Here is a 1,153,433-nt window from a genome sequence, read left to right on the forward strand (position 1 = left end):
AAATCTGAAATCACCTGCTCATTTTCTCAGTACCCAGCTGTTCACTGGATGGTTTAAGAACAGAAGGAAAATGTCCATCCTCCAACCCCCCATGTGCTTCTGGCCCTTGGCTCGTGGCATCACCTCCTGTGCTGAGGAGGGTGTGAAGCGCAGTCACCATCCATTATGTCCTCACCGGGCCCACAGGTGTCTGCCCAGAGGTGGGGGAACATTCATAAAGCTTTGTGGCTGGCCTGCCCTTGGTTTTCTAATTGTCTCTGTTCTGCATTCACTTTCAGTGTGTAGAGAGTCAGTTATTCACAGACAACAACAATCCATGTTTTTCTTTATCTTGCAAGTGTGGTTTCACTTCCAAGTACACCCCCAATATGCCCCCACTGAACCCCCTTTGCTCAGCTTGTGGGAAGGTCACCTTTGTGTGCAGCCCCAGGTTTGCACAGCCAACAGCCACCTCTGGCAATGCACCATGCTTTATCTTTAGCCTGTGTCCCATGTTCACTGTCCCTGCTGTCTCCTTTCCTAGTCAGCTTCAGGGGTTGTTTGCTTCTATTTATTATTCACTAAAGAGTGTACATGTTTTGCATTTAATAAGCCACCTCAGACACAAGGCTTCTTACTGAGCTGGCGTGGATCGTGGTGTTTGCTAGATCGACCAACCTCCCTGAAGGCAGTGATTAACCCTCTTGGCTCCTGCTGTCTGCTGGACTCGCCCAAAATGAACACAACTCGAAAGCACAACCGTATCCTTTAGCATTTTGTTTTCAGTCGAGTCCTCTAAAGAGGAAAATTCCAGTGTTTTCTAATTTTTTTTTAATATACCAGAAAAGCAAAGAAAGGCTGCCCAAACTGTAGGATTCTTGATTTGAACACAAATACCGGAAATGGAGACAGAGTTTCTGTCCACAGTTTACTCATCCACAGATCCATATGCCTTGCCTTTGGTGAATGCAGTGGAAGAAGAGAATTCTAATTTTACTGTCTGCAAATATGGGCAATTCTTCAGGAGACAGTAAATTTGGTGTCAGCGGAGGAAAGATCTGGAATGGGGTGGGTTTGGGGTTTAAGGGTTAAAAAGGTTTCCTCTCAGTGCATTTGATGATAGTTTTCAGCCCTGAGATTCTGTAAGTCCATGTGACTGTGTAGCCTAGTCAAAATGAGCTCAGAAGGAAAAAGCAAATGGAAAAGCAGTTCCTGAGCCACATTGTTCCTCTCCCTTAGGCAGTGCTCTGTTTGGATATCTGAAGAGCAGCTTTCTCAATGCCTGGAGTTTATCTTTGGCTGCAAGACAAGCAAACACTGGGCCCGGAATCAGGAGAGAAGGAGGGGGAATAACAACAAAAAGACCCCTTGCCAGGAGTGTAGCGGAGGAGACAGCAGAGCCAGCCTCCTGACTGTCACTGCAGGGTTCTGAGGCCCGGGACAGCTGTGGAGCCCATCGCCTCCGGAGGGAGGGTTTGTTCCGTCCCTGGCTTGCTGGCTCCCACCCTCTCCGCACATTGTCTCTAGCTGAGTTCATTCTTGGCCAGTCTTCACTCAAAGGCAAGAGAGCCAGGTGCTGGGGTGGAGCCAGGTTACAGCCTGGAAGTTCATCCACCTTTGTGATGGGAAAGCTCAGGGGGAAAGTGTGAGATAGAAAGCTTCAAGCTGAATCCACTCTGAGGAGGAGCTTTGAAGGAACTGGCATTTAAGAACAAGATGGTGGTTTAAGGAATGGTTTTTTGAAAGTTGGGGATTTTCTAACTTTGCCAAAGCAACACCCCCTGTGTATTGGGGGATGTTTGCTGCTAGCTCCTCTTGGGCTGCATGTAGGAGAAACAAATGGCTTTTGTTGTTTGGAAAAGATTTATCAAGCTCCTTGGCCACCCTGTTGGAAAAGGACAGTACTCCAGGATTTGTGTGGAAATGCTGTAAAAGAACAGGCTTGATCTCTCTGACCTTGTTAGTGTTGGGTAGATAAGGAGTAAAGCCATGTATTAAACTGTTATAAAATGACAAAAGCTAACGAGCTTCTTGGTATCACTGGAGAATTGATGATAAGGGTCTAACCAGTCAGGATAACTCTCTCTCTCTTAAAACTCCCAACATGATGCAGGCTCTTCTATGGCCCCAGTTTAACAAGGTCTAGTCTTGACCTGCCACCCATTCTAAGAAGTTAACTCTTTTCAATATAAATCTATATTCTCCAACTATTTCAACTGGCATCTCTACATCTTGAACAGAACACATATCTAAGTATCTAGTAACCCAGGTTTGTCTTTGAAAGGGTGGATGAAGCATACATTTTAACAACAGATTATTTTTAGATTATTAATTATTTGAATTGGTATTGGTTTTATACCAATAAAGCTTGAATTACTTTTATACCAGAAAGATTGAATTACTGATGTGGAATCAATATCAATTATCTTAAAAAGCTCCAAGTTAAAAAAAATCCTTTGACTGGATTTTAATATCTCCAATAAGTTTAAATAAGGCAAACAAATAGAAATACACAGAGACATATTTTGGATCAAGCAAAGATATTGATAATAGAGCTGTTCCAAGATGAACATGGACTGACTGGCTGGTAGTGGGATTCCTACATTCAAGGTGTTCAAGCATAGTCTAGAGAAGTACTTGTTTATTAACCAGTTTTAAGGTGCACAAACAGCAGTGAGCATTATACTTCATTAATTTAAAGAGTCATTAATCTGTGAGCCCCTAAAATGGAATGTAGAATTATTTTTACATGCACATTTTGGGGAGATATTGTTTTTTCTTTTCTTTCTTTTTTTAAAATCACAACCCTTTTACATGATAAATCAATTTTTGATTGCTTCTTCATGTAAAGAGTTAACCTTTCAAGTAAAACTTTCAATTAGGTCTTTACAGCTTCATCCTTAAATGCAATTAGTCTGATAAGGATCAACAGACATTTGAGAATAATTTCTAATATGAAAGATGGAAATAATAATTAAAAAAAGAGAATAGAGACAATGATACAGGAAGAAGAAAAAGATAAAGCAATAATAACACACACACATACACACATACAACCAGAGAACTAGAAGAACTAAAAAGATATTTAATGACACAATGGGTTGGGGACTATATAAAAGGAACATTCAGAAGACAAAATGGAGCTCTTAGAAATTAAAATTATGAGGGCAAATATGAAAAATTCACAAAAAAAATTTGAAGTCAAATTAAGGAAATCCTGAGAAAGTTGAAAGAGAGAACAAAGAAATGGAAAATAGGGGAAGGAAAACAGTTAATATTAGTCCAGGATATTCAACATTTGAATAAAAGGGAGACTTGGATAGCATAGAGGATGTTATCAAATAAATAATTCAAGGAAAATTTTCTGGACCCAAGGCACATGAGTTTCCAGGTAGAAAGGGACTAACATCTATGTCCTTTAATATGTTTCTTAATAGATTTAAAAAAATACTCATGTCAAGGTATAGAAATATGCAATTTTATAATACTGGATCAAAGAGGAGATTCTAAATTTCAAAAGAGAAAAGAAGGAAGAAAGGAAGGAAGGAAGAAAAGAAAGAAGGAAGATAGAATCAAACAAGGAAATGAAGACCAAATAAATAGGTCATATACAAAAGATGGAAGTTAGAACTCTTGAACAATATAACTAAATAAATAATTTATTATAAAGGGAAAGTTATTGCAACCCAGTATTTTATACCCAGTCAAATTATCAATTAGATAGTAGCAGGAGTGGTGCGAGTATTGGAGCTAGTACAGTTGGGGTGGGGGCAGGAGGATAGATACTTTTCCACACATTCAAGGTACTATTGAAACAATGGCAAACTCTAAATAGCATACACACCAGGGATGCTGGAGCAATGTTCACAGGAGAAATTCATAGAAACAGCATGATTTTTTCCCACTGTCTATCACATCCAAGAAGTTTACCCACTGCCCACCACACCCAGGAGACAAGTACAATCTGACAGAGCTAGATGTCAGACTCTGGAGAAGGTACTCAGAAACTTAGACTTAGGGGTGAGAGTGGGGCTTTTCAACTGCATAATTAGGGAAGCATTAATATATCCTCTGTGTAATCAGAGGTTGGGGTACAATGGTAATAGTACTTGGCAGAACTTATCTTCAAACCTTTTCTGCCAAGACACTATTTTCAATTAAAGATAGCATCAGACCCTCCCTGGAGTAATCAGTGGGCTAGGATTCAAGCCTTGAGGTTGCAATTGTCTGAAGAAGCAAGTGGTAGTGGACCTTATATCATTAGCATTTGTAGTTAGTAAACCACCAATGCTGGCCCTGGAGTGACTGGCGAACTGGGGTCCAAGGTTATTGATGATCAGAATTGACTGCCTGAAGCATGAGGCATACCCTGTTTAAACTGAGCTTTGAAGGAAGTCAGCACTTCCTGGGAAGTCAGTTTGTAGGACAAGTTATCCTGTTCATCTTAGAAGAGCTCAAACAGTTTTACATGCGCCTTTTCAGAGGAAGCTATTTGATGATGTGTTCCACCATATCGAGGGAGAAAACAAAGAGGAAGGCATACAATCGAAGAAAAAGAGGATACACGTGGAAGTGGCAAAGATAATTGCCAGGATGACGGTGCAGGGAGATTGCCAGAACAGCTAGAAATATTCCTATCCTTCACAGATGATGGGGTGAAAAGGAAAATAAAACCATAGATTTGGACTTGTTTTCTTTATTACCATTTGAAAAACAAATGTATTTCCCTGTCTAGAGTCACTGGCCACACATTTTTTTCTTTCAGCTCTTAAATCACTGACATGGAAAAAAGGGGGAAAACCAAAGTGAAATACAAATCCAGCCATGCGTCAAGAGGCTCCTTCCTTGGTCCCCAAAGTTCTTAGAGCCTGTCCAGACTCCTGGATTCTTTGGCAACCCCACTCCCTGAGAGCAGCCAAGTATCCTTTACAGTTACCTTTCCAAGGCAATCTGGGGAGAATGACATCAGAAGAGTCAGATCAGATAATATGAAACAGCTGCTTCTACCTCTTCAGATCAACTCCTTTCTGGAGTAAAGCTTTGCAACCTTTTGCACAAAAAATAATCTGGGGATATTAAAAAAAAATTACAAATATACACACATATACAGATTCCTGCCTCAACTGTAGAAGGTCTGATTCAGTGGGTATGAATTGAAGCTCAATTGTCTGCATCTTTAACATATAGCTTCATCTCAGAGAAAACCAGTCTAGAGACTGGGTTCCCGGGATCCAAAAAGTCCACTTACGATGGAACCCCATGAGCATGTTCCCTTCTCATTAACCCCAGCAGCATGGGACCTGCTCTTGGCAAATGAGTTGGCATTTCTTTTTCTTTCTTTTTTTAAATATATTTTATTGATTTTTTACAGAGAGGAGAAGAGAGGGATAGAGAGTTAGAAACATCGATGAGAGAGAATCATCGATCAGCCGCCTCTTGCACACCCCCTACCGGGGACGTGCCCGCAACCACGGCACATGCCCTTGACCGGAATCGAACCCGGGACTCCTCAGTCCGCAGGCCGACGCTCTATCCACTGAGCCAAACCGGTCTCGGCTGAGTTGGCATTTCTTTAAGAATAATATGAAGCTCTCCTAGCATGGGAATGAGCTTGTACTCAAAAGAATCATTCACATGTCTTCTGAGGACTGTTTTATAGTCCTAGGGGAAGCTTCAACAATATTATGCCACTAGTATTTAGGTAAGGTAGTGACATAAAAGTGATCAAGCAGAATTATAAGTAGGATTCCCAGGAGAAATAATCTTGTTTTCTGTCCAAGCATCGAAATGATATGCTTTGGTTTCAACAGAGGGCTCAGTTCTCTTCTTGTCGAGATCTCAATCCTCCAAGATCAATTTTGCTTCATTGCCATCATCACCACTGCTGCCACCCTCCCACAGCACTCCCAAAACCTCATTCTCCCTTGGGTCTTGGTGCTTTAGTTAAAGCACTTACTTTCTGCTTTGTATCATAAGGACTTTGTATATATATTTGTTTCTCTAACTGGAGTATAGACCCTTCGAGGTGGAAAAATATCTTCTTAATCCCTATATCAGCTATACAAAGTGCCTATTGGGTGATGCCATATAAGATGATAGATTGATTCGAGGTGAAATTGTATACTTTCCCCAGTCACTTAATTTCATAAAATTATAGTGACTATAACGTATAGTATTTTTGATGTTTTTATAATATTTTAAAATTAATATTTTTCCTAGTTAATTATTAAAAGTAGAAAATTTTTAAAATAAAAAAATAGTTTCAAAATGAAAATGAATTTTGGTATAACTACTTCCAGAAATGTAAGTGTCTCACACTCACCCTTAAAAAAAAAGAAAAATGATAACAAATCACTTTCTCCATTTTTATTAATACAACAACAATAATAATAATCTACAGTTATCTCCCCTTATCCTCAGATTTACTCTCTGCAGTTTTAGTTACCCATGGTCAACAGTGGTCTGAAATATAAGATGGAAAATTCCAGAAATGAGCAATTCATAAGTTTTAAATTTCACATTGTTCTGAGTATCATGATGAAATCTTGCACTTAAATATTAAGAGGAAATATCTAAAAGAATTGTGGAGGCTTCCTTTTATTTTTAGATCAAGGACTCAACATCTACTCTTTCAAGAAATTTTAGCAAAACATATCCCTACAATTGGCACAATTAGTGGGGCTGTTGATCTATTTAATTTGTTTGTTGGTTTGGGTTAATTGGTGGTGAGAATCTATCAAGAGGAAATTAATTTATTGACAAGAGCAGTGCTAATATTAATAGCTAAACTGATACACATTCTTATTCACCAAGGGAAGCTAGAGAAACCTGGGTAGAAGTGTATCATTTAAGCCAGTTGGGAAGAGCCAGCGGCATATACTTGAAGCAATCTAGATAGTCTAATTACGGAAGAAGAGGAAGGGTAAAGGAAAAAAGGAATGAACAATGGTGATGAGTGAGATGTGGGGGGAGGTCATGAAGTCTGACCATTTATCACATGAAATATTGGACTGAGCTGAGGTTGGGTAACTTTGGACACTGCAAAGACCCTATCCATACTCCCTGAACCTTGGGGTAATCTTTAGACATTACCATTAATTATTTAGACTCAGAAGGCTGCAACAACATCTTGATTCATTGGCAAAGTGACAAGCATATGGTGTGTTTTGCAAAGCCCTAGCTTTCTGTTGAGAGGAAGCTAACATTAATTTCTTACAAATCCTACAGGGACTTTCCAAGCCAGCCGTTGTTAACATAGTTTGACATCAAAGTTGGAGAGCTTGGAGGAGTTTTGAAAAATAAGTTAAATACAAATTAGTAGCTCTATTCAGGCTGGTGACAAGGAAGCTTCTGAGGCAGCATAGCTTTCCCACATAGAGCACCAGAGCGTCGGACAGCTTTGCAGCTTGATTGATCGTTGAGGTGGCAGGTCTATTTAGTGGGTCCTACAGGATGGTGCTAGGAATCTGGTGTTTCCTGCAGTGCTTGGCACTCTGACAACCTTGGCTCAGGCAAGAGCCCAGTTCAGACGCACTGAGTATGTGGTATGATCATGGTCAGGGCTGCCTTCTGGTTGACGGAGGCAAGCAGCCCACTCTCTGCCAATACACAAGCTGTTGGAGGGCACCCTCGGGGAAGTGTGAGAGGTGGGAGAGAATGGAAGGTCAGGGGTGTGGTTATATGAAGTGAAAGGTACATGAAGAACTCCTCCCCATCCGCATTCCAGATACTTATTGTTTTCACTGCTCCTGACAGGGCCTCAGATGTAAGCCACCATGTTCATGTTCTAGGAGGAGATTAGTTCTCCTAACCCGCAACAGACAGGGACTTCCTAGGCAAATTCTTCATTTCCTGCTCTAATAATTCATTTCTTACTCTATCTTCTTTGTCAGCTTCTGGGCCTCCTTAAGTCTCTATCCAAAAGGCATGGTAATGTTTGAATTTCATTTGTTGAACAAGTTTATAGAATGTGGTTCGCAAAGAATTCTGTCACTCATGGTAATGTGGGCTCACAATTAAGGCGCAAATAAATAGAGCTTTTCTTAGGAACTAAGGGGGGAAAAGCCTTTGATAGTCCCAGCAAGACAGCAAATGAAAATATGAACTCTTCAGCTGCCTCGGTCTGCAATAGAGTGTGCAGATAGGAGAAAGCAGGGTTCATTTGGCAATTCCACCTTTGCTTTAACTGGCTGAGAATTAAGGAAGAGAGTGTGAGCAGGTGTAGAGTAAACAGAATTTAGATTAAAAAGTACTAGAAAAAGAATCTGAAGTGTCTACATGGGCTGAAATAGCCAATTCTGGATTGTACATGGACAATTTGGCCTCCTCAGCCCCCAGGAATAAAATCTATACCTTGAGAGGGGGTCGCTTGGTCTGTTTCACCACAATAGGCAAATCTACTTGTAAATTGTCAGAGATACAAGCATTAGCTATATATATATATATATATATATATATATATATATATATATATATATATATTTTTTTTTAATGTATTTGATTTCAGAGAAAGGAAGGAAGAAGAAGGGAGGGATAGAAACATCAATGATGAGAGAGAATCATTGATTGGTTGCTTCTTGCATGTCCCTACTGGGGATCAAGCCTGCAGCAACCCAGGCATGTGCCTTCACCAGGAATTGAACCCTGACCTCCACTGAGCCATACTGGCTGACACATTGGTTGTATTTTTAAAATACCTCCTTGTCTGGAAAACTCTCTTATATCCATCAAAACCTTTCTGGTTACAAGTAAATCACTTTCCTTCTGCCCCCATTGAAAATAAATATAAAGAGGATTCACCATCTTTTCCCCCAAGCTCCACAATCCCTGTTTTGTTAATATTTCCTGATAGGAGCTATTTTTCAAGTGTGTACTCGTCTATTGAGCACTTCTACAAGCGAATTCGCCCCATGTTTCACTCCCTTTCATATTGAGGATCACCTACCTGGGCCAGGTGATTCTAGGAAAGTGCTAGTGACTACCAAGAGCTGGTTGTCCATCCAATCCATGGCTCTAAGTCCTCAGTTTTGCTCATCTGTGTTTTATCTATCCTGATAAACTAGCATGAGGTCATTACCATGATCTCCTTGGTATGCCTCTAGGTTCAAACTCATATTCTTTTCATGAGTGAACACTGGTTTCCAGTATGAACCTTTTCTTCACAGGTAGAGTGCCCACCATAATGGAAATGGCATGTCATGGTTCCTCCTGAGACCTTGGCACACCCACCCAACAGGTTTGGGACCTGGTGGGGAGGATGCAAAGAGCTACTCCCGGTCCCTTAAAGATGAGTTCCTCTTCTGTGCCTTGTGTGTGCTATTTCTTTGTTTTGGGCTTTCACCCACAGCCCCTTCTTCTCAATGGGAATCTTCTATTCTTTTAGAAACCCAGCTCAAATGGCATCTCATTAAACCCCTGTGAGGGATGGCATATTGCTCTCCACTTTCTATTCTTGCAGACACCCCAAGTGGAGGCCTGAGAGGATAAGACAAGGGCTTTCTTTTAATTTTTTTATATTTACAGAAGTTGACAGAATACTTGGCTTATAGTAGAATTTCTTAAATGTTTACTGAATTAATTAATTAATCAATTAATTTAATACTGGAGTTTGGAGAGGATACAGAATTAAAAGTCACTAACATAGAGTCATGTTATGCTGCAAGTTGTCACAAGAGTGGCTCAGAGGAAATAGAGAGAGAAAGAGAGAGAGAAAGAGAGAGAGAGAGAGAGAGAGAGAGAGAGAGAGAGAGAGAGAGCGCGAGCGCAAATGGCCAAGAATCCAGCCACAACAAACCCACAGTGGTGTGTGTGTGTGTGTGTGTGTATGTGTGTGCAGGAAAGGAAGCTGGCAAAGGAAGCCATGCCTGGTCAGAGTGCCTGGAGAAGCACCATGATATTGTTATTTTATAGAGGTGAAGAAAGATTTAAAAATTAAAATCCATATCCCATCACAGGTATCTGTGTGTGTGAGTCCCTGCCTAGCCGTACAACTTAACACCATGCCCCTCTTCCTCACTCACTGGCCTTTTCTTTTCACTTCCAGAAGCATCTGGACTTCTCCCCAGCCTCACCAATTGGGCACTCACTGCCCCCCTGCCTGGCCCGACCCCTCCCGCTTCTTTCAGCGACCTCAGTTCTGTCTTCTGAGGCCATCCTGGAAATCACCCCCTCAGAGGCCGTCCTCACCACCCTCCCAGCATAAGATCCCACTTTCCTCTCCTTTGCAGCCTCCTGCTTATTTCCTTCACTGAACTGACCAGATTCTTAATTATTGTAGTCATGCTTACAAATACTTCTTTTTATCCCTGTCTGCCCCTAGCTTCTAGGATGAGACCTGGTAAGAGAAAAAGATAGAAAGTAATAATAAAAGAAGGCAGATTTGCATCTATTGTAGTTCCCCACCAGTGCTGTGTACTTGTTGGCAAGAGGATGCTTTTCTGCTCACTCCACAGCCCCTGCCTGTCTCCTGCAGGGCCGGGAACTGGTCCCCCTACAGTTCCCGTGATCAGTGATTTGCACAGGCCGTAGTCATCACTTCTCTGACAGGGCAGGGCTCTTCAGATCTGTTAAACAGCGAGAGATGAGGGCTCCTTCCCCAGGTGCATGCTTTAACACTGCCTTTCACACAGCTCTTGCTCTTTCAATAAAGCCAAGTGCAGTACAAAGATCTCAAGGAAGGCTCAGACCTTGGAGATGCCTGCGTGGAGGTGTGGGGCTGGCTCCATTGCTGTTGTGAGCTCTGTAAGTGGAATCGTGGGTCGCGGTGCTCCCCTCGGCTGGTCCATGGGGCGCCCGTAAAATCTCTGGGAACAGTCCCTGCGCACTTATAAAACCTCAGGCCGCTGACAGTCGCACTGCTCATTTGCTGTGGCCAATTGAGAGCTAATGAGCTGCAATGGGGCCTCTGGGATTTGTCTCCATGGCATGTAAATTCCCTGTAGAAAAAAACACGCTCCTCCCAAAGAGATTGCAGCCAAATAGATTTTTTTCCTTCTCCGTTTTTGTAAACTGACTTGGAGCCCGTTTTGGAAGCTCTTCCCCATTAGCTAAACCACAGCTTCTTTCTTTGTTAGTGTCTGTGTTCCATCGGGTCTGCCCTCCACCAGGGGCTGCCCTCCCAGGCCCCAGGGGGACAGAATGGCCTTTTCAAGAAGCCCCAGAGCGCCAGAGCCCCAGGTTTCCCACCATCTGGGGAGTGTGGGGCCACTGGTTCTTGCTTTCACATCTGTGCAGCAGATCTGCTGCCTGCAGAGAGCTCCGGCGCTGAGGACAGGCCCGGGGCCAGGGTACCCAGGTGGGCCTTCTGCTCCGGGCTCTGAGGCCCGCTGTGGGGCTGCCCCTTGGAGAAGCCCAGCTGAGGCACGCCCACCGCCTCACAGATGGCGGACAGCCGCCCCGACCCCACCCATGCAGAGACGGGGCCTCTGGAAAGCCTGCTCCCTTCCCATGGCCTCGGTCAGAAGCCACTCCATTTGTGTCTTGATTCTCGGTGACAGGGAGGCAGGCGCCAGGCCTGCGCATCTGCACGCTCACTTCCTCCTCGTGGATCAACCACCAGGCCTAACAGCTCCCCCAGACTTGGAACCAAAAGAAAGGGGCTCTTTTCTCCAGACAGACAATTCCGGTGGGTTTAGGGGACCCCCTAGCCATACTGTGGTTGCAGCTTGCAGCTCCTCTGTAAACAGTGATGTGTCAGTTCGCCCGGAGTAAGAAGTCCCGACATTCTTCCCAGCCTCCTCAAGGCCCTGGGAGGGGACCCCGAAGGAAAAGCAACATTGTACCAGAAATCTGGCCGGCGTCCTATGGGTGGCTTATGGGGTGCAATCTGCCAAACCCCATTAGGAATTTGCTCGTACCTCGAAAGTTCTGCCAAGACATCTCTCTAGTTCTGGGCAGAGACACCTTTGGGGCTACACTGTCCTGAGAGAGAGCAGAGAGTGACTGGGGAGGAGGCTGGAGGGAGGGGAAGGGTGGTGAGGGGTATTGGCCACAGGGTAAGTTACAGCTGCGAGCCCAGCTTCATTTTCTCAGCTCCTCTGTGAGGAATCACCACCTTGCAGCCTGTACTTCATTGTCCTGAAGAGGCAGCCATGGGCTGGAGGGTAGGCCAGTCACTCAGTGGCCAGAAGCTGTGGGCACAGAGGCGTCACCCAGGTCCCAGGGTGACAGCTGGTATCTGCCCTTCCCGGGTGGTGCTCTTCCTCTAATGGGAGGCTGCCAGGAGATTGAAAATAGAATTTTCCTCCTAGATGGAAATTTTCATTGTATACATTGTGTGTACATTGTGTGTGTGTGTGAGAAAGAGACAGAGATAGACAAAGAGAAAATGATGGTGTGTGGGTTGCTGGGATTCTTAACCCAAGCATTTCCCATCCCCTTAAATTTGATGTAAAATACACAGAATAGGCTGCAATCAAACCATTGGCACTGGATTAACCCTGCCAGGTTCTGGTCTCTGCCTGGCCTGGCTTCAGGCCCTCTCTCACTGCTCACAGTTCTTACCCTCACCCATCAGGCATTGCCCCCACCCCCCTCCACCTGCTTTCCAAGGCACAAGCTGCCTCCTTCTTCCCTAATGAAAGATAGCATGTACCGTATCCATTTATGCCCATCAAGGGCATGGCTCACATCCTGGCTGCCGCTGAAAGGGAACTGGCACATAAAGCCCACACCTGGTGGCCAGATCCCCCTGGCCGGGATGCTCTCTCTCTGACCCAGCTGGGAGGCGGGCCCTCGGTGGCTGCTAGGTGGATGGAGAGAGCCTGCGCAGAGTGGAGGGCCAAGGCCTTGTGGGGGTTCAGGAAACGTCCAGGCTCTGTCCCTCGGACCTCCAGTTGCCAGGCTATCTCCACAGGCAGCGTGGTCTTGTTTAAGGAGAAACATACGTCCCCCTGGGCAAGAAGTTGGGAGGACTGAATGTTAATTATTAAGCCCTTGGCCATTGGCTGGCAGTGGCAGCCAGGAAAACTATTTTCCACATTTATGTTTCAGTTTTTCTCCAATTTCTGTTCAATCCCCACTCACCCCGGAAACGTGGTGGCAGCAAACGCTTCCTAATGAGAATGTGATGACATGGGCTCTGTTCTGTGGTTGGTGCATTTGGCTTCCCATAAAGGAAACACGCTGCAAATCCAGATCTCATCCCTGGGAGACCACGGAGACAGGTCAATTCTCCTGCTGAAAGGGGACACACTTAACAATGCTCACGAGGTGAGGCTCGGCTTCACAAAGGCCCACACTTTCGGACATCCTTGTGGGACACCTGTTTAAAGGGACCACTGACCCACCATGGCAGCACAGTGTGCAGACACCAACGAAATGAGTGTTTGTTCTGTGAGGGATGAGAGTAAGGCAAGGACCGGTGTGTAGGTAGATAAGCATTTGAAGAGCTGCTTCTTAGAAGAAAGATTAGCATTGTTCTCAAGCAATCATTGATGAGAAAAAGCTGAAAGAAGCCAAATTAAAAAAAAAAAAAAGGAAGGCATTTCTAACAATTAGTATTCAAGTGTCCAATTCAATTAAAACGAATATGAATTAAACACTGACTATATAAAGATGAATAAAATTTTGATATCCATGAGTCATAATTCTATGGTTTTCTGTGTGAAACCTAAACCTCACAATAACTATATTTAAATTGCCACCCTTCTGACAAGGAGTCTCCATCTTTATTCCTCAAGACACTTTGCTGCCTCCTCTGCCAAAGTTAAATCATTTCCGACTCTGTCCATTCCTGTACTCTTGACCAGGAATGCCTGTGCACCTTTGAAATGTGACTTTTAGATTTTGCTTTACAACTTTGCTTTAACTCTAGTGATTTCCACTTGCTTACTCTCCCTGTGGCACCTCCACAGCCATTCAGTGTAGTGTTGCGTGTTATCTGCTGGCCACAAGGGCTGGTTGGCTCCGTTTACTCCGTTGAGTACTGCTGTGGATAGGACAGCTGCTCACTCCTCCAGGAGTTGTGGCCGGGGCTAAGTTCTGTAGGAACTCTGGTATCTGAGGTAGAATCTTCAACCTTCTGGCCGTCAAAGCCATTACAAGATTGTTAGTTTCAGATGTCACAGAGGAAGGCAGGCAGCACCAACACCCCATGCTGGATTTCACCAGTTTTGACTAGAACTATAGGACACTCAGCTACCACTGCAACTTCAGAATGTTGGTCAAATGAACGGATTGATTTGTGTAATACATTTATCACACAGATGACAAAACTGTGTGTAAATAAGTAACTGATGGTATGGTTTTACCCATTTTGATCAGTCATTCCACAAATATTAACAGAATGCTGCTTGTGTCCAATGACCCGGGGCAGATTCAGAGCAACATGAAGTGTGGTAGCTGTCCCCAAGAAGGGTTTGTGGTCTTGTGCACTCTGGGGATTATTTTGAAGGTGAGATAACCAGGGATACGAAAGCATTTTTAAACTGTGAAGCATCATAAGATAAAGCTCTTATTGGTCACTAGGAAATCCAAATAGAAAAGTGTGGTGTTTGTTACATGACTATGTTTCATTATTGGCTATTTTAAGTGACCTTTGTTTATTCACACATATTTATTGTATATACTGCAACCAGGGGCTGGGGCTCCCATTTTCCCTTTCCTAATATCACCAGACCACCCAGAGCATTTAATCTTACCCCTGAGTCTCTCTGAAACTTCCCTCCCATCAGCCTCCCAGTCCCTGCCTATGCGGGTGCAGGCCCAGGTCCCAGTCTCTTTCTGCTGCTCGGATGATCATTTCAGACTCTCTTTCTATGTCATTGAAAACTTGGCGCCGTTATCTTGTTCCTCTTCCACACACTGTACTTCTACTTCTCTACCTGGAGGGTGTGAGCCGGGCCTCTCCACACAGAATTTAGGGAAAGAAAACTCTGTAAGTAGAATGTTAATCAAATTGTTGCAGTGTTGCTCTTAATGGGAAATGCAGAATAATAGCATTAAAATGAAGCTCTACCGTAAGATGTGCTATTTTAGCTGTAGTGCTGCAATCCTCAATTTAGGAGTCAGGCCTGGGGTCAGTAAGAATTCAGTCTGTCCTTGAGTGACCTCTGCTGGTGATTCTAGGTTGGCGTTGAGTTTAAACCTTCAGACTGAAAAATAGAAAAATGCTAGGGAATTTTGAAACGATGGCCAAAGACAGTGTGGGAGGAGCACACGTGTTTGGTCCTGAGTGTGTGTGTGCTTAGGCATCTCACAAATCATTACTTCTCACACAACCCCATTGTGGGGTTATTGTGAATGTCTTTCAGTGGAGGGAACTGAAGTTGAACTTACCTGGGTCACACAGCCTTTAATTAGAGGCAGGGTTCCAACTTAGGGCCATCCCACCCACAGCCCAGGCTTCCCTGAGCTGGTCTCCTCTACCACCACAGAGAGATGCTGGGATGCTAAGGATGAGCAAACTGGTCTTTCCATGGAGGCTGCTCGTGCAAAAGAGGTTCTAATGGGCATGAGATGTAACTACCATTGTATTATCTCCACAATAAAACAGCTCCGATCTCCCCTTGTCCTCCTCCCAATGTGGCCCAGGAGCTAAGCCCTCCTGTGCGCTAAGTTGTGAACGGTTGTTCTCTTAATTTAGGTCAGGGATTGGGGTTTTATTTCCATGACCAATGTGGCTCAAATCGTTGGCGGATCGTGTGTTGACTGTGAAGCTGTGGGTCTGGAAATGTATTTTCATCCCGAGATTAACCTCATAAAGACAAATACCCAGCTGCTTTTCTGGGTACAGTGATGTTTAGCCTCTTGTGCCTGCCTGTCGGGTTGTACAGCTTATGAAGTCGGGTTACAAACGGGGGAAGGAGTGGCCTGACCCTAACACTTTCCAGGTGTGGCACAGGTCGTGGGGAAGAGAGGAGACAGAGTCACAAGAAAGGTGGAACCTAAACCTCCGGGAAGGAGGAGGCAGAATGTGAGATGAGGAAACAGAAGACACCAGCGGCCATCTGGGGGGCTGGAAGCAGACCTGAGGGTGCCGGTCACGAAGGCTGGTTGGGGAGACCGAGTCTGGGCTGTAAGGGGGGGGGGGGAGGGCACTTCACTAAGAGGATGGAAATCCTTCTTTTTCCCACGAATTTAAAGGAAAGTGAGGAAGCGTTCTTTCTGGGACAGGAGCTGGACCTCACAACATCTTATGGCCCTTGACACCACGATGGGTGTTAATTCAGATGTTCAGAAGGAAGGGCAATAACTCCCAGCTTTCATAACTCCTCCCATTACTGCTTGCTGGGATGTGCCAGGCACTGTGCTAAGCACTTCGCAGCATTATGTCATGTCCCACCTCCAGCTTTCCTGGGAAGTAAACACTATGATCACCCTAATTGTACAGATGAGGAATTTCAATGTCCCGGAACACACACACGTGCGCTAAGCATACGTGTCTGCACTGAAAGTCTAACACGTGGGAGCCCAGCCCCCCTTCACCGCAGCCTCTGTGCTTTATGCCAGGTCATTCACTTCATATGTAGAAAAGCATCGTCTCCCATGTGAGATGAATCTTTCTTTTCCCTGTCGAGGCAATAGTGCAGGAATTGGGTTAAGTGTCACCCTGAGTATTCTTGGTCCCTTAGGTAAGCGGAACAAGTTCATGTCCAAAGATGAGTGTGCAGTGGAAAGAGCTCACCTTCGCAAGGAAAAGGAACTATGACTGCCATTCTGAAAATTTCCAGAAGGTGGCGCTACCTCATCAGTAATTATACACCCTAGCCAGTGGTTTTAGGTGGGTATGGGTGAAATTGAAAGTTCAGGAAACCTTAACATGCATATATTTTCTAATCTATGATTTTATCAGGATCTATGGGTTTTTCATGACTGGATTTCATTAAACGGAAAAAATTAGAATAAATTTGAAACTTAAAAAAAATTAAACCCATTTTCAACAATATTCAGCTAATGGTTCAGAACTGTACTGAAGCTACGGTGACAATTTAAAAACATCACGATTCGGGGTGAATTTTCTCTTATTAGAATGGAGTTTCATAAAGAACAAAATTATGATGTTGGATCATAAGAAACAATGCCAAACAAATCACATAAATTAAAGAGGGAGGGTGTCAACTCCCTCAGGCTAAGTATAAAATAAATTCTAATCTTTCAAAGTGAGATGAAAACTTTCTTGACAGAATGAAAGCTTTCTCCTCAGAGATGCAGCCACAGACTTCACCAAGAGTTCTTCTCTTTGGTGTTAGCCTTATCTTTCCCTTGAAAAGACTTCGAAATGGCGATTTCAGTAGTTGTTGGGTAGTGAAAGGACCCGATTTAATCCCTGCACACGTTTCCAGGCCAAATTGTTAAATATTTTATGTTTTTGTATCACCCCCCTCCCAGGCCCACGCCTCCCTTTGTTTTATTAGCAATACTAAAGCCAGCGTGCCCGCTGCCTGGCAAAGGGCAATTGCACTATTTAATCTCTTAGAAGTAGCATTAAAGCTTTATTTCCCGCCTCAAGCAATGTTTTCTAAATGTTCTCTCCGATCACACACAATTCTTGGTCTGTCCAGCTACACCGTATATTTTAAAAGACACTTTCCAACAAGTGTGCTCAGGAGCCAAAGTGTCCAGCGACAAACTGCAGCCCTCCACGCAGCGTCTAGAAGAGAAGTGGCCCCCCTAATAAATATACAGCATGCGCAGCGGCGGGCCTGGGAGGTCTGTTCGTATTCGTGGGAGTTAACAGCATAAATTCCAGGGGAATTCAGGGAACAGACACTTAAAATAACACCAGCAAAGCCACACTAACTGCAGCTTACTCAACACGGCCTGTTTAACTTGGTGTGACTTTTATTGGGGAATGTGTTGTACGCTGTGCCAGAAAACAAAAATAACGCAATAGGCAGGACGTGGGATAATCCTTTTCTAAATGTCTAATGAGAAACAAAGCCGAGAAAGCCGCTCTTCCGAATTGCCTAACAAAGAGATTTGGGGTAAGGCTTCTTCCAGCCGTGCTTGGCGGTCAGATATAACTGTTATCAGCAGCCAGGTTGCCAGAATTCCCGTCCACGCTCTCTCTTCACGTCCATGCTCTCTCGTCACGTTCAGGAGGGTGGCAGCTGATGCTAACGAGGCGTCTGCTCTCTTTGCCAGGGTCCCCCAGGGCCCCCTGGGAGCGGTTTATGTTTCGTGGTGAAGGTCCTTTATTTACCCATGTCGTGGGGCAGCAGAAGAAAACCCAGCGCATTAACCTGTCGCAGGGCCATCGGCCTCTGTGGTCCTGCAGTGGATCTCATTGAAATCAAGTTCAACAGCTGCCAGGCTTCTGGGGATAGTCGGGGATGGCCTTGGGGGGGGCGCTATTTTGTACATGCATCTCTGTCAGGAAAATAATTAAACACAGGGACGTGGCCACCTCACTTGCTTTATCAACTAAGTGAAGAAAGCTAAAGTGGGTCCATGAGGAACGTCTGCGGATATTCTTCTCTCCTACGTTCTCCCCAACCCCTTCCCCTTCATTAAAAGCAATAGGTACCCTGAAAATGTCCTATTATTTATCAGTGAGCATGTGAAACTTTTCCTCTGTGAATATTCTGCAGTACAACCATTTATTTCAATGTCCGTTCTGGGATAAACCCTTGTAAGCCTACCTCCCACGTAGAACATAGACTTAGGACATTGGGATTCGAGCAAAAAAAAATAAAGATGGCTAACTCTATTTAGGGAGATCCTTATTTGATAATGAAGGACTTTGATAGAATTAAAATATAGCATTTTGTGTTCTTATTTTTTCCCCTTTTCTAGCAGACAGAAAGTACTTCTGTTCTATCTTCCAGTTAACGCACATTTTCCATAAGTGGAAAGAAGTAATTATTAATGATTTTATGAGTGGGGATGGTGGCATATATACTCTTAGCTGCATTGAATGGAATTTATGATTAGTGAGGTCATTATTTTGTCCTTTCAAAGCGATCATAATAACCTGGTATAATTGCTTAATATGACATTTAAACATGCAACAATGAACTAACTCTGTGTCATCAAAAATATCCATGGTCCCCAAGTATAAAATTAGCGAAATCTCAAGCTTTCTCTTCATTGTCTGCACTTAAAGTTTACATCAGATCTCTTAACTGATGCTGGATTTTTCTCTCCTAGCTTTCACTAACTAACTAGGGGTGGTCATCAGACAATAAATTCTCTTTGAAATCCCTTCCAATTTCCTTCATGCTGGAATGCAGCTTGCCCCTGAGAAATTTAAATGCCTTTGTTTGTTGTGGCTTAAATTGCCTCCTGACTTTTTTCCCCCCCCTATGTAGTTGTAGCTGATAATAGTAAGAAGAAAAAAAAAGATTGCTCTAGAGAACATAGCATATAATAATATATTTTTACCACCTTAATTCCCTTTCAAAATAGTGTTCCTGCTAGTGATTAAAAGAGGACTTTAAGAGTGGGTATTGCAGTGTCTATAAATATACTCGAGAACATGTCTTATAAAGAGCCATATTTTTACAACCTCATCTCCACTAAACAAAACAATATTTCCTGGCACCTGTACACTCAACGTCTCATGTAGTTCTTATTATGGAATTTCCTTTCTCCTTTTCAGATTGAAGATAATTACTGAATATGATAGAGACTTTATAGCCATTAAAAATAGAACAGAAAAATGGTACCAGACGGCAAGTTGTTAAAAATAAATAGGAAACAGGACTTGAGTCCTATCTCGAACGATGGGTTTGCTTGATTCCAACAAGGCATGGGTTTCTTTCTTCTCAATCCTTTTTTTTTCTTTTTTTCTTTTTTTTTTTTAAGAGCTTAGGAAAATGTTACCAAATCATCGCTTACATTATAATTTACTAGACAATCTGGCTATGTGTAACCGCTGTTTTTTGCTTAAAATGGCCAAATATTAGAATTTTTAAATGGCTTATCCTCTAATTGCCCTTCTCCCATCGGCTTTGGCAGGACTGTTTTGAGATCTGGGTTGGGTTAAGTAGAGAGAATGGCATTCAAAAGTATAACGGTAAAAACAGCAGTCCACGGCCCCTCTGCACCTCCCCATTCATCACGACGTACTGACTCCTTTATTTTGGGGTGAGAAGAATGAGATTGGAAATGAAATCAGACGCATGGGGGTGCTTGTTCCACTTAAGTTTGCCAGCTCTTTCAAAAGTCCTGAACCTCGCGTGTTTGTCACCTGGATTTTGGTGATCGCAACACAAGTGTATACATATGTATGTGCAATTGCACAAATTTGCTTACATTATGTGCAATTGTCTGTATACCAGTTAATTATACCCCAATAAAGTTGAAAAAATTCCCCATCCCGTTTTCTTAAGGTTACCAAAATGTTCAAATCTTAAAAACAAAAAAAAAAAGCTGATGGAATATGGTCAATCTTCAGACATTTTTTGCAGTTTGAAACTGAATTTGATCAGCTTTGATCATTTCCAAATTAATTCTTTTTCAGAAATAAGGTCTTTCTTTAAGATTTCATAATGACACTCCTTTTAGTTTAGTTTAGTTTGTTTTATTTTGCCAGACTAAATATAGCATAAATCTGCACCCCCCTCTGTGGGATGATAGTTGTCAGTTTTAGAATTGCCCTATGAAAATAGGGGCCAGCTCCTGGTCAAGTTTCAGAATGTAAACTGTTCCTTTCCCCAGAGTCAGTAAGACAGTCTGTGAAGTTTCAGATCCCTGGAAAGACAGATTGCCCTTCGCTACACATGGCGATGTTTCTCTTTCTCTGCTTTTCTTTGCTAGCAGGGTCTGAGCACTTGCTATATGCTAAAAGTTTGCCGAGCAATTTAAATGCAGTGTGCCAATGTAATCTTTAGAAACTTTGAGTTAGACACGAGTTGTATCTGTATTGTACGCATGAGGAAACTGAGGCTCTGGGCGCCCACGTAACGTGTTCAATATGGCACAGCTAATAAGCAGCTGAAATTTGAACTAGATTAGAGGTAACATTTCTACCAAATTCTGATCTAAGTGATTTACAAAAATGATCCTGATGGTCCCATTTACACATAAGGAAACGGAAGCATATACATGTTCCACTGTGTAGGTCTAAGCCATTATGTACCAACATATATTCTGCAATGAAAAGAGTTTCATGGTCAAATAAACTTAGCACTGCTGCTTATTCCAGCTCTTTAGTGAATGTTCACCCTGCTCAGTTGTTCTGAGAAATCCTGTAACAATCCTGCTTAATTCTGTTTCACGCAATGTTCCTCAAATTTACATATCATAGAAACCCTCTCACTTATAAGTGTTCTTAATATTTTGCAGAAACCACTTTGGGAAATAGTCATAAGGCCTTTTGCCTCTGCCCTCGGCAGCCAGGCTCAGGGAGGAAGCTCACCTCCTTTGGATTACAGATGTCTGTGGCGTGACCTCTTCTGGAACATGAGGCTCCGCATGGAACCGGGTGAGGCGGGCACCCTGGAGCCTCAGGGGCACCTCGCTGGCCTCCCGGTCAGGTCTCAGCTTCCTCAGTCTGGTGGCCAAAGGACAGGAGCTCAGGTTGGGAACAGTGTGTGAGGTTGGATCTAATGCAAGTGTGTTCTTGAGAGGCTGGGCCTGATTTTGCCAGCGGAGAAAGCTCAGGTGTTACCCCCCCTATGGTGGCGGTGGCGCCCACAAAGTTGTGAAATTAAAAATGGCCCTGGGAGTTTTGCCGAATGACAGTAGGAGCAGATTCTTGGAAAAAAGCACGACGTGGGAGTGAAGAGTGGGAGGGTGGGCTGTTCTTTGAGTAATTACAGTGGCTTTCAAGAAGATGTTAGCATTAAGTGAGATAAGCTGGTCAGAGAAAGAGAAGTACTACCATATGATTTTACGTATAGGTGGAATCGAATGAACAAAATAAACTAACAAGATAGAGACAGATGCAAAGACACAGAGAACAGACTGACAGCTGTCAGAGGGGAGGAGGTTGGGTAAAAAAACCCCAAAAACGATTGATGGATTATGCAAAATAAAAAAATAAACTCATAGAAAAAAATAAAGAGAGAAAATATTAACATTTGTCTTACTGCGACATTTGCCTCACTGAAGCTGACTGTTTTTCTCTCTTTTCAGTGAGATATTGAGGGTGTTCTGAGCTCAGTGGCAAAGTTAACTTTCTAATGAGAAGCCTCGCACACTGAGTCCCAGAGGCAGGCCTGTGCGGGGCTGGAAGCACGCTAAACGAAGCGCCGCTCAGAATTCCAGGAGGTTAATAGCCAAATCAGCCCAGCAGCAGAGACACCAGCTGTAGTTCTGCTCTTCCTTGCTTTTCTCACAATTCAAGGCATCTGGGCACCATCTTAGTGCACAAATATCCCATTTTTCAACTTCTGGGGGGTTGGAGCTAAAGAAGCCATTTGCTTTGTGTTATTATTAATGGCATCCTCTTTCTGACAGACGCCAGACAGCCTTGCCAGTTCAGGTCACCAAGGTGAGCTGGGAGGTGGGCGTCGAGCCTGATCCCTCGCCTGACTGAAGCTCAGAGGTCACGTTGCCCCTTCCTTCAGCTTCCTATGTCCGGTGGAAGCACAGGAACGGGATATGGCGGGGATTGAACAGGCCTAGGGCCGTACTACTTAAGATCTGAAAAATACATAAGATGATTGCCTACACGCTTGAGTCCTCAGGCTTAGCTACACACCAGGATCACCTGGGAGTTTTCAAAGGTCTGCCCCCTGAGCTTCTGACTTAACTGGACTGGGGTGCAGCCCCGGGAAGGAGGTTTCAAAGACCTTCCCCTGGGGGGTTCCAATGTGCAGCCAAGTTTGAGAACCGCTGGCTTAAGCCAGAGTGAATTCTGCAGTTGCATGGAGGAAAATAGATGCCTCTCTCTCTCTCTCTCTCTCTCTCTCTCTCTCTCTCTCTCTCTCTCTCTCTCTCTCCTGAATACCCATTGTCCGCCCTCCCCACCTCCCATCATCCTTCACCAACTCCTACTCCAAAATAAAACCAAAAAGGTCCAGTGATTGGTGGGTTAACAAACTAGGTGAAAGGTATTTTTGCTTAGTTTTCTGCTGGCAGGATTTTTCAGAGCGTTGAATACAATAATGCCCATTGTTAATCCCTGAGTGTTCAGGGAGGGGAGCACGTCTCACATCCATTGCACCCCTAGATTCTTGGAAGAACTCAGGGAACTGGTGGCCTGCAAACCCTCTCCTTGGGAAATGCTGCTTCTCATCTAAAGCAGGGACTGCACAGCTGGGTTCCCACCCCCAGGGTGTACCGGCATTATTGACACATCCAGCGGCTCACTTTGAACACCTCCCTTCTCTACGAAACGATATTTTCAGTAATAAACGTGTTTATTTATAATCATTTTTTATTTTGTTGATTTTTCTTTAGTTGTAAAATAATTAAAAATTTTAAAAGGGCGCATTTCCCTTGAATAATATGATTCAACTTCAGTTAACTATCTCATGAATGAACTAAAATCTACCCTTCCTAAGCAAACATCTTACACTTCACAATGCATCCTGTTTCACCAAGTAGTCACATATAATGACAGAATGGAAGTAGCGAGAGTTCTGTTTTTTGTCTTTATAGTACCTTGTTGTTGTTTATTCCAAATCTGCCGCTTAGGGGTCTATGGTATCATGGGGCTGAAGACACAAACCTGAGTTCATAGCTAACTTGAAGGTTCCTAAGTCATTGCAAATTTATCCTGGGAACAAATGCACATAGCATGTTGCTGAGCTCACAGATGTGGGGCCCAGCTCTGTGACTGGGAATTTTTAAAATGGACTTCCTTGGAGGAGACAATGTTTACTAAAGATAGGCAATAAAGTGTGCTGATTTGAAGGCTATAGACACATTTTTATCTATCTGTTTGTTTGTTTGTTTGATCAGTTGCTTAGAGCTTAGAGTTAGACCAACAAAGGATAGGAGGGGGAGGAGGAGCATTTTATCACTGACGTTGTTGAGCGTGTAATAAAAAGCGGGCTGACTTTAGTCAGTTTTATGATTGTTTGAAATTCTCTACAGGCAAGGTGCCCCCTTGTTTCTCTCCCCCAGGACAGAACTCGCTCCCCACCCTTCACCCCTGTTCGCCACTCTGTAGATCCAAGGGCCCCAGGTCCAACAGGGGAAGCTGCAGCTAAAACCCAGGTGTCCTGAGTCCCATCTCAGCGCTTTTCTGTGTCCAACACGTTTGTGCAGGAAGCATTTGTTTCTGAAAGGGGCTCAGAAACACAGGGGAAACTTCCCAGCCACTCCATAATGAACAGTAACAACAACGCGATCTGAAGCCTACGCATCAGCCAAAATGCCTGTTTGGTCCTGTGTGTATTGCGTTTCAAATCATTTCAGCCCGCAAGTCTGGGTGACATGTGTCCCTTTAGAAAATAGAGATTGCTTTCACTTTAATAAGGAGAAAATTGTTATTTCATTTTATTAACAAGAAGCTTGTATCATCCTGAGAAATTCATTGTCTGCGTGCAGCTTGAATATTGTATTCATTATGTTTCCTAATCTGTGTGATTACTACCTGTGTAATTTGATGTCTGGCATCTGCGATCGGAATTTTTTCGGCCCATTATATTTCCCATCTTTTTTTTTTTTGTAATGAAGGGTAAGATTGGGACATGGAAAATTGCAGCAGACTGCCTAAGGCGAATTGTAACCAGCCAGCAGCTGGATGGATCAGCAAAGGATGCGAAGTTACATGGGGAGACTGAGAAAGGTGGCCTCCAGGTCTGCAGTCTGCTGTGACAGCCCCGCATATGAAATGGAATTGGCCAGTTTTCCAACAAGGCAATGGACCATTCCCAAATTATCTATGATAACGTGGGTTGGCATTATCCATGCAGTGAAATTACTTGGATAAAATACACGGGGTATAAGTGGGTAGTACACTGCTAACAATTTTTTTTATCAGAGGTAAAAAGTGGGTGTTGGGACAAAACCAACAAACATGTAACTGATTATTTTTAGATGAATATTAAGTGCATGGAAACAAATCCCAGAAGAAAAAAAAAAAAGATGCAAATTACCCTTTGCTTTTCTCTCCACTCTAACTACAAGCAGCCATTTCCTTTAACGGAGAAGTCAGGTGGTATACCAGATGGATGTACCTAAGTGTGAATCCTTCGTCTGATCCATAACACGAGCAAATTATAAGTCTTGTATTCTTTATTTACAAGGGGGACTAAGAGAGCTGTTACTAAATGACATATTCACTCATATATGATAATGTATGTAACATGTCTAGTTGGACCATGGATCATAAATGGACCTTAATAATTGATTAGAACGATTTAATTTTTACGTCCTAGAGGCAAGTGGGATATTGATGTCAGAGCATTTACTTGTCGCTGTGTTTCCTGATCTATGTTGGATAGACTTGTCCAAAAGTTTCCTGACAAGTATGGCAGTCTAGTCAGGAAACGGCCACTTGAGTCATCCAGACCTAAATTCAGATATTTAGACGAGAAACTAAGGAAGCTCTGAACTCTGGCAGCTGTTTACTTTTTTAATGAAAACCCTCGCCTGAAAACATCCTGCTTGATGTTTTGTCACAGAAACTATTACAGGGTGAAGCTAGCTCTATCACTCCCCTCCAATCCCTGATGGCCCGCCAAGTCTCTCCCGTTGTGTCCGCAGGACACCACTGCTCTGTGAACCACGCCAGAATTCCAGTGGGTTAAAGAGTACCATGAGTGGGTTTTTTTTTTTTTTTTAATGAAATTTACCAGGATATACAAACCCATGATATTAAGCACATTTATAGAGTTCTTATGATGCAGTTAGTTACCCTTAAAAAATGTAGATGCCCAAGAGTGTGAGGAAGGCTCCTGAAAAATGACATTACAGGTAGGCTCCAATATAACGGGAGCAGAGCAGAAAATGGCAGAGGTGCTACCTGAGCCTTCATGCCAACAACATAGCATTTACCTCCTCATAGTTGTATCGGACATCATTTAATGGGATGCTCCCAGAGATCGTTTTACACAACTTGTCTCAACATTTCAATATACACTTGGGATGCTATCTAGGGATATTGTACATGAAAGCTGTCCAATCCAACTTGCTGTCATGGGGAAATTTTCTAGATCTGCACAGCCCAATGCAGTAGCCATCAGCTGTGCATGGCTGCTGAGCACTTGCAATGTGCTCAGTGCAATGGAGGAACTGATTTTTTAATTTTATTTTAATCAATTAAACAGGAATAGCTCTGTGTGGTCTAGTGACTATATCATTGGACAGCACAGCTGTACATGAACTGTGTGAATTCCCACTTGATCTTTTCTTGCAGCAGCAGATTTAGCTGGGTAACATTGTTGCTATCTCCTTTAGGCCAGGCTAATGTTCCCTTGGCAAACCAGCTTCATCTCATGTTACTTTCTGTTTGGCTTTAGTGATATTAGAGCCTTTCATATTCTTCATATATACTCTGCTATTTCTTTCCTTATCCCATTTGCTCACTGCCCTCCCTGTCTCCTCCTTCTCCTACTCAATCTGTGATTCAGCTCAGGTCTCTTAAGTTTTCTGCTGTTATAGTACTTCTATTTTTCTTGCTGTGTGCATCCTCAGTTCTTAGCAGAATGCCTATTTAGTCCCTTCAGTAAAACCGTAATCTATGTATGACAAGCATTTTTTTGTTGTTGGTAGTGGTGGCACTCTTTGTAGGTTTTTTGTCAAGCATCTTTCTTAGATGAACAGCACTAAAGTATTAGAAATTAGAACAGTTCCCTTCCCCTGCCATGATTCCTTAGTGCCTCAGAGCAGAAATGCTGTGGCACATACAGTACATTAGCTATCTATTGGTCTGTAAACATTACCCCCACACTTAGTTGGTTAAAGCAACACACCTTATGACCTCAGTGTCAGTGGCTCAGGAATTTAGGAGCAGCACTGCTGGGTGGTTCTGGTTCACAGTTTCTCATGAGGTTGCAGGAAGCTATCAGCTGGGGCTGCTGTTGTCTAAAGGTTTGACCGGGGAAAGATCCGTTTCCAAGCTTGTCCATGAGGTCATGGGAGGGCCTCAGCTTCACACTGGCTGTTGACTACAGAACTGTTTCTTGTCATGGGGCCTTTCAGTAGGCTACCCTCATATTATGCAAGTCGGTGCACACACACACACACACACACACACACACAGAGAGAGAGAGAAAGAGAGAGAGAGAGAGAGAGAGAGAGAGAGAGAGAGAGAGAGAGAGAGAGAGAGAGAGAGAGAGAGGGAGAAGGGAACCCAAAATGGAGGCCCAGTCTTCTGTGTCTCTTTCCTTTTGCCATTTCTCTTGGACATCCACACCATGCCTTGTACAATGAGGGAGGGACTACACAGGCTATGAATGGCAAGAAGTGGGGTTCTTGGGAGCTGGCTGCTATCTACTTTAATGGCTCTTTATGCAGTATGATTCTAACCTAAGTGTCTCTGGACCTCGGCTAATAGTGCTGGAATCAATGAGTGAGAATGCTCCATAATGTTTCTTTAGGTGTCAAGCCCCCAGCAACCAACTCTGACTCACAACCTTCTTGAATATGGACACAGATGAGGAAACTTATGGGCAGAGGTAGAATTAGGCTCAGGACCCTTGTCTTGTCTTTAGATCTGCATCATTGTCACCAGATGACACTGTGCAGATAGTATAATTTCTGTCTGGTTTCCCTTGGCCAAAGCCAACACTCTAGCTTTCTTTAATATATATATTATTGATTTTACACAGAGAGGAATTGAGAGGGATAGAGAGCTAGAAACGTCGATGAGAGAGAAACATCGACCAGCTGCCTCTTGCACACCGCGCACTGGGGATGTGCCTGCAACCAATGTACAATACATGCCCTTGACCGGAATTGAACCCGGGACCTTTCACTCCACAGGCCGACGCTCTATCCACTGAGCCAAATCGGTTTCGGCCACTCTAGATTTCTTACCTAACCAATGGGTATACTAATACTTCTGTGTTACCCAATAGGCCTGGTATGAACCCAAAAAGAGAATTTAGTAACCCAGAAGGCACTTGACATGTATGGTGAGACCTTGGTGGGCCCAATACACTAATTATGAACACCTCCCCTCGGTCCCCTTTCTCATCACACCAGCTTTCCCACCATCATGCTGCTCTCTACATGGCCACACATGGCTCCTACTTGAACAAGTCCAACCAGACCAGCTGTTTTCTTTTGGTATCTTTTTATTGCAGCTAAAATTCCAAGGGCTTCAGGGGAAAAGCTGCTGAAAACACCACAGGCCCTGGGCCTCACTTCAAAGCAGCTTTCATCATTCTTCACACGCTGTTTTTGGGACCCTCGTCTGTTCTCTCCCGGGAACCAGATTCTCCTGGAGATTTTCCTCAGTGATATCACTATTTACAGAACTCTGGCCCTGGACATCATGTTTATATCTGATTTGTACATGTCCACATGGCCCATAAAGTTTATAGAGGGGTTAGAGAGCTTTTCTTTGTTCATAAATCTTTCCCTATGGCCTCCCTCTAGGAGTGGGAAAGAAGGGAGTGGAACTAGATAGGAAGGGTGTACCAACTTGAAGCGAGAGAATTATTAGAAGCATGGGGCTCCTCTCTTTGAGCTTCTCTCCATTATTCCCCTCCCTTGGGATCAGTTGGACAGCAGAGCAGAGAGGGTATATATGTGAGGCTGTGAAAGCTGGCCACTGTGGGCAGGTCAGATAAATATTCTAAATCTCTCTTTCATTATATGTTTAATGGAGATAATGATAGATTGTCCTCAGGATCAAAGAAAATAAGGAACATCACACATTTAACGTAGGCCATAGAAAATACCAAAAATGCAATGCATTTTAAGTGAGAAAAAGTGTTAAGGGTCTTCTGTGCTATCCATCCATTGCTCTGCTCCTGTCTCTCAGGCATCTAAAAAACAATCACCTAGCTGACTCTGCAGATGCCATCACCCCAAAAACCTGGCTTCCCAGAACTCACTGCAATGGGCAAGCTGATAGCCACCCCCCAAAAACCCCACTACACATATGTATTAAAATAAGTCTTTCCAGGCATAAGTTTTGCCTTTTTAAAGCTGAGATCTGTTCCATTTCATATTATTGGGTACAACTCTATGGGTGTCTATGTAGAAGCTTCTGAATTTTAGGAGAAAGCATTTCAAAATTTAAAAATGAACATTTCATATGTACCTTCCCCTAACTCCCATCCTGTTTGGAATAGGAAATGTCTGCAGGCCAGTGGAGGTACACTGGAAGAATACTAGATCAATAATAATTCACCACTGGTCACACAAATTCCCTTGGCAGTTCCAACCAATTGGGGTTCAGGAAATTTATTACAGGATGTGTCCACCCAGGCAAGACAAAGAAGAAATGATTGGCAAATTATTTTTGAATTGCTTCCACCTGTCAAAATAGGTAACCTAGAGTAAAAGAAATTTGATTCCTGAATCACTTACAGTTGTCTTGAGGATGTTCTCATCTCTGAAATCTAAGTGCCACCCCAGCTCCCTAACTGCCATTGTCCTCCACGATGTAGTAAGAGTAATTTTTTTTTAAAGAATGCAAATCTGAGTAGCCAGCCTTGTTTATAAAACCTCAATGACCTCTCATTGCTTTTAGGTTAAAACAGAACAGATGAATATGATCTTCCTGACCTGACCTGCTGGGGCCATGCCCACCGCCCCAGGCCCACTGTGCAGCTCATTGGGTTCCTTCTGACTTCCAAGCTCCCCATGCCTTCCCCTCTGTCTGCAAAGCCTTCTCCTTCCTCCCTTTGTCTCATTAACTCCTACTCATCCTTTGGATCTTATCCCAAACACCACTTGTTCTGAGAAGCCTCCTTAACACTCCCCAACCCACCGAGACCACCTAGGGATTTTCCAGGAGCAGGCTGTCTTCAATGTGGTGGCCCATTCTGCAACCACCATTAAATGATCCACTGTGTTTGCTTGGATACTGTTTGTCTCTCTTGCCAGAATGTGTGTTCACGGGGAATCTGGGCTTTGTCTGTCTTTTCCATCCTCTCAGCACCTTAAACAGTGCTCAGAGCTGAGTAGGTGCTTAATGAATAAACATTGCTCCATGAATGTCAGAATTCATGTCCACAGATATTCACCCATTTCTCCATCTTGTAAGGCCTTGATAACTAAAATGTGGCCCACTGATGGATCCAGAAAGTCCCTAGCTTGCTTAGAGTAATAGAATCAGAATATTCTAGCAATGGAAAGGATGTTGGATTTTAATAGTCCAATCTCTTCATTTTATAGATGAGGAAACTAATGAGCAACAGGGGTAAGGTCGTTCAACTATTTACTATAGAGCCAAGGCCAGATACAGTCTTCAAAATCCCTATCATGCATTCAAGCTAGTAGATGTCCAGAATACCAAATAAATGCATATTTCAGACATAACTAATGTGAATTGCTGCCCCCCTTCTCCCCATCACTTGGCCAGCTTTTATCCCTGCCTGAGAAGACACAAGCCTTCATTACATGATCACTCTCCCCTGTTCTGATACCACCAAGGGCCCTTCCTTTGAACTCTGTGTTGCCTTGGCAACTGCTCCTTCATGAACATCAACATCTCTGTCCACAATTGCCTATGCTGAGGTGGATGGCTGCCAAGCAAATCATAGGCAATTTTTTTTTTTTTTTTTTTTTTTCAGTCAAGAGGGCCGAAAGCCTCAGATCAAGTTCAAATTATTTGGAGGATGTGTGTGTCAGGGACACTTAGCATCAGTTCCGATGGGAAGGCAGATAAAAGCCTGATTTAGGACGCGGGTAGGGGAGGTGCAGGGCAGCTCAGCCTAAGAGCTTGGAGAGCTCATCCCGAAGCTCTTTGATGTGAAGGAGATGTTGGAAATTGCGTAATTCTTACAGGCGGTCCAGACACAAAGGCTGCTCCAACAATGCTGAGGGGCCAGTGCACCAAAAGCTTGTTTTGTTTTTCCTTTCTCCCCTGCTCCCCTTCCCCTTCATCTTTCCCAGCGACCCAGGATCCAACATGTAGGCTTTATTCCAAGAAGAGGAACATCAGTGTCGCAGGAGCCAATGTTCAAGGCTCTTGGACTTGGGATGTCACAGGGGCCACGAAAGGTTCTGTGTATGAGGAGAGGTGGTCAACACCGGCAGAGTGACGAGGGTGGGGGTGAGAGGGTGGCCTAAGGTGACCCCTCGGAGAGGGAAACAAATGCCTTACAAATTGGTCACATCCCATTTAGCTCATATTAATTTACATCACCGCCCCCGGGGCTAGCAGGCAGCATTTTTCTTCCTTTGGTTTCTTCTCCCCATCCCCCAAGTGACTTCCTCTCTTCTTTTCTCTTTCATCCAATAGTGTTGGCCGGACTGTTTTGAGTTTGCTCAAATTTTATTTTCCGATTTAACTGTTGCGCTTGCCAACCCCCAGATCTTTCACATTGTAAAACCCGTGCTACACATGTCCCCTCGCAGCCTGCTTTCCATCAGCTTTGCCTAAATCAAGTTGCTGGATCAGTCCCGTGTGTTCGCAGGATAATAACTTTCCTTAGCAGGACAGAACGGTGCGGAGCGAGGGCTGCCTTTTCCGCTTCAAAGGCTGGAGAGACGCCTCTAACCACAAAAATGAGAAGAGAAGGTAATGGATCTACGAGAGTCCCACGATGGCCATCTCGCTGCTGGAAATGTTCATGAATTACCTGTAATTTACCTCAACATGTACCATATGTTGGACTGCAAGATGCACTTTTCCATTTAAAAAAAAAAATTTTTTTTTTCTTAAATGGACTGCTATTCAGAACACTTCCCCCCCTTGACATGGAAATGGATGTTGGGGCTAGGTTGGGGGGGAGTGCCGGTAGAAGTTTCCCAAATTAAAGTAGGCACATGCTATCATCCGAGTGCTTTGTACCTGGGAAAGAAGGCGGAATTAGGAGCATGTTCCTCCTTAATACACTGTCAGCCCCCCGGGGTCAGGATGAGAAGATGAAAGACACTTTGGGAGGAGAGAAGGCGGTGAACCTCCACCTCGCTCATTCCTTCATGCATTTCGAGCAAAGGGACGACGTGACAGGCCTCTCCATGGCTTGATTGATGAAGTCAGGAGCCTTGAGGAGTGGCTCTGCCAAGACAGAGGGAGGCCCGTTTTCTCATCTCCTGGAACGCCCCCTCGCGTTCTGCAGTTTCCCGGACACATCTCCCCTGTGCTCTCTCCCCCGGTACACAGTGGTGCCTCGTTCACATCTGTTTCTAAGTGTCGGAACATCTACTTTTTCAGATCTGTTGAACACCCTGGGAACCTCAGTTTCCTCATCCCTCTGAAGCTGAACAGATGTAGAGGGGAAGAGCCGATCATGGCCAACCTTATTTTCTACCCAGAGCCCTGGCCTTGTCACTCGCCCTGCCACATCTGCGTTTTTGAAAGGAAATGTCATAATATTGCTAATCAATAGGAAGAGTGACAGGGCCATTTGTCAAGAACAATCCAGCACCACAGCTGTTGTCCTCCTCTATAGTTCTCTTGGGCTTTGCAAAGGGAAGCCCAGAGAAGGGCCTGGTGTGTGTGGGGGGACAATGGGAGTCACGGGGGGAAACAGTGGACATCTTGCCGATGCTCTGCACACGTGGGGCCGAATATAACGGCGAGGGAGGAAGCATGGAGCTCCTAGCAGCAGCGTGCAAAAGCAGCCAGACACCCCGCAAGCGGAGAGGATCTCCTCCATCAGGAAGTCTATTGACCCTTAATCCAGAGTGCAGCTATTTGTATGTTTCTTTTGAGCTGCAGATGTTTCTTGCCGGTCGGCTGGTCAGAGGGAGGAGCAGGTCATCTCAGAGGAGGAATGAAGTGGGGATGATGATTCTCATCTTTTCTCCGGAGGGAAATGTAACCAGAGGGTGAACCGTGGTGGCAGGGCAGGCCGCCGTCTCTGCCTCACTCCACGGTGCCCCCGTGCTGACATAAACACATATGGGCAGGCCGGCCACGGTAATCAGATCGGTCATGCGTGGGGCCTGGCAGTGTGTCGAGGTCACAGGACTAAAGTGCCCTTTCCCACCCCACCAAAGTAATTTTTAAATTAGGAAATTAATCTTAATCAACTCTTGTATCTCCAACTTTAGTTAGGCCAGATTATTGCTATGGCTTTTCATGCTTGGGGAAGCTCCAAGACCGGTGATTTTGTTAGCTTGGGGCCAGGGAGCCAATGCTGACATCAACAAGGGAGGCCGCAAAGAAAAATTGATAACTTCTTGGCAATTTGCACCTCTTTCCTCTGCGTCCTTTTGCCTTAAGAGAGGCGATGCTCCAGAAAATAAACGCCTTTGTTCTTACGGTACACCCAGATTTTGGCATTAGAAAGCAAATAATATCCAATTTAAAGACAATGGTGATATTGATAGTTAATTGTCAGATATATATCTTTTAGGAAATGTGTGAAAGCAAAAAAATATCAGGATGGAATATCTTGCCAATTAATAGTCCAACCCTGAGGTCAGTGAATGTGTTTGCAGAATCCAAAATTCAAAAGCCATTGGAGAAAAAAAATTCTTGATTAAAGGAAGACAATGAGCTTAAAATACTATAACATGTTGTTATAAACTACATTGTGCCCTCCCCTCCCTTAACCCCTCACCTAATTCACATGCTAAAGGCTTAATACCCAATATGTGAGTGTATCTACAGATAGAGACTTTAGGGGGTAATTAACATTAAAGGAGGTAATAACAGTGGGGCCATAATGCAGCAGAACTTATAAGAAAGATGAGATCTCTCTCTCCCTCTTTCTCTCTCTCTCTCTCTCTCTCTCTCTCTCTCTCTCTCTCTCTCTCTCTCTCTCTCTCCGCCTTGTGAGGACATAGTACAAAGGTAGCCATCTGCAGTGCAGACAGAGAATAGTCACTGGAAACCGAATCAGCTGGCACTTGGTCTAGACCTGCAGCCTCCAGAACTGTGAGAAATAAATGTCTGTTGTTTAATCCGCCCAATCGATGATATTTTATGGCAGCCCATGCTGATTCATTAACGTAGATTCTCCATCAAAGTAAAGTACCCTGATAATCACATTCCAGGCACGGCGTTCTTGCAGTTCCCCTGGAGGCATCAGTATAGGGTAATAAGATTGATTTTATGAAACATTAAAACACCCGTGCAGACGAAAGCAGTTCCCTTTATGGCAGTTTACTCAGAAGACCAGTGTAATCCCAGCGATGACCTCTTTGCTGGGAATCCTGTTGGAGAGCCTCTTACAATCCAGAGTCAGCAAGTTATCCTTGAATAGCTTCAGTAGTGACCTGTTCTTATTTTAAAAGATAATTTAAGTTCTTTCTTTCTTTTACATGTATAAGTTTGTTCAGAGCAATCAGAGCAAGTCTGGGAATCAAGCTGATAATTAGAAGTAAGTTACGATGGTTTGGGTTAACCACAGGGTGTAGAAGTGCAGTGATAAGGCTTATGGGACTTACAGCGACCTCGGAAGATTATTCTAGAAGTGTAGCCGGGGCCATAATTGGCCAGGGGACCCTCGTAGAGCAGGAGGCTGGCCTTCTAGGGAGTACCTTGCTCTCAGGGGCTTTCAGGTTTATTTTATTTGATCCTTACAAATCTTTGGAGGCAGATTATTTTCATCCACAGAAAGGCAGAGCTTATTTTGTTGAATAAATTCTGGTAAATTTGTTCAAACAAAGCAAAACAAGAACAAAAGCCTTCTTGACACTGATGTGATGACAAAGGACAGGTTCTGGAGCAAACAGTGAATGTGAGTCTCAGATCTGCCACATACAGACTGTGTGATCCTGACTCAGTCACATAAGCTCCATATGGCTCAGTTTTATCACCCATAAAATGCGTGGAGGTCGAACACTTAGTTAAATTAGATGAGATAATGCATGTGAAACACCCATGTAAAACAACGTTCATGTAGAGCAGGCATTCTGTTCAGTTAATTCCCTTCTCTGTTGCTTTCGTATTTGGGGATAAAAGCTGATATTCAGAGGCAAGGATAAAACAGTAAATAATCAGTGTCAGCTTGACAATGACCTAGACGTGGAGTGGAAGGTGCTTTTACTCTGACTTGGAGGTACCGAAGGGAAGGACCCTGTCGTTTGTGAAAAGGGCTCTGAATGGCTTTCATTTCCTCGTGTGAGAGTTCTGCCTCTGTTTATTTAAAACTGTCACTTGACAGCTTTTCCACTGATCCCCTTATCACTCTCTCACTCAGTGCCCCCACTCTGGATCTCTACACCTGGAGAAGGGTTTTCAGGCCAAAGAGTTTTTTCCTACAACGTCAAAGCTGACCACGTTATTCTTCAAAGGAACAGTTCCAAGATTAGGAGGTAAGGAGTGCAATGAAATAAAGACTTGTTGATCGAGGCAGAATGAATGTCAGGGGACATTCCAGGGTTTCTTTGGGTGTTTGTTTTCCTATTTGGGTTTTGTCTTTTACACAAGGAAAATTACCTAAATCTTATTTTTTTCTCGATGATCAGTCTAACACAATTGAAGGCATCTTCTGGGTTGTCCTGTTGTATATCTAGGCTCGCCTGGTGCATAGAGCTCCTAGTGATTGACTGCTGAGGACGCCATGGCGTATGGAGGTCTTTGGGTGGGTGGGAAGAGCAGTGTCCATGCTGACAAATGGTCTTTATAGGACCTGAAGAAATATGCCCAAGTGGTGTCTGTGCAATTCATCCTTTCACCCAGTAGAATTCTTACCCACAAGTAACTCTACTGCTGTGTCAATATACCAACAGAGGAAAGACTTAAGAATTTTTCTATGATGTGAAATCTTTCAAATTAGGCAATGAGTTAAAGTTGCCAACTTTTCCCATTTCCAACATCCTCACCAAACAACTGGGGAATATCATATTGTCAAGTACTAGGTCAATCGATGTAGACAAGATCTGGCTTAGGGAAAGACAGGTGGGTAGTCAAATGTTCTGTGTGCTCTCTAATTTAATGAGGAAAATCTTTTGGGGATGAATGCACACACAAATGAACTTGGGAATCAGACAAACCTGGATTTGAATCTCAGCACTACTGTAAGAGAATTCATTAACCTGAGCCTCAGTTTCCCTATTCATAAAATGAAGGAAATAATACCTACCTATAAATGAGGACCCAGGTTGTCTCTCCATCAGGAAGCTGGGCTGTAGGCTCCATTATTTTGTAATAAGCATCCCTTAAGGATGATTTCCCTTTAGATTGACCAATTTCGCCTTAGGCTGACCAATAAAATTGGGAAATTGATGAGGCTGTATTAAAACAGTAGGTGCCAGTTTGCTGAGTCTGAAGAATCTGCTGTTACAAAATTCTTTAAAAAGCTAAGTTAAAAGGAAGTGGGCTTAAACCTGCAGAACTAACAGGTTGGCTTAGGAAGCTTATAGCAATCTGTACTTTTAGTCTTAAGTAGAGAAATTCCCCATTAGAAATTTCACCAGAGGACTTTTATTTATTTAATAATTTATTTATTTTTAAAATATATTCTATTGATTTTTCACAGAGAGGAAGGGAGAGGGATAGAGAGTTAGAAACATCGTTGAGAGAGAAACATTGACCAGCTGCCTCCTGCACACCCCCCACCGGGGATGTGCCCGCAACCAACGTACATGCCCTTGACCCGAATCGAACCCGGGACCCTTCAGTCCGCAGGCCGACGCTCTATCCCCTGAACCAAACCAGTTTTGGCTTCACCAGAGGACTTTTAAAGAATGGAGTTGAACTGGAGACAGTGAGCCGACAAGTGAGAGAAATGTGGGTCTAGCTGCAGGGTCTGCCGGCCCTCCTCATAGGGAAACCAGGGTTTGGTTCTATTAGATTGGTTGGTGAGTCTCCCTATTATTCTATTCACATTTGACTCATCCCAAGGGGAATGAAACAGTGACCCTGTCTCCTTCCCACCAGTCCAATAAGTCTTCCTTGTTTGGGGAGGGGAAACTGAGAATTGAGGGGACATTAGAAGCATTGGTTTTCATATGATTTGCTCCCTTGTGGGATGAAATGGAATCAAGTAGACATGGTGATGAGAGATAGAATTCTTCCTGGAGCAAGTGCCATATAAATGATATGAGAAGTGGGAACTGTGAGGCTGCAACTATGAAGAGATAGGGTGTTGTGATCAGGGGGAGGTGCCATAGATGCTGAGGAGTTGACGTGGATCTTGAAGAAACAGGAACTGAACTAATGAAATCTGTGGCGTAATATTTTCCAATGCCCTGACCTAGGGTGTGCAGTGACTTTTGGAATCTTAGGGACCGGTTTGAATAAATACACTATGGCTAATAGACTACTGACTAGTCAGGCCAGTAGTCTGTTAGCCATGTGCCAAATGCCACTTTGGGTTGTTAATGGCAGCCCCGGATCTTAAGGATCTGTGACAGCGGTAGGATCTTGTTCAGCCAACTTGGCTAAATAGTCGTTTTGAGAAACACTACTTTTTATTTTCTTCTTAAATGTTGACAAGAATGAATGTCACAACTGTGAAGAAAAGGATTTATCATATCACCATGCCCTGGGACAGTGTTGGCTGGAGCCAGCAAACCCTAGATTTCAAGCGTGGCCCTGACACTTATTATGGGTTTGACTCAGACATGTGACATGCCCCCTCTAAAGCACACTTTCCCCCCAGAAACATGAGGATGATAGCAGCACCTATTTCAAAGGGTTTTTATGAGCTTTCAATGAGATACCTAATGTGTGATGTGAAGAGTTTAGCTCCTGATGTACAGTGCATGCTTAGTAACTGCAGTGGCCATAATTGTTGTTTATTGTTATTACTGACATCCTGAAATTCATACTAATGTACAAATGATTCTCAATGGGTTGTCAGAGCCAGACCGCCTAACTGGGGCCAAAAACATGCCTTGCCTTGCTTTTTGTCATCTCTGGGCCTCAGACCTTCCCTTTGACTTCCAGGAGATTGTCACCTTGGCTGAGAAGCTGAAGCAGATCTCTTCCCCTCTATTAACATTCCGTCATCTCTCAAGTTCCATTTTGAATTCTATTTGGGGATGTAAGGAAACATTTTATGGTGGGGCTGCTATTCATCTCTCCCTCTCTGCTCCCGCAGGTCTTTATGATTTTATTATGGCATTTATCATACTCAGTCCAGCATTGCAGTTGCATACCATCTGTCTCTTTCACCACAGTAACTGACCTGAGGGTAGAATAAGAGCCCATTTGTCTTGGAATCCTCCAAAGCGGATAGTAGAGTACCTGGCACACAGTAGATGTTCAAGAAATATCTGTTGAATTGGAATGATTCAAAAATTTTAAGAAACTGCTTAGCTGTTCATTCATTATTACAACTGTTAAGGTTAGTTTGGGGAACTATCTATCATTAAGCAAGCCTAGGCTTCATGAACCAAAGGCAGGGTGATTATCGTTCTTGAGTTTTTAATCATATTTTTATTGATTTCAGAGAGGAAGGAGAGGGAGAGAAAGAGATAGAAACATCAATTATGAGAAAGGATCATTGATTGGCTGCCTCTTGCCCTCCCTCTACTGGGGATCAAGCTCAGAAATGGGCATGTGCCCTGACTGGGTATTGAGCTAGTGACTTCCTACTTTACTGGTATAGGTCGATGCTCAAGCACTGAACCCACACCGACCGGGCTCATTCTTGAGTGTTTGATGCCCTCCCTCGTGGAGATAGATATAAAATACAGAGCAACAAAGTACTGGAAAATCTACAGGTAACTGGCATGTATGTGCTCCAACCCTGCCATTGTGCTACAGTGTGATCTTCAACAAGCTCGGAACCTCTCTGGGCCTCAGTTTCTCCATTTATAAAATGAAAGTGCTCTCTCCCTTTTATTTACAAATTTATGTAATTCCTAGCTCCTTTATTTAGATATAAAGAGGAATTTTGTCATTGTTCTTTACACCTCTTCCCCCTCAAAACAATGTTGAACAGGTGTTTTTTTTTAATTACTGCTATATTCCTAGTACCTATAACAGTGTCTCACACATAGGAGCTGCTCAACAAATACTTATTGAAGAAATGAGTAAACAAATAAATACATTTAGACATAATTTAGTAATGATGTGACTAGTACTTAAGAATAGTTCTAGTCTGGCCCTCCAAGAACCCTGTGCCCTGGGGGACTCACACTCAGGCAAAATGAGCACAGATGAGGCAGATGAGAATATATGATTAACCTTCTGGGTTAAGTCCCTCTATACCCATGTAATTAATATTTTTGATGGGACAATTTTTATTGTGTGCAAATGTCCAATATGATATGAAACATTTCCTGCCTGGTGTCAGTATAAACCCCAGTCATTTGTGCCAACCAAAAAAATCCACCCCACCCCCAAACACGAACACATCTGAATGCAGGGCACACTCTCACGGAGGACCACTGACTTGTCCTCGGACCAGATTAGGATATAAATGGGGAGCACTGCCTGTCCTCTCACTTCGCTGCAGGAATCTATAATTTAGTTATGAATTTGTCTTCGTACCAACTCTGGTCCTGCTTTGTTGGAGTGACTAACCACATGAGGCCTGCCCTTCCTTTCCTATGAGGATAGAATGAATCCCTGCTGGGGAATTGGGTCACTCTTCCAGCCCCGTCTTCCAGGAGATAATGGCCAAACCCAAACTGGAAACTCGTGTAGATACAGAATTCCATGAATATGTGTTTAATTCTACTTTGAATCCTGAACAACCTGAGTTACAAAAACCTTTAGTGGCCGATATTAAGCCAAAATTTTCTTGGCACTGAAGAGAACCTTGATTTGAATTCAGGTCCTGGGACACAGAAAAACAGACAGTCCTGGCAAAGGTTTTAACACATGAATTCTTTTTTTTTTTTAATTTTTATTAAATATTTTATTGATTTTTTACAGAGAGGAAGAGAGAGGGATAGAGAATTAGAAATATCTATGAGAGAGAATCATCGATCAGCTGCCTCCTGCACACCCCCACTGGGGATGTGCCTGCAACCAAGGTACATGCCCTTGACAGGAATCGAACCCCAGACCCTTCAGTCCACAGGCCAATGCTCTATCCACTGAGCCAAACCGGTTTCGGCTAACACACGAATTCTTGACCAGCCTGCATGGGAGAATCACATCATTAGATGTAACAGAAGAGATGACTCAAAACAGGACTCCAGTGAGCCACGTGCCTGGAACTGCCACCTGACCGCATGCCCGTGCGGAAAGACAAACGAACGTTAAGTCTGTCCTCACCCCTCTTTCTCACCCAGAGTGGAAATGGTGTTGCCTAGTCACAGAGGTGGGCTCCGCCAAGGGGCAGCACTTCAGATTGTGTTTCCTGAAGAATCTAGGTCGTTCTAGTGAAAAGGCGGCTAGAACTTCCAGGGGAGCTCACCGACCCCGCCTGTCCCCGAATTCTGCTCCTCGGCCACGGAAGTAGCAGACCAAATGCAGTGTGTGGGGAGAGGCTCGGGTTACTTACTTGTGCTAATAGTAGGCTCTTTTCCCTCTGACTTGGGAAATCTGAATTTTTACACTTTGCAGAACAAATAGATCTGTGACTAATGTTATACAATTTATGTAGCTGGTCTCACATAATTTTCATAGTTGGTTCACATTTACAACATGAAAGGTGTTTTTCCCACTCTGAGATTTATGAGGTGGAATGGAATTTGCCTACCCACAGTCCTCTGTGATATATATATATATATATATATATATATATATATATATATATATATATATATATATATATTTATATCCAAAGGCCCCCTTCTCCACTTCACCCGGTTTTCAGATGAGGACACTGAGATTTCCAGTGGTTCAATGACTTGTCGAAGGCCCCATAGTTGGGATGCGGCAGAGTAACAACCAAAGCTAGGTCCCATAAGTCCTGGTCACAAGCACATTTATTTGGATGGTTAGGATTCTGCAGAAAAAGTGATATTCCTGATTCTCTTCTTTTTAAAAGCAATGGAGACATCTCATTGTGTACTACCCATTTTGTCACCATTGTGTGCTATCCATTTTGCATTTTAGCTGCCACACAGTGGAAGGAGAGAGCCGAGGGAAGCTCGGTTCACTGTCTGCAGACTGATGGTAATCCCTTGTGTCTGTTTCTCGAACTGTCAGCCCACAGGTGGGCTAGATCCCATCCTAGGGAAGGAAGATGGGGATGGGGGAGGGGGGAGCATTCAATTGTCTATTTAGCGGAAAAAATAAAACGTTCCCTAGGAGAGTGGGAAAGCAAATAGAAGTGCCTCATAATTTAGTTAGTGTGGCTTTTCTTTGACCCAATTCTCTTAATGTTGGATGAATTTCTTTTGCAAATTGAATAATTTTCACAAGTCAATTACATACATTCCCTCAGCCCATCTGAGTGTAATGAAATAGCTTAATAGAATAAAACAATAACCCCCGAGATGATGATGTTGGCCATTATTAAGTATAACAATAAGAATTAATTATGATAGCAGAAGGGATAATTGATGACTCGGAAAATGGATTCGAAAGCTTTTCTCTATCGTGACTTCAGAGACATCTCAAGAGCAATGTGACTTCCTGAATTCTTTCAAACAGGTTTATTAATAACACCAGGGCCCAATGCATGAATTCATGCACCTTGAAAGGAACTGTGGGTTGTGAGGCTGAGGGGGGCACAGAGGTGGGTCTTGGCCCATCCTCCACACCCCCACCCTGCCCCTCCTGCTGTGCCCCCCACTCCCGTCCCCTGTCTGTCAGCAGCCCTGCTCCTGCCTCTGCCACTCCCATGTGCTGATGGTGCCAGCCTCTTTTGCACCTGCTGATTGCACAATTTGGGCAGGCACTGTCAGCGGGTATGAGCAGCAGCTGCTGCCCCATCACCTCTCAGGTACAGGGGGAGGTGGAGAAGCCTTCAGGGGTGATCGGGGCCAGCAGCCACTGCTTGCACCCACTGATAGTGCTGAGTAATCGGGACCAGCGCTGGGTGTCAGAAGCGGGTGCAAGTGGGGCCACCGCCCAGCAGGACCATGGTGAGCAGGAGCAAGGAATTTTCATTAACCACCAGAGGCTCACCCCGATGACAGCGATTGGTGCCCCACCTTGGCCTGGCGGCCCCATTCACCTGCTCCACCATTCTGCCACGACCAATGCCCGCCATGTTTCGCACACGCCCCCTGGTGGTCATCACACATTATATCGACTGGTTATTTGGTTGTTCTGCCATTCGGTCTATTTGCATACCAGGGTTTTATAGATATAGATGTGTTTTTTCCCCTTAATTCCTTACAGTTGGTTAATCCTTTACAAAACACCTTCATTGACAGAATCTTGTTTCTAATTTAAACGGCACTTAGATAGAGCTTGCTATGTGCCAGGCCCCATTCTGAGCATCTCACACATATTAAGTCACTTGAGACAGATGCCAACTCTCTGCTCTGTGATTCTGGGGGCTCTTCACAAATGAGGAAGCTGAAGCTGAGGGTCAGTCTGACATTGACTTCGGGTCCTCCATCTGGGAAGTGGTAGAGTGAGGATTGGGAGCCAATCAGCTTCCTAAGTCCCTGTTCCACCTGCTGCTGAGCATTACAACTGCCTCCAAAGTGGGGATGCCCAGCTCCATTTCCCCGAGAACTAAACATCCCCTGAAGCAGAAATTAAATTATTTATCAAAAACGTAGATCTAGTTGGTAAGTGCCAGAGCTGAAATTCAAATTCTGGCTTATTCCTCTCCAGTACTTCCTGATGTATGTTCATGAAGCAAATTTATTTTCTATAAAGTGGTCTGTAATCTTTCTAGAACTCTGGTGCAGTAAGTAAAACATAATATTTCCTTTGGAGAAAAAAAATCTTGAGGGGCAATGGAAACATATGCAGTTTGTTTTATTGTTAATTTGGGAGCATAGTCTTGTAGAATGCTAAAACTACAAGGGATCCTATGGTCTCCTAGCGATTCTTACATTTACTGTGCATATGCAGTCCTAAGATCCTGCCCAGGAATTCTCCTCAGTAGATCTGAGGTCAATCTCAAGCCGCTGAATTTTAATAGACACGCCCAAGTTATTAATTACTTAATGAGATTGGTACTCATTGCTCAGATTTACCGAGATGCTGGTAGAATTAGGACTCTGAGGTCAATACTCACTGCACACTTCCATTTGTTTGTAAGAGGACATGTTTTGTTTATGAAAATCAAAGATTAATTTATTCTCAGAAGAATCACAAACTCACTAGTGCAATTTATTCTTGTGTTACATTTTTCTTATAAATGGTGCTAAGAGCCACTGAATTTTAAGGAACTAAATACTACAAATAACTGAGGTTATTCAATTTAATGACTGTAAGTGGCAGCACTTACTTTCCCTTAGAATGTAGTTTAATTAATTTATCAACATTAATGCATGAAATTAAATATATGAAAGTTATGTTACAGAAACAGAGATCTAGAGAGTAGACTATAGCCAAGTCAGTGGCATTAGCCCATTTAGAAATGAATAGTTTGCCCTGGCCAGGTGGCTCTGGCTTAGATAATTGGAGCATTATCCTATACACCAAAAGGCTGTTGGGGCACATGTTGGGGAGAACTGATCGATGTTTCTCTCTCATGTTGATGTTTCTGTCTCTCTAAAAATGAATAAATATATTCTCCTGTGAGAATAAAATTTTTAAAAAGAAAGAATATATCAACAGAAGGAGGCAGTCTGTGTGAAATATGAAAAGTGGGGATTGGAAACACAGAAGGGCTGGAACTATCTGGAACTGTGTGGTGAACAGGAAACCTGGCATCTGTTCCATTCAAGGGTGTGCTCAGGACCCTTCTAAAGAGCCTGCCCAGTCACAGCCCCATTCTCCCGGCCTTCTCTGACCAGTGACTGGTTGGTTCTGGAAGGTGTACTTGCAGTATACTACCTGCCCCCAGGCCACCGTTGATTGGAGGATCCAGGCACCTGACAAAGAACTGGGCATTCGATTCTCCATCACAGAAAATGATAATTAGGGTTCAAAAGCTCTCATTAGTTTCTTCTGGTTGCTTCAAATACAAACAGGAATTTCTGGAGCCCAAATGGGGAAAAAGGTGCTGTAAAGAGAATGCCCAGAGAACATGAGCTATGGCCTCTGCAATTTGGGGGCCTCAGACTGGTTTCTGAACTGCACCTGAGTAGTTAAAGGGTGTGTGCAGGGCTGAAGAGGCGTATGGTGGTAGAAGTAAGGGGTATCACTTGGAAAGTATCAGCCTTCCCAGAATTCTTCGGGGGGCGGGGCGGGGAGGAAGAAGGTGCATGCGTTTTTCTCAGGCCTTTAAAAGGCACCACAGACTTGGATGGCTTGAAACAAGAGCAAGTTATCCTCTCACTGGGAGCCAGAGTCCAAAGTCAAGGTGTTGGCAGAATCACACTCCCTCTGAATCCTGCAGGGAAGGACCCTTTCTTTGCCTCTTCCAGCTTCTGGTAGCTGTAGGCAGCCTCACTCTCATCTTCATACAGCCCTTTCCCCTGTGTGCCTCTCTGTCCAGATTGCCCTTCTCCTATAAGAACACCAGTTCACCAAATCCACCATGACCTCATCTCCACTTACCTAATTACATCTGCAATTTGGAAATAAGGTCATCTTCTGAGGTTTAGGACTTCAATGTGTGTGTGTGTGTGTGTGTGTGTGTGTGTGTGTGTGTGTGTGTGTTTTGCCGGAGGAGGTGGGATAGTTAACTCCTAACAGATGCGTGGGTATTGAGGTAGAACTCTCCACAACAGGCAGAATAGAGACACATGGTAGACTTGCTGTGGTAGAGTTTTTAGGGATACTTTGGAGTAGTAGAGCCAGTCATGGGTCTATGATGAGCATTTATCCTGAATGTAGAAAAACGATTTTCTGTCCACTTTTGCTTCCTCTGTACGCACACACACACTCCTTTACTTCTCCCCTTTGTTCCCTTTCTCCTAGAAAAGATTTTAAAAGGCTGAAAAACTACCTTTGTGTATTTGGATCGATTTTCCATTTGAAAAAGCTCAGCAAACGGCTGACTACACCTGATGGGCCCCTGGCACACTCTCTTTCACGAAAATCCAGATTTGCAAAGGGCTTACTACAAAGAAAGGGGCAGAGGCCCATGTGGATGTTAGGACAATGAGGACAAAATTGAGGCTCTGACATTATAATAAAATATCCAAGAAACAAAGCAATAAGAAGGAGTTAATAAAGCCAGAGGTAAACAATGCAATATGCAGGAACCAGACAAAAATGATTTTAAAAGGAAGAGCCATTCTCATTGTTTGAATTAGCCCCTATAACTACAGCTGCTCTTATTATGTGTGCAGTAAAATAGGCCATTTAAAAGAGCTCTTGATATCCCTTATCTTCCTCGGCAGCTTAATGAAAATTGAAGCTTTAGCCAGTTTGGCTCAGAAGATAGAGCGTTGGCCTGGAGACTGAAGGGTCCAGGGCTCAATCCCGGTCAAGGGCACATGCTGGTGTTGTGAGCTCCATCCCCAGTAGGGGGTGTGCAGGAGGCAGCCAATCAATGATGCTCTCTCATCATTTGATGTTTCTATCCCTCCCCCTCCCTCCCTCTCTGAAATCAATAAAAATATATTATATTTTAAAAAATAATAAAATAAAAAGAGGACACAGAGCCCATAAGTGAAGTCAGCTGTGTCCTCTCTCTTCTCCCCCTTTCGTGGCCAGCTCAGGACATGATTAGGATATCTTATTTGACTTCCTTCTTTCCAGGCAATGCATTATGAACCTATCAAGTGATGTTTGGCAATCAATTCTTGATCTCTCCTAGAGGTTAGTCAATGACACCATCTAAACTGTCATCTCATTTCTTTCCTTAAAGAGAATCCATCTTTAAGGAAAGAAATGAGATTTCGAGCACATAGAGATTTCAGACTCAGGTACAATACTAACCCATTCATGAGCAAGATGACATTTTTTCTCATCAAGACTGTCAGGCGTTGCTTCTGTGGGAAGATGGACTCAGTTATTAAAGGTGTCTCTTTCATTTAAAGCTCCAGTTAATATATTATTAACTCATCTCACCTCTTCATTGTGCGGTCTCTTCATCTCTTACTTTTATTTTGGGGGCAGAGGAAGAATGTTGGGGATTCAGATATGGAGAAACAAAGGTTTAAAGCCAGAATTCTGAGGTTCAAATCAGGGGAAATTACAGACTGCTGAATATTCATGAGGCAGACGATATGTAAATGAGGCAGGTGATGATGCAAATATGTTGGGAGTACTCCCGAGAAGATAAATGGGATAGAGGTAATAGCCTAAAAGTTAATAGGTTAAACCAAGTGCAAAAACCTTGAGATTGTGGCTCAGTGACTGAGGGCATCATTTAAAAGTGAAAGGCTTGAAAATGCTCCTACTTTTTGTGCTCACTCTGTCTCCTTCACGTGCAACGTCCATTTACCGAGAGCACGGTCGGTTGTGTGGGGTGTTCCTTCTCTTGCAGGTCCTGAGCCTTTCAGAGACAGACAGAATGTTCTTGTGGGAGGGTTCGGTGAAAACTCCAACAGCCGGCGCATCTTTCTGAAAGCTTGTGCTTCGAGCTGGCTGGGGGCCATTTTTTTGGCTTTTCAAATTAATAATTTGAAAAAGATGCAATGCCTATCCATAACGACTTCATCTTGTCTGCAGAAATGATTCAAAACAGCAGTTGCTACACACAAGTTGGTCTCATTAAGTGAGATTTTGATGCAAGAGCACAGGTACGGGTGTCAGCGCTGCTGCTGGGTAACTACTTAACTGTGGAAATAATGGCCGAGCAGAAGGCGGGAGAGAGCATTAACACTGATCGGTATTCTGCTGGGGCTTCAGCGCACTCGGTTTTCCCTTTGTTTTCCATTTGGTGCAATGTACTGCACTTATGCAAAATTCCTGAGGGGGCTGCAAGAAATGTAATTGCATTTTTTTTTTTTTTAAAAAAAGAAATGTGCTTTGGAGAACATGCTAAGGTATTTCCAAAAATCTTTGTGCAGACCCTTATTTTATTCTACTGTCAGTTCCATCTCTTTGTTAGAATATACAGCTGAGGGGTTTTGATGTGCACATAACTAAAAGGAAACAAAACAGCTCCATTCCCACAAAATCAACAAAATCTTGTACATTATCTGGGAAGAAATACGTTTCTTCGGTGAAACTTCTTTGACTTTATTTAAATGTAGAGCCATGTCCCTGAACCATGTCTTTTCACATAGCCTACATCCTGCCATTCTGTGTCTTTGACTCGAACTTTGAATAGTAATATGCAAAGGCAGTAACAACAAACCTGAGTGGGAAAGAATACTCAATATCAAAAAAAAAAAAAAAAAGGGTGGGGGTGGGTGGGGGTGGGGGGAACTTTAAGAAATGTTTCCATGACCACAGAGACTGTCCTATCCAATGTTGACCGATCCTGAAAGTGAACTTGACTTTTTCAGTGTGGAGTTCAGTGGCGTTATGCACATTCGCCTTGTTGAGCACCTACCACCATCCAGCTCCAGAACCTTTTGATCTTCCCCAACTGGAAACTCCGTCCCCATTAAACCCCAACTCCCCAGCGCCCCCTACCCCTGGCAGCCACCACTCTGCTTTCTGTCCCTGTGACCCTGGGCGCACCCCGACAGCGATGCCAACTCTACGTATCCCTTGACTTCAGGAACTTTTTTCGTTGTTTATTTCTAAAACCCATCAGGAAAAAAATGCGCGGCAGCTGGGGAAGGCGAAAACCTCCGGGGACCCATCCGAGAGACTGATTATGCCAATAACAGAGCTCAGGCAAGGCGCTATCCGCCCCGAACGAGGCAGGCTCTCGCCCAGGTCGTGCCAAACGGAAGGCAACATTTCTGCTCTGAAACGGCCGGTGACAGAGAGCACATTTATGCTGCGAACGGGAGAGGAATTCAATCACCGGGCCCAGGAAAAGCCGCATGGAAATGGATGTCTCCGGGATCTGGCATGCGCTCCTGCCTGAGAGAGGAAGCATTTGTTCTGGAGTCAGTGATTAAAGCACGGCGGGGCCCATCGGCCCATTTGTCTCGCGTTATCTAATTACCAGACCAAGGTGAAGATTTGGAACCGCTCTTGATGGAGCCCGCTCGGCCTTGAACTGGCCGTGGTCCCAGGCCCATGAATAAAACGCTGTTCCCCCCATCCCTCCTTCGCCCTTCCTTCCCAATGCTCCCCCTTCCCCTCCACCAGCAAAACAAAATGAATTCAAGTTGAAAAATAATTTACACAGGCAAAGCAGAGAGTGGAAAGCAAGACTAACTGGCAATCTGGAAAATTCTGACCCGAAGGAAAATGCGATTCCCTTAGTGGCAGGAAAGGGCCATTTTCCCCGAATTATCTCAATAATGACTTCGATTCGCCATTTCCCTTCGCCTGTGTGAACACAGCCTAGCCTTAAATTATGCCTGTGGTCCCAGGACGTCCTTCTGGGGAGTCTTGCTTATAATATATACATTTAAAAATTTTAACAAGTGTGTAGGGTTTACATAAGGAGAAGAAATAAGCACATGGAGACATGCACTTCCTGTAAAGAAAAAATAACCCGACCCTGAGAGCAATTAGCCCATCCGTCCCGCGTAAGCATGCAGGAAACCATTTATAGATGCTCTGGATCCAGGGGAGTTTTCCCTGACGCAGGGGCATGGTCCCCAGCACATGCCCGCGGAAGACGGGATATTAATTTCTGTTCCCGTGTGCAACACCGGGAACCTTCTCTCAGGGTTCTAGGGAGGCCTCCTTTGGACGTGAGGACAGCTAAAGACATGGCTTCTTTTCACATATGTATGTGGCGAAGCGCTCGGGGCCATAAGAGGAAAAGAGCACATCATAAAAATGAAAGACGTTGGTAGGTTGTTCCACGTCACGTATTAAATCACGGCCACAGCAGAATACATCTCTTTATCAGATTAGCTGGGGATGGGACCATAGAGGGTTTTATACTTTGATGTGGAGAAGGGGGTCACTCAGAAGGTCACAGGCATGCAGCCAAAGAGGACAGACATCTCCGGGGGTCTGCACCGGGGCAGTGCTGAAAGTGGAGAAGGCGATATGAAAGGGATCATGGGAGGTGGTGAGGTCTCAGAGAGAAGCCCTGCCCTCCTCCCCTCCCCAAGTCTGTGAGGCTTTTGGCAGTTCTCTACACCGTGCACTGGGCTTGTCCAGCAGGACTGATTCCACACACGAAAGGTACATGCTCAGGGAGTCTTCATGGAGGAAGGTAATGGCTGGAAGCAAGCCTGGGATGCATGGTGGGTAGGCTCTGGCTCTGAGCACTGGCTGCCTTGGGCACCTGTCATTTCTCCAGCCCTGAGGTGGGATTCCCAGCAGTGAGAAGAATTACTAAGCTTCCTTAGGAGGGATGTGTGAGAGGAGAGCCTCTCTTTTTTTGCTCTGCAGCGATGTTCCCTAAAGAGAGGGGCTGTGGCCCTGGCTGACATGGCTCAGTGGTTAGAGCATCTGCCAGAGCTGAAGAGTTGTGGGTTCAATTCCCCGTCAAGGGCACATACCTGGGTTGCAGGTTAGATCCCTGCCCCAGTTGGGGCAAGTGTGGGAGACTCCAATCGATGTGTCTCACATCAATGTCTCTCCCCCTTCCTCCCCCCACTTCCACTCTCTCTTAAAAAAGAAAAGAAAAGAAATGTGAAAAATGTCCTTGGATGAGGATTAATAAAGAGGGTGGGGGTGTGTGTTTTAACATACAAGCTGTAATTCATTAGGTTGGTTTGATGCCAGCCAATTAGAGCAGAAACTTCTTTTTAAGAGAGGACATGCCTCATCCATGTATGGCTGCTTTCTGGCTCACCCACAGTACTAGGGTGTCAACAGGCCACAGCTGAAGCCCCTGAGCTTTCATCTCTTAACAACCTATGCTGCGTGAGTGATGGCAGCTGAGGTGGGAAAAGGATGGTTGAGGCCATTGTCCTCCAAAAGTGTGGGGTTGGCAGCCTTGAAGCTTACTGGACCCTTGCCTCAGGCCATCTCCGTATGATACGAAAGCAGAACTGCCATGTGACATGTGTGTAAAGAAGATACACCATGTGTGGGTTGAGAGCACAGACCTGAGTATCAGACCTAGGGTTCAGTCCTTGCCCCTCTCCACCACTTAGTGTTTGACCTTGGGCAGGATACTGTGTCTCAGTCTCTTCATCTATGAAATGGGAGTTATAATTATATCTGTCTCGGGATTGTTGTGAGAATTAAATGAGATACTATAGGTAAAGCACTTGGTACAGTGCTGGCCTAAGACCCTTTATGGTAGCTCTTCTCATTAACCTCATCTTATAAAGAAGGAAACGGAAGCTCTGAGAAGGCAATCCTTTTTGCCCAGTGGGTACCACATAGGTGTTATCATCCCCCTTTTTAGTGGAAGGGCTTAGTGCCTTGCTCAAGATCACAACTTCTGGCCTTCAAAACTAGGAAGGTGTATTGGAATGCAACCAGTGAGAGCAGTCTCTAAGAATCCCTAACCTGCACAAAAAAATCCACAAACCACAGGATTTTCTGCTTTTCTACAAGAAGCTGTTGTGGACACAAAGTCTAGGCCTCCTTGCTCACAGGGAAGAGAAGAGAAGTGGATACTTCTAGAAAATAGGCCTGATCCTGAAGAATAACACAGAGCCAATTAGAATCTGTGTTTTATTTGTGGATTTATTTATTCAACAGCAAATGTTTGTTCTGTGGAATAAATGATTAGATGGGCATCACATACATGTAATAATATATAACTCCTCATCCTTTTTTGAAATTTCAAACCATTAACTGGTTTTTTTATTTTTGTATTTTTTTATTTTGTATTTTTTTTCTTATTGAAGTGACCAATTTTTGTTGTTTAACTGAGTCAATCAGTAGTTTCAATGTCTTGAATAAAAGGCCTGTGTTTGAGTTGCCACATGGCTTTCTATTGGCTCTGATGACCTAAGTCCAATTAGCGAAATGGTTGCTCAGATAAAACTTCTCCACTGAATTAGATCCTCCCCCCCCCCCCTCATCCAATTGCCTATTTCTTTCACTAGCTCAACTAAACCAGCAAGTTGTTTTGAATAAAATCCTTTCCCCCCCACATTGTCCCTAACCACAATAATCACCATCTTAACATGTCATGTATTCTATCAGCAAAACAGGAAAATTGAATCCCTTTTTTCACTTCCTATTTCAAGATAATGTTGGGAGAATTAATGGGATATGTAATGCAATTTTAAAACGATAAATCTATTTCCCTTAATATGTTCCCAGTATTACTATATAATAGGCAAGTATTAGTGTGAGGTTTGACAGCGGTACCCAACGCTTATTTGTTCCATTGATTTTCTTCTGCCACAGGTGCATTGAAGTGCAAAGTGTTACATATTCTTGCTGCTTGTTTTTGTGGTCTGTTGGGTTAGAAATAGAAGAAATAGAAAGAACTATTTAATTTTAGGATTGGAAAAAATCTGAAAGGTAATATTGATGAGCTATGCATGTTTAAGTCTTTTCAGCTTTCTGAACAGGAGATCAAATAAATACAAAACATTTGACTTGTAAATAAACTCTGATATAATAAACATTTTCCAATATTTAGCACAGTACCTAACCATATATATATATATATATATATATGTATATATATATATATATACTTATTAATTATAAATGTCACACAAAAGAGTCTTAGGTATATGATGCTAGCCATTTGTCAAATATTAAAATAAGGCACCATTTCCAAGATGGTTTGGTGTACTGAATGACTACTGTCATTTATTTCCTCAGTGAAATATGTGTACATCTATATCTCAGAAACAAGATACAGAGAAACAATTTGTTCTCCCAGTTGTATTCTCTGGCAATGCTCTCCTCATCAGAACTGCAACTTGCTAAGGAAGTTGTCAGGTAACACTGCACTTCACCCTTGTCTTGAATACAGTCTTCAGACCGGGTATGAGCTTCCCCTCTGAGTCTTCTACGCCAAGGTGCCCCCTGTGTCCATGGTCCTCACCCACAACTTTACCTCTATCATGCTAACTGCTCAAGGCCTATGGACTCCCATTTCTCCACCTAGATTATAATCTACTTGATGCAAAACAAGCATAAGGAAGGGTTCTGACTCACACTTCACTTTTATCTCTTACTAAAGGTCCAGTGCACAAATTCTTGCATGGGTGGGGTCTGGCCAGCCCACCCAGATGGGGGCTATCGGGCTGGGCTAGCGGGGGCAAGGGGAGGAGAGAAGGGGACGCAAAACATTGGCTGGCAGGCCCTGTCCCCAGTCGGGGTTGGGGGGGCCAATGGAGGCAGGGCCCAGCCAGGGGGAGAGGCAGTGGGAGGTTGGGGATGTCCAATCGAGGCCCCAATAAGGCTGGTTGGCTGCTGCAGTGTATATTATACTGACCAGTTTTTCCAGTCGTTCCGTTGTTCCAGTCGCTTGGCTTTTATATATATAAATGGCTTATAGCACGAAGCCAGGCACATAGGAGGTACCCAGGGAGCAGTTACTCACTAATTGCTCTGTAAAGGATAAAGATAGACCTACTCTTCCTCTGTGAGACATGAGAATTATTTTCTCAGTGACTACATCATGAGTAGCTTTAAGTAGAAATAATAAAATAAAAAAACAATAACAACAACAGAGATTAGAATCTATAGTTTGTGGTTTAACCTTTCTCCTGGGAAATGTTTAAACATTTTCCCCAAACATTCAAGACTTTAAAAAAAAACTGTGGTTTCCAGTACTTATCCAACATGTAATTCACAGGACTGAAGCCTGCTCTTCCTGCCCATCTCCCACTCCTCTCACTTGGTTCTTACTCAGGAGGACCTTCCTCTCTCCCATGGTCCATCGTCCTCAGGCCACCATCTTCCTGGTTCTTTGTTTATTCTTGGTTTATTATAGCCCAATCAGTAAGGCTTTCTTCAGAATCCACATAAATGCTGCTATTTTAAGGAAAGTGAAGAGTTTTCTGAATATATTATTTCCATTTAGAAAAATTTGAAAGTCACAATTTGGAAGAAAAGAAAATAAAAACATCTATTATCTTACATCCCAGAGATTACTGCTGCTCATAGTTGGTAATGCCATTCTACTTTCTAGCCTATATTCTAAACATTTTTATGCATTTTATTATTTCACAAAACTGGAATTATTCTGTACATGATATAAAACGTTTTCTTACAATGTTACATATTTTTCTACCACAATGACTCAAACCATTTGCTATGCTTGAGAATCACCTAGTAAAGATGTCCAACTGCCAATTTGTACTTCTTTTGCCTGGAAACCCTGAATGGATGGGTCTGTAGGAGTGTCCAGGTTCTTTCTCCAACCATACTTTAAGAAACATGATTCTACAACCTAATTTTCATAGCTTGCATAGTATTCCATTGTGTGTTTGTGTGTGTGTGTGTGTGTATGTGTATATATATATATATATATATATATATATATATATATTTCATTATTTATACTATTTAAAAAATTCTCACTTCATGAGTTTTTCTATAAGTAGAATGAAATAGAGTGGTATGAGGAAAAGAAGGATCTGAGGTCCTCAAAACCTAAAATCTATTTTATATGTTGGTTTAACCTACTCATAGTATCATTTTATTCAAACTATCCTTGAATAAGTCCTGGAAATGAACAGGTTCTCCCAGTAATTTTAGGGGTGAATTTGGTTGGCAAAAATTACTTTAGGAAAATTTTACAGAAATCAAAACTACTGTTGTAAAATCCAAGTATAGCCCAAATACCAGTATATTTACACCAAAAATGTAAAAAAAAAAAAAAAAAAAAATCCCATTGTCCTAAGCCCTTCCTACATTTTCTGTATCCTATTCCTCCATGACTTTATGTGCAATGACTCTGCAGATTTCTCCTAATGTATATGATGTTGCTGATGTCTTTCCAGAACATTCTTACCCTTAACTGTCTTATTAAACCCTTCCCACCATCTTCTCCACCACTATCTGAATAGCTCTGTGGGTGCACATCATTGATAACTGTCCAAGGTGTATTTAAAAACCTGACATCATAACACATGGGCCCTTCAGCTAATGCCTGGGTGAAGTGAGGGAGGACGAGATAACATCAGGAGGATCAGGAATCTGGTTTTCATGGTGGATTAGCCAGATAAGCTTTTGTTGACTTTGAAAGCCACGCCTGCTTAAAGTCAGCGGTGGCAGAACTCTAGACGATATTGCCTGCCAGGGAGAACCCACTGACTGACTTGACCTCCGCCCCACATGCAGTTCACTGTTTACATCTGTCTGTTATCATAAGGCTCCTGGAGACATAGTAGGACTGAGGAGAGCGATGGGAGCTGGCAGTGCTAATGGGGCAGCAGGTAGCGGGGAGTACTGTTTATAAATGATCACCCGATTAGTTTAATCTTTGTTTGAAGCTCTTCATCGTTAAGCAAATGATTTTAAAGAGGAAAAAAAAAGTTTGTCTGATTTTGATGTGTATCAAGTATCATCCAGTATAAATATGTTGGTCAAAGAGAAGACCGAGAACATACGAGAGCCCTGAGATGATGATGATGAAAATGGTGGTGGTGATGATGATGATGATGATGATAGAAAGTTCCAAAGGTTTGAGATGTTTAGACAGTTTATCTGAGAGGCTCCAGCTGCCTCAAGACAGGAGCTCAGATAATCTCAAAACATTAGCCCTCTAAGTGGCCTGTAAGGAGATACCTGGTTTCAAGTATTCCCAGTTCCCAGTGATGAGAGCTCATACGCATGAGCCTTTCTTACATGGCTCCACTGGGAGGCACCTGGGTTTGTACCTGAGTTTCTCTGTGGTCAGTAGTGCTGCTTAGGACATTCCTCCACATGCCTCCTGGGCGTGTTTCCTGAGTTATAGGCCTAGAAGTGCCCACAGGTCTGGAGCCCTGGCTTCCGGCTGGAGGTTAGACCAGGATGTTGGCCTGTGGATATTCTGCAGACAATTGCTAGAGCAGCTTCTCCGGGAAGAGCCACCTGCCTGCCCCTGGGAGGGCATTTTACTGACCAGCCTCCTGAGAGACGTCCGGAGGAGTCTCAGGCCTGCTTTTTGCCCCTGGAGACTCTCAGCATCTCCTCCAATGTCGCTGGGATTGCTTTTCTTTCCCTGAGACCGGATGGGACTGCTATAAAGCAGCTCTGCCACACACAGAGCTTCACGCACAGCCTGGCCTGTCTGAGCTCGTCCCCTGCCTCCTCCAGACTCAGAGGGCAGGGGTGGGCCAGGGAGCTCTGGGATCAGAAATCTGGCAGCAGATTTGAAGTCAGGCTCCCCAGGTTGAAATCCGACACACAGGCAATAGAGTAAACTTGGTGTGTGTGTGTGGGGGGGGGGGGGGGGGGTGTCACTATTTTTAAATGTCAGAGGACAAATAATAACAGTCCTTTAATTTTAACAGGCTTTCATCTTCCTGTTCCTATCTCTCTTGTTTACTTAAGCACAGAGTCTGATGACAGCTGGCAAGCTCACAAACAGAAAATGAAGATAGACTGGCTCTGGCTGCCCAAGGTTATCTCCTTAATGAAGTTCTGTAAGAAATTCCTAGCAGCCTGTCCCTAGCTGGCCTTTGCTGGAAACAGTTATAAAACCTTTGTATCAGCTAATGCCAAGGCCCGACATTGTTCTCCCTCACCAAATCCCAGTTCATCCCTTCCCACCAAAACCACTTGAAGCACAGACAAGTGATGACAAGCCTGCGCTTCACTACTTTCCAGCTGTATGACCTTTAGCAACCGTTAAGGTTTCTCCCATCTATACAATGGGCATACTAATCACTCCTGTCACATAGTAATTGTTTGCCGAAACTGGTTTGGCTCAGTGGATAGAGCGTCGGCCTGGGGACTGAAAGGTCCCAGGTTTGATTCCGGTCAAGGGCATGTACCTTGGTTGCGGGCACATCCCCAGTAGGGGGTGTGCAGGAGGCAGCTAATCGGTAATTCTCTCTCATTGATGTTTCTAACTTTCTATTCCTCTCTCTTTCTCTCTGTAAAAAAAATCAATAAAATATATTTAAAAAAATTAAAAAATAAATGAGATTATCTCCCGTGAACATTGAGTAAAAGGGTGGAATGTTTTAAGCACTCAGTAAAGATGAGCTCGGTGATTCTCAGCGGAGGTTGGTTTTGTTCCCAGGGGATATTTGACAGTGTTTAAAGTTGTTACACTTTGGGGAGGTGGTGCTGCTGGCATCTAGTGGGTAGATGAGTCCAGGTATGCTACTAAACATCCTGCAATGCACAGGCCAGTCCCCTCTCAAAAAAAAAAAAAAAAGAAAAAAAGAAAAAAAAAGATTTATCTTCAATAGGGCTGAGATTGAGTGGGTTAGCTTCACGGCAACATAGAACACTATAGATGGAAGAGGTATGATAAATAATCAATCCTATCATCAGGTGAATATTTTGCTGAGGGATCAATGTGCAATGTGTACATCGGTTGCTCACAGTTTCCTTGTTATCCTATAACAGTGGTCGGCAAACTCATTAGTCAACAGAGCCAATATCAACAGTACAACCATTGAAATTTCTTTTGAGAGCCACATTTTTTAAACTTAAACGTCTTCGAATGCCACTTCTTCAAAATAGACTCGCCCAGACCGTGGTATTTTGTGGAAGAGCCACACTCAAGGGGCCAGAGAGCCGCATGTGGCTCTCGAGCTGCAGTTTGCCGACCACAGTCCTATAACATCTACTCAGCTTACGAACAAAGAAGAGCCCAGGATATCATGTTCACTTAGCTCCCTTTAGTCCTTTGATCTTAAAAGACAAACTGCTGAGTCCTGAGGCTTCACTTATTTATTTTAATGAATATTTTTTTCCCTTATAAAAGAAATGCCATATGAACTTGTTGTTTAAAGAATTGTAGCTCACCATTCTTTCTGACTTTGCTCTGAGCCTGATTTCATTTCTAGTTGGAGCAGACTCCTTAATTGGTTCAGCTTGGTGAGGCTGCCAACCTCTTGAAAGCTTTGTGATCAATTCATGCTACTGAGCAGCATCTATTTGTCCAAACCACGCTGGGTGCTGGAGAGGTAGTCACGAATAAGGTGAATACATGGTCCCAATCAATGAGGAAGATGGAAACTCTACACCTAGTGACCATGTCTAATTACTCCCCACTACTGAGGCAAGACCTTCTTCAATACTCAACCCAACACCCCTTCAATTATAGGCTCCCAGTCTGGTTGGTGAGAGCAGGCACTATTCCAAGTCTGGCACCAGCCCTGGTACTCTTCCCTCTTGCCCTTTTGGGTAGAGCTCTCTTTCCGCAGCCTCAGGAACTTTCTTTGCACACATGCACTGACCAGTGCTGACTGCTGCCCCTGAGACTCTTTCTCTGAGCAGCTCTCTCATTTGCAGTGCGCTGTTCTGCCAACAACACTCTCTGTAGATTCTCAGCTCTATCTTCTCAGCTGGAGGCCCTTGCACTCTTCTTGGTTTCCATCTTTCCTGTGCTGTCCCCTAGAAGTATTCTCCATGCAGGAAGTAGTGGCAGTCGTGTGACTCTTTCCCCGCATCTCTCAGGGAGGACAGTCCTTCGGTTGCCTGTGTCTAGTGCTTTAAAGAAAACGCTTCATATATTTTGTCTTTTTTTTTGGAGGATAACGGATTTCAGGCAGGGAGAAAATCTGGCCCCTGTTCCTCCATATTGGCTGGAAGTGGAATTATTTTGAATCTGAAAAATTAAATGATTTTACTCATAAATACTTTAGATAAGAACATACAACTACAATATAAAAACATACAAGTACAATAGCTCTATCGCACCTTTTAGTAAGAATTACGATAATCTTAAAATATACATTGTTCAACTATCTTATAAGTGTCACTTTATTTTAACCATTTGTTTGCTTGAATCAAGATCCAAATATGATCCATACCTTGAGGGTAGTTGATGTGGCTCTTAAATCTCTTTTCATCTGTAGGTTGCTCATACATCTCCTATTACTCTCCCCATACCTCACTTTCTGTTTATTCATCTACTAGTGGCCTGGTGCACAAAATTTATGCATGGCTGGGGGTGTCCCTCAGCCCAACCTGTACCCTCTCCAATCTGGGACCCCTCGAGGGATGTCCAACTACATGGGCTATTTAGATTTTGTATTCCACATGGTCCATATACCATATTTTATTTTACAATTTGAAAAAGTTGAGGACATTAGTCTTCATCTGAAATTTCTGCCTTAACTATACGGTTTATGTCATCTTCTGTTCATAATTTTTTTTGAAGGACCAATCTTTGCCTTGTAGAGTTTTCTGCCATTGTAACTTTTCTGACCCCACTCCCATATTTCTTTGTCTCTGTATTTCCTACAAATTATGAATGGATATAGGAATTTGGTTAGGTCCAGATGCTTTATTAGCTCTTTATGTGTTATTAGCTCTTTATATATGAGCTAATTATGACGAAATTCCTGAGAAACCACAGAACAGGATTAGTGTAAGTTCTTCTAGCAGAGGTCCTCAAAGGCATGCTTTGTGAGTCTACTTCTTTATTTATCATATCTAACCTAGGATCATTCCATCATGTGTGCAAGGAGTCCTTTAATTCCATGAAAAGGTTAACACAGGGAAAGAGATAACCCAGGAAATGTAAAAATATATTGAATTGCAGTCCTGAGTTGAGTGTCCTAGGAAGGCTATAACAAAGAAAACTGACTATGGCTGAATTGACACTGGTATGAATTTAATTTCAGATTTTATTATCCTAATTTACACATTCATAAAAATGAAATAGGTCATTATCAAGTGCTTAATTTTCAATGCAAGTCAAAAAAATGTGTACATATAATCTAGCCTGACTTATAGTTAGGATTTTCATTTTGGTCCCAAGTGATCTGGCACCATAGGATAAGATTGAGTTGAAAAAAAATAATTATTTGTCTTATTCCCCCCTTTCTTCATTCATTCACTCACCCCCTCATTTCTTCACATAATTAGTCAGTAATGTAGTCATACATCCACTCGTGAATGAAGGTGGCAGATGCAGGGCACACAGTGATGCATAGGAGGGAGGCCTTCTCCTTGAATGTTTAAGTCTCGGGGAACATGGAGGAACAGCACAACCTTGAATGTTATAAGAGAGGGTTGTAAAAATTGGTGTGTGTATGGGAAGAGGGGTCCAGAGAATGAAACGACATTACCTGCCATGCAAACTCAGGAAAAGGGGATCTTTCCTTGGCTTTCTGAATTTACTACTGAAAGCACATATAATTTTTGGTTACCTTCATAAAAGAGCAAAATATTTAATGTTTGCAGTAGATATTCTCCAAGCAACTTTGTCTCCCTAACATGTCTGAGATTCTGAGATCTCTAAGCTAGAATTTGTTGGTCATGGTGAGAGAATCAGCCCAGGTCTCTATTTGTAGCAATGATTATGATTTAGGGTCACCGAGAGATGGAAAAATAAGGGAAAGGTCCCAAAGGGCAGGGATGAGAAGCAAAGACAGTATGATCCACATCTCAAAACCCCATCCGTGAAGTGGACTGGGTGCCACGAGATACCAGGTCCAAAGGCAAAAATATTAAGAACCATCATCTGTATGCACCCTGAGATCAAAGTCTACACCTGATCTTAGTGAGCACTAACTATATGCCATGTGCTGTTTTGTTTTCATTTCTTAAATCCTTACAAAACCCTATGGGATAGCTTTTATTCTCCCTGTTCTACAGGTGAGGAAATAGGCACAGGGAGGCTAACTGAGTCACAGGTAGCAGGTGGCAGAGCCGAGATTGAACTGGGAACATCTGATGCAGAGGCTGCTGCCTTATGGGGGAAGGACACATCACAAGAGCATCAGTCAGCCAGGTGGAGACTCAGGGGAACTGAGGGTATCGTCCCAGTTGGGTCTGAAGGCTTGAGAACCATGAAAGCCTCTCCTAACTGAGAAAACAAGCCCAAATCAGGAGTGAAAATGCCATGTGGCTTTATTTCTGTCTTTTAGCCTTGGCTTTTCAGACTATTTTCTCTTTTCTACTGATTTCTATTGCTGCTAAGCTGGAAAGAAAAAAAAAAAAATAAGCTGACTCCAAGGAGTTCTGCTCTAGGCTCTGTCTGTAATTGGATATGTAACCCCAGACAGGTAACTTGACCTGTCTGGACTTCAGGTTCCTTATCTGTAGAGTGGCTTAGATTTTCAACTTCCCTTTCAGCTCTAAAACCTTATGATTCTAAATGAAATCTATCAGGCATTTATAAGAGAGCATCTCTCTGACGGGCTCCCACTCCAGACATTGCAGGTGACAGTCACTGCATGACCACCACCACCTGCTCCTCCAGCCCTCCATCTGGGGCCTTAAGCTCCATGTACAACGGGAAGTTGCCCTCCCCTTGACAACTGGGCCATCTTCTTCCTACTTTCCTACTGACTGCTCCCATTATCATACTTCCTGCTTCTTGAAAATTATTCCATCTTGCCAAACAAATTCCAAGCCTGAGTCCTCTCAAAATCTTTTTAAAGCTTCTCACCAGGTAAAGGTATTATCTTCTTGGAACTTCCGTAGTATTTTGTTCATAAACTTTTGTCATACCCAACATACTCAACGTTGTATGTATGGTTATGTCCACTTTTAAATTCTAATGTCTCAGAAGGAAGCACACGGCTAACTTACTCCAGTGCGCTGCCATTTTCCCAAACCCCGACCATGTTGTCCTGCGTATGGTGTATTTGGAACTTAAGAATGGTCCCCTGAAAAAATGAACAAGGAAATGAATGTGCAAACCGGTGAAGGAAAAAGTGAGCAAATGTATAGGAACTTGGCACAATTTTTAAAAATAACATGACATACAAGGAGGAAACAGAGAGCAGGTTTAAAAAAGAAAAGGCCAGGCAGGGAGCCCTAGCTGGTGCGGATCAGTTGGTTAGAGCATCATCCTGTACACGAAAAGGTTGCAGGTCTGATGCCCAGCTGTGTATGGGGTGTGTATGGGAGGCGACAGGTTCATGTTTCTTATGTCAGTGTTTCTCTTTCTCTCTCCCTCTCCCTTCCTCTTTCTCTAAAATCAATTGGTCTATATCAATATCTAGCAGCATATCTACAATATATCTATCAATATCTATGTCTATGTCTATGTCTATGTCTATGTCTATGTCTATGTCTATGCCTATGCCTCTGTCTCTATCTATATCTATATCTATATCTATATCTATATCTATATCTATATCTATATCATCTATATCTATATCTGTCTATATCTCTCTGTCTATCTATCTATCCATCCAACCATCCTTCGGTGGGGATTTTAAAAAGCCAGGCAGGGAAAAACGACTTCAGATTCCCAGCATTATCTTCCTTTATGTGTCAGAGATGCAGGAGGGGGAGGGGAGACTGAACCCACACTTACGGCCAAATAGCGGCCATGTGCCAGTTCCAGGGCAGCTTGCAGTGGGTTAAAGCGACATTTGGTTCTGTCAGGACACCAACACAACTGTGGAGCGGGTCAAACTGAACTTTGCTAAGCCATTAATTCCCTCCTTTCATCTTCATGGGTTTAACTGTAAATTATTCCTCATTCCTCTAGTCTGTTTTCTTTTCTCGAGTTTGTTCCAGTGATTAGAGCCCTGAATAAAAAGTACAAATGCTAAATTTCCCCTTGTGGAGCTAGAAAGGAAAAAAAAGACCAAAGACTTGGCATTTACAATGAACAAGCAACCCTGAAAGCCACCTGACTGCGCTGAGGTTACTGCTGGTAGGGATTTTATAAATTGCATCTTTAGACAGTGCAAAAGGTTAAACATGCCAATAAATTAACTTCCAAGCGTCTAAATTCAGAGGAGGAAAATAAGGAGTTAGATAAACACCTGGATCATTCGTATGCTCTGGTGATCCAAAATAGATAGGCCTCGTCTCTGAGACGGTTTTATTTCCCTTGGAAGTTTTGGGACATGTAAATGCCGGGAGGGCAACCTGAGGCTGAAGTCAAATTGCAGGGTTGTTTTTTTTTTTTTTAGTGCCTGGATGCATATAAGGCAGAGACAGCAGCCAATGTCCAGAAGAGAAATCACACCGCGCTGGGCACAGCCATCAGTGGTTCCACGTAATAGCAACATCACTCACACGGAACTTGGTTTCGCTCGCTGATATTAAGAAAAATCGTTGCCCGCACGATGATGCACAGGGCTGTCAAAACCACACATACGTGGCCTTTGGTCTGAAAATTATTTTGTTTTTATAGCATCAATTCAGAGTGCAAAGTTCATAAATTTATATTAGGACTATGAGGGCCACTTCCCGTCGCCAGAAGAAAACAAAACCGGGCCGCCGAGGAAATGGAGGTCCAGCTCCCGGCACCGCCATCCAGGGCCGCCTCACATTTGGAAAGGCTCGGCGTCCCAAGGGGCCTGGTTCGGTATTTAGGACAAAGGTGGTTTCCCAAATCTCTCATGACATTGATTGACACGCCTTCTGATGGATGGTTTTCGGAGGACCAGCCATAAAGGCAAAAACAACCGCAGGAGGGAGAATGCCAAGGAATAGGGGCGGATTTGTGCATCACGTTTCACCGTTTCCAGCTCTAGCTCCAAAACCAAAACTTGCTGCAGGGGGGCTTATTTCTGTTCTCATTCCCATCCAGGGCCAGGCAGTCTTTTTGAGGCAGACTTTTGACAGGGGCAGCGCGGTCTCTAGCGTTGGGACTGCAGATTATGATGCTTCGATTATTAGGCTCCGTACCTGGACCCATTAATTCTGGTGTCATGATAGATAGCACATGTGTAATAGTACCGAGTGTGGAATTAGAGGATCTCTCTGGATTTATGATAATATCAAGACAGCCCTATGCCAGTGGCCATAAGTGTTCCTTGTACAGTGATCGCTCTCTTTAATGAGCTCGCAGCCTCTTTGTGTAAACCGCCACCATTAGACACAGATGTGTCATTTCAGAATCCGAATGCAGTGGTGACTGCTGTGCCAGTAGAATGTGACCTCCACAAAGCGGGAAATGAAGGATGAAATAGAAAAAGGGGAGGGTTTTTCAGCGAGAAAATTGGCCTCCGTTTGTAAGAATGCACAATGCCGATGCTGCATCATCTCTCAAGATGGACAATTGTTTTAAAAATTGAGGTTTTATAATTACATGTGTTTTCTGTAAAAAAAAAAAAAAAAAAAAAAAAAAAAAAGACAAAGAGCCCTAACTGCATCCATGTGGGAGTTTAATGCTCTTGTGAGAAAGTCAAATTGGCCCGAAGGGGATCAGCTGCGGTCCTGTTTGGGGAGGTTCTTCTCGGCAAGGGAACTGGGCTTTGCTCAGAAACAGAGTGATGGCGGCATCATCAACCTCAGACAAGTATTGCTTTTAGGGGACATTTGAAAATAAGCCAATAAAGACAAAACTGAAACCTATAATATCTTTGTAAGAGAGAAATGAGTAGAACTGGGTCTGAAAATCAATACCAATTCAGTCCCTAACAGGTTGCTGTGTGGGGGTAGTTTTGGAGGTCGGGAGCCCTGAGCAGATACATGGGGACAGTGTCTTACCCCATCTTTCTGTGGAATATTTCCTGAAAGTGCTGGAAAGTAGCCGTTTCTTCTGAAGGACCCAGCAGGAGACTTTGAACATCTGATTCGATGCTGTGCCTCTAAAAAGTTCGGAAGGCGGCAAATGCAGAACTTTCTTCCCCGGTTTCTCTTCGCTTTCTTTCTCATTGATTCTCAGCAGCCAGTGACTCCACAAAGCAGTTGCCCTGGAAGTGGAAAAGTTCTCTGGTGTGTCAGAAGGATGACCCATACGTCGCATGCCGTGCCATGCTCCCTCCCATCAGTGCTTAGGGACAAAAAAGGGAGCTGACAGCTACCCTCCCACCCTGCCCAGCCTGGCCTTTCTCTGCCAGGACACAGCCCACAGCACCTGCAGGGCTGGCTGCGGGCAGGTTTCCCTGACCATCCCTGTGGGTCCTCCTCTATGTGGTAGAAACGAAGGGATGCTGGGGACACAGACCAGACTAAAAGCCTTAGTCAGTCTGTGTTCTTGTCTCCTGCTTGGTGGGATCCAGCCCACTTAACACGTGCAATCTCTTCTCAACCTGCTCAGTGACAACATTGTCTCATAAAGACAGGGTTTGGCTCTGGAAGGAAAAGCTGATGTGGAGCAGCCACCTTCTGGGCCCTGCACAGAGTACAGGAGCCACATGGAGATTAGTGGCCACCAGTAGAGGCTATTTGATTCGATGAAGCCATTCTCCCGAAATCAGGTACAGCCCCAACTTGCTGCTTGTGATATGTCAGCGGCTCTATGTGACCTTCCGTTGTTTTTGATGTGGCAGCGCTTGCTTGCCTTGTCTCCTCTTTGGAGGGACAGTCTCTGTTGCTCTTTCACCCTCATGAGACCGTGATAAATATTAAGCACTGAGAGTAACAGAGAGGTGAAAGGAATTACAGAAATGGCGGGCTCCATGGGAATAGGCGCTCTCATCTCACACCTCGACAGCCACAGCGATTCTGGAACATGCCTGCGAATATGGGAGATATATTTCTGTAAAAGGCAAAGATTCTCTGGGGTGCAAGAGCAGGAGGCCCCAGGTAAGAGCATCGTTTCTGGGTTCTTGGTAGCACAGCCCATGCTGGGAATGCTAATGAGACCCAATGCAGCCTTTGTTCACAATCCACTGCCCAGGACCAGCCCACACTCCAGAATTAAGACTTTTCCTTCTTCCTCTGAATGTGTCACTTCCTAAGCGAGGATGAAATATCTTATCTGATTTCCAAAGTGTACGTTCACTCCATAGCAGCAAGAAGGTGTGGAATGGAGCTCACCCTCACCATGTCACTGGATGACCTTCAGACCACAAGGGACACCTCTTTCTATTGGCACCAAGTCACTGAGACAGGTTTGGCACCTATGCCAGTCAGTCCTCAAGGGCAAAACCTGATACACATCACAAGTTATAAAAATAAATCACAAAACATCCCAAAGATACTAAATTTATATCCAGAGGCATCAGTTCACATGTGAAGGGACTGAGTGAGGAACTCAGAGCCAGGCCAGATCAGCCTCCCTGGGGGAGGAGGGATGCCTTCCTGGCTGGGTGAATGGCATGCATAGGAAGACATGCTGGATTGCTGGGAAGGTTGGTAAATGCAGGGAATGGGACTCCAGATCCACTTGAAAGTGAATATTCAAGGAGTTAACAGCTCTGGGATCATAGTGTAGCCTCTGTGCCACTTACTAGAGCAGAGCTTTGATCTTGGGCCAGTAACTTAACCTCGCCAAGACCCATTTTCTTCATCTGTAAAACATGGCTACTCAGCGTACTTACCTCCTGGGCAAATGCACTTGAGATTGTGGGATGGTGCCTGGCACAGGGGAGTTCCACGTGAATATTAGCTGTTAGTTTCAGGACTCAGTGCTTGCTTGGTCCTAGAGTCTTTCCCGGTGGACAGAAGCCAGTCACAGAGCCCAAGACTTCTGACGTTAGGAGTCCCTGGAGGACCTGGCTGGAGAGAAGTACACTGGCGTACTGGCATGAAGCTAAAAGGAGGTTCCTCCACAGCACTCCTACCCAATGTGCAAGATGAAAGTTGTTTTCTAAGCCAAGGCTCAACAACAAACTTACAAGCAGCCATTATGGTCTCAGAAATTGTTATTTGTAACGTTTTAAAAGTTGGTTGATAAGAGCTCCTTTGGAAGAAGCAATTACATTGATCAGAAAAGAGTATTCACGTTGTTAGTCTTAGCAAAAAAAAGAAAAAAGAAAAAAGAAAAAAAAAGTGCATAATGTATATTGAATTTGTCATTTGAAAAACTTTAACACACGAGTGTCCTATAGCTAATGAGGAATTTGGCCCATATTGGCCTCTGAGTGATGCTGAGTAGTCTCATACAATCTCATTTCTGGTTTTATAGTGATGCAGGTTGATTATTTTATGTTATTAAGAAGAACTTTTTATATAGAATATGCATGTATTATATATTCCATATGATATATTTTTTTCTTTGTATATGTGTAGAATAGTCCTGGAAGAATACACAAGAAACCATTAACAATTACAACTTTTGGCAAGAGGCAGGGGGACTCTAGGGAGGAAGGGAATGTATTTCTTTTTCTTTTCATACAACTTTGAACTCTTTTTATTTTTTTTCTATCTGCAAGATGCAGTTTTCCAATAAAAGAGAGTTGACAGGAAGAACTGTATGGAGGACCAGGTTGCAAGGAAGCAGGGAGGACAGTTGGGCCATGAGGCCCAAACCCTGCTACTCCTTGTTGCTTATGGATTACAGCTGTTGAAACCCATGAATAGAAACTGTGAGGCTTCAGCCCCTTTATTTCCAGACTCAGGGAACCTATGGGGCAGCAGCTGTCAGCTGCCTTTGGAAACATGAGCCAGCAGGTGTGCAAAACACAGAAGCCATGGGGAGAGGCCCCTGCCCTGGCCCATGTGGCTTGTTCCTTTCACCCCTAGGGTTCTCCTCGCTCCTACCACTGGCCAGGCAACCTGTCAGCTCAGAGCCACCTGGATGAGAGATATGTCACGGCCTCAATGGCTGCTGGGGCAATCCCAAGGTGCACAAGGTTTGTTGGGAGTGTGGGCTTGCTTAGGCTTAGGCAAGATGGCTGGCCAAGGACTGAGGCTGAATCGATGTTCTAAGAAAATGCCGAGGCTTCTTTTTCTCGAGCTGGCTGCAGAGGTGGAGCCCAGGGCGTGGGAGCGGTTTGTCAGCCAAGAGCACCGCGCAAATGGAAGGGCCTGCTCTTATTATAAGGCTTGGGGGTTGCGGTGGGAGAGGATCTGGCCCCTATAAAGGATTTCCCCCATGAACATCAAAGAATCAGCCAGGGGGGCTTTGGGAGGAGGACAAAGGTAGACCTTGGAATGTTGGCTCTTCCTCAAAGGCACTTCCTATGCATTTTTCTTTGTTGAGAATCAAATCCAGAGACTCCAATGATAATGATTCTCATTTTTATTACTGTTTTATTATTCAGGGTTGGCTCAGTCTTTCTTCCCTGCCAAAGGCATTTGACTGAGGATAAAAAGTGCCAAGTGAATATCTTGATAGAATCAAGCCCCCTCTGTGTAATCAAAGTCTTGGTGGACAGATGTGGTGCCAACGCACGTTCAGCTCTGCCTCCAGGTGTCATTGCAGTGAGGACCGAGGCTGGCCCGGGCTCATGGGACCTGGCATTTTCTGAATGGGCAAGCAATGGAGAAGTTCTCTTTTTAGTGTTTCCAGCAGCCCGATTCTGTACTCAAAATACTTAAGGAGAAGTTGCCAGAGAAGACAAAGTAGTAGAGATTTTCACTAAACCCATTGGAATTAACAATACTATGGTTGATAAGGTTCTTTCCAGGGACAATGGCTAATGTCCATTAAGAGGGTCATCTATGGTGTGACACAATATGTCACTCCTTGTTGACTGTAAACCCAAAGCTGATTCAACTTGAATATAGAATATAGAACCAAGCAAAGCAAATTAAGCAGAGAGCATTAAAAGAAACTAATGTGTTAATAATAATGATGATAGTGGTAAATTACCAACAATAACAGCTGCTATGACATCTTTTAGAACAAAGAGGGGAAGCCAATATTTGTTGAATGTGCTTGGTGATAGAACAGAGGCATCTGTCTGACCTACAATCACACGCTGCTTAATTGCCTGAAAATTTTAGCAAAAATAAAACTGTGGTGCATCTACACAGTGGAAATCTACACTGCGGTAAAAAAAAAAGAAGGAGCTCTTACCATTTGCAAAAATGTGGATGAAGCTGGAGAGCATTATGCTAAGTGAAATAAGCCAGGCAGAGAAAGATAAATATCACATGATCTCTCCCATTTATGGAAAATAATGAACAGCATAAACTGATGAACAAAAACAGATCCAGAGACAGAGAAACATTGATCAGAACATCAAACCTCAGGGAATGTAAGGGATGGTGGGGGTAAGGGGTAGAGATCAATCAAAGGACTTGTATGCATGCATATAAGCATAACCAGTGGACACAGACAACGGGGGCGGGGGGCAGTGAGGGCATGAATGGGGGTCAGGAGGGTAATGGGGGAATAAGGACACATGTAATACCTTAATTAATAAAGAAATTTTTAAAAATCTTGATGTGTTTGTGAAGCCTGCATAACATCTGAGAATGTTGGTCTAAATGTGGAAAAAAGTAAATGCACTTGCAGCAGACTGGGTATTTTCTAATAAAAAGGGGAAAAAAGGTTTCAGTAAACTCAGTGAAATCCAAGAAAAAGTGTGCACCATCTTCCATTTCTTCATTTATTAGTAAAATCTGTGCTATGCACTTTGCAAGCCAAGATCATCCTATGCTAAGAGAGAATGTGATCAAGATTGCTAATCTTCTTCTATTTGGCCCTTAATCACGGCCAGTGTATGAGACATTTGTCAGAAGTGGAAGCAAAGAGTATCACAAAAATTTTCTTATCGCCAGGTGGTAAAAATGTGGATATTTGAATAGGCATCAGAGAGATTAACTCTGCAAGTCAGTTTCCCTATCTTTAAAATAGGGATGGTAATAGTAATAGTATCTTAGAGTTGGTCTGAGGGTTAAATGAGTTAATATGGAAAAACTGATGAGAACAGCTGAAACCGGTGTGGCTCAGTGGATAGAGCATCAGCCTGTGGATTGAAGGGTCCCAGGTTCGATTCCGGTCAAGGGCATGTACCTTGGTCATGGGCACATCCCCAGTGCAGGAGGCAGCTGATCAGTTTCTAACTTTCTATCCCTCTCCCTTCCTCTCTATAAAAAAAAATCAATAAAATATATTTTTAAAAAATTCTTTAAAAAAAGAAAGAAAGAAAGAAAGAAAGAAAGAAAGAAAGAAAGAAAGAAAGAAACTAATGAGAAGAGTACCTAGCAAACTGCAAGCCTTGAGATGCAAATGCGCATGAGAAGGCTAAGAAGGCTAAGTGTTCCGACTGAGAAGACAGAACAAAAGCAAGAACCAGGGAAAGTTTGAAGGGAAGCACAGGGGACAGAGAACCCACATGCTTGGCTATGCCGCAGTGTGTATAAAACCAAGTACATCAGAAGATGAGGCTGACAAGGTGTGCAGGGGCCTAGCATTTGGACTTCCCTCTGCAGGCAGTAGGGACATGGTCTGAGCTATTTTCAGGAAGATCACTGAAATGTTGTCAGAATGTGAGTTGGTACGAGTAGCAGAGGGAGCCAGGAGTGCCTGGGAGGACATTGAGCATCTTGGGGAGCTCAGTGCCAGCCACCCTGGGGCAGTGACCACAGCACGGAAGAGGTCCCTGCACAGTGAGCAGGGAAGGAAGTCCGACACTCCTGGACCTGGCAGGGGTGGGGCTGGGTGGTGGGGTGGGTGGAGTGGTCAGGGGGAGGGAGGAGACAGAATAAGGCTGGAGTTCCAGGTCTTGTTGAATAGGAAGAGCTGGTTTTCAGACAGGTGCCAAAGATGATGGGTACAGTTTGTGATACTGTTTTGCTTGAAAGTCCCTCAGTGAAGCATCCTTTGGGGTTAATCAATATCGGTGATGAAGCAGCTTGGAGATGGGTGCTAGGATACCACCTGTCATTTATATTGATGTGAATATTGTCATTCAGATTTCTTCCCAAGCCCTAAACAAGGTCAGCTGTTCTGAGGAAGTTTTAGCAGGAGGTAGAGAAGGCAGCCAAGTGGCGGGAGAGGGAAGGCGGGTGGGGGATGGACATGGACGGGGGAGAAGCAGCGCCTGTGGGGTGCTGAAGGTGAAAAACGGGGGAGAAGAGATGGCCTAGGACCATGGTCGGCAAACTGCGGCTCGCGAGCCACACGAAAGACATTTAGGTTTAAAAACTTTGGCTCTCAAAAGAAATTTCAATTGTGGTACTGTTGATATTTGGCTCTGTTGACTAATGAGTTTGCCAACCACTGGTCTACGATAAAGACACAGAAAGGGAAGTGGGAGTATACCATCTTCTGAAATTATCAGCCTTTTACAATATGTTACCAGTATATTATTACCAAGTAATATACAGGATAAAATATGGACAATATAAAGAGAAATAATACATCCTCCAACCATCGGAATATTACTAGGACATACAGGGTGGGGCAAAAATAGTTGTTCACGTGGAAAATAATACAATAATTAATAAATAATAATACAAAAATAGACTGTGTTTTGCATACTCACAACTGTAAACCTACCTTTGCCACCCCCCCCCCCATTTGTATAATTTTAGCAGTGGTGAGTTTACAGATGATTAAAGTAGTTTACTCTTTGTTTCCTGAGCTTTTTCCTCTTTGAGCATATATTATATGCTTTATGTTTTACACTGTGCTTTACATTTTAATATATGTTTTACAGTATAAATATTTAACAAATTCTATGAACAGGAAGAAACTGTCCCTGCCATAAAGAACTCAAAATTTTTACACACACACACACACACACACACACACACACAATTTATGCTATTGTCCTGTGGCACTTAGAACTTACATTCTAATAAAAACAGATGTGCAAACAATATTTTGGCAAGCAACAGATTCGAAGATTGGGGACTGCCTGTGGCTGATTACACTGCCAGTGTCTCAGAACAAGGGTTTTAAGTTCAAAATGCATGCTAACAGAAATCATTACAATACACAGGCTAGCGTGGAGGGAAAGGCAGGCCTAAAATTTGGATACATTTAAAAGAAAATGTTTCAATGTGTTTATATTCAACCTCAGCCTCAAAGAGGTAACCTTTCAACTTGAGAATCATTTTGGACAACTGTTCTTGAAATTGTCTTGCATATAAAAGCCAATTGGTCATGACTATCGAAAATACGTTACCTTTTTCTTATAGCCAGAGCACGCAGCAAAAGAGAGCTCTCTGGGCGATTTGAGGGGGGAAAAAAAAGTTTTCAGACTGTTTTAATGTGGGAACTGAAGTGCTTTGCTTTTTTTCCTTCCTCTGATTCCTGAGAAAGGTAGATTGCAAATATTTCCTTCAAGGGGGTTTGAAGATTAAGCCCTCCTTGCCTCTATAAAGGGAGCAGTTGGTGTTTATTTGCTGGAGATGTGAGGAAGTTGGGGGGTAAGTGAAGTGACTGGTAAATGCAGTAAGTACATAGGAGCTCCATGAGTCAGAAACCTGCTCCCATAGGGCTCCGGAATGAAGAGATCAGTGGGGCTGGGGGAGGAAGGAAAGGGGCCCGCTCCCTGGCAGGGGTTGGAGGTGGCAAGTCTCCAAAAGGAAGAGCTAGGGACATAGGACCCTAGGCTGGGTTTTCCTCAGCTGTGGCTTTGAAGGGACCAAGGAAAAGGGGCCAGTGGCCTTCTCAGTGATCATGTTATAAACAAACATCCCATAGTTTCCCCCTGCCTTCAAGCCTTGGCCTGCCTTAAGACCCTAGATTGGGAAATAGCCCTGACGTGGAGAGGAAGCCCCAAGAATGACTGAAGTTCCATTTCCGATGTGTCCTGGCAGAGTGGGAGATGGAACTGAAATTAGAAAGCATCCCAGATTATATGTCTTTTTTTTTTCTTTTTTCTTTTTTCACATCTGAGCTTGAGGACTGAAATCCAGTGCAACATTGAATAAAGGGACGATCCAGTGATTTCCAGTTTGGGATGTGCACACATTTGACAATGATCTAAAAGAGCTCAAATATGGCGTGCCTGCCCAGGTCCCACTTTAGCCTGAGGCAATTATCCCAGGGTGGTTGGCCACTGAAGGCTCACAACAGCGACTCTTTCTGGGAAACACCTGCTGTCTAAGGGGGCAGCCTTGCCCTCTTCCTGGAGGTAGCTTGAGTCTAAAGACGAATTGATGCAGAGGTACAAGGACCCAGCCCTTTGCCTCAACTTGTGACAACTCTGAAGGGCCGTCTCAGCTTCAGAGCTCCTAGTGGGATCAGCTGAGGCCTCTATTGTATTATAGTTCAACTTCTACTTCTGCCCAATCTCTCTACCTTCTCTTCCTTGCAAATGTTGATTTCAAGTCTGTTCCCCAGTGACATTCCTATATACAAGTCTCTGTCTCAGAGTCTGAAGGTGTCTGGAGGACGTGTGACTGCCTTATACCTTTCCATTAAAAAAAATACAACAATTTTAATTCTACCCAAAGACAGATACCTCTTTTTTAAAAAATATATATTTTATTGATTTTTTACAGAGAGGAAGGGAGAGGGATAGAGAGCTAGAAACATCGACCAGCTGCATCCTGCACACCCCCTATCGGGGATGTGCCCTCAACCAATGTACATGCCCTTAACCGGAATCGAACCCAGGACCCTTCAGTAGGTAGGCCAACGCTCTATCCACTGAGTCAAACCAGTCAGGGCAGTACCTGGCCTCTTTAGGACAACTGTATAAGAATTGTAAGAAGAGAGGCCCAGATTTTAGATTAGTGCAACTAAATCCCAGTCTGATTTGGCCTAGACCAAGATTTATGATTTTAAATTATTTGTTCAGACAAAACCAGCAAATTAACTTCGTTACCATATTTTCCGGTGTATAAGACGACCCCCTAATTTTACAGTTAAAACATAGGTTTAGGCCTATATTCGCTGTATAAGACTACCTCCCACTTCAAAGAAAAGACTTACTTTGCCATCAAGATCTGCAGGTAATTTTTGTGCAATTTTGGTCTTTTGCCCCCGATTTTCGGTTGACTTTTTTTTCGTTTCAAAAGTCGTCTTATACACCGGAAAATACAGGTCATCATACTGGCGTCACCAACTGGATACAATTTCCCACTTTTACCCGAAGTATCTGCGTAACTACCAAGGACTAAAAGTCATGGGGGAATCTGGGTTGCTTGAATGCTACTGTTCAGCCTCCCAGGGATATTGGACCAAAGACATGATATAATTTGACAATAGTGTTAAATCCACATGCTTGCTGAATATGGGCAGGGATGTGGGGAATGAGTAAACCCATTCAGTTTGGGGCTCTTAGGGCCTGAAATGTGTCCCCCCAAATTCAGCTGTTGTAACCCTCAATGTTGAATAAGACTGATGTCCTTGTAGGAGGAGAAAGGGACACACAGAGGAAAGGCCACATCAGATTCAGGGAAAGGAGAGGTCTCCCCAGAAGCCAGTCCTGTTGGCTCATGGATTTCCTGCCTCCAGGCGTGTGGAAAATAAAATCCTGTCTTTTTAAGCCACTCCGTTTTTGGTGTTTTATTATGCAGCTAATATAGGGACATTGGTTATAAGTTCCAGAAGTCTGTCAATTTACTAGGATGGCTTTGATGAATCAATATAGGAATAATGTCACCATCTATTGTGCCTTTTATTTGCTGCTAGTAAAGGCTTATGGTGTTTGAATGCTCATTTCCTCTTTAGGCTTCTGCTCGTCACTCTTGGGTTGAGCTGCTTACTTGTTAGCTGACTTATGTTAAAGCCAATATTAAGTAAAAGATCAATAATTTTCCAAACAAGTTTAATTTTTCTATCTGTTAAGTGACCTTTTCATTTAAGAAAACATGGAAACTTGTCTTAAAATGTAGACAGAAGAATTACTTCTAGATAATCATCTTCCAAATATTTTGGACATGATTATCACCATGCCTATAAAATCCTATTCTACTCTTCTCATTTTTATCTTACATCATAAAAAAATTTACATTATTTCAAAATGTTGGCAGACATCAGTTGTAATGACTATGTTTTATTGAATCATAACTTATGCCTCTTTTGACATTTTTCAATATCATAGGCAACTCTGCAGTGATTTCTTCATGCACAGAGCTCTTTCAGTATTTAGAATTATTCTACAGGATATAGCCTCAGGACTGAGTTTACTAAGACAAAGGTTATGACCTTTTGAATGACTCTTGATATCCATTGCCAAATGGCTCTCCAGGAGTTGTAAGATGTGGGCATCCACTAACAAAGTGTTTCTCTGAAATGAAATTATGCTTTCACTTGTGTTCCTTCCAGTGCATACCGATGGCATTTTTTTTCCTTTTCATTTTTCCCCCCATTGACCTCCTATATTACCTAATTATCCCTCCACTGGGGCACTCCTTTGGGCAAAGGCATTGCATTCATAAATGATCTCTTCAAAAAAGTAAGAACATTCCCTAGGAATCCTTATCATGCATAGGCATGGCCCAGCTCATTTGTTTTCTGAGCAGATGAGCACACGTGGCCCAGGTTTTGACTGGGGGGCAGGAGAGAGAGCGAGAGAGGAAGGGACTGGATCCTGAGTTGCCATCTGAAGGGGTGGTTGGGCGGTGCAGGGGATGGTGCAGTGGGTCCTGGGTAAATGGGAGAGTGAAAATGGATTCTGAAAAGTCAAGTTTGAAAAGATATCAAAAGAACCGATGTAACCTTTATTACAGTCTCGATCCAGAACAGATCTGTCCCTAAGACGCACGAGGAGTCAGTGCAGTTACAGAAACTGGTCTGGAGGGAGGGAGGGAGCTGAAATTGGGTTCTCCTGCCATGGCCTGCTGATTAGGAGCCCTGGAGAAAGTCACTTCATCTCTGCCCCCTAGTTTCCTCATTGGTCAAGAAAAATACAAAAGAAAAAAAAAAAAAAAAAGAACACACTCAGCCTACTTTATAATGCTGGGAACAGAGTTCAAACTTGGTAATTAATATTCAGGTGCACCATGCCTGGGCCACGGGGTGCAGGAGGTCTGTGATCATGAGCCCATAGGAACGGAGGGGAGAGAAGGTCCTCTATAAGCTTTGCAGGGTGGTGAGAAAACATAAGATGCCCTCACCCCGTCCTCAGCTCAGTATGACACATCAGTCAGCAAACACTGTTCTGCTTTCTTTTGTTCAGAACCAAACCCCAAATTCTCCCACGAGCAATAATCTGGCTTCCTTGTGACGAGAATAATTTTAATTAGGAGAAAGTCCTGCTGCGCCTGAATATTTTCTTTCTTGTGTGTGTGTTTTTTTTTTAATCCAAAACTCATATATTCAAATGAACTACTAAAGCAAAAAAACAAAATCTCCTGATAAATTAATAATAACTAAGTTTAATCAGATAGTGTGATCCCGGGTTGTGTGTGTCTGTGTTTAAGCTTTCTCACAATTATGGACGTTCTGCATGTACAATTTAAAAAGTACAAAAAAAAGTATTGAGAACCAATATCACATCTCCCAAAGGCAACCATCATTAATAACTGCGGTTACTTCCTTCCAGTATTTTCTCTATTCGGTTTTAAATCACCAGTTTGGTCTTTAGGCAACAGAGTGAAATAGAGGCAGTATTTTATTGTGGCGTCTGTGCTGTCTGGGACTATGCCACCTGGGAGTTATGCCCTCTGAGGAGGTTACCTAGTTTCTCTGTGCCTCGCTTTCCTCCTCCATAAAATGGAGCCAGTGATACCTGCTTTCCAAGTCAGGATTCATAAAAAATAATATCCACTGGTCGGTTCGCAGGAACTGCAGTGCACAAAAAACAATAGGCCACCTCAGAAAACAAGCCAGAGTTTAAATTATTTATAAGCAATGTAGCAAATAATGTTTGCGTGTAATAGATAATAGTGCTCGCGCACACAACTAGCAAATGTGCGCATGGGATGCTTTGTAAGCAATGATAATCCTATTGTAAACGTTCAATAACTCCATCAGTTCTGGAAGGGCCATCGCCATGCTGGACCGCTGGGGTCAGAGGCTCAGCTGCCTCCCCCTCAGGAGGTGGTGGTCTGACAGTGAGCGATGTCACCCTGTCAGTGCTCAGGGCGTGTTAGAAACGTAAATTTTATTTGTGTAAGATTTAGCCCCTGCTTCCTTCTAAACCAATTAAAGGGCACAGATGTTTCAATACAATTTAAAATAAGGCACAGCCGAAACCAGTTTGGCTCAGTGGGTAGAGCGTCAGCCTGCAGACTGAAGGGTCCCGGGTTCAATTCTGGTCAAGGGCATCTGCCTTGGTTGCGGGCACATCCCCAGTAGGGGATGTGCAAGAGGCAGCTGATCAATGACTCTCTCTCATTGATGTTTCTAATTCTTTATCTCTCTCCCTTCCTCTCTGTAAAAAATCAATAATATATATTTTTAATAAATCAATAAAATATATTTTTAATTAATTAATTAATTAAGGCACAGAGGAATGACATCAGACAGAATCATTCCCCCTGATTTTAGTGTTTATTGAGCACCTACTATGTGCTGGGAGCACTCTATAGGGAACTACGAGAAGGGGGCACCCAGGTTAGGAGCCAGATTTTCAGCATGACCTCCAGAGCCCCTGTATAGAAAGAACCACGCAGGTTGCTTCCACAAAGTGAAGGAAAAAAAGATCGCTTATTCCCTGCCTGGGGCCCCTCCTCATGCAGGACGTCTGGGGGTCTCCACTGTCCGCCACCTCTCTGGCTGCTGGGCATGCATGCTGGGGTTTGAGAACCTGCAGAGAGGACACAGAGTTAGCAACAACTCATTCTGCGGTCATGTTCATGTCCTCAGCAACTCAGCAGGAGCTGGGAGGCCAAGCACGGGGACTTAGGAGCCAACAGACCCGTAGGCAATTGCTGACCAACAGAGCGTCTGCCTGAGCCTGTCCGTCTCTGGGCCTCGGTTTCTTCTGTGCAGAGGCTCCATGCTGCCACCCCAGAGTGGAGTTGCCTTAAGTGAAAAGACGGTTCTGTAGGAAGATGCTTAGCGCGCTGCCTCATTCAAAGGAGGTACTTGAAAAGTGACACCTCAGCCTTGGCCCTCCGTGGGCATCAGGCAGATCCCCGAGGCACCACAGACATGTCTGGGGCCAAGGTCATCTGAGGCTTCGACACCAACTCTGCCCTGGGAGCCTGGCCATTGGCCCACTGCAGCTAAGGGCTGCCTTCACTGCGAGCCAGCTGGGGAGAAAGAGGGCTTGCTCTCTCCTTCCCTCCTGCCTGCTCTCCCTCCCCACCCTCCTCTCTCTGTCCCGGTTTAGTGGAAATGACACCGCGCCCCGAGGACTGCAGCAGGAACCTGTTACCAGTGTGTCAGAGCCCGCAGCGGCAGATGGATGCAGCCCGCAGCCTCTCGCTGCATCTGGGATGTCTTCATCAGTCCTCCCAGGACCCCGCACAAGGCTGCTGGCACAGGCGGGAGGACGGATAAACATTCAGTGGAAGGTGCCGCCTTCAGAGGGGCTTTTATGGGCTTGGCTGCATGGGGATGATTTAATGGCAGTCGAGAGGCAGGTAATTAGGAGCAAGCCGCCCTGATCACCCCTGTACACGGCCCCGGATCGCTCCCCAGCACTCCCGAAGCCTTGTTTGCTTTCTCGAGGCAGAAACCCCGGCCGGCCGCGCCTTGCCAGCTGTTGCTAAGCTCTGCCAGCGTGCTCCTGAATGGATCTCTGCCCGGCTGCGCCGGCCCCACCCGCCTGATGGCCTTTATCTGGCTGGTGCAGGAGCCGCTCCGCACCACGCGGCTGCTGGCCTCCGAGGGTCAGACACGGGACCATCGCCACCGAACAAAACGAGGGGCTGTCACCTTCGGGGGAGACTGATAAGCAGTTGGCAGACAGGCCAACGGGGAAGGGAAGGTGCCAGCAGCCGGCAATCTGCAAAGGCCGTAAATATGTTCCGCTCTCAGCGGGGAGACGGGCAATATAGGCACCGAGAGGCCTTTGTTTAATGAGCTGTCAGAAAGCAGGCATGAAATTATGTTGGGAAACATGTGCGAGCTGCGGGGACCGCGCGGGGCCTGCAAATGGCCCCGTCCTCGCGGTGGATGTTCCGCGCATCTTATCAGTCTGAGCGCCGTCAGAGGGCGAGCGCCATCATTAGCAAACTAATGGTGTTTGAAAGCTACAAATCTCTCTCTCCTCTCCAGTTTTGACTTAAATGGATTAGGGGCTGGGGGTGAATCCTAATGTTTTTTTCTTCTTCTTCTTTCCTTGAGATTTTGGTAAACACGCAAATTGGAAGAGAACCAAAAACGAACCACAAAGAGAATGTCTCCGGATGCACAGACGGAATGGTTCTATTTGAAGAACAACCAGCTCGGAACAACCGGCTCATCTTCCTTCCAATTCTGTCGAGACTGTGTTTGGAGAAACCTAATGTACCTCCAGCCAGCCTTTTATTTCAATCAAGCCCGTAAAAGAAAGCGTGCATTTAAAATAGGCTGCTCTCTTATTCTCCGAGCATTTGAGTTAGGGGGCAGGTATCATACACCTTCTACCACATCAGCTATCAAATGTAGGAAATAATTTTCTAAAGACTTGAAAAAAAATTCGTGTGGGTCACGTGACGCTGGTGTTTATTTCTATAAAGGGTGGAGGTTAGAGATTTAAAAACCTGGCGAGGCCCAGCGGCATCACCGATCCAGAGCCTCAGTTGCTGGTTTCTGAAATGAGGCCTGGGGCCTCGGCGGCCATAGGATGGATCTTTTCCCTTCAGGGCACCACAAACCTGCGTGTCCTGCCTCTAGTCAAAGCAGGCAGCCGGAAACGACTTGTGTGAAACCGCTTTCCCCTTAAAAGGCCTGAGACTAAAGCCGGAGCTGCTTTGGGTAAGGCGGCCATCTTAGCGGGGATGGTCCTTCGGGACCCACATTGTCTGTGGATTGAGCAGTGACAAGCTGCTCTCCTCTAATTTTGGAAAAGGAGGAGGAAAAGCTCTGAGCAGTAAGTAGTGAAGTTAGATTAAAAAGGTAAAGGGACAAAGGTCAGGGAAACATACAATGAAGTAAAAAGACAGCTAGGAATCAAAATGGGCCTTCGGGTGCACAGCAAACAGTGATGACTGACATACACACAACAGACTGTTTTCTGATTCTTCGTGCTCTCGCCCATTTGCAAGTGAGAAGTAGGAGGCGGTGCATCTGAAGTCGCTTTGCCAATACAAGTACGAGCCAGCAATGGGCCCAGCTCCTGGCACCTGTGTCCCACCTTCATCCCCACCCAGAATAATCTCCTCTGAAAGCATCTTTAGTTCCTCTCTCTCAGGCTTCCGCAAAGATTCTGAGCACAGTGCCTGATATGTACTGGGTGCTCATTCTGAGTCTCACGTGGCAGGGAGAGCGAGCTTTAGTCCACCGAGGAGGGAAAAGAGGAGACGAAAACAAATTGGAAAGAGGACAAGCATGCCCAGGGCACGTGCTGTGCCCAGAATAAGGTCTAGGAGCAAAGGAAACCATCAGCAAAATGAAAAGGCAACCTAAAGAATGGGAGATATTATTAGAAAATCATATATCTGATAATGGGCTAATATATAAAATATATAAAGTATTCATACAATTCAAAAGCAAAAACAAAAAACCACCAAACAACCTGACTAAAAAATGGGGAGAAGATCTGAATAGGTACTTTTCCAAAGAAGACATACCAATTGCCAACAGGTACACAAAAAGGTGCTCAACATCGCTAGCCATCAGGAAAATGCAAATGAAAATCGCGTTATCACCTCACACATATGTTAGAATGGCTATCATCAAAAAGACCAGAGAACATGTGTTGGCGAGGATATAGAGAAAAGGGAACCTTTATGCACTCTATATCTCCATTTCGATGTCTAGTGGATGTCTCAAATATATCATGTCCCAAACTGAACTCCTGATCTTCTTCACCTCCAGAGCCTGCTGTACTCATAGCCTTACCCATCCCAGCCAATGGTGGCACTGCCCTGGTGCCCAGCAGGCCTTCGGTAATGAGGAAGCATGGATTTCTGTGCCTCGGTGAGTATTTACTGTCGTTAAAGCAAAGGTTTACTTGTGGTCAGGAAAGGGTGGGGATTCCATGTTATAAATCCTTTAAAGCATGAACTAACCTTCATACAGAGGGTCATTATATTACCTCTTTTCAAGTTCTGTCATATTGTAACCTGCAGAAGACCTCATCCTCGTACAGTTAGGGACGATTCTCTTTCCTAATGAAAGTCAGATGGTTGGCTTGCAGGTTTCCCCCCTTTTTCCTCGGCTGCCTCTTAACAGCTGTGGTGCATTGCCAATGAGTTATCAGTGGACAGACAAGAGATTCCTTTATGATGTTAAATGACATATTACAGTGTTTCTTCTACAAACTATAAAAGCTGAACATCACGGACAATATTAAATCTTGTGCAAGAGTTGTTCTTTTTAAAAAATACATGTTGATTTCTAAAATATAGCTGCACAATGGTTTTTTTTGGCCGCCTTCCTAACATGTGCTCTATTTCATGAGAAATGTTTTCATAGAATTGGATCATCTCCTTTGGTCTTAAATTTTTAGACAACAAATAAAAACAGCAAAAAAAGGAAAAATTGTATTATGACCTTAAATGCTGGAATGAGGAACCATTATTAAGCAGCAGTTAATTTTAATTTTAAAATAAGGTCTACCCATGTAATAATTGATTCAGACAAGAGTCCTCAACATATGCTAAGCCACTTGATAATAGACTGTGTGGTCTCAAATTATCTTCAAATAAATTACTTTTTAGTAATTGCAAGGAGTGATTAGAAGGCCAGCACCTAACCAAGTAGTCCAAATCAGCATCAGTAATCAGATATATTGTCTTTATGCCTCCCGATCTGATGGAGAAGCATGTAGCACCACCTATTTAGTGGTCAAGAATCTTTAACTTGAATGTAATCATGAGGAAACAAAAGCAAAATCCAGCAGTAATGATTCTATGGTTAAGTAGGGTTGTATAGGGAAAAGTCCTTGTAAGAAAACACACTTAGGGTTGAAGGATCCTAAGAAACCCACTTTCCTTTGGTCTTGTCCAACTTTTTCCTCTGGTTCACAATTGTGTTTTTTGTTTTTGTTTTTAAATATATTTTATTGATCTTTAACAGAGAGGAAGGAAGAGAGACAGAAAGCTAGAAACATTGATGAGAGAGAAACATCGACCAGCTGTCTCCTGCACACCCCCTACCAGGGATGTGCCCGCAACTAATGTACCGTACATGCCCTTAACCGGAATCGAACCTGGGATCCTTCAGTCTGCAGACCGACTCTCTATCCACTGAGCCAAACCGGTTTCGACTGGTTCACAATTGTTTATTTGGATTCCAGATGTTCTCACAGAGGGAAAACTGACCCTTTAAGTCATGCTCCATGGGGTTACACTGAAATAATGCATGTTAGGACAGACACCCTAAAGCCCTCAAGCCATAGGCAGACATTGGGGCATAATCACTCCTCTGCCATATCATGGAATGGATGCCAAGGGAATGTCGTTTTTTAAAAATATATTGATTTTTCATAGAGAGTAAAGGAGGAGGATGGAGAGTTAGAAACATCGATCAGCTGCCTCCTGCACACCTCCTACTGGGGAGGTGCCCGCAACCAAGGTACATGCCCTTGACCGGAATCGAACCTGGGACCTTTCAATCTGCAGACCGATGCTCTATTCACTGAGCCAAACCAGTTAGGGCGGGAATGTCCATTTTTGTTGAAAGAATAAATGATCTCTTTCAGCAAGAGCTTTTGCCTGACAAGTGTCCTCGGGCTGAGGAAGATGGTGCCCACAGCACTCTACTCTCTCATCACACTTCCCTTCCCCTTCTCCTCAATACTGTACCTCTGAAAGCCCCCGAGAACCCCATTTCTTCTGCGACTCTGACAACATCCCCTGAAACACTGATTTTCAGTCTGTTACCTATTACTATTAGCAACAGGGCTATGATAATAGCTTCCTTCTGTGCAACGAGCATGTTGTATATACATCATGCTTCAATCAGGGAGGGAGGGTGAAGCTCATCAGCTGCCTTTTCTAGATGCAGACACTAAAAGACAAGGAGGTGACACGGCTTGCCCAGGTCCCTCTGAAGCTTTCGATGATGCTGTGTTTGCTGACTGAGACTTGCTGCCTGTCCATCACAGGCTCAATTTGGGATCTGAAAATAGGCAGCGTGTGCTCTTAGGAGTCAGGAGACCCTTCTTTCAGCCTCTTTGGAGATGATCTTGTCATGCAGTGAGCTAGAAAAGCAAGTCTAGGGTAAACAGCATCGCAAGTACACTCCTCAGACTTACATCAGCTGCTGAGAACAAAGGAGACCTACTGGCTTATAAAGGGCACACCCTCCCCGCCTTGCAAACTGGTCACCTGGTCACACATCACTTGATACTCCGAGCACACTTCACGGTTTTCCGTTCTATTCTCCCAAGTAGCCTAACTACAGGGATGGCAATAAATAACATGCAAAGGAAATTCAGAGTCAACTAGAGGGGTTAAACAACTGCTTTGAAATAAGGAGGCAAATGTTTTAATTTATTAAGAATTAGCAACTACTTTTATCTGACTTCCACTGGATGAAAATTAAGAACCAAAAGTTATCCATCTGTCCTGTCCCTCTTTTTTTTTTTTTTCTTCTCTTTTGGCAGAAGTAATGAGTAGGAGGGTTTAGCTTTGTCAGATAATACTAGTAGAATATTTATTTTTTTTACTCAAAATTCAAAAACAATATATAATGTACAGTATAGATATGCAGCTGTTGGATGTTGATGACATGACATAGTAACATACATAATGTAGAAAAAGTACATCTACAATTTCAAGGGTGTTTTCTCTGTACATGAACACAATCCTATTAGGATACCTATAATAGGCCCTGATATTAGGACTCCCGGTTTACATTAAATTAGCTTCATATTGCATGAGCCTTATATTAAATGAGTTTAATTCGATAACTGGTTAAAAACTGAGACCGAAAGAAATTGACTTGCATGTTAAAGCACCTCCATTCCACTCATTACTCTGCCTCCCACTCTGTGATCTTGGACAAAAAGTCTAACTTTCCTTTGTCTCTGATTTCTCACCTATAAACCACAGTGATCAAAAATATTAATGCCCATCTCCCTACTTCTAATGTTTACATCTGCATGTGGACTGGAATTATCACATGGAAGCAACTTCTAAGGATCCCAACTCTTTCTTTCAGTTGATTTGAGACTTAAAAAAAGATTAAAATTAACTGCTGAGCTTACTCAAAATTTCTTGAGCAAAAAGGAACTTTTATTTAAAAAAGAACTTATTAGGGAAATGTGAACAGCTTGGTTTATTCTCTTTTTGCTCAACTTTTAAAACAATAGCAATGTCTGGTCCAGTGTGGCTTAGTGGTTGAGCTTTGACCTATGAACCCGGAGGTCATGGTTTGATTCCTGGTCAGGGCACATGCCCGGGTTGAGGGCTCCACACAGTGGGGGGTGTTCAGGGGGCAGCCAATCAATGATTCTTTCTCATCATTAGTGTTTCTGTCTCTCTCTCCCTCTCCCTTCTTCTCTGAAATCAATAAATACATTTAAAAAGAAAAAAAATAATAGAAATACTTAAAATACTTATTAGCATTTATTAAGTAGTTACTATTTGGCTGGTACTCTAAATGCTCATGCTTTACATATGCCGTTTCATTTATCTTTGCAACATATACATGAGGGATATGATATCTATATATATCTATATCTCTATATCTCTATATCTATATCTATCTATATATCTATCTATATATCTATCTAAAATTTCCCTTAATAAATGAAAAACCTAAAGCTTAGAACATTAAATGGCTTTTAGCAGACCACACAGCAGTTTAAAATCTAAGTTCATCTGATGGTGGAACATTCACTAACAATGATTATATCAGTATGAAGGGCCTTATTCTTCAGGAAAAAAAATACTAGTAAATAAATATTAAAATGTGAACAGTAACCCAGGCAATGTAAGTAAAAAGTTAACACTCAAGCTAACATTCCATTATATATATATATATATATATATATATATATATATATATATATATATACTTTCAGCAGTCATTTTTTTCCATTTGATGTTAAAGTTATTTTTACAGTGATAGGAGAGGAAACTAAAGTGATATTTTGTGTGCTTCAAGTAGAAAAAAAGGGGGCAATGGCTGAATCCAGATTCCATTCTGCCGCAGCCAATCCTTTACAGAAATGGGTTGTAATATAAATGAATGTAGTCTTGTACTAGACAGAAACATATATAGTCTTTAAAGTTATTCAATTTATATTGCTACTCAGTTGTTAAAGTGTTGGTGAATGTAGCATGTATATAAATATGACACCAATGACAGCTATAAAGATAAGCCTCTTATGTTGTAACTTCCCAATTTAAGCACACGAGACCAAATTTGGAGAATAAATCATGATAACGGGTAGCCACTACATTTATATGAAAATGAATAAATGTCTTATGCTATCAGTTTATTAACCTATAATGAGTAGATACTTTATCATCACCTTGTAGGTTTTTTGAAATACGTTGGCACAGTTGTGTGATAGATAATGCAGACTCATCTGGTTGCTAAGAAATTAATTTTATTACCTAAGAAATTGATTTTCCCAGCACTCAATAGTAGATTGGACTGAAAGAATGTGTGACCGCCCCGACACAGGAGCCAGTATGTGACAAACCCAGAGAAAGGACTCTCCCTCTATCTGGGGGAGAGAGGAGGGAGTGAAGATTTTATAGAGGCAGCGAGGGGGGTTAAAGGCAACAAGCGCCCTCTGGGCAAAGGGAGCAGGAGCCTCAGGAGCAAGTTCCCAGGATTCCTCCGTGAAGCAGATACCATGGGAATGCTTCCTCACCTAGTGCATTGTGGGCGGCCATTTCTGCAGCATGATATGAGGGTCAATACAAGATCCTCAGGTCCTGTGTCTGCCACTAGACCTACTCTGTCGCTTCATTATTTTGGATTTGCTCAGAGATGAAGGCGTTAATTTGAGCAAGGTCTACAGTGCAAATACAGAGTTTGGGAAACAAGAAGATTATCCAAAAAAATGACCCCAGTACATTGTCTGGGTTACATGGCAACACGCTAGCTGAGACGGTGAGTCGCCTTCCCCCCAGCTGGACTCTCACATCTCTAACATCCGATACCTCAGTACAACTGGCACCTGAGCTTAGCATTACCTGTGCAAGAACTCCCTCAGATTCACTGTAGTGACAGGGACATAACAGGGGGATGGTCCCTGTCTGGGAACACAGTCTCCATAACCCCCAGCTCACTCCTTGCACCTGCTGACCCTCCTGCCCACACATCCCGCCAGGAAGTCCTCTTCTTACTGGAATCCAAGATGCTGAAAGCCGGATTTGTGCTCCCGGTCCCATTTATAGGACATTATAGAGCACAGTTCATGCGTTTCTTTCTACCTATATTTTCTCTTATATTCTTTCCATTTTCATCTTTTGGCCTATTATTTTTATATTCATTTTGGAATGTGGTGGGATAAAAATGAACAAAATGCATGTTATATAGGAGAAGGAAGAGGCTCCCGTTACATTTCTGGGGGAGGGAAAAGCCCTCACCCCAACCTCCCGGTGCTTCTAGCCGCATTACAGCCCGGAGGGTGCAGGGAGGGCTGCTGTGCTGGGTGCCCGAGAACACGAAGACCAGGGCGTTTGGAGAAGAGCAACAGTCACACTGTGTTCATTTCCATGCACATAGTAGGTGCCCCATGAAAGCTTGATGAATGACTCGAATGACTTCCTTAGAAGAATCTGCTCTGCAAAACACAAAAGGAAGGAAGATTGGGAGGAGAGCTGGCTTCCCCTTCCCATCTGCATCACACTCAGCGAGCTCCCAGCAGGTGCAGCAGCCTCGCCACCTACAACACCAGCCGGCCTGGCCTTCGGGGTGACTAGCCAAATGGGCCAGTTGTGAGAGCGCAGACCATTAACCAAGAGGATGGCCCACGGCGCCTCCTCACCCGTGGCCCCATGAGAGGGATTCATGGGAACCAACCTCCCACGTCTGGATTGTTTGTCATGCCATGAAAACCATAGCCAGAGGCCTCTTTCAGAAGATGTCCTGTCCATGTCCCCGAGACGCCGGGGGAAGCTGGGGAAGCAGAGCCCTGGCCCTGCGCCGCCCGGCTCAGGCACACTCCGCCTCGGCTCGCCGGGTCAGCCGGAGTCAGCTGCTGAAGAGCAGGCGGAGGTCACTGCGAACCACAACCTCTGCCCAGAGGCCTTCCAGGCCGCGGCTCCTGGCATCCATCCACGTCCGTCCAGACGGATCTGCGGGCAGCGTGGACACCATCTCCCTCTGCCCTGTAACCGCTCGAAGCTCTCAGCATCCCCATCTTCGGCCGCTCAGGTCCGCTCGCGTCCGTCAGCGGCTCCAATTAGGGGATCAGAAAAGAAATGGGTAAGGCTTCTCCCGCATGGCTCTGGAGCAAGACATGAACGGCACAGATCACGCTAATAGATTTCCCCCGGTCTCTGAACGAGGAGCCAGCAGGCACAAAGTGCCCATTAAAGGGCAAGCTGCCATCAAGACAGTGCGGCCACACGCCCGCCCTGGAGCCACTTTGCTTGCTGAGCTTCTAATCTTTATTTTATCACCGGCACACAAGGTCCGTGGTGAGCCAGAGAAATTATCTTCAGTCCTCGATCTGCCATTCCCCCCGGGCCCTCCCCTTTGCAAAGATTCTCGGTGAGGCGATGTCCAGAAAAGGATCTGAGCAGCCGGGCCAATTAGCACTGACCTCCAGCCCGCAGCGCACAGGGGCCGGGCTGTGGATGAGGGGAGATGGGTTATCACCATGTAACCACAACCCGCAGCGCCAACCGTGTCTCTTCCGGGCAGTTAGTCCTCACATAAATAGCAGCTTTACATCCTAGGACGAAAGGGTAGAGAGAAGAGGCCCCCAAATGGTGACCCAAACTCTCTCCCCAATTTGCTCACAAGATGGCGCCTCCTTAACTCTTCTGGGGAAGCAGGAACAAAAAGCAAAAACATTTATTGGTAAGCATATTAGCTGCTATTCTGAGTAATATACCTTCTCAGATGTTAACAGTTAACCAGCTATAACCAAAAATGCTCTCTCCTTAGACTAAGTGTTCTGCTGGTGGTCAGGGCTTGACACGTCTCAGCTGGGCTTGCTCATGTTTTTGTAATGAGCCCGCCCAGCTGACAGGGGTCACTGGTCTGGAATGGCCTCAGCAAGAATGACTCAACAGTTGCTCCCATTTGGTCTCTCATCCTGTGGCAGGCCATCCCAGGCTTGCCCTTGGCCATAGTAGTTCAGATTTTATTTTAATACTAGAGGCCCAGCACAAGAAATAGTGTTTGGGGCAGGGTCCCTAGGCCTAGCCTGTGATCAGGGCCCTCTTTTACCTGCTTGCCAGTCCCCAGTCCCACCCTGCCACCATCACCCATCCTGGTTCCCTATTGTCCATCCAGTATTCAGAGCCTGCAGGCTGGGGGGAGGGACTGAGAGGTGGCCCATGCACCTCATAGTGACCGATCAATTGGTCATTCTGGTCGTGATGCCATTATGGTCACTGGCCTTTTATTATATAGGATAACTTGTGAGAGCTTGCATAATTACAAATGATATAAAGAATGAAAACAAAATCAAATGAGTATTAAAATGGAGTGTGGGAAAATTGGGAAAAACATAAAAGAAAAACAACAACATCAATCGTAAGGTTAGATATAAAAATCAGATCTTTCATTTGCTAGTGTATGTAAGTCATACACTTTGCTACCAGCATCAGCCTGCAAATTTGAGCTAGAGCTTCCTGAAATGGAGAAAATAGGCAAACTGGTTAATGACGCCATGAGGGAACAGCTTCTCCTTTAACCTGTGTGCCCATTGATACTCATAACAGCTCCTGTGTTTTGACCACTTACTCCAGGCAGATGGGTTTGATTTCTTTCCCTGCATTGCTAAGTAGAGCTTGTTGCCTTCTGGAGGCGGCACTTGATATATCCAGTGGTGAGCGGTGGTAAGATTTAACAGGATGAGAAGCCTCACAAGCCTTGAGTGGTATGTTTTCATTACGCACCAAAGTTTTGATGACATAACAGAGAGCACATTTGGAAGCCATGCAAGTTGTTGGGCTATTGAGAAACTACCTTATAAATTGCAGCACCGGAGATCCAATGGTCTCTGGCGGTTAAAGAAAGGCCAGGGCTGAAGATGGAGATGTGCTAAGGAAGAGAGAAAGAGGAACACAGAGCCATGAACAAACCCGCCTCCTGATCCAGCCCTCTTGAGCTCTCTGTCTTCTGATCCTGAGCATTGCTGGAGTCTTTGCTAAATACCGTCTTGCTCTTCCAAGGAGGAGGGGAACCGAGTAAACACCAACCCCAAGCCTAGAGGAAGGTGAGCTCCACCAGGACTTTATTTTCTGAGAACAGGGGAGAAACCGTTCCTGTGAAAAAAAGGAAATGGTCTGGTCTAGAAGAAGAGGAAATACATGATACATAGGCAAAAACAAGAGGTATTTATTACAGTCCTATGCCATTTGTATCCCATTTTCTTTTTCTTTTAACTTTAAAAAATATATATGTTTCTTTATTGATTTCAGAGATGAAGGGAGAAGGAGAGAGAGATAGAAACATCAATGATGCGAGAGAATCATTGATTGGCTGCCTCCTGCACACCCCCTACTGGGGATTGAGCCCACAATCCAGGCATGTGCCCTTGGCCAGAATTGAACCTGGGACCCTTCAGTCCGCAGGCTCTATCCACTGAGCCAAGGACCATATTCCATTTTCTAATTGAAGAAATTGAGACTTTGCAAGATTAAGTAGGAAGCCCCAGATCATGCAGTGATAACTCAAATTCAAATTCAAGTCTGATTGCAAAAATTACTTGCTGCACTCAGATGCTTGCTGTACATTCCTATTACTAATCTAATAATCTCAGTGTATGACAAAAAAAAACTGTAGCATAACTGTAGCATGAGCTTTTGAATATTTAAAGAAAAAAGTTAGATCTACAGCATTTTTTAATATTTCATAAATGTTGATGAAAAAGATAACTAAATATGATATGAGCCCCCAAACTATCTAAATCTTTCTACAAATGGAAAGAAAAAAACAGTGAATTTTTTTTTAAGTTCATGATCCCTTTAGAAAAATTAAATGGTGAAAATGAGTTAATTGATAAATACAAATTCCTTTTTGGAAGGGACACAGATTTAATATAAAATAATTGCCTCTTTATGACTGATTTATCTTAAGCCTGACGGCATTTAAATTATGTCTTGCCCTTATTCAGACCTTATCTAGGGAAATAAATGAACCTTTCATTCTGGAAGGAAAGAGAATGGAGAATGCCCCACGAGGAAACAGAAGAAATAGTCTGAGTTCTTAAAAGATGGATTGAGATCCTTTCCCTCCTCCTGGTTGGTGAGGAAGACATCCATATCCCACTGCAATAAATCTCCATTCACTTATAGAGCAGTCCCTCTAATGTCGGCCTATTAGGAGTGCCCTCGCCACCCCCAGAGCCCGCCAACGCTGTCGTGTCCATTCCGAGGCTCCTCTGGGGGTCCGAGGGGCCGTCCTCTCCCCCAGTGCCCATGGAGAGAGCATGTCAATGGCTGTCTATAAGACAGGGTGCAGCCTGCTCTACTCCTAAGACTCCATTCTCATGCTGTGCATTTTCCTTTGAAGTAAAATATGTGACATTCTAAACCTTGGGCCCTTCTCCCTAGGCAGAGGGAAAGCAAACACTGAGACAATTGCTCACATCCTTCAAGGCCAATAGTTCCAACTGAGGCCCAGAGGGTGGATAGGGGTGGGGGGGGGAGAAGAGGGGGAAGGTAAGGGGAAGGAGCAGAATGCCTCAGGTACTCTGCCTCTTCACCTAAATCATCCAATTATCGGATAATTGCCGATGCACCCCTTGGCAGGCATGGACCTAGAAAAGTATATATTTTCAGTTGGATGGGTTCAATTGTCTCATAAAATTACATTGTACAGAATAGAGGCTAGGCACTCAGCCTTGTCAAATTTGGGGAGCACTCGGGCAAAATCTCTTTCCTTCCCTTTGTGAGTCTTTTACAAATATGCAGTTCAGGGACAAGTCTCAGAGGGACAATAGATGGCACATCCCAAGCTGGGCAGGCAGTTGTTGTAACCACCATGGACGTCATTGGTGACCTTGATCAGAGCAATTTCCACAGAGAGGTGGGGACGAAATCCTGGCTGGAGTGGATTCCAAAGAGAATGGGAGGTGCTGGAATGGACCCTGGGAAAAGAGGCATCACTTTCAAGGAGTTTCGCTGTAATGGAGGGCAGAGAAATCAGGCCACAACCAGGGAATGCTCTGAGATCAAGAATGTCCTTGCTTTGTTTTACAGTAGGCTGTACATTGATGGGAACAACCCTGTTGAGGTTGATATGTAGAGAAAATCTGATGCTCGAGTAGGAAGAGGACATCGCTGGAGCTGCACCCTTGAGAAGAGAAAGAATAAGACGCAGTGCACAAGTGAGTGACCTTGGACCATCACTCATCCTCACCAGAGGGCACACGGCCCGCACAAAGGAGGTACAGGGAGATGGGAGGATGTGGTGATCAGTGCCTATGAAGGTTCTCTTCTGATTGCTTCCATTGATTAGAAATAGAAAATAAGGTATTCAGCTAAGATAAGGGCAGGGAAGGAGCACTGAAGTTTGAGGGAAAGAAATGAAGTAGTCATCTAGTTGAGGGGCAGAAGGGATGGCCTACATGGACCACCCTGGAAAGCCTGTTTCTGGATTGGGAAATGATAAACTTAAACATGACCCCACAGACTCTGGCTGCCAGAGGAAGCTTTGCGTTCTGATTGGAATTGTCAAGTGGTGATGAAATAATGCCTGGCACAGAGTGCAGGAAGGTCCACAGGAGGTAGGGTTAGCCCCTGCCCACAGTCATTCAAATATTAAGTCATCCATAAAACAAAAGTATCATCAATGAAATAAAATAAAGACAGTCTCCCTAACAAGGGTGGACCTGAAACTAGAACCTTTGGGAGATGCATTAAAAAGCATTTGAAGGGCTTGAGGAAAAATCATTTCAAGTCGAGAAGCCAAAAGATAAGGAAGGCAGCTTCCGAAGGAAGAAACATAATCTAAATCAGAATGCTGTTTAAATGCTGGGGGAACAAGCCCATCAAGAATATTTTTACAGTATAATTTTGGAAGTGCGGAAGACATACATATTTAAAGCAGCATTTATAAATAAACTTTTAAACAGGGGTTTTGACCCGACTTGCTCACTCCCCTAGGACAGCATTCAGGGGGTCTGCACTCCCGGGATTTGCACACCAAGTGTTGTATGTATATGAGTACATGCATATTTCTTCACGTGAGTAAATAAACGGCCATTGAATTCTCAAAATAGACTCTGATTTTAAAATAATCTTGACTTCCTATAAAAAAAAATGATCTTCATCAGAAAGTGTATTTTAGGGACAGAATATTTAGATCAGAAAATTTCTAAAATGAAGATTTAGGAACAGCTTGGGCAATGGGAAACACAACGGCCCAGGAATCAAGAGCTGGGATTCTACCCTGTTTCCCCGAAAATAAGACAGTGTCTTATATTAATTTTTTTCTCCCAAAGTTGCGCTAGGTCTTATTTTCAGGGGATGTCTTATTTTGGGGGAAACACGGTAGCTCTAGTCTTGCTTCTAACAAGCTGTTTGATAAGAGACAAATCCTCATTGATTAGGACATCGGCTCCCTCCCCTGGGAAAGAGTGGAGTGGAGATGCACTGTCACCGAGGCCTCTTCCAGCTCTCACATGGTAAGGAAGGTTCCAGAACATGCACCACACTGCGTGATTTTTGTTAGTAAGAATGAGAAGGAATGTCTTTATCTAAAATAAAGACTTTGGAGAAGGGCCTGTGGCTCCTCCTGGGTCCTCCTTTTCCTCCCCCAGTCAGTCACAAAGACAAGCCATCGACTGAATAAAGAGCAATAACAAGTTGATATCAGAGGATACCTTCGCTGAGCTGGCAGTACCAAGCGACAGTTAAGATTTCTTTTCACTTGTCAGTTTTATTTGCTTTATTTTTTTTTATCTGGGCATGGGAAGTGGGGGAGAGGGTAGAACCAGATGAAATTCTCTCAAATGATCACCAGCCTTAACATCCTAGGGCTTTACGTTACAGCATTTTCTCATGGGAATGCCGTGGTTCCCAGAAACCACTGCTTGACCAGCACTTCGAGTGCTTTATACATAAAACCTAAACATGTCCGGCAAGTGGACCACAGGCAAGAAAGCCACCTTTACACTCTTAACAGCCAATGCCCTTCACCGGAGACCAATGAAGACACAACTTATTTTTAATTGACAAAAACCGTTGCCTAGGAAAATGGGTGATACTTAACTTCCTAATAACTGGTCCTCCAATAGCTGGTCTAACTTCATCTCACAGAGCGGAAAGGCCAACAAAGAAACCCTAATTGAGTGAAGCAGGTGGCCCACCCACCAGCGCTCCTTACCCCTACGGTTTAGCAGCCGTGACAATGACCAGCCAAGGCCAGTACCCGGATCATAGCCCAGGGCAAACAAGCTCACAGACAGTCTACATCTTCTAAAGAAGGAAAGACACATGAAAGCCGACTGACTTGTTTAAACTTAAAAAAATAAATAGAAAGTAGAGGTAAGTAGGGGAAGGAGCAAGATAAAATATTTTATCATTTGTCCCAATGCAAACGATGTAGGAAAATATTTTTGCTATATCAATGACTAGATTTAGTAGTATGGTGTCTGCTTTAACTTTTTGGTCAGTTCTCCCAAAGGTAGTTTTATTTTGCTGAAAAGGCAAAGGAATAGGTTAGAAAAATTAGCATTAATTAAACTTTATTTCCCTTGGCTGTTGGCCACACAGTTCACAGAGAGTGCAGCTTCTCGCCAAGTCCCCTCCCAAGCAAAACTCAGAGCGCATGGCTCCGTTCATGTATGTTTGGCTTTCGAACAAGAAAAAAGGAGCAAAGGGGATGGATGAGAGTAGAAAAAATAAGAAGGTAAATGGGGAGTATGTCTTCTGTTTGACTTCCTTTACTTTTCTGCTTTGAGGGGAAAGAAGTGAGGGGGGAGCAGAGCAGGATACAGAATTGTGTTTCAACTACGTAAAAATCTGTGCAGGTGTGTAAATAACCAAATCTGACACAAAAGCTCCATTTGTCCAGTTTGGGTCAAAACCCTTGGCCCTATCTTTGACCCCTGCCTCTCCCATCCCTCCAATCTGCTTTCAAAATGAGTCCATATCCGATTTGCTTCTCACCACTTCACCGCTCCCCCACGGGTCCAAGCCACAGTCCCCTCCCCCAGAGGGTATTTCAGTAGCCTCCTACATGGGTCTCTGTGGTTCTTTCCGCCCCCCCCCTGCCAAGTTTTACTTTAGCTTATTTTTCTCCACAGCATGTACTACCACCCCACAGACATTGGCTTGCTTATTTGTTGTCAGAATCTGTCCCATTAGGATTTATGCAAATTGAGGGACTGTTTTACTGCTGGCCTATAGTTGATGTTCAATAAATATTAGTTGAATACATTGGCGAATAAATGGATAAGTAACTAAAAATAAATAAGTACATAAAAAAGAAAAGGAGGGAAGGTGGAGGAGAATGAAGAGACAGAGAACACACAACCTCCAAATCCGTCTCTCTAAGGTGAACATTTTAGACTTCCCTCGATTTCCCTAAATGGAAAGTAAAGATGGGTTCCTTTGGTAATCAAAAGAGAGTTAACATTCATCCTAACATAATTTTGTCAAATTTAAGATTTGAGAACAGAAAATGTAAAATATAAGTTAAAAAAAAAAATCAGTGTTTTGGTTTTAAGGCTGGACAAGTTATCCAGTAGTCGGGGTTTTTGAGATAAAGGCCTGAGTCGTGCTAAGGGTGCCATCACCCACTGAAGACACAGGAAACTCCTTGCCACCAGCTGTCTCCCCTCAAGGCCAGGGCTGTCTGTCCTGCCCAGCTCTGCCCTTTCCTTCCCACCGCCAGCATCACCACAGACACCGTGGAACCATGTTTACTCCTTGCTCACCTCCTACATCTAACCATCAATCACATCCTCTTTGTTCTCCTTCCTGCATCGTTCTCTAATCTAACTCTTCTTGCCAACCCACACTGCCATGGCCTTGGGGCAGTTCTATATCTCTCCCCGCCCCGCCCCCCCAATTCCTAATTTAACTCCCTGGACCTAATCAGTCCCCCCACTTTAGGCAGCTCTCCTCCCCCAACTTGCTGGAGAGGTTTTTCCTAATCGTGTACCTGATCATGTCATTCTCCAGACAGCTAACATCCCCCGACTTAGCACACAGGGCCATGTTCAAACCTGCCCTGCCGGCCCTATAGCCCTTCATTCCAGCCCAACCCAGCTCCAGCCTGCTGGCTCCCCACATTCGTTGGCCATGTCCTGCCTCCATGCCTCCAGCGTGCTCATCAGTTTGGAATATCAGTCCTTGGCCTAGATATCGGACACCTTCTCTTTAAAACTCACCCCCTTGCCACGTTCTCCAGAAGTTCTTCTCTGGCTGCCTGCATGCAGAGGCTGTGCCTCTGGACTCTCCGAGGAGCGGGTCTGTTTTAGTCATGGATTTACTCGGGGGAATCTTACACCACTCTGTTAGCCTCCTAAGGGAACATGTCTGTGACCCTGCATTTTAACCTAAACTCAGTGTTCAATATCTAGTGGAAATTTCCTAAATACTTGCAAGAGGAAAGGGGCAGAGGAGATAGGGCAGTCAGCCAGCTAATTAGATTAGAGCTATAAATATATTGAGGGAAAAGGATATAAGATGTTAGGATGCACACACTAAATCTCTCTGTGGATGTCTGCAAACCTTGGGGCTGAGCGATCTGAAGTGAATCGAGTATAATGGCTAAAAGCAGACAGACCACGTGGCCCCACGCACATTCCTTAACCAAACAGAGCCTTCATTTCCTCATCCAGTAAACAAAAAGGACAAAATTGTCACCCTGATGACGCCCGTGAGAGGTGAGGTAGGATAATCCGCAGAAAGGGTTCGGCACCGTCTCTGGAAGCAGTAACTGCTCAATAAATGACATGAACATGAGGAACATGATGATGATGATGGTAATCATTGGGAAACAAGACACCGAAGTATTTTGAACAGAACAGTCAGAGGAAGCTCAACAATAAAACTCCCCAAATGTATTGAAACTGGGGTCTCAATCAATGGGATTCCAAAGGCCAGCCCCTAAGTCAGCGTCATCATAGAGGGCCTTGGCAGCACGCACACCAGCACCCGGGGAAAGGCAGCGGCTGCTCACCTTCCTCATGCGGTCACAGCAGCTTCAAAGCTGTGTACTCTGAAGAGCCCTACAGGATGGCAATGCGTGTTACGTGAAATGAAGTGATGCAGGATCAAACCAGACCTTGCAAACCAGGCCCAGCAGTGACGTTACCCGAGGGACTTCTCTGAGCGTCTCTGAGGAGGGGGAGGCAGGAGTCACCCAGGTCACCTTCTGGAACTTTTCAAAATGTGCCAATTCAAGAGAAGCTCCACAGGCCAAATATTTATCAACTGGGAAGAAGGGAGAGGACTCAGGAAGAAAAGAAGAAAAAGCTCACAACTGCCAAATAACAGTATGGGTGAGTATGTTGTATTGTACTTTTCTCAATTTTCCTTCATTTGAACACAAGAATGTGTTACATCTGTAATAAAAAAAAACCACACACATCACATTCATCTTAAAAGAATCTTGTCAAGTTTAAGAGTTAGCTAAGGTTTGAGAACAGGCAATGAAATTAGAAGTTTTATAAGAAACCAGAGGCCCAGTGCACAAAATTCACACAAAGGGCTCGGCCCTTGCAGGCCTGGTGGGCCCTCAGCCCTGGCTTCATCCAGAAGGACATCCGGAAGGCTGTTCAGCTGTTCGGGCTAATTAGCATATTAGCTCTTTATTCTATGGGATTAATGTTTCCTAGTTTTAGGAGGATTTGAGATACCCTGTTAGCTGTGATGGAACAGAAAGACAGAAGTTAACGGTACAGGTCTCACACATTCCCAAAGAGTGGGCGCAAGGGGCTGGTGAGAGGCACCTGCTCAGACACGCACAGAGGACGCTCCTGGGATTCCCTCCTGCTGGCGTGGGCATCTGCTTGCTCCCATGAGGGGCGAGGCCAGATCTCAGCTGACCCCTCTCTGAGTAGATCTCTGAGAGAAAGCCTGTAGGTGCTGAGAGCCCAGCACGCCTTGACCCTCTCCTTCCCGCTGCCTCCCGCCCCCCCCACCTGCACAGCCTGCAGGTGGGCGCCTTCTGAGGGCCCGGAGTCAGGCCACTCCCCAGGGCGCTGCATTCAGGCCTGCCTGCAGAGACCACCAGCCACTCAGTGCATCCCTGCCGCTGGGCCCAGCGCTCTTGACTAGCACTCGTTTGCTTGGAAGTATCTCTGGTGATTCAGTAAGTTTCCCCCTTTCATTGCACATTGGTTTCCTGCCATTTTTATGAGAAGGAATTTATTGCTACTTTAAAAACAATGTAAAAATGTCTTTGTGTCTAAATCTTTCATTAACTGGCTCCTCTGCACTGTCTGTTCTCTATCTTGGTTTTTGTTTTCCTTTTCTGAATTCGCTGCATCTGCGCCCAGCTAAATGGAACAGAGTGCAGCCGGGGCGGGGGCAGCCAGGCCCTGGGCAGCCGAGCTGAGGCGCTGCCCTCGCTGAGGTCCTCTTGCTGTGGTCTGTAACTCGCCCAGCCACTTGGCAAGCTCTTCCCCAGGCAGCACACCCCCTGCCTCTCTCCGAACAATACACACAGCCCGCACCTCGGACCGCAGTTCAGCTGCTGCATACACAGATGCCCCGGAGAGGCCGAAGGCTGTGTGCACTCCAGGTCCGAGCTGTCTGCAGGCACTTGGCCACCTGGCCTCTCTCGAACTGGCTCCCTGCCCCCGGCTGCTTCCTCTGCCCGCCCCCAGCCTAGGGAAGGGAACCTGTGTCTCTGGATCAGGACTCATGGAGGGTGCTGTGGGGGAGTCTGCAATGCCACCTCCACTTCCCTACTCGCCCAGGAGACCTGGCAGCAATGTAAGAGAGAGGGTGGGGGTGCAGCCTGCTGCCCAGGCCCACACAGATATCACAGCTCTCACTGAAGACTCCTGGGAAGAAATGCATAGATAGGTTTGCAATTAGTTAGACCCGTGGCCAGCAAACTGCGGCTCTCGAGCCAATGCAGCTTTTTGGCCACCTTGAGTGTGGCTCTTCCACAAAATATCACGGCCTGGACAAGTCTATTTTGAAGAAGTGCCGTTAGAAGAAGTTTAAGTTTTAAAAATTTGGCTCTCCAAAGAAATTTCAGTCGTTGTACTGTTGATATTTGGCTCTGCTGACTAATGAGTTTGCCGACCACTGCCTTAGGGTATGTGTGTGTGTGATTAAGAGAAAGAGTTGTTAACTCCAATAACTCATTGGCAGGAGAGAGGCTTCCAGAGGTGCGGGGTGATACTGGAGGACTTTTAGCCCATCTACCTGTTCAATCATTTATTTATTCATTCAAATCATAAAGACTCAAAGATTGATTGTAACTATTTGCAAAATGGGCTTAGAAATCCAAGCTATTATAGTAAAAAAATATGCCTATTCTCTGCTATATAAAGTACGGTAGCCTTTGTTACTAGCACAATAATTCATATAAGTATTTCAATTTTGAAAGTTAAGTACTGGCTCCGCCGGTGTGACTCAGTGGTTGAGCATCAACTTATGAACCAAGAGGTCACGGTTTGATTTCCAGTCAGGGCACATGCTCAGGTTGTGGGCTCCATCCGCAGTGGGGAGAAGGCATGCAGGAGGTGGCTGATGGATGTCTCTCTCTCATTGGTGTTTCTATCTCTCCATCCCTCTCCCTTTCTCTCTCTCTAAAAAAGAAAATCAATTAAAACATATTTTTAAAAAATTAAGTACTGGACTCTCTGGCCAATATGTAAATGAGAGCAGGCCTAATGAAAAATTTCAGTCTTTGTCAGGACTCTCAGTAGTAAGAACGAGTAATCCAGTTCTATGCATCTCACAGCATCGAAGGAGTCCATTGGTCCCCATAATTGGGAAGACCAGGGTTTTAGGACTCAAAATGTCAGATTTGTTGGGTTCAGGATGGAGATATTAAGATATTAAGCGCTCTCTCTCTCTCTCTCTTTCTCTCTCTCTCTCCCTCTCTAAATGGAAAGATAATATAGACAGCTCAAAAACCATATCCTTAAAGCTAAATTGTACCAAATTGATGAGACATGCTCACTCTCTCCATATAGCAAATCTCAAGAAAGATGGCCATTTCAAAGCCAATCACTCTGGCTGGGAATAGAGGCCTGGGACCGGCCCATCATGGTGGCGGGACCCCTTCTGCATGTGGGGTCTGTGGAGTGCTGCTGGGGTGGGGTGGGATGCCCCTCTGCGGTGTGTAGACATACCAGGTCCCATGGGAAGGGGGACACATGATTCCCTAAAGGACACTGAGGCAGGCTTATGGGGAAGGCATAGCATTTGGACAAATAAGTTTCTAAAGCCTCATTGTGAAATGCACCCGGAAAGGAATGATCCTGCTGAAAATAAGTTCAGGAAACTAAAACTGAGAACAGAGAAAAAACTGAGATGATTTAACAGTGTCGACTGGGATGTTACCAAGGACATGTGTGGGTTCAAGAGAGTTTGCTCCAGAAAATACCTGTACAGTGAAGATCCCGGAATGATGGTTTCTGGATCTAAATGTTTGTTTTCATAGACGAGAGTCTAAACAGCCTCAGAGTCAAAACAGCCTTTCCTGGAACTGAGGCATCTTTTCTCCCCCGCCCCCCGTTATCCAGATTTGATTAAGATGGATAAACAGCACGTGGACGGCCTGGCCTTGCATCCAGACGTGGTTTAGCCACAGAGACAGTCCTCGGAAGACGGTCCTCCCTCTCCCCCTGAGGGGCTCTGTCCCGGAGGGGCGGCTGGGGGTTGTCCCACGCCCGTCACCAGCAGGCACCTCTCTCTTTGGGGCTCTCCCCGGAGGCCAGCGCGAAGCGGGCACTTCACAGAGCACTCCGCAGGCTCTTCAAGGTCACGGAGCTCTGAAGGGGGGGCGTCTGTCACCAGTGCTTGGCTGTCCTGCTCTGCACAGTTTTATGACTTCTAATCTAGTTCCATCAGTTCTCCTGTTTTATGACTGCCGACGGGCGGAACGATAAATGGGGTCTTCTCTCCACTCTGTCTCCGTCGCTGTCACAGGTTAGAGGACTCCCTGCTGGTTTATAAACACCACAGCCCCCTCTGAAGCCCAGGCCCTCCCCTCTCCCCACTACCCCCTGCCGCCTCACCCAGGGCGGCTCCCGCGGGCAGAGCACTGAGGGCCGCAGCCTCCCCGGGCAAGCCTAAGCTGATGCCATTGGAAATGGACTTGGCAACACTCTCTCCCTCGGAGACCCCAGCCCGGCTCTGGGTCCAGGCCACTCCTTCGGGGCCATTTCCTCTGCCGTCTAAGAGTCTAGCAGCTCCGTGGCTTGGGGCACGTCCCCTCCCCTCTCCGGCACGTTTGTGAAGCAAGCAGACTGGACTCGGAGGGGTCTGGGACCCTTCCCGTCCCAACAGCCCACCGTGCTGATCTGTCTGGACGCTGTCACCCACCGCCAGGACCCCGGGGAGTCCTCAACAACCCCAGCCCTCTCTGGCGTCTGCCAGAGAGCCGCCAGCCCCAGCCGCAGCCCCAGCGGGCATGTCTGCCATGGCAGGAGCGAAAGCAAGGACAGACGGACGGACGGACAGGCACCAGCCACATGCAGATGGAATGGGAGAGGTGAAGGCAGGAGCATCCTTAATGATGTGCCGTTCCTTCCTCCCGCTCCCTCCAGGATGAAAGCTTGTGTGCTGACTGTTGAAAAATCAGTCATTAACAGCCAGGAAATGACTTCCCCATCCATCAGAGCACTGCTCAGCCATGTTTCAGCGTTTCCCCTTTCCCCGCGTAATTATTCTCATCCACCGCTGATTACAGTTTATAATAGCCATAATTCTCCCCGAATCAATCAGGACCGGACCACAGGCTCACCCGTGGAAACATGAGGCAATGCAGATACCCACGGCTGCATTTTATTTTTTTGGAAATTGCCTGCTTTCGTCTGGATCCCATTTAATCATCTGTATGTTCAAAGAAAAGCTAAGATTTTAATTCAAAGACATTTTTTTCTCTCTACGTGCCCTTATCTTCCCTTCTTCTTATTTTTTTTAAAGAGGAAATGATGGCTGGTTAAATTAAGCTAATATTGTGCAAGATCTGCCAGTGATGTTGTTCCAAGTGACTGGCGGGGGACTCAAGGGGGCTCTCATCACGAGAGTGCTGCTTTGGCATTGACCTCCCTGGGTGTTGCTCAGGCTGCCATCCTGTGCGATCTCCAGGAAGGTTCAAGAACTGTTATTTCCCTTCGCCGACCGATTAAAGCAAAAATTCCTAGTGAGGTTTTTTTGTTATACATTCACACCTTAGTAAGACTTTAAGGCACTTCACTTTTCTTTTTCTTTAAAAAAAAAATATATATATATATATTTTATTGATTTTTTTACAGAGGGGAAGGGGAGAGATAGAGAGCTAGAAACATTGATCAACTGCCTCCTGCATACCCCCTAATGGGGATATAACCGGAATCGAACCTGGGACCTTTCAGTCTGCAGGCCGATGTCCTATCCACTGAGCCAAACCGGTTTCAGCTAAGGCACTTCACTTTTACTTGGTATTTACTACCCTAATGATGCTCATATACTGTGCCGGGGCTTTGGTGAGTTAAAAAGAATGACTAGGATCTAGTCTTTGCATCCTGGAGCTCACCGGGCGGCCGGAAATGGTGGGAAGATGAACATGCAAATAAAGATCCCAGCATTCCTCACCTGTAGCGTGGGTCCCTAGCGCACAAAGTGCAGCAGGAGGATGAGAAGAAGAGGCTCTGTCTGCACCAGGGGTCTGGCATTCCTAACAGAAATGTGATTGGAGCTGAACCGTAGAGGAGGGGAAGGACTTGAACAAGAAGTCCTTCCGCAGGGACCAGTCCCAGAGGCTTGGTCGGGAAGAGAGGGTAAGAGGGAGACCCGGGCTGGGGCAGGTTGAAGGCTGGAGGGCTGGAGCCTGGGGGGCAAGGGGGCGGCAGCACCAGGCAACCCCTGAAGAGCTTGGAGAAGCAGGTCCCTCTTCACAGGCAGCTCTAGAATGCCCGCTGAGCTGGCACTGACAGACTCGAGCAAAGGGCAAAACACCACTCGGAACCTCTCACTGGGAATGTGACCACATGGCTAACGGAGTTTGGGACCGCCTAGTTGTAACGGTGAGAGGAGTGATTTTACAATATTGGACCCCGACCAAAGAAAAGTGGTCTTTTCAAACCCAAACAAAGCCAGGTTGAGGTAAGGCTCTCACAGAAGAAGTTTAATTTTTTTTTTTTTTTTTTTTTTTTTTTTTTTTTTTTTTTTTTTTTAATGTTAGCAGAGTCTTTGGGAAGCGCCGGACTAACAACAGCACACACTCTGAGACCTGTGACCCAAAGGAAGGCTAGTGCCCGGGGTGGGGATGGGCTCACCTCTTAGCTCACTCCTGCCCACGGGTGCACGCTGGCTTTAGTGGCACCTACGACCCTCATCGGGCTCCTCTCGCCCTCCTGTGCCCTCCACCCTGCGTATGGGCCTTCAGTCATTTATGCAGCACCACCAGGCCTGCAGCGGGGAAATGCTCCAGGTAGCCGCTAATCTGGAAGTTATTTTCTTTCCCAAAACAGCCAGGGTGGTCCGTATCAGTGGTTTCCAGCTTTTCTATTTCATGAGTCAGTAAAATTAATTTTTAAAAATCTGGGTGGTAATCGGGGGGGGGGGGTGAGGGGGGTGGGGGGACATGGGTTTGCCTGTTTTTTATTTTGCCAAGTCAAGGCATAAAACATAACCACTCACATCTACCCTCTTCATACACACACACACACACACACACACACACACACCTTGGTACCAAAAACAAGCACACCATAATCTCAGAATAGAGGATAGTTCTTTCATTAAAACCTTTATTAAAAAGAAAATCTCTGAGGAACAGAATAAACTGGTGAATATAATAGAATCAGGGGCATAGCATGGGAGTGGACTGGCAATTCTCAGGGGGAAAGGGGTGTGGGTACGGGAAGAGACTGGACTAAAATAGTACACCTATGGATGAGGACAGTGGGGGGGGCGGGGAGGTAAGAACAGAGGGTAGGGTGGGAACCGGGTGGAGGGGAGCTATGGGGGATAAAAGAGAAACAATTGTAATAATCTGAGCAATAAAGATTTATTAAATTAAAAGAAAAGAAAAGAAAATCTCACTTCACTGTCCTTTTCTCACTGTGCAAAAGAATGCTGAGACATTTTTCGAAGGGGGTGGCTCTGCAGAGGTCTGGCCTGCGCGAGTCCGCTCTCCGGCTGCAGAGGATGAGAGCGCAGAAGCGAGGTCACCTCTCAGGACAGGGGTGCAGGCAGAGGCAGGAGCCCCTCGTCCGCCGGCACTGCCCCGGCTGGTTGGGAGGCAGGTCAGGAGGCAGGCTCAGCTCCAGCTCAGGTGGTGTTTGAAAGCAGCGGGAGATGGAGGCCGAGAACTCGGTCTTTTCAGGGACCATATCCGAGTGTTATGGAGCCTGTGACGGCCCAGCCCATTAGGCCTCTGTGGACGGGGCCTTTAGGCACGTAAGACCGCCAAGCACACAAAACCGGGACGAAGTTTTAAAAGGTGGAATAGAACCTGGCCAGAAGCACGTCTGTTTTACCTCCCTTTAGGCTAAGGCTTTCGTTAATCCCAAGTGGGGGCAGAGGGAGGGGAAGGATCGATGATTAATAGTAACTGAAATACCTACTCCGAACCACGTATATACAGGGGTGGGCAACAGTAGGTTTGCAGTTGTCATTATGCAGAACAGAGTTTAATCTTGCATATTATTTATTAATTATTGTATTATTTCTTGTATAACAACTGTAAACCTACTTTTGTCCACCCCTCTATATACTGAATAGCTACTATGTTCTATGCCAAGATCTCTATCTACACTGTATCATTTAATCCTTAAGTTCACGAAATAGGCATTCCAAGCAGTTGCATTTAGTTGGAGAAAACAAGTCTGAGAGAGGTCAAGTTCTTTGATGTCCAAAGGGTCAGTGTGCCCAGAGTCTCTCCTGCCCACCTCAGCAGCCTGCCCGCTGGGGTTTGGGCACATTACATGCCCCAACCCAGTTTTCTTCTCTCGAACGGCTGTCCCTGGAATAAGATTTAATAAACAAACTCTTACTGAAATGTCAATGACTAGCCTAGTTTACTTAGTTCTTTCCAAGTCTGTCCCGTTGCAACAGGCTTACATTTGCTTAATCCGAAAGAAGAGGGCTGTAAGGTGAAATCTCGGGCATGGGTAGCAAGCCAAGGGATATATCTAAAGCTAGAGCAGGCTTCCTTGGCCCCCTCGGGCAGCTGGCCATATGTTTGTCATTTAAAGAACAAATAATGCTATCAGCAAACAAGTCTTTGAACATGTGAAAGCATGTATTAAAAAATCAACCATCCAAATAAATGAAAAACCCAAGGATGTCATTTGAATTCCTATTCAAATTGTTCAAAGATGGAAAGATGAATTAAGGGCACTGCGGTAAAACCCGGCAGATAAACAAGGAATTTCACATCAATACTGCTGTCTAGAGAACAGAGGAAAAAAGGAAAAAGTCCATTGCAATTCAGAAGGCTCTAAGCATAAAAGGCAAATTTTTGGTGTCCCCCAAAACACTTTGGGTCCAGGAGACTATCTGAGGGAGACATGGGCAAGACTTAGGAGAGAAACCAACACGGTGCCCAGGGAGACGGAGCGGGTGCCGAAGGCAGTCCGTCACCCCGGCCTGGGTGCCAGCCGGCGGGCAGGTCCGCCCAGAGGGTCCCCTGCTCTAACGTGTGCACCTGCAGGGGATGCTGCTTCCTCGAGAGGCTGCGGAAGAGCCCGCACTGGATTTTCACAAAGATTTCTTCCAGGCCAGTGGCAGCCCTGGCCCAAGCCCCCTTCATGGGTGGTCTGTGCGCAGGAAAGTCTAAAGCAGGGGTCCTCAAACTTTTTAAAGTGGGGGCCAGATCACGGTCCCTCAGAGAGCTGGAGGGTCGGACTATATGAACTACTAATTCCTACTGTAACACCTCGGCTGCGCTCACTGCCCAAAAAACCTGGCGGGCCGGATCAGACTCCTCTGCAGGCCGCATGTGGCCCGCGGGCCATAGTTTGAAGACCCCTGTAAAGCAACGATAGCAAAGGAAGCAGAAACTCACAGGAACGCACACCTTGATCCAACACGGAAGGCACCCCACCCCCCACCCCCCACCCCCCACCCCCCGGCCAGGTGTCTCAGTTGGTTGGAGTGTCACCCTGTACACCCCTCAAAAAAGTAAGCAAAGGAAACGCCGTTGGTAGGAGAATCACACTCAGTGGGTCTCTGCACATTTCCCATGGCACCCAGCCACCAGGGACCAGTCAGCCCGGCCTGGATCAGCCCAAGAGGAGCGGCCATCCCTTCCTCCTCCGAGGATCCGCCTGTGCTGTGGGAGCCATGTGAGGGAAGCCGGTGGCGTGTAGGGCTCACGGGGTGTCTCTTGACATCTACAAGCCAAAGAAGTCTCCTTTTTACTAGCAATCCTGCCAACTTAATGTGAACGTGAAATAGGTTTCTTTGCAACCTTGACAGCTAGCTTTCTGGGAAGGTGTCTAATATTGGACATAAAATGGAGACATGAATCGATGGGACTCATTAATATTCATAGACAGCAGATTAAGGTTGGCGGAAAAAATTATTTATGAAACAGGTATTGTCTTCCTCTCGCCAAAGGATTCTGTGGGGAGAGGATAGAGTTGGGTGAGAGTGCTATTATCACAGATTAGGTAGGAATTTGCAGATTTCTGAATTTATCCCCCAAAGAAAAAATATCTAAAGCATTTTCAAGCAAAAAAAAAATTGCTGGGCTTAGAACAGTCACTGTTTATGCGCCAGGGCCCAGTAGGTGTGATGAGGCTCAGACACCACTGGGAAGGAAGCGGAAGGACACATCGGGAGGGTGGTTATGTAACAAAGGAACAGGCTGTGAGCGAAACAGGGCTCAGCTGATGTCGAGAAAGGTGAGGAACAGCCCACAGAGGATTACTATCTCATTTATGTGACGGGATGGGAGGTAGCATAAAACTGAAGAATATAATTTACAAATTTTCTTACATTAAATAAGTACTTGTTGGGCTGCCTGAGAGTCCTTTGTGTTATTTCTGACCAGTTGGGGTAAGCTATTTTATAATCTAATAAAGATGAGAGTGAAAGTCGTTGAGTTAAGGGATCATCTCAGATCCTCAAATAAACTCTGTAAACAGCACTGTGTCCTTACACAATTAAAGGATTTATTGTTAGTCCTTATCTCCATGAACCCTTCCCTCCTTTATCTTTCCAATCCTTTACAGGCCTGTGGAAATAAGCTGTTCTGATCTGGTGAAAGTTTAAAGTGACAGATGATTTATATTTTTCTTTTCTTCTTCTTTTCATTTTATTTTTTCTTCAGAACTAAGCAATGAGAATGGCTGAGTGAGAACCTTAGATGGAATAAGATCTTGAATTGTTTCCTGGTGCATACAAAACACCAAGGATTTTGAAAGGGGAATTTTCTGCTGACTGTAATTTAAAAAATAATTCAGACTCTACCCCCACCCCCAACCGTATCTCAGTTGCTTGGGCATCCTTCTGTACACCAAAAGGTTGTGGTTTTGATTCCAACTAGGGTACAAACCTAGATTTCGGGTTCAATCCCCAGTCAGGGTGCATACAGGAGGCAACTAATTGATGTTTCTCTCTCTCTTTCTCTCTCTCTCCCGTCCTCTCTCTAAAATAAACATATACTTGGATGAGGATTTTTTAAAAAAAAATCCAGTTCCCTTATGCATGTACCCAGTTCACTGTAAGCAGCTATGTCTCCAAATGCAATGTCTCCGTGTTTGCATCAGCGACAGTCGGTTGCAGGGGACGCCAGTGTGCTGTTGTGGGAACAATTTTGATGACCTTTTTCCTGCTGGGCATGGGGGGCACTTCCCGATAGATCCGTGCGGTTATCGGTGTTGGCTCCAGAGCCCGGATGGGGAGAAGGCACCCTCCTCACCCAGGAACTCCCAGCCCTGAGCTCTGAGCGCTGCTCTCTAGACCTGCGGCCCATCCCCGGGAGCATCGGGTGCCCTGGCTTAGCAATCAGCCCAGGTGAGACACCTCCACACCAAGCACGTGATGTCAGCCCCGAGGGTAAACGAGCCAATGCAGGCTTCCCCGGCGGCTTTCCCCTTTAAAAACAAATCCCGTCCTTCCGCAGCACCCCAATACGCAACCGGTGAGGTCAGTTTATTAAGAAGCTATCATTTGGAGAAAGACATTAACGTGCAGAATGGCCTCAGAAATGTACTCTTTTTTATTTTATTGATTTTTTACAGAGAGGAGGAGAGAGGGATAGAGAGCTAGAAACGTCGATGAGAGAGAAACATCGACCAGCTGCCTCTTGCACACCCCCTACCGGGGATGTGCCCGCAACCAAGGCACATGCCCTTGACCGGAATCGAACCTGGGACCTTTCAGTCCGCAGGCCAACACTCTACCACTGAGCCAAACCGGTTTCGGCTGTACTCTCTTCTTGTTTACAATGCGGTTCGGCTCTGCTTTTTCCTTCACTCCAGCCCTCAGGTGCCCTCAGCACTAATCACAGCTCAAGGTGAAGCTTCCAGAAACCACTGAGGTCACGGGTTTTGGTCTGCTCAGAGCCCCGAGGCGGATGGCCCCTCCCCTCTGTGGCTTTCGCTCCGAGGGGCCAGGGAGTGGCACCTCACCGTGGGGTGGGCTTCAGGTGCCTGCCCGGCAGGTGGCTGCTCTCCCATCTTGGGTGTTGGTCTCTGCCTTTCTCTGGTTAGCGATGGTGACCCCCCAGCCCAGACAATGTAGACTCTGGAGGATGTGGCTTCTGGAGCTTCGTTCTCGAAGCCGCCCTCCTCCATACACTGCACAGGCGACGCAGCCGGGCTGGCACGGTCTGTGTGCACGGAGGCAGGCTCACACGTGGGACCCTGGGACCAGGCCTTCCCCCCAGTCTCCAAACCAGGCCACAGCCCGCCCCCTCCCCTCACCACACACTGCCTGACTGACAGCTCTCTCAGCCGCACTGCGAAAGCCAGCCGGCCCGTGGGGTCAGCCCCATAAACCCCTGGCTTCTCTTAGCTGCCGCTAGTTCTTCGGCACAAAAGTCTTCCCTCTCTAAACAGGAAAAAAAGAAAAGAAAAAGAAAAAGAAAAAAAACAATAAAAAAAATAAACAAGCAAAAGTCTCCACTCTCTACATGGCCGCGTCCCGCGGTGGGAAGCGAAGACGGAGTCACCATCTTCCCTCGCTCAAGGATGAGCTCCCACTCCCAGTGCAACCTCTGGCACGCCCTGCGCCCGGGCCGCCCGAGCCTCCTGCCTGGTGAGCCTGACTGGGGGTCTGTGTGTCTGTCCTCGGGTGCAGGAAGGTCTGTGCGTCTGTCCACGGGTGCAGGGAGTGCGGCGGTGTGCACAGCCTGAAGGGTCTGTGAGTCTGTCCACGGGGTGCAGGAAGGTCTGTGAGTCTGTCCTCGGGTGCAGGAAGGTCAGCGGTGTGCATAACGTGGGGTGCCCCCACTCCCCTCTTCCAGCCCAGAGAAGTGAAGCGACCTTAAACCATCAGCCAAAGGGACCAACAGCCTGTTTCCCGTCCCTGCTCCTCGCACAAACCACAGCCAAACGGGAAGGAGCCGGCAGCCGGGAAACCATGGGGTCCCCACGGGGCACCTGTCCCCAACCTCACACTTTTCACGGCTCCTCCCCAGGGCTGCTGGGCCACGGACAGGGCCCTGGCTCTGCCATGACAACACGCGGGCTGAGTCCCGGCTCCTGCACTTGCTGGTGGTGTGACCTTGACCAAGTCCTGGGCAGAGCGATCTCAGGGAGCGGAAGTGCCCTGCTGGCACAGAGGGCTGTTAGGGTGCCCGCCCTCTGCAGCGGCATGCGTCCCCGGAGCGCCATGTGCACATCCCAGTCCATTCCATGCTGCAGCCGGACTTTCTCTCCATAACTAACAGCCCACGGTCCTCCAAGGGGCCCCGCTCCCCACAGCCCTCCCGCCTTGCTGTCCCAGCATTTGCCGAGTGACCCACGGCCCCGTTAGTGGGGTGCTCAGTGGGGTGAGCTGGGGGTGGGGGCTGAGTTTGTGATGCCCGCGTCTCACCCACGCAGATGGATCAGGCAGCTGAAATTAATGACATTCGGAGCCACCGCAGTGCTCATCTGCTTAACAATCCAATTTCTAGGACGTTTTAGAAGTTGTTAGCTGGCTGCCAAAAATGAGGATCATTAAAAATAGATTCACAGCTGTTCAGGAAGCCAGAGATATAATTTTACCTTCATTATGCCTTATTGCAGATGTTATTGATTTAATCTCATTGCATTTTACCGTGTAATATCAATCCGTACCGTCTTTGACTTGGAAATCGGCAACTGTATTTATTCTTCTTCTTCTCAGAGCAGAAGGTAGGCTCAGACTGACAGCCACACGACACAGGTTCTGGGCGGCGGCACCGGTCACGCCTGATGGCCAGGGCTCGGAGCGGGTTTAGCTCAGCGATGGAGAGAAAAATACTCTCATAAGTGAGGCGACTGCTCCCTTTAAGAGTGTGTCTGCGCACACGAATGGTTTAAGTCAGCGGTCCGCAAACTGCGGCTCGCGAGTCACATGCAGCAAGAGAGCCGCGGTTTGCCTCTCTGTTGACTGATGAGTTGCCGACTGACCACAGGTTTAAGTCACTGAATCGAAAGAACCCTGGGTTTTTGCTCTCATGTTCCCAAAGGTACTTGTCTCAGGGAATCTTTCACGTTGCTGTCAATTCTTCTATTCTGAAAATTTCACATTGAAATGGCTAACGGATGATTCAGTCTGGAATAGATTCGGCTGCGTTAGGCTATTGTTTTCCAGGATGTCTTCCTCAGAACATTTGTCTGGAGATACTCTCTGATTTTTTTAAAGGTTTCTGAACGCAGCCGGTTTGGGAAGCCCTGCGCGATAAGCCCCCCTGAAGGAGATGTAGGGTATGGAGCACACGAACGGCTCCAGACGGGAAAGAGACGTGGTTGACGTTGCTTAGCCCAGCATTTTCCAAACTGATTTCATGCCAAACGTTTGTTCTCCTCACCCATCAACATCCCTCAGTGCTGGTGCGCCAAGGAACCCGCTTTGGGAACCACTGCTCTAAGACAGATCTGGAAGAAGGAAGGCCAGCGCAGTCCTGGGAGTGCCACACCTTTGGCGATTGCCATTATGGCCACCATCTGAGCCCAAAGGAGCGGCCTGACCTACGGAGGCTCTGCACCGGCCTGGTGCTGCTTCACCTTTTCCTCCCTTTCCTGTTTCACTGCCTGAGCTGCCAGACTCAGTCTATCCCAGTCCCCCAACTTCCTGCCTCCCCACAGCGCCCACCCCCACCCAGCCCTGCCCCAGGAGAGCAGGGCTCCACTGGCCACACCACCAGGCCCATCACCCAAAAGGCAGTGGGGTCAGGAAGGCCCATGATACTCTATATTTACAAGGTTCTGCCACTTCTTCAGTGAAGCAGCCACGCACTAGTGAGAAAACTTGTTCATACGATGTGCTCCAAAGCCTGTCCTATATAATGAAAGGCTAATATGCAAGTCCACCGAACAGCAGGACGACCAGTCACTGTGATGCGCATTGACCACCAGGGGGCAGACGCTTAATGCAGGAGCTGCCCCCTGGTGGTCAGTGCACTCGCACAGGGGGAGCGCCGCTCAGCCAGAAGCCGGGCTCACAGCTGGCGAGCACAGTGGCAGTGGCGGCAGCACAAAGGACCCTGAGGCAGACATACCCCGAGAGGGCAAAGGCAGGCTGAGGGAGCTCCCCACTTCCCAGTGCATGAATGTCGTGCACCAGGCCCCTGGTATGATATAAGGCACAAAATTATTCCAAGTTTGTACTATTTTTTGGTAACATTCATATGTCTCATGGCCTGCAGCCAGCCATTGAGGTTCTTGGTGACCAGTGAGCATAGCACGCACTAAGATGCAAACCATTTCTGTCTGTATTTGTAACACCTGAGAAAAGAGCCTCATGTTGCCAATCCTGGCATTTGAAGGGGATCCCGGGCACCATTTGGTTTGATGAGCTCACACTAGAGTGGACATCACACTCCAGCGGACGTCGCCAGGGTGGCATGACAAGGGTTTTTATCCGCTGCCTCCACTGCCTTGCACACTTGTACATGCCGTGAGCTCCAGGCTGGCACAGGCCTGTGGAAACCTCATGTGCTGTGTCCGTGGCCGATATTTCAGAGGAACTAGCACACCTCTGACCTTGATGTCTAACATTCGCTACCAGCTGGCAGAGAATGTTAACAATTTCATTGTTTCTTCCCTCTTTCTCCCCACCTCTTCTCTATCCCAACGTCACTGATTTCCCCACAAACCAGCCAGTCCTCAGAGGTGACTTAACAACACTACTGAGGATGACAACTATGGGCATGAGTCTGGGCAGGGTTTAGGGCCAAGGGAACAGACCTGATCTCAAGGGGGCACCTGCTCCCCATTATTACTCACCCTCTGATGACAAACAGCTTCTGTCCCCCCTGGACTGTGAGCTATCGAGTGTCTGGCCTCTTATGCCTCCACATGTCCATCATGGAAGCTAGTACCAAGTTCAATGCCTACTTTTTGTGTTGTTTTTTTTTTTTTTTTAAAAAAAAACAACACATGGGTTTGTTTCTTTGTTTCAGAGAGAGAGAGGAAGAGAGAGTGAGAGAGAGATAGAAATGTCAATGATGAGAGAGAATAATTGCACACCCCCTACTGGGGATCGAGCCCACGACCAGTCATATGCCCTGACCAGGAATCAAACCAGTAACCACTTGGTGCATGTATCCATTCTCAACCCCTGAGCTACACGGGCCAGATGGGATCAATGCTGACTTTCTAATTAGCACCTCCCAGCGGGTAAAGGCTGGAGCCAGAGCTGGGTGCAGAGTCTCCCAACAGGCAGCTCCAGCTCCATAGCTCCTGTTCGTGGGTGTGATACGGCTGCTCCTCCATGTTCAGGCTCATCCTCCCAGGAACTCCCGAGAGAACCAGGGATGGGAGAGCTAAACGGGGCTCCCAACTGCATCCGTGCTGCCACCGAGAATCACCCGGACTTTTAAAAAGCGTAGCTCGTGCATAATGTTCAAGAATTGTGTTTCACGCAGGCAGGGGGCACAACTGTGTTTCTATACTCATAAGATCACAGCTGTTCAAATTTGAAATAGAACATTGAAGATATTTAGAGAAACGTTCTTATTTTTCTAATTAGGATTTCGAACTCCAGAGAGGGGTATAACTCAGACGTACAACTAATTAAGGAAATAATACCAGAGAAACTCCTCCTTACTGGAACGCAATTAGGAGAATCCACTCCCATTGTCTTCATTAATACCTATTTTTGTTTTCAGCCTCTGAGCTATGTTACATTTATGCGGCTCATATGGGACTCAGAATTATGTCTCTTTTAAGTCAAACTAAAATGAAATCTTTAACTAAACTAGAATCTGAGAAAATAACAGACCAAAAAGGAAAATTCAGTCTCGATTCATAATTGAAAGTCCTGAAAATCACTGCAAAAATAAAGTATAATTAACCTGAATAGTAAGGAAAAAAGTAAGATGAATAACTAGTTCTACTTCTATTAGCATACTTTTATCAAGGCATAATGACCTACCAAAACATGGTAAGAAGAGGATAGAAAGATAAAAATGGTTCTTACATGACTAAAGCTAATTCATTAACATTGCTACTAAACAAAGGAATAAGATAAAAGATTAGAAACAGACGTGAAGAAAACTAGCAGAGCGGCGCCACCTAGTGTCACTTATCTGATAAAGCATCTGACATTTCCTGCGCCCCCCAGTGGTAGACTTTAGCTTTTCTCTGGCAAAACAACCACCACTAATGCTTACATTGTTGGGTTTCTTTCCTCTGCTCTGAATGGGAGATGGAAAGAGATAGTATCTCAGCATATTTTCCATGCAAGAAAATTTATATACTTTCCACATTTTCTATCCTTTCACAAAGTATAGGGGGAAAATTACTTTTATAAATTACCTCTACTTTCTCTCTCTTTAAAACAGAACAACTACAAAGATTCAATTTCCTGTTGATAACAGAATAGTCTTCCTTTGGATGGACATAATTTCAAGTGAACCTTAGGCATTACCCTTGAAGATACGAATGACCTGAAAAGTCTAAGCCTCTTTGTCCCCATGGAATTCTGTTCAGCATGAAGTTTTATGAATATAGTTCCCGTTTCAACATGTTGGAAAGATTTCAAAGCCCAAACAAACTTTAATTAAAAAAAAAAAAAACTAATATAGAAGTAAATGGGAGAGGATTGAGCTAGAAACGGGTGTCTCCTTCCCCTGTGCCTCAGTTTACCCATGTGAAGTGTGAAAATTATTCTAGCACCAGTCTACTTATCTTTTTTTTGAGGGGGGGGGGTTAAGTGAAGGGGAGGTGCCATTGACAAGATCAAATGATATTAATGCCCATGGATGCTATTGAAGAACAGAACGTATAAGACTTAGACAACATTGAGAGAGCCTTTTATTTTTATTAAGACTTAAAGATTCACCCTGACTGGTTTGGCTCAGTGGATAGGGCATTGGCCTTCAAACTCAAGGGTCCCAGGTTCGATTCTGGTATTGTTCCAGTTCCCCCAAACATTGCAAGGGTGTTGTGCTTCCTCCACGTCTCCACCTTTGCTTCTGCAGATGGTGTTCTCTCTACCGACCCCTAGCGGTCAACACTGTGATGGGCTTATGGCAGCCTGCAAGGAATGAGGATAAGAAAATCAATGTTAGGTATTATCAGTATTATGGTTTTCAGTGGTATTATTAATAATATCCTTCCAATTTCAGTCTCAAAGCCACTTCCTTCACAAAGCTCTTCCAAACCCCCATGTGTCTGAGATACTGTGCTCCTCTGAGCTCTCCAGACACGTGTTCAATATACCTGGGCCACTTCGCACACTCACAGTCTCTGCTGTCCGATACAGACGGCCCTGGCCACGAGTGGCTATTGAGCACTTGAAAAGTGGCTTGTTCTAATTGTAGTCTGCTGTAGGTGTAACATACATCCATATTCCAAAGGCTCTGTATAAATAAAAGAAGTAAACATTAATATTTTAATTTTTATTGATTGCATGTTGAAATATTTGAATATATTAGGTTAAGACATGTTATTCATTTTATTTTTGATTTAAAACTGCATGTATTATTTTTCTACTGGAGAGCAGTATTGTGAGGAAAAGTTATTTTTAACAATGTTCTGATTGTAAGATGTGATGCTTATTTACAATAAGAGTTGAGGAAATATAGAAAAGCACAGGGTAGAAAAGGAAAATTCTTTCTTTCGACCACTCAGAAACACTAATTTATACCTTCTAGGAATTTTATTTACAAACATATATTTTTGACAAAATATATGTTGTTCTTTATTTAACACTAGAGGCCTGGTGCATGAAATTCATGAACCCGGGGGTGGGGGATGGGGGTTGAGGGATGGGGGATGGGAAGGTCCCTCAGCCCGGCCTGCACCTCTCCTAGTCCAGGAGCCCTTGGGGGATGTACTACTGCTGGGATGCTCCCCCTGGGGAGTGGGCCTCAGCCAGTAGTTGGGCATCTTTAGTGCCATGGAGACGGGAGAGGATCCTGCCACCGCCACTGCGCTCACCAGCTGTGAGCCTGGCTTCTGGCTGAGCGGCGCTGTGGGAGCGCACTGACTACCAGGGGGCAGCTCCTGCATTGAGCATCTGCCCCCTGGTGGTCAGTGCATGTCATAGTGACCAGTTGCTCTGCCATTCTGTCGATTTACATATTAGCCTTTTATTATATAAATATTCTTCTACAGCTTTATTTTTAATGTCTGCATAAATATCTTGTCTATGGATGTGCCGTACTTCATTTAGCCAATCTATAAATGTGCCGGATCGGCTAGATGCTCACCAGTTCTGTTTCCTCCTCTGGGGCTCAGTGGAAAGTTACATTTCCCAGCATCACTTTCATATGGGGTTTGTCCACCTGGCCAGGTCCTAACCAACAAAATGTGTTCGGAATGATGTAAGCCATGTCCAGCAAGTCCAGGCATTCCTCTTCTCTCTCTATCCATTCATCTGTTGGATGAATGCAGGGGTCTAGAGGACTTTGAGGTTCCAATGACAGTGGAACTACATGGCAGAGGGAGCCAGGGACCCTAAATCACTACGTAGCAGACCACCCAACAACCACCTCGAACTGCATCGTGAGTGAAAAATAAACTTTTGTTGTGTTAAGCCACTGAGATTTAGTATTATTGGTAGAGTAAACTAGCACTAATTCCCTTAATAGCTAGTACAGGTAATTTGGGTTGCTTTCCATTTTTGTTATTATAATCTCTCTAGGATAGATGTAGAATTGCAGGGTTAACAGTATGTATGTTATATAGCTTGGAAACTATTGTCAAAGTTCTCTTTAGACTTTTTGTATTCCTTACTAGATGGGAAGCCATTTGGGGCCTTTCACTTCGATCCCTTCTAAGTATCTTGTAGATAATAGGTTATATGTTAAATAGTATGCAAATTAATTATTCAGCTCAAAGTACATTTGCACAAGGAAATTCTGTTACTTTTAAAATCATGACTTTGAAGTGTAGAAACTGCGTGAATTGTATGGGTGCTTCCAAGAAATAAGAATTACAGAAAAATGGCAGCAAGTAACATTGATGTGCTTGGCCGGGAACTTTTGTGTAAAAGAAGGTTCTTTTATTCTGATTGTCATGATGAAGCTGGGGGTAGAGTCAGCCCGTTTGGGTATATGTACCCCCATTCCATGGGTTGCTGATGTTCAGTTGGCCACTTGCAACTTTATTTTGCGTCTTTTTGTTTCTCTGTGGATTCTAGTAAGAATCTCATTGCATACATTTGGCTCTTTAGGATATATAAAGAATAGATTTGGAAGTAGTTACCGTAACAATAAAAACTAATGACCTTTAAGATTTTTTCCAAATCTAAAATTCCATGTGAGAGGATCTGCAAAGAGGTAAGTATGATTATCTGGTGCATGGGTCTCCTTGGAAAGAAGTCACAGACCAGTCTGAGGCCAAATTCCAGACTATTGGGGGTTTCATGTTCTAGAAGCCCAAGAAGTGACAATAGCTTATCTTTTTTTAAAAAATATATTTTTTCTTGATTTCAGAAAGGAAGGGAGCGGAGAGAGATAGAAACATCAATGATGAGAGAGAATCATTGATCAGCCTTCTCCTGCATGCCCCACATGGGAGACTGAGCCTGCAACTCTGGCATGTACCCTGACTGGGAATCAAACTATGACCTCCCAGTTCATAGGTCGACACTCAATCACTGAGCCATGCCAGCTGGGCATAGCTTATCTTTTTATTCAACCACAAACCAGGGCTGTTTCTTCATGTTACAGATAATTGAGGCAACTTCAACCCCTCATTTCCCAAGAACCCAAGTTTATGTCCAAAATTCTTTCAGAAGAACACGATTTCACTTCGAGTGCAATTGAAGGTTTCAAGTCCTCAAGATGCTGAGAACAGGGAGAAAAAACACACACACACACAGATTATAGTCCTCCTATAACAAGAAAATTCTCATGCTATTGTAGTAAAAACTTGTGGAGAAGCCCGGGACTTGGTTGGAAAGTCTGTAAGGAGGATTCTCTGAAAGGTCGGGGCCTTGGGGTGGGACCTGGCCAAAGGTGGCAGCCCTACCTTGACTTTTCCAAACATTCTCTATGTTTAGTCTTTAAGGCCCGACCTTGTAGAAGCATGAGCTTTCTCAGGGATATTTACCCTGCTGATTGTATTTAGAGGTTAATTTTACTTCAAGCTGTTGTTACAATAAAAGGCTAACGAGGCAGGCAATTGGGGCTGTTTTGGTTTCTAAAGCCAAACAAGTCCCCTGGCCTCTCTTTCACAGAAGCTGAGCGCCAGAGTAATCTATTCATCCGTTGCTCGGGTTCTGCTGGTCAGGCCTGGCAAAAACTTCTACTGAGTACAATTAAAACAAAACAAAACAGTGCATTCCAAATAGATGGGGCCACCATGGCTCCTGATCTTATTTCTGGAAATTTTATTAATGAGTGAAGCACAATGACTACAGAGGGATAAGAAGGAATCCCATCACATTCTTTCTTGAAGGAAATTTGAGTTACAGATAAATGGATTCCAGAACACCCCAAGCAAAAAAAAAACCAACTGAAAGATTAAAAGATAAAAAAGTAAAAAGATGACCTTTCCATTGGATGCCAGATAACTTGTCACTGGTTTGTTTTCTTTAGCTGAACTGGCCTGGCTGCCCAGCTACTTGGTGTCACAAAGACATTTTGTGATGGAGAATGAAGAAGGAAATATTTGTAACCAAATATCATGCCTCTGAACAGGTTAGAAAGAGGTGGCTTAGAGGGAATAAAGCTGCTGATACAAACATATCTTTATTTTATTTTTATCTTTTCTACTCTCCTGTGCTTATATGATGATCTTCAAACTATAAATAAACCCATCATCTTCTCAAACTGGCCCAGTGGCAAGTTTGTAGGTAAGAGGTTATATCCACTAACTTCCTTTGGATTTTTTTTTTTTTTTTTCATTCTCAGGTAAGGCCAAGGGTAAGAAAGGCCCCTCTGGTAGAAGAGATCCCAACAGACCAAAGAGCACAGGAGGAAAATGAGGCACAAAGAATGACCTTATTTTTGAGTTGACTATCTCCCTCCTCCCCACCTCTCCTCCCAGAGCAGAAGGTCTAAGAAACCAGGAATCCTACTCTTCAGTATTGAGAATGTGCCTGACATATAGAGGGCACTCAAAAAGTATTTTCGGAAAGACAGAGGGAAAGAAGAGGAGAATCTTGAAACACTCATTGGAGACATGTTTAAAGGAAGAACAAAATTGCCGGTTCTCCCAACACCTGGGAGGTCAGTACTGACCACTAACACATGTCAGATGCAGCGCCCAAAATATAAACAATAGCAGGAGCAACGACAGGACAACGACTTTCCTAGTCAGAAAGCAGATTTCTCACTTATATCAACTTACACCTTAGAAACTGATCTCACAAAAGGGCAGGAAAATCGTAATTGGCCATAAAGCAAAGCATGTGCCTTTCATTAGGGTGTGTTCTCTGCTGTTGCTTAAAATGCCTTCCCTATCTCTGTATCAGTTTGTGGTGAGAGAACAGCTCCCCAAAGTCCTATCTAGTGACACACTCCAAATTTTCTTGGCCGTGGAGTATACATTTTTAAATAACACGGAAGTATAGAGACTTATTTAAATGAAAGCGTTCAGTGGATCCATTTGGCATGGTATTAATGAATGGATAAGAGTGGACAACTGTAGGGACAAAGAATCAAGCAAAGGAGAATTCTTCCTCTCCATCCACACAAATCACATGGTCTCCCTTATTGGGGCACGTCATGGCTGCTCCTCCCTCATTTGTGGACAACCACCCAGTGCTAGGCCCTTGGTGGAAATTCAGTAGACAGAGCATTTATTAAATTTGAATGAAACCCTCCGCCTCTGGATTGAGCAACTTCTTCAAAATGCTTTCCCTACGCTCTGAACTGGAGCCTGTTGCCCTTCCAGTCTCCTTGCTTTGTCCTGGCCACCTTCGTTTTGGTTTAGCTGCAAGAGGTGCTTGGGGAAATGGCTACCCTAATCATAATCTTTAAGATCTCCACAGAAAGTGTCTATAACTGGAATTTCCTCATTACTTTAATGTCCTTCTAGTCATAGTTTCATGGGCCTATTATGTGTAAATTAGAAACACATTATTCCACCCGCAAAGCTTTTCTTTCAAATGCATAGAATTTTATAACCTGTCACAATCGATTAAATTCTGAATAGTTTGTACTGAAGCTGACTTTCTTCTGTAAGAAGATGTCAAAGGATCTTAATTTCAGCTAATTCTGGCAACCAAAACGAGTCTCCTCTACTTAATAGCTGGCAGTGGTCTCTGCACTAAAATGCTTCCAGGAACAATTGGAAATCGCTAAGATAATGGGGTGTTTCTTTAGATTAGCATCACCCCTGAAACGTGGACCTTTTGCCAATTCAAAGCTCCTTTGCTGTCTTTCTAAAACGGAATTTCCTGAGAAGTTCTTAAATATTAAGAAGAGTTGACGTAAGTAGACAAGAAGACAGCAAACAGGAAAGCTAATGGACGGATCGTGAGTGACCTGTAGAGAGTTCTAGAATTTCACGGGGGCTCCTTCCCAAATAAGGGAAGAGTTGGCAGGCATGAGTTTGCCCCCCTTTTCAGAGCCCGAGTCTCCTTTTGTTTTTGGGCTTCATGGCCATCAACTGCAGTATTTCTAGGGATGATACGTTTTGGGTGGGGAAAGCATCATTTCCTTCACAAACAGCTCAGAAAATACGGCGTAAACTGAGCGCTGGGGTGAAGAGTGTGCTGATAGGCATCTAATCACAGACTTTGCGTCTTAACTCAAATAACTAATACCAGCTGTTGTCAAGCAAAGCAAGGAAAACTCTATGTGTGATGCTTGATGAAGAGTAACTGATAATAATAGCTACTATTAAATGCCATGCATGACAATAGATGCTTTATGTGCACTATCTTACTTATTTTTATTTTTTTTAAATATATATTTTATTGATTTCAGAGAGGAAGGGAGAGGGATAGAGAGATAGAAACATCAATGATGAGAGAGAATCATTGATTGGCTGCCTTCTGCATACCCCGTCCTAGGGGATCAAGCCCGCAACCCAGGCATGTGCCCTTGGCCGGAATCGAACCTGAGACCCTTCAGTCTGCAGGCTGACACGCAATCCATTGAGCCAAACCAGCTAGGGCTGCACTATCTTATTTAATCCTTAAAAAAAAAAAGTCTATGAGGCAGGTTTATTATTACTCTCATTATACAGAGGACCACCCTAAGGCTAAAGAGGGAGATTTAAGATCTGAATTCACCTCACCCTTCAAAGCCTAATATTAAAAAAAAAATTTTTTTTCTTTTAGAAAAAAGCGATCAATTTATCTCATATGAGTGGCCTGGATCATAAAGAGGGCTCTGAGCCAGACAATGGAACTTTCCTGTTGGCCTCTACACTTTTGTTCTCCGTAAGGAGGGATGGTGTGTGTGTAGATACTCATAAAGGAAGTGAGGCCTCGTATTCCAGACAAACATGTCATAGGCGGATTCCCCAGGCACTCCGATGGGCCAGTCAGTTCAGTCCATTTAGGACTGAGCGGTTCAAATCAGTGGGTTGTCTTAGCATTGTGCCAACGAAGCTTTAGACAAAGGATCAGTCCATTTCAGTGAACCCATTGTCCCTGCAGCTTGGCCCTGTGTATGCAAATCAGTTGGTGGATGTTTTCATTTTTTTCTCAATATTTTTTTTTTTTTACAATATGTGATTTTCCTTGCTTGCTTTTCCTACGTCTGTTTGATAAATCCTGCCTGAACCACTCTGAGCTTGTTACAGAACCATTTTACCAATTATGGTTATGGTAATGCCAAATGCGGGTGTGCTTAGTTTAACTTTAGTAATAAAAATAATTACATTTTGCCCCAAATAATGGCATATGTTTGCCATGCTTCATGGGCTATAATTTTTTTATTTGCTTTTCTCTGCATGTGATTTCCAATAAAATTCATTCTCAATAAAAAATTCTCAGAAATGAAATGCTCAGTTTTACTATTTTATGGGACCCCAGAAACTTGAACAATAGCCCTTGAGGACAGATATAATTTGGATGTATCACACTTGAGCAAGGCTGTCTCTAGTCAAGTGACATTTGGGCTGCAATTGATGGAAATTCACTAAAATTAGATGAAAAACAAAAACGTAATTTTTTTTATGAAAGTGTTTTGAAAATAAGAACCAGACAATCATGTACATTGCAATGTGATCCCCCTGATATGTCAAACACCCATCTGGCACCATACATAGTTATTACAATATTATTGACTGGATTCCCTAGGCTGTCCTTTCTATCCTTTGACTATTTTGTAAGCACCAATTTGTACCTTTTAATCCCCTCACCTTTTCACCCAGTCTCCCAGCCCAACCTCCACTCCTCTGGCAACCATCAGTCTGTTCTCTGAATCTGCAAGTCTGCTGCTGTTTTGCTTGTTAGTTTATTTTGTTCTTTAGATTCTACATGTAAGTGAAATCGTATCATATTTATCTTTTCTGTCTGGCTTATTTCACTTAGCATAACACCCTCAATATCCATCCATGCTGTTGTAAATGGTAAGATTTCATTCTTCTTTATGGCTGAATAATATTCCAGAGTAGATGACTGTCTAGCAACAATGCTGTCCACCTGAAACTAAAAGAAAATAATATTGAGCCGAAACCGGTTTAGCTCAGTGGTAGAGCATCGGTCTGCAGACTGCAAGGTCCCAGGTTCGATTCCGGTCAGGGGCATGTACATTGGTTGCCAGCACATCTCCGGTGGGGGGTGTGCAGGAGGCAGCTGGTCGATGTTTCTCTTTCATTGACGTTCCTATCCCTCTCTCCTCTCTGTGAAAAATCAATAAAATATATTTTTTTAAAAAGAAAGAAAATAATATTGAATATCAACTATAATTAAAAAGTAAAATTTTAAAAATTACTAATTTAGGGGGAAAAAAGTAAGAACCAGACAAAAAGGATATGTCAATTAATGACAGAGTTCAATTCATCATAACATCCTTTTGCAAAGTATTCTAGCTCACCAAATTTCATTCTTCCATTTGTTGATTTATCCACTCATTCGTTCCTTTAAGATGGACTGAGCATCTGTGAAAAGCCAGGTGCCGGAGACACAGATAGGGAGGCTCCTTGTTCTCAGGGAGCCGCCCGCCCTCCTTAATCCTTCCTCCAGGCGTCTCTGCAGGTGTGCCGTTGAAGAGTTGCTGAAAATGGTGCAAAAGATAGGAGTGGGGTGAGGAGAAGCTATAAAAGGGTCACTCAAGCTTAAATCTGTTAGAGATTAGCTTTGGAGACACAAATGATGGGCTTGGTTAAGACGAGTCTATAAAAGTATATTTCTGTGGAATGCACTACTCGTTGATTTCAGGGCAAATACAATTCAAAGCTTCAAAAATTTAGCTCAGTAGTCACTCAGATAGACATAACTATTTCCTTTGAATGATACTTAAGGCTCTAACAGAAGAAATCTCCTAACAACTCTGTTGCTCTTAGCTCATTCCCACTGCATGAGAGGTGTTTCCACAGAACGGCATGGGCCTCATGGTAACCCAGGCCCCTGGTTCAAGGCCAGATTTCTGGGTTTCATCCCCAGAGTTTCTGATCCCTTAGGTTCCGGAGGGAGCCTGGTCATTTGCATTTCTCACATTTTGAGAACCGTTGTTTTAAATAAATGTTATTCAAAATGCCAACTGCAGATATGAGCTATTTGTTACCAGTCTGGGACAAGATAAGCACAGAAACTAAATCAAAGGGAAGCTTCGGGAATCTTTTATCATTTGACATTGCCATCATCCAAGTACATGATCAATGGAAGGCAAATCTCATTGAACAGCGTCTAGATGAGCTCAGGACTATCACATCTGCATTGGGAGTCACATGTGATATAAGCTGCATTCTAGATACACACAGGGAGCCCACACTTTCTTCTGTGATGGACTGAACGTATGAAACCCTGGCCGTTCCGCAAAGATCCCTGAGAAGCACTGCTCTCTAAGCCATCATGCTATACTATTTCATTAAAAACATGGTTGACACACAAATGACTCAGGCTCATTCCCTTTCCCATAGTCTGGGGCAGGTGGGAAGAGGAAAGGGCCAGGTCTACCCCCGGAGGCCCAGGGCCACAGACAGGGCTGTAGAGAGTAGCCTGTGTGTGACACCACATAACAATAGAGTGGGTCAGCTCAGGGGGCCAGGAGACCAGGCTTGTTTCTTGAGGCTGGAGGCCTGGCCAGTCAGGATTTAGGATGCACAGTCCTGTGCTAGGGTCAAACTGGGTAAGCAGAAAGGTTGGATATTCCCAGCGAGGTCAACATGGGTCCTTCAATTGCAGGCAGTCAAGGAGACTTGAGACCCAATATAGAAGGTTCTTCATTGTCAGTTACCTGAACCCCTGGTCTGGGAGATTGACTTTATACCTGGGCTCAGAAGATTGGGTATGACTAGGTCTCCTGAGGGAGACCGAGAACAGGCCCATCATGGTGTCCCCAGAAAGACCAAGCCAGGTCAAGGGAAAGCAACCAAATAAAATTTAAAAAGCCTGTTGCTCTCAGCTACGTGGGCTGGCGTTTTCTTTTATCTCTTTCAACACTTTTATTCCAGTTTCCAATGATCTGAGTCCTGGTTGTCAGGATGTAGCTGTTCTCAGCCTCAAACTCTACGCCCCTCTTGGGCTGGCTGGAAGGAAGCCCATGCCAGTGGGACATCCTCCTCTGAGTTCAAAGCCGGATGAATGTGTCTCTGATTGACTTCGCTAACTCTTTCAAATGGATCTCCTGGTGGCCCTATGATTTTACTAGCAGTGATTTACTTTTTAATATTTTGTACTTCAAGCTCTGATAAACTCAGTGTTCTCTCCAAGCACTTGTACAAATTAGACTGCCATTGGAGGAGGTTCGAATTTTCACATGTTCAGGATGTCAAGGCCTGATAAGCAGCCACGGAGCTCAGCCCTAGCTTGGCTGGAATCACTCCAAGAAGAGGCTTTCATTACCTTGGATCTAGAACTAGCCATTAGCTCTGTTCTTATGGCCTCCAGTCACTGATTTAAGTGACCTTAAGTGCCCACCAGCTACCTCCTGGGGACCCCGCCTTCCAGCCAGACCAGAAATGCTGGCTAAGACCTAGTGATGCTATGGGCTTCCCATAAAGGTGTGCATTTCAGATGACCAGCGGAAATCAGTGTGAATGGGAGGTACGTACTGTTCGTGGATCAGACAGAGAGGAGCTTGAATCTTCCTGTATTATTTAAAATGCTTTTGATTCCACTTGACAACAAAACCAAGTCAAACTGGTTTAACAGGGAAGGAAATCTAGCGGCTCATATTGGACGATGGGCAGAGCTGGCTTCCGGGCTGGTTGTTCCAGGGGCTCATGGAAGTCAGTGGCTCTTCTCTCCACTCTACTGTTGTAGCTTCATCCTCAGACTGATTCCCTAATTTCCCCCAAGGCTGAAAGCTGGCTGCAAGCTGCAATCAGGGCTTCCTCATTAGGGGTCAGCAGGGGAACAAAAGGGAGAGCTGGGGTCCCCCAACCACTGATTGGCTACAGTCTGGTTAATCTGAACCAATCACCGGGCAAAAGCGATAGGACCCCCTTGGTTGGTTTAAACCCATGAGAGTCAGTCATTGGAGTTGGGGCTAGAGCTGATCACACCAAAAACAAAGGTATGCTCCACCTAAGGCGAGGTGGGAAGGGGTGCCGGAGACGACCATCATGTTCATGGTGCCAGCTCAGCTACGTGCATTCCCTTGACCTTGTCCTTTAACCTCTTTGAGTCTCAGTTTTCTCATCTATGAAATGAAGATTACATACCTTGCTGGCTGTGGTAGGGATTAGGAGTACAAGGAGCTTTGTACTGCGCCTGGCACACTGCAAGTGCTCAGTAAAGGTTATGAGGGAGAAGGTAAGCTAAAGTAGGTGCCCATTGTATGTGGGCATTACATTCTTTCATAGGCTTGTTTCAGATGGACCTTCCTCCTTAATGTGGGCAGAAGTGGCTATACATGGACGACAGAGACTGTTCAGAGAGAGGCCGTTTAAATGCTGATCTATGTGAACATTATTTGGGTGAAAAACTCAAACGAGGCAATTCTAACACACGCAAAGAGTATCTCTGAGTAGTGAGTTTAATAATAATGATATTAAAACAAAAAGAATAAAATGAAGGAAAAGAATATAGAAGAACAGAAGTACTTACAATTTATTGAGCACTTCTGGGTGTTAAACTAAGCACTTTATTAGTTGTGAGCCTGTGAGGTTGGTTTTATCATACTTATTTGCACCTGAGAAACGAATTTATGGAAGTTAAGGAATTTGCTTGAAGCCAATAGCCATTAAATGACAAAACCTGGACGTGAGCACACATGAATAGGTAGGACTCCAAAGTTCATCTCATGTTCCCTATACCAAAACTGCTTGCAAAGGAGGGTGCCCTCACTCATTCATTCATTCATTCATTCACACATGCATTCATTCCCTCACCCTTGCCCCCCTGCCACACTTGGTATTGGGGCAAAGATGAATAGGACACAGCAGTGCATGGAGAAGGAGACTGTGTCCCAGTCCTGGGATTGCAGGCTTATTTTAGGAGTTCCCAGGGCAAGGTTGTGTGGGGCAGGGTTTTGCGCCTTTTCTCAGTCAAATGAGAACTGTTGAATCGCTAACGATGATGGAGGCCTGGCAGCTTAGGGCACAGCGTGCTCCACGGCCTGAGAGACACGGGGCTGCTCTCTCCCCCCAGCTCGCTCTGCCATCTGCTCTCCTCAATGAGAGGGTTTAATCTTGAGCTATCTCAGGGCGAAGGCGGTCGGAACGTCAGAGGTCACCTTAGCTCTCCGTAACTCCGCTCCAAAGAAATAATTGTTTCACAGGAAAATGGCTATGACCAGTCAGAGTCTTCTTTATTCAGAATCTGGACAAGATGAAGAGAATGGGTCTCGGGGTTTATATTGTTGATTCTGCTCAATTCATCCAACTGCGTTTGAGATGGCCTGTGTGCTGGGGGGTTGTGCTGAGTGCTGGGAATATGCAAACGAGCATCACAGTTGCCTTTGGTCTCTGGGATGATACACTAGCTGGCAGTGCAGACAGATGCACCCAGAATGCAGGAAGTATTAGACTAGAATAGTCTGCTGTGCCCTGGTATGGCTACACAAGATGTTAAAATTTGTGTTACACTTTGGAAAGTAAGTTCAAATTGGTGAACACTCACTGTCCCAACTGCCCATCCACCTGCCCGACAATATCCACCTTCTTCTTCCCTTTCTGCCCTGACCCTTCCTCAAGGACATCCTTTCCACCTAACAGCCCCCAGCTTTCCCAGGGTCCAAAGCAGGGGCCTCCCAGACCCTGCCCAGAGCTGTAGGAGCCTTGGTTTTCTGATGGATCTGCATCTGAGCATTGTGATTGTCATTGCTGAGTAAAGGCACATGCCCCCTGGGGGTAGAGGAATGGGGAGGAGATGTTGGATACTCCAAGAACACGCATTAGTTGAGCATCTGTTGTCTCCTTGGACCTCGGGTCGCACTTCAGTCATGTTCCCCAGAACGTCCCAAGTCTCCCATCACCCCACCCTGCACTCACCCTGCTCTGAGTCCTAAGGCAGCTCCTTACTGCAAATGTCACTACACAGGGCAGCAATGGCTCAGAGGCCTGGGGCTCCAGAGGGCAGAGCCTGCCTTGGGAGTCAGTTTCAGTTCCTCTGCACTTTTAGTTTGGTTACTGTAGGAATAAAGGGCTTTGACTTTGTATTTTGCAGAAACAAAGGACTCAACAACCAGATGGCTGGATCCTTGTAACTGATGACTGGAACTCTGTTCTTTAGGAGGCTTTTGGGTGCTAATTTTAAAACAAATCCAACTGGCTTGAACAAAAGAGAAAGGAAAAGGAAAACCAGTATGGGCCCAGGCATGATCCCCCTGCAGTGTCTGAGGGAGCCCGGTGTCTCAGCCTCTGTGTCTGCCATCCTCAGTTATCTTCAGCCTCAGGTAGGCCTTTCATGTTGCAAGATGATGGACAGCAAACAAAATCAGCACAAAGCTGTATGTCCCGGTGTTTCTGTCTTCTGGGAAAAAATGGAAATCTTTTCCAAAAGCCCTCAGGGGGGCCACCCTTCTATCTCATAGTCAGAAATGGGTCCCATCTTTACCCTTATCCAATGGCCACTGAAGGGACTGCAGTTACCATGGCTGGTTTTTTCAATCAAGATTTGCCCATAGAGTCCCTATGTGTATCCCTATATATATTGTCAGTAAATGAATATCAGTGGGCAACCAGCAGTACCTGCTGCTGGAACCTACTAGAAAGAGAAAGGCAGAATTGGAGAAGATAACATTGGCGAGAACGGTGGGGAACATGGGAGTGTGACACTAGAGATTAAGGGTCAAAAGGCAAAGAACTTTGGTGTAAAGAAGCCTGGTTGGAATGTTAGCATTACCTGGGTGATTGTTTCACTTATATAACAATCACCCCAAAACTTAGTGACTTAAAACAACAACCATCTATTATTGCCCACTGGTCGGCAGATCAGGTTGGTGGTTCTGCTAATCTGAACCAGACTCGTCTGAGCTCTTTGGACTCCTGAGTGTCTGCAGGAGGCTGGCTGGTCTAGGATGGTCTCAGTTGGGGCAGCTTAGCTCTTACTCCCAGTGGTCCCTCATCCCCCAGCAGCTGGTCCCAGCCTGTTCACCTGGCATCCTCTCAGAATTCCAAGAGGAAGAGTACAGATGCTGGAAGTGTAGGCTCGGAACTGGGACCCTGCAGCAAAGCCTCATTCTGTTGGCCAAAAGCAAGCCCGGAGACCAGCCCGAAGCTGCAAAACCACACTGCGGCGTGTGAGTACTGGGGAGAGTGCAGAGTGGTGACCACTTTGGTGAGCAACCTACCACCGTGACCTTTGCGAGGTCTTTCTCTCCCCTGCTCCACGGCTTCATCGCCTCCAGAATGCAGCTAATAACAGTCCCTACCTCAGTCTTATTTGAGGACTAAATGAGAAAATGCATGAAAAGTGCTTAACACAGTGGTGGGCACATGGTAAGCATTAAATAAGTATTAGATTTTATTATGATTGTACTCATGACTCCAGCTAGTATTATTGTCATCATTATTATGGTTGTTACAATGATTATTATGATTTTGAATATCTATGTGCTGGGTTATGACTCCCCCTAGGATGCAAGTTTAGTGGAAAGGGTCCCCAAAATGCCCAGACTTTATGGAAACCCTCTCTGGCTCCCACAAGCCTGTGACTCAAGGGGTATGATTTCAGAATGGCCCCCATCTGCCTTCCCGCGGCTGTTTGGTGAGTGCTGTTCTCCCGGGACAGGGGTCCTTTGCTGGCTGCTTGGAGCTCCCTGAGCGCCATCCCTCATTCAAACTCTCAAAGGAGAAGTGGGAGCCACTATTTCAACAGAACCCGCTCATTTCGGCCAGTGTGCCTCCTGGAGGAAGGGACCGGCTTCCCTCCGGGTGGCTGCTTTTCTGCTCACACTGCTGCTCCCTGTGTGCCCGCCTGTGCCCACTCCCTGGGGGTGACAGTGACTCCAGGGTGCCCAGGGTGGGCTGTGAGGGGGCAAGAGAAACCTCCCAGCCGCCTCTCACACCTACTCCAACCCGGGCTTCCAGAATGCAAACCGGTTAGCAACTTCTTGGAAAAGGGAATCTGTCTCTTAAATCTGAGCAGGAAAGCGTTGTTGTTGTTGTTGTTGTTAATGGCTGTTTTGTTCATGTGGAGCCGCCTCCGGATGATGGTCCTGCGTTGATGCCCCACACAGGCTCTGAACGCCTGCCGCAGGCAAGATCCGGGCGCTCCCTCCACCAGGCAGCCACTAATCTCGCCTCCACTCGGCTCTCCCATCTGCTGAGGGGCAGCCCAGGCCGTTCTCCATGTAACCCACAGCCCTCTGTCATTTAGGCTCAAGCAGAATCAGCAGCTGGCTCAGGATGCCAGGGCGAGGATTCAAAGGGTGACAGTGTCTGTCCTTGTTCAAAACCAGTGCTGGGCCCTTGCCCTCCCTCAACCCCACTCCCCAAGTCTGTTCCTCTCTCCCTACAGGTTCTCGCAGCTCCTCACAATTTTTCTTCTTCTTCACCTGTCCCTTTTTTGAAACCCTAGATTCCCACTTTGCAGATGTGCTGATCTACCTAGACACCTCCCATAAGTTATATGGCCTTGGTGGCCATTGTTGGCCTCGGCCAGCTAATTATGGCCTCACTCCATTCACCTGGCCAGGCTAATGCAGCGGCTCCGCTTGCATTATTTTAGGCATTTTCTTTGGGTTCCAGTGACGTGCTTGTGCATAACGTATGTGCAATTCTGCTGACATTGAGAATTCATTTGGCTTGAGATCCTTAGAAAGGAGGTGGAGGAGACCTGGTTTGTGTAAATGCAAAAGCTAGCAGACAGCTTAGCTTTCTTCCCTGAGAACTGGAAGATGGCTTCTCATGGGAGTGCTTTGGGTCACACTTGATGGAAGGGTGAGCTCTTTTGCTTAAAGAATGTTGGTTCCATTTGGGCTGTCAGTCTCCTGCCTTCATATGGGCAGGGCAGAGGACCAAGGACGGTTTTCAAGTTCAAAGGCAAGCCTGTCACTGCATTGCAACTACAGCCAGAGGATGTCAGAGAGAGGAGACCCTGGCATCTGCCTCACTGTCTTCCTTTCGCGGGAGGCTCAGTTGGTTGTATGTCATGTCAACAAGTCCTTAATTTCCTCCTGATAAAGCAACATTGCCACAAGGCACCTTTCTAAGCACCTCTCATAGGATCTTATGTAATCCTCATAAAAGTCCCATAACAGTAGGACTTACTGCTGCCATTCTCATTTCACAGATGAGGAAACTGAAGCACAGAATTTAAATAACTTTTCCAAGGTCACACAGTACTACACAGCAGAGCAAGGATTCAAACCCAGGTAGTGTGGCTCAAGACACAAATTGGGGAATGAGTTAGGGGGAATTAAAGGAATGGTAATCAGGCCCTAGCCGGTTTGGCTTACTGGATAGAGCGTCGGCCTGCAGACTTAAGGGTCCCAGGTTTGATTCTGGTCAAGGGCATGTGTGGAGCAGCAGTGGAAGGCTTGGAGCGTGTGTGGCTTGAAGCCGGTCTGTGTGTTTCATTTGCTCGTGCTCTCCCTGCCTGGGAATCATAAGTGAGTATGATTATCTATCCTTGTTGTTAATCCTCATCCTAGGAAACTTTTTTCATTGATTTTTAGAGAAAGTGGAAGGGAGGAGAGAGGGATGAAGAGAGAGAGAGAGAGAGAACTAAGGTTGGTCTCCACTTTGCTCTGGAATGTGGCTGTAAAAGAGAAAAAGACCCCACATGAAGCTCAGAAAAATGTCCCAAAGCAGCCCTTCCATGGTTGACATAAACAACTCCCATCTGCTGTGGGATGACAATGACGGGTGTATTTTGAAAACTTCTCAGTCAACGAAGTTTTCTGTGTCGCCTACACCTACTGTGGCTGGATGCTGCCCAGTGCGATGGCAGCGATAGGGCCCCTCCGTCATCGTCATCGGTGTACTCCCCTGTGCTCCCTCAGTGTGCCTGTTTGTCCCGCCCTTCTTCCCTGCCCAGCTTCTCCCTGATTCGTCAAGCCTTTCAATTGCCTTCACCATGTTTTAAAGCTCTTCGAGGGCAGGCGGCAAGCTTGTGTGACTCAGAATAGACCCTAAAAATAAATGTTGCTGGATCGAGGAAGGAAGAGAAAGAAGGGGAGATAGCATCTCTTCTAGAATATGTGAATTTGATCAACTGAAGGGAATTTGGGGTCCCCCGCAGAGCAGGACATTGCACCTTGGAGGACCCAGGAAGTTCAAGTCTAGGTTTCCCCTCCTGGAAGGGGGAGCCATGAATATCAACCCCGTCCCTGGCCCAGCACCTGCTAACAGTTGATATTCCCACGAGTGACAGGTGGTTGAGGGCCCAGTCAGTTTTCCTGGAATCCCTGAGCCCTGATTTTCAAGCCTGTTTTCTCCTACCTGGTATGCAAGTGATCCAAGGTGAGGTTACTAAAGAGATGATATTGAAGCCACTCTAGTGTATGGGAGAGGGGGCACATCATTTGCACCTTTTGCTCTTTTGTTCTTAGTGACAGGTTTCTTGAGGCAAACCAGTTCGTGGGCGCCCCACCACCAGCAGCAGCCACCTGCCAGCACACTCTCCAGCAGGGCTTACCAGCCACTCGCTGCCCCTTACCCTAAATTAAGACCCACAAGTCTGAATCAGAAGTCTTTCCTCGGCCAGTACCTGCTTTCTGCTTTTGACCCAGAAGCTCTATAAACTAAAAGGAGAGTGGAAACATTCCCAACTTAAAAAAAAAAAAGTCACCCCTTCAAAATACGTTCATCTTACTGGCAAACCACACACAAGCAAAAATCTTTATTTCTAGAATGCCCAGGTTTTGGCTGCCTAAATTTGAGATCATTGTCATATGCAATCTTTGGGACATACACGTAGTAAAACTTATTCGTTGCTTATCTGAAATTCAAATTGAACTGGGCCTTTGTATTTATCTGACAATCTTTTTTCTTCTTTATTATTTATTTTTCAATTACAGTTTACATGTAATATTATTCATTCTCTACGTGGCTTCTTCCTTAATGCTGGACTTGAGTCGGTTGTTCGGGCCGATCGAGCTGTAATTTAGCTGTAAATCCGGTTTGGCACTGGGTGGAGCGGCCGGCAGCTTCCCACTACTCCGCCGCCAGCTTGGATCTCCTCGATCTGACAGTCTTCTCACTCACCAAGCACTTTCCTATCTCCTATTTCTTCTGATCAAAGGGATTTGAAGTACTAAGTACCTCGTCATGGAAGCCGTTCAATACTGAGCCGTCTTTCAAAGGGAAAGGCTGAGCCTCCCAGAAATCACAGTCCAGGCGGAGGTCCAACGGGCCTGTGGGAACGGAGGCCAATCCTGGGGAGAAGGGGAAGCGAGGGAGTGGCAGCAAAGGAGAGATGGAACAGGACGGAGGGGGCATCTTCTGAGACCGCAGCCGTGCAGGGCAGTCCGCTGCCACCCCGGAGAGGGCTGCTCTGCCCAGTCCTGTCTCCCTCCTCCAGGAAAGTGGGGAACGAGCCCCAATTCGGTGCTTTGGAAACGGGAATATTCTGGCTTTCCGTCTCTTTCCCTTCCCTGCGCGTGTCAGCCCAGGACTTTCACTGAGTTCTCACAAAGGCGAGACAACTGTTTGTGGTGGAAAACATTAATTGGGCTTTGATAAGCTCACAGAAACAGTTAAGTGTGTGTGTGGATCGTTTAATCACAGTATCTGGAGTATATAAACATGGCACATGCTCTTCTCCCCCCGCCCCCCTCTCTTTTCTGTGGCCTCAAAATTTGATCCAAGTCTGGGAGTTAAAAAGTCCCATTTTGTGTAATCAGGTTTGGGTTGAACATGATTGCGGAATTATTTTAAATTGAAGACACATGTCTGAAGGCCGCGCTGTACGTATTATTTCAGGATGGTGTCCATTAGGTCTTATCCACAGGGGCTATCTTCAACTTTTGCCACATTCAATGCATTCTTTATGCATCGCTATTTGCAAAATGGCGGATCGTATACGGGGGAAAATTGGAGGGAATATGGTCCTCGTTAAAGGGTGATTTTTTGAAATTATCTGAATGCATTTTTCAGACCTGTTTCCAGTCTCCCCCGCTAAGGGTCCCCGAGCAGCTTGGATTTTTTTTTTTTTTTTTGGGGGGGGGAGAATATTTTAAAGACAATCACAATGCATAAATAAATAAATCCCTGCAGTGTGCAAGACCCTGATGCACGCCTGTGACTCTGGAAACTCTGCAACTGAATCAACATTTACTTTAACCCCTTGTCAGCCCTAAACACTTAAAGTGTCCTAATTGCAGATCGAAATTGTTGCCACCGCCACGGGCTTTCTGCTTTGAATGCATTTGTCCCTGAACTGAGGTTGTGGTCAGACTTCACCTGCGAGGGCCCCCGTTGATTTCGTAAATTGTTGCATCATGTCCCCCCCTGGCTTGCAGGTCCCGGCTCTCCCGGAGGGGCGGCTGGGCGAGGGAAACTCTCCTGCTCCCTCAGTGCGGAGGCCCAGCCACGCCAGGCCTCACCGTCCTCCAGAGATGTCCTCCGTGCTCAGAGCGGGGTGCCTGTCGCATGGCTGTTGGTTTTAAAAGCTTTATTGAGCATCCTTTCCATACCATACAATTCTCTCCCAGGGCGTGTTCAAGGCCATGTTTCTGGTAAGCTGACAGAGTGAGCAACCCTCCCCTAGTTTTAAAATAAACCTGTGCCCATGCGCAGTTGCTCCCCATTTCCACCCCCAGCCCCAAGCAACCACGAATCTCCTCTCTGTCTAGACACCTCACAACCGGACAACATGCGGTCTGTCTTGGGTGGCTTCTCTCGCTTGGCGTAGCTTGGCGGGTATCAGCATGTACCTCGCTTTGTCCTTACTGCTGGATAGTGTCCCGCCGCAGAGAGACACCCGGCCTGGCCATCAGGCCGCTGGTGTTTACTTGAGTTGCTTCTTCTTTGACGTGATGGTGGAAAATGCAGCTGTGGACATTCTTCTACAAAGATGCCTTTTTAGTAAATTCGATGGAGCTGTGTTAGCGTCCTTCCCAGTGAACTGTAAGGAGGATTCGCGCTGCATTCTGCTCAGGTGTTACCCCTGCTCTTGTTAAAGTTGTCTACTGGAACATTGCGGAATAAAGTAGGCTCCCCAGTGCTTCCAGAAATAATAGTGACCACAGCGAGAACCTCCGTGACCGCAGGGCAGGAAGAGATTAGGATAAGGGAGGGAGCCCTAGCCGGTTCGGCTCAGTAGTTAGAGCATTGGCCCGTGAACTGAAGGGTCGAGGGTTCAATTCCAGGTGCAGGCTCCACCCCCAGCCCCAGTTGGGGCACCTGCGGGAGGCAACCAATCGATGTGTCTCTCTCACATGGATGTTTCCCCCCCCACTCTCTCTAAAAATCAATGGGAAAATATCCTCGGGTGAGGATCAACAAACAAAGGAGGAGAGAATAAGGGAGGGAACACTTGGACGTTCCTCTGGGCCAGCCCCGCCCTGAGCTGGCGGAGCTCAGAGCCCGGCCTGAGTCTCAGGTCCCGCTGACTCCAATCACAGGGAGCCGCGCAGATGGGGGCGAAGTTGGAAGTGGCGGGGAGGTGAACAGGTCAGAGCACGGGAACAGAGTTGTCAGGCTTTGTTTACGTCCATGCTTTCTGCGACTCAGCGGCTGATAGGAGATGCTGGCGGCCCTGTCATCGGGGAGAGTGTGGAGTGGTCTCAGGAAGTCCCCTTTGCACGTGGCCCCCAATCACCCAACTCGGTCCATGAGAAACCCCCACCAAGACCCTTCCCCCCGAATCGCCACGGAAAGCAGGCCGAGCACAAGCAGCGTGGCCCCCAGAATATGGGTCGGACCCCAGGGAAAGCCAGCATCCTTGTCCTGGCTGGTCACTAGCCCTGTCCTGGCCCCGCCACTCGCCTCTCTGGTGAAACAAGGACAGTGGACATCGTGATTCCTGCCCCAAGTTTTTTATTTTTTTCCTACTTCCAATGTTCTGTTTCTCTGATGACTCTGAGACTTAGACTTTGGAAACCCACATTTAAAAGTTAAACCAGTATCATCATCCCGTGAGCAACCGACTCACTGATGTCCAGAAACGTGACGTGGCACACGAACTGGCGAATCATTAGCGTTTGGAACACAGTTTTTTAAAATGCACACCGCGTCCCAGTGGCACCCCAGCCCTATTATGCAGGCAGGAACGTTATTGTTGATTTTCCTACATAGTCTCTTGCAACTCGTCTAGCTTCTTTGTGTCAGAGCTGGGAATTGGACCAGCATTTTGGGGCTTTCAGACCTTTATTGTATCAATTAATCCTGATTGCCTGGGAGTAAGGAAAACAATCACCCAAGAGCTTGTGTAAACGAATCCACCATTAAGAAAAAAAATCTCTGACTCCCTGGCCAGAACAAGCCTTCCTCTTGTTTTGGTTGCGTGGCTTCGGTTCTTACTGGGACGGGGAGCTGCTGGAGGAGAGGTTGGCGGGGTTGCAGTTCAATAGGTGGGAAGGCTGCACCCTCCCCAGCACAGAGCATGCTCCCTGCTGAGAATGCCCCTTTCCCGGTTACCTGTGGAGCAATCTGACATCCCTGCCCCAGCCTCCGACACAGAGCCAGCTCCTGGGGTAACGCTGCTTTCACAAGGACTTCCAAGTGCATCTCTTTCCAATTTTTTTTTATTGATTTCAGAGAGGAAGAGAGAAAAAAACATCAATGATGAGAGAGAATCACAAAATGGCTGCCTCCTGCACGCCCCACCTTGGGGATTGAGCCCACAACCTAGGCATTTGCCCTGACCAGGAATCCAACCATGATCTCTTGGTTCATAGGTTGACACTCAGCCACTGAGCCATGCCAGCTGGACTCAATGGAAAGCAGCAATCGTGTCCATTTCCCTGTGCCAACAACCAACCACAGTGTTCACAGGGATGCCTGCTCCTTTCACCCCATGCAGAACATTCCAGAACCCTGGCATTCTGACCGTTCTCCCAAGCCAGCGACCATCCTGGTAGGGAAAGAAGCCTGGAGACAGATGGTGTGAGACAGAAATCGCGTTATCACCGCCCTCTCTCCAAAGCTGGCTTGTTGTTTTGGCAAATCGCCACATAGCTCGTGGCGCCCCTGCTGGTCTGTGGGAGGCCTGCGTCTTCGCCGCGGATGCCAGAACGCCGGGGCTGATGAAGGGATGGCACCTTACGGAGGAAACGGCATTAATGTCCTGTGGTCCCTCCACGGCCATCGGAACCACACGGACAGCTGACGAAGCCCGCATGCCACCAGGCAAAGGCGGGGGTTCTTTTCACTCCCAGACCCATCTGTTGTTTGGAAACTGGATCGGTGAGAGGCCACGCAGTGCTGGAAACGGAGCCTAGTCCTCGGGATAAACATGTCTGCAAGGTTCTTTGGTTCTGAGGCTCATCTTTGACTGAAGCTGAAAGAAAATAAAGGCCGGGGAAGCAAGCACACAGCATCATGGGGAGATTCCGGCCTTCTCCCGGGATGCCGCAGGTGTCTGACAGCCTCTCTGCTTCCCCTCTCTGTGTGTGACACAGGGACGGCCAGTGCTCCCGTTACCAGCCGAGCACTACAGCCCAGGCTGCATTCTGGAAGGCGCCCGCAGGGGAGAGGAAGGAGGTGCAGGAGGAAGCACCCTGGAGCACTCTGGGGGATTGTGCCGATTCCCAGTCCATGTGATGCTGGTTCTGCTTCTTCCAATCTCCAACTTCGCTGAAGGCCACCAGCAGCGCAGGCGCCATCAGGGTGCTGGGTGGTACCAGCTCCTCACCCGAAGGTGCTAGTTGATGCTCATGGCGAAGAACTCTATCTCCTTCTCTCTGAAACATTCCAAAATGAGACAAATATTGGGTAAGTCCATACACATAGAGGTCCGACTTTCAATCCTCTGAGCAAAGGATTTTAAAAAATACACAAAACAGTGTATTTCTCCAAACTCTTACAAAAAAAAAAATCAAACGTAATTTATTAAGGAATAAAATATGCATGTGTTACTCTATCCATTGTCACACCAAAAGGAGGGAGAGGGAGGCATTTGGGGTTCAGTGGTTTGCATTCTAAACTTCCTGCTCTGCCACTTCTGACTTGGATGATTGCACAGAGTCCACACTTCGGTGTTTTTGTTTATAAAACTCAGGAAAAGAACAATTATTATTATTATTATTATTATTGCAACTTCAAAGGATTTTTGTGAAAGTGGATTGCTGTAAAGCCCTCCCCAAAAGTTAGTTATCATAGAGAGAGAAAAAACACACACAAATCCACCCAGGCATCTGGAAAAGGTTTGTCTTTTGTGCGGGGTTGTCATTCGTGTGGGACGCAGAGAAAACGTCTGCCAATCCTGAGACGAGAAGCGAGCTGTTTGAACAACTTCCTTGTCTGTGGTTCTCTCTTTCTGATGGTCTCCGGAGGTTCCTCACCTCTCGAGATGACTTCTGTCCGCGTAAAACAGGGAGCTGGTGCTGTCCAAGAACTCCAGGCTGTGACAGAGGCCCCTTCTCGGTGCCCCCATCTCAAATCTCTCCCAACCCCCTTTCCTGGGAGCCGGACTCGCCCTCCTGCACGATGCTCACTCTACGGAGGTCGCTCTGCAGTTTCCTTCCCTTTTGCTCACGGGCAGCTGGAGCCGTGCCTTTGCTTGAGGAGTCAGGGACGTGCCGAAGGAGGAGACAGTGGAGACGGCTGTGGGGAAGCTTCTGGAACGGCACCAGCAAACGTGGGCTTTGACAGTATCCTCTCCATCCTCGTTGATTGTAAAGGATTCATTGCTTTCTCACAAACATTATTGTTAAAAATACTGGAACCCCGGGCTTCTAAGTTAATAAAACCCCCTTTCAACAGAACAATATTCCTTTCATAACTTGTTTCTGACACAGACTCGTTGTACGAGCAGATACTGATTCATTCTTAAATGGATAGCAGCACTGCCTGTCTGCCCGACATTCAGAGCTATCTGTGCCTCCTGAAGCCAGGGTACCCGGAGGGGTTCTTTGGCTAGTCCCGAGGGAGAAGGTAGGGAAGACTGGGGACAGGAGACAAGCGGGTGTGACGCTCAGAAGACAGGGGGCCTTCGATGTGAAGAAAAGAGGTTTGGGGTGGCATTCATTTAAGGACCTACGTCTCCTTAACGTCATACACTGCCACACTGTATGGCAATCATAGCCCGTGGATCGACTTGGGCAGCACATGGACCAATGAGTGTTCTCAAACATCTCCTGTTTCATCTGGATGGTACAGGGACAAGCTGCCAGCGACGTATTCTGAATCTTTTCTGAAGGGGGAGTGTCAAGGATACTTTTGAAAAGCTGATAAAGATCTTTCTTCAGAGATTAAAAATAAGTACAAAAGTTTGCCCATCAGTTACGAGCATTTCATGGATTGGCTGAACTCCATATTACAATTACCTGGAGTACCTAAGGCTCCTGAATTTACCATTTCGTAGCTATTTTCCACACAAATAATGGACATATTCACAATGCAGACCCTCCTGACACAGGAAGCCATATGCCATGGGTGGTATGCAGTACTATTTATGTGGCCGATGGCATTGATAAACATTACAGTCCTCTGTGCTAAATAGCAACTTTTTGTTTCCAAAACTTTTCAGTCCTGAACAGATAGCAGATGATAAAGACATCATCTTTTGACAGATCTTTTAAATATTGTCAAGTTAATAAAAACCAAACAATTTCCTGGAAAAGATTCATTAATTCTTCAATTTCCAGAAAGAATCTGTCTCTTTGCATCTGTCTGTCTGTGTTCTTAACTGTCAATCATCACTGCAACAAAAGTCTTCGGAGAAACACACGTTAAATCAACTTTAGGGGAACAATAGCAGTTAAAGAAAAAGCTAAAGTACATGGTAATTGCTTTCGGTGGAACATGGGTCAAAATTAAAGTTGTTCCCAAAAGAAATAAAATTTTCATGCAGACAAAACCTTGGTTTCATTTTTAAAGCACAGTATTCCATTAATTTTGAATAATGATAGAAGATGTAATATCATTTCATTCCTCCTCTTTTATTGAGAATTAAGATATACCCAAACTCTTTCATAAGATACATTAAAAACACACTTGAAATTTGAAAAGATTTCATCAAAAGTTTTAATGTAATGAAATCAACTTCTAAAAAGACAATGTTATCTTATTCTGAAGTTAAGAGTTCACAAATTCATACTCATACAAAACTTAAAGTATTTTTAATATAGAAAAGCATCTTGTAGCCAAGTTAAACTTCGAAAATTAATTCCAAACAGCTGCAAATTATAAAAAGGCACGTTTTGTTTTTCTTGATTATATCACCGAGCAAACTATGACATTGAAAATACCTGGTTCGGACGAAGGTACGCCACGCAGCCTGCTCGTGGAATTTCCCGAAGAGCCAGGACAGAAGAGAATTCTATAGGGGCTGATTATATAGGTGAGGACATGGCTTAATTGTACTTTACATCCAATCTCCAAGGTGGTTGCTTTATAGAATAAAACAGCCCACAAAACATGAAATGTGTAAGGAGCCTGTTCTGCATTTGTGGAGCGAACGTTTCATTTTCAGAATTGCCGATGCATAAAAATCAGACGTCCCCGCTGGTGGAAGACCACTAAACTTTCACGTGTTCTGTAAAACTTAAATGCTGGCGGCCAGCACTCACAAAATTTAATGATCTTTCTGCTAATAAAATCCAACCTCTTTTTAAGAAAATAAGGAAAACAAAGCATATACACCCCAAGTGTCATAGTTTGTTTGTTTTCAAGGAGCGTGGATGAAATCACCTATTTGACATTTTTAATCTTCTCATGCTTGTTCAAATCCACTCCCCCCCCCCCCCCCCAGGGATAACTGGAAATGTGAAATCAGGACTGATGTGTGTGGCCTATCTTGTCATACCTGGAAGGAAACCCGTTCCTTTTGGGAAAATTAACAAGTAAAATAAGAATGGGGCTGGGTTTGTTTTTTAATATCTTTTTTTTTTTTTTTTAAAGAAAGAAGGGGCATTTCATTTACACAAGGCATAAAACTCACTTTCTTTTGAACATGTTTTGTCATTACGCTTAGGGATTTTCTGCCCCAGGGTGCCTGATCAGCATCCACAGTGCGGGCCTTCCCAGTGAGCTGTCTGCTAAGTTTCTCTTTCATTATTCAGATCTCAACACATCTTCTCTCAGAGTCAGACTTCCAGCTGGGAGGGTGGGAGGATTCTGTGGCTGGCTCTCAAAACTCAAAGTAACTCAAATTTAGTTTGTTCTCTAGATGAGTAGAGTTTAAGCAGCAATCAACCGTTTAGTAAAACCAAAAACCAAAAAAACAACTTTGAATAGAAAAACCCATCCCATCTCCCTTCTCAGGCCTTCAGAAGTACTTCTCCACTGGGGCTGTAGGAATAGGAGGTAATTGTAAAGACCATGAGCTCTTAAATCCTCTAGCATCGTTTAAAAAGATAAAATTAGGACTCTCATACAAATATAAAATAAATTCACTTAAAGATTATTTTAATTTATTAATCAATGATAGAACAAATAAGATGTCATCCTGGAGTCAATTAAATGAATAAACCACGCGTATATGAACAATAAGGAATGCTGAGATGAATTTACACAGAAATGCAAAAGAGAACATCCCTGGAGCAAAGATCAGTTACATCCCATCAGACACCATCCATTTGCATTTCATAAATAAAAATCATTTTTATTTTACCAGTTCCTACAATTTGCAGAATCTAAAACGAAACAAGTGGACAAACAGCAAAAATCAGAAGCAGTCTCGTTCCCATGAGAACAAACGCACGGTTGCCAGAGCGGGGAGGGATGAGGTGAAGCGAGTAAGAAGAGGCACAGGTGCCAGCGCCCGCCTCAGGAGGCCATGGAGATGCGACGCTCAGGCGGCACAGGGACTGTGGTCGTCAGCGTGGTAGTCCCTAGCACAGTGGCAGACGGTCGCTAGACCCGGCATGGTGGTCACTTCCTTTGGGTGTTAATGTACAAAAACAATGCTGTGCACCTGAAGCTAATATAACATTATATGTTAATACTTTAATAAAAAATAACCAGTTAAACTGTACTTAACATTGAATTAAAAACATTTTTGAAGAAGTGGGCCAGGGAAGGGCTGGGAACCAGCTTCCTAAAGCCGGCATGTGTCTCACCTCTGTGTACCCACTGCCCCTCCCCGGCCCCTCCCCTCAGGGCGTTCTGAGAAGAGATGACAGTCCCCGGTGGCTTAGCCATCCACTGGGTCCCTGATAGAAAACTTTATTTCAGGTACTTCTGGTATCTTATATAATCTGAGCTCAGAGGATAAGCCATAGGTATGTGTGTGTATGATAGAGAGAGAGAGAGAAGAGAGAGAGAGAGAGAGAGAGAGAGAGAGAGAGAGAGAGAGAGAGAGAAGCCAAAGGCTGCCCCAAGAGCCTAGACCTTTACTCCTCATTCTTGGTTCTCCAGGAGCTAAAACCAGTACCTCAGGGACCAGAGGCTGAGGGATTGCCTTGTGCTCCCCTCCCCCTCCTCCCATCCCCTCTCTTGAACTTTCCAAAGAACATGCAAGACAGTCTGTTTCTCCCCGCCCACCCCACCCCCCGCCACACACACACACACACACACACACACACACACACACACACACGGTGGCCCATGTGCAGTCGCCACCTCCTCCGTGTGAACTGTGCTTGCTCGTGCACCTGGGTGACAGCCATCCCTCCAGCCAGCAGCGCGGCCTTTGGTCACCATCAGCTGCTCCACAGTCACCTACTGAGGACGGGCCCTGCGGTGCTTGCCGAAGGGAGCAGTTTAGAAAGGGCCTGTGCCCAATTCAAGAAGGGGGCTGGCTCCTCCCTCCTGCTCCTTCTATTCGAACCCGGAGCCGGAGGAGCCTGGCCTGGGTGCGAGGGCGCCCGCTGCGTCCCAGGGAGGGAGACGGGAACCAAAGCAAACGGAGGGCCCTCTCCTCCTCCCAAAGCCGCCATTCCTAACGCGCTGCAGCTTTTAAAACATCTCACTGGGGAGGTGTTCGCAGCCTGCGAGGGAGCGAATTCCTGCTCTCCCAGGACCCCGCTCCGGCCGCAGCGGGTGCTCGGCCAGCGGGCAACGGGCTGTTCCTGGCGGTTCCTTTTCAGCACCTTCTGTCATCACGGCGTAACTTTTAACAACTGTGTTTTCCTCTCCACCCAGGACGGGAAGCATGTTTTGCGCCGGTTGCTAACTACAGGCCAAATGGACCCCTTCCCCCGGGCGGCTGCTCAGACACGCCACGCAGTTCGCGGTGCTGGGTGCTGGGTGCTGGGTGGGTGCCTGGGTGCTGGGTGCGTGCCTGGCTTTCACCGGACACTCTGAGCTCTCGGTGGGTGTCTCCTCTCAGCCCACATCCACCCCACACCCACCCCTCACGGTGGGTGGCCGTCCGGGAGCCCGTGTTTGTCGGATGGGGAGCTGGGGCAGCCCCGTGGGCGTGTCTGTCCCACGCATCTGGGGGACTGTTCGCAGTGGGGACTGCGGCTCCGCCTGGTCAGTGGCCTCCTGGCACCTCTGTCGCCACCACTCCACACGGGGTGTGGTCCTGGGGCATCCCCCGCTCATGCATTTGGTAGACGTTCCTCTGATTCCGCCACACGCCATGCACCGACTCCCCAAAGTCTGCTGTGCTGGGCCCCAGGCGACACCCCTAAACTCAGGGACCATGGGAAGCAGGGTTTCTTAGCATGTCCCCTGGCTGCCTTAGCTGTGTACTCACTGTCAGAAGGACTTACTAAGCCAGTGGCCAAAGGAAGGACCAGAGGAGAGAACTGGCAGGGGGCGGGGGAGGGGGGGGGGGTCCCTGCAGGCGGGAAGGTGATGAGCGCGCTCCAAGGCCGCAGGGATTTCAAAGTGATTTCTACCTCCTAACGTTACAGCCGTTAAACCAAGAATTCAGACCGTCAGCCAAAACGCTCTGTTTCCTAATACCAAGCTCTTACTTGGCAAAATGCTGCTTACGAATTTCTCCTGCTCTCTGCTCGCTCGGAGCCCGTTTTGTATCAAACAGGGAGCAAAGCCACAGAAACAGGAGGACTGATGGTCCGGGCTCATCCCCAGCCCCGTGATTTCCTACCAATCCAGAGTCCAATGGAGCCCAAGGGCCATGCAGCCGCGAACTTGCTGCCTACACCAGGGGGAGGCTTGTAGCCAGTGCTTCCAATTCATTTACACTCGACTCACCCAAACAGGTTGATTTCTGTTTTCGAAAAGAAAGAGCTATTTGATATTTGAGGAACTGTTCCCACCTTTTAAGCCACATCTCCCAGGGCCTCCTCTCCCCACGCCCGGACGCCGCCCGGGACAGGAGGCCGGAGCCCGGGTGCAGGCAGGCTGGGACCGTGCAGCCACGCAGGCCCGTGAGTGCAGAGAGGGTTCAAAAGTTGGCAATGCGAACCCTCTGGTCCCTCCGCACAAATGATAAATAACAACCACAACAGGGGCCGGCGAGGGGGAAGCTGGTGGAAGGAAAGCAGTAACTTACGGCCGCGTGGCTCCCATAAAGCAGGGGCTGCGCAGAGGCAGGGGCCGCTGCGGGGCGCGGAGCGGGCCTCACCGTAAATCACCGCCGGCTAAGCTCTCCTCCAGGCCCCCCCGGACAGGCAGCTCTGCCAGACCCATCACCCCGCTCTGTGCTTCCTAAATTACCCGGCATCTGGTGGTGACATCTGAAAAGCTACAGGGGGAAGGATCCCCCCCCCGAATCTGACCTTCCCCTACCATTTTATACAAAAAACTCCCCCCCATCCCCAAGAAATAGATGCAGTGGCATCGCATTTGTAAACAGGAAGCGGGCCCAGGGTGAGTGTATAGATGCGTCTCTAAGCAGACAGTACACGTTCCCGGTAGTCTTGCAAGCAGTAAGCAGGCTTTCCAGCTGTCTTCAGACGTGCAGACACACAGACAGACACACAGACAGACACACGTGCACAGACATCTGAGGACCTGGAACGTCTAAGGGCACAGCCCCGGCGCCTTGAAACGCGATCAAGCCTGGAGAGCAGGTACCCGGCCGACAGAAACAGCTCTTCTCCATGAAAGCTCCACAACAGGTCAGAAAGCCTTCTCTTGCCTATGTCACCTGACATGCTTCCTTTGGCCGCGTCCACAGAACTGGGGCCGGCAGAGCCGACCATGAGCGATGTTAGAACCGGCCTTTGTGAAGGAGGCTGGGACACCGGGCACCAAGGGGCGCAGGCAGGATGCCGTGGGCACCTCATACACCCCCGAGGGCTGGCTCCGTGCAGTGGAGGATACGGAAGAGGGGAGCAAACACAGGTTTCAAACCCCTGAAGCCAGGGGGCGGACGGGAACAGCCAGGTCACAGACACGTAACTTCTTTGTGTTTCCCCGTTTGCTTCCTGGAGTTCAGCCTTTGTCATAAGCGCGAGGAAGTGACGAGACCTTCTCACTCCCACATGTCGCTCCTGGGCCACACGGTTATACTGAGACGGGAAAGGGCTCCCCTGATGTCCGCCCTTCCCGGGTGGCTGCTCAGTGTCAGTCGGCTGGCTTTGGATGTGCTCGGACATCTGTTTTGAAAGGAAGACCCTTGTACCTGCGCAGGGACACACCTGGTCCTGCCGACAACGGCTTTAACTGATTGTGCTTCGCTGGGGGAGGAGGGTCTGGAAAGCCCTTCCCTGAGCCACCTGGGACCCTGAATGGCCAAGGCTTGCAGGGCATGGAGAAGAGGAGATTGTCTTCTCTCCATTTCCAAATTTTCATGCACACTGGGTCATTCCGTCCTCCCCTGTCAGGAAGGAACAACCTGTTCCAGCTTTGCAGGTGAGAGCACGGAGACCTGGAGAGAGCTTGGTCCACGGCCTGAAGTCACCAGGTGGCGAGCCCTGGACTAAACCCGGACGGCCTCACCCAGAGTGCGTGTTCTAGACCCCAGGCCGCCTGCCCGGAGCACCTCCCCTCCACTAGGGATGTTTTCAAAAAGAAGATTGTGAAGGCACATTATTGCTCCGTTTTATCACTGGTTATATACATATACCTCAGTTCTTTTTGCTCAGCTGCTCCTTTCTGTTTTAGCAGGATTGAAGTAAGATGCACACACACAAAAGTGCGGAAGTCTTTGGCTCCCGAATGTTCTAGGTGCATGGAACCAGCACCTCGGTCCAGAAACAAGTCATTTCCACCAGCCTCCCGTGTCCTCCTCATGTCATGGCTCTCCATCCTGCCCCGCCATGGTTCTCCCTCCCCTTTTTAGCGGAGGGTGGGAGGGTGGGAGGGTGGGGATCTTGGGTTAAGGCACCCGCTTTGGCAGCAGCATGCCTGGGCTGAACTCCCACTGAAGGCTTTTATAAAACGCACACCCGTGGCCAAGTGACTTCACTTCTCTGCGTCTGAGTTTTTCTCAACTTTAAGATGGGGATGTGCATGGCACCCATTCCATGGCATCCCGGTGAAGGTTAAGTGCTCCAGCATATGGACAGAGCTTGGGTCAGGGTCCATGGAAAAGGTCGAGGTGAGCTCTCAGCAAGCGCCAGCTGTTCTGATTGCTGGGACATTGCTCCCCGCTCTCTGAGACTGTCCCAGAAAGACCGCAAAGATGCAAAGACGGGAGAGCAGGGGAGAGAGAGATGAAGGAACTCTCACCGAGCACGTGCAGTGCGTCAGCCTAAGGAAGAAGCCCATCTCTGGGTTGGGAAGAGGACCGATCGGACCGAACGGCCTGAGGGAGAGCTCGGTTAGATGGCTTTCCAGGCCTCGGAGCCAAGGCTTCCGGGCGAGACGGTTCTTAGAAACGCGGTGTGCGTTCTCAGGAGCCCTGCCTGCTCCCTGCCCCGCTGCAGACGGAGGAGCAGGCAGGACCGCCTTTAGATCCTCACGACCTTTCCATCCCCCGAGACTCAGTCTAGATTGAAGGCCAAATGTTTATGTCCTGCAGTAAAAGAAAAGGGCGTGAATTTGTTTTCTTACCCCAATTCATAATCTAACCCACCCACCTATGAAACACCATTAACCAGGTCGCTTTGACCACATGGCAAAAATCCCCGCTGCACATGACTTTTTAGGTAGGATAGATTAAGGCATTGTTCTGTGTCCCATTTTTAAAAATATATATCCTGTGTCATTTGAAATCATTTATACCCCTTTCATTTAGGATTTCTCAAAATTCTCTGCAGTGGAAAGAGCTCATGGAGGGCGTAGGTTTGGGGAAAGCAGAAGCTCCAGGAAAATAAAAATACAAGATTGGAAACGGGCTATGCAGCATTTTTCCAGGTCCAAAGGATGCATTTCCTGTTTTATGCAATGCTTAATCGAGTTATCAATGTTAAAAAAGAGAAAGAACAAAAACATATTTTAAGTAATATTTTAAAAATGCAAGCATATTTAAATAATAAGTTGACTAGAATAAAAGATTAGGATCCTGACAAGTATCAAATAGATTGAAGCCTGATCTATTGATTTGCTAAGTTATTAAGTTATTAACTGGGTTTAGGAAAACTCAAAATGGAAAGAAAAAGAGGCTCATGATTGATATATTCTCTCTCTCTCTCTCTCTCTCTCTCTCTCTCTCTCCCTCCCTCTCTCTCTCCCTCTCTCTCTCCCCCTCCATTGCCCTCCCTCTCTGGCCGCTGCAGTTTTTACAGCATCTAATGCCATCCACTTGCCGGTTCTGATAGATCTTTTCAGCGTGATGGAGATAATGGTACTTTCAGAGCTTTCCAACCGCAGGGCCAGGCCCACTTCTGCAAGAAAGGAACGCTTCCTTCCCGAGCGGCCGGCTGGAGCCGGAACAGTACTTGATGTTCAAGATAAGAAGACGGAAGTTCCAAGCTCGGAGCGGGTCTGCTTTAACCAAATGAGGTAAAGGAGGCGACGGCAGGACCGGGAGAAGCTGCCTTATTTGTAGCCCCGGGCCGGGCCCGTGCGCTGGGCAGCCTCCCTCGCACTCAGAGGTAGGAGGCCCTGTCCCCACGCCTTAGCTCTGCGTAGACATAAACAGGACACGCAGCAGCGATGTTGCCTTTTAGGGACATGGTAAATGCCGAAGAGATCATTACTGAGTGATGATTCTGAATGCCCTGGTGTGTGCTTTGAAAGATAAATTGAACTTATAACTTCCTGTCCAGCAACTAAAGATTGTGTCCACCCATTTCGAAAACCAGGGACCACCGCTGGACCCCGTAGGTCCCTCCAACCCTTTGGACAGCTGGGCTCACTGGGAGCAGGATGCTGGCCGTCATCTCAGCCACGGGAGCCGGCCTTCAGACTGAGCCGCCCCCGGACCACATGCCCAGCTTCTGTCCACAGCAAGCTGGTCACCTCCACCTTCTTCTGGACCTCAGATTCCTCATCTCCAAAATGGGGTGACAGCAATATTAATGCCTGCCCCTCGGGGGCATTTCTGCTCAGTAGCCCCTCCTGCTACAGCCTGGAGGGAAGACATCCAGAGCTCTCGTGGGTCTGAGACCCTCCGCACGCCACCGACTGGCTGTCCACGCCCTCCTCCGTGTGACGGGAAGAAGGAGGCCTACCTCAGGGAGTAGAACGGCATAGAACTCAACAAACTGTTTCTACCAACTCGGCATCTCTCGTTCTGATTCCAATTGTGTGTGTCTCCTGTTTGTGGGAATCTGACAGGAGCCAGGGATGTCCTTGGCCCGTGGTCGGCATACTGCGGCTCTCGAGCCACATGCGGCTCTTTGGCACCTTGAGTGTGGCTCTTCCATAAAATACCACGGCCTGGGCGAGCCTATTTTGAAGAAGTGGCATTAGAAGAAGTTTAAGTCTAAAAAATTTGGCTCTCTAAAGAAATGTCAATCGTTGTACTGTTATTTGGCTCTGTTGGCTAATGAGTTTGCCGACCACTGGCCTCGGCCTTATCCTTGCCTCTCCTCCATGGACACAACTGAAATTCTGCCCCTTGCAGGCCAAGGGCCTCTGACCAACTCAAGCCCCACCGGTGTGACTGGGGCTCACACAGACCACACCATCTCCCACGAGGGGAAGGTGGGGGGAGGGGGCGCACTGCCCAGGCGGGTGCTGCAAATGCACCCCTCCTCCTTCCCCAGACCCTCCTCCCCTCACTCTTCAGGCTGTCTGTCTTGGGTTGTGCCCTCCAATCAGTTTTCAGGCACTGCTTTCGGTAAGACGTTTTTGAGCGTAGACACCCACATGTGTTTATATATGTGTAAATTATGCATACACAGTATTCTGCTAGTATGTTTTGTGCATTCTGGAAACACATGTTTACTACACATAAATTTTAAAAGAATGAGATAAGGAAGTAAGGAGAAAAGGAATTTGTTTTCTTCGTGCACCGAGACAGATCACCTTGGCTCCCTCGGCGGCCGCTGTCCTCCGGGCCCTGCGGGAAGGGTGCTTTCCTGTGGGGTCCTGGACTGCCATGTCTGTGAGAGACCTGCACACAACCACAGGCCAAGAGCAGGTCCCCGGGCCGGAACCAGCTCGCATGCTCAGCACAGTGGCATCCGTCAGCCCAACGAGTGTGTGGCGAGTGCAGGCCAACCGCCCCGTACTCAGATGGGCCCCAGGTTTGGTTCAATCTCAGCCGCTGCCATCTTGAAATTCTTAATAACTTTATCCTGGAACTTGTGAGGTCAGTGGGCAATGGAGCATGTGTGAGAGCGGAGGAGACACACACACTAAGTGTGTCCCCTGTTTCTTGCTCCCCTAGTCACACATACGATTGGCGATGCCTCACGAGCAGCATCCCTGTGCACCCACCATGCGTGGAGCTCAGTGAGACTCAGAATGGGCACAAGGGAAGCCACCTGCTTGCAGTAGAATTTCACATTTCAAGAATTGAAACAAAAACAATTTAGTTAGTTTTGTGACATGCTTCTACCCTGTTTCCCCGAAAATAAGACAGTGTCTTATATTAATTTTTTCTCCCAAAGTTGTGCTAGGTCTTATTTTCAGAGGATGTCTTATTTTTGGGGAAACACGGTACTCTCCTGGTAAGGATTAAATACATATACATGTACAGGCTATGCAAAACACTATAATTTGTATAATTTCAGCCATTTTGCACTCAAATTCAGTGCTTTTATACTGGCATTGTACAATATAAAGATGAACAGTACAATCATGCTAATAATTCAAGTTTTATATTCCTTACTTGAAATGATATCAGATAGCAAATAAAAAACACCATACAAGCACTAGCTGGTTTGCTCAGTGGATAGAGCGTCAGACTGAAGGGTCCTGGGTTTGATTCCTGCCAAGGGCACATGCCAGGATTGCAGACTTGATCCCCAGTAGGGGGAGTGCAGGAGGCAGCCAATCAATGATTCTCTCATCATTGATGTTTCCATCTTTCTCCCTCTCCCTTGCCCTCTGAAATGAATAAAAATATATTTTTAAAAAACAAATAACATGACAATCTGAATATGGTAAAAAGGGAAATGTTTTCTATTTTAATACTTTTCAGTAATCAATTTATTGTAATATTAATAATTAATATTAGCTTATTAATATTAATTTAATCGCCTTTCCCCCTTGCTTTTTAAACAAGAGATCTCACATATTTATTTTACACTATAACCACCTCTGAGTTGTGCCCTCGGATTGGTTCTCCGACCGGTGTCCAGTGACCGTCCTATCTCAAGAGTGACCTTTCCTTGGAGGAAAGAAGATTCTCCCTCCAGTCTGCTCTAAGAAAGGATCTGTCCTTCCTAGGCCACAGCCAAGCTGATTTCATACTTCATACTTCATAGTCCATTCAGCCAATACGTATTTGTGTATTTATATAGTTAACATTTAAACAATAAAATTGTTAAGTATTTTCCCGAGAGAATGAAGTAGGGAGTTCTTCTACCTTGCTTCTTGCACAGCAGAAAATCCAGGCCAGACAGAGCTCAGCTCGGCTCAGACACACACTGCTGCTGAAACCCGAGGCCCCAGCCCGAAGCCTCCCGCCTTCAGCCATGGTCCCCCGGGCCAGGGGCTAACGGCTTCCAGAGGCGGCCACGGGAAGAAGTCACGGGAACGTGGGTCACTGTGTCAAGGATCACGTCAAGAAGGGGAGGTCACCAGTTCCAAATATCTCAGAGGTGAAAAGGTCACGCTTACAAAAACCGTGTCCTCCGCATCCAGCAACCGCAGTACGTGCTTCGTCATCCTTTGGTGAGCACCAGCTGTCCCCCCGGAGCCTCTGTCCCGATGGAATTCCTCCGTCACTCTGACCTCTTGGCGGACACCTTCCGGGAGCAGACCTGGGTCGGGGTTTTGCCTCTCCACCGGACTAAGTCGGTGGCTCACCAAGTGCAGTCCAGGGGCCCCGGGGGCTCCCGAGACCCTCCCGGTGGGCTCCTCTGGCGAACACGGTTTCACGATGACACCACAAGGCTGTCTGTCTCCCCATTCTCTGCTGCCATGAGTGTGCAGTGCGGGTTTCTGGAGGCTGCAGATGTCAGTGCTCTGGTGGCTAATGATAGTATTTTAAACATTTCTGCATTTTAATTTCCGATACACTTAATATGTACAGGTTTGACCCAGATAAACATAAGCTCTCAGGAGTTCTCAGGGATTTGCAAGACTGCAAAGGGATCCTAAGACCAGAAAGTCTGAGAAGTGCTGGACTAAGAGAAGTAGATCCACCACCCTTTCCACTTCTTCCAAGATGGGTCTGCCCTCTCTGTCCTCACAGTGCCAGCAGCTCCCAGCGATCCTCGGCACTGACGAAGCAGCCTGCCATGTCAGTGCCCAATGGGCAGGTAACTGTAATTCACCTTGTCACCTGGGCAAACAGCACTAACGGTATAAACCTCTGGGCTTTGCAAAGTGACTCTTCATCTGGCGTAAGCCACATACCATGTTTTGTGTAAGCAATAGGATTTTAAATGTTTTTGCATAAAGCAGGGTCTAGTATATATTAATTTTTAAAGTACATTTAAAAAACACTTGGTTCCCACCCAAAAAAAACAAAACAATAAAACAAAACAAAACACAAAACACAGTTAAATAAATTGCATCTGACAGAGCACATCCCTGGAAAAGGAAACCTCCAGTACCTCCTAAAAATGTCTTCAATACACACACACACACACACACACACACACACACACTGTTAATACATACCAGTTATAGAACAGCCAATGCATTTACCTTTTCATGAACTGTGAGTCATTCTCCTGCCCCAGAGGGGGCTCTCTGAGCTTCATAAATATTGATCATACTCCCTAAATTCTAACAGGCAGCTTCCTCAAACATGACTGATACCGCTCAACCTCACCCCTTACATTCTGTATTAGTCACACTGGCTTCTGCCAAAGAAAAGATATTCCTTGTAGATGAATACTCCCAATAACTGAAGCTTCGCCACTTCAAATCCCAAGACACTCAAACATTCATTCACTCATTCATTCATTCATTCATTCATTCAAAAAACACTCCAGAACTGTGAGCAAGCAATTGTAATGGACCTTGAGAATACAATGACAAGCTCACATTTAACTGGGTGTTGACTAGAATTTGTCCTAAAATGTATCCCAACGGTCTTTAAAGTGACTTTTGATCTATTGGTGTGTATGTATTCTGATGTAAACAATGCATTAGTTTAGTAGCACATATAGAAATTATAAATTAAATTAAATAAAAATTCACATTTGTTGAGAGTGAATGCCCCCAAATTTTTACTGATGGGGGGGTGCAATTAAAAAAAAAAGGTGAGGACAGATGCCCCTCCCTCCCCTCACCCCCATCTCCCCTGTATTTCCAACAAGCTCCCGGTGGTTTCTAGCAGGAGTCCGGGAGATGGAGACTGGGCCAAGGCCTCCGAGTCCCCTGCAGGCTCTCTCCTGGCCGCACGGTCCAGGCTTTGAGAGCAGGAACCGCGGTGTCAGGGACAGAGGTGCGGGCTGTTGGACCCGGGAGAAGGGGCTACGGATGGCTGATGCCGCTAATTCCGGGCCTGCTTTTCAGGATCCTGCCGGTCTCTGCTCCTTTGATGTCAGGCTCCTCGCCCTCATTCCTTACTGCCTTCGGTGCCATCTCTGCTAATCTCTCTCCCCTCCTTCCTCGGGCCCCTCTCATTTTCTGCTTTTAATTTGTTGTGGGCTGGGAGACTACACAAATAGGCTTGTTAGGAGCGCGTCTTAATTAAGAGGCAATTAGACCTAGTTAAAGTGCATCGCCGGGTGACTGGTGCTTCCGCTGCCTGCAGCCCCGTGGTTTGCTTCCTTCCTGCCCTGGGCCCCGCTCCAGCGGGCGGAGGCGGGGGGGACGCTGACCTCTGGGTGAGTGGGGCACCGGGATATTTACTTTCTTGTCACATTTCACTGCTGTCAAAGCTCAGGGAGTCTGGTCGCCCCGGAGGAGCCAGTGTGCTTAATGATTCGGGACACCTGAGCCTGACCCGGTCCCCCCGGCCGCTCAGGCTCCGCGTGATTTACAGGAGGCGGGGAGGGGACCCGGGAGGCAGGGCCTGGGCCTGCTCTCCAGGGCCAGCCAGGAAGTAAGAAGGGGCTCCTCTGAGCCTTGTGCTAATTTCCAGTTCAAGGAGGTTTGTCTAGGTCCGTCCCGTCTAATAGAGGCTGGAGAATCTCAGCCATGACACCCACAAGGGCACATGGGGTGGGGAGAGCTAAGCCATGGGTATGGGGGGCGGGGGGAGAGGGCCCCAGGAGAGACTCGATGGATGTAACACTGAGGCTCATTCCGTGCAAAAACACTGTTATTTTAAAATCTTTAGAGGGTGACAGACTCTTTAGAGCCTCCACGTTCTTTGTCTGTGATGCCCCTGTAAGTGACATAAGCACAGTCACAACAGTCATGCAGTGTTCATCCTCGTCCTGTGTTAGGAAATGAAAATTCATGTCCCCACCACGTCCCAGGGGCCTTCAGCCTTCCTTCATTGCACACAAACATACACCCTTCGGGAGAGAGACAACTCCTTCGTTTTTTCCAAAGTTATAAAATGGCAAAAATGAAAGCAAACACGTACCCAGAGTCCAGGTACCTTCCTTCGCAGGATTCAGTGTTTCCTGTCAGCTAATTTCTTGTTTTTCCCACAAAAAGTAATACCTTCAGTGACTATCCCAGGCCGGGGCGTGCGTGACGGACGCCAGAGCCTGTGTTTGGTTTTTTAAACATGGGATTTTGAAAAGAGGCAGAAAGCGAATGGTGCTCATATGCGGGGAGGGGGTCGCGCGGACCCACTGTGGATGCTTAATTACAAATCTGCTCCAACTGATTTCCTTACTGTGCCCGCAGCTGCTGTGCTCCTGTCACCGGGTTATTTTGCTTTGAGAATCTGCAAGGCATCAGGCCCGCGCTGCCCGGCATCGGAGGAGATGCCTCGTTACTGGTCTCGTTTTGCAGGTCTGTTTCGTTGTGTATGTCTTGCATTCAGATCATTTATTTTGCTCAAACCCTCTTTTGCTTTGGAAATGATTTTAGAACGCGGGCCTGCTTCCATCACTGCGCTGTCTGCCCTGCTGGCCAACAGGCACAAGACGGTTTACTCACCTCGCAGTGGCCCAGTCATCGCTGGGCAGGCCTTGTCCAGTAAACACGGGAAAGGGTTAGGCTGCAGAAAGTCTTTCCCAAGACTCCCCCTGCCTCCCCCCCTCCCCCCCACTCCGGGGAGTGTGTGCCTTTGTTGGGAAGCAAAAAATGTCATGCTGATGAAATCACAGTGACTTGGGGAGGTTTTCATTTTTAAAAGATATCTATTTATTTATTAAATTGATTGGGGTGACATTGGTCAACATGAACATACAGGTTTCAGGTGTGGGTTTCTGTGTTACAAGATCTGTATATTGTACCGTGTGCCCACCACCCAGAGTCAGATCTCCCGTCACCTTACGCTGGGACCCCCTGTGCTCCCTTCCCCTCCTTCCCCCTGGCAATCTCATTTTTAAGTCTAAATGTCAGCTGGGGGAGTTTGGAACTGGCAAAGGCTGTGCTTTCACAGCCAATAAGACGGGCTGCTGAAACTAGTCAGGACCCTTGGGGGATGGAGGGCGGACACCATGGATGTTAGTAAGATGCATTAGCATGCAACAGCATGTTAGAAAGCTTGCATGCTGGTTCCTGGGAGTCAGAGAGACCTGAGTGCAAATCCTGCCTTGGGTGGGTTTTCTTAACCTCTGTGCCTCAGTGCTCCCCCACGTAAGAGAGAGCGAGGAGCATCTAATGTCCAGAGTTATAACAAGAACTAGGTTGGGTGATGCTTGGAAAAGCCTAGGCAAGAAGGCCAGGCATGTGGTCAACTCAGTACATGAGAACAGTTATTATTACTATTACTTGTTTCTTGGAGGCGGAAGAGCTGGTTGTTTGGCCAAATATTTCTGTTTCATTTTAGTTAATTTCGGTATTGTGGGAAACAATCTAAGCTGCCAGCACATGGGAGTGTTCTATGAATGTCTCTAGACAGGCTGGCCAGATAATCTGTGGCCCAGACATGGACACTATGAGGTGGAAATGTGTGCCATGATAATGATGCCAGGACAACAGGCATCGGTCAGGACCATCCCAGGCAAACCAGTTCCTACTGACCCCTTACCATGGGAGCCTCACACAAAAAATTATTAGAACAGGAAGTAACCTTTGATATTTCCTAGTTCAATGCTCCAATTTTACAGACAAGGAGAATACCATCCTGAGCAGCGATGTCTCTTTCCCAAGCCACACAGCTAATAACTGAAAGCCAGTCTGTAGCACCAGCCATGAATTTGAACTCTGACTGTTTCATGATAATGTTCTGTTTTCCAATAGCTAGTAGAGGCCTGGTGCATGAAATTCATGCATGGATAGGGTCCCTAGGCTGGCCAGTGATTAGGGGTTGTGCAGGCCCCTCCCCGCCTGACCAGGACGTGTCCACATGAGCAGGGATGAAGGGGAGCATGGAGAACCATGGCTCCTGGTGGCCTGGGAGGCAGAAGACAGCAGCTCACTTCTCCACACAGAAGTCCAGGTGCCAGCCCCGCTGCTTAGCCTGGGAGATTCCCCGCCAGACCCCAAACCACACTGCCAGCTCACCACGCATCGCTCCCATGTGTGGTTTCCGCTGAGCTGCGTGCCGCCCCCTCCACACCTGGCTTCTGTTCTCCCTGTTCTCTCTCTGAGCCCCACCCCTTCCCTCTCTGTCTAACACCCAGTCCACTCAGGTGCCTTCGCAGTGAGACCTTTCTGAGCTTCTGTGTTGTAGGTTGGTGTATACATAAGTAATAAAAGAAAGCTCCTCTTGTGAACTCCCCACTGGAAGGGTTCACCCTCCTCCCACCCTCCTGGAGGGCACCCACTGTGAGAAGAATGCAGGTAGGGTGCCTTGTAGGGTGTCTATTTGTCCTCTCGTCCTGGTCTGTCTGGAAGATGACAAGCTCCATGGAGGGAGAGGCCACATTTTCCCTGTTCATCAGCGCATTCTGGCAGGACGGCACCCAGGCCAGAGTGTCTCCATCTGGGCTGGTAATTCGGTGCCGTGGCGGCTGTGCTGTTCGTGCAGGATTCTGAGCAGTGTCCCTGACTTCTACCGGTTAGATGCCAGCACCGCTCTCTCCCCAATTGTGACAACCCCAAATGTCTCCAGATTTGGCCGAATGAATTGGGGGGAGTGGAGAGCAAGTCATCCTGGTTGAGAACCACTGCTCCAGGCTCTCAATGAAAACATTTAAAAATATTTTATTATACAAAATAAAACATATATGTAAAAGTAGAAAGAAAGGAGTCATAAACCATATGTATCCATCACTCCTCTCCAATAACTTAATGTTTTGTGAATCTTATTTCCTCTGCCATCACCTATTTTTTTTTTTTTTTTTTTTGGAGTATTTGAAAGCAAATCTTAAGCAACATGTCATTTCACTCATAAGTACTTAAATATATATCTTTAAAAGAGGACTTAAAATTATTAGAATGTCACCACATTTAACAAGATTAATAACTATTCCTTACTACTATCTAATACACAGCAGATGTTCAGATTCCCACAATTATCTCAAATCACATTGACTTTTTAAAAAAATCGATTTGCTCACATCAGTATTAAATAAAACCATGAAATGCATTTAAATTAATCTTATCTATCTTTTTATGACATTTGTTTTTGGAAATAATACATATTTTAAATTACTGACAGTGAGAGGTGCTGAACCTAATTTTGTGGCAAAAGAAGATTTCTTAAAGTTGGTGTGAAATTTCCTGCCCGGAAAGCAGTCAAGATAAACAAACTCGTGGCCAGGGGCGTTGGTTTTGTTCTGCTCAGAGTCACCATTGACACTTCGGTTGCCTAAAATATCATTTACTTCATGTGTTTATCAACAAACACCTTCATTTTATTTTTAAGTGTATCTTTAATGCTCAAAAATTAAATATATGCATTTACTTATAAATAAACCAATGCGTTCTCTTAGAGAGAATAATGCACCTTCCCTCGCTGTTCCCTCGGCCCGGTCTTCCACGCCAAAGTCAAGTGCAAACAGAAAGTCCCCTCCTGTTGACGTTGGCTGCTCCTCTGAGGACCAGGAAGTTCGGATATTTAAAGCAATTGCGTGGCCAATAGTCGCTTTGATCAGTGGTGTACTCGTGTTTAAACATATGTTTCCAGACTTTCGATAATGACTTTCTCTTTGTGTTTACAAGATTGTTCCTACAACAAAATAAGGGTATGATTTATTTTTCTCTGCAAAAGTAACCTCAGGGTGATAAGAAGAATTATCTATCTATCATGCCGCACTGTTGTTTGCTTGTAGAAGCTGCAATTTGTTTTCCTCTCTTAGAATGTTTGCTTTCCTTATGACAAAGGGGATATGGGGAGATATATTGTGTATGCATGTGCTCTGTGCGTGTACTCCTGCCCGTGGGTAGACGCCTAGTGTCCACAGAAGAATGTGGCATTCGATTGAAAGCCAGGGAGCCTGGTAGTTTTCCAGCAGTTACAGTTCACGGTTCTGCTCGAAGCAAATACCTTCAACTGGGGATAATGGACCTTCCTGGAGAACCTGAGACAAGTTGCTGGTTAATGTCTCTGAAACAGCCTGTTAAGACTGTTACTACAAATTAGAGTCTGGATCATTCCGAAACCCAAATAGACTTCTTTCATCTTCCAGATGGCCGTCTGATTGGGAGCTGGGCAGGATCACGTTTCAGGTTGTGACTTAATGATTCAGGACAATATTTATGGTTATTACTTGACAGAGGGCAGTGAGGAAAATTAAAGCACAGCCCCATGCTTCATTTATGACAAAAAACAAATTCATGGCAGAGTTGTAGATTAGAGATGGCACCTCCAAGCTCCAGGCAAACTCCAGGCACCGTTCTGAGCTGACCCACCTGACCAGGTACAGTGTGGTTAGGCGGGCAGGTCCTGACTGGAAGACTCCAGTCGACATGCATTCTCTCTAGAAACAAGTGAATAACTCTCTAACGGGAATCTCGTGAAAGAGAGAGCTTTGAGTGAGAGATTTCAGAGGAGACCAATAATGCAATTGTGTTCTTTGCTGGTGTGACGATTGCATGCAGCTGAAATATTATGCTTTAGGGCACATTTCAGACTTTATTATTACAGTTGGCGATATCAGCAGGAGAAGAGATAATTGTGTTTGCCAGTGTGGGCATTCTGTTTATGTAGTGTGTAATTTCTGCATTAACTTTTCCTTCTAAAACATGCCCTACGTGATATAATATTTATCTCTTACATTACCCAGAATTTTAGGAATCCTATAATTGGGTGCATTGGGGAAGAGGAAGACAAGATGGGGAAGGCGAGGCACAGGGAAGGGATAAATACAGTTTGAGCCAGTTAATGAAAGTGCAGATTGCCGGAGGAAAAGCCGGGAGAAAGTTTATCTCGCTCCATTAATCCTGCGCTCTGTGAAATGAGAATGCACATATTGTTCTTGAGGGGAAAAGAGAGGGAAACTAAACCATATGCCATTAATACATTTGACCAACTGTGACATTTTTTAAATAAGGTTTTAACTGGCTTTATTACACCAACTGTGTAATTTCAAAATGACTCTGTCATCTATTATATCTATTATAAACAAGTGCTCTGTTTAACCAAGCCAGTAATAACCTTCACAGGCTGAGAAGGCTGGCATCTGAGCCCTCTGATTGTTTCGAAAGGGGGGGAAGGAGATTATTCGGCTGGAAACACACAAAAAGAACATTACCTTGGGGAAAAAATGTTTTTAATGTATCACACCAATAACCTGATGTGTTGGAGTGTGTGCACCATCTTGGTTCCACACTCACAGTCCAGCTTCCAAAGGGACAGCAGGGCGGGGCTGTGAGAACACCAGGGCGCATCCGAGGGGCTGTTTTGTGGAGAAGGGGCGGGCAGGTGACTTACAGAGCAGTCAGGACCTCCTCCTCAGGCCTGGAGGGGTCACCAGTGAATACTTGCCGAACTGAGCCAGTGGAGGGAAGGAGGGATTCCTGGACTTGTCAGCAAACACATCTTATCCAGTTGCCTCCTCCCCTGCAGTTGTGCAGACCTATTGATCTGAAAAGCAATACAGATCAAATTTTCGTGTAGGGAGAGGAGTTTTATCCTGAGCTCCTTCCCCTGGGACTCAGTGGTCTGGTGAAGGGGGAGCGGGGGTGTCTGAATCGCTGCATCTTCCTTAAAGCAGAAGGACCGGGGGCATTCCGTGTCTTTCCTTACCTTGTGATGCACAGGGCCTATTTCCCACAGACGGACCCTGTCCCCACACTCAGCCAGGCAGCAGCTCTGAGCCTGGTTTACCCACAAACCCTCGGGGAGGGGCGAGGGTCCAGGCCCGAAGGGAGGGTGTCCTTTCTTCTCAGACCCAGAGAGCGGCGGACGCAGGCAGCGTGGAGGCGTCCGCCAATTAGGGCCGAAGTGAGACAGATGACACCTGACACTGGGCGGGGGAGGCGGGAGGGCTCCGATGCGGATAGGATTCCGTTGTCACCGAAAGGTCAGCTTTAATCACGGCCCCAGGGTAAATATGGCCAGTATAAACTAAACAGCGGAGGTTAAACGGCTGTGCTCGAGGTCAGTGACTCTTGGTCAAGCTGGAAGATGTCACGTCAAACGGACGGGCTGGAATTTACCTGGAGGCCCCCGTGCCCCTCGGGGAAACCCGAGCCCGCAGGCCTCGCCAGCGGCTGGACGGGCGCAGAGATGTGAGCACCGGCCTCTCCGCTGGCCGCTCAGCAGCTGAAAGCCAGATGCCCGGGCCCGAGGTTCCCTAAGCGCAGGCGGCAGCCGCTCCGAGGCCGAGAGTCCAAGCGAACATTGGATGCCCAAGCGGAGGCATCTGCTTCCTGAAGTCCCCAGGGACGGACACCAGGGAGGGGGCCCTCCCCCACATGGTTCTGGACGCTGCAGTCCCTCCGGAGCCTCCGGCCACCCTGACACGATGGGCCACAGGGCCTGGCTGCAGAGAGGGGGCCGCTGTGTCCCACCAGAGGCAGCCTGGCCTGGAGTTGGGTGGACGTGACCCTGATGACCTGCGCATTGGAGGCTGTCCTCCGGTCTGCCTGCCCTGTGCTCCGCCTGGCCCTGTGGAGTCACATCCTCGGGATCATTGGTCTCTGACGCCTGTGCGCCCGCGGCCCAGCCCCTCAGGCCTGTCCTCACTCCTTGCGCGCTGTCTGCAGGTCCCTGCCTTCTTGAAGTTTACACGCTTCCAGAGAGACCAGGACAAGAAGACAAATGCCACCCAGCAAGGCACCCCCTGTCTTCTGGCGCTTGTCAGAGTGGGTGCCCTCCAGGAGGGTGGGAGGAGAGGGAACCCCTCCAGTGGGGGGTTCACAAAAGGAGCTTTGCATTATTACTTATGTATACACCAACCTACAACACAGAGGCTCAGAAAGGTCTCACTGCGAAGGCACCTGAGTGGACTGGGTGTTAGACAGAGATGGAGGGGGCGGGGCTCAGAGAGAGAACAGGGAAAACAGAAGCCAGGTGTGGAGCGGGAGGCACGCAGCTCAGCGGGAACCACACATGGGAGCGATGGGTGATGAGCTGGCAGTAAGGATTGGGGTCTGGTCGGGAATCTCCCAGGCTAAGCAGCGGGGCTGGCACCTGGACTTCTGTGTGGAGAAGTGACCTGCTGTCCTCTGCCTCCCAGGCCACCAGGAGCCATAGTTCTCCATGCTCCCCTTTATCCCCGCTCATGTGGACACGTCCTGGTCAGACGGGGAGGGGCCTGCACAGCCCCTGGGGCTCCATGCTCGGGAGAGACCAGCAGCCGCTGGGTCACCCCGCCAGGCTCCTCAGCATGGCACCCGTTGGACTGAGCTGCCCCGTCTGTCCCTCTCCTCCCGGAGAAGCATGCCCAGGTGCCACTCACTAGCAGCCATCCAGCCCCGAGGGCAGGGACCGCAGGTAGAGGTGCGAATGTGGGTGCGCAGGAGCGGGGGACAGGACTCACATCCGCCTGCAGCGTTACCTTGAATGCACACGGCTGCCCTGAGGTCGTGGGCTGAGCCCCCTGTGCACCCAACGTGGTGGGAAACAGAGTTTTCCTAGGGACCCACAGCTCCGAGGTGGCACAGGGGGGACTCAGCGCCAGAACGTCCTGCTTACAAAGCCACACACACAGCGGGCGCCACCTCCTCTATCCCATCTGAGTGGCGGTGACCCCAGCAGGGACCCAAAGGGGAGGCACCCAGCTGGGTGCCCGTGGCTGCCCCGGCCGGAGGGGCCTCCTGGTGAGCACCCCGCAGACTGAGACGGGCAGGGTGGCCTAGCGCTGCTTTAAGGCCGTGCCAGGGCAAGGTGGCAGCTGTCTCCTCGCGAGGGGTGCGGGAGGTGTGCTGGCCCCGGCGCTGCTTGGCGAGGCTCACGGAGCTTGAGCGCTTGGCCCAGGGGAGTGATCAGGAGGTGGAGAAGGAGCAGGACGGCTGCCAAGTCCATGTCAGAGTTACCAAGCCGGGCCCGATGCGCGAGCAGGTTGGGTGGTCCGGCTGGTGCCTTCCCAAAACAAGCCGGAGACGCCTGTGTTCCGGGCAGACTCCCTCCGCGGCTGCTCTGGCAGCCCGGGCCGGGCCGGGGTGGAGAGCTCGTTAGTGAGCACAGAGAGACGCTGTCCCATCCGGGCAGACGGCGCCGGAAGAGCAGGTGTGGGGGATGAGAAAAGCTAGAAGCCACCCACTCTGAGACTTCAATAGAGCCGCCTGGGCAGGGGAAGGACCCCCAGCGGGGAGGGTACCGGAGTAACTTGGCAAACCTTTGGCAAACCACGAACACCTTGCAGACAGATGTCAGTGCCTATGATGGAGAATCAGCCAGACCCGGGTTCACATCCTGGTTCTGACACTAGCTGTGCGGCCCTGAGCGAATCACTGAACTCCTCTGAGCTTCACTCTCCTTGTCAGGGAATGGCGGAGAAGGCGGTCTCCTCATAGCATGGCTGAAGGATTAATAAGCTGCAGAGATTCTAGACTGCGTGGCCCAGCGCCCCCCCCCCCCCATTGTAATTATTCAACACGTGGTAGATCAATGGCTAGTCCTCTGACCTCGTCTCCTCTCCTGGCTCAAGAACATGCCCATTGGAACATCCGCCAGGATGGGGCCACCACTGAAGGACACCAGCTGTCCCACGGGGCCAATTTTTGGAGTGAATAATTCTAACCCCAGAGCAGTTACATACGGTGGGCAGCTGGCTTTGTGCACGTGACTGATGACAGAGAAGAACCCGCAGTCACTAAGTGGTTGGTGTCCCAACCCTCAGACTCCTCGGGGCAGGGCAATAGCTTCATCCTCCTTGTATTCTCCATCTGTCAGCCTCCCTCTGCCCCCCAGTTACTTGTCTTAACATATTTGTTGGAGAAATGATTTTTAACAAATAGCTTAGGCATCACGGACAGCCAGGCCCTGTGTTGGGAGGCAGATCCTCCACAGCCCCAGCTCTGGAAGCTGCAGGGACAGTGAGCGAGCCCACGACGCCCAGCTGTGTGCCTCTTCAGACCTCTCCAGCCTGGAGACCACAGAGAGAGTCTCCGAGAGAAGCAACCCCGTGGACTGTTTACTGTTCCTGCTTCCTGCGGGGCAGCTCCAGCAGGCGCCCAGATGGCCCTTCTGCATTTTCCTCAAACACAACGGACCCCTCACAGGACTGGGCAGAGTGTGGAAATCTGGAAAGCACGACCGTGATGATCTGAAGATGTCTGCTTTTCCGCCCGCTCAGAGTTCAGCTTGGGTTTGGGTCAAAGGTCAGGCCAATGTGGAAACTCTCCCTCCGGGTCACCCCACGCTGGGAAGGGGCCCTTTGGGTCTGCTTTGAGACAGCCATCGCCAGTGTCCTTGTCATCACTCCGTCCTGCCCTTTCGGAGGCTGGGCTATGGATGTTTTGCTTCTCCTGGTGTTAGTTGAGCCCGATGGTCACTGGGCTGTTGTGGCCGACTGCCCGCCACGTCTGTCTTTCTGTCTGGTTTGACCGAGTCAGCACCCCTGTGTTCACCTTCCCATTCCTTGCTCACAACAGATTCAGGGGCTCCTTGGTTCTGAGAACTAAGTCCAGTAGGACTTTTCTGCATCCCACCCCCCGATCCACTCTGCCCCCCAATAGAGGCGGTGATGGAGAAAGTGCTGCCCCCAGCCACAGAGAGGGCTGCCCGTGATGCTGTTACAGGGAGCAGCCCTGCCTTCAGCTGAACTCAAGGCCAGGGGCATGGATTAGAACCTCCTCTGACACAGGAGCTCCCCATGAACATGACAACTCTCCAAGGTTAGGGGAGCCACAGGGCCTGGAGAGGGGGAGGGGTTGGAAAGGGGTTCAGATGCCGTGCTGACGAATTCTAATGCACCTGTGAGGGGTCTTTCGTCCACGTGCTGTACATTGTGATGTGTTCCAAAGACCCAACTACCACCTCCCTTCCGGCTGGCTCGTGACTACTGGATATTCTCCCCAACCCAATGGCACAGTGGCTACCAGGCACCAGGCATAGTGTGTTAGGTAAGAGCCAGACTCTGGAGCCAGCGTGTGTGGGTTGAATCCTGGCTCTACTGCTTATTAGCTGTGTGGCCTCAGGTGAATTCCTCAGTCTCTCTGCGCTTCCATTTCCTCATCCATAGAAGAGACGTGATAATAGGACGTACCTAATGGGGTTATTACAAGAATCAGATGAGGTAATATCTCGAAAGTGCTTGTATAAGCACTTGACATGCAGTAAGAGTTTGTTAAATATGGTAAAGATTCAGAGGTCTAATGTCTATTTTTCCATAGGATAGTGGGGTAATTATTGAGCTCACGCTCTGTGCTCTGAAGTCATTTTTGGTTGTCATAGCTGGTGATATGCTACTGATACCTAGGAGGGAGAGGCCAGATGCTGCTAAATTCATCCTACAATGTATATCTCAGTTCCCTACAATGAAGAATTTCACAGTCCCCAAGTATCCCACTGCCAAGGTTGACCGATCCAAGTCTAGTTATTGCCATCGGGCCCCACATCCCAGGCTGCTGCATAACCAGTCTGAGCAGAAATACCTCTGAGCTGACTTTCCACTATTTCCACAGAGAGAAGAAGGATAGTAACTAGATGCACTGGATTAACTTTAGGCTTTACAAACACCTGAGTCAGGGGAGCCCAGGAAAGCAATGTTGGTACCACACTGTGCTCCCAGAACTGCTATTTGTAGAGTTCTCCTGATGATGGTCATAGGCTTCTCAGATGTGGGTTCTGGCTCAATGGGCTTCTGCAGGACTACTCTCCCGCAGCTGTAGTCTCCACTGCTGCGGATGGCCACACCCTCCACCACACAGTCACCCAAGCTGGAAACTTGGAAATCATCCTCAATGCTTTGCTCTCCCTTGTCCTCATATTCAGTCTGCCCAGTTGATTCACTAGATGTCATTCACTTTGCCCACCTCTCCCCATTCCCACTGTCATTGTCTTAGGCTGGGCTTCCATGATCTCTAAATTACATCCAAGTTACTCCAAGTGCTCCTAACAGTCTCTCTGCCTCCAATCCCTTTCACCTCCAATCTCCACTACCTTCCTCCAAGAAACATCTTCCCAAGACACAAATCATGCCACTCGCCTACTTAAAATGCTTGTTGCCTGGAGCACAGAGCATAAAATGCAAAGTTCTACATGAATCTAGCCTTCACCTCCTTCTCCAAATGTACTTAGCACTCCCTATGCTTCAGTGTTGTACTCAGTCAAGCCTCTGAGCCTTTTCAGATGCTGTTCCTGTGCCTACAACACTATTCCCAGCATCTTCTGTGGCCTGACTCCAACTTCCCTTGAAGGCTCAGTTCAAGCATCACTTCCTCTGGGAAAGACTTCCTGGAACTCTCCCCAGGAGGCTGCATTTGGGGCTTTCCTCTCCACTTCCACAGCCCCTTGTGCACCTTCTTTTTATCCTGCTTTATGATCGTGGGTGTTCTTATCTGATTCTTCCATGCACTATATTAAATGTCTGCTTTCTTCCTCCTTTGATTTATTTATCAAGTACCTACTATGTGCCAGGCACTGTACATATCTCTAAGAATGTAGAGATGAATAAGACTTAGTCTCTTCCTTATGAAGCTTGCAGTCTGGCTGAGAGCACAGATCTACAAATTAATCCCTTCCTCCATCCCCCGTCAAATCAATAAATGCTACCCACTATTTACCCTGTTGCTCAAATATTTAAAAAAAATTTTCTACATTCATCTCTTTAACTTACCCACCTCAATGAACCCAACAGAAGGTCCCATTGAGTGTACCTTTCAGTCATAATACCCTTCATCTTTATCCTTCATCTTCACCTTTATTCTAATACTGTGATCAAAGCCAGCATCTTTCTCTTTGACTCATTGGTCTCCCTGCTTCCAATTTGACCTTTGTAATTAATTCTTCCTATTAATTATAGCCTAATGATCTTTTAATAATTTAAACATGTCACTTGCATTCTTAACATTAGTTACTCCCCATCTTGTCATACCTACCAGGATCATTGCTCTCAGTGTTTCCCTCCTTCCCTTAATAGAATTTTGCATTCAAACTCTCACCATGGCTTCTTAGTGGGAAGACTGTATTTTCCTAACCCTTGACCTTGAAATTGGCCATGTAAATCTTTTGGCCAACGGAATGTTAGCAAACATTTTGCAAACAGAGGCTTGCACAATCTGGCCTGCCTTTCTCTTCCTATGACCCACCGGGAGATACTATGCCTCAGTAGCTCCTGATCCAAGGAAAACATGTGTGGAGACTTGTGGGGCAGATTGGAACCTAACCTGGAGCCTGGAGCAAAGCCTTGCCAACCCACACACCTGCAAACAGAGCCAGCTCCATGGGTGTTCAACCTGTGCATTCATACAAGACTCCTTGCTTAGCAGGACCCCAGGCTTGGTTTCATGGCTCTCCTGTGATTATTTTGAAATTCAGAATATTTTTTTTTATTTTTATTTTTTTACCAAAGAGCCCCATATTTTTATTTTATATTGGGCACCAATTATGTAGGTGGTAATCAAGAAAAATAAATGTTGTTATGTTATTTTACATGGTTTTATTTATATTCTTTCTTCATATTGTCTATCAACTTCTGAAATTACCTAGTTCACTTATTTACTTTTTACTACTGTCTCCTCCAAGCAGAAACTAAACTCCATAACAGCAAGCACCTTGTTTGTCTTGTGTGTCTTTGTATATCCAGGGCCGGGTGCATCTGGGGCTTTCAGAACTATGTGTTGAATAAACAAGTGAAGAACTTGCATAGCTTCCAGAATCAGGCTGTGAGAGTTTCATAAACAAAAGCATTGGTTCTACCCGAAAGAAGAGTGTTTACAGAAGAAGCAGTGCTCAAGCTTGTGCATTTCCCTCACTCGCCCTTTCCTATCTTTTATTTATTCAGAATGCCCAGTGAAATTAAGAACTTCTACAAAATCTAGTTGGAGAAAAGGTTTCTTTTCTTGGAACACCTGAGAATAAGTTCATTTGTTCAAGGTTGGGGGTAGAGTACAGACTGCTCACTGTCCCTCTGGATTTATTCTTTCTATTAATTTAATTTTTAAAATATGTTTTTATTGATTTTAGAGAGAGAGAGGAAGGAAGCAGAATAGAGAGACAGAAACATTGATCGGCTGCCTCCTGTACCAACCCTACTGGGAATCAAACCAGTGACCTCTCAGTTCATGAGTCAACACTCAACCATTGAACCACATAGCCAGGCTCTATTAATTTTAATAATATAATGGCCAGAGTTTTCTCTCAGCCTGGGCCTCCCTTGTAACTAGTTGTGCCATGTGACTCATGGGAGCCAATAAGATATGAGGAAAAAATAAACTGCACAATTGCTGGGAACCAATTCCAGCATGTAATAATTGCAAGAGTTTCATCAAAAGGTTGGTGAAGCTTGGGAGGCTCAACAAGGGCTGAGCCACATATGTAGTTTACCTGTTGGAATGGCTAAATGGCACTTCCTCCAAACCTGAATAGGATTGCTTGCTGCCAGACAGCTCAGGGCATCTTAAATCTGCATATTATTGCCTCCTGTTGACCAAACACCTGAACAGCTGTAGGCTATTCCCCAATCTGACAATGCTTCTGTACCCTACCCTTTGAAACCTTACCCTTTGAAGTATATGTCTCCACCTTGCCTTAGGACAAATTGTGTTAATAAATAGCACGGGGTCTTTAGATAAGTAGTCTCTCAGTTCTTTAGCTGAAGCTCCCCTGACCCCCAATGCTTTCAAAATCATCTTTCATCTTTGGACTCCTTCTTTAATCTGCACATCACCCCCTTTTTCCAGATTGCTGAACCCTTTGCAAGGCTGGGACAAGAACCCAATGTACAATAACATCCACTTTACAGAATTGCTGTAAGAATGGAATGAGCTGGCATTGCACTCATAGGGTTTGGATCAGTGTCTGACTCAGAATGAGCAATCAATAAATATCGGTCACTTTGATTACTCTTGAAACTTTCAATTTTGCACTCACTGTGGAAGGATTGATCATGAATCTTCCACTATTATAACCATGTGGTGTCATGAATTTCTCATTATTGCTTCAGAGACAGTTTGTTTATTGGTGTTTAGTGGAGTCTGTTATTTTTCAAGAGATATTGCAATGAAAAGAAACTAACCAAGTACCTCTTCTATCACATGCCAGTTCCTGTGGGCAAAAGTACCGTTGGGGCTTCAGAAAACTCATCCCAGCTTAGATCTGATGTTCATGTTCTGTGCTCACAGGAGGCTTTACCCAGCACAGGCATGTCCAAGGGCATTTAGAGGCTCAGTGGAAGTGACCAGAAGCATGTGTGCTTTTTAGTAATAACTAGCTCCCTACGTACAATATTTCCAAAACACTGTGCTGGAAAGCTGGGGCCAGTTATGAGAGAAAAAGAGAGACAACATAATTAAATAGTTCCACTGGGAAGCAACTGATTCTGAGGTTGTGTTGTACATTCATGACCCTTTCCTGTGTCTTCTGATGTGGCCAAATAATACAGAGCTGGTAGTTGGAGCACATGACCTTGAAGACAGACAACCTGGGTGTAAGTCCCAGCTCTGCTCTCCATCTGGGTGACATTGGGCCAGTCAGTCTCACCAACTGCTTAAGTATGGAATAGTAATGCCCACCTCCCACAGTTGTGGTTGATTTAGGGAGTAAATGAGATGAGGGATGAAAGTGAATAAAATGGCATCTGGACCCCAGTGGGATGCCATGGTTATTACTGGTACGTAGTCCAAAACTAACTGGGCCCAAGGCATCTCGGCACCTAACTTTCAACAGAACTTCCCGATGAGAGAGCTCATTCCCAAGTACCCACAGTCAACTGACCCAGTTGACAAATCATTTTCATTGTCCCAGAGAGATTCCAATTTCCTATTATTCTGGCCAAACTGAAGAATTCATAACTGCCCCCTGCCCTTAGTGTTCAGCATTTTAAAGCGCGTTCCATAAACAGACACATTCTATCTTCTGTTAGCCCAGCCTCTCCCATTCAGGACCATCTCTCATGGAGCATTCCCACCCATTTCACTGTGTTTTCCCATTCAGACCTGGTTCATGGCCTTGGGAATCACACCCTCCATAGGCTCCTAACCACAGGTGACTCGGAGCAGGCCTCGCTGAGGGGCTCCGACGTGTCCCTTGGGCTGAGGCGTGGGCCCAGGACATTGTAAGCAGCAGGAAATTCCTTCAGAGTTGCGCGGGCGATGGCTAAGGTTCATGGGAAAGTGCTTACAGACTCTGGTTCCTCAACTCTGAAGGATCAGGAGCCAAGCTCGTGAGAAAATGGGATAAGAGTTACGTAGGGCTCAGCCCCTCTACCCCCCGCACTTTTATTTACACCCTTCCCTGCATTTCCTCCCAGAAGGCAGCGAAGAGAAGCATGAGCCACACAGTGCAGCAAGCCCAAACTAGACCAAAACCAACAAAGCTCTCCCACGGCCCCGCTGTACAGAGCTCACTTGGCCAGCGTGCAAATATCTGTAATGATACAACTCGGGAATAAGTCAGCTCATATTCTACTGGTCTTTGTGATTGAATCAATAACAGTTCCCCATTTAAAATGTATACGCTACTCTCCTGAAAACAATGCTCAGTGTTTTAGCCATAAGCTCAGAATAGTCCTCCGTCGCATATAACCCGGCGCCCGAAGACAGCGAGAGGAATAGGCGACCCCCCAGCAGAGTGCATGGGTCTCCGTGGGTCTCTGGCGTTCTCCTCGTGCAATAATGAAGGCATTAAATTACCAGGTCAGAGGCCCCAATTCACACAGAAATAATATCGCTTTATTATTTCTAATCTTATTAACTTAGAAAATAGTCTGGAGATGTAATGTCATCCCAGAACGGCGAAAATATTGATTATGGGAAGCTGCCTTCATGGATAATTCAAGGAGCCTGATTTCATTTAATTTCTGTAATTTTTAAAGCATTTTAAATTTTCTATGAAGCAAATAATCCTAAATTATTCCATAAATAATGCAGATATATGGTCGGATTACTTAGTATTTACCAGTTACACACTTTGCATTATGAGTTAGAAAGAAAAGAAGGTTTTAAATCCTGTTTTCCTATTCCCAGGGTCTTCCTCGAGGCAAATAGGCCTTTAAAAATATATATTGCAATTTAAAAAGATAAATATGGATGTTATTAATAAAGGACTTGTGACAATCCATCGACACTGTCATTTTCCAGTAATTCGATTATGTCCAAAGCTGAAGCCTCAGTACTCGATGATTTGAAATTATGACTGCAAGGAAAGCACATAGCCAGGCACCCCAGCTGCGACCCACCGAGGCTGGCCTACCGAGAGCCCTTACCCCTGCCCGCACCTCTTTCACCCTGCCCTCTGGCAAAGCTCTAACCAAGGGAAGGGCCAAAAACAAGCTTCAGTTTCCCCAGCCACACACCACACTAACCCACACTCTAGAAAGGTGGCCCAAGTCCCCAGCCGCTGGTGAGCAGGAAAGGCCAGCTACGGGTGCCCGCAGCTCCGTGCACCATTTAATGAGCTCTTGCTTTGTGGCGAGACCCAGGCTGGGCTCTAAGGGATGCAAGACTAACCAGATGGAGCTTCCTTCCTTCAGAACGTTTCCCATGTGGTGTATGTCTAGACAGTTCAGGGCGATGTCCAGGGTGGCTAAGGGTCCCTTTTCCCCAAGTGGAGAGTGTCAGAATGAAAACGTCATCGCCCTCTAGGCCAGTGGTCAGCAAAATGTGGCTCGTGAGCCAAATGCGGCTCTTTGGCCTCTTGAGTTTTTAGCAAAGGCCAGCTTAGGAGGACCCTAATTGAGTTAATAACAATGTACCTACCTATACAGTCTAAGTTTAAAAAATTTGGCTCTCAAAAGAAATTTCAATCGTTGTGCTGTTGATATTTGGCCCTGTTGACTAATGAGTTTGCCGACCACTGCTCTAGGCCACAGCACCATTATGGCATTGTTTTCGGCATTCTTCTTCTCTTGTGCATGGGCATTATTTTTTTTCATTTGCCAGGCAGCTAGTCGACACCTGCCATGTACCAGATGCTTCTCTAGGCATTAGGAGTACAGCAACCAATGAGAGCCAGACTGGGCCCTGGCGAGGCTCCAGTCTAGTGAAGAAGGCAATGAATGTCAATGAAACTGTACAGCATGACACACCGTGTAAGGATACAAGTTTGGTACTGTCAGGTCGTGGAAGGCCATTTGGGGGACGTGACATCTACGGCTCCAAACAGGAAAGGACCGCAGGAAGGAAGAGGTGGAAATGAGGTATGGCGCTGTAGACAGAGAGACACAGCACATGCGAAAGCTCAGAGATGAAGGAGAGATGTGACAGGAACTTAGGGAATTCCCCCGTGGTCTGTCATTAGCACATGTACAAGGAGGAGAGAGAGAAACACAGGTCCAGCTCCTGAAAGACTCATATCCTGCATGCTGGGCTACGGCGTTGAGTTATGGTTGACTTGCCTGGGGTCAGCCTAGGCTCTGTCCCTCCACCAGCATACCCTCCTTGGCCAGGTCTCCCAGGTCATAGAATGCCTTGGACAATCTCTCCTTGTCTCTCCCTCACATCCCCCACACAGACTGGTCATTATACTTTCCTCATCTCTGTTCCCAAGAGTTTGTGAGCACTAGGCCAAGTGGCTTCACACAATTAATGAGTCTGGTGTTACCGATCCAACCCTGAGACTCGCGCCCTCCAGAATGTTTCCTCTCGGGATATTTATTAGCTCAGAAGACATGTGTGGGCAGAGCATGTTATTTAGTGACCTGTAATGCCTGAATAATGATCACAATAAATCAGGCCTCATTATTACGTGAGGGAGAGCTGGACGGCCTGACTGGCTAGGTAATGAGGTCTAATTTAATGCCCTTGTATTATTCTCTACATATTTGCTGGGAAGTCAGGGGTTGGGGTAGGTCTTATAGGTCCAGATGCCGTGGGTGTTCAGCAGTTACATTGGGAGCCTGGTGGCCTGAGCACGTGTTAGGAGTCAAGGAAACAGTGTGATCGCAAAGTTCCTTCCCTCTGAGTGGGTGCCAACCAAGGTATGGTTCTCTCAGCCACTTACACAGGAAGAACCAGTTATAAAGGAGAGCAGCACCCTGGGATCTGTTTCTTAGGAGTAAGAAAGCAAGTCATAGAGACAGGAAACACCGGCACAGAGAAATCAGAATCTCCATGAGAAGAACTCAAACTGGCAGAGGGCTTGCTTCGTAAGCCATGCTTTTCAGACTGGCTAGTAATGGCATCGGCTCGGGGTGTCAGGGCCAGCGCGGTGGCTTCTCAATCCAGCCTTCTTTGGAAGTGACCTGCCTTCACTTATTTCTCGCTATGGAGAGCCTTTTGCCATAGCAACCCATTATTGTGGTTTTTAATTCTTCATGCACAGGCCTTCCACATTGATCCCCTGACATCCTTAGTTTTGGCCCATCCCATACAAAAGTCAATGGTGTGATCAATTTTAACCAAGTAATGTACACCAATGTGCTCTTCCAGCACCCAGAGGTTGAAGTCATTTCTCTTTCGCCCACCAGATCGTAAATCTCCCGTTGCTATTGGTTTCCTGTTGGGTAGCAGACCTGAGGAAGGAGCCAGCAGAGACCTGTGAGCAGGTGGCCTTCTCCAGGTTCCTGCGGGAGCTGTCATCTGTGGAAACCCGTGCCGTTCGATAGCATTTACAACGTGTGTCTGTAAGGTACGACATCAGGTGCCAGACAGACCACAAGGCTCAACCCTCAGGAGGCTCCAGCTCCCTACTCCCCTCTTTGCCAGTTTTCAAAACTCTCACTTCTATCAGTGGAACCTGGTCAAACCCAGCAAAGCAGGCTGTACCACGTGGTTAGGGGTTGTGTGGGGCAGATTGGCTCCCATGTCAAAAGCCTTGTTTAGCCCGAACCGGTTTGGCTCAGTGGATAGAGTGTCAGCCTGTGGACTGAAGGGTCCTAGGTTCAATTCCAGTCATGGGCATGTACCTCGGTTGCAAGCACATCCCCAGTAGGGGGTGTTCAGGAGGCAGCCGATGGATGTTTCTCTCTCATTGATGTTTCTAACTCTCTATCCCTCTTCCATTATCTCTGTAAAAAAAAAAAATCAAATTATTTATATATATATATATATATATATATATATATATATATATATATTTAGCCATGTTTAGCCAAGCCTTCCCTGTCCTCCCTGGCAGTAAAATGACAGGGTTCTCTTGTATTTTTCTGAGCAACAGCTTGAAAAATGTTTCTGTTGGGCCCAGAGAAAAATGTTTTCTCCGTGTTACTATGGCCTTGAACAGAATTCTTAGCTCTGCCTTTCTCCCGTGATGTCCGAGCTCATCATCAGTCAGGACACCTTTTAATAATACAAACAATGATGCAGGAAGATCATTCTGCATGGGGGGCAGCAACTGCTGGATGGGACTCGCATGCGTTTAAAGCACTCAGAACAGAAAAGGAATATTTTTTCCCTTCAAAAGTCTTTGTGTTGCAGGGCAACTAGCCAAGTTTTAGCGGAATATGGCAGATTTGTGGAAGAGTAGGTGACTCTTTGGGGAGGAGCTAAGTGTGTGCTGGGCTACCCAGGCAGAGCCTTTCTTGATTAGAAGCCAAAGCAGTGATATGGAGAGGTGGGGAGTAGTCAGTTAGGATCTGCCCGGGTTCACATGATCCCAGGTGAACATTGACTACACAATTATCCTTGAAAACGACTCAGGATGGTGCCATTGGAGGTGGGCCTACTGACTCTCAGCAAAACCAACCCAACCCGATTCTCTCTGGTGTGGAAATGGATGACTATGACCTTACTTGAGCTTGAATTTAAAGGCTAGTTGGAATGAAAATGTGTGTCCATAAACTCGAATGACACAGAGTGTAAACAGAGGCTGATGCTGTGAAGGGGCAGGAAGGCTGAAGTCATCTCCAAGAACACTTCCAGTACAGTGGTTCTCCAACGTGAGCCCTCAGCAGAACCAACAGAGGCTGCTTACAGGACAGACTGATGGACCCACTCCCAGGGTTTCTGACTCAGTGGGTCTGAGGTGGGCCTGGGAATGTGCATTCCTATTGATGCTGCTGAGGTACAGTGAGCACACTCACGCTGAGAACCACAGCTGCAGGGTGGTGCTCGCTTGGGGAGAGCCAGGGGGCATTTGATACATGGGCAGCCACTTCTATTTCTCTAATCCCAAAGCAGTCCCTGTCTCTGGCTGTAGTTTCTCTCAGCTTCACTTCATTCTCTGATTAGCCTGTTTCCTTAGGCCTCGGTCTGAAACTTCTACCAATAATTGAGAGGCAGCTGTTATTGATATGCTCCTCTTGTCCACTGGGACAATTCCAGGTCATAGGATTTCCATGTGCAAAATAAGCAATCCACAATCAGACCTTATGACTACCCTGTTTCCCCGAAAATAAGACAGTGTCTTATATTAATTTTTTCTCCCAAAGTTGCGCTAGGTCTTATTTTCAGGGGATGTTTTATCTTTCCATGCGCTAGGTCTTATTTTCGGAGGATGTCTTATTTTCAGGGAAACATGGTAGACATATAAATAAATTCAATCTACACTGAGAAGTAAGAATCTGTAGGCCTTCAAGTATTCCACCTCCTCTAGAAGTATGATCTTTTGTCAACATTTCAAATTAGTCAACATTAGCAGATATAATTTTCACAGAAAAGCAAAAATCTTTAAAAAGCCATTAAGCTACATGAATGGCCCTACTGGTTTGGCTCAATGGATAGAGTGTCGACCCCTTGGACTGAAAGGTTCCGGTTCAATGCCAGTCAAAAGCATGTACCTCAGTTGCAGGCTCAATCCCCTGCCCTGGTCAGGGTGTGTTGGGGAGGCAACCAATTGATGCATCTCTCTCACATCAATGTTTCTCTCTGTCTCTCCCCCTCCATTCTCTCTAAAATGGAAAAGTATCCTCAGGTGAGGATTAACAACAACAAAAAATTTATAAAAATAAAAACCACCAATATAAAAATGAAATAAAATCAGCTACGTGAATATATTTAATGCCACTGAACTATACATTTAGAAATGGTTAAAATGGTAATTTTTGTGTTACGTGCATTTCACCACTGTTTAGTAAATAAATAAATATCATAACAGGCAAGATCCTGGTTTGGGGAATGCAGGCCCCTAACAGTACTAATCAGCAGCCCAGGGCAGGGATAAAGTATTTCACTTCATTAGACCTTGAGAAAGATCTGTTGATTGATTGGGAAAGGACGAATTGCTTAAATACTGCCTGAGTGGGGAGGAGGAAAGGATTTGAATAAAGGTGTTGAAAACCTGAAACAAAGCCCAAGTCCTGCAAATAGCCTGAGAACAGAGCAGACAGGCCTGTCTGGCTCATGGGAAAGCAGGACCCATCCATGACCAGTTCCCATGAAAGACAGACTAGACTTCTGGCAGGGGAAATCGGTGGGCGTGCCAGTGGCTATAAGTCCCTTTGGCGGAAGCCCCAGGCCAGACCGGCTCTCAAAGGTTGAAGTTTGGGATTATTTCAAACATAGAAGCCTAAGATACTGCCCATATCTTCTTTATTAGAGAGCACTGAACCCCCAGCTTGGGAACCAGCAATATATGTGGTTGGCCTGAATTCACAGTCCCTGGACAGGTCATAGGACATCAGCAGATGTCATTATCACATTTAAAAAATTCTTTTTAAAGATTTAATAATTCAGGTTTGGTGTGTGTTTTTTAAAAAAAATATTTTCATTGATTCCCAGAGAGAAAGGAAGGGAGAGGGAAGGAGAGAAGCATCAATGCAAGAGCAGAACATAAATCAGCTGCCTCCCACATGCCCCCAACAGAGATTGAGCCCAATATCTGGGCCTGTGCCCTGACCAGGAATTGAACAAGCAATTCTCCAGGGCACAGGATGATGCACAACCAACTGAGCCACACCAGCCAGGGCAATAATCCAGATTTTAATAGGCTGCGCATTTTTATATCTAAAGAGAGGAAAATAGAGAAAAATTGAAAATCCTTCCAGGAAGAGTGATAATTTTTAATCAGCAGACTTTTAGGATAGCATTGTTGATGCTTTGCTATCTCTGTGATAGGGAAATATAAAACACAAGGACACAAAACAATCCATTCTCCCTGCTCTCAAGGAAGTATTTACTTTTATTTTTTTACAGGCCCTGTGCACAAATTCATGCACCAGAGGGGTCCCTCGGCCTGGCCTGCAGGATCCAGTCGAAACCAGCTCCCCAACATCCCCCAAGAGGTCCTGGATTGCGAGAGGGTGCAGGCCAAGCTGAGGGACCCCACTAGTGCACAATTGGAGCTGGGTAGGGATGTGGGAGGTTGGCCAACCAGGGAAGGACCACAGGAGAGCTCCAGGGCATGTCTGGTCCATCTTGCTCAGTCCTGTTTGGCCGGACCCCAGCAGCAAGCTAACCTTACTGCTTAGAGTGCCTGCTCTGCCCCCTGGTGATCAGTGCATGTCAAAGTGAGTGGTTGAGCAGCCTTAGCATTCATTAGCATATTACGCTTTGGTTGATTGAATGGACGACTGGACACTTAGCTTATCAGGCTTTTATTATATAGGATGAGTGGGAAATGTTCTCCCTTAAGGCTTGTTTGCAGTTCTTTCCATCCCTCTAGAGCTTGGGAGTCTGGGTGGGTGGGGACTCTGGTCTGGCAGCCGGTGACACCAGTTGGCATTGTACCAGCTCCTGTTCTCCTAAGCTCCTGCACCCTCCTAGCGCCCAAGACCTAGCTCTTTCATTTTCTTCTTCCTGTTTGGGCTCGTTATGAAATTGCTTCTCTCTCCTTTAAAAAATCCTGATGTGGGCTTTCAAAACACAGAATTAGGAATTACTGTCACAGCAGTCTTCTTAAGTTTGCAAAAGTATAGAAATACAGAATAATCAGACCAAAATAAAAAACACCACCCCAAAATAAATGCATAGAAAAAAAAAATAGAAGTGCGCTGAAATATTTATAGTGATTGTCCCAGGCTGTGGGAGACGTCACGGTCTTTTCTCTATAGCAAATCAAATGAAGTGCCGTGACTTTATAGAGTGGGTTTTTTTTTCCTTCTATTATTATGAAAGCAACAACTGGAAATTAATTAAGAGCAGTTAGAGTTTTATTGGGTTCCACTTTTCTATGCCAAGCATCCATTCTTTTTATAATAAAAGTGTGTTTTGTGGTTCACACTTTTTTCATTTATGAAGTGGTTAGGGCATGCTTGTCGCCTGGCCTCAGTCACCTGTGGGACGGAGAAGGACAGTGTGCCGTGAGCTGACTGTCCCCGTGGTGCCTGGTGCTCACAGGAGTGCGGGGTCAGCGCTGAGCTGCGTGGTCTCTTTGGGAAGGAGGGATAATATTGGACCCTTCCTTCCACCATTCCGGAAAGCCAGGTCCCTGATTCACCAGGGGGGCGGGGCATGAGGTGGGAGTTCACCATATCACATTTTCACATTTTCATCTGTCATAATGTAGATCTTCACCTTTCCGGAGCGGGTGACGGATAGCCTCCAAGCACATAAACACTCTCCCCTCCACCTGTGCGGAGTCACCAGGGACCTGGCTCCCTGCAGGCCATCGAGGTGGGAGTGAGTCTAACTCTGAACCCACTCCTTCGCAGAGGTGAGTCCCAGGGCCGCTGTGGCCAGGAAGGTGACAGTTTCTGGAAGCTGTTAGCTTGCAGCAAATTGAAGTGTTGTTGTCTTATCTATGACCAGAAAAGCCCTGGAAAAAAAAAATGTAGCCGGTGGGGGAGCAAGCAGGAGCCCCGGTGTCTCATTTTTAACTAGGACCAGCTGAGAAATGAAGGCGAGCACCACACAAGCCATCTTATGTCTGCCAATTCATTTCCTGGCCCCAAAAGGAAAAAAAAAAACACACACACACACACACACACACAAAAAAAAACTCGTGTTTCCTCTCATGCAGGCCAAACATGGCAAAGCACCAGGGGAATTCGGAATGGAATCAATTGCACTTGTTACTAACTGAGTTTTCTTTTATTCTTATATTACCAAGGCTGGATACTCAGCTGCAAGCAATTATAATGAAGAGTTACTGAGTAATGGTTTCCAGATTGCTCCACGATGGGGCATTAATTGAAAGGGACAATTTAAGAGCTTAGGCCATGTAAATGCATTTCTTATTCTGTCAGATTGAGAAATTTCTGGATGCAAAAGGCTGAAATGCTCAGAACTGATAAAGACTTAATGGTGCCCATTCAAACCAGCACTTTCAGAGCGGGTTTCGTGTTTTTAAGGGAATATAAGGTATCTCCTCTTAAATACAAAATGGTGAGCCTGTGGGCTTGTTCGTTCAATCAGAAAAATATTCAAAATAGCATATTTGCATGCCAGACTCCTAGACATATGCATGGTATCAAATGTTTCTTGATTAGTCTGTTTCATTGCAAGGCCAGTTAAGCTTTCAAGTAAACTTTACTTTTCAGATGGCAATCTATTATAATGTGCACTAAGCTTGCTCTCTCTCTCTCTCTCTCTCTCTCTCTCTCTATATATATATATATATATATATATATATATATATATATATGTATATATGTGTGTGTGTGTGTGTAAATATATATATATGTAAATATATATATGTAAATATATATATAAATTTTAAGCAGCAGTTAAAACACATACATGAGTTTTTAAGCAGCAGTTAAAACACATACATGAGTTTATGTGTTTAATGTTCCATGATGAGGCATTAATTGAAAGGGATGATTTTAATTTGATTTTAGTTCAGATTTAAAATCTGAAAGAGCATTTTCAGTAGATGCGCATGCCTGTGAAAATGAGCCTCCACAGAAATCAGCTACCAAGTCCCTGTCAGAAAGCTTCATTTCCATCTTTTGCAAAGTGAAGTTTTACTTGACTGAGCCCCTTTCAACAAAAACATTTTCAAAGAGCTTCTCTGATAAGTCCCATCAAGGATAAGTCTCAGAGAAGAACAAGAAGAAGAGGGTAAGAGGGTTACTAAAGCCAATCAAGGAAAAACCTGACCCTCTAAAATAAGAGTGGTACCAGCTTTCAAGCTCTAACTTCGGACTTCTCATTATACTAGTTTTATTTCTGAAAAGGAAGGGAGGGAGAGAGGGAGGAAGGAAGGGTAGACACAGAGATTGATAGAAATAGATGCAAATGCATCTTAAGAGTTACATTTTATTTTATTTTTTTTAAATATATTTTTATTGATTTTATTTACAGAGAGGAAGAGAGAGGGATAGAGAGTTAGAAACATCGATGAGAGAGAACCATCCATCAGCTGCCTCTTGCACACCCCCCTACTGGGGATGTGCCCGCAACCAAGGTACATGCCCTTGACCGGAATCGAACCTGAGACCTTTCAGACTGCAGGCCAACGCTCTATCCACTGAGCCAAACTGGTTTTGGCAAGAGTTACATTTTCAGTTGAAGTGAAAGAAGCTGTGAGATGGCCTCCCCCACTCCTCATTCTGTTTTCCGAATCTGAACTGCCGTGAGAGGATAGAACTTGTACCCTTCCTTCTGCCTCAGCCTCCCTTTCCCCATCTGGATCTGTGCAGCGAAGCGTCCGTGCTGTGGGCGGACTCCCCTGGAGCCCTGATCAAACCACGACAGAGAAGGCAGAAGGGAGACGCTGTCACAGAGAAGCGGAGAACATCCAGTCAAACAGGATTGGGGGGGGGGGGTGTCATTATTGTTGTTTTTGTTGCATTACCCCCTTTCACTCACTCATTCAACACGCCATGACGCACGTTCCCTCATCTATCACTTCACATGTTGGCGAAGCAGAAAGCCAGGATGAAGACATCTCACTCATTCGCAGGCATGTCTTGGCTTATTAGGCAATTCCTAGACTATGGCTTGGCTCCCACTTTCCTTCTTACTGGATTTGTCATTCTCAGATTCAAAGCCCTGGACTAACATTGGACTCTTCACTGTGGACTGTTGTTGATTTATTGACAGTGAAAGCAAGTCCAGTCACCAGTGAAAAATCTGATCTTTCTGTTCCCTCTAAAGTCAAGGTCAGGCCCATGAGCATGTTCCAGATAACAGTCCTTACGCTGAGATACTTGAAGTCGGAAACAAAACCACTTGAAAAGTGGATGGTCAGTTTGGGTCAGGGTTGAGAAACTTCCTATGTAATAAAGTAATCTAAATTAATTATTCAAACAGAACTATTATGGGCCCAAGATAAGATAGAGGAAAGCTTTTTTTCTTTTTCTTTTTTGCCACAAAATAAAACAAGAGTGTCTGCTGCATTTCCATGGCTAGTGTTAGCAAATTGTCTGAAATGGTCCCATTTTATCCAGATAGCATCTACACCGCGTAGCTGGCCTTTATTTTGCTTACATTTCTTTTGTTTTTGTTTTTTCAGTCCTTGTGAAATATGAAATTTTCACTATGAGGTTCAAAACTCGATTGTTTATTTCAAAGATTTGAAGAGAAAGGGTGTCTTTTTAAACATCCTGCTTTGTTTTTTAAAATAAACAAACTGAACTGGAAGACGTAGACAGTCTATCTCAACTGCTCTTGTGATTCCTCATGCCATGGGTTGAACTGATAAATTATCCTAAGTCACATCGTAATTTTGCCAAGAAATGTAAGCATCGTGGGATGTTTTTAAAATCTAAGGGGGGCAATCTTTCATCCAACCATTTACTGGCGGCTGCTATTCCTAACAGCCAAACACCTGAACAAACCCAGTGAGGCGCGGGCCGAACGGTTCTGATAACAGCAGGTCTTGGGCGGGACTGATTCGGTGAAAGCAGCTCCTTCACGGGGCAGTTCACACGTGTTCTTACTCTCAGTGCCCCACTTTGCTGGGGAAAGAGAGTGAGGACACGTTTTCTTTTGATAACATAGGTTATGCTGGGGGGGGGGGGGTAATGTTTGAGCAAGTCCATACATGCATCATTGAATAATATCTGAGCATGACTGTTAGCCAAAAGGATTATCCTTAGAACCTTGGATTCTGAACACATACTTACTTTCAACAGCTTACAGAAAACACTGGATTAACACTGGATTCGTAGATGTGCACGGAAAGGTTTGGAAGTTGATGTGGAGGGTTGTTGTTTTTCTGAACTCTTCCAAGGTTGCTAAACTGTAGACAGTATGGAGAAGAGGCCCAGTTTCCTACACGACCAGAAATTTCTGGGTTGGCAACCTCCCGTTATGCTAAGCAGTTTTGCTTGACTCAGTACCTGGAAAAGCTAAGACAATTCCCATGTTTACACACTCCTTTCAAACCGGCTGGAGCAACACTTGAGAGGGATTAGCAATCAGACACGGGAAACCTACCCTCAGCCCACGCGCCTGCCTTTGCTATTGGGACGGATCATAAGACACATCACACCGACCAGAATCCTGGCCCGACCAGCGTTCAGACCCTCATTTTTAAAAATAGCTTTTCTGTGCAATTGCTCTCTTTGCAATAAAACAAAGATTTGTTTATAGCTACACTTTAATTAAGAACCTTTTGGAAGAGGAAGATCTGAAAACCAGGGATCTTTTTTTTTTTTTTTTTGTCCTTTCTTTTTTTTTTTTTTTTCCACGAGGGTTGTTTGTTTATTGGTTTAATTTTCCCTGAAGTAAAAATACACTTTGAAATGTAACATGTCATTATGTAATTTGTAGTAACAAAGTGCAGGCCCTTGCACACGACAGCAAGCAGGACCTCGCCGCTCACAGACGGTCCCCACCGCCTCCCCCTCCCCGTCTGATTAACAGCCTGTGTAAACAGCCGGCCAACCAGAACCCTGGCCAGTGCACCGCTTGGTCAGCCATAAAACTGCCAGCCAGACGCAGGCCGGGGGGCAGCGGGGGGGGGGGGGGGGGGGAGGGTTGTATGCAGAAATTTTAATTTGGGGGAAATAATCAAAATTAAGACAGCATGATCCCGGGGGGAAAGGGGGGAGCAGGGGAAGGGCTAACCTCTGTTTCCCTCAATCCCCCCATCGCTACCCACCCAGAGCAAGGAACAATGAGATCACCCTGAAGGGGAAGGGCTATATAAAATACACCTGAAATCCAGAGTTCCAGAGGGAGGATGGTCAGAAGCTCAGTACACTTAGGGAAAATTCTAGAAGAAAAAAAGTCAACCTTGTTTTATGGAGACATGTTCGATTGTCTGAGTTGTTTGGGGAAGGTCCTACTTTGGCACCCAGGGTGGATTCTCTTGGTCAGCGGGCTTTCTGTGGGTGCAAGGGAAACTCATAGGCATTCTGACTGTGCAGAAATCGGTGGAATTGATACAAAGGGGTATTTTGTTGGATTTTTCTTTTTTTCTTTCCCATGATTCTCATTGCTCTTGGCAAAAGCTTTAGACCCTTCACATAATGGAAAAATTCAAAATGTCCAATGTAAATCAAATAATTAGTAAGAAACTTAGTTATTCTTTCTTAAGCTTTTTTTGGGGGGGGTTGGAGTGGGGGAGGCTCAGAGTGGTATTTTATTTCTTGTTTTTGAGGCTCTATGACACCCAATTTTCAACAGATTGAATTTTTTTTTTAATTCTCCTTTTTAAAAAATATGCCAGTGGTAATAGCAGAGATTAAATTAACTACAACATCCAAAACCGGTTTGGCTCAGTGGTAGAGCGTCGGTCTGCAGACTGAAAGGTCCCAGGTTCGATTCTGTTCAAGGGCATGTACATTGGTTGCAGGCACATCCCCGGTAGGGGGTGTGCAAGAGGCAGCTGGTCGATGTTTCTCTCTCATTGACGTTTCTAGCTCTCTATCTTTCTCCCTTCCTCTCTGTAAAAAAAAAAATCAATAAAATATATATTTTTTAAAAATTAACTACAACTAAGACGCATTGCCTTGGTCTGGTTCCTTCTTCTTAATAGCTCTTGGGTACCTGGTTACTATCAGGAATTGGGCTTCTTAGCAATTGACCTTCATTTTTACCTTTGTTCTAGTCTCATTCCTTAACTTTGAATTTCTAATATTTTTGAAAAGCAAATGTGGTCAGCCATTTTATGTTGCTCTCTAGGATTATTTATGCCTCCTTTGGTCCATCCAATCATACTCACATGTGCTTACTTATACCTTTCATGAGAATCTCCATGTTTTATTACAGGTGGTTTTATGCTAAATCCTATATAATAAAAGCCTAATATGCTAATTGTCTGGTCAACCAGTTGGTCGTTCAATCAATCAAAGCATAATATGCTAAGGCTGCTCAACTAGTCGCCATGACATGCACTGCCCACCAGGGGGCAGACATCCAACTGGAAGATTAGCTTGCTGCTGGGATCCCGCTGATGGGGACTGAGCGAGAGGGGCCAGACACGCCCTGGAACCCTCCTGCAGTCCCTACCCAGCTGGCCAACCTCCTGCGTCCCTCCCTGGCCCCAATCATGCACTGGTGGGGTTCCTCAGCCTGGCCTGTGCCCTCTCACAATCTGGGACCCTTGGGGGATTTCAGAGAGCCAGTGTTAGCCTGATCCCGTAGGCCAGGCCGAAGGGCCCCATTGGTGCACAAATTCATGCACCAGGCCTCTAGTACGTTAATAACACAACATAATGTTAGGTCCAAATCTAATGAGAAAATGTATAGACATGTTGAGCATGTTATTTTTCCAGGCATTGGGCAAAGCACTTTCCATTTCACTTAATACTCTCCAAAGCCTATGAGTTGGGCATCAGTATTATCCCTCTTTTTATAGATTCAGAAACTGATATACAAAGAGCTTCAGTAATTTGCTCTAAGAAATAGAGCTAGTGAACAGCAGAGCTATGGTACCAGCCCAGACAGCCTAATTCAAGACCCAGGTGACTTCTTCTTTTAGATGTGACACGACTGCCTTGGTCAGGAGGCAGCTCTGTCTAAGAGCCTTAGTCACTGCAAAGAGGCAGGTGAAAATCCTCACTATGACCAAAAGGGTACAGTCACTAGGTAGCACATGAGACAGCCTAGTGAACTGAAGAAGGATCAGTTCCAAAGTCCAAAAGCCATGATTCCTTTGCAAGCTCAGCTACTGATCAGCTGTACCTTGGAAATGTTCACCCGCATCTCTAAGCCTCTGTTTCCTCATCTGTGAAAAGGAGGAAACTTTGTGGCATTTAAATAAAATAGCATTTAGTAATTTAGAAACCTACAGTTTGTCATATAAAAACCTATAAAGGTGCTCAGGTCTTTTTCATCTCCCTCCCAAGCTAATCAACTTACATCCCCAGCTATTATCATTATAACTATACTAAACAGCTATAAAATTCCATTCCCAGGGTATAGTTTGATGGAAAGAGTTTCCCTTCTTTAAGAAATAAAAAAAAAAGTTTAAGCAGGATGTTTTGTTACATTTTTGTTAAACCCACTGGGTCACAATGAACCTCGTGTGCTATAACTCTACAAAACAAGTTGAGTCTTCTAAGTACACTTAAAAGGCGGCTACGTCTGCCTTCTCTCCAAACACCACAAGATCATTTCTCACATTCGACATTCAAGTATGTTCATTCCAAAAGGGCACAGTCACTGCATGGGGCCGACTCTCTTGTTGACATGTTAAAGAAGAGCAGAGCTGTCAAAGGAGTTTCTTCTCTGATGGAACATACACCACTTGGTGGTTGCTGGACCTTCTCTATCAGAGCCTGCCTTCAACCAACTCCCTGTCCTTGTTGGGTTAAGGTCGACCATCATAAACTACAAGATGAAATACGTCGGATAGCTACCCAAAATACGCTTCCAGCTCTGGGACTTATTTTACCTGTTCTTAAAAACTACAATAGACTTCCACTTCATGGGATGACAGAAAGCAAGAGGATATTCTAAATGACCTTTCCTGGCTAACATATCTTTTTCAAAACATGTCACAGTTTTCCCCACCTCATCCCCCTCCACTTCCAGCTGCCCCATGAGCACTTGCGTAGAGTAGGGCCTTAAACATTCTGATGATAAATTCGTTGTCGATACACAGACAAGTTACTTTTCCCACAGCCTGCTGGAATAGACGCGCATTCTACTTTCTCTCAAAGACCCTAGGACTACCTGTGCCTTGGCATGCATGGAAGATAATTTTTATTCACAAATTCAAGCTACATTAAGCTGTTGAAAGGAGGATGGATTCTTAAACAGAGTTTCAGATAATCCTCGCCTTTGAGATCATCTGTGCTCACAACCCAGTATTTGTACAAGATGAGATGATTTACAGGCCCGAGCCTGGAAAAACCGGAGGGCAATTCCAAAAGGCAAGAGCACGGTGCCGAGCCCATCGCTCATCCTGCCAGGGAAACTTTTGTAGTGTCTCCAAGCTGTTATGAGACACCGCTCTCCATCCAGGCCGGGGGATCGTCAAAGAGGCGGGCGCGCTCTCGGCCACACAGCCAGCGTGGAGAGCTGGAGTTTTTGGCAGGGCACTTCCACCCCGAAAGCGGACCGGGTCCTGGAAAGATGCTCACATAAACAAAGCCGGGAGACAGCTCTGCAGCGAGGCTCATCCCTTCCCACATCAAAGCCTGCAGCTGCTCCAATAACAGAAGATCAAGGGAAAGATAAGACAACAACGAAGAGAAGTGTCTACCTTGAGCTCTTGAAAGCTCAGATCAGCTACTTTGATAAAACGTTGTATCCAGCCAACCCTCATTCTCTGTGAAGTGCAGAAAGGGGACAGAAATCTCGGCCCAGGGTCATGGTGAAGGACACAAGCCCCAAAGTCAAGTTGTTCGCCTGGCTCTCTGCTAGGCCGCTTACTGGCTGTGTGCAAGTGGGTAGGCCGCCGGACTTCTCTGTGCCTTCATTTCCTCACTTGCAAAATGAACCTAATAGCACCTGCTTCCTAGGTTTTACTGAGTGACTGACACACAAGAAAGCTCTAAAACGGTCGTAATTAGTAGTTAAGTCACACAGTCCCAGGTTTGAACAGTTTCTGAGCTCGGCAGTTCTGTGAACTTAGGGAAACAATTTGGGGGTGACGTCCCCATCTGTAAAATGGAATTAAACTCTGGCGGTATTGCCATGGGGGGGTTGACTATATCACACACACAGTGGACATTCAGTAGATGCCACCTCTGATTATTATCATTTTTCCTGATTTCCAAAGGAGAAAGCCTTTGGAAATGGCTGGTTAGACTAGAAAAAACAGGGCCAGTAACGCCTAGGCCCCTCTTAAACCTCCAAAGCTTCATCCACATGCAAAGGAGATACGTCCTGATACGAGAGATACGGGTCTTGGATGTTTTAAACATACAACGGATTTTCTTTTGAGAGAGAAGAGGGAACCTGGAAGTGTTCCCAAATTTAACATCTGCGAGCAGAGAGGATGACGAAATGCATTAGTACGGAGGAATAACTTTCTCCCATCTTCTCAGAAAACATCTGGGGCATCACCCTCCCTCCACTCATTCCCCCCTCCCACCCCAAGGCTGACTCTTGGCTGACAGTTTATCAGAGATAAATGGAAACACCTGGGAGCCAGATAAGGCCAACTGAGCGTGATCAGCTGAGGAGCCCTTGGGGACGCATGCCACTCAATATTTCTCTCTCCACCCCAGGCAGGATGGGGGCGCGATCCAGCCCGTGACCGATGGCCAGGCTCGCTTTCACATTCATTCTTCCCTCCATTCATTCCAGACAGCCTCAGGAGGTCAGGGAGCTGGCCCAGCTTCCTGCCTGAGGTAGGTCAGCACCAAACCCCCAGATAAGTTAGATGGTTACAGATCCTGCCTTTAACCATTCCCACAAAAAGGCACGGGAGCTAACTCTGTATTCTGTTCAAATCTTGAACTGCCTTTTCTTTTGTCAAAGCAAACTCTCTCCGGTTAAAATGGAAGACCTAATATGACACTTTGTACCCTGCGGTCATTCAAAAAAATATTGCTGTTACTCTCTCCTCTGTAATAACCTCCCCAAACTTGAAAATGTGAAATCCCTTTTTCTTTCCTTTCTTCAAAGGTCCTACTTGCCTTCCCTTTAATTAGCATGCTCCTTTTCTCTCAACTCATTCCAGCTTCTACACATTATTAGAGACCAGAACTTGACACAGAACTTTAATACTTGACACCAGATCTAGCTGCTAGTAAAGTGAGATTATTCCAGTGTGTGTTTCAGCACAGCCACTACCTGGATGTACAATCCCCAAGCAAGTTACATAACATTCCTGGGCCTCAGTTCCCTTAGCTATAAAGTTGTTTTGATCATAAAGAACAAGGACTGTGAACATGGCATTAGGGAGACATACCAGCAGCCAATAGAGATTTTCTGAAAGAATCAAATTCAGAAAGACACGTGGGAATTAACTAGGTAAAAGAGTAGAAGAGAATAGAGCAGCCCTACCAGAAGTAACTAACTACATGTGCCAAGGTCCGAGGCTTAAATTCCTCTGGACCAGGATGACTGGATCCCAGAGAACAGAGGAAGAGGATAATGAAATGAGGCTGGTGAAGGAGGGAGGGGACAGGTAACATAGGGCCTTGTAAGCCATCGTAAGGATTGTAGCCTTTATCCTAAAGGCACTGGGAAGATGATATAGTTATAAACTGGTCTGTATAATTTTGAAGAACACTGGCTGCAGAATGGACTGGGCCCAGAGCAGACATGGGGAGAACAGAAGGCTCTGGAGCTAAGCCAGGCGTGGGATTATGGGAATTTAGACTACAGTGGCAGCTGTGAGGATGAAGAGACATGGGTAGATTCAGAAACCAAGGGATGGGGCAATGTGAGAGAAGGAGGTGCCAAGGAGGACGGCCAAGGGTCCGGACGGCTCACCTCGGGATAGGGTTGCTTTTTATTGAGAGAGAGAATGCTGGGGGAGGATCGGGTTTGAGGGAGAAGGTATGAGTTCAGGTTTTGGACACGCCAAGTTTGAAGAGATGGCCAGATCCAGATGTTGAGCAGGCAGTTGGATTTATGATTGGGAACTCATAGGAGAGTCTACGCTGGAGATATAAATGCAAGAGTCGTCCGCATGTAGATAATAATTAAAACCATAAGCATGGACGAGATCACAGAGGGAGGGTGTAGAATGTGAAGAAGAGGGCAATGGATCAAACCTTGAAAGTTTCTAATATTTAACAGTCCGGAGGAGGAGGATGAGCCAGGAAAAAGGCTGAGGAGTATCCCCAGAGGTAGGAGAAATCCAGGAGAGCGTTAGGCCATGGAATGCAAAGGAAGAGGGTGTTTTGAGAAGAAGGAGATTTCAACAGCGCAGTTATTACATTTGCTTATCTTTAATGACCTCCAGCAGATGGGACTTCTATGGGATTCAGGTTGATGTGCAGGGTTGGGTGTTTTCCAACTTGGAGCTTGGTCATTTTTTCTGTGCATACGATGGATTATTGCTGGGTGTTGGTGACCCAACTTTCTATCTAGTTTGATTAGTATAACAACACCGGTGACATCTCATTCATCCAGAAGCTTCTGCTCTCCAGAAAGCAATCAAAAACTAGGCAAAAAGAAGAAAAACCCTGCAAAACTCAATGATGATTGCTAACCTCTGCTCATGAATATTTCTGTATTTACTAATAGGATCCCTTATCTGGCTTTCACGCAGATCCTTTGCTTTATAAGTCCTGTGCAGTTCATCTGCGGTTTCTCAATCCGCAGTAAAACGGAAGGAACCTGTGGGGAGGCGTAGGGGTGGAGGAAGGCGAGGGGGAAATAGTGTACAGTCTGTGGTCCCAGGAAGTCGATTAGAATCTACAGAAAGCAGGCAAGAGAACAGAAACATCACAAACAGCCTGAGTCCTTAAGTGAGGCACAGCTACGCTCTATTCTTCAATCATCCTTGGGGGAAACATCACGGTGTAATACCTGACAATAATGGGGTAATAATGAATGTTTGCCACATTAAAATAGAAAAAGAAGCCGGTCACGTGGCTTTTTATGTTCTTCTGTGCCTTGTAGTTTCTCTAACCTGGTATTTAGAGCTGGAGGCTCCTGGGACTCCCATTGAGTTTTTCAGTAAGAATTCAGCGAAGGAGGCAATATGAACCTCGGTTATTCTGAGATGTCCGGATTGATCGGTGGCGACAGGGACTGTCAGCTTCTCCTCTGCTCTAGAGTTCCTGTTGGCTTTTCACCTAAAGGTTTTGCAGCCATTGATTAGCATTGCCCAGGTTTATTATTTCATCAGGAGTTGAAAACTCTGGGACGGTGCAGAGTCTACCGCACAGATAACCTAGTTTCTTCAACAAACAAATTGCAAGGAGACAAGGGTGAGGGATGAAATACGAGTGAAGAGACACAACAACCAAATGCTTATGAGTAAGCAAACATCTGTGAGCCTACCAGGAAGATGGGATTCTGGGAAGGAATTGTTGTTTTCAGGTGTGCTCATGGCTTTGTAACGATATACGTTTTAAAGCTCTTATCTTTTCAAGATAGTACTGAAGTATTTATGGATGAAATATGATGTCTGGTGTTTGCTTCACAATGGGGTGGTGGGTAAGAAGATGGGGGGGAGGGGGTTGAGGAGGTAGGAGATGAGAAGTTGTGAAGCTGGAATATGGGAACCCGAGGGTTCAGGTGCTGTGCTCTCTATTTTCCATACATGATCAAAATTTTCCTTTGAGAAAAAAAAAATACTTAAAAATAGAAAGAAGTTATTTCTTTCCACCTTGTGATTTTGGAAGTATCAGAGTGGATGAAACCGATGATTGGGAAGGTCCAATGGTGACTGCACAGGACAGAAGTTTGGCTGTGGCACAGGTGACAGGTTATGGTTAGGGTTAGGGTTAGGACTAGTCATTGTTGAAACACCAGCCTGATGCGGGACAAATGGTTAAAAATCGGGACTGTCCCGCCAAAAGCGGGACATCTGGTCACCTTATCTGAGGCCCAACTCAGAGCCCTGACTGAAGGAGGGCCCAGTGCCTCAGTGTCCCTAGGAGTGAAGCCTGATCCCCTCACCTTTCTCCCTGCTTTGTTCCATGTCCCTCTACTCCAGAGAAATCCCCCGCCTGCCCCCAGCCTTCCTCTCCTGTGCGGAGTGGCCATGACACAGTGAGCTTCCCCGTGGCCTCCAACCCCCTTCACTGCTTGCCTCTAACCTCCCTCCCTTCACCTCCTTCCTGCTCCCTCTTCTCCTTATGCCAACCCCTCTCCACATGGCCCCTCTCTGCCCCTAAGTTGAGATCACTGGGGAAAAGAAGGATCCATTTCATGCCAGGGTCTCAGGCCGTATCCTTGGATTTTCCTGTGCCGGGCCATTTGGCTGGCAGCTGCTGGCTGGCTGAGAAATCTCAGGCCTGCCCAGGAGTCCTCCGGCTCCCACCGCCTCATGTGCCCATCACAGCTTTCTGGATCAGCGAGCCCCTCTTGCAGTCAATAGAGCTTTGTGAGCTAAACAACAGATGCCACAGGGCCTAGAAGGCAAATAAATATGGTTATTCAGCGTTCTATCGCTCTGTGTATAATCCAGGAAATTCAATTATGGTTTCCCCAGCAACAGTAACACAACTTCAGGCCTGGTGCACAAGGGGCTGACCTCATGCCTTCCCGTGCCGGAGACAAGGCGATCTGGCAGACTTACCATTGGCATTGAAAGCCTGACTGGGTGCTCCCAAACTCTGTGCTTCCCAACGTAAGGCTGTTTCTCAGCGATTCATATAAAGTCTGAGACTGCAAAGTACCGACATAATCTCAGTTACATGTAGGAGTGGGCTGTTTAAGTCACGTGGGCACAACTCCGGAATCTGAGCACCTCAGGCACAGGAGGGCTGGCAGGACTTTCTGAGCACGTGGATTGCCAGGCGACCTGCCTAGAACAGGGATTCTGAGCCTGGGTCTGTGGTGCCCTAAAGGGAGGTCAGGGTCATAGTGTGTTGGGAGCATGGATTCAGGTGCCAGACTTTGCAGATTCAAATTCTAGCTTGCTTATTTTATTTTATTTTTTTTAAATATATTTTATTGATTTTTTACAGAGAGGAAGGGAGAGGGATAAGAGTTAGAAACACCAATGATAGAGAAACATCGATCAGCCGCCTCCTGCACACCCCCCACTGAGGATGTGCCCGCAACCAACGTACAAGCCCTTTATTGGAATCGAACCTGGGACCTTTCAGTCCGCAGACCGACGCTCCATCCACTGAGCCAAACCAGTTTATCAGTTTCGGCTTTTTTTTTTTTTTTTTTTTTTTTTTAATCTAAATAGCTATGTGTCCTAACCAAGGTAGCTGCCTTTCCTGTGCCTCGGTTTCCACATCCACGAGATGGAGATGGTGCTACTGGGTCATTCAGGTGGTTTGGCTTTGGAGCAGAGAGTATTCTTGGACCTCTTGGCAGAATTCAGCACTGGCAGCACCGAGCTGTCCTTCACGATTCCTCCCACTTGTGGCTCTGCCTGCGCCAAGGTCAGAATCGGAGCAAGTCGTACAGGTACCACCCTGAGCTGGTTCTTTATTTCTTTAGTGAAGCCCATTTCTCCTCTCTCTCCTCGTCCCTCCGTGGAGCCCTCTCCCCGGCAGAGAGCGAGGCCAGGGATCGGTTGGTTTTGGAAACGACTCCCAAGCTTTTGGGGCGGCAGCAGGGCTATCCCTGGTCTGCCGGCTCCAGGCCTTATAATTTACAGGACGCCGCGCTCACGGGCTCACCCCTGCTCTCCCGGCCATTTCTCAGTCGTGCCGCGCTGGCTGGGAACATCTGAGAAGGAGATTTACGGAGAGATGCACAGGCACCCTGTTCATCTGTCATCGAGTTCAGGAGCCTTCCCCGGAGAAGCCCAGAGCGCCTGTCAACTGCCGTTCAACCCCTGGCCGGTGCCCCTGCCCCGCATCACCGCTCACTGGTGCCGGCGACACCCAGGTGCCCCCGCGCCGGCTCCTGTGACCCCGATGCTGAGCAATGGGCTCACCCAGCACCCGCTGTGCTCAGAGCCCGGCCCGGCTGTGGCAGCGGGGCCAGCCAGGGGGCACGGGCGGTGGGCACCCCACGGGCCCGGGGGTTCATGGTCTGGGCGCTGGCACATTCGGGTTCAGGGCCATTGGAAGTGGGGTCGCTTCCTTCTCATTAACGGGAATCTGTTCCAATGAAGCGTTTGGATGCAGAGCTAATGGAGGCTCGGCAGAACTCCTGTGCACGCCTCGGCTCCCCCTCTCTGCCCGCCCCTCCTGCCGGCCTCCTGCCCCCGCCGATCTGGTCAGAGCACAGAAACCTCTCATCCGAACCCGGTGTTTCCCCACGAAGCCCCCCGTTTCTGCTCCAAGTGGTTTGCAATGGCCGCTCTCTGCCCCTCGCTCCCAGGCGTGGCCTGGCCCATCAGTGGGTGTCACAGCCGTGGGCAGTTGCAGTAAGTCCAGCTGTGAGCTGTTCTAATCAGCTCGCCCTGGGACAATGTGCCCTATGGCTGGTGGTCAATCAGGACTAAATTATGCATGGGGGGCAGGGAAATGCTCCTGGCAACCCCACCCGAGGGGGAGCAGGTCGTGGCTGGGATGCCGGCTGGCCAGGCCCAGCTTGGGGTGAGGCTGGGGGCCGGCCGCCACCCCGCGATGTTGGTCCTGGGACCCGGAGGCGCGATGACTAACACGGCCCAGCTGGAGCCAGAGGCCAAGCAGACACAACACGGCGGAGAGCGGACCGCGGCTGGGGACGGGGTCTGTTGAAAAGAAACATAGCTCGGATTCCTGGCGAGGGAAGGGAGACAGACGGCCTGCGTCTCGGTCATGGGAAATGGCCTGTGTGCCGAGACCAATCTTCCTTAACGGGGCTCCGAGGCGGATACACACGCCGGTTTGTGGCAAATGAGTGCAGGGGGCCCGGGAGCCACCCGGCTGATTCCAAGTCACTTCCTCCGCAGGACGGAGGGCTTCGGGGTCATTTGGATTTGTTCTGAGTTGGGGTTTGAGGGTTTCGGGTGGGGTCGGGGGTGAAAAGGGCAGGCTCTTAGCCAACAGCTGAACCTTGACTTCTGCTCCTCTCCGCAGCTGCCCCGGAAGGAAAACAGCCGGCCAGGCCCGCAGAGCACCTGGCTGTCCCGGCGGCAGAAGGATCCTCACCGTCTCCACGCCAGGCTCCCCGGCGGCGGCAGAGCCCGGGCAGAACCGTGTCCCGGGAGCGAGAGCCACGCCACGTGCCACCCGGTCTGTGCTCTGTGTCTGTCTGTCTAAGTGACGAGTGCTGAGGGCAGCGTCTCTCGGGGCCGCCTCTTGGTAGTAGATCAGGGGCCAGACCCCATAGTGTCCGCTCTCTCAACTCCAGGGCAGCTCTTAGTCAGCATCTTCTAACGGGAACCCAGGTTACGTTAGTTCATGCAAACTCGCTTTAAATGTAAAAACTTGTCACCACCACCCAAGACAGATCTTTTTTTTTTTTTTTTTTTTTTTTTTTTCCTTTTTCTACTTTATTTTACTTTTTCTTTTTCTCTTGGACAAAAAAGTGAAATGATTCCATTTTGGGGCAAGTTCCTTTTCCATAGAAAGGAAGAAGTCGTTTTCCCACTAAAAACAGGCCGTTTTGTTGCCATTTAAAGCGTCGTCGGCAGCAAAGGCCTTGGTGAAAGAGGCCTGTTTACTGGCTGCGTGGAGCCTGGCTTGATTACCTGGTCATTAGAATCCCTGCTAACTAACCACTGGGCTGGAGCGCCTGAGGGGCCCGCTCCCTGAGGGGTGCCCCCTGCAGGGGAAGCCGCATTTGTCTTTGGTCTTTGCAAAGACAAACCATTCACTCTTCCTTCCTCGATGGGAATCCAGGGAAGGCGTCAGGGGACACACACACACAGGCAGGCACACACGCATGCACACGCACACACACGCCCTTCTCCTCTGTCCCAGTGATTTGGTTGCTAAGGGCTCATGCATTTCCTGTCATTCTGAGGCTGTTTCGCTAACTCGCGGGTTCTCAGCTGGGGCTGATTTAGTCCCCAGCAGACGTTTGGCTGGGACTGAAGATGTTTTTAGTTGCCCTGACTGGGGGAGCAAAGGGGTGCTTCTGGCATTTTGTGGTGGAGGTCAGTGACACTGCTGAGCATTCTACAGTGCACAGGACATCTGCCCCCCCCACACCACACCACACACACACACACACTACACTACACTCACACCACACACACACACACTACACTACACTCACACACACACACACTACACTACACTCACACACACACACTAAACTACACTCACACACACACACACACACACTACACTACACTCACACCACACACACACACACACACACACACACACACCAGGTTAGTCACATGATGTGGACACACACAGGAGGTGATAAGAATCCAGAAGAAAGAAGTCATGTCTGGATTTGGAGATGATGATGATGAGGAGGAGAAGGAGGGGAAGCAGGAGGGCAGTGCCCTGTATTGAGGTGTTAGGAAATATTCTGAGCACTTGACGTAGCTCATTACAGCAACCTGAAATGTTGAGAGCATTGGACCCATTTTACAGATGGGAAGCTGAACTCCAAGGAGTTACGTGACTTGGGTAAGTGCACAGAGCTAGTAAGGTGGAGGAGCTGGGATTTGAATCACATCTGTCCGGTTGCCTTCTTCTCCATCTTGAGGGGATACTTCATTGAAGAGGCAGGATGTGATGGGGACAGGAAGGATAAGTGAGATTCAGGTTGTCAGACTAGAGGGAAGGAAACACTAAATAAGACAACGAGATCAGAATAAAGGACGGACGCTGGAGCGGTATGTTGTGTTAAGATGCTGGAGTGTGTATGTGTTTTAGGAATGTTTCAGAGATAGAATAGAGGGTTTTCTTAGAAATACAAAGTTGGTACAAGTCGGTATCCCTGGAAAGGCTTGATTGGGCCCAAACATTGCCAAATGCAGTCATCTTTAGGACAAGGTCTTGCAAAGTCTTGACATTTGATGTGGAGTCCATGTGGGAGGCATGTGCTGTAGCAAAAAGGTTACTATTATGACCACTTTATTCATAACTGCAACTAACCAAGTGATAGGAAACGGATAAGCAAACCGTAGTACATCCAGAGAAGGAAATATTGTTCAGCAATAACAAGAAATGAGCTATGGAGCCACCAAACGCTGTGGAAGACCCTTAAAGGGAAAGAAGCCAATCTGAAAATGCTACCTCCTTCCAACATGTTCTTTTCAGTGTGTTTTTAGTGCTAATTCTGGCAGCATGAGAGTCACGGGCTCCCACCATATGTACTGACTTTACAGGAGTCGATGAGAGAATTAGACCATCTGCACCCAACTGGGAGCTTACCCACAGAGCCACCTGACAGAGGTTGGCCCCCACCGGGCCCAGGCCGCCCTAGCCATCACGGGGAATGCAGAGGGCCTGGCAGCCCGGTGGCGTGCGGATGCACTGATATGTACAGGCAGAGCGGCCTCCGTGTCCTGCAATTGCCACTCACCTCATTCTGCTGCTGTCTCCCTGTCCACTTAGAAGCTGCCCCAGAGGTGGGAAGACCTGCCCTTGCATTTCAGACCTGGATTTACCCCTGTCCCTAAGTCCCAGTTGCCCCTCGCAGGCCTCAGGGGGCACCGTCCACACCACAGAGCCAGCCTTTCGGAGGGTTGCTCAAGAAGAAGGCGAATCTCGATGCCAAGCTGGGTCGCTTCGCTGGGTATAAGAACATCCGTTGGAAAGACATACCGTCTTTAGATTACACCCTGTTCTCCTACACATCCCAACACACGTGTTTTGGACAGTGTGAGCGGAGAGAACGGTATCCCTAGCTTCTACTTGCGTGTGAACTTTGTACACACAGAACTTAAACAGATGTGCGTGTTTATCCCTCTGAACGATGCACATGTGTAAAACACCCGACGGTATATTTATTCGCCCCGACGACTGGGCAGAAAGGCCCTGTGTTTACGTCTTCTCGTGCCACGTTTACGGAGGTGACATTGTGATGGAAAACCCAGTGGCCAGTGGGAGTCAGAGCCTTGTGGATTTTTTATTTTTATTTTATTTTTTTTAATATATTTTATTGATTTTTAACAGAGAGAAAGGGAGAGAGATAAAGAGCTAGAAACATCAATGAGAAGAAACATCTACCAGCTGCCACTTGCACACCCCCTATAGGGGATGTGCCCGCAACCAAGGTACATGCCCTTGACCGGAATCGAACCTGGGACCTTTCAGTCCGCAGACCGACGCTCTATCCACTGAGCCAAACCGGCTTCAGCACCTCATGGGTTTTGAAAACATCCCAGACCCAGCGATGAGATGCCACCGACACAGGCGTGCGGGGGAAGGGCTGGGGGTCCATGGCTTCCCAAATACTTAACACGAGACCAAAACTGAAGATGGAAAAATCACGGTCTTTTCCTGCTCCGTACAAAGCACAGGACTGGACACTGTTTCCTTCCAGGGAAAGGAAGGGGCCGTCTGCTCCTGGGGACGGTGCTGGGTGAGGGAGGAAGAGGCTGAGCCAGGCCTGGCGGCTGGCAGCGCCTCCGAGCCCGCCTGCCCCACGCTTCTCAACGAGGATTCCAGAAGGCCCGGCCCCTCAATGCCCCCATTGTCCTCCTGCTCCTGCTCAGCAGCCCGGCGGCTCAACACTTCGCCTAGTCCGTCCACAAAGGTTTCTTCTCAGACCAGGATTTCGGCTGTAAGCCCCTCTCCGTCTGGAGAAAGCCTGCCGCGGGGGAGGATTGGTCTGGAGTGGGGGAGGGCCTGGCCGCGTAGGGAGTACACCGCTTGGAGGGATGAAGGGGGGCATGTATCACGTCCCGATGTGGGAGTCTCAGGTTTGGGGTCCAGAGCAGAGTGATCGGAGCCCCACCAGCCAGAGGTCACTGAGAGCTGACCTCTTCACGCGCCTGCGGTTTTTTATCGCCGTCCGCAAGGACGCAGGTGCCTCTGCCCTGGGGCACAGACTGCTCATGCCCACGACGCTTCTGCTGCTTCCCCTTCTCCCTATCAGCAGATCGGGCTTAGGAATACACGCCGAAGCGCTCATCTTCAGACAGAGAAGCGAGGCTGTCTCAGAAGCTGCAATGCCCGCTGTTTAGACATGGAAACAAACAACACGTGTTTATGATGAGCCCTCTATCCTGAGCAACGCAGGCTTGTGCCAGGATGTATCTAAGGTGACTCTGCTTCATCAGGCTTTTAATCTCCAGTGGTTGGCCTGTCACTTACGGAGGGCGGGAGCCCCTCCAACAGGCCTTAGCTCATTGCTGGTCTCTGTTATGCAGGGAACAGTCAGCTTTGTTCTTTCTTTCTTTCTCTCTCTCTCTCTCTCTCTCTCTCTCTCTCTCTCTCTCTCTCTCTCTCTCTCTCTCTCTCTCTCTCTCCCCCCCCCCACCTCCAAGAAGGATCAGCCAGAGTTCTTTCCATACCTTTTTTATTTGAGTTTCCACTTTAATCCTCATGCCTTCTCTGACTCATCCAGATTGCAAATAACTTCCTTCTTTCTCAACTTGAGCCTCAGCATCTTCTGCCCTCTCTGCTGCTCCACCAACTCACCAATCTGCTGTCACTCCCGTGGCCAGAGGTGGCATCCGGAGATGCGGCTGCAGAGCCCTTGTCCTGCCTGTCTCTGGAAGTCCACAGCGTGAGCTGCACTGTGGACAGGTACATGCTGCGTGCCCTGTTCTAGTCTTGGAGGTCCACAGTACTCATTAGCCCACACTGAAGGACCTGAGACTGCTCACCATCAAGAGGTCTGCTTAGTAGCATAAAGTGGTGCCACAAAACTGTTGTGGGGTCGAACCCTGGGTTCAAAATAAGACCACTGGAGGCTGATGATTTATTAAAAAGGCAAACAAGAATTGATTGAACTGGCCAGGGCAGCCGCAAGAGTATCACACTCAGGCGGACTCCAAACGACTGTGCCGCTTTAGGGGCAGGTAGTTATTTTTAAAGGTTCTGAGAAGGAAAACCCCCATTCTGTAACAAACTGTTGTTTGGAATTTTCTGCTGTTCTTCCCAGACAAAATGTTGCTTTCTAGTTTGCTTTAGCCCATTTGAAGAATGATGAAGATAAACTTAGCTGTCTGACCTTGTAGGCCAGAGACCAGATATGCCCAAAGTCTCAATACCATGCCAGGTGCATTTTTTTTTAATTGGATAGAACAGCATTGTTTTCGAGGCCAGCATCGACATAACCACTAAGTGTACATAGGGCTGGCTCTTTAATGAAAAAGAAAGTTCTGCCTGTAACCTTGCCCAGAAATTGAACTCATCCTCCCTAAGTCCATCACGCGATAAATAAAGCAAGTAAGTGAAGGTCGAAGTCAGAATAGTAGGGTTAAAATTCAAACAGTAGTTTTTACCCAAGTATGATTGCTACCATGTTTCAAAAACCTATTTTTGAACCCCATCTTTTGAGTCATGCCTTCAATGGTCTGAGGACCATGTGTGAGGAAATGTCAGGGATCCACATGGTGGTCCACCCGGGAGCCGAGGGCCTATTCTGAGCCATATCTCAGGAAATGAGCTTCCTCTCTGGCCCCTAGCCTTTTCTCTGACCAGCGAGCTTCCAGCAGTTCCTGAAAAGTCCCAAGATGAAGGTCTAGAGCCATGGTCAGCAAATTGCGGCTCGCGAGCCACATGTGGCTCTTTGGCCCCTTGAGTATGGCTCTTCCACAAAATACCATGGCCTGGGTGAGTCTATTTTGAAGAAGTGGCGTTAGAAGAGGTTTAAATTTTAAAAATGTGGCTCTCAGAAGAAATTTCAATCATTGTCCTGTTGATATTTGGCTCTGGTGACTGATGAGTTTGCCGACCACTGCTCTAACCAACTGAGCCACCTGGCCGGGGCTGATTCGATAATTTTTTTAAAACCCCAGATATCATGTCAGTTTGTTTATTCCAAGTTATACATCTGCACTTAAACAAGGACACTGTGACAATGTTTAAACCAAACGGAGAAGGCCCCAACTGACAGAATTGGCAGCATGCTGACACCTCCATGGTGCTTCCTCGCTGGTTCTGGGCTGGAAACCAACTACTTTCTTGGTGTTTGTCGCCAGCGTGGCATCTAGCTTGGCACTTGGTGGCTCAAGATAGGTATTTTCCCACTCCTGAGGGGGCAGGACAGAGAACATAGATAACGGCTTTATTCCACTAACCCTTTTAGCCTAACATTTGAAATATCGGGGTGTCAGAAAAGCTTCATGTTATATGTTCTTTATTGGCTGCATAGGTCTATGTTTATAAAGCTTAAATGGTTGTAGAGTCAGAATGCACAAATGAATTATCTTTTAAAGATCTTGATATATCCTGCTGCTTTCTAATGGGATCTTCAAAACTGGCTATAATGTGGGTGATACCACTAATGTTTTCCCTGGGGGCAGAACGCCTTTGATAAATGTCCTACAGTTAAGGTTGATGCACCAAAAGGCTGTACCTCCCTGCCACTGAACACTGGCTGGGGCAATATGAAAAGCCTGGTAGCAAAGGCAGGCTGTAGAGAAATTCCTCGTCCAGGTTTGGGGTCCAGGCAACCCCGAAGGTTTTCTTTCCAGACTCTGAGATCCAGATATGCAGTGATGTGTGGGGAAAAACAACAACAAAGTCATGGAAATAATAGTAGTATTGTTTAATGGGACCTTCAGGCAGTAGGGTTATAATAAGAAATGAAACTTGAACTCTTTGAACTGAATTTTTCAGGAAAGCACTTTCAAACTCTTGAAAGGGAAACATCAAAGTTTGAAGGGCAGATATGAAAAGGGCTCCCCCTCTTACGCCAAAGTGACATAAATTCAACCCGACACTCATTTCTGGTGAGTTTGGGGCACCAACGAAGATCAAAGGGGGAGAGACATGTGCTTGTCCTCCAGGAACTTATTCCGGCGATCTCTCTGGGCTGATTGAGACCTTTGTTTCTGAGTTATTGTTCCCTTCTGTCCGCTGCTCACTCCCAGAGGGACGTGGCGGGACTGGATGTTTGAAGGCGCTCGTGTGAGATGCTCGGCCTCTTTCAAGATAATAGGAAACACAAATTGTAACTATTATGAGAAAACATCTTTTTCTCCTTTCAGTTTGACAAAAGACCAAGAAGTACAGAAACAGAACAGGCTGGTAAGAATACGGAGTAGAGCCTTCTGGCGCCCGTGGAAAAAGGTAGGACCTTTCTAGAAAGCAACTGTGTATACTTACCCAAAGTTTCCATGAATACTGGTACACAAGTGGATCCTGCCTCTGTCTCACCTTCGCCTCCTCGGGCCCGCTGGGAGTACAGGCCCTTTTCCTGGGGTTTTGGCATCCCCCCACCCAGGCAGTGTTTGGTGCCCATTCAGTGTTTGGATGCCCCACTGCTTTCCGCCACTCACGCTGTGTCCCCTGACCCTGCACTGGGTCCATGTCCCATCCACAGGCATCCCTGACTGCCCCTGACCTTGGCTGTTTATCATCTTCCTTCTCCTATTGCTGCTGTGAGCCCATTGCTGTGTTATAGGACACTTCCGCCACAGCACTTTTCAACAGCTTTATTGAGATAGAATGGAGATGCGAATACACTATATGTGTTTAATGTGCACAATTGGACGCGTGTGGGCATATACACACACCTGTGGTACTATCACCACAATCCAGGTAATGAACACATCCATCCCTCCAAGGGCTTTCGTATTTCCCTTTTCATCACAAGGACCTTCAACAGGAGATCTACCCCCTTAACACAATCCCGTGCTCACTATAGGAGCTTACTCTTCCTGTGGAATTTATACTCTCCTGTTTTCTAAGCCCACAGCTCATGGCATTTTGTAATGGCAGACCGTGCTGGTAAGACACAGCCCAGAGTGGACCACGGAGCCAGCTTCTTATTTTACACGGTGACCCAAGGGGACACAGAGCAGAGTAGGGATCAAAACCCAGCTAGTCCCCTGAGCTCCAGGCCACAGCTCTCACAAGTGCAACAAGCTTGCCAAATATTGCAGAATGAAAGAAAAGGCTCAAAGCAGTAAGTATATTATTCTTAAACGTGTCCATACCTTTAAACTCTTTTCATCATAGCTTTGAAATAACAAACTCAGCGGTCCAAGGGGACCTCCAGCAAGATCTGTAATTGAGAATTTGGCTTAAAAGGCTGCCAGGGACGAGGAGAGAAAGGGAGAGGCCTACCCACTTGGTTATACCAATATCATAATTACAGAGTTGTGAATTATGCGAAGGAAGACAGAGGGCAGGATTGCAGCCTCGTGAGACTTCTTGCACCTGTGCACAAACCTGCATGTATTGAGCCCTGGCTGGCATCTCCACTGGTTAGAGTATTGGCCTGACATGCCAAGGTTGTGGGTTTGATCCTCCAGTTAAGGCACATGCAAGAATCAACCAATGCATGCACCAATAAATAGAAAAACACATTGATGTTTCTCTCTCATCAATAAATAATTTTTTAAAAAATACTGCATGGACTAAAGCATTTCAGAACTTTGCTTTAAAATCTGTTCCACCAGTGTAATGTTTACCCTTCACAACGGGCTTCCACATACATGGTCCTATGGACTCTGTGCCACAGCCAGCTCACGAATTAGCATCTCTGTGGAGCCCCTTCCTTACGCCGTAGATTCCGTAAGTGACCCAATCAAAGTCACACAGTTGCTGTGCATTGGAGCTGTGACTTGAATGTGTGTGTGTGTGAGAGAGAGAGAGAGACAGAGAGAGAGAGAGAGAGAGAGAGACAGAGAGAGAGAGAGAGAGAGAGCGCGAATGTGTCAGGGTGGGGTTGATCTCTTGTTTGGGCATAGAGTTTTGGTTTTGCAAGATGAAAAGAGCTCTAGAGATAGGATGTATAACCATGTGAATGTACTTAACAATATTGAACTGTACATTTTAAATGGTTGAGATTTTACATTTTATGCCATGTGTATTTTACCATAATTAAAGCTTTTACAAGTATAATTTTTAAGTTTGGAAATTGCATGGCTTTATGTAATATAAATCTAATTTTTGGTCCAATTGAATAGGACATGGCTGGATTCTCACGTCTGCTCCTACATCCGATCTGTTGCAATATGCTGTGCTGATTGAAGAATATGAAGAGCATCAGGTGTCGCAGTTCGGTGGTTAGACAAGGGCAGAGCCTTTTGATAACTTTAGATGCCGCACCAAAACTCAACAAGTGATCGTTTCTGACAGGTTAGTTCTAATGTGGAATCAACCTTTATACAAATTAACCTTTGATACTTGGTTATATTGCAGTCTATTTTCTATTTTGCATTTTTAGTAAATCTTTTACCCATGCATGATTTTTTTTTAACATCAAGCATTGATTACGGGGGAAATATTGGTTCATTAAGTTATATACTGTTCATAAAAAAAAGAAAATTGCATGTAACTATAGCCTCTGATGTCATCAGGAAAATCTTTAAATATTCCAAAACGATTGAGCTCATGATGGTGAATATAAGTTTTCTATCTACATATAACTAAATAATGAGTCACGTATAGAAAGAGGTCATTGCAGCCGAAACCGGTTTGGCTCAGTGGTAGAGCGTCGGTCTGTGGACTGAAAGGTTCGATTCTGGTCAGGGACATGTACGTTGGTTGCGGGCACATCCCCAGTAGGGGGTGTGCAAGAGGCAGCTGGTCGATGTTTCTCTCTCATCGACGTTTCTAGCTCTCTATCTCTTTCCCTTCCTCTCTGTAAAGAAATCAAAGAAATCAATAAAATATATTTTTTTTAAAAAAGAAAGAGGTCATTGCAGACAGTTTTCTCTTGAAAGCTCATATTTACCACCAGCCATCCATGCTATCAGTGATTCCCCCGGCACAATAAGCCTACTTTGTTTATTCTTGTAAAAATACCTACTAAATGAGCCCAGTCTAAATAGCCACAGCATGCCTGTAGTGCTCTCCATGAAAAGACATGACTGTTCAGATAGCAGCTCAGGAGCTTCTCGTCAGTACAGCCATGTGTATGCAGAAGGGCCCTGTGCACATGTGCCAGTTAGCCACACAGACACTGAAAAGATATGTAATTAAACATCAAGGTTTAATAAAACTAATGATTTTTTTTTCCCCCCTCCAGTAAGGACATTTTTTAGTGGAACTGGCTCGTCTTCCCCTGAGAGCACGTGGCGGTGAAGAACATGATGATCACAGGTACAGTTTGATACACGCTTTTGCCAAAACAAAAATGTCTCATCTGAGAAACGTGATGGTTATCACCCTGTAGTAGCATTTATTGGGCATTGCAGAGGGGCAGCACTTTGCAAAGGCGCACTCTTGCAAAGGAGCCAGCTCACCTGTCATTGCTTTTGCACCTCACTGTAAATGTCAGTGCGCAAAGAAGGCAAATAGTACCAGACGGCTAGTATTTTGACCTTGTTGGTCCTCAGAAAGTGGTCTGTGAACCACCCTTTGAGAAGATGGCTCTAGAGGCATATTTCCTGGGATTGTGTCCTGACTTTGTCATTAGCTGTGTGGTGTTGGGAATGTTCCTAAACTTGAGTGAGTTTCAGGCTCTTCATCTCTAAATGGGAATGATTGTACTACCAACCTCCGAAGGGCGTTGGAGAAAGAAAGAGCAAATCAGGTAACTTGTTTACCTCTATGCCTGGGCTGTTGTATGCGATCAATGTTAGCTTTTCAGGCCATCTATTGTTATTAATGCTGTTTTACCTTCTGCTCCTTTGCAAAATGCTACACATAATCACTGCCCAATAAATGCTACTAGAAGAGTAATGGCCTTCTCATTTCTCACATGATAAATTTTTATTTTGCTAAAAGAAAGCTCTAATTTAACAACAAATCAGCCTTAATAAATGCTTATTAACTGAATAATGAGTCATGTATAGAAAGAGGTCAGTGCAGATATATCTTTATTTTTAGATATTACACCATAAATGCTTCAGCTCCTTAAGTATAAATAAAGATTATAAAAATAAAGACCAGAAATTATTTCCCCAATAACCAATAATTATGTTAATGCTTGAACATAATTATTGTGAGATTCTAGACTGAAGACAACCCTAGCATCATACATGAAATAACTAAAGAAAAATTAACCCTAGCTGGTTTGGCTCAGTGGATAGAGTGTCAGCCCATAGACTGAAGAATCCCGGGTTTGATTCCAGTCAAGGGCATGTACCTCTGTTGCAGACTCAATCTGGTCAGGATGCATATGGGAGGCAACCAATTGGTGTCTTTCTCACATTGATGTCTCTCTCTCTCTCTCTCTCTCTCTCTCTCTCTCTTTCTCTCTTTCTCTTCCCCCCCTCCTCCCACCCCCCACCCCCCCCCGTATTGTCAAAAATCAATGAAAAAAATCCTTGGGTAAGGATTTTAAAAAGAGAGAAATTAAAGAAGGTGTTATATCAACCATAGAACAATGAAACAAAAATTATCCAAGCATACAGGGCATTTTCTAAGACAGGTTTGTGGATTTTAAATGTTTCATTTTTTTTTTTTAAAGAATGGTATTTTTCTGTCAGGAAAATTTAATCTAAAGGAGGGAATCCCAGGTTCTTATTCATGTCATTTTTTAATTTGGGCAAAAGTCACAGCCTTCACAAGCAATGACATCAGAAACTTTTATTAAAACAACACACTTTTCAAACTCAAAACCTATAAGGACTGTTGGATTTCAAGAAATAAAATCATTGGAAAGTTATTGCATTTGTCATATTTCAGGCCGATTGTGTAAATAATAAAAGTCGAACTCGGCAAACAAGGCTGATAAATCCATGGTGACCGGCCACACTCCCATTCCCATCATTTATTCACATGTTGGTGGACTTCCCCAGGAAGCCTGGGAAAATAACAGAAGTAACTCAACTTCCCCCAGGAGAAAAGGCTTCATTTTTCCTTGGCAGATTCATTCCTAATCACATCGCAGGGAACCATTATTAACATCTGGATATTCAAAAGGAGCCACTGAATTATTATAAAAATGTTTCAAATCATCAGCCTAAGACTCAAATGATCTACAATGTGTACAATGTTTTTTTCTCCCTTTAGTCAAGAAGATAAATGGAGAAATTCTTTATATTTCAACTTCCATTACACATTTGTTTTTAATCTGGGTAGATTCATGTCTGCCTACTGTAACTCCATATCAAAGACGGATATGTCAGCGTTAGCTTCTGCTCCTCTCACCATGGCTTTCTTTTAAGAATATAATTTTTGAGCAGCGAGATTCAAAGCAGTCATAAGTCAAGACACCAATACCGAGTTCCATTCTCTTTGAGGGTCGTTTTGTGCTACTAGATTGAACAGATCTAATGTCTTTATGTTTAACTAGCTCCTTCCCCCTTTGATCAATTTCTAGCAATTAATTAACTAGGTCTGTTGGGCTTATATACTTCAAGACTCTAGAAGAGAATCCCCTTATAACCAGACTTCACATTGAGGCAGAAGTCAGTGAAGTGAATGTCAAGAGGTCTCTCACAGGGGGAGAAACCTGTACAATCTGCTGTGTGTAAGGGAGAGAGCGTGAAGAAGCTGAGGATTTCCAGGTTGATTTGTGGAGACAGGGGGGCAGGCCCTCCCCTAACGGTGGCGTGGGCTGGTTCAACAGTGCAGATGGAGGCCCCAAAACTACTGGTCTAAATATTTATAAGCTTTAAATCAACCTAATGAACAGTCAAATGAAATATCTTCTATCCTCCTCTCTTGAAAAATATGCCTTCAAAGTAAATGGAAGTTCGGGTCATCAAACAGTGAAATATAGAGACTTTCATCAAGTTCCGTTTTCTGCACCAAAATTACCCACATTTTGAAATTCTTTAGGAGAAAATGATTCCTTCCTTTATCCTTTAAACTCACACACACAGTTTCTAACTATCCATTAGGAAAGAATTGTCTTTAAAAAAAAAATACTAAGATTTGTAAACCATCATGTGTACAATGCAAGTCCCTGCCTACAGAGGAAGTGCTGCCCTCACTTACGTGTCTTTCCCCCTTTCCTGTGTATCCCAAGAAAAAGTCATGGTATGTTTCTTCTTTGTACATTTTCCAACTCTGTAGTTCATCCTTAGTGTCTCTCCGAAGAGTGAAGGGTCTTCAAGTCTCAGCCAGCTCCTGGCACTGCCCTGTTCTGCAATTACAAAGAGCATGTTGCAGGTTATCATGGGGGGAGGAGGTCCTGACACGTGAAGGAGGACATCTCCAACAAGGGACACAGGCGTACTTCGCTTTACATGGCATGTGATCAGGACGCGCTGTATTCCGATGGCTGCCATCTTCCTTTCATCTCACATTGCCAGTGCAGAGACCGGTCATCTTCGTTTCTGGCAGTGACTTCAACCAGGGTCTTTAATTCCACCCTTTCTCATCTTGCCTGTCAAGTAATTGCCATAATCTTTCTTCAAATACTCTGCAAGGAACTTCAATATGTGATTTATAATTAAATATGAAAGGACCCATGAATCCCTTTGAAAAGTGAAACAACCTGTTGTAACCTGAACATAGATGATCATACGGTTCTTGCCTCGTACGGTTTTGATTTTTCTGGAGGTGATACGACCATTGCCCAGACGAGGGATTGCCCGGGTTTCTATTGGCTTACCTGGTATTGCACTTCCTAGGCTTTTCTGTGAAGATCAAAACATCCTCAGAAGATGAACTTGGGATGATCAGCTGTTCCCACGGTGTGGCTGACAGTAGTGATCGAGGCATGCGTTATTGTTTTGAGTGTCAATTTGCCTCGTCCCAACAGGATCCCCGGTCCTCCTTTCCCCTTTGCCATTTTCCTCCCAACTTTTTCTAAAGGGGTTTTTCCAGCTGGAAGTTGCTGCACCGCCAGTAGTAGTGGAGGGAGGAAGGATACACTTCCAAGGTGCAATGTATTAAACACAGACGTACTTTTTCAGCTTCTCCTCTCGGCCCCGCCTCCTACAGGACTAATACCTAACGATGCCAGGAAGTGAAAGCAATTAAATTTCACTTGGTGTAAAGTTGAAGAAATTGTCCCAGGTGAAAAGACTGTTTCTTTGCCACATTCCATCGGTGGCAATAAACAGGCAAATTTCACCGGTTTTTGATAGGGCAGTAGGAGCTTTCACAGGGCTCGGGCCGATTTCATTTCAAAAAGTTGAATTTATGGGACGGGGGACTGGAAGGTTCGTACTGACATGTTTAAAACCCTCTTTTACAAAGTGGCACATTGCATCATTCCATTTAAGTGTTCACACCGCAGGCTGAAACATAATCTGTTTACTGAAAAAACAACGTTTTATGGCCCTGTGAATAATTTCCCATTGAAGGGAGAAAAACACACAATGTACAGTATTTTCATCATGCTTTGTGAAACATCTGGAAATTTTTCTTCAGTTGCTCACGCTATTAGGAATTTGCATCCCCAGGCAAACGACTAATTTTTAAAGTTAATGCAGAGCAACTTCAAACTTACCGTGGAACAAATCCAGAAGCGAAGGCTGCCAGAGGCTTGCCGAGGGCACCCCCCGGACCGAGCACACACCCTCCGCCAGGCTCGTCGGGTTCCACAGGGCGCCATCAGGGAGGCTTTGCTGCTTTGTCCTCCCTCCTCTGAGCGTGGTGGAAAGTGGGCGTATTGGTTAAGCCTACACCAGCTGCTATAACAAATAAGCCCCAAAGCTCAGTGGCTTAACAGAGAGGAAGGTATTTTCTTGCTCACCTGCTAGTCCAACGTGGGCATCCGGAGTAGGCAGGCAGCTTTCCTGTGGAGGTGTGGGAACTCGAACTGCTTCCACCCTGGACTCTGCATTTCAACAGAAAGTTTTGTTGCAGGCGAAAGAGCGTAGCCACTAGAAGTGGTGGCCCTTAAACCCGGCTACGTCCCATGGGCTAGGCCGCAATCATGTGATCAATCTAACCACGAGGGGGCCGAGAATGGCAGTCCAGTCCCAGGAAGGAAAAGCAAAGGGCTTGGTCCACTGCTAGCCAGCCTGTAGGCCCCCGTCAGCACACTACAGGATTACAGTGTATTTCCCCAATTCCAACGTGTTCAGTGCCGACCATCGGCTTATCCAGCCCCTGCTGTGGAGTCTACAAACACCAGCCCACAGCAGGTCCTGAGGCATTTCTGAGGTGACTTACGGAAAGCCCTTGGACTTGAGACGCTCTTGCCTGAGGTCAGCTCCAAAGTCTGCATCTTTCTTTGTAAAAGTTGTGAAATGGGACCAATTATGGAGACTGGACAGCCCATGAACCAATCCAAGCTCTGGAAAAGAGTGCTGGTTTTGAAGGTGAAACTCCTCTCTGCCTTTCATTCTATTTTCCTTTTCTCCCAAGACTGCTATTTCTCCAGCAGGGACCTTCATGCAAATGTCAGACTTAGGTTCTCTACAGAAAAGTCTTCCCACTGTTGCCTAAGCACTGATGTGCAGGCAAGATACTCAGACCTAAAGGAGATGCAGTGATACGAGCCAGTTTCCTCAAGAACATGTCCACTTAGAAAAGATAAATTAAAATGTAAATATCTGGGCATCGCCCATGGATTCTCCCTTCCCCACACTGAACCTCCTTCTTCTAACTAGCTCTGAGGGTAGGCAGCTCTTCTCTGTGCTGCCACCAGATACACTCCTACTTCATTACCTTATTATAACTGAATATTTACTTACCTGCCAGCAGGTAAATGGAGGCATTAGACTCTAAACTCCACCAGGAGAGGGCCCTTCTATAGCTTGTTTATCCCCTGAACACACCACAATCTCTGGCTCCTAAGAGGTGCTTGCTAAATATCTGTGGAATGGGATTGAATTGAATGCAAGTTAGAAAAAGATAAGTTCCATAAGACAGTTAAAAAAAAAAAATCAAAGAGCTGCTCCTGTTCAAAAGAGAGAACCACGCATCTGGCTCAAGGGGCATAGGGAGAGGGGGGAAGCTTTCCTGGAGCATTTGATGTGGACTTTAAAGGGAGGGTAGAGTTTCAGTAAGCAGGAATTCCGCGATGGCCTCGCAGGCCGGGGAACAGCATCTGTAAATGCTCAGAGGTGGAAAAGCAGAGATGCATTGGAGGAGTACCTCGTATTATTCTTATCTTGTGCTTAGAGTGTGAAGGGAGGGGTAAGACACAGGAAAGGAAAGGGAGGTTGTCGTGATTCTGGAAAGGGCTTTGATTCTCAGACTGGGACGTTTTAATTTAATTCTGTGGGAAACAGGGAGCTAGGGGAGGTCTGGGTACCAGGAAGATCAATCTGCCAAGAAGGGAGGGGATGGAAAGTGCGTGGGTGAGAGCCAGAAAGAGGAGAGACCTCTAGCAAGGCCTGATATCAATGCAGGTGAATGGCCACAGGGTCTTAACTGAGGCAGCCTATGTGAGGAGGGACAGGCCAGGAGGAGATGAGGATATTGGACCCACAGCTCCTGCTAACTGGTCAGATTTGGAGGAACGATGGCCAGAGAGGAGTGCAAGGGGAGAGACAATATGTCGCTGCCGTTCACAGCAAGAGGGACTTTCGGAGGAAGCATTGGTTTGGTGATTGAGGGGAAGGTGAAAAAAAATGAGTTTGAGGAATTTTGAGCTAAAAGTACTTGAAAGAGGCAGGGCCAGGGGTTGGGAAGATGGGAAGGGCTACTGGGCCCTGGCCTTGCATTCATGAAATTTCTCAAATTGAGACTCTTAACAATGCCTCTAAATGAGTTTACATAGAAGGTTCTTGAATTTATGTTGAAAATTTGTTAAACTTGCAAAATGCACCACAATTTTGCAGCCCTGTTGAGGATATTTATTGACAGTCCTAATATACATGGAGACCTTTTAAAGAAATAGAGCATTTTAGATCCAGAGGCATGGAAGGATGCAACAGACTAACAAATCTCAGAGGGAAGAGGCGGGGGCAGAGTGGAGGGGGAAATTAACCAAAGACCTTGTGTGCATGTGCATAACCCATGGAAATAGACAACAGTGTGGTGAAGTCCTGGAGAGTGGGGTCTAGGAGGCCAAAGAGGGGGAAATAGGAGACAGCTGTAATACTTTCAATAATAAAGATGAAAAAAGTAGAAGCATCTTTCAATAGCTCTTACTAGGGGTCCCCTCATCTTCTGGATTTACCTTCAATGGTGTCTGTGCCTGCCTCCCCCCATCCCCCCACTGCCTAAGGGATGGAGTGGGATTGGAACCCCAGTAGCTAGCCTGACCCTGGCAGAGGGAAGGCAACTCAGTAAATAAACGTTTGGGAAGGGATGGTGAGGAAAAAGGAAGTCGGCTCTATTGAAGCAATAACCACAGACATCAAAGTGAAGAAAGACTATAGGAGGCAGAAAAGGGTCTTCCTTTCACAAAGGGCAGCCAAAACCACACAGCATTTCTTAGCTCACCCAACACATGGCAGCTCTCCACTGTGAGCCAGGCGCCATCTTCTGTGTGAAGCTTCCTACGTCATCACAGACGTCCCATCCAACTCCTCGTCATCGGGAGGCGGGGCAACAAGATGGGCAAGATCAGAGCTGCCACCCCAGGTCTTCTCAACACCTTGAACCCCCTTTTTGAGCTCCTGCTCCCAAGAAGCTCTCTGGCCACCTCTTCGATTCCTCTCGCCTTTGGCTCCTGAGTGAGACAGATGAAAAGAGATGGAGTCAAGATGTGGGAGATGGAAGCAGATTTGAAGATGAGGGGGGAAAAGTGACCCTGGCTTTTCTTCCTCCCCATTAAACTCTGCACAGACCGCTTCAAGAAGAAAAAAAAATAACGCATAGCCCAATTATTATAAGAATGTGCTTCTGTTTTACTTTCCAAAACCGACTTTGATGACCTTAATTTTACCTGTGCTAGGGCATAAATTTTCACTGAGATCTTTATCTCACCCTGACACCAATTAGCACGTGAGCTTCAGCAGAAGAATCTGCGGCAATTGACTGCACACCTTCCAAGAATAGGAAGCGCTAATCGCAATGAAGACTGCCTCCGAACCAATTGAACAGGTGTGCATTTCCATAAAGCCTGCACAGCGGGGCCACACTGTGGTGCTGGCTCCTTTTGCTTGGGAACTGAATTAGTAATCTTCACGTGCCCTGTCCCAGTGATTGAAATAAATTACTCTGTTAAATTGCGGAGCAGGTTGACCCATCTGTTGGCCCATGAATGTTCAGATTCTCAGAGGGTTTATTATTCCAAATAATGACTGCCATATGCAGCGGTAAACAGTTCCTTTAAAACTGACTGAAGGATTTGGTGTGACTTTTGAAAGCAATTTATAAAGCTATTCGTGTTCCCCCTAAAGGATCTGCCCTTCAACTAACTTCCAGAAAAGTTGTCTTGATCGGTTAATCCTGGCCGAGAAGCCTTGTTCTCTTTGGAGAGGAAAGAGGAAGGGGAGAGCAGAAACATGTGTTCCTGGAGGACCTACTGTGTGCCAGGAGCTGGCACGTATGTCAGTTAGCATGGCTCCCTGGAACCTCACACCAGCCCTGAGTGGTGGATATCAATATCCCAGAGGAAATGGGGGGTCGGAGAGGGTAAGCGATCCATCCAAAGACAAATGCAAAGTTGGGGACTGGCACTTAAGCCCAGCCCACTCGCTTCAAGACACAGAGTGCTATTTCCACCAGGTCTGAGCATCGGATGGGAAGTGTGTGCACGGGGCAGAGCGGTGAGGGCGCACTCACAAATCAGACCCCAGGGAGAAAGAAAGTAAAAGCCTATTCATGCCACGGTTCTGATTCTGCAGACAGCGCCGTTCTGACAATGCTTGTCCCCTCGCCTCTTTCTGACCTCCTGTGGGGGGGAAAGGGCAGGGCTCTAAACTCCCATTGGCAAGGATTGAAAAGACGAAAACCTGTGGGTCCTCTTCCCATGCGTGGCCTCCTTCCTTCGGATCATCCTCGTTTCCAAATCCGGGGGTGGGGGTAGGGGGGGTGGAGCATGCATGCTAGGCGCACACAAGGCCCATAAACTGCCCCGACCACAGACCGGCCATGATTTGTTCATGATGTTACCGTTGACTCGCTGTGGCTAGATTACAGATGTGAAATTGCTGATGGATGGCCCGAAGCCAGCACATGGCCGGCTCTCCTGGTATTCAACTGCAGTATTAATCATGTGCGGAAAGGTATTTTCCCCCCTCCGTGAAAAATGAAATGGCTAATATACAGCGTGGAATGAGTGCCTTGGAACAGTTCCTTTCTTAACGGGAAAAGAATAAAGCTATTAAAAGAATAAACTCCTGTATTTGCCATGATGACAGTGGGGTTTTTTTTTCTGACGCGCTAAATGAATAAGCTCAGTCTCCTTTGATTTATGCCCGTGTGAAGAGCCGTTCAAAGCTTCAAAAGGCAAAGAGAGAGCATTTGGAGATGCCGAGACGGTCTCCGCTCCCTTTGTTTGAAGAGAGTGAGATGCTGAGATTGGCCAAAGGCAAGTGTTTGACAGGCAGAGACCTGAAGAGGCGGCACCGAAGGGCTCGGCAACTGAGGGGACAAGGGGTACCTCAGAGAGGCTGCCAAAACCTTTGGATGAGGAGGTTTGCCCTCCTTTCAACACCCCCCAGGCACCTCTACCTGGGCCACAGCCCAGCGGGGACTCTGTTGTTGGTCTCCTCCCAAGAGCTGCGGGAAGCAAACCTGTTCTTTGCTGTCGGCTTCAGTCCTGGGAGTGGGCTGGACATTAGGCTTGTTCTTCACCTCCACCGAAGATGGGACTAGAGAAAACAAAGCCCACAGTAAGGCTTACTATATAAAAATTAATTATTGATGGGGAGTATATTTTACATCAGAAAAGATCACCCAGGTAATGTCCATTGGGGGAGGGGGATTTGTTTGGATTATGCATTTTTATTTTGATCACCAGCAATGTGCATGCAATCAGAAAAGCATAAAACATCAGACAAAGCTCAGATCCAGAAAAACCCAGACCCAGACATATCCTACGAAAAAACCAGCCAGGACTCTTCAAAAGTCTTGAAAGACAAAGGCGGACTGAGGAAGGGCCGCAGGCTGGGGGCAGTGACAAGAGATGATAAATGGCACCTGCAGGGTGAGGTTGTAGATCGCCTGGACCAGACCGAAGGGCATTGGCACAACAGAAATGGAAGTTAATTAATAGTGGTTTATAGTTCATCTGCAAATGGTTAATAATGTTCTATCCGTGTCAATGGCCTGGTTTTAGATTATCTTACTAAAGTTATGTAAGGTGATTTGGAGAAATCTTTGTACTGTTTTTGCAAGTTTAGGGGAAAGTTTTTCAAAAGGCCTGCAATTAAAAGCAGCTCTTGGCCGCCTGTTCCTCCACTCCAGGCCTGTTCCCCAGGAGCAAGCACTTTCAGCTCTTTCAGCTGTTTCTTCAAGTAGTTACCCATGTAGCACTCAAACTATGCTCACAATAATGCGCCTCGATTAACTCATTTTAGACACTAACTACCAAGTTCCTGCCACGAGAATCTAGTTCACTCTCAGCCCCCACTGCTCCTCTTTATTTTTTTTTAACATTTTCATTTTTAAAATTATTTTAGACTTTGAAAAAGTTGAAAGTACCATATAAATTCTCATACACCATCCAGTTTCCTTTTTTCTTTAGAAGCACATTACTAAATCCAGATTACATTCAAAGGGAGAAGAATTAAACCTGATTCCTAGAAAAAGGCATATCAGAGCATTTGCAGACACATTTTAAAACCACCTCAGAAATGAACATTTTGAGGAAGATACTGGAGGCGAGGCAGGTATCTCTTTCAAGTTTTGCCCATTTTCTCCAGCATTCCTCCGTGGGTCTGCCTGCTGCAATTACTACTGTGGTGTTCTAATGGTGATTTTTTTTTTCATTCCCCTTATTGCTGCTATGTGTGTTGGTTGGAATTCCTCTCTGAGGAAGAGTTATCCCTTCCTCCTCATGTATTTATCAATTTAATTATGTATTTATATCAGTGTGAATTCGTGGATATTTATTTTATTTTTGGTCTATAAGTCAATAATATTATTTTGCTACTCCAATTTTCAGCTTCAGTCATTGAAAACTCTTTCAGGTTAGAGCTCATATTCTTTCTTTCTTTCTCCCTCTCTCCCTCCCTCCCTTTCTCCCTTCCTTCTTCCCTCCCTCCTTCTCTCTCTCTCTCTCTCTCTCTCTCTCTCTCTCTCTCTCTCTCTCTCTCTCTCCCCCCCTCCCTCCATCCCTCCCTCCCTCTTTCTTTCTTTCTTTCTCATTACTTTTCATTCTGGCACCGCTCCAGATGCTCCAGACTCCTTTTAGACTTTCACTGCTGCAGCTCTAGAATTAGCAATATTCCCCAGGACACCTGGCTCCTTTTCTTGGGGCGTGGTATTTAGAAACCACAATATGGAGCTAGATGTGTTCATTGCTGAAGGCTGTTGCTGTTCGAAGGCCCTCAGAGCTTGTATATGTATGTATGTACACTAAGCCATGTGTACATGCCTGTATATATTTATTTCTGTATCTGTTAGTCTGTGTACGTATAAAAAATAAAGTGACTTCCTATTGTTTGACTATAACTTCTTTCTTCCACAGGGAGAAATCTAGTTCTCATTATCTACAATCACTCCTTGCTGTTGTTGACCTCAATACTGAAGAACAAGAGCTGCAGTTACTTAAGCTCATTCTTTGTCAGGCATTCTACGTGCTTTATCTCATAAAAGCGTCCATGGCAGATACTGTAATATTCCCAATTTACAGAGGAAAAAAAGAAAGTTTGGAGAGGTTAAATAACGTGCCCCAAATCCTACATTTTGCATGTGGCAGAGCTGGGATCAAACCAGGATAGGCTGAGTTCAGAGCCCTCAGCCGGAATCACCACAGCACTTGGTGAAGTTGCCAGTCGAATTCCTTCCTCAAGGACTTTGCTCTTTCCTCCCCTGTATCTTTCCATGGCTGCCTCCTTATCATTCGAGTCTCTGCCCAGCGTCACTTCCTCAGAGACGCCTTCCTGACCACTCCCCACCAGCCATTCTCTATCCCTGATCCTAACAGAGAGCCCTCATGCATGAATCACACCCAACATCCTCCTCCTTATGATCTGATTATGGTCAAGCCCCACAGCCAGAACTGGAGCTTCCTGAGAGCAGGAACCTGCTGTGTCTTGTTGGTCACGGTGACCCTCTGGGCCCACATTGTCTGGTACTGAGCCTCCCTAAATACTTGCTGATTTCCTGAATGACTACTGCAGGCTGATAAACCCTGTATGTTAAAGAGCACAATCCCTGGAAGGCCAGTTTTTAGAGAAGTGCCTGGTTGTGACTGATGGGTATCTCCAGACCCTTTAAACTCAATTCCCATATCAGTGCATCTTTGCCATTTCAAGCAAGAAAATTGATTTATATCTGGGCTGATTGAGTCAATTTTTTCAGGCAAAGAGGAAGGCTCAGTGACTTAATGTTAGTAGTGGGCTTTGTAATCTCTCCAACAAAGATACTCTGTTGAATAAAAGTAACTTCCATCCCTCTCTGATTGGAGCCATACAGACTCAGCTTCTACTAGACCAAAATGTCAATTGCTTCTGGTTTAAAGAGTGTTTCTAAACAGACAGCCCTAAGCTTTATATATCACTCAGGATAAAATCCGAGGGAAAAAATTTATGGCAGAGAACACTCTCTCTGGCCTTGGTCCAACATTTGATGGAGAGTATTAACAATATTGCTTAGACTTAAGTCTCTGGGTTCCCCCTGACGCTTGTCTGAATGAGCTTGATGTATGTGACAAGCATCTTGTTTTCGACCCCTTATAAGTGAGCTTATTGTCAGCATACCTGTTTTCCAGGTCTCCAACCAGACTGAGACCTCACACATCGCTGCCATGTTTGTTTCTTCAGAAAGCTTGGCGGTTCCGACCACATCACTTCCTCTCCATCCTCTCCAACTTGGCACTTTCTGGACCAGTCCCTTGGAACGACTCAGAGCTCACTCAGTTGAGATGTTGTTCTCTCTGTTTGGATCCATCTCCCTCTGCCTGGGTCTTACTCTTCATTCTTTTGAAAGACTTGAGTCTGTTGTCCCATCATCCATTGCGTTCACGCCCTCACACTTCCCAGGTTAAGTTGGGTGCTCCTCCTCTTAATTCTAAAAGAACTTTTTTCAAATCTTTCATGTTATTACTTGGTATTATTTACTGGACCATGGGCTCCTGGATTGTCCACCTTATTCATCTTGTACCCCTACTATTGTAAATCACTCTGACTGGAACATGGTTTCAATTGACATTCTAGAAAATGTTCGACTGTGGAGACAGTGAAGCGATCAGGGACTGCCAGGGACAGGGGTGGGGAGGAGAGGAGTAGGCGGAGCACAGAGGACGTTTAGGGCAGTGAAAATGCTTGGTATGACATCATGATGATGGACATGTGTCATGATACATTTGTCCAAACCCACAGAGTGTACTACACCAAGAGTGAACCTTCACGTAAACTATGGACTTGGGTGATGATGATCCACTCTGGTGGGGGGTGTCAATAACAAGGGAGGCCACCCAGGAGTCAGGAAGGTAGGAAATCTCGGAATCTTCCTCCTAATTTGCTGTGAGCCTGAAACTGCTCTAATAATAAGGTCTAAGAAAATTAAATGTAAAGTTCCTCAGTCACCACAGTCACATTTCAGGTGCACAGTAACCACATGCAGCTCCTACAGGGTGGAACAGATAGATGGTAACACATCCATCATTGCAGAGAGCTCCAGCATATAGAGCTGACATAAACATCATTAATGTTATTGTCAGCTGAACGTTGACTTAGGGATCCATGGTGGCAAGCATTCTAGATCACCATATTAGCACAGATCAGTACAGGAGCTGACGCAGAAGCCTCATCATGTCGGGAGTTATGAAAACTCTTCCCACATCTCGATGTGAAGGACTCTTGCCCAGCGCTGTGCACTGTAAAGAAAGATTCAGAATGCCACCTCCCAAGAGCATCTGACCGCGAGAACATGTCAGGAGCATGTCTGGGCACCGAATGAGCACTCAGAAAAACACCGAGGAAAAAGAGGTGGAAACTGCCCCTTTGGTCTGCAGGAAACAGAGCTCTATCTGAGGGCAAAGCACAGGGGAAAAGTCCAGTGACTCTCACACAAACAAGGGGCTACAGTGTGGTGCCTTAGTAGAGCTCAGTGGTTATTGCTCACAGTCTAGCCTCTTGGAAAGAAAGCTGAAGTCTCTATACAGCAGTCCCTGCTTATCTGTGGGGGATACATTTCAAGGTCCCCTGTGGATGCCTGAAACTGTGGACAATCCTAAACCCTATATAGCACCATGTTTTTTCCCTATCCGGTACATACATACCTATGATAACGTTCAATTTCTAAATTAAGCACTGTAAGAGATTAACAATAGTAATAAAAGAGAACAATATACTGTAAAACGAGCTATGTGAATGTGGGCTTTCTCCCTCTTTCTCATAATCCAGATGGATACTAAGCAACCAGCGGGCAGGTAGCACACGCAGGGTGGAGACACTGGACAAAGAGATGATTCATGGCTGGTGTGGGGCGGGGGTGGAGGGGGTTCGGAACAGGACAGAATGAGATTACATCATGCTACTCAGAATGGTGCGCAGCTTAAAACATGAATTATTTATTTCTGGAATTTTCCATTTAATATTTTCAGACCGTGGTTGACCGCTAGTAACTAAAACCATGGAAAGCGAAATTAACCATGTAGCTAAGGTGGGGGCCACCGTACCAAAATGGAAAAACAAGTTCATTCTTCCCCCGTGGTTAATAAGAAAGGTTTTCCAGATTAAGCAAAGCACACACCAGAGTGCTGTTTTCTCACTGCTCCAAGGGCAGCAGTGTCCCGGAGACGCAGGAGGACGAGCTGAATGGGGGCAAACGTGTCTCAGGACAGCAGGCTTTCTTCCAGCAGCGAGCTGGGGGCGAGAGAAGGAGCTCCTGGGACAACTGTCAGCACGGTAGCAGCTCGGTGGTTTCCTTCTCCTCTTCTGGGAGCTATTTTCTTCGCAAAGTGACTGCCATTTTAATGGGCTGCCATTCGCTCACTGAAGTCATCTGGGAATTCAGTCAGTGAACGAACCACAAGATAGGACCCGGTATAGTGTTTAGCATTCTGTCATTTAATAAAACGTTTTATAAGCTCCGTGCGTACCTATTAACCAGCAGCAGCCCTTCCCGGGGCCCGGCGGCCTGCCCTGTGGTCCACAATGCACTGGCTGCCGGGGGTGAGTTATAGGGGGATCCTTGCCCAAGTTCCCATTTGTCTTTATTATGGCACTCACATAGCAGATGATGAGTGATCAGTCACTGTTCAATTCCATTCCTGGGACTCTGACCAGGCTTGGCTTCTTATCATTCAGAATCTTCCTATCTTTCCAAGTCTCCTGGAGGGCTGTCTCCCATGGGAAAGGGAGGCCCTGAGCTTCTGATCCCAGGGAGGGATTTATTACCTGCTGGAGAGCAGCCATGTGTATGTGTGTGTGTGTGTGTGCGCGCGCGCTCATTGACAGAGCAGCTCCTAAATGCTGGTCCATGAACTGGCTCCATCAGAATCTCCCAGTGTAAGAATGGCACCATATGTCTGACCAATAGGGTCAGACCAAGCTTGGATTCAGCAACCTCCATACTTGGGTTCTGGCTAGGAAAGAATTCAAAGTCCAGACCCAAACCGTAAGAGGACATTTATTTGGTAAATTACAGAGACAGAAGAAGTAAGTCCTAGAAGAAATGGACTTAGGAAACGAGTTACGGATATAAAGGAAGAGCCCTTGGAGCTTGAGAGTAAGGAAGGTAATAGTAATGGAGGGAGGGAGGGAAAGGAGGGCAGAGGAGGAAGGCCAGGAAAGGGACCTGTTCTCTGAAAGGAGAGTGCACCAGGTCCTCCATCTAAGGGTTTTAAGGGCGGAGGTTGTAGGGGAGGTGTGAGAAGATCTCAATAGAATATTCAGCAGTTCATCAGGTGTGTTAATTCAGGGCTGTGGTCTCTACTGATTAATGAGCCTGCACCAGGGCAGGGGGATCAGCCTGCACCAGGGCAGGGGGGTGGGAGGTTAGGGGTGCATTATTCAATGCAGCTGGTCCGGACATCAGCCGTGGCTGCTTTATTGCTTATCTGGGCCTGGAGCTGAAACTGAGGCATAGATGTCATGGAGGAAAGGTCAGGGGTTCCAACCACTTGACCAGCGATATGCTAGGAGAGGGAAAGTCACCCTAGGGTGAGATCCCACCCTACAATTGCTTGTCCATTGCTAGGTCCATGGGGCTTTCCATCCTGATGACCTTCTCTCCCTGGCCCATCATGCTTGCTCTGCTCATCTCTAACTACTCACAGTAGGATGGATAATAAAAAGGGGCCTTCTAGGCCCCAGACCAGATCCAGCAAGTCATCCCAATGTAAAGGTCCGAAATCCTTTGACAGCCACAGCCCTGACTTGTTCTGATACACAGCCAGGATGGGAGGCACTTGGAGAACAGAGCACTCACTGGATCGAAAGGTGTGCACTGTGTCCTGATAGCAGAGTGATTGGCTTTAAACAGGGAAACCAAAAATACAACCTAACGCGGAACGCATGCTGGAGCCTAACCACCGGTCTAAGAAGTGTTGATCACAAAGGTACAAAAGTGGAGGCTGCCACACGGCCTATTACCACACTCAGAGAATTCAAAACAAAAACAAAAACAAAAACAAAAACACCGCTGATCAACAAGCCTTGTTTTCTTGAATTGTGACACTGTTTTTGAGCACCTTTGCCTCATTTCATCTTCAGTTCCTACAACTGTGGGAGACGGACCTGGGTTCCAAATAGAGCATGACTCCGCCATGGGAGGAAATGGGCTGGCGGTGTCCAAAGCTCAGAAACCAGCCACATCAACTGTGTGCCGTCAAGCCTGGTCCTCCTTCACCTGCAGCAATCCCACGATCCACATGGCCTCCAGCTGCCTGCGTTCAGGCCTTGTGCTCAGTGTTTTGCCAGTGTTATCACATTTGTTCTTCACAAATGCCTCCTAAGCTGGGTATGAATATTATCCCCATTTTAATGATGGGGGAAATGAGGCTTGGGGGTGTTCAATCATTTGCCAGAGTTGTAGCCCCAACGTTTTAGTTATCCTGTGCTTCTCCATTCGGACAATACCATCTGGAGCCCTGTGGGCTGCCAAGAGCCCTTCCCTAGTAATGGGAGCAGCCAAGAAAGGAGAAAAGAACATCATCAGCAGCAAAAATCGTCTTCCCCCATAAACCAAAAACCCTCCAACAAAACCAAGCCAGCTTTGATGGTCAAAAATACAATAATACTTGTTTAGAACATGAAATGTGACAGCTGCTTAGCCCAGTAGATTTAGATGAGTTTTGCAGTCCTCCTATGACCTGCTCCAGCCCCCTTGACAGAAACAAGGTCAGAATAAATATGAAAATAAAAATATCTTTGCTTTTCCTTAATCAACAATCAGACTTTTTTTTTCCTAGAGGTTGTCTTCCCTGAAAGCTAAGCCCTCCCAGGGAACGTCGCACGGCTTGGCTCCCTTCACAAAAGGCCATTGATGATTGGGGTCCCAGCCCCCTGCATTCCTTGGGCGGCTTTTTCTGCAGGGAGTCCCACCCACACTTGAGCTCTCTCTCAAGTTCTCCCTCCTAGATCCCGTGTCTCAGAGAAGATCGACATTCAACAGGAGGCGAATTTGAGTCCATCGGGGTTTCTAAGAAGCCAGCTATGACCCAGTGGCACATCAAAGAGCCTGACATTTGCCCTGCACAGACCCTTCATGCCCTCCTCTAAAGAGCATCCGCCCACTTTCTATAATGATTAGTATTGATACCTAGTGAGCAGTGACAATGTGCCTCAAACAATGAGGAACACAAAAGCGCCTTTACCTTCCACCCCTCGCCCAGTGTCTTGCAGATAAAAGTAATGGCTGCCATTCACTGAGCCCTTACCATGGCCCAGATCCTGGCATTTAACCAACTGACATTCACTCTTCACAACAACTTGAATCGGTGGGAAGACACAGGTTTCCCCATTTTACTGACTGGAAAACTGATGCTCAGAACCTTACCCAGCTAGGAAATGGATGCCAGCAGATTCCAACCCCTAGCTCTTAACTAGCATACCACAGCCCCCACCCCACCCCCCACTTAGTAACTGTTGTTTTGAATGTCACACATTTTCTATTCGTTATCTCCCATCTTGTTTGAGCTGAATTAATAAATATTTTTTAAGAAGAGGCAACAAGAATTCTAAAGATTGTGCTGATAGAATATCGCTTGTTTTGCCTTTAGGCAGGCTTTGCAAACACTATAGAAAGGGAGACAGACAAGGCAGGGAGTGGCAGGAAATACCAACAAAAATGCAGGTCTCATCTTTCAAAGGCATAGTCATAACTATTCCAAAAAAGTGCAATGAAATAATTGGAAAGCATGCAGATTGGATTCTCGGGATTTTTATTTTCTTCTACTTATTGTCTACAATTGGCTTCCAACCCGACATATTCCCAGGTCTGGGTCAAAATGAGAAAAAGAAAAAATTGCAATGATTGTTACGCAGCAAATTTATTCACCTTAAGTGGCTATTCTTTGTTATGAGAATTGTTTCTCAATAGTTTTAGTATTATGATATCCTTTCTTCTAAGAAGTGATGTCGATAGAAAATGTTCATTTTCTTTCCCTCTTTTTTAAATTTGTCTTTATTTTACTAAATAAATAGTTGCTCACCTTATATCAGTTTTTTCAAAAGAAAGTTTTAATTTGACTCATACAAAAAAATCTTGAGATAATTATTTCTGAATTTTTCTGACTAGTATAAATTCTTTTGTAAAACCTAGCAAAAATTTATTTTGAAAGAAATACATAAGTTTTAGGAGAAACACATATACATACCTATCCTCCTTAGTATAATTTTATTTTTAAGTTTTTCTAATTCTTTTTTTTTTTAATTATTTCTAATTCTTTTTTTCACTTATCATCACTGAAGGAAGAGTGTAGAAAAGCAAGAAGGTTTCTTGGCAATGTTGAGAGATTTTAGTAACAAAGGAATAATTAGATGCATTAGTGAATAAAGTGAAATTTAACAAAATATTTTTAAATTGATTTTTATGAAGCCACAAGAAATCATTTTTTGTTGGACAACAAAAGGTATTTTTGTCTATTGCAGAAGGAAAACTTTCAAAAATTTCTCAAAGTTTAGGCTGCAGCAAATGTTGATAAATATCTGATCACAAAAAAAAAAAAAAAATTTTTTTGAGCAAATTATCTGACCTCATAGCATGATACTCAAGAAACAAAACCTCTACTGTGAAATAGACTCTGTTTCAAAAGCAGACTGAGGGGGGGTGGGGGATTGAAAATGCAGTTTAGGCTTAGACTAAATTTACATGCTAATAAGAACTTCCAAATAAAAGCTGCTTCACAATGGATACTAACCAGTTAGCAGATTAACAAGATTCAGACCAGAATAGGAATTAGACATGTGTGTCCTATGACCATATGTCTGGAGAGTTAGCCTGTCCTGGAGGTGTTGGGGGGACAATATAGTTAAGAATCCCGGATAAATCAAAATATTGCATAATCTAGCAGCCTTCATACAAGGAAAATGCAAAGTTTATGTGTAACTTCTTGCAACTCTTTTCAGTGCTGGAAAAATGTTGTATCTTTCAAAATGTTGTGTTCCTTCCCTCTCCTACAGTCTCCAGAATCTGAGACAAGGTGGCAAAGCAAAGAACACAGGTTTTAGAGCCACACAGTCTAATCTATAGACCCTAACCACAAGTAGTATTCCAACTTGAAATTCAGTTATATGAACCACATTTCAAGTGCTGGCTACCATGCTGAACAGCACAGACACAGAACATTTCCGTCTTTGAAGATGGGCCGGTTGGTCAGCTCTATTTTAGGGTCAAAGATCCCACTACCAAGAACTTGAGCTTCACTCAATTTCCTTATCTGCAAAATAATATCTATCTCATAGGAACATTAGGAGACTCCAATGCATTAAGAGATCTTTGTAACCTATAAAACAAATAAATATTAGCTATTTTGATGATGATGATGATGATGATGATGATGACGACGATGACGATAATGACAACAACAATGAATGACTTCTATACAGGAAAACTTCAGATAGTTAGAAATAATACAAAATCTCAGTCTTCACTCAGAGTGGACACATCCTAGTCATAAGGTGTTTCCTCCAATTGTATGCTCTCCCTTTTTTTCTCAAAAGTTTCTCCTTCTCTCCCTGACTGGGGACAAAGAACTAGACAACATATAAGTGAATTTGAAACCCATTTGAACTCTATATGCAACTATTACTAAGTCTTTTTAAAAACCACATCAGACAGAATTCATGTTTCATACCTAATTTAATGTTTCTCAAGCTAATGTCCCCAACATAAGGAGCCTTTCAAAATCTACAGGTAGGGAAGAGGGCAGATGGGGAGAGGGGCCCTTAGCAGGGGAGGTGGTGTTAGAATTATTGCCATTATTACAAAAGTCTTCCCAGAAGTTGTGTTTTCCCACCCAGGCGACATTTAAAGCATCGGTTTGGTCTGAAATTGTATTAGTTAAGTCTAATAATACTGTTTGGTATATGAAACTGCCATTTTTGTAGGTCAAAAATAAACACTGGCAATTGCTTACCTCAAATTGGCCTGTAGCATAGGGGCCAAGAGCTCAGGTTTTAGCTGACAGACTGGAGTTCAAATCTCACTCTGCCCCTTAGTAACTGTGTTTCTGGGAAATGAATAGAATAATGGGGAAAACAAATGCAACTTGCAGACCAAATCTTTCAAAAACACTGCATCCACGAGAAAAGAAAGTATTAAAGTGCTTTTGGGTGACAAAAAGGCTGAGAACCAGTAATCTATTCCTCAAGGTAGGGCTTTTAATTGACAATAATATACTACCCCCTTCAGGCAACATTCATCAAGTAGAAGAGAGAACAGAGTTCAGTAAGCCAAGGAGCTCTCCTAAAAAAAATAATAAAAATATAAATAAAAAGACCCCAGAAGCCCATGCCCTTCAGACCTTAGGTTTATGGTAACTAAGTCAATTGTGCATCAAAAGCTACCCTGAGCCGCCCCTCCCCCGCTCCCGGAAGTGCAGAGGCTGCACCCGGAAGTGAAGAGACCACTCCCGGAAGTTCCGGGGGGGGGGGGGGAAGGGTCTCCAGCCGCCCAGCCAGGATGCACCCTGGGAAAGCAGTGCCAGGCCCGCCAGGTCCGAGATGGCGGCCAGCAGGAGGCTGGTGAAGGAGCTGGAGGAGATCCGCAGGAGCGGGATGAAAACCTTCCGTAACATCCAGGTGGACGACGCCAACGTGCTGACCTGGCAGGGGCTCGTGGTGCCCGACAACCCTCCCTACGACCAGGGCGCCTTCCGCATCGAGATCAGCTTCCCCTCGGAGTACCCATTCAAGCCGCCCAAGGTCACGTTCAAAACCAAGATCTACCACCCCAACGTCGACGAGAAGGGCCAGGTCTGCCTGCCGGTCATCAGCGCCGAGCACTGGAAGCCCGCCACCAGCACCCACCAGGTGGTGCAGGCCCTCGTGGCGCTGGTGAACGACCCCCAGCCCGAGCACCCGCTCCGCGCCGACCTGGCCGAGGAGTTCTCGAAGGACCGCCAGAAATTCTGCGCCCACGCCGAGGAGTTCACCAGGAAGTATGGGGAGCAGCGGCCTGTGGACTGACACCTGCCGCGGGGGACCCCGCGAGGGTGACAGACACCCCAGCAGTGCAGACACCCCGCCAAGCAGGCCTCTGACCCGGGCCACCCCCTGGCGTTTGCTTGTGGCCGTTACGAACGTTCTACAGTTTTCTTAATCAAAAGTGATCTCAGGTAACCTGTAAAGAAAGGATTAAAAGTTAAAGATATTAAAAAAAAAAAAAAAAAAAAAAAAAAAAAAGCTACACTGATTGGGGGGGATGGAGGGGGAAAACACCAGCATTAACTGCAAACGCCAGAAACAGAGGTAAAAAAAACAGAATATGATAGAACTGTCAAGAGATTTTTGGTCTTGACCTTTTCAGTGGCCTGACAGCTTTGCCATATTACAGTAATGTTTAGTATCACCACTTGAGAAAACTAGAAACATGTAGTATCGTACGGTCAGGATATTTCTACTTAAAAAAAGAAAGAAAGAAAGAAAGAAATTATTGCACTCAAGCTGTGGTGCAGATAAAGGGCGGCCCAGTGCTCCAGGAACACCTGCCCATCGGAGCCACACAGAGACCCGGGAGCAGACACCAAGGACTGTCAGCACCAGAGAGGACCCAGACGCAGAGAACAGCAGCTAAGACGCAGAATCCAAACAATCGGAAGGAGAAGCTGGAGAAGCAAGAATCCTGAGAGCTGGTCAGAGGAGAGCAGACTGTCAGATGGGGGCTGATGGGGGCTGAAGATGAGTCCACAGACCTCAGCGAGCATGGTTACCTGCGGGCGAGCAGGACCCATTTAGAGTGACCAGAAAGGGGTGAACTTCTTTGTCCAGAAAACTCTCCCATATAGGATTCAGCAGGGGCCAGCGGTAACTGGGACAGTCTGATAGAAAGGACAGATCTGCGTTGTTCGGCTCAGCAGTAGCTTCGTGCCCAAGTGCAGGCACTGATTCCCTGAACTTTGGTTTCGTTATCTTTAAGACAAGAACATAATATGACTCTCGCAGTGTTGTGGTGAAGACCAGATGAGGACACACATACTGGAAAGTGCTGGGGTCAGTACCTGGTACTTAGTAGCTACTCAATAAAAGATCTGTCTCTTCTCTGTAGCGATGATGATTTATCTGGGTTTATTCTGTTACACTTGTACGTAATTGGTCATTCCCCTTTCCTATCTGCCAAACACATTCCTTCTTAGGAAGGCGGCTCTGTTTATTCTGCCAAAGCAACGGGAATAACAATCTCCACTTTGAGGATTCCTTAGAATGAATATCTGAGCCTTATTTGGGGTCTTAATGCTGTTAGTATCCTTCAGCAGAATGTCAACACTAGAAAGATTGCATTGTTAGCGGACAGTGCCCGTGGAAAAGGAATCCTCAGAGAGCAGGAGTCACCTCCCCCACACCTGCCAAGAAACAGAGAGCCCAAGCCCACAGCCTTCCAGCAGGAGCAGCTGTCCGGCCTCCACCCTCCAGCAGAGCCCGGATGGGTCCCCTCCCACCCCTGCTCTCTGGACTTATCAAGAGCAGACATCTGCAGCGAGGTCTTTGGGGGACCACCCAGAGGGCAGCCCGAGAACCCTGGGGCTCCCCGAGAATTTGCAGAAAGGTCAAGAGTCACTTGCTCTAACAGTTGACTGAAAGCATCTCGGAGAGACCCGAGGGAAAGGTCAGCTTAAGATAGTGACAGGGCACAGCTTGAGGGGGGAGAGGGGAGAGGACAGAATTTCTTTTTTTTAAGTAGCAAAAAGTACATCTGTTTCTGGCTCCGCGCAGGCTTTCGAGTCTGATTTTTATTTTGATGGCATTTCCTCGGCTTTTCCAATTCGCGTCTGAATCGCAGAATGTGTCCATTGTGCACTTCTGGGTGCGCGTCTCTGAGCCACGAAGCACAACGCTGCAAGTGCATTTTCTCACTTCATTAAGCATTACTTTAAAATGGCATCCAAATGTCCGCTCTCCCCGGCATGTCTGCAGGGGATCCTGTTACTTCTCCCCCCAGTGGGAACAGAAGGAGCGCCCGAGTCACAAGCTGTGATGTTTAATATTTTTCAATTTCGCATGTCTGCCTCTGCAGGCTGGTTACAGGGCCAGCCTGGCCCGTCGTGGCCATGTGTGAAAGGGTCCTCGGTGTCCCCAGGAGGTGCCCCCGGCCGTGCAGATCTGTCTAGGCTGCAGCCGCCCAAACTGGCCTGCACCCCGGGGAGCCCTTTGCACTTCGCTGGGCGAGGTGCTGACTCCACCTCCCACGGGCAGGCCAGGACGCATCCTGCTGACTTAAGAAGATGCCACGTAAATTAGAACTCATGTAACCATATGGTTCAAACCTGCGGGTCATATTTTATACACAAATGACTATGACAGGCGGTATTTTTGTGCTGACAAGTTGTATTTCATCCATGCTTACTTAGAATTCCATGCTATCATTAAAAGCTAAGCAGTAGAACTGTATCATATTTTTTATGCAAAAGTTTGATTGAGTTTCTTATTTAGGAAAAAAAAAAAAGGAAAAAGAAAAAGAAAAATTTACCCAGGCAGCTTTTGCTTCCTCCTTAACTCTTATTATCCAAGTGTTTGGTGCTTTGGTGGTTTCAGATATCCCAACAATAGGAGTTTGAAAAGACTTCTGGAACCCGTTTCCAGACTAACCCTCATTGAATGTGCTAAACAGCTATTTTATTGAAATCCCCAAAATAAAAAGTCTAATAGTTTACCTACCACCCAGTGCTGTGTGACCTCTGGATGTTCAAACACAGAACCTACTGACTCGACCTTCCTTGATTCCATGAGCTCATAGCAAACCAGGGCAATGGTGAGTAAGAGAGTCTCCAGTACAGTGATCAGTAATCTCCAAGGCCTCTAGGTTGAGAAAGAAAATAGTAAGATGCTGGCTGGAGCAGTCTTCAGCCTGCTTCTTAGAAAACAAACCTTGGAAAAATAGCTCTCAGGTTTACTAGAATTCTAATTAACCTCACAGCCAGCATCCTAGAGGCTCTGTGACTATATTAAGATTGCAAGAACTAAGAGACTTCAGCACAAATCTTGAACTGAAACGGAAATATATACTTGAGTGTATATTCAAAATGGTTCCTGTAAATATGTCTTCCCTCTTGGGAAAATGTCTTAGACCCCCAATTCATTCTCTGCTTTACCTTTGCAATCCAAAGTAGCCCTCTTTTCTGAATCAAAACTAGGCATGTGATTTGGGAGAGGATTTTTCTGATTTCTGCATGAATTGATAGAAAAATATTCTGACAAAGCTACCTATTATAGTCACATTTAGTTGCATATATAACAAATGCCCTTTCTTAAAAAGAATAAAATTTCTTTTAAGTCAGGACTACCTTGACCGCTCTGGGCACATGGTTGCCAAACCAGAACATCAGGAAGTGCCTCCCCCACAGTCTGAGGGGCATTTCTAGAAGCTCAGAGAAAGCAGATCACTTCTCTCCAGGCAGGTGGGTCCTGGGTTTGAATCCTGTCTTTGCCTCTTACTTTCTTTGAGCAAATCCATAATGCCTCCAAGTTCAAAGTACAGTGTCTAATGCACTTGTGAAATTGTCATGTCTTCATCCTACCCCCAACTGAAAGAACACCTGTGCCCCCCCGCCCCCCTGCTCCGAGACTGCCGGAGAGTAACTGTCTAGGAGTAGGAGAGTGTAATGGACCTGAAATTTGATTGTCTCCCTCCCACTCTCCCCCCTCTGTGCTTGTTTCTTAAGTCATCTTTGGCAATGGCTTAGGGACCAACTCATTCCAGGTACATTTTAATGAGAGACTCTGCAAAATCTTAAAGCCTTTACATTTTAAAAAGAATAATTTTCTTTTAATGAGCATGGGTCCTTCCATTTTAAAATAATCTGATTATTACAAAAAAAATGTAAAATGCATGAACAAACAAAGCAGAAGAACCACCCACCATCCTGGTACCCATGGCAAGCATCCTGAGGATGTGACCGCCGGTTGACGTTTGGGCTGGACATGGGCAATTGGAGGCTGCTCACCCCACCCCTGACCTTGGAATGTACAGTTCTGCCTGCCATCCCTGCAGCTGTTCCAGGGAGAAAGCCTAGAGAGAGGAAGGTGTTGCTGAGACCATCTGGATGATATGTGACGGAACCCAGTTAAGGCCTCTCTATAAACTTCTAAGATTCTGACGGGCAGGCGTGGAGATCTACTGGCATGTGGTTGCCCAAAACAAGCCTCGTTTATTCAAGTTCCCTCGTTTATTAAAACCGCCACCTACCAATCTGGGATGGCCTGCCTCTCTCTCAGGTCTTTCCTGGCCCGCCATGTAAGGGGGCCAACATTTCTTTTAGTCTTTTCTGTATGCCTGTTTATTGTGACCTTTATTGGTGTATGTATGCTTTTAAAAGGGATGATTAATTACATTGTTGTTTTTAATTTTACTTAGAACAGAATGCATGCACAAACTTTGTGTGTGTGTGTGTGTGTGTGTGTGTGTGTGTGTGTTTTCACTTAACATAACCCAGGGAACATATTTCACATTATTATAGGCTTCTCAAAAACAGTCGTTTTTAATGGCTGCAAAATAAGGGATACATTTTTAAATGTATAATTTCCAACTCTCTTAGGAGCTGTGGGGGATAAATGTATTATATAAAACCAAAACTAAATATAGGTTCTCTAAGAGGAAGGGGTTGGGGTCTCTTCACTCCCTGCAGTAACTGTGGTACCTGCCTTAGTGCCTGGCCCCTGAGAGGGGCTCTTTAATGAGTAAGAATAAGAACGGTGAGAATGTGGAGCCCTAGATGCCTCTGAGGCTGCCTCCCTGACCAGCACTGCCCCTGGCTAGCTATGAGCTCATTCTTCATGATGATTGACAAGCAACTCACTCTCTCCAGGCTTTGCTTTCTTCTGTGATCCGTTGCTAAGACACAAGTAAGAGCAAATACAAGATTTATAAAAATAGCAACAGGTTTTTTTTTTAAAGCACCTGTTTTCCATTTAACACCCTCATGCGCATGTTTTAAAACCTACAGCCGAATTGTTTATTAGAGTTTTTCAGAAATCAGAAAAAAAGCAAGTTATAAGAAAGCCATCTCTGTGATCCTCTGATCCCCAGGTATCTAACTATGTTGGAAACTTCACACAAATGAATAAGAAACAGATGCAAAAACAAATTGTAAACGGTACGTTGCTCTATTTAGCCAACATATTGGATGCCCAGGAGAAACAAATCAAGATTTTTTCCTGCCCTAAAGTATTTGTGTGAAATGCTGGCAAATGTGGTACCTACTTAGGTCCCAGGGTCTCATCACCAAGAGTGAGGGCAAGATCAGTCAGTGGCTCTACCCAAGGGCCAGAAACTAATTCTCAGAAATTTTTCAAATAACTGAGCAGAGTACAAAAAAAACCACAAACTTATTTTTGCCCCTCTAAAACCTAAAGATGCATGACCCTATAAATGTCCACAGACCTACTGTCTGAGCACAATTTGACTTTGGAAACAAATCTAATGTGGGCAAGAAAAATGTTAAAAGTTAAAAACACTGTCAATACCATTTAGCTTCGTGGATTAGGTCTAGCTCTGCCAGCCCAAGGGGAAAGGGAAGGACAAGAATGGCCACATTCTCTTTTCTCTCCTAGCCCACAGCTGGGCCTCAGACAAGGGGAAGATTGTGAGGCCAGGCAAAGGTGGGTAAGAGGTTGGGAGGGGGAGCCGAGGAGGGAAAACTGGAATAAGTGGGGAGATACCATGTGATAAAAGAGAGGCAGAAAAGACTTTTTGGATTCAAAATTTTAATCTTTAATTACGTGAAAGGATGTTTATGCAAGAGGGTGACCTCTTTTTTCCAATCTCTTCTGGGGCAGGTCAAGCGAAAATGGACTTAAGCTGTAGCCGAGTGGGTTTAGGTAAGACAGAGAAAGGAATTTCCTGAATGTGGAGGTCGTTAAACACTGGAATGAGTTACTAAGGGAGTCTGTGGACACTCTTCCTCTGGGGAACATTTAAAAATAAGATAAATTTTCATCTGTCAGGGAGGGTTTAGGAGTAATCCAACCAGAAGGCTTCTCAAAGCATTTTCCAGCCCTATAACCTGAAGGCCAAATTCCCTCCCGTTTTATTTCTACAGTTAACTAGATGTGAGATGGATGCCGGGAGCAGAATTCGGGGTTTCGGATACAGTAACCAGAGGCGATGGCTTTCTGTTCTATAATAAGATACCACTTTGCAAGAAAGATGAAAGTCAGATTCCTTTCTGGGAGCCACATCAGGAAAAACATTCACAACTGGGCAAGTTAACTACCGCCCAGACCCCTTCCCTCTCATCCGGGAAAGACAGAGTGCCCTGCCCTCCTCTGGGCTGTTCTGTTCCCTCAGGTCTTCGGAGCGCACCTTTCCAGTTTTTAAGTTTATCTTTCCAGACCACCATCCCAAGTATTCCATTTTACAACTAACTAGTCAGTTTCAACAAACAGTCTTTTGAAACCTAATCAAATGTTTCCCGGCAATTATTTGGCTCCCTTTCCAGCTCGGATATACAGTAGTAAAATACAAGCTTGCATTTTGAAAAATTGTCAGGCGCGTTCCATTGGCTTGATTTTTCTCCTGAGTTTTAAGCAAATCAGTCTCTGGATTCGCACAGGCCTTGGGAGGGCAGGATAGTCTGACCCACCCTGTGGGCGCTCCCATCCCACTTTGTAGTTTACTAGCTTTGTGTGCAGGCCATGGTAAGCCTTTCTTTTAAATGCTCCAAGTCTCCTTTGTGTCGGGCCAAAGCGGGAATCTTAAAGGAAATGGATCCTCAAACCCGCCTCCATGATCATGGGGCCTCCTCCTCTTCATTCTCAGCCTAACTCTCCTTTTTCCCTTTCACTTCTCCCACCTCATTCTCACTCCCTCAAGTCAAGACGTTTGTCAAAAGTTTCCTCTGAGTTCTCCAACCCCTTTGTCCAGCATGAACTCTTTGAATTCAAGCGTAAAGAAAAGGAATTTGATTTAAGTAAGAAAAGGGAAGGCTGGATAGGAAAAGAGGCTAGAGCTGCTCCCAGCAATGGGCTAGATCAGTGTTTCCCAAACTTCTCTCATGATGAGAATCACCTGGTGGAGTTGTTAAAACACAGATTCCTGAATCCCAACTAAGAAGTGCTAACCTAGAATTTTTGGGAACATATAAGTAAAATTGCTTACAGAGCACTAAGTTAAATATACAATTTACCTATATAAGTAAAATTGCTTACAGAGCACTAAGTTAAATATACAATTTACCTATATGTTCCCAAAAATTCTAGTTTAGCACTTCTTAGTTGGGATTCAGGAATCTGTATTTTAACAACTCCACCAGGTGATTCTCATCATGAGAGAAGTTTGGGAAACACTGGGCTAGATGCTTCATAACAGAGATCTCTGGAGCAAAGAGAGAAAGTACTCTGGGAACTTTCTTAGTCATATGACAGGAACTTTCTGGTACATATGGCAGGATTTGGGGCAAAACGTCCTAGGGAGACAGCACAAATTTATTCATCTTTGTGAATTAAAGTAGATCATTTAACTTACCCTTTTCTTGAAACCATCAAGTATTTATGGTTCTAAATTAAGGCAAGCACATTATAAGAATCCAAATAAAAGAAAATCATTATGTTTCCTTCTGTGGAAGCTCCCTCGAGAACTTCTAGTCTTGATGGGGCTCCGGTGAGGAGGGGGATTTCCTTAATCTTTCATAAGGGAAGTAAAAGAGGCGTATTCTCATCTTGTAGGAGGTGGGGAGACCAGGAACGGAGTGATGACATAATTCACCCATTGTGGCCAAAACAATCATGAGAGCCTAAGCATTCATATGTATATATTCTTTACCAATACGCCCTGTTAGAATGAAATTTATTTATGCAGTTTTAAATAGGTAGTAAGGTGTTTTTTAATGTGTGCATAAAAACATATTAAATTGAGCTTATGAGTAACATCCTTCAAATAACAAAGTGCCTCATTAATATTTAACACACTGAGAGAAGCTGATCAACAGCAGTCAGTCTTCTTGGCAAGAACAGGTTTCATCAGCCTCTCCAGGTCTGCAACCCCAAGGCTCTAACCAGGTTTACCTAGAGAGCTAACCCCTGCCCCAGTTCATTCCAGGCCACTCAGAACTCAACTTCCCGGTGGGAAGGAGGGGAGGGAAGAGAAGAGAGAGACATAACAAAAGATCCTTTGCATTGGTTCCATCTCTGGGGACCTACGTTCTCCTGGACATCCGCTTTACTGGTTATAGCCTGCACTGAGGAATTGTATGTTGGATGGTTAAACCAACTGTTAATTGGTAGTCCAGTCCTTCATGAAACAAACCTTGGACCTACAGGGTTTTTGTCCCCGGAAACAGAGAGATCAACATGAGCATAGTTCTTCCCTTTCAACTCACCACATCCTTACCCCCATTCATCCAACCTCCACGCTCAAGCTCATTAGCAGATGAGAATATTTTCCCACATGGTCTGAGCCTTCAACCTTAAACCCTTTGCCTTGGGACAGCCAGCTGGTTCTGTCTGGGTCCCTCTCCCCCACCTCAGACAGGCAGAACCCACATTGCCTGCTCACAGAAGCATGTAGCCCAGCCCTGGAGACTTGGCCAAAGCTCGGGGTCCCGCAGAGCGTCGGGTCCTCGGCTAAAACTTCTGCAGACACAGCTGGTTCCACTACAGCCAAACAAATCACTCCTTTGAACAAAAAGCTTCAAAACTTGGAAGAGATGAAAGCTGCAGATCTCTGTAAATTATATATTATCCACGACTAGAATGCCCAGAGGGGTCATGAATTTAGAGACCTCCACAAAAACAACATCAACAAAAAGCCAATATCTGACACCTTATGTTCCTGAAACTCATTACAGCTCTGGGAATGAAAGTATAGAGAGAAAGAAACAAGCCGGGAATAAATTATTTAAAAGAGAAAAGGCTTTCATCATTTTCTTGCATTGTTCTTGAGCTTTTCCCAATTGTTTCAAAACCGCTGGGAAGAGAGGTGCTGTCTCCTCAATTATCCCTTGATTTCAAATTATCTCAGGTCTGGGCTGAAAACTACAGACGCCTCCAATCTTTAACCCTTTCTTCCCTTTCTAAAATGTCACCAGGAAAGCCAATAAGGAGATTTAAATGACATGTCATCTGAAAGACAGGTCTTTTTTTTTTTTTAATCAGCCTCTCAAATTAATAAAAATTTAAAAAAAATAAAATAAAAACTCTATCCCTTCGTTGAAGCGGGAAAATCCCTTGGGAGAAAGGTGCCAATTCTTCCCCGACACCTGAGATGTGACTATGTACTCTCACCCTTTATTCAGAGCACTTTTCCCCCACAATGCTTTGCTCTCCGGACCATGGGACATTGCCCTTGTGCTGGTGCACAGAGCTGGAGCTGGACAAATTCGAGGTGTACAGTGGATGTGGGCTGTAACTCCTCAGGATGCCTTGCTCACCTCCACACCCACAGGATCACGCTCCCAGTAAGGACTCAATGAAGCCTGGTTGACTCGATGAACAAATGAATGAGCGATCGACTCTAAATCTCTAGGATACCCCCTCCACCCCCCATCAATCTTTCCTAAGAATCACTCCTCGCCCGTTTCCTTCCTCTAAGACACTTCACTAATCAAAGGGATGCACCATATTCTGAGAGTCTTACACATTCTGTTTCTTATTTCATCTGAGAAAGAATGTACTGAGGAGTCCTCCCCACCGCATGTGGATTGAATTTCCATCTCCTCTCCCCATTTCCACCTTTCTTTTATTTCTGTCTCCATCAGAGCCCAGCACTCAATGCTCTGCAGAAATAATTTTCTGCTGAATGAGGTTTGGCCATAAGTCAAGGGCAGATTTATTAAGGCCCCTGCACAGTCTGTTCCCCAGCTTACTGTCGACATGACAGTTTAAATCTTTGATCACCCTTACACGTAACCCCTTCCCTGCTGCACAGGCCGGACCTGCGGGGTGAGCGCCTCCTGGCACACAAGCTGCTCTGAGAATGGTCTGAGCTCCCATGGACAGGACACCTTCTCTGGGACCCAGGGTGCCCAGCACTTCCATCCATGATCCAGGTATCCCCCACCCTGCTCTTTTCCACCTGCTCTGCTTCCGAAGGTGCAGCCCCTGTCATCCACTTCTTCCTTAGGGAGCGGGAAAAGGCCACTGCATTTTGTCACCAGGTAGCCGTCTTATTGAGTGGGTTAGCTGGGTGTTCTGGGAAAGACTGTTGTTGTTTCTGTTTGGTTTCAGTGTCTTTTTAATGGTTTTACTTTTTCTGGGACAGTGCACCCAACACCTGGTACCACCTCAGCTAGTCCTTTCAAAACCCTTGAGTCAGTTGGGTGGTGAGGTGACCCAGGATGTGATGATGATGATGACTTCTCCATGTAGTTGGGTGTCACTGCATATTCCATTTGGGCACTTTGGTTTCACACACACTTATCCTCCACAAAACAATGCTCAAAGCTGCTTGCACCACCGTGAAGGCTCCCAAAGGGTCACTCCATTCACACCAACAAAACACAAGATATCGTGTGTTTTAAGACACCGGTGGGCACACGCCCTTGTTTCAGATGGCTTGATTTACAGCAGCCCCATTCGTTCCTTCCAAACCAGCAATTGCTGTGGCTATTCCTCCTCTGTGGGTAGCACTTGGTGTAAATGGACATTTTCTCCCTACGCCATCTCATTAGATTCTCATTATATTCTCGCCATGTTTCCTACAAGGGGCAGGTACTGTCAGGGACACACTCATACGGGCAGCACACTAAGGTTTTACACTTGGGTCTTCTTTGGAGGCATGCTCCTTACAGATGACCCCTTAAAAAACCAAACCGATGCTGAATAGCTCATGGAGATGGTTGTTAATAAAATATTTTTAAAGTATAAACACAAATTTGAACTATGTAGAAAGGTATAAAAAAAAAATACAAAAAATGAACCAAACCTCCCTAAGATAACCAGGCTCTACCATTTGGGTACATATCCTTCCAGGCTTTTTTCTATGATACGTTATTATTTTAAGGTCAGGTAATGACCCATTGTATTCAGATCCTCTCACAAATCTCCTTAAGCACTTACTCATGGGGAGGAGGGATTAGACTCTGATGAATTGAAATTGTGTTGCCAAAGAGAACGAATCAGCCAATATGTTGATTTCTTTAAAAAGTCCTTTCATTAACTTAGTCTAGAAATAACCTTCAAAATTTTCTCACTTTTAAATGTTAAAGTCAGAGCTTGGCAAATTCGTTTTGAGTGATTCAGGAATGTTTGGAAGCAAAATATAAGATGTAGACTAGACTATAGGTTACCTTTTTTTTTTTTTTAAGGTAAATGACAGATGATGGAAAGATTTGGGCAGGAGAAATATCCCTCGACATTATGACGGGGAAGAATATGCCATCCAAATCAGTAAAGGGAGCCCTAATCTCCCACGTAGACAAATAAAGAGCGGTAGGCATGGGGAGGGGGGCAGGCAGGGAGAAGAGAGAGGAACTAGGGGAACTTTCCAGGAATGGGGAGATCTTTTCACAAAGAGAAGCAGAAAGCCATGTACAAACAAAACCAACACAACCCCAAACACTCACTGACCACAGTATCAACTGCAGGGTATATTTCTGTAAAGTTGCAATTAGTTCCAGAAAAAGAGGCGATTCTCAGAAAGCAGCCGCCGAGTGGCATCATTAGAAAAGGGTTGGCCAGAAGGGCTGGGAGAGGTCGGACATCTGCTGCTTTTGTTTAGACACACACAAGCTCCTGCCCACACCCAGTGGCTGCCAGAGACACTTGAAGAGAAATACGAGTGCATTTTTCTTTCGACCGAAGAATCACTGCATCTGCTGACTGGAGTGTTGGTGTGGTCCTCGGGGCCTCACAGACCCGCTCTGAGGAAGGAAAAGGAAGCAATGCAGACGGTGCCCAAGGAGCTGAAGAGAGCGGGTTCTGCAGACCTGGCTCAGTGCTGTCGGGTGCTTGCGAAAGACCCTAAGTGTTCGGGGTGAGCCACAGAGGGCCATGGGCTGCCACTGGGACCTCAGGTCTGCCCTGCAGAAACAGCCCAAGCCCTGGACTCTCCGCATTCGGAAATTTTGGTTTGTCAAAGGGTTGCATTTTTCTCCAGGCAAGCCCTCCCTTTTCTCTTTCTTTCTTTTTAAAAATATATTTTATTGATTTTTTTACAGAGAGGAAAGGAGAGGGATAGAGAGTTAGAAACATCAATGAGAAACATTGATCAGCTGCCTCCTGCACACCCCCTACTGGGGATGTGCCTGCAACCAAGGTACATGCCCTTGACCGGAATCGAACCTGGGACTCTTAAGTCTGCAGGCCTACGCTCTATCCACTGAGCTAAACCGGTCAGGGCAAGTCCTCCATTTTCACTCACACCTGTCAGTGTACAAGGTCACCCACCAGCTTGCTTCTGGGATATTCTCATTAGCTGCTAAGTAAGTGGGGGGAGCACTCACTCACCGAGGAATATATGTTCCCTCCCCGGACACATCCATCTCCTTGAAACATTTCACTGGGGCCCAGCAATGTTTTCAGGAAAGCATTTATCTCAGGGTTTAAGGGATATTTGGCCATCTCTGCCAAAACTACAAACATTTTCTTTTAAAAAAAAAAACAACAACTCCATATTCTTTCATGAGCAGTTATAATAACAGAGGTATGCCATTTCTTAAATGTTTTCATGTTTAAACGCTTCAAAACCATTTTTGTCATTGAATTTGGTCTCATGAATTCTTATTCATTAAAAAAAAAAAAGTTGGCTATCAATGATATGCTTGAAAAGCCACTTTCTCAACATTTCCCCCCAAAAAACACTGTAAAAGCCACAGAGCATGGCAGACTCGTTGGGACAATGGGGGTAACTGACAGGTTTTGTGGATGTGTAGTCTCCCCCCGTGGCCCCAAGTTTCTGAGCCTTTGGGAGCCCCCGGGGACAATGGCTCTGGTTTAATAACTGTGAAATGCTATTGAACCAGCAATCAAAACATATTCCCCACCGCAGAACAATATGATGCGGCAGGCAGCGTTCCTGCCAATCACAGGGCATTCAGGAAAAGGAGGCTTGAGTTCCTTTAGCAACAGGAATGCCCCTTTGGAAACTGTGTGTGGACAAGCATGAGGGTTTGGCAGCACCAGACAGCTATGCAGCCGCACACCGCAGTCTGGATTGCGCGGCCCTGCTGAATTTATGTGCACCTAGAAGCAAAACATCTCTCCTGTTTGCGAACGATAAATCAGACTTGCGTGCTAGGGACCTCGGCCTTTACCGCATGCATTTGCCCTCTTCACAGGCATCATACATACATTAGATCCCTTACTCTTTAGGTCCACATTTCCAAGGTTCCTTACGTGGCAGAGGAAGGCTAACCAAATGGCCACTCAAAGAAGGTTAGCAACCGTGCTCTCAGTGGGCAATTCTCTTTCTCCATGAGATCAGTGGCCAGCCTGATTAGGCAAATGACAAGGGTCTGGCTCTGCTTTTCAGCACACACATGTGTGGGAGAATTGGTGGGCACACACGCTGCAATGGACATGGTTAGAATCAATCATCACAGCAGATGGCTGCACCGCGTCGAGAAATCAAAATAACAAAAATGTGGGCAGAAGAAGCACAAAAGTTCAACCCCAATGTCACTTAGTGGAAGAACCCAGTTACCTCCAGCTTGAAAACCATGTCCCGTTATCATTCTTCAGCCTCAGCTCGGTGTGAATTAGGGATCTGAGGCAGCACAGCTAAGATGTGAAGTTGGGTTCCCAGACAAAAGGGACAAAAGGAAGCCATTCTCATGAGGACAGCGTGAATCAGCACAGAGATGATTGAAAAGGCATATTGTGTTCCATATTTTCCTTGGTCCTTGATGCTTTGGGGTCATTGTGTGAGTCCCAAAAGGGCTTGAAGAGAGGGGGCTGCAACAAGGAGGGGCTCCAGGAAGTGCAGTGACAGGACCCTCCTTTGAATTTGACACCATCTAGAGCCTTCTTAGATTGCACAAGTCACATTTCACTGGTAAAGATGACATCTTTGGGGGGAGAAAAACAACCTAGTCTTTTCATCAGCTTATAGAAGGGGGCCAATAGGATAATAGCAATGGTCTCTTAGTAAGTCCCTCTCCAGGCTGTGGTCTCCCTGAGAGACCTTATATTCTCCATCTTTCATTCCTTCACAGCATCTAACACAAGGCCTGCACATAGTAGGTTCCCCAAAAATTCTTTTTTTTTTTTTTAAATAAGTTTTTATTGTTCATATTATTACAAATGTTCCTTTCCCCCCCCCCACCGTTGCTCTCCTCCACCAGGTCCCCAAAAATTCTTGACAACTCAAGTCTACTCTCTCAGTAGCTAAAAATTGTATTCATGAAATCACATGAAACTACATCTTTTGCAGGTCAACAATTTCATATTATTAAACCCACTACATTTATTATTACTATCAGCTCCTTTATTTATTCCACAAACACTTGCTAAGAGTTATTGTATGCCCACCACTGTCACTAGACCTAACTCCACTTACAAGTGCGAAGAAAGATGTGTATATTAGTTAAGAGTTTGCCACAACGTTAGTTGAACAATAGCTAAATCTTGTGTATTAGTCCCTATACCTTGTATGTTAGTCAGCCACCTTTCCATTGTCACAATCATAAGGCAGAAAAGTGAATTCAGTGGCTCATAAACTAGAAAGTTAAAAGGTAGATTTTTTTTTTCAGGGACAGGGATTCAAATAATAGCAATATTTTCTCCTCAGTTCCCACCCTGCTCCCTCCTTCCCTCCATATCTTTGTTCTCCTTGTCTATATGATGGCTTCATACTCTCTGATCATAGGGCTTTCCCCACATTTTCCCCATATATAAAAGCACCCCTAAATCTGTCCTAGTGCCCACATACAGGTTCTCATGGAAGGATGTGATTGGCCTTACTTTGGCCACATGCCCAAGCTTTGGCCCAATCCCTGTGGAGAGGAAGACTGGATGTGGCCAGGCCTGGGTCATAGGCCTACTCCCTCACAAGCACCAGTATTATGGACTGGATATTTGTGTTTCCCCCCCAAAAAAATTTCTGTGGTGAAACCTTACCCCCCAACATGACAATATTCAGAGGTAAGGGCTTTTGGAAGGTCAATAGGATAAGAAAAGGTCATGAGGGTGGAGCCCACATGAAGGGGATTAGTGCCCTGATTAAAGTCACGAGAGAGCTTGCTTGCTTTCTCTGTTCTCCACCAGGTGAGAATACAAGGAAAAGTGAGCAGTCTGCAACCCAGAAGAAGGCCCTCACCAGAACTGGACCATGCTGGCACCCTGATCTTGGACTTTCAGCCCCCAGAACTCTGAGAAACAAACCTGTGTTGTTCATAAGCTATTTCCAGTCTATGGTACTTCATTGTAGTAGCTCAAATGGACTAAGAGAGCCAGGGAATGAGGCTCCATTATTAACAACACATCAGATCCACCCAGGACAGAGAAGCAGCGATTTCCCAATGGAAAAACAGGGGGCAGCCGAAACCGGTTTGGCTCAGTGGTAGAGCGTCGGTCTGCGGACTGAAAGGTCCTGGGTTCGATTCCGGTCAAGGGCATGTACCTTGGTTGTGGGCACGTCCCCGGTAGGGGGTGTGCAAGAGGCAGCTGGTAGATGTTTCTCTCTCATCGACGTTTCTAGCTCTCTATCCCCTTCTCTTCCTCTCTGTAAAAAATCAATAAAATATATTTTAAAAAAAACAAAAAAAACAGGGGGCAGACTCTGAAGATGGTGCCACCCTCCTGCCTCAGAGCCCCCAAATACTTTATTTGCTGATTTATGCACTATGTCCTCTTTACAAAACTGGTATCCATGAGACTGATAGGCCAAATCACTGCTACCTCTAACTTGGACCACTCTCCCTCGCCCCCAACAACAAGATGTCTTCATGGCTCGCTTCCCGTTCGGGGAAGGAGTTACTGGAGTTGGTACACCTTTGCTGTGCCTAAAGGATGCGGTCTTCCTGAGAGCCAGGGAGTTCTGAGCTGTATCACACCTTAGACTACACTGGGGCCACCTCAGCCCTAGTCCAAGTTCAAAATCAGATGCCCCTTATTTCACCGGAAAATAGACAAAGGGGCAAGGCATCAGTGCAAACCCACCACCCATGGGCAGCCCTGCCAGTGGGAAGAGCTGCATTTCCAGAATGAGGCCCAAAATCACAGGCATTTCTGAATTAATTTGGGGAGGGCCAAGGACATCAGGAAAGGACACCGAAATAGTTTGATTCTGCACATTTTCTTGTTTCAAGGTAATATGTACCCTTGGTTTATGTGTGAGAAATAAAATGGATGATTAAAAACATAGATGTGTTTGATGAATATTTGTTGAATGAAACTGGATTACATGAAGGGCTGCTCAACCTTTTAATTAAGTAGCCAAGCATGCCGGGACTGGTACACTGAGCTGTCATCCTGCAAGGTAAGTGGCAAACCTGGTAGCAATTAGGAAGCCGTGGGCACGGCACCCTGGCAGAAGTCACTGTGGTTAAGGCAGAGGGTTCACTGTATGCGGTGGCCTGACATCACCCTGGGGCGGGCCCGGGGGGGTGTCTTGGTTTTCCAGGACACTCTCGCTCAGCCAGCCTGCCCCGCGGTGTGCCCGGTCAGAGGTCTTCTCTGGTTTCAGGACCCTTTTCCTCACGAAGGTGCCACCGCAATATCCTGCCCTGGCCTTCCCGCTGCAGAGCGAGAGCGGCCTGGGGAGAGCCAAGGCCGCGTTAATGAAACGAGGGTCACACATCTTGAAAGAATATGGTCGGTCCTGGGTCCGGGGGCAGCCCCGCACTTCAGAGGCTCCACAGCAAGAAGGCACAGGAGCCCCGAGAATCAGTGCCACCCTGTGGCTCCTCAGGCACCGGCGGCCTCCCCCAGAGCACTGAGCTTCATGGGGATGAAGCCAGCGTTAGCCGCTCCCAGAGTGAACCCACTGGCTCACCAGACTCCTCTCCTGCCTGCCTTGGCCATTGTATGCACCCACAGAGCATCGACTGGGGAGTGAATGGTGGTGGAGGCAAGGCCCGGTGCTTATTGCTACTGACACAGAACGCTGTCCCGCACTGGTCGAAACCACCCCTTGAATTATGAAGTAGGCCGCACGCAGTGGAACAAAATAATAATAATACTCCTATAGCATTTACAACGTACCAGGCACAGTGCTGAGGGCTTTCCATCTGTGAACTCATTTCATTACACAGTGATGTGCACACGGTGGTCGCCCCTATTTTACAGATGATGCTCACGCACTGGAAGGGGCAGGCCCAGCCTTTGAAAGCAGGCAGTTCAGCCCAAAAGGCCAAACTCTTAGCAGCGGTAAGCACTGCTCCAAACAGGGGTTTTGTCTTCTAAATAAGATGACGTATATAGAATGTGTGTGGAATGCACTTAGCACACATTATTATCATTATTATTATTATTATTTAATGCCTAATCAATATATTACATCTAATTAATACTTATATTTCTAGGATTATGATTTTAACTAATTAATGGTAAAGATGATCTGATTTGACTAAAACCACATGAGAACTAACGACAAAGGCACTGGGCCAGGAGGTGGCCAAGACTCAGCCTGTTTCCCTTCCCCAGTGGCTGACCTCCTGCTTCACAAACTTGCATCTACTTCCCCAGCTCTGCCTGCGGAGGGGCTGGCTTTTTGCTAATCTGGTCTGAGATCTTCAAATGCCACTCCAAGAGTGCATTAGTGCCGAATTGGCACTGAAGTTGCCGTATATTTAAACAGTACCACTTTTTGAAAGGAATTTTGAACCCAAATCAGTTCCCCCCCCCCCACCCCCCGAAATGGAGTGAATTTCGCTTCATTGCATTATGGCCAATATGCAAATGTTACGTCCACCGCCACCAAACCACAGGACAGACAGACTGCACTTGGGACTGAGTGGGCAGGAGGAGCTGGCCACACGCGGGTGCAGCAAACCCACTACCCCTCCCCCTGCCCCTCTGCGCCCCCCATCCCCACCCCCGGCAGAGGAGAGGGCACAGGGAGAATGAAAAACTGTCTGTCCCTAACTGTGCCTGCAGTGACTGAATTCGGGGACTGCCAGAGCCTCCAGCAGGACGGGGTTTATTTTTGTTTTCCAGTTTGTGTGTTTATTTGCTTGCAAACCAGAGCAACTAACTGAGTGCCAGCTACGGAGAATTTGGAGGACTAAGGTTCTTCATCCAGAGTTGTTGTCCCCCACCCCCACCCCCGACTAGAATAGACGTTGCTGCTTTAAGGACTTTTCTGTCAGCTGCAAACAGGCCTCTGCCTGCACTTCTTCGTGGAGCCATTAATGTTAAAAACAGAGCCATTCCCAGTTGCAGGCCTGGAGAAGGCCCTGCGTCCCGGGGCCCGGAGTGTGTTTGTTTTAGGCCGAGGGCAGGGCGGGCGGCGGAGGCACGGCTCCTGCTCGAAGGGGGCAGACCGTTAATAACCAGTGAAGGATGCCCTCAGGAAGCCCCGGAGCCCATGTTTCTGGGCCGGGGTCGGAAGGCTTCATTAATGTTCCGGAGGCACATCGTTCCCATGAAGTTTCCTGGGCCCACAGGGGGCCCCCCAGCAGCCCCGGGACCAGCTGGGGCGGGAGGGCGGTGCGATGGCTCCCAGACGCTGGTATCAGCGGAGGGAAAGCGGAGACGCACACTGGGCTGCTTGGCTGCAGGGAAGCAGCTCGGGTTTGCTCCGTTTGGACGCTCTCATCTCGGAGCTGGTGGCCAAACGCTGGCCTCCATTTCTCCGGGGAGTGCCTGGCCTCGAGCCGCGGAGCGCGCCGTATTTACTTTAGCCATGTTTAGAGTTTCAGCTTGACAGGGCTGGCCAGCCCGTGCCAGCGGCCTTCCACAGCTCCGTTTAGCGTTTCTAAAACCGGCTTTTCCCCAGAGACCGAGCACATGGAGAGAACAAGACCCAGTGTCTGCATTCTGGCTGAAGAGGGAGGGGAGAGAGGAGCATCGCTTTTGTTCGCCCACGGTACCCATCGGGGTGCATGACACTACGTATCACCAGTGATCCCAGGAAGAGCCGGGAGCCAGACACCCCAATATTCTGATTGGGAAAGGGGGAAAGGGGAGGAAAAACAGGGGAGGAAGGATTTTTGCTAACTCTGCTTGTCTTGGGAACCAGATGTTGGGAGGTGAATGGCAGCATGGCAAAGAAATGAAACTGGGGTGGGGGAAGAAGTTCCTTTTGTTTTATGCAAAATCGCCCAAGGAAAAAAGAGCAAGCAGGCAGTCACCAACTGGCCCAAGTTTACCCTGCACCCAGGGGCCCGCTCCTACCCACCCCCTGCAGCCAAGGACCCGCTCCTGCCCGCCCCGTGGCCACCAGCAAGCCCCTGGCCGGGGCCGGAGGGTGGCTTTCCTCCCTGCACTCCGCACTCAGAGAGAACAAGCCCTATTTGTTTCCATATCAGGGTCCCCACTCCCCCCGCCCATTTCCACTCCGCCTCACCCTCCCCCGTTCATGTTCTGGTGCGAGAGAGCCCCTCCAGGAACTGTCCCCGGGGCGTGAGGAACAGACCAGACCGCGCGTGTCTCTCACGGGGGACAGTGTTTCATGGAAAGCTCCAAATCCACAGCGAACAAAAGCAACTGTTCAGAACCCTCCAAAAAAAAAAAAAGAAAAAAAAATTGCCGGGCAATTTTAAGCTAATGGGCAAGATTAATGGATTGTCATGTAATGGGAAGGGGAAAGGAATAGGGGAGAAAACAACCCGAGCGCAGCTCCACAAAATTGTTCTGGGATCGGAGTCTACCTGAAGGCCCTGCCGCCGGAGGATTACTGTCTGCGGCGCGTGTGTTAATCTGAAGGCCATGCCTTGTCCCAGTCCCCGGCACTTAGCGGTTGGTTTTATGTTAAAAACGCTTAGCGTGAGGCCTGCGCTGAAAGTCTGCCCAAACATCTCAGAGCTGATGGCAAAGCCGAGTGCCTGGGGGCGCTGGCCCGCGCCTCAAGAATGCCGCTGATGGGGTGACAGCTTGGCTCCACACCTGGGTTCCTGACGGCCTCTCAGCGGCTGCTGGGAATGTGCCCGCCCGGGCCCTCGCCCCCCACCGCCCCTCTGACAGATGAAAACACAACAGGGTCTGTTGCCTGACTGACACATTCCTCTCCTGTCTGCTCCTGAAAGGACTTTATTTAACAGCCCTGGAGTCGGGCTTTTGACTGACAGATTGTGAAGGGTAAAAGTCATTCAGTCCCATTAAGCCCTGTAACTGCTCTGGAACAAAACACCTTTAAAAAAAAAAAAGAAGTGTTGGGGGGGGGGGTTGGGGGGGGGAATAGAGCTGTGGAGAGTTGGGGCATGAGCTTTAGGGAGAAAAAAAGGGGACTCTTTTCAGGTTCAAAAACAATCCTTCTCTTTGCCTTCTGTCTATCAATGAGGGCGGCGTTCCCAGAGGGGATACGGGCCGGGCCTCATTGGTGTCATTCAGCTGCCAATCTCCTGACAGAGACACCGAGGGCCCTCATGTAGCGCTGCAGAAACTGTCTGTCAGGCCATCGGCAGCTGCTATGACACCATCACCTCTGCTTTTCCAGGGCTGCTGCAGAGAAAGGGGGTGCAGGGGCTCACCCCACAGCGTCTGAGAGTCTCGGCTCCAGATCTCTGTTCCTATTTTCCTGGGACCGCTGTCCCTGTCTTCCCTGAGTGGGTCTCTTCACAAGAACAAGCCCGAGATGTCCCTGACTGGCTGGGCCACCGGGTAAATAACTCGCCAGCCAAAGACACGGGCCTGGGTGTCAGAAGGGGGCTCTGTTTCTGGGGAAATGGAGGTCCTGACTGAACACATTCAGGGACTCCGGTTCACAGGGGTGCAGGGCAGGGAGATGTGTGGTGAGAGTGGGCTCGCCGGGCCAAGAGGCCTGCACAGGCAGAGCTGTGTGAGACGCAGCGTGGCCCCACGCGCGGCCGCCTGCCAAGCCCCGGCCTTGTTTGGGTTCCTGTGGGTTTCATTCCACCCCCCTGAGTTTTGCTTGGAGCCTGAAGGCTCAAACAGAGCTCTCAACTCGAAGCCAAACTCAGCACCGAGCAACCACTTCCCACTTCTCTGTTTGCCCGCCGCCCTCTCGGCTCTCCTGGGGGCCAGACTCACACCAGCGAAGCTGGGTCTGCCCCAAAGACTCCTGGGCCTCAGCCATCACGTGGAAGACCTGAGACTACGGAGGAGGGGGCGCTCACCTGCTGGGGAAATTCCCCTACACCTTCCCACCCTGTCCTCTCTGGGCTCCCCTGAGGTGCGGGAGGTAGACCAGAGCCTGCCCCTCCTGGGGGGGGGGGGGGGAGGGGGGAACCTGCGAAGGTCCAGGCTGCCCTCCCTGCCCCGATGGCTGCTGTTGTGATTGCTGGCGTTCCCCAGTCGTCTTTTCACATTACAGGGCGCTCCCTCCAAACGGTCATGATAGGGCTTTGTACCAAACTGAGCGCTGGAGAGTGCGGTTGCCAAGTCCCAGGGTGGGCCATCCTGTTGCAATTCTCCACTTCAGGAGGGATGAGGGGAAGGGGCGGATTCGAGGGCTTCACGCGTTCCCCAGGAACCGACAACATATTTAGCCAAATCCCACAAGAACATGCACACAGAGCCGTCTGCGTGCGACCAGGCCGTGATGCCTGCCTTGTTCCTGTCACGGCTTTCTTCCTTCCTTCTGCAAGCCCCCCGGGCCCCACCCCTTCCTGAGCACCAGCTCCGCCTGGGGTGGCTGCCACACCGCCATGCACTGGTCTCGGCACCCAGTCACCGGGTCCAGGTCACGGACCCCCTGCAGGAAGGTGACGCCTGGGGAACTAAGTGCGGAATCAGCCAGGTGTGTGGCACTGGGGGTGTGTGCAGAGGAGCAAACAGGCAGGGTGATTAGAGAGAGGTGAACTTGGCTGTCATCTCCCTGCCCCTCAGCCTCAGGAGGACACGCTCAGGAGCCAGGCCTGTGCCTCCTGCACCGTCAGGAATGGATGCAGCAGTCGTGGGAGGCGCTAGTGAGTGAGCATTTCCGAATGGCTTTGGTGCCTTTTGTGGTGGTGACTCCTGCCCAGAGGAGAGGGACGTGGGAGGCAGGGACACAGTCACAAAGAGCTCCACGTCCTAGAGGCACCCCCCAGAGGGGCTTCAGCCACTGGCTCACATGATGTCAGGAGCATGAGCTAGGGATGGGTTATCTCGCAAGCACCACCTGGAGTGGCCCCAAATGAGCAGGCGCTGGGCGCTCCTGGACGCTGATCTGGGACACGGATCGCCCTCCTGGGTCCCAGGCACCGCCCGGAGTTCTGCAGGACCTGCTCTCAGTGGTTTATTCTCACAGTATTTCCTCTCCACTGCTTGTGAATAACCTCACTAATAAACCAAAACCCGGTGCAGTGTAATTTCCATGGAGTCCATAGTGACTACTATTTAGTCTTTACCTATAAGTTTAGACAATTCACCCTCGCTTACGTAAGTGGATTCCCCACTGTGGATTAGCCTACTCCTCTTACGGACGGACTGAAAAGAGCAATAAAATCCACCATAAACACCACTCTTCCGTCTTTCGTTTTCACTCGCATGCGAACTGTGAGGCACAGTCAGAGGCACAGTCAGAGGCACGTGGCATAAAATGTGTAACAGCTTCCCCACCTCCCAACCCAGAAACATTCTGAGCCAGACATGTAACGGTACAGCATGTGCCCCGTGCCAATGGGCACATCCCCCGTCTCTCTCCAGAACGGGGCAGGGACGAGGGGCGTGAGCGGCCATCTGTAATCCCCAGGGAGACAGATCCTGTGAGGAGGGCGCCAGCGTGTTCCTTGAAATATTGCAATGTTCTAAAACATCACATATGCCCATATTCAAAGGTATATGAAATTCATTATTATTAAAATTATTCACCATTTCCTAGCCACGCATGCAGCTGTCCTGGTAAAACAGAAATATGTTGGAAGGAATTGGGATACAGAAAGTGTCAGGATAACCAAAAATAATTGATGGGGGGGGGGGGGGGGAGAGAGAGAACAATCCATCTGCCTTAAATAACAAAATTGCAATATGATAAATATATTTTTGGCACTTCACGAAAGCATTTTGGAAAAGCTCATTTGAAAAGATGAATGGAACTGATCTATTAAAAGTACAAAGACAGCTGTCAGATCCCAAAACAGTAAGGAGGCTACATTTTTCCAAGTTAAGACCTTGATCCTCAGCAATGATCTTAGACCATGCATTAAAGATACAGGGACATTAATCTTTGCTTTGCTTTCCTAGACCCTATGGGTGATGACATCATGACTTTACTAGAATAATCATTAGTATGTAGGAGAAACTGACTTTTTAAAAAGGAACTTAGCTAAGAAAATGTCCATCTCTGGGTAAAGTTAACCCTGGCTGAGAGTACTGAGTATTGAGTATCACGTGCCCTCTTTTTTAAAAAATATATTTTTATTGATTTCAGAGAGGAAGGGAGAGGGAGGGATTGAAACATCAATGATGAGAGGGAATCACTGATTGGCTGCCTCCTGCATGCCCCCAACTAGGGATCAAACCCACAACCCAGGCATATGCCCTTGACCGAATCGAACCTGGAACACTTCAGTCTGCACGCCGACGTTCTATCCACTGAGCCAAACTGGCTAGGGGCATCAAGTGCCCTCCTTTTTCTTTCTTTTTTTCTTTCTTTCTTTTTTTTTTTTTTAATATATTTTATTGGGTTTTTTTACAGAGAGGAAGAGAGAGGGATAGAGCGTTAGAAACATTGATGGGAGGGGAACATTGGTCAGCGGCTTCCTGCACACCTCCTACTGGGGATGTGCCTGAAATCAAGGTCCATGCCCTTGACCAGAATCAAACCTGGGACCCTTCAGTCTGCAGGCCGACGCTCTATCCACTGAGCCAAACAGGTCAGGGCTCAAGTGCCTTCTTAATAGCAGTGGACAATAACTGCTCCTGCATCTTATCCAGTCACCTCCTCCAGAACCACCTCTGGGACCAGACAACACACCATTTGGTTTTTTTCTACCTGAACTCCTTATTGCCAAACAACCATGAGCTCAGCTACCAAATTCGTCAGAATTATTCCACCCAGGTGGAGGCTGCAGTCACCCGCCCGGCCAACCTGCAGCTGCGGGCCTCCCACACCTACCTCTCTCCGGGCTCCTACGTTGACAGGGAGGATGTGGCTCTCGAGGGCCTGGGCCACCTCTCCTGATAGTTGGCGGAGAAGAAGCACGAGGGCGCTGAGTGTCTCTTAAAGTTGCAAAACAAGCGCGGTGGCCGCATTCTCTTCCAGGACATGCTGAAGCTGCCCCAGGACGAGTGGGAAAAACTCAGGACGCCATGGAGGCCGCCCTGGCCTTGGAACCAGATCCTATGGGAGCTGCAGGCCCCGGGTTCCACCTCACAGAGCTCAGCTCTGTAACTTCCGGGGGAACCACTTCCGGGGCAAGCAGGTGAAACTCATGAAGATGGGCAACAGCTGACTCCCCTCTGCAGGCTGCCGCCCCCAGGCTGGGCAGGGAGAGGATCTACTCCAAAGGCTCACCCCCGGACAGCTAGGAGCCTGTGAGCCCAGCGGCTTTTGGGGGACCCTCTGCATTCCCTCGTCTCTGCTTCCCCCTGAGCCTCTCCCTGAAACAACTAGCTACTCTTTTCACCACCCCGTCGCCTTCTCCCATGCCTTGGATCAAAGAATGCTGCACCCTTCCACTGTAAAATCTTTGTTTGGTTAATGCCTAAGCTAACCAGTCAGGGAAAGTTCGATCTTGTTCCAAAATGAAGTTGGGTAGCATAGTGCTTCATTGCCTGAAGGACGTAATTATCCACCAAATTCTGTCCCATAAGCTTTTTTTTTTTTCCCCTAATTTTTATTGCCTTTTTTTGTTGTTGTTACTCCTCACCTGAGGATATTTTCCCCATTGCTTTTTTTAGAGAGAGTGGAAGGGGAAGATGGAAAGGGAAAGAGAGAGGGGGAGGTGGGAGAGAGAGAAAAAGATATATTGGATGCATCCCATGCTGGCCCCAGGAATGTAGAAACGGCGCCATACCAACTGTGGCCTGGGATCGAGCCTACAGGCCAGGTACATGCTCTTGACCAGGAATTGAACCCACAATCCTTTGGAGTATGGACAAATATTCTAACCACTGAGCAACACTTGCCAGGGCAATCTTATGCTTTTAGAAACTGAAGCTGCCTGTATGAAGATGCTGTTTCACCTTTTGTGAAAAAGCAAGTTTTCCCAAAGCCCCGTGCCTTCTGCTGCCCTAGGAAAGTATGCCTTTCATTGGAACCAAAAGCCCAGCATGCTATGTTAAAAATGAATGCATTTCATTGAGTTTCGTGGTATTTTTATTCTGACGTTAAAGGGAGTGGAACCTGAAGAATCTTTGGCAGGAGATCTTTGTTTTAAAATGTTGTTCCAGGTCCAAGCTCAGTTTTCTTGACCCTCACCATTTGTTTCTCCAACTGGTGGTGTTGACAAGTCCACAATGCTAAACGGCCAATTCTTATTCCTTTCTGGGACCTCTTTATCTTCCCTGGGAATGGAGAGCTTTTTAAAAAAATACATATTTTTTTTATTTCAGAGAGAAAGGGGGAGGGGGAGGGAGAGACAGAAACATCAGTGACCGACCTCCTCCTGCACGCCCCACACTGGGGATCGAGCCTGCAATCCAGGCATGTGACCTGACCTGGAATCGAATTGTGACCTCCTGGCCCGTAGGTCAATGTTCAACCACTGAGCCATAGCCGGCCAGGCCGGGGAGCTTTTTAAAAATCTCTAAGCTTCTTCTAAGACTCTGAAGATGAAAGAGTCAGATGAGAAGAACCTGGCTCACCTTGCTTTTTATTTGTTCCATATACTTGACCAGAACATTTTAAATGCCCAATTTGCCATAAAAATTGGTCAACACCTGACCAAGTTTCTACTCGTTTCATAGGTGAATATATAAACGTGGAACTCAACCATAAGGTTGACAAGTGAGGATGGTTGAAGCCATAAACCAACTCACGATGCTAACAGATGTGACTCCTGCTCTTTCTTACAGTCTCTCACACCAGACAACATGGTTAAGCCTCAGTCCCTCTCTCACCCCCAACTGCACAACGTGGGCAGTATTGCACACCACTCTTGCCGTGACGGGATATGTGTGGCCTTTCTTTGAGTCCCTGGTTAAAAAAACAAACAAAAATCTTCCATGAAGTTTTGCTTTTTCTCTGTTCTGTGACCTAAGCCACAGGAAAAATAAAAACCCAAGCCGGACCCCATCCAGAACCCCCAACCAACTTCTCCACCTGAAGTGTTTATAAAGACCAACCAAAGTGCAACAGCTCCTCAGTTCTTTCACATGCATGTTTCATGTAAAACAGTTTTTTCTACTTTCAATACTTGAAATGTTTATATAATGGGCTGATTTCTAGACTTTTAAATCGGTGTCAGAAAACTCCATGGTGCTTGTCAATGGGTTTGGCATTTGCGACTCGGGCAGCTAGTGTGCAGAAGGGGCTTTCATGCTAGGTTGATTCAGCACCGTTTCCAGATGAATGCACACAGGGACACCTGACAATAGTGACAGGAAGCACCTGTATGTGGAACATCAGTTTAGCAGTGATGCTTAAAAAATGTCTAAAAGTGCCCCAGCCAGTTTGGCTGAGTGGCTAGTGTGTCGGCCTGTGGACTGAAGGGTCCCGGGTTCAATGCTGATCAAGGGCACATGCCCAGGTTGCGAGCTTGATCCCCAGTAGGGGGTGTGCAGGAGGCAAGAGTGGTGTGGAATACTGTGCAGTTGGGGGTGAGAGAGGGACTGAGGCTTAACCATGCTGTCTTTGGTGTGAGAGACTGTTAGAAAGAGCAGGAGTCACATCTGTTAGCATCATGAGTTGGTTTATGGCTTCAACCATCCTCACTTGTCAACCTTATGGTTGAGTTCCACGTTTATATATTCACCTATGAAACAAGTAGAAACTTGGATCAATGATTCTCAGCATTGATGTTTCTCTCTCTCTCCCTCTCCCTTCCTTTCTGAAATCAATAAAAAATATATTTAAAAATAAAGTAAAAATGTCTAAAAGAGCAGGATCCTCAATATAACACAATTATTAATTTAATAAATATTTATAGAAAACAGAGCAATTCAAGCTCCCTTACCCCTCACTCTCCCCGTGCCTACCACCTCCCCCCACCCCCACCCTCCCACCCTGACTGCAGATATAAGCCACCATACAGGTAGAGGCCAGAAACGATAATGTTTTCCTTTTAGGATTGGATGGGAACTTATCCCATCACCAGAACTTTCTTTGTAATAGATTCTTCTTTATTACTGGTTTCGGTAAGCATCTGAGTATAATTTCAATTCTTTTTTTATAAAACTTGCTTTAAAACAAACATAAAGCAATGACAAGGACTCGTTTTGAAATCAGTATGAAACCAGAGCACAGACTCTCCACTTACTGACTAACCACACCTTCAGGTTGGTCGTATGCCTCTGGGCAAATCCGAAATGTTTTATTTACAATTATGACATTTCCCCTCCTGTCAGAAGCCTGTTATCTTTACTGGAGCTTTATTTTCATCTCCATTAGTTAAAAAGCAAAGGAATTTGGCCCATAATGCAAAATATTTCAAGAAATAGAATCCACCGCTTGAAAACTCAAACCCACCACCACCGGTAGCACTTATAATTACATAATAACCAGATTCGGGTAACATGGCTCTGGCTGTTCGCAGAGGCCCCATGTGAAGTGGAGACACTGAGCTCAGTTATGCAGCTATTTTAGGTTTGGGTGCCTGGCTTGAATGATTGGGATAATGGTCCCAATTATTCTCCGCTCTTTGTGTGTGCAGATCCAGACTTACCTTGCGGGTTGGTGCAGACCATTCCTTGGGAAGACAGGAGTCCGGGTTCTGTGCTTAAATGGGTCAGTGAGTAAGCCTGTCACGTTGAACAGGTTGCATCCACGGTGTGTCTCAGTTTATCCATCTCATAAATGGGATGATAGAAATCTCACTTCATTAGAGTCAATGGTGATTACTGAACTTAAAAGCCCTTTCAGCAGCTTTAAGGAAAACGTCCGCTGAAAACAAAACAACGCGATAGGCCAGGTCTCCTAGAAAACAGAGCCCGCAGCGGGAATGAAGTCCAGGTGTTTGCATTGGGAGAGGAAGGCCAGGCTGATGAAAATGAGAGGGAAGAGGAGGAGGCGGAGAAGGATAACAAACAATGCAAAGTGATGCGTTAGTATGCTGGCCATCGCTTCAGAGTCCACAGAGGGAACACGGAGAGGAAATTTATTCACCTCGTTTCTACCATCGGTCACCCCCACACATCCAGCTTGCACCACCAGGCCCCTGTGGCACAGCCCATGCCCTGTGGAGTGGCATTCTACCAGACCTGGGACACGGTGGGAAGACCTGGAGGCGTGGGAAGATGACTGGTTGGCGTCAGGCTGTGGATGGGTGCTGGCCTCAAAGAGTGGCAGCCACAGCAGGGACTGACCAGAGCGAGCAGTGAGAGCCGGAGGCAAGCTGAGAGAAGCTGAGGAAGCTCGTGAGATGTGTCTAGGTTACCGAGAGCTACCAAATTGCCAATCAAATTGCCAAAACTCACTGGCTGAAATCTCGACTATTGACATTTTTTACTTTGAACAGTTGGAATACTTTGCTTGGATAAAAGGGACAAAATGCTGAGAACATGGCAGACTTTAAACCTTTCCAGAGGCCATCGTGTCAGCAATGGGAAATCACATGGGAGTGAGACCCTGCACTCGGAGTTAGGCCCAGGCCTTCCTGTAACTAGCAAATCGCTCCCATCAGCATGTGTATGTCACTACTGAGCCTGTCATGGCCCTGGGAAGTAAGACATGCGAAGTCCAGAGGCCCTGCCTCTCCATTGGAGAGCTCAAGGTCTAGTCGGGAAGCGAGGAAGCTGGGCTTCTTGTCTGTTGCTTTGTTCTGCATGCCCAGTGTCCATTCCTCCTCTTTCTAACAATGGTGTCCCACTTGCTGTTGGAGCACCAACTCTCCCCCTAGTCTCAGTCCCTGCAGTTCAGGTATGGCTGTCTCCACACACAGCTCCAGGGGCACATGCCCCAGGCCCAGCCAGCCAGAGCCATGTGATTTGTCCAGCTGTTATTCAGAGCCCAGCCAGTGTGGCTCAGTGGTTGAGCCAGGTCATGATTTGATTCCAGGTCAGGGTACATGCCCAGGCTGCGGGTTCCATCTCCTGTGGGGGACGTGCAGGAGGCAGATGATCAGTGATTCTCTCTCATCATTGGTGTTTCTCTCTCTTTCCCTTCCTCTCTGAAATAATTTTTTTTTAAAAGTCATTCAGAGCCAATATGAGCCAATGTCCTTCTTTTTCCTCTGGATTTGGCACCTGGCAGTCTACTTCCGGGACTGCAGGCAGCTGTGTGTCCTCACGGGGCAAGCATGCCGGAGTCACAGAGCCGGCACAGGGGTGGCAGGACTCAGAAATGGAGAGACACTGGGTCCCAGGAGTGCTGTTAGAGCCTCTGGATCCAGCTGAACTCCTTGGTTACCAGGCCAATAAAGTCCCCCTTTTTCCTGAATGTAGTTTGAGTTGCATTTTCTGTTACTTGCGGCTGAAAGAGTCTGAGTAGAGCTAGGAAGATAGATATGTAAGTAAGGGGAGAGAAAAACTAAATGCTCGGGAAGCTCTGGACGGACAGCATTGCTGCATAGATAACTCTTAAAGTGCCCCTCCAGACCTCCCCTGACCCCCGTGGCTCAGGCACACGTGGCTCGCGAGGGCCTGGTTTCTGGCGTCCAGGACTGTACGAGGGCGTAGACACACACACAGCCATTGCTGACTTGTGAAGGGCGTCCTTTTCTCTGCCTCCTCGGAGATTCCTTCGGATGATTAACACGGTGGGTCACAGTTTGGAAATGCGAACCCATAGCCAATTAATGGGAAAGGAGGTGCGCCTGCCAATTGATAATCACCGCACCACCTGAGACCCTTCCAAAACTTACCTCATGGCATTCCTGGGTCCTTAGGTAAATCCTGAGACTTCAGGCTTCGGAAAATGAATCACATATGTGCCTCTCTCCACGATGCGATCTGCATCGGTCTGCGTGAAGCACCATAGCTGTTCTGTGTAAACAGGAAAAGCATTTGAATACATGGGATGATGGGTATCGTAGGACGGATAATAAAAATCAGAGAAAATTCCAGGAGTTGTCTTTCTCACCGTGGACTGCATTCTCAGTTCTTTTCCCATAGTGCCTACAATTAGGTTATTATAAACTAGAGGCCCGGTGCACAAAATTTATGCACTCAGCGGGATTCCTCAGCCCAGCCGGAGCCCTCTCATAGTCTGAGAGCCCACAGGGGATGTCCAAGAGTGGGCCTAAGCTGGGAGTTGGACATCCTCCGTGCTGCCCTGGAGATGGTAGAGGCTCCTAGCTATAGGAATGTCTTTCACGACCTGCGTGGAGAGTTCCAATTCAGGGTTCGGGTTCTGGAGAAGAGCCGCACACAAATGAAGAGACTTGAGACTTGAAGAAATTCAACTTGGCAATACAGGGGGCCAGGCGGTAGTCCAACTCTAGTGGGAGAACTGCTCCTGCTCTGGCCCTGCCATCCCTTTATTGAGGCTTTGGGGAAAACATCTTAGGCAACATAAACAGAAATTTACATGTAGCCCTTAGGCAGGAAATAACAGAAACTTACATGGGACAAACAAGGTGGAGGCTGCTTCAGCTAACAATGTCTCAACTAAAGGGTGAGTGGTTAGAGCAATTAAGGTTGTTGACCAGCCTTCCTGGCTTCTTGTCAACATCTCTTTTTAGTGAAACTGATTTGTTTTCCAGCACCTAGCACCGCTGTTCTGCTCGCCAGCTGCCCCTGTGGGAACACACTGACCACTAGGGGGCAGCTCCTGCATTGAGCATCTGCCCTCTGGTGGTCAGTGAGCATCATAGCGACCAGTCATTCCGCTGTTCAGTAGACTTGCATATTAGCCTTTTATTATATAGGATGGGCCCAGAATGAATCCGGAAAATGACTTAGTTTCCTTCCGTCACAGGAGACTAAGGAGATTCCTTCAGATGATTAACATGGTGGGTCACAGTTTGGAAATGCGAACCCATAGCCAATTAATGGGAAAGGAGGTGCGCCTGCCAATTGATAATCACCGTACCACCTGAGACCCTTCCAAAACTTACACCACAGATCCTTCAGCCAGAGACAGGGCGAGGGTGGTCCTTTAACAAACTGGGGGTCATCTAGACCAGTGTTTCCCAAACTTCTCTCATGATGAGAATCACCTGGTGGAGTTGTTAAAATACAGATTCCTGAATCCCAACTAAGAAGTGCTAAACTAGAATTTTTGGGAACACATAGCTAAAATTGTATACTTAACTTAGTGCTCTGCCTTAGTATCTGGGAAAGATACTCCAAACAGAGGCAGGACAAAGCAAATTCTCTGAATGTGCTGTTAGCTAAATCCTTTGCCAGTATGGTGGAAGAACTGAAAGTATAGGAAGGTTTTGAAGAAAGTAGCATTTTAATTAAGCTTTGAAGACTGAAAAGAATGTTGGCAAGTGAAAAAAAGGGAATTAAAAATTTTCAGGAAACACTAAGTGTCAACATGAAGGCAGATTTTTATCAAATGAAATAGTCCAATGTGTTTGGTAGGTTAGACACTAGAGAGAAGTCTTAGGAGGAGCTGTTCAGATAGGAAGGGCCAAGCCATAGAGGCCTTTCTAGAGGACTTGTGGTTTTTGTCTGCCCACCGCCATACTGCCTTTAGACAACCGCTCCTCCTCTGCCGTTTGTGGTCCCAGTGGGGCTGTCACCACTGGGTCCAAGCACCCACGGCCAGGGGTGTGGGCACACAGGGCTCAGGAGCAGCTAACCAGAGCTAGAATTAATGACTAGCCCAGGGTGGACCTAAGATCCACACAGGGTCCATCAGGGCTTCCCTGGATTTATGGCAAGATATCAGAAGGAATGCCTCTTTCCTCTGAGGTTGGAAGAATACTGATTTTGGACATAGGCAGCCATCTTCCCCGTTATCTGGAAAGAGCCTGTCTGCAGAATGAAACAATGAGAACGAGGGACCTGGAGCCAGGAGAAGGCAAGAGAAAGGCAGAGGCCAGAGGGCATCGATAGAGCCCCGGGGTCCACCTATGTCTGAAGCTCCAGATCCATCCCTGGACTTCTCGGTCACATGAGTCATGATCTTCTTGAGCTAGTTTAAGCTAGGAGTCCTGACTAGGACAATGATGTATGTCATGCTAAGGAGTTTAGGCTTATTGATGGAGGACTGGATACCTCTAAAATACTTCTGATCTTAAGTGCTTGCAGAACAGATACTTATACCACAGGCAGAAAAGTCATGAAGAGATTAAGGAACCTTTCAGGGTTTGGGGGCCATACTCTACAGAACTTTCTCATTTATTCTGAGGGAGAGAAGTTAAGCCAATACCATAACTATAATAAAATGACATCGTCTGCTACTCAAGATCCACACTGAATGATCACTATGTGTGTACACCACGTGACTCCCAGTATTATTAGCAAAGTCTGGAGGATAGATGTCTCGCCCCACAGGGTGACAATATCTCACAAGGAACAGGTGACTCATAAGGTCAAGGAACAAGGACTAAAACAGCAATACTATAGCAAATGCGAAGCGTCTGGTTACCTTCCTGTTTGAAACCCAAGATGTTTGAAAGAAAAGAGGTGCTGAAATAGTGGCCGTTGGTAGTGAAACCTAAGATCCCGGGTGACCACCCCCTCACCATGTACCGGGGCAGGGATCACGCCTTTTGCTGCAAACAGCTTTGAACAGTCTGCTCACCTCCAGCCCTTCCTTCTCTCCTGGAGGAAGAAGAAAGCCCAGGCCTAGAGCATCAGGTTACCTGTGGCTTTGGCAGGTCCATATCCTAAGACGAAGCAAATAAATCGGAGCTGCTCAGGGCCAGGGAAACAGTCAAGTGAGCACTTGATCTCCCAGTGCCTCTGGGCAGGAGAACAGATGAGCCCGGCATGTGTGTCCTCCGAACTGGAAGGGTCTGCCTCTGGGACGACTCCTTACCATGCTGACTTAACAGAGCAACCGGGGACTGAGCGGGCGGCATTGCCAAGTCAAAACAGAAAGCCTCCCAGGCGCCCTTAGCCTCTGCCAGCCTCTACTTAGCCTCTGCCAGCTCCTCCTCCTGCTGCTCCTGCAGGACACAAAGCACAGGGAGAAGAAGGAGGCCAGCTGGTTGCAGCTCAGTGTAGGGGCCTGTGAGGACCATTAAGATTTAGCTCAGCTAGGTGGGGGTGAGGTGGATTCCTGTGTCCAGTAAACAAAAGACATGATATATAGAGCTGGGTACAGAGCAGGGTGCTCAGTGAGGGTCCTGGAGGGGAAATAGAAACGAATAGCAGTTTCTCTAGAGGAAGTTAGGACAGGCCTGGCTGGAAGAGGGAGCTTATAGTGTAGAAAGAGAGCGTTCCAAGGGCAGGTTGTAATGTTCCTTGAAAACAAGATTTAAAGGTGTTTGGATCTTAACCTGTAAATAACGAGGAGCCACTGGAAGATTTTGAGCAGGAGAACTGGTGGTGGGAGTGGGTTTTAGACAGGTGGTCTGCCACAGGTCAGTGAAGAACCCAGAGGAAATAGCCGGAAAACAAGGGGAGAGGATCAGCGAGACAGAGTCTCTACCTAAGGTGGATCTGGAGATGGAGCTAGTCGACTGTTCAGCCCTCAGGGACAATTGATAGTGTTTAGGCGGTCAGTGGACACACAAGTAGAAATGTCCAATGGTAGTACTCAGGAGAAAAATACAAACTATATAAATTGATACAAGTAGACAAAGTTTTCCACATTGATTAAAAAATTTGTACAGCTAGTTTGATGTATGTATAGATAATAGATAGATGATAGATAGATAGATAGATAGATAGATATGGATGGACAAACAGAGATACATATGTTTGTCATTTGTCATTTGTGCTTCTTATTCTCTCTCTCTCCACCACTATTCCCTCCCCCCCCCCCCCCCCCCGCTTTTCCTCTTTTCTCTAGAGTCTAGCACCTTACCTCATTGAGATAAGTTCTGACACTAAGTTTTTCAAATAATGACCAGGTGCCATTCTAGCAACCGAAAAGACGCCAACATTGCCTTATTTCAAAGATGTGAGAATACTAAAGACAGAAATACCTGTTGAAACCATTCATTCATTCATTCATTCATTCATTCGACAAACACTGGCTGAGTGCTAGCATGATGCTTGGTGCTGGAGAAGCAGCAGGGACTAGGACGGTCTTCATCCAGTCACTCAGCAAATGCTTGAACACATTCTACGGCCACAGCTCGGCGCCAAGAGCTGTGTGCATGGTGGTTCCTGACTTCAAAGGATCACAGCCTCGCAAGAAAGAAAATAAACCCCGACTGGCAATATCAATATACATGAAGTCATCGCCTCGCAGGGAGTACATTCACGACTCCAGCCTCAAATAAAGTGCTCCACTCCGCACACCCGGGGGGGACAGCGGTCTGGGGCGGAAATGAAACCTTTCTAACTGTCCAGAGCACGCGGAATTAACAAGTGCTCTTGTAAAAGCAAATGCCAGCCGCCGCGCTGCCCATTGGCCAGCCGCCGCCTCCGAGGCATTTACGTTTATTTATTTATTTGTTTATTTATTGGCTAGATTTATCACATTCGCAGGCTGTGCCATTTGGCCTCGGGGTCAAATAAATCTCTCTTAAAACTCTAACAATCTTTCTGAAGCCGTGCGCCCGCCCCTGCATGCCCCCGACAGACGTTTCCAAAGGCTTTGCAAGCACAGAATTAAATCCATTTTACAAATAAACACGCTGGGGATGGCAGAGTTTAAATGCACCACAGAAGAAAAATAAATACATTCCAGGAAGAACCCGGAGGTCGGATGAAAGAATTCTACAGTCCCCTTCTGAGTCCTCAGAAAGCCTCAGAAGTAACAGAAAGGTAGACGTGGAATGCTGCCCTCCGCCTCCTGGCACAGGCCCCTCCACAGAAGGCATCTGCTCCATGAGGACTGGTCCTGAGATGCAGGAAGACAGCCAAGGACCACAGCAACATGCGTAATGGAATGGACTAGAAATACAGTTTTTAAGAAAGCTGACCTTGTCATTTGCAAATTCAGCCAAAGCAGATTCCCTCCTCTCCCGAGGCCCGGGGCTGTCTCTGGGAGAAGTTAAACGTGTGGAAAGCAGAGCTGACTCTTCGGGACTCAGACTTAGGATAGTATTTTATGAACAGAACTACCGGTAACCTTGTGTTATTTTAATCTCTTCATTCATTCATCCAGCATTTATCCAGCACTACATAGCCAATGCAGGGTTCGTGGCCATGAAATTTCCTGGTTTTAAGGAATATTTGTGCAAATTAAAAATTACTGGATAACAAATCCTATGAAGTTTGCTATCGTAGCCCGAGGAGCTTAATGTTAGCAGGTGGCTGTCTCAGTGTCATATTGCCTCAGCCTAGCATTTTCTCTCTCTTTGGTTTTTTCCTGTGCCTTCTGGAAATGGCAAGATATATTTATTCTACTGGTAGAGGCCTGGTGCATGAAATTCATGTACTCATGGGGGTGGGGGCGCATCCCTCAGCCTGGCCTGTGCCCTCTCAGAGTCTGGGAGCCCTTGGGGGATGTCTCAGTTGGCGGTCAGACATCCTTGATGCTACCATGGAGGCAGGGCAGGCTCCCACCACCGCCGCTGCATTGCCAGCTGGGAGCCCAGTTCAAGACTTCTGGCTGAGCAGCACTCCCCTTGTGGGAGCTCACTGACCACCAAGAGGCAGCTCCTGCATTGAGCATCTGCCCCCTGGTGGTCTGTGCACATCATAGCAACCAGTTGTTCCCTGTTTGGTCAATTTACATATGAGCCTTTTATTATATAGGATAAAACAAGTTTCTTTTTTACTCTCTTTTTCAAAGGCAATGACTTATTTTGGCTAAATTGGCTTACTTAGAAAGACATTGTGATATTTGATATTTAAGACATTTTATATTTTTTGTTCTGATTATTATTTCCTTCAACCATGATTTTGGAGCCCCAACTGCATTAGATCAAGGAACTCCTACTCTACAATTTCTATTACTACATTAATCAATAAAGATCAGAAACCACTCCTTAAATATCTTTGATTCTCTGCCCACCCATCCCTAAAGCCAGGAATGGTTATTATTAGTTCAATAAAAATTTAATAGTTTAGACAAATTGTTGCAAGATCCTGTTATCTCATAACTCTCTTCCCTTCCAAAATCAAATCTAATGAAAATGTGACAAAATTTCTATGCAATTGTCATTATAAGGGTAACTCTACTTCATTACTCATTTATATTGTAAATTTATTTTTTAAATTAAAATAAAAAGTTTTGACAAAGGTTGCGTGTTCTTGGACTAGCCAGCTGGACTCTGAATTGTAATTTCCTCACCCGCACTGGCCTCACAAAATGGTTTTGAGGCTCCAATGAGATAATGTACCCAAAGGTAATCATAAACTATCATGGGCAATTGACTAGGTCCAATGAGGCTGATACATGTTTTGGATAAATAAGAAGTTTAAACTTACTATTCAGGGTTAGTATTTCCCTATTTTTCCCCAAACAAAAACTATTAGCATTGGAATTACATTATTTGTTTAATAAATCTTAGGTACTATTCAGCTACATTTCGGGTTAACTAAGTTTTGAAGGACTTAACAATTATATTGTTATTTCTATGAAATTACCCAATCTGTAGTCTAAACAACTGACTTAAAAAATGAATGTTTAGGGCATGACCCATTTACAAGTCAGGGCTGTGCAGCAAATAGGATTCTGAAGCTGCTTTAAACACACACACACACACACACACATAAATAAATAAATAAATACCCCTAAGGGAATAAAATGGCGCCATCTGCCAAAGGAGAAAACCACATACTTCACAGACATACCAAATTGTAACCGTGATTTAACCATTTTGCAGGTTTGGGGATAACAAACTGCAGACTTTTGCTCTCTGATCCTCACACAGAGTCCTGTTCATCAGAATGGCAAGCTCCCCGTGGGTGAGGGTGGGGATTGGGATCACCAGAGCAGCCACCAGGGGCAGATCCAACCCCAAGACGTGAATATTTAGCTGGGAAATGAGCTTTCTCCAAAAGCACTTGAAGTCCTCTCTCCAAGGAAAACCTAGACAAGAATTGCTGAGTTTTGTAAAGCTTGGGGAAGCCCACATTTAATGGGACCATCTTGTCTCCCAGATCGGACAGTCCTGTTCACTGCCCGCCTCCAGCGACCTTGCAGATGCATCCCTCACCACCCACCCTGCAAAGCTTTGGTCGTTCCCTGGTAAATGCCCGCCGATCCCTGGACACACTGAGCCTTGCAACACCTGCTTTTGGGCAAGCTCTTCCTGAGTCCTGGCATGCCCCCTCCCCTTCCCATCCATACTGCCTCCTCTTTGTCTTTCAAGGTCCAAGTTCGCCTCCTCTATAAAGCCTTCCCCACATCTTTCGGAGGCGATGGCTTCTTTCTTGGGACCACTGACCACTCGTGCGAGCATTCTCTTCTGTTTGCATGTCTACAGACTCTACGACTTGGGGGGCAGAAATCTTGCCCTAATGATTCCTTATCTCCAGCTCTCTGCATAGTGCCTGGGACATAGCCGCCCTCCAGGATAATAGCAAACACTTAAGTAATGTGCCCCAGGTACTCCTTGAAATGCTTTTTTTTTTTTTTTAATGCTTTCTCTCTGTGTGTGTGTGTGTGTGTGTGTGTGTTTTATAGATTTTTTACACAGAGGTAGAGAGAGGGATAGAGAGATAGAAACATCAATGAGAGAGAATCATTGATCAGCTGCCCCTTGCACACTCCCTACTGTGGATGTGCCCGTAACCAAGGTACATGTCCTTGACCGGAATTGAACCTGGGACCTTTCAGTCTGCAGGCTTACGCTCTATCCACTGAGCCAAACTGGTTCGGCTTGAAATGCTTCAATATATATTAACTAAGTTACTACTCATAAGCATCCTATGACTGTGACCGCTACGTTGCATTATCCCCCAGTTTACAGATGGGGAAACTGAGGCTCAGAAAGGGTAAGTAACTTGCTCGAGGTCACACACCTATAAAGGGCACGGCTAAGATTTGAACACAAGCGAGCACGTCCCAAGGTCCATGCTCTTTTTTCTCTATGCTATTCTCACTCACGATCGTTTTACAGAAAACAGAAAGCGGAGGTCGGGAAGCGGCCTGAAATCTGTCCGGACTGTTTTCCTTCGGGCAGAAGACCGCAGTCAGAGGCCGCGGGCATTTCCTTGGGCTCAGCCTGTCTCCAGAAGTGCTTCAGACGGAAGGGGCAGGAACATTCTCATTTTGTGGTTAATTGGATTAGTGCCTCCCTCTCGGACATAATGAAATTCAAAGCCATTTCATGAGTCCTCGTGGGACTCTCTTTAAAAATCCGCCCTCTGCTGTATTAGATTAGCCCCACCGAGATGCCCTGTATCAAATAAGGTCAGGCTCTCTCGGGTTCTTCCTTTGTTGCCGCTCTCAACACCAGGGCACAGGGAGGTCACTGTGCTCAGTCTTCCATTTCCTCCCCTAAGACCCCAAAGGCTATCAGAGTAGCCCCTAAACACCACAGCCATACTACCCTCTGTCCACCACCTGCTCTCAGTGGCGAGGACTGGGTGCTTCTGGATGTCATTGAAACCATCACCTCACCATCAGGGTGACAGAGGTGGCCTGTTTTCAAGAAAATGGCCTTTGTCCCTGGCCAGCACCGCTCCATCCATATACACAGCCTTTGGAAAGCTTTGGCTGTGCCCCAAAAGGCACCATGGGGTCCCCTTTATCGAGTGTGCAACTCAGGATAGAAAGTCAAAGCTTCCTTCCTCCGATTGACTTGGCCACACGTCCTCAGGCTGGTCAGAGCATCAAGGAGGGGCACTTCATGACTGCACATTGGCCTTTCCAAATAATAACCCTAATGACAGCTACTGCTGATGGAATGCTTACTGTACGCGCCTGGCGCTGTGCTGCGCACTGCCCACCCAGGGAGGGCATATTGAAGGTTGACTCTCAGGTAGCTCAGTAACGATGTGGGCTCCAGGACCAGACTGTGTGGCTTTGAACCTAGCTTTACCACCACCACTTGCTGTGTGACACTGTCTAAGTTACTTAACTTCTCTGCCACGGTTTTCTCATGTGGAAAATGGGTTTAATAAAGGTGCCCAACTCCTACGATGGGTATGAAGGTTGCATGTGTTGATATATGTGAAGCTCTTGATGCCTGGCACTTGGTAAACTTCATAGAATTGTTTGTGTTTGTCTTTGTTTCTCCCCAACATCTATTTCTCCCTCAGAATGCCCCAGTTAAAGGAACGGCCCAGCCTCAGCCATTCACCCTGATTAGCCCGGGCTAATGTTCCTCAGCTTATTTTTCATGAACTAAGTTCACAAAATGGGTTTTCTATCACAACAAAACATATGTAAAAATACATATAACATGTAAACAAAAGTCTCATGAAACATTATTTACCGTTAGCACATGTGACATACTCTAGGATCCTCTCTTCACTGCTGTTCTATTTTGTGGTTTTCAAGATAGCCGCAGTCCACTAAGTTTATTTTATCACTTGCCAATAGGTTGCTATCGACAGTCTGAAAAAAAGCACGGATCTAAGGTGACCGTAATTCACTAAATTTTAACATCTCCCCTATGAGGTGGGCACTGTCATAAAATCCACATGACGAATTAGGAGACTTAGGTTACACAGCTTTCCAGCAAGTCACACAGGAACTCAATGACTGTTCCTGGTTCAGAGGCAGGCACTGGCCTACATTAGCCCAACTGAAGTGGAAATGAATGAGCCATGTGGACACTGACATCCATGCTATAAACATGAATGGAGTGGGTCTGGGGAAGCTGCCACTGTGGATGGCAGAACAGGGTTTGAAAAGGCTTCGTCCTGGATGATGGTTTGACCCGGAAGCCACTCCTCTCTCAAGCTAGTGAATTCCCTGTCTTGGCCAGGTTGGGTTGGGTTTTCTGTTACTTGTAGACAAAAGTATCTGCATCTCTTAACTAATATATTGCCTTGTGGTACCCCAATAACAAGTACACGAGCTAATTAATATCATCACCATTTTGTAGAAAATGAAGCTCTGAAAATTACCTGAGGAATCCTATCTCCTAAAAGGTGGAGCCAAGATTCAAACCAAGGTCTCTTTGAACTTGAAGACACTATATCAAACAGCCCACAGTAGATAGTGCACTAAATTATTATAAAGGAGGTTGACATAGGCTGTCATTCTCCAAAGAAAAGCCAGCATTATCCTCGGTACACACCCCCAAGCACACTATCTGCACTCTCTCAAACGCTCTAACCCTTTACACTTCCTCTGACACTTATTGGTATTCACATTTATGACTCAGGTTCTGTTCCGGACTCTAAGCTCTTAGAGGACAGGGACCATGGGATGCTGCGTTCCAGCTCCGTACCTTGCACATTGAAGGCACAAAAGAAATGCACGAGGAGCTGACTGTCCTGGAATACCTCTTTGTCCCATTTAGAAGTAACATGGAAGGGGAGAAAATGCTGAAGCATTTAGTGGCTAGATTCATAAAAAGTTCACCCAACATGGTTCATCTGGGTTGTGGACTGGTGCTCTTCACTGCTGCTTGTATCAGGCAGGCAAACAGGCAAGGCAAGATGGGTGGGATCACTTTAAATACAGATAAAATACTGGCACTGCCTGTGCTGCAGGGATCAGACTGGCTAAATCTGGCCCCTTTGAGTTTTCAAGTCTGATCTAATCTTCATTCTGAAAGCCAAACTCAAATCCTACTTTGGACGGGGGCCTGGCTCTGAGTTCATTTGAAATCCCAGCACCGATGGCTTTGCCAGTATTTTTGTGTGTGTGTTCCCTGGGTAACTTCGGGAGAGCCACTGCGTTTGAGAAGCAAGCAGAGTGGCCCGTGGTGTTCAGCACTTACAGTCCCCGGTGGCTTCCTTGCCTGCCAGATTCGGTGCCATTTCTTAGCAGGCATAGGAGGTATTGCACAAGATGTTTTCAGTCTTAACTTATAACATTGGCCAGCTGGCCTCGTCACCGTTGCCTCCGACATGCCCTACACTGTCCTGTTCCCGGCCCTGTCTGGGTCATGCTCCTGCTGGAGTCTCTGCTCTCATGCCTTTGCAGTCACTCCCCCTGTTGTGATCACATCCATTCTGGAATCTCCAGCTCCAAGACCATCTCTGTCTCAATGCCTTTACCCCTCCCAGAGGGATTCTCTCCCCATTCTGAACCCTCAGAGCAGCCTGCTTAAGCCTCCTTTAGAATATATTATTACAAATATTTGGGGAATAATTAAAATGATGAAAATGTAATGTTAATTACTATTATCACTAACATTTACTGAGGTCTCCAAGTGTCAGGTGTTGTGCTACCTGCTGTATATGTGTTAACGCATTTAACCCTCACTTTATCCTAAGCAGGAGTAAAAATGGAGCTAATAGGAACCTACCTTATTAGGTTATTATGGGGACCGAATAAAGAATACGTGAAAAGCTCTTACAACTGTGTTCCTGGGGAGCCCGGCACCTGGTAAGTGCTACATGGTGGTTAGCGCCATAAGCATTACCATTATCAGATCCATGTTACTGACAAGGAAGCTGGGCCTTAAAATAGCTTGCATATAGCTGCACCACCAGCAAAACATGTGCTAACCGATACAGCATTTCACTACAAGTCCCTGTGGGGCTGACATTAGATGGACACATCTTTATACCCATTCCGTCTTCAGCACAGAGCCTGACCCAGAGGCAGCCTATAAGTATCCGATGAAATGAATGAATACATCTGAAACCATCAAGAACTTCACAGTCCTGCCGAAACCGGTTTGGCTCAGTGGATAGAGCATCGACCTGTGGACTGAAAGGTCCCAGGTTCGATTCCAGTCAAGGGCATGTACCTTGGTTGCGGGCACATCCCCAGTGGGGGGTGTGCAAGAGGCAGCTGGTCGATGTTTCTCTCTCATCGATGTTTCTAACTCTCTATTCCTCTCAATTCCTCTCTGTGTAAAATCAATAAAATATATATATTAAAATTTTTTTTAAAATTAAAAAAAAAAGAACTTCACAGTCTTGCAGGTGGTTTCCACTGCTGGCCATTGAATAAGTTATTTTCCTGGTGAGGCAAAAATTTACACGCCTGGTATATAGGCCTTTCTAAATATAAACTTGTTTCCTATTCTTTAAGTTAGGGGTGTCGAACTCAATCAGAGAAGGGGCCAAAATCTAAAATCCAGCCTAAATTGCGGGCCGAATGGTTTACTGAACAGTCATAAACTGACAATGTCATAAACTGACAGCGGAGTGCAGTGATGACAGCGCGGTGCGGGCCACATTGCAAGGCCTGGCGGGCTGGATTTGGCCCGCGGGCCTTGTGTTTGACATATGTGCTTTAAGCCTTTCCAAAGAAGCACTTTCCTTCAGCTATTAAAACGCCGCCTTACAAGGCAGGATGTACACAAATCCAGCCATTCTCACAGTTGTAATGTGAGCAAAGCATGCTGTCAAATGGCCCCAGCCCAATGCCAAAGCCATCTTGCCCAGACTCAGGCGACAGGTTGTTGACCGCATTCTCCACGCCCAGGCTTCTCTCCCATTGCCCGTAGCTTTGTAGTTTCAGTCCGGGCTGCTCAGGTTTGTTTATGTTGCCATAAATTTAGGGACACGCTTTGTACATGTCCTGGGTCCATTCCACCCGGGATGACAGAGTAAGGGAAACGTGGTTTCCCATGACCCTCTCGAATGTCCCGGTACGAAATCACCTCAAGGAGCGTGCCTCCCGTACCTGAAAGGGAGCCTGGCCACCTGCAAGTGACCGCCGGCACCAGCAAGCTGCCCTGAGCCGGGGGATCACTTTCACTGGGGCATGCGCTGAAGGCTGTCACCCCAGGTGACAGGGTGCATCTCAGCTAACCGTGGAAATCACTTCCACGTGTCTCCTGGTCTCTCCCACTGCTCCATTTGACCACAATATTTCAATTTGTTTCACCAACATTTGCGAAGTGACCTATGACTTCATCCCAAGTCCCAGCTAGCCCACCTGTGCAGAGCCCACAACCCGAGACCCCAAGTCAACCACAATTGCTGAATCTTGAATAGCCACGGTACCACCCATCCTGACTTTCCCCCCCCCCCCCCGCACCCCCTGCTTTGTGGAAACCAGGCCAGATCCAGGGATTTTGCCACACGAGGCATACTGCGAAGACTGAGCTGCCCCCCAGTGAGGAGAGGCCAGAGGTTAACATCTCAGGCTGAAAAGGAGCCCCGACCTACTTACAGAGCCCTGTATTTTGTTCAATATGGTGATTATAAATACAAGCAACAGGCATACAACACACATTCACTCCCACCTAATAACAAGGAAACTGTGCACTTTGCATATCTCCTTTCATTGGTGTCTCGTCATCTTTGCAACAATCTGATGGCCCTGTTGTCATAAGCTCCACTTTGTAGAGAAGACCGCTGAGCCTCTGACGTTTAAGAGTTATGTGTCTAAGGTTTTCAGCCAGTTGATGGCAAGGTCAAGACTCTAATGACAGTGATGTGAGTGACTATTTTGTCTGAGGGGAATAGGGCAGCTCTGGCAGTAGACCTCAACACGAGATACTTGAGAATCACCCAGAGATCTTTTAAAAATAACACTGCCTGGGCCCACCCCAGGCTGACTGCATCTGAACGATAGGAGAACAGGGCTAGTCCACCTGTGCAGAGCCCAGCTATGGTTGTTGTATTACTCATGGTTCTCCAGAGAAACCAAACCAATAAGACTTATATATATAAAAACAGAGATTTATTTCAAGGAACTTGTTCGCGTGATTATGGAGGCTGGCAGGGTGGGCCAGCAGGCTGGAGAGCCAGGAGAGGCCAATGTCGCAGTTGAAGTTCAAAGACTACATGCCGACTGAATCCCCTCTTCCTCACTATTCAGGCCTTCACCTGATTTAACGAGGCCCATTCACATTATGGAGAGCAATCTGCTTTAGCAATTTAAATGTCAAATTCATCCAGAAACACCTTCACAGAAACATGCAGAATAATGTTCAGCCAAGTATTTGGGCACTATTGGCATGTAGCCTAGGCAAGTTGGCACATAAAATTAACCATCACAGGTCATTTTAAAGCCTCACAGTTGCTTCTACCAGTAGCCAGGATGGATAATTACTAATCTGTCACACACTCACAAATACCTACCATCTCTTCAAATCCAGAAACTGCCAAGCCATTAACAAATTGCCCAGAGACAGATGAGATACTTGTCTAAACTAGGTACTGCGTCTTTTAGGGGAAGTAGCAGAGCAGTTTCTGTAGGTACAGATGCTGGTGTAGCCAAGAGGCACATTCACAGGTTTTCCAGAAAGTAGGTGGAGCAATCACATTTTGGCCTCAGGTTCCAAATGGCTTCCAGCGAATGGCAAATATTTATTCTATTTATCCTCTTCCCAAGCCCTCTCAACGCAGAACTCCCTATCTTAAAGGGAAGGGATAATTTTTAAAACTTGGGAAAAGGTAGAATAAAATGGTTCAGTAACCAGACGGATGGCTTGACAAGCAGTACTGGAGGCTTGTGTTGAGAGACAATAAATCTCGCCAATATGGCAGGAAAACTGGTAGCCAGAGCTGACAAAGCATTTTCTATGTGAGTAAACTCAGAAAAGCTGATAATACATTTGTAAATTTTAGAAGACCTTCCCCCTCTGCGTGTTGACTGAGAGGATCTGAAAAGACAAAACATTATGCAGCTGAGGCATCAGGAGGCAGCATGCTTTAACTATCAAAGCTTTGGCATTTTTTGTGGTGTGTTGTTTTGAAATTTATTTGGAAGCATTTAATAATGTGTTTCATTAACAAACTCAGGAATAGGTGAGTGCTTACCTGTTTGCTAGAGGATGGGATTACAGGACGAGGTCCCCTGGGAATATATGAATGCCTCCTGGGAACCTGAGCCTGCATTCTAAAAGCCACACTCCTCCCAGCTGGCCCCCAGGAATGCAGTGCTGCCACTAAGTCCAGGGTCAGGGGTAACTGCTGAGTGGGCAGAGGTGATCTTTGAGCCCTTGCCTTCCTGCAGATTTCCTTCTCTTCCAATCCCTGCTCCTGGTCTAGTCTTCTTTTTGCTTACTTCGGTTTTCATCAAAGCTGATCTTGGTTGGACTGTCTCAAGAGGCTACTGTTAGCTGCTGGTTGATCAGTTTCCTCTGCCAATAATAATGGTTTTCTTGCTCATCCTCTCAGATCACCCTAATCTTATCTGGAGTTTCTGTTGTCCCATCTCAACTGAGCCAGAATAATAAGGTCAATTATTATTATTATTATTATTATTATTATTATTAATCCAATACTTATTCGTTCAAAGTCACAGGTAAAGAGCAGAGCCCCTTAAACCCAGGTTAGTGTACGCAAACTCAGTTGTACTCTCTATCTCCCTTACACACACACACATACACACACACACACAGTAATGACTTCCGTAAAGTCCTCAACACCATAAATATTATTGAGAAAAAGGAAAGTAGGTGCTACCCTACGTCACAGGTGACAACTTGCCCGAGTAACCCAGGTTGAAACATCACCTAGGAATTGTAGAGCTGGAAGGTTCTCTTTGGAGCTTGAATTTTGAGGTTGGGTTTAAGAGATATCATTGCTGCCCATCTGAAATAAGGCTCCTAAATACTTTGTGGTAGTTTGTGCTTCAAAGTACTAAGGCTCAGAGTTACCACCGAGGAGCCACTGTGTGAGGTCCATGCATTTGATGGAGTTCAAGGATAGAAAATGCCATTGTCTCCATTTCACATGTGCTGCCTTATGTCGGGGTCCAAACTTCAGCTCTGCAGTGAACTGGATGACATTAGCCAAGACTAACAATGATACTGCCCATGTGAAATTGTGTGCTAATGCATCATGCCATTTTGCACACAAATCCAGGATAAGGTTAACATAATATTCTTTTCTTTAAGTCTACAAAAGAAAGCACTTTCAATACAAAAACTTCAAGTGGCATAACATTTTACACTTCTCAGAATGCTCTCGCCTCATTTGATACAAGCTGAGCACTGTTAGCTCTATTTTACAGATAAGAATGTCAGTGGTTGGAAAGCATCAGCTGAGCTATGCAGTCATATAGCCTGTCAATATTCCTGGACTAGAATTCAGAACAAGTGTTGCCAAATCTACTCAGATAAACCATTAAATGAGTTTTATTCACTCGTATTGTTTTGTTAGAGTATCCTGATTAACCAACTAAATTATTTGAAACTCAGATGTTTTCTAAAGAGAACAGTTGCCTACAGTAGGTAGGGTCACTCAGCTGACTTAGCCAATAAAGGGGCCCGAGCTGCAGAAATGAAAAAGAAAACATACTCATTCACATTTTTTGGATATTCCTCCTCACTGAGAGCCTCATGACCAGGAGTGCTCTGAACCCTATCAGCTGGCCCAATGCCAGCTAGAGCCCAGGATCAGGAGGGCTCTGTTGGCAATGGCAACTCCAGAATTCTATATAGAAGGAGCTTTATTAGGGATGGCCTCCAGTTAAAAGGTGTTTGTGTTGTAGATGCAGGTTTTCCTTCAATTTTATGTTACATATTTTAATTTTTTTTTCTAAAGCAGCTTTCAATTGCCTTTGCATAAAATTGAGAAAACTTCCATTGTACATATAACAGAGGACATTAGAAAGGACACTAATGATAGTGGTGATCATTGCAATGTATAATAAGTGTAGCAAGGTGACTAATTCAACCCCGTATGCCTGGGACTCTCCCAGCTTTAAAAGTGAAAGCCCCATGTCCCAGGGTTTCCCCTCAACCCATCCCAGGCCAATTGAGTCCATTGGTCATGCTAAGTAATAGAATCATTATTATTATAAGAAATGGCTAGAGAGGAATCTGATCGGATCAGTGTTGCCACTGACCACCTGAAGTAGGTTATGCATTGCCAAGGTGTTGGCATGCAATAAAGCTGGTCCTTAAAGTTGCTTACCATCTCTAATAACCAGGTTCCTTGTCCCCATCCCTCTGGTATCAATCTGCTCAGGTGACCCCCAAGCATTACCCCTAACCGACTGCAAGGCACACTTGGGTCTGGTTTTCTCTCAGTAACATCCGGTCCCCTCAGAGTAACAGAAACTTTTAGTACAGTCCAGGCCATTTCTACTCTGGGTTCTTGATTCTTCTCTGGGGTTCTGTCCTCTCAGATCACCCTAATCTTATCTGGAGTTTCTGTTGTCCCCAAAAGAGTGAGGGAGGCAGTAAACACTGCCTGTGCTAGGAAGAGGAAAGCAGTGTGGGCTGGGAGCTCTGAAGGGGGTGAGACTGAAGACATAGCTAAAGTAGGGAAAGAGCTGAAACCGGTTTGGCTCAGTGGATAGAGCATCAGTCAGCCTGCGGACTGAAAGGTCCCTGGTTCGATTCCGGTCAAAGGCATGTACCTTGGTTGCAGGCATGTCCCCAGTAGGGGGCGTGCAAGAGGCAGCTGATCGAGTTTCTCTCTCATAGATGTTTCTAACTCTCTATCCCTCTCTCTTCCTCTCTATGAAAAATCAATAAAATATATTTTAAAATTTTTAAAAATAGTAGGGGAGGAGTCATATGAACACAAGCACACACCAAGAAGGGAGGGTGGCATTTTAAGGGGGAAGGCACATGAGCAAAAGGCAATAATGAGCAAAATATGTAGCATGAGGGCTGGGAGACAAAGGGTCCTCAAGGAGAGTGAGGGAGGTGGGGACCGAGCCTCTGGCAGTGGAGAAGCAAGATCTATATCCTTTATTGATAGACTGGTAGTTCTCTGCCAGGAGAAGTTTTGCCCCCCAGGGAATAACATTTGAAAATGTCTGGAGACAACTTTTATTACCACAACTGAGAGTGGGTAGAGGCCAGACATGCTGTCAGACACCCTACAATGCCCAGGATAGCTCCCACAACTAGAATTATCCAGCCCCAATATCAAGCATGCCAAGGCTGAGGAAGTTTGCAGTAGGCAAAGGAGAGACACTGGAGGGAGGTTTCTGAGCAGAGAAGTGGCAAAGAATGTTGGTGCTGATAGCCTCAGGAAGTCAGCCAGCGGAAGACTCGTTTTATGCAACAAAGAGATTCCTAAAAAGCTTCTTGGCAATCAACATTTTAGAAATTAAAGCCTTCTTTAAATGTCCTGGGGCCCTACTACATAAATCCAGAGGTGAATACTCTTACAGAGTGAAGAATCTTTTCTCAATGCAAGCACCATTCCTACCTAGAATCTACTCCAATAAATACAAATAGCTGTGCTTTCGAGTCTTTTAATGTGGGGTACACCTGATTTTCTCTTCCAGACGCAGGAGGGCCATGCCGCTCTCCTCCCCACCCACCCCCGCCCCAGGAGTGGAAGAAGCCAGATTCTCTGACTCCCACCCACTGTCTGACCCCAGGGCAGCTCCATATTAGGTCACTGATTGGTTCCAGGAACATGGTCTCTTTTTCTCCATGATTCATTGACTCTTAAATGCAACTATTTCTTCACCCTGTCACTGTGGGACACTTAATCCCAAATTATATTGAAATCAAGAGATATTTTCCTTGCCTTTACGTTGGGAACAGAATATAATTCCTTTGAAAACTTCAAAAGTTAATTTTTTTTTTTTTTTGGGGGGGGGGGTTCTTGGTGACGGCTCTCAAGTCTTCAAACAATAAAATAAAGGATTTCATTTTCCTCTGGGTAAAGCTTGTTTTTACCCGGTCTTGGGTTTCTTTCCTTTCCTTAAAAACCCTCAACACATCGACGTACACTAAATATTTATGAATGTAATTTATGAGCCCTGGTTGTTTACTCCTTTCCAAAACTAAAAAGCATGTCTGTGTGTGGCCTGAAAAATCCCAACTATGACAAAACCAAGACCGAGAAATGAGCAGCTACTTCACATTTAAAGGGGAGAAGGGGTGTATAAAATAGGTCAAATTTCGAAAACTCCAGAAATTATTCATTCAACATAGCATCCTCACTGCACCAAGGAAAATAAACAGTCTTCTCCAAGGGCCTACGCCGTTTGTCCTGGCTCAGATGGTCATCGGTAAACATTTACTGAGAGCGTCAGGAAGCAAAACAGGCCAGGCATCTGAACGTTGGAGGACGGTCACTTGCTCGGCAGATGGGGCTAAAGGTGCCGCCTGCCTTGACCTGTCCCCCAAAACCCTTCCCAGCTGCCTGCCTTGAACTCTGACTGTGCAGAGAGCAAAATCAGCAAATCTCTAATGAGTTCCTGATCCGGCTCCAATCCCTCGCTTCCTTGCACACATTGCTTCGGAGAATCAAAACCCAACATCTGGAATTTGACTTTTCACTGTCACAGGATGTCTCCAATGCTGGCTGTTGTTTCTAAAGTTACAAAATTTCTCCGAAGGAGTTGTTTTTTTTTTTTTCTCTCCCTCCTTCTCACTTCAAAAAGAAAGTGAGAAAGATTGCAGAGGAAATGCCTATGATATTAAAAAGTCATAAGTACTCATCCGTGATAACAACAAAAAAGCAATGGCCTTGGACGTACATAGGGTCTGATGGCTCATGGGAAGTTGTGGGAACGGGGCCTGGTGGGACCAGCCATAAGCGAACAGAAACGAAGCATGTGAGGAAAAGGGGCAAATGCCTTGTGATGTGCAAACATTGTGTTGATGATTTAAAGGTCTCGGGGAGGAATTAAAGAACTGGTGGCTCAGACATCTCTCACCCAGATAATCTTACCAACGTTCAACCGATGGTTGGCTCCAAGTCTTTAAGCCTCGCCTCGGGATGCCTCCGTCCTGCTGCAGAAGGGCCACCTTGGAAGCCAAGCACACACGGAGCTGTTCAAGGAAGAATCTTGAGGAGCTGCAGGGGCCTGTCTGCAGCAGCCAGACCCCGGGCTGGCCCACGGGATTCACTGCGCAGGCGCTGACTCTTCGCCCGAAATTCCACTGGCGCTTCGGAGTGGAAATGAGCTTTGAAACCACCGCTTGGCCTCTCCAAAGAGGCCATTGACCTCATGGCTGATTACTTTCTAGACATGGCTCATTTAACTGGATTTCTACTCTCTCTGTGATAGGAGAGTGGGGATCAACACAGTCCAAGAATCCTTATAAGCAAGACGTTTACCACAGCGCTTAAGAGTCCAGGAAAAATTAGAACCATCCTTAAATTCTCAAATGTTTCATCTCAAAGGGTAGGTAAGTTCTCTGCCCAACCCAGGAATGAGAGCTGAGAACCATGTGTGTGCGTGTTCCTGAGTGGTGGCATTGTCCTCAGCAGAGTGGGCGACCACTGAGTACTTTGTTCTCTTCAAGGAGAACAGGAGGAACATGTTGGGTTAAATTCCTCTGGAATGTCAAGGCCTCTCTCCATTCAGGGTGCTTAAAAATAAAGTGTCTAAAGTTGTCATAAAGTTATGCCTATTGGTGAAATAGGCAATTAAAGTTCAGGGGAATTGGTGTCCCCAATGGAAAGTTCACAGCTCTCTGAAAACATATGTGAGGCTCACCTCACTCCAATCTGGGAGGTCAAGGAAGGCATCCTGGAAGAAATGACATCGAAGGTGAGATCAGAACAGCACGGTAAGAGGTAGCAGAGAGAACTGATAGAACATCAAGGGAGAGGGAACCTCATTTGCAAAGCACTAGAAATTTAATTACAAGGCACTTGGCTGAAATGTGAGTGATGAGAGTGAAACTAAAACAGATTCCGTACACCAGGGATCAGCAAACTTTTCTGTGAAGGACGGATACTAAATATTTTAGGCTGTGTTGTCCATGTAGTCTTTGTCAAAACTATTCAAAACTCTTGCCACTGTAAAGAGAAAACACCTGCAGACAATTTGTCAGTGAGTGCATTCCAATAATACTTTATTTACAAGAAACGGGATCAGGCCAGATATGGCTCATGGCCTTTACTTTGCTAGCACCTGAGCTCTTTCTGTTCTAGATGTGGTCCCCACGCCAGTAACCTCAGCATCACCTGGCAGCTTGTTCAAAATGTAGAATCTCAGTATCCACCTATGACCGACTAACCTAAAACCTACATTTTACACTGGAGCGCTTCCCCGGGGGTGGTGGGGAGAGGGAGGTTGTAGGCATTGCTCTAAGGCTGGTTAAGGCCTCTGGACCCATCCTTGGGGCCCCATTTTTGCATGTTTTGAAGATTCTTCTGGCTGTCCCACAGCATGCAAGAACCGAAGAATGAATCGCCTGCTTAAAGTTTGCATCCTAAGAGCCTCGCTTGCCTTTCTGTAGTCCTGGCCCCAGGGATGAAAGGGAACAATATACAGCCGGACTGTGAAACAGCTCCTCTTTCTCCCAGCCTGGGCAAACCACATCGCCCCACCTCCCACCAAGACAAAAGCTGACTTTCAAAAGCTGGTGTGTGCTCATCTTCCTTAAGCCTCCTAAAGGCTAGCCCCTTTGGTGTATTTCCACGTCTCAGTTGAAGGCATTTTTCTAAGGACCTTTGCTCCAGACCAGAGCTTTTGTATCATGTTTCTCTGCTGTCCTTGGTCATTTGTTCCCGTGTAGATTCCATGACACTTCGGGGTTCAGTCTTCTACGCCCCCTCCACCTCGTATGGCATTTCTGACCACGTGAGTTCGGTGTCAGCTTCTAGGCCAGCACACAGGCAGCAACCCCAAGCTGAGCAGAATAAAGCCCCTTAATTAGGCAAGAGACGCACGCTGGACCAGCTGTGCAGGCTCTGAAGGAAGACATCCATCAAAGAATGCATGCCCTCGCCTACCTTTTATTTATGCTTTAGAAAATCCAATTAGCAGAGCCCGGCACTCTCTTAATTTTTCAGCCACTAATACATACAATAGCGTTGCCGGCTATGAATTTAAACACTCAGGCATGCACACAAATAAATACACAGACACATCCTGTGTCTTCCCTGCCTTCTTCAAGGACTTATGGACTTGGGGGTGTGCCTATGGGTACTGTAGCCAAAGGGATGATGGGAAAGGTGGTCAGAAAATGTCATCCAGCTGGCTTTGTTGATTTTTTTTTTTTTTTTTGGTCTTTTCCTCTGCCTCTGGCGATTATATTTTATCCACACGCCTTTCCTGCTCATGTTAGCTTGTCCTTGGAGATGGTTCACTCAGATTATGCTGATGTGAGCAAACGCTGTGAATAATTTTGCCTTGCTGTTTCTTTCACTGGTTTAAGGTTAGACTGATACTTTGTAGTCCAACCTCCCCTTTCTTAGCAAAGCCTTGCTAATGTCGGCCCCAGGAAAGACACCCATGGAAATCACTGCTATGATTTGGCTTGAGCCTGGGCATTTCCTGGTGCCATGCTTACTGAGCTACTCAGGTCTGTAAATGCCAGATATTGTGTATCGGTTTCCTATCGTTTCAAATCCACTTGTTTAGGACAAAAAAGATAAGTTTTTTAAAGAGTGATTCTGTTTTCTTATAGTTGCCAGTGGGGAGGAAGGTTGGGGATGGATGGGGGGAAATTGTAAGATTTAAGAAGTACAAATTGGTAGTTACAAAATAGTCGCAGGAATATAAAGTGCAGCATAGGGGATATAGTCAATAATATTGTATAACTATGTACAGTGCCAGTGTAATAACTATGTACAGTAGGTACTGGATTATCAGGGGTTATGGCACATGCTCGAAATGATCCAATCAGAGTCTTCCCTGAGATATGAGTGGATCCTGGGGAGGAAACAAAGAGTTTCTCTTCCCCTGGAATTAAGAGTTGCATGAACAACACAAGCTAGAAATACGAGGTGGCTGCCTTGAACACCTTTGGAAACTGAAAGAAACTTCAGGTTGACATTTCAGAGCTAAGATATAGCAAGAGAAAGAAAAAAATCTAAGTTTTATGAGCCTCTGGATCATGGCATAACTGGAGACAACTCAATCTCTAGACTTGTTGTGAGCCAATAAAATGTCTCCTTGCTTAAGCCAGTTTAAGCTATCTTTCTTTCACTTGCAAACAGAGGAACCCTGACTGAAACACTTTTACCTGTATGAGCCATGTGTCCATTAAAGCAGGTCCAACCAAGAGCGAAGCGTTCACTTCCAATTAGCTGGTATTACATGAAACTAATAAAAGTTATTTTATTTTCTTATGTTTTTTAATCTTACTCTCACAGTTTAGACAGGCTCCTATCTGCTTACACCCCTTGTCCTCCATCACTCCAGGTCCACCCGGATACCTCCTCAGAGCTGTGAGAGCTCCCAGAACTTCCAACACAGGCCCTTAGAGTGAGGGCAACACTCCTGACTCACTCTCCACCAGCCCGAGCCAAAGCTTCCATTTCTGCCGGAGTCCCTGCTGAGCCAAAACTACCAGCCTTCCTCAGTCCGTGGCAATAACATGTTCCTACGGTGTGCCTGGCTGCAAATCTCAGACAGCGATGAGTGCTAACAGATCCTGGTCCTGTGCGAAAGGAAAACGTTAGGATCCTACGTGGGTCAGCTTCTGATGTGTGAGGGGCTTGTCTACGTTCAGACAGACGCGGAAGTGCCAGTCATGTCTTTCCTACTGGCTGACAGTTCTCCTGGGGTGCGTACGTACATCGGTGTGAACTGAGGGCGATGGGCAGGGTCTCGTGAACAAGGATTCATTCATTTTTGTGAGAGAGAAACTTTGCTGTTGTTCTATAGGTCCTGGACCTGTGAACCCCCAACCCTCCCTCTGCCCAGCCTCTCCCAGTGCGTGGCTCCTCAGCCAACTCCATAACTCACTCTCCAACACTAAGCCCACAAATAGGATCACTTAATTCTTTTTGTTTACTTTTCATTTTAAAATTTTTTCAATTATAGTTCTCATACAATAGTATATTAGTTTCAGGTGTACAATATAGTGATTAGGCATTTATATAACTTACACTGTGATTTCCTTGATAAGTCTAGGACCCGTCTGACATCCTAGATGGTTATTACAATATTATTGACCGTATTCCCTATGCTGTACTTTACATCCCCGTGACTGTTTTTATAACGGGCAATTTGTATATCTTAATCCCTTCTCCTTTTTCACCCATCTCCCCAACCCCCTTCCATCTGGCAACCATCAAAATGTTCTCTGTGTCTGTAAGTTTGCTTCTTTCGCTTCAGAGAGTGGGGAAGGAGGAGGAGGAACTAGCATGGCTGGTTGTCTCTAGAGCCAGGCAGAGTGCTAGGAGCTTCCTATTATCCTAACTGTAAATCCTATGAATCGGCTTTTACAGATGAAATCACTGAGGCTGGGAGAGGTTGTGATTTTGCCCTTGCCACATAGCTAGAAAGTGCGAGAATAGGAATTGATTCTATGTCTTTCTGAGTTTAAAACAAACAAACAAAAGTCTTTGTTCTTCCTGCACCCAATAATGCAAAAAAGTCTGTGTTCACCGGTTAAGCTCTCACCAGTGCCAAACCCAGAGCCATAGACAATTTGGAGTCAGCACTTGTGACCTTCTGGAAAAGGTTCTCCACTTAGAAATGGCTTTGGGTCATGTTTGAGGCCAGGCCTCAAACAGTAGCAGGCTGGACTTCCAATTTGATATTTGGAGACAGATACTTTTACCAATGAGATGGTAAAACAACAACAAAACAGTCAGAACTGTTTGGTGATGGGTGCAAGACATTCAACTAACAATAACTCAAACAAAATAAAGGAGGTAACCAGGAGGTCCTGGGGTGGTCCACAGAGCTCACCTGGGCATCCCAGTGGGAAGCATGGCACCAGAATTCTTTCTGTTCATCTCATCTCTCTGTGACTGTATCTGTTGGTGCCATTTTCTCTACTGTGCACAGGAGCATGGTCCTAGGCAGCTCTGGTTTGTGTTTTCCTGTTTAGACCTGACAGTAAAGATACCCTCACTATCAGAACCACCTCCTACCACTCTGAGCAAGGCCTCTGAGTCACCTGGTTGGCGCTATGTCACCGTCCTGCCCCAGTTGCTATGGCTCATGGAGCAGACAAAGCCATAACTGTCTACAGAGGTGAGTTCTGAAAGCTTTCACAGTCTCATGCAGCTTTAACACCCCATTTATTCACTTCTCCAGACATGATCATGTCATCTTGTTCGATTTCTATAAGGTGTCAGTTTTCCATTTTTCATTCTCTGCCTCTGAGACCTTCCCCACAACCTGTCAACACTCTCAGCCAGTCCTGGGCCCTGAGCTGCAGCGGTGTATACACAGGAAGGCTCAGAACAATTGAAAAGATTGACACGAGAAAAGACCATGTAAAACACTTTGAATCTGGAAAACGAGTAGTTTACAAACACTTCAGATTTCTTATATTCTGATTCACTTTAACATCCATAAATCCCATTGATCAGATCTCTAGGCACACATACTTACACATGTATTCACCTCTTCCACCAAGCAGAACCATCACAACTTCAAGAATGAAGATCCCCAGGGAGTAGCTGAGGAAAGCTGTCTGGGTGAGGAACTATGGCACCTGAGAGGCAAGACTAAAGGATGCTAGCCTCACCAACTGGCTGAATGATTTTGAGTGATTGGCTTCGTCACACTGAGTCCATTAACCCATCAGAAAAATAAGAAAGTAGGACCAGATCAGAGGTCAGCAAACTGTGGCCCACAAGCCAAATTCAGAGCACTGCCCTTGTTTATAAATAAAGTTTTATTGGAACACAGCCTTGTCTACCCTTTTAGGTATTTCCTATATCTGCCTTTGTGCTACAAAGCAGAGTTGAATGATTGCACCAGAGTTCGTATTGTCTGCGGAGTATAAAATATTTCCTATCTGACCCTTTACAAAAAGGTGGCCAGACCCTGATCTAAATAAGCTCCCACAAAGCCATTTTTCCTTGAAACACTTTCAAGTAAATGGTTTTAGACCTGAATTAACCAAATAATTGCTACTTCTTTGCCAGTGCCAATGCTGTTGACCTAAGCCCCCTGGCCGTATGTCTGCACCGGCAGAGACTGGCAGGAAACCTATCCGTCAATGGCATTCATTCAAAATAAGAAGCCAACCACATTACTCATATTTTCCCTCCAACAACTGCGACCTGAATGTGAGCTATCCAAACACTTTTCTCATCTCTCTCCTTTCATTTCTCTCTGGTCATAGAAATAAACAAGAGAAAGTTTAAGACAATTTGATGTCTCTTTGGGTCAAAATAAAGTGAAATCACATATGCCAGGAGATTTATTTATATTCAGTGAACATTGCTGAATTCCATGTAGATGGCAATAGCTGATGAAACAGACAAGGAAATCTATTCGGGGGTTTGAATTTTCTATTTTGCCTGTCAAATAACCAAGTGGTGGCTGAAATGCCATTGGATTTTATATTGGGTATTATAGCAAGAGAAGGCAAAGGTTGCACTAATAAAGCATATTTTTCGGTTTTCTTCTCGGTAATGCATTAAGTTGGGAAAACACTATGCAACCTGTGAAACCAATACCTCTCAAAAAAACTTTCTGTGCAATATCATGCTGACATATTGGGAAAAGCCAGAAGGGAGTGAGCAGGAGGTTCCTCAACACACACACACACACACACACACACACACACACACACCTCTGTCAAAAAAAAAAAAAGAATCCAAAAGCAATAACCAATCCCAAAATGCCAGGAAGCCGGGTTGTAAATTTAACGCAAACAGCTCCCTCTTCAAATTTTCAGCCCGTTTATCAAATTTTAAAAACGAAATGACAAGTTAAGATTATTAGTCAAAATATATAAATAAATCACCTTCCACATGTGATTTGCCAGGCCTGCGAATGATTTTACAGTGGTTAGCTGCAATAAGTGAATACACAGGCAACCTGGGCTCGGGAGCGGGGCTGGGCCAGGTAAGGCTGGAAGGCGGCCAATCCCCGGCCCCGGAGTGAGCTCAGAGGGCAGGCTTGGGCTGCAGCGGGGGCCTTGGAGGAGTCACGTGGGGGAATTCCTCCCACAAAGCAGCCCTGACGTCTCGCCCATGGCTTGGTCTACCGTCCCCTCTATGCAATACCGTTGTTTACAGAAGGAACTTATTTTAGACATCTCTAAAAAAGCAAGGATCAAGTCAACTTATCATAAATTCCTCCCGCTCAGAGGCCGGCTAATGGAAAACTTCTTTAAAATATGGTTTGTCAAATGCTCGGGGGTTTTAACGAAACGCCGAGTCCTGGGAGTCATAAATTATCTGGCGGAACAGGAGAATGAGGAATGCTGCAGTCCTGGGTTCAAGATGAATTGCTGGAAAATGCTCTGCCTTAAACATTGGCCCTTACCTGCGCAGAGCTAGACAAATCCGGCATGAACGGCCCCTGTGTGGCTGCCGAAGGCTGTAATATAAACAGAGGAACAAGACAAAAAGGTCTTTGAGCAGATTCCCCTCCACTGGCCCTGAGCCAGGTCTGCCAAGCGGGACACCCCTGTCCCCCGGCATCGCTCTGTCTCTGCTATTAATAGTTTTATTGGTGTTGGAACGAGGCCAGCTGCCTTCCTTCTCAAACCAATTTGTCTGCTGGCGTGGACTGTTGTGTTAGGTGATCTGTCACCTCCCGAAAGGACCAATCTTTAAGGTCCTTCCTACACTTACCGCTCTCAGCGTCAGAAGGCATGTTGGTGGCACCATCCATGCCTGGCTTGTTTATCTCAGAATAAGCGGCCTCGGTTGACACTCACTGGGCATTTTCTTGAGGATATTTTATTTATTTGTTTTTAAGTATGTTTTCTGTTGATTTCAGAGAGGAAGGAAGAGGGAGAGAGAGACAGAAACATCAATGATGAGAGTGAATCATGGATGAGCTGTCTCCTGCACACCCCACACTGGGGATGGAGCCCACAACCTGGGCATGTGCCCTGACTGGGAATCAGACTGTGACCTCCTGGTTCATAGGTCCATGCACAACCACTGAGCCACACCGCCAGGCAGAGAGTATTTTAAAGTGTAGGGAAGCGTTACTGTGGTTAGAAATGTTACTCAACACAAAGACTCTCTTTGGAAATGGTGTCCCCAGAGAGCCTCTCTCTGTCTTTCAGCTGGGCCGTAGCCCTGAGTGCTCAGAGCCCATTACAAACTCTGTGCCCTTCTCTCCGGCATCCCTTATCCACAGCAAGCGGCAGGAATTCCTGCTCTTGCTTTTCTAGATCACGGTTTTTAGAGGAAGGCTGTGGCTTGTGCAGAGCTTATTTTTGCAAACACATCATACTTTCTACAAAAGCATTTATTATTCATAGTGTATTGTAGACACAACCTCGACTTTTAAAACATTTATCTACCCCTGAAATATTACCATTCTCAGCTGAGTGTATCATTGCATGAATTCCTGAGATAAAGTCATTTCCGTGCTGTTTGCCCTGGGAGTTTCCTTGTTTTGAAAGAGGTTTTCTTCTCATGCCCCTATCCTCCCAAACCCTCAACATGAGCGTTTCCTCAAGTTCAAGTACTCCTTCAGAGGCACATTAAACATTGTTTTTATTCCTTTGCAATGCAACTCCTCATTTTCCAGATCACTCATGAGAAGGTCTCTTTCCAGAAGATTCTATACCTTATGCACAAACCATTTCTGTTTTCAAATAACCAACCAAACCAAATATTTCCATGATTAAAACACACACACACAATTTGGTAACATTACTTAATTACTATCTTGGGACTGAAGGCACAAGGTGATTTTTGGTAGTTGCAATTTTTTTTCTTCTTGCTGGTTCTACTTTGAGCACTATAAAAAAACACCTCCACTTTATTGCAAGTATTATTACAAGGCCAGCATTGAATTGACAAATGAAAACGAAGTGTTAGCTTAAAAATGTAACTTTGTCCATTAAGATAGCTTATAGAGCAAAACGGGCCTGCGGGCTGCAATCTTGGGGTACGCTGCCAAGTCTGTGGTGGGGAAAGGCTCCACCACTTAGCTCTGGTTAATGATTCTTGTCCGTGTGCGTCTAAGACACACATAAAACACACTCGGTTAGGGCCGGTTCCACCCCCTTTGAAGCTAAAAACACACAAGTTGGCAATTCTTGGTCTACCACCAGGGCAGTTTAATGTGTCCCATACTTTGCCACAGCAGCAGAAGTGGGGGCCCCCGGAGCTATGGTGCCCCATAATGAAGGTGATATTGGAAGGAGGGGAGAGAGCACACTTTCACCAAACTGCATGGGGTCCTGGTCACCAGGCGGATCCGGTATTACTAATCCTAAAACCTCTTTCAAAAACAAAGTCTCACAACGCTAAAGCAGAACAGCTCTTACAGCCACAAAAACTTCCTCTCTCCCAGTCCCGCCCCTTGAAACGCACACTCTCCGGGACTCCGGTGAGTGGCTGCCCTGTCTAAAGAGTGTCCCGTAGGAACAGCCTACTTCTATGCTTTACAAAAATTTATGAGGTGACCACCAAAGAAGATTTTGGAGAAAATACCCTTTGTTGTAAGAATGTCATCCTTCATTAAAAGTTTTGTGGGGAGTAAAAGGAGAGAGTCACAATGAGGCACACATTATAGATATAAAATGCAGAAATACCCAAGAGAAAGGCCCCCACATTGCCATTCTGGGAAGGAAGCTTGGCTTCTAGAGATGCTCCCCAGGGTGATGCTGGAACCTCGGTGCTGTTACCAGCACCGCCTCTGGCAGGACAGTAGGTGCTGGGACTTGCCTTACACCCTCCTGAAAGCTCAGCGTTGTTATGTGTACAAACCAGGCACACGCAGTCTGCGCAGGGCAGCGCTAACTTTGTGCCAAGATGGCATCGACGCCTGTTTGATCTGTGGCAATGCCAGGCACAATTTGGACACCTTGCTCTGGCTAGCAAACTGCAAGAATATATCCCAATGAATTTCTGTAGGAAGCTCCACAGAGGGTGGGTATGGAAATGCTCACGTGGAAAGATGTTATGGAAACATGTCGGGAAGACCATGTCCCTGGAGGCCTTACAGACGGTGTGGCCAAGTCATTGGTCCAACCAGCAATAAGCACTGATGAGCTGTCAGGTTCACCAGACTGGGAGAGAGAGAGAAGGTCCCTCAGCCCATCTCATGCTTCCGTAAGTGGGATGTTAAGAGAGTTGGTACCTTTTTTTTGTTTTTTAACATCATCTATTACTTGTTTTGGACTGTAGGTAGGTTAGTTGCTTTGCTTTATTTTGTTTTTAATCTCCTTCGCATTTGCTTTCCGCCTTCTTGCTTGAAATTTGTAAGCGATAAAGCACCATAAGTATAGCTCCTCAATGCTGTCTATCCCAGGAAGGAGCCCTAATGAGACTTCATAGCTTCCTTTAAAATAATTACTGGGAGCCCTAGTTGGTTTGGCTCAATGGATAGAGCGCCAGCCTGCGGACTGAAGGGTCCCAGGTTCATTTCCAGCCAAGGGCACATGCCTAGGTTGCAGGTTCAAGCCCCAGTAGGGGGAAAGCAGGAGGCATCCAATCAATGACTCTCTCTTTCTATCTCTCTCTCCCTCTCCCTTCCTTTCTAAAAAATCAATAAAAAATATTTTTTAAAAAAAAAATAATTACTGGGACCTGATGTACATATGATGATGTTCTTGTGAGGCAACAGAGCCTTGTAGAAAAGGCATGAAGTTGGGAGTTAGAAGTGGGCTTGATTCTGAATCTGCTCGTCATTCAGAGTTGCAGCCACTAAATTCCCCTTTCCAGAACCCACCTCATTTCTTCTCTATCCCATCACACTGGCAGGTCTGTATGGTTGCCACTTACAGCATCACTGTGCTTAAGAATGCATTGCTCTTGTGACCCGCAAACTGTAAGTGCAGGAAAGAGCATTTGCTGGGCTTTACCTATCAGGGCCAAGGGCCATTGGATATTTATAGCATCATTCTCGGGCCATACAAAATTATCGACTTAAAAATTAGCCTGCTATACTTTGTCAGACATTTAATTAACTTATCGTGATGCCTTTGCAGGGCCAGACCAAATGATTTTGCAGGCCTTATCCATCCTGCGGGCCAGACATTCCCCACCCCTGCTTAGGGTCTGTCAGGTACGACAATTAGCTATAAGTCAATAACAGAAAAATCCATTCATTGAAAACTAACTTGCTGGAAATCAACTGCCAAATAATTCATCTATCTAAACGCCCAACTCACTGAATTTTCCAGATTTACTGATTTATTAAAAATTAGTGTCTTTCAGTGATTTGTAAAGTTTACAGAAATTTATGTTGGGAAGAATGGTTTTTAACAGCTATGGAAATAAGATTTCTTCAAAGTTATAGTTAAGTGTGTTCTGTTTTTATAAAAATCTATCAAGCAATATTCCATTGGTCAAAAGGGAAGAATGATAAGGTAATTTGGTCTTCTTATTAAGAAAATATATTTCACTGTTTTACAAGTAATATTTTGGTTTATACGATGTCTTTCTTGTATCCTTTTATGTAATTCTCTGTCTTGTTCTGAGTTCAAGACAAGGCTCTGACACTTAGTGTCTGGGCAGCCCTGGCCAAGTTGCTTCATCTCTCTGTGCTTTATTTCCCTCATATGGATGATGGGAATTATAATAGCCTCTACTTCATAGAGATGTTGGGAGGATTAATCTACTTTACTAATATATGTAAAGTGCTTAGACCAGCAATTGGTAAGGCTCAAATAAATGTAAACTATTAGTACAGCTTTTTAAAAAATATTATATGAACACATGTCTTTCAACATTTGGGTCACCTTCAATGGATGTTGAAAAGGCCTTGCTATAATTCACTCTCTAACCACCCTCCCCCCCACACATACACACACCCAGGAAATGTCCCTTCTTGCCTCTTCTGCCCTGTGATAGCCTCTTGAACAGGCCTATGAAAGCATGTTCATGCCCACATACATCCCCACTACACTGAACAGAGGCCAGCATGGTGCTCCGTGCTTGGAGCTTGGTGAGTTTCCCAGAAACCTTTGCCAAACGAATAGGTAAATGATGCAAATAGACCTAGCACAACTTGGGATGGTTCAAATGACCAGGGTCTGGGCTCATCCCTTTTGTGTTGGCTCTTGCTGGCTCTGTTTCAAAGGGTGGCCTTTGTGTGAACTCCTGCCCTCCTTCTGGAGCACGCTATCTTATAAGCACACAGTTCCCATCTCCGCTTAGCACCAGCCTCCTTCCCTAGGAGCCAAGGAGCAGTATTGCATTACCAGGTGTTCTCATTCTCAGAGGTGCCTTCCTGGGATGAGGTGTAAATTAATGCCAGCCTGGCCACTCTGGGTCATTAAAGACCAGATGGTGATTTTTGCAAGAGGAGCAACTGAACCCTACTGGCCTGGCCCAAGTCCAGCCTGGATAATTGCCTCCTGCCTACACAATACCCCACCCCCCACCCCCCACCCCTTCTTATTTCAGACACAGAAATGGTTTTTACTTAGTCCTCTGAAAGCTAACCGGACAGGGCTGCACTGGCTCTGCCCCGAGTGCTGGTGCACGGATGCTGGGTATTCCCCTGGGGAATCTGCAAAGTGCTCTGGGGCGAGGGGAGGGGGCGGCATAAATCTAATTGTTGTCATAGTACTAGTATATCTGGGGAAATAAGACTTAGTCATCTTAAGAAAACACTTAATCTCCCATTTTTTAAGCTCCAAGAGTGGTCAGAAATTTATTATGCCTAAAAATCTTAACTTGGACATGAATTCTCTTTTATTAGAATCATAGAGATATATGGATTAACCCCTGGGCTGGGTCCACTTCTGACACCTAAGCTACATAAAGCAGTCATGGTGGGTTTTTGCTGGCGTAGTTCCCATTTCATTTCTTACATTATAGGGGGAAGCTGAGGGGCATAGCAAGAACCTCGGGTGCTTGCTCAGCAGGTTACCGCCTACACAGGGAAAGACTTGATTGGCAGGACGGATGGAACAGATCAGTCTGAACATAAAACATCCAGGGCCAAGCACCAAGGTCAAGAGTGCCCGAAGTTGACTGATTGGCACAAAGATAAATAGACGGAGCATGCGGCATAAGTGAGCAACGGCTCGTTAGGAGCATCCTTCCCAGTGTGCCTGCAGGTCCTGACCCTTTAGCATGAGTTTATCCAGAGTACGCTGGATTCACTTGAAGGGGGAGAAACGTTCCTGAAGTGGTTTATGGTTATACGTTGGCTGGCCACTCTCGGAAAATCTTGAGGCTCAGAACCCTCCCCACCTCCCTTTGTGTGCTGGCCAGAGGTATGGTTTGCCTGGAATGGGCTAAAGCATATTTTCTCCACCCAGAAAAATATCCCCAGGCCTCAGAGGACCACTGCATAGCTTACTGCAGGGCCGTAGGGGAGCCCTGACTTGCCCACAAACACATTCTCCTCAGCCGTGGCCTCGACTCAGGCCTGGCTTGGAGAAGCTGTGTCTTGAGTCAAGCTCATACTTAGTAATAAAGCTTCCTGGGAAAGCAGCCCTGCCAGAGTTTAAGTGGTGGGATTTTATGACCAGAATTATGGTCCATTAAGGGACAGGGATGAAAACACCAGCTCGTTTCATTTTGATCTCTTGTCTAGGCTGGACCACAATTCCATTTCCAATTAAAGTTCCGCAAGAAAAATGCTGATGTTTCTCCTCCAGAAACAACCTTCCTGGCCCTTTCCCAAAAAAACCCACCGCGAGCTGAGGCCACACGCTCCCAACATTGACATTCCGTGGCTTTGTTTTCTTAGAGAGGCTAAACGGCCCATAAATAAAATGGGTTTTCAACGAAGATTTTTTTTTTTTTATTATTTGAAAGGGGAGCATATGAGATATGTTCAGTGTGGAACAGGATGTGGGAGCAGTACACCGTTTGGATAGTAGGAAATAGGGGCTCTTCCCAATGGTGAGCTCCATAGCTTTGTGTTGTATGAAGAGGCACACGGACAACCACTTCTCGCAGTGAAGCCACTGTGACCATGAAATATAACTCAGTTACTACCTTTCATGGCTCAAGCTGGTCCCCCCATCCTTCTCACAAGAGCAAATGCCAACAGTGATGCTATGCATGGCAAAGGAACGTTTCCCTCCTTCCAGATGTGGTGCGGTCCTTCTGGGGGCAAGGTGCGCAGGCATCGTAAAGGGATTGTAGACAAATCCTAGTGGGTATGAAGACGGACTAGGAGATAATTAGGGCTTTCCACTGAACAACTTGTCATTGTAGTAAGCTACGGTATTCTTTGAATTTTCCCAATAACAAGTAAAAAGGGCTTTTGTATCATGTACCAAAATAAATTTCAATCTAACTGAAGAGATCTCACAGCAACACAAGGAACCTCTAAAAGCAATTGGAAATGAAGTCAATAAAAGAACCAGTAAACTTTTTACACAAAATATTGAAGGACCATGTCAAGAAAGAACACAAGTAGATTGTAAAGTCATCTTTAGGAAACACGAGAAGGCCAACTTTTCCCAAGAAAGTTAAGCAATTCCTTCCTGAGAATATGTCTGTCAAGCGATGAGTTTTCCAATAAGTTCAAATTAAAGACAAAACAAATCAACATCACCGATTTTTTGCATGCCCAGCTATGTCAACACATTCACCTATTTTTAAGCAGACAGAAGAAAAATATTCTTTCTGGACAACCAGAACTAAATGTTTTTAATAAAAAAATAGGGACAAATAAAAATCCTTATAACAACTATGGCTTGAATCAAAAATTCTTTGTCTTCCTCCTTCTCTTCCTACGGCCCACTCCATAATACTCTTATCCAAAATGATTGCTTGGCTTATATCTAGATGAGAGGGAGTGTGAGAAAAGAATATTTCCATGAGGAAGATTTTCTTTGTTTCTTTACCCAAGCTCTAGGGGTTTGTTTTTTGTTTTGTTTTGTTTTGTTTGGGGGTGGGGGGGGGGGCGGGAGGACAGATGTCTGCGGGCTGTGGCTTGGGTTCTCCCCTGGATGAGCATTTTGGGAGGAAATCCTCCTGAGTCAGATCTCCTGCTTCTAGAGGTGCTCAGAGGAGGCAGAGGTGGTGCCCAGGATACACTGAACCTGGAAGGTTGATGCTAGTGAGATTTGAACTTGGAATCTGTTTCCATGTAATTGCATATGGAAAAATAAATTACAAATGACCACACCCCCCTCCCCCAAAAATCAAGCTACTATACCCTAAAGATAACTAAATAAACTAATGAAATATTCAGGGCCATCAGAGGACCCCAGGTCTACTGTCCACCTGCTCCCATAATGCCCTGCTCTCTTTCTCCCTGGAGCCACTCTGAGCTAGAAATACCCAAAATTTGCGGTAAGAACCCATGAAATCCCCTACCCTACCACTCCACAAGAGACGAATAAAAGAGAGATAATAAGTATTTGGTTAGGAGCATGAAGTCCAGTGAGTATAAATAGAAGTGTAAATTGAGGGTCCAAAATGGGTTGGTTTCTAAACAAAACACAAAATCAGATGTTACAGAAAATGTAGCCGCTTCTCTCACCAGTGTGTGAAGAAAACACAAAAGTACACTCAGGCATTATCCCAAGTAAAGATAACAGATGCAGGCCATTTTCAAACTGAAACTATTATGCCTTGTTATTAAGAACATTCATAGAAATGTTCCCTGAATGTTTATAAGGTGTTCACTCAGTTTCTATCCTGAAAATCAGGACATCTTGGTACTGAAAATATTCCATGCCCAACAGTTCGGCAAAACCACTATTTCTTCGGTTTATGGCCTCTCTTAATCTCTTTGTGGAAATCTCCAGACCTCAACTCCATTCCTGGAAATTTTACAGGGCACAAGAGGAACAGAAATCAGCTCAAAATGAATATGTGTATTCAGAATGCTTGAGACTGTTCCAACTTTTCAAGGACCTCGTTCAGATTAATCTTCTTAAGGGCTCTCGCGGTCTCTGGATCACTGCTGCTGCGTCTCCCCGCCTCTCGGCACCCCAACGGCATTCTCCTGAAGGAGAAACTGCCCATCGTTAGGGAAGAAAAGGTTTGAGTCCGATCTGGGAGGGCGAGCACAAGGTCAGGAGCAGGCACCACCCATTTTACACAATCTTTGCATCTGCAGCAGTTTGACTTAACGCCATAGTGGAATTTATTGGGGATATCGCATTATAAAAAGTGGCTAATACAGGCAGTCCTTGGGTTATGTCAGACTTCACGTATTTCGTCTCGTGGATATGTTGCCATCTTCCATTTATTTATTTATTTATTTTAATATATCTTATTGATTTATTTTTATTTTTTATTTTTTTTACAGAGAGAAAGGGAGAGAGACAGAGAATTAGAAACATCAATGAGAAAGAAACATCGATCAGCTGACTCCTACACACTCCTTACTGGGGATGTGCCCGCAACCAAGGTACATGCCCTTGACCAGAATCGATCCTAGAACTCTTCAGTCCAGAGGCTGATGCTCTCTCCACTGAGCCAAACTGGTTAGGGCCCATTTATTTATTTATTTATTTTTAAAGTTTCATCACCGAAACCAGTCTGGCTCAGTGGATAGAGCATCGGTCTGCGGACTGAAAGGTCCCAGGTTCAATTCTGGTCCAGGGCATGTACCTTGGTTGTGGACACATACCCAGTAGGGAGTGTGCAGGAGGCAGCTGGTGATGTTTCTACCTATCTCTCTCCCTTCCTCCCTGTAAAAATTCAATAAAATATTTTTTTAAGAAGTGGCTATGAGTTGGTAATGTTTATACCAGGAAGATGGGTAAAAGGGGGATTAGTACACTTTTCTTTCTACATTGGTATATGTTTAAAGTTTCCCATTGAAAAGGTATTTAGATATTATTATGAGGAAGTAGTGTGAGTTTGGGTTCGGTTTTGGTCTGGCTTGCATGTAGCTCTGGTTGGTGGTAGCAGGGTGGCCCTTTGCAAACAGAGTCAGGGTACCGACGCTTCGTTGTTTTATTGTGAGCAGATGCTGCTACTGACGCAGGGGCCAGAGCCAACGCTAAGTCCTATAAAACCCACGCCGTGGGGTTCCCGCTGGGGCAGAACTCCAGCCATTGTGCAGGGAGGGCTGTGGAGAGAGCCCTAGGCTCCTCCAACCCCGTGCCTGCAAAGGACCACTCACAGGGGATTAGCTGGTGGAGGAGGAGAGAATGCTCCAGTCCATGGACGGGAGGGGAGGGGAGGGAGAGAGAGGAAGTGGCCCGAGGGATGCCCAGGAGAACTCTTCTGAAAAGTGAAGTCCCTCCTGGGGGTCTGTCACCAGCCTGGCCAACAACGAGCTCCAAAGTCTCTCTCTTAACAGGTAAGTCAGTACATGACAGAACCACTGGTCTAGAGTCAACACTCACCCCCAATTCTTTCTTATATTGCCTCACTAGCACGCTTGATGTGTGGGCATGTGAAAGGGCAATCCCGATTTCACCATCAGTACTAATGACAGAAACGCTTCGTTCTCCCAAACAACTATCTGCCAGCCCCTCTTCTAGCATGCTGGGTGTCTGCCTGTCTCCTTAGGAAACCCATACTTGCTGATTGCCCAGGGTTCCATGCCAGGGAAATGAGCAAGCCATACTCTCAGAACCAAGGTGCTCCTAGGAAGCCCCTTGCTCCTAGTCATCCTTTTACTTATTGATTCAATAAATATCCTATGACTGCCTGCCATGGGCCTGGCACAGGGACATACAATAGTGAGGAAGACAGGCATGGCCTTATCAGATGTCAGAGTCCAGTTGTCAGAGAGAGATGCTGCCTCAAGTACTTTCTAGAAGTGACAATCAACGACTGCATGACCTTTGGCAAACTATTCCACTCCACCACACTCAAGTTTGTTGGCTCAGAAGCTGGGTTTTCTGATCTGCTGATAACTGTAGGATTTTAGAGCTGAAAGGCCCTTACAGTACAGCTCCCCCATCGTGCTGATGAGGAAATGAGGACCCAGAGGGGACATCTTTGCTCACTGACCCAGAACCAGCCAAACACATGCCTTCGAGAAACCCCATTTCACCCTAATAAAGCTAACCATGGCCTATTCTGTAGTAAGAATTGAGAGGCCTTCAAAGGAGGTGCTTTCATTTCTGAACTTTTCAGAGAGATGGTTGTGCAAAATGCTCAACCACGTGAAAAGAGCCAAATGTGAAAAGCTAATGAGAAAAGAACCAAAGTCACTTGTGGATCTCACCGAAGGGTTTCCAACAATACAGAGGCCCGGGGATGAGAACAGCAGGGGCCCAGCTACCAGGAACATTCCCCTCAAGCCTCCTAATAAATGCCCTTTTTCCTTTTTTGAAGTTTAAGTGCTCTCTAAGAAATGGCCCTCTGGTCGCCAGGATCCCCTCTGTTCCCAGGGCCTGGGTCCTCGGCGTGTGTTTGGTGGGTTGGTTATTTGCTTGATTGACCGGATGGATGAATGGGTGGTTTTTCCCTCCTTCGTGCTCTTAAAATCCCAGCCAGCAGGCTAGGAGCTCCTGGTTCAGCTTCCCCAAAACCCAGCCGTTTCCCTTAAAGTCTATCCCATTAAACAGAAATCCACAGAACACACACCGAGCTACTTCTTCTCTCCCCTAATAAATCAGGGAAATCACCCCCTTTGTGTTTAGGACCATTTCAAGTTCACTTTTAAGATTCTTTGTTAAGGTTTTATTTATGTTGTGACTTAATAGAGATTTAATCCACTTTTCAGCACACAATCGTATCACCATACCCCTGAATTGTTCGCTCGTATTATTAACGTTGAGGAGAAAGGCAGTTTTCCTCAGACGCAGCCCTGATCATTTCCAGACTGCGTGTGTCTGCCTGGCATCTGAGCCCACCTGGGTTTATAAGGCCCATTAAAATAAATAACAGTTTGGTCTGCGAAGGATTGGCCTGTGTTAATATATGCATAAGAAGATCAATGTTTATCTCTACTTTCTAGAAACCTAAGAGTCTTCCACAAATATGTTTAGACACAGCAGAAACCATGTGAATCTCCTGGTAAATGTTTGCCTTCCTGCTCCTGGGATATGTTGGACACCAGATGGCTTGGTCAAAACAAAATCACACACACATATACACATACACACACACACACACACACACACACACACACACACACACGCAAATACAAACACACATATACACACAAACACACACACAAGTTTGCACACTGTGCCTCCCCATTTTCTTTCGGATATTTTTTTCCTCCTTTCATGCATGAGAAAGAATGTAGAAATACTTAGAATAATGGCCAGTATGTTCTATGTTTACTGCTGCGCTGCCTCACTAGAGATTAATTCATAAAACTTTACTCCAAATTAAACAAACTCAGGCACTCCTTGCAGCCAGTCAAAAGCTGCTACTTAGACTGAAAGAAATCTGGACTTGAACCCTGAGAAGTTCAGCGGCCCCTCTATGGGAAGACACCAGGGTCTCTCTTTTCCTGCACTCTGCCTGTCCGGGAGGTGCCACAGTTCTCACCTGGACCCTGGCACCCACGCCTCTTCACCTGGAATTAGCATGGAAGCTACAGGAATTGCAGAAAAGCTGCATTTTCAAAAACTCACATCTCTCCTGCTGTTTTTTAAAAAATGATCCGATTGATACAATGACACTTATTTAGAAAACCAGACAATGAAGGATTTTACCAACAGGCGGGCAAGGAAGCACCGCTGACTGTGGCAGGAAGCTTCCAGAGAAAACCATGTCTAAAACCAGCCTAGGAACTCCCTCGCCATCCTGTCTCTTCAGCCACCTCTTCTCTGGGGATCATTAGATGTTGTCTTTGAAGCATCCAAACAAGAGACTGCGTATAAAATCAAACCATCCAGGTCTGTGCCTCGCGCAGGGTAAATTCTCAGTGGCTATGAATTCCGTTGGAATCCCAGACGTGAGACTGTAATCGAAAGAGGCATGTAAGAGACCCTGAGAAAGAAAACAATCCCGAGGTCATGTCATGCTGGCCCTGACCTCGGCAGCCTATTTGTCTTCCTCTCCAGAGCGCTTGGGTTTCACAGTCTCCAGCCCCCCAGACGACATTTTTACCTGGAAGATGCTGGGGGTGGGGGTGGGGTGGGGGAGGGCATTAAATGGAGAGGGGCATTTACAAAGATCATTTGATGCAAGTCCCTGCTTCCTACACCTCAAGGGTCTGCTTCTTTTCAAGCGTGCCCGCCTGGAGCCATGGGTGTGTGTTTGTGTGGTCCGGTTCCCGTTTTATGGCTTGTTGCTGTTCTCTGGAATCCCTGGAATACTTCAATTACAAAAATTACCATGCCCTGCGTCCTTTCGGGCTGACAACACTGCTTTTCTTTCTGCCTAAGCTGGGCTGTGTTTGTTTACGTAGGAAATGTACTCTTTCTGAACATTCAGGCTGTTTCAACATCCACTTAGATGGCCCCATTAAATTAGGTTAAAAAAATTAAGAAGGGAGGCAGGAGGAGGACAAAGAAAATGCCTCTTGAGATTCTAACTGAGGATTTGGTTCAGGACACGCTCAGGGATTCAGACGCTGTTTTTCTTTTCGGCGTCGAAAGACAAAGCTCTGCCTGTTCCCGGCAGGCACGGGCCCTGCCCCGTTCGGATCCGCGGTCACGTCGTGCGAAGTGATTTTCCTGTTTAAACTCTCTGCTTTCTTCAATGTTATCTTTTCAAAGGAGAATTAGATAACTCTGTGTCCCCAGACTATATCCTATTTGTTTGACTAGGAAATGCTAATATTTTTCTACATGCTTGGTGTGGGTGTCGGTGGTAACGCGGCGAGCTGGTTAAGACAGGTCCCCTTTAAGCTTGGGAATCGCATTGGCTGACTCCCAGGAGCCAGGAGGTTCGCGGTAATTTTGAGTAATGACCTCCACAGCTATGTGCGTTATCTGTGTTATTCAGCAAGTGGGAAAGAAGTTAGAGTTACCTTTTCTATATGTAATCCGGGTCGTTTTAAATGTTTCCTTTCATGAGGGTTTTTCTTCTTCCTTTCTCTCCTTTACCTCCACTCCCATGTTCTTGCACTCCTTCCATCCAGCCCACTGCCAAACCAAGTTTCCAGACTCCCCTCGACCTCTATTTAAAGACCCTGGTTTCATTCATCATTAACCCTAATGATCTTTGCCTGGTTCATCTGTCTCTACATTCTCATTGGTCTAAGGCAGTGATCGGCAAACTCATTAGTCCACAGAGCCAAATATCAACAGCACAACGATTGAAATTTCTTTTGAGGGCCAAATTTCTTAAACTTGAACTTCTTCTAACGCCACTTCTTCAAAATAGACTCGCCCAGGCCGTGGTATTGTGTGGAAGAGCCACACACAAGGGGCCAAAGAGGCGCATGTGGCTGGCGAGCTGCAGTTTGCCGACCATGGGTCTAAGGTAATGTCTGTCACATCACAGCCCCAGATTTTCCCTAGTTGTGATCAGGACCCTGTATCCAACAGAGAAGGAAGCAGGAACAGCAGCAGAAACGTTTCTAAAACAATAGATTTCCATGCCAACAAGCTCTCCTGGGACACCACTTGGTCCTCCACAGACAGCGTTGGCCCAACCAAAATGTCTAAGTGTGAAGCGTGTCATTAGGAGCCCAAAGTCCATTTTTCAGTACCTTGTCTTCAAACACACTGGGATGGTGCCCCATGCCATCTTGCTTCCCTCTATGAAAAACTACCTTTAGAAAATCTAGAACTGGGCATTTATATCTTTCATTTTATATTTCAATTACAGTTGACATTCAATATTATTTTGTCTTCGTTTCAGGTGCACAGCACAGTGGCTAGATAATCATATTCACAAAGTGTTCCCCCTGACATTTCCAGTACCGACCTGGCACCATACCTAGTCATTACAATATTATTGACTATATTCCCTATGCTGGACTTTACCTCCCCATGACTATTTTGTAACTACCAATGTGTACTTAATAGCTTCGCCTTTTTTCCCAGCTCTCCAACCCCCTGTCTCCAGGCAACCATCAGTCTGTTGTCTGTATCTATGAGTCTATTCCAGCTTTGTTTGTTCTTTTATTTTGTTCTTTAGATTCTACGTATAAGTTAAACCCTCTAGGCCCATTGATGCTGTCACAAATGGTAAGATTTCATTCTTTTTTACAGCCAAGGAATGTAAAGTATGACAGCTTTTTTATCCACTCATCTACAGATGGACACTTGGGCTGCTTCCAAATCTTGGTTATTGTAAATAAACACATATATTCTTTCAAATTAGGATTTCTTCGGATATATACCAGAAGTGGACTCATTGGGACATAAGGCAGTTCCATTTTAACTTTTCGAACTTCCATATTGTTTACCATGTAAACTCTAATTGGTATGTTCCCTCTCCCAGGAGAACTCAGATCCTAGCCCCACATCTAACCGAAGAATGAAGATCTGGCCCCTCTCACTCACATTTCAGCCATCAGTGCCCAGAAGGCAGAGGTCATGCGCAAGGCAACAAGGCACATTCGTTGTCACCAAAACGCACCACAGAAGTGGCTTGCTGCTCCTTAAACCTCACATGTCTGCTTAAACCCAACACGTTAAAGCTGAGAATCTTTGGTGCTAAATGAGAACATTCCTTTCCTGCTGCTCCTGAAACGAGTGGCATTAGCAAATACCCACACACACAAGTGAGTAACATGCTTGCTCCCTATTAGCAAAGGACAAAAAAGAACAATGAGCAGACGCAGGCTCACCATACCGTCCGGAAGCCCAGGACTCAGGCCCTTCACTGCACGAGCCCTTCCAAGGCCCACGGAGAGGGCCTACCCTGTTGGTATTCATAATTTTACAGTATTTTAAAAAAGGGCCCACAAATTACATAAGCGTCAGGCCCCACAAAACCTAGATCCATCCTTTCATGGATTGAATTGTATTCCCACAGAATTCATGTCTTGGAGCCCGGATCCCCAATGGGACTGGATTTGGAAATAGGGCCTTTAAAGAAGTCATTAAGGTTAAATGAGGTCCTAAAGCTGGGCCCTAAGCCTACATGACTGGTGTCCTTACTGAGAAGGGAGAGGCAGCCGATGCTCTCACACAGAGGAAAGGCCACATCAGGACACAAGGGAGAAGACTGCCATCTGCAAGTTCCGGCGAGAGGTCTCAGGAGCATGCCCATGACTTGACCTTGGACTCCTAGCTACCAGAACTGTAAGAAAATGAAGTTTGGTTGTTGAAGCCACCCACTCTGCGGTATTCTGGTATGGGATCCCTAGAACACTAATAAACACCCCCGAGAAATTAAGAACCATTCTTTAACCTTTTATTAGCAAATTTTGTTAATGATAGCATTCAGGGCTAACGGAAGTGCAGTAAAGCAGGTAATCACATACATAATCATAATACTGCTGACAGCACATAATTCATAAAAATGCTCAATTCTCATTGCCTTGGTTAATCCCTCTTCTGGGAATCTATCATAACCAAATAACCCAAAATATGTTTAACTACACACAAAGAAGCTTATTAAAGTATTATTTACAATTCTCGCCCATAACTCCCCTTTCCCATGAATCACAAGTTGTGTAGCCCATAGATTTCTGGGAGAATCTACCAGACTTGTGCAGATTGCCAAAATTGAACCATGTATCTTCATATGAAATTGCATTAGTTTATTTGCAAACAGTAATTTTTTTCCACTCCAAGATGCTTGCCCCCTTGCAATGTGATATCGTTTCTCTACCCATCAAGAGGTAACATTTATTCACCTACCTTTTGCTCTGAGCTTGGCCACTTGGCTCACCTATGAAACATTAGCAAATACAATACAAGTTTAAGACTGAGAAGTGCTTGCATGTGGATTTTGCTTTCTCTTTCTAGAGTTGAAACCATGAGATTCCACCATGAACTCAATCGCGCCTGCTGGAAAGGTCATGCATTGAAAAACCAAGACAATCTGGTCAACAGCCTGCCAACCCCCCAATACATGATTGAATCCATCTGGGTCACCCAGCCCCACCCAGAATCCTCCCAGCCCTCTGGAGAACCAGGTCACCATGAGCTAAATAATACCTGTAAGTGTTGGTTGTTTGAAGCCTATAAATTTTTGGTGGTTTGTTAGGCAGCAAAAACTAATGTAATAATCTCTCTTATGAAATGCATAATGGGGTAAATAGAAAATAGACAAACTAAGTTAATATCCCAATATTGGAATATTAGTTTATGGCCTGGCTGGCAAGCTCCTGGATTCCAATGTTATTATTCCAATTCTTTCCAATGCTTTAATAAAATTATGAATTATCGTATGCTCTGGGCCTTTGGAATTTCTTGGGAATAGCTGAAATCTTGAATGATAAATCTGCAAATGTCCCTGGTCTAGTTTACTTTAAACCTGGACATAAGGTAAATGCTTTACATTATATGCTTTCCCTCAATTAAGCCACTTAAAATTATGGCTATGAAGACAATACAGAAACATAGGAAATATTTAATGCAATAATAAATGAAAGGAATAAGATACAAAGGTGTGCTTAAGTTATGATGGTAAATACTTAAAAGAAAAGTAGATAACTGGTTATGCTGAAGGAAAAGACTATAAAAAAAATTAGGCCTAGAAAAGAATGAAAGAAAATTTACAAAGTGATATAAAGCAAGGGACTGAATCCAAGAATACTCTATCCAGCATGGCTATCACTCAAAATTGAAGGGGAAATAAGGAGCCTCACAGACAAAAAAAAAAAAAAAAAAAGGCTAAGAGAGCTTATCACTACCAAGCCAGCAATGTAAGAAATGATAAAGGCACTGGTGTAAAAAGAAGAAATAAAAAGGGAAAAGGAACACATGCACAAAAAATAAAAATGGCTACAAACAAGTACCTATCAATAATAACTTTAAATGTAAACCGACTAAATGCTCCAATTAAAAGGCATCGAGTGGTGAATGGATAAAAAAAAAAACATGACCCATACATATGCTGTCTACAAGAGACCCACCTCAGAACAAGGGATTCACACAAACTGAAAGTGAAGGAATGGAGAAATATATTTCAGGCAAATGGAAATGAACAAAAAAGCTGGGGTAGCAATACTTATATCAGAAAAAATAGACCTCAAAGTGAAGGCCATAACAAGAGATAAGGAAGGCCACTTCATAATACTAAAGGGATTGATACAACAAGAGGATATAACCTGATAAATATATATGTACCCAAATCAGGAGCACCCAAGTACATAAAAAAAAAAAAAAAAAAAAACCTCCTGGAAGATATCAAGGGACAGATCAACAATATAATCATAGTAGGGACTTTAATACCCCACTGACATCACTGGATAAATCCTCTAGATAAAAAAAATCAGCAAAGAAACAGCAATCCTAAATGACTCACTAGAACAGATGGACTTAATTGACATCTTCAGAACATTTCACCCCAAAGCCATGGAATATACATTCTCCTCAAGTGCACATGGGACATTTTCAAAGATAGACCACATATTGGGTCACAGGGAAAGTCTCTCCAAATTCAAGAAGATTGAAATCATATCAAGAATCTTCTCAGACCACAATGGCATAATATTAGAAATAAACTACAATAAAAACAATAAAAAAAATTCAAACACTTGGAAGCTGAATAGCATGCTATTAAACAATGACTGGGTTACCAAAGAGATCAAAGAAGAAATTAAAAACATCCTGGAAATGAATGACAATGAAAACACAACAATCCACAATCTATGGGACAGAGTGGAAGCAGTCCTGAGAGGGAAGTTTATGGCTCTAAAGGCCTACCTCAAAAAACAAGAAAAAAAAAAGGTAGTAAATCATTTAACTCTACAATTTAAAGAATTAGAAAGAGAGCAATAAGAAAAGCCCAGAGTGAGCAGAAGGAAGGACATAATAAAGATCAGAGCAGAAATAAATGACATAGAGACAAAAAATAATACAAAAGATCAATGAAACCAAGAGCTGGTTCTTTGAAAGGATAAATTGATAAACCTCTAGTCAGGCTCACCAAGAAGCAAAGAGAGAGGATCCAAATAAACAAAATCAGAAATGAAAAAGGTGAAATAACAACAGATCCCACAGAAATACAAAGGATTGTTAAAAAATACTATGAACAACTCAACTCTATCCCAATAAACTAAATAACTAGGATGAAATGGACATATTCCTAGAAAAATACAACCTTTCAAAACTCAATCAGAAAGAATCTAAACATCTCAATAGGCTGATAACTATGGAAGAAATTGAAGCAGTCATCAAAAAGCTTCCAGCCACTGTAGAGAACAGTATGGAGTTTCCTCAAAAAACTAAAAATGGAACTGCCAATTGACCCAGTGATCTCACCTCTAGGTTTATATCCCAAGAAACTTGAAACACCAATTAGAAAAGATATATGCACCCCTATGTTCATAGCAGCACAATTTACAATAGCTAAGATTTGGAAGCAGCCTAAGCACCAGATTAAAAACTTTGCTACAGCCCTGGCTGGTTTGGCTCACTGGATAGAACATCAGTCTGGGGACTGAAGGGTCCCGGGTTCGATTCTGGTCAGGGGCGTGTACCAGTAGGGGATGTGCAGGAGGCAACTGATCGGTTTCCCTCTCATTGATGTTTCTACCTCTTTATTCCTCTCCCTTCCTCTCTGTAAAAAAAAATCAATAAAATATATTTTAAAAAACTTTGCTACATCTACACAATGGAATACTATGCTAAGGTAAAAAAGAAGGAATTCTTACCATTTGCAACAGCATGGATGGGCCTGGAGAGTATTATGCTAAGTGAAATCAGCCAGTCAGAGAAAGATAAATATCACATGATCTCACTCATTTGTGGAATTTAATGAACAACATAAAGTGATGGACAAAAACAGATCCAGAGACAGAGAAGCATCGATCAGACCGTCCAACCTCAGAGGGAAGGCAGGGGAGAGTGGGGGTAAGAGGGAGAGATCATCCAAAGGACTTATATGCATGCATATAAGCCTAACCAATGGACACAGACACCAGGAGGGGAGGGGAAGGGGGGCAATGGGGGAATAAGAGCATATATGTAATACCTTAATCAATAAAGAAAAAAATATATAAAAATATTAGGCCTAAATACATTAGGAGCTGCTTTAGGGTGTGGGATTATGAGTAAACTTCTTTCTTTTCTATAATTATATTACCTTCATAAATTTATATTTTAGCCGAAACCGGTTTGGCTCAGTGGTAGAGCGTCGGTCTGCGGACTGAAAGGTCCCAGGTTCGATTCTGGTCAAAGGCATGAACCTTGGTTGCGGGCACATCCCCAGTAGGGGGTGTGCAAGAGGCAGCTGATCGATGTTTCTCTCTCATCGATGTTTCTGGCTCTCTATCTCTCTCCCTTCCTCTCTGTAAAAATTCAATAAAATATATATTTTTTTAAATTTATATTTTAATATATAATCATTTTTTTCAATTGACCCCCTGTTTGCTTTATCATTTCTAACCTTGGTAACATATAAATGCTTTCTGCTAGTTTAAAATCGTAATATCCCAGAAGGTGAAAATAACTATTATTTTCTGATTTATTTGGATATTGCTAATATTGCTCTAGAGTTTTACCTAAATCTGTTTAAACCCAATTTAAACCACTGTTTGGGACAGGGTAAGTCTAACCTCACTTAGACTAGAAATTATTAAAATCTCCTGGCTGAGATCCAGTTTGATTCAGATCTAAGCTGCATAGAGGCAAATATCACGTTGCCACCTTTTTAGGCCATAGCTGCCCTGAAAAATGGCTCCAGGCCCAGTTATTTAGAGCAGAATGAGTAGACCTCAGCTATTTTCCAGAGAAAACATAAGCCTAAAGCTTCTGCTAACTCTCTTCTACCTTCCCCCACTGCCTCGATGCTCAAATTGCCCCAGATTTGGCCTGTGGGAACCCTTGTGAGCTGGTTCCAGTATTCTTTTGACATATCTCTATCATTTTTGTGAGCGCTTCCTTCCTCTCTGGAACAATAAAATCATTCAACTTTATATTTACTTCCCCTGCCCCAGCCCTGGAGTCAGCCATTTTTCCAAGGAGCTCTGTCTCCCTTTCGTTGGGGATGACGTTTAGAAATCAAAACTGGGATGCCAGTATGCTCATGGCTAACTGGAGTGTCCTTCCTTTTAGAATTCAAAACATTTTTTAAAATTTTTAATGATATCGTGGATTGATATTGACACTTCTAATCCCAATCCAACCCCAAAGGTTTTTCCTTGCCTTCCCCATTCCATTTCTGACTTTTTCTCTCTACATTTATTTTTTTTAAATACATTTATTGATTTTTTAGAGAGAGGAAGAGAGAGTAATAGTTAGAAACATCGATGAGAGAGAATCGTTGATCAGCTGCCTCCTGCACACCCCCTACTGGGGATGTGCCCATAACCAAGATACATGTCCTTGACCGGAATCGAACCTGGTACCTTGCAGTCCACAGGCTGATGCTCTATCCACTGAGCCAAACCGGTTTTGGCTTTCCCTCTACATTTAGAACCCTTACTCCCAGCAACACCAACCCATTCACTCATTTGATTAATCCTATAATGCATTTAGTTTCCATTGAATATATTCTCCCTTGGGCATTTTGTAGTTCCTGTCATGGTTTTATCTTGTTTTGTTTGTTTGTTTTTCTGTCCTTAGTAAAATAAATTCTTATTACATGTCTTCCTGTTTCTTGTCCATTGTTATGCTTAGTTTTTTAATATATGTGTTGATATGTTCATTTGAAAATACTTGATTCAATTTGTAGTATTGTCATAGGTATCTTCTGCTGCACAGTGGGTTTTGGGGAAGTTTGTATTCACTGAAATATTTTGTTCTTACAGCAGTATTATACATAGCTGGTTGGATTTTTTTCCATTCCTAGGCATTTTGTGGGCAAGTTTTCTCTATCAAAAACACCGATTTCTATTACTATAATGAAATACAGTATCTTTAATAGCTAATATTGGTGACGATGGTGGTAGGGCGGACTGGGAGTGGTTAAGATGTCTTATTTTTGTTTCTGCAGGTTTCTTATTATTACTTTCTTACCTCTTTCCTGTCCTTCTTTGGTACATCTCCTCTATTTTTTTATTTTGGTCCCATAAACAGTGATTCTTCAAAGCTGACACCTCTGCCTATTCTAGGTGCTTCATGTAAGTGGAATCATAGAATCTTTCTTTTATTGTGTCTGCTTACTTCTCTTAGCATAATGTTTTCACAGTTCACCCATGTTGTCACATGCATCAGAATTTCAAGCATTTTTATGGCTGAATAACATTCCATCGTATGTATATAGCACATTTTGTTTATCCAGCCATCTGTTGATGGACACTTGGTTTGTTTCCACGGTGGCTGGGAACACTGCTGCTATGAACATTGGTGTGCAAGCTAACCCCTTCCTGGAAGGTTCCAGTCCAGCTCCGTAGCCTTAAAGTCCGGACACAGAGCTGGGTAGAGGGACAGTTCCTGGCAAATAGAAACGAACAACTGGCAGCAGCAAGCAAATGGTTAAAGCTTTGGCTTGGAATTTTATAAGCTTCGTTTCCCTCCCTTTATTTTCCCAGGGCAGACCTCCTTTTGGAATCAAGTTCAGCTCTTAGAATGCCCCCATGGGCGGCTGGTGAACAAAGCAGTACAGCTGACCCAGTCCTGCTCCTTTCCACATCAATGGGGCCATTGGCTGTTAAGGGATTGAAAGCCTTACAACTGAGTGGCAGTTGCTCAATATTCTAATTACATAAACTTCTGTGTTATGGTTTTGCCATTTGACATATCGGGTTTCCTAATGTGATTGAGTTTGTATGTTGGAAATATGTTTATTAATGGAGACTGACACGGTTCTAGTACGGATTTAGGTTAAGCTGACTGAGTTCTGTGGGAAATCCACAGTGATGGTTGGGGGAGGCCAGAGCAGAAACCGACCAGAGTCTTTTCTGTTTACGTCTCACAAGAAACTTCCTTGGAGATGAAACTCACGTTTTCACTTATTTGGACACAGTCTGCCATGATTGGATGTGAGGTGAGGAAAGACTGGCTCAAAACAGGAGCTTGCTGAGGCCAAAAGTCAACAGAATTGCTCTGTAAAGAGGTTATACAAGCATGGGATGGGCGGGGGTAGGGGGAGAGCACAGAAAAGCACTTAAATAATCTGGTTGTTGTTTTTTTAATGGTGATGGGAGGAGACTTGGAGTGTGAACACATAATACAACATACAGATGAGGTATTACAGAATTGTACGCCTGAAACCTACCTCATTTTATTAGCCAATGACACTCCAATAAATTCAATAAGAAAAGAAAGAACAAAACAAACCCACAAGTGGATTATAATCCTTTTAATAAAATAGGAATCAAATGAGTGATGAATAAAACAGAGAGAAAAGGAAGAGAAGGGAAGACGCTTCCTTACAGTAGAAAGCAGGCTAATAAAGGGTCACGCCTCCCTCACACCCTTTATCCCGGTGAGTGACCTGGCCCAGCTCACAGTCTGCACAACTACAGTGACCCTAGGGAGCAGAAGGAAGCACCCTCAGTGAACGGAAGGGTCTAAAAGACAGACTCCTCAAGAGAAGTCATTAAAATCAATAATAATAAATATAGAAAGCGGGGGCAGAGAGGAAAGGAAGTGAAGTAACTAGAGGGACCAGAATATGAGGTGCCAATAAGTCCCAGCGACGGGAACATCGAGTCTCAGACCTTCTGACAACAAAGAAACAAGACTGCTCTGTCAGTCAGAGTCCTTGAAGCCACAGAGCAAGAGTAAGAATGATGTAGCATGAGCCATCACTCCCCCTCTTGAATCATCACAGACATCACAGATCATGATGCTCTTCCTCTGGCAGCTGGATGCATCCTCTGAATCTTTCTCAACACAACAGCCCACTGGCTTTTAATCCAAACCAAAGGACGTCTTCTCTACATGTGTGAAAGTTGTCTGAGGAAGAAAACAGGAAGGTGACCCTCTAGTGCTGGGTCTCATGTTGTGACAAACCTACATCAGATACTTCATACTAAGAGCAGAGCTTGTGTGTGTGTGTGTGTGTGTGTACATATTTAGAGTAGAGTAAATTTTAGAAAGCTTTCAACCCAAATAACTACTAGAATTCTAATAATTATTGCAATCTGGCACTGTAAAAATTAATTCCTTCCAAGCTATAAAGAGTTACTTCTCTAAGCAGTCCAGAAAGTTTGCATTGAACTATGGAATGCCAGAACAAGCATGCCCTAGGTTCTACTAAATCTACCTGGGACACTGGAAATTTTTATAGCCCTCTAAACCAAAACCAATCAAAAGCTTGTGTTGAACTTTTATGCCCCCCATTAAGAAATCAGCAGTGTGGGCCATGGGGGTTCCCAGGTACACAGATTCCACCCATTTCCCATGTTCCCTGAAGTCATGGGAGGCTGGGCCTGTTAGCTACAAGCACGAGTATCCTTGGGAGGTGGAATCGGAGCATGCAAAGGAGTGTTAATGGTCTCATACGAAGGCTAGTTGGGGCCACATTTCTCTCAGACCCCGTTTTCTAGGCCTCGAAGCCCCCAGTTAGATGCACTCCTTCTCTGAGAACCTCCCACTGAAAGCCGAACCCGGTGACTTCCCACGAAAATCGTCTTTGGGCCACAGGTGATGGAGCGGGAGTCAGCAAGCTTCCTGCAAAGGGCTGGGCAGGAGACAAATTCCACTTTGCAGGGTCTGTGGTCTCTGTCACAACCACCCAGCTGTGTCCTTGCAGAGCAGAAGCGCCATACACAAGGAGTAAACAAATGGGTGTGGCAGGGTTCCAGTCACTTACGTGTTGTGGGCACTGGGCTGGGTTGGACCCAAAGCCACAGTTTGCTGAGCCCTCGTGGCAGCCAGCGATCATGGAGTCCAGATGAATTGCAACACAGGCCCACCCCTCGTAGGAGAGCTTTCCATGCGGGAGTTCCTAAGGCACCTCTGTGTGAGTCTTCCTAAGGGTGGCCCTGTGGTATCAGAAACATCACTGCCTCCTGGTTTCTTGTCTGTGAAATGTTACGGGGCCCGCTGAGAGTGAGCTGACCAGCGTCCTCTCTGCACCAGCAGCACCTGCGGGCTCCCCAGGAAAGCCTCCTGGCGTGCAGTGTAAATGCCGGCCCTGGGGATACACGTCCACCCCCGGAGCTGGAGTTTGCTGCTGGAAAACCCACGTTTGCCTCTCGATTCCTCACCCCGTCTTCCGATGGCTTCGGGCCTTCAGCATGGGCCACGTTTAAATTGTCGGGAGATGTCAGCAAGCTGTGCGGGGGCCGCCTTCCGCTGACAGTCATTACCAGAGGGCAGAGATCAATGGTTTGTTAGCATCGCAGGATCGCCATGGACTCAGGAAGGAAGTGTCCGGGTGGTGTAGGCTGCAGCTGAAATGGACAAGCCATCTCACCCTGGCTGCTCACCAGCCACAAGCCTCCACTTACTCCATTCATTATCCCTGCCCCAGGAGACAGGGTTGTCACCGTCCACCATCTGCAGTCCACCGAGACGAGGGGGCGGCCAGGCACACAGAGGTTCTATTTACGGTGCCAGGAAATGCATCCTTTCTGCTTTCCCAGAAAGCGATTGCCTTGTTCCACTGGGATTCCTTCTGTCAGCAGGTGAGGGCCACCCGACAGCCACTTGGAAAGGGAGGACTTTGAAAGGTGGGTCCTGTTTTTCAACTCCAGGTATCATATTTATCTGGCGGCGCAATGACCTGACCAATTATTCTAGCCTTCTCTAATCCATAACACCAGCATTGACTTGCTCTTTTTCCTGGGCATGTTTGCTTTCTACACTTCCTTGCTTTGAAGTCACATGACTTGTACAAAAGAATCTCAGGTTAGAAGTTGGAAGGTCCATTCTGAACATCATCAACCCTAATTCCCAGAAAGAATAAAGTATCTAGAATTCCTTCAAGGAACATGAAGTCAAAATTGCATCCCCACTCTCTATCATCTTTTCTGGGTCTGCCCACAGGACTCGCCTCGTCCAATACCGCCTCTTCGGGGAAGCCCTGCTCCGTCTACAAGCTAGACACACTCTCTCTTGACTCTGATTTTCCTGGGAATTCTGCTGCATTCCTCACTACTGCAGGTCCAGGCTCACCTTCTGCTTTGACATACACACGTCTCATCCGCCCCGCTTTGTCTACATCCTTGAGAGTTGGGTCCAGGTCCCATCCGGTCTCCACAGCACCCGGAACAGTGTCTCACATCCAGTAGGGGCTGGGAAACTGCAACAGGCATGAGCAAAACGGCTCCCGCCTCCGTCTCTGGGACCCAGGAGACCCCCATAAGCACAAACATTCGGCACCAGAAGTCAGGTTGTTATTGCATGGACTGCCCTCCGATTAAGGTTAGAAGAACACGGAAGACCTTTGCTCCTTTGAAAAATGTGGCCCTGACTGGGTGGCTCAGTTGGTAGGAGCGTCGTCCTAAGCACCAAAAGGTTTTGGGTTTGATTCCAGATCAGAGCACACACCTGAGTTGAGAGTTCCATCCCACACTGGGGCAAGAACGGGAGGCAACTGATCCAGGTTTCTCTCTCCCATCGATGTTTCTCCCTCTCCCTTCCTCTCTCTCTCAAGTCAATAAACAGATCCTCGGTTGAGAATTAAAAAAAGAAAGAAAGACAAATTCAGACCGCATCACTGTCAGACTTTTCTCTGGGGCCCATGAAGGGCTGTGGGAACAAGGACGGCTTGGTGAACAGAACTTCTGAGAGGAACAGGGTACCTGCAAACAGGAGAACAGAATGCCCCTTGCAAAACAACCCTGAATTGGCTTCTCGCTTATGCACAGCGGAGTCCCGCACTCAGAGCAAGGCGGGGCTCCATCGGGGAAGCCGGAGTCAGTTGTCTACACAGAGAACCCCCTGGGCTCCCTGGCAGCTCCCACAGAGGCCCCTCCGCACACCGGGCCAGCTTCTCACCCCCTAGAACACATGTGTCAAACACAAGGCCCTCGGGCCAAATCCAGCCCGCCAGGCCTTGCAATGTGGCCCGCACCGCGCTGTCATCACTGCACTCCGCTGTCAGTTTATGACATTGTCAGTTTATGACTGTTCAGTAAACCATTCGGCCCGCGATTTAGGCTGGATTTTAGATTTTGGCCCCTTCTCTGATTGAGTTCGACACCCCTACCCTAGAACATTCTTCTCGGAGGAGCACTCCTGCCACATCCCATAGGATGGAGGCTGGCAGGCCGCCCGGAGATGAGAGCAGATAGTGAGGAGGGAGTGAGGCCGGGCCCGGGCCTTTCATGGAGGAAGCTGGCTCTGTGCTCTGACACTCTCCCCGGATCGCCGGGCAGTGCTGTCCACAGGGGCCCGCAGACATGGAAAGCACAGCCAGCCGGGGGGATGTTTCTCATTTGGAAATTGGCTTTGTGGAGAGGCAATTATGTCCTAAGGTAAACGTTCACTATAAGGAAGGACAGCCATCTCCACGCACGAAACTGCGCCATTTAACTTTATAACCGTATCTTTCCTCAAGCTGTTAAGTTAATGTGGAGATGAAGGGCCTCACTGTCCGTTTTTACGACGTGGCACTTGGTATTCTGTTCCTCTCACAGCTCCGGGCCGCCCCGGGAGCAGTCACGGAGACTGCCAGGCCTGGAGGCTCGCCGCCGGCCGTAGCTGCGGGGTCTGCAGATTTATGACGGGGGAGCGCCTCCTCCCCAGCCAGGTCCGTGAACGGTGTCCTGGGGCCCCTGCGCGTCGGAAGTCCCCTTTGCCATGTTTTCCTTGGCTCCGGGGTTTGGCATAACCTGGACTGAAAGTAACTATTTCTGACTCCGTGTATATATGAAAAATGGGCCCTGCTCTGGCTCAGCGTGCAACCCTGCAAAGTAGAAACGGTTTTTCTTGCGATCTAAGTAAATGTTGCTAAGTTTACAGCTGGCTTTTTTATTTTAATCATTGCAAAGGGAAACTAAATGATTTTAAAAATGTAGTATTATTGTTGCCAAGACACCTCAAGAAAGACATGGGAAACAGGATTTGTTTGTGTACAAAAGAGAGCTAGATCCGCTGGCCTTTATTCAGAGAATAAACGGGAGAGTAAGGGGGGAAATTTTTTTTAACTAATAGAAGGTGGAAGAAAAACAGTAGTGACATAAAACCTTGGCCGAGTCTTCCTGCTTCGTGGGGACCATAGGAATTTCCCGCGATTGCTCACAAATCCCATGTCTTCATCCTCCATTGCTGACAAAGTGAGTTTGACTCGGTAAAGGTTTATTCTCCAGTGGCGATATCAAAGACAGAGGTTCTTACCCTGTTAGGTCCAAAGATTCCTCTGAAAAACTGGTAAAAACCTATGGCTTTCATATTTTTTTTAAAATACGTTCTTGTTGATTTCAGAAAGATGAAGGGAGAAAGAGAGAGAGAGAGAGAGAGAGAGAGAGAGAGAGAGAGAGAGAGAGAAGAGAGAGAGAGAGAGAGAGAGAGACATCTATCGGCTGCCTCCTGCATCCCCCCCTTCCCCCCCCCCCCCCACTCCCGACCAGGGATAGAGCCTTGACCAGGATCGAACAGGTGACCTCCCGGTACATAGGCCAACACTCAACCAACTGAGCCACATTGGCTCGGTGGTGGCTCTTATAATATATTCATTTAAAACACACATAGGCACATCATAACAACAGTAATTATAACAAAAGCATCTAATATTTAGAGAACACTTTGGGGCTAGGTATGGTCTTAAAGTGCTTTCAATGCATTTTCTCATTTCATCCTCACACTAACCCAATGAGACAGACACTATCTCCCCCATCTTACAGATGACTAAGACAGCTTAGAGTAGTTGAGTAACTCAGTCCCCATGCAAAAATGTACTTATGGTGTTAGGGCTTCCCAAACGTTGCTGGGACCCAGGGACCACTGAGCGTGCACACAGATTGGGAACCTCCGCCCACACACAGAGCAGGGGCAAACAGGCCTCTTCACGATATCACAGAGGATGTCCTAGAACCAGAGCTCATTCTAAACACATCAGAAAACACCAACACAGCCCTGGCTGGGTGGCACAGTCGGTTGGAGCATCATCCTGTACACCAAAGCTTGTGGGTTTGATTCCTGGTCAGGGCACACACCTGGTTGTAGGTTTGATCCCCAGTTGGGGGCATACAGGAGGCAACCTATCCATATTTCTCTCTCACATCAATGTTTCTTTCTCTGTCTCTCCCTTTCTCTCTCTCTCTAAAAAATAATAAAATCGTAACCCCAGATGAGGATTTAAAAAACACAAACAGCCCTAGCTTGTTTGGCTCAGTGAGTAGAGCATCTGCCTGTGGACTGAAGGGTCCTGGATTCAATTCTGGTCAAGGGCACATGCCCAGGTTTTGGGCTTAATCCCCAGTAAGAAGCATGCAGGAGGCAGCTGATCAATGATTCTCTCTCATCATGGATGTTTTCATCTCTCCTTCTCCCTTCCTCTCTGAAATCAATCCATAATAATAAAAGCATAATACGCTCATTAGACCAGATGTCCTTCCGGATGAAGCCGGGCTGCGAGGGAAGCCCGGGTCCCGGGTGCCGGAGGGAAGTCAGAGCCGGCAGCCGGGGAAGGAAGGCCTATGCTTGCACGAATTTTATGCACCGGGCCTCTATTAAAATATATTTAAAAAAGAAAGAAGCTGCTGGCGACCAGGGTGTGTATTTCCCTCTTCCTTCCCATCAGGAGACATTGAAGTCCAGGTAGGAAGCTAAGGACCCTCTCTGGTGATCAGAAGTCCTCTGAGACCAGCCACTCCTCCCACTGCGGGAGTCAGCCACGAGCCAGCGACAGCCCTAAGAGATGAGTCCTCCAGCCAACGCAGAGCCATCTCCAGTCACCCAGGTGTACCAGTCCCTTCCCCACGTGTCACAGCCTGACGTCCAGCCAAGGGAAAAAGCGAATGGAAGGAAAATTCGATCAGAAAACATCAGAGAGGTGCGAGCTCACGGGGTTTCTTTCTTTCTTTTTTAATATACTTTATTGATTTTACACAGAGAGGAATTGAGAGGGACAGAGAGTTAGAGAGTTAGAAAAGTCGATGAGAGAGAAACATCGACCAACTGACTCTTGCACACCCTCCACTGGGGATGTGCCCACAACCAAGATACATTCCCTTGACCGGAATCGAACCCGGGACCTTTTGGTCCGCAGGCCGACGCTCTATTCACTGAGCCAAACCGGTTTCGGCCTCACGGGGTTTCTTAAACGACGGCGAGGGGAAGGGGTTTGGGTGTCGGCCACTTCATCCAGCAGGAGAAAGGAAATACCCGTCCTGAGGTTACTCACCACTCTCCCACTTTCCCAACGAGTCGCTTGTTGACTTGTTTATTCGTTACAGAACCAGACACACGGGGCTGCTGAAAGCCGTCTGACAGTGAGTGTGTGTGCTGGGGGGCCAGGCGGGGGGAGCGGGCTGGGAGGGGAAGGAGAATTCAGAAGTAAATCCATCTGAAGGGTAGCACACCCGGCAGTGAGGCTCGGGCCCAGCGCACACCTTCCTCTCTCCCGATTCCCGCCGAACAGCTTTTGTTTTCTTTTCCAGAAAGAATGCTGCCAATCGCCGGAGGCAGACATGTTTATCAAGCTGTGCATCTTGAAGGCTGACATAAAATCCGTGGCCTTTGGTACAGCTGAAAAACACTCTGTCAACACCGCCGAGAGAGCGAGCCCGCGGCCCTGGCCCCGGCCCAAGGCGTGCAGGGAACGGACAAAAACTTGACGCCGGGCCAAACGCTACAACACGGGGGGAAGGCAAACCCGAGGCGAGCAGACCCTTCCCATCGAGCCTGCTTAACATCTCGCACCAGCGTCCAAACCACAAATCGGTCAGTGCCGAGGTGAAAAGACAGGTTTTTCTCCCTTTTGGAAAGCTCTCTCGCTTAAGCTCCTATGAATACATCAATTATATTGGCCCTGAAAGTGTCTGTCAGGGCGATGTTAAAAGGTCCACTCTTTTACAGACTGCCCACTTTAGAAACAAAACACCCTTCAAACCCCCGCCCCGGCCGCTCAGCCGGAGAGAGCCGCGGAGGGAAAATAAGTGTTGACCCTGCTGGACGGGGAGGGAGAGAAGCTGTGATTTTAAGCAAACGCGGGTTGGTCTTTGCTTAAATAAAATCCTCCCGGCACTTGCGTGCCTTCAAAGTCTTCAGCACGTCAGGGAAAGGGCTCTTTGGTGGCAGGAAGTAGGAGGCCAAAGAGAAAGGTGTCCGGGGACCTCCACTCCCTCCAGCCCAGCTGCGCCTGGACGTCTGAGCAGAGACACGCTGCGCAGGAGAATAGATTTGCCACAGAGAGTCTCTGTCCCGGGCTTTTCCTTCAGGGCAGGACTCTGGTTTCCGGGATAAGAAACCTACAATATCCAGACGCCATGGTGAATCAGGAATTGTGTCTGGAGAAGCCAGCCGCGGTGGGAGACAGCCCGCAGGCCTATGCAGGGAGATAGAACATAATAACGCTGACAGGTCCGAACTGTGCGGCTTCCACGGGCCCCGTGATCACCGGCCCATCACCGTCACCCTGGCTACCCCTCCAGAAGTGCGGCCACCTCCGAGCTGTCACTTTCATACATCCTGTGTTCCCTGCCGAGCCCCCCCCCCTCCCCCCCGCCTCCTCTGGCGGTGTCTGTCCCCGATCTCCGCCACCCCCTGTTGCTTACGTTGGCCAACCCGCCTGAAATGGGAGAGTCTGATCCTTCATGCTCCGAGCATAGCCAACATTCCACACGATTGATGTCACGAAGGCCTGCGAAAATGACAAATGGTGGGAACGAGGGCCAGAGGGGGAAGCAAACACACAAGTCCAACGATGATTTAACCAACGGTGGCCCAAGGCCGTCCCTCGGGGGTCCTGGGACATCTTGGGGGGGGCGGGGGGAGGCATGAATTCAACAAGAAGAGAAAGAAAATGCTATGGGAGTTTCTTTACAACCTTCTTGTTTTCAACTCAAATATGTCTTGGAAACTTTTGCGTTTTGCCCTTAAGTCATAATCCACATGTGTCAAAGCAGCAACCAAGCATCTAGATTGATTGGGTGGACGGCTGGGCATGGGAAGGGCGGTACTTTTCTAGCGTGTTTACATCTGTTCTCCAAAAATGAGCGTACGTGTGGAAGGGAGTCTGGTTGCTGGGGTGACTACAGACACGGAAGCTAAGCCACTCACCACTGCCACCGCCTGAGGGGTGAGGACGGCCACCTGCAGGGCAGCTTTCCCATAAGGTAGTGCTTTGGGTCCCACTCACCAGTTAATGAGCACACTCGAACCTTCATCCTATAGAAGTCACCAACTTCAGTAAACTGTGACCCACCCATTGGATTGAAACCACATCCTGACACCAAAAACGATCCTTATGAAGAGCTTTTAACAACATATAGAGATGCGTCTAATATAACATTAGATAAATAAAAGTAAGACAACCTCATTTACAGCATAATTTCAACTACAGAACTGTAGACATATAAGGACAAAACTTTGAGTGGTGCTTATCTGTAGGTGGTAAGATGACAGATGCTTTTTTATCCTTTTCCATACTTTCTTTATTGTCTAGTTGTGCGAGAACAAGTAGGGGTTCATTTTATAATTTAAAATATTTTTTAAACAAAATCTCTAAAAGGCATCACCTACTTCTTTTAGATGTGAATTAAGATTTTTCTAGGACTCTCCTTTTCAAAACTAAAATGACAGTGTAAAAAAAATTTCCATTTTAGAACCTATTTTCCACAGTATTTGTTCTGATACTCAAGTTCTGTTGACCTTAACAGAAATGTGGGAGGAAGTCTATTGGTTTGGAGCACATATGTCAAACACAAGGCCCGTGGGGCCAAATCCAGCCTGCCAGGCCTTGCAATGTGGCCCGCACCACGCTGTCATCACTGCACTCCGCTGTCAGTTTATGACATTGTCAGTTTATGACTGTTCAGTAAACCATTCGGCCCGCGATTTAGGCTGGATTTTAGATTTTGGCACCTTCTCTGATTGAGTTCGACACCCCTAGTTTGGAACATGCATCTAGATTATCTAGCGCTGGAACTCTCCAGAACTGCCTTGTCCAATGTGGCAGCCACTGGCCAAGATGGCTCCGGGCACATGATACGTGACCTGGGATGTGCTGTGAGTGTAAAGTGCCCATGAAGCGTGAAGATGTGGCAGGGGAGAAAGTGTAAAATGTCTCACTAATAACTTTATACTGATTACACACTGAAAGGTTATTTTGGAGATATCAGATTAAGTGTAAAATATTAAAATAATTCCATCTGTTTCTTTTTTTTAAATCCTCACCCACATATATTTCTATTGATTTGAGAGAGAGAGAGAGGCGGGAGCGGGCGTGCGGGAAAAGAGAGAGAGGTGAGAGAGAAACATCGACCTTTTCCCTCCTACACTCACTGCAGCCCAGGACTGAACCCCAGCCTGGGTATGTGCCTGACCCGGATGGAACCCCAAACCTCCTGGTGGACAAGACGATGACGTTCCAACCAATGGCGCCACCCAGAGCCAGGCCTCGCCTGTGTCTGCCCACCTGCTTAAAGGTGGCAACTAGGAAATGCAAAAGCACCAAGCTCACATCACATTTCCATTGGGTGGAAATGAGCTAGAAAAGGGAAATCCTTGAGAAATGTGATTGGATCCCCTATATCCTTTGGAAAAATACAGGACCCACATATGCAGAGCCTGCTTGCCCAGGCCATACCTCAGTCCCGGTAAAATGGGTTCCCCTGCCGCTCTCAGTGGCATGACACCTTCAGGGGTCGGGTAACGTCAGTTATTTCCGAGTACGGATGAACGGAGGCCGGTTCAAGGGCGACAGCACCCACCGCTGCACCTGCAGGTAACCTCTCCCCAGACTGACCGGCCCACACAGCCAGCATTGTCCCCCCCCCCCCCCCCAGCATCTGCAGTGGACGGCCCCTGCCCCAGGGCCCCGCTCACACATGTGTGTGCCACTCCATTCAGAGGGGCAGGCCCGTTGGCGACAGCCTCAATGCTGCAGGGACCATCTCTCTGTGTCCCCGGGGCGGACACCGGCCACGGGGGCTCCTCGGAAGGGCTGGGAGAACGTGAGAGGAAGGACTACGTGGACCCCAACTGCCAAACCAAACTGAGCAGCAGGTCCTCCCGCGGTGACTCAGACCCACATGATGTTTTCCAGGGCGGTTTTCACGGGAGGGGGGTGTGTCCGGGCTCTCTGGCCAAAGGTTACCGTGACTGTTACAGCCGCCCGCCCCACGGCCAACCTGTACCGGCCCCTCTCCTCCCGCTCAGAGCCGCACTCCGGCTCTGCCACGGTGGGAAGAAATAAAACCTTGATAAGCAACAGGAGCAGAGGACATACTACCCTGTTTCCCCGAAAATAAGACAGTGTCTTATATTAATTTTTTCTCCCAAAGTTGTGGTAGGTCTTATTTTCGGGAGATGTCTTATCTTTCCATGCGCTAGGTCTTATTTTTGGAGGATGTCTTATTTTTGGGGAAATACGGTGGCTTTGCAATGCAGGGGAAAAGGGCAGGGCAGGGAAGGGCAGGGAAGGGAAGAGAATGGAAGGGCAGGGAAGGGAAAGGAAGAGAAGGGAAGGGAAGGGAAGAGTCAGAGCCTGCGGGTGCACAGGCCCAGAGGCAGTAAGTTAGTGAGGTGTTCTCTGAAAAGGCAAACCTGGGCCTCATTCCCCTCCAGGACAGAAGGAAAGAACTTCACTGTACAGGTCCCGCTCGTGAAGGCCTCCTCCCTCCGTGTTTACTGGTGCTGGGAAGAAAGGAAAGGAAGACAGGAGAGCAACCGAGTTAGTAATTCCTGATTATTCCCTCAGAGAGGTCAGACGCACAGCCCTGGCCTAGCAGGACTCATGTTTTAAAATGGTTTTCACTGGTTTCCTTCGAATCAGCCTCAGCAGATTCAATGTCACCGAGCCGAAGTCTCTCCCGTTCCAGAGGAGTGGCTTCCATTCAAAGGCTCCTCCCGAGATGAGAAGCCAAAACCCTCGCTCTCTCCGGAGCTGCTTCATGTTTCCCTCTGAAACCTTTATGGCCCAGCTTACACTTTAAAATGTTAAAGAAAATAAAACTATAAACCTAGAGAGGACAATAGAGATCAGGATTTGTTTAACTTTGACACGCTGACTGTTGAGACACAATTTTGGAAGGAAAAAAGTACATTTAATTACTTTAAAATATACCCCCCAAATCTCCACAATATAACATTAAAGAACATTATAAAGGGTGACACTGTGAGAACATTTAATTGACATGATGGGGGGGGAGGGGTCCTGGGGGCAGCACATGAGAAAGAATCGAGTTTGAAAGAGAATTTGTTAATTTTAAAATGTCACCCAAGTAATTACAGTCATACCTCCCCACGTGCGGCGAGTCAGTGAAAATCCCCAGCCCTCCTGCAAACCCCCCACACACACACACACACATACACGGCTCACACACACATATGTGCGCGCGCGCGCACACACACACACGCACAGTGAAACCAGACGTCAGACTCTGCCTCCTGCCTGCCCAGGTTGCCCCTGGAGCAAATATTTACTGCAGGGATGCGAGTTTTCCTCCAGGAGGACCGAAATGGAAGCGTTTACAAACGCCGCCAGTTCTTCAGACGCGCAGGGCCCATGAGAAAGATAGGGTTTAATAAAAACATTTATGGACTCTGAAAGCAAACACGGTCCGAGAGGCGTGCACATGTGGGGAAAGATGATATTTCAGCCCAACACGCTTTCCTCTTGAAGATCCTCTCGCTGTTTGCAGCGAACAAGCCCGGTTTCCTCCCGGGCCTCGCTAATCCGCATTGTAAAACATTCGCAGGAAACACATAAAAGGAGCCCGGCGCTGCCCTCGGAGACGGGCCGGGATGGGGCTCTTGTCTGGCACCCGCAGACGGAGACTTTGCAGGGTGTAGGGGTTCTCTAACCCAAACCATCCCGGCCTGCCCCCCACCCCGAGAAGGTCCCCCTCTGGCTGCTTCCTTCCACCCCATCCAGACCCCCTCCATTTACGGTCCCGGGATGAATGCAATATTTGCAATATGATAGGAAAAACACACCAGGGCGCCTCTCCACTCCTCCAATGCTGCGGCCCTTGTCTCCCCTGCTGCCCCCCGGCCTGGGCCCACTGTGTGTGTCTGGTCCCAGCGCCCAGGTTTGCATTGTCAGCTGGCACTGTGCACGTCTGCCCCGTGCTGCTCGGCTGCTGGGTCTGGGGGGGAAAAGGGGGTGCCAGCTCTCTTAGCGCTTTCGCCCTTCATTCCCCCTGAACCCCACTCAGACTCTCCCCGTCTCCCTCCCTCAGCGTGGGGGCTCAGGGGTCACCAGTCCCACCCGCAGGAACAGGAGGGAGCTGCGCTCCACAAACTTGCAGAGACGTGCGGCGGCGCGGCTCCAGCCTTGGGCTCTCCCGCCCCCTGGTGGCGGCTCCGAGACAAAGCAGGCCGGGCTCAGCGCCTCCAAAGTGCAAGGGTCCTCCCTCCCCCCCTCCCTCCCTCCTGCCTTCGGGACTCGGCGGCCCTGGGGCGCCCGGTGCCAGCTGGGGTGCGGGCTGGGGTGCGGGGATGCGGGCATGGGGCCTGGAGGAGGGTAAACGTGGAGAGGGAAAGGGAACCTCCGGGAACCAACCTGGCAAAGGGGTTCCAGGCTTCTCTCCCCAAACAAAGGGACCACAGATGCAGGATCCCAAGGCTTCCAGAGGGAGGAAGGGAGAGACTGAGGCCCAGGGAGACTGAGGTCCGGCCCGGCCCCGGGGGGCGGCTGGCCTTCTCCGGGGGGAACCCGGGGGCGCCGCGCTCCCCGGACCCGGAGCGGCTCCCAGGCCCGGGGCCGGGTCCGAGGGGGACGGGCAGACACGGAGCGGGCCCCGCGGCGCTGGGCTCCGGGGAGCCGGGCTGATGGGTGGGTTCACGGCGGCTCACCCCGCGGCGCGCCGGGGGCGGCGGGTCCAGCTGCGCCCGGGCCTCGGGTCCGCCCCGCGCCCCCCGCGCCCCCCGCGCCCGCTCCGGAGCCCCGGCAGGGGCGGGAGATTGACAGCCGCGCCGGCCCGGCCTGCCCGGAGCTCTCCGACCAGGGAGGCCGCTCCCCGCTCCGCCAGACGGAGGCCCTGCGCGGGGACAGGCCGGGCCGGGGGCGCCAGCCTCCACTTCCCGCTGCGCTGCGCTCCGGAGGGGCGGCCGCGGCGTCCCCACCCGCACTCCACTCTGTGCACCCCACTCTGCACTCCCACTCTGTGCACCCCACTCTGTGCACCCCACTCTGCACCCCCATTCTGTGCACCCCACCCTGTGCACCCCACTCTGTGCACCCCACTCTGTGCACATGTTCGCGGGGAACTGAGTTCACGGGGGACTGTGGTCCGCCGCTCGCCCCCCCCCCCGCCTTGCTGTCCCTCCCGCCCGGACTCCCGCGCGGGGGGTGCCCAGCCCTCACCCTCGGGGTGGGGTGAGCACAGTAGACTCAGAAGCCGAGGTTGCCGAGGCCCGGGCCTCTCTGTTCAAACACAGTTTCCCCCGGTGTTTGCGGCGCAGAAAGCGAACATCAGGAGCCGGAGGTCCCTGGACGCAGCCTGAGGGGTTAGGGCGCTGGGTGAGGTCTCCGCCGGGCGCCCCGCGCTCCCCACTCCCCCAGAGCGATCAGCTCTCCCCGCTTTTTTATGTGCTTATTTCTTTATCTTTGGCTTATCTCTAGCCTCTGTAGGGTGGTGCTCGCTGATCATAATTTTGCTACGGAGCAAGACAACCCGTGAAGATGGTGAAATAAAATAAGGAACGCATGGTTCAACTTGAACCAACAAATGCGAGATGGTAGTTCTAAAGTAAAAACAAACAAACAAACAAAAACAACAGAGTGGGAGGGGTTTTCCTACCTACAGTTTGTGAAGTTGGCCACGGAACTGTGCAGATTTTTGCTCTGCAGACACGAGGGATAATAAGGTCAGACAACTGCCCACAGTCAGAATATGGGGGAGAGACAGGCGTTCGCCGAGCACCCCAACCTCACTTTCCAGCCACACAGAAGGCCACAATGCCACGCACAGAGGACAAGGGCCAGGAGTCCGCCTAGTGGAGGGAGAGGGCCGCCTGCTGACCTGACAGGCTGGGGAAGGCCTGCCTGGGGGCCTGCAAACTCAGACCTGAAGGGACCGCAGAGCCCGGTCTGAAATTAAAAGCAGGTGATGGTGGATAATCACGTCCTAGGCCGATATCTCCCTGACAAAGACCAGCTTTGGTCTTAGCTCAGCCACTGTCTTCAGGTAGCCATGGTCAGGTACCTGGGAAACGTCAGGGTAACTAGTAACTTCCCTTTGTCCGGACCCCTCCGGGCACAACCAGTGCCCGGGGGCGGAGACCACCGTTCCCTGATGGTCATTGTGATCGTGTTAATTGTTGACTGTTAACCGCCCTGTACCACCTGCGGGAAAGAAGCGTGTGTCCACCCTTCTATATTTTATCCGATCCCAGAGGCTCCCCACTGCCGCCGTTCTGCTTTCTCCTGCCTCCCCACTCTATCACCAGCGGATTTCATGTAACCCGACTAACATCTCCTCCTTTGATTGCCATTTATGAAACCAGGTGAAAAACCGCCCTTCTCCGGGGCATTATCTCTTACGCGGAGAGTCTGCTTCCTGGCAATTGCTGACAGTTTGGCTCAAATAAACTCACAAAAATTCTTTACAGGCCTGAGTGCTTCTTATGTGAACAGCCTTTTTGTAAAAAGAAGGCTTAATAGCTACTTTCAGAAAGATTTTTTTTTAAATGGTATGTCCACTGCAGATCTGCTTTTAACTGCTGGCGGCAATTTTTAAAATGCATAATTACAGGGCCGAGGGATCGAAAAGTGAACGTACAATTATTCCGCTGGTACCTGCCAGTGGGCTTGCTACTTGGTGTGTTTTCTTATTTCCTCCCTTCTCTCTGCAAATGCCATTAGCAGCTCTGAGTCTGGCCTTCAGGAGGGGCAGCCCAAAACCCACTCTTCCGGATAAAACCCAAACAGAAAAAAAACAGACCTATTCCTAAAGAGGACAGCAGATGAGAGCAGAGGTCCCACTTCCCGTGGTCCCCCACCCCAAACAAAGGCGCCGCTGATTGCGACTGGAGCAACTTGGGAAGAGAAAGTCTTCCCTGTCTTTGATCGGGACCCCAAAATGAACCCCCGAAAAAGCCATGCTGCTCTCACAGCAGCTCCGTCCAACCGCGGCCCCTGTGGTCCCCGCCAAACTCAGCTCCCGGGGAGACCGCTGGCCGGTAGCTTCACCCTCCCTCCACTCTCATTTTCATCCCTAAAAAGCCCTGCAGCGGACATTCTCACAAACAGAGCCGCTTCTTGCCCTCCCCTTTTTAACTCTCCGGACTGTGCTTATAGTGCACACTTCCTTGCTTTTAAGGAAACGGTTTTTGTTTTTGTTTTTGTTCTGCAAACACTTTCACGGAGTATTTTACTCGCAAACTTTCCTGGGCAAATCTCAAGAGGAAGTTTCCTATAAAGCAACCATCAGCAAAGCTTATTTTCGTAATATGTAGCTCCTTAGCAGTGCGAGTACGTTCTCACTTCGTTTAGCTATAAACTAGAAAGGTGTTTGGTTTTCAATTTTCCTAAATTACTGCAGGGGTGCAGGGGGTGTGTGGAGAGTGGAAGGCGATCCTTGTGCCATCTGGCGGTGCCTTGCAGAATTTCGCCGAAGAAGCCAAATCGACCGACCCTCTATGCCTAGAGCGGGTTTCTCCAGGGAAAGGCTTTGCAAATCGTGTCCTTTGGAAATCAAGGGGGTGGCGAACAGCCTTCTTCACCGAGGATTCATTTAAAGACACGTCCGCTATGCTGGTGGGAATGAAGAGGGGGATTCTGTACGTTGGAAGCGCACCGTTACATTTACAGAGGTTTCTAGGCTTACCCATCGTATATATCCACAACATGACTCTTGTCTTCTTAAATTAAAAAATTAAAATCACTTATATTCCAGTGGCACCGAAGTTTGGGAAAGGCCAGAGCGAATTATAGAGTTGAACGTTTTTTGCCTCATTTACTCAGAAAACCAAACAGGCGTCTGTGCAATATCCTCCATTGAACACGAGAGGGCGTGCTCAAGTCTCTCGGGTCCCCGGTAATGTGACTCCTTCCTTTATTTGCATGAACTGCCTTGATTGGATGCTAGGCTTTTAAAACGTCAATTTTACGTCAAATCGTTGTCAACCAACCAGCATCCTACTCCAACGTGATTGGTTTCTACTGTCAGTGTCAATCATCTGAAATTTGCATACTAGTCCTCGGTGGCTAGAAGCTTGTCAGTAGGTTCTGGCAGCTGGAAGGGGAAGAATCGGACGGAGAAGAACGAAAATTCACTTTGTTCTAGCAAAGCAAAATAAAAGTATCACTTTTCTCGTTATTTTAAAATAAAAATAAGTGTGCATTAACCTAATAAAATAAAGGCATTCTATTAAACAAAAAAAGCAACTAGCAAACCATGTTTACTAATTTTATTTAAGGTTTGTTGTTTCAAAATGTTAATAAGTAGTCACAGGCATAATAAAACGCAAATATGAATGCTAATAATTTAGTGTAAATTATAATTTAATTTCAAAAATTAAAGGTGAACGTGAGCTTCAAAATAAAATTACGGCGATAGAATAAAAACACAGCTTTCAATATTTGGGCTGAAAGGGCTGTGCTTCAAAAGAAAAAAAATGCACCAAGGGTGGGAATAAAAAGAACATTATTTTGCTTTTAATAGTCACATATTTGCATCATTCTGCTTTTTTTTTTAACTTACTGTGCACTCACAAGCAGAATTGTATTTGAATGGAGCATCTGTAATACTTGTATTTGTACATGTCTATCTCGCCCCCGCACATACACACACACACCCCAAAATAAAAGCAAAATGCGAAGAAAAAAAAAAACTCTCAGGGCCTGTGGAAAGGTAATTGCCAGTTTTAAATGTCAGGATTCCTACAACTGAAAGCTTTAATGTGCCTGCTACAAAAATCTTCCAGGGCTGCTATCCTTTAAAATATATTCAGAGCTGCAAGACGTTTATTATCTCCCTAAAATATGTGCACATACGAACCAACGACCTAACACCTTAAAACGCAGAAACACCCTCGGCCTTCCTCTGCCAGGTCCTGACACTGAAGAGAAACTTGTGCGAAGCGAGAATTTGGATGCAACAGGGCAAGGGAGCAGCCCTCCGCGCTGGCCGGCCTCGCCTCTGAAGAATTTTGTACCAGGCGTTACCGCCGCCGCTGCGGGCCGAGCCGCCTCTGCGGCAGGCGCCGGGCTGGGAAACTAACTCCCAACTTCGCATGGGATAGCCCATAGGTATTTCCTCCGCTGTTTTATTACCTTTGCCACCATTGTTTTGCTGGCTGCCACATATTTCTAGTTTTCTTTTTATTTCCTTTCTCTTTTTTTTTCTTCCTTTTTTTTATTATTTTCTTTTTAAAAAAAATAAATTAAAAAAAAATACTTTCCCCCTTTGCTTCCAGGTAAGGATGATCCCAGAGCCGGGTGCCTGGTGTGCAGGCCCCCGGGGGCTGAGATGCGCGTGTACCTGTGACTCGGGGGAACCAAGCGGGGTGCGGGGGAGGCGGGGAGAGGAGTGTGCGGCGCCCGGGAAGGCTGGGCTGATACTCGGCGTGCTTTACTAGAAACGGCGGTGAAAATTAAGCCTCTTCCTTAGGGCTTTAAGTATCTCTTTCACACCCAGTCAAGGAATGCCTCCCCACTTAGCCCGATGCTGGGACGGCCTGCGGGGCCGGGCGGCGCGCTGCCCGGGACTCTCAGCGGGACGTGCCCGCGCCCAGGACCGCAGCCCCGGAGCCGGCAGAAGCGGCTTCCAATCCGAGCACTCATCGCCGCCATCACCCCTACCGCCGCACACGCACACACTCACACACTCACACACGCACACACACACTAACACACACAGGAACCCACTCGCGCACGCGCGCACGGCTCCCCCGGCTGTCAATCACCCGCCCACGCCACGGGGCGCATGCGCACGGATGCATTCCGGCCGAACCCTGCGCCACGCCCCCTGCTGCGTCACCCCGCCCAACGGACCAATCAGAGTGCGTGTGTGGGGGCCGGGCTAGCAGGGAGCAGCCAATGAGAACGCGCTTGGGAGCCGAGGCTCGGAGGGAGTAAATCCTTCCGTGGTCCGCGTTCGGCCGCCCCCGCGATGATTTACGCGGCCCTTTTATTATTTGTAACACTTTGGGAAGTTATTAAAAGGAAGATCTACCGCTTCCTCTTTTTTTTTTGGGGGGGGGGGGTGAAGCTGGGATGGCCGCGTTTGTCCGTGGCCCTTAGGAGGGGGGAGCGAGGCCCCTGGAAGGCGGCTGGAGGCCGGGTGTGTGCGGGTCCTGCGTTTCATTACAAGACGGATTATCCTTCCCGTTACAAGCTGCAGACAGCGCCCGCTCCGAAGGCCTTCGTGGCCGAGTGATCTTCCATCACTCAGGGCGCTGAAACCTGATGCCTTCCGACCTGCCCGTCTGCACTCTTGGCGTTGGAAGGAGTCTCTCGGGGAGGTGTTACCACCTTTGGTGGCCGGAGAAAGAAATAAGCAAACTCCTCCTCGACCTTCCTCACCTCCCTCCACCCCCCACCACCCCCACCCTCACCCCCGCCCCCAACACAGAGTAAACCTCGGCCTTTTCCGCTTGGATGCTCATTAAGAGTTGGTTGACTTTGCAGCGGATGCAATAAAACTTGGATGGCTTCAGGCCCCAAACAATCCTGGTTTCTGTTTTCCTCTCGCCCCCAGCCACACCCCCGAGGAAATTGCCTTTTCAGCAGGCGCCTGCGGGAAAGAACCGCAAGAGACAAGATCCGCCTTGGAGGCCTGCAGTGTGGGAGCGGGGGAAGGGGCGTCTGGGGGGTATGAAAATAAAGGCGGCGAAGGAGGCCTTCGTGTTTGGGTTTGAATGTTCTGGCCTTCGAGGGAGGGATCCGCAAACCTCGCAGTACCTGAAGGACACTGAGCTGATGTCACCCACAGAAATGCTGGATGACACCCCAATCCTGGCTGCGCGTCTGCACTTCGGGGGGAACACTAATCCTCTGGGCACAATGAACGGGAAAGAAACAAAAATAATAAAAAAATAAAATAAAAGAACGGATACAAATTTGCTACTCGCGACTTCCAAATATAAAGAGCAGCTTCAAACGTAAAACAAAGATTCCAAGAAGTCCGGGGACGTGGGCAGTACGCTGCCTCTGTTCTCTGGGTCACGGTGGGGAACGTCACCCCTAATCTGGCGGTTATTATTTGAAATTATGCAAATCCATGCCGGCAGGGTCGCTGGGAGATAGAAATGGGGTGAAAACAGAGAGGAGGAAGAGGAGGCGGGTAGAAAGAACCGAGAACTGTTTGATCGGAAGGGAGGATTGAGTTGAAGGAAAACAAAACCGTGAACTTCAAAGCTCCAGCCTAATCCCCCTCAGGTTAATTTCTGTTTCCTAAAAAACTGATGGGGCCATACATCACCCGGCCCGCCCCGCGGCCCTGCTCTTTCCAGATGCTCTCACCGCGTCCGCCCGCCGCGGGGGCGCGGGGTGACCCTCCGCTCCAGGCCGTCTGTGGCCTCCGGGGCCGCGGGGCCCCAGGGGCTGGGTGGACGCTCGGATCCGCGGGGATCGGGTTGCCGGAGGAGGTGAGGGTCTGGGGAGCACGCCGGGAGGGGAGCGGGCCGGGCGAGGAGGGGTCCTGCAGACGCACGTTACCTCCCTCGGGCCCTCACGCAAAACCCAGCCCCAAGCGTATCTGGAGCAACTGTGCGAAGAAGGTTACAGCGTGTTTAGAGATTTGCAAAGCTCTGGCGGGCAGTAAACATTAGAAAGGCCTGCCTGAGACTTGTCAAATGGCTTCCGGTAGCGGAGCGCCCCTGAACGCCCGGCGCGCCCTGCAGCCTCTGATCCTGGCTGGGCCAGGCCTGCAGCCCCGGCCGGACAGCGCTGCAGCCGCACCTCTGCGGGGGGGGCTTTGGGGGCGGGGGAGGGGGGCAGTGAAGGGTCCGCTTCCAGTCCGGAGGGGGCCTACTTAGGTGCGGGGTGAAAGTCTAGGCGAGGCTTCCCCACCGGCTTTTCCCCGCGGAAAGCCCCAGGCGTGGTCCAAGCGCCTTGCAGTTGACGGTGAGATTGGGGGTAACTGTCACCTGAACTCCCTAAATGAAGGCCATCGCGGAGGCAGGACCTACCTAAGTCGCAGCAGCAACTATGACTAAACAAAAAAATTTAAATAAAGCCAAACACCATTTTGTCAAAAGCTCTGAGACAGTGTCCCTGGCTTGCAGTCTGGGACGTTCAGGGGGCTGCAGCTCGTAGGATGTCCCAGCTTTTCCGGATCAATCCCCAGGCAGACATGGATGAGGGACTCCTTTCCTCTGAGATGACAGCTTGCTCCCCCGCACGCACCAGACCTGCGCAGGACCCCTCTGGGGCACACCAACACACTGAGCTGGTTACATAAAATTAACGTGGGCTCACCAGGCTAAGATAAATAACTGATGGGGACTGTTGACCAAGGGGGAAAAAAAGGAGAGAAAGAAGAAGGGACTCTGTTGCTGCACGTCAGTCAGGTCCCTCCATTACACCCCACTGATTTTTTTAATGTTGTTACTGTTCCTCATAGTCGATGCAAAGAAGCATATCTGAACATGTACAATCAGCTCTGATAGATTTCGTTACCCCACACGAATAGTTTACGTAGATTCATCCATGCAAATGCTCTTTTTCCTTGGAAGGGAAACGAGCATGGTTTTTCTATCACACACTCACCAGGACTATATTACACTTTTTTTTTAAAGCATAAAACACCTCTAAAGTTGATCAGTGATGGGATACATTTCTAACGGATTACATATTGTATTATCCACGAGTAAAAGCAGGATTAAGTTCCAGGAAATAAAGGATTGAAGATTTGATCACTTCCCCCATTTAGGGGGAAACATCTCCCAAAATACAGTTGTACAATTGCTAAAAATAGGGGGCCACAAGGGCCTCAGGGGAAAGTAAACTAGGAAAATAAACGGCTGTGGGGTGCACTGAGACACACAAGCCAGGCGCCAAAGTAACGACATTCAAGGGGAAATTAAAGAAGGCCATGAGGGTTTATCTGAGGGGCCGTCGCTGCCCTAGGGGGATGCCGCATCTGCGCCAGATGTCAGCCTTCCCTGCCACTTGCTCCTCGCGTTTCCCCTCCGGTTCCTGAGCAGCCAGCGGGCGCGGGGAGGGCTCCGTCCGCGGCTCCCGCAGGCCGGCGGGCCGCTCCCGGTGCGCGGGTGCTGAGCTCAGGGAGCTGAGCTCAGGACTCAGTGCCCCCTTCCCCAAACCGCAAGCGGCGGGCTTTTTCTCTCTCAGCAACCCCAGCACCGTGGCCGAGGGAAAGCAAATCCCCTCGACAGCTTCGGAATGAACAGGATTTGCTAAAACCATGGCTCGCCCTTTCCGGGGGCCCAGCCTGTCTAAACGCGTGGTATTTACATTCCGGGAGGCCCGGGGAGGAACTGGAAGAGGGGCTGGTACCCCCAGCGCGTAGAGAACCCGGCCTCCTCGGGGCCCAGGGCTAAACATTTTCAAGGCCTGCCCCCCACCTGTGCACGGGACGGAGGGCAGTCATCAAGTCTGCAAGGCATGTATTCATCGCGGTGGTGCTGAGCTTTCCAAACGAGTGGGAGCCCATTATGGATATCCGCTCCTTGCACGGATATTTATTATCTGTAGGAATATTTAAGGGTCTGTATTTGGCCGGCCCCCTTTGACAGGCGCCGTCAGCTCACACTCCCGGGTAATAGACCACACTGCGGCTGCACTGAATTTATTGGGGTGAGCCGATCCTGCGGGAGGTTTCCCTTCGCGGGCCTTACCGCGCAGAGAGGCCAAGACCCAGCCCGGTAAAGATTATGTTTTTGTCCAGGAAAGAACACAACTCAAACACAACCCAAAAATACGGAAAACCTTTAAGGCATGGATTATTAACTAGGGTCCACGGGTGCTTTTAAGGGTCTGTGAAATGCCCTTACAACTCCCTGAAATATTTAGCTAAATTTTGGGCGGGTGATTTTGGGGGGTGGGATAATAGTTTTAAAATAAAATTATTTTTAAAGTTTGTGACCACCACCCACAGATAAAGAAATAAATTACTGAGGAGCCATAAATTGAAAGTCAGGCCAAGTGCTCCGAAGCTTTGCATTGGGACTGAAGAGGCGACATCTGAGAAGTCAGTATAATTAGCAGCGAAGTAGGCACGATTTTTCGCTTGCCTTAAGGTAATAGATCAAAACAAGCAACACTGAAATCCGTTAATAGCCATGCCATTGTGATAAATTCAAGAGAGCTTAGGGAACAGGCAAGCGGCTACCTGGTGTTAATATTAATGAGTTTTTAAACCAGAATGTTTCTATGACTCCGTTTTCCTTCTAAACTTCAAGGCAACCCACGATCTCCTAATATTGTCATTACCCCACGGCCGACAGAGGGAACCCGATCCGATGTGGTTCTAAAACAAAATGGGATATTAACCGTGTTTGTTTTTACTTTGATCCATAGGAAATAGGTCCTGCGCCCTGTGACCCATTAAACTAATAAGATTATACACATCAGCAGAGCGGAGGTTCTAATTGTTTCCATCTGTCCCAGATCTTTGCATTTAAAAAAAAAAAACTGATGAAAATGAGGCTTGAGTTACAAAAGAGAAAATATATTGAGAGCGAAAGAGTGACAAAGCCAAACTGGGGTAGGACCACACATGAAATCAATTACCAAGAAAAAAAATTTTTGGTGTATATGGTGTGGCGTTTGAGAAGGCAGATTCTGCAGGAAACAATCCTTTAATGGATCTGTGCGCGCAGGTTTCTTCCAGGTAACACTTCGCTGGGGAAAACCACCCAATCAGCAGCGTTTCCGGGAGACACCCCACACCTCCCCACCTCTTAATGAATATTTAAACAGCTAAGATTTCGCTCTTAAATATTCAAGAGACTACGCCCCACGGGCTCGACTTTCATTGGGTGGCTCACACCCAGGTGGGGCCAGTGGGAGGAGGTGCGTCGGCGCCTTCATTTGCTTAGACCGCCCGCCCCTTCACGTCATCGTACAGCTAAGCCAATCCGCGAAGCTCATTTTGACACGTCTCTCCGCCCCTCGCTACTTCGCGGGGGGTCCAGCCTCAGCCAATAGGAGGGCCGCATGCTAATAATGAAACGCGGGCGTTCCTCGCCCCGCCTCTTTCCCCGCCTCTTCCCGGGGCGGGGCGAACCCCGGGGGCGGGGCCAACCGAGCCGGTGGGCGGGACCGATTGTGGGTCGGGGAAGAGGCGGGGAGGACGGAACACGTGGGACGGGGATTACCTCCCCGCTTCCTCCGGCCCCCTCTGATTATACTGACCTGCCGTGCGGTCATTGGCTGAGTTAATGAGGGCAGGGCGGGTTCATTTGCATAAGGAGGGGGCGGGGTCCGGTCCGCTTTGTAACTCTAGAGCCGCGCCCGCCCTCTCCGGGGGCGGGGTGTGGGCGGGGCGGGGCGGGGTGGGTCCTCGCTGCCCCGCCTGCCGCGCCCAGCTTTCCCCGGGGGCTTACAGGAAAATGGCTTTTGGGAAAGATTCGTTTGATTGAAAGGGAATGCTATATTTCTAACTAGATCTCTCCCTTCGTTAATTTTCACAAGTCATCCAGGCTGTAGCGTGCAATAAGTGGGAATTGCTTAACGCATCCACAAAGAAGAGTAATTTCCTTTTCATCTGCGTAAGCGCCCCTGCTCCCGCGGGCCTTTGGTGATGCGGAAATGTTTTTATTATTATGCATAATAAAGTACTCTTTACTGTGATTCATTTTTTTATTTTTTATTTTTTTGTCTTTCCTATGAATCCCTGTCTCCCTAATTTCCTTCCCGCGGAGCTGCAGGGAGCCCGCCGGGAAGGGTGGGGTTCCTGCGGGCTCAGCGGGGATGGATGGAGATTTGCTCCGGAATAAAATAAATGCAAGTGTTAACGTTGTTTCCAACAGTAACACGCCTCGGGGACACTCGGGCGCCGTTTTCCAAAATGCAAGAGTTAGTATTCTTGTGGTTTGTGTGTGCTTTTGTTTTCTTTACAAAACAATTTCCTTCCGATTTACGTGCAACTGAACGCAGGCTTACCTTTTCGCGGTTTGTCCGAGATGCCAGGTGGCACAGAGCTGGGAAGTGAGAAGACGGATCCAGGAACCGGAGTTTTACAATACCATCAGGGCTTTGGTATTGGAGAATATTTCTACAGCTTCTAGAAAAAAAAAAATAAATTATCGTGACTTGTTTGCTCCAAACTAAAATGTGGAAGTGGTTGATATTTTAATTTAGATGACTCTTTAAAATCTGAATCGTCGACAAAACCCTCAGACGAAATAAAGCTGGAAGAAAGCGCTGATTTCTTTGGGAGGGTTTGCGGGACTTTATTTAAACAGAAAAGTTAAAATTCATAGCAAACACGAATATACACAGATCCTCCCCCGCCTCCCCCAATTGTCTTTATCTCCTTCCTAGAAGACAAATGATACCTTTCAGATCCTCTAATTCCTAATCTTCCAACTAATAAAGAAGTTTCCAAATAATTTCTATATTAGTAAAAACCTGGGCCTTCTCTCAGCTGAGAATAATGGTTCCAGGAAAGTTAAGATCAAGGGGTAGGGAAAAGATTTTTGATAGTTTAATGAGCTCTAACTTTTTTCTTTGAAACACTTTCTGATGTGTAATAAAGGTAGAAAAATCTGCTTAATTACTGCCTTCCTATTAATATGTTGATTGCATTTAATTCATGTTTACTTTTGTAGTCTTAAAACTAAATGGCTTGAAACATTATTTTATGCCTCCTCCTCATGAAATTATATTCAGAAATATTATTCTACTACTAACAGGCAATTTAATGTTAAAAATACATGTTGATACCTATGACATTCCAAGCAATTAAATTAATGCAAATCCATCTGTCAGCCAAGAATCATTAAGTCAGTTGGTAATTTGTCAAAAGTTATATTTAAAATTAAACTGTAGGTAAGATCGATTCATAAAACATAACTTTTAATACCCTTGATTCTTAGTAATTATCAGTGTTAATTTTACAACCTAATGGCAAAAAATTATACGTTCAGGAAAATCACTTTTAGGAGTTAGCTCTCTAGGATTTGTTAATTCTGTTTCAATAAATTCTAGGATGAAGAATACAATACTGATTGAAGAAATCTAAGTAAAAAATTATGTAATACAAACTATCACATTGTTGTTGTTTTTGTAAATAAGACTTTTCTAGTTTTGAAGAAATATATGTTCTTGGAAAAAAAAACAACCCTGAGAAATATTAAATGGCATGGGGGGGGCGGGGAGACAATACATACCTAATCTCACAATCAAAAATTAAATCTATTATTTCCCTTTCCTTTCTTCTTCCTTTCTCCATGTATGACTGCGGAGGTTGTTCTTTTATTTTGTTTTGCTACAAAATTCGGATCGGGCTTTATCTTAAGGAAATAAGAGCAATTTAAAATGGAACTTTGAAAAGCGAGTTCTTAAGAATAGAACCAATCTGAATTTTGTAAGAAAATAAACAAAACTTCCTTTTATTACAAAGAAATACATGTTCATAAAATAGTTATTTGAAACTACCAAAAATAGGAGTAAAATATAATGACCTGTTCATAAATAAATTCCACTGTGACTTGTTTTCTTTTTAAACAACAACAACAGTGCCGTATTATCATTTTAAAACATAAGTATTGGGACCTTTGGTTTGAAACTGAAACAATACACCCTCCAATAATTTACCTTTTTTTTTTTGCATATGTTTCTAAATAATTTGTTAAAAGTCACATTTTTATATTCTAATGTAGCTAAGGCGGATTTGAGTTTTCTTCATGCTTATCTTCTGCAGCACATGCCATCAATCCCAGCATTGTTCATGCAAACAGTTTTTATGAGTTTTACAAAAATCCTCCTTTCCTTTCTTTTCTACTCCTCGTAAGATGCGTTTGTTGATTATTCCTGTTTCTAATCCTGCAAGAAGCCATAATCACAGCAAACCAACACATTAAAGACATTGGTCTGTTTTCAAATTGCAATTTTTTTCCTTTAGTCCAATTATGTTTTACTAACAGCATCTGCTTCCAATCTATTTGCACTTTTAGGAATACTGATTTTTATTAATAGCACCTGAAAGTACCAGCAAGCCACAAAGGACATGTAATTAAGAATATTATCAAGCAAGTAGTTAACCAAATGCATGATTGGCTATGTTTGTGGCCGCTACAAAATTAAGCAAAAGTACATATCTCACCCTTTCATTTCAGTCTCTGATGGTATGGACTTCTTCCCCAGCTTGCTATTCCGGTTCCAGTAACAAAGCAAACAGCCCTGTTAATCATTAAATCACAAACTCATAGCAGTACTGTCTTTATAATATATCACATAGCATGTACATTTCAAAGCCGAACGATTTCATTGTGGTGGCAGATGGCCTTGGAATGAAATCTGTTCTTACACATTGGTTTCCTTTAGCTTACGGTCATGTCCAACTCTAATATATTCAAACAAGTGTTCAAACGATAGAAATGAACCTTATTCCAAACGGCTGCGCGTGAGAAAGTCTAAATCTGTGTTCCCTGCTATCTTGTTTTATTTAAATGTATGGATTACGGGAAATGGATCATTCCATCCACTTTCCCAGGGTGGTTTTATAAGAAAAAGACATGGAAATTGATATGCTCCCTAGAAGAGCAACCGGTCAGGCCCCGCTTTTTAAGGGTGTAAGAATTCCGTAAGAATATACAGTGGCACTTCAAGATCTCTCTGAATGAGAACTGATTGACCAATTACATACTCACAGCTGGAAGGTGCAGGCTCTGTATGCATGTTAAAAGGCTGCCTTTGTCTTTGTGGGTAAACACCACGCACAAGAAAGGAAATTAAGAATGTGGTGGGAGTGTTAGTTTTGTTTCAGGTGTCTTTCATCGTGAGTGTTGCTTGAAAATTTAACGGCACTAACTCACCGTTGGAAATGGAGATAGAAAGATATCGCTAACATTTATACATGTGATTTTTCCCCCCTGGGGAACAAGAAGTGTTTTGTGACCAGACTGCCATAATTGAGTCATGAAAACACTCTTGAAAAGAAAACGAGTGGCTTTACTAATAGTTATCGTACTTAAGCTGTTTCTATAAGGTGGTGAAGCAGCTATGAAATACTTCCATTTTCATTTGCTATAAAAAGGCAGAATAGAGAATAAAAACAAAATAGCGTCAGAATACTAACGCTCCATGCAAAGATGAAATGTATTGGAAGTCTACCTCCAGGGTGTAAAGTGAACAACGTTTTTCTTCCTTTAAGCTTGGGTTATGTTGAAAATTGCCTTGATTTTCTTGCTTTACATCATGGATATGCAAGTACAAGTGAGGTTTCAAAGTAATACCAGCTCCCCAAACTAAGAAATCTTATTATTTAAACTTGATTGTAAAATGAGTTTTGTATGGAAAAGAAAATCTAGCGTGCCAGTTGTATCAACTTCTCCATCAGTGTTATTTGCACGTTCTCATGATAGTGAACAACAATATGCCAGGAGAAATTCCATTTCTTTTCAAACTTCTGGTAATGGTATATCACTTTGGGGGAGGAAGGATCACTCTTGGGACAGTAAAGGAATTTCATCACTATAGTCTTTCCCCTCCCTTTTTAGTTTAGCCCCTGCAACATGTGCAAAATGCCAGTGTTATTGTAAGAATTTTTTGGGGAAAAAAGAATATTTGAGGGATATGTGAGGTAAATGAATGGCAGCCTGATGACCAAATTAAAGTGTGAAGTTGGCAGAAATTTAATACATCTGGGATCAGCCTGTCCTGATTTTAAAGAGTCATCGATCATTGAAAATTACCATTATAAGATAATAATGCACTCTCAAAATCACATGTATTTTTCAACCAAAATAACATAGGTGCATTGTAGAAAAATGAAAGACACAAAAAAGGAAGCCAAACTCGCCCCCACACAGAGAATACTGCTGTTCAGATTTATTATATGTATATATATATTACATATTACATATATATATATATATCCTTGAATTTTTTGTGTGTGAATATATTTGCATTTCAAAAAAGTAAGAATGGCAATGCTGTTTTGTAAACTGTTGAGTTTTTATTAGTCTTAAGAGATCATGGAAATCTTTCTATGGTCCAGGGTTCTTCCACACGTTATCAGAATTGAGCGATGGGTCTCCTTTCGATGATCATGCTGGATTTACCTGGCACATTCCATGTCATGAGCCATTCAGATTGTGCCCAATTTTGTGGCATAAACTGTGCCTCAGCACCCAGGGCATTACATCTTCGTCAGCTGCTACTAGTTTTCTAGGGTAAATCCTGTGAGAGCCATGGCATATTTTCAAAGCTTTCTGTTCAGTTTTCACATTTTTTCTTTTTTTTCTTTATTTTTACCTTTTCTTCCCCTCCCCCTTTGTGTGTGTGTGTGTGTGTGTGTGTGTGTGTGTGTGTGTGTGTTTGTTGCTTTGTTTTTTGTTTTCAGGTCGATAGCTTGTTTTTCAATTAAAAAGTCATCTATATGTATTCTTTCCTTGCTTTTAAACAGCAAAACCTTAAAAAATCAAAAAGGCAAAAGTTCCCAGTTTGGTGTGTGGTTTTTTTTTAACCATTTCTCTATGCATTTAAATAACATATATGTACACATAGAAAATGTACTTACTGCACAGTCTTAAATACTATTAGAATAATTCAACATGTATTCATTCTCAGTGATAATTATACATCACTCAAGAGAAGATAGAGAAGGTGGGAGGTTAGGAGAGAGGATGGAAATTAAAGAAATGGTAATCAGGCCCTAGCGGGTTTGACTCAGTGGATAGAGCATCAGCCTGAAGACTGAGGGTTCCAGGTTTGATTCAGGTCAAGGGCATGTACCTTGGTTGCAGGCACATCTATAGTAGGGGGTGTGCAGGAAGCAGCTGATAGATGCTTTTCTCTCTCTCTCTCTCTCTCTCTCTCTCTCTCTCTCTCTCTCTCTCTCTCTCATATCGATTTTTCTAACTATCCCTCTCCCTTCCTCTCTGTAAAAAAATCAATAATATATATATATTTTAAAAAGAAACGGTAATCGGGTAAAATGAAGATATACCCTCAGCTAACCACAACTCCAGAAGGCTGCTTAGAGTTTCCTGCCGCTTTCTTAAAATAGTGATCCTCTCTTTACCTGGTGCGAAGTCAGCCCCCAGGTTACTCGATCCACAGAGGAGAGGAGGAGGCCCCCTGGACAGCCAAGCAGAGCCTCCCCCTCCCAGCGTCAATCCCTGCTAGTCCGGCTGTGCAGTTGTCAATACGGTTAGGAAAGGTCCCGAAGGTTTGTAGAAGATCAACAGCAAGCATAGACGTTTTAGGTTTTAAGAAGCAATTTTAGAATTAAGTAGAACAGAATTCCCTCTGCTGGTACCAACATGCTCAAAGAGTAGGAGTGACAGAAGTGAATTTTTACTCTTCTCTCTTTTTCATAGTTTCAGGGATGTGGGGCGGGGGGGCTTTCGGCAGAATGAAAGGGGGGGTTGTTGCCCGCTCAGTGAAGCAGATGCCTTGCATTGAAGGGCTCTGGGAAGAGGGCTTAGCACGTGGCATTGCCTCTTGCAGGTATGACGGGATCTCCCGAGCAATGCCTTCCCCCAGCTTCTCCCCCCTCCACCCCAACTCACTCCGGACGCCTCCGCTGGCGGCAGGCTGGTCATGAGGACAGCAGAGGATACAGCTGTCATCCTCTTTCCTCCTGACCTTCCCACAGAGATGAGTCCCTAACTTCCTTCCTTCCATTGTGAGGCTCCCCATTATGTGCCCCCCCAGTGGGGTCACTCTTTCCTAATATCAAGGAGGATTCGGTGGGGGCAAGGGGAGGGCAATGGAGAATTGAAAAGAGGGGCGGATGAGAAGCAATGTAAATAAGAGTCATCTATACCACCACTCATTTCTGTTTCTCCTGGAATTCTCTCCCAGCATATAAATTAACAAAACCGAACCGACTTAAGCACAGTGGAACTTGGAAATTGACCAATTACTCCTTTCTCCTTTCTGAGCGTCAAACTGATGCTAAAACGCCGTGAAAACAAACTTCCTGTCAGTAAAGGCACAGGCTTAGAGCTCATGGAAAATACTTTGGAGGCAAACTACACATCAAATAACTGCTCCAAACATTCTGCTCCATCCAGCCTGGAAGGATCAGAAACAGATGGCTCACTTCCTCCCAGCTTTTCACACAAACTCCAAAACCAAAGAAGAGTCTGGGGGGAAAAAAAAGAAAAAAGAAAAAGAAAGAAAAGAAAAGAAAGAAAGCTTTTCCATTTGCTCATCCCGATGTTTGAAAATTTTGAAAACACCCAACTCATTGCAATTATACAGTTTTATTGCACCGGGAAATTAATTATTATTACTGCCTTCGAGGTGCTGAAAAACATTTGATCTTTCCAAAACGCCTGGGTCTTCTTTATGCAATCTCTGTCTCAGAGGCACCAAGTGCTATGAAAAAATCCCACAGAACCTCTAGGTTCCGTCATCAGAGTTGATGCCATATTGTCTACAAGCAAACCAACTCTTTGCACGTGCATCCTTCTTGAAGTCCACCTCCGTGGCACAGGCGGGGAGGTCTCATCTTTCTAGTGGATATGGACCACAGTACAGTATTTCTAATCAGAGGAACCCTCCGAAACAAAACCACCTGGATTTCCCCCCAATCTTATGCATTAGCTCTCTTCCAACCTCCCCTTGTATTTGACCTGTGGAAGCTCTATCTCCACCGATGGCTGTCTAATATGGGAGTGCTCAGGGTGGGACAGTTGTCCCTACTTCCATCTGCAGAGATGGGAACATTCTAGACCTGGTAGACTGCATTTGTGAGAAATATTCTTAAAGGTCTCACCCAATCCTTGTCTGTTGCTCTCTTTAATTGGTGGTTCTGTTCTTTTATTTTTTTTTCTGGTAAAAATCCATCAAGAGTTAGGATCAAAGATGGAGACCCAAAACTAAACCAGCTCTTTTCCTTCATCTTCTGTTTATTAAATCAAGAGTTAAGACCGGGTGAATTCAATTACTCCTTTGAAGACCACATCTTTGTTTTGAAAGGCAGATCCCTCAAAGCAGCATAACTCGAGCATCTGTTCGTGTGAACAGCCCAGAAACGTGCCCAGATTGTGCCAGCTTCCAGTATCAAACACAGTCTGGAGGGTAGACCCTGGAGCCAGGATGCCTGGTCTACTGGCTCGGCCGCTGGCCACCTGTGTGACCCTGCACCAGTTTTGGAACGTTTCTGTGTCTCTATTTTCCTCATGGGTGCAGTGGGAATAATTACAGTATCCACAACCTCATGGGGTGGGGGTGAAAATTCTATTAATGTTCATAAAGCTCTGAGTGCCTGACTCAGCAAGCAATCAAAAGATTCTTTTAACTGAATAACTAGATATTCCCTTTGCCTAGGAACAGGATATTTAGGCATTTCATACAAAGGCAATTTGACCCATATATTGTTGTTATATTGATGTCTCCATAGGGGCATTCCTATCCACTATTGCCACGCTTTTAGTTTGCTTTCTTTTCTTCCTTCCTTTCTCTTTCTTCCTTCCTTTCTTAGTTTCTTCCTTCCTTCCTTCCTTCCTTCCTTCCTTCCTTCCTTCCTTCCTTCCTTCTTTCCTTCCTTCCTTCTTTCTTTACTTCCTTCTTACCTTCCTTCTTTCTTTCCTTCCTTTCTTTTTTTTCTTCTTCTTCTTTTCTTTCTTTCTTCCTTTCTCCTTGTCTTTCTTTTTTGGGTGGTGTTATAGAATTAGTGCCAAGTTTATAACAGGTACCAAATAAAACTTGTTGGAATGAATGAATGGGTACAGCGTGACTGTGACTTCATTTCTCAATAATGGAGGGCTGGAGGCAGGGAGTGTATGTGAAGACCTGAGGCTTACACGCCTCCCTGCACACCTGCCGGAAATTGAGATCATCACCAAGGACAGAAACTGCTTCTAAGCCCAGTGACCAAGGAAAAAGGTTCTAACGACAGGGCCAGTGGCAGCTGACAGAAGCAGAGACAGCTATCTGTAACGGGAACAATGCCTGTGAGTCAGGCAAACTCTTCTGAAGTTCCAGCTCTTTCATTACTGGTGTAACATCTGCAAGGCTTTGTCCCTCCTCTGAGACAGCAGGGAGAACAGTAGGACTTTCCTCGCAGGGTCTTAGCCCCACTATCTTCTAGGCTGGGCAAGTCTTGCGCCACCTGAAGCTCAGTGACCGCATCCAGCACCATGTTTCTCCAACTACAGAGGCCCAAGAGGATAAATCACTTGCTGAAGGTCACGTGGCCTCCAGATGCATCACAGGAACCGAGAATTTGCTCCTGGAGCTCCAGTTCTTCATCACCTACATCATCGTTGGGGTTCCAACTCCACAAAGCATTCTTTACTTACTTCCTAAATGAGAACAAGAATGCTGCTTTCAAAAGCTGAACACTTAACCATGCATTTTGATTTTTTACTTAAGCTCAATGATAAAAATCTCCAAGTATTTTTTTTCATCCTAAACGATGCTTTGAAAAACCTTCAATCATGATCTTTGCAAAACCATTCGCTATTTATTTCCTGGTGCTTTCTGTAGTTGACCAAAGAGTTAACCCAGATAGGGGTGATGGTGAAAAGAAAGTTACCATGACATTTTGCTTTGCTGTTAGTGAAGGACTTATTTTCATGTCCTTTTTATTAACTCTTTTATTAACTGTGAAAAGATTATTGCTTCTGACAATCCTTAAGACAGCCTGTCTCCAGTAAGCTAGTTACATCATTCCCCCAACACCACTCAACAGATAAAGTTTACTGGTGATAAAAGTGATTATCCTTCTCATTTCCTGCTCTGCTTCTCCTTTTTCTCTCCTGGCTACCTCCCAGGCTACTGAAAAAAAGCTGGTCCCTGAAAGCCACATTGTTTGCTATGATGGGAATGTTCTAGATAGGCACTGTCCAACATGATGGTCATGGAGCACTTGAAATGTGGTTATTGGGACTCGTGAACTATCATTTAAACTTCATTTTATTAATTAAAGTAAAATTTACACAGTCACATGTGGTTAGGGGCTATCAGATTGAACAGTACAGCTACAGAGCGTGTCCATTACAGAATATTTTATGAGACAACATAGATCTAAAGCATTTACCCCTGAGCAAGAGCTCCGAGACTCTGCCCCCTGTCTGGCCCAGAGCCGGGCTTCATCTTTTGGGCCGGGCTGAGAGATGGGCTTGGTGAGGGATTCCTGGGACATCGGATGAAAGGAGTTAGGGGAAGGGTGGAATCACCTCATTGGTCTCATACAATAAAACCCAAGAATACAAAACAGAGAAGAGACATTGGAAACCCCGGGTCCCTGTCCCTCTTTACAGATGAGAAAACTGAGTGGCAGTGAATGAATGACTTGGCAAAAGGTAACACAACCAGTTAATAACGAGTCAGTCTCCTGACTCCCAAGCCAGTCCTCTTCTCTGGTGGAGCACAGACCAGTCCTGAGACGCTGGGGCAAGTCATTCTTCCTCCCATTCTTCAGCATGTCCAGGTGTGTTTCTTCGGGACAGGGTTCTGTGTGCAGGATGAAGAGGGCGGGAGATGTGAGTTGGTGCTCTTGGTGGGGGAGGCAGGGAAGTGGATAGGATGACCTATTCATCAGTTCCTCTCAGAAGGCTGCACAGAGGAGTGGATGGGGTGACCTCACATCTCAGTTGGCTGAACCAGTGTGAGTATTGAATGTCCCACATCCCCAGAAGCACCTCTGTCCAGGGCAAATCAGGATAGTTGTTTGCCCTACAACTGATAACGACATCACTGATCGTTCAGAATCCAGATGAAGCAGAGAACCAAGGCAAGGACTACACACTTGTGTGAGTGGCTAAGGCCTCTGCTTTACACATTCGCAGTTTCCTGGGTAATATCCTGGTATTTTCCCCTTCATCTGTATCCAATTGTTCTTCTCCACCAGCAACCCCCAGGCAGCCCTGCTTTTAAATGGACCATGCCTCCTTGCAGAACAGTACATCTTAAAACATACGTTTAAAACACCATAACATGATTTTAAAGCAGAGATATGGAGTGATTAATCCACAATGTAGAACTCTGTTCTGGAGCCTGAGACCGGCTGTTACAAGGTGAAAGCATTTATACAGTCGACAGTCATCTGCGTTAGTGGAGATCTGGGGATTTCTAATGGCCTCTTTAAGAATGTCCTGTTTCCACTTGACTCAGTTCTAGACAGAAGCATTATTGAAGGCCTACCTATGGCATCCATTGTCCAAAGCCCCAGGATGAGGGAAACAGCAGAACATATCAGAAAAAGACCAGGGTAAGGGGATAAGAGTCTAGGGTCTATTTAAAAAAATTATATATATATATATATATATATATATATATATATATATATATATATATATATTATTGATTTATTACAGAGAGGAAGAGAGGGGGATAGAGAGTTAGAAACATTGATCAGCTGCCTCTTGCACACCCCCTACTGGGGATGTGCCTACAACCAAGTACATGCCCTTGACCGGAATCAAACCCGGGACCCTTCAGTCCGCAGGCCGACACTCTATCCACTGAGCCAAACCAGTTCGGCTAGAGTCTATTTTTACTTTTGCTATAAAATGGGCTGTGTGAGCTTTAAAAAGTCACTTGAAGCCTCTGAGCCTCAGTTTACCTCATTTGCCTTCCCCAACTGCTCTCATGGGGTGAGTGTAACGATGTGAAGGGCTTTGAAAAGTACAAGACATCACACAAGGTCAGAGCCATAGTGCGGGGCCTCCGGTAGGTGAAGCTGACCTGGGAAACACGTAATGTGAGTGGAGAGCAAGCACCAAGGTGAACCTTCACGTAAATCGACCACCTCCCTGAAGGACGAGAAAGGAGAAGCGTGAAGACGGGAAAGGAACAGCACAAACAAGCACTGGTCCAGAGAGGACTCATCAAAGGTTGAGGGAAGTCAGAAAAGCCACATTTCTCATTCTGGCATGTTCTTCTGTGACAAAAACATGACCACAAAGTGGGTCATTTAAAGCAAAAACAAAACACCAGAACAATGGCAAGATCCCAACAAGACAGAAGTCTGCGTAGGACACTTAATTCTATTCATGTGTCTGTGTGTATGGAGTCTCTAGCTTGGAAAGTATGTGAAGGTCTTTCTTTCTGGCTAATTCTGTTTGCACACAGGACATCACGGCAATTAGACTGTCCTCATCTGAAGCCAAATCGAGGTCCTTTTTCTAGAACTTTTTTTTTTTTTTTTTTTTTTTTTTTTTTTTTTTTTTTTTTACCATGGACCCGTATTATTTGTCATAATAATATTGCATAACAAACAACCACCAAAGCTCAGTGTCACACCTAATGAATATTTATTTTTCCCCCTCATGATTCTAAGGGCAGTCCTGCCGATCTTGGTTGGGCCCACGCTTGCACCTGTGATCAGCCATGGGCTGGGCAGACAGATCTGAGATCTTGGCTATGCTCTCATGTCTGTTTATTAGAATCATCTGTGAATCTCCTCAGATGCGTTAACAGACGAAATACAGGACACCAAGTTCAATTAGAATTTCAGATAAGCAAAAAATACTTTTTTTAGTATTAGTGTCAAAGTATACTACTATACAGTATATTTTATATAGTTTATGTATTAACTAGAGGCCCAGTGCAGAGTGGGGTCCCTCAGCCTGGCAGACAATCAGGACTGACTGAGGCCATCTCGCCCAGTCCCTATTTGGGGCAATTGGGGCCAGCTGGCCTGGGGGGCAGTCGGGTGGGGTGGGGGAGGGACTGTGGGAGGTTGGCATGCCAGGGAAGGTTGGCTATGGGAACACACTGACCACCAGGGGGCAGCTACTGTGTTGAGCATCTTCCCCCTAGTGGTCAAAGTGTGTCATAGTGACTGGTCATTGGGTCATAACAGTTGCTTAGGCTTTTATATATATAGATTGTATATGTAAATTAAAACATATACATAATACATCAACTACTTAGCAATTTTTATAATGAAATCCAAATGTTTGCTAAATCTGGCAACCCTACCCATTCTAGCAGGAGAGGCTTGGCATGTTCCCACAATGGCAACCAGAGAAACAGCAGCAGAAGCATGTGCAGTTCCTTGGGATATGGGCTCAGGTTGGCATGTCTTGCATGCTATTGCCAAAGCAAGTCACCAGCCCAGACCAGATTCAAGGACTGTAGAGTCATATTAAGAAAACCATGGTTACCAGGAAGGTGAGAGATCAGGGCCATTTTGACAATCAATCTATCACAATCCCCAATGGCAAAAATCACTACCAAAAGTCATCAGCGTAAAACCCGACAAGAAAATGTACTCGACCCTCACTTGCCCGTTCAACTCAAATGCAGAAGAGGGGTGGCTTGGTGAAGTGCTTAGGGGAGAGGGCCCATTCTCCTCTGAGTTGGCAACTCCCTTCCTTTGTTTTCTGAGGCCAACCACTTCTACTCCAAGGCTCCGTCTCTTCATCCGTAAGAAGAAAATGGTAAGTGTGCACTCTTGGGGCCTTGCAGCTCTAAGGTTCTGTATTCTGGAATATTTTAACTCGAGCCACTTGCCTTCCTCCATCATTTCCCTGCAGCAAAGTCTTCCAACCTAATCGACTTTATGACTGTATTAGCAATGCTCTAACTTAAAACCGCCCATTATGGCCCTCATTGACTGCTCCTGTATTCAAAGCAAATTCAATCACCATTACATATCCGATAAAAAAAAAAAAAAATGAAAATCTCCAGGCCAAGGGGACATCAGCTCCTGGCATGGAAAAAGGCTCTTGAATAAATAAATCTGCTTTGCCCAATATTTCCCCCTCTTGATTTGAAGAGGGATAGTAACCCTTTTTCAGTCATTGAATTAATTTGCTAGAAGTGGCTGTAATTTCTGTATAAATCCTGAGATTGTTTCTAATTTACATGCTGTATATGAATGTTTATGCATGTGGTGCCGGCCTAATGTTCTCCAGGGATCTTCTTGGAAACTGTATGAATCATGTAAACAAAATTAGACTGAAATAAAAAGAATGTATGATATTTTCTTCACAAGTACTAATTTTTTTCTAAGTTTGGTTTTCTCCATAATGGCCTTCCTGCTGACTTTAATTATATTTATGGCACAATTATCCTGCGCTGGGCACAGCCTCCCGTACCCACTGCTCATTTGGCGTCTGTCTGGTTTTGGGCGGGGGTTCGGGGGGGTGCCCTGCAGACAGAGAGGTGGTGTGGCTCATTTGCTATTTGTTCTCTTTGGGGCTGGTGAGGAAGGCGGGGGACAGGAGGTATTATGGTGGCATCTATGTGGCTTTTTCGCTCTGCCCTGTGCCACCTCCCTGCTTTTTTCACGAGGATGAATTCAGGTCATGGGCCAAACTAAAACCAGGTTCCGGATCCTCTCTTCCTGCGGCATCCCCTGAGTGCCGTTTGAAGACCATGGCTGCCGTTAATTAATGCTTTGCCAGCTGTCTGAACTAATTTTATCGCGCTTATGCATGCGCATGCATTGTCCTTCAGTCCATTTCGCAGACTAAACCGAACACGACAAATGTGAACTAAGCATGGACGTCCCTGGTCTCTGCTTTGGGCAGGAGGCCTGCGTACACTGAGATGCCTCAAATGTGCAGAATCCCAGGCGGGCGATGCCCACCTCGCTGGTTGGCAGGGACGTGGCCTTCGGAATCTCTGCCTCCCTGGGCCGTCCCTTCAGGACCGGTGTCACAAAGACAGCGGGCAGCCGCTCCTATTCGGGGTCAGTATCAGCTCAATATTCTGGGTGGAAATGTCACAGCTCTGTTTAGAAAACTCAGGTTTCTCCCATTGTTGTCAGAAATAGGTGTCGCCATCTCCCTGGGACCCCTTCTGTGTCTTAATCTCATTTCTCTAAGCAGTGGAGACTATATTTTTGAGTGTTTTGGTCTCATTACTGGGACTGACCTGTCACGGTGCCTCTGAGAAACCATAGTACGTGGGACATGAGAAGTTTGGTTTGGCTCATCTTCCAAGTCCACTGCACCTGGGGTTGAGCACTATGGAGTGTTTTGTCATGAGTCGCTTGCTTTCTATCACTTTAGTCCTTTTCCAGGTTAACCTGCTCCACACCCGGTCATCCCCGTGAAGCCTTTGACCATCCCCTTCCCAAAAAAAACAAGGAAAAGTATCACCTGCCTAGGATAACGCAGCACACAACATAGTGGCTTGGTTTTTGCTTAACGTTTCAGCAACAACCACACACAAAAACACTGTGTTTTCCACTGGGACGTGGAGAGAGAGAGAGAGAGAGAGAGAGAGAGAGAGAGAGAGAGAGAGAGAGAGAGATGAGACATGGTCCTTAGGAAGAAGGGAGGGGCCACCAACAGCACAAACAGGAGCCAGGCCTTGTGCTGTGCCCTCTTTAGTCTTCACAACTCTGCAAATAGGATCCTTCTGCAGGTGATGAATCTGGACTCGAAGGAATTAAGTTATCTCCAGGGGAGAAGAAACGATCGAAGGGGACACACCATTACTAAGTGCCACCCAGGCTGTCCCTGCCAGAAATGCAACAGAGGCTGGGGAGAAAGACAGGCACACGCAGAAGCAGATCGTCAGGGGAGCACGAGGGAGGCTTCGGTCCGAGCTGGGCAGCTGTTCGCCCCGTAAATGAGCGTGGCGAGGGATGGACCAAACATGCTCCCAAGGGCGCCGAGGGTCCCCGCCTGCTTGAAGGCCCAGGTTGGCGTGGGAGCAAGCTGGTGGGCTCGAGAGTTCGCACTCCAGCCCGCGTTTAAAGGGGAAGTTGGCCACACACCTGAGCTGTTGCAAGGGGTCAGAGAAGGAAGCAGCGGCCCACAGGGACACACGGTCACACAGGTCCTTCCGCCTCTAGGGTGGGGCCCTGGGCCTCACCAGGGTCCTTTCTAGACACATCGGAGCGACTGAAGTCAGCACTTGGATGTGCGTGGAAACATGGCTGCTCCCCAAGCAAGTAGGAAAGTGAGTGCCCGCAGAGGGAGGGGAAAGCTGGGGGCTCGAGAGGAAGCATATTGACGAAGGCACGAAACCCGTCTCCCACCAGCACTGCCTTCCGGGCCGCCCTCGTTCCCAGGCCTCTGTAGCACATTGCAGTTAGTCCTCACGTGTTTGCGGTCTAGTTCAAAGGCCCACGCGTGCTACCCTGTTTACTCATCTGCCTTTCGGACCATGAGGGTGTGGGGAAAGAAGCAAAGTCATTTGGGGGGAGATCGTAAGGCAGAAATGCCTTTTTATTTTTTATTTTTAAAGTTTTCCTTTTCAATATTGAATCCATTCGCGAAGGATGCCATGTCCAAGGTCACAACGAGGCCACATAGCCTGACTTCCTTACACCCACGGCTTAATAACCTAAAAATGAAAATCCATTCTTGTCTGGGAGTTGTGAAGAGCTCATAATAGCTTTAGAGTGAAGCTCAGAATGACCGAGCCTTCTCCGCCTTCCATTTCTTAGAGACAAGAATGTCGTTTGTCAAGTCCGAGGCACTGTCGGCAGGAGATTGCCTGGTAACCAAAGTAGAAAAATCTCTGTTTGAGATTAAATAATTCTCATCATTATGCTCTTTAGGCAGAGATGAGGCCCCTTCTGGAATGCCGCCTATGAAAATGGCAGAGAACTAATACGAACCAATTGTGGGTTGGAGATGTTTTCCCTTAAAAAACAAATTGGTTTACGGTCGTTTTTCTTTCCGCTGTCACGGCAGTGTTTTGAATCAAGAACTTGCTTTGGTTTTTATAGGAAACGAGTTGCCCCTCTCGCAGCTACTGAATTTTTCTTTCTCTTTAATCTCAAGATCAGATGGGCTCGGAGCTTCATCACGGCACAGGCTTCAGCTGTGAGCCCGGCTGGGTGGAATTTCTGATCTGTTTGCTTTAGTAGATTGTGTGCCATTCACTAAGACCTTGGACTTCTGGAACGCTAATGTGTTTTCCACCGTAGCCACCCGTCCATTTGCATATGTGGGTATTTGTAATAGGGATGGCTCTTCGTTTTTATTAGTCAGCCTTCCAACCAGCTTTAAAAAAGCCAATTCCTGGAATTTTCATGAAATTTTAAAGTACCTATCAAGAGTCTCTTAACTGTAAAGATCAGCCTTAAGATGGAAATGAAAGAGTCCATTAAAATCTCATTATAGGAAGAGCAATTCTCTGCCACTTTTCTTTCTTAATTCCACCCCACAGGAATGCGACTGCCCTCCCGCCCTGCCTGTGCCTATGGGACCCCCTGACAATCCGGGGCTGGTGTGGGCGGTGTCCGGGACACATGGGCACACACATGCTGAGGCCCGCGGCTCCCCATCCTCACCCGCCACCCCAACCCTCCTCATCCGTCCTCCACCCCCCTAACCCCCACCCGAACAGAGGGCTCCACAGCCTTGGAGAAACGGAACATTCATCCCGACTCTCCCAAACCCCTATTTTTAATAAAAATTTAGACATTTCCACAACCCGACTTCTTTTAGACCCAGCCAACTCGCTTTTGAGCCCGGCCTGCTCCGTGAGGCCGGCTAATTAGCCTGCCTGTAGCGGAGGTGCTCCGTTTTATTACCTTCCGAAAACAAAGCCAGGCTTGAGGAAGTGTTGGATGTAAGCTGTCTCCAAAACCTCAGGGAGGGAACCCCCACCTTCCACGCCCCCCCCTCCTCCCCGGGAAGATTTGTGGTCTGGTTAGAAGAACCATTTAGATGATGAAAGGAACCAGCGGACAGCCCCTGATTTATAACCAGTGTGATTTTTTTTAATATCCACCAAATTAATATTTTTATGTCTGTTCCCCCATCAAGTTGCTTCGGTTTGAATTTCAACGAGGGGGAGCCTGCCAAGATCGTGTAGTAAAACGCGGACCGGATCGTAAATCCCAGCAGGGGTGGGGGAACGTAAGACAGATTGCCAACACCTTTAAAAAAAAACACACACACAACATTTAAACAAAAAAAACAAAAAAAAGGCAGGCATTGGCTTTAAAGGACAACAGGCCCAGAAGGGACGCGAGAGACACACATGGGGAGCTGGTTGTTTGAATTGCCCGGTAGCCCCTCTCGGAGGACTCCAACCCAGCCGGGCAGGGAAACAGGTCAGCTGGCTTTCCCGCCCCGCAGGCCTGGTGTCCGGATGTGTGCTGGAGATAAGGCAGGGATGCTCTCCCAGGAGCACCTTCCCCAGCCGAGTCTTCCCGCATCCCGCCCTGTCGAGTGGCCACTTACACAGCTCATCAAGCTCCCCTTTCATTAGGTGCCAGGCCAGGGAAATAGAAGCAGCTGGCAAGACGGGGTTTGAAGCTGAGAGAAGAAAGCCATGTGTTTCCTTCCGAAGACTCAAATCACTTCCCTACGAGGCACACGGAGCCGTTACAGACGCTCTGGGTGGATAGGGCGTTCAGGGAACAAGTTGATTGCTCTCCCCCACATCGCCCCCCGCCCCAAACTGGGTACCAGAGGGAGAAACAGAAGCCCTCATTTGCTTGGTTTTATAACAGGTTTACTACATGTGAGCGTCCATGGAAAAGTAAACACCCTCCTAACCCAGCTTATTAATGCACCCATTTGGATAAACCGCAGGTCACATCCCATCAGCTGCAACATAACCGCTGCCCCCAGGGGAGGCCGATATAACTCAGCTGATAGCCTATAAAACAGACGCCAGTCCTATCTGTCAACACGGGCATTATAAAGGTGTTTCCCTAATCCTCCTCGGAGGACGGCACTAAATCCTGGCGCGATGGTGTCTTTTCTCCTGTCACCAGCCTATCTCTGGTCTTAGGGCACACAGTTCGATCCCGGGAGCAAGGACCGACACTTAGCAGCTCTAAGGAGCGACATCTCCAGCGACACAGCGGCACTGGAGCGGAGTTCCACAGGATCCCGTCTTCAGGCCAAACTGCCCCTTCTCCCAACACCTTGCCCCGAAAGCCCTTTGTGCTGTGGTGTTACCCACTCCGGGCTCAGAGCCCAGTTGTTGCTGAGACTTTTGGGAGCCTCTGAGGGGGCAAAGGCGCAGCTCCCTCGGGAGGCGGAGGTGACATTGGGCGGAGCAGCGGGCAGAACCCGATCTGGTTCTGGTTTGGACTTCAAGAATATGAAGATTTTCAGTCATGGAAATTTAATTGCAGCCATAGAAGGGGAATATATATATATATATATATATATATATATATATATATATATATGGTATTTAGTATTTTATTATATAGTATATCTTATTATATAGTAATATATTATATATATTGTATTAGTATTTTAGCTTTGTAGCCTAACCCTTTAGCAAACTCACACAAGTCCCCACAAGGGAGATACATGTTTCACACAAATGCAAAATAAGTTAAAAAAAAATTTTTTTCTTAAACAATAAATTGTAAGAACAATTACCAAACTTTGAATGTGGTTTATAAAGTTAGATACTAGTACTGTGGAGATGTTGATTTCCTGGGTTTAATAATTGCACTGTGGTTATGAAAATGAATTTGTGAAATGCACACTGAGGTTTTCAAGAATAAAGGGGTGGCAGGAATACAACTTGCTCCCAAACCATTCAGAACAGTGTTCACACACACACACACACACACACACACGCACACACAATAATGAAGCAAACATGGTGCAATATTAACAATTGAAGAATCTGAATGAAGAGTCCACAGGAATTCTTGACACTTTTTTTTTGCAACTTTAATGTGAATCTGAAATTACTTCAAAATTAAAAGTTTGTTGTTGTTTTTTTTAAATAGTCTTTCTATTTAGGCCTCCAGAGATGCTGTTTTTTCTTTTTAAATTTTCATTCATTTTTTAATTGACGTATAAAAGACTCACAGCCTTATTTTGGTTTCAGGTGTACAACATAATTCAATGTTTGTGTATATTATAAAACAATCACCACACTAAGTCTACTTAATATCCACCACTATATATAGTTACAAATTATTTTCTTGTGATGAGAACTTTTAAGATCTACTCTTAGCAACTTTCAAATAGGCAATGCAGCATTCACCACAGTCACCATGCTTCCCTGTGACTTATTTATTTTACAGCTGGAAGCTTATACCTTTGACTCTTTTATCCATTTCACCCCCCCATGCGCGCCCCCCCCCATACATACACCTCTGTCTTATTTAAAATAGAAACCTAAGCGAGTGTATTTGCAAGTCCTTTATTTGCTTCCCCACATGAAACTAAAAAGGGATTTACCAATTTAAATATAATTTTGAACCCTTCATCTTTTTAAATTTCATTTTTTAGTTACAATTTCCATTCAATATTATTTTGTATTAGTTTCAGATGTACTGCATAGTGGTTAGAAAATCATACCCTTTATAAAATGACCCCTCCTATATTTCCATTACACACCTGGCACCAAATATAATTATTACAATATTATTGACTATGCCCTAACTGGTTTGGCTCAGTGGATTAGAGCGTTGGCCTGCGGACTCAAGGGTCCCAGGTTTGATTCTGGTCTAGGGCACATCCCCAGAGGGGGGTGTGCGGGAGGCAGCTGATCGATGTTTCTCTCTCATAGATGTTTCTAACTCTCTATCCCTCTCCCTTCCTCTCTGTAAAAAATCAATAAGATATATTTTTAAAATATATGTATATTATTGACTATATTATTTTGTAACTACCAATGTGTACTTGTGGATCCCTTCACTTTTTAGAACCCTTAATCTTGAAGAAAAACAGAGGGTAGGGGAGCCAGCGACAAGACTGGCATGACACAAGCTGCTACCAGTTAAGCACATGCCTGAGAGAGAGGCCTTCTGGAAGCAGAGGACCTGACATCTCTAGGCGCAGAGAGCTCCGAACGAGGGGACAGGACCCCCGTGGCCCTCGGTCTCCTCACCTTTAAAATGGGCATAACGGTAGGGCTGTGGAGAGGATCAGCGCTCCCACTCCTCCCCCAGCCGGGAGTCTCCTCTGGAGCAATGGGGAGGCGCCCATGCCGTGTGGCAGGGGTCCAGCGGACCCCCCACTCCCCAGTGTCAGTGAAAGCCGCCGGGGAAAGCAGAGCTCAGGCGCCGGGGTCTGTCCTCACCCCCCTCAGAGGAGCCTGTCCCTGCGCCTCTCTCTTCGGTAATGGAAACATCGCCGCCGCCCCGCTTCCTGCTCTAATGAAATCCCTCTCGGGCTGAAGGCCTGCTGACATCGATCAGCCCGAACCTGCTTTTCAAAGATTTCCACTCACTTTGAGTTAAACATGTGGGCCCCAGCCCTGGACTGAGAGGGAGACAGGGCTTTCTTCTCTCTCCTTCTGACCAGAAACACCGCGGTGCAGCCACTGGCAACGGATGTAGCTGAGTCCAAGCATCTGTGTGTTCCCTGCACCCTGTGACGCCCAGGCTCCACGCACACGTAGGCGCATGCAAGACAACCACACGCTGCGTGTCCAAAGCCCACCCCCCCGCAGGCCCGGCCTCTATTCTGGAACTCCTGGGACGTGGACAGCCTCCGGTCACGGAGCATGCGTGCAGCTTGGCCCGGAGATAAATTGAGGCGCTAATCCGGATGCGTGGCAGCACCTCCCATCACAGGGCAGCGGTCCCTGCAGACGGCGCACAGATAAATCACATTTATTTTCATAGCACATTTAAATAACGTGTGGACCCCGGGGATTTTTCGCCAAGTAATGAAGCATCGCCCAATGAGAGCCTGCCACGTGGCTCGGGCCCGAGAAGCCCCTCAGGAGAGGAGGAAGGCCTGTGATTTATATGGGCGTCATGGCTGGCGCAGGGGGCTTCCTTCCCTCTGCACGAGGCACTGCTTTGCATTGGATTAGAGGTGAGATTTATCTGCAAAATAAACAAAGAGCTGGCCTCCTGTTTTCTCCCCTGATCACACCAGATGAGCTATATCACACACACACACACACACACACACACACACACACACACACAGGTTTATTATGTGAGAGGAGAGAGAACAATCTTGATAAAAGGTGATCATTTGTCCACCGATGAATATTTGTGTTATCAACGGTTCCTTTGCAAGAGGCGTCTGGTGTGGGCTTCGGCTGTCCCTCTGCCGTGCTGTCTGCCCACGTCAACACGGGTGCCTGAGACCAAACACATGTGGAGGAAAATCCAATCTCCTCCACGCATCGCCAGGTGGGGGCGCTTCCTATTCACCTGCGTGCTCTATCTTCCTGTTTGGAGGGGAGATGTGGCTGTGGGTGGCTGTCCCTGGTCCCTCAGGATGAACAGCAAACTGTTCTGCTGAAGCCATCGTGAGTTCTTATTCCGTTTTCCCCTCCTTCCCTTCCTACTTTGTTTCCTTCTTCTCTTCCTTCCTTCCCTTCTTTCCTTGGCAGCCACAGAGTCTCTAGAACTCGCCAGAACTCTGTATGTCTTAACTTGAGGCTACTCCCAAGCTTGCTAAGTGTCAGTCGGGAAATATGTAGGTAAACGATATTTCAGTGGAGCATGACCAGAAGGGAAAACCTGATTTAGAGTGCACAGATTTGGATATGCTACAGTTCATCCTACAACCGCCAGAATACCTCAACTCCGTCCGGAAAACACTGAATTACTGAATTATGAATAATAACTCCTGTGGTTATGGTGCTTTACAGTTTGCAAAATATGTTCGTATATTATGTATTATCAGGTCTTCATATGCGCTTCTGTGACAGGTAGGGCAGTGGGCAGGGCATATTCTTGGCTGTATCCTTGTGCTTGGAGAAATCACTATTGCTTCAAGGACCCAGAAGTACTTTACCCTCAGGTTCATGTGTCTCAGAATCACTAGAGAAACCCAAAGCATGAAGGCTCAAACGTTCCTTGACTAGTCAAGAGTGGATAACGGATGGCTGGTGGCCTCCTGACGGCAGGGATACCAAACAGCCGGTTCCACTTGAATCAACCTGGGCAGGATCTCAGATGCTACCTGGATATTTCTAAATGAGGGCTATCTTCTGGAAAAACACATTCTCGTGTTTAATGATGTGCACTCCATTTCCAAGCCAAAGGGTGAACTTTTCATTCGCTCAAATCTGACGTCTGTGGACAGGAGCGACATGAGGGTATTACTCTGTGCAGTTTCCAATACCTAAGGAAGATGATAAATAATGTTTTCACATTCTGGTCTACTGTAGATTCCAACTTCGGAGTAAAAAAATGCCAGCCCGGTTATCCCTTCTCTTTTCTCTGCAGAGTCAGATCAAAGTAAGTCCCAAGCAATAGCAAATGCCTGAAAGTAAATATACTCTTCGCTTCTTGTCCTTTTAATGTCTCAAAATTGTCCTGAAGTTGCAGGATAGCCATCCATACAGCAAAGAAATTTTTGATTTATAGGGATGATTGCCCCAAATTAACCTTGTATAGGAAAGCAGCATTGCCTAGCCAGACTAACTCATGACTGTCGGAGAGGGGTGGACTGACCCTAAAAAATAGGGTCACCCCCGTGTTGCCTGGAGCAGTTCTGGCTTATGTTATTGCCCCAGCTAAATTATTAATAGCCTCTCACTCTCACAATCGTCCCAGTTGCGATGCTACATTATATAGTCATCCTCCCTACGCGCTGTAGGAAAGGGCAGTGGAAATAGGTCATATTTTTAAGGACATTGAGAACAACCTGCAAATGAAACTGGAAAAGTAAAAAAGAAAAAGATGTGCAGTCAGCTCCATGGTTCAGGCACAGAGCACTCGCTGAGATTGAATCTGTGTTGCTCCTATAATTCTAATTACGAACCAATAATGTGGACTAGGACTAATTTTATTATAACCACTAGTCTGCAATAAAGCGGATGCAGAAAATCATTTGTTGAGTCATGAGGCCCAGATGTAGATGAACGCCGGGGCTCACGTGGTGGCGAGAGAGAGGCCCATCACTTCACATCTCATCTCCTGTGGGCGGGGGTGGCAGGTGGGAGGGCGCCTGCCGGCCAAGCGGGGCTGGGGAATTGCAAGCAGATGGAGATGCCATCTTAATTAGATCCCGGACCGCATGGAAGGCGGGCTCCCGGGATGAGCCCGCAACGGACCCAGCACGCCTCCCCACCTGGACTGCGCCTGGCACGCCCGGAGGTCGGGGGGCATGACTCATGTGCCCCCCGCCGGGTAAACCCTGGCCTCAGCAAAGGCCTGGTGACGTTTCTAATGCTGGGAGGTGGGTTTCCCTCCAGAAGAAACGAGGCTGTGCCTTGTTCCTCCTCTGGCTTCCGATGCCCTGGCGAGGCCCCAGGGCTTTAGCCAATGCCCGTCGTCACCACCCCGGTGCCACACGTGCAGCCGGCATTTCACACGGAATGTGCTTAGTCCCGGGCGGGCCCTTGCTCTAGCCGGCATGATGCGAACCCCCTTCCCCATCTTTCCCCCCAGCGGGGGCTCTTCCCCACAGCCCCTTTTATAACACCGTCCCTTTCTCTCCAGAAATGAAATTCCCACTCAAACACTTTGGTTCCACACCACCACCACGTCAGTGCAATGCTGCCTCTGTCATGTGTGCTAAGATATAGCGTGTCCCACCCAAACACGGATGCACACTCGAACAGCTGATAACTCGATGGATGTGTCTTTCTTTTCAGATTTCACCCATCGGAATGAGTACGTATTCAAAGTGTGTATTCATGTTTTGGGGGACACCTGGATGGGCAGGCAACATGTCAGTGTTCCAGTGCAGTCTGAGGCGTGGACCCAGAGGGACACACGGTGTGGGGTACACGTGGTGTGAGGGACGCGGACGCCGGGGACAGCGCTCGGCCCGTGCAGCCAGGAAAACTCAGTGAGGCTCAGAGCGCAGCCGAGACCCACCTCCCCGTCATTTCCATGGTGGGGAGCTCTGAGCGCCACAGGAACACATTGCAAAGGTAAACCGTCTGTTCACATATGAAACGAGGCTCTGGCCATTACAGATGGTTCCCCACCGAGCCAGGCTGTCTGCTGGGACCGGACCCTGTGCAGCAGGGCTGCCCTCGGCCGTGGGCCACAGGCTCGGGCCCCCCAGCAGCTCTGCTTCTGCCGATGGAGTATTTTCTTGGCAAACAAGCCCTTGGCTTGGAGAGCCGCTGGGTCCTCCTCCAGGCTGGTGCCCCTGCCCACTGCACAGCTTTGCTGAGAAGCTGGACCCTCTTGCCCATCTGGCTGACCTCTGCTTCCCAGGCCGTGTCCTCCCGGGAGCTTCCCGGACTCCTCCGTCCTCGGAGGCTCATCCTGCACGCCCGCCCCTGGCCCAGGTTCCCACCCGGGCGCTGGGAGTGGCTGGTGTTGTCAGGGAGTCTGCCTCCAGGGCCGGGGGCTCCTGAAGGGCAGAGACCCCACAATGCCATGGCCAAAGACAGCCCCTGCATGAGGAGCCACCCAGGAAACACCTGCAAACTGGATTAAACGGGCTTCATAACCTTCTGAGTCCCATTTCCTATCACATTTCACCACTTTGGCTGCAGCACTTAGAGTTCATGTATCAATAGTAACAACCTAAAACTCCTGACAATCACCTATCTCCATTTTCACTCGCCAATTACGTGTAATTTAACTCGTTTTCCATTCCTGGAAATGTAATTATCCTCATTGGAATAAATCGAAACAACATTTTTAATGAAAAAAAAAAAGAAAGAAATTCTGCCTTTTACAGTATTTTTATTTTGTCCACAATCTTCACTCTCAATTTTGTAGACGAGCTCTGTGTCTTTTATTTAAATGAATAGGTCTCAAAAAAAATTTTTTTAAATAAATGAAAGAATGGCTCAATGATTGCATGTGATAATTGATCTCTGAAATTAAAAAACCGTCCTCTGCCTGACTGATTTACAAAGAACCTCTTCATGGGGAAGAGGAACTGCTTAACAGTCTGCCTTCTGGAACAAAAGCCAGTCCTGGTTTGGAGGTGGGAGAGCTTTTTTCCAAGGTAACACACGGCTTCGGTTTTTAAACCTTCTACCCGGGTTCCTGTACTGACTCTTTGGACATTGTGGTGGCACCCCATTGGAAAGGGGTCTGAAAGAAAAGACCTTCATCCTCTCCTCCCTCTCGGAGTAAGCCTGCCCCCAGACTCATGAATAAATCAGATTCATGCTAATGAGCAGAGCCCGGCGTCATTTCAGGCTTTGGCCATTCCAAGGACGAGGCACCAGGGGGCACTACAGGACCACGTTTGTGATTCCAGGCGCCATTTTAGCCTTGGATTTGGGGGAAAGAATTTCTTGAAAAAAACTGTTAACCTTCTGAGTCCCGGACGTGGTTTTATTTATTGCTTTCAACCTGCTCTCACCACTCCTCTTAGCTGGCCATGCAGGGAAGGTTATGTTAAAGGACAATGCTCTGAACAGGGAGACACAACCAGGCTGCTCTTCCTGTTCCCTCCCAGCAATAATGCTGCTCTGGGGTGTAAGGGTATGGTGTGTGTGTGTGTGTGTGTGTGTGTGTGTGTGTGTGTGCTATTGTTAGCTTTACAATTGAAGAAACCATTCAGGGAAGCCTTAACTAAAATGCAGAGGTTTCTCATCAAAAAGAAAAAAAATCTTATTGTCTCAGGCAAAAGGATGTTTTCATCATTATTACCTCCGTAACAATCTCTGTTCACTTATTAAGTCAATTTCAGCAAATTCTGATGGCCGCCTCCATGTGCCGGCCCCAGATGAGCCGTGAGGCGGGGCCACTGTGGGAAGGAGGTTCCTTCCACTCCTGAGCCAGGTTTCCTCTTACAGCATCAGCACCCGCGTGTGGCAGGTGACACGTCTGTTTAGATTAGCTCCCTTCCCCCAGCTCTCCAGAAATACACACTTTCCCACAGAAAAACAGTAAAACTCGCCACTTTCTTGATGTGAACAGCCTCAGGCTGAGCACAAAGGCTGAGCGCCCTCTTGCTGGAACAGTGTGCTAAGAGACTGGGTTTTTATTCATCACATAAAGCAGATGCTTGTGGGGGGTTGGTGTTTGTTTTTTTCCCTTTCAAAGTCCTATGCTGATTAGAATTTAGCAAGAGGCGGAGGAGCACGCCACCCCTCTGGCATCCAATGGGACGTTTTCCCCGGAACTCAGCTGGCCCTGCTGAGCAGGCCTGGCACTCAGGGCTGGTCAAACCGGGATACACACAGTAGGTGGGTTTCCATCACTCCACACCCCTCCATCTAGTCCCGATGGCTTGTAATAATGAGGTGAGGCTGTACTGTGACATAGTTATTTCACATCCATTATCTCATTCAATGTTCACAGGGACCCCCACCCCAAGCCATCCCCATTCCAAGCTGAGCAAGCTGAGGCTAGAAGAGGTTAATTCCCTGCCCAAGGTCACACAACCAGTATCCAAACCCAGGTTTGCAAAAATCATGTGCCCTCTGCGACTGAGTACAGGGGGTGGGCAAAAGGTAGGTTAACAATCATAATAAATAATACAATCGTTAATAAATAATAATACAAGGATGATCTGTGTTTCATGTGCTCACAACCATAAACCTATATCTGTCCCACCCTGTATAAAATTCCCAAAGACTGAAAATGACTGCTGTGTGCTTGCCTAAACCCATCCATTTTCTTCTTGGGCACATAGCTGGACTACATTTCCCAGCCTTCCTTGCAGTGAGGTGTGGCCTTTTGAGGAGCTTCCTGCCAGTGGAATGTGAATAAAAGTCAGATAACCCACTTCCACAATCTTCCACTTCCCCTCTCTGCCTGTCTTAGTCCAACAACTGACCTCGAGAGCTTGGGGGATGGAAAAGCCACAGGACGAAAGACTCTGTGTCCCTGAATTACTGCAGGAAGGTGCCTGACCAATACTGACATTTAATGCTTCCGTGAGCAAGATGTAACTTCTGTGTGTTAAGCCACTGTGACTTGGAGTGTTTAGTAAATACTTAGCCTTCAACAAATAATACACAAGAGAAGATTACGGCATCCATGAAGGCTTCTGCCCGCCCACCAGGGGCCCTGGGGTCTTGCTCTAATTCTGCAATAGTGAACTTGCCCCAATCTTCCTGGTCGAGAGGAGAGCATTGAACCAAGTGACCTTGATCGGAAGAAGTTCTGCAATTCTGTGGTAGCCCTCTCTCCCCCGCTGCAGCCCCTCCCCACAGCTCAGAGTTAGAGGTGGGAGCAAAACTGCCTGGACCCGGAAGGACTCGGCCCAAACTCTTACCTACCCAGTTTTCCTTTTCACAAACACCTTTCCTCTCCTCTGCTGGGCAGCTACCGACAGAGCACCCCTCTCAGCGGCATTAAGGGGAGATAGAAGGCACACCATCAGAAGGACGGTGTCTCCGAATGGCTCTGCCCTGGCAGGTCATCACTTCCCTGTCCTCTCTGCCTCCTCCCCGGTCTGCCAGTGGGATGAGAATAAAAGTCAGATACCCCACCGGGCATATAAGCATCTTCCACCAAGAGTAGTGCTGACGAGAGACCAAGACCTTAAAGCTGTTGGGCATCAGAAGAATTAATAGCAGGACTTCTGCTCTTTGAAAGCACTGATCCTTCTAATGATGTCCCTTTGACAACCATAAAACATTACTCTTCAGAGACTAGGAATAGCCTGAGTAGTTCAGGTGATACCATTTTCTGCCCCTGAACAAGATGTGCTCCAAATGAAGATAATGTCAATATAGACAAAGGAGGGACTGAGAATTTCAATTGCACAGGCTCCTGGCCAAATCAAGAAAGAAGCATGTCATTTGCAGCCTTGGTGATTCCAGCTGGGTCTCCTATGCGGGAACTAACCCCGCCCTCTTCTGGTCTACCAGGGCACTTCCCACTTTCGGGGAAGAGATGTGCACGCTGCACACGTCCCTCCTGTCGCTGCCTGCCTTGTGTGGGGAGTCCTGCGCCTGAGCTTCTGCCCCTCCGTAAACTCCCTTAGGGCAAGGAACTGGGCGCTTCCATCCCCATGGCTTCCCTGTGCCCATGGCAGAGGTTTGCTGCATAAAAACCATTGGGGTTTCTAGGAAAACCGGCGAGACTTGAGAGCTGTGTTTTTGAGAGTTGTGACAAATTGAGGGTCAAAATCCAGGGCTCAGCTGCAGCTGATGGCAGTATGTGGCCCTCTGGCAAAGAAAGGGCAGAGAAGGGGCATAATACGTGCTCTTCATATTCATATTACAATGCATTTGATTATTATGGCAGGCACTGCCTGGGGGCTGGGCACTGATAGTCTCCTTCCCCTCTTGTCTGTAACCAATGACTCCCTGTCTGACCTCAGGAGGAGGATCTGGGGTGGGGGTGGGAGGTTGCTGACCGACCCCAGCTTGGCCATCCCTCACAATTGTTGGCCAAATAAAATCAGAACCTGCACTAGGACTGTTTAAAAGCATCAGCACCCGACTCAACCCACATTACAAATTACCATAATCACCACGGGTAAAGTCCAAGGTTAATGATGAAACAAATTAATGCATACTTAAAATATAGAAACGTGTTCTGTAACTATCCAAGATGAAATAAGGTTAATTAAAGTAATTTTTAAAATATTAACCAGAACCAGAGTTCCAGGGAGTACAGGAATATTATCAGTACATTTGAATCATTAAAGGATTTAAGCAATTTATAGAGGCACGGATAGAGCTCGTGTATTTAGGAAGGTCAAGAAAAAATACACTAGCTTTCTTTTGTGTGCAGGAGCCAATTTTGTTTTTACATGCTGTGGCATTTTGACATATAAGATTTAAGCTGATGCAATGTTATTTGTAGATTTCCATTTACGAAAGAGGTTATCTTGCTTATTGAACAAATAATTGATCCTGTTTAACCATTCACACGTGGACAGCTGCGTGTAGGTCCTTACACGTGAAGACCTACTACCCAAGCCGGTGGTTCGTCACGGCTGGTGCTCCTCCGGCTGTCTGGGCCAGCACAGCTGAGGGGAAAGCCGATTCGGCTGTGATCGATAAGGGGAAGGTACGGCTACCATTTTTAATTTATAAAATGCAAGATTATCGTGGAGTAAATTAACCTAACCACACAGCACAAGTAAATTAATGTCAGTTCATTACCTAAGAGCAAAAATAATATTAACCTAGAGAATCTAAATCCACGTCTGACACAAATTCAATTTTTATAGGGTTGCCTTGACAGTCTCTCCTGGATTATATGTGGTGCTTCCCGGCATTCGCTCCCCTGCTAATTGGAAACATGGGGAGGAAAGACATGAAGGTTCCAGAGGTGCTGAAGAACTGATCCAGTCCCATTACAGGGTGACACTCCCTCACGACAGCTCCGTCGTCGGGGGCCGTGCACAGCAAGCCTGCTGTCAATTCCTCCAAAGGAAAGGCCTTGCCCGGCCGGTGTGGCTCAGTGGTTGAGCATCCACCTATGAACCAGGAGGTCAAGGTTCAATCCCAGTCAGGGCATGTGCCTGGGTTGCAGGCTCCATCCCCAGTTGTTGGGCGTGCAGGAGGCAGCCAACCAATGATTCTCTCTCATCATTGGTGTTTCTATCTCTTTCTCTCCCTCTCCCTTCCTCTTTGAAATCAATAAAAATAAACACAAAGAAAAGGTCTCTGGGCTTTGTCTCTCATGGCATTAAGGGGGCTTTTGCCAAAGCAGCCCAGCAGCTCTCATGTGGAGGATTTGGGTTTTCTGGCTCTTGCCCCTCCCCCTGCACCCCTGTCTCCTGCAGCCCCCCAAGGGGCCAGGCCTGTGACGGGGCTGTGTGGGGGTTACGGAGACTGGAGGAAAGGCCCTGAACTCCTGAAATGTCTCCACGGCCCCGCACAGCTTGGGAAGTTGGGAAACGCATGTTGCAACCTTGAGAAAGGCCGCGTCAACAGAGAGCGAGCCAGCTGTTTGTTTTCCTGTCGATGAAGGCTCCAAGTTTGGCCTGGACCCCCTCCAAGGACTGAAGTCGCCTTGAAAAGCAACATGTTAACCCTGAAGCCTTCAGCTGCTTTCCCCGCCAGCTCTGGGCTTCTCTCTTCCCCCCTAGAAAGTTCCAAGCTGAGTGTTTGCCTGTGTGTCTGCGGCCCTCTGATGAGCCGGTTCCTCTTGGCAAAGCAGAGCACACCAGGGCCAAAGACAGTGAGGGAAGCAGCCAAATAGCACCTGGTGGAGACGCTTTTGAGAACTTCTGTAGCAAGCCTTACTGGAGCCCAGCTCCGACGTGGTTACTAAAACTCGCTCAGATCATGGAAGTGAGTCACCTAATGAGAGCCAAACTTTTCTAGCATTTGTCACACATGCTATTGCAATTGTGCTTTTCAAGTTATATCATAAATCCTTAACCTTCTCTTTGGAAACATAACTTAGCATTACATTTATTTGTTTGTTTTCTGAACACAAGACATCGCCTTTATAATAAAAGGCCAGTGACCATTTGGCATAATGACCGGAACGAACAATAGAACTGTTGCTATGAGATGCATTGACCACCTCTCGGTCCCCCCCCCCCCCCCCCGGCCCACAGACTCCAATCACTGGATGGCAAACGGGGAACCACGGGGGACCAGGGTGGGTGGTGGCAGGCCTGAATAGGGGACTGGCAAGGAGGAGGAAGGCAGACCTCTTGGTCCCTCCCCCTGGCCCATAGGCTCCAATCATGGTGAACAGGGAACCACAGGGAACTGGGGTGGGTGGCAGAGGGGCAAGACAGGAGACTGGCGAGTGGGCGGAAGGCAGACCTCTTGATCCCTGACCCCAGTCTGCAGGTTCTGATCCCTGGATGGTGAACAGGGAACCACGGGGAACTGGGGTGAGTGATGGCGGGGCAGGACTGGGGACTGGTGAGTGGGTGGAAGGTGGCCCTGATCTCACAGACTAGACCTAGGGACCCTACCTGTGCATGATTCTGTGCACTAGGCCTCTAGTAGTAGATAATAAACAAGTCTGGGTAAAAGATGATTTGAAATGCCTTTTTTATTGATTTTTTACAGAGAGGAAGGGAGAGAGATAGAGAGTTAGAAACATCAATGAGAGAGAAACGTTGATCAGCTGCCTCCTACACAACTCCTACTGAGGATGTGCCTGCAACCAAGGTACATGCCCTTGTCCGGAATCGAACCTGGGACTTTTCAGTCCACAGGCCGACGCTCTATCCACTGAGCCAAACCAGTTAGGGCCCATTTAAAATTTTTTTAATATGAATCTTTTTCTACTTATAAAGTCATTACATTCTCTTTATAGGAAACACAGGAAATGAATATAAATAAAAATATTATTTGTAATCTCATCACCCATAGTTAAGATTGTTAACATTTTGGTATATTTTTCTTTTCTGCTAGCTGTACTGTCTGGATGCTGACTTCTTTTCATTTGACCTTATATCATAAATATCTTCTCAATATTTATTTATTATGACTAGTCTTCAAAAATGAGATTTTTAATGACTTCAAGAATGTCTGTAATGTTCTTAATCAATCTCCTATTGTTGATATTAAAGGTATCATTCCAGTAAACATACTTCATGTAAGCCTTTGGTCAGATCTCTCATTAATTACCCAGGGTAGATTCCTAGAAGTGGAATTATTGAGTCAAAGTGTAGGAACAGTGTTACAATTAATATATTTTCCCAGACAGCATTTTCCTAAGGATGCTTATCAATTTATGGTCCCACCAGCAGTGGCCAAGATACCCGTTACATACAGGAGAAAAAACACAGGAGTGTATTTTAGTCTTGGCCAATACAATAGATACTTCTACTGTGGAAATAAGTGGTATGGCCCAGCGGTGGGGAAGGCTGAAGACTGGGAGTCAAGGGACCTGGGCTTAAATTTGGACTGCCATTGCTCAATCCTGTGACTTTGCAGAAAACCCTTAGTGACAAAGATGAGGATTTGGCACAGTATTGACTGCCCAAATGAAACAGTGAAAATGCTTTGTAAGTGTAAAATGTAAGGTGTTCTTACCACTGCAAGGTGCCTACACATTGTGACTAGCACCCAAGAAAAATTAGGAATCTTGATTATTCAAATGATTCAAAACAAATGAAATGTTATAGAAACATTTTTTTAAGATTTTCTTTAAAAATAGTTGATTTGCCCTAATTGGTTTGGCTCAGTGGATAGAGCATCAGCCTGCAGATTGAAGGGTCCCACGTTCGATTCTGGTCAAGGACATGTACCTTGGTTGCGGGCACATCCCCAGTAGAAGGTGTGCAGGAGGCAGCTGATCGATGTTTCTCTCTCGTCGATGTTTATAACTCTCTATCCTCTCCCTTCCTCTCAGTAAAAAAAAAGAAATCGATGAAATATAGATTTTTAAAAATAAATAAAAATAAAAATAGGTGATTTTCTTATTAGCATATTTCTTCACATCTCTTTCTGAAATAAAGTTGAATATTGTCTTGGATTAAGCAGACTAACCCAATAGTTAATATCTCCATGGGAGTTAGATTTGGGTGTAATTGAGATTTAGATGGAAGTGGCATCAACTCATGAAATCTTTCCATTTTAACCACCATAACCCAACACAAAGCTTTCCCTCCAGTCGGGCAGCTCCATTCCAGTCATTTCAACACAGGATCCTCCATCCATATTCTTTCCCTCTTCTCCTCATTGCAGCTGTATCTCCTTCAAGGTTTGCCTGGATTACTTTCTTCTGAAGTCTCTCCCAGCGACCCGAAAGGAGAGCAGCGGGCTCTCCTTTCCCGGGATTCTCACCTGTGAACCCACAGGCCCGCTCTGAGCACCCTGCGCTGCAAGGCCCTTTGGTCACTTCTAAGGCACAACTATCTCCTCCCCATCCACACTGTAAACAGGGAGAGAGATTCTTCCTCCCCATTGGCAGCTCTGTGCACCTCCTTGGCGCTAAATTAACTTGCCCCTGAGGCTGAAAAAGAGAAAGTTTTACCCCAGGCCAAGGAGTCACTTTCCCAGTTCTCCCACTGAGGAGACTTTCTCCAGACCTCGTCCCCCTTGGTGTGAGGGGGGCAGATCGGTGCCTCCAGCCACAATTCTTCTGGGGACTCTTTTCCCTCATTAATTCGTGCTGACGGGATAAGAATAGCTCACAACCCAGAGGCAAAGGCTAATATGGGCAGTTGTGTTCTTTCCTCGTTTTTCCCTCACCCTCCACCCTTCTTGCTAAATATATACCCCTTTTCTGATTGAATGTCACTGGTTTGTTTTTTTAATTTTAGAAACAAGCCCCAAAGAAGCAGCTGTGTTTTGGTATAATCATTATGATTCCTCAAGAAATATTAGTGTTCTGAGGTCATCGATGTCATATTCACATTTTGAGAGGTGAATCTTGATTATGTGGGGTTTTTTTGTTTGTTTGGGGGTTTTTTAGTGCCAACTCTAGATTCATTCCAATTTCCAGAGGCTCAGGTAGGACATATGTGATTGCAAGAAATCAAAAGCTACCCAAATTATTTATGTCAAAGGACAGAGTAGAGGTTAAGGAGCAGCATGAGCCTTTGACAGCACATGGAGATGGAGCTCTGTGTTCTATAAAGGAAACGCTGGTTTCAAAAGCAGAGCTTTCTATAAAAGAGAAAGACCTTCTGTGCTGGACTAAGGAATCGCTATGATAATCTATACTAATAAAAGGGTAATATGCTAATTAGACCAGGTCAACCAGCCATCTTCCAGATGTCTAGTTTCCTTCTTGACAAAGCCATGGTGGTGGGAATTAAGGCAGAGGCAGTTAGGGGCAATCAGGCCAGCAGGGGAGAGTAGGTAGGGGTGAAATCAGGCTGGCAGGGGTTAGGAGTGATCAGGCCAGCAGGGAAGGGCAGTTGGGGGCAACCAGGCCAGCAGGGGAGGGCAGTTGGAGGCATTAGGAAGGTAGGTGAGTGGTTAGGAGCCAGTGGTCCTGGATTGCGAGAGGGATGTCTGACTGCCGGTTCAGGCCTAAACCAGCAGTGGGACATCATCCCCCGAGGGGTCCCAGATTGGAGATGGTGCAGACCGGGCTGAGGGACACGCCCCCAATGCTCCCATGCATGAATTTCGTGCACTGGGCCTCTAGTCTATAATAATAAAAAGCATAATATGCTAATTAGACTGGATATCCTTCCTTCCAGACAAAGCTGAAGCAGGAGGGGGCCACAGCAGAGGTGGCAGAGGCCCTTGGCCAAGGCCGTGGCGGGCAGGGGCGGAGGCCAAGGCCCTTGCACGAATTTCATGCATCGGGCCTCTAGTAAAGAAATAAAATTCTTTACGTCTCCTCAGGCAACTGGTAGGGTTCAGGGAACCCCATGGACCGGTTTCTGAAGAAGGCCACTAATGAATCTGTGTATGGGTTTGTCGCCCAGGACTCTGACTTAGCCACTAGGTCCTCAACCGATGCTGACCACTTTGACCTAATTTTCGGAGGCAATTCTAGTTTGGGTTGTGGCACTCTTTCTCAGAACTTCTCGGGACAGCTGCCAAGTGCTCTTTCTGTAATTGTGTTGTAAAGTCTGAGGAAAGTTGTCTTGGGTCAGGGCCCAGGACCTAATGCCCCAATTGTAGACATACATGGCTGCAGTCTATGTACTCCATCAGAGCTGACACCAGGCCTAGGCCCCCTTCTCCCACTACAAAGTGGGTGCTCTCGGTAGCTAGAAAGGTTCCCTGAAGCCTACCAGTTGCCTGAGGAGAAATGAAAAAGAATTTTATTTCTTTACTAGAGGCCCGATGCATGACATTTGTGCAAAGGCCTTGGCCCTGGCCCCCGCCCACCGTGGCCTTGGCTGGGAGTTCTGACACCTCTGCCGTGGCCCCCACCTGCTGCAGCTTTGTCCGGAAGAAAGGACATCTGGTCCAATTAGCACATTACGCTTTTATTATTATAGACTAGAGGCCCATGTTTCAAGACATTACATTAGGAGCCAAAGCTGAAATCTGAGTTTGCCACCACCGAAGCAAATCACTCCACCATCCAGAACTTTCAGCTACTCCTGTTTTCCCAACCCATTTTACATTTCATTTTTATTTTAGTGGCCATTTTAATTTTAGAATCATCTCAGCTTTTTTTTAATATATATATATAACCACTGAAACAAAGATCCCAGATAAGGCTGTGCACAGCTCCCAAAACCGGGCTTTCCACAGTTTGGGGAGCAAAATAGCTCTGCCCTGGCTCCCAGACTCAGTCCACACTCCCATTCTACCCACGTTCTTCAAATCTGCCCTCCGACCTTCTCAGGTTCCACAAACACACACAGGAGGAAGCCAAGTCTATTGCTGACATCACTGATACTGAACAAAAGACGAAGTAGCAGCCTACCGAGATTTCGCTCCAGTCGTGAAATAAATACTGCTCCTGACTGTGACCCTGGGTGACAGACCAGCCCCAGGGGTTGTGCTAACAGGATAAACCCTCCCCAAGCTGTAGACCTGGCTTCCCAGGTATCACAGCTGTTGAACCTGAGAAAATGGGAAGGAAATACAGCAGTCCCCTTGTCTACCAGACATTCTCATTCTGCTGCAATCAAGTGAGATGAAATCTGTGAAAGGACTTTGAAAATAATAAAGCGTAAGGGAGGCCATACAAGAGGGATTACAAGGGGTATCATGTCACCTATTTCAATTAAGAGTTGGATACATGCTTTCACTAGTTTAAAAGAGACAATTAAAATCAAGCCCAAACCAGCCTACGGAAGAGGCAGTGGCGCGCTCCGAAAGGCCCACACGCTCACCAACATTTCCAGCCTCCATTGCAGTTAGTCCGGAGCCAACGACGATGAATGAGCAGGAGGGCTGATGGGCTGGGCATCACTCTGGTTCAGAGTACTTAACAACGGGAAAGTGTCCCCACTTGCCTACCTCCTTCTTCAGTTACCTTGGAAACCTGGACCCCTGAGTCACTAGATGGAGGAGGGCCTTCCAACACGAAATGCAAAACTCAGTATGAGGGCTAAGTCAGAGAGCCTCCAGTGTTTACTTATTATCTTCGCATAACCAAGACTATCTTTGAAAATACACCGACTTTTAAAAATGTATCAGGACGCAATAAAAGGAAGTGATTGCAAATGGTGTGGTTCTTGTACTGGGTCTACACCATCAATGACCTAGGTATTAAAGCAAAAAGAGTCAACCCCACGTCAGCTAACCCCTAAGACAGTGCATAAACTTCAAACCTAGTGGGTCAGTGGGCCAGTGGGTTAAATAAAACAGCTGACTTGGGCACTCAAAGGTCTCATTCTGATCCAGTTGCTTATTCTTTCTAAGACCCTACATAATTGAACCTCTTCTCTCTGCTTTGGTTTTAAGATGTAGGGAAGGAAGGACCTGCCTCAGAGGGTTTCGGTGAGCAATAAAAATAACCGTAAAGCACTTTCCTGGCACAAAGTGCTGCATAAATGCTTAATGATTTCCTTTAATGATATCATAGGCAGGGAGGGGCGCTGTACGTTTAGGTGAAATGTTTTCATTGGAGTTATAGCACAGAATACTCTAGATGGCAAGGCCTGATGGAAGGCTGAAATAAGGATCTTTTGGGTTTTTTGGAGTGTGGATGATTTAATCCTTCTTCCTTCATCTCCAAAAGTTGCATCTCATTAAACACGTGCAAGACTCAGACCTCACAGAGGAAGCTGATGATGGCCTGCATAGGGAGAGCAGACCGCCCAATGCCAAGAATGAAGGCCATCAGCTTTGTTCGTGAATCCTGCTTTGGACACAAAGTACTCAGGAAAAGTGAAAGAAATGTTGAGCTTTCTTTTCCCTTTCTCCCTCCTCTTTTTTATTATTTAAAAAAAAAAAAAACAACTTACTTGGATTTAGAAAACATAGGCTTATATTATACTGAGCCCAGGTCAGAATCTCAAGGGAAAGTCATTTATTTTCTAATGCAGGTAGTCACATTGTTCTCTATAGCAGGAAAGAGAGCATTCAGTCAAGCATACCCACCCATGATGGTATACTTGACTGAATATAGATCAGTCAGAGCACAGGCCACATTCTTGTCTGCAATTATTATAGCCAAAGAGTAAAAAGTGAGAGGGAAAAGGCAGGACATCCTATATAAATGCAATTATAGAAATTATATGTTATTTTCTATATCTGTCACGAGTTTGAGAAAATCTACCCTCATGTTTGTTTGCAAACATCGAAAACTGTGTTCACATAGATGCTCCCTCCTCTGAGTCATTCTAATTCTCAAACGCCAGGCGTGCCCCTCGCCTTCCCATGAGTCCTCTCACAGGGGCTAGCCTGTACTGAATGCTTACTTTGGGCCAGATTTGGCACTGTGCAATGAAGCCGACCTCATAGACTCCGTGCGGTAATCCTATAGGCAGGAAGTATTTATCCCATTTCACAGAAGACGAAGGGATGCTCAGCAAATGCAAATAACTGACCCCCAAGTCATGAGGCTGTCAGGAGCAGATCTTGGATCTAAACCCAGTCTAGCTGCTCCCACAGGGGAGTTTGGAGTTTGGACAGAAAGTGGGGCAGACTGCAATTGTAAATAGGGTTGCCAGAGCAGGCCTCAGGGTGAATATTTGAGCTTCTTTGAAGGCAAGGCAGTTCGCCTTGTGAATGGCTGAGGGAGAGCATTCCAGCAGAGGGAACAGTCCGTACCAGGCCACGAGACAGGGGCCGTAAGCCGGCCTGTGTTGCGGAAGCAGAGGGAGCAAGAGGGAAAGGGGAAGGAAAGAGGTCAGCGAGATAAGGAGTGGAGGCCATGGATCATGCAATCCACTCTAAGGGCCTGGCTTCACTCTAAGTGAAACGGGGCGTCCCTGGGGGGTTGTAGGTGGAGGAGGGAGATGATGAGATTTAGGCTTTAAAGGAACCACTGGTGGCTGTGTTCAGAACAGACACAGCGGCAGGAAGACCCACCAGGAAATATTAAAGTATCTAGTAGTGATGCTGTGATTAAAAAAAAGAAAGAAAGAAATATATATTTGGTCTTCAACTTCTTGCTGGCACAGAGTTCCTAAAACCCCTAATATTTCCTAAATCATGACAGGGACTAAAGATTTGTCACGTTACTGAGGTGACCTTTGGGATGCCCTCAGATCACCTGAGGATGGGACTCTAGAGGAACCAACCGGTGGTTAAAGGCGTGGAACTTCCTGTCTGACTCCCCTAACCAGCCCCCTCCACCCCAGCTCTGGGGAGGGGAGAGGGTTGGAGGTTGAATGCATCACAATAGTCAATGATTTAATTAATCATGATGAAGCCTCCGTAAAAATCTAAAAGGAGGGGTTGGGAGAGCTTCTAGGTTGGCGCATGGGAGCTCGCCCCTTCTCATGCCTCACTTAGGCATCTCTTCCATCTGGCCGTCCCTGAGGTACGTCCTTTTAGGATAAACTAGTGACCAGGTGAGGAAGGAGTTTCCCTGAGTTCTGTGAGCCGCTCTCGCAAATTAACCTTCCCAGGGAGGAGGGGGGTCTCTGGAACCCCAGATCCATGGGTCAGTCAGAGCACAGGGGACCACCTGGCCTCCAAGCTTGGGGAAGGACTGAGCCCTTCCCCTGTGGAATCTGATGCCATCTCCAGGTAGAACTGAGTTGAATTGTGTGGACAAAGGAAGGGGCCACATTCTAAACCTGACAAGGTCAGGAAAGGCTCGCGTGGTGGGTCTTACAAACCAGTTACCACACAGGGAGGTCTGACTGTAGAAAGTCCTAGCCAGAAGTGGGTCGTGGCAGGGAGTCATGTGCTAGGCACGTAGCTTTCTCGTATAAATGTCTTTGTGCATCTAAGATAACGTACCTTTGAAATGTCAGAGTAATCTCCTTTCCCAGACCCCTCAGGGCCACAACCGCAGGCACCAGCGCACTAGACCACACTGTTATCTCGCTCCCGACATCCCATCGTGCCATCTCTATGCACTGTGATGCTTAGTAACTATCTTGTACCCATCAATGCAAGAGATGTATGTGCTCCCATTCCACTTTTTTTTTTAGTAATGTTTATATATTTTTTTATTTTTATTTTTTAAATTTAACTTTTGTATGCATTCTTTTAAATATATTTTATTGATTTTTTACAGAGAGGAGGAGAGAGGGATAGAGAGCTAGAAACGTCGATGAGAGAGAAACATCGACCAGCTGCCTCTTGCACACCCCCTACCGGGGATGTGCCCGCAACCAATGTACATGCCCTTGAGCGGAATCGAACCTGGGACCTTTCAGTCCGCAGACCTACGCTCTACCACTGAGCCAAACCGGTTTCGGCTCCATTCCACTTTTTATCCAACCTCAGAGATTTTCCCGCTTTGCTTTCTCCTGCCCCCTTCACCGGCCACCAATGGATTTGACGTAACCCTCTTTACATCTCCTCCTTTGATTCTAACATGTAAAATTAGCTGCAAAACTGCCATTTTCTGGAGCATTTCCTCAATCTGTTGACATTTTGCTTCCCCACTGTTGTCATCAATTTGGCTCAAATAAACCCCTATAACACTTTTTTCTTAGGCGGGGCATTCATCAGCAATTGTGAAGCTCTCAGCTGGTCGAACAGTTGCTTGTTGGATATATGGGGAAACCTTCCTGCTCCCCCGCCAGACACATACACATTGCAACTGAGTCCAGAATCTTCACTCACTGAAGTAATCCAGGTGACAGGTAAAGGTGACACAGACCGGAGCGGTAGCAGAGAAATGGTCCTGGCAGACTGGATGGTGTGGGGAGGGGATGAAGAAAAGGGAAGAGTCCAGGATGATGACAAGGTGTTTTGCCCGAGCAGCTAGAGGGCTGAGGTCGCCATTTCCCGGGCTGGGGCAACTGTGGGTGGCGCTGATGTGCAGGAGCGAATTCAAGAGTTGAGGGGTGGTCATGCTAGAGATGCGAACCTGACTTGGGAAGAAGGTCAGGGATAGAGACGTGGATATGGGAGGCAGCTGATATGAAAGCCATGAGACCGGCCACTGAAGCCACTAAGAGGCTTGAGCTGTCTGGTCAAAGTTGGTGAGAATTACCCGCCCATTCAACTGGAGAGTTTCATTTCCCCAAATTGGTAAGAACAGGGAGGAATGACTAAGAGCAAAAGGGTTGCTTGAAAATTAGGGGAGCAAATTTAATTTTTACATTTACTTTTTCTCAATTATGGTAATTGAGCTTTTGGCCCAGGTCCCCAGGCCTTTGTACAGAATATTCACAGATGTGCAGGCAAGGAGCAAGCCTGGCACTTCTTGTGTGCATAAAAATGTTGGCACCAGACAGACCCAGAAAGTGCAGTTGGCTTCCAGAGGCCACACTCTTTAATTAGTGTCACCAGGAGACCAAGGTTCATGTCTGCAGAGCTGGCCTAGCATCTGACAGCCCTGACACAGGAGAGAGGGGACAGATCCTCAGCAAGAGACACCTAACTAAGTCACATGAAACCTCTATTACACTGGCAGATAGTTATATTGAAATGTCTACCCCTTGGGCATCAGCCATCACTACCATCATGAATGGGAGGTGGAGGACTTCCCACTACACTAGCACTTCAGAACGGTAGGGTGGTGAAGGTCGCAGGGCCGATCATTCATTACTTCATTGGCTTACTGCGCAGCCTCGGAGAGCCATTTCAGCTCCACCCCTGCGCAAGGGAGAAGGGAGCCCTCCCTGTAAGAGGCAGCTGGTACCTGTCCCAGGAAGCTCCTGAAACCCTTCTCAGCCAAAGAGCCACCTTTTCTCAGTCAGTTTCCCACTGACCTCACCTCTGCATCCTATTATCTCATGCTGTCGACACAACCAACTGAAATTTTAATATATAATAAAATATTATATATATATATATATATATATATATATATATATATATATATATATATATAAATTGATTTCAAAGAGGAAGGAAAAGCGAGAGAAAGATAGAAGCATCAATAATGAGAGAGTATCATTGATTGGCCACTACTGGGATTTGAGCCCACAACCCAGAAATGTGCCCTGACTGGGAATTGAACCATGACCTCCTGGTTCATAGGTTGATGCTCAACCATGGAGCCACGCCAGCTGTGCCAACTGAAACTTTTTAGCAAGGAACCCAACACTATTCGATTTGCCCTCTTAAAGCAAACATGCTGTCAGGAACTTGCTCCATTGCTGCCGTGGTTCAGAGGCCCTGGATGGATCAAGCAGTGAAGTGTGCAGGGTTCCATTTGGTACAGCCATGCATCCAGATTCCAGCAAGCTTTGGCTCTGCACCCTCCCAGTGAGCACTTGGGTTTTTCCTTCCTTCTCCGGGGCTCCAATTGCTACGTATCAAAATCTTCCTCTCCTTCCCTCTTTCTCTATCTCCCTCTGGTCAAATGACTCAAGGCGAGGTCTACGATTGCCTGGTCACCCAGATGTTGTGTGAGCGAACCTGACTCTCCTTGCTTTGTAACTTCGCATCCCCCGTGAGCTATAGATGGGAACCCTCCGTGCCTGCTTCCGTAGGCCAGTCCTCTGGTGCCAAGCAGTTCTCCAAGGAAATTCTCATTCCGCTGGCATCCATGCGGCTGCTGTAATTGCTCATAAAGCCATCCTTGGGACTTTGCGGCAGGCGCCTTTACTAAGCTCTGTAATTAATTCTTGGAAAGCCATAGAAGGAGCTTGTTCAGAGCACATTTAAATCAAAAGCAGGCTTCCTGTTGGCCCAGATGGAGCCCCGAGAGTTTAAAACAGATAATGAAGCAGGCTGAGGAAATCTCCTCACAGCCATTCATTCCTCCAGCCGTGGAATCCACACGCCACCCAAGACATACATAGCGTGCCCGGGCCACATGCTGTGGCAGAGATCACTGTTCTGCTCCCCTCCCCCCATAAAATAGCATGAATTTTAACTATTGACCAGACGCTTCCTTGACTCACATTATTTCCTTTAACTCGCTTGTTTGCTTATTTGTTTGATCACAGACACAACTGAGGTTGTTTTGATAAAAAAAAAAACATTTCATAAAGATGTAGGGGTATGGCGTGTATCATGAGCTGAAGAGGGAGACCAGTCAAGCTGGTTAATGGGCCCTTCTCTCTAGGCATGAGCTCAGTGTGTGTAATGATAATAGTAAAAGCTACAATCTATTGAGCGACACCTCTGCCCCAGCAGTCTTTGCCTCATATGCACACATCCTCCTAAGACCTCCAATGAGTGTCTCCAAAATACAGATTGGAGCCTGGTACTGTGTCAGCATGTTCCACAGATGGCTTCATGAGGATAGGCTCTGTCACTTCTCCATGCGCACAGAAAACCGCTCTGGGAAAGCACAGTGCCTGGTAGGCATTGAAGACTCAGTGCCTATGCTTACCGACTCAGTAAAACTCACAGTCAGTCACTAGTTTTAAAGGGGAACTTGCCATTTCTCTAGAGTGCTGTCTCTCAACTGAGGCTGATTTTGTGCCGGAGGGGACATCTGGCAATGTCTGGATATGTTTCAATCGTCACAACTGAGAGGAGGGCTTTGCTGCTGTCATCTGGTAGGTAGAGGTCAAGGATGCTCCAAACATTCTCCAATGCCCAGGCAGCAACACCCCACAACAAGCAAAATTATCGGGCTCAAATGTTAATAGTGTTGAATTGGAAAGACCTTAATCTATAGCCAAGGCCAACCAATATTTATTAATTAATCTTGAAATTATAAAATTTCAAACCCAGAAACCAAAATGGTCAATCCAGAGGCTAAGCCATTAGCCTGCATACTAGAACTGGCCAAAGACGTGTCCTTTACATTGCAAAATCCAGACAAGTATCTAGCACAAATATTAATACTACACACCTTGGTTGGGAGATATCTGAGAACAACTGGGATGCCAAGTCCAATCACGCGTGTGGGCATTCATTGTGAGCTGTCACATGAACTGAACATCCAGCCCATTTGCCAGCATAAAAACTAGCTGCCCCTCAGGCCTGTACCAAGTCAGAAGAAAATATCAATACATTCCAAAGAACCAATAAATAGAGGCTATGTGGTAGATCCACGATAATAGAAAAACTACAAACCAAAAATGAGACCAAAAATCTTAAAAACTATATTTTTGGAGAAGGAAAAATACACATCTAAATAGTTCTTATATTAAGGACTCACACTTTTTCCATTGCTTTTGTCACTTAATAATTGATCATAACCATTTCTCTCATACCTTTACTAGTAAAATTCGTTCTAAAATATGATTTTTTAGGGCAGCATATGGATGGCATCTGATTTCTTTAACCAATTCTTATTTACACACATTTACAGAAGTCTCAAATTTTAGCTATTATAAATAATGCTATAACGGACATGAAACATTAATATTTTTACCTCATTGTTCCCAAGTGTGTTGTTCACCACTGAGTTCTTCTTATGTTTCTTAATTAGAATGTTTCCAGCTGGAGAATAGTTTTACCACAACTTCATCTGAAGGAAGAATATGGAAATTACCCTGAGGAGAGGCCACTAAAACAACAACAACAACAAAGAAAACTCCTGTATTTTAAATCTTTCCAAAAATATCATATTGCTCAGGAAAATATCGAGTCAGGAGAAAATGGTTTGTGTCACCATTTCAGAAGGAATAAGGAAAGGGGCAGTACTGATATTGCATGATCAGATGCCGCCATTATAACTTCCGGGTGTCACACATCAATATGTAAATAACATGGGAGTTACTTCCTCCGCAGGCTGCCAGCAAATTGAAGGAACAACTGCATTACTGAAGCTAAGCCAGCTAGAACAGCAAGAATGATCAATCCAACAATGATATGGGTTTCATTTAACACTGAGAAAACAAGCATTTCTAGATACCTACATATCATGTAAGACCATTCTGGAGAAAGGAAATAAATGGGAAGGCAAATCTAAGAGGAAGAAAACTGGATGAAATTCATCAGACTGGAAATATTGGCAGTTCCAGGGCAGGGGCATTCACTGAGTGATCAGGTGAGATGCATGTGAGTATTGACACAGTTCACACTGCCTAAAACTCTGAAAGGATCGCAATGCAACATACTGCCTTGGCTCAAGCTTGACTGTAGACTTGGGTGGCCTTGGCCAAGTTCACCACGCCTCAGTTTCTATATGTCTAATGGGACTGTAATAACATCTTCTACCTCAAGGGATGCTACAAGAATAAAATGCAAAAGAACCCAAATAGAGGAAGGGTTGAGGGGAGTGTCCAGCACATTTGTGTGTGTCCAATAAGTATAAGTGATTATTACATAAACTTCGAAAGATTAAGAAAAGCCAGATGGCCAGCTGGGAAACACCAACAGGAACTAGATGCTATTACTATGGCCCTGTGATTAACTCTGTAGTTCATTTTGACACAAGGATATAAATTTGCTTCTACAACCACTTTTAAAACATCCTAAATTTAAAGTGCCATGAAATTTATGTGCACGTTTCCAGTATAGAGTCTAGTCACTTAAGTAGATATTCAATGGATCATGGCAAGCCGAGTTGTGGAACTGAGACCAGAAGGCATAGGTGCAGGTAGACCAGCGACTTTAAGGAAAGTGAGATCAGGTCACCTGGGCCACCTGGAATGGGCAGCCTCTGATTGGGGGCTGGCTGCATTCTTTCAAGTGGTGAGGATACAGACCCACTCTCCATGACTTGGCGAAAAATAATAACATTGATTTACATTTGCCAAATGCATTCCCTTGATGATGGCCGGGTGCCAAGACCTTGTTTTCTGAGGATTTTTGTTTTGTGTTAAGAGTTTGGCTTTGAAATATGGAAATTACCCCGAGGAGAGGCCACTCAGGAAGAACTGACGATCTCGCAGCATTATCGCCTACGGAGATTCCTTTCCACCAAGCCCACAGAACCCTTCCAGTTGGAGACGGCTTTAGTTTCCTTCCCATCAGAATTCAGTCTACAGTGGACCTTTTTTTTGTTTTGTTTTCATCCTCACCCGGGGATATTTTCCCACTGATTTTTAGAGAGAATGGAAGAGGGAGGGAAAGACAGAGAGAAATATGGATGTGAGAGAAACACATTGATTGGTTGCCTCCTGCAGGAGCCCTGACCTGGGTTCGGGCCAGGGAGGAGCCTGCCACTGAGGTACGTACCCTTGACAGGAATCGAACCCTTTGGTCTGCAGGCTGACGCTCCATTCACTGAGCCAAACCGGCTAAGGCTACAATGGACCTTTTTTTTTTTTTTTTTTTTTACTTTATTATTTTCCTAGTGAGTATTTTAAAGCATCTTACTCATTTACACAATTAACCAACTGGTAAATCATCTTTCCCTTTCTGAAAGCAAGTCTGATCTCTTTGTTCTCAAACCCAAAATATTATAACCCTAGAAATTATGCATGAACAAGACATATTTTCCAGAGGTTTTTTTAAGTTAAAAAAATTGCTGCTTATGGAATGACTGTCCTCCCATGAATGGAGACAGCTTTCTGCCCAGAGAAGCGAAGGGGAAGTGAAATGGTTGACTGGGGTTTGATCTTTGCCCCTCGCCTCCCCCGCAGTGTGACTTAGTCTGTTTTGCACCTCAGGTTAGCAGCTGGATCCTTTGCCTTGGCAGAGAAATGTATTGTCTATTTTATTGCTGACCTGTAACGTTTTATTCACAATTTTAAATCTTTTATCGCCTGTGGCTCCTCTGAGCCTTTCCCTGTTGTTAACATTTATTTTTTTCTGATTGGTATCGATTCTCTATTTTACCCAACAGTTAGGAACCTACTGCCCAGTTGGCATGATTGCAAAGAATTTGACTGCTGTTTTCCTCCCACAAAAGAAGTATCTATAGCCATTTAATTATATAGTTTATTTTTAAAGCAAGAATGAAAGGATCACCTTTCACTTAAATTCAGCTTAGCGTGTTCTCAGAATGTGAAACATTCTCGGTCCCTTTGGATACTGGAATGGGAGGCCTCATCTGAAAGACAATCAGTGCTTTGGGTTTTACCCAGGGTAACGTCACAAGCTTTTATTATATCCTGTTTTCTTTCTCCTGGCAGAAATAGAGTGCATAACCTCACATACTGTCAAACAGAAATAAATATGCTCTGTGGGAAAAATAACTCTCAGGCTTTCTAGTTGCTGAACAAATCTCTCACCTCCCATCAGACACAGACTGCATATCATGGTGACTCCAAACTACCTTAAATGCCCAAACTGAAGCTGTTCCTGCATCTTATATCCAGAAGGTAACAAGGTGTTCTCTGACAGTTGAAGTGAAAAATAATAAAAGAATGTTATACACAGGTAAGATCCATAGAGGATAAGCAGGAAGAGATGTAAACATTTATGTTGTCCAAGGACAAAATGGATGTACCCAGAGAGAGTTGACCATTTAGATTAGAGAGAAGTGTTTCTTCAATGGGCAATGGCCTGTTCTGGGCCATCTGTTCCCCAACTTCAGACACAGCCCTTACCAATGGGCTTGGTTTTCCAGGAGTCTCCACCTTCCAGAAGCTCTGAAGCTCCAGGTGACCGCATGATGCTGTGGCAATTGCAAAGGCTTTGTAGGCGGATGAGTCACAGGGGGGAAACTTGATGACAAGAGGCTGAATCCTGTTGATGGAGAGGAGACTCCACTGCACACCTGGAAAGGAAGTTGCCAGTCTGGTGCTTTCTGAGCTCTTGTCCACCCCAAGGAACAGACTCGGGTCTTGGGCTCTCTGGAAATGGTGAAAGATTCACAGGGTGGCCTGCAGCGCCCAGTCCTTCTGGATCTCCTTCAAAACTCACCCATACCCTGTACTCTCCAAAGAGAGTTGATACCTATGTTGGCACCAGGACAGGGAGCTGACTCAGATGCCTGCTGCACATCTCCTGCTCTGGGCAGCAGAAAACACCAATACACTCCCATTTGGGGGTAATTTCAACAGCTCTGCCAGGTGACCCTTCCTTCAAGGGGAAAGGGCGATTCCCTGGATGTCTAGTGGAGAGAGAGAGAGAGAAAGACAGATCTGGGCAAAACTAGGAAAATAAGCAAGAATGTCTTTACTCATGTCATCTAGACAGATGTGGCTCCACATGCATCAAGTGAAGCCACAAAGGTGCTGGTGGAGACAAACTGAGTGATGCTTTTCTGTTACTTTGAAAATTTTTGTGATGGTGATTTAACCATCCTCAAGTCTTACCAGCTTAACTGTAGTTAACATGTACACCACGCCCAGTAACCCTATTAGGACTCGCCTGTCCAACTGAAGGAGAAAGGAGCCTTGGCTATTTGCTCTCTGCCACCATTTTGGGCACCACCATTGCTCCTTAGTCTAAGAACCTACACTTGAGCTAGCTCTTGAAGAGTTAGTAGACTTTGCCAAGTGACATAGATGAGGATGGCATTCTCAGAAGTAGAAAGAGCCGAAACCGGTTTGGCTCAATGGATAGAGCGTCAGCCTGTGGACTCCAGGGTCCCGGGTTCAATTCCGGTCAAGGGCATGTACCTGAGTTTCGGGCATGTCCCGGGTAGGGGGTGTGCAAGAGGCAGCTGATCGATATTACTCTCTCATCGATGTTTCTGGCTTTCTATCCCTCTCCCTTCCTCTCTGTAAAAAATCAATAAAATATATTGAAGAAGAAGAAGAAGAAGAAGAAGAAGAAGAAGAAGAAGAAGAAGAAGAAGAAGGAGAAAGAAGAAGAAGAAGAAGAAGAAGAAGAAGAAGAAGAAGAAGAAGAAGAAGAAGAAGAAAGAGCATGTGACAAGGTAGATGGTTGTGAAAGGGCAGAGCCCATCCTGGGAAATGGGAGCCATCTGCACTGAATGGGCCCAGAGGTAATTTATTCCTTTGCTGTTCTGGACGCGTGATTGCTTCGGCAGCAGCCACTGGGAGTAAGGACGAAGGAAAGCATCAGGACCCACTCAGGACTCTAACCCACTCTGTGACACTCAAGGAGAGGATTTCTCCCCTTTTACGTGAAAGGAAATCTTAGTCACAACCACAGAGGTATGTGATATGAATTCTAAATAACATACTTTGCTAGAAGCCAATTCCAGTATGCCAGCAGGGTTGAATCATCTGGAAGTGGCTGAGGGCACTTCCCCAAACCTGAAAGGATGCATCAATGATTGCTTGCTGCCAGACAGCAAAGGGCATCTTAATCTACATGTTATTGCCTCCTACTGGCCAAACACCTGAACAACTGAAGGCAGTTCCTCCAATCTGACAATGGATTCTGTATACCAAACCTTACCCTTTGATATGTATACCTACTTTGCTTTAGGACAATTTGTGTTAATAAAAAGCAAGGGGTCCAGAGAGACAGAAGAACTAGGTTTCTGTAGCTAAGTCTTCTCTCGCCCCCCAAAATGCCTTCCAAAATTATATTTCATCTCTGGACTCTTTATTAATTTATACACAGAACTTTCTCCAGATTCCCAAACCCTTCTAGATGCTGGATTAAGACCTCCGGGATTAATAGTTTTCTTAATTACAAGCTCCCAACTCCAATAACTATTTGATTTCTTTTTAAGCATGTAATTTGTGATGGCATCAGGAAGAATAAGGAGAAAAGTTTCTTTTGAGTGTAAACATTCCTGGCTGGAAACTTCCCAATCCAGGATCAAGTGAAAAAGAAGTGTTGGGAGAGAAATGTCTGCTTGAACAGAAGAACTTGGAAAGCAGGTGTGTGCAAGGATGTGGTTATCTTGCCTATTATCATATCAAACATCTAAGGATCCAAGAGTGAAAAGAAATTGAAATTATGTTAACTCTCAAAGTAAAGATCATTAAACACACACACACATCAATGTCACGACCCACAAACTCATTCACACATTCAGATATTTACGGAATGGCCATGCTATGCCAGGGACCGTAGGAGGTGTTGGGATATATCAAAAAAATCAGGCACAAATGGCCCCCACCCTCCTGGAGCTTATCACAGAAGCCAATGTGGCAAATATTCTAAGTATTGTGCTACAATTTCTGTTCCATAAGTCATAATCCAGAAACAAAAAGAAACCTCATAATTTGCATTGGAGAAGAAGAAATAATACAAGAGAGTAAACGTGTCCTGCTCTTTCCTGTTTTTCTATTTGGAGTCAGGTTTTCAAGGTAAATTATCCAAAACTGATTACACAGTGAAGTGCCTAAAAGAACTTCAAATTCACTATTGGGAAGCTAGAAAGACGAACTGAATTCAACGTTCAGTTTTCACAGGGTACAGATAAATCCTGACTAACTGTTAACATCAGCTGGTTTAACAGCCAGTGTGGGTCTTACTTAACCATCCTCTTCCTTTTCTCCAACCCCCAGACACGACGTCATGACACCCTATCAAACCGATGCTCAGTGACCCTTCAAGGGCTGCGTCCGTTCTCTCCTCCCCCTGGAGCAGGCGTGCACATCCTCTCAGTTAGGAAGGCTGGGAAAAGTGAAGGCGTGTTTTCCATAGCACTTCAGCGCATGGCAATCACTTGGCTGCAAATGTTGACTCACAGGGAAAGAGTAGCCAACTGGAATTGTAGCCGAAGACATGAACTGCAAAGCAAGCGCTTATCTGCAGGTGCCCGTTCTTTTTCTGTGCTGTGACGGGGTTCCTTCTCACCACTGGCATGGAGCACACCTTGTGGACAGCACGCAGCACAATCAGAAAAACAACTCAAGAGGTTCTCTCGTCAATGGGGACATTTCCACCAGTGAAGACGAACCCAGGTCCAGCCCTAGAAGTTGTGACAGACACGAGTCCCCTCCCACATGGGTGAATGAGAATGTCTGCAGTTGTCACACCCTTTCTGATAGATGCCCTCGGCCAAGCAGGGGGCTTGTGCAAGAAGCTGCCAGCAGAGACACCCGATGATTTCAGCCTGATGAGGAGCTCTTGAAGATAATTGTCTCTTCCTGTTTCGTCCCCTAGCAAGATTTCCCCTTCTTTAATTTGGTCTCAAAGTGGTTTCCTTTTAAAAGGACTATTCGTCTTTTGTAAAACCCACAAGAAGCAGCAGAGAATGTTCAGACGCCACAGAAAACGGGTGCCCAACTGCTAATAAATGTCACCGCCCTCTCGTCTCCGGTCCTTCCACCACCAAACAAATCAAGTTCATCTGACATCTAAAATTCTACTGTCCTCTGAAACCAAACAGCTCTTGTTCAGAAAGGGAGAAGGGCAGGTGGGAAGGCCAGAGGAGGGGTTAACCACTCAGTCCTCCCCAGCCCCTAAAACAAAAGGTCGTTTACAGTTTAAACACCAAGAAACACAAGCCGCGGCATGGGACCCGGCTCAGACTCCCCGCCTGCCTCTTCCTGAGACGGAAGCTTTACTTCACTTGTCAAACCTAAGTTCTATGTAGAAAGCGGTGGGAGGACAATGTCCAGAGTTTCCTTAGTGCTTGGTCAATGTTGGCAGAAATGCTTTTCATAGCAATCACTACAATAATGGGTAACGTTATGAACGTTTTACCGTGTACCAGACGCTAAGAAGATCAATCTGCTCAACAGCTCTGTGAAGTACATACTATCATCACCATCGGTTTTAATGACTAGACCACTCGAAGGAACAGAGATTAATAACTTGCTCAAAGTCACATACCTACACAGAGACTGAGTGTACATTTGAACTTAACGCAGCCAGACCGAGAGGGGTACAGTCCCACAGACCTTCCTGCAATGATTGTGATGTCCTGTAATCTAAGCTGTTCAGCACGTGCAGCTGCCGTGTGTGGACATGAGAACTCAAAATATGATAGTAATAAAATAAAAACACGTGGCTGCATGCAGGAAGGAAATATTACCTCATTACTAGCAATATACTACTGCCATAGTAATATTCTATCTCCCTCTCCCATGGAACAAACTTAATCTCTTAAAATCACAAATGTATTATATTGTGCTAAAAACTCAAACAACAAAAGTATACAACTTATTAAGTGTAAGTTGTCTACCACCACCACCCATCCTAATCCCCTTCAGACCAGAACATACACTCTATGTCTATTTTGATTACTGTTCTACATTTTCTTTACTGAAACTATATTTCATCCATCCCTGTTGATTACATACATATCTAGCTCACTCCTTAATCATAACTATTTTTTTATACGGCTGCACCATGATTTATTTATCAGGTCCTCTATCAATAGACTTTTTGGCTAAGTCTAAAACTTTGCCTTTAAAAATAATACTGTGATGAGTGTACAATCACCGTTGAGTTGCAGCTTTGTAAGACTGCTCCTAAACGTGGTTCAGCAGACATGTTCCTTCATCTGCTCAAAAGACACTCTCTCCCCATGTCTTCTTTGCTAACAGACTTTATTTGGTTCAGGGCCCACCTCCACTCCTCACGAGTCAGAACGAAGTCCTGATTGGTTCAGGCCAGACACAAGGTCCCATTCTCATTGGCAGTCATTGGTTCACGGCTGGGCTGCCCAATGGAAAACAGCAGAAAGCGGACGGGACCTTGAAAAAACAAGGGCTTCGGGGACATTCTCCTATCACACCTAGAGTTGTGCAGCCTTCACAAAGCCATGAGAGGACTGAGTGGGAGAACAAGGCAAAGGAGCTAAGGATGGCAGAGGGGAAAGATGGAAAGACCCGGATCCTTAATGCCCTGGTGAACTGCCAAACTGGCCAGCCCTGGAGCCTCCCTTTCTCTGAGCTTCTTGTAAAGTGAAATACGTTTGTTTTCCTTGCAGCCAGTTGAGTTTGGGTTTACATTACCTAGAGCCAAAGCTATCTTAACCTAATGCAAATGGAATTACTGGTTGAAAGGGTACGCATGCATTTTACTCCGATAAGCATTCCAAAGTCATTTCTGTTTAACCTTTGAATAGCATGGTGCGGAAAGGAACTCAATGGCTGGGATCTGTTTCCATGTTTTGAACCAAGAGCTTTGCTGCTTCATTAGTCCAAGGGTCTCCCATCAGTAGCCCCTGCTTTCCGATGCTCACAGAGGCTGCTGTGATAAGCATGGAATAAGAAATATGGCAAAAGGTGAGAATCTCCCAACGTTGTGCTTCCCAGCCCTTCATACATGACACATGTTAGGGCACATGGGATAAACGGACAGTGCTACACCACGCAGATGGTTTTCAGCCTAAGGGTTTCCACTGCCTTGGCTCCTGTCTGGCCTCCCTGAGGGCAGAGGAGAACAATACATTGACCCATCTGAAACCCATCTATGGAACCTGATTGTGATTTGCTACACCTGGGAGATTCATCTTTTTTTTTTTTTTTAATGAGTTCTAAGCAACATATTTTTCCACATTTAATGTCTCCGAAATTAGGATGCATCTCACAGCTGATGCACACCTTACGGTGCTGTCAAACAGACAGTAGCCATCGCCTCATTGGCATTTTCTCCCTTTGCACCAGTTCAATCTGGAAATCCTGTTGGTTCCTCTGGGAAGCTCAAGACAGCCCCAGCATCAGGTGGAGTTCTTTTTTTTAAATTGATTTCAAAGAGGAAGGGAGAGGGAGAGGTAGAAGCATCAGTGATGACCGAGAATCATTCGTCAGTTGCCTCCTGTATGCCCTACACAGGGGATCAAACTCATAACCTGGGCGTATGCCCTGACTAGGAATAGAACTGTGACCTCCTGGTTCATAGGTCTACGCTCAACCACTGAGCCACACTGGCTGGGCTGAGGTGGAGTTCTTGTTTAATGGGCTCAGAGTTTCTTGTTGAGATGCTGGGAAAGTTCTAGAAGATACTAGTAGATGGTGGCTGTGGCTGTACAACAGTGGGCATGTATTTGACGCCACTGAAGTGTACACTTATAAATGATTAAAATTGTAAATGTCATGTTATATATATATTTTTTACTACATTTTTTTAAAGGCTCAGCATCAACCTTGCAGAAAGAGGTTCAGTGGCTTAGACACAGAGACAGCAGTGGGGCACCCTTCTCGGGAACTCTGCTTTTTGACTTGTGTTCCTTTATAAAAAATAAAAATAAAAAATAATTCTTTTTTTTTTTTTATTGATTTCAGAGAGAAAGGGAGAGGGAGCGGAAGAGAGAGACAAACAGCAGTGATGAGAGAGAATCATTGATCGGCTGCCTCTTGCACACCCCACACTGTGGATCAAGCCCACAACCCAGGCATGTCCCTGGCTGGAGCTTCCTGGTTCATAGGTCAACACTCAACCACTGAGCCACACCTGCCGGACTTGATTCTCATTCTTGATGGCACAGAGGAGAGACCACATGAAATGGGTAGACCTTGGAGAACTGTGCATATGAAGGAGTTCTGGGACTACTTCAAGCAACTTATTTCTCTGACAGCTTGCCCACGGATGGGACACAAGACAGAAAACTCTGGTCGGGCAACTTTTGACAGTAGTTGACCCTCCAGATGCACCTCCCGCCTTCCCTGCTCCCTGGAGACTGCTCTCTGTGAACCGTATTGGTCGGGCTCCTTGCTCTGGCTTCTGAAGATGGGTTCAGCCAACAGGAGGCAATGGCAGGAGCCTGGAGAGCAGGAGGAGAGGTCCAGGCTGTGGTCAAGGGCATGAGGAGAGGTCAAGACCTCCTCCCAAGGCCACAGCCCCTGCCAGGCAGCTCTGCTCTGAGGCCTGGGCTCCCCCCAGGATCTGTGCTTCCCGCTTGGTGGCCCGGGAGTGGTCCCTGCTCCCACAGCTGCCAGCCCGGGCACCTCATGCCTCCGGGCTGGTTTCCCTCCACCCCACCCACACCCTTTGTCAACAGCCTTTTCCTCGAGCCCTCTTCCGTGCCCCCAGCTCGGAGGGTGCTCTTTGCTTCTTGCTGGGGTTCTGATTGATTTTTTAAAAAATAGCCGGGACCGGTTTGGCTCAATGGATAGAGCGTCGGCTCAGGGACTGAAGGGTCCTGGGTTCGATTCCGGTCAAGGGCATGTGCCTTGGTTGCGGGCACATCCACAGTGGGGGGGTGGGGGCGGTGCAAGAGGCAGCTGATCGATGACTCTCTCTCATCGATGTTTCTAACTATCTCTCTCCCTTCCTCTCTGTACAAAATCAATAAAATATATATTTTTTAAAAAATACACCATTAAAAAAAAAAGAATTTTAAGAGGAAGAACTATAAAAAAATCTATACCTACATAAATCTAAAAGAGACCTTCTTAAAAATGGATACCTAAGCGCCGTGTCATAGTTTAATTAACAGCACTGCTTCTTTCTCAGCGGTGCCTCTTAACATCACTGCCGTCGGATCTGATGAGCGAGGGCAAAATCCCCAGCATGCCGCAAAGGGTTAAAGGAATGTTTCCAATATTACACTTCCAGAATTAGCCCGGGATTACAGCCAAGCAAGTTTAATATGTCGAAATATCATACACAATGCAGTTTATCGCCAATTTCATTCCCCGGGTGAATACCAGCAGCAAAATGTATGTGAGGGCCTCCAGAGCTGGCTCTCTGGAAAGTTCTTCCCCAGGCCCCCCCCAACCCCCACGCCCCGCCCAGGCACCCCACTGTACATCACCCTAATAGCTTCCTAACTGGCTAGTCCACTCCAAACCCCTCCCCCCTCCCTGTGCTGCCAGATGTACTGGCTAAAAAAGCAGACCGGTCAGGCCATTTCCCCGCTTCAGATCGCTTCGCTGCTTCCCGTGGCTCCCAGGTGAAGTCCACGGTCTCTCACGTGCCACACAGGGCCTGTCGGGGTCTCCGTGGCCTCATTTCCTGTCGCTCACGTCCACGTGACGTGGACGCCTGCCACACCGAAGGACTCGCTGACTCCCAAACACACCATATGGCTGCGCATTTCCATACGTCTGTACTGGCTGCTTCTCTGAACTAGAATGCCTTTCCCGCCCTTCATCCCCCTCCTCCCCGGCCCTCTGTCTTCAGCTCGGTGACCGCTTCCTCGGGGAAGCCTTCCTGGATGGTCCAGGTTGACTTATGGGCAGCTGGCAGCACGCTGTGCACGCACGTGCCCCGGCCTGAAACTGCCTCCATCCATTCTGCCCCATGACCAACGTGGCCAGCAGACTCAGGACCACCAAAGCCACGCTGCCACGGGCCCAGGAAAGGAACCTCACACGCCACGGGCAGGCTAAAGGTCTGCCCTGAGCTAAGACCTGGACTCTGACCCAGGCTGCCTGGGTCTGTACCTCACTTCTGCCCCTGACCAGCGATGTACCTCGGGCGAGTTAGTATGCCTGTTTCCTCACCTGCTCGATGGGAATGATAGGTGCAGTCCCGACCAGAGGAAACGATTTCATGTGGTGTGAATGCTTACAGCTGAGCACTGTTTTAACGACCAGCTCTCCCCCACCCTCTATTACAGGGGTTTTCAAACTACGGCCCGCGGGCCACATGCGGCCCGCAGAGGAGTCTGATCCGGCCCGCCAGGTTTTTTGGACAGTGAGCGCAGCCGAGGTGTTACAGTAGGAATTAGTTCATATAGTCTGGCCCTCCAGCTCTCTGAGGGACCGTGATCTGGCCCCCACTTTAAAAAGTTTGAGGACCCCTGCTCTATTACATGGAAAGAGGCAGACCTGAGGCACAGAGCAGAGAAATGGTTTCTGTCAGCTGTGCTACTGCCCATGTAATGAAGTCCCAGATCGGAATCCTGTGTCTAACATCTCGGGGTTCGCTGACGGGGCGCCTGGTTCTTCTGAGGCTGCCGAAGGGCACACATTTTTATTCCTTCCGGGTCACATAGAGTGCGTGAGCAGTGAGCTCTGCTTTGTCCTTTCCCTGCCCGCAGCTTCTGTTTTTATGATTTCTGCATCTGGAGTGGTTATCCATGAAATCTCCCTGTGCGGACAGCCACACGATTTAAGAAAAAATTAGCAAAAATATAAAAGTAGTTCCTGAGGTTACAGGTCTCCCCTGTCTCCTGGGGATCCCAAGAGATACGTGTCCAACCCCCACCCCACTGTCCCGAGAATGTCTGAGAGCACTCGGCAGTGCTCTGGGACCAACACTCTCAGAAATGCAAGGGTACCTACAATCTCGCTGCCGAAGATGGGATTACATATGGCACACAGGTGAGGAACCAGCAGTGTGGCTCCGAGCCCAGTGACCGTCAAACCACAGCCCGCAAGCAGCTCTTTGGCCCCTTGAGTGTGGCTCTTCCACAAAAAACCACGTGCAGGCACACACGTCCAATGCGACTGAAACTTCGTGGCCCACGCGCGGAAGTCGAGGCTATTTCGAAGAAGTCGTTCTAACGCCGAGCCACACTCAATGGGCCAAAGAGCCAGATGTGGCTCACGAGCCGCGGTTTGCCGACCACGGCCCTAGCCCCTCATGGAAGGTTTTCTAGTACCACCCCCCTTTTCAACCTTTGCAATTGAAATTAAACATGCTTTTAAGTGTGTGTGAGGAAGGGGGGTGTCTACAAATGCTTTGTGATAGTTTTTGTTGCACCCATTATTTGATTCGTTTGAAATGCTAGAGATAAAGGGAGGGCCTGAGCCACACAAAGCAGGCTGCTGGTGAAGGTGTCCTTCGGCCTGGAGCGGCCTCTCACAGCACTCTGCCTTCCCGCGCTCCCTGCTCTCCTTCCCCAGCTTCCATCCCTCCGGGTTAGATTTTTACTGGCTGCCTCTGGCGGTATGACCGAGGACCGAAATGCTTGGCTTATTTTGCTCACTGCTGCATCCTTAGCACCTAGATAACACCTGATGCCCAGGGAGGTGACAATACACAGGTTGCTGAGTGACTGAGCTCTGAGATAATGCAAGGTTTACAGCAAGCACCCCGGACTGCCCATGTTCCTACCTCCTACTCCCTCCTCTCTGCACCAGTCAGTCACAGCCCTCCATCTGGTGAGTCTTGTTCACCAGTGGTCACCGCAGGAGACAAAGCGAAGGATCTCTTAGCAAATCACATGAGCATACGTCAAACCAGATAGAACCATGGCAGGGACTCCAGACCTTACCCTTCTTTGGAGACTCGGGGGCTCATCTCTGCTTGGATGACTGTTCTCCTGGCCAACTGCTCCATCCAGACCCTCAAAGAGCCATGTGGACCCTCTCACACGTGCATTCTCTCACACGCAAAGGTGCTTGGAGATTTGTTGGAGGTCCCCATTTCCAGAGTATCTCGTGGACATTTAGACACAAAAAACAGGGAAAAGATTCCTTTTTTTTTTTTTAACCAGTAAGCACATCTTACATCTCAAATGAATACAAGGACATGAGTTTGAGTCACTTTATTGTACGGCACAGATATAATCCAGCTACCTTCTGGGTAAAGGACTGAGAAAAGGAGGCAAAACAGTCCCTGAGGCGAGGTGAGAGGATGGGCAACAGCTGCGATAAGGGAACACAGGTGGGTCCTTTCCCGTTATCACCCCTCTCCCAAAAGCCAACTGGAAATGAAGCGAGTAGAAAGATGGTGACTTGTTAAAAAGCAAGAACAGGCACCCTTCAAGCTTAAGGTGACCAGACGTCCCGATTTTTAACAATTTGTCCTGCAGCGTTTTAAAAAAAAGTCCCGATTTTTGGAAAAAGTCGGGACTTTTTTAAAACGCCGTAGGACGCGGAACAAATTGTTAAAAATCGGGACTGTCCCGCTAAAGCGGGACGTCTGGTCACCTTATTCAAGCTTCGAAACATCCCACAAATCATGTCAGGAGCGAGCCCCTCCCTTCACCAGGAGCATGGCCCTGCAGCCACTTCCTCCTTGGTCGCCACCTGTGCCTGGCACCCGGCAGGCGCTCCATGAACGTATGTTGGATGAATGCCCTTGGTTAATCAGGAGTTTTTGTCATTCCTTGGATCCACCAGCTCTCCACCGAAAGCTCGTAAAATCAAAATAGGTCCATGTGGGTGGAACAGGACTAGAATTCTGGGCCAGTCGCTGACCCTTCGCACTGAGCGGTGGGTCTACTGCTAGGATCGCCCCGCCAAAAGCCACATCCCGGAGGGCAGGGCGGAGCGGTCTCCGGGCACAGTGTCTCCACCGCCCCAACCTGTATGGAACCCCCCACCCACCCTCTAAGAAAACCATAAACAAACACTCAAAGTGAATTGGACCTACATGACAAACAGAGCTGAAGAGATGGCCAAACTCAACCCTTGCAGGATCTCCTTTACCTTTTCCTCCAAACCCCCCCCCCCAAAAAAAAACCCACAAAAAACCCATTATCCGTGGCTTTGCACATACACTGCCTCCACACCCACAGCCCGTTCACCCACCCGGAGCTCCCCGCCCTCAGTGAGGCCGGGCTTTGGAGTGCCTTTTAAGTCATCTTGAAAAGCCCAAAGGTTTGTTGTTGTTGTTGTTGTTGTTTTAAAACAGCAACAAAAAAAATTCTGCAGTCAGGAGTCCACCGAGGTAAGATGACGTGAGGGGGGAGGACCTGAGGAGGGGGAGAGTTTGTTCCCATTTTCATGGTTTAACCCGAGGGCCTCAAAGGAGTGGGCCAAGCCCTCCCCCCCAAAACCCCCAGCACCATTGGGACCCCTTCTGCCCCCCCCCTTCCCCAGGGAGAGGCGCAGCGGCCAGGACCCAGGCTGTCCGTCCGGCGGCGGCGGCCCCCGGGGACAAAGTTCTGTAGTGCACTGACTGCTATCATACTCAGAGTCGGAGTGTCTCAGAACTTTGCCTCCAAAGACCAAACAGACCGTCTTCCTCCGGGGCTCCTTCCTGCAGGTGTGCGCCCTGCCCCGCGGAGACAAAGAAGGACGCGGCCTCCGGAGCGTTCGGCCGGGATGCGGGGGCCGGGATAACGGATGGACGGGCGTCAGTGATGGGAGTTCCCGCCGCTCGGCGGCGCGAACCCCGCAGAACGGCTTCCACAGCCCGTTCCACCGGGGGTGGTCCGCCGCGGGTCCCAGCCAACGGGCCGCGGAGTCACCCTCTCTCCCCTCCCCTCCGCACCCCTCCCTCCCCTCCCTCCCGCGGAGCGCCCACCCGCCCGCACCCACCTCCCCGCCCGCACCCACCTCCCCGCCATCCCGCCGTTCAAACTCTGGCAGCGGCGAGCTCCCCAACTTGTGGCAACTTTTGCCTTCCCGTGCCGAGACGGTGGGGGAGGGCGCCGGGCCGGTTCCCGGGGCCCGAGGAGTTTGCAAAAAGGGGGCGAGGACGGGCCGCGCGATGCCCGCAGCGGGGACGGGGCGGGGCGGCCCCCGGAAAGCAGGCTCTGCGGCGCCTCCGCGCGTCCCCCCTTCCTCTTCTCCCGCCGCCGATTCCCGGTCCCCCCGCCCGCAGCCCGCGGCCCGCGCCCCGAACTCCGACCCGTGCACCGTCCCCTCCGCGCACCGCCCACCCCGCGAGGTGCTCCCGGCCCCATCGGACCGGCAGCTCCCCGGGGACCCCCGTCCGCACCCACCGTCCCTCCCGCGGGGCCCCGGCCCGGCGCCTCCGCTCCCGGCCCCCGCCCACCCCCCGCCCCGCGGCCGCAGCGACCACCCTCCCCGGCGCCCCCTCCGCTACCTACCGCCCAGCGGCTGTGCACCGCGCAACAGGTCCGCTGTCCTCTCGCCCCGCTCCCCGCGCCCCCGAGCCCGGCCCGCGGCGGAGTGCGGCGCCCGGGCTGCGGGCGGGGGGCGCTCCGGACCCTCCGCCCCGGCCGCCCGGCGCCTCCGCCGCGGGCCCGCCTGCGCCCCCTCCGGCGCCGGCCCAGGCAGCCCCGCCGCGGCTCCCCCCGCCGCGCTCCCTTCCATCTTGACTTTTGCCGACGTGGAAATTTTGGGTTTGGAGACGACCTGCGCTCTTATTGGCTGCCGGCGGGCGGGGTCGGAGGTCACGGCTGCTCCCGCGGCTCCGCGCCCGCCCGGGGGCCCCGCGGCGGCTCGTGTCAAGTCAGCAGGTTCCCCGCCCCCCGGGGTCACGTGCGCCCCGGGCGGCCCGGGCCACCGCCTCCCGCACCCGGAGCACCGCCTCCCGCACCCGGAGCACCGCCTCCCGCACCCGGAGCGCCGCCTCCCGCACCCCGAGCGCCGCCTCCCGCACCGGAGCGCCGCCTCCCGCACCCCGAGCGCCGCCTTCCGCACCCCGAGCGCCGCCTCCCGCACCCGGAGCGCCGCCTCCCGCACCCGTGCCGCCTCCCGCACCCCGAGCGCCGCCTCCCGCACCCCGAGCGCCGCCTCCCGCACCCGAGCGCCGCCTCCCGCACCCCGAGCGCCGCCTCCCGCACCCCGAGCGCCGCCTCCCGCACCCGGAGCGCCGCCTCCCGCACCCGAGCGCCGCCTCCCGCACCCGGAGCGCCGCCTCCCGCACCCCGAGCGCCGCCTCCCGCACCCCGAGCGCCGCCTCCCGCACCCGGAGCGCCGCCTCCCGCACCCCGAGCGCCGCCTCCCGCACCCGGGCCGCCGCCTCCCGCACCGGAGCGCCGCCTCCCGCACCCCGAGCGCCGCCTCCCGCACCCCGAGCGCCGCCTCCCGCACCCCGAGCGCCGCGGGGCGGGGCGGGCGGGAGGGGGCGCGGCCGGCGGGGGCGGCGCCGGGAGGCGGGGCGCGCCAGGTGGCCACCTGGCCGGGCGGCCGGCCCCGCCCTCCGGCCCACCCCGTGGGCCACCCGACCCCTCCAGCTCCGGCGACAGTCCGGCCGCGGGGCCCGGGGAGCCCGCGCTTGGCCAGGTGCCTCTCGGCGCCCACTCCCGCCGGAGCCCTGCCCGCCGGGGCCGCGGAGGGCGCGGGTCTCCCCTCCCGGCTGGGGAAGAGGAAGCAGCCGCGCAGCCTGCAGGGCTGAGTGCGAAACGGAAACCTCGGGGCAGGCAGGCCGTTTCCTCCGTGGCGGGGAGCTGGGAGAACTCATAGCGAGATCCCCGATAAGAGGATTCTAGGACAAAGCAAAAAAAATCAAGAATTCATCTGGGTTAGAAAGTATTGGCTTTTAATGAACTGCCTACCCATTCCCCAACCCCCCAATAAAGAGGCCAGATGCAACTGAAAGTGTCAGTTTTGATTTAAATATATATATATATATATATATATATATATATATATATATATATATATATATATATCCAGGAGGACTGTGCAAAGGCCGGTTCGCCTGCCCCCGACCTCCGCGGGGGAGCGGAGCAGGTCTGGGCGGAGGCGGGGCTCCGGAGGTCGGAATCCCCGAGGACTCGGACTCGGACTCAGGGCAGGTGAGAGGAATCCGTTCTCAGCGGGTTCCCCAAGCTCGTCCCAGAAGGTGCTGGTCGGAGAGGCAGCGAATGGACGAGTGGCCACATGACCAGGATGTCTTCCTCCCCCCTCTCCGCAGCCACCCCGGCCCAGGAGAAGACAGGAACAGCCTGGCGGAGACAGAGCCCGATGACAGGTGCTGCCTCCTGGATGGTATTGTAAGGTCTGCCAGCTTCTGGTCACCCAGGAAAGAAAAAAAAGGAAAAGGAAAGGGGCTGCATTTTAAAAGATATAGCTTTCAGAATTGGCCTGGTTATTCCCCCCTTCGTGTAATAATATCTGTATCATCTTTACATTTTCCCCACCATCAGTCTGACCGAATGGTACAGAAAAGCAAAAGGCGTTTCCCTGGGAAGAGTCTTACCTGTACATTCTCCCCAGGCTCTCTTCTTAATTTACTCTCTCCTCCTCTCCCCCACTTCCCATTTATCTATGGAAAGATAAATCCGTGCTCCTTCCAACTGTCCGATCCTCCACTCTGCTGTCTCTGCCCTCTCCACACTGGGCTGTTTATGCGGCCCTCCCCGGGTGTGCAGGGGCCTCTTCGCAGGCATTGTCTCCTGCGCCCCCCACCCCTCCTGGCACGGGCAGTGCTGGCTAGGCCTCCGAGCGGGTCCGGCTCCGCCGCCGGTGTGTTGTGTGCACTGGAATATTGATTTTTCAGTGTGTGCGCGCCGGCTCCGTAAAAATCAATATTTCAGGAGCTCGAGCACAGCGCGGGGCAGTGTAATGGAGCCGGCCCGCTGGTGTGCCCTGCGTGCGGGGTCCACCCTCCGCGATTGAGGTCAGTCAGAAGACGGCAGAGCGTTTTCCTATTTCACTGTTGGCTTCAGAGAGAGGCAAGGAGTTTGCACACTGTGGCGACATCAGATTCCAGCACAGAGTCGCTTGAGTGCTGTTGGGTAACACCGAAACCAAGTTAGAAACTGATACAGGCAAAACAGGTGATGATGGAAAACCCAATTACCCGCTCCGAGAACTGCCACATAAAACATTATGTGGGGTGGGGAGAAATTATTGTCTTCCATCGGTTCTACCAAATTTCATTCACAATGAGAAAATTAAATAGTCTCACTCTAGGAAAGGGCTAACGTTTATTAATAATGAACCTATGAATCACCAGCTTTTAAAAATCTTTTTATTGATTTCAGAGAGAGATAGAAGCATTAATGATGAGAGAGCATCATTGATCAGCTGACTCCTGCACATCCCACACTGGGGATGGGGAGCCCACAACCCAGGGATATGCCCTGACCCGGAAATGAACTGTGACCTCCTGGTTCATAGGTCGGTGCTCAACCACTAAGCCAGCTGCCTGCGCTGGGTCTCCATGAATTTACAGCTCCTCCAATGTGCTTCTGATTCATGAGGTTTCTGGCATGATTTGAAGACAAAACAATCCATAGTGGTACCAACTTGGGGACTAGCCTCATGACATCTGCAGCTGGTGTGGAGGGATGCTGGAGTCGGAGTCAGGCCAGCAGGTTCTGTCCAGACTAGTCTGCTGACCCCTCTGGTCCACAGGGGCTTTTCCTATAAGCCAAAGGGTCAGACTGAAAGACCTCTAAGTACTCTCTAACACCAACCCCATTGACGCAACAGAAGGGATAACGTTTAAAACCCTCAAAAATACAGCTAAGTCGAGTTTATACGATAGGTATACAAAGACATAGATCAATGCCAGAACTGTTGCAGAAATAGAAGGTAGACATGTACCTGCCATAGTTGTGTGTTTTATTTTCTTTAAATTATATTCCAGTGCAATCTTAGGATTTCTAAGAGTTTTCCTAAAGAAAGTATTAATATCACTAGAAAGGTGTTTTTATCACTGTCATTTTAAAAATATTGAAACATGAGAAACAACCGAAGTGTTCAATAATAGGGAATTTATTAATAGTATATTAAGTCAGTGGAACACAATTATGGTGGTACTGAATGCATATTAAAATAGTGTGAAAGATTTGCATTTATTGAAATGTATGCATCACTTAAATCTCTACCAGCCAATCTATATCGCATAGTAGTGAAGATATGGGTTCCGGAACCGGGTGCTTGAGTTCACACCGCTCTCTACCACTAGCTCTACGGCTTTGGTCAGCTTTAAATGAGGCGTATTCATTTCCCATTTCTGCTCTGACCAATTACCTACCACAAACAATGGCTTAAAAAGGAACACGAATTTATTATCTTATACTTATGGTGGTCAGAAACCCAAAAATGAGTTTCATAGTGCCAAAATAAAGGTGTGGACAGGGTCATGTTCCCTACAGAGGTTAAAGGGAGAATCTGTTCATTTACCTTGTCTGGGGCCGCCTGCATTCCTTGGCAGTCTCTTTTCTTTTTTTCTTTAATATATTCTTATTGATTTTTCACAGAGAGGAAGGGAGAGGGATAGAGAGATAGAAACATGGATGAGAGAGAAACATCGACCAGCTGCCTCCTGCACACCCCCCACCGGGGATGTGCCCACAACCAAGGCACATGCTCTTGACCGGAATTGAACCTGGGACCCTTCATTCCGCAGACCGACGCTCTACCCACTGAGCCAAACTGGTTTCGACGGCTTATGGTCTCTTCCTTCATCTTCAAAGCACAGCACTCCAGTCTCTGCTTTTGCTGTCACGTCTCTCTGACGCTTACACCCCCTCAACCCCCCACCCCCGCCTCCTTTTTAAAAGATGTGATTACATTGGGCTCACCTGGAGAGTCCTGGATGCTCTCAGCACCTCAAGATTCTTAATGACATCGGCAAAGTTCCTTTTGCCATGTAAGGTAACATATTCAGAGCTTCCAGAGATTAGAAAATGGACATTTTTAGGAGCTGTTCTATCTGTCACGTTGGGCTAACATCAATCACGGTGTCGGCAGAGTTGTGATCCTTGCTGGAGACTCTAGGAGAGAACACGTATTCTTGGCTTTTCCATCACCTAGAACCTGCCTGCATTTCTTGGTTCCTGGTCCCTTCCTTCCATAGCAAATCCAGCAATGGCTGATGGAACCTTTCTCAGATTCTGTCACCTCCACACAATCCTTCTGTCTCCTTCTTCCACGCTGAGGAACTCTTGTATTTGGGCTCACCTGGATAATCTCCTTATTGAAAGACCAGCTCATCAGCAGCCTTCATTCCATCGGCTGCTTCAGTTCTCCTTGGCCGTGGAATATAACCTCATCCCAGGCTCCTGGGGTCAGCACAGGGACGGCTTTGCCAGGCTACCATTCTGCCTGCCAAATGGGTGACAATGGTGACCATCTGCGCCATAAAGATGTGGAGAAGAGCAGACAAGTGAAGGCATGTAACGTGTTCAGAACAGTGCCTGGCCCGTGGTAAGCTAAGCCCTCCATACTAATTAGCTCACAGTAAGCGCTCCACAATAATTACCTCTTACAGTTACTCTCTGGAAATAAAATGCTGACCATAAACCATCATTGCATTGGGAGGTGGGATTAAAGCTGATTTTGACGAACTTCGTTTTGCTCATGTTTGTTTTTCCTCTTTCTGCCATGAACGTGTATTACTTGGGAACCTAAAACCTTTTTAAAAAAATAAAACCAAGACAAACCAATAAAGGTGGTTATCAGAGTGTCATGGGAAAATAATGTGATTTGGGGTTAAGAAGTTCAGGTGTTCACTCTTCTCAGCGCCGCTGCCGCTGCTGCTGACACAGATCCTGATGTCAGGCAGGTTGCTGTAGCCTCTGCATTTCAGTTTTTCTCACCTGTAATAGGAGAGGGAGAAGTGTGTATTCTACCAGTTCTAAGTACATTCGACATTTTTAAGCCACCTTCTTTTTTTTTTTAATATATATTTTATTGATTTTTTTTTACAGAGAGGAGGGGAGAGGGGTAGAGAGCTAGAAACATCGATGGGAGAGAAACATCGACTAGCTGCCTCCTGCACACTCCCTACTGGGGATGTGCCCGCAACCAATGTACATGCCCTTGACAGGAATCGAACCCGGGACCCTTCAGTCCGCAGACCGACACTCTATCCACTGAGCCAAACCAGTTTCGGCTTAAGCCACCTTCTAATTCTAAATGCCATACACCTAAAGTTTTAAAGACTGACAAACTGATCAATGGTAAAGAACACAGCTTAGTGTATGATGTGTATATCCCACAGAATCCATTAGGAAGACGCCAGCCCTGTAAGGAAAAACAGCGGGCATTAGGCAGAAGCAGGCATTTCCCAGGCAAAGAAAAACAAATGGCACATAAGCATAGGTAAAGAGGGTAAGCCTCATTAGTAACCAGGAAATGCAATTCAAGACTTCAGTGAGATATCATTTTATACCCACTGGGTTGGCAAAAACTCAGAAGTCTGACAGCATAAACAATTGGAGATGATGTAAATGCATGGGAATGCTTACCCAGGGCTGCTGGGAGTATACACTGGAGCGGCTGCTTTAGGAAATAATTTGACATTCGCCCGGTTTGTTTATCGTGTAAAGCTGAGCGTTCACATACGCAGCGCCCAGTGCTTCTCCCCGAGGAGCTGCTGCACATGGACGCCAGATGTGCGTGAGAGCGGGCAGGGACGTCGGAGGGCCGAGAACAGCCGCTGCAGAACGGATCGACTGTGGTCTCTTCACAGGATGGATGGTTATACAGCCACGAAAATTGCCGGGACCGGTTTGGCTCAGTGGATAGAGCGTCGGCCTGCGGACTGAAAGGTCCCGGGTTCGATTCCGGTCAAGGGCATGTGGGGGGGGGGGGGGTGCAAGAGGCAGCTGGTCGGTGTTTCTCTCTCATCGACGTTTCTAACTCACTATCCCTCTCAATTCCTCTCTGTGTAAAATCAATAAAATTAAAAAAAATTAAAAAATGAACCGCAGCTCCCCCCATGGTTATGAGTGATATTAAGTGTGTGTGCGTGTGTGTGTGTGTGGGGGGGGTTCAATAGAGTACAAATATCACGATGCCATTTTTATAAAGTCAAAACACCAGCTTAAGGATTCATGATAAGTGATAAAAATCAAGGAAAACAGAACACAGAAAATGTAGGATAGTGGCCATTGGCGGGGGCGGAAGGGATGTTTGTGGCGATGTCCTAGTCCTTAAATCGGACGGTAGGCTCAAGCGTGCCCGTGTTATTATGCTTCATAACTTGCATACATGTGAGATACATGTTTTTGTATGTATAAACATTGCTTAAGATGATTTTTTTTTTTAAAAAAGAAGACTATGTAGGTGCCTCTGTATCCTGATGCAGGATGCTGGACTTCCTGTGGTTGATGCTAATCTCTTAGATTTCTGTCAGACTCCTAAAAAGAGTCAGTTCTTCGTTACCTGTTTGCAGTTCTGCTAGTCAGCCTTCGTCACAGCCACCGACACCTGGCTTGTGCAGCAGTTGTGTTCTGTTTGCCTCCAAAAGAACCTCATACTCCCTCACAGCCACACACACACACCCCGCCCAGGGGCAGAAGCAGTCCCTCCGAACGTCTCTCCCCCTTGTCCCCTGTGTCCCTGGAGCCAGCCCTCATGTTGGCACCTTCCACAGTAGGAGCTGAGTACACGGTTCATAACTATCCCATCCAACTCAGGTGAATTATTAACTCACGACTAGTCTTATTTTGTTTGTGCTCCCCATCAGTCCTCCCAGGATTATTTTGAAGCAAATCTCCAATATCACGGGGTGCAGGTGTTGTGAATAGATCAGCACGTTAAGCAACCTCAAAGACCACAAGAGCATTATCAATGGCAATATTGAGCACAGTACCTCTCTGCAATATTACAAGCTATTTATTTTAATCAGTTAAGTAAATGAGAGGCCAAAGTTCTTTACACTTACCAGGTGTATCGGTTAATAATGCAGATTTTGGCCCAAACCGGTTTGGCTCAGTGGATAGAGCGTCAGCCTGCGGACTGAAGGGTCCCGGGTTCGATTCCAGTCAAGGGCATGTACCTTGGTTGTGGGCACATCCCCAGTAGGGGGCCTGCAAGAGGCAGCTGATCGAAGAATCTCTCTCATCGATGTTTGTAACTCTATCTCCCTTCCTCTCTGTAAAAAACCAATAAAATATATATTTTTTTAAAATAATGCAGATTTTGTAACCAAAGAAAACATGATAATTTCAAGAGAAACATCAAAAGGGCTTTATTCAAAGTAATGTCCATCGCTAGCTACACATTTCCCCCTCTTTCAGGGAATTTGTGGATATCGCCTCAATAGAACTTTTCTAGTTTTGAGGCAAACTATTCAGAGACCCAATTTCCCACTTCTTCGTACTTGAAGTGCTGCTCAGAACGTGTGTGTGCCATCGAACAAGTGGTAATCTGAAGGAGCAAGGTCTGATGAATATGGCAGGTAGATTAATACTTCCCAGGCAAGATCTTTTAACGTGTCTTTAATGGGTTTTGAAGTGTATGATGGTGTGTTATCATGAAGCAAAATTATTTTGTCATGTCTTCTGGCCCATTCTTGTCATTTTATGATCAAAGTGTGGTTCAAATTAACCTGGACATTCTTTGTCTTTCACATAGAAATCATCACTTTTAAAGAGTTTACATCAGTGTTCACAAGTATCTTGAGATGGAGCCTCTTCACCATAAGCTTCCTGAAGTATATGATAACTTTCAGCTGCACTTTTCTTCAAAATAATGAATTAAAGCTTCCCTCAAATGCTCTTTATTTTGGCATAAAATTCAACATTTTTTAAGTGTAAAAGTATCTATGATGTTAACACCTTCAGAAAATTTGACATATGAAGTTTTGAAGGTTGTTCTCAATACAACAAAATAGCATACATATCAAATCGCATATATATCAACATATGTGTAACTCCATCTATTGAAAAAAATCTGCATTATTAACCGGTACACCTGGTAACATCAAGTCTATTACAATAGTCTTAACTGGTCTCTATACTCCATCCTACACTAACATAACTTCCTAAAGCCCATATTGGCCTATTCCTTTAATAAACGTGACAGCCTGTTACGCCTAAAACTAGACACCGGAGGGGATTCAAGGATGAATCAGACAGGGAGGCTGTTGTGTAATAAAGAACCTGTTGGGTCTTTGTCCTGGGTTCCTGGGAGGGAGTTTCCAAACCCTTGGAATTTTCCAACTGATAAGAATGTCTTTGCTCCGAACGGCGGACCCCTGGACCACATCAAGTTTGTGATAACGAGATGCCTGGATTTATGATAACGAGATGCCTGGCGGTGGAAAGACTACCATGCAATCAGCGGGTCGGGGCTTTGATCCAGGTGACACTAACCTGACCTCCAGCGAAGGGAGAGGGACAGTAGATAGAGTCTGACCACATGATTAATTCTTCGCTCAATCAAGCCTGCAGAATGAGACCCCTATCAAAACTCCTGACTAGACACCCAAAGCAGGGGTGAGCTTCCTGGTTGGTGAGCACCTCCATGTGCCTAGACTAGGATGATAAATTCCAAGTGCAAACTGAGGGGACAGGGACACTGGGCACTTGAGACCCTTGCTCTGGCTGTCTCTTCACTTAGCTGATTTATATCCTTTATAAGAAAACTGTAATCATAACCATAGTGTCTTCCTGAGTTCAATGAGTCCTTCTAGCAAATTATCAAACCTGAGGAGGTGGTGGGGACCTGTGAGTTTGTAGCTCGTTGGTCAGAAGTGCAGGTGGCCTGGGACCCTCCCGCAGTGCACGGTGTCTGACCTGACATGCGGGCAGCTTCACCCAGGACCACGCCCTTCACCTGGCGAGTCTGCCCCAGGCCTGCTCTCAGCTGTGGGCAGAGTCAGGGATTGTACGGACAGTAACATCACAGGGTGATCTGATCATACATTCCTATCTGGACAGGTCATGGCGGGGAGTCACGTCCCAGGCACCCAACTTCTTTACTGGCAGGCTAATCTTTGCCTGGAGCAAATTCTGTCCATTGTTGCTGCGTCTCTATGTTAACACGCCTTTGACACGGGGGTTTCCAGCCCCTCCTTCTAAAGTGCACAAGAGGTAACCCGACCTTTGCCTTGCTTCCTCACATCGTCCTGTCGTCTTCCTGGTGTTCCCTCCTCAGCCTCAGGAAACTGAAACTGTCCTTCTCAGAAGCATCTTCTGTTTGGCTCACGTAAATTTTTATAAAATTTCTCTACAGGTTTGGACGTCTTCACGTCGGCATAGTAGCAGACATAGATGCTGATGAAAACTCAAAGTGTCATGTGACAGTCACAGATGTGCTGTGGGAAGGAGAGGCCGGAAGGAGAACTGCCAGTGGGGACACAGGAGGCGGCGTTGGGGGGGAGGTGGCCCTGGCCTGGAGCCCGGAGAGAGGCGTGAGGTTTGGACACGCAGGTGAAGGAATAATCAGCAACATGTACTGTGCGCGTCCTCCGCTCTGCACCAGGCTTCGCTCTCCATACCACAGTTTCTTCAGTATGCACAGTCCCGGGTGGGTGCCCTAACACTGCCCCTGAGAGCACACGGAGAGCTGACTGGCAGGGGTTGCCCACCTGCTAAGTGGAGAACTGGGATTTGAACCCAGACTGTATGAGCCTAGCACCCACACCTTTACCCATCACACCTGCCCACCTTTCCAGGAAGAGGGAAAGCAGAGGCAGCAACCTAAGAAAAAAGGAATCGTGCCGGGAGAAACACCACATGATCTCACTCATTTATGGATAATAAGGAACATTATAAACTGATGAACCAAAAGATAGATACAGAGACAGTAAAGCAACAAGCAGACTGGCAAATTACAGCGGGGAGGGTAGGGAGATATGGGGGGAGATAAGAGATCAACCCAAGGACTTGTGTGCATGCATATAAGCATAACCAATGGACGCAAAACTCCGGGGAGGGAGGGCATGTATGGGAGTGGGGGGGGCAATGGTAAGATATGTACACATATAATACCTTAATAAAAAAAAAAATAAGAATGGTGCCGGGTCAGCACTTGGAATGCAGCCTAAGTGCTCCACCCTGGGCTCCGGAGGTACTGGGAAGCCAAGGGCGCTCGGGGTGGAGCCCTGTGTGGGGCTCCTGGTCCCTCGAGGCCCTGCAGCTGTGTGCAGCATCACCTGGGACGCCCGGCTCCCCCTCCACGCCAGGGCGCTGCCCTTCCCCTCCTAAAGGATGGATCCCCTTCCGCCTGTGCCCTCGCTGTGGGCACACACCGGGGGCTCCAAGGAGGAAGGACGTCCTTCTAATCTTTCATCTCCACAGCAATCGGCCTAAAGCGCGCTGTAGGCACAGGAGTACTTACGGGATGGCTGGATATTGTACTCTGGTGTACCGTGTCAGCTGCCAATATCGGACCCTTTTGACCTACAAAAATAGCAATTTTTTATCTTTTCAACCTATTAAGACACTGTATTACATTATGCTCAGTGAGAGACGAGTATTAAAATTCAAGCATATTATTAAAGGCATTAAAATAGGCATTAGAAACTTTATAAGACATTATTGTTTGGTTAGAAACAATGTTCAGAAATTAAATTAGTATATATTAGAATATGCAGTATATTGTACATAATACATATGTACATATGCTAGTATCTAATATAGATTGTATGTGTATAAATAAATATATGTATGTGTATGCATAAATATGTATATGTATAAATAAATATATGTGTGTGTGTGTGTGTGTGTGTGTGTGTGTGGGTGTGTGCACGCGCGCGTGCATGCAATTTGATCCTGATGTCAAATCAGAAGCTCAAATTCCATTCAAATCAGGTTTATAAACTTGAGTTAAAGCTCAGCCCATTAGATCAAAACTGAAGGAGGAAAAACAAAAAGATTAGATCAACTTCATTCAATAGTTGACACTAGATATAGTCTTTCACGGAGGAGTCTTTCTCAGTGGGTAAGAGGTCCCTTTTATCCGCCTTCCACCAAGAAGTTAGGAAACTTTAAATGGTAGGCATATGTCACATCACAGGTGATGCCATCACTCACAGGAAGAAGGCCAGCTGATGTGCGTGTCCATACGGCAAAAGAGACCTGCCCATCCGGGAACCTCTTGCTGAGCTAATGGCTGGTTTCACAGAAGGTCGAGTGTCAATGCTAAACCCCAGGGTGGCATCATCTGTGCAGCTAAACCAACAGAAGTCATTGATGACCCAGACAGCATAAACCACCCAGGGAGCATGCAGCCCAGACTCGCAACCACCCCCAAACTTCCAGCAAGGAGTTTACATGGATACAAGAATCAAGTTCAACGAGGGGTTTGGAGTAGATTGAAATCCAACTCGAAATTATTCCCAGCGAGTCTGTCTAGATTGAGTGTGTTTGTTTCGTTTACTTGTACAGGAGAGTGTCAGAAACGATTTATTTTTGAAAGCAGTTCAGACCTGCTTGTTGCTTGCTGACTCTCCTAAAGCAGACCTACTAATAGGACGGATTTTTCCTAAAGATTCTTTTCAAAATCAAGTGCTCTAAACTAAATAAATAGAGATCATTGCTTCTAAGCTAGAGGAAGTAGAGACCCTGGACTAGCCATGTAAATCCTGTGACTTTGTCTTTGCACACGAAGGTTGCTCACACACAAGGTCTGAAGAAGGTAAGACCCAATCAAAATGCAAAAGGATCCCCTTAAATTAAAACTAGTACCGATCGAAGGACATCAGGTATATCTTACATTTACAAACCGTTGGGAAATTCTATCTCTCTCTCTCTCTCTCTCTCAGTCTCTCAAGTTTGTGTCCCGTGGAATTAACAGTGTATTCCTAAGAGAACTGCTCTTTCACACTGGCTCTCAGGAGTGACCTGTGGAGGGGAGGTTATCTTTAGGAGGGAAGAGAGATTCCGGGGCTCAGGTGTCCCAGCTGATGTCTTTCAGGGGCTTCTCTCCAGCTGCTTGCAATCTGACAAAACATGGAGCCCCCCGCCCATCCCCAGTCGCTTACTCTTGTTGTGCTCCCTTCCCTCCCTCTGTTCCTCCTGCTCTACCAGGAGGAAGAGCCTCTTTCCCAGAAGCCTCTCTTGCCTGAAGACATCGGAAACCCCAAGGACCCAGGAAGGCTGAGCACAGAGCTCCACCGAGGCCAAGACTGAGCTCTTAGGACCCTCCCCTGGCTTTCCGTCTAACTGGTGCCTCACTTCCTGTTTAGATTTCCACCGGGGCTAAGAGGTCTGGACACGGGCCTGTTTCTTGGTCTTTATAAGCTTTCTCCCTCCTTGTTTCTCTCCGCTCCAGAGAGCTTGCTCTTCTTCTTTAGCGATAGAATAATGGGAGAGCCACCATTCGGAACTACATGAAGTAACACCCCAAACCTCACCCCCTCCTTCTGACCATCTACATGGGGTATGTTTACTCAATGTTTTCTCCACACTCTCCCCACCCCAAAATGGTAAGCTCCCTGAGGCAGGGCCTTCGGTTTTCACTGCTGTGTCCCCAGAGGCCAGCACACACACATCCTAGGCATTCTATAAATATTTGCTCAATGAATGACTAAATGTACCTAGATTGGGATGGCATAAACAAACTTGCAGAAAACAACTTTCCGAATACTTTAAAAATTACCCAACGGGTGTTAAAACTGCCAGGGACTTGCTGAGGCCCTCAACATAATAGGGGGGGAAATACCTTTGCTTTCAGATACACCGTAGCCTGAAATTCCTTGTGGAATTTCCTTTTAAAGAAAATCTGTTAGACAGATATGTGCACCCTTTTTATTTTTTTTATTTTTTACAGAGAGGAAGGGAGAGAGAGAGCTATAAACGTCGATGAGAGAGGAACACCGACCAGCTGCCTCCTACACACCCCCTACCAGGGATGTGCCCGCAACCAACGTACATGCACCTGACCGGAATCGAACCTGGGACCTTTCAGTCCACAGACCGAAGCTCTACCACTGAGCCAAACCGGTTTCGGCAGATATGTGCATCCTTTTCATTTAAAGAGTATAAAATACAGAGTCATAGCATCAAATTCAATTGGGTTTTTTTTTCTTTATATGCCTCAACCATCAATAACCTGATATGCCACAAAAAGTAATTTGATTTGTTTTTGGAGAAAAGTCACCTTCACCAAAAATCTTATGATTAGCACATATGCCTTCTTTTTAAAAATATATATTTTATTGATTTTTTTTTTTTTTTTTTTTTTTTTTTTTTTTTTACAGAGAGGAAGGGAGAGGGAGAGAGAGTTAGAAACATTGATGAGGGAGAAATATCCATCAGCTGCCTCCTGTACACCTCCCACTGGGGATGTGCCCACAACCAAGGTACATGCCCTTGACCGGAATCTAACCTGAGACCCTTCAGTCCGCAGGCCGATGCTCTGTCCACTGAGCCAAACCGGTCAGGGCAGCACTTATGCCTTCTTGAGTAAAATCCTTTAAAATATTGACTACATAATCACCTGGCACTTTCTAAAAGGTTCTGAAGAGTCAGAACATTTGTTTCTTCTAAAAAATGAAAGAAGCCTGGCTGGTGAGGCTCAGTGGTTGAGCATCGACCTATGAACCAGGAGGTCAGGGTTCGATTCCCGGTGGGGCACAGGCCTGGGTTGTGGGCTCGATCCCCGGAGTGAGGTGTGCAGGAGGCAGCCGATTGGTGATTCTCTCTCATCTTTGATGTTTCTGTCTCTCTCTTCTTCTCCCTTCCTCTCTGAAATCAATAAAAATATATTTAAAATATAAAAAATGCAAGAAGAGGAAAAAAGGGAGGAGAATGCATTATCACCTCACTTAATCTTCCAGAATGATTCACTTTTTATAATATTATTTCTCCATGCATTGTCAATGTCACAGTAAAGTGTTTGATTTAGCAACCTATAGGGCGGGGTAACTCTGCTCTGGATGCAGTCTTGCTTATTAAGTATGAGTGGCACTATGAGAGTTGGTACTGATGCTCGGGCTCATTCCTGCTCACTGATGGGATTTTGATGGCACCAGTCAATGACGACAGCCCTCCGACCAGCAGCGGGAGCTTTTTGCAGGATGCTGAGCTCCAGACAGTCCAGTGTTCTGGTCCTCCCACCTGGAATCCCAGGTTTCTTTCGGTTTAATGGGCACCATTCAGTGGCTTTCTCCTTGGTGCTACAGTAACAGTTTCAACGAATCTCATGATAGCACCCATCAGAGTTTTTCAATAGATAATTTACACCCAGGACCGTGGCTCGCCCACATGGCACTTTTGTGCAAATGGGGGAGGGGAGGAAGCCCCTTCATCTAGGGGAGTCAGAGAAAGGCAGGGTAATACCAGCGGTATTTTCATAAAGTTTAGGGAGAACGTTAGGGCAGGGGAGGAAACCCGCCTTCCCTCCTCCTCAGGCCACACCTCCACCCTGAAACAAGAGAGGGATTTTTCAACAATCACATTTTTTCGCTATTTAGCTCAAGTGCAAGATATAGCTTGCTAATAATAGTGAGTTTTCCTGGAAAGACCAAATCTCTTCCAGAATAACTGGAACCAGACCAACGTTTTGTGTGAGAAAGACGCTTTTAGAGACCAGGCACTTGATTTTGAAGTGTTGTTGGCCATCCAGTGACCTCTCACTTTTTTAGAGTCGGCCTTATATCCTGGGTTTGTAATGAGAAACGAAAACTGCACTGGTGCTTTCTTCTTGATTTCTCCCGCCCGCATGCCCTCTGCGGAAGGAGGGAGACAGCGAAGGGGAAAGGGAAGGAACTGGGTTATGAGAAGGAGGAGAGGTAGCTGCTCCTGGAATATCAACAATATCTTGGCGAACAGAGTCCGGATGAATAGAGCACTGGATGCCTTTCTCCCTGGTTCTTTGCCAACAGTGGTGATGGGGTATGCACTCCCTCTCTCTCTGAAGAGTCCCTTTTCCTGGAGGCTGAAGGCACTGCCTGACCAGGAGAGCTACACATGCTTTTCCACCCCCATTTCTCAACAATGATCAAAGCCAGCGGTGGGGAACCTCTGGCCCGCGGGCCACATAGAGCCCTGGAAATCACTTGGTCTGGCCCTACCAAGGCATTAGGGGTGAATTAAGTAAATAATTGCTTGACCAAATATAGCAGGCTAATTTTTAAATTGATAATTTTGTATGGCCCGAGATTGATGTTATAAATATCCATATGGCCCTCGGCAGACAAAAGGTTCCCCAGTCTTGCTCTGAGCACTCTGGTGATGCACACTGGTGTCCATTTTAGGTGGCGAGGAGAGCCTGTTTCAGGCAGTCTTCGGTTTTAACTCTAGAGACAATCTCTTTCAGCGTCTGCCAACTTCCTTGCCTTCACCTCATAGTTAGAAAAACAATTCACATTGCAACCCTGTACTCACATACCTACATAAACACAGGCTTCACTGAAACAAGAGTTTTTGGAAACAACATCTAATCATATAACACGTAACGAATTCTAATATTTTCTTCTTCTTTTTTTACAACTAAATTGATTTCACTAATAAGCCAGGGCCTACTGCTTGAGGACCACTGATCTATTTTAATTCCTTTATATTATAAAATAGGAAACTGAAGTCAAGAAAGGTTAAGTGACAAGATTACATACACAGCTACCGCCGGGTGGCAGACCCAGGACTGAAACCCAGGTAGCAAAATCATCTAACTTAACTGATGACTAATAATAATAGCTCTTCTTGCAAAACAATGAGCAGGTGCCGTGCCAGCACTGGGGAGGGTGTATGCTATCACCCAAACAGAGGTTCCTTTCTTTAACGGGGGAAAGTAAATCGCTCAGAAAAGAACGGTCTGGAATGCTGTCCCCCGGATTCTCACACATATGTCATTTTCAGCTGCAAACTCCAGTGCAGAGAGCCAAGTGTTTCTATATATTGTTTATATAACTCTATATGTGTTGTTTGTTTTACGAATGTTTTCAATTACATCTGCAACTTGGCTTCCTTTGGCTGGTTCATGTAAACTTCCTGCCTCTGACATCTATAATGCAAGAGGAAGGGAAAAAAACAAAAAAACACCAGTCCATCCAGAAGTCTTCAGCTAAGCCTGCCGGGTCAAAGAGGGCTGGTGGGCATCTGTGACCAAAGCGGGAGGCGGGGCTCTCGGTTTCACTAGGGGATGCTGTGAGGTCTGAACAAGAGGGTGGGTTGCAACTGAGAGGCACAGCCATGTAGCTACAGTGCGAGTCTAGAACAGGCTCAGCGAAGCCAGACAGCCTCACAGCCATCCTTCTTAGATGGGTCACCCCGGAACGCTGCCCACACAGTCACCGCCATTGACTCGGACCTCGATACCGCTCCAAAGGCAGTATTCCCATTAAGATAAGTTAGTCTTTAAAAACGGAGTCCGAAATTTCAGTCACCAGTAGGTTTTCTTTCGATAAAGGCACGCGTGTCTTCCTGTTCCACCTATTTGTCTCCTATTTTTTTAAAAAAGAGTCTTCTACGGCCAAAGCAAACACCTTTTTTCTTCCCAGCAGCAGGCCTGGCCTCTGACCTGCCAGGAGCCGGAACTGAGGATGCCACTCGTGTTGCCCACGGCTTTTCTTTTTTTTTTTTTCCTTCATTGATATGGTGCCGTTCACCGGTTCACGTGTCTACTGATGAAAGTAATGATGACCTTTTCCAACAATTGGCCTCTGTCTGTACGCTCCTTTCTGCACTCGACTGGGAGCCTTGAAGATCACATTAAGGGCAACTTTCAACCTATTCCTGTGAAATGGCAACAGAGCAGAAAGTGACACGGAAGTCAACGGACATGTGTGGGGTCGCGGTTAGCTGGGGAGGGTGACAAGGTCGCAGCTCGTTTCTGAGCGCGTTCCAGCGGGAGGCAGGCATGCCTTGGGATAAACATGTGGGCCGCATGCACAGAAGCCCTGAAAAGTAGGTAGGAATGTTACACATGCAAAAGCACCGCAGACATTCCTGCTACGGTCATGACGCAATTACCTCGGAGTGTGGGATTCTGGCTCCCTTTCCAAGCTATGCAATTCCTTCCATAAAACCCCCCTGCGGCCTTCTCCCTGCCCCTTGGTCTGCGTTACCTCAGCCTAGCACAGTGAGTGCTTTGTCTCTCCCGAGCCTGACTGCTGGGGCAGCTTTGTAAGGAGCGATTCCTTCGGGGGAGATGGGAAGACTAGATCAGAGGGTTTGATTATACCTTTAAGAATCAATTTTTTAAAATTGGTATGTTTCTGTCTTCAGTCATGCCTAGCTATGTTTTGGCAAACACATCAGAATGACTTTTGCAATGGGCAGGCTTCCATACCCCTATTGATGGCAATTATGTCAGAATGTAATCCATCGCACTGTCTATGAAGAGATCAACAATTGCAAGTTATCATTTCCTTCTCATTACATCGCTTTGCTTCTTTTCAGAGACTGACATAGAAATTGCCATGGGATGGAGAATAATCAATCCTCGGGAGAAAATGAAACAGCAACTCTATAGCTGAGCAGAAGGGTGGTGTCTGTAATGTTTCATTTCTCATCTTGCCTTTGGTTGGTGCAATGCAACACGACAGACTCAGTATTACCAAGGAGGAGGCATTTCATAAAGATGACTACTGGTGTGGCAGGGAAGGGGTGCCATGAGCTGGACTTGCTTCTAGTGACACTCGTAATTCAATGACATTAAAAAAAAATGAGTACCATTTCCAAAAGGGGTAAGTACCTTTGAAGAAATAATATTGCCTTTTGTTTGACTTTCATGGTCCAGTTCATTCCCAACACAGAGGTGCAGCAAAGAACTGCATCCGTAATATGAACAATAACTTCCTTCAACATCAGTCCCCGGTAAAATGAAGCCAGCCAGGAAGAGCACGACGATCTCTCTGATTTGAATAGTTTGCAGTTCTTCACAAAAACAGACTTGTGATTGTAGTTATTCCAGCAAGTCGGCCATTTATGTATGGTCTTTGTCCATTTTTTTTACTTGTATATTTGGAATATAGAGTTTCAAGTATAGGTGCCCACATAGGCAATATAAAAATGATAGGTTCCCAGCCCAGCCCACAGACATCTATTTCATCATATGCTGCTCATGGTGTTGAGAGAGACAAAGAAGCATGCAGGACTCAGAGAGCAGGATGCAAAAATAGTGTCTTTATAATTTCTACCACTTCCAGGAAGGGAGGGAGGGAACGAGAGAGGGAGGAAAGAAGGGAGGGAGGGAGGAAAGGAGGGAGGGAGGAAAAAGGAGGGAGGGAGGGTCAAATCAGCCATGGTCTCCAACCAGAACACAGACAAAGCTGAGTTGGTGAGGCATTAGCAGCAGCAGAAAGTTACTACCACCTGGAGTGGAGGGTCAAACGGAGAAAGTGTTAATAGAATCTGGAAGCCAGATCGCCCTGTGGAAGCTGGAAGCACAGTAGGCCTGTTCAGTGGGGTCTGGGGCCATGGAGGAGCTGCCATAGGACAGGAGGGAGAGAATCTATGGATCCAGAGAATAACAAGAAGAAATACATGGATTCTCTCTTCTTCCCACCATCTAGTCACCATTGGTGCCTTCATTGACTTAACCCAGCCAGAAGCCAGCTGACACAGGATCCTAGGAAACAGCCTTTGGGATCAGCTTCCTACAACACAGAGTAAGGCAGGGAAGGGCAAGGAATGAATCTGAGGGCTTACAGGCCAGGTCTGACACACTAGCCAACCAAACAGAAAGAGCGATGTGTGTGTGTGTGGGGGGGGGGGGGAGGAGGGGGCGAGATCTAATCTTAGTCCTCATAGATTCAACAGGAAGGGGTTGCTTCTTAGGTCTCAGAACAAGGAACTCGTATGATCTACATGAAAAGTCAAATTATGAAACAACAAAGATAACACTACCAGAAGTCAATATGAAAGATGCCATAACATAAACTATGTCACTTGACAAATGAATTACTGTGAGATGGGGAGAGACCACGTGGGCCTGGGATTGACTGGGTTCTAGTTCAGACAGAAGGAAGACAGGGATGAAATCAGGGCTTCTGGGTCAGAGCAGGCACCAACGGAGATAAGCAGGTGTTTTACTGAGTCAAACACTACCCACTCACAGTGAAACCTGAGGTAAGGTATTGGTCTGCTTGGTGGGGGCGGGGAGCGGGCAAATAACCCGTGAGCCTGCCACAGATGGCCCTCGCCTAGGCTAGAGGCAGGTGCGGTAGCGTTGTAAACTTTGACGATAAACGGAAAGACAAAAAGGAGCTTGCAGGGCGGCAGGTTTCGGCAAAGGATCTGGTTTGAAAACAGAGAAAAGAGATACTAGAAATTAAGAAATGGTGATGGTTGTATGGCAATGGGAATGTACATAATACCACTGAGCTTGTTCTCAAAGAAATGGTTAAGATGTCAAATTTTATGTCATGTGTATTTCATCACAATAAAAAATGTTTATGTTTTTTTTTTTTTTAAAGAAGAAACTACCACAATGGCCAAAAGCCTGCATGAGGTAAATCCCCCACCAGTCTTCCCCTGCAGCCCTCAAGCTTCTCAGAGAGATATCTGCACCTCGTTTGTCTTAGAACTTCCAGGGTCTTGAACAGCCTCTGCCGCTTAGTGGGATCTCAGGGCACAGCTGTTGAATGAATGAATGAATGGGCTGGGCTGGGCTGAAACTGCACTGAACCGGTGAGAAGCCGCACCATGTAGGACACCTGGAAGATGCTCTGATGTGAGGTGGCAGTGTGGAGGCTGCTGGAAACCCCCAGGGGCACCAGACCTGTGTGGGCAGCTGCCTCAGAAAATGAGATGGTGCTTTTTGAGCAAATATGCAGAGTCATAAATAGCACGGGCCTATGCAAATGGCCACAGCTGCACACTCAACACATCCCTGCCCCCCCCCCATTCCTCCCAGCTGTCCCTCCGCTCACAGTGGGCAGGGGCTGCCCCCCAGAGTGGGAAGCCACTGGGTGGGGACGAGATCATCGCCGCTGCATTCAGGCTTTTCAGGCTGTTTGTGAGGGCGTGGCCCCAAAGAGCCCGGGCTTCCAGCAGGACCTGCCTATGGAGTGTCCCAGCCACTGAGCTGGTTATAAAAAGACGCTGAGAAATGACCTCGGTGTCAAGTTGTGAGGGAACATACAGCATGTTTCCTGTGGGAGTGTTTCATGTGATCCTCTGTTTCTAGGTGTACCTGGCCTTCTCCGTTAGAGAGCAAGGATTAAAACCAGCAATACACCCTCGTTTTCTGATCTGTATGGCCCCCTTCCAACCCCTCACGGGGGCCAGGAGGAGGGTGAAGCCTTGAACAAAACCAACGAGAAGGCAGTGCAGCTTACTAGTCTTTTGAGAGAAAGTACCACACCCTGATCATATTTGTCTCAAGTTCCCTTTCCTATAGGCAAGAATTTAGCCCAGTGCCTGCCTGACTCAGATTCAAATGTTTATTGAATGAAATAATCCAGAACAATTCTCTGAATTAAGTTTTGAAAGAAACTGAAAGCCACCAATACAGTTATTACACTAATACCACCATCACCAACAACAATTTAGATGTATTGAAGGCCAATTGAGGTCCAGGAATCATGCTAAGTTATAACACAGGTGACACACGACCTGCACACTCTGACAAGTCACAATTCACACTTAGGAACCTGCGCTGAATGTAACCAAAGCCTCAATCTATTTTCTTATTCTTATTTATTTATTCTCTACCTTTCTCCTTAGAAGATTTGAAGTGACTGCCCTAGCTGCTTTGGCTCAGTGGATAGAGCGTCGGCCTGTGGACTGATGCATCCCAGGCTTGATTCTTGCCAACGGCACATGCCCGGGTTGTGGGCTCGATCCCCAGTAGGAGACATGCAGGAGGGAGCCAACTGATGATTCTCATCATTGATGCTTCTATCTTTCCCTCTCCCTTTAATATTTGAGGTGATTTACAAGAATACATGCATCAAAAGAAGACTTTAAGAGTGCTCTAGTTTCCTGGCATTGCCATAACCAAGTTCCACATGTTGAGTTGAGAGGGATTTGTTTCTCAGGTCCTGAGGCCAGAAGTCGAAGTCAGGTGTTGGCAGGGTTGGTTCCCTCTAAAGAATCCAGGGAAGGCTCTGCTCCAGGCCCCTCTCCTTATTTCTGCTCCTTCCTTGGCTTTTGACAGCATAACTCCAATCTTCACATGGCATCCTCCCTGTGTGCATGTCTGTGTCCAAACTCCCCCGTTTCATAAGGACGCAGGTCATATTGGATTAGTGTCCCACCCTACTCCAGCATGACCTCATCTTAACCTGCCCGTACAATTCCCAAGGAAGTCCACATTCTGAAGTACTGGGAGTTAGGACTTCAGCGTATGAATTTTGAGGGGACACAATTCAACCCACAACAACTGAGAATAAAGAAATTGGGGGATTCCCAAACATACAAAATACACACTTTTGTCTATTTACCTTCCTAAAACCTCACTAAATTAATGAAGAAATGATAAAAGTTATTAATCCACATACAGAAAGAGGTTCCTGGGAAGACAACAGCAGATAGGAGATGGAGAGTAGATATAGCAGAGAGAGTAGAGGTAACTGACCTGGCAGAAAAGAATGAAGTTACAGCCCCAGGCCAATCAACTGTGCTGCATTTTATTACCCAGAACTCCAGAGACTGGGAGACGCCACAGGCCAGGAGAGGCAGGGGTCAGGCAAGAAGCTCAGGACAGACATTGATTTATGAGTTTGGATTCAGAGACATGGGGCATCTTCCCCACCCCACACATCCAGATGACCATGCTTCCCAAGCAGCTTCCTAACAGAATTGGGAGATTTCTTCTTGGAGAGATTGAGTGGAAATGGCCAATCCAGAGGACACCAGGCTCAGAAGAGACTGGAGCAGGGGACAGGCATAGCGCTAAAATCAGGGATATTGAGTGAAAACCCACATACCTATGGAACTCTCAATCTTAGACTAAGTGCAACTAGAAATGTGAAGACAAAGAAAGGAGGATGGAGGATTCTACACCGGAGACACAAAAAACCCTGGAGGAATCTTGTGACAATGATATTTCTTTATTTATCAGGTTCCCCAACAAAGAGCTGGCTCTCCACCTGGTTCCTATGGTGATTTCTGTCAATCAACAATTCTTGTCCATGTTTATAGAAATTCAAGTGAGCTTTTAGGGTCTCACTCTTTTTTATTATTATTATTATCATTGTTATTATTATTATTATTATTGATTTTAGAGAGGAAGGAAAGGGAGAAAGAGATAGAAACATCAATGATGAGAGAGAATCATTGATTTCCTGCCTTCTGAACAACGCCCACTGAGAACCGAGCCTGCAACCCAGGCATGTGCCCTAACTAGGAATTGAATGGTGACCTCCATTCAATAGGTCGATGCTCAACCACTGAGCAACACCGGCTGGGCTAGGGTTTCACTTTTAAACACAGCAGGACAACCGGACGCTAGGAGACAGCTAGAAAGCCAGACATGAAGTAAACAAAGGCACCAGGAGGAACCAGGGGGGAGGGGGGAATCAAGGAACCAAAGGACATTTTTTAAAATTAATAATTAATAGGTAAGGAAGAACAGAATACTGATTTTAAAAAAAAGAACAATTAGAGAATAAGAAAGGCTGATTGGCAATTAAAAAATAGGATAAGTTAAAAATCATTCAGAACATTAAAAGATGAAAACAAGAAAATCATTCGGAAAGTAGAACAAAATGTCCAAGAGGTAGAACATAGAAGAGATAAGAAAATAAGGAGATAAGAAAAGAAAAGGAACAATTTGAGAAGTCCAACATTTGAATAACAGGAATTTGCCAAGAGAGATAAGGGAAATGGAGGGAAGAAAGTGATTAAATAATAATAGTAAGAAAAGCAAATTTTCTGGGACTGCAGGAAACATGTTTCCAGATGATAACGGTCCAGTGGGAATCCAGCACGATGAATGAATGAATACTCACAACCAAGTTTCATCACTGTGAACATTGAAAGCACCAGGACTAAAAGGAAGACCTAAGTGCTCCCAGGGAGACAATGCAGATCACAGAGAAAGCAATGCAGGTAAAACAGGGTCGTAGTTAAGAGCATGGACTCTGGAGCCAACTACCTGGGCTTGTAACCCAACTTGCTAATTGCATGACTTTGGGAAGTCACTTAACCTCACCTGTTTCTCCTGTGACACTGCTAGCTGCAAGGGAGCCTGTGCAATTCGGTTTCTCGGTTGGGCACTGTTGCTGCCCTGAATGCAATTAAAGGTATAGACCAAGTACCTGGCAATGTCTGCCCCATGAGTGTATCAAAGACTAAAAGAATGTACACCAAACAGTTAACGGGGTGTGTTTCTGGGGACAGTACTCTAAGAGATCCATAATCTTCTCCTTTATGTTCTTCTATATTAATTGGAGTTCTATTATTCTGTATTATTATAAATCCAGAACCTCAGGACCCAACCCGGACCTACTGAAACCCAAAACTCTCAGACTAGTAACCTACTACTAGGTTTACTATGTCTCAAGTTGATTCTGAAGTGCAGGAAGATTGAGAAAGGGTGTACTATATCACTTTAAAAAGTCAGCAAAAAGGAAAAGGTATTTGCATTTTGAGAGAGAGAAATTGCAACAAGGATCTCTCTCAAGCTCACAAGTGTTTTTCAAGTAGAGCTACCCATACAACCTAATTAATGAGTGTGTCAAGTATTTCTTCCTTCTTTTGAATCACTAATATTTATTCTGGCCTTGAGCAGTCAGTTTTTCAAAGCTGACATTCAGAAAAAGGGGGGGAAAATCAACCTTGTGTTTTGATTAATTTCTCTAGATTTTTCTTGTGTCTCATCTCTCAAGTTCATAAAAACTCAATTAGGTTTATGCAGACATTTTAAAGTAAAAAAAAGGGGGCGGGGATATATGGAGTGGAAATGGGGGAAGAGAGAAACAGGTTTCAGGGCCACACAAATGTGGATTATTAAAGAAAATGGCAGCTGAAACTGGAAACTACCATCTTTCTCTTCTAAATGATGGAGAGAGGAGGAGGAATGATGGCAATACCATTTTGACTGGGAGATGAGGCAACAATTATATTTGTTTTCAGGGGTTGCCAAAGGCCTGATGATAACACCTATGTCAAAAAGCCTCAAGAAGCAGCTTTTTGACATCACACAAACATATCTCATTTTCTTCTTTTTCGTAAATATATCTAGCTCCATTTTAATTGCCAGGGGACGTATAAATGATGATGTAAACTTGTAGCACCTGACATGACACGTCATCAGATTGAAATTAGTCACCATTTAGAGAAAAACTTTTGTTTCTTGTAAAAGTTTCACATCCTTAATCAGCTCTTGAATTATATCACTGAAATCACAATCTGCAAGACAAACCCCGTACTCACATTTTATCAATCAGAAAATGTCACTCATTTTCGGTATGTGAGTGACTGTCAAAGACTAGAGCTCCACATGGAATTTTAACGATGGAATCCTTCCGTTGTGAGATTTCACACTAAGCACTAGGAGCTGAGTGAAAGCACAGATTCAGGGGGACGTGCAGGGCCTGGGAGATGCCAGCCGGCTCAGAGGTGCTCCTTCTGCTGCTCAGCATGCCGTTTACCTTTTGGGTGTCGATGTACCTTCAATCACCTGCACGGTCACCACGTTCGCCTCACGAATATAAGCTCTCTCAAAAAATCCTAGCATCACAATCTTCCTTGTGGAAATGAAGACTCCCAATTCCTGCTTCTTGCCTTCATTTTTCTAAAATAAAACATTCTTATCCATTCGCAGACATGTAGGCTACTGAGTGGTAGGGCTGACAGCACTCTTAAATATTGTCAAATCTGAGCAGATGGACGCAAAACAAGCGAGAAGTATTGAGGTTGGTTAAAGTTAAAACTAAAGACGTCTCCCTGTACAGAACCATTTGACTCTCTCCAATGCCAGCTAAGAAATACCTAGTCACGCCGGGACCGATTTGGCTCAATGGATAGAGCGTCAGCTTGGGGACTGAAGGGTCCCGGGTTCGATTCCAGTCAAGGGCATGTACCTTGGTTGCGGGCATATCCCCAGTAGGGGGTGTGCAAGAGGCAGTTGATCGATGACTCTCTCTCATCGATGTTTCTAACTCTCTATCTCTCTCCCTTCCTCTCTGTATAAAATCAATAAAATATATTTAAAAAAAAAGAAAGAAAGAAAAGAAATGGTGATGAGTTGAATTTAAAAAAAAAAAGAAAAAGAAAAGAAATACCTAGTCACAAACAAGTCCCTTTTGCCTTGTACATTGTTTATATCTTTTTCTACAGTTTGATGGAATGGATGATCATCAGAAAGAATAAATCAGTCATAAGAAAAGATTGGGAAAAAGAATCACAGAGGCAAATGCTGGTGGTATTCACATTAACCATTTGAGAAGCACCATTCCAGGGACAGCCAGGCAGACGTAACAGTTAAGTTCGTTTGATCCCCAATGACTGCTTTGCCATCCAGCAGTCATTTGGGATCAGATATTTGAACCTCATGTCTACTAGCTTCTACTTGCATTGTAACTTTAGGACATTGCATCAGCCCCTCTGTGCCTCAGTGTTACTATCTATAAAATGGAAATAATTATAATTTCCATCTCCTAAGTGAGTTGTGGGGATGAAATGAGATACCATATGCTAAGCTGTGTTAGAACAGTGTTTGGTACATGGTCAGCCATCAATAGGGTATTATCATGTCTGTGTTATTATGTCTATATAGATATTTCAATATTAAGAATTGCTATTTATTAAGTGTGACTTAGCCCAGTAAGTAGGCTCAGTGATTGAGCTTCGACCCATGAACCAGGAGATCACAGTTTGATTCCAGGTTGGGGCACATTCCTGGGTTGTGAGCTTGATCCCAAGTAGGGAGTGTGCAGGAGGCAGCCAATTGATGACTCTCTCTCATAATTAATGTTTCTATCTCTCTATAGCTTTCCCTTCATTTCTTTTAAATCAATAAAAACATATTTAAAAAAAATAAATGCAATTTAAATGTGTCATTTAAATACTTAATACAATATAATATTAAATTAAAATCCATTTAATTAAAGTTGAATTTTCCAAATTGTACTTTCCTTGGGGCCCACTGAAGTGTCTTGAAAATGACTCCTCTCCCCACTCCTTAGCAGATATCACAAAATCTGAGAGACTGAAACAGAGCAAGCTCCTACGGACATGTTGGGGGAGACAAGAAGAAATCCTAGCACACCTACTATGGCAGACATACCTTAAGGTGACCCCAACGAGTCAGGTCCCTGTGAATCCCCTCCTCTTGAGGGTGGGAGGAACCTGTGACTTGCTTCTGACCAGTAGGATGTCTCTCCCATGACTGGAGAGAGGAGAGTGAGAAAGAGCATAAGAGAGTGAGTACTCCATCTAGAGCCACACAGACTCTTCCTTGCCAGTGAGCCTTGAAGAAGCAAACTTCCACCTTGTGCCCTGCCTACAGAGAGGACCACGTGGCAGAGAAGAGAACCGCAGGCAGCCTCCAGCTGACAGCCGATAGAAAGCCAGGGTGCTCAGACCTGCAGCCACAAGGGCGTGAGTGGTGCCAGCAGCCTGAAGCAGATTCTTTCCCAGAGCCTCCAAGCGAGAAGGCATTCCTGCCCACACCTCGCTGTGAGAGTGAGCAGGGGCCCGGCTAAGCCCAGCCTGGACTCCTGGCTCCAACAAAGAGATAACAGAGTGTATTGTTTTAAGTCGCTAAACGCGTGGTAATTTGTTACACAGCAATAGAAAATAAATACACCTGCTTTCAACTGTGGGTCAACTGTGGGTTAAATTGTGTCCCCCAACAGATGTTGAAGTTGTAACCTGTGCATGTGACCTTATTTGGAAATAGAGTGGAACCTCAGATCTCGAACTTAACCCATCCAGAAGGCTGTTCGAGATGTGTTTGCAAACTGAACCACTGTTTCCCATTAGAAATAATGTCAATTGAACTCATTGGTTACACACACACACACACACACACACACACACACATCCAGTGATGAAGGCATAGAAGAGCAGGGCAATCCAAGAAGTGCCCGGCACTCCCCTGGTGGAAGTGGTGAGGACTTGTGGGAATGAGGCCCCGGGGGCTAATATGTGCTGGGCTAAAGGGTCTGAACTGTGTCCTCACAGCTCAAGAGGCACTAAGAAACCTTACAGAAGCAGTTGATGTGATCCGATTAAGGTGGGATGGTGATAGAGGATCTGGAATGACGGTCATGGCAGAGGGAATGGAGAGGAGAAGCCATGTTTGAGAGATATTTAGGAGGCAGAATTGGCAGAACTTGGTGAGTTGTGTTGGTGGAATGAGGAGGAAAGAGGAGTTTAGAATGATTCCATGTTTCTGTTGGTGACTACGTAGGTCAGTGGTTCTCAACCTTTCTAATGCCACGACCCTTTAACACAGTTCCTCATATTGTGGTGACCCCCAACCATAAAATTATTTTCGTTGCTACTTCATAACTGTAATTTTGCTACTGTTAATGAATCATAATGTAAATATCTGTTTTCTGATGGCCTTAGGCGACCCTGCTAGTGGTTCTCAACCTGTGGGTCGAGAAAACAGAGATATTTACATTACAATTCATTAACAGCAGCAAAATTACAGTTATGAAGTAGCAACGGAAATAATGTTATGGTTGGGGGTCACCACAACATGAGGAGCTGTGTTAAAGGGTCCTGGCATTGGAAAGGTTGTGAACCACTGATGTAAGTGGTAGCACCTATGGGAAGACATGCAGGTTGGAGAGAAGATGAGGTGAGTTGCAACCTGGTGGCCTCTTCCCCTCATTGCTAAGACAATCCCAGTCTTGTTCACCCTCCTCGAAGGGACCATGACTTCATAACGAGTTACTCTCGTTAGATCTAGATCTGTGCTGTCCACTATAGCAGCCCCTGGCTGTACAAAGCTATTGCTTAGTCAAAGGGAAGCTAATCCAAACTGAGATGTGCTGTGAATGTAAAATGTATACCAGATTTCAAAACTTAGTATAAAGAAAGACGGTAAAATATATTAATAACTTATTATATTGATTATGCTGAAATAACTTCTGACATGGATGGTGTCATCGCCATTTGATGTCTGGAACAATGGCAGCCATTTGAGGACCTTGAGGACAGCTGGAGGAAGAACACAAGCCAGGCTGGCTGGCATGGCTCAGTGGTTGAGCATCGACCTATGGACCAGGAGGTTGTGCCCAGTTTGCGGGTTCGATTCACAGTGTGGGGCATACAGGAGGCAGTCAATCAGTGGCTCCCTCTCATCATTGATGTTTCTGTCCCTCTCTCCCCTCCTCTCTGAAATCCATAAAAACATATTTAAAAAGAAAACAAACCAGAGTAGAAAGATAGAAAAAAACTATATCTTAGATAAAAGAACTGAGCCTCTGAATCCATGGAATTTTGATGTTAACACATATACGGCCAACACCCGATTTCAGTGGGTTTCCTGGAACTTGCAGACAAAAGCATCCTAATGGGTCCGTCATGGCAGCAGCCTCAGAAAGCTGTTATTTCTCTGTGTGTTATCCCCCCACTTCATTTATATTCATGTCTTCCTCTGAAAAATAGGGGGGAAATGGAGAAACAGTTGGGTAATTCTGTTGTGATCCACTCCAAATTGCCATCATCTTTTGTGTCGGGGGGGATGGGGGGCGGGGGGAATCCCTAGTGGCTGGAATGGCCTCAGAAGGACAACCCTTTTCCTGATGAATACTCCTCTTCTTTCCAGTATGTAAATAAGGAGTAGGCCTGGGCCGGGCACTAGAGGATGGATTCATTTCTGCAGCCACACACATGCAGTTGCCCTGAGTCTGTGAGTGGCAGGAGGGGCCCCCTCCCGGGCCAGCTGCCAGCCTCCCGGCCAGCAGAACATGGCCGTCATTGTCTCTGAAAGCAGCTCCACGTGGCCAAGGAGGCTCGATGCTATAATCTCAGCCCGCTGCATCGGGGGACCCGTTTTAACAATCTAGATCACACGACGCTCTTCTCTGGTCTGGGTTACATACTAATATGAAGATTTTAGGGTCCACGAAGCTGACCCACCATCAACTGCTCTATTCATCGGTCCGCCCCAGGTTCCATGGTAATAAGCAGCCAACAGACACGAGCAACGGCGGAGAACTCTGGTCGAGGAGAGGAGAGGGGTGTTTTTACAGCAGTGTTGGCTGCAGAGACGTGTGTGAGCTCGAAGCAGGAGAGAGAAAATAGGAAAGGTGTGGAACGTAGGGCTGCGGCTGAAAGGGACCTTTGAGCTCATGCAGGCCAGCCCCTTCCCTGAAACATGAGGTCATGGGGCCCAGAGAGGAGCTCTTGGCTCCTTCCTCCTTTTCTTCTACGCGAGCTGCATGCCGGCGTGGACCGGCTACCAGGCCCAGGGCTGAGGGGGTGGGGGGCACAGCAGCCAGGCCCGCCCGGGGCTCTCAGCTCCAGCTGTGAGGGTCAGGAACAACCCTAGGTTAGGGTGATTTATCTTTGTTCTTATTTTTATTTGTTTTTTCCTAAGTCACCACCTCCCCCGCCTCCCTCTGTCCCAGATATGAATCAGTACTGGTTCTCAGGCTAGTTCTGTTTTATGTCTGTGCTGGCGGGGGGGGGGGGGGGGGGGGTTGGGGGGGGGGGGTTGGTTACCATTATATTAAGAAAACAAAGCTGTAAATTTTTGTTCAGATATTATTTTGGGGAAGCTTGCTTGATCTGTCTGTATCTGTATCTCTATCTTTATCTCTATATCTCTATCTCTATCTCTATCTCTATCTCTATCTCTATCTCTATCTCTATCTCTCTCTCCAGCTAACCTTTCCTTCCTTCCTTCTTCCTTCCTTCCTTCCTTCCTTCCTTCCTTCCTTCCTTCCTTTCCTCCTTCTTTCTTTCCCTCCCTCCCTCCTTCAGATAAACAGCAAATGCATGCAATACTAAAATAGTATATGTCCCAACTATTGCACACATTCATTGCTTATCTGAAAGTGGAATGTAATTGGGTGTCCTGTATCACATCTGGGCTTGTGTGAACTGAACACGGCCCAGGGGACCCTCTCCATCCATGCTGTGTAGATCCCTGTGGATTGGAATAGACAGGAACAATGCACAGAGCTATTTTGTTCTTTTTTTTCTTCTGGAATGTGAGTGCTATTTAGCTTATAGGAAGGCTTCTGTTAATGGATTTACCACTGACTCCTTGCATCCTAAAAGGTACAGATCAGAATATGGGACAGTGAACAATAGATCTAGGAAGCAGATACAGCCATAGGAAGGCGTGGCTTATTTCAGATTGACACAACACCCCAGCAGACCTTCTGCTAACAGAAGGCTGTTCTTTCTTTTCTCACAAAGGAAAGGAGTCCTAAATATGATTTTGGGGGGCAAAAATGGGATAATTAAATAAATTAAACTTTTTCTTGGACTTTGTGAATAAAAGAAAACTCATGTTTCTCACAACACCACACTCAGTTTTTTCAGTCTCACAAAATACCAAACTTCATGAAGAAAGCAAATTACATTCTACTTTCAGATAAACATTTCAGTATGATCCTCTCATGTCTACTACATGGTTTCAGAAGTGTAAAGAGCATTTAAAATGTTGCATATATTTCAATTTTTTCCAAAAGTTCCAGACAAAAGCAGACAAGTCTCCCATAACCGAAAATACCTTTAACTGACGCAAAACAGAATATTGCTAAGTATGCACCGTGAGTGTCTTGATTTGGTTTTGAGGCCAACAGGGCTGCTCATTAACAACAGCGGTTGCTCCTTTGTCCGATGCAGTCATTTCCAAGGACCTTCGGGCCATGTCACACATATTATCTCATTTTCTTCACAATAACTTTGGCTTTGGGTATTGACATTCCCTCCTTGAAATCTGATGGAGGGGGCAGGAGCCTGAAAGGACTAGTGATCTACAGTAAGTTAGAAGCCAAGAGCCTCCTATCGCCCTGTTAGGTGGAAAGCAACTCAAAACTTTAATTCAACTGGGAACTAAGGAAACTACAACCACATTCTATTTACCTCTCAGCATAGCCAACACCTGCCCTTTCCCCATCAATAGCATCGTTATACACTTTACACTGAGTGGCCAGATTATTATGATCTCTGAATATATATATATATATATATATATATATATATATATGCACTGGGCCTCTAATAGATAGATAGATAGATAGATAGATAGATAGATGATTTTTTTTTTTAGAGGCCCAGTGCATGAATTCGTGCACAGAGGGGACATAGGTGGTTGGCCGGCCTGCTTGCTGGTCAAATTCCTGGTCAAGGGAACAATTTTCATATTAGCCTTTTATTATATAGGATATACACTGAGTGGCCAGATCATTATGCGTTCAGAGATCATAATAATCTGGCCACTCAGTGTATATTCATTTTTATTTATGTACCTCATTCAAAACAGAATCTATGATGCTATTAGAACACACAAAGAAGAAAAATATATATTAAAAAGCATCTAATACTCTTTTGTTCTTGCATCTAAGAGCATAGAATTTTCTAAAGCAGCAGCTTAGTGATGGGTCTCCCTACAAAATACCAATTAGCATACTGCCCAGTATTGAGATGAAGGACCTCAAAAACTGAGGCTGCACATGCTGGCTGCATGAACAATGAATACAAGCATAGAATGAACATGTCCCTAAAAACAAGGCTTTACGGACACATGCAGACACGTACTATTTCTGCATCGCAAGGACACTCAGAGCATCTGCCTGGCGCCCGCACAGAGAACGGAGCTGGCGTTTTTGCCCTGGAATTCCCGGTAACACTCAGCCTCTTACCACTGACTCATCTCAGGTTCCTCGTAACGTCTAGCATTTTCCCCACGAAGCTAAGATCCTACTTCTGGCCAGCTGCCCTGGAGAGAGGTGTAAGAATCCCACGGTGCTAAAAAACATTCCTGGGGAAATTATTCAGCCACTCAAAGGTTGTGACTTGAACGGTGTTTTAACTGACTGTGTCCAGTGTAACAAGGAAGAAGGGTTTGGCAGGGAGCCTCCTGTCTAAAGAAGCCCCTTCAGTGACGTCGTGCACTTTACATTTTCTTTGGTGTTAATGTTTCTTAATTGTATAAGTAATGCACACTTGGGATAAACCAAAGAATATTTCGGTACAAACAAAAGCTGGTAACCTTCCCACCCACCCCTGGTTCATCCCTGGTGATTAATATCGACAGTTTGATATGACCCTTCCACGCTCTTCTCAAAAAATAGAGGCCCAGGACCCTTCAGTCCGCAAGCCAATGCTTTATCCACTGAGCCAAACCAGATTTAAAGAGATCTCCCTTTAAAATGTGTGTGTGTGGCTGAAACCGGTTTAGCTCAGTGGTAGAGCATCAGTCTGCAGACTGAAAGGTCCCAGGTTCGATTCCGGTCAAGGGCATGTACATTGGCTGCGGGCATATCCCCAGTAGGGGGTGTGCAAGAGGCAGCTGGTCGATATTTCTCTCTCATTGACGTTTCTAGCTCTATATCTCTCTCCCTTCCTCTCTGTAAAAAAATCAATAAATATATATTTTTTAAAATGTGTGTGTGTGTGTGTGTGTGTGTGTGTGTGTGTTTACAGCAATAGAGCTGAGCTCCAAGAACTGCAAGCCAGCTCTCTGTCCGCTTCCTGCAAAGCTCTGGCCACCCGGGCCCTTGCACACGGAACATGTTCCCCTCTCCCGGCTCTGCAGCCAGTCTGTGAACTTCCACTCTTCTGGAAGCTTCACAGGGATTCATGCGAGTCTGAACATTCAGCCTCAGAGCCGCACCAGGAGCGGAGTCCTCCATAAAACACAACCTCCGAATTCCGCGGGGGTTGTGTATTCACTGCGTGCAAGCACGTTGCATGTCAGGGTATCAGTGGCTCCAACATCTGGTTTGGAACCTTTACCGCCCCAGAGAATGATCCTATTTCTCCCTACTCTGGCTGTGGTAGGAGAGTTGTAAGACTTAGGAAATAAAAACACAAGATGCCCAATTAAATTTGAATTTCCACAAATCATTTTTTGTTATTTTACTATGTCATATGTATATATTTTACTATGTTGTATGCAACATATATTTTATTATTATATTGCATGGGACATACACTTTATTCATAGGTTATCTAAAATTCAAATTAAATGGATTTGTATTTTACTTGGAACCCTATATAACAGAAGAAATTTGCTCCCTGTCCCTATAGTATAGTATAGTATAGTATAGTATAGTATAGTATAGTATATGATAGTATAGTATATTTTCTCCCTTAGGTAAAATAAAGAAATATATATGTGTATATACATTCTATTTCTACACTGTTGGTCAAATACATACATATGTGTGTGGTGTCTCTGTGTATGTTATTTACAGTCCTTTAGCCTCATTGCCAGGAGGGCAGGTCCTGGTCATTAGAAAGTGACTTGTTTGCTAAAGGCATGAGCAGGTGCCTGACCAGCGTGGCTCAGTGATTGGGCATTTGCCTATGAACCAGGAGGTCACAGTTCGATTCCAGGTCAAGGCACATACCCTAGTTGTGGGCTCCATCCTCAGTGGCGGTGTGCAAGCAGCAGCCAATCAATGATTCTATCTCATCATTTATGTTTCTATCTCTTTCTCCTTCTCCCTTCCTTTCTGAAATCAATAAAAAATATATTTAATTAATAAATAAAGACATGAGGAGGTGAGAGTGCTGAGCAGGAGAGGAGAAACTGGTGAGGGGGAGGTTGGGGTGGTTTCTCCAGCAGAGCTGATGGGACAGAAGGCTGATGGGCTAAGAGAGGAGGAGGAGCTGGGGAGAGGAGTCCCGCCCAATGAGATGACTTTCAGAGCGCCGTGCCATGAGCCCTCACCACCAGCAAAAGCAATCGTCTTCATAAAAGCATTTATTTCTGCCTGGTGCCTTATGCTTTTACTTGGGGAACTTTTTTAAAAAGCCAAATTCCTTCTCCATGGTGGGCACAGGCCAAGAACTCAACCTGCCCCTGAGGCCTGGGACCACCTGGGTTACAGGAAGAGAAGAAGGCAACGGGCGGGTACCTGCTGCCAATTGACAGTATGTGCCAGGCAGCGGGCCTCAGGCACGGACACCTGGTGGCTGAGACACACTTCTTCCCTTGAGGACCTCACAGTCCGCCAGAGGACAGACCGGTGAACAAATAATTACAATAGAGTGCTGCCCCATGGCCATCAGCAGGGACATGGTAGATAGAGGTGGGTATAAGATGCCTTCAAAACGTAGACAAAGATACCGTCTAGCATGTGACAGATGAAAAGTATTGGGACTAAAGGAGCAAATGCTAGAATTTAAAAAGAAGGGCCATTCTCCAGCTAACAGGAGAATCTGAAGCACCCACGGTGCAAACAGCTTCTTCATCAAACCCAGCGCTAATGTCCAGGTTGGACCGGAGCCCTCCAGCCAGTGAGACATTCCATTCCCCTGGCTCTCCCACACCGGCGGGCAGAGCCACGTCAGATACTGCCTGGCCTCTCGAGGGGAACAAGGCCACAAGAATGGAAGAACGCTGTCCTTACAGCCTCGGATCTTTGCTGTTCCTAAGAGACCCAGAAAGTAAGGTTTAAAAAATAGCATTAAATTAGGTGATCTGGCTAATAGCCTGTGTCTGGGCTACATCTATCGCTTTGGTTTATCTGGGTACTCAGCCCTCACACAAACTCTGACCTGATCCTTCTCTTCACGCTTCTCTGTGTTGCAAGGCTTACGTGTCTGGTCTCCAGCGTGTTTACTGCTGCTGTGCAGCCATTGTCTCATCAGATGAACTAACAAATGACCCTGCAGCGACAGGAACCAGAAAAGCTGGTACCCGCTGAGGTCGAAAGGCACCCCCACCCCCGCACTCTGGGGCACAGTCGGGCCTCGGGCTGCAGTGGATATGGGCTGACAGTGTCCCACAAGGTAACGGTCTGTCCCCCAGCTCAGGCTGGAGAATGGCCACCAGTGGGCACCACAGCCTGAAGCCCACAGCTGAATTGTTAGGACTAACCATTCTGGACCAGGAAGATAAGGCCTTAAACCAGCCAGTCCTCCAGCACCGATTCATCTGAACTACAGATTGCTCACCCAGCCATCTCCTCAGGACAATCAGGCTGTTCCTCTGGGCAAACGGTCCACTTCTCGGGACTGTGGGTCACTCCGCTGGGCAAATCAGCTTGCCTATCCAGCGACTATTCATCCAGTCTCATTTAAAAACTCTCTCCTCTTTGTCGTGTCCACCAGCCCTAAGCAGTTTCACCATGAACCTTGCCCAATTCTCATTCCATTGCTGGACTTCAAGACCCACCTTAAACTAGTTGAAGTCAGACCTCAAAACTCTATGCATCTCCTTCTTTGAGACACTAGTAAGACCGCACCAAAGTGACGCCTTCCTTTAGGACAGCACATAACACACTCGGCTGGGTTTGGTCAATCGGTGAGCCTGGTATTCTTTGAGGAGAGTCAGCACAGATTAAAAGTATTAGGACTAAAGGAGCAAATACTAGAATGCTGCAGAGGGCGCAAATGAAGAGAACTCAAGGAAGGGACTCCTTACAGAAGTGAGCACAGGATTATGAGAACAAGCAAGGGATGCTAAGGCATCAGGGACCAGCAAAAGTGGAAAGCCCTCATCGCCCCTGTGGCTGAAGGGACAAGGGAGGAAATGGTGCCCCTGGAGCCCAGGGGGAGTGAGAAACGTAGGATATTGGGCCACCCTGCGAACACTGCAGTGTTGGGGGCACACATTAGGTAAGCACACATTGGGGGCACACATTAGGTAAGAAACCAGGGGCACAGGAGGGAAGCAGCGAGCAAACTTCACCACGGCTTGTTTCTCTTATCCTCAAGTTGCCTGCTGCTTCCTCAGACTGACTAAACCAATGAAAGCCATCAAGCCAGGGGCCCGGATATGCAAAAGTCCACCTTTTGGGGGACAGAGCAGGGCAGAGAGGGGGAAATGGTTCTGTGAGAATGTGGGGCTGAGGAAGTGGGATGAACAAAGAGAGACCAGCCAGCACATAGCACAGCAAATATTTGTTGAATGAGTAAATGAATACCCGCTAGGTTCCAGCAAGGTGCATGGTAATTATTGTTCGTTTATAAATGAGGGAATGGGTTATTCTGACTATAAATTCCTTCTTAGGCTTTTGGGCTTGTGTCAGTGTTGTTCCTTTGCTTGTAACTTCATCTAAAGCCAAGATCAATAAGGAACGCAAAGAATAAGAGAAACTAGACATGCTTTAGAGATGTCATAGATAGTGTCTGTGGTATAATTTGGCTTTAAGCCTGGACTTAGGAGCTGATGGCACAAATAATTCTTCACCCCGCTCCCTAAAACGTCAACAAACCGAGGCTGTGTGTGTAGGGAGCTTACCATAATTGCAAAAGCTGCCCAGATCACATTTTGGAAGGAGCTGAAAAGGTTAGCAACTTTGGAAAAACCACCAACTAAGTTGCCAAAACAATCTTTTTGTAACAATCTGTTTCGAATTATATAGCCTAAAAGAATGTGATCTGATGAGGACTGAGGCCAAGGAAGCACATTCGTGGGGCCATCTTCCAGTGATGGATACCTCCCATTACAACCACGAAAAAGCTCTGGTTCCGAAGTCAGATAGACCTGGTTTTAAGTCTCACACTATGTGACTTTGATCAAGTCACTGACTCCTGACCTCAGTTTCCTCATCTATAAAATGGGAACAACATCCCACATTTCTTTTGACCACCAGCATTCATCCTGACCCCTCTCAATGCTCTTCCCTGTTTTCCAGGACAGGTCCCAGAGTCCATTTCTTTCCTGGTTCTTGATAAGAAACACATTCTGACGACGTGCATGGCCTCGTGCAGGATTTGGGAGTTCAGGCTTTAGCAGATGGGAAGTTTCGAAGCAACTTCCAAGTTTTCTCTTTGTAGTTACCAGCCTGGGTGCTGCGGGGCAGCTAGTGGTCTGTCAGTGGTCGGCCGTAATGTTCCCGATGTGGGTCGACAGCAACTTCTTTTGCAACATCAGCCTTTTCCACTTTTTAAAGTAAGCCTCTGATTCCCTCTGTGAAATCCATGACTAACTTGGTTTCTGTTTTTCTAAAGAAGCCCGAGTGAGATCTACCAGCGTCAAGTTTCATCCGAAGAGTGCCTCTTGCAGAAACAAGCCTGGGACTCGCCGCTCCAGGGCCGTCCTGCGGCTGAGAACTGTGTCCGGGAGCACAGGAGGCTTAGATTCTCCCCCCAATGAAGGCAAGTTAGCATGTTCGTCCGCCATCCTGTTGCCACTTCAATTAAAATCGTTTATTTGATTTAATCAATCATTAATATGGCCATTTCTAACACCTTGATTATAGACTATCATATAAAATATAGGCCAAACTAGGTTTCTTGGTAATAAAAGTACAATTTATAAAATGCAAACGTATATTTAAAAACATACATTTAAACATAATGTTCAAAACATATATTTAAAAATGAATGCAATTTTCATTTAGCAAGAGCCACTAGTAGCCACTCCTTAAGACAGAACCCTGTCCTTCAAATGATTAGGCTGCTCAGGAGAAATATTAATACTCTGCATGTTTGTTTGTTATTCCCCTATCGAGTGTGACCTGTTGTACTTAAAGTAACAGAAATTTACTACTAATTTTTGTATTGTCATTAAAGACAAAAGAGAGTCTGACAATTTGATACAAGCACAGCCCCTCTCTGCCAATTCTGCTAAAACGTGGTGGAAGGGGGTCTCCCTCGTACCTTATCCCTCCTTCCCAACCCAGCACTTCCCACATGTGCTAGTTAGTGTATCGTTGAACATATTCCAAACTACAGGGAGGCCCCCAAAAACGTACACGCCCTTTAACAGCTGATAGCTCCATGTTGAAAGTGAGTGTATTTTAGTAAACATGGCCTTTATGATCATCCAAGGTGTGGGACTGCATTCAGGGGGGCACCCCGTGTGGTAATGCAGCGCCCCTCCCCATCCTGGGTGAGCTGAGCGCTTCCTGAGGCGGATTTGTCCCTCCGGGAAGCTGGGGCTCGGTCTTCCAGTCCTCACAGCGTCACTAAGGCGGCCACACCCCGCAGGTTTGCAGGAAGAGCCACCAGCTGAGCCTCTGGCGCCGCTTCCTTTAGTGCTTCGTTTTTTCAAAGCCAAGTCCCGTCCCCGCTGGCCTCAAAAACCTAATTAATCTTATCTGTGAACTAATAAACTGGTTACCCGGCGCTGTGTAAATAGCCACGGTGCTCCCCGAAAGGTAAGCAGCAGCCACGGTCAAGATCAAAGCCTCCGGCGTGGGCGCTGCCCTTATGGTTCGAGGGTCAGGCCCGTGTGGGAAGAACAATAAACACGGCCGCTTTGATCGTGTCCCTCCCAGCTCAGGGCCCCTGGCGGCTTCCCGCTGCCTCCCTAAGCCCACTCTGCGTGGTGGGCTCGCCGCCCACACCCCTGCCATCTGGTCCCAGCTCACTCCCAGCCCTCCTTCCCCCCGCTCGTCGCTCCCAGGGACTAAGTCTCCAAGTGCACTGCGCACAGCTCACCCCTGTTCTCCCGTCTCCTTCCTCTGCCTCTCGCCCTCCTGTCCCTTCTGCATCACCCAGCTCGGTCCCTCCTCTCCTCTGACCATGGCGTAATGACCCCCTCCTCTGTGCAGTAAGAGCAAATAGCAGAGGGCGCTTCGTGTACCCTCACTAAGCATGTCACGTGTATTATCTCACTTAGTTCCCAAAACAACGCCAGAGGTGGGATTATTCCCTCCTTCTTGTGGGTGGGGAATCTGAGGCAATGCTGTAGTGTTTTCAGACTGCGTGATTGAACTCCCACACAGTATTTATAGCTCCCTTACGCCCCAGAAGAAACCCTGGCTAATTTTCTTGTAAAACAGCTGGAGGACATCTGTAAGATTTCTTGAACAAAGTAGTCAGTGCTTTCATAATTCAATAGAGTAATCTCTAAGTTGCAATAGCATATACGATATAAAATATTTTCTAGCCAACAGGCACATGAAAAGATCCTCCACATCACTAATCATTGGGGAACTGCAAATCAAAACCACTTCAGACTCATTAAAATGGCTATTATATTAAAGCATGTACACACAGAAAATAACGAGTGCTGGTGAGAATGAAGACACTGAGATCCTTTCACATTGCTGGTGGGAATGTGAAATGCTGCAGCTACTTCCCCCCAAATAAACCATATGATCCAGCAATTTCACCCAAAATATTGAAAGGAAAGACTCATTCATAGCAGCATTATTCACAAAAGCCAAAAGATAGAAACAACCTAAATGTCCATCAACTGATACATGGATAAACAAAATATGGTATATACATACAATGGAATATTATTCAGCCTTGTAAAGGAACTAGAGTCCCGATGTATGAAAATTGATGCAAGAGTAGGCCTTCCTTCGGTTTTTGTTGTTGTTGTTGTTGTTGTTAAGTTCTCCAGATAATTCTAATAGCTGTCAGGGTTAGGAACCATTGACCTAAGATGAAATAACAACCCCAAATTTAAGATATCGAATAAATAACATTAATCTCCATTCTTGGTTGAGATTACCAGGTATCAGAAGCAAAAATCTGGTATATTTTATTTGCTAACTGCAAATGCAAATGAAATACTTCAGACACTTTACTGGGTCTAAATTTACTTCAGGAGCAAACTTTATGCAAAATAATGCAAGATTGTATGTTCCTGGCAACACGAAAGTTAATTTTAGCACCCTGGACTCCCAATCAGACCCACCGGTCTATTTAAAATCATGGTTGGACTTACTGACTTAAGTCAAATCCATAGCTATTTTACCTCCCCTGCTGTGATAAAACTTGCCACAATAGCCACATTCATAGTATTCTTCTTGTTGATTTATCATAATTCATATTCAGCCATAATTTGGATATTGCCAACAAACATTTCCAGCCAAGGAAACTTCAGGATAATGCATATAAATTGTGCCTTATTGATCACAGGACATCAGCTGGCACTTAAGTATGTTGACATATAAACATGAACACAAACTTTCAAATTTGCATTTATGATTTTCATAAAATCATAATTTACAATAAAATGAACACTGTTATGCTTTTTTATCACCTTCATAAAGACAAAGTGATATAAGCAGGAGTTCTAATTAACAAAAACTATGAGATGAATGTAAAATCCTGAAGTTTATTTTAAATGATTTATGGAAAAAAACACACATTATTTTTCTTTTACCCGTGATACCATTTAATTGCATTTTGCCACTTTATGCTGAAAGCAGAATTTGCCAAATCATAATTACTGAAATAAGAAATTATAATGTAATGAAAGAGTGTGTTCTCAAGGTGTGTGTGTGTGTGTGTGTTCCTTTTTTTAGATTTCAGGAGTCCACAGTAAAGATTAGTGCAATTGATTTCTCGGGGCATGAGCTGAGGAGAGCATGCTTGTTAAATAAAACACATGGCCAAAGTCTCAACCCTTGTCACGAGGTGACTGTTGTTAAAACTCTTTTAAGAGTAAAAGCTGCCGTTTTTCCCACGGAAAACCAGATAAAGCGGGCAAACCGGGTGCAGGTGTTGACCTGCCCTAGAGCTGCTCAAAGTCTAGGAACGAGCCAGGTGACCTCATCGGAGGGCACCCTTCCGGGCCGGGGAAGTGCTGACTGAGTTTCCAGGAGAAACCCAGCAACAACTCGCTCCCAGACACGCACTGAGCCGCTTCCTGCATCACTTCCTTTGCCCCGTTCCCACAGCAAGGGCGCTGACGGCCTGGGACCACGCAGGAAGGTCTAGAGAACTATATGCCACGTGTGGTCTGTACCAAGAATCATATTTTGAAAATATTAATGGTGTGTTTTTTATTCCACTCCCACAGTCACATTCCTACAGACATTCTGTCCACAGCCCTGGAAAGAGGCAGAGAAATGCCCTCTGGGAAGGACAAGAATACCACCCAGGGGTGGATGTGCCAGACAGGACGGGAAGTCAAAGCAAGCCCTCCATTCAGAAAGAAAGCTGATGGGGCAGAAGTCAGGGGACCAAACTGTCAGACCCCTGGGTCCTGCTCCCTTGCCCCACTCTGGACCGAAATCCTGGCAGGGGGTGGAGCCTGGCTTTAGATAGAGTTGGTATAATCTTACCATGTCGTTCTTCTGGGGAATTCCAGGAAGCAACCCCCATTATGGGTGTCCCTGAGCCTGGCACTGCAGTAACAATGGGGGCCCAGCGAAGCCAGGCAGAAAAGTGTCCCAAGTCAGTGTCCCTGCACCTCCCCGGCCTGCCAGCAAGCTGAGGAGCTAAGGGTGAGGCAACTCCACCAGAGAGGCCAATGAGAGCGCAAAATGGAGAGTCAGAGAGGTCTGCTGGCCCAGCGAGAGCCAAGGTGGAGGTCTCAGGAGACAGCAGGCTGGGCGGAAAGGCCTGGAGACGCAGCGCTGGCCCTACGCCTGTGTCATGAGATCTCATCCCGTTTGCACCAGACCAGGTGCAAACTGGGTGAGATCCAGTTTGCTACTCAACCTCGGCACCATGACCCTTGGGCAGATAACTCTTCGCGGAGGGAGGCTGTGCTGTGCATTGTAGGATATGGAGCAGCACCCCCAGCCCCTACCCATGATATGCTATAGCTTCAATTTGACCTTAAGTTTGACATATGCACACAAGCAATTACCTTTGCATTAGATCATGTGACCTCACCACTGCGAGGCTAACGGACAAGAACGTGAGAAGTGAGTTCCCGAGAATTTGGCTTGACTGCATTCACTTGGACTGCAAATATCATAGCAGGGACTTGGGCCCTGGAGTTTGGGTTCCTCGTTCAATGCTTTCACCCCACTATCCTTTAAAAACCAGCATGAACATCTCACTAAGATTAAGAACTATCTGACCTTGTAGTCCCCTACTCCATTTGTAACAATAAAAAATGTCTGCCGACATTGACGAATGTCCCCTGAGACACAAAGTCACTGCAGATTAAGAACCACTGCACTGGTCCTACCTGTTTGGCTTAGTAGAGAAAGGGTTGGCCCTCAGACCAAAGGTTCCCAGGTTCGATTCCAGTCAAGGGCATGTACCTCGGTTGCAGGCTTGATCCCTGGTCCTGGTTGGGGCACATGTGGGAGGCAACCAATCGATGTGTCTCTCTCACATCAATGTTTCTCTCTCTGTGTCTCTCCCCCTCCCTTCCATTCTCTCTAAAAATCAGTGGGAAAATATTCTCACTAGACCTAAAGGCCGCCTTCCAGTGGAGGACAGGATGAGACCAGAGACCTGAGCATCAAACCCAGAGTCAGCTATTTCCAGCTGAGTCCTGACGCCGGAAACTAAGATGCCATCACTGGCATCCCACTCACCCACCCCTGAACTACCCAGCAGGGGGGAAGCCCAAGAGCAATAGGAAATAAAGGAAAATGGAAAATATCAACTCTGGAAAGTGTAGGTTATTACTCCATTTTATAGATAAGGAAACTGAGTCTCTAGGAGGTGAAGTGACCTGTCCAGTGTCGCACAGCCAGTTAGTGCGAAGCTGGTATTCAAACCCCAGTGAGGCCAGCTCCAAAGCCATGGTCATCCTGATAAGCCAGTCCCCATTACAACTTAGTCTACATTTCAGCAGCATCTCCAGCAGAGGTGAGCCCCTGTGGGGAAGAAATGATATAGGTCTGGTTTCAGACCAAGCATTTAGTTTGCTCTCCATAAATATTTGTTAAATCAATGAACGAATGAATGAATGAAAGAATGAATGAATGAAAGCCTCTCTTCTACCTTGGGGCTAAGTTGGGCTATTTTCCAAGGCTAGGCTGCACCTGGGAAAACAAGAATGGAGATAAAGGCTCCGCAAAAGTTGACACTTGCAGGACGAATGTTCTTTCTCAAAAGGTCCTTGAAAGAGACAAGAAAGTGTACGGCTGGCTTCCAGTCAGCAGCACCCACGTGTGTGCAGAGATAAGCCCCACAACCCCACAGGAAAGGGAGCGGTGGGAGGGAGGGGGATGATGGAGCCTGAGCATGGATTTGGGTTCAATGTGGAAGGACTGACAGAATGAATAAAGAAGAAAATCTTAGGGTTGAGTTGGTCCAAGAAGTAAGAACAAAGAAGAAAGGGTGAGAATGAGTAAACCAAGGAGAGTCCAGGCCAAGAGAAGGGATGAGTGTGGCACAGTGAAGAGCTGATCCTGAGAAATAAGATTGGTTATTAATTCTTTTTTGCCATGTGGCAGTAATCAGGCAAGAAACCAAGAGACAGCTGAGACTAGGATGGGTAGCAATGGAGGAATTAGGGAATGTCATCAAGCACAAAGATATGGCCCTGCCTGCATGGCTCGGTGGTTGAGCATCGACCTATGAACCAGGAGAGGTGGCCAGTTTGATTGCTGGTCAGGGCACATGCCTAGATTGCAGGATTGATCCCTAGCGGAGGGGTCGGGGAGAGAGGGAGGGAAGGCATGTGGGAGGCAACCAACCCATGTTTCTTTCTCACCCATGTTTCTATCTCTCTATCCCTTTCCATTCTTCTCTCTCTAAAACCAATGAAAACATATGTTATGTTGTTTTAAAAAAAAGCGAAGAGAGACCAAGGCTAAGATCATCCACATCCTTAAATTCCAAACTACATGCAGGCTGTTGGGTATGCATGCAGAAGTTGAACAGTGAAAAATCTGATAAGAAAATAATCAATTCACTTGAAATGTGGTGTTGGAGGAGAATTCTACAGATACCCTGGGCCACTGGAAAGATAAACAAGCCTGAAACATTGCTGGAGGCAGAAATGACAAAACTGAAGCTGCTCTACCTTCAGGCACATCCTGAGAAGGGAAGGTTCTTTGAAAAAGACAATATTCCTGGGAGAACAGACGTCAGCAGGAAAAGAAGGAGACCAAATATGAGATGGTTGATTCCATAAAAGGAGCCATAGGCATGAGTCTACAGGAGCTGAGCAGGGCTACTGAGGAGGGACATGGTACACATCCTCAGTCAAAGGGCTGCCAGGAGCCGGAGCAACCCAACGGCCACGTAACACCGTTAGCAGCACCTGTGGCTGCTTGATGGTTGGTGTGGGCACAACATGAGGCTAATTTTAACACATGAAACACCCATGATCCTCCACTGACCAGATCTGCTCTTCCTTCGCCCAACAGTACCAGCCTCAGTGGCAGGTGAGGTGTAGATGTCTGAACAGACAGCAGGGGCCACATATAGAACAGGCAGGATGCTGTCATTGCTACCGCTGTTGTTTTGAATTGAGCTTGTGTTGTAAGGTGGGACGCCCCTGGTTCTTGGAGCCCCACCTTCCAGCAGCTTCCACATTCCCTTTCTTTTTTTTCTTTTCTTTCTTTTTTTAATGTATTTTATTGATTTTTTACAGAGAGGAAGGGAGAGGGACAGAGAGTTAGAAACATTGATAAGAGAGAAACATCGATCAGCTGCCTCTTGCACATCTCCTACTGGGGATATGCCCGCAACCAAGGTTCATGCCCTTGACCGGAATCGAACCTGGCACCTTTCAGTCCACAGGTCGATGCTCTATCCACTGAGCCACACCGGTCAGGGCCACATTCCCTTTCATGCCTGGCTCTGAGGACTTCGGAAGTCTGGCTCCTCCTCACTTCACTGAACACCCAGGTGTGCCCATTTCTCAGAAACCTCCGAAGGTCAGATTGTAACACAATCAGGATTCCTCTAAAGTCCCACCACTATGGCCGCAAAGGAGGACTGCTTGCCTACCTCTTTGGCTTGCAGCGAAGGCACTGGTTGGATTGTAAACGCAGGTGACATTTGGACTGTGGCGGTAACATTCCAAGAAGGGGAGACTTCTCACCTACCCAGGTGGTTTGCAGTCGACCTCAAATCCGGGGAGTGACTTTTCTCCAGCCGTGGAGAAGAGGCCATTCTTCTTGCTCATTCTCCTGGAGACACGGGCTGATGTCCTGCCAATGCGGCAGGATGCTTCCCTGCTCCGGATGGGCAGGGAGCCATGCCATGCGGTATGTGTTTGTCGGGGCACGGGGAGTTAAGGAAAAGCCCTGAAGCAAATGTGCGGTTTCTATCTCTCAAGTGCCCGCTGGCCATCCAGAGCCTCTGATTTCTTAGCAACAGGACAAACCTGAGGCAAAATTCAGTTCAACGCAAGAACCTGCTTTTCCAACTCTATAGAGTCCCTACTAAGCCTCAGGCTAATTCCTCAACTAATGTCCTGGGTCCTCAGCACAGCAGCCTTTCCTTGGGCTGTCCCGTATCCCCTCTCCTGCTTGTGGCCCTGGGAAAGCCAAGTGTATTTTTTCAACACATTTTTATTGATGTCAGAGAGGAAGGGAGAAGGAGAGAAACATCAATGAAGAGAGAGAATCATTGATCAGCTGCCTCCTGCATGCCCCCTACTGGGGATCAAGCCACAACCTGGGCATGTGCCCTGACCTGGAATTGAACCATGACCTCCTGGTTCGTAGGTCGACGCTCAACCACTGAGCCACACTGGCAGGGCCCAATTGGTTTTTAACTTCATCTTATGTCAATCTTACGCTGGAGGGAAAATCCGCTGCTACCAACAACACAACAGGAACGTCTCTTGATTACTTCCCAAGCCAAACAGAAAGAACATCCGCACCATCAGGGGCCTCTCCTGTGCGAGCCCACACACAAACGCACACATGGTCTTGTTCATAAAACCAGACTTCGGTGAGTCCACTGGAGCGCCGCTTGTGAATTCAGACTGCAGTCAGCGATGGTTTTTCCTTCGAGCCGCTGGGCCTGAACTGGATAGAGGGGATGACTCATGACATAGGTTTTATTTAAGGGGTCTGGGTCTTGATTTTAAATGCATGCTTATGAGTATGGGAACGCTGTGGGGGAGGCGGGAGGGGAAACCATACAATCAGGGATGAACACTCCGATTAGAAATCCAGAAAGCATTCCAACTGTCGGACTCTTGCTGTTGTTGGCCGGCGCTGTTCTGGGGGCGGGGGAAGTCCTGCAGTCTGTCCAAACTAGCCCCTGCAACCAGCTTCCCACAGGGCTGGCTTTTTTAACATAACAGCAAATGCTCAGGCATTTAGAAGCAAGCCTTAAACACTGAGTCTTTATCTCGGTTAGCCAGGCAGAGGCTTGCCCCCGCCTTTGTCAGCTCTGGCCTTCTAACCTCACCAGCAGGGAGAGTGGGAGAGAAACCCTTCACTTTTGCCTGGAACCTTCATAACTTACCTCCAGTTCAGCAACTGTCAAGGGTATCTCCTGACTGATGCACCGGCACTTTCCCTGCCCCGCCCCGCCCCCGGGACACACGGGCCTGGCTGGCTGACAGTGGTCAGCCTGGTGGAAAAATCAGTTAAAAACCCACATAGAGTGTCCGGTTCCGAGGAAGCCACCGGGCAGGGAGCATGTTTAAGGCCACCTTAGACCTCAGCATCTGGATGGAAACTCAGAGCTGCCCCCCTCTGCAGACATCCTGGCTCCCATGGTATTCCCCTCAACACCACCTTCTGACCGGCCACACCTCCACTCCAGGCACTGAGGACGAGCCAATGTGAGAGGGACTGGGGCATTGGAAGGAGGTTTCCTGGGCTCTCTCTCCTCCTATTCCCCTGATTTGAGACTTTAGCTCTGGGTCCTCACTTGAATGCAGGCGAATGAGACCATCTTTCATGTTCCTTCCAATTCCAAATTTTCATTCCCTTTTATAGACTCATAAGTCTCAGAGGCCACGCAGGAGAATAATAATAACTATGTTCAGGGGTCAGGAGCCCTGGGAAGGAGGTCTGGAGGCCTAAGGGTGCAATTGCCATGGAAGATACAGAAATGTGATTCTTCTTCTATAAAGTTATAATTTGGGAAGATGATTGTCTAGAGAGGTGCTGTGCTCATTAAATAACATACAAGTATAGATAGTGTAACACCCCATATATAATAGATTTTCAATGACAGAGGATTGAAATAATGAATATGTGAATGAAACTTGGAGGGAAGCAACTTACCCCAGGGCCTCCCAGTTAGCAAGGGGCAGAGCCAGGCTGTTGGCCCTCCACGCTCTGGTTTCATGTCTAGTGATCATTCCACTGATCATCACATCTACCGATATGTCCCCAAAGTGGGTTGCCTGCTAGTTCATCGTGGTTCTTCCCAAGCAGAAGTTCTGCTTAGACGTTCATTCCAAATGATCTGATTCAGAGTGAGGCATTTCATCTTAATGCTGCCATGACTCAGGCAGTTGGCAAGACTTTATAATGCCCAAACTGTGCCCGAGCCACTTGCACTTTCCTCCTGGATCACACCCGCATTCATACCTTCACTTCTGCCCATTAAGCATTTATCGAGCGCTTCCTTTGAGGACAACACCATGCTTACAGGTATTAAATGTTGCATGAAGGTTCATTAAAGAAATGCGGAGTCCATAGGCACCTAGGGAGATGAGGCAGGCATCTGAGCATTAAGGAGCATTGCAAACATTACGTGCAGGGCCAAAGAGAATTCTACAAACCAGTGCCGCGGTATGGAATACCAGGAAGAGGGGGCTCCGCTGGGATGAAGAGACGGGCTACAACTCTATCTTGGAGGACTTTACCGGAGGAGAGAAGGACACTGTGAGATGGGGAGAAGCTATATCAAAAGTAGAATTCTCTGCTCACCAAAATGGTGCTGATACTTGGAGTTTTTGAACATTATCAATATCTTCTTACACAGTGGATCTCAATGTATAGCCACCTGTATCAGAATCACCTGGTTGGGGTGGGGGGGAAGGTGTGATATAATAAATAATATATTTGGTCTCTGCCCCTGGTCCTTGGGACAGAGCTCCTAGAAAACTCTTAGAATTTCCTGAGTAATAGGAGCATCTTTCTTATTCATAACGAAATAGCAAACCCCTTTTGAACCATAGCTGAGCTTGTGCTAGCAAAGCAACTCTTGGTGGTCCCTAAATTTTAAGGGAAGTGCTGGCCACAAAAGAAAGACCACGCCTGTAATTAGAGGATTAGAACTTGCGGCCCCACCCCCAGACCTCCAGGGACAAGGAAAGGAGGAGATGCAGATTGAGTCCAATCTCAAATGGCCAATGATTGCATCAAACATGCCTACTAATGCCGCCTGGATAACAGCTCTTAAATGATAAGGTGTTTTTTGTGTGTGTTTTTTATGGGGGAGGGAGGAGTAGAAGGAGCTCCCAGGTGTATGAACACATTCACATGCTGGGAGAGTAGTACATCAGAGCAGGCCCGGAAGCTTAGCGCCCCTCCTTCACCTTACCCCATAGATCTCTTCTATGTTGTTTCTGAGTTAGTCCTTTATAATAAAGCATCCTATATAATAAAAGCCTAATATGCTAAGTGTTTGGGCATCCAGTTGTCCGTTCAACCAATCAAAGCATAATATACTAATGGTCTGCTAAGACTACTCAACCTCTCGCTATGACGTGTACTGACCACCAACTTGGTCACTCGGGACTGAGCAAGATGGGTCAGACATGCCCTAGAGCCCTCATGTGGTCCTGCCCTGGCTGACCAACCTCCCTTATCCCTCCCCAGCCCCAATTGTGCACTGGTGGGGTCCCTCAGCTCGGCCTGCACCCTCTTGCAATCCAGGACCCCTCAAGGGATGTCAGAAAGCCAGTTTTGGCCAATTCCACAGGCCAGGCCAAGGGACCTCACTGGTGCACGAATTCATGCACCCGGCCTCTAGTTAATGATAAGTATAGGGCTTTCCGGAGTTCTGTGAGTCATTTTAGCAAATTATTGAAACTGGGGTGGGAATTGGGGATGGGGAGTTGGAACATTTGACTCTGTAGCCAAGGGGGATAGAAGCGTGGATAGCATGGGGGCCTTGAACTTATAACTGGCATCTGAAGTGAGAGCAGTCTTGTGGGACTAGGCCCTTCCACCGGTGGTGTCTGACACTAACTGCAGGTAGTTAGTACAGAATAGGAGGATCAGTCAGAGAACTGGTGCCGAACAACAGCAGAGGGGCCTTTATTAAAATCCTGGTTGCTGGGCCTGTGGTGTGAATGGCTGAGTCGGGCGGTGGCAGGGCCAGGGAAGCGCCCCCCGTGCATCTGAGTGAGGCCAGCTTCTGAGAACCACTGTCACAGCTATTGCTTTGTCAGCCTTCGTGTCAACCCCGGAGCTCATCCTGCCAAAGGCCCTGGGCTCCATGCTGGCAGATACCCAGCTTGCCCACTGTGCTGCCTACCTGGAGTCAGAGAGGCTGACAGCAGACACTCTGGAGGGGGGGGGCCTGTGGTTTCAGGGGTCACCTTGGGCAGCCCAGCTCACAGGACCCCCTTCTACACAACTCCGTGGGGAATCCTGTGAGGCCCGCAGGGAGAGGAATGGAGCCCTCAATTCAGTCCCTGCCCGAATCCTCCTGGGGTTGGGAAGACCCTGGCCAGCCCTGATACCACAGAACTGCTATGTCTTTAAAGTAAGGGCTTGTGTCTGGAGCCTTAAAGTGGCCACCCCTCCCCAGGCTGAACCGGCTGTGAGGGAGCCCATGAACACAGACCCCCTGATGGCAGGAGAAGGTTTCCAGGCCCAGAGAGCAGGGCCACACGAGGTTCCTGTCCTCCTTCAATGTCATCTACCTGGGAGCATGTTCTTAGAAAATAAGAGCGGCCGAAACCGGTTTGGCTCAATGGATAGAGCGTTGGCTTGGGGACTGAAGCGACCCAGGTTCGATTCCGGTCAAGGGCATGTACCTTGTTTGCGGGCATATCCCCAATAGGGGGTGTGCAAGAGGCAGCTGATCGATGACTCTCATCGATGTTTCTAACTCTCTATCTCTCTCCCTTCCTCTCTGTACAAAATCAATAAAATATATTTTAAAAAAAGAAAAAGAAAAAAGAAAAGAAGAGCAAAAGGCACAGCACAATCATCCACAATCCCACCACGAGAGGCTGATACTGTGTTCCTGTTTCCTTCCCGTCCTCCTGTACACACGGCAGAAACATGGTCCCTATGGTTTCCTCACATAAGAACATGCCATGCTCCGCCCGGCTGGTGTGGCTCAGTGGTTGAGCATCGACTTAGGAACCAAGAGGTCACGGTTCAATTCTGTGGTCAGGACACATGCCCAGGTTGTGGGCTCAATCATTGGTGTTCTCTCATCACTGGTGTTTCTATGTCTCTCTCCCTCTCCTTTTCTCTCTGAAATCAACAAAAATACATTTTTAAATAATAAGCAAAAAATAAAAATTTTTTAAAAAGAGCACACTGTGCTCAGTGTCCAGTAGCTTTTGCTCCTTCTGTGGTGGAAAGCTTACTCTCAAGAAAAGCCATTTTAGTTTTTGCCTCTTACTCTCTTTATTGCCAAAGTCAGACCTATTCATTTAAAAAGACCCAAACAATATAAAATGTGTAAAGTCTCGCCCCATTACGTGCGTGGGGCATGTAGTTCTAGACTCTTTCCATACAAACACATATATGACCTAGACCCACATTGTTATTCCTCTACAAAAATGGAGTCAGAATGTGGATTCTGACTTGGTGTTTTAACCACCACCATGTTGTGGATACCATCGATGTTTTCAGTGAGGAAAAGAGAAAGCAGAAATAAAAACTGGGCTGGAAAGCGAAAACAGCTTCTTTAATCTGGATGCCAGGAAGAAAGTATGTATTGGGTTCGCTATGCTAATTGAAACCACAACCCAAGACCATTATATACTTTGTCCTAAGTATAGGATTGAGAAATGTGGCCACGTGGGCTGCCATTTCTTAAAGCGCCCGGAGCGAATAAGAAATGTATGGGAAAGAGACCGGAGGAAAGGTTTTACATCGTCTTAATCATGTATCGTGCTTCAATCTGGCATCAGACATTTTACTTTCTTTTTTTGCTCAGCAGACCACACTGCTAGAAAACTGTGAACTGCCAAAGATACAGATTTATCTTCTCCTTTAAAGAAATACAAAAGCAATCAGTCAGTTCTAAAAGCATCATGTTCCACATCAGAGCCCTTCTCAGTGTTTTCCCTATTTAAGCAAAGCCTTCTACCTTTGCATGGCTCATCCTCTGATCCAAAGTAAACGCTGTGGACTTGACATCCACCAGCTATCAGAATAACACTCATTTGTAAGCAAAACTTCACAAGCTATGAGAAGGTTCATGTTGCATTTTTGTCTTCTTCTATATGTTTATACTTAATATTCTGTTTTTTAAATATATTTTTATTGATTTCAGAGAGAACGGAAGAGGGGGAAAGAGATAGAAACATCAATGATGAGAGAGAATCATTGATCAGCTGCCTCCTGCACACCCCCTACTGGGGATTGAGTCCACAACTCAAGCATGTGCTCTGACCGGGAATCGAACCATGACCTCCTGGTTCATAGGTTGACGCTCAACCAGTGAGCCACACCCGCTGGGCTATATTCTATTTTTAAGTGAAGCCTTTCAAAGGTTCATTTGTCCTATAACTTGCTCATATCTTTTCATGACTTAATGAAAAATAAATCATTTCTGCCCTGGCTGGTTTTGCTCAGTGGGTAGAGCGTTGGCGTTCGGACTGAAGGGTCCCAGGTTCGCTTCTGGTCAAGGGCACATGCCTGGGTTTCAGGCTCGATCCCCAGTAGGGGGCATGCGAGAGGCAGCCGATCTGTGATTCTCTATCATCATGGATGCTTTTCTCTTCCTCTCTGAAATCAATAAGAATATATATTTTTAAAAATCATGTCTAATATACAAGGTGACTTCTCTGAATTTAAGAGAATGGTATAAAAAAAATCTCTTCTGTGATTTTACGATGATGCTAACGAGGAAGTAAATTCAGATATTGATGACTCAATGAGCTATAGGGCAACTGAGTTCAGAAAACGTCTCTGAGCGCCTCCTGCTGGTGCTGGGACAGGTTTGCAGGGTGCAGAGGTAAGCAGGACATGCCCCAGTTTGGGGAGAAAGGGCAGAGAAGTAAATGCACACAGACACACACAAGCAGGGGGCATTGAGTGTAAATACAAGTTGTGGTGGGCCCAGAGGAAGAAACAACTCATTTTGTTTTGTTGTTATGAATTCTCACCCAAGCATATTTTTTTTCCATTGATTTTTTTTTTTTAGAGAGAGTGGAAGAGAGGGAGAGAGAGAGAAACATCGATATGAGAGAGACACATGGATTGGTTGCCTCCTGCACACCCACGACTGGGACTGGGGATCAAACCTGCAACCAGGGTACATGTCCTTGACTGGGAATCAAACCCATGACCCTTCGGTGCCCGGGCCGACACTCTAACCACTGAGAAACACTGGCCATGGCAGAAATAATTCATTTCTAACTGAGATATCCCGGTGTGTTACATATTGGAGATAATATTTACACTAAGTCTGGACATACAAGAATGGGAGGAGCATGTGCCAGGCGGTGAGGACACCTTGAGCGAAGACCACGAGGCTTGAAAATAAATTGCTTAAGGATGACCAGTGGTCTGCACAGAGAGTAAGTGAAAGGATGTGGTTGGGAAACGGGCATAAGAAGTACCAGATACATGGACCACCGTCTCCCGGTCCATGGCCCTTCTTAGCTAATGTGTGGGCTGGCCAGCAACCAGTCATGTGCTTCGCCTCATGTTCTTAAATTAAGAGACCCAGAGGCTGCAGCCTGGAGATGCTGGCGGTGGCCTTGAATTGAAATGTAATGAGAAAGACAATGAAAGGAAGAAAAACAGAAATGGACCTGAAAGATGCCAGAGTGAGCCACAACGAGCAGCTGTCTGACAGTTTTAATGTCTGGGAGGCCCAGGTGTTTTCCCTACAATTAGGTTTGATGAGATTGTCCTATACTTTTTAAATAAACCATCTTTCACCTGAGATCATTGAAATGGGCTTCGGCCCCTTGCCACCAGCTAATCCTTAAGATGGGATTATAAGGCACAGGGGTCAGAGGAGAGGCATTGAATGCTGTGCTTCAAAGGAAAGATTTTGTTTCTGTAAAAGTCTCCCCATATCCCTTCACAGTAGACGTCAGGGTGCCACCTCCCAACCATCCTTTGCCCAAGGCCTCCCCAGGACTGTCCTTGCCCTGTCTCTCACAATAAGAGCTGTAATTGGAGAAACTATGTCACTAAGCTGAGCAGCTCATCTATTGGTGCCTTGGGACCAATCGATTTTCTCCCAACATGAGGTCAGCATGGTTGGCCCATATGGGCATTAACAACTCACGTATGTTCATGGTGGCCACGATCCTACTACATCGCTTCACCTTGTAATAGCATAAGCCCTCCCCTTCCATGTCCCACATCACATCCCTGCCCAGTGTCTTCTCTATCTAAGCAAAGCCTTCTACCTTTGCATGACTTATCCTCTGATCCAAAGTAAACGCTTGTGGACTTGATATCCACCAGCTATCAGAATAAAACTCATTTGTAAGCAAAACTTGACAAGCTATGAGAAGGTTCATGTTGCATTTTTATCTTCTTCTATATGTTTATATTTAATATTCTATTTTTTAAATATATTTTTATTGATTTCAGAGAGAACGGAAGAGGGGGAAAGAGATAGAAACATCAATGATGAGAGAGAATCATTGATCAGCTGCCTCCTGCACACCCCCTACTGGGGATTGAACTCACAACTCAAGCATGTGCTCTGACTGGGAATCGAACCGTGACCTCCTGGTTCATAGGTTGACACTCAACCAGTGAACCACACCCGCTGGGCTATATTCTATTTTTAAGTGAAACCTTTTCAGGGTTCATTTGTCCTATAACACCTTCATTGAAACAAATCAATCAACACAAAAATAGATTTCTTTCTAGTTCTGCTCCCACCACAACCACAAGAGAAAACCAGAGTTGAAACCTGGTATGTATCCTTCGATCTGTTTACTTGGTCACACAAATATATATTCACATATGTGGGATCTGCCCCTTTAAAAATGACAGGACGTATCAAACAAAGGACTCTGACAACTTTTTTTTTTCATTGTAGCAACATCATGAACATCTTCCCAGGCAATATATATATATATATATATATATATATATATATAATTTTCTTAATAGTTTCATAACATTCTATTGCATAATTTATTCAGTTGTTCTTTATCAATAAACATTGGTATTTTGTTTTTGTATTTTTAACACATCTATCCTTATTTGCTGGGACATTTTTTCCCTGTAGAATAGATTCATAGTAATATGCTCTTTAAACAAAAATATGTTGCCACTAAAGATTTATGATCACTACCCAGTAAATTACTCATTCTATCTTCCAGAGATAACCTCATCACATTGCTATTCCATTTCTATGTCGGGAAGTGGGTAGCGAGGAGCAGCTCATTTTTGAAAAGAGAAATGAGTCTCTCAGGCACTCGCCTTTCCCACTGAGCCCTCGCTGCGGCTCTGGGCCCCGTACTGTGGCGGAATCTGCGTGGCAGGAGCAGACGTGCTGGAAAAAGATGTAGGTGTCCCTGGGACAGTTTCTCTCTGCTGGGGATAAAGCTGGGCTCCTCCACAGCATGACGGGATTTTAATGAGAGGTCCCAAACTCAGGCCACATGCTGAAGAGGGTTCTTTAAGAGTTCTCTAACTGCCTTATGGCCCAGAAATTCACTTTGAGGTATGTCCGAAGAAATCCAAAACACTCTTTAATCTGGATGCCAGGAAGAAAGTATGTACTGGGTCCGCTATGCTAATTGAAACCATAATTCAAAAGAACATGCACTCCCCTATGTTCATGGCAGCATATTCATCATAGCCAAGATACGGAAGCAACCCAAGTGCCCCAAAACAGACGAGTGGATAAACAAGTGGCGGTACATATATTCAACGGAATATCACCTGGCCATAGGAAATAATCAAATTTTACCATTTGCAACAGCATGGATGGACCGAGAGGGCAATAGGCTAGTGAAATAAATTGGACAGAGAACGACAAATACCATATGACTTCTCTGTGGATCTAGAGAACAAACAAAATGGAAGCAGACTGATGGTTGGCAGGGGGGAGGGAGGTTGGAGGGCTGGGTGAAAACGACAAAGGAGTTAGAAGTACAAACTGATGCTAGATCACAGCATAGGGAATATAGTCAATAAGGTAATGACTATGGATGGTGTCCAATGGGATCACTTTGTAACTAATAAATAAATAAATAATTTTAAAAAAACACACACACAATTTCCACCTGATGTACAGGGCGCAGTGACAGGAAGCACAGGGGCCCCACCTCACAGGGGAAGGTGCAGCAAAGGCTTCTGGGTAGTTGGCACTTTGCCTTCCCTTCGGGATGTTTTCTGATCAACAGGGTCAGTCATTGAGACCACAGCTGTGTAACATTCAAAACACATACTATTTCTTTGTAGAGATACATCCTATATAATAAAAGGCTAATATGCAAATCGACCCAACAGCAGAACAACCAGTTGCTATGATGCCCATTGACCACCAGGGGGCAGACTCTCAGTGCAGGAGCTCCCCTTGGTGGTCAGTGCGCTCCCACAGGGGGAGCCCTGCTCAGCCAGAAGCCCAGAAGCGCAGACGTGGCTGGAGCCTCTTGTGCCTCCATGGCAGACGAAGGATGTCAGTGGGACATGCCCTGAGAGAGAGCACTCGCCGGGCTGAGGGATCCCCCGACCCCAAGTGTACGAATCCCGTGCACCAGGCCTCTAGTATTGAAATATTTACAAATGAAATGACCTAATCTATGGAATTTGTTTCAAAATGACTGGCGGGTTGGGTAGGTAGGGGAGAGCTGAAACAAACAGGCAGCTTATTTTAAAAATTGGTGAAACTGGGCAGCAGGTTCTTTGTTCGAGTCCCTCTTACTTTTATTTGTGCCTCAGACTTTCCGTCGTCGTTTAATTACACGGCCATTGGTTAGAGGACAAGCGGAGGGCGCCTCGTTCCAAACCACACTGATGTCACCTCACGTCTTATTGAAGCAGCTATTGCTCTGGTTTCACTTCCCGCCCTGACCTCAGGCCTCAGCTGCGGGGCCCTTTTCTGCTGACTGGCTCTCCTCCGCAGCTGCCCCCTCTCTGTAGCTCCTCCCTGTAGCCGCTCCCCCTCCTGCTTCCTCCAGGAGCAAAGAGCCCTTTGGATGCCCCCTGACAGCTTCTGCCTAGATTCTCTCTCAGGTCTGCCTGTGGCTACCACCTACCCGGACAAAAGCGGCTCTAAAACGCCCGCACCGGCCCCAAGGTTCAAGAGCAGGCAACTTCCTGTTTCGGAAAGCAAAGAGGGGGCCCCAGACGCCACGAACGCTATGTCTTCTTCCACGTAGACAGAGGCCTGATTCATCCGTGTGGCCTTGCCGCCCGGCCCGCACAGAGCCTGCCACACGCAGGATCCTGCCAAGGAGGGCCTGGCTGGGAGGTGTGCGGTCCCCTCAATGCGCTGCTTCCTCCAGACGCCCCAGAGCAGGAGGCGCTCACAGGGGGCCTGCTTCTCGCCGTGACCACACTGGTGGGCTCACACACGTCTAGATCCTCAGCTGCTGGGACACGGAGTCCCCATGCAGCCCTCTCTCCTGTCGCATCCCCACGTGGCCGAAATGACGCTCCCCATTGTCTCAGCTTTTTTACTCCACCAAAGCGCTTCTCTCCTTTCTCAAGTCGTGATCTTAACATCTTACTATTTCAGAAACCGTCTGTTTTTATAAATAGCCAGGCGTCAGCCTCCTGGTCCTCAGGAACCCCGGCACACACTCAGATGGCCATAAGCAAGTCCAGCGGGACGGGCAGGGCCTCGTGGCCTGGCCCCCCGGGAACTGCAGGAGAACGGGCGGAGCAGCACAGCCGGGCCCAGCAGCTGGGAAAGTCAGCGGTGGTGGATCCGAGCAAACCCTGTGCTCCCCAGCTGGAGGCCACTGCTTCCGGAGGAGGATGGGGGTCTCTGTGACAGGGGCAGTGAGAGCAGCGACCTCATGGGCCTGTGCGATCAGAGCCTTCGGGGAACGCGGTGCTCAGCGCACGGAGGAGCTGGCTCCGGTGGAGAGTTACCCAAGAGCCTTCGGTGTGTTTGACTGAGTTTGATTCCCAAAGAACAGTTTCATTGGTTATTATTGGCCTTATTTTGAATCTGCCTCTTTCATCCAGCTCTTCACCACGTCTCCACTGGGCCAGCCCCAGAGGATCTTGGAGAGAAAGCCAGTGACGTCCTCCAGGAACTCCGAGCTGAGTGCCGAAAGCAACACCTGCCCCCGAGGGAGGGCTCCGTGTGTATCGACGATCGTGCCCTCAACACGGGAGCTGGAGACATCCTCCGCTCGCCCCAGAGGACGAGGCCCGGGTGCTAGTTGTGTTATTTCACAATAACGCTCCCAAGCAAGCCAAGCTTTTTAGGAATCCCTGTAGGTAGGAACTCCATACATTATAAAAAACCCTAATACAATTAAGCAATCATTGCTGGACTAAAGAGACTAAACCAGAAATGCTATATAAACCAGAAATGTTATATAAAATTAGTAGTTGTTTGTTGTTTTTTTAAACAAGGCAGACAGCAATTGTCTATTTGAAAGAGACTTGCTTTGTCTGCAAATGAAGAAATTATGGCAGCCCTGGGCAAAATGACATTTCTGTGATTTGTTTTTTCTTGCCTTTTCTTTCACACCCTTCTTCCTCTTCCTCCTGGGGATACCCAGAAAACTCAGCCTGTATGCTCAAAGGGGTTTAGTTTTTGTATTATCCCTTTTTAAACAGCACCTTTCAAATAGCTGTTACAAAACAGACGTAAATTCATACTAAAGTGAGAGTGACTAACAACACACAATGAGCTATTACTTTGGGGCATATTTGCATTTTAACGAAGACAGATCGGTCCATTAAACATTTACGAAGGGTCTCCTATGTCCAAGCATCATGTCACTGCTAAACTCTCCCTGCGAGAGCCCTGCACCTAGAACCTGTGACATAAAGTTAGACGAGCTCCAGACCCATAGCCTGCTTGATCCTGCTGACCTAAACACAATTATTCTATTTTGCCCTAACCAGTTTGGCTCAGTGGATAGAGAGTCGGCCTGCGGACTGAAAGGCCCCAGGTTCAATTCTGGTGAAGGGCATGTACCTCGGTTGCGGGCACATCCCCAGTAGGGGGTGTGCAGGAGGCAGCTGATTGATGTTTCTCTCTCATTGATGTTTCTAACTCACTATCCCTCTCCCTTCCTCTCTGTAAAAAAAAAATCAGTAAAAAAATATTTTAAAAAATATTCTATTTTATTTTCCCACCACCAGTTCCTCCCCTCGCACCTTGGTAAGTAACAGCCAGAAGCCATTCAGGCACTCCAGCCCAAGACCCAGGTGGCATTCATGATTCTTCTCCTGACGCACCCTCTACGTCGAACCCGTTAGTAAGCCTGTCTCCTCTGCCTCCAAAATATGTCCCGAACCCACACACTTCTCTCCACCTCCTTGTCCAAGCCGTTACCACCTCACACCTGGCCTCTCCGCGGGTCCCTGGTTCCCTGCTTACCCTCCTGCAATCTGCTCTCTATACGGCAGCCAGAGCGGCCTCTCAAACACAGGCACGCTCCTCGGACAACTCCCCATTGCCCTGGGTGAAGACCCTGACCTTCTCAGTGTGGCCTCAAGGCCCCAGGAGATCTGGTCCACCACCGCTCTGATCTCCTCTCCTGTCTCTCTTGCCCTTTCTGCTCCAGCCACGCTGTTTTCCTTTCCGTTCTCCGAATAGACCAAACCTGTCCCGCCTCCGGGCCTGTGCACCTGTTGTTCCCTTTGGCTGGTGAGGCCTCGCCTGGGCTTGCCACACGCTGGCTTCTTCCTGTTATTTCAGTGTCAGCCCGAAGTCACCTCCTCAGAGGGACCGCTCCGGATATAAAGTCACCCTCCCCGTCATGTGCTGCCTCAGCCCCGTCTTCATACATTCATCGTGCTTCGCACCATCCAGACCTCCTTGCTTGCTATTCCATCACCCCGCACACCCCACTTTCCATAGACACCCCTGCAATGCAAGCTCTGCACAAGCCTCATGTCCACCTTGGTTTTACTACATTTCAGTGGATAGTAAGCACCTAGGACGTGCTTAATACGAAATCATTGACTAACTGAAGATGCAAGATAGAAGGTTTGAGGGCAAAATTCTTCCCAGCACCTTTTAAATCCCACATATCACGGTAGTCTGTTTTCTCAGCGGGCAACTCAGCCAGTGCTCCGTGGAAGAGAGATCTCAACGATAGCTTCCAAGTACAGGGCGGTTGAGAAACTACCAGAAAAGAAAACACACTAGACAGAGTTCCAGGTAACCAGCAGGAAGGTGTGCAGGAAGGACAGTGTAAAAGGTGATCCGAGTCCCTTTCCGGGTACGGACGAAAGAAAAACTCACACAGACCTCACTCTGTTCCAGTGAAACAGCAGGAACATCCAGATTTTTTTTATTTGCTAGAGGCCCGGTGCACAAAATCTGTGCGGGGGGGGGGGGGGGGGAGGGTCCCTCAGCCCAACCTGCACCCTCTCCCATCCGGAAGGCCCGACAGCTTAGGCCCTCTCCCTGTGGTTGTCTGCTCTCTGCTGGGCATGGCCATTCCACGCCCGCTGCCCAGAGGCCCTCCACGGCCGGGACGGAACGCTCACGCTGCCCGTTCTCAGCAGCTGCCCACCCAGGACTGGGGGACTCCGGTGGGGCTGAAGGAACTGAGCGCCGCCATCTTGTGGCTATGGGCACCACCATCTTTGTGGCGGAGTGATGGTTAATTTGCATATCACCCTTTTATTAGATAGAGTTGTTTGTTTGTTTGTTTGTTTGTTTGTTTTTGGTGCTCCGAAAGAAGAGCTGGGAAGAGTACTCCTCAGGCAGTTTGGGGTTTGGACGTTACCTGGGAAGAAGCCTAGGAAGGAGAGTGGTGACGATAATCAAGGCCAGAGCCCCAGTTCGGAGACCATTCACCACTCATCTGACTGGAGCCGCATTAGGGTGCTACGGTGGGAGTGGGGAGCAAATTGGAATTTGCCCAAAGGAAGTAAGAAAAAGTGTCCCCTTCCCGAAACAGGCCATGAGTTATGTCCGCTGCAGGCTTCCACGTCCTGCCGATGCCAGCAGCCTGCCCGGCGACAGGTGGAACTATGCACATTGCTGAGGAGGCCAGCCCAGTGCCGCACAGCACGGGACCATCCTGCGAACTAGCCATCCGCCCCCCCTGCCATGAGGACATGTGAGCCTTCCCGATACATTCTGGAAAGGAAAGGGGACGAGGAGCTTTGAAAGGAGAGAGCCATCTCCGATAGGAAATGGATTCTTGAACTGGACTGATTAAAGACCAAGCCAACTGGGCACAACTTGAGGACTTAGGTTTCGTTGGCAAGTTTCAGTAACCCCTCCTCCCCGATGCACAAACCAAACCCCTCAGCTGGTCGGGGCCTTGGCACTGAGATGAGTGTACTTAGAGGAAATAATAGAAAGCTACTTTTTCCTTTTCTGCACATTTGAGAGCTACAATATGCAATTCTACTCCGCGTCAGCGCTATTATTGCCATGGTCCTAATTGTGCATGGGGAACCCACGCATGCAAAAATAGATTACAATGCTACCTCATACAGGAATAGAGCCACGTTCTATAGCCAGAGTCCGTAGCAGAGGGGGAAGTTGGCTGAATATACTTGTTTCCCACGGTTATGCAACAATATTCCCACAATCTAAGCAGCTTCAAGCAATATACATGTATGACCTCACCGTGTCTGCAGGTCAGGGGTCGGGGCATGGCGTAGTGGTCCTGTGTAAGGTATTGACCAGGGGTGGGCCCTCATCCGAAGGCCCAGCTGAGGAAGGATCCACGTCTACGCTTACGTGGTTGTTGGCAGCACCCAGTTTCTTGTTGGGTATTGGACAGAGGGCCTCCATTTCTTGCTGGCTGCTAGCCAGTGGCCACCCTCAGCTCCTGGCCACATGTGCCTCCCCAACATGGCTGCTTGCTTCCTCAGAGCCAACGTGACAGAGACAAGACAGACATCACAATCTCCCGTCACCTGACCGTGGAGTGACATCCCAACACTTTTGCCGTATTATATTAGTAAATCTGGTCACGGGTTCTTCCCCCTCAAGGCGAGGGAACTGCACATGGACAAGCATAGCAGCAGACGGGCTCATGGGAGCTCCCTGGGCATCCATGCACCACACTGCATCAGGCAGGTGGGTGGCAGCAAACACACATGCCAGGCAGGCCAGCGGGCGGGATCAAACATGCCAGGTGCAGCTTCTCACAGGAGACATCACCTGAGCTGGCTTTTGCAAAAGGTGAAGGACCCAGAAATTGCCTGGCTGTCCCGGAGCCTAGCACCGTGTCCAGCACCACGGGAGGCAACAATAAATGTGTGCGAATGGATTCTGACATCGGGAGCCAAGTGTGGTCACCCCGACACAGAAGAAGACAGCGTTCTCCAGAGGAGGAAAACGAGAAAAATAACTGTCAGCTCTCATCCCGACAGCAATAGGTAACATCGCAGATCTCCCCTTGGTATCAAAACAGGAGAGGCCACTGCATCAACGTCTCAGCCAGACTCACCGGGAAAGTGCGATGAACACCAAGGGCACTCAGAGGGCGGGAGATGGCCGAATGCAGGCAGCTCCCAAACTCTGTATTTATACAGATGATCAATGGGTTTCAAGAAAGGAGAAACCAACTAACGCTGATGACTAGGCAAATAAATAACATTAGAGCTTCACACTGCAGTAGCATTTCATCTGGGATCCTAAAAAGTTTTAAGAATAATTATGATTGGGTGCTGCATAAAAGCAAATTTAAAAATAAAAATAAAAATATGGATGTTTTGCTCTTCAGAAGAAGTAGCACATAATGTTATCACCGATAACAAGTGCAACCTGGATTTCTTCTTTAAAATAATGTTTTGTAATTGTTTCCAAGGCTCTAAATACATAATTGGTTGAGTGTAAGGAAATGCTGGCAGCAGGTGTAGCCCCAGTGGCGTGTGGAGGGGCTGAAGGTTACAAACAATCCTGATGGAAAACTGCTGTGGGGAACAGGAGGCCCTGCTGGGCCAGAGAACTGATGGAGACCAAGACGGGACTTCAGCAAAGGTCCGCAGACGTAGGAGTTCCAGGACCATCCCATGAACACGTGGTGCAAAAACAGAAAGCACCATGACTACCCATCAGAGCTACGCCACGTCTGTAAAAAGCCCATCATCTTGTGAGCTTGAGCAACAACTGTCCTTGCGTATAAGGAGGAGGATGCAAGAGAATTGGGAAAATAGACACCGTTTGTTCACTCATTCCCAGGAGAAGAAGTGGCTTTTGAGTGAGTGAAGAAAAATATCCTGGGGAAATGCCACTGCAGGGTAGACAGGGAGGGTGATGCATCGGGGAAGATACTGAGTGGAGTTTCAACCAAGCCCCATGTGTGAGTCATCCATCTGGAGTTCTGGCTGTGCATCTAATACATAAAGACAGGGAACCGAAACTCCAGAACCAAATGCTTATCTGGACTCAGCCCTAGGGCCATGCCTGTCTCCAAAGTGTCCAAGTCCTGTTTGTTCTGCAAGATCCACCTGCCACTGACTCCTGCCCCGGGCTCCTCGTCTGTGAGCGGCCCCCTTCCCCTAACTCCCTGAGCATGTCACCTGTACCTCCCACAAGGCGCTCGTCTCTGTGTCCATTCTACTTCAGCAATGTGTGTCCCTGTCCTATCCCCTTTCCAATCGTAAGCAACTGGAGGCCCCTAGCACTGTGTCTAGCGCAAAGTAGATGCTCAATAAACACCTTGGAACGAACGAGTGAACTGCCATTCAGTACTTATTAAAATTCACTAACCTGCCACTCCAACCGCCTCCAGATCTGACTTTGTGATATGACACCGTTGTGCCCAGGAGAGCTATGACATCGCTAAAAACGTTGGGATACACTGTGATGTTCTCCCTGGAGATATACCCAAACTTCAGCGTAATTTGTTTTAAACTATGGGACCAAGACCACACTTGCTGGAAATAGATGGGTCTGGCTCACAGTCGTTAGTATCATGCTTTGTAATGCTCTTTGTAATGACCTTAAGCCTCTTTCTAGTGTGCCTCTTCGGTATGTATGGTTTACTAAGCTCTCCACGGAAGGACTGCGTCTCTTTCACTGATGTAATTGCTGCCCACACTCACGGACTGCCTGGTAAGAATCTCCACCCACTCTGGGCAAGCATTATCAATTGTCAAAACATGTGATTTTCTTTTAACACAGATAAGAAGCACTCCATTCCAAGGAATTCCTTTAAACCATGGCTGCTGAGTTAGGTCATCAGACGCAACACACACCTTTACCTGAGTCCTCAGTCCATGGGTCCATTTCTACCTGCCTCGAGTCGGCAGTTTCAAGCATTTTCCCCAGAAATAAAATTATATATGCATTATATATAGTATAGTGTATATATGGTGTATATGTAAATTTATTATGTATTTTATTTTATATGTATACTAGAGGCCTGATGCACAAAATTCGTGCAAGAGTAGGCCTTCACAGCCGCAGCTGCCTGGATCCTTCCATCGCAGCTGTGGCAGCTGCCTCAATCCCACGGCTGCAGCCCCAGCTTCATCCCAGAAAGAGGTCAGGAAGGACCTCTTGTCTAATTAGCATATTATGCTTTTATTATTATATATATTTTATATATATTATATATGTAATATATAATATATATTAAATATATTATATATATGTAATATATAATATATTAAATATTATATATATATATATATATATATATATATATATGCATGCTGAATTCAGTTTGAAGTTTGGAAACTGATGATTTCAACAAGGGGTTGTTTGTTAAAAATACCCTGGTAGGTAGCCGTCTCCATCGAGGTACACAGTGCATTCCCAGCAGTTCTTTCTCCTTCCTTCACAAGAATCCATTTACTCCGGTTCGTTTACAGAAGCTTACTGTGGTTTTTCCAGGAAACGGCTGCCTGACGAGGGAGGTGAATTTTCTTGTGAACAACATTTAGGATCGCTGGTACAGAAACAGACGTGCGTAATAGGACGTTAGCCACATTAATATGCTACGGGGCCGGGGCCTTCACAGCAGCGGCTACGTGCTGCCAAGCTGGCTTTCCCTGCGCTGGCAGGGAACAGGCCATCATATAGAGTCCTCTGGGTCTTGGCAGCGAGGCGGGCGCTCCTGCCAGCATCTGAAGGAAACGGACAAGAGACAATGAGCCCATTCAAGCGCATGAGCAATGTCGCCCAGTGGGGGGGGTTTTCCATTTTCAAATTGATACAAACTTTAAAACCACCCTATGCTAAGTAAGCGGAAGACCGCTTTTCCCAAAGCAGACGTTATATTTCCCAAAAGAGTTCCGACCTCTGTTCTCAACGAGACACACGCTATTGCCAGGTTCCTGGCAAGAAGACGGTCAGAAAAACACAGGGACAGAGGGTCTCCCCGACAGAGGCCGCGTATACCGAGCGTGATGGCCTGGCCACGTGCAGCCAGCTGAGTAATTTGTGGGGCTTGAGCACTTACATAAATTTACATTACTGCTGGGCTATCGTTCCACACCTTGTGTTTATGACGACAATGTGTCTTTGCAAGTGAATAAAAAAAGAGGCATTTCTAGCAGCAAACCTTACACCCTTCAAAAACCAAAACCAAAAAAAAAAAAAAATCCTTGAAGAACCACCTATGAAAAGTAAAACCTGTTTGCTAACATAAAGTTCAATATTTGCCTGGGTTGGCAAAATCCTCCTTGGAAGGGGAGGAGGGGGAGTGGTATTTCTGGTTTCCTGGGACTGGAATTTCAGGTGAACTGCTCAGAAGGTAGCGCTTGTCCACTGTTCGGAATTCTAGAGAGAGTGGAAGAGCCCCCTGCTGGCTGCAGAGGGAAGGCCATCCAGGGCCCAGGCAGTCATTTTGAGATTCCCCCTCATCTTTTATTCGCACAACAAATACTTGTTGAGGCTTGCTATGTGCCAGGCACTGTGCTAGGCTCTGGGGATAACGTGTTAAACAAGGCAAAGGGTGCCTTCTTGGAACCCTTACATTGTAAAAGGGGAGACAGAAAGTAAACAAACATGAAATATAATGTCAAATAGTGATCAATACAATAGGGGGTGGGGGGATAGAGAATGATGGGAAGAGGATGCTACTTTATCTTTTTTTAAATGTATTTTATTGATTTTCCACAGAGAGGAAGGGAGAGGGAGAGAGAGCTAGAAACGTCAATGAGAGAGAAACATCGTCCAGCTGCCTCCTGCACACCCACCACCGGGGATGTGCCCGCAACCAAGGTGCATGCCCTTGACGGGAATCAAACCCGGGGCCTTTTAGTCCGCAGACCGACGCTCTATCCACTGAGCCAAACCAGATTCGACAAGAGGATGCTACTTTAGACAGAAGACTGAGCTGAATGAAGTGAGGGAGATGTTATCATTTTTATGAGGAGCATTCCAGGCAGGGCACAAAGCAAGCACGCTGGCTCAGAGGTGGCTGCACTGGGCACGGTGGCAGAACAGCCAGGAGGCCAGGTGCCTAGAGTGAGGGAGGCAGAGAGGGCTAGAAGATGGGGCTGAAAGGAGCCCAATGATGCAGAATCTTGCACGGTAGGAATTTTGGACTTTACAGAAACCCACCAGAGTTTGAACAGAGTTAAGTAAATACGGTTTCCCTTTGAAATGGGTCACCCTGTACAACAGGGAGAATTAGCTGCATGTGTGAAATCTGAGAGGCCCATCAGGAGGCTACTGACATGGTATTGCAAATAATCTAATCAATGAACTTTACCAAGTTCTTGCTGTTTACAATGAGATTCAAAGAATAAATGTGACCTCTGCCCTCGGAAAGCTTTCAGTTAACCGGAGAACATGGAGAGATACACTTCAAATCAAACCTACAAGAGACAGGAGTGAGTGATCGCTAAACAGAGTGGGCCAGAAAGAGGATGATGCAGATGTCCCCAGCAGACAAGCACCAGCTTGAGGCAGTTTCGCTTAATGGTTAAGAGCACAAGCTGTCAAACCCAGCTGCCGTTTACCTGTTGTGTGATCTCAGGTATGTTGTGTGATCCCTCTTTTCCTCAGTTTTCTCATCTGTAGAATGGACCTAAAGACAGTACCACCTCACAGAGAGTATGAGGAATGTGTCAATGTTATATGTCACGTGCCTAGACCAGTGTCAAGCGCTTATCAATACTACATAAGGGAAGGAATTTCTCAAAGTAACCCTGTTATTGTCTTTATTACTGCTGCAGCCCAAACAGGATGTGATAATAACTTGAACTAGCAACAGTTGTGACAATGGGATGAAAAAGACAGTTATTTCTGACCATGGAACTTCCAAGGTTTGGTGACAATAAGATGACACACGAGGTAGGCATATGAAGAGGTTCCAACATGAATGTGAGATCCCAAGCATAACAACTAGGAAAACAGTCTAACGGGGAGAAAAAGGGAAGTCAGGAAGGCCAATTGGTTTGAGAAACAAGGCAAGCAGGACTTGAGGCATCTGAGTTTGAAGCGGACAGGCACTTAGGGATGCTCGGCTGGAGCTTGGAAGGGAGCGGAGGGCACCCCTCTGGATTTGGAACCCCTTCCTGTGAGGACTGTCCTTGAAGCCACGGAGATGCCTGAGAAAACCAAGGGAGAAGATGCTGAGAGAAGAGCTCTGAGAATAAAGCTCGGGAGACGTGAGCTTTGTTGTGGATTAGGAAAGAGGCCAGTGAAACAGAGGGAACAATAAGGTTAGAGCAGAAGCAAATTCTTGAGAAAGAGGGAGATGCTACTGGCAGATGCTCCGAAGAGAGAAGGGATGACTGGCTTTGGGTGAGGTCATAATAAAGTCATTGATGGAGTCACGGAAGTTTCAAAAGTGTAGGCTGTCCTGAAGGCCTCTGCTAAGTGTTGGTCCTGAATGCTGGACTGTGCCGCCCCGATTCCCCTCCAGGACCCACGGTCCATTCCCCAGGGAGAGTGCGAGGCTGGAAGTTCCCAGTTGCCTCAGCTGAGCCACCTTGTCTGAGGTCATGACCCTCCCTGGGGCAGCTTGCGTCAATGACTGGTGGACCTGGCAGTACAAAGACACAGTCCTTCCACCCACATAGGGGCAACTCAGAGGGGTCATCCCAGCTTCTGAGCTCACCATGGAATCAGCCGAGAGAAGCCAACCTCCCCCATCAGTCCTGCTTCCTTCCCTCCCTTTGTGAGTGTCCACGCCGAGAGCCCTCCCAGTCAACGCCCCACACACCAATCTCCGTGTCACAGTCCGCTTTCCCTGGGACCCAAAAGCACGCTGTACTGTGAAAGTCCATAAAAATGATAACATCGGGGAAGCGTTTGACACAAGGTCAATATATGAATGGTATTTAACAGATCTATGAGAAGAGCTTCTCATAAACAGAAATTCTGAAATGTAAAGGAATTAAGTCTAAGCAAAGTTAGCAGGAACGGACTTCTCTCCAGAACCCCAAACTCATCGGACTTGCAAAAGCCAGATGATGCCATTTGCCTTCTCCAGAACCCCAAACTCATCGGACTTGCAAAAGCCAGATGATGCCATTTGCCTTCGGTGAGAATAGAGCGCTGGGTCGCATGACCCGATTGATGGTGCTGTCACCCGTACAACCTCACAATCTCTTTTAATCTCCGCATCCTGTCACTTTGCTGCCATCTGGAGAGAGGATTAATTTCATTTGTCCCCCAAGGAGATTAATGTATCCACCAGATTCCAGCACACAGAGGGACTCGGCTCTAACCCATCAGCACTAATCTGGCCTCGGCAGCTGCTTCAAGGCTCCGGTGCCCTTCATCCACCACCAGGACTCAGCGGTCTCCAAAGCCACTGCCTTTTCCTCGCAGCTGGGGGCATGGGCGGGTGCAACATTCCCTCCACCGGCTCCCAGGAAAGAAAACCCTCTGAGGATCAGGAGACCCACCAAGCTCCCTTTCCTATTGGGCTGTCTCATGAGAGATCACTCTGTAAGCCAGTGGGTCATCCTGTAAGCCAGTAGGGTGGGGGGAGGAGGGGCAGGGAATGTCTCTTCTTATGCAAGAGAATGTTCTTTTGTGCAACCGGTTATGCTACCCAGCCTCTCAGATGCTGGGAAAGGCAGGAATGGTGCCTGCTTGCTCACCACTGTACCCCCAGTGAAATGCTTAATACACCTGGGTGTTGATTGTGGAGTGGGTGGCTGAAAAAAAAAATGGTGCAAGGTGGATTACTAATGAAGTAAATAAAATAATGAGCAAATATAGATTAAGGAGATTAAGGACAGTTGGATGTTAGCCTGATGACTAACTAGGACTCCCTTTCCCATCATACACCTCACCTATGACTCCCTCAGCAATCCAGTTGCCCATGGTAGACACTCAGTAAAAACTCTTTGGGCTGAGCTAAATGACAATAAAAAAAAAATACTTAGGCTTTTATAAAAAGACATATTCATCGGTGCTAATACCTCAGAAGAAGGGGAATTGTTCAGCTCAGAGGATATGGGACTTACAGGGAAAGACAGGAACATTTTCTAACAATGACAAGAAAGAACTCCAAAGGGTAAGATTTTCAGAAAAATCGTCAGTGTCCCACCTTCATGGAACTAGTCTGCTTAAAGCTTTAAGAGTTTGGCTTGCAGGACCTCCAGGAGATTTGCTCACAATTAATCGTCATGAAGTGAAAACAGTACCTGTTAGTGGTTCGCGCCATTCTGCGGACTTTACATGTTTTCTCATTTAATTTTCTCTATAACCCCGTGCATTAGGTTTACTAGTATCGCCGTTCCCATGCTTCAGATGAAGAAACTGAGACGGAGAGAAGTTCAGTGACGTGCCCAAGGTGACAGAGCTGGCCAGGAGTGCCACGGATATTTGAACCCACACAGTTGGACCCCAAGGTCCATGCTCTTCACCTCTGCACGGTACTGCCTCCTAGGAGGACAGCAACACACCTCTGTTCCCTTTTAACCCACAGGTACATCCACGTGTCATCTGGCTTTTTCACTCTTTAAAAAAAAATGCTCTTGGCCAACAACCATATCGCATTTTTTAAATCCAGTTGGTACCTAAGACTGCACATCAGCATTGAGGCTCTAAGGAACAGTATCTTTCAACATCGTGGGTGTTTTAAACAAAACAACAAACAGAAGTGGACTGTATTTGTGGGACATGCGGTTTCTGTCTGTTTTGTTCACAGCTAAACCAAGAGCCTAGAATATGTGACTGCTGGTGGGCATTCAAAAACATTTGTTGAATCGTGTGGTTGAGAGGCACAATTAAGGTCCCGCCTGTGGGTTCTGGAAGAACCTAAATTGCCAAAGTCCTGCTTGCTATTGGCCTTGTAGTTTATATCTGAGTCATCCTGTGACAGGGTTAAGGCAGCTGTATGATGGCTAAGGCATTTCTCCAACGTTGCACAACTCGCTAAGGTGGAGGAAATAAGAACTAAAACATGGGTTTTCTCAACGGGCCCAGCAACGATGCAGGCATAGATGTTTTCTTCGCCTCCTGAGCCCAGGTCCAAGAGCTGCTTCGTTAGGTAATCATTTGATGACTTTTTGTTAGTGCATTGAGGTAGGATTATCTCATGGTAAAGAGGCATGAGCTGAATGACCAGGCAGGTTTCTTATCACCTCTGGGCCTTAGTTTCCTCATATGAAGACTTAGTTTCCTCATGTGGGTACCATCGCGCATACCTCTATCTGTCAGGTTACAGACAGGAGAGAGAATCACTCCAGACATTTCAAAGAGGGGCCACTTAACATGGAGAACCGGCTGTCTGGGTGATTGAAAGGCCAAATACCACCAGAGTCTAGCGGCATCAAGAAGCTACGACCACCCCTGGTTGGTGTCACAGCAGGTAGCGATGCCAGCCCAGGAGCCAGGGGTAGTGGAGCTGGATCTATGAAGGAGACCCAGCTGCTCCCACAGCCAACACCTGCGTCAGACCAAGAAAGGAGACATATGCTCACTTCCTCCCCGTGCCTGCCCACCAGCCTTTGCCATTGCCTCGACCTGCCTAGGAGCCCGGGCAAGGTGACACAGAACAGAGCAGGAAAGGGCAGAGAATGGATTCAGAAGCAGATAGGCCATCAACCAGCTCAGGACCTCTGGAGCTGCAGTGAGTTTTAAAGGAGACGTATGGATCGTTCTCCGCACTGTGCCTGGTAGGGAACAGTGCTCAATGGGAGGTACCATTGCTGCTATATACAGCAGGCCCTCAACGGGGCATGGGGCATGAAAAAGACATGGACTCTGCCCCCAAGAGCAAGCAGTCTGGTCATTGTAGCCCATTTATTAGCTAGGACGCATTCTGTGGGCTGGAGTGAAATCTCCTAGGGCCGTGGTCGGCAAGCTGCGGCTCGCGAGCCACATGCGGCTCTTTGGCCCCTTGAGTGTGGCTCTTCCACAAAATACCATGGCCTGGGCGAGTCTATTTTGAAGAAGTGGCATTAGAAGAAGTTTAGGTTTAAATAATGTGGCTCTCAAAAGAAATTTCAAGCGTTGTACTGTTGATATTTGGCTCTGTTGACTAATGAGTTTGCCGACCACTGCCCTAAGGGCATCATCCCACCACACTGGTTCAGGTGACCAGCCTGTGAGCCTGAAAATCATCCCATCGGGGGCATCAATGATTACAGAGAAAACCAGGCCACCCATGTGTACGCTCCTCAAATAAGACGGAGCAATAAAATGTGAAGTATTGCTTTCTTTTCAGCTCTAAGCCCGGGTGTCTGCTTTTGAAACGGGCAACTTTATGAAGCCTGGGAAGGTGGTGCTGGTCCTGGCCGGACGCTACTCCGGACACAAAGCCGTCATCGTAAAGAACATTTATGATGGCACCTCAGACCGCCCCTACAGCCATGCTCTGGGGGCTGGAATTGACCGCTACCCCCGAAAAGTGACAGCTGCCGTGGGCAAGAAGAAAATTGCCAAGAGGTCAAAGATCCAATCTTTTGTAAAAGTTTATAACTACAATCACCTCATGCCCACAAGGTACTCTGTGGACATTCCCTTGGACAAAACTGTTGTCAACAAGGATATTTTCAGAGACCCTGCTCTAAAACGCAAAGCCTGACGGGAGGCCAAAGTCAAGTTTTAAGAGAGGTACAAGACTGGCAAGAACAAATGGTTCTTCCAGAAGCTGCGGTTTTAGATTTTTTTTTTTTGTTTCTGTCATTAAAAATCCATAAAATAAATAAATAAACAAATAAATAAATAAAAATGTGAAGTATTTTTATGTGAGGCATAAAGTGATCTCTCGCTAAAAGAAGCGCCGGCTCCATCGCCGTCCCTGATAGGAGAGTGACACCGGGAATGCTTCGTGCATGCGGCTAACTACATGTCCGGCTGGAAAGTATTTGACTCCGTCCTTAAAATTTAAAGGTCGTGGCTTTGCCACCAGAAGTGCGTTTTCAGAAAGGGTTTTCTCAAAAAGCGCATGCTGCTGATGTGAACCTTGGCTGAGGGGATCACGGCCCAGGTATGGAGACGAGCCCATGGACGCTGCTCAGTAGGGGCCAAGCATTCTTGTCTCTCCATCTCTGCTTCGTTAACCCGGGCCTCGGAGTCACGGAATATTAGTGCTGGAACCCAGAAAACACACACGTGTGAGTCACTATGATGCAGGAACTATGCCAAAAAGACCAGTGACAAACACTGCCATGGTCATCGTTAGTAGAAAGATGGGGTAGATTGACTTAGTGACTTGACCATGGCCATGGAGCCAACCACACCAGGGAAGCATCCCATACTCCCTGCCTCCCCCGCTGCCGCCTCCTACGCGGGAACGTGTAGAAAACTGGCCGAGGGCAAGATTTATACTCTTCATTTTTGAAGTAATAATTCGATCTTAAATATCAGGCATCCGGCAGCATTTTAACTAGGTAGGAAGGTACCAGGAGGCATAATCATTGCACAGGGTGACTAAATGAAATAGCCAGGAGCTCTACACTCATCTTCGGAGAACATGAATGGAAATAATATTTCATTCAGAGAGAGAAAGGGGAAAGGCGGGCTGAGGGCCCACAATTACAGATAAAGTAGAACTGGATGCAAAACCTCTTCCCTATGCAAAAGGAATCAGCTGGACACGCCGGGGACTCAGAACTTAAACTCCCCGTAGGATGAAGACAACGGGGTGGCTTTGCCTTCTCTCCATGCTGATCAAAAACCTTTCAGAAAGGACAGTCCTTGGACACAACAAGTTTCATTCTGATATTGTTCCCTTTCTGTCTTCGGGGCCCCTGGTATAAATTATACCCTCGCTCCCATTAGCTAGGCTTGAGGGATGGCCAGCCCATAATTAAAAATGCCTCCCAGCTTGGAGCCCAAGCATCCCGTGACAGAGCTGTCAGGCGGTTTCATCTCCAAATTGTAATGGCACCGTTTGCTTTCTTTAGGCTTGGGCGATTCAGGATGGATGCCCTTCTGGAAAAGCATGTGCATTTAAGATGGCAGAGCAAGGATGATTTATACGGGGAATAACTCCTCAGTCTGTCAAAGACCTGGCAGAGTGTTTCTGGGAAAACTGATGGCAGCCAGTTCCTTCCACCGCGCGGAGATGAACTATCGGCATCGCCGCCAACCCTCACAAGACGCAATCTGCAGCCGCGAGAGAGGGAGCGGGCGCCTGTCCTCGGCGGTCAGACCTGCCTGATAATGAGGAGTCCTTATAAGCCAGTTATTGGGATTTGCACGTCCTTTTCAGAAACATTCCCCATTTCCCTTCTTTGATCACTATGTCACATGACCTTGATGTGCCGTTTAGGATGCACACAGAGCCGAAACCGGTTTGGCTCAGTGGATAGAGCCTCGGCCTGCAGAACGAAAGGTCCCGGGTTTGATTCCGGTCAAGGGCATGTACCTTGGTTGTGGGCACATCTCCAGTGGGGGGTGTGCAGGAGGCAGCTGATCTATGTTTCTCTCTCACTGATGTTTCTATCTCTCTATCCCTCTCCCTGCCTCTCTGTAAAAAATTGATAAAATATATATTTTTTAAAAATTTTCTGTCCTTATTCCACAGCCATGCTAATGTAAGCGTGTGAGTGTCAGGTCAGGAAGGCTGTTTTTTTGTTTGTTTGTTTTTGTTTTTTACTGAAATTTTCATTTTTTTTATTAAGGTATTATATGTGTACATACCTTACCAATCCCCCACCCCCACTTCCATACATGCCCTCCCTCTTCAGAGTTTTGCGTCCATTGGTTGTACTTATATGCATGCATACAAGTCCTTCGATTGATCTCTTATCTCCCCCAGATCTGGAGACATTAGGGGCTGTCACAGCTGGGGGCAGGGAGCGGTGCTGGCATCTGGCGAGCAGGGAGACCGGGGAAGCTGCTAAACCTGTTACTGTGCACGGCACAGGCTCCCACAACAGAGTTGTCCAACCCAGAGTGTTCACAGAGCCGCGGCCGGACAGCCCTGACCCAGAAAGGAATCGAGGTGTGCAAACAGGACGTCCCTTCGATCGGCACGAACTCCCCAACGGGAGTGACGCCCCGGCAGCCGCTCCACGGAGGGCCACCCGTCCACCTGATTCAGCAGATCGCGCTTTGATAATGTAATTCAATTCTTCCTCATCTTTTTAATGTTATTTAGGCCCTTTAATACAATTTGGCAAGCCATTATAGTTGTTACAGCTGTGAGTTTTGCCCTCCATCCTGATTCCACTTATGACCTCAGCCGGAATAAGATTTAAAGTTTGAGATGATGTAAGTGAATAAGGATTATTAGATTTATTCGTGTGGCAATTTAAATAAGAAACTGCCTGGCCTAGAATAAGTGGTAAATGAAAAATGCCGGTGATTTATAGACCTGTCCGTTTCCGAGATTTATACGATGTGTGGGGATGATTAAGTAAGAGACAGGCCTGATTATATGAAATATGTAATTTTTGTAAATGCCATATCGGAGGCAACCTGCTAAACAGTGCCGCGGAGCGACTCCCGGCGAAGCGATTCTTATTCTGCGATTGTTGCAACTGGTAGGCAGCGTGGGGGGCAGAGTACAGGTGGAGGCCTGGCTCTCTCTCTCTCTAGCCGGATGGGCGTGCGGGCCTGGGAGACACATCCACCTTCAGCCTCCAAACAGCAGCCTCATCGGTGCCCCACAGGCAGGGCAGGCTGGGGGGTTCAGCCCTGACTCGGGACTGTGGGCCTGAGCTGTCCTCTCTTTGGTAAAGCGCTCAGCCGCTCTGTTGGGGTCCCGGGTCCCAGGCTTATGAGATGGAGATTTTCCATTGGTCACATCCGGTGGCACACTTTGGGGGAAATACACAGTGGTGTCCTGTGCTTTCCCTGTTATGTGTCCTACTCTCACCCAGAGCCGGAGCACCGAGGGCTCCGAGGCCAGCCCGCCGGTCTCAGGATGCCTCCCTCTCCAGGAGCCTCAGGGTGCCGGGGGAGGGAGGCCCACGCCTCCCCGAGGTGTCCGGCCTGGCGCCAGAGTCAGCGGAGGCCTGCTGTGGGGGAACGAGCAATGTCTGATTCTTCTCCCTTAGGAATGGGAATATGTAATTACAATTCCTCCCGTGTTTCCCCGAAAATAAGACATCCTCCGAAAATAAGACCTACTTACAGGTTTCCTTCTGAGTGAAATATAAGGCATCCCCCCAAAATTAAGGCCTCCCTAGGCTCTGTCTCAGAATGCTATTGCTAAACACGAGAGATTTGGTCCACTGATTCTGAAAGAAATGGAGTCACAAGAAATTCACCAGGAAATTCAGGAATTGGATTGTTATGATGATGTTCCAGAAGATGATGACACGATTGTCATTGAATAAATGAGTAAATTCTTGATACTGTAGGATTCACAGTTTGTCTGGTTTGTGTTGACAACTACCGTACTACCGTACCGTATACAGGTAATAAATTTCCTTTATTTTCATTTAACAATAAATGTGTACTGTATTCTTCTTCATGGAAAAATAAGACATCCCCTGAAAATAAGACCTAGCACATCTTTGGGAGCAAAAATTAATATAAGACACTGTCTTATTTTCGGGGAAACAGGGTATTTAAATTACCTTGACAGCTGCTTGTTACCATGGTTAAATTGTCCATTTCCATAACTTAGGCTAGAGCATATATATATATATATATATATATATATATTTTTTTTTTTTTTTAATTTATTTCCTAGAGGAAGGCAGAGGGAAAGACAGAAACATGATGAAAGAGAATCGTTGGTTGGCTGCCTATTGCACACCCCTTACTAGGGATCAGGACTGTAACCCTGGCATGTGCCCGACCAGGAATCAAACCTTGATCTCCTAGTTTATAGGTTGATGCTCAACCACTGAGCCATGCCGGACAGGGGTTGCGGGTGGGAGGTGGTAGCAAAGTAAAAAACTTCACAGAGGAGAAAACACTTAAACAAGCTCTTGTAGAATGCAGCGGAGTCAGAGAAAGGAGCCTAGTCCATCCAGGTGTCTGACCAAGCTGGCGCCGAGGTCACTGTGCGGAGGCGAAGGACATCACCAACATTCATTGGTCTGAGAGCAGGAACCAGGGACACACGTACACTGAGTGGCCAGGTTATCAGGATCTCTGAACGCATAATAATCTGGCCACTCAGTATATAGTCAAGCTTTGTGGGGGAGAGTGACTCAATGTCCTGCAGACCTAGACACTTCCAAAGCTGGCGGGGATCAGAAACTCTTACCTAAACCTCATAATGAAATTTAATATCCTTCATAAAAGAGGTGGAATTTTTAATAAATTATAATGATTAGCCTCACACCATTCTTTTCTCAGATATCATGCTTGTAGTACCACTCACTGATCAAATGTAATCCTTTTTAATTTTTAATGTTGCCATGGATTTTTAATAACTCATCAGAATTCCCCAATATAATGGTTTTTATAAGGTGGTGGGGGTTGTTTTTGTTTGTTTGTTTGTTTTTTCATTTAAATAGTAAATGTTTAGTCTAGAGTTCTTGTAAACTGATTATTATTTCTGAAAGACTCCTGCTGCCCATCTTGATTAAATGTGAGGCTTAAAGAAAGACAGAAACTTATTTATGCCAAATGAATTGACTTTTTAAAAATTGAAAAAAAAAAAAAAAAAATATATATATATATATATATATATATATATATATATATATATATATATATATATATATATCTGATCTGAATTTCTTTTAATAACCTTGAAATCTTTACCCTGAGTACCCAAGCAGAAGAAAATAACAATAAAAGGAATCCAGGCTGTCAAATTATGACCCTCCTCACCCAGAAAAGAGAAATAATTTAGTTGCTAACTAGAAACATCACCATGGAGCAAAAAGTATAGGTCAAGGGAGAGAAGAGCAAATTAAATAATAAGATGCATTTGTTTGTTGGAACTTTATCACCCTTTTTAAAAGCCTACTTATCCAGCAGAGGTAGGCGTTAGAGTTTTCGATTTATTTCCTAATTACTACAATAACAGATCCCCTGGCATCTTCCTGATCAGTTTTATAAATTGATTAATAAGGCAATCATGGTTTGGGAAAGCTTTTATATACCACCTGATATTGATGCCATCTATAAAAAGACAACCAAGTGAGCACCTGATATCCAGTAAAGGCCGGTTCAAAATTGCAGCCTTAGAAAGATAATGGAGTGAGCATGACCTTGAGTAGTTTGAGCCAAATAGCAACTGTCAACTCCCGATAGCAGTATTTGACCTCAGAGGCAGCTGACAGAAACCAACCTGAAGAGCCATTTTCTCAAAATCTGATAAAGATAATAGACCATGTTGGGTACAGTCACCCACTTGAGTGAGGAAGCCTCTTGTAATCAATGACCCGATGATTTGGGTAGAAAATATGAGGTGCTGAGGGATTCTGGGAGTTCATAGCTTCAGATAGAGTGCCCACTAGATTTTGGCAGGGTTTTTTGTTTTGGTTGGAGGTGGTTGTTTTACTTTCTTTTGATTCATTTTTAGTTCTTCTCAAGGAAGATTTCAACATACATAAAAGTAGAGAGAACTCTATAATATAGCCCCATCTACCAACACGGAGCTACAATAATTACCAACTCAGGCTACTCTTGTTTTATCTGTATGTGGACATCATATCATTTTATCCACAAATTTAAAAAAAATAGTGAAGTGCATATTTTCAAGATGAACTTTAAAAAAAAATACCAAAAACATTATCACCACAAAAAAATTAATAATTCCTTAATTTCATCAAATGTATACTCAGTGTTACCAATTGTTTCCTAAATGCTTTTTAAAATATATTTTTATTGACTTTTAGAGAGAGAGAAATGTCAATGTGAGAGCGAAACATTGATTGGCTGCCTCCTGCAGGCCCCTCACCAGGGATGGAGCCCACAACCCAGTATATGCCCTGACCGGGATTCCAATGGCAACCTTCCAGTTCACAGAGTGAGGCAGCCATGCTAGCTAGGGCCTGAAGACTTTTCACAGTTTGTTCCAAAGTCAGATAAGGTCTCTAGGCCCCCTCCCCACTCGTTGAAGATGTAGAGTCATTTGTCCTAGAGGTTCTCACATTCTGGGTTTTGCCCTCCATGCCCTGTTATTTTCCGAGAAGTGCTAAATAGATAGAGGCCTGGTTAGATTCCAGTTTGATTTTTCTGACAAGACCACTTTACTAAAGGTGTCATGTACTTCCACCAAAAGCATCATGGGGTCTGGCTGTCTCTTTCTGTGGCGTTAGCAGCCACTGATGACCAATGGATCCTGTTAATATAGGCTGTTTACAGAAAAGCATTGAACCAAAACATTCACAAAGTTTTGTTTTCTAAAAGAATGACTAAAGATAACTTCACTCTCTGCCAGGCACTGTTTTACCGCGCACAGCGCCACGTGTGACCATTGGAGCAGCCTTACGGAGCGGTGCTGGGGGAAGATTTGAGCCCAACCAGCCTTCCTCCAGAGCCGTTCTCTTGGCTAACACAGACATGCCGCCGTGAGTGTCCATGGCTACAAAAGGAGAACCTCGAAACTTAGGTAGCGTGCACAATTAAAAGAGGTGGAGGCGAAACCATAGCCAAAAAATGGCTGGCTATGGTTTACACACACACACACACACACACACACACTATAGCACACACTTATTCTCTTAAAGATAAATCAAAGCACCAAATAACTACCAAGCAAAATCACTGAAGGGGTCTATCATCTGAAAATGGATGGGGGTCAACTCTAGTCACACTGTCTTTTTGGTTCAGACACCAAAGAGGTGGAGGGGGTTCGGGGCAGCCTGCATTGCCTGGGGCCGCAAAGGCACCACGAAGGTCACCGAAGTGAGTGACTAGAAGCTGTGATGACCGGTTTAAAGTCGTCTTCACCCTTTGCATAAATCAGCACAGAGTCACGTTACTCGCTCTCAGTGTGCAAGAGTTGCCAGAAGTGGAGTCATTTCATTCATCTCCCGCGCCAGGGAGAGGTGGCGATATATCACTCCAAGTGACACTGACAGCAAGACAATGACACTGCACTCCCACAGTGCGTCAAATAGCACGTCCCTCCACTCATTTGCTATCAGAGTCTTTATAAAAATGTCTTATAACTAAAATATGTCTCTCTGTCTTTCAGACATCAATGAGACTTGCTTCAAGATAAACATCTTATTTTTTAGCATAAAGGAAGAAGAGTATGGAAGCTTCACATCAAATTACATTTCTAAACAAATGTAAAAAAAATAACATATTTTTAAAAGTTTGTTTCATTCACACCAGGGAACGGTGCCTTGTGATTAAGAGGAGAAAGGAGAGAAGAAAGGAAGAGAGGGAGGAAGGGATGGAGGAAGGAAAAAAGGAGGGGAGGAAAGGAAGGAGGAAGGGTAGGCTTAAACTTGTATTTCAGATGATAGCTTTTATTACAATATTTAGGACATTTAAATGGGTCAAAACAATACTAGGCAACCAGATAGAAAATGATGGCTTTATTATTTAAATGTATTTTAAAAAATAAAATGACCAAGCAAATTCAAAATTCCTCTTCTCCCTGTATCTTCATCTCACAACTCACTTTAAATTACTGTGCTTTTGTTTAGGATTCTAACTGCAATTTATAAGCTCTAGTGGAGTACCCCCCACTTCCCCAACAGCATTTATTACCGAGAAACTACGTCATGGCAGATTTCTGTAAAGTATCCTCTGAGATAGCATTCCTTCCTAATTACTTAAAGTCAATCGTGTCTGATAGAAAAAGAGGGATGATTTTTAATGGAGTAAAGCATTATTAAACATAGAAGTGGAATCTTAAAGAATGCATTGAAAATAAAATTTTAAAGAAGAGAAAGAAGCAGAGGCAGAAGCAGAGGTAGGGGGCTTGTTACCACAGCCCAGATGTCTTTGCATTGGGTTCTTTCATCTCACATAACTTTTCATGTTCCGGGTGTTTCTATAACAATTTCTTAAATGTTCTCCTTGCAAACAGGTCTGCTGCTCTGTTATCCAGCTTCTTTTTTAAAAATATATTTTATTGATTTTTTACAGAGAGGAAGGGAGAGGGACAGAGAGAAACATTGATAAGAGAGAATCATCAATCAGCTGTCTCCTGCACACCACAACCCTCTACTGGGGATGCGCCTGCAACCAAGGCACATGTCCTTGACCAGAATGGAACCCAGGACCCTTGAGTCCTCAGGCCGACGCCCCATCCACTGAGCCAAACCGGCCAGGGCTCTTTTTTCTTTTTTCTTTTTCTTAGTCCCATGAACCATTTCATGTCATAAACATCCCTGCAAAGATCTCTTAACTGTGCATTGAAGAAACCATTCAGGGAGTAAAAATCTTGAAACCAAAACGACAGACAGGAAAACGAAGAGGAAATGGTTCAGACCAGACTTTGCAGACCACTCACTGCAGACAAAGGAGAACCCAGGCTCCCACACCCCACCTTCCGCTCCCAGCTGCCCACCCAACCTCGCGCATGCTCAGTATGAGCGGGCTGGGGCGGGTGGGGGGGGGGGCGGGTGGGCGCGCAGGGTGAAAATGCTGCTCTGCTGCTCACCAGCCGTGTAGTTTGGGGCGGGCGTCATAACCTCCCCCAGCCTCAGTTTCCCAGTGTGCAAAGTGAAGATGACACCCTTGTAGAGTTATTGCAAGGACCAGAGAGGTATCACTTTGGCTGAAACTGGTTTGGCTCAGTGGATAGAGCATCGGCCTGCGGACTGAAAGGTCCCAGGTTCAATTCTGGTCAAGGGCATGTACCTTGGTTGCGGGCACATCCCCAGTAGGGGGTGTACAAGAGGCAGCTGATTGATGATTCTCTCTCATCGATGTTTCTAACTCTCTATCCCTCTCTCTTCCTCTCTGTGAAAATCAATAATATATATATATATATATATATATATATATATATATATATATATATATATATATAATTTTTTATTTTTTTTAAAGAGACATCACTTTGTATAGCTTCTTACCGTATGGTAGAATCTCAAAAACTCGTATTCTTTATCATATACCATCAGCGCTCAGATCATAGTCCCAAACATGTAATGGACATCACCATAGCAATAGCACTGTCCTCAGACTGAGAACATAGAAAACTAAATTGAAACACACATTTGGATCCTGCCCTTCTGTCTCCTAGATTTTAGAATTCAGGCTGTCTTCAAGTGCCTGTGTGCTCACCGCTCCCTTCCTCCGCTCAGGCAAGAAGTGTCATCCTTCGTTAGAAACCAACGTGGTGTGAACGCCACCAAGGGGGTCTGCATAGAATTCCGAACTCGGGACCCCCAAACTTTCCTTATCAGCCTTCACATCCCGAATGAATCAACCCACCCATCCTAAAGCCACGCCCCTGAGGCAGACAAAGAAGCCAACCATAGTGCTTCCCACACACGCTGCAGTCTGGATTGCTGTTCAAATATTGATGAGTTTCCAGAGCAGCGTGTCAATAGAAAGATATGGCAGGCCACCTTGGAGAGACCATCTTGACAGAAGTTTGGCAGGGGGTGAGGGGGATGGGGGGAGGGGGAGGGTCAAAGACAGATGCTCACTGTCCACATTTCCTTTCTGAAGCTATGTGGGAATATTGAAGTCTAGCTGATCCGAGGACAGTAAAAATAAACAACATAAGGATCCAGCAGTGCATTCCACCGCTTTTCCCAGATCCAAGAAAAATAACACACATCCCACACATACACACTTAGCTGACAGGAAATCAAAATAAAATAGCCTATTGACAAAAAAAAAAGAGAGAGAGAGAGAGATTTCCCTAGAACAATTCTACCCCTGTGCAGATAATGGTCAGGCATTCTTCCTATCTTGCTCTTCCTTAAACACCTGCCAGGTATTTCCCTTCTCCGCTTGCAGTCACCACGGGAACAGCACAGACAGGCTCCGGGGGCCACGGGGTCCCAGCTGGGTCCCCAGGAAAAGGTCGCCTCCCGCCTTCCCAGGAGGCTTTTGACGAGGACCTTTGTGTGTTCCTGTGAGCTGGGCAAGGTAAAAAGAGAAAACATCTACCAGCAGGTGAGTCTGCGAGGCTCAGAAACACATTTGTAATGAACACACGGTGTGGCCAGCAGGTATTGAGCAAGTGTACAGGACTGGGAGGGTGTTAGGCACTTAGGGCGTGGTGTTAAGGAGCACATAAATGAGTTGTGTGTGCATGTGTGTGTGCGCATGTGTGTGATTAGATTAAGGAATGGCAGAAAGCAGGGGAATAGGACGAGGGAGGTGACAGATGAAATATAGTCCCTTCCTGGCCTATATGCTTTGGGGAACAATGTCAAATTTCCTCTCTTCACCTTGAATTTAAAGGGGCAGTGATGTTAGTGAGGTCAGGGAGTGCCTCAGAGGCCCTTTCTTAAATAGCAGCAGGTAAAATGACTGACAGAGGACACTAAAGGTCACATAGTATGTCAGGTCAGGACAGGGGATCACAGATCCAGGCCTCGTTTGACAGCAGAGGAACAAAAGGTCACATAGGGCGAATTATTTGCTCAAGGCCACAAGAATGGAGCCAAGACTTGAATTCAAAGCCTCTTTGATGAATAGATTTGACCTATCCTGTTTATTCCGGATGTGAAATATGATTTGCCACATAGCAAAAAAATAAACAAAGCTAAGACCAGCATCTACAGTACAGTTTGTACCTGGAACATGGCAGGCACTCAATAAATATTTGTCAAATGAATTAATGTCCTGCTTAAAAGATACACGATGTTGGGTCAGAGGGCTGGGAAGGGCCCACATCTAGTGCTTGACGGCTTCTTTATAAAACATCACTGACAAACAATCTGTATTGACCCCTTATACTAATAGCTAACACGTATGCACACTTGCTAAGTGCTAGGCACTTGCTTTATAAACATTAACTAAACCTTTATAACAATCCAATGAAGCAGGAACTATCGTTATCACCATTTTACAAAAGAGGAAACTGAGGCACAAAGAGGTGAATTAACACCGGCCCTATTTCACAGAACTTATTAGAAAAATTCAAGAGCAAGTAAATTCTAACTCAGTGATTCCCAAAGTGGTCTATATCGACCCCCAGGGGTCTATGACAACCTGCAAGGGGTCTACATCAGCGAAAAAAAAATTTGGGGGTCCATGAAATGAAAATGGGGGTCCACGATAGTGGATCTCAACATACACTGATAGTACCTATTTACTTACATCATATTATCTTATAATATAAAAACATATAAATTATTTATAAAAGTACCTATGAAGTAAAAAATTTATTATATATGTTTATAAAATTGTGTAAGTTGTAGGATAAAAACCTGCACATAATGATATACCAGTATCATCTTGTTACAAGCATACGCGCAGTAAACATTCTTGCCAATTTTTGTCTCAAAGCTTCGCGAACTTGCACCGACTTGTTCAATTCGTCACTCTATAAATATGAATGTGAGAAAAATACGTTCATTCGTTTCCTGAATCTTGAATAGGAAAGTGCTGAGAAAATATTTTAAAAAATATAAACTGGTAGTTTATCATACAAATTATAGTGAATCAGTGTTATTTTGTTTGAGAATGCCGGAGAAAAGTAGGTACATTATTTTTTATTAAATTTTAACACTAAACTTCACTACAGTTAGAAATTTACAAAAAAAATCAATATCAGGTAAGTAGGGGGTCTACCCAAAACCGAAAAACATGGCAAGGGGTCTACGGCACAAACAAGTTTGGGAACCTCTGTTCTAACTCATAGCTGTTGGATGGGATTTTTTTTTTTTTCTTCAAAAAGAATTTAGGACTGTTAGGGCAATATGCATTATTCCCACGGGAAAAGTCATTGTAGGCTGTCGAATGAGAGGTGGGATGTGAGCTACATGGTAAATAGAGGCCAGAAGGAGAGGTGGGAGCGGGACACAGCACAAACGAAGGCCTGGAGGCCGGGATGAAGAGGATGCGCTCAGGGCCTTCCTGCCTGGAATGGAGACCGTGAGTCCGGGATTTGTGAGAAGTAAGTTTGGATAACAGGAGGCACGGCCAGGTCATTCAGGACCGAGACCCAGGGGAGGGAGTTTGGCTGATTATTTAAGAAGCCTGTCTAGTCTCTTGACTAGGAAATAGCCCAACAAGGACTACGCATAAAGGACATTCCGTTAGCAACCACCTATGAGCAAAAAGGGAGAGAGCAGCAGCGTGAAGGCCCAGGGACTTGCATTAATCGGGCCTGGAGGAAAGAAGACCCATCTGTGAGACGGTGTATTACAGAAGAAGGAGCCCTGCTGGGTCCTCCCGCAGGCCGGGCCCGTGCCGAGAGCCTGGGAGCTCATCTTGATGATCTTGTTGCATTGTCACAGCAACTCTGGGAGGGAGTGTAACTGTCCCCATTCTAAAGAAAACAAACAAAACAAAACCTGAAAATGGAACTCCCATTTGACCCAGTGATCCCACTTCTAGGAATATATCCCAAGAAACTAGAAGCACCAATCAGAAAGGATACATGCACTCCTATACCCATAGCAGCACAATTCACCATAGCTAAGATTTGGAAACAGCCTAAGTGCCCATCAGCAGATGAGTGGATTAAAAAACTATGGTACATCTACACAATGGAGTAAAAAAGAAGGAGCTCTTACCATTTGCACAGCATGGATAAAGCTGGAGAGCATTATGCTAAGTGAAGTAAGCCAGGCAGAGAAAGATAAATATCACATGATCTCATTTGTGGAATATAATGAGCAACATAAACTGATGAACAAAAATAGACCCAGACACAGAGAAACATCGATCAAACCATCAAACCTCAGGGAAGGTAGGGGACAGTGGGGGTAAGAGGGAGAGATCAACCAAAGGACTTGTATGCATGCATATAAGCCTAACCAATGGACACAGACAACGGGGCATGGGGGCATGAATGGGAAGTAGGGGGTAATGGGGGAATAAGGAACATATGTAATACCTTAATCAATAAAGAAATTTCAAAAATAAAAAATAAAGAAGAGAAAACAGCTCTAGTTGGTTTGGCTCAGTAGATAGAGCAAAGGGAGTGAAGGGTCCCAGATTCGATTCCGTTCCTCGGTTGCAGGCTCAATCCCCGGCACTGGTCAGGGTGTGTGCAGAGGCAACCAATCAATGTGTCTCTCTCACATTGATGTTTCTCTCTCGGTCTCTTCCCCTCCCTCCACTCTATCTAAAAATGGATGGAAACATCTTTGGATGAGGATTAACATCAACAACCAAAAAGATGAGAACTGTGGCTAGAAGGTCCTGGGAGCCTTTCTCGCCCACGGGTGACCTTTGCCTCAAAACAACTCATTGAATCCACTTAACAGTCCTAGAAGCAGACACTGCGCAGCCCTTTGAGAGGTAACCCACTGCGAGAAGCTGCGTTAGACCCCGGCCACACACTTCCTGCTAACAACTGACAGACTAGGCACCGGCCCCTTTTCCCAGCACTGCCCCCGGTGGGCCATTCACTGCAGGTGCGGGTTCTAAGGAGTCTGAGCACAGAGAACAAAGCCATGCCTTTGGTGGAAGACTCCTGGCTTTCCGGTCCAGGTGAAGTCAGGAGAAAGTCTTACCAAAGCATCAGAGCTCAGTACACTCAATGTGTACCTTTTCTTCCCCTGGAGTGAACGTTTTTCGTCCAAGAGTACACAACTGCTCTTTTTAAAAGGAGACATCGTAAACTGTGACAGCGCTGACCCGGGCTTGCAAATACTCCCCCTTCAGGGTCCTGAGGCGCCGGGAGGAGTAAATCCTCCAGCCGACCAGCAGGTGTCTCTGTTTTTCCTAAATGAATTGCGCTCCGTGTTCTCGGCCAATACGTTTCAGACCCAATTAAAGAAAACCTTTCCCAACTTGTCCCCAGAGACCCCAAAAACACTTGTGTCTGAAAGCAAAGAGTTCCCTTCCTCCTTAATTTTTAAGAGGAAAAATAGAATGGGATTGCTTCTATCTCTACCAAAAAAGAAAAATAGCGTTCAAGTCTATTGTACCTACTTCTAGTAAATCTTATGAAACTAAGACTCTACTGAAGAAGATACCACTTCAGCCTTAGTCCTTCCTGGGAGTCCTGCTCATTGGCAGATTTTGCTACAACTGGCAGAAGCAGCCAAAGATAAAAGTTCCAATTCTGGGCACTTAGACGTTAAAACTGAATGGACTTCCTCTTGTTAATAATAAAACAAGCCCATCTTAAAGCCCCTGTGATAGAAAAGATGCTAAGCTCTAGCCGGTTGGTTTAGCTCAGTGGATAGAGCCGTCAGCCTTTGGACTGAAAGGTCCCAGGTTCAACTCCGGTCAAGGGCATGTACCTTGGTTTCAGGCACCTCCCCAGTAGGGGGTGTGCAGGAGGCAGCTCATTGATGTTTCTAACTATCCCTCTCTCTTTCTCTCTTTAAAAAATCAATATATATATATATATATATATATATATATATATATATATATATATATTTTTTTTTTTTTTTTTTTTTAAGAGAGATGCTGGAAAGAGTTTAACCAAACACAACAGAAAGGTGGTTTCCAGAGGGGAAGAGGGATGGAGGAGAATGAAGAGGGTAAAGGGGTTCAAATTTATGGTGATAGAGGGAGACTGGACTTCGGGTGGCGAGCACAGAATGCAATACACAGGTGCCAGATTGTAGAATTGTACAGCAGAAACTTATAGAATGTGATTAGCCAATGTCATCCCAATAAACTTAATGTAAACATTTAGAAGCAGAAAACATTTCTAAGAGTTTTTGTTACCACTGTAATAATTCACATAGTCCAAAGCAATTCTATTCTCTGGGGCAAATGAGAAAAGTATTTTTTTTAAATATATTTTATTGATTTTTTTACAGAGAGGAATAGAGAGTTAGAAACATCGATGAGAGAGAAACATCAATCAGCCGCCTCCTGCACACCCTGGACTAGGGATGTGCCCACAACCAAGGTACATGCCCTTGATTGAAATTGAACCTGGGACCCTTCGGTCCGCAGGCCGACGCTCTGTCCACTGAACCAAATCGGTTAGGGGCCAAAGTATTTTTTTGAGAGTCTGTGTTTGTTCCCCTTCAAGGAACAACTAGTGACAGCTGTGCTGATCCTACGATCTCCGCTAGACCCACCTTCTCCCATGACCCCTTCTTCCTCTGCAGAACTTCTCCCACCCCTTCGTCTCACTCCTCAGCCCACAGCACCCAGGCTGCTTTCTTCTGCGGAACGTGGTAGTCATTCAGCTAAAGAAAGAACCCAGGGCCTGCAAGGAAGAGGAGCAAGGTGTGTGTGTGTGTGTGTGTGTGTGTGTGTGTGTGTGTGTGTGAGATTATCAAGGCTTCCCAAACATCAGCAGGTAAAGACAAAATGATTACTTATGAGCACTGATTTCTGGGTTACATATAGCAGGAACCCAGAAAATTTTTAATCATCAGCAGTTAAATTGAGCTTAATACACATATTTGCATAAATAAATCTGACGCTCAGAACCTCTTTCCACTTCTGTCAATGAATTTATCCTCAAACTGCCGAAACCGGTTTGGCTCAGTGGTGGAGTGTCGGTCTGCGGACTGAAAGGTCCCAGGTTCGATTCCGGTCAAGGGCATGTGCATTGGCTGCGGGCGCATCCCTGGTAGGGGATGTACAGGAGGCGGCTGGTCGATGTTTCTCTCTCATCGACGTTTCTGGCTCTCTATCTCTCTCCCTTCCTCTCTGTGAAAAATCAATAAAATATATTTTTTTTAAAAAATTTATCCTCAAACTCTTTTGCCTGAACTTTGAAGGTCACGAAAGTTTCATTCCGCACCCCAGCTTACCCCCAACTTTTGCTGATGCCATATGGCTCACCGTGGCAGATCCCAAATCTTGTCTATTGCTTATAATGCTCTTCAAGATACTTAAACTTCCTGGGCCCAGGATGGCCACACGCTCAGGATTTTCCACCACAACCCTCACGTTGAATCTCTCTTCCATCAGTTCTGTAAATTCACATTTTTTTCACACAATTGTACCCCAAAGTTTGGTTCTGAAGACATGGCCCGTATTCCTTTCTGTTCCCATTCCCAGAGGCCAGAGCCATTTGTCCATATCTTGCCTACAAAGAGGAGGGGAGTGTTTGGGGGAAAATTCCAGAACCTCACCCCAGTCCCTTCCTGTTCCTAGAGGGCATGTTTAGAAGCCCACTTTGTGAACGCAGCTGGTCCAAAGCCCAACCCGAGAAGCCAGAGGATTTACTCTCTAATCTGTGACCTGGGGTGGAATGAGTTCCTTGGTGCTCTGCAGTTGAGACAGACAGAGCCAGACTCCGAAGGCGGGCACCTGCCCTCCGTGCTGGCTCCTCTGGAAGCAATGAAATCCTGCCCTGCCTCTCGGTTCCTCCCCATCAAATGGGCTCACAAGGGTGTGCGGAGACATAATTGCTGTTTATAGAGGGCCGGGCCCGAGGAGATGAAAGGTGCGAAGCTTGTCCAAGGAGAGTTAGCGCTTTGATGAGCGGAGCCCACAGAGGAAAAATACACCCCGTGTCATCTGAGACTTCTCCTGCTGAAGGAGGAGCCAGGTTTCACTTCACAGGGGCCTTGTGGGATTGGCTTGTTCTCACAGTCCTTGAATTTCACTTCAGGCCTGAGGTTAGAGGAAGTTCTCAAACCCAGGGAAAGCCAGCTCATCAGAACCACAGGGCACCGAGTCATTCCTTTCCAGTGGCCACGCCGACGGCGTGCGCAGTGAGTGTTTACACTGTGCCTCAGTGCATTACTTAACGTCTTCAAATCTGTCCTAATGTCCACGAAACGGGTCCCAAGAACCAGGCTGGCCTAACAACTTCAAATCACAAAATGATGGACGTGTCCCATGAAATCACAAGGCATGATCGTTATGAGCTGTAGGGAATGTCCATGCTCCATGAAGAATAGTTGAGAGAGCCACATGTGCATCCCCTCGGGCTGAGGGCTGAGCTTGCACACAACAGCACGTGATACATGGTGCTGGCCATTTGCATTATTTGGGTCCAGAGACAGAGAGAGACCCTACAGTAATCTGACAGACTTTTCAACGGTCGCATCAAAACTCACACACGCTCATGAGTGCACACCCGAGGCGGCTGCGGATTCCAGCAATGACACCACTGCTCAAAGCATTTGAAAATTTCTCCCTTTAGACAGAGCCTGGGGCCTGTATTTTTTTTATATCTGTTACAGTAGCAAATGTTCATATTTGGAGGGTAAATCTGGCTCATTTTGACAGCTAACAAGGCATCAGAAAAGATGGACGATGAGGATTCTAGGGTACACACCGAAAAGGAGAATGTGATGATGGTGTGATGAGAATTAATTTTCTCACGCGGCTGATAAGCTGGCCCTGAAAGCAAGGCCCAAGGAGCGGTTCCAGAAATGGTTTCTGAGGGCTCCTCCTGCTGCCGGAGAAAGAACAACACCAGCCTGGAGGACACGCCGCCAGCGTCGCCGCACTGCACACTCGGGTGAGGGCTCACTGGTGCCCGCGCTTCAGCCCGGACCCCCGGGATGTGCTGGGCGGCCAGCCTCAGGAAGGGAGAGCATCAGGAGCTGAGCACTGGCCACCATCTTTTTTGTTGTTGTTGATCCTCCCCTGAGGATATTTTTTGCGTTGATTTTTAGAGAGAGTGGAAGGGAAACAGGGATGGAAGAGAGAGAGAAACATTGATGTGAGAGAGACATATCAACCACATGCACCCCCAAAGGGGTGGGGATCAAGCCTGCAACCCAGGTACGTGCCCTGGACCAGGAATCAAACACAAGATCCCTCCATCTGAGGGCTGACGGTCTAAGCACTGAGCCCCAGCCAGGGTCTAGACCAGTGTTTCCCAAACTTCTCTCATGATGAGAATCACCTGGTGGAGTTGTTAAAACACAGATTCCTGAATCCCAACTAAGAAGTGCTAAACTAGAATTTTTGGGAACATATAGGTAAAATTGCATACCTAACTTAGTGCTCTGTATATAACATCTGTCTTAGAGCACTAGTTAAGTATACAATTTTACCTATATGTTCCCAAAAATTCTAGTTTAGCACTTCTTAGTTGGAATTCAGGAATCTGTGGTTTAACAACTCCACCAGGTGATTCTCATCATGAGAGAAGTTTGGGAAACACTGGTCTAGACACTCTCTTTTCTGCAGATTATACTTTTTATTGTCCTTAAAACTAGGCATAGCTCAGCCGGTGTTGCTCAGTGGTTAAGCGTCAACCTCTGAACAAGGTCATGGTTCGATTCTCGCTTAGGGCACATGCCCAGGTTTCGGGCTCAACCCCCAGTGTGTGTGTGCAGGAGGCAGCTGATTGCAGATTCTCTCCCATCATTGATGTTTCCATCTCTCCTTCCCTCTCCCTTCCTCTCTGAAATCAATAAGAATATTTTTTAAAAAACAACCAGGTATAAATGAAGCAACTTCCAAGTCAAACCAAATCTGCAATACCAGCGCCCCAGTTCCTCGTGGCATCTCAGCATTCATCACTAGACCTCCGGATTCCCAAGCGAGGACCCAGCCCGGGTCTCCCAGCAGCCCCCTCCCGCCCCGCCGGGACGGTGCGTCTTTGGGGCACCCGTTGGCTGAGGCTGGGAAGGGGAACAGAACCCTGCACCCCACAGGACCAGCACGGCTTCTTCATTAGCAGGGCTCAGAGCAGGCGAGGTCCCCAGACTCCAGTGACCCCCGCAGCGTCCGGAAGCCCCGGAGGAACAAAGAGCCCAATCCCAGCACAGGGGAGCGATTCAGGCGCCCGGGGCGTAAAACTGGGGCACCCGCGGGAGGCTTCGTTACAGGAAAAAGATAGCAGCTGCCGAATGTGGGGCGCACCGCGAGGGGAGGGCTGGAGGCAGGGGAACAATGGCCTCTCTTGCAGAGACCCAGCCACCGAGCCCCGAGCGGGGTAGGGAATCAAGGAAGATCATCTGGCTGTTCCGTTAATGAACTCGGCTTAGTGAGCCGCTCCGGGCCCGCTGTCCCTCCGAGGAAAAGGGGGATCCGTGTGTCAGAGAGGGCCACAGCCCCCCCGCTCAGGAGGGGGCTCCTTAGAAGGCAGACACCCCTGGGAAGACAGAATCCCGAGCAGGGGAGCCGGGCCCAGGAAGCTGTCCGCTCTGTGGCTGGGGACCACTCTGGGGACCATCCATCCCGGTCGAACGGGAAACGGTTGCGTATTGGCTTCTATTGGCCCTGAACTTCAGGTAAAGGCGGTTTTTCTTTTTCTCTCCAGCTGAACAAACTGGGGGCGTTGACAGTATCCGCAGAAGCAAGTCTGGGGGTGAAGGGGGAGGAAGCCGCACCTCTGATGGAGGCGGAAGCCCTGAGGGGGAGCTCTCGAGCACCCAGCGCTCCTCCCCATCCACAGGACCCACAGGAAGAGGCGAGATGAGATTTATTTTGATGAGGGAGGACTTTTTTTCCATAGGAATTTCACCTCCTGCTTTGAAGAGAAGGAAGTTCCCTCCGCGCCCAGCATCAAGGCACTAACGGCCGCTGGTAGCCAACCAGACACTCACCACAACCTCCAGCGCTGGCTCTCCTCCCGCTAACTTCTGTTCAAAACACCCCTCCCCGGTTTCCTCCCGAAACCGAAGGAAAGCTCGCCCTCCCCTGTTCTCTGGACTGGCCTCCGGTTTGCCCCAAACTGCCGCTCTCTGCTGCTCCCGAATGAGCGGAGTTACCGGGCTGGCTGTTCTGTGGGAGGGGACAGGGCTCGGGGCGATGTGTCCGGGGTGGAGGTTCCCAGCTGCTGCCTGCGCCCGGGACAGGTTTTCCTGGACTGTTTTCCTCGCAGGCCCAGCTGCAGGGCTGGGCAGCCCCAGTTTCTGCTGCCATCCCACGGGCAGGATCCCAGCCCCACCCTGGCCGGACCGGGCTGAGAACTGGGTCATCCTCTCCAGCCCTCAGCCCGGCTCCTCGCGGTTCCCCGAAGGTGCCCAGGGCCCGAGGGCCAGAGGGGAGCCAGGGGCCCACAGATCTCTGTCCCAGCATCTCACCTGCCCTTGCCGGACTGACCCAGACCACAGGAAGGGCTGCTGCCTTCCTATCCACCCCTTACTAGTTTCTCTCCACTCAGACACATTGTTGGAGCACCCATTGTATACCAAGCACTCAACAAACAAAAGGGAGAGGGGTCTTCAAGTCTCTACAAGAGTGCTGGCTGTTGTTATTAATTTTCTGTTTTCCTTTTGGTGATAATAAAATAAAATAAAAACCCTGATATTCTGCCATATAATTCAGAGTTTATATTTGTAAATACATTCTTACCAAGTAAAGGCCTAATGATATCGGGTTGTGATAAACAATGAAGAGCCCAAAATAAGTGGAATAACGAAAGTAGTTAGGCGGCCAAGTGTTTTGGATGCCACGCGCAAAGAAACCATGTAGGGATCCGAAGCACATTCTCACTCTGTCCATCAACCCTGTCCTGTACCTACCAGCGTGTAAAAGCCCATTTATTGCGAACGTAGCAGTAAGTGAACAAGAAAGAACTTCCCTGTTTCTAGTTCCGGCGATAATGCAATTAGACACTCACTTCATGCAGATTTCCAGACGTAGCAACGCTAACCTCACTTCTGAAGGAGCGAGACAGTTCCGCAGAGCTATCAAGTGGCGTGTCATTGAAACAGGCATCTCAGGAATGCTCAAGGGCAGAGTTGTAATCAGCTGGGATGATTCTGGGCTAGCAAACAAGGCCGGGCCAGCAGGCCTTCCCTGCATTGGCAATGAACCCGAACGCCAAAGCAAAGCAGAGCTGGCCCGAGACAGCACGGCCCGTTAGTTTCAGACAACAGCATCACCTGCCATCTTACATTAACGCGGCTCACCTGGACAGCACTGGCACCGCAGGCGTGCGTGCTCCCTTCCTGCATTGGCGGTGTTTTTATGAAAATGTAATAGCTTGTGCGGACTGAGAGTTTACGACATGCCGGGCACAATGCTAAGCACTTTACGTGGATTAGCTCACTTAATCGTCACAACAACTCTGTGAGATCGGTACTGCCCTGTTTCCCTGAAAATAAGACAGTGTCTTATATTAATTTTTGCTCCCAAAGATGCGCTAGGTCTTATTTCCAGGGGATGTCTTATTTTTCCATGAAGAAGAATACGGTACACATTTATTGTTAAATGAAAATAAAGGAAATTTATTACCTGTATAAGGTACGGTAGTACAGTAGTTGTCAACACAAACCAGACAAACTGTGAATCCTACAGTATCAAGAATTTACTCATTTACTCAATGACAATCATGTCATCATCTTCTGGAACATCATCATAACAATCCAATTCCTGAATTTCCTGGTGAGTTTCTTGTGATTCCATTTCTTTCAGAATCGGTGGACCAAATCTCTCATGTTTAGCCTAGGGGGGGCTTATTTTCGGGGGGATGCCTTATATTTCACTCAGAAGGAAACTGTAAGTAGGTCCTATTTTCAGAGGATGTCTTATTTTCGGGGAAACACGGTATTATCTGCATTTTACCAGTAAGTAAACCGAGGCACAGAGAGATGGACTTACCTAAGGATACATATAAGTAAGTGGTGGCTCTAGGACTTGAAACCAAACAGGTCCAGCTCCAAAACCTGTGTTTTTAACTATAGCACTGTACTGCTTTATAATTATGTCTTTTTACATATACATATCTATAATAATAAAAGCATAATATGCTAATTAGACCAGATAGCCAAACAACCTTCTGGATGAAGCCGGAGCTGTAAGGGCTGAGCCCCTTGCATGAATTTTGTGCATTGGGCCTCTAGTCTATATATATATAAAAGCCTAGCGACTGTTATGGCACAACAACCGGAACGACCAGAACAACCGGTCACTATGATGCACACTGACCACCGGAGGGCAGACACTCAATGCAGGAGCTGCTGGTCAATGTGCTCCCAGAGCGGACTCATGGCTGGAGCCTCTCCTACCTCCATGGCAGCACGAAGGAGCGGTGAACCAAGCAGTAAGGAGCAACAGGCAGGTGGTACGGAGAGAGCAGGCAGGCAGTAAGGAGCGAGGGTCCTGGATCGTGAGAGGGATGTCCCAGATTGTGAGAGGGTGCAGGCTGGGCTGAGGGATACCCCCCCCAATGCATGAATTTCATGCATTGGGCCTCTAGTATATATATAAAATGGGACTGGCATGTCATGGAATATATATTCCATATATATATATATATATATATATATATATATCCCATATATATATATATATATATATATGGAAATTTGAAATTATGCAAATACTATTGCAAAAAAAATTTTTACATAACTGTAATTTTGCATACTTAAGTAGTTACAGTAAAAACCGTTTAATCCAATATTCAGCTTGTGAGAATTGATTTTCTTTTCTTAAAAAAAAAAAAGGTTTAACTGTGATATTATATTGGTTTTAGTTTTATAACATAATCTATAATAATAAAAGGGTGATATGCTAATTAAGCTGGATGTCCTTCCAGATGAAGCCGGGGCCAGAGCAAGCCCGGGGCCTGGTGCTGGAGGGAGGCCTGTGCCAGCGGCCGCGGGAAGGAAGGCCTGCTCTCGCATGAATTTCGTGCATCGGGCCTCTAGTGATTTAATAGTTGCATATAATCACCACAGTGAGTCTAATTTAGACAGAATTGCTTTCCTGATTAAACAAAAAGGTCTATAGTCTATTCAAGAGAAAAATGCTGCTTTAGTGGTTCCTGCTCCAGGTCAGCCGGCTCCGCTCAGCTCTGCAAGCCCTCCGGGTCCTCACAGCTCCCTCTCCGCACAGGCCCCCACCCCGCCACACTAGGGAGGTCTGTCCTGCTGTGTGGACAACCCTGAACTCATCCCCTCTGATTCAGTGGAAGACGGTACATGTCACTACTGCCAAGGTCTCCAGTTCACCAGCAGGATTCCAAAAGCGAATTAAGCTTTCAAAACTGCATTTCAAGGGAGTCAGGATGAAGCAAGTAACAACGGCTGCTGTTTAGCTGCGGGGCCCAGGGAATACCATCTTCCTCTTGGCAATCGCAGACATGAAGCATAATTACAAGTTAATTGAATGAAGCATAATTACAAGAAGCTGAATTTCGCGTGTGACCTGGGAATGACGAAATCACAGAGCTGGAAGGGTCCTCGGGTCATTCCGTTCGAAGTTGCACCACCTGTTTACAACGGCAAACACTTTTACTAGCAGCCGTTGTTCCACCCTTAAAATCCGACCCTCGGTGATCCTGATGGTCTTCTCCTGATAAAGTCCCGCCCTCCGTCCAGTCTCCACCTTCCCGAGGGACGAAAGGTGGCCACCGTGGCAGCCAAGTGCCTTCCTGGTTCCCGGGTCGCAGCCGTGGCCCCCTGTTCTTGGCGCCGGCTGTCCCTGGGATGTTCGACTTTCCTGATGGTGGCGGGAGAGGCCGCTCCCCTGGCAGGCCCGTGTGGAAGTGTGTTCCAGAAGCCGCAGCCTGGGGCCCGCTTCTCTAGCCTTTCATGGGTGTTCGTATTCCTGATTCCATGACTCCAACTCCTCTTCTGCTTCAAATACTCGGAGTGGTTCCTGTGTCCTGAAAAGAGCTCTGCTCAATTCACGTGACGCGAACAATCCTACGAGGAAGAACTGTGACCCCTTCCTTACAATCTGAGGAAACCGAGTCACGGGGAGGTCCATCAGCTTGCCCAAGGCCGCATTTAGAACGTGTGTTTCAAAGACTATCTCTACAGCTCATAGTCTCCAGGCTACACACAGCCTCCTCAGAATGCTCTTTTAAGTGGTAGGAATTGATGGTGCCTCTCTGGACCTGAATCATTTTTTTCTTACCTGATGTTATTCTATTCGTGATTAAAATTCCCAGAAGAGTCTGATTGGCCTGGCTTGGGTCTCAAATCCCGCCTCTCCCCCTTGATGGACAGCTTCATCAAGACTGCAATGGAGTAGGGTAGTTCTCCCAGGGCAGGGAAAGGGATGCTGGTCAGACCAAAACAACAGATGTCCACGGCAAGTACCAAACTGATCCAAGTCTAATCACTGCTCAAAAGGATTGTGCCATGGGGAAAAAAACAAAACAAAAACAGACCATTGAAAAATGCCCGGATGCTACATGGAAACGGCCCTGGTTCTGTCATGTGGCTTTCGGCTTTTGGCTCGGAGGAGGCTCAGGTGCAACTTTCCTCGGTCCTCCAGAGGGAATCCAGTTCGCCTGGCAGCAGCCCCCACCACCATGCCGCCGCATTTGGGCCCCAGCGAGATTAAAGGGCGTCCCTGGGGTGTACTGGGGGGAAGTCGGTGCCATGTCTGCCCTGGTCCCCGAGATTGGCCCCTGGATCTCTCCCAAAAAGGTTGATGACAACATCACCAAAGCAACTGGAGACGGGGAGTGTGAGGGTGACAGTGGAACTGACCATTCAGAATGGACAGGCCCAGATTGAGGGCGTGCCTTCGGCCTCGCCCCAACCTCCGAAGCCCTCACAGGACCGCAGGAGGCAGAAAGAAGCAAAAACCAGGAGGCGCAGTGGGAACAGCACTTTACGAAATTGTCAGCATCGCCCCAAGGCACTCGGCTGCTCTTACAAAGGTTTTCCCATCCTTCCCTGAGATTCCCCCACTGATTGCTCTCCACAGCTATCCCCTGCTTTCCGTGGAATGTTGATTATGTGACTAAGAGTTGGATGCAAAAACGTGTCCCCAAATAGCATATTTCCCCAAACCCTGCCTGTTCAAACTCCATGTTTTTACTTTTCCCTACAATATAAGGAATTTCCCAGCAGTCAATTCATAAAATCTCAGTGGTAGAGCGTGGCTCACCATCTGGTCATTCCCTGAACTGACCAAAGTAGAAAGGTCTCATGCCATTTAAAAAAAAAAAAAAAAAATTGTTTTTGTATTGATTTCAGAGAGGAAGGGAGAGGGAGAGATAGAACCATCAATGATGAGAATCATTGGTTGGCTACCTCCTGCACGCCCCCTACTGGGGGTGGAGCCCACATCCGAGGCATGTACCCTGAGCAGGAATCAAACGGTGACCTCCTGGTTCAAGGTCGACACTCAACCACTAAGCCACGCCAGCGGGGCAGGTCTCATGCCATTTGATGAAACTACATTTCCTAGTGATCAGACTCAAGAACCAGTGTGGAGAGGGGAAGAGGGCTGATTCCAGGCGAGGCCCGCCTCCTGCAGCAGTCAGCAAAGCAGCAGAGCGTTTATCCCTGACCAGACACGCGCTCCTGCTGTATCTGCCAGTGTAGATACAGTCGTCCCCGGGAAGGAGGCGGAAATATAGGAACCCCTGGGCATTCTTTCTGCTGTGACAGTAGGAGAAAGGAGTTCAGGTCTTGCCTGATATGCTGGTGATTAATGAGGGGAGGTCAGTGCTGTTTACCACATTATCGGAGAGGGAGAATGTGCCGGGGAACAAAAGGAGGCAAATATTGTTCCTGACAAGGTGACCCGTCAGCTCTCGGAGAGCCATAGCTCTCCGGACATCGAGGGAGCATTTCTAAAGCTTCCGCTAAGTTGTTAAACAATCAGCTCCCCGCAACAGACAATTTCCATCAGCCCAGAGAGCAGCAGCGCCCGCACCCAGACGGGAAATGATAAATGAGCATCGGGACCAGCCGTGCGGATAGAAACTGTAACCAGGGTAGCGGCCGTCCATCGGGAGACTCCAGAGCGGGATCCCTCCTTAGTGGGGCTCTGCGCTCAGAGCTGGGCCCAGCCTCGCCCTGCTGAGAACAGCCGTCTCCCCTGAAGGGTGGTGCTGCGTTTCCTGGCGGCGACCTTGAACCTGAGCACTTCCCTTCTCCACGGAGGATCTGAAAAGGGAACAAGAAAACACGTTTCCTCTTTTTCATACCAGGAGCTCAAACACAATTTTTAAATAAAAGACACCGGTGTGATGCCAACAGTAAGAAGATAATTTGGGGGAAACCCATCTCTCTACCAAGCCACGCTACTAAAGCTCCCTCCTCCAACCCCCACCCCTTTTATTTGTGCAAAATTAAGGCCATTGTGTGTATATGATCTGTTCCTTTCAGGGATCGTCAGGGCAAGTCTTTTCCCCGTTTCACGTTTCCTAACCATAATTTTTTTAAAAATATATTTTATTGATTTTTCACAGAGAGGAAGAGAGAGGGATAGAGAGTTAGAAACATCGATGAGAGAGAATCATCGATCAGCTGCCTCTTGCACACCCCCTACTGGAGATGCGCCCGCAACCAAGGCACATGCCCTTGACCGGAATCGAACCCGGGACCTTTCAGTCTGCAGGCCGACGCTCTATCCACTGAGCCAAACCGGTCCCGGCCCTAACCATAATTTTTAACGGACGCTCAGGTCCTCCTATTGTGGGCCCTGGGTTAGTCAATCATTTCCCTACTGCCCAGCGGGCTGGAAGAGAACCAATCAGCAGGAGGCCACAGAGGCTTCTGTTTGCTCTCAGACTGGAGCCTGGAACTCTGTGGGAGCACATTTGCTAACAAAAGGTCTACATTGACTCACCCAGATGCAAGCGTGAGGCCAGCTCAAGTGGATGAGCTCCCGCTGCAGAGGGCGCAGGGGCTGGTGGAAAATTCCAGACGCTGGAGCTCCCGGTAGAACAGAGAGCAGGATGAGAGGAGTGAGGCGCAAAAACAAACAGAAAGCCTCTCCATGAAAAAATCTGACCCATAATTAGCGACGTTTAATACTGCTCGTCTTTCACCTTTTGGTGACTAGCATTTAATCCTTTAACACAACAAAATCTTCTTTTAAAATAACACTTTTTGCTCATTCTTTTTACAGTGAAAAAAGGAATACATGCATGTCTTTTTTTTTTTTTTTTAATAAATCCAAACACAAAGTAGATTCTCTCTGTTCCCAGGCCTCCATCCTTCATTGAGAAGCAAACGTTGCCAATCGTTTCTTCTGTGTCCTTCCGGAGTTTCTCTTTGTATCTACACACATGTTTACATGTGGCACCCCCCCCCCCTTTTCATGTTAGCGCGGACGAGGCACACACTACATGCACTTGCTGTTTTCACTGGGCCTCAGGCCTAAGGTCTGGGCATAAACAATCTACTTCATCATTTTTTAAAGAGCTGAATAGTTTCCCACTGAATGAAAGTGCTGTCATTTCTTTAACCACTTCCCTATTGAGAGGCATTATGACAGTTTCTAGATTTTTGGTTTATTATACAACACATATAAAAAAACAGTTCCGCTCCCAGCCTCCTCTGCCTCCGGTGTCTCACCGGCAGCCCACCATAACCTTTTCTGATGGAATCAGGGAAACCACAAGTTTCAGATTTCCTGAGACATCTTAATTCAATATAATTAACCATTATAATAAAATAATGTGTATAGGTTCCAGAAAGGCATGTTATAAAACTTACCATTTTTTTTTTTTAATTCTCAGCAAAGAAAAAGTTTTTTGAATTTTCATCCTTAATAAGGAAATAATAGAAGCTTTCTCATTGGAGTCAAGAAAAAGACAAAGACGCACAATCCCTGCTAGTTAGCTCCAGAATTACATGCAAATAAATAAATAAATAAATAAATAAATAAACAGGTATTAAAATTAGAAGAAGGTAAAATTATCTTTATCTGCAATGATGTATTGTGTGACTGGAAAAGCACACAAACAGAAAATCAACAGAAGAACTGTTAGAAACAATCAGAGCATCCGGTAAAATGACTCTCCTGTATTCTTGGTGACTGATAAACTGGTACAACTCCTGGGGAACAGGGTACAATTTGGACCATCTATCAGAACGAAGTGTGCACATTCTCACTAAGCCTGTTAGTCCTACTTTCAGAAGATATCTTTCAAATATTCCAACCATGGGCTCAGAGACTCGTGGCCGAGATATGTAGATAGGGTAGGGCAAAAGTAGGTTTACAATTGTTTGCATGGAAAATAGTACAGCAGTTACTAAATAATAATACAAGAATAAATTCTGTGTTTCACATACTCACAACTGTACACCTACTTTTTTTAAAAAAATACATTTTATTGATTCTTTTACAGAGAGGAAGGGAGAGGGATAGAGAGTTAGAAACATTGATGAGAGAGAAACATCGACCAGCTGCCTCCTGCACACCTCCTACTGGGGATGTGCCTGCAACCAATGTACATGCTCTTGACTAGAATTGAACCTGGGACCTTTCAGTCCACAGACCGACACTCCAGCCACTGCGCCAAACCGGTTTCGGCATGTACACCTACGTACTTTTGCTCCACCCCCTGTGTGTGTATAGATACAGACATGTCCATTAAGGCATATCCTATACAAACAAAAGGGCTGGAAACAACTTGTTTTTTAAAAGGCTGCCTAGCCCTGGCCGGTATGGCTCAGTGGATCCTATGCACCAAAAGGTTCCCAGTTTGATTCCCAGTCAGACTGGCACATGCTGGGGTTGGGGGCTCAATCCCTGGTAGGGAGCATGCAGGAGGCGGCCGATCAATGTTTTGCTCTCATCGATGTTTCTCTCTCCCTTCCCCTTCCTCTCTCTAAAACCCAATAAAAATCTTTAAACAAATAAACAAAAGGCTGCCTATGCTAATGTATGAGGTGGTATTATACAACATAAGCATAAAATGTTTTTCAAAGAAGAGTCAAGAAACCTGTCTTAGTATGTGTCCCTGAGGAGCAAGATCTGCACAGGATGAGGAGCTTGTTTGCCATCGTCTACCTTTTGCGCAGGTAAAATGTGCCCTGTGCCCCCTAATGCATGCCTCCCAATGTGATTTACCTTTCTGTACCACACGCAAGGCCTTTCTAATAGACCAATGTATCTTCATGAGATCCCTGATCACACCGGGAGACTGATATTTAGTTCAAATGGATGGATGGCCTTTGTTCAGTCAACAAAAGCCCATTCGTGGACAGGACTGGGAGGGGAACAACACCTCAGTGTTCCTGGTGTGCTGTTATCCATGTTGCAGTTGCACTTGCTGTGTTTCCATCTTGATAGCCCTGACGTGGGATGACTGTGTCTCCACTCCTCGGCTGACCTGACGGGTCCGTACGCTTCAAGGCCTGTGGCCAATCCCTGTCATCGAACAGGGGGAAGCCTGCTGGCACGTAACCCAGAGCGACCTGGTTTTCCTGAGTGTCATCAGGGGCCCAGACAAATGGATGAGCAGGAGGGAGAGAGGAACTTCACCAAGTGGCCAGGCTTTCGCTGGCTCCTCCCTTCACGGTGACTACATCAGGGACAACACAGTTCCGCTCCCAGCCTCCTTTGCCTCAGGTGTCCTCGCCTGAAGCCCAACTCTAACGTATGGAGGGATGCTTGGGCGATGCTAGTGGGCGGGAGGATGCAAAGAAATCAGGACAGGCGGTGTAAGCAACAGAAAAGTCTACGTTTAATAACAATAGCATTTTACCTTAACGTTACCCAAGACTAAACCACTTTGACCAGCTCCCAAATCCTAGTCCGAGAAGGTCTAGGGTTCTGCTGCCCTGGGGTCTGGGATGGGACCTGGGAATCTGCATTTTAAAACACTCCCCAGGTAGTTCTGATGGGCAGCCAGGCTTGGCAAACACAGGTATAAATTATTCAGTTACACCAAGATTATTGTGAGCCACATAACAGTCTAATAAATTTGGATGTGTCCCTTTGAGAAGGAAAGAAGTTCTCAGGAAAAATTGCTATCACAAAGGAATTAAATTAATCCTCAAGAGTGAGTCAATGAATCCCAGTAAACACATCATCATCACCACATTAAGTAAAAACTGTCTAATCAATAATGAAATAAGCAGAGATAGGACACTTTAAAGCCTGCAAGAGATATTATTCACACACTAAGCCTAGATCTGATAAATATTTTATAGGCCATCCATTTTATTTCATTCTGCTTTTGAAATGAGTAAGGGCCCACGTTCCTATTTAGCAACACCAGGTTTCTTTCATTGAGTTGGGAGGAAACGGTTAGTGACCGAGTGACCTTCTCTCTCAAGGTAAGTATTATCAACCTCATGGCTAAAAGCCACCAGGCTGTTCTCTCTCCTCAAGGCAGGCCAGGTCACGTGGTCGTGGGCTCTGGCTCTGAACTGCAGCTGCAAGCCATCTGCGCCGAGCAACGGGCCTGGGAGACGGCCCTGCTCTGCAGAAAGGCCAAGTCTGCGGATGCCCAGTTCTGGGGGACACGGTTCTATACACACTAACACCTGAGAACTTGAGTGGTAATTGTTCCAGGAAACCCCCAATCACCTCAATGGCCCTTCTTGCAAATACAATGCCACATCTACACTAAATGAGCAACAGCATCTTGTAAAAATGCACCACTTACATCTTAGAAAAACATTGAATTACTTAACTCTCTTTTCTCTGAGCACGGTGTGTTTTTGAGCTTTGGATCGCCACACAGGAAGTCAATCCTAAACTCTTCCTGAGCAGCACGAACACCGGAAGGACTTCACTGTAATCCCGCTCATCTGAGCCATGATCACATTCCTTATACGTCCGTCATCACCAAGGAACTGATCAGTGGCACGGAGAGTAATCTTCCACACTGAGCAAAGATCGGGGTTCACTGAGCCACAAGGCACGTTTGGGGACCACAGGCACCATTCGGTCTCCTCCTGCCTGTCCCCTGGGAAAGGTGGGCAGGAGAAATCCCTCCAAAGCCTCGTGAAGCGAGGGGTGCCCAGACCCTTGCCCCTGACCTTGTGAAAAACTTCCACATCGTCACGCCTTTTCCTTGAAAGTTCAGTGTGCCTGGAATGACCTTCCCTGCCTGCCACACCCAAAACCTCCTATTTGTCCTTCAAGTTCCAGCTCATAAGTAGCAACGCAAAAAATAATCATAAAGCAGGATTCCCTCTTCTGTTCTGTCCTAGCATGCTATAATTTCCCTTGGTAGCACTCATCAAAGTCTCTACTAATATATTTATGTGATTATTTTATCACAGAAAGCTATATGAGGATAGAGACCATCTGCTTTGCTCACATTTGTATTTATTGCCTATTACCATGTCCGGCACATAGTAAATACTCAATATTATGAAGTGAAAGAATTAACGGGTTTACATTTTTTTAATATACTAGAGGCCCAGTGCATGAATTCATGCACGGTTGGGGTCCAGCCAGCCTGCCGTGATCAGGGTTGAGGGGGGCCAATCGGAGGTGGGGTAGGCCTGGGGGAGGGGTTGTGGGCAGTTGGCCAGCCAGCCTGCCCTCTGGTCGAACTCCCTGTCAAACTCTGGGTCCAGAGGACAATTTGCATATTAGCCTTTTATTATATGAGATATTTTTTATTTATTTCAGAGAGAAAGGGAGAGGGAGCAAGAGAGAGAAACATCAATGATGAGAATCATTGATCAGCTGCCTCCTGCACGCCCCACAATGAAGATCAAGCCTGAAACTCAGGCATGTGCCCTGACTGGGAATTGAACTGTGATCTCATGGTTCATAGGTCAATGTTCAACCACTGAGCCACACCTGTTGGGTGGTTTACATTTATTGAATACTTCCATTGTGTTCCCTCAGACTGGGCTGAGTGTTCCTGATACATGGTCTTTGTTGTTGTTGTTGTTGTTGTTGTTGTTGTTTTAATATATTTTATTGATTTTTTACAGAGAGGAAGGGAGAGGAATAGAGAGTTAGAAACATCAGTGAGAGAGAGACATCGATCAGCTGCCTCCTGCACACCCCCTACTGAGGATGTGCCCGCAACCAAGGCACATGCCCTTGACCAGAATTGAACCTGGGACCCTTCAGTCTGTAGGCTGACGCTCTATCCACTGAGCCAAACCAGTTAGGGCAATGGTCAGTTTTTAATCTTCCCAACAACCCCCTGAGGTAGATATTATTATTATTACCTCTAATGAATAAGGAACTTGAGGCTTATGAGGTTTCAAGAATTTGTCAAGGTCACACAGCTAAATGTGGTTCAAATATGAGTTTATCAACCTCTACACCTCAGCTCTCAATCACTATACTATACACTTCCTATTCAAAACAGGCAACCTCCTTGGCTGTGACCTTCTTGAACACTTTCATATTAGAATTAGTTATTTCCTTCATTGTTTTTTTCTTTTTTATTATTATTCATTGTTTTTTTTCTTATCTTCCAAGGTCAACTATTCTCCTATTGCCACACATCACATTGCATCATCAGGATTAAATATGTATCTGTGAGCACCATGAGTACATGGACCATACCTAACCCAACCAGCAGGCCAAGTCTAACCACCTCGTCCATACCCAGGTGCACTTAGCATACTGGACAAAGGTGCCCAATTAACCCCACACCAGTCTCTCTCAGTGCATCACTGTCACTTCATTAAAAAAAAACAGATGCCACTAACGTGGGTGGACTATTAACCAAGTGAGCAAATAGAGAGCTCAGAGGCAGACCAACCACTTGTGGAAACTTGACATGTAAGATTGGTGGCAATGAGAAAAGGACGGAGCCAACATGCACAGTTATTCATGTAAAAAGGAAGTAAATTAGGCTCATGCCATCCACCATACACAAAAATTAATTCTTACTAGGTTAAAAAAGAGAACTTTCAAACACATAAAATGATGAGCAATTGCAATGCTAATCAGGGAAATAAAAACTAAGTCTATGATAAGATAATCATTTTAAACCACAGAATTGGCAAAAGTTAAGAAACCTGATTATACTGTTGTCAAATATGTGGATCCCTAGGAACTCTGGTAGGTATATATCTTACAAACCATTTTACAGAAAAGTTTGGGAGTATCTAATAAGCTGTTACAGTTATACTACAGCATGTTATATGCAGTTAAAAAAGTGAATAAACTGGTACAGCCTCTGTGGAAAACAATATAATTCCTCAAAACATGGAATTGCCATACGACCCAGCAATCCCATTTCTGGGTATACACACAAAGAAGTGAAACCAAGAACTTAAGCAAATCTATACACCCATGTTCATAGCACCCTTATTCACAAGAGCCAAAGATGGAAGCCATCCAAGCATCCCTCAATAGATGAATGGAGAAACAAAATGTGGGAGAGATATATAATATATATGTATACTTTAGGTATTATACTCAATATCATTCAGCTTTAAAAAGAAAATTCTGCTATATGCTACAACATGGATGAACTTTGAAAACATTAAGCTAAATAAAACAAGCCAGTCACAAAAGAACAATCCTACTTATATGAGGTGACTAGAACAGCCAAATTCACGGAGACAGAAAGTAAGAATAGAAGTTGTCAGGGGCCAAGGAGGAAATGGAACTGGGTCGGTAGTGTCCAATGGGTACAGTCTCAGCTGGGGACGATGAAAAGGGAAGCTGGATGGTGGTGATGGTATGAACGCACTTTGTGCCACAAACTATAGACTTAAAAATGGTTTAAATGGTACGTTTTATGTTATGTGTACTTTATGACAATTTTTAAAAATGAATGAGCAGCCGAAACCGGTTTGGCTCAGTGGATAGAGCGTCGGTCTGCAGACTGAAAGGTTCGATTCTGGTCAAGGGCATGTACCTTGGTTGCCGGCACATCCCCGGTGGGGGGTGTGCAGGAGGCAGCTGGTCTATGATTCTCTCTCATCGATGTTTCTAGCTATCTATCCCTCTCCCTTCCTCTCTGTGAAAAATCAATAAAATATATTATATATAAAAAAAGACACACAGCTCCCATTTAAAAAAAAATGAATGAGCAATGTATTTCTAGTATTGTTTGTTCACTGATTTGTTCTTGTCTCTGTGGTACACAATGCTACCATGAACATTCTTTTCCATGTCTGATGGCACATACATGCAAGAGACACTATAGCATATATACCTAAAAATGGAATTGCTAGGTCAACTGTACCATGCCAAATTACTCTTCAAAATGGTTGAACTATTTTATATAAATTATACTATAAAATGATAATTTATAAGAAGATGTTCAGGAAATGTTAAATTATAGCCAAAAAGAGGTAGTTGAATTTCTCACACTTACCCAACCATCTAGAAGTATACTGCCCAGAAAACGGGGCTCCATCCAGACAATAGCTGCCACATTTCATTCCTTTGCTGAGCATCCCACTGCAGAACATTGGCTAACTGATGTCAGCAAGTGGTGGACCTCCAGATTGGCGAAACTCTGAGGGAGAAAAGGCTGAATGAGATGGAGTACTGTGCTCATGGGCTCTTTGGAGAGTCTAGTTCATAAGCACAAACACTGCTCTTTGCTTGGCTAAAGGTTGTTCTCCTCTCTCTGGGAAGTTCATGGTCTTTGATTAAGTGAGAACCTTGAAAGGATCCAGACCCACAGAGTCAGCCTCAGAGAGGAAAACAGCAAGTTAGTGACCATGAGTGACCCAGCTTCAACTATTAGAAAACCTGTCTTATAGAAGTAGATTCACCCTAAGACATTCCATGGAGCAAGCCAAAGGGTTAGAGGTCAAAGGGGAACTTCATGAACTTCAATCTGGGCAAGCACCCACGAGATAGGCTGCCTGTGAGGTCCTGGGCATATTCTGCTACCTAGACTGTCAGAGTCCAGGACTGGAGGCTGGGGAAGCTAGAGGAGATGACAGCAAAGGCCAGTCTGTGCTGAGGACTCAACTGCATCCAACTGGTTGACATCTGAGTTGGGTTTTCTGTCTCATTAGTCTATAACCCATTCTCATCTTACCACAACCCATATTACCCCTTTTAACAAAAGTGTGGTCCCTAGAGAATGAAAACTCCAGCCAAGGCTTAGGTTTGACTATTCATGAAGTAAGCTATGCAGTCCACTAATAAAACGCTACTTCAAGCAGATGACTACATTCCCAGCACCCCCCCCCCCCCCCCGCCTCCGCTCCCCCTATATTCCAGACAGGTCATACTTGGCGGCCATCTTTTCAAGATTCCCTCCCACAAGTACTATAAAATGCTTTCATATTCTGCAAACATAAATTCTTCCATTACGTTTTTAAAAATAATTGCTATTAAATTTATTGGGGGTGACATCCTATATAATAAAAGGCTAATATGCAAATGACCGAATGGTATAATGACCGGCCACTATGATGCACACTGAGCACCAGGGGGCAGACACTCAACACAGGAGTTGCCCGCGGGGTCAGTGTGCTCAGCCGGAAGCAGGGCTCACAGCTGGCGAACACAGCAGCAGCGGTGGGGAGCTCTCCACCCTCCGTGGCGATGCTAAGGAAGTCCAACTGACAGCTTAGGCCGACTAAGCCGTCAGTCAGACAACCCCCCAGGGCTCCCGAACTGCGAGAGGGCGCAGGCCAGGCTGAGGGAGCCCCCACCCACCCTCCCTGCCAAGTGCATGGGCCTCTAGTTGGTTAATAAAATTATATAGGTTTCAGGTGCACAATCCTATAATACCTCACCTGTATATGGCATTGTGTGTTCACCACCCCAAATCAAGTCTCCATCACCCTCTATCCCCCCCCCCCCCCCCCCCCCGGTACCCTCTAGTGAAAGCTCACGGGTACTGAACTGAAAGATTTATATAAACAGCCACAGGCAGATCTTTTTCAATACTGCCCAACATGTCACAGAGAAGGGGCCAGCTAAGCAGATGTCACTTTAAAACCACTGGATGTAGACTAAAGGCTGCTGAAATCAATACGGAGGAAAACAAAACCCCACGGATACACTTTTAAAATCCACAACTGGCCATGTTTTAAATGTCAGGGCCACGGCATTGTATTCGGCAAGCTACACCAGGGACGCCCGACGCCAGCCCACGTCCTGCCTGACGGTAGGAGAGAGGCCTCAAAGGTCCTCCCCCGAGGAGGCGCTGCCATCTGGGCGGTGTCTCTGTGCAAGTGCCTGCTCCTGCCGCTGGCCTGGCGTCACGTCTCATCTGGGTTCTGAGTCAGAACCGGGGCAGGAATTAGGTAACCGCTCTGTACCCACATTTGAATATTTCAGCTCCCGAGCAAGTTGGCTCAGGTGTGCTTCCTGCTTTCCACTGCCATTCACCTTCCAGCCGGCTCGGCCAGCGGCCCGGCGTGACCTGGGCGGGTGGCCTCATCGCTGCCATCGGACGAGCTGCAGACCGTGTGTTTGAAGCTGTCCTTTCATTGTCACGAGGCAGCTTCTTTCTGTTGTGGAATCACTTCTCCCCTAGAAGACAGGTGTGGGACCCTCCCCTGCACCCCTGTGTGCAGTGTCAGCAAAGGGAGCGGTCCTGTGTTTGGCCATGGAAGCATCTCACCGCCTTTCTCCTCGCCCCGAGTGTGAGGCACAGGGGAGCAGCGCAGGCACCCTGAGACACTGAGCACGGAAACTGCTGTGTGCTCTGCACTGTACACAACACACACGCCACCACTCTCCCCCTCTTCATCCCTTCTCCTCCTCCTCCTCCTCCTCCTCCTTCTCCTCCTCCTCCCCCCTTCCTCCTTCTCTCCCCCTTCCCATCCTCTCCCCCTCTTCCTCCTCCTCCTCTTCCTCTTTCTCCTCTCTCTCTTCTCTCCTTCTCCTTCTCCTCCTCCTCCCCCCTTCCTCCTTCTCTCCCCCTTCCCATCCTCTCCCCCTCTTCCTCCTCCTCCTCCTCCTCCTCCTCTTCCTCTTTCTCTTCTCTCCTCCTCCTCCTCCTTCTCCTTCTCCTCCTCCTCCTCCTTCTTCTTCATTCTCCTCCTCCTCCTCCTCCTCCTCCTCCTTCTCCTCCCTCCTCCTCCTCCTCCTCCTCCTCCTCCCTCCTCCTCCTCCTCCTCCTCCTCCTCCTCCTCCTCCTCCTCCTTCTTCTCTCTCTCTCTCTCTCTCTCTCTCTCTCTCTCTCTCTCTCTCTCTCTCTCTCCCCCCCCCCATTTATTGCCCCCTGACAAATTATTTGTCTGTTTCCCCCAAGTGCATTGCAAACTCCATTAGACCTGGGCTTTGTTTTATCCACAGAAAAACATTCTCCGAACAACGTCCGACACATAATAGATGCTCGTTAAATCCTTAATGAATGCCTGAGTGGCTGTAGTCCACCCCAAGCACCTTTAGGTAAGCGTGCCCATGTATGTGTGGGGGCTGGCATATGTGTTTCCGTAGCGGTCAAACACTCCTGCACTAGCTGGGTCTCGTTAAACTAGGCTGGGACGTCTGCCCGCAGCCCAGTGCCTTGTGATGAGAGGATGTGCAGGCTGGTCCGGTCCAGCTGGAGGACAGCTGGAGGAGCTGCCTGGAGCCCGCGGAGGCTGGGATGACTGTTCTTTTCCCGAGAAGAGCGAGATCAGATAAAGGTCCACATGAGTGGTGGTGGCATCTGCTGTAAATAAACTTGGAAGAAATAATATAGGTGGATGGAGTGAATTGGGGTCACAAGACTGATGTAGACTTGCCGAAACCAGTTTGGCTCAGTGGATCGAGCGTCGGCCTGCGGACTGAAGGTCCCAGGTTTGATTCCGGTCAAGGACATGTACCTTGGTTGCAGGCACATCCCCCGTAGATGTGGAGGAGGCAGCTAATCAGTGTTTCTAACTCTCCCTTTCCCTTCCTCTCTGTAAAAAATCAATAAGATATATTTTTTTAAAATGATGTGGACTCAGATGCTACAGATGGTTCAAGACTCCCAAATGAACATGTTTTTATTTATTTTTTTAAATTTTTTTATTGATTTCAGAGAGGCAGGGAGAGGGAGAGAGATAGAAATCCATGATGAGAGAGAATCATTGATTGTCCGCCTCCTGTACACCCCACACTGGAGACTAAGCCCGCAACCTGGCCATGTCCCCTGGCCGGGATCCAACCAAGACCTCCTGGTTCATAGTTCAACCCTAACCACTGAGCCACACAGGCCAGGCTATTTTTATTTTTTCCAATGACTATGGCTTCAGGGAGAGCTGGACTCACACAGATGGATTAGACACTGAGTGGCAAATGTCCCACAGGCCAACACTCCCCAGGAAGGGAGCTGGGCCCTGAAAGCTGCCCGGTGAGTTTGAAAGAATTCCACTCCTACCCAGGATGGCCTGTTGAATTCCTCTTTGGGCTGCTGTCCAGAGAGACCTGGGTTCCCCACAGGAAGCCAGGTAGCTAAGACCCCTCTTTAGAACTCCGTTTAGGCAACTGACCATAAGTCAGAAGCTGGGCTTTGCGTGTGAGATCTCAAACTGCAACAGAACTGAGCTTTCATATGTAATCGAAGGGCGTTTATTTGCTTAAGAAACAGCATAGTATAATGGAACTGAAATAATGAACCATACAAGGGGAACTGTATCTCATTTTATCAGCTGCTCACTTCCTAAAAGCCTGAGCAACACAATAAGTTACTAATAACCTGCCGAAACCGGTTTGGCTCAGTGGATGGAGCGTCGGCCTGCTAACTGAGGAGTCCCGGGTTCGATTCTGGTCAGGGGCATGTGCCTTGGCTGCAGGCACATCCCCAGTGCGGGGTGTGCAGGAGGCAGCTGATCGATGTTTCTAACTCTCTATCCCTCCCTCTTCCTCTCTGTAAAAAAATCAATAAAATATATTTTTTTAAAAAGTTACTAATAATCTGACTATTTAAATAGGCGATTCCGCTGATTCAAAGATTCCTATGAGAGCCCAGCCCGTGTGGCTCAGTGGACAGAGCATCAGCCTGCAGCCTGAAGGGCGCTGGGTTTGATTCCTGCCAAGGGCACAGGCCCAGGTTGCTGGCTCCATCCCCAGGAGGGGGCATGCAGGAGGCAGCCCATCAATGATTCTCTCTCATCATTGTTGTTTCTCTCCCTCTCTGAAATCAATAAAAACGTATTTTAAAAAATATGTTCCTATGAGAAACACTTTGAATAAGTAAACAATCCTTTAGCCTAGCAGTTTCAAAAGCGAAACACGTTTCTATACTTCCAGTTTTCCCATAGCCAAGTATCTCTTTCAATCAGCCAGTTCCTGGCCTGGAAGCCACCCTGCCCAACTTCTGTGTCAGTTATGCCAAGCAATCTCCTGGCCGTGAGACACTCCGGCAGGCTCCCACAGACAGGGACAGATGGCATGCCAGGGAGGGCACGCCCTGCCTCTCTGTTGTAGGAAATATTGACATTTTTACAGGAAGCAGATCCAGGTTTGCTCTCTTCCCAGCCCCTCGTGGCAGTCATGGAGGTCTGGAGGGCTGTGGGCCCACAGAACTGAGAAACGGCACTTGCCCCTGAATTTACAGAGATCTGTGTCAAGGAGAGTAATGTTCCTGTCTGAAGGATGCTTGTAAACGGCACAAAACAGCACACGATACACGGTGATCACAAAGTACTTCCAAGCAGAAATGAGATAGGACAGGAAGGCAGAGAGGAGATAGCTGAAGAAAAAGGCTCTCTGAGGAAATTTAAAGTATTTTATAAGCTCTTTTAAAAATCCTTTCTAATCTACAAGTTAGCAACAGCAAGGTTATATTAGTTTTACTCAGAAAATCAGACAATTTACTAAAATTCAAAATTTGGGTATACTATTCAAACACACACACACACACACACACACACACACACACACACACACAAAGCAAAACAAACAAACAAAAAAAAAAAACTTGCCCTGGCCGGTTTGGCTCAGTGCATAGAGCATCGGCCAGCTAACTGAAGGGTCCCAGGTTTAATTCCAGTCAAGGTCACACGCCCGGATTGTGAACTCCATCCCCAGTGGGGGACTTGCAGGAGGCAGCCGATCCATGATTCTCTCTCATCATTGATGTTTCCCTCCCTCTCTCCCTCTTCCTTCCTCTCTGAAATCAATAATAATACATTGGGGAGGGGGGGACACTTAGAGCCCTAGCTAGGTTGGCTCAGTGGATGGAGTGCCGGCCTGTGGACTGAAAGGTTCCAGGTTTGATTCCAGTCAAGGGCAGGTGCCTCAGCTGCAGGCTCATCCCTGGCCCTGCTTAGGGCGCTTACAGAAGGCAGCCAACATCATATTTCTCTCCCGCTGTCTCTCCCCCTCCTTTCCATTCTCTCTAAAAATCAATGGGAGAATGTCCTTGGGTGTTGATCAAAAAAGAAAAACATACAAAAAAAAAAAAAAAAACTACTTAAACTCATCGATGTTTCTAACTCTCTATCCCTCTCCCTTCCTCTCTGTAAAAAAAAAAAAAAATCAATATATATATATATATATATATATATATATATATATATATATATATAATTTTTTTTTAAGACTAGACTAGAGGGTATTACTTTTTGCTTCCTTTTCTTTTCATTTTTTTTTAAGTGAATGGAGTATTTTATTTTTCTTTGTTTCCTTTCCCAAAACTATCTATGTGGTGGTGCTTTTAGGACTGATGACCTGGAAGATATAAGCAAAAGGCCTGTCTTCTCAAAAGACCTCAAAGAGCTGACTCCCTGATCCCAAGCCCTTTTTGAACTGTGAAATGAGAAGTAAAAGAAGCTTTCTTTGGGCTCAGCCACTGAAATGTGGAGGCTGTTTATGACGGTGGTCAGTCACCTGATGAGGTCCGTGTGGGAGATCAAACAGAGCCAGGTCAGAGCAGTGCAGGATCCAGCGCTCCGATGGGACAGACAACGGCAGTTCCCCTCTGCTCCCACATGTGTCTCTGCTGCGAACCCGGAGACTTCTCATTCCCGCTGCTCAGTCTCTGACCAGTGTCCCCTAGACCTCTGTGCCTCGCTTCTAAGTGCCTTTCTGCCCTCTGCAACGCCCTGCACATACACACACACACACTCATATACACACACACACACACACACACACACACTCACACACACACTCATACACACTCATACACACACACACACTCACACACACACTCATACACACATACAACACACACACACACTCATACACACACACACACTCTCACACACACTCACACACACACACACAGACACACACACAGCAACTGCAAAATCTGGAACCATGGCCTGAACACTCAGTTCACACTCCAGAGAGGAGGTGGGAGGCAGCAAAGCTGCTTATCTTGTGCGATCCCTGGCACCGGTCTGGCCTTACACAAACCGGTTCCTCCCGGGAGGAGCCTGCGGCTCCCAAACCAGTGGCACGCATTTCAACCCGGGCACATCCTGCTTCCCTCCTCAGACTGCACTTCTGTCTGGAAAGTCTTGTGTCCCAGCGACGGCCACCACCCGGTGCTTAATGTGTGTCCCTGGGGGAAACGAGGCAGGCGCAGATCAACGGGAATCGGAGCTGTGCAGGGATCCCCAAAGGGCCAGGCCTGAGAGGCTCCCAAAGGCACCGTTGGTGATTCTGGGGAACAGGTCAAGAAGGAGGAGCATCGCACGGAGGGACAAACGCCATGCCCTGTTTCCCCTGGAACTCTGCCGAGAAGACAGGGTGCTAGCAGACCTTACACTTTCAAAAGCTGCGGGAAGAACACATTACCGAAAAGGGCATTTTCCTCCTGCAGGAGGAGGAGGAGGAGGAGGAGGAGGAGGAGGAGGAGGAGGAGGAGGAGGAGGAGGAGGAGGAAGAAGAGGAGGAGTCGGAGTCGTGAATCAACAAGCCAAAAGCACAGCGGAGGAGACTGCCCTGCGAAGTGGAGAGACTGCGGGTTTGGACGACTCTGCCATTTGCCAAGGGCACGTCCTTGGGCACAGGGTGTCCTGTGCCTGAGCCTCAGGGTCCGAATCCAGACAATATAAAATAGCGGTGATGCCTCCTTCCTAGAGCTGCTGCTGTGAGGAGTGAGTGAGGTTATGCCTGGAACGGGCCCAGCACAGAGCCGGGCTCCAGCTTCTCCTGTAAATGCTCCGTGTGAGCAGATAGATGGTGAGCACCGTCACCATACCGCCCAAACCACGTCAGACTCTCCTAAGATCTCAGACTAACAAGAGAGAGAGGATAACTCCTCCTCTTGATTCAGTTCATTCGTCAGAGGGGACGAGAGAGCGAAGTAGGCCATTCATAAGTCTGTTCCTCGGAAGCCTTTGGCAAAGTGTCTCAACTGCAGGGTCATTTACATTCTGGAGGCTGTGCCAATTCCATCTTCACATTGTCTTTCTCCCTAGATGAGACGCCTTTTAGATTAACTGATGACTTCGGTTTTTAATAGGCTCTTTGGCTTAATCCTGGAATTTCCATCACAAATTTTAATTTCCTGTGGCTGGTCTTAGCGGGAACTTTCTAATAGAAGGATGCCAAGACTCAGATCTGCTTTCTTTCTTGCCGAGTTTGGAGTATAGATAATTGTAAGAAACTGCCATGGAGGAAAGCACGTGTGCTCACCTCCCAACCAGCTGACTGGTGGCTGTGTTTTAGCGGTAACTATGTTTCATGCCAAATTCACACAAATAATGGGTGGCACTCAGAACTTCCTTCCTACCAAGTGCTGTGATTGGTGCTTGAGCTGCATCTCATTTGGGGGCTCACAAAAGGTCTGCTGAGAAGGTGCTATTATTAGTCCCATTTTACAGTCAGCAAACTGAGGCACACAAAGCATGAGCAGTTTGTCCAAGGTCCAGGCTGGTAGGTGGTGAAGAGGGTATGCGAACTCATACAGGGTAACTCTAGAGCGGATGCTCTTAACCCTCGCTTCAGGAGCCAAGGAGACCACGAGGGAAGGCCTGACGTGGTGAGGGGTCTGTGAGGCGGTAGCACTGGGGAAGGGCGGTGCTCTTTAAACGCAATGGCAGCTGTGGAATACATATACCAAACACTGAACTTTATATATAATATTTCCTCTGACCTCATAACGTCTCTCTTTGACAAGTACTATTCTCCCCATTTTACAGATAAGAAAACTGAGGCACAGAGAAGTTAAGTCACTTACTCAAAGCCATTCACCAGCAAGCATCCGAATCCAGGGATCAGCCTCCCGGTGCCACTGCGGGAGCCCAGTGTTCTCAGGCGGGTGGCAGCTGCCTGCGCCTAGACTTCCCCCCAAGTCTACACTAAGGTGACCAGACATCCCGCTTTTGGCGGGACAGTCCCGATTTTTAACAATATGTCCCGCATCCCGCGGTGTTTTAAAAAAGTCCAGATTTTTGGAAAGAATGCACGACAAGCTAGGGAATGGCGGGAGAACGGGAAGGGAATGTATGGTTTTCGGCGGCCATGTGGCCATTTAGCCAGGATATGAGTTTTATATTATTTTTGCTAATTTTATAATGTTAAACTTTAATAATAACAAATAGTTGTTGAGAACTGATTATCGAGAACTGCTTATCAACGTTCGCATTGTTGATCAGTTGTTAGAATTCGACCACCATTATTTGGACTTAATGAACAATGGCATTTTTTGGGATTGGCAACGACGAAAACATTTTGTAACTGTCTCTCAACGATACACATCGTACTGTGTGCTCGTAAGCTAGTGAAACAAGTGATGCCATTACAAATCAGCTATTCGGATAATTTAGGTAATTTATTTATTTCATAAATACATACATTTTCTTGAATTTAGCAGACAGTACTCATATTATTTATATTTTATAGTGGCGGCAAAAAGTCTATCGCGGGCCTTGAAAGTGACCCTTAATTTTTTAATACATAATTATTTATTTATTATATTTGTAAATTGTACTTGTTATTTTTTTTAAATATAGTACAATACTATTTTTGCGTTCTATGAAAATTTTTGTTGCTCCATATAGAGCAAATTTTTAATCAAGACCCCCCTCCCTTGCAGTGGTGTCCCGCTTTACCAATGTTAAAATCCGGTCACCTCAGTCTACACTTCCTGTCCCTGCTCCTGACCCCGCACCCCACCCCGGCCTCCAGCCTCCACCGGCCAGCCCGCCGGCACGAGGTGGGGAGCCCCTCGGCGCCCACAACGCCGCTCCCAGGGAGCTTTGCGCTCCCGGGAATAAAGAGCCTTTGAGCTGGGAGCCCCGCCCCGCCCGCCTCAGGCCCCGCCCACAGGCCCGCCCCGCCCACAGGCCCGGCCCCGGCGGCGGCGGCGGGCGTGTCCCGGGGCGGCGCCCGGGGCCGGGGGCGGGGCCTGGCGGAGCTGCGGGCGGCGGGGCGCGGGCGGCGGGGCCGGCGCGCAGGTGGCTCCTCCTCCGGCTCCCGGAGCTCGGCCCGGGCGGACCTGCGAGGGAGCGAGCGCCTTTGTGCGGGGCTCAGGGACCCGCGACGCCGCTCCCGTCCGGGCCCATTGTTCCGCTTCTGTCTCTTCCGGGCGAGTGTCGCCGTGCGCGGGCCGCACGTGTCCCCGCGGCCGCTGGAGCTGGGACCGCGGGCGCCGGCGGGGTCCGGGCTGCGCGGGAGATGAAGTTCCTGAAGCCGTGGTGGTCCGACGGCGGCGGCCTCCTGCACCTCACCGTCCTGCTGGGCTTGGCGGGGCTCCACCGGGACCCGGACCGGGACCGGGACCTGGACCGGGACCTCTACCTGCTGCTCCCGCCGCGCGCCCCGCTGCGGGATGAGCTGCTGCTCTGGGGCCGGCCGAGCCCCGCCTCCGCGCTCAGCCCCTTCCCGGCCCCCGGGGGCTGGGGGCGCGCGGAGCCCCCGCACCCCAAAGGGCGGGGGCCCGAGCCCGCGGGCCGGCTGCTGCGGGCGGTGCGCGCGCTGGGCGCCCCGTTCATCCCCCGCACCCGCGTGCACGCCTGGCTGGTGCACAGCGTGGCGGCCGGCGACCCCGACGGGGCGCACGGGCTGCTGGGCGCCGCCGCGGCCTCGGCGGCCGGAGGAGGGGGCGCCGGCGCGGACGGCGGCAGCCAGGCTGCGCTGGGGGGCGGCGGGGACCCCCGCGCGGCCCCGAGCAGCCCCCTGGCCGCCGGGGAGGAGGAGGAGGCGCCCGCGGAGCCCACGGCGCGGGTGCCGGACGCCAGCGGACGCGCCAGCCAGGTGAGCGGGGGGCGCTGGCCGGGCGCCCGGGAGGGGAGGAGGGCCCTGGGGGTGAGGACCCCGCTGGCCTCCCACCCTCCGCCCCTGGGGGGCTGTAGGGTCGCGGACGACTCTGCCCCTCTCCTTTTTGTGGCTCTGAGTGTGGCTTTTAGGTGTTGGAGAAAGAAGTGGGTGAAATCCCCGTTTCCGTTGTAGGGGACCCGTAGGTGGGATGGCCAGGTAGGGCGGCTCGGGGCCGGGCGGGGTGCCGGTAAGATGCTTGCCTTCCGCCGCCTCTGAGCGCCCCGTGTGCCCTGAACGGTCTGTTCCCTCCAGGGGAGCCCGTGCCGGGCGCAGAGGGTCGGAAGGAGGACTTGGCCCCGCGCAGGTTTCCCTTTGGGAACCGCGCTCCCGGCCCAGCGCGATGGCCCCGCCCGGGTTTGAACCCCGTTGGGGTCGCGTTTGCTGCTTCCCGGGCGGAAGGGGCGGTGGACGGTGTCCAGGCGGAGGACAGTGTCTGTCCAGGCGGAGGCGGGCTGGCCCCCCGCCGCCTGTGACCCCTCCGCCCCCCGCGTGCGAGCCCTGCGCCTCCCTCTCCCCGCGGGGACCGCCCGTTGGCGTAAGCAGGAGCCCGGCCATCACCCGGCGCCTAACGATTCCCTTTGGAATATGGGTTCCAGCCCTTCGGCTTCGCTTTCTTTTGGAACCGCGTCCACCGAGGTCCGCTCATGGACGTGTCTGGGCCGCTCCTCACTCCCTGCCCCCTCCGGCCCCGGACACCTGGGCGCCCCTTTCCATGAAGCGCCCTGTCCACAGGCCTTCCGAGGGGCCTCTTCCTGCTTTCTCCGCCCAACCGTGGTGTTAACAATGGGTATCGATCAGCCAGTGTTCCTCGGACGGGTGTGTGTGTGTGTGTGTGTGTGTGTGTGTGTGGAGTGCAATCTTATGCAAAACGGGACCGGGGCTAGACTGGTTTGTTGGCTGCGCTTGGAACTGCCCTGTGTGTAGGCAGTTGTCAGACGAGCTCCTCCACCCTCCGGAGGGGTCACTGTGCCAGGCGCTGGGTGATTCACTGTCACCCAGATCCCAGTCCTCCCCTCCCCCCCCCTCCCCCCCCCCCCCCCCCCCCGTCCTCCAGAGGGGTCACTGTGCCAGGCGCTGGGTGATTCGCTGTCACCCAGATCCCAGTCCCCCCCCCCTTCCCGGAGGGGTCACTGTCACCCAGATCCCAGTCCTCCCCCCCCCCCACACCCTCCCGGAGGGGTCACTGTGCCCGGCGCTGGGTGATTCACTGTCACCCAGATCCCAGCCCCCCTCTCCCCCCGCCCCCCAGCGGACAAATGGGAGCTGGTGGGAGCCTTGGTGGGCTCCTATCTGTCCCCAACCTGGAAGGTTCTTCCCACCCACTCATCCAATCCGGCCCCACGCTGCCCTCACCCTCCTCCCCTGAGGTGCGTGACAGAACCACCCACAGGGTGAAGGTGAAACCCAGGGCTGGATGCGGGGCCAGATGGCACCCGCCCCCTCACCGCTGAGTGCCAGCGGGCCGGCCGAGTGCACAGGGCCCGGAGGGAGTGAGGTAGTGCTCCCTGCAGGACTTCCCTCCCTTCCTTCCCATCACCTGGCTGATGCCTGTTTGGACAGGCCAGCCTGAGGCGGGGGAAGCGGGGAGGAGGAGGGAAGGGGGGACAGGGAGTTCCAGAGGCCGGGCCCAGCCAGACCTTGGAGTCCTTGAGCCCCACGTTCCCGGGGAAGAGGGTGAAGTCCAGGAAGCCATCCCGGTGGGGCCTCCCCGTGGCGGGCGCTGAAGCTGGCAGGTGCGGGGATGGCCTGGTTGTATGGGTTTCAGCCAAGGTCAGCTGGGGAGCACCGGAGTGCTCACGGCAGTTCACCCTCCTCGGCCACACCTTTTCCACATCAACCCGCCAGGCTGCCTTGTCTCCATCGTGAACAAGAAAAGGGGGGCCCAGGGAGATTGGGGCGCTCGGTGAAAGCCACACAGTTTTAGTGTAAGGTGACCAGACGTCCCGCTTTTGGCAGGACAGTTCCTATTTTTAACAATTTGTCCCTCGCCGAATCCGGTTTGGCTCAGTGGATAGAGCGTCGGCCTGTGGGCTGAAAGGTCCCAGGTTCGATTCTGGTCAAGGGCATGTCCCTGGTTGCGGGCACACCCCCAGTGGGCGGGGTGTGCAAGAGGCAGCTGATCGATGTTTCTAATTTTCTATCCCTCTCTCTTCCTCTCTGTAAAAAAAATCAATGAAATATATTTTTAAAAAAAAAACAAAACAAAACAATTTGTCCCGCGTCCTGCGGCATTTTAAAAAACGCGGCAGGACGTGGGCCAAGTTGTTAAAAATCGGGACGTCTGGTCACCTTATTCCAGTGCCAGACGTGGAGCTAGAACCTGAGCTTCCGGACTCCCAAACGGGCACCTGCACTGGGCACCTGCCCTGCACTCAGGCTCTGCGGACGGGCGTGCGGCCCAGTGGGTGCTGCCCTCACGCCTGCCCCGTGCCCACGGCTCCCCAAAGCTGGGTGGACTAAAGAGCAGGCCACAGGCCCATGGCGCCCAGGCTGTCACTGGGAGCCAGGGCTGGGGAGGACGGGGCTGGGAAAGGACAGCGGTGTTTGCACTACGCGGCCCGGGTGTGGGGCGTCCCTTCCTAAGGCGCCCTCACAGGTCCCTCTGGGAGCGCAGGGCTTCCCTCGGGGCGTGGCTGTGCCAGTTACACGGGAATCGCCTGTGACGTGCCAGCCCAGCGCCGGGAATGTGATTGTTGACGCTCTCTCGTTCCGCCTGCATCCTCAGCCCCCTTTATTCCCTTCTATCCGTCCGCCTGGCTGGCGTGGCTGTGTGTCTGTCCGGGGGGTGGGGGGTGTATTGGCGCCAGGCGGCCTGGCGTTGAAGCCCAGCTCTCCCACCGGCTCTGTGGCGGGCCCGTGTCTCGCCCTCTCTGTGCCGCCGTGTCCTCAGCTGCACCTCGGGCATCGTGGGGGCGCCTCCCGCCCCGCAGAGGGCGGCTCTGAGACGCCGCTCGTCCCGCACGGCCGGCCCAGGACCGGGCCTCAGGGCTTACTGACAGTCAGGGACCGGGAACTTCAAAGAGGGGGCGTGCTTTGCCCCAGAGACCATCCTAGGTTGGTTGTTTTTATTTATTTATTTTTTAAAATATATTTTATTGATGTTTTACAGAGAGGAAGGGAGAGGGAGAGTTAGAAACGTCGATGAGAGAGAATCATCGACCAGCTGCCTCCTGCACACCTCCTACCGGGGATGTGCCTGCAGCCGAGGTACAGGCCCCTGACCGGAATGGAACCCGGGACCCTTCAGTCCGCAGACCGACGCTCTGTCCGCTGAGCCACACGGCTTTGGGCTTGTTATGTCTTTAAACAGATCGCGCTGGTGGCTCCCCGTGGCGTGGCAGGAGGCGCCGGCTGTCCGTGCAGTTCCTCCTCCGTCTGGCCCTGTGCGGGGGGAGGCTGCAGCGGGGGTTTTCCAAGTGTCAGAGGCAGGGCTGCTGCGGTTTCGCTTCTGAGTGGGGCCCCGCGCCGTCTGAGCACCCTGCCCGGAATTCCCCGGGGCAGCCCGCTGGCCGCCGACCACGGCCATCGCTGTTCTTCGGGGAAATGCTCGGGCGAAACAAAGACGCCGACGGTTTCCGCGCACCTGAACCTGAGCCTGTCTGAGGGCGGTGACTGCTCACCGCGGCTCCTGTGCTTCGGGGAGCGGCTGCCGCGTGGAGACAGAGGGCCTGTCCTCCTGATGGGGTTCCCGCCCCGGGATGGGCACCCCCTGCCCGGAGAGGGCCCGGCAGGACCTCTTGGTCTCCTGAGGGCAGTGGGCTGTGTTCTTTCGGGTCTGGGGAAAAGCTGGCACCATCAATACTTGCCTCTAAGAGGAAGGGGAAGAGAAGGGTGCTGGATTGGTAAAGTGAAAATTGTTTGTCCTGCCCTAACCGGTGTGGCTCAGTGGATAGAGCATCGGCCTGCGGACTGAAAGGTCCCAGGTTCGATTCTGGTCAAGGGCATGTACCTGGGTTGCAGGCACATCCCCAGTAGAGGGTGTGCAGGAGGCAGCTGGTCGATGTTTCTCTCTCATCAATGTTTCTAATTCTCTATCCCTCTCCCTTCCTCTCTGTAAAAAAAAAAAAAAAACAACAATAAAATATATATATATTTTAAAATTGTTTGTCCTTTCAAAATCAAAGAGAGTCCCCGGTGCCGAGGGAGCTGCAGGTAGATGGGATCTCACACCCTTGCCGTCTTTAGTGCACAGCGAGGATCAGGGGCTGCCCGGTGACCACATCCTTGGCCGCACCACCAGCTTCCCGCAGGCTCTGCCTGCTTGCTGGAGCCTCTGGTCTCCCGGAGGACAGGAGGGCACAGGGCACAGTGTCCGTGTCCCGGTGCTGCCGCCTGCGCGGCCTGAGGAATAGGACCCACCGTCCCGCAGCTCTGGAGAGGAGGGAGTTGGCGGGGCCGCCCTCTGGCCCTCGGCTGGCAGCCCTGGCCCGCTCTCTGCCTCCGTCTCCCGGCGGCGTTCTCCTGGTGCGTGTCAGTGTCCGAGTCTCCTTTTCGGGGGCCGCCGGGGTCCTGTTGGATTGGGGTCCCTCCCTACTCACCTTTGCTAATCACAGCCACAGGCTTCAGGCTCCAGATAAGGTCACCGGGCAACTTCCTTCCACGTGCGGCCTCGAGGGTTACGGTTCGTTTTGTTACAGAGTCACCAGCTCCCTTTCCTGGCAGCCGCGGGCCTTCAGCTCGCTCGGCAGCAGGCTCCGCCTGTGGGAAAGGAAGCTGTCTGTGGAAGCAGGGTCACGGCAGCAGGGTGTGGTGTAAGCGCGTGAGCAGATCTGGGGGCCGGGAAGGGGGTTACTACCTTGATGTGAAGCAACCCCGAGGAGCCTTCTTTCCAGGTTTCTCCGGCCAGTCCCTCCCCGCGTTGTTAGGCCACAGGCCTGCCACCTCCGCAGTGTTCCTCCGGTCATTCTTCTCCCCGCTCTGCCCGTGTCTCCGCTCGTCTGAGATCATCAGAGTGCGGGCTGGCCTAGTGGCCCCGTGCTCCGGACTGGAGTCAGACGGGCTGCAGGGGCCGTCGGATCTGTTTCCGCCGTCTGACGCCAGGGGCAGGTTTCTGAGCTTCCATTCGAGAGCCTCCACGGGTGCCTCATTACCTGCCCGTTGGGTATTTTGTCATCACGGCTCTTCACGTGGCAGCGTGACCCAGCTCCCTAACTGGCCTCGCTGAGCTCCTCCCCCATGATCCTCCGCCGTAGTCCTCCTTCCCGCTGAAACTTTCTCCCTCTTTTCTCAGACAGCCTCCTGCTCTCCTGCCTCTTAATCTGCTACCTTTGTTTGCCCAGACTCACGTCAATGATCACCTCTTCTACAAGCATTTTATTTTTATTTTTTTTAATGTATTTCATTGATTTTTTTTACAGAGAGGAAGAGAGAGGGATAGAGAGTTAGAAACATCAATGAGACAGAATCATCGATCAGCTGCCTCCTGCACGCCCCCCACTGGGGATGTGCCCGCAACCAAGGTACATGCCCTTGACCGGAATCGAACCTGGGACCTTTCAGTCCGCAGGCCGACGCTCTATCAAACCGGTTTCGGTTTCTCATTCATTTTAAATTGTCCTTTTGTGCCTTGAAGAGCCAGCCCTATACTGAGGACGGCCCTCCTACACCATGAGGGAGGTTGGGACAGAGGGAGCACAGGGGAGCAGAGCGCGCGCAGGCCGGGGCCAGGGGCACGCTCTGTCTTGCACGGTGGTGTCTTCAGTGTGGAAACTGCGTCTTCGCTTTAACCCCAGGTGGCACCAGGACGGGGTGAGGAGCGCAGGCGGGTTCGAAAAGCGTCTGCTGAGCAATCCTCATCCCGCCCTCCGTGCTGGCCTGACACCATGAACTTGACTGTGTCGTGGGTCCTTCATGGCCCGAGTCCAGCTAGAAAGTAGGTCAGATCCAAGTCCTGATGGGCCATCTGGCCACTCCGTGCCAATCTGAGAGGACGGGGGCAGCAGACTTTCAGGTTGGCATTGTAATTAGTCCAGTGTTGAAATAGGATTGCCCGAAGTTACACAGCAGGTTAGCGACCTTGCCCAGAATAGAACAGGTTACTGCTCGTAAGCACTGGGCTAACCCTACCTCCCACCCACTGCAGAGCGACGCGCTGTAAAAACAGGCTTCTCCCGTCCATGGCGGCTTCCGACCGGAACAGTCTGTTCTCAGAATCTGGCCAAGGATCCGTGTTGTTATTTGGATACACGTGTGGCAGCCGAGGCTGCGGAGGCTCGGGCGCACAGCGGGTTGTTCTGGGTTAAGCTGCAGGTGATGGTGGGCAGAGTATTAGCAGTGGCAGAGAGGCCTGACCTGTGGCCACAGGGGTGCGGCCTTTGAGGTTGGGTATGACTATCAACAAGGGCTCTCCAAGGAACAGAAGCAGTAAAATATGAATAATATAGATTATACCAGCCGAAACCGGTTTGGCTCAGTGGATAGAGCGTCGGCTTGCGGACTGAAAGGTCCCAGGTTCGACTCCGGTCAAGGGCATGTACCTTGGTTGCGGGCACATCCCCAGTAGGGGGTGTGCAAGAGGCAGCTGATTGATGATTCTCTCTCATCGGTGTTTCTAACTCTCTATCCCTCTCTCTCTTCCACCCTGTAAAAAAATCAGTAAAATATTTTTTTACAATAGACTCTCCAATGTTTATTTAAATTAAATATATATATATGTGTGTGTGTGTGTGTGTGTATGTATTATACCAATATAACATGAAGATATGATACACACACACACAAAAACACAAATATATATATATATATATATATATATATATATATATATATGATTGAATTCAAGGCATTGGCTGCCATGGTTGTAACGGTTGACAAGTCCAAACTCTAGGGCAGCTGGGAATTCAGCAGGCTGGAGGCAGGACTTCCTCTCCCTCAGTTTTGCTTCCAAGGCCTTTCACCTGATCGGATGCAGCTCACTCCGATTATCGAAAATGATCTTGTTAAAGCCACCTGTTGACTATAGCTGTCAACCACAGCCACCAGATACCTCCAGCACCTGGGCTGGTGTTTGAGTGAGCAATTGTGGTCTCCGATACAGCCTCCCCGCACGCCATGTCAACATGTAGAACTGATGGTCACACCCTCCCCGCTCCTTCCTCCCTGGCGCCTTTGTGAGCGAGACCTTCCGGAAGAGCCCTGGTGGGGGTTAGCAGCTGTGCGCTAAGGGCTGGTACATGTGAGTCCAGGTTATAGCTCCTGGCATGTTACAGTTCAACAGGCGATTTGCCCTTATTGCCCAGAGCTGGGGGTTGAATCTCCAGGAACTCCTGTCCCGCTGGGTCGTTCTGGAACTTGCTTGGGTGTGCCAGGAACCCTTCAGCCCCCAGGGTGGGAAATCCTTCGGGAAACGACTGACCAGAATGGGGATGTTCCAGTCGGGGATGATCAGACTGAAGAGGGAACAAAGTCACCAGCTCAGAATATCTGAAGAGCTGTGATGGGAAGGAGGTCTCAGGCTCCGGAGGAGCAGAGCCCTTCCGGAAGTATCTCAGTAGACATTCCTGAACTATAAGGACTCTTTTTAAAAAATAAAATATATATTTTATTGGTTTTTCACAGAGAGGAAGAGAGAGAGATAGTTAGAAACATCGATGATAGAGAAATATTAATCAGCTTGCTTCCTGCACACCCCCCACCGGGAATGTGCCCCCAACCAGTGCACATGCCTGGGCCGGAATCGAACCTGGGACCTTTCAGTCCACAGGCCGACGCTCTATCCACTGAGCCAAACTGGTTTCGGCTATAAGGACTCTTGTAGTATAACCATAATGCCACTAGTACATCTAGAAAATTGGTAATTCTTGCCCTGGTTGGTTTGGCTCAGTGGATAGAGAGAGTGTTGGCCTGTGGACTGAGGGGTCAAGGGCATATGCCTGGGTTGTGAGCTCGATCCCCAGTTGGGGGGGTGTGTATGCAGGAGGCAGCCAATCAATGACTCTCACCATTGGTGTTTCTATCTCCCTCTCCCTCTCTGAAATAATTTTTTTTTTAAATCAATAATTGTTGGTATTATTAAGCATGCAGTCCGTATTCAGATTCCCGGTTATGGCATGAGCAGCTTTCCACAGGTGGTTTGTTGGTCTCACGATCCAAACAGACTCATTCCTTGCGTGTGGCCAGCTGTTCTGCATGGTAACGGGATCTTCCCAGCACCGCTGGTCTCGTGTGTGGTGTGTGTGTGTGGTGGTGGTGTGTGTGTGTGGGTGTGTGTGTGTGGGGGGGGGGGACGCAGTGTGGAGCAGGCGGGAGTCAGTGTGGGCAGTGCTGGTTCCGACGGGACGCAGCATTCATAGATGGCTCCCTGGAGGGACTCCATGCCTGGCTCCTTGCAGGAGCGGACAGGGATGGGGGGCCCAGAGGCCAGCAGGCAGGAGTGCAAAGAGGGGAGCTGAGTGAGGTGAGGGGGTGATCTGCCCCCCTCCCATGGGTGAACCCGCCCGAAGCCAGCCAGCACAGGAGCCCCCGTTCTCAGGGGTCAGCTTCCAGGGGACACCCCAGGCTCTAGAGGTGCAAACAAAGAGCAAGACAGCGCCCGAGAAATGGCTCTGAAGCAGAAGCGCCTGCAACCGGCAACCAAATCCCGGTTCTCTCACGTGCCCGCTGTGTGACTTCCGGGCAAGCGGCTGGAGCTCCCTGTGCCTCAGTTTCCCCCTGAAGAAGGATGCTGAGCAACTTCATGGAGAACATGTGTGTGGTGCGTGGCCCACAGCAAGCGCCCCATAAACCCGAGCTGTAATCATTACAAACCGCCCTTAAAACCACCCAGGCCAAACAGGGCACTCTCCATCCGGCTGCCCGTGGTGACTCCGGCTTGCCGCCAGCCTGAGCCCCTGGCCTTCACCCTCTCCCTCTGCAGTCCTCTCTCTCATGGGCACCACTCCACTCTGTCTTCCAAGGTTCCTCCGACCGGAGGCCAGAGCAGGGCCAGCCCTCCTGCCCCCGGAGGAGTAAGGGGCAGGCCCAGTGAAGGCCTTTCCCCACCAGCCCGCCGTCACCCTCCTCAGGGCCCAGCGCAGACTCGGGAGCCAGGCTACAGGTAGCAGAGCTTGGGGGGCAGCAGAGCTTGGGGGATAGCAGAGCTTGGGGGGCAGCAGAGTTTGGGGGGTGGCAGAGCTTGGGGGGCGGCAGAGCTTGGGGGGTAGCAGAGCTTGGGGGGCAGCAGAGCTTGGGGACTCAGAGCTTGGGGGGCGGCAGAGCTTGGGGGCTCAGAGCTTGGGGGGCGGCAGAGCTTGGGGGCTCAGAGCTTGGGGGGCGGCAGAGCTTGGGGGCTCAGAGCTTGGGGGGCAGCAGAGCTTGGGGGTAGCAGAGCTTGGGGGCTCAGAGCTTGGGGGGCGGAGCAGGGAGAGGAGAGGCGGCTCCTCTCTCCCGCTTCCCCCCCTCACCGCCTCGGCAAGCCTCCCTGGGCCTGTGTGGGGCAGTGGCTACGGGACTGAACAGCCGAGGACAGTCATACCTTCCCAGCCCAGTGGGAAAGAAACGACCCAAACAGCTGCCATTTCAGACAGAAGACAGTAAGTGCCGAGGGAAAACCTGCGGCCATGGGAGCAGACCCAGGAGAGCGGCTCCAGGGGCCGCACGGAGAAGGGGGTCCGAGCGGAGGGGAGACGGTGTCCTCCCGGCAGAGCGCCGTGGGGGGGGGGCCTTCCCAGCAGGCCAGGTCAGGACACGGCACTGGGTTCTCGCTGTGATCAGACCCCCGGCCAGGGGTTTACGATGGCTTCCTGTGGCAAGCTTGGAAACTCACTTTCTTTTTTTTTTCTTTTTTTTTTTGAGTCACAGCCTCACAAGAGTATCACCTGCGTACACATAAAAAGTAGCTTAATGACGGGTTTCGCATCCCCAGGCTGTAAATTAAAAGCATGGGCCACAGCTCGGCCGGGTACTTGTAAAAACACATGCACTCTGTGTCTCGCCCCATGTCGTCGAGGGGAGGGAATCGGGGAGAGAGAACAGTAACCACGGGCCACGGGCGGCTGGCAGCCTTCCTCCCGCCGTTCTGACCGAGCGGCCAGCGTTGGGCATCAATGGCAACGCCTGAGAACCAAGCAGTAGCTGGAAGGAGTAGTGATGTCTGGTCAGCATCTTAAAGCGTAAAGAGTGCCTTTCCTCAACTGATTTCTTAAAATGTGAAACAGGAACTATCTTCTCACAGACCAGTACACTGAGGGCCCACGTGGCCAGGAGTCACACAGCTGGCAAGAGTAGGACGAGCCTTGTTAACGGCAGTTTTGGGGCCTTCGCCCTCCTAGCCACAAGGCGTGGATGGGGTTTGCAGACTCTGCCAATTACCCTGAGTGGCCAGATTATTGTGATCTCTGAACGCATAATAATCTGGCCACTCAGAGTGCATCCTCCTATATAATAAAAGGCTAATATGCAAATTGTCCCCTCGACCAGGAGTTCGACCAGCAGGCAGGCTGGCCAATCGCCATGTCCCCTCCCCCTGGCAAGGCTGGCCGGACCCCACCCATGCACGAATTCACGCACTGGGCCTCTAATATATATAATACACACACACACACACACACACACACTGAGTGGCCAGATTACTATACGTTCAGAGATCATAATCTGGCCACTCAGTGTGTATCACAGGCCTGACAGTCCTTTTCCCTTTCTAAGTGGACATAGTGTTGAACCCTCCACCCTCCTGCCCTGAGGTTCCGGACTCTCCTCTCCCCCCGCTGCTGTAAACGGGGAGGGGAATGCCGAGACTGAGTGGAGGGGCAGAGCGTTTATAAGGAAGTAACCAGGCAGCTGCCGCTGTGGCGGGAGGAAGGAGACGGGACTGACCCGAAGCAGAAGCCAAGCTGTGAAGCAGGCCGTGAAACCAGGAGCGTTGGGGCTGAAGTGGCCCACATCACGACGGTCCCACCCTGAGCCGGTGGCCAGCCTCCGTGCCCTCCCGGTCCCGTTGAGGGAGGGGTATGCGTGCCCAGGAAGGGCGTGAGCTCAGGTGAAGTCGCCCTCAGCAGTGGCGGCCTCTGTGACGGCTCAGCTGGAAGGGGTCCCCTCGCAGGCCCCCAGCAGCTGCCGCTCGCTCCCTCCCCCGGGCCCTTCCTGCCTGTGCTCTCCTGGAATCCCATTGGTCCCCTGTGTGCGGGGGTCGATGCATCCCCCATTTATACCTTCAGTTCAAACCTTTGCTGCAAATTCACCTAACTTGATGGAATATGGATTTCTGCTTAGAACACTTTCTGGGTATTTTTATAGGAGAACGAGGCGTTAAGAGCTACAGGTCACAGTTCTCAGCAAGGCGTGTCAGCCCAGGATAACTCACTGCAGCAGCAGGATGAAGATGAAGCTGAAACAGCAGACGCCCCTGAGTGGGAGGCGGAAAAGACCACCGAATCCAGGAATGAGGTGAGCGTGGCCGAGTTTCCCAGCCTGACCACTTCGGCCGGCAGGTGGATTTTCTAAGGCTTTGTCAGTATGTGTTGAGAACAAGTTTTGTATATACATATGACCTACTACTCTAAGCAAATCTGATACATGGAAAACACTTGGTTTTTGTTGTTTATTGTCGGAGTGGTTATTTGGTTTACAAAGGAATCAGCCCGTAGAATCAGTTATCTCTATTTAAACTCAAGACAGTGTATGTGCCCTCATGCATACCCCTCCAGGTGCTTGCTAGTAGGTTTTATTAGTTGCATTTGCCGTGGCAAGGGATCAAGGGATGGCTGATGTCCTGCATCCAGGAATCCTCACCCAGCCCCCTGCAGGCAAAGCACCCTCCGTGCCAGCTGGGGCTGAGGCTCAAGACCTCACCCAGTGTCCCTCCCGCTGGGCCAAGCTCCAGGGGCGTTTGCCCATATCGTACCTCTCGGCCCAGAGTGAAGGCCAGGCCCCGGGGGGACAGCCGCCTTAGCTCCTGTGTCTAACCACACTCATGGCGGCGAGAAGAGGAACAGGATGGTGACCACCGGGAGCCAGGCTGATGGGGTGCCTCCTCCCTGCAGCCTGTGCTGCCCCTTCTTCCCCGTGGGCCAGCCTCCGGTTTCTCCTGGGCCCGGCTGAGGCCCTAGCCCACAAGCCTGGCAAACAGGCGCTCCAAAGGCGGGCATGGAGGCTCCACTTGCCACTCAGCTAAAAGGCGGCTTTCTCAGCGCTGACCGCCCCGGCGGCGTTTGGTGCTGTGCTTGGGCCAGCCTTGGAGGATGCGAGGTACCATTCCTTTGCTCCTTCACAGCTTTTCAGAGTCCATCACTACCTCCTTGACCATGTGACATTACACCGAACATTACATGATGGATGGAGTGAAATCAGAAAACAGCTTTGCTCTTTGCCCACCCTGCCAGCCTGTCCTGTCCTGTCCTGTGAGTGTTCTTCCCTACACCCGGAGTGAAGTTAGGGCAGTCCCCATGACGTACAGACAAGTCTCCCTGATCATCCCACGGCAGCAATTGGTCAATAATATAATCCAGTGTCATTCTTAAAACAACAGAAATTCAGTTTCTCCCCTCATCCGCTGCAGCCTGAGCCTGTCCGAGGAGGAAAGCGTGTGTGTGTGTGTGTGTGTGTGTGTGTGTGTGTGTGTGTGTGTGTGTGTGTACGTACCTCATGTGGCCTATTCGTCCTTTTCCCCAGTCCTTCCTCCCTCGCACACTAAGCTGCCTTCTCTGGGGGTGGTGGGATAAGGCTCAGGAAAGGTGTTTGACTGGCACTGTTTAGACACTGGTTTCTCCGGACCATAGGGTGTGTTTAAAGTTTGTTGTTGCTGTTGGGTGGGTACTTTCATGCCATAGGCTCTTGGGAGACCCCCACCACTGGAGTCCTTCTCTTGCCCGTCTTGTGACAAGGACAACCTCTCCGCCTCCGGGTGACCCTCTCCAGCGGCTGGTCCTGGAAACATGCTGCTCACCCGTCCGTCCGTCCATCCTCCCCTAAGCACAGCCCTTGCTCAGCCTCTTGCGTTTCTCCAACTGCAGGGGATGCACTCGCCACATTGCTGAGTGGTCTCCTAGGGTCCCTTTTGTCCCCCTTAAGGAGAGAGGGGTGTGCAGTGCACGCCAAGGAGCCCTCCCAGGTAAATGCAGACCCCGTTCTGGCTTGCATTTCCTTTGCAGAGGGAACTGCTCCTCCCTGTGCTTCTACCCACGCATTCTCCCCGGCCTGTATTTCACATAATGTATGTGCCCTTGGTGTGGCACTCCCCACCCACCGCCACCCAGTTATTGTCACATCAACCCTAATGAACTTTTATATTAACAAAATGCTGAAAGGCGTCTTTTCAAAAGGAGACATTTCAGCCTACTTCCCACTTGACTCCTGAATGCCCCAGTTATCTTTTCTGAGGGAGATGATTTATCAGTTTTATTTTGTGGCTTTGTGCGGTCGCTTCATTTCTCTCTTGGGCGTGCCTGTCTGTCTTTGCTCCCTCACAGCTTCCCAGCAGAGCGGGCGCTGTTGGCTGCCTCTGAGTTACCCGAGTGACTGCTAGATACCGACAGGGCATTCTTTACAGGCTAACGAAGGGGTCCGAGGAGCTTCCTTAGAGAACTGGAAATACAATTTCAATTAGGGAAAATGTCCATTTGGACAGAACTTTCCAGAAACACATAAATCACTCAACGCAAGGCATGTGTGCCTCAGTCCTCCAGTTCAGGCTCGGCTCCTCACTGTGCACCTCCATGTTCTTGCTGGGTAGGCCTTGTTTAGTTACCTCAGTAAAGATTCTTTACTGAGGTGTTACTGACTAGGTACTCTGACAGTCTGTTACAATAGTATTTATTTCCTTCCACGCGACAGTCCTGGGTGATAACTAGGACAAATGACTTGATTTGCTACTTAACAGTGACCTCTTTCTAGCCCCACTGTAGGCCCAGGCTGAGAATGCTGGCTATTAATGAAGAATACACACACTAAATGTAGGTTAACTGGTCTGAAGAGATTTTCTTCTCACTAAAGACAAGTTTGAAGTTTACAGTAATGTTTCATCCTTTAAGAGATATGTCTTACAAAGTTAAATGTGTCCACCGTATTCTTTAAATACTCATGATCTGTTCCAAATGTATTTTTGACCCAAAACATAACCGTATGTTTGTATTTTATGTTAAGATTTCTAAGAGCCTGTCTTAGAAGACTGACCATTCCCTGGCAAGCTCACTCAAATTTAATGCCATATGTCTTTTGGATTAGTTGTAAGAATAGCTGAGTGTCCCATTTTTGTGCAAGATCTGTACCCACCTGAACAGAAAAAAACTCAGCAATTAGATTAACCAAGTTCTATGAAAACGAAGGTTTCAGAAATTGTTTGTATCACTTGTTAGGTGTGATAGAACTCTGTTGCTCAGTGACTTCTAACAGAACGATGTTCACAGTTGAGGTTCTCAAAAGAAGGCACACGCCCATGAGATTCTGAAGTGAGTGAGGGGATTGTGTTGTTTTTGTAAAACAGGTGAGGGCAGGTTTTAAGGGAAACACTGAGGTAACAGGGACTTGCAACAACATGAAGCCATTACTGCCATTACCACCATCAGGACAAAGCTCAGTGAGAGCTGGGCTTGATCAGCAGAAGCTATTGTCTCTAAAGTACTCTGTCTCCTGTGGGCCCAACCAGAGGGCTGGTCAGTAGTGGTGAACCCCTTGGCCCTCCATCTCCAGGGGCACTGAAGAAAAGGGAACAGGCAAAATGTTGAATGAAACACATTTTGACTAGCCTGAAGGGGTCAGTCCATAATTCATTTTAAGCGGAATGATTCTCATAACCTTATAATGTTACTTACCCACCACTAAGGATTATTTTTGCAGCAATCCAGATGTCTGCTGATGTTATCTATTCTCAGACACTTGTACCATCAGCAAATATTGGTCAACATTTGGCCAGGACTAAGCAAATCTGAGGTCCTTAACAGAAGTATAGAATACTTCTAAAATTTCTCCAGAAATTAGGAATCATTTCAAATAATAATTCAATTGGTGAAGAAGTCCGCTACCAGTAAGAGTGTATATAAATGGCCAGTTAAAAAGCAAGAAATCTTACCTAGCAATTTAGCTTAAATATCCCTACAGCATCCACACAAAGCCTTGTATTTATTCCTAGTATTACAATGAAATAGCTTGAAAACATGGCTTGATAGAACCAAGATGTTTGGTGGAAAACGAAAACAGGTATTTGCACACACATACACCGCAGTCCAACTGGTGTGAATCTTCAAAGCTGGAAACCCTGAAGTGAAATGGTGGGGGTAGAAGTGGTGCACAGCACAAGACAGGATTGGGAACTTACTGACCTGTAATGACAATTGCCATGGCACACCGAAAGCGGTAATCCTGGATAAAATAGAACGGGCAACATTTTTAGTGCACAGCGGAACTCAAAAGCAAGAAAGCAAAAGTCTACAGATATAAGAAACAAAGAAGGGACTCAACCCTACAATTAAAATAATTGGGCACCAAACTGAGGAACCTCATGGAGGAATTGGATCCAGATGTCTGAGTGGGGTTGAATGAATTGGAAATATCTCCAGCCTGTGCATGGGGCACTGAGGTTCCCTGCTTATGAGCTCTTTGGTTCAGGAAACAGGGACTAGGATAATTCTAGGACCAGATAGGAGTCCGAGCAAGGAAACTGTCTATCCCTTAGAAAACAGAACTCCAAATGGGCCCCAAGCCAGCTATATAGTCTGATCCACACCATTTGAACCAAGAAAGCAGAGTTGAGAAAATGATACAAAGACTCGTCCTTGCAGAGAAAAAACTGTTTTATAAGTTGGTAGCCCCTGAGATATTCAATTCCCACAGAAATAGCACTCAACAAAGCTGAGCTCTCTGGTAGTCCTAGGAGAGATTAGAAAGCATGAAAGGGAAGCAGTTTTGAAGATCCAGCAAAATATTTCCAAAATTAAAATGATCTTGATGCAGATTGATGGAATATAGTCCCAAGACGACTAAATACAAAATTCCAAACATATCAAAGTGAAATGGTAGGACAACAAAGAATTAAGAAAAAATAATTAAAATTAGCTGAGGAAAAAATATTGGCTATAAAATGACAGATGCAAGCAAATCAATAGTAATAATATGCCATGGGACTAAAGTACTGAGGGAAAATCTTAAACCTGATTGTCTCACCAAATAGAAGGCAAAATAACTCCAGGTTATAAAAACTAGGACTTACTACTACCTGATGCTATCAAAGGAGCTATTTCATAAAGGCAGGAGATGACACAATAGTGAGTAAATGAGTTGTCATTTTGGTACATCTAAATACATATTTGACTGTAAAGTCACATAATTCTGTAGCAAATTTGGAGTCAGCTGTGGAAGGGCAAAATAAGTTGGAACAATGCCAGCCAAAAATTATATGAAGATGGTTAGGGCAGGAATAGGGGAGGAGTTAGGAGTTGAAGGTTCTTATTTAAAGATATGAGACTATTGATACCTAAAGGAGGGGTGTAAAAACCACAAGATTGGGCAAAAAATAGAGATTAAGATCTAGTTGTCCTTCCAAGATAAAACCTTAGAGCTCTAAGCAACCACACTTCAGTCTTTTAATGACTGATGCACCTTTTGTGTTTTTCTAGAGATATCTAAACGGGACTGACACCTCTCTGTCGCTGGAAGACTTACTTCAGTTGCTTTCATCACAGCCTGAAAATTCACTGGAGGTAACTGGAAGATTGTCTTTTATCCTTGCAGGAATATATCTGCACTGACCTCTCAATAAATTGAACCTGGATGACATAGTTTTAAATATAAACTAATACATTACTATTTGAGCATACAGACTTATGATTATGTAAACACTTCAACTTCAGAGAATTAGCCAAATATGTAAATACTATTCCTCCAAGTAATCACAAAGATCTAATCAAATTTGCATAATTCCTATTGAATCAAATTTATGTAATTCATATAGAATCAAAGTGGCAGTCAACATTTGACAATCTACCGTTTCCCCAAAAGTAAGACAGTGTCTTATATTAATTTTTGCTCCCAAAGATGTGCTAGGTCTTATTTTCAGATGTCTTATTTTTCCATGCGCTACGTCTTTTTTTCGGGGAAACACGGTAAGGCATAGCTTTATATTTTTGGTACCATTTGTGTCATCATACTTTATTGATCTGATCTACTTTATTTTTAAATATATTTTATTGGCTTTTTACAGAGAGAAAGGGAGAGGGATAGTTAGGAATATTGATGAGAGAGAACCATTGATCAGCTGCCTCCTGCACACCGCTTACTGGGGATGTGCCTGCACCAAGATACATGCACCAAGATACATGCCTTGCCAACGCTCTGTCTACTGAGCCAAACCAGTTAGGGCTGATCCACTTTTTTAAAGACACACATACACATACACAACACTACTTCACTACTGTTATTATCCATGATCCTCCACAGTGTGCATTTAGATTGCTAACAGCTAGGATGAGAATGGCATCTTATACAGTAGTAAAATGTACAGTAAGACTAGAACATTAGAATGTTATAACTAATCTAATTAAGCTTTATAAATCGCCATATTAGAACCATTGTACCCCCAAATATAGCATATCCTGACTTGGATTCACTTGATGTATTCAGTTGCCCATATTTAACTGGGTAAAGTTGCTATAGCCAACAGCATCTCTCTACTTACATAGCAGATAAAACGGAGGAAAGAAAATGGTGTATTGGGTACAAGAACTATTGAAATTGAACTGTGTGTTAAAGTGCTCTTTTCCCCTTTTCAGGGCATCTCCCTAGGCGATATTCCCCTTCTCCCAGGAAGTATCAATGACGGGCAGAATTCCTCAGCCTATTACGGTGTGAATTTTAGCCAGGCTATAAGTCACGATGTCAACCTCCATGAGGCCATGTTGCTGTGTCCCGACAATGCGTTTACAAGAGACCCGGCGGGAAGGACTTCACAGTCACAGGAACCGTTTCTCCAGTTACATTCTCACACCACCAATCCTCCACAGCTCCTCCCTGGAACTAATGTGACAGCATTTCTTCCACCTGTTGACCATCAGACAAGGAGTGTAACAAGCCATGACCTTCTCTGTGACCTTGATATAAATATATTTGATGAGATAAATTCAATGTCTTTGGTGACAGAAGATTTTAATCCAATGGAAGTTTCTCCCCTTTTTGGAGAGCCCGATTCTGATTCTGGGCTTTCCTTAAATTCAAGCCATAACAGCACCTCTGTCACCAACTCTAATTCCTGTGTGTGTGACAGTGCCATAGGTTCTAGCAGTGACCTTGAATCTCTTTCCCACCATGCTTTAGAAGGGGCTGTAGGCGGCTACTACCCAGAGCCCAGTAAGATTTGTCACATTGACCTTAGTAGTGTTTCTTTCCATGGGGACCTAGCATTTCAACACATATTCCATAACCACACTTACCACTTACAGTCAAGTGTACCAGAAGCCATTTCTGAGTCTTTTTCATGGCCTGGGAAGCCACAGAAAATAAAAAGTAGGTACCTGAATGACACAGACAGAAACTTAAGCCGTGATGAACGCCGTGCTCAAGCTCTGCACATCCCTTTTTCTGTAGATGAAATTGTCCACATGCCTGTTGATTCTTTCAATAGTATGCTAAGCAGGTACTACCTGACAGATCTACAAGTGTCACTCATCCGTGATATTAGACGAAGAGGGAAAAATAAAGTTGCCGCTCAGAACTGTCGAAAGCGCAAACTGGATATAATTTTGAATCTAGAAGATGATGTATGTAACTTGCAAGCTAAGAAGGAAACCCTCAAGAGTGAGCGAGCCCAGTGTAACAAAGCCATTAACATCATGAAAAAGAAACTGCACGACCTTTATCGTGATATTCTTAGCAGGTTAAGAGATGATGAAGGTCGGCCTGTCAATCCAAACCAGTATGCTCTTCAATGCAGCCAGGATGGAAGTGTTTTGGTTGTGCCCAAGGAACTGGTGACCTCAAACTACAAAAAGGAAGCTCAAAAGGGAAAGAGAAAAAGTGAAAGAAATTGAAAATAGACCGATTCCACTAATATGTGTAAAGTAGTAATAATGCTGATGACATATGATCACGAACCATTGAAACTGCTTCAAGGTTTGCTCAAACATCTTTTAAGCACTGTTACTTGAATCATTTAAGGCTATATTTTGAAGCTTATATGGACAAGTTTAAGACTTCAAAGAGACATGTGGGAAATCTGGGGAAAGCTTCCTTCTGTGAAGTCGTCCTATATTAATATGCACAATTCATAAGTATGGACAGAGTAAGGTGACAAAAAACTTGATAGAACTATCGACTCACTTTGGAAGCCGTTTTCTTATAAGATGGTCACTTCAAACATAACACTGAGTGTAATTATTTTAAAACGTATCTTAGTTTTTAACTTGAAATGCAACGTAGCCTTAACATTCTCATTTAGTTAGCACTGAGCTTTTCAAAAGCTATTTTATTAATCCTTAAATTATAACTTTCTCTGTGGAAATGAATTTTATACTTGAATTTATTTAAAAAGTTAACTTCTCCCTTACATAGAGACATTCTAAGCAAATTTACCTTAGCTATTATTTCCTCCAAACGCCCATTCAGGAATATAGGTAAATATCTAGCAGAATAGGACAACATGGTAAGACTTGATCCAAGTTGAACTCAACCTAGTTTGTTAAACTAATAAGGGAAATCCCCATTAGGATTTAACAATACTATGTGAAATAAGGGCTATAAATGGCCAAATTATAAACCATACTGTCCAAAAAACTGCAGGCTTTAATGGCTGAGAACAAAGACCTCTACAGTCACAGATTTTAGAGATAAGCAAGGCTACCTATGTATAGCTCATCACTCCCAGGCAAGTAAGGCAGCCTATAGGGATGACCTCACATCCATAACACTGATGTCTCACCACACAAAACTCAGATTCATGGGAAAACGTTAGAGACCATACATGAACATATACACCAAGAGCAGGGGAAGAGGCGATGAGCATACACTCTACAACCAAAGAACTGGAAATACTGAAACCACAATAAATGGCAGTAAGAAAAAAAAAAAAGAAAAAAAATGGACTTGAACAGAAAAGTCACTCATCCTATAAATAATGAAACTGAAATACAAATTAACATAAACAATGTTCGATTTCAAAATAAGGTGGTCAGATATAATTTGGCTAACAAAGGTCAAAGTATTATCGTGGTTTGCAAAAATGCCGTTTTGTAAGAGTGGATTTTTTATAATAAACTTTCTCCACTTTTAACTTGGCCTAGCCATTTCTTTCAAACCCTAGATCAGTGGTTGGCAAACTGCGGCTCAAGAGCCACATTCAGCTCAAGAGCTGCGGTTTTTGCTGCTGTTGACTAATTTGAGTTTGCCCTAGAATCTAGGGCCTAGATTATGCCACAATAATGCTCCTAGATATAAACATCACCCTTCAGTTTTGTGCAATCACATTGAACGTTGATAGGCTGGCACTGCAAAGGAGTACTCTCTAGATGTCCTAATGTTGTTTAAACTACAACTTTAGGGCATTTTATGACAAACTGGTTAAGCCTACAATGTTAAGATTCTATAATACTTATGTGAAGACTTCAAAACTGTTGTTAGTCCTATTACTCAAGTATTGTTCTGTAAGACTCCCCAAATCCCAGGACCAACCAAGACAATAAAATACAGGTGAACATCAAATTGGCCAAAAAAAAGGCATGTAGTGTAGCAAGTTTTAGTAACAAAACTGTCCCTCTGGAAGTTACTTTGACCCATTGTAACTTTAGGTCATGTCAAACTTCCCTTAACCCACACAACCAGATTCAAGGGGGGAAAATTGAAGCTGTTTACTCAACTATCATCGATAATCCAGTGTTGGCAATGGAAATCTCCAAGATTTTAGTTTGTATTCTCTATTTAGATTAAGGAACATGATACACCATGGTTAACAACTATTTTTACTAGTTCAGTAGTCTCAAATTATTCTGGAATTCAGGGTAGTTATCAGAAAAAGGAATCCGTCCAATCTATACAGCTTCAGACATCAGGAACTGATCATTTCAAAAGGCCAATTTACAATTCAAATTTTATGCATTTACAGGGTAAAACTACTGACCCATTCTTTAATGGCTAAACCAGACAAGTTAACATGAGTAGGCAGTTAAGACTTTGAACTGAGAAACAATCCCTTCAAAAAGATTTGTACAAAATGTGTTCCCAATTTGGTATGAGGTTTAAAAACAAACCTTAAGTGGTCCATAAGATCTAGACCTTAAAATGAGCAACTGTGCAGTTAGCCCTTGGCTTTCTTAAAGCAGCTTTCTCAACTTAATTGACCCAAACCAAAATTCCATTTTAAATTCTAACATAAAAATATTGCTTCCTTTAAAAATAGTATTCCTGAAATTATCCATCATAAAACTCCTGTTTATAAGTGAAATCAGGCATACTATTCCAGCTGGGCATCTCCTTTCCTTCCTACACCCATCAAAAGGTGGTTCTGATCAACAGATAAAAATCTTGGGGCAAGCTTATATATAAATTCAGAAAATGTTGAGCTCAACAAGAACCTCTAGTTCTGGTGTTATCTCTGGAAAGACACCCACTCTTGAGCTGTTACTAAGGAACTTTCTTTTGAAACCTCCCTAAATTACTGAATTTAAACATCAAATTATACATTTAGTACTAGTTGTTAAAGCATTCCTAAACCAAATTGTTATTGGGTATCTCACATTAAATTCCAGTTCTCAAGACCTGTGTGGGAATCAGCCTGTAATCATGCTTAAAAACTTTATACTATCCAATCATCAGAATAGAAGATGGTGTGACTTAGTAACATTGGTCCTATTTTGATATTTCTTGTTCTTGAGATTGCTATGGGGGGGAAATAGCCAAAAACAGCTTGCCAGCCCTGTCATGCCATTGGAACGAAACTTTCCAGTTGTCCCTGCAATTTTGGCCTTCAACTAGGATCAGGTAAATTGCTTCCAAATCGGTAACATGTAAATACTGAGGTCACAAGTTTATTGGGCTTATGCAGTATTGTTTATTTTTTGTCCTATCAGCAATACTTTTGGTATGTGGCAACAAGCTTGAAAGTACTGCCCCGTTACCTTCTTTTAGTAATTTTGATAGAAAAACTACCATAAGTTCTAAGGGGAGATTGTTTCGATAGCCACTTCATTTAGTTTATTAGGTACTAACACTTTAAATCCTCACCAGGTTATTTTTCCAGTTGATTTTTAGAGTGGGAGGGAATAGTAATTCGTTGCCTCCTGTAATGCGCCCCTGGTTGGGGCTGGGATCAGGCCTGCAGCCCAAGTTACATGCCCTTGACCGGAATTGAACCTGTGACCCTTTAGTCTGTGGGCTGATGCTCTACTCTCTAAGCCAAAAGCAGTGCATATCCGTTGGTTAAGGATTGGGTGTTTTAAGGTTTCTGACTTCATTTACCTCAAGGTCCAACTTAGTTGTCAAGCTAGACACTTTGGAAACTTTCCAAGTTATTTTCCTAATTTGAAGCTGAGTATTAAGACAGTGTACTTGAATAGTTATTTGAAACAAAAACAGCTTTTCTTGTTAGCCATCATTAGTTTGACTTACCTGATACTTTATATTATCAAAACTAAAGAAAATGAGACAGCCTTGGCATTTCATGTTTTTATGCTTTTTGTTATTTTAGGTAAATATCAAAGAAGGTCACCGTTACTAAATTTTATCCACCATACTTCTTAAACCCTTTAAAGACAGCTACCCAGTACTCAGTGAAAAATGCAACCACTTTAAGAAACTAGAGTCACAAATTTCGTGTCTTGGTGCTTTGCATAACCACTGAATTTGTACCACCGTTTAAAAGCCTGTAATAAATTTTAAAACGCCACCAGGGAGGTTGAACACACATGGTAAAGCCAGAAAACTATAGCAGCATTCCAACGCTGAATATAGTGTATAAAAGAATGGCATTTTATTAGGGACAGCCAGTAATGTCCACAATGTGTTTTTCATGTCTATTAAAATGGAAAAAAGGGAAATATGTACAGTTTTGTGAAACTGCTTTAAAAATCTAAGGATGGCAATTCTTTAGACAACTGAATGCTTATAGAACAAGATTCACACATTTTATGTGTAAACATTACACCAAGTATTTGGATACAAAAGTATTTATTTTTATAAACTTTATATTTAAAATAAAACTTTAATCTGTCTACTCACAAAACCTAATTTAAAACATGATACATTTATCTCTCTAGCTGATTTGATGCTATTTTTACAAACAATACTCAACTTGTAATGGTTTTATATTAAGAACCTATACTAAATGAAGTTTGTATAAAACAATTCCCTTTGATCTTAGAGTGCTTTTTAAAATGAAGGCACCAACAACTACTTTCAGATGGTACAGAATTTCTTATTTCTTGAAGACTCTGTGGTTGACCACTTCTTCATTAGTTACCTGCAGCAAGACACCTTCCTGCCAAAGGAAAAAAAAAGTATCTGAAGAAGTTTATCATGTTTGTCCAAAGAACCTAAATAACTTCTGTGGTGTTCTTAGGATCAAAGACGACTCACTGGTGCATAGAGCAGAATATGCCCTGATTATCACTTCCTGAAAAGGCAATAAAGCCAGGCAATCAAACTCTGATGATGACATTTAAGGAATGAATTTCAGCAGCGAACCTATATCTTTCCTATAAGATAGGGAATCGGGAAAGAATTAACCACATTCACACCCCAGTATTTAGTACTAAATACATACAGGATTTATAATGTAGACAGACACTGTAAATATGCTATTATCTGAAATCTGATTCAGCCATTTAGCCCTATCTCCTTAGGGTAATCCTGATAAGCATGTAAAACTAGAACCATAAAGTAAAATGTATTTTTAATAAAAACCCCAGTTCTCAAAATGCTTGATCCAAGAAATGTGAATACACATGGGTGTTAATGATGGGAAATTTCATGGTTTATTGAGCTTGCAGCCTAACTTTTACCTACCATTTTACTACCAACACCACTGAAGGAACCAAGAAAAGCTTTATTAATCACTTGGCTTGCCTCAGCTGTTGAAATGAAGCACTTTACAGTCTTTGTGGCAGCAGAATATACTTGTCCATGGTTCATATCAATGCTAAAATTCCAGCAGGGAAAAAAATGATATGTTAAGCACCTGAATCTTCATAGAGGGAGAGGGGGATGGGAAAGAAAGAAAGGGGAAAGGGGGGGGAGGGAACACAACCAAAATAATTTAAGTAACTGACAGACTGGAAGACAGGGTTTATGAAATTATTCTCTTGAGTTTATAAATTGTTAAACTCAATTTATAACTATGTTAAACTACTAAGAACCACTATACTGAAAGACCATTGAAGAGAATTAGTTTATCTTTTGGGGAGGAAAATTAAGAAAGGAAAAGTAAATAAGATCTTACCTAAAGAAGTTTAACTGAAGCTTAGAACTATTTGCTCTACACCCTCAGCTTTCGTTGGCATCCTTATAAACTACTGTAGTTAAAAGCTTTGTAGAAACAGCACAATTTTTTAAGACTGGCTGAACTTAGTAGCCGCCAAGAGTTTTCTTGTACTAGACCTGTATCCCTGAAGAGTACCTCGCTGGGGTTATTTCCTTTCCTTGCATTGAAGAAGCAGCATCTAAAAGATCTAAAAAGGTGTTTCTCCTTGCAGAGATATCCCTTAAGTTATCTAGATAATCCTGATGAATTGCAGACAACACACTTATATCTGACCAGCATTTATCTTACACAAATATAACAACAGCTTTGCAATGGACCTTAGTTATACTACCCACTCCTTAACTTATTTAAAATAAAAAGTCTAGTATTACACAATTTCCTTTAGAATTATTTTATTAAATCATAAATGTACAACAGCTTCTTAACTCTACACACGCACTTAAATTTTTTTTAAAGGAAAAAACGTTATGTCTTATTACACCATGATCCTGGCTAATAGCTTTTCAAAACTTTTGAGAAAAATCTTAAAAAAGGTTTCACATGTCACCTGAAACTTACAAATTTAACATTATCAAAGAAGGAATGCTTCTACACTCTTACAAAGACCACTAGAAATAAACAACAATTAAAAAGCTAAGAAACTGTCTCAAAGGCATTTTTTTTTTACAATCCTTCCTCCACAGTAAGGTAATGTTATTAAATAATCCAATCCATTCACAAAATGGCTCTCTGCATCTGCTCTGGTGTCTTCTGCCATATCACTGCATACTTATGCATGACTGAGATAAGAGTTTCCTTAACATTGTTATTCGATAACCTGAAGCTGTTCTGTTACCTCTGGGCTCTCATCCTCTCCTATTTATACAGTGAAGCCTGTTTCAACAGAAGTAAAGAGTAAAAAAAAAATAGGTTATGAAATTATCCATCTAACCAGGTTTTAAGGAAAGATAACATGATCCTAAAAAGCTTTTACTCCTGACAGCTAGGTCTCCCCAAGACAGTAATAATGTAAAACTCAAAAGCTACTTACCCATGGCAAATAGGAAGAAGCTCAATATCGGCTTCTCCCTCCATAGCCCCCACTTCCTCCACTTCCTCCAGGACCATAGTTTCCTAGAACAGGACGAAAGCAAGCTTACTTAATTTCCCACAATCACTATAATAATTATTAATCCTACCTACCTAGCTATCATTTGGAGCCAGTAAGGAAGGTATATTTAAAAAAAAAATACTAAGAGGCATGAAGAAATCTATTTGGTCCTACTACATAAAAATTTGAATAAAGATTTGTGATTAATATTTAAAGAGACAACTCATACAAATGTGTAACACTTTGCTATGTATTTGGCCATTTTATTTGGCTCTCATATAATCAGTCAAGGGGGGAAAAACCCCATGCAAAATATCTAACCTCCTTTCCCAAATTGTAAATACAGGGTGGGGTACAGTAGGGTTACAGTTGTGAGTACATTAAAGTCTTTATTCTTGCATTACTTCCCCCTATGAATTGTAAATCTTTTTGCCCCACCCTGTATTTTACACCACTTAACATCCTAACCATCCATCACACCAAATCCAAGCTGAAGTTATACTAATTGAATTATTTCTGAGAAGTTCGGTGACCTTTTAAAACCAGGGGTGGGAAACTCTCAACACTCAAAATCATTTGGTCTGCAAGGGAGTAAACTAAATACTAGATCAAATATATTGGGCTACTTTTTAAGTAGATAATTTTGCATTGCCCTTCAAACATAAATATCCTGACTCTTGGCAGAAAAAAGGTTCCCCAACCCTGCTATAAACTATGAGCATGTTATCATGTCAAAAACTAATCTTTTCCTTTAACCCCACGAAATGACTTAAAGAATGTAATAAATTACCTCCACCATATGGTCCCCCCATGTTCCTGCTACCACCAAAATTTCCACTCTTCATTGGACCATAGTTAGATGGTTGCTGGTTATAATTTCCAAAATCATTGTAATTTCCACTTCCGTAATTTCCTGTAAAAATAAAAGTTTAAATTCAAGTTTTGCATAATGACCCTCAGATTTAACAAACATTAAACAGTAATACATGCCAAGTATTTACAACAAATCTCCCAAAAAAGCAAATCAGAATAAATGCAAAACACCTATCTACAATTCTACAATTTTAAGGCAACTACTGACAACATTGAATTGAAAGAAATGTCATTAAAAGTCATTAATTCCACTCCAAATTCCCACATAAAGGTTGCAGGTGAATTTATTACCTCCTCCATAGTTGTCATAACCACCTCCGTAGCCCCCACCCTGGTTGCCATATCCAGGTCCTCCACCACCATATCCTCCTCTTCCTCCTCCATAACCAGGGCTACCTCCAAAATTGCCACCTATTATAAAATAAGCCTTTAAGTAATTACTTAATATTTTCAATGCCATTTGAACTGTCTTATCAAACCCATTTCTAGATTTCCAAAACATATTTTTTATATTTGTTCTATGCAATCTCTTCTAGAATAGCCTCAAGGGCAGAACAAAGTATCCCTGATAAAATGAGGGAATTGGGAGTACAAACCCACAATCAACTAGATAAAACCATTAGAGACAAATACCTATCAGTGTCTCTGCTCTTCCCTGAAATTAAAGGTATTAATGGTTCTTTTAAGACACCTTGTATTTTGTATTGTTTCTGAGGGTAGATGAGGTGTAAGCTAACAAAACAAGAGCCACCCCATCACCTTAAGTGGTCCAAAAGACCCCAACTTCCCAACTCAGATTTGTTTCCTAATAATATGCTCACTACACCCTTAACCTAAGTAGAAATGGGGTGTCAGAAATTAGCAAACTGATGGGCAATTAATTTGGATTTCAAAGCAATGTTGGAAATATTTAGGTGTAACTTAGTTATGTGTAATTTGTGACAAAATCAGTCTTTTGCTAACTCATGTTGAAATGTCTTTACTAGGAATTTGCCAGCAGGTATCAATCATTTCTGTACTCCAACAAAACATCTAATATTATCACTTGATATGTAACAGTGGCTCATAACCTTAGCTGGACCCAAGAGTACCCTTGTGTACTTTAGAAATGTTCCTTTGATTACATTTGGGAAGTTATCCTCGGGGATTAATCATAATTAAGGATTAAAACCTAATGGTCCTATCTAATGCCTTATACTTTTTCAGGGAAACTATACATAAAGTATCACATCTATGTTCAATCCTTTTGCTTGAGAAAGAGTATGGCATCTTTAAATTCTCATTTAAAATTCACCCAAATGATCTTTAATCCTATACCACAACTATTCCCTTTTCTAAGGTGTGAATTATAAAGGAAAAGCCAAGTGACTAAAACAACTATCACTCAAAAGCTCTTCATCAAAGGTAAAATGTAGACACAGAAAAAGCTCATGTATGTACTAAACTAGACAAACATAAGCAGGATTCAATCTTTAAAGCCCCATAAATCAAAGAAACTGACCTCCAGGTCCTCCTCCATACCCATTATAGCCATCCCCAAATCCACGACCACTTCCATAGCCATCTGTTGGGGGGGAAAAAAATTATGTTAAATATACCCTATTCAGTTTCTTATCTTCCTTTCCTCCATATTCTCTATTACTACCTATGGATGATTAGGAACTAAAGTATTAGTACTTTATCCTTCAAAATAAACACAAAGTATAATTCATTAAAACTCACTGTCAAGAAAACTGCCTAATTTACGGGCTTGGACTTGGCAAACTTAGTCCATATATTTACTTAAGAATGACGTTAATTATTCAGATAAATACTTGGAAGCTTAATAAGATTTAACAGCAGGGACCGGTTTGGCTCAGAGGATAGAACACATGTGTCAAACACAAGGCCCGCGGGCCAAATCCAGCCCGCCAGGCCAGGCCTTGCAATGTGGCCCGCACCGCGCTGTCATCACTGCACTCCGCTGTCAGTTTATGACATTGTCAGTTTATGACTGTTCAGTAAACCATTCGGCCCGCGATTTAGGCTGGATTTTAGATTTTGGCCCCTTCTCTGATTGAGTTCGACACCCCTAGGATAGAGCCTGCGGACTGAAAGGTCCAGGTTCGATTCCAGCTGAGGGCATGTACCTTGGTTTCGGGCACATCCCCAGTAGGGGGTGTGCCAGAGGCAGCTGATTGATGACTATTTTCACTCACTATTCAGGATTACTTGGTAGTTTTAAAGCCATTTTAAATGTTCTTAAAGACCACAAAAAAGATTTCTGTAATTGTCTTTTTTTAAAAACATATATTTTTTTATTGATTTCAGAGAAAGGGAGACGGGGAGAGAAACATCAATGATGAGAATTGATTGGCTGCCTCCTGCACACCTCCTACTGGGGATCAAGACCACAATATAGGCAAGTGCCCTTGACCAGAATGGAACCTGGAACGACCATTCAGCCCTCAGGCCAATGCTCTATCCACTGAGCCAAACCAGCTAGGGCTGATTGTCCTTTATTAGCTTTAAGATTTAACTCTTATCTTTCCTAGCCAAATCAGAATATCCCATCTACTTATAAAAAATTACCATCTTAAAATTAAACTGATTTCATGATTCTAATCATAGTTTTCCAATCAAGCATATTCATCCTTCAATATATAGAACTTAAAACTTACCAGATCCTCCTCTAAAGTTACTTCCTGGTCCAGGCCCAAAATTTCCACCACCACCTCGAGAATCTCCAAAACCAAAGTTGCCTACAATAAGTGCCCTAATTAGTAAAAAGCATTTACACACACACACACAAAAAAAAAACATTTAAAAGGAAAAAGGAAATAGAATTAAAAGGTACCTCCTCTTCCACTTCTAGAACTTTGAACTTCCTGCATTTCTTGTCTAGACAAAGCCTTTCTTACTTCTGCATTATGACCATTGATGGTATGATATTTCTGCACTGGAAGGGAAAATTCAGACTTCAATAAATCAGCATTCTATAAATTGTAACTTATAAATTATTTTAAAGTTTGCCTTTTAATAAAGATGTAGGTATTACCATAACAAAACTAAATCTATGAAAGGGGCATACATCTAGTTCTTATATACTTACACACAATCTTGTCCACAGGATCATGGTCATCAAAAGTAACAAATCCAAAGCCTCTCTTCTTCCCAGACTGCCTATCAGTAATTATCTCAATGGTATCAATTTTCCCATATTCTTCAAAGTAATCTCTAAGGTGATGTTCCTCAGTATCTTCTTTAATTCCACCAACAAACAGCTTCTTCACAGTTACATGAGCCCCTGGTTTTCCAGATTCCTGTAGTAGTAAGTAGGAGGGAAGTAGGGGGGGTGTCAAATCATGACCATAGAAACCAAATTCGATTGAAAGCATCTCTGGGCACCATAAATTGTTCCTATCCTATGGTAAAATACCAGGTAATGCAACAGCTTATGAATAAGAAACTCGTCTTTGGGAAACCACCATAGCTTAAATCGAGCTAATTAAAAAGAAGTTCTTTCAAAATTTATATTTTATCTTTATTGCACGAAGTTATGCTATGCTCACCTCTCTTGCAACAGCACGTTTTGGCTCAACCACTCGTCCATCAATTGAATGAGGTCTTGCAGCCATGGCAGCATCAACCTCAGCCATGGACGAAAAGGTTACAAAACCAAATCCTCTTGATCTTTTGCTTGCAGGATCTCTCATTACCTTTAAAATCAAAGGAAAAGTAGCATTTGATCTAGTTATTCTTCAATTAATAACATTTTTAAATTAAGGACCTAGATTTGTCATTTTCTCCAGGATTCACTCAGTATTTTAAACAAATCAGTCCAACAGTTGAAGGACTGGTATGTAAAGGCACTTTTATGTATTTAACGTACCACACAGTCTGTAAGTTTCCCCCATTGCTCATAGTAGTTCCTCAAACTTTCTTCTGTGGTTTCAAAGCTCAAGCCACCAATAAAGAGTTTACGGAACTGTTCCTTTTCTCTCTGCAAAGGAAAACACCATTTCAATTTTTATTTATATTTTCTCTTTGTATGCAGGAATTTAAATTCTTAAATATAAGGTGACCTGCTGGCAGAGTACCTTTTTCCTCTCCAAAGGAACAGTTTCTAAAGTTTTCTGGAGGGAAAAAAAAAACTTACATCAAATTTTAACCATATGTTAAACTGTATATTAGTTGTGTTACACCAAAAAATTTCGTCAGCTGTACTATACGTTTCAAAGTCATATGCTTCATTCAAACTTACTTGACATTAATTCATATAAATTCAGTATCACTTAGCTTAAAAAAATACTTTCTGAAGTGAAAGGAGCAAATCTATTCCCTGGTAACTGAAGAGTTAATCAATTCTCATTAGAATTTGCATTCAACCCTATATCCTAGAACAAAACTGAACACTAAATACTCGGTTTAGATATAAAAATAATTGGTTCTTTACAACCCATAGTTTACCATTTAGGATTTAGATACAAGTGTCTGATTTGTTTCCTTTCATTTGCTCCCTCTGGTGGAAACTCTAATGTATCACAGTAAGAAAAAAATCCTTTCCCCACTTACCAACTACTTTTGGTTGGGGTAAAAATTTAAATGTTCAATATATATAGCAAAATGTCCTTAAAATTCACTCTCTGACAAACTAAAGATTGTTTATATCTTAAAAAGTAATAACCACGATTTCCTGGGCACTCCAATTTCTGGTACTTAAATTGACAATTCATAAGCAAGCTGAATGCATATAGGGCTAACCACCCGTGAGTCAGTAAAACACTGTAATCATTTCACTGTTCAAAAATTTCAATGAGCACTGTGACTACTACCACTGGGGGAAATACAGAAAGCTCAAGTGTACTGAAATTATTGGACATCTGACAAGCTACACAACATACGCTTTCCTAATTTTACAAGCAAAAAGGATAAAAGCCTAGGCTGAAATCTTAATCCCCACAAACCAGCAAGCAAATATTGCTGCTTTATCAGTCTTGAATTTAGAACTAACAAGTATGGATTGGAAATCATTTGGTTTTCAGGTAAATTTTTAAAAAAAAAATTAGAATAGGTCTGCTGCCCATGACCAACTGCCATGAATGTGCCATATAAACTAAAAGATTAAATTAATGTGACTTTCGACACATCAGGAGAGTTTATTCCCAAATAGCATAACTCTCAACCCAGTAATATGCAGGCTTTTGCCCTGGGAGCATGATATTCTGCCATTAACAAAAAATACACTGATAAATCAAGCCAGACAATTTTTTACTCAGTTAACTGCTTTCAAGAATGGGGGGGTGGGGGTGGGGAGGTAAAGATTAACAAATTATCAAACTAGCTCCTAATACATTTAAATGTCAATATGTTAAAGCGATTACTTTGAATATGGATATATTAACTAATTTCACTTACTGTATTGTCAGAATAGGTGTTTAAACCCCAAGTAAATAACCGAGATTTAAAAAGTGCATATACAACAATTTTTTCAAATCACTAGACAAAAGCAAAAGCTTGTTACTTACCTAAGTTTTCTCCAAACTTACCCGATGTCCACTATCGATTAAATTTATTTTACAAGGGAGCACAGGGTCAAAGAAAATGCCCAGATAGACCCCCCCCCCATTCGCTTTAGACCTTATACTTATCAATGTAATGATCAACCATGATTGCAAACATAAATGGAAACAAGTGACAAAGTTCAAATACATAACGGCCCAGCCAAAAACCTATCTACAGCAATACACACAGGCATTGAAGGACTGAGCCGTGCTTCGTTTCTATTTCACTTCCTCTTATAAGAATGCATGGTCTTTACGAGTAAAGCATAAATTTACAGGCAAAAAATATTTTTTAGAGTACGAGAAATACAGCTCAGAGGGAGTCCTTCAGGAAAATCGTTTTTCAAAAATGAAGACGCCCCCAACTATATAACCTTCCCCACACCTACCCATAATGGGCACTAATCTGATTGGGTCCCAATTCTGGTCTTATTTCTAATTGTAAAGTTGAATGCAAAACTGGCTTTTTTGGTCACCGCAAACCAGGAGGAAAAAAAAAACCGTTACCCAGAGGAATCAGCACTGCAAAACAAATGTTCCCTCTGTGCTTTGGGTCGCCTGAAAGCGGGGGCAGCGCTTCCCCGCGGGCCCTCCGCGCTGCCACCAGCGCCCCCCCGCCCTTCGCCGCGGCCGAGCGCAATGGCGCCATTTCATCGAGGAAGGAGCGCGCCGCCAGCGAGGTGCGCAGGACCCGAGCTGGCCCCCGCGCCCCGCACACCCGGCACCCGCCTCCGAACCGCGGGGACCCGGCGCGGGGGGGGGATAAAACAGCTGCCCGCTTCTAATTTTGGATTAAAAGGGCCCCAGCAGGAGGATTCAGACGGTTAAAGAGAAAAACGCGGCGACGACGGAGAGGAATGAAAATGGCGGCCGCCAAATCCGGATCCCAGGAGGGGGGGAGGGGAGGCGCCGCAGTCTCGCTCCGGCGGCGCCGGGCCCGCCAGGCGCTCGCTCGCGGGGCCGCCGGGGCCGCACGCCGGCCTGTGGTGACCGGGCAGGGGCGACCCCCGCCCCCGCGCCCCGCTTTGGACTGAAGCGCGGCCGCGGCCGCCATGAGGGAGGGATCCCCTCCCCCACCCCCAGCGGAGGGAAATGGCGCCGGCAGGCTGCAGGGTGGGGAGAGCGCTGCACACACAGGCCTCCCTCCGCGGAGGCGCCCCCTCCGCGACCGTCTCCGGGGACCCACCGCTCCTGAGGCGGCCCGGCTCCGCGGCCGCTCTCCCCGGCGGGCCGGGTGGGGGCCGGCCTTCCACAATGGCGCCAACGGCCTGGCCATGCCCTTTTCCAACAACTCATTGATTTCAAACCCGTTACCTCCATCGCGGACTCAGTCGCTTCAGCCCGATTTCCCGCAGCCGAGCGAGATGAGAGAGATCTCCGCGGTCGCACGCGAGCCGGACTCGTCCTGGCGCTGTAGTGAGAACTGCCGCCGCTGGAGAAACAACAGGGCCGGAGGCACGTCCGCACGCTCAGCCGGCGCCGCCGCGAATGCCGCTCCGGCCGCGGCCGCCGCTTTTCTAGAACCTTCCCCTCCCACCAACGCGTCCTGACGTCAGGGCGTTGCGTAAACGCCCTAACTGCCGCCCATGGCGGGAACCCGCCACGCCCTCCTTTACGCCGAACGCGTACCCCGCCCTCCCCGCCGCCCGGGGGAGCGCCGGACGTCGCCTGCGTAGAGCGGCTCCGTGAATTGGCGGAAGGCTCGCGCAGGCGCGGTCCGCTCTCTGGAACTGCGTTCCAGCCCCCCGCCGCCTGAGCGCAGGGCAGGTGAGAAACGGTCGCGCCATTGGAAATACTAATCCTAAAAGCTGTCGGGTGGAGCTTACTCCCCAGCCCAGAAGGTCCGCTCCGTCAGCAAGGCCTTGGCTAGTGCTCCCATCTGGCCTTCTGCCCCCCCCACCCCCGGGAAAAAAATCTGTGCAGCCTCCCCGCAGCCCTTCTCCCCCCCCCCCCCCCCGTCCCTTTCCCCGGAGCCCAGGGCTGGCTCGGCCCCTTCCGGGTCCATCCAAAGCCTCTTCTAGTCAACAAGCTGCAAGCGCGCTCCGCCAGCCTAGCGCGGGTCAGTGTCCTTGGGGTCCCATTCCCCGACCCCGCCCCAGCTCCGTTTTCCTCGCCACCCACCTCCCAGCCCCGGGAGATACCCACCCCCGGAGCGAGGAAGTGGGCGGAGTCCGGTTTTGGCGCCAGCGCTGCGGCCGGCGAAGCCGAAACGTCCCCGCCCTGAAGACCTTGGTCCTCGCCCTCGCCCTCGCCCCTCCTTCCCTCTCCCGCCCCTCCGGGGACCACCTGGCGCCACCCCGCGAACGGTAAGTTGCCGCGGTGGCCTGCACCCTCCCCCTGGGTCTGGGCTCTGGCTCCCGGCAGGCCCCGCGCGGCCCCGCCCCCTCTCCGGCGCGCGCACGCACGCCCCGCCCCGCCCCTCGCTGTCGCCGGCGTGGGCGGCGCCAATCCCGCTTGCGGCGCAGCCCCGCGCGCGCCTCCCGGCCCCCTCCCCCTCGCTAGCGGCTGGAGCTGAAGGCGCGCTGGGCCGAGCCGCCGCCGGAGGAGCCGGAGCCTCGGGACGCGGAGCTGCACGGAGGCGGTGAAGTCGGTGTTTCTCTCTTGCAACGGAGGTGGTGCTTACGATGCGTCTTGGGGACCCCCCCCCCGCACCCCTCACCCAGTCCCCGGCTCCCACCCGACCCCGAGGCGCGGTGTGGGACTGGGCGCGGAGGCGAGGGGAGACCCCCGCCCGCCGCCGCGGGCCTGGCGCGGGGCCGGCGTCGGTAATGGGGGTGAGGCTCCGTGAGGGGGCAGAGGCGGGCGGCAGCCGCCTCACTGAGACAAAGCGCGGTTATTCCTCCCCTCCCCCGCCCCCGTCGACATGGAGCCCCCTCCCCCTCCCCCTCCCCCTCCCCCGCGGCCGCGGCGGGGCCTCTTTCGGGCGGGCGGCGCCGGGCCCTCCGCTGCTGCGCGCCCGCCGCCCTGGGCTGCGGCGGCGGCGCTCCGTTACGTGGCCGCCGCGGGCGGGCGGGCGGGCGGCGGGCTGGCCCCGTGGCGCAGCGCCCGGAGCCCCCCGCCGCGGCCTTTGTTTCTCCCCGCGGGCGCGCTGACCACGAGGCCCGGGCTCCCGAGTGGGGGCGGGGCGGGGGGCCTCGGCGGGGGAGGCCCTGGGTCTCGGGGGGCGGGTGGAGGTGCCCGGGAGGTGGTTTGTTTTTAAGCGGAACCGCATGGTACTGGAGCATCTTGCTGTGTTTTTTTTTTTTTTTTTTTTTTTTTTTTTTTTTTTTTTAACGAGGGGCTGGAAGGAGGGAAGGTTTCACCTAGGCGACTCTTAGAACTCTTAGGAGGCCTGCAGGGAAAATTCACGGTACTCGGTCATTTTGATCGGGTGATTGCGTCTGGTTTTTGAACCCAACTATTAGGCCATTTTTAAATGAATAGTGAGTGTGATGTAAATGAGGTGGGGGGGGGGGTGTCTGCAGTTTTTTGCCCTGTTAAGCTGTCTTCGTACCGATGGGCCCCATAAGGTTTCCAGACCCACTTGGTTGGAATCCTGATAGACTCTCAGGAATATATTACTAATCACTTACACAGCAGTTCATGTGGATTTGTATACATGGGGAGGGGCGGTGGGAATCCAAAAGACACTGTGGTTAGCTACCTGTTTGTGTCATGTAAACTTCCTTTTAACTGCCATGCATTTTTCTAGTAACAGCTCTTCGAGTCTGCAATAAAAAATGGCCTCCAATAAAACTACATTGGTAAGTTAATGAAAAACTAAAAGGGTCTAACTCAAGTTTTTCCTCTGAAAATTATAACTTTGCATTTCGGTGATTGAGAAATTTGCATCCATTTATATTCCCCAGTGCCCTCTGCCCCCAGTGTTATGGGAAGAATTAGCTGCAAAAACAAACGCATTACATGGAGATGATTATTGATTTGGCCTAATAATTTTGATTAGGTTAAGGGATAATATACAAAATGAACCAAACTGCACATCTATCCAGTAAGGAGAGAAGAATGGAGCATATGAGCAGATAACTTTTTTTCTCTTCAGTTTCTTAAACTCAAAGTTTTACTCTTAGTTTCATTTAAAGTTCTACAAATGTGTCAAGACATTGTATGTTCAGTTAAGTTATAAATTTGAAAAAAACACAAGTATTCACATGAGAATCATGAAATTCAAAGTTATGATTTCCACAGTGTTTAATTCAGACACTGCATTAATAATAATCTTACGTATGCAAAGGTATTGACATCTAAATAAAACAAAACATGTGGACTTGGTTTGTACATTTTCCCCTTGAAGTTTACACTGAAGGGCAAGTTGGTGATTTATAATTTGTGTCATCATTAGAGTGCACATGTAAATTAAATGTCCTGGGAAATATGAAATATAAAGCCTGTCTGGTGGACCTATGGTGTAAATGATTCTCATCAAAGCCATCAGTGGAAAAAGCACAAAGCATCTTCTGTGCCCCTTCAGGATTGAATTTCAAATTTCATAATCAGTGAACCAAAGTAAGTGATTGAATTGGCTTTATGGTCACCTATGTCCGAGTATTGGATGGGAAAGGAGCTATTGCTTGGTTCTTTGGGGGTGAATATATATATACAGAAAGCAAGTAGATGCTTATATTAAAACCAGAGGCCTGGTGCACAAAATTCTTGCAGGGATTGGGGAGGTGAGGTCCCTCAGCCCAGCCTGTGGACTCCCACAGTCTGGGAGCCCTCAGAGGATGTCCAGCTGATGACTTAGACCCCGGCCCCACCAAGCTGGCAGTCAGATATCCTTTGAGGCAAGAGGCGGGTCTCCCCCCCACTGGGGCACAGCCATGAGCCAGGCTTCTGCCTGAGCCGTCCCTCCCCCTGTGGGACGGTACTGACCACCAGGGGGCAGCTCCTGCATTAAGCATCTGTCCCCCTGGTGGTCAGTGCACATCATAGCGAATGGTCCTACCATTAGGTAGATTTATATACTTGGCCTTTTATTATATAGGATTAAATTGATTTTGTACAAAGTTTTTTAATCTTTATTAAGTGATTTTATCTAGTCTGAGGGTTTATCCTTTTCATTTTCTGTGCTTATTTTTGTCATCTTTATTCTGTTCATCTCTTATCCTCATGGACCTATTTTGTTTGTCATTTAGGATTAGTGTCTAATAAGCTTACGTTTGCACCCAATTTTTCTTCATTCGTCCCACTACCATGCTTACCTTCCTTTTACTGCACAGAAGCAGAAAATTATATGATTGGGTGCAGTGCCCAAGTAATTAATGTGTGTGTGTGCCTCTAAATAACTACATAGCTTAAATGTTCTTTTGCAATCTCTGGTATTCTGTTGTCTTTTTCTGCTCTTTTATTTTTTTAATATATATTTATTTCCAAGAGGAAGAAAGTAGGGGGGAGAGAAAGAAACATCAGTGATAGAGACCTAGAAACATCGGCTGCCTCCTGCATGCCCTGCATGAGGAAATCGAGTCCAAAACCTGGGCATGTGCCCTGACGGGGAATGGAACTGTGACCTCCCTAGTTCATAGGTCACCCTCAACCACTGAGCCACAACGGCCGGGCTAGTTATGTGGGGTTTTAAAGTTTACTCATTTTCAGTCTTCTCATAACAAATCTGTTTGAATTATTAGGAAAAGGTGATTTGGGCTTGGTTTCCTGCTTCTCTTAAATAGTGTTAATCTTTGAAAAAAGAAAACTAAGCTAAAAGTGAATTTTGTTGGCTACTAATTTAGACCTTTTTTTTCCCCTTTAATCCCACAGGGATATGTTTTTATTGGTTTTAAAGAGAAACATTGATTGGTTGCCTCCTTTTCTTGCCCCGGCCCCTATTGAACCTGAAACCTTCTGGTGTATGGTGCAACACACCGACCAACTGGGCCACCTGGCCATGGCCCAATTTAGACTTGAGTAACCAAGAAGGATTTTTTTTTTTATAAGTAAACTGATCCAGCGGTTTGACATCTTGAAATGACAGCATTTATAGTTTTGTTTCAGTTGTTCAGTAACATATATTATCAATAGAGATTATGGAAAAATAATCTTGTTCTTTTTAATCTAGTCATGGTCTCCTTAGTTGATCCTGTGACTGATACTAGGATTTTGAACCACGTTATCATTCTTGCAGTTAACCTTTTTTCTATATTGCTGAGCCTTTTAACATTGGTGTTTGAATTGGCAAAGGGGGTCTTAGCGAGTGGGGGCTATGATTTCACTGGCCTGCGTTTCACTTAACTAAGATCTGTCACTGCTTCTTCCCTCACCTCTGTCTAATCTCCTAATACCATCTAGCTGTGGCTGGGTTGTTAAACTGAGTGAAAACTAGTAAACACATTTCTTGTAGATGACACAGAAATAGACCAGGAAAAGATAAGTCTTTTCCACACAGTGGGTGTTTTGTTTTTAATATATTTTATTGATTTTTTACAGAGAAGAAGGGAGAGGGATAGAGAGTTAGAAACATCGATCACCCCCTACCTCCTGCACACCCCCTACTGGGGATGTGCCCTTGACTGGAATCGAACCTGGGACCCCCTCAGTCCGCAGGCTGACACTATCCACTGAGCCAAATGTTCTACATAGCTTAAATGTTCTTTTGCAATCTCTGTGTGGTTTCAGCCGCACAGTGTTTGGTTTTTTTGTGGTTTTTTGTTTTTGTTTTTTTAAGCAAGTATACCCCCCCCCCTTTTTTTTTTAAATATATTTTATTGCTTTTTTACAGAGAGGAAGGGAGAGGAATAGAGAGGTAGAAACATTGATCAGCTGCCTCCTGCACACCCTCTATTGGGGATGTGCCCACAACCAAGGTACATGCCCTTGACCAGAATCGAACCTGGGACCTTTCGGTCCACAGGCCGAAGCTCTATGGGCCAAACCGGTTTCGGCAACCACACAGTGTTTTTTAGTGTATTGTTTAATTGAAAGGTGGTGAGTAATAGGTTTAAGCTAAATCAACTTAATTACATATTTCTTTATTGTTAGTATCTGTTGGCTCTCCCCCCCCCCCCCCCCCCCCCAGAAGTGTCTATCTTAGGATATAGAAGTAAAAATTTAGGTGTCAAATTCAACAATAATATAAGCAATAAATTTAGCCTTTAAAATGTACCCCCCAAAAAACAAGATATTTTTATAATTCTTTTTTTGTTTATTTGTTTTTGTTTTAGCAAAAAATGGGAAAGAAACAGAATGGAAAGAGTAAAAAAGTTGAAGAGGCAGAGCCTGAAGAATTTGTAGTGGAAAAAGTATTGGACCGACGTGTAGTGAATGGGAAGGTGGAGTATTTCCTGAAGTGGAAAGGATTCACAGAGTGAGTGAATCCCTTCTGTGTTTAAGGGCACTTAAGCGGCATTTAAAACTTGTTTTCAACCTGAGGTTTTTTATTAGTTTTTCCATGGGTTTCTTTTTCAAAGTTTTATATAGTATATATTTTGTTGATTTTGTACAGAGAGGAAGGGAGAGAGATAGAGAGTTAGAAACATCGATGAGAGAGAGTCATCGATCAGCTGCCTCTTGCACACCCCCTACTGGGGATATGCCCTCAACCAAGGTACATGCCCTTAACCAGAATCGAACCCGGGACCTTTCAGTCCCCAAGCCGATGCTCTATCCACTGGGCCAAACCGGTTTCGGCCAGGGGTTTCTTTAAGTTTATAGAATTCATTTAATTCAGGGTATCTTGTTCGAGTTCTGTTTAAAAGGAACCAAGTTCTTAGCCTACATGTTAGCCAAGCAAATTTGATACTAGTTGCTTACCTTGGAGCGTCAAATTTATAGAATTATTGAAGTGCTGTATTTTTTAAGTTGATTTCTGAGAGGAAAGGAGAGGGAGTGCACTATCAGAGCAGGCCCTTGATCAGCTGCCTCCGGCACGCCCCCTCTGCTTTCCGGCAACCTTCCAGTGCATGGAACGATGCCCAACCATTGGGCCACCTGGGCCAGGGCCCTGGGACGCATTTCAGTGTAGCTATTGTACTAATTAACTAGAATACCTAATCTACCTCACTTCCTTACACGAGGAGGGCACTAACATGGAGGTTCTATAGTGTAGACCAGTGGGTATTGAACAGAAGTGCTTGTTATGATCCAGTTCTTACTGTATCCTAGATCTCTGTGAGAAGTAGAGTCTGGGCCTTTTTTTTTAGCTTCCTGGTTCCTCATGATCCTTGTTACTAGTGGCTCTCGTAACTGCTTGTATTAGCTGTCTTGTGGATAACTTGCATGCAGAAATTACATTCTTAATGTTTATCATGTACAAATATGCTTAGATTCTCTTCTGTCTCAACCACAAAAACAGTGAGGCTCTATGGGCAACAATTATTAATAATGGATAGGTAGAAACCTACAAAGAGTTTTCTGAGCGTGATGGAGATGAGTATGATAGTCAGATCATTAGGCTTCAGCTACCTGGAATCCACCTCCACCATTCTCATTTTAAAGCAATCTCCTTAGCCGTTTGGGAAGAGTGAATTGAATGGAAGGTTCCGGTTTTCCTGTTAGCTTCTCAGTACCCTTAGTTGAGTTCAGGTATTTATCATAAGTTCATAATGTACCTCTAAAAAATTTTCCTAGCTGAACCAAGCAAATAAGCCTGAATTATTTTTGAATGAGATTTAACCAGTTTGATTTAACCAAAATTGATAACCTTCATATGGTAGAGAGTTGGTTTTTGTTGGTTTGTTTTTTAACCTTCTGGCATATTAAAAACTCTATGTCCTACCCATGAAATGTTAGGAAACTGACTCTTCCCTTTCTCCCCAAACTGAAGGCTACTCGTGCGATTGAGAGCCTACTATGTGTTAGGTGATATAGGAGGCTGTAATGAAAGTAACTACAGAACGGAGGCTCCACTTCAGCTCTCGTCCTCCTTCACCCTCTAATTTAGGTTTGCCAGTTTTGAAGTCTGAATCAACAAACCACGTTGAAACCAGAGGTTAATAGCACCTTTCCCTGCATCTCTAAAATGATTAGTTTCATTCTATTTGTGTAAAGGCTTTTTTGGATCAGAGCACACAAAGTTTGCAAGCCTATCACTGTTGAAGGATGATCATACTTTCACATTTGGCAATTGATACTTGTTTTCTTTCCAGCCCTTGTTTATGGGCCCTGAAATTCGAATTTTATAATTTTCATTTTGAAATATTTTTCCAACCAATTAAGAATGTAAAAAACAGAAGGCTGGATTTAACTTTCTTTCTGTTGCTAATTCCCCCTTTATATAATTTCCCAATTTGAGCACTCAGCAGAAATTGGAAGTACTACCGTGTTTCCCCGAAAATTAGACATCCTCCGAAAATAAGACCTAGCGCATGGAAAGATAAGACATCCCCTGAAAATAAGACCTAGCGCAACTTTGGGAGAAAAATTAATATAAGACACTGTCTTATTTTCGGGGAAACAGGGTATCTCATGTTTGAGAATACCTCAATTATTTTAAACCACAGTATTGGAGGCCCTAACTCTATGTATCTTCTGATTAATCTATTAAAATAATTTACAGTGGGAATTAGGAATTCACATTTTTAAATGGGTTGTTCCATAATTTGGAAAAATATTAGCTTGTTAATATGGTGGAATCAGGTTTTGTTAACCTGGAGGTAATATAGCAGATTGATCCCTTGGATAGGAATTGTGAAAGAAGACATAAGGGAAATATGATCATGTGTTAAAAGAATGTGAGGCATAGGGAACAAGTGGTTAGCGCAGAGGACTTTTCACATATATATTAAGTGAATCTGAATGACGGTAATAAACCATGTTTAATCGAATGAACTTTTTTTTAACTGAATGCAGTGCTGACAATACTTGGGAGCCTGAAGAAAATTTAGATTGTCCAGAGTTAATTGAAGCATTTCTTAATTCTCAAAAAGCTGGTAAAGAAAAAGATGGTACAAAAAGAAAGTCTTTATCTGACAGTGAATCTGATGATAGCAAATCAAAGAAGAAAAGAGATGCTGTAAGTATAAAATATTGCCCACCAAACTAGCTTTTTGTAAAAGATTGATGGCTTGATGTTTAAAATACTTTTAAGACTTTAATGCTTTTAAAATATCATTTAAACACCTTTTAAAAAGGCTTGCTTTAAATTGTGCTAGTGTTATTTTGGGTAGATTCGTGGATATGGTTCCTATGATCCAAGACTAGCAATCCTTGAAAACAATCCACATAGCTCATCCTGACTGTTGACCATTTAACAGCTTTGACCACAAGAAAGTACTTTGGTATGTGATATTTCCATTATCAAAGTAATGCCAATGATACTTTGATTTTGACATAATCTTTGATAACATTTTTTGTTTTATTGGCGTGAATTGAGGCAGTTGGTTTAGTACTCACTACATGTTCAAATCTTTGCCTACTGGTGTCTGTGGCTTGAGGCAAACCACAACTCTGCTTGCTTTCAGCTTCAAAAAACAAATTATATTTGCCCTTTGTTCTGGGAATGGTAATTTGGGAAAGGGTCTTCTTAATTGGCATTTAGGCTTGGGGACTAAACATACACTACAGATTTCTTGATAAGATCTTTATATTTTAAATTTGATCATTTGAACTAGATGCCATATACTTTACAGATAATCCATTAAATGTTCATGACATCTCTATTAAGATTATAGGTATTATCTCCATTTTACAGAGGAGAAACAGAGGTTGGCTATAGATTTGGTTTGGATACTTTAACAGTCAAAACAAAAAAATAACAATGTTAAGAATCAGTATATTTTAGTCCCCTTATATCTAAGGTTTCAGTTACCTATGGTCAACTGATTCCAAAAATACTAAATTTCCCCAACCAACATTTTCTGCTCCTGACATCCAACCATCAACATCGTCATGGCTCAATGATCCAGGATCACCTGGAGCCAGATGATCCTCCTTCTGACATAACATCAGAAGGTCATTCATTTACTAACTTAATGCTACATCACAATGCCTACGTCATTCATCTCATCGCGTAGGCATTTTACCATCTCACATCATCACTAGAAGGGTGAGTACAGTACAATAAGACATTTTGAGAGACTACATTTATATATAACTTTTACAATATTTTAATTGTTTTATTTTATTACTAGTTTATCTCTTACTGTGCCTAATTTATAAATAAAACTAGATAAGTATGTGTAGGGGAAAACGTGTGTAGGATTTAGTACTATCCACTGGGTCTTGAACATATTTTTGAGTGAATAAATGGGGACTACTGTATGTAATTCAAAAGTCAACCACGTGCTCTACAGAAGCACTGTTTAATTACAATAGTTAATTTTCATGCATTTAGCCCTTACATTGTGCCAAACAATCTTCTAGATTACTTAATTTGCATGTCATATACATGAAAAGTCTGTGAGATAGCTGATAATATTCTTCCTATTTTGGGGGGTAGTCTAAACCACAAAGAGGTTAACTTGCCCAGAGCTACGCAGCTAGTAGAGGTTAGAACCATTATTCTAAGTAACCTAGGCATCTGACTTCAGAGTCTGGGATACTGATGTGAAAGTCTGGGTACAATGAAAGGATTTATTGATCTAAATAGCTCTTAAACTTTGGTCTCCAAAAAATTACCGAGGATCCCAAAGAACTTTTGTATATATGGGTTATACCTATAAGTGACTATAGCAAGAATTAAAATAGAAATTTTCAAAAGTATTTATATATTTATTTAAGAATGACAAAATCTATTGCATGTTCATAACTATTCATGAAAAGCAACTTTAAATGTGAAGCATGTCATTTTTTACATTTTTGCAAATTGTTTTAATGTGTGGCTTAAGAGTAGATAGTTCTGTATTTGATTTGCTGTGTTATGATTGGAGGAGGCATGTGAAGACTATGAAGTTACATGAAAAGAGGGGACCTTGTGGATAAATGCACACCCCAAAGGTCTCAGGGATTCCCAAGAACCCTCAGAGGACACTTTGAGAATCACTAGCTTATAGGACGTATTTTAGAAGATTTCTTACTATTCAGATTGATTACAATACTGATTAATCTTGTTTTAAGGATTTTACAGAATTGATTCTATTTTTGTATGTGCTTTATAAGTATAGGTAATTTAGGCAATTTCCTGGGAGTGATTTGAAATACTATCTTTAAGGATTTATAATTATTAAATTATTAAAGTTATCAGAAATAAAGGTATTAGTTTGTCTGTTTTAATTTATGGTTCAGAATACTTTTAGATATCCAGGTTTTTTTCTGTTTGTAAAGAGTTATATGTCACAAAAACAAATTGGAAGTTAACATTATTAATTTGCTGTGTGGAAACATATATGCAAATAATCATTTAACTTCTTAAACAGGCTGATAAACCAAGAGGCTTTGCCAGAGGTCTTGATCCTGAACGAATAATTGGTGCCACAGACAGCAGTGGGGAGTTAATGTTCCTCATGAAGTGGTAAGTGTGTGGGTGATTACTGGTATATTCTAAGTACAAGTAGATGGACTTTATTTTTTTATTTTATTTATTTATTTATTTATTTTTGACATAATGAGGAGTGGTGGGAGAGATGGGCATTGATTTGTTGTTCCACTTATTTATACATTTATTGGTTGATTCTTAATTGGTGCCCTGACAGGGGGATCGGACCTGCAACCTTAACAAATTGGAACCATGCTCTACCAGTGTTTCCCAACCTTCTCTCATGATGAGAATCACCTGGTGGAGTTGTTAAAACACAGATTCCTGAATCCCAACTAAGAAGTGCTAAACTAGAATTTTTGAGAACATATAGGTAAAATTGTATACTTAACTTAGCGCTCTGTATATAACATCTGTGTTAGAGCACTAGTTAAGTATACAATTTTACCTATATGTTCTCAAAAATTCTAGTTTAGCACTTCTTAGTTGGGATTCAGGAATCTGTTTTAACAACTCCACCAGGTGATTCTCATCATGAGAGAAGGTTGGGAAACACTGCAAGTCTAACCAAATGAGCTACCCAGCCCGAGCAATGGGCTTTCCCCCCCCCTTCTGTGAGGCTTTATGTAGAAAGGGTTTTATAGTTTCCATCATTAGATAATAATTATCTGCTGAAGGGATGATTCTACTTTTACTAATGATATTTCAAAGCAAATATTAGCAAACAGGCCTGTTTTATAAAATGAAATTTTATTGGAACCCTACCACAAGTACCTCATAATCCTCTTGAATTGTTAAATAATCTGATTAAGTTATAATGTGTTGAGCCATTCTCCTTTGACAAAAAAGGTATAGATTTTTAACTGAATTTTTTTTTCCCCTCGCCCCACAACAGGAAAGATTCCGACGAGGCAGATTTGGTGCTGGCAAAAGAGGCAAATATGAAGTGTCCTCAAATTGTAATTGCTTTCTATGAAGAAAGACTAACTTGGCATTCTTGTCCAGAAGATGAAGCCCAATAATTGTTTGCATTGTTTTTTATATATATTTATACATATATATAAAATCTGGGTCTTGGTTCTTTTGATTTATTAGTGTGAAGAAAGAACTACATTATAATGAAAATCAAGTTTGATATGTTTGTTTTGAAGTAGTGCTGGGGAGTTGTTTGGGGGGTTGCATCTGTAGCACTGGTTACTTTGAACAAAAGCTTTCTGTAGTTGCTTCCTTTGTCAGAAAAGAACGTTTGATATCATGTTGTTGTATTTTTTCCTCTGCGTTAGAGAAGTCTCTCTAAATGTTGGGGGAAATCTGCATAGTCATTACTCAGTCAGAATTTGTATGTGCCTAAGGATCATTGTGGGGTTTTTGTTTATTGGAGGGAGAGGGAGGGAAGGTGTGTATACATATGTAAATGGTTTTCTTTATTCTTTTTGTTTTGTTTTTTTACCAAAACACCATTTCACAACCATAGATAAGTTCATGTTTCTGAGCTGCCATCATTTTCAGCAACCTAAGAAAAAAATTATTTGAAGTTAAATTAAAATTTTTCCTGAAGCTTTTAACCTTTGAAATTAGATAATTTGTGATTAATTGGGAGTTATATATATAAGGTAAGCAGTTTAAATTGGACAATTTAAAGTAGACATATCAGAATCCATATATACAATCAAATACAAGTTTATTTGCAAAACCCCTAAGAGGAAAATTTTATCACTGCCAATAACCTCACCCAAATGAGAAAACTAGGCAAACCCTGATGTGTTCTAATTAAGTAAGCAACACTTATTTAAAGGTTTTACCTCGTAAAATATTCCTTTACAAGAAGTTGAAATCCCTGTGCTAGATTGCTAAAAGTTAAGGTCATGGAAAGTGTAAGACTATTCATGGATACCTAATCAGACTGTTAGAGACCTTGGCAGTTTAGGGCCTGCTGGAATAAATGGGTGAACAAACTTTTTGTAATCTAAACTATTGGTCTGCATGTTTTCTCTTTACTCCAACTCAGTCTTTACATGTAGGCTTGGTCTCAGTATTGGGGGTACTGGTTCAACAAAAACCAGGAAAAACAATAGCTTTGTAGTAAACAGAATGTTACCAACCAACTGTATATTGTTTACTTTATTGTAAATACTGGTAAACAGTGGTTAATAAATAGTTTTATATTCCTTTGTGATTAGACTTTTTCTTAATCTGATGGCCTTTATCCTGAAGGTAGAAACACCCACAGACATGTGGTTCCACAAAATGTGTGTTTTTTGTGTGGGAGGATGAAAATTAGTTTCGTGTGAAATTTTAATACTTAGGATATAGTTTGTTAAAATTACATCTGAAAAACAAGTTTTCCAATAGGAGTGAGCTGGTTATGTTAGATCTATGTTTACTCATGTCCAAATCCACAGAGAGAATGAAGTCATTTTGCAACACATACACAAACATTGGACTACGATGTTGTATAGCTGAAACAATATCAATTACACATCAATTTTTTATAAGAACATTTATAAAATCACAGAGGTAGGAGAATCAGTTTGTTAAAGAGATGGGCTTAGGAACAAGTTAAAGAGTTTGGGAGAAGAAGGAATGGTAACTCACCAGAGGGAAGGAAGGCGAGGGTGTGCTCTGGGGAGGGAGGGCACCTATACAGGCAGTCCACAGGTTACGTCGGACGACGCATATACATGAGTGCTTTAAATTCTTATTACTGTTGTGTACGTGCTTCAGTGAGTGACGTAGGTGCTTATACTTAGGACGAAAATGGCAGTATGTTGCACCGTATATTTACTTGTTTTTGTTTCTAGAGGCCGTCTATATTCATTGGTTTCTGGCCCTTTCCATCTTCAAAAGCAGCAGTGTAGCACAGTCTCTTCACCTCTCTATGCCTCGTTCTTCATCTATAAGTTGTGGGTTTTTATAAAAATGAAATGTGTACATGTGAGGCACTTAGAACAGTGTAATATTTAGCAATCAAAAGGTTTTGTTTTTTACAAGCAAATGTTTATTTAGGAAGTTACAGAGGTAGAAGTGAGCCAACTGGCCTGCCTGGGCTCAGGAAACAAGTTACAAAGGCTGAAAAGAGCTGTCAGAACTTAGGAAAAGGGGGGGACAGGTGTGCACGGGGCAGCTGGGTGCTATTTAAATAGATAGCCAAAATAGATAGCCAAACCGGTCAGGGCTATCACAACCTTTTTTAAAAAATAATTTCAGCCGAAACCGGTTTGGCTCAGTGGTAGAGCGTGGGTCTGCAGACTGAAAGGTCCCAGGTTCAATTCCGATCAAGGACATGTACCTTGGTTTCAGGCACATACCCAGTGGGGAGTGTTCAGGAGGCAGCTGATCAATGTTTCTCTCATTGATATTTCTAGCGCTCTATCCTCCTTTCCTCTCTATAAAAAAAATAAAATATATTTTAAAAATAATTTCAGGATCTACTGCAAGGATCAAACTTAGTGGTATCCATCAACTTTTACCTATTTCCCTGGTGCATTTATTGGATATTGATGACACCCTAATTTAATATTCTGAATTGGTCATTCTGGAACAGTAAACTATTATTTTTATTATTTTGTTAATTGTAGTTTTTATTGTGGTAAAAAGAAAAGACATAGCACAAGATGTCATTCTTAACAAAGTTCCAAGTGTAAGCACGGTACTGTTGAACTATTACGCTAATATTTTCAGAGCTCCAAAGCCACTTTGCTGAGCAGTAGGAGAGAGTCAAGGGAGAAGAGAAATGGGCAGATCTCCAGGGGAAAAGCCTAGATGAGAATGTGCATTGGAGAAGGTAGATCTTCCATTCAGGAGCCACGCCACTGCTTCCCAAGGCCTTTTGGGTACTCCAGTAACCGAATGCCTCTCACCAGATCCCAAGGTGGACTGGCTTTAAAGTGAATTCCTCTTTCTAGCAAACAGTGTCACAGTGAGCTTCCTGTTGTGCCCTCTCATGCCTCCAGCCTCTTTGTGTAGCTTTCGTGGACACCTGATTCCTCTGCGCCAGGAGAACTCTGAGCAATGGAAACCTACCTGTGATGCGCTGAAGAAGATAGCAGTCCGGGCGCTGGGCAGAGGGGATGCTGTCGCTTTTCTTGCCGTTTGTTACCCAGCTCACGGGAAGCCGAGCTCAGCACCTTCCAGCAGCAAAGCATTACGTCTCTTAGGGCCGACTCTTAAATCGCACCTCTCTCTTGTACTATCATAAATAAATAGCAGACTGATCTCTAGACATGGTTATGCGAATGAGGGCAGAGAGGACCCAAGCTTTCTCTTCTATATAGAATGTAAGCGCAGGGGAGCCAGTTTCTGACTTCTTCACTGCTGTATCCTTCACTCAGAGAAGAGAACCTGGTGTAAATGTGAGGAAGGGAGGGCCCTGGGCTTAAATTGGGGCTTAAAACAGATAGCATTCCTACCATCCAAAAACTCAAAAAGGATCTGCCAGAGGAAGAGTCAGGAAGAATCAACCCCTAAAGTAAAGGAAGCTCAATATATAGATCACATAAAGGTTGGAAATTTCAAGAGGGGCAATTTGGCTGAGCCAAGTGCCTGAATTAATAAAATAAACCTGGGAATATACACACACTTTCCCCCCCCCCCCAAAAAAAAAAAAATATCCTGAAATCTACTTTAAATTTAGCCCACACAGTGCTCGCTTCGGCAGCACATTCACTAAAATTGGAACGATGCAAAGGTTAGCACGGCACCTGCACAGGAATGACACACAAATTCATAAAGCGTTCCGTATTAAAATGATGATGATAATTTAGCACACAACCTGCAATAGTCTCCCTTGTGCTTATCATTGTTGTCTGAACTGTTGATAATTCCTCCTGTTACTCCTCACTTGTCTAAAAAGGTAAGTATTTGTGGTAGCACATATGCATTCCCCATTTAGTGTATATATTCCAAGAAAAGTGGTCTGGATTGGTCCTATTTTGCCCTTTTTTAAAATTGATTTTTAGAGAGAAAGGGAGAGGGAGAGAGAGAAACAATGATGTGAGAGCGAAATATCGACTAGCTGCCTCCTGTATACCCCCGACCTGGGATCAAGCCAGCAACCTAGTCATGAGCCCTGCCCAGGAACTAAGCCAGCAGCCGCCTGTGCCACACGGCCAGAATGGAAGAGCCGTGAAAAGACAGAAATTATGAGGACATGTTCATTTTCAGGGAGGAATTAAATCCATGGTGGAATTGCTATCATTCCTTCCAACAAACAGGTTCAAATTAAAAAATGGTACAATCGCCAAAACCGGTGTGCTCAGTGGATAGAGCATCGGCCTGCAGACTGAAAGGTCCCAGATTCGATTCTGGTCAAGGGTATGTACTTTGGTTGTGGGCACATCCCCAGTAGGGTGTGTGCAAGAGGCAGCTGATCAATGATTTTCTCTCATTGATGTTTCTAACTCTCTACCCCTCTCCCTTCCTCTCTGTAAAAATCAATTATATATATATATATATATATATATATATATATATATATATATAGTACAATTATTATGAAAGAAGTACTGCCCATTTGCTGTTCCTGCTTGGTACTGTCCTAGGTGTTGGACCCAGGTCTATTTCAGACAGACATATTTTTCTTCCTGGGTTCCCCCCCCCACCCCCAACCATTTGAAAATGTAAAAACCATTCTTTGCTTTTGGGACCCAGAAAGACAGGCAGATCCGGCCAGAAAGGCTGTAATTTGCAATCCCTGGCCTACGGGGGTAAGTGGTACAGATAAGCCTTCTCTAAATAAGTGGCTAAGAGCCTTTACCTTAGACTCACACACAAAACCTCACTGTCCAGCCTCAGGCGTGCCCTGCCATCCTGCAATCTCTCCCTTCACTCACTGACCTGCTCCCCTTCTTACTGTCAGCGCAAGGAATATCCAAACCTGCTGATACTTTCTATAAGAGTTTTTTTGAGCCCAAATTGACCACATCTGACAGGGAACAAGATCTCAAATGCTCCCGACAGGAACCATTTTGCATTTGAAACTAAGGAGCAAAGGAGTACAGGGAGGTGGGAGAGAGCAAGGCAGGGATTAGATTGCAGGAGAGTTAACGAGAGTACGTGCTCACTGGAGAGTGGTTTGGGTTTATTTAAAAGTCTTGCTAATCTAGAAGGACAGAATGTGCTTCAGGCAAAGATAAACCTTTCATTACAAAGTTAGATGCCTGGGGAGTGACCTGCCCAGTCAGGAATTTATGGTCAGGTCACTTTGTGAGATGACTTTCCATAGAAACCCACATTTCCTCCACATTACCTACTCCTGCCTCCAGTGACCCGCTACCTACTGATCTACATTTCCTCCAAAGAATGAATGTATGAGTTAGGCTCCCTGCCATGGACCTCCTGACTCTACCCCAGTACACCTCCCCTCACAGTGTCCTAACAGCGACTTCACCTGCCCATCTTCCTCCGACAAGCTCCTAGGGAACAGGGTCTGTGTCTTTTTAAAAATATATATATTTCTTTATTGATTTCAGAGAGGAAGGGAGAAGGAGAGGGAGATAGAAACATCAATGATGAAAGAGAATCATTGATTGGATGCCTCCTGCACACCAACCCACTTGGGATCAAACCCAAAACCCAGGCTTATGCCCCTGGCCGAAATCGAACCGGGGACCCTTCAGTCCGCAGGCTGACACTCTATCCACTGAGCCAAGCCGGCTATGGCAGGGTCTATGTCTTGTTCACTTTTTGACCTTGAACGGATGCCTGAACAGGCAACTGGCTGAGATTTTATTCCTATCTCTGTGCACAGGAATGGCAAACTGCTTGAATCTACATCCACGTGCTTGCAAAGCTTAAGACTATTTTCACCTAAACTTATAGGTTCCTTCTTTCCAATGTCCTTTCCGGCCACTGACCAAAACTCACTTCACAAAGCAGGCATTTCTAGCCCTAGACAGATGTGGTTCATGTATGTACATTATTCCAAATAAAACCTCTAGTGTACCAGTACATCTGGATCACATAGTGTTACTGTTCCTGGAAAGGGGGTCTGGCCCCGAGCAGGTGTGGGTTCTTGGTGTAGGAGAAAGTTCACAACACGAGTCCAGGTGAATTGTAGGAGATGTTTATTAGAGCTGGGGACAGTGAGACAAGGAAGGGCCTAGGATAACGGGAGAGGGACGAGGTGGGGAAAGGAGCCTACGCCAGGCTGCTTTGGCTCACTAAGAAGTCAGAGAGAAGGGGGCCGTGGGGACAGGTTCAGGGGTTAGCCCTGTGTGACCTATTGGGTTAGGGGCTGGGACCTTGGTTCTTCTCATCCATGCAGAAAAGATTTTAAGGCCAACAAAAATGAAATGAAAGTTAAGTGGGACTTATTGAAGATCCACTCCAAGGAAGGAGCAGGCCAGTCCAGAGAGACAACGGCCCTTAACTCCTGGGTTAGAGCGTTTAAATGAGGGGTTGTCTGCGCGAAAACTTGCATTAGCATTCAGGGATGATTGACAGAAAACGGTTATATAACTGTATTTCTTCTACATATACCCTTACCCATAATGCGTACAGAAAAACCCATTGGTGTGTGTGTGTGTGTGTGTGTGTGTGTGTGTGTGTAAAAACCGCAATGCAAATTTTATTATAATTAGTCCAGGGCCCTAATAAGGTTACACTGAGGTTTTCCTCTGAGCCTGCCTGCTGGCAGTCTGCTGGCTTCAGACCGTAAAGAGGTGGTCTGAAGGCAATGTTGGTCAAACCCTGTTCATGACCCCACCCCAGCTGCTCCTGTCTAACTTCCTACCTGACACCAGGAGGAGCTGCCGCTGCCCATTGCTGCCTGGATGAAAGCCTTATGGGGTCCCTTTTTGTTTATTATTAAATACAATATATTATATTGATTTTTTTACAGAGAGGAAGGGAGAGGGATAGAGAGCGAGAAACATCGATGAGGGAGAATCATCTCTCAGCTGCCTCCTGCACACCCCCTACTGGGAATGTGGCCGCAACCAAGGTACATGCCCTTGACCGGAATCGAACCTGGGACCCTTCAGTCTGCAGGCTGACGCTCTATCCATTGAGCCAAACCGTTTTTGCCTGGGGCCTTCCTTTTGAGGGGCTTTAAAGGGAGGGGGTGAGGGGGAGGTCTTGGTGGAGGATCTCAATCAAGTAAGCATCAGTTTTACGTTGATGTGCCAAAATGAGATTTATTTCCTTAACTTAATCTGTCCGTGGGTGAGGTTGGCCGCTGGAGCTAATTGGGTTTCTGCTGCCTCCCTGAGGAGGGTGATTTAAGCTATTTGCCCAATGGTTGGGCAGGAGAAGTGTAAGCCATTTACTCTTGTTTTGTTATTTGTTTTTAATCTTTATTGTTGACAGTATTCCATGTGGCCCGTTTTCCCCCCATTGACCTCTCCCACCCCGGTGTAAGTCATTTAGGTGTCCTTGCTTTAGAGAAGATAGGATCTTCATCTAGATGCTGCAAAGGGCTTGGCGTTGAGATTCACTAGATGGCTGCATACGGCTGGTTAAGTGATCTCAGTTTCCCTATTCCGCTCCTCCTGGCTTACTAGCCTGTCTCATTACTGTATCATAGCAACAAAGAAAACTCTAGTGTGATTACTTCTTGACTCCATATCAATAATTCATAGCCCATTTGTTCCTACATACAGAGCACCATTGTCCAGGAAGACTCATCATCTGTAAGTGTGGGGTGGACGCCCAACAAGATATAAAGAAATCCACTCTTCACAAACAACACATTGGGAGGAAGAATGACAAATTGCTTTAATTTGCTGTTTTAAAATTGTAGGTTCACTAAGAGAAGCTTTTATGTAGGCATCGGCAAATTTAAGAGCACGTTGTATAGCCACATTCTTATATGCATTCAAATGCCCACGATGGTATGTATGTTTCTTCTCTAATACACTCTGGAGTGTGTACCCACAGTAACACAAAGACTCTAAGAACAGATGTCATAATTTTTAAAATAAAGTTGGAAACCTTCAAGGGGGAAACATTTAATGTGAACACACGAACCAGTAATCTCATAAGTAGAGAATTGGTAGAATTTATATATGGTTAGTTACTTCAATGAGGAAATGGAGAGCTGTCATGAAGTAACTAATACCAACAGTGCCTGTATACAATGTCTAGATGACAGATAAGCACAATAGGACGTGTGGCAAAAGGCCAATTAAATACCACCAAGAGAACAAGAAAACTTACACACACACACACACCCTAGCCATATATGCCTCTACAAACCACAGAGGGCTTGGCGAACCATGGGTAAGTTTACAGTTCCCAGAGTGACCGAGGAGATAGTCATTGCTTACATATGGAATTGTGTCCCCCTGATCCCACTGATCTTCGGGAGGGAAGCTGGTTGTAGAGGCAGGAAGTGTTCAGATGCTGTGGCAGTCAACCAAGAGGGCCCCCACCCAAGGACTGCCTCCTGGTCTTCATGCCCTTAGGTGGTTCTCACCCAACTGCATGAGCCTTGGTCTGTGTGTCCAAAACCACACAGCAGAAAAGGTGGTAGGCCCCCTCCAAGACAGGTTAAAAAAGATTGCCACCAAAACCGGTGTGGCTCAGTGGATAGAGCGCCGGCCTGTGGACTGAAAGGTCCCAGGTTCGATTCAGGTCAGGGGCATGTACCTTGGTTGCGGGCACATCCCCAGTAGGGGGTGTGCAGGAGGCAGCTTATCGATGTTTCTCTCTCATTGATGTTTCTAACTCTCTATCCCTCTCCCTTCCTCTCTGTAAAAAAATAAAAAGAGAGAGAGAGAAAAAAAAAAAAAAGATTGCCGTCTGCCTAGGTGTTCTACATCCCCAACCCCGACCGCAGGTCGCTCGCTCTGGGATTAGCAATGTGCCATGCGGCGAGCAGTCCCATGGAGAGGCCTGCCTGGTGAGGAACTGAAGTCTCCAGCCAACAGCCACAGAGGAACCGAGAGGGCTGCCGGCAGCCGCACGGGGTAGATCCTCTGGCCTCAGTGGAGCCTGGAGATGATTGCAGCTCCAGCCAACAGCTTTACGGCAATGTCGTGAGAGACTCTAGGAACCAATGGTGAGCCACTCCCGGATGCCTGACTCTCAGAAACTGAGAGATGATAAGTTCTTCTTGTTTTAAGCTGCTAGTTTTACAGTAATTGGTTATGTAGCAATAGATACCAATGCAGATGCCTTTCTTGTCTTGCACACAGAATGTTCTTAGAAAGCTGAGTGAAACTGCCCTGGCTAGTATGGCTCAGTCAGTCAGTTGGGCATGGTCCCAGGCACTGAGAGGTTGCCAGTTCGATTCCAGGTCAGGGATTGGTGCTTTGTTCTCACATCGAAGTTTCTCGCTCTTTCTCCCTCTCCCTTTTTCCTATCTAAAAGTCAGTTTTAAAAAAATTAAAAAATAAAACACTGGATGAAACTAACCTAAGTTTTGCTAACCTAAATCTAATTTTGCTCATATAAATAGTAGCCTTCTGTATTATCTTCTCTTTTGTGTGTGTGTGTGTGTGTGTGTGTGTGTTTTCATTGAGTATATCTTGAAGATCTTTCAACATTAATATACTTAGACTTCCTTCATTCTTTTTTTAAAAAATATATTTTATTGATATTTTACAAAGAGGAAGGGGGAGGGATAGAGAGCTAAAAACATCGATAAGAGAGAATGATTCATCAGCTGCCTCCTGCACACCCCCCACCGGGGATGTGCCCACAAATAAGGTACATGCCCTTGACTGAAATCAAACCTGGGACCATTCAGTCCACAGGCCAACGCTCTACCCACTGAGCCAAACCGGTTTCGGCTCATGTCTTTTTAATGACTTTTGAGTTAAAGGCAGGGGATAGAGGTAGCTTTCTTTAACATGTCTAAGAGCACTTAACTTGGAGACGGATGATTAGAAAAGAGGATCAAGGTATAAGTTATAATAACAAAGTTATAATCATAAAAGAAATCTGTCAGGCTCTTACTATGCACTCAGCACAGTGCCAAGCGCTTCACCTGAGTGATTTCACTTAATCCCCACAACAACCCTGTGCGGCTGGTGCTGTTACTATCGCCCTCCTTTTCTCAGGGAGGAAAATGAGGCCCAGGGAGTTTGTTATTTGCCCGGGATCATACAGCGTGAGAGGCGGTGAAGCTTGGGTTTGAACCCAGTACATGTAGAAGTCACACTGAGGCAGGATTTGGAAAGGTAAAATAATTCCTTGCCCAGCTGGCATGGCTCAGTGGTGGACCTATGAACCAGGAGGGCATGGCTGGATTCCCAGTCAGGACATATGCCTGGGTTTCAGGGTCAATCCCCAGTGCGGGGCATGCAGGAGGCATCTGATCAATGATTCTCTCTCATCATTGATGTCTCTCTCTCTCTCCCCCCTCCCTCCATCCTCTCTGAAATCAATAAAAATATATTTAAAAATAATTTCTTAAGGGCAATTTTATGGTGATTTCATTAACAAACTAGGATTTCTTTTTTTTAAAAAATATACCTATCAATAATCACTTCATTTTTTATTTTATTTTTAAATATATTTTATTGATTTTTTTACAGAGAGGAAGGGAGAGAGAGAGCTAGAAAAATTGATGAGAGAAACATCGATCAGCTGCCTCCTGCACACCTCCTACTTGTGATGTGCCCGCAATCAAGGTACATGCCCTTGACAGGAATCGAACCTGGGACCCTTCAGTCCACAGGCCGACGCTCTGAGCCAAACCGGTTTCAGCACAAACTAGTATTTCTTAAGTGTCAGACAGTCCCAGTTTACTTGCTTACTGATGGTGTAACAAAAAGTCTCAACCTAAAAAAGGTAGCAGTAGCCAGCTCAGGTGACTGGATTCAGGTTCAATTACAATTGTTAAGCCAGGAACACTACCCACCCAGCTGCTACACTAATGGGATGGGTTTAAACAATCCGTCATGGCTTCATTCTCTTTTGAATTCTCTTCATATTCTTCCTCTCCTTAGGGCCTTAATTCTGACATATTTAAACGACCTCTGATGGACTTGCCAAAGGTTTTTGCTACTCTGTCCACATTGTAGGGTAGTGTTCTTGACAAAATAAATTCAAAAAGATTTAAATTTTGCAAAATCTCTTCGGACCTTAGACACATGCTGCATTTTTGTTTTCCAGTCAAAATGCTTTTCTTTGTGGAGCACAGAACAGAGACTAGAATTTGAAAAACAGACTTTAATTTTATTTTCAAAGGGGAGTATGTTTACATTCACTTGTGTGTTATGACTTGGGTGCAATTTGAGGAAAATAAGTACCTGGTTCGTATTTCAGCGATGCAAGTTCAGGATCTGAGAGCCTAAGACATAATATTGCAGATTTTGGAGTTTTGTTATGCAAAATCCATTTCAGTGTGGAGGACAGCCAGGTACATTTTCAGTTGGGCCTGGGATGGCCCTGAATGATAATCGCCAGCCAGCTATATTTTAAGGAGAAAATTCGTGCTTGAACAATGAAACATTCGGCTATGTTTATTATTGTGCCACGTCGTCACCAACTAGCAATTTCAGTGATTACAGTCATCAGTTGCTTTGAAGCATAGTAACCTCCATCTTAGGTAAAAACTGCTGTTTAAAAATTTAACCCTGCTATTCTGGCTTCTGTAAACACTTGCTTAAATAATAGGGAAAAATAAGACTGCTCCCATTCCAGAGAGGCCATAAACTATGGCCCAGACAGAGTTGTCAGCACTGGCGCCAGGCCAGGCCTTGAGATACGGTCTCACGGCCTGTCCCAGCACCCAGGACGTTTTCTTAGAAGGTCCGAAAGTCTCATTCCAAATTTGGAAAACAAAGAGCTGAAAAACATATAAATAAGGGAGACTTCTACCTGTGGAGCCCCAGAATTTGAGAAGTAAGATTTTCCTCTGGGCCCACAACTGCTAGCAAACATAACTCCAAGTAAAATTTGGCTTATTGATTAAGGCGTCTTCTAATTTACAATATAAGAGCTTAACGATGAAAATGTATTCTGATAAACGTGTCATTATGTGATTTCATCCTTGTGCAAATGTCATCGTGTGCAAACCTAGATGATATAACCTACCACACATCTGGGCTGTATGATGTATCCTGTTGCTCCAAGGTTGCAAGCCTGTATTGCAGGTTACTGTACAAAACTACAGGAGATAAAATCAAACACAAGAGAAAATGATGCAATCAGATGTATGAGGCTGCTGCAGGCAACACAGCATAGTTTACAACAAAAATTTTAAAAAATATATTTTATTGATTTTTCACAGAGAGGAAGGGAGGGGAAAAGAGAGCTAGAGACATTGATGAGAGAGTCATCAATCAGCTGCCTCCTGCATACCCCCCACTGGGGATGCGCCCACAACCAAGGTACATGCCCCTAAACGGAATCGAACCCCGGACCCTTGAGTCCGCAGGCTGACGCTCTATCCACTGAGCCAAACTGGTCAGGGCTTTACAGCAAACTTTAAAAAAATAAATAAATAAAATTATATATATATATATATATATATATATATATATATATATATATACACACACACACACACACACACACACATGCACACACACACACACACATATATATTCATTGATTTCAGAGAGGAATGTAGTCGAAGAGAGATAGAAACAACAGTGATGAGAGAGAATCATTGATCGCTGTCTCCTGCACACTCCACACTGGGGACTACTAGCCAGTAACCCCCAGCATGTGCCCTGACCAGTTGAACCGGTGACCTCCTGATTCATGGTGAACACTCAACCACTGAGCCACTGAGCCACGCCAGCCCGGCAGCAAACTTTAAAAAAAAATATATTTCATTGATTTTTTACAGAGAGGAAGGGAGAGGGATAGAGAGTTAGAAACATCGATGAGAGAGAATAATGGATCAGCTGCCTCCTGCACCTCCCCCCCCCCCCCCCCTTACTGGGGATGTGCCCGCAACCAAGGTACATGCCCTTGACCGGAATCGAACTTGGGACCTTTTAGTCCGAAGGTCGACGCTCTATCCACTGAGCCAAACCGGTTTCGGCTTTTTTTTTTTTTTAATAAGTAGAAAGAGCACATTCTAAAACAACGATAAAGGGTATGTATAGTAAATACATAAACTAGTAACAGTTACTTATTTTCCATGCAAACAAGTGGTCAGATACAGCCCAAGGTACCGTTTGGGAAATGATTTACTGGTTCAGGCCCCTTGACAGATCTCCTTATTTCCCCCAAAAGGTTTATTATTAGAGATTTTAAACATACGGAAAAGTTGACAGACTATGGCACACATCCGTATGCCCTCCACCTGGATTCCAGGTTAGCGTTCTATGCTTTTTGTGTATCCATCACCTCCCATCCCTCTCCCCGTCCATCAGTCCTGCCCCCAAGGAAGGGCCGAGGCTAGCCAGCTGCGGCGATGCCTCCTGCACACGCTCATCCTGGCCCCTCGGCTGGTGAGCATTTCCTCCCCCCGCCACCCGGAGGCAGAACCGGCCCCGGCGCGCCGGCGCCCCCCCGCGGCCGCACCGCTCGCCGCACCCAGCGGCCCGGCCCGTCTCGGCGGCGGGCGGAGGCGGGGCGCAGCGCGGAGCGGAGCGGAGCCGCACCTGCCGGGCCTGGCGGCGGGGCCGGGCCGGGCCGGACAGCGGGGGCCGGGGCCGGGGCCGGGGCTGCGGCGGGCGCGGGGAGCGGGGAGCGGGGCGCGGGGAGCGGGGCCGGCGGCGGGGAGCGGGGAGCACGGGGAGCGGGGCCGCGCGGGGCGCTCCCGGGCATTGGCCACCGCCGCGCCTTGGAGTCAGCAAACCCCGCCGCCTCCCGCCACCGCCCGGAGCCGCCCGGTGAGTGACGGGGACCTGCGGTGTGTGTGTGGGGGGGTGGGGGTGGGGGTAGAGCACAGCCGGGACCTGCGTTGTGTGTATGTATGTGTGAGTGTGTGTGTGTGTGTGTGTGTGTCTGTGTGTCTGTCTGTGTGTCTGTGGGGGTAGAGCACAGCCGGGGGCCAGTGTCCTCCCGCCTGTCCAGAGGCTCACTGCGGGCCGGGAGGGCTGGGGTCTCCGGGTTTGGAGCCGGAGCAGCTGTGCGGGGGCAGGGGAGGAGGAGGGGAGGAGATGGGAGATGGGGGTGGTGGTGAGGGGGGAGTAACGGGGAGGAGATGGGGAGTGGAGGGGGAGGGGTGGGGGAGGAAGACCTGGTGGATCGCAGGGGCGGGCTCGGGAGGCAGGGGCGGGCTCGGGAGGCACTGATCCCGGGCTTCTCCGCTACCGGGGAGGGTGGGGCAGGGCTGCGAGCCTGGATGCCCGATGAAGTGCCTGGCACCTGGCACCAGGCCGGCAGGTGGGTGTTATTTTCATTCAGGAAGGGCAGCTTTGGGGTTGGACATTGGGAAGGGTAGCAGGTTTGGGGTTTGCCCCCCCCCCCCCCCCCATGGGGTATAGGATGGAGAGAAAGTCCACGTTGTTGACGGAGCACCAGGTTTGGTGCCTCCGCAAAGCAACAGCCTGGCTTTGGGGCTGAGGCCTCACCCTCAGGGGAGGAGGAGGTGCAGGGTCCGGAGGGGAGTGGGCACAGGGCTTAGAGCAGCTTGGGGCTGGAAGATCATTTAAAAAAAAAAAAAAAAAAAAACTCAGCTGGGTGCATTCACAGATGCTGACTTTACCCAGTGATTCGTGAGTCGGGCAGGTAGCAGCTGGCAGGGAGCTCCCGGAGCCTACAGGATGGAAGGCCTTCCCGGGCACGGGGGCCTGGAGTTAGGCCCGCAGGCCTCAGGTGGGCCGGGGAGGTCACCTCCTCCGGGGAGGCAGGGGTCTGTCCGGCAGTGACCTCCCAGGCACGGACCAGGGAGATCCAGATGGGCTGAGTTAAGATTCTACCCCTGGAAGAGGCGGGAACGGTAATTAAGTTAGGAATTGTCTTGGTTTGGTGATGCGGAGCTTAGCATAAGTGCCTCCATTTGGGGCTTGTCTTTTATATTTTATTTTATTTTATTTTATTTTATTTTATTTTATTTTAACAAAACGTAGGGCTTTTATTTGGGCAAGACATGCTTACACGTAAGACTCGTGGAATCAGGATTGAGAGCAGGCAGGAGACTTGCATGTGATTTCCTTCTAACCTTGCTTTTGAGGGAGGGGCTAGGAAGGCCCTGGGAGGGCAGCCATTCAGCCAGATCCGAGGGGAACAGGCATAGGTCCCCATGGGCTGCTGACTCCTGCGGCAGGTGCTCCCCACTCTGGGTGTATACACTCCCGTTATCCCCCGGGGTCAGAGGGGGTGGTGTGGGTGCCACGAGTGAGGACTGACTTCTCCAGCCATTGACCAGTCTGTGCTGGGTCTCCTCCGTCTGAGGATAGAGGTGAGGTGAGGTGCTCCTGCTACTTCTGCCACTACTTCCAACGACGCCCGTTCCTAAGGCTTTTATTATTATTATTATTATTATTATTTTTTAAAGGCATGGGCTGTTTTGAATAAAGGAGTAAATATAGGAAGATGTGAAGTCACATGGTTAGCACTGGCCTGTATTGTACCAGATTATGCTGTTTCTCCTGCCCATCTATTTCATCCTCATTTTCATGGTAACTGTCTCACGGAGTGAGGAAAGGGGTGCGGGAAGAGTGAAGCCTGGTTCAGGTGACGCTGCTCCTCACCAGGCTCCCCACCCCCCCAATTCTTATTGAATGTATTGGGGTGCAGCCAGGCTCTCTGGACTGACACTCTCCGCTTCTCTCCCCACCGCGATGGGCTGTGGGGAGAACTTCCTCTTGTTTGAGAGCCGTGGCCGGCAAACCGCGGCTCTTTGGCCCCTTGCGTGTGGCTCTTCCACAAAATACCACGGCCTGGGCGAGTCTGTTTTGAAGAAGTGGCGTTAGAAGGAGTTGAAGCTTAAAAAATGTGGCTCTCCAAAGAAATCCCAGTCGTTGTCCTGTGGATGTTTGGCTCTGGGGACTAAAGCGTTTGCTGACCACTGTGTGGCCTCCGGGAGCTTTCATTCTTCTTCCCAACAGAAGCGTGTGAATCGAGACGGACAGTTGTGCTCTGTGGCAGCGGTGAGACAGGACTGTGGGGCACTCTTGGTATCTTTCCTCAGTCTTAAGGTTTCTACTTTCGTTTTTGAAGGGTTCACTTGGTTAAGAAGCTATTTTGGGAAAGGCTTTGTTTTTTTTGTTTTTTTTTTTTTTTGGCTGTGGTTTAACAACCTTTTGTGAAGGGCTTAGAACTGACTGAGAGCAAGGTCCAACATTGCAATCTTTCATTTCCTTCCTATCTATTTATTTAAAAATGTTTTTATTGATTTCAGAGAGGAAGGGAGAGGGAGAGGAAGAGAGAGATGTCAATGATGAGAGAGAGTCATTGATCGGCTGCCTTCTGCGTGCCCACCACTGGGATGGAGCTGGAAAGCCAGGCATGCCCCTCCCGGGGAATGGAACTTTGACCTCCTGGGTCACAGGTCCAAGCTCAGCCACTGAGCCATGCTGGTCCAGCATCTTTTTAAAAAAAAAAATTGAGAGAGAGAGAGAGAGAGAGAGAGAGAGAGAGAAGCATCATTTTGTTGTTCCACTTATTTATGCATTCATTGGTTGTTTTTGTGTGTGTGTCCTGATCTGCAATTGAACCTGCAACCTTGGCCTATCGGGATGATGCGTTCACCAGCTGAGCTGCCTGGCCCAGGACACAGCCTGCCATTTCTAAGAATGGCAAAGAAAGGCTTTGGCTCAAAGTCATGGTGGCCCTCCAAAGTTTGAACTGTTATCACCATCTCTTTCTCTTAGTAATCCGGTAGGCCAGTGGTTGGCAAACTGCGGCTCTTTGGCCCCTTGACTGTGGCTCTTCCACAAAATACCACAGCCTGGGCGAGTCTATTTTGAACAAGTGGCGTTAGAAGACATTTAAGTTTAAAAAATTTGGCTCTCAAAAGACATTTCAATCGTTGTACTGTTGATATTTGGCTCTGGTGACTAATGAGTTTGCCGACCACTGCAGTAGATAATATTCACCTTTATTTGCTCTCTAAGCTCTGTTCAAACAAGAGGCTGTTCATGGTAGTGGTTACAACTTCTGGTTTCAGAATCAGAGGACAAGGTAGTAAAGCCAATAGTTGCAATACTGGTAGGTATAATAGGAATCAATAGAAAAAAATTCCAATAGAAATACAGGCCAAGGCCATTAATAGGTCATTCACATATGAATATTAAAATGTTAAACCTGCCCTAACTGGTTTGGCTCAGTGGATAGAGCGTTGGCCTGTGGACTGAAAGGTCCCAGGTTCGATTCTGGATGTTTCTGACTCTCTATCTCTCTCCCTTCCTCTCTGTAAAAAAAATTCAATAAAATATATTTTTTAAAAAGTTAAACCTGGTTAGTAATCAGGTAAGTTTGCTTAGGTTGGTAACAGCCCGTGTTGGTGAGGGTGAGGGAAGATAGGTTGTCACCATATACCTTTGTGGGGAGTCTAAATTGGTATGGCCTTTGGGAAAGGCGCTTTGACAGTGTGTAGGACATTAAAAACTTCGCATTCTTTCCGATGCATCAGTTCCATGTCTAGGACTTTATCCCTCAGAAACGCTTGCCTGCTTGAGCACAGGAGGACGCTGCTATAAATGGGCTGACATGGAGGCTATCCGTTATATATTTAAGTGATGCAAGCAATGTGCAGAACAGGCGGTAGAGTATGATCTCATTTTTTGAAAGCAATAATGTCTGGAAGGATATAGTCCCAGCTGTAGAGAGTTGTTGCCGTTTGGAGCGTGGAATTAGAAAGGGAATGGTAGTATGGAAGCCTATTTCTTTTAAACTTTTAAATTTTGAAATAAGTTTAAACTTACAGAAAAAGTACCAACATAATAAACCTCTTATTTAAAAAAAAAAAAAAAAAAAAAAAATATATATATATATATATATATATTACAGGGAGGAAGGGAGAAGGATAGAGAGTTAGAAACATCGATGAGAGAGAATCATCGACCAGCTGCCTCCTGCACACCCCCCACTGGGGATGTGCCCGCAACCAAGGTACATGCCCTCGACCGGATTCGAACCTGGAACCTCCCAGTCTGCAGGCCTATGCTCTATCCACTGAGCCAAACCGGTTTCAGCAAACCTCCTATTTTCAAGAATTATAAGTATATATTACTAAAAATAATAATAATAATAAAAAAAAATAATAATAATAATAAAAATGGTGCCCTGGCTGGTCATTCAGTGGTTTGAGCATTGGCCTGTGTACTGAAGTGTTTCAATTTCAAGTCCCAGTAAAAGGGCACAAAAAACCCCCCAAAAAAACGCAATACTGAAGCATGCCTGTGATAAAAAATGCCATAGTGATCTTCCACTGTCTCCTGGGTCTCTGCCACTCAGCCCTCCTCCCAGAGGCTCCTGGGTCTTCCCCCTCGTGGGTGTGGGTATCCCAGTTCCTCTTTCAAATTGACAGCCCGAGGGTCCAAAGTGCAGAGCGGAGCTAGAGGCTTTGTGCGTAGGGAACTCATACGCTCCTCAGAAATGAGAGACAAACACACACAGAGTTTGCTATTGCCGATGCTCACCTTTTCTTTTCTCACCGACACAGCGGCTCGTCTCACTGTGCAGTGGCCTTGGGAAGGGCTGGGAGAGGCGGGGGTAGGAGAGTGTCCCCACAGCTCTGGGTTCCCGCGTTAGAAAGCTCGGAGCCCTTTCACCGCTATCTGTGGATGCCCAGAACCTGGGATCGCGGCGTCTTCCGCCCAAGCACACATGAAAATCCAGGAAATCGAAGTGACGATTTATATACAAGGTACAGAGCGGATGCTGGCTTTCCCTCGTCAGCTCATCCTCCTGCTGGCGGAGGCGCGCTGGAAAACCACGGCCTGTTTTGGGAGGGCGTTGCCAAACGGTCCGCAGATAGCACGTGTCAGACGCCTTGGATGACAGCAGTGCTGCAGGCGAGCGGCCTCAGGAAGAATAACGTGGGCAGGCTGCCTCCTTTTGAAAGGACTTTCTTCTGGGGCCAAGGCCGGGCCACGGACGTCCGTGGGTAAATGATTGGCTGCGGGGAAAAGGCTAGGGTGTGTTTCTGATGCCTGGGCTGAGTTTCAGAGCGTCAAGGTTTAAAATGCCCTGCTTCTGGAAATACTGCAATCCCACCTAACAAACAGATACTTGAAGAGAATTTTTATTTTATTTTTCATTTTTTAATTAAGGTATTATATATGTACATATCTTACCAATCCCCCCCCCCCCCCCCCGAGAGTTTTTTTTTTTTTAAAGGAATAAGTGTGAGATCAACCAAAGGAATTATATGCATGCATATAAGCCTAACCAATGGACACAGACATCAGGGGGTGAGGGCGTGAATGGGGAGGTTTGGGGGCAGGGTAATGGGGGAACAAGGACACATGTAATACCTTCATTAAGAAAGAAATTAAAAAAGTAAAGGAATAAATGCTCAGTGATCCTAAGGAAGAGACCTTAGCAGCTTTCCCCTCTGGGGTTTGGAAAAGTCTAGAAGGGGTGATAGATGGTAGCAATAGCTGACAGTGAGCTCCAGGCACACACCGGCCTCTCTGCTCAGTGGATCTCTACCGCAGATCCATGAAGAGGGAGACCCCCCCTTTTTATGCACGGGCCAGCTGAGGCACAGAGCAGCTGACTCCCCTTGCCGAAGGGCAGAGTGAGAATTCACAGGGAGGCCGGTCAGCGAGGGACGAATGCACCGCCTTTCCCAGTCATAGTGTCCTTCCTGCTCCTTCCAAACACTGAAAGTCTTACTCAAAACCGAGCTCTCCCCGGCGCTCGCTCCGCCGATTGCTTGCCAGTTCCCGTATCTGGTCTGACTGTCACTCGGGAGACCTGAGCTTGACCCGTGGTGTACAGCTCCTGCTGTGCTGTCCTCACAGAAACCAAAATCACCCCTCCGGCCCCAGCTCTTTGTGACAAAGGCTGCGCCTGGGGACTCCGGGAGACCGTTATTTCCAGGGTGTCACAACGCTCTTCCCTTTTGAAACAGAATTTACCACTCAGTGCAAAAGGGGAACAGTTAATGCTGACTTTTGTCTCGAATTTGCATACCTGTACCCTTTTTATTCTTTTAAATCCCACCCAGGACATGCTTAGAGAGAAGGAAAAGAGAGAGAGGGGGGGAGAGAGAGAAACATCTGTGAGAGAGAAATACCATGTGAGGGAGAGACAAACAACCATGGGCTGCCCTCCCTACGCACACCAACCAGGGATCTAACCCGCAGTCCAGGCATGTGCCTTGACCGGGAATCAAACCGGCCGCCTTGGGGTGCACAGGGGGATGCTGAACTGATTGAACCACTCCGGCCTGGCACCGGCACCCTTGTCTTATCTCAGCCCCAGACTGCCGTCCACATGCCTGAAGACTGTTCTGTGTGGATGTCCAACACCATCCCGCCATGTTCCCAACTGAGCTCCCTCTTTCCTTCTTTCCTCTAAAAACATCCCCCTCTCCACTTCCTCCTCTGCCAGTGACTCCATTCTTCTTCCAGTCACCCGTTGGTGAGTCATCCTTGGCTCCCTTTTCACCCTGTGTCCAAGTTCCTCTGTGCTCTGTGTCCAAGGTGTCTCTCTCTCTCTCTCTCTCTCTCTCTCTCTCTCTCTCTCTCTCTCTATATATATATATATATATATATATATATATATATATATAATATTTAAATAGACTTGAGCAGTTTTATTATTTTATTTTTTTAATATATTTTATTGATTTTTTACAGAGAGGAAGGGAGAGGAGAGAGATAGAGAGCTAGAAACATCGATGGAAGAGAGACATCGACCAGCTGCTTCTTGCACACCTGACACCAGGGATGTGCCCGCAAACAATGTACATGCCCTTGACCGGAATCGAACCTGGGACCTTCCAGTTCGCAGACCAACTGAGCCAAACCGGTTTTGGTGACTTGAGCAGTTTTAGGTTCACAGCAAAATTAAGGGAAAGTACAGGGAGGCGGGATCTTACCTGTGTCCCTCCCCCGCTATCCCCTCAGCATTAGAGGGGTACATGTATTATTACAGCCAGTGGACCTCCATTGACATCATCCTCCGAAGCCCACACTGCGCATCACAATAGGTTCGCTGGTTGTGTTGTACACTCTGGGATTTGACTGATGTATGACACTTGTCCACCGTTACAATACCGTGCGGCGTAGTTTCACTGTCCCCCAGGTTACCTGCCTGCAGTGTTACTTCCCTGCAATGGTCTGCCAGCACAGCCCTCTCCTCCTGGAGGCTTGGGCCCCTCGATCGCCTGAAAGTGGCATTGCTTCCTAATGACCCCAGGCTTGTCCTAACACAGTGGTCGGCAAACTCATAAGTCAATAGAGCCAAATATCAGCAGTACAAGGACTGAAATTTCTTTTGAGAGCCGAAAACCGACTTCTGTGCACAAAGTTTCAATCACACTGTACGTGCGCGCCCACACGTGGTTTTTGTGGAAGAGCCACACTCAAGGGGCCAAAGTGCCCATCACTGGGTGAGAGCATTGTGCCAATACATCATGGCTTCGGGTTTGATCCCCTGACAGGGCACATAACAGGAATCAACCAATGAGTACATGGATAGTTAGAACAAGTCAACACCTCCTCTCTCTCTCTCTCTCTCTCTCTCTCTCTCTCTCTCTCTCTCTCTCTCTCTCTCCTCCCTCCCTCCCTCCCTCCCTCCCTCCCTCCCTCCCTCCCTCCCTCCCTCTCTCTCTCTCTCTCTCTCTCTCTCTCTCTCTCTCTCTCTCTCTCATAAATGGGGGTGGGGGGAGGAAGGAGGGAGGGCTTTCCTGAGTTCAGATCCTGGCTCCCTCACTTACCAGCTGCGTGACCGTGGGCACTGTTTCTGTGTTTGTAAAACTGGGACAATAAGACGAGGCTTGTGGGGCTTTCTTGGGGATTAGATGAGACTATTCATATTACAAGCTTCACACAGTGTCTGCGCGTAGTTGGCAGTCAGTTATTTGTGGTGTGATTGCTATTTTTGATGACTAATGGTGCAATTTTAACACTATCCCCCAGCCTCATCCTCCACAATGCAGTGGGGTTAGGTCGGGAGAAAAGAGAGAAAAACAGTAGAGAAAGATATGTGGCCTTCAGCACATTTCACTCTGGGTTCCTCCTGGCTGAAGGCGTTCTTTTCCTTCACAGGCAAGTGGTTGACCGTGACGGGAGGAGGTGGGCTGGCAGGGCCGCCGGTGTTAGGCTCATGCCCATCCTCCCAGCCCACGTGGCTTGGCTGCTTGGAAACTTGATGGTGATGCAGAAATGGAGAAAGTTGGCTGGGGTTAATCCCGTCAAATTTAATGGACCCGGTATTTACTGAACACCTGCTGTCTGCCAGGCACTCTGCTAAGTGCTAGAGTTATAAAGAATAATGAGTTGGACGAGATCCCTGCCCTCATAGGACTTTTGAGAAGACAGACAACCAACAAGAGAATAGATGGACAAAAGAATAAAGGTGCCCTGGCCTGTTTTTCTCAGGGGTTAGAGCTTTGAAGCTCTAAGTATGGTGCCAACCCTAGAAGCCATAAGGAGAAGACTGATCCAGTTCATTACCCACGGAATGAAGGGCATTGGGTTTGATTCCCAGTCAAGGGCACGTACCTCAGTTGCAGGTTTATCCTCTCCCCGCCTTGCCACCCCCTCCTCCATCAGGATGTGCAGGGGGCGACCAATCGATGCGTCCCTCCCACGTCATGTTTCACACCCCCTTCTACCTCCTCGCCACTTTCTCTCTAAAAAAAAAAATCAACAGGGAAAATATCCTCAGGTGAGGAAACAAACAAAGAAACAGAACTGTGATCAAGTCTAAGGAGAAAATAAAAGGTAGCTAGAGCCGTTCTGGGGGAGTTTGCTCCAGTGGGTGGTCAGGGAAGGCCCCGCTGGGGAGGTGGCATGTAAGGATGGGAAGGAGCCACCGGTGGGTGGGGTGGGGGAGGTGGAACAGAGGCCTGTGGTGGGCATTGTGGCGCTAACCTAGTTAGAGTGGCTGGACACTGAGTGGGCAGAAGAGCTGAGACAAAGGGTTGGTTGGAGGGCAGAGGAGTGTGGTGCGTAGGGGTTGTGCAAATACAGACCCTGGAACAATGGTTTTCATACCTTCTATCATTAGTACACCTGACGGGGCATGCGATACACGCTTGGATGGGAACTGCTGGGGTGCGGCCGATGGGGAAGACATGGGTGTGTGTGATCATCTGAAATGAGCCCTCCTGATTTAGACATATCTCACCTCCCCCTCCCCACATTGACAAGTACTACTTTTCGTGATCCAGCCACTGACCCAGTCTTGAGATCTGGGGACATTATATCTCTTTTCTTCCTTTTAAAAATAAATAAATAAATAAATAAATAAATAAATAAATAAATAAATAAATAAGAGAAACATCAATGATGAGAGAGAAGAATTGATTGGCTGCCTCCTGCGTGCCCTCTACTAGAGATCCACCCACAACTCGGGCATGTGCGCCTGACCAGAATCGAACCTTGGACCCTTCAGACCGTTGCTCTAGCCACTGAGCCAAATCAGCTACGTCTCTCTTATTTTTCAATGACAGTTGGTATTCAGTTTTGTTTTGTATTAGTTTCGGGTGGATAGCATAATGACTAGACAATCATCTACTTTCCAAAGTGGTCCCCCTACTACTTTAAGCACCCACCTGGCACTGTACATAGTTATTATAATATTATTGGCTGTATTCCATATGCTGTCCTTTATGCATCTCTTTGCAGTTACATTTTTTTTTTTTTAATATATTTTATTGATTTTCCACAGAGAGGAAGGGAGAGAGATAGAGAGTTAGAAACATCGATGAGAGAGAATCATCGATCAGCCGCCTCCTGCACACCCCCTACTGGGGATGTGCCCGCAACCAAGGTACATGCCCCCGACCGGAATCGAACCCGGGACCCTTCAGTCCGCAGGCCGACGCTCCATCCACCGAGCCAAACCGGTTTCGGCTGCAGTTACATTTTGCAGGGTGCTGTAGGCAGACGTAGGAACACGGACTTCTGTCAGGGGGTGAGGACATTGGCGCGGCGTTGGGGTTGAGTCACTGACTCATTGGACCACTGTGTGACCCACTTAAGTAAAGACTGTGCTATTGTTTTTTAATAGAAACGTATTGTTCACATTCTCTTGGAGTTATTTAGAGATGACTTTGGAGACGTCCTTTAAGATCTTCATGCATGTGGGTGTCACCCTGTTGTTAAGAGCAGGATAAAGAGACCTTGGTTCTTGTCTTCTTGAAGGAAAGATTTCAATCAAAGAGACAAAGTGCAGCAAAGCAACACGAATGTATTGGCTGCAATAAGAATACACTCAGGACAGGGAAACCAGGAAGGGTTTGGCATAGAAGAAGCAACAGGAGAGCCCAGGCCGGGCTGCTTTGGCTCCCTGGGAAGTCAGAGACAGGTTCAGAGGAGACAGGTTCAGAGGCTTCGCCTGGGATGAGCTGCTGCTGCCCACGCTCCCCTGGTTGCACGTCTCCTGGGGTCCCTCAGAGAGGAGACTAGGGGGAAGGCAATGGCATGGGCGTGCTCCGCGGAGGGAGCGTGCACCCTGGGCCCGGGGCACTGAGGGCGTTCCTCTCTCTTGCACGTGGAAATCTTACGGAAAGGTCTCAGCAGAGGGTCTCAGTAGACTATTCATCAGCTTTCCAGAGTCATGGTCTCCGCTGATTGGTCAGCACCAGGCCGGTGAGGGATGGGGGTGTCATTAGTCCATGCCGCTGGTCCTGAGGCAGCCACAGTGTCACTCGTCTGGTTTTGCTGCTTTTCTGGGCCTGGAGCTGAAATACAACTGAGGTCTAGATGGTGTCCTTAGGGGGTCTAAACCGCATGCCCAGCAATATGCTGGAGGCGAGGTTCTTGTTTTCCCTTGCTGGGCACCCAGGGTTTTCTGCCCTGGTGGCCTTCTGTACCTGCCTGGTCCTTGCTCTGCTCATGTCTGACTGCCTATGATGGCTTGATTGAGGTGTAACTGGCAAAATGTACAACTTGAAGAGAAGAGAAATATCTACTGGTGGCCTGTTTTAAGCACCCCCACCAGGAATGAACCCACAATCTAGGTATGTGCCCTGGTTGGGAGTTGAACCCACAGCCTTTTGGTTTATGGGATGATTCTCCAACCAACTGAGCCACACAGGCCAGGACTTATTTAGATCTTTAATTTCTTTTAAAAAAATATATATTTTATTGATTTATATTATGTAGAGGAAGGAAGAGGGATAGAGAGTTAGAAACATCGATGAGAGAGAAACATGGATCAGCTGCCTCCTGCACATCCCCCACTAGGGATGTGCTTGCAACCAAGGCACATGCCCCTGAGCAGAATCGAACCCAGGACCCTTCAGTCCAGAGGCTGATGCTCTATCCACTGAGCCAAACTGGTTAGGGCTAGATCTTTAATTTCTTTCAACAATGTTTTGTAGTTTTCAGAGTATATTTTTGCACTTCTTTTGTTAAATTTAATTCTAGGTATTTTATTCATTGCATGCCATTCTGCAGGTGGCATTTTGATGGGAAGTTATGGTAGTACTTCTGCAAAGCCCTCTTACCAGGCAAAGGGGTAGAGTGAGTGGGAAGTTGAAAAACATCTCCAGTTGTTGACAGGGGAGGGAGATCAGGGCATCTTCTGTGACTGGGCACGGAGGGGTACCTCAGCCTGCCAAGAATGCTGGACACTCAAGTATCAATGATTTCCCCTCTTTCCCATTCTAATCAAAACTCCAGGTTGAGAGGGCTTGGGGGAGGGGAGTGAGTAGTTGAAGGTAGATAGCCCTGGATTAATAGGAATGCAATTTGATGGGATAATTCACATTAATATTTAAATTAGTAATACCCACCCCCACCCCCAACTTCTGAGATTTATCTGCTTTTCTCAAAGAGGAAAACGGAGAGCTCACATCAGTGGTCGGCAAACTCATTAGTCAGCAGAGCCAAATATCAACTGTACAACAGTTGAAGTTTCTTTGGAGAGCCACATTTTTTAAACTTAAACTTCTTCTAATGCCACTTCTTCAACATAGACTCGCCCAGGCCGTGGTATTTTGTGGAAGCGCCACACTCAAGGGGCCAAAGAGCCCCATGTGGCTCGTGAGCCGCAGTTTGCCGACCACGGGGCCCAGATGAATCACTAATCAGGAGAACCTTAATAGCTCAGAGAAGGAAGGAGACCATTGGGAACGGGAGAAGATATTTTTTAGATTTGATCTGGGAGTTGGATTGTTTTGAGGAGAGGATGCCTCAGCACACGTGAGAAAGTCAATCTTACCTGCCTGGCTGGTCTGGTGGCTAGCTCCTCTCTCCCTCCTCTGCTTTTTCATGGCTCATTTCCTTCAGTTCTGTGTACTCTATCGTGTTTGACACCAGCTTTCAAGCCTGCCTCCACCTTAAGCTCTTGGAACCTGGTCACACCTTCGGAAGCGGGAGGAATATTTTGTTCTAGAGTTGACTACTCCTTCTGACACAGCAAAGAAAAGATACACAGATTATCTCCTTATAAAATACCCTTCTCTCTCCTCTCTCTGAGAAAGGCCCCGTCTTTCCGGAGGCTGGTTATGAATCCGCCTGCCTTGTCTTCTAGGGGCACATGCGATTTCTCTTGGCTTCTGTGTTGGAAACACAGAAGAACATGCCTCATTGGCTTATGAAATTACATATTGCAGTGGGTCAGTAGCTGCAGACTTCTGCTAAAACCAGTTTCACTCTGATTAGGATGCCCTCGTGGCTTCGATGTCTATGCAAATCGCATTTCACGATTATCATGCTTGTTGGGCCCATCAGCCTTTGTCATGAGATGGTAGGAAAACCCAACCCTATGCTACTGAACACCTCGCCTTTATTTTCATGTTAAAGAATGACATAAACCGTACTTGTCATTCCTTATTTCACCACTGGAAATGTGTGTAGTCCTTTCTCTCTCCCTCACACAGTGAGTCTTCACACACTGCCAGTACGGTGCTTCTCAGAGAGGAGGGCGCCCATGATATCCAGACCAAGGTCAGCCCTCACAGGGCTTTTTCCTGTTGACCTAAGAAAGGGCTCTGCATAGAGAATTGAAAGCACAGTATTTCCTGTTCCATCGGTAGGGCCTTGCAAACTCCTACCACCTGTTTTTGTAGATAAAGCCTTACGGGAACACAGCCCTGATCATATGATTACTCCTCCTCTGTGGCGTCTTCTCACTGTCAACCACGGACCTGAGTGGTTTCAAGAGAGACCGTGTGCCCTGCCAGGCCTCAACTACTGGCCGTCTGGCCCTTTATATTATAAAATACAATTGCAGATCCTGCTCCATAGAATGTTAACTTGGTTTCGCAGACATCCTGTATTTTATAGAAGAGGTATTTCAAGGTGGACATGGAGGTGGTTTTTGGTTTTGGCAAATTACACTCTCAGGGCGGTCATGGGGGTGTGAAGACACACACTGAGTCTCTCGGGGGAGTTTCTGTAGCTGCCATGTTTCCCGTTGCTCGCACACCTGGCCTGTGGGTACCCAGCTGAACAGGTTGGAGAAATCGTCCCCATCGACTGGAATGGTGTGAGGTGTATGAGTCCTTGGAGAAGAGGAATTGGGAAGGAGGGTGGATTGCAGGGGTGACCGTCCAGGCGTGCGTGGCTCCCCGGGGGTGGGGGCGATAAAAAGCTCCAGGGACAGCCTTTGGATGGGCACCCAGAGGCAGGTTTCCATGCTCACCGGCCTAAAAGCCTCCCAGCGAGGCAAGAACTCTTCCAGACACACGGGCTGGCAAATCGGAACAAATCCAACATTTCACAGCCCACCGGGGAGGATATTGTGTCGGCGGGCAGTTTCTGGTGAGCAGCTTTGGTTTGCCAAGTTACACCAGTTGACCTTTTATCTCAACCCACCACTGTTGTGCTTTCGCCTAATTTCCTGACCCCACCAGGAGTTGCCACAGCAACGCCCAGTACCCAACAACATTGTATGCTCTCTTCATGCGTCTGACTGCTTTTTATTTCACATGAAGTAAAAATCTTTCATGATTTATGTTAGAGTCACTATTTCTTCTGAGAGAACTGTGGTGGTTAATTTATCCTCTATAAGTTCTAGGAGAGGATTATTTATTTATTTTCAAAATGTATTTTATTGATTTTTTACAGAGAGGAAGGGAGAGGGACAGAGAGCCAGAAACATCGATGAGAGAGAAACATCCATCCGCTGCCTCCTGCACACCCCCCCACTGGGGATGTGCCCACAACCAAGGTACATGCCCTTGATCGGAATCGAACCTGGGACCCTTCAGTCTGCAGGTCGATGCTCTATCCACTGAGCCAAACCAGTTTCGGCCGGAGTGCATGTTCTTCATATTTCTCACAGCGCCAGGGACAGTAGTGGAGACGGAAATATTTGTGGATGACACTGATGGTCTGGACAATGGAGTCAGACTAAGTCTGAGCGAAATAAAGGCCAGTAGTGACTAGGCAGCCATAGCCACCTTTCGGATGTAAGAATATAGACTATGCATTTGGGCAGGGGATTTAATATATATATTTTTGGCAGGGAGCAGATGCTAGCTCCAGCGGCCTTTGGTAGTACATGGGGGTTTACAGAACAATAGGCAGACCCAGGCCGTGCAGGGCCTGGGACCAGCTGGTAGGCTGGCTCTGACCGGAAGGTTGGGATCAAGGTCCTGACCTTGGTCTCCCCGGAGGCCACACCATCTGCTCTCTGAGCCTCGGAGCCCTTCCAACGTCTCAGAACGACCTGTTCCTTGAAAGCGTGGGCTGCTGGCACAGCTGTCAGGGCTGCTCTCGGATGTGGGTCCCTCCGGACTTCTGTTCCCTTCTCTCCCTCTCCCTGCCAGTCAGCTCCCCCTGTCCCTCAGGGCCCTCTGCACCCCACCTCCAGCCCCCTCAGGGCCCTCTGCACCCCACCTCCAGCCCCCTCAGGGCCCTCTGCACCCCATGCCTCCAGTCTCCCCAGAGTCACCGCGACTCCAGCCCGCCTCTGCCTGGCCGTCCAGTTGAGGGCCTGTCACCCTCCAGCTGCCATGGGCCTGCCATGTCCCAAACCCCCACCCCCAGTGCGGCCCCCTGTCCTGGCCGGTGGCCGGCGGGTGGGGGTTAGGGTTGGGGGGGAGCGGCAGAGGTGTCCCCTCCAGAGCTGCGCTGGGAGTCTGGGGGACTGGGGAGGCGGCTGTGAGGGGCTTCTCTGCTCCAGGTTCCCCGTCACCGAGTGCTGGCGTCTTGTTTTTCAGATCCGCCCTGCCCTGAGCTGAAGATGCTTCCAGAAGAACAGAAGGAGGTAGGTCCCCACCAACCCCAAAACGAATAAGTCGTGCGTGCTGTGTCACTGCAGGGAGGCGCTGCCCGCTCACAGGCTGTGTGTGGAGGGTCAGGGGCACAGGGAGGGCTAAGGCCGGAGCACAGCCCCCCCCGCCCCGCCCTGCCAGCAGAGGTGCGTCCCCGGCCCTCATTCTGGGTCCAGTGACCCAGTGTTCCTGCTCTCCACCTCCCCGCACGCTTCGTTATGTCTTTTCCGTGACTCACCACTCCCCCACTGCCTCCCCCTTGGCCGGAACAGCTCCCCAGCCTGCTCCCTGGCTTTTCTCCTCTTGCCTCATCCCCGAATTTCCCCGCCTCTGGGAGAGCCCGGGGCCAGGCCTGCCATCGCTTTCCGTTTGCCCCGCTGGCCGCCTCTCGGCTCTTGGCGCGGTGCCTCCTGAGCAGGGCACTGTCCCTCCCCACCCGGCCCGCCTCCCCGCTCTGCCCAGCCTCCGAGCTGCCCCTCACCCGGAGCAGGCAGGACCCCGCACACCGCCCTGTGCCCGTGGCGTCCCTCAGCGGCCTGTTTGTCCTGCCTGCCTCCTGTGGCACCGCACACAGCACTAGGTGAGCCTAACGAAATGGAAAAGCTGCACACACACACACACACACACACACACACACCAACACACACACCTACTCAGACACACATGCACACAGACCCAGTCACACACACATACAAACACACACACCCACACCAACCCACACACACACACCAACACACCTGGGTGCACACCATCACACACACACAAACACACACACCTACACAGACACACATGCACATAGACTCAGTCACACACTTGCATGCAGACACCCCACCCCATAGTCACACACCTGCACACAGTCACACACACGCACACAGACCTCCCCCCACAGTCACACAGCCACACAACCACATGGTCCTTAGTTCCCTTGTCCAAATTGAAAGCACCAAACTAGCCACTTCAGGGAACCCGTCCACACACTTCTTTGCTACATCTCACATCAGCCCTCCCCTTGGGCTCAGCTTCTCCTCAGTAGTCCAGCCCACTTCACCCTTAAAAAAAAAATATATATATATATATATATATGATTGATTTCTTACAGAGAGAGAGAGAGGGATAGACAGAAACATTGATGAGAGAGAAGCATTGATCAACTGCCTCCTGCACACACCCTTCTGGGGGTGGAGCCTGCCACCTGGGAATGTGTCCTGACCTAGAACTGAACTGCTGACCTCTGGGTGCATGTGTTGGTTTTAGCACTTGCTTTTTATTATGAACTCAGTTCAATGAATAGAAATGAGACACAAATTTTAACCAATTACAGAAAGCATTTTATTGACCTTGTAAAAGTCCTTTATTATAAATAACTGTGTATCATTCATATATATAAATATAAATATAAATATAAATATAAATATAAATATAAATATAAATATAAATATAAATATAAATATAAATATAAATATAAATGGCTAAGTGACCAACTATCTGACCGTCCGACCAGCTGGTACATATGACATGCACTGGCAATTTAAAAATAAACATTGAATCGTGCATGCGTGATATATATAAAGCTCTCTCTGGTGCCAGTCTAGACAGAGTAGGATATTCCTACCTGAACCTGTTTTCAGACATGGCCAGTTATATGTTGCTTTCTCTTGAGTTCGAGTGAAAGTTGTAAATACTTCATCACAAGGGAAATTAGTCAAGCACTCTGAAAGTGTTTTTATTCTTAATGTGGTATAAAGGGATGTATTGGTAAAAGTTTAATTGATTTATCAGTCATTGTTTTTTATCAGTGTTGTTTTTATATCATGTTTTTATTGTTTTTTATATTATGTCTTTGTTATATCATGTTATTGTTTATTAATCAATTCATATATTATTTTCATATGCATTTTACTACTTTTATTTAATCTCTGACACTTCTATTATAAAGAAAGGGCAAATGGCAATATTAAAATATTTCTTCTAATTAATTTCCTTTCAACGTGCATGAATCCGTGCACCGGGCCACTAGTGATATTATAACATTAAGGAATTTTAAACTGGAGAGCCCTTCAGCTGAAAAGGAAAAAAGTAGTACTGTAGTCCGGCCAGCGTGGCTCAGTGGTTGAGCCTCTACTTATGAACCAGGAGGTCACAGTTTGATTCAGAGCATATACCTCGGTGGCAGGCTCAATTCCCAGTAGTGGGTATGCAGGAGGCAGTCAATGATTCTCTCTCATCATTGCTGTTTCTATCTTTGTCCCTCCCCCTTCCTCTCTGAAATCAATAAAAACATATTTTTTAAAAAGAAAAAATACTATGGGGAGAAAGAGGTATAATACTTAGAAATTTACTTGAGTCCCTCTTCAAAAAATAACCCCACAAGACTAGATTCTGGATGTACTGTAATATATGTTCATCACTTATTAATCCATAGAAAATGGATTTTACATGTGGCCAGAATGATCTGGCTCCTAATGCGTCACTCTTAGAGCAAAGTCCAACCTCCTAAATGAGGCTGCTAAGGTCTTTTGTGATCTGACCCTGCTTCCTTCTCCAGGCTCATCTTCTGCCCCTCCCCCACCCCTTCACATTTCTCTTCAGTTGGAGCTTGTTGGGTGTTGCCTGCTCTGCACCCTGGGCCCTTTGCCTCCCCCCCCCCCCCACCCTTTCCACCAGCTTGTCTGACTGAGCTTAGATGTCAAGAAGAGGCATTCTGAAAGCCTCCATTATAAAGTTATTTTTATCTCACCGCCTACCCAGCAGCGCCCTGTCCTCCTTACCAGTTAGAAGTGGAGGAGGTTTTGGCTGAGCCTCTGGAATATCCTTGTGGCTGGTGGGTTGCTCAGTGGAAAATAACTCAGGTCCCACCTCACTGCATATGGAAGGGCTGACTGCAATGCCACCAGTGGCTCTTGAATCTCCACCGAGGGGCTGTGTGTGTGTGTGTGTGTGTGTGTGTGTGTGTGTGAGCTCACAGTACCCACAGCTGACTGTACCAATGAATCACGAGGTGGGCTCGTGAATTGAGAGCTAGGTACCATCCTCGTTCAAGATTCAAACAGCCCGGAGTGACACCGCTCTTCTGCCTAACCGGCAATGCCCGCCTAGAAGTTTGGTAATTTTTTGTTTTAAAGGTTGGGGTGGGGGGTGGGAAACCAAACGCAGTCTCTCATGATGAAACAGCTTTATTGCTGCAATCAATCCAGAGAGAGGAACCTCCCCTGTTGGTTGAAGGCGCTCCGCATGCACATGGGCTTGCATTCCCAGGAGAGCAGTATCCGGGCTGATGGATCTCCCCCATAAAAACGGCCTTGGCGTGGGGCCATTGTGAAATGAAAATGAATTCAGATCCGCTCAGGCGTGCAACTTTAATTTACAATTAAAATATTATGGTTACATATTTTAATAAGAATAATTAGATGGACCCAACCGAATCAGCCCTCCTGTTTAATGAGACAGAGCCCAGAATCCTGATGAAAAGGCAGGGGGCTGTGACAGGGAACACGTCCCCGGCAGGGTCTTTTGTGGAGTCAGGCGTTTTGTGCCGTGTACAGTCTGATGTCCAGCGGGAGCATTGGGTTTTCCTGCGTGACTGGGGCCCGAGCCCCTGGGAGGGGGGCATGAGACCCTCCTGCTGCCCCGTCTGTGTCACCGTGTCTGACGTGCTGGCCCTCCGAGGCAGGGCATTCATCCCTCTGCCCTGGGCTCACTCGGTGTTAATGGGATGTACAGTGAGAAAAATCTTATAAATATCTCTTTGACCACATACCTGCTTTATTTATTTAACAATGAAAGAATTCTTGCCCAGCTCACCTGGATCAGTGGTTGAGTGTCAACCTATGAACCAGGAGGTCAGGGTTTGATTCCCGGTTAGGGCATACGTGTGCCTGCATTGTGGGCTCCATCCCCAGGAGGGGGCGTGCAGGAGGCAGCCGATCCATGGTTCTCTCTCACCAGTGATGTTTCTCTCTCTCTCCCCCCTCCCTTCCTCTCTGCAACCAATAAAAATGTGTGTTAAAAAAAAAGAAGAAATCAATAAAAACATTTTTAAAAATCTTGTTTTTAAAGGCAGTTCTACCTCCGTGCAGTGCTCCTTCCTTTGTGAGCGGATCTTTGCTCTCCCAGATGGTGACGGCTGAAGGCCACCTTCAGAGACTCACACTGTTAGGAAAGGGTGTGTGCTCTCCTTTCCGAAGGGTATACACTTCATTCCGAACACAGTGGCCGTTACCAGCTATTGACACCCTAGTGGCAGTAAGTCCGCCAGCTCTGAGGTAGCGGGTCCCTGAGTGGAGCAGACCCAGGTGGCCCGTGGCCGGGAGGGTTCCAGGCACAGGAGGACCCTGTCTCCAGGGAGGGGCCAGGCCCTGGGGGACAGCGGGGAGGGGACCGGTGGGAGGGGAAAGGTAGGAGGGACAGGGGGAGGGGACCAGTGGGAGGCATATGCTTCTGTGTTGGGTGTGTTGGCTCTAAGCTTGACCGCACATCCCCAAGGTGCATGATGCTGAGGGACGGTGACCTCTGAGGCAGGCTCTAGGAAGGCATGGCTTTGGCATTGGGAAACTGGTTAGAAAATGACGGAGCTACCACCAGGGAGTGTCATTAAAGAACAGCCCACAGCAGGCTCCCGCCTGGTGTCCTGTGATGCCGAGGACTTTGAAGGGAAGTGACAAGACAAAACACTCCCCCACTCTCTAAGATGGAACTTGTTGTGCTCCCTCCCTCCTCCCCCCGCTGCCTCTCAGATGTGATAGTCACAGGGGAGCTGGGAGTGGGGTGTGTGCGAATCCTCTGCTATCGTCACAGCTTTTCTGCTTCTAAACCGTTCCGGAGTAAACTGCTTCAGGACAAATAACATCTTATTATCTGTGTTCAAATAGGAAGAATTCTAAAGGGTTGTGCAGTGACAATATTTAGAGCATATTCCAGTTGTGTTAAAATGCTATTTATATTATATATTGAATTTATATTTTTATATATATATATATCTATTTAAATTGAATTTATATTATATATATAACTGATATAAAATATATAAAAATATAAAATATATAAAAAGCTTGAGTAGGTGCATAAGAAACTGAAGGCCCAGTAGGATGACTTCATTTTCTCTTCTTTCTTTTAAAAAAGCTTTTTTTTTAAAATTGATTTCAGAGAAGAAGGGAGAGGGAGAGAGAGAGATAAACATCAATGATGAGAGAGAATCATTGATTGACTGCCTCCTGCACGCCCCCTACTGGGGATTGAGTCCACAACCTTGGCATCTGCCCTTGGCAGGAATCGAACCTGGGACCCTTCAGTCTGGAGGCCAACGCTCTATCCATTGAGCCAAACCGGCTAGGGCAGGACTTCATTTTCATGCTGTACTCATCTGTATTTGACATGTTATGCATGAATACAAATATATCTTTAACCATTTACATATTTAATGAAAAAATATTTTTACAGGTCAATAAATATTAGGATATCATTATGGGAACGTGTCAATACACGTTACACAAATGGTTAACATTTTCAGATCCATGTTTCTGACTTACTTTCACTTTCAAGTACCACTTCTGTTCCTTCTTCCAAAGCAATCTGCTGGGGCCCCCTCCCTTCCTCCCTCTCTCCCTTCCTCTCTCTCTTCCTTCCTCCTTTCCTCCTTCCCTCCCTCTGACCTTTCCTCCATTTCTCCTTCCTCCTTTCTTTTAAATTTTCTGGTTTTAACTTTTCATTGTAAAATTCTAAACCTACACAAAGTAGAGAAAATGAGCCCTTATGTACCTAAGGTTTCCATAATCGACACATTATTAATTCATGACCCAGCTACCCCCCCCCCCCCCCCACGTTTCCTCCGGCCACCATACAGTGAGTTATTTGGAAACAAAGTCCAGACATTCTGGAATTTCATCTGCAAACATTTCAACAAAGGGCCCTTCTTACAAACAAACCACAAGATCACACCTTAAATAATGAACATTCGTTTCTTCATACCATCAAATATTGCAGCCAGTGTTCAAGATTTCCTGATTACATTGGGAAAAAATGTATTTGCTGGTGCTAATCGGGACCCAAATTAGGACCACACCGTATCTGGTTAATGAACTGCTGGAAGTCCATTATTCTGCCTTTCCCACCTTTTGCAATTTCTTTGTTAAAGGAGCTGCATCTTTTGTCCCGTGGAGGTTCCCATACTCAGGGTTTTGCTGTCCATTGGGTCCTCGTGGAGCAGTTTCACACAGGCTGGCACTTTTTTCAACCTGTGAAAGACGCATTTTCCCACTGCACTTCTCCTAATGAAATTCCTTAATTTTGGACAGAAAGGTAATTCCTTAATTTTGGACATGACTCGTGTAAAGAAACTTGGAATATCATGAACTATTCTAAGCTCTGTAAAAGGCAGGTCTAGCTGAACCTTACCCCCAGTTTATCCTGAAATAGTAAAAGCTTTCTTAAAAATCATCCTTCAACCCTGCAAGGCCATGGCACTAAATGCACTCCACGCTGCAAAGTGGCAATAGCACCCCTTTGGCAGGTGTTTTAGGCTGTCAGAAGTATTGTTGGGAAATAAAGGAAGCTTACTGATACAGTCCTTCTGTCTTTCCAGCCTGCTATTTGTAAAGAATGTAGTATGTAAAATGGCTAAGTATTCATCTTTGTTTTTCTTTTAAATGATTACTTGTAATATATTATTTACCTACTAGAGACCCAGTGCATGAAATTTGTACACTTTGGGGGAGGGTCCTTTAGCCAGGTCTGTGCCCTCTCGCAGACTGGGAGCCCTGAGGTTGATTGGGTAGCCTGGGCCTCCCTTTACAGGGTGACTGTGGAGCAATGGCACCCCCCCCCTCCACCCCAACCAATTGCATCGCACCTGCCTTGGTGGTGACAGTAGTGCTGGGTCGCCATGGCGCCCGTGGCCGAGAGATCAGTTCAGTCTGCTGGCCAGTCCCCACCCACCTGAGCCTGCTGGGTGCAGCCTGGCTCTCGGTTGTCCATTTGGCCGTTTTGGATGTTACGGACCCTGGCTCTTTATAGATTAGGATTTATTTATTTATTAAAATATATTTTATTGATTTTTTACAGAGAGGAAGGGAGAGAGATAGAGAGCTAGAAACGTCGATGAGAGAGAAACATCGACCAGCTGCCTCCTGCACACCACCTACCGGGGATGTGCCCGCTACCAATGTATATGCCCTTGACCGGAATCGAACCTGGGACCATTCAGTCCGCAGACCGAGGCTCTACCGCTGAGCCAAACCAGTTTCGGCAGGATTTATTTATTTGAGAGAGAGAGAGAGAGAGAGAGAGAGAGAGAGAGAGAGAGAAACATTGATGTGAGAGCAAAACATCAATTGGCTGCCTCCTGCATGCTCTACGGGGCTCAAGCCTGAAGCTTGGGCACGAGCCCCGACCAGGAAACAAACGGCAGCCTCGGGCATAGGATGCCGCCCGACCAGCTGAGCCCCGCCGGCCAGGGCGCTAACCTTTAGTTCTGAGATCGTTGTGTGGAAGTTCTGAATAGAATCCTGGTGAATGAGACATTGATTATGCTCCATAAGCATTAGCTGTGTAGCACAGAGGTGGTCCCAGGTTCGATTCTGGCCAAGGGGACATGCCCAGGTTACAGGCTCGATCCCCAGTGGGGGGTGTGCAGGAGGCAGCCGATCAATGATTCTCTCTCATTATTGATGTTTCTATCTCTCTCCTTCTCCCTTCCTCTCTGAAATCAATAAAGAAACATATTAAAAAAAAAATCTTCCTGAGATTTTTACAGAACTTGCATTAAAGCTATAGTCTGGTTCGGGGAGAATTTGTCTATTATGTTGAATCTTTTAATACATGAACACCGCAGAGACGTGACACATATAAACAGAGAAGTATATGCTTCTTTGATTTCTTTCAGTAGCATCTTAGAATTTTCAGCAAAGAAGAACCTGTACCTTCTTTGTTTTTGAATCTTTGTTGTCATCTAATCCTCAAACATTTCATGTGCACTAACTATGTGCTAACACTGTACTTGGTGCTAGAAATACAAAAATGAAATACGCTGAGTCTCAGAAGAGCCTAGTGGCCATTTGACTCGGGGCCGGTTGCTTAAGCTTTAGAAGCCTCATTTTTCTTATCTGTAAAATGGGATGCTAATGGTACCATCTTTAGAAGATTGTTGTAAAGAGGAAAGCAAAACACGTGTACAACAGTTCTCACGGGGCCTGGCACTTGGCAGTGCCCTGTACAAGACTGCTCTTTTTATTGTTACTCCACCTCAGTATCAGAGCTAAGGGGAAAAGAGGACAAGGTAGGTGGATGAAGGAACAAAGGTGGAACTGGGGGTGGGGACGGGGGGAGAGGGGATATTAAACTCAAAGGCTGATTATGGAAAGGGAACATGGGGGTTAGACGTCCAAGGAGTGTGGCATCTTCTGTGTTCCCATGGAGAGCAGTGGGGATCGGTTGGTTTAAATTTTTAATTCTCTGCCTGGCTTCTCCCTTCCCACCAGATATCGTCATTAGGCCCAAAGAGTCATTAACGTGTTTAATAAGGTTATTAAGTTGAATAACTGCTGCCGCCGAGGCAATTTTCATAGGAAATCCATAAGACGGAGGTGCGGGCGGGAGCCGTGCTCTGTGGCTGGCGGGCTGTCAGCCTCCCGTGAGGGATGGGGCCGCGCCTGAGGGATGCGGCTCATTAGGGATCGTAGGTGAGCCCGGCTCCGGGGTGCGAGGCGTGGGGGCGTCACTGATTCCTTCTAATTGCCGGCGGGGGAGGGGGGCTCCTCGGAAGGACGGAATATTTTAAAGTAAGTGTACTTTTATGGCTTCCAAGTCCATATTTTAGCTCCAACGAAGCAAACAAATTGTCGTCTGGTACACGTCTTCGGGGACCCCAGTTATTGGAGCTTCCGGGATGATTTTCGATTATTTCTGTGTAAATAGGTGCTGCTGGAGCACTTCAGGGCGCCGGGGGGCAGTTGGCTGGCATAGATCTTAGGCCTGGCTCCTGTAGCGCCCGCTGTTAATTGGCACACCCGTACCGGAAGGGGTCTGTTCAATGAAGATAAACTTTGGACCAGCGGCTAAGTACCTTATCACTCTTCTCGACCTCCAGGAGCCCAAGTGGGTGAGGTTTTTATTTCAACCAAAGTTTGATCTCATTCACACCCCCCCGCCCCCCACTTCCAGGCCATTCATTCATTCATTCATTCATGGCTGCAGGCATTTATTCTTTTATTTTTTATTTATTTTTAACATATATTTTATTGATTTTTTACAGAGAGGAAGGGAGAGGGAGAGAGAGTTAGAAATATCGACGAGAGAATCATCGATCAGCTGCCTCCTGCACCTGGTGACGTGCCCGAAACCAAGGTACATGCCCTTGACCAGAATCGGACCTGGGACCCTTCAGTCTGCAGGCCGACGCTCTATCCACTGAGCCAAACCGGTTAGGGCACTGTAGGCATTTATTTATTCACTAAGTGATATTAATAGAATCACTTGAATGCCAGGTGTTCAAGTCCTACAAGACAGCCTACGCTACCCAAAAGGAGCTTAGCGTCTGGTGGAGGAGGCCTCCGGGGGAATTACCGTGGTGAGGGGAACGGTGCCCGAGGTCTGCCCAGAGGCGGGGTGGTGGTGGTGGTGTGTGTGCTCAGAGAGGATGGCGTCTGTAAACCAGAGTGGATGAATCGGTGGGTTTCTAGAGACTGAGTTGCGTTTGGAACAACGAATTGGAGTTAGCAGAAAATAAAAGCAGACATGAAGAAGGAAGAAAAGCAGAAAGTGGGGTGGGGACAGCTGGCCAGAGGCAGGCAGGTGTGCAGTGGCATGCTGTGGATGGGTACCTGTGCCTCGCCTCGGAGATAAGCGGATGGTCCTGAAAGGCTCTGCTGGGCTAACCAAGGGGTTTGAACTTGACCTTGAAGGTCACCGGGCGGTTATTGAAGGATGTTCGTTAGGGAAATGACATCATGGGATGTGTGCTCTGGAGCCGTTCTTGCCTTGGGGTGGGGAGTGGATTGGATTCAGGCCCAGAGATCAGTTAGCAGCCCTCGCAGTCCTGTGGGGCCAGCGACACTTGACCCGAAGGCGTGGCAGAAGGGAGCAGGGTGTGGGATCCAAGGAGGTGGGTGTGGAGGACGTGGTCAGTGTGGACTGGGGCGGTGATTCACAGAGAGAAGTCTGGGGTCACGGGGCTTTTGGCTGGACTTGCTGGGGATGAGGTGGGGAACAGGGTGGTGTGGGAAGGGTGGGACGTGGAAGTAGAGCCGTGTAGGCGAGAGGCTGGGTACATGGCGAGAGGCCAGGGCCGGGCTGGAGGTAGAATCATCAGCTCCTGCTGCGGTTTGAACCGTGTTGGGTTGAGGTCACCCTGGAATTGCATCCGGGTGTGCAGAGGAGCAGCCTGGATGGTTCTTGGGGCCACAGAGGCATTTAAGAGGACAGGGAGGAAGGAAGTTCGCCGTCCACAGAAGGAAGAGTGACATCTAGCACTCTGATCAGGTTAGAGAGCTTTAGGGTGCGAAAGAGGGTTGGGGTCTGAGCACCGTGCTTACATGTGAGTGTGCATCTAACTGCATCGAGGTGTTTGTAGACGTCACCCCCCCCCCCCCAGAATGGCTTTACAGTATGCATCCAACACACCCTTCTCCCCAAAGATTAACCGTCAGACTTAATGCGTAGTCACAAGGGTAAAATCTGGGAATTCCAACCCACTGAGATGAGAGAGGGGATTCTTTACGAGTTTGTGCCTTCCATTCCTGTTACAGATAAGGAAGGGCTTGCTCTGAGTAAGTACTAGGCCATTTTTAGGTCACTCCGCAGTTTGCTGAAAAATTACAGTGTTAGAGTGTTTTCTATTGGGGTCTTAATCATTTTTACTTAAAAAACACACAAAAACAACCAAACAAAACACACCCATATACAGTTGGTTAACCTTTTCTTATTGCTGATGTTTGTATGAAGACCTCAGTGCTTTGGGTTTATAAGCATTTCCCTTTCTTCTCTCTCTCTCTCTCTCTCTCTCTCTCTTTTTTATTTTTATTTTTTTATTGTTGATGCTATTTACCGATGTTTTCCCCTCTATGTAATAATACTTTACACAGAAAAGTGTTACTACTACTTTCTATTCATGTAGCACCTAATGAAAAATTTCCCAGTGTTTTCACCAGTACTTTATAATCTGATTCTCCTGGTAGACAGCTGAGGTAGGATGGACAGCCATTATTCCCATTTTCCAGATGTGGAAACAGAGGCTCGGCGAATACGCTCATCCTTTAGGAAGTGGGTGACAGAATTTCCCCCGAGGCTTGTGACCATAATTTCAGGGCTCTCTCCATGACGGGGGACATGCGACTCAGTGCTTATATGGTAACAACTGGAAGTAGCAAACCAGTAGGGAAAATGAGCCCTGATTTTTTCCAGAACGCTTTGTCATCTTTCATCATGCACTACTATGTCGAGTGGTCCGAGGTATGAGATGATGTGGGTTTTACAGCTTAAGTTCGGAAACATTTTTAAAAATATTTTTTAATTTTTTTACAGAGAGGAAGGGAGAGGGATAGAGAGGTAGAAACATCGATGAGAGAGAAACATCAATCAGCTGCCTCCTGCACACCTCCTACTGGGGATGTGCCTGCAACCAAGGTACATGCCCTTGACCGGAATCGAACCTGGGACCCTTCAGTCTGCAGGCCGATGCTCTACCACTGAGCCAAACCGGTTAGGGCAGAAACCTTTTTTTAAATCACAATTTTGTAGCCAATTGATGAGTGTGTTTTCCTAGTTTTTGTTTTTGTTTAATCAACTTAAGGGCCATTGGTTCAGCGGCAGGTGCCCGGCTCCTGTTCACGTGGAACATGGAGCTGTTGGAAACAGTTGGGTCTATTTAAGGACGTCTGCCTCTCCGTGGAAAAACAGCGGCCAGCACCCTGAGAGGGAGCGTGGCTCCCCTGTGACCTGATGACTAGGATCCTCCGGTTCAAAGCTGGGTCATCCCCTTGTCAGCTGTGGGCAGCCTCCTTTCCCAATCCTCCCGCCCCCACCCCACCTCGGGCCCACAGTGCTTTTCAGAGCCCATAGAAATGGTCTAACTTTATTTTTTTATCACTTAAAAATACACATTTTATTGACTTCAGAGAAGAAGGGAGAGGGAGAGAGAGAGAAACATCAGTGATGAAAGAGAACCATTGATCGGCTGCCTCCTGCATGCCTCACACTGGGGATTGAGCCTGCAACCTGGGCATCCCAGCTGGGAATTGAACCGTGACCTCCTGGTTCCTAGATTGAAGCTCGACCTCGGGGTCATGCTGGCTGGGCTGTTTAAAAAAAAAATTTTTTTTTTTTTTAAATCAGTAAGATAAAATGAACTTTGAGGTCCAAGGAAAGGTTTTTTATATAGAATAGTAACATATTCATCTTTATGCCAGTAAGGTCATACAGTCTGGTTTTGAACATGTGTTTTTTTTTGAGAAGGGCCCATGGATGTCAGAATGCAGCCCTGAGTGTGTGGAGTGTCCGGAGGGCTTCTGTTCCTGGCCTGTTTGTCCTGTGTTCGTCGACTTACTGGTGATTGATTCATTCCTCTAAGGCTGTGGATGTGTGAAAAGTACTCCAGGAAAATGAGTCAGTCTCTCCTCCCCATATCTCTCCGCCAACGCACATACAGACACACACACACACACACACACACACACACACGTGAAATGTGGACAGACGGAGGGCTGGCTCCCTGGGTTTTGTTTCCGTTCCCATCTCGGGGCAGGCGGTCCTTTATCTTGACCCGATCACGCAGTATGTGGGATCCCTTAACACGACCTGCGTGGTTCAGGGCCCACTTAAGGTCCTGTTTCTAGAGGAGGCCGCACACTAAAATGAAGAGAGAAACTGGAAAAGAGTTAATTTGGGAAAATGGGGGGCCAGGTGAGAGTCAACCTCTAGTGGGAAGACTACCACCAGGCTCTGGCCTTGCTGTCCCTTTTATTGAGGCTATGGGCTACACCGAGTACCCTTAAGCAGGTTTGGAGACACCCATAGCCCTTAGGAAGGTAATAATCGGATTATCATATCAGTAAGGATTTACATGATTACAAGATGGGGAAGTTGCCTCAGTTACCATTGTCTCAATTAGATAGGGAGTGGTTGGCTCTGATCTTTCAGAGCTTCAAGGTTGACCAGCCTTTTACATCTTTCTAGTAGTGAGACTATGATTGGTTTCTGGCACTCACGGGTCTACGGAATGGGGGCGGTTGCTTACCAGTTGTTGCTGTCGTGCCCCTAACATTTAGAAAGTGCTTTTGAGAAATAATAGCCAACACATTTAGAGCATCACTATATTGTGACCTTGTTTTTTGATTTCCTCTCTGCCTTTGAATGACATGAAAAATACACGAAAACCTGTTAGAATAAGACTTTTTGGCACATTAACTCAGGGTCCTTACCTACTGAGGACGCTGGGCGGGAGGCCTCAGATGCAGGGACCAAGGGTGCGTTGTCTGAGAAGGGGAAGCCCGGGAGGTGACGGAGGTTGTTTTCAGGGAATGTGGACTGTTTCTCTCCTTTCTAGAACCCTCTTTGTGGAGATTCTCGTTTTGGTATCTGCAAAATAGGGTGGAGGTGCTCTGTCCAGAAAACCCCATAATCTTTCTTCCGCTTCTGCCTGCCCCTCCGACGTGCCGAAGCAAAGCAGCAAGAAATGGCATACGTTTCCGCCTTGGCGGCCCCCTTTTCCAACCCGAAAGTTAAAATACTGAAAATTAAATTCCACAGACACATTTATAATCGCCAAGTGAATAAATGACACTTTAAAAAAGTTATCATGTTTTCCATTATATATATATTTAAAATATATTTTTACTCATTTCAGAGAGGAAGGGAGAGGAAGAGAGAGCTAGAAACATCAATGATGAGAGAGAAACATGGATTGGCGGCCCCCTGCACGCCCCACACTGGGGATGGAGCCCACCACCCGGGCCTGTGCCCTGACTGGGAATGGAACTGTGACCTCCTGGTTCATAGTCTGATGCTCTACCACTGAGCCACGCTGGCTGAGCAAAAGTATCATATTTTAAAATGAAGCTTCTCCCCATGAAGCTGCGGTGCACACACAGACTCATTGTCAGCTCTCCCTGCTTGCTTTTCACATGAACTTTGCTGCTCTTTCTGAGCTGTGTTCTGGGAAGTGATGGGTCCGGCAGGGCCTGTACTTTTGAGAGAGACGAAGGAAGGAGGACACCAGAGAAACACTTGAGCCTGCTTTGCATAATTTAAAATGAAGACCCCATTTGAAGGTAGACTTTTTTTTTTTTTTTTTTTAAATATATTTTATTGATTTTTGTACAGAGAGGAAGGGAGAGAGATAGAGAGTTAGAAACATTGATGAGAGAGTCATCGATCAGCTGCCTCTTGCACACCCCCTACTGGGGATATGCTCACAACCAAGGTACATGCCCTTGACCGGAATGGAACCCGGGACCCTTCAGTCCCCAAGCCGACGCTTTATCTATTGAGCCAAACCGGTCCCGGCAAAGGTAGACTTTCTTGATGGTCTTCACCTAACCTTTGGGACTGCAGCAGCGCACCCAGCTTGGTATGGCATTCTTTTAAAAATTACGTTCTGCGGCAAGAGTTCTGTTTTTGGGAGCTTCTGTGGTGCCTGATTCATTCACTTCTCGTTTTTTTAGAATCACAACCACGTTGGTCAGAGCTCATTTCCGCTCCGTCCTCGCACAGTCACTCCTCTCCTCTCTCCCTGTCCTCCTCGCGGACCTGAAACTCTTTGTCTATGATGCCCTTACAGGAGTTTGTGAGCGTCTGGGTTCGAGACCCTAGGATTCAGAAGGAGGACTTCTGGCATTCCTACATCGACTATGAAATCTGTATTCACGTGAGTACGCAGTCACTAGCCATTTTCGGTAGCATATGTTTGGTGGGATGCTTTGATATACTTACAAAGGGAAGCTTTCTGAGTTCAAAGAACTGAAATTTCATGATCACAACTAATGCTTGTACCTTAAGGGAAGTGATAAGATGGTTCCTAAAGTTGAAAAATTTCTTACTTGAGTTCCTCATTATACCTTTGTTAATATTAATACTTCATGAAGATGTGAATATTTCTAAAATTCACAGTTAAAGAATATTTATACCTCGTTAATGGTATTTATGATCGGGGGTAGCCCATTTCCAGGTAGTAAGCATAGCGCTTGATTAATCTGTTGTGAGAGGCTGTAGGGCTCTCTGGAGAGGAGATGTGCCGTGGTTCGTATGTGGAGTAAGAAAGTCGGAACTGGATATTTGCAATTGCGGACTAGATTCCGAGTAATCAACGCAGTAGCCAGCAGGGATGTTCTTTATTTGGAAACAGTGCTCTGTCACAATCTCTTGAGCAATGTCATGGCGATTTCTTGCCTGGCATGTGTGTGGCTCAGTTGGTTGGGAGTTCCCTGTGAAGGGCAGGCAGAACACGTGTTCAGCTCCGAGGGCCCCGCCGTCCCTCTCGACACTCCTCGGCTCTGCTCTTGGAGGAAAGCAGCCTAAACAAGGCACGGATGGATGCATGAGTGCGGCTGCGTTCCAGTGACACGCGGTGTGTGAAGATCAGCGGCAGGCCAGGTGTTAGAGCTGTATGGCCCTGATCAGGAATGAGTCACTTTCCCCACCTGGTTTAGTCTGGGCTTTTCTCAGGAGCGTAGCACAGGCCCAGGTGGTGTCTCTGTGATGGCACAGCACAAGTGAAGTAACATTTGACCGCCTTCACCCTTCCCATGACAAGTAGCTAAATTGGTTTGCAGTATTGGACATGCAGTCACTAGTCATACACATTCCTTCCTCCCTTTTCCCCCAAGTTTTCCCAACTTAGAAAAACAATGTAAAAACTCAGAACTGCTTATTTTATTTTACTTATTTTTGTTTAATCCTCATCCAAGCTTATTTCCCCCCATTGATTTCCGAAGAGAGTGGAAGAAAGGGAGAGAGAAAGAGAAAGAGGAACATGGACGTGAGAGAGACACATGGGTTGGTTGCCTCCTGCACACCCCTGGGAAACCTGCACCTGCCACCTATGTACATGCCCTTGGCCGGGAATCAAACCTGCGGCCCTTTGGCTCACAGGCCGATGCTCTAATCACTGAGGAAAACCAGCCAGGGCCAGACTGCTTTTCTGACGATTGTGCTGAAGGCCATTGCTGGGTTATACTTTGTATTTTGATGTTGTTTTGGTTTTGCTCATTAAGTCTCACCAGATGTAAATTCTGTGTGGGAAATTACAATTAAGCCTTTGAAAATGAAGTGAAATCCTTGCCCTGGCATGTGTGTGGCTCAGTTGGTTGGGTGTCATCCTGTGCACCAAAAGGTTGCCAATTTGATTCCAGTCTCAGGGCACATGCCTGGGGTATGGGCTTCATCCCTGGTCGGGATGTGTGCAGGAGGCATCCGGTTGATGTTCCACTGTCACATCGATGTTTCTCTCCCTCTCCCTTAAAAAAAAAGAAAACGGAATTAAATTCTTCAGTTGCCTTTTAGCTTCCTCTAAAACATTTATGGGTCCTTGTTACATGCTTCATGGTAGGTGTGAAATTTGATTCTCTTCAGGGAGTTAATGATGTGAATTCAGAAATGTCCACCTCGAGCCAGAAATGGTGCGTGCCGCAAATATTGGGTGGTGTTCTGGTGTTTCTCTGAAATGCTACTGCATTGACAATGAAGAAATCGTGGCTTGGTAGATAGCTGACACAAGCAAATCGATTTAGAGGAACTTGGTGAACTAGTGACCTCGGTGCCATCTGATTCTGTTGTACAATCCAGAGTCGATGGGGGACGGGAGGTCCTAGTCAGCCTCCCTCGATGGGGTACCAGAGAGCTTCGCAGGTAGAGAAGCCAGCCTTGAGCTCATTTAAATCAATCGTAAGGGAAATTATATCCGGCGACTCTGAAATCTGAGCATTTACTTGACATTTTGTTTATTTATACTTTATATTTTTTTTACTTAGCATTTTAAACAAGTGGATTACAGAGGTGGGTAGTCTATGGTATACATTCTCCTGAACTTGTTCTGCAATCGAAGGACTTCGAGGTAGACAGAGCTTTGGTGCAGGCTCCTGCTGGATCTCAGTGGTTGGCATCCACCATGCATCTGAGCGGAGAAAAGGAAGGGAGTTGAAACGGAGTCCCTCAGTGGTTGATCCCTGCCCAGGCTCCTCGGGGCTCATTCTGCTGCAAACGCCCGCTTCCTTCCTCCCCGCGGATCACTCAGCCGAGGCCCTGGTGTGCTGTGAAATGCACACACGGAATGTTCTGGTGCCACAGACTCCAGCACGTGTGGCTGCCCTGGTGTCAAAGATGAAGGGATTTAGACCAATCTTTCTTTTGGGGGCAGGTCTCTGAATATAACCTCTCTGCAGCCAAGGTTTTCTGAGGAATACGAGGGACGCTCTTAGATCCTTCCTTTCTGGGGGCAGTTTAAGAAGGAATGAAGAAGAAGAAGGAGAAGGAGAAGGAGAAGGAGAAGGAGAAGGAGAAGGAGAAGGAGAAGGAGAAGGAGAAGGAGAAGGAGAAGGAGAAGGAGAAGGAGAAGAAGAAGAAGAAGAAGAAGAAGAAGAAGAAGAAGAAGAAGAAGAAGAAAAAGAAGGAGGAGGAGGAGGAGGAGGAGGAGGAGGAGAAGAGGAGGAGGAGGAGGAGAAGAAGAAGAAGAAGAAGAAGAAGAAGAAGAAGAAGAAGAAGAAGAAGAAGAAGAAGAAGAAGAAGAAGGAGGAGAAGGAGAAGGGGAAGAAGAAGGGGAAGAAGAAGAAAAAGAGAAAAGATAAGAAAAGAAGGAATGCACATAATCTCATTTCCCAAGTTAAACAACTGCTGGGTCTTTTTTAAAAGATGCAATAGTACTTTTTGAAATAATATAAATCTTAGAGGCAAAACATTTCTCATTTGGTAACATAAAGATTTTGAAACAGAAATTTGAAATAAATATAGAGAACAGAGATCTTCTGACAAAATCAACAGACAAATGTGCCGGTCTCCTGGTACCCAAAGGAGAAGTGCTGCCATTTTTTGAGGACGGGGACTCTGGAGGTGGCTTTTTCCGCATGTGCCTTAGGGTAGCTGGAAGCGAGCAGCACCCAGTAACGCATACTAAGGTTAATGGGTGACATTTGCCAAGTGCCTGTTACCCGTCCTCACAGCCCCCCTGGGAAATAGGCCTGCACGGTTCACCCCAGTGTTATCACCCAGGGAACTGGGTGGCAGTGACTTGCCCTCTGGCAGTGCCAGGACTGGCATTTGGTCACCCGTGAGGATGCCTGTCCCTGTGCCTCACACCCCGTTCTAACTCGGACCAGGCTCCCTTGCACCTGCCAGAGAAGGGAAATGCTGTTCTCTTGTTTAAAAGTGACTCCAGGCCCCGGCCAGTGTGGCTCAGTTGGTTGATCGAATGTCCCTTCTACCAGAAGGTCGCTGGTTTGATTACGGCCTGGCCCCATACCCTGGTTGTGGGCTCCATCCCCAGTAGGGGGCGTGCAGGAGGCAGTTGATCAATGATTCTCTCTCATTATTGATGTGTCTATCTCTCTTCCTCTCCCGTCCTCTCTCTGAAATCAATGAAAACGTATCTAAAGAAAGTAGAAGTGATTTCGGGATTCCTGGTGACCTGTGTGATCTGTAGTGCAGGCCGTGTCAAGGTCATGACGGCTTCTGTGATGTCATGTCAGGGACCAGGAGAAGGTGTCCCTAGTCCCCAAGGGCTTCCCCAGACTGATGGCAGGTGTTAAAAAGCAGTGGATGACCCTCAGTTCTTTTTTTTTTTAAACATATATTTTATTGATTGTTTACAGAGAGGAAGGGAGAGGGATAGAGAGCTAGAAACATTGACCAGCTGCCTCTTGCACACCTCCTACTGTGGATGTGCCCGCAACCAAGGTACATGTCCTTGACTGGAATTGAACCTGGGACCTTTCAGTCTGAAGACTGATGCTCTATCCACTGAGCCAAACCGGTTTTGGCTGACCCTAAGTTCTTACTGGTCATTTGTGCTTCAGGATTCGATTTTTTATGATTCTTTTTTTTTTAAAGCAGTGCTAATAGGTGGGCAGGAGGCTACTTCAGCACTCAGGGCGTGAATGGCTCACCCCAGACAACATTTATGTCAGCCCAGCTGTCTTCGGGGCTGCCATATTGATGTGGGATGTATAAGATTTGAATCTGGTCTAAATGCACGTGTATTTTTGGGTTTAAAAATCCCATTTAAATAAATTCGGGGTACATACTAATAGTGAATTATAGAGGTAAAAAAGGCATTTTTTCCTCAAGTAAGGCTTATACTTTTCTCTTCTCTGAACAGACCAATAGCATGTGTTTTACAATGAAGACGTCCTGTGTGCGGAGAAGATTCAGAGAATTTGTGTGGCTGAGGCAGAGACTGCAGAGCAATGCATTGCTGGTGTAAGTGACTTAACGAGTGCACCGAGGACACTTTATTGTTGTATTCAGTCTTTAGAACTTTGATTTGCATGAGATGTAAAGTATGAGGGATTTCACAGGCATTCTTGATTGTAGTGATGGCTTTAGTTTTGTGGCTACGGCATCCAAATTCAACATTTATCACTTGAATTCCACCAGTTTTCATGGTGATCATGAAATGCTCAACAACGTTTAAAAATGGGGTTTTCCTCAGGTTAATATTCTCTTATTCTCATTATATAACGACCTGTGTAATATACAGTCACCGTGCGGTGATGACTGTGCAGTAATTTGCTTTCACGGAGGGATTTCTGTCACTAAGCCACCCTGATGGGATGATTGCAAACATGCTTGTTTCTTTCTCATTAGACAACTGCCAGAACTCCCGTCTAAAAACCTCTTTTTCAACATGAACAACCGCCAGCATGTGGACCAGCGGCGCCAGGGCCTGGAAGATTTCCTCAGAAAGTAAGTGGGCAGGAAGGGGCTTTGCAAGAGCCGGGCGCCCTGTGATCAGGGAGGGAGCACAGCACCGTCTCTGAAATCCTCACCATGGGCTCCAGAGCCAACCTCAGCCGTTCATTTCCTGTACCGGAGCGCCACCTCGTGGCTCACCTCTGATGGTGCATGTCAGGGACCACATCTATTGATAGAAAGAAAACAATGAACGAATTGAGTCTGGTGATAAATACAGGGTCCCTTAAGCTGTAACGCAGAGCCAAATTACTTGGGAGTGTAGCTGACAAAAGCAAAAAATTCCAGGACACAGATGTGCCTTATTAAAAAGGCACTTCTTAAACATGGTCTTTATTTACAGCAGTTGGGTTGATGGACAAAGACCCACTTTCCGGTGGGCTGCTGATGCCCTCTGGGTTCCTCTACTAATGAATGAGTGGTTTACGCCACTCTTTGGAGGGACTGTATGTAAGGGGGTGTCAGATAGTCTCGGGGGCTATTGACTCCAGGTTACGTGGTGATGGTGGTGACGGGAGATACTGTAGCGAAGCGACTTAAATTCACACTACCGTAATTTCTTTCCCCCTCTCCCCGCTCCCTTTCTCCCCCGCTTCCCCACCACGGGGAAACCGGAATTCCCATCCCATGGGACAGCACACTGGTTTGCACACAGACTCTGAGGCCAGCCTGCCGGGGTTCAGATCCTGGCTGTGTCGCCTATGAGCTGGGAGCTTGGGCCCGTCTTCCCTCCTCTCTGCCTGCGTTTTCCCGTCTGTGAAATGGAGTCCGTGAGAGCGCCTGCTTGACAAGATCGCTGAGAGGATTAAGTGAACTAATGAATGTAAGGCGCTCACAGCGGTCTGGCATATGACGCGTGGTGTCTGTGTATTGGCCGTTGTTTGTTGATGCACGTAGAAGTGAGACAGCTTTGAGCTAATTCTGCTAGCTTCTTACTTGATAGATAAGGAAATAGGCTGAGCCACATGCCTACTGGTTAGGGGGCAGAGCCCAGTCACCTGGACTCTTTTTCTACTCCATTCAGGATCTGAAACAATCTCGTTTGGAGGTCACTGCATGGCACCTCAGAGCTAGCCCGAGATAACATCCCGCCTTCTCTCCATGTGGCCATTCATAACCGGTGTGGTGTTACGTATGCCCATGAATATTAATACTGATTTCTATTAGGTTGGTGGGGGGAAGGGGTGGGGCGTGGGAGAGTGGTGGGAGTGGCCAGTGTGGCTCAGTGGTCGAGTGCCGAATGAATTAGGAGGTCAAGGTTCAATTTCTGGTCAGGGCACATGTCTGGGTTTCGGACTCGATCCCCAGTGTGGGGCATGCAGGAGGCAGCCCATCAATGATTCTCTCTCATTATTGATGTTTCTCTCTTAATCTCTCTCTCTCCCTCTCTCACTTCCTCTCAGAAGTCAATAAAAATAAGAATAAATTATTAAAGGGGGAGCCGGAAAAGAAAAAGAAGCTAGAAGGATGACATGGGATCAGAAGCCCTAGTCCTGAGCGGGGGCCTGGGAACATGTTGGCCATCGCAGGCCTGAGAGGACAAAGAGCTGGCCTCCCCTGGGGGGACAGCTCCGACGTTAATGGCTGTCTGTCTGAGACCCAGGTGGCTGATGGCCGCTCCCTTACGATGGGGCCCCTGCAGCCCACGGTGGCAGAGCGGCCTGCCACTCCGCATGCTGCTCAGGGACCAGTCCTTGTGAGGCCCGGGCAGGGCCAGCGGATCCCGCCGCCAGCCCTGGGGAGCTGCGTGTCTCCTGTGAGGGGGCGCCTTTGTGAGGTCACCGGCAGCACGGGGCTCCGTGTGGGTGCTGCTGGCTGATCGCAGGGCGTGCGTCTCTGACCGGGAGTCACTTCATTGTTCTGAGCACGACCTGTTCTTCCTCAGTTGATTTTTACCAAAGCAGCGAGCGACACTAGTGAGTGTCATGCGGCTGCAGTGGGATGAGGCTTGCACTGGGTTATTTTTGTGAATTATGTCGTTTGGCTGCTTGTTGACTGATTTTTTTTTTCTTTTTTTAAAAAAAATATATTTTAATTGATTTCAGAGGGGAAGGGAGAGGGAGAGAGAGAGAGAGAAACATCAGCGAGGAAAGCGAGTCATTGGTCAGCTGCCTCCTCACACGCCCACCCTGGGGATCGAGCCCACAACCGGGGCATGTTCCCTGGCCGGGAGCCTGGTTCGCAGGTTGACACTTAACCACTGAGCCTTGCTGGCAGCCGGGCCTGTTGACGGAATTTGACGCGGACTTCACAGCACAGAGGGTCTGGGGTCCGGAGCTCGGTGAGCTGGGCTCTGGGTCTCTCTCGAGTTTTGGCTCCTGGTTGTTTTCTGGCTGTGTGACCGCGGGAGTCACCTCAGTCCTCTGAGCCTTGGTTTGCTATAGTGTTACCGCGCACTGTCCTCCTCACCGGAGGCTGTGTCCTTCCGATGATGCATCCGAGGAACATCTGCTTAGGTGACTGCTTTGGGCCGGGCTGGCCCTGGGGATACCGGACCGTGAAATGGACACAGTCCTGGTCCTTTCGGGGAAGCACTGGGTGTGCATCGGGGGATGGCTGATTCTTTAAAACTGCATCCTCAGCCAGAAGTGGAATCACAGAGCGGCACCGAGGTCTCATGCGATGCCATTTGCTCCACAGCCTCCCGGCTGACGGGGCTTCTGTGTGGTTTGGACCTGAGAAAAGCAAGGAGTCTGGCCCCACATGGTGGCTTCCGGCCTGTATTTCCCCCCCCCCCCCCCCCACTTCTGTGTTCCTCGGATTCTCTCCTGCTCTTCGCCCGGTGTGTGTAGGGGACAACAGTCTGTTTGTGCCCGGGGTGTCCCTCAGCTCCAGCCGCTTCTGGAAACTGGGTTTGACGTGCCCCTTGGCCGCTTGGCACCGTGTCCGTCCCCAGCTCGGTCCCGTTACTCACGGCCCCCTCGGTGGCGGCAGCCCGTTGTTTGTAGGACACGTTAGGGAGCCGGAGGGAAGACGCCCCAGCATTAACCAGGGAACATGCCCGTGTGGTCGGTTTTCAGCCGGCGTTTAAAACTCTGGCTTTTATGGATGCTTTGAAGTGATGCGCCAAGGGCACGTAACGTGTTCAGACCATTCAGAACCCGAGCGTCTTTGGGCGCGCGCGCGCGCGTGTGTGTGTGTGTGTGTGTGTGCACGCGTGTATGTGTGTGTATGTGTGTATATATGTGTGTGTATATGTGTGTATGTGTGTATGTGTGTGTGTGAGTGTGTGTATGTGTGTGTATGTGTGTGTGTGTTTGTGTGCGTGTGTGCGTGTGTGTACTGTAGCAGTGTTTTCCACTAACGGTCACTGGAGAAACAATGCCTTTTAACAGCAAACTACACCCCCCGGTCCGCCTTCCTGGGGGAATTAGTGAGTTGTCTCTTTCACCACGCGCCGAAAAAAGAATTTATACCGTTTATTGAACATTTGCTGTGTGTATAGCTTTCACGTTTTTATCTCAGTGACGACAATAATGTAATTTCTGTGTCTCGATGTTACAGACAAGGAGATTACAGGAAAGGTGGAGGCACTCTGGTTCAGTTAGTAGAATTCTTAAAGGCTAAATTTGGTCAGTATGATTGTGAGATTTTTCATATATATTTAAATTTACTTTTCCTTAATCTTGGCTATAATCTCCCTTTGGACTCCTCTTCCCGCCCCCCCCTCCCCGATATTTATAAATTGTAAGTCATTTCTACAATAGTTATGGCAAAAATAGGCTAAAATGACAAATTCTGTTGGTAAGACTCCACCTGTGACAGCTTTTCCGTTTGATTGATGTTATGAACGGGAGCAGCCCACCTGTACTGCATTCACCCCCTTCGTCCAAATACAACGGAGGCTTTTGTATTGCAGTTTTGTATTTCTTTAAAATTAAAGGAATATTACAGGTGTTTTTTTTTTTTTTTTTTTTTTACCAAAGGATACCATGGAAACACTGTTAGTTACACACACACACACACACACACACACACACACTTATTATGTCTCTGTGTTCAACAGAGGGCACCATAGCACAGTTCATGAATGCCTTCCGTGAAGATTTGTGGGCTTTTTCTCATGGTGAGAGGTAAACAGGCTGAATTAAAAACATTTTCCCCTACATCCAGCTGCTCGCGTTCCCCGGGCGATACAGAGGGGTGGTGTGTCAGTGCGCTGGGCACAGCAGCCGAGGGCGCCCTGAGGTGGGGGCAGCGTTTGTGTATTGTTCTCTGCTGGAGCGATACAGAACACACCTGGTGGAGTCCTGGGGAGGAAAACCAGGTTTTTCAATGCATCCAGTTGGAGGGAAGAACAGTTTTGCTTTGTGTAGTTCAGTGTTCTGTGGGGAAAGGAATGACGGTCCACTCATGTTGTAAATAGCTTTTCACAAATTCCTGCTACATCCCGGAGGCCATTTCTTCTTCCTTTTGTAAAGGCCTGAGCAGTGCATACATGTATTTTTTTGGAGGCTTACAACGATGACATGTTATTGACTGTTTTACAAAGTACCCTTTGTATTAAGTGTGAAGTTGATTTACTGCGATTCGATTTGTTTGTGGAGAATGCGGCGCAAATATGACTAAGGTGAGAATAGGATTTTATATCGCGGTGATGGCAGTCACAACGCTCGCTGATACATACTAAGCCAGATGTATCGTTAAATGCACTAGTAGTGCTCTCCGAACCGGGGAGAGAGGGGTGGGGAGGGGGGCAGCAGGAGGACACTCTCCACTGTTTGTGTTTTTAATTTTGGAAGGAAATATATGACTAACGGTAAAAATCATAAATATATTAACATTTATTTTTTGCATGTTTAAAACTCATCCCCGAGCAGCACAGTGGCAGACGGTTAGCCAGCCAGGCCGAGGGGATGAAAAGACCCAGAGGTGGTAGCAGATGTACCGATGTTGGGGTTCCCTCCCCAGCCACAGGCTTCTCTCTCCCTTTCAGAACGGAGAGCTGGGCGTGCCCGCTCCCTCTCGCCGTTCCCGGCGTGTCCTCCAGATGGCAGCCTCCCGCAGGAAACGCGGAGGAGTGATGAGTCTAATGTACAGTAAAATTGGAAATTGAATTATAGCTCAAGGAAGAAAGACAGTAGCCTTGAGGTCCCGACGAACCCGGGCCCTGCTCCCTTTGGTTCGCTGCGCCCACGTGTCAGGTTACCGGCGAGTTAATAACCGCGCCGGCGCCGGTCAGGGCTCAGCAGAATTGCTCTGGACATGAATAAAGCTAAAATGAATTTGTGTCCAATATCATCGGCATTAGTGCTCATTACTTCTGCGGGGTAATGCCGCGAACCACCCAAAACCAATTGTAGAGATTACCTCTTATTTTATAAAGAAAATAAAACACATTTCCACCAGAAACAGAGCAGTCCGTGTAACCCCACGAGCGGTTCCCGGTGCCAGGCCGGCAGGAGGCGCTCGGTTCGGACCTCCCAGGGGTTCAGGCTCCTGCCGGGGGCCCGGCCATCCACCTCGCCTCCGGCCGCAGCGTTTAAGACAAGAGGGCAAACCTCTCAAAGGTGGGAACCCTCCAGGAACAGGAAGAGGCGTTTGCCACCTTCCTGCCTGTCCTTGGCAAATGAATCTTCCTCTTGCGGTATGGAGGGAGAGGCGGGGTTAGCTGCTTCCTGCCCGAGGTTTTGCCTTTTAAAAATCGCAGCTGTGCCGAAACCGGTGTGGCTCAGTGGATAGAGCGTCGGTCTGCGGACTGGAGGGTCCCAGGTTCGATTCCGGTCAAGGGCATGTACCTTGGTTATGGTACATCCCCAGTGGGGGGGTGTGCAGGAGGCGGCTGGTCGATGTTTCTCTCTCATCGATGTTTCTAGTTCTCTCTCCCTCTCTCTTCCTCTCTGTAAAAAATCAATAAAATATATTAAAAAAATAAAAAATAAAATAAAATAAAAATCGCAGCTGTTTTACCTTTTCTTCCTCCCCTCAGTAAAGAGGATTTCCTTAAGCTGCACTGGTAAGCCTGCTGCAGCCCTTTGCCTTTCTAGATGTTGGCCTTCTTGCAAAAAAGAATTGTTTCCTTTTGCAGGAAAGGAAATAGTCTAATGTTCTTGGACTTTAAATGAAAGGCGCATGACCAAGAGAGATGTGCTTTTTCTAGAAACTTGTTAAAAAAAGGCATGTATGAACAGTCCCTTCTTGGCCAAAACATTACTCGGGGTTTAGTGTTTTACTTTCGGCTGCTACCACTGGTGTTAATATCGCCTCATGATGCCGTCCCTGAACTGGGAACAGAGACAAAGTTATACTTAAAAGTCTGTGCTAAAAAGTTAAAAAACAGTTTTCATTGACACGCGAGGGTGTCCTTCGGCAGAGAAAACGCGTTCACGATGATGTGAACTGGGCGTGCGTAGATTGGGCCTCGGGCAGGTGTGTGCCCCCCTCTGCCGTTCTGAGGGACGAGTTGAAATCTGTACCCTCTTTGTGTCACTGAAGACTTTGGAGACATTTCTAGTCACCTTAGGTATTTAAAAAAAAAAAAAAAAAGCCAGCTCTCCACCGAGCCCTTGTAAACTTGCACAGAAGCAAAGCTGTGTTTTTCCAACAAAGGGATGACTTTTTAATAGAACGTTTAATGGCAGTTGAAAGTTTTGATGTGTCCTGACAGCCTCGCCCATAAAGATCACAGGATGGACACGCCGGCTGGCAGTAAAAAAAAAGAAACCAAAAACGATTTCAAGCGGAGTACATTTCTATGACTCCATAAGCAAAATATTTCCGTAATTAATCCACATGGCCGTAACAGATGGTTACAGGGAAGACGTGTCCTTGAACTTATTCTTTCAACAGATGTTCCTCACCATCGGCCTCGTGCTTTTACTCACCTAAATTCCCAAATAATTGGATCGAAGGTAACATATGCTTCCCTCCCTTTCATGGGCAGAGAGCATCGCGGATGCCACGTTTGCCACGTCGAGGGCTGACTTCGGTGGCTGCTCTCTCTCCCGCCCTGTGGCGGGGCAGGCCCGGTCGCCGGTGACCTCTCCCTCTCCTCTGACACAGGGTCCTCCACAACGCGCTCCTGCTGTCCGACAGCAGCCTGCACCTCTTCCTGCAGAGCCGCCTGCGCGCCGAGGACATCGAGGCATGCGTCTCGGGGCAGACCAAGTACACGGTGGAGGAGGCCATCCACAAGTTCGCCCTGATGTACAGGCGCTTCCCCGAGGAGAACGAAGACGGAGAACAAGAGAACAGCACAGGTTATGGCTCAGAAAGGTACTTCCTCGCGTCCCCACACGACACCCCACGCATTCACAGAACACGCAGCGCGCACAGGCATGTGCAGGGGTGTCGACGCCCACTTGCCTTCTTCTTTGTTGATGCAATCCTCAGATAATGAAAAAATTAATTGACTGAGATTTTATTGAATTGTGACAGCTCATCATCGGAGTCCTCACACACACCTCCACGCCGAATTAATGGATGCAGGAGAAATTCAATTATCTGCATTCTGATTATGTGACTTTCATTTAGTCAGACTTGAATTATTCGCGTTTAAATTATCTAGCTAAAAAAATATCCAACTGCACTCCAAATGGCTAATTAAAAGTCCAAATTTCCTGTCTCTCTTTGTGACTGGAGATAATTAAAGTTCTCCTCTGTTACTCAGGCTTTGAGTGTGTTGTGAAAACCAATTTCCTCTTTTTATTATTCCCCCCCTCCCTCTCTTCTTTTCCAGTTCGTCCTCCGGGTTTGGACACAGCAGCGAAGACAGCGGCTCACATGGGTGTAAAAGGAGCACAGCCCCGCAGGATTCCTGAAAAAAAAGAATTCTACCGTGACCATCTTAGGAACAGCAAACGATGTCCAGTCCCGGAGGAGAAAGCAGCGGATATATCTTTTACCTAAAGCTCCCTGTCACGAAATGAGGCACTTACCTTCTCCAAGACGCTGGGTTGTTTATCCATGCTGTTTTCCTGTTGTCTTATTTCGGCTACGCTTCCGTAAAACGCTGGAGGCCTGTAATTACAACAACACTCTCCTTTGTAGGCCAACGTTATTGCTAACACAAGATCCTGCCCTCCAAGGAGTTGTATAGGTTTAAAAAAAAACACACAACACAAAAAGACCTGGTTGGTTTTACTGAATTTGAAAAGATAGGTAAATAGTTGGCATTTCAAATCCAGACAGAGGGTTCCTTTTTGCATCAGCGGGGCAGTGTTATCGTCAACACAGCATGGATGAGCTTCGCCACTCTGCAGACTGACAGCCGAGACCAGACGGCCTCCGCTCAGACATGTGGCTGATATTTTGCGGGTCCCTCCCCCGCCCCGGGAAGGCTTTTGGGTGTTTGAAACCCTGTGAGAGAGTTTAGCCTTCCCGGTATTCTCTCTCACACGGAGACGGGGAAGGTATCTTAGGAACAGAGACACGCTAAAATAATGTTTACATCCCAGACAAAACAGAAACACAGCCAGTGGCTTTGCTGATACCTGCCATATGTAGATTAAGAAATACAGTTTCATTGTCCAAAAGTCAGCTTTCACACATGGTTTCTGGAGACAGAGCATTTGTTTTCATTATCATCGTGCAATTAGAATTACAGGTTAATGATTTATTTTCTGACTAAATAGGCAGTTTCCTATCGCTAGATAACGTTCTCAGTGCTGGTGACTTGTTACTTATCTTTAGGCTCTTGTACAAATAAGTTTAATGTTATCAGTAAGTATTCCCACAATTTAAAAAAGGATATAAACTTAATTATTCATTTATTTAAAAGCCCTTTCTTTTTAGGTAGCTTCCAGAGAATTGGTATAACTTAAAATAATTCAATAAAATATTTTTAAAAATGACCCAAAGAGAAAACGTCTTAAACTACATTGAACTTCAAATTTCAGACGAGACAGCATTTTCTTGAGACAATTACCCAAGCGTCTTCCCTGCTGAATGGTACGAAATATCTCCGAAACTAACAGGAAGATATTTTTACATAACTGGGATAACTTGTTGCTTTAATTAAATGTGACCTCACCTCATTTTAACTAGGAGTTTAAAAGTTACTGTATCATTAAAAAGTCTTTGAAATGCTTGTAACTAAGAAGCAATAGAAAAAAATTAAATTTAGAATAAGAATGATTCCATACTTTCTCCTTTTTTGTTTTTGTTTGGTCTAAAACATTATTGAACGTATATAAACATTCTGATTTACTGGATTGGGTCTTATTAATTTACCAGCCAGGACTCATTATTTTAATACAGAAAAAAAGAGGGTTAGCAGTTTCTTTTTACCTTGCCAACGTGTAAGGTTTACCATCCCGTCATTTAAGAGCGGGTCCCAGCTCCTCGGCGATATGTATTTGAATCACATTATTTCTGTTTTTTCAGCTATTTGGAAAAGGATGTATATAGGCTACCAATCGTCCTATTATTTTTAGATGATGTAAACAGCCATCAAAATGGATATTAAGTAGTGCCTGAGACTGTGGCATGCAAAACTTCACGAGATCACCGTTTTCACATTAAACATGAAAAAAAAAAATCAACTTCATTGTGCTGGCTCACTTGTTTCATAACAGAATGCATTTCTCCTGACTTGGACCTAAATTCCGTGTGTTTTTGAATGACCGCTACATTTTTTAATGAAGAAGTTGGGTAAAGTTTGCTTTCACATTCACTCTCGTTGTATGCATTTGAGCTTTGGTTTGTTAGTTGTTTTGGTATCTAAGCACCATTAACGCTGATCCTCAGCAGCTGAAATATTTAGGTAACTTCAGCTACCAATGGCTTGCTGGCTTAGTTGGAATCTCTTCTTTTCCTCTGGCATATTTTTATACAGCTTTCTTTCAGAAAAGAAAATGATTACTTAAGTAACTAAACTAAATAGATGTTTATTTAAAACTATTTCTAATGTAACTTAAATTTAAAAAATTCTAATCCTGGGTGATTTATGATGTATATACATTAACACTGTATTCCCCTGCCTCATTCTGCAAGTGTAAGCTGTTGACCTGTAAAGCCGGTGTATGTGTTTTGTTTGGGGACTGGTTTTTCACGTCACCCAGAGGGGTCAGCATGAAAGCCAACACCTGTTACTCACGGCTTCTTTTAAAGACGCACTTGGAAGAAAGTGATTTAAATTTCAGTTCACATTTCAAGTTTTAAAAATTACCGAGGAAAGACAGAGATGTTTCAGTAGTGATATTAAATATCGTGCAGGAGCTTTTCAAGCCTCGTTCACATTTTATTGAATAATTAAATACAAACAAGTGATATGCAATAACCTTAAAATCTCTTTTATGGCCATTAAGAATTTAAACAAATTCATTTAGCCTGGCCACAATTACTGTTATATCCAACAGTAAATGGAATGTTGTTTTGAACTCAATTTATGTTTTATTTTTGGAGCCTTAAGGGGTCATCATCAGTGAGCTACTGTGGTAGGAATAAGGGGTTCAGTACTTCAGCTTTCAAGGAACAATGCCTTTCACAAAAGGCCTCTAAAGTCTTAAGACAAAAATAATAAAACAAAAGCTTATTCTGTTTCAAAATAGTTTTCCTCTCAATGTTTACATTCCTTAGTTGGTACCCTATGAAATACAAGGCTGCATCTTCTTAATGGAGGGAACAATCCAAAACAATTTTCTGCTTTTGTTCGGAACACAGACCGTCCGTTACTTTATTATATACAGAAACACATTTTCAATGCCAAAATGCTTCCTGAGGTTCGTTATTGCAACTTGACATTCAAAGCACAGATACAATTTCCTTTGCAAAGAAAGGTCATAAGAAACGAACACGTTTTAGCAGAGAGGAGCCCAGGCATTTTAGAAGGATGTAAAGGAGCAACAGTCTCTTGAATGTTTGAAATATATTTACAGAGGACGCTGGCTCTGTTCGCTGCCGTATGCATCTCACAAAACGAGTCACCCTTGTCCCTTTAAGTCAGACACAACTGCTCTTCAGTCTGGCTGGAAACTTTCTAGATCCTCGTTAGGAGCGGTGCACTGGCCACACGTTTTATTTTAGCTGCGAAAACTCTAGGGTAGCTCAGGACGCTTTTCTTTTGCTCCAAAATTCCAAAGACTTCTTTTGAAAGGATATACAGTATAGAAGAAAAGAGGCGGTGGGGGGGGGGGGGGGAATCAAGCTACAGTTTCCGCTGGATCTAAGGACACTATGCAAATGACTGATGCTAAAGAGGAAAATACCCTTTAGATCCCTCCAAACCCCCTCCCCGCTCCTCTTTGCTGCCGGAGGCACAGCTCGGGCATCACTTACGGCGGCGTTTTTGCAAGTTTCTTACCTCCGGGCCTTCTTTCTGGCTCGGCCCCCGCCCGCCCGGAGCGCTCCCGCCGCTGCCCCGCCGCCGTTGGCTGCGCCCCGCGCCGCCCCGCACACGCGCGCTCCCGCCGCCTCTCCCTCCCTCCCGGCGGCTCCGCCGGCGGCCTCGGCCCGGTAACCCATGGCAACCGCCCTGGTAACCCATAGCAACTGCGCTGCCGAAAGAAAGGGGGAAAAACACAAACCCCGGGTGGAGGGGGAGGCGGGCGGGGAGTGGGAACGACAACCGCAGAGGCGGCGGTTTGCAGCGCAGCCCGCAGCGCCCCCGCCCTCCCGCCTGCTGCCCGCGGGTCCCTCCCGCGGAGGACAGCCCGGCGGCGGACAGAGCGGAAAGAATGCACCGGGGGCGGGGGCGGGTGCGGGGTGCGGAGCTGGGGGCAGCCTGTGTTGGCGATGGCCCCGGGCGGCCGGAGCGCGGTCCCCGGGCCCGGCGGGTTACTGCGCGCAGGGCCGCCCGGACGGATGGGTTTGGGCTCCGGGGGGAGCGGGCGATGGCGGAGGGAAGAGGGAGGTGGTCCCGGGCTGGCCCCAGTCTTTGTTCTGCAGATGCCAGCGGGCCCGGCCCCGCCGCCCGGCCCCGAGGTGTGGGTGTGGGTGTGGGTGCGGCTGAGGCCGCAGGGTCCCCGCAGGGCCCCGGGGTGGCGGCGGGGCCGGACGGAACCCACAGGTGTTCTATGCGCAGCGCCATCCCCTCAGTTACCCGGCTCTCCGGTGGTCCCGGGACCCTCAGCCTGTGGGCGGACCTGCCGCCGCTTTACCCCGCTCCCCCGGGAGACCCGCGCCCCAGCCCACCAAGCCCGGGCTTCAGCTGGGATGGACCCCCGGAGAGCAGAGACGCGGCCGCGGCGGAGGGTGCAAGGCGGCGGCAGGACAGAGGAGGGCGCTGCGGGCCGGCTGCTCCTGTCTGCGCGGGGCAGGCTTCCGGCTCCCAGCAGAAAGGACGCCCCTTAGATCTGCCTTTGCGCTCGCGGGCATCACCTGCTGGCTGTGTGTTCTCATCTGCTGGCTGTGTGTTCTCATCTGCTGGCTGTGTGTCCGCAGAAGCCCAGCCTGCAGTGAGAGGACGGCCACACGCCGGCCCTGGTCCCAGGCCACACAGGGACCTAAGAACATAAGCCACCCACAAGGCAGTGCACCGCGGTGAGGAGAGGCTGCCCCGGGGACCTGGGACCTGTGGTGACAGGTCCCCCCTGGCTCTCACTGGCTGTGACTTCCAAGCGCACCGTGACGTTTTAAAAAGGAAAAGGTTTGGCCTGGGTGGTTATGAAGACCTTGGAGATCATAATCCTCCACTCTTCTCCTGTAGGTGGGCACCAGTCACCAATGCACATAGCAGCGCCTCCTTTTTGAAGGCAAAGGCCTGCGCAAGCATCACACACACACACACACACACACACACACACACACACCCCTGAGCAATCCATGTTCCTGAAAACGGGGTTAGAACAACAGTGCCTGATCCGTATCCTAATGCTTTTCTGCTGAGGGAAGCTGGCTATGTAAAGAATCCCATTTTAACCCCTTTGCAAAGAAACAAACCTTCTGAATATACACCAAGTGGCCAGATTATCATGATCTCTGAACACATAATAATCTGGCCACTCAGTGTATATCCTATAGAATAAAAGGCTAATATGCAAATTGTCCCCTCGACCAGGAGTTGGACCAGCAGGCAGGTTGGCCAACCGCCCGTGTCCCCTCCTCCTGGCCAGGCTGGCCAGACCCCCACCCATGCACACATTCATGCATCGGGCCTCTAATATATATATAGGTACACACACACACACACACACACACACACTCACACACTGAGTGGCCAGATTATTATATGTTCAGAGATCATAATAATCCGGCCACTCAGTGTGTGTGTGTGAGTGTGTGTGTGTGTGTGTGTGTATCTGCTGGGAAGGGAAACTTGGTTTATTTTCACAAACGCGCACCTTCTGGGTTCTGCCGCTTATCAGACACAGGTGCAGAGGGGACTGTGCAAACTGTTGGAGATTAAAGATGGGGACTTGCCTGCGCTGGGATCCGCTCAGAACAATTTCTGCCCTTTTCAGAGTGGTGTACTGGGAGCCCTGTGCTTTAATTTAAAAAAATTTTTTTTCAACAAAAGCAATTACGGAAAAGTGCAAATTTAACGTGTGACATTTAACATTTCGCCGTGGCAGGCAGCTCCGCTTAAATGGGGCCTTTCTGTGGAACAACAGGAGCCGAAGGCCGGTGTCACGGGGTAATGTAAGACACAATCTGGGCTGCGGACGCACAATGAATCGGGAAGGATTTATGTAATTAATTGACCAGTCTTAACCTGTTATCGTGATGTAAGGAATTTGGAACTCATTAATTTGGGCTCTGACAGATTTCATATTAGAGCTGGCAAATATGGATTGAGCCTCTTATTCTTGTAGCAGCTGGAATGTCCGTGACAGTGAGGGTTAGTGAAGAAGGCCTATTGCTGGAGTCCGACCGCCTCTTTGTAATCAGCAGCCCTGCTCTGCATTAAAGGCATAATGAGAAAAAAAAAAAAGGAAAGAAAAGAAAAAGGAAGAGGCACAGTACCTGAAGCATCGGAAGGGGCTTGTGCTCACTCTGCTGGTAGGTGCATTGAGCACAAGCGTTTGTAGTTGAATGAAAACATTAACCCCAGTCCTGAGCGAGGTGCTCTGTCCAGCACCTTGAGAGGCTGAGAAGGTTGGGGTGTCGGGGTCAGGTGTGGTGTTGTTGTCAGCGTAAAAAGGGATGAAAAGACGGCGCCTTTGAATTTCCTCTTTGTGAACACAGAGATTGCACGAAGGAGGACATTAGAAGTCTTACGAGGGGCAAGTGGCATTTCTTGTCATGTCACAGCCACAAACGAGCGCTTCAGAGCCGCGAAGGAGGAACCACCTCCTGTCACCTGGGCAGAGGTCCCCTGCGGACCCCGAATTCCAGCGCTCCCACCATGGCGTTTCAGCAGCACTCTAAGCTGCGTCCTCCTTGCAGTATCTGATGTTCAGTGAACCGCCCAGGGGGAAATGTCTCGTTTCTTAGAGATTAAAAAAACAACAGCACCCTAGTCAGAATCTCACGTTCACTGCCCCCGCTTGGCAATCAGAAAATTGCTGGGTTGAAAAAAAGGTTCCAAGACGAAATGAAATGCTTTTTCCTTTTCTTCCTCTTACAATAGGTCCTCCCTCTTGCCGCGCCATGTGATAAGGTTAATATAGCAGCTGCCACGGGGATCATTAATACAGGCAGATAAGCAAAGTTGCGCGTTTAAAACACTTTCAGGGGATCATTTGCCTCTCCGGCTGATAAGGAAGGCCTGGTAACAAATGCGGGGTGCGGGCCGAGCGTTTACCTCCTCAGGCAGGAAGCACGCTGACCTCTCCTGATACGCGATTACTCCCAAGTACTCTTCAAAGCTGGGGACTGGCCGCTCTTGAGATATGTTTTCCATCGTGTACATCACCTCTAACCAATTTCCACTCAGGCATAGCTTCAATCTTAATATAACAAATACTGTTCCAGCACAAATCTTTGCAAAAACAAAAAAGGATTTCCAACTCTCTGGGCGGAAGATCGGAAATTTCCACGCCCCCCTTTTGGGTGAAATTTCCATGCCCCGCCTCCTCCCTTTTTGTTGTCTCCACTCCAGTCAAATTCCAAAGTAAAGAATTTTTATTTTACTTTTTAATGAGTGACAATGGAATTTGATCTAAAAATGAAGGACTTGGTACAAAGGTTTGTTTTGTGGTTATCTTGTGAACAAGTGATTTCTTCAGCTTAGATTCCATTGGAATGAATGTATAAAGATAAACACTAGAAATTGCATTGGTATATTAATGTTATCCTTCACATGGAGAGCAAAAAGAGTGCTAGTCGTTGATATTAGTATTCGTATGTTAGTGGGAAGGAGGGCTGTGAAGATAAACAATTGATATCAGCAAGGCCCGGGTAACTAGTATAAACCATGACAAGGGCGATTAATAGTGTGTATAAACACACTTCAAATTTGTGTACACGATCTCAGCTCTCACCTAGGGGTTTCTTTGTATTTTTTAAAAGGGCAATTTTTAAGTTGGCAATTACAAGGTTATCAACTCATGTGCTGTGTGTGCTGTTTATACATCAGCGTTATGGATGGACATATTGGAGCGTGATTTCCTGGAGAGAGTGTTGACGGGAAGGAAGTCTGTGCATTGGTTCTGGCTCTGGGCCCAGCACCAGCCCAAAGGTGGCTCCCTCCTCCCTGGACTGCCGCTTCCTCATCAGAGCAGTAAGAAGCTTGAATGCAGAATATCTTTAAAATATATATATATATATATATATATATATATATATATATATATATATATATATTATTGATTTTCACAGAGAGAAAGGGAGAGGGATAGAGAGCTAGAAACATCGATGAGAGAGAAACATAAACCAGCTGCCTCCTGCACACCCCCTACCAGGGATGTGCCTGCAACCAAGGCACATGCCCTTGACCGGAATCGAACCTGGGACCTTTCAGTCCGCAGACGGACGCTCTATCCACTGAGTCAAACCAGTTTCAGCCAGAATATCTTTAAAGGTATTGATAAATGTTACTAAGAAAAAGGGGAGGCCGCATAGCGGCTTTCATGGTCAATAGCATTTCAGATACATTGGATTAAACGAAGTTTAGCACTAATTTTCTGCAGGACTTCTCAGTACCTTTCACTTAGAACCCTTCAGTATGTGTGTGGGGATACTGTGCGCAGTTTTCTTAAACTGATTCAAAGAAGAGAATCTAAAATTCTATAGATCTTTTGAATCTATCAGACTTTGGATTCTTTCCCAGAATAATTAAGGGACACTCAGGATTCTTGAGGCCAGGGTTCAAGGAAAGTGTGGACATCACCGAGAGAGAGGGACTCCCCCTCAGAGACTCCCCCTCAGGCTCTGTAAGAGGCAGGGAGGATGTGCTAAGGGTAAATGTATTTCACTGCTTACAAGATGAGTGGCCTGGCGTGCGCCACTTCACCTGCTGGAGTTTGTGTCTTCACTCACACTGCGTGCTTCCTTTGCTTTTCCTCCCCCCTTCCCAATGCCCTTTTTGTTGTTGTTGTTAATCCTTACCCAAGGATATTTTCCCATTGATTTTTAGAGAGGGTGGAATGGAGGGAGAGAGACAGAGAGAGAAACATCGATGTGGGAGAGACACATCAATTGGTTGCCTTCCTGCATGTGCTTTCAACGGGGCCTGAGATGGAGCCTGCCACTGAGGTTGCCCTTGAACAGAATCACCGGACCCTTCAGTCTAGGGGCCAGTACCCTATCCACTGAGCCAAACTGGCTGGGGTGCAGTGCTTTAAAATATAATAATGCACAATAATCTGGCCACTCTGTGTGTGTGTGTGTGTGTGTGTGTGTGTGTGTTTGTATTAGAGGCCCGGTGCATGAATTTGTGCATGGGTGGGCTCTGGCCAGCCTGGCCAGGGGGAGAGGACATGGGCAGTTGGCTGGCCTGCCTGCTGCTCAAACTCCTGATTGAGGGGACAATTTGCATATCAGCCTTTTATTATATAGGATATACACTGAGTGCCATATTATTATGGGTTCAGAGATCATAATAATCTGGCCACTCAGTGTATATTTTCATTGATTTTAGAGAGGGAGAGGGAGATAGAAACATCAATTGATGCCACTCCAACCACACCCACCACAGGTCAGGTGCCCTTTCCAGTGTTTCTGGAGCAGGACGCACCCAGGTGCCCACGTGCCTTCTGCCAGCACTCCTCCCCCTGCCTGGTTGGTCACCCGTCTGTCTGTCCCTCTCTGCAGGCAGTTGGTCCTGGAGAGTTAGGGCTGTATTTCATCTCTGACTGCCCCTGCCCAGCTCCAGCCCCCAGTTTAACATGGGGCACATTTGAGAGCCAATGATGAGTTACTGTCGTAAGGTAGACAAAAGGCCTGCAAAGCCTTCTGAAAGTCCCTTTCCTGTGGCACCGCCAGCAAAGTAGCAGAAGAGCTTAGGGAATCATAGTAGGCAATTGAGAGAAGTGGCAGGACAGCTTAGAGAACGGTGAGAGGCAATCAGGGATTTTTCCTTGAACTGGGGACCTTTGGTTGTCCTGAGGATGAACGGGAGTGTCGTGCCAGTACCTCATTCCCCTTTCTCTTGGGCCTTGAAATGGTAATATACCGGTTCATTCATGAAGTCTGCATGGCAGTCAGAAATCTATGCTCAAGATTACTCTTCTCATTGACCCAGGAGGCCATTCAGTGAAATATTTTGATGCATTTTCTTTTGGACAACTTGTTTCTGATAAGACCCTGTGCCTGGCACAGTGTGTATTTAGTAGAGTGACATTCAATAAAGGGTGGGTGATTAAGTTGAAATAATTGACTACATAAATAGGTGAACATTTTCTCCAAATGAATGCTGCTATGTCATAGAACCCCATACCAAACTGAAGCCCAGTCTGATTTTAAAAGTGATGAAAGAGTAATTTAAAGCTTTACTAAAGTCTCCTAAAAACCCAAACAGTCTAATTTTACCACCCACAACTTTCTTAGGGTTCTTTTCTGAATCAAGTTTGCCCATCACTATGTTAAACAAACTCCAAGGGGACAGTTTTGTGAGGCTTTTGGCTGAGACATTTAAGCTTGTCTTGGTACCGGCTAGTTCTTTGTGTAGCCTGTGGTTCAGCCTGACTCTAGAGGAACAAAAACGAAACCATACTAAACGTTTGTTGAGTTCTAACACCAGCACCGGGAAAAAGGAAGGAATGGTGTAAGTAGGCGAGATAATATGTCTGTTAGCATAAAGGAGACAGTTTATGACCTACTGTAAGCAAGTAAGGAGTCGGAATTATCTGGAGAACACTGACTGTAACAAAGAGTCCCCAATACCCAATGGCAGCTTCAGATGAGTAAGAAATCAACTTGTCTTTCAGGAACTCTCAAAGGCAGGTGGACAGCCCTGCTCCAGGAAGTCACTCAGGGACCCAGGCTGTTTGAGCGGCTCTGCCATCCTTCAAAGGTACTTTCCAGATTGTACCTATTTCCAGCCAATAAGAAGAAAGGAGAAAACACAACTGGGGTGAGTACCATTTAATTTGTTTTTCAATAGAAATTTTCAAACACATACGAATGTAGGGATAATATAACGCATCCCTATGTGCCCATCACTCAGCTTAAAGTTAACTTCCTCCAGTCAAACATGTATCATTTCTATCCCCCGGTTTAAGGCCCCCCTTATTTTAAATCAAATTTCAGACCTCTTTAAGAAGGTTATCTGGAAGTTGCACACGTTGCTACATCACTTGGTAGGTACTTAGTCACGTGGCCACATCTAGCTGCAAGCAAGGCTGGGCGAAATCTCTGGGCCGGGTGGCTGTGTGTTCAGGAGGGAGGAGAGAATCTGAGATGATAGGATTTGAAGGGGGAGAAGAGCCATAGAAATGGAAATTGAATCATTCAGGGAAAGATTAAAGACATTTCTACACTGTGGTGAAATCCAGTGGTGACAACTGCATAATACCTTATGAAAGGCTACAGTGAGTCTTATGCACTTGAATTTTCAGCAAATGCAACATCTGCTGAACAAAACAGAACAGCAAAATGAAGTGCTTGGAAGGACAACATAGGGTTATGCTCTTTTCCTCACCTGTGTAAAATTAGCTGAGAGGATGGCTTTAGAGGAGAGTCAATGTACGCATATATCATGGAGATAGTTTATCGCTTCTGCTTTTGGATTCTGTCTCTTAAGGCATGAAAAGGTGTGTGTTTGAGACTTTGTGTATTTTCATGTGACAAAAAGAGACCAAATATCACAGAACTTAAAATGAGCAAAAGAAGAACTCAGTTAAACGAGTTCATTAAATGGATTTATGTGAAGAAACATTCACTGAGCACATACTGAATTCAGAGGCTGGTCCTGGCTTCTCCAGGGGGTACAGTGATAACGAACATACAGTCCTTTATCTCAGGGGTTCTCACGCCGAGAACAGCTACACATGAAAACAACTAACCGTGACACAAGACAACGAATTAGGCACCATGGCTGAGGGTAGTGGACATCCATTGCTTTATCCTCCGGTGGTCCATTCTGTTCCTGCAGATCACTTGATTTTCCCTGAGGGCCAGCCCTCCTCATTCTCTGCGAAGCTGATTCAATCCGTGTGCCCAGATGGGGCTATCACCCAAGCCTAGCCAGTCAGAGCAACGGTATTTTCCTGGCCCTGGTGATAGGTTTGGCGTGGGCACATGACTTTATGAGAACCAATGACTTTTGTGCAGTTGTTGAGAACAGAAACTAGATTGCTAGGGTGGCTGGGATAGGATGCAAGGCAGAGCCTGAGAATGAGGGACATCTTTTTTTTTTAATTTTTATTTTTTATGTATTTTTATTGATTTTTTACAGAGAGGAAGGGAGATAGATAGAGAGCTAGAAACGTCAATGAGAGAGAAACATCGACCAGCTGCCTCTTGCACACGCCCCACCGGAGATGTGCCCGCAACCAATGTACATGCCCCTGACCGGAATCGAACCTGGGATCCTTCAGTCCGCAGACCGACGCTCTACCACTGAGCCAAACCGGCTTTGGCTTGGTGACATCTTTTAAGTCCGTTAGAACCTCCCAGGTCAAGCACTGCAGTAGACACACCATGCATTTATTCATTTGTTCGCTCAGTGGCTCACGTGACTGGGGTTGTGCCTTTAATCCCTAGAACGTTCATAGGAGGTGGGTGACAGTATCCCCCATTGTGTGGATGAGCCTACTGTTAATTAACGGAAGAGCTGGAATTGAACACAGGCCTGTTTCCAAATCCTTAGTAATTCCCCTGCACCAGGGGTCGGCAAACTCATTAGTCAACAGAGCCAAGTATCAGCAGTACAACGATTGAAATTTCTTTTGAGAGCCAAAATTTTTTTAAACTTAAAACTATATAGGTAGGTACACTGTTATTAACTTAATTAGGGTACTCCTTCAATCGCACTGCATGTGCGCACCCGCATGTGGTATTTTGTGGAAGAGCCACACTCAAGGGGCCAAAGAGCCGCACATGGCTCGCAAGCCGCGGTTTGCCCACCACTGCCCTAGACACAGCTTTTAAGGAGAAAATGTCTCTTAGCTCCCTGCATTTTCTTAACTCCCAGAACGGTGCGTTTGGTTGGAAGATGCTCCTTAAGGGTTCATTGACTGAGTGCATGTTTGTGACATGAAGGGTGGAGTGCTGGTCACCAGGGCACAGGAAGAGGACTGGGAGGAGGGGAGGAGAGGGTGAGTTCACGTGTGGCAGTGGTGACTTTGGGGTGTAGATACAGGAAGAGATAATAAGCTTAGAGGTGCCAATGCGGGGTTGGAATTGGGACTGCAGTCCAAGATACACATTTGGAAATCCTCTGAGAGGGAAACTGACAGTGGTCATTTCTGCACAAATGTCATGTCCGTGAGGGTTTTCTTGACTCAAAATTGCAATCTCCTCTCAACTCCCTCTCCCCTACCCCCCTTCCCCCTTTTTTATATTCTCCATATCACTTACCACGGATATTTATTTTACCTGTTTGTTCTCATCTGTCTCTTCTGCACCGTATAAGCCCCACTAGTGCAGAGAGAGCATTGTTTTTCATGTGGAATACAGTGGGCCTGGGCCACCGGCTGTCCATGGAAGGTGCTAGAAGGTGTTTGCTGAGTGGGTAAATGAAGGCCTAGCAATGGATGAGATTGCTCGCTGATGGCTTTGCGATGAATGATAGACTAGGGTGGACAGAAGGCCAGAGAAGAGGAGATCCTGGAGGAAACCGATAATGTTTTAGAAACAGAAGGCAAATCAATAAAGAGCAATCCCCAAGAATAAAAACAAAGATGGCAGAGGGATTCAAGAAGGCAGCTGTGGGCAGCGCGGTCACATGCTGCTGAGAGGTCAAACATTGTCAAGAACGTTACACGTGGAGCCAGTTCTCTTTGGTAATGTTGTTCAGCAGCATGGCACCTGGAACTCAGTCTGTTAGGAGAGTCTGAGTTTCAGTCCTGCCGATCATTAGTGATGTAAATTTGGGTAACTCTTTGAACATCTGAGCCTTGGTTTCTTTACCTGTAAAATGGGTGTAATACTGAACTCTACCTCAAAGCGTATTTTTGAAGATAAACTGAATTACTGTATGAGAAAGGCAATAGGTATCGGTGAATTATTGCCATTCTTACTGATGTGCAGGGAGTGAAATAAATTTAGAGAGTAAATATGCAAGAATAAAGGAAGTCATGAAAATTTCCATAAGCATTATTATTTGGGAAAAATGGATTTCAAGACAAAACAAAATGCATGATGATCCTTGCTGTTCTTTTCAAACTCTGTGCATATTCGCTTGAAAGTGAGCACTCTGTGTTGATGAACTTGAATTTGGGGCATTTTCTTCATCATGCCTATTTCCGGTTTCGCAGGCCCCTTCCTGCCCAGTTATTTATGTGAATGCACAACCCTGAAACCAAGAGGTGACTCACATCTCTGGCCTCTGACAATTGGGCTCCAGCGCTGCTTGTAACCATTCCCTCCCCCCACCTTCCCCCTCTCCTCTCCTCCTCCCTCTCCTTGTCATCTCCCTCCCCCTCCCAGAGCGTCTTGTTTTCCACCCTCTGTAGCCAGGAGGTTGCATGGCTCATGTCTTCCTAGAAACATCACTGATTATATTTATGCATTCGTAGCAGGTTTTGAGTTAGATTGAGTCTCGGTGGCTGAAGGTTCCAACATTTGCTGAATATTTTCCTTCCGAACCGCAACCGTAGTTGGCAGCCGAGGAGCGGAGGCATGAATAGGCTTCCGTGTTGCTTGGTTATAGATAGGGAGAGGCGGGCGGAAATTTGCAAGCATTTGCATATATACCATTGTCTGCCTGGTGTCTGCTTCCCGCGGCCCTCCTCCTCTGCCCCCCGCTGTCTGTGTGCAGAGAATCACTAATACAAACGCAGATAATGAAATTTCCCGACCCCAGCCCGCGGGCCGCGCACTTGGGAAGGCATCTGGGGGCACTGGAGGGGCTCCCTCGGTCTTGCTGCTTTACCCGCACAAGGAAATGAAGAGGAGAAAGCAATTACAGGGGCTTGTCTGGGAAGGTAGCATGAGTGGCACTGACAGGATTTCTTTTCAGAGGATCGTGTAGAGATGCTCTTTTCTTGTTCGTACCAATAGGCATTTGCCTGGAAATGGAGTTTCCTTATTAAAATGTGTGGGCGGCAGATGGAGTGCGGCCCACGGGAGGCGGGGCACAGACAGAGTGGGTCTAGGGCAGGTGAAATGTGCCCCCAGGATTGAGGCATGGGGAAGGGGGAGAGGAGGGAGCCGAGAGAGGGCACATCCGAGAGGCAGGAGGATGGGGAACCTGCCCCCAAGCTCCCCTGCTCCTGCAAACTCCGGAGCCACCCGCTTCTTAAAGCAGAGGTGCCAGTTGGCTGGGCGCCTGGAGGGGGTGGCTCGGGGGCCCTGGTTAGTGACCGTGACCTCAGTCCTGCTCAGCTTCCCCGGCTCCAGAACACGTGCCCATTAGCGGTTAGAAAGTTCCCTGGAGAAAAGAGTTGAAAATCAACTTCACCTGGACACTTTTTAGGGCGGCAAACAACGTTTTCCTCTGCCGATCCCTGCCAGGGACCAAGCGTTACCACTCTGGTAAGCTGGTACCTAAAGTTAGGCCCGGGGTTTCTTCACCAAACACTCAGATGAGTAAGCAATGACGTCCTCATTCACCTTGGGTCTCCAAAATGCATGCCTATTATTTACTTCCCTTTTTTTTTTTTTTTTAAAGTGGATTAAAAAACAACAACATGGATTTATTTATTTATTTATTTATTTATTTATTTATTTTATTTATTTTATTTTGAGAGAGAGAGAGAGAGAGAGAAGGGAGAGGGAGAGTGAAACCTCCACGAGAGAGAACCATTGACTGGCTGTCTCCTGCATGTCCCCTACTGGGGGGTCAAACCCCCAACCGGGACTCAGATCCGTGACCTCTTGTGCATGGGACAACACTCCGCCAACTGAGCCTTCACTTCCCCTTAAATAATCTTTGATTTTTACCTCTTGTTGATCTCTTATCATCTGTCACATAGCCAATGCCAATTCTGTGTGTCTGAACAGGTCTCTGAACAACCTTAGTCTGTGTTGACAGCTTGCATGAAAAGAACAAATATTTGCTTTTTATTTCATGTAAATATGTGCATGCTGTCAGAGGAGTCTGGCTTTAAGAGGCTAAGAGTTTGTCTTCCGTCGCTCACGCAGGGACAGCTAATCTATAGCAGAGATCGTTCTAGATGTGGAAGCGCGAGGTGGAAAACACAGACATCCCACTGGTGGCAATGAGATTAGTAGAAAAAAAGATTACGAAATGTTTGTTCTGTCATGCCGCCTAAAATACAGGGGGAATGGAACATAACAGAGAGAAATGGTTTAGAAGATCATTCTAACAGCTATCACTCTATTGAAAGTTAGTTTAGAGATACTCTATCACTTTAAATAGACAATGTGAAATAACCTTCCGTTAGAACCACGTTAAGTAAATACAGTGATAGCCTTGCTTTAGATACAGTGGCTTCATTTTTTTGAAACTACTGGTATTAAGGAACTCAGTGGGCAATCACTGGGTTTTTGGCTTTTTATCAGTTCTTTCGTGAAATAGCCTTTGGGGCCCATAACGAGGTAGGCAGAGGTGCACTGTTATGGCTGCAGCTTTGGGGCAGAGAGTGAGGGACGGAATATCCCTCTTAAAAATGAAAACAGCCAAAAACGGTTTAGCTCAGTGGATAGAGCGTTGGCCTGCAGACTGAAGGGTCCCGGGTTCGATTCCGGTCAAGGACATGTACCTTGGTTACGGGCACATCCCTGGTGGAGGGTGTGCAAGAGGCAGCTGCTCGATGCTACTCTCTCATCGATGTTTCTGGCTCTCTGTCTCTCTCCTTTCCTCTCTGTAAAAAAAAAAAAAATCAATAAAATATATTTAAAAAAAATGAAAACAGCGCCATCCTCAGGGAGCTGCCGGACTGCACACTGTGGACGGTTAAGCTAGTGCGGGAAGTTCCCTTGCAGGTGTAATGGCTACCGACCTGAATATGAAATAGTCATTACCCACCATATTGCTGTGTGTGTGTGTGTGTGTGTGTGTGTGTGTGTGTGTGTGTGTGTGTTTGTTTTAAAAATATATTTTTATTGATTTCAGAGAGGAAGGGAGAGGGAGAGAGAGGTAGAAACATCAATGATAAGGGAGAATCATTGATTAGCTGCTTTCTGCATGCCCCCACTGGGAATTGAGCCTGTATCCTGGGCATATGCCCTGACCGGGAATTGAACTGGTGACCTCTTGGTTCCTGGGTTGATGCTCAACCGCTGAGCCACCCCGGGCTGGGCATATCGCTGTGCGGGGACACATGCTGCAGGCCAGTCAGTGGGACTGGCCCGACTTGCCCTCTGACCTGCTTCTTCTCTCAGGACGCCTGCCTGGGATGTGTCAGCCCCGGGGCCAGCTCCCGGGCCTGCCTGTGGTCCCCCTCTCCCTGACCCAGCAAAGGATTCATGGTCCGTGCACCGCCATCTGCCTCCTGCAGCACACGCTGTGACACAGAGGAGGGGAATGTACAATAAGACCTCCGCAGGGGCTGCTGCCAGCGGCAGAGGGAGGGTTCCTGCAGGGAAACCCCCCGAAGAAAGCTGCTGAACACACGCCCCTGCGCCAGGCACCCTGTCACCCCATCTCATGTCTATCTGTCACCACGCCCGCGCCCGATCCCGGCAGGCTGCCTTCCCTCCTGGAGTCAGTGCTGCTTCCTGTCATTTTCCTGGTGCGACGCCTTCATCTCTGACTTGTTACAAACCATTAACTAGTTTCCAGCGCCCAATGTCCTGGCTACTTCTGACTAGTGAGCCATTTGGCATAACAAGGTTTCCCTTGATCTCCTTGCGGAGAAAATCTATCTGTGAAATGATGGGTCTCCCTGTGTGTGTGAATCCCAGCAGAGAGGAGTGGCTGTCAGCCGAGGCGAGGCGTGTGTGCGGAGAGCCGAGTCCAGCTCACGTGGCAGGAAATGACAGACTGTGGCTGACCATTAGGCTTCCAGGCTTCCAGTCACCCAGCTGGAAAGCACAGTATTTTACAAGGGTACTTGCTTGGTTTCCAATAAGCTCACACAGTTTTTAATTAGACTTCCTGGCTGCAATGTGTTCAAACATAAATTTTAAAAATATATATATATTTTGAAAAGCGTGAAGCGGTTTAACAGTTGTCAGTCTCTATAAACACACGTTGAAGGGCTGGTTATTTGTAGCATTGTCAAAATGAAGACTGGCTGCTTTGGACTTTGATGTTAAAAATAATATATTCAGATGTTCGGCTTGATGGCATAGAGAAAACCAGCAGAAGCAGCTTAGACATCAGTTTGCTTTTGCATAAAGTGGCTCACACGTGAAATGAATGTAAGCAAAACTTGACTAATCTTTTCCTAGATTGCTCTATAGCATTCAGGTTTTAACAGTATACTTTAAAAATGCACTTAAATGTTATGAGCAAATCTATTAATGAAATATTATACTGTTTAAATCCTTAATGGGAATATTTATCGATTCCTGCCTAATTAATGGATTAAGGAGATTTAAAAAATCAGTTACTGACCTTGCAATTCTACCTCTAGGACTATCTTGGAAAAATCTGTCTTAGTGACATAGATGAGCAGGTGCATGCATTGTTTTTTAATTGTGAAGAATCTGACATGCCGTAGCAATCATTAATGATGAAATGGATAAATGGGCCATGGTACCTCTCTATAAAAAGGACGACTATATTGTTTTTTGAAAAGTGAGCTACAAATGTATGTGCTGAGATGGGGAATGTCTTTGACATATTGTTGAGTGAAAAAAAGCAACCAGTAGCACAGTATGTAGAGCGCTCTACTGTTTTTGAGGATAGAGGGAACTCTCTCCCCACCTCCTCTGTCTTTGTGTAAGCATAGAACATTCTGGAACAGTACACACCAGACAACCTCTGGGTGTGCAAGAATGGGGGAAATAAGAAGAAAGATTTAATTGTTTGCTCCATATTATTTGAATTTAGATTCTCTGATGTTTATAGACAGTAAGAGTTCCCTTGACAATATGATTAAATAATTTAAAAAGGAAATCTGATGGCATGGAAAGTTTAGGATAAGAAGAGGTAAAGGGCCCCGCTGGTGTGGCTCCGTGGTTGAGTATTGACCCCTGAACCAGGAGGTTGCGGACCGATTTCTGGTCGGGGCACATACCCGGGTTGTGGGCTCCACCTCCAGTGTGGGGTATTGCAGGAGGCGGCCGATCAAAGATTCTCTCTCATCTATCCCTCTCTCCCTCTCCCTTCCTCTCTGTACTCAGTATGTATGTATATATAAATTTTTTTTTTTTAAAGAGGTAAGTGTGGCTAGTTGAAGGCACAGAGAGGCTGGCTTCCTTCCACTCCGCCGGCTCTGACACTCGGAGCATGAGCGTCCCTCTAGGATTTTAAAGGCAGTACCTCAGAGTCTGGGTGCACCTGCTGTCGAGCCTGAGGCCATGCCGTTCCCGGCAGCGACAGTGGTCCGAGGTTGGTCTCTTGGTGCTGTGTTTCCAGTCATCTCATAAATTATTAATAGTACACGTGTAGGTCAGAGACACACTCACCCTGACAATCATTCCATAATATTCTCTCTTTAGCATTAGAAGAGAAGAGAAGGGAGTGATCAATATGCAACGTCAGAGGTCCGTCTCCCATAGATATGGGATATGCACTTAGGAAAAAAAGAGTCAGGTCTTTACAAAAACCTGTCAGCCTGGCATTAATCTTGTGTTATGAATAATGCGGCTATCTATGAATCTTTAATATTTTTTTAAATGATGAAATTGTATGGCATGCTCTCCCAAAGCAAATTTGATACAATGTGGGAATAGTTTGATCAATGAAGATGTTGACATACATGAATAAAAAAAAATTTAAGCCTAGCTCATTAAAACAGAAAAAAGAACAGCCACTCTTTGACCTCAGGGTACATTTTCAGCCCCAGTAAATCTAATTCTAGCACGATCCAGAATGCCTAGAAATGATTCTGTGAGGTATTAAATGGTTGTTTGGTTGAAGCCATCATCCCACAAGACAAGAGGCTCTGGTAATACACCACTAACAACCAATATAGTGGTGGCTCCTAGCTTATACTCAAAGCCATGTTTAACAAACACATAGGTTAATGCTTCCTATATAACACATGTGTCAAACACAAGGCCCACGGGCCAAATCCAGCCCGCCAGGCCTTGCAATGTGGCCCACACCGCGCTGTCATCACTGCACTCCGCTGTCAGTTTATGACATTGTCAGTTTATGACTGTTCAGTAAACCATTCGGCCCGCGATTTAGGCTGGATTTTAGATTTTGGCCCCTTCTCTGATTGAGTTCGACACCCCTACTATATAAGATACAGCAGTGCTTGAGAAAGATTGCAAAAACCAATGGCTTGTTGGAAAGAATGTTATGTTATATTCATCCCCTCTCTCTCCCTCCCCCACAATGCAGTAATCTGGGAATAATTTGTTCCAGATTTTAATTTTCAGTGAAAGTGAGAAAAGTAGACCAAGAACTTTGCTTAGGAAATTTGCCTAATGAAGAAATTTTAATGAGTGCTTATTGAACTGAAGATAAAAATATAGTTTGTTTCTACAGATTCGAGGAGAATTAACATGTATCTGATTGTTAATATTTGATTCTTATTTAATTATTTATGATATCAAGGAATGAATCTGTCAAGTAAATAATGAAATGCGTACATGCAGCATATGTAATTAGGTTAGGTGCATAAATCCAAAATGTTCACTTTCTAGTTGTCAGTGTAAAATTTATTAATAATGAGAAATAGTAAGGGAAGAAAATTCTTAACACAGTCTACCTCATTAGTGTGGATTATAGTGATTGTTGGCCAGAGAAGAAGAGGAAGAGGAGGAAGAGGAAGAAAAGAGGAGGATGTACAATAGAAGGGACATTAGGCTTCGTTTTTCTTAGTTGTGCTTTCATTGTTTAAGAATATTACTGAATTGGAGCACATTTTCCGTTCTCTGTACAGAAAGGTATGATTTGAACAATGAGCTATGGGTTTGAGTGAATGCTTCAAGTGGAATAATTCCATGTTAAACATATACAAGTCCCAGGGATTGTAAACCTAAACCATTATTTAGTGGGGATGATTCAACCAATGTTTAGAAAGGAAAAACCTACTTTTAAGATTGAACTGTCAGATTCTAATCTTAAATTTGGCTTCAGATTCACCAATGGTGAACAGATTGCAGTCAAGGCGCTATCCACTGAACTCTTCCATTTTCCCTGTGTTCACTAGCTGGGTGGGAGGTCAGGAGAGAAGCTCTTTGTCAAGCACATTCCCAGGGCTGCTGGGAAATGTCATGAAGTGGATCTGAGGAGAACACACCTGTGAGTGGGGCTTGATGGTCTGTACTGCTAATGCGATCTCTGGATATGATGGCTGGAGCTTAGAGGACAGGCTCTCTGCCCCTGAGGATATACATGGTATGAAACCTGCCTCTGCAGGAACTTGGCTGAGTGGATGCCACCAACTCCGAAGTCAGGAATCTGACTGATAGCCTGGTTAGATTTAGTTCTGTCCTTAATGTTAATCATTAAAGCATTGTGTGGCATAAAGGGCAATCAACCAGAAAACAAGATAATGAGATCCCACACATCCACTAACTAGCTTGGAAACTTCCAGAAAGTTCTCTAAATTCAAGGGCCTCAGTTTCTTCTCTTATCAAACTAGAGGGCTGTAATTCTGGCTTTTATGGTCTACGATCCACAGATATGGTATTGAAATATATCAGATTTTGGGCAGCCAAGTTCATGAACTTCTTGAAAAAGGTGGGGAGAGAGGTAGTATTATGCGAACATTCATCATCTGACTAGGATTGTTACAGAGGCAGTTATACATTTATTAGAAGATAGAAAATATAATCACAAAAGGAATTCCATGTTAGTAAATGATATGAATCTAACTATAGCTACCACTTAAGAATTTTCTGCCTCACATATATAAAAGTTAAAAGAGAACGAGAAGCCTTATCTATACTTAGGATAAGGCATTGACATTACAAAACATAAAGTGTATGTTGCAATTTCCCTACCTGGCTTGATTAAAAGAGGGAAATGGTTATTTAATCATTTTATCTTCAACAGCTTCTGTGATTTACAGGTTTTCAAAAAGAATAATATGCTGATGGTGAATGATCCAGTTATCAGATTATTTGCTAAATCAAAGGAATGATTTTCTATTCTGACCTTAATTCCCAGATTTCTACAAACTAAAGAATTTAGGCCAAACACGGCTGAATTCAGTCAAGCATTAATATTGTTAAAGGAGACCCCCCAGGTGGAACCCATGCTATGGCTAGTTATTTAGGGGACAAAGCAAACATTTTACCACCCAGTAAGAAAATTACTAGTTGAATTTAGACAATCAATTTGGTATTTAATAAAGCCATATATGTAATTTTTAAAAACATATTTTTGTAGAAAGAACCAATAGAAGAATAATCTAGATGTGGCATTTTGACTTCCAAATGATAACTCATCTTATGCTGCAGAGAGAGAGTGTAGTTTCGAATCACTCCCTTTCCCCTCAAGTCCAGATTCTTGAGGAAAATAAATTATTTTTTTAATCTAGTTACTTTTGGGGTGATTTGTATGCTGAAACCAATGACCTGACCTAAAACTCAGCTTTTGTTTTGCTATTTATAACCTGTTCTAGCCCATCTTCCCGCCCACGCCCCAGTATAACTCAAGGTAAATCCTGACTTAATGATATCATCATCTCATCTCCGTTGCCAGTAAAAACGTAGTGATAGGCATGCGACCCAGTTCTGGCCAGTGAAACATGAGAAAAGATCTTTGAATGGGTCTTTTGGTATCATTCCCCCCCTCTTAAGAAGAAATTTAAGGTGAGAACGGTCCAGCTTTTTTGGCTGGGCTTTCCATGTCTTCAAGTGATGCCAGGAGCAATGGCAGCCATTTAGAGCCTTGAGAACTAACTGAGGACAAGGTCGACAATCTGAGGATGGGAAGATGAGGAGAACCTGGGCCTTGACAACATTAAACAGTATTGAGCCATTCATTAAGCAACCTCAGCGCCTGCTGTCTTGAGATATCATAAGATACTACATTTTCCTTGAGTAAGCAAGTAGGGACACGTTTTCTATTGTTTACATTTAAGTTATCTTAACAAAAACAGGGTGTAAGCAGCTCTATTTGACCACATCTAACAGAACAGCTCATCCTTCAATTGGGAGTGAGGTGTATACATTCTGCTGATATTTATCACTCATTTTACTTGTTTTCATGAAAACATTTGAATCCTCTGCTGTTTGGACATGTGCATTATTTTCAGAATACTGGGTGTAATATTAATATCACCAAGACCAAATACTAGGTAGCTCAACATTGGGAAAGGCTTCTTGGAAGAGTGGTATTTAATCTGAATCTGGAGGGATCAGGGGTATTTGAACAGTTGGAGATGGGGTTCAAGGGCATTCCATAGAGTCTGAAATGTACCAGTGTGTTGTGGGGTATATAATGGTAGATGGATAGGGCTGGAGCTGGTTAGACAGATTTCGAGTGTCCTGAACGTCTTGCTGAGCAGTTTGGGCATCCTTTCTGAGAAACAATAGAGATATTTGAGCAGGTCACCACTTACTGATTCTGGATGAATTGTTAAAGCATATACTATGCATTTTATAGACATTTTTGCGTATTTTAATGAAAAAATGTGCATGATTTTAATGACACAATAAAAATCCAATTTCCATTCTAATTTGGATTTAAAGTGATTGGTTAAATAGCCATTGTTTTCCAAAACATTCAAAACCAAATGCAGGTTCTCTGCAGAAACTACTTGGAGACCAGAAAATCACATAGGGCAGGCAGTCAAGCTCAGACACCTGGGTGGCGCCGGGCACGGCATTTGTGTGTGTGTGTGTGTGTGTGTGTGTGTGTGTGTCAGTGTGTGAGGGAAGGGGTACCTGGCCTGTGTGTTGGCAAAGAGATGTCTCCATGGCAAAGCGAGTTGAGGAAAAGCTGCTGAGAGCCTTGAGACAGAGTGAGGTTGGAGGTGAGTGTCCAGAAAGAAGCTGGAAGAGTGAGGTTCCATTTTACGTGCCCGGTAGCTGACCCTCTCCAGTCATTTTACTGATGAAGAAAGGGAAGCAGAACAGGGACGAGATATGACCCTGTTTCTGGAATTCACCTGAACCATCACCCTGAATAAACACCATGACTTCCCTGCTGGTGGAGGTGGGCTGGAAGGAGGCTTGCCTGGACCTCTCTCTCAGTAAGAGGACTGAGTCCTGCGGTTCTAGTTGCTCACGTCGTAGCCCTGCTGGCTGGCTGCTCCGTGGTTCCCAGGGGGAACACTGTCACTCCACACATAGTGCCCGCCATCCTGCACGAGTGGGAATACTTCTCTGGGTCTTTGTTTTTTTGTTTTTGTTTTTGTTTTTGTTTTTAAAGCGAAGAAGCACTTCCCAGAACCCCCAGCAGATGTCCCCTCCTGGTGCTGACCCCACTGGTCACATGCTCTTTTGGACAAAAGAAGGGGCTGGTCACACCCATGTAGGCTCCTTAGGATTCACCCTTGGCCAAAGGGAGAGGAGGGAGTGGGGTGGGAGGCGAAGGAAAAGGGTGTGAGGAGTCCATAGTGTTGGCTGCCAGAGGCCCGGAAGAGGAGGGTGCAGAGTGGGTGAGGGCACAGGCTCCGGAGGGAGGCGGGCCAGCGCCCCCCTGCCTGGCTGGGTCGCCCCGAGTCCTTGCCAGGCTTCCCAGCACCTGTGCTCCCAGGACGGCACAGGGGTTGAGGTGACAAGAGTAATATATGTGAAGCAGTTGGCATAATGCTTTGTGCGTGAAAAGCCCTCGGTAGAGGTCCTGTTATTGTTGCTGCTGCTCCTGTTGTTATTAATAAAAGCGACCTAGATCCTGCCCTCAATGCAAGTGCTCCACAAGGCAGGGGGGAGCTCCGTCTGCCCATCTCTATGCCAAGGGAGGGAGAGAGGCTCCGGAAGGACTGGCCTGTTCCCACGTGGACCGCTCAGCTGGGGCAGGGGTCTGGCTCTGGGGGGCAGCTGGACTGAAGGCCTGGGGAGCAGCGGCAGCACCCCACCTCTGCTCCACGGGGTGAGGGGCGCGCGAGGGATGATGCTTTCGCCCAGACTGGTCCCCATGGGCGCGGTGGTCGGGGACTGGTGGGCGCCAGCATCTCCATCAGGTTCGAGGGGACGGCTCCTCCCCATGAGGTGCTCCGGTTTCCCGGCGGCGCCTGCACACATTCACCAGACGACAGCTCAGAGGCTGGGCGTTTGCTTAACGGTCACAAGCACATCTTGGTAGACCCGCCTTCCTCACCCGCCTCTCCCTGCATTTCTTTTCCCAAATCGGGATGCACTCGGCCCCTCGGAGCCAGGGCGGGCCGGCGGGGTCCCTCCGAGGGGCACAGGAGCGAGGGAGGGGGAGTCGCGGGCCCAGGCGGGGAGGCAGCGCCCGGGCGGGCGGGCCATTTGCATCCGAGGCGGGAATGGAGCTGTCAGCGGTGCCCCGAGGGTGGCAGAGCTGGTCCTCCAATGGTGCCGCCAGCTTGTACGCCCTATCATCCCCCTCTCCATCCCCCTTCCCCCCCGCGCGTCCTGAGTCCCCACCAGAGCGTGACGCCCCGGTTCCTCCTGGCGGCCAAGGGCGCTTTGTCAGCTCGGCGCCTCGCCCTGCACCTGCACCAGCACCCGCTCCCGCTCCCGCTCCCTGCCAGCCCCCTCGCCCTCTTCCCTTTCTTCCTGAACATTTGTCTGCCTCCCCTCCTCGCACCCCTCCAGCTTGGTGTGGATGGAAAGACTCAGCCCCAGACACCGCCCCCCCCCCCCCCAGGCTGATTGCCCTGACCGCACCCCCCAGACTGCACCTCCATCGGGAGAGTCAGAGGCAGAGAGGCTGTCCTCCCACGGCCCATCCAGCCTCTTCCCTTGCCCAGCCGTCCCCCCACCCCCCTTTACGCCCCTCTCCCGGAGGCAGGGCCTGAGACAGACGCCGTCCCTTGGACCTGAAATGTTTTCTCTCCCCTCTCGGAAGGCCTATTTGTGGTCGCTTTGCTGACAAAACCCAAACACATGTGCCCCCTGGGAGGGCTGAGGACAGGCTGCGGGCAGGCTCACGTGGTCAGGGGAGCCGTGACAGTGCCATCCACCTGCTCAGAGGGCGGTGAGGGGGACAGCCAGCTCTGAGGCTGCAGGTCAAGCACATGATGAAAGAAAGGGTGTAGCTGTCTCATTAATTATTTAAAAATGTTGATTGGCTATTGATGTGATCATATTTTGGATATATGGGGGAAAATAAAATATGTTATTGAAATCTATGAACTATGATTCTCTTCACCTTTAAAACCGAGGCCACAAAGCACAGGTGCATTGGCATATGTGTCTCCCGGGATCGTTCTCTGGGATGCCAGAACTTCTCTCCAACCCTCTTGCCTTGCTCTGCGGGTGCTTTGGGCCAGGGCAGGGGGAGGGGGGAGGTTCTTGGATGGATGTCACACAGCAAACGCCCCAGGAAATAAGTAGGACATAGTCGGGGTTATATTGAAAACCTCGATGACACTCGGTAGAAGTGGCCTGGATCGCATGCACTGGCTGGGCCTCTCCTTCTGTTTTCTGAGAGGGAGACCCACACTCTCGCCACAGGCGTGTCATCATTGCACAGACCGCCCGTCTGTGGGTGAAGTCGGACCTTTAGGAGCGTTTTGTGCCTTTTAGGGGTTATGGGTCGCACACTCAGCTTGCCGACATGCCATTGAGAAGAGTGAGTACTGAGTGTGCGCTGTAGCCATGCTGAGGATGAAGGGTGTACATGTTCCTGAGCATGTATGTGCAGGCGGTGGGGGCAGGGCTCCGGAGTGTGCATCCACACGTGGCGCTGCAAACGCCCGGGCACGGGGCGTCCCCGGTGAGCACTGACTCCGCATGCGGCCACCGCTCCTGCAGGGCCTAATGGCGGAGCTCGCCAACGATCCGTGCCTTAAAGGCTCCCTGAGCACACATTGACACGATAGACGGAGCTGTTCGGGCCCATCGTGGCAGTGATCCGGGGATAACGGCGTGTCCTGTGACTTTCACTGGATTGGAATGCTCCCGGTCCTGAGGGCAGAACCGGAACTGCCCCCGTTACGCTCCACTGTGACTCCCGAGCAGAGTGCAGGGGTCTTTGACCTCCTGCCTACGACGATGTGGCCTTGCCAATGTTTACTGAGGTTTTAAACGATGCAATGGAGTTAGCCAGCCCCCCTCAAAATGAACTTTTTGTAATCCAATACCTGGATTGCGGGGGTGGGTTCATGTTTAATGGGTTAATAATAAGCTCAAGACCTTGGGAAGGTCATATTTACGGTAAAGTAAAAAAGTCATTTGGACAGAATAAATTTAGAAGATGTGTATGAGTTTGAGAGAGAATTAATAAGGAATACTAAGCTCAGTGCTGAGAAAATCTAGTTGACTAAATTGAAATAGAAACTGAACACTGCAGAAGTGTATGAAATTAAAAAAGTAAAATTCTCATCCTGGCTGGCTGGCTTAGTGGATAGAGCATTGGCCCGAGGTCTCTCTCAGGTTCAGTTCCTGGTCAAGGGCACATCAAGGGCACATACCTAGGTTGCAGGTTTAGTCACAGTCTGGTCCGGGTGCATGTGGGAGGCAGCTAATCATGTGTCTCTCTCCTAGTGATGTTTCTCTCTCTCTCTCTGCCTACCTTCCACTCACCCTAAAAAGGAAATCAATGAAAAAATATCCTTGGATGAGGATTAACAAAAAAACCCCCCAAAAATAAAAAATAAAATTCTCCCATCTATTCTTTTCTTCTTTGCCATCCACTATTATAATCTCTGTTAATATTTTTGTACATCCTTCCAGTAATTTTTATACATATACAAATACTAGTATATGTATTTCTTTTTTGTTCACATAGATGGTTAATACCAAACATCACTCCTCAATGCCTTGGATTTTGAGTTAATGATTTATTGAACTGTTTCTTTTCAGAACATTTAGATCTGTTGCATCTTTTGTAATGATTGCATGGAACTCCACAGTATGGATGTGACAGTTTTTAAACTTATGCCATTTCAACCATCACCACAACAAATATCCTTATTAGATTTGCAGATTTGTGTCCCTATATTTATAGGATATATTTGTTAGCAATGGGAATGTTGGGACAAAGGGATGCACATTTAAAATAATGAGACATATTGCCAAGTTGTTAACTAGAATGATTGTGCAACCTTAAACTCCAACTAACTGTACATTCTGTTCCCACTCCGGCCAGCACAGCGTTCTAGCATGGAGGACCCGTCTCACGTGTGAGTGAATTTTCCCACCAGGTCCTCTGCTCAGCTTTCTGGTGAGAGCCCAGCACCGGGGGCTGTGATAAATGCAGTGAAGTGTGGAAGTCAGACTACCCAGTAGGAAGTCCTGCCAGTCCTGATAAGAAATGATTGCTCCACCGCACACACTGAGACCAGTTGAATTTTGGTAATAGCCTCTCCATATGGTAGAACTGGAATTAGAGCATGGTAATTCATCGCTCAACAAATATCTGTCGGAAGTTAGAGATGGCTTCTCCACTGGATTGTCCAAGCTCCTTGACAGCCAAAGCTTTGTCTGTTTCTCATTGTGACTTTCAGTAACTATGGACTGGAGCGTGGTCTAATGACCTCCTGTCCTTTCATTCCTTTCTTTGTTCTTTCTTTTTACGGTTGTTTATTTGCTTTTTAAAATTTGGCCATTTACTGCCCACCATATACTTGGCTATACCTGGAGCTGGGGATTCTGACATTTAATCCTTGCTCCCAGCAGCTGCAGGTGGGAGAGAGGGAGAGCTGTAAGCCACTTTGAAAATTCATGTAGTATGGCAAAGTGAACGATGAACAACTAACTGTGATGGAGTAATGGTTTCCCCAAAGTTTGACATTTGGGCTGGGTCTTGGAAGATGTCTAGGGAATGGTTTCCAGACCAGCAAGGAAGGACTGCCAGTCAGAGGAAACGACAATAGAAGGGACAGAGCTGAGTGGGATGGTGGTGTGACTCGCTCACGCGGGGTGTGTCCAGAGAAAGGGGTCACCACCTACTTATAAGGAGGCCTTGGCCAGGAGTCCTGGAGCACAAAGGAAGTGAGGTAGAAGGAAGGAGTGGGCTTCTCACTCAGGCTCTATGTCTGACTCGTAGAGGGGCATTGGGAAGCCATGGAAATCCGGTAGCTGTAAAGTACCTCATTTGTAAAGTAGGATGTTTATTTAGGCCAGATCATTTCTAATATTTTTTTGTCAGTTCTAAAATTACATGGCCTTGAGCCGCAGGACTTGAACTTGCCTGTAAGAGCTTCATATTTTGTTCTGTGTGCCAAGGAGCAATGGGGATATTTTGGGTGTTCCTTTAAGACATAGTAAATGGCAGTTAAAATTTGTTGGACCTAACTCCTCTGGCCACTTACTGTAATTTTAAAAACTGCATATATATATATATATATATATATATATATATATATATATATGAGAATCAAGAAGAAAACACAACAGCAGACAATATAAATCTTTTGATAATTACTCTTCATAAGCAGCTACATCCTATCTTCACGGAAAGTTGCAGACACTGCTTAAATGGTTTCACTGAAGCTTGGCAGAGTTGGATGTCAAGTGTCGTGTTTCTGGGGACTCATACACTGAATGAATTCTGTTGGATTTGATAAGCATGCCATCCATGTCCTCATCTGTGGCCGAGGGAAACATTCTGACTGAGGCAATGTCTAAAGAGACAGAGAACCCTGTGGCCTATTGATTAGAGACCTCCCTCCAAGCTGACACCAATACTCGTTGAGAATTATTACCTAGCCCATCTGGCCCAAAAGAATGAGGAACTCAGATTAAGTCTGTGCTGACTTCCAGCTGAACTTTGTGTAATTCCCCCAGTTTTTAGGCTCAGGGTTTTCCAAGTTGTACTTGGGGCTATCTGAAAGCAAATAAAACAAACACAAGCAGCCTTCCCATAGGACCAAACACATGTCACAATAACATATTTTGTGTCTGTAACTTGCCTAAGATCAGGGAGTTTGGTGAAATTACTGAGCTATTAAAGAAAGGCTTATTGGTCGCTGTCCAGAGTCTTGCATTTTACAAGTAAAAGCAGGTCTGAGAGGTTCTGCTGAGACCTCACAGAGTCAGGCCATCTGCCCCACATGCCAATATTGGGGATTTCCCAAACAGCTTCCTATGAGATTTTTCTCATATGTGGGATCCCCTGGGTAATAATTCTCAAAGAGTATTGGTGTCAGCTTGGAGGGAGGTCTCAAATCAATAGGCCACCCCTAAGGAAACCACCTCTGAGAGGAGCTCCTGCTGGAACAAACTTTGATATTGTCATTGACATGGAGCAAGGCCTGAGCACTGGGAATAAATTTCTAATTTTCTCAGAAATCGAACGGCAACACAAGGCTGTTGAGAATCTGAAGAGTGAGAATTCTTACAGTTGGGTGGGTAGGTGGCAGTCCAGAATCATTGTTAGGATTCGGGGGATATGCAATCCTTGTTCAGACAGCAGTCTTTCATCAATGATCCACTCCCAGATTCCAGGAGGAGAGTAAAGGATTTTGGGAAGAACGGTCATTGTGAAAGAAAGAGTCCTTGTATGTCCCTTAGCTGGTCTGAGGTGGAGCCATTGTCAGAGCATGTCATACAACCATCGGGTGTCAGGAGGCTTAGGAATTTCTACCCACTGAAGACTGGGAGGCCAAGACGTACTCACCTGGGGACCATGAGCAACAGATGAAAGTAATGTCAGTTATTAGTCCCTAACTGGTAAGAAATCATCCTAAAATGTTCTCCTGGACATTTACCAAGATTAGTGAGACTAACTTCACAAAACTTATATAGTTGATAGTTCTGGAACCATATTGTGACTGTGAAGTTTGACTCCTTCTTGGAGAAGCTCAGGAAAGAACAAAATTATATCACTTAGAACTAATGTCCAAAAATTCTTATTCTCTCACAAAGTAAGTAGACCCTATGTATTATAGGTGCTCAGTCGGTATTGATCAAATAATGAATGAAGAAGAAAGGAAGGAATGTCCTATGGTTAAGACAAATTATAAAAAGGTAATAATTATTATTTTTAAAAACTTAGTACAGAACACATATGTATGAAAAGAGAAATGACTGAAAGCCTAAACATGTAGGTGGAAGAACCTAAGAACTTATCCTAAAAGTTGAAAAAAGAAAAATAAACACGATTAGAAAAATGGATCAATTTTTAAGGTGTTCAACATCCTTTGAAAGCCCCAATTATAGGAAGATCTCTCAAAGTAGACTACATGTCATCAATTAACTTGAACTTTGAGCTTTTAATCCAACAAGAAGGCTTTGAAAAAGTCACACATACCTAGTGAACTGTACTAGTGTCTCCATACTCAAAGCCTGTGACGCTCCTAATACAAGTGGAAACTGAGGAAACGAAGAGCCCATTGAATCTTGCAAAGGCCATTCCAAGTTTGTGAGAAAATCAGATCGTCAGGATGAAGCAGAAAAGTTCCAGTAGGGAATCAGAACTTTTTTTTTTTCACCTTAGAAAACATGTGGCATCTTCAGTAAATGAAATTCAGAATGCACACAGATTGAATTCCAGTAAGAGTCATTTAGCTGCAGAAGATAGAGTCCTCATACTTCACATCAAGAGGCTGCAGAGAATTCAGTGTCGTACCCGGAACTGTTTCCCTGGCATAAAATGTAAGAGAGCTTGAGGATAAAACCTAGATAATAAGTTTCCTTTGGCACCGACCTTTTCACATCAGATCTTAAGGGGTCACCAAAGCTGTGAGACAAGGAAAGCAATTCTTCTGTGGTTAATGCGGCTGCTTTAAGGAGCACTGGGTATTTCTGCATCTCCTGGTAAATTCAGAGATACTCCCAGTGTACCTTTTTTTTGCAGGTTAAAATGTTCTGTAATTGGATATGCTACTACAGTAGTTTTCAAAGTGAGGTTAGCAGGGGAGACACATCAAGATGCTTGTTAAATTTTAAAGGCAAATTCCTTTACCCTGAAATCAGCAATAAAACTCCTCGGGTGATTCTTAAGTGCATCCAACTCTGAGAACCCCTGTGGTTAGGGTTGCAATAATGTGGTCTAAAGTGATCGGTTGATGCCTTGAAATATTGGAAGGTTTAGGCTAGAAACACAGGCCTAGTGAAACAAATGCTTATTTTTAAAAGTAAAAAACAGCTTTATTAATTTTCGCAGCAGGAAAAAATGGTATTTGCTCATTGTAAAAAAAAAAAAAATCAAGCAGTGTTGGAGAATATAAAGAAGAAACTATTTTATCTACTCCTTTTAGATTAGTAATGTTAACTCTTTAAAAAGAATAGTTGTTGCAAATATTTTTCGATTTGTCGTTTGCCTTTTTAAAAATGACTGGGGTTTTAGATTTTTTAATAAGATAAAATTGATCAGGTTTTCTCCTTTATATTTATGACTTTGATTCATGCTAAGAAAGATGGCCATTTTCCCTGGATAATAAAGATCTTCATCTCTTACCCCCCACCCTCCCCTCCCCCGTTACTTTTATAGTCCCAGTTTTTACATTTAAATTGTTGATCTCTCTGGAGTTTACTCAGTATAAAGAATGAGGCTGGGATCCAGCTCTATTTATTCTTTCCAAATGGCTAGCTCGTTTTTTCAAGACCATTTCTTTAATAATGTATCTTTTCCCACTGATATAAAATGCTATATCTATAATGTCCACATATACTTTCTACCACAACCATTTGATCTCTCTGCATTTCTGTGCCAGGACCACACATTTTAATATCTCATTATTGCTCAGTTTTTAGAAATTCCCTGGATATTCTTAAATATTTATTCTTCCAGATGAACTTTAGAATCATTTTTCAAAGTTTCAAAGATCTTGTTGAGATTTCTGTCAGAATTGCATTTAACTTATAGATTAGATTTTTTTTCTTCTTTTGAGGGGGAGGGTAGGATAAAAATAGGCTTCTTTGCCATTCTAAATCTTGTGTGAGAATGAGACACGATTTTCCAGCTTTTCCAGCCTCTGTTTAATGTCCCTCTGCGTGTGCGTCTCACAAATAGATCTTGCCCATTTCTTATAAAGTTTGTTCTGGGTATTTTATAGGGTTTTGATGGCTTTCTAGTTAACCAAATGTTCGTAGGTGTGGGCTTATATAAACTACCCTCTGGCATAGATTGTAAGCGTGGTGGTGGGTTGCTGTATGTTAGGCAGTCAGTGTGCAACAGAAGCCTGTGTTTTGAAGACAAGCCCACGCGGACCTTTGCTGTAACTTCCAGGTCACTATGAAGCTTAGGGCAGATCTCCAAGCGTCTTTCCCATCTGTAAGGCGGAAAACCTGGCAGCGCTTTGCAAGGATCAGCGACTTGAATCCCCTCATGTGGGGGTTCGCATTTAGTGAGTCCTCAGATACTGAGCTTTGTGGGCCAGGCTAAGGAGTTCATTTCAAAATTCATTTCAAAAGTTGAGATTTTTTGAGGCTTCCAAAAATGTATTTGTATTCGGAAGATTTTGTAAAAAGAGCTCTAATAGAGCACTGTTCTGATAGCCTTCTCTCAGAGAGTATTTGATGTGAATAGAGTTCTCATCCGAGGAGTGTCTGGTTCTGAGCACCCGCATTGCTGACAGGTGTAGCCCCCGCCGCATCCCCTTGGGAGGCCTGGGTCTTTCTTCTCACATGGCTCATGATTGGTCGGTTGGAGAATTGGGGGAGGGGCTTTCATGGTGAATGGCTAGAGAAATGTATCTGGGGTCCTCGCGCCATTGGGAGGAACCAGTTAAGAATGATTTGCGGGCGTACAGGAAGCTCAAGGAAGGCTTTCCCAAGCACGGCATCCAGCTCCATCAATAGTGAGCCCCACATGCTTAATGGTATAATCACCAACAGAACCCATTCAGCATAATGGTCTTTTAATCCTGGAACAATTACTTTGGGTAATAAAATAACACTTTTCATTTGCCTGACACCGAATTCGACCTGTGTGGGTCATTGGGTGGGGAGGTGAGGGGAAGGGGCGTTTGTGGAGTTCTCACTGAATTATAAAGTGATCACACATAATGTACTTCAGGCCTGAGATTCGTGAAATGGCTTATTGGAAAAAATAAAACTATTATCGGAATATGCAGTTGCTTTGGAGTTTCCCAAATCCTTCATAACTTACGTATTGATTTCCTCAGGAAGAAATAATTAAACCTTGATGCACTCTCATTAAATTTGCTCGTTTTGAACACCTAATGGGAGAAGTGCATTTGGGAGATACAGTCAGTCAGCAAGTTTTTGTTGAGTAAAAAATTACGCTGTGTCCTGGAAGGAAAATGTAAATAAAATTCGTTGTCCCGCTACAACAGTATCTTTATAGCTATCACTTGGACATTGTAAACTGTTTTTATCCTCTTTTTTAAAAGTTGAATTGTTTAAATTTTCATCGGTTTTTTAAAATTCTTTTGAGAAGTAGGTAAGTTTAAATTCTAAATAATTCAAAGGCCTTCCCATACATTCCTTCTCAGTGGGTAACCAAGGCAGCCTTCTCTGGTCTCAGGGTTTGCTGGTGGAGTGAAGGACTCTTGTTTTTTCATTTGGAAGGAGGAGGGCTTGGACCAAGCTTGTGAGCACGTGACACTTAATATCGGGGACTCCATCAGCTTCATCTGTTTGCTGATTTCAAAGTATTATTTCTATTGAAATCTGACAATTAATTCCTTTTAGCTAACGATGTATCCCATTAAAGGGCAAATGCTCCCTAGGAAATATTAGGTGCTATTAGTCATTTACACCTTAGTGAGAATGAATCTGTAACAGCTTTCTTAAAATAAGTTAAGGAGATGTTAATTAGTATGCTAAGGAAAAAAATTGATGCTAGCCACTAGCTAAAATGATCTACCAAATTAAAAGGACAAGATAGTTTATAAAGTCCTTTCTCGATAGCAGATTTTGATGTGTAAGAAGTCAGATAAGACCGTTTGTATCATTTTATGTCAGTCTGGTTTTCTGTTTACCACCATGTCTATCTCCAATGGCTGTGCACTATTCCAATGCCTGGTTTACCAGAATTATTTTTCTGTTCTTCTATTAGTCTATAATTGCATCTCAGTGGTTTATAATATAAAAGATGCTCTTAGGCCTATGAACTACATTTTTATTAATGTCTTTGTTTCCATTTTTTTTCCTTTTCCTTTTGGATTTTTAAGTGGTGGGCTTTCCTTCTCTGAGATGTACCTGTGAGTACAAAATACCCACCATTGTTAAATGCTCTCTTGTCTTTTTGGGATCAGGGGCTGCAGGTTGAGTGTCCTAGATCAGAGCTGGATGAAGTGTGCTCTGTGGACAGGTGCCTGCCCGAACTGTCTGCAGAGGGTCTACAGGGAGGCACATGGAGAAACTGAGAGGTCTTTAGAACTCAGACCTCCACAGTGACTGGACATTGCTGCAGCCTCTGAGCACTGGGCAGATGATGGTGGCAGACGATCCTGAGTGGGTTGGGTTATGAATCTGTGTGGTGGGACCCTGCAGGTGGATTAGAACTCTATCAATCCATGGCAGGCTGGACGAAACACACAAATAAGCAAGCAAACCCGTTCTCCATTCTGGATCGGCTGAAAAGCACTGTCCTAGATCAGAATGGAGGATGCAAGCACCCAGGGTCTTCAAGCTCCATAAACCCTCAGAGAGGGGAGCAGTAATTGAAAGACAGACTTGGCTCAAATCCCAGATCTGCCCCTTATTTGTTCTGAGGCCTTTGGAGAATCACTAACATGCTCTGTGCTTTCGTTTTCTTATCTGTAAAAACAAGAATAGCAGTAGAATCCACTTCATAATAAGATCCTACCGAGAAAGGATGTAGCCCACGTACCAAATGCTCAATAAATGGAAACCATCTTCATTATGCCACTAAGTGGCTCCCAAGTAGCAGTTTCTGAGAGGATTCCTTTATGCTCTGTTATTGCAAATCACACAGCTCTCCTCCCTTCCCTTCCAACATCCATTTCTGTCACCCTATCTGTGACCCAGGCGCTGCTATTGTTTATGTCCTACAGAGGGTGGGGGCACATCCCTTGCCGGGCAGCCTGGCTCAGAGCTGATGGGCCAGGAAATGACAGACCCTTCAGAGCACCCATCTCCGCTCCTTCCTGCGCTGCCACCGACTCATCGAGGGCTCTGAGTTTATCTCACAGGGGCCAGATGTCCATCTGGCTGGGATTGTCCTGACGTTTACTGCCCTGTCCTGTTTACGGCCCTCCCGGGGCTCACAATGGCTCTTTGTTGGTGAGAGACCAGGTGGGAGACTTGTATCCATGACGTGTCCGCATGCCGGGATGCCAGGATCGGTGGGCCTCGCTCTGCTGCGACTGTGGACCCCCTCACTGCCCTGCAGACTCCATGTGTCAGGAGAGCAGAAAGAGTGTCGGAGTTGGTGTTGAAGAACCGGAATCTTATCCTGGCTCTGCCATTTATGATCTCTGAGTCCCTCTGTCCTTATCTGTAAAATGGGGCCATCATACTAACATCACCATGTAGCTCTGATGACTGAAGGAAACAGTCTTTGAAAGGATTTGGTGCAAATAAAGGCAGCTTTCCCTTGAGCCTTCCGGCACTGGATGCCTCTCTCTTCCCCTGTTGTGTGTCGCTAAGTGTATAGAGTATTGCACAAAGTGAATTCCCTACGAGAACGCATGCTCATGAAGGCAGGGACGCGTCTGTTTTATTTATTGCTCTGTCCCCGTTCTAGAACAATGCCTGGGGATAGGGATGCTCATTAATACATGCTGAACAAATTAATTAAAGTGAATTGTACGATCACTTTTCAGTTCTGAAAACAGAAACCCCTGACGCAACTTGCTAAGCCAGTGATGACGTTGATGCTTTCCTACCGCTAGGGGTTTGGAAGCAGAGAGGTTCTGGGTTTATTTAATGGCTCAGTGACATCAAGCCGGGCCCAGGTTCTTCTCGTTCTTCTGCTCCGTCATTTTCAGGCTAGCTGGTCTCATAGTCCTAAGTGGTTGCTGCAGTTCCAGACATCACATCTCAACATAATCACATCCAACTGAATTGGAAAGAGCTTCTCTCTTCCTTGTATACCTTTCTAGACAGACACCCTGAAATCCTCCCGTGGACTTTTCTGGAAACCCTTAGCTGACATCTGTTCACTTGCACACACCCAAACCAATTACTGGCATGGCTCCATTAGGATGAATCCTGAGTTGTGTGTGGGAGGGTAGTTATCTGAACAGATTCTCCCCTTTGCCAAAAGGAAGAACAGAGGGCAGTCCACTATGCTGGATATACTAACTCTTTGGAGTCTTAGGGGGAAAAAAAGAATATGAAACAAAAATTAATTAAGTGCATGAACAAGTAAGTGTTTATGTCACATGTGAATCAAGGGAAGAGGGAATTGCTTTTTGAGAGTTGGAGGAATGTATCCTACCACCTGCCTATTGAAGTAGTCAAGTATAAATATGTTTAGGATTGCCACCTGGTTATGTCAAAGAGGCTGCTTAAATGCAAGATCAAGTAGAATAAGATGCATTTGCAGTGTTGCAATGTCTCATGGACTAGTTAGAGATTCAGACCCATCACTATGCAATATAACCTCAATGCATCCTCTGTTTATACAAAGCGTGCCCTGCTTCACCTGGCTGAGCTAGTATTTCTCCTTATATTTTCAAGGGAGAAATGATTTGCAAAGGAACGAATAGCCCAAGAAGGAGTATAAGGGATGTGTTAAAAATTGTTTTTAAATATTCTGCCATATTAAGTAGTAATAGTTCATTTAAGCAGTCCCCTGGAACCTATATTTGACACACGTAGTAGCTTGTGGTTGAAGGCACTTTATGCATTTGGATTTAACCAAACCAGTACATGCTAAAGTACTTTGTAATGCAAATTCCCTCAATTCAGCCATTGCCTCCCTGCAATTAGGTTGGATTTGTGAGGTGTTCTTGTGTCCTCAAACCTCAAGTAGTTAGTGACAATCAGACCACAGGAAGCCAGCTCTTGTTTCCAGTGCTCCTACTGAGATGTTGTGGAGGGTCAGCTGCAGGGCAATGGCTAGTGGAGGTCCAATAAGACACAGAAGCCAAGCATGCAAGCCTGGTCAGCCAGACTTCCTGAGTTCACAGAAAACCAAAGAAAACCAAGGACGCGTCAAAGAAGAGGAGGGACACTGTTTAATACATGGGCGGACTCAGGGAACAGCCTCCAAATTGGATGAAGGAACATGCATGGGGCTTTCCTTTATATCTCCCTGTGGTCTTTGTGCCGCAAACATGGATTATGCTTCCGGTCCTTTTTGTGGGCCTTGCAAGAAGACACCCAGGTGTTGGGGGTCTCCAGGCCATATCTGATGGTCTGGCCTGGCGCCAGCGTTAATAACCCTCCCTCGGGGGCAGTGCCCTGTTCACAGTAACTGGTTCTGCAAGACCAGTATCTGGGAAGGAGGTAGTGACTTAATTATAGGTTATCAAGAATGTACACTGAGCTTGCTGGCATGGATTCAGATCACTATCCCCCAAATATCAGGGTTACATTGGAATTAGCCCTTTTTAGCCTTCTCACCCAGAAGGAACCTGCATCCTGGGTACGTGTCCTGACTGAGAATCGAACCCCAAACCTCTTGGTGAATGGGATGATGCTCCAACCAACAGAGCCACCTGTCCAGGGAGCAACCGAATTTAATGAAGTTAACTTCTCGGTTCCCTCTCAAGTAGTTTGTGAAGGTTGTATTTCATTGCATACCAATAAATATTCTCACTTTGGCCTCCCACTGAGTTAAACATAGCAGACATGTCATCTGCACTTTCCAGCAGTGAACTAAGATGAAAATTCTTGTTTAGGCTTGAACCTAGTTGGCTTACTTTTGTTATCTGTTTAGAAATCCTCATTACTTTTCCATGAGAGCCAGAAAAAAAAAATTCATTGAGTAGCAATTCCTTTAAGCCTGTTTAAGGGTTAAACTCCTCTGCATGAGTTATCCCAACCGAGGTGGTAGGATGTGTCTGAATTTTCCAGTAGATCGAGACATCTTCTATTCGTGTTCATGGATCTGGGACTTCAACACTCTGCCAAGGTTGCTGACCTAACGTGGGCCTGTGAGTTAGACCCTGAGTTGTTGTCAATGTAGTTCTGAGTGGCCTGAAGCTTGTGGGCATTAGAAAGATGCCTTATCGCCTCTGTTGAAGCTTGGAGTGAAGGGAAAGCACTGACTTCTTGTCAGTTCCTGGAATTCTTTCTACCCATCCAAGCAGCAGAGCATTGTCTCATTTAGGTGCCGTTAGTCTGTAAGAGGAAATCAGTCACACACACAGAGCACCATTTATGATGCTCCCAACTGAACTTCCTGGGAAAAGGTAGGATCTTAAAGTCTTTTGAAGATATTGGGACAAAGGCTTATTTCCAGCTCAACATGGCTCTCTCTGACTCAACCCTTAACGTGACCATTTTCAGGGTGAATTTGAAAGCATTCCCCTCCAACCCTGCCCTCAAGCTCAGTGCCCCAGATCTGAGTCCGTATTCCTATCGGCTGAAGACCTTCCATGTTTGCCTAGGGTGCTTATCACAAGCTGAGCTGTCCTGTGTGTTTCTTTTCCTGAATGTTTGCAGGAAGGTCGGATCTCTCTTGTCATATATGAGCAGCCCAGAGGAAAAATCTGTTGTTTTAAGAGCTACCCAGGAATTCCTTTCAGGGAGGAGACTGTCTGCCACTGTAATGGAAGCATTTGGCTGTGAAGATAAAGCCCTCGGCCTGGGGCTAGACCACGAGACGGAAAATTGCTCTGTGGAAGAAGTTTACAGGAATGTGGGAGTGGGGAGGGCAGAGGAGAAAGAAGGAAGGAGAGGGATGACATGACGTAAGGGAGAAGCAAGATGGACTTGACGAGAGACTTTTAAGGAGATAGAGCCTGCTCAACGTGAATACTTGTTTTTGAGTTGTTTTTTTTTTTTTTTTTGGCAGAAATCAAATTGAAGTACTTAGCTTCAAAATCTAGAGTTGGCATGGGACAGCTATAGGAGATGAGAGACAGTGAGATCAAGAATCTAGTCCAGCCGAATCTGGTTTGGCTCAGTGGATAGAGCGTTGGCCTGCGGACTGAAGGGTCCCAGGTTCGATTCTGGTCAAGGGCATGCACCTTGGTGGCGGGAGCATCCCCAGTAGGGGGTGTGCAAGAGGCAGCTGATCGATGATTCTCTCTCACCAATGTTTCTAACTCTCTATCCCTCTCTCTTCCTCTCTGTGAAAAATCAATAAAGTATATGTAAAAAAAAAAAGAAAAAGAAAAAGAAAAAGCATCTAGTCAAAGAAGCTGGGGTGAGGGGTGGGGGGAGAGCAGGGAAAGAGAGAGAGAGAGAACTATGAAAATATACAATCTAAGAAATTCTCAGATCTACTGGAGAACACTGGAGTTCCCACAGAATGTGGGATAGACACTTGAGCCAGTTTTTATTTAAATTCAAAAGAGGGAAAGACCTTAGTTGATAGCCTGTTCCAGCTGTAGCAGAGACAAAAAGTTTCTGAATTAAAGAATTTTTTGAATCCTTCTATAAAGATGAATGAGACCTTAAAGTGAATAGTATGACTTATGGGTTTCATAAAAAGAAAAGCATATCAATAGCAGTTTTAAAAGTTATTTTAAAGGATTTCTTTATTCTAATGGATAGAGATTGTCTTTGGATAATGGAAGTATTCCAAAGATTTAATGAAGTAATCTGAAGCCTCGTAGACATTAATTAGAGTTCTATAATTAGAATTATAGTTATAGAAGCTTCCTGCTGCAAAATAGAGGGCAATATTTCAACATTTCAGGTTTACTGTGCTGTTAGAACACAGTACCTGATGCATTTTCATATACCATGGCTGTCATAATTCTTTCTAAATAACCATTTTGATAGATATTTAATAGTTTTTAAATGAATGTGGGAGTAAAACCATTTATATCCGCGCTCATCCCAGTCCTTCCTTTCTCACAAGTCTGTCTGCTTCCCAGGCAAGAGCCACCCAAACCAACAATGACACAGGATCCAATCAGAAAAGCAGCATAAAGATGAAAGGTCTTGCCAATGAGAAGTGAACTTGCTAAAGCACACCTTTCAATGAATTTGGACAAAACTGAAAAATGTTGTTGATATCAGATCCTTAGGCTGATTACTGAAGCGTTCGATTGTTCAGTATGTCAATTCATCACTGTCCACCTGGTTATATTTAACACTTTCTCCTGTTTCCAGCAGGTCTGCTGAGATAGGCAATCGTTGTCACATGATATCTGCCTCTCAGGAAGGTCAGCAGACCATTTGAGAGGCCGTGGTTTCTGTCCCCCACTGCCTCGAGTCTTTCTCAGGCCTTGCTGACAGCAGATGGAGCCTCCATGTCTTGCAGGATGTAAAATATTAATTAGATTAGGGCTTTTATCCTTCAAACAGGTTAGCCTTTCCTTTCAGAGGCTCTGCAAAATGTCGAATCTGTTAATTTATACCACTGGCCCTCCAGGAGGACCTGCCACTGCTCACAGCCACCGAAACACCACTCTGGACTGGGTGCTTCCTTTCACTCTGTGGAAGTGCTGGTTCTTGTTTTTTGTTCTTTAAATCTTTATTGTTGAGATTATTACAGATGTCCCTCTTTTTCCCCTTCATATGCAAAAGCCAGTGCACACAGCCTGGGTGGGGTTATAAATTGGATGAGGCAGGGTCTTAGGGAATCACCAGGGAGGAGCAAACAGAAATGGCTGCCAGTCAGTTGTGCAACTGGGGAGGTCCCAGCATGGGAACAATGGTCCCTGTGAGCACCTCTGTCTGGGAGAAAGCCACCTTGAGTTCTTTCTTCGAAGCCAGACAATCCAGTTCCTCCTCATATGTGTCTGTTACCTAAAGCCTCACCTTGGTGCTGGAGCTCAGAGGAAGCAGGATCTTGTAAGTTCAGTTAGTGGTGTGGGCCTTTTAAGAGAAACAGCTGGGCTGAAACCGGTTTGGCTCAGTGAATAGAGCGTCGGCCTACGGACTGAAGGGTCCATGGTTTGATTCCGGTCATGGGCATGTACCTTGGTTGCAGGCACATCCCCAGTGGGGGGTGTGCAGGAGGCAGCTGATGGATGTTTCTCTCTCATCGATGTTTCTGACTTAATCCCTCTCCCTTCCTCTCTGTAAAAAACCAACTCTCTCTCTCTCTCTCTCTCTCTCTCTCTCTCTCTCTCTCTCTATATATATATATATATATATATATATATATATATATATATATATATATATGAAACAGCTGGGTCTCCAGTAGCCTCTGTGTCACTGAGCCCCAATCCCACTGGTTTACACAGCCCATAGTTCTTACTACCTGTAGGGACTTCTCTTCCCAGCTCTGGGACCCTGGGCTAGGGGTCTGGTGTGAGGCTGGAGCCCCTTGCTCCCCTGGTGGCCTCCGCAGAGACAATCTCTCTCCTGATTTAAAAAGCGGCACACCTGGATGCTGGATCAGCCCGTTCCGTACCTTCTAAGAGTCTCAGTGTGCTTTATTCTATATTTCTATACTTGTTGGCCTTCCATTCAGCCAGCTTTCAAGTGGTTCTAGATGACGCTGGTTCTGTATTTTAGTTGTAATTTTGATGTGGTTGTGGGAGGTGGCGAGTACAGGCGTTTACCTACACTGTCGCCATCTTCTGAGTGACCTTTTTTTTTTAAAAAAAATTATTTTAATTTAAATGCACATTTCCCCCCAGAGACAGTTGACATTCAATGTTACAGTTTCAGGTGCACAGAATAGTGGTCAGACATTTATAAAACTTCCGAAGTGGTCCCCCTGATAAGTCTAGTAGTCCACATTTTAAATCATTCTCATCTTCTGGAGACACGTGGGTGAGGCTAATTCCATTTTGAGATGGGAGGTCTTGGGGTGTGTTTTAATAAATATTTGATGGGAATGCTAGCCCTGGGAGGCATTCTTATTTACAGAAGTAGAGATGGTGCCTCTGAGGCCAGCTTCACTTTGTGGAGGAAGCAGTGTTTATAAATGTGCACAGCGCTCTCACGCAGGGTGTTCGTCTGCTCTCAGCACACAGTGCTTGTCCACAGCCGGCTCCATTTTTATTTATTTATTTATTTATTTATTTATTTATTATTTTTTTAAAATATATTTTATTGACTTTTCACAGAGAGGAGGAGAGAGGGATAGAGAGCCAGAAACGTCGATGAGAGAGAAACATCGACCAGCTGCCTCCTGCACACCCCCCACTGGGGATGTGCCCGCAACCAATGTACATGCCCTTGACCGGAATCGAACCTGGGACCTTTCAGTCCGCAGGCTGACGCTCTACCGCTGAGCCAAACCGGTTTCGGCCGGCTCCATTTTTAGAAGCGGTGATTACCCTGCAGAGCACTGCTGTGCGATACCAATTAAAATAACCGCTGTCGATTCAGGAGTCTTTTTGTGTTGTTAATCCTCACTCGATGATATTTTTCCATCGATCTTTTTCGAGAGAGTGGAAGAGAGAGGGAAAGACCGAGAGAAACATTGATGTGAGAGAATCACATTGATTGGTTGCCTCCTACACATGCCCTGACCAGGGCCCTGGCCAGGGAGGAGCCAGCTCTCGAGGTACATGCTCTTAATCGGAATAGAACCTGGCTCTATGCACTAGGCCAAACTAGCTAGGGCAAGAGTCTTTTTATTAATGGAAAGCAAAATTCACTTTTCTGCCTATATCCTTAAAAAAAAAAAAAAAAAAAAATATATATATATATATATATATATATATATATATATATATATATATATATATATATATATATAATTGGTGTGGGATTTAGATTGTCTGAAAGCAGTGATTGCATTAGTTTGGAGACCCCATTCCAGTTGGGCCCTGAGCATCGATTCTGTTAATTAAGAATGTGAGGCTCTGAAAACGTACAGCACAATTACAGTTTGCTTCCCATGGAAGAGCGCCTTCACCCCGTGTCACCATTAGCAGAATGTCCACCCTTGTTATTAGCTGACAATTTCAAAGGCAGATGGATCTTAGAGGAAGAATTGCCATTTCTTTTATTGTATTGAAAATTCTCATTGAATGTCAACTGTTTGTCAGCAGAATGCCACCATAAAGACTCTGACTTCAATCTTTTTTTTCTTCCTTCCTTCCTCTTTTTTTTTTTTTTTTTTTTTTTTTTTTTTTTTTTAAGAAAAAGCCAATTCATCATGTAGGAAAGGACTGCCTTTTGTAGTCTCAGGTCCTGCTAGAGACAAATGACTAAAAATTTAAAATCAATCATTAACAGATTAGCTGTTGGTCCAAAGTAAATAGCAATCAGCTTATTAGGCATCAGGCGGAGTGAGATAAAGGGGAAGAGTTATTGGAAATGAGGATGTTGTCTGGGGCTCTGCTTGGGGCGCAGGGCACGAGGAAGCTGTTTTCTTTGTGACTCTAATTGCAAATGGAAAACAAGGGAGCTGGCTGACGGAGTTGAGTTCCTGGTCATGCTAAACGGAGTCCTGTGGTTTTTCTGTTTTGTGTCACGGCTTTATTCACCCTGATTAGCATGGAAGTTGGTTGTGCTCCCTGCTTGTTCTCCTCTTTGCCTTCTAAGCAAGGTCTGTCAACTGCTGTTCAGTAGACTCTGCAAAGCAGCCTCGAAATTGTGGCTAAGACTCCTGCCTTTCAGGAACCGGGCCTTTCTTACCCCTTGGCACACTCATTCTGGGTGAGGCTGAGGCTGGGAAGCACGGGGGACGGTTCATTGGCTGCATCCCTCTAGTTTCAGGTGTGTGAGCTAACATTCACAGATGCCGCGGTCAGCATGGTTACAAGCAAGGCCCGCTGGTGGGTGCTAAACTCGGCGGGTGAAGCTTTAAGGAGAAACAGGATATTTGTATAGTCTCAAAGTGTCTTTCTCAATATACTTATCCTATATAATAAAAGCCTAATATGCAAATTGTCCCCTTGGCAGTTGACTGGGAGGGAGTTCGAATAACTGGGAGTTCTACTGACTAGGAGTTCGAACGCTTGCTATGACGTGCGCTGACCATCAGGGGGCAGTGCAGAACATGGCAGGCGTTGGCATTGAGGTGTTGGCAGTGGGCGACAGTGGAGGCGCTGCCGGCCCTGATGGGCCCTGATGAGAGCAAGACCCTGGCAGGATGGTGGAGTAGGTGAGCAGGCAGCACCAGGCCAAGGCGGGTATGAGCAGGGGCCCGATTGCCCCACCAATTGCCCTGCAGATGGCGACCAGTGGTGGAGGCATGAGGTGGAGGCGCTGAGGGAGTTGGAAGGGGGGGGTGGTCCCAACCAATCGCCCTGCAAGTTGGTGGAAGTTGGTGGGTTGGTGGAGCAGGTGAGGGGGTGGCACCAGGCCAAGACAGGGTGCCAGGCAGGGCTGCAGGGCTATGAGTCTGGGGGCATGAGCTGGGGCCCTATCTCTGCGGGCCACCCCGAGGGACCCCACCGTGCACGAATTTGTGCACTGGCCTCTACTTCATTATAATGGGAAAATAGTAACTGTATGGTGGTGAAACCCACAAGTTCCCCCCTTAACCAAGTGGTCAAGGTTAACATCACCAGGAATAAGGCAGCCCCTCCGTTCCCTACCCCGTGAGCACCGAGGACACACTATTTTTGTGGTATTCTTACTGAAACTGCATAACATCACTCCAATCACGAAAAAACATCAGACAAACCCATTCTGAAAATTCTGACCTGTAATCTACAAAAGTGCCAAGGATGTGAATGGCAAGGAAGAGGAAGGAATTGTCATAGATCTGAAGAGGCTAAGAGACAACACCTGGTGGCATTCGGGGTTGGATGCTGGAACAGAAAAAGGACATGAGTGGAAAACTGGTGAGATCCAAATAAATGTTGGCATAGGGGAAGCTGGAGAAAGGGGCTGTGGGAATTGTCTGCACTATTTTTTTTATTTTTTTTTGCAACTTTTCTGTAAGTGTAAGCTTATTTCAAAATAAAAGATATGCCCTAGCTGGTTTGGTTCACTAGATAGAGCGTCAACCTGTGGACTGAAGGGTCCTGGGTTCAATTCTGGGCAAGGACATGCACTTCGGCTGCAGGCTTGATCCCTGGCCCTGGTCAGGGCGTGTGCAGGAGGCAATTGATTAATTTCTCTCTCACCTCACTTCCCACTCACTCCCTTCTACTCTATAAAAATCAATGGGGAAAAAAAAAATGTCCTCAGGTGAGGATTAGCAAAACAAAACAAAAAACAGGTTGAAAAAAAAATGAATGAAACACAGAAAGAAAAAGAAAAAGCGTGAGCTCCAGAAACTTCTGCTGCAGAACCCAGCTTACAGCCTGGCGTTATAGCCGATGACGTAATCACTTCCCGAGCAAGGAGCACCGGCACAGTGGGGGTGTGATGGGCAGAGTGCTTCCGGAGTCACAGGTGCGAATAAAGCGGCTGCCCTTCCCCAGCAAGGGCGGTGCTGGAGCCTCACCCCCCTGTACACCGGGATGCCTTTGGATGGCGATTTCTCACCCAGAGGACCTTCGAGTCCTCTGTCGCCCCGGGACCTGCCTGCCAGCCCTTTCTCCCCTCCTTCCCTTTACGTAACTTACCGTCCAGCGAAGTTGGAATTCCCTCCCCCTTTCCCCTGTCTCCCTGTGTTTGCACACCTCCTGGGACTTTCTAGTCTACGATCCAGCTCAAATGCCACCTCTTCCAGGAAGCCACCCTGCTCTCCCCACCGGAAGTGGCTCCCCAGCTGCCAAACCCCCAATTGCTTTCTCTCCCTGCACTTCCCCTACGGATGTTATTACAGTGACTGCGCTTGTTTCTCTCTCCGTTGTGACCGTAAAACCTAAAACGGAGGCTTATCAGACCCGAGCATACTGCCTGGCGTACATGCTGGTTGGAAAAAGGACTGAATGTACACACGCATGGATGTCTCACCCAGCCTGCCAGCTGGGGAATATTCTGTGCATCTTTGAGTCTCCGCGGTGTTGCAGTCAGCGCTTTGCATGTAGCAGGGCCCAGTGTGGCTGTGTTGGAAGGAAAAGAATGAAATGAAATGTGTGTATGAACAAAGGCGTAGAGAATGGATGAATAATAATATTAATAAAAAAGACCGAACAAGTATCTGGAATACTGAAGAGAAAATTGAGGTGAACACAAGTCTTATCAGACATCCAGGTTCCTGAAAAAGGATTAATAACATTTGAAATGAACGTGTAACGTTCTGGTTGTAGGAAGAAATCTTAGGAAATTCTACTCATTCAAAGTACGAGTAGAATTGTGAGTGCCCGTTTGCCGCTGGTGATGGAAACACTAAGATCAGCAAACCAGTATTCCATAATCAGTGCTATTTTTTTTAAAAAGTGAAACATGCCACTGTTTTTCAGTTTCCTACTGTATTATTTAAATACTAGAGGCCAGGTGCATAGATTCGTGCATGGGTGGGATCCCTCGGCCTGGCCTGTGGGGATGGGGTCGAAACCGGCTCTCTAACATCCCCCGAGGGGTCCTGGATTGTGAGAGGGCAGTTCGGGCTCCCTCCTCTTTGGCTCCTGATGTGTCACTCAAGAACTGCAACTGCCAAGTTACCAAAGCTCAGCAGCTCCTGCGCTGAGCATCAACCTTCTGGTGGTCAGTGCGCGTCACAGCTACTGGTCGGAGTGTCTGCCCCCTGGTGGTGATTGTGTGTCATAGCTGGCCGGCTGGTCAGCTGGCCACTTAGGCTTTTATATATATGACATTTTTTATATATATGACATTTTTTATATATATGACATTTAAAAAACGATGAAGTTGGAATCCTATATATCTTGAAGCATACCTGGTGAGTTTACACCCTCATTTCAGTTCCATCAGGCGCACGCCTGCCCCCTGCTGGAAGCCCTCTGAGGGCATCCTGTTATTTTGCTCCCACCTCCTGGGTTGGCAGTGAAGTGGGCATCTTCTGTGTCATTTGTAAACCCAGAGCCAGCCACACTGCCTGGCTCCTGACAGAAGTGGGGGCACAGGACACTGGAGGGCTCCACCTGGTCCTCTCAGGTGTAACAGACGGCGGGATGATAACCATCTCTCATATTCTCATAGAATGCTGGTGTCTGGAATTTATTCCACAAAATGGATTTTTTTTAATATTGAAAAATATATTTTTATTGATTTCAGAGAGGGAGAGAGATAGAGAAACATCAATGATGAGAGAGAATCATTGATCAGCTGCCTCCTGCGCCCTCCATGTCCCCTCTATGTGCTCCCCCCCACCAGTATTGAACCCGGGACCCTTCAGTCCACAGGCCAACACTCTATCCACTGAGCCAAACCAGCCAGGGTGATTTTGTAATATTGTAGTAACACTCTTATCTATACCAAAATTACTGGTTACAGCTTCTTTAATTCTCTATGAAGAGAATGAGTCCGCAGAGATTTTTATTTTACAAAGAACTGCCATTATGGGAAGATTTCTTTGTAAATTGCTGGCATCCGGATGAGATGGCTTCCACTGCACACTTCCTGGTGCCTCTCTGTTCTGCGGAGAGCGCCTTTTTGTGTGAGTTGCCGCTGCTAGCACTGCGGGGCGGGGAATGTTGGTCCTTACATTGTAACCGCCATCCCTGCCTGAACTTCACTGGAGCTCCCAAGGAAAATGACCTCACTCCTCAAGATTTTTTTTTTTTAAATCTGTAGCACATTGTTTAATGACAGGGAAATCATGTTCAAAGATCAGAGAACAAAACAAACAAACAAACAAACAAAACAAAACAAAAAAACAAAGATCAGACAACCGAGTTGGATACTGGTTACATTTATATTTCAGTGCCAATGATTTGGTGTTTTTTTGTTTGTTTAAATTTATTGATTAATGAATATTTTTGTTAATAAGGCCCACACAGGTAAGCAAGGGCTTGACATGAAAAAAATAAACCCACTGCATAAGAATCCCGAGAAGAGGTGAGGCTGGGAGAGAAGGCAGACTTTCTCTTTGCTTTTTGGAGGGGCGTGGGGAGGTACCTTAGAGGCTCTCTTAAAGCTTCATTCTCCTGCAGGAGGATGGACATTAGGAGGAAACCATTCTAAATGGAGTCTGGAACTCAGGGAAATCCTGTGTTGCACAGAAGAAACCGAAGCACAGATCAAGCACGAGTGTATGTAGGGCAGCCTTTCCAGTCTGTGCCGCCCCAGGCCCAGCGGCCTCATTGCCCTGCCCTCCTGCCCGATGCCACACACCCAGTGCAACCTGCCCCCCAGGCCCTTCACCAGGCACCCGCTACCGCCTCCAGGACAGCCTGGGGGCGGGGCGGGTAATTACCAGCACTGGATCCTCTTATTCTATCGGAGTTATTGATGATGGAAGGAAGCAGTTTGCAGGGGAGGGGCGTTAGGGAGTGTGCTGAGCCCCACCGCATTGATTCTACCCAGAGGAGAGGAGCAGACCTATTAAGAAAAATCACTTCCTTTTCTTCCCCTCTTTCCTCTCCCCCACACCTCCCCTAGGTCTTAGAAATAGATCGATAATGCAAAGAGAAGCTCTTGGCGCTGCGGAAGTGGGGGTGGGGAGGCAGGGCGGCCGGTGGCCGTGGCCTTGGCGGGCGTTGGTTCCTGGCATCGGAGGTGAGTGCTGGCCTGAGTGCTGGCTGGAGCTCCCAGAGGCCCTGTCCTCCCGCCCAGCTCCCCTCCTGCGCGTTGCTGCCTAATGAACGGCACGTATGGATTTAAATCCATTTGGAGGATGTGCGTGTGCAGTTACGGAACCTGTAATCAGGAGAATTGGGTTTTAATCCCAGAGGTGCCATTTCCTTATCGGTTTAAGAAAAATTTACGATTTATAGCTCTCCAACTTCCAAATGAGCACGTGGATGGTTTGCCCAGGCCGAGGTGAGGCAGGAGGGACCGTTGGGGGTAACACAGAGCAGAAGTGGCCGGAAGGAAGCTGAGTGGCTGTCACCGTGGGGGAGGGGGATTGTGGGTGATTTGTGCTTCCCCTTCTTCTTTGCAACATAGGATTTTCCCAAGTGGAAACATGGAACATACTTTATTCATATTCCCCACTGTTTGTCTTTCTGGTGTATGGATACTCAGACTTATATATCCATTTTCTTTTTTTATTTTATCTTATCGATTTTTTACAGAGAAGAAGGGAGAGAGAGAGTTAGAAACATCAACGAGAGAGAGTCATCGATCAGCTGCCTCTTGCACACCCCCTATGGGCATGTTCCCGCAACCAAAGTACATGCCCTCTACCAGAATCGAACCTGGGACCTTCAGTCCGCAGGCTGACGGTCTATCCCCTGTGCCAAACTGGTTTTGACTATATATCCATTTCTTACTCAGACTTTTATATCCATTTTCTTGTTGATCACCATCTGGAGGACTCTGTTTCTTTGTTGTTGTTATTACAAACGACGTTGCCAGTAATTCTAATCTCATCTGGTCTTTCTGTGCTCAGGTCTAAAGCTCTTCATTGGCTATGCCTGGGAGTGGCGCTGTTAGCTTCTAGAGAACCAGCATTTCGACTTTATTAGATCGTAGTGGTTGTCCAAGCTCCACTCCCAACAGCAATGTTTAAGAAGGAACTTAACAATTCGAATCACCTATGAGCTCTCAAATCCCCTACTTAAGAGGAAAGAGACTGCACGGTTAGGAGTCCACAGATGATGCTTAAGGCGGTGATGAGGCCAATAAACCCCGATAGAGTGCTTACTAGGACATGCCAAACATGTGGGCTCATTCCATCCTTACAATGAAGAGGTATGTACTCTTATCCTCAGGGATAGGTAAAGAAACTGAGGCAGAGAGAGGTTCAATAACTTGCCCGAGTTATGGCTGGTAAAGGTAGGATCTAGAATTCAAACCATTGCTCTGAAGCCCATGCCTCATTTTAGTCATTAACCTATGAGTTCTCTCTTAATGAGGCAGAAGTAAGCGCAGCGTGGTGATTGACGAGTGGTTGACTACCTTGCCATTCAGGGTAGGGGGAGGTGGGGGGACTTTCCAACAATACTCCTATGGCGCAACATCTCAGTTTCATCACAGAGAAGTTTGTATTTAGACTTCATCGGAATTTGATTGTTAAGAGGAGAAAAGCATTCTCTCTTGGGTAGTATGGAATTTGGAGGGCCTCTTTGGCTAATGTAAGAAAAGATATGAGAAGGGGACCTTGAATGAACACAGCCCAAATACTAACCTACCGTAGCCCACCTGAAGTCAGTGCTATGGTTATTGGCACTTGACGAGACAAAAAGAGAAATAATTGATCCCACTGGCCCATTGCAGGTAGCTTGATGATAGGCGCTGTAGTTTGCATGGCAAAGTGATGGGGAAGGATATTGACTATTTCAAAGGAGGCTCAAAATGGCTAAAATATGACATAATAATACTGTCATAAGGCATACAGGCATTGCTATTTTTTTGTCACAAAAACATCAGCAGAAATGATGAACCATACATAAATTCATACCTCAGGATCAATAAAGCTATATTTTTTGGTCCAAATTATTCAGATGAGTCTTTTACATGGTATCCTCCGTCCTTAACTTTCTACTTCCCTTTGCCTGCACACAGACATTTAAACAGGGTAGAAAAGTGGTGTCACTACAATTTAATACTTGGGATCTTTCTTTATAAGAAAACACATTTTCAAAGATGATTAATAGCATTATTCTCAAGATAGTAATTTCTTTTTGTTGTTGTTGTTTGTTCAAAATAGGGATGTTCATATGAAAACACAATGCAAAGACCAAATCATTAAGCTCTTGCTAAGTCAAAGTAGGCATTCATCATGGTGAAATATGTCATTTTAATGTTGAAAAATAGAAAAGGAAGTCTTTAAAGATTTGGCCTATGAAGTAAATTTCAAAATGGGAGACAGCACTGGTCCTGTACTGAGATGTAAATCACGCCACCGACATTTATCTTCTCTCGGTGAGCTCAGTCCCCTGTAGCAGCAGAGAGAGTAACAGAACACATTGGAACTGAGAGCAATCAAGTGAATCCAGCAGGCTCCACATGTATGAATGGTGATTCCTTCACAAAATGAGAATAACTGGCAGGCCTATGTAAGACATGGTCCCCATTTTGGAAAAGAGCCCAGACTTTTTGACCTTTATCAATGTGTTTACTGTCTTCAATCTCACCAGTGAGAGGATCATTGGGCTATGGAAAGACCCCTTTCCAAAGGCAAATAGCTTGGGGAGCGTTGAGAAGCAACAGGCCATTGACATGTGAGTATGAATTGGATCAATCAGAGATGTTTCCTTTTGACTGACAGCTGGGAGGGTCTATATTGAGGGGTTCAGAGTTCTGAATTGGGGGCTGAAATAATTGGGAAGAAGGATGAGTGAGGCACAGAGGTATAGAGCACCTGGGGAGAGATGTGAGCATTGTTGAGAAGGCGGGGAAGAAAGTGAGCTGGGAAGACAAATTTGGCTTCCTTAAAAAATGTGCCTGCGTCCTATGACTGCCTGAAGCTAGGCCACTGGTCTTACTCTTCTTAGCATTAGATCAGTTTTGGTGAGCTAATATGATAAACTACAATTTGAATTTTATTTTTATAAAAAATGCAGTGAGAACACAGCGGGTTGAATGGCTCCAATTCCTCACCCTCTTGCTTTAGCCTTCTGTGGGTAGACTGTATTTTCCTACTCTTTGATTTTGGGCTGGTCCTTGAAACTTGATTAGGCCAGCCTGATGGGCAAAAGTGTTCCAATTCTGACCCGAGGCCTTAAGAGGCTTTGTTTTCTGCTTGTCTCTTATGTCCTTTCGTGTTTCTCTTCTCTCTATGAAATGAGCTTTCCACGAACAGCTATAACCCGTTAGCTGACCTGCAACTGGAAGCAGAGCCATGGAACCGAGTAGCAGCTTCAATGAGTTGATCCTCAGCTGACCTGCAGCCATGAGAATAAATGAATGTTGTTTAAAGTCCCTGAGTTTTGGGATAGTTTGTTACACAGCATCTTTGTGGCATAGCTAACTGATTCACAGAGTTCTAAAGAGTCCTCTTACTAGTGAACTCTTAGAATATAACCCATTAGTAAGTTGGGATTTTCCCCATATTGCAATGAGACCATTATTCTCTTTTTAATGAGAATTTTGTTTACTTTTTATTTAGTTACAGCAAAGTGGTAGAACAGGAACACAGTTTGTTACCTGATAAGACAAACACTAACAGAGGAGGCTGGTACCTGTAGATGAGCCCCCATAGCTGCTGGGGATAGCAGTGGCTTTCAAACAACAAGTCAAGTCCGAGAGCCTCTTGTGAAGGCTGCTTTGTAGTGGTAGTTCCCTCTCCCACCTTCGCCTAGTTTCAGCTGCAGCAGAACACATTTTATTTGTTTTGCACACTGGGCCTCTTTGTTTTTTTAAAAAAATATATTTTATTGATTTTTTACAGAGAGGAAGAAAGAGGGATAGAGAGCTAGAAACATCGATGAGAGAGATACATCGACCAGCTGCACACCTCCCACGGGGGATGTGCCCCCAACCAAGGTACATGCCCTTGACAGGAATCGAACCTGGGATCTTTTCGTCCGCAGGCCGACGCTCTATCCACTGAGCCAAACCTGTTTTGGCCTTGGGGCTTCTTTGTAAGATTTTATCTAACTAACAGGCTAAAGTAAATTTCCACTCCTCCAGTAAGTTCCTCGAAACTCATGATTTTTACACCTGAACATGCTATTCCTTCTGTCCAGACTGCTCTGGGCATTCGGCTCCCTCTCTCTCTATTTCTCTGTAGAAAGCTTTGATTCATTCTTCATGGCGATTTAAAAATATGTCCATGAGTTCTCTGATACTTATCTCTTTAAAGGATGGGTGCACCTGGCTGGTGTGGCTCAGTGGTTGAGCACAACCTATGAACTAGGAGATCACAGTTCGATTCCTGGTGTATTAATCCACGCTCGGACCTCTCTGTCTCTTTGTCTCTGTCCCTCTCTCATTTTACTCATTCTCGAGAAAGCCAGCTGATGTTTCACGAGGACACTCCAACAGCCCCCAGGGGAAGCCGACTGAGGTGAACTGAGTGAGGCCTCCTTCCAACAGCCACATGAGTGACCTTGATTGTAACCTCAAGACGAACCTTAAGCTAGCTCTCAAATCCTTGACTTATGGAGAGAAAAAAAAGTTTTATTTTAAGCAGCTATTGATATGTTTTGGGGCATTTGGGTATGCAGTGATCTATAACTAATACAATCCCCCAGTTAAAAGATTCTTTTCTATGACACTCTCCTGAGATACCTGAGTGTTAACAACTTTCTTTTTTTTCATAGCCTTTAGAATATACCTCATTTGCAAAATTTATTTCTTCACATTATCTATTTTTGTATCTGTCTTCTGCATTAGGCTGTAAGGTATTAGTATTCTTAGGTGCCTGGCACAGTTCCCAGCATCTTACCAGGTATGTATTGGATAAGGGATTAAAAAATAGCTACAGCCCCAATCTGAAAAAAAAAAAAAAAATCAATCAGAGAAGAAAACAGAGGGTAAAAAACACCATTTCTATCTTTCCCACAGCAATTCTCAGATTTGGCCAGATAAATAAACAGACAATTCTCAAATGGAGTCAATATTGTACTTTTTCCAACATACGAGCATATAAAGCAGTTCTCTGTGTTCCTGTCTTAGCAAATGGTAGGCATTCCTGCTGAGGTGATGTGCCTAGACTCACAAGTTCTGTAAGTGACCAGGAACAGGGTTTTGAGTCATTTTATAGGTGAACAAGTTGGAAATCTATCACTGTTCAAAATAAGCCCTGGAATTATGGCTTTGACCAAAGAGTAAATAGGAGATATTTAATTTACCTCACTGTTTTTATTTATTGCCTTTTTTTTTTTTTTTTTTTTTTTTAGATGCCAGAGCTACATAGTCAAATACAAAATGGGAAAGGTGGCTTCTGGTTAATTCCATGTGGTCCCAGTGATTTGAAATCAGAGTCTTCTGGGTATGCAGACTACAGTGGCCCTGAACAATTAGGCATTTGAAACTGAGATTTAAAAATCACTTGAGGATATTTTTTCATTGATTTTTAGAGAGAGTGGAAGGGAAGGGGAGAGACAGAAAGAGAGAAACATCTATGTGAAAGACATGCATTGATTGGTTGCCTATCACAAGCACCCTGACCAGGGCTGGGGATCGAGCCTACAATCAAGGTATATGCCCTTGACCAGAATTGAATCTGGGACCCTTCAGTTCTCAGGCTGAAGCTCTATCCACTGATCAAAATCAGCTAAGGCTGTGTTTTTATTCTAATGATCATCTAAATAGGTATTAGTAAAAGAGTATTCTAGATCATCTGTTGGTCACGCTAATAACGTAGAGATGCCATGCAATTTCAAGTCCCAAGTTTATGAGTGAACATAGCTCAAATGGCTCCTCACGTGACAGGGCCTACCTTCTTTTTATGCACTGTTTCTCAACTGTCTGTGGGCTTGTAACTCAAGGACTCACCAATTTCTACACTTGGAAAACAGTGATAGAGACGATAAATGCTCCCCCTAAGGAGACATTATTGATTTTTTATCCGGATAGTCAAGGGAAGATTTTATGAGGGAGCTGGCATCTGAGCTGGCCCTCAAGGGCAGGCCCTGTATGCTCTCTCGTAACAAATGACACCAAGTGTCCTCCGTTTAAACTATCTGCTTGAGAAAATAGCCCACTTCCAGGGGCCATTCATTACTTCCCGTTATTCTTTAAGAGCCGCTGTGTGTTAGTTATGTTCAATGATGGTGTGGCCCCGAGAGAGGCTGGGATGGGACCGCTGTGTGGAGGGAGGAAGGGGAGATGGAAGGTGGGCTTGGGCAGGAAACAGGACACAGCTCAGGTTCACTGAAGTGCGGACAGATGCAGGCTATGGAGGGACGGATGGTCAGTGCTGGCAAAGCCCTTTGTGAAGGTCAAGGCTTAAGAGTGGGCATTGTTTTCTGTAATTAGACAACGGAGGCGTTTGTGCAATACTTTTGCAGGGCTGTCATTTTATATTGCTGGGAAGGACTCTGATAATACTATAGCTAACGCAAAAATTTTTACATATATATATATATATATATATATATATATATATATATATATCAGAGAGGAAGGGAAAAGGAGATAGAAACATCAATGAGAGAATCATTGAAGGCTGCCTCTTGCACACCCCACACTGGGGATTGAGCCTGCAACCAACCATATACCCCAACCAGGAATTGAACCATGACCTCCTGGTTCATAGTTTCGCACTCAACCACCAAGCCATACTGACTAGGCTAATTTTTAATTTTTAAGTTACACTTTACTCTCAATATTACTTGTATTGGCTTAAGGTATACAGCATAGTGGTTAGATAATCTTATACTTTACAAAGTGTTCCTCCAAGGGGCAGTCCTATTTACATTACATAACCTTACCCAACCTTACCTCCACCTAGCTGGTTAAATCCAACGGGGCACCTGACTGTGGGCGAACCAATGCAGGGCCTGGGCTGAGCTAATTAGGCCGTCATATAGGGATTTGAAATTTGGACATTGAGAAACTGAGTTAATAAGATGAGAATGATGCCAGGACCAAAAGTGCCAAGCGAAGCACGTTGAAAGCAGAGGAAGCTAAGGGAGAGCGAGAGTGGAATCCTGGCAGAGATGAAATGCATGAAGAGAGAATGACCCTTATTTCTGTTTCCCAGTTCCAGTCCTCCAGTCCTCCTTTCTGTTTGGCTTGCATGCAATTTCTTTCCTATGTTTCCAACCCCTTTCAGCATTGCCTGTTGTATGTGAAGTAGAATTCTCGGCATGTAAGCTAATTTGAGTGGGTTCCTCTTTCTTGCATTTGCATATAACCCTTCTCAAATGAAGCCATAGGTTCTCCAGCGACCACCAGGCTGAAGCGAGTCATGTCAGCTCACCAGCTTACGCGCTGACCCAGCTTCCACGGTTTATTAGTGAGAACCCTGGGAAGCACGTTGGCAAGCGAACAGTGAGCACTGCTTGGTGAGATTCCTCCGCTCGATGTGGCCAAAGATGGACCAAAGACCTTAGCTGTCCCCATGCTCGACACTGACCAAAGCATTTTGACAGGAATCTGAGACCCACCACGGTGACAACATAGGATTTTTTTTTTTTTTAACCTGCAATTTTCCATTGTTCTTTGTGAGCAACAAAATCTCACAGCCGAAGGATAGTCATTGCCATTTTGTTCAAGTGTCTGATGAAATCTAAAGATCTCTTCATACTAAATGCAAGATTTAATCAGGAGTGGGTAATATGACTGTGTGTACTTTAATGAATCTACAGAGGTTGTCAGTAGCTGAATTCCTGGGCTATGCAACTTGTAATTGAAAATCTTTACATTTTAGTTCCACCTGTCATTTTTCTAATTCTATTCAAAGAATGTCTATTACAAGAATCCCTTTCCCTGTCTATCAAAAGTTATGCTGTAGCACAAATGTGTAGCATTAGAAACTATTAATTCCAACATGTTAGTAATTTGGAAAGCTTGATATTTTTCAGGGTTGTTGAAACTATACAAAGGACTTCCATCCCAATAAATAATACATGTACTAAATAAGTAGCAATGCAAAAGGTTATTTCAGTCCGTTTCCTTTAAGATGCTGAGACCTTTTTTTGGGGGGCACATATGGGAATACCAGGGAACTCACCCAGCAGGGGATGGACTCCCAGGGCCTCCTCTGTTCCCCTTTCCCTTGAGGATGCTTTGCTCCTCTGCTGGGATGCATCCCCACTGGTGGGAATTCTATCCTTCGTGTTTAGAGGTGAAGGGCAGCAGCATGAAGTTTTGCTCACTCTCTCTCTCTCTTGCTAGATTTCCTTGAGCATTGGAAATTTTACAAGGAACAACCAAACGGCACCACGAAATGATATTGATATTACGGGATCGCATCAATAGCATCGGCGGTTTCATTTCCATTCACTTATCAGACATATTTACTTCTCAGATATTTCCTTAACCGGAATTGACTGTACTATAATTGCCTATTTCTTTGGTCCATTGGCTGTTAACCTTGAAGTGACTGGGGTAGAGCTGGCGAGGCCTTCCCTGTCAGGCCTGACCTCTCACTATGCTGGAGAGAGCGCTGCCATGACAACGGCGACAGATGTCAGCTAAGCAATGTGCGCCCCAGAAAGACTCCTGTATTGAGAAAATCGATCTTGTAATGGTGCCACGGAGCACATTCGCGGAACTGCCAAGTGTTCTAGGCTTAATCATTTATTTCATCTCGCGGAGAGAAGAAAACATAAAAGAAATGAAATGAATTTGACCTCTGTCTTCCCGGTGACTCCAGTGCTACAATGAATTCCAGCAAGTGCCTCTTATGAATTTTAAAAAATTACATTAGGAATAACATTTTGAAGTGAAATGAGTCTTGTAATGCCAACCCTCCAGAAACATGTTATTTCAAATGTCAGACACATAATAGTCATTTGCTGTTTTCTGTGTACGTCCGGGGGTTGGCTCCGTCTTGGGTGTGTTTCAGGCAAATGATTATAAAGGAGCCGGGAACGAGGCCGGCCAGAGCACGCTGCTTTGGCTTTCTCCTTTCTTCCTTTGTGCGGATCACCACGGGGTTCGGTGAGCAGCATGAACAGTGCTTCGCATCGGCAGCTCCGGACCCCTCTCAGTTTTAGCGTCTTCCAATCGCACGTCCAGGCCTCTGCCTCCGGAGTGGGCGTTTGTCTCCCTGACAGTTAATCTGGGGACAGCCTTCCATCGTCTTGATGGGCCTGTCATTCATGCCTTGACAGCTCTCATTCATCTGAGCTTGGGCCTGCTGGATATGCAAATGATCAGAGGACTGGAAACCATCATCCCTCAGCTGTGATGGCCAGTATGTCAATGTCACTGTTCTGGGAAACGGCCGTTCTGTCCGGAGCCGAGGAGAGAGGAAGCAGGGGACCTGCAATGCCCTCCTGACCTTTCTCTGGCCCAGGTCACAACTCGATTCTTACACAAGCAAACACCCAAACACCCAAGACAAAGCCCGAGGCCTGAAGATTGCAGACAAATCTCACCGATAACCTTGCCCGTATCGATAAATACCGTTCAGAGTGATTATGGTGAAAGGGATCTCTTAACATTTTCAATGCGATACGTCTGTCTCTTGTGCTGTGGGATATTTTATTGCATTTTTGCCCTCAAGTGGAGCTGACGGGAGCCAAGCTTGTAATTTAAATCAATAAGAACCCTTTACCACGGCCATAAAATACTTGGCTAAACCTTTGAAGTGGCCACAGTTGAATGCACAGTGAACACAGTGTAAATGTTCCTTAAGATGGATTGTAGGAGACCACAACTAAAACAGCGTTCAAAGGCACCGGCCGTGAGCCTCTCTCGTGACTGATGGGAGAGGGTCCCCACTGCTTTTGGTCGTTTACATGCCCTGTTCGCATCGCCACCCCAAGTTGTTCCAAACGAACCCTCTTAATTGGCACAGCACCCTAGCCCGCAGCCCTCTGCTTTCTCCTCAGACCTTTTCCTGATCTTTGGCGGGTTTCTGGGATCTGGGCCCTCTCTGACACAAGTTGCCCCCACCAGCTAGGCTGTTGTGTGGGCTGTTTAATGTCGTTGGCATCCTAGTTGGGGAAAGCAAACAGAGGCTGGCTGTTTGCGTCCATCCAGCTAGCGCCCGGCTGCTGTTATTTCCGAAGCTCGAGGGCAGTGTCCTCTGCAGGAAACCAAAGCTGACGTGTTTGTGTTCGTTTCTTCTGCGGTGGCTAGGTTTGGGAGTGGAATTCTTAGAAAACTGTCAGGCCTGAGAAGATGGCATCCCCTCCACTCTGTTCTCCTCTCTGTCTCACCCCGGCTCTGGGCCTGTCCCCTTTTCTGGCTCCTTCTGGATGCCTTCGTGTCTCCTTTGTGTGGATGTGGGTAGATGGATGGTGATGGGTGCATCCTCACTCTTGTCCTCTGTGTCTCTGTTCCTTACTCGTGGTCTTTCCCTCTCCTTCTTTCTCTCTCAGACTCTAAAATCCTCCCTGATTCCACAGTCATATCTGAGTTTGGAATTTGGCCATGCGACCTTCTACCGTGTTTCCCCGAAAATAAGACATCCTCCAAAAATAAGACTACTTACAGGTTTCCTTCTGAGCGAAATATAAGGCATCCCCCGAAAATAAGGCCCCCCTAGGCTAAACATGAGAGATTTGGTCCACTGATTCTGAAAGAAATGGAGTCACAAGAAATTCACCAGGAAACTCAGGAATTGGATTGCTATGATGATGTTCCAGAAGATGATGACATGATTGTCATTGAATAAATGAGTAAATTCTTGATACTGTAGGATTCACAGTTTGTCTCGTTTGTGTTGACAACTACTGTACTACCGTACCATATAGAGGTAATAAATTTCCTTTATTTTCATTTAACAATAAATGTGTATCGTATTCTTCTTCTGAAAATAAGACCTAGCGCATCTTTGGGAGCAAAAATTAATATAAGACACTGTCTTATTTTTGGGGAAACAGGGTAGTTTCACTTGCTCAGCTGGTAGGTAGTGTTGCAATTGGGCCAAAGGCACAGGTTTAACACCCTCCCCTCTCTCCTCCGGGGTGTCAGTCATTCCCTCCCAGAACTCCGACTGAATACCTTTTCAGGTCGATGCCTCTAGGCCACTTATTTATTCTTGGCGAGAAGCCAAAGATAGGGGCCAGAGTCCCGGGCAGATTTCCACCTTATTGGATAGATAAACCCTCCCCACGGTCCCTGAGTCTCAGGATGGGACCGGCGGCTAAGGAGATGATACACTCTGTGGCCTCTCTTCTTCCGGTAGCCGCTTTCTGAAGGGCTTGTCTGAGTCTCAGATCTGACTTCCCTCATGGACCACATGTCATGTGTGTCTGGCATATGCAGTCTGGCCACACATGTTGCTGTCCGGCCTCTGCAAACCCAACACGATTAGGTGGCTGTCAGTAGGCAACACATGCCAAGCCAGGGAATCCCACTCTCTCCCTTGGCAACCATCAATTTTCATCTGCCTCTATGGATCAACCTATTCTGAATATTTTATATAAATGTAATCCTACACATGTGTCCTTTTGTGTCTGGCTTCTTCCACTCACCATAATGATCTTGGGGTTCATTCGTGTTGTGGCATGCATCAGAATTTTATTCTTTTTTTTTATGGCTAGTATTCCCTTGTTCGTACCTATCACATTTTGTTCATTAATTCATCCATGGATGGATATTTGGGTTTTCCCACCTTTTGGCTATTGTGAGTAATGCTGCTATGAACATTCATGAGCAAGTTTTTGTTGAGTACCTGCCTTCTTTTGGGTATATTCATAGGCATGGGATTGCTGGGTCACTTGATAACTGTATGTTTAACTTTTTGAGAAACTACCAAACTGTTATCCCCTTCCCATCTGTGATGCACAACAGTTCCAATTTCTCCCCAGCCGTGCCAACACACATTTCCTGGTTTTTTATTTAATTTATTTTTTATTCTAGTCCTCCTGGTGGGCATGAAGCCGTGTCTCCCTGTGGTTTTGATCAGCATTTCTGCTGTTTTTATTTTCTCAGTGCACAGCACTTGTTTGGCATTCCTGGCTTCTTTGACACCCCACCCATCCCCACTGGCTAATATGCTAAAGAGGATTCTATTGGCTCCTGTGCCTCGAGTTAGATTTTAAATGAGTCCAAACTCTGTGAAAGACCACTTGGCAGCACTCCGCATTGAAATTACAAATGCACGCGGCCTTTGACCCAGCAGTTCCAAGCCTAGGAATCTGTCCTATGGCTCTCCTTCCTCCCCTGTGAGCCACATGGCGTATGGATAAGGTTATTCACGGCAACATTATTTATAATAGCAACAGATGGGAGACAAGCCAAATGCCCTTGCTAGGGGACTGGTTGGCTAAACACATTTTGGCACCGCCATACAATGGGATACCGCAGAGCTGTGAAAAAGATGGGGCCACCTCTTTGTGTGCTGAAGTAAAGGAATTCCAAGACACATTGTCCAGTGTAAAACACATCAAGATGTAGAACGGAATATAGGCTGCCCATCATATGAAAGTGGGAGAAAAGAATGTGTATGTACATATATATGTGTGTATGTATTTTCTTGCATATTCATGAAATAACTCTGAAGATTGGAAATTGGTGAGGGGTGGTCAAGTGTGTGAAGGACAATTTTTACTGCCTGCCTTCTTGTGCCTTTAGAATTTCAAACCCTGTAAATATATATTTCCTGTTCAAAGAAGTCAATCAATTAAATGAAAATTAAGGCAATTCAAAAACACCCAAAGATCTCACTAATTTGAGCTCTGATATTTCTGGTTTTATGGTCATTTTGATAGGACCTGGGCTCTAATGGAAGATTCTCTATGTAAGTCCAGGCAAGGGGTGGGGATGTAAGAGAAATAACTTAAGTTCTCATTCTTCTCCCTGCTACTGCAGTCCTGGCTGCAGCCATAGCTTGCTGACTTGACCATAGCTTGAACTTGAGTCAGCCTGCTAGAGGCCATCCCTAGTAACCTCTTACAGCACCCCCTCTGTCTGGCTCCTAGGAGTCCTACCATCAGGGTAGCCCCCTGAGTGAGGCTCAGACTGAAACAGGTGGGACTGGGTGAGAAGAGGAGCAGATATGGCCCTGGGTCTCGCCCATTTCTTAGCAAGTCCATGGTTCTCTGAGGATAGGGGTCATGTGTGACTCATCTCTGTAGTCTCAGGGTCGGCTCAGTGCCGGGCTCATGGCAGATGGTCAGTAAATGCTTGTTAATGAATGAATGGATGCCTGAGAAGGAGGGAGGAGTGCTCGCTGGTAAAGACATGGGCAAATGTTTTCCGAAAAGAGTGATAAGTCATGAATGGTAAGTGGTACCCTCTATTTACTTGTCTCCTGATTTTCTTTTATTCTTTCTCTCGCACTGCTCCTCTCACACTCATTATTGTGGGGCATCCTTAGTTCTCTGGAAATACCTGTCATGCTGGGCTTGTGTGTTTGGGACATGGATACCCAGATAAATCCCATACCAGAACAGTCACTCGAGCTCTTTTGATTGAAAAATGAGAGCCCTCTAATGCAGATTTCTATTTTAAATTTCTTTGTTAAATATATTAGAAAATATTAGTTATAATGAAAATGAGAGTTAGAAAAAATATAATTCAGTATCTGACACAACGTTGTTTTCTACGGTCCATAAGCTAAATTTTTTTTTTTTCTGTTCAGAAACTGATGATACGTTCACTTTTTCCCTTAGGAAAATAGTTATGGATTTAGCAATCTTACTTTGAGCATAATTCTCCAATGATTCCACCTAAATGTTTCTTTTTTAATTTCATCCCAAGGCCAAGCTTTAGTGCTTGAAATGATTAGTTCACACTGCAACTAATTTAGAATTTGAGTTAACACAGACACAGTTTGCATGTGTATTCCCATAAGACTTGAAATAACCCTTTATCTCCAAGGTTCAGAATTTTGCTTACAAATGTGCAGGGTTTCATCCAAGGTTGTCACCAGTTTATAAACCAAGGGCTCAAGAAATCCAGGCCTCTGGGATCATCAGAGCCACCAACTGTTTTTAAAGACTTCAATGCTTGTGATGCATGAACATGTAATGCAGGCCCATCACACATTTCAATTTTTAGTCAATTGATCTCATTTACTTATTAAGAGTCATTTATAGAAAAATCAATTTGACTAAGTATCTGCAAATGGTCATCAGACAAAGACTTTGTAAATTAGTGAAAACTATGCAACTTTTAGGTACTATTAATGTCTGCAGGCAGTTAGCAAATACAAGACTGCGTTTTAAAAAGGTGTAAACAAACAACTGCCTATATTTGCCTACCATTTCTGCTACAAAGAAATCTTTATTATTTTTTCATATTAAGCTAAACAAAACCAGAGAAGGTATTTCTACTTTGCATATCCTTCTGTCTCCCCAGGAGAAACCATGAGGATAAAGCATGAGGATGCTGCGATTCAAAGCACGAGGAGCCCCTCCACTGGAGGTAAGTGACTTGGACTAACACCCATCACTGTCCCCATCCCCATGTGCTTCCTGATCATCTCCCTTCCAGAACAGATGGTTTGAAGGCTCTGTGTTTTATATATATATATTTCAGAGAGGAAGGGAAAAGGGGAGAGAGAGATAGAAACATCAGTGATGAGAGAGAACCATTGATTGGCTGCCTCCTGCACAACCCACACTGGGGATCAAGCCTGCAGTCCAGGCATGTGCCCTGACCAGGAATCAAATCATGACCTCCTCGTTCATAGGTTGACACTCAACCACTGAGACACCCTGAGCCACACTGCCGGGCTGCGCTCTGGAGTTTTGACGATGGCTGCTGGGTCTCAGAGGCCTAGTGATGTTTCATGATGGTGGGTGGCTTTGTTTGTTTGTTAAACTTTTAGGAGCTATGTTAGTTGGAAGTCATGATTTCCCTAAGGAGTTGTCCAGATAGCTTTAATTTTGGGGGAAAAATGACTTCCCCCTTTCAATAAACCTTTCTACTTAGGTCCTGGTATGTTTTTAAGCTCTACTATTTTTGAAGAAAGGCATTTAATAGTCATTCAGTTAATCTCTTACCTCTTCCCCAAGGTAGCATTTAAGAAGATATCAGGATTCAGGCCTGGTTTAAGCTCCAGAGCTTGGGGATTTGTGTGCAGAAAGTTGATTAGAGAATGTGCTGGAAAAAAATACCTGAGAGGGATGGGGGAAGGAGAATGGAGGAGAAGGAGGAGTTGAGTTGCAGTGAAGCTAGGATCTAAAACTAGGATGGCCCCTCACAGTGGTCTTACACTAAAGCAAGGCAGTAGGTTTTTGTACCCCATCCCCAACCATCAGTATGAGATGTGGCTGGAAGGGTATGGCCTCTGGTGTTGGCCAAGGGCAAGGCCTCAGGAGGATCTCAGTAGTGAGTTATCAGTAGCTGAAATGCTTGGCGGCTGGGAGAGTGAATATTGTGGTCTTGAAGGGAAGTCTGGGCAGAACTGCCCAGCAACCACTCCAGAGCTTTAACGTCAATTAGCACCTGAACAACACTCGCCTCATGCCAGCACTGTTTTGCCTACCTCGTTCCCCTGGCATGTAGTAGATCTCAGTAGATATTTGTTGAATGAGTGACTGAATGAAAGAACACGCATGATTCCTAATTTGTAAGGAATATACAAATTAGGATACTTTTAATAGTCTTTGTCAAAATTAAAGAACTTTATTTGACTATAACCTTCCAAAGCAGAAGCTGAAATCTTTATAGATATATTAAAACTTTGTGCATAAGCTCTGCCATTTCCTGAGTTTGGGCATGGGGGAGAAATATTGTGAATCTACTTGAGTAGCCAGTGAAGTGGCAGATGAGTTTTCTTCTAAGCCAGAATAAGTCAATGCATTCAGGGAAAACTATTTCTTACATTCAAAATCAGGACATATGGTGTGATGAGGTTTGATAGTAGGAGAAAATATTTAAAATTAGATCTTCTCTGGAAAATTCAGGAGGCATCTTTGCCAGACTCATAGGCTGAGGGTTGAGTTACTGGTTATGACTGAGTTTTTGAGACAGTGGAATTGAGTCATTGAGGCTGGTCCCTGACCAGCCTATGGACTGTGGCTGTGGCAAGGGCCACACTTGTGCCATGTGTTGACATCAACATTAGCAGGTTCAGTAGCTTTAGAGCCTGTATGTGGACAGCACTTTTCAGTCTATAAGACAAATTAAAACCAGCAATCTCGTTTGATTCTCAAGTATAGGAAGGGAGTAAAAGTATTTTCATTTTAACATTACACTAATAACATAGCCACAAAAGTCATTAACAAAATATTAGCAAATTGAGTCCAGCCATAAGTGGGATTTATTTCAAGAATGCAAGATTCTTTAAACATTTAAAAATCAATCATTGTAATTAGATATATTACAGGATATGGAAGGAAACCATGTGATGGTGTCAATGAACAGAGAAAACACATTTGACAAAAATTCTACACTCTCGGAAATAGAAGGGGACCTCTTCAACTTGATAGAGGACATTGATGAAAAACCTATAGGTAACAGTATATTTAGTGGTGAAATATTAAGTCTATTTCCCATAAGAATGGGAGTTAGGTTAAGATGCTCATGCACCACTTCAATTCAACATTGTATTGGAGGTCTTAGCCATTGTACAAAGACAAGGGGGAAAAAAAAGACAGATTGAAAAAGAAGAATTAAAGCTAAGATTATTTGTAGATGACATGATTATCTTCATGTTATTGCCACTGTAGAGATGAGGAAGCAGACTCGGGGAGGTTAAGTGACCTCTGTGAGTTCCAGCAGGTCGTAATGATGGAGCTGGCACTGAAACCTAGGTCTTCTGACTTCAAACGCTGGAATAATAAGAAGAAATATTTCATTGTCATAAAAAATATCCAAAGTAAAATTTACAAAAGATTCAGTGGCATTGGAAATTTTCCAGAGAAAATAAAATGAAAACGGGGATAGAGAAGCTTAGTAGTACAGGAGACTAACTGGCAAGGTCCTTTGGCCTGAGCACATTAAAATGTGGACAATCTGACTAGGGTGGACATGGATCCATTCAGCAGATCCTGAAATAAACGAAGGGAAACTGTCAACATTGGCCCAGGTAAGGTAAGGACTGATGAAAAATGCTTTTTCATGGTAAGTTCAATCTACTTATGAAACTCATTGTAAGAGGTGGTACAGGATGGAACAGGTTTGGAGAAAAAGATGTCAAGAGACCTGTAACTGAGGTTGATCATAGCATTCATCATCATAAGGGTGACTTTTATGAGCAAAAGGAGGTGCTATAAATAATGACTCCAAGTCAACAGGCATAAACCAGGACTGCTTTGGGCAAACTGGGACATTTATTCCCCAAACCTATAATAGGTATACCGGAAACTGGCATGTTGGAGAGAGGAGAGCAATAATAAAAGTTTTGTGAAGTTTGCTCAGACTCTGGTTTGGTCCCTCAGGCCAAGCAAGCACAGGTGAATGTTTTAGGGCCTGGAACTCCTTTTAGGAGGGCTAGGGTTTCCCCTGCTCTTGCTGCTAATTATAGTAAACAAGAACAATAGCTACTGTGCATTCAGTGCTTCCTGTAAAGCCAGGCCCTCTGAGAAGTGCTTTATGTGAACAATTTCATTCAACAGCCCTAGGAGTAGGGCACTATTGTCTCTCCATTTTACAGGTGAAAAAGGAACCACTCAGAGAGGTTGAATAACTTTCCCAAAGCCGCTAAGCTTGAAGGCATTGGAGCTGGGATTTGAATCCAGACTCCTAACTTAATGTTAACCAGCCCTTACTTTCTCCCTTTTGAGGCACAGGCCATTTTAAGGAGCCAGGAATAGGCTGAGTGTACAGTTAGATAAGTACCAGAGTAGAAATAGGGGACCTTGGTCATATCCCCAGCTTCTCTTAGGTCTGGGCCTATCCTGATTTCACACTAAGAGGCACAGAAGTACAAGGGCGGGTGTTGGCAGCTGCCCATGCAGGCATAGCCCAGGTTTTGAATTTGGGTCAGTGCCAGGCTCTTTGTTTATTATTTCAATGTGAGTCTGCAGACGGGAATCTTCTCCCTCCAGATTCTGCACATCATTCCTAGAACCACCAGGTCATCCTAGGGCCACACAGCCCACATTTAAATTTTTCTTGGGCTCTTTCCATCAGTCAATATGAGGGCCTCCTTAATTATTTTTATTGCTTTTCTCTGAACGCTTCAATTTTCGAGCATATTGCCTTTCGGGTAGTGAGATACCAGAAATGTTCAGAGAAGTTATAATCCGTGCATGATGTAATGCTTTGGCCTAAGAAGTTGAAAATCATAGTAGTCGTTTGAACTGCCATTGCTCTCATAACCTGCAATCAATTTGGTCATCTCCAATCAACTTGACTTTTTCCCCCCCCTTCAATTAAGGTGAATACGTGGTTCGATGTCTTTGTAACTAACTTCCATCTGGAATATTCCAAGGTGTGTGCATTAAAAGCAAAAACAGTGATGCAAATTCAGAAAGCAAAAAGAATTTCTTGGTATTCGCTCATTTACTGATCATCTACTATATACCACAGTTCAGATACCATTTTCAGAGGAATGAAATTCAAATTACCTTGGAATGCTTGAAATATTTTAAATATTTTGTTCATTAAAGATTATTCTTGTTTTCCAGGACACACTTTTTTATGTAAGAACTTTAAAAAATATATGTTTTTATTGATTTTAGAGGGAGAGGGATCAAGAGGGAGAGAGAATGCATTGTTGTGAGAGAAAAACATCCATGAGCTGCCTTCTGTACACCCTCCTCCTCATTGGGGATTGAGCCTACAACCCAGGGGCATGGGACAAGGCTCAGTCCACTGAGCCACACCAGCCAGGACTGCGACACCATTTTAATCATTACATTTTGGCTCTCCCATTTTTATTTGTAGATTGGTAGCTCTTAGTTTCTGGTGACAGTGATCCATTTGTGATTCAGGTTATAGGTACCAATCTTTGGTTTGGTTATTTTGAAGTGAAATATAGTTTGGGAAGAATAATTACAGCAATCAGGATACCAGGATATCACATGAATAGGTTAACCATATAATACTCTTTTTTCCTAAGAAAAAATAGACAACTAAGTGAAGTTGGAGTTAAAAAAAATAATTTAAACTCAAGTCCACAACTAGCCTTCCTTCCAATGTAAGCCATTCTGATTATTTTTTAAAAGTCTGGTTGTTGTTAGAGTAACTTTAGTTTTTTTCACTTTTTATTATTTGCCCAAAGATGTCTACATGAATAATATCTCCCAAATTATGGGCTTGTGTCCCCCCAAAATTAAAAAAAGTAAAAAGAAAGACATTGCTGATCCCAGCTGCGTCCGCAGCCCCAATAGCTACGTCCGTGATCTCAGGATGGCACAGATTTTGCTGAACCCCAGTTGGTCCCATTTGGAATTTAGGTCCATGAACCTCTCAAAAGGTTTCGTTCCTGGTGTAAGAATTCACCGTCTTCCAAGAATCTGCCTAGGTTTCAAAGTTGGCCTCATTTTCTGGAAGGTCAGCCTTTCCCGGGGGTGAGGAGAGGTGACAGAGGAAATGGATTTCTTTAGTCCATTTTGTTTGAAAATGAAAACACATCACATTCTTCAGTGCGTGTCTTTGGTTAAAAGCAGGAACACAATGCCACCGCCCAGGACCACCCTAAAAACTACCCAGCAAAGTCACGACAATACCTCTCTTGAACCTCTCCTGACTTTGTGTCTTTCTGCAATATACAGTCTAATTTATAAAAGTGTGAGCAACTGTGGAATTGTTCTCCTAATAGATTCTGAAGATTCCAATTTCCATTCTGCCACACAAGACTGAAAATCCACTTGTGCTCACTTATCTGTATCTGTACCTCATCCCCACGCTGCATCAAAAATCAGGTTCAGGTGCAGGTTAAGAGCACGCATTTACCTCCGGAATATGGGGCTTATTAAATATCTCTCCACAATTAACATCACCATATCAATAAGAATTATCATTAGGTCCTGTCAATCAGGTGCTGAATTTTGCTTCAGGGAAACAAAACAATTTAAATTATAGCAAGTGCTCCCCCACCTTTTTATTTTTTTTACATGCTCCTCTTTAAATTGGATAATTATGTGGCTTTTCATTAGATTCCTCTAAGCATAATAGATCACAATATTCACCCTTTGACCTTGGTGATGAATGTTTCTGGTGAAAACATGTGACAAGCAGTGTTCTGGTGAGAACAAAATAGGGAATAACTGGAAATTGTGTATAACCAGAGGCAAAAGCAGGGTGGACGCACAACAGCCTTGAAGGCGGATGCACAAAATGTATTCGTCATGGGGCGAGGATACGGGTTGGGGTGAAAAGAGGCTATTTTTGGTTGTGGATGGAGACACTGACTTTCTTCGGGAAAGCTGCACATCAGAAAATACCAGTCTCGGTTGAGTGGCCAGCACAGATGGAGGGAGGGGAGAGTCACGTGACTCGCTGGGCTAAGGGGAGAGTCACGTGACTTGCTGTGTCTCAGAACACCTGCAATGGGAATCTGAGGGTACCTCTCACTTGATTGCTCTTTATGGGCGTTCCAAATGTGAGGGCAGCTGAAAACGGAGGTGACTTGGTCTTGGTTGACCTATGATCTTATAGGGGATGTCGAGGAGAGACAGAGGAGCAAGTAGAGTTCTAAACTCTCCTCCCGCCTCCTTTTGGTCAGTGCCTGGGCAGTCTGCCCTGCTGGAGCTTGGGTACCTCCCGTATCTCCAAAGTCCTCCTTCTCTGATGGCTGAAGGGGGTTGGGGCGTCCCAAAGCTGGCCCATCCAATCTCATTATCCCATTTATGACGTAGGGAATGGCCCAACCATGACCCAGAATGACATGATAGAATGACATGGGAACTGGCCATAGGTTGGTGTAACTCCCAAGTCCGTGTTCTCTAGTTAAAGGCAGCACACAGCAGACTAGCATTGCATCTCCCAGGAACCATGCCTTTGCCATAAACTTGTCCCCAACTGACCTTTCCAGGTCTCGCACTCAGAATTGATTTGGGCCATTATGAACTTAATATTACTATCCATCTTGCTAGTTGTGCAATTTATTTTGCTTAACAGAATACATGCTAGAGAGGAAACATCTGCCTCCATAAATTGATTTCTTCCGGAGAATTCCACTTTGGGATAAGGATTTGCAGTGATTAATGTGTGTGCTTATAGAGGATTAAGAAAGTGACCAGGTTTGAAACCACCGTTCTCTTTGTTTACCTGTAGATCTGGTCTGCTTAAGGTCAAATTCACCCTGCACCCTTGCTCCTGACCTTCCCCAGGTGCAGTTGAGTGGAGACATCCTCCCTGCCAGCAGTCCTTTGCCTCTTTGCACAGAGCCTGTCAGGAAGAGAAATAGTTAACGTCCATTTTGAGCTCAGCCTGGTATTTACCTGTGATTTGTCATGGACATCGGGCAATTACTGGCACGCAGAGCTGAAGGAGAACTGAGCGAGGGAGGCTCTGCCTCTCCAGCAAAATCATTATCTCTGCATCAGTCACCGTTTGCGTTCCCACCTCAACTGTACACAAAAGAGATCTTTTACCTCTCCCTCGTCAGCCATGGGCCGAGATAAATGGAAAAGATGGGAACTAGTGGTTGTGGTAAGCACGTGGGGGCTCCAGGAGGTGTCCCTACGAGCTCCATAGGAGGGGCTGTCATCTTTCTCTGAGATTTAAACCTTAAACACAAATACATCAGTGTGGAGGTACTAGGAGTCATCTGAAGGAACTGAAATAGTCCCGCAAGCCTACACAACTCAAATACAACCCGTTTGAACATTTAAAAAAATATATTTTATTGATTTTTTTTACAGAGAGGAGGGGAGAAGGATAGAGAGTTAGAAACATGGATGAGAGAGAAACATCCATGAGCTGCCTCCGGCATACTCCCTACTGGGGATGTGCCCACAATCAAGGTACAATCCCTTGACCGGAATTGAACCTGGGACCCTTCAGTCTGCAGGCTGACGCTCTATCCACTGAGCCAAACCGATTCAGGCTGATTGAACATTTTATTAGACAATCTAAACAAAGAATGATTTGATCAGAAAGGGGGAAGATTGCTCAGCCAAGGAAGCAGGACAAAAAGAGAGAGAGTGGAAGTCAATCAATAGGTAATCTCTGAAACCTTTGGCAGTAGTGTCTCTAATGCAGTGATGGAAGCCACAGCCATTAGGCGTGTGTGTGTGACAGACTTCAAGAACATTCTATCCTATCATGGTGCCACTTACACATTTAGTTATCCTTGTCTTGATTCAGATTCAGTGTTCATCAAATAGTCTTCAGATTGTTGCTTCCCATGAACATTTGCCAACAGAAAGCAGACACAGTGATGACATTGACTTAGAATGTCCCTGACAGTGATTTCTCACTAGAAACGCTAATGATGTGTTTTGATCCTACGCATAGAATACTGTATTCCTGATGTGTGTCCAGAAAGAGTTGGGCCAGTCCTCTATGTGCTGACAAAGGCAGGGTCTTGAGCCTTCAAGACCTGGGGCAGAGGGAATTCACTAAGCTGGTGCCATGCTAAGAAGCCTCCTCCAGGAAAAGCTGCTGGCACTTCACCTTGGCACTTACCAGGACACAGCTGCATTCCTGGAAGCATTAACAACAACAACAACAACAAGAACAACAACAACAACAGCAACAACAATATTTTAACTATTTTTAAGTGCATTCACATCATCACTATCCATCTCCAGCGCTTTTTCATCACCCCTACCTGAAACTTGGTACCCATTAAACAATACACCCATTTCACCTCCTTACATCTTTTGGTAACCACTGTTCCCCTTTCTGTCTCTGTGAATGTGGCTGCGTTAGGTACTGTGACTAAGTGGAATCACACAATACTTGTCCTTTTGTGTTTTATGTGTTTCACGTAGCATAATGTCTTCAAGTTTCATCCAGGTTGTAACCAGTATTAGAATTTCTTTGACAGTGACACCAGAGGAATGGCAGCATAAGGACAAATCTTTTCCTCTCCCCCTGACACAAAGAAATCCCTGCTCAGCACAGATGCACACCTGAGGGACCCGAGCATGGAAACAACTGAAGGTGAGTATCCGAGAATTTCCTTCCTTTTTAAGCTGAATATTCATGTGTGCACCACATTTTGTTAAACCTGTCATCTCCTGATGGACATTTAGGTGGTTTCTACCTTTTGACTTGTGAATAATGCAGCTATAAATATGGATGTACAAATATCTGTTCAATCTATCTCTGCTTTTAATTCTTTTGGATATGAGAGAAAGCATCAAACATTTCCATATTAGCCATATCTGATCTTTCCACAGTGTTCTATATTTTACAAAGCATGTCAACATATTTTTTCTAATCCTATGAGTAGATAGGTAGGAAGATAGACAGGGCTATAACCTTCATTCTGTTTAAGGTAAACAGAGGTTCAAAAAGGTAAATGGAGGATCTTGGAGTCAAATGCTGACCTTCTAACTACAACCCTAGGGCTTTTTTATTTTTTTATTTTATTATTATTATTATTATTATTTTTTAATCATAAAAGCAATAACTGCAAGGACAACAGCAATCTCTACCTCCTTAACTCTGCATTCAATGTTCTAGCACAGGACTGGTCATAGAAGATGTTGGATTAATATTTCTTGAGTAAGTACTCTCGCCCTCCCTGTTCCAACGTGCCTCAATAGCCAACAACATGAGTGCTACATGGCCTTGGTTGAAGATCTGAAGTGGTCTTGAAGACAATGATGACAATTTTGAGGGAGACCAGCTAGTTTTCTGACTGATTGCTGGAGACCCCTTGGAGTAGAGGTGATGGCCACACCCGCTACTTCGACACCAATGGGTTTTACACTCCCTATTTCTGTGGCAAGTGTGTATGTGACTATGTTGAGGAGAGAAATGGACCTAACAATTTCCCCCAGAAGAAAGCCGGAACTCACGGAGGAACGAGAGCTTTAACAAGCATTCTCTTGCCCTATAGTTATCCTGAAGACAACCACAGATTCATCCCACTATGTTTTTCTGGCTAAATATTAATCATGGCCCAGAAGGGAAAATGACATCTCAGGAGTTTAATTAGTATTGTCACCATCTGACTTGGAAGAATTTGCCATGAATATTTGTTATGGGAGTGTTCAAAGGAAAGCACCATTGAAAGCGGGGAGAGATGCTAGGTCTTCAGAAGTATCTGGAGACTTTTCCCTCATTTCCAGATTCATTAATCATCAACACTACACAGCTTCTGGCACTCATTCACTTTGATAAAGTCTGTTGTTGAAAATGAACTTCAGGAAAACAATTTGTCCAACAAAAGCCACGTAACTCAGGCTGGATCAACTCTGCCAAATTGTGCGCTCATATATAGTTAAGTTTGTAGAAACCCGGCAACAACCACAATCAAATATACTTTGGGAGAATTGTATTTATCAGTTATGTTGAGTTATGAGCATAGAGCCCATTATTTATTTAACTTCTGAAGATGTCCGTGACCTGTGTGTCAAAGTCTTGGTTGCAGAGCAGGAATCACAGAACTTTAGTTAAGCTATTAGTGTAGATAGTGACTTGCCCAAGCTATCACAGCCAGTTAGGGTTTGCTTTGTATTTTTTAAAAATTTATCTCTATTATTGAAAGTATTACAATGTCCCTCTTTTCCCCCCCTCATTGACCCTCTTCTCCTACTCCCTTAGTATTTTAAAAATTTATTTTAGAGTTTTAACTTTAGAGGCAGAAGGCAGATGGTGGCATACTGAAGCCAACATCATGGAAAGTACATGTGTTTATAAGAATGTATTGGGTGAGGAGATGTAGATAAACAAGGACAAGGGCCATGGTACCTGGACAAGGCCCTCCCCCTGGGCACCCTCTTTCCCAACCTACTCCCACAAAGGTGTCCTAGGAAGCTCACTGGTATGCCGAAACCGGTTTGGCTCAGTGGTAGAGCATCGGTCTGCGGACTGAAGGGTCCCAGGTTCGATTCCAGTCAAGGGCATGTACATTGGTTGCGGGCACATCCCCAGTAGGGGGTGTGCAAGAGGCAGCTGGTCGACGTCTCTCTCTCATCGATGTTTCTAGCTTTCTATCTCTCTCCCTTCCTCTCTGTAAAATATCAATAAAATATATTTAAAAAAAAAAGTTCACTGGTATGAGACTGAATTAAACATTCTAGGAAGCCCTGGTATAGACAATTTGTAATTCATTGCATAATTACCAGAATTCATTGGATAATTACTAACTCTTTATGCCACCCTCCTCAGAGGATACCTGGCCTGAGTATTCTCCAACTCTGAACTTTTAGAGATGAACCCAAATCAATAACTTAGTCATGGTGAGTTAATGTCAGAGAGCATTCCAGTTAAAAAACTCATGCCAATGTCCATGGGGGTCGCTATTATAGCACCATGTGTACATTTAAAGAATTATACCAACGTGTTAGGTATAGGATATTGCACTCTGCATTTGCAATATCCTAACTCTAACATTTAAAGTTACTCCCAAAGTAAGTCATTTGGCTTTCCAACAAGGACATTCTTTCATTTGCAACATGCAATATGTTTGTAATGACTTGTCATTTTTCGGAATTCAGTTCACCACCCCTGCAGGACAGGGAAGGACTGCAAGAGGGATGCCAAGGGCAGCCTGTCCCTCTGCGGGCTTGTTGAAGGAGGAAGGGGAGGGGAAAAGGAGAAGGGAGAGAATGCCTAAACAGTGTACACAGCCCATGATAGTCTCCATCACCGCTGAGCCCTGGCCAGGCATCTCTGGAGGGCCATGGTCAAATATTGGGTCAGAAACGGTGATTTTGGAGTAATTCTAAACTCACTTTCTGGTGGGGTGAGAAAAGAAATCAACATTTAGTGAGCAAGTACTGCATGCCAACCATTATGCATGCTTCATTTCATAGGACCCCAAGATAATTCTAGAAGTTAGCTTTATTTTTCCCATTCAATTTTTAAGAAAACTGAGATTCAGGACATTAAAAAAGTTGGTGAAAATCACAGAGTAAGTAAGCGAAGGAGCTGAAACTTGATATCTTGGCCACTGCTCCCTCAGCTTAATGGAAGGAAACAGTGGGCTACCGTCAATTACTTCTGTGTTGGTGGGGCGCAACCAGGCAGCAGCTGGCATCGGCACCAGGAAACTTATTTCCTAGGCAAGGGAACAGAGGGCAGAAAGAAACTCCTTTTGGGAACCCTGAAGGGTGTGGGGATGGAGGAAAGGGAATGCCAGCAACACCATGTGTTCAAGATATTTTCTGTGGCATCCATGGGAGTTGTGAAGGCCCTGGATGTTGAGCCACCTGGCAAGGGATGGCTGGAGTAGAGAGAGTGTTGGTGTCTTTCTTGTAAAAGGCAGGTGCGTGAAAGATGGGTTCAAATAAATCTTGTTCCCTCAGGTACTTCTGGGCTCCTACGACACAGCAGGTGCTGATACAGGACTGAACACAACATAGATCTTGCCCCAAATGAGCTTATAGTCTAATGTATTGTAGATACAGTGAGTAAATAGCAAGTGAAATGCAGTTTAGCAGACGGTGATAAGCTGAATGGAGAGAAGCTGAGCAGAGCAGAGCACTAGGGGCCCAGGGTAACTGTTTTCTATGGGATGGTCAGGGAAGGCTTCCCTGATAAGGTGACATGCGCTGGAACTGAAGGAGGGAGCCATGTGACTATCTGGGAGAAACCCATTTCAGCCAGAGGAGCAGTAACACAAAGGTCAGGAGGCAGGAGTGAGTGCGTGTGTGTGTGTGTGTGTGTGTGTGTGTGTGTGTGTGTGTGTGTGTGTTTGAGAAGTAGCAAGGGGCCGGTGTGGTTGAGTGAGGGGAGAGGAGTGGAGGACAGATAGGGAAGTAGTTGGAGCCAAGAGTACAGGGCTTTTTAGACCACTGTAAAAATGTCAGAGTGATGTGGGAGGTCATTAGAAGGTTGTGAGCAGAGAAGTGATATGATTTGACTTTTACTTTAAAAGGGTCACCCTGGCTGCTGTGTTGGGCATGGCCCGTCCTGGGGCAAGGGTGGTGGAGGCAGGGAGAGCCGTTAGGAGGCCGTGCAGCTATCCTGGTGAGGGATGGTGGTCTGGAGCAGGGAGAAGGCAGTGGAAGTGGTGAGAAATGGTCAGAGTCTGGATATAGTTTGGAAATGGAGTCAAATTGGATTTGCTGATGGATTAGCATATGGGGTACACAAGGGGTCAAGGTTGACTAAGGTTTTGGTCCTGAGCAAAGGATAGGAGAGAGTTGACCTTAACTGAGAGGCTGCTGGAGAAGGAAGTTTTGATGCATGTGTGTGTTATGAGGGCGTGGGAAGTGGGGCAGGAAATAGAAGTTCATTTTTGGAAATATTAAATTTGAGATGGTTGTTGCTTGTCCAAGTAGAGATCTCTCTGGAGTTTGAAGTGGTCCAGACTGGGATATAAATTAGGGACTTGTTAGCATGTAGATGGCATTTTCAGCCAAGAAACTATATGAGATCAATTCGGGGTAATTTAGAGAGAGAAGAGATCCAAGGACTGAGCCCCAGGGTGCTATCATTTTTAGAGATGGGAAGAAACTAGAGGGAGATCGAGAAGGAGTTGTGTCTTGGGAGCCAAGCTGTTGAGAGTTCAAATAAGATGAGAATGAAGAGTAGGCCATTTAGCAGCACAGAGGTCAGTGGTAACCTTGACATACAGCAGGTCAAGCCTGATTGGAGCAGGTTTCAGAGAGAATGGGCGGAGAGGTGTACAGTGTGCCAGTGTAGACAGCTCTTTTGAGGAATTGTCCTGCTAGGCAGAGCAGAGAAATGGAATGGAAACCAAAATGTGAGGTCAAGAAAGAATTTGTTTTCCTTCTTTTCCTCTTTTCATCCCTTTTTTCCCTCCCTCCCTCCTTTCCTCTGTCTCTCCCTCCCTTGATGGAAATTGGAAATGCTGCAGGCTTGCATGCTGGTGGGAGCAGGAGGGAAGAAGCTGTGAGGAGTGTCCTGGAGGAGGGGCGGGAGGGGACCTGGAGCAGGTGGAAGGGAGGCCTCCAGGGGCACGGAGGCCCCCTCGCAGAAACAGAGGACAAAGAAAATACAAAATTCAAACTTTTTCTAAAACATGAAGCAAATTCAACGTAGAAAGCTCTAAATGCTTTAATCCTAGGATTCCTGTATTTTTCTGAAACCTAAAAGGATTCCCTTACAACCCAACATTAAGCCCAAACTCCACCCTGTGCCATTCTCTCTGTCCACCCATGCTTGCTGTCTACTAGTTCCAAGCTCAAAGCATGCCTCCCACCAAGAGCCTCCTGTCTGTGAGTTTCTGTTCATGCCGTTCCCTCTGCCTTTCCTTTACCTAAGCGGTGTGCCCACTGGAGTTCCCTGACCGCCCCAGCTCTCTTTCTTCTATATCTTCCTCAGGCTGTCGGCTGCAGCACACACTGGTTGTTTTCTGATTATTGTACCCAGGACAGCCTTGTTTCCTGCACAGATTGGATGTGCTTGAGGCTAAGAATAGCTCTCCTTCTAGCCCTGGACATCTAGAAATCTATAATAATAAAAGCATATGTTAATTAGACTGCATGTCCTTCCTTGTGGACAAAGCCACGGTGGGTGGGGGCCGGAACCCAGGCCCTTGCAGGAATTTCGTGCATCCGGCCTCTAGAATTTAACAAAATGATCCAGGTGAAAAAGAAGGCAGGGTCGGTTCCTGAGCTCCAGGCTGGACCCCCGACTTCCTTCCAAGGGACCCGTAGTACTCAGTTCCAGCACCTGTCACACACCTTGGCTAACTCCGTCCAGCAACCGTAAAAGTGGCACCAGGCCAGAAGGTACGCAATTGTCTCGGCCTCCCCCTCTTCGCTGCTGCACAAAGGCCGTGGGGTTCAGTGGAGCTGGGGGAGCTGCAGGCAGGCAGGTGTTTGTTTCCTGTTCCATCACTATCCGGGAACCAGGGGAACTTAGGCTCCCCAAGCCGGCAGAGGGTGACCTGTACTGAGGCCTCTCTACCCCCTGGGTGGCAGCCAATTGAGCACCATGCCGTTATCAGAGGGATAATAGGATTCATTTCAGCAAGGGCTGCCTGGCCGGGCTGGGCTTCTTTTAATTTCCAATGTTAATAAACTTGTGGCGATGGCTTTCTTCACACCGATGTGCCTCATACCTCATTGCGCCTGCCCATTAGGCAATCACCGGCAGCCCCTCTGCTCCCAGCGCCTCTTAAACACGCAGCAATTATGCTTATTTGGTGAAGGACGATGAAACTTGGAGGAGCTAACGCACTGGTGTAGAACCTCCTTCCCTTTCAAATGTGGGGCTCACCACAGGGCCTGAGTCTGTAATGAGAGCCGGAACTTGCATCTGCACTAACACTGGGGCAAGGTGGGTGTTAAAAAGTGTGGGAACCAGCCTTACATTCAAGAAGGACATCAGCCTAGACTTTAGATGTTCCCTTCCAAGGACTACCTCACCATGGAGGGAAAATGTTCACATGATCATTTCCTATATAGGACAAAGCTACTGGTAGAGCCTTATAGATGAATGTCTTCAAACAAATCATGTCAATATGAGTAGCACTATTGTATGGCACTCTATTTTCTGGTGTTCAGAGCTTTGGAGAGTTGAATGCTGACAATTTATTGTGACTTTAGATTTGTAATAGAGGGAGGCCTGTGTGGCTTCGGTTAGGTCACTGTGAGGAGGTTGACCCAGGACATGCCTGAATGGCAGTCCCATGAGGACCCTAAGTGGAGGCTATTCTAGAAAACTGAGTTCACATCTCTCTTCCTCAACTAAGGACAGGTAAAAACAGAGTCCATTCCTCATTATTGCTGACATTATTGCTATTGTGTGTGTAGAGTACAATTTATCCATTCACCTGCTGATGGATAATGGTTGTTTTAGTTTTCGGCTATTACAAATAAAGATGCTGGGAACATTTGTGACCAACATTTTATATAGATTTCAGGTTTCATTTATCTTGGGCCAATACCTAGAAGTGTAGGTAGGTTACGCTTAACTTTTTTAGAGACTGCCTAACTTTTTGACAACGTGACTATTAAGACTTTTGATATCCAGTTTAAAATAATGCAAGTGAGTTTGAGTTTGTTTTAATTGCCCTTAGACTAGGACAGTGGTCGGCAAACTCAGTCAACAGAGCTGCAGTTTGCCGACCACTGGACTAGGAGCCTGAGATCATAGAGGGACTTGATATCAGAACCCAGATGTTTGCTTTGCTAAAGAAGAATCCGGGATCCGGAAAGATGAAGTGGCTTTTCCAAAACCTTTTATCGCACAGGCTAGTCTCTTCACCCTTCTCCAAGGCCTTGCAATTTGGGAGAAATTGTTGTGACTTTCCAGCACGACCTTGTGTCATGGCCGCCCAAGGACACAAACGTCTTTCCACATTGGCCTCGCTTTGCATGTGTTACATAACTTTGAGCATGGAACAGCTTCTGGAATGGGAAACATTTTTCAGGAAGTGGGATGAAGAGCATCAAAAGGGTACTGAGAGCAATCTATAGGAAATCATATCTGACCACTCACAGTATCGACGGCAATTCAACAGCAGGTAAAATAAAGATGTGCTGTCATCACTAACACCTGGGACATGGAAGAGATCCGTTTAGTTTCTGAGCAAACTAGATGCACCCTGAGATTAAGACCGTTATAGAGCGGCCCCTTAGAAATGGAGAAAGCCACATGCCAATTGCCCAGCTCCGCTGGCCTACCTTTCCAGCTCTCACCTCTTATTACCGTATTCATAAGCGTTGTTTCTAATCAGTCTTCTGGAGTAAAGGTAACAAGTGTGTGTGCGCTTGCTGGAGATTGTTTTGCCGAGCCTAAGAAGCTGTCACGGGGCTGAGGAGGCTGCCGCTTTAACCAGATTTCATCTCTGCGTGTCACCGCTCATGTCAAAGGAAGAATGCGCTCAGACACGAGAGTTGTCCTGCTTTCATCAAGAGTGCCAGCCTGCCCGAGCCTCGTTCCACTTGGTTAAGCTTGTTATTTAAATTGTTAAAATTGAGACATCGGCAGTCAATTTCAGAGAAGATATAACAATTATTAGATACAAGCTGGGCTCTTGAGCTTGAGACTACACCGTGTCCTCCACCCACCAGCGGAACTGGGCACAGATAATTTACAGCGGTTTCTTTAAGAAGTGTGGCCTGTTGTACGTGAGTGACATTAAATCACAGCCCGTCCCCACCTGGATCGTATTTCCAAGTCTCAGATAGACTTGGTTCCGGTCAGCAGAGTGGCGGAGCACTCCAGGGGGCCGCCTTGAACGCCTCTGACTCTTGAATTGCTGAGGGAGGATTCCCAGAACTGCCGTCTGGCTGTGAGCTTTGTGTTGAGGTGACTTTGTACACGAGGCAGGGGAGCCACAATCCAGAACAATTGCCCCGGGAGGGTGAGGAGAAGGAAAAGCTGAGAGGCTCTCTGAGTGACCTTGGGCCACTCAGCAATCTCATGACAATCCTATGGGAACACTTGACCTTGAGGTGACTGTGCCCTGTGCCACCATCTCATTGTACTGAGGCAAAGGGTAAAGGAAAGAGATAGGTATGAATGAAGCTTGGAATCTTCAGAAGGGCCATCAGAGTCCATCCAGCCCTTCTTAGCCAGCCTCTCTCTGAGTGAAGGAACTCCAGTAAGAACATGCTTATCCAGCAGTTGATTCATTAGACTTTGGGGTCAACAGAAATCCCAGGGTTGGCTGCTGTTTTATTTTTTATTTTTTCTTATCACCATGTATTCCCCCCATACACTCTTCCATCTTTAACCCTCTTCTCCCCCTGCAATCTCTACATGCTATTGTTGTTTAATACAAATGACTCTCAACTCAAATCTCCCCTCATCTGTATTTGTAGACTTGATTATTTGGACCCAAATCTTGACTTGACATTTAGTTATGCTCGATATCATCATACTGATTTGGGTGCATTATTTCTGTTAAGAAAATATTTGAAAATTCTGATTTTGACATTTAATGTAAGAGAGCTGTGTAATCTTTAAATTTCTATTATTTGTCCACATTACAGAAAAGATCAGAATTTTAGAGCTGAGAGAAAGCTTAGACATCAACCCAAAGCTCTCATTTTAAAAACCAGTGAATCAAGAATTAAGAAGCTAAATAACTGTCGTAAAATCCTGCATCTAATGACATTAAACCACAGATCCTCTTTGAGTATACGTTGCCTTGTTGTTTGAAAATTTGCCCCACTGTACTGTAAGCACACATTTCCTCACCGTGTTCATAGGCCACTGTGGGTGGCTTTGTGAACAAACCCGTTTAGAATCAGAGCCTGTTCTTGGCATTTCCCATCCCGCGTTCATTTGCTCCTTAGGCATCACTTCACATCCTCTTGCCTAAACTAGTGGCCCTTGGTCACTTTATTTGCCCCAGGTTGCCATGGTGACTGTCTTTGATGGGCATAATCCAACATTACTCATGCCTGTCCATGAGCCACTCTTGGACACTGATGCATGAGACTACTCAGAACCCCAATTCGCACAAGCAGCTTGGGAATATAGGGGTTTGCTAGTGAGTGTGTGTAATGAATTGACTCACTTGATTGTGGAGGTTGGCTGAGTCCAAAATCTGCAGTGTGGGCCAACCCTAGATGGGCTCCAGACCCAGGAGAGCTGACGGTGCAGTTTAGTGTGAAGGCCAGCAGGCTGTCACTAATTTCAATGTTAATGTCATCCAAGGATGTCCTCCAAGTAGACACATAAAACAAAACTTAGGCCATTGAAGTATGGGAGTCAGTGGATGAATTATTCTTTCTGCCTTTCCCTGCCCCCCCCCCCCCCCCCCCCCCCCCCCCGCCACACACACACATTCTCCAGCAGATTGGCTGGAAGGCAGAATTTCACGTGGCCTCCCTGAAGACCATCTCCACACTGAGCCAGTAAACCCCTTCGCTAACCCGATTAAAGCCAGGAGCTCATTGTGCAAACCATGCCTCCCCCCACCCCAACTCTGTATTTTGTTCACATTTCAAGAATCTCTTACTGCAAAGTTTCAGCTGATTCCCTTTGACCAGTTAAAGACCTGTGGTAGATTATGTACCAAGCTTCAAGGGCAAGAAATATTATTACCACTTGTGTATAAAGTCTGCAGTGTAACGTTGTCAGCTTATAGCCCAAATCAATCCTGTCTGTCTAGACAAAGCAATTCAAGTTCTTGGTAATTTACCAATTACAGGGCATTTATTCATTGGAGACTTCATAAGTGCAGGACATGAAGGGCACGGAGAAGAAAAGATATGATTTCTGCTTCCAAATTATTTACAGTCTACTGAGCATTTTTTGCTTCTTGTCCTCTCATCAATTTGGGAATATAGTTATCAAGTTATACATGTGAAATATTTATGACATGTGCAGTCTTTTGACCAAGATGTTTCAAAATTCAAATAATTCTGTTGGGGCCATTGAGAATCTCAGTGACGATAAGCCATGAGGTGCAAAGCAGGCATGGAGATGCCTGAGGAAAAGATTCAGTAGCTCGTGCCAGTGAAGGACCATTAGTGGATCTAGGTGGCCTTTTGTTCTAGTTGCTTATGGACATTTTGAGAGGACTTGAATTGACCAGAACCACAGAAAAACAATCCATAGCTAGTGCTGGCTCTGAAATAAAACACCAAATAGATCTCTTTTTAGATTTATAGTCTGACTTAAAACTTAAGCCAATATTATGATACAATTGATTCTCTAAAGCAGATAGACTTGCAAGATGGAGGAGAAATCTGATGGCTAAAACTAAGCTGTGGACCATTCCAATATCCACCTGCTCTATCTACAGTAGAGGAACAGATAACCCAAGTTAATAGCATAACTGATAGTCGATGAGAAGTTTTTGTTTTCCTGTTATCCCACTTCAATTTTAGTTACATGTAATAATGTAACTTAATACTCTACTTAATAAAAGAGTAATATGCAAATTGACTGTCACTCCAAGACACAAGATGATTGCAGGGGAGAGCAGTTGGGGTGGGACCAGGCCTGCAGTGGAGGACAGTTGTGGGGGACCCAGGCCTGCAGTGGAGGACAGTTATGGGGGACTCAGGCCTACAGGGGAGGGCAATTTGGGGGGGACCAGGCCTGCAGGGGAGGGAAGTTAGGGGTGACTGGGCCAGCAGGGGAGGGCAGTTAGGGGCAATCAAGCTGGCCTGGGAGCAGTTAGGCATTGACCAGGCTGGCAGGGGAATGGTTAGAGGGTGATCAGGCTGGCAGGCAGAAACAACTTTGAGGGGACATGGCTCAGTTCAAGGCACTGTGTTGAGGAAAGAGCAGAAGTAAAGAGCCCTAGTCCCTGCCCTAACCAGTTTGGCTCAGTGGATAGAGCGTTGGCCTGCGAACTCAAGGGTCCCAAGTTCAAGTCTGGTCAAGGGCATGTTCTTTGATTGTGGGCACGTACCTAGTAGGGAGTGTGTAAGAGGCAGCTGATTGATGTTTCTCTCTCATTGAGGTTTCTAACTCTCTATCCCTCTCCCTTTATCTCTGTAAAAAATTAATAAAATATATTTAAAAATATATATATAATAGAAGCCCAGTGCACGAAATTCATGCACGGAGGCGTGGGGAGGAGGTATCCCTCAGCCCAGCCTGCATCCTCTCAAATGTGAGACCCCTTGAGGGATGTCCAATTGCCTGTTTAGGCCTGATATCACCAGGATAGGGCCTAAATGGGCAGCTGGACATTCTTCTCACAATCTAGGACTGCTGGCTCCCAACCGCTCACCTGCCTCTGCCTGATTGCCCCTAACTGCCCGGACCTGGAGTTCAGAGCAGTCGGGAACTTGTGTCTCCCTCCGGCTTGAAAAAGCCAGCTGCATATTCAGTTGCTAGCCCTCTCTGCGTGCACTCCTCCGTACCTCTGCCTTTACTTTCGCAGCTCCTCTGAGTCTCAGTGTGCTTTACTCTTTCCTTCTAGTTGTAGAATTTCCACTCAGCAAGTCTTCCTGAGGTTCTGGTTGATGTCAATTTTGTCTTTTAGTTGTAGTTTTTAAGTTGTTGTGCGAGGTGGCAAGTTCAGGTGTTTGCCTATACCACCATCTTGGTTTCTCCCCTACATGTATATTTTTTAATCCTCACCTGAGGATATGTTTTTATTGATTTTGAGAGAGAGAGAGAGAAAAAGAGAGAGAGAGAGAGAGAGAGAGAGAGATCGGTTGTCTCCCACATATGCTCCAACTGGGGATCAAACCTGAAACCTAGGTATGTGCCCTGACCATAAATTGAACCTAAAACCCTTTGGTGCACAGGATGACGTTCAAACTAACAGAGCAATCTGTCCATATCTTAACCATTTTATACTATTTGCTGTATTCTTGCATCTATCCAAGAAAATGTAAAAGATGCATATACTCTCTTGAAATAAGGGACTAGAGAGAAAACCTTTATGAACAACGTATTTCCTGTATTATAGAGGTGCTACCACAATGTATCCCTGAACTGTGAAAAAATTACTGTAAGTTCTAATCCCCTCTAAAGCATCCCTTGTTCTCTATGCCTTTCGATAATTGGTCTTGACCCTTACTCAGGCAAAACTCCCACTGACTTTCAATTGATTTTACTTAAATAAGGTCAGCTCCAAATGGCCCCCTTTCTACTCTGTATTCTCATCATGTGATGCAATGTGTCATAATGCGGCAATGATGTGTATTGGCAGTCTTATGCTGATGATTAATTGCCGGGAAAGTAATTTCTTTATAATTGCTCTCATATGCTTTTGGTGACCTGATATCATGGGGACTCAGGCAAGCTGGCCCAGAATGTCTCCAAGGTGGTGATTTAATACTCCCATCCCACCCAATACTCCCAAAGCGAACCCGAGTCTTTGGAAAGCATAGTAGCAGTCCACATTTCTCGAGCGCTGACTGGATGCCAGGCGCATGCTGCAGACGTTGCCTCATCTCCTGTGATCTACACAACAGCCCCATGAGGGAGGTGCTGCAAGAAGGCGTTGCATCCCGTTTGGAGACCATTGCACCGAGACCATTCCTGGCTCAGCGCCTTTGCGCACGGTGGTCCTTCTACCTGGCCTGCTCCTCCTGCTCACCATGTGGCTGGGTTCTTTCCACATCTTAGGTATCAGCTCACGTGTAGGGTAGGCCATCCCTGACCACTCCGTGTAAAGCAGGCCTTCTTGTCTGACTGGGTAGGCGTCAGTTACTATATCAACTCTCTTGCTTTTACAGCATTTGTCACAATCTATACTTACCTTGTTGGGACGGCATTGCGCTTCTTTATTGTCTCGCACTGCAATGCAAATTCCACGAGGAGAGCAGCTTTGTCTGAGTCATTTATCACTCTGGTCCAGCATCCAGGGGACCACCCCGTCACTGATGCTCAGCCAGGATCCGTTAATTGATCAAAGAGCCATGCTAGCAGGAGCCAGATCTTCCAACCTTCGGATGAAATAGCTGCGCCTGGTAACGTGAAGGCTGGGCAGGGTCCCCTGGCAGGAGAGAGGCGGGCGTGGGGCTTTGGAATGGAGACACGGTTCATGCACTGGGTCCTTTCCTGGTGCTTGCCTGCTGCCTTGTTCCCCTGTTTCCCTGCGGGCTTACTCCTGGCTCACCCCACACCTTTCAAGCTTTTTCTCGCCTTAGAGCAGCAATACTTCCTCCTGTGCCAGGGGGGATGTTGAAACCGGCTTTGGTTGCCTCATGACCGATGGGTACTGGCATTTGCTTTGCAGGATACCCACGACCACTGGGCAGTCCAGGACATCTAAGCAGACAGCTGACCAAAGGAACTTCAGCCTCTGGAAGGCTGGACCATGGTACGGGTGCACTTAACAGGGATGCCCACTGACCACACACCTCGAAAGGTGACACAGCTCATTGCCAGCCAGTTTTTTTTGTTGGTGAGAAGGGACCAGACCCAAATGTGCCAGTGTGAGCACACGGGCTTGAGATGACTGGCTGGGTCTGGCTGACTGTGGCAGCAGATATTAGACAAATTGCCTTTCTACCCCAGGGTGGGGGAGGGGGATGGAAAGGGCCTCTTGTATCTGCAGGGTCTGCATGCCCTGCACTCGTGCCAACCGGAGGGCTCCACTGGCACAGGGAGCTGGAGCACGCATATTGCATGCACGTCTTCCAGGTTCAGAACACGCCCCCGCACCCTGCAGAGCGCCTGACATCCTTTCAAGTGAGCAACTACGAGGCAAATGCAAACAGAGCGGGTTCCGGAGGCATCTCGCCACTCAGCCCTCAATCTGTCTGTTCTCCCAGACACCCCTTCTCCTGCCTGATTTATTTCATATTAAAGGGGCTGTCAATCTGTATCACAAGAACAGGTCGGGAAACGTGAGTGATGCTTGCCAAGTGGGGTTTTTGTTGTTGTTTGTTATTGTTAAACAGAATCGCCTCACTCTCTCCAGTCATACTCTTGCCTCGCCCCACACGGTCCTCCTTGTCCCTGCTCGCCTCTCTCTGCAGATAGCTACACATCGGAGGTTCGGACTGCACGTACCAGATGCATTTACATTAGACACGTGGTACCAGAAGGCCAGGGCAGACCCGTTTTTATGATCCGTCAGATATATCTCCTTCTACCATCAGATGGCTTGGCAACAGGACCGTTCTTCTTTTGAATAGAATAAATGTGCCTGCTCCATGGCAGCATGTTCAGCGTGGAAGAGGCTCTGCCCTGGCCAGGGTGGGCCGCATCCAGTGGGTTTTGTGACAACGGGATGCTAGGATGCACTCTGCAGTTCCCGGTGGGATTGCATGCTCTGGTGCCAGCTGCATTATCGCTCTATGTTGGGGTATTAATTACTGCCTTCTCCCGTCATGGAGGCCAGCTTCCCTCACTTTTCTCTGCTACTCTGGCCTCTGAATGGGATTACTCCATCATTCCATGCTATTCGTTTCTCATTGCTCTTGAAGGCGCCTGATTCTCTGAGAACCAATCAAAGCCATCTTCAGCTGCCATCCGAAAACTCCCAAATGACTAGTACCCAGAAGTCAGGTGGTCTCCGTGCAGGGGGTCCCAGTCAGTGGTTCCGTGTTGAGCATGCATGAGAGTTGCTGGGGGTGTTTGTTGAGAAGTAAACTCCTGAACTCCAACCCCAGAAATGCAGGCTTGGGTGGGGCCCAGGACTATGCATTTTAAATCATGGCTCTGGCTTGGGGTGGGTGGGGTGGGGTGAGGTAGGTGGGGAGTGATGTTGGGGGGTGACGGTGTGTGGCTCACGCCCAGACATCTGCTGTGAGGCAGCTGACTCGCCCCATCCCTCCCTTCCTCCAGGCTTCCTCCAGGCTCTACCGCCTTCAGCTCTGCTCTCCCGCATTGCAGAGAAGAACATAATCGCTTAGGACAGTGGTCGGCAAACTCATTAGTCAACAGAGCCAAATATCAACAGTACAACGATTGACATTTCTTTTGAGAGCCAATTTTTTTAAAACTTAAACTTCTTTTAACGCCACTTCTTCAAAATAGACTTGCTCAGGCCGTGGTATTTTGTGGAAGAGCCACACTCAAGGGGCCAAAGAGCCGCATGTGGCTCACGAGTTTAGGAGAAAGGCCCAAATCAGCAATGATATTAACGCTGCTCTTTCCTTTCAAAAAGAATTAGATACATAATAGAATTGTGAGGTGAAGAGGCAGGACGGAGAGGAGAGAAAGAAGAAAAATATTCTAGAATAAACACATATGCAAACTACCACTCCGTAACAAAGCCCTCCAGAGGCCCGAGGAGAATGCTGTGTTCAGGGAATTAATAGGCGCACTTCCTAGGGTGGGTCACTGAGAGGACCCCTCGAGGTGTCCAGGGAGGTCAGATGGGGAAGACGCTGGTGTGGGAGGGAGCGTTCGCTGGGAATGCAGCTCACCAAATCTGCTTTTGCTCTCAGGTAACACATGCTGAAAGTGGCCCCTGAAAAGGATGGGGTAGATCTGCAAGAACCTACTGGAATTTGGGAAGAAAACTCATGGAATAGGTACAATTAAATACATTTTATGCAAAACAAAGATAAATACTTAAAGTCACCAATTCCTCATTCTTTTACCGTATTTTATTATTATCTGTGCTCTTGAGGTTATTTCCATTGTCTCTATGGTTGACATACTAGACAATGGTGGGCTATTCTGTGTCTTATCCCAATTCTGTATTCAGTGACATCATCTTGGTAGCTTGAAATTGACCATGATAGGCATGTTTACACCACAGCAACCAGCAAATGGTGCAAACCAGCCCTTGATTTATTGTTTTGTTGATTATCTAGGCTTAAGAAAGTGATGGAGAAAATGTTAATAATGCAGATTAAACTTAAAAGTGTGTCACGTCTATGGCTGCTACATTGCGACGAGCACAAACATTTGAGGAAATAGTCTTTCAGTATTCGAAAACCATTATCTGATTAGGCAAAGAAGTCACTCATGTCATTGACGAACGAATATAGTTCTGACACATGTCTTCGTTTTTCACTTTTGTCCTACTCATTAATGTAAATGAAAATATCAACCACTATTCATGTGGGAACTACATTCATTCATCACTTGCAAACTGAGATGGGTATGGATACATGAGCTCATAAAAAATTGGCAAAAGCCTTCTATGTGGAATTGCAGTAAAGAGTTTTACTTATTTTTATTTATAAACTAGAGGCCCACTGCATGAAATTTGTGCACTTGGGGGAGAGGGTGGTCCCTCAGCCCAGCCTGTGCTCTCTTGCAGTCCCTGAGCCCTCAGGGGATGTCCGACCACTGCTACATCACCAGCCATGAGCCCGGCTTGTGGCTGAGCAACCCCCCCCCCCCCCACTGCTTCCGCCCCCCTGTGGGAGTGCAATGACCACCAGGGGGCAGCTCCAGCATTGAGCGTCTGCCCTTTGGTGATCAGTGCACATCATAGCAAGCAGTTGAGCAGCCATAGCATATCATTAGCATATTATGCTTTGATTGGTTGGACAGCTTACCAGGTGATGGAACACTTAGCATATTAGGCTTTTATTATATAGGATTATGTGCTATGCATCCTTCAAATCAGTAAAATTTATAATAAACCCATGTACACACATGTACAGGTATCTCCCCACTGTTCTTTCCCCAAACACTGTGAGCTGGTTGGTAAACATGCCAGCACTTCACTGCTGTAATCACCTTACAAATATAAACTAGTGGATGCTTCCTTGGGAACCCAAATAGGAAGCAGACTTACTCAGAGGCAGTGTTATCTCATCTTCTGGATTATGTATTTCTCCAGTAAAGAGCCCCTGTGTGATTCAATCCTTTATCTGCTCTTTTGCCTGGAACAAAGCTTGTATTCGGTAAGTGCTCAAAAATGTACAACACCTGGCCAGTGTGGCTAAGTGGTTGAGCATTGACCTATAAACCAGGAGGTCATGCCCAGGTTGTGGTTGATCAGCTGCCTCCAGTAGGGAGCGTGAAGGAGGCAGCTGATCAATAGTTCTCTCTCATCATTGATGTTTCTATCTCTCACTCCCTCTCCCTTCCTCTCTGAAATCAATTAAAAAATATTTTAAAAAAATGCTCAACAAATTGTATATCTCAATACAAACGTACCAGCTGATAGCTAGTTGTGAAATATACCCATGGCCAGAGTAAAACACAGGAAGACCAGAAAATGGAACAAAGAAATGTAGACTTCATGGTCCACTCTAATTGGGGGCCAGCAAAGGGGATGGCATGGCTGTTGCATTTGCAAGAAACTCTCTGATAGTTTATATTTGGGATGGTACCTGAGCTTGGCTCCCTCACCCCTCAACCATCTTCTCTGCTCATGGTGCAGTCTTTGAAAGCACCTTACTTTTGGTATCAGTACCCATGTGCTGGGGCAAGATGGAGACTGCAGCTGGGTGAAGAAGGAGAGGGAAGAAGACATGAGAAGATGAGGTTATACTAGATAAATTAGTTATACAGGTTATACTAGTGGGCATGAAGTCCTTGCTAGGTTCCAGGGACTGTATATATTCTACAAATAATCATTTATTTAAAATTCACCAACAGCCTTGTGAAGGATGTAATCAATCCATTTTACATTGAAGAAAATTGAGGCTCAGAGAGGTTAAACCGCTAACCAATTGGTAGCAGAGCTGGGATGCCCGCCTCACAGGCCCAGTTCAGGGGGCTGTGCCTGCCTCTGTCTCGCTGAATATGAGGGTTGGAAAAACGGGCTTTCCTTTCCCATGTCTCCCAGCGTCCTGGCCATGGGTGATGTTTGGGGTCATGTTTCGGTGTGTTTATGAGTCTGCCCCAAGAGCACGTTTGAGCTTTTTTTGTAGTTTTGTGATTCTCTCCATTGGGAACTTTTCTGAAGCCAGAGAGGCTGCTATGAGGCCCTGTGTCTCAGGAGACAACTTAACCGCTGGGAACTTCCCTGGCTTCTGTCACGGAGGTCAAGGCCTGGGGCGCGGGAGGAGAGGGGGATCATAGGAAGTCTATTGCGTGCCAAGCTTACACCACCCTAGGGAGGGACACTCCGGAACACTCCTCAAGTGGCTTGTTCCCGTTGAACAGTTTTTACTTCCAAGAATTTTGAGTTCACATCTGCCCTGCATTTCTCACCAGATCTGAGTTCAGTTCCCACAGCCAGGTGCCTGCTATCAGGAAGCTCACACAGCGGTATTGCTTGGGGATTTTGCAGATCTTAGGTTCTAGGAAGTTCTCACATGTGTTCCCTTAAAAGTGTCGTGTCCTCAGAGGACTGACTACACAAGCCACTTGGCACTAAAATTTCCCCTGCGCCAGGCCAGACAGTGTTGGTATGCCCACCGACTGAATGGGTGGCCGCTTCTTACCACACTGGCCTAATGGCAGGCATTTTCTGATTCTGCACTAATTCCTGTGGTATTTGCTGCAATGATGTGTCTCACAATAAGCTCATTTGGTATTAATGTGAGTGTAATGTGTCATTCCATAGGAATGCCATTGTAATTTAGCATTCGTTAGTGTCCACTTATTGTAAAGTGTCACAGAAAACACTTTATTGCCCACAAATTGCCAAAGCAATAGTTCCTGTGTGGGCATGTATGATGTGCGTGTCATTTAATGAAATCCATGTGAACTCGGGGACCCTACTGGTAAATATAAAAGTCCCAGGTCATAAATCAAGCAACTATTGCAAAGGACTTACCATCTAAAGGTCAACTGTGCTTGGCCCAATCAAAGGACTTTGCTCTTTTGCAGGGTCCAAGGTCATCCCTGCCCTGTCCCAATGGCCTCCCAGCAAGGCTCCCTTCAGCACGTGCTTTTCCTGATTTTCCCTGGGAATTCCCAGATTCCCTCAGTTGGCTATTGGTTGTGTTTGCATTCCCACAGCCCCTCCTGGGGCAGCCACATTCACGTCTCCTGTTCACAGGAACTGTCCCCTGTGACGCTTCTGGATGCTAAGTGAACCAGGGCTATATGAGGCCACCCCACTCAGAAGCTCAACTCCTGTTGCAATAGTCTCAGCTAGGTTTAAGACCCAAGGCAGAGGTAAAAAACAGGGTAGCAGTGCAAAGCATTCATCTCTTATGTCAGTTGTGTTCACTGTTGCTTTTTCAAAAAACACGTCCAGAGCTTGACATATTATTCATTTATGTGCAATAGGAAGAATTGACCGCGCTCGATGCCACACATTAACCAATGCATCACTGTGAGACGTCCTTTTTTATTTTTATTTTTAACAAAGGCCATCTCTCTGCTAAAAATAACCCCAGCCAAACCAGTGCGCCACCCCACCCCCTCGGTCTCCTTTACCCTTTGATACCCTTTCTCTGCATTGTAACTGAGTGATTTTGCAGCAGAAAGCTCCAAAAATTAAACCTGAACTTTCCAAATAGCTTCCTAATAACCGTTGCCCAAATCAATGGGGCTCCATGAATATTTTGACACAGTTTAAATGGGTTTGTATCCTCACCACTGAGATCTGGTGATTTAGCCTGTCAGGCTGCAAATGTGGAAATATCACCTCTCACTGAGCAAAGTCCAATATCTCATTAGAAATGAAAATAGAAGAGAAGGGAAGCACAAACGCTGTCAGTGGCGGTGAGGAAAGAAATTAAACCTCCGGAGGCCTGTATATCTTATACAAAAGATTATGCACTGCCAGGCTATATAAATCACGCCGGGGCTCTGGGGCTGCAATGGACTAGAAAATAAAAAACCATAAAAGTGTCATATTGAAATACAGTCGCTGAGAATTCTTTTATGATGAGTCTAAATTCGCCTGACATTCTCGCAAATCCAGGGGCCTGCTCGGATTGTTTATACCCGGCCTTTCTCTGTCAGTCACCAAGTCCCAGTTTCCACAGCAAATTATTCTAAACAGGGCTTATTATCAAGGCATAAAAAAGTGAAAACACAGATGGCTGGAGAGTTCCTGTTTAATTTGAATGCCCCGTGGCCCACATCAATGCGAGTCTGTCTCATCCCAGATTTACTATCAATAAATTGGCTGCACTTATTAGATGGCAGAGCCCTAAGATGTTGGTGGGGAGTATTTCAAACAGAATTAACACGAAGAGATGCAGAGCCGTATCCCATCGTCTGTAAAATATGGGGAGGACAAGCCATCCATAAACAGGTATGACCGCTCGTACCCGGGTCTGTGTGGGCCGGGGGCCTCCACCAGGAGGGAGAGGCAGTGTCCCTGTTACAGGAATTAATTATGGACACCGGCTTAATTTACCAGCTGCATTTCCTCCCTGGGTTAAAAAAAAAAAACACAAAACTTAAAAAAATCAGCTTTCTATAAGCAAAGGGTGACCCAGATTTTCAGAGCAAGTAAAGGAGGTTTGGGTCCAGAGAACCGTCAGGGCGCACAGAGCTTGATTGTGGAATGGCTCTGCCAGTTTGTGGAAATACGGGCCGGCTCTCCTTGGCTGATTTATCTCTCAGCCTGGCCCGGGCATCAGCCAGTCGTTGGCAGCATTCGCTGGCTGCTGCTGCTCAGGGCGCTGTGGTGGGTGATGGGAGGTGGCCGATAGGCTGAGAGGAAGCCTCAGTCCCGGAGCCCGGGCCTCTGGGCGGGCTGAGACGCTGGGCTCACCAGCAGTTGCCGGGAAATGCCCTTTCCCTGTGAAAGGACAACTGCAGGGTGGCCCCTGCGTGGCGATGGGGGAACTGGGGTTTCTTAGCGATCGGTGTAGATGGGCTGGCGCCAGACAGACCTGGGGTCAAGTCTTCACTTCGCCTTTTCTAGGGGTATGTCTGAGTCCGTGGCATGTTCCTTGCTTTCTCAAATTTTTGGTTTCTCTCAGATCTGCCCCAGAGGGGGCTGGTAAGAATTAGATGAGAGGATAAAAGGGGGACCCCGCATGGTGCCGGCTCATGGGGAGTGCTCAGTGAGTCTGGGACGAGCTGTACTGGCCCCTGCACTCTGAGCCCGGAGTCTGGAGAGCTTCCCTGACCCCTGAAATAACCAGGGACCCTCCAGGCAATGAGGGCTGCTCAGAGCCCGTGTCCTCAGAGCAGCATGGCGCGGGCCCTGTTGGAGGGCTGTGAGGAGCCCGCCCATCGGTTCCTAAATCCAACACTTCCCCCTCCCCCTCCACACAGGGTGATGTCCCCGCTGGGAGGGTCAGCACATCCAACAGAGAGGAGGTGGCTCGCTCTGGTCACGTGGCCTGACCTGCGGCCCTCACTGAAGGTTATCTTGTTGACCTTCTCTTGGACCCTCCTAGGACTTACGGTCCCATCGGGAGAAAGCTCAGGTAAACAGGCCTTATGGCAACTAACTTCAGTCAACCTTATTGAAGACAACGCGGGTTCTCAGTGCCGTTAATCCTGGGGCCAATGGGGACCGTCTCCTCACCATGCCCGACACTGAGTGTACACAATGGAGAGCAGAACACCATGCACCTGTGCCCAGGGCCAGCGAGGGCTCCAACTCTTCAGGGAAGAGCAAAGACCCTCCCGGTGCCAGCCCCGAGGCATAGAGGCCCAGTGCTTTTGCCCAGATCCTCCCCCAGGACTGAAGTCTCTTTCCCGCACTGCCCGGAGCGCTGCTTCTGCTGGCTTGTGGTTGGCTCCCTACCCAAGAATTGCATTTGGCCAACGAAGGCTGCCCTGCCTAAGATGATGACCCCTCCCTGAGGGCATCTCGCATGCCATCATTGGCTAGTGTGTAGGGTACAAAGGCCCAGCCCTCTTGCCTCAGTTGGTCCACTCTGAGGGCCATCCTAGTTCCTCTGGGCTGGCCAAGGTCTCTACTGTGACCATAACACATCCCTCCTGCTCAGTGCTGCTCCCCTGGGCCCACAGGGTGGTTCCCAGGCCCACTGGCCAATGAACCTTCTGCACACAATCTCTTCCCAGAGAGTCTGCTTCCCAAGAGGCCTGCTCTGTGAAACTCTCCCCAAGTCCCTAGGAGCAGCAGGGAAGGGAGGATTCTGGAATGTGAAAGGGACAACTGTCATCAGTGATACAGGTTCAACATTTAGATCCTATAGCAACTTCCACTCCTCTTTCCTAGTGAGTGTGGGGAGAATGTAGTTACACGTGGGGAGAATTATAATAAAGTGTATTCCTTGGAGGTATTTCATCCATATTTCTTTTTCTAGAATGTCATCGTAATCTGAAAAGACCTGTCCTATCCTGCTCTTTAGTTCATCTTGGGCAAATCTCCACATTTTGAGAAAATTTAAATATGAGCTTGTGGGAAGGCATGAGGTCTGGTGTACGAGTAGGTGGTTAGTAAATCATTTAATATATATGATTTGAATTAAATGGTATATTTTGCTTGCATTATGTCTAAAACTCCAACAGAGTTCTGATATTTGAGTTTTGGAGAGTTGATAGTATCTTATTAGTATGCAAAAAATAGGAGATTAATAAGCTTAGAGCAAGCTTATCAACTATTATCAGCTAGCTTAGAGCGAGGCAAGTACTTGGAGGGGAGTGGGGAATGTGGGTGTGTGGGACTCTAAGGTGAGCTGGGAGGGAACAAAGCCCAGCTGTATTTGCTTTCTAATTGCCTCCCTAGAGTGAACAGTGTTTCCCATATGGGTACCCGTACCCCTGGTGGGACCAAAGCAGATGCCCAATGGTACGCAGATAGAAAAATATTTATAATCTTCATTATTATAAACTTACGAGAGGCCTGGTGCACAAACTCTGTGCAAGGGGCCCAGCCTTTGCAGCCCCAGCTGCCTTGGCCGGCCTCACAGTGCCAGCTTCGTCCCCAAGGTCGTCTGGACGGTCTTTCTGCTGTTTGGTCTAATTAGTGTATTAACTCTTTATTATGTAGGATTGTTACAGTTAACCTTTATTTTTGGCATCTGTTTCTGGTCATCTGTTCATAGGTAGTGATATAAAGTCTTCTTTTAGAGTTACTTCAAATTAAACAGGAACCTATTTAAATAAAACATTTACTATCACAAGTGAGCTGTAAATATTGTTAGAAAAGTCATCCCAATTATGGTATGTGAATCATAAAAGTTTAGGTGTAAAATGGCTTGGTTCAAGGTGATAAAGAGAGAGGAAAGAAATTATTATTGCAGGAACTTCGGAAATGTTAAATAAATACCAAAGGACACCAGTTAGAAGTCATGTCAAACTGTTTAAAACTGCTTCAGTTTTTGCTGCTGCTTTTGATACGTTCCTAACTAAACCAATTCCCCCCTCCTTCCATTATCTATTGTGCAAAATTGTCTGGGTCTTTTAGTGTCTAGCACGTTTGCATGGTCTATGAGATTCGCTTATTTATCACACCCATGTTATCACTGCCCATTAATTACACACCCTTCACATATCAGGTATCATTACAGCCCATTAGTTAAACACAAAAGCTTAAGAGAATTAAATTAAATCCTGAAAGAGGATTTAAAGGGAATACGGAAAAAAAAATCTCTTAGTCTGGAATATTTTCAGACCAAATATAGAAATTTGAGACAACTAGTGGTTTTGAAACTTTTTCAGCCACAGACCATTCTGTCCAAATAAATCTTACCAGAAATGAGGAGAAATCTACGGAACTGCTCGGTGGTGGGGGTTCTGGGGAAGGGAGAGCCCTGAAGTGATGCTTGGACAAAGTCCCCTCTCCCCTCTGTGCTGTGTGTTCCCACCCCTCCCGCCCTCCTGCACCCCTGAGGCGCTCTGTTTGAAAACTTCTGACCTGGAACAATTACTTTCCCATTCTGTCCACACCTGTCACTTTGTGGCTGTGGCATAGTCAATGGGCTTTATTTTATTATGAGGCAGTTATTATACATTTCCTCTGAGAATACTACAGACATATCTTGTCCAAAAACCAAAAAAATGAAATAAAAATCTGGATTTAGAGAAGAAACAAACGAGTCCATAGCTCCACGCAGGGCCTCAAGCTCTGGCTTGTGTATGGCTGCTTCACCCCAGTACCTAGCAGGACTAATACTGGGGTGAACAAATGAAAGAGTGAATAGCAGAGGAAAGCTAGGCTCTGTGGCATTTTTGAGAAGTGGAATGAATGGGTCAAGGCATGTGCCCGTTTTCAAAACTTTCAGTAAATGAGTTAAAAAGAGTAGCTGGGGACAGGGGGGCAATCTACTGGTAGTGAGCCCTGGAGGTAATGGTGCCGGGAGAAGGTAGTGATTGTGAAATAGAAAAGAAAATGTGAATGTAAGACACCCAGAAAGGGAACAATGCTGGTGGGGTTTGGGGACCTGAAAACCTTGGGACAAGAGTGATTTTTGTTTCCATCATAAAGACACTGTGTAAAGCCTGGGAAATGTCACAATACATTCTCTGTAGAGCTAGACAGAAGTTCAGCTCATGGTGTAAGTCTGGATTTGCCTTAAGAGATGAAATTGAGCAGCCTGTGTGGCGGCCTTGGGTGTACAGCATGGGGGTTGGGGGTTGGGGGTTAGGGGTTGGGGGATGGGGGTGGGATGGAAGTAGAAACGCCCATACATGCAACAGTTGCCCTGCTGAGTTCCCAAATCAGAGCCAGTGACTGTCTCAGTCATTTGGGTTGAGAAGGACAGAAAACTCAGGTCTCATATCATAAGCTCTCCCCACACACCCCTGCTGCTCCTGCCTTCTCCCCTCCAAGCCGCCTCTTCCCCGTGATTTCCCAAACAGCCCTGCCCTCAGGAAGCTTCTCAGTCCCTGAACACTCCTAATCCTCAAAGCCGTTATATTTGACACCTATACATACTGCCCCGGGCCTCCCTGGATATGAGCATGGGTTGTCTCCCAACTGCATGAAAAGTGTGTGGAGGACAGGTCCTGTATTTCCTTTCACAGTCCACAGCACCTTTCTCCACAGCTCCGGGACAGGCCCTGCAGCCAGGCTGGCTGGTTGAATGACAATGATAAACTGTCTTCTGGAATGCTCTGTTTCCGGTCACTCCTGGTGCACGCCATTGCTTGGACTTTCCAACCATGAAGGTCCACAAACTGGACCATGAGACACGTTTCCCAGAAGACTGGAGGGGAACTTGATTTATTGGTCTTGGGGCCCCAAGGTAGGGTAATAGCAGGAGGAGCAGCATCTTCTTGTAGAAAAATCCCACCCAAAGGTGCCCCATGGTACATGCTGAGGCAACTGGTTCCACACGGTGATGCATTCGAAAGCTCTGCTGGCGTATCCCAGGTGGGTATTTCAGCGAGTCTGCCCTGAAGGGACACACTCACACATACGGTGACATGGTGCATGTGGAAGCTGGAAGGACTGGCCTTCTAGGCTGTTATGAATGCCACCTGGATGAAAAGGACTGCAAAGGGAATGATGGAGCGCTTTCAATGGCATTCTCCTTCATCTGAGAAATATCATCTGAAATGTTACTTCCGTGGGCCACCCCTTCCAGCAGATTCTCCTCAAGGACAGGTCCAGATGTGGAGAGGGGAGAGGAGAGTGGAACCTCAGTGGGCAGAACCTACAGGAATGAGGTTGCTCAGCTGGAAACAGGGATACGATGGCCTCGTCTGGGCCCCTAGAACCAGCTCCAGCCGGTTTCCATGTTAGTCACAGGTGAGAAATCACCAACCCAATGCTGCTCTCGGTTCCTTTCTGTTTTGGGATGAAACATCCGTGACCCGAGCTGTCTGGACACTCAGTGGATCTGCTCAGGGGCGCCCTTGCGCTGCTCCCACTAAAGCAGACGGAGCTGCACTCTGGAGTCTGAGCAGGCCGCTCCCACCAGAGTCGGAAGCTCTGAGCGGAGGGAGAAGCAGGAGGCTCCGTCTCTTGGAGCACAAAGCACAAACCCAAGAGCAAGAACCCTGGGGCTGGACTCCCCTTGAGACGTAATGACTAGAACTCGGGGCCAGAGCTCTACCAAGGGCGTTCGTCGCCTCGCCTGACAGCTGGATGTCCCTCCGTTCAGGGTGGCCGCTGAAGTGAGACCGACACTGCTTTTTCCGCCTGTCACATGGGAAGCTGGGGGCCCGCACACCTGCTCCACTTGGCTGCCTCTCCCTGCCTCTCTGCTCAAACTCTGTCTTCACTTGGCAGGGCGACAAGACAGAACGAAAACACACACTTCTCCCCAGACTCCCGTCTCCGTTCTTTTTCACGGGAGATCAAATGATTTCTTCCCCTGTCTTGTATGGCTATAAGGAAATTCTTACTGCCTTGTCTCAGCCCCCTGTACACCAGCCATGAGGAGAAAAAGAGTTACAGAGGAACTAAGATGCCACAATAAACTGCTTCCACAATAAACTCTTACCCCCATTTTACAGATCAGGAGAGTGATCATCACAACAGTGTCTATCAGGAGCCAAGCAAAGAGCTTCTTGGGACTCTGAATCCAGTGCTCTTTGCACTTCACCATGGATAGCTCAGGAGGATGCCCCTTAGCTTGAGTCATTCAACAAATATTTGCGGGTGTGTGTGTGTGTATGTGTGTGTGTGTCTCCAATATCCTGACACATTCTAAATGCAATGGCAAAACAACAACAAAAACTAGACACACCCCACCTCCAAAATCTGTTCCGTCATGGAGCTTACATTCTAATGTGGGGAGACGGACAATCACAAGAGTAAAGAAGTGGCATGTGCTGCGGAGAAGAATAAAGCAGAGGAGGTGAAAGCGCACTTAACGAGGGTTAGGTAAGGAAGTTATTTCCATGAAATTCCCGACACACTAAAAGGCAACACATTTTGGTACAGGCAAATATTTTTTTAGCAACTTCCTCCCCTCAAGTACTTCAGGAGCTGATGAAGCCCTCCTGTTTCTTCTTCTTATTATTTTTAAATTAACTAATAAATATTTAACTAGAACCTTCGATAGCTTACATCTTCCCAGAGCCCCCTCTGCCGGGCTCCTCCAAGGCTCTGAAAGAGGGAGGTCTGTGTCTTGGAAAGAAGTCAGGGCCCTAGGATGGAGTCTGGACCCCTGATGGAGGTCTGAGTCCTTCTTGGAACTGGGTCCTGCCATGGAGGTCTGGGTCCCAGATGGGGATGTAGGTTCTGGGGTTGAGGTCTGGGCTCTGGGATGGAGGTCTGGACCTCGGATGGAGGTTTGAGTTCTCCTATGGACATCTGAGTCCTGTCATGGAAATATGGATCCTGTCATGAAGGTCAGGGCCCCAGATGAAGGTCAGAGCTCTGTATGCAGGTCTGTGCCCCAGTTGGAGGTCTGAGTCCGTCCTTGGAAATATGTGTCCTGCCATGAAGGTGTACATTATGGATGGAGTTCTGGACCCCGGATGGAGTTCTGGGCCTTGGATGGAGCCCTGGGCCCTGGAAGGTGTTCTGGGCCCCGGATGTAGGTCAGTGCACTGTGCTGGAGGTTTGGGTCCCAGACAGAGGTCTGGGGTTTGGGTCCTTAGATGAGGTGTGAGTCCTGGGGTGGAGACCTGTTTCTTCTGTGTGAATTGATCATGTCCCACGCTGCACCCACTGTTTTGAGATTTCCCCCCATGAGTGAAAAGGAAACATCTGTTTGGCTCCTGATTCCAGTGAAGGCGCTAAGACAGAGCTAACTTTTGTGCATGTCTCCGGCTATATTTAAATTATGCCTCTTATTCTTTTTTTAAAAAAAGATGTGCCATAAAACCTTATCGATTTAGCTCAGCAGTTTGAAATTTATGATGCTTTAGATAGACTTTGGCTTGAGATTGCCTTGAGAGGTGGATATAAGCAAATTAAGAATAAAAATAAGATTGCTAAACATTGCAGTACTGAAGGGACTAAGTCGCCTTTTATTATTTTTTATATGTTGTCTTAAGCACATCAAAAGGACTATGTCATACTTGACTGATGTGCCCATTATTATAAACCAGAGGCCCGATGCATGAAAATGTGTGCCAGAGTAGGCCTTCCTTCCCTTGGCTGCTTCCCTCCTCTGGCCGCCTGCAGGCACCCGGGACCCAGGCTAGCTTCCCTCCAGCTCCAGCTTTGTCAGGAAGGATGTCCAGAAGAAGTCTGGTCTAATTAGCATGCAATCCTTTTATTGTTATAGATAATTCTTACCTGTGCCTCAAAGCAGGAGCCAACTGTATACTTGTCAAATTTACACTCACAATAGTGTGCTTCAAAGTCTATTTGGATTTGAGAGTAATAAAATGGTTCTTATTAAGCAAATATCCTAGAAGTCACACTTTACTAAATCAAAACACACCTTTTCCCCAGTTTTAGCTAGATTTTAATGTGTATCCCACACGTGGACCTGGGCTTTTCCTGTAGCCTATTTCAAAAGACATATTTGCTCAGGCTTATCAGTAAGACACTCAATCATGCTTCCCTTGTGTTAGGCACCTCAAGGGCAGGAGATAGCACAAATGTGCTTGGCTTTTAATAGTGGAAATATGTCTATGTAAGGTTGAATGTATTTACCCAATACCAGATAGCTGAAGGAAATGTGAAAAATTAAGGTAATCTTTGGTGTTCCCAAATCACTGACTATTGGAATCATATTTGCAAAACATAGATTATGCTGTCATGTCAGGTTTGGGCCACTTTCAGAGACTGAAAGTGGATGGAGATGGGTGGTGACCAATGCCAGCCTGGGTGGATGTGTGGATGGGTGCTCAGAGGTGGTTAGGTCACAGAATATATGTACTTTCATTCCTGAGCTACTAACTCCCTGGTTGATAGTCCAGATCTATTTCATCTTTTCTTTTTGTCATTTTTAGAAAATACAGAAAAATATATATCAAGAAAAAAAATCACCCTAAGTCCATTCATCAGAGATGGCTACTGTTATGATTTCAGTGTATTTCCGGTAAGTCTCTGTCTTTTAAAAAATTTATCCTTAATACAAACACATTATGAAAAATAAACTTTGGAATTATATGGTTTATACCATTTTATATGCTGCTTTTTCACATATTACAATTAGGGCATTTTTTTCATACTAATAAATATTTACTGAAAACATAAATATTTAGTAGTTACATCATAATTTATTCAACCTTTTTCTTGTTGTTGAACATTTAGGTTGTTTTCATTTTTTCTTGTTTATATCTAGTAAACATTCTTTAACATAAATACATGTTAATAATCTGACAAATTACTCCAAGTGCTTATTCTTAGTTATTCTCCTTCCCTTTAGAGAGGCTCCTGGAGACATAGCATGTGTCCAGGCGTTGGCCTGGGTATACCTAGCTTGTCTAGCATCACGAAGATGCTGAGTCACAGGCCAGAAGCCAGGCCAGGGTCTGGTCCCGAGCTCCCTCACTTGGTCCTCTCCCTACCCAAGCACAGGCAATTCTCATCATGTGTTAGTCAGGTGAGAGGATGTGTGCTGTGCAGGTTACAGAGCTGAACCTGGAGCCCGACTCTCTGGGTTCCTTGCCCAGCTCCACCACCTTCTCTCTCTGCCTCCACTGGCAAAGCACTTGACCTCTCTGAGCCTCCATGTCTCATCTGTCCAATGGGGACGATAATCCTCCCTGCTTCATGGGCTTATTGAGAGATTCCACTGAAGTAACGCACGGACAGCACCCTGGCACAAGCTATGAACTGGATTTCATGTTTTGTTTTAATTTTATTTCTTAGATTTTCATTGCGGTAAAGTAGATTCAAATACAATCTATCCTTCGAACCATTTAAAAATACAGCCGTACGCCACTTAACAACGGGGATAGCATTCTTAGGTACAGCCTACCACACACCTCGGCTACATGACTGCGTGGTATTGTGCAAAACAACCCAAGCACCAGAGAAAATGATGCAAAAGAGACGCTATAAACACGAGATGTACGAGGCTGGTGCCGGTGTAACATGGCTGCTGTTGCACAATAAAAACTTTTTTCTGAGTAGAAAGAGTGCACTCTGACATCATGATAAAGTATAGCCTACTAATACATAAGCCAGTGACATAATCATGTGTTACCATTATCAAATGTCATATACTGTGTTCATAATGGTATGTGCTGCCCTTTCATACAACTGGCAGTGCAGTAGGTGTGTTTACCAGGATCCCCACAACACGTGAATAATGCCTTGTGCTACAACTGATGAGACCACCATCCTATCTGCAGTCTTCATTGGTCAAAAGGTCATATGCAGTGCGTGACTGTATACAACTTAGTAGAAGTAAGTTCATGCTGTTTGTAACCATCACCCCCATCATTTCTAGAACATTTTTTTTTTTAAATCATTCTCAAGGAATCTCTGTGCCCACGAAATAATAACTCCCCACCTTCTCTTCCCTTCTACCTCTGGTAAATTCTGTTTTATTTACTGTCTCTATTTATTTGGCTATTCTAAATACCGCATATAAATGCAATGATACAATATTTGTTCTTTTAGGTCTGGCTTATTTCACTTAGCATAAAGTCTTTGAGATTCACCCATGTTGTAGCATGTGTCAGGACTCATTCCTTTTCAAAGCAGAATAACGTTACAGTGTATTTATAAACCACACTTTATTTATTCATGGCCTGTCAATGGACATCTGGGTTGTTTTCATCTTTTGGCTTTTGTGAATAATGCTGATATGAACATTGGTACACAAATACGTTTGAGTCTCTACCTTCGATTCCTCAGGGTATTTGCCTAGAAGTGGAATTGCTGGATCATATGGTAATTTTATGTGAATTTTTTGAGGAACCACTATATTGTTTTTCATAGCAGTGACACCATTTTACATTCCAATCTGTGTTTTCCAATGGTCTTAGGCTTTATAGCAGTGGTTGAGAACACAGATATTACATTATGATTCACAATATTAGCAAAATTACAGTTATGAAGCAGCAACAGAAATAATGTTATGGTCGGGGGTCACCACAACCTGAGGAACTGTATTAAAGGGTCGCGGCATTGGAAAGGTTGAGAACCACTGCTCTAAACAGATGTCTCTGAACTCCATTGCTTAGGGTACTTTTTTCTTACCTAAGACCTTACTAAGGGTACTTTTTCTTACTCTGCTTGGCACTTCTATGTTCCTGCCCAAATTGTAGGGCTATGCCTGCTGAGACTGGCTTTCCATTCACTTCCCTATCCCCTAGCATTATGTCCTGAATGTAGCAGAGGCTCAGACGATGTTTGTTGAGCTGCGTTCTCTGGCTTGTTGGATGTGGAGCTCTCCTGTTGACGGCTTGTTGACACTGCGGTGAAGGGAAGCCAATTAAGCCTGGAACTCCGCCCTCCCGAGGTCCCAGCCCAAGTAACGCTCCTGGCCCAGGACCTTTGGAAGTTTTCCCTGCACCGGATCTCATCAGTGGCAGGGAGGCCTTCCGGAGAGAAGCCCTGGGAGTAATTGAGCCATGATTGGCACTCCCTGTGCCGCTCCAAGCTGACAACAAGCGGGCATGGCAGCAGATGCCTCTGCCGAGCGGCACCTGATTTCTCGGAGGTGACTTTCTGTTGCGTTGCAGAGGCTGGCACGCTGCTGCAGGGCGCCTACTGGGAGTCGCACCTGAGTCTGGTGCCTGACTGCCGCCGACAGCTGCCTAGTTAAGGCGAATTTTACAGTTAAATTGTGTTCTGCTTGGGAATTGGAAACTTCTGCGAAAGGACAAATGCAAATGAGATCCCGGTGCCGTGCAGGAGCTCCTAAAGAGACAGCCGGCCGCGAAGCCCCCACTCTCTCAGGTGTGTCTTCAGCTATTGTTGTGGGAAAGCTAATGGGACTTTCCAAAGGGCTTTGGGAGGGAGGCGGCTCTGGTGTAGTCTGAAGGCTGTGAGCTGTGGGATGTGACAGGGCATTGTCATTACAAGCGCAGCCACAAGCGGTGTGGGTCCAATGCTAGCTCCACTTCTTGCAGGCTGGGTGACTTTGGGAAAGTTACTTTAGTCTCTGAGCCTCAGTTTCCTCCTCTGTAAACTATAAATAATAATAATATCTTGTTAGGCTTAAAAAACACACAGATATAAAAGCATTAGCCCAGCACTTGTCATAAAATAAGCCTGCAATCAGTGCTAGCCATGTCATCATTATTATCCTATATAATAAAGAGCTAATATGCTGATTAGACCAAATGCCAGAACGACCATCCGGACGAAGCCGGGGCTGTGAGGGCCGGGCCCCTTGCATGAATTTTGTGCACCGGGCCTCTAGTTACTTAATAATCGTGAGACACCGAGCAAGTCCCTGAACCTCACGTTGCCCTTTCGCCATCTCCTGAGGCGGTTGTGATGATTAAGTAGAAAAAAGGAGTATGAGGAGCATGGCTCAGGATGGGCACACCATGGAAGGTGGCCATGGTTATTAATATTATTCCAACTGGCCAGACATCAGGAAGCCTGTTCCACTTACCTTCGCTTAGGACAGTGGGCACCTGGGGAGCAGAATACCTTAAAAGAGCAGGAGACATAGTAATTGTCGGGGTTAAGTGGAAAGCTTTTCCAGTCAGATGGATCTGGCTCCACAAATAATGCCATGGCCTTTCTTAAACTCGCCTTCCTCCTCTGACAAAAGGGGCTTAGTGATGATAGAATGGCACTTACACAGAGCGGTGGTGAGGGGGATGGAGACGGGTGCATGTAGGATGCCAAGGAGGGGACTCTGGCTCCTTGTCAGTCTCCATAAAATACAGCACTTGTTGCTGAGAATGTGGGGACGTATGCAGGATTCTTGGGGAAGGGCTGCAGAGGGAGAGGAGGAGGAGGGAAAGGGGGAGGAGCGGGAGGAGAACCAGAGAGGGAGAGAGAATTTTAGTTACCACCACCTAGAAGATCCTAACTTGAGAGAGACAGACCCTGAGTAGACGAGGCTGTGTTTTATTCTCTTGATGTCCCTGCACGGATCACCCGCGGTGCCAAGCATGCCTGATACACAGAAAGTCGCCAACAGACATTTATGGGATTAGAGATCCCCCGGGGAGAGTTCAGCTAATTAGAAGTTACCCCGTGTTGGATCATTGCCTGGAGGTTCTGGAACGCAGGACTGCGGAGGGGCAGGGCTCTTCTTCGAAGTCTGGCTCTGGTGGCCCCTGGGATGCCAGCCATTCCTTCCCACCTGTGGCTGTGGCCTCGAGGGCCTGGGAAAGCCCCACGTGGTGGCCTGTTCTTCCCCAGAGAGGGCGGCTTCTTCCCCGGAAGGGGGTCTTCGGGGAGAGCAACACTCAACCTCACCCCACGTCCAGATGCAAGGGGTCCCCACAGCCCAGCGGGCTACAGCCACGCAGAGAAAGGAGACACAGAAAGAAGGAGCGAGGCTTACTCCGGGGGGCGCTGGCGAGGCCATTGCTCACAGTCCTGCTGCAAGGAGAGCCCACGGGCCCAGGACAGAGCTGGTCCCAGCGTCTGTACTGGGCCAAATGGGGAGGAAGAGCTGTTTGTTTCCCTCCCAGAGCAGGAATTCTCAGAAAATCGATTCCCCCTCATTGACAATGCACGCTAAGTGATTGAGAGGCCATTAAACCCATTAATGGGGGTGCTCTTTAAGTAAAATAAGTCCCTAAAAGGGATTTTAGACTTGGCAAAGCCAGTGATGCTGACAGGGGCCTGGGTCTGCACAGGGACCATAAATATAACAGAACAGATATTGGGGGCGGGGGGGGGGGGAGGGGAAGGGGAGAGCAGGATGAGAGAATCAGGAACAATGAAGAGCTTGGTGCATAAAGGACAAATGTTGGCAGACAAGCTTAATGGCTTTTATTTTATTTCTGACAGGATTTACAAAACGAGTAGATGAAGGGAAGTTTGCATCTTGATTTCAGTTAAACGTTTGGCACTGTATCCCACCAAATTTCATGCCCCAAATTAATTCAGATTGTCTTGGATGGCAGCGCGGTCACATGGGTTGAGAGTTGGCTGGAGCTTCGTGAACAGCAGGGAAAGGAAGGCGGCCCCCAGTGGCCAGCCTGGTGGCAAGGCCTCGCTCTAACTCCTGTCAGGAAGGGGGGCTCCTCCGTTGTGGCTCCCCCACGAATAATAATAATACAACAATAACAACAACTCAACTCACGTTAATTAATTACATCCAGTGTCCCAGACACTTAATCTAATTGAGACCCTTTGTTCTGTTAGCCCTTGATGTTTTTCTCTCTTTGTTCCCATCTTCCATTTCCAGCAGCCAGTCAGCTATGTCGGTCCCTTCAGGGAACAAATGTGCTAGTAGGGGATGCATGATCAAGAGAAAAATGTTTGGGAAAAGCAAAAGGAGAGAGGGACCAGTTTTCCTCAGAGGTGACGTGTGTGTGTGTGTGTGTGTGTGTGTGTGTGTGTGTGTACAGGGCTGGGGGTCTGTGCTTTCTGGCCCTGCGTCTGGTTTCCTGGACAGAGCTGCTGCCTGGGCCTCCCCTGGGGGCATCTCCCCAGGCCACTCACAGAGGCTGCTGCCACCCACTGGCTCAGAGGCAGAGAGGGGTAAGGTCCCATGGACCATTTGGGCGAGAATGTGGAATCTCAGCAGCAGCCTGCAGGGGCTGAGGGCCATGAGTCAGCCGCTGCTGTCTCTTCCTTCCTGGAAAAGTGAGCAGTCACAATCCCGCGGTGAGTGGGGTCCAGGGGAAATGTTTCCGGCCACTTAAGACTGTGGAAGCATTAGCTCATTGATGCCTCGTGCAATGCTATTAAATACACATCAGGAAACTGAGGCAGAGAGCAGATAGGAACTCAGATGGTAGCCCCCTCTACTGAGACTTGGCCTTCGCTGAAGGACGATAGAACCTTTTGGTTCTAGTCCAAGTTTCTGTTTCATGTAAGGAAAGAACCACCTGGCAGCTATGGGGAGGTCGAATAAATTTGGGGAAATAGATAACTCTTCTGGGGACAGCAGAAATATCCACAAAGCTCTGTTTTGTTTTAGGTTGCCACTGTAAATTCTCCCTCCCTCCCTCCTTCCCTTCCTTGTTTGTTCTAAGATTTTTATGGTTCCATGACTTATATTTAAGTCTTTTTCCATTTTGAGTTTATTCTCAAGTATGATGTAAGTTGGTGGTCTAGTTTTATTTTTATTTTTTTGCATGTACCTTGTCCAATTTTCCCAATACCTTTTAAATTGAAGAGACTGTCTTTACTCCATTGTATGTTCTTGCCTCCTTTGTCAAATATTAATTGAGCATGATGGCTTGAGTTAATTTCTGGATTCTCTGTTTTGTTCCATTGACATATGCCTGTTCTCATGCCAGTACCAGACTGTTTTGAGTACAGTGGCTTTGCACTATAACTTGATATTTGGAATTGTGATTCCTCCAACTTTGTTCTTCTTTTTCAAGATTGCTGCACCTATTTGGGGTCTTTTTTGGTTCCATATACATTTTTGGAGTATTTGTTCCAGATCTATGATTTTTACCGTTGGTATTTTAACAGGGATTGCATTGAATATGTAGATTGCCTAGGGTAGTATGTACATTTTAATGATGTTGATTCTACCAACTATGAACATAGTATATTCTTCCACTTGTTTATATCTTCTATCTCTTTTTCAACATCCTGTATCTTCCTGAGTACATGTCTTTTACCTCCTTGGTTAAGTATATTCCTAAGTATCTTAATTTTTTTTTGTTGCAATGATAAATGGGATTGTGTTTTTCATTTCTCTTTCTGAGAATTCATTATTGATGTATAAAAGTGCCATAGATTTCTGGGTGTTAATTTTGTATCCTGCTACATTGCCAAATTCATTTATTAAATCTAATAGTTTTTTTTATGGAGTCTTTAGGGCAGGTGTCGGCAACCTGCGGCTCCGGAGCCGCATGCGGCTCTTTTTGTTATGTGAAAAAATCCTTTTTCTGCACGATCCAGTATATAGCATTAAGGTAAGAAACAATATATGCAGTGTTATATTTGTTTTAAATGTCGCAATGGTTTTGCGGCTCCCAGGTTTTTTTTTTTCCTTCGAAAACAGGTCCAAGTGGCTCTTTATGTCTTAAAGGTTGCCGACCCCTGCTTTAGGGTATTCTATGCCATCTGGGAATAAATTTTACTTCCTCCTTTTCAATTTGGATGCCTTTTATTTTTTTCTTCTTGTCTGATTGCTGTGGCTAGGACTTCCAGTGCTATGTTGAACAAGAGTGGTGAAAGTAGACAACCCTGTCTTGTTCCTGTGCTTAGGAGAAATAGTTCTAGTTTTGCCTTTTGAGAATGATGTTGCTGTAAGTTTCTCATATATGATCAAGACAAGAACTATTGGTGCAATATCAAAATAACACAGATGAACCTCAAACACATGCTGAGAGAAAGGAGCCGGAAACGAAAGGCTACATAATGAATTATTTCATTTCTACTTCATCATAAAAAAGCAGAACTAATCTATAATGATAGAGAGCAGAGCAGTGGTTTTATAGGATTTAGGGGTGGAGGAAACTGCAAGAGTGTATAAGGAAAATTTTTGGGGTGTTGGGAATAGTTTGTTTCTTTATTGAGGTGATTGTCATATGATGGGTATATACATTTGTCAAAACTCATTAAACTATATATTTAAAGTAGAGGCATTCTATTGTATATAATTACACCTGAGTAAAATGAATTTAAAATGAAAAGTTAAACAAGTAAAACTAATCACAAGTGTTTGAATAATGGCATTTACTTTTTACCAAAGATTCAACATGTACAAACCAATTTCTTAACCAAATTTTCTCACACAATGAACTAGAGAAACATTACATATAAGAAAAATCCACATCTTGACCATGTTCTCACTGCAATCTAAGGCTCTAGAAAATGATGATGCAGTCATCATAGTCAGAAGGAAGAGGAGAGGAAGAGCTCCCTTCCAGTCCTCGAAGGAATCGTTCGTTCCTTATTTAATGAGTTTTTTTTGTTTGTTTGTTTGTTTGTTTTGTTTTGTTTTGTTCCTGCTCATATGTCCAGAAGTAGGAAACTGGCCATTTATCTACATAGCTCCACACATTCAAAATATCAAATTTGCTTCCTCCTTTCTTCTGCTAGGATTGCCACAGTTGTGTAGAATGTGGGATAGATTAGAGAGGGAAGAGCAAAATCCAACACTGTTTTAAGAATTAAAGTATTTGATGCAAATACAACCTTCTTTTATTGTCTGGTGAAATGGCAAAGAGATGGCCGCTGACATGGCCACTCCCACATGCTGACAGCGCTGGCCCCACTCGCACCCACTGACAGTGCAGAGCAATTGGGGCCGGTGCCAGCAGCAGGTTCAAGTGGGGCCGGCGCCATCAGCAGGTGGAAGTGCTACCCTGATAGCCCCTCAGGAGAAGACCTCAGGGGCGATTGAGGCTAGCAGCCACCACTCACATCCACTGAGCAGTCGGGGCCAGCGCCAGGTGCCAGCAGTGGGTGTGAGCACTGAGAGGGACCACAACATGTGGGAGCAAAAAAATTTTCAGTAACCACCAGTGGCCTGCCCTGATGACAGCGACTAGTGCCCCACCTTGCTCTGGTGCCCCTGCTCACCTGCTCCACCACCCCACCACGGCCAACGCCTGCCATGCTTCGTGCGTGCCCCCTGGTGGTCAGCACACGTCATAAGGACCAGTTGTTCAGTTGTTCCGCTGTTTGGTCTATTTGCAAATTAAGATTTCATTCATATATATATATATATATATATATATATATATATATATATATATATATATATATATATATATAGTTTGCCTTGGATGTTTCACTTAAGAGACATCTGGTCTCTCCAGGTCTATTTTAAGTGTCTTAAGAACAAATATGCTGCCACTTCCTTGGGATTCTGTGAAATTATCAGAGTAGCAGGTGCTATTAGGAAGAACAGATGATGGGTAGGTGTTGGAGGGGAGAGTGAAAGGTCTGCAGGGGCGGGCTCCTTTAAATGGAATGGAAGCTTTTGTCCCCCGTGTAAAGATAGCTCTACTCGTGCCTTGAGGTGAAGAGTGAGCAGATGATGATAGCTCCTTGCTGCTGGCCTGGGTGGGGTAGCATTGGGCCATTAATGTGTTGTTGGGCCCTTTCCATGGCCATTTCCCGGAAGTTGCTCTGCAGCATTTCTGAGGCCCTTGGCTTGCTCTTCGACTGTTTGCATACCCTTAGGGAAGAGCCCCCCTCTCTTCTTCCTCCCTCTCCCCCCTCTCTCCACCTGTTTATAAACAGGGTAATGTGAGTCAAATTGCCTTGGCCTAAGCCGGCAATCGCGCACCTTTAAAAGGTACCGGGAAATGTTTCTCTGTGGTCAGATTGGTCCATAATGCACATCTGTTCTCTTGACCGGACTCCAGCATTCTGTCCTGGCTGAGCGGCAAACTCCACAACCTGCTCCTGGCCGGTGGCCCGGGCCGACAGGAGTGTCTCCCTGTGGCCAGCCAGCGGGGTTTCCTGCTGCCAGAGGCACTGGAGGGTGACAATCAAAGGGATGAAAATGCGTGGGTCCGCACAGCTTTGGAGTGTCCCCGGGAAATTTACCAAGAGCTCAGGGGGGACGTAGAGAAAGGGAGGGGAAGAGGGTGTTTGCAGAGAAGGCATGCACACTGCTGTGGGAAGGGTGAGTGCAGAGAGTGCAACCAGAACCTGCTGGGGTTTCTCCTTGGAGAAGATGACCCACACAGGGGTTGAATTAGATTAAAAGCCAGACACATGTTTGTCTTTCCACCGGCGCCACCGAATTCTAGTCATGGATTCCACATTTAAAGTAAATCCCCGTGAATAACACACAGCCATGCCCAGTAACTGTGCAGAATTAAGCCCAATTGTCTTGAAGGAGAATTTCATTTCCAAAGATCTCCAAAAGACACACCTAGCACCTTCCCCCTCCAACTTTTCACTACCCCATGACCTCCACTTCCTTCCCAGCTGCCCTCACTGCTCACCTGGATTATCGCACCTGGTCTCCTTGCTTCTGTCCTGGCCCCACCACAGCCTATTCTCAATGCAGGCACCAGAATTTGCCTCCTACAATAGGGCAAGATCACACTGCAGGAGCCCGTCATCAGTCACCTGGCCCGTGACAAAGAGTGGGCCCTGCATGTAGCATGAAGGATGGCTCCATGGCCCTGACAGTTCCTTCTGAGAAGCTGACGTAGGCCTTCCTGGGCTGGGCATGGCAGAGACTCACACGGTGTTCCCACGGTCCCAGTCTGTCAGTGTCTCTTTCTGTAACCCCGAACTGGTGTTCTGTTCTCAGTCACTCACCCTTTAAGGTGAGCATCACACCCTTCCGGCATCTTTACTTGAGATGTCACTGTCACCGGGAGGAGAGCAGTCATTATGGCATCAGCGTTGTTGAGAGAACCCCACCATCATCGCACCAAACACTGACGGAAAGTCTACGCTGTGCTGGGTTATGTGCTCTGAGAGCCTGTCAGACCCCTCCCTCCAAACAAGAAGGGAGACGTACGTGGGGGAAGGGGACTGTGACTGGGGGACTGGAGAGGAAGGTGTGGACGAGAGGGAGGCAGGATCTGATAATGACAGAGAGCACGGCTCTGCAGCTGGCAGAACTTGGGTTTGGATCCTAATTCAGCCACTAACTGGCTTCTTGATCTTGGGCCAATAATCTACCTTACGGGCCCTCAGTTTTCTTGTTTGTAAAAAAGCCACAATCCCAACTCCCACATATGGCTGTCATAAACAAAGGGGCTAGGATTGTAAAGGCTCTGGCGGTCCTCAGTGCATACGAAGTGCTCAGTGAGTGCCACTCCCACAAGACCCACGTGTAAAGGGAGGTGGAGAGACCCTGAGACCAGTCTCCATATTTCTGCAACTATAGATACACATATCTTGGCGATCTAACCCACCATGTAGTGATTATAGCCAACAATACTGTATTATAAACTTCAACGCTGCTAAGAGACTAAATCTTAATTATTCTCACAGCTGTGTGATATGATAGCAGTGTTAGCAAGTGCTCTGGTGGTAATCATTTTGCAATATATACATGTATCAAGTCAACATGCACACTTCAAACTTACCCAATGTTATATATGACAATTATATCTCAAAAAATCGCCAGTGACAAAAAAAATAAAATAAAAAAAATAAAATAAAAAAATGTGTTCAGGAGAATGGGTTTAGAAAGGTAAAAAAAAAAAAAAAAAAAAAAAAAAAAAAAAAAAAGTACTAGCCGAAACCGGTTTGGCTCAGTGGATAGAGCTTCAGTCTTCGGACTAAAAGGTCCCGGGTTCAATTCCGGTCAAGGGCACGTACCTTGGTTGCGGGCACATCCCCAGTGGGGGGTGTACAAGGGGCAGCTGGTTGATGTATCTCTCTCATTGACATTTCTAACTCTCTATCCCTCTCAATTCCTCTCTGTGTAAAATCAATAAAATATATTTAAAAAAATACTATATTGGTAGTAAGCGCCAGTGCCTTCAGTTCCAGACAGGCAGGACTGGAAGGGACTACATCAAGCTAGAGAATAGAGATTGGACACATTCTCTTATTATAAGCTGATAACATTAGACACGAATACACAAAAGGTGAATGAAAATATACTTAGGCATTATGCAATACACTCTTTAAACTTTTTAAATTATTATTTTTATTTTTCTGATACACTCTTTGTTTGGAATGTATTTCACCGTCAACATAGAAACAGAGGGGAAGGGGGTTGGGAGTTGGGTGAAAAAGGTGAAGGGATTAAGCAAAGAAAGAAAACTCAAATACTGTACGCTCTTACATAGCCCTTTGGTAAAAGAGAAAAGGAAAAGGTAAATTATAAAGTTTCTAAGAAGCAAGAGAAAGTAGGACACTTTCCGTGAACCTATGAAGTGGGGGGAAGGCTGTACTCAGAGGGAAAAGCATAGCCTTCGCTGGTTTTCAGGGGTCAGCAAACTTTTGCTTTAGGGCCAGAGCTTTGGGGGCATATGGTCTCTGACACAGATTCTTTTGTTTAAGCATTACTTTAAAAATGTAAGAGACTCTACTACTGAGTTAATAGCAATAAAATTGAAAACCTAAAAGAAACAACGTCCTAGCAAAAACCGACCCAAGAATAACGGAAACCTGAGTGGATTACCAGAGAGGAAAGGTGATTGAAGATTCACCATTGCAAAGGGCAGCAGAACCAGATGGGTTGACATACTCTTTGAAAAACAGGTAATTTTACTAGTTAAAAAAGAAAAATACTGGCCGTGCGAAAAGGTGGGACTTTTTCTGTAGACTCCTCTTCTTAAAGAGCTGAAAGTTCCAGAACAGGAGCGGCAAATCTATCTTATCTTGAGTGTCAACTCAGATCAGCAGGTGGTGCCTGCTTGGTGGCCCCCATGAAAGAGATTATGGGGCCCAATTGAAATCCAGTGGGGAAAATATGGGGTTTGATTTGCCACCCCTGGCTTAGCTTGGAATATGAAGTCAAATGGACCTTATGGGATAGTTTTCCACAGACAGAGCCAGGAATTACTCTATCACGTCTTATGGATTTCCGATCAATTTATTTGAGAAAACGTGCATTCCGTACAATTTATATTCCTCCACTGACCATTCAGGAGCGCCATAAAAATCGTCTCGATTAAGCTTCCAGTCCCAAATCTAACTTTTCATTAGGCATCACTGTTATGGGTATAGCAATGGATAAAAAAAAAAAAAACACCAGTAAGCTCATGGGATGCTTTTGAGTTTGGGGATCATCAAGAGCAGATCATCTTCCATGACTCTGGTGCCTTTGCTGATTTGTAGCCGAACAGAAATCTTCCCTTTCCAGCCATGAAATGCGACCTCAGGGCTTTCTCTTCCTCATCCACCAAATGCGAAAGCAGCTAGACCACAACCCATCCAATCCCAAGAGTCAACTCCTTCATGTGGCTCAGCTTGCCAGCCCTGTCTGGGCCCCTGCTAGCCTGCCGCAGCGCCCCCTGCAGGTGGGAAGAGGGGGCAGGGGGCCAGAATCCCTAGAGCGGAAAAAAGAGGAGCTGCCAGCGCAATGAGTAAATCTTCATTGTTATAAAAAGGGGAATCGCGGTGGCACTCTCCTCGTCTTTATGATGAAGTAAAATAAAACGGAAAAGGACGAGCGAGAGAAATGATTGCTTAGCAAACGACTCCAAGCCCAGCAAGTGTTTATGTAAGCGTCTCTGCGCGAACATAACCCTGGGTGTCCGTTAAATCAGCGGGCATGTCAGTGGCACTTTTGGTTACAGACCGTTTTACAGCCATGCATTACTCACAGCCGCCGAAGCACTGGCCCTCCGTCACCCAGCCAATCAGGACCCAGCCGGGAGGGAGCGGGCCAGGGCCTTGCAGTGCTCTCTGCACTCCTCGGAATGCCCAAGCAGCTGCTACAGAAAACCAACTCCCCTGGGTTCCTCAGAATCCCCCTTACCCCCACTCCCCACTGCAGAGCGAGATCTGACTTCAGGCTAATATTTACCTCTTTGCAAGCAACACCTTGTGACAGAGGGGCGGAAGGGCAGCAGGTGTCACACCTGCCCGGGCAGCACCTGTGCTCTGGGCCTCTCAGAGGATGGGGCGCTGCTCTCCAGCCTCTGCCATGCACTCCCGGCGCCTACGTGCAGCAGATTTGAAATGGATGTCAGTGTATAAGCCAGCCAGGGGATGACCTTGATCTGCCCTTGTTCCACTCTTGTGAGTGCACATGTTCTCACCCTCCGCCCCCTCACTATGATTTTGTTATTGCAACTGCATGCCTGCCAAACCCTGACGAACACCTTGGGCTTTGCAAGCCATGTGTCTTTGTGTTCTTCCCAGATGCTACCCTTGAAATGCCTCCCCCAATCGAGGGCCTTCTCTTTAGAGTTATCGTTTCTGAGCTCTTTCTTCATGCGCGTCTTCGATTATGCGTAAGGCTCAGTGGCAGTTGTCATAACCCCAGTGGCGCCAGGACAGCCCCGTCTGGGCGCCCACTCCATCTCGGTGTGGCTATTTCTCGTGTCTTCCAACCTCTCCAGTCCTAACAGGCTAGGATCAATTTTCCAGCGGCAGCTTGGCAATAGTAGTGTGAAATGTATGTTCGTACAGAAATATATTGTGAAGCTGTCCTTAAACAAACAAATGAGCCACTTTAAAATATTACCGCTATAAATGACCATGACAGTAGCACAGCACATATAATAAAAAATAACTGCTGAAGAGAAGCTGCTGAATTACTATAGTAATAAACCAGATGTGATTATTATCATTTAACACGGTCATTGGATACCATGAATCCCTGAAGCCATTAAAATATTTATGATTAAACATTTGCTATTCCTTATAACAGAACATATAGTTGGGCACTAAAAAACTGTTAAAGGGTTATTTCAGCTAATATATGCCCGTTCTGTAATGGAGGTCAACCAACATTGCCGGGACCCTTTAAAAGAGAGGTGAGCAGCTGCCTCTCCACAGCATGACATATTTCCGCATGTTTAGGCTCATGTTATATATTCTCCCGGTACGGGAGAGGGTGTATCAGCCACACGCTACTAAGGTAAAATATGTTCCTGTTCTGTACGCTCATGAACAGATGTGGGCCAGGGGTTGTTCTGGTCATTCTAGGAAGAAAGCAGATGTAGCAGATGTTGTCCAAGTCATCTCCCATCCCCTTGGCACTTGTCTTGAGCATCCTTCAACGAGCATCTCTCCCAGAGGGCCTGCCCTGGGCCAGCCGAAGCTGGAAGTGCCAGGGAATTAGTGCCCCTGGGACCAGCCCTCAGCCCCGGTGGATAGAAGTTGGAGAATAAATATCTTGGCCAAATTTATAGATATGCTTCTCTTTCAAAATCTATCAGTTGGCCATGCTCTTGATACATTACGTTGCTTCTCTGATGATTGGTTTCAGTTACAGCTTCTCTTACACATAAGGTGGGGTTGGTTGTGTTGGACAAAACTGTTAGTATCTTCTCAAATGTAACCAGAGACACTTGGTTCCCACAGGTCAATCTTCCAGGTCTTTGCTTCTCATCTCTCTGTCTCTCGGCAGTTCCAGCTCCATTGGTGAGTGGAGGTTGTTGACAGGAAGAGAACTCATTCATCCACGGGGCATCCTGGTGACAGGTGGAAAGAGGAGCATGAATGAGAATTCTTCACCACTGTCACTTAGGGCCTACCTTAATATTTTGATTATTCATCCTATTAGGACTGGCTATTTCTTTCTGGTTGGATATCAGCAGCAATCGCCTTTCCTTATATCTTTAGACACAAATATTTCCCCAAGAAACAAGATGCTTGAGTTATCTAAAACTTCTGGGTGACAAAGTGCTGAGAAACATACAGAAAGTTTGGAGAGAGGCCTGGGTTTGTGTCCCAGATCTGTTCCTTACCTGGCATATACACTGAGTGGCCAAATTATTATGATCTCTGAACGCATAATAATCTGGCCACTTAGCAATGTGTGTGTGTGTGTGTGTGTGTGTGTGTGTAATATAAATTAGAGGCCCAGTGCATGAATTCATGCATGGATGGGGTACGGCCAGCCTGGCCAGGAGGAAGGGACATTGGCAGTTGCTGCCTACCTACTAGTGGAACTCCTGGTCAAGGGGACAATTTACATATTAGCCTTTTATTATATAGGATATACACTGAGTGGCCAGATTATTATGCATTCAGAGATCATAATAATCTGGCCACTCAGTGTATATATTATTTATATACTAGAGGCCCGATGCATGAAATTTATGCAAGAGTAGGCCTTCCTTCCTCCGGCTGCCAGCACCGCTTCCCTCTGGCACCTGGGACCTGGGCTTCCCTCTGGTCGCCGGCAGGCACCTGGAACATGGGCTTCCCTCACAGCCCCGGCTTCATCTGGAAGGTTGTCTGGAAGAATGTCTGGTCTAATTAGCATATTATGCTTTTATTATCACCCTATATAATAAAGAGGGATTATGCAAATTGACCATCATAAAGATGACAGCACCCATAGCCACAAGATGGCAACGCCCAGTCCCCTTAGCCCCGCCGGCGTCCCCCAGTCCTCTCAGCCTGCCAAGGGGGAGAGTGGGTGGCAGCGCGCAGTGCGGCCAGAGCCACCCTCAGCCCCTCAGCCATCCAGGGCCAGCCTGAGGCACAGGCAAGCCTTGGATGGTGGCTGCCCAGCCGCTCAGGCCCACCTGAGGCTCAGTTAACCAGGGCCAGCCTGAGGCACAGGCAAGCCTTGGATGGTGGCTGCCCAGCCGCTCAGGCCCACCTGAGGCTCAGTTAACCGGGGCCAGCCTGAGGCACAGGCAAGCCTTGGATGGTGGCTGCCCAGCCGCTCAGGCCCACCTGAGGCTCAGTTAACCGGGGCCAGCCTGAGGCACAGGCAAGCCTTGGATGGTGGCTGCCCAGCCGCTCAGGCCCACCTGAGGCTCAGTTAACCGGGGCCAGCCGAGGCTTGTACTGCTGGCAGTGGCAGCAGCAGAGGTGTCATGGGGCATCGCCTTCCACTGATCACCAGGTCACCTCCCATCCCTGAGGGCTTCCAGACTATGAGAGAGGACAGGTTGGGCTGAGGGACCCCCCTCCAGTGCATTATATAACTCTAGTAGATTATATAATTCTCTTGAGCCTGATAACTAGCTAGTTGCTTGATTTCCTTATATGTGCAATGACCATAACATTTGTATAAATTGCTACAACATCTATAAAGCATTTACATATACTACCTTATGAGTCATAGGTATTTAATAAAAATTGGTTTATTAAATGATGGCCGAATGGTGAACTTACTCCCTCTGAGCTGTTCCCATACTATCACGGTGACGACTCGATTCTTGGCATAAGATCTTACCTGTTGGGAACCCATTTGGTCTCCAGCATGTTTCTCTCTCGCTTCCCATCATATGATTTTGGCAGTGTTATAAATCTCTGCCATGCGGGTTCTATATTTCTCCTTAGAGTTGTATAGGTCCATCCTGTTCTTGCTGTGGTTTCACATTTGTAAGTTTAATAACCTGGGCCCCGGTTTGATGTATGTACAGGAAAACTCACAAGCCTCAGAATGGAATAAAAAACATTTTCCAAGACCCCTGCTGGCTCAGTCAACCCTAATGAGCTATTAGGTCATTAGAGACTCTGCTATAAATTAGTCATTAAATCAGCAACCATTCATTGATGACAGGGTTCTCCTACTTAAAGGGACAATACTACTTAAAGAGATAGTATAAATGAGCCATAGCTGGTGTCTCTGAAATGCTAAAAAAGAATATCTCCACATGGTCAGTTATTCTAAAACCTGAAGTTCATCCAGTAGGAGGTGCTTACATTTCCAGATTACCTAGACTTAGTAAGAATTCCCGCTGAAAGAATGAAGGGCATGCTGTGTTTACATGTAGTATGTGGCCCAGGTGGGATAAAACCAGCTCTAATCCTCTTGCCCACATGCTGGATGGGAATGGTTGCCTTGCCCATGATTTCTGTGACTTTCTAGGGAATCACATTCTTGGGGGTCTTTTCCTCTAATATCTTGTTCCCGCTGACCTCTGGCTCTCACTTGGACCCCTCCCCCTCACCCCAAGGCTACTATTTCTTCTCTGTTCTGTGACCACCAAGACCCCCAGTTTCCTTGAGGGTCTCTCATAACTGCTCACACCATGCCATGTTCACAGACCTATGGTGACAGTTCCGTGTAGTGTCTGGGCAAACGTTACCTGGCGATCCAGCTTGGGAGATAACTAACTGCTAACTAAGAACGGGATGTTGAACATCATTTGGGGGAATTGTTCCTCAACCTGACCCACCTCAAAACCTCTTTACCAGCTTTCCTCTTCAACAGCTCCCACCAACCGCTCTGTCCTTCTCCCTCGAAAACCTCCTTGCCCCTCTCTCTGCTTCTCAGGCTGCTCCATCTGAACCTCAACATCTCTCCAATGATTTAAGCAGAGCAACCCCACTCTGTCTTGGACCCCATCCGAAGGCACGAAAATGGTGCGTCTAAGTAGTTGCTAAGATGAACAGCGCTGCAGCTAAACTAACAGAGTTTTCCTCTAATTCTTGTGACATTGGATCAGTAATCAAAGTCCATGTGCGTGAACACTTGATGACATTATTGTTTTCAGGACTTGTGTGGGAGAACTCCATTGCCCACACTGCGTCCATCAAGACAGCAACTCAGTGCCTGGCAGAGAGTAGGTGCCTAACAGGTATTTGCTGGACGGGTCTCCTAAGTGGGGTATGTCTGGGGATAGGTGGAGCCAAAGTTGCCTTTGTGGGAATGCATTTCTAAACTTATGACTTATATGATTTATTTAAAAATATTCACCTAGAAATGCTTCCCACTATCTTTAAATGAAAGTAAGTGCTATTGTACCTTTTAGAAACTGGTTGGCCCACTTTGCAGGAGCACTCGTCTGCTGGGTCCGTCCCTGGCTCAGGTGGGAAATGAATCCTCTTTTGAAGCGGGTAGAACGGACTCATCTGGCTCTTCCCACCCTAGAGAAGCCGGTGTTTGATAAAAAGTCATTTGCTAGAGATTTTTACTTGAAAGAGCCTCTTAGTTTGCATTCATTTATCTTCAAACTTACTTTAATGTTCTATAGACAACATTATTTAATCTTATTAAAAAGCACTGGAACCACAGGGTAAAGCGTGTGTCCTCTAAAAGGGGAAATGTGGTTCTCGAATACTGATTTCTTTGGAACCCTGGTTGGTACTTAGCAATAATGACAATACTTGCTTCCCAATTTTTTTTTTTATAAAAAATATATATTTTATTGATTTTTTACAGAGAGGGATAGAGAGAGTTAGAAACATCGATGAGAGAGGGTCATCAATCAGCTGCCTATTGCACACCCCCTACTGGGGATGTGCCCGCAACCAAGGTACATGCCCTTGACCGGAATCGAACCTGGGACCTTTTGGTCCGTAGGCCGACGCTCTATCCACTGAGCCAAACCGGTTTCGGCAGCTTCCCAATTTTTTTAAACTGCATTTTTACTTTTTGTGGGGATCAGTGCAAAGCCCCATTGTAAATGATCTTATGCTCATAGTGCCCCCGTGAGATGGGAGTTATGTTGCCTCCTATTTTACCTTGGAGGATACCAATCTCATGTCATCTACCTGTCACCTTTTTTCTGGGAGGCTTCCTTGGTTTTCCCTGTTATCATGCCTGCCCCATTTTACTGAGAATACTTGTCTGTCTGTTGGCCCCTCTGGATCAGTGAGGGCAGGAATCAGCTCTGTGTTGCTGCCTGTCACCTACTCTGCCTGACTCAGTGCCTGGCATACAGCAGGTGCCTAATAAGTATTAGCTGACTCACTGGCTGGGTCAATGGACCAGTGTAAAGAGGAGGAATAACTCACTCAAAACGAGCAGGTAGGATGTGGAACTGAGACCGGAACCCATGACTGCCGTACTTCAGCCCAAGGTCTCAAATATCCTGTAGGAATTTCCTCCACCCCATGCCCAGTGCCCACACCAAAGTGATACGTTGACGTGAACAGTAATATCCTTCCTGCTGCCGAAGCACACACCTTTAACCTGCGTGGAGAGGTAAGCTCAGTGGCAAAGCATTTTCGCCATTGGGGGAAGGCTGCCTCCCCCAGGGCTCTGCATGGGAGCTTTGTGCTGGGAGGAGGAGGGTGTTAAAGGAAGACAAGGGTAGAGCCTGTCTTCAAGGAGCTGGCCCTCTAAAGGCCTGCTTCCACCAAAACCGGTTTGGCTCAGTGGATAGAGCATCGGCCTGTGGACTGAAAGATCCCAAGTTCGATTCCCGTCAGGGGCATGTATCTTGGTTGCAGGCACATCCCCAGTGGGGGGCAGCTGGTCGATGATTCTCTCTCATCGATGTTTCTAGCTCTCTATCCCTCTCTCTTCCTCTCTGTAAAAAACCAATAAAATATGCATTTAAAAATAAATAAATAAAGGCCTGTCCTGGGAGTGTAAGGACCTGCCCTTAGTGAGCCTGGAAGCACCCCAGGCCCAGCCTCCTCCACACCAGGGTCCAAGCTCCCAGGTGATTGTTTAAAACCCCGAGGTCTGGCCTGGAGAGGATCTTAACGATCCGGACACAGAGGGGCGGGCAGGGAGAGACGGTGCGGAACCGAGGGCGGCCGGGGCTGTGCAGAATTTCTTTCCTTAAATGAAAAGCCCAAATAAAATAAATAAATGAAAACATAAATCACGGTGTCTTCTCCGGGCTCCTGGCTGGTGGAAAACAAATTAGAAAGGGCTTGAATGAAAGGAGTATTGAAGAAGCTTGACTGGAATTAAGTGGTTCTATATTTTAAAAGCACTTGGTCGGGCCCTGTAAAAACAGCAAATAAAAAGGTAGTAATGTCCCCGGGCTCCGCCAGGCACATGCCAGTAATAAAGTCAGCTGGGGGCGGGGGCCACTCGGGAGCACAAACTTCGGTGGAAGGGAAAAGGGAAGCGTGCGGTTCAGAAACACTTCCATTTCTCCCTTAATAATTGATGACGAGGTGCTGCGTTTTCCAATAGATATCGTGTGTCTTCCTAACAGCACTCACTTTCCTCTGAAAATGGCCCCCAATGAAATCTGAAGCCATAACCTGAATTTGTTTTTTCTTTTGACAGGCAGCCTAGAGGAGTTATTTCGGGGTGATCAAACAGTTATAATTTAGGGTCCATTCTACAATCCCTTCCTGCGTGGTCTGAGAAAACGCCACGGTGAACATGGCAGTGAGCATCTACCCCAGATGGCAGCAGTTTGTTTACAATGCCTTTCTGACCTGCTGTGCTGTTATTCATTTAAAAGTAAACATGAACAGGAGAGCTTCGGTGTTCTTACAAATATACAGAGGCTCGAGCAGCGGGTCTCACACCAATGGTTGTGGAGGAAGACGAGGTGGGGAAAGTCACCGGGAGGCGGCTAAACGAACTTGGTCCCGGTTCAGAAATATTTGGGCCCTTTTGTTTGTAACTGGCAGGTGGGTTTGCACAATTCCAATGTAATTTCAGAAAGCCATCTTCGGAATGTAATAAACATGTCTGCAATAATAGGATTCAGAAAATAGCAAAATGCATTCCAGACGCCCTTTGATTGTGCATACAGAACAGAGAATTTAGCTATAATTGGCTATAACATAGTTAGGGACAGAAAATGACTCACAGTGAAGGTGGGTGATGTAGCAGCTTGGATTAGGGATGGTATGTTGTAGCCCAATGCCAGAAATAAAAGAGTGAGTGTATGGTGAGCCCCTTCCTTCCTCCCTCCCTCCCTCCCTCCCTCCCTCCTCTTTTCCCCTCCTTTTGTCCCTGTCTCCTTTCCTCTTCCCCTCCCTCCTTTCCTTCCTTCCTTCCTTCCTTCCTTCCTTCCTTCCTTCCTTCCTTCCTTCCTTCCTTCCTTCTTCTCTCCCTCCTTCTATCCCTCCCTCTCTCCCCTTCTTCCTTTTTTTCTCACCTTTTTCCATTTCTGTTTAATTGAAGTATCATAACTTAGACTAGAAAGCTTAATCTATTATTTCTCAACAAATCAATTGTCAGCCAAGACTCCATTCTCTTTGGAGACTAACGATTGTATGGGAAGGGGAAGCAGGAGCCCACAGAGAACCGGCTTTTGGAGAACTAGATGTAATTCGAATCGAGAATTATGATAGGAAATAAACCATTACCATAAACAAGGAAGCATGTACACCATCACTTTCACGGTGTAATTTTAGTCACTCTAGTTGAGAAAATAAAGAGATAATACTGGCCGTAGCACCTGGGTATTTAATGCAAACTGTAAAATCTATTATATTAAACAAAGTCAAAAGCAATGTGAAGGATCTTGAATCTATTCAAAGCATGCACCTCATTACAGACTTAGCAAATTAAAACACAAATAGGATTAGAAGAGAATAATGTAACAATCTCCCACCACGGTCCCCAGAGCATTGAGTCATAAATTGGGTTTGTGTTAAATCGTGCCTGCAGCATTGAATCCAGGGAAGGAGCTGTGGGCCGGAGATAAACCGTGCTGGGCTACTCCCCAACTTTGGCAAAGCTCTGCTTGCGGAGACCTGTAGTCAATTTGTGAGGATATAGCAGGTCCACACACACACACACACACACACACACACACACAGATGAGCACTTCATATCTTAATTTTGGAAATGTTGGTGTCACGCCATATCTGGCCCGTGCAGGTATCGAGGCAGACGAAGATCCCATGTGGCACAGAGCCATGAGCCTACGGAAGGTGAAGGCCATTTCGCTAACTATCCTGCCTACTGCCAGGTGCAATTTCCTTCAAAACTCTCAACACAGAGTTTTTGATGAATTTTGTTTTGTTTTTAATTTTGTTTGTCTGAGTGATGGGTTTTGCAAAGGAAGGAAGAGAAAGGAGGAAGCCAGCCACCCTCTTCAGAGAATCCGTGGGCTTTTAGGATACCCAAAGGAATGTTCTCTCTCCACGTGAAGATTAGATCTTAACTCTTCTGGCTGATCAATAGAAAAACACGTAAGACATTTTGAAAAGCAAGTGGGTACATTTTAATCACTTTCTTTTAAAAACGATTCGGGCTTTGAGAAATGCTGCACACGAACAGCGTGTTTCCTCCAGAACAGGGTTCCTCTGTTCGGTCTGGTTCCCAATCCCCAGCACGAGGGAGGCTAGCTCAGATGAAAGGAGACGGTTCTGACTGCTGGACAGCACCCTCTGCTCACTCAGAGCTGCCGCCTCTGTGCAAAGGGCAGGCTCAATACAGAGAGCCAGCTGCTATTTGCAAATCCTCAAGGTCATTTTCAGGTGCACAGTTCAATGCATTTTCTCTTTCTCTGACTTCCTAAGACTATGATGAGAATTCAAGAAAATGCCAAAACCGGTTTGGCTCAGTGGATAGAGTGTCAGCCTGCAGACCAAAGGGTCCCAGGTTCGATTCCGGTCAAGGGCATGTACCTTGGTTGCGGGCACATCCCCAGTGTGTGTGTGGGGGGGGGGTGCTGGAGACAGCTGATTGATGTTTCTCTCTCATCAATGTTTATGGCTCTCTATCCCTCTCCCTTCCTCTCTGTAAAAAATCAATAAAATATATTAAAAAAGAAAAAAAAATCGATGTAAGGTGTCCAGGTGCCTCAAAACGCTACACTGAGTGGAGGCCAGTGTTTTCACCGCCACCAGCCTCTGCTCCCCCAGCGCAGCCCACCTCTCGTGCCCCGTGGGGTGCAGCACTTCGGGGTTCTGAGGGAACTATTCCAGACCTCCCAGCGGGGGCAGCCCAGGCATCCCCTTCAGTTTCCCCCTTCCTTATCTCCGGGCCCCCTCTCCCCCCCTCCCAGCCCTCGCAGCCACCCTGGCCTCCAGGCGAAGGGCTTCTCCATCACACTTAATAGCAGCCAGTCTGTTTGCAGTGGCATTGTCTGTTTTTAAGAGCGTATTTGAAAGTCTAAATGGCTCCCGTTTTGGCTTTAGTGAGACAAATATGGGCTACAACGCACAGGGCCCCTTAAGTGTGATGGATACCAGGACCCGCTGAAGTTCCCCGTCGCCAAAGTCCGCCTGGTCCTCGTGGCAATTTTTCCGCCACGTTATTTATGTGGTGGTTTTACTTCTAATTATGGCTCATGATGGCTGTTAGCGCTGAGCGGCGAGAGCAAACTGCATTGTCTGCCACTTAACTCGAGCCCATAAAACGGGCGATAAAGCTGAGGCTTCAAACCTACACCAAACCAAAAAGCCGCCACTTTCCGGTGCCGAGCTTGCGGTCGCTCCTGCCACTCGGAGGCTGCAAACTTCCAACGTGGAAGCATGTGAAGGCAGGTGACTTCTGAGGCCCAGAGCCTCCTTTCAACTCAGGCCCCGCCTTAAAGGAACCCTTCACTGCAGCCAAAACAACCCCAGGCCCCAGATGTAATTAACACGTGCCAGGTTTAATCAGAACCCAGAACTTGATTGTTTGGAAGCAAATGAAAGCAAATAGATGTTACTTAACACTGTCGATAATGAAGGATCCTTTGTTGTGCTCAATTCGGATCACTATGTTTTGATGCCCAGATGAATGTGTCTCGGTGTGTGCGTAAACAAGAAAGACGAATGGCCGGGATGGGAATGAGTTGTCCGTAATCTGATTGAAGCGACAGAGCTGGCTCCTAGGAGAACCGCAAGGGGCTTAACGATTGGGTTGTTGTTCTTAATACATCTAATGTCCACTCTTCAAGAAATCAAGAAAGATGTTAAGAGGTTACAGATATTTCACCTCGGCATTGGGCCACTGGAGCTTCTGGAAGGAAAAGCATGTTCTCCTCAGCCAGGTGGCTCGATTGGTTGGACCAGAAAAATTGTGGGTTCGATTCCCGATCAGGGCACATACCTAGATAGAATTCCAGTTCCATCCCCAGTTGGGGCATGTATAGGAGGCAGCCTCTCTCTCTCTCTCTCTCTCTCTCTCTCTCTCTCTCTCTCTCTCTCCCTGCCTCCCTCTCTCTCTCTCTCTCTCTCTCTCTCTCTCTCTCTCTCTCTCTCTCTCTCCAATAAATATATCCTTAGGTGAGGATTTAAAAAAAGAATTAAGTAAAAAGAACTTCCTCCGTGTGGCTGGAGCACAATGTTAATTTGCCCAGATGATATTAGAGGCCTTTGGCATTTAAAACCCAAATCTGCCCTGGTCCAGTCACTTGGTTGGCAGAACCAGCAGGGACAAGGGGAGGGTTCACTTGGTTTTGTTGAAGTTGTGATGAGATTAAGTAGCTGCGAAACACCACTTACCTTCTGTTTTCTTAGTTCCTTTTCTTTCTTGGCAGAACATTTCTGGGTTCAAGTAAAATATCTGCTAGTGTTTGGATAATAAATACGTCATCTAAGAGCTTGTGGCTACTCTAGCCTGTTGGGATATTAGGGGGGAAACTTACCCTCACTGTGGAGTCCTACAGGGCTCATGTTAGATGAATGTAATGATTTTCCCCTCCTTTCTTTCAGCGTGAGTTTCACGGTCCTGTGTGTGAGTGCACGGGTGTTCATACATTCATGCACACCATCACTTGTAAGTGAGTGGTCCTGCACATTCCAGTCTGTCTAGCAGAGGTCTAACTAAATGCATCGGGCATTGCCTCCAGGATACCAACATCATGGAGCTTGTTAGTCTCCTAGTAAATGTTAGGACTACCCCAATGACATTCAGCCAGTAAGATTTTGTTGCCCAATGATTCTCTCTCATCATTGATGTTTCTCTCTCTCCCTTCCTCTCTGAAATAAAAAATTATATACATATATATTTTAAAAGATAACAACCTTTTTTAAAAAAAAGAGAGATTTTATTGCCTTTGAAACTCCAAGCTGGACAATTGAATTCCAGATGCATAGGAATTGGGTTATTCTGCTTATTTTAAACCAAATGACTTTAAATACTCCAATTTAAACTCATTAAATATATACAGGAGTAAGGAAAAGTAGGTTAATAATAATAATAATAAGTAATACAAAAATTAGTAAATAATAATACAAGAATAACTGTTTTGCATACCGACAAACTGTAAACCTACTTTTGCCCCACCCTATATATATTGAGAGTCCACTGTGTTCTAGTGTTCCATTTTACGGGTGAGAGAGCTGAGGTTCAGAGGATCAATTACTTCCCCAAGACCTCTAGCCCAGTGGTTAGTCCCAACTTTGAACAAAATCCATCTGATTCTCAGGTCCCTGCTTCTACCACCCTCTGGTCTCAATCAACAGTCAGGCCTTCATGTTGCAACAGACATTAAATATCTGTGTCTGGTCTCTTTTTTTTTGACAGAGTCTACGAATCTGGTGGAAACGGGTGATTGATCTTCTCCCTCTCAAGGGGAAGCAGCAACTGATGTGGTTTCGAAGTTCTTTCCAGATCCCTGGTGTGTCTGCTTCCTCTTTTCTTTGTAGACCAGCCTTTGGCTCCAGCAACTTCCTAAGCCCAACAGACTGAGGTTGGATTCCCAGTGACATTGAAAGGACAGTGGAGTGGAAAGAAATTGAGAGAGAGAGAGAGAGAGAGAGAGAGAGAGAGAGAGAGAGAGAGAGAGAACTGATCCTACCTATATTTTCCAAGCTTTCCCCATCTCCTCTTGACCCAGTTTGAAGCCATGTTGTCATACATTGGCACCCCCTCCTAAGGGCAGGGAGAGGAAATAAAAAGAGATGAAACAAAGCCACAGCTGCGATGTTTATTAGGCCTCTGGTTAAAAAAATAAATGATGGAGAATGAGACTGGGACAAAGCTGCTTTCTCTTAGAAAATGCTGGCAGTAATTTTAGTGGCAGTAATTTTACTGAATAGATTGGCTCAATTATTTGAATATAATGAGTTTTGCAATGTGGTGGAGTGGAGAGAGCCCACCGCTAACGGACACGATCCAAGTGACCTTGGACAAGCTACGTCATCTTTCTGGACCTCAGTTTCCTTTTCTGCACCAGCCGACATCAAGTCAGACGATCCATGAGACTTCCTAGGGAAGCGGTGAGAAGCAGGGTAATCACTGGCTCTGGGCTCAGCTGACTGGTGTGAATCTTAGCTCTGTCCCTCAGTTGCTGCAGTAGCTGTGTGACATGGGATCAGTCATTTGAAATTAATATATTAATAATGGACCTCATGGCAACTGGTCAAGTGGTTGTTTGGGTCGTTACGCTTATAGTCGCTGGCCTTTTATTATATAGGATGATGTGTTCAACATGGTAAGTCTAGTAGCCCATCTATCACCATACAAGGTATTATAATGTTATTGAGCATATGGGTATATTCCCTGTGCTGTACATTACATCCCTGTGACTTATTTATTTTATAACTAGAAGTTTGTAGCTCTTATTCCTCTTCATCATTTTCGCTGCCCTCCCCCGTCCCCCACCTCACCTCTGGCAACCATCAAAAAATGGGGAATGGTTCACAAATCAGTACATCATCCTTGTGCAGCAGCCATGCTAATCTTCTCAGCTTTTGTTTCAGTTTTGTGTATGTGCTGCCAAAGCAAGCATTCTATAGAATCCTTAAAAATTCAAATCTTTCCCCAAAACAAACCTGAACTTTTTTAATAAATCAGTACAATAAAAAACCAGAACATAGAGGTAGAAAGTAGAATTCAATTACTAAAAAGGAGTAAAGGCATTAGATGTTACCAGACATCTGAGATGAGAGCATTTGAACAGCCAGGCATGGCTCGAGCTAAGGCAAAAAGGAAAATCTGGGGGGGGGACACAGTTCATATTATCTGACAAGGTAAAGCATACCCTTCTCTTTTTGCTGGGCCACTGCTTCTGGAACAAACTCAAAGAGACGTTTATTACCTGGCTTCTTGAATAAGTGCGTGATGGCACTTATTCAAGAAGCCAGGTCTTCAAATAGAGTTATGCAAAAAGTCAAGGAAAGTGAGGTGGGCCCTAGCTGGTTAGGTTCAGTGGATAAAGCATCGGCCTGTGGACTGAAGGGTCCTGAGTTTGATTCTGGTCAAGGGCAATGCCCGGGTTGTGGGCTCAATCTCCAGTGGAGGATGTGCAGGAGGCAGTCGATCAATGATTGTCTCTCAGCATTGATTTTTCTCTCTCTCTCTCTTTCTCCCTTCATCTCTGAAATCAATAAAAATATATTAAAAAAAGTAAAGTGAGGTGGAATGCTGCCCCTTTTTAAAAAGATGGGAGAATTCAGATTACAGAGGCAGACCCAGTATTTGGTTACCATGTTGGACTTAACACCATCTTTAAAAAATAATCACTTTAAAAATATTTTATCTTATATTAAAAGCAACACAGGCTCATTATAGGAAATTTGTAAAATGCAGATTTTCGAAAGAAGAGAAATTGGATAACATCACTCATTTAACCCTATTAACATTTTAGCATCATCCCATCATTTTGCCTATGCATAGATATGTATGTCTATTTTAAAAAAAAACAAGGTACTACTATGTATCGTGTTTTGTTAAGCATTTTTTTTTTATCTAATTATATACTATGGGCATTTCTCAATTTTACAATATCACTTTGAATGCTTTTAACACTGTGCTGATACTAATACTATAGAATATGTTGGAAAGACTATTACAATGTATTTAGCCAATCCCCCAGGGGCCAGATATTTGGGTTTCCAACATTTCATGTTTATGTATAATTCTGTGATGAACATCTTGTGCTAACTATGCTCAAAGTATCCTTCATGACTAGCTGTGTTTCGGAGGGCATGTCTAGTCCATTCAAGGCCAGGGTGCCTCGGAGGTCAATGGATTATTTGCTCAATGACTCCTGGGCATAATCTGTACTTTTTGCACTGGCCAGGCAGGAAAGAGGAAATAGTCCTGGGAACCCACAGTCTTGGTTTAAAGACCATTTCCTGGGCTGTTTAGTGAAGGCAGTAGAAATACAGACTTGTGGCCTTAGCGTAGGGAGGAAGCAGATATGATAGAGTATGGGGATCACTGCAGAGGCAAAGGGGAAGGGGTTCTAGGCAATGGATTAAAGGAAAGCCCACTGTGCTCTGAGGGGCTGGGCTCTCAGTGCTCTGAATGTGCTTCTCTTCGGAGGGCCTGCCTCAGGTCAGGAGCCCAGCGACCTGCACCTGCGTCCAATTGGATACTCTTCCACCAAGTTCTCCGGTGCAGAACAATCCCTAGTGAGCCTCGGGTGGACGAGAACCTATGTCTGAACGCCTAGCAGGAAGGGCTTCTTTGGGATGATGTGATATGTACACAACTACATGGTGCTCAGCCATGTTGTGTCCAAACATGTCTTTTGCATTCGCACGTGTCCAACAACTTCACTCTGAGTCCACGGAGGTGGACTTACATATGAAATCATTGCGAATCTGAACTTATTGTAACCCAATTCCCAGCACTGTTCTTTGCCCCTAAGTGGTTTTTTCTTTGTCTAGATTGTACTTCACCCCCAAGGGACATACTTTTGAGAAAATACTCCATTAAAGACATCGCTGGAGCAACTTTTATTATTCATTAGTGTGCTTTAAAGGGAACCGAAATAGAAATGCTTTTGCTAAAAATAAAAATGCATCCGTTTTTATGATCTAATTGGACAATTGGTTAGGAATTTTATCTATCAGTTCAGAGCAAAACTTGGTTTCAGCGAATTTGTTTTTAATAAAAGTGTGTTATCTATGATAAATATATTTCACTTTGTTCAAATGGATCTGATTGGGAAAACATATTGAGCAGAAGTACTGGCACAGCTTAATTTTATTACGTTGAGAAAATGTATTGAATGCTGGTTTGAATTAAATTCTATTTGTTTTAATAAAAGTGTATTGGCCTGAGTGTACATATATTTGTTTTAGTGGCAGTGCATTGGATCCAATAAAACTATATTGGCTTCACTGCTCATGTCTCCTTTTCAGTGAAAATGGATTGAATGGGAAAACGAAACAGTCATGGAGCAGCCAGCCCCAAGGTCTCTGCTCGGCGAGAGCACCCATATAACAGAGGGAGTGCGTCTCTACAGACTTTACATCAAAATATACTTTCCCATTAAATACTTGACTATCAAGAACTCAGATGTGAGACTGAATTGCCACCATAAAGAGTGCAATTTTCTGAAGCGGCCCTTTCCGTGGACAAATTATGGGCTGTCCGGGACACCACAGGAAGAAATTCTATGGAAGCCAAGAGCCAGTTTGTCAACATCCCTTAAGCTTCCTGTAGGCTTCATTGGTCCCAATAAGATAGTGCCTATCAGGCATCGCTAAACCCCTCAGATGGGCGGGAACAGATTGTGAGCACTCCCTGAGGGCGGTGTTGGCACATCAGCGCTGAAATGGGTTTGACTTTGAACTGATTAAAAGGGGGAAGAATTGAAACAAGTGTTACCCTGAGACACATAGCAGAATTACCAGGCATCTCATGGATTATAGACCCTCTGGGAGGAGGAAGCTCTCCAGCGGGAGTTGGCACTGGTGTGGTATCTAGGAAATGGCACCTCTGCAGAGTGCCATGGCCACGCTGTGCGGCTGTCTATGGCTCCCGGTGCCCAGGCCTACAGGTACTCCTTTGCACAGGTGCCCAGACCCAAAAGCTCGAGTTCAAATCATGAGGATTAATAATAATATTGGCTGTTATTCTTATGCGACTGTCCCACTGTTAGGAGAGTATGTGCTCTGAATTGTTTTTCCTCCCAGAAGATGAACTTGACCTAACTCTTATACCTAGTTTCATTTAGCCTTGAAGAGGAATAAATGCAAATACTACTTTCATTAGCACCGTTGTTCCAACTAAATGTGCTAACAAGCTCCAGGCTTCAACTTTCCCACTAATAATTGCTAATTCTCAACTAGTCTCATTACCAAGAAACCCTAAACTTACCTTGGTGTATAGTTGATCATTTAAAAATATTTTTATTGATTTCAGAGAGGAAAGAAGAGGGAGGTAGGTAGAAACATCAATGAGGAGAGAGAATCATTGATTGGCTGCTTCCTGCACACCCCATGGCTCATAAGATGATGCTCAACCACTGAGCCACATCGGCTGGGCATATAGTTGTTCATTTTTTGAATGCCTGCATGCTCAAATGACTCTACAAGGTTAAGAGAGTAAAAGTGATTCATGGATTTTTTTTTTTCCTCTGTGAAAGTATTCCCAATTATATACTGGAAGTCAAGAATAAAATGGGATTTGTGATAAAGAAATTTGCTGGGCTGTCCTCGGAGAGGGGATGTTGTCAGAGCAGTATTGATCCGCCACATTGTAGAAGTATGATGTGGGACTGAATGTACCAGTTCAGGAAGGAAATAGCATTGTGCAACTTAATTCACTGCCCCAATAATGGAGTTTTCAAAAGGAAATTCTAGGCTATTTCCAGGATCAAACAGCATGAATGCAGAGTGTATACCACCTGGGGAAGGAGCATTGCTGGGCCTTGAGGACAGAGAGAGCAAACATATGTGGGAACTGGACAATCTCATGAATAGATCTGCAGGGTGTCCCCGAGCACCTGCTTAAAAAAAGCACATCAAATGGGGAGACCAGTTAGAACAGGCTTCTCTCTGGAGAGGCCAACGAGAAAAGGCACTCTGCAGTCCTCTGGGAGATGATTCCAGGAAACCTCAGAAGGTGAGAGGGGAAGTGAGACAAGGAAAGGAGACAGCTAACAAAGGTTATTATTAAGCCAGTCATGTTGTGGTCCACTGGAGACTGGTGTTGCTGTAGAATCTGGGAGTTGATGTAGAAGTGTGTCTTAGAGTTGTTCCACCAAGGGGCCATGGCGTTGAGGTGTTTATATACCAGCAACAACGTATATACCAGCCCCCGTCCTCATTGGCTGAGAGCTCCTCTCCCAGAATATTAAGTCTCTGGTGCATCCATCCTGCCAGGTGTGCAGGCACAGTGGGCTCTGACCACCAGAAAAAGCTTTAAGGCAAAGAATGCAGTTGGAAGAGGTAAGGTTCAAGGTAAGGGCAGAGCATTCGCAAGATCTGCTGTCCCCATAAAGCCCATTATACAGATGAGTAAACTGAGATAATAGAGGTATGAAATTTTCCTGGTGACACACAGCTAATAAGCATCACCGGCAAAATGCAAATCTAGCCTCTGTTTCACTTGAAAGTCAATGACTTAACTTAGCCGCACCGGCTTGGCCATGCTGTCCAGCTGAAGATGTTGGCATGTCTCTAAGATGTAAAAACCGTGTTTTGATGGGGTTTATGCTGCTCCGGGGCTGGGTGGGGTGGTTGGGAGGGAGGTGGGTATTGCAGGTAGGAGAAGAGACCTAGAAGTGCTATATTACCTGAACTTCTGACTCCAGGAGTGGCCAATTAGTGATCAATTTTAGGCTGAATTGAATCTTAGTATCTAGGTGTTTGTTTATTAGATGCTAAACTCAACTTGTCCTAGGGTCTATCTTTGCCTAATAGTCAACTGCAAATAACCACATGGTCACGTGCTCTGGGCCATTTTCAGTGAGCCACGACTCCTAGCCATCTCCCAACTCCACCAGCGCCCGTCTCATTCCTCTGTCATGTTCATCCTTCTGCGATCAGCGTGTCCTTTTCAGGCGTGCTTGCTAGCTGCTTTGTACAGTAAGTTATGATGGCTTTGTATGACAAAATGCAACAGCCATCCTCACAGCTGTTTTGATCCCATCTAATGAAGGGGTGGTGACATCTGAATGCCACAGCCCCAGGGGCGGGTGGGTTGTTGTGGTTGCCGTGAGAGCTGCTTTGTAAAGTAAGTTACGATGACTTCGTGCGATAACACGAAACAGCCACCCTCCCAGCTGTTTTGATCCCATTTAATGAAATGGTGGTGACATCTGAATGCCACAACTACAGAGGTGGATGGGTTGTTGAGGTTGACGTGAGTAGTAACATCAGTATTATTCTCAGGCCAATATCTCAAACAACAATTCTGCAGTTAGCGTTGCTCTAGGTCAGTCCCTGGTTGCTGCTGTGTCCCTCTTACTAGGGAGAGACTTCAGGTATAGCAAAGACCTCTAGCTACTTTTTGTTACCTATACATACCATCGGACAGCCAGGGCGGAGAGAGCGTGAGCAATGTTGTGAAGATAAGGCAAGTATGTTAGTGGAAAGAAGCACTCAGTGAACAGTTCCTGCCATTCAAGAACTCAAAAAAAATATACCATCTCATCCCAGCTGGTGTGGTTCAGTGGTTGAGCATCAACCTATGAACCAGAAGTTCATGGTTTGATTTCTGGTCAGGGCACAAGGTTTTGGGCTCCATCCCCAATTGGGGGTATGCAGGAGGCAGCTGATCAATGATTCTCTCTCATCATTGATATTTCTATCTCTTTCTCCCTCTTCCTTCCACTCTGAAATCAATCAATAAATATTTTTTAAAGTATACTACCCCAGGAAAGCCAATAGTCTGTGTGTCATTCCATCAATAAGGGCCAGACCAATCTTTGATTTCTCCTTCTTCGTCACACATCTAGTGGTTTGAGCAGCGCTGGGAAGATATCAGACAACAGACAGAGAGTCCAGTCAAGGAGCCAGTCTCATCCTCAATCAATTATGCGAGGGTCTTATCAAATCAACGAATTCACAGCGTGAATGTTCGCGGCAGATGGACGAACACTTGTCGGCTGGCTATCGGAGCCGGCAGAGAGTCAGATTTATTTTCCAAGCTTGTTTGTCTCATTTCTCCTGCCTGGCGCTGGAAGGCAGAGCAGGCATCTGTGGTGTTTCAAATGCAGGGGATCGCCAACCATTCGAGGGCAGGAGAGATTGGGCTCTGCAAGCTGAACTCTCCTGGACTTCTGGCTTTTTTTCTCCTCAGAAGGCGGACAAAGGGGAGCAGGCTTAGCAAGGGGTCTCTGTTGGTGACGTTTGGTGCCCAGGAATAGCAGAACGAGGCTGGCCCACTCTGTGAACTGGCCTCCTGGAGCTGGTGTGATGGTGGGGTCTGCTCCACTCAGGCCTCAGGGATTGGCTCACAGGAAGCTTCTGCCTGAGGGGTAGTCAGGATGACAGCCCTCTCGCACCCGAAGGGGTTACCTGCAGTGGCCGGGCATGAGGCCTCTAACCACCTCGGGTTCTGGTGTTGTTAGTTGGCAAAGAACTAAAGATGAGCTCTTGCCTGAGCTGATCGAGAAGGTAGGGGGCATCTTTTGAATCTGAATTATAGCTTCACGGCATCTGCCATCCAACCTTACGAAGCATTTTTCAGTTCCTTCTTTGGGGAGGAACCATCCTTCTCATTTTTTAAATTGGGACAAACTGAAGCTCATTAGTGTTCTTGAAGTCAACCAGGGGGTCCATGAACATACTGGGTCTGAATTCACAGTCCACTGACCTAGGGCATGACCAAGAGGCCATGCTAGACAAATTCTAAGTACTCCAGGGCAGAGCGAGTCATAAATCTCCAGGGCTGGTGGGGTCAGCCAGAGTCTAAGGCTCTGTATCTTGTGTGTTCATCCATCCATCCATCCATCCATCCATCCATCCATCCATTGACCCATGCAATCAGTCAGTTAGCAAGCCTCAATGACAGAACTTCTCAATCCACCACTGACCAAATAAATCAGAATTTTGTTTGTGTCTCTTAACAAATAACTTCTGGCTTGAGCTTTTCTGCTGATGATGTTTGACAGTTCCTGCTGTCCCCCACCTTCCAGCTGAAAGCACAGTTCTTTGTAGGGTCAAGGACCCAGCTTCTGGGGTCAGAGAAATTTGGATGTAAATCCAAGCTCTGGCCCCAGCAAGCCGTGCAACCTTGAGACATGTACTTAACCTCTCTGTTTCTCAGATTACTCATCTGTGAAGTAGGATGACAATCACAGGTCCCTCGCAGGGTTATGCCACAAAACACATGTAAATGCCTGGGCATACATGTAAAGAGCCTGGCACAGGGAAAGCACTCAACATTGACAGAAGGAACCAAAGGGCACAAGACTGGAAAAATATAATGCGGAAAGGAAATGGGATGGTCCACTAAGGAACTGCTGTTTCTGTTTTATTCCACTCTGGCATCATCCAGAAAATCCTCCTTCTCTTCCTCCTTCTCTTCTTCCTCCTCCTCCTTCTTCTTAATAAAAAGGGAAAGAAACTCGTCATCATTGTGTGGATCAGCCATTCTAAGCAGTTGCAAAAGAACTGCATTAACCTGATGATTTTTGCACCAAACTCCTGAACCAAAACCCAACCTGCAGAATGACCCACGTCAGCTCCTGCGCCTCTCACTGCCCCGTGAAGCCGAGGGGGGCTGGGCTCCTTCCTCCCGGTGTCTACAGGGACCATGGGCCGCGGAGCTGAAGGATGTGCTGGCGCTCCCCGTCCCCTTTAATGTGCCATTAAATCAAACACTCTATTAGCAGAATTAGTCCATCCAGCGCAGGCTCGGAAACGTCCTGCAAATTGTGTGATGTCTCTTGCAAATGGCCCTGCACTCTGGGGTCTACTTCAGCAGTTTATATCCTGCGGAGGAGGACCGAGCTGCCCCAGGATCCGACTGCCTTCCTCCCTGTGAAATATGATGGCTTCCACAAAGGATAATTATTTCGATCATTTTGCCATGGGCAAACCTGGTGGATTCAAATGCTGTTGATTGGGCTCGGGCCCAGAGCCTGCTGTCCTCACACCTGCAGCCCGGGCCCGCCTTGGCCCTGACTTCCCATACCTTTGGCTTCTCTGCGCGGCCTAGGTCCACTCCAGACACGGGTGCCAAAATCTGTGCACTTGCTGAGAGTTAAAACGCGGACAAATCCTCTCCCCCAAAGAATCTGGGCAGGAACAAAGCGTGTCCCCACTTTTGTATCCTCTAGCAAGAGATGTGGGTTGAAATGCAGCGCCCACATTTCCATTCCCCGCTATTTGCATCCAGTAAACACGAAAGCAGGCGATGCCAGCTGCTGTGCCTCCGGCCTAATCATCTCGTGCTCTGAAGCTCAGGGAGGATCACTGTCACATTCAGCCCGGTGTGTGGAGCATGAGTGATGCTTTGTTCGCCAGGGCTCTGGGCTGCTGCGGAGGGCGTCCGGCTCTCCTCCTCTGTGTCCAGCTGCACTCAGCCAAGGTGCCTGTCATCTGTTGTGCTCTTTCTGAAGTAGCAAGTCAACGTGTCGGGGAAGTATTTGCTCCTGTTAGAGATAAACCTTAGAAGGGTATTCTGGCAATTGGTTAACCTTTTCCAGTGAGGGTGAGGGGAATCCTGGTGTATAATGTTTGCCAATTCCCAGGGTGTAAATACTGACACCGTGGCTGATTTCAAGCCACCATGTGACATGACTGAATGCAGAGTTGGGAAGAGATATTTGTAACACTTTGATTACATTTTCATAGAAATAATCTGAATAGCAGTACATAACAGTTAAATATGGTAAAATTATAAGGTCAGAAGGAGTTTTGAATATTTTTTAAAATTATAATGCATTTCATCGTTGGTTTTAAAAATTTGACTTTTTATAATCACCGTATTTAACAATTGATGTGCAAAATTTGTCGAAGTTTAATCATTGGTTTTACAGACTAGAATGTAGACATGTCACTGGGTTTAAGAGTACAATGTGACAATTCTCACTGAAACCTAGATCAGTGTGAAAACTTGGCAGTGGCTGTCCACATGGTGATCCGGGGACCCAGGTTCCCTCCATCTTGAATGTCTGTTACCTCTCCCCGGCCTCACGACCATGATCCCCCTCAGGGGTCTCAGAGCTTTTCCCTCCCAGCCAGCAGCTGGGGAAAGAGAACACGCAATCTCATGTGGGTAGTTTTCATGGGCCACACTTGGTACATTTCATGGTATGTGTCGCTTTGTCCATGTTTCACCGGCTGGAATTCTGTCACATGGTCATCCCCAACTTCAAGGGATGCTGGGAAATATAGTCTAGCTGAGTGAACAAGAAGGAAAGGAAATTGGGTGGTAACCCCCAGCAGCCGGCCTGCACAGGTAGGAAAAAGCAACTGGACGGCTGTCCCTAAGGCTGCCATTTGCAAAAGAGAGCTAGCCATGTATGAGAGAAGGAAAAATCACTTTATTTCAGTTTTTCAATTCTGAAAATAATGAGAGGACCAAAAGAATAAAGACAGAACCAGGTAGGAAGTTGGGGGACTGACCCCTTGCCCCAGCCTTTGAAATATAAACCAAAGCCCCTTCCTGCCTCTTCTCTGGCTCCTGGCCTGGGTGGCTCCTGGGCAAAGCTCGTGGCTTCACTGTGGTCACAGCAGTTGTGCCAGGTCATGAACGCACAGCCAGGAAGGCCCTGCCCCAAAGTAGATCAGCCGGGCTGGTAAGTGAGCGCCTCAGACCTCACGTCATGCCTAACAAATGGCTCTGGGGGAACCACAAAGCCCAGAGCAGAGCCTGCTGGGATGCTTGTGGGGAAGGACCCACAGCCCCACGCAAAAGGAATTGTTTATGAGGCCTCTGCGTGGTGCATGAGGTAGGAAAGCAAGACCGTGACATCAGACAGGCCATGATGGAATTCCAGTTCTGTATCCATCAGCTATTGGTCTGGGGACAAGTGATTTTACCCCTGAACCTGAGTTGCCCCCACATATACATGGGAACAGTGACGACCTTTCAGGGTAGTGAAGATTCCACAAGACAGCACCAGTACAGCACACGGCATGAGGGTGCGGCCAGTCTGCTCAGTAGAATGTGCACACGTATGAGGAATTACCAAGCATGCCCAGAGCCTTCCTGTACATTATCTAAGTTAATCCCTACCACCGGAGCAGGTGAGTCTATTGTTATTCTCACCTTACAGGTGACCAACGGGCTCATGGAGGTCAAGCCATGCCCAGGGTGACACAGCAGGGAGTAGACAGCTGGACTTGACCCCAGGCAGCGGGGGTCTAAGAAGTCCCAGAGGGAGTGGCTTCTCCACCATGGCAGAAGCAGCTGGCGAGGACACCTGGAAAAGGGGCGGAGCCTGCCGGCCTGCCTGCCTGCAGAGCCCTGGGGTGGGCGGCCACTCCTCAGCCAGTAGAACTGCCCGCAAATCAGGCTGCAAGTTTCCGGCAGCTTCGAGCTGTCCCTGCAGAGCGCAGCCCAGAGGTAAAGCGGGAGTATAAACGGTGCAAGGCTCCCATTAAACATTTACGGCCACCATCTAATTTTAGAGCCTTCATTTTTCAGTATGAAAACGCTACTGTACGTGCCACCAAACCGGGAAACAAATAGAGCAGCGCTGTCAGGAAGGACCCTCCTTCAGCACGAGGCCATAAAGATGTCCAGTGGGGAAAACCTTTGCTATTAAATTACCTCCCTACTTCCTTTCTTCTCATTTTAGAGCAGAGACTTTCCTGATTGGCATGCTGGGGGATTCTGCAGGTGGGCTGGGAGAACGCTATAGAACTCCAGTGAGGGCATTGGCTCGGGGCCTCTGGTATACTGGCAGCCAGAGGTGAGGGTGGTATACTGGCAGCCAGAGGTGAGCGTGGTATACTGGCAGCTAACCCCATTCAGTGAAGACCAGCAAGCAGCAAAGGCCGGCAAACCCACTGTGAAGAACCAGATTGGCAAATTCTCGCCATGGCGGTGACAAATTGCTACGCTGGCTGACCTAACAATTGTAATAATAATAACAGTTAACCTCTATGCAGCCTGTACGATGCTCCAGCAACATACTCTTTTTAAGGTCACAGTGTACCTTTATCATGGCACCGGCACCGTATATCTGTAGTTAATAACAGCAAAGCCAGCGAACATTGAATGAATAATTCCTGTGGCTGGTTTACTTCCATTGTTCCCATCAATCTTCAAAACTTCATAAGGATGCTTTTATGCTCTTATTACTCCCATCGCACAGTCCGTGAAACAGGTGTTGGTAGTTAGGACGTGGCCGAGTGGGATCGCAGACTCGGGAGTGTGGGAATCCAGGGCCGGAGGTCTCCCCGCTGCGGGCACTGCCTCTCAGGGAAGCTTAAGAGCAGCTTCCACTCTCCTTTAGTTTTTCTTAAGCACTTACCATTCTGCAAGCATGTCTTCCTGCATGTGTGTGTACACGTGTGCAGTGTACATGTGAGTGTTTGTTTTCTTTTCCTTTTTCAGACTCCAAGCCCATAACTGCTTATGTGCATGGTGTGTTGGTGTCAGTGGTGGGTCACATGTCTTCTCTGCACACCCAGCTTTGCTCAACGCCAGAAATTAGATAAACTAGACAGACATTGTTATGCGGTTCTCCTTTCAGTGTCTTAATGTCCTCATCTGTGAAATGGGGATAATGACAGTGCCTATCCCTTAGGGTTGTTGTAAGGACCAAATAAGTTAATGCTGTACTCAGCACACACCCAGTGAGTTCTCAACAAACGCCAGCGACTTGTCATTATACTTCTAGGAATACAGAATTCACAGGTATGTGAGTCTACACGAGGAACACACACATGAAGGCAATCAGGTGAATACAAACTGAAAGGACAACACCACCTTAAAAGCCCTTGCAGATATTGTCATCGCCAGAGCCGGCACAGATTTCTGCGTGGACTCAAAACACAGAGCCCCCATTTTAACCCCCCCACTTTCTGTCTCATGTGCTACCCCATTACTTCATTCTTTAAACTTTAGTCTCGCCGAAACCGGTTTGGCTCAGTGGATAGAGCATCAGCCTGTGGACTGAAGGGTCCTGGGTTTGATTCCGGTCAAGGGTATGTACATTGGTTGCGGGCACATCCCCAGTGGGGGCTGTGCAGGAGGCAGCTGATCGATGATTCTCTCTCATCAATATTTCTGGCTCTCTGTAAAAAAATCAATAAAATATATTTAAAAATAAATAAATAAACAAACTTCAGTCTTCCTCCCTCCAGGCTCTTTCCTTCTAAACACACTGCCCTCACAAGGCCAAGGCCACATGACCTCACACCCTACCATGATTTTCTCATGGGTTCTGCAGCCGGCAGTCAGTCAGGCCCTACACTACATTTGGAGCATGGAACTGCCACAGAAGGTTCCACAGAGGAACGCCATTTTTTTATTGTGATGACTTTCAACATCCTTGGTCAAGGTTATCTTCTAAGCCTAGCCTTCGACCAGTCTTCTCACTGCTCTCTGAACAGAGCTTCCATAATCCTGGCTCTGAGCCCACAGATTCCCGTTTCCGATGGGATGTGTGTTAGATGCTGGGTTAGGAGACCCTTCCAGCCCTGGAGCCCCTTTGTAGATGGTCTGCACCTCTATGACAAATAATTGCTTAGCACTTACTGTGTGCTAACAGCGTTAATTGCTTTTGGTTTACATTCATTAGCTCATTTAATTGTCCTGTTTGGGGAAGGAGGTCGTATGATCATCCTGTTTTACAGATGAGGAAGCTGTAAAGATAGATTATGGGCCCAAGGTTACCCAGTGCAGAGGTGGGTTTTCCGGTGTCCAGGCAGCGTCTTTCAGAGGGCTGCCTCTCCCGGCTTCCGTTAAACATTCCCGTGTCTAGCCCGCATCCTGCCCTCACCCCTACATTTTCTAAGACCTAAACAGATGGCAAATAAACTGTGAATGGGTCCTTCAGAGGGTTGGACCCCTGGTGCCAGGGAACCCGGAACCAGAATTTCTGAACACACGTGTTTGGGAAGGTGCTCCCAGTAACCCTGATAGACCTGGTTAGAGCTCTACCCAGACTTAACCCAGTGGAATCAGCCGTTTCTTATCTGGTCAGCATTACCTGGTTTTGTTGAACTGTACTTGGTCCTTTTGTTTTGCTAGAATTCTGAAAGTAGACAGACAGCTGCTTGCTCAAAGGACATTTTTCAGTATTTTGACAGCACATAAGAGCATCCGGAGGTTCTGGGGTCCAGTTACAACCGGACTTGCCTGCCTGAAACAAATGGAATGATGGCTTCCGGCTCTGCCACTTAACTCCAGCCCACGACTGACTTCCGGAGCCTACAGCAGGAGGGAGGAGGCAAAGGGAACCTTTCCATTTATGGTTAGCAGAGATCAGTTGTTATTTTCTGGCTCATTTAAAATGCCAGGCCCGCTTAAAACAATCGAATCTTGTATAGTTTTCTCTTAAAAGGCACTTCCATATATTCACCCAAATCCTAAAAAAACAAACAGATTTTTATATGTATTTTAATATACTCCAATTCCCACAGGAGATAAATATTTATAACATTTGCTTTGGATAGTGATGCTACAAGAATGTTAGAAGTATTGGCTTTATCACCGAGTGATTCCTTTCTCATTGTTTTAAAAATTAAGATCACCATAGGTTTGAGGCTACGGTAGTAAGAACACACCTCTGCTTTACACAAAGCTACCGTTCTCAGTAAGAGGAGTTAGTAGGGTGAAAAATCACATTAATTTCAGTTTCACTTAGCAATATCTGAAATGAAAAAAACAAAAATTACAACTCTCCCTTCCAGCTTTGTAGCTAGACCCCTGGACTGTTTATTTCCCCTCCAGAGAAAATAAGGGTGGGTGTTTCCTTTCAGCTACATACACATTTAATCAATGAATGCAAGGAAAGAGGTTCTGGCTGCATTTAAATCAGGCCCAGGCATGTAGGCTTTAAGAGAGCTGACCTTAAACATGAAGAAAATATTATTGTAACTACTCCACTTGCAGAAAAAAAACAAATGAAGTGGCATTTGGACTTAAGGCTTCTATCAGAAGCAGTTGAGTGTCTAATCAGTTCACACCTTTCCATTTTAATGGAGTTTGGGGTTTGAGCCATTGCATTTACAATTATCCAGGCTGACTTCATCCCTTTGAAATGACTTTAAAAGATTAGCATTCATGGATTATTTATTAGCTCCTCGTGAATGTATTTCCAAGAATGGAAACAACATATTGCATCAAAGTCTCATTTTCAAGTTTAACTCTTTTAATTAACAGCAGGATCGCGCGCTGTTGCAGAGGCATCTCTGAAGTCACAGGATGGTCTGCGATCTCGCTCCTCCACGTGCTGTTCAGGAGCAGGCTCTGCTCCTCGGAGGCTGGGAGACCCTGCTAGTCCCAGTCCCTGCGCCGCTGGCGATGCTCTGGGCCCTGGCTGCCTGGGGAGGCGGCTGGTCCCTGGCTGCGGCAGCGATCACTGTTAGGGAGTGCCTGTCCCCGGGTCAGCAGAGAGCTCAGTGACACGGTGACCCTGGCAGCTTAACCCAAACACGCTTTCTGCCTAGATAACAAAACTGTCACGTGTGATTCCCTGACAGCAGCCCCAGAGGAGCTCCAGGTTGGAGGCGGTGCTGGCGGCACAGGCAGACCCCCTGCCTGGAGGCCCGCACCCCACCTGGCTGTGCTCTGGCCTCCCGGCGGGGAAATGTCCAAACCCTGTGCTCCGGACTCTCCTGAGGCTGCAAAGGATCGCGCACCCTGCGGGAGCAGCCGCAAAAGCCACGCAAAAGCCACGCCAGGCCCGAGTTCAGGCTGAGAAGGCGCTGCAGGCCGCTCTGCAGAGGAGCCCCAGCTCTCCCAAGAGAAAGCAGAGTGAGAGGAATTCCCTGGGGCCCAGGGCCTGGGTCCTGCGAGAAACTTCTCTGGAAAAGCAGGGGAGGTGACCGTCCCTGCACACCTGGGGCTTGTCCTAGGAAATCCCGAGCGTCTGTGTGGTTTGATTTATTCAAGTGCCTCCTGCAGAAGCCGGGGATGTATTTGTGACTACCACCCGCCCCCAGACTTATGACAAACTGATAGACAACCTCATGCTTCACTTTTAGAAAACCGGAAATAGAAAATTTACAAACTGTGCAAACGGTGGCTGGGTACCACCTGATTGAGAACCTGCTAACATGTCCCTGTGGAACACTGGTACCGGGGACGCCCATATTGTAATGTGTGAAAAGTTTATTGACACAAAGCGGCATCTCCACAGACAAAATAGAGCCCACCTGTCACTTCCCCCCTAGAGAGCAGCTTGGAGACATAACATGGAGCAGGGTCATTTTATAACCCATGTGTCCTGTCTGGATATAAAACGGCTGCGTTCCACGCTAAAGCAAATTAGAGTGATGAAAACTGGCCTTTATTGAGGTAAAAATGGATTCATAGTCATATTTAAAAGATGGAACTGAGATGACGCAGTTACAAAATTTATAATTCTCATTATAATTCTTGCTAAGTGCAGGGAATAAAAATTGGCGTGATCAAAGAGAAGTCGTAAGGATCACTGTTTTGAATAAAATGAGAACCAACCCAGAACTCATAAGAAAAACGTTGCCCTGCTGTCGGATGTGCTCACAGAGAGATCAGCCATCATGCCATGTCATTCATTCATTCCCGTCCTCACTCAGTCCTCACTGTCATGCCTTCAGCCGCTGTCTCTCCAGCGGGCGCTGTGAGTACACACTGTGCTGGGAGTATACACAAATGCAGCAAACATGGCTCCGACCCTCAGGGAGTATATAATCCAATGAGAAGGAGAAAACAGGTCCACACAGAGTATTATACAAGGAAGGATGTGATAAATGCAAAGGAAGTGGCAGGGGGAGTTCCCTCCCACTTAACGGCCTGACTTTGGCCATTGGAGGTGGTGGTGGTGGTGAGGAAAGTTCCCAGAATGCTTTGCAGAGAAGGCCCAGCCAATCCCCTGTGAAACAGTCTGTGTCTACGGGAGCGGAGCATGAGAGGAGCCCTGTGTGTTTGCCGCCTCGCTGGGTGAGTCACTGACTTACTCTCCTGCTGGTTTTATCACTCACTCTTTCTGTGACTTGGACCTCTAGCCTTTGGGCCATTTTTATGAAATATAGTTACTATGAAAAATTAATCTGGACAGAATTCCAATATATCCTATCTAATAAAAGGGCAATATTCAAATTAACTGTCACTCCATCACAAAGATGGCAGCGCCCATGGTGGCCAGGGCGCGGGATGCTGGTGGCATTGCCCCGGCGATGGGCCCCAGCGTCCCACACACCCCAGCCCACGGAGAGAGGGAGCGTGGGTGGGTGAGCCTCTGGCCAGAGGCCTGCTGGGGTGTGGGACTCCCCTCTCCCCTCTCTACCCCCCCCATGCATGAATTTATCATAGAGAAAAATTCAAATATAGGTATGTAAGAAGAAAAAATAGAGAATATCACCCATAATTCTAACACTCACTGTTAACATTATGTGGAGTATTCCTTTAAACTTTTCTTCTAGACTTTTCTATTTATTTACACATCTATTCATATTTTTTTAGTGGTAAGAAGCCACATAACATTAAATGTACCATCCTAGCCATTTTAAGTGTACAGTTCAGTAGTGAGTAAGTATATTCACACAGACGTGCAGCAGATCTCTAGAAAATTTTCACCTTGCAAACTGAAATTCCATACCCACCAAAAACCAATTTCCACTCCTCAGCACTCCACCCCCCCCCCCCCCCCTTTATACTTTCTGTTTGAGTGATTTTGACTACTTTAGATACTTCAGATGAATGGAATTATATGGTAATTGTCCTTTTGTGACTGGCTTACTTCTTGCTAACACAGAGTCTTTGAGGTTGTCTATGTTGTAGCATGTGACAGGGTTTTCTTCTTTTTTAAGGCCGCACAATGTTCCATTGTACGTGTGCACTGCGTTTTCTTTATTCATTCACCTGTCAAAGATATTTGGGTTGTTTCCAGCTGTTGGCTATTGTGAATTATATCGCTGTGAACTGGCATGTACAAATATCTCTTTGAGATTCTGCTTTCAATTCTTTTAGATATAGGCCTAGAAGTAGGATTTCTGGACCATATGGTTCTTGTATTATTTGAGAAACTACTGTGCTCTTTTTCATAGAAGCTGTGCCATTTTACATTCCCACCAACAGTGCTCAGGTGTTTTAGTTTCTCCACACCCTCACCAAATACTTATTTTCTGTTTTGATTGAGGCCATCCTAAGAGGTGTGAGGTAGTATCTCATTATGGTTTTCATTTGCATTTCCCTAACTTAAAGTGAATCCTAGAGAGGAAGAGGAAGTACCTCTGCCAGAGAGAGCCAGACTCATGAGCCAAAATTCAGAAATTGAGTTTTAATCAGAGATTTGATGTTGGCTCAGAATGCCACACAGCCTCATCACCTTCTCACTTTTCTCAACATACAACAGAGGACTCTAATGCCCACCCTGCCTCTGTTTTCTGTGTTATCCCTAAGGAGCAGTAAGCTAAGCTTCAAAGAAAACAAAGCTAAAGACTCTGTTCCAAAGAGCCAGTCACTTATAAACACAAGGTGCTATGGGCAACTTGTCAAGATCTCTGAAAGGTTGGACCCTGAAGTCGCATCACCGTGAACAGCAGCAGCAGCTCACTCCAAATCCTTGGCTGAATCTACCTTAACATATAATCCACTCTGAACCCAGCACATCACTTTATCCGCACATTGAGTCCAAACATAAGTCTGCTATTTCCCCCTCAACGACTAAAAGCGAATCCAGAGTTTTGAGTTTCAACTGTTTGATTCTTGTAGCTATTAAGACAATAACAGATTAAATAGGATGAATCAAGCGGCCATACTTCTTGTAAAGTTATCCCCAGAGATAGATGTACGATGTTGTTTCGGAGGCTGTGGTGGTGTCTGCAGTGTAACTAAGGTTGACAGACTGCCTGCATGTGGGTGGCTGTCTCCTTTCCAGCTGTGACCAACTGAATTATATCACCTGTCCCACTTGATGTATTAGGATATGCCCAGGCTCAAGATACATGTTGCTGCAATAGGGAAATTAATGTCCACCACTGGAGGCAATTAATAATGATTAGGAGCAAAACAGCGGGGTTAAATCTATGCATTTAACAGAGTGTTCATACACTTTTATACTATATTTCAGTCTAGTTGCCCAAGGGGGGGGGGGAGAGAAACCCTCTTGGGGGACTAGGACCATCTTACCTTAATTAATGCGGAAACTGAGAGGAAATGTCAAAGTCACTTCAATGAGACATGTTTGTTCATTACTTACTTAATCCTCCCTTCCTGGGTTAGAGCAAAACATTGCCCAAAAAGTAGTAAACGGAGGAGAGAAATGTCCAGATTCAGTTGAGCAGCGAGGAGAACTCCTGAACTTTTTGAACTGCTGCCTTCGACTCATGGATTGGTGTGAGAAATTCTCGCCTCTTCATTTGGCAATTCTGCAGTCAATAGACTAAAAAGCAGCAACAAATGAGCACGCCATCAGTCTGTAAGGCTAGGCTCAGTGCAGCCCCATAAAAACCTGCATGCAAAATTCTCAGTGGTGGGTCAGGAACTTCTGTTTGGCCACTGACTTTTAGATATAAATTTGAATATTAGAAATTTAAACTGTACATGGGATTTTGCCCCTCTCCCCCCAGATGCAGAAAACATGGAAAGCACATCAGTTATAAATCTATAAGACAGAGGGGCCTAAACAGTATTGATGTGGGCCACACACATGCGCCCCTGACTAGGCATTTATGTCACCATGTGTTAGCATAAAGCACACACAGTACAAATATTCATTGATCAGATATTTATTACAAAATTTTTGTTAATCAGGTTAAAAGGCAACTGGCCACCAGTTGGACTTTATGCCCCTGAGAAGATTATATACCTGCCTTAAGTGATAAAGCAATTCTCATAAATAAAAAACGAGGAGGGAAAGGTCTTGGAAAACTTCAAAGCTCCATTTTATTATGGTGGAATCTAAACAGAGACTCTGAAATGGTCACTGGGAACCAGCGATGCCTGTGAAGACGCTGAAGTTCTGTTTGCAGCCTGAGATCCCGAGGCATCCAAGGCTGCCCATGGGGATGGCTCCTCCTCACACTCCCCCTTCACCGTGTCCTCAAGAATGGCTCAGGCTGCATCACCTCAAATAGACTCAATTAAAATGAGGCTTTCAGTACGTAATCAGCCATTTGGCTAACTTCATTCAGATATCCAGACATTTGGAGATAACTAAAATATTTGATTGAATTTTAACAGCAAATATACATTTTTCATGTGGGTATTTAGCATTCTGTGATTTAAGATTCGACAATTCATTTATTCATTCATTTGTTATTAAATGGTCTTTATTTATTTACCACTGTTTGTTTTTTTTGTTTGTTTTTTTTTTTTGTTGTTGTTTTTTTGTTTTTTTTTACCAATTTGCCTCCTAATCTCACTATGGCTGAGCATGGCTCAGTCAAGTTCCAGAGACAGAATTTAAGGCTGGTGTTTATCAGTGAGTTGCATTGCATTGGCTACATTATTTTTGTTGTTTTTAGGAATCTGTTCATTCAGTGGGTATCATTTGAGTACTAAATGTATGTGAAGCACTCTGCTGGATGATTACTCACAAAGATATAGAAAAACAAACATGAGGAGTCTGATCTCAAACTTACCAACATTGACTGAGTATTGACCTTGTGCTCGCACTTTCCCTTCATTTTCACAACTCCATGTGGTAGACATCATTCCCATTTACATCTGAGAATACTGAGCTGCAAGGAGATGACATTGACCTGCCCAAGTTCACACAGTGGCCATGGCAGAGTCAGGATTCCAACCTCCGCCTTCTGTTCTTAGGTTCCTGAGGTCTGGCTTCTCTTAAGGAGCTGGCTGACCCAATAGCAGATCAAGTAGTTGCATTCATGCCGCCCCTCTCTTGGAGCAACCTGAGGCAAGGTGATATTTCTGTCTTTCATTATCACTGGTTAAAAAAAAAAAATACTGCCCTACTGGTTTGGCCAAAGATTAGTTTCTCAGTTAACTCCTGGAAAGTCACAGATCGGTCCACTCCAATTGTCAGACAATGCTGGTGGTGCAGGTGCAGCTGCCCCAGCCTCTAGCTGACAAGTAGAAGACAGTGCTTGACCTTCACAATGGCCCTGACTTCTCCCCTGGACACACTGCTGTTGCTTCTCAGCTTCCCATTGGATTCCTGGTTCCTAGTCATGGCCTCTTTGGTGTTGGAAACAGGTTGGGCAATTCCTTTTCAGCTTGATGAACTCGAGGTGTTCCCTCAGCTCAAAGTTCTGCCTTCTCCCCTAGTTTTGGTGTCCCTGAAGGAATGGATAACAGTCATCGTCTACCAGCCCAGCATTGGAGAACATGGTGTCGCATGGGGGAATGGGGTTGCCAAACCAGTGGATTAAACTGATACCTGCTTGATTCAGAGTGGACTAAGGCATGGATAATCTAAGAAGATAATGTACTGGTCCTTAAACTTGAGGTACATTACAGTCTTCTGGGCACTTAATAAAAATGCAGATACCTGAACCCTTCTCTAAGCCTCCTGAGTCTATAGGAGTGTGTTTTAACCCATTTTTCAGGTGGTAAAGTTGCACACCAAGACCCAAGAGGTATAATGAAAGGGCGCAATCTGCAAGATCATACCTTCCTACACTGGAATACGAAACTTCATTAGGCTGGAATTTTCCACCTCAAGAGATGGAGAAAAGGAAATAGCTAATTTGCTAACTATTTCAGAGCATTATTAATCTTTCAAGGTATCTGTCACCACATAGACGCCAAGCATGGGCAGAGTCAGAAATTACAGCCCTTAGCTTTTAGCAATTAATAGAAGAAAATTATATTTCGATTTAGCAGAATTCCTTATTTCTTTACCTCCTGTGTATACTTTGAGATGCTCCCTATACATTATCTCACTTAATATTCAATTGCTATTAATCTGCACTACTGAGCAAGGACTTGGAGCTCCGAGAAGGGCGTCACTTAGATGGAGGTCACAAAGGAGGGGGGCTGGGATTGGAGCTCTCCCTGCACACCATGCCTGTGTGGGAATGTTTTTCGGATTGGTTGAGACTTACAAGTCAACAGAAAGAGCATCTCACCAGAATCAGGATTTTTGAATCATTCTTCCATAGGCGCTCTCTCTACAATATGGAAAGCAGTCCTCTTTTCAACACAAACCCAAGGCAAGGTGGTATTTCTGTCTTTCATTATCACTGGTTAAAAATAAATAAATAAATAAATACTGCCCTAGCTGGTTTGGCTCAGTGGATAGAGCATCAGCTTGCGGACTGAAAGGTCCTAGGTTCAATTACAGTCAAGGGCATGTACCTTGGTTGCGAGCACATCCCCAGTGGGGAGTGTGCAGGAGGCAGTTAATCCATGTTTTTCTCTTATCAATTATTCTAACTCTCTCTCTCTCCCTTCCTCTTTGTAAAAAATCAATAAAATCCATTAAAAAAAAATACTGCTGCTCTGGCCAGGTAGCTCAGTTGGTTGGAGCATGGTCCAATACACCAAAAGGTTGCGGATTTGATTTCCCATCGGGGCACATCCCTAGGTTGCAGGTTTGATCCCCAGTTGGGGCAGCTGATCAATGTAATTTTCTCACATGGATGTTTCTCTCTCTCTCTCTCTCTCTCTCTCTCTCTCTCTCTCTCTCTCTCAAAATCAATAGAAAACATCCTTGGGTGAGAATTATATATATATAAAAATACTACTAACAAGTTTTGAGGAAGTTTATATCCAAATCTAAAAGCAAAATGGTTGCTTTAAAACATTTCATTTAAAAGTTGATGGAGACGTGCATTCATTTCAATATCTTCATAATATCATCAGCTCTGTAGCTGGACAAATAAACAGATAGGTCTACAATATCCCCATTCAAATGATTAAAAAGAAATAAAGCAGTGCCAGATGTTTATCTGGAATAACCCACGGAACACATTGAAAACGATTCCTGTTTCTGCAACTTGAAATTGGAATTGATCATTACTGGGCATTAAATGTGCGTCTGTTTTCCTGAAGTTCCTAAATCTATTTAATTTCTACGTTGACAGAGATATTAGACAGCTGTTGGAAAATCTGTCTCTCTTTCCTGAGCGATGCAAAAGAACTCTTTATGCTAAACCACGCAATGTCAATGGGAACTCTTCAGGGTACTAATCAGCCTGGGAGGGGACTGCACGGCTGGCAGCCATAACCTGCACTGGTGCTCTCAACAGTCCTGACTGCTCCGTGCGCCCCCTGAGGCTATGGTTGTTGGGGCGACAGCACCCGGCTGCTCTGGCGATTAGAGTCAGATGTGAGTAAGGAGGAGGAGTGTCCTCTGTAAATGGCTTCAGCAGTGCCTCACCCTGCACCCCAGGGGGGCGATCCCAAACCCTCTGCCTTTGTTATCCTATTACCCATCTCAGCCCCACCCACCCACCTTCAATGGGTACCAGGGACAAGAAAACTTCATTCCCAGAGTCCTTCAAGGGCAGGCTGGCTAGCTTCCTAAATGATATCACTGGCAACCCTTAGTTTGGCGTGTGTGCGTGTGTGCGTGTGTGTGTGTGTGTGTGTGTGTGTGTGTGTGTTTTGGAAACATTTCCACAGATCAAGCAAAGAAAGAAGACACCTTTATACAAAAGTTTGTTCTTTTGTTCTTTTGTAGTTTATTTATAAAATTGGGGGGAGGGGAGATTAAGTCTAGATGTCTTAGAAAAGAAAATGGTTATGCAAAGTAGATGAAATTCATACAATGGATTCTAACAGACCCATAAAACATAGTTTACCCAAATCACAAGTTCACTAGCTTGGTGAACTTTTTTACAGTCTAAGTTTGGCCCTTACCGGTATTTTTTTTTAAGATAAGAAACCGGATTTTGCCTTCACACGGAGAGGGACCTATTTCTCAGGAGTGGGCACATGTTAGCTGCATTTATGAGACTGCATTAAAGCAGAATGATAATGTAGCATTTCATATTCAGAAATCTGTTGCATGGCCTGGACTATTTAGATGGGCATAATCAGCATGTTCAATCCCTAGAAATATACTAGACGGGCAGTATCTTCTACTCACCACATCCTTTTACTTGTGCCTCCGTCTGGTTTATGGTGTGCTGGGTCCTCTACAGGACCCAGCACACCTTGCTTAATGGGATCACGTTTGTAAAGCACTTAGCAATGCTTACTCCACACCCAACGTCCCATTTGTGTTAGCTGGTGCTATTCCTAATATCACTTACCCCCTCAACTCACCATGGTATCTAGGTGACATTATCTGCTTTTTGCAAACAAGAAAACGAAGACAAAGAACTCCAGTAACTGCCCAAGCCAATTGGTAAGTGGCAGAGTGACAATGAGAAATACAAGTGTCGGAAGAACTAGGTACCCTGCCCACCTCCACCATGTCTTCTCTTGCTTGGCAGAGCCCTGGGGAAGGTGGGGATCACAACAAAGGGAGTTAGAGGAATGAAATGTTTAACCAAAACACCCTGACATGTCCACCTCCTGGTAGGATGATCTTGCCTTTGTGGCCCATTGGTTAAGACTATCTCTCCACCAAATAAGAAAGAAGAAAAGCCAACATTTACTGAGAGTTTGTGTGACACGTTCTCATTCAATCTTCATGAGAACATCATGCAGTTGGTCATTAAGGAGCATTTCCCAGGATGCCACAGTTAATAGGTTGCAGAGTCTGGATTAAAACTCTAGACAGTTCAACTCCAAAGCCTGGTCTTTAAAAAAATTCAGAGAGGCAGGGATTACACAGAGACCAGAATTCTATAGCTCACAGGAGGCCTCCTCGTCTTGCTTTGCAGACCTGGTCGGGGCAGTCCTCATTCTCCTTAGCTTGCTGTGCAATGCTCACTGACAGGTAGGCCACCTCCGTTCCCATGGTGCGGGGAATACTCCTCAAAGTGAAAACCAGACGACCACTGACAGGTGAGTGCGTAAACAAAACGTGGCACATATACAAGGGAATGCTATTCAGCCATAAGAAGGAAATTCCGACACATGCTACAACATGGATGAACCTTGAAGACATTACGTTAAGTGAAAGAAGCCATTCACAAGAGAACAAATATTGTATGGCTCCACTTATATGAGGTTCCCGGAGTAGTCACATTCATTGAGGCAGAGACTGTAACAGAAGTTATAAGGGACAATTGGGAGGGGGCGATGAGGAGTCGGGGTTTAATGGGCACAGAGTTTTTGTTTGGGAAGATGAAAAAGTTCTGAAGGTGGATGATGGTGATGGTTGCACAACTGTGAATGTACTTCATGCTACTGAAGTACATAAAATTATATATAAAATATACACAACATAAAATTATATATTTTATGTTGTGTATATTTTACCACAATTTTAAAAAAACGTGGGCCCAAAACTAAAAATAACAACAACAACAACAGCATCAACAAAAATCAGAGGAGCATCCACATGTCCTAAGGAACTTTCTCCAATGAACCTGACATATAAGTGTCTCATTGACATGTTGTTCTGTGATATTCAATTACATTTCCTTCCCCAAAATGTGAGATTTGTCACCGTTTCTTAATCTATGAAGACTGAAACAAAGATATGAGGTAAGAGTAAGTATTTTTGGGATGGGTTGTGTTTTGTGTTTGAACACATAAAAGCATTTTTTTGTAGATGTTGATTGACTCTTCCAATATTTTAAGCCATTTACAGGTAGTGTTAAATACTTGGTAAGAATCTTTCTAATGAGCCTGGTAATCATTTTAGCTGTTAAAGCATAATGTGAGTTCAGACATACAGTTATACTCCAATCTCTCCCACTTGCCTACCTCTCACGCAGATTACGGAGGGAATGTGTTATAGACAATAAAATCTAAGGGGGGGGAAATTGTCATCCCGTTTCAGCGCTGCCATTAAACCCAATGACGGTGGCCATTGCCGTATAAAAGGAAAAACAACAAGTTTACAGTTCCTCATTTCCCTCGGTAAACAGATTGCTTATTTTAATTTTGAAAATAAAGCAACGGAGGCTATGTAGGTCTGTAAATAAGAGTGTGCATCTCAATTTTCTGCAAATGCTTAAGTGGTTTACATCTGTTTCCTCCCAGTTGTATTTCTCAAACATGAATTTCCATTTTAAAAAGAGTCGTAAAATCACTACTATTTCTCTGTGGATCTATTAGCAATAAAATAGCCTACAGAGGTTTGCACAGCCATGGAAAATGTACAGTGATAATGGGCTGTCCTGCTGTTACATGGCTTATGCAAACTTCACATTTATCACGGCAGAACCATCTATCCGCAGGGTTGTAGCACAGCAAACAACAGAGTAAGAGAGACTGAGAGAAGGAAGATGAGGCTGAAATCTCTGTGTACACATCATTAATCAGGCAAGATGAATCCTCAGACTTGGAAGAGTGTCTCCCCAAAGCCAACGGGGAGAAGGGGCAGGACGGAGAGACTGTGTCAGGATGGTCCCATCTGCAATGAGCGACCAGCCATAAAAATTATCCCCAACAAACAAAGCATGTGCTCCTTTTTTAAAAAATTGAATTCATCGGGGTAAAGGTTTCAAGTGTATAAACATTTGAACCTCTCGTTAGCATGTGTGTGGTTAACTACTCTTGTATTTATTAATACTATATTTTAGTCGATTTTAGAGAGAGAGGAAAGAAGAGGGAAAAACACCAATGAGAGAGAAACATGGATCAATTGTCTCTTGCACCCACTTCCACCAGAGATCCAGCTCAAAACATACCCTGGCCAGAACTGTGCCGGCAATCTTTTGGTGCACTCCCAACCAACTGAGCCACACTGGCCAGGGCAAATGGGGTATTTTTTTTTTTTTTACTGTTTTTTAAAAAGTGTTTTTGTTCTGTTTGATTAGTTTAACACGGAGAGAAGTTTGATAAATAATGCTTGAGCCTTTAAGAGGGAAGATGGAAAAGATACCTTTCGATGAATGCTCCAGTGAATGATGACTTATTACCCTCAGGCCTGGAAGGGCCACCACTCTGGGAACAGACCAAGACAGGACTGAATAAGAGGAAAGTAGATGAGGGTTTCAGCTTGCACAGCCAACAGCCCAATAGTTCCTGCCACTCAATGTTTTTTTTATTCAGGGTGGAACTTGTTCTTTTGAGTTAATTCGTATCACTCAGTTCTTTGGGGGGGGGAAGGGTGGTGCTTTTAGTTACATATTCCCAAATCATCAGACCACTTCAACCAACTGGGTAAAAAACAACCCAACTACCAACCTCCACCAGATCCGACCTTACCTGGATCAGGCAACCAGTTATTAAGACAAAGCCCTTTTCAGTCTTGCTTTGTAAGCATACACACACACCCCTAAGCACATCCTTGGGGGCGTGTTTATTTGCATTATAGACAGGATGTTCTTATTTTGAATTGCCCCTCGATTTCCCAGGAAGCAGCGAAGCACCCCCTGGCCGGAAGAACTCTGAATCCCACCCCCAGGCACTGACCCTCGTCTCTTCTCACCTTATCCGCCATCTTTCCCTGATGCTCGGTCTTGCCTCCTTTGTTGCCGACTCTGAAAACAGTGCTTCAGGTTGTGTCTGGGCTCCGTCTGCAAATCACTGATAACGGGCCCCAGGCCTAAGAATAGCCACAGTCACAGCAGTAGTAATATTGCCACAACCACTAGAGCTCTCTGTGTGCCCAGCGCCACACAGCAAGGCCTGGACAGCTCCCTGGCTCATCCAAAGCGCAGCGCCCAGGGCCGGGGCTGGGGTCTAAGTGCAGGCCCAGCTCCTCTCCCGGGCTGCACCGGTGTCTGCGGGGCAGAGAGGAGGCCTCTATGCTGCCAGCAGGAGTGTGGCTGTGGAGACCGGGGTGTGGGCACCCTGCCCAGCCCCTCTCCGGCACATTCTCCTGGCTCCTCAGTCTCCACGGCTCTCCTTCGCCACGCTTCCCAGCGACTATCCGTCTTCCACCCAGCGGGGGGAGACATGCCCACGCTCAGGACAGAAGCACCTGCCTTCCCGGTGGGGAACTCCTCGCCAGACATGGACCTGAGAGAGGAAGCGAACAGGGGGAGGCCGGGCAGAGTCGGGGCCTCCATTGCCGGAAGCCCCTTTGCACATGAAGCCTGGCCGGTGGGCTGCCTCCCAGGCCTGGGCACAGAGGAGGAAGGCTGTCCACCAGCTGGTCCTGGCATGAACGCAGCCCAGCGCCCAGGCATGCTCCCCCGGAGCCGTCCCCCAGGTGAGCACCAGGATCTGGAGTGGGTCTGACGCCTGCTCCCTGCCCCTCTCTGCCTCGGATCCTCAGCTCTCCCCATCCTCCCTCTGCCCTGGGGGGTGGTCCCCTCTCTCTGCAACAAGAGTGAACTCACACCCAGGCTTTCCCCAATGGTCTCCACACCCCGGGCCCGACAGAGCCTTCACCGGGGCCACCTGAGGGGAGGCAGGGGCTCTGTAGCTGAGGGTCAAAGGTCCCAGAACCTCCTTTTCCACTTCCATCCTCCGCTGCCCCTTCCTTGCCAGAGGTGAGCCCTGGGCTTGCTTCCCTCCGACTGGACCTGTCGGATGTGCCGCTGTCCACGTGCCTAGTGTGAAGTCTGCCCCTTTTGACCAAACCAAATTGTCAACATCTGCTCCCCCATGCGACACACTGGAGAGACGGATCCACTTAAGAGGAAACACTTAACGTGGGCGTTAAGTCCATGGGCTGGAAACACTCTCCTAGCCTTGGGTTAAGGGTAAGTCGCCGCTCTGATTCTCACACATGCGGAAGCGGGCATCCTCTTGGGGCACAGAGCACACGCCTGGTTCCCTGAAAACCACCTCACCACTGGCAGGAAAATAACCAGCACAGCCCGATGGCGCCCCCTTCCCTGTGACTCCCCCTCCTTCTCCGGAGGAAAGACTTATAGAGAAGTAACAGACATCGTCCGTACTAAGAGCACAGAGTCTTAGAGGGAAGCCATAGAAACCCACTCAAATAGAAACACGACATCTCGATGTTCAAGTATGGTGCCAAGCCCTTACTCCAAGCATGTCCCAAGCCCTGAGACCAAAAGGTGGTCCCCACCTCAGGCTCGGTCACGGGGAGAAATCCGGGAGAAAAAGAGCGATTCAGCCCAGGTGGACAAGACACATTTCCACCGTAAAATCACTGGAGCTTTTCCCTCTGACTCAAAGCAAACACATTTGTCAAACACACCATAAATATACATTTGCACTATTTATTACCTCTGCCTATAAAAGAAAATTGTATTAGGTGATTGTGCTGAAAATGTGTCAAAAATATAATTTGCATCTCTTTTATGTGGGTGTTTTTGTGGGTATTTGCTATATTTCAATTTGCTAATATACATATATATCTCTGCAGAGACATGTATAAATGCTGTTTAGTCCTTCTGATCTTTGTTTTTATTTTCGTGGCATAAACATTTCAATATAATTTGTGATTCTAAAACTATTGCTTTTGAAAAATACGGCATGGATCCTTCATTCCCTTTAATTCCCATAATCCAATACAATAAAACATTTATTAAAAATATATGAAAGAAAATGTCCTGGAGGATTGGCTTGTCTTTGACACCCTGTCACTGGAGGATTGTGCCCAATGTTTTCTGTGTTGTCCTGAATTTCACAGAATCCATGTCTCATCCGTTGGGCAAACACCCCCAAGCTCTCCCTTCACCGCTGATGGGAAAACTCCTTCTCCCTCTTAGCAATCCTCTAAACCAGTGGTCGGCAAACTCATTAGTCAACAGAGCCAAATAGCAACAGCACAACGATTGAAATTTCTTTTGAGAGCCGAAAACGGACGTCTGCACATGGGCCACGAAGTTTTAATCGCACTGTATGTGGGCGCCCACACATGGTTTTTGTGGAAGAGCCACACTCACGGGGCCAAAGAGCCGCGTGTTGCTCAGGAGCTGCAGTTTGCCAACCTATGCTCTAAACCAAGGGAATGGGGTATCAGAGATCGTGATTTCTCAGCAGATGGCATGAGTTTTGAAAAGAGGCACATTCTTCTGCATTATTGTTATTTACAGCGTCGAAAAGCATCTTGGTGGTTATAAAGAAGACTTTTGCAGTCATGCCTTCTGCTGGTTCCCTCAGCCACCGTAGGAAGCAGGTCGACAGCCCCCTGTGTGAGGGAGGGACAAAGCCCAAGGGCAGGTGACGTCACTTTAGGGCCACACAGAAAATCATTAGAAGGTTAAAACTCAGGCCTCTCGTCTCCGGTGTCCTGCTTTGCGGTTAGAAATGCCAGCCCAGCTTCTCGTTCTCACCTCCACGCCACGTGCCAAAGCACTCCTTCGCTTCCACTAACATGCTCTTCCCCCAAAGGATCCTTTTCTAACTTGGTCATTCTACAAGCATCGATTGAATGCCCACCCTGTGCCAGGCTGTCTTGGGTTTGGACAGGGATCTAAAGCGAGGTCCGTTGAAAGGGGCGGGAGAGGGGGACTTCGGCAGAAGGTGGGTTTCCACATTAGGGACTCACATTCAAAGGTACTGTGTTCATTCCAGGAGCCTAATCCTATCATCTCACTGGACTCGGTAGGAATTCTCCGTGGGGCTCTCAGCGTGGTCCCAACAGAACCCTAAACGGGCCCCTCTTCCCCTGAGATTAATGGGTAATGTTCAAGTAACGTTCAAGTGGCTTTTGCAAAGAGATGGTGGAGAAATGGGAACATATTGTCCGACCAGTGGATTTGCTTGTAACTCGCTCTAATTCCCTGCCATGAGAAACCGAGCATTTACTCTTTTGAGCACGTGACATTTTTACCCGAAATGATCATCCCTCAAAGAGCTGATGGGAGCTGGACTGGCAGGGGTGTCCTCGGCCGGGGAAAGGACAGTGACACGGTCACTTTTGTAAATGATGCCATGGGCATGTGTGAGAAGATCCCCAAGAACCTGACAGCTTCCAGCGACCTGACCCTTCTTCCCACAGGCCGTCTGCCCGCAGCACCAGGCGGGAGGGCAGGCTGTTCGCTCCTCATGGCTGGGTCCCCCAGGCCGCCAGGAGCTGCCCGTCCCTGCACGCTGGGGGTGGGGTGCACCCATGCTACCCCACAGGCCATGGGCCCAGGATGCACTGAGCCCAAGGCCGAGGGACAGCACTAGGAGCAGGGCGGTCAGGCTACATGGACTGAGCCCTAGAGGGTGGGAAGCTCAGCTCCTGCTGGTGACTGCAGACCCCAAAACCCTCTAAGGTGTGCCGAGTCCACGCTTCCTCTCAGTCCCAGCCATAGGGGTGAGGTGGGTAGAAAAGGGGTGAGGTGGGTCGAAAATCCTAGAGAGGCCTGACGTGGAGCTGAGATTCACACAGCGCAGGTGGTCTACTGTAGGCCAGTGGTCGGCAAACCAGGGCTCGTGAGCCACGTGTGGCTCTTTGGCCCCTTGAGTGTGGCCCTTCCACAAAAATACCACGACCTGGGCGAGTCTATTGTGAAGTGGCGTTAGAAGAAGTTTAAGCTTAAAAAATATGGCTCTCCAAAGAAATTCCAGTCGTTGTCCTGCTGATATTTAGCTCTGCTGACTGATGAGTTTGCCGACCACTGACATAGGCCATCGGGGCCCTCAGCTGGGAGCAGTAGGTGGGATGGGGTGGGGGTAACGAGAGAGGCTTGCACCCACAGGCCGTGAGAGTTAGCCAGGGGGCAGGACTGACTGGGCAGGAGGGCGGCTGCTCCCCTCCGGGGTTCCTGGCAGAGCTCCAAGGGGAACGTCAGTCTGGGTGACATCTGGCCGCCATGACTTCCCTGAAGCTGGCGGTGGTGGGCCCGGGGCCAGCAGCCCACCCACCTCTCCCTGGAAGGAGGCCACTCCGTCCGCCCGCTGGTGCCGCGCCAGCGCTCCGGCCTCGGGGAAGCGTCGCCTGCAGAAAACGTGCGCTCTGTGTGTCTCCGGGAGAAGCAAAAATGCTGCCATTGTCTCCAAACGGTGCCTTCCCCCCTAGAACATGGCTGCAGGGAGAGAAAGAGAGAGAGACACACACACATGAGACACCGAGTGCAGAATGATGTCAGTGTGCGAGGCGCCCCTCCATTCTTCACCTCGCTCCCTCTTTCCAATCGCTCCCGGGTGCCGGGGGAAAGGCGCAAGTTTAAAAAACAATTAGCGGGACATGTGGTGTTCATTCTTGGCTGGAGCGATGCAGCCTCATCTGCCGCAAACACTCTGCAGTCTTTCATGAAAAATGTTTGAGAACTAATGAGCTATATTTGCATTCCCCGTAGAATGGATTCGGAATTTTTCATCTACGCCGCCCCATGAAAAATGGATGTGTTGGCACAGAAGTCGTTTGCACATAAAGCCCAGACTCGGTGGAAAGACAACCTTCAGAAAAAACAAGGAAAAAAAAAAACTTTTTGAGTAACTTCGCTCATTCGCATTTGCTCCCACTGGGGAAGGTCAGGCTGGTGTGAGAGATGGAAATTTCCCGCACAAACCTTAGATGCTGATGAGATTTGTTTTTGTAGATAATCTGCAGCAGTGAAATTTTTCATAATGTCACTGCAAAATAAATTAAAATGTTCATCTTCATATGGCTGGTTCCATTGCATTAAAATAAATGTTGCAAGCTCATTTAATTAGTATAGTTAGGAATGTCTCGTCCCTGCTTCACTGACTCTCCAAATCACAAGTTAATTTGTCAAAATCAGACCATTGTTTTTCCTTCATTCTTCATTACTAGAGACAGCCCCATTTAAATAAATGTTTATGCTACAGAGAGCAGAGCACCGAACAACCCCAAATATTTTCCTAAGCCAGCACTGGAAAAGTTTAAAACCTGAGACATGAGGATGTGTTTCCCCTCCTTTGGTGGCTGTTGGATATGTGACTCGCTGGGAAGATCCAGGATGGAGCAGCCTGTGTAACTGATGCTGCTGCGGCCGCCATTGCTCGTGTCGCTGGGCTGCATCCCCTTGAAAATCATTTTCTTCCTCGATCTCCAAGACAAACGATGACAACAGATACCATCTCAATAAATTGCCCTCATCCAGTCACTCTCTTCTAGAACCTAATTGATTTGTTTAATCAATTAGTCAGTGTGAAGGGGGATGTTGAACTTGGAAGGGGCGGTTCTGGTTTTCACCACCCTTTGCTCAACCGTGATTGGCTGTGAGCAGCCAAGCCTTCCAGCTGAAAGTTAAGAGATAACCAAACTCCACTTCTTTTCTCCCTTACTTCCTGACCTTCCAAACCCCCAGGAAAATCAAAAGTACTTAGCAATGACCATGGATAAAGCAGGAGCACCTTGCAATAGCAGTGTGCTGGGTTTACCCAGGCACACCAGGGGAAGGGGTGGATGTGATTGGCTGAGGTGTTACATCTGTGGAGTCTTCCAAAAGGCACGCAGTGGGAAGGAAGGAGAGAGCTTAGCAGACCGTTATCAGCACCCCACACTAATGAGACGTGGCATTCTGGCACATTCTGGCACGTGGAGACTCCTAACCAGAAAATGCTGCACTGCTCAGCTCTAGATTCAGCCCCAACCAGAGGAAGGCCAGCTTTCCTCCCTGAAGCTTTGCTGTCACCATGATGGAATGACCAGCCTCTCTCCTCCGTGAAGAAGCAAAAAGATGGGTGAGCCTTTCTCTTCTTAGTGGGTAGAGTTTTCCTGTCCCATTACCCATCTTCGTCTGTCTCGCTCTCGCTCTCTCTCTCTCGCTCTCTCTCTCTCTTTTTTACAGAGAGGAAGGGAGAGAGATAGAGAATTAGAAACATCGATGAGAGTCATCAATCAGAGGCCTCTGGCACGCCCCCTACTGGGGATGTGCCAGCAACCCAACCAAGGTACATGCCCTTGACCAGAATCGAACCTGGGACCCTTCAGTCTGCAGGCTGACGCTCTATCCACGGAGCCAAACAGGTTTCGACTGCCTCTCTTTTTGATTTATTTTTCTCCCTTTGAGCAAGTGGATGCAAGCAAGCAGATGTGGGTCTTCAGGTTCCTTGCTATGTCTGCCTGGTGCTGCGCCAGCCGCTCCCGCCTGTGGCCCGGGAGGGGAGGGCTCCAGGGATGCTGCCCTTGACTGCAGAAAATGATGAGACTTACCATCATTGCTCTGACTTCCGATGAATGATGAGAAATGGATCAAGGAAAAGATCTAAAGACTCAATGTTTGTGTCTCCTCCAAAACTTCCATGTTGAAACATAATTCCCAATGGGATGGTGTTAGGAAGTGGGGCCTTTGGGAGGTGAGTACGTCTCAAGGGTGGAGCCTTATGGATGGGATTGCCCTTATAAAAGAGAATTTAGGAAGCTCCGCTGTCCCTTTACCGTGTGAGGACACAGCGGGAAGACCACTGTCTGTCTATGAACTAGGAAGCCGACCCTCATAGACACCAAATCTGTTCTTGAACTTTGATCTTGGACTTCCCAGACTCCAGAACTGCAAGAAATAAATGTTTGTTGACTAGAAGCCATCCGGTCTATGTCATTTTGGTTGTAACACCTGTAAAGAGTTTATAGCCCAGTGAAGGATGAACTTGTACTGGTTACGGCTGTGCACTAAGGAGAAGTATCCGGGGTCTGAAGAGGGGTCAGGCGACTGGTCTTCATGGAAAGACTGTTGAACAGCATTCCATATATTCAAGAATCATATATAATCTTCAAATTGGCATGTATATTTAGTGAATGACATTGTTAAAGTGTATAAGAAATGTATACAAAATCAGTAAAAGATGTGTGATTGTTATTGAAGACAAAGTAGCATATACTTTATTGCATTTAAAAATATGTTTTTATTGATTTTTAGAGCGAGAGGGAGGAAGACAGATTGAGAGATAGAAACATTGACGAGAGAGGAACAGCATCGATGGGCTGTCTCCTACACGGCCCCTACTATGGATTGAGCCCCAAACCTGAGCATGTGCCCTGACCAAGAATTGAACCGGCAAGCTCTTGGTTCCTGGGTCGACACTCAACCCCTAAGCTACACAGCCAGGCTATCATATTTTTAAAAAGATCTAACTTTCAGAAATATTCCAAATAGGAGAAATGCCTGGGGGATGAATGACATGGAAACTTTTGAACATATAGATGAAATTTTTTAAGTGAAAAATCTATCCATCAGATCAACAAAATGTGGTACTTTCATATAATGGGATATTATTCAGCCACAAAAAGGAATGAAGTATTTATACATGCTACAAAATGGATGAAGCTTGAAAACGTTATGCTAAATGAAAGTAAAATACAAAAGGCCATGTATTGTATGGTTCCAATTATATTAAATGTCCAGAATAGGCAAACGCATAGAGACAGGAAGTAGATCCGTGGTCTGCCAGGGGCGGGGGACGGAGGAATAGGGACTGTTGACAAGTGCAGGAAGTTTCTTTTGGGGGGGATGAAAATGTCCCGGAAGTAGAGAGTGGTGATGGTTACATTGTGAATATACTAAAACCACGGACTTGTATACACTTTAAACTGGCGAACTTTACAGTATATAAATTACATCTCATATAAAAAATATACATGACAATTCTCAAACATATAAATAAAAATTCTCAAATCATAAATGTTTTTAACTGAGAAATTCTCAACGCAATTTCACAGCACACCGAATAATCGGGAACAGAAAACATACCCGGAAAGAGGGGAAGCTATAGCGATCACAGTGGGGGAAGGGCTGCCACTTTTGTGGAAATATATCAGGGTCTGAAGCAAACTTCTCACGCAGGGCCGAAACCGGTTTGGCTCAGTGGATAGAGCGTCGGCCTTTGGACTGAAAGGTCCCAGGTTCGATTCCGGTCAAGGGCATGTACCTTGGTTACGAGCACATCCCCAGTGGAGGATGTGCAAGTGGCAGCTGATCTATGACTCTCTCTCATCGATGTTTCTAATTCTCTATCCCTCTCCCTTCCTCTCTGTAAAAAATCAATAAAATATATTTAAAAAGAAAACCTCACTCAGGGCTGCGGAGGGCCCCGGCCATGACCGCTGGGCCTGCATCTCTCCAGCTCATTCCAGAATCACCTCGCAACAGAAACCTCTCTGATAAGCAGCCCTTTCTCTGGCCCGGTGGTGGAAATTAGAGAACAATTAGTGCAAATCAGCATTTACAGGTGCGATGCGTTTTCTGCAAAGGAGAAGGGAAGGATTCGGAGCATCCAGGCAAAGGACTCGGCGTCAGAATCCAGGTAGCCCCCCTAATAAATACATTTATTGCTTGGACAGTAAAAAGTACCGGAGAGTTTAACATAAATTCAGAGTTATTTAAACTTAATTTATGGCCAGGAAAATAAACCCTCTCTTCCACCATTAATGTTTTTTATCTGGGCCATCAAACGTCACACGCTACTGATTTTGGATGTAAGGTCACTGGAAACAACATATCAGAGGTGTCAGCACCACAAATCAAGTGAAATTCCCTTAAAAATAAAAACGTCAGGAGTAAAATAATAGGCAATAGTTATTTCATGCTATGAGAGACTTGTCATATATCAAAGGGTTCACCTTTCTCTACCTTGATGATGTATCGCTTTGAACACTAAATACACTTCTGCTTAACGGATAAAGTAAAGAAAATGGGCGCCAGAGCTGATGATAGTAAGAGTAACGGCTTACAATAAAACTATTTGGAGGCGTGCACACACCAGAAGGCAGACTGCTGAATATATCAAGGCAAACAATGACCCAGCATGTAGGGAGATCTGCCGTCTAGCGTGTCAGTTATTTTAAGGGGTCATCTTAAAGGTCGCCTCCACTGGAGTCTTTGAAATCAGAATACAAATCAGATTGGATTCTGGTAAGGGGGAAAAAATGAATAAGTGAATGAATGAATGTCTTAGAGATTGCAAGCTAGTATAGTTTTACTTAGAAGTCGAAATCCTCTGGTCTTTATCCAAGGACTGTAACACACACACACACACACACACACACACACACACACAAATAACAGAAGCAAGCACCGAGGGGAGGGAGGAGAGACGAGATAAAGACTTGGAGCACACCGGCTCTTTAAGATCCTGACGCCCAGCAACTGACAGGCAGTGGACAGGCAGTGGCACTGGCCGGTGGGTTGGGTCGTTGCAAACGCATTAACTCCTGGCACCGGAAATTGGCCCAGGATTGCTCTTCATGCAGACACCTGACTAAAAGGGTTAGCACAGCCTGGGGTGCAAATGACTTTGTTTCATCCTTGTGACACATCTTACAGCCATTTCTAGGGCGAGGAAGGTAAAAAAAAAATCCCACTTCCTGATTTGGGAACTCATAATCCGGTGGACGGAATGGCTCTGGGGAAGGATAAAGGGATATGGAGCCGTTCATGGATAAGCACAAATTTCGCCCAAGATGGCAGTGAGCAGTTAGAGAGAAGCCATAATACTTTGGTCTAAGCCTCCCAAAGTCCTTCGATCATTGGGAGTGGGGGCGGGGGAGAGGAGGTCAGGTCTGCCCGTGGCAGGTAACCAGGGGTGGCTGCGGGGCCAGTGAATCTGGCTTTAGGCTGGGGACCTCTGATTGACCCCACAGTGGAGTATCCCTCTTGGCTGTGGGGCTATAGAATGGAACTCAAAAGGCTTGGTGATGTATCTCCCTTCCTATGACAGACAAGGAAGCGGGCCCTCGCCCAGGAGAGGAGTGCTGGGGATGGGGCCAGGGCGGGAGCCTCCGCTGTGCTCCTGGCTCCGGCCAGGTCACTTGTGTGGAAGTCAAGCCCCACGTGTTCCAATGGGGAGGCAGGCCCCCTCCAAATAATCTCCAATCTGCCCTTGTCTTAACATGTATATGATCCTAGTAAATCACTGAATTCTCTGCACCTCGGTTTCCCCATGAAGCTGTTTGATATCTGTGCCCATGCGCTTTTCAGAACACCTCTCTGATGCTAGTATTTTAGGAATTGCTCCCTGTGCCTGTAGAGGCTAGCTGCTAAAAAGCCAGATGTCTACATGAAGTCTGGCTCTGCCACGGGCCAGTGGTGGGACGCTGTATAAGATGCTAATCCTTTAATCCTCATACCTCGTCCACAAGATGGGGGTAGCAATAAAAAAGTCAGCTGTTGTGAGGACGCAATAAAAGACTCCCAGGATCACAAAGTGAGCATTTACACCACAGAGCACGAGGAGTCCCTTGAAGTAGAGAGTGCCTGGCCCGGGTCCTGGCCCTCCACTGCCCTGCGCCCTGCAGGCCGGGGACCGGAGCGGGCGGTGAGTGTGGGACGAACAGCATGATTTGGGGAATGCAAACCCCATAACAGCCCAGGGCTTCCTACTCCAGGCTGCTATCCATTGAACAACCTGCTCAAACCATGGATGGTTCCTTGGGTCAAGATGGGTTTGATCCGAGTCCCATCGTGGGAGACAAGAACCTCGGTGCCAGCCAGCACCCCATTTATTTGTGGATTTGGATTATTAAAGACAAATGACACGGAGGCAGTTCTATGAGCATCGGCTGAATTATTTATACATTCAATTAAGCTGTTTTATTGGAGAACTCGAACCTGTTTAACTCTTGAGTCTTCAGCCTGGTGTGTGGGAATTCTATTACCTTCTACTAATCACTTTCCAGATTTTGCTTTGGTTACCACCTTAAAGATTCATGCCTTAGGGCTACATGGCAAAGAGATATACATACTCAAGGCTTCATAAAGAAAAGAAAAAAATCAAAACCAAACTTAGGTTTGAGAGACCCATCAATTTCTACAAAATGTATATTGGGGAATCAGTTTTTGAATGGATTAGACCTTTGAAAATCGAGAGTGAAAGATATTTAAAATTTAATGTAATGATACAGCACTTTTATCCATTTCCCCCAACTTTAAAGGGAGATTTCTCTTCCTTCAGGCACGCAATTTCACTCAAAAGTAATTGCTAACCCGGCCTCATTCTATTACTTGTAAATTCAATATAATTAGAGACATATTCAGTTCATTACCAGCTTGAAGTGCTGCCCAGCTTTTTTTCTTCTTCAGACTATTGCCTTTTCAAAACACTTTATTAAAAACTTGTTTTAGTATCACATTCTTTAAAGGAACATAATAACTCCCAGTACATTTTATAGGAATCGCTCAAAAAATACAGGTCTCAATGCCAGAAACTAATAAACTCCAATCACAGCACTTCCATCAGGTCTGCCATAAAGCGCGCAGAGCAGCGTGGGCATGTCGGCCTGGGATTGAAACCGTGTGCTCTAATACACGGTTTCTGAGGGGTGCTCTCATATATATGTAGTTTCACTGCCGACACTGTCACTGGCCTTGCAATTTGAAAACCTTGTTCTTACCCCATTGACTGTAATGCAATTCAGCCCCTAAATATCCCTTTTTCTCTGAAGAACTCAGAACACTTTTCCAGTCTATTACCAGAAGTGTCAGCCTTGTGGGCTGGCATGCCTTAGTCCTGATTCATGGAGTGAGGTGCTTAGATGGCAACAGTTTGCAGGCTTACCCTTGGGATGAGGGGTTTGGGCCTGGCTGCTTCACAGAGACGCTCTAGGCCTGGGGAGAGGGGATTTCAAGGGGGGAGAGTGCCCTTGTGCATGGGAGAGCCCACATGGACACCTGAAATCCCGAGGTGAGTCCTTGGGTTTCATGGCCCAGGTATTCTGTGGCTGTGAGGTTGGGAGCTTGAGCAAATGGGCCTCTGAGAACATGTGAGACACAATGCCAGCTCTTCAGAGGGCGCTGACCCAGGGCAGGCAGGCCCTCCTGGAGCCAAGAGCCAGGCGGGGAGGCGGGCCTCACGAGGAAGCGCACTGATGCAGGAGGGAGAGCTGCTCCAGGCCACCGGGTCCCCTGGAGAGCTGCGCACCTGCCGGTGGAAAAGCACAGGTGGCATCACAGTTCGGCAGGGCCATTCCTGGGGACTCATTTCTTTTTAAAAAAAATATATATTTTATTGATTTTTTTTTTTTTTACAGAAAGAAAGAGAGGATAGAGAGTTAGAAAAATCAATGAGAGAGAATCATCAGTCGACTCATTTCTTAAATCTGTTATTTCAAAGGCTACGATCTGGAGGGGACTGCATGAAATAGCTTATTTTTTAAAATCTCCCCATGATGAATGGAAGCATGAAAATGGGCCTACTGGAATCTGGAAGGTATTTCTCTGATTGTTGTCTCATTATCCCTGGCCTACAGCATGTGGATTAGGGTGGTCTCAGCACATCGGCTTACTAGTTATAAGGATGGTGACTCTCAGTAGATAGGCTGAGGCTAAGTTTAGTGGCTGGAAGCTTTTTAAATTTCCAATTAACATAGCTGGCCATTCTCTTAATTTCAAATGAAATATAGAAATTTGAGCCACCTGCACAGACTAATTTCCTGTTCTAAGATCCACGCTTTTACTTGGCTGGGAAGGGAAGGGTCCACCACAGAGAAATAAGCATTTTCTCCTCCTTCTTCTGAATTTTATCAGTGAAAGGTCTGGGATACAGTACCCAGGGAAATGCTTGATCTGAACAATGTACTTAATTTTTGATAATAAATTAAAATTCTAATTCAACTTCTATTCACCTTTAGGGACCTCTGGCCTCATGTACATGCAAATAACCAAATGTAGAGTATAGTTGATAATTATTCTATATGAACAAGTTCATTAGTTATAAATGAAAAGAGCTGACAACTTGAGTACATCTCTATCTCTGCAAACCTATTTTGGCTTAATTTGCAAAACTAGGAGAAATAGCCAAGTTGTTTTAAAAAAAATAATAACAATGCAGTTCAACTTATTTTTTATAAAACTCATTTGGTTCACCTTAGCATAAAAAATCAAGTACTTAGGTATAAATGTATCAAAATATGTATAAGATCTGCATGAAGAAAACAAACAAACAAAAAAAAACTGATGAAAGAGGAAGTCTAAATAAATGGAGAAGTAGGCTGTGTTCATAGATTGGAAGACTCAGGGTGGTCCAGGTTTAAGTTCTTCCCAAGTTGATGTATATATCAAACTCAATTCTAATCTAAATCTCAACAAGTCATTTGTGGATAATGACAAACTGATGCTCAAGTTTAGATGATGGAGAGGCAACACACTATTGAAGACAAACAGAGTTGGAGGACTGACACTTCTCGACCTCAAGGCTTCCTATGAAGTTACAGTAATCCAGACAGTGTGGCATTGGCAAAAAGATAAATAGACAAATGGATCAATGTAACAGAGCCCAGAAATAGTCAACGATATAATACACAAATATAGGCAACTCATCTTTGACAAAGTAACAAAGGCACAAAGGCAATTAAACAGAGAAAAATCTTACCAACTAACAGTTGCAAAAAAAAAAAAAAAAAAAAAAAGGAATCTAAGAACTGACCTTATAATTTTCACAAAAATTAACTTTAAATGGATCGTAGGCCTAAATATAAAATGTAAAACTACAAAACTTTTAGAAGATAACATGGGGCGGGGAAGGGGGGGAGGGATTTAGGTGATCTTTGGTTGTAAGCTTTAGGATCAAAAACAAAACAAAACAACCAAACATCATCCCTGGGGGGAAAAACAAAGAGCACCACCTCATTAAAGTAAAAAATGTCTGCTCTGTAGAGACAATGCCAACACAAGCCACAGCCTGGGAGAAGAATCTCTGCCAAACACACACCTGATAAAGGACTTTATCAAAAAACATACAAGGAACTCTTAAAGCTCAGCAATAGAAGCTTCCTATTGGGCCTCAGCTCTCTGCTGGACATCCCTGCCCCCAGGGCCTGCCTGGCACCCATTTTCACCTGTGCCTGTGGTGCTGAGTGGGGAACTGGATAGCACGACAGCCCATGGAGATCATTCTCCGCCCCCAGGTGCCAGCTGGCGACGCTGCGGTGGCCACATGAAGGAGAAAGGGTGCGGGGCAGAAAGGGGGAGGAGAGGAGGACCAAGTCCCCGTGCCTGCTGAAAGATGAGAGGGCAGGAGGGATCGCACACAGGCTGGCTCAGTTCAAATCAACTAACACACGCTGAGTGACGCTGCTCTGTGCCCAGGGCCAGTGTTCAGCATTGCGCTGTGTCTGGGGTGTGTCTGAAGTATGTATGTGTGTACATACACGCATGAACCTGTACAGAAAAAAGCATATACATGTTTTAAAACAAAGACAGTGTTTCTGTGTTAAGAGAGGTTAAGCTTGACCATCTAAATAAGAGGTAAAAAAGCCAAAAAGTTTTATTTAGTTCAAACCATGTGAATATGAAAAGGCAGAAACAAAGTGCAAAGAACAGTCAATGCAGGTGGCGGGTATGAAAGAAGGAGTCCTGGTGGAGGTGGCACATGAGACAGAACCTTAAATGACAGGAAGGAGCACAACATTCGTATCTAACTCATTCAATACAAACTTACTGAGCAGCCACTATGTGTCGGGCACTGTGCTGGGCCTGGGGAGGCCATGGCAAAGAAACACAGACACAGCTCTGGGCTGGAGAGTGAAGAAGAACATTTAAGACAAAAGAAACGAGGAAAAAAAGGTACAGACAAGAAAATGCCAATTAGAGCATGGTCGCGAAGTTGGGGAAGCAGCGGCAGCTGGGGAGGCAGTTGGAGGCACTGCTGGGAGGGTTCAAATGCCGGACTGTGGGCTTGAACTTCATCAGGGACCATGTGGTTACAGAGGCGCCTGCAGAGATGCAGGGAAGTCAAGGAGGGGGTGCCTGGGGCAGAGCTGGGACTGAGCGTACCTGATGGGGGAGCACCAGCAGAAAAGGGTCAGAGCGGGGAGGGGAGACCCGGAGACAGAGCCAGAGCAGCACCAGACAAGTGCTCCTGAAGGAGGCTGGTGCCCGAGGGGCCTCGACATGGGAAGCCGGTGATTGCGTGGTCGCTGTCAGACACACCGGCCTGCCTTTCATAGGTTTCATAGGTTGTGGTAACTAGGCTGTTGCTTAACCTCTGAGTCTCTGTTTCTTCATCAGCAAAACCTACACCACCAGAGGAGTTTTGAGAAGTGAAAATAAACTGCAGGGAGGTCTAGGCACTGGATAAGTAGCGATCATTGGACATGCATGGCGGAATAAGTAGGACATCCATTCATTTAACTTTTCTCCACTTACTTGCACATGGCAGGTACCATCCCAGGTCCTGCAGACACAGAGGAGCTTGGCCTCACCCCCGGTGACTGGACTGAGCGGCTGAGGGGGCCGGCACGTCTTTACAAAGGGGCTGGGGCTGGGCGTTGCTGCTCAGTGGGTACTGGGTTTCAGTTGCAAGAGGAAGAGTTCTGAAGACGGATGCTAGTGATGGTTGGATAATCCTGTGAATGTATAGAACACACAGCACTGCGCACTTCATGGTAAGATGGTCACATTATCTTATACATGTATTTAACCACGATTAAAAATAAAATAATCAAAAAGCAGATTTAAGAGGAGATAACTTGTTTGAAAAGGAGAAAAAAGTCTTTACAGTTTCAAGTCTTTGTGAATCGTGCAAAAAATGGGACAGTCTACTAGAGCAGTGGTTGGCAAACTGGAGCTCGCAAGCCACATGTGGCTCTTTGGCCCCTTGAGTGTGGCTCTTCCACAAAATACCACGGCCTGGGCGAGTCTATTTTGAAGAAGTGGCATTAGAAGAAGTTTAAGTTTAAAAAATTCGGCTCTCCAAAGAAATTCCAATCGTATGTTGATATTTGGCTCTGCTGACTAATGAGTTTGCCGACCACTGTGCTAGAGGGTTCCACTTGGGGTAGATGGAGAGCTGGGCGGTTGGGACACTGTGTTGAAGGCGCCCCGCTAGCCAGAGGGATGTAAAGTTGGAGGGGGAGAGAGCCTGGAGAGGAAGACACACACAGCAGGTGGGCCGTGGGCGCTGAGTGGGTGACACGGAGGAAATGGATCTCAGAGAAGAGAGAGGGTGAAGGCAGGGGCTTTCCTGGTGACAGATAATGGGGACACCCAGGAAGAGTAAACAGGGCAGAGGCCACAGGAAAGCCAGGCCTCGTGGGGGAGGAGAGTGAGAAGGACGAGCATGAGGGGGAGGGAGGGGCCTTGGCCGCAGGCATCACCAGGGCCACACACCTGGCTGTGTGCAGCCCGTCCGGCTCTGGCTCCACCACCCACAGGGCCCAGCTCCCATGTATCCACCCGTCTCCTCGCCTGGCTCTGACTTCTTGCAAGCCCCCGGTCTCTGGAGCCACCCGAGTGGCAGCTGTTGGGGTTCATGTGTGGAAGAGAGGAAATGCACCCTGAGTACGTTTCACAGCAGATCCAGTGAGTACAGGCTTGGGAGCCTCATGGACCTGGTTTCGGATCCACTCTCTGCCCCCATGACCTTGGGCAAGGTGACTTTCCTTGCTGGGCCTCAGTCTCCTCCTCTCCGGCTCCGAGAAAAGAACTTGAGTCTCATTGACGGCGGTGAGGATGCCGGGAGAAGGTGGCTGAGCCCAGCCCAGGCGGGGGCGGGCGGTGAGCCGGAGTGCTCCCTCCCCTCCTCCCTGTTTTCAATCTGCTCTGTGCCGCAGGCAATTAAAAGTGTACGATGTTCTCAAACCGATTTTCCAATTTAGGAGCAATAAATTGTAAGTCGCTGCTATTTTCCCGAAATGACATTCTTTAGATTGGAGTCTGTTGGGTTTCCTTCCAATCGCATTACGTTCTATTCACTGCGATTCTAATAAGACACCAACCAGCGCCTCTGAGAAGATGGCGCCATGGCTGTGAAAGCTACCTACGGGAACAGCCCCACGCCGGACCCCCACCCGCTCCCTGTGCCCGGGCCTCAGGGTTAAGGCCTCTGGGTTTAGCATGGCTGCGCTCACTGAGTCCATGGCCCTGGCCTTGTGGACCCTCCCACAGACACGGGAACCGGGGGTGTTCAGGTGACATTGGGATGGGGGTACTGACATGCTTTGGGTGTTCCCGGCCAACCTGCCCATCTCCGAGGTGCCCTCTCTCTGAGCCCCTCTGTGACCACCTGCCGCCAGCCTCACCAAGGCCAATGGCATCATCCCTTAACCTCCAGTCCCGTCCTCAGAAAGGAGGGAGAAGGCAGCTCCAGGAGTTGTGGTGGGTTGGAATGTTTTCTTTGGATTGGCCCCGAGGAGCTGGCCCTGGGCTGGAGCCCGCCGGGTGAGGAAGAGCCCTGCCCAGGCCCCGCCCTCTGCCCTCTGGGTGCCTGAGCCCCGCTGATGACCCAGCCAAGCCCCAGGGCCGGCACTCTGAAAACGAGCTGCTGGGCAGAGCGTTGTTATCTGGTGAAGCTTTCTATTCAGGGTAAGTGCCAATGACTGCAGGGAAGGTAAACAATCCCCGAGCACCTGCTTAATTTAGATTCTTTTCCCAAACATTCACATTAAACCAGAGGAAGCCTGCTTTTCATAATGGACTTCTGCACACAGCGTCCCTCAAACCCTTCACCTGGCATCCCCTGTGCCCTCTTAGCGCGATCTCCCCCCACCCCTTGAAGGTCAGAGGGTGGGATGTTCAGTCCCATGCAACAGAGCAGCTCAGCACACCAACCCCGAGAAGAGAGAAAGAGAGAAAGAGAGAGAAAAAGAAAGAGAAAGAGAAAAAGAGAGAGAAAGAGAAACCCAGCTGGGCAACCTAGCAACATGCCCCAGGGTGCAAGGATGCAGGGACCCACGCCTCACCTGCAGTGTCTGGGTGGGTGGCGGGCATGGGGGCCAGTGGCCTGTGGTCTGATGGGCCATCTGACTGATAGACGGGGGACTTCCTGCAGACCAGGACCACGCCTTATCTATCTGTGCCTCCAGGCACTGCCCAGAGCCCGGGACGTCTGAGTGTCCATGCTCATTGGTTGGCTGGATGGATGTCCTGGTGTATGGAGTGCCAAGCAGGCCTTGCGGGGGCCACGGGATGCTGGGGAGGGAGTACTGCTGGAAGCCCAGGCTTTCACCCTTGATCCCTGTGATTATTGATAGCATCCAGGCTCTCCTCGAGGACACCCCTTTGTGGACTGTGTGCTTTGACCTTGTATCCTGAGCATTGCTCCATGCCTGGCAGAGACAGAAGGTGCCCTGGCAAGCTTGTCCTTGTGGCTGAGGTTTCCCTGCACGTTTTCTGGTTCCTAAACTGGGTGTGTCCTACCAGGCGGTGCCAGGCGGCAGGAAGCACACTGAGGAGGGGGCAGCTCCGTCTGAGGCGGCCACCTGCAGCCGAAGGCCTGGCAGGAGCTCTCGCTCCCCTCCCTCCGTACCAGTGTCTCCCAACCTCTTTTGGCAACGCCCCACATAAGCTTCTCTAAAATCCCGATGTTCCCCCCCCCCCCATGACATATAATTCGTATTATTCAAGAAGTGAACTCCTATTCATGTGGAGGAAGCCTAAAAGGCCATGAACTTGGTCTAAACAAGCTTCCAAAGAACATGGCATCCATGAAAGAGAAAAATACAAGAACAAAAGGGACAGCTGAAGTACTGAGAAAGAAACCACTAAGCAATTGTTAAAGAATATAATAATAATATGAAGTGATATGAAAAAATAGCAAATAAAGTTTCAAAACATATAACAGAGTACTGAAATGCTTAAATATGTCACTATATATTTATATACTGTATACTGGATACTGTATATGAGGCCCCTAGACCCATAAGAAATGCAAAAAAATTCACTGTAAATAACTCATTCTCCAATTGCCCCCCTTAAAAGTAAAATTTCCCCCCTGGGGGGCGTGCCCCATGTCGGGAATCACTGCTCTACATACAGCCATCCCAGGGCTGGGCCAGGCCGAGGGGAAAGGTCGGTCAGAAATACAATAGAAAGTGGGTGCCGAACAGATGAACTCGGGGGAGAGGAAACTCTGGGGTCTTGTATAAAAGTCGTGTTTGGTGTTGTCTATTTCTTCTGATAAATACCTGGAAGTGGAATTGCTGGTCATATGGCAGTTCCATATTCAATTTTTTGAGGAAACTCCAAACTGCTTTCCACAGTGGCTGCACCAGTCTGCATTCCCACCAACAGGGCACAAGGGTTCCCCTTTCTCCGCATCCTCGCCAGCACTTGTTTGCTGACTTGTTGATGGTAGCCATTCTGACAGGGTGAGGTGATGTCTGGTTGTGGTTTTAATTTGCATCTCTCAGATGATTAGTGACGATGACATCTTTTGATGGGTCTGTTGGCCACCTGTATGTCCTCTTTGGAGAAGTGTCCATTCAGGCCCTCTGCTCATTTTTCAATTGGATCGGATGGGTTTCTTTTATTCAGTAAGGTACTTGCTCCCCTATATTTGTTGCAGCGCTATTTACAGTGGACAAGGTATGGAAGCAACCTAAGTGTCCATCGCCAGACAAATGGGTGAAGATGTGGACCATATATACAATGGAATATTATCCATTACTCCTCACACAGAGAAAGACAAATGCCATATGATTTCACTTATGTGTGGAATATTAAAAACAAAACCAATGAATGAACAAAGCAGAAATAAATGTATTGATTGGGAGAACACACTGATGGTCGCCAGATGGGAGAGGGGTAACGGGGCTGGGTGAACAAGATGACAGGTATTGAGTACAAATTGCCGGTTATAAAGACAGTCGCAGGATGTAGAGGACAGCAGAGAGAGTGTAGTAAATGATATTGTAACAACTACGTACAGTGTCAGATGGACTTCTTGGGGGGATCACTTCATAAGGTATTGAAAGTCTAATCACTATGTTGTACCTCTGAAATTAACATAATATTGTACGCTAACTGTAACTGAAAAATAAATTGATATGTGTATATATCCTATCTAATAAAAGAGTAATATGAAATTAACCATCACTCCACAGCAAAATGGCAGCACCCATAGCCACAAGATGGCGGCACCCAGTCCTCTCAGCCCTGCTGGAGTCCCCCAGTCTCAGGGAGGCTGCCTCTGAGAGCCTGCAAAGTAAGCAGCCTGGCGGAATGCTACTCAGAGGCCCTCCTGACCCTTTATAAAAAACAAAAACCAATTCACTCCCCACGGCATGATCCCCTCCCAGCTGTGGCAGCCTGGCATCTCAACCTCTGAGTCACACCAGCCAGGAAGATATGGAGGAATCTTAAATGTTTCTTAAAAAAAAATATATATATATATATATATATATATATATATATATATATATATACATATATATATATATATACATACATATATAATTTATTTTTTATAGAGAGGAAGGGAAAGGGATAGAGAGCTAGAAACATCGATGAGAGAGAAACATCAATCAGTTGCCTCCTGCATAAGCCCCAGTGAGTATGTGCCCCCAACCAAGGTACGTGTCCTTGACCAGAATCGAACCTGGGACCCTTGAGTCTGCAGGCCAGTGCTCCATCCACCTAGCCAAACCAGTTAGGCTTTCCACTATGTTAAAGAAAAAATCCTATCTAATAAAGAGGGAATATGCAGGGGAGGGCATTTGGGGGTGACCGGGTTGTCAGGGGAGGGCAGTTGGGGACCATCGGGCTGGCAGGGGAGCAGTTAGGTGTCAGTCAGACTGGCAGGGGAGTGGCTAGGGGTTGATCAAGCTGGCAGGCAGAAGCGGTTAGGGGCAATCAGGCAGGCAGGCGAGCAGTTGGGAGCCAGCAGTCCTGGATTGTAAAAGGGATATCCGACTGCCTGTTTAGGCCTGGGCAGTCGGACTTCCCCCGAGGGGCCCAGATTGGAGAGGGTTCAGGCTGGACTGAGGGACAGCCTCCCGCTCCAATGCATGAATTTTGTGCACAGGCCTCTAGTATGTACATGTATCTTCATTGGGGAAAAAGGTGAAAATGAAGGAAGAGCCCAGGTGGGCACTGCTGGGGGTTGTCTGGTGTCCTGCAGGGTTCAGTTCTCTAAATAGCCTGACGGGCGGGTCCCATGAAGGGCGGAGGCAGGGCATTCTCAAAGGGCCCCAATGACGTTCACTGAATGGAGGTGCCCTTTCCCGAGAGGGTGACAGGTGTCCACGGGGACAGGTGTCCTGTCCAGAGCAGAGCGGCTCCAGGTGGCACAGTGTGGCTGGCGGTGGGACGTTGCTGGATGTCTGCCCGCGTGTCTGCGCAGGGTTCCCCGTGTGTGGGGACAGTTATGCAGAGCTCTCCCTTGTTCTTGGCAAGAATAAAGACATGCTTCAGAGTGATCTCCTAAGAGGAGGAAGGCTGGGGCGTGACTGTTTCATTCAGAGACCAGGAGGATTTCCAAAGACCACACTGAGTGAGGGAGCTGCCTGCGGGGGAGGCTGGCTGAGGGCGGGTGGTGGGATGGAAGAATGGGGCTCAGAGTCAGTCTGGGATCAAATCCCGACATCGCCCAGGAGGGGGTGAGCTTGGGCACACCACACCGTCCAACCTCTCTGGACCCCCCTACCGCTCAGCACCAGCGAGGTCTTAGCACCTCTTACCGTGAGACGGCCTCCCGGACTCGCCTGCACGCTGGCGTCACTCACCGGGGCCTCTTTAAAAAACGGGGTCCAGACATTCCCATCTTATGGGGCGGGGGGTGGCCTGGGGCAGAGAATGGGAGGGGACTGATAATTCTCAGGGGGAAAGGGGTGTCTGTGTGAGGGTACGGAAAGAGACTGGACAAAAATCATACAGCTATGGATGAGGACAGCGTGGGGGCGGGGGAGGTAAGGGCAGAGGGTGGAGTGGGGACCAGGTGGAGGGGAGCTTGGGGGGGGGGGGGGAGAAACAATTGTAATAATCTGAACAAGAAAGATTTATTTAAAAAAAAAAAAAAAAAAAAGAAGAAGTTTAAAGGCTCGCCCAGGTGATTCAAATGTGCAGCCAAGGCGGGGAGCCATGTGGTAGAAAGTATTAGGTGCTCAACAAAGACCTGTTCTCTCCAGAATTAGCTACGTCATTGGCGGGGGGGGGGGGGGGGGGGGGAGCTTACTGGAAAATTTTGTCATGATTTCAAAAGGACGGCGTTAGAGGATTAAAGTGAGCCCGGGGCCCTTCTAAGCGGGAACCGACCCTCGCTCTCTCCCTCCCTCTCCGTCGCAGGGGTCCTCAAACTTTTTAAAGTGGGGGCCAGATCACGGTCCCTCAGAGAGCTGGAGGGCCGGACTATATGAACTACTAATTCCTACTGTAACACCTCGGCTGCGCTCACTGCCCAAAAAACCTGGCGGGCCGGATCAGACTCCTCTGTGGGCCGCATGTGGCCCGCGAGCCGTAGTTTGAAGACCCCTGGTCCAGTGGAATGGCTGCCCGCAGCAGCTATGAAGGAAGAGGCACACAATGAGCAGCGGGACGGGAAGGAGATCCCCGGCCGCTGGTGGGGGCTACAGCCAGCGGGTGCGCAGCTCCTTTATCTGAGAGCCTGGGGCCCCGGCAGAAGAACGCTTGGGCTGTGAGGCTGAGGGTGGGTGCCAGGGGGCGTTCCACACAAGTAAATGCAGAACTCATGCCCAGCTCCCTCCCCCCTCCTTCAACTCAGGCCCGTGCCCATGTGGCAGGCGCACACTAAGGGCTCAGTGGCTGCCGCTCCCTCTGGGATCCCAGAGCATCGGGCCCTGCCTGGCTGGGGACCTGAGCCTGGCCCGAGGCGATCAATCACAGGGTTAGAGGAAACCATTGGGGAAGAACTGGTTTTAAAAAAAAAAAAAATCAGGGACCATGAAAATCTTGGGGATTCTTTCCTAGTTTCGGGATGGGAAGAGAAAAGTGCTTGGCTCTGAGGACACTCAGTGGGATTCTGCCCTCCGGGTTCAGCTTCAACCTCCCATCCCCCCTTCCCTCCTACCCCCCCCCCCCCCACACACACACACACTGTGCTCAGCCCTCCCTACCCGGAGGCCGCCTTTGTCAAAGGGGTAATCAGAGAGTCAGCTAAGGAATGGCAGGATGTGGTGCGCTTCCCTCAGCCTTCCTGGGGACAGGAGGAGAGAGCTCGGTTAGCATGAGCTCTTTAGGTATCATCCTCCAGAAACCCCGAGGCCAGGGCTCATCTCCCCGTCAGGAAATTAGAAAAGTATGACTTACAAGAGGTCCGATAACTTCAGTCAGTTAGTGGGACTTCCAACATCGGGTCGAGGTCCGCCCAGCCTCGGAGCACAGGTCTCCACCCCCGACTCTGACTTGCACCCTCGGCCCCACCTAATTCCAAGGTGAGTGTGTGCTTGATCTAAGGATCCTAGACGGCCAGGTGAGGAAGGAAGATGGACTAGGGAAAAGGAAGAGAACATCTCAAAGGGATCCTTTCACTGTTTGAAAAACAAAAACAAAAAAAGGGTAACTTTGCTCCTCTGGGGCGATGGCGGCCATGGGATGCGATGGCAGGGAGAGTGGCTCTGGGAGTCGGCACCTGTCGGGTTCCAGGGTGGGTGCTGGGCTGCCCGCACAGCGTTCCAGTCCCAGCCAAGGCGGGCCCAGATCCTGCCCTGGGCCCGGGGGTGGAACAGCAGACCAGCAGGAAGGCCTTGTGCAGGCTTCCCCGCTGGGCTCCACCCGCCGGGCCGGGAAGGAGAGAGGAGGGGACTTTCAAGGGCGAGCACCCAGCACCGCTCACTGCTAGCAGACAAGGCGTGGGCCGCCGCCGAGGCCGGGCCGCAGCACAGTGGCTCAGAGAATGATGGAGTGGCCCTTAATTGTTTATACTCCAAAGCCTGGGAGGTGTTGGCAATGAAACGGGAATAGAGAGGCTGCTGGCAGCCGCACGGCAGGCTGGAGAGAAAGCCTCCGCCCACCTAAACGCTTCACTGGCCGGTTTGCCAAGGCCACGGAGCGAAGTGCTACCTCACCGCGGGGCAGATTAAAATGTGCATTTTCTCCTAATTGAGCCTAGTGAAACCAGCCAGCGGTCCTGTCACACATGCAGGAATGAATTGTCACAGCACGAAGCACACGACTCCGCAGAGCCATCTATTATGCGGGAGAAAAGAGCCACATGACCTGCGGACTCGGTAGAATTTCCCCTCATCAGCTGTCCGGGGGCTCGGAGAAGGCCGTGCGAGACCTGCACCCAGTCACCCGTCTCTGGATCAGCAGCTCCTGCCCAATCACAGCCCAGCGTGTGGCAACGTCCGGTGTGGCAACCCAGCAAGAGAGCTAACGGCTTGGTGTACCGATTGGCCTTTGTTGTTCTGAATACATGTTTCATATACTTGTATGTTTAAATATATATCAGGGCACATGTATTGAAAACTAATCCTATTTTTCCACTGCTTTCCTTTTTTTAAAAAAAGATATATTTTATTGATTTTTTACAGAGAGGAAGGGAGAAGGATAGAGAGCTAGAAACGTCGATGAGAGAGATGTTTCATTGACCAGCTGCCTCCTGCACACCTCCTACTGGAGATGTGCTCACAACCAAGGTACATGCCCTTGACGAGAATCGAGCCTGGGACCTTTCAGTCCGCAGGCCAATGCTCTGTCCACTGAGCCAAACCGGTTACGGCTGCTTTCCATTTTTAAATTTCGAGTCTTATAAGAAAGCAGAAAATCCCACAGCAGAGTAGGTCCATCCTAGTCACGAATCTGGTGTAGTCTGGAGAGCCGTCCGGGGCAAAGGTGCGGGTCGCCTCAGCCTGCCCTGGACCGCTGGGGGTGCGGATGCAGCCTGGCAGGAAGGATGCTCATTTCTGTTCTGTTCCCTCTGCCACCACTGGATGGCGCTAGTTCTGAGACACCTTGTGCTGCTGACATCAACCCTCAGAAGAGACAGAATCTGCATTTTCCTTGACATTTCTGAGCACATCTGTAGTCCTTTGGGGTCGTTTCTTTTTCTGGTCCAGTGCTGCTCATTTCAGATTGTTTATGGTCATACCACCATCTTAATCCCCCAAAATTTCTCTCTTCAACGGAGGCATTCGTTTGAACCCGGCAAGGGCTCGTGGCCCCAAACTGCCTTTCGAAGTGAAGCAAACACCCGTGTGGTTGGCACACGCTGAGCCCACACCCGCCGAAACCCACAGGCCCCTTTCCCGTGAACGTCGTGCCCGCCTCTGCGTGTGGATTCCGTGCACCTGGATGCAGGACTTGGCGTTGATTTTTATTCGCTTCCTCCTTGTGGCGTCTGCCCATCAAGGACATTTGGAGTTCTGATTGTGGCCCCTACAAGGCAGCTGTCTCTCCCACTGGTGTACTCCACCTGTGAACTTGATGCGCACTTTTTCTTTGTGTTCAACCAATTCAAGGACAAAGACATTCACCTGAGCCACGCCAGAGCTCCGTGGGATAATCTAGAACAGCGGTTCTCAATCTTCCTAATTAGGCTCTCACTGCTGTAGAGCAGTGTTTCTCAAACTTCTCTCATGATGAGAATCACCTGGTGGAGTTGTTAAACTACAGATTCTTGAATCCCAACTTAGAAGTGCTAAACTAGAATTTTTGGGAACATATAGGTAAAATTGTATACTTAACTTAGTGCTCTGTCTTAGATGAATAAATGCAGAGGAGAGATCTGAGTTCTGTTTATCCTTTTATTAAGAAGGACAAGCATATGCTAGTGTACATAAGATTAGGCCTGCCTGCAGGTGACCGAATAAGAAATCCGTGTCTAGGACCCGGTAAAAGGCGGAACACAGAAAACATAGTCCAGGCCAACAGAGCTCCTTTCCCGGGGGCCACATGGGTTCCATATAATGACTCTCTGGCTCCAAGAAATGGTTGCGGATTAAAAAAAATAGAAGGCCAATTAGCGGTAATGAACACATTTTCCTATTAGTCTTCCCTGCTGGTGATAGAGCTGGTGCTCTGTTTGGTCACAACATGCACACCTTGTTCATGGAGTTAAAGTCATGGCCTCAAGCCCGGCTGGCATGGCTCAGTTCCTGAGCATCGACCTATGAACCAAGAAGGAGGTCACTAATGGATTCCCATTCAGGGCATAGGCCCGAGTTATGGGCTCGATCCCCAGAGGCGGGCATGCAGGAGGCAGCCTATCAATAATTCTCTCACATCATGGATGTTTCTATCTTTCTCTCCCTTCCTCTCTGAAGTCAATAAAAATATATCTTTTAAAATAAAAATAAATAAAGTCAGGGCCTCAAGAGTAGATGTGGGCAAAGAGCCCAGCATTGCCGATCCACCCGAGTCCTGGAGAAGCTGCTGCTGGCCCTACTGGTTCCTCTGCCATCCAGTTGTGAAGAGCTGGGCCCCTGGGTGGTCTGGCCAGCAGACTGGGGAGGGCAGCAGGCAGGGCCCTCAGCAGGCGCAGCCCTCAGCGTGGAGTCTTCTCGCCACTGCAACTCCAACCCTAACACTATTTGATTTCCAGCTACTTCTTCCTTGTCCAGTCCTGTCGTTAAGTTGCAGTAAATACCACAGTGGTACTGGCAGACCAGCTGCAATGACAATAACAATAGTAGCAATTGATAACAGCCAACATTTATTGGCTGTTTACAAAGTGCCTACACATGATCTCACTCAATCCTCACAAGAACCCGGACAATTCTGCCTCTCACAGCTGCCGCTCCTGCCTTATCATCTGCTCCTGGCGGCAGGCTCATTACAATACATTGCAATCCACTGGTGATTTCTGAGCTCCTATCACACGGAGGCGCTGTGGTTGATGTCATAGATATTTCTTGTCGGCAAAATTCCTAGCTGCCTGGATCTTATAGCTCAGGAGACTTCAGTTTTGCTGTGGCAACAACCTCAAAACCTCAATGACTTAAATTGTCCAAAGTTTGTTTGTCACTCATGTTACATGTCCTTTGCAGGCCAGCTGGGGTCTCTGCTCACCATGGTCACTCAAGGACCCAGGCTGACCCTGCAGCCACCACCTTGCACATTGAGGCTCTCTAAGGAGAGGGAATGGGGAGACATGAAGGGCGGGGGCTCACTCCAGCAGTTACATGCTCAACACAGAAGGGACACACATCGCTTCCACCCCCTGCACCTGTCCATGGCAAGCCATGGCCCCAACTGGCAGTGTAAGCCTACTAGGGTGGCACCACGTGGAGACTATGACAAGACTATGCCTCATGGGGCAGAATGTCACTGGATAATGAATCCAATGCATCAGTAAACATACTTTAATGTTTTTATGTTGTTGTCTTATAATTAGACCAGGAATTAGATAGCGGAGTAAGCAGGAGAATGCAGAGCCTGAGATCCATCAGCTTTTTCTGGGGATTGTTTTGCACATCATGGACAAGCATGTTGCTTCCATATCAAAGGGACGGGTCCGTGGAGCTTGAGTCACAGGTACCACATAAGGCCTTGCTACGTGGTGTGTGGTCCACGGGCCAGGGCCATCAGCAGGACTGGTGCTTGTTAGACACTAGGAGCCTCAGGACAGACCTGAGACCTGCAGACCCAGGGTCTGCATTTTAACAAGATTGAGCGGGTCAGTGGGGGTGGGGTGCACCCTTACGTCTGAGAAATACTGACATGAAGGACCCAACACAGGTAGTGGGCTGCAGGAAGTTAAATGACACGTGACCTGCAACCCTAACACTAATCCTAACTCTAACCCTAACCCAATGGCCCCTGAATTTTGGTTCCACTGAGTAGACAGAGGAGACCCCATGTATATATTTCATGTGCTTCTGGTAGGAAAAAACATCGCCTAGCCCAGTGGTCGGCAAACTCATTAGTCCACAGAGACAAATACCAACAGTACGATGATTGAAATTTCTTTTGAGAGCCAAATTTTTTAAAACTCAAACTTCTTCTAACACCACTTCTCCCAGGCCGTGGTATTTTGTGGAAGAGCCACACTCAAGGGGCCAAAGAGCCCCATGTGGCTCTCGAGCCACAGTTTGCCAACCACGAGCCTAGAATAATATCTTCCCTGGGACTGCACTGGATAATGGAGGCAGGGACAACTGCTTTTGTTTCCAAAACAAGCAGAAATGTGTGCAGGGATCCAGAGTGAACATAGAGTTTTTCTCCACAAAATCTTCTCTTCTGTTCTGGAAGCTCCTGAGGCCTGAGGTAAGAAGGTGAGGCGGGGACTCCCCACCCCACAGGGATGGGGGTACCCCAGGATCCTCTGCCTGTCCCATTCGACATCTCCCTTCCAGGAGAGACCCTCCGATCTGAACCCCACAGCACAGGAACAGATTAAGGGGCGGGGGGAGCGTGGGTTAGTGTGGCCCCCTGGGAGGACCAGCCCCCAGAACCGACCCCTTGGCCCCAGCTCACAGGAAGGGCTGACCCTGTCCCGCTGAAGGCCCGGGCACATTAACTGCCTGCGATGTTGACATGTCAGATGTTTAATAAGGAACACATTAGCACTTGGGTCTTTTTTTCCCCAGAGACAATCCAATTTCTATTCCAGGCACCAACTTCTATATTTCAAAATGCATTTCTGAAGGTTAATTAGAGAAGCAGCGAAGACAGCGTTTTCCAAGAGGGATTTTTCGGGTTCCTTCCAGGTCTGCGGATGACAGAAAAGATAACTTTCAGGCGCTGTAAATGGAGCCCGTGGAGCTGTGAGAATAAACCCATCTCATTAGTCACCGTGTCAATGACGGTACCTAAGGAACGATTCTGTAGCGATAGCATATTTATTTGATGCTGCCGAAGCTACCTAGGCCCGCTGTTGGGATGATATTGGTTCTTAATGCTCCGAGCACCTCTTTAACAAAATGGCACTCCATAAAAATTTAGTGTGTTCCTGCTGTAATTAAACGGCCACGGTCCTTTTTGCATTTATGATATAAACTATAATGGCTGTAAAACCCCGCAATTAACTTTCCTTGCACCAACATTTCATACTTGAGAAATTCTCATTACAAATTTCATTACGGATTCACTTATCTGTAATTTGTCCTGTGTAACCTGAAGAATATTAACAAATTTAGAGTCACTTTTGCTCTATTAAAAGCTAAGTATAAAAAGTCTTTGGCCTAGCCAGTCGATCTTGATATTTCAGAGGGCCCCGCGGTGGCTGAGTGCGGTGGGGCTGGTGGGAGGAGAAGAGACTGTGGGGTCGGAAAGCAAGGCGTGAACGTGGAGGACAACACGCGGGTGTCACCGGACTCCCCCGCCTGCTCGGGGCACAGCCCGCGGCCAGGTCCCGGGGCGGGGACAGCGCCTGGGGAAGCGACAGGGAGCATGAACCACGGGCCGGGGTCACACCCGGAGCCCGGGGCTCTCTTCTCTTCTGCTGTGGTCCCTTCCTCTCCTGGGGGCCAGGCTGGCAGGAGGGACCCCACGGGGTTATAGCTGGCTCTTCTGCTGGATTGCTGGCTAAGAAGTCCATGCTGTCACCAACGATGAGACGGACAAACCCGTCCTTCTACAGGACACGGCCGGCCGGCGAGAAGGTGCCATCTGAGGGACCCTGCATGTCAGTGTCCCACCTCTGAGGCACCGTGGGATGAAATTTGGAGAAACTTTCTGCCTTCTCAAAGGCCCCCCCCCCTTTTTTTTTTAAATATACTTTATTGTTTTTTTACAGAGAGGAAGAGAGAGGATAGAGAGCTAGAAACATCGATGAGAGAGAAACATCAACCAACTGCCTCCTGCACACCCCCTACTGGAATGTGCCCGCAATGTACAGCCCTTGACCGGAATCGAACCTGGGACCTTTCAATCCACAGGCCGACACTCTATCCACTGAGCCAAACCGGTTTCGGCCCGTCCCCCCTTTTTAAGGCAGAAACAAATGCATGGGACACAAACAGAACCGGAAGGTGACTGACCTGGTATCAGGAGACCCGCCTCCAGGCCTCCCTGTCAGCACCTGCTGGGAACCAGGGCAGGCCAGGTCGCCTTTCTGCCCCCAGTTCTGGGAAAGGAAGGGGCTCCCCTGGAAAGACCTGGGTCCCCTCTGTCCCTCCAGCACAGGCACTTCCCAGGAACGAAGCCCAGAGCGGCTGTCCTCCCACAGGCATCTGTGACCGTGACCTCCGCAGGAGCAGCCGCTTACATATCTCCCCCCCCCCCCCCACCCACCCACCAACATCCCATCTCAGTGTTCCACCGCCTTCCATAACTGCCTTCATTTTATTCTAATTTGTAATTAACTTTTACAGAATTAAACTGGAGATGGAAAATGACTGTCCCGACATAAATAAGCCTGCCGCTGGATGGGGCGGTGTTAGCACAATCTACAAGGCGATTCATAAGTGAAAGAAATGTTGTCCTACTTATTACTGCTGTGTGCTCCATCTTTTATAGAATATTACCGTGTAAATTGAAATTTTATATGATTTAATAAACCTCAAAAAGATATTATGGCCAAGTAACCACATAACTGTAACAAATCGCGCTCCTCCCTCATTACGGAGGGCTCCCCGCACGCGGGCGCAGCCTCATTATCAGAGCGGCGTCTCTGACAACCCAGAGCCCATTAAAAGCCCCATGAGGAAAGGGTACCCAGCACCCCACACCCTCACATCTATACCAGGCTGGGGGCCCGAGGACGGCCCTCTACATGAGAGGGTGGTTCCTTTCATTTCTCCTCCCAGGACTCAAGCAACAGACGGGCTATGTGGCACCACCCGCCACCGCTCCACGCCTCTGTGCGCCCACGCCCAGTCCTCATCACCACACCGAACTGGAGTCAAACCATCTCACTGGAGTCAAACCATCCCACGGCAGCCCCGGAGGGGGTTTATGGGTTCTTCCAACCCTTCAGCTGGTGTATAGGGTCACCGGTTTAGATAGCCAGTTTCTCTGTTTTCAGAGCACCAGAGCTCCTGTTTATCCATGGCTGCCATGTTACAAAGGTTGCTGGCTGCCCAGGAGTTCACTAGGGTGGCAGCAGAAAGAGCGGAGGATAGAATGGACGGGCAGTGAAACTGCACCCAGTTTTTGTCAGGGTCTCATGCCCCCCGTTTTCCCATTTGGCACAAGGAAGCTGGGATGCCAGTGCTCCCTCACCATCCGCAGGGTGTTCTCGGGGCTTGGGGTCATATCTGTAGCTTCCAGCAATGCGTGGGGTGCACTCGCATGGAGAATGTAATGACTTGTTTTATGCTGCTTGCTGTCAGCATTTATCTATCGTAACAGAGGAAAGGCAGCACCTCGATGCCCTTTCACACCTGCAAGCATCACACAGCAACTCCAGAGTCGGAAGTGGCACAGGCTCCACGGGCACACACAGAGATACAACAGGAACGGAAATAACCCGGCTCAGAGTGTGGAAACTTGATTTGTCTGAAGCAACCTGGAAAAAACAGCCAAAGAGATAGCAGTTGCTGTAGGTGAGAATGACGGATAAAAGCTATGGGAACCATCTTTTATCTGCGTGGCTTTCCTTGCATTGACAGGAGCACCTTGGAAGCATACGTCATAGAAAAGAAACACCCAGACAAGGCTATGAGACGCCACAGTGGCACCGTCCTCTTCCTGCCTTCGGTCCCCTCCCCCTTGGTGGTCACTTTTCTCACTTTCATTTTCCCTGCCAGGGAGCCTTCTCTGGCCCCCTTTGTCTCACACAAACATTTCCTGGTTTGCATCTCTTCAATCGCTTTTTAAAAGATGATCTTACTTCCTTGAGGTGAGGGTTTGTGCGATTGCTTGCTGACTGCCGGCCTTCCCAGCAGCGGAAGAGCCTCTTAAAAGGCAGAGACCCGGGGCGGGGTTCCTGGCTCACCCTCTTGTCTCCAGCACCGAGCCCAGGGCCGGGCATGCTGCGGGGGCTGCTTTCCATCAGCAGAGGGAATTGTCCATCCTAGGAGGTCATGACCTTGAAGCATAGTGGCTATTTCCATATCTGTATAGACTACTTCTTTCTAAGCCAACAGCTTTCAAAGGGTCATTTTAACATCTTAGTGTTGATGTTTTCCTCAAAGACCAGCATTTCCAAGGGTGAAAGGGTGTGAGGTCAGTTGGGTCAATCCTTCAGCTTAGAGAGGAGAGGGCTTAGTCCCAGGGCGATGAAGGTCTTTTGGTGATGCAGTGGCAAAAGCAGCCTCGGAGGCCTGGGCTTCTGGCAGCCTGCTGGCCCTGTCTAGCCAACAGCTTCTAGAACAGAATGACTTTCCTATTCTGGGCAGAAAATTTCTACTTCCTGTAATTCTACCATCTTTAGAAATTATGTTTATGAGACACCTGGGCAAGAGAATTAGTCCTCAATTCATAATAGATAAGGTTTACATTTTTAATAACGGAATTTGAACTTCAGAGAACTTTACAATGGCACCATTATCCCACCACTCTTAGTCCCCTATTCATCCACGATGACTCACCCAGTGACTCTACATGAGTTGGAAGAAGCACAAGACCTGGACATGGAGATGGCAAACAGAAGGCAGGTGCCCAGCGGGAGTCGGATCCAGGGCTCTCTGAAGGTGTGAGAGCCTGATGTTATGGGTGACTTCAGTGAAGCAGGACGGACACATGGCACATCCTCCTTATAAACACAACTTAAAGAGGAATGACTTTACTTTCATTTTAAGGCTTGGGAAGGCTCCTTGAGTTAAGCAAGGACACCCTGGAGAATGAGCAGCAAGACCGAGAAAGATATGGAAGAAGCTGAAATCCTTGTATATATCAATCAAGTAGAGAAGACCTTGTATATATCAATCCACATGCAGGCCTGACTGTTAGCATGACCTACAAAGTGAGCTGTGTCCCTACATAAACAGAAAGGATAGAGTTAGAAGGGGTCAGGGGGGTGAGAGTTATTCAGAAAACACTGGTGCAGCCCGCTGTTTACAGAAAACCAGGGAGACACAGGTCTGATTTTGTGCCATCCTCGGCGTTAGTACTCACAGTGAGCCAAACTGTCTACTCAATTAAGGTATGTTTTCTCCGAAAGCCAACTGCTTCCATATAGTTCTGAATAAAAGGCAAAGGTGAAGAAAAGCATGGCTCATAATACGGGGCAGAATCGTTGAAAAGGGGAGACATGGAAAGCTTTCAACATTAAATCAATATCCCATTTTCTTAGTGATTAATCCGAATGAGCATCCAGCTCTTAACGTTTTGACGGATGTATTATCTCGGTGTTTTATTTACTCTCCACACTTCCTCAGCAGGATAATTCTCATGGCAGTGATCATCTTATTGATATGCCCTGGATTGGCTCCTCGGAACAGGCACAGATGATAAGCAAAACAGGTTCAGGCATCTCGAAATCGGGAACCAGAAATATTGTCTTCCTTCTTTCCGGCTAACAAGCAGTGACAGGTAGTCACAGCCTCAAACTGTCAACACTGTGACTTCTGTCGTCTGCATCATAATCTGTTTCTTAGTAACACTTGGTCTGAGCAGCGGTAATAGAATTAATTATACTTCATTTTGCTGCCTTTAACAGTATTGACCAAATTTAAGAACAAATGAGAAGTGCTTATCAAGCTTGAAGAAAATAATCCATCAGTGGCACAATTTAAATTCTCTGCAGTTCTCTTATTAATCAAAGTAACACTTACTATCCTATCTCCACTTCCCATTAACAGTCATTAAGCCCTGCTGCTGATTGAAGCAATTTCTTTAGGGACCTCAACCTCATTTTTAAGAGAACCTTCTTTAGTGGAAAACAATATCATATAAGCGCGACGACTTAAACAAGAGGAAGAGGTTCTTCAATCATGTTCTGACCTTGATATTTTTCAACGGTGTGAGCTCAGAAAAGTACACAACCATGAGGCTGGAAACTTCCAGAGCAGGTGAGCTGCCCTGGCCTCTGCATCTAAAGGGGGTGTGAGTCCAACAAGGCCTAGACGTGGGTCAACCATCTTACCAGCCTCTCTGACCCCTTGTGGCCCTCGTATTCTCTCAAGTACAGCAGGTGCATCTCAGAAACAGGGAACACACGGAGGAGGCATTACCAGGAACACCTGTGCTTGACTTGTGGCTCTGAGGAGGCACATGGTGGAGAGGGAAAAGGTCTGGTGTCGGAAGACTTGAGTTTGAGGTAACACCTCTCACTTCTAACTTGAGCAACTGGTCTAGTCTTTCTTGTCTCCATTTTCCTCTGAAGTGAAAACAATAGTACCATCTGCCAAGCTCACCTCTCCAAATTGTTGTGAAAAGCACAGGAAAAAAATGTATGTGAAGGTATTTGAATTTGTTAAACACCACAGTACAGATGTTCAAGCCCTAAAGGAGTGGTCGGCAAACTGCGGCTCCAGAGCCACATGCGGCTCTTTGGCCCCTTGAGGGTGGCTCTTGCACAAAATACCACGGCCTGGGCGAGTCTATTTTGAAGAAGTAGTGTTAGAAGAAGTTTAAGTTTAAAAAATTTGGCTCTCAAAAGAAATTTCCATCATTGTGCTGTTGATATTTGGCTCTGTTGACTAAAGAGTTTGCCAGCCATTGCTCTAGACAGAGGTTCTCTACAGCAGTGGTTCTCAACCTGTATCACCAGTGGCGCAACCCACAGGTTGAGAACCGCTAGCAGGGAAACACAGATATTTACATTACGATTCACTAACATTAGCAAAATTACAGTTATGAAGTAGCAACGAAAATAATTTTATGGTTGGGGGTCACCACAACATGAGGAACTGTATTAAAGGGTCGCGGCATTAGAAAGGTTGAGAACCACTGCCCTAGAACCACGGACAGTGTTTCACTCAACTCTATCCCCAGGCCCTTGCCCTGCGTTGAGACACAATAGGTGCCCAAGAAGCACTAAATCAATGCTAATGAAACCCTATTTCTAAAAAATGGGAATTAGGTGACCCACGTGATCAAATAGAATAATAGTCTTTCTAAGACACCTAGAATGCATGTGGAGTGGAAGGGGCCAAAGAACTGAGGAAAAACAAAACATTCCTAGGATCAAGGGAATTGGGAGGGCAAGGTCTGCGGAGCTAAAGAGCTCTGTGACTGAGGACGTGGTGATCTCAGGAGGAAAAGCCCAGAAAATGTTGGTGATTGGCGAGGTAAGGCCGCGCCACTGGCAGTTTGGTCATGTCAAGAGAGCTGGCGGTTTCCTCACCGGTGCCCACTGCCTTCTGCCGCTGGAAATCAATGCCAGTGTCACTGACAGCAGCTCCAGCAGACAGGTTGTTAATAGTCAAGTCACTGAGTTGAAGGCTAAGCAACCACATGTCAGGATGGGGCCGTGGACTTGGGATCTGGGCCCTGGGACTGGATCTTATCTGCATCACCCGTGTACTGGTTCAAGGCATCCAATTCTCTGGAATCTTGCCTCCTCCTCTGCACTAGTCCCTTGGAAACCAGTGTTTCCTCTGGTTATTGATTGTCATTCACATACTCCCACTATTTATGAAAGCCTGAAACAACATGGCACTGGTTATAAAATCTCAAGGTGTAAAACACTCCGGATTCACCCTGCTCAGTCTCACTCGTGAGGACACAGGCTGAGAGAGGGCCAGTGGCTTGCCTGAAGGCACCCTGCTGGGCACGGCTGGCCATCTTTACTCATCCAGATGTGACCTCGCTCCTCCGAGCAGCCGAACAGACTTTCTCTTTCCCCCTGGGAAGGCTGCACCCCTGAGGAGACCCAAAGAGCACCCACAGGAAGGACTTCTGCGTGCCCACCCCCTTCCTATTTCTCTGTGTTAAACACGAAACCCTTCGCTTTGGGTTTGGCTCCAAGATAAGGGTTTCAGACAGTAGACAGGTGAGACGGATCCATTCCTTCCCTTTAATGGCCCGAGTCCCAGGAGAGATCAATCAAGACCCGGCCCTGAATCTGCTTGGCCAGCATAGACCCGAAGACGCCTTTCAATAGGCGATTGGGCCTGATGCATAAAGACGATCACATAATCAATGAAGCGATGGAACTCCCTCGGATTCTGATGACCACGGATGTTTGCAGCTGCCAGCCGTGCCCTGCTCCCGAGGTGGCCCCCCTAGGCCAGGGGAGAGCAGGGCTCAGCGGGGAGCGGATTTTCTTCCCTTGAAGAGCTGAAGGGCGTCTCCCACCACTTAATTTCTGATAAGACATTAAACGCAGGCTTCTCGTCTCAGGCATGGAACGCCGAGATGAATTTTTGGATCAATGGAATACCTACTCCTGCTAAAGCACTTAAAAAGGCAAACATCTACAAAATGTCCCATTAGGCTGACACATTTATAACCCAATGAAGAGCGTGCCAGCAGCCTCCGAGCCGAACGAAGCGCTGTGTTTTCGAGAGTATGAATGGCTTTGAGTTTGGCAATATTTCATTCCCAGGAACAAGTGTAGAGATCACATCTCTTCCCAATATTTCCCACATTTACTCTGCACGAGGCAGCTGTACGCCGAGCCAGAATGCGGACATCATCTTCGAAAAGAAGTTGTAAAATGAATGATAGCAAATGGACTTTCACAGTGGGAAGACACGGAGATATATTCTCGTCCTGATGTGTGGGGCTGTACAGACATCAATGCCATTAGCATTAATGGTAATTATGTGCGTAAATCCCCATGCGCAGGCTGAGAACGTGCCCCTCGGTTTGCAAGTACAATGACGGGCTCATTTCTGAAACTAGAAACAGCTGAGACTTTTTTTTTTTTTTTGCCCTCTAACTGGGAGAGATCTACCGAGGAGCTCGGAGCATACAATCTGATCGCCCACTTTCACAAAACATGCAATACAAGCACTTTCAAACTCTTTTTCGCTCGGAAAAGATGAAGACGTAGGAAAAAGTCTCCGCACTCAGAGAATTCCGGCGACGTATGCTTTATCATTGATAGTTTCCTGTCACCTGCTAGGGAGGCCACACTCTGGGAACTGTGCACTCTCATAATGAACTCGTTTTATTGTGGTCCCATAGCCAGCGAGAATCATATTTTTCCAGTCAACCCAGAAAGGGCTGTTTAGCTACATTGAAAATTTGCAGCAAGTAGGCAAATTTAGCATCCTGTTTGCCAGAGCCAATATATCCCAATCTTATTAAAACAGGCAGGCAGCGGCCAGTGCCCGGGATCAGGGTCCCCTCTTTTTAACGCCTCAGTGAAGGAGGCGGGGGGACCTACATGTTTGGTTAGACCTCACCTTACAGTCGGAAAGCAAACCCCAAAACAAGTCCCCTTTGCCCCGAAGTCCGACATCACCACCAGCGAGGGCCGCCTGCTTTGTGACTTGACCAGCACTCCATCAGGGGCACGGTGGAGGCAGAGGCACAAGTAATTAAAACATCCTGGAAACACAGGCCGCCCTGGCTTTCAATTACAACGGAACGAAGAAGCAACCATATTATTTCTACAAACTATTTTCACTTAGCACAGTTCAGATGGAATTATTGCCGTGACCTTTTAAAAATGTGAAAGAGTGAATCAATACCCTTTCAGAGGCAAGATTGCAGGCGAGGAATTGGCCGAGCTGTAATGGTGTGTATTTCTGCATCAGGAGGCAGTTGAAACCTAATTATCATCAATCACATACGAGGTACCTCGGTGCTCTGATGAGCCCGGGCAGGCAGGAGCTGCACCGGAGGGTCCGTGCAAGTGGGTCTCTGAGAGGGGAGGAGCACGGGTGGTGAAGGGGCCGGTGACCCGGGAATCCCGGGGCCAGCCGAGGCTGCCGTGCAGGTGAGTTATAGGGACTGTCACTCATTTACCATAACCAACGCCGGCCTGCCGGACACGGCCACCTGTACGTGATGTATGAGTGGCTGGCAGCCTGCCATCCCCCCACAGACCTTGCAGCCAAGAATCACATTTTCTTGTCGAGGTCATCGGAATGCTCACTTGGATACATGCCATATATTATTAAAAACTAACAAACAGCCAATCAGTAGCATTTCTTAAGGCTCAAGGGCAAGCAGCCAACCTGCTTTTAGAAAATAGGAAACAAGCAGCGGAGATGTACTGGAGTGGGTGATTTTTAATTGCCTGGCTCCGATATAAAAGAGCAAATGCCATGGAGAGGCTGAGGTCGGTGAGGCCGTGTCCGATAGAGATTACATATGGATGTCTACTTTTTTAGAGCTGTTTGGTCCAAGATGGCAGCAAAAAACAAAACAAAACACACTTCTCTTCCTCCACAATGAGGGTCCCAACTGCTAGACCACACGCTGGTGAGCTCCCATGCAGCGGAAGCCTCAGGACCCAGCTGGCAAGGCAAGGCAATCAAGGTTTGGTTTTGCCATGCCATGCCATCTTTTTAGCATTTTCTGGAAAACACTAACATGATTCTATGCACCGTGACCAATTCTGGGGGGTGCAATCCATCTTTTTATAGACAACCAGAAGGCCGTATCATGTTTTTATTTTTATTCAGAAGCCTAAATGTGGTTAGAAGTTCCCACATTATTTCAACGTAAGAAACACAAGTTTATCCAATGTTATGGGTAGGAAGCCGTGAAGATGCGTTTGGATAACCCCTTGGAACTTTTATTGAAAACCAAACAGGTTCTTGTGTAACTACACAGCTTCAAATAGAGTGCCGTGCGGCTCCATGCTGACCCTCTCTGTGATAATCGGCGAGCACGGCCCTGCTCTGCCGGCTCGCTCCGAGATGAAGGGCTCTGTGGGTTCGTTAGCATTGCGTGGTCGTTGGATAAATCTTTTGTTCAATGCTCCTCATGTTCCTAGAATAAAAACATTAAAAATGCACTTTAAAAAACAACACCCAGAAATACTCATTACCCACAAGCTATAGTTTTTAATTTAGAAAAACAGTCTAATTGAAATTACATTTGGTATGCAGAGTCTACCAATAATTATTGTGGCTTTAACTATGCACATGCACAGACTCCTTTGGAATTGATGACTCTTTTCCAAAGTGGCTACCACTAGCTGAGTTCAGTGATCCAGGCACTGGGCTGGGAGAGCAGGTGGTCCCAGGGTTTACCAGATGGCCCTCCAGAGCTGCTGGAACACGTGCCGGTTCAGTGACTGAATGGAGGGCTCCCGGAGAGTCCCGCCCACGCAGAAAGTCTCAGGGCTGCTCCCAGCCATCCCACCTCAACCACAGAGTTCTTGAGTGAGGTCAACCTTCTCCTCGAAAGGCAGTCCCACCCCATCATTTTAGCCTCTGGTCTCCTATAACATCATCATCCAAACTGAGAGACCCAAGGGGCATCCGATGAAACTACAAAGCAAAGTTGTGATCCTGCCCTGGCTGTGAAGTCAGGGATTTTGAAAAATAGACCAGGATTGCTAAAAGCAGGGACTTCTGGGTAAGCGGGGACTCTTCCAGAATTCCATAACTCACTTCTTGGACTCAAACAGGGCATGCAGGAGCCTCTCTCTTAAATAGCTCCTGGCCAACGACCATTTTAACACGTCTTCTGTATGATATATCACGTTACTGCAATTTATGTGACACCGGTATCTACTGTACTGTAACCACTCCAAGACCTCTTAACAAGAGGGTCTCAACACGCTGAATTCTGATATCCCACAAGTGCTATAAAGTGACTGCTGTTGACCATTGTCTTGTTTTAATGTCCCCTAAATAATAATAAACTTTAATGCTTTAAAAAAAAAAAAAACACCCACTCTCATTCAGGAATATATCTTGTCTAAACCACCATGATGTAAAACAAATACATTTCCCTCTTGGTGACTTAATTTGTAGATAACAGAGGTTGTTTTCAGATCGGAGTCTCCCATTGAATTTGGAAATCTATGTGATTGTTTAATGTCATTAAGGGAATATTGTCTTGGTTACAATGGCCCAATAAAGTAACTGGTTTCCATGTGGTTCTATCAATCTGTTTCTGTAACACTGTACACTAGTTTTCCCCCTGGAGCCCTCCCTGTAATGCTGAGAAAGTGTCAGAAATAATGACTGTCTACCTATATCTGCAATAAAACGTAGAGCATGGATATTATAGTTGTAAGTATCAAAGATTTATTTCACGACTGCAGGTAATGATGAATCTTTTAGCACAACTAATGTCTGGAGGAAACCTCTCTTCTCCTCGGAGCTGTCACAGGGAGACTATTTATAGGGCCCTTAGTGCTGTGGGGCTTTAGCATAAAGAGGCAATGTGTCTACGGTGCCACCGGATGGAAATGCTAGTGAGGGCTTCCTCTCATTGAGGATCCTTTAGTAGATGGCATTGGATTCCCTCTTTGTGTGTTTACGTCCCCCCAAAGACAGGGGACAGATGTTTAACATCAGCGCATTAATCCCTCCGCCCAGGTTCCCGTGACAGCCAAACCCACCAGCACGAGCCCTTTGCCTCCGCTCGGTGTAAATGCCGCGTTTACCGCTGATTTACAGAACAGGGTCAGGCCATTAGGAGCTTGGCAGTCTTCGGTACAGCTGGAAAACAATATGCACGATAAGCTAAAACTCAATACCTTCTTGCACTAATTAAATGGGTTCCCACCAGGACAAAAACACAAATTACAACACAGGGCTTTTCTGCATCCCTCTGCATTTTTCTGCAGCTGCGACCAGCCTTCCTTTGTGGACTTCCCGGACATCAGGCTTTGATTCGCTCTCGCTTTCTGAAGGTGGTGTGCCCATCGCCGTCACTCCGAGACGTCCCGCTCTAACCCGGCCTGCACATTGGTTGACCGCTCGCCTTCCTTTGGTGCGGGCAGACAGAGGTGCACACCAAACGTCAGCCATGTCCCGGAGCCTTCCTGGTATTTCCCTCCCGCGGAGGAGCAGGTGGGAAACAGTTCTGCTCTTAAGCCAAGAGGCTCTTGAAAATAGTATAAAGAACTTGCTCTGGGACCAAGACAATCCCATCGCAGAGACTCTCTTTGACAGCAGCGTGCAAGGTAAAGGGTCAGGCAACTGGGTTGAGAAGGAACACTGCTTTTCCAAAGAGTGGAGCTTACAAAGATATTTCACACCGAGAGTGAACCCAGCGCGATAACTCATGTTTTCTGGTTTCCCCGACAAAATGCCCCCATCCCCAGCCCCACTGTAAGGAGCAAAGAAAGACCTTTCACAAGAGCAGGCACCTACATCCTCAGAAAGCTGGGCCGTGAGCTGCTTTCTGGGCGTCTGCCTGAATAGTGAATAATATTTAGATCGTCTGCGGGTTGCCTCCACATCCCCCGCTGTGAAGCCCAGGCGAGATCTTGAACAGCTGGAGGTTTAAGTAAGAAACAAAAATAGCTACAGGCTTTATCCTGGCTCCAAACGGGTATGAATAATAATCATCATCATAAAAAAAATACCTGGTAACTATAAATCTCATCAGCCGATGTAAGAAAACATTCTAAATCTATTAATATTTCCGAAGACATTATCTCCCTGCCGCCCCACTGCTTTGCGACTTGTTGTATCAGCGATATTATTTGCCTTAAAGCACCATCTTAAGTGTTTTTCTTCCCCTGCGAGGGGAATCTTCCAGAACCTCGGCCAGCCGCGGCCCGCTGCCCCCCTGCGGGAGGACCGGTGTCATTAACAACCAAAGACACTTTGGGCGCCGCTGGAACGCCGGTGTTCCCGAACCTTCCTGCCTCCCATCAAAATGCATCTCCTGTCACCGCGCCGGGCGCAGAAAGCTCCTCATTACAGCGTCGTTCTCCTCGTGCAGAAAAGCACTGATTGCTGCACCGGCGACTTTGGAAGGCAAAGATGTAATTTAGCAAAATAATGTACCATGCTGATTAATTTAATGTAGCCCATGACTAATTATGGTAATTCATTACATCTACAATTAGGCTAAGTAATTTATTGCACTGCAGTCTCATAAAGCCGAGGATTTATATCGAGTTTTGAATGTCACCCAAAGGACATTTCTGTACCTTGTCTTTACTGGAGCGGAATAAGGCTGCCAGCTGAGATGAGGAAGAAAAAAATAGAAGGAAAAAAAAGGAAAGAAAAAAAAAAAACACCACACACACACACACACACACACACACACACACAAAACCCCCAAACCCTGCCCCCTGGCACAGGCGCTCACACCGCACAGGGACACGCTCTCTGCCATCGGTGATGGTGATGGTGATGGTGATGGTGATGCTGGTGCATTGGAACTGAATTCAAGTGCAGGGAGCGTTTTCCTGGCCTCGCCCTCCTCCTCTGGCTGCGCCTTTGTGGCGAGGCGGGGGGTTTGCACATGTGTTTTGACTCTTGGTTGCTTTCTTGTCGGAGGGAACGGCAGACAGAAAGCCGCGGGTCTTCCCGCGTGTTGTGTGCGGGCGCTGGTGCGATCGGAGGACACGGGCCCTGGCCGCGCGGCTCCGGGGCGGGTCGTGCCCGCGGACCCCGCCCGCCGCCCGCGCCGGGAAGGCGCACACGGAGCATCATTTTGAAATACGGCCTCGCCCGTGCCCTGCAGCGGGTCTGCGCCGGCGACCGGGGACTTGGGAGACCAATTTGTTTAGCTGATCACTGTCTCTCTGACGCGGCTGCAAATGTTACCTTTCTTTTTCAATCAAAAACGCAGCAGGGGGTGCCATCTGTTTGGCACAGGCCCGCGCGCCCTTCCCCGGTGCCTTTTTGTGCGGATCATTTTGCGTGGCAATTTGCTAAAAATCTCTCCTTCCTTGCTCCTGCTAAATATAACGATCCAAAATGGGCCGTTTCCTCGGAATACCAGCAGCCCTCTCACAAATGGAGGCAGTTTGCCTGAGCAGCCAATATCAGATCCAACGGAGCCTTTTTCAGCCTTTTTTTTTTTTTTTAATGAACCCATACCTCAGTGTCATCTCCCTGTTTACTTAAAAGCGACATGTTTACTGAGGATGGCGAGCGCCCGTCCGCCCCAGCGCCCCCCCCCCCCCCTTTGGCTGCCCGGTGCAGGGTCGCCAGCATCAGCATCAGCATCAGCATCCTGTCGGAGGTCCTGGGAGAGGACAGGTAAAGCAAACGCCCATGCACAGCGACCCTATGCAAGAGCCCGCAGGAAACAACCGCTAGCAGGAAAGCTCAGACGCTGTGCAAAGCAGCTCCCCCCACCCCCTCACCCCCTCCCGGCCCCGGCCCCCCCCTCCCCCGCCCCCCAGGAGGAGCAGATGATCGCACCACGCGCTGGAGCCGCAGGGATGCGCGTGGATAGCGGAGCGCCTGCAGAATACCAATGAAGGATGCTCATTCTTCTCCAGGCGCAGCTCCCGGCCAGGCCTCATTAGCATTCCGTATCCCTCTGCTTTTCTAATGCTAATGGACCAGTTATAGAAGAAATACGGGGAGTGTGGGGGGGGGGGTGTGAGTCCACGATCGTGTTCAACATGATATCATAATTCTGAAAACTGGATGCAATCTTGGTTAAGGGAAATGGCTGCATCTTCCATTTTATCTCTTGCTTCGAATGTCACCTAAGTCCCCATTCTAAGGGCGAGGTTCTCGGAGGCCTTCATTCTTTGTGTCTGAAGCGGCAGTGACTGCGGCGGGTTTACAGTTACTCTCTTTTTTTTAATGCCGTGACTAAAGATCAGATTGTGGAGGCTCCGGGGCCATCTCTGTGCAGGGGACCCAGCCCCTTACATTTATCAACAACTGTGGGAGTTTTCTTCATCCGGGAATAACCCGGGGCACGGAGGCTCCCGGGCTTTTGTCCTGAGTGCAGCGAGCGGGGCGATGGGAACAAAACCATCCGCACGTATAAATACAATTTATGCCCTTTTGTCAAGCGAGGGGAAAAGTTGGTTCACGTTTGAAAAGGGAGCCGTAATGTAAATTTATTGACAATTTTGTTGTAATAATTAGGTGTTTACACAGCCTGGACATTGTGGCTAAATCACTGGGAGCGTGTTTATGTGCAGGGAGCGGAGTTGTGGCCAGGGCGGCAGGTTCATTAAGAAGACATACTGTATGAGGGTTCAGAGAAACACCCGCTCCGAGCTCTCCTCCTCCGCTTTCTGTTTACAAAAGAGCAACCATCTCAAAACAAACAAACGCAAAACCCCCGGCCCTACAAATACATAATGAAGTCAAATGCAGAATTCCCTTTGTAAGGAACACATCTTCCCTCAGGGCCCCAAATAGCTTGAAAATAAATCTTATAGTGAGTATCTTTATCCACAGCCTTAGAGAGACCACCTTTAATGAGAGACCGTAACTAGCTTTTAATACCCGGTGTGTAAGTGGCAAGCTGTTTTTGACTAAGAATAAATTCCAACACAGTATTAGGGAAGCTTTGGCTTCACCCTTTTCTTAAAAAGAAAAATCACAGCGGTATTTATTTTAGATGAGCGTGTTCTCTTCAGTGTATCTGGAAAGAGGAAAACCTCATGTAGAGAGAAATCTCTCTCTTAAGCAGTCTCAAACCAGATGAATGGGTCAAAATCGCACACTTGAATAATTTGCCTACATTTAAACTCTCTTCATGGCTCTCTTCCATTAATTTTTAGAGCTCCTATACTAATCTCTAATGTGCTGCTCTGACATGGTTTTCATATTTCCAAACTGAGCTAAAATGGAAATGACAGATTTCCAGTTATGCAAAAATAGCAACGAAGTGCCAGGGAAAATATCTTTTAGAAAAGATATGAAATGAGCACAGTTTTATAGCATGATATGGATCCAATCACAGAAGCATATTTGGGGCAATTGCATCAATTTTTAAAATTTAAAAACTGTTTAAAAATTAAGGCACTAAATGCTAAGCTATAATGAGTTTCTAGCCTTCGTATACTTCCATTAGACTTAAGCAGTAATCAATATAGAGTATTTATTGCTACAGCACCAGAGGAAGGAAACATTCTCTACTGCGATCGTGTGGGAAGAGGGGGAAAGTTTTAGGAATGGCCTGATTTTTACTTTAATCACCGTTACATGGTTTGTTGTATCCCAACTCCGGTCCTTTACCCAAAGAGCATAGTAATGAACATACATTGTGGAAGCAATAATTTGCCCATAGAGGTAAAGATGGTAAGAGAAGCTTTCATATAATTTTAGAAAGCAAATCAGAGGTACACACAATAACTATTTTTTAAAGTCGATGGAATTAATTAATGGCTCAAAATAGTCCAGGAGCCACATTACAAAGCATTATTTTAAAGTGCTGAAAGTTTACTCTACACTGTAATAACACTATCAAATATGTAACTGGAATTATATGCTGCATCACATTGTAGATTATACTTACTAGGCTAAAAAATGGAATCTTCAATGATGCTGTATGATAACAAATACATTTGATAATCTTAAATAAACTCCAACTTCCTTTGATAATCTACACTTCTCAGTTATTCAAGACATGAGAAATGAATTTAAAAAAATCAGATCATGAAAGCCATTATTATTTGAAGGAATATGCTCAATTTTTTAGATAATTTAAATTATTTAGGAGTCCTTTGCATTTTTTACTAGCTTTGCCCAAAGTTATAACATTAAAGCATTAAGGTTACATGTAATGATGTTCTGGTTCGCCCTTATTGCTAGGCCCACATTTTTACAAAACTACACACCGAGATTAGTGCTAAATTACAAGGCTCATTTGATCAAATAAAATTGTCTTAGTCCTGGATGTGCTGCTCAAGAAAATGTTCAACTACAAAGTCTGTCCTCACATGCAAACAATAACAGACACCCATGTGGAAGCAACACTTCCGAAGGGAGTAGCTTCTGGCCGAAGGGAATCTATACACCATTTCCCCATGGGGTATTCCTTCCAAGAAGAAATTTTCTGCGAAGTCCAACCAACGACAGACCACCTAGACCCAAAGCCTGTTATTCAGACTGATCTGAAGCATTTCAATATCAAAGGAAGTTTATTTTGAAATTTTACAGATAGATGTAATAACATCTGGTATTGAACTCTCCGCTAACGGAATGGCCATCGCTTGGAAACCAGATGGCATCGTTCAGAAATCTAAGATCACAGGAGAATGTAATCTCGAACTCCTCTAGGATAAGGCACATCGTCTCGTTATAAAATGACAAAACCAACAGCTCACTAGCGTCATTCCAAGCAGTTCTGCAGCTGGTACTGGGTGTTAGATTCCCTGCCTCGATTGCTTATGGTGGGAAGGAGAAATTTTCATCCTGACGCATGGTTTCACTTCAGTTCTCATACCTTCCGGTGCAGGAAAGCCATAGTTAGCCTTGTCACCGATTTTACCGGGCACCTCCACACACCATCTCACTGGAGCCTAACTATATACCCTGGGAGGTAGAGAGAACAGGTTTCGGGCTGGCAGGATGCAGTAGGGAGCTGCGACTAGAATTTGGGTTGACTGCAGGCCTTCCTCCCACCACTCTGGACTGACTACCCCTGGCTCAGCTCTGTCCGCAACTGAAAGAAAGAGCCTTAAGGTGGGGGTCAGCCTCGGCTTCCAGAACTGTGCTTTACCGTAATCGGCAGCAGCTCTGCAAAAGATTCCCATTATTCTCTCTCTCTCTCTCTCTCTCTCTCTCTCTCTCTCTCTCTCTCTCTCTCTCACACACACACACACACACACACACACACACACACAGCAATTGGGTTCCCCTGGCACTTAATTCAGTAGCTACAAGCATTTCACAAATTTCTCCCAAATCAATCCCTTCACCTGATCCATGGAAACCCTCTCTTCCCCTCTCTCTACCTTCAAACGCATAGAAGAAAGGACCCCGTCCCCAGTGTGTTTCCCAGCTAATCTGCTGGGTTCGGATGTAACAACATTCGAGAATCTTTCTGTTATGTCTTAGGACATGGCGAGTGATTAAACCTGCTAAGAACTGCACCAAGAGAAGCTCCGTGGGGCGCTCTGCTTCCCTGAGCTAATGTCCTGCCGGTTTTATTTAGACTGTGAGTCTGCTTCGGAGACACTGTGTCGAATTCTACGTTTGAAACGCCCCTAGCACACTGTTGGCACTTAAACGCAATTATTCAAAATGGAATCATTTAATTAGATGGGAAGAAAAACAGCAAGCCCTGCGAAGATAACAAAGAGTAAAGCAAACGTGCGGACCGACGGCGGGAAAGCACCGGCTGGACAGCGATGCACACGCCCAGGACAGCCGCTTGCAATTCCTCCCCCGGATCAGAGAGGGGTATCCACACCGTGTGACGTGCCTCGCTTTGCTGGGGCCACAGAAAGCAGAGAGAAGGCCTCATATTGATAACTCTGTAGAGTGGCATTCTATGACTTAGCTCCTTGGGGAAAGGAAATGGGAGCAGGGAGCGACAGACTCCACGGCCCTCAAGTGCTTGAGCCAGGATTGAGGAATGAGCCTCCCACTCTGGATGGGACAGGTCACTGTCCATCACCCACCAACCTCCAATCCCTGAGGAGGGGAAAGGATTTTTTTTAAAAAGATTTGTTAAACACACACACACACACACATACAAAACAAGACACACACAGAAGACTTGTTATGGAGCCCCGGACAAGGCATCATGTAGGTGCCCAAGGAATAAGACCCTGTAGTTAAATGCTGGATGTGCCAATAAAAGTTCTCCTTAAATGAATTCCTATCTCAACAAGTGTGAGTCTAACGTAAGACATTGCCATCGGCCGGTTACAAAATTTTACAAGTTTTATAATGAAGTTTGTTTGTCGATTGTAAGGTCCAAACAGTTAAATAATAATCTTTTAAACCGATAAAAATAACAACAACCCACCCAAACCCTGGTCAATTTAAACCCTCTGCCCCCTCTCACCCCTCAAAAAAGCAGCTACGTAATTGAAAACTATTCGAGACAGGCCGTTAGCTTGTAGGCGCTCTCCGGCCTTCCCCAGCAGGTGCTTGGATCTGACTCTGAGGAGGTGGAGCAGAGGAAAAGGTCCCTTTGGCCCGGTGACCGCCCTTGACTCTGCTGCCTTGATGGACTTCCTGTTTTCAGCCAGACTCGAAGTTCCCGGAGAGATAACTTCCTGCAGTGCAAGTCGCTCCTCCATGCCTGTTAGCAGCTGCTGTGGATCTGACAGTCACCGTGGTGTGCTTTCACTGCGAGGTGAGGCAAACCAGGCTGCCGACGGTCCATCCTTGAACGCTTCTTCTCACATGCTCCCAACCGTTTTATAAGGACGGCCAATAAGCCTTTATTGGAAAGACCAGAATTAAGTACTGGAATTTGTCACAGTACTGGGAAGCAGAATGGCGCTGAAACCAAGGGAGGGGCTGGGTGCCTTCTTACTCCTGGGCCTTGGGATAAATGACTAACTTCCCCTCAGCCCCCATTTCCTAATCAGGAAAATGGGAAGAAACAACCTTACCTCAGAGGGTTGCTATTAGATTAAATGAAAAGTGCACAGCAGGACAAGTAGTTAATAGTTAATGTTGGCCATTGCTATGACTGGTCTGATTTAAACTCTTATCCTCATTTTGACTGGCAGTTAAAGACACAGGGTTTCCTAGGTGGACTCCCAGGGGACCGGGAGGGGAGGCTGTATACAGGAACCTGTATAGTTGTTGGACCTCTCTCGTCCTCTGAAGCAGTCGGTCTTGATTGGCGTGCATTGGTGTCCTTACTTTCCTCCTTCCAGAGTCCCCAGGTGACCTTTTCCTCAGAGAGGCAAGCTGCCACATGGCACATGCTTTCACTCTAGCAGGAGTGGTATTTTTCTATCACAAAGTTGAGGCCAACCTTAACCAGTTTGGCTCAGTGGATAGAGCGTCGGCCTGCGAACAGAAAGGTCCCAGGTTTGATACTAGTCAAGGGCATGTACCTTGGTTGTGGGCACATCCCCAGTAGGAGGTGTGCAGGAGGCAGCTGATCGATGTTTCTCTCATCCATGTTTCTAACTCTCTATTCCTCTCCCTTCCTCTCTGTTAAATCAATTATATATATATTGATATATATATATATAAATTAAAACAGCCTGACCGGTTTGGCTCAGTGGATAGAGGTTGGCCTGCTCACTGAAGGGTCCCAGGTTCAATTCCGGTCAAGGGCATGTACCTTGGTTGCGGGCACATCCCTGGTGGGGGTGTGCAGGAGGCAGCTGATTGATGTTTCTCTCTCATCGATGTTTCTGACTCTCTACCCCTCTCCCTTCCTCTTTGTAAAAAAAAAATAAATAAATAAAGCAAAGTTGAGGCCAATATATAGACAACAGACCCGTGCTGTTCTGCATTACCTCTCCGAGGAATGGTGGATAAACAGCAAAGGCAGCTGCGGTGGGAGACGGAGGGACACTCTCCACGGTTCCCACGTCCAGGGGAGAGCCTGGGGGGAGGGCTCTCGGCGATGTTGCAGTCACACAGCCTCCAGCGCCTTCCCAGGCCCACAGACCTGAGCCGAGCACAGATGTGACTAAGGCTGCTTCTGGCCCTTAAGGTTCCTGCCATCGTGGGGACTCAGAGAGCTCGAGTTAACATAATCACACATCTTTAAGGAAATAGGCAGTAAAGGTTTAAAAAAAAAAAAAAAAGACAAAAGTTGGATTATGGTTGGATTTGGCAACTGGGAAACTTCCCACGTGGGGACGTTCCTTTTTGGTCCATCCCAGGGGACAGCTGGAGCGCTTCCAGGAGGGGAGGCACCTGCTGGCCCAGGCGGCAGGTGGGCCGCAGTGGCTGGGGAGTGCTGGGAAGGGAAGATGGTCAGGTCACTCGCCCCAGGCTGCCTGAGTGGCCTGTGCCTTCTTTGCAAGTGACAACACTAAACATCACACTCACTGCCACTTGGTTATGCACAATATCCCTCAACTCAGTCACCAACCATCCAAGCCAACCCACTTGTGGATGGCATTATGGGGACAATGGAGCTGCTTTGAAAGTCTCAGGAAAGGAATGGGTTTTTTTTGACGTAGAGAATGTTGTCAGAAAGCCAATGTAACAACCGATGAAGGCATTTTCCCTACTAGGCACAGAAGTCAGCTCTTCTTAAATCGCAGGGCTTGACATACTGGGGGGCAGGGCTGCACATCAGTTGATTAAAAATTATTCACTGGATACGCTCCATATAGTCTGAAGTACCCTGGTGGCTCTAAGTCATATATTTGTGACCAAGTAATGATAGAGCAGATTCTACCAGGGAAAGCCAGAAAAAGCCCCTTCTACACCTCCTTCCTTTACCACACGGATCGATTTTCAATCTTCTTGAATCTAGGGGGATCAGGAAAAGTATAGTTTGGGTCTGTATCTCCACTCAACAATTGAGATACAAACAATTGACTCACCTGAAGTGTAGAAGAACTTGGCTCACAATGCTTCACTCAGTCTCGCTGATGAAGTTCAAGCTTTTAAACAACACATATGTTAAGACCAGTTTTCCTATAGTGGCTGAATGGCTAATTTATAACTGGGTTCTCGGTTCTGTTTTTTAATTATGACCCTGCAAGGGACCAGACTCTCTGAAGTGGGTGGGAATCCATTAGACTGGAGAAAGCAGAGAAAACACAGAAATAGGCCTGGGAGAGTCTTGAATAGAAGCATTTCAGAAGCAACCCCTCCCCCACATATACCTATATTTCACCTACAGATGGGTGAAAAGTGATTATCTATGATCCTATAATACTTTATGTAATTACCTGTAATTAAATTAGTGCAAGGTAAAAATATTTGACTTAAAATAATATCAAGTATTGATAACAATTACTAGGCTAAATAACATTCTTTTTTTCTTTTTTTCATAAAAGGAAGTGACATATGCAACAAAATGGCAAAAACAGAATGGAGTGAGATGTGGTTAAGTGTAAGTCCTTATAGCAAGGAAAGTCATTTGTATTATCCTTACTTCTTTGAATAAATTCAGATGACAGCCCTATTTCATTTCTTCATTCACTTTGGAGGCCAGATGGCATTAGAATCATTTACTTCACCTTGTTGTGCTTAATTACTACAATCAACACACTATTTTCCAAATTAATCATAACAAAGTAATTTCATTAGTAACACAGCAGGCTGTTGAATTATTAGCATCATAACAGTTTGCAAACAATTAAACTTTATTTGAACCTTAAAAATTTGCAGAGTGGAACATTACTGTAAGATCTAATGGCAATAGAGTACAAATCCAGTACAGTGCAAATAATCAAGCAAAATGTTATATAAAATATGACTTACAATCACCTTTGGAAAAAAACAGCTCTCAGTCTAGCTGTTCGCAGAAAAACAAATAAAAGCTAAGCAAACATAATGAGAACATAGCAATTAGTACATTTTCTAACAAGCCATGTTGTTTAGAGTCACATTAATTATTATATTATTATGATCTGAAGAGGGTATGATATATTGTCGAGCGTGTAAAGAAAACTTTCTCCCTGGTAGTCTACACAAGATTTCACCAAATGGATATAAACTTGTCATGAGTGGAAAGCAATGATTCTTTTCCCTTCCACGCCACCCGTTTGAAATCTGGGTTTTCTTTCCTGTCTCCCACCTGGATTCCAGTTTAGAAAGAACAAAGGCCAGTGCTCAGGCCGAGGCCACACCAGATTTCTGTATCACCACGGCTCAGAGACCGTGTGGCTGGGAATGGCTGGTCATCCGTTGGCGAAGGACTCCCTCTCCTGGACTAACTGTAAAGGAGGCAGCGCTCTTTAGTCTGCAGGGGTCTGGGCCCGAGTGGGGGAGGGCTTCCCGGCGGCTGGGAATGCAATGAAAGACTGCTGCCACCTACTGGCCCAGGGCTACAGTCTTCACTGAAGCCAGAAGCAGGAAATCTGTGTCCACGCCACCAGCAAGTCCACGTTTATGCTCTACATATTAATTATAGGTAGAAACCGACCACTGCTTTTGCTTTTCAACCTCTCGGGCTTCGAAAACCAGCCCGGAAGCCTCATCTCCACTTGTCTTTCCCCAAGATGATCTCACTCTACCCCATGCCCTCGATCAGGACCAGATTAACAAGCGCACCAATTCGTGTCTGACAGCTGGAGCTCAACAGTCATATAATTTATATAAATTAGAGTTTACTTCCAGTCCCTGAAATGAATATTCTTTAACATCTGAGATAATATGATCATGGCATTATGTAAGTATACACTCTGAAATAGTGTCTGTAAACAGTTTTATGTAAATAATGAAGGTTTTTAAAAATATTACCAGCCTGCTTGCATGGTCAGAATCTTTATCTTCATAAAGCAAAGATCCGAAAAGTTCAACAAATGTACATGCTAATCAGTGATTCAATATGAGATTATAGCTACCCCAAATGATCCGTTCAGCAGTACCTTGCAGTGTAAGTTAAGGGCGTTTAAATACCTTTGGTTTCCAACATACATGAACAGGTGGTGACATCATCCTGCAAGTCTTGTTCAGGTAGCGGAGCGCATGCTCCACTGTCAGGCTGCTTCCCCGTGCCTGCTGTGTGTGTGTGCTGCCGTGGTCCCCCCATGCCTGCTGTGTGTGTGTGCTGCTGTGGTCCCCCCATGCCTGCTGGTGTGTGTGCTGCCGTGGTCCCCCCATGCCTGCTGGTGTGTGTGCTGCCGTGGTCCCCACCCTGCTCCCTCCTCTGCTCGGAGGAGCCGGGAAGCCTCTGGCTGGAGTCGCCCTCGGTGGGTTCCCTGCCACCGCCACCAGCAGGCAGGAGAAGAGGCTGGTCCACCCTCACTCTCAGGGCACATCGAGATGCCTCGTGCCCTTACCCTGGAGGAGAATGGGAGATGGGTCTTAGGAATTTTTATTTCATTAAATTTAAACAAAATGATGGTGGGAGATGCTGGCCAGCCCAGCATCTGAACAGGGTATCTGCTCTTGAAGCAGGACGTCACATGAACCATGGTTCCAGTCAGCGTGCCTTGTAGAAGGTGACAGCATACTACCATTCGCAATTCGATCCTGCTTCCTTCCTTGTGGGGAGAGTTCACATAAAGCAAACTCGCCCTTGGCGAAAATTCTTTCGGGAAAACGTGTCACTAACGTGTGGAAAATAAATACTGACTTAAAACATCTCTAAAGCTTTCATAATGCCTTATTCCTGAAGGCTTTACTAAAGTATCTACCCAAAACTTACATGATAATGCCTTTTACATTTCTGTGAAATTATACATTTGACAGAAATAACTGACGGCCAATATTGAGAGAGGTTGCAGCTCACACCAGAGGTAGCGGTGATGATGTGGAACATACAGAACAGTGCTGAGCAATTCACACAAATCAAATGAGTAAAAACTACAATCATTTCTTTGCAAAACAGCAACAGGTCTAAGTGTACAGCTTGTATCTGATTGGCAGGAATGTCCTTCATTTAGGCTCACGTCAGAGCAGAGCTGTGAAGACAGAACGCAGTGAGGACGCGGGATGCTAACAAACAAAGGAAGGGATGCGCTGCCGATCAGGCCTCCCGGCCGGTCTGATCCCACGGCCTCTGCAGAGAAGCAGGAGACCCTCTGCGGCTGTGGGCAGAAGGGAGAGTTGCATTATGATTTTTTCCTTCAACCGAAATGTTGATTTTTCCTGCTTTTTAGCCGAGGAAAAATGAATGTTTACGCAATCTTCTTTCTGTCTACCTGGCTCCTCAGAAAGGCCATAAGAAGTGGTATTTTACTGAAGAGGAGGAGGTTTGATTACCACAGATACTTTCTCTTAATAATCTATTTCCAAAGTAAATTCCACGAAATTATTTTTAAAATTGAACCAGACTCCTCTCTAGAAAGAAGAAGATTTGGAAGCATAATCTTCATGTTATCAGAAAACTACCAAGACTTAGAAAAAGGCAAAGACTCTTAATGCGGAGACCAAGAGAACATATGAGCTATTACGGAATATTGGATTAAAATGTACTTACCCAGGACTCTCAGATATCATACATCTCCATTATGTAGGCTTTCGGCACCAAGCCAATGGCTCCCTTCATTTCTCCTACCCACCAGCCGTATCTATTGTATTCCTAATTGAAAACAATATGCAATATTAACCTTTAGGCTGGTGGAAGTACAATGTCCTTTGTGTGCAACTTCGGAGAAATGTTATTTCTTTTTATAAAGTTACAAGAGCTTGAGCTGCAAATTGAAACATTTTCATCTTTTTTTGTTTCTGGACACTTTAAAAATGCTGCTAGGCAAAGATTTAAATTAAAGTATAAGACAAAGCCTGTTTATTACTGGGTGTAGAACACAGAAACAGTCACTTTTAAGAACCTAACGAGTGTATCAACCTCCCTCTCTCCTTCCCTCCTCCTTTCCCTCTCCCTCCTCTGCAGGGGCTCCAGCGTCACAGCCAGGATCCTGGGATACCACCTCTGCCTTCAAGAAGTTTACCATCTAACAAGGATAGAATTACTTTCACAATAAACTACTTAATTCCTACTTAACCTCTTATCACCAAAAATGATTTAGAATATAGAGGTATGCCTCTTCTTAAGGAAATCTTTTATAAGCACATAGACATTTTTTTTAAAAATATATTTTATTGATATTTTACAGAGAGGAAGGGAGAGGGATAGAGAGTTAGAAACATCGATGAGAGAGAAACCTCGACCAGCTGCCTCCTGCACACCCCCCACTGGGGATGTGCCCGCAACTAAGGTACATGCCCTTGACCGGAATCGAACCTGGGACCCTTCCGTCGGCAGGCTGACGCTCTATCCACTGAGCCAAACTGGCTAGGGCAAGCGCATAGACATTTTAAACAGATAAATTAGAGAAAACAAGGAAACACTATTAATACCCGCCCCCCAATCCTTTATAAAACCGTTCACAAAAAGATTCCTTTAAGAAAGCTTCCCTAAGGCATTTGTTGTCTTTTATTGATCATTAACTACAATTGATAAAGAATGGACAGAAGGACTTTAAAGATGGTGTTAGACTCTCCCTTATAGGAGGAGACCAATGGGAAATAAAGTATCCCAGGTTATAAAGGCGGCATACTAGCCAGCTGTGAGAGAGAGGGGGTGAAGGGCCACATCGCCTTCACTTGTCCTGGGAGATGAGCCTGCGCCTCCACTCCTCCCCTCTGCCTCCACGGCAGACACACCACTGCTCCAGGCATCGCGAGCTCTCTGTAGCCGGTCTCATGGCTCTGCCAGGTTGACTAATGCATTTTTATCTCAAACTTATTTATGTTTTGTGAGAAAAACAAAGTAAAATGAATTACAAGTTTCAAGAATAATATCTTTGCAAAGCAATACTCTGCAAAAGCATTGGAGGACCCAAATTTAATTTTTCCTAAAGATGAATTTTTAAAATCAATCCCCAAAGTAATTCAATAGGCTGTGACTTCCCAACATGCGAGTCCCAGACAAATGGTCGCACGTGGGAGGGAAGGTTAATCCGGGCAGAGACTTAGCATCTGCACCGATGAGTGTGCCACTGCCCACCGGAAAGGAAGTCACATCCTCCAATACAAAGGCGGCAGCAGCCAGTGCGTACTGACATGCAGTCTGTCGATCGAGATTGTGGGGCTAAGTCTACCTGTGCGTTTGAACTGTGACAGACCAGAACGAGGTTTACTCCAAGAACAGGGTGGAAGGAGAGGGACAAAGGCTTCTGATTCTAACGAGAGCACATCTGGCTCATGATTCTAAGTTTAAACGTTCTCTGGCAGTGTGGACTCAGTGGACAAAACTGCCTAAGAAACGACATAGTCTGATGCCCAGAACTCCGTGGTGATGACTATAACGTATGCAGGCTGTATTTACCAGAAGAAAATACCAGCTTACTGAAAGCTAAGATTAGCAGCCATTACACCCTAATAGGTACCTAATAAAACTGCCCTTTCCAATTTTTAAGGCAATGAGTACAATTAGAACCTAACGCTTAACAAAACAAACGGATTTAACCTCTCAGAGGCCAAAGTCGTACCTTGTAAAGTCTCAAGCTAGATGGATAACAGGGTAAACATAAGTGTGAGAGCTCTGACCCAACGCCGGTCTGTTTTTACAACTGATGATCTGGAAGGAGGAAAGACACGAAGGCCCGAAAGGACAGGCACAGAACACGTGCAGTGAGAGGCACGTGATGACCCAAACATGCTTTTACAGAAGAGCCCGCAATCTGGCTTCAACGTTTAGATTCCAATTACAAACCAGAAAGTTTATAACATTCTGCGGTGGTTCTAACCTGTGCTCTCCATTAAAGATATAGAATTGTTCTCAAGAAGCTGCCTCACACCCAAATTTGAGAAATGGATTTCCAGCAAATCACTCCAACCAAGGACCAATGGCACGCTTCCCACTGAGGGAGTCCTGCCTGACAGGAGCTGGTAGGATTCATGGAGTGGGAAACACAGCAGTAAACAGCGGGGTGGAGCTTATCCAGCTGGAAACAGGTCCCTTCAAAGAAACACTCCAGGAGAAAAAATAAAATAAAGTTCTAGGCTGAAATCCTCTTAAATGCTACACTTAATTAATTTAAAATGATTGAAAAACCACATGAAATACACACCTCATAAAAGTACTCTAACATATCACAGGCTTAAATCAGAAAAGGGTATAAATAAATAAAAAACAGAGTGTTTATTATGCTGCGTTCATAAAGGATTCCACGGAATGCTCCTGTGTGGAATGAGAGGTAAGATGAAATTCAGGGAGGTGAGAATCTAATAGGCAAATTTATGGGTTTACACCGCGGCCGCGAGTGCACGTCGACGAGACTGCAAACACAGAAGCTGCTCCTTTTATTGTTACCATCCCCTGGATGAGCCTCCTGAGCAACATGAATCCCAATTAAACGTTTGCAGCCTATAAAAGGGGAGGAAGATGCTCCTGGAGCACAGCATTCTCAGCCTCGGCCCGAAGACGCACTCTCACACAAGGCTGCCGGCCTCTCTGTGCCTTCCCCAAACAGATGTGATCAGGAAGGCTAGATTACTTACAGCGGAAAACAATACACCCCACGCAATCCTGCCTTGCAGTCCACATACCGAGCATAGACAGTGTTGGTCTAAAAGTCACAGGTGGGTCACTAAAAACCAGCAACGCTCAAGCCTGATCTTGTTCATAAACAAAAAATAAAGAGACCAAACCATAGCGGGCTGCCATCCGAATCTCTGAAAAGCTAGGAAGCGTCATGTCAGCTTACAGCTCGTGAGAGCTCAGGTACAAGGAGATCCGCCATCTGGTCTCTCTCACCCTCCTCGGCTCTTAACAGCAACTGAAACGCCAGCGCAGGCCGGTGACTGCACTTGAGCGGGACTGATAAAATAATGAAGAGTGCTTTAATCTACAGGAAACCATTCTAGTCAATTTACAAGAAATATTGCATCCCTTTGTAGGACGTGTAATTATTTTCTATTAATCATGTGCTATAAAGCTACATTATGCGGTTATTCTGTTATCGCTGGGAAGGGGCCTGCAGTCAGCTTCTGACAATGTTAGGTAATTACTGACACAGAGCTGCTTTCTCTTCCTGTGGCAATGCCTGCGCCATCCCGAGGTGCAGGGATGCTGACGGGCTGAAAGCAGCGCTCAGAGGGAATGCAATGTCTGCCACAGGGGTGGCTTCGAGGCACAATGCGATGCGGCAGTCAGAGCAAGAGCCACCGCCCTGCAATCCGCGGGAATCGTGGTGAAGCCGCCCTGAACGGTGGTGATCTGACTCCTGTTTTCAATTCTCAGACCGTCACAATCGCTTCCCTTAGTTTTATTGCGTAGTTAAAACGTTAGGCCTCCGTTAATAGGTATTAAGCAGTAGATTGAAGTGACTGAGTCACAAGGAAGGAAAGGACACTGGGTCTGACAGAGGGAGACGGGGGCCTGAGCTGGCACCTGCAAGGAACGTAAGTCCATGTTCACTCCCTGAGCCTCAGTCTGCGCCATGTGTTACTGTCCACGTACAGGAGGCCCAAGACTTACTATTAAACCCTCTGCAGCTCCATAACTCTCATTTTTCAAGCACGCTAGTCCACTTCCGGCTAACCATCTGGCAGAGGAAAGGTGCCTTAACAGCAACCCGGAACACTGATAAAGTGGTGTGACGTGCTGCTCCTTTCAGAAATTAGTCACCAATCTGAAAGCGACAGGTGTTTCTTCAAACATGTATCTCTCTTCCAACTATTCCCTGGGATATTTTCAATTTTCAAATTATTTATACACATGGTAATAGTATGAATATTAGATAACTATTTAAAACACGGAAATCCTTTCTTCAGGTTACCTCTTTCAAGAACTTCCGCCTGCTACCCACGTGTGGACTGCTGGCAGGGAGTGGGGGGAGGGATGGGGGGGGCGGTGAAGCAGCCACACGAGGAATCCGCAGTCAGTCCACTGAGGAGCTAGTGGAAGCTACTGAGCAGCAGAGTGAGCTGGCAAAGGCCGGTCCTGAGAGGGACAGAGAGGCAGGACTGATCAAGGGAGGTGAGGAGGCCTGCGCAAGCACGATGACAGCTGCATGGAAGGGGTGGGTGAGCCTGGGAGCAGTTACCAGAGTCGGTGTTGGTTGGTGAAATATACTGAATGCCAAGGCCACCTTCTACTGAGCTTGATTTGATCCTTCTTTGCCTGAAAGTACCTCTGAATCATCAAGGCAAGTCTCATTTCATCCCCATTTAGCGTATCAATAGATGCCTGCTGAAAAGGGATTCCATAAAATCCAGCACCTATTTATGGTAAAAACTCTCGGCAAAGTGGGAATAGAGGGACTATAAGAAATGCCATATGGCACAAACCCACAGCCAAAATCAGACTCAACTTGGCAAATCTGAAAGCATTATCCTTAAGATCGGGAACTAGACAGGGATGTGCACTTTTACCACTCTGTTCAACATAGCTCTGGAAGTGCTAGCCACAGCAATCAGACAAGAAGAAGAAATAAAAGGCATCCAAACTAGAAAGAAGTAAAACTCATTATCTGCAGATGACATGATACTGTATATAGAGAATCCCAAAGATTCCACCAAAACTACTAGAACTGATCATTGAATTCAATAAAGTAGCAGATTAAAAACAGTTGCATTTTTAATCACCAATAATGAACTACCAGAAAGGGAAACAAAGAAAATAATCCCATTTGTAACTGCATAAAAAACAAACTACCAACTCACCTAGAAATAAATTTAACCAAGGTGAAAGACTATGTTATAAGGTTCTGAAGACCATACAAATAAGTGGAAGCATATACTGTATTCATGGATAGGAAGAAATCACTAAACTATCTATAATACTTAAAGCAAGTTATAGATTCAATGCAATTCCTGTCAAGATACCAAGGGCATATTTCACAGAACTAAGAAGAACCTGAACAGCCACAGCAATCTTGAGAAAGAACAAAGTTGGAGGAATCATATCAAACTATACTACAAGGCCATAGTAATCAAAACAGCATGATACTGGCATAAAAGCAGGCACTCACTATAAATAATTCCTTGTCTAAGAGCTTAAATGCCACCAGCAGAAATAAATATATCTGCCTCCCGCAGATAATGCCAGTTCTTTGAAGAAATGAGTTCAGTTGAATTTACTGTGAGTACCAAGGAGGTTAAGACAGAGCCCTGCAATGGGAGAAAGTGTGGCGGGCGAAAGGGACAATCGACTGGGTTTTCAGTTCCTTCTCATTCCTGCGGTTATTTTCTCAGACGACCCAGAGTCTCATCCCAGCTCTTCCTAATGAGGATGTGAGGCAATCCCCAAGTCCTGACAGGATGACTTTTTGTTTTGTATCCCTCACTCAAGAAGTATACATATTTAATGTAAAGCAGTAAGTTCAACTATTATATATTTGGACCTCATAGAATGAAATCTGTTGTTACATTTACTACAAAATGTTTGCGTTGAGGGCATTACCTGCCACTGTTTTACTTACTATATAAAGTGGTTGAGGTCAGATAATCAGTGAACATTCTAGAAATTCATGATATATATATATATTTTTTTAAGTAGCCAGTACTGGGGGGGGGGGGGGGGGAATCTAGGTCTGTCCTTTATGATTAAGAGAAGTTATTAGTTCCCCGTCTCTCCTTTTTTTAGTTTGGTTTCCAAGAAGCTCAAGTGCACAAACTCCATTGTATCTTAAGGTCTCCATGGATGTTGTCCTTTTTTCTTTATCCCTTTATTTATTCCTCACCTCCCCCTCCATTATCTTGAGCCTCCAGATTTCCTCACCTCTACAGTGAAGGGCTAGCACTAAGATTCTGCTAATTCTTTCATTCTAATTCTTTTTAATATGTTCAGTATTATTTCCCATATTAACTGCATTTTCATTGCATATTAAACATCTATCTGCCATAGGTTAGGTATTGGAGATACAAAAACTTAGAACACACTGTCTACTTCGAGTTCAGAGCTGAGAGAGATGGACAGTCCCAGTCTGGCCCACGGAGGGATGGAGCAGACAGAGAAAGGCTTTTTGGGCCGCATCTGCGCAGATTCCAGGAGAAGTCACTTGTTAGCTGGTGTCCTCAGGCAATCTGCGTAGTGACCCTACGGAGCCTCAGTTTCCTCACCTGCACAACTGGACCACATGCTTCACAGGTTAGTTTATGAATCAGACAAGTGAGAGCACATGTGTGCCTGGAGCAGCATACTACGGGTATGCAACAGATCCCTTTCTTTTAAAACGTATTGTTGACAGCATTACAGATGCTGGAATAGTTTTAAGTAACCACTTCCCCCCTTTACCTCCCTCCACCCAAGCCCTATCCACCCCAGGCCTTCATCACATCACACTCTGTCCGATGGAATATGCATCAGTGTCCGTGGAATACGCATATATGCACGTAAATTCTTTGGTTAATCTCTTCCCATCCCCCCTCCTCCTCCCCTCCATGTATCCGTGTCTCTGGACCTATTTGGGTCATCTCTTCCCTCTCCCTCCCTATTAATCGCTGTAGCAAAAACCAGGGCACCAAAAACTAGAGGGTTTTGGAGAGCAATCTGAGGCAGTCTGCTTGCCATGAGCAGCTCTGTCCTGCGCAGCCAACGGGAATCTGACCTTTAAAGGAGTGAGCAGGGAGGCATCGCAAAGGAGTAACAATGAGCCGCGTATGCATGGAGGGGGTCCTAATTCTTTTGTTTCAGGAGGCTGGTGGAGGACAGAAGCAATCATGGATTTTTTAATTTAGGATTTTTAAAAAATGACCAGCAGAGTGTGTGTGTGCATTTTGGTGTTTTTGTTGTTGTTTTACTTCCGGCAAATGCTTGCTCGTTCCTTCTAGAATTCAATCACACAAGGCCCTGCACACAGCAGCTCGGCCTGGCCTCTCTGCGCCACCTCTCAGCCACTGCAGGGGCTGCATGCCAGCTGCCTGCGCTCACTGGCCCCTCTCACCTGTCGGCGCGGCCCTGGACCACGCCCTGCACTGTGTGCCGAGAAAACAGGACGTGCTCTCGCGTGCTGTTTGCTAGGAGATGAGAGGGGTTCCGGGGGGGAACCAGGCTGCCTGGCAGGGTGCTGTCTCCACAGATGGTGCATCTCTCCTTGGGAGAGGTGGTGGGAGCCAGCAGGTCTGCCTGGCCCCTGCCTCATTGGACCCCTATTGGCAGCAGAGGAACTAGATGCCACCACCCCAACCATGGCAGCTACCATGACTCTCCGTTCTCCTCCTCCTCCTCCCCCTCCCCCTCCCCCTCCCCCTCCCTCTCCTCCTCCTCCTCCTCCTCCTCCTCCTCCTCCTCCTCCTCCTCCTCCTCCTCCGAAAGGCTGCAAGGTGGGCCACATGCTGGGAAGCACCTGCAGCACATGTGCCCCACATGGCGATGGCCCGGTCACTCCCCAGCGGCTGCTGGGCTATCTATGGCCGGTGGGTCAGATGGTCACAAAGGGAAAACTCCGCCAGCCTCTCCTTGTATTTCTACTTTCCTGGCAGTTCAGAGCCAAGGAAAGCTCTAGCGACGGAATCGTTCCACTTTCACAACGAAAAGCAAAAAACCCCCATTGGCCAGGCCTTGGAAAAAGTCACCCACCAGCAGGAAAAGCATCAGTGCCTGGAACTCCAGCCAAGGCGCACAAAAATAATAACAATAACAAGAATTCTAAAAGCTCTTGTATATGAGTGAACAGTGTCAGCCGACACTGACTTAATAAAACATTTTTAAGAAGCTGTCCTTGACTGGATAAAATATCCCAGGATTCCTGACTCCCGTGCTTTCCTGCTAATGCCAGACGAAGTTCATGCCTCTTTCCTGCTGAAGCGGAGCCCGCCTGTCATTAGGTCTCTGAAGCTAATTTATGGCTTTAAAGTAAGAATAGGAATGCGGTTAGCAATTTACCGATGAGCACAGATTGAAAGATAAACTGAGAGAGGATGTGAAATCCAGAGCAGCAAGTAGAATAGCATACCAGAGCGGTGTGCAGGGCCAGGATGCCTACAGCTATCCAGCCTGGATCCTGCCACCAAAATCATAAAATCTCACAAACGCCGTTCTAGGGAAATACTATTATAGAATGAGAAGATGTCCACGCTTAAGGTGGTAATACAACTGAAGTGCAAACTGGTAAGAGGATTTAGCATGATTTTAAACAACCCAATTCTTTAAAAAAAATTATTTCCCCCATCAAATGAATCCGAAACCAGGCCTTGTTTCAGAATTCATTCACTAACAAGGCAGCTGTCATTAAAGTGACATATCCCGGTTTTATTCACCCCAGAGAAAGTGCTCCATTTGGGGGGTGTTTCTAAATCTCCACTGAACTATTGAAGTTTATAAAGTGTTTATTTTAATACATTAAAAAAAAACAAAAAAAAAAAACAGCAGCAACCCTTATGAAAAGAACTGTACCCAAAATGCTCCTCCCACCGGCTCGCTTTTTCAGGCAAGCAGAATTTCCATTTATTACCAGCGAGGTTCAAAGGTTAAAACGAAGAAAATGCGGGACTCTTGGTAGGAGGAGCTAGCCCCGCCAGGGTCATGTGACAGCTGCTATTGAAAAATGTGAAAAGGCACGGGGAGAACGGGGTATCTGCCCGCTCTTCTTCCTTTCTTGCAGCATTCGATTCTCACCAAAAATGTGAAAAGCAAGGCTGAGATGTGTCTGACTCTCAGAAGAGGCCCCAAACAAATAAATCAGCCCCGGGCTGACGGAGCACAGCTGACACCCATCTCGGCTTCCTCTCGAAGACAGAAGAAGGCTGCGTTTAAAAACGAAATGGCATCTCTAGTGAATTTCAATGAAGACAGTCTAATCGCAAACCAGTGAGGTCTCTTTCTGTCACTGCACTTACAGAATTAAAACACTCTTCATTATAATGTGTGCCATTTTATTTCATGATTCGTTTAGATGTTTATTTATATGGAAAGAATACATTTTTCTTAAACTACCTCTTGCTGCCTTTTTTACAAAAGTATTTTCAGAACTCACAGCCTCCCAGAAGGCAAGGCAAACAGATAATTAAATGTTGCAAATTATAGATCAGTTAATTATTAAAAGCAAGCTATGTATCTTTAGAATCTTTTCTAATGACACCCTTTTAAAGGGTGTCATTAGAAAAGTTGTGGCATTAAGTTCTTTATAAAGTATACATTTTCTATGTCTCCATAAATATTGTGTTAGATTCCTTAAAATGTATTCTTCCTTATGTATACAATTTTTACATTTAATTCAGAATGGTGAAAAAAATTCATGATTAATGCTAATATTTTATTGACATGAGATACGAAAGTAATAACCCATGGCTGGATTTAAAGTTGGATTTATGGCATCATTTTGATTGTGCACATTAGCCACAATTACCTGCACCACTCATTCTGAGCCACTAGATGGTGTAACAAATGAATTAAAAACTGTAACATTTCATGCCATCATCACCACATCTAAATATAACTCTGACAAAGACTAAATAAATTTCTAGGCCTATAACAATGCTAGTGATTTCTATACTAATTCTACTTTTTAAAAAGTCTATCAATATATACGATTAGCTCTACTTTGATCTAGAAACAAGCCCCTTTGAGCATGTTTCACTCTCTTTACTAAGGGCCTTGAGTCCTGAATTTACAGTAATGCCAAGAATTTAAATTGCTGTCATCATTCATATATTAAGTGAACTTATGATATTAATTTATGGTCTATGCTTGCCAAGTTTTGATAAAAACTGGAAGGCCAAACCAAATAGAAATTTAGTCTCCAGAGATTCCAATCTGAACTTGCCCAAAGCCAAGTGGAAGAGTCAGTCTCCACAACCGACTGCGGGGACACCCATCATGGCGCAGAGTTAGTTCCCGTTCCTTCGAGGGAGAGGTCAGTGTCCTTTATTCTCCCCCTCCCCCCGCTGAGACCTCTCTGGTTGATTCCACTAGGGCCACAGCTGGGCAAATCTGACAGCCACTCAGCCAGTGGTAGTTTTGTGTGTTAGCCCCCAAGCTGGACCGCCACTAACCTGGGCTCTACGACCAGGCCTCACAGATAAAATTAGCATCCCCACAAAACAGTTCTGGGAGTGCTGGAATTACCTTCCCGGGAATCCTGGAAGTGCAGCACACATATGTGATTATCGTTTTAATTTCATATTAACAGGAAATGGTTTCGAAGGTAATGGGAGGACTGAGACCTGCCCATGGGGATGCTGCCCGCCTCACAGCCCCTCCAGGAGGCTGGTACTCCGAGGCTTTCAGCAACAAAGACAGCCTGGTTCGGAGAGAAGACTTTAAGAGCAGGCCCACCTGGGCTTCATGATTTCACATTTTACTGCCTATAATAATAAAAGCGTAATATGCTAATTAGACCGGACATCCTTCTGGACGAAGCCAACGCTGTGAGGGAAGCCTGGGTCCTAGGTGCCAGAGGGAAGCTGGTGCCAGCAGCCAGGGGCAGGAAGGCCTACTCTTGCACGAATTTCGTGCATCGAGCCTCTAGTGGGAATATAATGAGTATCTGCCATTTGCTCCTCTAATAGGAGATTCCAAGTGAAGGCTCGTCAATCTCTTAACTTTATACACAACTACAGCTAAATTGGTGAAAGAAGCTGTGAGCTAGGTAAATTTGAGGAGTGATGCCAAGGAAGTTTGTCAAGAGCTGAAACTAGCCTGGCCAGTGTGGCTCAGTGGTTGAGTGGCGACCTGTGAACCAGGAAGTCATGGTTCATTCCATACCCAGTCAGGGCACAGGCTCAGGTTGTGGGCTCGATCCCCAGTGTGGTGCATGAGGTGGTAGCCAATCAATGATTCTCTCTCATCATTGATGTTTCTATCTCTCTCTCCCTCTCTGAAATCAATAAAAAAATATATATATATATTTAAAAGGAACTGAAACTAATCATCTTGTTCCTATATTAAGTCATTAACTCAAAAACCTGTTGTTTTAACTCAGGCAATCAAGTTCTTAATAATAGGCCTAAGGTGAGAGTTATGATATGGCCATTTAGAGCTCCCAGAACTGAAAGTGTCTTTCAAAAATATATATTAAAAAATCCCACACTAATGAGCAGAGGACTGAGAAATAAAAGATAACCTTAGCTTTGGGCACCTCAACCAGCAATTATCACAGTTGGCTATATGCATTTACTTACCAAATATTTCCCCCAATAATCTACAAGTGGTTATATCGTATCTCTTTTGCATTCCTGGTGCTTAGAACGAGACCTGGCCCATTATAGGTACTTTATAATGGTTTCAAATTAAACACAAGGATGAAAAGAAGGGAGAGAAAGAGGAAGGGAGGAGGGAAAAGGAGAGAGGGATGGAAGAAGGAAGGAAGAGAAAAGCACAAGATGAAAACAGCAGAAGGCCCTGATCTGGAAGTCAAGATGCCTTGTGAAGCACAGGCTCGGGCACGCTCTTGACCCCTCACCTGTAAAAGCCACGGACACATAGACGATCCCTAAGATCCCTTGCTCAATCCGTCTATGACTCTCTGCTATGATTTTACACACCAGCCAACAAATGTTAGAATTCTCCTGTGTTTCTAACAATCACAGCATCTTTCTGAACAGCCCAAAATATTGATACTTCTCTAATCAAGAAACCACATCACATTCCTAGACACGATTTCTACAACATTTTCATAGTTTCCGTAATCACAGAAAAATTTTGAATAATCCAATATCTTAGAGACACAGACATGACTTTTCATATATAAAGATGAGTTCAGCCGAAACCGGTTTGGCTCAGTGGATAGAGTGTCAGCCTTCGGACTAAAAGGTCCCAGGTTCTATTCCGGTCAAAGGCATGTACATTGGTTGCAGGCACATCCCCCGAAGGGGGTGGGCAGGAGGCAGCTGGTCAATGTATCTCTCTCATCGATGTTTCTAGCTTTCTATCCCTTTCTCTTCCTCTCTGTAAAAAATCAATAAAATATATATATTTTTTAAAAAGATGAGTTTAAGCAACATACTTTGCTATCAGTTTACAAATACAATTATGTTAAACTTTTTTTAAAAAAATTACCTAGCCCTAGCTGGTTTGGCTCAGTGGATAGAGATCATCGGCCTGCAGACTGAAAAGTCCTGGGTTCGATTCTGGTCCAGGGTACATGCCTGGGTTGCGGGCTCAATCCCCAGTAGGGGATGTGCAGGAGGCAGCCAATCAATGATTCTCTCTCATCATTGATATTTCTATCTCTCTCTCCCTCTCCCTTCCTCTCTGAAATCAATAAAGAACTATTCAAAACGAAAGTAGGCACTTGAAAAAAATTGCCTGAACTTGTCTGAATAGAAAGGCATTGCTCTTAAATTGTCGGAACACCCCACGTATTTACATAAAGATGAAAAGCTTATTCTATAAACACGGTGTTTCCAGTAGTGAATGGCAGGCAAAATCAGAATAAGCACACAGAAGAATAAAAAGGAAGAGGAAAGAAAAACATAATAAATAACCTAATACCTTACAATGTTAACTTGCACATAAGTATATTGTTTCTGGAGAAGGCGGTGTGGATGGGAGCCAAAGGCTCAAGTGATAGATAAACACACTGCTAAGTTGAATCCTGTTATCTGATTGTGTTTAAATTTTGATTATATTTCACTTGACAAAATAATTAATTATTGTGAACTCCCGATTGTTCACAAGGACCTAGAAGAATTCCGATTGGCATTTTCCCCAGGGTTACCATCCAAATGCATAACAGCCTAGCAGTGTATTCACCCTTTGCAGCTGTCATTTTCGGGTGTCTTCTTACCTTGCTCAGAATGTAAATCACATCCCCGCGTTTAAATGACAACTCGTCAGAAACGGCACCCGTGCAGTCCCACAGACCCTGGTAAAAATTAGCGTAGTCGGTGCTTTTATCTCCTAGGAAGAAGAGAGAGAAGGCGTGAGTTAGAGGTCTCCGGCAGTGGGCCCTCACTTCAAAATGAACCAAGAGAAAGGAAGGTGGATGGGATTTCAATCCCACCCCAAACCACCAAAATGTTCTAAAAACTCACTCCTGATTCCAGGAAATGTTTATTAGCTCCGTACAAGAATCCCACTTCTACTATCACCTAAAGAAATGTGTGTTTTTTTCTCTTTCTCTCCTTTTGTTGTTCACCTAAAACCTGTAATTGCACCGTTTTCTCATCAAACCAGCACGTGAAAGTTACTTCCCACTCGTTTTACAGACGCACCTCAGCCCCTGGCAGCACGCTTTGAGGATGAGGCCCACACTGCATAGTGAGCAACGGCCACGAGGCGTGAGAAACACACTGTGTGCGAGGTGACCACACTGTGTGCGAAGTAACCGCCCTTACAGAACCCAGACACTCCATTCCAAGGACGATAACAAAGGAGCTAAGGCGCAAATCTAACCCAAACTAGGGAACACTTCTCTAAAAATTCTAAAACCGAAAGCTAGTTTCAGGGGGGGAAAAAAAAAGGAGAAAGTGGAAATAATACAAAGGGTAATTCCAGCTCTTATCTATGGGGACTTTTGGACCCAAAGCTTCCCAGAGTTATTTTACAAATATTTTAGCAACTTAAGAAATTGTCAGGGCTGAAGCTGCGTTTCTCAAGATTCCTGTCAGCCCGAGTTTAGGACATGAGGCTCTGAATAAACATGCAACATACACGGGAGTTATCAGCTCATCCTTCTAACGGCATAAGCACAATGGATGTGATGTGCTCAAGCTGCCATACAGACCATTAACTGATTGATTATTTAGCGCTCTCCGCTCTGTAATACCACAATAAACCGGGTAATAAATGCTTTGTCACTTGCACACTGCGGCTCTCCTCAGACACAGCACAGAGTTAAGTACACTGGCTGCTTTTGTTACCCAGAGAACGGCTTCCTGTTTTTAATTTCACGATAATTGAGGTTTGATGAGTTAACGCAAAAAGAATGCAAGCAGAGAGAACGCAAGTGGTAGCACTAAGAAGTCCGTGTAGTCGCTAACCAGGCAGAACATCCATGGGCTGACAACTTCCATCATGGAGTGTCATCTCTGAATTCGGAGGGGATGGCTGTGGAGACACACGCTGGAGCGGGGTTGTCATCCTAGTTTTGTGAGCTGGCTCTCACACAGCAGGCTGGCTGGCAATTCCAACGCAGCCCGTCACATCAGCATGTCATTAGGGCGCTCGTCTCGTGACACATGGTTTGTGACATGTACAAAGTGCCGTGTGCATTTGGAATTTTTAAAATTCTCTTCAATAGTGGAAACAGTTTTTAAAGCCAAGGAGAAAATCTGAACAGTAGGGAATCTGAATATTAGGAAGTAAGATGCTACTTTTCAATTATGCTTTTAAATAAACAAGGACTAGAATACACAACCTAGTAAAATCCTATTAGTTTTTTTTTTTCTCTCTCTCTTGTTTTCTAAGAATTAAAACAAAGAGAGGGAGGGGAGGAGGGAAATAGGAGGGGGAGGCGGCGAGGGAAGGAGGGAGGGTGGGAGGAAGGCAGAGAGAGACGAACCTTGTTGACCTCTCCGCTCTAGCATTTGAGCACCCATCACGGATACCACAGGGATGTGCACAAGCCCGGAATCCAACCAAGAACTAACAATGCTATGGCCTCCTTCATTACATATCCCCCCCCACCCCCCCCACCCCCCCCCACCCCCCCCACCCCCCCCACCCCCCCCCAGCCCCCCCCACCCCCCCCCCCCCGCAAGCCTATCTGAAGTAAATCCCATAAATGGACACTAGAGGGCACTCTGGCTGGACAGATCACGCCAAACATTGTCAATTTTTTTTTTTTTAGAAAAAAATTACTTAATAATAAAGTGACTGATTTCCTTTAAAAACCACTTATTTAGACAAATAGAGATTTAGAAGCTGAAACATCCTAGTCAGATTAAATCAATTGCTAAATGGGTCAAATGTTGCGCCCCGTGCAGTCCGTCAGTGTCAGTTTAAAAGTCCAGGAATTAGAGCAGAGAGAGGATGACATCATTTCGCATGCAGGGCCCTCCCCCACCGTCACTGGCCAGGAGGTTAAAGGATCTAAATAGTTGAGGCTCCTGTGTGTTCCCCATGCCGCTCAGCCTTAGTCCTGATACAAAAAAACTCGAACTTGGGCTAGAAACTAGACCAGAAGCGGTGGCGTGGCCAGGGCATCCCAGCAGCTCTCCCGGCTGTCTAGCCCGCTGCCTGCTCTTCCCCTTTCAGACTCTCTCCCAACAGTCTCTCATGCAAAAGATGTCCCAGAGGTGGGGGGAAGGAAGGAAGCAAAGGAAAAGTATATGATCATTTCTAATGCATAATAATCCGTATCACTTCGGGGTCTCTCTCCCCCTCGCCGCGCTCGGTGAGGCTCCATTATCACTAATGGGAGTTGCGGGAGCACAGGCGGGCCCCCGGACCCCCGCCGCGCGCACTAGATGTGCATCAGGGGCGTTTCATTAACTCTCAGGCCGGGGCGCAGGGCTGGGGCTGGCGGGCCGGAAGGCGCGTTCCCTCTGCGCTCTCTGTAACCTTGGTGATGACGTTACCCAAAGACCCACCTCCTTTCTGGGTCCCCTGTGTGAGCTCTGCGGAGGGTCATAAGCTGCTGGCGCCACGTGCTGCCCGGGCCTGCACGGTACCGCTCTCTCCATCGCCGCTGGAGAGGCCGGGCCGCGGGTGCTGCGGCCCTTTGTCTCCTCGGGAGGACTGCTCAGGTCCTGGGGGTCCACCCCAGACAGAAAATGAGGGGTCTTGTTCCCTGCTGCTCTGGCTTACTTTTTAAAATTTGTAATTGTGGCTGGACAGACACCAGGAAACTGTGCCCAGACGTGGTCCCAGAAGCACCTGGGCTCACGAAGTAACCCTGCCCAGCTCCACACCCAAAACGCACCCAGGGGAAGTGTGCTTTTTAAAACACAGCAGAGCGTGGGGGGACCATCGTGTCGTAGACCACAGCTAGGCGTGCATGCTGAACACAATCCGGTTAGCTGTCTTTACCACACCGATTGGTTTTTCTGTTCTAGCCACATCATGATCTCTGTTTTCAAAATTACCAAAAAAAATCATCTCATTATTTATGCTTCTTGTCCTGAGAGGCATGAATGGTTAAAAAAGAAGGGGAAAAATATCTAAATTAGCCAGCCTGTGACAGATTTAAACAATATACTTGCTCCTGCTTTTTTTAAAAAAATACAAAAACAGGCCATTGGGCATTAACCTGTTAACCGGGGAGTTCCCTTTTTAATTACGCAACGTACAACGGGCGCATACTCATTCACTAGGACGTGTCAGTACGTCACGCCCAGCGGACGTAATTTTATATTATTATTTTTTTTATTTATACTTAATTAAAATAAATGAAATATATATTTTTTCGTTTATTTATATATAAAGCACAAAGGAAAATGCAAAATTATAAACAAATAGAAAAGAATACCAACAAAAAAAATGGAAACATCGAATTAAAAAATTATAAATTTTACAAACAATTATAAAGATTATAAAAAATATATACCATCCCTCTCAGGGCGCAACATATATTTCAAGGACGTATTCATACGTCCTACCCATTCCCAATATTGTTTACGTTTGACGTATTTATAGGTCCCGCTCGGTTAACAGGTTAAGAGCAAAATTATTATGAAACTATAAACTAAACGCTGGAGATGGTTTTGCAAAAGATGAAAAGGTTTTAAAAAGGATGACAATGGAGGAAATATACAATAAAATAATGGAGAATCTCTCCCTGAATAGTGTCATACTTTAAAAACAACTTCAGAAAGGTAAGCATAGTGTTCAAAAAGTGGAATCTTCAGGCTATGTGTAATAATGTAAGCAAGATCTAGAAGCATGAACGTGAAAGAACTCGTAAGGAATCCATGATTCATTTTGTTTCGCTTACGTATTTTACACTAGTCTGATTCTTTTTCTTTTTTTAGCAAAATCAGCCCGTGTGAAAACGATAGAACATTCTTGAGGAAGGTTAGAAGTTCACGGGGTGCGATGCGCAGCCAGATAGCAATACCCCTGTCAGCGGCCGCCCTGCGCGCAAACAAACTTCTAGGGTTACCTCGGCCCCGGCCTCGGGGAGCAGAGGTCGCCGCGATGTGAGAGCAGGGGGACTATTGCTTGAAAAGAATTTCATGTCACCGGAGATGAGAATTATTGCCGTGCTAATTTATGGCTATTGGACCAGGAACTGGGCCCACTGAAGGCATTCCTCCGAGGAAAGCCGGATTTTCCCCCCTCTACTCAGAGGCAAACATTTGGGAGACAGTTACTATCAAAGGGTTTTGCAAAATACAGGTGCTTTCAGCCAAGATCCGTCTATGTGTGGGAAGAAGAGCTGTATGTGTTTGGAAAGGCAGGGACGTGCTTTCTTTCGGCGGAGGCTGTGACACGTAATAAAACTTCTCCTCTGAATGACTGCTGAGCGCGGCCTGCAGGCTTCCCCGCCCGGGTTTACGGCTGCGCCTCCCGGGCCTGAGTGCTCACAGCTCCTGACTCCGGCCTCACTTCCTTTCTGACAAAAGCAAACCCCAGCCTCCCGCAGCAACCTGCTCCAGCCTTCCTGCCCGGCCGGAAACCCGGCCCGTTTCCTTTCCACATGTCGCCGTCGGAAGGACTCTGGAAAGCGACTTCCTGAACACACACTGCTGTCCGCCCGGCCTCTGACAGCCGGAGAGAGTGATGGATGGACGACCAGAGGGGAAGGTGACCCCACCTCCCGCTCCCTCCGGACGTGGGGCGATGGGGCAGGCCTTGCCCCACTGACGTGTGGCCGTGGGGAGGCTGGAGTCCTGATAAGACGCCGTCCTTCTCGTCTGTCCTGTAAAATAATTGCTGGCTTATCAAAACTCACCCCGTGCCTGCGCCACAGATAGGGTTTATCTCCCGCTGTTTGGAAATAACAAACAGCAGAGAGCAGCTGCCCGTGTCATGTGGTTCTCTGCACTGCACGTGTGGCTCTTTCTCCAGCCTCGGGCATAATCAGTGCTTGGGGCGGCGTGGCAAGCAGGACTCGGATAAGGGGACCCTCCTTCCCAGACGTGTCGGCCACCCGTGTCCTTTTTCGGCTTTGAAGCCGCTGTCACTGGACCCTGGCATTTCCTAGCCCATCGGTTCGCTTTCCGTGTTAATCATATGCAATGAAGATACGCATGGCCAACATTTAAACAGGCTGCAGATCAATTAGCAGTCTTAAGTTTATCTGATTTTTATCAAAGAAGACAGAGCGGCGGGTCGATTGTCAGAGCCTGTGTCAAGTTGACCTTTTCAGAGATGTCTACATTGCCAGTCCCCTGGGCAACTTGTTGTCCCCCGTTAGTCTCTGAATGGCAGAAGTCTGTTCTGCTCAGGCACAAAGTATACACAGATGTCTATATTACATTCTTATGGGTTTGACAGCGACTGCATGTTGTATCTATAAGCTGTCCTTTAGTAGTGACACTTCCTCAATGATGATAAGCTAATTTATGCAACCAAATCTCCTTTGTGCAGAAATGAAAGCTAATTGAGTCATTACAAAGTAATTCAGGAAGGAATACCTTGTATAAATTGGCTTACTTTATAAATCCTTCTCAAGTGGTTTCCACGCATCCTAAATGGGGCTAAGCAGCTTCTCAGCCGTGAGACATCCAGAATGAAGGAGCCCCCTTTGGGGAGCTGCGTGAACGCCCTCGGAGCGGCGAGGAAGCGAGCCCGACCCACACAAGCGTCCCCAGAGGCTCCGGGCCAGTACCTGTGCTGTGATGGCCACTGTCCTGGCTCGTCTTCCTCTGCTCCTCCACTCTCCCCGGAGCGGCGTCCTCCTCCTCATCTGTGAATAGACAACATAAACGGCTCACTGCAGGGTTTCCCCGGGATTACAGTACAGGACTCACCCCCCCTGAAGAGCAAAATTAAACGTTTATAACAGAAAGATTCCTTTCGGAGAAGGAAACCACTCCACACTCACATGCCCTTTTCGATAACCTGAAGTTGAATAAATAGACCTCCAGCTACTTCCAAACATTAGCAACCTTACCAGTTGGCTTAATAGGAGAGATGTACCAGTGCTTTGTTGATTTAAATACTTACAGAGACTCATCTAGGATGACCTCAGACCCAGAAAAGCCCTGACATCCAGCAAAATGATACCTAGCATTACAAAGACCACATAAAGCGGCGGCAGGAGAGCTACAGATAAAACCATGGTCTCTAGAACATCTACGCAGCAGAGAGAAGTGTGTGATATAAAAGTCATTTGTTGAGTATCAGAGACTTCATAGGTTTTCTCACTTGATCTTCAGAGAAGAGCACTAGAAGGATCCTTACCCTACAGAGACCCCCCATTATACCGAGAACCTTCTCTGTGTCATACTCTACAGCACAGGTAAAGATGTCGTAGATAAATACTTCTTCAGTCCTCATTTTTCAGGTGACTAAGTTGAGACTGGAAAAGATAAAGCCATTTCTACCTTTTGTTATTCAAACTCAGGGTTGTGATCCTAAGGTCTCTGTCCCTTATCCGGCACATATCAAGTGCCTTACCTGTTTGCACACCCTCCCACCACGTTCCCTCTCCAGTTCCAGGAAGAAATATGGTCAGATGAAACGAGAACAGTTTTTTTAACAGAGTCAATAGACTATTTGATGCCTTTACATTACCATTTTCCTCACCTAAGGATTTATATACAACTTAGAAATATTTAAGGCAGGCATATGAATGAAATAGCATGCAAAAAAAAAAAAGTGGGTTCAAAAGGAATCATAATTTCACAGAAAAAAAGTCCAAAACTTTAAAGAAAAATATGCAAAATATAGAAATATAACTATTATGACTATTAAATAATTAAACCAATAACTCTTCATTGAGTATTCACTGCATGCAAGAGACAGACTCTGCCAGGTAGGCAAGGACATAGGGAGCATCTGCCTCGAGGAAGCTGGCAACCTCAAGGGTCAGAAGACAGCATCTAAAGGGATGGGATGGGGCATAAACTGGACCTGTGAGGCCCAGGCATGAAGGAGGCAGAGAAGAAAGCACCCAACAGGGGAATACCACGAAGGCTCTGAGAGAGGGAGAGGAACTGAAGGAGAGTCAGGAAGAAAAGAATTTCCAGACAGAGGGGCATAAACAAAAGAACAAGACGCCATCATATTCATTTTGGCCAAAGAACGCTGCACTCAGAGGGGAGGGTGGGATGGCACTCAGAGGAAGAGGGTCGGATGGGAGACTGCGGGGAGTTTGGGCCAATGGTTGAAGGGCCATGAACATTCTGCTGTGGACTTTCAACTTGTACTCGGTGGGCGATATGAGCCCCAGAAGATTTTTGAGCAAAGAAAGGACAGGGCTGAAGTTATGCCTGAGGAATGGCCATCTGATCCCACTGTGTTAGGTTCTGGAGGAGGGGGATGGGGGAGAGACCTCAGAGTCTGGCGAAGGGGAAGGAAATGCTGAACTGAAGGGCAGAGGAAATGGAGAGGAGATGGCTTGAGGGGTAAAGGAACTGGGATTGATAAACTTTGAGCCTGGCTGAAGGTGCAGAGCTAGGGGGGGAAGAGAGCAACGGAGGATGGCTGAGGTTTTGAGCTGAGTGAACTGAAAAATGGAACATCATTGCTAAAAAGAGAACAGCCGAGCTAAGCTATTTTGCTGAGGAAACGCAAGGAGCTGTGCTTCTGACATGAGAGATTGAAGAAGTCGGTGGGCGACCAGAGGAAATGGCCAGGGGCAACTGGAGAGGTGGGTCAGGGCGGCACGTGTGAGTCTAGAAGACTCATGCAAATTTTATTTTATTTTATTTTATTTTTTTGTGCAAATTTTAAAGTGGTGATTAATAACAATCAGCATTTAAGTCAAGCTTGGGGATTGCTGTGCTTATAAGACAACCCCAACTGTTTTGAATTTTTGTAACTTGGTTCAAACGAAATAATAAAAGCTCCAACATCAGGAACAGCTGAAAATATTTGGTACCTTATACATAGTCAGTTGAACCTAACATTGGCAATTTAATGTTGCTCAGTCAAGTAGTAATTAATACCTAAAAGACCTAATAAAAAGTCTTGATACTAAATCCTGGTCTCTTTTCTCTCCAAGGACAGTTCTGACTTGGTGCCAAACCTCGAGGACCAGCTACCACACTACCCCTTAGGATGTTGGGAAGGTTTTCACCAAATTTGAAGGACATTAGGGACATTTACAGTCATTCGGTCTAACCTCTCATTTCACAGGCAGTGAATGTTTCTGAAGGAAGAGCAAACTTCCCTTACTTTTCACACTTGCTCTTCCCCCCAGCATTCCTCTCTTCCAATTCGGTCACAAACGCAATAAGAAGTAAATTCAAAAACAGTTCAGGGCACATGTCCTCCATCAAAAGCCATAACCCCCTCGATATAGGAAGCAGCATCCTTGGCTCCTAAGGAGAAGCCATGGGATTCAGACTCACCACCCGAAGTCAGTGCTGAAATATCACAGAAAGTAATTATAATACATAAATAAAAGCTTGGCTGTTGGCAAGGTTAACAAGTTAGAATGTATTACTATGAATTGTATTCTTATCTTAGTAAAATTTAAGCGCCTATCATATGCACAGTGTATTTTTAAATTACCAGAATGATATTAAAAATATTTACTTAAATACCAACATTTACTATACGTATGTAAATCGAAATCCATGTGAGATGCTTAATAAGCAGTATTTTAGAGGATCAGATGCTCATTAAAAACACTTCATTTCCAACCTAGGACTGATATTTTTAGGTCAAAGCGTCTGTGTTTCATACAGTAATTTTTTTCTTAACAACGTTTAAACAACTTGTTTCGTCTTGATCTAACAATAAAACAGCTTCCATACAAGCAACAACAAAATAAAATCTGGTGTGTGTGTGTGGGGGGGAAGGTGTTAATCTTACGGATAAAAAACTCAGATTGAATCTTGAATAGAATATGGTACAAGGGAGATGCTCAATAAATACTGAGTGAGCAGATGGATTCAAAAATCATGAAAATAATTTCTACTATATATTTTATTTATTAACAAACAAGCCTCTCCACACCCCTCAAAAATACATATATAAGGACAAGTGACTAAAATTCTAGATAACAATCACCTTCACAATATATTAGAAATAGGAGCACATGCTTTATTTAGATTTATTATTAAACATGTTTTATTTTGGTGTTGAGGCAAGATGTCATTATACAATACTAATTAATACCTCAAATAGTCAACGTTTGTGAGTTAATATATTCCATTCAACACTTTAATAACAGTAAACAAAAACAGCTCAGCTATGCAGTAAAATCCATCAAACCACACAGATGGTTATAAGGTTTTCATTATGTGGTTTCCATAGCAATCATATTGCAAAGCTGGAAGCTTCTTGCAAATAAGCAGCTTGTATTTACATGCCTCTCAGCTGCAGCACAAACTCTTCAACATGTGAAGTTATTATTCCAATCACACATTGTTAGAGGGATCAGCAGGAGATTTTATCAGAGAAGATGAAAATAATAAAGTGAAATTGCAGAATATAATTCAAATATGGTTCTGCGTTTACTAAACTCATCAATGAGGATCAGAAATGTTCTGTCGTCACTGAAAGGCTTTAACATTAAACCCTGTCAAAAATATGGAACCTCCAGGGGCAAGCAGACCCAACAGGATCCAAAGCTTGAGCTCCACTCTCTCTCCTCCTTTTAATACACATGAGCCTTCGTTCTGAGTGCAGTAAAGAGAGGAAGAATAGCAGGGAAATGAGTTTTCCCAAATCTTTTTAGGACGATGACCATTTGAGAAAATGCTTACTACTGTGGGAAAAGTCAAGACCTTTTCTTCTCCTGCCACATGAATCAATTTAATTTACAAATCGATCCCGTTCCATAAGAGATGGATTATTACCCTAATAAGGATCCAAATCTGTCTAGCTATGCAAGTTTTACAAAATGGCTCTTTCTGGTTTACTAATATTCTTTTTGTAAGGATAAACAACAACACAAAACGAATGACCCATGTCACTGATAGAAAAAGGTAGAGGACAATTCTTTAGGGAAAGCTAGGGTGTGTGATGTTCACATCGGGGCTGGGGATTGACTTTTTAAAAAAACTTTTATTGAATTTATTGGGCTGACATTGGCCGGTGTACACATCTATAACACATCACCTGTACATTGTATTGTGTGTTCACCACCCCAAGTCAAGTCTCCTTCCATCACCATCCATCCCCCCTTTACCCTCATATCCCTCCCCCAACCCCTTTTCTCTCCGGTAATCACCATACCATAGTCTGTCTATGAGGTGTTTTGTTGTTGTTGTTTTGTTTTGATTAATCCCTTCACCTTTTTCACCCAGTCTCCCAACTCCCCTCCCCTCTGACAGCTGTCAGTCTGTTCTCTGTATCTATGAGTCTGTCTTTGTTTCATCATATCTTCCAGGAAGAAGAGGACGGCAACATAAGAAAACCTTTGACTCACATAATGATCACCTTTCACACTAATGCCTTTAGAAAAGAGCTCTACAGAATTACAATGTATTTTAAGACACACAAAACACAGAATCAAAAGTTATGCTCTGAAATAAAATTTGGGTTTGGATCTCAACCTGCCCAGCTTCATTTGATTATGTGACCATGTATTTGTCTCGAGAAGTTAATATTTATGACTTATAGGGTAATAACAGGTGCCTTGACCATCATTTTAAGGATGCAGAAATGAAATTTACAGAGCTTGTCTAACTTGTCCAGATTCTCCATGTCTCGTTAGAACAACAGCTGGGACTTGAACTGGGTCTCGTCCCTCGAAAGCCCCCCGCTCTTGATCACAGTGCCACTTCCTTGATTTCCATTAACATCTTCAGTTTATAGATGGGTTGGTTTCTAAAGTTTCATTTAAATACTGGCTGTCTATGAACTTGGAAAACATTTTCACAGAAGCACTGTGCCGGAAGTATATCTTGGGGCAAGTGATCCTTTTAGGGATGAGTTAGAAACAGAATTTCAAGTTGGGATGCCCCAAACCTGCACCTCCTCCTCTCTGTCCTCCTGGCTCTCCCTCCGCACGTCTAACGCTCCACCGGCTCCAACGCCCCAGAAGCCAGCACACAGTGTCTGAGGTTTTGGAAACGCCTCCAATGTAAGCTTGTAATGGAAAACGGATTTACATCTAGGCCAGCCAGCTTTTCTTTCCCACTTAATTTCAAGAAGGAAAACGTGGTTAAGTGTAGGCTTTCTACAAGCAAAGATCTGAAAGAAGTTGGCCTACGGCGCAGAGTCACAGGCTACTCTGCACATCCCATCGGGGGCTCGGGTATGGATGGGGCCTTGTGAGTGCGCTGTCCCTGAGTGGGAGAAGATGGCGCAGACGGATGGGGAACCAAAGACACCGCTGGCTAGTCCTACGGACACCATGGGAAAGAGGGGGGACTTACACAAATGGTTTCTCCCCTCTCCTCACTTTAGATCTGGGCAAGCTGTGAAGCTGCAGGAAGGGTTTGCAAAGTGCAAGAGGAGGTAAGGGGGTATGGACAAGGGAATTCAAATTCTGACAATGAGGAAAGGTAAGTTCCTTAAGAGCCTATATACCATGCACTACTGGTAATTCCAAATAGGACATTTCTAAAGCATCTCCATCTATGTAATAGATGGACATAACTTACAGCAATAATAAATATGCTTTTATAAAGACAAAGACATGTGCCTTTTAGGACTATTAAAACTTCATGGTTACGTTTCTGGAAACTAGGCAAGCAGGCCTGTTGTTCAAGTTCTAGTTACTCATGTGACATTGACACTGTCTCTAGTACTCAGTGTCATCTTTGTAGAGAGAATGTGGATCCCACGGCAAACCCTTTGCAAAAGGATTTGGGGAGGACAATGAGACAATCAGATTTCTCAGGAGAAAAAAGTGCACAATTAGCATGCAATATCAAGTTAATAATCTTAGGAGCAAGGTGTTTTGCAACCATATATTAATTTAGCAACCAAAAAAGTTAATGCGATATAAAAAGCAACAAAATAAGCAATCATTGTGCAATCATACAGTCTAATTTTCAACTTTGACATTTATTCTTGTAGGGTTTAACATTGCATTTCGAAAGCAAGAAAGAATGCCATTAGATTATAGTAAATTTCTGTACTGTGTTAAAATTAATACTTTGTACATGACTGAAAGTACAAAAATAATTTTTTTTACAGATTTTAAACTTATTAGCATCAGGAAAAACATCCAATTCAAGGGAGGACCTCATTTGACTGGCTCAGGGGAAGGACTTGGGAAAAATCTTAGATATAATCCCCTTCCCTCCTTCCTTAAAGGGGAAACGGACTGGGGGAGTTGAGTGACTGGATCAAGGTCATGCAACTTGCACCTGGCTCTCCTCTCCCTGAACTGCCTTCCATGCAACACCTGCGGCACACGTTTCTGAACAAGCCCACTGCTGCTCCTGAGGGACCTGCCTACTGAGCAGCTGTCTTACATGGACCTGACCTCCTACAGGCAATACGACAGGCAGAGAAAGCGGACGGGTTAAAGATTTTAATAGGCCAGCCTCTGTCAGAAGTAACTGTGAGTCAGAAATGAGCCTCCTTCTGCTGATCCTGGACAAGGGGCGGTTAGGGCGCATGGCGCCTTCTTGTCCCAGTGTATGAAGTTCACTATCTGCTACAGCACAAAATGCCCTGGCTATTTTTTAAAGCTCAAATTCTTAGGTTTTTAATGAAAACTTATAATGAATTCTGCAACATTAAAATTCTTTAACCCACGAAAGTTCAAATTAAATTACTCCTCAGAGTAACTGCTACCTGGCACAGGATTTCTGGTACGATTATAGTTTGCTATCTTTAAGTTCTTTTTTAAAAAAAATTAAATTAACCTTTTTATACTATTCTTGTTATGAAGAATCATATCTGTTCATTGCTGAAGGACAGGAAATAGAGATGAGCAAAAATAAAAATGTTTAAAAATCATCCAAGGCCCATCTATCCATGACCATGATGAACATCTTTCCAGAACCTTCATTCAGTTTCTGGGTTTTCTTTATTCTCAACTTAAATAAGAATATCCCGAATGTATATATATTCTTTTATAAACTGTTTTGAATCCCTTTTCAGAAGTAAATATTTCATCTCAACTTAGAGTTTGTTTTGTTTTAAAATTTAATCTGTAAAAAAAATGATGTTATTACATCCTAGGGTACAGTAGTTAAATATCTTAAACACGAGAGGCCCAGTGCACATTGAAAGAAAACTAATTAGAGGTGGCCAGTGGGATTTCTTAGGCTTTGCCTGCAGGGATTGCCCTCACTGCCCCCTCCCCCACCGCCAGCCTGACCACCCCTAACTGCCTCTGCCTCAGCCCCGCCACCATGGCTTTGTCCGGAAGGATGTCCAGAAGATCTCATGGTCTAATTAGCATATTACCCTTTTATTAGTATAGCTTGTTGATCCACAATCTTGAAGAAATGATATTCTGCTAACCCATAACACTGACAATTATTTTATATTCCCAAAGCACACCATCTCAGGAATGAATTACACTACATTGTTGACTCATATTGAGCTGTTCACCAAAATCCTTACATGTTTTTCCATTTGCTGAGCCAAGTCTTTCCTTTCTCATACGTGTGCAACCAGATTTTTGGAGCAAGTATGATATCCTATCATATTTCACCTTGTTAGCTTTGACCCATGATTTAGTCTATTGAGAGCATTTGCCTGTGTATCTTCATCCAAGGCATTGATTAATATGATATGACAATATTGAGAAGCCCTAAGGTATTCATAAGATCAATTAATCAACACCGTTCGCGCACAGTTGTATGATCAGTTATCCAATGGTCTTTATATCTATAAAGCTTTCAGGAGAATCCTGGCCAAATGATTTACTGAAGTCCAGTTACATGTCTGTTATTTCTCTGATGGTAGTTTCTAGTAATCATTACTTCTAGGTATTATAAAGGACTCTTCGATGCCTTATTTAGTAGCTTCTCTGGAGTTCATAGTCCCCAAATTCTGTCCAGAAATTGCCTGCACTTCTGTCTAGAAGGTGCAGACTACCCCTGCGGGGATAACTCGGTGCTCCTCCCCAGTGCCTCTTCAGGGCCCACAGCCATCCTTCAACTGGGGACTCAGACTGCTGCTGGCTCACGCTGCTGCTAGGAATTGCCCTTGGCAGCAGGACACTGCCATACTCAAGGTCACACCCCTCCCAGAGGACAGCCGCGAGCCAATGATTAGCTGGTGTGGAGATATGAGGACAGGCCCCTTTGCCTCAATTTGGCACAACCCTGAAAAGTCATCCCAATCCCGTGGTCCCTGAAGGCAAGTTCAGCTGAGGCCTCCGTCCCAGCTGCATTGTGGGCCAGCGCCTCCGGCTCAGTGCCTTCCTCACTTTATTCAATGGTGTCTTCCAAAATGACTCGCCAATGAATCTTCTACATACAACTGACTCAGAGTCGGATTCAAGGAACCCAACTTAAGATACTACAATTAGTTACCGTTTTGAAAAGTTCACAATTCAATTGCTAGACTCCATACTTGTAACATCCCTTTCCTCCTCCAGGTTCCCCTCAAAGTCAGAAGCGGCAGGTCAACGACTTCCTTCACAAGCTGTCTTGTGATGGAGGCTCCTCTGGGCCAGACGACAAACTTAATTCTCCTCATCTTTAAGGTCTGGCTCCAATGCCCCGCAATGTAGGATCTCTTCCCACACCCCTCCACACAGCTGGCCACGCTCGCCCTCCTGCTCCTGCACTTACAGCATGGGCCTCATTAGCGTTCCTCACAGAGGACTCCGACCCTGTTTACTCATCAGTCTCCTCCTCCCGGGGTGAGCTCCCCAGGGGACGCCTGCATTACACAGGCTAACACACCAGGAACAAATGAGTGTCTCCCAGGAGTGAAAACTAAACGGATTTGGCTAGCCAGGTATTCTATTAGAATCTCATGCCCATTCTGGGCTTCTATGACCTCTTATAATCTTATTAGTTGGAAGATAATTCTTGACAGAAAAGGAGCAAACAAACAAAACACCTGAATTGTTTTATTTAAATTACTGCCCCTAATGAATTTCAAAAAAACTAATAAAACCATATAGCAATCATACTATGCTGCACTTAGCACAATTTACAAATTTCAGCTATTTTCAATGCTCTTTGGTTATCTGGCCATTGTAATGGTTAATACAGGTCTCTTTAAAGCTACATTCATTGGACAGATTCTAGCTCAAGGACATTGATGTCTTTTCATTTATCTCCCTTTTTCCTTCATTGGGATCAGTTGAGATTAAATGGCATTTTTAAATACTTGTTTGTCTTTAATACCATGCATTTGCGCCCATTCTTTCTCTGAATTGGCTGAAATGTGCCTTCCTACAGTCTAGGCAAATGTGTCTGGCTGATGGGCAGTGCTTCCTCACTGGCTGTGATGGATTCTAAGATGACAACTGCTTTTGTCTAATTTTTTCCTACAATCAAATCTGGATAAAGTAACAGTTTCCCTATTTACTTCCTAGATCCTCCAGCCTCACTCACTTTTTAATATGCTACTTCCACACTTACACTGTATCTGAAGAGAAAAAAAGATGCAATGGTTATGACTGTTTATTGCTTTTCTTCCTCTCCATATTCTTGGCATCAGGTCCTCTTAGTTGAAGATTCTTAGTTGCTAAATACTAGAAAAACTAACCACCCTGATCCCAGGCTGTGTCCCAGCCATAGGAAGCTGAGCGTCGGGAGTGCGTCTTGGTGACTCAGTACCTTTACTCGCTTGGCTGTGCCTAAAGCAACACTCTGCCACCTGCTTAGAAGCCCTCAATCTAAGGAATGGAAGGGATCGAGCACACAGTATTGAATATTTACAGGGCGAGCTTCACTTGTATTTTTCTATTACCACCACACATTCCCTCTGCCATATACAACTTCCAGTTTGGGAAGAGGTATCATGAACCACATCAGTATCCCTGGCATAACCCCGGCTCCTGCTGTTTGCCTAACGTGGTGATGTTCAAACTTTAGCATCAGAATCACCGGGGGTGGAGGGGTGGGAGGTTGTTGGTTCAAACCCAGATTGCTGGGCCCCGCCCACAGAGTTTCTGACTCAGTGGACTCGGGATGGGCACAAGAAGGTGCATTTCTGACAAGTCCCCACCCACGATGCTGGTCCTGGGACAACACCCCAGAACGACTGACCTACAGCCGCACCTTCGGCGGGTTTCTTTTACATGGGTGTCGAATGGCTGCGTTCTGTCATTATTAGAATGTAAATTAATTAGAACATTGTATCTTCAAATGTCACTTGCCTTTAAGTGTCAAAATATAGGTGTACCTCCCTATATAATAGTAATGCAAAATTAATTATAATGAAATTAGTAAAGCAGAAATCAATCTCCTATTAACACCAAAAGATTCAATGGAGCTATAGAAATGCAAATAAAACTCGTGCTCCAGAAGTTCAGAGCCCTCCTTGACTACCTTTAGACAAACTCAGACAAGCTGAGTAGACGCTCTGAGCCTCAATTTCCAATCTGGAAGTCAGAAATACCAAATCTACTCTAGAGAGTTATTGTGAAGATGAAAAGAGGTGAAGTAGCCTATACAATGCCCTGTGCGTTGAAGATGGATGATAATAGGGATTATATAACAATCTGAAGATTTACTCTGAACCATGCTTGCCACAATGCTTGCCATGATGCACACAGATCTCATTCAACCCTCAAACCCCTATGAAGAAGGCATTGCTGTTGTTCCCATTTTACAGATGGAGAAACGGCGGCACAGAAATACTTGAGGAACTTGCTCAGCAGGACACAGCTGTAAGAAGTAGTGTCAGGACTCGAACCCAGGCAGTCTGCCTCCAGAGCCCAGGCCTGAAGCAGGACACCTCTCCTCCGATGGAAGCCTTGCATCGATTGCTTTCCCTGTATTGGCTCATTCATTAAACCACTTTCACCCACTGCCATCCACGTGAATGAGAAAGCTAGTCCTCATAATGTCACACTGACATATATTCTTATTTTCAACAATCTTCAATGACAAAATAACTTGGCTAACTGTGACAGTCTTAAAAAAAAAAACAGCTCCTTGAAAAACAGAGATCACTGCACAAAAGCAGAAGAGCCGTGCATGTAATGGCCACGGAAACTGAAAAGCCTGCCATCTGCCCCCTCCATTTTTCTTTCAGCAGGAAGGCAGCTTGCAAATGGAAAAATCACCTCCCGCACCTCCCTCTCGGAGATGGAGTTATGAGGAGAAAACAGAGGAGGGCCACGCCCTGAAGCCGGCAGAGTCCAGCGCAGCTCCCATCCCAGCCGGAAGCCCCAGAAGAAGAATGGATCCTGAAGAAGACAGCCAGAGCCCCTCACAGATCTGACTGCAGCAAGACATGAAGCATGCAGCAAATTAAAACACTTGATCCGCTGCAAAAGAATGCCACTCTCAAAATACAAATTTCCATGTACCTACGAGGCCCAGTGCCAAGACTTGCAGAATTATGATTTTAAGGCATTTCCAATTCTAAAGTAAGAGGTAGATTTTTTTTACATGCAGACAAATGTATGATAACATATGCTATAGTTGTAGGAAATGAGAGATGGAAATACGGCACAGAAAGTGAAAGATCTTGTAGAACTAGGGTGTGTCTGCAGAAAGGAGCTGGTGAAGAGAAGGTAAGACCTAAAGGGGGGAGAATGGGGCTAGACATCCACTGATGGAGGTCTTGATGTTCATTCCTGCAAAATAGCATTTGATGCTCTTCCAAGTACATAAGAATAAAAATGGGAGCTTAAAAAACAGCACCCTTGCTAGTTTTGGCCCCCTGCAGGGATAGGCTGAACTCTCATTTGCAAAGTGTCTCTCACTTGGAATCTAGAAAGAAAGCCAACATAAACAAAATGTCTGCTCTTGTGTACAAGAGCCAGGGGATTTCAGTGTATGTGGTGGGTAAGCCAGATCTAACTTCTGCAAGGTCTAACCCACAGAGTCCCAGGGTAGCAGATGGAGTATTCGTATTTGAGCTGCAAAGACAAAACCCGGCCACTCCAGGGTCCGTGAATCAAGGCAGAGGCAGGGCTCCAAGACTGACCCCTGGCCTGCTTTCCAGTAGGACAAAGTGTCCTTGTCTTCTCATCCTCAATCCACAACTGTTCACATGGTTTTAAGTTAAATATGGCCTTTTGTAAACTTTCCCTGGCATTTTTAGTTAACATAAATGCTATGCTATAATTGCATATATCAAAATGCAATTTTGGGTTTATTTCCACCTAATAAAATATTGCAATCACGTGTGTATATTAATGGCACACACACCTATAGCACTTCATTAAAGGGTCATTCAGTGTTTATTGTCCCTCCTTAGAGTAAATCATGGATTTAAAGAGAATATAAGAATGACATAAGAACTTCCCTGAACAGTCTAATTAGGAGAATAATGTTAATTACCTGAATGTAGTTTACTTAATTCATGACTATTTTCACCTACTCTAGCTAAATAAAAGTAATTCTCAACCCGCCATTACAGAATCCAGGTAGTTATAAACCATTTTATCATATGGTCCTCACCTAGCTTTGGAAAATAATTTCTGGATTAACATAACTCAAGAAGAAAAATCATCTCAATATAGTTCACGTTCGTGAGGAAATGTAATACGCTACTTGGCATGTGTCCACAGGAAAGTCTGGCTCCCAGATGCTTCTTGTCGGCCCGCAGTGGATTCAACAATGTTTAAACAACTGACAATATGCACTCACAGCACTGACGACACAGCGACCGAAACTTCAGCAGGAGCCCGTCTCCTGGGTATTTTCATATATTGAAAAGTCAGATCAAAACAAAACAAATCATAGACATGCTTCACAAGCCCAAAGATTCAGCGCTATTCAGTTGGGCTTTTTCAAAGCAAATGTCAACAAAATTACGTAAAAATTTACGAATAAGACTTGATATACCACTGCAAGAAAGACAAATATAACAATGTTCTTGAACATGAAAAATATAAACTCTAATTTGGTTTCTACGTTAAAAGTCCAACAATAATTCTTTTTCAGAAATGGACTGAACTACTTCCGTAGCTCGTTCATGATCATCATTCAACTTGTGTTAATATCCATGATTTCCTGAAAGCCATACTGTTGCTAACAACTGTTTCTATTACTTTGAAGCAAATAAAATTCCCAACACATTACCACGTTTGACCTCCAAAAACAGTAACTTTATAAGATTCAAGGGTAATGTGAAACTTCAACATTTTGACACCAAGGTGGCAGTCTAATTTTTTTTTTTTTTTTTTTAGATACATAATGTCTATGCTCTTCATAACTAGCCCTCAAGTGTACCATTTAACTGGAATGTTCCACTTTCTAACCAGGAAGGTTCTGAGGAAAATCTATATCCTACTGTAGCACATTCCAGCATAAAAAAAAAAAAAAAACACTGTTAATATTTAATATGAAATCAGCTGTCAACAGAGAAAAAGCCATGATGCAAATAAAATTACGTGGTGCGGGTTTTCCTGTTTCCAGATGACAAGTTTCTTGGAGATGATATTCTCTCTTAATAACCAACAACTTCTGTCACATACTGTTTATGTCATGTAAGTTTCACAAATGAATAGTGCAGAAACTGGTTTGACTTTCTGGGGGAGAAAATGACTGATTGGCACAGAAAAGAAAATGCATTATGTAAATTAGATGGACTTCATTTGATTGGAATGCCAACCCTATCTTTAAGATATAGTCTCAGGTAACCATATTAACCTCATTTGACATGACCTCAAATGCAAATATGTTTTATTCTTGGCTTATAAAGCCAAGATGTACATTTGGATCTGGATGGATCTCTATCTTGATATGACTTTTGAGTAATTCTTTGTATATTCAAAGAATTCTCTCCCCCCCTTCCCCCCAGATAGTAATAAGCAGCCATTTAGGACCATTTGCTTAATAAATTCAACACCCATTTAAGATCTCTTCCTTCATAAGTTCAACAAAAATCTCTTCTTGTCAAGAAGTAAATATTAAGAGTATAAAGCCAATTAGTACTCCAGGGAAGGGGATCTTAGACACCTAGCACAGGGCGTTGCCTATAGTAAGTACGCAAATTTTTGTTTTATTTGAACGAAAGTTTATAAATCAAGCACGTATAATTATGCTAAGTATTGTAGTGTTTTTGCAATAATTGATTAAGAAATTCAACCTCCAGCAATATGGTCAACCAAGCTGAAACAGAAATGTCTGCCCCCTGACTTAAGGGGGAATACCAACCATCTGCAGGCTGGGGTGGAGGCTGGAGTTTTCACTCTTCATGGGTCCAGAAGATAAGGCCCCGGCCAATGAGAAGAGAGAGCTGGACCTAAGACCCCCACCAGCCCATGGAAGTCACAAGAAAGCTTTGTATCTTCCAGGGCTCTGTCACGTGGTGGTCAGAGGGGGGAGGGAAAGGGTTTCCTGTGAGAAATCAAAACCCCAAGCCTGAACAATGTGAGATCCAAATTTATACTGTCTTCAAGTGTGGTTTTCCCAAGCCAAGGAATTTAACATGAAAACTGTGGGGCTCCTGGGGCTCTGGCAGAAGCCAGAGCAAAACCGCTGTGAGGAGCATTCCCAGAACCCAGGGCCCACAGCGCTCCCACAGGGCCGGGGGAAACCTGGTAAGCGCGGGCTGGGGGCTCGCAGAAGAGACACCCACGTAAACAGGCAATTCCTGCGAGGCCAGCTCAACAGAAGTCACCACGGGATGCTGTACCAGCACAGGGGAGAGCCAGGAACTTCAGGAAAAGCCCGAGGAAATGCGCATCTGTTTTCACAGCAATGCTAAGCTGGAGAGTCTAAACACAAACTGCGCTAGTCTGGTCCCTTTGCTTTCACCCAGTGAAGGATGGATCCCCACGTGAAACTGTCTGGGGCTTTAGACCATCTGGTTTTTAATGTGTCAGACAATAGGGTTTCTTCTGCCACTTCCTCTGGAAGGGCGTTGTTGTTGCTGTTGTTGTTGTTGGGAGGGGGAAAAGGTTTAAATATTCAGGGGACTTTGCAATTATTTTTAAATTGTCCCCTTTCTCGTTAACTCTGAAATCTTTTCATGAATATAAATTCCTCTCTTTTCCTAGGACAGTGATGGGCAAACTCATTAGTCAACAGAGCCAAATATCAACAGTACAATGATTGAAATTTCTTTTGAGAGCCAAAATTTTTTTAACTTAAACTACATAGGTAGGTACATTATTATTAACTTAATTAGGGTACTCCTAAGCTGGCCTCTGCTAAACACTCAAGGGGCCAAAGAGCCGCATGTGGCTCTCGAGCCGCAGTTTGCCGACCACTGGTCTAGGACATTAATATGCAATCATCTAGCTTCTAGTTTGGTAGCTATAAATATTTTTTAAGGGTCTTCCTTTAATGAACTCCCCAATCTTAATAATTTTTATTTTCATCTTCAGAGTGTACTTTAGGTGCTGTTCTGAGCCACATTCTGCTCGTGGGATATGAGCAGACTTCAGGTCTCCTCAGGTATTTCATTTCATCTGTTGGCATAAACTTAGTTTTGACCTTTGTTCCTCATCAGTCTCTGATAACTTTTTCAAAACTATTTCTTTTTAGGTATTTGTTATATTGTTTACTTCTGTTTAGCAATCTCTTGAGTTTTATTGGTCAACACCGCATTCCCTTGTGCCTCGCACAGTGCCTAACATGAGTAATTGATAATAACTTGTATGGAAAATGAAGCATTGAATTACTTATATAATGTGGGGCTTTTCTTTTTTCTCTTCTCATTTCATTTCCTTCATCCTTCCTTTTCAGTGCTTTTATTAGAACATTAGATGATCTCTTCAGAATACCTCTCAATTAGCGCTGGACTCTTAGAAAATATTAAAAAGCAACCAGGAAGTGTCTACACATGTATATTTACATACTTTGAAGTTGCTGACTCTTAGTTATGTCTTAAACAATATAGGGAGATATATTTTATTATGGGTGTGAATGACCTTTACCTTGACCCACACAATCAAGCGAGGTTTCCAGGAGGAACCGAGATGGAAGGTGATCTCAGAAAGGAAGCATGGGCGGACCAGGGAAGTGAGATGAGGGATGTGAGATCGGGAGCAGGACGTGTAACAGAGCGCAGAGAAAAGGAGCCTGCCTCCCGAAGGAAAGGGTGTGGAGTGGAGAAGGGAAATAGAGGGCTTAATGTAAGCCACGGCCGGCACCGGGAGTGAGCACGCTGAATCCTGACCACAACCTTCCTGTTTTCTAAACCCTCAGGGACTCCTCCGTGCCCACTGAATCGAAGTAGTGGCTTGAAGGGTGATTTCTCTCCCCCCCCCCCCCCCCCCGACACACACACACACACACCCCGCATCAACCTAATCACCGATTCTTAAACTCTGTTTTGCTACTCTTAAAGCTGCTTATGCAACCTTCCATATCTGAGTTTATTTTTAAACTTAAAGCTCATTTCCGTATTTCTTATAGTTACACTAGAGGCCTGGCCTGTGTGCTCTCGCAGTCCGGGAGCCCTCAGGAGAGCGGGCCTAAGCCGGCAGTCCATCCTTACCACTGCAGTGTGAGCAGGAGAGGCTCCCACCACCGCCACTGAGCTTGCTACACTCACCAGCCGTGAGCCCGGCTTCTAGCTGAGCACACTGACCACCAGGGGGCAGCTCCTGCCTTGAGAATCTGCCTCCTGGTGGTCAGTGCATGTCATAGCAACCAGTCGGTCCACCGTTTAGTTGATTTGCATATTAGCCTTTTATTATATGGGATTAGGTGCTCTGATTTTTGTCCTTGCACATGTCAGCTTTTAAAAATCATAGTTACGGTCCTGTGCTCTTTAGACCTACATTACATGTGGTCTTTTATAAATGAGTGGAAGTACAGGAGAATGCCATTTCCTGGAAAATGTCTTGCATGAGATGACTAACCTACCGTAGGGAACTGGTACCTCCAGTAGGCCTGCTGTTTGCAGATGATCTATCCATAATGGTATGAAAGATTGATGTACTAGAGCTTTTCATCACCCAATATAGTTTATTCATTTGAGACTATGCTAACTGGAATAGTAATGTTAGATTTTAACAAGGTTTGGGGAGATCAGCTATACTTCAATGTACCACCGATGGTATACTGTTTAGTACCTCATTCTTTTCTTTATTTACTTTTTAAAATATATTTTTATTGACTTCAGAGAGGAAGGGAGAAGGAGAGAGAGATAGAAACATCAATGATGAGAGAGAATCATTGATCCGCTGCCTCCTGCACGTCCCAAACTGGGGTGGAGCTCACAATCTGAGCATGTGCCCTGACTGGGAATTAAACTGTGACCCCCTAGTTTATAAGTCAATGCTCAACCACTGAGCCATGCTGGTGGGGCAGTATCCCACTCTTTTGGGATTCTGCAGTAATTGGTGCTATTTGGAAACAAATCATCATAAAGAAAGAATTTCTCCTAATTTAACTAACAGGCCCCTCTAACTACAGACTACTTATTACTCATTAACTTCTCATGAGGAAAGCGCTCATCTAAGTTCTCTAGGGGATGCCAAGACATACAAGGTTTGGTCCCTGTAAATGAGATAAGGATACGTTATAAAGACCCATCCATTTGCTTGTTTGCTGAATAATCACATGAAAGGTAAAATATTAATGTAAGATTTACAGAACAGTAGATAACAACATTGTGTTTCCTTTTCAAATTAATGGTGCTACAGAAGGTAGCATGGATGGTGCGGTAGAGGCAGAATCAGCAGCAACAGCCAACTGACTGGACTGGGGTGGGAAATCAAGGATAATTTTCAGTTTTGTTTTATCCTTTTCTTTATTTTTATTTTTGAAAATCTTTATTACATAGGTCCTCCTTCCCCCCACCCCTATTAACCTCTTCCAGCCCATTCCCTTTCATTCTCCCCACCTCAAGGCCCTCACCACCCTATCTCTGTCCACGCGTTATGCATATATGCATACAAGCTCACTGGTTGATCTCTTCCCTCCCAGCCTCCCTTGTTTTACATTTTTAGACACACGTGATGATTAATGCTGTTAACAGAAACAGAACAGAAAGGAGGAAGAGCTGTGTTAGTAAGGAGAATGCTACATTTGATCTTAGTGTGCCAGGATAGCCAAAAGTCACTTGAAATGTAAGGCCAAAGCTCAGAAGAGAGGCCCAATACAAAAATGTAGATGTATTATTCTTTTCGTGTTTTTTGTACGTGTATGCCAGTCAGCTAAGGACAAAGTGATTCCTACCACATTTCTGGCGAAGAGGCAGCTATTGGCTAAAAGTTTGAACTCTTGAGTCAGAATGCCTGCGTTCAAACCCCAACTCCACCAGGTCCTAGCTTGTGACCTAAACAAGTTACTGAGTCCTTGTGTGCCTCAGTTTCCTTGCCTGTAACATAGAGAAAGTAGCCGTACCTAAGCCATAAAATCCGTGTGCTTATTAAATGAGACATTACTTAGGAAAGTACCTACCTGGCACCAAGTGTTAACCATGGTTGTTATAGTTACCTTTATATCATCTTTTCAATGCTTTTGTTGAACTGGCTATTCAGTGAAGATGTTTTATTTTGTTACGTTGTTCTAACCACGTGCATGTAGCCATACCTGAAGGCATAAAGCTGCCCAGAGAGAGAGGAGAGAAAAAGCGCTCCAAGGCCCATTTTGTCATCACCCAGAACCATGAAGTGGCATTTGATGCCCATGGGCAACCCCATGTAATTATAGATGCCAGTCTCACTTTAGTAACTCAGCGCACATCTTCCGACAGTCCTTTATGCTCACAAGACTGTGTTAAAGGTCAGTTCTGTCCTCCAGAGGTCCTGTTTGGCCAGGTTCTGCCCATCTCTCCAGGCTCCCTCTGACCTCACTCCCTGTTGTCCTCCTGATCCCAAAACCCTCAGCATCCTCTGGCCTCAGGGCCTCCCTGGGCCTAGAAGGTACTTCCTTTGGTTTGTTGCTGGTTTGTTGTTTGCTGGTTTTATCTCAGAGGTTTCAGTTTACATGTTGCCTCCTCCTTGACCATGGAATATAAAACAGTTCCTCCTTTCACACCATCCTCTTATCTCTGTAGCACTTAGATAAGATAATCTGTCATTATCTTAATAGAGACCAACAAGCCTGCCTTTTTTTATGCCTAAACCTTCAATGAGCATTTCTTGAAGCAATTAATTAAATGCGTAATGATAAGAACGAATGATGAGAAGAAAAGACAGAGTAGAAACAAAAAGCTTCACTATCCTAGAGATAAAGGATAAATAGGAAAAACCACGTGAAACCATCAGCGAGCACCAGGAGAAGAGGAAATCTAGAGCAGTGCCAAGGGCCCTGGCCAGGTGGCTCTGCTGGTTGGGGCCTCATCCCGTACACTGGAATGTTGTGAGTCCAGTTCTCAGTCAGGACACGAACCCAGGTTGTGGGATTGATCCCTGGTTGAGATGAGTATGGGAGGCAACTGATTGATGTTTCTCTCTCTCTCTCTCTCCCTCCTGGTTAGGGTTTGAATGGGAGGCAACTGAAATAAATAAATTTTAAAATAAATAAAATAGTGCCAAGGTCTTTATTTATAAATATTAACTATAACAAGAGAACAAAATGGGAAAGGCCAAAGGAGGAGAGTTTCCAAAAGAAAGGGGTGGCCAGGAAAATAAAATTTCCAGAGATGAATTTGAGGACAGAGACCACTGCCTGGAAGACTGGTGACTTTGAGGAAGTGGCTTAGTTAAGGGATGAGGATAGAAAACGGAAGTGCCGGGGGGGGGGGGGGGGGTGGTGAGCAGGTGAAGAGACACCTTGAAGACAGGGACTGAACTAAGCACTCCCACCAATTTAATGCTAAAGAGAAACAGAACTGAGTTGTAGGATTATGGAAAGAGGCCCAGACAAGGGGGCAGAAGTAGGGTCGGGTTCCAAAGAGAGCCTGCAAATGCAGCTCTGCATCCGAGTCTCCTTGTTCACCTCCGAAAAAAATGCTCTGCCCCACTCACCTCCTATAATAAGGAACGAGGGGCTCGGCAAGCATGTCAAGCTCGCAGCCAACGGGCCGCATGCCTGAAGGAGCTGTTCTTTGTAAGAGTTCTAATGAGGTTCTAATAAGGAGGAGCAAATCTATAGAAAAAAATGTCTTATCTGAAACAAAATTAAAGTAAAATTTCACTTAAGCTTAATTAAGTTAGCCTGGCCCCCCCTGCCCTTCACTGAAGGCTTCGTACTTACTCAGCTATAGCCCTTGAGAGGCCAGATATGAAGAGCGTTTATATTTATCACTGACATTTTGTTGAACTTGTCCATTCTTATTAATCATGGCTTTCAAGTAAGCAGCTGAGTTCTCTTAGGAAGTTTGATATTCCCAGCAGACCTATCTGCAAAAACAGTGGAGCCTGCTGCTCTCCTGCAGTCTGAGCGTGCTCGTGGAGGGCGAGGGAGTGTGTGTGTGTGTGTGTGTGTGTGTGTGTGTGTGTGTTCTGGAAGCTAAAAAAAACCAACTACATTTTAGTGAAGCCACTACAGACTTTATCATATTCTGTCTTCTCAAAGCACGAAGGAATTGAAGACAAAAGCAGGCTCTGATTTGCTTATATTGTACATGGGATGCAAATCATATCTTCGGAATGAAGACTCCGGTTACAAAGTCTGATTCAGAGGTGATTGGAAGCAATGCCTTGAAACTAACTGTTGAGAGTACTGGGCTCACGGATAAGGGACTCAATTGGGTCCAGATACAAAACCTACAGGGAGAACAGCTGACCTGTGGCACCATTTTAGGATTCTACATCTAAGGTTCATAGAAAAATCTTAATATCCAGCCCTATTAGTGTAATTGTTCTTCTCGCTCTATACATGTTAGCATTTTAGTCTGATTAGAGTGGTAGGCATTTGCTTACCTTTTGGTTCAGAATTTTTAATATAATTCTAATGTGTACCCTGGGCAATGTAAACATGAATATGTGAGTCCCAAAATTTAGAATTTGGTGGCTAAATAATCCAAACATTCAATAATGTCTATGGTTCAATTTGGTTCTTTAAAAAGAAAAATCTGATCTTTTTTCATAGAGTCCTTTTCTCTTGTTGAAGTTTCTACTCCTCCTTTTGTTCTCTTTAATCATTTTAAACACACTTATTTTATAGTCTTTTTTTCTTTCTTTCTGGTTGTCCCCTCATCTCCTGTTCTTTAAGGATAATTCTCATATGTCTTATTCATCCCCATTTCCCTGGAACTATGGGTAAAGCACTGGGCCACCAGTTTTTATCTGCATTGTTTTCATCATCTCTCAGAACTGCATACTTTGTAATTTCCACTGTGATTTCCTCTTTAAACTCAAGAGGTCTATAGAAGATTATTCTTCAGCCTCCAAACATAGGGGGACTTGAGTAATTCTATCTTTTCAGTGTTGATTTCTAATTAAATTTCATTGCAATTAAAGAACATAGTGTGTATGATACAGATTCATTAAAATGTGTTGAGATTTCAATTGTGAACTTTTATACCATCAGTTTCCATGAGTATTCTATATGTACTAAAAAGTGCATCCTCATATATAGATAAATTAGATGAAATCGGCAACTCTATAATAACACTAAAACTACATTATACTCAACAAAGATAAAAATATAAACAATTAGATGTGTGCAGTGACCCTAATTTATAAACGTTTCCCTTATATTCTATAACTTCAGAAAACCCTCTCAGCAGAGTTCAGAGCTAAAACAATCCAAAAAATGGACTCTCATCTAGTTAATTACTTGTGAAAAAAAATTAGTCACACCATATATTATAACTTTATAATTCAGTACTATAGTTTAGAAAAAAGGAATGGCCAGCAGACTGTCTGAATTAACATATTAAAATGATGAATATATGTGGTTCCATGAAAGTCAACTGGGATCTTCTCATTGAATTCTAAAGAAGGAATAAAAAAAAATTCTTTGGTGAAACCAGGACTTACCATCACTTATAATGATGTTAATACCAGAGGCATATATTAACTTGGTAATATGACTGATCATCTTTCAGCAAGAAAACAGAGCTGGAATGTATTTTAGGGGTTTTAACTACTTATTGATGATGTTAGCATTTGTGTCCACTTGCTGAAGAGTACTCCAAATTTAAATACCTAAACTGTTCTTTTTTATGTATACATAAGAGTTTTACTGCAAAAAAAAAATTACCAGCTGCCTTTTGCTTCATATTCCACTTTCACTACAGATAGTTGGACTGAATAAATTTAAAATAAAATTGAATGATCAAAGGAGAAAAAACATCCTTTTCTGGCTCGGAATAGCTCAATCTGTCATTAAAATTTTTAAAAAGGAATGAATTAACGCTTTTAAAAAACAGGTTAATGGAATTGGAGATTTGTCTTCCTGCTTAATGTTGCTCCCTCCCCTTTAGTCCTCTTGCCAGAAGGATTTCAAATGCAATTCCCCTGAAAGCTACAGATTAATAGACTAATGAGTGGTTTCCATTCTTGTTCCTGGGCTAATTCTATTCAGTCCGTATCTAGAAAAATCTTTTTTGTTTGTTTGTTTGTTTCTGTTGCTTCTGCATAATTTCCTGACATAAAAAATAAAAAATCAAGTGACATGGTAACTAGAAAAGATGATCAAGTTGGGTTAATTTCTGCGGCAATTTCCCACGTACCCTTTTCTGCTTTCAAGATTCAAAACTCAAATAAAAATGCTCCTTCACATTTCTAATGGAAAAAAGTGAGCGATTATTCCTGAAATTCGTGCTAAGCCAAATGAACTCATTACTGTGTTATGGGACAGTTTAATGCCCTTTGATCAATACATTAGCTCTGCATACACAAACATGCTAGAGTCATATCACAATGTAAGCAAACCTGACTTGGCCTGTGCTAATAGGTCCTAAGACATAAAAGGTGTCAAAACAGTAGGGTATTTGAAGAAAAGGCACATACTTTTAATATTCCCCAGAAATCTGGCACTCTCAACTCTTCTCTACATATGGAAAATCCCCTAAATGCAAAGAAATCTTAAAAATGTATTCTTATTCTTTTATGGAGTTAGTTAAAAATTAATGAACAAGAAATTAAAGAGAAGCTGCTGTAATAAAGTTAGAATATTCTAACTGAAAAACAATTACAATGAAACTACTTATACTCCCATAGATCATAAACATTTTTCAAGGGATATTTTGCAATACAATTTTTTAAAACAGTATTTTCTTCTTCTTACTCTTGAGACTTAAACTCTGCAGGTTTATTTTACATTAAAATACATTAATTAGAATAAGAGCTGTACTTTCTCAGTACAACTCTGTGATTTAAAGTAATATATATTGAATGCTTAGATTTTTCTTCAAACATACTATAAGCTTTATCTTTCAACTAAGGGGATTAGTTTTCAACTAGATGTAACAGACAGAAAGTTGTGTTGAAATGGTCATATTTTTTAATTCTGGGAATGTAACCAGTCAGATTTCTGAGAAATGCAGTTCTTTGTACAGAACTGGAAAAACACCAACAGTTTGTAAATATGTTCACTGCTTTTCTACTGTTTTCACTTTCTCTCAGAATTATATTCCTATTTCACCTAAGTTCAATTAGCTTAATTTTTATCCTGGAGGCAGAATTTTTTTCTTTTTAAAGGAAAAAAAAATTGCCTTTCTAGGTTTAGATATTTAATTATTAAATTAAATTTAGATATGCAATTATTTAATGATTAAACAAAAGCTCTAACTCTACGAGACAACTTTAGGGCTTTCACTAAGAAAAACCCCTTCTGTAGCAAACGGGCTGAAACTTGACAAACTTGAACTGTGTGGATGTGACTCGGGTCTGGGTTCCACGGGGAGAAAGATCAGACATTCCTCAGCTGCCTGCACCAGCTTCCTCCCCGGGGCACAGCTGAAGGCCCTACGAGCTCAATCACTTTGTACGGCAACTGGGAGCCCAGGCGGGGGCCACGGGACCCCAGAGCGGCTTAGGTTCCTCCCCGTACCTCAGCAGGAAATAAGACTAAAGAGTAACCAGTTTTCTCCAACAATCATATGGCCCCGGGCCCCCAAAAAATGGGGGTGGGAGGGGAAGAACACCTGTAGTGAAAGAAAATACAAGATGCTTCATATTTTTAAGCTACTTCCAGGAGGTTTTCACTGGGCCTTTATTACAATGAATATTTGATCTTTATTCTTTACCAATATTTTATTTGGGAGGGTGAGGAGAGAATGATAAAGATGAAGAAACACAACTTAATTGACAGCTAATCAACAACTGTGATGTGACCGTCCATTGCAGGGTTTTAAAGGAGTGAAATGTACACGACGATAATATATTTAAAGGGATTATACTCTTCCATTTGATGTCAGTATACATGCTCACAAGCTCTTAAGAACATTTTTAAACTAAAATAATTGTATTGATGATATGGCATGATAAAAGCAAGCAGAGAATATTCTTCCCTATTTGAGGATGACTAATGCTATGGCAGATGTAATTTCCTTAGGATAAATCAGAAAGGTGGAGCTATAAACTCAGAGCTCATTAAAATTAACAAAAATATACAGGTTGTTATTTTCCAATAATTGTCTTCTTCTAGGGCAGTGAAAGACAATATGCAGACATATATTTTGAGTAGTTTTTATAATATCTTGAATGTATAATACCATTAAAATCACTAATTCTTGCCCGACTTGCATGGCTCAGTGGTTGATCATTGACCTATGAACCAGGAGGTCATGACTCGATTCTCAGTCTGAGCACATGCCCGGATTGGGGCTCAATCCCCAGTGTGGGGTGTGCAGAAGGCAGCTGATCAATGATTCTATCATCATTGATGTTTCTATCTCTCTCTCCCTCTCCCTTCTTCTCTGAAATCAATAAAAACATATTTTTTAAAATCACTAATTCTTGTTCAGAAAATTATTCTTCAACCTCATATAAGCCTTGGTAAGAATTTACCAGATACAATAATGAAAATAACAGTGATGTACAATTTAGTGTGGACTTTCTATAATTCAAGCATGGTGCTGAGAGCTTTAGATACGTTAGCTCCCCTTCCCCCGCCCTGCCATGATATTCTTCCCATTTATAAGTGAAAAAATTGACTTTTAAAGTAACTGGGCTAGATGGTACAGCCAGAATATAAACTTTCTGATTCTAAAGTCCATGTGCTAGTTACTATGCTTTACTGACTTCAATGAAATGACATTTGTACATTTGGAACATTTTAAGTATTTTTGAAATCAATTTTAAGGTTTACACTGTGTCATTAAATGGTTCTATTCAGAGAAAAATAGCCTCTCTAGATGATGTTCAAGGATTATACTGCTTATGATTCTTTTTATTCTCTGCAGATTTTTAATGGCCAGAAAAAGGCTAGCGTAATGCAATAATTGCCTGAATGTTTTCATATTCTAAGTATCCTAGGTTCTACATGCCTGTCTTTCTATTTTAGGTTGACCCTTAAAACTGTAAGTGATAGACAATTAATTTTATGTACAGATACCAAGGCATACAAACACTAAAGCGTGCTTAAAAACATCGAATAAGAAAACATTCATATCGATAAAATATGAAATAAGAAAACTCCGAGCTTTAAAGGGCCTTTGTTTATAGTTCAACAATATTCCTCTAAGACAATGCCAAACACTAGAGCGAGGAGGAAAGCGTGAGGCAGAAGTTGTTGACATATGGAGTGTGTGTAGAACTTCTGGTTAATGGAAGTTCAAGATGTATAAATAAAAAATGATGTGTGAGTTGGTGGAAAAAACTGTAAAGCAAGTCAATTTTTTAATTAAAAAATTATGTAGCATAAACAATGCTAATGAGCCAAAAGTCCCGTGAGATTAGGACTGTATCTGCTTCGCTTTAACATTCCGTTCACTTTTCGTAAGTGTACTTTCACTCACTTGAAATACCTCAAGCAGAACTCTTTTTGGAAAATAGAATTTTGAAGGTTCTCTTTGTCCTTGTTCTTAATAGCTCATCATTTTCTTCTTAAGTTGTCAACTTGATGATATTAAAAATAAATAAAAGTCCCCAAATCCTAAATGAATAACCAGACAATAAATACCTGGAAGTTCCTCATAAATTTCATCATCAATTGGCTGACTGCCGGCTGGTGAACTGCTGGATGGTAGAGGATGATCAACATCATCATATAATTCTCCTCCTTCTTCATCCTCCTCAGGGATAATATCAGATCCCATATCTATGACACAAGTTTTGGGAAGCAAACATCTTGAATGTATAATGCCATTAAGCTCATGAATTCTTACTTGTTTATGACTTATAAAAAACGCAGAAGAGATTTTCAAAACCCTATTTCCTAAATGAATGTAGCCCTACAAAATCACAATATCATTATATGCTATATCCTTAACTTAAAACATTTTTAAAAAATTGATTTGTGCATAAATATGGGAATTTCAAATTGCCAATTGGAACTTACAGAATACTTTTGTAAATCTGCGGTCAATGGTCTGTTATTAATACCAGTCATATTCCCTTGGTCATGCTCACAAATTCAATAAGCTTTTGACATACGTAAATCCAAATCCTTCAGGTACTCAGTGTTTAAAGGCTGCAATAACTGTTCAAATGCTTGCTCTTACCTTGTAATACAAATTTCAGCTGCTGTACCCATTCTTCGGCATCTTTGGGAGAAGTTGCGGTGAACTAATAAAAAAACAAACAGTAACAAGAAAAATCACCACAGCAGAAACGAAAGAATGTCCCATTCTTATCATTTCTTGAAGACCATTAGTAATTCTTTTCATGTCTAGTACTACTTTTCTTGCAAGGATGCTTCTTATAATGTACAGTTAATTTTGACAAATTTACGTAATTGAAGCAGAGGATGATGGATTTGAAACTCTGATCAGCAGCTGGCAGCTGTGCAGGAAAAAAACCTGCTTCTCTTCATCAATGTCAAAGACAGAACTGATGAACAAAATTTGCCCTTGACAATTAGAAGACACCCATGAATTTCTTTAGACTGCCGGGTACAGTTTTCTTAAAAATGTTCTTGTCAGATTCCAACACACTATCTGACAACTTAATTAACTGGCTTTCAACTGCAATCTCAGATATTTAAAACTTATTAAACATACATTCCATATTGATGCTCACTGATAGCTCCTGAATTGCAGAGCTGATCTGTGCCCTTCCCTTCATTTTCTCCCACAACCCCAACCCATGCAATCTGCATTAACACTCTGATAGTTTCCTCTTGATAATTTTACCCTTTCTGCTACGCAATTCTTTTAAGAAATCACATGGTTCTATTAAAAGAGACATAAAATGCAACATGTGAGGTAACTGATAAATCACATATTCGCTTGCTCTCTTTCAAGAAGATATCACTTGAGCCAATCTGAATTTTTTAAAATGTATTACCTCTTCTATGAATGTTCAATGTATAAAAACCAATATTTTTTATTATTAACATGTCAGGGAGAGTTGTTTCAACAAAATGTTAATGTCTTTATAAATGAAATCAGAACATTTTATCAACTTAATTTCAAAACAACCTAGAAACTCTAACCTGATAGACACGTTTATCAGGAGCAGCGATTTCAAAGCAGCAATCTTTCTTTGCATCCTTCCTAAGAGTGTTATTCATCCTGACGTGGTAGCCATCAATTGCAAATTCACCTTTCTGCTGTTTGTCTGTGGAAGATAAAGTGAAAGTCAAAATTTCATTTATTATAATTGAGTACAAATGGCCAATTATCTTTTATTTAGATTTTCTTTGTCAATTCTGAAAGTCATTTTTGGTAATATTGCTTTCGTAATATAATGCTTAAATAATGTTTCTAGATGTCACTTTTAATTCTAAAAGCACCTAAGTATTTGGGATGGTTGGCTTTAAAAAGGATATATTAGTGAACTGGAGAAAGAGGTCTGAAGATAGTGGTCTTATTCAGAAGCATCTATGGAAATAAAACACTTTTATGTACAAAAATTTCAAGAACTGGAGCTCCTGAATTCCCTCTCCAAGCCCGCGGATCTTCCAGACGTGGTAAGCCAGTGGGGAGCCTGACTACATGAAGATTGCTAGGCTTTATTTCCCACTATCTCTTCTCATACCATCCTCCTCACCACCACCCCAAAGCCTCTAAAATGGAAATTTTCTTTTAAAAATTTCCTAAATTCACATGAATTAAGCTCTAAATTTAAAAAAACAAAGCAGAATAGAACAAATTAATTATTAAAAGACGTGAGGGAAAAACAAAGTGTTTGGATGGAGAGGAGTGGGAAAGCAAGTAGAGAAGCACTAGTTACTAAAACAAACCAAAGAAAGTAGGCTTCTTAAGCAGTCAGTGAACAACTACACTAACAAAGCACGTTTGAATCTCATCTGATGAAGTGTCAAAAGGAAAGACCAGTTGAGCTTCAGTCAGATATTAAAGAAAAATAAAGCAGGAATACAACAATGGATTTGATACTCTGATCTAATAAAATTGGTTTTCCTATTTTACGCAGCTATGTCATTTTCATAGAAAAGCTGTTTATTTCCTAGATTATGCCCTAGTGTAAGTAGTAAGGACAGCTGTCTTCCTTACTGAGCTCAGGGCAAATGTAAAAATGCTTCCATATCCTGGGGTGATGGGCTCTCTCAGCTCAATGTATCAAATATCTTCTTTTCTTAAATATACAAATTTAATGCCAGAAGTAGCATACATTTTTTTTTAATTTTTTTAATTTTTAAAAAATTTCTTTATTGATTAAGGTATCACATATTTGTCCTCAACCCCTCATTCCAATCCCCCACTCCCTTAGCATACATTTTTAAAAGGTTATTGTGATTACATCTTGTTCAAAACATCGAATGGAAAAATCATCTGAGTTAGCAATTCCTGACTTAAATCTGGACATTCTAATCATATTTATTCATAATTTACGTCTCTTTGGTTGATTGAAGAAACAATTCAGATTCAAAAATTTGAAGTTTGCTTTGTGGAGACAGTGTACAATGAACTCAGAAAATTTCTAAAAATTGATGCAGCATTTACCAAAATATGTTTTATGGAATATGAAGAGGTTTCTGTGATCAAGTACGTTTGGGAAATTCTGAATTAAATAAACTTAAACAGGATTTGGTAGTGCAGGCCTTCTTGGGGTCCTTAATATATTCACATATTAGTTGACTTTCTAGGAGAAAGATTTAGAATGCAGCAGTTCCCAAAATTACTTGTCCATGGAACCCTTTTTCACAGAACATTTTATGGAATGGTACTCCCAGGACATGTTTTGTAAAGTACCTAGCGAGAACAATAATATTGGGGAACAACAACAACAACAACAACAATAACAATAATAATACATGGTTAAGCACAGTTGGTTCTTCTAATATTCTCAAAGAAGACTAAGTCATTCATCCACTTATTCAACAAATTTATACTGAACACTTAAAACAAGTGAGCTAGCATTATAGGTAAAATGAAACAGAAGCTAGTAATACCTTACCATACCTCTTCTGCTTTCTCACTGAAACACACACACACACACACACACACACACACACACACACACTCACTTAATACAAATTTAAGTGCTCGACCAACATTAATGACCCACTAGACTAGGGGTGTCGAACTCAATCAGAGAAGGGGCCAAAATCTAAAATCCAGCCTAAATCGCGGGCCGAATGGTTTACTGAACAGTCATAAACTGACAATGTCATAAACTGACAGCGGAGTGCAGTGATGACAGCGCGGTGCGGGCCACATTGCAAGGCCTGGCGGGCTGGATTTGGCCTGCGGGCCTTGTGTTTGACACATGGGCACTAGACTGTAAATGGATTAAATTTTCACTACAAGATATGGAAGTAGTCGAAGCAACTTATACCTAGACCTATTCAGTTGATCGTTGAGTATTAGAGAATAAATAATCATATAAACATCTAAGTGGGGGTAGGAGTATAGAACCAAAAAGACTGAAGAAAATGGAGGGACATTCATTACTCTTTCTCAAGAGCTTTTGCAAATCCATAACCATGAAGTAGCCATATTTCCAATTAGTCAGTGTGAGATAAGAAGCTCAAGACACGAAATGAGCAAAATATGGCTATGATAAGACCCTGGAATTCTTTCACATCAGCATCTCTTTGAGACAGAGACAAAGGAGAAACCTTAGCATCCAATGGCAATTCTTAATAATTTATAAATAGGTTAGCTCCCCAGAGCAGGGATAGTTTCAAGGTCACCTGTTGACTTGAGGCAAATTGTTAGAAATAGTAACACAAGAGAAATACGGTCATAGAAGTTCATCTACCCAGACTTTAAAAGATGCATAAAGTATTTCACTTCAGTGAACTTCCCAAATATCAGAAGGTTATTCCTTTAAGTGCCCAAGCTCTAAAATGTTAGTAATTATAATGGAAATCTTTCTGAAGTATGTATCTCCCCACTTCTCAAGCAATTCTTTTAAACATAATTTAACATTTCCTTGATGATTTAGTAGTATTAACTTGAAAGTTATTTTTTATATTGTTACAACTCATCAATGCCCTCAAGACTTTTTAGTTATTTGTCCCTCTATTAAATTTCCCTCTGCTTCTATCTTACACTTTAACCTTGCCTATATCATGCTGTTGGAATTTCATGTCTATAGAACCAAAGGCTGCCAGGAGAAACCTAGATAATGAAATCTATTAAATCAGTAACTTAATTTTACACAATTCTAATTCAGTAGGCTCAAGATAAAAAGCAGGTGGCTCTGATCTCTTACAAAACAAAATGCATGAGGTTGATGATAGTTATTTCCTTCTTCTTTTTTAGTTTTACAGCTGTGTACTGGGTTTTTCAAGTGTCAAAAAAGACAACAGACTTTTACTGAGCTCCTTCTGTATGCCAGGAATTTAATGGAGTCTATCTCCTATACAGCCCGGAATAATTCTGAGAGAGAGGAGGTCTTTATTATATCTCCAGCCCCGATGGGAAAACAAGCCTGCAAGTAACCAACTTGCTCACGGCCACACAACCCGGAAGTGGTAAAAGCCAGGCCCCTAACCTAAGTCTGATTCCAAAGCCTTGCTGGCACCCTGGCTCCTGGAACGGTGTTTCTCAGGACACAGGTCCAGTATGACCTACATGACAATCATCTTGGATGCCGGTTAAAAATGCAGGCATGGCTACCACTCTGCGCGTGCTATCTGGGCATCTCTAGAGGCGGTTCAAGGAAACCAAATTTTTGACAAGCACACCAGGTGCTTTTGATAGACATTTAAAGCTTGAAAAACGATTGTTCTAGAATCTAGACCAGGTAATTAGGAAGCCTCAGTAGAGAAGATAAACATTATCTTGCATTTCCTCTGCAACTTGGGTCTGACGTCCTCAGCTGCTTTATGGGCCCCTCTCCCGGCGCCCACCTCTTATGCAGCCATGAGGGTTAGGCTCTAAATCCCCGCCTTCCCCACTTCCCCACTTCCACTGGGCACAGCACCTCATCCCAAGGATTAAACTCCTATCAACGTGCTTGTGACTCGAAATCCCCATGTTAGCCCAGCTTCAGAGCTGCACATCCAAATCTTCACCTGCTCACTAGTTCGTAAAATGCCCTGTAGGCACAATGATATACTGTGCCCACAGTGGAGATCACCTTAAGAAAGAACTCTTGGGATCCTTCTTTTCTGTCCTCCTTCCAGTAAGTGGCACCTCCATTAACGGAGCCACCAAACCAGAAAACTAAACATCATTCTCATCCACTGTCCCCATGTTTCCTCTCTCCACCCACCTACCAAAATCCAATCAGTCCTCTATTTTTCTTGCAAATATATTTCCTTTTCTCTTCTTTATTGGCTCTCAGAAAATATGCTTAAAACACCAACTACTTTCCTACCATCTTACATACAGTATAAACATGATTAAGCCATGCCGAATCACACAGCATTCCTGTAAGTAGTGGGCATTCGCCACTTGCCGATCCCTGGAACCCTGGTAGCTTTCTCATGCTAGTCCTGGGACTGTCAGGGCCCAGCCAGCTTCCCCCCACAGATGCCGGAATGAGGTAGATTTTCCCTGATCCGATCAGCCAAGCTGATACTCCAGCCTGGGACCTACGCCTGGAGTGACAGAAGAATCCGAGGGTGCTCAGAATCCATCCTTAGGGCAGAGGCACTCACGACTGGAGCAGGTGCACAATGGCAGCATCACAGGCGGCCGTGTGTCCCGGCAATGTGTCTCCCAGAGGCCACGCCGGGGCTGAGGTCCTGGCCATCTTCCCTCCCTTAGTCCCTGCCTGCTTTCTCAGCCTGGTTGTTTAGCCTTCCCATCAATTCTGTCTGAGAGTTGATATTCTCCCGATAATCTCCTTTTCTATGTCGCTGAACAAAGTTAGTTTCTATTGTTTTTACCAAGAATGCTACCTTGGGACAAATGACTAGGGAACAGAAAGATATGCAATGTGTTCAGAAATTTTCGTTATCTGCTTTTTGTATTTGAGGCCTTTCCCCCTTATGGATAACTCATGCTATTTCCATAAGTATTAATGCTCATTTAATTATCAGGCAAGAGGAAAGTACATACCTTAATACTAAACCCTTCCAAAAAACTTTACCAAACTGATCAACAAGTTGTTCTAGGCCCTCAGTTAAAGACATAGGGACATTTTCCTTGTTGATACAGCTCGTAGACATACAGCTGCTCATGTTAATTCAGCAATATAGTTGTGGTGTTTTGAGTTATACTGTGAGGAAATATCAAATTATGTATGTTTTTTATTTAAAGGTCCCAAATGGCTCTGAATAATAAACACAGGTGATATTTATGGGCTCAAAGGGAAGCATGCTCGTTAGAATTGAGAGTTTGGCTCATATGATCTGGTAGAGGAAATTTTAGGAACTTCCCAAACATTTTTATTTCTTTAAAATAAAAATCAAGTGGTTGTTTTTTTAAAGAGCCACACATTTTCAACCACAGGCATAAACATGATTAATAACACGATAGTATGAAGCATCTGTAAATAAGAGGACAGATACATTATAGGCCTTTCTGTAGAACAGGAATGTAAAGCCCCATTTCTCCTTTTTTGACAATACCTATTGTTTTTCTCTACAACTGAAATTCAGGTAATAATTGTGATATGGTCTATTACAGTGGTCGGCAAACTCATTAGTCAACAGAGCCAAATATCAACAGTATGATTGAAATTTCTTTTGAGAGCCAAATTTTTTAAACTTAAACTCCTTCTAACACCACTTCTTCAAAATAGACTCGCCCAGGCTGTGGTGTTTTGTGGAAGAGCCACACTCAAGGGGCCAAAGAGCCGCATGTGGCTCGGGAGCTGCGGTTTGCCAACCACTGGTCTATTAGATGATCGCAGCACATAGCTATTGCTAAGATAAACATTACACAGAGAACATCTTCATATCCCACCTACAATAATGAGAGAACAAAGGGTCCGGCTGCTCCGTGTGCAAAGGGAGGGTAGCTAACACGTTTCAGATAACCTGCAGCTCCTTCATGCGTGTGAGCTGGTACAACCTCTCAGCCACTCTCAGCTTCAGAACACACCTTGCCTCAGTCTCACCTTCTCCTGGCACCTGACAATGTGAGCTTGCCAACACCCAATCAGAGTTTCTCATGCCACCTACTAACCTTCAATGCTTACAAACTTACTTCCCTTAGACAGGGAAGCCAGACTCCTGACATGTAACAACTGGACCCCATCCCTTCCTGGCTGAGAGCCTTCACTCACCTCTTGCCCCGTGAGCCAGCTTCTCCATATCCTACCGTTTTATGGGTCCTCTGTGCCCACTCCTCAGAGCCAATGTATCATGCCGCTTTGTATTAATATAATAACACCTGACACACAGATGTTCAAAGAAGGGCTACTGGACATTGTATCTATCTATCTCTATATATACACACAGATAGGTACAGCAACATCCATATATCTGTATCTCCATAATAGTTATAGCAGCGCACAGTTTGATTTAAAATGTATCTACTTTCAATCTCTATATATCTTCAACCTATATATGGAAGTAGATATATTTTAATTCAAACTGAATCCTGTTTATGCAAACCAACATGATTTGTCACCATCAGACCCTTCCTAAGACTTAATTTGTACCTGAATATCTCTTCATGTTGATAAAATCCTATTGAATATCAGGTGTACATTTTACAAGGCCTTAATTACATATAAAGGCAGAAATAAAGGCCTTTTATTTCACATTTTATTGTGATAAATTATAAAGTTAATATGTGCATATCAAAGGCCTCAAAGCCTATAAAATTGCAATAATTCTAGTAAAAAGTAGAATTAACTATTCCCCCATCTTAAAGAATAACAAAGGTATTATCCTGCTTTACACAAACAAAATTATTCTATAAATTTAAAAAATATGATTTCATATACACATTTTATACATATTTATCATATAATTATAACATGCTGGTGCCTTGACCCAGGAATTTGCCTCTATCAACTAAGTCAGGGGAAACGGTAAGCTGTTATGGCTATTACTAAAGTTGTCATTATAAAACAATAGAACTTCCAGTTTGTACATACACTCTGTCCTTTAACAATATTTTTAAATATTCAAAGAGAACTTTGGTGTTATTCCAACATCAAGACACTTTATAATTTTTGTCCAAACTGAACATATAGATATATGCTATTTTTCCTATCAATGGCGAGGTTGTGGCAGAAGAGAGAGAGCAGAGGTCAATTTCAATAAAAATTTTATTTCCTTGTCAACCTAAATGTTTTATTTTAAATTATTTGTATTAAGCCCAACTTTCTAATGACTTGTAGTCATTAGAAAAGACACAACACTGCAAAAAGTTACACCCACCCGGGGTAATAAATAACTTTTGAGATGCATTTAGGATGATTTGGTCGGACCAATGGCACGAAGAGTTTCTTTAATTTGGAGAGTGGAGGGCAGGGGCACCAAAAACCTCTTTAGTGGGAAGAAAAGAAAATATTACAAACTAACCACTCCCCTTTCAAAAGTGAGAAGAGACAAGTAATGCGGATCCAAGATCATATGGAGGTTAAAAAGAAAAAGGGAAAACCAAAATAAAACATGAGTTTGCAACAGGCTCCTGGATGAGCCATCCTTCACAGGCATGCTGAGGGACTGGTCATAACCAGGCTGTGGAAGAGCATGACTGTGGAGCCAGCGAGGTCTGCCTCTCAGCAGCCCCGGGATAACCTCTCCTGCCTCTCTTTCAGAATCCTTGGGCATGATCCCGTTGACTGGTTCTCTATCCATTCCAATCCACCCCACAATACTATTACAGTTGCTTCCTAAAAACTAAATCTGGCCATAAAGCCCCAGGCTTAATCAGATCCTGACCCGCTCTTTGAGCTGTCTGTGCCCCCGCCCCTCACTCACTCTGAGCTCTGCCTTGATTCCAGCTTTGATCTCTTTGATCTCACCCAAGGCTTTTTTTGCAACTCACAGTCTCTGCTGTTCCCCCGCCTGGAAGGCCCACTGTACCCTTCATCACCTGACAAACTCCTGCTCATTATTTAAGGCCAGTGTCCTCTCTACCAGAAAGTGTTCCCTCACTCCCCTCGGCAGTCAGCCTCCCCTCCTTTGTGATCCAAAGAGACTTTATTTAAATCACTTATTACTCCTGGCTGAAATGATCAGTTTATCCACCAGCCTCCATTTCTAATCACACAACTTCCGCTCTTCCTCTCTTAAACTGTGAGGACCTCTGAGGCAGGATTGTCTTAGGATTCCCAGTGCCTCGTATCCAATAGATGTTTATCAAATAAAGAAATGAATGAATGAGTGAATGAGTGACTACCCTGATGGAAGTCTCAACATGTAGGACCAAACAATTTTGATGAATGAGATTCAAATAATCAAAGGAAGAGGAAGGAGATGAAAGGATGGATGCCATTTTATGAAGTGATGAAATATGTACTCTCTCCCCCCCCCCCCTCTCTCTCTCTCTCTCTCTCTCTCTCTCTATATATATATATATATATATATATATATATGTATAAAATTACTCAAGGGCCCCAAATGGCCATGAATAATAAATACAGATAATATTTATGGATATAAAGGTAAGTGCATTTTTTTTACCCTAGAGACTGGAACTACACTTTCTAAGCCATTACTATCTTGATGGGTCAAAATGGTTTTTGGCGCACACAGTATGTTAGCAAATATGAACAATGTATCTGTCAAGCAGTAACCAAGTACAATTTAACCTAGTAAGTGTATCAACTCCTTCTGCACCTCTCTAATCCATTTATCTAAATCCTACTTAGTTGGACGATTATAGTTCTCATATATCTAAATAGCTCTTTCCACAGTTTAGGTAAATGGTTCGAACAAATGGTAAACAAGACTGTACAAATGGTTTACCCAATTTCACATGAGAAAAAAAAAATCATAGGACACATCCATTTTCCTGGAAAGAAAAAGAAAAGGAAGGACATTGGGATCATGACAAACAAGCAATTAAACTGTCTAAAGATAGATTCTCCCTCCCCCAAGTCCCTAAAAGGGAAAGAGCTGGCCAAGAATTCCAAGGGAAGCAGCCACAGAGAAAAGAACGACTAAAAGCAGATTTGAAATCTCCATGGAAACAGGAGGCTTCATAGGAACAGACAGGGAAGAATTTAAAGAAATATAAACCAGATCTTCAAGCATCCACATAAGAAAGGGTTGCTGGAATCATTTTTTAAAAGTCGTGCTGGTAGAGCTGGCTAAATTTATCACAAAGTAGTTAAAAACACAAATTACAAAGAATGTTGTTACCTAAAGGTTTCAACAAACAAGAGTAGACATGGGAATTTAACTAATACCCACCACCACCACTCAGAAAAGCCCTAGAATTTATTTAATGAACATTAGCCTTTGAAATAAGGATAAACATTCCTTGGGTTTTTGGGAAACTGGTGAATCCCTGCCCTAAGAGTTGGTATATACCAGTTAAGACTGGGGTGGAGGAAACGAACATTAGTATTCATTGATTGAGAAAGAAATTAGAAGTGAGAAGCCTAACTAAAGCAAACCATAAGGTTTTGCAACCTTTTTCCTCTGGTCTTATAAAATTGAGGGTATTTCTTTATAGAAAAGTAAGATTTAGATCTCAATTCATGATGCTGTAAAAAATTATAATAATAAAAATGTAATATGCTAATTAGACCGGATAGCTGAACAACCTTCCAGACAAAGCTGGGGCTGCAAGCCCCTTGCCCAAATTTCGTGTATTGGGCCTCCAGTATTTCTATAATAGTAATGCACGTAAGTGATGTGTGATAATCATAACTAAACTTGGGCTCTAAATTAAGGAAGGCTGCCTGTTAATAGTTATTTATAGTTTATATTCCATTGATGCCATTATTACATTTGAACATATTGTAAATTAGTGACAGAATGCAAACTATCAATTAAATTAATTCTTAATTTGTTAATTCTATAGTCAAAAGGTGAGATCAACTTCTAGAATCATGCATGTATTTCAAATTTACCTGAAATAGACTCATCATATCTGCCTAATCTATATATATAAAAGGCTACTATGCAAAGTGTCCCCTTGGGAGTTCGACTAGGAGAACAGGAGTTTGATCACTCCCTGTGACATGCGCTGACCACCAGAAAACAGCAGGGAATGAAGGCAGGCCCTGGCCGGTGGTAGGAAGGCCCTGATAGGATCTAATCGCCGGCCAAGCCTAGAGACCCTACTCTTGCAAGAACTTCAAGCACCAGGCCTCTAGTATTATAATAAGAAAAAAAACTAAAATATGCAAATAATGTCAAATAAAACATAAATTTCCAAACAACACAAGTGACAACACTGATAAGAATTACATGGGAAAGCTTATATTCAGTAACATTAAACTTTTATGTCTCTTTTCTCCTTAAGTGTCCTTTATGGAAATGAATGTTAACTATTTCTGTATGACCCTTATTCTATAATATTCAACTTCTGGCCTTTTTTTCCTAGGAAAAATAAAAACTTATACTGTTTAAATGTCAGTACTTTATGACTTTATTTGTTCAAATAATGAAGTTAAAATTATCTAAACTATGACTAAGAGATTTGTTAATTAGCAAATGAAGTTACAGTTATATCTTGTTTATAAATTAATATAGTGACAATAGTGGTTAATATACGGACTCTAACCATTATGCCCAAGTTCAAAGCCCAGATCTGCCATTTACCTGCTCTGTGACCATGAATAAGCTACTTAACCTCTCTGCTCTCAGTTTTTCAAACAGTAAAATAAATGGGACTAATAATAGTACCTTACCGCACAGACAAGTTAATATAGCTGAAGTGCTTAAACAGCTACACTCTCACAATCCTAATGGTCTTAACTTCTCCAGAGATTCTACAACTATAGCTTGGATGACAAATATTTCCCAAGGTGAAAGTCCACATAGAGAGTTATTTTACTCTCTTTGCTAATTCAATAAAATGTAATTGTATTAACTTTTAGAGCATCCTGGAATTTGGAGAATTTGTCAAATAATGAGATAGAATTATAAATCAGCCTTAGACTATAATTTTTAAGTTCTCAGTTATTCTATCTCCATCTGTTTTCAGTTTACTCTGTACCAAAAAAATAAAATAAGGGGGGGGGGGTCCCGCGGGAGAGAAGTGAAGCATAGCTCCCAAGCCCTCATGCAACAGAAGTTCAGATAACGGAACACCAGTACTACCTTTGTCACTTCCATAATAATAGAACACGCCTTTACTGAGAGCACACCAGCGTTTCTGCCATTCAAATCCCAGAAAGCTGTGATCTGCAATAAAGGGGGACAGGAAACAGTTTAGATAATATACACAACATATGTAAACGTAACCCCAGTTCTTCTTCTTTTTTAAAAAAATATATTTTATTGATTTTTTTTACAGAGAGGAAGAGAGTTAGAAACATTGATGAGAGAGAATCATCAATCAGCTGCCTCTTGCACACCCACTATTGGGGACCGGAATCGAACCTGGGACCTTTCAGTCCACAAGCCAACGCTCTATCCACTGAGTCAAACCGGTTTCTGCCACAGTTCTTTTTAAAAATGTATTTCTTTTGTTGGTTTCAAGAGGAAGGGAGAGGGAGAGAGATATAGAAACATCAATAATGAGAGAGAACTATCGATAGCCTCCTGCACGGCCCCTACTGGGGATTGAACTCACAACCTGGGCATGTGTCCTGACTGGGAATTGAACCCTGACCTCCTGGCTCATAGGTCAATGCTCAACCACTGAGCCACGCCAGCCAGGCAGTTCTATATTGTAAAAGTATATGTTAGTTAATATGATTTCTAAGGTTCCTGTTCAGCTCTAAAATTCTAGGACTAATTCATTTGTATCTTATCTCTTTCAAGAGATAAGAACAAAACTAAAAGGAGTAAAGTGAGGCAGGGCCGGGGCTGCCACGGTTATGGGGTCAACAGAACGTGAACAAACTTTCCTGCTGGGGACCGTCCACACAGCATCTGACTCTATAGCCTGCAGATAATGGATTCATCTGGGTCTCATTTTCTCATCTGTTATGAAAAGGAGGAGGAGGAGCTGGCCTCGCTTATTTCTATTATCTCTTTCAGCTTTCAAAGTCAGCTTAAAAAGCGAAGGAAAGCAAATGGAATATAAATAGAAAGGCCCAAAGGGAGTCCCTGAGAGATAAGCAGAATGGGAATGGAGAGACTTTCTGCTTTTCATTTCCCATATCATCACACCTCCTCCGTATTTCATTTCCATTATATATTGGTGTTGAAAGAGTGAGACCATATGGTCAACTCCCAATGATCATAGCCAGTGGAGAGGAACGCTGGATGAGGAATTGAAGATGGTGGAAAACAGGCCAGGCTGGCTGGACCGTTACAGGCACGCTGTGGGCCAGGTGAGGCGCAGGAGGACCTGCGGCTGGGTTGGGGACAGCGGGGAGAAAATCCCATCCCTGAGATTACAGTCACGGCCCGCGCCTTCCTCTGACAGGCAGGGGACAGCCCCTGAATCATTACAAATGACTGGGGTTGATAACTAAAAACCTAGCAAATGTTGGTTATAATCATTATTTAGAGCTAAAAGCTGTTCTTTTTGGTTTGGATAATGTCATCCAGATTTTCTCAGAGTCTTAAAACTCTTCAATCACCTAAGGAGAACACTGGCTCCATACGAACACGGCAAGCATCTTTTATTCAAGGATAAAACCATTTTTAGATTTTTCATCAGAATCTCAGTTTACCTTTTCTGCGTTTTTCAAGGTAGCCAGCCTTAAAAACACACGGCAGGTCCTGTGCTGCCACTGGAGGAAACTGGGTTCCTGTGGGAAGCAGAGGAGAAGAAAGGAGTGAGCAACCCATTTTAGAAAAACCAAGTACAGGTCTCAGTAGGTTCGGTGTACGTTTAATTACCCAAATACATTCAACCCATGTTTATGAGCTTTGTTTCAGACCTATTCCATAGCATAGTCCCTTCCCCCTCCTAAAAACAATACTTCTATACTCCTGTATCTTAATATATTATGCTCCCCCAAATACAGCAATATTATGTAACGGAACGATTTCTCAAGGGCAATGCTTTTTGACCCACAGTGAAAGGAAAGGACTAGGAAACCATTATAAATAAATGAAATGAAGTCCTGAAAGAGATTTCAAATAAATCATGTAAGCTTCTTTATATTTATGTTGGATTAACTCTTCAAGAATTTTGATACATGCCAAATCTTACGTGTATGTCCCTCTTCTTATCAAGCAAAACATAAAATAATTTTCTCCAAAAAGCAAATGCTAAAATTAGTTTATCTGAGCCCATAGCCAAATTCTCTCTTCCTGGTTGTACTCACAGAGAAGTACAAATACAGCTCCCCCAAATACAGCAATATTATGTAACGGAACGATTTCTCAAGGGCAATGCTTTTTGACCCACAGTGAAAGGAAAGGACTAGGAAACCATTATAAATAAATGAAATGAAGTCCTGAAAGAGATTTCAAATAAATCATGTAAGCTTCTTTATATTTATGTTGGATTAACTCTTCAAGAATTTTGATACATGCCAAATCTTACGTGTATGTCCCTCTTCTTATCAAGCAAAACATAAAATAATTTTCTCCAAAAAGCAAATGCTAAAATTAGTTTATCTGAGCCCATAGCCAAATTCTCTCTTCCTGGTTGTACTCACAGAGAAATTCATTTGTCTAAACCTTTTTTGCTATTTGTCCAATATCTAGGGTTTGTTTAATACACATGTAAACTAAAATAAAATAAAAAATAAAAAAAAAGTTTAGTAATAATCATCCCTTTAGATACTTTAGATTGGTTAAATTAAATTTAGTTGAGTTATTAATTGGTCAATACCATTAATAAGTTCCAGGTGTACAACTTTATAGTACATCATCTGTAAATTCCATTGTGTGCTCAACACCTAAGTCTGGTCTCCTTCCATCACCATAAACTTGACCCCCTTTACTCTCTTCACCCTGCCCCCAACCCCTTAGATTTTAAGTTCTTAAAAGACCCATTTGATTTGTATGGCACCATAAACATATAAACACTGAATACTTCTGATGGTAGAAATTGAAATTCTGTAGCAAGATATAAAAAATAGTAAATTCCCTTTAAAAAACATGAATTGTTGCATCATTTAGACTTCATATCACTATACGTACAATGATCAGTAGTATGCCACCATTTAAAAATATTCACAGTGACTCAGAGAATTAACTATACAGATGTAGGTTTAAGGACTCATGGAGGCTAATATAAACCTATCTGGCAGGTAACAAAAGACGAGCTGCCAAACACCACAATTACATTATCTCACCATGAGAAGCTACGCAGCACAGCCAATTATACAACATCCTAACAAATTCACAATTACATTGCCAGTTCCGTTTCACTATCAAAATTCACACCCTGGTCCTCGAAATAAATTTAGTTCTGAACTTTAATCCTTTGGCACATAGCAGACATTCAATCAAATGTTAGGTTTTATTGTTATAATTAAATATTATATGTTAGTGTAACTGTATCTATTAATTTGAATGAATAGATGCCACTGTAAATTTAAGACCAATGTTGCTTAGAGAATTTTAATGAGAAAGATGGGAAAAGGCATGATTTGGTAACTGCGCAAGTTAAACATGGTAGCTATTTTAAAAGCAGTTCAAAGATTTTCTTTTGGTGAGGTGAAAGCGGTTGACAGAGAAGTTATAACTAAGGGGAGAGAAAGAATTCACTCCCAGTGGAACAGACTGCTTCTGCTGCAGAGGATTACACATGGGCTTGCTTACGTGGCTACAAGCATTCAGCACCCTAAGGAAACCAGCACATTCTGACCAAGACTAGTTTCCTTTTTAGAACATGAGCGTGAACTGGTCCAATAATGGTCCTACTTTCTAAGGCATCTTACAAGAGCGGGCAAGAAATGGGTCTTCTTCCAACTTGCAACTTGGGAGTCTGAAACATGCACAATGGTAACAAGATCACAGCGAATTCAAATGAGATTCAAATAAGCAGGAATCAAGTGCCTACTATATTCCCAGCAACTCCGGGGCAGGGGTGGGGGTGGAGGTAAGGCTGGGGTGGGGGAGGAGACAACAGTGGAATCCAAATTTTCTTAGATTGGTATTTTGTTCACAAGGAACACTGTTTTTAAAAGATAACTCAGGAGTTCTGGAATCCCTTGAAACTTTTGTCTTAAAAACAAGCTGTGTATAGAGTGCATGTATCTCGCCAGCAAGTTAAAGAATAAATTGTAGAATCTGAAAATGAAGAGTTCCATTATTTCCAGTATTTCATGCATTATAATTTTGCATAAAGGTAGAAAAATTTATTTTTTGTTTTGTTTCCTATATATTTCAAGATCATGTCCACGATCCTGTAGACATTTCTGGCTGAAGGGCATATTGGTTCCTTAGCTTTAGAAAACAGTTTGTAAGTGAACTTCAGGTCCCAGAGCCACTCCTGACTCAGAACTCATTGTTCCACAAGTGCAATCTAATTACACGCCACTTCACATCTGCACACACAGACTGAGGTGTCACTTTCCCGGATTCAAAGGACTCTGTAGTAGATACAAAGACACAGAGTTGCTGACACTTATATTATTCTAAAAGGTTTTAACTGCAAAATTTCACTTGTATGCCTGCAGAACAGAGAAACTATGCCCTAACAAGGGAGAGGAACCCAAACTTAATGAGTACAAATATTAAGTAAAATGATTGCGTGACACAGCAGATACCTAGACTCTCAGTTTTACATTAATATTGATTGCAAGATGCATGGTCCAGGTCAGAGGTCTGTAATAAAACCCCAGTTCTACACACTCGTGACATTCAGCAGGTCACTGAGAGCCAGGTATCAGTTTGCTCATCTGAAACATGGGAAAGTGGGTTAGAGTATATCTAAGGCCCTCCTAATTCTAGAGTTCTATGAAATATATCCACAGTAATACTTTTTCTTGCACTTTCGTTAACAAACAGCCCCGATCCCCAGTGGGTTCGACTTTCAAAGATATCAAATGTAGAAACTGTTCACACTATAGTTTTTGTAAAGCAACTGATAACTTCCTTGAGATCTAGCATGGAGTTACTTGTTTTATGTCATTTTAAAAGTTTAATGAGATCTTGGTCTAGAAAATAAGTACATAAATTAAAATTTTTCATATTCTATTAATTCTCCCCTTCACATGAAAAACTTATAATTTCACATGTTTTTATCAGTTTTATTTAGTAGCAAAAAAGTAAGATTATTTTCAATGGACATATGAAACAGTCAGGAAGGCAGACAGGCGAGCAGTTGGGAGCCAGCAGTCCTAGATTGTGAAGGGGATGTCTGACTGCCCATTGAAATGGCAGTTTAACATCCCTTGAAGGGTCCCAGATTGGAGAGGGTTCAGGCTGGGCTGAGGGACACCCCCCACCCTGTACACGAATTTTGTGCACTCTAGTATGTATATAATTGTGGCTGCTACCATTTTCATGGAAGTCTACCAAAATATGTAAAATTCACATGGCAATAGTAGAATAATTAAGAGGATAATAGTAAGGATTAAGAAGAATCTGAAATCAAGTATGCTCATCAATATCCACTAAATAAAAGTAAAAAGCCATACATCAAAAGTATTAGCCATAGTTATATTTTTCTTCTCTTTCAATTAAAACTGCTTCTTTTACCTTAGAGTGTGCTTACGTGTCTGACCAGAATTTAAACTACCTATTTACATTTCTGAAGACTGCTTTTTAAGATAAATTTTTAATATAGGACTGCTATCCTTAGCTCATAAAATGTTCCTCTCTTTCTCTCCCTCTTCTTTTCTCTCTGAAATCAATAAAAAGATATTTTTGAAAAATTCATATACAATTATGAGCTGGGTTTCAATTTAATATTTTTCATTAACACAATAAAGGTATGCTGATCTGATTTTGCATCTTAAAATTGTGCCTAAACCCTGGGTTCAAATAGCAGCTTGACCACTACTATGACTTAGATCAGTTACTTGATCTCTAACTTTAGTTTTCAAATCTTTTAAAATGTATTTATTTATATATTTTTATTGATTTGAGAGAGAGAGAGAGAGAGAGAGAGAGAGAGAGAGAGAGAGAGAGAGAGAAAGAGAGAGAACAAACACCTATGTAGAAAAATATTCATTACTGTTAAAAAAAAAAATCTGAGTGAAGGATATAATGGAAATTCTTTGCGTTATTCTTGAACTTTTCTATAAAAGACATATTTCAAATGTAAAAATATATATAAGTAAAAAAAAAAATTAAAGGCAAGACTAGAAGTCAGGGTAGAACACAAAACAAGTTGAAATTACAGTCATTTACACGTAGCAAAGGGGGGCCAAGAATTCAGTTATAAGCTTTATAACAAACCAACATGAAGCAAAAAATAATAAATTGTGTGATTCATTGCCCATAAGATAAACAGAAATCATTGCTCAGGGAGGAACATACACCAGCCATTCCTGGTTCCTGGGACTGAAATGAGAAAGAAATTTCTCCCAGGTGTTCTCAATGTCCACAATAACATTTTTACAGTAAGTAAAATCAAAGTTTAGAGGGCTGCTCTGTCTAGCATCACTCATTCCCAGCCAACAGCAGAATGCCAAAGCAAACTTCAGCAAAAGCAACTCTAGAGAGTACAATGCCAGCCGCCACGTACTGTCCGGAGGTCCCAACTGCACTGTGAAACTCAAGGATAAGATCACAGATCACCTATAGGAACAGACACCCTACATATTTTTCAGGAAATCCTTCCAAAATACTCTTTGTCTTCATCAAACACTAATCTACCAAACAATGACTTTTTTCAGGGAGTGGATGTCAAAATAGACAATGAATTCCTGCCAATCAGTCAGAAAAAGATAAACAGCTTTGACAGAGAATCAGGTAGAGAATATGAACCAGGCAATTCATAGAGTAAGCACAAAAGCTAATGAACATGAGAAAAGATGAGTGTTTACTGCTTAACTGCCTTTCTCCCAGCTCTCCTCCCCTTGGCTACATAAGGAGACACAGGTCCCGTGGGCTTGGAGACCATGACTGTCTTGTCCAGATTAGTGCTGGGGGCACAGTTAGCACTCAGAAGTTTTGGTGCATTAATAAACAAACTTCACAAAAACTAAAGAAACAAGAAACTACTCTTTAACTAGAGTTAAAACTAAAAAAACTTTAAAAAAAAGTAATGATTACTTTAAAGCCTACATACATTTTTTCTTTTTCATTTAAAAATTCAATTATGTAAACTTTTAAATGTCATACATGCTTGTAACCAAGAAAAAAGTTGTTTTCTTCACCAAAAATAGCTCCCTAGAAGTTAACAGTTTCTGAATATATCCTTCCAGGCTTCTCCCTTCTGAATTGTGCAAATGTATTTGTGCTCGAAGAAATATGGAATCATTTATTTTTAAATGGGCTATGACTACATATCACCCTGCAATTCATGTTTTTCAACAAATATCATGAACATTTTTCTACATGAGTACATACCCTTCTACATTGATATACACAGATCCACATATGTATGTTCAAATAACACACATTATTTTCAATGGTTTCATAATGTCCCTCTTGCTGGGTATTTATTTTCTGCTGTCACAAATAGCAGTTAAGTGACTATTCTGGTTTGTGCACCATTGTGAACTTGTGCTTTGTTTACTTGTTTGTTTGTTTGTTTGTTTGTTTGTTTTTGTAGGGTAAATTCTTAGGAGCTGAATTCTTAGACTCAAGCTCTCATCCACAGAGCCGCAGGAAGTTGCACTCCGAGAAGCAGTGCCTGAAGGAACTGTCTCTTTATATCCTCCCTGCTATTTGATGTTATTACTTTTTTTTTTTTTTTTTAGTTTTTTTAGTTTTAACTAAATATTTTCTCTGATATAGATAATTCTTACTATTGATTTTTAGTGTTCTAAAAAGTCATTTAAGTTAAACAAAATAGTCACTGATTTTTAATTATCCAGATACTTCTACATTTTCTAAAGTTTTCTATCTAATTATAGCAACAACCAAAACCTTTAAGACAAACTGTTCTGGAAAAAATACTGATTGACTTTTTGAAATCTGCATGAATTAGACATGTTCTTGGTTGGAAAACAAGCACTGTTGATGAATTTGATTTTTTTTTTAATGAAATTAATCTAATTTTGGGGGATACTACAAAAATAATACAATAATGCATTTTTTTTTTTTTTTGGTTCTACTTCAAATTAAGTGCCTTCAGACTGATTCATGTAAAAATATGCCTAAAAATAATTGTGCCAGGCTATAACTGGTATTCCAAAATCCATTTGGGAAATGAATTTTATGGCTATAGTATAAACTTATAAAATCCTGAAGTTTTAATAGATATGCTGACACAACCTGGACCATACCAGTTTTAGCAACTTCTGCTACAATAAATCTGTCAGTTTCTATAATGCCTATGACAAATCCATTAATATGAATGATGTACACTTCCCATAGCATACTACACAGCAACTGCACAAGTTATGTCATCTCCATTCAGAGTAGCAAATCAGTAATCAATATTTGTAAAAGCAACAGCTAATCCTTTGTAGAATCACTGGTTCAGTGATTGAAGAGTTTGCTCAATCCACACAGTTAATCCCTCTTCATCTGCTTGAGCCCTCTATTTATCCCGGCCTCTTACAATGCTAGCTCTGGCAGATTAATGCATCTCCGCCCGTTAAACAGGACCTGACAATTGGCACAGGATATTGCTGACAGGATAAGCTCTACAAACACTGGCCTTTTAAAAAGGAAGCCTGAAATTAACATTCAGAATCCCAAAGTTTACAAACAGGCTCACAGCTCTCCCTTCCCAACTCCGAACTGGTACACTGAGCTCAAACTCCTCAGGAAAGGTAACCCTGTTTTTGGTTGGAAAAACCTTCTGGCTGATTCTAGAATGCTTATTCATAAAGCTTGTTTTGTTTCTGCATTTGTGAAGTCATGGTAAATATAAGTTTTCTGGCCCAAGAAAAGAGGCTTATCTATACAGTACCATTTAGAGGATTTCTTACATTCTTACCTATGTTGTAAAAAGCTTTTTCTCAGCTATTTCTACTTCTGAGTTCCATTAAAATGGGAGAAAGTGGCCCTCACTGATTTGGCTCCATGGATAGAGCATTGGCCTGAGGAATGAAGGGTCCTGGGTTCGATTCCGGTCAAGGGCACATGCACATGCCCAGGTTGTGGGCTCAAGGTGTGCAGGAGGCAACCGATCAATGATTCTCTCTCATCACTGATGTTTCTCTCCCTTTCTGAAATGAATAAAAACACTAAAAAAATGGGACAAAGTGGAATCAAGTAAAGATAATTGGTATTTCTAAAAACACAGTAGTGAATGGGGTGGGGAAGAGAGGAAACAATAGCCAGTTTACTTTCTAATTCAATATTTGTAGCAATATTCCCTTTTCCAGTTTAATATAACATCTAGTCTTCAAAATAACTAAAAGCTGTTACTGCAATTTTTAAAATCTGGTAATTTTAAACAGTATTTAGTAATAATACATTCATGTGTGATGTTAAAAATGAATAGTAGGTTCAAAATAATAACTAGCACTGAAAATTTAGAGTCACGTGTATGCAATACAAAAATGTCTTACATACTATATTGCATATTTTAAGATGATTTTAAAATATGATTGCTTTTTAGATATTAAGCAAAACAACTTGTTAGTTAGTTGAATTTGCTATAAGAAGAATTACACATATCACCATCACTGAATCTTACAAGACAACTGGATCTAATTAGCCTTACTGACAGAAGGTAATATATAGAGTGAATAAAAGACAGCAATGCTAATTTGATATTATGGATGATTTGTCCCTGTGCAGAATATGGCACAATAGAAAGTAGAAAAGTTTAAAATGAAACTTTTAAGAAACAGCTAAGAAAGATAAATTTCAAATCTCTTTCAAACCATAAAAATTACTTTAGAGGTCATAGTCACCAATGGACATACAATTATTTTAATGTTCTTGCTCATACAAACACATGTAGTGCTGCTTAGAAAATCCTGGAGAAGCTAATGTTTGACTTAGTTTTTAAATCATAGTGATGTTTATAAACAGCTTATATTTTTAATTACAGCTAAAACAATTTTCTAAGAAACAGTATTATCTTAAGAAGAGGTAATTGAATGTTTCAAAAGATGGCAATTAATAACTTCTTTCAAAAACCTTTCACACTCTTCAGCCCAGCTGTCCAGCATGGCTCAGTGGTTGAGTGTCGGCCTATGAACCAGGAGGTCACGGTTCAATTCCTGGTCAGGACACATGCCCAGGTTGCCAGGCTCTCTTCCCAGTGTGAGGCATGCAGGAGGCAGCCGATCAATAATTCTCTTTCATCATTGATGTTTCTATGTCTCCCTCTCCCTTCCCCTCTGAAATCAATAAAAATTTTTAAAAAATAAAAATTTCACTTTTTAGACACCCAAGTAACCACAAACAAACTTTCAAGCCACTGTGCCAATGTTATACGCACAGCCAGAGAACAAAATAACACCCATATAAGACTGAGCATGTAACACTGGCCTCCTTAACAATTCATTTTAAGTGAACTGACTTGCTAGTGAAGCATCAGTTTCTTCTTTAGGGAATACTGAGGAAGCAGCATTGCATGTCATTGGCCAATTGAAGTTATGTATTCTGAAGAAAATGTTATCTTCAAGTCTGAGACTTTAGATTTCTATAAATATTTTCATTTATTATTACCAAGTATTTACTTGGTAAGTATCATTTTTGTGATGTTAGTCATACTAATAAATCAAAGTATCAAGATTTTCCATATAAGAAAATCTCAAAGAAGGAAAATCAAGGATCTTACTGAAAGTGATCTAGTAACACCATACAATTCTTTGTAGATTCAGACCTAAAGATGTAAAGTCTGAATTTTTTATTCTAAGCAATCTCAAAATACAAAGGTAACACCATTTTTTTTCTCCAAATTTCACCCCATTATTATGGCACAGCACACTCTTATCAGGAGGCACATGATGCCAACTTACCCCATCACAAATGATGTTAATTTTCATACCTACCTATGGCGGTATCTGCCCATTTCTCTACTGTCCCATTACTATTTTACTCTTTAAAGTTAATAAGGATCTTATAGGAGAGTTTCTTTGAGATGATGTAAATATCTCGGTTCTTTTTCAAACTTTCTCCCACTAAGTTTTAGCATTCATTGATGGTTCTTGCCTTGAATTAATTATTACTACTATGATGTTTCCAATCTAAAAAATTAATAAATGAAGCGATCAATATTATTTATATGGAAAAGCTAAAAGCTAGACCAATGATGACAATTTGGGAATTGAATATATAGGAAAGAAAAACAGCTGATTCTTGCCCTGGTAGACTCTGCCAACATGACTTTGTGTGTGTACATATGTATGTGCATACATGTGTGTTTGTATTAACATTTTATAACTACACACAACCTGGTATAGCATCTCATAATGTATACATTGATAAAAATTGTGCAGTGATATGTAGAATCTAAAGAACAAAATTAACTGATGAACAAAATAGATCCAAAGACATAGAAGCATGGAACAGACTGCAGAATCTCAGAAGGAAGACAGGGCTGGGTGGAAAAAGATTAATCAAAGAACTTATATACATATGTGCACAACCCCTGGACACAGACAATAGGCTGGTGAAGGCCTGCAGCGGGGATGGGGTACAGGCCAGAAGGTGTAAATGGGGAGGTAGGGGACTCTGTAATACTTTCAACAATAAAGATTTTTTTAAAGAATATTTTTGTGCAATGATAAATAGCAATAGCATAATCATCCTTGATAGAAGAGAAAGAAGAGATTAGGAATCAAAAGATTACTCCTGTCAGACCCTAAACTTCATTGTGAGTACCCAGATGATTCCATCTTTCTATACTTCGTGTGTAAATTAGCAGACATCGACCAGAAAGTTTGTAAGCTTCCTTCCAACTCTAGTATTCTGCATTCTAATAACACTAAAATATGTTGATTTATGCAAAGATGATTCTTAAAATCTTATCTTTACCGCACACCATTTATATCCATCCGAAAAAGAAAAATAATACCAGAACTGGAGGAAGATACAATAACTGTTTAGGTAAGTCTACCCAATGATATTCCAAAGGAAATACAATCATAATTCCCCTCAGGAACCTTCTGGTTGTGATTTATAACACAGTAGTCATTATTCTATTGTTTACAGTAGATGGTATAAATTTCCTCCAACAAAGAGAAAGAAAGCATTGCTTCTGCAAGATAAGTGTTATAATTTGTTAATATGCCAACTTCCCCCTAGGTATAGCCAGTGATAATAAGGTTTGTAAATAACACTCGGGCTGGGACCTGAGGACGCAACCCAAAAGGTAAGCAAAAAGCCTGGTTTCCAGAGCTCTCTTCCCAGCCTCAACAGAGAAAACAAATCTGAAATCTTGCCCAAACTTGCCTTGATGGTTCAAAGGAAAGAAAGTCAACAAGTAGAGTTCAAGGATACAACAGACTACTAGTGGTACATCTAATGATAAGGTGATGATGTGTTGATACTCACAAAGCTATAGCAAACTTATAATATTAGGGAATCGGTACAAAACATAGGCTGAAGTCGATTGTGCATATGTATATTTTACATAAAATATACATGCTTATGTGTGTAATTAGTAGGAAAATGTACAAATATTTACAGAATATCTATATAAGTACTAAAATGTAATAAAAACTTACGTAGCCAGCTTTCTATATATTTGTGACTTAACGTTTACTTTCTTCACCTACAAAATGGGAATTAACAAAATGGTTGTCAATAAATGTACAAACCTCACAAAAGTAGACTTAGTAGATTCTGAAAACAATGAATAAGTACTGTGCATGAAGCAGATATTGATATTTTTATTAATTTAAATGATCAAAGTAAAAGCCGAAGCACCTTTACTCAGATCATTCTTTCAATATGCGGCTATAAGATGACACCAGGAAAGCAGCAAACAGGAAGTAATATTTGATAACAAAGTGGTTTGGGCATAAGTTACTTGAGGGTGAACCACTGGAGTTTTATTCATCTTCCTATTCCCAGTGCACAGTACTGGAACATAATCATTTCATAACTGCATGTTGAATAAATAAGAATTATTAAATAAAGATACGCATTATCAGGATATATCCTTTACACCAAAGGATTAGTTTTACTTTGTATGTGAAATTAGAGTAACTTTATTGTGAACCATAAAGTCATATAATGGCCTCTGAAGGAAATAAAACTCTCACTGAAGTCCATACGCACTCCGTAAATATAAAAAAAGAACTCAAGGCCTATTGGATTTTTTGTATGCAGCACTTTACAAAGCACTTGGCATACATTCAGCCAGCCAGAGGAAATTCCAAGTGAAACTCAATCCATGTGTGTGTTTGTTTTGTGGGAGAGCCAATTATTTTTATGGCATGTAACTTTAATTGGTGGCAGATATAAAATATCACTTTATAGCTATACTACATGTTCATTTAGCTCCGCTTAGGGTCCAGAATGTTTAATTAATAAACTTTGAACACTAATGGGAAAGTTTGCATTCTTAGGATAATGTTGGCCCAGAAATAACAGGAAGTGTGTCCTACGCCGCCTTGATGCAGTTTTATTCGCTCAAACCACTGATGGCCTTAACAACGCGATCTGTCATCTATAAGATGCGTCCCCATGTGGGATGAGAAAGATATTCTCTAGAAATACACTTTGTATGATTTAAAGTTTAGATATCATTTCAAATCCCCTCTCCTGCCTCCTGGACAAAGGGGGCTAATTCAGGCCTGTGATTCTGTAAACCCACAACTAGGATCCACACACATCACACCCTGCCCCCTAACTGTGGATGTTACCTGTGTTACTTGCAGATTGGCTGAGGGTGCCAGAAGAATGGAATGAGATGCCATCTTACATTATTCTCTTCCTGTCCCCTAAAGGTGAACCCTCCCTCCTTCGCCTCTCTCTCTCTTTCCATTTTGGGTTATATGAATTGAGATTTATTGCCCTCTTAGGATGAAGGCAAGATAATTTGTACTAAGTTAGCATTCTCCTTAGGTATGTCTTGGCATGGTACAGGCTTTCCTCGGTTACATTTGCTCTGCATCTTCCAGCTAATACATTTCCAAAAGAGCATAAACAAACACCTGGTTAATACTGTGATTCTGCAATTGGATAAGCAGGATAAAGTGCTGGGTACCTCCCAACAATTTCTCCCTTCTCCTTCTCCATCTAACCCACATGTGTCAAACACACGGCCCGCGGGCCAAATCCAGCCCGCCAGGCCTTGCAATGTGGCCCGCACCGCGCTGTCATCACTGCACTCCGCTGTCAGTTTATGACATTGTCAGTTTATGACTGTTCAGTAAACCATTTGGCCCGTGATTTAGGCTGGATTTTAGATTTTGGCCCCTTCTCTGATTGAGTTCGACACCCCTAATAACCCTTGTAATTTTCATTATAAACTTTATTTCAGAATAAAATATAACCTTTTTCACAGTCTCTCTCACATGTCAACAAGGTGTGACAATTATTATTCAAGGAGTAATAAACACTTATTATGAACCTGGGGAGACAATGACAAAGGCAGCACAGGTTCTGCCTCTAAGGGGCTCATATCTTACACTCGAAAATCAACAGCAGGTTGAACAATAAGTGTTACACAAGCTTAATATGTAAACTTCATCAAATGTAACCAAAACTGTAACACGTGGGATAAAGCTGGTGTGGGTATGCCTGTGAGGCCCAGTGCCATCGAGAGAAGCAGGGTTGGAAAACTATTGCCCAGTGTACTTCACTTTCTCCCACATGTCCATCATGTTTACAGGTAAAACTAATGTTAAAAGCACATCAAGGAGAACTTTGAAGAGAGATAGCCTTCAAAAAGAGCAACTTGCACTGTGAACGGCATAAAGGGGGAGGACTGCCAGAGTCTCTGTTTGCTGACATGTGTGCTGGAGGAAGGTCTAGGTCCGCTGTACATGTGCGTGCAGATGCCCGCTATGCTGCCAGCCAAAGGCTCTCTCCCAGGGAGGAGCCAATGCCTTAGCAGCTCAGAGCCCCTTCGTGCAGGGCGACCATCCTGAGTCACTCTTTCCCCTAATGAAGGTGAATCATGCCACTGCTTCTTCTGCCAAAGCCTAGAAAGCAAGCAATTCCATTCTAAAACTTTGGGTCTTAAGATATCCTATAAATAGTATAAAACATGCATATGGCACTGATTCAAATTATAGCTCAGAAAGAATAGGGATATTTGAAAATATTTTAAGTTAGATCAGATTGCAATTGTAATAATAATATTAATAATAATAATAATAATAATAATAATAAAGAGAAGGATGCTACTCACATAAGATTACAAACGCCTTGTTATTGCCTCTTGTGGATAAATGGTACCACATCACACATGCGGATTTGGAATAAAGAGTTGATAAGTTTTATTTTATTTTACTTTATTTTATTTTTAAATCTATTTTTATTGATTTCAGAGAGGGAGAGAGCAATAGAAACATTAATGATGAGAGAGTATCATTTATCGGCTGCCTTCTGCAGACACTGGGGATGGAGCCCTCAACTCAGGCATGTGCCCTTGACCAGAATTGGACCTAGGACCCTTTAGTCCGAAGGCCAACGCCCTATCCGCTGAGCCAAACTGGCCAGGGCAATAGGTTTTATTTTGAAGAGACCTTTTAAAAGTCAGAATACCCAAGTCTGTCACAGTCATTGATTAAAAAAAAATAATTTGCAATTTTTTATAAATCAGAGAGACAGGGATAGAGATGGGGGTAGAAGAGAGACACCACTAAGAGGGATCTCTTTCAGTTCCCCCCACCACACACACACACACACACACACACACACACACATTTGTATTCACATCACTCCTTTCATCTTCTTTCATTATTCTTGCTATGCCTTTTAGCACTGATAACTGATCAATCCATTTCATGACTGATCAATCTATTCCCCCAGGCAGTGTATTCTTCTGCTTACCCACCAGGCAGCAGTGTTTCAAAATAACATCACCAGTCACCACTGGGGGAACATCAGTGTCCACTGCAGAAGGCAGTTGGTCCTCTTGGGTCCACATGCCAACATAAGAATACTAGGGCAACAGGCTGTGATCAAAGTCCAGAGTGTGGTGTCAAGACTAACAAATAACAAAATACTTGTAATAAGAAAACATGTCAAAGAGACACATGAATGGTATTTTGAGTTAAAACCAGAAAAATAGACCCAGTTCCTGATAAAATATTATATATCCATTGCGTTACAACTCCACATCTATAAATGAGCTAATTTGCACATCTTCAATAAAATACTGGAAATATACAATTCTATGAGCTGTGCATCTTGACATTGCAATATCATTAACTACATTTCATAGAAGTCCTACGACAAGGAAAGGTAGCACAGAACCCTTTGGGTGACCCTGACTTTATTTCTGACCAATGAGACCGAGGCCAGACACTGCCATGCTGTAAGAATCGTAGAGACAAGTCTAAAAGTTGTTTGCTATAGGAGAATCATTACTGGGGAGTAAGAAAGCCCTTCCTTTATGAGCTGGGAAAAACATTTCAGGGGGGCAGGATTTAGAATACTTAAACACTTGGGAACATAAGTTATTTAACCTTTATTTAGCCAGGGTTTCCCCAGCTGCAGAAGTAAGTAATCAGAGCACAGATCTCATAGGATTGTCTTGAAGATTAAATGAAATAATTTATGTAAAGTACTTAGAACAATATTTGAGTTTTCCAGGCCCTTCTGCTTCCATATTCTGTGATTCTATACACATACTCAGCCCTTTCAGTTCATAAAAAGGACATGAAGAACATCTGAGAACGCTGAGCCAATGAGCACATCTCTATCATTGCAGTAATTGTTTTGCATTGTGTCCATCTGCATGTATGTGAAGGGCATAGGCTCAGGACCCAGACAGGGCTGGGTTTCCCAGTTCAAGTCCTTCTTCAATGGTTGGGTCACTTCAAGAAAGTTACTTTTCTGAGAGAGAAGGTAACACCTTATAATAAACACATACATTTCTTAATAGGTCTAAAAGGAATATATTTTGTGATTAAGTAAACATAATTCAAGTATTACATATACTATGGTATATATAAAATAAATGTAAAGCAAAAGTAAATTTCCTTTTCTTCAAATATTTGATACAACACACACACAAAAAGCAAATAAATGAATTTCAATGACCTGCCTTGTCAACATCAAAAGCAACTAAAAATATATATTTTTTCCAAATTGTATAATATCTGCTTAAATAACTGGGGCATTCTAAACTTAAGTTTAAAATTTCTAGGGACTCAGGAAGTTAAATCTGCTAACTGAAATGAACTAGAAGGCAATAAATCTGAATAAGTAAAAAATAAACCAAAACTAAATTTAAAAGAAAGCTTTTATAAAACAGTGATATTAAGTGTTCTTAATTTTATTGTGAATAGAAATTTGAATCTATCAACAATTCTAAATAAAGTTCTCGGGGCGGGGCTCTTGCTTTTAAAAACTTAGTAAAGATTACTATAGTGCTATCATTAAATACTATTTATAAAATATAAGAGTAACTCTAAGAAGATATTTTCTCTACAACCTTTTTTTTTTTTTTTTTTTTTTTTTTTTTTTTTTTTGCACAGTGGATAAACCTACTTTTTCTTATAGAGATAATACAACCTCCTGCCCTATTACCACAAATTCTGAATTAATGGAATGGAATTCCATTAAATTTATAAGCAGTTCTCTATATGCCATAGATCAGAAAAATCTGAAGCCTCGCTATACTCAATGAAATTTAATAAAGATAAAATGCAACTTTGTTCATTGATATCAAATATCCCAATTAATATCCAAGACATAAATGGTATCATTTTAATCTTTCTCTAATCCCAAAATTGACAACCATATGACAAAGCACCTCCATTCATATCATTCTCTATAATTTATTGTGCTAAAATTAGGATTAGCTTCTCATTAGATTCTGAGGCAAAACTTTCACGATGGATGTTCAATACCATGGTACAAACAAGATTTATATTGGAAAATCCATTCAAGAACATGATCAAGATCTAAGTTCTAAGTGTGAGTCGGCAAGAGCTTCAGTGGGAATTTACAGATGAAGGTTGGACTTATTGGAGGAGGCACAGAAGCTGGAGGGTGTTGGAAGATGGTACACATAAAGGCAAATACTGGTGGCTTGTGAAAGAGGCCAGCCTCCTGAAGGCCAAGGGTGTTGAGAAAGAGGAGAGGATTATGATTGTGGAGAGCCTTAAAGCACAAGCAAAGGAATCTGAACTTGACTCAGGAGGCAATCTTGAACTGCTGTCGGATCTTGAGAAAGGGAATGGTTCTATCAAGACAGTATTTTATAAAATCAGTCAGGCAGGTTAGGATTGAGAGCATAAAAGAAATTTAAGAGGTCTTTTAGCTGAGGAGGCAGCCACAATAATTCTTTGCGATGAGGGCTCAGACTAAATGGTAGCACTGCAAGTAGACCTCCTTCATCCATTTCTTAACCGGAGAGCCTGTGAGATGTCCTGCAGTAAGCGTGGAGAGGACAGTGGTAAACAAGACTCAGGGCCCCTTCCTTTATGCAGGAGGTGGACAGAAAAACAAGTAACCAATAAACACAAACATTACAAATTGTGATAAATGCCATTAGGAAATAAACAGGGAGAAAGACTAACACAGGGGGGCAGAGGAGACTCAATATAGAGAGGATGCTCAAAGAGGCCTCTCTGAGGGAAGAGCTTCAAGCGCACACCTCAGCCTTGTTAAGAAACTGGAACTTGATTTTAAGTGCAAGGTGAAACCACTGAGAGATCGTGACCAGGGGAGTGACATAAAATATATGTGTGGGGTTTTGTTTTTTTTTAAGTAAAAAACAATTGATTGATCAGAAATTACATAGGAACAATGAGGAAAACACTGGAAGTCCATTTAAAAAAAACACACACAAAAAAAAACAAGACTGAAGAACTTGTTGCATTATAATGCAATCCAATGAAACCATCACTAAAAGCGGGTTGAATTGAAGTTAGATGAATTACAGTGAGTAAGATCTTGCTAGTACAAACATATTATAAGCCAGGAGTGCTTGCTCTAAGTGAGAACAAGCAATTGGCATCAAACAAGGAAAATACCCTTATTTCCACTTCCTACTCAAGAAACGCAATACCAATAGAAAGTACTCATAAGATACACACTTGGATAAATTTGAAAGACTGCTCAACTAGCCTGTTTTCAGCACTGACTTTGGACAATTTACTTAACCTCTCTATAAAATGAGGCAAACCAATCGTTTAGAGTTGTGTGAATTAAATGGGTCAAGGTATATAAAACACTTAAAAGAGTATTCCTCACAAAACAAACACCCAATAAACATTAGCTGCTGCTCTTATTGTTGTGGTAGAGATGTTTTGCTCTGCTTAGTGCAATGCATACTTGTGTCACCCCTCTTTCAAAATCATGCAGTTGGTTTTGTATGATCTAAATAATTTCCATTCTTGCATAGGGGAGATCCAGACCAGAGATGCATAGTAAATATTTTTTGTTCTTTTCAGGCCTACAGACTGTCACAACTACTCAATCTACCACTATAGCTCATACAACTGAGCACTGGAATTTAAATTTCATATTACTTCCTAAGTTACCAAATAGTCTTCCGATTTTTGTTCAATCATTTAAAAAAAATATAAAAGTCACTGGCAGGCCATAGTTTACCACCGAAATACTTTTAAATACATGACACTTTCAGTCATAAGTTCTCTCTATAAAACCAAAATGAATGTAACCAGCTTTCTGCACTTCTACATGTTCAGATAGCAAAATTTTCTTTCAAATAAGGAATATGGGCTCAATTTCCCCCTGCAATTTGCTCTAGTGAAACATACCACATAAGAAATCACGGCTAGCCCTAACTGGAGCGTCTGCCTGCAGATTGAAAGGTCCAGGGTTCGATTCCGGTCAAGGGCATGTACCTTGGTTGTGAGCACATTTCCCGTAGGAGGTGTGCAGGAGGAGGCAGTTGATCGATGTTTCTCTCTCATCGATGTTTCTAATTCTCTATCCTTCTCCCTTCCTCACTGTTAAAAATCAATAAAATATATTTTTTAAGAATCACAGCTAAAAATAATGTGAAAGTTTTTTGGGTTCTAAAGTTGTACTGCACTACACATATGGTTACACAACTGAACGCTTGTTTTGTTACAGGGATCATTATAACAAAAATTTCTAACTTTATTTACCAACGCTCACTTTACAAGGTAACCAGAGGTGTTGCCAGTCTGAACACAACAAAAGAAGATATTTATCCAGACTCACTAAACCCCTGCCAACAGACGTATGTTTAATAAAAGAGGAAGATGGAGGCTTATCCCTCAGCAATATACAATCAGTACAAATGCGATCCTCTTACAGCCTGAAAAACAGTGCCATACATAACATTAGGTCTGAAGAGATCAGGGGGCACTTGAAACCCAGTGGAAAAATAATGTTTTACGGGGATTTTTCTCTAGTAAAAAAAAAAGATAGGCTTTTAAAAAAAAAATTATATTTGCTCACTTTGCATAAAATTACAATTTATATCAGTAAAAATTCTATATACCTGTCCAAAGAAGATGAAACTGCAAATGCCAACCTGGATTTTATTGCTCCTGGCAGAGATATTTACATATTTACCTGCTACTGAAGTCATCAATGAATGGATTTTGCAACAAATTCTTAGTTGAAAAGGAGACATTATGGAGACCTTTTGAAAAGATGCTAGGAGTTATGCCTAGGCCTCGTGTAGCTGCCCCTCTTGTTTTTTTGGGTTTTTTTTCCTTTTTCATTTTAATACTGAATGAGTGACAACTCCTAAATTAAACAAAGATTTTAAATCAAAAGCCAAAACTCAACTTTTGATGCCTCCCTCTCTGCTCACCCATCACCAAGCTCATGGTTTGGATCTCCACCATTCTGTCCGGCCATCACCTCCGTCACCCCTCTCGATGGAGCACCTGTCCCCTCCGCCCCAGACTGTGGAAGCAGCCCCTGAATAGCACCCACTGCACCCACTCTCCTGCGCACTGTTCTTCCCACTGCGCCACCCCATGGCTGGGTCAGATCCCACTGTCAGCATCATACGGCACGTGAATTTGTAGGCAATACTGCTTTTATGTGTTTCTGTCCTCGCGTGATTAACATCGGTTTTCTCAAATGGGCATTAGGTTTTACAGGGGCAGCACTGATGGAATCCCAAATGCCTGGCACAATCCTGGCACATAACAGGAACTTGATGATTTTAACTGATGGCTATAAACTGTAGGCTATACGACATTAAGCCACTTGTCTACATGTTGAGGAATTTTTATCTTTAACTGATAGTTAATAAAAGGTAGTAGTAAGTCTCAATCAGTCATGAAGTCTGATTTACCAGAACAAAGTCAGATGAATATCACCATACGCTACATCAAATGATAATAAGTGAATATTATCTTTGGCATTTTCTGAAGAGGTTGGCTAAAGTCTGTCTTCATTTTTTTTTTTTAAAGTTAACTAAAAAGATTCTAATAAATAATGCATTTTAGAAACATGCACAAAAAGAACACTAGAATGTACCAAATTATGTTGCCTTCCCTGAAATGTATATATTATGCTCTCCTGAGCTCCAGACCCATACCTAACTGCCAATGTCCTTCATGCCCCCAGCTGTCTCAGATGAGCACAGAGGTTAGAATAAAGCCAACTTTCTCAGTTTCAGCTCAGAATTTTACTCTAATCCATAGCCATAAATAACTTTTAACCATCTCTTTTCAAACTCCCATCAACTCAGAAATTTATATTGGTCAAGAGACAACATGCGTGGATAGCTGACAGAATCACCACAGGCTCAAGGAACAACAGCAAAAACACAGTCTGAATATTTATAAAATACTATCCAAGATGTTTCATTCGATTTCACGAAAGCTGATTGGGACCATTTTGTATCGTTACAAAGAGTAAAGGAAGAGTAGACAGACTATTAGAAACAAGCTCTGCCTTCTTATAATAGCAATGTCCCTGGTTGAGATCTTAAATAAGCCACAGAAACTTTGTACCCCTTATCTTCCCAGAGCTTAGGAGAAAAAATAAATTTAAAAAAAATTTCTCCATATAGGAGAAATCAGAAAGCACTCAGAATTCTTAGGGGAAAAGGTAGTATATAAATCCAGGCAATAATTAGCATATCTTTCTTACACTACAAATTAAGAAATGTAAACATGTCATAAATTAAGTGGTTAACCCCAAACTGCCAGAATTTAAATTGGTCCCTCCTGTTTCTAACTATAAATTAAGGGGCATATAAATACCAAATAGCACATTAGTCCTATATCTCTTTTAATGATTTAGTAAGAAAAGACATGGGGGGGAGTGGGGAAGAAACTGACTTTTTTTTTTACCATGAATATAAAATGCAACTCTAATCGCGTGTAAGTTGGAAAATTAAAATTCTACTCATATCAATTTCTTGGAATTTCTTCCAAATACTAAACTCTTATATCCCCAAAAGCATATATGTGCTTAAATCCACACACACACACACACACACACACACACACACACACACACGCAGATCTGGTGGAAATAATTATAAAGTTACATGGTGTACACTACAGACCTTGACAACTTCCTGAGTGCAGCCTCGGGAGTACGTATGACTCAGAACATGGAGCATTGGGGTAAGAACAGTAAATGTACTGGGAACTAAATGCAATATGAACCATGATTAGTTAAGCATTATTATCAAAACCAAAGACGACAGCATCTATGTTCTATTATACTAGAGTGGACTTTATGAAGGAGCTGGGAGGCTGGGAAATCATCTTTTCCCCGCTATGCTGATATAACATAAGGGCGCTTAATTTAGATACCTAAATATTTCAAGTTAAAGGTTTCAGTTAAAGATTTGTTTAACTCCAACACTTTCACTATACATATAGTTAAGTTCTTAACAGTATTTGATGTCCTACAAACCTTCCATTCTAATAGGATTTATAAGTGCCACTAAAAGTAAGCAGAGGCCCAACATATAATACATCATAAAATAAGACCATATCATATTAAAGTAGCTCCCTGTAACCCAATTTTGTTTTAGCCAGCGTCTGCTTTAAGTAGCTGTACATGGTATTAGAAATAGGCATCCTTCACACAAAGATATTCAACTGTTTGTGTTACAGACATTTACAGAGTTGTCCCGCTGAACAGTCTAACATTCTGGTGTATTTTCAATGTGCATTTTGCATCATATCACCTAATCTTTGTGTTTGTTTTTTTTTAAGTAGCCACTGTTCACTTTCAAGCTTTTTCATTTTCTCAGCAAAATAATAACTCTTGGTCATCACAGGCAGCCAAATATCAGGTCTTAACCATCTGTCAACTGGCTTGCATTCAGCAAGCATGCTCCTGTAGTTTTAGTTCTAATTGTGTTTAATGCTGCACTAATTATTTCAATGGGGAATAATTTTGTACAGTCAAAGTTGACTCATTTTATAAACTGGAAGCTCCTCGGCTATAAATTGGCAGGTCTCATCCTTCATTCCTCCTAAGCGTTGTGCCAAAGGGGAATAAGTATATGGTCGCTCTGTGACCAAATGTCATGTGCTGGGCAGAAACATTGATCCTGGCTATTAATCACTCTGCAAGCCCTCCCAGTAATCAAAGGGCACAGCTGCAATGATATATGACCAGTGTCAGAGCAGAGAGCCCTTTACAAGACGGCATGCTTACCAGCTGATGGCCAGTATGTACTACTGCACGCACACTGGCCAGCCCAAAGTGCCCGGGCTAATTAATCACCACCTCTAACGGTGCCTTCTATCATTAAACACCTTTATTGGCTGAATTATCGGAGGATTCTTACTCCCCTCATTACTTAGGTCTGGAAGCAAAGAGCCTTCTCACCTGGAGACAAAAAGCTGCCTGTTACCTCTTCCGGGCCAGTTTGCCCTTTCATTCACTTCCCCATGAAAGTTTGCTGACCTAGCAGTGACCCAGAGACCAGGAGAAAATTGGATGTTGTTGCCGCTGATTTTGGTGAGGTTCACATCAAATGACTGATAGAAGAGCTACGTAACATGAAATCATCTAAATTTAATAAGGGAAACTTCTAGAAGTCTTACCTGTGAATTTTACAACATGCATTATGAAATATTTTGTTACAGAAACATATGAGGCACGGTTAAGAGCAAATCAGTTTTCAGGAGAAATACCAAAAGAAGGTTCTACCAGTTACTGATATGATTTAATAAGTTGTTCTATTTAGTGCTATCATCTCCCTCAAGAAGAGCCCTTATATATTAATTATTTTAAGAAAACATTTTGTATTTCATAATTGCTTTGATAGTAATATCCTAATACTTCTAAGTATAAAACAATTAATGTTGGTGGTAAAAACACACACAAAAAAAAAATACAAAAAAAAAACACAACTTAGGACAGCATTCACTCACCCTTAATTTTTATATAAAAACAGTGCTAATCCAAAAAGAAAAACAGAAATCACATAACAGGATTTTTAAAAAATTCTTTATTGTTTAAAGTATTACTACTAAATAGTCATACTACGTAAAAAGCCTTGAGCATAGCAACTTTCCATTATCTTAAGACATCAGATGACTCTAAAGTAGAAAACTATCAAGTTTTAATGATTACATATGGTAAAATGTATTCCTTAAAGAAATACATTTGAAAAGAACGGTATAGCTATTATCAACTTGAGACTTAAAAATTGTCTCAAGTTTTAAAAAATTTTAGCTTATTTACAGTTGCCAAGGAAATTCAATAATATATTTTTTAACAGAGAAAACCCTAAGAGATTAAGAGTCATGTGTTACTTCAACCAGCATTATCATGTCATATATTTAGGAACATGACCAATATATTTGAAAATAATGGCTTCATCCCTATAATAACAAAAGTGATTAGAATGTACTGAATTAAATGCAATTTTTAAAAATATTTTTATTGATTTCAGAGAGAGGAAGGGAGAGGGAGAAAGAGATAGAAACACCAATGATGAAAATCATTGATTGGCTGCCTCCTGCATGCCCCCTACTGGGGATCGAGTCTGCAACCTGGGCATGTGCCCTGATCAATAATTGAACCGTGACCTCCTGGTTCATTGGCCATAGCTCAACTACTGAGCCACACCAGCTGGACTCAATACAATTTTTTTAAAAAACTGGAATGATTATAATTCATCTTAGAATCATGCACCAAACCAATCTAATATATTTAAAACAGATTCAACTAATAAGCAGGGAAATATTATGACTTGGTTGTTTTCCAACTTGAAATTCTTAGGATTCAAGAATTAAAATAAAGAAAAGAAGGTAGCAGAGTTAAAAGATAGGAAAATCATTAGCACACCTACTTGAAGAACTAAAATGAAAAAAACAGACAATACCAAGTGCTGGTGAGGATTCAAAGCAACTGCTACTCTTATTGCTAGTGGGAATGCAAAATGGTATGGCAACTTTGGAAAACAGTTTGAGAGTTTCTTATAAACTTATCATATGACCTTCTGAATGAGGCAAACTATGGGGCAGAAATTAGATCAGTGGTTACCAGGAACTGGGAATGAAGGCAAGAGGTTTGGCTACAAAGGGGCATAAAGGAAGTCGTTGCAGTGATAAACCTGTTCTGTGTCTTGCCTGGCCGGAGTGCTCAGTTGGTTGAACATCATCCCATTCACCACGAGTTCTCTGACTGAATTCTCCATCAGGGCACAGGCCTGGGTTTGGGGCCCAATCCCCAGTACAGGGGATGCTGCTGATCAATGTTTCTCTCTCTCTCCTTTGTCCTTCTTCTCTCTTTCTAAATTCAATAAAAATATATTCTGTATCTTATCTCAATTTGATGGAGGTAGCAGTTACCCAGCTCCATACATATGTCAACATTCATCAAACTATACACTTAGAAAGAATGAATTTTATTGTATGCAAATTATAAAACATAAAAACAGTAAAAATGGGGAAAGATCTCAAGAACAAAATGGGTTGGCTCGTTTCTGTAGCAGTCACAAATATTTTGAAACCACTGACCTGTATGTATAACCCAATGCATTAATAATTTAGTCTGATAAACTATAACACTTTTTATCTGAAAATAAGACCTTAGTCCACATTTTAAGAACCATCAATTCTAACTCTGATATAAATGGAAAACTATGAAACACCAAAATACCTTAAAAGGGAGATTACTTTTCTTAACATTTTATCATTCATAGAGTTGAAAAAAATTATCTGATATAAATTATCTAATCTGAAGATAAGAGTGAATGAGCTGCTCCAAGATCTACAGAAATAAGGCACTTTAGTTCAATTAAATGATTTCCCTGCCGGCAATGTCTTTTCAATCTGAGCTAATGACATCATTTAAGGAGGATGGTCCATTTAACTAAAAGGATCTTTTACAAGGCAGACAGACAGAAGGCAATCTAAGAATATTTGCAAGAACTTTCCATATTTCAAAATCATAATGGTGAAATGCCTACATAAAATTCTTAAAGTTAGATATTAATCAATTTGTTGCAGAAATAATTTCATGAAAAAGAATGTAATAAAGCTCTTAAGAAGTTTTCCCCATTATTTTTCCCTTTTAAGAAACCAATTCTTTCCTAATGGCGATTAGGCTCCTCCAGACTAGCAGGGTCACGGAATTTGCTAGAAATTAGGGCCTTCTTTCTGAAATGCTAAGCCTCTTTACCTGCCAGCTGTCTCCAGCACAACCCTCCCCAGGTCCTACAGGCTTACTTTTACCTGACTTGAAACTCTTGCATGTGAAATAGGCAACAGCACAATTGCCAACTGTCCTCACCGAAACTAGGTTGACCAGAAATTAAACTGTTCGTTCTCCAAGAGGAGAAAAAGTTTCAGGGATCCTCCAGAGGGCTCTTTCCTTAGCCCATGGCCTAGAATAAAAAACGGCTACTGTCCTTACTTCAAAGTCCTCACAGCTCAGTATCCAAGCAAGAGAAGCCACTTCTCCTCCACAGCCTGGGGAGAAGTCACCACACAGGAACTGGAATCACCAAATTCTCTAGGAAAGGCTTCTTTCCTAATTCAGAGTATTGAAACTACTTCTTATTTGGCAATATAAACAGTGATTACCATTGCGTATGATCTGGCAAGGAAGTTAGACCAGGAAGGGAAAGAGTTAGAAGATCTTAGCCCCAAAAGAGAGACATAATCTAAATTATAGAAGTGTTTCTGCCACTCACAGGCTGTGTGACCTTGGTTGAGTCATGAACACAGTGGAACTTCAGTTTCCTCATCTGTAAAATGATCTCTGGGGCCAATTTCCAGTCTCGCAGGTGGTGTGTCTCTCTCATATCAGAATAAAAATAACTCATTTTTAACAGGAGATGAATGAAATATAGAGCTACTATTAAATGAGTCAGGTTTTATACTTGTTAATGCTAACAGACTTTGTAAAGCAGCAAGATCCAGGCTTTAAAAACAATTGAGTTGCCTGGCTGTCAGGAACTGAACCTGCCTTGGGAAATTAAAGTGCAAAAGAAACCAACACCAGAATAGGAGATTGGTTAAGTATCTATGAAGTATTTCATACATTAGTTGAAACTGCTTTATCAAATTCTTCTACTTGGAAATGGTCATAATAAGATACAAGCAAAGAAGGAAATTCCCTAAAGTCATCTGGTTCTATCAGCAATGGAGCTGCCATCTTCAGCAGGAGCCCATTTTTAAAAGTTGAATTCCTTTTTTTTGAAATGATATAATTTATGTCCTCTTATATTTTTAAATGCAGGGATTAGTAAAATTTGAATTTTCATTTATAGAAATTGCGAAGCCAATATACATCATCTAGAATGATTTGTCCCATATAATCCTTGTGGTAGGAAGAAATGGGTAAAGGATTTGTAGACACAACAAGCTATTTGATCACATACACAGAAAAAGTCCACAGAAATCCAATATTCCTCTTGGGGCACAGTATTTGCTTCAGTTTATATAAAGTCCCCATCTCTGGAACTCGGGCCCATTTTCTTATCATTTGTGATAGATACACTTTAGTAATTATATACAGCCAGAAAGGAAGAATGTAAAAGATTCCAATGTTGGTCCTTTGCAGTAAATAATTTATTCCTTTTGATGAATATCCTAATATTAAGTCATACCACTTTTTCCCACCAGAAAGCTCAAAGCTTTTTAATAAGGTTAAATTATCTAAGTATTAAATATTTTAACCTTATCTTAGATCATAGGATGAATAAACTCATAAGTAGATTTTTGAATTTTTCTTCTATTAGTACCTCATTTTGATAACTTTAAATGTAGTGTGAATTTATTCAATCAACATTTATTAACAAGGTACAGTTCTCAGAACTATAGGTGGAATAACAACATTTTAATTACTTCAAATCCATTTGGGAAGAGATGGCATAAAAAAATGGTGTGTCATTTAGGTCCCCGTGTTCCATTTAGAGTCACTGGACAACAAACAATTGCATAATCAAGATATGGTCGCATAAAGAGGTAAAAAAAAAGCTTAACTTAAAAAACAAAAACAAAAAGACAACAGCTGGGCTGGTGTGGCTCAGCACTGACCTATGAACCAAGAGGTCATGGATTCAATTCCTGGTCAAGGCACATGTCCAGGTTGCAGACTCGATCCTCAATAGGAGCATGCAGAAGGCAGCCAATCAATGATTCTCTATCATCATGGATGTTTCTCTATCTCTCTTCCTCTCCCTTCCTCTCTGAAATCAATAAAATATGTATTTTTAAAAAGAATCTATTAAATCTATATTGATATAAATAAATGAGTAGAGAAACTTTTTTCTTAGTGGAATGACAACTAATAAACATAATTAGAAAAGCATTAATGGATGCTGAATTAATGTGACCATGCGATGAGAAATGGGCTATTTAGATCAGTGGTCGCCAACCTTTCAGATCTCACGTACCACCAGTGGGTCTCGAATTTAAATAGTCTTAAAATATCCACTTATTTGCGTATTAATTACAAAGGGGGAGGGGAGAAACAGTAATTTAGAATGGAGAAACCTGGAAGATACTAGCTTAGCCAAGTGACCAACCTTAACGTCATCAATATGGCAACAAAGAGACTTCATCTGCCTCCTGATATAAAGGGTAAAAGCGGTGCTTTACTTCTGTTGTCTTCCTCCCTAATACCCCAAACCCTTGTCTAAGGCTGAGAAAAATACTAGGCAAACCCCAAAGGAGGGACATTCTACAAAAGAGCTGACTTGTACTGTTGGGGCCATTAAAAGCCTCTGGTAACCATAAACCTGATCTCTTTTTCAATGAGTTTGTTTTTTTGGTTTTTGTTTTGATCCCACATAAAAGTGAGATACAGTATTTGTTTTATTATGTCTGGCTTGTTTCACTTAGCATAACGCCCCCCAGGTCCATCCATGTTGTTGCAAATGGTAAGATTTTCTTCTTTCCTTATGAATTCATCTGTGGCTAGACACTTGGATTGTTTCCGTGTCTTGGCTATTGTAAATAATGCTGCATTGAACACAGGGGTGTAGATCTCTCTCTGACACAGTGATTTCATTTCCTTCAAATATATAGCCAGAGGTGGAATTGCTGGATCGTATCACGGTTCTATTTCTAATGTTTTGAGGGAACTCCCTATTTTCCACGGTGGCTGCACCACTTTACATTCCACCAACAGTGCCCAAGGATTCCCTCTGCTCCACATCTACACCAGGATGTTGTCTGTCATCTTTTTATATAGATACTGGAGGCCCGGTGCAGAGATTTGTGCACCGGTGGGGTCTCTCAGCCTGGCCTGTGCCCTGTCACAATCTGGGACCCCTTGGGGAGTGTCGGACTGCCAGTTTCAGCTCAATTCCCACAGGCCAGGGGATCTATATAGATATAAAGATTTTTTTAAAAAAATTTTAGAGAAAGAGGAATGGAACAGGAGAGAGAAACATTGATGTGAGAGCAAAACACCAATTAGCTGCCTCCAGATGCCTGCTAATGGGGATTGAGCTGGTAACTCAGGCATGTACCCTAAATGGGAGTCGAACTGGCAACCTTTTGGTGCACAGGATGATGCCCAGCCACTGAGCCACACTGGCCAGGGCATCTGTTGTCTTTTTCTATGCTAGCCAGTCTCACAGGCATGAAGTGATACCTCATTGTGGTTTAGACTTACATTTCCCTAACGATTAGTGATGTTGAGCACCTTTTCAGGTATATGTTGGCCATTTGAATAACTTTGGAAAAATGTCTATTTAGGTACTTTGCTCATTTTTAAATTGGATTAATTTATTTTTTGCTATTAAGTTGTATATTTTGAATAATAATCCCTTTTCAGATATATGATTTATAAATATAGTCTCCCATTCAATGGGTTGCCTTTTCATTTTGCCGATGGTTCCTTTGCTGTGCTTTTCAGTTTAATGTAATCTCACTTGTGTATTTGTTTATTGTGTTGCTTGAGAACAGTCCACTTTTCAATAAAATACTAGATCACCTTCCCTCATCCTCTCTTCCGCATGCAATCCAAACAGAGTCTAGAACTTGAAGTCATCTGCTGGTGACTGGCTAATCCACAGTGGAAGCACCTTATACCTCAAGCTCTATTGAACCCCTTAACTGCAGCCCCGTCATCCTCACGGATAACTGCACGCTGCTGCTCGTGCTGCTGTACCTCCATGCAAAGTTTGCTGGCACTGTGAGTTTTTATATCTTACAGTGTGTCCAGTCCTGATTATAAATACAAACATTTAAATTATGCTTTCAAGATAATATACACCAATTCCAGGTTAGACCCAACAGAGATCTTTTTAAAAAATGTATTTATATGGATTTATTGGTGTTATCACTTAAGAGTGCTATTGAAAAGAGACACTGGTTAATTGATTTCTGGTTAAACAAAGCCTCCTCCTCATGTATGTTCTAGTGTTTATTATATCACCATTCGCTTTTTTTGTAGTTTTTAATGTATATGACCACAGGTAAGGACCTTGTCTTACTTTGTGTTTTCCTAACAGGATAATAATTAATTCTTATTGTACCCTTATCTACTCTGACAGAATTTTCCTCAAACTATTCACATATTCTAGGTTTCTATATTTTCCTTAATTTATTTCAAAATTTTGTTACTTAATAATTACTATAAAATAAAAAAATCAAATATTTATTATAAAAGCACTATGTAAGCCCTGGCCGGTTTGGCTCAGTGGATAGTGTTGGCCTGCAGACTGGAGGGTCCCAGGTTTGATTCCGGTCAAGGGCATGTACCTTGGTTGCGGGCACATCCCCAGTAGGAGGTATGCAGGAGGCTGCTGATAGATGTTTCTCTCTCTTACCGATGTTTCTAACTCTCTATCCCTCTCCCTTCTTCTCTGTAAGAAATCAACAAACTATATTAGAAAAATAAAAGCACTATTTAATATAATTTATATAGTAGTCTATCCTTACTGAAACAAAATAAAACTCATTTATTGGAAGGCAGGTAGGTAATGTTAGACACCAGAAAAAGAAATTTAGTTATTGAAGTAACAAAAGAACATCCTTGGAAGGCAGTCCCATTGTAAAGGCTCCTAAAGATGCACTATGACAAGTTACCACACGATTATTTCTGAAGGAGAAATTATAATGCATTTTGGAAAAATAAATCAACCCACAATTAGGTGTTTCTTGTCTTAGCTATTTTAGAAATATTTTATACTGACCAGCCTCTCCCAGTGCACTGAATATCATGAAGGTGCTACCACCTATTCCCCAGGCATTTTGAATTTTGTGGTACAAACTAATTTCACTGTTAACCCAAGCAAAAATATATTAAGAAGATAAATCTCCCATGGGGAAAATAAAAATCATCTACTTCAAAAGCACATACCACTAGTTTTGGAATAGTTTACTATATAGATTACCACTACTTCCCTTCTTCAAGAAAAATAATAATTAGATGATGATAGCTTTAAAAGGAAATTTATTTTGCTAATACCTATGTCAATTAATATGTTTTCATACCTCTCCTTGCAAAAGAATTCCTCCTAAAAACCAACATGGGATTCCCATAATCTTGAATTCGCTCACATAACTGGAAAAAAAGAGATTCATTTTTTTAAAGCAGATGAACAAAAGACTACTTAAATGATTCAAATTTTACACTTTAACAAAATTATAGATGTTGTGTGAGGAGATCATGTTTCACTAATTAGAGGCAGGAGGCTGAGATTTGGGACCTGGTGTTCAAAGGAAGCAGATTAGATTATACTAGAAACACTATAGTTATACCGATTCTGGTTTGAATTCTGGCTTCCCACATCTTAGCAGTGTAATCATCCTAAATTTCAGTTTATCAACAAAATGAATATAATACTTGCTACATGAGAATGTAATGAGGGTTTGAAATAATACATTAAAATATCCAGCCTATGGCCCAACTGGTGTAGCTCAGTGGCTGAGCATCGACCTATGAACCAGGAGGTCAGGGCTCGACTCCAGTCAAGGGCACATGCCCAGGTTGCCGGCTTGATCCCCAGTGTGGGGCATGCAGGAGGCAGCTGGTTCATGATTCTCTCCCATCATGGATGTTTCCATCTCTCTCTTCCTCTTCCTTCCTCTCTGAAAAATAAAATAAAATAAAATATCCGGCCTATGCCTGGTACATACAAGTCCCATACCTGGTGCTAGTAGTGGTAGTGATGCCATTAATTATGATGACCTTGAAAAGTCACCTAACCCTTCTAAGTTTTATGTGTTCACCTGTATTTATATATTTTATTGAGTTTTTACAGAGAGGAGGGAGAAGGATAGTGAGAAACATCAATCAGCTGCCTCTTGCACACCCCCTACTGGGGATGTGCCTGCAACCAAGGTACATGCCCTTGACCAGAATCGAACCTGAGACCCTTCAGTCTGCAGGCCGATGCTCTATCCACTGAGCCAAACCGGTTTGGGCACTAGATGACTTCCCAAGGTCTTTTGAGAACTAAAAAGATTATGTAATTTCCATGATTAAAAATCAAGAAACATGAATTCAACTTATTCAAACCGTGCACCATTAAATTAGAAAAAGAATAATCCCTTACTATTAAAAACAAACAAACAAACAAACAAAAAAAACTAGAGGCCCAGTGCCCAAAATCTGTGCTCTTTGGGGGGGAGGGAGGGGGAGTCCCTCAGCCCGGTCTGTGCCCTCTCACAGTCTGGGACCCCTTGGGGGATGTCCGCCTGCTGGGTCAGGCCCAATCCCCAAGCCAGCAGGCGGACATCCCTCTCACAGTCGGGGGCTCTTGCAATTCAGGACCCCTCCCTCCTTACAGCCCACCTACTGTGGAATCAGGAGAGGTTACCAGCACCACCACTGCCCTCGCCAACTGTGAGCTCAGCTTCTGGCTGAGCGGGGCTCCCCGGTGGGAGCGCACTAACCACCAGGGGACAGCTCCTGCGTCGAGCATCTGCCCCCTGGTGGTCAGTGTGCATCATAGTAACCGGTCATTCTGCCTGTTGTTCAGCTATTCAGTCTATTTGCTTATTAGGATTTTATTATATAGGATACTGTGATATCCAAGAAAATTTGCATAGATTATCTCATTTGGGCCTCAACTAACCTCATGCAATAGATATTATTATCCTAATGCTAATCTAACTAGAAAATGAACTTTAACGAAGCCAGTTTGGTAGGTCCAAAGCTAGTATCAGAGATTTCATTTCCTGTTTGATATCAGCCAAAGCACATATTCCTAAACACTACAAGCCAACAGGACAGTTATTAGTGCTCTATGGGAGAAATAATATAGGCTTTGGAGGGGGGAAAGACCTAAACTTCCACCTCAGCTCCACCATTACTTGCTGTGTGGCTTAGGACAAATCACCTAATCTCTCTCGGCTGTAGCTTATTCAATGACAAAACAATCATTCATGATGCATGCCACTGAAATTTACTCTGACACATTTCTCTAGAGATTTTACCTTAAAACCTGAGGAAGTCACCTCAGCACTGAAATTTCTGATGAACGGAGAACAAAATTCCATCATCAACCTCACCAACTGGTTCCTTCCCTTCTTCTAGATCCTCCTGAACCAGAAGAAGAGGACCATAAAGCTCTACCAGCCCCTTTTTATCTTCTCCCCCTACAAAAAACTATGTGGAAAAACTGAAGACCAAAAGAACACCAATTAGTACATTACTTTGTATTTCTCATAGTTATTGTACAATGGGAAACGGAGGGAAGAGCCGAGTTAATAATAAAATAGGTCTCCCCGTCTATAGCTGACAATTATTATAAGGTCCCACGAAGAAAAGTGCCTTTTACTACATACCTCAAAATAGGAAAGCATTAGTAGGGGAGAGTACACTTAGCAACTAATGCCACCTAATGCTTGTCTAATAAATACAAGTAATTTTAATGTAGTAGACTAAGAATTTTTAAAATTCCATTTTTTAACATATCTGCAAGAAAGTTTAGTAATTTAAAGAGCATTTTCCTTATTAAGTCAAACCCATAATTTACCTTATAAATAAAATGTTTGCAAAAGCTGTTATTTTAATTTATACAATATCAAACTCATATCCTAACTTTGGCAATTTACTGGTAGGCAAGTTAATTTTTAAGCAATTTAAAACCGTTCTTAGAAGTGTTTTCCATTTCCTCCTAGAGCGCCAATTTGTTTTTAAAGGGATTGTTTCGAAGATGTTAACTGAAATGGCAAAGGGACAGCTGCTCGATACGATGGGGCATATTACCGCCTTGCAATATCAAATCACTCAGCCTCACTCCTTTTCCTGTCTCGAGCTCCAGGTTGCCACTAAAGTGGCTATTTATTAGTAAGTAAATACAGTGATGGTCATATTATGCACACTGATATGCCCTAAGGTCCTTTTATTGGGAAATGAGAGTATTTGCCCATATACATTTTATGTCTATGTTAATGCCTGCACTTGCTTTAACTTTCCCTAAATCCCAAAACACGTTTCAAGATTTGTTAACTGGAAAATTTCACACCAATGCACTTTTTTTGTTTTTGTTTTTCCTTTTAAACGGTGGAAACTCTCATATCTGTCATGAACCTTAGGAGATAAAAGTAGAAAAAAAAACAACAACCCCATCCCTTAAGTTGGAAAAAAGGGGGAATATGTTCTAAATATAACATCACAGAACATAGAAAATTTAACCTTAAATGAATCTTACACATAGAATTTCATTTTACCATGAATTATGTCAACAATTTATACAAAATAATGAATGTAAATTATGTATATCAAAATATATAGCCTCTTATAGTTTTTACATTAAGGTATAGAATTTTACTATGGTATAGAATGTGTGTTTTTTTTTTTTATTACCAAGCATAATGCAAGAGTAAAATTAACATCATCTCTGGTCATATCATTTTTAATATCATCTTCCCTAAAATCTTGAAACTCGATTCCTAACCATATATTTTGAGTGAGAAAAGCCATAAAACCATGTTAAAAAACAAACAAACAGAAAACCTGTTTTTTCGGTCCTGGCTTTCCAGGATCATAAAACTCAGACTGTCCTTCCCAAATGTATCTTTTCTCACTTGTTTCTTAACTGCTGGGTTATAAATACCTTTGTCTTCCATTGAAGACACATGTTTTCCTCTGCAGATTGACTCGTATGAGAAATACGTTCCAAATTCTATATCCACATTGTATAAGAATTTAAAATTTGACTTCTAATCTTATGTAAAGATTAGCTCTTAAATTTGACAAAACTATATTAAAATTCCACCAACATTAATTTTTCTTTCAACATTATTAGTTAAATTTTCTCTAGCATTAATTCTGGTTGGAAGGTATAGCCACAGCATGAATACCTGTACATAAATACACTTGGGCCAGAACTGATTTCCTATCATTGAACCTGTTGGGCAAAAAGGTAACAGTATGCAATCATCTTCATGCTGTACAAACCTCTTTGCTAATATGCATATTAAAATTCTAACACAGATTTTTTTCCCACACTTATTTACACTATCCACACATTTACTCTCTGTGTTTTCAAAAAATGTGTGGGTGAAAAATTTTAAAACCAACAACAACAAAAATGGTTATAAGCCTGCCTCGTATTAGAACTTCTTTTGTCTGTCAATCAACAATAAAGTATTATTCTACCATCACAAAAGGAAAACCTTTGGCGGCAGTAGAGGACTATGGGTTGTGCAAATGTGCAGTTGCTAAGAAGCAAATATGCCTCTCTTCTAATCAAATAGCCCAGCTCAGCAATGCTGCTGGCTTGGGGCAAGAAGCAAATTCCACCAGCCACAAACTTAGGAACAGTCTTGAATTATTTGTTGCTGACCGCTGGCTGAACTCTTCCTGATGAGCACCATCACCATTAGCCACTGCTCAGTGTGTTCCATCAGCCAATGGCAACAGCAGCACGCTGCAGCTCAGGCTACAAGAAATTGATCACACAGGGTAATGAGACTATTTCTTCACGGAGGTTATTTTAAATGAATATAAATATTTTCTTTCTACATAATTTGCCACAAAAAGGTCACTGAACTCTCTGTGATTCCAAAGAAAAATGCTCTACTGTCCCCTTTACATATTTGAGTTAAGATAAAGCCAACAAACAATTCAGGGCATTTTTTTGATATTAGGGGGAAATTCTAATGAGCTACCATCTGAGACAGCAGATGAAGTGCAATGTTTAGCTTCACGTTAAGTTAAAAACTGATCAAACGATGCTACTTTATAAAGATAAAACTAATCATGATTTACCAATTAAAAACATTTATAAGAGTACATTTTTGTTTAAGAAAAGCACAATTAATCTCTAATACAGGTGATTGGGAGAACATGAATCATATGTATGCCTTCTTAGCTAAAGTTATTAAAATTTGATATAATTGTTATAAATTATTTAGTGAAGAATTCATTTTTCTATAGCCCACCTCCTCTTGCTAGACAGTGGAATAAAATGCATGTTAACTATTCCAGTTAGCATATGCATCATTTCACTGACATCTGATTTAGCTCTTCTTACGGTGATATTTATTACTCCTTTTCCCTATATACTTTATACCAAAGCAATTATAAACAACTGGATAAAGCATCACAACATGACCAAATTGCAGCTGTTTAGCTGTATATTTGATCTAACACAAAATGAAAGTGTCCTGCAAAGTCCGGTTTTCAGTTAGTAGTAGTCTTCTAATGTGGTGGCATTAAAATAATCCCAGCTAAATCACTGTTTAATCACTCCCATATCAGCAACAATAAAGATTTGAAATAAATCTTTTTAGCAGTTCAGTATCCTGTCATTATAACTAACATTGATTACATCTACTTAGTTTATACTCAGGAAAAACACTTGTATAGGAATAACACCTCTAAAAACTTTCTAAGAGATATCTCTTGTTCCAATAAAATGAATGAAATCTAATATGACAAAGTAAATACAAGCCAAAATGAACTGCTTTATATGCAGATTCTGTAAGAGTTTAAGAAACCATTTATCTTTGTTCATGATCTTTTATTTTAGGTCAAGTAATTTTTTGCTTTCATCAAAAATGTGTAGTTTACTTTGTAATATGAAAAGACTGCTTAAGTGTGTAGAAACATGTGCCTAGAAAAAAATTTTAATTAATGAAATTCACATGTGCTTTTAATAACTATCCTTTCAAACTATTTATGGATATTATTAGACAGGACAGCAAAACCACCTCATCTACAAAATAAAACACAAAATATACACAAGTGGCCATTTTTAAGGGGATAAAGCATGTCTGGATGATAGGTTATCTGTGCCACTGACAGGATTTCTAAATATTCATTATTGGGAAATGACAGCAGTCATAACAGGATTTCTAAATACACATTCAAATAATTTTTAAACAGAGATACACGTTTCTGAATGAATCAGAAAGCCTCCACAATTCCTATTAAATTAATCTCTCTTAAAAGGGAGGGCTACTGCAAACGAGATAGATAATACAACACAGAGACGATACTCTCACAGCTGACACAGGATTTATTTAGGTGCATGCTCTTCTTTTCACAATAAAATTCTGCCATGTTCTCAGAAGTGGCAAATTTCTAGAGAAGATTCTCTAAATAAAAATCAATAATTAGTCAAAAGAAAATTAGGATCAAATAGCAAGAAGCATCCCATCAGCTGTCTAACAATATGATAAATTCAGCAGCAACCACAAAGAACCAATATAACTTCTGGTGCCAAGGAGCCAGATGGTACTGCTGGAAAAAATTAAGTCTACAGATTGGCAGCTCGACCCTGTGATTATTGCCCAAGGGAGGACAAAGTGGAAGAAGAGCGGGAGGTTCAGCATGATGGGGATAAATCAATTACACCACTCACTACATCCTCCTCGCATCCCCTAATAACGGATTCTAAATACCATACCAGCGAATTGTTCAAGGTTTAAAGAGTCCCAATGTTACTTGAGAATGATAAACTAAAATATGGTACAAAATAGAAGATAATCTCACCCTTTCAGCAAAGGCCTTAGCAAAGGACAAGGTCCACAATCAACAAAAAGTATTTTAGTTATAGCTTTGTTGTGAAAAATAAAGCTACATATATTTATAGTTCTTTTAATTTATATTCATTGAGGGAAATTGTTAAAATTTTGTAATTTCCAAAAAGAGAACTATGGACAGATAATAGTTACATATGATAGTCTCATGACTAAATAACTGATGTACATATTTTATTAAAACATTTTATTTATTTTCTTATTCACACACAAAAGAGCACTTCCCATTTTGTAATGTCTAAAGAATGCTAAAGTCACAATAACATCACAAGATATGTCCGAAGTCAAATTATGGTAGGGAAAGATGATGTGTGTTATGCAATTATGAGAAATTTAATATCTGTGTTAGTCATACCTTCAAAATGTAAGGTGGTTATACATTCAGAAGCAATTGGCAAAGCTTATGCTGAAGGAGATTGTTTTGTTTTTTTTATTACCACCTTTCCTTAGCCTGCCTTCACCTATGAATATTTATAACTGTTTTGTATTATTCTAGCTTAAGTAGGTTGGATAAGATAAGAAAATTAAGAATATTAAGATATTAGAGAGAAAAAATCAGACTTGATTTTCTAAATCCTAAGAACATATAATCGAACAATATAAATATGTGTTAGTCCACTTAATATATTAGCAATTATGTGGACAGATGGCCTTTGTATTTGGTCTCAAAAACCAATCAGTGACATACCAATTAGGTTTCATTAATAAATAAATTTAATAAGACAAAAGTTTTGGGTTAATTAGTTTATAAATGTAAAAGCAACTAAATTTATAAATGTTCTAAAAAAGGATTAATTGAATCACAGGTATACACTAATTGGTTCAATGCTCATTGAAACATTTTCTAACACATTTTCTAGCACAGTGCAGAAGGATAGGATATGAATTGCTAATATGAATTGCTCAGTGCACTATCTGAATCCATGTTGTGGGCACTGAGAACCACAGTGATAGAATATTAATCTCAGAGGATATGCTTTATCTATACCAGCAACTTTCAACTGGTGTACCACAGCACACTGGTGTGCCGCAAGAATTTTTAAAACATGCAATACCTGACTATCTCCTCAGGAGCACAGAACTCTTTTCTATTTGACTGACAAATTTTAAAAAATGACAATAGCTAACACAATAATAGCTGTCTGGTGAGAATAAATCAAAATTATACCTATTTTCTGGTTAGGTCGGCAAAAAATATATTTTTTTGTGTGCTACAGAATTTTAACAATTAGTGTATATGTGCCATGAAATGAAAAAAGTTGAAAATCACTGATCTAAACTATACCTAACTCACTTTTTCTTATTGAATTAAAAATATGTACGTATAATTCAAATAGCTTGCTTGAAACACTTTTATAACATTTATAATAGCCATCAACATTTCAACTTCTTAGGACACATTCCCTCACCATCATTTTGGGATAAGTAGCTGTTGACCCTCCATATTTCTGGACCAAATAACAGAGGAGCGATGTTTTTATGGTCTCAAAGGAATACAGTTATTTCACAGAAGTGTCTGCATTCACACAGGTCAATGGGCTCCTGGATCCATAAAGATCCATGGAAGGCATTAAATGTATTTTCATGTTGGATGGAAATCAGAACAGAAAGAGTAGAGGAGTTAAAATAATGTCAACAGAGAAGAAATAGCTCATGATAACAGACACCTTATTAAAGCTCAATGGGTAGTAAAACAGGGCAAGAAAAGATATATCGAGAACAATTTTAAACTAAAGGAGCTACTCCTATGTAAAATCCAAATGTTGGTCCAAATATAAAGAACAACATTAACATATATTTCATTTATTTTTATCATCCAACGGACAACTTTACAAAATTCCAGTTGATAAAATTCAAGCCAATATTAAACTTTAATTTTTATTTTTTAACTATGAAACATATAATTGCATGATACAGATTTACTTCTTTTAAAAAAAATCAAATGTTTAAATGCAGGGAATTTTAAAAACAGGGAATAGACCTCACTGGGTTGGCTCAGTGGATAGAGTGTCAGCCTGTGGACAGAAGGATCCAGGTTCAATTCCAGTTGGGAGCACATGGCCGGGTTGTGGGCTCGATCCCCAGTAGGGGGTGTGCAGGAGGCAGCTGATCAATGATTCTCTCATCACTGATGTTTCTCTCTCTCTCTCTCTCTCTCTCTCCTTTTCTCTCTGAAATCAATAAAAATATTTTAAAAGGAAAAAAAATAGGGAATAATTATCACAAAAATAACCCCTTCTTTTATAAAACAGGATCCACTAACAAGTTCTCTTAAAAGTTACCTCCTGGTTACATTTAAAATGTAACTTGGTTTATAAAATTTTGTCTTAATATAACTCTATAATGCCTATATACCTTGTTTTTTTTGTTTGTTTGTTTTTTGCTCAAGTATAAAATTCCCCAACCAAGGAATAGAGCCATTAGAATTTCACAATTATCCACATTTTTATTATATTCCCATTAGGAGCCCAGCGCACGCTGCCCACCCTCAAATTGATGGTCCAGCCCTGCCTCCCTCTCCAGCCCTTAAGCAGCCGGGGCCACTGCTGACCAGGCCCTCCCCAGCACAGGTGTGCAGAGGCCCCTGCAGCCCTGCCCCCGACACTGCACACGCAACTTCCTCCTGTCCAATGGACCCGTTACAACATCCCGGTTAATTAGCATATTTCTCTATTATATACTATATAGATCTTTCTGACAAAATAATCCAATTAATGGTTCTCTGGTATTTTAATCAAATTCATATGCTATTGTGTTTGTTGTTGTTGTTGTTTGCTTTCCTGTTTTCTAGCAGAGAGGGGGAGCTAAATACAATCCACCCAAATAAAAAAGAAACAGATCACTGGAATTTAACATAGGTGGTGACATTTGTGAACCACCTCATTAAACTGCTTGCCATATTTATAGTAAAAAGTTGAATATCAAATCATATGAGAGTTACCAATTCATCTTTCAGTTACTCACAATATGACATGATTAAATGAAATATCATCTAACACAACTTACACTACCTATGTTCAAACATGGGGTAAAATTCCAGAGAAAATACACACTAAAACTTAGTGTAAGTTAATCATCCAATCCCTTAGACATCTTATGACATCACAAGAGCCAAGAGCTAACAATGGACAAGTCCTATTCAGGCACTTTTTCTTACAACCATCCTATGAGATGCTACAATTATTACTATTTTTATAAATTAAGTAATTAACGTTTAGAGGGAAAATATTTTTTCCAAAGTCATAGTGTCAAACTAGTATTGAACCTAGGTATATGTCATACCATCATCTGTGCACTTAACCATGACAATAAAATTTGATGCTACAAGTATATATGATCTGCTTTGAAGATTGCTTAAGTTGTTTAAGTTGCTGGAACAAACACATGATATCTGAATTACAAGGAGGAAAATAATTAGATAATAAAACAAAGAACAAAGAAAATCCTAAGAACAAATCAGAATTCAAATGAATGTCAAAGAAAACTATCGAGATAAAATGTATCCCCATATCTATATAATCATCGTAAGGAATGAAAGTAATTAATGGCTCCTAAAATTGTATAAATTAGGATCATATGTTTAGAAGCAAAAGCAGCAATTCTGGTTTACCTGTGAGGAAAGTTGGGGCAGATGTCTCTACTCTGAACTACTCTGAACCTCCTAATCTATCTACTTCTACAATCTCTGGCAAGTCTTATCTTTCTCATGACATTCAACATGTTTAGGCAAATAAATCAATGGTTCTTTATATCTCTATTCCATATCTCAGACTCCCTCTTAAATATCTTTGAATTTCTCAATACATCTTTAAGTTCAAGAGACTTGATCTTTCTTATCCACATTCCCATTTTCTTCACAGATGGAGAAAAGAATCTAAGTGTCAGGGTTTACCTTGGGCATAATCATGGAGTCAAGTTGGTTCTCCCTCATGTTCCCTCTAGGTACCTATCCTCCCTGTCCCTACCCATTAAGGTGATCAATGAGCCTTTAGTCAGATCGTCTCAGACTTGTCCTCCCCGTCTCTCTTCACTTCCAGCTCCTCTTCCCCAATTAACTAAATTTCTACTTGGTAATGGTGCATTCCTGACAACTTTTAACTCTACTTGCTTAATCTGATAAACTAACATTTGTCAGGTATTTAATAATAATTAGTAATTAATCTGATACTTTCTTTGCTATCTCTGATCTTTATTTTTTATTTCTATGATGATAGCTTATTCATTATCACCTTTGATAAATATGACAACAGATTACTGAAATAATAAATACATGTCAATTGGTTTTCAACTACCCAACTGTCTCTATATTGAGACAGAACCAGAATTGTTTTCTGAGGAAAATTTGATCTGCCTCTGGGCCAAATTCCTTAGCTCACTTTCACATACAGGTGTGTTGGTCTTCTATGTTGGCACATACTCATGATAAGCTCCCCATCATCTTAAGATAACATCAACCCTACCTCCAATTATGCTGGCTAAAAAGATATGTCTATAAGTAGCAACAGAATGCTCCAAGTAGTAATCAAACAATGTAACCTAAAGTTCTCTGCTGTCCAATACCACTTCAAAAAAATTTTTGTACATAGCTGACGAATGTATAGCTTAGCTATTTTTCTAAATCATAGGCTAAAATCTAAATCTCTCCAGTCACCAAAAATAATATGTGAAGGAGACCAGGACTGGGAAGTAACAGTAGTATGGAATGCAAATTGGAAAGAGATGATGCATCTAAAAGGGAATAATAAATATAATGTGAACTAGCGTTGCCAGAGAACTTATAAATTTTAATTTTTCTGGATTGATGTAAATTTTCAAAAAATAAATACTGATTTGGCCAAAATACACCTATAAGCCAAATTTATAACTTGTGACCTCTACTCTCTGCACTTCGCATGCTATCTTAATTTTAACCCAATCCATCAGAGAGTTGTGTATCTAAACCAGGGGTTGGCAAACTTTTTCAGAAAAGGGTCAGATAGAAAACATTACAGGCATTGCAGGCAGGACATTTGTTCTCTATCACAACTATTTACTGTTGCTGTTGTAGGAAAAAAATATATATATATTATATATATATCCATAGACAATGTGTAGACAAATGGGTGTGGCTGTGTCCTGATAGTTTTTATAAAAACAACAGCATTGGTCTACGGAGTGTTATTTTGGCCCCACACTAAATGACTTGCTCTAAACTGTGTTTTGGCATGATGCTACATACCTATGTTGATGAATCTTTTAAGAAAGAACTCCAGCGCTGGGGTGTTGATCTGTGAGTGCCTTGTGTGGGGCCTGGATGAGGCTGGTTGACCTATTTGAAAATGTCTTTTGTGTGAAGTGTATCATTGGGCATGTGGAGGTATTATTGATATGAGAAAATGCTAAGTAACAGATTTACTATCTGAAAAGGGATTTACTATCGGGGAAAGGGAGGGAGGAAGAGACTGAACATAAACTGTGCACCTATGGATGAGGACAATGGGGGATGGGGAGGGGGCAGAGGGTGGGGTGGGAACCTGGTGGAGGGGGGAAGAAATGAGGAACCTTTGTAATGATATGAACAATAAAGATTGATTTAAAAAAAAAAAAAGAAAAAAAAAAAAAAAAAAAGAAAACAAACCAAGAGCAGCAGCAACAGCACCTGAACAGTCTCGAGTATAGAACCCAAACACAACTGATGTCAGTGTGAACCGAGATCAACTATGTAAACACTGCATGTACCATACGGTTTTCAATCAAGTAAATAAAGCATATGTAAGCTGTAAGAAAAACAAACAAACAAAAAAGAACACAAAGAGCCAGAGGACACTCCTCCACAGAAGCAAGAAGGCAAGAGAATCCAGAAAGTTGAAGATAGTGTAAGAAACCTCTGGGACAATTTCAAGCGAACCAACATCAGAATTATAGGGAGCCCAGAAGGAGAGAGAGAGCAAGATACCGAAACAATACTGGAAGAAATAGTGACAGAAAACTTCCCCCACCTGGTGAAAGAAATAGACTTACAAGTCCAGGAAGCATGCAGAACCCCAAACAAAAGGAATCCAAAGAGGACCACACCAAGACACATCATAATTAAAATTCCAAGAGCAAAAGACAAAGAATATTAAAAGCAGCAAGAGAAAAGCAGGTAGTTATCTATAAAGGAGCATCCATATGATTATTAGCTGATTTCTCAACAGAAACCATGCAGGCCAGATGGGAATGGCAAGAAATATTCAAGGTGATGAATAGCAAGAACCTACAGCCAAAAATACTCTACCCAGCAAAGCTATCACTCAGAATTGAAGGCCAGAAAAAGAGCTTAACAAATAAAAAAAAGCTAGAGGAGTTCATCACTGCCAAACCAGAATTATATGAATTGCTGAAGGAGGCTATTTAGGAAGAGGAAGAAGATAAAGATAAAAATTATGAACAACCAATATGTAACTATCAACAAGTGAAACTAAAAACCAAGGGAATTAAAAAATCTGATCAACAATAAAAAAAAAAAAAAAAAAAAAAAAAAAAAAAAAAAGAAAGAACTCCAAAGAGTTGTTGAATGTACTCTTGAGAGGATTTTATTTATCACATCACATGATATCCTACTCTGGACTTCCTAATCTATTTCCTTTGTTTAGCCTCCTTGAAATTCTCCTAGGCCTCACTACTACCAAGAGGTAAACTTCTTTGGAGTATTTCATTTATTTGATATCAAAGATACTACAAATCGTGCAGCTGATCAGTTTTCCCCTTTGCACTGGCTGGTAGAAAGCTCAGGCAAATTGGTGGTTGATCTCCAGCAAAAGTCTAGAATATTTTTGAGATACAAATATTAATACATTGCTTAAAAAAGAGAGAGATTAAAAAATAGGATAGCCAAACAACAAACAGGTTTTTAAAAATTAAAATTTCACTAACTGCAAAATCAGCCTTTAAGAAAGGTTTGGAGATTTTAAAAAAGTTAACAGTCTAGACTAGGGGTGTCGAACTCAATCAGAGAAGGGGCCAAAATCTAAAATCCAGCCTAAATCGCGGGCCGAATGGTTTACTGAACAGTCATAAACTGACAATGTCATAAACTGACAGCGGAGTGCAGTGATGACAGCGCGGTGCGGGCCACATTGCAAGGCCTGGCGGGCTGGATTTGGCCCGCGGGCCTTGTGTTTGACACATGTGGTCTAGACAGAGGCTTTGTAACAACATTTTTTTTTTTTTTTTTGACTCAAGGTCTTCTCTCTATAAATCAACTCAAAATTCAGCAAGCTAACTCATGATTTTAACTTCGCTATAATGACATTGCTCTCCTCTATTCAACCTAAAATACCCACTGTGATTATATCTGAAAATATTATCTCCCCCAGCCCTGAATTTTCCTCTCTCCCTATACATGCTTTTATAATGCCCAAGCTTAGCCATACTTTTATAATATACTACCTTGTAGTTTATGTCTGTTTTTACCTACCCTCAATTGTTTCTTTGTATCAGTAACAGTACACACCTATTTTCCTTTGGAGAATGACACCTCTCTCAATCTCAATGTGGTTCAGGTGGGACTGACCTCAAGCCCGACCCTTGTCCAACCCTTTTTGGGCATATGACCCAGGCCTGGCCAATTAGAACACCACTCCCAGCCCCCTAACCCGCTTTCTCTGCCCAGACCATAGTAAGTGATTCAGAATAAGTACATGACCACGTACTTATCAAGAGTCATCTTGATAAGTATACAACTATCAAGAGTCATCTTTCCATGGGGGTTGCTAAGTTGGTAGAAAATACCTAAGAAGCTGCTGGTGGCTGGTGGCCAGCCGCTGGTTGGTGGCCATCTTAAAGGAAGAAACACATAGGAAAGCAGGATGTGAGTGGGACTACTCTTTATAGTTTGAACACCCACTTGCATCCAGGTGGGCATGAAGGAAGAGTCCAACTCTCATAGCAAACCAGCAAATTCCCCTTCTGCTTTTCGCTTAAGGCCGTTGGAGCCGCGGTTCTTTTCTGTGCCATGCTCAGGCAGAGTCCTAACCTAAACATCCCCCTCCCAGCCTGTCCCAGAAATCTGAAATGCTGTGACCTCCACATTTCACCTATCAGCAGCCTTCTCTGTTCTCCTGGCTCAAATGCCACCTCCATTATCCAGACCGTCTAAATCACACTCACAATTACCATCTTCTCTCTCCCTTTATATGCCTTACAGTAGTGATTATACCAACCTGCTTTGAATTAGAGTTGCTATGTACATCTCTTTCCTCCACTACTCTTTAAGATCCTTAAAGACAGTGACATGTCTTATGAAATGTTTTGTTTCCCCAGTCTAAGTAAAATCTGTTGCAATAAACTTTTAATTCATCTAGCACTTTGCCTAAAACATCAACACTGCTACCCTTTCTCACTATATATTACACATATTTAAAAAAAATCAATTTTTTACCTCCTATAAGATACATGTTCTTTTAGGAAAGAAATCCCATTCTAAGCATATTAGAGGTTTATAGCATATATACATCCCAGGACACAGAGCCCAGGACACAAAGCCCAGGATACCAATACCAAAACAAGTCCCAGGCAATGAAAGAAACACCTGTGTATTTCTTTTTCCCCATGATAAGACACTACTATTTTTACATTAAAATAGTATTTTCATTAACCTCATTTGGTATGAAAGAAAGTGATGGGAATGTTCAAAATAGTAAAGCTTACAGGTGGCAAGGAGTTTTAGCAGTCATTTAAACATAATCACAGAAAAGCGTGTCTCGGAGATGAAATTACTTTTCTGATAGAGTTTTTTAAGTATAACGCGATCTGTTTCTGCTTTTTAGACACGAAAAAGAACTAGATGGCATTCAAATTATATTAACCTTTTCTCTAGGTCAGTGATTTTCAACCTTTTTCAAGCCATGGCACACATAAACTAATTACTAAAATCCTGTGGCACAACAAAAAAACGTAACTTTGCTGCTCTGACAAAAATGGGTCTAATTCTAATGGATTTACAAAAAATAGTAATAGTAATTATTTACCCTTTTTGCTTCAAAATAACTTTTTTAAAAATCAGGTGCTAATACTAGTGTATAAGAATTTCTGGTACCAATAATTAACCAGACACAACTTTATTATGTGACATGATCAATAAGATGCAACTCTATTTGATGACCTACATATTTAGGGTTCAAAGCAGGACATTTAGATGACTATTGTTATGTTGGCTGTTGTCATTTTTTCACTTGACAATCTAAGGGGAAAGTGGTCAGGTATCGTAAGTTTTAAAGATTCCTGCAGCACGCTGCTTGAAAATCACTGCTCTAGATAGTATTCTGAAGGAAAAGCTTTGAGGCTGCTCTATTGCTCCATAGCACCCAAACTCAGAGACTACTCTCAGAACCATCATATGAAAATATAATTAAATAGCTGATAATGACATTGGGACCTGAACGCAAATTTGACAAGAAATACGATTTAGAATCACTAAAATTTCTCCATATGCAAATGAACTTAATATTTAAATTAAAACATGACTAACATCACTATGACTGATGATACCCAGTAAAATACATACCCACTTCCCAAATCCTATCCATTCTTCCTCAGATGCACCCTTTCCTTTTCAGTTTTGTTTTCCCCATCCTGGTTGAGTCTCTGATCACTCCACATTTGGCGTAAGGAATGGTCACGTATCTCACAACTAAATGCTTCCACCCACTTCGATCCATCTGCATCACTCACCAGCTAAATATTTCTAACATACTTTTCATCACAACATTCTCTTGCTCAAAAGTCTAAAACGAATACACTTTTGCTTACTAAATCAACTCCTTATGACACGATTTAAAGTTTTCAATATTTAAATTCTACCTTGCTTAAAATAATGGAATTCTTTTTAAAACAGAAACCAGTCAATAAAGGCCGGAATAATTCCTTGTCAGAGTCATAACCTGAAGCTGGAGCTAGTGCTTTTTACATGCTACTCCTGGCAATCTTCACACACACACACACACACACACACACACACACACACACACCGGTCTTCTTCAATCTTCTCAAACTATGGCCATTTCCCCTTCCAGTTCCTTTGGTTCCCATTCCCTCAGTTTAGATAAAAAGCATTTTCCCCTCCACTCTTACGAATTAAAATTCTACCCATCCTTGTTAAGTTCTAGTTCAAACTGCAATTTCTTCCAGAAGACATTCACTAACAGAAGAGGTCCTTCCTTTTCTGACTTCTTAGAGTATTTCATGTTCATGGTACACATTTTGTATTTGATCAAAGTTTATAAGACTTCCTATTGTTAGGTATGCATATCTGTACCCGCAATAAAATCGTAATACTTTTGGGGTGAGGGATAGTTGTTTTCTATTGCTTACAGCATCTGGGTTCTTCTGGAAAGCTAGCACTCACCCTATAGCTAAGGCTTGATTAACATTCTTATTTGGACTCCTTTGACCTATAGCCAAGAAGAGAGCTATTCCCCAAAGGTGATTCCAACAGATAATTGGAATAGTTGTGAAATAGTTGTGAAAATGCTTTAGGATAAAGCATTCCCTTGGTGTCACTAAAAAAGGAACAGGGCCCTAGCTTGTGTTGCTCAGTAGTTAGAGCACCGGCCCCTTGAACCGAAGGGGCATGGGTTTGATTCCCAGTCCAGGGCACTTACCCCTCTCTCCCTTCCTCTCTCTCTAGAAATCAATGGGGGAAATATCCTTGAGTAAAAATTTTAAAAAGAAGAAACACAGCCTGAGTACCAACCTTTCTTCTTAAAAGTCCCTTGACATTTTTTTGGTTTGTTTTTAAAGAATAAAATCTTAACACTGGTAATCAAAAGAGAGTACCTCCAATGAGTCAAAAACTTTGAGTAATTCCTAGCAGCTGGATGGCAGATGAGACTGGAGTGACAAAGATAAAGCAGAGGATACAAAGCCCAGGCGAGTATGTGTTAGTTTCCCAAAAAGCCTGGGAAATGGGCAGCAGTTAGAGGACTGTGAGGAGGGGTCACATGGAAACACTGCCATCAGAGCAGCTGGAACGGCTGGGTCCGACCTGCAGAGCAGCGGGCAGTGAAGGCATTTGTGCTCGAACTGGCTCCCGAACTCCCCTCTCAATCAAGTGCACCAGCCATCTGAGGAGGGCTCCAGGTGGAGAAGCTAAGCAGAGTTTCAGATAGTTCTAGATTTCCCCCATCCCTACCCCACAAAGATGAAGGGGTTAAAAACCTGTGTTTAGGAATGAAACCCCTGAAAACCCTCCCACTTATTTTGACAACTGTGAGATTCCAGCCTTGGAGGCAGGCTACCTCCAAGCAAGCCTTGCCCACTGCTCTCACAATGCCCAATCAGACCTCCCATTCAAAGCAAAACCTTTCAGGATAATAGACATTCAAAAGCAAAGGAACCCCACACAAGCTACCTACATACACTATCCAACTGGGTCCTTCACTCATGAACACTGACAGCTGAGGCTCTTCAGACATTTGGGGAAAACCAATAAACATGAATGAAAAAAAAATCAATGTTTAAAATTCAACTTGTAGACAGAGCATAGTCAACTTACAGTTAGAGCACCCAATATAAGTATCATAGGCCTTAACAATGAAAACATCATTTGATGAAATAGGAACTGAGGAGAGGGAAGAGAGATGGAAGGAAGGCTAGGTGCACAAATTTGCACATATTTTATAACAGACTCATGGCCACTGTCTGAGGTTGGCACATTACAAAACAAGAAGGATATTATTTAAGCCCAAAGCGAACACACACACACACACACACACACACACACACACCAAAAAAAAAAAAAAAAAAAAAAAAAAACACTAAAAATAAAATAACCAAAAATTGGGAGGCAGAAGTGGGAGAGGAGGTATGAGGAACCATCCATCCATCATAGAGGAAGTCAACATACTATTCCAGGTTCGTGAGACAAGAACTAAAAGTGAAGTGGCTCCTGTTACTATGGTAACTAAGAAGACACTGTGACAAGTGGCTGCCTCTGGGAAGTAGACCTGGGGGTTGAGGTGGAGTGGAAAAGAGGCTTTTACTGTTTATTAAAAACTTTATATTCTTTTAACTTTTTAACCACATGCATGTCTCTTGTAGTTAGAAAGAGAGACGGCCTGAGTTTTAGTAGCATGGCACAGAGGACCAAAGGAGCTGCAGTCCGCTGCTGATGAGTTGGATATCTTAGTTAAGACACCAAAACGTTTCTGAAGAAGTTTCTACATCAAAATAGGGAAAATGTCTCCCTCCCAGAGTAGTTTTGAGCCAGTTAAAGAAAAACAATCTGACTCTGAAAGAATGTGGTTAGGAGCCAGACTTATTTCTCAATGAGTATTAATTAAAGATTGTTTTAATCCTGTAAAGATGCCACCGCCACCACCAGCACAGCCACCTTGTCTCAGGGGATGGAAGCTCTCCTTGGAATCCTGTGCCAGGCTAGCATGCCTTCCTCTATAATCAAATGAGTCTGTCCAGTGTCTTAAAGAACCTTTGCTTTTCAATTTTCAAGCTCTAAATTTGCACTTTGGTCAAACTGGATTGAGGTCACAAAGAGTAGACACTGCTGAAAACAGGAAGTTACACATTGCAATTTTTCCCAAGACTGCAGGCCAAATCCATACATATATTGAGAAAGATAAGCCTGTTATGTGTCTAAATCTTAAGAGATATGGTGCTCTGTGACAGCCAAAATCATTTTACCACTGGCCTGGTGCTGGTCCTAAAGATCTGCGGGGGGGGGCTTGAGCTCCCTTGGGTTAAGCAATAACTTATCAGAGCCTTTCCAATGTACTTGGCTCAGAGTTCGATTTGAGAGGGAAGAGGCTCTGAAAACGGGTTAAAAATGGAACTGGCCACAGAGAGCAGTCTCAGGAAGAGGCCCTGTGCAGCCGAGGAAGTCACAGTGGTAGGGTGCGGAGGGGCCACAGAAGAGGGTTGGAAGTGAAGGTAGGTGAACACATAGAAGGATATTTTTTACCTGCTTCACGGCCTGATGCCATGCCTGGTCACCCCTTTGCATATGCAGCCCAAATGCAGCAGCATGGTCTGGCTCACCCTTCTTTCTAGCTGCAAAGGTCAGTAGGATAGATACCGCTAGAACAGAGCTTCTCATGCTTTAATATGTACCTAGGGATCTTGTTAAAATGCTAATTCAGATTCAGTAGGTCTTGGGTGGGAACAGAGACTCAGCGTTTCTAACAGGCTCCCGGCCACACTGGTGCTGGTGGTCTGCCAACACACTGGGGTGGAAGAGGACAGGCAAAGCTCTTCCTGTCCAATGCAACGTCCACCGCTCTGAACCCTGGCTCTCACACCCCTGAACCAAAGGCAACGGTATCCCCGCTCGGGAAGAGGCAGCATGTAATGGTTCCGAAAGCAGAGCGTGACCCTCAGAGTCAGATAAAATTCCAGTTCTGCCACTTAGTGGACAAATCATTTAAACTTCGCTATCCCTGAGATTCCCTAATTGTCAAATAGTGATAATATCTGCCTCACAGAAAGACTGCCAAGAATAAAAGTAAATAATGTAGCAGAGCACTTAGCTTGCTGCCTCCCTAGATGGTCTCTTTGCCTTAACTTGTTTAAACCACCAGGACAATCTCTCTCAAATTTGCATTCATCACATCAGTATATTGCTTCAGGAATAGTTTAGTGACTATGAAACAAAGGTCAACTCTTTAATTTCACTAGGTAGTCAGCTCCCACCGCCAATCACACCCTTCCCTCTCACTCCCCTTCTACTCCTTCCTGTTCAGCATCACTTCCCATTATTATCTTCTCCAGACAAATCACCTCTGTGCCACCATTAAATGTTCTAATTCTGAAAGGTGGTCACAAGCACCTAGAGTTCTAGTGAACTTCTAAGCAATCACCTGGTGCAAACTCTTCATTTCACAAAATAAAAATCCAGAGAGGTTAAGTGTCTCGGCCTTCACAACAAAATTATTGCCAATTAGTATGAAAATCTGGTTTCTGGATTTCCCTTCCAAATGTTTTTTCCTGTATCTTTTCTCACTTTCTCTCCAGCAAAACTCAGGAACCATGGAAAACTCAATTAAATAAAAGATCCCTCCAGTTCCAGCAGGTGTGGCTCAGTGATTGACCCATGACCCAGGAGGTCTCTGTTTGATTTCCAATGAGGGAACATGCCCAGTTGCAGGCTTGATCCCCAGTAGGAGAATGCAGGAGGCAGTTGGTCAATGATTCTCATCATTGGTATTTCTTTCTCTCCATCTCCCTTCCTCTCTCTGAAATCATTAAAAAAAATATTTAGAAAACAAATGGTCCTTCCTCCATAATTTACTCCATAACCTCTTAGAATGAAGCATAAAGTTTGTGCTTTGCAATCTACAATAGCCAGAATTTGGAAACAGCCTAAGTGTCCGTCAGCAGATGATTGGATCCAAAAACTTTGGTACATCTACACAATGGAATACTATGCGGCCATAAAAAATAAGGAATTCTCATCATTTGCAGCAAACTGGATGGAACTGGAGAACATCATGCTGAGTGAAATAAGCCAATCAATGAAAGAGAAACACCACATGACCTCACTCATTTGTGGATAACAAAGAGCATTATAAACTGATGAACCAAAAGATAGATATAGAGACAGTAAATCAACAAGTAGACTGTCAAATTACAGCGGGGAGGGGAGGAAGATCTGGGGGAGATAATAGATCAACCGAAGGACTTTTATACATGCATATAAGTATAACCAATAGACACAAAACTCTGGGGAGGGAGGGGATGTGTGGGAGGGAGGGTGGGGGGCAAAAAAAAAAATCAATAAAATATATTAAAAAAAAAAAAAACAATATAAAAAAAAAAAATAAAAAATAAAGTTTGTGCTTTGGTTTATTCAACATGTTGCCATAACATACAATTGACCGGGTGAACAAATTAAGGAAGAACATGAATGAAACCAATTATTTGCCTTGGTATAGATCAAATCAATTAAATACTATAGTACATACTAGTTACTGTTTTTGGAGTCTGCCTTACTAGAACTTAGATTGCTGATTATCTTATTTTAGGTGTCTGTCTTCTCTTTCTATCTAGATTACATGTCTCTTGAAAATAAGAACTTTGTCGTATTCATCTTTGAATTCCCCACTGCCCTATATTGCGCTATTCTTCATGTACTATGTAAATAACTGCTAATTTACTGTATTAAAGATGCATTATTTTTCATAATGTTGAGTTTTATTACCTTTGCAACATTTTTTATCTAACCCACTTTGTTACAGTCTTATTTGCATACATTGTTTAATTCAATGGCATAAAACTTAGAAAGATGATTCTCAATGGTTATGTGTTTTTATTTATTCATATATACCTTTGGATCATAAACACTTTTCACATCTGTGTACTTTGTACCTCCAATCACACAATATATATATCTTGAGTGTTAAAAACATGTCTTCTACTTTTATCATTTCCCCAAACTATAACCTGTCACTTTTACCAAAGTACTTGAAGCTGTGCTATCCACATTACGGAAGGGCTACAGCAGTCATTGTTCTTATACTGCTATCACACACAAGCTAGCAGTTGGCATTCTGAAATAACTAAAATAGATTTTTTTTAAAAAAACACACAAGTGCAACAGTAATATATGCCATATACTTTAAGATATGTACAAGTTGCAAACTAATCTAAATTATCAGAAAAAAAACATAAATATATGATTTTAATTATCAACAACCACATGATACTATACTAAAAGACACCCTAATTGGTAAGTTATTGAAAGAACCTTTTTTCCTGGTTTTAAAGATTGTTTCAAATTCTGCTGGAACCCAGAGAAAAGTAAAGCATATCCATCGTTTGGCTTTTACAAGAGGTGATTTGTGTTACATCTAATTTTATATATATAAAAAAAATCTTTCTCAAAAGCTTGATGTGTAAAGTGTAAAAATTTACATATTAAATTTATGTGTGGATGGGTTTACAGCTAAATTTGTTTTAGAGACATTAAGTGAGTTCATTATTTATAGGCATCCTGGAGATAATTCTTTCTAAAGCACTCCTTTGAAATAAGAGATTTATATGTTTTATAAATCAAAATTTCTATATACTGAATTTTCTTAAAGAAAAGTATGCCCAAAGGAGAAAAATCACTATTTACTCTTATAAATTATGATCAAAACACTTTTTTTCTTAAACTCCTAACTTTAAAAAATAGTTCCATCCCTAAACCAATATTTTTTCATATAAATCCATGTCCTTGAAATGCACAGTTTTCAGTAACCTATGTTACTATTTGGGAATTCTTAGTTAGGAAGATACCAGGACAATCAACGACTGTTTATCACCCCCAATAAATTCAATACAAATAAAAAATTAAAAAATAAATGACTGTTCTGTCTCCTTAGCTTCATTTTAGCCTTGCTGCATTCACACCCTAGAGGTTCCGGATTCTGATCCACAAAGTGATTATGGTCTAGCACAGAATCAGATTTGTAACCAATGTCCACTGGGATCCTTGAACCCATCATCGCCCGGCAGAGCAGATATGTCTTCTGGCTCACTAAGCCCATTCCCCTCACCTCAGGGACCTTCCTCGGTGCTATGTGGTTAGAAGCTTTCTTTCACAAATGATGGAAATGGATGAAAAATAATTTCAGAATAGAAAAAAAATGGATGCCCAAGTCATTATGTAGCATCTAATGGTTACCCTGCATCTACCACCTTAGTGCCCAAACACACATTCTAACATGTATACACTAAGGGATATTCTTCTGTCAGGTTTTAAGTTTCATTATCTTTAATTTTTATCTGTTTACTGATATGTACCATTTATATTAATATTTCAATATATCCAGACACACAATAGCATAAAACTTCTAGCGGTGATCTATAATAGTATAGAACCCATTATGATTTGTTTTAAATTTTCTAGAACAAATAAAGCACAAAGCTAATAAAATGACATTGCTAATAAGTATGATTTTAAATAAATGTTACCATATCAAAATGAAACTAACAGCAGTCATGCCATCATCGATAAATAAAATACAGACTCTTCCTCTTTTCTTAAAAGGTAATTTAGCATGTCATTTTCTCTCTCTCTCTGTTTTTTTTTTTGTTTGTTTTTTTTTCCTACTGGTCTTTAAAATGCATTTTTCCTCAAAAAAATATAAATAAAAAGCATGTCCAAAGAGAGAGAAGAAAAAATTGCAAAACAGAATATTTTTTAAGCTTGTACCTGTACAAATCTGTCACCATCTATGTTACAATTCTAGTCATCAATAAGGTACTTTTTTCAATGCACCGCTCAAAAATCAATTATATCAACTCTTTTGTATAGAGAAGCAGCACACCTTTCAGGCAACTAGTATTAATGAGTAGACATGACTATAGAATCTCCATCTATTTCTCTGACAAAGCCGTGGCTACTCTAGTCTCTCATTGAAATTCCATTAATCTGGTGTACCAAGGTCCAATGCGAAAATCAAAACTCCATCTAACCCTTTATCAGCTCACAATAACCTACAAGTGAACTCTGCCTGTTAGCATGCAGCAAGTTATGATTTTGCTATCAATCAGGCAGTGGGCCAATAAAAAAAAAAAAAAGCAGGCTGGAAACAACATGTCTGGCTGGGTAGGAAGACTTTGTTTTTGTTTTCTGTGTTCATCCCCTTTCAATTTCTATAGGGTGTCTGGACCTTGTGAGATTATGCATTATCCTCCTTGGCTGTGATTTAATTGCTACCAGCAATCAAGTCGAAGCATCACTGAAGTGTGCTTGAATTTCATTAGAAGATATAACTTATGCTACTTTCCTACAGTACCTAATAAACCATAAAGAAACCAAAACACATATGGCTTGAGGGAATAACTGGAAAATTAGGTAGCCATTTGGGAACTGAGTGAACTTTTGAACCAGAGAAACGGAGAAAAAGAAATATTAAAGGAAAAGACAGACTTAGAATGCACACAGAGATGTGCAGGTTTGACCTTTCGGTGCCTTGAAAATTACATTAGCATTATGAAAAATACATATCATGTTTAGAGTTTATCATCCATCAGAGTTCAGATATTTTGTTAGTGCCTACCATAAGGTAAAAGTCAAAAGGACAAAACAACAATATGATTTGACAAAGGGCCTTTTGGTGACCTGTGCTAATTTAGTTATACTTATTGTTAAATGCATTATCTTTTCATAATTAATATATCATTAGGCTGAGATCACATAATGAAGGAAAATTTATTCAGCAAAGGAAAGAGAACACATACACATCCAAGTTGCAGAGAGAAAAACTGATATGACTAGATGATATTTTAGAATGGAAATAAAAGTGCAAGTGGTAGTTTTAAATTTAATTTATATTAGTCTCAGAAGAAAATGTAAAATATCAAAAGGTATTATTTATATACAAAAAATGAATAATACTAAAAGTTAAATTTTAATTCTGCTTAAGACTAGCTTACATAAATAATGAAAATGCACCAATATTTAATAAGAAAGTTAGTGTTATAAATGTTATTAAATAATATTCAAATATTGGTAAAGTAACCTTTTAACAAAAAAGTTTTATATTATCAATGTATTTCCTGTTTATTTGGTTATGAAATAAACATGATAACTTACTCATAAAAAAGAAAACACAATAATTATGTAAATGCTCTATAATAAGGAAATTAATAAAAATTTACTTTTTCTAACAAAAGCACTGGCTCTCATAGATATTTATTTGTTGGATTTCTTAGATTTTTAAGAATATTTTTAAGAATGCATATAAGTTCCCCTTACACATCAAAATATTTATACTGTTTTGAGAAATCCTGAGTGTATATATTCTATGAATATTCCATGTGTGCATGTATATACATATATATATGTACATGTTTATGTGTGTATATATATATATTCTCATGAGTAAAAATATTCTGCCTTTGTATATGTATACATACACACAGACACACATCACATACTCATTTCTATCCATATTTTACAGAGAAGCAAAACAAATCATTGTAATGTGCCTGGAAAATAGTTCAACTCAAACAATAATTCATAATTTTGCCTGAAAGTATTATTTTATCAATTATAAAACATTTTCTAGTAGAAATGCCTTTGAAAATCAGGTTAGAAAGGGTGATGCTCTCTTTCGGATAGCAAGTGTGACCGAAGGGCAGGGAGCGTCTTTTTAAAAAGCAGATAGAAAATAAAAAGGGGGAGGAATCCCTTTCAAAATAGAAATTAAATGTTTACCAAAATGTAAAATTCAACATAAACCGGATATGATTATTATTGCTACACACTGTACAAAGTTCTGAATCTAAAGAAAAGCTTGTGCTGTTCTGAATCAGTGGTTAGAATGTTTATCACTTATGCATGTACTTGACTTATCCCTGTTCTGCAATAGACATAATTTTATACCTCATAAAAGCAATTTATGTTTCCAAAGGGAATAATCTGGATACCATAAAATGTGGAGTGCTCTGTTGCAGGAAGCATATTTTCATTCAGCAATTGTATTTAGAGATGGAACTGCACAGTTTGATCATCATAGAGTGGCAGAAGGCATTACTCATTTCTATGTCTCTGTGAAACTTTGAGTGCCACAAATTAATATGCATGGCTAATTTATCGATACACATTCTTAATTTATAACTACATATCACCCTGGCGAGAGCTCTTTAATACAAATGCACTCAACTGGCTATAACAGAGAAAGCACACACTACATGAAAAACAAGTTTCATAACTTTGGCAAGTTTTTAAAAATTACTAAGAGATAAACACTCAATTTTATCGCTAACCCAATTAATACAAAGCACTATAATATTACCGCATAGTGTGGGGCAGTTTTAGGTGACAATCAGAAAAAATGAAAATGTGTATTAAAAGAAGCATTTGATGAAAACCTGTCTCAATGTGAGAAGGCAATGCAGGGATAATTAATTTAATATTTTATGAACTAATTATATATGACGTTTTCAGGGGGAAAAAGGAGATCAAAAACCTTTTTCATTATTTATAAAATAAATAATACATCAAGCCATTAGCAGCATACTAAAATTAAGCAAGCATCTTATAATATTAAATTAACCAACTAGCTTACTAATAATATTCATATGATGATGCAAGCACTCTTCTCAAGATTCCAGTAAAGAAAATTTCCTAGGAAATGAAGGAACCACATACTTGGGAAAACCACTAGAGAGAGCTCTCTGTTCCTTAAAAGGTTCCGGGAGAGATAACTGAAGCCTGCGCATCTATCTGCTTTCTGACAAGACCACCATCTCTACACGTGCATTATTTGGTGTTAGTGTCAAGAGGTATATTCTGTGGGAAAATATCACATACCGTCCGAGGGAGCTTCGTCATCTTTCTCGTACCTCTCTGAGGCTAATGAAATGGTGTCTGCAGCCCCAGAGAAAGGATCATCATATTCGTCCCCATCTTCCGCATCACCTGGAGAAGGATCAGAGAAAACCCTTTTACAATTCCGCCATTTAAAAACGTTACTTGTCAGAAGAGGTAACATTTTCCTATTAAATGCAGCCACTGTCATAAAGGAAAAACTAAAAAAACTTTTGAACTGTAAGAACAGGTCCTATTTTAATGTAGATCCACTGTAATTTAGATAGTTAAGAGTTTCTGAAGGTCAGCATACATGTGTTTATTTCCGGTACAAAAGGATTCAAGTTTTAAAATTATGATGGTCTCTGCAAAGATGAATAAAAAAGTAAGAAGCAGGGTAAAACAGAGTGTGTGTCCAAAACAATGCTAACAATGACGAAACACGGGAAGCACACAAAAATTATCGAACTTACCATTTACCTATATATATTTTATTAACTAATATCACCCTAAATATTTGAAAAATTTATAATTCAGAGCCATATGAACATTTTTTTTGTTTTCATTAAAAAAAACCACAGGATAACATTAGAATAAATTTTAAAATGGTGAGCTATCACTGAATGAAAATAGAAGTTATCTACCCTGTTTCCCCGAAAATAAGACAGTGTCTTATATTAATTTTTGCTCCCAAAGATACGCTAGGTCTTATTTTCAGGGGATGTCTTATTTTTCCATGAAGAAGAATACGGTACACATTTATTGTTAAATGAAAATAAAGGAAATTTATTACCTGTATACGGTACGGTAGTACGGTAGCTGTCAACACAAACCAGACAAACTGAATCCTACAGTATCAAGAATTTACTCATTTATTCAATGATAATCATGTCATCATCTTCTGGAACATCATCATAACAATCCAATTCCTGAATTTCCTGGTGAATTTCTTGTGACTCCATTTCTTTCAGAATCAGTGGACCAAATCTCTCGTGTTTAGCATAGGGGGGGGCTTATTTTCGGGGGGATGCCTTATATTTCACTCAGAAGGAAACCTGTAAGTAGGTCTTATTTTCAGACGATGTCTTATTTTCAGGGAAACACGGTAGTTTGTAAATAAACTTGTTTAAATTTAAAAGATTTATATGAATTTTAAAGCAGCTTTTCCCATATGGAATTCCTGCTCTTGAAAATGCAATTATTTTTTATCTGCTGTAAAATGTTCTAGCCAGTCTTAATGGTCTAGCCAGTTTTCTACAGGATTTCCAAATCCTAGGTTGGTTGGTTTGCTGGTTGGCTATTTTGAAGCCATTTAATTCCCACAATTAAATCTTGTGGGGATTTTTCCCACATACTCATTAGAATGATTTTTTAAAAAGAGGGTTTCAGATAATATTTGCTACCCCAGTTATATATAATCACTCATTTTGTACCCACATCCAACAAGAAAAATACATTCTTAATACGATACCAATTATGTTACCAATTCTGGTTCTCTGTTAACAATTCAAGAGAAAACCAGCTACCTTAGGGGTTAGCCAAAAAGCCTGGTGGAAATCTCTCGGGGAACCCTAAAGCACCTACAGAACTCCTTTTAGACCGTGGTTGCTGAAAGATCCAGATTAAAGCTACCAGTCGCTCCAAGGGGTATCTGTATTCTCTGACATCCATTTGTTAGGTAGCAATCTATTTGTCAACATAGTTTTAGTATGGAACATAACCTCTTTCAAGACAAAACCACCAAAGTAACTTAAAAAATCAATATTCATCTCTATTTCCTTATCATGTTGATATTTCATCAGCATTTGTCATCCTAATCCTGAAAGAAAAGGCAGGATCTCCCATCAGGACACTAAGAGCAGAATATAGAGAAGACTACTTCTTGCCTTCGGTGATTCACTAAGTGCACATGCATGGGATGTCTCCTCCTCAGTTAAAATGGCAAGGAGCACATACAGATACTACTCATTCTTCAAACCTTAACTTCTCTTTCTTATAAAATGTTCCATGTATTTTTTTCCCTGAACATCAGTGATCCCTTACAATATTTCTACTTGTGGAAAGAAAGTGCTCTGATTTAAAACATGAGGTCAGAAAAAAAACTCATAAAGTGCTAGTAAAAATATGTGTGAACATGGAATGACAGCTTATGGAATATGTGGTAGTAAAGATCACAAAATTCTCAATTGCTCTTAGTTGCTAGAGTACCCTTATATTTTTAATAAAGTGGGGATTTTTATAAGGTGAATTTTCAAAGGATATTTCATATCATTAACTATAAAATAAATCTTGCTGTGGGAAAAATAAAAGTGTTAGGATACTTCAAATACATCACCAGAGCTTGCACTCAGCATATTACAAATATAAAAATACAACACTGGGATTAATGAATATGTGGAAAGGATTCTGAAAAATATTTATATGCTTGGGCTTAAGTCTATTAAGCTCTATGTGGAAATAAGCTGAAAAAATAAAACTTTAAAAGTTTTGAAAATCAGGGGGAGGGAAGGTAAAAGAATGTAAGGGTGATGGAAGGAGACTTGAGTTGGGTGGTGAACACACAATACAACATACAGATGGTGAATTATAGAGCTGTATATGTGAAACCCATTTATTTCATTAACCAATATCATCCCAATAAATTCAATTTAAAAGAAAGAAAATCAGAATTAATTTATCCTTAAGTAACATACTTTATATATTTTGTGTATGTCCATACACATATACATACATACACACATGCACACACACATCATAAAGATCATTATTAGAGCTATAAATTCAATAATATTAAATATAAGTTATGAATATTCTACACAAAATTGGTCAATGGCATATTAAAGACCTTTGTGGTTTTTGTTTTATTAAAAAAACAATTTTGGCTTATATATATTAATGTGTGTGTGTGAGAGAGAGGGAGAAATTGTCTTAAACATACCCTTTCTGCAGCTCATCTAAAATGTAACTGTTTTTTTAAATGTGAATTAAGTGTTGCTACTGGACTCATTTTCCCCTCCCCTTTTTTTAAGCTTTCCTTGAAGTAGCTCAGAAAGGAAAGAATAAGGATTTTTGTGGGATCTATACAGGGTTATCCTCTTTTTAGCCTGCATTAATTGAAAGGCCACATCATTTTTCAATATAGTCTTCTTCATTTTACTGTTGTTCTGGTGATGATCTATTCCTTTCCCCCTCCCTAATTATTTTTTCAACCCAATAAAGACCTGTTGCATTATAAGGAGCTTCAATTGAACGCAGGGGTCGCTGTTGAGTAGTGCAAGGTGTTTTCCCCCATGGGCTGAGTGTTTGCAGCTATCCCCGTAAAGGAAAATGTTCAACTTGAGTTTATGTAATAGAAAACTGAACTCCAAAGTAACGAAGGGCATCAGGTAAACGGATCCAATACAATTTACAGACATAATTGAAAGCATTACAGACTAATCAGACATCTAAAAGAAAAGCATCCTCAAATGAAATGTCTCCAGAATCATTAGTTGGCAGCCATGCTATTACAATCACAATGTCAGTGGTGCCTTGAGCCTGTGCCAGTGACAACAGCATAAATTTTGCATCTCATTTCAGTGGCCATAAAATTAATGATCAGTTTAAAAATACTTCTTTGTAAAAGTTATTGCACAAAGAAAAGACATGAATGTGTCCCTGTTATGTACTCACAAGGATAATTATGGGGTTGTTGCTCATTAATACTGCTTCTTGTTTCCCTAGAAAAGCATTTGATTTATCCCACAACTTTCAAAAGTTTAATTAATGATACAAAGTTAACAGTCTAAAAAACAATGATCCGGGACTTCCCTTCCCATATTCAGTGGCAACTAAAATATCACAGCAAAACCAAGGCTTAATCGTACCATAGCAACATATTTCTCAGAAAAACATTTTAAATTTATAATAGTTGTGTTCAAATGACTATTATGCCTCCTGTTTTATCCAGCTCACCATCAATTAGCATTTCCCTAAAGGCCTCGATATAACACCCAACAGTAGTAACTAATCAGTCATGATCTCTATCACCATTGAGGTTGATTTAACCAATGTACTGCTTATTTTGTCCTATACAGTTTTATTTTAAACACAATCAGGTAAACCTTAAACTAAATAATATACCTAAAACTTACACAGCATGAAAGATAAATGTGGGGGCAGTGGAGAATTACTTGAGTGAAAACAAATTAATTTCTAATTCTCTACTCAGTTCATTTGTCCAAAGTAATTTCAGAAGTAATAAAATACAGCTAAATAGATGAAACTACACGTTTAACTTGTCATTTCTTAAGGGAATCTATAGTTTAATTCTAAAATCTTGGAAAGATTTAGGTCACCACAAATAAGAAGATTCTCTTCATAACTCTTCTACCATAGGAGCGCTAATTTATAGTGTGCAAATGGGAGGCAGAGTTTTCAAATAAGAACAGCATTTCTCAAGCACTGCCTCTGCCACATACTCCTCCTTCAGTCCCCAACTCAAACATGCTTACCACATTTGTGCAAAGCCAGAGATGCAGGCGTGGGGGAGGGCTGCAAGTTATCTGCTCAGATTTCACTGAGGAGCTAACTTTCAACAGAACTTACACCAAGTCAGGGAAGGGACAAGAAAAGAAATTAAAGGTCACCCAAACTTCTGACTTTTGTGCCTTCTTAAGGATCCCATCAGAACAAACTGAAATGGATCCTTTCTTCCCTATCAACCCTGCTATTTGAAAAAGCAGCTTATTCCATTAATTAACTTAATAAAACCAATGAGGCCAATGAAAATGGCTTTCTAAGTAAATCTATACATATTTAACAATATCAATGGACAAAATTAATTTTTTAATCAGAGGGAAATATTTTAAAGGAGAATAGCTATGGCACCTAAAGGAACTGAAAACAATCCGTGTTTTCTAAAGTCACTAAAATAACTTACGAATATGAAAAATCGTCTCTTGAAGTATTTCTCATGTGACTATTATGCCCTTCTTTTAGTAACTTAAAGTTTCCTTGCCAGCCGGTGTGGCTCAGTGGATAGAGCGTCAGCCTGCGGACTGAAGGGTCCCGGGTTCGATTCCAGTCAAGGGCCCATGCCTGGGATGCAGGCTCGATCCCCAGTGTGAGGCCTGTAGGAGGCAGCCGATCAATGATTCTCTCTCATCATTGATGTTTCCCTCTCTCCCTTCCCCTTCCTCTCTGTAATCAATAAAAATATATTTTTAAAAAATTTCCTCAAAAACTATTTGAAAACTGAATTATAAATTAAGATTGACTTAAATCCTCTTGATAAATAAAGTTGGATCTGAGAATATAATATTTACTGGACACCTGCTATGTGTCATGCATAGGTATCTTCACGTTATCTTAATCATTCTATACAGAAAATAATCACACCTAAGTCATCATGGGAGTAGAACAAGACTCATGAGGGCAAGATACAACTATAAGTAAAGTTTTTTGTCACCTAATATATATTAGAAAATTATACTTAATGCTCAGTCAATAACAGTCTTTACTCAATTATTTCAAGTTATATTTATGAGACCTATGACTTTGTTATGTGATTCTAAAATAATCATAATTCTAGTCTAAAATAATTCTAAAATGAACATATTCCTAGTACATAAAATCTATATTCAGATATACTTTATACTACTGGTCTATATGGCAACTGAAAATAGGAAACCAGGGTTAGCCCATAATTCTGTAATGTTCAATATTTGAAGGACACAAGAAGAGCTCTATTCTGGGTAGAAGAGGCAATATTTCAAATGAGTGACAGGGACTAGACCAGTGGTCGGCACACCGCGGCTTGCAAGCCACATGCAGCTCTTTGGCCCCTTGAGTGTGGCTCTTCCACAAAATACCATGGACTGAGTGAGTCTATTTTGAAGAAGTGGCTTTAGAAAAAGTTTAAGCTTAAAAAATTTGGCTCTCAAAGGAAATTTCAATTATTGTACTGTGATATTTGACTCTGCTGACTAATGAGTTTGCCAACCACTGGACTAGACTAAGCAAGATAAGTCCTCGTTGCTTAGATTCAAATCTTTCTCATTTACAAGCAAAAGTAAGGAATTTAAAAAACCAACTGATCGTTTATTCTAAAGTCACAATTTGTCAGACCTCCTCAAGGGAGAATCTAGACTTCAGGATATGAAAAGATAAAAATGAGGACCTTAAGGAAGTAAAGAAATGAAAAGGGAGTGTCAAGACCACAGCTTGCTATGGAAATGGATATAAACAGCAAGTAAAAACTTAACTTAATGGACAAGTTTCTTATAATACAAACTATTCTCCTCCAAAAAAAAAATTGGAATTAAAAACAAATCTTACTCTGAGACCTATGCAGCTTAATGTGTCAATTCAAACGGTTTTAAGAACTTAACTACTGATAACAGTCAAGTCTGTACTGTTCCGTCTCCCAAGAGGGGGTAGCATCTACAGAGGAGGGAGGAGGGATGTGAAGGGCGGTCAGGAAGGGCATTAAACCGCTGTGTACCTTGGAGACACTAATAGCTCACTTAGTAGAAATGAAAAAACCTGGATGAATTCATGCTACTTCAGAACTCACTACCTGGTCCTTCTTCCTTCCAATAATGACATTAACATGGTATTTAACTGTCATTTGAAAAAATAATAAAGTACGTGAAACAAACAGGAGTCCAAAGGAAACAAGGAGGAAAACAGCCCCTGTTCACTTCATCGTGACCCCATAGTGACCTGAGAGAAGAGAGGGAGGGAAAGAGAAAGAACAGGAAAACATGAAAGGAATCTGCCAGCTCACCTTGGATGAAGAAGACCATCCAAAACCCCAAGGGGCACATGGAAGAGAAAAAAGAAAAGCAGCCCTTTCATAACATGCATGGGTGCAGGAATGTGCTCTGGTAGAATCTGATCATTAATAAATCCCTATTTTTATTTAAAACGTATCGTGAATAAGTACTTTGCAACTATTCAATGTGCACCTCAGTGTACCATTCCTAACTACAGGAATGGTCCTGTTAGAACAAAGCTGGATGTACTTTGGGGTAAGATGGCATAGAATTGCTCAGCTTCTCATATTTCTCCAAGGTATACATCTCATTTATCCACAGGCTCACTTCTGAACAGGCACTCCGGGTGATTAGTTAACTCAGCACAGCAGTATTGAACTACAAATGACTTATTCAGAGGGAAATGATTATGGGGAATCTCTGAATTCTGTGTTATTTGAACTCTTATTCTAGGCTCATTTTTCAGTTTCTATCAAATACTATATAAACCTCCTTTCTCTTTAGAGACCAAGAACGTTTCTCAGTAATGCAATTTTAATATCCACACACCTGAACAAGTCCTAAACCAGAATACCGAAGGGAAAGTTCCTACCCTATTACTGAATCAGATGCAACCAATGACTTCACATTATCATGCTTTCTTAGCTGCAAATTTTCTTAATGTGTAAGTCACCATGAGAGAGTGACAAATAATCCCTAGTACAAAATGTGCTTTTAAGAAGAAAGACAAAAATCTAATATTCCTCCTATAATCAGTACAATGTATCAACGTTATCACAATTACAACGTATAAATTTATTATTTCTACATCCGGCTAAGCAAAACGAAGCCTAATTAGACCCACAGTTTAGGGTTTGTTGTAGACTATCAAAAAGTGGGTATTTGCAGGAAGGAGGAGTGTCCCTGCTCTCTAAGTGTTAAAAAATTAAAATGGAGGGAAAAAATCTCATTCTCTCCAATCACAACAACCTTAATGATTTAACGTGAAAAGTACTGTGGTTTCCTTTTAACTGTTTGATTTTGGGCTTGTCTGGCTAAGTGCTTGGTTTATTGAAACTGTCACTACTCTCTCACTTATCAGTTGGCAGAGATATGAATTGCTCTGTGGTATCTGCTAGCCCCAGTTAGAAGATGTCATACTGTTTTCGCCCAAACACAGATCCTAGCTCTGCGTAGGTTAGCTGACCTCGTGTTGTGACCCTCATACCAGCGTTCACAGGACTCAGGTCATGACCTAGGAATTAGCATCATGCTAGTGTGGGCCTTACAGAATTAAAGATGTGAAAAAGCAGGCACTTCCTACGCCTCTCCTGGCTTGGTTTGCAGTGTGCTAAGCAGCTGTTTCTCAAATCTAAAGGAAGACCATCAGGTTACCAGCACGCTCACATATTTTAAAAAAAAAAAAAAAGAAAGAAAGAAAGAAAGAAATTGAATTTCCTTCTTTGAAAATTTCTATGGCATATCAAAAGGACAGTAAAAACCAGCATTTAAAAAAATATTTTACTTATGTTCTTGACAAAAATTAATCCTGTTTTTAAAACAATTGTCTTTAAAACATTACAAGTACCCAGCCCTGAGCCCCCTGCTGCCATCACTACTATGAAATCATCTCTGCAGCGTTAAATGGCATTGGGTTGCAATCTCACCTCTGCTTCGCCAAATTATTCTACGAATAACTGCAAAGACAGACCTTTCTTAACCAACTTCTGTCACAACGGACTCTCAGACACATAAACGCGAAGAATGGGAACTAACGGCGATTTCTGCATCAGAAGATTCGTGCAGAGTAGATTCTGGATATACTTTGTAATTTTTTTTCTCAGCAGGGGGAGCTAGCACTCTCATCTTGAAAGTCTAAGTATACAGGCGGATATTTAAATTTTGATTCCAACTATCACATTTCAGCATGCGTCAGATCAGCCACAAAGAAAAATAATTTCAAGTTTGACAAACTTGAAAATTTACCTTTGTCTTTAAATTCCTGAAGATAGCTGCAAAATAAAACAAAAGCATTATACTTTAAAATGAGGACTGACAAATCAAAACAAGATCTAATAAGTGACAGTAATTCAAAGCTATTTTAAAATGTATATTATAAACATATATTTGGAGAGAAAAAAACTACCTCTAATCCTGAAATGACAATCCCAAAAGATTTATGGATTTATAATAAAAGGATTTTTAAAAACCTAAGTTGCAGTAGTAAAATCAGAACATATCTTTAATATCTACAATTTACATTAATTCATTTCAGTATTGGTGGTTATTTTCCGTATTTATGTTAAAATTCTCAACCTAACTGTCTTATCATTTAAAACAAATATATTCTCACCTAAACAAAATAAACAGTTGAATTTTGCTAGAATGCTTACAAAAATACATATTCACAAACCTTCACAAAAAAAGGTGTTATGGTAAGCAAATCTGTTTTTAAAAGCTATTACAGTGAAAATATATATTGTCCTCTATAAATACTTAACAGCAACTAAGTAACATTACAATTTTAATTCAATGACAATCAATTCTTTAGTAAAACATTAATTACAAAGTTGCTTCTAAGTAAAAAAATTAATAATAAAAGGCAAGCAAGTGACTTACATAGACTTTACATCTTTTATCTTCTTAATAAGAGATTCTCTCTTTTCCTTTGCTTTCTTGGATAAATTTTCCCCTTTCAGGACGTCTGCTACAAATGCTTCAACATCTGAACCATAAAATATAAGAAACAGGATACAAATTGTAAGAAAGAATAATTTTTTTGTGAAGACAAATAGGACAATGAATGTTTCTATCCATAAGTGTTAATATCCGTACAATCTGTTATCGTTATTTATCAGTCCAAAGCATAACGGTTGAAGTATGTTTCAAATAGTAAATTGGACAAATTTGTTCACCAGTTAGCTAATAAAATCTGTATGCTCTACTTATGCTTAGCACAGCAAATGCTATTTGGATGTTTGGCATCATTAAACCAGGAAGAAGCATACAAGTTTTAATAAAGTATGGTGCCTCATAAAACAAATTCCTACAGAAACAGGCACGGAGCTTTCATCCATGTGTTACTGCCACTTAATAGTATTTTGTGAGTTCCAGTATGACTAGGTCATTCAGAATATTACGCCAGTGTAAGCTAACGTCTCTGGCAAGGCCTGTTTTTCCCATTGTCATCTATTTTCAGGTGTTCAATGCTTTAAAAGGAAAAAATAAATCTCCTTTTCTAGCCAAGATCCCCCAAATCAAACCTTCTCCTTCCTACCTGCCCCACCCACTCTGGCCAGCCACCCTCAAATAAAAAAGATAATCAATTGTGTGGTTTTGTGTGTTCTTGCCTTGCTATGACTCCCTGAAACATTTCTTTAAATAAAGTAGCAACAATGCATTTATCCACTGTTTAAAAATATAATAACCTGGAGATAAAATTTCTATGGCCTCATATAACATTTCCATATATCCTCTTTTTAAAAAATTAATAAACTTCTAAATTATTCTGCTATCTAGGTCTCTCTAGTATAAAATTCCAACAAATCCTTACCGGTATGATTTTATAATAGCTCCACTCTTATTGTTCATGAAATACTGTACAACTTTAAATTAACTTCATATACAGAATTTTAAATCCCATTTTGAGATCTCTAATACAGAGAATACCATAAAAATTTTTCAAGTAGATACAACTGCAAACCATCCATATTTCATAGCGAAGAAAAGTACTGTATGTATGTTTTACTTTCTCTTTACTTAACTACTTTTCTCCTCACTCACACTGATAAAAAGGCAGCATCAAGACATACAATAATGTTTCATGTGTTACTTCAAAGCAGTCCAAGAGTCTTTCAACTGTACTTACAAAGAACAACTTAAAACCTAGTGTTTGAGATAGAATGTGATCGATTTGAAATTCTTGATTGCAAAAGTATCTTGAGACCATGAGCAGAGCTGAGAAGCTGTTGTTCTCTATATTCGCAATAAATGTGTAACTAATTTTTCCCTAGATCAACATGATAAGTGTAAGAATGAGAATTTAATCTTGATATACTTTTTTAAAAGCCGCTTTCTGATATTAATGTTAAAAGTGAGTCTCCAAACAAACTGAAAGCGGCAGAGTGTGCCAGCCTCACGTTGTGTGCGCTGCCCATGTGTGTGAAGGGGACACAGGCATGCCCGGTCCCAGTGCAAAGGGGACCCAGACTTCTCCCGTGAGTTCAACGGAATACAACACGTCTGTAAAAGCGCTCTCCTCTGTGTCTTTACATGTGCGCCCACGGGAGCACACAGCGGGGACGGCCAGTGCCGCTGCAGTGGGAGCTCATTGGCTGCCCAGGGGCCACCGTAAATCCCGGGAAAGCGGGTGGAAGGAGCAGCATCTCCACCGCCTCTTCCTCCCAGCCCGGCTCGGCTGCGAGGACGCGGCACGAGGGTCCTCCCCCTCGGAGCTCGCCTTTAATCCCCTCACCCCCAGTATGTAATTGCCTATTTTACATTTCCATTCTACAGCCCAAGTTTAAACAAACGGGCCCTATTTTCTATCTCCGGAAGCAATAACAGAACGAATTGCAGCCCAAGAATGTTTTCTGTAAAAGGTCATTTCAGTTCCAGAAAAAACAGAAAACATCAAAGCTGCAATGTTCCCAGTGTTTCCCAATCTCTGCAGACATGTAAACCCGTCCCTCCGGGGCTGCAGGGGGAAGTGCCTGAGGGGGCTGGGGCCCAGCTCTGCCGCCGCTGCTGTTTGTTTGTTTGTTTGTTTGTTTGTTTTCCGGCTGCAGGTGGGGGAGGAGGGTTCAGAGGTTGGGCAAGGGGGAAAGATCTATATTTTTAGAGTATTCTCCATGCATTTATTCCTAAACTTATTCCAGGAAAGGGGTTTATGGCAACTAAAGTGATTTAATAAACATTGATTAAAAAAATACTTAACGGAGACCAGGGAGATGTAGAAACTGCTTTCCTGTTTTGTTGTTTTTTCCCTTTTTTTTTTTTTTCTTTCAAATAAGAGCTTTAAAGTGGGAACCAGGACTGCAATAATCCTAGTTTGTTGGTGTCCTCTGACTCGGGCAGGTTTTGAAGTTTTTGCAGTGTGGGTGTGTGTTTGTTGAAAACCCACATGTGCCCACTGATTTCCGAATCCAACGAAACCAGCCTGTCCGGGCACAGGGGCCTCCGGGCACAGGCCCCCCCACCCCGGGCACAGGGGCCTCCGGGCAGCGGGCTGCTCTGGGCACAGGGGGCCTCCCCGGGCACAGGGGGGCAGCGGGCACAGGGGGGCAGCGGGCTGCGCCGGCCCCGCGGAGGAGCTCGCGGCTGCCCCGGGAGGAGATGGGCCCGGACGCGGGTGTTACAGCCCGGGGTCCCGCCCGGGAGCTAGGAGAAGGGTTTGGGGCAGCACCTTGGCCAGACAGACGGGCCTGCTCTGCCCGGCTCCGCGGCTCGGAGCCGGGTACTATTTCAAACGCAGGCAGTAAAGCGCCGGGAGCACCGGCCGCTGGGAGATCTGAGGCTTTTATTGTGCTCCGAGCAGCCCGCGGGCCGGCCGGGAGCCCCCCACCTCCCGCAGGGGTCGTGTCCCCGGTTAACGGGCGGTTAACGGCGGCTGCAGACGCCGGGCCGCCTGGAGGTCGGGGAGAGCCATAATTCGATTGCAGAAAAGGCCAGCCCGCCTCCGGCTTGCCCGCGGGCCTGGGAGGCAGTGCCTCCTCCGGGGAAGGAGGTCTCCACCAGGGCGCCCCGGCCCCGGAGAGGGAAACTGGGTCCTCAGAGGCCCCCAGAGCCAGGTCTCCCCCGCCCCCTGCAGATCCGCGCCCGGCCCCCAGAATCAGCCCGTCCCCACCAGGCTTTGCCCCCAGTCATCACGGGGGAAAGTTCTCCCAGGGGCTGGGCTGTAAATGAGCTGCTTTTCGCTCCCGTTACTCCTGTGAGGGAAGACGGTAAAGTCCTGGGGGAGGGCGGGCCTCCGTAAGCTCAGGCTTACAACAGCTCTGCAGGTAAATGTTAAGTCTGAAAACAAAATTAAAAGATGACATCATGCGTTGGCTCAGCAATCTTCCAGCAGTTTAACTTGAGAAACCTTTCAACAAGCCAACACCACCCCTGCGAGGCCAGCCCTTAGCACACACCCAATCACCGAATGGCGCTCCAACTGTCCTCTTTGCTTTTTCTGGCCATCTATACCCTCCCCCTTGGAAAACTGCCACCTGAGTGCTAGGCCAGGTATCTGACACACACATAAAGGCTTACTGCTCTCTACCAACTTCTCTACATAATGGAAAGGTGAAACCACATGAGGTTAGGACAGTCTTTAAGTTCTTGCAAACAATAAATTAAACTCTGGGCTTCTTGAGGCTGAGCACACAGCACAGGTTCCCACTCGGGAAGAAAGCGGATGTCTGACCACTGGCCCTACCAGCCTCCACCAGCAAGCAGCCCGGAGTATGACTCCAGGCTGGAGGCTGTAAACAAGTCACAAAGGTAACACCCGGCGGCTTCAGCTGTCCCCCCACCACCCAACGCCTCCCTGATGGACACACACACACACACAGCCTCTGTGATGGTCTCAATGGTACAGAAGAGGGAGGCAGGAACTAAACTGAATCAACTACCATTTGCTCAGTGCCCGATCAATAAGTGTAAAAACAACCACACTAACCCCCAAATGGCTTTACTGCTTAATTCCACATCTTCCTCTGCCTTCTGAGCAGGACCAGGTTTCCGTTTGTATTCACTGAGGTGTCATCACCGAACTGAACATGGGAAGGATCCCAGCCAAACTTTTAGCTGGCATTGGAACAAAAAGACAAGCTCTGCTTCTCTGCTAAAAGGAGGTATGGCTGACCACACACAGCTAAGGGTGAAAACATAAAAATTAAGCTGGGCACACGTACATCATGGAGCCAAATGCTCACAGCTGGAAAACGGTTCATTGAAAAGTCATCGATTGCCTTAATAAATGTCTTCCTCTTGATTGCCTCGCACGTTTACAGGTGATGGTTGGACTGGGGACTGTTCTAACATGGAAGAAGAGGCATGAACAAGCACAGGATTTCTTACAGAAGACACACCTGAGACTTACATCCTATCATCTGATAAAATTTTCAAAATTGGCTTTGAAAGCTCAATAATTTATTTTGATAGAAAAGTAGGCTGGTGAAGGACAGAGATGAACATCTTTCACCTCTAAAAGATGACTCTTGATAAATAGCACCTTGTGATAATCAAAATCTTTTTACCACGCATTTTCAAAGAAGCCACGGTGAATAACACATGAGTCTGAGATTTACACTACATTCACTGGTAGGCAGCATCTATTACCGTGTGTTCAGTATGTGATTGAAAAAGAAATGTAAACTCAGTGGAATGAAAAAAAATAGACTTGGCTTTAATTGAAAAAGACAAACTAAGTGAATAATGAGTATATAAAAACTAGCCTATGCCACTTTTATCACCCATATATGACACTTAATCTTAAATTTATGAGAGACAACTGAACTGTTTCAAATCACTAGAAGCTTTTCTACTCTGTTGTTTTTCTGTCTTCTTTCTGGTAAGACGTTAGTGCTGATAATGTAGAGATAAACTCATTTGGAAAATTTTTATAGACTGCTCATTTTTTAGTATATTTAGAACCCCTACTTTTTAAACAGAAAACCAGTGATCGTTTGGATTAACTATAAAAACTGTTCGTACCATCAAGAGCCTTACTTAGTCATCTGAAAATAGAACACTCCCAAAGGAGAGCTTGTGGAAAACAAGCCAGCCCCAAAGGTCCCCTCCAAGGAAAAAGGGGGACATCATATGCTTAAGATAGGTAAATAGTTCTCCCAATATCACATCTTAATTCATCTGTTAATCTAACTCATATAAGAAACTGCGAAATTCTGGCCCCTTGGCTTACAAACACATTTTCTTATTTCTGGAAGAGACTATCTTAGAGTTGTCGTAGACTGATTTCATTTTGAGATAAAATGTTCTCATGTCAACTTCATGCTCATTAGTTATCACTGCCAAAGGGGCTTGTTCTTGCTCTGAAAATCCAGGTGCTAAAGAAATAGGTGACTGTCGGTGACTCAGTAGGTGGCACTCTTCCCTTTACAGACTCAGCCAATGCCCCGGAAGAAAGTTATGGGACACTAGATATACCATAAATAATTCTCACAGGAAAAATAAAACCAAAATGTTGACCAAATTATAAACGGAACTTTGGAAAGGTGGAAATCAAACCATATTTTACTAGCAGTTAAAAAATAAATAAAAAAAGAAAATCTGCCTCTATTTCAGATGAATTGCATTCTTTATCTAATGCCCCCAAAGGGATTATCGATTATAATTTGTAAAAATTAAAAATAAAAAAAAAGTGTCCTGGAGATGGGGAAAATGCAGTATTTCAATGCCAGACTGCTAGATGAACAAAATCTCAAGGTCACTTTACAGGAACCACATAGCCACTTTGTTTATTGATTGTTTGACCTGGTTTTGATTTTTCAGAGCATTTGATATCTATTATATGCTTTTTTTAAATATTGGTTTCACTTTTTAACTTAATAAAGTCACTAACATCTTCTTACAGTTTTCCTTTTTAAATGTGTTGTCCTAAAGAAATGAATGAGAATATCTGACTGCAAAATACTAACTAACGCTCCAGTATTCAAAGGGCGAGTAAACATATGGAGGTTGGGGGCCAGTGGTTCCAGTTCCTCTCACTCTCTTGGCTGCCTGGAGGAAAAACTCACATAAATCAAGATTATTCTTGCTGTTAGTCCTAGTCAAAATATTTGGATGTAGAAGAAGATTAAATGGACAAGATTTGGGGTTATCCTTTGATTCTAATTATCCAGGCTAAACCTGTTCCTCCATTGTTGTGAAAAAAAATTACACACAATGCAATATACAGATCATGTGTCATAGAAGCGTGCACTTGAAACCTATAAAATGTTACTAGCGAATGTCATCCCAATAAACTTAATTTTTAAAAAATTAACGCAATTTTTAAAAGAAAAATATTATTGATTGCCTGTATATGGCAGTTCAAATTTTGCTTTTAACAACAGAAATCTGTACACATTTTTCCATTCAGGAAACAAAGAAAAGCTCAAACACTTTTATAAAAAGTATAGGTTTTCAAGATTTAAATACTGATTCCATAGAAATATAAATAAGTAACCAATTGTACAGGCCCTTTTTTCAAGAGTACCATTAAATGCCAGTTAAGAATGGTATCCTCTTTGGGTTTTGCATTTCTATAGAATGTGTGGCTGTTTTAAGTGGGAAGGAGTGAGAAGGGGGTTAGGAGGAGAGCCTAAAGTTTTATAATCAGAAAGAAAATAATAAATGGGTAAGACTCCATTTGAGCACCTACCCCTATCAAGCGTTGAAATGTAAAATATTTAAAACACATGACACATAATGGCTTGAATAAGACACATAGAAAACAAAGGAAAATGTCCATTCTTATCTTGAAAGGCATTATCTTTTGACTTTATATTCCTGTTTTCTGAGGGCAAGGGATTTAAAGCGCCTGAAAAGTTTAGGTGCTGTCTTCTCTACCTTGGAATTCTGGCACAATGCCATGCATCCCAGGAGCCCTCAACTGTTAACCACAACCTCCAATGGTTCTGTTCTTAGTTTCAAAGAAAGAACTAGGTAAGCCAGTAATATCTATAAATTTCAAACCAATACCAATTCTTCTATAGTTTTAGAAATTTTTATATTTAACAATATACTATTACCCAATACTGGTCATCATGCACAATTCCAAAAGATTTGTTTTGGATGGAAAATGTGGGGGGGGGGGGGGGACCTAAGAGCATTTATTCTTGAAAACTTCCCTACCTCAAAAAAAATGGTAACTACAGTCAAATATAAAATGTTAGCTTTCTTTGAATAAGTTTAAAAAAAAAAACTAAAAAGATCTGGTTCACTTATTTCTTTAAGATATATTATTTTCTCAGAGCCATACACCTTGAAAATACCTTCTGAAAATGAAGTGTAAGGCAAACTTATAATCTCCAAGATTGTAATGTTTTAACATTTCATGTGTTTTAATATGTAGTTTGCTTCAATAACATGAAATATTGTAAAGATCCATAAGAGAACTTTCTAAATGCTGATTTCACACATGATGCAAGTATATTACCTGTCTAAAGAAAGAGATGGCTAACGTATACAGAAAGTGAGCATTGGTAGATAATTTAAATATTATGTAATTCTAAGCTTTCAGCTAAGTTACTCACTCAAATAAGGGCCATATGAAACACTTGTAATATATGGGCATCAGAGAATATAGGGTCTCATAAAGCACATATCATGCTATCTGCAAATGTATGCTCATAGATCATAGAGCAAACTGTCTACTGTGGGGTGGGGGTGGGGGGCTGTCAAGCTTTAAAAGCAGGCACCCAAAAGTCTGTACTTTATTTCTTAAATTCAAAAATTCATACCTTCATAAAAGAGGGGGGGAATTCAGTTCTAGTCCTGGAACATCCTGAAAATGGTAACATCTAGTTTGGGAGTCATGACAAATGCTACTCTGATCTGATTATTAAAATAATACTCTAAACAATAATGCACTAAGCAATTCCAACATCGTAATAACAAAAAGCGTTACCTGTAGTGAAACAAAATAGTACTCATGTGAAACTCCACTGTAATGGAATAAAAGATGTCTTTTCAGTTCTTTCAATATTCCCCTCAGTGGTACCCATTACTGACAACAAGCATTTCTTGGAGTAAAAGACTATCCCACCACAAATGCACTCAGCACACTGTGATCATGGTCACACAAACTAAGTCTGCATCCATGCACTATTGATTTTCTTCTCTCTGTCATATTCATGATGCTAACCTCTGAAACAGTATAGCAGAGTATCAGATTTGGTCTCACACTATCACTGTAACTTACTATTTAAAATGTCACGTTTTAGATATTGCTTTTTACAAGTTAAAATAACCAACCTGTAAGATAGGCATCTAAAAGAAACTCTTTTAATACAGGATATTCATGACCAATGTTGAAAGATAAATACTTAAGCGACAACTAAAGTAAAACTATCATCAAAACTCAGTTTCCAGAATTGTGATGCAGGAATGACAAAGTGAGAAATGGTAAGAATTCCAGAGCATTGAGATAGAGTAAGATTTGTGTTGCCCTAATAATACATTTTCTACCTTATGAAGAAATGTAAGTTTCTCATTGGCCCTTAGCTACCATACACATCTACAAACCTAGCATACAGCCTGGAAGAACTGCATCTCTAACTTCCTAAAGTAAGTTCCTATAAATGGCAAAACCGAAAAAGGGAAGATGAGGGTGCAAAGATGAAGCACTCTCATCGTGACACAGGAAGCTGAACTCGGACACATCCTTCCTTGTTAACAGGTTGCTCAAGCTGGAGACAAGTGGCCATTTGAGAATCAGGTCCTTTCTGAGTCTTCCACATGAGTGGACTGAACGTTCAAGAAAAAAATGGGACTTTTAGAAATGACAAACCCTTTCATCGCATAGCCCCTGACATCTGTGGCTCAGACACCTCTCTTTACACCCTTCTCCTGCTCCACTGACCAGAAACTGCTCTCATTACCTATCCCTTCCCCGTTCTCTCTCTCTCTCTCTCTCTCTCTCTCTCTCTCTCTCTCTCTCTCTCTCTCTCACACACACACACACACACACACACACACACACACACACACACGATGCGTACACAAGGGTATAAGTCATCCATAAGGGCTTCCCCATCACCCTGGCGCCCACACGCCCACCCCCTCAGACCCGGTCCCCGGGCAGGAGACGGGGCCGCGGGGAAGGGGGATCGGAGTGAGAGCTTCTGGCCCCAGCGGCTCGCCGTCCCGGCCCCCGCCCCGCCGCGCTGCCCGCCCCCTTCCCGCGTTACCTGCCAACAGGTTCCTAACCTCCTCGGGGAGGGGCCCGGGGGAGGAGGTGCTGCCGGGGGCGGGCATGGCGGGCGTGGGGCGTGCGGGGGACGGATCTGCTTGGGGGGTGGCTGCGACCTAGGCTCCGGCCGGCCGTCCGGGGAGCGCCGCGGGGCTACGACTCCGGACACGCCGGGCCGGGGATCCCAACAAGGAAGTCCCCGGCGCCGGCCGCCGCGCCGGACTCTCGGCCCTGCCCCGCCCGCGGCCCGGGGCGGGGCGAGGGGCGGGCCGTGGAGGCCGGGCCTGAGTGCCCCCTGCGCATGCGCGTCCCTGGGGTTCCCTCGCCGCCGCACGCAGCCGCCTTCCGGCGGGCACGCCCCCTCTGCGTCAGCGAGCGGGGGGCGGGGCCGCCGCTGGGAAGGGAGCCGGGGGCTGCGTCACCTGACCCGCGCCTGACGCTCCGGCCGCCATGTTTGTTACTGGCGCCGCCAGACCCGCTGACCATTCCCTCGGCATCTCGGAAAGCAACCGAGTCCACGGTGCATCCAAGGTTCCCGATTGGGAGACCCGGCCAACGACCCGCACCGCCGAGGTTTGACGCCTCGCCTGGTAACCCATAAGGAAGTTTCCACCGTCCCCGAGCCAGGATGGCCTTCTTTGTCCGATGGCGTGAAGGCAACCATGTCCTCTCTTCCGCCAGTCCTCCCCGAGAGGCCAGTCCGGAGAGCCATCTGATTGGCCCTTCCGTTATTTTCTGCCTAATTCGGGTTCTTGGGGGTGGTTGGTTTCCCCCAGGAGAACCAAGAGTGGGGAGTTCTAGTAACTATCATTTTGACTTCATATATAAATGATAGGTAGGTAGGGAGGTGGATGGATACCACTGTCCATCTATAAGCATCCAATTGCTAGAAAAACAATTGTAATAATCTGAACAATTAAGATTTATTAAATTAAAAATAAATAAATAAGTAAATACATCCAATTGTTAGTGATTAGAAGAGTAGAATTATAAAATATGTTCACTCCAACCTGATCCTTTAGTCAACAAACACTTACTGCCATGGAGAAACTTTTTCCTAGATGTTACTGTTGTATTTTGAAGATAGTATTGAGCTCCAAGCACGATGTAAATTGTTTATTCCTCTACCCTCCTGACTAGATCATTGGCTCTAAAACTTTAGTTTGCATTAGAACCACAGAAAGAACCTGTTACAATGGAGCTTCTGAAGTCCCACTCTCAGGGATTCTGATTCAGACAATTTAGAGTAGGGCCTGATTATTTGCATTTTTAAACAAACCTTCTAGGGATTCTAATGCTAACTGTCCTGAGATTTGATTTTGAGAATCATAGGGCACGAAGTTTGTCATAAGTTTCATCTGTAAACCTGACATAGAATAATAGCTCTATTAATATTTCATACCAAAAAGTCTCAGTAACATTAAGAAAAAATTAGTCAAATGCAATAACATTTTTGTAAATAATTCTCTAAAAGGTACACCACACACTAATTGTAAAAAGAAAAATTAGAACATTTTGGAGTCTTCTCAAAATAAAACAAAACCAAAAATTGAAGTAAAACATACAAGATAACAACAAAAAGACACCTCCGAAAAAAACCCATGTCCTAAAATGAAAACTGAAATTTCTACTCAGATTTAGACAATATAATGAATTATAGAAAGAGTAATGAAAATTCTAATTCTTTTCAGTGGAGGTAAAGGTGAGTATAGAATCATTTTACAACATTGGCCCTCCAACTTCAAAGAATTATTATTCTTAAACTACAAAATTATCTTTCTTTCTAAAGAAGGAAGAAATTATTATATTTCATGGGCATTTTGTATTAGTGAGGATTCTTTCTCCCTTTACAGTTATTAGATATAATTCTTTGTCTTGTCATTTTTTTTAATATTAAACTAGGCCTCCAAGTGTTCCTACCTTTTGTTTTCTTCCGATAGACTTGGCCAGATTTTTTTTTTTTATTCTCGTGTCTCATTTTTTTATTTATACTCAACTCATTCCACAAAGGAATTGAGGTGATTTACTCTTGTATCAAATAGACAGCTTTCAGGAGTGTATCAAATGGACAGTGCCTACCCTGCTCATTATGACAAGTCATTCTTGTTACTGAGAGACAGGAAACTATTAAGATGGCCTTAAAATATATAGCATCTAGTAGTCCAAATGAAAAAGGCAATAACAGAAAATGGACTTTTTGTGTGAAACACATTTCCCCTGCTTAGGAAACTATTTTCAGACACAGCTTCATGATGGATTCACTTGGGCAAGGCTTTGTATACTCTATCATTTCTGCTGTTTATTGTTAAAGTTACTGAAATTGATTATAAGACAGAAAGAGAAATAAACAGAGGCTAGGAAAAATATATTCTTATTTCTCTTGTTTCCATAACAAAATCTAGGAAGGAAATCAAATCATACTTTACATTTCTTAAACTAGTCATATTATAATAGATAAAAATGAATAATAGATGAAACTTTAAATCTCAACTCAAGAGAAGTAGCAGCTGCCCCACAGCATTCTGCAAAGAAGATTCTAGACTCTGGGGTGGGGGGGGAATCTCATGATCTATCTTCTCAAAAGTAAATAAATCCTCCAGTTCAAAGAGTGTGTGTGTGTGTGTGTGTGTGTGTGTGTGTGTGTGTGTGTGATGTGCCACTTAAGAATAGGGATACATTCTGAGAAGTGTGTTGTTAGGCAATTTTATGTGCGAACATCATAGAGTGCACTTACACAAACCTAGATATTATAGCCAACTACACACCTAGGATATATAGTATTCTCCTATGTATATAGTCTATTGTTGACCAAAAATCCTTACATAGCACATGACTGTATATCTCCGTATAACTAAAGCTAACCTCCTTCCTTACACCTTTTTTTTTTTTTTTAATATATTTTTTATTGATTTCTGAAAGGAAGGGAAAGGGAGAAAGAGAGATAGAAACATCAATGAAGAAGATGGCCACCACAAGATGGCCAGCAGGGGAGGGTAGTTGGGAGGGACCAGGCCTTCAAGGGAGGAAAATTGGGGGCTGTCAGGCCTGCGGGGGAGGGCAGTTAGGGGTGACCAGGCCTGGAGGGGAGGGAAGTTAGGGGTGACCAGGCCAGCAGAGGAAGGCAGTTGGGAGGGACCAGGCCTGCAGAGGAGGGCAATTGGGAGCAACCAAGCCCTGCAGGGGAGGGCAGTTGGGATCCTACTGGGATCAGGCCTAAACAGGCAGTTGGACATCCCTGAAGGGGTCCCAGATTGGAGAGGGTGCAGGCTGGCTGAGGGACACACCCCCTCATGCATAAATTTTGTGCACCAGGCCTCTAGTTTATATATAAGAATAATAAGCAGTTTAATACAGACTGAATTTGAGTGCTTAAAATTCTGTGTTTGTAGGATTCTAGGAATTAGGAATAAGATAAGGGGATACTGACCATCCCATTTCAGACTTTTCAACAATGCTACCTGGTTCTCTTTCCAGGTAACAGTCCTCTTTACCCTTCAACCAAAATTAATATTCCCTATCCAGACTTGAGATGGTCTTCTTCTTACAGTACATCTATTCTCACAAAGCAATGTTAAAATACCAAGCTGTCTGCCGCAGCAGTAATTCAGTGGGTTTGCGCCTAATATATTCATGAAGGGCTTTGATGGATTTGATAACCATAAGCAGCTGTTAACATTAAACTGCCATTTAATTTTTTTCAGTGACTTTCAAACTTGTCAATATTAAACAGTAGTGTTTTACAAATGACTACTTTAAGACCAATAAGAGTAAAATAAATAAAATTTAAAAGGCTCAACCAAATTCTTCCTTTTTTCTATGGTGTCCCACTACTAAGCACAGAAAAGGAAAACATGTTTACAAGACTTGAAGCACTGCCTTGAATATTTGCCTATAATTTGCATGGTATGTTACTATACCCAGAAATTCTTCTATTCCTTCCCCTTTTTAGCCCCACCCCCATTTAATTTTTGTCCTTGTTTATATATCTCAGCTCTAGTTGGGGGGGGCAGGGGGGGAAGGACCTAATCTGAAAAAATACTGGTTAGGTCCACTTAAGTATAAACAACCTTAACTAGTGACCAAAACATTAAATATATTTGTCCTCTTTCTCCTACGAGTGGCTGAGACAGGTGGGCTGTTTTATTTATTGAGTTTTCTGATTGGTACTGGGCTAGATGGGCCAGACACCCCCTGGAGCCCTCCTGAGGTCCCTCCCCAGCCCTGATCGTGCTGGATGGTGGGGTCCCTCGGCCTGGCCTGCCCCTTCTTGCAATCTGGGACCCTTCGGGGATGTCAGAGAGCCGGTTTTGGTCCAATTCCCAAAGCTGACATATAACATTGTATAGGTTTAAAGTGCACAATGCTATAACTTGATATATAATGCAAAGTGTTCACCACAATAATGTTAGTTAACACATAGGGGTGGTGCTTTTTTTAAAAATATATTTTATTGATTTTTTACAGAGAGGAATAGAGAGGGACAGAGAGTTAGAAACATCGATGAGAGAGAATCATCGATCAGCTGCCTCTTGCACACCCACCCCCTCTGAGGATGTGCCCACAACCAAGGTACATGCCCCCAACCGGAATCTAACTCGGGACCCTTCAGTCCACAGCCGACGCTCTATCCACTGAGCCAAACTGGTTTCGGCTGGTGGGGGTGCTTTTTAATGATCCAGGAACACCAGAAAAAAAGCAATGGACCAAAATTAAGTCTTAGATTCGGTGCTGAAGCATCACTCTTCAAAAATTAAATAAGAACTCTAGCTCTTATTTGCAGTTATTTAAGTTTATTTGCTCAGCTGAGGAAATAAAGATGATCTATTATAGTTTATGTTTAAAAATATAAGTACAACACTGAACCAATGGCATTTGCTCTTTGAAAATGGAAGTAGACATTTTCAAAAGCGATATAACAATAACATTTTTTCAATATTGTTAATGTGGTCTGTTAATACTTGCTCATAGAATAGCTACAATTCAGCCAGGACCAAAGCAGGAGCCTGGACATGCAATAAATCAATGTGTGATTAAAAAAAGGCAAATATTAACTCAAGAGATTAAAGAGAAGATTGAGGAGATAGGAATATTATATAGACAGATAATATTATTTATATTTACATATTAAAATATGGAGTATTGTATAAAAATACATATCAAATCTATGTTCCATCCCATTTCATAATACAATTTTCACTTTCACCCCCTGCAACATAATTTTATAACGTTTTCCCTCGAAAATCTGGATCTTAATTCTTCCCCATTTACTTTTTACTTGTTGAATGATTAATGTGATCTCTTGGATCAAGTTTTAGTAAGCAGAGGAAGTCAGTGCTGTTGACAAATTGTGACCCAGTCCTCACAACGTGTGGCCTGCCACAAACATGCCTGTGGCACAGTGAAGAACATGGAGGTTACGTCATTTGCCATGCTGATGGGCTTTGCCGTCCCCCAGTCCATTTGTTCACCATTCTGAAAGCACATTACTGTCCGTCAGGGCCTTGCTTCTTCATTTTAGCTCTTGGCTTTGATCCTGAAAGCATCATGCCTTCCCGAGAATCACACACTAGAAGGAAAAGCCTGGCAAACTCCATTCCTCTCCAACCCGCTTAGTTTATACTTCTACGAGTATTCCGCTTTATCTTTTTAAAGTCATCTTAATTTTTTTCTAAGAGGTAAAACATTATTATATTTGTATGCAGTACTGTCGAAATACATACTTTTTTTAATGTAGAAAAATTGCTTTAACTTAGTGGAACACAAAAAAGGACATCCCCAAGTTATATGCTTTTATTATGGTATTTAATTGCTACCCATTAGAAGAGCATAGTCCTCGTTTTCATATTTTTAAATAAAATAGAACCATGTACTTCCAGGGGAACAGTGTTCATATGGAATATTTTAAAGGAAACTGTCTTTTTCAAAAGTGAAAAGCACCCTGCTTAAACTAACCTGAGGGAAATATTTTAGTTTGTACATCCTATATAATAAAAGGCTAGTATGCAAATTATACCCTTGTGAGTTCAACTGATCAGGAGTTCGAGGGCCTGCTATGATATGCACTGACCACCAGGGGGTGGTGTGAAATGAAGGAAGGCCCTGGCCGGTGGCTGGCAGCTAGGGGAAGGAAGGCCCTGATCAGCCCTGATCACCAGCCTGGCCTAGGGACCCTACCCGTGCACAAATTTCGTGCACCAGGCCTCTAGTTTCTACATAAAAATATATTACATATCTGTAATATCTATACTAACATGCTATGACCTAAATAAATTAAAAACTATTTAGGCCATACATCAACATGGAAAAGTTAAACATTTTCAAAGTCATTCAAGTAACATTTAAAAAATGTATTTTGTCTAAAACAAAATATATTCCTGTTCAAGCTATTTACAAATACAATATTTGTAAAAAAAAAAAAAAAAAAAAAAAAAAAAAAAAAAAATTATGCAGCACTATGATTGCAAAAGAGAAGGACTTACATTGAACCAATGTTAATTAGAGAAACTTGACAAAACTGATTCAGCTATAATTTGCCAAAGGGCCCATCTTAGATATTATCTGAAATAATGTCCTCTGGCAGATAACAGAACAAAGTGTCTTCTGCTTTTCTAGATATCTTTGTGGTTCACCTTTTTGTTGTGATAGTGGGTGTTTTGTGTGTTTTTTTCCCTCAACTGAAAATATTTGAAAGACATTTTTTACAACTTAAAGTTTCAATCGCTTTGAAATTTTTAGTCATTTCAGTCATTTCAATTTCTAAGATATGACATATATTATAAGATGTACCTGGATGAATTAGTAGAAAGCATATCCTATTTCATATGTCATTTCTTTTTCTAAAAAATAAAAGCTAATATAAGAAAACAATATATTTGACACATAAATTATTAACCAAAGTCCTCAAATTTTGTCCCTTCAAATATATTCACATTCTTGATTTTCATATTAGTGTTACTCGGCATATAATCTAGACAGCTATAGGTAGAATTCAAATTATATCAAGTAAAATATATACACAATTTTAAAAATTGAGTTGCACAATACTTTGGGAAACTTAAAATTATGTTGTGGTTCTATAAAATGCATAGAAGCAAACCAAACTTCAGTCTTTGAAAAGGCTTAGTTTTTTATAAAGTGAATTTTGATTGAAAATTATTTTCAATTATTTTTAACGAGAGCCTTTGAGTACAGTGCCTATGCTGTGCTGATTCTCTGAAGAAAAGCCCCTTAAGAATTCCCATGTGTGAGTTAAACGAGAGTCACCCAGTGTAATCATAGTGTCCCTCACTGCTCATCACGCACTCACAGGCTTGTCTTTTATTAGTCCTACTCCTCGGGAAGTTTCATCTGAAGGAAGCTAATACTGGACATTTTCAATATCACATTTTCTGATGTTTTGGGGAATCACTGCCCTACTGTGATGGCTTTAAGTAGCAACAAATCAGAAAGCCATCATAACATTCAGATGAAGCAGCCGTTCCTGCTGCCTGGGTTCAGCACTGGCACTTGGAAAGGTGGAAATGAAAGTGCGCTCCTAAAACACATAAACAATCTCTGATCAGCTTGACTCAGAAGTATATCATTTGTTCTCATGCTTTAACATCTTTTCCATGTGGGTCAGACATCCAATTTCCTCTTACTGATGCACATGATCATAAAAACACTTCAATAAATGTGAAACATTTATTGTTTCTCTACACATATCCACTCTAGTTTTATTGAATTTATTTTCAGCTTCCATGCAGTGGGGTCTATGTAAGTAGCTAAATACAAATTGGTAAAAGAGGAAATCTTGTAGACTCTTGATGTAAATGCAAATTATTTCAATAAAGTCTATTAGGAGCAACTTCATCCTCCCTCTCCCTCCCCCCCCCCCCCCCCCCAGTGGACCTGCTCAATTAACATTGCAATTCTCAGTGAGCTTTATACTAGTATATGGAATCTGAAGACTACATGACTATTATCTGGGTAGTGCAAGCATAGACACAGATTTTGAGGAATTCTCTTCGTTAGGAAAATGCTGTGAAAACCAGGACTGTGTGTTTTGTAGTCACAGGAAGGTACTCTTGAGGAATAAGGAAATTGGGAACGTAAGATTTCATTCTGAGAATTAGACCAAGGATTCAACACATGAGTGGGGCAGGAGCAGATATTTGCAATCACTTAAAAGAGACAGAGTATCTGTCTTCTCGGTTCAGAAGACTGGGCTGTGACCAGATTAAATGTGGGGACCCGTTTCTCAGCCTTGAGACCAGCTGTAAGAGCACAGAAAAGGGGGAATCACGCAGGCAGGCGTTGACAGTGTTCCCCTAAACATGACCTAGGAAGGATGGAGACTTGGGCAGGAAACATTCATCTAAATGGGTGAAACAAACTTGTTAAAAGCAGATGGGAATAACCCAATTGCGAAGACATTTAAAGTATGTAAACAGCACTTCTTTCCTGAGAAGGCAGGAGGTGTGGGACTCGAGGCACAGATGGGGAGGGCAGAGAAGGAGGCCAGGCCGGGATGAACAGAAACATGAGTGGGTTAGGAAATCTGGAGGGACTTCCTATCTGCAGGCTTCTATCTTCTCTGAGAAGAGGTGAGGTCATCATCTACTGAGAGTGTGTGGATGGCAGGAAGGGGTGGCCGGGAAGAGGAGGAATTGCAGGTTTGATTTTTCTAATGTTATTTAATTTAATTACTTTTACAATAGCAATACCTTTCTCTTCAGCTAGCTTTTGGCTAGCACTCAATTGGATTCAAGGAATCTGGATGGGAGTATTTTTGTATCTAGACTAGATGCACAAAATTCATGCAAGAGTAGGCCTTCCTTCTCCAGCTGCCAGCACAGGCTTCCCTCCGCACCCCGGACCCGGGCTTCCCTCTGGCCGCTGGCTTCGTCCAGAAGGACGTCCAGTCTCATTAGCATATTATGCTTTTATTATTATAGATAAAGGTAAACGTGCTCTATGATGCCATATAACAAAATGACTATTCGCACACATTCTTGAGAACAAATCATTGCTACTTGGTATCTATCATGATTTATACATTCATTTTATTTCGTTATACAGTGGTGGGAATTAGTAACGCAACTGGGATAAGAACTCTGGCCTCGCTTTGTATTAAAATTGTATTATAGAAAATGCTTTCTACTGTGAGGTCTATCTTTGTTTGCTTTGCTTTTATTTTTTAATTTTATGTGATAAAAACAGTCCCTGTCTTTTTAACTGGATTGTAGCTGGGTAGTGGTTTGCTCCCCACTTGGCCTCAGTGGACCCTAAAGCCGGTGTCTTCATTGGTTCAGGCTGGACGGGGAAGGACAGAAAGCCCCAAATGCAGGGCTTACGCAGGATGGATGTTTATTCCTCTCTCATTTTAAAGTCCAGGCAGGCCGTCCTGGGCTGGTACGGCTGCTCCAGGTGCAGAGCTCCTCACTCTTTTTCTCTGGTTCCTTCCAAATGTGAAGTTTCAACTTCATTATCCAAGACGGCAGCCTCTGTGCTCCTGGCAGGAGGATGGAAATGGCCAAGGAGAGCGGCAAAAGGCACGCACTGGCCTTCTCCTCAGGCAGGTTCTCAGGCAGCCTCAGGGCAGTGCCACTCACACCTCATCGGCCAGAACTTAGCTACAGACAACACCAGCGCAGAGGCCTGGGGCAGTGGTCGGCAAACTCATTAGGCAACAGAGCCGAATATCAACAGGACGATTGCAATTTCTTTGGAGAGACCAATTTTTTAGCTTAAACTTCTTCTAATGCCACTTCTTCAAAATAGACTCTCCCAGGCCGTGGTATTTTGTGGAAGAGCCACACTCAAGGGGCCAAAGAGCCGCATGTGGCTCGCGAGCCGCAGTTTGCCGACCATGGGCCTGGGGTGTATTTATTCAGAGCAGTCTGGTGTTAGTCTAGAAGAGAACATGTTAGGGTGTGACTCGCTGCCTGTCATAGATGTTGGGGATGCTTCTTTTGGCTGAATAATCACAGAACAAAATCGATGACAGCAATAGCTCAGTGAATTTGTGTTGTTCTGTTTTGTTTTTAAAGTTTTCAGGAAATAGTACTACTTTTCATTTGAAACCTGCTGCTAGCACCTCGTCGCTCCTGGTTGAATGTTCTTGTCTGTTACAAAGTCCTTGTTTCTCTGTTTTGTTTTGATAAAGCCTTTCTTTACAAATTTAATTGTGGTATTTTCTGAACTTGGAAAATAGCAATCTGGTTCAAGCTCTAGATAATGGGAAAGTTAATCTACATCTTTTTTTTTTTTTTTAATATGCCGAGAGGCTCAGAAAAAGGGTTTGCAATACTTATAAAGCCAAATAATAATTGTTATTATTGCATTTTCTAAGAGGGACTTGGGTATAGAATCCACTCTCTGCTAGCTTAAAGCAGAGCATTATCAGATCAACTGACTAACTAAAGAAAGTGTATTAATCACAAACTTAACTGAAATTGACTTGAACTTCACATAGCCTCAATAGAGTCTTAACTGCATTTTGAATGCACGATGCAAAATAACTGGATGCGAGTTTTGCAAAACTCCCTTATTTTCAAACAGAAAAAGTTACAAAGTTTCTTATGTAAAAATTAATTAGTGCTCTCTAATAAAAGATGAGTTAGACCTTCAGCATACTCAAAGCAGAATTTTCCAGCATTAAGTATTTTCAGAGAACCAAACTGAAGCAGAGATTTAAAACATTTTATTATTCCGTATTGCTAAGGCTGGTCCTTTCTTAGGTTGGTTTTAATTTTTTCTTTTTTCTTTTTTTTTTTTTTTTACCTCTTCCTTCAAGATTTTCTCCAACAATTCCTGTAATGGTAATGGCAGAAGCTTTGGAAAAGTTACTTAGCACCTCATTAACAGGGATTTGGGAGCTGTATTTTGCTCTGGTTCTTGTCGCTCTCCCTGGCATTAGCGGTTAGAGTGCAAAGAAATCTGAGACAGAAAGACAGCCACTCAAAGTTTCTTGAAAGCGCTTTAAGGCTGGCCAGAGCATTTTATTTGAGCTATTATGTCCTGTGTTCAGAATACAGAAGATAACAGTCTATGTTGAAACTGTTGTCATGGCACAATGAGCCATCACTATGTTACCATTTTAAAATAAAAAGTAAACCCGAATTCTTTAAATGTAGTTATAAACAAATATACTTAATAACTTCTTATTTGTGCTGAGCCTTTCAATCTTTATTAGCTATTCATCTTATTTAGTTTCACAGTCTTCCTATGAGATCAAGGTATTAATCTCCTAATTTTATAAATTAAAAAAAAAAACAGAAATAAAGAGATTTTAGGTTGTTCAACAGTAACTCCATGGGGTGGTAGGAATTGAATTTAAATTTTCTACCTTCTGACAGCATTAGCTACCCACTAACCTTCACACTCAGGCTAGTTGGAAAAGAAAAAAAGTAAAGCCTACAGAAAAATATTAGACAGTATTTAAATATTGAGAATCCGGTAGGCATCAAATATCAGCCAACTACCTTGGTCACCGAATGTTTCTCTGACTTGAAGGCACACTTATGACCAATTTGGTATCCTTTCTATATATGTTGGGACTTATTAGCCAACAGGATGAAAACTAATAAAAGGCATAGCACACTGGAAACAACGCGGTCCTGTGTTTAGAAATTCTGGGAAATGCTTTTTCCTGAGTTCTACGTCTCATCACGGAATCTCCGTGGTACCTGGGTAGGCGCTGTGTCTAGTTTCGTATTATTACTTCGGAGACAATAAAGTCCCCCTGGTGTGGAGCAGTCTGACTCCGGACGGCTTGGTCCTGACTTCAGTGGTGACAGTCATTCTACACATTATCCAGAAACTAGAAAGAACTTCCGTGAGGATTGAAGTTACAGCTCTGCTCTGCCATAAAAGTCTGATGGCCACAACTATCCCTCCTAATGTTCTCTAGGCTGTCAACCCACATTGCGCCCACAGTTCTCACTCAAACGTTTTCAAAGAGGCTCTTTCCCTGCTGCTGTTACCTCTTAAATGTTCACACGGAGCCTTCACAAGAGTGACTTAGGAATTTATAGTGCAGGGACACCTCTGAGTAAGAAAAACAAATGCCCTCCTCTCTGTTAAACTAAATAATAACTCTGTTCTAGTAGCAGCTTTAGGACAAGACTGTCAAAGTCCCATTACATTTCATTCTCTGGTCTAAACCTGTAAGACTGCAATTGTATTTATTCAATTGATGCTCAAGGTTTCCTGCAAGGCTGTGTCTGGATGAGAAGGGAAAATGTTAGGTAAACATCTCGAAGGCTAAGAATGAATCGGGTTATTTGGGGGATATCCAGGTAACAAATTCAAATTCACTTTGAAACTGAACGATTGAGGTCCTGCAGGCACAACCTCTATGTTCTCATATGAATATGCAAGAAGCAAGGAAGCGGCTGAGCTTTCCTGCCGATTCTGTTTGCCCCATGAAGTTTCAGCTCTCACTCACAGCTCTGTATGCCCTCATTTTGATGCTTCTCCATCTCTATTATTAAATCCTAATGGCTTCTGATGGCTTCTGCAGGATTGAACTGGGCTAGATTCAAGGTATCTAACGCAGATTTGGCTTTTCTTTGTTTAATTGTGTGTTTGGATGAGGAGCAGCTTTCCTAGTAGAACTGGGAATACAGTCAGAATTAGACGGATGCGTGAATGAGCAGATGGGAGCCTGACCTTGTCTGGATGTGCTGGAGGTGGGGGTGGGGGGTGTAGGGGGGGAGAGGAATCAGTAGCCTGATATCTAGCCTCCATCTCTATTTTCAGTTTAACCCTGTCCTGTATGGCTTTAGAGAGAGAAGAGCAGGATTGGAATTTCAGTCTGTTCATTTACGAAAGAACTTGGACAAGTTACCCTGAGTACCAGCTTATTCATCTGAAAGATGAAGACAAGATGACACTGGTGGGAATTATAGAATACATTTGTATGACTGGCACTCCACAGTGTTCAGTAAAGAGTAACTGTACAGCTAGTCAGAAAACAGTAAACTCTAAGAGCCTTAGAAATATAAATTTCATAAGAAAAAAAAAAGCAAAGCTGGAAAGTTCATTTTTCTATTCAAAAATATAAACCAAGAGGAAGCAAAGACATCAGCCCATGTTGCACAGTAGAACAAGGTATAAGCCACAAGATATTCTGAGTTTAAATATTCTGGAACTTGGAGAGAGAAAAATATTTCTTTCAGCTGAATTACCAGAAAAACATTATATAGAAAAACATTAAATATAGAAAAGCTAAATTTAAGCAGGGGTTAATTGGCAAACGTGACTCATTCAATTTGACTAAAGCATGGATTGGATGAAGGCGTGAAGTGTGAGATAAGACCAAACAAAAGCAGATTTGGACCAGGCTGAGGCATTAGAAGGCCAGGATAAGAAATGTGAGATTCTTCAGCAAAGGGATAACATGATTGATATGATAACAGCTTTACTAAGAACTAGTTCATCTGGAAGCTTTGTGAAAGGAAGAGTAGAGGGAAGGAACAGCAAATCCAGTTAGGAGATTGCTCAGGTGGAAGACTGCAATGTGCTGGTCTATGTGAGGAGCAAAGGAATTAGGAGTAAGGAGCAGATTCAAGAGGTAGGGAGGAAAAATGTACAGAGATTAGCAAATATGCTGTTAATTCATAAAGAAATGAGGGTAACATGGTATAGTTTTTCTAGCTTTCTTTTGTTATACCATAAAAAAATGTATGTTCTGTCTGCCCCGGCTGGTATGGCTCAGTGGTTGAGCATCGACCTATGAGCCAGGAGGTCATGGTTCAATTCCTGATCATGGCATATGCCCAGCTTGCAAGTTCGATCCCTAGTATGGGGTTTGCAGGGGGCAGCTGATCAATGATTTTCTCTCATCATTCATGTTTCTATCTCTCTCTTCCTCTCTGAAATAAATTAAAAAAAATATTTTTTAAAATGTATGTTCTGTCTAATTTTGCCTTTATTTTCATTAGAATAATGGCTATTTTTAGCTTTATGTTAATTAACTGCTTAATAAATGTGGGCTGTTTATTATTTCACTAGGAATCAAAATAAAATTTAATCTTATGTATGACTTCTCTGTTTTATTCTTCCTAAGGGCACTTTTTTCATTCCTAGAAGATGGTTCTCAATCCTGGCTGCTCATTAGAAATCCCTGGATAACATTTACAGAATTCTGATATCTGGGCTCCAGTCCTGGACAAAAGAATCAGAATCTCTGGGAAGTAGGCTTGAGCATCAGAATTTTCCACTTTACTCTCCCCAGTGATTTCAATGTGCAGCTTCAGTTGAGAACTATTGACCTTGACCTAGAAATACTATAGTCTCTAAATAACCATGCTTGCTTACATTGTTCTCTGTACAGTCACTGTAACACTCACCGAGCCCAATCACGGTGGTTCATTTCTTCATCATAAATGAGGGGCAGTTCCCCAGAATTCCTGGATATTCAGCATTCCGTGGTCTTTTCCCACTCCACACCACTCCACCTTGGGAAAGTGAGTTATCTTACAGACATGAGAAAAATCAACCTGAAGATACAGTAGGCACCACTGATAGCAGAGAACAAAGACAGAAGGAACAAGCGTCCTTGGTGAATGGAACTATTTATTGAATCAATCAATCCAGAAACCTAATCTACCACTGGACTTCAGGTTATACGAACCAAGAAATTTTACTTGTTTTTCAAGCCATGTTGAGTTGGGATTTCTGTTTCAGCCAAAAGACTATCTTATTACATTATCACTCTTTAGTGCTCTGGAAATAAGTGGTTTTAGATCTTATCTGTTGATATCAGACTTCAGAAATGACAAACTGCAAAGCTGAAATGTGACATCTTTTATGGAGTATCCAGCAACGGTAATCTTGTCTCAGTGGCATAAACACTAGGGCTGTAAGTGCTGTGTGGCATGGAAACTTAGACTTTGAAATCTGACACAGTTTCCAGCTGTATCCTGACCATGTGATTGTATTCTTTTGTTTTGTGTTTTAGCAGGAGATGAAATTTCCTCATAGTTTTTTAAAAATATTTTTATTGATTTCAGAGAGGAAGGGATAGGGAGAGAGTAAGAGAAACATCAATGATGAGAGAAAATCATTGATTGGCTGCCTCCACTGGGGGTCAAGCCCACAACCTGGGCATGTGCCCTTGACTGGAATCGGACCCGGGACCCTTCAGTCTTAAAGCTGATGCTCTATCCACTGAGCAAAACCAGCTAGGGCATTCCTCATAGTTTCATTTCAGTAAATTGTTAAAGAACACAATTCCAAGCTTCAGTCTCTGAATATGCCCCTGAAATTTAATCACACCTATATTACCAGAAACTACTATTATTTATTAAGCACTATTTGTCGAAAATATACTAAAAATCATTTCTTCAAAAGATGCTTCTTAAGAAACAAAAGAGTGTGAAAAAAGGGAAAATAATAATATATACATAATACATAATACGTATGTAAATATAAATGTAGATTATTATATATATGTTATGATTATGATCAGGAAACTCTGAAAAGGAGAAATTATGAACAATGGTTAATTTCAAGGGGAGTAGGGAGCCTGAACAGATGAGGATATTGGAGGAAACATATTACTATAAACTTTTTATACTTTCTGGTCTTTAAGACAATGTGATTATATTACCTATCTACAATTATAATTAAAATATAACTTCAATAAAAATAAATATAATTTTAAAAAATGTAACTATACTTTTTACCAGAAGAACTCCCACATTAATTGATTATTCTACCAGGAACCCACCAACATGAGAAACCCCTACCATCTTCACTGAATGTCATCTTAGTCTTTTAGCTAAAACAACACTAAGTGAGAAATTGAAAAGCCTTTCTGTGGAATGCTCTTTTTCGTGATCCAATTCTATCAGGACACCTCAAACATTCAGCAAGCTGCAATTGACCCTGAAACCATATCAAGGAAACAAGGAATGTCCAAAATGGGTTAAAGCTATCAGAGTAAAGGGAGAGGAGACGGCTAAAGATGAACAAAGGAGGCCGAGTTCTCATTCCAGCCCAGAACATCTGAAAAATGAGCCGGCAAGTAGGTGTTCTACAAGGAGCACAGGAGTATTGGTTGGTTATAGCTCACTGAAGGGTTGTTTGCATCCCTGTTTTCCAACTTACTCCAACCGCCATTTCAAACAAGATCTTGTTCTCTACTTTCCCATCTCTAGGGATAGACAATAGAATCCACTCTAAATAATAATCATAATAATAATCATCATCATCATAATGATAATTCCAGCTAACATTTATTAAATGTTTACTATACTCATATCCTACCAATATTATATTTCAGGCTTATGCTAAGTAATTAGGAGGCACTCATAAATACAACCAGATCACTAATAAACCTGATTTTTAAAATGTGACTCTTGAGAGGATTTGTATAACATACTACAGCATCATTTTATAATAGTATAAAACTGCTAAAAGGAACTATGTTAACATAGGAAAATCGTAACAGGATTAAATGTAAAAAAGCAGAATGTCAAATGGTATATAAACACTTTGTAATTATATAAAAATGTGCATGTGGATGAGGTAGTTGCATTAGTAAGCAGGATTTCAGGTAATGTTTTTTCTTTTTCTCAAAATTTCTTTCATTCTTATTTTTATCCCATGTATTATTTTAACTTATATCTGGCAGCAAATAGACTCAGCTGCATATCAAGATCCAACATATTGGCAAGTTAAACAAGATTTCAGTTTAGCCAAGATCGGTTTGGCTCAGTGGATAGAGCATCGGCCTGCGGACCGAAAGGTCCAGGGTTCGATTCCAGTCAGGGGCATGTACTTTGGTTACGGGCGCATCCCCAGTGGGGGTGTGCAAGAAGCAGCTGATCGATGTGTCTCTCTCTCATCGATGTTTCTAACAATCCCTCCCTCTTTCCTCTCTGTAAAAAAATCAATAAAATATATATTTTTTTTAAAAAAAAGATTTCAGTTTATTTCTCTGTCACACTACAACCCAAATACAAGCTATGCAGAGCTGATAAGGTGGTTCTAAACTTTGTGTACCTGGAAACTCTGCTACTGAGAATGAGAGATGGGACACTGGGAATCAGCCAGGCTGTTTTTGCCTCACTACTCCTTACTTTTTCTGAAGGTGTGGACATCAATTTGCAATTGTTTTCCAACACATGTTAACTGCATGCTCTCCACCTATCCTTACCTAATAACTAGTCCCTTAAATCAGGCACATGCTGCTACTGCTCTTGTCACCCGATTAAGTTTTATGCTTTCCCAGATCTTCGAATGACTGGCTCCTTCTTATCATTCATGTCTCTGCTCAAATGTGGCCTCCTCAGATACGCCATTCCTGAACTCCCCTACTTAACGTAGCCTCTCATATAAGCACTGTCTTTCACCTTGTTCCCACTGCCCTCCCACCCCCGCATAGTCTATCATTATTTGAAATCAGCTATTTATCTTCATGATTTGCCTTCCCACAATTTAAGTTCCATGGGACAGCTGATATCCAGCACCCAGTACACTGACACTTAGAGGAAGAAGACAAAAAATGTTGAATGAATAAGTGAATGATCAACTCTGCATCTAGCGTTAAAGGAACCCAGCAGGGAAATAATATAAGATATTGACAATCACCAGAAAGGCCTCTGATGTTTTCACATTGACCTTAGAGTATTGTGGGGGAGGGGGTAAGATGTAAACTAGTGGGAAAATATCTGATTATTATCTAAACTCAATCTTGGAGGACTGATTCAAGATGCAGGCATATGTGTCTCACTAGAAGTGGGGTACCACTCAGTTCCATTAAACCCTTAAGTTTTATGCTTTCCCAGATCCAGGAGTTTGGATGAAACCCTCAGTTTCATCCAAACTCCTGGCCAGCTTATCTTCCTATAACCTTCAGAGTTCAAGGTCACAGCTGGTGGTCTTCACAGAAATCACCCTAAATAGAACTGTAATAATGAATATCAAAAAATACTGTAAGTGAATTGTTATTTCTCTTCCTTGCAGTTTGAGGCATGTAAATACCCACTGAATTCAAGGGTACATGCCAGCGTGAATCAATCCGTGGGTGAGGAGAGTAGAAGAGCTGCCATCTAAAAGGGAGATCTTGTTCTAAATCCAATTTGCTGACTTGTCAACCAAATTTAGCATTATGTTAATGTTTAATAACAGCTCTTGGTGCATGCCTTATAGATAAGCCAGTAATATATATATTTTTTTAATATGCATAGGAGGTGCTTCTAAAAAATGCAGAGCTAAGTAAACACAAAAGTGAAGAGATACTCTTCCTCTCAAATGTCAGTAATCATACCTTTGATACCATATACACTTCCTGCTAAGGTGTGAGGGGCCGTGGAGGGTTTCAGAGAGTGTCTGGCATGTTAATATTGCTAATGGGTCCTTGAGCTGAAAGCATACAACATAATTCATTACATATTATACGACTTCCTGGCATGGCACATAGGAGACCACTTGAAAGTCAAATTATTCATGTTATTGCTCTGGAGCGACACAAAGCTTCAGCTTTCCTATAATCAATGATTTTAAGGTACCTGTTCTTGAGAAAATAATTTTTTAATAGGCTTGAGAACTAAAACAATCTACCAGTTTCCCAAACAGAAATCACTGCTTTCCTTGTAAACCAGACCTTCCTCTTGGGTTCCAATTGGTCAATGGTGACACAATCCTTCCAAGCACATGGGGCGGGGGAAGGAGGGATATCTACTGTTTCCTCCACGTTTCCAGTGTCCACACAAAAGCTCACAAATGCCCTCCTTGTCTACTTGTAATTAGGTAACAACAATAGCTTCTTAACCTCTCCCTACCAATAGCATACATGTGAGTTCCTTCCCAATGGCATTCCAGGTGAATTCCAACTTGGATTCATGTCACTTTCCAGCATTCCCTCTCACTCCGGACTCCCCCAAGCACAACACCATTCATCTCGCTGTGTCCTCCTTCATACGGTTCTGAGTCTGAGTTGCTAAAATACTGTCCCTTTCCTTCTATTCCTACGTCCTGTTCATCTTCTACTGCTCAGCTCAATTGGCACTCCTTAGTCACCTTCATCCAATACCACCAGCATGAACTTCTGACTTGCTCCCATGGCACTTTGCTTGTTTATAATAAAATTGGAGATATTTTATTATTACTATTGTTATTATGAAGGCCTTACGATATGCCAGACGCTTTCTAAGCAAGCATGAACCCCCTGAAGCATCACCATTATTATTCCATTTTCCAGAGGCCTCTACAAGATTCACTCATTTAAAGCCAGGCAGTCGGGAAGCAGGGAATTGAAATCTAGATCCCTGGACTCCAGAGAGCGTTCTGCCTGATACTACAGTTAATATTCAAAACTCCGTCTCTCCATCAAAACCGTTAACTCCTTGAGATGTTGCGCTGTGCCTTCTTTGTAGCTCTGTATCTCCACGGTGTCTAGCACTGTACTCTGCACATCCTAGCTGATCAGATTCTTTAACGATAAACAGAAAGGAGGATGTGGAAGTTTGACAATTCTAATAGAGGATAGCCTTTTTATAGCAATCTCTCTTCCTTCCACCCACCTCCCCAGCTCATCTGCACAGATTACAAATCTGCATACAACCCATACAGCGGACCCTGCGGGGCGATCACAGAGCTCCGAGGCCTGTGCTAGCTGAGCCATCCTGAGAAGTGAGGCAGAAGAAGTGCCACATGGTAAGCATCCTAACAGGCTCCGCGCTTGAGAGCCAGTTAGAAATACAACCACGGTTTGAGCTAATTTCCACACAACTGGCAACTGTTTTGTGGAAGCCTACACGCATCCCAACCCTCAAGCACTACTTCCATGATATTTATTGGGCAATAACAATTGCTGGCTGCAATTCAGAATGTTGAATTGGACATCATCTTTACCCGGGAGACTGGTAATTTAAACTCTACAGACCACCAGGAATGGAAGGAGTGCCCCCGGATACTGGATGAGGCACTCAGCAAAGATACATTAACTGGTTCGGGCTGCTGTGAGAGCATGTGGTGTGCTGGAGTAGTGTCTTGCCATATAGGCCTTCGTGTCCCATACAAGTTAGCACAGTGTCTAGAGGTGATTAATGCGCTCACAGGGCTTGAGATGTGAGATCAAAGATGTAGCCACGGTTGGCCCTGGAAAAAGATTGTAGCCAAGCTAGAAATATAAATCTCGCCTCTCCTAATAGCGTCGCCTTCTGCTCTCTGGTATGCGCCCCTTTATTCCACCAGGCTCCATCCCACTTCTAATTCCAACTAATCTCTGCTAAACATTCAACTGGCCATGGGCCAATTAATGCATTACATGTTAAAGTTAATTTTAATTTTGATCAAAGTAATGCATGCACATCGTTTAAAAAGTAAAACATGACAAAAAGCAGTCCTCCAGCTCACCCCTTCCCAACCTCTAGTCCTGTTTCCTTCAGTTGTCCACTTTCAATTCTCCTAGCTTTTTCTTTTGATGTCTATATCTATCTTATTAATAAAGTGCTTATACTATTTTTTTTTCTTCAGTAGATAGAATGTTGCCTGCGAACTCAATGGTCCCGGGTTCGATTTCGGTCAAGGGCATGTGCCTTGGTTGCAGGCACATCCCCAGTAGGGAGTGTGCAGGAGGCAGCTGATCGATGTTTCTCTCTCACAGATGTTTCTGACTCTCTATCCCTCTCCCTTCCTCTCTGTAAAAAATCAATAAATTTTTTTTTCTTAATTTTTTGAATTTTAAACATTATTTATCTACTTCCTTCTGTGGAACACGAGAAACCACCTCTCTTAACGCATCCCCATACTCCTTTACAAACATGCACACATTTCCCTTCTCCATCTTCCCAACATAACCATCGCACGCATTTAGGTTAAATCCATAGTTGAAGTTTACATAATTATGAATCTACTAGTAGTCCTTCGCACAAATCCATGCACCAGTAGCTTGATGCCACCCTCCATTAGCTCTCTGCCCACTGCCTTGCCCTCCTATAACTCTCCACTCCTCCTCCCCTCCCCATCATAGCTTGCTGTCCTGCCCCCTCCTGTAGCTCTCTGATACCTACTTGTAGTTTGCTGCCCCACCTTCCTGCAGATCCATGATCCTGTCATTACACTTCATGGCATAATGTATAATTAGCATATTCCTCTTATGATATAGGATAGCTCAATCATGCACTATAATGATATCTTTTGTATAACTTTTTATTTCCTAAGAGTTTTTACTTTCTTCTATTTTTTTTTTGGGGGGGGGTGGTTTGCTTGATTTTCTACATACCTATCATCAATTTATTCTCAAACTCCCCATAAGAATGGAAAACTTCTCTCAATGTAGTCAAACACCTCATGCAATCTGTCAGTGTAATATGTTTCTTGGAGACATCCCTATGGACTCCTCTGTCTTTCCATTATGACTGGACTAATTGTTCTCTAGGCTGCTGGACAGACACCTACCATTGTGGGGTTTCCCTTTGCCATCATCCTGGGAATTTCCTTTGCCTCCTTCCTGTTTTAGATCCTTAATCTTTTTAATTTCACGCCTCTCTCTTTCTCATTTTACTTATTCATTTCATGAAGCATAGCCATCCAAATTAAAAAAAAAAAAAGTACAGGGGCCATAATTCTGTAGAGATCTCACATATCTGAAAACACATTTGCCCTCATATTTTGACACATACAGAATTTTAACTTGATAAGCATTTTCTCTCTACGTTTTTATAGCATTTATCCATTTTTTCCTAGTGTTTAGTATTTAATAGACAGAGAAATTGAGGGCCATTGCAGACAGTGGCAAAACCAGGCCTCAAGATCACATCTCTCTAATTCCAAGTTCAGAAATACTCTTCCCCTATGATACCCACCCTCTATTTACTCACGTATGGAGGGGGTAAAAGGAAATTACTTCCGGCAGTTATTGTATTGTAATTAGAGAAAGGGCTCGTTGGTAGACCTGGAGCTTGATTCAAAAGACTGAGGTAATAACGGTAAGATAAGTTATGCCATGCACTTCAATTGAAGCAAAGAATGCCTCCCATCACAGGGCATAACTTCTATTTCTACTCAGTATGTCAAGCTGGTAGCATGTCCTAAAGCAGGGGTGGGGAACCTTCTTTTCTGCCAAGGGCCATTTGGATACTTATAACATCATTTGCAGGCCATACACACTTATCAGCTTACAAATTAGCCTGCTATAGCTCGTCAAACATTTCATTAACTCGCCCTAATGCCTTTGCAGGGCCAGACCAAATGATTTCGCCCCTGGGGTCGGATGCTCCCCACCCTTTCCCTAAAGTTTCCCGGGACTCCAGAAAGCTGAGTGCTGGGAGGCAGGTCTGCATGTCTGACAAGCAGAAGCACTCCGAGCCATCTCTCTGAGGAAGCATGTGTAGCAGACAGCCACAGGAGATGCAGGTAACTTCTCACTCTGCAGCAAAGAGCAGGCCTGGCTTTCAGTCCTGGAAGATGGTGTTTCCCTCTGGAGGAAAAGGCAGACATGCTTACTGCCCGTGATAAACGGCTTGGGCTCCCTAAACTCAGGGGAGCTCATCTGTAATACTCCTCATTGCATGTGCACGTATCACCTGATCCTGTCCACATTGCCCAGCAAGAGCTGAGGCTCAAGGCCGAAACCAGTTTGGCTCAGTGGTTAGAGCGCCGGCCTGCGGACTGAAAGGTCCCAGGCTCCATTCTGGTGGTGGTGGGTGTGGGGGAGGCACGTACATTGGTTGCGGGCATATCCCCAAGAGGGGGTGTGCAAGAGGCAGCTGGTCGATGTTTCTCTCTCATCCATGTTTCTAACACTCTATCTCTCTCCCTTCCTCTCTGTAAAAAAAATCAATAAAATATAGTCCAAAAATATATTTTAGAGCTGAGGCTCAGGGAACTGGCACACATGCTGATACTCCAGCTCCGTGGTGTCTGACCCAGCAGTAGTATGTCTCCTGTCAGCGCTCATGAAACTGGGACAGGCTAGCTTCTTGGCTTGCGAGTAGGATACAGTTTCAGATCCTTTTAAGTACAGTTTCCCTTTAATTTTTTTATTTTTATTTTATTTTATTTATTTATTTATTTAATTTTTTGAGTACAGAATTCAGAACCAACCACAGCTTTGGAGCCTGGAAATTAAACATACTTGAAATTTGGCATCAACAACTTAAATATTTTTGCATTGTACTTGAAGTGCCTATTAGTATGCAATATTTCTATCATCAAGTATTCTCTATTTTTCCAGAGCTCTTAAAGTATTTATCCTCTAAAATATGGCCATTTAGGGGGCATCAGGAATAAGGATCCCTTATAATGAACTAAAAACTTCAAGGACTATTTCAATTATTTCTGTAAGCCCAAAGCACAGTAAAATCTCTCAAGTGTCTTAGAAACTCCAGCTTAAACTAAACCATAGTACCCTAAATATCTTTTTTAAAAATACATTCTTATTGATTTCAGAGAACAAGGGAGAGGAAGAGAGAGATAGAAACATCAATGATGAGAGAGAATCATGGATCAGCAGCTTCCTGCACGCCCCACACTGGGGATTGAGCCTGCAACCTGGACACAAGCCCAGACTGGGAATCAAACCGTGACTTCCTGGTTCATAGGTCCATGGTCAATCCCTGAGCCATGTCGGCTGGGCTCTCTTCCCTCTTTTAAAATTGTAAACTGCTTCCTGTTTCCCTTCCCTGCTTTATTTTTTCTCTGTGCTTAAAACCTTCCTATGTAACTTATTTTGTTACTTGATCTCTCTCTCCCCACTAGGAGGTAAGTTTAATAAAAGCAGGGATCAGCAGATGAGTGGATTAGAAAACTATGGTACATCTACACAATGGAATACTATGCTCCTATAAGAAAGAAGGAATTCTTATCATTTGCAGCAGCATTGATGGACCTAGAGAGCATTATGTTCAGTAAAATAAGCCAGGCAATGAAAGAAAAATACCACATGATCTCACTCACTTATGGAAAATAAAGAACATTATAACCTGATGAACAAAAAGATAGACACAGAGGCAGTAATGCACCAAACAGACTGTCAAATTACAGCGGGAAGGCTGGGGAGTGTTGGAGAGGCGGGTGTGTGTGTGTGTGTGTGTGTGTGTGCAACCAAAGGACTTGCATGCATGCATATAAGCACACCAATGGACACAAGACACTGAGGGGTGGGATGAGGGCATACAACAGCGGGTAGGGGTGGCGGGGGGAAGGTCAATGGGGGGGGGGGAGGAGATATATGTACTACTATATGTAATACTTTAAACAATAAAAAATATTTGAAAAATAAAAAATAAAACCAGGGATTTTCCTTTTTTTTTTCTCATTGTTATATCTCAATACCCAAAAGACTAACAGGCTTATGATAGGGCCTCAGTAAATATTCACTGAATAAAAGAATAACTTATTTTGTTATTTCATGTTTCTTTGGTGCTGAATTAGCAGCTACTGGCTTTCACTGCCAAACCAAAAAAGAAAACAATGCCATCTGAATGTGGCATCCTGTTCACAGCATCCACCAGAAAGAGGTAAAACTTCTATGTGAATGCAGCCACTTGCTTGGAGCCTCACAGTGAAATGAGAGAACTCCCCAGAGCTCCTAAAATGATGAGCTTACATGGAAGCATAACCAATGGACACAGACACTAGGAGGATGAGTGCGTGTGCAGGGGGTGGGGAAGGGTGGTCAATGGGGGAAAGAGGAGACATATGTAATACTTTAAATAATAAAGAATTTTAAAAAAGATTATGTCTTCTTGGAAAAGGAAATAAATAAAATAAAATGGTCAGCTTGTGCGTGAAGCATGAGATTCTATTACCTCTTAGTACCCATAACTACGGCATTATGACCGGTCATAAAATTACCTAGCCCTTTCCAATCTGCCCATTGACTAAATCTATAACCTCCTAGGGTAGTAAATCCCACAGGTGGGCCATACTTTGGGTGAAGACACATTTTCCTTACGCCTTTTTATTCTAAATTTATTTCAGCCATTAATTTTTACAGAAGGAGCAGCCCTTGTCTTAATAGTCGAAAGACACAAAATTAAGTAAATTGAGCCTGCAATAAGGATGTCATATTAGTCATTTTGTGTGGCCATGTCCCATTTATCACGAGAGCACGTGGCTGTGTTAGAAAAAAACAAAATAGCTAATTGTTTTCCTTTTAGGTTTCACCTTCATGGGGGGATAGAAGGGAAATGTCAGGATAAAGATCAAGGGGAAAAGGAAGAAAAGAAAAACAAGAAACATACGAGATCGTGGACTATTATCATTCTACTTGGGTTTGTTTTATTTTAATTGTTGTGATCCAAGCTAATAAGATAAAGCAAATTGATCCAGTCAGTTTTAAAGCTGACTTCTCCTGTGGTGACCATAGCAAGCATCTGACTACTTCTATCCCTTAGGTTATTAGCAAATGAAAGAAGGATTTGCTCTTGACAGGATCTTGTTCTTATGGCTAAGGTTGTCTTTAAAACCTGTAAACAAGGTATTTTCTGATATAATGCCTGCACGGGGTTTGGGTGCATGTGTCATTTTTCACAGGCTGTCGCCCATTTCTTTGAAATGTGTAAGTCAGCCAATAACGGGCAGTTTGCCGCCAGCCACATGGTCCGTTAGGGTGGGGCCCCAGTATGAGTAAGCCTTGGCATGAACAGGGAGTGTTCGCTTGTTTATCTTTGGTAATTCAGAAGACCTTTCCTCGCCATACTAATTGCACAGTTTTGTAAGAACACACGGGTCTCCGTTATTTAAGGTGAGGCTTCCAATGAACTCTTTGAGGGGTAAGATACAGTTTTGATACAAAGCAAGCAATGGTGGACATGAATGGGAAACAGGGAGACCTCCTGCCAGTTTTTAGAGATGGAATATGTGCACCGCAATGAACAATTAATTTTGTAAATTAGGATATATTGTTGATCCATATCTACATAGGTTGGCACACATACATTAGAAAAAAATTATCATAGCTGGGAAGGATTTTGCAATCCTATGGTATATCTTGAAGATTTTACAGAAGAGAAAATGAGAGCCTGAGAGGTGAAATGATGTGTTCAAGAGAACAGAGCTCCTTAGTGGCAGGGAGAAGGGTATGACAATCGTGCTGACTGTCAGCGGCAGCCAAGGATGCTGCCTGAGTCATAGAGGAGGACTTTCTCGTGTGTAAGCAAAGGCTGGCCAGTGTACGATTGCTCAAGCCCAGCCCTTGCTGGAGTGGTGCAGTGGTTTGGAGCGTCATCCTATACACCAAAAGGTGGCAGGCTGTGGATTCGATCCCCAGTTGGGGCATGTGTGGGAGGCAACCTATCAATGACTCTCTCTCTCTCTCTCTCTCTCTCTCTCTCTCTCTCTCTCTCTCTCTCTCTCCCTTTCCCTAAAATCAATAAATAAAATAAAAAGATTGTACATGCACATAATCTGCTCCTCTATCTAGATCTGGAGCACTAGGAAAACAATTTTACCCTGGATACGATCAGTGGGAAAAGCAACTTAAAATTTTACAAGGAGCCCTAACCGGTTTGGCTCAGTGGATAGAGCCTCGGCCTGAGGACTGAAAGGTCCCAGGCTCGATTCTGGTCAAGGGCTTGTATCTTGGTTGCAGGCACATCCCCAGTAGGAGGTGTGCAGGAGGCAGCTGATCGATGTTTTTCTCTCATCGATGTTTCTGACTCTATCCCTCTCCCTTCCTCTCTGTAAAAAAATCAATAAAATATATTTTTAAAATTTTTACAAGGAAAGCGTGGCAGTGCTGTGCCTTCCTCGGGGAGGCCCTTGTTAAAATGAGAGTAGAGCAGGGTCTTTTCAGCAGGGTCCCCTTCGATGTATATGGTAACGCTGATCAGTATGTGGATCTAATATGTATGAAAATATGATTAAAAAATCATATGATTCCAGTTTTCTTTATATTATGGCACATAAGTATGACTTTAGTTCACATACTATGGGTCCAGCCAGAGGCATGGAATCATTCCACTATTGCTTCTAGTATTGCTAATTCTCTATTCTTTAGAGATATTTTTATGCTTTGTGTGTCATTCTGTCACACGCAGTGTGTTGTACTGAGTATATTTATGACTCCAGCCGTTGGGAGTGGGAGCTGATGTATTATGTAGCCTTGCACCTCATGTGCTGCTGAATTATAATGCAGACCTTAACAGCCAAGAAGTCTGTGTTCAGAGAAAAAGAGAATTTCAAAACATAAACCATGTTCTCGACACTAGCCTCGAATACTGGACATTCATAACCCACAAATGCCCAGACTATAAATTCGCAAGTTGCATTAATATGGCAGTAAAAGTCACTCTTCTCAAAGCTGCGTTTGTAAAATATTTATAAATTCACTTGGTTGTTCCTGGCAAATAACTACATCTGTCAGCTCTGTCTTTTTGCTCCCAACACAGCAGGGCTGGTGTCCTGTTTAATTCACAATATGTTCATAAAATATTATTTTGGAAAAATCAAGATGGAAGATATTTTGTTCTGGGGGGAAATATGTCTGTTCCCTCCAATGGTTTGTGTGACTATATGATCTCCGGAGATTTTTTTTCTCATCAAGACTTTATCCCCCCTGTACAAGTTTTCATTTTATGGGACTTATCTACTTTCCAAATTAGCAAGCTAACCCCTGTGGGGTTTTCTTTAAAATCCCACATTAATATGCACAACACAGCGTACTTTTTCAGTCCCAAGGTCAATATGTATCAATGTCACATGTTGATGGAATTTTCTATGTATCATCTCCCTATAGTATTCAGGAGACCCTGTACATATAGAGAGCTCTCCAGAGAGACCTGTCTGGATAGTTGTTTATTTGTTTGTTTTTAAGATAGGAGAAAAATAAGATGAGAAAAAGATACCAAATTGTATTTTCCTACAGATATATGCCACCTAAGGCTAGTCTTTCCAGTCCACTGTTTATGAAAAACGCAAACAGACAAACCAAAAATTGCCCTCCCAAATCATACCTGCTAACAGGCTGAGTGCTTGCCCACAGAATGTGCTGTTGTGTTGATGTTTATGCAATTTCTATCTAGTTTTTCATTTCCTCTCCCCCCACCACAAAAAGGATTTATTTAAAATTAAAATATATTTGTTATACAGACAAAGCAGTTAAAGGTGATATCAAAGATATAAAACACCATAGAGTGTTTTATGATCTTTACTTTTTTTTCTGGGTAATGTATCCCTTTGAAAAAAATGATGAAAACTTAGGGCTTTTTCTCCACATACACATACAACACACACTTTTGCATAAAAAGTCCTTAGAGACCACCAATGCTATTTCATAGATCACCACAGAGAATGAGGAAAGAAAGTGCATATTGGGAAACTGGAGTAAAACTAAGCTTGGGATTTGGCTCTAATTGTTGTAGCTAAAGTGAAATAGAGAATTCAGTGGGTTGTATAGATCTTATGTGTACCATGTTTTTAGGAAACGCATTTTAAGGAGAAATTTCAGGTGGATGGGTCTCTAATTAATTTTTAAATATTCATTGAACAATGTCTTTAATGACAATTTTGCAAAGATTCAAAACTAGTTTTCACATGGCCATTTTTACATTGTCCCCTTAATAAATCCTCAGGATGTCCTTATTAAATAGTCATTTTCACGAGTAGTTACACCAACTGAGCCTAAGTAACCCGGCGCCTGTGTCTGACCTGACATAGCAGCGAACAGTTTTCCTCCAGAAAAAGCTCCAAGGCTCCTGAGGCCCAATGTGCCTGCAGTGGCCTTCCCTGAGCCAAAGAGCTTCGGTATCAGCAGGGCTTCCTGGGAAATGGCGCAGATTCACCGACCCACACACCTGGTGGCAGAGCCTCGTGTGAAGGAAGCTGACTCTAAGTAAGGCACCTAGAAACACGTGCATTTAGGAGAACTAAAGGCTATCAATGGGTCAGAGTGGGACTGAAGTTTTGCCTGTCTTAGTTTCTACACGCTGGGGATAATCCTACGGAGTCTAAGGAGGCCTTTTTTCACCCATGAAGCTTATCAGTCAGGTATATCCCCTGGGAATAAGAGGAAACTAATTCCTACCAACGTCCATCCCTGAGGGAAAGAACAGGTCAGGGAAACCCAAAAGCTAAGAAAGAGTTTTATTAGCTCGCTAGACAGAAATGGATTGCCTGATTATAGGGACCCACCAAATGCTATTCTGGTGGTTAGCAGCCCAAATCATACACATATACATTTTTAAAAATTGCGATGTAAGCTTCTTTAAAGCATTACAGAATGATATCTTACAAAGCAAGAGGAGCAAAATTTCTGGTTAAGGTGCTTCGGGCAGAAAGACCTGAAATCGTTTGTCTAAATAAGGTCAAAACAGCCATTGCTTCCCTCCGGAAGAGGAGTGGAATTGGGATTTACTCCGTGGGATTCGGTTAATTTTGCACTTGGGCTTGGAAGACCTGGGCTGCACATTCATGCCAGCGGCTGGGCCCCGTTCAGTGGCTAGAACGCTTTAAGAACGGCAACCTTCCTCCAGAACTTTCTTCTGAGTGACATCTGGGGTGAATTAGATTTCTGTTCGGTCCCGGCGTCAGCTACAGATGTGGAGGTGTAAATGTGCTTTCCAGGAACTGTCGATTATATGGTCATGATGTAGACCGCTTTTATTAGGAGCTCAAGTACCACATTTCCAGAAATATGAAGAATGACAGCGAGGGAAAAAGCCTTTAGAGCTTAAATTACAACCACATCTAATGAACTCGGAGGTGTTTTTCACTTACGAGGGTATTGCTTTTCAACTCCTGTAGCTTAAATGAATCTAGCGATCATAACAGTAAATATGGGTTCCCAAGGTATCCCAAGAGGTATCATTAGTCACATATTACATCCTTTTCTAATTTGTACACTTTCCATGTTTCAGGGTTTCCCAGGACTGCTGAACCCTCCAGAATTTCACGTTTCCCTGGGCAGTCCACAATAACCCTTCGTCTGAATGACATGTATTATTTCCTCGGCAAACATGTGATGTGGGGAGCTTAGTAAAAGATTTATTAGAAGAAACGGCTCGATGTTTTATTTCCTCCCTTAATTGAATACATTATTGCCCTGTGTTTAGAAATGCTGTGTTGATGTATTGCACCTCCGAACAACTATGCGCACGCCATCTGCACGGGAAGGGTTATTAGGCTACAAATCAGGGTACAGATGTTGGCGGAAGCGCGATGTATGCTAAGTCATAATGCATTACGGCACATTTTAAATCTATAAATCACGGTGGTCCGGTGGGTTTTTTACTTTTAAAAAATTAAATATTGGTACTTATGAAAATGAAGAAACTAGAAGCCCTCTCTTCCATCACACGTGTGATAGGTAACGTGATAAGCCAGGGAGGTGGTTGCTATGCACCTGTAGATGGGAAGAGGACTAAGTAACTTTAAAAGGAGAATCTCACCTTTATATTCGTTATACTCGTGTAAAAGATCCATAGTTAAAGTAACACTCAAAAGCGAACAAGGAGATAAGTCTTCTGGGAGTGCAGATGATCACATCTGTATTGATCTAGTTCACAAACTTAAATCTCAACTTCTTATTCCTTAATAGTAGTGCAACAGTTCCATATTTAAAGTAACACTCGAAAGCAGGTAAGTCTTCCGGGAGTGCAAATGATCACATCTTTATTGATCTGGTTCACAGATTGAAATTTTCATCCATTTATTCAAAGAGCATTTATTGAGTACCTGTTTTTTGGTAGGTGATCCTAGGCTCTAGGGTTTTATTAAAATGAGATTCACTTGTATTATTTTGCTGCAAGGGCAGCTGTTGAACTTACCTTTCTTTCTCTAACTATGTCAAGTTCAGGCCTAATATGAACAGACGGCCTCCAGAAAGTTTGCAAGGCTACACCAACTACCTCATCGGTCAGAAGGATTAACAGATGAAGCTTGGCCACTGCAGCTGGGAGAATTGCTTTCCTGAGAGATGATGTGTTATTCTCCCATTCGATTCTCAAAACTATAACTCAATTGTATCAATCTTAAATAAATAAAATCTAGGATGTTCACACTTTCGAGAGGGATTAGTGTTCTGTAGATGTATTGATCTTCTGCACTCTTCTTAAAGCATCATGGGGAATCATTAACAACACTTTCTTCTGATCTACTTGCCTGTCACCTGAGGCTCTTCCAGCTCTCTACAAATCATTCTGCGCTTTATTTGCCATGCTTATTCTATAGATAAAGACCTAACATTCCGGGCGTCAATGATCGGGAGGCTTAAGATTTTTAAAAATTAGATTAGATCTACTTTTTAAATAGGGTATAGATTTTCAAGACAAAGCCATCTTTTCTTTCCCTGGAAATATTCAGAAAAGGGTCTGAATATTTCCAGGGAAGAGCAATGATTCAAGAAACCACTTTAAAATTCGCATATCACCAGGAAGAGAAGAACATCTTATTACCTGTTAAGCAGAGTCAAGCAGATGATTATTATTAACCATATGCCACATATGTATAGCAATTCAGTTGCAAGGCCCTGTCATATACACTGGACTATCTCATTTCCCAAATGAAAGAGGGTATGTATTCATTCACGCCTCAACTAGTTCATGAATGCCTAGTAGATACCAGGCATCACACTGCGGTGAATAAGACACATTCTCAGCAAGTTTACTTTCTAGTTGAAGTGTATAATGTAAGCCACTTAGATCATCTAACATGTTATAATACAGACATGATGAAGTACTGAGACAATACGGGGTTACCGGTCTTATGGCCTCATTTCACAGAAAAGGAAACTGGTCAGTACTATTAATATTAATATTAACAGTACAGGGTAGTTTTAACAATTAAATCAGAAACTATATTAAAGTACTTAGTACAAAGCTAGTCCATAAATGTTATTACTAAGAGGTATCATGGTCTAATAGGAACATGGACTCTATGAAACTTTTTGGCTTGGATCTTAACTTATATACTAGTACTTCTTAGATGTTGTGGCCTTGGGAGAGTTGTATAATCAATCTAGATCAGTTTCCCAAGGGCTAAAATGGGAATAACAATTATAACCATTTCAGAGGGTTGTTATTGTGAAATAGTTGTTGTGAGGATTAATTTGACATACATGATCAAAGGTGGGAGGAGGGCTAAAAATTTTTAATCACACCAAACTTCTAGCTTACTTCTCATAAAACAGCGATAGGTGGCCCTGAAGCATGAGACCTTATGTTTCACTATGGAGAGGAGAGCCCCTACAAAGAGTTCAAGGTAGGAGAAAGCAGTGAAGAATATTTGGCATCTTGAGAATTAAGGGGGTAATTGGACAAGGGCCAAAAGGAGGGGACCCAAAAGATAGAGAGCATGGAAATGGGGTGAAGGGGGGTGTAAATTGGTCGGAGTGGACCAAGTAGAGGGAAATGGGTCTGAGAAGGCAGGAGTAATATGTTGTTGTAGGGTTGAACCCTGGAGTCAAAATAAGACCACTGGATGCTGCTAATTGATTAAAAAAAAAAAAAAAAAAAAAGCAGGCAAGGATTTATTGAACTGGCCAGGACGGCTGCGAGAGCACCACATGCAGGTGGAGTCCACACTCACGATTGCGCCATTCCAGGTGTAGGCAGTCCTTTTAAAGTCTAAACCACAAAAACTTTTCCTTTGCTCTGAATTCTAAATGCTGGGAACAACCCGCAGGATGGTTCCCAGCCACATCCTGTTGGACATTGGAATGTGGCCCTATCTTGCAAAAGCAATTTTTACAGAAGCAGAATCAAGCAGAGTTAGTAATCTCTAAAGGTTATCTACAGTTTCCACTCCTGGAGCTACTGAGTCCATGGGAATCAATCTCCTGTGATTCTGGTCCACAGGCACAGAAAAACTTGCCTTTGTGACGTGGGATAGATTTATGGAAGTTTCCAGGTCTCAATCTGGAAGCTGAGGTAACTAATCCCATTGTTCCAGCAAGTAAATGAGTGCAGAAGCCAGAACAGCAGGGTTAAAATTCAAACAGCAGTTTTTACCTAACTATGGTTGCCACCGTGCTTCAGTATCATCCACACACCTATACTCTTTCCGGTAAGAGAGGATATTTCCAATATGGCGGATCCATATTTTGCTAAGTGAGGCATTCTTTTTTTGTCGTTAAATAATTCCTAAAACGTTACGAATAGAGCTTAACTAAGCAAGCATAGCCAGAGTAGTCGAATAATGACCTTTGAAGATGTTTAGTAGAAACATATGCTCTTTTGCCTCATTTGTGCCCCCACAAGGGAACTGTTGGACATGAAATAGAGCCTGTAATGCTCTGTAATACGTCCCGTGAGACCTACAGGGCTTTCACTTATTTATTTTTTGAATGAGTGATTTCAGTGTTCTTTCTGTTCATGATGGGATAGGCAGTGGCTGAAAACAGAGTCCATATAGGATCTTCAAAGTGAGCATGACCTAATAATGTGACTAGTAAGAGCATTGTCTCCCAAGAGGTAGCCACTCTGATAAACCCCCTCAAAACAGCTTGCTATATTATTTTTGAAGTATGTTTTCTCTTGGTAACTGAGCAATAAACAATCATGGAGTTCTGGAGCTAAAAGGGAAGGTCAAATAATTTAATCCAAACCCCTTATTTTATTATTTTTTTAAACTTTTAAAAAATACCTTTATTGTTGAATGTATTACATATACCCCCTTTTTCCCCACTGACTTCTTCTTGCCCACCCTAGGCCTTCACCACCCTCTTGTCTGTGTCCATGGGTTATGCATATATGCATATTAGTTCTTTGGTTGATATCTTCCCACCCACCTACCCCTGCCTTCCCTCTGAGATTCAACAGTCTGTTCCATGAGTCCCCTAATTTGAGACTTGACAGTATTTAACAGTCATATATAGTAAGGGTACTTCTGTCTTAATTCAGAAACAAGAGAACAATAATTGCAAACTCTTATTTGAACATTTATGGTGGGCCAAGCACTAATTGTATTATTTCTTTCTTCCCTCATAACAACTCTGTCCAAAAAGTCCGATTATAAGAAGAAGAAAAAAATCCCCATTTTTTAGATCACTCAGCTAGAAGAGCCAGAAATTAATAAACCTCTAGGTTTGAATAAAATCAAAGCATAAGCCCTCTGTTACTAATACTGTCTGTGATGACTCAGTAGAAAGGATGCTTGGGCTCTAGCACCAGCTTTCGTGGCAACCGGAAACACGGTTTTGAAAAGTCACCACCTCTCTGGTTCTCAGTGTCCTAACACTGCCAGAAAGAGGAATTGCTTCCATCCTGTGTGTCCCACTGTATAACTATGTGGGTGAAATGAGTTATTTTTAAAGTATTTTACAAATGTAAGGACAGGTCTAAAACTGGAGAATAAAACAGTGGGTACAAGAGACATCTCTACACGCAAGAAGGTATATGGCTGGTTTAGTATATATATATTTTTTTAATTAATTTTTTTACAGAGAGGAAGGGAGAGGGATAGAGAGTTAGAACATCGATGAGAGAGAAATATGGATCAGCTGCCTCTTGCCCACCCCCTACTGGGGATGTGCCCCCAACCAAGGTACATGCCCTTGATCAGAATCGAACCTGAGACCCCTCAGTCCAAAGGCTGAAGCTCTATCCACTCTCTCTCAGGTCAATTTAATAAAATTAAAAAGTGAGTATTGCCCTGGCCAGTGTGGCTCAGTGGATAGAGCATCAGCCTGCAGACCGAAGGGTCCCAGGTTTGATTCTTGTCAAGGGCATGTACCTTGGTTGTAGGTACATCCCCAGTAGGGGGTGTGCAGGAGGCAGCTGATAGCTGTTTCTCTCTCATCACTGTTTCTAACTCTCCCTCTCTCCTCCTCTCTGTAAAAAATCAATTATATATATATATATATATATATATATATATATATATATATATATATATATATATATATTAAGTGAGTATATTTTACTCTTTGAGTGGCCAACTTCCTGTGGGAAAATATGTCCTACTATATATTGTCTCTCCTCTTTTACTACCTCTGGAATTAAACTGGTTATGTTGTAGTCTAATTTATTACCTTTGGGAACATTTGGAGGAAAAGGTTCTTAAGGTTAAAGCGCTTTATGTATAATGACGGATCTCTGCTGTCCATCACTAGCACTGAGATGACTCATAACTAGTGTAGCATGTCTAGGCGAGTTCAGACCCTTGGCAGCAAGAGCAGAATCCTTTGAATTGCCAGCTCCAATGGGCGACCCTTTGACAAAGGCACTTATTGTTTGTTCTGTTTGCTGTAACCAGGCTTTGCATACGTGGACACACAAGCTTGCAAAATGGAAATTTTTATTCTAAGTGATGTGCTATATTTTGCATATGAAACAAACATTGTTTAAGTATATGTGGGCAATTCAAGTGTATTTCCTCCATAAAGGATATTTATCTGTGAACAAGGGTCTCATTGGAGATTGAATAGAAAAGGCAAGCACATACCCTCTGATATGCTGCTCAGTCCTCTCCCCGCCTCACCCCATCCCAAAATCCTGTGAACAAAAAGTTGTCATAGGACTTGAACCTGATAGAATAAGAATGGTATTTCAACAAAAGATGAAATGCTAAGAAATTCTCTCCAAAAAAACAAGTTATTCATTTATTCCTAAATCAATATGCCAGCAAAAACAAGACTATATTTGATCTGGCAAACCTTCCCATGCTTTCAGATCCGATGAAAAAGGAAAAGGAAGAAAAAAAAAAAGAATTCTTCCATATTCTTTATGCATAACAAGAGCACTCATTAGATGATGTCTGTTTATATGCGATGATGGCAGAGTGTTTATTTTAGATTGGTTCAGTGGTTGGCATTGGAAGGGCAGTGTTCCAGAGTCTTCCTTCAGTTCAATCTTAAACAACAGTCCTTTTAGTCTTCCATGTACTAACTTGGCTCAAACTTTGCCATGAATTAGTTTTGTATGAAGGCTGCCATAGGAAAAAAAAAAATTACTACAGAATGCTCCCCTGGCAGTTAGAGCCAGTACAAGCTAATGCAAGCAAGTTACGCAAGTTAAAATAAACAGCAGAGAATTGGGTGTGAAAAAAATATTAATCAGGTATATCCATCTGACTGCTATAACTTGAAAACATCTGTAGAGTAAAGCCAGTTTTTGTCAAGGTCACTTACTGTTCAGAAAAAGCTTTTCAACTTCAACAAAAATATCCAAGAACCAAAATTAGGGCGAAAAATAACATTCAAATAGGTGTGTTTCGTTTTATGCCACTTGTAAGAGGCAGGGTTTTCGTTTTATGCCACTTGTAAGAGGCAATCTAATATGAGATTCCCAGGTCTCTTTTCCTCTCTTGAGGCACTGCTCTGCTAGGTCCTAGGGCCTCAGACAAAGAAGATATTTTAAAAATGAATGATCACCCATATCCCTGACACTCTGAGAGCTGAAGTGGCTGTCATTGGAGGACGGCTAAGGACCTGCTTGTCCCCCAGACAGCTACCCTACAAGCATTCCTTGCGACGTGAAGGCTCTCCCATTCCCATTACACTGGGACATCATGTCTTCAGAAAGCCCTTGTTACATGTACATGCGCGGTCTGTAAAGACTGACACCACGTGCTAAATATTAGGATCCTCCCTCTCGGTCTCCACTTGACTCACCTTCTGTTTGGAGAGATTAGATAGCTAAACACGTTTCTTCAGAGCACAGACTCTGGAGTCTTCACTTAACTATTTGTGTGACTCTAATCAGCTCATTTATAATAATAAAAGCATAATATGCTAATTAAATTAGACTAGGAAGAAGCTGGGGCTGCAAGAGAAGCCCGGGTCCCACATGCCAGAGGGAGCCGGTGCCGGCAGCCGAGAGAAGGAAGGCCAGCTCTTGCACAAATTGCGTGCATTGGGCCCTAGTACTTCCATAGTAGCCTTTCCCAAGACACAAGGGCAGTGGTCGGCAAATTCATTAGTCAACCGAGCCAAATATCAACAGTACAACAATTGAAATTTCTTTTGAGAGCCAAATTTTTAAAACTTAAACTATATAGGTACGTACTGTGTTATTAACTCAATTAGGGTATGTGGTATTTGGTGGAAGAGCCACACTCAAGGGGCCAAAGAGCCGCATGTGGCTCCCGAGCCGTGGTTTGCTGACCATTGCACTGGGGAAATACTATAAAAGTGACAGACACAGACCTTGAGCTTATTGGCAAAGGAAGAACAAGATGATTGACCGCTAGTTCCTAACCAGGCAGTCCACACTTTCTGGGTATTTGTGGCCCTTGTCTAGGAAGGTCAACATAGTTTCTCAACTATAAAATGAGGACGATACTCACAGTACTTACTTCAAAGAGTTTTTAGGAGGATTAAATGAGATAAAAATATCAAGTATTCAGCTCATGCCTGATAGCTACTATCTGTGTGTTGTTTTTTTTTGTTTTGTTTTGTTTTTTTTCTTAGATCCTTATGAGGCTCTGGCAGCAGGAAGAGAGAAGGAAAAAAGAGGTAGGAGACCATCCAGGGCAGTGGGGTGTGTACTGGCTGAAGAATCCTTTATCTCTGTGGCAGAGGCAATGAGGAAGAAGAACCACTGGAATTCTGCACTGGGTGCCTTAGAGCAAATGATTAGCCAGGGACACCCTTCCAGCCAAAGGTGGCAAAGTCCTGTGGATCCTGTTACTCCAAGTTTCCAGGACTCCCCCGCCCCCAGGCTGGATGTGCAGCCACTGGGGACCCATTGGCACATCAGCCAGACATTGAGTCTCCTCCGAGCTACAGCTGTGTCTCTCTCCCCTGGTAACAAAGCTCCAACTTTATTCGGGTTGTTGGCAGAGATACCGGGATTTCAGGAAGGTTAGGTCCCTCCCTGCCTCTGCCACAGGGAATGAGCTGACATAGGTCTAAAGCAGTCATAGCAACTCCTTCCCCTTCTTCAGGAATTGGCCAAAGAGTGGGCAGATGATCCAATTCTGGCCAATGAGACATAGTGAGTCCACTAGGGATGGCTCTTTTCCTAAAAAAATAAAAGTAAGATTCCACAAGGAGGGCATTTCTACCTGTCCTCCTTCTTTCTGTCCTAAAAATGGATGTGATAGCCACTCCCGCAGCAGCTGGCCAGGAAAAGAGAAAGGAATTGGCCCTGAATCACAGCTGATCAGTGATTCTCTCTCATCATTGAATCAACACAGGTAACTGCCTGCCCCCAGACTTCACATAACAAACATGAAATCCCATCTGTCTAGGCCTCTAGAGGTGAATGTTCTGTTTCTTACAGCCAAATGCACTCCGCTACAGTGCTTTGTCTGCTTATCTCTTATCACTGCCTGAACCACTAATGATGGGCTCAAGCCATGCTTTCTACCTTATTTGAAAAGGATTTTTTAAAAAATATATTTTATTTTATTTTTTTTACAGAGAGGAAGAGAGAGGAATAGAGAGTTAGAAACATCGATGAGAGAGAATCATCGATCAGCTGCCTCCTGCACACCCCCTACTGGGGATGTGCCCGCAACCAAGGTACATGCCCTTGACCGGAATCGAACCCGGAACCTTTCAGTCTGCAGACCGATACTCTACCACTGAGCCAAACCGGTTTCGGCTGAAAAGGGTTTTAATAATCAACCAGAAGAAACCAGTCTGTTGGCCTGCTGCTCTAATGTAAAAGAATTAATCATATCCTGCAATAAGAATCTTGTACCCAAATGATTTCTCAGTTTAAAGCCCAGGTTAAGCAGAAAGGTAAAACCAAGTAGTGGCTTATCTCCTTGCTTCTCATCTCTCCCTCTGCAGCGTTTAGTTTCAAAGGGACATAGAGGAATGCCACTCCATCATCTCTGACAACCGCATTGGGATGTAAAAATATGCTGAAATTGCGTAACTCTTTGGTTCCCTGAGCAAGGTGGGATGAGCACTTGTGTATCTATGGCCTTTTCTCCTCTGTCATCTGCCACCGCCCTCTCAGCCATCAGTTGCCACAAGCAATCATCATCCTTATTACTCTAATGCCTTACGTATGGATGCTGATTGACAATTTCTCCGAGTGCTTCTATAAATAGTCTCTCCCTGAAGGTTCACAACTCTGCCGCTTACCAGTTCTACCGGCCCCATAAAAAGTGTTGCAGAAATTCTGAGGGAAGAAATCCTCATTTTAAAAGAGAGATGTCATTTTCTTTCTTCCCCAAGTCTAGCTCTGCTTCAGGCACCACTGACCCCCTGCTCTCTACTGACCCCACTCCGCTCCTGACCAATTATAACCCAGAAGCAAGCTTGGTTCTGGAATTAGTCTTGCTGCCTGCAGCAAATTAAAAATTCATATGTTGCTCTACCCAGTTTGGCTCAGTGAATAGTGTGCTGGCCTGTGGACTGAAGGGTCCCAAGTTCGATTCCCATCAAGGGCACATGCTCGGGTTGCAGGCTTGATCCCCAGTAGGGTGGGTGAAGGAGACAGCTGATCAGTGATTCTCTCTCATCATTGATGTTTCTATCTCTCTCCCCCTCTGCCTTCCTCTCTGAAATCAATAAAAATATTTTTTAAATTTTCTTCTCACATGTTGCCCTGGCTGGTGTTGCTTAGAGTGTCAACCTGCACCAAAGGGTTCTGAGTTTGATTCCCAGTCAAGGGCATAAACCTGGGTTACAGGTTGAATCCCTGGCCCCAGTTGGAGGCTTGAGTGAGAGATAACCAATCAATGTGCCTCACATCAATGTTCCTATCTATCTATCTATCTATCTATCATCTGTCTATCTATCTACTATCTATCTATCTATCTATCTATCTATCTATCTATCTCTAACTCTATCTTCCCCTCTAACTGCCCCCTCCCCTCCTTCCCTCCTTGGTGAGGATTAAAAACAAATAAAATAAAATAAAAACCATGATCCAACTACCCGTGTTTCCCCGAAAATAAGACATCCTCCGAAAATAAGACCTAGCGCATGGCAAAATAAGACATCCCCTGAAAATAAGATCTAGTGCATCTTTGGGAACAAAAATTAATATAAGACACTGTCTTATTTTCGGGAAAACAGGGTATATGCTACTTATAAGAGACAAGGGAGTTCTTGTTTAATGAGTATAGTTTCAGTTTGGGAAGATAAAAACTTTGTCGATGGGTGGTGATAATGGTTGCACAACATGAAAGTACTTAATATTACTAAAATGTACAGTTAAAAATAGTTAAAATAGCAAATTTTGTTATGCGTATTTTACCACAATAAATAAATTAAGGAGAAAATGAATGAAGTATTGATACAGAATACTGCAACATGGATGAATCCTGAAAACATTAGCTAAGTGACAAAGTCACAGCTTATATGATCCCATTTATATAAAATGTCCAGAATAGGGAAACCCATCGAGAGAGAAAATAAATTACTGCCTGTCAGGGGCTGAGGGAGGAAGAATGGAGAATGACTGCTAATGGACACAGGTTTCTCTTGGGGTGGCAAAAATATTCTGAAAGCCCATAGGAGGGTAGTTGTGCAACTCTGTGAATACACTAAATATCACGCAATGAACACTTCAAAAGTATGAATTTTCTGACACGTGAATTATCTCAATAAAGCTGTTACATACACAAAACAACCTTTCTCTTCACAATGTTTTTAGAGCTAGAAGACTAATGCAAGATGAGGCTGAGGTGGAAACTTCTGACTTCTGTCTTCTGCGTCCTCCCCCTGGGGTCTCCCCAGTACTCAGTCACTCTGTCACTGTCACCCCCAGGCGCTCACCGGCTCCCTCAGCCCCCAGAAACAGGAACAGGTACAGAGGCAGCAGAAAATCACTTTCCGCTTTCCCACTACTGGGTCCCAATTCCGTTAGAGACCATCTCTGCCCCCGAACTGCTGCCTCTGCCTGGGCTTTGTCTAGGACAGCTTTCTCCTCATCCATCACAGCAAAGCAAACAGGAAATACGAACATTTTCATGTGGACCATGAACGAAAACAAATGTTTCATTTGGCCTCTAATATATTCTTAGAGATAATGGCAATCTGCGTTGTGAATTTTTTATTTTTGTGCCATTTAAACTACAACATGCTCATGTTTTCCTCTTACGGCTGAACAGTGAAAATTCTTTTCTTACAGAATATAGATGTCTTTGTCATGTTCCTTCGATATTCTAGCTTTCCGAGCCACCATATATCCATCTTTGCTTTTCAACAACTAATCCTCAGTCTGAAAGGGGAAAACAGGATAATCCCTTATTTAAATGATCGCTGGAAGAGAATTAGTACAGAAGAGCAGGCAACTTTCACAACTCCGTCCTTCAGAACGTGCAGAATTTTTAAAATAATATTTCAGAAAAGTAACCACTTTAATATTTTAACAGCAATTTTCTGCCTCTCCTCGGCTTTGGTGGTTGAGTCTTACTGTGCAGACAGTAAGCACTGTGCAGACCCTTCACAATGTATAATATTTCCTCATTTCATTCTCATTACAATTCTTCCGTCACCTCGGGAGACTTCCAGTCCGGGCAAGGACCCAGAGTAGGAAAAGAGGGCGGTCATCTGGGAACTGAGGGAGTGGTACCTTTCTCTCGGTTTGCTATACTGCCTGAAATTCCACCATTAGGTTTTAAAGGCTCTTCTGTCTGTTTTAGAAAGGAGAGCCTCCTTAAGCCACAATCAAACATGATCTCAGTCTCGTTGATTGTGGGAACGCAGACCAAAGAGAAGAGACCCCGAGGCTGAAGCCTGCAGTTTGGCCCAAAAGGCTGTCTCCAGTGAGGATCATTGGTCATAACTCCTGTTTCCCAGGAGACCCAGGCAAGTCTGCCTTCTACCAGTCAGGGTGGCTTTCAGAGCCCCTGCTTTCTTGCTAATTCGTTGCCTACTTGCTATTTCACTGGCTTCGACCAAAGACTTTTTACAACTTCTGTCCATCCCTTACTAAGATCAGAATGTTTCAGTGATTTGCCCACTATCACAAAGTGGTAGAACCATGATTTGAACCCTCACCCAGTATTTTTTCTCACCCTAGTAATACATTTCCAAGCAAAGTTTTGGAAGTAACCCGAGAATGTTTTGTTTGATGCACCCCCAATTACTTACTTGACTTTCTGAATACTATTTCCCTAAATGAATTCTCAAGTATGACTTTCAGATGCTTTATTTTTTACCCAGGTGAAAAATGACTAAACTGCTGGCTTTCTCTGAATACCTTCAGTCTAATAAAAAAAAAAATCAATAATTTAAACTAAAACAATGCAGATTTAACCTTAGAATTTCAGGCACTATTGAGGATGAAGGCTAGACCCAAGTATGACTAATGGATTTAGGAGAAATATCTTAGCCTTGGAAGATATCAAAGACCCTTCAGCAAACTGATGTATCCTTTCAGAATTATGTCACTAGAAATATTAGTAAAAGTGTGGCTCAGAGAGAATTTTCCCATGATCCTAATTTAAATCAGTAAATGAATGGGTTCAAGTCCCCGTCCCATAGGCCATTTGATGGGATATTTTATAATATATAAAACATATATATAAAATATATATATATTTAAAAAACAGGATTGCTATAGTGCTTCAAAACGTGAAATAGAAAGGACGGTTGCTAGCTGACGTTCTTTATTCTTGATTTAAAGAAGAGAGAGGGGGGAAAAGCCCTGCTTTTTAAATTCTTCTCCGTCTAGCTTCCTTGACAAACCTGTTTGATGGGCATCAGAGACCTGAAGCAGAGCTTGCAGGGAAAAAGTAGCCATCATTCATGCTTCATTGGATTTCTATGACAGAATGATCACATTCTGCAGAGCCTGGCATAAGCACATCATTATTAAGCCTCGCTTTAGCATTTCTTAACTGATCACGGACGCAGGGTCCTTGGTGGCTCCTCTCTGCTGGCACTGTTTGTAGTTATTTGACCTTTTCTCAGTGGATAATCCACACAAAAAGGCCTAATTACTTCGCCAGCTTTGACCAGCCAGCAGTGTGAATAATCAATGACACTCATTTAGGTATTGCACAATCAGATGCTTATGGTGTTTAAAGAACATTTTTCCATTGACCTGCCACAGCTGTAGGACAATTACAAGCAGCAAAGCTGCTGTTGTAATCACAGGATGACCAGGTGACCTTGTGGGTTTAAGGTTGATGGCTGGGGCCTTCACTAGAGCACAGTCATCATACAGAACATATTTTGAGAAAGCAAGGAGGCTTCATTGTATGCTAATGTGACATGCTGAGCCCCAAGAGCCATGTTCTGAAATATCGACAAATCAGAAGACTCATATTGGCAGGTAAATTCAGTGTTTGTATTCCTGGCTTCAGCCACTTCTTCCTTTTGGTACATACAATATGTAAATAATACTGGGGGGAAGGGAGCTGGAACTCTAGGCAAACCTCTTTCTACACTTTTTCTTAAAGTAAACATGAAAATTCAACTGAAGAAAGAAGCTTTCCTATATAAATAGATACATAAAGATTCCTACAATGTTAAAATGTTTTAACATATTCAAATGACAATGAATCTTTATCCACTCTCACGCCAAACTTTCCTCACAAAGATCACTATGAAGTTGCCATGGCCATGTGGCTCAGTTTGTTGAACATTGTCCTGTGCACCTAAAGGTCGCCAGTTCGATTCCTGGTCAGGACATATTGCCCAGGTTGCAGTTTTGATCCCCGGTCAGGGTGCATAGCATATGGGAGGCAGCCAATTGATGTTTCTCTCTCACACCGATGTTTCTCTCTTCCTCCCACTCTTTCTCTCTCTAAAATCAATAAAATAAAATAAAAGATATGAAGTCTGAGGTTCTTTGAAATTCTGACTAGTTATCAAATTACATATAAAGCTGAATTATAAAATAAGTTATAGGAAAATGGTATACGACAACATTTTCAAGAGTGTATTCCTGAGAACACCACTCCACGGGAAATCCTTTGGAAACAGGAAGTCATCATCTGATAAATTCAGCAAATGCAGCACGTTGGAGATTTACAAGGCACGCCAGCATAGCAAAGGTTCTGGAATGTGTTTCTCCAAACAGCTTTGGGTAATACTAACATATAGGTCTTCCCCCCCCCCCCCCCATTGCCTTCCTCTAGGGAAAACAAAATTTGTAAATATTGGTTCTTGGCTCGGAATGTCAAAGAATAGACTTTCTGCTTCACTTTGGAATTCTCTCAAGATTTTTTTTTTCATAAAGTTCCCTTAAGATTTTCGTAAGGTTGTGTACTTACTTATGAAAAGGAACACAGAGTAAAATCATTTTTTTTTAAAAAGGCAAGAAAACAAATTGACAGGACAATAAAGCAGTTATGTTCCTGGCAGGAGAGATGAAGGGAAGAAAGCATCCTAGGACATAGGAGAAGAGGACATAGGACATAGGAGAAGAGAGTCTGAGGGAGAAAAATGTCCCAGCTAAAAGGAAAGGAAAGGAAGGCAGAAGCATGGCCCACATCATGCTCTCCTTTTCTAAACTGGGAGGCTGTCCTGATTTAATCTGGCAAAGGAGGCAAACCAGCTCATCAGCATGCAGTGGATAATTCACCAGCCTGCTGTCAGAGGCGGTCCTGTCTGAAGACATGGCAAAGAATGAGGAAAAACAGGCAAAACACCGGGGGTAAGGCAAGAGGCAAATCCCTGAAAAAACATGCGCAGTGAAGATTACCCACTGGAGGGTGGGATCTTCGGCGATCCTGAGAGACCTAAAGCTTTCACAGGAGGGGCTCCTGGGAGATGTCACCCAAGATTTGTACTGATCCTGGAAGAATCCGGTTCATAACATTTACGGAGAATGGCTGTTTCAACCATTACTTTTCATTTCAGCAGGCATCCCTGTGCTGTCCTTCAGTGAAAGGCATGCTCCAGCGATTTTATCGCTCTTTCCTCTCACAGGTGTATGCTTTGTTGGACATGAAGATCTCTGTTTTTCTGGGTTCTGCAGTGCCCTAGGATCAGGGTAGCTCTTGCCCCTTATTCTGCAGCAGTATCTCTCACAGACCCAGTAACTGTGCAACCGGTTCCAGCTTGCAGTGTGTCTGGAAATGTTTCCAGCCGTTGGAATCCATTGATTTCCTCCCCAAACATCACTCCTTACATGTTGCCAAACTGTCCAGGATGTGCGGTTATTACTGAGGTCAGCAGTGACAGGCAGTGAGAAACACAGGGGGCAGGCATTGGGAGGGAGGGGTAGCAGCATCAGGTACATTTACCCATGAAAATTGCCGTATAAGTAATTTCTTCGGCAATTCTGAAAAACTCAGCCTTGTAATTAAAGGCGCTTTCCGAAGGATTGCTACCCTGAGTCACACATTTCACCTTCAACCCCACTCTGCCTGTGTGGGGCCTGCATATAACTAGTAGCATGTTAGATCCAGTCTAGGCCAGAAAATTTCCACAAGAATAAACTAAGAAGAAAAAGGTTGAGAAAGCACACACCCAGGAAATAATATATATGTGTGTTATTATATATATATTCTTATATATATTCCTCTCTATATATATATAGAGAGAGAGAGAGGAATATATATTATATATAGGAATTATATATATATATATAATCCCTCAATTCCAGGAATGTGAAATTTTGAGAGCTAGGAGATGGGATATGTACTACAAGAAGATGGGATATGTACTACTAACGCTCTGTGGATGAAGAAACAGGCACAGAGAAGTTAAATGACTTGACAAAGATCGTAGTATGTGGCAGAATGGACCATAGAGCTGACCTAAACTTAGTGATTTTGATTTCCACTGTAGCATAGTTCTCCTTAAAAAAAATCCTCTGTCCAATATAAGGTATAAATCATGTTACACCTATGCCAAGACACTTGCCGATGTAGCAATTAAACTTTCCTGTCATTCTTTTTAGTATAGAAAATACCAGGTTTATTATATGTATTTAAAAAAAAAAAAAAAAGAAAGAAAAATACTAAAATAGTTATAAGTCAGAGAAACATCATCTGAACCCGACTTGTGGATAATAAAAATTATTCTTAGTCACGTTAATTCAGTTGAGGAAAGATGCTTCATATATAACATCCAAAATGCCAACCCAGAATAAAAAACAGCAGGATGGGTGCCCTGGCCAGGTGGCTCAGTGGTTGGAGCATCTTCCTGTATGCAGAAAGGTTGCAGGTTTGATTCTCCATCAGGGAACATACCTAGGTTATGGGTTCAATCCCCCATTGGGGTGCGTACAGAAGGCAACCAATTGATGCTTCTCTCTCACATCAATGTTTCCTCTCCTCCCCCCCCCCCCCCCAAATAAATAAGCATATCCTCAGCTGAGGGTAAAAAAAACAAAACAAAACCGAAGGATTGTCATGCTGAAAGCATTTGCCCTGCATTTGTGTCTCCTTAGGGTTGCACCATCCAAATCCGCTGGGCATTATTTGGATAATCTGGAGAAGGACAGCAAATTTTTTTGTTTTGTTTTTTTGTTTTTTGTTTTCATTAAGCTTTTATGTGCAAGAGAGCAGCTTCTTCATTCACAGTGAGTTCCTTCCTCCATGGTTGAGAAACCAATTCAAAGGAATGCTTCTTAAACCTAGAGCAAATTAGCAACTCATTATTGTTAATTTTTTTTTTTTTTATTAAACCAGTCAAAGCGTTCTTGACAAAAATAAAATTTCCTTTTTCTAACCAATCAGCACATCTGAACATTAAAGCTTGTTTGATATTCCCAGAGTTTGTTTGGTTGTTTGCTCTGGGTTATTCGGCCACTTTCATAGTTAATAGAGTTTGGGAAAGAATTTGTAAGGAAGTTTCTGATAATGCAATGAGTTTGTTTACCAAGTATTTCCAAGAAAAGATTTTGGTCAGTCACTTAGGTATTTTACTTATAAGATGTCAAAAATCTGAATGCCACAAATATATTCTTGCTCATTACATAAATGCTAAAAATTGGACTAAATAAGTGATATCAAAATATACATAAAATTGCTCCTTAAGAAAATGAATTCCAAGTTCCAGTTCAGCTTGCCAGGAACACATCTCTGCTCAGCCTCTTGGCTGAAAAATCTACCTCATGATCCAGGAAAGCAGTTCCCTCAGCAAGAGTAAATATTCTTGAGAGCTGGTACCCAACCTCAAAATTTAAAATGGGAAGAAAAATCTTTAGGGAATGTTTTGTCCTAAGATGATACAAATTGTGATCCAATAGTGGTGTGCAGATAGACTTTCCATAAACTCCTAGATAAGAGTAGTTAGAACAAGGCTGTCCTTACTCTTTCTATTATTATTATTATTATTATTATTATTATTATTAGAGAGAGGAAGGAAAGGAGAGAGAAACATTGATTTGTTGTTCCACTTATTTATGCATTCACTGGTTGATTCTTGTGCATGCCCTGACTGGGAATTGAACCTGCAACCTTTTCATATTGGGTCGATGCTCTAACCAACTGAGTTACCTGGCCAGGGTCTGATGGGTGTCCTTACTCTTAGGAGTACGTGGCTGCCCTGCGTACGCCTCTGAGTCATACCAGAGCTTTCCCATCCCTATAACATTCAGGTCTAGGACATCAAACTAATAACCATAGGCTAGGGGTGGTTCTAGGGCTGAATGTGGTCACGGAAACAGGCAATCAGGATCCTCTTACAGATAATCTCATCCAGGGGCGCTCAAACTTGCCCAGTACGGAGCATTATCAGTGTCTTAGTAATTTTTTTCATGATATCTCTAGCCATAAAACAATAAATAATAGCCTTATTTATTAAATAGTTAGGCCCAAACATTTAGTAAGTATTTATGTCCTAACAACTTAGTGGCTGTTTCATTAAATACACAAATTTTAAAAAATCATATTTTTATTTAATTCTTAAACAACCACAATTTTTTCCTCACATGTGTGCCTGTTTGTCCCTGCACACCTAAAATCTTGGGATCAAACTGGATGCCACCGCCCTCCTTTCCTGCCCTACATTGACTTTCACATAGTCCTTTTTTTGTTTTAGTCACAGCAAAGGACAATTTTGCAAAAATACATGACATCAAAAGAGATGTAGTGTGAGCTGAAGTGTGAACTATTTCAAGCTAGCATTTTGCCTACTATATTAAGTATGTAAATTATTACTGTATTTTCTTTGAAATTTTCAGGTATTTTGCAGTTCTTCCATGAGCTCATTGCAGCGCCATAAGGCACCTTAGCACCTAGTTTGGGAGCTGTGAATCTAGATGAATAGCCCATTTCATGGATTAGCAAAGTGAGACCAAGAATTGCTAAAGAAATTTTCTAAGATCATCCGGTTAATTATTGGCTAATTCAAAACAAGAAGGTGTGTTTAACATGCTAAGAATTTAGCCCATGCTGAAACTGGTTTGGCTCAGTGGATAGAGCATCGGCCTGCGGACTGAAAGGCCCCAGGTTCGATTCCAGTCAAGGGCATGTACCTTGGTTACGGGCACATCCTCAGTGGGGGGTGTGCAAGAGGCAGCTGATCGATGATTCTCTCTCATCGATGTTTCTAACTCTCTAACCCTCTCTCTTCCTCTCTGTAAAAAATCAATAAAATATATTTAAATTAAAAAAAAAAAAGAATTTAGCCCATGTCCTTATATTTAACTAGATGCCACAGATCTTGAATCTGTAAAGTAATCCTGTGGAACTACCTCCCAGAGCACTCCTGTCTGCATTCGCTACTGGATGGTCTTCAATGTTCTGATAAAGAAACAAAGTGCAGTCCCAGCTGGTTTGGCTCAGAGAGCATTGGCCTGCGAACTGAAGGGTCCCAGGTTCGATTCTGATCAAGGGCACATGCCCGGATTAAAGGCTTGATCTCCAGTAGGGGGCATGCAGCAGGCAGCCAATCAATGATTCTCTCTCATCATTGATGTTTCTATTTCTCCCTCTCACTTCCTCTCTGAAATCAATAAAAATATATTAAGAAGAAGAAGAAGAAGAAGAAGAAGAAGAAGAAGAAGAAGAAGAAGAAGAAGAAGAAGAAGAAGAAAGAAAGAAAGAAAGAAAGAAAGAAAGAAAGAAAGAAAGAAAGAAAGAAAGAAAGAAAGAAAGAAAGGAAGGAAGAGGTATGAGACTTACCAAGAGAACAGAATTAATTTTAGCAGCAAGAGTAGCACCTTCTGTCTGGTCCTTCTGTCCAGAGCTTTCTTCATCCTTCCTTCCCTAATCTAGAGGTCTTCTTCACTCCCTCCTCAAATACTACTCTCTTCCTCCTGTTTCTCCTATTTTTGACCTGTAGTGGCACTCTACTTCCAGGAGCCACCAGGCTCTCATTAGGCCGGGCTACTACATCCACAGTCTTAGATATTGTGATGGAAGCTGCTAATTATCACCCAGTGTTCATTCCTCCCTTCTTCCTTGGAACAGAACATAAACATTTTTATTGGGCTATCTACAATAAGGGTTACATTTTCCAGACTCCTTTTGCGGCTAGATAGAACCAAATTACTAATTTCTGGCCAATGGGTTGTAAGAAAAGTAATGCATACAATTTTTGGAAAGTGTCCTTGAAGAGAGTGGATGTGCCTTTATTCCCCCTTCCTTCTCCCGGCCGGCTGAAATGTGAGCATGATGACTAATTCAAGCTGAGACCACAAGGAGGAAGCCACATGTTGAGGATGATAATGCAACAAAATAGAAGGATCTGGGCTCCTATTGTTCTTGGGCTTCCTTACACACTCTGACCTGCTTGCCTCAGGACTTCATTTATATAAAAAAGAAATAATTTATATATTATTTAAACCACTGTTATTTAAGGGTTTTTGCTAATAAGTGTAGACTATCTTCATAACAATATCATAACACATTATGTACTAACTAAGAACAACTCCTATAGATTTTCACTATTACACATTTAAAATATGTAAAAACTTAGGACACATAACTCTAGGCACTCGTCAGAAGTCTAATGCAACCACTGACAATTACCCACTTGAAAATTAACCTGTTTCTTCATGCCCTATATGTTATAAACCAAATGACTAAATATATTAAAAAGTTAATATATTTTCATAAGGCATGCTTTACCAGGTAAGTTTTTTTTTAAAAAAAAATAATGTTTATGCACACACCTGATTTGAGATTTTTAAGCTGTTTGAGAAATACAGATTGAAGGGAGTTTTTAAAAACTGATTATTTTTAAAGTACTCAAAATTCCTTTTCACTGTTTTACTGTTTAGATAATCACTACTGAGAAGAATTTATCTAAATACTAAGCACTTCACTTGATCACAGAAACTACTTAAAAGATCTAATGGAAGACTGTTTATGTTATAAAAGATAATATGATAAGATAGCTAATGTAAGAATCAGCTATTTTATTAAATAGGTCTTTTAAGAGGGGATTATACTAAGTACTTCTGGGTTCTAGCTTAAACATATAAACAAATGTAAAATAAACACATTAATATTACAATTATAAAAAGAATAAAAATATTGCTAGCAATTAGACACTCAGTACACCCCAAATATATTTTTCCATATTATTTCCCAACTCACTCAAACCTGGCAAGTATATATATATTTTTTTAAATCCTCACAAAGGATTTTTTTTTTTTTCTCATTGATTTTTCAGAGAGGGAAAGACAGAGAGAAAGAGCGATGTGAGAGAAACACATCGACTGGTTGCCTCCTTCATGAGCACTGACCAGGGCCTGGGCCAGGGAGGAGACTGCAACCGAGGTACATGATCTTAGGAGGAATTGAACCCAGGACCCTTCAGTCTATAAGACGATGCTCTATCCACTGAGCCGAATTGGCGAGGGCAGGGTGCATATTTTTTAAATGTCCTAGAACATGTATGAATTGCATGCAGGGCTTATATCTGAGGACTAGAGGCCCAGTGCACAAAATTGCATGAGATCCAGACCCACCACACCGTCAGGACCCCAGAACTGCTCCGTGCAAGCCCCGGGCCCCACCACTGCTGCAACAGGCCCGCCTGCCCCACAGGATCCTCGCCTCATGGCACAGCCATGAGTCCCAGCCTGCAAGAGGTGCTCCGTGCACCTCCTGGTGACCGGTTGTTTGGTTGTTCCGCCGTGATGGCGCCAGAACCACAGGCCTTTTACGATATAGATTTTATTTGCATATTTAAAGCTCGCTTAATTTGTGATTTTATTCCCTATCACACTTACATTGGTATTCTTTGGTTTTCAGTTTTGCTACTCTTGGCTCAAATGATGATCAGTTTGTGGCAACTAGCATTTTAGCCAGGGAAATAGATTACAAACTATGCCCTTTTACATCCATTTTCTAAAGAGGGAAAAAAAAAATGTTTTTGCTATTTTGTTTAATTCTAACTCTATGTTAAATTGTGCCTTGAATTTGTTTAGAAAATAATGTTGAAGAATCACAGTGGCCATGAGTAGTTACCTGCAGGCCTAATTAGACTGGAATGGCTCTCCTGAGATCACTGCAGGCACTCTGCCTGTTCTAAGTGAAATGTAGCAATTGCTTCTCAAATCGCCATCATGAGAGCATTATGCCATTTTATCTGTCTGTATTCTACTTCTGCTTTATGTTGTTGTTATATGGGAGCTCTTCAGGAGTGTGTTTTCTGTCGCTGCAAAAGCCAGATAAAATAGTTTAACTACTGCATCAAATTGGGGCATTAGGTATATGAATTGCCTGTGCTGTCTGTAGAGCATGTCTGTAAAAGATAAAAGCATTTTTCTCCTCTTAGAGTGAACACTCCCATCGCCTTCCTCACCTCACATATAAATTATCTCTCAAGGGACCAGGTGCAGTGCGCAAAAACTGGCTGTCTTCCCAACCCAGCTCTGAGTTTTGATTTCTAAATGTACTTGTCGACTTAGGAATCACAGAAATGCACAATTTGGAGTTTTAAAACGCCAAGTCAAGAATTGTTTTCCTGCACCTTTTGCCTTAGGGTAGAGAAAAGGGGGGGGGGAGTCGCCTTTTTTTTAAATTTCTCATGTCAACTGAAATGAACTTAATTGCTTTTCCTGTGAATCAGTCTGCCTGCACAGGTGGCTGTGAGCATCCTTTCTGTCCCCACTGATCCGTATCAGCATGAACGTAAGAGGAACCTAGAATTTGGAAATCAGGTTCGATATCCAGGCGGCTCTCTAGTTTTGGTCCAGACACAGGATGAACATGCTTCCATTGGAAGCTTTTGTGACGTGGTTAAATCATTAACATCCAGCAGAACACCAGTGAAATAGTGGCCTTAACAGAAATTAGTGGACTTAAAAGAAAAAAAAGAGAAAAGATTGCTTCTTGCTTACTTTTTATATGAACTGTTGACTGGTTGTGGTTTTGCTCCAATAACCTGCATCCCTAGGCCCAGGTTGAGGCCATGGTCCCTATCTGCTACATGCCTGGGCTCATCTCATTCTCATGGCGGAGGGAGAAGAACAAGAGCTGTTGGAAACATATGGTATGTTTTAAACTAGGATCTGCTTACAGAGAGATGTTCTCTTATAAGTTACTGGGGAAATAATATGATCAACCATAACAGGATATTGCACCAAAACCATTACTTATAAATAACTATCCCTGCGCACAAATCCGTGCACCAGTAGGTTGCTGCCGCTCTCCTGTAGCTCTCTGCCCGCTGCCCTGTCCTCCTGTAGCTCCCCAGGCCCCCCTCCCACCCCTCATAGCTTGCTGCCCTGCCCCCTCCAGCTTGTAGTTCGATGCCCCACCCTCCTGCAGATCTGTGATCCGATCGGTCGTTACTCGATAGGTCGTTACGCCTCAAGGTATAACATATAATTAGCATATTCCTCTCTTATTATATAGGATTAGTAACCTAACTTTGGTACTAGTTCTGTCCATTTGCTGTAAATTCACTGAGCTTATTGGATTATCAGAGATCTTCTACATGCTAAAAATGAAGACTTGTAGGTGAGTGATACTTTCATTCTGTTCCCTTGCTTGATTATATCTGTAATTCCCGGGTTGTGGCCTGAGTATTTCCTAGGAATCTATATGTTGTCATCTGTACAATAGAAAGCAAAGGGCCTCAAACTCCCAAGTGACTGCAGTTCTGCCTGTTCTGAAGCTAGCCTGAGAAGGTCCTTCCCTCAAAAGAAGTTCTTCCCCAGTCCCAGTAAATAACTGGAATGCATGAAGTAAGGCTATATCTGGCCTAAACTCTAAGGCTGACATTTAAGTAGTAAGCCTCATCCTATATACAAAGCATTAGCCTGAGGCTCATTTAGTCATAAATTGGTATGTGTTCCGTTTGAATGCTAACTTAGGTATTTGTTTACCTCTATTCTCTAGTTTCAATATTTATAATTGATTCTGTAAAAGTTTTCATATTATATAGGTAGAATTGTTGGGAATGCCTGTCTAAGATGAAAGTTTTGAACTATGGTCTTAGCCAAGGTTAAACGTAAAATTAAACCAAAAACAACTCTGAACTGCCCTGGCCAGTTCTATAGGGCAGTGGTTAGAGTATTGCCTGAGGACCAAAGGGTGTTTGGTTCAATCCCTGTGTGGAAGGCAATTAATGGATATTTCTCTCTCACATCGATGTTTTCCTTTTCCCTTTCCCTCCCTTCCACTCTGTCTGAAAAATCAATGGAAAAAAATACCCACTGGTAAGGATTTAAAAAAAAAAAAAAAAAAGACAAAACTCTGAACTGAGAACTTCCATGTTGAAAGATTTTGTCTTATGACCTTCCTCCAAGCATGTGGAATTATATCCTGTAGAACACTGTGGATAATATTCTTTTATAATTTATAAGAAATTTTCTTTTCAAGTCTATTTACAATATAAATCAACATAGCAAAACTTTCTGTACATTTTTGAAAATTGAAGATATATGTGTAGGTGGGAAATTTTTTAAAATATGTGAATTCTATCTAGTTTGCTCTGTAAGTGCTATTAATCACATCACCCAGAGGAGTGGGTACAGAACTTGAGATCAAAGCCCCTCCATTTCTATAGATATTTCCTTTAGGTCCAAGCCAAAGAGTGCGATTACCATCTCACTGAGAATTTCTCTGTTTATGCTTTTGGCCTCTTTCCAAATATCCTCACTTCCTTATCATTTCCATATAAATCTCATTTTCCACATTTTTTGTCATTTTTATTATCTACCACTGAGCCTGGGCAAGTCTTCACTTCAGTTTAGACATCAAAGCGTATAGAAGGCAACAAAAGTATGCATACAGCATATAAACAAAATATATTGAAATTCAAGAAATTTCCCAAGTTTCACAAATTTGGATGTGTGTAAATTCCATGGGAAACTCCAACCAGGAACTCTCACTTCACTCAGTTTCATTTCTTCAGTATTTAAAGCATATAGGGGGGGAGAGCACAATAATATGAAAGAAACAGGACCAGGTTCATTTTTCTGTTCTTCTTTAGAAACAACTGCATCCATTTTTATCATTTTTAGTACCTGCTATGGTTGAATCAACTTCTCTAACAGCTGTGGAATGTGAAATGTCTACATGAGATTGTGGGAGACCTTTTTTTCCCTTCCAGAGTCACTACCAGATACAAACAAGGTGATATGTCCCTGAATGCAACTGTCGCTAAAACTGTGAGCAAAATAAAGGAAAAAGAAAGATTGATTTAGATAACACATCTAAGATGCCTGTTGAGTGAAATGTCAAGCAGATTCATGTCTTGCCTTGTCCATCATCAGCCCATCAATGACACTTGAACCTGGGTGACCAGGTCAACTTGCTACCATTGCTACCACGTGGGAGAGGGAATGCATAGATCGCCTCTCAGAATGACAATCACTATGTAGAGCTATGGTAATTCCACAAGCCCTGGTATTGTCCTGCTTAGCAAGAGGCTTCCTATGCTCCCACAGCTAAATACCAGCTCACTCAGATCTTGACACAAGGGAAACAAAAAGACCTTTGGGATATCAACTCCCTGGTGACTCAGGTCTGATCAAAATTGAATTTCACTCTGTTTAGAACACGTGTGAAAAAAAAAGAAAAGAAAGAAAAAGGATGAAAGCAAACGAAGCCTTTGAGTGAGCTGTGTTCTTTCTTTTGCATATAAATGAATATGAATAAGGTCAATAGACAGACTTTTGCCACCTTCCTCCCACTCCCACCCATCCCAGTGACATTTATTTTTTTAGTGGCTCAGACTAGAATGTCATCATAAGAAATAAATCCATCATATTTCTGTTTAGGATCAATACTACATATTTACCGTTAATTTGTCATGCTTTCATATGTGTACTTGTTGTAGCCTGTAATCCTTAAATTTGCTCTGGAGATTTGGAGATTTCATCAAATTCCAAGATCAAAAGCCTTAAAATTTTTGTTTGCATTTACATGCAAAGCTTACAAAGTTCTCCAGGGAAAATATGGTGGTTAAGAGCATTCTTCAAGCTCTTGTTAATTGTTAACTGTCAAAGCCTGAGGGTGAAATCTCAGAGGTTTGTTTTAACAGGAGGAGAAAAACATGATGTTAATTTTAAGTTTTCTTAAAACTCAGTGGAGAACAGAAGCAATATTTTTCCTCTTTAGCTCTCTTAAAATATAAGTATAAGTGTTAGTAAAAGCTAGAAGGGCAAAATGAAAACACCAACTTGTTTTCTCTCTTTGAAAGACAGACGTGGAGTCTGCCTGGGTCATAGCTGAGGCCAAGCTAAGTGGGAAAGCTGGTATTTTAGGTACATTATTTTAAATTACTCAAGTTCCTAAAGAAATTTTCAGGAACAACTGTAACTTTGATCATTCCAATAATAACATGTAAAATTAGACTACTATCTATTTATCCCTAAAATTATCAATAAGCTGAAAGACACAGATACAAATTATATTTTAAATCAAATTATATTTAAAAAATTTTAATTACCAATGATATCATCTGAAAAAACAATGCTACATGAACTCAATAAATAGATCTACTATTTCAGCATATGAGAACACAAGCTCAAATATATAGTGTATATTTATTAACATATTGTTTTATATATTATTGTCTTTCTATAAAATAAAATTGAATTAATTGTTTACAAAAGAAACAAAATCCATTTTAACAGGCACTTTCCTAAATAACTATTTTTTAAAACCGCATTTTGTATAATAAAATATTAGAATTATTAGGAAGGACTGTTATATGAACACCTCTCAAAAATACTTGAACTTATGCCCTGGCCAGTGTGGCTCAATTGGTTGAGTGTGTTCTGGGCACCAAATGGTCACCAGAATCTCAGGGTACATCAGGTTGCCATTCGGATCCTCAGATCAGGGGGTGTGTGGGAGGCAACCTATTTCTCTCTCTCTCTCTGTCTCTCTCTCTCTCTCTCTCTCTTTTCCCACCTCCATTCTCACTTCGTCTCTCTAAAATCAATGAAACCATGTTTTTTTTAAAAAATATATTGAGACTTTTTAATAAGTTTGATGTTGGAGTTCACTTACAGTCAAACCCCCAGGAATGATCCCAGCAGATGTGGATGGCATTCTCGGAAACAGACAAGCTTCGGAACGGGCAGGGTTTTCCAGGAGTACTCAATGATAATGATGGCTCTGACACTTTTTAATCTCCAGATCAAGTTACTTTAAAAATTAATATTATCAAAGAAGAAAACCATAAAGATGACTTTCAAATTTGCAAGTCTTGTTTTGTTTAGAATAGTATATTCAGAAATACTTACTTCCGCTCAAAAAGAAATAAACAGTGACAGAGAATTTCACCTGCATAGCTTACTTTCTAATATTTCCTATATATAATATATACTGCTTATTCTAATATTTCCCATTTTATATTTCCTGAAGACATTGAATCAGTGCAATTTCATGCCTACAGATTATCAATGACTAAATGATTGGTGACTGAACGATACTAAATTGTGCTTTTAGGAGGAATAACCGTCCCAAAGGAACTCATTTACTAATTCACGTTCAGCATAAACATTTGTCATTTACTTTCCTTACGTTTTCTTTAACTGTTTATTGCAATTAGTAGGAATACTTTGCCATTTCCGTTTGTTTTTCTCTGGTTGGCCAGAGCAATAACATTCTTCCTGGAAACGCCAGTCAGGGGAATGAGAGAATGTCCAGGAATATAACCACAACGAAGTGCTTTGGCCTAAATGCAGGCATTTTAATTGAGTATGTCTAGGCACAGTACATTTCTTAAAAGCAGTGTGAATATTAGTCTTCTGAAACTGCAATTTCAAATTAAGATGCTAGTGAAAATTTACAAGAGTGTTTCCTTAGCTCGACTTCGCTGTTTTACCCCCAGGAGAAAAGCCACGCACAGACTCTGCAAAGGCTAATACTTTTACTCCAGTTGCTCTTTTCTTTTGGAATTTGCTATAATACTCAGATACTCTTCTCTAAGGAAAGGTAACCTTACCAATTTAAGTTGGTAACTACAGTCAGTGATGATAAGGAAATATGTTTCAACATTTTGGATTCTTTGGAGTTTGCCAAATTTGCCACTGGTGGGGGTCATGAGCAGAAATGTGAAGAAAGACGCCTTTCTCTGTACCGTTTACGAGTTAGTGATATTTTAGGAGGATGACATAATCCCGCATAAATCTGAACCACACCCAGCCTGCTTGGCTCTGTGGCTCTGAGCATCAACCTAAGAACCAGGAGGTCACAGCGATCCCAGTCAGGTCACATGCTCAGGTTATTTGCGTATGCTCAATCTCCAGTAGGGAGTGTGCAGGTGGCAGCTGATTGATTATTCTCTCTCACCATGTCTCTCTCTCTCTCTCTCTCTCTCTCTCTCTCTCTCTCTCTCTCTCTCTCTCTCTCTCTTTTTCTCTCTTTTTCTCTCTCTCTCTCCCCCTCTCTCTTTCCCTCTGAAATCAATAAATACATATACTCTAAACCACTAGAGTTTGAATAAATTATATGCAATTTAGCTTCAGCATTAACTGAATTGTAATCTATTATATTCTTTGAAAATCAGTTGTTGATATAGAGCTACTCTCAATTTATGAATATTTGAATAATCAGAATATTCTATTTTGTAACTGCCTACCAGTATTAGAGATGCTGTTTGTAATAAAATGCTTCTTAAAATTTGGTAGTTGATGCTCCATTAAAATTCTTCCTTTTCCTTTATCATTTTAATGTGTTTCTTAAGATGTTGCTTCTAATTGAGATTATCACTCTCCTTGTACCACAATGCCTAGGATTCTTTTATTCAGCTCCTCTTTGCAAAGATTCCAAATAGCATTTAATATTAAGCGCTCTGAAGTTGCCCTCATAAAAAGGCACCAAAGGGTAAATTAATTATGTTTACTATCCTAAGATAACGCAGGGCAAAACAAATAGATCTTCCTTTCTGCTTACCCTTGGCAGCGCAGCTCTCTCTTTGAATGAATCCCTCAGCACACCCAAGTAAAGACAAAATTAACTCTCAGAGCTATTGAGATTAAATCAAAGATATTTTTCACCCTGACACCTCCCTTGAAAACAATGTACAATGATTCTTATTTTGAGAATGAAGATTAACTAGTCACCCAGAGCGAAGGTAGTTGTTGGTGTGTGTGTGTGCGTGTGTGTGTGTGTGTGTGTGTGTGTGTGTGTGTGTGTGGCTATGGGGATTGGGAAAGGCTAGCAAGAGTAAGGTAGGGCAAGGACAAGAGGTCCTATGGTAGGGTGCTACCCAGCGATATCTAAGCTTGCTTTGACCTGTGTGCACAACAGTTTCTGGAGGTTGATCCATATAATTGTTGTCTCACAAGACTTAAATTTTACACTAACTAGGTTTACTAGCTTCCTACTAGTGCTGTACCAAATTGTCACACATTTAATGGCTTAGGACAACATGAATTTATTCTCTTATAGGTCTGGAGCTCATAAATCATAACTCAGTTTCACTGAGCTAAAGACAAGGTGTCCTCAGGGCTGGTTCTTCTGGAGGCTCTGAGGGGGCTCCATTTCCTTGATTTTTCAGCTTCCAGCGGGCACCTATATTCCCTGACTTTTGGCACCTTCCTCCACCTTCAAAACACATCACTCTAACTTCTGCTTTTGTTGTTATCACCAGGTCTTCTCTCTCTCCTGCTTTCCTCGTAAAGGACATTGCAATGACCTGAGGCCCACACTTATCACCCAGGAAAATCTTCTCATATCAAAATCCTTAATTTAATCACATCTACAACGTCTCTTTTGTCCTATAAGGTCGCAGTCACAGGTTTCTGGGCTTAGGCCGTGGACATACATGGGGATGATGACTTAGCCTGCTACTCTAGGCTCAGGGTGTCGGAACTAACGATGAGGCTACAGAAGCTGCACTCCCCTCTACGTATAGCCATAAAGCTCTATCAGTCACATACCCATGGTCTTAGTGTGCAAGGGGCAGAGACTGAAACGGGCACGTTCGATCTCCATAATTCATGGTAAGACAAAACAAAACAACAACAATAGGAGCAGAGGAGCTGCACAGAAAAAGAAGGCATATTTGGGCTTAAAGGAAACTCAGGCCAGAGACCGACTGTGTCATAATACAGTGCAGTTATTATGAAGTCTAGGTCAGAGACAGGATGTAATTTTAAGTAACTGGTGTTTTAATCACAATGTCTACTAAAGGAAGAAGTTGGGAGAAAAGTGAGGTGCAGCTCTGATTATTTTAAGGATTAAATGGAACCATTTATGGAAGACACAAAGCATAGTGTCTAACACTTAGCGCATGTGCAAAACTGTTCATGTTATGATTTCTCCCAATTCTCTGAGATAAAAACTGTTTTCTTTCCCCTGGCTGGCCATGATGAATCTGCATACAGTTCATCCCCTGACAAATAAGCACTTGCATTCCGCCCCCCGAAGAGGGTGCTGACAGTGAGCTGAAGGGGATCTTAGAGGACGACCATCCCCAGCAGACTGCAGTCCTCCCCAGCAGACCACCAGCACAATCTCGGCCACGCTTTCCTTCCCTGCGCTGACCTCCTTCTCCCGGGTTAAAGTTGAGCAGCCGGGCATTCGCTGCTACTTGGAAAAGTGCTGAGTGGCTGACGTGTGCTGTCAGCATTGTCCACGGCCAGCCGGGGAACGTCCGCATGGCTTTCTTTCCACTGGCATTTGGCAGAGGCTCACGTGGTGATGTTTAGGGAAGTGGGAAGTGATGAAAATGCATAGCTCTTTCCAGCCACATCCCACAGCCACTTAAAATGCCATCTTCCCAATGGTGAGCGGAGCCAGTAGAAACAATAATGGAAAGGACCAAGGGAAGCCACCCTTCGAAGGGAAATTGGGTCATTGCAGGCAAACTTAAAAACCAGTCTGTGTCCCGTATTCTCCCACTGAGCTGTAGAAAGTTAATGGCACCTGCTCCCCATCTGCAAAACAGGGGTAGTCATAATTTTTTAAGAAAAGCTGCAAAAAATAGCGTCTATATAAAAACGAGAAATAATGGGTAATTTACCTTAGGGAGTCTTATCTTTGTCCTGACCTGACACAATTTAAGTTCATCACTGGGCTTGATAAACTTCACTTTTTCCTTTCCCCCTCACCATTTTGAATGCCAAAAAGTGTTTTGGCCTTACTATCCATTTCCATTTTTTTTTTTTTTTTTTTTTTTTACTTGTGACATTTTCTGGCAAAAGGCAAAAGAGGCAACTTCAACTCAGAATTCTCCATCACTCTCCCTCTTCCAAAATCCCTTTTTCTTCTCTCAGAATATCTCTGTGTCCCCGGAATCCTGGCAGCCAAGGAAATTATTTCTCCCTCTTAACTTTAATCCATTTTTTTTTTGTGTGTGTGTGTGTGTGTGAGATATAACAGAAGCAAAAGGAGGTGTTATGTTTTGCTTATTAAAAACCCCACTGGACAATGCTCCTAAAATATTTGAAAATGCCACTAGTCCACTAAAATGTTTTAATCCTATAGATGGTGTTGAAGAGACCATCTCAGGACCCACATCTCAATAGGCATGAATTATAGAGTGGATCAAAAACCGAAGACTTGGTCTTCTTAGTGAAAATAATAAACTCCCAGTTATTTGAACCACTATCCCTTGCAGATGATCAATATAAATACTCAGGTCAAAGTTTAGATGAAAACAGTTAACTACGGAGTTGAGAAAAGGAATGGGAGATCAGGTAATAAAATACTTAAAATTTTTAAAAAATGTGAGAATTAGTGTTCCCTCTTCAAGGTTATCAATTCCATGGAGGGTTAGGGCAAGGGAAACTGCCTCTGTATGAATTATTATCCTGTCACAAAGTGATCACCCTATTAAATAGGTTAACCACCTAATCCAAACTCAGATACAGAAGGATGAATCATAAGGGGAAAATATATATGTGAAAACGAAAAAATATATTATATGGAATGTTAAAGTTCAGGGTACAGGGCGATAGGGGAATTAATAAGTAACAAACTCAGAAGGAAAAGGTAAGCAGGACAATATTTATTATGTCCGTTTAAAGACCAAAACCTATTAATATTTCCTGCCCCAGGCTTCAAAATTGTTCTCACTCCCCTATAATCTTCTAGTCTCAGACAATGAGATTATACACACACGTACAGTCATCCAGTGAGACAATTGGGTTACGTATACAATTTTCCTATTTCCTCTAGGGTTTCCTAGCTGCCCTTGAAATCTAATAGAAATAAAACGTTATGAAGGAAAATGAGTCTGTACAAGTCCACTTCAGACTTAATTCCATATAGTGTACTTAAAATGCTCCTATTACTCATTTGAATATCTATGTCCACGAAGTGATACAGAGAATGATTAATATGTACTAAGGAACAGAAAGGGAATTGGCACCCCGAGCCATGACCCCTACTGGAGTCAAAAACCTGCATAGTAAGTCATTAATATTTCCCTGCTCCTGCATGGCCAACCTCATACTGAAAAATAGTTCTTTTTTTTTTTTTTTTTTTTTATAATCTTCACCGAAGGAGTGAGGATATTTTTCCCATTGATTTTTAGAGAGAGTGAAATGGAGGGGGGAGAAGAGAGAGAGAGAGAGAGAGAGAGAGAGAGAGAGAGAGAGAGAGAGAGAGAGAAATGTGAGAGAGACACATTAACTGCCTGACTCCCACATGCACCCTTGAACCTGCAACCCAGGTATGTGCTCTTGACTGGGAATTAGACCTGTGGCACTCTGGTGAGACCACCAATGCTCTAACCCACATGTGTCAAACACATGGCCCGCGGGCCAAATCCAGCCCACCAGGCCTTGCAATGTGGCCCGCACAGCGCTGTCATCACTGCACTCCGCTGTCAGTTTATGACATTGTCAGTTTATGACTGTTCAGTAAACCATTCGGCCCGCGATTTAGGCTGGATTTTAGATTTTGGCCCCTTCTCTGATTGAGTTCGACACCCCTACTCTAACCACTGGTCCATGCCCACCAGGACAATAGTTCTCTTATATATATTTCAAAACATTGGGCATAGAAACCTGGTTTATTAAATAAAATGGCTACCACAGCTTTAGGATGTAGTCTGGTATTCAAGGCAAGAGCTCCCCCTCCCACCCTCACCCCACCCAAACCCCATGCACACACACACACACACACACACACACACACACACACACACTCATAGCTCCAGTCCTCTTTTCCAAACATATCTCTCAACACTTGCTAGGAAAACATTCTACTCCAGCCAGACTAGCTTACTCCTATCCCATGCACATTCCCATCTCCCTTACCTCAGGCTACTTGGAAAATAAATGGAACATCATCCTATATTAGAATATCATAGAACCCTGGTGTTGGGCATGATTTTTGAGGTTACTTGGTCTAATCTCCTAATCTACAATTGTTCCCAGAAGTGATCCAACACCTAATTTTAGAACTGAACACCTATCTTTTCTACTTTTATTTTTTTATTTTTTTATAGTGAGCTTTACGGCCATGCAAATTATCTTCAGGAATAAAGAAAGCAAAAGGAACTTGGAGCCTTGTATTGAAGAATCACTGGTTAACTTATGCTAATGGACAGAATTAAGGGAAGTGGGGACCATGGGCACATGGATGTTGGAAGCCACCCATTGCCTTCACTAGCAGAGAGGTGTGGACAAGGAACCCGGAAGGCTGGTCAGCCTTGAAGCTCTGAAAGGTCAGAGCCAACCACCCACTGTCTGGTTGAGACAATGATAGCTAAAGCAACTTTCACCTTTTAGTCTTATGTAAATCCTCACTGATTGGCTATTACTGGAATTGTCTGCCAAAGGCTATGGGTGTATCCCACAATCTGAATAAAAAGGATCGCTAGGCCGGAGCAAAGCGAAGTCCTTTCCTTTGAGTTGGGCTCCTGCCTGGCTCCAATTCCCAAATCTTACTTTCTTGTCTAGTCTCTTTCATTCATGTGTGGCCTCTTCCATAGCCGAACCCTGAACCCCAACCCTGAACCATGCAGGTCATCGAGGGGACACTCGCCCTTGTAGATCTCAGAATTTAGTTTCTGATACCGTCCTGCAATGAAAGGAACCAGGGCTCCTTGGAGAAATGGCTGGTTCTAGGACTGGTTCAGGAAATACACAAGATGAGTCTGGAGCATCTTACAGTGCCAGAAAGTAAGGAAATACTAAAACACACACACACACAAAAAAAAAAAACACAAAAAAAAAACACACACACAATGATGTGTATGCTAATAAGCCATAGGAGCCAAAGCTGAAACAATCTGAGCAATAAAAGTTAGTACTGAATTATAAGCCCAAAAAATAAAGTAAATATCCATGACTCCATACTAATGTAAATAAAGGATTAAATAAATACAGATGAATAGACAGACCTCCTGATTAGAAGACTTTCCAATAATTTATATAAATATTCCACCCTCACAGAAGGATAACCCCCCACTCCTTCAGTGCAGGCTATACATAGTGACTTACTTCCAGAGAATACGTTAAGGAAAGGAGGGAAGAGATGAACTTTACAGCACAGGAAGCTGACAAACACTGTCAGCCAGGTGATGAAGGCTGTCAATAGTGATACCCTTGATATAAAGTGATAAAAATTTATCTCTGTGGTCTCCCTCCCAAAACACATAGCCTTGGTCTAATCATGAGAAAACATCAGACTAACCCCAATTGAGGGAGGTACTACAAAGTACCTCATCAGTGCTCTTCAAAACTGTCAAGATCGTCAAAAATAAAATAAAGGCAAGTCTGAGAAACTGTCACAGCCACGAGGAATCTAAGGAAGAGACGTGACTAAATGTAACATGGGATCCTGGATAGGATATTGGAACAGCAAAGGGAAATTATGAGAAAACTTGGGTAATTTGAATAAAGTATAAACTTCAGTTAACAATAGTCCATCAATATCTATTCATTAATTAGGACAAATGCACCACTGTAATGTGACAAAGAATAGGGGAAGCTGGGTGTGGGGAACATGGGACTCTATTCTTTGCAATTTTTCTGGAAATCTAAACTATTTTCAAATTAAAACTTTTTTCAAAAAACATAGCAAGGGCAGTGAAGAGTTTGGAGAAGTTAGTGGGCAGTGGGGTGGAAAAGAAATGAGAGGGTGGAAATACAGGGCCATTCAGGAGGAGCCTGAATCCAGTTGGCAGTCGAAGGATTCCCACGTCCAGAGTAACCTGGTTCCCCTGGGATCCTTCTACAAGGTATGTTAGAACCCCTTCCCATTTCACCCAACCCCAGCCTGTTTACATCTCAGTCCTGGTCTCAGTCCCGAGAAGACACTACTAACAGGCCACCCTATCTATGGTTTTAAGTGCAATAGAAACAGAACAAGGGGGAAGTGTTAAGAGAAGGAAAAATATACTGAAGGCTCTTCCCTCTTTCCTCACATCTTGTCTCCTTCCTTATCTTCTCTTGAAGAAGGATAAGGTAATATTATTATTATTATTATTTTATTTCAGAGAGGAAAAGGGAAGGAGAGAGAGATAGAAACATAAATGATGAGAGAGAACCATTGATCAGCTACCTCCTGCATACCCCTCCTTCCCCACTGGGGACCAAGCCTGAAACCTGGGACCCTTCAGTCCACAGACCAACACTCTACCACTGAGCCAAACCATGTAAGGCAAGATTATTATTGTTAATATTGCAGATGTGTGACTTAAGAGTTTAATCCAGTAAAGAAGCCACTAAAAGTATTTGAAACATAAGAAATTAGTAACACAAGTGAGAGAAGAGCTAACCTGTAAGCTGGCGACAGTGAGGCAGACCAAGATAAACAAAAGCAGGAAGCCACCGCCCTACCACCCCCTAGCCAAGACAGGAGGCAGTGACTGGGGCTTGGGGCGTGGGGTCATCTCACCTGACAGAAGCTAGAACTGCAGCCGAAGAAAGTTGCTGCCTGAGGCAGAACAAAACAGCTCCTTCCTTCCTCTTACCCTTTTGCCTCCCCTGTTCCTTCAGAAGTAAGGGAACTGGAGCCTGCAAAAGCCTGCCCTCCGGGGTAATACAGGCAAAGCAGGGTGGGTTGGGGGTGAACCTGGAGCAATCAGATCTACACCTTAAGCTACTTCTTTAGAACGACTTCTAGCTGGATGCACAATTAGGTCTGGGTAAAACCAGCAGATTGTTGAGGTTTATTAATTTGAAATTTTTAAAACCTTTTTCATAAGTCCCTTCTGTGGTAAACATGAATGATCGTCCCCATTTTATAACGGGAAGATTGAAATGAGATCCGTTTGTATGAGATCTCAGAGAAGGGCTGGAGGAAAGACAGAACCTGTTTTGTTTTCAGCCCTATTTTCTGTTTCACCTTTTGCCATTTTATTATGCAGAGGATCAGTGGCCGAGTTACAACTCAAACTGGGAACGTGGTGCTTTGTCCAATAAAATGATTCCTGTGCCAAGCTTAGCTCTGGAAATAGTAGTTTGATTGTTTCCTTTAAATCCGGGATTTGCTCTGAACAAAGCAATAGGCCCACCCATTCTAAGAAAACAAACAGAGGAGCCAATATTTTATAGTTTCTGCTCATGTCCGGTATTAGTAACACAAGTGAGAGAAGAGCTAACCTGTAAGCTGGCGACAGTGAGGCAGACCAAGATAAACAAAAGCAGGACATAGGCAACCAGGACTCAAAAGATGCCACATGTAAGCAGGTAGGAAGAAAGAAACATCTAGCAACTTTTCCAGAATATATCTTGTCTTTCTAGGAGTCGCGTGGCATCTTAAACAGTATTTCTGTTAGAAAAGTCCCCTAGACATTGAATGGACCCCAGGGAATGTCACAGCCTCTTGTTCTGTGTCCTGTTTGACTGAGTCACCTGGATTCTGGCGGACTTAGCAATTCTCTGAAAATCAGGGAAAGTTTGGAAGTTCCTTTAGTGAGAGTGGAAAAAGCAGGTCTTAGACTATACTGCTCTTGTCTGAGCCACCCTGAAGGTTTCGTACAGGATCCTTCTCTGCTCTTCTTGGGATTGTGGGGAGCTGGACAGAGGGAATTTATTGTTCCAGGGACACTGAGACACTGAATTCACAGTACAGGTTTGAAAGGCCGTTAGATTCTCGTGATGCTAAGCCAGGGGGTAGAGAGTAATGATGACGGTGGTAAGAACATAAGACCTGGAAAGACAGGGAGCATGTTTTATAGTTCCAAAAGCGATAACTATCTATGTATGAAAGAATTTAATGTGAGATCAACATGAGTGTTGGATCCTCAAACTGTAACACCAAGTTAGTGTTGCTAGAAGTCTACTGCCCCAAACTTAGTCTTCTCAAAACACTGCACTCAGATATAAAGTTTAGGAAGAAAATGATGATGCAAATTTAATAAGGAGCTTTGAATAAGCTTTCTGCCTCTCAAGATATTTTTCAATTAAACTTCACAATCACTAAGCACCAATACAAGTTCTATCGGACTTGAACTCCATAGATGCAACTAGCAATCCTGCTGAGCACAATTATTCATTCAAATTAAATTGGAGTAAAGCATAGACTTCCCTTCTTATTATGTGCCAATGTGGAATAATTTTATTTCATCTAGGCAAGGACAATTTATTATGTTTATCAATGTCATTATTGTTGTTTTATAAAATTCATCCAACTGCATATCAATCACTTTAATAAGAAGTTTATTTTGCAAACTGAACTTAAACCAAAAGTAAAGCTGCCTTTGAACTTAAAATAAAAGCCCTTTGAAGTAATATAAAAATCACCCCTGCTTCATTACCTTTTTTCTTCCTTCCTTCCTTTCTTTCTTTCTTCCTTCCTTCCTTCCTTTCTTTCTTTCTTTCTTTCTTTCTTTCTTCCTAAAATGGGTAACAGCCTCACTTTGCATTTGCAAATAGGAAATTCTGCAAGCTCTATACCCAGAGCAAAGCTTAGGTATAAGGTTAGTTGCTTACAAATATTTTTAGAACAAGCATTGCTTCAGCATTTCAATATTGGCTAAAACAGCTTTAATATTCAAGACAGGCTGTAAGATGCTTAGCTGATCCAAATGCCAGTCTATGGATCTGAAAGACTAAAGATCACATCACTGGAAGGTTGACAGAAGTGACACTTTGCAAAGTGCCAATGATTTATGCCAATGTCTTGCTTGATGATACTGTTATAGACAGCACTGTCATTAAAAAGTCCCCGCTGACTTCCTTGTACATTTATGGTGCACAAATTATAGGTGAGCCCAAAGATCGAACCCTCCTGCCTTTTAGATTTCAATGGCCTTATATTTCTCATTTAGCTTAGTTATCACACGTACCCCCTTTTCTACCCATTTCCTTGTTCCGCCTATAAACACAGCACCAAGAAGGTGTGGCGTGAAATGTATCCTGCCAGGAAATGTAAGTTAGACACACGTTCCCTGCAATTCCCACCACCATCAACTGGAAGGAATATTTTTCAAGTAGCAAAAGTCTTTCACAGTATGCTCCTATTGTGACAAAGACACCAAACAGTCTCTGCAGAGCACATTTGGAAGCAAAGCCATGGAGTAAACGGCCAGGATTACCGTGGCTTAACATTTGGCAACAAGGGTGAAATTCTAGCTCTGCATGGCGACGTGGCATTTCCCAAACAGCAAAGAGCAGATGAGGTTATTCTTTCAAGTACTTACTTTATACATTTTCCTGCTAATCTTCTGCCTCGAATTTTTATTGTGTAAATGCAATCTAGTTTTTAGGAGTACTCTGAAGGGATTTTAAATGGCATTGTTCTCAAATTCCATTTATAGAGACCATTTTATCTTGTACTTGGGGGGGGGGAAATACTCCAAATCTTATGAGCCAATCTCAATTGATTAAAGTAAAATGAGATTACAGGGACTAGCTGCTACTTCTTTTTAACAAAGATTACCATGGGCTTGGCGCTTTTTTTTTTTTTTTCCTGAAAAAAAAAAAAGTCAGACAAGCTCAGAAACATGTATGTACTAATTTGTTTAAAAAGATTACTTTCACTTTCTTCATCTTTACCTCACAGGAAAATAGATGACCGAAAAAAATAGTGTGGAAAGAGACTGGCCCAAAATATTATTTAATTGCAGCTCTATTATTTGCAGTTTACAGTGCTGGTTTGTTCTTTTCTTATATGCTACTAAATACAGACTATACTAAATTGGGTTCCTAGAATACTTTCAAGGCCAAATTTTTCTAAATAAAAACCAGTCAAGATGACATTTATACTAAAAACTAAGATTTATAAAATAAGAAATGCCTTTCATTTTTTTTTTTTTAAAAAAAAAGGGAGATGAAATAGAAAGCTCAATGTAAAATAAACCTATGACAGTATTAAGTCAAAATTTGCTTCTCAGTAAACCAGCCACATGGATCATTAAAATACTGTCTCCTGGAAGCAGCAGGGGCTGTCAGCGAGGAGAGCGGAGAAACAAAGCTGCAGCCGCAGGGATTGGGGTTCAGGAACAGCTTCGACCACCGCGGGGACCAGAGCCCAGCGGAGAGCCGAGACTCCGGCCGAGCTGGCTGCCTGACTACATATCAGAGGCAGGGCATAGACCAGCCTGTTGTAGGGATGATGGAAGTGGGGGGCAAATGTTAGTAAATGGTGGCCCCAACATAGATGTTATTTAACTTTTAATGATACAAATAAGCACAATCCTACAGTCTCCTTATTTAAAAAATAATAATAATAAACATAAGCAATAAAGCTAAAATGTACTTCAACCCTCTGGATGCTCCAGAACGTTGTAACTTCATTTGCATATTGGAAATGACCTAAATGCCAACCAACACAGGAGAATGCTGCAGAGGATGGCCCCTACATACCAGAAAGTACCACGCCACTTCAGGTTGTTTTATGCACACACATGGAAAGATCTCCAGCACATACTGCTGAGAGAAAAGAATTACAGAATGAACCTACCTTATGATAGATTCATTGATCTAAAATCATATTAACACTCATCTCTGGGAATCTTCTGGGAATCCCTGCACCTATGTCTGCCCCCATCGTTAGCACATAATCGTGGGTCATCTTGTGACTTGTTTTTTGGTATCTTACCCTGGCAGTTAATTTTTCATTTAGGTGTGCTTTCAGAAAACCTCATAGCACCAAGAATGCCCAGAATAAGTATTCAGTGACTACTATTTACACAAATACTTTTATGCAAAGTAAAACTGGTGATAAAAGATCACAGCTCTAATTCTTGAAAGTTTATTTTACTAGGCTTAGAATCATGTGTCCTTTTATATAAATGTTTATTCACCTTTTCATAAGAGGGAAACAATGACATTTTTGTTGTACAAGCTTTAAAGTTGTCATGAATACAGAAAGGCTGCTGGTCCATTTTTTACTTACTGATTATTAGTAATCGTTTACAGTACTGAGTAAAAACTATTTTTAGAGACTTGCATTTGTTTTGTTTTGTTTTTTCTCTGTTGCGTACTCACCATGTGACCTGGGAGAAAAGGACATCTAAAAAAAAAACTTCTCAGACTGGTAATTTGCACCTCCTTATAAGCACTTGTCTATAGTTTAAAACACACCTTTTACTTTATCTAAGCTAAAGTATAATTTCACTTTATCCATCAATAAATGGCATTCAATCAAATATGGAACCTGAATTAAACCATTGGGTGAGGCATCTGCCTTAATACAAAATTTTACTGCTTTATCAAAACATTTGGCTTGCTCCTTTTCAACAATTCATACTTGTACGTAATTATTCTCCTAACCTGAGGAAATATCTAAGGTCCATAAAGCCTGCTATCATCGCGTCCCACACTGTAATAACTGCAGTAATCCAAAAACATGCAATAAAATTATTTATTTTAACCCAAACGCATCACTTAAAGTATAAGTGACCAAATTTTAATTCTGTGGCTCAAAATGTAATGGATCACCTTGGCCAGTGAGGCTCAGTTAGTCCCAAATACCAAAAAGTGGTGGGTTTGACTCCTGGTCAGAGAACATAACCAGGATGCGGGTTTGATGCCCAGTAAGGAGTGTGCCCTACAGATCAATGTTTCTCTTTCATACCCATATTTCTTTCTCTTTCTCTCTCCCTTCCTCTCTCTATTATCAATTTAAAAAATCTTCATGGACCTGCAACAAATATTTTAAAATAGTCCTCAAGGTTATATTCCCTCTGCCTTGCACACTGTATTATTTCATACATCATATAATCAAGCCTTTTTAGTTATAATCAACCTCAGTCTAACTTCCTGGCTATCCCACCAGCCATTCCTGAAGACATACCACATGCTCCTGTCTGACCACATTTCTCACTTGCTGGGGCACTTTTCCAAAAAGAGAGAGATTAGCACATGCTATTTCTTCTGTCTGTGATGTCTTACCTATTGTTCTTTGCAAACTCCCAAGGATCCTCTCATACTCGGATGAAATGATACCACCACAGCGAAGCCCTCCCTATCGCCAAAGGGCAAGGAAAGTCATTCCATGCTTTGCACTTTTCTCCTCATTAGGATTTACCTTGTGATACTGTGTTTGTCTGTTTATTAGCTTCCGAGTTTCTTGATAGCAGGGACTGTGTCTTTTTCATATCTGTATTTCCAGAAACTCATTACATGAATTTCTTTTCATTTCTTTCCAATGTAACTGTCCCAGGCCTCGGATGCTAGGGTGTAGAATGACCGATCCTGTCCAGAGTTTGGTGGGGGTACGCGTTGCACCGGAGTTTGGTGGGGATATGCACTGCACCGTGCTTAGCTGCGCCTAATTCTACATTCTCATGAGTACAAGGGGTGCTCAGCATTACAAAAATTATAGAAGGGGTACACATATGTCAAAAGTTTGGGAAACACTGGAGGGGCCTAAATGGACACTAGCGGGAAGTCTGCCCGGGCAGGGAGTTCACAGAAATAGCCTATTTCTTTCAAAAAGCAGCATTTCTCCATAACACAAAGGGTCTCAGTTCACAGCCCTAGAGACAGAAGTTCTTTATTCCATTTTACATACACAATCAGCATTGAAAGCAAAATGACCTTGGGATCTTAACCTACAAAATGTAAGTTTTCGTTTGCTTAAAAAGAACGTAATGGAGAAAACAAAACTGAGGAAGGGAGCCAAGAAAAAGGATCTCCAATGATCTGGGAATTAAACCAGCTATCTCGGCTTTTCAGAGGCCGAAGAGCAGACAACATGCAATAGGAATAGCAGAAACTGTCCAGCCCACCGCTTCCTCTCAGGCAGCCCAGTCTTCCGAAGCCTGTGAGTAAGTAGGTTTCTACGCTGGTTCAGACTGAGCGTTCGGTAGCTTGAGTGCAATCCGTGTGCTGAGAGCTCACTGCCTGCTCACCCTGCACATCGCCATGCTCACCGCTGTGCTCACGGTGCGGGGTCTCCAGCAGCAGCTGAGCTGTCTGCCCTCACCCAGGAGCAGGTGTGGAAGGAGCACTGCTGGCAAAAGCAGCTCATGAATGTGCAGAAAGGGGGTTAGCAGCGGGGTCATGAACAAGCTAATGTACCAGGTGTTGTTGTTCTTTTGTAAAATTTGCAAAAGTAAGATACTTAATCCTCTCTTTTCACAGTGACTTTCCTTTCATCACATTCATTTTCATGTGAAGGTATCTCAGGGAAGCTACACACATTTGGAGATCCAAGGGGAAGTGAAGTTGGAGATAAATTTATTCTGTCCTAAGAAAGATATTTATGTGATTTGCATTCACATCCATGTAGGAGGAAGTGATTGCCAGCTGTTCCCAACAAAAGAAGGACTTTTAGGAATACATCCCGCACCCACTGTGCAAACACATACCATGCCAGGGTATGGAGGGGCAGGGCCAGAGGCTGTTTCACCCTAGATTTGGATTGTATGACGGAAGGTGCCACTCACTGTTCCCCAGTTATGTTTACACTGTGTCCTCTGCGCCTTGCTTTTGTTATTTCTTCTGCCTGGCTTTGCCTTCCCACTCCCTCCAATGAAACTCTTACACAAAATCTGATCAAATACCAAAGCCTTCCCAAGTTTGTAATAAATCTCTTCATCTGTTTGTGTCTTTTTTGTGTGTCTTTATTTAAAAACAAGCAAATGCTAACTTGTATTTTAGTAATTTGTGAAAGGGACCACTATTTCTTCTACTAAATTGTAAACGCTCTAAGGGCCGGAAAATGACTTATTAAGTATGTGCTCCTCATAAAGGGCGCCTAGGAAATGCTGATGTGAACTTAATCATCTGGATTGCTCTCTGCACTATTTCTGCTTTAGAACAGAGCTCCCCTACAAAGATATAGAGATTGAGACACAGATAAACATACATATCACTGATATGTAAACAATTAAAAACCTAGTAATCTGACTCGTAGTGGCTTCATAAAATGAAGTTCTAGGTAGTAAATTAATCTTTGCAAGACTAAGGGCTTAGAAGAAGACAGAAAGACCATTGAAGGTCACAATTTGCATATTGATCTATCTGTATGCTTATTCTCTTACAAACACGTAATTAACTTTGTTTTTATTGAATTTTGGTTCTAAACCAATTTTATTAATCAGAGTTTCACTGGTAATTTCAGTGAAATATGAGAGACAGGTGTAAGCTAAGAAGATAGCATGTATACTAATCTATCTGCCTAATAGATGTAATACATACTGAATGCATTACTTTGTAGGCATTGGATTTGATTTTCAAAATGTTCTATTTTTATAATATTTCCTGGGGCATGAACTATCTTTCAGTTAAAACTAAATTTAGTCAAAAGCTTATCACACAGAAGAGATAACCAAATAAGCCATAATTAGAAGCATCAATTATCTGGTATGAAAACAGGATAATTAATTGTAGTAATATGATTTTTCCCTAAATATCAGTTTTTGAAATGTCTTTCTATAACCAGTGACAGTAGTAGACCTAAGCTACATCCCAATTGTTCTGTTTATTAGTTCGATGATTCCGAGTAAGATGCTTTAACTCGATAGCTCTCATGTGCTATTGGAAATAATGATATTCAATATTAATACTCACTGTGTCTACCATATAGGTCTGATTTGAGGAGCTGATGGTACACATTTGTTGTTTTACTGGCATATATTTAGAACCGAGGCCAGAAAATGGATATCAAAGCAATTTGTAAATTTCAAATACCTGTATAAATAAAGGAGATTATTTAATTGAGAAAAAATTTGATTTGGATACTTAATATTACAGTAGGAGACATAACTGTGGGACTTTTGACATAGCTTACTAAACAGGAAAATGGCTGCCATTTTAATCAATACAAAAATCCTACTTCCGTGGCTTAAGTAAAAGACAAATTTGTAAGCATGTTCTAACACCAATGCTGAACCCATTATACCTATGTAGAAAATTCGAAGTACATGTGTGTGTATATATATATATATATATATATATGCGCACACATTCATAAGGATTTATGTATACATGGTATGTATGTATGTGCATATATACATACACACCACACACAAACATATCTAAATGCCATACTAGTCCAAAGCCTCAGGACTTGCACATAGTTGAATTCTAATGCAATTGAATTCTAAGAACTTTTTCAATAACATTTCAAGAGGACACCAGCAATTTTCTAGTCATTGAAATATTAACATCCCTATAATCCAATATTTTCACTAGTAATCACTGCCATCAGATTAAATCTGGACTAGGTGGCTCTAGCGGGAGAGCAAAGGTCAAAAACACATCCAGGATGCCCTGGGAAGTCCAGGATATCAGCTAATCAAAAATATTTATATAGCTCCCCCTTTGTACAGTTAATCCTAATTGCTATACAGAGAAAAAAGAAGGGGGGGGGAGCAAAACAGAAGAAAAACAGTCTCCCACCTTGAAATGTTCACAATTCAACTGCAAAATCAGAAAAGACAGAGGAAAATGTCTTCAGAAATCATTCAGAGAACAGCCCAAGTGCAAATGAATACCATATTGTGTAGCTTTTCTCTTTCTTCAGTGTCTCACTCGGGTCTGATCAGAATAATGTAAAAAAGCCTCTTTTCAGAAAGAGAGAGAGAGAGATGCTAGTCACTAATCTGAATGCTTTACTTGAAGAAACAGACTCACAGTTTTTAAATGTTTCCCAAACAAGGTCATAAATCTAGTACATAACCAAGTTTCAAACCTAAGTCTGTCTGATCCCAATCCCCTTAACTACTATACCATATGGCAACTTGTAAGAACACTGAAAATTGTTAATAATGTTACTGGGCATATTTTTTTGAGAACTATTAGTAATTGTTAAGAAAATTTCATTTAGATTACTTCTATGGCCTACCCATACTACATGAAAATCACTGTGGTCATATGAGTGCAAAGGGTTTAGACAGTGAAGATGGATCCAAATAGAATCCAACTGACATTGAGGTGAAGGGATGTCAAGAGGCTAAGTTAGTAAGAGTTGCCAAGACCTCGTCTGAGCAGAGTGAGAGTGCAAGGAAGGACGCTGGGCAGGATGATGTGGTGAGAAAAAGGAGTCTTTGTGACAGCCATGCACATCCCCATCCAGAGCAGGCTCAAACCCCAAGGGTTCCTCAAATCAACTGACGGTCTTAGGATCAAAGGATTCCCTCTTTTCTGAGTAAAACATGCCTCCATGCCTTTTCAGATGCTGTTTCCTCTGCCTGGAACACTTCCCCACATATCCCTGGCAAAATGGTGATTTCAAGACACAGCTAAAATGTCAGATCAATGATACTGCCTTCCCTGACTCTCCAAGAAAAAACAGAATCACTGGTAGTTCTAAGAGAGAGAGAGAGAGAGAGAGAGAGAGAGAGAGAGAGAGAGAGACAGAGAGAGAGAATTCCATTAACTTAATTCATTTATAAATTGCTTGATTCAGGTAACAATGAGTGTTACACAAGAGTGCAAGTTGTATAAACCATTTTTTTGTTTATTTGTTTTTGTTAATCCTTACCCAAGGATTTCCACTGATTTTTAGAGAGAGTGAAAGGGAGAGGGAGAGACAGAGAGAAACATCAATGTGAGAGACACATCAATTGGTTGCCCCAACTAGAGCCAGTGACTGAGCCTGCAACTGAGTAAGTGCCCTTGACCGGAATGGAACCCAGGACCCTTCAGTCTGGGGTCAAAATTCTATCCACTGTGTCAAACCAGCTAGGGCTAAACCATTCTTACAGGTAAGTAAGTAACCATTCTTAAAGTCAGGCTATCCCTCTAAAAAGTTTGAAATCATATACACATTTAGAAAATAAAGACAGCACTACTGCAAGTGGACTACATCGTGTGTGAGTGTGTGTGTGTGTGTGTGTGTGTGTGTGTGTGTATACTTTTCTTTCTTTTTTTTTGTTTTTTGTCTTTTGTTAATCTTCACCCAAGGATATTTGATTTTTTAGGGAGAGTGGAAAAGAGGAAAAGACAGAAAGAAACATCAATGTGAGAGAAACACATCAATTAGTTGTCTCCTGCAGGAGCCCCAACCAGGGCCAAGGCCAGGAGGAGCCTGCAACCAAGGTACATGCCCTTGACCAGAATCAAATCCAGGACCCGTTGGTTTACAGGCTGACGCTCTATCCATTGAGCCAAACCAGCTAGGGCTGCACTACATCTTTACTTGAAATGACAAAGTGCTCTGCCCTCACTTTAGGCCAGGGGACATGCTCATTCTCATTTTGAAGTACTATTCTAGAAAAAACTTGACACATTTGAGACAAGGATATCTCATTTACCTTAAGACTCAACTGCCTCTGAGCATGAAACACTATGAAGAAGCTACATGGTAAAGCAAAACCACTAGTTTAGCAATCAGGAAAACTGGATTATAGTCTTAACTCTGTAGGTTTTCAAGTCACTGAAATTTGGGCCTCATCAATCTTTCTCTAAAATAAGAAAGTCACCCCTAGCGAGTTTGGCTCAGTGGATAGAGCATCGGCCTGTGGACCAAAGGGTCCCCGATTTGATTCAGTCAAGGACATGTACCTCAGTTACAGGCTCCTCCCTGGCCCAGGCCCTGGTTGGGGCTTGTGCAGGAAACAACCAATCAATGAATTTCTCTCAGATAGATATTTCTGTCTTTCTCTCTCCCTTCCACTCTCTATAAAAATCAATGGAAAAGCATCCTTGGGTGAGGATTTTAAAAATCTATATATATAAAAGACTAGTGACCATCCAATCTGCTGGTATGTATGATGCGCATTGACCACCAGGGACAAATGCTCAAGGCAGGAGCTGCTGAGCTCTAGTGACTTAGTGCCGATCTCTGGTGATGCACCCAGAATCAATTCCAGGGCTCCCTCCAGTCTGGTTCTGAGTGCATCACCAATTCTGGGGTGCTTCACCCGAGAACTACCCTCTCCCAATCTGGGACCCCTCAGGGGATGTCAGAGAGCCAAAATGGCCGATCCCCGCAGACCAGGCTGAGGGACCTCACCTGCCGGAGGGATCCCACTCACTCCACAGACACCCTTTGAGCCCTGCCGCCACGCCAGGTGTTGCCGGCTGGGAAGGGACCATGGGAGGTCCAGGGTGTGTCTGGCCTGTCTCGCCCAGTGCTGCCCCACCAGCCACCTTCTAATTACTTTCCTTTCAATGTGCATGAATCCATGCACCGGGACACTAGTAATAATAATAAAATAAGAAAGTTGGCTAGACCAATTGTCTTCTCAGGTCCTTTTTTGCTTGACACCATAATATATGATTCTATTATAAAATGAAGGACTAGAAGTCAATGAGCAAACTCAGAAATAGCTCTGCATGCAAATATAACAAAATTTTAAAAAAAACAAAAAAACTATAGGCATATTGGGAACAAATAGAGAAATTTGAATATGGATAGGTTGGTTGGATGATATTTAAGAATTATTGATAATTGTCTTAGGTATAATAATGATATTGTGGATACGTAGAAAATTTCTTTACTTTTAGAAAGTGTTTGCTAAAGTATATTGGATTGAACTGTCATGATATCTGATACTTTATTTGGGATGGTTCAATAGATAAAGGCAATCAGCCAAAATATTAACAATTAATGAATCTTAGTGAAGGATATAAATTCTTGTATGCTTTAAATTTTATCAAAATAAAAAAATTAAAAAGCTCTTTTTTTTTTTCTTTTTTTTTTTGTACTTAAACATGCTACAGGCTGGCCTAAGAGAATAATGTATGGGGACCGATGTACCCTTTTGACCTAAAAGTGTACTTTCAAAACCAGGTTGCTGACTTCCCTGGGGTTCCATAGACGGGGAAGAGACAATGAGAAATCCAGCCCATCACAAAGGTATCAGTGATGGTTATCATCACCTCAGCAAATTCCATACCCTCGCTAACACGGTGCCCTCAGCCACCATCGCCAGATCAATATGGCTATCAATGACAGATGGCCAAAGCATCCCTGCCCACTCAGGTCATCCGTAGTTCACATTGTCCGGCAGGATTTAGGAGGCTGTGTCATTAGACTGTCTTTAGAAAACAACCTGGCTATTAAAGGCGGAAGCGGCAATGTTGTATGTCAGATAGCACACTGTTGACAGTTTAAATATACTCAGAAAGCTTAAAATGGGTTGATTTTCTGTGCGCTACAATTACATTTTTACTGGCGGAGAATGTATCATTAAAACGTAAATGCATGTTGAAAGCAAAGCTATAAAAAGACTTTCTGTCACAAACCATTTCTAGACACACCAGACCAAGGAAGAAAAAGTAATATCGTTCAGCATTGATTTCATCAAAATCCTAATTCCCGTGGAAAGAATGGACGTTAGTCCAAATATAATTTTTAATGTGGTTTATACTTCACAGAATCTGATTTGGGATCCATTTAGTTTGGAGACAGCACATACACTGGAAAGAACCTTTGCAGAAACATCATCGCGCAAGGACACCAATAATTTTCTCGTCATTGCCACATTAACATTCCTTTATTAAATAGTCCAATATTTTCACTATTAATCACTCAGCCTGTCACTTGGGTTACCTAAGGTAAGGTATCACCACCTCTGCCCCAAAGGGCATGAGAGGGGAAGCAACACAAACAAATATTGATGACCACAAGTTAAGTATCTCTTCCCTATGTTAACCCTTAAATAAAGCTTACTCACTAGTCACTGGGATCTAAGTAAAAACAATTCTGCAAATAGTCACTAAATTAGTGAGGGATACACAGGGAAATCCATTTAACTCATTTCAAGCAAGACTTTCGAATTCACTTAGCCATTTATGTTTATGACATGCTTATAACAGATTTATTACTATCATGGGGCAAATTACTTCTTGCACAAGTACTAGTGCCAGTGTTTTCTGAGGGCTGGACCCGGCCCAGAGTGTAATGACTCACAATGTTTTCCTTCATGGCAGGCTTTCTATGAACAGTTGCTTTAAATTGAAAAACAGTCCCAGACTTGTTGCGGGGAGACCGGAGGAAGAGGATGGTTCGACACTGGTGAGCAATGTGGTCGCTGAATACAATGACCCAGTTCTGGGTGAGGAGAAGTCACAAACGCTCCTTTTAGAAAGAGAACTTGAATATGGTTTAGAATGAGAGAAAAATGCTTTCTTTAGGGAGAAATTTCCTTCGGGCAGATCTCAAAAATAAACTGGCGACATGTCTATGATAGTTGCTATCACGCTTCCTCATTGACCAGAGAGAAAGCAAGAAGAAAAGAGTCGTGGCCTCTAGAAAGAGCAAGGGGAACCCTCTGGCCCTCAGTGTAACGCTTCTAGCTGGACCATGAAAAGTTTTCTAAAACCAAGTGTCCTCCGAGCCGCCCTTCTCTGCACTAAGAGCAACAAATACAGCTGTGCAAACAGCAGGGATGTGTGTTCCTGGGGTAAGATGCCTGCCCTGGCCCTTCCCGGGGGAATTCTGTCAGGCATGTGCACAATCCTGAGTCAGCAGAGGGGGAGGAGATGCAGGCAAAGGTAAATCCCAGCCAGAACCAGTAAAAGAAGATGGGTAGGGATTCTTGGGCCATGAAAAGGGAAGATTCTGGCAGCTGACAAGAAGGAAGGAAAAGATTGAAAGCCTGGCAACTGGAGCAGCCAAAAATGCAAGCTCAGAAGGGGGCAAACACTGCTCTTCCCTTCTCATCCTTCTTTTTTAAATAATCTACTTTTATTGATTTCAGAGTGGAAGGGAGAGGATAGAGAGCTAGAAGCATCAGTGATGAGAGAGAATCATCGATCGGCTGCCTCCAGCACGCCCCACATTGGGGATCGAGCCCACAACATGGGCATGTGTCCTGGCAGAGAATTGAACTGTGACCTCCTGGTTCATAGGTCGACGCTCAACCACTGAGCCGCACAGGTCAGGCGTTTCTCATTCATTTTTATATCTTTCTCTCCTTTTCGTCATTTTGTCCCCTTATCTTTTCATTAGTGAGAACATCGGCTTTGGAAACAGTGTCGGGGTTTAAATCTAGTCTAACATGTACTGTGTATGGTTTTGATAATTTACCTAATATCTCTAAACTTCAGCTTCTGCGTCTGTAAGAGGGATGGAATGAAAGCTCATGGAGTTGTTGTAAGGATGAAACCAGATAACATAAAGTACACAGCGAGTGTCTGGCTCATCGTGGGTGCTTAACATGTGTTAGCATCTTTCTCTCCTTCTCTTACTCTTTTCATCTATACTTCTCTTTTTTTAACTTTCGTTCACAGCTGCTAAAACTTTGGACACTTTACTACATCATTCACTTTCTATGGGTCAGTGACTTTGGGTAGAAAAATTCCCCAATCCCGGGAGTGAATAGGATGTTCAGTCCAGAGGGCTGATGGCCTTCATGGTTGTCTGAATCCCAAAAGATTTATGTTTCCTGTTGATCTGATGGAGAACAATTTTCATAACAGGAAGTCTCAGAGAATCTGGGAACTAGAAAAGAAGGCCTGGCTCCTCTTAGCCAGAGAGCGTTATACTTGGATCCCCTCTCAAGCAAGGTCACGCAGCAGGCAGGGGCTCCCAGGCCCCGGACAGACCCCAGCCCAGCTCCTGGGACAGGACGTGTGTCCCCTCCTTTGGTGATGAGACCTGGGCTCAGGGATGGGGTGGGGGGAAGCGCTGCTTTATTAAAAGCAAGTTTCAAGAGCAGAGAAGTGTGAACTGCATCCATAGATAACAAGTTCTGTGTTCAAAATGAAATGAATCACAGCTCAAATCCAGCGTCAGTGAGTTTTGAACCAGAAATACAAGTACTGTGAAACGTGTGTGTGTGTGTGTGTATGTGTGTGTGTGTGTGTGTAAAAGGTGGTGGGATAGGTGTCATAGAAAGCACTCCAAATTCATTCAGAAAGCAATCACAATAAAAAAAAAGAGTAAAGGGGTAGGAGAGAGTAAGAGGAAGAAGGACAGGATAGAGAAGGAAGCATCTACTCATGGGGAAGCAGGTTCTGTCTTCCTAGCCTCCCAGGGCGCCCTCCCTCAGCAGGCAGATGGAGAAAAGCATTTGGGCAGTAGCCTATGGTGGGCAGCACTGCTGCCTGCTCCCTCCTTCCTGGAGTTCCTCAGCCCCTGGCCTGCTGGGCACATCTTTATTCTATTCCTCCTGCCGCACCCTCCCTGGCCAGTGTCCAGAGTTCACTCCTTAAAGCTCTCACTCCAGAAGCACTATCTGAACAATTTTACTTATGTCTATAGCTTCTCCTGCCACTTAAATGATGACAACTCGCAAATACACATCTTTAAACCCCATCTCTCTTCTAAAACTCCCAGTCAGCCCTGCCCAGGGTGGCTCAGTCCGTAGGAGAGTCATCCACACACGAGAAGGTTGTGGGTTGGATTCTTGATCAGAGCATATACATGCCTAGGCTGTGGATTCAGTCCTCACTCAGGTCAAGTACAGGAGGCAATTGATCAATGTATCTCTCTCACATCAGTTTTTTCTTCTCTTCTCCCTCTCCCTCCCTCTCTGAAATAATAATTTTAAAAAATGGCTCTCTCCACTCTTCCTGGGTCTCTTCCTACCATCTACACCTCTCTACCAGTTCCCAAACTAAAAGCAGCTCTGAAGTCATTCTTGATTGTTTCTTCTTCAGCCCCCAAGTCCATCTTGTCACCAGGCACTATTGGTGCTACATCGTGAATCCCTCTCCAACCTACACTCTTCTTCCAATCCTACTGCCACTGCTTTAGAGAAGCTCTCATCACCTCCCACCTGGCCTCCTAGATAACCTTCTGTTTCTGGTACCTTTTCTGGACAATTTTTGTATCAAAGAGTACTTTCTAAAATACAAATCCAATACTTTCCCTTTTAATATCCTTAATTTCTGATAGATCCTCTCTGCTTCCAAAAATAAAAATCCAAAGGTCTTCATAATCTTACTTCATTCTTCTTTAACATCCCCATCTCTTGCAATTCCCCCTACACCATCCCACAACCCTTACTTCCAGCCCTACAGCTAAGCCATACCAAGCTGCTTGCCACTCCCCAAACATGATCCCTGCTTTCCGCCTGTACATGTTCTAGTCCCTCTATATTCCCGCTGGTGAGCCGTCCACCTTCTTTAATATTCAACTCAAATGTCACTCTTCTGTAAAGCTTCCCCTCACTGCCCAAGAAATGTCACCTACTGTGGCATCTTTGGTCCTTTACCAGGGCACTTTTCAAGATGCACTGCAGGTCCTGGTTTATCTACTTCTCTCCCTGGACGAGTGATTGGAAGATTGTGAGCTCCTGATAGACATGTATCAGTTCTCACTCCTTTTGGTGTCCCCAGCTGTTCACTAAACCCTCAATAAAGGCTAATGGATATCAAGAGAACCAGCTTCCCGCACAGAAAAGAACTGCAGGACACACACACACACACCCCCCAATACCCCTGTCCCTCTCCCCAGAAGTGCTGCCCTTTCCTGGAGAGATTCCTCAGGCCCATGGAGTCAGCCTGGGGTGTCAGCCCACCGCTGGAATAAGATCAGCATATTTCCTTCAGCCTAAAGAGGGGCTGGGAGAGGGTAGGAGACAGAGGGAGAGGGGGAGGGAGAGAGGGATAGATGGCCACTCCTTTGATGACTCAGTGTACTTTTCCCACATAGACAAAGAGACCCGACTCCATGGTTACAAAGTTGAGGACTAAACAGAACCTTCCCACAGTGCTCTGTTTTCAGTAGATACTGAAAAGCACTTGAATGAATTAATATACAGGTAAATGGTATCTAGTTGGTTGGAAATTTGCATGGAAAAATTAAAAACTGAGTTTCTCATGTTAGTTTTTCTTTCTCCAATTTCTCTCCCTCTCTCTCTTTCCCTTTCTTTCTCTACTTCTCTCTCTCTCTCTTTACCTCTCTACCTCTCATTTTCTCCATTCTTTATTTAGCTGAGATCATTTCCGGCTAGCAGAGAGAAGTTAAAGTGGCCACTGGGAAATTTTTCTAGCCTCTATACTCGAATACCCCCTGGAAAAATACACTAGATTTACAACCACAACATATACAACTGGGTATCTTAACTGTAAATCTAATGTACTGATTGTTCCTTTAGATATGTCCTTAATTTTACATGAGTGATAAATATGCCCTTTAACGACTATAAGTTCTAATCATTTCCAAATGACTGGTTTTCACTGCATTGCTACCGTGCATTGCCTTTATGTAAATAACTAAATATTTCTAAATTGCACCATTAGCATTCAGGAAAACATTTGCTATTTATTTTTAAATGACTGGGGAGAAGGTTATAAACATATTGCTAAAAAAAAAAAAAATGAGCTTTATAACAATTTCCTAAGCATGTTATGTTTGAAAATACACTATCTAACTAATGGAAACTATAATATTCAAACCCGACAAGCTTCTGTATATTTATCCTTTTAAAATGTAAACTATTAAAATATGAAGAGAAATCTTTTTATGCCAATCCCATAGCAAAGTCCTGGGGATTTTGCATTTATACGGAGCAGAGTTCATGAACTCCTGCTCACCACGTTAACAATCTACCAGGATTTCTAAAGACTCAGCAGGGGTTAGAATTAGAAGGCTCTGCCATCAGCATCAATAACGGGAGCAGTGACATGGTGCTTCTCAAGGAGGCTCAGCACATCCAGGGACCGGCGCCCATCCAGGAAAGAGGTCTACAGATGATAATTCCAAACAAAATCGAGAGGGATACGTTATTTCAGATGTGGCTTTTGGGAATTACACACATGGGTGTATGTATGATCTGTGTTAGGATAGTATATATAATGTCATGACAACCATACTCGTTTTAAAGAGGCTTACCACTTAAAAGGACTTTTGAGTTCAAATTTTTGTGTGTTTTTTAATGTGTTTTTTTAAATATATTTTTATTGATTTCAGAGAGGAAATGAGAGGAGGGAGATAGAGACATCAAGAATGAGACAAATTTTTGTTTTGATTCACAGAGAAAAAAAAAGATGTAAACAAAACCACAAATATTTTTCTTCGAGGCAAGAAAACGGCTAGCTCAGGATGGAAGCCTTTTGGCTACAGCCCAAGCAATTTGGCGTGTCCTGTGCCAAGACAGGTGGCATCCACTCAGAGACACATCACAACGAAGGGAATACACCTAAACTCACATGGACACTAGCAGCTCGTTTCAGAGCATTTTTAAAATAAATACATAAAACTTTGTACAGTACATATTGGTTACCTATGGATTTCACAGGCAAGAAAACATTTGATATATATTTTTTTTAAACAATTCTTACCCAATTATCTTTCTTCACTACCTTTCCCATAAAAGTCTGATTTTTTAAAATGGATTACTGGTGCTTGGTTTAAAAAAAAAAAAAAAAAAAAAAAAAAGGCTCAGAAAAGGACAATATTCAAATGTTAAGGCCGAGTTAACCATTAACATTCTGTTATTTTCCCTTCTTGCTCTTTGGAGGCCTAAATCAAGGTCTGCGTTTCCTGCTGCTGCCGTGGCAGGAAGACGGTAGATCACCCTCTGCCGTTTGTTGTTGAAGCTGAAGGACAGGTGACAGTGATCCCAAAGGCAGCGCGGGTTCTGCGTTAAGATTACTCCAGATCCCTGACTGGCCGTCTAGTCTCTTGATCTTTAATTCTTAGAAAGCTCAGACATTCTAAATCCATCTATTTATAGTGCCCACGTCTGTGGTTCTTTGGCTCGTCATCCTTGTAGTGGTTATTCCACACCAGACAAAGACTTCCGAGAGATGTGATGGGGTTCTTGCTAACTGTTCTCCAATTAGGCTAAGTGATAACCTCAATTTTTTATTCCTTTCAGGTAAACCTAATTCAATAAGGCTGAGCTAGAGATGTCATAATTGTCTCAGTCTTATCTGTCTCTTATTCCACAAAGCAGATCCATGGTAGTCATAGCAATTGATACTAGGTAGCTAAATTGCCTTTTTCCAAATTACCATCTGCACACATTCTGCGGCAAGGAAAGTGCGATGTTATTTGCAGCCACAGACAAGATATTTATATCTAAGACATTGAAAATGACAAAAAAGTTAAGAGCAAGAGCGAGAGCGAGAGCGAGAGCGAGAGCGAGAGAGAGAGAGAGAGAGAGAGAGAACGTTAATAAGTCCATGGGAATATGTGGGGGGAATTTATCAGAGTCGGCAAGTTTTCTTCCTTAACCATGCAAACCAGGAAGTGCTTTTGAACAATAACAAGTTTAAAAGTATATTCCATTTCATGATCAATCCACAAAACAATGTTTGTGTAACCCATAGACTATGCATTTGTATCTTTTATAGATTTCATTTTCAAGTATAGTGATGATCTGTTCCTATTTATTCACAAATGAAAACGGATCCATATTAAAACTATGACATAAAGTCACACATGTATGGCTATTAACTTGAGAAAACAGGAGATTAACCTGCTTCTTGATGTTGTCATCAACACAAGCATTTAGTAAACTGCTAAATAGTATATATTTAAGATATGTCCTTTCTATTAAATACTTCACCCTTTCCTGAGGTTTTTTATTTGACATGTGTCCACCGTACAATGATAAATCTTCTCTCCTGCTCTTTGAGAAGATGCCAGAGCTTCTTAAAAAGGTTTAAGAATGGAGCTGTTGAACTATTTTTTTTTCTATTGCAAGTTATATATGAGAGTTGGTAGCATCCTGTTGAAAGAACTTTACCTGTGGATAATAGTCCTTATCTCACCTCTATCTATCATGCTATCAATTTCTTTATTCCAGGAGTTTACCTTTGGGCAGCTCATACACCAGCTGTCAATCTCTCCTCACCCCGAGACTCCGCAGCAAGCCCAGCTCAGGTGACTGCAGCTTCATAAGAATAAAGAGTTTTCCTCTCTCCCACCAGGGCAGGTGTAGCCGAAGTGCGAGCCTCCGGCACTCCAGCTGTGCTCTGTCACCGTGCAGCCGGCGGGTTTGATCCTGCCTCCCAGGTCACGGCTTCTTATCTGGAGACTTTCTAGATTTTGCTTCTTGTCCTAGTTTTACCTTCGCCCCACACACCCCTCACTAAGGCAGCTTTGAAACAACTCAAATGTCCATCTGCAGTGGGCTGGTTAAATAAATATGATACTCCATAAATGAATTACTATGCAAAGGAAAATGAAAGAAGAAAGGAAGGAGGGGAGGGAGGGAGGGAGGGAGGGAGGGAGGGAGGGAGGGAGGGAGGGAGGGACGGAGGGGGAAAGGGAGAAAGAGAGGAAGGAAGGAAGGAAGGAAGGAAGGAAGAAGACACAGAATGTTCTCTATGCTTTGGTATGGAGAGATTTTAAAGACATATTAAGTGAAAAAGGAAAACACAGAATAGCATTACCTTTTGCATTAAAGAAGAAAAACCACTTGTGATTGCTTGTATATTCCTAACGAAATTCTGAAAAGATATATTAAAAACCAAACACTGGTTCCCGGGGTTGGGGGTGTGGGAACTAGGCATGATGAAAGGCAGGTCAGTGAGAGAACACGTTCCATGATATACATTCTTAAACTTTTTTTAAACTTACTTTTAAACTACATGACATATTGCCTATTCAAAAATTTAAATTAAAAAGAAAGAAACAGTGGCTTTCTTTAGTGCAAAGGGGCTAAAAGAATAATAATAAGAGACTCTCATTCTTAGCCTATTGACACTATACAGACGGTCCCTGACTCAGAGTGGTTCGACCCAATGTGTTCACCTTGACGACGGTAGGAAAGCTCTGGACACATTCACCTTGTCCACAGCGAGTGGCCTGTGGTGATGCTGGACAGCGGCAGCGAGCTGCCCTCGAGTCAGGCGTGCGCGGACCACAGGGGAAACCACTCCTACTCCACAGCAGCGGTTTTCAACCTTTTCCATCTCATGGCACACATAAACTAATGACTAAAATGATATTTTTTGCCAATCTGACCAAAAAAAAAGGTAAGATTTTGATTCATTCACACTGGGCAGGTTTTTTTAAAATCCTCACCCAAGGATATATTTATTTATTTTTGAGAGGAAGAGAGAGAGAGAGAGAGAGAGAGAGAGAGAGAGAGAGAGAATAATTATGAGAAAGAATCACCTGCCTCCTGCACAACCCACCCTGGGGATCAAGCCCCCAGTCCAGGCATGTGCCCAAACCTGGAATCCAACCGTGACCTCCTGGTTCACAGTCCAACACTCAACCACTGAGCCACGCCCACAGGGCCTCCTTTCTTTTTAGGAAAAGGATAGAGTCAGTCACTAAAACACTCCCACAGCGTTTCTGAGAGAAGCTCGTCCCCAAGAAAGATGTTTGTAAAGGAAACGAAGTGTGGGGAAATTCAGATTCAGAACAAGGACAGAGAGTCAGCTCCTTACATTTCTAAACCACTCTGTAAAGCCATATGTTATCTTATTTGATCCTCACAGCAACTCTGGAGACCATCCGGGATGGTTTTAAATAAAAAGGCAAAGGAGGTTAGAAGGGGCCTGAGGCCAAGCTGCTATTACAAGTCAGTGACAACGTCTGACCGGCTCGGTTCAGCGATTTGTTGAGCGCCTGCTGCAGCCTGGGCCCGCGCTGACCTCCACATCCCAAAATGCCCCTCGCCACAGTATCCGTGGCATACAGCATCGCTCCGACTTTCACTCAACGTGAGGATCATGCTACTCAAAGCCACTGTAACATCGTGGGATAGAAAGGACTGGGCATTTCCCTGCAAAAGATCTTGGGCTTCCTACCGAAACTGGTTTGGCTCAGAGGATAGAGCGGTCTGCAGACTGAAAAGTCCCAGGTTTGATTCTGGTCAAGGGCATGTACATTGGTTGCGGGCACATCCCCGGTAGGGGGTGTGCAAGAGGCAGCTGGTCAATGTCTCTCTCTCTCTCATCAATGTTTCTATTATAGCTCTCTATCTCTCTCCCTTCCTCTCTGTAAAAAGTCAATAAAATATATTTAAAAAATAATAATAATCTTGGGCTTCCTGAGCATGGGTAACGGACTCCAAGCCACTTTTCTCATCCCTACATGTATGACTAACACCACCAGGTGTTAGTTGTAAGGGTTTAAACAAGAGCATGGACATAAAAGAAGTTTGTAAACTACCAAGTTCCAAGCAGATATTAGGCACTGCTATGGGACTGAGCAGTGGAATGCGAGTTCCAACGTAGGTGAGAGGAAAAGAAAAAAGGTGACCTGTTAGGAAAGCATCCCTCGGTCCTCAGCCCTGAGCAGACCTCCCAGGGAGAGCGGCCAGTGCAGCAGGAGCACAAAACCTCACACTGTCCCCCGCGGAGGGTGCCCACGGGGCCAACAGGGGTGGGCAGCCCGGGTCAATCCATTTTAGCAAATGCATCCCTTCCATTTGCTCCAACTGGTGGTAGGAGGTGAAGGTGGGGGGAAGGGCAAGAGGGAAGAGCAAACTAGACAGCTGCTGGTGCTACATGAAACAAAGATCTGTTTTACCTTAAAAAAAAAAAAAGAAAAGAAAAAAGAAAGAAAGAAACCTGCAGGAGATCGTGGGAGAATGAAAGAAGCAAGCAAGCGCTCGGGGCATTTCAGCTGGTGAGAGAGAGAGAGAGAGAAACTGCCCCAAGACTGATGCAGTCCACACCCTCCATCTGCCACCGGAGAGAGGCTCACATGTCAGGGGAAAGCGTGTCCTCCCGCAGGGGGATTGTGAAGGCTGTCAATGTTCTAGCCATGAGGAAACAAAAAATCTATATAGAACATTCCAACATGTGGAGGCCTGATAGCGCTCAGAGCCATGCTCCATGGGAGCCTGCCTCTTGCGGGCTTCTCGCGGGGACTGGGAATGTCAGCAGGAGGCACGCTTCCCGGGGAGGAGAGGTGGTGTCTGGACCTGCTCAGAGGCAGGCCCGCTGCGTGTGATTTAGGAAGTCAGCAGAGCGAGGCGGGTAGGTAAGCCGGCTGTCAGTCACCCCGGGGTTCACCTCCCCGCGCCTCTGCTCGGTGCTTACCCCTTGTGAGCGGGCCCTGCTGTCCTTTGTAGGTTGCTTAACGCGGCTAAGCTTCCGTTTCCTGATGCATGAAATGGGGGCTAATCACCGTCCCTTCCCCAGGATGCTGCCCTGATTAAAGAAGATCATGTCTCTAAGGCAATTAGAAAGGGCCCGGCATCTAGCAAGTGGTTCAGTGTTGGCGAGCGTTACGGTGTTGTTAGAAGCAGCAAGTTTGCTAGCTTACCTCAGCTCCTCAGGCTGCAGGGGCGGGGAATGTTCATAGAGGGCCCTTGGGGTCATGGGGTCTGGTCCAAGGCATTAGGGGCGAGTTCATTAAATGTTTGATGGAATACAGCGGGCTAATTTTTAGGCTGATAATTTTGTATGGTCCTCGAAGTATGTTACAAATACCTACGTGGCCCTTGGCAGGAAAGAGGTTCCCCACCCCTGGCTTAGAGAACAGGACGTTAGAATGAAAGACAGTGAAAACTCTCCTGGAGCATCAAACCTGAGAACAGGCCTCACACACTCACGGGCAACTGGAGAAGAGTGTCCGGTGTTTGTGTTGTGAGCTGTTGTAGGTTCCGGCTCCTGCTCTCACTAGCTCCGTGTCCTTGGACGAGTCACAGAAGCTTTATGCCTCTGTTCTACATTTGTGAAATGGGTGAGAATGCTAATACCCGTCTCACGGTGTTGGAGTGAAGATAAAATGAGACGATGCATATCTTGGTACAGCCCTTAGGACGTACAGCCCTGCCATATGGGAAGTGCTTAATCATCGATGGCTAGTACGGCTTCCTCCACAGCAAAAGAAGAGCCAGGGCTATTTATTCATTTAATTGAAAGCCCACCTTTCAGGGGAGAGAAGCAAAATACACTCTCTATTGGGAATCAATTCTTACTGTCATCAGAAGTAACATCCTCTTTTCTGGTTTATCGGCCTTGCCCTGGCTAGTGTGGCTCGGTTGCTGGCCATCATCCTTGCACCAAGAGGTTGCAGGTTTGATTCCCGGGCAGGGCACACGCCTGGGTTATGGGCTCCATCTCCAGTAGGAGGCGTTCCGCTCTCACACCCATGTTTCTCTTTCGCTCTCCCTCTCCCTTCCTGTCTCTCTAAAAATCAATAAAAATAAAAAGATTTATCAGTCTTTCCTAGAAAGAAGCAATTTACCCGGGGCATTAAAATACTTTTAGATTGGCCTACCATGCAATCTGGAGCTCATTATTATGCTTTCACTAAACTGAGCAGAAAATTTATCTGAGGTAATTGAAAATTTTGAATTGTCTCTGGGAGCTATGATTAATATTCTTCCCATATTTATGTGTTGTGTCTTATAATTAAGTCATAGTCGTAAAAGCAATGAGGCAAACGTCTCAAAAATTCTAGCAAAATAAAACAAAACTCATTTGCTTAAAGGTTTATCAGCCTTACAAAATTCATTCTGCATATTTTAAAATTTTGCCAATTCAGTAAAATTCAGTAGATGCGCAATTTAAAAATGTGTAGTAAGCACATCAGAAAACATAAATACCCCTATTCATCTAGTCCGTCGACGTTTCCGAATGCCTACTATGTGCCAGACACTGCCCTCTGTTTTAAATCAAACATTCCGTATGTATTCACCCTTGCAAAGTTCTTACATATATCATTATTATCTTCATATCACTCAGATTTTTGTGTGATCCAATACTACTGCAATCTGATTAAATCAGCTAAATATTCCAAACTCTGTCACTTTAAGAATTTGTACCATTTTCCATTAACATTCCTCTCCGGTTTTATGTACTTGACTGTGCTGAGGGACGCAGCATAAATTATCTGCCTTCAGCAACACGAGCAGCCGAGACGCACTGCCGCCTGACAGCACTTGTTAGGCCGCGAGCCGCCATGAGCACACGCTGTGCTGGAGATTGTCTGCCTTCCGTTCGCCTCCAGAAAGTCTGTGAGTGGTTCACAACGTGAGCATTTGGCCACCGGGTACCCAAAATGGGTCCAGGACTGTAGCATCATGCTTAGGAGTTAATCAATAAGCCACAGGCTAGGATGAGACAATATTTTTAGCAAAAGCTTTCTGATAGAGCCTAAGAAGAGAATAAGCCTATTTTAAAAATACAGAAGAAGACATTGTTTATTTAGCTAAACATTCTTCTTAAAATATCACCTCTTTCGGTCTCCCTGACCATGTCCTAGCCTGTCTGGAAGACCCTGCCTCCCCCCTCCATCTCCTCCTCTGTCTCCCTCATTCCAGGGTGTTTTTACGTAGCCCTGGCTGGGCCAACTCTGAGCCCTGAGCACACTCCGGCTGCCCATTCAGGGCCCTTTAGGCCTCTTGCAGCTTCTCCCAGGTCATATACATATACATATACATATACATATACATATACATATACACATACACATACACATACACATACACATACACATACATATACATATATAGTTACTGGCATCTCTAGCTCTCTCTTCAACGCAACGTTGAGTTTATTCATTTTGCATTTCCCATAGTCCCTATCTGTTCATGATCAGGTGTGTGAGCCTGGGTTGATACATTCACACATTATGTACCTCAATTTCCTCATCTAGCAAATGAGCATAGCAATATCTGTCCTGCCTAGCCGGACTTTGTCATGCCATCAAATTAGATAATACGTGTGAAAATGAGCTTTAAAAAGTACTGCGCATGTTTCTGGAAGTGATTTGATGGTATTTATCAAGAGTTTTAAATTTTGTTATTTTTTTCTTATTCACTAATTTTGCTTCTAGTGATTCTAAGGAAAAACTGTAAATATGGAATTTTAATAGTATAAATATAATAGTATAATATTTTCACTAATTATACTCCTAGTTATCCTAAGGAAAAACTGTAAATATGGAATAATTTCAAACATAATTCAAATACTATTTATAATAAAAAAAGTGAAATTACATAAACATACAACAAAGAAGGCTAAGTAAATTACTACATATTCACTCAATAAACATTATACACCATTTTTAATCATAAAAATTATCTTTAAAATGATATAACAAATAACTTGAGAAATATTTAAGATGTAGTATTAAAAGAAAAACGTAGTACCAGAATTGCACATCTAATTCGATAAGTATGTACAAAAAAAAAAAATCTACTCACGAAAATACTCATTAGGAGTAAGTACACCAAAATACAAATAATATTTGGGAATAAAAGGATAATGAGTATTTTTTTTTCCTCTTTATGTTCCCTTGCATTTTCCAAATATCGCATAATAAACACATAGTACTTAGAAAAGAAAAAGTTTGAATAGTTTTGTGTCCTTAGCTTATGTTAGTTCATTATTGTATATAGGCTCTGGAATTGATCATTTTCTTAAATAAATAAAAAATAATTACATTAGGGTATGTTGTATGTTAAGCAAGCTTTTCTGGCTTTAATCAGATTTACTCTGCCTGAACTCAGAAATAACCTCAACACTCTAACCAGTGAATACAGCCTCTCCTTTTGTTACTCAGATGTCTGTGGTCTGTCTTCTAGCTCTACAGATGAGCGCAAGTGCTGATTGTTGCCTTTAGAGTAGTGTAGAATCCAAAGCTACTTTTTACTTTCACTTTTTAACCTTGTCTTTCTTTAACAGAGTTATTCTGTTTGAAAGAGTCATCTTTGCTCATGTGTTCAGCAAGTTCAAGTATTTTTCTAGGTTATCATCAAATGCCAAGGTTAACAAGGTTTTTTCAAATGTAGTTCAGGCTAATAAATGTTTCCATTCCGGGGAGAATTTATCTTTTTTTTTTTTTTTTTAAAGGAGAAGAATGGGGGGGGGGGGGGTTTGTCTACTTTCTTTTCATCAAAAATCTCATTCCATAAAGTCACACTTTGAAAGGGACTGGTTGTATGCCACCTTAAATATAAAATTCTATTTATTGGCTTCTCATTTTTAGGAACTTCTCATGAAATCTTTTTTAAAGCATGTCTCTTACTGAAGATTATAATTCCCTTTCTAGTAGTATCTATATTGACGTAGCTCAGCTAGAGAATAGTTTTTACTAAGAAAGAAAGAAATCTAACCCTTGTGTGTATTCCAAACCCAACCTTCCTTTGAGAGCGCATGGACAAGAAAACTGCTTCATTTGACTATACCATGACTCTTTCCCAAGCGAATTTTATTAATATGCTTTTTCATTGAATCCGTCCACTCACATATCTAATTGACCCAAATGCCTCATCAAGCGCCGAAATCAGGTCAAGGATATGAGCTGCTAGTGATGATATTTTAAGAGAAAACCAAACGCACTGAAGCCAGACCAGCTCCTATTCTGTCAAAACGCACCATTTCCTTGGCACACACCTGTTATAGCTCACCAGGAGGAGAACCGGTGACCAGCTGACAAGGCAGCTCATTCCTAGGGGATGGTTTGGCTATTTTGACTATGGATATGCATTCATACCTTTTAAAATAAAAATACAATTAAAAATAAAACCAGATTTTTTAATTCACAGCTAGGGGATTTAGAAATTACCTGCTGGCTACAGATAATCGTCTAGATCTTTCAGGGGTAAGGTCTCTTTTACCTCTTCTACCCAGGATCTGGAACGTTACTGCACATAGTAGGTGCTCAATAAATGTTTGCTAAACCAGTGGCACCATTTTTTTAAGTAAAAGAATTTTAATAATATGCTTTGCAAAATAAATAATATGAACATATACAAGACAGATAGCCTAAAAATATACCTTTTTCAAGGGTCCCCAATTGAATTTCTATCTTGAATGGAGCCTGTTTCAGAAGTTTAAATACAGGACAGTTTTAACTTCCATAAAGATCTCAGTAGCTTTAGTATCTCAGGTAAGTCAGCTAGCTCCCGTCTGCACATGTTCTCACTGTGAAAGTGGAGATAATGCTATCACTTCTTCACAGGGGGTGCTGTGCGAATTAATTGGTTAATGTTCTTAAAGCGCTGCCTAAGTGCTAATGTTTTCATTAGTGTGCACTGTATATCTCTTTGCAATTATCTGCCAACTTAAAATTCTATGGCTTGCAAGGGTGCCTTTCTCCTGGAATACTTACAAAAGGTTAAGGAAAGTTCAAGAAGTTTTAAAAAAAAGTACATGGACTAAGTTAGGATAGAAGAAAGAGAAATTTGGAATTTGGCATGTTTTATTACATCTTTCTTGTCACATCAAGTTACGTGTTTCTTAGACTAAAAACCATTGCACTGTGCATTTTAAATGGATGAATTGCATGGTATGTGTATTCTACTTGAATAAATCTATTATAAAACAAATCCAACCTCACCATCACACCAAAATAAAGTTTATACTACTTAAAAGTGTGGATCATTGTTCTAGAAGAAAAGTTCTTATCCACGCACATTTTTAGTTCAAATATGCTTATACAGTTTTAAGAAATCAATTTTCAATAAAACTAAGCAATTGAATTATGCATTGAGATAAAGTTATAATTTACTTTAAATAATTTCATTATTAAGGATAAGAGTTGTATATTTTATCTGATTAATTGAAACAATCTATCTTGAAATCAATAAGACCAGATCCAATAATGCCTATCTTTGGTTTTTGGCTGCTGTTAATATCTTAGAATATTTTGGGGGAGAGAAATTCTTAAATACACAGAATGAAATTTCAACTGAATTAATAATAACAATAGTAGTAGTAGGCCTGAGAAGGCACATGGAAATCCTTTAAATTGTCAGCTGAGCCTAAGGTACTGGCAGAGTCCATGTTCTGACTTACCTTTGTCCAGGTGTCAGCAGGGGTGGGTCTAGATATGTAAATCCAGTAATGCTAGGGCCTAGTTAAGAATGCAAATAAGCTCCTTTGACCCTATAAATAAACCTGCTGCGTGGCTCCGCTCGCTCGCTGCCTCTCCATCAGAGAGGATGGCACCCACCTAGCACCCAGCTTGATAAATCTATTTCTGCCTCTTGGTCTCTTTCTTTCTTTAAGTTCTTAATCCCCAGCTCCTCCACTCAGGAACCTGACTGTTCCCTTTTCTGTGATGGAGATAGATGGACACGGAAAACAGAGAAACAGCCCCCCCTCCCCACAGTAATAGTAATAGCTTACATTTGTGTAATGATTTATATTGTACCAAATGGCAAGAAAGGTGAAGGGTCTGAGACTTTACCCTATTCACAAACTAAAAAGTCAGCCTGCCACCATGTCATGGATGCTGGTGGAAGACACAGACTCTTGGATCGGAGACAAAGGATCATTTCTTACTGACGGAACAGCACCATTTTCTTGTGCCAGTTCTCCAAGCCCAGGCCCCACCAGGTAACACAGCAAGGGCCAGGACATACCGTACACACAGTGTGGGTAGTGTCAGTGGGTAGGAACCCTAACACAATCTTTCCCCCTGCTTCAGAGACAGGCACTCTCTCTTCCAAGGCTGTTTGCTGTACCAACAGTCTTGAAAAAAATAGTGCTGAACGAAAGGTTGGCAATGGCTATGCTGACAAGGCGGGCAAAAATGTTAGGGAACCAACAAGAATTATGTCCTAACACCAGGATGACCATAGCTCTTGGTTTGCTTGTGACAGCCCTGACTAATATCTACTGTCCCAGTTTAATTATTAATAGCACCCCTGTGGCTCTCACAAGTGTCTCAGTTTGGACCAGAAATTCTGAAGAAATTCCTCTGATCTAAACAGTTAAGATTTAGGTCAACCAAATAAGAATGGAGGCCAACACCATACACAAAAATTAACTCAAGCCCTAGCCAGTTTGGCTCAGTGAATAGAGCATCAGCCTGCAGACTAAAGGTCCTGGGTTCAATTCCAGTCAAGGGTGCATACCTAGGTTGCAGGCTCGAACTCCAGGTGGTGGTGTGCAGGTTGCAGCCAATCAATGATTCTCTCTCATCATTGATGTCTGCTTCTCTCTCTTCTTCTCCCTCTTCCTCTGAAATCAATAAAAATATATATTTTAAATTAACTCAAAATGGATTAAAGAGCCCTGGCCAAATTGCTCAGTTGGTTGGAGTGTCATCCTGCACACCAAAAGGTGTAACTATGTGTGAGATGGATGCTAACTAGACTTACTATGGTGATCAATATATATAAATATTGAATTATGTTGTATACCTGAAACAAATATAATGTTATATATCAGTCATATCTCAATTTTAAAAATGAATAGAGGCCATGTGTCAAATCATGTACATCATTTTAATAATCACTAAATAAAAGGGACTTCAAGTACTTATCTAGAATTGAAAGATTAATTAAGAAAGATTAAAAAGTTGGATTGATCATTAAGACAAACCACTAAAAATGGCAACTGAAGCTTTCACATAGCTAGTGTAACATTTATATTATTTATTTTGCTAAAATACTTGTGCAGCTTTGGTGAAAAACCTCAAGTAATTTTTGCTCCAAGTATCCCTAAAACTAAAAAATAATTTTCTGACTTTGCATTCTAAGTTGTAAAAAATGTTAAAAACATCTAGTGTATTTTAGTAGCATCCATTCAATCCATCCTGTGAGGTTCTCCACCCTCTCTCACCCTTCCAGACAATTCAAGCTGTTTGATTCCACTTTCTCATCTCCTTCCCCTACACTCTCACCCTGGGGGTCAACTCTGACCCCTGTCTCTACAATCAATCCTGACCTTAGACAATAACGATTTAATGAGTTTTAACTCAATATTATGGAACCAAGCTCAACTTATCCCTTCAGACTGGCCCAACTAGTTTTGTCGAGTGTGCTCCAGTCTTATTCCACAGATCAAATTTCCGTTTATGGTATGTGTTTCCTTGATGGTCTCATTCCCTGAATTTCACCGCAAGCTCTTGGATTTGTCCCTGCCTTTTGCATACCTGTTGAAGAACACCTTATCCCCACATGAGACTGTCACAATACATATCATTTTATTGGCATATCTTTCACCTCATCTACAATGGAGAGCCCAACAGCTTGCAGGTCCTCTCTAGACCCACCCAGCCTCATGGTAATGATCATTTCGAAAACCTCAGATGAATTACAGTCTTCTCCTTCCCACCCTGCCGTTTCCGCCTCAGGGGGCCTGTTTGTACCCGACTCTGTTCCAAAATCCTTTGAGAATCTCTGTATTGCTGTTCTCCTCTCACAACTGTACCTAAAGAATTGGTTACATGATTCCATGGGTTCTCAGAATGAAGTCCAGAAAGTTTAAAAAAATGGTCTGTGTTGCAAAATAATTTCAGTATATGACAGGTTATGAGAATGCCTGGACTTTATGAGTTTAAGAATTTTCAATTCAGATGGGTCTTTAGGGAATTATTTAAATCTCAATGTAAAATCAAATGATAAAAATCCAAGTAAAAATTGTATGTATAGGATATTGCAACGACATAAAAACATTATGGATGTGAGTAAAGCCTGAAAAAACAACCTACAAACAGCGGTGCATTTTGCACACAGGTGAATGGTGAAGTCAGAGTAATGTAATTATGGGATTCTTTTATTTTTTTCAAAAAATTCACTTTTGCATTTTGATAAGGAAAATGAATGTGTAATATAAAGAATGATAACATGAAATAATATTTGCCAGTAAGCTGAGATAATTCAATGCCAAATACTGTAGTTATCAATTATTCCTTTTTAATGATTTCTTTCTTAATCAAATCTTGGTTTAGCTGTGTATTGATTTAGAACATGCCCCCTTTCATATGCACATGTGTATTTTCCAGAGGCCCCAAAAGGTTAACAACTGTTATATATCATTATATGCTAACAGTTTTGTCTAATGGTTAACGACTGATTCGGCAATCTTAATATCTTCCTCTTAGTGCTATGACCCTGGCAAGCCACTTAACATCTATCACCTCAGTTTCTCTCAAAATTAATAATAATCGTTGAATTATGAAAGTACCTACAAAGTATATGAATAGCCATTAGTGATAAATGAGAAATGAACATAAACTAATATATTATAAAGACCCAGTTCAGCCAGCCTTCTTTTCTAATATAATACTTACAATTTTAATTTGATAAAAATGTGCTCTTAGATTATAAATATGACTATTGGCTATGGAATGCAAATTAGACTATGAGTACATTAAAATACCTTGTTAAATATCAGAACATTTTGATATAAATTTTCAATGAGAAAGATAGAATGACATAGAATGGTTTCCATGGCCCAAAGTTAGGATTTACAATTGTAAAAAGAGGAATGGTTAATTGGAAAATGACTCTTCATGTGTAAATGGTATCTCTAATTTTAAAATGTAAACTTCAACTTAAGATGTATAGTGGTAATTCCACAGACTCACCAGTTGTAATGATACTCCCTCAAAGATGCTGCTTTTTCACAAGTTACTGCAGAAATATTGCAGCAAAGATTAATTACCATTCTACTGTCTAAAAAGTGTACATTCAAGCTGTTAAATGAGTGAACAGAGATCTATTATGACTTTAACAAGAACGTTACTCTCCATGGGGATTACTGCTATTAACAGTAGGAAGTGCGTCATTTAAAGACATTAAAATTGAATGGAAATGTTTTCACCCATTTAAATAAAAGCCCTTGTTCTTTACTTCACAATAAAACTTGTTTTTGCTAGCTTCTTTACCACAGGAATTTATGCAAAATTTTTCTGGTTGTGCCATTTCAGATGGCTTTTATATTTTTTAATTTCTATATTCCAATTTCTTTTCTGTAGAGACTAATAGAGAGGTATTAAATTAATATAATACCCCTCAGTCAGATACATTAAGACTTTTTTTCCAGCCACAAACATTAATAGCACTATTAGCTACTATTTCAAGTTTAGACAAACTATTTACACTCAAGGATCTTAGATCCTAAATTTATTAGCTTTCTTTCCATATTGGCTATATTTGACATTAGGAATTTGATAAATGTAAAATATATTTGTCAATATAAAAACATCAAATGGGGGAAGAAGAAGACAATCTCTAAATTTTAAAATATTTTAAAATGATGAAATACCACAGCAAAAAAACAAATAGCCCCTGGAAATAGACAATAGTGTGATGAAGGCCTGGGGAAGGGCAGGGGCTGGGTTGAGGGGGCAAAGAACAGAGGGGGGGAAACACCTGTAATACTGTCAATAATAAAAAAATTTTCAATCAAATTGAAAAATATTTAAATTTGTTTTCATCCCTCATGCGGACCAGAATGCAATGGAATGGATATTATATTCACTTAATTTTGGAAAATAAATTGGTCCACTATAGAAAGCAACTTGGTTATATATCAAGAACCATGTAAATAATCTCACCCTTTGTGATTTAGGACTACTGCATCTGACAGTCCATCTAAGAAGTAATGGAAAATGTTGACTATTTACCCCCAACGTTGTGCTAGAGTTATTAATAATAGCAAAATGCTGGAAGCAATCTAATAGCCCAACAAAAGGAATGTTTAAAGCAAATTATGATAATAGAAAAAATGGAATATTTTACAGCTATTAAAAATGATGAATACAAATATTTTAAATGAAAAGTCAAAATGCTAAGTGAACAAGATAGGATACAACATATGACATGATACCGTATACAGATAACCCTAAAGATTCCACCAAAAAGCCACTAGAACTGATAAATGAATTCAGTAAAGTAGCAGGATATAAAATAAATATCCAGAAATCAGTTGCATTTTTTATGCACCAATAATGAACTATCAGAAAGGGAAACTAAGAAAATAATTCTGCTTACAACTGCATTAAAAACAAACCAGCCCTAGGAATAAATTTAACCAAGAATGTAAAAGACCTGTACTCAGAAAATTATAAGACACTGAAGAAAGGAATTGAAGAAGATGCAAATAAGTGAAAGCATATACTGTGTTCATAAACAGGAAGAATTAACATCACTAAAATGTCCATACTACCCAAAGCTATCTATAGATTCAAGGCAATTCCTATCACGATACCAATGGGGTATTACACAGAACCAGAACAAATATTCCAAAAATTTATATGAAACCACAGAAGAACCCAAATAGCCACAGAAATCTTGAGAAAGAAGAACAAAGTAGGAGTAATTGTGATGCCTGATATCAAACTATACTACAAGACCTTAGTAATTAAAACAGCACGATACTGGCATAAAATCAGACATATAGATCAATTGAATAGAAAAGAGAGTCCAGATAAAACTCATGCCTTTATGGTTAATTAATAACTGACAAAGCAGGTAACAACATACCATGGGGTAAAGACAGCCTAGTCAACAAAAGGTGGAAAGAAAAAATGGACATATACTTGCAAAAAAAAAAAAAAGAAAGAAAAAGAAGAAGAAGAAGAAGAAAGAAATTAGACCACCTTCTTACACCATACACAAGCATAAACTCAAAATGAATTAAAGACTTAAATGTTGGACTCAAAACCATTAAAATTCTAGAAGAAACCATAGGCAGTAAAATCTTGAACATTTCTCATAGCAATATTTGTTATGATATATTGGTTCAGGCAAAGGAAACAAAAGGAAAAATAAACACATGGGATGAAGCAAACAGAAAGATTTTGCCCAGCAGAGGAAACCATCAACAAAATGTTTGCCCAGCAAAGGAAATCATCAACAAAAACCATCAATAAAGTCCCTTTCATCCCTAGCTAGTTTGGCTTAATGGATAGAACATCAGCCTGCGCCTGCAGACTGAAGGGTCCTGGGTTTGATTCCAGTCAAGTACACAAGCCCGGATGTGGGCTCAATCCCCAGTGGGGAGAGTGCAGGAGGCAGCCAATCAATGATTCTCTCTCATCACTGATATTTTTCTCTCTCCCTCCCTTTTCCTTCCTCTCTGAAATCAATAAATATATATATATTTAAAAATTAATAGGTTGGGAAATAAATTTCTTTTTAAAAAATAGGGGCATGGAAAAAAGTTCTTAATACATGGTCAGCATTTTTTTTAAGCAAATTACATAACTGTCAATGTACATTGATCCTATTTTGTGTTTTTTTTTAATGTACAGGCCAATTCATAGAAACAGAAAGTAAAATGATAGCTACTAGGGACTGAGGGAAGAGAGAAATGGGAGTAGTTGTTCCATGTACATAGAGTTTTAGTTTTGCAAAATGAAAAGTTCTGGTGCTCTGTTGTACAACGATGTGAATGTAAATATTACTACTGAACTGCTCACTTAAAAATAGTTAAAATGGTAAATTTTATGTTATGCATTTTTACCACAACTTAAAAAGAAATAATGTCATGAAATTTGGTATGTGTGTGGGTGTGTATCAGGATAAACACCAAATTGTTAGCAAGAGTTTTCCTTTAGAGGTAGGGAAAGAGGGTCATCACGAGGGGACTTTTTATCCTTTAACTACTTCTGTATAACTTCAACATTTTCAGTGAGCCAATACTACTTTTACAGCTTTTTTTTTTTTTTTAATTGGGATGAGACCTAAATCCATTTGTGGTTTCTCGATCCTAACTGCTTTAACTTTCAATGAAAGAGTAATGAGCTAACTCACTTGTATCCAATTGAGTAGTCAATAGAAACACGCAGCCTGCAGATCAAAGCAGAATTGAGAAACATTTAAACCCATATATCATCTCCCCAAAAAGTTACCTGACCTTTCTCATCAGCTTCTCAATGTCTAAGTGTTGGGCAGTTAAAGGAAAGATTATTGTACTTAAGAAATAGGATGAAAGATAATAAACTGCTTGCAAAGTTATTCAGCTCACATTCAAGATCAGAATAAAGAGTAAATTGGAAAATGTTAAGTACCTACCGTATTAAAAATTACTTACACAAGATGAACTAATTAATCAATAGCAGAAACAACAACCATTTGTAACCAAATTTATATTTTCATTGCCTATGGCTATTTACAGCAGCACAATGACACACAGAGAAGAATTCATCAGACTTGGTGATCATATCTATCTGCTGAATTGCTGGAAATCAGTGTCTGAACTCTCTGGATATACTAACAAAGAATGTGCCTTCATTTATTCACTGGCTCATTCAGTAACTCTTTTTTTAAAAATATATTTTATTGATTTTTTACAGAGAGGAAGAGAGAGGAATAGAGAGCTAGAAACATCGATGAGAGTGAAACAATGACTCAGCTGTCTCCTGCATACCCCCTACTGGGGATGTGCCTGCAACTGAGGTACATGCCCTTAACTGGAATCGAACCCGGGACCCTTTAGTCCGCAGGCTGATGCTATATCCACTGAGCCAAACCAGTTAGGGCTCATTCAGTAACTCTTTATTGAGCAGCTACTGTTGTGTCAGATATCATGTGAGTCTAGAACAACCAGAATATTAGTCTTAAAATATTTCCTGGGAACCACCTATTTTCAGTACTCCGCTAACTATGGAGGTCATTACAGAGGAATGTGGAGAGGCAACTACCACCAACTATCATCTCGTACAATCAGCACTTAAAATAGAGCCTTAAGATTAGAAGAAATATTAAAGGAGTCATTTTTTACTTTTTTGGAGTTGACATTTTAAAAAATTTTTTTAATATATTTTATTGATTTTCCAAAGAGAGAAAGAAAGAGGGGTAGAGAGTTAGAAACATCGATGAGAGAGAATCATCGATCAGCTGCCTCCTACACACCCCCCGACTGGGGATGTGCCCGAAACCAAGGTACATGCTCTTGACCGGAATCGAACGAGGGACCTTTCAGTCCGCAGGCCGACGCTATATCCACTGAGCCAAACCGATTTTGGCTGGAGTTGACATTATTTAGCATTTATTTTCTTTCATGGCCTTACTTGGGCCACTTTGTAACCACAGATAATTTCTCTTTATTTAAATATTTTACAAGTACATGAAAGCCAAAAGTTTAGAGATCATTGTCCTAGAGGTCATCTAGGAAAAAATTTCATATTAATCAACTCAGTAGATTATGCAGAGCCTGTTCAACTCTATTAGTCACATACTCTAAGGAAAAAAAATTGTTTTAAGACACTAAAATGTATTAGTAGTTACTTAATATTTTTGTAGATGGTATTAGTAGTATTCCAATTTTAATTTTGGATCGTGACACTAACCCCAATGTGATTTGTCACTGTCTTGGCTTTCTCAGAGAATAACTAAGAAAAAAAAGTGAAGACTGATAAGCCCTGGTATTTATTTTGTGGGGATGTACCAAGAGCAGTCTACAAGTCATGGGATGAATCACTGAATCGCGGGAGACGGCATCTGCCAAGGGTCCATTTCAAAAAGCCAGCGTTTCTATAGCTCCCTGTGTTCCTCCCTCGCTGCAGGGCAGATGTCTCACCCTGCTTAGAACATCAAGTAGTGGCTAAACATCAGGACTCAATAATTTCACTGTCAAACTGATAGCTTCATTTTTATTTCCCTTCTAAAATACATATGTTACCTCTGATTTTCTTCTTGTATCATTTTTCTCTTGTAATGTTGCTCTTTTTTTTAAATATATTTTATTGATTTTTACAGAGAGGAAGGGAGAGGGACAGAGAGTTAGAAACATCGATGAGAGAGAAACATCAGTCAGTTAGTTGCCTCTTGCACACCTCCTACTGGGGATGTGCCCACAACCAAGGCACATGCCCTTGACCGGAATCGAATCAGGGACCCTTCAGTCTGCAGGCTGACGCTCTACCCACTGAGCCAAACTGGTTAGGGCATAATGCTGTTCTTTTAATTTAATTTAATTTTTTTTAAATTTATACAAGACTCATCAAGCTACCTGGTCTGGGCTTTGTGATTTTCCCTTTAGCATACTCTTTATGAGTATGAACTTCTGGGCATTCTATAAGCTATTTGATTCCAGCCCTGATCTTCAAGGAGATTTCCCAGGGTGCTGTACTTGCGGTTTCTTGAGTGAACCTGCTTCAAAAGGAATATCTGGCCACTGGGACCAAGCCTTTGTCCTCAGCAGTATTTCACACCTTGATGGCATTAGAATCATCTGTGTGGCCTCTTAAATACATGGAGGCCCAACCTCAGCTCAGTTCAATTAAAATCAGACGTTTTTTGGATGGCACCCAGACACACAGGATGGGGCAAAAGCATAGTTGCAAGTGAAACACAGAGTTTATTCTTACATTATCATTTATTAATTACTAGAGGCCCAGTGCACAAAATTCGTGCACTGGAGGGGGGGGGGCAAGTCCCTCAGCCCAGCCTGTGCCCTCTTGCAGTCCGGAGCCCTCACTCCTTACCACCCGCCCGCTTGCTGCTCCTTGGCGCTGCCCCGGAGACAGGAGAAGCTCCCCCACGGCCACTGCACTCGCCAGCCATGAGCCCGGCTTCTGGCTGAGTGGTGCTGTCCTCTGTGAGAGTGCACTGACCGCCAGGAGGCAGTTCCTGTGTTGAGTGTCTGCCCCTGGTGGTCAGTGTGCCTCATAGCAACCGGTCATTCCGGTCATTCTGCCTTAATGGTCACTTAGGCTTTTATTATATAGACTAGAAGCCTGATGCATGAAGATTCGTGCTAGAATAGGCTTTCCTTTCCCTGGCTGCTGGCACTGCCTTTCCACTTGGGCCCAGCCCCTTTCCACTCAGACTCCAGAGTCACCTCTTTCCACTCCAGGAACTGCCTTTTTCCACTCAGGCCCCGCCTTCCCACGCTGCCCAGAGGCCCTGAGAGACCAGGAGCGGGGCAGAATAACTGCAACATCACCATGGCAACAACGCAAGCTTCCCACACTCATCACTGGGTGCCTATGTATGCAAATTAACCGCCATCTTTGTTGGGTTAATTTGCATATCACTCCTGATTGGCTGGTGGCGTAGTAGAGGTACGGTCAATTTACATGTTTGCCTATTATTAGGTAAGATAATTTGTACATAGCACATAAGTAACATATAAGAAATAAGACGACAAACAGCAATGCCACTTGCTTGCCCTACACAAAAAAGACCCCGACAGCTATCTCCCTTTGGCCTTTCTGTAAAAGATACAATGGTTTGTAATGGTCTGCAGGGCCTTTATTTTCTTTCCTGCCCGTGTCTATAAGTCCAAAATATATTCCCCAGCTCACTTCAACTGCCACCTTCCCATGCAGCCATCTCAGATGACAGAATCTGGAAGTAACACATATTTTCCTCATCAAAATTCCCATATTCCTTTATGATTGCTTCATGTTCCACGTTGTGTTAAGGTCTTATCTCCAGTAAACTATAAGCTCCTTGTAACCAGGGTCTTTGTCATTTTTTCTATAATTTACTCACAATACTTAGCACAGTGCTTGGCATGTAACAGAAACTCCATAAATATTTGTCAAATGAATAAATCAATAGCTATATCCAGCTGCTCTTTCCACCCTGCCTTGTTTCACCTAGATCAATAGCAATGGAAATGCTGCCAGAGATCAAAGGCCCAGGGGACCTTCTGAATAATAGGTTAGGGAACAAGATTCACTGGCAACTTTGTAGAAACTACACAAGATATTTTACTTAAAGAGATACTGCTAAAGCACACGTCTAAACTTTGATTTATAACCTCTCTGAAAACAATCCTAATTGAATTTTTAGCATCAGAATTCTAACCACAAGTTTCTTTTGGAACTAAGTTATCCCTGCATATCAAACCGTACATAGAAAATGGCTCAAGCTAACCAGACTAGGTTTCTGTATCGAACCCAAGATAGCATTTATGACATTAAAATACATTTTGAGCTTCACATTCACTTTATAGGTAGTTTTCTAAAAAGATCAATTTCTAGAAAATATGTTGAAATCTCAAAGGAGATAACCATAATGCCCCAATAAAAAGACAACCATTAAAGATGATCAGAGCCGAAGCCGGTTTGGCTCAGTGGTAGAGCGTCGGTCTGAGGACTGAAAGGTCCCAGGTTCGATTCTGGTCAAGGGCATGTACATTGGTTGCGGGCATATCCCCGGTAGGGGGTGTGCAAGAGGCAGCTGGTCGATGTTTCTCTCTCATCAACGTTTCTAGCTCTCTATCTCTCTCCCTTCCTCTCTGTAAAAAATCAATAAAATATATTTAAAAAAAAAAAAAAAAGATGATCAGATTCATATATCTGGCAGCTGTGATAGCTTGCAAATGTCTCAACTGCCTCAACAGAAAGAGCGCCAAAGTCCTGTCCATGTCGGCATAGAACACACTTGTCCTTTTAATTCCTTTTTATTGTTTAGAATGCTGCAATCTTTCAAGATTATGACTACTCCTAGGCCTGGTACTATGTCAGAGCTATATTCGGCCGCTATGGTTTTAGGAGAAAGGAGTTCAAGTTCCTGATGCACCAGAATACTTGGACTTCTAGCTAAGTCATTCCTAGTTGTTGTTTTTTTTACTTTATATCTCCTCTCTAAATTTCTGGAGACACAGCATCATCTTTGTAAAGATCTTACTCAAAAGCACTCTCATTTTTCAGCAAGGCAAATAGGAGGCAAAGGATCCTTTCTCCCTTCCCCGCCCCCATCTGTGTTTAGCACTGCCTCAGGGTCATAGCCCCCAACCCACTCCCCCCAAAAAAGACCTGGGAGTCCACTCCTATGGAACTAACAAAGTGGCTGACGTAATCCAAATGCAGGGTCTATTTACAAGCTGTGGTGGCCTTTAAAAACTGAACATCACAGAGACTTCAGAGGAACAGAGGACTATTGTAATTATTCATTTTTATTAATAACATTTTTATATGTTTTTATGCATTTTAAACAGAAGAAGGGTGAGGAAAAGAGAGAGAAACATCAATGTGAGAGAGAAACATCAGTTGCTTACCCACACACCTTGACCAGGGACCAAACCTGCAACCTGGGCATGTGTCCTGACTGGGAATTGAACCAACGACCCTTGGGTGCAGGGACAATGCTCAACCGCCACACCAACCAAGGCTTTCTAAATAACCTCTTAAATGTATTTTACACTTGGAGGAGATTGTACAGATATCATCTTATTTGCATTTTCACTAAATGACTAAACATTTTAGCCACTATGCATATGGTAAAAGTACAAATAATTTGATTTTGACTTATACTTTTTTTTTTGAGGTGAGTATATCCATTTTTCATTCATGAAAATCTTAGGAAAAGAAGTGTTACAAAAGAGAAAACAGCCCAAAACTCTCCATTTTAGAGAGAGGAAAACTAAGGAGATAACCTGCATTCCTATTGCTTAGCTCCTCTTATTAACTATTCTGCTTTATTCAAATAACCACTTCACACAGTATTTCTGCAGCAAGAGAGCACAGCTATGAGCCTAAATCCATATTCTGCAACTCTGCACGTGTGCTTCCCTAAGCTTATCATTACTGACCAAATTATAAAGATTTAAGCAAGAAATTTAAAATGTAAGCAAGACTTAGAAATAAAGAGCTACCAAAACAAAACAAAGGTTATATTTTATCATAAAATGTCGCGTGTGATTTTAACGACTTTAGAATATATTGTTCCACTGCCGTAAAATTAATTCTTGATGTGTGTATATGCAAAATGTATATATGCACAGTACCAATATTTCAACACATGGCCAAATTAAAATACTGAAAATAGTGTAACAACTTATAAATTGTCCTTTTATAAATCTTCGCTTTACAAAGCAGGGAGCAGCCGAAATAAACATTCAATGTTCATAACTCCATTTTTAAATATAAAATAAAAGGACAAGGAGCTGGTCTCGCTTCGTCACCCAGGACACAGCCTCCCAAGTGATTCTGCAGTTGCCGCTCAGTGGGGCCTCGGGCCTGATAGATATCTGATTCCTATGCTCTGCAACATGTCTGCCTCCCGCACCCAGCAGAGCCCAGGGTCATTCTGAGGTCACGGTGGTTAAAGATGGCTGTCAATTCACCGCCTGGGCTAGGCTTCAAGTCTCCTTTATCTCTGTTACATTGCTGATTCCTATTGATAGCTCAGGAAATCAACCACACCATCCATACGCACCCTAATGGTGAGCTTCGGAGCACCAAGTGACTGCATTAAAAGCTCGGTGTGCTGTGTTTGAAAGAATCTACTCCCCTTTGAAAGCTAAGAACTGGAACAAATATACTTTCACCTGAATAAACAGTTATGGTTCTACGGTGCTTTGCAAATTTAAAAAAAGGGGGGGAGGGGTTGTAATAAAACAAGTCGAAACTAGCTGATCCTGCCTTTTCTGAACGCAAAAGTAATTATTACTCAGTCAAAAACAGGCAGCGAAAAGAGTAATGGCATAAGAAGCCAATATGATCCCGAGAGTATCCACCTGGGGTTTCTATTTGATGAATACCCTTTTGGATCCCTATGGCTGCGCAACTTAATGTTTGTCACAGCTCCCTATGGCTGAGGAGAAAGACAAGCCTTAATTGTAAATTTGCACATGCTTTATTGCAATGCAATGGCATGGACACATTTAACAGATTGTCATTCCATTTAATTACTCCGATTTTGACATGGACCTACCACAGATAAAATTGATGGCATGAGTTATGAGCCTATAAAAAACCACTGCCTTCTCTTCAAGGGGTGAGGATGAAGGTGTTCTTTCATATTCTGTACAGCTATCTGCGCTGGGTGAAGAAATAAAATAAATGGTAATAGGAGAGCCATCCTCAAATTGCTTCCTTCCGAACGGAGTGATGCCTGTCACATGACAGTGATGCATGGTCATTTATTTCTTAGCTCAGCTGGGTAAGATCTGTGACATCTGAACAATAATAAACAAATAGATAAGTAGACAAGTGGACAAAAATCGAGAATAGCCTCTGCCAAATTAATTCTGCACTTAATCTCCATTATATTTGCTATTTCCCAGCTTTTTCTCAGCAATATTTGATGGTACTCATTACACTTTAGCCCAAGACATGTGGAAAAAAAGCTCAGGATCTAGACATTAACTGAAGGGTTCTTTTTGTTTGTTTGTGTGTGTGGTTGTTTGTTTGTTTGTTTGTTTAGATAGACGATATGACAGGGTATGCCAGAAACTTTAAACTCAGTAAGAAGTCAGAAGCTCTATCCAAGTGAGAGGGGGAGGGGCGCAGCACCTGGTATCTCGGCATGTGCTGCCGAATAGAAAGGTGCCAGATACCAGCTAGAATCAAGTGCTGGCTTTCTCCCACGCATGGAAAGAAAAGCGTTAGCAGTACATCAATGTTTTAGCCACCGTAAATTGTCTGCTGCTTGAGTTCACTTTCCACATTCTTGTTTATGACTCACTAATAAAAGAAGCTGGTGTCTTCTTAAAACAATTCCATAAGCCTCCCTCCTCTGTCCATGAAAAAAAGTCCAAATTTCTAAATACCTGCATAATTCGATTACCAAATAGATGATGAATCAAAGCATCTCCTTTTTCAGCCCTTTAAACTTGAAAATAGGCCCACATTTATTTGGCTATTGATCAAGTAGAAATCATCAATAAAAATATTGTACCATGTGACTTCACCCCAAGATTCCTTTGTCTTTCAATTAAGAAATGGTTTTATGCGCTACCAATAGGGTAAGACAGAGGATTAAATCAATAGATTATAAATTATACGTAAAAGAAAACATCAGGTCACTGCCCTGATACAACAGATTTATTATTAAAGTAGGTAACTCCACAGCAATTCACTACATTCGTTTTTTATAAAGTAAGAGGCAGAGAGAGATCAATGATAACTTTGGCTTGCTGTTGCTTTTAGTGGTTCATTTATAATAGCTACTTATCTCCTATTATTTTAGCTTGCTATTATGATGTCAAGCCAAGAGAAAAAGATAATCACCATTATGGGAATATATATTTAATTCAAGTCTGACTGGCTATTCCTTAACCTGATTCATGTATTTTGTACAGTGGCCAGAAATACTCTATAAAGGCATAGTGATTCTTGGGTACACATAAAAATTCCATTATACATTAGGGTTGGAGTATAAAAAATCTGGCAGTTGGGGCTGTAGTTTCATAGGCATCTTACTAGGTGAACAACCACATTGCAAGGCCCACCCATACCCACCAGCACAAACCTGCTCACTTCTGTCAACATCAAGAATAATAGCTGAATCCCAAGTGAACCTGTTGGCCTCATTATGTTTCCTGGAAACTATCTTTGACAATATAAAGCACATTTTTGCTCCAGACATGCAAATGGACCCGTACAGCATTTGTAGATTGCAACCCCCTTGCCATTCTTGAATTAGTTTCCTAAGGCAGTCTCAAATGAAAGAGAATAAATGCACCGATTTCTTCTGATGAGACTAAAAGCGGGGATCTTCACCAATTAATGCCCCAGAGATTTTCTTCCAGGGAAACTGGGATTAAATAAATATTGAATCAGGGAGGAATCCCCACTACCACCACTATTTCTTAGTGCTACAGGAATGATAAATTTTTAAAACTCACGTCTTGTCCTGGCTGGTTTTGCTCCGTGGTTAGAGCCTTGGCGCATGGACTGAAGGGTCATGGGTTCAATTCCCAGTCTAAGGTACATACCTCGGTTGCAGGTTCAATCCCTGGTCCTGGTCAGGGTGCGAGTAGGAGGCAACCAATCTCTCTCTCTATCTCTATCTCTATCTTTATCTCTCTTTTTTCCCTCTCCCCCCCTTTTTTTTTCTCCTCCCTTCCTCTCACCCCCCTTCATTCCACTCTCTCTGAAAATCAATGGAAGAAATATCCTGATTCCTCAGGTGAGGATTAAAAAACAACAATAAAAACTCATGTGTATTTTTTACAACAAAAGGTGACTCCACTTCTGCTTGCCCCTGTTGGTTGTCTTGTTACTCCAGATTCTCTACACTTCTGAACTGCACTAATGGTGTTGAAAATTGCACATGTCATTTCACTCTATTTAAAAGTAGAGGTCACTGCCCTGGCCAGTATGGCTGGGGGTAGTGCCATGCACTAAAAGGTTGCTGGTTCAATTCTTGGTCAGGGCACATGCCCGGGTTGCAGATTTGATCCCCAGTAGGAGGCATACAGGAGGCAGCCAATCAATGTTTCCTCTCTCTCCTTCTACTTCTTCTCTAAAAATCAATTTTTTAAAAAGAACAGATTACTAATATTCAAAATGTATAGAGAAATCCTAAGACTTGACAACAGTAAAACAAATACCCAATTTAAAAAAATGGTTGAAAACTTGAATAGACATTTCTCCAAAGATGTTATACAGATGACCAATAAGCACATGAAAAGATGCTCAATATCACTAATCATCAGGGAAATTCAAATCAAAACTACAAGAGAACACCTCACACTCATTAAGATGATTACTATTTAAAAAACAGACAGACAATAACAAGTGTTGGCAAGGATATGGAAAAACTGAAACTCTCATGATGGTGAGAGTATAAATTGGTACAACCACGTTAGAAAAATGTTTGGCAGCATCTATTAAAGCTAAAGGGTAGCTAAACAGGCAGTGTACTTGGCAGTCCTGGATATATCTCTTGTTTCAACAGTGTTTGGACAGAACAGACCCAGGATGCCCCCTCTTCCAGCCTCTGGCCACTCTCCTGCATCTTATCCAGTCACCACCTACAGAACCACCTCCAGAACCAGCCAACACATCGGGTTTGTTTTTTTTTTGTTTTTGTTTTTCCTACCTTAACTCCTTATTGCCAAACAACCATGAGCTCCCAAATTTGTCAGGATTATTCCAAGTTAGGATCAACCACCTGGCCAACCTGCAGCTGCAGGCCTCCCACACCTACCTTTCTCTGAGCTTCTATTTCAGTTGCAATGATGTGCCTTCCGAGGGCGTGGGCCACCTCTTCTGAGGGTTAGTGCAGAAGAAGGGCAAGGGCACTGAGCATCTCTTAAAGCTGCAAAACAAGCGCGGTGGCCGCATTCTTTTCCAAGATGTTCTGGAGCCTCCCAAGATAAATGGGGTAAAACTCAGGCCTTGTAGAGGAGCCTGAACCAGGCCCTCTCGGAGCTGCAGGCCCTGGGTTCTACCCGCACAGACCCCCATCTCTATGACTTCTGGAGAACCACTTCCTAGGCAAGGAGATGAAACTCATCAAGAACATAGACAACACCTGACTCCCCTCTGCAGGCTGCCGGCCCCCAGGCTGGGCAGAGTATCTCTTGGAAAGGCTCACCCTCAAGCACACGAGGAGCCTTTGGAGGCCAGAGGCCTTTGAGAGGGTCTGGGGTTAGATTCTGGTCAAGGGCATGTATCTTGGTTGCAGGCTCCTCCCCAGACCAGGCCCTGGTCAGGGCTCATGCAGGAGGCAACCAATCAATGTGTTTCTCCCACATCAATGTTTCCCTCTGTCTTTCCCTCTCTCTCCACTCTCCCTAAAAATCAATGGAAAAATATTCTTGGGTGAGGACTAACAAAAAAATAAATGAAGTGCACACATGTAAACACATTCAGATCTTAACAAATCCTATAAAGCAGTGCAACTTACGGTAGTTCACAACGTTTTTCTCACAAAATTTCAAACATGAGCCGTTGTGCCATACTTCTCTCTAAAATTGCGACTTTAAGAGAGCCCCTAGTTCCCCTTTCTATGTTCTGTTTCTACCCAGAAGATCCTGTGACCTCCCACCCTCTCTCACCCCCACTGAACCCCAAGCACTAACTCTTCTCTGACCTTCCACTCCCTGTCAAAACAAAAAAGACTCTAGTATCACTTACTTACACTTTTTGATTGACTGATTACACTTTAGTTTCAATGAGCTTTAGTCAGTATGTTAATTCAAGCAACATTTATATTTAAACCATTTTACACCTCATTGTATAATGAAAGATCAATTCTCCATTGAAGAGTTTTGAGCTTCAATTTAGTAAGCAAATCAGAAAATATTTTGGAAACAAGGAAAAACTTAAAATCACACTTTGTGTTTCTAACCCTGGGGAGTCATGAGTCACAGTAGAATAGCTGAATGCTACAGAAAAAAGAAAAGAAAAGAAAAAAAAGAACTGTTCCCTCATTCACTCACTCATTCCCTCATTCACTCATTCAACATGTATCAAGTACCGACCTGTGCTAGGTATTACAAACAGAAAGAACAAATGATTGATAATATGGTCTCTTTCCTGAAATGGTTTACAAAGAAGAGTCACAAATAGAATTTTAAAAGTAATAGGATTTGAAGTCCCAAAATGAGAGGTGCTCTGACAAACAGAAAATGCCAGAGGACAGAGGAGCAGGCACTCACGCTCCCTCTGCCTGGGTCGCGTTTCACAGAGCACAGACCCAGGGCTCAGCTCGCAGGAGTGTGACAGGGCAAAAGGCAGAGAAGGGGCCACAATGGGTTCCCCAGTCTTTTGGCCAAATGGGAGAGGGATGGCTGCCTTTCTTGTGGAGAGGAATGTAAGGCAGCAGGGGCTAACGCCATGGCCAGTCTCTCCTGCAGCCACAAACACAAAAACAAAGTAAGCTCTGGCCGCAGCTGGGCCCCTTCCCTTCATCGGCAGTCATGTGGGGAGGTCAGTTGATGAGCGGCCTTGCCAAGATGGCCTTAGCCACTTGCAGGAAAGGACAGGTGCAAGCACTGTCATACAACTCCATACTCAGACTCCACTCCTTTCAGGATGCATCAGCGGAATGCAAATTTTATCTGTAATCGTTAAAATACTTATCATTTGGTTTTGCTCTTCTGTGGGTTTTTAAATTTCAGAGACTTGTTAGTGTAAAATTTAGAGTAAAAAATAGAAAAGGTTGGTAGTCAAGTAATGTCCGTGCCTCACTGTAGCAGTTGAAGGCTTGCTTCTGGAAGCTTGCCAAAGGCAGAGACGTTGTCCCTAAATTCTAACAAAGCCAGGTGTGTAAAAACAATACCCAGAGCTGCCCTGCTCCCTCTTTGTTCAACTTATTGGCCTAAGCAACTTTATTAGAAAATATTTTTAACTCTCCCCTTGTCCCAAAATTTGCAGATGAATAGGTTGTGTCATAAAACATATTTAATCTTATCTTAGTTAGTGCCTAATAGTTTTATATCACACACATATTTTCGGGGGTTCTAAAACACAGCCCTCAAGCCCCTATTATTCCAATCTCTGAGAATGTAAGAATGTTCATTCTTTTTCTTTTTTTATCCTCGCTGAAGGATGTTTTTCCATTGATTTCTTTTTTTTTTTTTTAATATATTTTATTGATTTTTTTACAGAAGGGAAGGGAGAGAGATAGAGAGCTAGAAACGTCAATGAGAGAGAAACATCGACCAGCTGCCTCTTGCACACCCCCTCCTGGGGATGTGCCTGCAACCGACGTACATGCCCCTGACCGGAATCGAACCTGGGACCTTTCAGTCCGCAGACTGACGCTCTACCACTGAGCCAAACCGGTTTCAGCCATTGATTTCTTAAAGAGAGTGGGAGAGAGAGGGAAAGACATAGAGAAATATTGATGTGAGAGAAATATACCCATTGGTTGCCTCTTGCACATGCTCTGATCAGGGCCTAAGCCAGGGATAATCCTACAACTGAGGTGTGTGCCCTTGACCAGAATTGAACCTAGAACCCTTTGGTCCACAGGCCAACACTCTATCCACTGAGCCAAACTGGCCATGGCTGAATATTCATTCTTTTACCAAGCATTTATCCAGCAGTGAAGCAGGTGGTTAGTCATTTCCCAATACCCATTCTCCCCTTCCATCTTCAATGGCTCATGGCCAGCCATGAGAGACAGCATATCCCAGTATCCTCTGAAGCTGGGTGTGGCCACATGACAACATTTACCACAATAAAATGTGAGTGGAAGTGATGTATGCCACTTACAAGTTGTTTATAGGAAACTGCTTGCCCTATGATTTCAGTCTATCCCTCTTCCTAAAGACGTGAGTGGAAATACGGAAGTAACACAGTGTTAACTCTGCAGACAAGACCTAAGGAATGTTAGAAAAGCAAAAATGGGAGAAACCCAGATTGTGAATGACCTCATGGCAAAGGCAGCCCACCAGTCCGGGCCCTTACATTCCTCTGAAATTTTACTCAATAGAATGAAACTTCAGCCCTATTTGAGCCACTAATTAAGTTTCTTTGTTACAGCCACTTAGCCACTTAGCCAGATCCTAAAGATCTAAGAGACTAAAAATGTAAAACCACATTTGCAAACTGTGGTGTAAGCATGTAAAGGAAACAAAGAGGGTTCGAAGTTAGGGCCTCTCTGAGGAAGCATCGAGTAGCTAAGCTCAGGGTCATAGGGAAAAACTGGGTGGGGGGATTCATCCCAGGTTACAAGGTCAATGGGGCAAAAAAGAGCTTGGCTTTTGGATGGGACTCAAGGTGAACAATGTGAGCTGTGTGGCATTATGAGGAAAGGCTCTTCCTAAACATGTGTGTGTGTGTGTGTGTGTTACACACATACATGTATATAATAGCATAGACACATTGAATTAAATATGGGTAAATTATCTGTGCTTTTATAGTTGCTTCTAATTCTATTTTCTTTTTTGAACCAGAAACTTCCTCTCATCTTGCACTTATTCCAGCACTGAATCTGGGAAAACTGATCATTTTGAGACCCCAAGAACTCTGAGTTATAGCACCCTTAGCTTTTCAGATCCCCTTTTTTCTCAGCACACAATATCCTCAGAGTCATTTGTATCTACTGTGTCCTCCTTTTTCATCATTTCTGATCACAAACACCTGAAAGCCCCTGAGTTTCTGTAATTCTTACCCTCTTCTCTCTTCAGTCCCTTGGTCTTCACAGGAAAGCTGGGGTATGAAGTTTATGTTAGCATTTCCAGACACTGTCTTCTGATGCAAAAGTCGTCATAAAACCCAAGTCACGTGTTGATCACTGAAACCAACTATAATTAAAGGCTTACTTTCAAGGTAAGTTGGAGAGAAAGAAATATCACCTCCAAATACTCTATAGGACTTTGATAATAAAATTCTAAAAGTTTAAATGTCTAACTAGATTCTAATAAAAATATTAATAAATAATGTGATATGGCATAAATTAGTAATCATGTTTTGTAATTATTTGTACACTCCTTCAAAAGGGATGGTATCTTCTCTCTTCAAAATTTTACATCATCCCTGAATAAGTTCTCACTAATGAAGGAGCAAAGACATGAGACAGGATTCACATATAAGGCAGCAAGAAAGCAGAGGGAGGAAAGAAGTTCCAAGAGGGGGAAGGGATAGGGTTAGCGGAGGTCAGGAAGAGGTGAAGCCAGACGAATTCCTAGAGCCGGAAGATCAAATCTCGAGGTTCCTCTGAAGGGCACCTGCAGCTGACAGGTACCGAGGCGTCACCCACCTCACACAAATTAGATGCTCAGTCAGGAACTGCCCTGGATGCCTTCCTATCATCCTGAAAGAAAAAAGAAAAAAAAAATGAGTGAGAGAGAGAAAGAAGAAAAGGAAAAATTGGGTCGGTCAAATCAGTTGGGGAAAAGAATACACACAACAATATTAAGAATGAGTACTTAGCTGTCAGAGAGAAGGGAGTTGCGGGTTGGGTAAGAAGGGTGAAGGAATTAAGCAAAGAAGAAGGAGGAGAAGGAGGAGGAAGATTCATGGACACAGACAACAATATGGTGATTGCCAAAGGGAAGAGGGAGTGGGAAGAGGTAGAAGAGGGTAAAGGGGGGGAAATAAATGGTAATGGAAGGAGACTTGACTTGGGGCAGTAAACACACAATACCATATACAGATGAAGTATTGTAGAATTGGATACCTGAAACCTATTTAATTTTATTAACCAATGTCAGTCCAGTAAATTCCATTTAAAAAAATAAAAACAAACAACTAACCTTAAAAATGATATTCCACCTTAATTGAAATCGCACATCAAATAACCCTCAAATAAAACAAACAAACAAAAACAAATAAGTGCTCAGGAGCCAGACTGCTGGGTTTAAAAGTAAGCTTTAGCATTGTCTAGTTGGGTGACCTCTCTCTTCAGTTTCTTCTTCTTTAAAAGGGAGATTATAATAGCACCCACATTCCTAGTGTTGTGGAGAGGATTCAAAAGAGCCATTCCACGCAGCATGCTTAGCCCAGTACCTAGCACAACATAAACTATCAACAAACCTCAGCTGCTTAAGTATATATAGGCTCAGCTTCAGGAGAATAACTACTCATGATTATAAGATTGGAAAGCTATAAAATAAAAAATAAGTTCCCTTCTACAAGGTCAGTTAGATAAATTTGTGTTTTCTAGGTGGGCAAAGAAAGAGCTACCTTCAGCTCTTTCATGTATTTGTTTAGATTTAACAAGGCAAAAGGGTGTGTAGGAAAAGAGCCCAGGGGAAGGAGAGAAAGTGGAATTTGAAGAACGTGTCATCTGGCCCATCTTATACAGATACTTGCTAAGTCACATAGCCCAACTTTCTTTCTTTCTTTTTTTTTAATATATATTTTATTGATTTTTTACAGAGAGGAATGGAGAGAGATAGAGAGCTAGAAACGTCGATGATAGAGTCATCGATCAGCTGCCTCTTGCACACCCCCTACCGGGGATGTGCCCGCAACCAAGGTATATGCCCTTGACCGGAATTGAACCCAGTCAAGCAGACCGACGCTCTACCACTGAGCCAAACTGGTTTCGGCATAGCCCAACTTTCATCGCACAGTTCCAGGGCACAGCCCACAGGCCCTAGAAATGTCAAAGCGACATCATTTGGTGTAACACCTGGCACACATATCAGGATTCTTAATTGTAAACTGAAGAGACTGAGTATTGTTGACTTAATTGAAAAAGGAACACAGAAAATTGCTAGGAAGACTGGAATCCCAGCTTGAAAAATGAAAAGCTTGGCAGCCAGAGCTAAATGTCAGTCACAGAGCCAGTCTGGTGAGTAGACAGCTGTCCCTGCCCCAAGCCCTGCCTCTGCCCCCTGCCCGGCCAAACCGCTAGAACTGGTTGCTACTTCACCGTGGCTGTGCTGGAAATAGATGAGGCTATTGAGAGCAAAAATGTGGCCTTTTCTGACTCACAGTGAGGAATTCCCTGAACATAAAAGTTCAGATGTTGGCCAATCCTACAGAAGGAGGAGGAGGAGGAGGAGGAGGAGGAGGAAGAGGAGGAGGAGGAGGAGAAAAAGGAGGAGGAGGAGGACGACGACGAGGAGGAGGAGAAGAAGAAGAAGAAGAAATGAAAGAGAAATAAAGAAGAAAACTATCTGATGCAATAATTCATGATACATCCACTGTTTTAACCAATCATTAAATAAAAATTGTGCCACAGCAACACAGATGTTCTTTATGATATAATGTAAATGTATTGATGAGTTTGCTTCTGTTTGTTCATTTCTTTTGTTTTTAGATTTCACATATGAGTGTGAAAGGAATTAAGGAGTAGAAATTGTCACTTATTGCTGAAACCGGTTTGGCTCAATGGATAGAGCGTCGGCTTGGGGACTGAAGGACCCGGGTTCGATTCCGGTCAAGGGCATGTACCTTGGTTGCGGGCATATCCCCAGTAGGGGGTGTGCAAGAGGCAGCTGATCGATGACCCTCTCTCATCGATGTTTCTAACTCTCTATCCCTTCCTTTCTGTACAAAATCAATAAAATATATTTAAAAAAAAAAAGAAATTGTCACTTATAAAAACAGTCATGTGGCTGTAAAGTAAGGCAAGGGAATGTAGTCAGCAATATTGTAGGAACTATGCATGTGTCAGATGAGTACTAGGTATCAGGGTAACCACTTCATAAGGTATATACTAGTAGGTGAATCACCCCTACATTGTATACCTGAAATTAATATAATATTGCATGTCAACTGTAATTTTAAAAAATTAAATAAGTTGTCACACCTTGCTAAAGTCTGCATCTCTCTCATAGAAGGAATATTTTTTATCTAAGATAATGAATTGCAAGTGAAATCCTGGGGTCCACAGGGGACACACCAATGAAGGCAGAATGCTCCCTCAACTTCCATGGTTTCTGAATCAACAGCAACAAGGGAGCTCACTGCCATCGGCGTGGCTGGGGCAGGGCCATTAAGAAGTGCGGCTTTCTTCTTGGTTTTGTCTCTATCTCATCTGTCAAACCATATACAGAATTTCTGAAATGGAAAAGATAAAATGGATTGGCCAGTTTCTCTTTACCCATGAGATAGAAGGGGTCTGAGCAATTCATGGAGGTAAGCACGAAGGAAGAAACCCTCTGGCCATATATCTCACTATTCAAACCTACTTGTTCTTAATAACTTTTAGATCTTTGGTGTTTAATTGTTATTGTAATTAATTTCTATAATGACAATGATTAATTATTGACATTATTAATTAATATATCTAGCCTGATGTTAATTTTTGCCCGCAATTCTTTTTTAAAATCTTTTCCTTATTGGTTTTTAGAGAGAGAGGAAGGGTGAGGGAGAAATAGAAACATGGATTAGAGAGAAACATTGATTCACTGCCTCCTGCACAACCCCACCGGGGATCAATGCCCAACCACTGAGCCACACCAGCCGGGCTGGCTGCAATTTTAATACCCATTTACCTTTATATTAAAGATGAACGAAAATATTTTCTTACCACTATTGCTGCTGGCACCATGCTGGGACTCAGTTTCTTCACCTGTAAAATAGAAAAGCCATATTAGATGACTTCTAATGTCCCTTTTTGTCTCACTTTCTGTCATTCTATAACTAAATAATATTAGAAATATTGAAATGTCTATAATTATGCCAAGTCTTTGCTCGCTTACAAAAGTTAGAAAAGTAGAAGGAAGCAAAGTTATGCTCCTCTACATATCACCCTGCATCTGACTTTGCGTCAATTGAGTTCTGAGAATAACTGGCTTCTAAAGACTGGCCCTTTTTAGGCCTCAGAATATATTTCTTCACATTCTTGGTGAACCCACTTCCTTTGCTTATTTTTGGTCAATAAGTGCTAAAAGCCCTAGCTGGTTTGGCTCGGTGGACAGAGCATCAGCCTGTGGACTGAGGGGTCCCAGGTTCAATTCTGGTCAATGCATGTACCTTGGTTGCAGGAGGCAGCTGATTGATGTTTCTCTCTCATCAATGTTTCTAACTCTATTCCTCTCTGCAAAAAAATCAATAAAAAATATTTTTAAAAATAAGTGCTAAAAAGAAAACTCTGAAAACTAGCTATTTTGGGCGAACCTGAGTTGTTGTGGGCTTTTTCTTCATTAAGTGACTCAGTTTGCAGTACATAAAATAACCAAATGAAAATTGTGGGGCTGAATATCACACACTCAAATGTTTCCAGCCATGTGGATATTAGCTTTCATAGAGATGAAATATCTGTATTAAAAACTGAATATCTGCCGAAACCGGTTTGGCTCAGTGGATAGAGCGTCGGCTTGGGGACTGAAAGGTCCCAGGTTCGATTCTGGTCAAGGGCATGTGCCTTGGTTGCGGGCACATCCCCAGTAGGAGGTGTGCTAGAGGCAGCTCATCGATGTTTCTAACTCTCTATCTCTCTCCCTTCCTCTCTGTACAAAATCAATAAAATATATATATTTTTTAAATAAAATAAAATAAAATAAAAACTGAATATCTCCACCCTAGCCAGTGTGGTTCAGTGGATAGAGTGTAGGCCTGCACACCTAAGGGCCCCAGGTTCAATTCCGGTCAAGGGCATGTACTTGGTTGCAGGCTCCTCTCTGGCCCTGGCGCCCTGGTCAGGACTCCTGCAGGAGGCAACTAATCAATGTGTTTCTCTCACATCAGTGTTTCTCTCTGTCTCTCCCTCTCCCTTCCACTCTCTCTAAAAATCAATGGAAATATATCCTCGGGTGAAAATAAAATAAAATATGGCAAATTTTAAATAAATGAATATTTCCATTTTTATCCACATATTGGGTGTGCTACAGACATAACTTGTGAGTGAATATAAATGGTTTCTTCCTTCTCTCTGCAAAGAATTCCCTTAATCAGTGTCTGATATGGAAATAGCCTTTTGTTGTTAAAGTAATCCCCTCATTGACTCTGTTGTTAAATTTGACCTCTCTCTAGCTTTGTTTTTCACTCAAATATTTGTCATTTGTTTATTTCCCCAAGAATGCATAGTCATAGTTTACATGTAAGTCTGGTATTAAACAGTCAGTTTCTCCAGCTCTCTGATTCTTTGCCAGCAAGCAATTACCCACTCTAGTACCTCTACCAACAAGGATGGCCTGGTCACTCTTTGTACAGGGCTAGTGTGGCTGGCCCTTGGGGAGGCCCTACAGCAAAGTGGGTAAGAGTTTGGGCTCTGGGTTCAGGAGACACGTTACTGAATGTCTTGTAACCTCTCCATTTCCTGATCTGTAAGATCAACAATAATAAAAATGCCTTCTTGGAGCTGAGTAAAGATGAAACGACTTAATGTATGTAAAGTATTGGCATAGCATTGGAAATTGCCTGGCTCCGAGTAGTCCTGAGTAAATACCAGATTTTCAGCATCCTGAAAAACCACATAAGTTTTAGAGGATAAAACTTAAAAGGCAACAAGAACAACTATCTTAGTTTGTAAATTTAAGAATCTGAAAGTAGAGGAAGGTATAGAAAGGTTAAGTATGGAAAAGATAGGTATCCTACAGGGATTATCTTTTTCTGTTCGTGGGAGTCAAGGCCCCTGCCCTCAAGAAGCTTAAGATCCTTTGGGGGAGCCTTAACTGTTTGGCTCAGTGGATGGAGCATAGGCCTGTGGACTCAAGGGTCTCAGGATCAATTCAGGTCAAGGGCATGTACCTTGGTTTTGGGCACATCCCCAGTGGGAGTGTGCAAGAGACAGCTGAATGCATGTTTCTTTCCGATCGATGTTTCTAGGTCTTTATCCCTCTCTTTGAAAAATCAATAAAATATATATATTTTTTTAAAAAAGGACAAGATCTGGGGGAGTTAAGACCAACAGTCTGGTCCCTGGTCCCTGTGTAAAAGGTGAGTTCCAGGAGGGTCTCGCCTGAAAGAGTGGGACGTAGTCCAGAGAGCTTTCTAGAAAGAAGTGAGGCAGGGCCAGGTTCGCCTCTGGGGGGAAGAGGGAGAGGACAGTGAGAAGGATGCTGCCAGACGGGAGGAGCCTGTCCCCTAGGCGCCCAGCGAGTAGAAGCTTCTACTCATCCCACTTGCAGCCACCGCTACCCGCCCACGCGTCTCCGTGGAAGGGGAAGGGGAATGGGTGGTACCCAGTTACACCGCGATTGGAACTATCTGGGCGGATGGGGCCGGCAGAGAGGAGCATCTCCCTCCCGCTTGCAAGTCTGAAGAACTTGAACTCGGGGCCAGCTTCCCACGGGAATGTGCGTTCTGTCCCCCCGCGGGGCTCGCGGGTGGAAGCCGGAGGCCTCACCTGGGAAGTCAGGCCGCCCCCAGCCGGCGTCCCCTTCCCGGGAGACACCAGGGACCCTGAGGCCCCATGGCCCCTTGGGAGGAGCCCCGATTCAGGCTCCATTCACCGTCATCCCGCCCGGCTCGCGGGCCGCACCCCGCGGAGGCCCAGACGCTGCGCCCGCGCCCGCCCCGTGGGTGCCGGAGGCCGCGGGGGGAGCGGCGTCCGCGGCGGAGCCCCAGAGGAGCGGGAGCCCAGGGAGGAGAGTGCCGTCACCTCGGCGTCCGGCTGCCTCCGTCCTGCGGGCCCGCGGGCCCCGCATCCTCCCGGGCGGCCAGTGGCCCGGCGCCCAGAGTCCGCGCTGGAGCCTTGGCGATGCCGAGTTCCCGCGGCCGCGGCCCCGCGCCCGGCCCCCGCGCTCCCGGGTGACCGGTCCCCGCACCTGCTGCCCGGTTTCAGGGGGAGGAAAGTCCCCGCGGTTTCAGACCCCGCTTCCTGCATGGTTCTTACGGGTCTGTGGCATTTCTCTCTGAAAAGGAAGCAGGTCATCGTCTGTAACCAGCACCGTTAAAGAGCATCCCAGCCTAAAAAGAAAAGAAAAAAGAAAAAGTCACTCGAGTTCCCCTTTATATTCTGTTGCAAGCAGTTGCGTTTTTGTTACTGCTCTCCACGCTAGCCTAAAAGGAAAACGCAAAGCAACCTGATTTCTAGAGATGAGCCTTTGAGACTGGATGTTTTACGGACACATTTCCAGTACCACTGGACGGCTTAAGAAACTGGAAACGTATTTTTGTTGTGGCTGGCCATGTTGAAAAAGAGACGGTGGTCTTTTCATTTATTGCCCATGACCCCAAAATGCAGTCTTTGGGGAACAGTCTGCAGGATGTAATGGGGGTTGGGATGTCTCCCCCTCACCACCACCTCCACCACCAAAAAAAGGCCGCAGTGTTCACTGGCTAGAGTCTGCGGAGGAGCAGAGTTGCTTGATTGATATTTGGTTTGCCGTTCTGCCATCGAAGGTCAGCTACAGTTGATGACTGGTGTTATTAAAAATAAGGATCTATAACTCCAGGGACTCCAGTTCAGCTTTTCAAATGCTGACAGCACACAGGCCCCTCTGGGCAGCAAGCTCTGTCTGCTGCCATCAGTAGAACCCACAGAGGGAAGCAAATGTAGAAAGTCATGTTGCAAGGAAACTTTAATTTCATTGTTTGGGCTGGTGTGTGTGTGTGTGTGTGTGTGTGTGTGTGTGTGTGTGTGTTATACATACCAGTAAGTGGGTTGTAGAGAAAATTAACACATATAGACCAGAACAATTCAGGAGGCTATGCTGTGCCACAAACCAACCAGAAACAAGCGAAAGAAAGAAAGATGAAAGAAAGAAAGAAAGATGAAAGAAAGAAAGATGAAAGAAAGAAAGGAAGGAAGGAAGGAAGGAAGGAAGGAAGGAAGGAAGGAAGATTCAGGGCTAACACACCTCCTGGACTATTTCTTGCATCTCTAAACCCTTTCCAGCTGATACCTCTTGACAATTTAACGGAGGTTGAACTTGGGTGCAGGCAACTTCTCTCTCATTTATTCTCACCATCTGTAGTTAAAAACAACAACAAATGTATGTGTTGAATCTTACCTGCTCTATTTCTGCCTTCATATTTTAAGGACATATGTCTTTAGCAGCAAGTACCCCAACATTGGATTGCTCAAACAAGATGGCAGAAACATTCAACTGGGATTCAGTAATCCTGGTGGCCTCAGAATAGAGGTCTTGGCTAGTAAACCAGAAGAGGAAAAACATAAACAATATCCAGCCTGAAGTAGGTCACACAGAATGAATGAGAGAGGGTAAAATCAAAGCCGGAGTTCAGAATTCAGAGCTGCATTGGCCTCGGGTTCTAAGCCCCCTGGTTTTACCATTCAGACCCATCCACCGGATGCCTTGTCTTTCTGATTCATAAAATAAGAGGCTGGGTAATGGGTCCTTTCCAGTTCTGAGCATCCAGATATAAGTAGTCCTATGGAAGCACTATTATGTTCTCTCAGAACTCAAGGGGGAGGGGATGAAAGTCAGGCAAAATATAGGCTTATCTACAGCAGAGGGTCACCAAACTAGTGAGTAGCTTATCTGATAGGGACTTGTTAACTTGTGTCCTTGTGCATATTGAAAAAGCGACAGCATTTCTGAGAGTTAAGAGCCATATTTTACAGTCCCATCCAATATAAAGAAAGATGTTGCAATGTGCCAATTTCAAATTTTTAAAACAAGGTTTGTCTATCATTCAAAATAGTAAATTAAAGACTCAGACTCCTGGAGCTTCTACCGCAAAAATAGATTGTTCTTCAGGAAGAAACACGAAGAGCAATGACCAGTTTTGCTTTGTTTTCACAGACGTGCTCAGCCATCAGAAAAGCTTAATAACTCCCTATTTAGTATGCATTTATGCAGTGATTACATGAACTTTGACCTCTGGAGAGCTGTAGCAATTAGCTTCAGTGTCCAGCATCTTCTCCCGCCATTCCCCACTGGCTTCCTTGGGTCTTGCTTTTTCATCTCAGTCATTCGTGTACCGGGAGAGGGTAAGATTTTAAAGTTGACTTTCCACCGGAGGTATTTGCTTCGGCACATTTCAATTCCCCCTCTTCGCCTCCCTCCTGTCTAAACAGCCATTGCAGATGGATATTGGGGCTCCGATTGTCGATATTACTCAAACACAAATGGATTTCAATTCAATCTCGCCCGATCCTTTCGAAAAGAAGATAAACTCTAATGGCCCAAAGAGCTTCATTTCATAGCTGTGGCATCTGAAATAAATCGGATCCCTTCTGTCAGGCTAATTTAACGTTTTTTAAATATTCAATGTAATTTATTTTAAGTCCAATGAAACCCAGTGGATTGGCAGAAAGCTAACAGGAGGAGGCAAGAGGAGGGCAGCTGGGAGCTCCGCTCCCTCCTCCCCCGAAAAAAGAGCCAGGAAGGGAGATGAAAGTGCTTTAACTTTCTAGTAAACACTGTTTAGCAAAAGAATAATAGGAAAGTTGCCCCTTGCCCAAAGAGGGATGGAACTATAATTGTTGCCTTCAGTGGAGAGCTCAGATAAACCGCTGGGACTCATTCTAAAGTGACCCATCACTGCATTCATCTCTTCTTGAACTTTCGGTGAACCTGAGATTAAACAGGGGTGAGCAGCTAAGCAGTTTGTTGTTAGCAGCCTTTTCAACAACCCTTTCAGACTGAGTAAATATTGATCGGTTTGAATCTGATTGCCCCAGAGGAAAACACCACAGCATCTGAATAGCCTCCCAAAGTAAACTTTCAAAGGTGAAGCCGAGACTTCGGAGCCACCGCGGGATCTCAGCACACACACAGCCTAGTGTGGGGACTCCCGCAATTTGGGGATTGTTTTAAATGTGATGTGAGCGGAGAGAGGAGAAAACATTTGAAAACTGGAATTTTATAGTGTCTTTATCCCGAGTCCCTAACTGAGACGCTTGTCCTTTTTTAAAATCTATCAACAAAATGCTATTTTCTGTTTTTCCTCTTTTGTCGTTTCAGTTACCCTAACTGTCATTTTTCAAGATGCTAACTCTGCTCCTCAGAGACCAAAACAGAAAAAGAGAGACCTTGAAATAGGATGTGTTAAGCGCCTTTGATTTAATCGATTGGGACAACTACAAAGATACAAATGTTTTTCTTGTTGAAAGGTATATTAATGTTTCCTAAATATGTTGCTTATTAACTGATTTATTCCACGACCTAGAAAAAGGCTTGGGGTGTTTAGCCATAATTTATCGTTCTCTCTCTCCCTCTCTCTCTCTCTCTCTCTCTCTCTCTCTCTCTCTCTCTCCCCCCCCCCCCCCCCCTACATTAAAACCAGCACCTTAAAGATTGGAATCTCCAGGATTCCAGCCCGTGGGGCCCTGCTTTTAGATATTGAAATCTCGGCAGTGGCATGCAAATGACACTTTAACACATTAAAGTATTTGGAAACCAGCCATCTGTTTTGCTGTGTGGCCTTACACTAACAAACAAAAGATACTGTATGGGGGGGGGGGGGATGAAAGAAAGAGTTGGCTCACTTTGAAGTTCTCACCCATCCACTTGAATCTTTTAGAAGCCGCCCCAGAACCCCGGAGCCCAGGGAGGGCACAGGGTGCCCTTGATATGGCCGCAGCCACTGCGCCTGCAAAGCCAGGCTTCCCCCTCTGCCCGGAGGAACAGGAAATCTCCTAGGTGCCCCAGGAGGCCTGTGAATTTCAAGTTTTTGTGGGATTCCCTCCCCCAGACTCCCAGCCTGTCCTTTGTAAAACAGCCTTTGGAGAGGAAGGAAGCCCTAGGTCTGTGTTTGTTTGTGACGCTGCAAACGTTCTGCTCCGCTCTGGGGCTAAGTGAAAGCCTCTAAAATGGTGTGAAAGTAAAGGAAAATGGGTAAGCAGTCTAGGAGAGCCACACGGACCTCTCTGATTGTCGGCTTCCTCTGACGGAGACACACATGTCTTGGTTGGAAGCAACTTGAACAGTGAGAGATTTCCGGGCGGCTTGCTTCCACAGGTTATCCTGGAGGAACCTGTTGAGCTCAGAGAAGTAAGTCACTCCTGTTTTCCAGGGTTTTGTGACATGGAATTACGAACTGAAGACCCATTCATTATACCCGAGATGGCTATGAAATCAAACCTTAATGTGATGGGGATGAGATGTGTGACTTAGAGGGGATGGTGGGACGTGGAGGGTGGCAGGAAGGGGTAGAGAAACAGGAAGAATGGGAGGAGGGCTGTGAGGTCTACTGAAAACAGACCACACTCAGTTTAAAGGGTGGAATACATTGGAGCGCTGACAATCCAGAAAGAAGGGAGAAGGGTGGGGTGGGGTGGGGTCCCCATCCTTGAATAGCTTGATACTGGAGCTAATTAAATGTGAATCTCTTAGTTCTTGGTTCACTGATGTGAGGAAAGACTGACTGAAGAGTTGCAGCTTTTGAAGGGGGTTCTGTTTATACATACGTCAACATTCAGCTGGAGGTGAAAAGGTTAGCACTTGACCCAGGAAGTACCCATGTTTGTTTCAAAAATAGATCTGCTTTATGAAATTCTTCACCATTTTTCCATTATGAACTTTGATTATAATAAGGGGACTACCGTTATTTTAAAGAAAAACCAACCTATGATAGCCATTGGTTAGATGCAATTACACTCTTAGAGGAAGCTTCAATTACATAGTGGAAAGCACTTTTTTTTTCCCCAAAGAAAAGTCCCATCTCTTTGAAAATGCACACCGTCCTTCTCTCCGTCCCCACACAAAATGACTCAACTTTGTAAGAACCAACGAACTGCAGCCAAGCCAAATACACGGATGCTCAAACATACCTGAAAGTTGAATATATTTATTACAGACATCTTAAGACCCGTAAACTCTGCTCTGGATCAATCACTCCAGGATCTCAGAGCTGTTCATGATTGTACAGGAAATGGGGAATACCATAGGCTCACAAGGGATAACTGATAGAACTCAGTGTGGTACTTCGGGGACATCAACACATTGTGCGACATGCAAAAGACTATTCATGAATCACACAAAATATACATTCATTGTGCCATCCATCACATTAACGATTGAGCTGAAAATACATCATATCCAGCTAAGATAACTGAGGAAGGAAGAAGCTGGCTTGACTAATACCTCAAGGTTCCGAATAATCCAGCACAAGTTTACAGAGCGTGTGGCCAGAGAAACAAGGAAGGGGCTGGGGATGGGGAGAGACTTCAGCCCAGGCAGCAAGGTTTCTGAACCTTGTGCTCTGCAGGCCTTCTTCACTCACTGAAAGAACACATTGAGGCTACCCTCCGAGGCATCTGATTGAGTTTAAGTGAGGGCTTTTATTTTGTAACCTTTCACCGCATATAAAATTGTACCAGCTTGGAGAGTTGCCCACCCTGTTTGAATCACTTAATCTAAACATTTCTAGAAAATCTGTATAAAGATAAATCTCTCGGGACAAAGTATTTACAACCAGCCAACTCACACACGAGAAGGAATTAAATTAAAAGTGAATTAATTCATTGTGTAAACACGCTCATTAGTGCATCTCTTCTTCATGAGCTCCTGGACTCTCTCCTTTCTCTTCACCCCACTCTGAGGACCAAGTAGGGGAGATCTGTAAATATACAGACAGATAAAAGGTGGGAGGCCTCCCTTTGACATGTTTCTGCGGGCAAAGGAGGCAGTTTTCCAAAGGGCATCTGAAAGGAACAGTAGGTTCCTGGGAACTCTCCTAAAATAGGGGGCCCTCAGAAAACGGGTGCCGGCACCCCACCTGCGTTAAGAAGTTAACACACACACCCCTCCCTCCCCAATCAAACATCTAGTCCAGAACTCTCAGTAAACACATTATCCTGCCTAGGAGCGGCCCAGATAGGATCAGAAATAAAGAGAAAGACTGCGAATGGAAAGGAAGATAAGCTAAGAATGTGCTTTGAGTAAGAAGTCCCGGCCCGAGGAGGAGGAAGGAGCCCGGGCCGGAGCCTGGGGCTGGGCCGGCCTCAGTGGGAGGTAGGCAGCGTGTCGGAGGTAGAAGAGCCCGGGGAGGGAACGCAGGGCGACGAGCTGGACTTCTCCGAGGACTCCTCGGCCTTCTCCTCGCTGCCCGGCGGGGTGGCGGGGGAGATGGGCAGGAGGCCCTCCTTCTCTCGCTTCTTCTGCTTCATGCGGCGGTTCTGGAACCAGATCTTCACCTGCGTCTCGTTGAGCTGCAGGGACGCGGCGATCTCCACGCGGCGGGCGCGGGTCAGGTACTTGTTGAAGTGAAACTCCTTCTCCAGCTCCGTGAGCTGCTTGGTGGTGAAGTTGGTGCGCACCGCGTTGGCTTGGCCGGCGTAGCCGTACTCTCCAACTTTTCCTGGGGGGAAGCGACAAGAGAAAGGGGTGAATACTAAACAGTCCACAGGAGAGCCCTGGAGGCTCAGAGCAATAGGCAGGTAAGGGGAGACGGAGAACTCCTCCACACGCACCCCGGGCTGGGGAGGGTGAGTGATGAGGTGCAAAGTGTTCATCTGAAGTCAGCCATTAGTGTGGCCAGACCGGTGATTAATGGAGCCCAGGGGTCTTACCGGGACAGCCCCACGCGCACACACACCCACCCACTTCCCACTTCCAGGACCTCTCCGTCCCAGTCCCTCCGGAAACTGTCCCAGAGCCTCCTCTGCCCCCCACACACACCTGGGCAACCCCCAGTGCCCTGCGACCCCGCTGGACAGCCAGGCTTCTTCTTTATTAATTTTTAATTTATTCATTTCCCTTGGAAACCAGGCATACTAAGTCCTTCCAGAATCATCAGGGAGCATGACTGACCTGTTTTGGGAGGGTTCCTTTTGACTTTCATCCAGTCAAAGGTCTGCGCCGGCGAGGTGTCGGGCGCGGGGGAGCGGCAGGCGTCGCGGTGGCTGGCGTGGAGAGGGGACAGGGGGTTACTATAGGCGGCCAGGGCCAGGCTCTGGTGCTCTTGTCCGTATGAGTGGTGGTGCATGTACTGAGGCGATCCCACCGCGCCCCCGGCATAACCCTGGTGGTGGTGGTGGTGGTGGTGGTGTTGGACCATGGGAGATGAGAGGTTTCCAGAGTACACGGCGGGGGCGCACGAGGGGTACCCCGCACTTACTTCTGCGTCCTGGCTCAGCGTGTAAGGGCTGTAGGGCGCGCCCAAGTTCTGCGCCCCGTAGCCCGGACCGCAGCCCGCGTGGGGGTACGACACCCCCAGGTTCCCGGGAGGCTGGTAGGCGGCCGGCTGCGGGGGGTGGTGGTGGTGGTGGTGGTGGTGGGGCGAGCCGATCTGCACCCCCCTGCCCACCAGGAAGCGGTCGTCGCCGCCGCAGCCGCTGGCACTGACGGCGCAGGACGGCAGAGTTGTAATCCCGGGCTCCGCGGGGTAGGCGCGCGCCGCGCAGGCCCCCGGGTCGCCGCCGCCGCCGCCGCCGAGGACGGGGAAGTCCAGGAAGGAGCTCATGCCCGCGCTGTCCATCCGTCACGGAGCGGCCGGGTCCGCGGAGCAGCCCTGGGTGACCGTGCCAACTTTCTCCCGCCCTCCATGGGGCCGGGGAAGAAAAATGATATGAATGTACAGTGCGCGGGGGGGGGGGGGGGGGGGGCGGGGGCCGGGGCCACGTGACCGCGGCAGCCAATGGCGGGCCGCCGGCGGGAGCGTGCGGGCCCCGCCGTGATGGATCGCGGCGTCGGTGGCATTTAAATCCCGGGCTGCGCCGGCCGGGGACGCGCGGCCGCCCCCCCAGGCGGCCCGGCGGCTGCGGGGCAGATGCCAGCGCCGGGGCGAAGGGAGCAGCGGCTGTTCTCCTGCTCCGCTCCCCCCGCCCCCCCGATCCGGGAGGCGGGGGCTGGGGAGCACCCCTCCCTCCCGGGCAGCCCCTCCCCGCCGGCACGGAGAGAGGAACCGGCGAGAGGTGAGAAGGGGAGAGGGCTCCGGGCGCTCCCGGGAGGGGACTCCGTGGGCGGGAGCTGGGGGTGGGGGGGGCGGGCTCCCCGGGAGCGGGCCGGACCCCAGCCGGCATCGGGGCCCGGGCTCCCCGGGAGCGGGCCCTGCTCTGTCCCCCGGCGGTGCCCGGGCGGCTGGGGGCGCAGCGCCCGAGCTTGGGACTCCGCGCTCCAGGGAGGATGCCGGTTCCCAGGGGGCTGGCTGGGAGGGGCCGGCGGGGGTGGGGGAGACAGCGGCCAGGAGAGAAACTTCCCTTCTCCACCAGGGTCTCCGAGGCCCCCGACCCCCCTCGTCCCCCACCCGGAGCCTCGGGCCGGAGGAGCGTCTGTAACCTGACGCCCCGCGGCCGGGAGCCCTGGGAGCCGAGGAGCCGAGGAAGGCCGGGCTGGCGGGCTCCCCGCCTCCCTCCCTCTGCTCTCCGCCCCTTGCTCCTCCCCCGGGCTGTGCTGGGAGCCCGGGCCGGGCGGCGGGATTTGGAGGGGCAGGAGGCGGGAGGGGGTGACGCTGCAGACGTGGCCGCGTGGGGGCCGGGCCGCGCTGCGGGCCATCTGCCCGCCCGGAGCCTGCGCTTTTGGGGGGGCTCAGAGGAGAGGCCACAGCTCCCCCAAAGTACGCTGATCCCCCCCCCCCGTTTTCTCAGGGCGGAGTTTGTAGGGCTTCCTTTATTCAGCCCCTCCCCCCTCCCCGCCCCCCATTCCACGGCCTGTCCGCGGGGGGACGGGCTGGCAGGTGGGAGGGGCGGACAGATGGCGGGTGGGGACGGGACATCTTCTCCCCCAGCGCCGGCCCCGCTGCTCGGTAACGGCTGCGTGTTAGTCCCTGTGTGGAGCCCGGAGTGCTCCCCGGAGAGACAGTGCGGGCTGAGCGGCGTCCCGGGCCAGGGGTCCCGTGCTCCGTCACCCTCCGCCTTCCCCGATGCTGACGGGCCGTTAATTGCTGTTTACTATTAGGTTTCGTGTCAACCCTTGGCTCCTAGAGAGAAAAGGCCAAGCAGAGGCCGGGAATTGATGCATTCTTGGGCACAAGAAACCCAGAGAGCATCCGGGGAGCTTTGCAGCCTCGGGTGTATAGATTTATGCTCTGACCACGTTTACCTCATCCGAGTCCGACAGATAAAAAAATTAACTGAGGATTGTATGTGTGTGTGTGGGGGGGGGGGGTCCCACGCCCCTCCAGCCTCCCCTCCCCGGTTAGGAGAAGGAAGTTCTGCTTTAGGCAGGCACATTTCAAAGGTGTTCGTGAACCTTCCAGGTTTCTGCGTTCTGTCCTCCACATAGAGAGGTTTCCCCAGAACCTGCCCCGCCCCCAAGAGGGGAAACTTGCAGACGTTTGACTATGGACTCCCTTCAGTAGGAAAAAAAAAAAAAATTCCCCTAAACATTTGAAAGGGATTTTATGTGACCTTTGACCCATCCCCCATCACGGTGAAGAGGGAGCTCAGGCAGGCCGAGTCACTCTGCCCCCATCTCAGCACCCGGAGGGTCATCCCGGAGGAGGGGCAGGCCCGGCGGCCCTCCCGGAGGAGGCTTCCTCGGCCGCGCCGCGAGGGAAGGGGCTCCGGCGGGAGGAGGCGGGACCTGGGGCGGAGGGGGGTTGCTGGCATTGCGCCGGCGATCTGCTCTCCCAGCCGGAGCTCGGAGCTCGTGGGTACGTTCTGCCCCTCGGCCGCCTCCCTGCCCCTTTGTGGGCCTCCCAGACCCCGGGTTTACGCGACCCCCTGGGCCGCGCGGCCGGTGCCACAAAGCCGCCCGGGCACCCCGCCGCCTCCTCCCGCTGCTCTCTGCTCCCCTCCCTCCCTCCCTGCCTGCGGGCTCTTCCAGGCCGGTAGGGGTGGGTGATTTCTTGGGATCGCAGGCTCGCCCTGGCCACGGGCCACCGGCTCCACGCAGGTCCGGCGCCCGGTGCCCCCGGCCGCGCACAAAGAGCCTCCTGGCCGCGGCCCGCGGGCTTCCGGAGCGCCGGCCCTCCCCGCCCCCGGATCCCGGGCTCACCCGCCGGGCCGGGCCCCATTCCCCGGCCTCGAGCCCAAGTCCCTGTAAGCGCCGGGGAGAGCGTCCCTGGGTGGGTGACCAGGGCCCGGGCCTCCTCCGGGCTCCGCGCCGGGAGGGGCAGGGCGCGGAGCAGACACCCGCCCGCCGCCCAGGCCCGAGCGGCTCCTGGCACCGCGGCTCGGCCCCGCCGTAGTTTTAAAAGAGCAATAAAAATGAATTATGACTAAACGCCTTCTAACTTAATGCTTTCGGACGGGGATCCCCGGCAAATACGTAAGAGGATTTTTATTTGTGCATGTGTTCCTGCAATTGATCTCTCTGATGACATTCTCATTCATGGAAAGCGTTTGATTTATGGGCGCAGGACGGAGCGCAGGCGGCGGAGGCTCAGCCCAGGCCGCTGCCGGGCAGCCCCCGCCGCGGAGGCAGCAAACCCGCCGGCCCGCACCGGCCTCCGCCGCTGCCGGGGTTTAGGAGGCAAAGGGGGGGGGGGGGGCAGGTAGGGAGCAAACCCCTGGAGGAAGATCCCGGTTTCATCCTAACTTACCAGCCCGCGCTGGTGAGAGCCGGGCTCTGAAACCAGCCCGCCCCCACACATGTTGCTTAGGCGCTGCGTGTTCTCACGGTGCGTGGCCACCAGCACGGAGCTCAGCAAGAGAACAGCATACGTGGATGGGGAGACACGAGGTGGGGGTGTGTGTGGGGGGGGCAACAGAACAACCCAGGAACACACCCCAGTTCACATTTTATTGATATTTCATTTAAAGTGCTTGTACTCTTGCTCTTTCTGGGCCAGTTCATGTGTGACCCAGGGTGCAGAAAAAACACTTGGTCCTCCATCTCAACGTGCTCACCCGACTGCAAAGCTTTAATGCTCTATTATTTGCCATATAAACAGATTTAAGAATGAGATATTGATTTTTTTTTTCTTTTTCTGACCCTGCAAAAAAATAAAAAGAGAGTCCTGGAATGGCTGAGCCAGAGGATTTTGGAAAGAAGCCTTTCTGATGTGTATTGTCCAGCTAGTGACCGTCATTTTGTTTATGTTGTTGTTTTGTTTTTCTCCCCCCTCTCTCTTTTAGGACTGTCTGCTGGACCCATCAGCAGCTGGGAGAGTGACCAACCACACTGGAAATGTCCGCCATTGGTGGGGGAGGGGTGGAATGTAGATGTTTGAAACAAACGTGTATAAATAAATGAATTGTTGACCTGAAAGAAAGTCCATGTCCTGGAGCTGGGGGTTTCTGTAGGCACTTTATTTCTCCACTTTCAAAAGCCTGGGCTGGGCCCACCTCTGAGGCTTCCCAATCCTGTTTCTATGACCACGTTAATCTATGGCTTGAGCCTCTACAATGAAAAAACAAATCCATTCCCCTAAAAAAAAAAAAGAAAGAAAGAAAGGAAGAAAGGAAGGAAGGAAGGAAGGAAGAAAGAAAGGAAGAAAACACTTCTCAGATGCCCTAACCATTTTCTGGATTTCTTTTCTGATGCTGTCTATAGAAAATTTTGAACATGCCCCCTTAATAAATATATTAAAATTGAAAAAGAAGATCAATTGTGACCAGAATTTTATTTACCAAGTTAGACTAAAAGAAGAAAAAGAAACCATTAGGAGCTTTGAGAAAGAGGGGGAGGAAAAAAAAATAAGAAAGCTGCTTATAGCAAAGGAAAATTTATTCTACCAAAAATACGCATGACAATGCATCCTAATGTAATACAAAAATAAAAAGAAAGTGATACCATTGTACCATCACTTTCTTGCAGGCCTCATATATTGCTTTCGGGAAATCACACAGGGGGTTGTTGGATTAGATTTTAAAACAAGTAAAACTCCAAAATAATCTGTAAAAGACACCTGAAACTGGGTCAGGGGGGACTCACTAAACAGAAAATCTTCACCATTGAGAGGAGGAAGAGGGTAGGTCAAGAAAAATAAAAATTAAAAAAAAATCAACTCTCAGAATAAAAAGGCCAAACCACCTGGTCAAAGGGGTTTTTGTGTTTTTGTTTTTGTGATGCTTTGTGTTGCTTTAATGTTTTTAGTAATTCAGATGCTGCAAGTCAATTGTGGTGAGTGTGTCTGTAAAAAAGTCAAAGCTGTCAGCCGAGATATCTACGGGGCTGTCGAGGGAGCCCGGCAAGCTGGGCGACACGGCGTCCGAGAGCTGCAGGCAGGAATCCGCGGAGAACACGCTGAAGTCCTGCAAAGAGGGCACCTCCAGGGCCTCGGGGCTGTCATTGTTCAGGCCCGGGCCGCAGTTCTGGCCCATTGTTGACAGGCAGTTGGGAACAGTGGGCGACGACTGGTGCTGGAAATGTTTCAGATGCTTCTCATTGCTGGCGAGCGGCGACCCCGGGAAGCTCTGCGAGTCGCCATTGTGTCCGTTGGGGGCCTGCTGCTGGGAGAGGGCGTTCTGCTGGAAGGCGTAGCCCTCCCGCTCCAGGAGGGCCCCCGAGACGCCCAGGGCCTGCTCGAACAGCGCCTTCTCCTCCTCCTCGTCCTCCTCCGCCTTGTCCGCGTCCTCCAGGCCCTTCAGCGGGCCCTCGCCGCCGCCGTGCTGGTTCTCCTTGCACTGCGTCTGCCGCTTGTGCTTCATGCGCCGGTTCTGGAACCACACCTTGACCTGGCGCTCGGTGAGGTCCAGCAGGGCGGCGATCTCCACGCGGCGCGGCCGGCACAGGTACTTGTTGAAGTGGAACTCCTTCTCCAGCTCCAGCAGCTGCGTGTTGGTGTAGGCGGTCCGCAGCCGGCGCGCCCCGCCGCCCTCCGCCGCCTCCGGCGCCTCTGCGGGGAGGGGACCAACGACACACGCGGTTGGAGGCGGAGGGGCCCGCGCGGGGCTGGTCCGCGGGAGGACCATCAATAAACACGGCGGAGGACATCAGCGGCCACAAGATGGCCGCCCCTGGCTGCGGCAGGGCCATTGTGCCGCCGCCTGTCCCGGGAGCCCGGCCCGGGGATGGGGGGGACGCCCCATCTCTCCCACCTCCGCCCCGTCCCCGCCTGCAGCTCTCCCCCCCAACCTCCCCAACCTCTCCATCCGGGAGCAAACTTTATATTAGCCACACCGCAATTTATAATTAATGCATCAGCTGCTTAGCTGAGCGGGAGCGATCTATCACTCTTCATTACTGTCAAAAAGCCAAACTCTAGGACAACGAGACAAGAGGAGGTCAGTTCCAACTCAAATAAATCATCCCACGTTGCACAAGTTAGGGAAAGTTCCTCCTCCTCCCCCCGCCCTCCCCACGCTCCTCTAAAAAATATATGGGTGTCTCTGGTGGTGGGGCGCACGCAGGACGCCTCTCCTCTCCATCACACCCGCTGCCGAGCCCGCAGAGGAGGGGAAGGCAGCCAAGCGTCTCTCCTCCCGGCCCCGGCCCGGGCTCCCGCCCCCGCCCCCAGGGCCGCCCCGGGCCCCCGGCGGGAGCGGGTGCGGGCGGAGGGGGAGCCCGGGCTGCGGACTGACCTTTGTGGCCGAGGCAGGCAGGGCCGGCGGCGGCGGCGGCGGCCGAGGCGGGCGGCGGCGCGGGCTTCTTGGCCGCCTTCTTCTCCTTCATCCAGGGGTACTCGGGCGGCTGCGGGGCGCCGGCGGGCCCGGGGCTGGCGCGGCTGCCCGGGCTCGGCTTGGCGCGGCCGCCGGCGCCGTGGCGAGGGTGGCTGCCCGGGTTCAGGCTGGGGATGGTCTGCTCAAAAGGAGGAGGAATCAGTGTCGAGTGTGAAAGCGTCGAGGTCTTGATTGATGAACTTTGAAACGTATCAGCGACAGGGGGAAACGATGTCAGGCACTCAGCGAGCGACGGCTGGCTATTGATAAAACCAATCTCTCGCTCAAATTCGTAATTCATGGCCTTCTCCTTGGAGCCCCCTCGGAGAGAAAAGTTCCCTCTTCTGGAGGGGCCTTGGGGGGGCGAGGCCCGGGAAAAAGGCGAGTGCGGAAGGGGGAGGCAAAAAAAAATCTATCATAGACGATCGCTGCTGGGGTGTTTTTTTTCTAATTCACTGATTACAGCCGTATGGGGACCGCGCTACTATTAAACTATTGAATTCATGGAGACAAGGTTGAAATTGGACCGAATTGGCTGTCACATGATTGCTTCTGCCCAATGACAATTTGGGCTTTAATCAAAAGAAGCCACTGTCTGTTTGATTGATCCAAAAAAGTCGGGAAGGAACGCCTCATTGGGGGCAGCGAGGCTTTATTTACACTTTTTTCTGGACAAAAAAAACACACAGAGACGTTGGTGTGGGTGGGGATGCCCCGGAGTGCGTGGGGGCGAGGGAGCCTGCCTGCCTCCCGATCCGCAGCGACCCGGGGTGGGCCCGGCGTGCGTGTGAGTGTGCGAGCGAGCGAGCGAGCGTGAGCGAGTGTGAGCGAGTGAGCGAGTGTGCGCCGCGGCCCGCCCGGCCTCCCCGCCGCATTGTTCGGGCGGCCGGGAAGACGCCTCGCACCTCACAAATCATGTAAGCGCCTCAGTCTGACGCCTGCAGTCATTAACAAAGTAATCCATTAATCTCCAAAGTTTTGACACCCGAGGGCCCCCATCCCAGCCACATAAGTTGTGCAAAGGCAGGAGGAAGGAGCAGAGGGAGAGGAGGTGAGAGAGAGAGAGAGAGAGAGAGAGAGAGAGAGAGAGAGAGAGAGAGATTCAGAGAGATTCATTTGGGGGTCCCCCCTCTTTTATTTCCCTTTCACTCCTCCGCCTTTTCCCAAACCGTTTCCTGGATCTCAAAACTGATCTCCTCTCTGCCCTGGTCTGTCTTCCCCTCTTCCCTTCTTTTCCTCTTCCCCCTTTTCCCCCTTCCCCCCCTCCCTCCCTCTCCTCTGTCCACTTCTCCTCTCCCCCCCACCCTCGCAGGCCCTCGCCCCCCCCCAAAAGCCCAGCCCGGAGTCCCGCGCCCCCAGACCCAGCCGGGCCCATTGTTCCTGGCTCCTCCGCGGCCGCTCTGCCTGGCTCCGGAGGGAAGCGGAAGACCTTCCCGCGCCATCAACTTCTCAGGAGTGGCTGCAGAGATAGAGGCATGTGCCAAGCCAGACAGCAGCCCAGGTCCATGTGTTCAAGGCCCTGTAGCCAGGGCGGCGGGCAGCCAGGAACGGGCTCCTGGCATTCTGGGTTTCACACCCGGGGCTCGGTGCGGTGAGTATTTCCAGGAAGTCTGGGAAGTCAGCAGCAGGGAGGGAGAAGGCAATTGTCTCTTTCTTTCTTCCTTTCTCTTCTTCCTTCCTTCCTTCCTTCCTTCCTTCCTTCCTTCCTTCCTTCCTTCCTTCCTTCCTCCTCCTTCCCTTCTGGTCGCTCTGACGGGGAGCTTGTGGGTGCAGAAGGTGTGAGTGGAATTGTCTCCCGCTCCTTGGCCACCAGGGATGTTTGCTCTCCGGTTCTGTCGCGGGAAACAGCACCGCAGGTGAGACAGGGCGACCCACGGAGGAATGACACAGGTCCTCTTTCTCTGTTCATTCTCTCTCTCTCTTTTCTCCCCCAATTCCGAGATGTGAGTCTGAGCGCATCCTGGACTGTGCTGGAGGGTTCAAAAGACAACACCTTTAGGTGCCAAGCAGTAACTTTTTAGAAATCCACCAAGCCAGAAAGAAGGGAGGGGGCTGAGGGGAGATTTGAGGGTCTCTCTTTTCCCCCAAACCCTGAGGAGGAGGATCCGCCTTGGCTTCCTTTGAAATGGACCAAGTGATCAGACTCCCCCAGGCCAGCAGGCACAGTGGCAGGAAAATAAATCATTCTGATGGCGGGGGAGCGGGCTGGCGGGAGAGAAAGCCCTGTGCAGAAAACAAGCAGGGCCGAGCTAGGCGCAGGGAGAGGATCCCACCTCTGAGGCCGGCATCAAAGGGGGTTTGGGCTGGAAATTGATATAAAGTGCCCTCCATCGCTGGCTAGCCCAGAGCACGGCCTTACAGATAGAGATGCAATTTTGGAAAATGTGAGGTTTTTCAGTTTTCTTGCTTTTATTCCAAACAAAGCTCTGAAGGAAGTCTGGGTGCGATCAATCTTGCTCACCAAAAGCCTTGACAGCTTCTGGCCCTTAAGAACACATTTCAGCTTCGAGCTCTTTCCAAGATCAAATGTGGCCCAGCAAAGAGGAGAGCAGGAAACGCAAGTAAACAAGGAAAACTAGTCTTTTAAAAAGATATTTTTTTGGCAGCGGAAGGAGTTCTAAGGCTGCTTTTAGGAAAGTGCTTTTCGGGCTCCGGGGTGGCAGCTTTTGGCGTTTGCTTTTTACCAGAAAATACTGAGGACTTCAGGGGAGGGGGGCTCCGAGAGGGAGCGGAGCTGCTCCCACATCCCCAGGCTTTGTCAGGGGCTGCGTGGGTGAGAGGTTTCTGCTGCCTCAGCGGCCTTAATTCAAACACCATCTGGAGGAAAAGCCTTTTCTCTGGCCATTCAACACAGGAATCTTCTCCAAATCTATTACTTTACCTCAGGAGCTATTTTAATAAGGACTTCTTTTTAATATCTAGGAAGCTCAGAGTGAGATCGATATTTTTTCTTTGAAAGCCACAATGAAGGTCTCTGGCAAGAGGTGGGAAATCATATTGGAGGCTCATTTAAAAATCTCTGCCCTGGGGCCAGGGAGAAGCCTCCACACCAGTCCTCCCTCAGCGAGAGGAGGTTTTAGAAATGGGTCCCAATGGTGGTATGTCCGAACACTGCTCCTCTCTGAGGATCTCTCTCTCTCTCTCCCCCCCCCCATCTCCTTCTTCCCTCCCTCCCTCCCCCTCTCCTCTTCACACTGTTCCTTGCTTTCCCAGGTAATTTTAATTTTATGCGCTTCTCTTAAATTATTACTTAAAAGAGGACTCCTGCAGCTGCTCATCCTGCTTAGTTTAGATATAAACCACCAGAAGGGCAGAAGCCCCAGTCCTCACAAAGACTGCTTTTCCGGCCTCCATGTTTCTGAGATTTGCCACATTTCAGCAGAGAGGTAGGCGTGAGGCCGAGTGCTAATCCACTTCTTCCATAAATTCTTTAGAAAGTGTATATAGATAGATATATAGATATATTCAGGAAGCCCAGGATAGATGTGGGGACAGCACCTCTGGCTGTGAGAGAAACGCCCAGATCTTTGCAGCTGCCCAGGTTTGCATCTTCCGAACCCTTTTCTTTTTCTTAAAAACCGTGAGGTCTCCTCAAAGCGGCTCCTGCAGGCCTGCAGGTACCCAGCCATGGCTCCAGTGCCTGTCTCCGCAGACCATCTGAGGGAGCTTCTCAGAGGGAAGAGAGGCCAGAAGATGGATATTTTGGATTGCAAACAAAATGGCGACTTTTCCCACCTCTGCCTCAGACACATAGAATCCAAGGAGAAGGGGGATTTCTTTCTCACGGCAGATGCTCCTGAGCCCCAGACGCAGGTGGTGCCTCGCTTCCAGCTCTGAGGTGGGATGCGGATGGGGATGACGTTCTGAGGTTTGCGCTTTCTGAATCTGGTTCCATCTCTGAGCAGTTCTTTCATCTGAAGACGAAAACACTTCCCTGTCCTGCGCCTGTCCCTGCCTCTGCCAGCCGGCCAGCAGGCAGCCCCGGAATAGAAATGGGGTGTTTAGCTCCTGTAGCATCAAATGGAAGAAGTACTTAAAAATGCATTTTTATTAGAAAGATATTAATCTCCTTTCTCTCTCCCCCTCCCCCGAGGCCATTAAAAAAAAAGCGGGGAGGGAAGGAGGAGAGGAAATAAATCCAGAGAGTGCCAAATCCTAAATTCCGAGAGGAAGCCGGTGCTGGGCTCTGGTAGTCCAGGGCAGGGCCCAGCCCCTCTGGTGATGGAGACGTGGGCGAGCTCTCAGCCTCCTCCGAGCCGCCTCGCTCCCCAGGGCAGATTTAGAAGTGCTTCTGTCCGCCCTCCTCCGGATAACGGGCCGCGAAGCATCCGTGGAGAGGCCTCTGCGGCGGCGATGTCCCAGGTTAAGGCGGGAGCTGGTCCGCTTTGTCGGAGGATGGAGGATGGTCGGGGCCGGGAAGACAGCCCGCCTGGTCCCCGGCGGCGCTGCCCACCTGTGCGCCCCCCGCCGCGCCGGGGCGGCCGCCTTTGTTCCTCCCGCACCGGCTCCGCAGCCAGCCCGCCGGCGGCAGCTGGGAACCAGGCGGCGCAGCGGGCTGGCCCATCCGTCTCCGCCGCCGCCGCCGAGGATCGCCGCTCCCGCCGGCCCGGCTGCAGGGAGGCCCGGCTGCAGGGAGGCCCAGGCCTGCTCCGCCAGCCGCCTCCGCCTGGAACCCCATCTTCGGCCAAAGAATCCCTTCCGAACGCGGATATTATTCAGAATAAAAACTTTATTTAATTTTTTTTGTTCTGTTTCTCAGAGTGTGAGCAGCAAGGAATGTAGAACTCTCCAAACAAATCTAGCATTTGTCGCGTTTACAGATTGTTTGCTTCGGTTTCGCCGGATGTTACAAACTGAAATCGCTGTTTTTTCGAAAGCTGGATCCTCTCTGGTATTATTGCATCATTACCATTGTTTTTTATAAAGAAATTACATTTCCCTTTCAAATAAAAAATTTCCTATGTACGCCAATGCACCATTGAACAAAAGGCCCACGAAACCTTCTGAACAACCAGGGTACAGAATTTCTTTAATATAAATACGAACGGATGGGGATAAATAATATTTAAAACTTAGATTATTCAATGCTTGCAAAAAAAATATAAATAAATCTGACTGTTCACCAGCATACACACACGGAAAGACGTACACTTAGTCATCCTTACACAGGGAGCCCCTGTTTCAAAGCGCCTTTGATTTTTTTTTTCCGCTCTTTACAAGAAGTGCAATTAAAAAAAACCTAAAATTAAAAAAAAAAAAAGTAATCGCTTCCCCTCGGGAGCCATAATGTACGAACAAATTCACATTGAAGAACTCGGCTAGGAAATTTGTTCATATACCCTGTTTCTGATCAAAGAGAAGGGAAGGTGAAGGGTGCGGGCCAGCGGCCGAGCTGGGGCGGGAGGAGATAAATATCGCTACTGATACTGACAGCCATTCCAGCAACCAAGATTGCTACGTCACATAAACTATAAAAACGCGTTACCAAAAAAAACAAAACGGGGGGGGGGGGAGGGATTAGAAGGGGGCGGAGGAGAGAGAAAAGGGAGGTGCAGGGAGAGCCTTAAGACAAAACAAAAAAAAAGCCAACGAAGAAGAAAGGGGTGGGGGTGGGGGTGGGGGGGACTCTCCTGGCGCGCAGCCCCGAGGCCACCATCACAGGTGGGTGAGCTTGGGGGCTTCCTGAATTCTTCCCTGAGAAGGATGGTGGGCGGTAAGGTCCGTGTAGGTGGGGTGCGGCTCCCCCGGCCCAGGCCCGTGGTGGTGGCCGCTGCCCAGCGGCCCGGCGCCCCCGTAGTCCATGGCGGCAGAGGCGGCGTGGGGGAGGTGAGTGAGGCCGAAGAGGGCCGGCCCAGAGTTGCTCATGGGCTCCACATAGCTGCCCCCCACGAAGACGGGGCTTCCCTGTAAGTGTGGGGTCCTATAGCTGCTGCTGCCCTGCAGGCCGTGCCCGTGCGGGTCATAGTCGGGTGTGCCCCCTGCGCCCCCTGCGGCTGGGTAGCGCTTCTGGGGGGGCGGCGGGGGCGCGCAGCTGGGGTAGGAGGCAGGGGGCAGCCCGTAGGTGCCTTGGGGGGGCTTGGAGAAAGGCGGGGGCGACTGGGGCTCGTAGGGGACACTGTTGACCAGCGAATGCATGGAGTTCAGGTAGCCGCCAGCGCCCGGGGGCACGGGGCTGCGGCTGGGGGACTGGCCCCCCGATGACGTCAGCATGCCCTTGCCCTTCTGGTCCTTCTTGTACTTCATGCGGCGGTTCTGGAACCAGATCTTGATCTGGCGCTCGGTGAGGTTCAGCAGGTTGGCCATCTCCACGCGGCGCGGCCGGCACAGGTAGCGGTTGAAGTGGAACTCCTTCTCCAGCTCCACCAGCTGCGCGCTGGTGTAGGCCGTGCGGGCCCGCTTGGAGGACGCCTGCCCAGGCGGACTCTTGTCGCCTGCGCAGCTCTCCCCTGCCGGACAGAGAGGGGAAGGGGGTGTCAGGGGCTGCTCCCCAGCCAGGCCCCTCCTCGCTACAAGCCCCAGAGTGCCCTCTGCTTGTCAGGCCCAGAGCAGGGCGGGGGAGGTGCGTGCTTCCTCCGTCCTGGTGGGAAACTGCTGGGAGGTGGCCCCTCGTTCAGTCAAGTTGCAAATCATAGGCTCCTCCAGTGGGCAGAAAAGCAGAGCCCCAGTTTGCCCTCCTGGTCTGTATTTCCTTCCTGGGCTGTTCACTTCCTGGCTCCTGGTCCTGCAGGCCTATGAGACTGCAAGCTCCCTGTGGGCAGGCCTCGCCACCGTCATTCCCTCCACACTGACTGGAACGTGGGCCACCTAACTTACGCTCAACAGCCCTTTCCTTCACTCACTGTCTGTCTGGGAGATTGGACAGTTGCCTCAACTGGACGCCTAATTTCCCCAGCGGAGATGGGTGGAGCGGGAGCCCCAATCGGAAGCCTTCTCTGCTCAAAGGAAGAGAACCATCAACCGTCTCCCTTTCTGGTGGCGAGGCCCGGGCCCTGATGCTGGGTCCTATTAATGAGGCTTCTCTGTCATCGAGCAGCCCGCCCAGCTTTGTTTACTAATCCTGTGTCCTCCCTGGCCCCCAAGTCCTAGTGCAGGAAGGCCCCAGATTCTCAGAACAGAGCCCTGGCAACTGGAGAAGGCAGGGGCAAAGGTAACCGGGATCCTGGGAAGCCCCAAGGCCTCGGGCCTATCATCCACTGGAGTCGGATTCCAGGAAGCCCATGTGGTTCCCATTAGGATGACAAGCCTGAATCCCCTCCCAGAGGAGACCCTGGCCGCCTCCATTGTGCTAACGCTGAGCAGGCCTTCCCAGAGGCAAGGCAGCCGCTCCATCTGCTGGAGCAAACATTAAAAATAGGCTGATTATAAGCAAAGTATTGATTCTGAATTGGTGGGTGATTAGACCTGCTTTTACTCTGACACATCTCAGTGTGGGGTGGGTGTCAATATTGCACTACAGATGAAGAATTGTGTGAAAAAGGAAGTGGAGCTCATGTTTGCTCTGCACAAAGGTCCTGACTCCAAGAGCAGAAGTGATTCCGAGCTCACTAGGCCCCTCGCTCTTGGAGAAGTCCAGAGACTTCCATTAGGCCTCTCTGGGGGTTCCTGTGCACACAGTCCTGACACCTCCCTAGTTGCAAAGACTCTGGAAACCTGTGTAGGATAGAAAGGGGAACAAGGGGTCCTTGGAAACGTTCCAGCGCTCCACACAGTGCTGGCTGGGCCTGGAGCTGGCTGGGGAAACCTGGAGCCAGGCCAGAGGACCCTCCTCCAGAAGGCACCCCTTTACCTGAGCTGGAGCCGCTGGTTTTCTGCTTTGTGTTCTGCCGGGACTCCTTCATCCAGGGGAAGATCTGTTTGGCCACGGTGGGCGAGTTGAGTAGGGGGCTCTTGGCCGCACTGGCAGGGGTGGGGTTGCTGCTGGCATTCTGAGGCGGGGAGACTGAAGACGGGGCTGGGGGCACGGCGGGAGCTGGCGCGGGGGGCTGCTGAGGTGGCTGAGGCTGCTGGGGGGCAGGGGGCGCAGCCTGGGGCGGTGGCGGGGCCAGGGGGGACTCGCCCAGGCCTGGGGGCTGGCTGGGCGGCCCGCTCAGGGTGTGCAGACAGGCCTCGCTCAGCTCGTGCGCCTTAGGGTGGCCCCCGGCGCTGGCGGGTGATTGGAGCGAACAGGCGGGCCGGTGGTACTCGCCCTCGGCGCCCAGGGCCGCGGACGCCGAGTAGGGCTGCTGGCTGGCATTGTAAGCGAACCCGTTGGCGGCCTGGTACGGGTAGCCACCGTAGATCGCGGAGCTGTCGTAGTAGGTCGCTTTTTGCATCGCGTTGCTTCCCGGTCCCGATCACACACTCTGACGGGGGCTGGACACCCGTGAGGCCGCACATTGGCACGCCCCCGCGGTCACGTGACGCTCCGCCGCCAATGGCCGCCCCGCGCAGACCTGGGGGGGTGAGAAGCGCGCGGTGAGGCTCCGCGCAGATCCATCTTACTCTCAATAGCTAAGTGACATGAAAGCCATAAAAGAAAAAGTGGTCAGCAATATTTAGCTGCACGACTTGGCCCCGGGCGCAGAGAGCCGCGCTATAAAAAGCCGCTGGAATTTACTGGCGGCTACAAATATTTGCTTAACTTGCGTCTGGAGTTGGGGGGTTTTCCGGGGAGAGAGGAGGAGCTGGAGTCCAAGAGAAGAAAGGCCTGGTGGGCTAGAGCGGAACGGAGCTGGGATCCTTCTTTCCCAAGAAATTCAGAGTGTCCCTTCCTCTCTGCTCCGGCCCCTCCTCCAGCGAGCCCCCGGCCCCCTCCCTCTGGAAATTTTGGAGAAGGGGCAAGGAGGCAAAGGGGAGTCGCCAATTTTTTTTCTCTCCAGTTCTCGCTTTGCCACTTGCATTTGCCAAAGAGCCCCGACAGGGAGTGATATCCCATCCACCCCCATTTCTGATGTTCCAGAACCAAAAGGAAGGTATGCACAGAAAATGTTCAGGTAATTGCCCTACTGGACCCCACTAATTCCAGGGGGGTGGGCGCCTCCAAATGAGCCCCTTGTGGCTGAGAAGGGGAGAGAGGGAACTTTAGATGGGACATCCTGGGTGCGGAGGGACCACCACCAACATCCATTCCAGCAAACCCAACTCAGATCCTGGACAGCCTTCTACTCCTTACTCCTCTCCTTTTCCTAGTTCTCAGGCATGTCTCAGCAAGCCACTCCCACCTCTTCTCCGCTGCAGAAAAAGGTCCCAGACCCTCCTGCCTGGGGTTTTCTGAGGTGCTGTTATTCAGGCAACTATCAAATTCTACCTGTTAAAACATGATGGATTAGAGAAAAAAACAACCCACCAGGAACCTGAAAAACCAGCGTTCATCTCCATGACCACGGCTTGAACTCTCCTTCCAACTTAACGATAATAGGCTCTGTCTTAGGAACTGCTATGCAATTTGATGTATGGGGGTCATTTGGCTCTGGACGAGATGGAAGCACAAGCCATAAAACCCTGCCAGAGTTCCCTGATCTTTGTGTGCTGCGGTTGTTGATGTTTGTTACTTGGCCTATTTACCTGCTTCAGGAACACCAAGCAAAGGGCAACCCTGGAAAGCTAAAAAGCAATGGAAAGCCTCCTCAAGCTTTTTTTTGTTTTGTTTTGTGTTTTACAAAGCAGTTTGCAGAAGTGAAATCTTCTCCCCGCCCCAACCTTTGCATGGTCAACCTCGGGTTCTGCTCAGAAAAGTTCCATGTGAGTTCATATATTCACAGTCACACTCCTACGCACTCAGAATGTTAGTGTCCGACCATTTAAGAGAATTACAGAGACAAATTCATGAAGAAAATGGTTTGCACTCCACAGTCCCAACTTTGTGTATCTGAGTCCTGAAGTTATTCAAGTTTTCCAGGAATAGCAGACACTTTGTTAACCAGAAAGAAATAATGTAATAAGCATCTACCAGTGGATGATTACACTGTAATTTTGTCTTTAATAACGAACTCCTTTGAATTCCATTATTAACCCAACAATCGCACCAACATCTGGAAAACAAGCACAATTAATTTTCCAGAACCTCAATTAAAAATTACAGCATCCCTTATCCAGAGTGATTGTGCGTGATCTTGAGCCCTGGAGTATTGTTTCTCTTTTGGAGATGGAAGGCTACAGATACCATAATCAAAAGTAAATAAATGATAAAATAAAATTTAAAACCGAATGGCCTTTAATGTCTGTTTCCTGCTCCTCCACCGAAAACAGTTCCTATTACATTTGACAGTGTTAATGTCTGCCGTCATAAATTTTTAAGATACTAGGCTTGTGTAAAATAAAACGTCAGGTTAAGAAAATTACTCCAGACACTTGAACAGCAAGGTATTAGATAAAACAAAATTAAGTTGATGTTGAATGTGCACTATTTCAAGTGAATTGCTAACCCATTATCATAAGCTCCACCGGCCTGCTGTTTACCTAAGTCTTTTTGTCAAGTTGTAAAATAACAAAAATACCTTTTAAAAATCAAAGAGCAATCAACAGCCCACATAAACTTAAAACATGGGTTCGCCTCCCAGACCCCACCAGGGCGCTTCCTATTGTTTACGGTCAGCAGATACCCAGCCGGGGCCCACCGCCCGCCACCCCAGCCCGGCCCCCGAAGTTTACAACCCAGTGAAGAAGTTGGCGGGCTGCCAGCCAGGAAACTTTGCCCTGCACCCCCAGACGCGGGCTGGGCGGGGCAGGTTCCCCCGGGGAGATCGGTTTGTCACCCCCAGGTGCGAGCGCCCCGCGCTAAGTTGAGTGCGGGCAGCCAGCCCCATTGTCTCCCTGGAAGATCTGCCCAAATTGCAACCTCTCGCCTTCAGACCCCGCTCCCTCTGTCCCCTCCCGCCCCTTCCTCGGCCGGCCTCACCCCGAGTTTCGCTGGGATCGGGCCCAGCGCCCCGGCTCCCCGGTCCCCGGTCCCCCCACGCCTCCTCCCCAGCCCGGGGAGCGGCGGCCGGGCAGGGGCGCGGGGTGGGGGCGGGGACGGAGCGCGGCCTGAACTCGAAGTGTAAGGGTATCAGTCACTGCCGGGAAGGAAGCTCCGGCTTGTGAACTCTTCTTGAACCGAGATTTAAGTCTGCGGCCATAAATCACCGAGACGTAAGCCCGCCATTCAGCGCCCGGCGCGGCGGCCCCGCTTACCTTAACTTCTGCCGAGCGCCGCGGGCGCAGGCTGGGCGCGGGCTCCGGCCCCGGCCCCGGCCCGCCGGTCCCCTCGGCGCGGGACGGGCTCGGACCCTCGGCATCAGCCGGCACGGCGGGCGGGAGGGGCACCCCGAGGCCCGGGCGCCCAGGCGCGGAGCGCGGCCGCCTGGCTGCTCCGGCACCGCGCGCCCAGGGCGGACTGGGGCGGCTCGGACCCCCCCTCCCACCCACCCCACCCACCCTCCCCTCCCCCAACCCCCGCCCCTGCCCTTCCCGAGGGCGGCAGCCGTGGCCCGGAGATAAGCGCCCGCCGCGGGGCTCCGCCTGGGCAGTGGCACCGGCTCGGGTACGTTTCTTATGAATATTGCACCGGAGCAGGCTGGTTGGGGGTGCGGGGGGGGGGGGGGTTGAGGGCGGGCGGGAGGGGAGGCCGAGGCGGCTGGGCCGCCGTGGGGGATGGGGCTGGGCGAGGGGAGGGCCAGGAGCGAGGTGGGGAGCGCGGGGCGGCGGGAGGAGGGCGGCCTCCCCCCAAACCCCACGCCCTCCCTCTCCCCGCTCCCGGGCGGCACCGAAGCCCAGGAAAATTATGCTAATGAGGGCACCGGGCTCTCACAAAGGGGGTCTCCGGCCCGGCTCTATTTCTTAGGAAGCCGTTTGCGAAACCGGGTCACCCTCCGCCCAGACGCGCCCAGTGGGGGGGCGAGAACAGGACCCAGAGAGAGGGCCGCAGACTTGGGGCCGTTGCCCTCACCTGCCACCCCTAATCCAAGACCCACAAAGCCAGTCTTTGGGGGGCCCGGAGAGGGCCTCCTTTCTCGGGAGACCTCCCCCAGAGCCTACAGGGCTGCCTGTGGTTGTGTTTCTAGGCAGAAGCACTGAGATCCTGGCAGCAGGAGAGGAGCTGGGAGACTGGGGAGTGGATGAGAAGCCCCAGGCTCAGGTACACACAGGTTCCAGAAACCTGGGCCTCCAGCTCTTTTGTGCGGGGTCACAGGACGGACATGCAGGTCACTCACCGCAGGACTGATAAAGCTCTGACCCCAACAGCCACCCCCGCCCCCCGTTAGGGTACACGGGGAAGCTGAGCAGAGGACAGGCCTGGGTGTGCCCCAATATTCCCACAACTTTGAGGAGGACAGTCTCCCTCCCTCCTGTCGCCCAGCTCAGCTCCCTGGATTCAGGGGCGAACCCTGCCAGGGTGTGTGTGCGACAAACAGGGACAAGTGGCGCTTCGGTGCGATGCTGAGGTGTCAGCGGCCGGCGCGCCTCAAAGGGAGGTGTTAAAAATATAAGTAGTGTGTTTAAACTGTCAGGGAGCCGGGGTGTCACCTTAGAGCAGAAACAAAGCCAGGGGAGAAGGGAGAAATCAAAAAGCACCGCGGCCGGGTGGCCTCATGCATACCAATGGTTTTTGTCATTTATGGCGGGGCAAGATTTATGGCCGGGCGCCCCAAAGCTGTAAACAGAGCGCACAGCAGCAAACACCGCTCCTTATGGCACACCGCGGCCTCCGCCTGAAAGGGGAGCGGGCGGCGTAGGAGGGAGCGCGGCCACAAGAATCCGCTCGGCGGCGTTTTCTCTTCACACGGTCCATCCCCGGTGCCGGTGGAAGAAAGAAGGCAGAAGGCGTGGGTCAATAATCAACCCGCACTTTCTCCTCCGAACTGCTGATGCGACCGACTCTCACGCTTCTCTGCGGAGCCAGCTGCCTGCGGGGAGGGCCAGCCCTGTGGGACCTGCCAGGGAGGACGGCGGCCAGGCACCGAGGTGAGGGCCGGAGCGCCCGCCTGCCCGGGGCGCACACCTCCCGCCAGCGCCGGCCCGGTGCCGGGCAGAATGGGGGCGCCGGACCCGCCAGGCTGGGGAGCCGGGGAGAGCTGGGACGGAATGGATAGGTGGCTTCTGGGCGCAGGCAGAAGCGGGGTTCAGACCTCAAGGCTGCAGGCTGGCGCCCTGGGTGCAGGCCTCTCTGTTAAAACCCACAGTGCTGGTTTTTGAAACGAGGCAGGCGGGTGATTAAAAGATAATAATTTATCATAGCTAAAGGTCATTTTTTGTTGTGTTTTTTTTTTCAGACAAAAATCCCTCCTGTCGGTTTTCCATCGCCATAAACTACCCTTGGCTGCTGCTGCGTTCTTCCCAGGCAACTCCGGCAGCCAGCACCCGGCTGCACCAAAAGCGCTGAGTTTTCTTTGCTAAGAAGACCCCGTGGCTCCCAGATCATCCCCCCAGTCCCCGTGCTCCCCACCTCTGGCCCGCGGGGACCAGAAGAAAGCCTCCTTCTCGGCGCTAGAAGAACATTTGGGACAGAGGGGCACGCTGCCGCCTTCTGGGGTCTTCTTGGGAAGTGTCCGAGAGGCCACAGTGGCGGGGAGCGCTGGCCGGGCAGCCAGGGACCAAGGTGAGGCAAGAAGAGGCTAAAACCCCCAAATGGGTAGGAAAGTTCCGGAGGAAATACACTTGCCGTGGGGGGGACGCTGGCGTTGGGAGGGAGAAGAGGGGCCGAGCTTTCTTACGGCCACAGTTTGGCTGCAGCCCTGTCCTGGGCGGAAAAGCCAGCCCGGCTCCGTCTGCGGCCGCTGGCTCCCTCACTGCACACTCGTGTACAGAACCGGCTGGAGTCCTCCCTCAGACACTCACTCTGCTCGCTAGCACCGAAGCAACAATAAAAAGATGCCTGTAACAAACCTCCATTCCCTCTCTTGTTCTTTCTAGTGAAACTATATTATTTATGAGTCTTTAACTGGGTCAAAAATGCGCCAGAACTGGGTCATAAATCAAATGAAATGCTGACAAGTAATTGAACAGCAATTAAAGCTTACATTTTATTTCTAAGGGGTGTTTTAGAGCACTTGAAACGGCCTCCGTTAAACATGTTACTGCCGGGGCTGGCAGAGGGGGCGGGAGGAGCGGCCCTTCCATTCCAGGGAAGTGCGTCCCTCTCAGGCAGGGCAGGCTTCATTGGATTTTTTTTTAAGTAGAAAAGGAAAAATAAGATTTTTTTAAAAAGTCACGGGGCAGATCTGCTTCCTCACTGTTGGTAGGCACCCCTTTCTCCTGCTCGGAGAGCTCTGGGAGCAGAGGAGGGCGAAGTTTCCCTCACCTTTTCCCCGAGTTCCCGTCTCTCCCAGGACCACTGGGTCCCCAAAGCCCAATTAGCTGGGGCTTTCCCATCGCTGGGAAGCACACAGTTCCCCTCTCAGCTGCTCCGTTCTGGCCACAGCACTGTTTCTGGGGCTCTGCCTCCTGCGGGCTCTGCCTCCGGACCCCCCTCCAGCCCAGAGAGCGCGGGCCAGTCCTCCCGCCCTCCAAGCCGGCTGCGTGGCCCGGCCACACTCATCACCGAGCCCAAACCCGGCTCAGGCTCCCTCTCCCCTCTGTCTCCCCGACATTACAATAACAGCGCTCTTGGGGATCCAGCACGCTGGCCACCCCAAGCCTCTCCTACATCCGAGCTGTCCTCCTCCACCCCTGCCGGGCAGAGGGTGTGCGCAAACAAAGGTGTGTTCTGAGATCCAGCTCCTTCCACCCCGCGTGTGAGAAATCGCATTCTGCAGCCAGCGCTGAACAAAGTGGCCTGAAGCATCATCAATAAAATGGCAGCGCATCTGCACACGCATTGATTTCCCTCTCCCAGCTGCTCCTGCCGCCCTGGCCAGCCCCAGCCCGCCGTCCCTCCCGGCACACAGCAGCCATGGGGGAGCCGCGGTCCCCTTTCTCCCTCTCTCAGCGCCCACCCGCTCCGGGCGGTGCCGCCTGGGAGAGCCGCCGGCCACCCTGACCTGCGTGGGCGCTCCGGCCCTCCCTCCGCCGGGGCTCCACTCCGTCTCAGCCCCGCTGTAGCGGACAAAGCCACACTAGCCATGGGGGCGAGCGGGCCCACCAATTAGCACCCGAGCGCCCCTTCCTTCACACCCCCAACACTTTCCAGGGAATTAAACTCGCTCTGAGGCGCTGCTGGGGATCTTTCCAACGGTTTCGGTTCCAAAGGAGAAACAAAGGAAGAGATGGGCTGAGGGTCCTGTCCCTGAACCAGGGTCTCCTCGCCTGACCTTTGTCTCTCGCAGCCATAACTCACTCTAGATATGAACAATCAACGGAAATACCTTAAAATAAATTCCATCCTCCTGGCGTGGCCTCGAGTCCCATCGGCTAGCTGGCCCGGAGCCGCTCCATGAGTGCTGGAAGCTGCAGCCCGCTAGGAGAGCACGCTCCGGAGAAGGGGAAGGGGAAGGAGGAGGTGGGGGCGTGGGGGGGGGGGCTCTCAGTAGAGAATCTAGAAAACGTAATCACAGGCGAAGCCGCCCGGGTCTCAGCTCCAAATGCCACAATAATGTGCTGTATTATGTGCTCACGTGGTCATACGTCAACTTAAATCCTTTTATTTGAAATAGGGAATCACTGAAGGAACTAGGTTCCCAAGCAGAACATTTAGCTTGGGGGGGAGGGAGGAGAGGGGGACCGTGACCAGCAGGAGGGAAGAGTTTTATCTGGGGCAGTTGTATGCTGGGGGCATCTGCCCCCCCCCCCCCACATGTGCCACACAAGGCCAGTTATCTCTCTTATATTTCTTTGCACTTGATCCAAACATAAGAAAAAGCAATGCTGTCCCCATTCTTAGAGACCACATAACTTTCCTTACAGGTTCCCACTCACAGACCTGCTGAGCCCAGCTCACCCAAGCCTCCCGCCTCTCTGGAGTCACGGCCCAGGCCTTGTTTCCGGAAGAAAACCCAGTGATGGTTGGCTTGCCTCTCTCCCGGCCTGCCATTGTACGGATGTGCTAACACCCACGCCATACACCACCGCCGCTGTAGACATGCAAACGGCCCCTCATTACCTGACAAAAGGCTAAAGTCCGGTTGCTTTTGTTCTGTGGGACGGGAGCCCTGTAGGAAGTAGGTACTTGGCTCCAGAGTGGTGGGTGGGTCAGAGTTTTGTAGAAGCTGAAGGACCCAGTGCCTGGGCCGAACCTGAACTTACACTTTTCCTCAGTGCATAGCAGAATGATACCTGAAATCATGGGCTTCTAATGATGAAAAATGTAAGGGGAAAGGATCTAATTGTCTGTGCAAGAAGAGAAAAAGAAATCCTAGCATCCCTTAAATTAACTAACCTACTGCAAGGTAATCTGGGGCCCTCTCTGTTCACCCTCCCCTAAGACAGTTCTGTGCCCACCAGCAGAAAGTGACCTGGACCAACTCTTCCCAGGAGGAGCCTGGCTGAAATAAATAAGACCACACACACACACACACACACACACACACACACAGATACACACAGATACACACACACACACACACACACACCCCTGCTTTCGGCTTGGTGACAGTCTCCACTGATTTCAACATTTCACCCTCTCAGGGGCTATCTAAACACTTCCTCTTTTTGGATCTTAGTTTCTGAACTTTGGGAATGCTCTGAGGTGGAGAGACCCTCATGCCATATTCTTTTGTTCCTGGAGAGCGGGTCTTGTGTTAGCTAGGCCACTCTGAGCATGAGGACGAACTTGTAGCAGCTGCAGGAGGCTGTGCATGGTTCTTCCCGCCCCTCCCCTCCCGGCCTGCAGGGGAACGGAGGGGCCTAGTGAGACTGGAAGGCCCTCAGGAAGGGGGCTGCTCATGAGGGTATCTCACTCAGAATGGCAGCCCCCTTCCTGAGGGAGGCCTCACACCCCTTGGAAGGGAGCCCTGCCCCAAGCTGGTGGCCGTATTCCAATGAGGTTCTGTCTGTGGGACAGCTAGGAGAGAATCTCTATGTCAACCTTCCCGGCTCTGACCTGAGCCACAAGCTGGAAAGTGAGCATCTAATGTGAAAACCCGCTCTCTCAGGTTTGGGGGTGGTGGACAGGACCAAAGGCTGGTTTCCACAAAGCACTCCCCAGTCACCACAGGGACTCAGCCAGAAACCCACTGTCCTCTGCTCCTCTTACCCACCACCCCCAAATATTTCACCCTGAGCTCTCCAGATAGCCTAGAGAGGACCTGGAAGTACAGCCCAGCTGCTGGTAAACTCCACTCCCCCCACCAGAGTTTCTGTAGGGGTCTCCACTCAGTGATGGGAAGGGGCCTTCAGAACTCTCAGAACCCTCTGGAGCAGACTGAAATTCCCAAGGCCATAAATCAATGGGGACGCCTTTGGTGGTGCTTCAGAGGAATGCCTTAACACCAGCAAGGCCTAGAGGCATCCCAGCGCCAGCCAGGATCCTCATGCCCCTATTAACAGCCCAGTTAATGCTCCAACTGCTGTTTAACAATTAACATCACTGACTTGGGCTAGGAAAGGGTGATTTTGTGGGTCATAAAGGAACATAACTGAGGAAGACTATAGAAATTTAACTTTTGAGGGGAAAACAGCTTCCCTAAGAGAGAGCTTGGGCTGGGCAAGCCACCAGAGAAGCCGCAGCTGCAGCTGCGAGTCCTCCTTCACCACTCTGAAGTCTTTCCTGGGGCACGGCTGTGGGCCACGTAAACTCCCAGCCCAGAGACCAAGAATGGGGATGCTCAGCTATCTGGGCACAGGCTGGGACACCCAGCTGCCAGTACCGCTCCACTCACTCTCTCAGCCCCCCACCTGGCGAGCGGGGCTGGGGACGAAGGCCCCGGATCCAGGCCACCAGAGCCAAAGCAGGCAGAGAGCTGTCTAGGAAGGAGCAGGTGACTCAGGATGCAGAGCTTTAGTCAATATTTGCAAGGCTGTTGGCAGATTAGATGTATCTGTATTCAAACACTGCAATCTGATTTCTCTGTCAAAAACACACTTAACATGCTTCTCCCCTTAGTTAACTCTAGTGGTTTTTCTCCTCGGCGGCAGGTTAGGCCCTCTCAGCCCACTCCTCCTGGGTGGAGGTTATAGATCATTACTTAACATGAGATATTTCCTGTGGCTGCGACGGCGCTACAAATGGGCTCCAAGTCCTCTGGACTCACACGACTGTGTATATCACTGTATACACATGGCCTCAAACTCCTGCAACTGTTTACACACGCAATGATAGTGTTGTGTGCGGAGATGCAAATCAAATGTCCACACGGAGTTGCAAATTCCTGAAATGCTCTGTCTGTACTTGATATAAATAGACACACAGTAGCTGAGAAAGTAACCCCACTTTACTATCGCTCTGTTTACTTCCTAGCTAATAAAGTAAGAATTGTATCTAAAACACCTTATCTGCCTTAGAGCACACACCAACAGCATGTTGCCATAAATTAGCAACCTAGTATCTATTTGGGGAGAGCATTTTAGGGAAGACTGGGGCCTAGGGGATAGAAAACAAAGTCTCAGAAAACTTTTTACAACAAGGAATTCCTCCAAGAACAAAGCAAGCCCATTCCTTCACACCAAGCTTCGGGAAGCTGTTCCAGTGGCCCCTCCCCCAAATAGGCAAGAAATTTATGGATCTTTTACAAGGTAATAAACCACAGTAATTACCTCCCTGCATCCCAAACTAAGAGAACAAATTAAGCCAGAACTGGGAAAGAATTTTAAAGAGTTTTCCCTTGTTCCGAGCAGGAAAATAAAACGCGGAGATACTGAAAACCTGTGCTTTTCCTGCAGGGAGAACAGGGAGTCAGCCTGGCTCAAGGCACCCAGAAGTCCCGCTGCCTGCGACAGGCTGCACTTTGGAAACACAGCCACTTCCCTTCGCCGAGGAAAAGCAAAAGGACAGGAGAAACAGCCTCCTCCACGGAGACCTGGACTGACCACGGCTTCCGAGCTCACAGCCTCCGCCAGCCGCGGACAAGCAGGACGGCCCACGCGGCGGCCACCGCCTCCGTGGTCTCTGCTGGCTTTTGCCCCGCTGCTGCATGGAGCGATTTGTTTGGAACTTGCTGGAAGAAACAAATATATCCTTCTGACACCCCCGCCCGAGCGCATACATCTTTGGTCTCTGCGATCCACCGCTTCCTGCAGGACGCCGGCTTCTGCGGGCTCTTTGTCTGCCTGAGTCAGCCTTGCATTCGCGGAACTTGCCGCTGGGAATAACCTCCGAAGTTAAATATTGACCAGAGCCTCTTTCCAAGGGCCGAGCTGCCTGGGACGGCGAACTCCCGCCAGAGGCCCGGTGCGAAGCCCGAGTGGTGTGGGCGCAGCGCTTACCTCGAGAGAGATTTCAGACTGGACCCCAGGTCGTCTCCAGCTGCGGGGCGCTCAGGGAATGGCCTCCGCCGGTGTCCGGGCGCTCTGCGGACAGACAGACAGCACAGGGTGAGCAGCGGCCGCGGAGGAAGCGAGTCGGAGGACCGGAGTTGGGAGCGCGGCCGGTCCGGGCGCCAGGGTGGCCCCCCGGGTGACGCGGACACGGAGGAGTCGCCAGGGCATTCGTCCATGCGGCACACTCATTGCTCGAAAGGTTCCTGTCTGCAAATGGCCTGAAGATGGTGATTTATTTTTGTAAAATAAATACATACTTCATCTCCGCACCCACACTCTTCCTTTCCTTTCTTTATATGGGGGTGGGCAGGGGGAAGGGGAAGAAAATGGACGAGGCGGAGCGAGACGGGAAGGTGGAAGGGGCTCTGCTGTGGGCGCCCGCTCTGCTCCGGGACTCCTCACGCACCTCCACTTGGGGAATGTGAAGGCCGCTTTATTTTCTTCTGCTAACAAAGGGGAGCCTTGTCTGCGAGCGCTCAATCACAGGCTCTCCGAAACCTCGCTAACAGTGTGCATTTCTGCTTGGCGCGAAATCAAACTCCAGCTCAGCCCACAGGCCCCGGGCAGCCTGGAGAGGGTTTGTATTTTGGTTCATTCAAGCCCTGGGCGCGTCACTCCTCGGCCCCCATGGGCTGCCCAGTCCCTCCCAGCAGGCCAGCCCCGGCTGCTGGAGACGGGGAGACTGAGAAGCATGTGGGTTGGGACAATACCCAGTCCAGGGGCCCTCTCCAGCCTCACCTTGCACAGTGGCCACAAGCTCCTAGATGCCCCAATTCTGCTTCCACCCTGTCTCCAAGGTCTCTGCAACCCTCTCTTGCTCTCCAACTAGCAAATGGTCAGCCAACTTGAGGGGTTGGGGCAAGATGCCGGGGAGGAGGCGAGAATCCTCCTAGTCAATGAGCTCTAGCTTGGAGAACGGCTCAGCCGAGCTGGCTCTCTGCCAAGTGGGTTGCTTCCCCAGCCCTGTCCCTGCCCCACTACCCCTTCACCCAAACCCGAGTTGCCTCCCACACTCCGGCCTGCCCCAAGACAGCCCCCAGTGGCTGTCTGGCACCCATGCAATCCTGCTGATAGCACCAGGAGCAGCTACCAAATACCTGACAGGCCCCTGACCCCCACCCGGGCTCCCAGGCCCCTAGCGCCCCGAACAAGTGGCCGCACACCTGAAGCTGGCGGCCCTCAGCTGCCGCCGCCGCCCGACCCCACCCTCCACCCTGTGCTGGGGCCGCAGAACCCATGCTGGCCCCTTTCTCTTGTTCAGACTCGCCCTCTGTGTCCCCAGAGGCGGCGCCCCCCTGGCCTCGGAACTCCTGGCATGACCCCGAGTGAGGTGGGGCTCAGCCACACTGCACGCTGCCACTCAACTTCGTCCCAGAAAGAGCTGCGATGCCACCATCTGCCAAGCCACCCCCGCTCGGCGACGCTTAGGAGCATTGTAATTATTATGGTTATTATTATTGTTGCTATTTCCTTATCCCCAAGTCAAATATTCATGGCTGCGGTTCCCCATAAATCGTGCAGACTAATGAGTCACAGAGAGATGCTGCCCAGGTCTGCCCCTCGCCATGGCCGCCGCCGCGGCCTCTCGGTGCGGTGGGCGCTCGCTGGCTCCCTCGCCCGCCGGCGCGGTGATTTATGAACCCCGGGGACAGGGAACAAAGCCACGCCGGCCCGCGGCATCTCCGCGGCCCTCCCCGGTGTGAATCGGAACATCACCGACTGTCTGCGCGCCCGCCCCACTTCATCACCAACGCCAGGCCGCGGCCCGCAAGCCCGGCTCCAACTCACAGGTCCCCGGCCGGACGCGGGCTCCCCGGACTCGCAGGCGCCCCGCAGGGAAGGCTCCCAGCCCCGCAGGGGCCCGCCGGCGCGGTCCTCCCCGCCGAAGGCTCTCTCCGACCCTCCTGAAGGAGTTAAAAGCCTTGAGGAATAAATCTGACGGTGTGTGTTTTAAAAAATCAAATAGGAAGTTGGGGGCGGGGATGTCTCACTTCTGAGAGAGTCATTCCTAGTGAGGCCCTGCTGACTCCATCCATTCTTGATGATCGGCATTAATTATTTAATGAGTCACGTGACCCCCAGGATTACAATTTCCATGTCTCCCTCCAACAGGCCTTACACCTTTATCTGCTGCCACCAGGGCCCTTGGCTGGCTTTTTAGTTCCCAGGCCTCCAGAATGCAGACCCCCTTGCCCAGCTCCTGGGCAAGGGAACCGCCATGGAGACTCCAGGGCGAGCACAGCAGAATGAGTCCGCCTGGGACTGTGAGAATTGTAGACAGTGCGGTGTCCACTGCCCTCCCAGGCACCTGACCCTGACATCTGTCACCTCCTGGGCTCAGAGGCCAGCCCACCTGTCTCGGCACCCTTCCTTCTAGCTGGGAGGAGCACACCTGTGGCCCTTCATGTCCAGTGCGAGCCCAGACTGGCTGGCCTTCTGCCGAGGAAAGAAGCCTGTGCACTCACCCCTATCCAAGGTGAGCCCAGATCTACAGCTCATTAGCATAAAGGAAATGGGAGGGGGAGCAGTGAGCTGCCTCAGTGTCCTCATCAGGAAACGGAGATGGGACCAAAATGGCCTCCAGTTCTCTTTTTCCTGAGATACTTTCAATCTGGGCTCTCTGCTAACTGCTGACAATCTGAGGCAGCTCACTGCTCCCCCCAGAAATCAATTCCAGAGAGACTGCGGCCGACCTGAGAGGGGCAGGGGTTACTCCATGGGTGTGGGGCCTTGAGAAAAAGACTTGACAGAGTTCCAAGACAGAGATGTCAGATGAGACTATTTCACAACAGCCCCGCAGCCTCCTCGGTGCTATCAGAGTTAGAACACTGGACTCTCCTCTTCCTCCTATTTTTTCCAGCCCGTGCTCTTTGAGAGGAGAAGCAGCATTAGTTTTGGGTCCGTAGACTGTACAATCCAGAGAGGAGTGGCCGCTGGGGGAGCAGCGGTTGGGCAGGGTGAGCCTGTGCGCTCCAATGGAGGACCTCACCTGGGCTAGGGATGAGTGTCAAGAACAGCTTTTTGCTTGCATGGAATCCACTCATTCCAACGGGAAGCCCCGGGCCTCTGTTTGCTACATGGACTGTTTGAGTTTTTTCTTTCTTTCCATTCTAAAGAATGGCTGACCTGTGTCCATGTTGAACTGCTGGAGGGAAGGCAGTGGGGGGGTGAGCACAGCACAGTTTGCTAGCTTAGGGAAGCAGGGAGAGAGAGGTGGCTTGGTGACACCCACCCCAGGGGGAGGGTCTGAGGGGGGGCGGGATGTGGGCACCCGGTGACAGCTGAATATAAAGTCAGAGATGCTGTGCAGAGGGCCCGCTCCCCATATATCTAGGTAATCTCCCCAGGAGCTCCATCCTGGGTATTAAGTACTCCACTCTGCCTGTCACAGTTGAATTCCTGCTGTAATAAAACACCGGGTATATCGTAGATTTCAGCAAAACTAGGAAAGAGAGCCTGCAAAGTGCCATTTTTCTTCAGGGGGGAGACTCTTAAGTACTTAATTCAAACTGTGACCATTAAAGTGTCTCCTATCCGATTTAGGTTGATTTCAGATGTTGACAAAACTTTTATCTCTCCAGAGTCATGCACAGCGTGACTATGTGACTAAAGCAGATGAGTGTGTGTTAGAGGGAAGGGGAGAGAAAGAGAGAAAGAAGAGGAGAGCATGTGTAAGGGTCATTTTGGTAGCAGCAGCATAGCGCTCACACAAAATACTACTGTCTCTAAAGGTCAAGGGTTTGAGGAGCCAATAGAGTTTGCTTTAAAAAAAAAACAATTAATGAGATAGAAAATTTGTCCTCTGGGTGAACTCTTATGGTTGCCCTAGCAAAGGGCAGACAATGCACGATTTTGAAGCACAAAGTGGGGTTTTCTAAGCTGTTATAACAAGCTCCTTTAGAAGACCAAATCTGAAACAGGCAACACACGAAAGAAATGGCACAATCATCTGGGTCCTTTTGAAGCATTTTGTCTTGGTAAAACTTACCAATACCTTAATAATCAGCACAGTTTGGGTAAAAATGCCATTTTGCACTGGAATCTAAAACACACCACACACACACACACACACACACACACACACACACACGCGCGCGCGCGCGCGCGCGCGGTCTCCATCCTTTCTCTTCATTACCCCTTTTAGCCCCATACAACTGCCTCTACAGCTCATTAATGCCCTCATCCCCCTCCTCCGCTACAAAGGAGAAATATAAGAATTTACCTTAATTGATGACAATCTGCCATGTGAGGTTTTGCAGCTCGACACTCAGTTTCCACCAAGAGTCTGGGCATGTTTTGAGCAGACAGGCAAGATGCTGCGTCTTTGCCCGAGACCACATTATTTGCAAGAAGATCCCTTGCTTCTCCACAGACTTTTCCCAGAGAATGCCTTTCAGAATTGCTGTTGAATTACAAAGAAGTATTTATTGTAGGAGGTGATTAATGGTTCCCGGGAAAATTGCTATTTTCAGCGTGGTTTAATTCCGTGTTACAAGTGCGTGGAGCAGAGGAAGGGTTAATGAGTCTCAGCAGCAGTTGCAGGGGCTCCAGAGATCCCTGGCACTCGCTCACACCCTATAAAATGCCCTTTATGCCAGGTCTGGCCTCGCTGGGAAGGCGGGCACTTGCTTGCCCCTGGGCTTTCTTGGGGAGAGGTGGAGGCCCCTCTGAGGCTGGGACCCATCGCCTCCCTCTCGGATCCGGTTTGTTCAGAGGTAGACAGCAGTTTGCCTCTGCCTGGGTTACACACAGGCAGGAGAGGAACAACACTGACCACTGGTGAGGGGCTCACCACTGGTGGGAAAATGTGTATAAAAACCTGTTATTGCAGAGGTGGGCGAGCACCCCTCCCAGCTCTGCTGAAATTATTCCAGGAGCTGAACATCGCCCTCACTCAAGGCCAGGTGACAATTCTAATATCCCGCGGCCAGTGTGTGTTGGCTTATTTGTGTCTTGTCCCTTCAGTGACAACCAGGTCCAGATTCTCTGGGCTGATTAGTAAATCAGTAAACAAATCCTAGGGTTGTGGAGGTTGTGAGGTAGATTTTATGTTCAACCTTTTAAATCTAGATCTCTAGGTTGGGCAGAAAAATCTGGGGGCATTTGAGGCAAGTGACCCTAGTTCAGTGTTTGGCTGTCTTCTAGGTTTGAATACTCCCAGGTCTACCTTGCTTTGGGGTACAATTTGGGGTGTCCTTCAGCCTTGTATTTCCTCAGAAGAAACTCTGGAGGGTGTACTGGGAAAATCCAGTTTACTTTAACATTTCTTGCCTCGAAAAAGGAAGAATTAAACAAATAAAAATTCCCAAGCTATAGTTACTGAAGAGAGCCTTCAAAACAGCAAGGAAACAAAAAGCAATCTCAACCCTTTACACAAACTATTTTTTATCTCCAGGGAAACAGGCAGATTAAGTGCGAAGGTGCCATAAATACCAGAGGGACCACTTCTTTCCAAGTGTGCTCAGAGTTCAGCGAGTCAGAGCAGCTGCAGAGAGTCCTGGGCCCCAGCGCTGCCCGGTTTCACCTTTCATCGCCCAGAAGGACACGTTTCTCTGCCTTACGGAGACTTGAAGCCTGACAGCCTGGCCAAGTTTGGGAAGAAGAGGAGCCCGCTCAGAGCTCAAGAGCCTTCATGCTCTTTGGAACTTTTCCCACCGCGGGTCAGACTTGACAAGAGTTCAACTCGAGTTGAACACACTCACACACATTATATGCGCAGTCAGAATCCCGGAGAACACAACTCAAGCCATCTACAAGGTTTTCTCATGGGCAAGGTCAAGCACGTCAATCCAGAGCACTTTAAAAAAAAATTAAAAGTAGGAAGCACACAGACATGTTTTAGAACTTTAATGTTTTTTTGAAACAGAGTTTATTCTTAGCAAGGCTTTCTATAGAGCCACACCACGGTTTGTACAGTTGCACATGGGTCTAAATACACTCCCCTCTCCCCAAAGATGTGCCTCGGAACAAGACAACAACACCTCTACAACAATATTTTAAATAAGTGCAAGGGAGGGGAACTATGGTGACACGGCTACCATTGAGGTCTATACATTTTGAGAATTAAATAATCCTGTGAGGTCCACAATGTCTACTCATGTATTCAGTTCAAGACAAGCTTGTATGAGCTGCCTGAATGAGGGAGGGGAGACAAGAAAAGGGTAGGAAAGGGTCTGTTTTCTTCTGTTTGCAGCAAATATACACATACAGGTCCTTCGGCCATCTCAAAAGTGTGTGGGGCCAAGTGGTCCTTCTCAGGTGCCCAGCCCTGGCAGCCTTCCTTCTTAGGCCAGCAGGCTGTGCCACCAGCCAGCATCCTGGCCACTGTCCTCTCTTGGGTGGCAACCAGCACACACTCTTACCAGGATAATGTCCTCTTCCTTTTATTACACTTTTCATCTAGTTGGGTTTTGTTTTGGGGTCTGTTGTGGTCCCGATGGGGAGGGGTGGGTGGGGAAAGGGGCAGAAGAGAGGAGAAGAGCAGATGAGGGAAAGAAACTGGTCTAGGTCTCTAGAAGATCATATGGAGGAGGGAATGGGTGTGGAGGCCCCCTGGTGGGGGTGGGGGTGGGGGTGCGGGTTTGGGTGGGGGCTCTGAGTCTGTGCTTTGCCTGGCGGGCCTGCGGAGGAGGCCGAGGCCGAGTTGGAGGAGCGCATCTTAGTGTTGGGCAGTTTGTGATCTTTCTTCCACTTCATCCTCCGGTTCTGAAACCAGATCTTGACCTGCCGCTCGGACAGGCAGAGCGTGTGGGCGATCTCGATGCGGCGCCGCCGGGTCAGGTAGCGGTTAAAGTGGAACTCCTTCTCCAGCTCCAAGACCTGCTGCCGGGTGTAGGCGGTCCGAGAGCGCTTGGGCTCCCCTCCGTTATAACTGGGGTTGACTGAGAGCCCATCACCCCGAGGAGAAAGCCGAGGCGGAGGGAGCGGACAGAGAGGGGGAAGGAGGAGGAGAGATAAGGTGGGGTGGGGAAGAGCAATGGGACATCATCATTATATAATAACCTGACACCAAGTTCACGCAAGACACATAAAACGGCAAAGAAAATGTTTCACAGGCTATTGACAACGGGAAACACCCGAGAGCCATAAAGCGCGGAGCTGGGCCTTGGGGCTGAAGAAAAGCTTCAAAGACACATGGCCTGAAGCCTCTGCCAGGGCAATTAAATTTATGGGGGCTATAATGACTGCCCTAACAGTTTGGCGTCTCGTAAATCTCCCGATAAAGGGACCCCGGGTACAAAAGGGTTCTCACATTGGGATCCGGCTGGCTGGCGCGCACACACCCACACCCCACTGTCGCCGGGGCCACCTGGGGGCTCCCCTCCCAGGCCCCTTCCCCGGGCCCTCGCCTTCTGACCCCCGGCCCCCCAGACCCTCGCCCTCCGGCCGGCCGGGGCCGCAGCCCGCCCTCCGCGCCCCCCTCCCCGGCGGCGCCACGTACCGGCGCTGACATGGATCTTCTTCATCCAGGGGTACACCACGGGCTCCTTGCCCTTCGGGCCCGGCGCGCCCTTGTCGGCCAGGAGCAGCGGGCACGCGGGGGCGCTGCCGCCCGCCGGGGCGCCCGGGGTGGCGGGGGCCGCCTCGCAGCGCCGCGGGGGCGCCGGGGGCGCGGGGCGAGGCTGCGGGGGCGGCGGGGGCTGGCGCCCGGGGGCCGGCAGGCCGGGGCCCGCGTGCAGGCCGTGCGCGGGGCCCTTGGCGAGCGCGGGGGGCTGCTCGGCCGGCGGGGGCCGCGCGGGGCCGGCGCCGTAGCCGTAGGGGAAGGCGGCGTCGGCGGCCCCGGGCGCGGGGTAGAGCGCGGCCGCGGGGAAGGCGGGCTCGCGGGCGGCCCGCGGCGCGTAGTAGGCGGCGGCGGGGGGCTGGCGGGGCGGCGGCGGCGGCGGCAGGTGCTGGGCCGCGGGCGCGGGGGGCTGCGCGTAGCCCGAGCCCCCGCCCGGGCCGCCGTCCCCGCCGCCCGGGCCGCTGTGCTGCGCGTACTCCTCGAAGGGAGGGAACTTGGGCTCGATGTAGTTGGAGTTTATCAAAAACGAGCTCATGGTCATTAATTTGTGAAGTGCAAAAATACTAATTTTTCTCGCGTTGTCGTTTTTCTGGGCTCGCCGAGGCCCCTCCCCCTCCCGCCGCGCTCCCCTCCCCCCCTCCCGTCCCCTCCCCCGCTGCCAGCGCCCGCCCCTCCCCCGCCGCCGCCAATGCCACCGAAGTTCGCGCCGCCCCGCCCCCGCCCGCGCCCGCGCGCCCCCCACGTGACCCGCGCCCGCCAATGGGAGCGCGGCGCGCGCGGACCCGGATCAGGAAGCGCGCGGGAGGTGATGGATGCGGCGGTCGGGTCCCCGGCGGAGGGAGGGAACTGGCGCTTTGGTCCCCCCCCCCCCAACCCCCCAACTCTGAGACCCGCTGGGAATTGGGGGGCCCTCGAAGGCCTCTATTCCCGGCGGACGCCCCGGCTGTGCCCTGGGAGCGCCCCAGTCCTGGCCTAGGCCTCGCGGAGCAGCCAGGCGCCCGCGGCCCAGCGCTGACCTCGGGGCTCCGCCTCGCCCGGCCCGGCGTCCTCCCGGGTTCGAGGCCGGCTAAGGGAGGGAATGGGTTGGGATCGAGGAAATCATGCTCGTTTGAATCCTGTCCCCGGAATAAAACGAATGAGGTCGATAGACCTATTTTCTCCCCCAGCTGATCCCCTTGGCCACCCGCTCGCCGCGCCCGCGCCGGGGTCCCCGCTCCGAGGAGCCTGGCAGGAACCGGGAGAACCGGGAACCTGCGGCTGAGCAGCCGGGAGAAACCGGCCTGAAAATGCACAGCTAGGCCCTCCCGGCTCAACCGGACGGGCGCTTCTCCTGCTGTCTTTCTTTTAGAGACAAAATCTGATGGCGGGAGGGGAAGTCCTAAGAAAACCCAGATCCTCCTAATAGCATCTCGTTTGATGGAGGTGTTGATGTGAGAGTTAAACACTCGCGTTTTCCGGGCGCGATTGGGAGGGAGGCGGTGGTCCAAGGATGGGGGATGGATGGATGAAAACTGAGCTTTGCAACCAACAGCGTCCTATCTCAGACAATTCCCAAGCAGAAACGAGCGACGGAGAGAGTGAGTGCACTTTGCCCAGCCTGATTGCCAACGAGGCTCTTCCCCGCTGAGAAGATTGTGTTTTGTATTTTGGATGCTGCTCTCCCAGGCTGAATCTCAGGGTAAAGTTCTGTTTGCAGGACAGCCTGTAATTTCTGCATTGCTGGGAATTAGCATATTAACGATAATCGTAGCTCTGGAAAGGGGGGGGAGAGAGGACAGTTGCCTGCCATTTTGGTAATTGAAATTTGATGGGTAAACTAATTACACCATTATTAACAAATAAATTACTTATTAATCCCACCTAATGTTGATCTTTGAATTAAATACTGAAGCCTTTACTCCTGCTGTGTACTTTTCCTTTCCTTTTCTGGGTAACAGACACACCTACATCCTCTACTTTCCAGCCTAGACTCAAGCACTACAAGCTAGAATAGCCACTCTTCAAACATGCTTTCATATTGGCATGGAACAGCCAGGATTTTTTTTTTTTCAGCTGGTACATCTTACTTGATTTTTCAAAGAGCAGTATAAACAGCCTTCTCACCACTGAGTCTGGAAGGCAGACAAGGAAAGCTATAGCTTAAGCCTGGAGACACTTCAAAAGGAATGTCAATTCTATCTTCATTTATATCGGTTACTCATATGAGTTACTAAATGCTGGAATATCCATTTGATGGATAGTCATTTAATGCTTAGCCACATAAAGCCTGTTATATGGGACTAATCTTTAAGCTAATTTAGGAAGAGAGGTTTAAAGGGGGATCATGTTAGCTTTTTTAACTGGAATCACCCTGAAGTGGTACAAAGAGGTTTTCCACATTGGCTGTGTGTCTGTGAAGAGTGCTGTCCATCCACTTGGAGCACCCTGACTTTTTTTTTTTTTTAATGAAATCTGAGCCACAGACAGAAATCAATGCGGAAGGTAATCTTTAGATGTTCTCTCTAAATTCCCTGGAAATCTAGCCTGTGCTATAGCTGCCTAAACCAATATCTCTCTACAGTAAGAAATACACACACACACACATATATTGACTATATAACCTGAATAATATATACATAATATATACATAATATAATTTTCAAAATTGGGCTCTCTAAGCTTGCAGGAGGGAGGGAACATGACAATGAAATTTTGCCGTCATTCTCGTGGCATCAGCCTTGAGTACTAGGGTCTTAACCATGTTTGTTTAATGTTATTTACAGACACTAAGACACAAAATTCATGTTGTTTAGCCTCAGAACCTTCCACCGGGTTTCTATTTTAAAGTATTAACAAGGCATGGGCACTGTTTTGTATATGGTTAGCCTAAACGAGTTAACTGCGCCTGTGTTCCTGTGGTTATATTACTTCAGGAAGATGGGCTTACACACAATCCCCCAAGGCCTGTAACTTGTCTTTGTGGTTCCTATCATAAACACAAACGGGGCCAGGACCACCAAGTGTTATCTCACACACGGACATTTTGACATTTTACTGCAAGATTTATGGCTGTAATAAACAATCTCAGTACCTTTTCTGATCCTTCCACAGTCTCTCTGTGCAAGCCACAGCATCATTCCACTGAATCAAATAATCTTTTGGAAAACATTTAAAAACAACAACAACAACAACACTTCTTGCCTTTACATAAAATCCGAGACACCAAAATAAAGCCAGAAAGAAACTAACTCGATTAATACATAAACCGAAGTTTACCAGCAGCATCTCGCCGAGAAAAAGATGGGGTGCTCTGAAATGGGGCAGAGAGGCAGGGCTAACCTCTGCACAGCAACTGCTCCCGTTCCAAGTGGGAGCCTCATCCTTTCCTTGGTAAGCACGTTTGCTCATTTCCACGTGCAGGGATCACATATATCCCCAACAAAGGCTTTCTTAAAATCCCACTAAATGAAACAACTTTTCATCATGTTCTCGAATCCCAGATGGAGAAGGAGAGCAAAGGGAGTCCAAGGGAGCGGGAGGGCGAGAGGAAGGCAGGCTTTGCAGCCTCGTTTGAATCTGATTTGAATCATTTTGAATATCTTTGGAATGGCCTGCCCTCTTGAATGCGACCCTGCCCTGAGATTCAAAGTGACCGAACAGTGACACCGTGTGCATTTTGTTTCTTATTAATCTTACACATTGACAGTCTTTGTTAAGTCACAAGGCGCGCCCTTCACCAGCCGACATTTTCATATTTGTTAGACGCGCTGACCTGAAGTTCACCTCGGCCTTGGACTTTGCGCTTCTAAAAGGTCTATACAGTGTCTTTTAGAGAGCAGGGTCCCTGCCCAGGTCACTCCTTCTCAGGGAAAACCGGAGGGGGGGAGGGAGGAGAGCAAAGGAAATGTAAACGTTATGGAATGTATTGACTGTATTTGTCCTTTGTTCTTTAGAATGAGAGTCCCCCAGACTGACTGCTGGTCTCTGGAATGGCTGGATTTCAGAGTGCCTGATGGTGGCATTTGCAGGCTCTCTCCCACCTACATGAGGCACATGATTTTAGAGAAGCAATACTTTATCACCCATTTGAACCATTAATTGTTTGGGGGCAATTTCCTTGCAGTAGTTTATAGCAATGAGCATGACCCAGGCATAAAGATTGAAATGTATACTTGCATTAAATATAAATTTTCTCCAGGAGTGTGTAAGAGGCCTAAACCATCAAAATCCTCCAAATAAAAACGTATGCACTCTTAAAAGCAATAACTTCTTCGGGTACCTTTTACTTTCAAAACTGGCTAAGGGGTGTCTGTGCTTATTGAATCTGACATGTTTCTAAGGCGTGGGGCATTCTTAACCAATAATACAATAACAAGCTTCTCTCAGAGGGACACAGAATTGTCTTGGTGAGTAATAGCGGGGGTTTCAGTTTCCCCCGTTTTGCTAGCCCAGATGTGCTGAAGTGTTCACTGCTGTAACAGCAATCACCACAGTTGTTCCCTTTCTTGTTTTCATCTGGCACACCCCCATTTGGCTTCCAGCTCTTGGCCAGAGCGAAAACTTTTCACATCCAGCAGTGGAAGCAGTCTGGTTACTTCCACCGCGGCACTGTTTGGGAAATATTTACCACTGGATGGCCCTGGCACCAGCAAATCCAACCAACAAGGATATATTGGGGTGATCTTGCGCATGCCTAACAAGAGTCTACATTCTGAGTAGTTGGATTAACATCTTTATAGTTAAAAAAGAAAAACCCAGAAATTTTTTTTTTCATCTTTCTCTTCTCTGCTTCCCTTCAATGATTACTTAAAGATCGATACCTGGAAAAGGAAAATACGTCCCCCAGAAAACAGACTCTAATGGCACCGTCACTTCCAGCTAATATGGGTGCGTGAGAAATAAAATAGTGTTCAGCGCTCCAGATGCAACTCACACAGGAGGCATGGTTCCAGTTGGCTTCCTTAACACACTGTTCCCTTTCTTTCCCTCTCTCCCACCCTTCCTCCTTCCTCGCGTCTCCTCTCCTTCGCCTTTATTCCAAATGTGTTTTTAAAGAGTATTTTCTGGAGAACAGAAGTCTGTCATGGTGCTCTGACATTTCTGGATTCCACCTTCCTGCTCAAATGGCATATTCTTTACAGTCTGGCTATTCACTTACAGATTGTAGCATTTCTCTTACTTTCGATGTAGGGTTAACAACCACCGTAATGAAAAATTTCCCACAACAGGAACATTTTCAGGGCACCAATGAGCATTTTCTCACCGGTGGAGGGGGGAAGCATCCTGTCCCTTCGGGGGAGGGTTTCCGCTTCCTCCCTCCCCTGCCCAGCTCTAAGAACTCTTGGCAATTTCAGAAAAAGCATTCTGTGTTTGAAAATTGCCAAGAATACATTTTGTAAGAAACGCCTGTTTGCCCTTCTTCTCAATTTGGGATCATTATGGGCACTAAAAAGAGAGAAATGGCGAATCAAAATCACCGTTTTCAAATAAAGGAAGTGTCCTGCCGGTTCTCTTGCCTTTGAAAGGTACCACGGAGCATTGGAAAGTTGCTACGTTATTTCTTAAAGGTCCACTGATGACTTCTGAGCTTTTTTATTTTTGTGCCACACCCCAAGACTCCTGCTTCTCCGGCAATCGAAGGTGTTGGTTTTTTCAGTAATGTAAGCCTATTTACCTGCTGCTATTCCCTCGGAATGGGAGTGATAATTCAAGATGAAATACAGCATGTATTACTCTTGAAAAGAGGAATTTTCTATCCTTTTCTCCGTAATTGAGGTCATTCAACCACTAGGGTTCACCTGGAGTCCATACCGTGATACACACGTCACTCCGAGCCATTTTATCTTCTGTGCTGATAGTCAAGATCGCAGCTCTAACATTGACATCAAACTCCGTCTGGGCAGATGACTAAGAGTGCTGCCCAACGTAAACTTTTGACCCTCAACTTTTTGACCTGCAGTTGCGACGCACTAACCACAAAGATATACAAAGCCGGGCCTTTTCTTCCAGGGAGAGGCCCCCTCCCGGGATCTCAGGGACGCCCTACTCTGCCTCAGCCTTCTAGAATAAGGGGGTGCGTTAGATTTTTGTGTGTGTTTGTGACTGTGTTTCCTGCCAAACCAGCCTCCTGCCTCTTTTTGTTAGCCCTTAAACTAGGAAAGAGATCATTTTGAAATCACTCATCATTGCATTTAACAAGGGAAATCGGGAGCGGGGCAGGGGCACCTAGCAAAAAGCGAAAGGAAACAGAAGCTGGGGAGAGCAGGTAACGGAAGCTGGAGACTTTGTTTCCCCTTTATTTAAAAATAAAGACGCAGCCCTAATTGCGGGGCGAGCTGGCCCGGGCAGGCGAGTTGACTGTGAACTTGTACTAAAGCGTGCTCTGCTGGCGATTCCTAGGGTGTGCAGATTTATCTTCTCTGCATTTACTTAACCCGGCAGTGAACTGCGCGGGCGTCATTTGTTAGGTGATGACAGACTGCACCTCTAGCGAGGGCTGCTCCACAAAATCGCAATAATTACCCAATAACCTCCATAACAAATATTATTATTGAAAAGGCCAGTTTGTGGGGAGGGGATCTGGTGGGGAAGGAACCTTTCTTTGTAAAAAAAAAACACAAACAAAACAGACCTAGGCGAATCTTCCAGTCCTGGGGCTTTGGATGGCCAGGACCGAGGCGCCCCACTCCTGTGTGGGCCGGAGCCTGCGCTGACCCCCTGAGCCCCGTCTGGAAGCCCCATTTATAGTTTTTGTCACTGCCTGGAAAGAAATCCTGCCCTGGAAGCCAGAGGGAGAGAGCCACACCGCTCTGTTCTGCACGCTCCATGGTGGGCGAACCTCAGGCAGACTCCCAGGCCGGGGCAGGGAGGGGCTTCCAGGGGCATCTTTTAAGCCAAAAGGGCTGTTTTCCCCTCTAACAGCCCATCTTCAAGGATGTCATTTGCTCTCCCCTCGCTAGTTGTTTGGCTATAATACTCTTCACATCTCAACAAATAAATGAACCTGACTCCATTTCTGGTAGGAAATTCTGTCCTGCCCTCCCAGGGCCGCGGACAGTGAGGCAGGGAGAGCAGGAGAAAGGGATCCTGGGATCATGTTGTGGAATTAGACCATGGAAGCCCTCACAAACCCCTGAGGGAGTGTGACCAGAAGCTTCCTATTGTATTTATAGTTCAGGAAATACTGTGTCCGCGGCTTGTAGAAACAAGCGGGCCCTCACATTTCGGACACCTTCTCCTTTTACAAGACCAGGAGCACAGGCAGACACTCTGCCCCCGGCTGAGGCTGGAGGTCTTCACAAAGCTCTCAAGGACAGATATTCTCTAAAGAAGTTTCTCTGCAAAAACAACCCACAAGCACGCAGGAGAAATAAGTTATCTACAGAAATGAGCAGATAACCAGCCATCCTCTTTACTATGCTTCCATTGAAAATAGGAAGAAAGAAAAAAAAAATTCCTCCAGGCACGCTCACGTAGGTCTGACTGGATAATGTGTGTGTGTGTGTGTGTGTGTGTGTGTGTGTTTTGTGTGTGTGTGTGTGTGTTTTAAGTCATTTAACTCCATGTGAGTTGGCCTGCTCCTTAAACTCTAAAGTTTTATGAAGATTACAGCAGACAGAAATAAGCAAGCTGACAATTTATAGCCTCTGAGTCTTTTAAATCATGGGAAAGCTTCTCCACAGCGTGTGATGCTGGCTATGGGTCCACGGCCTTCCTGCCCATTCCCACAGCCCAGGGTGGGATGTGGCCACGGAGGTGGTGTGGCCACTTCCTCCACGCGAGTTACTCAAGTGAATCTGCCAGCAGCCTTATCACTCTTTTTCCCCCTGCTACTAATTTTAGTCCTCAAGAAAGCACTCGAGCAAGATCACCAAATGAGCAACCAAAATAAACCCTTCACCCAGTATTTTCCAATAAAGAACCCAGCACTCAGAGCAGTGAAACAAAGACTGCAGGATCCTTAGACACTTCCAATAAAACAGAAAACCCCAAGAGAGTTTCTATCCTGGTCCCCACCAAGGTGTAGACACGTTTCCCTGAGCACAGACACGGCAGTAACCACGTTCACGGGGCACAAAAAGGGACCTGGGGTCTCCCTGGCCACTCACTGTTCTAGAGAGGTGGGGCTTGGGGGAGGGTCTGGATCTTTCGGGAAACTTCCCAGGTTTCACTCTTTGGACCTCTCTCTTTGGGAACATCTGTTGGCTAATGTTGGGTAGGAGCAGCCTGTGCATACAATCAAGTATGTTGAAACTCCAAACCTATACTTTAAGCTTTTTTTACTTTGAGCGCTTGCGGAGAGCTACCCAGTTCACAAGGAGAAAAGCATCTGGAGACAGAAGATCCCATTTTTTGTCTGTTTGTTTCATTTCTAAGTTGGAGAATTTGGCCTAATTCCTCAGCCGGGATAGGGGGAAATCCACAGGGTCCCCTGTGGGTACCCGTCCAGAGAAACACCTCGGGACAGGCCACTGGGGAATGTGGGGAGGGGGCCAGAGGGGTGGCTGAGGCCAAGCTGGGATTGCACCCAGGAAAAAACTATTTCCCCTTGCTTCACCGCGGGTGCAATATCGGGACTGTTTTTGGAAATCATAGATTATGTAAATTTCCTGGGATCAAACAGAAGGAGCAGCTAACAAAAGAAAGGCGGAAATCTCCTACTGACAAACGACCGTTTCTTCCCTCAACTACCCTTTATGACGTGTCAGGGAAAACAACCTAATGGCTCTGGGGACTTTTAAGTTGGGCGCTGAAGACACCTCCATTTCCCCCCCCGAACTTTAGGGCCCCGTGTGGGAGAATCCCCTGGCTGTGGAGGGGGAGCGCGCTCCTCTGTCTTTAGAGTTATCCCAAGGGCGGTGGGATGCCTCAGTTGCCTTTTGAGGGCCCTGCCCAAGGGTGTTTTAAGTCCTACAGAAGGGGAGGGGAAGAGGAAGGAGAGTGAAAAGAAAGGCGAGGCGGGAGAAAAGAAAGCGCCGTAACCCCTTTCATTTAGCCTGGGGATTCAAAGACTAAAGTTAAATCCGGCCATAAACTTTATTGCTTCAGACTCACAGCCGGGTGAGAACAGTCCCACCGAAATAAAAAGAACGTGCAGGCCAGCAAGGTTCAGGGCCTGGGCCCCCGGGGGCGGGGTGGGGGGTGGGGGCCTCCCCCCAGGTGGGGGGACGGGGGTCCCCATTGCCTTGTAGACGCCAGGGTCCTGGGCTCGGCCTGGCAACCCAGGGGCCCAGCCTGGAGGCGCGGCCCGCGCCCCACCGCCCTCTGCCACCCTCTGGCTCTCCGGAGCCAGCCTGCAGCCCGGCCCGAGGCGGCCACCCCGATCCAGGGCTGCCCAGTGGCCCAGGCCCCGCGAAGACACCCTGCCACGGCCCCACAAGGAACCCCGCCAGGCCGCGGGCAGGCCTGCCTGGGCTTTCTCTCCAGCTCCCCAGCTCGGTGCGGCCCTGGCCCGAGCGCCCCACGGCCTCCCAGCCCCCACCCCAGGCTCCGCGATCCCCCCAAGAATCAGGACCCACCAGCTCGGGGACGGGGGCGGCCCAGCCCAGAATGCACACCCAGGCCCATCGGCGCACAAAAACCAGCTTTTCTGCAGGGCGAGCGGCGGAAGTCATTAGCAGCCGCGGAGGCAGCCCAAGGCCCGGGCCGGCCAGGCCGCGCCGCGCACCGTGTGGCCCGCAGGGCAGGCTCCTGGCGCTTCTGGTGCCCAGAGGGCAGGTTGCGCCCCCCCTTTTGAACTGGGGGGCCACCTCAGCGTTACTGAGCCCGAGATCAGAGCAAGCGAGAGAGAGGAGAAAGCCAGGAGGAAAGTTTTCAGAGTGCAAATAAACTCCCAAGGAGGCGAGCTTACCTTAATGCGGAGGGAGCCATTTTTCAGAGAGTTTTGAGAACTTGTGGTTTGGACACTTCTCGGCCTAAACCTGACAATTTGAATGACCAGGCGGCACACGTAGCCTGCAAAAGAGTCAAATGGAGTCCAGCGTCAGTGCGATTATATGTTATGTGGTATATAATGTTGGATGTCAACTCCCCAAAACCATAAAACTTACTTTAATGGCCCCACGTGACGCCTTATAGCCAGTGAGCCGATCTGTCTGTGCTATGGATGATTTTACGATCTAATTCATAGACAAAACCCTATTCATTTGGCACCCAAATGTCATATAGCCGGAACTGGGGCTTATAAAGTTTACTGTTTTATAACTTTTAAAAGGCAAGGCGGCATCAGTGTAAGCAGTCGGTAAATGTGCAAATCTCTAGTTGCGCTTTAGCTGCCCTGAGGAGTTTCCCAATCGAGCTAGGATGGGGTAAGTACCTTCCATTTGTAGCAAATTAATTGTAGCGAAAGGAGCCAACTGGGTTCGGGGTGAGGTGTGGGAAGGGGTGCCTGGGCGGGGTAGAGGCAGCGAGTTTGGGGGCCACAGCGTGGCCCAGCCGTCTCTTCAGGTGGAGGCCCAGGGTGGCCTTGGACAGAGGCGGCCTCTGTGTGGGCCCCGTGGGCCGCTAACAAAGCCCTGGGCTTCCCTCCTTTCTCTCTCTCTCTTCTGTGTCGTACCCAGCAAGTTGACTCGGTTTCCTCAGAGATGGGCAGGTTGTAATCACGCTCTGGGGACCCCTACCGCTCCCCACCTTCTGTCCTGAACTTTCTGAGAGGCCAGCATTAGGAAGGCTGTGGGTTGGGGTGTCGGTCTGAGGTCTCCTGGCACAGGCAGGCTGCTCAGGTAGCCTCAGACCCATCCGCCTCCAGGACCGGACAGACAGACAGACAGACGGAAGAGCAGAAAGAGCCGCTCGCTCTTTGGCACAAACCAGACCAAGAGAACTTACAATAGAAAGTTTATTTTTTGTTTTTGTTTCCAGTCAGTATTTTTTTTCCTTAAAAACAAATACAAAAAAAAAAAAAAAAAAAAAAGCTGATCACAGTTTGCTTAAACAGCCAGACTTGGACAATATTTGTAACTTTGTTCACAAAAACATACATCACTGAAGCTGCGCTTATAAGAGCCACTTCCAGAGTTCGTGCAAAGGGTCCTACAAAGGCACGCAGGGACACACCGCTCGGAGTCACAGTTTTCGTCACAGAGTCACTAGTCACTACACGTCAAACAAGTTAAGTTGTGTCTCATCAAGTCACCGCTACGACAGCATTACTTACACAAGGAATATAGGTAGTTTGAATAAAAATATCTTTAACAGCTTGGAGCTATTGAGACAGGAACACTTCCACTCACATGCACAGTTAAACAACTGGAGTGCAACACACAACATTGGCACTAAACGAGGTCGAGGGGGGGACTTTTTTTGTGTGTTTTTTTTTTCTCTTTTCTTTTTTTTTGTTATAGTTACTTCAAGTAACACAGCTTGCTTCATATAAATAAGTTAAAACATCTATTTTTTTTTCAAGACAAAGCCATTCAGGACAAAGAGATGAACAGAAAGCAGATCTACTTATACAGGCGCTATAATGGCAATAAACAGGCTCATGATTAAAAGATGAATCAGGGCAACGAGAACGGGGCTTCTTCACAGAAGGAACACAGGGGGGGTCTCAGAAAGTCACCTTAGTACTGACACTACGCGGGATCCCGCTAATACTGCTCAGTACTTTAAACGCTCAAATACTCAGGGGCGGAAGGCCCCTCCGGCTGCGGCCATGCTCATGCTTTTCAGCTTATTATCTTTTTTCCACTTCATCCTCCGGTTTTGGAACCAGATTTTAATCTGTCTCTCGGAGAGGCAAAGAGCATGTGCTATTTCGATCCTCCTCCGGCGGGTCAGGTAGCGGTTGAAGTGGAACTCCTTCTCCAGCTCCAGCGTCTGGTAGCGCGTGTAGGCCGTCCGGGCCCGTTTGCCTTCCGGGCCGCCTATGTTGTCTGCAACAGAAAAGCCAGTGGTTTAGCCACCAAGTCCCCGGCCCCCGGCCCCCAGAGCCCGCCAGCTGGACGGGCCAGGGTCCAGATCAGGGAACAGGAGAGAAAAAGCTCAACAAGTCCCCCCTCTTCGCCGCCCCCCCCCCCCCAATTTCCTTCCCTCTTCCTTTCTAGAGAGAAAACAATACGGTTTGGACTCTGGGAACAATCAGGCCATCTGAGGCTGGAGCTGCGCCCCTGAGGATCCCTCGCTCTTCTCTCCCCCCCCCCCCAAGCCCTCTCCTACCCTCTGGCCCTGCCCTGGTGCCCCGAGGCCAGGGCACAGCCCTTCCAGGCTGCCGCCCGCCACCCACCAAAGCCGGGCCCTTTTCGGAGCGCCCCAGTGGCCTCTGGCTCACTCTCCCTCCCAGCTCCAGCCCCGGGAGCCGCCGCCTGCTCCAGCCCGCACGCTTGGGGCGCCCGCTTTCTCTTTCTTCCCTTTCCTTTCCTGCTCTTCCTCCTGCCCCCAAACTTCAGAGTCCCGCCGGCTCTCGCAGGGGCTATTGCCCCCAAGCCCCTTTTCGGGGACTCTCATTAGGAACGCCGTTTCCCCCAGCGTCGCCCTCCTCATAAATTATCCGCCCTGACAAGCCCGATTCACAGCCCCGACTGCCATCCTCCCTCCACCTCTGCGCCCTGCCTGGCCGGCCTGACCCGGGAGCGCGATCCGGGGCGCCGGGGTCCGACAGACATGGGTTTTCTCCTTTCCCCCCACTTTCAGCGTCTCCACTTGCCTGCCCGGCGGCTCCCCCTACCCCCACCCGCACCCTGAGAAGGCAGGGCGCTGCGAAGAAGAGGAGGAGGAGGATGGAGGAAGGCAGGGAAGGAGGCGCGGGGAGAGGCTCCGCGGGGCCGGGAGAGGGATCGGGAGAGGGATCGGGAGAGGCGGGAAGGGAGAGGGAGCGGGACCGCGCCCCCGCGGCCGCGGGGGGAGGAAGGCCGGCGTTACCATGGCTTATGTGCAGCTTGCGCATCCAGGGGTAGATCTGGGGCTGGGCGGGCGGCGCCGGGCTGGGCTCGCTCTGCGCGCTCGCCGGCTCGCTGCTGGCGGGGGCGTCCTCCTCGGCTCCGGACGCCGCGGTGCCAACCCCCTCTCTGCCGCCGATGTGGGTGCCGCCGGCGGGGGCCGGGGCGCCGCTGGAGCCGCCCAGCGAGTTTTTCCCGCCGTGGTGGCTGTCGGCGCCGGGCGAGGGGGCCACGGCGGAGCAGGGCAGCGGGTCGGGCGGCGGCGAGTGCGTGGCCGCGGCCGGCTGGCTGTACCTGGGCTCGGCGGGCGCCGCGCTGGCGCCGGCCGCGTAGCCGCGGGCGCGCTCCCCGGAGGAGCCAAAGTGGCCGGAGCCCGAGCGGCCGACGCTGAGATCCATGCCATTGTAGCCGTAGCCGTACCTGCCGGAGTGCATGCTCGCCGAGTCCCTGAATTGCTCGCTCACGGAACTATGATCTCCATAATTATGCAACTGGTAGTCCGGGCCATTTGGATAGCGACCGCAAAATGAGTTTACAAAATAAGAGCTCATTTGTTTTTTGATATGTGTGCTTGATTTGTGGCTCGCGGTCGTTTGTGCGTCTATAGCACCCTTGCACAATTTATGATGAATTATGGAAATGACTGGGACATGTACTTGGTTCCCTCCTACGTAGGCACCCAAATATGGGGTACGGCTCCGAATCACGTGCTTTTGTTGTCCAGTCGTAAATCCTGCCTGATGACCTCTAGAGGTAAACTCGCGCACTAATGGGGGAGCTGGGTGGAGGCGAGAGGGGTGGGGCGCGCGCCCCGGGCGCGTGCCCGCCGCCCGCCGCCGCCGTTCAGTCGGACTCGAGCGCCACCCGCTGGAGGCAGGGCTCATCGCGCCGCTCCCGACCCGGGGCTGCGAGGGCCGGGGTCGAATCGAGGTTACGGCCCATTATGGCAAAATTATTGCATTTCCCTCGCAGTTCCATTAGGATGTACCAATTGTGAGGCCGTCAGCTGCCGATCGCGTGCCCGGCGAGGATGCAGAGGGCTGGGGTGGGGGAGACGGTGCCTTGGATTTTTATTTGCGACAACTTTTATTTCCCCCGCTGTGCTGTGCAGCCCCTCTTATTTTTATGTCGAGGTTGGGGTCGGTTCTGCCCGTCATGCCGGCAGCTCTGAAATGTGTAAATACAGAGATCACCTTCGGGAGAGTGGGGGGAAAGCCATTTAGCCCATCGCAGAAATAAATCCTGCCCCTCGGCAGGAGCTACAATCGCGGCTCTGTTTTTGCGGGTGCCGGAGGGACAGGATCCCGGCCGCGCCTGAGGGACAGGCGTCTGTTGAGAGAGCTTTTGTGTGGCGCTTCTCCGCGGCGAGGTCACACTCCACACACTTTTACCACCGATCCGATGGTCCTTTCATGCAAATTTGTTTTTGTTTTTTCCGTGTCATTGGCTTGCTGTTTGCTTTGCTCTCAGGATCCAGCCAGGGGAAGCTTCGGCGCCGGGTCTTTTTTCCTGGAGCCGCCGGGCCCCAGGTCGGAGGGGTTCCAGGTGAACCCAGCGAGTGGGCCGAGGCCCCCCGCAGCTACAGACGCTGCTCGGGGGCTGGCGGTGTGTGGGCCGCGTTATCGGGGTTCTGCTTAGACCCCCAGGAGCACATGGAGGGCGCTCATGGAAGCATTGCCAGCCGGTGCCTCGTATCCCCGCAGTTGTTTTCCTGGTTCGGAGAGATGAAAGTAAACCACAGAGACAGCCGAAAGGCAAGGCAGGGTTTCCCCGCCGGAGGCCCTGCGTCGCAGGCGGCCCTGGCAGCCTGGAAACCATGATGCAGGCCGCTCCCACGGCCCCGGCCCCTCCTCCGGGCCCCACAGCGCGGTGGCACGGCCGGAGGCTGCATCCCCGGCCCGGAGCCTGCGGAGCCCGGCCGCTCCGGCTGCCCGGTCCCACCCGCGCTCGGCGGAGGCTGCTTCTCCTCCACGGACGGCGGCGCGGGCACAGAGGCTAGACTCTGGGGGGAGGAGGCCTTTGTTCCCGAAGCTTCTTCCTGTCGGGGGCGGCCCGGGAGGCCACCGCGGTGCCGGGCCCCAGGCTTTGGGCTCCCTCTTTGCCGTGGCCAGAGTCGATTTGGCGGTGCCCTCCGGGGACTTGGTGGCGAGGGACCGGGGCCAGAATGCCCAGACACCCAAAGAGGGTGGGTCCGGGGGTTCTTTCCTCTCCAGCAGCCCCGATCCCGTGCCAGAGGCGTGCAGAGGCGCTACCCACGAGCCAGGGGCGAACTGGGGGCGCGCCGGGATCCGAGCGGCGCGGGCAGCCTCGGGGAGCGGGTCTGTGCAGCCGCCCGCTCCGCCGCTGGCACTGGCTGTGTGTGTGTTGTTGTTTTTTATGTTGTTGCTTTTTTGTTTGTTTGTTTTTTTGTAAGAAATAAATGCTCAGGCGTTTGCAAAGCTCCGGGCTCCCCTGAAGCTGCGGAAGCCCCCCAGATGGCAGCAGGCAGGGAGAAAGGCTGGGGAGCGGGCGGAGGCGAGGAGCAGAGCCGAGGGAGGTCGCGCCGCTGGCCTGGTCCCCGCCCGGGCGCCTACTCGCCCGCTTTGGCCTCGGCCTCCTCCCCGCCGGGCTGCGTGGAATTGATGAGCTTGTTCTCCTTCTTCCACTTCATGCGGCGGTTCTGGAACCAGATCTTGATCTGGCGCTCGGTGAGGCAGAGCGCGTTGGCGATCTCGATGCGGCGGCGGCGGGTCAGGTAGCGGTTGAAGTGGAACTCCTTCTCCAGCTCCAGCGTCTGGTAGCGCGTGTAGGTCTGGCGGCCGCGGCGCCCGTGGCTCCCGTACACGGCACCTGCGGGCAGAGAGCCCCGCGCCTGAGCCCGGACCTGGGCAGCCCCGCACCCCAGCCCCTGGGCTGGAAACCGCCCGCCTGCACTCCAACCTCTGCCACTGTCTTGGGCCAAAAGCCTTCTGGTGGGAGAAGATTATTTCATCCCCAGCGAGATGTTTGCCACCTGAAATGACTTGGGTGGGAAGTTATTGGTTTTTTGTTTGTTTGTTTGTTTTTTGTTTTTTTAAAAACCCTGCTCAATCCAAAAAAAAAAAAAAATACAAGCAAAAGGATAGAACAGGCATTCCTAATTTGGGGTACCTCAGCCGTGTTCTGTGGGAGTGCAGTGTGTGGGGGGGGTGGGGGTGTGGAACCCTGTGAGGAGGGGGACCCCTGCACCCACACATGGGTGTCTGTGGCGGTGTTGCTGTGGCCAGGCACCCCAGGATGGCTGGTGAGCACTCAGTGTGCTTTTTGGGAAATTAAGAATGGTCAGCCTTCTCAGGTCTTTGCAAATCCCCCCAAATTGTATGGCCCCATCTGAGAAATGTAAAGCTTCCTTGAAAAAAAAAAAAACACAAAACAACAGTGGATGCTAAAGCAAAAGACTGTAAGTTTTAAAATTCGCATTAGGCACTGTCCTGCCCCAGGATTCCCTGTGGAGTTTTGGGGAACGAGGGGCAAAGGGACGGAGCGGTGGGCCATCTGGGGTTCCTGGAAATGGAGGCCTGGGATGGGCTATTTGTTCTGGTGCCAGAGGGGCCATGGGTGGGGGCTCCCTCCAGGCTGGGTGGCTGAGGTGCGGGCAGGGTCTTAGGAGGAGGCAGAAGTTGGCTGTAAGTGAGCAGTTGAGTAGAAGTGGGAGGAGGAGAGGGAGGAGAGAGAACACTGCAGCTGGGGATGTGGCCCTCCAAGGCTTTGGGGTAACCCTGGAAGAGGCTAACCGAGGGCCTCTTTCTAGGCGAGTGTCTGAAGGGCAGGAAGGAGAGGGGTGGCCAGGGATGGGTGCAGAAGGCCATCTGGGCTGGGGATCTGAGCAGGGTGCTACCAGGGCGAGTGTAGGCAGGAGCGCCCCCCCACCCAGCCTGGCTCTCTCTCTAGTTTGCCCCTGTCTTGGGGTTCACATAGCAATGACCCCCCCCCCACGCACACACACTCCTCTAGGGTGTCACCTTACATGGACACTAGTGTCCTGCCTTCACTCTGCCTCAGCTTGATTGCTCCATTGGGAATGGGTTTGTATTTTTTTTTTAATCTCTTTTTCTTAAAGCTAAAGAAACTTTTCCTTCCTTCCTTCCTTCCTTCCTTCCTTCCTTCCTTCCTTCCTTCCTTCCTTCCTTCCTTCCTTCCTTCCTCCCTCCCTGCCTCCCTCCCTGCCCCCTTCCCCCTCTCCCTCCGCTCTCTGGGGGGCGGGCTGCGGGGAAAGCCTTACCCGCACAGGAGTTCATCCGCTGCATCCAAGGGTACACAGGGCTCGTGTACTTCCGGTCGGCGCCTTCCTCATGGAGGGCTTTGCCGGGCACGCTGCTGCCGTCGGGTTTGTACTGCTGCTCGGGAGGACAGTGCAGGTAGTCCCCGGGGCCCCTCTGCTTGCCCCCGCCCGAGGGCGAGGCGCCACTGAGGTCCTTATCGGAATAGAAGCACGAGGCCCCGTACTCATAGGACGGCCGGCCGCAGGCCAGCACCGAGTTGGACTGTTGGTAGAAACAAGGTGAGGTGTACGTCTTGTCCGGGAGGCTGGACGCCCCGTACGAGGCCGGGAAGGGCCTCAGCGCGTCGTAGCCGGCCGGGTAGAGGGGCAGCTGGCCCAGGAAGGAGTCCTGGCCGCTGGGCAGGCTCCCGGGGAAAGTGGGATTCACAAAATAGGAACTCATTGGCGCGCCCCTCCGCAGGCCCGTGATTTGTTGTGTATTAGTACATCTGGCTATAACTATTAGTAGTCATCGAACTGGTTTGTTTCTGGATGGCCGAACGCCAAAAGCGACAGCAGCAAATCGCACCAGCTGACGCGGCGGCGGCCAATGGGAGGCGCGCCGGGCCGCTCCCCGGGGACCGCGGCGACCGCGGCAGCAAAGTTACAAACAGCCCGGCCCGCGCCCGCCCCGCAGATGGATGGGCCCGGCGGCCGCCCGCGCCCTGCCCATCGCCAGCGGCGGGCACGGCCCTCCGGCCGGGCAGGGGCGCCCAGGCCCCGCCAGGCCCCGCCGGGCCTGCTCTCTCCTCCTCCCCCTTCGCCTCGTTGGGTTTTGCTGGTTTTTCTCTCCAAACAGGAACCCTGACAGCCCGGCGCCCAGAGGGGCGGGGACGAGGGTGGCCCGGCTCCCCGGGGCCTGCCCTCCCGGCCGGGGTGGGTCTGCCCCTCCCCCCGCACCCCCCTACCCTGGGGTGCAGGTCCCCAGCTGGAGACGGGCTCTGAGAAACCAGGCCCGAGCTTTGAGCTCCGCACCCTGCGCCGAGGAATCACCGCCCCCCTTCTTTCCCCTTCTTTTCCCTTCCCCACGCCCAGCCGGGCCGGGCCTGCAGCCGCAGGGCGGGCGGCCCACCTGGAGCCCACCGGCCGGCCAAAGGCAGCCCCTCACCCGCCGCCCCTCCTCCGCACACAGCACGCCTTCTTAGAGTCCCCGACTCCCTCCCCTCTGAAGGCCAGCGATGCCTAGCCTCAGAGCACCCCCAAACCTGTGCGGCCTCGTCCGCCTTTGAACCCAGGAACCGAGAGGCCAGAAACCACTGTTCCCACCAGAAAGGGGCCTTCGGAGCAGTGGCCTTGAGACAGCTCTGCAGCCGCTCCCCCTCGCTCAGAGCCCAGGGAATCGCCTCCACCCTGACCGCTCAGAGCGGAGGCAGAGCCAGCAGTGAAGCTGTCCTCAGTCCAGAGGTTCGGGGGACCCAGGGCGCCTGGCCCGGCCGCTCTTAGGGGCAGCTCGCCTAGGCCCCAGGCTGCGGGGTAGTTGCTGTGCTTGGTGTCTGGGGCGCCACACTGTCCTGGGGTGTGCCCTCCTTCCTGGGGCCGGTCTGTGCCCTCCTTCCTGGGGCCGGTCTGCGCCCTCCTTCCTGGGGCCGGTCTGGGGCCTGCCCAGGACAGGCGCTCCAGATCGGGGACAAGCTGTCTGGGGAGCTCGGGGAAATGGTCTGGATTGCTTTCACGGCAGCCCCAGGCCTGGCCTTCTCCAAACAGGACCAGAAAAGCCTGTCCGGGCCGCGCTCCCTGGGCTAGGAGGTGTGCCCGGGAGAAAGCTGACTTTTACAACGCAGGGAGCAATCTCGTTTTGTAAAATGTGATTTTTTCCCCCAATGGCATTTTTACGACTGTATTTTGGGGGCTTGTAAAACCTCCTTGAATTAGCTTTAAAATCCTCAATTCTGTGGAGATTGAAGAAAGACTGTTTATATGATTTGGTTGCATTCCCAGGGGGTGATTATAAGCTCTGTAAACCTCTGGCAAATGCAGAGAAGGGGGTTCAGTACTTGGGGGTGGTGATGCCCCTTAGGAATCTGGAAACGATTTTCTTAATCCCTTCCTTGCTTTTTAATTTCCCCCTCCCCTTACTTCCCCCAAAGGGAAAAAAATAGGAAAAAAACACGAGGCTCAGGTTAGTTAGGTGCACAGAGCCTAGCGTGCACCCTGACAGCGGCTGTGCCCACCTCTGGGGGCTGTGCCCAGACACCCGCCTTCTGGTTGTGTGCCCCCAGTCAATCGAAGCTGGGAAAGTTTCTCCTTTGCATGGATAAATAAGGGCCTGGCAGGACAGGATAGAAATTTACGTCTCCCTCGCATGTCTTCAGGGAAAGGATTAAGTGGACGAAAATAAACACTCAAGAGTCAGGAATTTTTAAGGGAATTCTTTTTTAAAGCTATGTTCCAAGAAAATCATGTTTGAATTATTATTTCTTAAACAAGACCACCAGAGGACAATGATTTCAAGCAAGGCATTATGTAAGATTAAAAAAAAACCACAAAACAAAACACACCGTTTGGAGATGTTGATAAATGATTACATTTATAATTCTGCTTCGTTCCTCCAGGTCCTACACAATGCTAGTATTTACCACTCTTATTATTATTTGTTATGGTTTGACCTGGATTTTCAATCTAATAATGCTCCCAGCCAACAAGAGAATTTGATTTCTCAGCTAAGAGCCAAACCAAAACAAAACATGATATTTCCAGTTCCTATAGGCACTAAGAAGAAAAAATATATTAAACTAAAATCTCCACATATTAGCCAAGGCTGGCACATATCATGTTGGCAGCCGCCCAAAGATAGATATTTCTCCATATTTCTCCAACCAGTGACTGAATATATATATATATATATATATATATATATATATATATATATATAGAGAGAGAGAGAGAGAGAGAGAGAGAGAGAGAGAGAGAGATATTCAGGCAAGAATAGGAGCCCGGATGGTGGAGGGAGCCTTTACTGGGATGGTGAGAATGGCCACCAGGGCTCTCCTCTCGGTCAAAGCCACACAGAAAGTCCACTTACCTTTCAGCTGCTCTTCAAAGGGGACGGGATGGCGAGCAGGGCCCCACAATTTGCCCTTTCCCTGGGCTGCCCACTGAGCGCCTTGACCTCGGCCGGCCTGGAGGACGGCCTGCCCGTGTGGGGGGACCTTGAAGGCCACCACCCCCACCCTGATCTCTAGCCCAGGCCGGAGCCCACAGCACACAGGTGCGGCCTGTGCTTGTCAGGGGCGTTAGCCTGGCCCCCAAGCCCGCCTTCCTTGCCATCGCCAGTCCTCCTCGGGGTCAGCCAGGCGCGCAGGCCTCAGGCCACCAGTGGTCTCTGTGCTCTCAAAATCCCAAAGCGCCGAGCTCCCCAAACCATCGTGCGCCCCCGGGGCGCCTCAGGACGCGCAGTTTGGACAGAAGCAGCCATGGCGTGCCAGGCGGCCTGTGCAACCAGTCTCCATGGTGCTGGGGGGAGGGGACCCGAGTCTAGCCGGGCGTCCGGCTCCTGTCAGGTGGCCAGGACGGGGGAGGTTCCCGGCCAGTCAGGCCCTGGGAGACCGCCCCTTAATCCTCCCTCGCCCCCCTCTGCACGGCCCGCCTGGGGATCTCCGAGGGGCCCAGCACTGCTCCGCCGGGCTGCAGGCGCGGGGCGGCGGCGCGGTCCCGGCGGCGGCCACAGCGTGGCAGCAGCGAGCCGCCCGGCGGGCGCAATAAATAATGGCCCGGCAGCCGCAGCCAGGCCGCCCGGGCCCTGCCATGCAAATGCGCCGCTTTATCCTGCCGACTGCACCCCGAGTGCCCCCGCCGTGCCCGCGGGCGCCCCGGGCCTCCGCGGCCCTTCTCCGTTATCTAACGCGCACCAGGGTAGCCCCTTAAGATGGGAAAACACCAATAGCTACACCAAACACAAAAAGAACTCGAGCCAGAGCCTCAGGGCGGTCTCTGGTTGCTGCCCCGGGAAGCTCCCGGGGCAAATCCGGCCAAAAGGCACCCGGACCAAACCGCGATCGGGTCTGTGCACCCGCGCGACGCACGGCGAACCCCGCGGCGCCCTCCGCGCTCCACCCGGGAGGCTCCCAGCGCCCTCCCCGCTCCCCCAAGGTGGGCCCGCGATCGCCGGCCCGGCGGCGCCCAGGTCCGGGGCGTGGGGGTCCCCCTATCGCCCAGACTCGGTTTGCGCCCTCCTTTCAACCACAGCTGAGGGGCCCCTGCCCCACGCAATCACATCACTCCGCCGAAACTTCCCGCCAAGCAGCACCCAGACATTAACCCCGTCCTCTCCTCCAGCACAGCCCGCGCCTCTCCCTCTCCCCGCGCTCCTGGCACCTCCTCTCCCATCGGAACCGCGTGGAGGGAAGCCGTCCGCCAGCGAGGACTCGGCCGCATTAGTGAGTCGTTTGCTCATCCTCCTCTACCCCCTCCTTCCACCTTTCCCCCCACAAACCAAACCCCGGGAGCAGAAGGTGCTGTGCTGATCTAGGACGCCCGTCCGCAGGGGCACCTGGCCTCATCGCTCCCACCTCTCCAGGTCGGGAACTGGCCCCAGGCGTTGGGGCATCAACCGAACCAATTGGGTCATGAATGAAAAAAAAAAAATGGAAAAACACACACACACACACACACACAAACAAACAAACCCGAGAAGGGGGGTGGGGGAGCGCAGGGTGCAGGGCCACCTCCTCTGGGGCTGGGCCAGGTCGCTGGGGCAGGGAGGGAGCTGGTGCCAGGGCGCGGTGCCACGGGCGAAAGGCGGGCATCCGCTGCCACCGGGAGCCAGGGATGTGTGTGTGTGTGTGTGTGTGTGTGTGTGTGTGTGTGTGTGGTGAGGGTGGGTGACGGGGGTATGCCCATCTCCATAGCCAGCCTGTGTGCCCTCGCCCCGCCGCCCGCGCTGGCTGCCATCTCACCACCTTCGCTCCTGTCTCCCCACAGGTCTCACCTTCAGATGGCGGCTCCCAGAAGCTCCTGCCCCCTGCCAGCTGTGGCCGGGGCGGCCCGGGGAGCCGGATCGCCCTCCTGCCCGGGGCCGGCGGACGCGGGAAGTGAGCCGGGCTGGAGCCGCGGAGGCCGCGGCGGCGCCGGGAGCGGGGCGCACCGCACCGGCGGCGGGGAGGGCCGGCCCGGGGCCTCGCCTGGCTCGCCATCGCCGGACAAAGCCAGCCCAGCCGGCTGCAGGCAGAGCTCCGAAGCAGGCAGGACGGAGCGGAGCGCAAGAATGCAGCTCTATTCTCGCAAGGGAAATTATAAAAAAGTTCATGTTCACGGTTCCCATCCACATGACCGACGACGGCCAATGGAAGGGCCGAACAACTCATAAAGTTGTATTGCAAAGTTGTAAATTTTCATAAACAACAACGGATTTATGACCCTTTCCCCATCTCTGAGAGGAGGCAGCTCTTCCACCGGCGCCATCTTACCGCCGAAGCCGCCCCGACTGGGGGCCGCAGGGTTTGCAGACCCGGTTAGCCGGGTTTATTCAGAAGCAGGAAGAGGGGGCCCAGCCCCGAGCCTGGGGTCAGGTCCTCGCCCACCCCCACGCCCCCCACCCGCGGCTCACTGCTCCCTGCGGCCCCCACCGCCCCTCCCCAGCTCCTCATCCTCTCCACACCCAGGCGCCCCCGCACCCAGGCGCCCCGCCCAGGCTTGCGGGTCTGCGGGCCCTGCCCCTGCCCCTGCCCCTGCCCCCTCGCAGCCGCACTGCGGGGCCTGAGCAGCCCTCGCTTAGCCCGAATGCGGGTGGGGGACGGCAGAGGCCCGGAATCCCCCTCCCAGCCCAGGTTCAGGCCCATGGAGAATTCTCGGATCGGTCGCAGGGTGATACCCCTTTGCAAGCCCACCCCGCAGCCTTAGAGGCAAGGGCGGGTTTTGGATTTTGGATTTTGGCTTCGCTCTTGGAATTTATGAGGGTTTTTAGGAAGGCTCATAGAATAGAATGTACCTACAGAAGATTCCGTTTTCAAGGCGTCTGGAAGGTGTTTGTGGGCACACCCACAAGCCAGACAAAAATGTTCCCCCAGAGAAATTCACATATGCAATCCGGGGCACACAGCAACGCACCCACTCAGTTACGGACACAGAAATACACGCAATTATTCACACACAGAAACACGCTCACTCAGTTACAGATACATAAACACATACAATTGTGGACATAAAATACACACAGACAGACACATAAATACATACAATTGTGGACATAAAATACAGACAGACACAGAAATACATACAATTGTGGACATAAAATACACACACACAGACACATAAATACATACAATTGTGGACATAAAATACAGACAGACACAGAAATACATACAATTGTGGACATAAAATACACACAGGAGACACAGAAATACATACAATTGTGGACATAAAAATACACACAGGCAGACACAGAAATACATACAATTGTGGACATAAAAATACACACAGAGACACGCAGAAATACATATACAAAAAAGCTACACACATACCCACACAAACCCACACAAAAAGGAACTCGTCACGCGTACACACTGATTCAGGGACACCCACCCTGGACCCTGTTTGTCCTTCCACTTCTGCTTCCCTTTGAGCACGCACAGAGCCAGGGCTTGCTCTCTGGCCGGAATGACCCTCCTCCCCAGCCTCCCTCCCCAGACAGAGCAGTCCACACGTCTTTGTCATCAGGCATCTTTATTTTGCTGTTACATAAAACACGGTTAGCTGGGCAAGACGGAGGAAAGCATACCTTCCTGTTCCTGGAACCCGAGGCTCGAGAGGGAGGAGGGGGACACAGGACAACACGGGGGTGAAGGGCACCGGCTCTCCCCACCTGCTATGGATTAGCTCGAGACAACACGCCATGCTACAAGGTCACCCCGTGAACACATTCTTCCCAAGGCAAGACATCGCCTTACACATGAGCTCCAAGACCATAGAAATGACAACGAAACAATCTTGTTCAAATATACATTATTTGCTATTGTAGGCAGTCAGGGTGTACATGGTCCACACCGCGGGCAGTAGGACACAGGGGCGGGGAGGCTGGGAGCATCTCTGCAGCCCTAAGCAGCAGCTCACTCAGAAACCTGCAGCCAGCTCAGGAATGCTCCCCTCCGGAAGTGGCGGGTGAGGGGCCTGAACTTGGAATATCCAGGCCAGAAGAGAGGGATTCTAGGTTGCAGCACTTAAGAATGCTTTGGAATAAATATATTATTTTTCGATTTAAATAGAAGCCAATGCCCTGGTCCCTGACCCCAGCACCTTCTCCGCACAGCCTCAGGGACCCCAGAGGCTGCTAGCCACAAGCAGCGGGGGGGCCTGGCCTGGGAGGGCCGGCATAGGTAGCAGGCGAGCCAGGGAGCACAACATAGGTAGTTTGGGACAATAGGTAGTATTGAGAGTCAGGTCCTTGGCCTAGAGGGAGGTGCTGGGTGTCTGCCAGTGTGGGGACACTCCGGGCTTCCTGGGAGTGGAGGTCCGCTGGGCTGGGCCCATAGGTAGTTTGGGATGCCTCTCTCTGAGGCCTGTGCTAGGTAGTATTTCAGCCATGCCGGCGCAGAGCCAGCTGGCCTAGGGATGGGGGTGGGGGTGTCTGCTGGGGGGCCTCTGAGGCAGAGGGGAACCCCCCAAAGGGACCCAGTCTAGGCAGCTGCTGTCCAAACAAGTTGGGAATTGGAGTGGATAATGGGGTAGGTGGGGGACTGGGTGGGTTTTTTTTTTTTTTTTACATTTTCTTTTTATTTTTCAACTTTTGTAAATAAAACCAACGAGTCTCTAAAGAAGCTTTCCGGACTGTCTGGTGCAGCCCAGGGCCCTGCTGGGCCCCTCACTCCTCCTCTTCATCCTCCTCTTCCTCCTCCTCCTCCTCTTCGGCCTTGTCCGCCGCGGCGGCCGTGGCTGCTGCCTCGGGCACGGGCCCCTCGGGGGCCGCCGCCGCCGCCGGCCCCTCGTCCTTGTGCTCCTTCTTCCACTTCATGCGGCGGTTCTGGAACCAGATCTTGATCTGGCGCTCGGTGAGGCAGAGCGCGTGGGCGATCTCGATGCGGCGGCGGCGGGTCAGGTAGCGGTTGAAGTGGAACTCCTTCTCCAGCTCCAGCGTCTGGTAGCGCGTGTAGGTCTGGCGGCCCCGCTTCCTGTCAGGCCCTGCAGGCAGGCACACGGACACACGGACACGCGGACAGACAAGCGGAGGGGACCACAGTCAGGACAGTGCGTTCATCGGGCCCAGGGCCGGCTCCCCTCCGCCCTGCGCCCCGCTCGGAGCTGGGGGAGGGGCCCCCCACCGCCCTGCCAGACGCCAGGCAGCTCCCCGAGGAGGGAAGGCGCAGGGTCCCAACTTTACAGCCGCGCTTTCCAGCCGGCTAGGCTTCCACAATGTCCCGCTCCCCCTGACAAAGGGAAATTGTAAATATAGAGTGCGGGCAAGGGGGAGACGCCCCGCTTTGGCCATTCAAAGACCAGCGGGCCGCTTCCCCGGCTGGCTGGCTGGCTGGCCAGGCCGGTAGGCGACCCCGGGCAGCCCACCCTCCAGGGGCCCCCTTCGTCCCCAGCAGCCCGCGCCCCCATCCCGGGACCTTCCTAGGTCACTCCGACCCTCCGTCCCTGCTCCAGCCTCCAGCCCAGCCTTACACGGGCCCCGGGCGCGGGGGCTGGTGCGGGGCCCTGGAGGGTGAGGCTCCCCCAGGTTTTGAGAAAGAAAAACCAGGCTAAAAGGAAGAGGCGGAGGGAGGGAGGGAGAGAGAGAAGGGCAAGGGAGGGAGAAAGAGAGAGAGAGGACAGCGCACAAACAAACTTCACGTTAAAATTCCGAGGCAAAGGGAGTTAAATAAATTTACGAGGATTGAACCCATTAATCGGGCCATAAAAAGTTTTATGAGCCTCATTTACATACAATGCTGCGGGTTCTCCACGCTATGGCGCCTCGACTCTAATTAAAACCAGAAAGGCTGCGCCGCCAGCAGTCAGGGGGCCTCCGCCCGCCCGCAGCCGCCAGCCCCGGGCCCCGATCGCCCCGGCCCCGCGCCCCCAGCTCCCGGCTGCCAGCCCCGATCGCCCCGGTCCCGCGCCCCCGGTTCCCGGCTCCCAGCCCCGATCGCCCCCGGCCCCGGCCCCGGCTCACCTGAGGACCGCATCCACGGGTAGATGCGGAGACTGGCCTCGGCCGCGCCGTCGTCCGGCTTGTCGCAGGCGCCTTTGGCGAGGTCGCCGCCGCAGAGCGCGGGGAGGCCCTGGTCGAAGGGGGCGCAGGGCAGGTTGCCGTAGGCGTCGGCGCCCAGGCCGTAGCCGGCCGCGAAGGGGCCCTGGTACAGGGGGCCGCCCACGTTGTACACGCCGGGCACCCCGGCCGCGAAGCCGCCCGCGCCCGCGCCGTAGCCGCTGCGCTGCGAGCTGGGCGCGAAGGAGCAGGACGTGGGCTCGGCATTTTGGAAGAGAGACGCCCCCGCCGTGTATTTGCTAAAGAGCGCGTTCACATAGTACGAGGAACTCATAATTTTGACCTGTGATTTGTTGTCCGGCAGCTTTCGGTGTCGGTTTTACGAGGTAGCGTGATATATGATAACATTACACCCCCAGATTTACACCAAACCCCATTTTCTCCGGGACGGAGCGCGCCGCGGCACGTGACCGCCCACATGACCGCCTCCGCCAATCTGGGCCGCGCTCACAGGTGGGCCGCTCGGCGGGGCCGGCGCCGGCTGGAGGGGAGCGGGCTCCGGCGGGCGGCCGGCCGGCGCGCCCCGCGGGGAGGGGACCCCGGGCTCCGGGGGCCCCCCCGACCGCCGCCAGCCCGGGCACCCGGCCTGCAGGGGCTGCGCGGGGCCTACAGGGCGCGATCGAACCCTGGACCGAGCCTGCGGGTCCTTCTCTGCCCACCGACCCCGTCCAGGGAGGGTCTCTGCGCCCCGCGCACCCCCAGAGTGGCCCCGCGGGCAAGTCTCTGCTTTGGGCAAATGGACTCTTGGCCCGCGTCTCCTCCCGCCCAGGTCCCTCGTGGGCCTGAGTGCCAGTCTGATGGCCTGGCTTAGACTCCGATTCGGAAGGCAGCGAGAAGGCCACTGCAAACTGGAACCATGTGGTTCGAATAAAGTCAAGGTCTCCCGGCTTCCTTTCCTTAATCAGGGCGCGCTGGTCATCCGCCCTAAAGGAAGCGGGCGAGTGTTTGCCTATTAATGAGCCTCGTTTGCCAACAGATTTACTAACGTGGGACTCCCTTCCCTCCTCCTGGACGCCGCTGGCCCCGCAGGCTCGGTGCCTTCGCTCTCGGGCACCTGCCTGACCTCTGGCAGCCCCAGAAACGGTTGGACATCCTTTTGTCCCCCCAGCAACCCTGGATTCTCCCAGGCTGCGGGGAAATCAAGTCTCCCCCAGGCCCTGCAGCTTTCTGGGTACCACTGTACCCTGAGGTTTCCGGAGCCTGCCCTGTGGCCCCCCCTGGGCTTCTCCCGCGGGGCGCAGGGACCCTCCCTGCGTGCCTGGCAGCAATAGATGCTGTAGCGCCAGTTTGGGGAACAGAGAGGGAGGCCCGGGCACCTCCTTTTCTTTTGGAGACCCCTCCCCGAGGCCCCCCAGCTCCGGCTGCTTCCCCTTTCCAAAGATCAGCTCCCCGAGGGTGGAGTGCACAGGAGTCTCTCTGCCACCCAGGCCCGGGCTTACCTTCCCGAGCCTCCAGCCCCGGGCAGGGTTGGGACAGCCAAAGTCCCCGCCGCTCCCCGCTCCTGTGAGGGTGACAGGGCGAAGCCTTCCCGCTGAACGCCTCGTAAACTGCCGGGCCCGGGCTGGGAGCCTGGCCGCCAGGTCAGGGCGCCTTTTACTGCTCGGCTCTATTGCACACCATAAACCCGACCTCACAATGGGACTGCCCCGGAAACTCTCCTCTAAATTATAGAGTTTGGTTCTCCTGGCACAAAGCGCTTCCCATCACGTTCTGAGGGTCCAGGCCGCCCCGGTCACCGCACCCACTCAGGGGGTCCGGGGAGCACAAAGGGCGGCGGAGGGTTCAGACCCCGATGCGGAGGAGTGCGGCTCTGGCCTAGCGGATGGCCGGTGCGGTGGGGAGGCGGGGGCTGTAGGTGCGGGTGGGGTCCGGGTGGTGTTCCCTGGGGGTACAGGGACCATGGGGGACAACATCCGGGATACCCTTTAGGCAGAAGAGGATGCTGGCCGTCTTGCTTGGGGAATGGAGGGGATGCACCAGGAAGGGAAGAAAACACACACAAATATTCCGCACAGCATCCATTTCTGGCAGGAAATAAAACCTCAGCGAGTTAAGGGAAGATGGGACCGACAAGAAGGGGGCTAGGAGATCAAAGAGGAGGAATCAGACTGCGTTAGACCAATAAATTGTTCCTCGAGCGAGCGACACAGCAAGATGCGAGGAGGAAGACCCGGCTGGCCGAGGACGGCTGTCTGTCTAGACGCGGGTTGGCGGAAGCAGCAATGGCTTCCAAGAAGAACCTGCCCAGAGGGAGCTGACCAGCCCACAGAGCGGGGAGCCATTCGAGGAGTGCGGGCGGGATGGGGAGCCATTGGGGGGTGCGGGCCGGATCACCGCCCTGGCTCATCTCTGCCCGCGTTTGTCTCGGGCAGGTCCAAACGGTCCTGGCAGGACACGCTGCCCCTGCGCCTGGGCCAGGGAGGATCCGGATACTTTCCCGCAAGGCCCCGGCCTCTCTTGACCCCTGTCAGCCCACCCGGCCAAGTCCCGCGGGCGCCGAGCCCTCTCTTTCGTTTCTGGCTTCTGTCTCTCCACCGGCCTTCAGTGCAGCTTTAAAACGAAAAGGCCGGGCAGAGCCGGGCTGTCCTTAAGGCTTTTGTGCCCACGGGTTCCTGAGCCATTGCTTTCCCACATGTTTGGCTGAAAAGACCCCATTTCCCTGGGTTATTCGTGATCACAGTCTCAGAAACAGTCCCCAAGGCGCCCAGGTTCTGGCCACCACCGGCTACTGGCTATCCTGGGCCTCGGCCGCCTCGGCCGGCCCCTGTGTGCCAAGCTATCTGTGTTTCCCCTACTTCTTGTTAGCAGACTGTCCCCAACATTTAAATCCAGCTGAGAACGTGAACCCCGATCTCGGGCTGCGGATGGAGCCTCCAGAACCCTGCAGCTTTCCTAAAGAAACTGCGGCTGCGGCTACTATCCCAGCCCCAGAGTGACCTGGGCACCGGCTCTCCATCCAGGAAGCAGCCCCCAGTCGTGGCAGGGGGACAGGTCCATCCCCAAGGAGTGCCAGGAGCTGGGGCTGCCAGGGGATCTCCTCCAGGCGGCTGGGGATGGGGGAGCCAGTCCGGGGCAGGGCAGCCAAGCTGGGAGAGCCACTTCCCAGCTGCCACCCGCAGGCCAAGGGCAACCGAGGTCCCTTCCGTCCGTCCCGCAATCCAGGAGCCTCTGAGACACCCGGCCTGCCCCTACCTGGGCTCCGGGACCTGGGGAGAGAAGCAGTGGCCACCGACCCGCTCCTTTGCCATTTATTGGGAGAGACATAAACCGGCCTTTCCATCGGCTGCTGGGATGCCGGGCCAGGGACAGCTCTTGGGAAGTTATAAACCCCTCCTCGCCCTCAGCTGCTGAGAAACACCGGGTCATGTAATGAAATGTAATGGAGGCGTGTGTCTGCGATGCCAACGTGTGTATGGAGACGGAGGAAAGGGAAGGGGAGAGAGCACAACGCCAGAGAGGGAGAAACACCCGCGAGAGATGTCAGCCAAACCCATCCCCGCTTTACAGCGTGTGCAGCGGCGGCGCAGGCTGTGAACGGTTTGTGGGCTTGGCAGAGACGGTTACAATCCACAATCCGAATAAATGCGCCGCCGGGCGCCGTGTCCACAGGCTGGGGTGCTTTCTGCCGAGATCCTGTTTGCTTTTGCCTTTTCTCTGGAAAACCGTTTTTGCACCCGGAGCGGATCCTCCCTCTCCCGGAGCCTCCTGGAAGGTTCTCCCTTCTCCCCGCAGGGTGGGGGGCAGGGTGGGCCTGGTGGGGTCCCCTCCCTCCTCCTGGCTCCCGAGCAGAGGACCCCAGAGAAGCCTCAGTCTCTCCACTGCCCGGGAAATTCAGCGGCGAGGGGAAGCGGGAGCGGCTTTGGCGACGGGAGCGCCTATTCGGAAACTAGGATGTTACTTATTAAAATAATTATTAATAAAATAAAATAATTATTTTAATTACTTTAAACATCACCTTTATTTTAGAATAACCAAAGCAGCGCCTGGTCTGTCCCCAAGGATGCCCATTCGTAGGCAACTCGGCCGCCCGACCTACACTAGACCTCACCCCCGTTTCCAGCCGCTTCACTTTATTGTCGCGGATTCAAGGCGGCCGAGGGCCCGGGTTCTGGCTCACCCGCGGGTGCTGGCTCCTCGGGCCTTTGCCAGGGCGCAGCCTCTGGGGGTCTCCGGGCCCCAGCACCTCTGGCTCGGTTGCACTCTGCACACCCTCTGGGGGTCACCAGGTCCAGGGGGGCTGCAGGTCGTTAGTCCCGGTGTCTGTCCGCCGGTCAGCCGGGTTCTCCGGGCGCGCGCTGCACCCGGGCGTGTCCGGGACCCGGGACCGTGACCCCAGGAGGGTCCCCGCGCCCCGGGAGCCGCAGCCCTGCAGGGCCGGGCCGCGCCGCGCGGCTCGCTGGTTTCCCCGGGAGGCGTCCATCCTGGGGGGAGCAGGACGGGAGAAGACACCGCCGCCGTGCACGCAGACCTGGGGCTCCCGCTGCAGAAAGGCTCGCGTCAAGTCGACATCTTAGGAAGGTCCCGGCGGCGGCGGCGGGAGATGGCGGCGCGGGCGCCTCTTGCGTGGAGTCACACTGCCATCTGCTGGCCGCCCCGCGGCACTGCAGCCTCGCCGCCGCGCTGAACTTCGCAGGCCCCGCGGCGGCCGGGCGCCCCACTCCCGGGGCCCGCGGGGCCGGGGCGCGGGGGGAAGGGGGTCTGGGGGGAGGAAGGGTATCTGCGTGGGTCCGGAATCTGCGCTGCCGAGAGAGCAGCGCCCATAAAAGAGGGCTGTTTCCGCACCCGCTTTATCGGCGGCAGACAGAGCACACAAATGAAAGGGCTTTGGTGGAAAATCCTAATTGGGGCTGGACAGTTGTAAACTCATTAAGGGCCGAATTCCAGACGGCTCGCAGACCCGGCCTTTATGGCGCGCCCTGCGTGCCCGTTCTTTGAAGTCCCTTCCGTCTGCAACAACACAGGGCGTCCAACCTGGCGGCGGGGTGGGGGTGGGGGTGTGAGGGGCGCCCCGTCCCCGGCGCCCCGTTCCCCCTTGTCCGTGTCCGAATCCAGACCCCTTTGCAGAAGTCGCGGGGGATGTGCGGGGGAGGCGGGCAAGAAAAGGGGGAGACGAGGCCGAACCCTCCGGTCGCATCTAGAAGGCGCTCGGGCTCCTTGGCTGGGTCGTCCCCCGCAGCCCTTTACACCCCATAAACAGTAACAGCCCTCATTTTCTTTTATGGCGCTCCGGCTCCTCGCTCGCCTGGGCCCTGCCTCTGCCAGGACTTGTGCTCGGGGAGGGGCGCGCGGAATAGGCCCAGCCTAACCCCGGGCCAGCCCGACAGAACGTGGGGGTGCAGGGGCGCAGGCCTTCCGTCCCTGAGAGCTTGTGAGCTCCCAGACATCTGTCCCGAAGCCACGTTGTTGGGGGAGCGGGCTCCCGGGAACCTCCTCGGAGACTCTTTAGAAAGCAGGCCCAAGCAGGCCCTTAGCTCCTGATCCCGCTGCTCCCCCTCTCCCTCCCTCTGCGTCCCCCACCCCCCAAGGCCCAGCAGTCTCTGTTTGGGCAATTTTGGGGGGAGCCAAGAGAAAAGAGTGGTGCTGCCCAGCCACACCCCAGATGCCAGCCCAGCTCCTCAGAGGCCTCCTGGCCTTCAGGAAAACGGACACAAAGTGGGGGACCGGGCCTCGCTGCCCCGTGCTCCCCAGCTTTCCTCCGCCTTCCTCCTTCACTCAGCTCGGCGCTGCTGAGCAGTCGGCCTGTGCGAGCCCCGAGGCCGGCCGGGGGCTCCTGCCTTAGGATCCAGCTCCCAACGCCCCGAAAAATGAGGGAAAAATGAGGTTCTATCCTCTTCCACCCGCAGGGCCCCTCCCGGAGACTGTCCAGGCCCCCCTGCCCCAGGAGAAGATGCAAAGAGCTGACCCGCAAAAATAAAATAAAATAAAAATCATCAATATATTTTATTTGGCAAAAAGTTAAATATCTCAACACAACAATTTGGTCAGTAGGCCTCGAGGTAACTATTGCAAAATATACAGTGTATGCTCAGCCCCACGGAAACCCCAGATTCATCAGGAATACAAATTTACCGCAGCCCAGTGGCAGTTTCACAATGCATAATTTATTATCAATAAAATTAGCTCCATTACAGTATCATTTCCCCCCAGTTAAAATTAAACATAAACCATAGGTAGTAACCTTCTGCAGTACGTATAGCTCCGAATCTCCTCCGTTTGCCTGGCGCAAACACAGTATTCAAGCTGGTCTGATCGCTTTTTCTCTCACACGAGGATTATATACAATGGACCAGACATGTCGATAGAGCACGTAAAATTAAAATTTTCAAAAGTGGAGAAAATCGTGAATCTATGCATCCCAGAGACCCTTTCTTTAACAACAAAAAAAATTATTTCACTGAGAAATCCTTACAGCTAATTTACAATCAAAGGTTAACAGCCTAGTTATACAGAAGACAGATCCCACTACAGGGCTATACTCTATGCAATTGTCTCCTCCTCATAAACAACCTGAGTTCAAATTGAATCCTAGCTTTCACAATCACGATGGGTGCATCACCCAGCACAGAAGTTTGAGTCACACAAGAAAACATAATCACAATAAAACACAGTGTTCAAGTATCTGGGCAGATTGCTCTGCCGAACAAAGAGAAAATTAAATTAACTACACAGACTACAATCTAGACAGCCCGCAGCCAACAGTTGTGCATTATAAAAAGGTAGTTTTTTTTTGTTTGTTTGTTTAAGTCAGGAACAGGTAGATTTTATAAAATATATACAAGCTCGCGTACACACACACAGCCATCGGCGCTAATGCTGCCTTCTTCCTCCTCCTTCTCCTCCTCTTCTTCTTCTTCTTCTTCTTCTTCTTCTTCCTCCTCCTCCTCCTCCTCCTCCTCCTCTTTTTCTTTTTATTTATTTGTTTGTCTTAACAGAAAACGGGAAGCTTACAATGCCTCCTCCAGGAAAGCGGCAGGCCAAGGAGCCAGCCTGAGAAAGGTTTGCCGGGGAGAGAGGAGGGCTGGAGTCTGGCCTTTGTGCGGGTGCTGGAGGCTTGGGGGGGGGGGGGGGGAGAAGGGGACAGGCGGTCCTTTCTCTTGCCCTCTCGCTCCATCTGTTTTCAAAATGAACTCAAAGTGGCATCACTCGTCTTTTGCTCGGTCCTTGTTGATCTTCTTCATTTTCATCCTGCGGTTCTGGAACCAGATCTTGACCTGCCTTTCAGTCAAGTTGAGCAGCCGGGCCACCTCGTACCTGCGGTCCCGGGTGAGGTACATGTTGAACAGAAACTCCTTCTCCAGCTCCAGCGTCTGGTGCTTGGTGTAGGGGCAGCGCTTCTTCCGCGTGGAGCGCGCGTGCAGCCAGTTGGCAGCCGGGTTGCCTGGGGAGGTGGGGGGGGGGCGGAGAGAAATGGGATTTAGAAGGAGGAGAAGCACACCCCCACCTGGGCTGGGGGCTGGGGAATCTCGGGGCCTCGGGCCGCTGCTGAGTTTGTCGGGAGGCGGCAGAGCCTGGGACACAATGGACCCTGGCAGACAGACGCGGGATGGTCACTTACAATCGTGCGCAGTAAAACCTCCGCTCCCTCCCCTCCGAGGCCCTCCTTTCTCCTCCTCAGTGCTCCCGCTCTGTCCTCTCCCCACCCGCCTCCCGCACAGTGTGTGTGAAAAGCGAAATGTGAAAATATAATAGATCTCCTCCTTGCCAGGCAGGGGAAGCCGTGCCGCCCTGCATTCGTGCAGCAAGACTCAGACTCTTGGCTCCCTGGAAATAACTGTGTGCTCCCTTCCCCTCCTCTCCTTCCTCTCTCCCACCCCCCGCAGACCTTCCTGGAGGGCCACGGGGCGGGCAGGCCTCGGCAGCATTCGGCCCCTGGACGCCCTAAGGCCGGCGATCGCTCCCCCAGTTTGCTAGAATAATCTGGCCCGGACCCTCCTGGCCCGCTAGCTTGCAGCCTCATCTTGGGCAGGATTTACTCCGCCAGCGGCAGAAGACAAGACGTGGAGGGAACCGGCCGCCTTCCCGGCCTCCCGGCGGCTACAGGCAGCCACCGCTCCGGAGGATTTAGTCACAAAAGACTCTGCTTGGACGCTGCTTTCGAAGAACAACGGCCCAAAGGATCTCGGTCCTGGTCCGGGGCAGCAGCGAGGGCAGCGGTGTGGGCTCCGCACAGCACCCGCCCCGCCCCCTCTCTGGCAGCAGCCACCTCCTCCCCCAGCCCGGCGGCCGCTCGGCCAAGGGCTGTGGACTTGGGGCCTCCGTCCGAGGAGGCATCCGTCCCAAACAGCGGCTTCTGGCTCCGGGCCTCCGCTCGGGAGGCTCCCGGGCGTGCCAAGGCGGGCTCCAGAGACAGCTGGCGGGCTGGCAGATCCGGGAGGCCAGCGTGGAGGCGGCGGCGGCGGCGGCGGCCGGTTTGGAGGGAGGAGACACTTACTGGGGTCGATGGGGGGCTTGTCTCCGCCGCTCTCACTCTCGGCATTGCTTTCGGAGAAGGCGCCTTCGCCGCCACAGGGCTGTTTTTCTCTATCAACTGGAGGAGAACCACAAGCATAGTCAGTGAGGGACAGAGTGTGCGTGTCAAGCGTGGGGCAGTCAGCCCTCCTGGCCTGCGGCGGCGGTTCAGGTTTAACGCCGTAAGGCCGGCTGGAGGGCAAGCCCGCGAAGGAGAGCGCGCCGGGCGTGGGCTCCAGCCAGGAGCGCATGTACCTGCCATCCGGCGCCGCCGCCGCTGCCACGGGCGCCTGGGGGTGCCCATAGGGGTGGTGGTGGTGGTGGTGGTGGTGGTGGTAGACGGCGGGCACCGGGGGCACGGCGGGGGCGCCCGCGGCGGCGTGCACCGGGTTCCAGGAGGCCCCGAACACCGCCGCCTTGGGCTGGAAGCTGCAGGGGCTGAAGTCGGGGTGCTCGGCCAGGGCGGCCGCCGGCCGGGGGGGCTGGCCCAGGGCCCCCGCGGCGTAGCGGCCCGCGGCGCCCAGCTCGTCCGGGGCGTCGGCGGCGGCGCCCAGCAGGAAGGAGTCCACGTAGTAGCTGCCCAGGGCGCCCGTGGTGGCCATCGCCGCCCGCCCGGCCGCCCGGCCCGCGGAAATTAGCAAAGTGCGGGGTCCATGCAACAACTTGGCGGCGCGGGGAGGGGCGCCCCGCCACCTAATAAGCGCGGCGGCCGCGCCCCCATTGGCCGCGCGCGTCACGTGGCCGCGGGCAGAACAATAACGCGTAAATCACTCCGCACGCCGGCCGGCCGCGGCGCTGCCGTCATAATTTTTTATGGCGAGAGCCATATGTTTTTTATGCAAAGGGATCCGCCGCAGCGCTCCGAGATCGGGTTTGTTTTAATTGTGGCCAACGAAGATTAAAAGATCAAATCTGGCCTGGCCTCCGGACAGCCCCCCCTCCCGCCCCTCGCACCGCCACCGCCACCGCCAGGCACACGGACTATTTTATATCACAATTAATCACGCCATCGGCGAGGCGCGGGGCCGCCGGAGCCCCTCACATAAAATTAGACAATAATGGGAGCCGTAAAGAAGGCAGCCAAATCGCGTTCTCGCTCCACTGTATTTAAATCTGTATTTATATTGCGGGAGGAGTTATTGTGTCGGGAGCCACGCGGGCCGGGGGGAAGTTGGGAACGACCCGCGGATCCGTTTACCTCGCCGCGGCTCCCAGTTGTAAAAATTTACGAGGACCCGGGAAGGGTAAATTAGACCGTGGTGTTGGGTCGGCGGGCTCCCCGTAAATAGTCCCCCCGCAGGCCCCAGAGAGGCGAGTGTACCCCGGCGGCTCCGAAAGTCAAATTCAACGCGGCCGCCTTCCCAGGCGGAGCCGCCCGGCCCTGCCCGGCGCGCGGGGCAGGGACAGGCCACCCCAGGACATAGCCTGTGGGGGGCCGGGATCGGCCTGACCCGATCGCAGGGTGTCGGCAGCTCCCCCATGGACCGCTGAGCCTCCTGCGAGCCTCCTACCGCGGAGCAGCCGGCCAGCCCGACCCAGGGTTTGGGGGCCGGGTTAGCCCGTGCGGTCCACCATCCCCTTTCCCCCTTGGCAGGGCTGGCACCCCAGCCTGCTCCGACCTCCTCCGAGGCCCGAATGCCGAGTTCTGCTACTCGCACTCCCCTAACCCGAGCTGCAAAAATGAAATAAAATAAAACCCCTACGAGGCAGCATCAGTAACAGGCGAATTCGGCCTAAGCCACCTGGCAGCTCAGAAGCCAGGAGGCCCGCTCTGGAGAGGCTGGTCTCAGGGCCCAGTAGGAAGGCTTTGGGTCCCCTTCCTTCCCTCCCTCCTTCCCTCTCTCCTTCCTTCCTTCCTCCCTCCCTCCTTCCTTCCTTCCTCCCTCCCTCCCTCCCTCCTTTTCTTCCTTCCTTCCTTCCCTCCCTCCCTCCAGGCCACTGTCCTCTGGCGGGCCGCCTGGCTAACCCACGGCTCATCGGAGTCCTGAGGCGGCCACAGCTCAAGTCCAGGGCCAGACCTGAACCGGGAGGGGCACGGGCATTGACTTTAGTCCCATCCCCAGCTTGGCCAAAGGAGGAGGGTGCTCCCCACCCCTCAGAGCCTCTCAGGGGTAAATTAAAGGGCCTCGGCCTCTCTGTTAATTGGAAGGAAGGAAAAAACCCACCAAATACGAACGGGAAGCAGCAACTCCTAAAAATGGGGTAATTAAATTCACGTGTGAACACTGTGCTGCAAGAGTGTGTTTCTCATTAGCCCACTTCCCTGGCGCGAGGGCTGCGGACTGAGCTGCTTCCATCTCTTGTGTTTTTGCCTCCATCCTCCCCAACAGCCCCAGCAACCCCTCCCCAAACCCAGATACACCCCTATCCCCCAACAGCAGGCACCCCCAAATGCCAGGCTCTCCCCCAGCTGAAAAGCCACAGGGAGACCAACCCGGTCCCTGGCCACCGGAAGAAGGAAGGAAGGGGGAAGTGACCAACACAATAAATTCCTACCGCTGGCCTGGCGGTCCTGGCCACCTCAGTTCCCTCTCCCACTAATATTTGTCCTTTGCTTATAGAGTCCTCCCCGCCATTCCCATCCCCTCCACAGCCCAAGGTGCCCCCAAGACCCCGCAGTTCGGGGAACCTCTCAGATTTTCATTAAGAAAATTAACCCAGAGGAAACCTTCGCTCCTAATTGTAATTGTCCGAAAACCAGCTGCCTTTCCCACTTTTTGTACCCAAAGAAGACACGAATTATTTATAGTACTTTAAATAGAAAGACTGTCCTATAAATAGCTTTAGCCCCCCAAATAGGACAGCTACTAAGAAATTAGCAGGGCTTGAGTGTTAACTAATCCTCACCGGTGCCTAAAATGGGGTGAGGGGATCCCCAAACCAAAAGTATCCCTCTTCAGCCCAGAGGTTTAAGGAGAGACCCTTGGGGTTTTTGTGTCTGCTTTTATTTTGGAAGGAAAAGGGATTGTGTGTGCATAAAGAAAGAATAAATGGGAGTGGTTAGAAACGGCCTCTTTTTGCCCAGAGTTCTAAAACCTTGGCCTCCAAAACAAACCCAATACTCGGGTCCTGAAAATGGCAGAGAGGGGTTGAGGGTACCACCGTGTGGGCCTTTTGGATAACAGGACCCGGGACCCGGGGCTAAGCATTAAAAACAGTTCCTGGACTGGGGCTAAGCAGTGAAAACAGTTCCTGGGCCCAAAGCTGAGCAGTCCTGCTGGAAAGAAACAGCCTGAAGGCCCCACGCGTGGTGCCAGTGGGGACTGGAGAGGGATGGAGGGTGTTTTCAGCTCCCAGTAAACATGAGACTCCTCCGCCCGGCTTCCAGGACCGCGTGGAATAGGGACTCAACTTCGTATCCCAATGGTTCGGGGACTTAGAATTCCTGTCCCCAGTCATTTGAAACACAGTTCCAGAAGGGTCCCCTTCTCCAGCAGTCTTCCGCACAAGGATGCCATATCCAACATGCCCTGACTCTGAACCGGATAGAAGCTCCTGGCAAGCGAGCAGCCTATCTTTGCCCTGGCGAGGCCCCCTTATCGCGGTTAAAGCCGGAGCTGAGACCTACGGGGCCCCAGAGCCTAGGAAGGTTCGGGAAAGTGCCCTCCGAGAGCCTGACTGAGCCTCAGCCCAGGCCGGGCCTCAGGCCTCCAGTGAAGCTGGCGAAGGCGTCCTGCGAAAACCCCGGGAGCGGGGAGCGCTCCGCAGCCGGGTCTCGGGGCTGCTGCTGCCCGACGGAGCAGGAACGCAAGGCCGCCGCCATCCGGTCGTGATCGTAACCGAGGCCGTGTCTGCGCACCATTCCCTGTCACAACGCGATCTCTACTTGAGTGCACAGAGAAGAAACAATAAAAATAAAAGACAGCCACCACTCTGGCTCTTCCCAAGCCGGCCCGAGGTCCCTCCAGAAGGAAGAGCGGGGGAGCAGAGGAAATGGAGAGAGGGAGGGAAATGGACACAGAGAGATCAAAGAAAATAAACAAAGCTGAAGGAAAGAAGGGAAGAAGTAAAGAAGACAGAGAAGAAAGAGGGGAGAAGGAAGGAAGGAAAGAAAGAAGGAAGAAAGGAGTCAAAGGCGACGGCTGGGAGAGGAGAGCGGCTCGCAGAGAGAAGGGTAAGTGACAAGGCCAGGATCCAGCCTGTCTGCCTCGGTCCTCCTAGCTCGCCCGGAGCCTTCACCGGCCGAGGGGTCTTGTCTTATCTCCCGCCCTGGGCTGGGGCTGGGGCCGCCCTGGCTTTGCGGGAGAACGAGCGGCTCGATGGCAGTGTGCGCCCCTGACCTTGAATGGCCCCGGGCCCAGAATTCCTACCACGCCCCCGGCGCCCGCTGCGGCCCCGCCGGCCTGGCCGTACCTGCGGGGCCCGGGGAGCCGGGGGGAGGCCGGCAGCCCGGCGGAGCCCTGCGAGGGGAGCAGGACGAGGTTCTGGCGCGGGGAAAGCCGAGGTTGCCCCCGCGGGCCTGGCACGACCGACCGGAGCCCGGACGCCCCGCCCGGCCCGGCCCGGCCTCCGCGCGCACAGGTACCTGGAGACGATTTCAACTGAAGTAATGAAGGCAGTGTCGTGCTGTCGAGAGAAAGGTGGATCCCAACAACAGGAAACTACCTAAATCACCGACCAGTTCTGTGCTCGCCCGCCGCCGCCGCCAACGCCGCCGCCGCCGCTGCCGCCGCCGCCGAGGAGAGCCCGCGATCGCCCGCCGGCCCCGCGCCAACCTGCCCGCCGCCCGCGCCCGGGCCGCCCTAAGGCATCGGGGAGGGAGAAGCCAGGCCCCGGGAGGGAAACCTCGGGAGGGAGGGAAGGAAGTCAGAGAGAGAGAGGAACGGAGACGGAGGGAGGAAGCGAGGAGAGCGAGCGAGCGGCGGGCGCGCCGGCTTCCCCGATCCTGCAGCCCAGCGAGCGGGCGGCGGCCCGGGAGCCTCGGAGCGGGGACCGCCCGCCCGGCGCCCTGTCTGCTCCGGCCTCCCGCTCGCTCCCCGCGCTCGTCCTCCCCGCTCTCCCTCCCCACCCGGCAGCCAGCCGGGCCGCGCGCTCCCGCGCCCCCTCCCCGCCGCCCCCACCTCCCGCGCAGGAAACGCGTGGCCCCGCGGAGGGCGCCCAGGTGGGGGAGCTGGGCTGGGGGAGGGGGTCCGGGCAGCCCAGCCGGCCCGGCTGCCTAATCGCCGCCTCCTCGGACGCTAGTGAGGCCCTGTGGGCCCGGCCTGCTCCCGGGATTCCTAGACTGGGGGGGTCATCGAGGACCGGGGGGACCCACAAAATAGCCAGCCTTGGCGAGCCTCCCCGGGGCTCCCGAAAGAAATCCTGTTCGGCTTCCTGTGTCCATGAAGCTCCCCTCTCAACTGAAACCACCGGTCCAAGACAGCCACAATCCAGATATACTAGCAAGTCATAAAACTGAACAAAAGCCGACAAACCTTACGGCACCAGGGCTATAGGGCCCAGACAAATTACGACCGTCTAGGTAATATTTAAATAGATGCCTAACGTAATTGCAGGGGGCGCGGGCTAGGCCTCCTGTTGTAAAAGTGGTGGACGGGATAAAGTGGAAGGGGGAGATAAGAAGTCCAAAAAAAAAAAAAAAAAAAAAAGAGGTAAAATTAAAAAGCTTCATTCCACAGCTTTTATTCTTCTATAAGAACATAAACATCATCTTTTTTTTCCACGCACAGCAGCATTACAATATTAATTTATTCTGATTTTAAGATTAGAAGTAAATAGAGCTAGAACTAACATTTATAATAACGATAGAATGCATTTGCATAAAACAAGATTGGCAATTTTTTTTCATAATAATAGACATTTATACAGATTTGCATTTATAGTTTTTTTTCTTTTTCTGCACCTACAGGTTTGACCCTTTTATGCATGTAACTTCACAGTATAAAGGAAACCAAACAGTCTCCCTTCTCTAGTCTATTCCGCTTGCCCCAGCCCTCCTGGCTTCCATGAATTTTGGAAAGAAAAAAAAAAAAAAAAGGAAGAAAAAAAGGGGAGGGGAACTAACCTCCACCAGATAGGGAGAGTTGTGGTGTGCTTGTCTTGTGTTACCAGTGGTAACGATTACTTTATGACAAAAATCCACTAAATCCACATGTATAAACAGAACTGCGTCAGATTATTTATCTACAGCCAGAGGATATGGACATTCAGAGGAGAGGGAAATAATTGAGTCCCACAATGCAAGGCCTTACACAAACTGGAAGAGGAGTTTCCTTATCCTGGTCTTATTTATTTATTTTTTATTTTTTCTTTCTTTCTTTCTTTTCAAGCTGGGCTATCTTACCGAGGAAGGAAAATTCCATCTTTCTGACTCCCTCGATGTTCCAATCAGCCACAGTCAAGCCCCTTTGTCAACCTGTATGCCCATGCCCACAAGCCCTTCTCTTTGCCAAGGAAGAAAGGAAGAAAGAAAAAAGATCCAGGGCCTGTACCCCCTGATTACACACAGCCCCACACTCAGGCCAGGCAGCCCGCTGGTGGCTCCTGGCACCATTGACCTCGGGCCAGACACCTCAGCGGGACCAGGGGACGGGGCCTTCCGGCGGGCTGGCCCGGCCCCCCGCAGGAAACCGGCTCGCCGGAGCGCAGGGGCCATTTTGAGCTCTGGAGTGATCCAGACGCCAAACCATCCCAGCCCGCACTTGACACTCAGGACAGTCTTTATCTACATAGAATTCTAGAGCGATATGGCTTTTCCCCCAGAACACAACAACAGCAACAACAACAGCAAAAGGTCAGCACCTAGCGAACAAAGAAACAGAACGTCAGAAGAGACCAGCCCTGCACTGATGCGGTGGCCGGCGAGATGGCGTGCGGGAGGGAGGCCCGGAGCCGCACAGGTGCGGGGGGGCCTGGGAGGAGGCCGGAGCAGAGGGAGGAGGATGGCTCTCTGGAAGCAGGGGAGGGGGGAAACAAACAAAAAATAAAAATAAACCGGAAAACGGCATTGCCTGGAGCTTCATCAGGAAAAGTTAAAGTTGGCTGTCAGCTCCCGGATCCGGTTCTCTCGGTTCATTTTCTTGAGTTTCATCCTGCGGTTCTGAAACCAGATTTTCACTTGTCTGTCCGTGAGGTGGACGCTGCGGCTGATCTCCAGGCGCCGCTCCCGGGTAAGGTACATGTTGAACAGAAACTCCTTCTCCAGCTCCAGGGTCTGGTGCTTGGTGTAGGGGCAGCGCTTCTTACGGCCGCTCTTCGCCGTGAGCCAGTTGGCTGCGTTCTCGCCTTTGGTAGTGCCTGGCATGGAGAGGGAATGGAGAGGAGAAGTTACCCCGAGGCAGTGTGGCAGACTCCCGGGGTGGACGGGGCCGCCTCTGCCACAGGAGGGATGCCCTCAGTCACCCCGGAGAGGTCAGCTCGCCTGCCCAGGAAGAGCAGTCTCTCTGAAAGGAACATGTAAAACCCAATGGACCCCCCATCTACACCTACCCTCCCAATTCGCATTTCCATCCCCTTCTCTCCAAACACCTGTTTTAGCACAAAGCTGCCAGCTGCTCCCAGAACGAAGGACCTGGGAGGACAGGCCTGGGTACCTTGAACTTACTGCCTTATTTATGTTTTCTCTGCGCCTCGCCGCCCCCAGGCACACCAGCCTTTCCTGCCGCCCCCTCGCCTGGGGTCCAGGGTGCCTCCTTGGAGGGGGGTGGGCAGCATGGCTGTGTCTCACTGCAGCCCCTCCCTGCCCAAGGCCTGGCCAGGAGAGGCAGCCGGACGCGGTTGGCAGAAAAAAAAAGTGATTGGGGTCAAGGGCCTGCTGCCCTCACGGCTCTCCAGGAGCCGGGACGTGCAGTCTGGGCCACTCTGAGTCCCAGGCAAAGCGCAAAGGTCCCTCTCTGCCTCTGAGCTCAGAGCCCCGTGCTCTCAGGCCGGATTCGCCTTTCTTCTGCCCGCAGCAAGGATCACCGCCCCTGCAGCAACTTTGAAAAAAAGGCATGGGGGATCGTAAACTCGAACTTCGCCGGTTAATGGGCTTATTTATTGGTGCTGGCGGCTGCTTATTTTGGATGCCTTACAAACATCCGTGCTATCTGCGGGCGAGCACTCTCCCTCCCTCCCCTCCCCCGCGTGGGCCGGCCTCGCAGCCTGGGCCCAGGCCACGGGCGAGGGTGCCCCTGCCCCACGGAGGACGTGCCCCAGAGGGGCGCTGCTCGCCGGGACGGGATCCTCGCCCCCCCCCCGGGCGGGGGGAGCCCAGGCCAGCGCAGAGGACGGACGTCTCGGTGTGTGTGGGGCACCAGGCTGGCCATGAATTTTTACTGCGTCCCCACGCCCAAATATTAAAAAGCAAGTTCACAAGGTCAGGCTGCCTGCAGCGCAGGCCAAGGCCGGCCGGGCCGGCGGCCGCCCGCTCCTGCCCGCCGCCGGGCCGGCCTGCCCGGTGCCCGCCGCGGGGCCCGGTGCCCGCCGCTTACCCAGGGCGTCCTTCCCGGGCGACGCCTTGCTGCTCTCGGACGGGGCCGGGGACAGCTCCTCGGCGGCCGAGGACGACGCGTGCGCCTCCTCGTCGCCCTGCGAGCCGCCGCCGCCGCAGGCCAGCGCGGGGGGCGGCGAGTCCAGGGCGCGCTCCTTCCGCGCCGCGTCCGCCGCGCCGGGCGCCAGCGCAGGTGGCGGCGGCTCGAAGCCGCGCCCGGGGGGCTGCGCGGGGAACGGCCCGGCGCCCAGGGGCTGCCCGCCGCCGCCGTAGCCCTTGGCCGCGCCGTAGGCCTGCGAGAGGCGGAAGTAGCCGGGCACGGGCACCCCGCCGCCGGGGCCCAGCGCGCAGCCGTCGGGCGGCGGGCCCCGCGGGAAGGGGGCCAGCTCGGCGGCGGCGGCGGCCGGGCCTTTGGGGCATTTGTCCGCCGCGTCGTACAGGCAGTAGGAGCTCTCCTCTTTGATGTTCTGCGCGAAGGAGCACGCGGGGGCCGGCGGCGGGGGCTGCGGCTGCGGCGGCGGCGGCGGCGGCGGGGGCTGCGGCGGCCCCTCCGGGGGCTCCATCCGGCAGGAGCGGGGCGCGTCCAGCCACAGGTCTAGGGGCGCGGGCGGGTAGCCGTGCGAGCCGGGACCCAGGCCCCCGCCGCCGCCGCCGCCGCCGCCACCGCCGCCCGGCGACGCGGCCTCATTGCGCTTGGCGCCGCCCAGGCCCGGGAAGAGCCCGCAGCCCTGCAGCCCGTAGGGCAGGTCGGCGGCCGGCGGCAGGTAGACCCCGCCGGGGCCGAAGTAGCCGCCGCCCCCCGCGGCCCCCGCGCCCCCGCCGCCGCCGCCGCCGCCGGCCTCCACGCGGCCCGAGCTGATGAGCGCGTCCACCAGAAAGGAGTTCGCGGCGGGGCTCTCCGAGCATGACATGGTTGTGGGGTAATTTGGCGGAGGGAGCAGATAGCCCTTTCTGGCTGACATTTCTTGTGCAAAACATGCTGAATGCGATTAGCGATCCCCCCGCGCCGCGGCGGCCGCCCGCAGCCAATCCCGAGCCGGCGCCGCCGCGCGACCCCTCCCAGTTTGCTGTCGTAGCGGGGCCCGCGGAGGCCTCCGGCGCGATTGATAGAAATATGTAATCGGTATTGACGGGCCGCGCGGCGCACGCCCCCCCTCAGCCCCGGGCCGGCGGCGGCGGGGGGCGCCCCAGGCGCCTGGGGTCGGGAAGGAACCTGGCCCGTGGGCTCGCCCAGCCCGTGCCCTGACGTGAACCCTCTTTCTGAGCTGGGCGTGAAGGGTCCCTCGCCCCCGCGCTGTGAGCCAGCGGGGGGGGGGGGTGTGTTTATGGCTGCACCCCGGCCCGCCGTGGGTGCTCCCTCCCCCTTCCTTATTTCAGAATCTGCCACCAGCTCTCCCGTCCCCTCTAAACGCTCAGGGGTCCTCGCAGGGGCTCAGGCTCTCCCCATTCCCCCATCGGGCCTGGAGTTGTCTCCCCAAAGTGGCAGACCTGGACCCAGGCCACCAGGACCCTCAGAGTGCCTAAGGTCCAGAGTGGACTGGAGGCTGGCAGTTGCCACTGAAGTTTTGCATTCCGCACAGAATCTCCCCCCCAAATGGAATGCCCCGAGCCCTGCACTCTCCTCTGCCAGCCTGTGGGTCTAGCTGGGCTCTGGGCCTCTGGTGCCCCTGCCTGGCTTGCTCCTGGGTGGGCCTCGGTGGGCTGGCATGGGGGGGAGGGTTGTGGAAGGAACTGGCAACCTGAAGGACTCCTGCACCCCTGCTCTGAGCCCAGGTCCAGGCGGCCCAGCCCATCACCCCATCAGGCTCCAAGCTCCAGCCCTTCCAGGGAAGTGAAGGGAACACTGGTCTTCAGGCGGGGTCTTTGGCTTGCCCTGAGGCGAGGACCTGGAGGGAAACTGGGACTCCTCTGACACAGTTTTCTCTCTCGCCTTCTCCCTTCAGCCTTGGCATTCGCATGCTCCCTCCCGGAGACCAGGTACAACAGGAACCAGTGTCACCACACTCCTGCCTCTCCGTCCCCTCCCTCCTCCCTCCTCCCTCCTAACCTGGCAGAGCAGCCCTCTCGCCTCAGCCTATGCGTTTTAACAAGGCCCACGGTGAGGAAATCAGCTCCCTGCGGCTCCTGGCCCGGGATGGGAGCCTGAGGGGAGAGGCCCTTTGCTCAGCAGCCCCCAGGTCTCTCCCCCCTGGCTGCAAGGACCTGCTCTAAGTCAATGGAAACGCCGGCCCTTGGCGCTAGCCCCCAAGCATGGGCCTCAGACTTGTCTCAGGAAACGCGACCTTTTCCGGCCGGATCCAGTGGAGCCCGGGAGGTCGCGGCCTTGCCCCTGGCCCGCGGGCTGCAGCTCTCCAGGATGCCTCCGGCCTGCCTGCCCCACGGGCCCCTGCGGAGGCCTGGACGGGGCAGCTGCACACCCAGAACCGGGCAGCCAGCCCGCAGGCCCCTGCGCCGCCCGCGGGGAGACCCTTGCATCCCGGGTGATTTGCCAGGCATGTGGCCTTGTTCTCCCAAGTATAAACCAAGTCCAAGGAGAGAGCGACCCAGGGAGAGCGACCCAGGGGGAGCAGGCGACAGAGCCCAGGCGCTGGTTCTGCGACGCAGGCAGCTGC

General features: G+C 45.7%; 16 protein-coding genes and 4 long non-coding RNA genes across 64 annotated transcripts in view; 8 read left to right on the top strand and 12 right to left on the bottom strand.

Annotated features, from left to right (window-relative positions):
- Window positions 1-60,338: 60,338 nt before the first annotated feature.
- Window positions 60,339-533,909, bottom strand: HNRNPA2B1 (heterogeneous nuclear ribonucleoprotein A2/B1). Of its 20 annotated transcripts, none has more exons than XR_014796075.1 (13): window positions 533,692-533,885; window positions 530,914-530,949; window positions 530,706-530,816; window positions 530,386-530,532; window positions 529,926-530,136; window positions 529,671-529,772; window positions 529,495-529,575; window positions 528,336-528,398; window positions 527,126-527,245; window positions 526,752-526,874; window positions 525,902-525,984; window positions 524,397-525,744; window positions 523,341-523,869 (listed from the first exon to the last, which is right to left on the bottom strand). XR_014796075.1 is itself a non-coding variant. In XM_084896372.1 (12 exons), the coding sequence occupies exons 1-11, from the start codon at window positions 533,695-533,697 to the stop codon at window positions 525,923-525,925; spliced, it is 1,062 nt and encodes a 353-aa protein (XP_084752498.1). In that variant the 5' UTR covers window positions 533,698-533,826; the 3' UTR covers window positions 523,341-523,869; window positions 525,902-525,922. The 20 variants fall into 20 exon arrangements, 8 of the variants coding, with proteins under 8 accessions (XP_084752499.1, XP_084752498.1, XP_084752500.1 ...); XR_014796083.1 differs by having other exon boundaries at window positions 524,397-524,529; window positions 533,692-533,861; XR_014796084.1 differs by having other exon boundaries at window positions 524,457-524,529; window positions 533,692-533,826.
- LOC311629271 (ubiquitin-conjugating enzyme E2 L3-like) lies at window positions 220,226-220,690 on the top strand (the record flags this gene model as incomplete). Its single annotated transcript, XM_084897262.1, has 1 exon — window positions 220,226-220,690. One exon carries the CDS (start codon window positions 220,226-220,228, stop codon window positions 220,688-220,690), a length of 465 nt encoding a protein of 154 aa, XP_084753388.1.
- LOC311629480 lies at window positions 372,597-375,826 on the top strand. 2 transcript variants are annotated; one of them, XR_014796210.1, is made up of 3 exons: window positions 372,597-372,906; window positions 373,434-373,584; window positions 374,218-375,826. It is a non-coding gene; the product is annotated as an uncharacterized lncRNA (long non-coding RNA). The 2 variants fall into 2 exon arrangements; XR_014796211.1 differs by having other exon boundaries at window positions 372,603-372,734.
- Window positions 455,224-455,631, top strand: LOC311629477 (large ribosomal subunit protein eL27-like; the record flags this gene model as incomplete). The annotated part of the gene is given in 3 exon segments (XM_084897580.1): window positions 455,224-455,550; window positions 455,554-455,574; window positions 455,578-455,631. Coding segments are annotated over 3 exon segments (393 nt in total). The 5' UTR covers window positions 455,224-455,232.
- On the top strand, window positions 499,584-520,671 carry NFE2L3 (NFE2 like bZIP transcription factor 3). The gene is made up of 4 exons (XM_084896363.1): window positions 499,584-500,441; window positions 511,716-511,865; window positions 517,028-517,111; window positions 518,180-520,671. The coding sequence occupies exons 1-4, from the start codon at window positions 499,863-499,865 to the stop codon at window positions 519,431-519,433; spliced, it is 2,067 nt and encodes a 688-aa protein (XP_084752489.1). The 5' UTR covers window positions 499,584-499,862; the 3' UTR covers window positions 519,434-520,671.
- Window positions 533,910-534,049: 140 nt separating the features above from the next.
- On the top strand, window positions 534,050-546,888 carry CBX3 (chromobox 3). 9 transcript variants are annotated; one of them, XM_084896389.1, is made up of 7 exons: window positions 534,050-534,144; window positions 534,506-534,683; window positions 536,069-536,120; window positions 539,532-539,674; window positions 542,158-542,320; window positions 544,662-544,756; window positions 545,616-546,888. In XM_084896389.1, the coding sequence occupies exons 3-7, from the start codon at window positions 536,097-536,099 to the stop codon at window positions 545,740-545,742; spliced, it is 552 nt and encodes a 183-aa protein (XP_084752515.1). In that variant the 5' UTR covers window positions 534,050-534,144; window positions 534,506-534,683; window positions 536,069-536,096; the 3' UTR covers window positions 545,743-546,888. The 9 variants fall into 9 exon arrangements, with proteins under 9 accessions (XP_084752515.1, XP_084752516.1, XP_084752519.1 ...); XM_084896390.1 differs by lacking the exon at window positions 534,506-534,683 and having other exon boundaries at window positions 534,054-534,144; XM_084896393.1 differs by lacking the exon at window positions 534,050-534,144 and having other exon boundaries at window positions 534,358-534,683; window positions 536,075-536,120.
- A 12,410-nt stretch (window positions 546,889-559,298) lies between these two features.
- SNX10 (sorting nexin 10) lies at window positions 559,299-603,822 on the top strand. Of its 8 annotated transcripts, none has more exons than XM_084896380.1 (7): window positions 559,299-559,458; window positions 574,812-574,858; window positions 587,307-587,399; window positions 589,630-589,716; window positions 594,157-594,257; window positions 594,645-594,743; window positions 601,752-602,396. In XM_084896380.1, exons 2-7 carry the CDS (start codon window positions 574,835-574,837, stop codon window positions 602,083-602,085), a joined length of 738 nt encoding a protein of 245 aa, XP_084752506.1. In that variant the 5' UTR covers window positions 559,299-559,458; window positions 574,812-574,834; the 3' UTR covers window positions 602,086-602,396. The 8 variants fall into 8 exon arrangements, with proteins under 8 accessions (XP_084752506.1, XP_084752509.1, XP_084752508.1 ...); XM_084896382.1 differs by lacking the exons at window positions 559,299-559,458; window positions 587,307-587,399 and adding exons at window positions 559,799-559,954; window positions 602,428-603,822 and having other exon boundaries at window positions 601,752-601,964; XM_084896383.1 differs by lacking the exon at window positions 587,307-587,399.
- Window positions 602,405-606,095, bottom strand: LOC311628828. The gene is made up of 2 exons (XR_014796086.1): window positions 605,992-606,095; window positions 602,405-602,505 (listed from the first exon to the last, which is right to left on the bottom strand). It is a non-coding gene; the product is annotated as an uncharacterized lncRNA (long non-coding RNA).
- Window positions 606,096-807,639: 201,544 nt separating this feature from the next.
- Window positions 807,640-945,866, bottom strand: SKAP2 (src kinase associated phosphoprotein 2). Of its 2 annotated transcripts, XR_014796057.1 has the most exons (14): window positions 945,616-945,866; window positions 936,338-936,443; window positions 935,705-935,730; window positions 926,985-927,092; window positions 869,930-870,007; window positions 868,404-868,487; window positions 857,301-857,425; window positions 856,369-856,432; window positions 855,828-855,965; window positions 829,571-829,648; window positions 823,643-823,755; window positions 810,445-810,546; window positions 809,091-810,052; window positions 807,640-809,018 (listed from the first exon to the last, which is right to left on the bottom strand). XR_014796057.1 is itself a non-coding variant. In XM_084896182.1 (13 exons), the coding sequence occupies exons 1-12, from the start codon at window positions 945,680-945,682 to the stop codon at window positions 810,454-810,456; spliced, it is 1,080 nt and encodes a 359-aa protein (XP_084752308.1). In that variant the 5' UTR covers window positions 945,683-945,866; the 3' UTR covers window positions 807,640-810,052; window positions 810,445-810,453. The 2 variants fall into 2 exon arrangements, 1 of the variants encoding a protein (XP_084752308.1); XM_084896182.1 differs by having other exon boundaries at window positions 807,640-810,052.
- A 126,320-nt stretch (window positions 945,867-1,072,186) lies between these two features.
- HOXA1 (homeobox A1) lies at window positions 1,072,187-1,074,932 on the bottom strand. The gene is made up of 2 exons (XM_084897718.1): window positions 1,074,164-1,074,932; window positions 1,072,187-1,073,711 (listed from the first exon to the last, which is right to left on the bottom strand). Exons 1-2 carry the CDS (start codon window positions 1,074,828-1,074,830, stop codon window positions 1,073,356-1,073,358), a joined length of 1,023 nt encoding a protein of 340 aa, XP_084753844.1. The 5' UTR covers window positions 1,074,831-1,074,932; the 3' UTR covers window positions 1,072,187-1,073,355.
- Window positions 1,074,933-1,075,020: 88 nt separating this feature from the next.
- Window positions 1,075,021-1,078,693, top strand: LOC311629548. The gene is made up of 2 exons (XR_014796220.1): window positions 1,075,021-1,075,266; window positions 1,078,372-1,078,693. It is a non-coding gene; the product is annotated as an uncharacterized lncRNA (long non-coding RNA).
- A 130-nt stretch (window positions 1,078,694-1,078,823) lies between these two features.
- HOXA2 (homeobox A2) lies at window positions 1,078,824-1,082,094 on the bottom strand. Its single transcript, XM_084897717.1, has 2 exons — window positions 1,080,760-1,082,094; window positions 1,078,824-1,080,074 (listed from the first exon to the last, which is right to left on the bottom strand). The coding sequence occupies exons 1-2, from the start codon at window positions 1,081,136-1,081,138 to the stop codon at window positions 1,079,329-1,079,331; spliced, it is 1,125 nt and encodes a 374-aa protein (XP_084753843.1). The 5' UTR covers window positions 1,081,139-1,082,094; the 3' UTR covers window positions 1,078,824-1,079,328.
- Window positions 1,082,095-1,082,181: 87 nt separating this feature from the next.
- On the bottom strand, window positions 1,082,182-1,117,626 carry HOXA3 (homeobox A3). 3 transcript variants are annotated; one of them, XM_084896459.1, is made up of 5 exons: window positions 1,117,476-1,117,626; window positions 1,104,368-1,104,547; window positions 1,100,092-1,100,175; window positions 1,088,624-1,089,269; window positions 1,082,182-1,087,283 (listed from the first exon to the last, which is right to left on the bottom strand). In XM_084896459.1, exons 4-5 carry the CDS (start codon window positions 1,089,147-1,089,149, stop codon window positions 1,086,493-1,086,495), a joined length of 1,317 nt encoding a protein of 438 aa, XP_084752585.1. In that variant the 5' UTR covers window positions 1,089,150-1,089,269; window positions 1,100,092-1,100,175; window positions 1,104,368-1,104,547; window positions 1,117,476-1,117,626; the 3' UTR covers window positions 1,082,182-1,086,492. The 3 variants fall into 3 exon arrangements, with proteins under 3 accessions (XP_084752585.1, XP_084752586.1, XP_084752587.1); XM_084896460.1 differs by lacking the exon at window positions 1,117,476-1,117,626 and adding an exon at window positions 1,107,587-1,107,704; XM_084896461.1 differs by lacking the exons at window positions 1,100,092-1,100,175; window positions 1,104,368-1,104,547; window positions 1,117,476-1,117,626 and adding an exon at window positions 1,091,989-1,092,078.
- LOC311628888 lies at window positions 1,091,765-1,095,674 on the top strand. 2 transcript variants are annotated; one of them, XR_014796091.1, is made up of 3 exons: window positions 1,091,765-1,091,946; window positions 1,092,858-1,093,758; window positions 1,094,067-1,095,674. It is a non-coding gene; the product is annotated as an uncharacterized lncRNA (long non-coding RNA). The 2 variants fall into 2 exon arrangements; XR_014796092.1 differs by lacking the exon at window positions 1,091,765-1,091,946 and adding an exon at window positions 1,092,227-1,092,337.
- On the bottom strand, window positions 1,105,591-1,108,283 carry HOXA4 (homeobox A4). Its single transcript, XM_084896463.1, has 2 exons — window positions 1,107,587-1,108,283; window positions 1,105,591-1,107,026 (listed from the first exon to the last, which is right to left on the bottom strand). The coding sequence occupies exons 1-2, from the start codon at window positions 1,108,185-1,108,187 to the stop codon at window positions 1,106,665-1,106,667; spliced, it is 963 nt and encodes a 320-aa protein (XP_084752589.1). The 5' UTR covers window positions 1,108,188-1,108,283; the 3' UTR covers window positions 1,105,591-1,106,664.
- Window positions 1,117,627-1,118,444: 818 nt separating the features above from the next.
- Window positions 1,118,445-1,121,384, bottom strand: HOXA5 (homeobox A5; the record flags this gene model as incomplete). The annotated part of the gene is made up of 2 exons (XM_084896401.1): window positions 1,118,445-1,119,498; window positions 1,120,484-1,121,384. The coding sequence occupies 2 exons, from the start codon at window positions 1,121,382-1,121,384 to the stop codon at window positions 1,119,248-1,119,250; spliced, it is 1,152 nt and encodes a 383-aa protein (XP_084752527.1). The 3' UTR covers window positions 1,118,445-1,119,247.
- A 1,685-nt stretch (window positions 1,121,385-1,123,069) lies between these two features.
- On the bottom strand, window positions 1,123,070-1,130,285 carry HOXA6 (homeobox A6; the record flags this gene model as incomplete). Of its 3 annotated transcripts, none has more annotated exons than XM_084896404.1 (3): window positions 1,129,707-1,130,285; window positions 1,124,741-1,124,855; window positions 1,123,070-1,123,329 (listed from the first exon to the last, which is right to left on the bottom strand). In XM_084896404.1, exons 1-3 carry the CDS (start codon window positions 1,130,043-1,130,045, stop codon window positions 1,123,070-1,123,072), a joined length of 714 nt encoding a protein of 237 aa, XP_084752530.1. In that variant the 5' UTR covers window positions 1,130,046-1,130,285. The 3 variants fall into 3 exon arrangements, with proteins under 3 accessions (XP_084752530.1, XP_084752529.1, XP_084752531.1); XM_084896403.1 differs by having other exon boundaries at window positions 1,124,741-1,125,002; window positions 1,129,707-1,130,283; XM_084896405.1 differs by lacking the exon at window positions 1,129,707-1,130,285 and having other exon boundaries at window positions 1,124,741-1,125,400.
- A 2,173-nt stretch (window positions 1,130,286-1,132,458) lies between these two features.
- Window positions 1,132,459-1,134,397, bottom strand: HOXA7 (homeobox A7). The gene is made up of 2 exons (XM_084896409.1): window positions 1,133,868-1,134,397; window positions 1,132,459-1,132,891 (listed from the first exon to the last, which is right to left on the bottom strand). The coding sequence occupies exons 1-2, from the start codon at window positions 1,134,235-1,134,237 to the stop codon at window positions 1,132,575-1,132,577; spliced, it is 687 nt and encodes a 228-aa protein (XP_084752535.1). The 5' UTR covers window positions 1,134,238-1,134,397; the 3' UTR covers window positions 1,132,459-1,132,574.
- A 5,482-nt stretch (window positions 1,134,398-1,139,879) lies between these two features.
- Window positions 1,139,880-1,143,355, bottom strand: HOXA9 (homeobox A9). 2 transcript variants are annotated; one of them, XM_084897167.1, is made up of 3 exons: window positions 1,142,667-1,142,831; window positions 1,142,395-1,142,490; window positions 1,139,880-1,141,341 (listed from the first exon to the last, which is right to left on the bottom strand). In XM_084897167.1, the coding sequence occupies exons 1-3, from the start codon at window positions 1,142,713-1,142,715 to the stop codon at window positions 1,141,103-1,141,105; spliced, it is 384 nt and encodes a 127-aa protein (XP_084753293.1). In that variant the 5' UTR covers window positions 1,142,716-1,142,831; the 3' UTR covers window positions 1,139,880-1,141,102. The 2 variants fall into 2 exon arrangements, with proteins under 2 accessions (XP_084753293.1, XP_084753292.1); XM_084897166.1 differs by having other exon boundaries at window positions 1,142,395-1,143,355.
- Window positions 1,143,356-1,148,331: 4,976 nt separating this feature from the next.
- HOXA10 (homeobox A10) overlaps window positions 1,148,332-1,153,433 on the bottom strand; it is a 9,491-nt gene continuing 4,389 nt past the window's right edge. For 2 of the 3 annotated variants that reach the window (XM_084897164.1, XM_084897163.1), the window contains one exon: window positions 1,148,332-1,149,647. In XM_084897164.1, coding sequence (XP_084753290.1) covers window positions 1,149,373-1,149,647 — 275 coding nt within the window. In that variant the 3' untranslated portion in view covers window positions 1,148,332-1,149,372. Of the gene's footprint in view, window positions 1,149,648-1,150,822; window positions 1,152,711-1,153,433 lie in introns of those variants that run through there. The other variant, XM_084897162.1, reaches the window with a different exon arrangement.

Source organism: Pipistrellus hanaki, assembly GCF_964339955.1.
Source record: "Pipistrellus hanaki genome assembly, chromosome: 10".
NCBI lineage: Eukaryota > Metazoa > Chordata > Mammalia > Chiroptera > Vespertilionidae > Pipistrellus > Pipistrellus hanaki.

Excerpts from the sequence above, each read along its gene's own strand:
- NFE2L3 (XM_084896363.1), top strand. The coding sequence starts at position 499,863 with ATGAAGTTCCTGAAGCCGTGGTGGTCCGACGGCGGCGGCCTCCTGCAC. Across the intron at positions 500,442-511,715 it reads CCAGCGGACGCGCCAGCCAG|GAGAACGAGGCGTTAAGAGC; the intron begins GTGAGCGGGGGG and ends GTATTTTTATAG. Across the intron at positions 511,866-517,027 it reads CCACCGAATCCAGGAATGAG|AGATATCTAAACGGGACTGA; the intron begins GTGAGCGTGGCC and ends GTGTTTTTCTAG.
- HNRNPA2B1 (XM_084896372.1), bottom strand. Across the intron at positions 528,399-529,494 it reads TAACTTTAGAGGAGGATCTG|ATGGCTATGGAAGTGGTCGT; the intron begins GTAAGTTTTAAG and ends CCCCCCCAACAG. Across the intron at positions 527,246-528,335 it reads GTATGGAGGAGGACCTGGAG|GTGGCAATTTTGGAGGTAGC; the intron begins GTCAGTTTCTTT and ends ATTTTATAATAG.
- CBX3 (XM_084896389.1), top strand. The coding sequence starts at position 536,097 with ATGGCCTCCAATAAAACTACATTG. Across the intron at positions 536,121-539,531 it reads CCTCCAATAAAACTACATTG|CAAAAAATGGGAAAGAAACA; the intron begins GTAAGTTAATGA and ends TTTTTGTTTTAG. Across the intron at positions 539,675-542,157 it reads AAGTGGAAAGGATTCACAGA|TGCTGACAATACTTGGGAGC; the intron begins GTGAGTGAATCC and ends AACTGAATGCAG.
- SNX10 (XM_084896378.1), top strand. The coding sequence starts at position 573,258 with ATGGGCACCCAGAGGCAGGTTTCCATGCTCACCGGCCTAAAAGCCTCC. Across the intron at positions 573,409-574,811 it reads GTGTCGGCGGGCAGTTTCTG|ATCCGCCCTGCCCTGAGCTG; the intron begins GTGAGCAGCTTT and ends CTTGTTTTTCAG. Across the intron at positions 589,717-594,156 it reads ACTATGAAATCTGTATTCAC|ACCAATAGCATGTGTTTTAC; the intron begins GTGAGTACGCAG and ends TTCTCTGAACAG.
- SKAP2 (XM_084896182.1), bottom strand. The coding sequence starts at position 945,682 with ATGCCCGCCCCCGGCAGCACCTCCTCCCCCGGGCCCCTCCCCGAGGAG. Across the intron at positions 935,731-936,337 it reads ATAAAAGATGTAAAGTCTAT|CTATCTTCAGGAATTTAAAG; the intron begins GTAAGTCACTTG and ends TTTATTTTGCAG. Across the intron at positions 810,547-823,642 it reads TGATTTACATTCTGAGCAAG|GAATACAATAGATACGGCTG; the intron begins GTAAGAAGACAC and ends GTTTTCAATTAG.
- HOXA1 (XM_084897718.1), bottom strand. The coding sequence starts at position 1,074,830 with ATGGACAGCGCGGGCATGAGCTCCTTCCTGGACTTCCCCGTCCTCGGC. Across the intron at positions 1,073,712-1,074,163 it reads AAGGAACCCTCCCAAAACAG|GAAAAGTTGGAGAGTACGGC; the intron begins GTCAGTCATGCT and ends GCTTCCCCCCAG.
- HOXA2 (XM_084897717.1), bottom strand. The coding sequence starts at position 1,081,138 with ATGAATTACGAATTTGAGCGAGAGATTGGTTTTATCAATAGCCAGCCG. Across the intron at positions 1,080,075-1,080,759 it reads TGCCTGCCTCGGCCACAAAG|AGGCGCCGGAGGCGGCGGAG; the intron begins GTCAGTCCGCAG and ends CCCTCCCCGCAG.
- HOXA3 (XM_084896459.1), bottom strand. The coding sequence starts at position 1,089,149 with ATGCAAAAAGCGACCTACTACGACAGCTCCGCGATCTACGGTGGCTAC. Across the intron at positions 1,087,284-1,088,623 it reads AACCAGCGGCTCCAGCTCAG|GGGAGAGCTGCGCAGGCGAC; the intron begins GTAAAGGGGTGC and ends TCTGTCCGGCAG.
- HOXA4 (XM_084896463.1), bottom strand. The coding sequence starts at position 1,108,187 with ATGACCATGAGCTCGTTTTTGATAAACTCCAACTACATCGAGCCCAAG. Across the intron at positions 1,107,027-1,107,586 it reads GAAGATCCATGTCAGCGCCG|TCAACCCCAGTTATAACGGA; the intron begins GTACGTGGCGCC and ends ATGGGCTCTCAG.
- HOXA7 (XM_084896409.1), bottom strand. The coding sequence starts at position 1,134,237 with ATGAGTTCCTCGTACTATGTGAACGCGCTCTTTAGCAAATACACGGCG. Across the intron at positions 1,132,892-1,133,867 it reads CCCGTGGATGCGGTCCTCAG|GGCCTGACAGGAAGCGGGGC; the intron begins GTGAGCCGGGGC and ends GCCTGCCTGCAG.
- HOXA9 (XM_084897166.1), bottom strand. The coding sequence starts at position 1,143,013 with ATGGCCACCACGGGCGCCCTGGGCAGCTACTACGTGGACTCCTTCCTG. Across the intron at positions 1,141,342-1,142,394 it reads CAAGCCCCCCATCGACCCCA|GCAACCCGGCTGCCAACTGG; the intron begins GTAAGTGTCTCC and ends CCACCTCCCCAG.